At 35.8% G+C, this 1,153,433-nt stretch overlaps 5 protein-coding genes, 3 long non-coding RNA genes and 1 pseudogene across 33 annotated transcripts; 5 read left to right on the top strand and 4 right to left on the bottom strand.

Moving 5' to 3' along the window:
* Positions 1-386,315: 386,315 nt before the first annotated feature.
* On the top strand, positions 386,316-863,163 carry KCNH7 (potassium voltage-gated channel subfamily H member 7). Of its 4 annotated transcripts, XM_055379104.2 has the most exons (17): positions 386,330-386,640; positions 388,317-388,547; positions 687,671-687,826; positions 706,578-707,006; positions 711,973-711,993; positions 712,425-712,448; positions 719,997-720,211; positions 776,594-777,019; positions 787,376-787,775; positions 799,738-799,937; positions 822,919-823,171; positions 826,416-826,621; positions 828,860-828,956; positions 838,420-838,671; positions 843,338-843,506; positions 849,729-849,921; positions 851,291-863,163. In XM_055379104.2, the coding sequence occupies exons 1-17, from the start codon at positions 386,565-386,567 to the stop codon at positions 851,555-851,557; spliced, it is 3,615 nt and encodes a 1,204-aa protein (XP_055235079.1). In that variant the 5' UTR covers positions 386,330-386,564; the 3' UTR covers positions 851,558-863,163. The 4 variants fall into 4 exon arrangements, with proteins under 4 accessions (XP_018878142.1, XP_018878143.1, XP_055235079.1 ...); XM_019022597.4 differs by lacking the exon at positions 712,425-712,448 and having other exon boundaries at positions 386,316-386,640; XM_055379105.2 differs by lacking the exons at positions 711,973-711,993; positions 712,425-712,448.
* On the bottom strand, positions 426,807-455,882 carry LOC101144043 (uncharacterized). 8 transcript variants are annotated; one of them, XR_008677335.2, is made up of 6 exons: positions 455,662-455,815; positions 452,827-452,887; positions 450,201-450,285; positions 440,089-440,228; positions 439,667-439,834; positions 429,041-429,384 (listed from the first exon to the last, which is right to left on the bottom strand). It is a non-coding gene; the product is annotated as an uncharacterized lncRNA (long non-coding RNA). The 8 variants fall into 8 exon arrangements; XR_008677338.2 differs by having other exon boundaries at positions 440,089-440,225; XR_008677337.2 differs by lacking the exon at positions 450,201-450,285 and adding an exon at positions 455,830-455,870 and having other exon boundaries at positions 429,042-429,384; positions 455,662-455,742.
* On the bottom strand, positions 860,269-910,110 carry GCA (grancalcin). Of its 9 annotated transcripts, none has more exons than XM_055379107.2 (9): positions 909,623-909,959; positions 909,327-909,440; positions 876,865-877,029; positions 871,003-871,072; positions 866,921-866,964; positions 866,497-866,644; positions 864,235-864,348; positions 863,839-863,897; positions 860,269-863,176 (listed from the first exon to the last, which is right to left on the bottom strand). In XM_055379107.2, exons 2-9 carry the CDS (start codon positions 909,396-909,398, stop codon positions 863,150-863,152), a joined length of 699 nt encoding a protein of 232 aa, XP_055235082.1. In that variant the 5' UTR covers positions 909,399-909,440; positions 909,623-909,959; the 3' UTR covers positions 860,269-863,149. The 9 variants fall into 9 exon arrangements, with proteins under 9 accessions (XP_055235082.1, XP_055235081.1, XP_018878146.1 ...); XM_055379106.2 differs by having other exon boundaries at positions 909,539-909,935; XM_019022601.2 differs by having other exon boundaries at positions 909,327-909,421; positions 909,497-909,927.
* An 87-nt stretch (positions 910,111-910,197) lies between these two features.
* On the top strand, positions 910,198-961,603 carry IFIH1 (interferon induced with helicase C domain 1). Its single transcript, XM_004032711.5, has 16 exons — positions 910,198-910,867; positions 917,751-917,919; positions 921,842-921,988; positions 935,027-935,131; positions 940,335-940,555; positions 946,116-946,326; positions 947,147-947,364; positions 948,575-948,691; positions 950,359-950,482; positions 950,994-951,272; positions 951,737-951,996; positions 954,732-954,881; positions 956,291-956,452; positions 960,407-960,597; positions 961,115-961,205; positions 961,305-961,603. The coding sequence occupies exons 1-16, from the start codon at positions 910,415-910,417 to the stop codon at positions 961,482-961,484; spliced, it is 3,078 nt and encodes a 1,025-aa protein (XP_004032759.2). The 5' UTR covers positions 910,198-910,414; the 3' UTR covers positions 961,485-961,603.
* A 6,043-nt stretch (positions 961,604-967,646) lies between these two features.
* Positions 967,647-982,620, bottom strand: LOC115933709 (uncharacterized). 2 transcript variants are annotated; one of them, XR_010129600.1, is made up of 5 exons: positions 982,535-982,620; positions 980,144-980,319; positions 978,414-978,788; positions 975,882-976,026; positions 967,647-969,058 (listed from the first exon to the last, which is right to left on the bottom strand). It is a non-coding gene; the product is annotated as an uncharacterized lncRNA (long non-coding RNA). The 2 variants fall into 2 exon arrangements; XR_008677340.2 differs by lacking the exon at positions 975,882-976,026 and having other exon boundaries at positions 982,535-982,600.
* Positions 982,621-982,706: 86 nt separating this feature from the next.
* On the top strand, positions 982,707-1,058,017 carry FAP (fibroblast activation protein alpha). 7 transcript variants are annotated; one of them, XM_063694936.1, is made up of 27 exons: positions 982,707-982,936; positions 985,199-985,377; positions 985,706-985,790; positions 1,002,042-1,002,140; positions 1,003,084-1,003,178; positions 1,004,122-1,004,196; positions 1,005,006-1,005,058; positions 1,008,763-1,008,835; positions 1,009,505-1,009,625; positions 1,010,565-1,010,719; positions 1,012,701-1,012,804; positions 1,014,631-1,014,766; positions 1,018,686-1,018,730; positions 1,025,562-1,025,666; positions 1,025,765-1,025,835; positions 1,028,091-1,028,144; positions 1,029,815-1,029,939; positions 1,033,957-1,034,004; positions 1,038,940-1,039,038; positions 1,039,515-1,039,584; positions 1,040,323-1,040,517; positions 1,045,216-1,045,270; positions 1,053,755-1,053,854; positions 1,054,934-1,054,998; positions 1,055,499-1,055,571; positions 1,055,836-1,055,909; positions 1,057,622-1,058,017. In XM_063694936.1, exons 2-27 carry the CDS (start codon positions 985,372-985,374, stop codon positions 1,057,721-1,057,723), a joined length of 2,283 nt encoding a protein of 760 aa, XP_063551006.1. In that variant the 5' UTR covers positions 982,707-982,936; positions 985,199-985,371; the 3' UTR covers positions 1,057,724-1,058,017. The 7 variants fall into 7 exon arrangements, with proteins under 7 accessions (XP_063551006.1, XP_063551005.1, XP_063551007.1 ...); XM_063694935.1 differs by lacking the exon at positions 982,707-982,936 and adding an exon at positions 983,546-983,955; XM_063694937.1 differs by lacking the exons at positions 982,707-982,936; positions 1,055,836-1,055,909 and adding an exon at positions 983,663-983,955.
* Positions 1,055,982-1,114,393, bottom strand: LOC109025945 (uncharacterized). Its single transcript, XR_002004903.3, has 4 exons — positions 1,114,302-1,114,393; positions 1,066,792-1,066,923; positions 1,065,574-1,065,675; positions 1,055,982-1,059,242 (listed from the first exon to the last, which is right to left on the bottom strand). It is a non-coding gene; the product is annotated as an uncharacterized lncRNA (long non-coding RNA).
* GCG (glucagon) lies at positions 1,076,466-1,085,814 on the top strand. The gene is made up of 6 exons (XM_004032709.5): positions 1,076,466-1,076,554; positions 1,079,525-1,079,625; positions 1,081,197-1,081,358; positions 1,083,016-1,083,153; positions 1,084,527-1,084,670; positions 1,085,326-1,085,814. The coding sequence occupies exons 2-6, from the start codon at positions 1,079,534-1,079,536 to the stop codon at positions 1,085,330-1,085,332; spliced, it is 543 nt and encodes a 180-aa protein (XP_004032757.4). The 5' UTR covers positions 1,076,466-1,076,554; positions 1,079,525-1,079,533; the 3' UTR covers positions 1,085,333-1,085,814.
* Positions 1,114,394-1,151,107: 36,714 nt separating the features above from the next.
* On the top strand, positions 1,151,108-1,151,757 carry LOC101140704 (mitochondrial import inner membrane translocase subunit Tim8 A-like; annotated as a pseudogene).
* Positions 1,151,758-1,153,433: the final 1,676 nt, after the last annotated feature.

Genomic DNA, 1,153,433 nt, shown 5'->3' with positions numbered 1-1,153,433 from the left:
TACATATTTGCCAGAAGCCAAGAAGTCATCACAATCAAAAGATGGTAATGTAAATGAATGGTATTAATATAATTAGATTGTTATCGCACAACCAATCTATAGTATGTGGAGTTATAAACTGCCTGTTCAATTACTGGAAACAGACAGATATGCCAATGATCATTTGTCATAGTTACATTGGAGCTAAGGGTATTTATTAATAGAAGAAAAGTTCCAGGAACTCTAGGAGAAGGGCCAATAAAGAATTTTAACAGCCAATAACTCCTTCTTGTGTCTAATCACAATAAACAAGCAGATATAATTTAGAGATTTTAGTTAAGTTTTATCTTGTCATAACTCACAAAGCAATTATAGTTACTTAAAAATCTATAAGTTAAAATGTTTCCAAAGGAAACAGCTTTGTTTTTCTATAGTTAAGACTAATATACTATGTTCAAAATGTGCCTATTCCTTTATTTTTCAATGTGAGAGCTCAATGTCACAGGTATAAGTAAACTATACAGAATATTGGTATTAAGTAGGTTTCTTTAAGTATGAGATCCACTGCTGCCAAACTATTCTCTTACATCCCAATTTTCTCAAGAAGCTATTAAGTTTGAGATAAGATGTGCTATTTCCACTTACAGATACATTCCAGAATATAAACAAACACAATACTATTTGCTGCAAATTTGATAATGCAAATTCTCTTTCTCACAAATGTCTAACATCATATTAGGGATCTATTTCCTTGAAGTGAAAAAACTTTCCAATAGCCAGAATGTAAATTATTGTTGAGGAAGGTATTAAGATGCAAGCCAATGCTATGATTCAAGACAGAGAGTGGAGTGTACATTTTAACTACCTTCTCTCATTAGGACCCATTGAAATGAGTACAAAAAAGTATAGGAGTGAAAAAAAATTTTAAAATTTCCAAGGTAAAAGCCATAAGAAGAAGAGGACAAAAAATGCCACAGGACCAGGTTTTTGCAGAGTTTCTTAAAAGTAAAAACATCTGGAATGAAACCTATCAATAAAGAAAGGATAGCTAATTTTTAAATATGTATATATCCCAGAATACAATGTAGATTCTTGAGTGGGACCTCTTAGTACTGATATTTAGTATAGAGTGAGATGGGGCAAGTCTCTTTTCTGCTGAACTACAATGAATGATCCTATGGATACAAAAAAAAAGAAAGAATTGTTGTTAGCATAACAAAGTAACTATAATCAAAGAAATTTAATTGTACATTTAAAAGTAACTAAAAGAGTATATGCTCAAGCACAAAAGATAAGTGCTTGAGGTGATAGTTTACTCTGATGTGATTATTAGGCATTGCATGCTTGTATCAGAATACCTCATGTAACCCATAAATACATATACTTACTATGTACACACAAACATTAATAATATAAAATTTTAAAAAATTAAATATTTCTGTTAATGCATTTTATCCACACACACAAACTTTGTGCTCAGTCCTCTTAAATAAGATGTAGGGCCAATGATAACAAAAGAAACCTATGAGAACTACCTATATTAATCAAATGAGTTATTTATTTATAAATAAAAACCAACTACGAAAGACTTGTAAGACCCAGGGAAAACCAGCAGTATGGAAAAAAAGGAACTAAAATGAAGAGATGGAAACACTAACATCAGATGAAGCAGAGAAAATTAAAAGAAGGAAAAGGGACACTACAAGGATTCCAAAGGCGCTCTTAAGGGGAATTGAGATGACATTGCATCATAATACAAAAACATACTACTGTGAAAAAGGAGCAGTCAGAGAATAAGAAATAGCTCCTGAAACAGAACTGACTGCTGAAATAATGATAATCAAAAAAATAAAAATAAATAGATGTTGGCATGGATGTGGAGAAAAGGGAAAACTTTTACACTGTTGGTGGAAATGTAAACTAGTACAACAACTATGGAAAATAGTGTAGAGACTCCTTAAATAACTAAAGGCAGATCTACCATTTGATCCAGCAATCCCACTACTAGGCATCTACCCAGAGGAAAATAAGTCATTATACAGAAAAGATACTTCCACACGCATTTGTATAGCATCAGAATTCACAATTGCAAAAATATGGAACCAGCACAAATGCCCATCAATCAACAAATAGATAAAGAAAATGTGGTATATATATGTATGTGTATATATACATGTATGTACGTGTATATGTGTGTGTGTGTGTATATATATATATATTTCATAGTGCCTACAGTGTGTATATCTATCTATCTATCACACCATGGAATACTACTCAGCCATAAAAAGAAACAAAATAATGGCATTCACAGCAACCTGGATAAAATTGGAAACCATTATTCTAAGTGAAGTTACTCATGAATGGAAAACCAAACAGTGTACATTCTCACTCCGGGGAAATGGGGATTCAAGGGAAAGTGTGGGAGAGGGTTGAGGATTGAAAGACTACACATTGTCTACCATATACAATGCTCAGCTGATGGGTGCACCAAAATCTGAGAAATCACCACCAAAGAACTTAATCATGTAACCAAACATCACCTGTTCTCCAAAAATCTATTGAAATAAATAATTTTTTTTAAAAAAAGGAGGCAACTCTGTTGTGCACTGATAAGGGTTGGTATTCAAAATACATCAATTTTGTTAAAAAAAAAAACAAGCAAAGAACAGAGTACACTATGCCTCCATTTTTTATTGAAAATTTAAATATGTGTATGTATCTGCTCATGTAAGCATAGCATGTGTCTGAAGGACACACAAGAGATTGGGGAAGGGAACTGGATGGCTGAGGGACAGGAGCATGACCTTTTTTTCACTATCCTCTTGTGTGCCCTTTGAATTTTATAGCATATGTTTTACCAATGAGTAATAAATAAATACAATTTAATTTTTAAATGCAAAGTAATAATAATAATAGAAGGAGTAGAATTTACTTAAAGCCTCATCTTAGAGTAAAACATTAAAGAGATTGAACACTTGTGTAATATGTAAAGAGGCTTAATCTAGGAGGTTTCCCACAACATTTGATATAGCCATTAGTCAAATATATACTCAGAACCCACTATGTGTCACATAATATCCTCATGGATTTTTTAAGGTAGTGAATAGGAGAGAGGCCTTGCCTTCATGGAGCTGACATTCCATGAAATAAATAAACTGTACTCAAAGGCATTCGAAAGAAAAAAGAAAAAGTATAGGGGAAAAGAAAAAATTCAAGTGACCAATAGAAGAATATTTCCCGAGGCTTCTGAAGTATATACCGAAAGTAATTTTGAATGTAAAATTCTATACCCAACTTGGTAGGTGGAGTGGTATCCTGGTAACAGTTTAACAATTAGCTCTTAAAAAAAAAAAGAAAGAAAGAAAGAAAGAAAGAAAGAAAAATGCCAACGTGATTTGATGATTTTCACAGAGTAAATACTTTCACTCTGGTCAAACTGCTAACATGAGCTCACAGAATTGGGAAGAAATGCTAAATAAAGTTAGCATTTGTGAGGTGATATAAGCCAGTTTCAGGAGGCCAGTGAGGATACAGTGAAATAAAGGACATTTTTTTTTTAATTTCCAGATAGGCATGGCCCAGAAATTTACCACTCATCTACATTTTTTTTTTGTGTGTGTGACAAGTCTCATTCTGTCACCCAGGCTGGAGTGCAGTGGCATGATCACAGCTCACTGCAGCCTTGATCTCCTGAGCTCAACAGATCCTCCCACCTTAGCCTCCTGAGTAGCTGGGATTACAGGTGTGTACCACTATGCCTGGATAATTTTTGTATTTTTTATAGAAAAGGAGTTTCGCTGTGTTACTCAGGCTGGTCTCCAATTCCTGAGCTCAAGTGATCCACCCACCTCGGCCACCCAAAGTGCTGGGATTACAGGTTTGAGCCACCATGCCTGGCCCATCTACTCTTTCTTTAAAAAATTAAAATATTTCTAGGAAATGAAAATGAAATCTAAGAAAGAGGAAAATATGAGATCTGCAATATAGTTGATCTTCTTCAGACTGGAACCTTCTCAGATGTTACCTGGGCATAACTACAGGCTTGCACATACACATAGCTTTCTAGATACTCAGGAATATGCAGGTGTTTTTCAAAGTCTCCTATGAACATCTCATTCCACATTTTTTTCTCTTTTAAGTGCTTTGTCAACTTTGTGATAGCCCCAACTGTTATTATCTCCTCTGGCAGCTACAATGTTTAACAATGCTTGTTGATTGTTTTTTGTTTTGGTTTGGTTTTTTAATGCTGGGGAAAAAAGGTTGTTTGCAGTGAGCAAATTCTAAGTCAGGTCAAGCAAAGGCAGGCTCTGCAAGTGAGGGTTCTGGGAAACTGCCAGACAGGTTAAATAATGACACTTCTCTGTGAACTGGGCTTTTGAGGAAAAATTCTGCCTCTTCCAGTAGCTTTTAGACTGCTAGTTTCATGACTGTTGTGATTGCAAGAATTTAAGGCTACCAAAAATTGGAAATAGAAGGGTGAGAATATGGCAAGTTAAAATGTCAGTTTGTGATTCATCTATCTTTTTTAAAATAAAAACTCTGCATATTGTTGCAAGCCTTTGTTTAATTTACAGAGTTCTGAAATATTACTTTCACATTTTTTTTTCATTCATCTTATTTATTTTATGGAAGAGCATATTTTTGAAGGTCCTTTTTCTGCTCTTCCAAATGTGGCTCTATCTCTCTTTGACATTTTAACTTTTTCATTTTTTAGGGGATTAGGCTATTTATTGTAAAGAATGCCCTCAATTTGGTTTTGTCTGATATTTTCTCATAGCTAGGCACAAATTATAAACTTCGGTAGCAATATGAAAGAAGTGATGTTGGTCTTTAGTGCATCCTCTCATAAGCCACATGATGCTATTTACCACATTACTTATAATGTTAACCATACTTGGTTAAGGTGGTATCTGTCATATTTTTCCATTATTATTATTTTTCCATTTGTAATTAACAAGTATGTTGTGGAGATATACTTTGAGAATATGTACATATCTTACTTCACATCTAATTTTTACTCAATTGTTTTAACGTTCATTAATGTTTACCTTAATAAATTATTATAATGGTTGCCAATGTTAATTTGCTAATTATTTCATCCCTTCAATATTATTTGGCCATATCCATGTCTTTTTGTCACAGAGAATTTAAAGTTGATAGACCATAAATTCTAAGAAGATCAATGCTATGTCTGTCTTATTCATGGCTGAAGCCCTGTGCTCAGAATACCTTTTAGGATGATCATTAATAAATATTTCTTAATTAAATTAATGATGGACTAAGTGAGCAAAAGGTGATGCACATTTTAGTTAGAAATCCTAAAAATAAATAGTAATAATAAAAATAGACAAGTAATAATTAAGGATACTATATGATGTTATCTATTTGCAGAATAGATAACTATCCTGCAAAATGTTACTAATAAAAAAGACGTTAACTAAAAAATGGTTATATTATTAAAGTGATAGTTTGCATTATTACTATTCAAAATGTATCCCCTTCCTGTAAGAAAGTTATATTTTTCTTCCATGTTGAGCTCAAGTATGAGCCTGCCAACAAAATGTGAGTGAAAATGCGTAGTAAAGAATTTGCCTTTGCCCAAAGAGATATCTGGCCGTTTCCCTGGCTTCTGGGGAATAATGTCTAAATATTTACAATTTCCTCTGTGATTTCAAGTATTTTTATTATTTATGATGGGCCCCTTGAACCCCACATAATATTTTATGCTAACAAGGTAACTCATGATAGAGGCCTCTCAGACCGTGCATGGGGTGTGAGACTGGCCTTCTTGGAGTGGGGTGTGGTGCTAGAAACAGTTTAACCACGTGGACAATTAATCAATCATGCCTGTTCAATGAGGTCCCAATAAAAACTCTGTACACCAAAGTCTGGGTGAGGTTCTTGGGTTGGCAATACTCTATGCATATTGTCACTCATAGATGCTGGGAAGGTAATGTGTCCTGAGGACAATGGAAGCTTTAAGTTTGGAACCTTCTTTGACTCTGCCCCATGCAACTCTTCCTTTGGTGGGTCCTATTTGGTATCCTTTTCCCTGTAATGTACCATAACTATGAGCAGACTAGCTCTCAGCAAATTTTCTGAGTACTTCCAGCAAATTGTTGAAACTGAGGATGGTTTCAGAAACGCCTTAAACTTGCGTGTCTTGGTGTCAGAAGTAGGACATCTCTCGGGGACTTTGCCCTCAGTGTTTGCAGTTCAGTTTACTCCAGGTAGAAGGTGATACAGTTTCAGAGCAGAGTCTAAGAGTAAGTGAATGCTTTGTGAAGCCCCTTTTTTTTCTGTTTCTGCAATCCTAGAAGAATGGCTAATGAACTCTCCATAAAACTAGTTCTGTGAGTTTTTTTGATGAGCTGAACCCTCTGCCAAGCAGAGATGGCCATGTAGCATTAATGGGAAAAAGACCACTGTATTAGTCAACTGAGATTTTAGGTTTGTTCGTTATCATTTCAGAAACTACCCTACCGTAACTTATACACTGATTCTATAATGTGGTAGACAAATAAAACAGATATATAGTATTTGTTCTATGGTACTTATTTCAGGCAGACACAAGTATTTCTTTTGCTAGAGAAATGTTTTATTATAAAATATGAAGGTAATTTATCAGGCCACAGTCATAATTCCAGTGTCCATGCAAATCAAATACCTTTGTTTTTATTCTAGTCTAATCAACCATCATATCTGCCTTCACAGTGAACCTATATTGCAGTAATGAACATTTCAGTTATTGAAACATTACAGTTGTCAATCGGCCCGGTGCAGTGGCTCATTCCTTTAATCCCAGCACTTTGGGAGGCCAAGGTGAGTACATCACTTGAGCTCACGAATTTGAGACAAAACTGGGCAACATAATGAGACCCTGTCTCTACTAAAAAAATAAATAAATAACTGGACATGGTGGTGCATGCCTGTGGTCCCAGCTACTCTGGAGACTGAGGTAGGAGGATCACTTGAGCATGAAAGTTTGAGGCTACAGTGAGCCACGTTGGTGTCACTGCACTCAAGCTTGGGCAACAGAGTAAGACTCTGTCTCAGAAGAAAAAAATTAAAATTGTCAATCAAAATATACAAATTAACATTTTCTTTTTTATATTACTCTCTTATAAATCCCTTAGAATCTCATCAGTTCATAAAGAGGACCTGCAAAGTTGAAAAACGTTTGAAACATACCTATATTGATTCTATCACTTAGAGAGGATCTGCTTTCATTGACTTCTCTTTGCGTAGCTCTTTAGCTGCTAAAATGTCAACTCCTTCAAATAAAATTAGTCCAAAGAGAGATGTTAAGTTAACTATGTATGTGAAAAATGAAACTTTGCTATGAGTGGAAGTTTTACTATCTTCCTTAGAGCATTTATATTTTCTCTTTATACTTCTTGAAATATACCAATCATGTATAAAGTTATTCTCTTTGGAGTGTCCCTTTTGTGATAATAGATTATTGAACACAACATTAAAATAAATCATTTGAAACATTTGTAGCATTGTATATTTCCCACAACAAATACCTAAAGACTTGAAGTCAGTTGACACAGCAAGTAATTTGCTTTAACCATCTGTTCCATTCCTTCCAACAGCTGTACATTCTTACCATGCCTTTATTCTTATCATACCATATATCTCTATCATCTATTTACCCATGTGTTTATCTATTTTTTCATCTGTGACATATATATACACCTGTATAATATGTATACATGTATACAAACATGTATAGATGTTATAATGATTTTACATATAATAGATTATATATGTGTACAGACACGTACACACATATATCCAGATACATGCTAGAACTGGTATTAACAAATAAGACATGGTTCCTATGTGTAACCAACATATTACTCTTCATTATCCTTAAATTACTCATTTTCTTTTTGTGACAAAAAATACAAAAGTTCGTATCAAAGGAAAATAAATACATGAGACTAAAAGAATACTTGTTCATCATTAAAATACAAAAAAAGTTATGTACTCCCAAAATTCTTAAATGTATTCACTGTAAAATTTTCACGGCACACTTTTGTGTTTCATTTAACTTACTGCTTTACTCAAGAATCAGCGTTAAAGGTACGTGATACTAACAATGACATTTATTTTTCATTCGGTGATATTTTTAAAAATATGATATATTTAAAGCAGGATGTATTTCTATCTATTCCTGAAAGGTTACACAGTTTCAAATTCACAAAAGGTAATCATTTTGTGGGCTGGCCTGGGGCCTTCTGTCATCAGTACCCACAACATTTTGTGAAAGAATCCTTTCTAGGGCCGGGCGCGGTGGCTCACGCCTGTAATCCCAGCACTTTGGGAGGCCGAGTCGGGCAGATCACGAGGTCCAGAGATCGAGACCATCCTGTCTAACATGGTGAAACCCTGTTTCTACTAAAAATACAAAAAATTAGCCGGGCGTGGTGGCAGGTGCCTGTAGTCCCAGCTACTCGGGAGGCTGAGGCAGGAGAATGGCGTGAACCCAGGAGGCGGGGGTTGCAGTGAGCCGAGACTGCACCACTGCACTCCAGCCTGGGCGACAGAGCAAGACTCCGTCTCAAAAAACAAAAACAAAAACAAATTGTTGCCATTTACCAAAGGTATATTTTGTTCTGGGTACCATTCAAGAGACTTTGCATGCATTCTGTAATTTAGTCCTCACAATATCAGTATAATAGGAAACAGTGCTGGAGATAAAGACATAGCTGTGTTAAGAAATTGTGAAAACGAATGAATGAATATGTAACAAAAGATAACAAATGAATATGTAAGAAAAGAGATTTTTCCAGTTCCACTGTGAATGTGGATTCCAAGGAGCGAAGATGTATGTCTTTAAAATAAACTTTTTTTTTTTTTTGGCAAGATAAACATTTTTTTTTTTTTCCCTCAAGACTACATTCACAAAGAAATGCTGTCTCGATGTTCAGGAAAACCTCCTCTGATACTGAGATTGATGATTCCATGGGGCTGCTTCTAACAAAAGAACTTTATGATTTGCGTTCTGTGGAGTTTATGGGATTATTTGGCTTGTCCCTTGAGATAGAGCTGGGAGGTAGGGGCAGCTACTCCAAAAGGCCTACAGACTCAGGCCCGCCATTGCTGGTGCCCTTTCTGCTGGCTGTTCTGGGCACCAGATGCTTCTTCCTGTTGTTGTGACAGTTGGGTAGGCACTGTGTCTTGATTCTTTTCATCATCCTGCTGGGCCTGTTCCTGAACTTTTGACAGTAGCTGCTGCTTAATGACAGCAAGGCTGTTGGTGAAATAGCTGTCGCCTGTGTTAAATGATCTATAAATCTATGATCAAACACTGCAGTCGGGAGAAAGTGTGTATAAAGTTAAAGGTGGCCCAACCATTTAATAAGATGAAATGTGAAAGTGTTGCAAGGAAGCCTAAGTACAAACAAGGCTTAACACCATGGTCATCAGAATATAAAGACTTCCTTATTACAACATGGGGATGACCTGGCTGCGGTTTTCAAATTCAACAGTGAGTTGCATTTTTTATTGAGTCTCAGAAGTCAGAGGGACTTCCCAATGAGTCCATTTTCCTGGCAGCCAAATGCTAGTTATCTGCCTCTCTCCTGCATGTGTCTGTTCTTTAGGATCTGTACAAGGCAAAGCAGAGATTGCCTTCTACTTTATGAAAGTTAGTCATTAAGAAGACTTCTAGTTTTACCATTTTTTTGAAAGATTTCGAGAGGCCAGCCTTTGAAAGAGCTATGTCAGTATGGAAAATTTAAAGATAAAAGGAGAAAGATCATCAGTTATTTTTAAGCTATAAAATCAACCATAGAATTTGTAGACTGAAGGAACTTGGATGAACCTCAAGCTTTTTCTTCCCCCTCCTGCTTCAATTTGACTTAAATGTTTTTTAGAGCCAGGTTAAGTCTAAGATAAACAGAAATAAATTATGCTTTTTGAAAAAAACTCTGATCAGAGATTTGGTGCCCAACTTGGATTTGTTGATTAGGCTCCTGTGCACCCAGCAGCCTTAATTCCTGATAGACAGTGGGGGCAGGGTGCAGCAACACGAGCCTCAGTGTCTAACAGCCTACAAGTAGACTTGAAGGTATATTAGACCACCTCTGCCTTAGCAAATGGCAATTATCTTGCAAGGGAAATGTATTAGCTTAAAGGAGTTACCTAAGTTTGAAAATTATTTTTGTTTTGTGTTGTTTGGATGGAAGAGTGCTGGAGGCTAGATTTTAAACAGTGTGAAAAAAAGAGAGAAAATTAGGGCCAGAAAATAAGCTCCTCCTAACATTATTCCACAGCCAGTTGCTGGACAAGCAAAACCATTTTCATAAAATTTAAATGAGGTGTTTAAATTGGCTCCCTGTATAAATTACTCTACGTGAATATTCTTCTCTTTGACATACATGCTGATTTTAGATCCATCCTGCTGCTACATGGAATGTAGTTTATGTAAAATGGCTAAGGATTGAGAAAAAGGAATTTTAGGTTGGCCCAATGAGCAGGTTAAACTTATTCTCTTCTCCCAAAGCTTACATTATTGGTAAAATTAGATGCAAAAAAGAAAAAAGCTTACATTAATGACAAATTAAATTTGAGCTCTTCATTATAGAGATGTAAGAAATTAACAAGTGACAGTAGGGTGATTTCCTTAATAGGGAAAATTTTGAGTTTCAAGAGCTTACACTGCTTCATTTGAGGAAAAAGAGAAGAATCGTAGGCATCTAAGGACAAATGTGACCTAAGAAATTAGAGATTACAATTGGTTTCATGACTCTCCTGAGGCCCACAAGTTTCCTCTGATGAGAAGGAGAACATTGTTTCCAATGCAAGGTGTGAACACTGAAACCAACAGCGGGTTCACCCATTCTGTCATATCCACTCTTCGGTAATTCGCTTCCCCAAATGCACTGGGGCTGATTTCCTCTCTTCCTCTTCTGCCTTACTTTTGTCTGAAATACAGTGCAATAGCTCAACATCTGAAACTTCAACTTAACTAGAAATGTCTGCCCTGAGGTCAATGTTAAAGGAAATGTATGGGTTCTTCAGAATAATCCCTCGCTCCCTAAGTCACATTTCGTCATTAAAATGAGAACACTGAATATGGAAGTATTTTTAATTGCGCCATTTTTTTGTTTTTAAAAAATATGAGTTCTTTCCTTTATGAAATACAGAAAACATGCCAAGTAATTATATTGACTCTGAGGAATCCAGCATATTCTTGTGACATTTTGATTCACTAAAATATTATAATATATTTTCCTTATACTATACATTTTCTATCTTTGCACACTTTAAATTTGTATTCAGAAAGATATTTAGAAATTCACATAGTAATCTTAGCGAACTATCTTATATTCTCCAATTGAATGGTACACTAATAGAATATCAAGGAACTAGAAAATTTTAAACATTAAGGTGGTTACAAGTCAGATTGCTTGATAGTGTCTGATTAAGTCAGAACCTTTAGATGTCTTAACATTGCTGGTGAGGGCATGTAGATTCCAGCAGTTCTAAATGGCACCTGTTACGAGCTGAATTGTGTCTCCCCAAAATTCATATGTTGAAGTCCTAACCCTCATTACCTCAAAATGTAACTCTATTTGGATATAGAGTCTTTGAAAAGTAAGTCAAAATGCGGTCTTACGCTGGGGCCTAATCTAGTATGACTGGTGTCCATATAAGAAGAGGAAATCTGGACAAGGATGTGTGCAAAAGGAAGACCATGTGAAGACATGGGGAAGAGATGACTGTTTACAAGCCAAGAAGAGAGACTTCAGAAGAAACCAACCCTGCTGACACCTTTGTCTCAGACTTCCAACATCTAGAATTCTGAGAAAATAAATACCTGTGGTTCAAGCTACCCATTCTGTGGTACTTTGTTATTGTAGCCCTAACAAACTAATGAAGTACCACAGGGAATGGAAAGAGTCAATGACTTTCCTAAATTACCGTGCCTAGTACCCCAAAAATAGTAAACTCTGAGACAGCCTGGGTGATTAACTCCAAAACTAATTCATTCATTAATTATTCAACAAATATGTACTAATTTGATTTTTTTTCTATTCATTTGTCACTTGCTAGATTCTGGAGATACAAGGCCATCTTCTCAAGAAATTGAGTCTGGTAGGAGGTACAGGCACGCAGAAATAATTGTAATCAGTGTGGGAGATGTCAAAGTAAATGCATACATTCCTTTATGTATTCATTCGCCTTTCAAATCCAATGCACTCTTTTTGAGATGGTACCTTGTGCCAGCACTGGCTGGAGAAACATTGAACTTTCACAGGAAGACATTTTAATGAAGGACTCCCTAATAATAGATCTATTCTCTCATGAAGAAAGAAGGTTTTATTCAGTGTGTTTTACTGGTTGTCTTCTGGATGTCCCACTAGTATGTCACACAAAAACCCCCATGACAGTGCCTACTCTCTTCCCCAGTAAGTGCTCTTTGGGCTACTTTCCTTACCTTGTTCCGTGACTCTCATCCGTCTAGTCATCCAAATCAAAATCTGAAGTCATCCTTGAATTATCCTTTCACCCTTACCCCATATCTTGGGTCATCAGATCTGGTGACTCATCTCAAATATCTCTAAACATTCTAACTCTCTTCAAACCTTATTATTTATTTTAGGCCTTAATCATCTCTTGCCTAGATTATTATAGTCTGTAGTTATTATAGACTACAATTTACTGACTAGATTATTATTTTCTATTGTAGGAGAACTTCTACCTCTTATTGCCTTTAATTTTAACCCATCTTCCACAGTGACTCAAGAGTTACATTTCTAAATGAAAACACAGATACATCATTTTCTTGCATAATCTTTCATTCTTTCATGATTGCTAACAAGATGTAATATAAATTTCCTTAACTCAGTGCAATAGCTCCTGTCTGCTTCTCCAGCCATACTCCCACTGCTTAACCAGAATATATCCTAAGCTCTTGTCACAAAAAAGTTAAGATTTTCACATTTTAAATATAAACCTGAGTAAAAATAGAAAAAAAAAGAAAAAGTTTTTCTTCAGTAATTGTCAGACTAGGGAGAGGATAACCATCCTAGGTCTGAATATTTGTGTGCTCTTTCAATATTTATGATTCAGTATTTATTAAACCAAATGTTCTTATCTAGGTCTTGCATTATTATTATTATTATTATTATTATTATTACTACTACTATTATTTTCCCTGCAATATGCATATAAGACCTTGCTACATGTGGTAAGAAAAATAGTTTCCAGTGAAGAATATTTTAAAGAAAATTAAAACATTTGAACCTTTAACTCAATGAAAACAGTAAGCAAACATATTGCATTATATTTTTCATAAATAGTGAGATATGATATTATGTCTTATGACCTCAAAATATTATATGGCATATATCACCCCAGAAGCAGAATAAAGGAGTTATTAAATATAACTAATAATGTAAGTAGTTGTTTTCTCATTACATAAATGAGTTTGTTAACATATTATTTTATGAACAATTTCTTCAGAATAATAACTATTTGGAAAATATTGACATTTTAAAAATCACACAAAAATGCTCTCAGTTACTTGAGAACAAAAAGTGACAATCTGAGTCTTTATATATTAAATTTCTAAAATTTAATTTAATTTTTAAAAATAATTAAATTCAGGATTTTTTCCCATAAAAAATCTAATTGCTGCTACTCCAAGTCTTACCTTTGGCATATATTACATTGTTAGAAGTCAGTAAATATTGTTTCAAAATACTTTTCTAAAGACTTAACAGTTTCAGCCCATCCAACCATAAATATTGTCTTCCAAAGTTTCAGCTTTCCTGAACCAGCTGTTGAATTCATAAGTGTTCTGGGAGGGAACAGTCCACAGACTGCAAGGATGCCTGAGGATAAAGGCCCTGAATACTATGCCAAGAAGCCCTGATCATCAAAGAGAGAAAAAAACCCAGCTTGATTTTAATGAAATCTTTTTAAAGTGGAGGAGAGGCAAATAATGTGGAAAATATCAGTGACTTGCAAAGCAGGTTGGAGAAGGAGCCCCAAGTCTATTCAGAAGATTATTTGGTATCAGACAATAATTAGATAATCTCTTGGAAAACAGTTAATGGATGGCCCTCATCTGGCCAACTGTGTTCCCTCTATTGCAAGCTATTGCCCAAACTGGATCTGTTAAAAACCTTCCGCCTTCATCAGTTGGGTTTGGAGACATAGCTTTTCCAGGACGTGTAAAGAAAGCTTTTCCTGCTCTATGGGCTTTGTGGCTAAACAAGTTTCCAGGCCCCAGGGCTGCTAATTTAACAGCTTTCATGAGTATTAGAGTTCAAGGAAAATAATCCTTGTTAAAAAGTGTACATTAAATTATTTCTAATTAAACCATGAGAAAGGGTCTTCTTTACCAATTACTAAGTATTAAAAAGTTACCAATTATAAGCGGCTTTACTGACAAGGTCATTTATAAAAGAATCATTCAATCTAGCCAGAGAAAACCACCACTGAAAGCACAGCTAAAAACAATACTTCAGCTAAATTTTCAAGAAATTAATGTTTCTGTTATCTATATTTATATTTACAGATGGAGCGGTGAGAATGTTTCATCCTTGAACTGAAAGACTGCCTCTGAGCTCTTTGCAGACAAAAAGAAGAAAGTTTGATTGCAGTGGCAGGCTTGAACAATTTGGATGTGCAGAGTATTGATTTCTCTCCTGTATTTATTCTATTTTTGTGTTAGGAAACGTTAAGTATCTGGAGAGGGATGGCAAAGTGGACGTTTTTAAAACCGTTTGACATGATTGAAAGCCTTCATATTTGTCAAGGTGTTTACCTGCTACATGGAATCGTTTTGTTTTCACATATTTGTTCTCAACGGATGTCATATCCTTGAAATGTGGCAGATTCATGTTTCTGAAGTATCCGTTTTTCAGTTTAACACCAGATATGTCAGTTGTGGACTGGGGAGCCATGGTATGCTGACATGAGCATGAGTTTCTGTGCCTCTTTTTACTGATCAAGCAGCTGGTTAGTGCAAGGAAGAGTCTGCATTGCACTGTTCAACACACGGATCAAACACTGTTCTTTGCACTGTATTCTAACCAGCCATGGCCATTCTTTAGTCATGTCTCAAAAGGTACCACAGTTCCCAAGTTGGTTTCTCTAGCAACTGTAGAGACAGTTGAATTACAATTCATAATTGACCAGTCACTGGCCCTGGGGATATTTCTTTATCCGCCAAGTTTCCATGTGGCCTGTGGAGTGTGGAAAGTGGCTGCCCCTCCCAGTTTCCTGAGTCCTTTGAGAAAGAACCAGTGAACCACAACCCTCTGTTCTGATCACTGGAAAAAAAATTTTTTTTTCCTTACAATTCATTCAGAACCGCTTTGATTTTCTTTAAAGATTGTTATCCCAGGGAACAATGCTGCTTGTTTTGGATTGTTTTGTGTTCTTCATACCTGTTGAGCTTTGATTATGCTGAAGCTGCCAGCTCACTTTATAAAGAGTCAACTGGAAGGCAATTTGAATATGTAACCTATTTGCTTCCTTTACAAACTTGACTCACTCTAATTTGACCAGATGTAATGAGAGCAATAACTTGTTTGGCTACTAAAAGATCTTTCAGTATTCCTTATGTGGAAGCCATTTCAGATTAGTTGTCTTAAGCCAAAGATAGTTATCAATGACTCTTTATGTCTTAAATAAGTATGTGGAAAACTCTTTAGCCCTTGAAATGATATTTTGTATCATTCCTTTTAGGTTGCTGTTTAAGAAGCTTTTACATCTGCAAACACTAACTATTTTAAGCACTGAAAGTCTGTCAAATCTGTCACAAGTATAGAATTATTCCAAATATGCCTGATATTGAGAAGCATTACACTTTTTGGAAAATATGCAAGCACATAACTAATCAATGCAATACTGGTTGATGCGTAAATAAATCACTAAATTTAATAGGGTTATTGCAACTGAATTTGTAATTATTTAGGGTTTCATTAACATTTATTTTGCATTACCCATGAACATTGATTGGATTTAGATTGGTGAAGATGGTAGACTGATGTGAATCTTTGCCTTTAAAAATGACATCAGTGTCCACATAATGCATTGCTGTTAGAGGCAGAGACTGTGTAGAATTGCTGGGCTTATGTGAAACACAGCCTGTAAGCACCAGCACCACAGAGGCATCTCACTAACACCACTCAAAGAAAAGTACTTCTTTTGCTTACCATTATCAGTCACATTATCGATCACCAGCACCCTCAGAGGAAATGTTACCACCAATGGTACAAATTGGGCTGGAGAAGTAACTCAATTAACATGATTCCAATGCCAGGGCCACTTTTTCAGGATGTATTCTTACTCAGTGACTTTCCTGTTTCATTGATTCTGGGCACTTGGGTTTCATAAGAATATATATGACCAAGTGCTCTTTTACTGTTATGGCTTACCATAGCACAAATTGCTGCAGATGTGAATGTTCTTATTGGCATACATGGAAGAATGACCTTACTTTATAGCACTATTATAAAAGCACGGTTTAAACTAGCCTTTCAATTTTTGTGTGACAGAAGAAGGGGCTAATCTTATGGGTCTTGACCTCTCTCGAGCATTCAAACTATTGATGACAGAGCACAAGGCTTTTTACATTCTGGCTTGTCATTTTCTTGGCCTTAGATGGTACCCAACCCATTTCAGTGCATATGTCTTATTGACGTCCTGAGTTGGAGGGTGATGTGTCTTCTCAGCCTTAACATCTCTGGTCTACTCTTCTGTAAGGATTATGGAAAGAAACAATTGTCCTTACTGAGTCCCAGATGTAATTTTTACATCTCCAATTCATAGCAACAAAAATACTACTGGAGGTATACGATCTCCTGCCTTATTAGTAAGCATACCTAATCAATGCAATATTTCAAGCAACTGGTTGATCATCCAATTTCATGGCTCAAAGTTGTTCACTAAACTGGATCACCTAGAGACATCTTTAATTTCTGTTACAGCAGATGTCTCAAATTTGTTTTATATTTTTTACTGAGGTTTCAATGAGGATCCCATCTACTGTACTTATTCTTCCTTAAAGCATTTAGCAATACTCTGTACAAATTTAAGCAGAAACATTTTTATTTCCCTATAAAAGTATACAAATAAAAAAATGAAATTGTTAAGGATGTACTAAATGCAGTCTAAAAGAGGATGTGAATGATACTGAAAGGGGACATCCTGAGTTATCTGCCAGTTTCGTGGTTTTTCTTGGAGATTCCTAGGTCCAAGGTGCCTGCTGCTCTTTCATTCCTTCAGAGGGGTTGTTTATGCAGGTGACGTCTCTACTCTTACCACATACAATTGGTCCCAGAGTGTGTGCCAGCCACAAAGGCACCTATGTAGAGTCTGGCTAGCAGAGTGTGTGTTGTCCTGGAGAGAGCACTTTTACCAACTGGGCTGCCTAAAAATGGATGAGACTGGCAGACCCAATCAAATTTTCATCTCCTTTGTGAGGTTTGAATGGGACATTCAAAGGAAGGCTGAAGACAATAAGGGGGTAAAGTTGCTGAGAGATCAGCAGAAAGGAAGCAGTAAGCAGAAACTATGGGGTTGCAGAACTCTGGGTTAAGAAAATGCCTCAATAGAGAGGAGAATAATGAGGGTCAGCTTGCAAGTGACAGCAGGCGCTATAGACAGAGAGAGAGAATGGCTGAGTTGGCATGATGTGGAGCACTAAAACAGGGAGGGAAGGCTGACATGTGTTGAGGGGACACCTTGGTTCTCTAGAGCTGTTTTTATCCTAAATGATCATCCAGTTTGCCATGGTACCTGGCTATGTGGTTATGGTGGTATTCTAAAAGCTGTTTTGAACTCTATGAGCCAAATTAGGAGTCTGTTTTGCTCTTCCTCATTTCCCCATGTATCTTCTCAATATACCACAGCCAGAGTGTATGGCTGCTCTTAGTAGACAAACTGGCACAATATTTATTTGTGGGGATAGTGGAGAATAGATGATCTCTAGCTTAGATCATGTGCAATCATAATGTAGTGAAAAGTTAATGGGTTTAGGAAAAAAATCTTACATTAAAAGTAGTAAAAGCATTGTCAATAATTTCCCAAACTGATTTTTAAAGGACACTGTGTTGAAGCTATTCTTAAAAATGGGGTTTGGGGATGAAAATAATGTGTTATGTGTGAGTATGATTTATGATGCACATTAGCTTATTAAAAACTCTGTGAAGTCCTGCAATTAAGAACAAATATTACTTATGTTTAATAAAGCAAGAGAAAACACCTTTTTTCATTTCATCAGAGCAACAAATAGTATCTCACCAAATTTTTTTCATGGTATGCAGTTTCTAAAACTTCAGTTTATATAAATGATCTTAATAACCATATTACCTCTTATAAAAGATAGCTGCCCTTGAGATTGCATTTAACTGTGAATTATTCTGAACTTTGGAATTCTTATTGCCTCAAATTTCCTGCAAGAAGTCTTAAAAGTCATACTAAATGCATATTGGTTATTAAAAGTTCTGTAAATACCAGCTTGAAAAATTTCTTTCTGTCTCTTCCTACCCACCCTATAGTTGTCTGTGGTAGAGGAGGATTTTCTTTGTGAATTGTCAATGCAACTTAAAGGTTTTGTACAAAAATTTTCTAATCTGAGTAAATTGGAAGAATGATAAAATGTGGATATAATCATCTTAACTCCTTTGAAACAATATGATAAAAATAGAAGGGACCAATAGGAATTTGGATAAACACATGTTTCAACCCCTCTGTGTGGGTATAACTGGGTTGAGATAATCCTTACCACAGGGTATTAAAATGTTGGGTATTCTGAGACACACAGTTTGACACACAAAGTAAAATATATTTCAAGTTTTGTATTTCAATAAGGAATATGTAATTAGCACGGCTTTAATAATGTTCAACTTGGAAAAAAAAGAAAAGAAGGTTTTAATTATAAAAGGAAGCTTTGGTTTAATCTAAGGAGATTTTTAGAAATGTGACAGTAGAAAACCGGTTGTAAAATTTTGTGGTGTCTCCTTACTAATTCTTTAAAGATATAATGGCTGGTAGAATATAGTTACATGCAATTTTTATTTCATAGAGTAGCTTTGATCTCTGTAATAATATTTATGTGTAGAGTTGTTTGGGGGAAGGCAAACGTTAAAATTTTCTGATTGTTGAAGTAATGAATGCAAACTTTCAAAATTTGGTAAAGCATAAAAAAGAAATTACCACCTATTCATAATAAAGCATTCAGTATTGACTCTTTTATATTTGGTAGATATTTTCTTGCAGTCTTTTTTATGTATACATATTTTTACAGAATGGAGATATTGGTACATAATATTTTTTAGATTTACCTGTGCTATTATTTCATAAATATTTTAATACTTTTATACTATTGTAACAAGTAAAGATTATTTAAAAAATCTTTCCAGTCCTCATTTTAAGAGTTACATATTAATAATATTCCATTGCAAGTTATTTAACATTTCTCCTACATTGGTTAAATCAGGTTGAATTCAATCTGAGTCAACTTAAAACTTCAGTTTTAACAATAATACTCTGATGTAAATCTCTTTTCTTTAAAAAATTTTTACTCTAGGAAAAAGATGATGAATGGGTCAAATGTTTTAACATTTAAAAACTTGTATTACAAAAATTTGGTATAAATTTTACAAATATTTACATTTTACTGTAACATATTAGAATATTCATATTTATTCATCTGTGAATTTCTTATTCTTATCCTTTCTCCACTTACCTAATGGGCTTTTTGTTTTTCTTGTTGATTTTATATGAAGTTTTTGTACACTAACCCTTTATTTTGCACATTTACCTGCAGTATTGACAAGTATTTTTCCAAATTGTTTGTTCTTTATGTTATTTTTCTTAATAGGAGTTGGTGTCTGTGTTCTAAAAGCTAATGCTATTTCTAGTGTAATTTCTCCATTTCCTTATGAACTTATTATATCCATTTGTTTTGGGACTTGTACAAATTAAGGACGAATCCCTCTCTAGGCTGTTATACTTGCTGTAAGACAGAATTTTCAGAATGCCTATAGAAGGACTTTTAAGAAGGCTTTCTCGTTCCTTTATTTCTCAGCAATTCTTTGGAGGTGGGGGAGGAGGTATTCTGACCCTCTTATAAAACCTCTATGACAGTGGAAATGGTAGGTCTGTGGTAACTCAACAAAGTTCCCAATTTTTTGATTCAGTGAAACCAAAGTTTTCTCTACCCTCTAACAGAATCCAACAGCATTACTGTCACTGCTTCTAACAAAGAGGCTCTGAATGTGAGACCTGGCAAAAGTGATTTTTCTCCTCCTCAATATAATCTTTCACCTGGAAAAGAAGTGCCTAGATCTCAGGTAGCTTTGCTCATAAAAAATGGAAGATCATCACAGACTGTTTATTTTGTCTGATTTATACTGCCTTCTCATGCAATATACAAACTTAATTGCAGGGTCCACTTTTAGACTATTGACTCTATCTCATTGATCTGATGTTTGTGATAACATTGTCACCACTTTTTAAAAAATTATGTAACTTTAGAATAAGGTTAAAAATGTTGTATGACAAATACCCTATCCTTAGTCTTCTTTTTCTCCATTTCCCTATTAATATCTACTTAATCTTTCTAATAAAATTTATCAGATTCTAAAATTATGCCTTTGGGGCTTTTATTGAATTTTCATTAAATATATACACTAATTTAAGTGGAAAATTATAATACCATCTTTAAATAGACATCATAACTCACAAAAATCAAAATTTCTAAGTTTCTCTGAAGTATAATATATAGCAGATTGAAATTTGTTGTGGTGGGAAGAACAGTGGATTAGACATTAGGAGATCCAGCTTCTGGGCCTGGCTCTGGATTTTCTACCTCTGTGAACTTGGGCAAATTAATTCACTGCTCTAAGGCTCAGTTTCCTATTTGAATAATGAAGAGGTTGTATTATTAGATAAGGCATTAGAATGGTCAATGAGCACTAGTCCAATTGTGAATTCAATGAGCATCTGTTATTAAAAATAATTTTTGTATGCCCTCAGGATACTTAACAATAACATATCAGTTCAACAACTACTCTTTTTCCCATTTTAGCGTTCCTTTTCTACGTAAAGATATACTCTCCAACAATGAATAGAAATTATTATGCATTTCAAAAAATTATGATGCCATATAAACAGATTACTTAATTACAATTGGAATGGTACTGTGCACTACACATATAAAAGTACAATCTGAGATTTGATTAATTTACTTTTTAGTAACATATAACCCACTGTTCTTGTGATATCATAAATGGAACTTCAGTATACAGAAATTAAACCAGTAGGAAAGAAGTCTTAAACCACTAACAAAGAAAAATCAAGTTATAAAACAAATATAACTAGTAATATACTACAACGTGGATTTAATGCAAGATAATTTGGTTAAAATGAAATCCAATATTGTCAGCACATTCACAATATTATAGATACCAACTTAAATGTAAAAATAACTTTTAAAAATGGCTTATAAACACTAAAGATCACTTATGTAGGATGTGAAAACTGCTGTAACAAAACATCTATAGATCCAACATCTCCTGAGATCTCATTTATTTTTTCTGCATTTAATAGTATGAATGAGAAAAAGAATGAGGGAAAAGGCACAATCACTCTTAACCACCTAAATCTAGAGGTGACATATCACTTCTCCTCACTTTCCTTAGTTGTGTAGTTCTTCATAACTGTAAAGGAATCTGAGAAACATAATCTAGTGATGTACTTATGAAGCAGAGAACACACTTAGTGATAAGCACTAACCATTTATGCCCCAGTCAGCCATTCTAGCTGTGAAATATTATCTCTTTTATTTTCTTAACATTCAGAACACACAAACCCCTCTCCCCCAGAAAGAACATGCAATCCAATCACTGCATCCTGTGTTAAACCTATGTTATGCATATGATGGACCGTACTCTCCATAACTCCAGATTGGGCTTTTCATTGTTTGGAACCTATGAATGAAAAAGGCAAGTTTCTTGATCCTCTCACATCTAATAGGTGTGCATTCTGCAGGCCACTTACCCTGGCATTGAGAAGTGAGTGCTTGCTCTCATGCTGTTCTCTGGAAGAGACTCACTTGCCCATTGTTTTTGGTGTCCCCTCTCTCTGACCTCTGACCTCTCTCTGAATTAATTATTTGTCAATTATTCTCCACGACCACACCTGAGGTGGGCACAGAGGTGTGTGTCTTCCTTGAAGGCTGTGCAGTTTTTGCACGCTGCTTCTTACAGAGTAAGCTTGGGGGCCCAAAATGTGTTTCACAGCTTGAACAACCAAAGGTTCTGTTTAGCCTGGCCTCATGGTTTCTTTGAGGGTTTTGACAAAAGCATAGTAGGTATGGAATTCATTTGCTTCTAATCAAATCCATGTGCCGTAACCATATTCCTTCCTAGACAATTCTTAAGCCTTGTTTATTTCTTGCTTCTTTTTCCCCCTCGCTTCTCTGCCTTGAATTAATTGTGCTAACTTTAGGCCATCTAGAACCAAATCCTGATCTTTGTCACATGGCTGAGTCACTGCCTACAATTGAGACTTGTCTTTAAGTCTTCATTGCTGTCTTTTCAATGCTATTTTTTATGAATTGATGTTTGGTAGCAAGTTCCAGAACTTCTGGTCTCTCTCAGCTCAGTTCTATATGTTTGTAAACCTATTAATTATTTGTATAGCCCATCTATTTCATTTAATTCCTTTCCAAAGTTACCAATAGTCCTCTAACACACACTAGTCATTCTTTCTGACTTTTTTAGAGCAACCTGCTCAAAGGCACAAGCTCTGCCTTTCAAGGTAGTCAGCAATTTTACCAAATGTTTTGCCAAATAGTATCAAGGTTCTTCAGCCCTACCAGCTTCCAATATTAATTGGTTCTGCACTAAACATAGCCCAGTCACTAAGCTTATTACTGAATATCTTGGGTATTTTACATTATTATCTCACTCTTGGCATAATTTTCTCTTTTGGTCAGTAGATCTTAATGGCTATAAGAAAACTCTAGCTTCTCAGTATCTTAAATCCATAAATATTTATTTTTCAAACATCAAAATTCACTATGGTTGGCAGTGGAGCTGTATGTCATAGAAATAAACCTTTTCTCTCACGTAGTTCAACCATTTTCTAGGGCTTTATTCTGCTCTGCATTAAGCGACTGAATGGGGAAAGTGAGAGTGTGTTGAAAACATGCACATTTTTGAGGCCTTGGCCCAAAAGTGAGACATATAAGCTCTGCTCACAATCTGTTAATAAGGAATCCATCACACTACTGCACCAATTTCAGAGAGGCTGGAGAGTGTTACCAGAAAGAAGAGGAACACTACTGTACAGTTCTGCTATAATCCTACAAATTACCTGACAAAAAAAGCACAAATATTTAGTGTTTGCTAAAAACTTTTATTATGAGCCATCTCTTAATGTAACTCACTTCCACTACTGTGTTAGAACAGAAAAGAATAGAGCAGTGATACCTTTTCATCTCTGTACTTTCCTATAACTTCCTTCTACACCTAGTTGGTCAGGTATTACAGCCCTGGCATCAGAAGAAACTCGAGTCCTCCTCTGCCTTCCCTGTAGTATGACTCTTACTCCATTCTCAAAATGAACTGTTGGAAGAAGGAGGTGATACAATTCCTCAGAACTACTTATATATTTGGTCATGGGGAGAGGTGGTTGTGTATAGACACTACATAGCAATTATTGGTAATTATGTAATTCCAAACAATGCATACATTCTTACATATAGATGCTGAGTCATAATAATTTATATTTTGCTATTTTTAAAAAAAGTTTATTCTTTTAAAAATATATTTTAAAATAAATGTATTATTTTTACCACAGTGAACCTGAGAAATGGAGAGTCAGTCCGTGGAAAATTGAGAATCTATAAAAGAGAAGAACACATAAATTCTCTGGTTTATGGCTGGGTAAGAATCTGGTAACTCTGCCTACAGAGGAAGCTTTTTAAAAAAACTCCTGAGCTACATGAACATAATTTGAAAACCATTTATCTAATCTGTGCAGTAGAGAGTTCCTGGTTCTAATCCTTTACCCATCCCCGAATCCACATTCTTTTCCCAGGTAATTGCAGTTCCTTCAACTAAAAGGTAGAGTATGTATTTCCACTCCTTGACTCAGGGCTCAGCTATGTGACTTACTTTGGCTAATGAATTTAAGTAGATATGATATTAGCAAAGGCTTGAATTGTGTTTTTGTGGTTGAATGCACTTCTACATTCTTCATGAGAAGAACGTGCCCCAAGTAAAGCAACACTCCAAGCAGGATGACAGACATGTGGTGCAGAGTTCAACTCAACCCACTTCTTGGAGCCAAGACGATCCAAGCCTAGCTGAGCCTAGCCTGGCTCATCCAAACCCCAGCCAACTGGCAGATTCATGGACAAGAATAAATGATAGGCTGTTTTAGGCCACTGAATTTTGGGATGTTTTCCTGAGCAAAAACAGTTAACTGACACACCTCTTAATAAGTTAAAAAGAAAAGAGACTATAATGAAAGTTACTTGCAAAAGGAAAGAGGTGAATATGTAACCAGTTGATTTCATTTTCAGATAGGTGGCCCTTATAACATGCTCCTTATTTCAAATTTAGTTTATATAGGGAGCTACCCTACACCAGGGTTTAATTTCAGAATGGCAAAGCTTATATAGTCTCAATATAAGCAGAATTAAGATGCTATTAGAGAATTAAGCTTTGTTTATGCTTTTTGTTATAGTTTTCTAGAGTGCACTTTAAGCATTGGCTACAAGCCACATTGGGACATTAAGTAATCACAATACTAACACATTTCAATATTCAGTTGGCAACAAGGCCTACAATTACAGTTAAGCTGTCATTCTCTGTGTCTGCAATTACCAAACCAATGATAAGGAGATTTTCATGATTGCCATTAAGGGTTTAATTATGACTGAGTTAGATACAAGAACAGTTGTTAGCTAGACATCTACTCATCCCTGTGGGTAAATTGGCCCATCTGAGGAGAGGGCCTAGAAAGACAGGCCAAAGTAATAAAGGTAGCCAATCAGTTAGCTGCATTATCAGGACTCAGGACACACTCTTGCTCCCTTTCAGCAACTTCATAGGTATGAACCACTAAGTACATCAGTATCTTGGGAGGGCTGATTGACCTCAGGTGAGGGCACTCTATTGTTCTGATGCAATTCTATTGCTCTAGGGGTCTGGCTACTTCCCCTGTAACAAAAGGGTGGAATAAAAGAAAATTCTTAGCACCTAAGTAATGACAGACAAAGTAAACACTTTGAGTTGCCTCAAGAAGAACTGGAAGACTGGATCACAGATTCATTGGTTTCATTTATTGAATGTTCCTGTCACTTTAATAGCCCATTTACAAATATAATCCAAGATTATTATTTAGTTACTTTATTGTAAACCATATCAAACAACTTGAATCTAAGCATGTCAAAGGAGAATGTCACTGTTGTTTGACGGGTTTGTTTATTGGCAGATAATAAGCCTAAAGTGCCACCGTTGTTGTTTTTTTTTCCCAATATGTGGAATCCAGACAACACTATAAACAAAGGACCAATTAGAAACAGCAGAGACAGAGCTTTATTGTGGAGTGCTTTGGAAGAGCTAATAGTAAGAATGTTAGATCAAAATGGAACTAAGCAAAGGTAATCTGATTTATCCGAGCATTTGAAGTACATATTGTCCTGATTAGTTGTTTGTTTGAAAAGGATAGCAGTGATTATAACACAGGCAAAAAACAAGGTTTTGCTACATAAAAAAGGAACCTTATTCATTTTCCATATGCCAAAGTTATATTAACAAGGATACATTGAACCACAGTTATGGCTCTAAATAATTTTTTTTCTTCAGCTCAAACCTGTTTTCCCATTTTAAATATTTTAAAAATAAATTTGGTGAGTTTTAGACTGTACCAGAGCATCAAGAATTCTCAATAGGAATTTCATGTCACAATAAATTATATTTTTCAAAAGTATCTAAAATTTGGCTTAAACATAAAAAAGTAAAATTATTTTTACATTAAAAGCACCCTTGAAAATTAACAGAAAAATGTTGCACTTGAAATTACCCTAAAAAATCAGTAACATTTCTAGGCACAAATGATCTAGCTGATAAAGAATTCAGAAAAACAATCACATTTACCATAGCATCAAAAATCACCTTGCATAGCATCAAAAATTTAACTAAGGAGATGAAATATTTGTACACTAAAAACTGTAAAACATTAATGGAAAACATTGAAGAAGACACAAACAGATGGAAATATATTCTGAGTTGATGAGTAGGAAGAATTAATATTGTTAAAATGTCCATACTACTCAAAGCAATATGCAGATTTAACACAATCCCTATCAAAATTCCCATGGCATTCTTTACAGAAATAGAAAAAAAAAGAAAATTCACCTGAAACCACAAAAATTAAAAAAAATATATAGAATAGCTAAAACAATACTGAGAAAGAACAAAGGTGAAGGCATCACACTTCTTGATTTAAAATTATATTTCAATACTATGATAACCAAAACAGTATGGTACTGGCATCAAACAGAAACATAGACCTATGGAACAAAATAAAGAGCCCAGAAATAAGTCCAAACATATACGGTCAACTAATTTTCAACAAGGATACCAACAGGAAACGATAGGGGAAAAACAGTTTATTTCATAAATGGTGCTGGGAAAACTGGATTTCCACAAGCGAAAGGATAAAATGAAAGCCTCATCTTACACCATACACAAAAATCGACTTGAAATGGATAAAAGACCTAAATTAAGACCTGAAACCATAAAATTCCAAGAAAAGAACATAGGAAAAAAGCTGAACCTTGGCTTTGGCATGATTTTTTAAAAATTTCACACCAAAAGCCCATACTACATAAGTGAAAATAAGTAAATGGGACTGCATCAAACTAAAAAGCTTCCACAAGCAAAAGAAACAACAAAATGAAAAAGTAACCTACAACTGGGAAAACTACTTGCAATCCACATATCGGATAAGGGGTTAATATCCAAAATTCATAAAGAACAATTACAACTCAATAGCAGAAAAATAAATAACCTGATTAAAAAACGGGCAAAGAATCTGAACAGATATTTCTCCAAAAAATACATATATATATAAATGATCAACAGGTATATGGAAAGGTGCTCAATATCACTAATCATCAGAGAAATGCAAATGAAAACCGCTATGAAATATCTTTGGCTATTATCAAAAAGACAAGTAAGGCTGTACACGATAGCTCACACTTGTGGTCCAAACAACTCAAGAGATTGAGGCGAGAGGATCTCTTGAGCGAAGGAATTCAGGCTGAAATGAGATATGATAAAGCCACTGTACTCCAGCCCGGGTGAAAGAGTGAGACCTCCAACTTAAAAAATATAGAAAAAGACAAAAGGAAACAAATGTTGGCAAGTGTGTGGAGATAAGGGAACCCAAGCACACCGTTGTGGGAATGAGTATTGGTATAGCTAGTCTGGAGTTTCCTAAAGAAATTAAAAGTAGAACTACCATGCAATCCATCAAGTTGTCTTCTGGGTATATGCCCAACGGATATAAAATCATCACCTCATAAAGACATCTGCACTCCCATGTTCAGTGCAGCATTATTCACAACAGCCATGTGTCCATTGATGTAGGAATGGATAAAGAAAATGTGGTGTATACATATACAATGGAATATTATGCAACATTAAAAAAAGGGAGATCCTGCTGTCTGTCACAACATGACAGATGGGCCTGGAAGACATTATGGTAAGTGAAATAAGCAAGACACAGAAAGAAAAATGTTGCATGATCTTACTTACATGTGGAAAATATATATATATATATATTTTTTTTTTTTTTTTCTTTTTTTGAGACAGACTCTTGCTCTGTCACCCAGGCTGGAGTGCAGTGGCACGATCACGGCTCACTGCAAGCTCCGCCTCCCGGGTTCATGCCATTCTCCTGCCTCAGCCTCCCGAGTAGCTGGGACTACAGGCGCCCGCCACCACGCCCGGCTAATTTTTTTGTATTTTTAGTACAGACGGGTTTCACCATGTTAGCCAGGATGGTCTCGATCTCCTGACCTCATGATCCGCCTACCTCAGCCTCCCAAAGTGCTGGGATTACAGGCTTGAGCCACCGCACCTGGCTTAGAAAATGTATATATTTTTAAAGACCATTTACACGGAGAGAGTGAAACAGTGGTTACCATGGAGTGGGAGGAGCATTTGGGAAGAAATGGGAAAATGTTGAGTAAAGAATAACAAAAGGAAGGTATGTACAATGAACAAGTTTGCAAATCTAATGTACAACACAAGGACTAAAGTATTGTATTAGGGATTTTTGTTAAATAAGTAGATTTTAGCTGCTCTTAATACAAAAAAGATAACTCTGTGAGATGACAGATATGTTTGCTTCACTATAATAACCGTTTTACTATTTATATGTATCCCATAACATCACATCTGTAAAACCCAAATAGACAAACTAAGATTTCCTAGCAAGAAAAGAACCATAAGCTAACAAATAGGTGTTTTTTCAAGCTTCCAAGTTTGTGATAATTTATAATATAGCAATAGATAATTAGTATGAACACTATAAAATAAAAGTCTCTAGGAATGTGGTATATTATTACTTTATTTAAGTAAAATAAAGTTTAACATTTTTCCAAAAAATTTAAAAATAGCCTTAAAATGAATTTAAGCAGAATTTTAAAATATTCTAAGTTAATGATTATTTAAGTTAAACAGACTAAGAATTATGCACTCATTCAATTTAAAAATATTTAAATTAATATTTACTAAATTGTTAAATAGTTCATAACATGCCAGGTTGATGTGCCTTTTTCAATTAAGCTACATGTTATAATTTAGTGTGAGAAACTTACTACTTTAAGTTGACAAACAGAAAAAGATAAAATACCCCAAACAGCAAACTGAATATAAAGCTACATTAGGAAAATGGCCAGGTGACTAAAAAACGTAAAAGTTTTAGAAATTAATACATGAAAAGAGAGCAAGATCTAAAATACACGAAGCAATAATACAGTGCATATAAAAGTAAGGAAGATCATTCTTTAACAGTCTCCACAGTTAGACATCTTTTCTACTACACAGAATTAAGAAAAAAAAAGAAACAGAAAAACACATGTACAAATAAAAGAGATTATTGCATTGTCTGTTTATTCGTTTTGTGTTTTGTTGTTGTCGTTTGTTTGTTTTAAAACACACTTTTGCAGCACTCAGTATGAACCAGGCATTAGCCAGTAGCTAGATGTTTTGCAAATCAGCTTATATGACCTTTAAAATCACTCTATCAAAGAAACATTAATATTACTCCTGAGGCTCACAGCAAGTAACAATTTGCTCAACATCACATAGCAGTAAATAGTAGAGGTGGGATTCAAACCCAGGCTGGCTGATTCCAGAGGAAGTGCATGGAATCGCTATTATATTAGTAGCTCAACTTCTTTGTTTACATATATAGCCCCACCTATTTTCATATTTTCAGGTTGCTGCAAATAAATAGCATATCTGCTATATATACTCTCTATCTATGTAACATCTATCTAATATTAAACTGAACTTCAATTTCAGCCAACATGAATTGCATGCAGTTCCTTTTGGAATGTAGTTTTTCCCAGATATTTTCCCTAAGAAGAGAGAAACACATCTTATAATTGAGTTCTCGCACAGTCTGTTTGGAGAAGGCGAACAAGCCAGAAATAATTGTCACCAATGTTAGTTTTGAATTATTAGAAGTTACCTATAATCTATATAATTTTTTAAATGAGTCAAATACAGGTTAACTCTTTATACCTGGAACTAAAACCTACTGGTTATGTTATTAATAGATTATAGATCACTTTATAAAGCAAGATAGTGACTGATTACATTGTGGAGATCATAGATTATTAAGATACATTACTGAAAAAACAAACAGGCAAAAATAACATCTACTACAACAACAAAATCTGAAACTCTCCTAGTGTTATGAAAATGGGTACTTGTAACTTGGGACAAAAGTTCCAGTGACAGTATCATATATTGATTCAAAACTGTCGTATAATATATCAAAAAGTCAAGGTAAATCTTCCTGGGAAATCTTTCTACATGACAAAGATATGACTCAATTGATAAAAAAGAAACCGGTCTCAATGATGCCTGCTAAGTATTTAAATAAAATTATCTCATGGAATATGAAAGTGGAAAATGTTCCTATCTTAAAATATAATTTTCTGTAATTCAATAATTAAATTTTTGAAAGAAACACTGTACATGGACATCTGACTTTTGAATCTATAATATTAAAAGTTTACATCCAAAACTTTTCAGGTGTATATGTGCTAATTATGCAGTTTTTTATATAAATTTGAGTGTGTATTATCTTAAATATTCTGCATTTACTAGTTGAACTATTATCTGTAGTTGCTGTCCTCATCGTTTGAACAGCAGAAATGAAATTAGGAGGCTCATTCCACTAGATCTGTATCTAATTCTGCATTTTGTTGAGTACTGTTAAATGACAATATTGACTCTTATGCTCTGCCTTTAAACATATTTACCTTTAAAACTTGCATAATATATGCGTACTTTTATTTGTGTCAGTTTATAAGTATTTCATTATTTTAACAAATTTTTGCTTATATATCATATACGTGTACGTTTGTGTGTGTGTGGCATGTGAGTCAGTATTAATAGTCTTATGCTATTGGAAAACTGGGCTTATGCATTTATTCCCTGAACTTGTGTAAAGTACTAAATATATGTATTACACCACATGCTTGATATGATTGGAAAACACAAAATATTCCTGAGAGAAGAAGAAGAGGCTGCATTAATTGGAGATCATGCCTTGTAAGTAATAGTCTATCATTAAATATTTTCTGATTATCTCATCATGTAAGTGTAGTTTTTATACATGTGCCACAAAATGTAGGCTCATATGCTGGTGGAATATGGGTTTAGTCTTATTCAAAAAGCTGGGCCTTGTGGAGAAATTTAAAGAACCTGATTGACACCAGTGAACAATGGCCTGGGTTGGGAGAATGACATAGTAAGTGTTAGGAAAAGGGCCTTATAACTGACAGGAATTCTCATAATATTTTTAAAGAACAGATAATGGGACTTGCCTGGGTAGACAAATGAGAAATAGTAGCTGCGTGTTGTATGTGTGCACATGAGTGCATGCACACCAGTGCCTTGAAATTAAGATAGGGTTGGAGTTAAGTATTGTAAGAATTTACATTTAAACTAATGCTTAAAAAGATGTCCACTGAAGATACCTGATTGAAAGAAGATACTTGATCAAAATAATGGCAACATGAAAATGGACTATAAGTAAAAAGATTCTTATAATAGTGTGTATGAGAAACTAAAGCAGCAAGAAATCAGATTCTAGGCAAATCATGATAGGGAGATAGCTGTCAGTAGAGGAGAGGAGTCTTTTCATGATATTATGAAAGAAAACAGCAAGTTGTCCCTCTTGGAGAAAAGTGGTAACCATATATGTATTAAGTTGTCAATACAGTACAGTACCTAGGGGTTTTATTATAACTAATTATATAAAAATACCCATTGTGAGCTCAAAATTGGCATTTTTCTTTAAATTGAGAAAATAATTCCATTCCCCATCTCATTACCAGATTTGTAAAAAACAAAAACAAAAACAAAAAACCTAAAGGCAAAATTAGGAAGGCTGAATTATATAAATCATCAGTCTTGGAGAAATAAGAGAGAAAATGCTTAAACACAAACTTCCTCCTAAGAGACTGGTCCACAGTGCCACCTTGTGTTGATGACCCAGTTCTTCTGTTTTGTGTTTTGCATTGATTTCAAAACCTAATATTTCTTCCTCATGCCAAATGACATGCAGAAGAAGTATGGGTTATTTTGTCCTAATTTAAAATTAGTCAACTGAAGTACTGAAATATGAAGGAAAAAAGTATTTAAAATAATTCTTGTTTCCTAACTGTTTTGTTCACTTTGTTGCAAATTAATGCACTGTTTCCCTACTAGAATGTGGTTAATCTATTCATACCATGAAAAGAGGTATTGGGAACAGATGGATTCTGTACTGAATCTAAGGGTAAAGCCAAACAAAATATGATGTTTTGAAGTAATTGTAATCAAAGTTGGTAAATGACTACGGTGTGCACATTCTAATATAACACTGAAGTTAATTTGTATTGAGAAGTTTATATATTTTTATACCTATTTTTAAATGGGTAGAAATGATGGATGTTTTAATGAAAAAACTTGTGAATTCAATTTTTTGAGAATCATTGAAATAGAAACTGATCATATCTAAATTTCAAGTCTTTTTATTATCTCTAAGCCTTTATTATTTAAACTAACAGGTGATTGCAGTTTCCACCAGTCAAATTGGATCACCTTCCATTATTCCCTGGAAAGCTAGTAGATAAAATGCTTAAGGAAGAATATTTAGATAATAAAATACAAGCCCTATTTCTAAAGCTACTATCCAGACTTTACTTAAGCCCTACATGTCTTGGGATGCTTTGGATTGAATATTTTTTCTCTCTAGAAAATCATGGTATCCGTTTTTCCCTATCCTGTCTTATTTCGATGGCTGATTCATTTATGGGAAAATAAGCTAAAATTGGCTTTTTGTATTTTTCCTTTTCCTCCTGTTAAATAACCTTTATGTCCTTAAGTACAGCCTGACATTTAATTAGAAAATTAACATAGCATATGTAACCTATCTCGAGTGTAGTTTACCAATACACTAGGCCTGTCACTAAAATGAAAGCAAATCCCTCAGATTTTAACTTATTCAAGTTAGTATAACTTTTTAATTCAAAACTTAGCTATACTAACAGATATCTGGAATCTCTATTGTAATGAAACAAAAGATTTAGTGTATTTGGTTATATATGCCATATGTATGTATAATTTTATATATTTATAATTGTATGTAAATTTTAACAAAAGTTTTTCAAGTGTATGTATAATTTATATATATAACATATGTATAACTCTACTAAAAACTGTATTTCATATAGTTGTGTTATGTGCTGATAATGATATTGAGTTCTGTATACTCACTACTATGCATAATGAGATTCAAGTATTCAAAAGTAATTAACTACAAGCAAATTATCTACCTAATAAGGATAATTTTAGTTTCTATATAAATTTTACTATAGGCAGCCTTCTTCCCTTCTAGCACTCAGTCAAAAATTTTTTTATTTCCAGAATTTAAGTATATTAATGAAAATTTCATCCTCCTATGACCAATTCAACAGTATGCTTAATTATTGTCAGAGAATCTCAGTTTTTATAAAAGCACATTTCTTAAATCACAAACAAGAAATTTGTCACTAATAATTATTCAGGATGTCATGTCTTTCCTTTTCATCATAAATATTGTCATTCTTTTGCAGAATGCATATTTTTGGCTATTTGAGGTGCATTATTTTTAGGGGAAAAGCTGTTCAACAGATTAGAGAATCTGAGCTAGCCAGTGGAGACGTTAACTACATAAGTCCACTACACCTAATTATAAAAGATGAAGGTTTTAAAATTTGCATAATTGCAACTGTTGGTAGGGGTCGCTAACATATTTGCATTATCTACTTATGTTCCATACCAACACTTTTAAGCACCACTTTTAAAAAAGTCAGCTATGTCAGATGCTTGTAGGTGTCAGAACATCATAACCTACAACGCAGGCAATGCCTTTTTCTACATACACCCCTGGGTTCCAATGGCTTTCTAAAATCAATTTCTACATTTTGATACTATTCCATCTTCCAACTTTTAAAAATAAAGTCTTTCTATCCATATCTGCATGTAGCAAGAGAAATGCATAATGACTAAATCAAGTCCCAAGTATTCATTTATGCCTTTTACAAATAATCATTCCATTAGCTGTAGTTCATAATAATTAACATTTACAAAGATCGCATTCACACAGTGAAAGTGCAGAGGTAGTCAAGAATAGGGGTTGGTATTCATCATAAGGGCCTTTATACTTTGGAGGCTAAAAGAATACCTAGATCTTAGGAAAATGGATATCAAATATCCTTTTGTAGCTACCTACTGTTTAAATGTCTAAATAATATCTGAAATAATTGAATTTAAAAATGGAAAGGTGGATTAATAAATCAGTTGTTGAAAATTTGGTAAGAAAAATAGTGATGACAATAGCTATCCTTAATTTGGTGGCTTCTATGTTCAACATCCAAGCATCTTCCACATATTCTTTCTAATTCTCATTAAAGCCCAGCAAGGTAGATTTTTTTAATCCCTATTTTATAGGAGAAAAACCTAAAGCTCAGAGAAGTTCTGTAAGTTGCCCAAGAGGTTATAGAAATTAAACATGAATTTAAACAGACTTTTTATGACTCTATGGTCTGTGGTTTTTCCACCATTCCATACTGCTCTCTTCCCCTAAAATTACAACTATATTTTATGAATAACACCTTCATGACAGAACCTTAATAATCTAGTTAATATGATAGATCATTGCTCTAACTTTTTTTTGCTAGTAAAGATTATTAGTTGTCCCCAAAATAGCATCAAATGCATTTCATTTATTTCCTCGCTTACTCAGCTAATATTGACTCCTGGCACTGTACAACATGCTGCTATAACCACAGTGAGAGTATCAATTAAGAAGTGAGCAGAGGCCTAGAATATCATAATAAAACAGTAAACATTATTACACCAGTGGTAAAAAATAGGTGACTGTATAGGTCACCTTTAGAACTTTCTTCATAAAAATGAGCAAACCAAAAAAAAAAAATCAAATAGGAATTTAGAGGAAAATGCTGTGGTACAGAAAGTGTAAACCAGTGTTCTGAGGCCTGGCAAATTGCTAAAATGCATTACGACAACAAGCCAAAGCATTCTTCCCCTCTACATGACTGGGCCTGCTACTTTTATCATGTCCTGCAGTAGATTTACACACGACATTAATGATGCAACATTGTGTATGAGTATTTGGAACACACTTTTTGGTATTAGGAGGTTTCTAAAAGAGAATATTTTAATTCTAGTTTGTAAGAGAAAATGTGTCGTTCTTGGCCTGCTCAATGTTTAGTCAGGTATAAAGACTTAGAGAAACAATTAAGAAAGGAAGATGATTTTTAGTAAAGAAAGAAAGAAAAAGACATTTTATTTCCACAATGAGTCATGCTTTGTCGAGTAAGTGTCTGGGGAGTCAAATGGTCAATTTTTTTTTTAACTATACAATACAAATGTAACCAGGAGTTAATTTACTCAGTCATAATGCTATATTCGTTAAAAAAAGCATTTGCTTACAAATCAAGTATGACAAGAAGATACGTTTCCTCTAATTAAAATTGCTTGTGGTATGTTGGCAATTTCCAATAATCAAGATTGCCACAGGAAGTAAGGTTGTTTTAGCTTGCTCCTGGTGAACGCATCCATTTACTTCACACTTACAGTAAATACAGAGATATTTTACTTACATTGCCCAGGTTTCCTTCAGTTTCTGTTCTCCTGAGGTAACTTCCAAGTCCCGCATTTTCTGAAACTTGATTTCCAAGCATTTTCCAGGAAAGAAAGGTATCAATGAGCTGCTGGTTTTATTGTTAACTCCTTCGTAATAGTATAAAGCATTTCATCATTTTCAGCTTTTTCAGTCATAGAAGTAAAAAGAAAGTACATAACTAAATTCCCTTTTCCATAAAGATAGAATATCACTATTTCATATAATACAATCTATCCTTAGATTTTTCTGAGTGAGCATCAAAAACGTGTATGTGTGCATGTGTGCGTGCATGCGTGTTTGGGCTCACATATGTGTGTAGCATGTTTACTGTCATATCTTCATCTTGATAATAACATAGTGTATGGCTTTGCCTGAGAATTTCTTCTTCCTGCAGATTTTGATTTGCTAGTTTTTGAACTCTTGATAAATTTGGTGACACTGTGGCTGATCCACTTTATCCCTGCTTTGTTTGGGTATGGTCTTGCTCTCTGAGGCACCACTTCCCCATTCCCATTGACTTCAGGAAAGGTTCATTAGGCCTGATCTCTCTCAGTCTTTTTTCTTCCTCCCCTTTCTTCTCTCTTCTCCACGCTGGACTCTGGGGCTCTTTATTCCTCAGGTCCCCTGTAGGTTAAGCCTAAGCTGTTATCCTCTCTTCTCTTTAACTCACAGTCAGCATTGGCATCTGTATTCAGTAACCCTCCATATGAATAAATAAAAGCAGGTACCAGCCTCCCAAATCTCCAGGTCTGGCTGGACAAACAGCTTGAGATGCAGCTCCTGTCACAGTTTCATGTCACCTTGGAGCAAAAGACTTCCCAAGGCTTTTGAGATACATCTGACAGTAACTTTAATTCCCCAGTGTTTAAGTTTTCCAGACTCCTACAAACCCTCTATATAACCTACAAATAATTAATATCTAAAGAAAGCCAATTTATGGACCTAAATGTCACATCAAGGCAGAAGGAATGAACATATATGTGCATGGGATAATTAAGGGTTTCTTTATGCTTTTCAAAAGGTCTGATCTGTTGGTAGACAACGAGGGTCTGAGTCACTTTGAGCAGTTGAGTAATTTGCATTTGCCAAGAGTTTTCACTCCCCACTCTGTATATAAATGATTCTTGTTCTTTTTAGATATTCTGCCTTTTTCAAATAGTATGCTCCTTCGAAAATATTTCAAAATGATTGCAGTCTGAAAACAAATCTTGTGGTGGGTAGGGCTAGTACTCTATTTCTTCTGAGGTTTGGCTCTTGCTTCTGTTTTTATACATAAGGTTTAAACAAAGTTCAGCCATTTGTATTGTTAGTTCACAAAACATTATCATCCTTGGTATATTTAAGTCCCCTATATTGGTGAATTGGTTGGTTGGTAACTTTTTGTTTTGTTTTGTTTTTGTTTTTGTTTTTGTTTTTTGAGATGGGGTCTTGCTCTGTCACCCAGGCTGGAGTGTAGTGGTGCAGTTTTGGCTCACTGCAACCTCCACCTCCTGGGTTCAAGCAATTCTCTTGCCTCAGCCTCCCGAGTAGCTGGGATTACAGGCACCTGCCACCACGCCTGGCTAATTTTTGTATTTTTAGTAGAGACGGGGTTTCACCGTGTTGGCCAGGCTGGTCTCGAACTCCTGACGCCAGGTGATCTTCCCGCCTTGGCCTCCCAAAGTGCTGGGATTATAGGCATGAGCCACCATGGCTGGCTGATTTGTTTATCTTTTAAAAATTCTATTTTATCCCTGTTCCTCAATCCCATTTACCACTCTCTGAATGAACAACCATTTAAATGTGTAGCTATTTATTATATTGTGTTCTTGGTAGGTGGATATTGACTTATGTGGATATATTTTAACATCAATGATATTGTTAGATAACTTTCCATTTTCTACTTTTATCCACCATGTTTTTAGTACCCATTTTAGGTTTTAGGCATACAGCTCATTGACTGTTTTTAACTGCTGCATAATGGTCATGTTGTATACCTATCACATTTTGTCTATCTGTTAGAGTTCTGAGCCTCAACTTCTGAGTAAACAAAAACAGACAAATATCCTAAAGACTGTTTTTTCCTTTTTACTTAGACTTTTTTTCTTTTTGGTGTCTATGCTGTGAGAAGGGGGATATAATGACTTAATGATGGAAAGAAAAGGAGAAATAATACCATCAGTATGAGTCATTTAGGATAAACAGGATTAAGTCTTGGGTGTTTGTGATTCAATATTGTATAGCAATAGAGTCTGCAGGTTTATATCTGTTTAGACTTCCTGGGTGCTAATCTTGGCATATCTACTTACCATTCACTGACTACTTACCAACTAGTAACCTTAGATTAAGTTACTTAAACCTTTGAGTATCAGTTTCTTGTCAGTAATATGAATTTAAAAAATACACATCTTAACATCATAATGCCACAACTTAATACTATAACTAAATGCCTTAACTGGTCATATGACCCTACTCAACACTAGGAAACCAAAAAATGAAATCTCATTAAGTGCCTAGAAGTTGCAGAGCCTGAAATATTCAGTGAACATCCTTAATGACTACCATATGCCTCACATGGATGTTGTAAGGATTAAGGGGTTTATTTCTTATCCTGTGGTTAGTACAGTACCTACAACACAGTAGACACTGAAAAAATATTAGCAGTTATTTTATAGTTCTTAATAAGACACAAAAGACCTTTCATGCTTTCCAACACTCTCCACTTAAACATTGTGTTCTATTACTTTCCAGGCCTCCCTTTTCCCCACATGTGACAAGACAAATATGCCAACACTTTCATCATGTTTCAGATGAACAGTACCCTGCAGTAATACCTTGATCTTCATTTTATTTCTTTTGGCTCTCCTAGCCATTGACTCCTTGCCTGTCCTGCCATTGTAACTACATCTTGACCATTGGATCTACGTGCCCTACTGATCTTGATGACAATTCACTCACAGATGTCTTTATTATGACTTTCTTTATATGCTTTATCACACAAATAAAATTATTGTCCAAGCTAGCACATTTTTAAGAGTGAAAGGAGAGCAATAAGTAAAAACCAGGGCTGTGTCAGGGAAACTGGGAGGGATAGTCACACTACTTTCTCCATTTCAGCAATAAATTAATGGGTGTTTTAATAGCATCCTATGTCCTTCTTATCCTATAGGGAGTTAGTTTATCAGAGTAATCTTTGCCCTAAGAATTTTCTCATTTTTTTTCAGATACTTTGAGAATCATTTTTCTTGAGCTCCCTCTCCTTACTTCCTCCTTCCTCCAAAGTTAGTAAATTTCTTTATGTTCCCAAAGCCACAGGGGTATACTTCAAGTTGTATGGAAATTATTTATTTACACCTCTAGCTCCACTGTGAAGTTATGAGGTCCTTGAATTCAGGTATCTCATTTCATTCGTCTTTGTATCCCCAAGAACTTGCAGAATCCTGACACATGGTAGGCAATCAATGTTTGTTGCATGGATGAATGCGGTCCCAGAAATGTAATACCTTAATTAAGAGAACCAAATCATTAGTGGGTTGGGAAGTGGGTATTTCAAGCATTGTGGCAGGACAGCTGGAGACAGATTTTGAGGAAGAAGGTATTTGTATATTGTCCTAAGATTTCATGTTAATCAACTTTCTTGTTTACATTTGAATCCTGGTTCAAATTCACTTGTAGCATTTGGAATCACTCGTTTATAAGAATTACAGTGTTCTAAAACTATCTTTATAGGATAATTTCAGATGTTTTTGAGCTGCAAATGTTTTAATCCTATTAATAATAATCATATAAGTCTTTAGAGGACTGAAACCCTATAAATAGCTGGCATTTTTTAATTGAACAAAATCTCCTAACTCTGCCACCGATTGAATTGAGTGGCCTTCCAAAAAGTCTTCCCCAAAAAGAGTGGTGGCAAAACTTTTAAAAGGTCAAAATTTGCGGAACACTTGTAATTCTCATTGGATCCACTTTCTCTATTTTATGCTCCCTTTTTTTCTCCTACCCAAGGCTCTTCATTATTTCAAGAGCCTCCTCATTGGTTTCCTTAAGTCTAGCCTCTGATACCTCCAATCCATGCATTCATCTATAGTCATGTGGCTAGTGACTGCAAAACAGTAATTAGATCACATGACTTCCCTCTTCAAAATTAGCAATGTTATTAATTTATTATTATTGAAATTATTATCAAAAATAAAATAGCAGTGTATCCATTTAAGTTCTTCATTAATTAGTTCTAATTTACCTTCCTAGAGTAGACTCTTCCTGCTACCCATCATAGTCTTTGCTCTAGAGTCACACAACTTCCTGAATGTAACATGTTCTGTCACAGTTGTGTATCTTTTGTATATATTCTTCCTTCCCTCCCTCCCTATCCTACCGAAAAAAAAAATCTCCAACATCTCTAATTTTTCAATCCCCAATTTAAATGGCACTCTCTCCTCTCATTCTATGTCCATAGTTTTACAATTTTATCTTAATTTAGCTTTTACATTTCCAATGGATTTTAAGATTCTTAAAAATAACTTTCATGTCTTTTTTAATATTTACCTCTTCCAGCATTGACTTAAACTCCTGCAAATTTTAGTCAATGACTTCTAAATTGTAATCAAATTAAATTTAATTGAAATAATAATTCTGTAATAATGTATTAGACCTCCAACTTTGGGGAAAAAAGTTTTTAAAAGTACTGATTTTTAGGAGTGAACTAGACTTTCACAAGGTGCTTATCTTTCTCAAATGATTATACCTAAGCTTATATTTGAAGGCTGAGGACATTATTTCTTGTTTCTTGATTTCATATCCTTCACATCAACAATTATGAAAGGTAAAAATGGAATATGCTTTATAAAAACAGAAAAAGGTATTTTGCAAGATCTACACAATGAACATGAACACAAAATTGTTAATATTGGCTGAGGCTAAAATCTCTAATAATTTACTGTAAGGTGATGCATAATGACTCTAATAGTGACATCTGGTGGTTCACAGGGAACATTACATTAATACATCAATTTTAACCTCTAAACATGTTTCTATTTTAGTAAGACGGTTGTCTTTGTTCTTGTAAATTGGTCCTAATCATTTAAATATTTGTTTCATCCCTTATAGAGAAAAATTAATATTATGTTATAGATTTTGTTCTAAAATATGCACAAGTCTTAAATTGATATTTTCAGTTTGGAAAAGTAAGCTAAACTGCAGATCTGAGTTCTTTTGACACCTGAAAAATGCAGGAGGTGGCAGAATGCATTTTTTGCACCTGTAATCTATATCACTTTAACCTTGAATTCAACTCACCCTAAACAACAGTGGCCCCTGAGAATATATGTGCTATAATCCATCCTTTCTACATGGATGTGAATCATTATGATACAAGAAAGCTCAGAAGATTGGAGTTCTCAACATTCTCTATTACTACTGAATCGTATGACCCTGAGTCAGTCATTTAATTCCTTGGGTCTCAATTTTCTCATCTGAAATATTTAGATTAGATATTCTCCATCTTGAAAATTCTTAATGATAAGGACTTAATAGACAGTGATGGTTAATTACAATGACATAGCTCTCCTCTGATATTTGGCTTTTGGTGCATAGAAGACAGGTACTTTTTAAATGATAATAAGGATTCTTTAAATTCATATTCAGTATTCAGATAACATCCATTACCAGAGCATCCAATGGGATAGCTCAAGATTCCCAGGACCACTGGCAAGGAGCCAGAGCTATTACAGTCACAAATGTGAAGAAATTAGAAACAGCTTAGGCTCGGCTCCTCACACTCAAGAATGGACTGAATGTACCTGCTGCTGTATCCCCATTCAGTGATTTCCGAAGCCCCTTAAAAACTAGATTCATTAGAATCATCTGGACATTTGTTAAATATATGTCTCTCATGCTCCCCTACGCCTATGAAAGGGAGATGACTGGAATCCACAATTTTAATAAGCTCCCCTGGTGATAATGATGGTTATCCTGGTTTGGGTATTACTTACTAACACAACTTAGAAACCACATAGATTCAAATAGAAAGGGATGCTGATACCATAAAGCTGATGAAAGATTAAGTCTTTAAAGCCAGGACTTGAAAACCCAAGTGTCTACAGAGACCACACAAGTAACTTAAATTTAAAAATTAGCCAAGTAGGCATTAAGCAGAACTCTGGAGAGCATGCCCCATGCAAAGTAGGTAGCCTTTAATTAGCTGTAGTGGTTGTTGCCAGAAGGGGAAGCTTCCTAGGGTTGCCCTGTGCTTTGTAAAGGGAAGATGAAAATAGGATTCTTATGTGGACTCTCTAATCTGAAGGAGTTGGAACCAATTCAATGCAAACTAAATGAAACACATTTGTGGGCTTCACATTTTTGTTCTCTATTTTAGATCCAATTCGTATTTGTCCCCTTTAAATCACACTTCACTTTTTCAGTTCCACTGCATTTTTCAGTCTAATGTATCTAATCAGCTAGATGAACATACAGACTACACTGTAGAGAATGGCTATTCCATCTTTTCTATTGTCATATCCTTTCAAATTATCTTAAAGTTTGTTTAAACTTTGTCTCATCCTTAAAGCATTTTGGAGCTTTATTCTCCAAACATTTTCAAACATACTCTTTCTAGGCACTACTCCCAAACATCTTTTCCCTTTCCATTTATTTAACAAATATTATTATAGGTATTATTCATTTTCACAAAGTAATATCTAGTCGAGGCTTTAGCTTAAACAGGTGGAGATAAACAATAATGCCAATAATAACTTTCATTAATAAATAAGTGTATCATATATAATTAGTCTCCACATATATTTAAATGTGGAAAACTCATTATTTACTCATTATTAGAGCCTTTGACTTTCTTGACATTACTTGATTAAAGGCAAAAAAAATTTCTGTATCTCTCTTCACTCTAAAGTAAAAGTCAGAATTTTAAAAAGATAAAAACAAAAGGACTTTTTCTCAATAAGAAATCAGAAAAGAGCCTTGACTATGAGGTGATCTCCTGAGCCTCAATCCTAAGGCAGCATAATAAGAAGACCTCTAGGGGAGATGGCAATGAAGAAATTTAAATAGAAATCCAAATATTTTCATAAAATAAGCACAACAACTTATGCTAAAAAGGAGTTTTATTAACTGGTCAAAGGTAGCTAGCCAACAGATTAGATATGGCTTTTGGTTTTTGCTGGGTTTTGTTCATGATGAGTAGTAGAATGACGCTTCTAGGTGATGGAGAGAGATCTCAATGTCCACTGCAGAAAAAAATAGGAAAAATAAAAGCACATGGCTCTAACAGAAGATACAAAATAGTAGTATGAAGATTGAGGCATACTAAAGCACTATTAATTATCTCCACATATTCAAATTGGTCATCTAAAGGAACTTGGGGATTTATCATCACCTGGAATGCATCCAAAAGCCACTATTTCAGAATATATGACATATCACCAGGACTCATATCATTGTAAAATGATATGACTCGATTAATTGAATGGAGATAAAAGATATCTAAATTTTATGTCCTATAATAAGCATCATTATATGACATATTAGTAGAATTTATGGAGGTTGATGATTTATTGAACATTAGCTATGAGCATGGCCTTATATGGGATATTGGAGAAAGAATAAATATAAACACAAAAGATCTTCTCTACTCTAGGATAGCTAAAACTCCAAAGAATACAAAGTACAAGTAGAAAAACACTTCAGAACAAGGTAAGATTTTGAATAAATTGTGTATTTTAATGAGAACTGGGTCCATTGAGTTTTAAGGAAATAAAGAATTGGAAAGCAGTGGCAATAGTTAGGGAAATTAAATATGCTCTTTCAATTTGTCATCTTAACTAACTAGCTTTGAGCCTTCTGAGTAATTCAATCATTTATTCATTCAACAAACATTTGTTGAGTGCTACTCTGCATTTTTATTAAAAGGTAATGCATTCATGTGGCTCAGAAAGTTTTTTAAAAGGATATATCAAGAAGTCTCACTATTACCCATCCCTATCTACTCTCATAAGAGATGATTTTTATTAATTTATTTCTCTCTTTTCTAGTACGTTTAGGCAAGTGCAAGAAAATATTAACTTGATTTAGTATTTAATCCTTTTGTATACAAAAGGTAGCATATTATGCACATTGGTTTTTACCTTACTTTTAGTATTAAAAGAGTTTCTTAGAAAACTGAATAGTAGCCTAGTCATGGTGGCTCATGCCTAGAATCCCAGCACTTTGGGAGGCTGAGGCAGAAGGATCTCTTGAGGCCAGGAATTCAAGACCAACCTTGGCATCATCGCAAGATTCCATCTCTACAAAAAAAAAAAAAAATTTAATTGCTTGGTATAGGACAGGTGCGGTAGCTCACACCTGAAATCCCAGCACTTTGGGAGGCCAAGGTGTGCGGATCACGAGGTTGGGAGATTGAGACCATCCTGGCTAACACAGTGAAACCTCTTCTCTACTAAAAATACAAAAAATTAACTGGGCATGGTGGCGGGTGCCTGTAGTCCCAGCTACTCAGGAGGTTGAGGCAGGAGAATGTTGTGAACCCAGGAGGCAGAGCTTGCAGTGAGCCGAGATGGTGCCACTGCACTCCAGCCTGGGCGACAGAGCGAGACTCCGTCTCAAAAAAAAAAAAAAATTGCTTGGTGTAGTGGAACACACTCGTAGTCCTAGCTACTCTGGAGGCTAGGGTAGGAGGATCTCTTGAGCCCAGGAGTTCAAAGTTGCAGTGAGCCATGATCACACCACTGCACTCCAGCCTGGACAACAGAGTGAGACCTCCGTCTCAAAAAAAAAAGAAAAAAAAGAAAGCTCTCAGCCAGGTGCAGTGACTCACACCTGTAATCCCAGCACTTTGGGAGGCCAAAGTGGGCGTATCACTTGAGGCCAGGAGTTCGAGACCAGCCTGGTCAACATGGTGAAACCCCGTCTCTACTAAAAATACAAAAATTAGCCAGACGCGGTGGCACATGCCTGTAATCCCAGCTACTGGGGTGGCTGAGGCATGAGAATCACTTGAACCTGGGAGGCAGAGGTTGCTGTGAGCTGAGATTGCACCATACACTCCAGCCTGGACAACATAGTGAGACTCTTTCTCAAAAGAAAAATCCTCAAAACACAAAACAGAAAATAAAACCTGAATAGTATTCAACTAAGTGGCTGTACCATTGTTTAACCCATCCTCTGTGGGTGGATAGAGATTATATCCCATTTCTTACTATTAATGATATCAACAGTACTAACCTTTTGCAATAATAATTTTGTAGAAAACTGTTTGTTCATATATTTTGTCTTACCAAACTCCCTCAATAGACTCTAATATTCTAAAAATACTTCTGCAAATTCTTACTGGTTCGAGGGAAAAGATGATGGGAGTGTGGAGCATAAGGTACTAAGAGAAGACAGGAGAGATGACAGAAGAAAGAGAGTTATAAGAGTAGGCAGGCACTGCTCTGAATGCTATTTTAGGGATGTTATTCCCCTTCCTTCCCACAGGAGCTATAGTTCCAAAAGTAAAATAGTTTATTATCAATCAACTGTATAAACAAAAAAACCTACCTTTGTTATCTATAAAATATAAAGAAAAGAAATTAAAAGTAGTGAACACATAAAATTCAGGAGAGGTACTAATTGCTTAAGAAGTCTTAAACAAGATACACATACACACATATATATGCATATATACAACATATGTGAATAAAAATATTATATCATATATAATTGCATACATGTGTATGCATAGAATTTTTAAACTTTTGATATGTTTTATTGCTCTTGGTAGCATCCCCTAATATAAAACACAGCATGAAGTGTCCTCCATTTCCTTTGAAGCAATTTTAAGAAACCCTAATACAAATAATCTTAAGAGAGAGATAACAATCTTTGGCTATCCATACCTCAACACTGTAATTTTTTACTAGTAATAACCATCTTTTCTATCTTTAATCTCTTGTTGGTTGTGGATCATTACACAGTCAAATCGTTAGCTGAATCATGTCATGTCCCATGGAGTTTTATCATGTTTAAATTTTCAAAACTTAACTTCGTGTAGGAAAATGAAAGGTATTTTTTTACAAAACCAAAGCCCAGGTTCTTCCCAAGCTCTGACAGCTTGAAAGGAACTCCAACAGAGAAACAGAAGCAAAATGAAAACTCCTGGAGCCTTAGCCCGCCCATACAAGACTCTAATTGGCAGCCTTCATAGAGAATTTGTCTGTCATTCAAGTGCTATATACTCTTCTATTTCCTGATTAACTTTGAAAACACAGACATTGCCTGGTACAATAATTTGTCTTAAAATTTAAATAACATGACTTTGATATTTTACAAAATTCAGCTTTTAATGTGTCAGAGTATTTTAACACATACTCATTATATTTTTTATTACCTTTTACTAACACTGTTGTTTAAATACCTACTGTAGACCTAGTTCTTTTGCAAATGAGATCATGTGCATGATATTTTAATTAGGGCTTATTTAGGACATTTTTTTTTAATGTCTCTAACTTAAATGTAAAATATGTCAAAGCCCTTCTGCGTAATATGGGTACACAACAGAGCAGACCTGACACACACTTTGGAAAACTTGTGAGATTCCTTGCTAATTGAAAAAAAAAGAATGTTACTGCTTCAGAAGAGCTGAAAGAACTTTAAAATTATCTGGTTTTAAAATCCTATACCCTTGTGAGGGATCGATATTATTTTGAAGAATATGTGACTTCTGAAAGCTCAGAGTTGGTGGTAGAGCTCAAAATAGAACCAATGAATCTTGACTCTCAATTTGTGTCTCTAGCTAACCACATTAACTGGACAATTTTCTTTCATCTGTGTATTATTAATAACATAATATCCTGTGACACAACAGACTAATCGCCTCTTTGGAGAATTACCTTAGAGTTATGTGGGACACGTTTTTAAAGAACACATTATGTGCATAGATGTATAACTTACGGACTATCCTATAATTAAATAATTGCTGGATATTTAGATGAGGGTTTTCACTTCTAGTAGTCTTAGTTTTATAAATAGGTATGGGGCACTTAAAACAATGATACATCTTAAATTTATGCAGTAGTTTTTCTTTTCTTCTTCTTCAGCAAACTCCAGTACACAGATAGCTAATAAAAAGGAAGATGATGTTCACATCCTATCTTCATTTTAGACTTGGTTTAACTGAGGTATGGACTGAATAAGTAACCATTTCTGGATCCAGAGGAAATTAATATTAAACAGGACTGTGAATTCAGGATATTCAACTTCAAATCAAGATCAATGAATTCTCACAACTTATATGAATTTTGGTTAGTGTTATTACTGTTAGGTATTGAAGTACCATAACAAATTCATTACATTTTACTACATTTCAAACTCTTCTCTTAGTGGTGGTTATAATGTGTTGCTAGGGTTGGGTTTTTTTTTTTCTGTTTCATTTCTTCTATACCTTAAATAAAAGTTTTTCTCTAGGAAAAACCTTGAACTTCTTCCCTTCTGTTACAAACTCCCATGACTTTAATTGTTGGTTACAGGAAGCTCATTCCCACATATATAGAACTAGCTTAACCTTACTCCTGAGATTTACTTGCCTTCTAGTCATTTCCTCCTTGGTAGCTTAAAATCAACAAGTTTTAAGCTCTCCTTTGTTTTTTACTCTTGAAGGTATCAGGCCCACATGTCTTCAGTATCTACCCTGTGACCCCATATGGATAAATAGCCTTTTCTTTTCCACATTGTCTTATAATCATATCTATATATGTATATTATTTCAGTTAAGTTGCAAGCTCATTGTGAACAGGGTCTTATTCATCTTTGTTGTCCTAGTACACAGCCTAGTATAGCACCTGGAAGATGCTCAATAAGTTTTTGGTAAATGAATTAATGAATGATTGATCATTAGGTAAAGGCCTGGTAAACTTTCAAGGTACATGAGATGAAAGGAAATCTGTTTTGAGCAAGAAAAATAATGTAAGCTTTGCTTTTTACAAAGTTGCCAGAGAATAAAGTGTTAAAATCTACTATATTAAATACTGGAACACCGTTGTAACCTGTATCATTACTATGTGGTTTGAGGATATGATTTTAATAAAATTATATTATCTTGATGGTTCAGCTTTGACAATAGGTGTTAGTTTCTTAAAGTCACACTTACAAAGAGATGTCATTCCATTAAAGTTTATGTTATGAAAGTGTTAGGTGTTTATAATTATGAAGGAAATACAATTGAGAAAAAAGTATTTCAGATCAAATGGGATTTGATTATCCATTAATGCTAAATGGGAGGTTCATGACCTGAGCCTAATGGGCCCTTTACAAGTTGTAGTGGACAATTAAGCGACTCAGCAGTGAAACTGACATTGAGGAGCAGATTTTGCCTGCCAGCCGCTCTCAGGGTTTGGATTTCACTGGATCATGTTCTGAAAGGTCAGCACTGGCCAGATGACCAGTCCAGAACTGCAGATGGCAATGTGGTCACCTGACCACTCTGGGGCTCCCCAACCTGCTGCACAGGCTCAAGTTCACTGAAAGGTCATGGCAGGCCCTGTGTCACTACTCAGGAATAACATAATTCTGGGGTACTCTTTCTTCTATGTTATAAATATATGAAATAAAATAAATACTTTTGGTCCCCCAGCCAAAGATTAAAAGCATGACACTTGTAATAATTGCAAGGTAACATTTTAGCCATAGTGAGCACCTCAATTTGGGGCATCATTCTTCAAAGGAATCTTCATATTTTATAAATGAAACCGCATTTAAATACTCACCAGAAACTTGGGAGACATACACCAGCATTAAAGTCCAATTATACCAATTACAGACCATATGTCCTTAAGCCAGTCATGTCATCTCCTTCAACCTCAGTTCTATCTTCAGCTATAAACTGGAGAAGATAGTATTGTACCTATCCTGCTCTGCCAACTTCAGAGAGTTGAGAAATACAATGCCTAAGTCATTGACAAACTGGTGATAAACACATATACTATCCATTTTCTTTCTGCTTGAATGAGTGTTTTTGTATAAATTTCCAGAGAAAACAGTGAAAAAAAAATTTAAAAATTAAAACCATGTCGGTAGAGTTAGTAAGTAGTTAAAATTTTATTTGTTGACCCTTAACTCTTTTAAAAGGAGACCCAAAGGAGAGAAAAATGACCTAAAAACATATCTGGTCAATGATTCTTTTGTTTAAATGTTGCCCAATGTAGCAGAAAATTGATACTCTCTTTAACTTTGAATATTTTAACTCTCAGGCTCAGAATTAAGAAATATTTGTTTAAGCATGGCTTAGAACTATTGTATTATTTATGCTCAAATAACATTAAGAAACATCTTATGACAGTAGCATGAATTGGAGACATCCAAAACTGAATTGAAAGTAGGGCGGAAATAAATTGGGGCATAGTATTAAATTACAATTGTACATAGGATTCAATCAAATAATATCTTTCCAGCTCTGTTATTCTCTGATCAGACAGCTTAGTTGTACTGTAACTGCCATTGCTTCAGCAGAGTGTGTAATTTGCCCACAGGCCAGGCCTCTAAACATTACTCAGTCAAGGCAGATGAAACGAGATTATGCTCATAGATAGTAGGAAGTACTCACCTACACACAAAAGTGAGAAAAAGCTGGGCTCACAGTTGGTTCTGCAATTGTAAACAATTAGTTTTTTATTTTAAAGCCTTTTAAGAATAATCAGAAATAAATTGCAGATTTGGAAAACAATCCCTACAACCCCTAGATGAACCCATAGCAATGAATTTGCAGAGTCCACAAATGTTGGAAATAAACAAATAGTTACTCTTGGAGGCCAGATTTTAACTTATTTGTTTTAAATTATTATGCCCAAAGAAGTTCTGAAAATATTTTAACTTAGAACATATGTGAAAAATAATTTTTAATATCTAGGTTTGAGAAAATTTTCACCAAACAGAAATCAAATTTGTATTGGTGCTTTTGAATATTTGCCGCATCAGCTTAGAGAACACAGGCATCTGTCTACAGCAAATGCAGTCTTCTGTGAAAGTTCTCGGGAAAAACAATCAAGAACACAATAGAAAGGAGAACAGATGTACAGTCCTTCAAGCCTCTGGTTGGCTTAGCTTGGTTTCAGGTCCTGGGAAATGGAGAGAATGTTGATTTGCCTGGTTGATATAGATCAAAGGGACAAGCAGAGTTCCTCACCCAGTTGCTCATGCCCGAGTAAACACTTCCGGTTCCTTGGAGCAGAAGCAAGCAGACAACAAATAGATCAGTTGTCTCCTAGAAACTGTAGAGTTAGAATTTTTACCTTGTTTTTGAGAAAACTTGAGAACAAAGCAAGTTTTGCAGCATGCAGGAAAAGAATACAGACTTAGAAATAGACAGTTGTGGATATTTCTCTACGGGTCCCCTTTCAGTGCGTGGGCAGTTAACATTCTAAGGAGCTTCTGTTCTTTGTGTAGCACCTGCTTTCCTATTGCCTTCTAAAAACTATGTCCACACATATGAGACTAAAACTTTCCTCTCTTGGGTGTCTCCTATGCGGACTGGCGGTGAGATTGGTGTTCCTATGTTTCCTGCCCAGCCACCTCACCGAGTACCCCTCCCACATACACCCCTCACCACTCAGCTACTGTTTTCACCTTCGTAACTGTCTCCAGTATCTCAGTCACCATGAACTCTTGCCGTAAGGGAACTGTTGGGGCAGCTGGTGGGGACAAACTGTACTGCCTAACTCTTCTATTCTTTGCTCCTCAGGGACACTTCAATTAGAAAAGGTATGCTCTATGTGCCTAAAACTGCTCCTATGGAGACCACTCTAGAAATGTTTGAAACATATGCAAATATGTCACTCCTCTCCCTCTCTGAAGCAAACCCTCATTTTCTTCCAGCTTTGGTGTCTGCACAGTCCCACACGAGCCAAGCCCGGCTTGCAGGGTCAAGCTGTCTTTTCATAGTGGGAAAAAGCTGATGAAAATCCTTCACACAGAGGTGTTAAGAGCTTAATGATGAACACTCCCGTGAGTATCTTCATTTTGAAAGAGACTGCCTGGAGAGGTTATTGATTTACACAGAGAAATAGATTTCTAATCCTGGAATTTCATCAGGAGAAGGGAAGAAATTCACTTGGGTAAGGAACAAAATCATTTTCTTGGAATAACTTCAGAAATTAAGCAGAAGCAGACATCTAATTTATCCTCTGGTAAGGTGTCCCCAATTATGGCAGTGCCTTTGACTCATAAGAAGTTATAACCTTTGATAGAGAATATGAAGGAGAAGAGAAAGGAACCAGTGGAGAAGGAAAACTAGAGATATATACTAAGTACCGCTTTACAGCAGAATAATGGGAATAAAATTCTACAATGCCTACCCCTGTAAGGAAATGCATTTCTAGGCAATATTTGGATTAATTTGGCATAGTTCTTTAAAAGTGGAGTTTGGCAAATGAACTATATTAAAATTAATATGTATTAGCACAACATAAAAATAAAAAAAAACACTAAGCTGCAGCATTAATATAATCAACTATGGCATCCATCCTTCTCTTCAATGTACTTCCATGGATTGTGAAATTTTAAGAAATCTCATCTATCATGGACTATGACTCAAACAAAACAAAACAAAACCCTGAACAAACTAGGACAAGATTAGATCACTGTCATTGGATATCAAAATGACTTGAAAAACTAGCCACCTCATATCCAGATGAACAACTACAGGATGAATAAACAAGCAATAACATGATGATACTTATTTCAGATAATGATAGTAATGGTCACACAGCACTATTCTAAGTCCTTACATTATCAGGACAATTCTATGAGGTACATGCTAATAGCATTTTAGAGATAAGGAAAAGGAGGCACAGAAAATTGATGAAGTTACCCAGGGCTCTATAATTAGCAAGAGGCAGAGCCAGTACAAGGAAACCTTTAGTGTATTCTGAGGCTATGTATATTAGCATTTCAATGGAAGTTTGTCCTCAACTTTTGCTGGGCTTTTGAATCCGTCTTTAATCCATTCCTTGTTTCAGTGCTGTGGTAGTTCCTGATGACACAGCCCAAACAGTGACATATCGTCACAATATTTGCAAATCCTGCAAAATAATACTTCAGAGGGACAAAGGACCGGTTGATTTTGGTATTTAAACTAATGGAAGATGATTGCTTAAACAAATAAATAAATTGCTATTTTTTAACATTAAACAATGGTAACCACACTACTCAAAATTCTTGGTTTTGAAGTTTGGAAGACACGCTGGAGATAAACTTATTCTTCATCTAAGTAAACAATTTTTCAAAAAGTAGCTTTAAGTGGCAGGAACCATTGTGTCATTTAGTGATTTTTGGTATAGTTAAACTTAATCCAGGTTACTGAGATGGCTGATTTTAAATGGGCAATTTTGCCACTTTTTGTTGTTAACTTTCATCCTTTTGATGAACTTTAACTTTTACCTGGACGTTCCAGAATCATCATTTTTCTTCAGTGAGAATAAACACTGGACCCTTAGGTAGCTGTTCGCTCTTTCCTGTATCCCTTCCCATCTTTATTGTTATCCTTCACTGAAGAAGGAAAGCCTAAGCTTGTTGTTTAGGGATAAGTAATTATTTTCTTTATTTTGTTTTTCTTGAGTGTTTCATTTCCAGGACCAAAAAAAAAAAAAAAAAATTACGGGTTAAGATGCTTAGTTACTAAATGTTTGACTTATTTTCCTACAGTCAACTCCATAGTTCTAGAATTATTTATTGATTTTACTCATTATATTTAGTATAAAATTGCTTATAGATAAGATATATACATAGACTTATATTGACATAATTGTATGAATGTATGTGTATCTGTGTATGTGTCTGTGTGTGTATGTATATATTTACCCCTTCTCCTGGCACCTATCCTAGGCCTAGTGCTACCTGTGATGCATTAAAGAGCCTAGATTTTGAAGTCAAAGTTAGCTCCAATTCCTAGTGGATGGGTACCTTGATACAAGTTATTTTTCCTCTTGACACTCTTGTTTCTTCTTATGAATATTAATAATAATAGTAATTATTTTTCATAGCTGTTTTAAGGATAACATATGTGTGTGATTGTGTAAGGAGTCTAGCACAATGCCTGGCATGTAAGTGATTAATAAATGTTACTTTTATTATATTTGCCTGGCCTATAGTAGGTGGTTAAAAATATTTTACTAGTGTTATTATTATCTATATCTTACTAGTCCCCATGTGTCTCACTACTATAGCAATATTGCTTTATAACTACCAACACACAACTCCATTTTTTAAATAGAAAAATAGACAATATGTAATATACTTGTGAGGATTATGCAAGATGATCCATATATAGCTGTTGCATAAGGTCCTCAATAAGTATGTATATTGTTATGGCTTTGGTTGTCAACATAATTGTTGTACAAAGCTTGCTCTGAACATTTTTCCCTAGCTGCTCTAGCTTCTTAATTAGGCTTCGATCTTCATTTCTAAGAAAAATATAAAACCACTTATGATGTAGAAATCTGCCTATATTTTCATTTGTGGCTTTGGCCAGGTCATTTATCATCCATAAGGCTCAGTTTCTCAATCCTGGAATGAAGTGTCTAAATGAGGTCTTGAAAGTACTTTTCATCAATTTCATGCAGAAGTCATTTTCTTGAACCTGCTCTATGAGTGAAAGCCATCAGACAACCACCATTGGCCACAAAAGCATGTGATCAGTGCTTTCATTTAAAACTCTAAAGGGAAATAATCCAATATGTAAACTTGTAAGATAGGCACATAATACTTGCAAGTCAAATACTAAATATTCCTACTTTAAATACAGTTGTTTTTTTTTTGAGACGGAGTCTTGCTGTTTCCCAGGCTGGAGTGCAGTGGCGCAATCTCGGCTCACTGCAAGCTCCGCCTCCCGGGTTCACGCCATTCTCCTGCCTCAGCCTCCCGAGTAGCTGGGAGTACAGGCACCCGTCACCATTTAAATACAGTTTTTAAACTACTATATTTTACCTATTTCTTAATTTGGCCTCCTGGTACAAAATCAAGATAAAGGACAGTGCATATATTACTTAGAGAGTGAGAATCTCAGTGTAAGTCATTTGTTTTGTTAATGTCATTGCAAATTTTTACAGTGTCAGCCTAGACCTTAATATGTGAAACCACAGAGAATCACAGACATAATCTGATGAGCCTTAATGCAGTATAGTTTTGTCAAAAAATCTATTTGTCGAGTAAAAAGCATTGCGTTAGTTCTTTTAATATATGGTGTATAGTGACATCTATAGGAGACTGTGTGTAATGAATGGCATTCATTTAAAATAGGGATTCTATGGGTGTGGTAAGCTTTTAGTGTGAGGAAAGTGCATTCAATGGAAACAGGAAAATATAAATTCAGCATTAACACTTAAAGTGTGTAAGCTCTCCCTTAAGAATTAAAGATGCCTGGAATATATTCCATAATAGAAATAGCTTCAAATGACTGGGAAAATTGATGGAGAAGAGAACAATTTCCATGGTAACAATATAATGGGAATTTCTTTTTTTTAAGAAAGAGTAAAGTAAAAAACAGAAATATAAAGTGAGTGCCACAAAGGAGACTACACCTGGCAGCAAGTAATAGGGTAGAAATAGCTCTTTTTTCCAAATATCTGAGTAAAACACTATTTAATTCTCTGTATCAGTAACAATCATAAAACAATTGTGGTTATAATTATAGTTACATCTTGTGCTATGCCATATCAATTATACTTCCCAACTAACATCATTGTGTCACAGACATGCCTGAAAAGCTGAGGCCACATAGCATGGAGAGAAGAGCTGTGGACTGGTTGTGAGGGGTGTGATTCCAAATCCCAGGGCTGCTGAACTACGGTATACCGAGCATAGTTATTTTATCCACAAAATGAGAAGGGATGACAAGGTAATTTCAAAAGCCAAATCCAGTTCTAAATTTTCCAACTATAAATTTAAATTAGTGATGACTTTTTCTTTTTTAATGATTCCATGATTAGTGGTTAACTTGATGTGCAACCTTTTACAAAGCACTTAACCTCTCTGTGTGATGGTTTTCTAACTTTTAATTGCAGTGTGTGGACTAGATGATCTCTAAATTGTCACCTCTAAAATATTATTATTCTAAAATACTGTACATCATATTCCTAACACTAGTTTGATCCCTGAGTGAGTTAAAATTCTACCTTTGGATGGTATTACGAGAATCAGTGAAATCCCAAGCATATGAGTAAAAGGGCTACCTATATCTAATATGGATTTATCTCTAAATATATTTGTATGAGCTGCAAGAGTATATTTGGGTTCTTTAAAATCTATACACCCACAGTACCTCTACTGTTGTTTGGTTTGTTATTGAGGACAGCAACAGAAAATGTAGTGTGCCTCCCCAGGGGTCATCTCCCCAACCTCACTCCATGGCATTCAACATAGGGAGTGATCTAAATTTTTGAGTTCAACTCCCTGTTTCCTCCAAAAGCCTTTGTAGCTTAAGCTGAGCCTCATTAAGGGACTGCCTAAGGTTTTGAAACATAAATAAGTATTTCCTATACTTGTTCTGGAAAGAGACTCTTTAGTATAGCAAATCTATATTCAAACTTCATTATACACATTCAGAAGAAAGCTACAGGTTACTAGGATTTCTTCATATTCAACAAAAGAGAAGCTTTTTCCTGATGTTTTGTCTTGAAGCCAAGCTTACAATCCTCTTAGTAGTAAATTAAAGACCAGTTTTATTGGGTACATACCATATGCCAAGAATGATGTTAAAACTTCAGGTGCGGAATTTCATTTAATCTTTATAATCCACTGAAGGATTTATAATCTTTTCATAAATGAAGAGAATACAACCTTAAAAGTTTAACTTATTAAGTTTAAAACTGAATTAAAGTATCTTGAACTCAGACTTGGTCTGTCTCTCGGTGTGTGTGTGTGTGTATGTGTGTATACAGCACACACATGTACATACACAGGTCTAGTTTAATTGGTTCCTATCATCATTATTAAAGGTTCATCTTTCTTATCTACTTGTATTATGAGCTCATAGTCAATGGCATATTTAGAATCTGAATATTAGAAGAGTGTAGTTAAGTTTAGAGCTAACAAATAGTTTTATTTTCTATTGCTCCCATGTTATTTCAAAGCAAATTCTTAGCATCACAGCATTTCATCCGTGCAGATTTCAGAATATGTGACTAAAATATAAGGAATTTTGTATAATGTTATAACAATACATTTATCACATGTACTCCAAAACAATAATTTCAGTGAAATATTCAATCAATGTTTTTTGAAATACAATTGAAAGTTAGAAATTATTTTGAACTAAATTAAATTTAAAATATTATATATCAAAACTTGTGGGGAACAGCTAAAATAGCCCTGAGATAAAATCAGTTCAATTCAACATATTATCAGAGAAAAGAAGAAATATATGATCATCTCTACAGATGCAGAGAAAATTAATAAAATTGACACCCATTTATAATAAAAATTCTTTGCAAGTGAGGAATGCAAAAGAACTTTCTTAATCTGACAAAGAATGCCTTTTAAAAGCTACATTTTAAAAAATATTATAATTAAAATAATATAATTAAATTAATATAATTATAATTATATAATTAATGATAAATTTATTGAAAGATTTTCCATAGAGATCAAGAACAAGAGAAGGATGCATGCTATCACTGCCTGCAGAAAACATTGTACTAAAATCCCAGCAACTAAAGAAATCAAGAAAAAAAAGAAAGAGAAAAAGAAACAAAAAAGAAGTCAAGAACAAAAAGACATTAGTTCCCAAAGCAAGAAATTAGTTTTGCAGATGGCATCTTTGTGTATGCAGAACATCCAGACTCTTTGGCAGGGTAGCTAGATGTAGCAAAGTAACTATATATAAGGTAAATATACAAAAATTAATTGCATTTCTAAATGCTAGCAATAAGCATATGGGAAGTGAAAATCTGTCAATAATATAAAAAAGTGAAACAAGGAAAAATTCAGTTAAAGTATGCAAGACATCGAACCTACACATATTAACATGATAAATTAAAGAAGTTCTATATAGATGGAGAGATATGTGATGCTCACGGATTGGAACTCTATCAACTCTCATATATCAGCTCTCATATATCAACTATTTCCACCTTGTTCCATGGATAAAAGCCATTTCCAATAAAAAATACAGAATTGTGTGTGTGTGTGTGTGTGTGTGTGTGTGTGTGTGTGTAAAACTGACAGGTTGCTTCTACATTTCTACAAAAACTCAAAGGCAATTTAAAAACGACCATATTGTATCAGATATTAAGATAAGCCCTTTTTACAAAGCAATGATAATTAAAATACTGGGAAATTGATGCAAAGATAGATAAACGCTGAATAGAACAAAATGAAGTGCAAAACACATTTGTTTATTTATGATTTTAAGAAAATGACTTTGCAGAGAAGGGGGGAAAAAGTGGTCTTTTCAATAAAACTGTGCTGGGAAATGGAATATCCATAGAAGAAAGAAAAAGGAATTTTGCTGTCTACCTTAAAATGTACACACACACCCACACACACACATACACACACACACACACACACACATATTCCAGGTGGATCATAAATCTAATTGTGAAGGGTGAAAAATATAATATTTTTTGAAAAAAACAGGATTACATACAACATTACATACAGTAATGCTTAAATATGTCCACTAATAGACAAATAATGTTTGTAGCAGTCCTATAAGTAGTAGCCTAAAAAATGAAGAAATCTAGTTGTCTATCCATGGTAAAGTGTGCAAATATTTTGTGGCATATGTATAAAAGGAAATATTCTACTGCAATGAGATTTAACAAGCCAAAACTATAATTAACAACATGTATGAATACCACAAATATAAAGCTGAGCAAAATAAGCCAGATACAAAAGAATGCATACTGTATGATTCCACATATGTAAAGTTCACAAATAGACACAAATGTATCTATACAGTGTTAGAAGTTAGGATAGTGGCTACTGTCTGGGGTTTAATGATTGGAAGGAGTTGCAAAGGGGTTTTGGCATGCTAACAATGCACTGTTTCTTGATCTGGATACTGGTTACATAGGCATGTTAATTTTGTAAAAATCTATCAAGCTACATTCTTATGACTTTTTTACTTTTTTAGGTCTTTTCCTTCCATAAAATTACTTTTTAAAGTCTGGGGAGAAAGTTATGAAAGAATTAATAACATATCCTAGAACTAAGAAATATGTGTTTCCAAGATAAACAGAACAATAAATGATCTAGGTCAATGAATAAAAATAGAAGCACATTAAGACAGATCATCATGAAAATTAGAACAAAAGGGAGAAAAAATCAAAAGCTATATGGAAGAGAAAAATTACACAAAACCATCAGAAATCATTGGCACTGGACATCCAGAGAGCAGCCCAGAAAATCTAAAAAATAATAGAACAATGTCTTTAAAACATTAAGAGTAAATGATGCTCAATCTACCCTTCTATACCTAGCTAAATTAGCAAACATTAGGAAAAAGTAATTTTGAAATTAAGAAAGTTCTCAAAATTTTTACTTTCAATATGCCTTTACTTAGAAGTCACTAGATACTGTGCTCCATAAAATGAAGAAATAAACTATGTATGGCAAATTTTCCAAAGCAGGTCATCAAAGTATTTTCTATTTTATGTGCTCTCTGCAATACGAACTTCCCACTCCTTCATCAAGAGTCAGAGTCTATTTCTATAACCCACTTCAATCTGACAAGCTCTGTGACTGCTTTGACTAATAAAATATTATATAAGTGAAGCATGAAAGCTCCATGAATGACCTTTAACTGGTCTGGCAGCTGCCACTTCAGAAACCATCTGTCATGTAAGAAGTGCTCAGACCACCATGCTATGAGGAGACCAAGCTACAGGGAAAGACAATGGAGAATGGCAAACTATGTGGAATGTAGGAAAGGCCAAGGGACATTGCAGTAATAAATACATGAGTGAAGAAACCATTTTGGATGTAGAACATTAAGCCCAAGCTATTTCGGTTGGCACTGGGTACACCACAGACAAATTTCGTAGTAAAGCCCTTCCTTAATACTTGACCTTCAAAATAGGGAAAAAATGAAATATTTATTTCAATCCACTATGTTTAGAAATGGTTTGTTTTGCAGTAATAGATTATCAGATCACTTAGAAGGATAAATACAGAAATACAAAACTTAATGCAAGAGAAGGGAGAGATGAAAAGTCACTTTCGAGGAAGATGATGAAGTGGGGACTTTGAAGGAAGCTGCTCAAACAGCATCTCGTTCTAGAGGGCAAGACTCCAAGAAGAAAATCTAATAAATTTAAAAAGGGTATATTTGTATGTATTCAGATGAGACTTTTAATACTTTCTGAGAAAATTTGGGGTTGTCTCAGTCACGCAGAAAAATAAAGCACATGTTAATTCAAGAATAAATAAAGTGTGTAAAAAGGAATGTAACAACATCCAAATTCTTATTTTAGATGTTAGTTACATAATTATTAAAATGTAGGTGAAATTACACAATGCAAGTTGAAAATTTTAGGAAGTCAATGTAGACACTTAGAAAGCAAATTGATGTGTGTATATGTTCGGTGGAGGAGAGGTCTTGGAGGCTTTGCGGGAGAACTCAATTCCTGTCTACCTATAAGAAGTACCAGAAGAAATTGGTTGTATAGAATTTTGAAAGTAAATACCAGAAGAAATTGGTTGTATAGAATTTTGAAAGTAAATACCAGAAGAAATAGCTGAAACAGTTCAAAGTATTTGTCTCATGAAAATGGAAGTTAGGGATAGAAGGAAATCAGGAAATAAAATAATCTTTTTCATATTACTAAACAAACACACATATTCCTTTGATAAATTTGTTTATCCTAAAATCAAGGAAAAGATATAACAAGCAAATAGTAACCAAAAGAAAGAAATAGTTTTGATAGAAAACAAAAAAGCATGATATACCGGTATAAGAAAAAAGGTGTGTCAACAATATCTAAAAATTTCAGGTAAATATAAATAATATTTTGCTCCAAAAATATATAAAGCAAAATTTGATAGAACATCTAGCAGAAACATAGAAATCAACAAATACAGTGGGGGATTTTGATATACTCCATCTCATGCTAAGATTGATGACACAGACGTAAGCAAATATATGGAAGATTAAAGTGCATTTAAGCATAATAAGCTAAAATTAATTTTTATAGACTTTAGATTATATATTACTTTGATGCATACACGAAATATGACAAAATTGATTTATACTAAATATTAAATTTAAAAGAATATGATAGAGGTTCACACACACACACACACACACACACACACACACACACACACATACAAAAGACAAGACAAGGCCTGACAATTTCAACTGGTAAAGCTGCGAAGATCCACTTTTAGGGGCTGAGTGACTGCCATTTTGTTTAGGAGCCAAATCTAGACTGCGGTGAAAGGGCTTTATATTCTGCAGTTCTATTCTGAAGAAGGTGGAGCGGAAAGCCCCTAACTCATCAGATCCAGGATGTGATGAGAAACATTCTTACAATAGCCTTCCATGGCAGATAAAGAGGTAAGTGGGAGATGGCCTCACAGCAGCTCCTTAGGGGTCTCCCACACTCTCAAGTCTGGTGATACCGTAAGATGTGCTGCCAAGATTCAGATAAACTGTATTTCAAGCTTTTGCCTAGTGAATGCATTAAAGGTCACCAGAGTAGTACGGGTGAGCCATTCCCCTACGACTATGTATTCTGTGAAAAATGAAGAATCAAAAGCAATACAAAATATCATGTATTTGAACACTTAAAAATAATATCTTTGAGATAAGAAACACTTCATGAGGGAAATAATGACTTATAGCCCAATGCCAAATCGTTGAATTGTAGCTAAAGCAGTATTTTTAAAAAGCAAAGAAGAACTTCAAGTACATCTACCAGAAAACAGGAAACAATAAAAATATGATATGAGCTAAATATTTTACTCAGAAATATTGAAAAGAACAATGAAAATAAACCCAAAGAAATAAAAAAGAAAAAATATTTCTATATGTAACCATTTCATCTACACTAAATAAAACATGAATTCTTAATGATGTCTCTAAAATGAATCCATTACTATGTAGATCAATCCCCTCCTAATCTGTAAATAGTGAGAAATCTGGTTCAACAAAAGTGAAAAATCTGGTTCTCATCATTCCCCACTCATTTACTAAATTGTTCAATTCCAATATCCTGGTATAGCAGTCTCAGAATTATTAACCTGTATTCCCATAGGAAACAACTTTATCAACTAGATTATAGTACTAATGTGCAATATCTTTTACTTTTAGTCTTGTAGGCTCTATTCATACTATATATCTATATATTTATAGATATCTATATATGTAGAGATTAGTACACTGACATATAATTTTTTGCTCTGTCAGATGATAGGGCCTAAAATAAATGACACTCAGTCATAACAGATATACCTAGAGTCCATATCTTGTTTTCTAATACCATTATCCAATAAAAGGGACTAGGGATAGGGGTGGAAAGTATACAAGATGAACCTAGAGAATCTTGTAGTACTAGAAAGTTTAAAAAGTGCTAAAAACAAAAACAAATAACAAAATGATATTTCACATTGATGAGGGTATGTCAAACGGAAGCCAACTGAAATCACACCCAATTGGCAAAGCTGAAACAACTGGAACAGCAAAATAAAATAGATTATATCCCAAAGTGTAAAATACATATTTATGAGTCAAATACTACATGGAGAAAAGTGGCTTGGGTTGCTTTCCACAACCAATCAGACTGATTGCAGAACACCACTTCGTTTACATGGGGTGAACAACAAGTGGCCAATGGGAAACCTCTAGAGGGTATTTGGACCCAAGAAGATTCTGTATCGGGGGCCCTTGAGTGGCTGCTCGGCCCACTCCCACCCTGTGAGGTGTACTTTCACTGTCAATAAATCTCTGCTTTCGTTGCTCCATTCTTTCCTTGCTTTGCTGTGTGTTTTGCCCAATTCTTTGTTCAAAACTCCAAGAACCTGGACAATTTGTAGTCAAGACCCTCTACTGGTAACAATATAAGAGATGTGACATCACAAATAAGTGAAGCAAGGCTAGATTTTCTTATGGATAATGATGGAAACATTTTCCTCACTACATGGAGAAAAGTGGCTTGGGATGCTTAATTTATGCCATTTTTTTAAAACTCCAAGTGGACTAAAGACTTCAATTTAAAAGGTAAACTATAAAGCTATTAGAATCATAGTTGGAATTACCTTCTAATGATGTGGAGGATTAAGATGTCTCAAACAAACCTGAAAACAGAAAATATAATGTGAAAAGTTATGAGTTTACCTACATTAAAAGTAGTGCTTTTTTCAGTACAAACACACAGAGATTGAGAGAAAATGTGTGCAATACTCCAAATCAGCAGAGTATCATTTTGCATATGCAAACAAATTCTCAAATCAATGAGAAAATTATAGGAAACTCAGAAAACAATGGGCAAGAGGTAGAAATGTTAATTTGTAGGTGAAGCCAGGCTGGTTGACATATATTTGAAGATATGCTCAGGCTCATTAGTAATCAGAGAAAACAAGAATACTACTTTCATATTGGCAAAAAATTAGAAGTTATTTTTAATCAAGTGTTGCTGCCAAGAACTGTTGATGAGAGTGTCAATTGATGTAGCCATACATACAATGTTGTGGCAGTTACTTCTTTCTGTCTCTTCCCTGTTCCCCTACACTTTCTCTCTCCAACAGCCAAACCTACGTTAGATGTGTACTATTTGCCAGGATATAATTGCCATTCTCATGGTGCTTATATTCTGCTAGGGATACATAGATCTGCAAGATCCCCTAACAAGCATATTAGAGTTGGGATTTGATGTGCATAAAGAGAAAAAAATGAAATTAAATAAAACATAGGAAAAGCTTTTCATTGACCTAAGTGATAGTGCACCATAAACTATCCAAAACAAACAAACAAACAAACAAACAAACAAACAAACAAAGAATCTGATCATTGTGAGCCTGGGCTTGGAATTTGTAATGTGTCATGAGACTTAAACAACATTTTAAAATGTTAGAAAATAAGGGTACCCCAGGAACATATTATTCAGTCAGTACACTGAGGCAACATCCATTAAAAGTGGAAAAATCAAACAGTCTGGTTGCTGCCAAGTAAAAGAAGTTTAGAAATTTAGCTCTAATGGCTCCGAATGGTGGGAGGATCCCAAGATAAGCTACCCAAGACAGCATCTCTGTGTCTCTGATACAACCAAAAGAATCTCATCAATAAAATCAGGTACCTACTACAGTTATGCAGAAAAATGTCATGTTTTATCGTCAGAGATATATTTTCCCCCTCAAATCAAACTTTTTCTATGCTTGGTGTACAGAAAAAAATAAAGATTATCAGTAGCTCAAAGTATCCTGCCCTTCCCAGGATGTACCCACAAAGAAAATTGGAGATAAAAACACTCCCACTAGGCGGAATCTGGAGCAGCCACATTTGCAGACCCAGGAATTCACTTTCAGGACAGTGACTGAATAAACGGATGCACCTGAAAATTTGTTGGTCTTTTCATATGCCTTTAAATTCTGTGTTCTAGTATAGAAGATATATTCTAGTCTCATTACTGATGTGGGTTTCTTTCCCAGAGTTTCTGTCTTTATTCTCTTTCTGTAAATAATCATGTTTATTACAATCATCCTGTACTGGAATGATTGAATTTTAATTAAGAGTTTGATAGTAAGGCCTTTTAGTATATCCAGTCCAAAAAAAAAACTGGAAGAGGAATGCATATAACCGGAAGATTGTATACTCTGAGAAATGTTGCTCCTTCATTTCTCAAATCTTTGCGTTGTATCTTTGATATGAATACATCTGAAGCTGTCTGTAGAGTTAGAGTTGTAATCTGTTTTAGACACATATTTGAAATACTATAAGTGTGTGTAGGTGGGTATGAATGCCAGGCAAAAAAAGAGTATAAAATATACTAGAAATTCCAAATACATACCCCACCAATCGCCTTTGGTGTGGGAACTGGGAGTTGGTATTCAGAGTTGCCTCTCCAGGACTGAGTGTGAGGAAGGTTCTTTGCAAAGGTGATGTGGACAAAGGGACAATAAGATTGTCAGGAAATCTGGCTCAGGTTAGTTCTAATGTCAGTTCTAATCCAATAAGATGAATCAATGAGGTTCTGTTTTTCAAGAAATGTAACAGGTTGTCATTTAATCAATTAATCCTAAGATCTGAACTGTTCATTTTCTGAGCCCTTTATTTTAGCTAACTTTTGTGGTTAAAATTTTTTTTTATTACCAAATAAACACTTGAAAAAAACAGGACTGGAAAATGTGTCACTGAGTACTATTATCAGAAGCTCCTTATTTGCTTCCTGTTAAGGTCATGGTGCTCTGAAAACTCTTTTTGTTGTTGTCGTTCAAATTAACTAACCCTCTTTTTTTTCTTAAACCTTTGTGGTATTTGTTATGCTATGTTATGTCTTATATTTTTACAGATACAGGAAGTACAAAGACCACACATTCTGGAAAATATTTAATAGAAGTCAAGTTAAATAATTGTGTTCTTTTTAGTTAATGAAATGAATAACCAATGACCACCTATTATTTATTCCTTACATACATCAACTTACATATTAGAAAAGGATCTTTTTCAAAGCACATGAAATATTTTTAATAAATAAGATATAAAGATGACTGCCTTTGAAACACTGCTAAAATATGTCAAAATAGTTAAAGAATTTATCAGATAAAAATACACTGTTGAATACAACAGTAGTGAATAAAGACTAAAATTTAGTTGTGGAGTGAGGAAGTGAGAGAGAAAAATATACAGTTATGTGCTGCATAATGACATTTTGGTCAATGATGAACTGCATATATGATGATTGTCCCATAAAATTATAATGGAGCTGAAAAAAATCCTATTACCTACCAACACTATAGCCTTAGTAAAGTTGTAGTACAATGCGTTACTCAATTGTTTGTGTTGATACTGAGGTAAACAAACCTACTGAGCTGACAGTCATATAAGAGTATAGCAATACAATTATGTACAGTAGATAACACTGATAATAATAATAAACTTTGTTACTGGTTTATGCACTTACTATACTATACTTTTTATTGTTATTTTAGTGTGCACTCCTTCTATTTATATAACAATGGTTAATGGTAGAATAGCCTCATGCAGGTTATTCAGGAAGTATTCTAGAAGAAGGCATTGTTATCATAAGAGATGTGAGCTCCATGCCTGTTATTGCCCCTGAAGACCTTCCAGTGGGACAAGGTATGGGGGTGAAAGATGGTGACATTGATAATTCTACTCCTGTGTAGGCTAATATGTGTGTTTTTGCCTTCAACTTTAAGAAGAAAAGTTTTAAAAAGTAAAAAATTTAAAGATTAAAAATTTTAAAATTAGAAAAAATCATGTGGAATAAAGATACAAAGAAAGAAAATATTGTTTTGTACAGCTAAACAATGTGTTTGTGTTTTAACCTAAGCATTCCTATAAGGGTTGAAATGTTTTTAAAAAGATAAAAAATTTACTGACCAAAAAAGTTACAGTAAACTAAGTTTAACTTATTAAAGAAATAATTTTTAAAATAAATTTAGTGTAGCCTAATATAAATATAGTGTTTATAAAGCCTATAGTAGTGTATACTAATGTCCTGTTTCTTCACATTCACTCCCCATGACTCACTGACTCATCCAGAGCAACTTCCAGTTCTTTCAGCTCCATTCATGATAAGTACCTTATATAGATATACCACTTTTTATCTTTTATGCAATATTTTCACTGTAGTTTTTCTATGTTTAGTTACACAAATACTGTTGTGTTAAATGGCCTATAGTAGTCATTATAGTAACCTGCTTTACAGATTTGTAGCCTAGGTATAATAGGCTATATCACACAGCCTAGGTATGTGGTACACTATAACATCTAGGTTTATATAAGAATACTTTTATGGTATTTGCATGGTGGTAAAATTGTATGCACTTCCAAGAATGTATTCACATCATTAAGCAATGCATGTTTGCAGTTGCTTCAGACATTTCTTCTGTTTCTTTCTCTTTTTCTTCTTTTTTTGGTATTCCCACTTTGTGCATGTTACGCCTTTTGTTGCCCCACAGTTTGGATATTTCTGTTCCGATTTTTTCATTCTTTTTTCTCTCTCTCTCTCTTTTTTTTTTTTTTTTTTCAGTTTTTGGAGTTCTGTTGATATATCCTCAAACCCAGAGATTCTTTTCTCAGTCATGGCCGGTCTACTAATGAACCCATCAAAAGCATTCTTCTTTCTGTTATAATGTTTTTGATCTCTTGCATTTCTTTTTATTCTTTCTTAGAGTTTTCATTCCTGTTTATATTACTCAACTGTTCTTGCAGGTTGTCTACTTATTCCATGAGATCCCTTAGCATATTAGTCACAGTTGTTTTATAACTATGGTCTGAAAATTCCAACCTCTCTGCCATAGCTAGGTCTGATTCTGATGGTTGCTCTGCCTTGCTTCAAACTGTGGTTTTTGCCTTTGAGTATGCCTTGTAATTTTTTGTCAAAAGGTAGACAGGATGTATTGGGTAAAAGTAACCCTGGTGAACAGACCTTTAGTGATGTAGTGGTAAGGTGTGCAGGGAGGGGAAGCATTTTTTGAGTCTGTCTTTTAGCAAGCCTGTGCCCCTTGGCTATGCATTTCACAAGCGCTCTTAGCTTGTTTTGGTAGTGCAGGATTGCTACAGGGGGGCTGGAGTTGGATATTTCTCTTTCACCATGTTAGTTAGCCACAATGTTTGGGCTCTGATAAAATAGTTTCTCCTGAGGCCAGGCCTTATTAAGGAGAACTGAATGCTCCGAGGTATTTCAAAGTGGTTGTTTTCCCCTTCTCCTTCTAGAAGCCCGAGAGGGTTTTGCTCTGATCTTCACAGTGAGACCTGGTAGAGTTAAAACTCATAAAAGTATGACTTCCCCCACTGTATTAGTCTGTTCTCACATAGCTATAAAGAACTACCTGAGACTGGGTAATTTATGAAGAAAAGAGGTTTAATTGGCTCACTTTTCCACAGGCTATACAGGAAGCATGGCTGCAGAGGCCTCAGGAAACACAATTATGGCAGAAGGCAAAGGAGAAGCAGGCTTGCCTTCACAGGGCCAGAGCAAAAGCAAGATGAGAGACAGGGGAGGTGAGACACACTTTTAAACTATGAGATCTCATAATAGATAACTCACTCACTATCACAAGAATAGCACCAAATGGGAAATTAGCCCCCATGATCCAATCACTTCCCACCAGGCCCCACCTACAACTTTGGAGATTACCATTTGACATGAGATTTGGGTGGGGACACAGACCCAAACCATATCACCCACCTTCCCATGACCAGGTCCTTCTGGAGCACTTATCTCTCAGGCTCTCTACTTTAGGCTTCCAAAGCAACTTACCAATTACAGTTCAGGTTTTCCTACCCCAGTACTTGTTCTAGGGGAGGATTCTGCTTATGGCCATTAAGTTGTGATTTTCTCTTTGTACCTATCTTGCTAATTTTGGAGGGTAGCAGTTTGTTCTGTAATCAAACTTCTCTGATGGATCTAAAATGAGTTGTTGATTTCTTTAGTCTGTTCAGCTTTTTATATGTTAGGATGCAGTAATGACTTGTAAGCTCCTTATGCACCAGAACAGAACCTGGAAATTCTAAATCTATAAGCTTTATTTTTTTTTCTTACATCTGACTTTGTAATAGAATTTAACTAGTCTCTTGAAATTAGTTGGATATTCCATCATTCTTTTTGCATCTTCTGTTTGCTGGAACAAGTTTATAAGGAGTGATAAGTAGTAAGTATGCGTTCCTTAAATGTTTGGTAAAAAGTACCTGCAAAATAGTCAGGGTCTGGGGTCTTACGCAATTTTTAAATATTGTTCCAGGTTATATTTCCATATAACTTAATTAAATTATTTGAGATTTTTTTTTGTTTTTTGTGTGCTCAGCCATCATAAATCATTTTTAGTACCATACAGACACACACACACACACAGACACACACACAGACACACACACAGACACACTCACACAAAACCTCTGGGGCTTTGCACTTGTTATTTCTCTTTTTGGAGTACTCTTCTTTTCATATATTTTGCCAGCTAACTCTTACTATTCATTAATTTTCTTTGATACTTTGCCTGCAATCAATAGCTTCTACCAGATGGTAGTGGTCATATATTATAGAGAACCATGCCTTCCAGAAAGCCTTGACCTCAGTCAGATCAGATTTGTATGCTATATAGAATCCTTCTCTTTTCTCAAGGCTCTTATCACACAATATTGTCATTCCCTGCAGACTCATCAGTATGTTCCACTAGTTCATAATCTCCTTGAAGGCAAGAGTTGTATCACTTCTTGATTCCTAATAGATTAACATATTAAGTCCTTAAAGTATTTGTAAAATAAAACATTCTGTACAACTAACTAGGTTATGGTGTTAAAGGGCAAGTGGTTGTTTTCTCCATACCTTTGCTTGATATTGACATTTGTGAAATTTTAATTGTTCAGTGTACACTTTAAGCAGATAACCACTACCATCTGGTGGCAGTTACATGAATTACAGTCAATAACCTCAGAGAGTATATTTCAAGCCGGTAGTTCTCACTTCGGGGAATGGGAAACCAGACCAGCGGAGAGGTGGGTGACAAATGTGTTTCTCAAGTACTTAAAAGGTCAGTTAGCTCACTATTTTCAAAACATTATGGGCATATTCAGTGATAACTCCATAATCACATATTTTACTTGCAAGCACATGGTTCAAATATTCTTTAAAGATATTTTATTAAATAGACATTTATTTTGTTGTATTTTTCAACTGTATTGACTTTTTATCATTATGAAATCTCTTTTTTAATCTCTAGTTATTCTCCTTAAGTTTTACTTTAATATTAATAGAGCTACACTACTTTCTTTCAATTATTTTTTACATGGTATATCTTTTTCTATCAATCATTTTACTTTGAACTGATCTGTATCCTTATATTTGTAGTTTGTGACTATCCCTCTACCTGCTTCACTGGCTCCATCTTATGTGTCAGGCAGTCTTCTAGAAGTGGTCATACTTATCTTCTCTAAGGCCATTCAAGACTGTTACTTTGCAATGCCAATGGGCCTCCAGTAGATACCTCTTGTCTTCATCAATGGGTGACATCATGCTCTCCCAGTTTAATACTAAGCTGTGACACTCAAGGATGTATATACCTTGTGCAAATGGGATGCTCTTTTTGTTCTGCATGTGGACTCTTGCTTATCCTCCCTGCTTGTGGCCGTGTGGGAAAGGTAACAGCGTGGTCAGCATTGAGAGACATCAAATTCTAGGAATGCAGTGACTATAATCTACTGTATAATGAGGACTATGTAGGTGGAAGATGTGTAGTTTATGCTATAAAATTCCAATAGGACACTTAACATGACTAGAAAATAATTGTTCATATTTTCCTGAATACTCTGGGAAATTGTCAGTAATGCTTAGCTATAATTTTTAGAGAGCCACTGAATACTAGCATTCATTTGCAGCATAATGAATGATGTACCATCATAAGCAGCAATGTGACCAGCATTAAGTCAATGGTATTAAGATTTTGCAGAGGTAAGATACTGTTTTAATACAAACAGATTCTAAAAAGCCACAACATTGTGGTTAGTAACAATAATGTCCTCTATTTTCTGAAGGTGGAAAATATGAAATTAGCCTGTATGGTCATTTGACAACTCACACAAAATAATTCGTGAACCTGAATAGAAGGAGATGGTGTTTGGATACCATAAAAAATAATTGTATGCACTAACTGGATAATAAATAAATTGATAAGTGCCTAATTTCTGTCCACTATTAAAAACCATCTTTATGATAAGTCTCTATGCCTAATATAAACCCATGAGTATTATAAGGCATTTTAAAATCATGTTGCAGATATAGAAAGGACTCTGTATCAAATATTTGCCTGATGTCCTGCTGACCGTAGAGGTGGCCCTGTTTCTAGGCATCTCTAATTAGATAGCAGGGAATTGTTTAGAAGAAGGATTATAGAGGGGAAATATACCTAATTAATCAAGATATAATTAAATGGAATACATTGGAAATTGTCCTGAGAGTGAGAGCTGTGATGTATACACACACTGATGATCCATAAATTAAAGGAAAGTACAAATTAGAACTTTAGCAAAGGGATAGCTTGAACACAGACCTCTGGTTTCCAGATCTTTTGAGTTTTCTTTCTAGGGTGATGCAATATAACATTCCAGAAAAGGCAAAACTATGAGGATGAAAAATGATCCATAAATTATAGTGCCAATCTACCATATCCAAAAAAAATACTCTGGATTAAAAGAAAACTGAAACAGAACAGAGATTTCAAAGTAGATGGTGACCAAAAGAAGATACAAATTTTATAAGCCTTCAATTAGTCTATCTACCTGACTACCTAGCCATCTAAAATAGCTAAACTTTTGAAATAAACTTTAAGAATTTTTTAGATATTCGAGTCAATATTAAAAATATATATATTGATAGAAGCCTGAAATAAAAATTTTACATTGTCTCAACAAAACACAACATGGTTGGTTAATGTGAGTGTTGAAATTGATATAATTCATATTAGGTAATATTAAAATGATAAAAAGGAATCAGATCTCTTTTTTGTTAATGTGGAGGAAACAGAGGATATGTTTTAAAATAAGAAAAGCACCCTGTTTTATGGCTGAAATCATGGAGGTTGTCAAAGAGAAGGAGGAGGTTCCTGCTGTGCTAGAAACCCTTAAGAAAAAGCAATGGGATTTCGTAGAGCTGAAGATCAAGCACCTGAGAAAGAATTTTGCCCAAAAGATACTTCAAAAGGCAAGGAGGAAGCTTATTTGTGAAAAAAGAGAAGCACTATCACAAGGAATATAGACAGATGTACAGCACAGAAATTCGATAGGTAGGATGGCAAGAAAAGGTGGCAACTTCTCGGCCGGGCACAGTGGCTCACACCTGTAATCCCAGCACTTTGGGAGGCCGAGGCGGGCGGATCACGAGGTCAGGAGATGGAGACAATCCTGGCAAACACGGTGAAAGCCCGTCTCTACTAAAATTACAAAAAATTAGCCGGGCGTGGTGGCAGGCGCCTCTAGTCCCAAATACTCGGGAGGCTGAGGCAGGAGAACGGCGTGAACCTGGGAGGCGGAGCTTGCAGTGAGCCGAGATCACGCCACTGCACTCCAGCCTGGGCAACAGAGCGAGACTCCGTCTAAAAAAAAAAAAAAAAAAAAGGTGGCAACTTCTATGTACCTGCATGCAGAACCCAAAACGATGTTTGTCATCAGGATCGGAGGTATCAGTGATGTGAGCCCAAAGATCCAAAAGGTGTTGCAGCTTCTTCACCTTCATCAAATCTTCAGCGGAACCTTTATGAAGCTCAACAAGGCTTCGTTTAACATTCTGAGGATTGTAGGACCATATATTACATGGGGGTACCCAAATCTGAAGTCAGTAAATGAACTTATCTACAAGGATGGTTATTGCAAAATCAATAAGAAGCAAATTGCTTTGACAGGTAACACTGATTGCTCGATCTCTTGGCATCACCTTCATGGAGGATCTGATTCATGAGATCTATACTGTTGGAAAATGCTTTAAGAAGCAAACAACTTCCTGTGGCCCTTCAAATTATCCTCTCCATGAGGTGGAATGAAAAAAAAAAAAAGACAGCTTATTTAGTAGAAAGTGATGATCCTGGCAACAGGGAGGAACAGATCAACAGGCTTATCAGAAGAATGAACTAAGGTGTCTACCACGATTATTTTTCTAATCTGGTGAGTTAATAAAACAGTACCTGCTCTCAGATTGAAAAACAAAAAAAGCAAGTGAGAAAAAAATGATCCATTTTTGTTAAAACAAACAAACCAAAATTCTGTATATGTATATACACTTATACGATTTTGTATGGGCATAGGCTAAGAGAAAATATAAAGGCTACTAACATTGGTTTAATTATTTTTGTATGGAAAGAGGAAAGTAATTAGGGAGAGCTAATAAATTGGTTATATTTCTTTGCATTATTTCCCTCATTACAGTGGTTGTGTAATATTGAATTAACATTTCAATGAGAAAAGTGTTAATTAACAAATGGATATTTATTACTGTAGAACAGCATTCTAAATCATTTGTTGGCATCTGCAAGGTATTGTGTTAGAGTGGAGACTTGCAGGCATACATGAAATCTGTCCTCAAGAAACTGGCAATTATTTTTCTACTTCTGTTAAGTCAGACTAGGTTGATGTAGATAGGCCAATCGTCTAGACATACTTAGGTTTAGGAAAGTTTTAAACATCAAGGACTAAACGAAAACACACTGAGGTGAGCCCAACATTTATTGCATTTTTTCCTCTTGAGGCATTTGCCAATTAACATGTAGTATCTGGTAGACTGGAAAGGTGGTAAGCAAATGGCAGCTTAATGCCTGAGAAATTGGGCAGAGCTTCTGGCCATTTTATGAGGGTGATGGGACAAAATAATTGTTCAAAGTGAACAAGGAGGAGGATTTTGGGCAAACACCTCAGGCTTTCAGTTAAAAACCTTGGGCCGAGCACGGTGGCTCATGCCTGTAATCCCAACACTCTGGGAGGCCGAGGCGGGCAGATCATCAGGTCAGGAGACTAAGACCATCTCGGCTAATACAAGATGAAACCCCGTCTCTACTAAAAACACAAAAAAATTAGCCAGGCTTGGTGGCAGGCACTTGTAGTCCCAGCTACTTGGAAGGCTGAGGCAGGAGAATGGCATAAACCCGGGAGGTGGAGTTTGCAGTGAGCCGAGATTGTGCCACTGCACTCTAGCCTGGGTGACAGAGCAAGACTCCATCTCAAAAAAAAAAAAGAAAAAAAGAAAAAGAAAACCTTGAAACCTTGAAGAATTACAACTTAGGAATATGAGTGAAAGATGTAAGTCATCCATCACAACTCACAAAATCTGCATACTGCTAGGGTTAACTGTTAAGTAATTCATCCCTAACCTAGCCTGCCAGAAGCAAAATTACACCCTCTTTGGAAGAATATAATATCATCCATAGAAAGAGAACATTTTTCATATACAATGTTTGGCATTAAATAAAAATTACTATAGATAATGGAAAAGAAAATACATTTTTGAACATCAAGGAAAAATTTCTAGAATATAGAAACAGAGAATATTATTATAATCAAGTCATCATGAAATTGTAGAACAATATATAACATATCAGAAGAAAACTAGAAACTATTAAAAAGTAAATATAAATACTAGTTATAAAAAATACAATAACAGAAATTAAGAAATCAAAACAGAAATTTAATAAGAAGAAGACACAGTTGAGGATCAGATTTCTTTAAGTCACAAAATAGATTCAGTTTTGGTAAATAATCCTGATGCTGGGGACATAATGGAAGCCTCAGAAATCTCAAAAGCCAAAGCCAGAAATATATTTGGTTGGTCAAAGTGTGCATTTCAGGCATGGGAACAGCATGAGCAAACCATAGAGACAATAAAGCACAGGAAATGTGAACTAGTACTGTTCATCTTAATTATAGGTGGTACACAGGGGATTCAAGAAAGATGAGAGTGGAAAAATAGGTAATGGTTAGCTTAAGAAAAGTCAATACACTATTATGTGAAAAGCAGTATATATTAATAGTAACTCTTCATTTTGTCAGTTGAGGACACAAATCTCACGGCAGAATTTAAAATGGAAATATAAGAAACTCACTTCTCACTAACTTATACAATATTTTATCAGCTGTTTACATATATATGAATAGTGAGCTTGCATTTTCTTATGAAACTCTCAGTTAAAAGGAGTTTCTTACATCACTATTTTATTTATGAGTTTGTTATTCTAGATATAGAATCCACAATGTGACAAAGCCCAACTTTCTGAAAAAATAGATGTAAACACAGAAAAATTAAAAACAGCTCTAAAGTTCTGGCATCTTTCAAAGTGAAGCTGTGTGGAGCAATGGCCAGAGTTCTAAGTCCCATCATCTGTAATGCCTTGGCCCATCTTGCCATCTCAAGTTTTCCAGGTTAAAAAAAAGTACTATTGGGAATAAAAAGGAAAGGAATACATGTGAGATATGGATGTAAAAGCCATTAGGGATGTTATTCCACAAGACTTTATTAGATGTGGAAGTTGTGGTAGAGAGTAGATTTAAAAATAATTCTGAGATTTTTCAGCCAATAATGAGCACAATTGGTTAATAACCAGAACAATTAGTATTTACAAAGATATACAATATCTTGGGAGATCTTTAAAGGGGGATTCCATAGTTGACTGAAAAATTTATATTTCTCAGCCATCTTGAAGCTTGTTATAAGAGTTCAAGATCTTGTGTTCTTACATATGGAAGAAATAGTTGAAACAGTGGAACTAAATGTGATTCTGTGGAAAGAAATGGTGAGAGAGAGAGAGAGCAAGAGCTAGAAAGAGAAATATTGAAATCAATATCTTGAAAAATATAGTCCAGAACAAGCCAAAGAAAGAGACTATATCTCACACACCTGTATCTTAGAAACTGTGTGTCTAAGACACCTGTGAATGGCTTAGTACTGTGCTCTACACAAAAACTCTGCTTAACAAATAGTTATCAAATTTATGGACAATTTAAACATTTATTCTGATTCCTCTGTCCATAGCAGGATAACATAATGAATTAGGGAACTAAGGAGAGAGATTGCTAGAGGCAGGCTGAAAGAAGTAAAAACCAATAACAAAAATAACAAGAAACAGAATAAACTATGAAAAGCAGCAAAATATACTTAAAAAGCCAAACATCCTATGATCTTAGGAGGGAGCAACAAATGGTCATCCCAACAACATAATAGCTCATAAAGAGGATACTGGGTTTCAATAGGAAGCATGGTTGACAGTGGTAAGTATGCCTCGAGATTATTAAGAAATCAACCCAACCTAAAGGCCTTTCCCTTTATTTGTATTTTAGTAAAGTTACTCCATAACAGAAATACATTACAAGGATAGGAGTAGAGTGAGATGACAGCTGAGAAAAATAAGACTTATTGTTGCAAGACTTTTTCCTTAGTTCAGCTGACAGCTGGGTTCTTTTCACATAGCCATGAGAGATTAGGCTCACAGACAATTTGAAGGGTGAGAATAATGGGATTTATTGGGCAAAAGGGAAAAAAGGGAAACAGGGACTCCCTGCAAGGCCAGGGTCCTGCTAGTACACTTCCCACCTGGCAGATTGAATTCCAGGTTCCACCCAGGAAGAAGAGGAACCAGGTTCTTTCCTGCTGTGAATGGTGCAAACTTCTGTGGCTCCACCCCAGCGTGTACTCCTCCCAATGTGCAGACTGGTTGGAGTTTCTCTGGAGATCTCTTCCCACCTGGCTATCTCATTCCCCCCTCTAAAGAAGTATATCTAATTGCCGTTAGAATAAGGATGAGGATCAGGATGAAGACTGATCTTAACTGCTTCCTGCTGGCAGGAGGTGCTGTTTGGGGGAAATAGCAGTCAGAGCTCTCTCAGAGGCCTATTTAAGGGTTCCCAGCATAAGGGGCCAACGTGTGAGGCTCCAGTTGCATGACTGTTTAGAGTTTGATGGCCTGAAGGCAAGATGAGACAAACCAGGTTATAGAAAACATGTATCAAAACAACACAAGGGGAGGGGTAAGGACACCTCAAATATCCTGAAGCTTTTTACCAGTTTGCACAGGGAGAGGGAGGCCAAAAGCATGACTGGTGAAAAAACAAAACAACAACAACAAAAAAAACAGCCTTTTGCCGCATGTTGGGTTTCTGAGTTCCCTCCCCTGAGCCAATTCTAAGCCAATCAGTTTAAGGTTTGGGAAATTAACTTTTCCCAGTTTGGAGGATGCATCTGAGGAGAGTGTCCCATAGTATAGAGACAAAATTACCTATCAGTGAAGAGAGGACAGAGGAAGAGAAAAGAAAAGAAGGCATTTATCAAAAGAGTCCCCGAGTTCAGGATGCATTCAAAAGGGGTACAGACTGAAGATGAATGGCTACCCATCTAGAAAGAGGGGAGCAGCCATCCCTGGTTTCCTTCTCTTTCTAGCAGATACCTTGGGTACAAAAGGGAGAGAAGGAAGAACATCATCCTCTTTTCCTCTTCCATCTTTGCATCCCTGAGTCTTGGTGACCTTGGCAGGTGACACCAGGGATGCCAAAGCAGCTTGCACCCATGGAGTGAGGGGCATGGGGGGGTGGAAATTATCCACTCTACCCATGGACACCCTATTTCCCCTGCTATCAGTACCCATGAACTTCCTAGACCTCATTTATGCATTGAGTTTGGGTCAAAAATATGTCTTTAGGGCTGTTGCTTGGAATCCTCATTACAAGTCAAATGCTAAGGTGAAGCTGGGGAGTTGAGTCCTTCTCCAACAAGGGAGAGAAAAGGATGTCTTGTGACACATCCATATAGCTGGTGGCTATAATGATGCTTGCTAGGATTTGGGTGTGTGTTGCTTGGCCTTCGTTAACTCCCTTGGTATTACTTTCCCAAAAAGAAAACCTCCCAGTGATGGGTATCCTATTTATTGCTATCACCCGGCAGGATTTGCAGGATAATTGCTCAGAGTTAGAGTATTGATCCTGAGTTCTACATTACCCATCCCTTTTGTTCTTTCTGAACTGTAGCTGGAGATTGTTGGTAGGTTCACAGGAGCAAGCAGGGTTAGTCTAAAAATGTAGGCAAAAACTTAAAAACAACTAGTGAGTTTAGAATTTAATGACAAGGCCGGGCGCAGTGGCTCACGCCTGTAATCCCAGCACTTTGGGAGGCCGAGGCGGGCGGATCACGAGGTCAGGAGATCGAGACCATCCTGGCTAACACGGTGAAACCCCGTCTCTACTAAAAATACAAAAAATTAGCCGGGCGTGGTAGTGGGCGCCTGTAGTCCCAGCTACTCGGGAGGCTGAGGCAGGAGAATGGCGTGAACCCGGGAGGTGGAGCTTGCAGTGAGCCGAGATCGCGCCACTGCACTCCAGCCTGGGCGACAAAGCAAGACTCCGTCTCAAAAAAAAAAAAAAAGAATTTAATGACAAATGTATGATAAGTTGTAAAACATGATTTCTCTCTCTCCAGTACTCATTTTTGTTAAAGAAAATCATGATAGGATTGAGTTGTTTGCAAAATGGACTTTAGTCTTATACTTGGCCTAATGATTGGCATAAAGTTCAGCAAGAATAACTATTTCTACATTGGCCTTTTAGATTGGCTTTGATGGAACTCTGTTCCACAATGAATCTCAGATAAGACCTTTTAAAGCCCAGCCCAGCTATGGGTTTCTATCCTCAAATACCAGTGAGTTGGGTGTTCCTTTTCGTTTAAGGTCCCAAGATAAACTTGGAGTTCCTGGACCTGTGAGAAAGTGACATTCTTTACTGACCGCAGGTCAGGAAACTTGTGTAGGGACTGTGTAGGTAAGGGTATGAGGCCAGTCTCTTCACAGGGCTTTTATTAGCCCTGCAAGACCAGTTTCTCCAATTGTGTCTTGCTGCAAAAGAAAATGGATTCTTGGCCGGGCGCGGTGGCTCTCGCCTGTAACCCAGCACTTTGGGAGGCTGAGGCGGGTGGATCACGAGGTCAGGAGATCGAGACCATCCTGGCTAACACGGTGAAACCCCGTCTCTACTAAAAATACTAAAAATTAGCCGGGCGTGGTGGCGGGCGCCTGTAGTCCCAGCTACTCGGGAGGCTGAGGCAGGAGAATGGCGTGAACCCAGGAGGCGGAGCTTGCAGTGAGCCGAGATCGCGCCACTGCACTCCAGCCTGGGCGACAGAGCGAGACTCCGTCTCAAAAAAAAAAAAAAAAAAAAAAGAAAATGGATTCTTATCACACTGATGCAAACATCTATATTGCCATGAGTTAAGAATACTCACAGATAGTTTCAAATTCTAGAGGAACCAGGCAGAGAGAAACAAACATGCTCCAAACCTTGTTCACAGGAGAATAACTTACTCAATTATTAAAGGCCATAAATAGTGAAAAATAAGTTTCCTTGACTCTGAAAAACAAAATAAGGATCAACAATATTCCAAGCAAAAGTTAAAAAGTTTGCTTCAGATTTCTGAATTCTGCCCATTTAGTTCTTGTTTTGCTTGATTGTTGGGAATAGGCCCCCAAATCTGGCCATAAACTGGCCCTACACCTGGCCACAAACAAAATCTCTGCAGCACTGTGACATGTTCATGATGGCCATGATGCCCACACTGAAGGTTGTGGGTTTACCAGAATGAGGGCAAGGAACACCTGGCCCACCCAGGGCGGAAAACCGCTTAAGGCGTTCCTAAGCCACAAACAATAGCATGAGCGATCTGAGCCTTAAGGACATGTTCCTGCTGCAGATAACTAGCCAGAGCCCATCCCTTTGTTTTGGCCCATCCCTTTGTTTCCCATAAGGAATGCTTTTAGTTAATCTATAATCTATAGAAATGATGCTTATCACTGTCTTGCTGTCAATAAATATGTGGGTAAAACTCTGTTCATGGCTCTCAGCTCTGAAGGCTGTCAGCCCCCCGATTTCCCACTTCACACTCTATATTTCTGTGTGTGTGTCTTTAATTCCTCTAGAGCCACTGGGCTAGGGTCTCCATGACCAAGCTGGTCTCGGCACTTGATATTTGTGAACATTTTAGCTCTTCATGAGTGTTGTACATTTTCCTTTGTCATTTTCCAATGTCACAATCTCCAAAGTTATCAGAAACCTGTATTTGAGAGCACCTGTTACAATTCTATTGTATCTTATTATAAATCATCTTTTGAAAAAGATTAAAACAAGACAACAATTGCCTGTGAATAGCAAAATGTCCAAGTTAGTTACAGTTAGAAACACACTTGACCAAGAAGTTTGGTTGTCTCCATGGTTTACAATAACTTAACATAACAACCTTAATTATGATCGATAGCATATACTTAGACATCAGAGTTTTAGAAATCCCATACAATTTTGGAACACATATTAGTATTACTCACAAAAAATATAACCTAAAAAGACTGAATATCATTCTGGCAATCCCATGTACCTAAACATGTCAAATAATCCTATTTACCTCTTTTTCTAGATGTCTCAGTGGTCCTCTGATCTATAAAAAAAGCCAGGCATCAGGAAGGACAATTTTGAAACTAAAGTTAGATTTGGGGAAGGCTGTTTGATATGCTCGAAGTTTAAAACACTTGATATTATGAAATAGAATTCCATATTACCATAGATATTTGGCCAAAATAATGACTCAGAAATTTTAAATAAGCAAAAACCTTTTATAACCCTTTACAAATTTTGCCTAAGAGCAGGTTAGCACCTTAAGAATACCTTACTGTGTTTTACATTTTAATGCTTAATTTACAGAAAACCCATATAATACCTTTGTGAGTTAATTGTTCACACAGAGAACCTCTTCTGCAAGATTAATTTCCACAGTCCTTCCACCACTTGTTTAAACCTTCAGCTTTATCCTAATTTAAAATAATCCTTTAACCTTAGGCAAAAAATTACATTTCTGTGCATTCTTATAACCTTTTACCAAAAAATCCCCCACATTTTACTGTTCTTACACAACTTGCATGTAAGTATTTCCAGTAGTCTCAATTACATGTTATAATGGCAACTCCTAGTAATTATTAACTTTAATTTAAAACCTGGTAAATTGTTTTAATTGTGTGGGAGGTGCAGCCATGGTTTGACTCCCAGCATAATTAAGGGCGTGTGTGTCCCATATGTACCCTGGCCTTACCAATTGTGAAGCTAGCAAGTTAAATACTTCTCAAAATCCAAAAAGCAGTTTATAACCTCAAAGTACTTAGCAAACCTTACATATAACCTGCATAATTTAGTCACCTTATTTACACTTTGATGACATCTGCCTTTTGCCAATAATCTTTAAGGCTGTTTTTATTCCTCAAAAATTAAAGTCACATGAACTGAAAGGTACAACGGCTTTTATCTTCCCTTTAACAAATATTTGATCCAAGTGCTTGTCTTTCTTTAGGCCAAGTTAATTAGAGTTCTTTTTACAGACATCACACACACACATATAACTACACACACAGGCAGGAGAAAACCCATTCCACTGGTGGTGTGCTTTAAGATACAGGACTAGGAAAACATGCAGATATCAAGCCAGAAAGGAACTCATTCCCTAAGGCAAGATTGCTAAGCAAAGCCTTGCCACGGAGTTACAGGCCATGCCCCCAGGATGTTAAATAAGATGGAGGCCTGCAGAGAAGTTTGCTATGAACCATACAGACATGCAAAGCACACTAGATTGGCTACAGCTTAAGGTCAACCTCACAAATCCTTTTTCATAATTAAAACTTTACAGAGAATATAAACAGTGATCCTTATCACTTCTAGCCTAGTAAAACGCCTTCCAAATGGAAAAGAAACTAAAAGTTACCTACCTGCTGATGTTGTAGGGAAAAGGATGCCTGGGGAATCAATGTCTTATTCTTACACAACTGATTCCTCCACCAGGGAGAAAAGCTTAATTACTGTCCAATGAAGTTGAACCCCTTGGCTGAGGAAAGGCATGGACACGTGACATTCCCCACCCCTAGCCAGGAGTGGAGGGGGAGTGAGGAGCCGTCGCTCACCCATCGAGCCTGAAACTAGAAGAAAAAGGCCATAGAAAAGCCCCTGATCCTGGGAGTGACAGGGGTGGAGGTATGGTTTCCCCTACCCTCAGAAGTCCGAGGATTAAAAGGCTTACAAGTGACAGTGAAAGGTTTTGAGTTCCCATTTCAGTCACCCCTTCTAAGCCCCAAGTTGGGTGCCAAAGATATTGTAGGACTTTTTCCTTAGTTCGGTTAGGAGCTGGGTTCTTGTCAAATGGCCATCAGAGATTAGGCTCACAGACAATTTGAAGGGTGAGAATAATGGAATTTATTGGGCAAAAGAAAAAAAAAAAAGCAAACAGGGACCCTCTGCAAAGCCAGGGTCCTGCTAGTGTGCTTCCCACTCGGCAGGTTGAATTCCAGGTTCTACCCAGGAAGAAGAGGAACCATGTTCCTCCCCCACTGCAAATGGCATGAACGCCTGTGGCTTCACCCCAGTGTGCACTCCTCCCAGTACACAGGCTAGTTGGACTTTCTCTGGGGACCCCTTCCCACCAGGCCGTCTCATTATCAGAATTATGTATGCATATATAATTATGTTATTAGTTGTAATGCCTTCTTTTATCAAAGCTTTTACCATTCTTAGAAAAAGGGTTCAGGTAACTAGTAGTAGGGATGGGTCCTGGGAATAATTTCTCTTTATAGGCCTGTTTTTTTCTGACTCTTAATGTTCTATCAGGGGCAGCACTGAAGACTTTAGACCAATGCAAGAATATGTGTATTTACAAAATGCCCACTGAATACTCTCTCTCTCTCTCTCTCTCACACACACACACACACACACACACACACACACACACACACACACACTTTGGCACTCAGTTATCGAAACTTCAATTTTAAAATTTGTTGATAAAGAATACTGTGTTTCCCAACAGTAGTAGATAAATGAGGTCTTAGCTCTTCAAATAGCATAACTATTGACATAGGATCACCAACTTTGTACTTAAAATGGCATGAACTTTTTTATAGGCCAAAACTACAGTTAACAATATTTTCTCTTCTTGAAGCATTATTGTAGGTGATATTGTGTATGTATAATTAGATATACTATGTATATACAATATGTTACATATTATATTGTAAAATGTTTACAAATGGCTAAAATATGACTAACTCCTCCTTTCCCTTATTTTGCTTTTTGATCACTATCAATTAATCTCAGGACCTGAGTTATAATTTCACAAGAATTTGAACTTTATTTTTCTGCGGAGAGTCACATGATTCATAAGTATGAATCTTATCATTTCATATTATTTCTTAATTTGTTGTTTTACCCTTAGCATTTACCAAAAACTATAATTTACATCCCCCCTCTATTATCCTATCATCTTTCTACATACCATCTTCTTCATTTAAAAAAGACAAATTTGTTTGGAGTTATTAAAAAAGTAAATAATGATCATGGAAAAACTGAGGTCATAAGGGAATACTTCTCTGAGAAACGTATGTTTGACCTAGATTGCAAGTTTGCTCTATAAAAAAGTGCGCCTTTATTCTCGTGCTCTGTTAACATTGCATTACTATAAAAAGTTAGACTAACAAAATCCCAGCAGAATATGTACATTACAGCGGTTACTAAGGTAACTCCTTTAAATTTCTCTAAATAGAAAAAATTAAAAATATATTATTTGAGGGCAGATAAGTTAAGTCTGTCCCAAGGCTTTCTAAGAGTATTTTTGTGGCAGCAATAAATGACTGTAAGGAAAATGTCCTGGATCTAAACTGAGTCTGAGTCACAGGTACATAATTAATTGACCGATATAAATGAAAATAAAACAGCATAGGATAAAATCCTTCTGAAGTCCCTTTTAGGTGCCCACAAGGAAGAGTGGCCTCAAGGAGGACTAAAAATGAGGAAATTAAACTATACTGTCATATTCATCCCTTAGGGTAAATTCACTACTGAGATAGAAAGAGGCTGGGAATAATTTGCTCACTATACAACCCTTTCTACTCAAACTTTATCTTTCCTCTCGGGTGACCTCTGAAACTATAGATGTATTATATAAGAGCCTGAAATGCACATAGGAAAAATTTCAGAACAACATTAAATTACCATTTATTTGAGCAGTATAAAGTATCCAAATATATATTATTTAAAGAGACAGCCACTGGATGTCATTGTAATGCCATGAAAATAAGTTTCATAAATATTACTATTATTCTTTACATTTGATAGCATTAAACATAGTTCAGTCTATATTATTGAAAACATCATCAAATATATGCTTTCAAGGTTTGTTTTGTTTATTGGTGACAGTGATAAGATATTCACTAATGGATTTAGATACCTTATTTAATTTGTACTTTTTCTGTTTTATTAGTCAAATAAGTAGAATGAAATACTTTATGACTTTTCTATTACTATACTTTGAGTATTTTAGGCAAAATTTGTTTTAATAACATATGAATGAGCATTTTCTTAACTAAGACATCATGATTCAGTAGAATCAGAGAAATAATGAAGACTTGGGGTCTGGCCCATATGTTGCTTTAGTTTTTCTTAGGGCTACAGGAGATAAATGATTTACGAGGACTTCCGGCATGCTGGGCACTCATTTGAGGCATTAAGAGATTGCATTTGCCAATAAAATTGGTCCCCTATACTACGTAGGGCACCTCATTCAAAGTACCATTCGTTCGGAAAAGCTCCTGATGGGTTTCCACCGTTTAAGCCAAATTTAATAACTCAAATGGAATCAGTCTCTTTTTTATCCAGTTCTAAAGTCGGTCTCTGACAAAAGTATCAATGAAAGGAAGGTTTGGATGAGATCATCCTTATTCTATTTGTGGTCAGACCAAAAAGCTTAGAAATTTAGGAAGGTAACTTACCCTATGTCTGGCATCTCTGTCTTTTATAAGAATCCATAACAACTCTATTATTTATCTAAACAGATTTATAAAAATAAACTCAATGAAATCAGGGTTCTGCCAAGATTTTATGTAAATAAATGGGCCTCATGGTCAAAATTTAAAAATCAAGTATACCCTACAAACCTTTTGGAACTTTATAATGAGCTTTATAATAACAGCGCTGAGAAGGCCTATAGTAAAGAACTCTATCTACAGATGTTTAATATATATTTATTGCATTTTAATTTCTATCATAATTCATCAGATCTAACATGTAATTTATCATGATGTGTCTTTATTGCTAGATTTTTTAAAGAAACAAACTCCATATTAAATGTACATGCACAATTATTAGCAACCGTAATATTTAATTATTCCTAGACTTAAACAGCACTTTTTTCTTCCATGGAAATATCTAAGTTTTAGTCTAGACCTTTTTCACATTCTGAATCAAAGAATCATTTGTAAGTTTTTTCCTACAACATGATATCATTTTATCAAGTTCATTTCTGTGCACCTTATCAAAGATTGACATTTTGGGATTACTTTGAGTCATTTTTTCTACCAAATTCTCATTCTGCAAGCTTTGGTGAATGCTTGTCCTTTTAGTCTTACCATAAGAACCAGAAGAAAAAATGAAGATCACTATAGGTTTCATAACATTTCCTTAGATAACTAGTTCTCAAACTTCAGCATGCATTACATACACCTAGAGGCCTTGTTAAAATATAGATTTCTGAACTCCACCTCCAGAGTCTGATTCAGAAGATCTTGAGAAATCAAGAATTTGTATTTCTATCAGGTTCCCAGGTGATGCTAATGCTGTGTTCTAGGGACCATGCTTTGAGTACCACTGACTTAGATCTTCTCTAAATGATATGTTTAAGCATCAAGGGCTTCAGTGTGGCTAGCCATGCTATCAAGAATAACAGTTATGTAATAGAATTTTCTGCTAAACTTATTTTTAGTTGATAAGATTGATTGTCCATGGAACTCATTCCAGATTTATGGATTGTGTTGACTAGAGATATTTTGTATAACTATTTGAGAAAAAATTTATTGTGCAAAAATCTTACATTCACTTTTTATGAAAACATAATTATGTATTAGAGAAAGGTATTTCATAATCCTATGTAATATTGGTCTTAAATTGATACAATGTGGCAGGAGCACCAAGGCACCAAGTAAAGCACTTCATTGCAAAACCGGTGCTTTTAAATTAACTAATTTAATTAGTTACCTTTAGCAGCATTAAAATTGGTAGTATAATTTTGAGGCATATTTGAGTCACACTTTATCTATTATTTGATTAAGTTTGCTTCATTTTTTCCTCATTGAATCACTGAAAGTCATGCAGCATCTCCAAACAGTTAATCTTTAAAAGATGGAAATTTTTCACCTGACTGATACTTCTACATGATGCACAAAATGGATCATAATTTCTTTTAGCTTTGAGAATTCCATGATTTAGTTATAAAGATTTGGCAATGTCTACTGTTTTTAATTACATTGCCTAGTATGTGACAAGCAAATATTTTGGATATATCTGAATAAAAAAATGAAACAACTTTATTTATTCATAGCTTGCATCGTGAAGTTCTGAAAATCTCTTGGTTATTTCTTCACAAGAAAACATAGAAATGTAGTCTTTTCTCCAGTGATAGGTGTTTAAATCTTATAGCTGTTATTTCAGTGTTATTTTTTGTTTTATAATTTAATTGTAGTGGCAACATTAATATGACATTTTAAATGACTTTGGAGAATACAAATGTAAACATAAACTGCATAAGATTTTATCAATACTGAAACTGTTTCTATAAACTTTATAAAATAAACGAGAGAAGAAGGGAGGGGGAAACATGAAAATAAGCCAAGCTTGCAGCACATTCAGCATTCATCATTAGGCCAGCTTGCTCTCTGGCCTGCTTTCTCAAATTGTTTTCTGCCTATTGCATCCAAATCACATAGAACCTGTTACAAGATTATACTCCCTCTTAACTACTCTACAGTTAACATCTTAAGCATTGTGAAATGTTAAGTTTTCCACTTAAGATATTCTTTCAAGGTCCTGCGTGCCAATAAAACTACTGATGCCAGCTGGCCTGAAGAACTCCATGAAGATCTGACTCACTAAAGAATGCAGTTTCCAATCCTGGTGATTTCATCCCCCTTATCCCAAGCAGTCAATAACTTCTACTTTCCAGCTTCTTGTCCTCCACGATCCCCTTAAAAACTCTAGCCCAAAACTCCCCAGGGAGATGGATTCGAGGATTCCTCCTGTTTGCTCACTCAGCCACTCTGCAATCATTAAACTCTTTCTCTGCTGCAAATCCTGCTGTCGCAATGTGTTTGTCTGTTACTGCACAGCAGGCATATGAACCTGCTGGTCCTGTAACAACACTAGTGACTCAATGTAGGTGACAATCTAGTCATATTCCTTTTATGCACATCTGACACTGTATAGGCATAAGTAAAGGCAATAAACACATCTTTCCCATCTGTCAAGAGATTGGCTGAAAAGATGTGAGAAAATGTATATGCATGTATCTAGTATTAAGAAAATATGGTATTTGAAGAACAGAGAAATAATGATTAAACTGGTGCAAGTCATTATTAAAATTTCAGGAATTGTTAAGTAGTTTTTGTGTACTCTATTGCCTTTTTGCTTCATGTCTTTTTAGAACAGAAATTATGAGGCAGTTTCTACTGTTGCCAGGACTATTCAGTGTGGAGTTTCTGTATGAATATAAACTGCCACCATTTCTTTATCTAACCTGAGTTTAAAATTATCCCAAAGAATTTGTTTTAGGAAATAAAAAATGATAATAAAACATTTCAGAGCCAAAGTGACATGACATAGGAGATATAAATTGTAATGCTTTTCTACTCCTTAGTTTCCATACAGACAAGTAAATGGTATACAGGTTGTACCTATATAAAAAGGTACAATATATGTATAATATAGGCAGTATTCTATATTAAAAGGGTACAAGAAAATTGAAGAATCACTGCATAGAAGACATAATAAAATGAACAAAGATATGTAAATAAACCTGAAACTTAGTAACAGAAAGGACTGTAGAGATCATAGAATCTAATCTTTTTTTCCAGAAGAGAAATTTCAAATCCGGAGAGGCTACCTGAGTTTTCCAAAAGATGGTTAGTGGTCATGGATCATAAATATCATAAAGATAGTGACAAAAACAGGATTAGAACAAGACTTTTCTACTAAACATTCTAAAGGAATGTTTAAGATGATATGTAAGTCTCAATAACAGTTTCTATTCATAGTTGATCATGGATTTCAAATATAGTGTTTCCCCAAGCCTTTCTCTATAATTTTTCCTTCTGTTGCCTTCTGCATATCACCCATTCCCTGAGTTATCTACTTTTTTTCCTCTGAAGCACCTGCATTCCTCATGGAGAAGAGACAATTCCCTAGGCAAGAAAATTGATGGTCAGATGGGAAGCACAACTGCTTATGAAATGAATAAAGAAGAAGATAGGAGTTTGGGGGAGTGGGCATAGGAGAGAAGTCACAGGAGTGTAATTTGACAATGTTGGACTCAAGTGTTCAAGCTTCTCCCTAAAGAGTCAGCAGTCACCCAGTTCCTAAAGGAGGTATCTCAAAAATCCTTTGTACTTTAACATCTTATTCATCTCATACACATGCATATGTGTGTATGGGTGTGGGTGATTTGTTTCTTCCCTCAACCTGCAAAATTATAAATTCCCTAGAGTTGTAAAGGAACTTGGAATCTTCAGCATGGTATTGGACACATAGCAGAGATTCTATAAATTACATGTTGATTGGTTGGTTTATAATTTTATGTGCATGTCTGATGTTCTCAGATCTGGAGTTATAGATCTATCCTAATTGTCTGAATTAAAAACATTCTACTTTGGGAGGCCGAGGCGGGCGGATCACGAGGTCAGGAGATCGAGACCATCCTGGCTAACATGGTGAAACCCCGTCTCTACTAAAAATACAAAAAATTAACCGGGCGTAGTGGCGGGCGCCTGTAGTCCCAGCTACTCGGGAGGCTGAGGCAGGAGAATGGCGTGAACCCGGGAGGCGGAGCTTGCAGTGAGCTGAGATTGCGCCACTGCACTCCAGCCTGGGCGACAGAGCCAGACTCCGTCTCAAAAAAAAAAAAAAAAAAAAAAAAAAAAAAAATTCTATTCACTATTTCACTTATTCATTATTAAGTGCTTATTATGTGCCAGGCAAGTGCTGCGCTAAAACCTTGAAGCTGCAAAGATTTTACTGCGTCTACTATATCCTCCACCACCACAACTAATGAAACTGTTGCTGCTGCTGTTGCTAAGAAAAATGATAATAAAGATGAAGGCAATGATTACTAACATTCGTTGAGTGCTTACTTTCTCTCAGGCATTGTGCTAAGTGCTTTACTCATATAATCCTTCGAGCAAATATAGGAAGTAACTACTATTATTATTTTTGTTCCATTGTTGAGAAAACTGAAGCTTGTTGTCCAGCATCACATTGCTCATAGCTGACACATCCAGGGTTAGGTGTCACAGCTGGGGTTAAGCTAGTCATCTGGGTGGACTGCAAGCAGTCCAGCTCCAGAGCTACTTATGATAGAGGGAGCATCTCTGCCCTCTAGGAGCTCACAATATGGAGCAGGAGAACAACACATGACTGGATGTGATGTGTCAATTATAATTTCTAAATTAAGTGCAGTGAATGCACAAAGACTGACATGCTGAGTGGTCTTCCAGAGAAGTTATGGAGTCTTCATAGAGCAGGTAAATTATGACATAGGTCTAATAGGAGTTCTTAGCTTATTTTTTATATAGTACCTTTTGTAGTCTGATAAACTTTTCACAGACAATATTTTTAAATGCATGAAATAAAATACACAGAAAACTATATGGAAATATAGATATTTATAAAATAAAATGTTTATGTAGAAATAATTGTTTCTTCATTAATGCATTAAATAACAAGATCTCATGATGACTCTAATAATTATCCTAGCTCAAAAAAGTAATGAACCTAAATGTTTTTGCTATATCTACAAAAACTGTGACCTGTTATGAAAATACCTAATTTCTGTTGGTGACAAAGTCATAGGTTCTGCTGATAATACAGAGGCTTGCAGCCTACAGATAATTTTTAAATACACCCTAAATTTCAGTTAGAGGGTAGCAAAAGTAAACATATATTTTTTCCCTTCCCCATTCAAAAATATATTGAATTATATTCATGGTCTATCTGAGGTCCATGGGCCTCAGGATAAGAACCCATGGAAAAATGAGGAGGCATTTATGACACAGAAAAAGAAGGTATAACCTGCCATGCTGATGTGGAAAATGCCACTTTAAGGGTTATCTTAAGTTTAATCACAAAGTCCACACTCAACGAATAAGCAACAGATTATTACTTTCACACTGTGAACTGTAAGAACAGCCTGCTGAGAAGCACCATTAATTAAGACTGAACATTAGGCAGGTTTGCTCTACAAATTTTGTTCCTCTTTCACTACATCCAACTTAGAATTTACATGATCTTTCCAGCACTATCCTGCTGATTTCAGTGTCTTAGTAGTTTTATTTTTAAGGTAAACATTTGGTTCAATGAAAACATAGTTTCTACTTAAGTAGCATCCAGAGTAGGGGTAAGTAAACCCAACATGTACTCATCAAAGTAGTCCCCAGTCACACCGGGACCAGCATTTTGGCAGATGACTGAGTGGGAGGATTCAGTGAATATCCAATTTGGGGCCTAGGAAACATATCGGAAGGGCTGATAGAAGATAAGAATGAAGAAAGGAAGGGGTTCTTGGTCACTCTTTGAAGGTAGGGTGGCCATTGGAATGTACTGGACATCACTGAAACAGAATGTTCACATACTTGCTTTCCATCCAGCCCACTGCTGCCAGGCTTCAGTGTGTGCTGGGAAGTTTCTCATAGCACATGCAAAGGCTCCAAGTAGTTCATTAAAGCTTCTCACCTCTTCCTTGCTCACCCTCATCTTTGGAGGTGTAAATTAGAGAGGCAGATGTACAATCTGGGAAGTTTTCCAGCTATATATTTAGAACATGGAATGCTCAGCACTGTGGGCGTTGAGCAGAGTTTTTCAGTCTGTCACACACCCAGACTCAGTGCCAAGGAAACCCCCCAAATGGCCCTTAAGTGCTTGGTTCTAGAACAAAATAGCAACCCCTCAAAGGACAGGCCACATTTTGCATATTATTTTTATTGTATAATAAATAACTATAGAATATATTGGGGGAAAAAAGGTTTCCTATTGAAGTCTGGGAAGCTCTGAGTAATCTGGCCAGATGATATCTATTACGAGAAATATTAAAGGGTTCCTTTATTGTAATTGGTAGAAAATTGCCCCAAGAAAAACACTGGATACCAGAAGGCTGAAATAGCATAAGAGTATACTTACTTATATTTGAAAAGTACTTTCCAGTTTGAAAAGTGCTTTAATATATTTTATTTCATATTATCCTTACAAAATTTGGTAGAAAATCAGACTCAGATTGAGTAGGTCTGTCAACGTCATGAAGATATGTCATGGTAAACTTAGGTCTCAAGCTCTTCATTCGAGAAACTACTCAATAACTACCATTTGTTAAGAGAATACACGGGGAAAAAAATAGAACTCTACAATCACCAAATTTTCTCCTCTATTTCCCAAATAAAGGAATCATCTGAGAAATAGAAATAGTCAAGTATGAATGGAGATTAAGGGAAGCCTCATCAAGAAAAATTGTTCCTATGGGTGGTTTTAATGCATAGAGATCTGCATAAGTGAGTTGCTTTAGTCTTTGCTACTCTAAAATTATCTGGTCTTCTTTTACTCTAAATTGTAGAGTTAGGCTCCACTGATAGAAAAAAAGAGCTCTCTTTTTTAAATTCCTCAATCAGATAATTCTGAGATGATTTCTGCATGGCTTTTCAGAAGCTCACAATAGGAATGAGGGCCAATTACTTCCTGTGATGACCATTGCAAGAATCCAGCCTTTTAATTATCTTCCTTTCTTTCCATTTTCACTCTTTCTCATCTCTTTCTTCTCTTCTCTGAGGTCAGTTCCAAAATAAGCCAGTTGTATACAGCTTTTGTTTCAAGCTCTGCGTTGTAGGGAAAGCCTAGGTTAAAAACACAGAGAACTATAGGTCTTTGTTTTATGTAACCTAAATTTCTCTGTTGCTCTATGTTTTTAAAAAAATGATGTTACTTCATACTATGAACTCCAAACATTAATGGTTGAACCACAACACCTTAAGAAAAAAGCGAATGCCATATGCTTCCAACTTTGAAGGAAGCTGGAGTCAATGTAGCCCGTTTAAATTGCTCACAATACATACCACAAAGTTTCAAGACCATATTCAAGTGTTATGTTCTGCCCATCTCCCATAATTAGAGCTCTGAGCAGAAAAAAAAAAAATGAAAACACCTTCTGCCCTGCAAGTTTTCCCAGCATAGATTCAGCCTTAAGGCAGATTTCCTTTCAATTTTGTAGGCCCCCAACTGAGGACTCTACTAATATGCTCTATTCTATTTTTATCAAAAAATTCAGCTTGCCTTTCTTAGCATGATCCATTCCAAATGAATATGCTTGGAATTCCTGGTCTGTTGACTTTTCTCTGGTAGCAGAACACATGTAAGCATTGTTCCTGACAGCCACATTGCCACAGGCACCTCCTTATCTCACATTCTGCATTCAAGAAGAAATGCCTTCTGCCCACTTTACTGGTCCATTCTGCATTGGCTTTGGGAATGATGACCACAGTGCTTCCAATGAACTGAACGCTTCTGACTTAATCTAAGGAAAAAGTAAATTTCCAAACTCCTCATTCTATATTTAAATAATGACCAGTTAACTGACATTTTTCAAAAATGTAGTAAAAACTCATATGATTGACTTGCATTGTGACATTATTTACAAAAATTTGGGGAGGCAGTCATTTAGCTGCTGCCTCCGTTCATCTGCTGCTGAGGAAATAACTGTGGCAAAGTTTTTATTTTAAACATGATACCAATCTGTGTGAAGTGCACAAAAGCACTGGCTGTTATATTTTGTTGTCTACTATTAAGCCTTATTTAAATTGTTTAAGTTCAGCATAGGGACATTCTATTTTAATTCCATGGTTGAACTCAAGAACACAAATAAATATCTGATAAACATGGTGTGCTACTGCAAAGTCCCAATATTTGATATATTTTAAAAATTAGACAAGCATGAAATAATTATGATTAGATGATCATTTTTAGGTGTTTCCACATGTCAGAAGTAAATAAAACCACTCTTCCTCTTATTTTTTAATGATGTGAAATGACAGGTTTTGTGGATTATATTTAGGTCAGGTATAACCATATATACTATTTCCGTTTAAACACAAATTATTTTGAAAAAATTTTGCTGTTCTTTAAAGTGACCACTAGATGGTATGCAAATACTCTTTCTTCAGTTCTGGTTCTACTGTTTTTAGATTTTTAGAACATGAGATGTACCTTGTGTATGTGATGTTCTGATTTAACTTTGTTCTTGTCCTTGCAATGGGGAATAGGAGGAGGAGACATTGCTTAGATTAGGTATTTTTAATTAAGTATAGTCAACACTACAGAAACAATTTTATTTCCCTACATGTTGAAGATGATATTTTGACTTTTTAAATTTTACATTTTTCATACCATTTTCCCAGTATACTCAAGAATTAGTTATTAAACAATAACATTTAAAATTGGCTGCAATTAGCTAATGTATTTCAAACTTAGAAGTTCTCTTGACTTGAATGACTAAAAATATTTTACATTAGGCATTTTAAAAATTGCTTAGGGGTTTAAAAAACTACATGATTACCAAATATAAATGCCACCTCTACTCTGCAAAAAAAAAAGTAAATAAATAAAGATAAATGTTTTGTATATAAACTAGCGAATACTTTTAATAGCTAAAAGTAATTCCCAAGTTAGCCTATTTAAATATATGTATTTTCATATGTGTGAAAATGTTCAATGTCCCTCTGTCTAACTGAAATTTTGATTTTTTTCTTTTTTGAGAAGGAGTCTCACTCTGTCACCCAGGCTAGAGTGCTGTTGCGCAATCTTGGCTCACTGCAACCTCTGCCTCCCTGGTTCAAGTGATTCTCCTGCCTCACCCTCCTGAGTAGCTGGGATTATAGGCACCTGCCACCATGCCCAGCTTATTTTTATATTTTTAGTAGAGATGGAGTTTCATCATATTGCTCAGGTTGGTCTCGAGCTCTTGACCTCAAGTGATCCATCTATCTTGGCCTTCCAAAGTGTTGGGATTACAGGTGTGAGCCACCAGGCCAAGCCTGAAATTTTGATTTCTTCTCCCTAACTAATGAATGAAACTAATGGGTTATGTCTTAATCCATTTAGTGCTGCTATAATGGAATACAAGACACTGGGTAATTTACAATGAATAGAAATTGATTTGACTCATGATTATTGAGGATTGGAAGTCCAAGATTGAAGGTCTGACATCTGGTGAGGTCTTTCTTGCTGTGACATAACATGGTAGAAGGTATCACATGTATGAGAGGGAGTGTGAGAGAGGGTCAAACTCACTTTTATAATAAACCCACCCCTTGGAGAATGACATTAATCCATTCATGAGAGCAGGGCCCTCATGACCTAATCACCTCTTAAAGTTTCCGCTTCTCAACACTGCTGCACTGGAAATTAAATTTCCAACACATTTGGGGACACATTCAAAACATAGCAAATTACTATTTCCCATGAGGTAATGCCATCCACTGTTGTGTAGTCTCCCCTATCCATAGGGAATATGTTCCAAGAGCCCACAGGGATACCTGAAACCACGAACAGTACCAAACTCTATATATTCTATGATTTTTCAATCTGATTATCCTCAGCCACTAAGTGACTAACAGGTGGGTAGCATACACAGTATAGATAGGCTGAGCAAAGGGATGATTCACGTCTTGGATGGGATGGAGTGGGTTGGTGTGGGGATTTCATCACAGTACTCAGAACAGTGTACAATTGAAAACATGAATTTTTTATTTCCGGAATTTTTTACCTCTAATTTTTGGACCACAGTTAACTGCAGGTAACTGACAGCATGAAAAGCAAAACTGTGGCTGAAGAGAGACTACTGTATAGCAATTCGATGGTGAGCCCAAGTCATTCCAAAACCAACCACTATCTGAAGTATCATGAAACACTACCTCCCATAATTAGACAGTTTATATCCATCATTCTCACTGTATTATTCCTCCTGTAAAGCAGGAGAAGTTTTGAGCAGCAGTTACCTGCCTATGGTCCCAGTCTATGGCCTCCCGTTGGCAGCAGTCATGCTCCTGTCATTCTTCTGCATGAGGGTTAATAAAATATCAGCAAAGCATAGCGGGGAAAGTGAAGATGACATGGATGGTCACAGGTATCCCTGACTCAAGTGCGTATGCATTAAATGAACAATATCCTTGAATATGCAATATAGTTATATGTATTAGTGCAGTTTCAGGGACAAAAACACCATATTTAGTCACATTATTTAGCTGTTTATATAAGCACATATGCCTATACAACTATACACAACTATATATGTATCCACACTATAAATGTAAAAGGTAACTTACATATATAATTAGATAAATAGTAAGGAAACTCCTTAAATCCTAAATTATCTAAATTTTCCCTATTACCCATTCTCAGGTAATTGAGACTTCATCAGCAGCCTGAACTTCATGTTCATCTACGTGATTCTTCTTTTTACCACATTTTTTCTAAATCCTTGGCCTTATAATTTCATACTTGCTTTCTCTGTTCTTGTTCTGGGTTACAAAGTAATCTCAGAAGGAGATAGACAAACGTGGATTTCTTGCCTTACAGAGACCAACTCAATGGCAGCCCTCCTGCTTGCGAATTTATTGCTGAATCCCCCAAAATAATTCTATCCATTGCCTAATTTCCAGCTTCTCTTATTCCACACACATACACTATTTATTTATGAGCTCACCTTTGGCTTCATTGAAAAGATAGAATCTCTTGGATTTATTCTTCTTAACCTGATATTTTATTTTCTGAAAAAATAATTGCAAGGGAAGGTGTGCTGATCTTTATAACCCATAATCAAGTAACTTCATCCCATCATTTCCTGACACCTGAGAGCTTTGCTCTGTATTGTTTATGTTGAGCCACTCCTACCTTAATACATGGTATTTTTTTATCTTAATAGACAACAACCAGAAAACAAACTCCAAAGAATCCTTCCTTTTCTCCATTAGACTTGCCCCTGGTTATCAACTTTTATCTTTTATTTCACTGAAAACATGTCAATATTCCAGCATTTTTCTTCCCATTTTTATCAACTATGACTTCTGCAATTTTACACCTGACACCCCTCTTCTAAAAAATGCTGGTTTTAAATTCCCAGCATTCCATTTATAGCCACCTCTCCTGGCACTTTGACTGGACCTCTGGTCTTTTAGTTTGTTGACCAAGCTTTCCTTTGTTAACCTCTCTTGTGGTGTGGACTGTATGGATCACTAACTTCATGTTCCTCCAATCATTTTGATACCATGTTTATTTTAGGTCTCTTGCATTTCCATTTTCTTCCTAATTGTAGATATTTCTCAGGTCTCATTGCATTACTGAACCTTTGCTTTTCCATTTATTTTCCATTTATTTACTTATTCATTCACCCATTCCTTTTATACAGCTATCAGTTTATCCATACCACCACTAAATATGCCATATTGTATTGGGATATGGCTCTACAGGGTAAAGATCGCTATAGAAGAGCTGAGCGGCAAGTGTTGAAAGAATGCTAACATTGGGAAATAACCATTTGACAACAACATACAATTGTATATATAAACCATATAATCATAACAAAGATTAGTTCAGGCAAGAATCATCAATGGACATTAACTCTAGAAGGAAATTTTGGTGAGGTACAAGATATTTGCATTGTCTTAAAATGTCTCCTAACATATTGGTTAATAGTTGCAAAGGAAATTATAGGGATCATAGAATACAGAAATTAAACATCACTTTGGGTGATAAAATCAACATCAGAAAATGAGACATTGTCTCCCTGCATGCATTATGCCCTGATAAAATATCACTTAAACATTTGGACTTCAGCTTCCTCATCAATGAATTGAAGATGTGTCTTGTGAATTCAAGAACACAACTTGGTGCCTAAATTATAGAAAACATTCAATAAATGTTAATTGCTCCATTTCAAGTCTTCTCTAATATGACTTTATACATTTGATACATTTATTCCAATTGTTCCTCAGTATGTTCTCTTCGCCCAAATCCCATGTGTGTTTCTTTTCCTTAACTAGATTGGCAGCTAGCATTTAGCATTGTGTCTTGCATGGAATAGATGCTGATGCATTTTGTTTTATTGCCATTGGTTTTTGATTACTTATGTACCATGTTTTGTCTGGCCAAGTGAAGGAGAAAGGACTCTTCTAATTTATACTAAATCCGTTGCTATAGATACCACATTTTCCTCTAGGTTTTCACTTTCTTACTTCTTTCTATGATACCAGCAAATTATTTTCATAACATCTCTTTTTACCTTGATTTAGCTAACCACACAAATAACAAGAAATGTAATAATTTAATAGAAAAACAATCTAAATGTAAAGCTTAAAAACAATTGCCCTTATAATAAAGTTTACCATCCAAAACTAATATTGGAAGACATATTCATAGATTATGCTTTGAAGCATAATGTAACAATAACGTTTTAAAGTAGAGGTTTTATCCAATTGTGGCTAAAGAAATGAATTGCTAAGACTATGCGATGCAATTTAATTAAGTAGTTTTAAATCTCATCTGTTACATTAATATTGCATTGGCAAATACGTTTATTGATTACACAGAGAAATAAGGTAACTACAGGTTTTAAACTACAATTATTTTCCACTGTGTCTAAGAAATAATTAAGCTATTAAGTTTGAGTGCATGACTCATTTTAATTATGCTTCCTCAGAACTTCATTATTTACATTAAAATTCATCTGTCAATTTAGATTTTTGATTCGGAGAACAACAAAAATATGGTTTTCATTTGTTATTTAATATATTTAGCATACAGTTTATGCTAATTAGAGCATATTGTAATTTGTCTATATTATAGCGTGAAATGAGGAAAATGAATATTGATTCAATACAAATAAAGCGAATGAGAGTCAATTTAATATTTTGAGTGACTCTTAGTAATCTTTTTTCATTAATTGTGTAGCTCAGATTAAATTTTTTAAGCTTTCTTTTTAGATAAACTTAGTAAATGTATTAAGGTAATAAATGTTTCATAAATTAACTACTTGTTCTTCAGTTTGAGAAATTGAATGCTTGCAATAGAACCTTAATTCTTTGCATATAAAGCAATATTTTCATTTGGTTTAAAAAATTAGAAAAAGAAATTAGCTTTATGGCATCATAATCCATGGTACTTTTGTAGCTTGTTAAATGCATGGTAGTGTTGAATTATTGAGATAAAAAGCAACGACTAACAAATAGCTCACCTTTATTTAGTCCTTTTTTCATAGTATTTAAAGCCACAGTGCCATAAGACAACACCTAGGGATATAACACCATCTTCATCTAACTTATTTGTAAGTAATTTTCAAAATCTATCAAATAATGAATAAAAAGAAGTGAGAATAAAGGAAATATTTTGTTCTAAAATCTATATGCATAATATTAATAACCTCTGTCAAATTTTACTAGATGAACAGCATCTTGTATACTCTAATTTTCATCTTAACTCTATGAACGCCGTTTGACAAATTAAAAAATAGTCCTATATTAACTTGTTAAGAGAAAAACTTTGGAAAAATTAAATATGGCAGAGTTTGAGCAAAGTATGATTTATGAATTGGGCAGCAATTAGAACCAGGAGAAGTTCAAAATGTTCTGCCCAGCATTGTGAGCAGGCAGTGTTTATAGACAGAAAAAGAAAGTTATACAGAAACAGCTTAATTAGTTACAGTGTAGAATTTGCCTTACAGGGACTTCTTGTAACAAGTAGCTGAGTCTCAACCAGTCACAGCTGAGCTTCAGTCATTCATAGGCTGCCAACTGACTAGAAGAATATACTAAGTGGGGTTCAGTTTGCTTATATACTAAGTTAGGCTGGAGTTCACGATGTAAGAATTCAAAGTACTGAGGAAGTTTTAGGCTAAATTTAATTTTATTTAACAACCTCCACGTCCAAAGGTTAAATAACCTGGCCAAGGTTATGAGGGAAGTGCAGGCAGAAATAGAATTTAAAAATAGGCCAGTCTGGGTTTATAGTCTGTGCTTTTAGCCACGATGCATACTGTCTTCATAGGCATGATTATATTTAAGTGTAAAGACCAACCAAGTTTTAGTCTCTACTTTTTTCCTTTGATCATGGCTATATTCTACATTCATCTCACCAGAAACCTAAGAAATATATAACTTTTCAAATCATGTATTATATTTTAACATTTCATTTTATAGAAATAAATTATTTGGATGCCAAGCTTTAAAATATGTGAAATCATTTTAACCTGATTTTCATTTTTCTGATGAAGGCTGGAAAATGTTTAAAGTGGGAACTGTAACATCTACCATCAAAGATTATTGTAAAGATTGAGGTGAGGTAAGATACCACAGAAGTTATGTGTAAAAAATTACAAAGTGTGCTTTACGAATGTGAGCAATATTTTTACTTTTCTCTGTGTGTTTTATGACTGTTCATAATAATGACATAGTTACAACTAGAAAAAGGAGATCCAACTTTCGACTAACTAGTACCACAAATAAATTCCTAAGAATGGTGCAATAAAAAGATCTGTTTTTCCCCTTAAGTATGGGGGAGATATGAGTTATTTAAGGAATTTCAACTGGTACTCTGATACACTAGCTGGTTTAGTTCCTCTGTGGAAACAATATTTTATGTTTTTTAACAATATTTAAAATTTTTAACAATATTGGGTAGAACCTAAGTTTTTTTGTATGTGTGTGCATGTCCCTTGTTTTGAAAGCTATATATATATATATCTTTTTAAAAGTATCTATGATCTAGTTACCTCTCAAGTTTTTATTTATTATGGCAGGTGGGCAAGCACCCAATTCATCTAATATACATTTTATATATATATATATATATATATATATATATATATATATATATATACACACACACACATCAGAAATATATATATATATAAAATATATATATTTATTTATATACTGCCACTCTGTTCACATAGAATGGTCTCTTTAGACAAGAATAAAAGTAATACTTTAACATTTTTTCAACAAGTACTAATTCTACCACCTGCACATCCAGTATCTAAAGCACACAAATCTCCCTCTAACTACATGGAATATTAGCGCTTCAGACACGTGTACAGAATTCAATCATGAATTAATTGTAACTTAATACTTGCCAGATGTTCACTTGAGAGAGCTAATGTTTAAGAGGTGGCATAGAGATTCATTAAGTACTCATTCCTCTGAGTTCACTAACTTCCCTCGTTTCTCCATCCTGAGTTAGGCCACAAGGAAGTAATATTGATTTTCCTTACGTTCTCATAAAATACTTCAAAGTCAGGAAATAAGACCACATATCATATATAGCCACTTCCAGAAGATCATTCCTCTTCTGTTGTAAAAAACAGTTTTCCACCCTGACATGTAAACAGCTTGATAGTCATCACCCCCATCCTTACAACAAGGAAAAATTGAAAACGAACAACTCTTCTTGGATCCCTCAGATAATTGGGATTCCAGGAAAACCATTGCCCCAAAACAGGAAAGACAGTCAAAGAAGCACATTTTACCAGAAGGCATAAGCTGGTGTAGACAGTGATTGGTAGGAATAATTAATAGAATTGACAAAAATGCTACAGGTGAACTAGCCTCAGAGTTAAAACCCCTGGAAGGCCCCACACTTTTATTATTTTTACCCCCAGGAACACTACCAGGTTTTCGTGGTGAAGATTAGAGAAAAAGCTTCCTATATGTTAGGCACTGGGAGGGGAAACACAACCATTTTAAAATACACCTAGAGCATTCTGTTCTCTTTAACAAAGGTTGCTCTCAACTGAAACTACTTTACTAGAGCCTCATCTGACCTGGGAGAAGGGCAATAAGCCAACTCCCAGCCCACTGGCCTTCCTGTCTCACATAAGTGGAGAAATAAAAAGGCTATGAGACTCTGATGGTCACAACCCAGGGGCTCTGTTCCCCTAAGCCCCCAAATGGAGATTTAATTATAGGATTATAGAATGCTTTCCCTCCCCAGCACTTCACACACTGTCAGGGCTATAGGATTATATAATAGAAGTAGATTACATCTTACAGTCTTTATATATATATATATTTTTTTATTACACTTTAAGTTCTAGGGTGCATGTGCACAACATGCAGGTTTGTTACATATGTATACATGTGCCATGTTGATGTGCTGCACCCATTAACTCATCATTTACATTAGGTATATCTCCTAATGCTATCCCTCCCCCCTCCCCCCACTCCACAACAGTCCCCAGTGTGTGATATTCCCCTTCCTGTGTTCAAGTGTTCTCATTGTTCAATTCCCACCTATGAGTGAGAACATGCGGTGTTTGGTTTTAGTCTCTGTGATAGTTTGCTGAGAATGATGGTTTCCGGCTTCATCCATGTCCCTACAAAGGACATGAACTCATCATTTTTTATGGCTGAATAGTATTCCATGGTGTATATGTGCCACATTTTCTTAATCCAGTCTATCATTGATGGACATTTGGGTTGGTTCCAAGTCTTTGCTATTGTGAATAGTGCTGCAATAAACATACGTGTGCATGTGTCTTTGAAGCAGCATGATTTATAATCCTTTGGGTATATACCCAGTAATGGGATGGCTGTGTCAAATGGCATTTCTAGTTCTAGATCCCTGAGGAATCACCACACTGTCTTGCACAATGGTTGAACTAGTTTACAGTCCCACCAACAGTGTGAAAGTGTTCCTATTTCTCTACATCCTCTCCAGCACCTGTTCTTTCCTGACTTTTTAATGATCGCCATTCTAAGTGGTGTGAGATGGTATCTCATTGTGGTTTTGATTTGCATTTCTCTGATGGCCAGTGATGATGAGCATTTTTTCATGTGTCTGTTGGCTGCATAAATGTCTTCTTTTGAGAAGTGTCTGTTCATATCCTTTGCCCACTTGTTGATGGGGTTGTTTTTTTCTTGTAAATTTGTTTGAGTTCTTTGTAGATTCTGGATATTAGCCCTTTGTCAGATGAGTAGGTTGCAAAAATTTTCTCCCATTCTGTAGGTTGCCTGTTCACTCTCTTGGTAGTTTCTTTTGCTGTGCAGAAACTCTTGATCTTTGACAAACCTGACAAAAATAAGAAATGGGGAAAGGATTCCCTATTTAATAAATGGTGCTGGGAAAACTGGCTAGCCATATGTAGAAAGCTGAAACTGGATCCCTTCCTTACACCTTATACAAAAAATAATTCAAGATGGATTAAAGACTTAAATGTTAGACCTAAAATCATAAAAACCCTAGAAGAAAACCTAGGCAATACCATTCAGGACATAGGCATGGGTAACGACTTCATGTCTACAACACCAAAAGCAATGGCAACACAAGCCAAAATTGACATCTTACAGTCTTGTAAGGCACAGGTTCTTTTTAAGAAGTGGTTTCTAGGGAAACCAAATTACAACAGGGTAAACAAAAGAATAAGAACACTAGAAGAAATTGAAACCTCTGACTCATGCAGCAACAGTAAACAAAACTCAGTTTAACCCCTAGCCAGGTAAACTAAAAGCCTATTTACTTCAGTTCCTATTACCCAATATATCATGTCCAACATTCAACAAAAAATTACAAGGCAAGGACAAGCAGAATCTGAAGAAACACAGCAAACATCAGAACCAGACTCAGATATAGCAGAGACTTGGCCATTACCAGAATAGAAATTTTAAATAAGTATGATTAATATACTAAGGACTTCAATGGAAAAAATGACACACAAGCAAAATTGTAACACTTTTGGTCTCTACCTGCAACACAGTCCTTAGCATTGTCTAGCAATCTTTCTGTGTTTCCCTACTTTGCTACCTTTTCTTGAATTCTTCAGAGATGCCATTTTACTATTCTCAAATATCAGGCACTGAATCTTTCTTTCATTTATAGCATTAACACCAGAATTTAATAAAGAAAACAGAAGCTGTCGCACAATCACTTGACTTCCTATTGGGAAACTACTCAGAACATGGACTCCAGAGTCAGACCTATGTTCAAATCCTAGCCCTAGTAAACATATGGGCTTGGCCTTGGGGAGGTAACTTAACCTTTCTGAAAGAGTTTTAGCTTCTATATAATAATGATAATAAAATTATTTTCTTCATTGAATTATTTTGAGGATTAAATGAACATGCATTTTAAATGTTCAAAATAGTGCTTAGTACATAGTAGATCCTCATTAAATAGTATAAATTAAAATTATTGTGATTGTCACTGTTGTTTATGCCATCCATTTCTACAAGCCCGACTTCTTAAATATTTATTCCCTTCTGTTTTAAAGGAAAAGGTATCCTTCTTGGTACAACATGAAAAGCTCATCCTTTCACCTATATTTTGAATTCTATTCCCTCCTGCCTTTCAGGTGCTCATTTCTAGTTTCGATTACTTTTAAGTCTCGTTATCCTGTATCTTTCCTACTTATTTCTTCCTACCTCTTTCTCATCACCATTTAAGTATGCTTAATTCTGTCCACCTTAAAGGCAAAGGAAATGAATTCCATTTTCACTAGCGGCTTATATCCAACAAACTCTCCTACAGACAACTATTATAAACTGTAGAAACATATAAAAATAACTGTGTGATGGCCCTAAAAATGGCAAACATCAGAGAGAACTGGAAAAGATTCAATCCTTGAAAGAAGAAAAACAGACTGGGTGAGATTTACACTTAACAGGGCTTTTCTCCTGAAGGCACTCCAGAGCCCCAGTGTCATGAGTGGCTAGGACTTAAGTAGAAATCTGAAGTCTCGTGCTTGAGAAGTAGAAGGGTAGAAGGCAGTGCTACAAGGGTGGTTGGAAACTGAGAGTGGAAATTTTCAAAAGGACAGATCCACAAAATGGGAATCCCCAATGGGTATATAAGCTCCCCTGAAATATGAATTCTTCCAGAGCTGCAAAAATCCCAAGGGAAAAAAATTCAAAAACAAACAGCTGCAAGGTTAAAAGAGTTAAATAGAGATTTCACCTGTTGCCCATTTCAGGGAAAAAGAGTTGGAATCCTGACAAAGCAGAATCACTTCATAAACAACTGTGTATTGAAACTCTAGGAAAGCTACTTTAGGAGTGAAGACTACATCCTGGACTAAAATAGTCTCCCAAGGACAGAAGAAAAACAAACAAACAAACAAACAAAATAGACCCGCTCTTGCAAAGCTTACAGTTAAGCCTGCAGGTTTCCTGTCTGGCAATTACTGAGTAGATTCTATTGAATCAACTCTTCCGAAGATAACAACAACTTCTATTTAAAACTCCAAACCAAACAAATAGAAAACCTACCTGAAGGCACTGAGTTACTAAAAACAGGCAGAAAACTGCAGGGATGTAGGCCGTTGGAAGAAGGGATCACACTGGATAGATTTTCCATTTTTCACAGCTTTACTGAAAATAGGTTGGACTTACCACAGGGACAGCTAAGCATAGAGAAAAACATCTTTAGTCTTACTTGCTCAAAGAAAGAGAAAGTAAAGGTATGGACAGTCACAACAGCTGAAGTGAGACAGTGACAGCCCCAAGTTGTATCTGACCTCTGAACGGATCTCTGGCTGGTCACCGAATGACACACTGATAGGACAGACTGCAAGTGACCCAGCAGTAACAAAAAGAGCTACACATGGATTTCAGCTATCACCCACGTTAGAGAAAACAGAGCTTGTAAGTTTTAGGCTGGCCAATTTCTACTAACAATTTCTGGTATGTTAAGCAAATCATATTGTGAGCAGTTTAAAACTAGTTCTGTCCCTGCATGAATAGGATGTAGATTATCCTATAGCAAAAACTGCTGAGTAGTTAAGAATAAACATAAATTACAGTTTATAAGTCTGCTTATTATGAGCCATTATTTATTATAATTAATAAAAAATTAAAACCCTGAAGGGAATAGAGAAGAATCCAGAATCTGTACAATATATAATTTTTTTATGCTTAGGATACAATCCAAAATTACCAGGCATATCAATAAATATAAAAACATGACCCACAATCAAGAAAAAAGGCAATCAGTGGAGACCAAACTCAAGGTAACCTAACTGTTGTAATTACCAAATAAGGATTTTAAATTACTTACTATAACTGACCTCAAGGAAATAAAAAGTAATAAATCGATTGGAAATCTCAGAGATATAGAAATTATTAAAAAATTGCAACTCAATAATATAATAAATATCTCAGTAAAAAATAGCAAAAGCTTTAAATCGGAAGTTTATATAAGAAGTTCTATAATTGGCAAAAATCATATTAAAAGATGTTCATTATTACTAGTTATCTTCAATGTAAATTTAAACTACATTGAGATACCGCTTCACACCCACTGGAATAGCTAAAGTAAAGCCTGAGTATACCAACTATTGAAGAGGATTTGAAGCAAGTAGAACTTGCCTATATTGTAAAATGTTAATCATTTTGAAAGTTTAGCATTATCTTGTAACTTTAAACATATGCCTAACCTTTGACCTGGTAACTACCTAGGTATTTACCCAAGAGAAAAGATGGGCAGTATTTTTCTTCACAGTGTACAAATAGCGAAGTCAATCTAAATATCCAGCAACAAGAGAACGGATAAACAAATGTGATGAATGAAACTCCATCCAGTATGAAAAAGCACAGACTGTGGTATCTCAATAATATGGGTAATTCTCAGAAACATTTAGCTAAGTGAAAGAAACCAGATCTAAAGGACTACATAATATATAATTCCATTTATATGAAGTTCAAGCATAAACAAAATTAAACTATGGTGAAGTCAGAAGACTAGTTATCTTTAGTGTCACAGGTAATGAGTAGCTGGGTCAGCGTCACAGGCAGTAAAGGAATTTACCATGACAGTTGTATGTAAAGAAAGGCAGACATATTAGAGAAAGTATGAAAATATGTTGTAAGTGTGCAACAGGCTGATCAGCAAGAGAGGAGCTGACTGCAAGGAGACAAAGGCTTGCTGGGGATTTTATAGGATGGTGCTTGTGCTGGAGAGAGCTACGTGCAGTACTGATAATACCAAGGTCATAGCGAGCTAACTTGCATTTTTCTATCAGGGTCTGCTGATAAGCTGGGCTCAGGAAGATTGCAAGTCATTTGCGCGGGAGGGCTATGTGTCCTGGACCATGAAAAAAGGCAGACTTACATAAAGCAGATATGCTTTCTCCTTTTGCTTTCCCCTCCTTGCCAAGACTGACTCCTTATCCCCTTTAGGACTCCACATTTAGGAGATAGGATTTGACTAGAAATGGGCATTAAGGAACTTAGGATGATGAAAATATTCGGTATCTCAATTGTGGTGGTGGTTATGTGGTTGTGTACCTTTGTACAACTCAATGCTCAAAACTTATTCTTTAATTAAGCAAAAAACGTATACCTCAATTTTAAAAAATTTAAAAAAAATTTTCGTTCTTATATAAATACTGGCTAGCATGCTAGCTGCAATCCATTCCCTGACGTTGCCACATCCAATGCACAACTTCTGGAAATCTTCTGTGCTCTTTCTCTGCTCTGTCAGAACATGTTAATATTCAGGCTCTCATTTTCTCTCATATGGCTTATTGAATTATCTTTTAATTAAGATCTCTGAAATGTAACTGAAGTTATCTTTTTAAAACGCAAAACTGATAACATCACATTATTACTTAACAATTGATCTTAAGCTAAATCTCAAACTCCTTTCTGGGTATTATAAGTGTCTTTATGTTCGGTCTGTGTCCCACCTCCATCTTACTTTTTACAATTTACCCACTAGAATATTTAGTCCCAGACATTAGAAGTGCTTTCTGTTCAATTTCAAATCTTTCTCTAGCTTTAAATTCCTCATATATGCTTATCCTTTGACATGAAGCAATCCTATTTTCCTCAACCTGACTAATTCCTACTCAATCATCTAGTCTCAGCTTAATTAACCTTTTGTTCTAGGAAGCTGTTCCCAACAATGTATTCTGTTTAGGGCATAAATGTTCTCAAAGATACCTACGCCTTTCAAACTATATTTAGTTACTCGTTTATTTGTCTATTTTTCTTACTAACTCCAAATATATGATTTTAAGGATTATGTCTGTCATGTTAGGATTGCATTTACAACACCTACAACGATTTCTGGCCCATGGAAGGACTTCAATAAATATATAATTATTACTCAGTGATTGAATAACTAAATAAATGAATGATGAATGAAATAAAAAAATCAGTGAGTGTAATATTCTTGGCCTTGTTTTAGAAGAGGAACTACATAAAGTAGGCATTTAGAGAACAGTTGAATATCATCTACAAAAGTATAGCCAAAAGTTTCATTCATAAATGTCTCACTGCTGCTTAAGCGTGCCACCTTTTGTATTGGCTGTTTTTAGAAACCTCTGACTGATAAGCAACATAGTCTTAACAATTTCTAACGATTTGTGGTATATTGAACAAATAAGATTGTGGGTAAGTTTCTGTTCTTGCATAAATAGGATATAAGTTCTGCTATAACAAACTGCTAAGTAGTTAAATAGTGAAACATAAAAATAAGAATAAAAGGTAACGGTTTATAAGTAGACTTTCCAGAGAAAACTCAAGGAAAGCAACATAGTTATTAGAAGAAAATTTCCAGCAGCAAATTTGGGATTTAATCCATGGCACTTCTCAAGCATCACAAGAATGCATACAAATCTAATGATAACTAGGTAAATTATTTCTCCTAATTTTATTGCTCTGTTACAATCTGCCTATATTTGTTAAATCCTCATTCTTTCCCAGGTTAATACCTGGCAAACCAATCAGATATGAAAACATTTGAGTGAATAATAAAACTTTTAAATAATAAAATAACGAGTTGTTTTCATTTTTTGTTTATTTTATTTAGTACTAGGTGATAATGCTATTAGCTAGCATTTACCAAGTGGTTACTGCTTATCAGATAATGTTCAGTTATTGATCACTGACAGATTTTGTTCCACCTTATTGAAAAATAAGTGAGAAAAATGAATGATGGATATTTATAACATAATATCAAGAAAAATAGCAGATTATAAAAAACTTAGTATAATTCTGATAATTTAAAGTTATAGGTATACTCTGTGTGTGTGTGTGTGTATGTGTGTGTGTGTGTAAAAAGCTGAGCAAATTACTCACCAAAATGATGACAATGATTATATCTGCATGGTGAGATTTAGGGTGACTCTTATTTTTAAAATGTTTTTACTGTGTTTTAAGTGGGCATTTAATGATGAGCACACATTATTTCAATTATCAGTAACAATTTCTCCCTTCTCACATACATTTTCACTTTGGAAAAATTAGAAGAGAAATATTATACATTTAGTTTTATTTATTAATCTTAGATCTACTTCTATGTCCATAAACAGAAACCTGTTACTTCAAGCTTTATAAATTTAGGATATTTTTCTCTATGTTCTATGCCTGAGCCATATTTTACCAGAATCAGAGTGAGTGGGAATGCCTCACTGAAAGACAAATGAATAATGTTAAAGGGAATAAATTGTAGTTGTGTCTTGGCTCCTGTTTTTTCTACTTAGTATATAGCTAAACAAATTAGTTTAGTTTTTAAATATATGAGCCCCACTAGAGTTAAGAACATAATCACTAAATACATTTATTTACTCTTACAAGTTTAAATGTACTTGAGAACTTATTGAAAAAGAATAATTTCTCATGAACTATGAAAACCCCAGAGTATTAGAGACAAGAATTTCCCACTATTCAGACAATATAAAATTATTCCATCCCAATTCCACTTGAGATATATGTTTTTTTTTTTTTTTTTTTTTTTTTGAGAGACATGGTGTTGCTCTGTCATCCAGGCTGGAATGCAAGGGGTGATCTTGGCTCACTTCAACCTTGACCTCCTGGGGTCAAATGACCCTCCCACCTCAGCCTCCCAAATAGCTGGAACTATAGGTTTCACTTGATAATTTATGAAGTGACAACTTGAGACTACAGCTTGCAACTAAGCTAACATACTTTAGTAGGCTCAATAAAATTTGTGAACCTGATTCAAAATCAGACATTCTGTTAAAACCATCTAGTGATTTTCTCATTGTTTATACTTACACTTAAATTTCATAGGTTTTAATTTCCTATGTCTCCAGTCTTTGGAGCAGGTTTAGAGAACATTTTGAGAAAATATTTGGAACTGATTCCTACAGTTCATCTTTCCACAAGAGTCCATTGGCACCATACTTGCAATAATGCAATTATTTAATAGCATGTTATCTACAACAAGGGGGTTTCTGTTCAACCACTTGTGTAATTTCTGCCCTTTAGACACTGACAAAAGAGCTTCATTCTATATTAACTCAATTCTTATCAAATATTTGAAACAAAGTAGTCCTTGAGAAAGAATGTCCAGAAAACAAGCTATCTATCTTATCAGTAAATAGCTGGGCTTGCTTTCTCAGGAAAAGACCCCTTCTATAAATAAGTCTCCTAGAAGTAATTCCCTTCTTAGGATATTGAAGCTTAGTGAATATGGGCTCATGAGGAACTTGTCCCAATTTCCAGTGACAAGAGCAAGGGAAAAAATGTAAAACCCCTCATGGTAATTTTCTTAATCTTTGAGATCTGGTTCTACTCTTTAACCCTGTGCTTTGATTAGCACTGATACTGAGGACTAATAGTTATCATATCTCATCTTCTACCTATACTCAGTGTATCTTGTCTTGAAACTAAGGTTGGGAAGAGAATATCCTTCATTAAAACTACGAATGGGAGATAAGGGAAAATGACGATGTGGTACAACTCCTATTTTTTCTTATACCACTACAACAATCAGCACTTTAAAGAATGTCTTCGTGTATTAGTCTGTTCTTGCACTGCTATGAAGAAATACCTGAGATGGGGTAATTTATAAAGAAAAGAGGTTTAATTTGCTTACAATTCTGCAGCCTATACAAGAAGCATGATGGCTTCTGGGGAGGCCTCAGGAAACCTTAAATTATGGCAAAAGGCAAAGGGGAAGCAGGCACACCTTATATGACCAGAGCAGAAGGAAGAGAGAGAGGGTGGAGGTGCCGCACACTTTAAACAACTGGATCTCTTGAGAACTCTATCACGAGAACAGCACCTAAGGAAGATATCCACCCCTATGATTCGATTGCCCCCCACCAGGCCCCACTTTCAACATTAGGGATTACAATTCGACTTGAGATTTGGGTGGGGACACAAATCCAAACCATATCACTTGGAATAAACTCTCTTGACATTGACAATTCATTATTTCATATAATTTTTCCAGAATAATGGGTCAAGAAGGCTGTGATAAGTGTTTTATTCTACTGTTTATTCTTTGAATTAACACGGAAGGCCTTCTTTAGAAATGTCTAATGACAAGAAGGAAAGTTTTATTTGATGTTTATCAAGAATAAACTGAATAAAAACTTTTCTGATTTTTCCCACCACATATAAATACTTAATGCCTCCTAAATTGTTATTCAAAGGGAATGATAGCGGGAAATTATAAATTTGATTTACAATTTGGGGTAAGAAAATGTTCTCCCTTGACAAACTTTCTCCAAATTGGTCTAAGGATTACAATTTGCATCCTTTACTAATCACAGTATACCATGAATTAAAATTAAACCACTGCATACTTAATATAACAGCCTTATTATAGTACCATTTATCTCTTATCTATTCTTTGTACAATTTTGTCAGAAATTTTATTTCTACATGTTTCAAATACCACACTTTTTATAATTAAGCAGTCAACTTAAAGAATTTAAGAAATGATAAGATTATTTTACATTTATCTGCGTATTTACCACTATAAATGCTCATCATTTCTTCCTATATAAAAGAATTTCCATCTGGAGTTATTTACTTTGTGCCTGAAGAACTTTAGCAATGTTTTTGTGTATGTCTGCTGCAACAAATTCTATCAACTTTTGTTTACCTGAAAATGTCTTTCTTTCACCTTAAATCTTTAAAGACACATTTCCTGGATACAGATTCTTTCTTTCAGAATTTTTAGAGTATTATTCCATTATTCCATTGTCTTGATTTATGTTGTTTCTTAAGAGAGGTCAGTTATAAATCTTTTTGCAGTTCCACTATCTATAATTTTTTTGACCGCTCTGGTTGCTTTCATAATTTTTTTCTATTTATCAGTAGTTTGACTACGGTTTTCCTATGTGCATTTTCTTCTTTATTTAAGCTGTTCGGGATTCACCAAGTGTCCTGCACCTGTAGGTTTCTCTTTTTAAATCAAATTTGGAAAAAATGTTAGTCAATATCTCTTCAAAATTTTTTTCCTGCACCTTTTCTTTATTCTCCTTTGGGGACTCTAAATTACCCATATGTTATACTACTTGATATTGCCATAATGGACATGGAGGCTTTATTTTATTTTTCAGTCAGCTTTCTATTTGTACTTTAGTTCGGAAAATTTCTGATGACTTATTTTCATGTTTACAAATGCCTTCTGTTTTGTGCAATCTGTTGTTAATTATATGCAATGAATTTTTATTTCAGAGATCGTGTTTTTCAGTTTATGGTTTCCATTTGTTCCTTCTTTATAGTTTTATGGTTCTTTTGAAATTCTCCATTGCTTCCCTAATTTTCCTATCTTTTTCTATAATATCTTTAACATATTTATCATAATTATGTTCAAGTTCTTACTGGTAATTTCAACATTTGGGTCATAAGTGAGTTTGTCTCTAGTGAACTGTAATCACATATCTGATTTTTAAGTTTACATTGTGCATTGTAGGGACTTGGGAATCTGTTATCTTCTGAAGAGTGCTGTATTTTTTACAGGAAATCAGCTAAGTTACTGGCAGTTTACTTGATATTTTAAAAGATTATCTTTAGGCTTTCTTAGAATGGAGAATTTTGCTTTTTCTTTGAGTCTTACGGCAAAGTGTTTTGTCTTTGTATGCAACCTTTACTCCTAAGATGTAACCCTTACATTGTTTCAACAGAGATCTTGAGATATTTACCAATTTCCTCAAAATGGTGAAATTCTCACTGTAATCCTGTTTCTCCAGTAGTGGACAGCTGCTAATACTCAGTACAACTCTTCTAGAGTTTTAGATGTTTTCCTCAAATGGGCTTATTGATGTCTTGTTTTGTGCATGTACAGTTTAAGGGGTCATCCAACGATTTGAGAGGGATTAATATGCAGTATCTGTGGTACTCTTCTTTCTGAGATTTTATACTCTAATCCCATTGTCAGCCTCCTTAGACTAATAAGTTAGTGGCTTTCTTCTTGAGTTCTATCAAAGGTATGTCACATAAACTCGGTGTTTCCTCAAGGAAAAACCATATCAATGGGAATCTTACTCAGAGAGAGATAAAATTCCTCCAGTTTGTTTGTTTTTATTACTCTTATTTTTAAAAAAAATTTGTATTCAATATTTTGTCCATAGTATATAATTGTTACCAGCAGGTGGGTTATTCATTTATAAGCTAAAAGCTCCCTTCACTTTTATTTGCTTGATTTGCAAATTATTAGTGAACTAGAAATCTTTGAAATATTTTACTAAAATTAAATTCTTTTAAATGCAAAGTATCTCTTAATTATGTGCATTTTGGCACAACAAGTGAAAAAGAGCTTCAGAAATTAGGTATGTCATTATATTAAAGTATATCAGGCATTATGCAATGGGCACACTAATGTTTACACAGATTATTGAAAGATGACAATCAAGAATCTCACGTCATCTTGATCCAAGTATTTGCTGAAGTTGCCAACATGTTTTCTAATGTTTATTAGTATTACTCTTGCATTTTACTCCATGTAATTTAAATTGTTTACATTGATTTGCTTGTTTAAGGCAATACTATGTGTCTTGGGAAAGACCTATATTCAACATAAATAATGATCTTTAAGAACACCTCACATTCACAAAATAATCCGTAGTTTGCAAACAAAACAAAATTCACATATTTTTACACAATTTAATTTTCTTAACCACTGCCCGAGGCCATGGGAGCCCACCTTTTGCATCAGTGTGACCTAGATGTGAGACATGGAGTCAAAGGAGATCATTTGAGAGCTTTAAGATTTGGCTACCCCACTGGATTTTGGACTTGCGTGGGGCCTGTAGCCCCTTCATTTTGACCAATTTTTCTCATTTGGAATAGCTGTATTTACCTAATGCTGGTACTCGCATTGTATCTAGGAAGTAACGAACTTGCTTTTGATTTTACAGGCTCAGAGGCAAAAGAGACTTGCCTTGTCTCACATGAGACTTTGGATTTGTACTTTTAGGTTAATGCTGGAATGAGTTAAGACTTTGGGTTACAGCTGGAAGGCATGATTGGTTTTGAAATATGAGGACATGAGATTTAGGAGGGTCCAGGGGCAGAATTACATGGTTTGGCTCTGTGTCCCAACCCAAATTTCACCTTGAATTGTAATAATCCCTGTGTGTAGTGGGGGAGACCCAGTGGGAGGTAATTGAATCATGGGGATGGGTTTTTCCCATGCTGTTCTCTTGATAGTGAACAAGTCTCATGAGAGCTGATGGTTTGATAAAGGGGTGTTCCCCTGCACAAACTTTTTCTTGCCTGACACCAAGTAAGATGTCTCTTTGCTCTTCCTTCATTTTCCTCCATGATTGTGAGGCCTCTCCAGCCATGTGGAAATGTGAGTCAATTAAGCCTCCTTCCTTTATAAATTACCCAGTCTCAGGTATCTATTAGCAGCATGAGAATGAACTAATACAACCACTCTCTGTGATAGCATGTCAGACTCTTTCCATCTTATAGATTAAAAATCAGAATCTTAAATAAGTTATGGTGACTTTCCAGATAAAACACAGATACAGATAGTAGGTGATGGAACCAGACCCTGGTCTAAGATATTCTACTCCTGGTAAAATTTTCTTTCCACTAATTCATAGTAATCTCAACATTTGGGTCCCACCTCATTCAGCTTTGGATCTAAATGTTTTTCTTGGTGCAAATCAAATACCTTGTATTACCTTTGATATAACAGAGTAACACAGGATATTTGACGGTACCTTAGAGTTGGAGCTTGGAATAACAGATGAGAAAATAGAATTTATAAAGCATTAAGAGACACATAGACTGACACAGCTTGGACTATAATTTGGGTGTCTTAAGTCTACTAAATATTACACTGCATCAGTCTTGGCATAGTGGGAAGAAATAAGATCTTGTTCATTGTTTTCTACCATTCATGTTTATATTTTACACCTTAATTAACTTAAAGCTTAATGAAATAATTCATTTCTACTTTTGTAGGACAAATTTATAGGAAAAAAAGCAAAAGCAAATGAATGCATTTTTTAAAGTAAATGGTAGACTCAAGTCTGTCTGTTAGCCTCAGATGTTTTATATAAGGCCTGAAGACAAATTTTAAAAATGTATTTGCCAACAGCCTTTTATCTCTACAACCTAGAACTAGATAGACTGCTATCTATTCTCTGGGGCTATGGGTGGGGGTGGGGTGGGGGAACAGGAGATAAACATCATTCAGTCTTTTATCTGCAGAGCTCATTTGTTTACCCCACTTTGAAATTAAACTATTCTTTTTAAACATGTAGCTCTGAAAATAAGATACCAGCCTCTTAATCTCTATGCAATATACCATATTTTATTATTATTATATATAATATTATTGATTATTATCCTTCCATGTGATTTTTTTAAGTCAAATTGGATCTAAAGAAGTTGCTGCCTGAGTGTCTATTTGGCTTCTCCCTCCTCTATACAATTGCACCATTACTTTGACTGTTAGATGTCCTATGCAGAAGTTGAAGCTGCTTCTGAAAAGCTCTTGCCTTGCTAATCAAGCTGAAGGCATATGATTGTAGAGAGAGTTCCTTAAAGAACTTATATGTGATTCTTGTTACTAGGAAACTATATTTCTAGATTAAAAATCTCTTTCATATAGCCACAGCTCAATATAGACACAGATAGATATGTTATATATACATATGCATGTGCATATCCAAAACTTTGCACATATATAAAACCAAGTTAAAATAGGAAATAGCATTACAGAGATACAATTTCTACAACTATAGTTAAATCAAAAAGTTGTATAGTTGTATAGTTGCATCAAAAGTGTTTGATATGTCAAGCATATAATTAATCCTAGATATTTTTATTATTGTCTTTAGAAATATACAAAATGGAAACTTAAAGGATAAAACCAGCTAAATTGAAATCTTCCCAGTTTTAAGCTTTTCTGTATTGGAAATATGTGTGGAGGGTAATGAAAGGAGGCATCTGGTTAAATTGTCAGAGCTGAATTTAGATATATTACAGGATTTATAAATATGCTTTCTCTTAAAAGAGTAAGAAAGACATATGTATATCAATGTCATCAGTTTCTTTGGACTTAAAGAGCATTAGAGACCATGCAGTTAAATTATCTTTTTATTCCTGCATTTTTTTTCTTTTTTACCTAAGCAGAATTACCGTGTAATATTCTTATATTTTTGATAAAATTACAAAAAGCTGCCCTTTGCAAATTGACATAGTGGTAAAGTACATCCATCAAGTATTATTTTCCAAAAATTTGTACTGGAGGGCTCTTCTTGAAGATTAAGACTGAATATAGAGTAATACAAAAAGGAGGATCATTTTGACCCAGTGGCCAGCAGGACTGTGAAGCTTCTTGGGATACTAGAAAAGCTTCAGGAATGGGAACTGTCTTACACAGCAGAATGGCTACCAGCTTTACTGCATTTAAAGGAAGTATACTAGACTGGAAGTGATGTTTAATTCTGCCAGATTTAATATGTCAGATCGCACATTCTCTTTAAGTCCTGAAGGTGATTGAGAGACTTCATCATAGCATCTTTTTAAGACGTGAGGGGTCCAAATGATATTCTATACATATATGTGGTTCCTGTCCCCAGCACACTATACAACAAGAAGTATCATAGATCTCAAGCAATTTAGAGGCTTATTTTGCCAAGGTTAAGGACATGTCCAGAAAAAAGAAACAAATTCATGGGAACAACCTGTGGTCTGTGCCTTTTTTCAAAGATGATTTTGAGAGCTTCAATATTTAAAGGGGTAAAGTGGGTTGGAGAAGAAGGAGGGAGAGCATGGTCACGTTACTGAATCCACATGTTGCAAGAGAAAAGGAGCACGTAAGGGAATAGTCAATTATGTATTAGTAAATTGGCACTTTAGATAAGGTAAAGTGAGCATAGAGTAGCTACCTGTGTTGATATCTAGCCTTTTATCTGTAGCGATCTGCTTAGGAACAAAGTGAAAGGCAGTTTCTTACATGACCCAGCTTTCAGCTTATTTTTTTTTTTTTTTTTTTGTCTCCTGGAATAGCAAATTGGGGTCCCGAGATTTTATTTTCCTTTCACAACACATACTCTTAAACAGAAATGACAAATATTCAGTAGCTGACCTAGAAAAGTTAGTTTTATAAAAGTCAGTATGTAGTTGCTATGGTCTGAATGTTTATGTTCCCCTAAAATTCGTATGTTGAAATCCTAACCTCCAAGATGATGGTATTAGGTGGTGAGACCTTTTGGGAGGTGATTAAGTCAGGAAGGCGGAACCCCCAGGAAAGAAGCTCCAGAGAGCTGACTTGCTTATTTCGCCATGTGAAGATGCAGTGAGAAAGGCACCATCTATGACAAAATGGGACCTAAGTAGACACTGAATCTGTTGGTGCCTTGATCCTGGACTTGCCAGCCTCCAGAGCTGTAAGATACAAATTTCTGATGCTGAGAATCTACTCAGTGGATAGTACTCTGTAACAGCCCCTTGAATGGACTAAGACAGCATTTGATAGAGGATGGTGAACAAAATACAAACTCTTGTGGAATATGAAAATTTGGGTCCCTTACTAAAGTATTTCTGTGCCCTTGTAAGGATGACAAAGGGAAAAGTTTTAGTGAGGAAGTGAATTGGAATTATGAATTCAGGAAGTATGAGTAGTTGAAGCAGGTCAGATAGTACAAAGGAAAGAAATATGAGGAAAAGTTGGTGAAGGAGTGCTAAAAATCACAAAATCTTGAAGTTTCCAATGTAGATTATATTTAATCAATCACAACTCTCAGATTTTACAGATCTGCACATTGTAAACCAGAAATTGATTGGTCGAGCTCCTAAGATGTAATTTTGACAGAACTACAGCTACATCTTTATTCTCTTGATTCTCATTCCAGATTTTTTCCAGTATACTGTACTGAACTCATACTGTGTTCCCATAGACTCTTATACAATTTCATTATTATTTCTCTCATTACTGGGAAGCAAAATAACCCTATTTCATCAAGCTTCTAGGCATAAACAGATAGAAACACCCAGATCCAGAGATAAAGGACTTTCTTCAAGAGAATGTCTGGACTTTAGATGGATTCTGGAAACAGAATCTCTGGCAATAAAATTTTTGGGTTGAACACATCTATAAAATTATATAATTTTGGCTGAAAATGAAAAATGAAGTAATTCAGCATTTGAAAAATATTAACTCATTTAATATAACTCACTTGTTCATTTTTTTTCCTTTCAGGGTAAAGAAGTAAATTAAAGGAATTGAGACACTGACAAAATAACAAGCAAATTTATATATCACCTTCTAAGACTAATACATCTTTTAGGTGTTTCTGAAAAGTTCTCACACAGAAATTATCTGATTGGACTAAATCACCCACTGAAAAAATAAACCTGCATGGGAGATATATACATTTATAAAATCAGGCAGGAAATGTAGTTATGTTATATTTACATTGTAGCTGGCTTCAACGCTGCTTCTGGATTCATCATGGGTGACTGGTGGACATTGAGAAGGTTATCCCTTTTAGGAAAACAATCTATCTTTGCCAAATATTAACCAGGAATAGATTTATATGGCTTAAATGACCACCTTGGCACTTTGAAATTTGAGAAATAGCACTTCTAGTAAGAAAAATTATTGTATGGGGTTTTCTCTTTTTAAAACATTTTATTCTTTTGATGTAAGTTGATTATAACACAAAATTGAGAAGCAAGAAGAAAGATGGATAACTTCAACTAAATAAATAAAAATCATGCCACATAAAATCACTATAACACAATTAAAAAGGCAGATTTCCAAAATATGAGAGATAACACTTGCACTATGCACTACAAATTAATGTATCATATCCCTAATATATGAAAGACTCTTTAAAAACAAGGCTAAAAGGCTGGGTGCGGTGGCTCACGCCTGTAATCCCAGCACTTTGGGAGGCTGAGGCGGGCAGATCATGAGGTCAGGAGTTCGAGACCAGCCTGGCCTATATGGTGAAACCCTGTCTCTACTAAAAATACAAAAATTAGCCAGGCATGGTGGCGGGTGCCTGTAGTCCCAGCTACTCAGGAGGCTGAGGCAGAAGAATCGCTTGAACCCGGGAGGCGGAGGTAGCAGTGAGCCGAGATCACGCCACTGCACTCCAGCCTGGGCGACAGAGTGACACCCCATCCAAAAAAAAAAAAAAAAATTTAGAAAACTGAGCAATTATCATGAATAAAGATTTCCCACAGAAATTATACAAATGGCCTTTGAACTCATAAAAAGATGCTCAATTTTACTCATTATAAGGGAAACATAAAATAAAATTACCTGCTTGATATTATTTATCATCTATCAGATTGGCAAAAATTCAAGTGTGACAAGACTCTTCTGCTGAAGTCGTACAGCACCAGGCACTCTCAAATACTGCTGATGGAATACAAAAATACAACAGCATTGTGAAGAACTTCCCAATACCTAAAAAAAAAAAAAAAAAAAAAAAACTGATATGAAGTTACTCTCTCACCCAGTAATCCCACCTCTAAAGATTTACTCTTAAAATACATCTCCAAGAAAATCAAACAAAGCAAAAATTCACCAAGACAATTATTGCAGCAATATTTCTAATAGCAAAATATATGAAAAAAAAATTCTCCTTTATAGGAAATTGGTTGAATAAACTAGGCTAAACACATATGAATGGACAACTACACAACTATGTAATAAAATGAGCATAATCTTCATGAATTAATATTGTATAATGTCTAGGATGTATTGTGAAGTGAAAAAACAAAGTGGGAAAATATACTTAATACAAAACCTGTATTTAAGCATGAATGGGTATAAAATATGTATTTATACATATATATTTTTAAGATCTTATTTTTTAAAGAAAGAAAGTGTCAATCAGATACTAAAGAAAATGGTTACACAGAGAGAGTGATGGGCATTGAGTGGAAGAAAAAGAGTTGAGAGTGGGACTCCTCTAATATGTTTTTACTTTGAAACTATGTCAATAATTTACATATTTAAAAAATAAAGCAAAAGGAATGCAAATGAAGCAAGTATCAACATGAAAAACAAATAGAAACAAAGGAATATATCACTACAGCATTGATACCATAATTATACTGAAGAATGAATGCACTTATTCTAAAGTGGAATTTGTTCACTTTTGAACAAAGTGCTCTGAGGGGACATCCTTGACGGGATATACTCTAAGGAAAAGACAGAAAACAAGAGAAAATGCAGAAAAATTCTAAAAGTTACATAGTAGTTTTGATATTGATAGTGGTAGGCATGTAGTGATTTCAAAACTATTTTTATGCAGTGTAGAATTGAACGAAGAAAGGAACATACTGATACTATTGGGAAGTAGGTCCTCATTATGGGAGAAGTGAGATGCAAATATGAAATAGGAATGGAGATAAAGAGCCTTGTGATGGCCAGGCACAGTGGCTCACAACTGTAATCCCAGCACTTTGGGAGGCCGAAGTGGGTGGATCACAAGGTCAGGAGTTCAAGGCCAGCCTGGTTAATATGGTGAAACCCTGTCTCTACTAAAAATACAAAGAACAATTAGCCGGGTGTGGTGGCGCACACCTGTAATCCCAGCTACTCAGGAGCCTGAGGCAGGAGAATTGCTTGAACCTGGGAGGCGGAGGCGGAGGTTGCGGTGAGCAAAGATCACACCACTGCACTCCAGCCTGGGCGACAGAGGGAGACTCTGCCTCAAAAAAAAAAAAAAAAAAAAAAAAAAAAAAAAAAAAAAAAAGAGCCTTGTGATGTAGGAGAGTATTAGAAGTATCAGTACAGTCATCTTTCAGTATCCACAGGAGATTGCTTCCAGGACACTGCAGATACCAAAACCCATAGATGCTCAAGTCCCTTACATAAAATGGAATAGTATTTGCATATTACCTATGCAAATCCTCCCATATACTTTAAATAATTTCTTAATTGTTTTGAATACCCAATAAAATGTAATTGTTATGTGAATAATTGTTATATTATATTTTTTATTTCATTTTTACATAATAAAAATTGTTATTTTGTGTTGCATGTTTTAGAAAAATATTTTCCTTCTGTGATTGGTTGCATCCACAGATGCAGAACCTGAGGTATGAAGGACTAACTGTATAGCCTCTTAATTTAAAAAAAGTCTCTCTCTCTTTCTCTCTCTATCTAAGCATTTCTTAACAATGTCCACTGACAGAACCTAGAATTCCAGTAGCTATAAAGTGTTCAGATCTTTTAAAAATATATTTTATTCCCCACTAAAAATCACCAAGCCTTCATAAAGAAATGACTACAGGTGGGGCAGGAAAAAGTACAAGTTGGGAGCATGCCAGAAAGAAGATAAAAGGACTCCAAAACACAAGGAGATATGAGAGGAACACAGGAGCCAACTTAAAAGAACATGCACTGGCCAAATTTGGCACAACTTGAGTATCAAAATGAACAAAAACCGTGAATGGTTTTATAACTCATTCAATAAAAAAAAAGAATCCATGAGTTTATATATTTTTTAAAAGTTAAGAAAGTAGAAAAAGGGAAGTTATACTTTACAGAATGCCAATCTGTATAGGATTGATAGAAATATAGGATTGATAAAAATATAATATCATCACCATAGTATTAATTCAGCAACAATCACCAATGGATGGTAGAACCATTGCACAAAAGATTTTTGTGGAACAGGATTCACACAGTCCCAAGTGTTTTTCCACAGACTACTTGGGAATTTCAAAGAAAACATACTTTAATAGTTCAACCATTATGGAAGATAGTGTGGCAATTCCTCAAGGATCTAGAACCAGAAATACCATTTGACTCAGCAATCCCATTACTGGGTATATACCCAAAGGATTATAAGTCATTCCACTATAAAGACACATACACATGTATGTTTATTGCAGCTCTATTTACAATAGCAAAGACTTGGAACCAACTCAACTGCCCATCATCAATGATAGACTGGGTAAAGAAAATGTGGCACATATACACCATGGAATACTATGCAGCCATAAAAAAGAATGAGTTCATGTCCTTTGCAGGGCCATGGATGAAGCTGGAAACCATCATCCTCAGCAAACTAACACAGGACGAGAAAATCAAACACTGCATGTTCTCACTCATAAGTGGAGCTGAACAATGAGAACACATGGACACAGGGAGGGGAACATCATACACTGGGGCCTGTTGAAGGGTTGGAGGAAAAGGGGAGGGAGAGCATTAGGACAAACACCTAATGCATACAGAGCTTAAAACCTAGATGACAGGTTGATAGGTGCAGCAAACCACCATGGCACATGTATACCTATGTAACAAACCTGCACATTCAGCACATGTATCCCAGAACTTAAGGTAAAATAAAATTTAAAAAAAGAGAATAATGAAATCTGAGAGATGCCACACTGACCAAGGAATCAAGTTTGGCATTGCCAAAAATTTGGCGCACTAACTTATGAGCCTCACAATGTGATGTATTGGGAAGGAGGCAATATCACTTGCATAGTTTTCCTGCCAAAAATGTTAACATGAATCTAATCAAGAAAAAGTAACCAAAAATTAGAAAATTAAAAGATTTTTGCAAAACAATTGTGACAGGATGTTAGAAATGTCAATGTTATGAAAGATTACAAAAAAGAGGAGAAATAGTCTAGATTATACATAACTAAAGAGCCATAACAACTAAATGCTATGTGTGATCCTTAATTGGATCATGGAATAAAAAAATTAAAAAATAAATAAAACATTATTGGGACAATCAGGAGAATCTGAATATAAACTTCTTTTCAACTTCAGCCAAATGAAGCTTCTATAGATTGAAATTAATTTAAATGAACTATCTAAGAACTTGTGTTACTCAGGAAGGATGTTCTACTTGTGGCATTACCAACAACAGAACATATTTTATGTAAAACTGATGAAAACATAACTAGTGATTTTGCCGAATTGAAAGTAAAAAATATATATATTTAATAGGATCTATATGTGATAACATAAACACTCACTTTGAAGAGTATAAAAGAATTCAAAGAAAAAAAAAAGTGCATCAATCTCTTTCCCAGAATAATTCTTCTTTGTATTTCAGTGTGCACTGTTTCAATCTTTTTTCTAAACTTGTTTTATTTTTATACATAATTTGGCTTTTCTGTACACTATTTAGCACAATGCCATTTCCAAATATCTTAAAGTATTATGCTATAACCCCGTTTTTACAGGCACAATAGTATCTTATGATATGAATCTAAATCTGTATGGCTTTAATTATTTTCTGGATTGGTTTAGCAAGAAAGTTCTAAGCTTAAGTTCACTTTTTCAGGAGATATGCCTTCTCCTAGGTTCTGGAGCATATATCTGTAAATGAAAGGGAGCCTGTAGTTAGACAAAATAATTTAAAACCCAGGAAATGTCTTTTTATAAAGTAAATACAGTTAGTAGACATATCACACTAACAATCTTACATTTGACTTGATTGCTTTTCTATGTAAAAATATTTAGAGCCTGGATCTCATTAGTTAAAGACATAGAACAACAAATGAAAATGTGGCTTGAAATGATACCTATGTAAGTGCTTGACTTTGTGGTTTCTGAGCTTCTTCTGCTAGAAAAAATAAGGAAAGTTCTCAATATGGGTAATTGGAGACATAGCTTAGGGACTGCAAAAGAACAGGGGTAACTAACTAGCAAAGACAGTCTCTTAGACTCAACTTGGGACTGGGCTCCTGCACAAAAGATCCCCACAACTCAGACGTGGCTCTGACAGATCCCTCTCTCACCTCTGATACCTCTGTATCATAGATTGTTTTCTGGCTTCTGAAATCAGGCTCTGTCTCCTTACACCTTATGTACATAGTGCTCATGTACTCTCACACTTCATGCTGAACCATTTCATACTGCAGAGGAGTTTTTATTTCTCTAGTAACTAGATAAGTATCATTTTTTGATATCATATATGCAAACTTATACATGAATCAGTCTCACTCCAGATCTATAATTGCCAAAAAAGACCCAAAAGCAAAAAACAACCTTTTAAAAATACTCAATAAATGACTTAAAATAACTAAGAGCTTACCTTGTTATATACTGAACACATTGAGTTTGAAAATATTTGGACGTTAAAACCCGTATTTTTCTGTGTAAACAACATGCTCTTCTTGTATATTATAGGAAACTCAGAGCAGAGCTCTATATTTGTATTCAGGCAGACAGCAAGACAGAATTCAAGCATTAATATATGTATATATTTTTACATTTTAACTTAATTAACTATAAAATAAGCCCAAAGTAACTATTTTCCGTGTATTTTTCTCAGGCTTATGCCCCACACCCCTCTAACATAGGGATAAACAGTTCTGCCCGATAGTTGGCCTCATTAGTTATTGCTGCATCACTTTCAGCTGGTACAGTGATGGCTGGCTGCCTGCCAAAGGGCAATATTCCTTCTCCGCGGTCTCTCTCATTCTCTCATTAGCTGCATGTGAAATTGTCACTTTTTTTTTTTTTTGAGACAGAGTCTCGCTCTGTCGCCCAAGCTGGAATGCAGTGGCGCGATCTTGGCTCACTGCAAGCTCCGCCTCCCGGGTTCAAGCGATTCTCCTGCCTCAGCCTCCTGAGTAGCTGGGACTACAGGCGCCCGCTACCACGCCCGGCTAATTTTTTGTATTTTTAGTAGAGACGGGGTTTCACCATGTTGGCCAAGATGGTCTCGATTTCTTGACCTCGTGATCCACCCGCCTCGGCCTCCCAAAGTGCTGGGATTACAGGCGTGAGCCACTGCGCCCGACCATTGTAACATATATTCCTGTAAGAAGGCTTTTTCCATGAGAATCTAATTCATTCGATATTATATCTAGCCTGAAATTCTGCCTATCACGTGCTTGTAAGTGTTTCAAGAAACTTTATTTTTAGCTTGTCCCTTTTTCTGCCCTTTCAGCATTTATGGTTTGCCTTTCTCTGTAGCAAGGTGGTTAGGAAAAGTTAATGGCTAAAAAGAAAGAGCCATTCAGAGATAAGACCCTCGTGAATTATTGGGATGATAACTTCTCCTGCTTTGTCAAATATTTACATAGCAGCTTGTAAATGAGCATTGTTCAGTTGGTGTTATTTCCGTTGGCACCAAAGGTCAACATTTCCTTTAATAGATTCTTTTTAAACATATGTTTACACTCACAGTGCTCTGATTTTGATTTCTGTCTATTCATCATCTCAAATGGTGCAACAACAATGTAGTTTTGATAATCTATAAAAAGTCCTAGCAGACTCTAACCATAATTCAGTCCATGTAAGTGGCAGACTCTCCTGAGCCACACTCTACCAATCACTCCTTGAAAACAGTTTGCCAAATTGAGCTACACACTGAGGAAATATGAATTACATTTAGACTTTTTTAGGGTGGGATGATGAAAAGATTTACCAAATTCTGTGAAAAATTGTATTGTCACTACATGTTGAAATGTATTTGATTTGAGCCTATTTCTTACGTTTTAGGAAGAAAGAAGCCAGGTTCTCACACTCCATTTTTCCATGTCTTCCTTAGTCTAAAGGACAAACCCTGAAGTCACAGATTAGTAACTTTGAGATAAGAATATTTGAGATATTCACTATCACTGCTCTTTGGTGAAAATAAGAGGAAATGGGTAGATAGGCTCATTGGCACCATAACTCCAGTCAACCACAAATCACTGCAAGGGACCAAATGGTTAAATCAAAAATAATTTGCAGAATTTTTCTTCTGCCTATAATCTATGTGAAGACAAATTCCCTTGCCATCTTTAATTGCCACTGGAAATATTTTTTCTAGTACATTCTCTAATGAGGAAGTAACCCATGGAGGTTCTCACTATCATGCAAATATCTCATTCTGTTTTTCATAATTTGAACTTATCACACCAAGACAATCCAGAGTAGCTAAACACTGTCTATCCTATTGTCTACAGCTATACTCTGCAAGTAGTGAAGTTGTACTACTTAAAATAATACGCTGTGGAATTCTGAAAACCAGTAAGTTTCAAAGCCGGAATAATTTTTATTCTGGTGGCTGTTGAAATGGCCAACAGGGAAAGCTCTGGGGCCGATCAGCTGCAGCCAATAAAGACAGGAGCAGATTATTTCCTTCAGCACACAGTACAGAGTCAAAATGCTGATCTCACCAAGCCAACATAAAAGGTGTGAATAAAATAAATCTTTGTTATAAAACTTAGCAATCATAAATCTCCTAGTGTTCAGAGTTTGGGTGAGCTCATTTCCATTATGCTTTCTCTTTCCAGTCATCTCTGATGAAATTACATATTCCTTCTATTCTTTTTGCGGTTATCCTTAGGGTTTTAGCAGGTATATTGAACTAAGTTTAATTATTATTTCTACCTGACTCACTCAATACAAGGAACATTGAATTATTTAACCTGAAAATTACCTTCTGTTTTAATATGGTACATTTCTCTGATATTTATTTTTTTCTATTTTTTGTCACCACAAATCACTATTATTTTTATTGAGTCAACGTTAATGTAGATTTACCTACATGTTTGCAAAATTTTTGCATACTTTTCTGTCTGGCATCTCAAATTTCATTCTCAAATATTTTTTCTTTTTTCTTGAAGTATATATTTTAGAAGTTTCTTTAATGTGGTTCTATTGAAGGTAAACTCTAATTTTGTTAGGTGGGGGCAAAAGTAATTGTGGTTTTGCCACTAAAAGTAATGTCCTTAACTATGTCCTTATGTTTACCTTTATTTTATTTTGTGTTTACAGACCTATGTTAACAGTTATTTTCTTTTAGCAGAGTGAAGAGGTTGTTCTACTACCATCTGGCTTCTATAGCTGAGAAGTTGTAAGTCTAAATGCTAATTGCAGGTTATCTGTCTTTTCTCTTTGATAACTTTTAAGATACTCTTTGTCTTTGAAGTGATACAATGTCACCATGAGGTGTCCAGTGCATTTTTTTTTCCTACTTGGATTTTGCTGAGAATCCTGAATCTAAAAGTCCATGTCTTTAGTTATCGAAAATGTTCAGCTATTATTTCTTCTAGTGTTTTCTTTCAAGTATTCTATTTTGTCCTTCTAGAATTCTGCAGGTGAGATGCATTCAATGTTCTAATTTTTATCACTTAAAGCTTCATGTTTTCTATTCTTTTGATTCCCCAGACTTCCATTTAATAATTTAGTGTACTAATTATCTTCAGTGTATTTATACCTGATGTTTGTGTCATCCAATTTTAGTTGTTTGCCTATTATATTTGTGTTTTGTTTACTTGATTTGTTTTTAATAGCTATCTCCTTTTTAAAAGTCTCTCACTCATTGCTAGCTTAAATCCCATTCAATTTTAAACACGTTACTTATGGTCTCCATCTTTCTATAATTGGAAATATTTGTAGAGCTAATTCTGCAGATGATTTCTGCTGACTCCTACTCCAGTGACTGATTTTTGTGTTGGATTATTCGGGATTATGAGCTCATATTCAATTATCCTTTTTTGAACTAAGAGTGAACTGAGGGGCCAGGCACAATGGCTCACGCCTGTGATCCTAGCACCTGGGGAGGCCGAGGTGGGTGGGTCACCTGAGGTTAGGAGTTTGAGATCAGCCTGGCCAACATGGCGAAACTCGGTCTCTACTAAAAATATAAAAATTAGCTGGGCTTGCCGGGCGCGGTGTCTCACGCCTGTAATCCCAGCACTTTGGGAGGCCGAGGCGGGCGGATCAGGAGGTCGGGAGATAGAGACCATCCTGGCTAACATGGTGAAACCCCGTCTCAAAATTAGCCGGGCGTGGTGGCGGGCGTCTGTAGTCCCAGCTACTCGGGAGGCTGAGGCAGGAGAATGGCGTAAACCCGAGAGGCGGAGCTTGCAGTGAGCCGAGATCGCGTCACTGCACTCCAGCCTGGGCGACAGAAGGAGACTCTGTCTCTTAAAAAAAAAAAAAAAAAAAAAAAAAAAAAAAAATTAGCTGGGCGTGGTGGCAGGTGCCTGTAATCCCAGCTACTCGGAAAGCTGAGGCAGGAGAATCGTTTGCACCTGGGAGGCGGAGGTTGCAGTGAGCGGAGATGGAGCCACTGCACCACTTCAGCCTGGGCGAAAAGGCAAGACTCCATCTCAAAAAAAAAAAAAAAAAAAAAAAAAAAAAAAAAAAAGAAGACTGAATTGAGGTACGTCCTTCTAAACATGAGCTGTCTTTGATACTGCCAGATACCTCAAACCACTTGGTGTCCTGGGACTCACAAGTAGTATAAATTCAGGTATAAAACTATGTGAAGAAACCACTGGCTATGAATTCTCAGGGGGCAGATTTTTTCTTCTGCCTGTAATCTATGCGAAGACAGACAGATTCTCTTGTCATCTTTAATGCCACTGGGAATATTTTTTCTAGTACATCCTCTAATGATGAAGTAACCCATGGAGGTTCTCAGTATCATGCAAAATCTCATTCCATTTCATCGTATTGTATGGCCTGGGCCTGTTTTCTTTCTATCATGAGGGCAGTTACTGCTTCAGTTTTAGTTTTCCTAACTCTTTGAGATTCTTTTCCTTTTTCACATTCTCTCTATTAGGATATATATGTTTTTATATTTCAAAAGTTCAACTAGTCATTTTAAAGGATGCTTGTATTATTTTATTAAGAATTTGTTTTTAACCAAAAAATTTTCAGGTTTTGTAATTCATCCTTGTGGCCAGAAATTGGTTATTTTTTTCCCAATGTGACCCAAAAGACTAATGAAGGTAAACATTAAAAATGTGGATTATAATCTTAAATTCATCACTGGTACTCAGAAGTTTTCATGTTTATGAGCAATTAGCAATATGTCAACTTATTTTCCTATTTAATGAATGTAATTTTATTGCCTTATTTAATCCAGATTCTGAGGAATTTTAATATGCCAAAAAATATTCAAGTCTGACCACTACTATGAATTATTTGAGGTATATTTTGGTATGAGGTATAAATAATAATATACGTGAGTTGTTGACATAGTAAGACTTAAGATGTAGTGTTCAGAAAATAGAAATAAGCCCCAAATTAAGCATATTCATTTTGTGTTAGTATACATTTCATACTTGTCATTATGTATTAGTCTGTTTTCATGCTGCTGATAAAGACATACCCAAAATTGGGAACAAAAAGAGGTTTAATTAGACTTACAGTTCCACATGTCTGGGGAGGACTTAGAATCATGTGGGGAGGTGAAAGGCACTTCTTACGTGGCAGCAGCAAGAGAAAAATAAGAAAGAAGCAAAGGTGGAAACCTCTGATAAACCCATCAGATCTCGTGAGACTTATTCACTATCACGAGAATAGAACTGGGAAAGACCAGCCCACATGATTCAATTACCTCTCCCTTGGTCCCTCCCACAACATGTGGGAATTCTGAGAGATACAATTCCAGTTAATATCTGAGTGGGGACACAGCCAAACCATATCACATTACTTGCAAACCTTTTTTCTTTTTTAGCAAGAAAGTAAACCCCAACTTAAAGCCTTATGTAGTAGACAGCAATAACTACCTATAGATTTAAAAGCATTATTTCTGTGTTATTGCATGTATTTAAAAGTTGTCTTTTACTTATGACAATTTTACCATTTTCTTTTTATAATAGTGCAAGCATTTATGTATTTGAGTTTAGAAAGTAAATCAATTTAAAGAGATTATTAAGAAAATAAATATGTGAGTTGTTGACATAGTAAGCAAGTAGTGTTCAGAAAATAGGAATCATAAGTCCCCGATTAAGTATATTCTCTAAGGTACTACTTCATCAGTAACCATTGGATTTGATCTGGTCTTTACAAACTCCTTAGTTTGCTTTTTATGTTATAAACAAATTATTTTATGAGGCTGGAGGTGGAAAATTGGAAGAGAGTATATGCTTACAGAATAGCGTTCAAAGTACAACCTAGGTCTTAATAGTATGATGATCAACCTAGTCAAGGTAAACAAATTTGATTATAATTAGTTAGTAATCTATCTTAATAAAACAATACAAAAAACTCAAACTACCTCTAAAAGCTTAAAAATCAAATTAGAATTCAGCAAGGGAGCAAATTAAAAATAAATTATCTAAAGAAGTGACTGCTAAACCATCATATCAGAACACCTGAGGAATGCATTGATTGACTAGTTCACAACTACTGACGGACAGTTTGACTATTCAGTAGTCAATAGTTCACAACTATTGACTGATAGTCAAACAATTGACTTACTGATTCTAACTCCCTATGGCCCACTCTGAATACTGAATTGGAATTTTTAGTGGTAAGTCCTCTTACAATGGATTGGAAGTAACTTATTGTAGTCTAATACTTTAACAATATATTCCTGGCAATATTTCTTATCTAATAAATTTGACTATGTATAGATAGTATATATTATTTATTTCATAGCAAAAAGCATGTTATACTTTAAAGGAAAGAAAAGAGCAAAGAAATAGGCAATTCAGAATATAATTTTAGATATAATGCATATATATGTCATAAAATTTCTTTCTTTTCTTGGTTAATATTATTAAAATGTGCTATGAGAGTGGATCTATTTGATTTTGCTCTCCTTGTTATGTTACTGTCTATATATTGACTAAGTTCTCTAAGAAACCTACTTGAAACTATCTTCTCATGTTTTTCAAAGGCCAGTTGTCTCACATTTCCCTGTTATTATGGCTCATTATGCTTCCATCACCTACAACTAAGTTATTCTCTCTGGGCCTCAGTTTCAACATCTATAAATAAGATGGAGGTAATACTTATATCCTTGTTATAAATAATGGATATTATAATATTAGGTCAGTGCAAAAGTAATTGTGGGTTTTGTCATTAAAATTAATGACCTAATATTATACTGCTGATTCATATAGTAAGAGAACCTCTCACTTTTGGAAGATGCCTTTAGATTGATATGAAACTTTTTTAGCACTAGTGGAAATATATTAGTTTCATTTTGCTCAGAAACAAGTGTTTTAAATTTCAAAACTATAAGAAAAGAAAGTTGTTTCCCTTGCTTGAAAATGACAAAATTGTTACCATCTACTAAGAATGGGATACCTTATAAAAGTTTCTTTTAAGCAGCAACTTGAGGATATGTTAGTAAAACATAGCTGAATTTTTACTAGGTTAATATTTTGAAATAACATTGCAAGACCATTACAATTTCCTTGTCAGATATTCCATGAGCTGATTTTAATCTTTAATGACTGAATATTCCATACTAGTATTATTTCCAATTGGTTATTTGAATATACTTTATTGGTGATCAATGGCATCATCAATAAAAAGAAAAATCCCTTCAAATATAAACAAAAGAAAATGTGAGAATTTTGAAATGAAAATATATTGAGATGGCATTGAAACAAGATGGGATGACTAAATGAATGAAAATGTATATCATAAAATTACACATGATAAATAATTTCTTAAATGTAATGAACTCCAATGTTAGGTTAGATCTAATACTTATCAATAATTATAAACTGATTAGATTATGTCAAGGTTACTCTTCTTATATATCATTTGCTTTGAACTTCTTTAGATTATTGTTTGAGATATTTTAAAAGAATACATTAAGAATTTTTCATAAATTTCTTTTAAGTCAATTAAAAGAAAATCCACACACACCACCAACAACAACAAGAACAATAAAGCTGAATACTATACTTTGTTAATTTTAAGAATTTGAAAACCCTATTGTAATTTTGTAAAGACTCTAAGCTGTGAGAAGTTTTCCTGCTAGTAATTCTTTTACTATTTCTGATCCTAAATTACTTCCAAATATTCTTGAACAAATATTATGGTTAAGGAGGCATGACAAAAGCATATGTGATGGTAATGGGTTATATTTTCACACTGACAGATGAGAATATTTGCACAAAGCAGGAACAAAATATGTTCTAGGGAATCCTAGTGCGTTAGACTCGGATTAAAAATTTAACATATTAGAAGCAGGTGTATTTTGTCATGACTGCAAAAGCAAAGAAGATGTGATATAAGAAAGTAGAATCAATGGGCAGAAAATCAGTGAGTTTTCCTGCTTCGTTAACAGAAAATAAAACTAAATTGCAGTTTTGAATAGGTCATCTTTGACAAGCACTAGGAAATCATGAACAGCATGGGGGAGAAAAGAGCTGCCAAGACTGTGCTGCTGGCCACCGCTTGAGATTTGGGGACAACTGATTACTGCTTTGAAACCTATCAGATCTAGGAATGAAAAGGACCTGGAACAACATCAGCTTTACCATGGAATCCCAGTGAAAAACTTGTCCAAGCAAGATAACATAGCTCTCTCACTCTTTCACCATTAAGTACATGTATGTGCATTTACATATATGCTATATGTATATATATGCCTAAAATATTTTTAATCACAACTTAAACACAAAAAAGGGAAGGCTGTCCAGAATCAACATAAATTTAAAAGTGAATAAGACAGGGCCAGGAGCAGTGGCTCATGCCTGTAATCCCAGAACTTTGAGAGGCTGAGGCGGGCAGATCACTTGAGGTCAGGAATTCAAGACCAGCCTGGCCAACATGGTGAAAACACATCTCCACTAAAAATAACAAAAATTAGTCAGGTGTGGTGGGGTGCACCTGTACTCCCAAGCTACTTGGGAGGCTGAGGCAGGAGAATCCCTCGAACTGGGGAGGTGGAGGTTGCAGTGAGCTGTGATCATGCCACTGCACTCCAGTTTGGGTGAAACAGTGAGACTGCCTCTCAGAAAAAAAAAAAAAAAAAGTAAATAGGACAGAGGAATTGCTCAAAAATTGGGTTGGTTGACTATGAAAAGAAAATTGTGACTTTATTATTACTAGTGCTTTCTACATCTACTAAAAGAAGGAGAACATGGCATTACACAATATATAATCACATGGGATGGAAGCCTTGCACCTGGTCTAATGTTTTTGTCTAACTCATATCTCATGAGAAGAGAGAAAATAAAAAGACTGAGAGAAATTAAATGTGATAATTCACATCTACTCAATTAGACCTCATGATGTCACAACTTTTGAATGTATTCTAGAGTTGCATGTACTTTCAAGATTCTTATTATAAAATAGATTGTAATATTTATTCCACCACAAAGCAATCATGTGAACACTTCTGGCAATTTTTTTAAACTTCTGCCTTTATGAAAAATAATGAAGAAGTAGGTCTACATAACTAACATGAAAAGTAAACCTTCTTACTATTGATTTATTTTTTCTTACTTGTATTTTGTTCTTAGGTGCAAGAAGGCAAGTTTTAAAAAGGCAGTGATTAGTTGTGCTGACATTAAACTAGGGAAGCAATGAAAACTGGAAATTCTCTGAAATTGGTTGAGTACAACAATAACTATTTTTAAAGCCCTACCTGAAGGCATACACTCTGAAAAAAGATCTCAGTAGTGTTTTCAGACAATACCTTTAGGATCTAAGATCTTGCCTTCATATTTCAGATTTATTAAAAAGAAGTAAAAAAAATCAAATAGTGGCTTTTTGTTGAATTCTGCCAAAGTTGTTTCGACTGTCAAGAGAGAAAATTACAACAAATTTATTTATAGATCTAATTGACTTTTATTCATAATTCATGAATCATGCAGCCTCTATTCTACAAAGTATTATGACTATAAGGAGTATAATACCAAGAGTTTGAAGTGTGCTTCTCAGCCAGAGTGCTCAGGAACCAAATCAACTAAAATTAAATAGACTAAAGAAAAAGCCAGATTAGGATTCTACCTGCTTTAACCAAGTAGCTTGTTTGTTAATTTTTGCAGCTGAGTCACTACAATACTTGATGTATTCATCCACGTGCAACAAGAAATATTAGCAACTGCAAGACTCCTTTCTATTCAGCTAGTAGGTAGCAAATCTATTATCAAGCATCCCAAGGCTGGATTAAATTGAAACGGGCAGTGAGAACATGTGGGTCTAGAAGTCTAATGCTATATAAAGAGATCATTCATATAATTTGAAGCAGTTGCTTTAAAGCTGTTGCTAACATTAGCCACTAGGTGAACTGGAGGATCCCTTAGGTGATAAAAGATTTGGGTTTGATATGAATGATCCAACACTCCATCAAGTTTCCCACAAAAGCCATTGATTGTGAAATTTTAATTATAGCATCATCTTGCCAAGCGAAAGAGATAGGCATAAGCCAGAAAGAATTAAGGGACTAAGAGTCTCATTATGATGTGGAGTCTTGTTCTCATAGAGCTGTCCACAGAGTGAAGCCATCAACTTCTTATCCTGGTTTGCAGTTTCAATGTCTCTGGTCATGGCACTGGGCATTTGTGAAGTCTGAGTGGCCCACACATCTGGCATGAGAATATTCTTTTGAAATTTACATTGAATTTTCAAGCTCTAGCTCATGGAGCTTCTGGAACAGAGAAATGCTGGTTAGCAATTCCATGGCACAACATCAGTTTGGAGGAAACTAAAAGACTTCAGGATTCAGTCCAGTCTGTAGGTAGATTTCAAAAACCCAAAAACAATGAACAGGGTTACAATTGAATAATGGAGTTACCGTTTTTCTTCTGAACTACAATTTTTTTCTCTACAGTTCTACCAAAGATAATCAAAGTAAGATGAATTTGTTTGCAAAGTAAGTTTAGCCTCATCAGACTTGGCCTGGTTATTTACATAAATGCGGTAAGAATAGCAATTGACCACATAGGCTCTTTTAAAGTACATTTTGCTGGAACTTTTGATAAGGAATATCAGATTAGACTTTTAAAATCCCCTTAAAGCAAAGATGTCAAAGCAAGGCCAACTTCAGACTTTACCTGCTGTAGCTATAGATACATATAGGACATACACAAACATGGCATTCCAGTCAATGTCTTGATAGCATAACAAGTATTTCCAATTCTATGCTATTATAAAAAGATAGATTCTTTTTTTGTTGTTGATTGTTGTTGTTTTGAGATGAGTCTTGCTCTGTCGCCCAGGCTGGAGTACAGTGGCAAGATCTCGGCTCACTGCAAGCTCAGCCTCCCGGGTTCATGCCATTCTCCTGCCTCAGCCTCCCGAGTAGCTGGGACTACAGGCGCCTGCCACCATGCCCAGCTAATTTGTTTTTTGTATTTTTGGTAGACACGGAGTTTCACCGTGTTAGCCAGGATGGTCTCCATCTCCTGACCTTGTGATTCGCCTGCCTCGACCTCCCAAAGTGCTGGGATTACAGGCCTGAGCCACCGCGCCCGGCCAAAGATAGTAGATTCTTATCAAGCAAGGCAAATAACTGTTACCATAAAAACATAAGAATACTCATGAGTAGTTTCTGAATTTTAGAGGGGATCAGGTAGGGAGAAAGAAATAAATGCTTGCATTTTTGTTCACAAAAGTGTACTTTACCCAATTCCTGAAAGCTATAGATAGCTTACAGGAAACAAAACAAAACAAAACAAAAAAAAGCCCTTTCTTTACATTTGGAAAATAAAACAGTTAAAGACCAAAAATTTCACATAAAAAGTCATAAAATAATTACCCTTTTCAGATCATCTGGTTCCATGCAATAAATTTTTGTTTTGCTTCATATAGGTTAGTTTCATGAAGCTATCTCTTCACTAGAGTTCTAGTAATTCTAACTCAGTCCAATGGAATGATCTTAAAGCTATAAGAAATCTGTATTCCAAAGTACTTGTCAAAGTTTTTACCATAAATCTCCTTGAAAAAGATATAATTTTGAACTCTAGCTTATTGCAAATGTTTTTAGAGAAGACTCAGTGATAACTGTGGAGGACAAAGACAATGTTCACGGTTAAGATATAATGAGATTTAATTATAACCAGCAATTTAGAAGGAAATTTTATTATTTTTGTGGCGTATGGCGTTTTAACAAAGAAAATTACGATGTAACAGCTTTCTGGAAATCTCCATACAATTTTAAAAACACATACCTATAACATACTCATGACTTAAAGAAGGTTTAGCATTACTTATTATTTGACAATGGTTCCCATATAATTTAACAATTAAGAAAGCGGAATTATTTTAATATTTCTCTCATACAAGGTAAGAAACACATTATCCAATACTTTCCAGGGGCCCAACCTAAAAATTCCAAAGTTAATTCAAGATCAAAAAGACTATTTGGAATTTGATTTTTGGAAGTTTGTAAAAAATATCAAACATTTAAAACCCTTAATCAAATAGGATCACAGTTCACTGTGAAATATTAATTTAACCAGACTAACAATTGCAAGGTCAGGCATGGTGGCTCATATCTGTAATCTTGCACTTTGGGAAGCCAAGGGAGGAGGATCACTTGAGCCCAGGAGTTTGAGACCAGCCTGGGTCACATGGTGAGACCTTGTCTCTATGAAAATTTTTTTTTAAATTAGTCATGGGTGATGGTACATCCCTGTTGTCCCAGCTGTTTGGGAGGCTGAAGCAGGAGGATTTGTTGAGCACAGGAGGTGAAGGCTACAGTGAACTGAATTCACATCACTGTACTCCAACCTGGGTGACAGAGAGAGACCTTGTCTCTAAAAAAGTAAATAACAATAAAACAAGACTTTAAAAGGCAAATATAAACAGTTACACAGTTGTAAATAAAACTTTACCTCTTTAATAGAGAGGACCCTATTTCTTAAGTAATCAAAGACCTACTGAAAAACAACATGAAGCACAGGGAATCATCTTGATAAAACATAGAATCCCTGTTTTCTAGGAGAATTGCCTAAAATTTCCTATGCTGATTACCTACTTCCTAGTAAGAGCAGATCAAGAATCCAAGAAAACCTTGTTGTTTTAACAGAGAGGATCAAATTGTAGTTTTGTATCAGTCTCATTTTGGAATTAATGCTCCACACTTACATACACAAATTAGCAAGATGTGGTGGCTACTGCCTGTAGTCCTAGCTAGTTGGAAACTGAGGTGTGAGGATTGCTTGATCCCAAGAATTTGAGGCTGCAGTGAGCTGTGATTGTACCACTGCACTCCAGCTTGGGCAAAAGAGTAAAACCATGTCTCATTAACTAAGTAAATAAATAATCCACCATAATATAACTTTAAGATTTATAGTTACTGAAAAAGAATTTTAAAATACACAAAAAGTTTCCTTAGAAACTTTTATTCTATTTACACTCCCCTAATTTACTTGATCTTAACAATTGTGTTGGTATTGCTCATGGAAAACATAGTTGGTCATTATCTTAAGTTATTTTTTCACAAATCAGGTAAGTATAAAAAATATCACAGTGTCAATGAAACTAAAAAGATAGTTTTTTCCTTTTTTTTACTTCCATGACTGACATGAACCAAGCAATTTATTTTCATCATGCATTCTGCTCTTAAGTTGGATTTATAGTTTTATAAGCTTAAACGTCTAGGAGATAACAAGCTTGTTTGACTAACAACTCTAGGTTAAAAAAAAGCATGTTTGCCTTTGAATTAATGCTGACAAATTTGAAGATATTTCTGTTTGTATTTTATCAATAATCTTATAACTAGCTTTATTTACCAAAGACTACCAGAGATCACATGAACTAAAAGTCATTTGAGTTAGTTTCTATTTGACAGAATACTTGATTTATTTAAGCACTTTCTTTTCTAAGCCAGTTAAATAGAGTCCTTTACAAATTTTGGCAGCATCAGCTGAGTTAGAAAAATATCATGTGTACCTAACATACTTACATATAAAGACATACATATACATACAGACAAAAACAGGTCTTATGGCTTTCATTGAGATATTTGATTTGTCCGTTTCCAAATAGTTTCCTTCCCCTTTTCAGACTATAAGTCAATTACCTCTACCATTGTCCTAAGGAATTCTTAGCCAGGGAAGCTTAAATTTATACTTCCAAAGGGATGACTCTTAATTGAAAAATTTATACCTAACAGGCATGCAGAAAGAATGCATGCATTTTTCAAGAAAGAGTTTAGGACATGTTACGTAGTATTAGGAGTCAATTTTATAGAGGCTGTAGAATAAATATTAAATCTGAATGTCTCCTAAGCTCATCTGTGTGGACAGAATTTCTAATTTCTGCTAAAATTATATATGACACATTTTCCTTTAGTTTGGTCTTGAGGTTTCTGTCTGGAAAGTGGCTATAAACTCTAGCCCTGCCCTGACGGGCCTATCAGGATAGTCACTCTCTAGGAGAGCCCTCACAGGAAGGAGACTTAGGTTCAGATATGTCAGTTTGGTGAGACACAAAGGATCGAAATGAAAGTTAAGGCCGGGTGCGGTGGCTCACACCTGTAATCCCAGCACTTTGGGAGGTCGAGGTGAGGGGATCACGAGGTCAGGAGTTCATTGCCAGCCTGGCCAATATGGTGAAACCCCATCTCTACTAAAAATACAAAAATTAGCCAGTGTGCTGGCATGCACCTGTAGTCCCAGCTACACGGGAGGCTGAGGCAGAAGACTTGCTTGAACCTAGAACCTGGGAGGCAGAGGTTGCAGTGAGCCAAGATTATGCCACTGCAAGCCAGCCTGGGTGACACAGTGAGACTCTGTCTCAAAAAAAATATATATACATATATATAAGCAGTCACTATGAGATTTTAGAAGGATGTACTCAATTAGATAGGTAGGTCTTCAATTTAGCTTGTTTCTTAACTGGATTAGTGATTTCTTGGCGGAGCCCATTAACAAATAGAGCTGACAAAGCATTTTCTATGCCTGGACTCAGCATGGATAGTACCGAAAAAGAAGCAAACCTATTTGATAAACACTTTTTACGTTCTAGGTGGCATAGCAACTAAGTGCAAAGGTTGGTAGATTCGAATTTTTGTCCTACCAATTAGTTGCTTAAGCTTTTCAGTTTTCTTTTGCAAAGCATCATTTAAAAGAGGCAGTACAAATTTTTGAAATCTTAGTAGGAGTTTCTGCATATCAACAGGCATCCCTGGATGGGCCCAATTTTGAACCCCTCATTTTTAAAGGCACTTTTTAAAGTACAGTGTTGTTCATCTGGTATGTTCCACATTGTAATCACATGTTGGTGATTACAATTCTAAATTATCTTTAGTAAGATTTTACCATTTTTGTAAGTATTTGCAGCTTCCAGGGTCTAATATGTATACATATTGTGAAAGGCAGGCATACTCAGAAGGTGGAGTACTCAATTCTCTAGAAATTAAAAATCCCATTTTTATGTTGAATCTTGGCTCTGTCAGAGCCCAGAAAAAAGCCCAAGAGGGAAATGCTACAGAGTTGGGTTGTATAACGCTTTCACAGTGCACCTTCTTGCATGAACATTTTCTTGATGCTGGCAGGTGCTATCCTGTTCAGTGTCCAGTTTATCTTTTCACAATAATCTCACTTGGTGGTGGGTTGCTCCAATAGCTTTTAAGGTCCTGAACTGTGTCCACTAGTCAAGTTGCGACTGGCTCTGAGTTCTCTTTAACCAACTTAGCCAATGATTCCCCCTACCTAAACAAGAAAAAGAAGCAAAGAGGATAGAACCCAAATTCCTGCAAATTGTAAAAGCCAGAGTTCACACCCTCCACAGTGATATCCTCTTACTACAACTGCTGTCAGTTACCTTGAAAACTGCAGCTCTTGCCAGTGACTTACTAGCCACCACAAACTCAAAGCTTTCACCTCTCTCACAGAACAAACTAACCCTTGGTACTCACCCTAAGGTAATGCTCTCTCTCATAGTAAAAACTAACCCTGGATTTGAAAGCCAAAAAGATCTGGGAATTCAGTGCAAAAAGAGCAGATTCTGTCCTGAGAGGGACTTACAGCCTTCAGGGCTCTATGAGAAAGACAGGGGCCCTCTTCTGCATTTCTCATGGGGTCTTGAGAGTCACCAGCAGTGTTCTTTGGGTCTGTCACCAGAAATGACAATATTACAAGGAATTTAGTTACATCTTGAGTTGGCTTTTATTCATGACTCATGAATCATGAAGCCTCCATTCTACAGAATAGGATATGAGCTCCCTCTGGGCCATAACAGAACCTGGGGTTTTGTAAGGTGGGAACAAGAAAACAGAACAATTGAAAAATGTCTGACTGATTAACATCAGGCTACTTCAGCTTACTTTTTTTTTTTTTTAAAGGTTAAAGCAGAGGAGACTTCCTTATTATACTGACTCAGGTAAACTGGAATCTCCTGTTTTCAGCAAACAGGAAATTGGTCTGTTTGGGGATCTATCTGCTTCCTTAAAGCTTCAGTTTGATTATGTGGCATTTAGCATAAATATCTTCATTTTGATTTGGTCTGGTCTGTTGGGTCTAGTGCAAGAGTTCAGCCCCAAGGAATGACCTCCCATACGATTTGTGTAACATAACTTTAACACTTTCTGAATTATATAACTATACATATTAACTTAAATGAGTACTACTGAGTAAAAAGAGGCAGACAATCATTATATTTTATCTTCAGTCACCCTTGATAGAAAATGGGTTAAAGATCTTCCCACAGTTATTTTTATTCCTTATATCTACTGCTCATTTGAAGGAACAGAAAACATTCTAGCTAACTTTGAAGCATTTATACAGTAATTGGAGAAAGGAGATTTACACTTTTGTAAATGGGTTCTTTTTGCCCATTGCCCAGATAGAGCTGATTTATCAAGACAGAGAAATTTCAGTAGAGAAATAGTTTAATACATGGAGAGCCGGCTAAACTAATGACCAGAATTCTATTATTACTCAAATCAGCCTCCCTGGAACTTTGGAGGCTAGCATTTTTTCAAGGATAGTTTGGCAGACAGGGGGCTAGGAAATGTGCTGGGGTGATCAGACCCAACACCAGGTCGTGGGGGTAGCGAGGTCTGGTGGAGTCAAAAGATTGAGAAAAAGACAGTTTGACAGAGAAAGCTGGGACCAGAGGGCCATCGCAATTGTAGAGGCTGCGAAGGCCCGGAGCGCTGGGAGCCCACGCTATTTATTGGTAATCCAACAAAGAAACAGGTGGTGAGAATGTGGAGGTCAAAAGGGCAGGCACATGATCTACAGCTGTAATGGTTTAGCATTTATAAAGAACATGTTCTGCTACTTGAGATAATGGAGAGCAGGTTCTTTTAACTCAAGGTACAATCGATCCTGGAGGAGCAAGGAGCCAGCAAGTCTAGACATATTCCAGAACCACGAGCCCTGGATTCTATCCAAGCCACGAGGTATTTTATGTCCTGGGCTTAGATTATGGGGCGTCAGGGTAGCCTTCCACCCTTTATCACAGAGCTTGGTGTTCCAAAAGCCACAAGGGGCTTTCGACCCTGGACCCTGGATGTGTTCCAAGGCTCTTTTACATAATGTCAGACATACAAGCCCTTCCTCAGCTTCTCCCAACACTCAGCTTTTCCCAACAGAAGTAGGTACTGCTGACTGGTTGAGAATGTAGTCCTAGGGGTGTGGAAATTGGTCTTTGTGCACCGTGTCCACTTCTGAATGGGGGCCTTCAGAGGAGTTGCTGGTCTATGTGGGGCCATCTGGTCACCAGAAATACAAAAGTCTGAAAAGATATCTCAAAAGGCCAATCTTAGGTTCCACAAAAGTGAGTTATTTGCAGGAATAATAAAGGAAGTTGCAAACCTTGTGACATCTGAAATAATGGCTGGTGATCATTTAACTACTCTTCTTAGCAGAATTCAGGCCCTTCTCCTTCTAGTCTGGTAGCCTTAGTTTTACAAAGGTAGTTTAGTCTTTGGAAGATCATTTAAACTATAAATTTCTCTCATAGTTAGATTGGCTCATGTCCAGGAATGACCAAGGGCAGTTTGGAGGTCAAAGGCAAGATGGAGTTGGTTAGATCAGATCTCTCACTGTCATAGTTTTCTCACTGTTATAACTTTTGCAAAGACAATTTTAATTCCCCTTTTGGGGTTCACCACACATTATTTTTAAGGTATGAGCTATGGAGATGGGAAAAGGCCAATCACTGCTCTAACTTCTTGCTGACGGGAATATTTGGGATAGGGGTTGGCTCCAGGGTAAGAGGAGTGAAACTGCTTCATAGCTGTCTCTGTGCATTCATGGGTGCCTGGTTGAGGATTAACAGTCAGACTATAAGACAATCAGTGCTAATATAATGAGTGAAAGTCCTAGTTCTAGATGTCCTTGTAGAATTGATCTGAAGCCCTGAGGGATCGTGGTGAATAGCCCCAAGAACCAATCTGACTTGGGATCACTAGTAGATTAAGATTTGAGCTAGAGGTTGTTTGAAAGACAAATTGAGATAAACGGGAAATAGTAAGTTTAAATGTTCCATCCCATATTTTTTATTCTGTTTTTAGTTCTGAGAATAGATCAGTTCAATTAAAGTTTTGTCCCATTCCAGGAGGTAGCATTGCAGATGGGCTGGGCCTTTCTATGCAATGGAGGCAAATAGATTTTTAATAAGATGCATTTCTATGGAAATAGAAGAAAAACAATGGTTAATGTTGGGCATACATTTTCCAGATGCTAAACTCAAAGCATCTTTAGTTAAAGAGGAGGAAGACAGTGGCAATCTGACACATTTTTTTTTCACCTGAATTACAAGGAATGAGCTTCATTTTGCAGGGCCTCAGGAAAAAGGTAACAGTAATTTCATTAGTCCAAGTCAGCAAAATGAAAGAAAAATTAGAAAGCATTAATTTGGGAACTTCTAGCCCAGAAAGAATTGAGGATTCAGTCCAAATTCCAGAAAATAATAAATACTCAAAAACAACAGATAAGACTAGAATCTAACAAGTGTACTATATTTTTTTCTTCAACCGTAATTTTTCTCTCTCCAATCCATGCTTTTACTAAAGACAAACCATAATAGAAAAAAAAATTTGCATAGTAAGTTATAGTCTTATTATACTTGGCCTGATTATTTGCATGAAATGAAGCAAGAATAATTACTTGTCACATAGGCTCTTTTTTTTTAATTGGCTTTGCTGGAACTTTTTTTCATAAGAAATTTTATATTAGACTCTTTAAAGCCTCAAGCCCAGCCATGGGTTTATTTGTGCCAACAATACTTATATGAATTGGATAAATTCCTCTCCTCTGGAGGTCCCAAGATAACTTGGGGTTCCTGGGCCTATCAGTAGGTGACATTCTTTACTTAGCACAGGTCAGGGACTCTGTACAGGATCTGCATAGACAAGATATAAGACCAAGTTCCTAAGGGCTCTGTAAGTCAACTTTGATTCCTTAAAGCAATCTATTTATATCTGAAAGCATGTCATTCCAGTCAAAGTCTTGGTAAAATAACCAATGCCTCCAATTCAGTCCTGTTACAAAAGAAAATAGATTCTTACTTTGCTTTTGCAAATAAATATCTTGCCATAAGTTAAGAATACTCACAAATGATTTTCAAATTCTGTAGAAATCAGATAGAGATAAATAAATATGCTCCAAACTTTCCTCAAATACTTTACTCAATGATTAAAAGTTATAAATAGCTAAAAAGAAAAAAGATTTCTTAACTTTGAAAAACAAAACAATCAGTAATGCGTAAGCAAAAATGCATAAAAAGTTCAGTCACTGCAATTAACCATTATTTTGCCTGATATTGGGCCAGCAGTCCTTATGAATACATTGGCTTTCTAGAAAAGTCCTGGTGTTGTGTTTTTTTCTCTCTCTCTATTTCAGTGGCACAATCTCCAAAGTTATTAGATACCTACATTCAAGAGTTCCTACCAGAGTCCTATAATTGATTACAAACCTCCTTTTGAAAAGGATCAAAATAAGACATAATTGACTGTGGATGATCAAAGTCTTGAGATATCCACAGGTAAAGATGCAATGAAAAAAGAAATCTTGTAATCTCTGTGGCACATAATCATTTAAGATAGTAATCAAAATTATTACTGATAACATATCCTGAGATAGAATTATAGGAATCATATAATTTTGGAACACATACTAATAACATTTATATGAATATAACTCAAAGAAAGTTAAACATCATTTTTATATTTGACAATGCTTCCTGCATAATATTAATATGCTAAATAAATGGAATATGTCTCCTTTGAACCCCAAGAGACCTAATACTTAAAAAATTAGTGGGGTCAAAAAAGAATTAAGAATTTGATTTTAGAAAGTTTGTCAAATATCAAAGGTTTAAACACTTACCACAAAACAGAATCCAGGTAACTATAAGTCCAAAATGATAATTTAAAGTTTTTAAAAGGCAAAAAAGCAATACTTGTAGACACAGGGGAGACTCAGCTTTCCAAAAAACAAGACCCAATAAAGACAGCATGAGGCCACTGAATCTGTCTCTTCTTTCTCCTGTAGTGTATTTGAAAAGCAAATAAAAAAACCTTTTACTATCTTTTAATATTACATGAGCATCTTGTTTAAAAGAGAAAGCTGAATTTTACCTTCTCATTAGGTACCATTAGTTAAATGCAATTCTTAATAATGTCTTATAAACAAGTCTATTCAATCTCAATCACTTTGAACATAAGGTAAGATTTTCAGAAGCCTTTTATAAGCCTTTACAATTTCCTGTTAAAGAGCAAATTAATGCTCTTAAAAACCCTGTTATTTAGAAAGGTAGGTGTAGATTCTGGCCCTGCATCAGTGTGTTCTTATTTTAATGTTCGATTTGTGGAAAAACTAAATAATACACATTTAATTTTAGCCAACTTGCTCACACATATAATTTTTTAAGCCAATTAATTAGAGCTCTTTCATATATTTTGGTAGTGAAATATCACACATACAACACATATAAATATAGACAGAAGCAGATCTGGTAGGGTGATAAGATTCTTCATTTGCCAGTTTTTAAGTTTCTCTTTCTCATTTTAGACTTTCAGTTTCTTTATTACCTGTTCCCCACCTTAAACAATAGTCATCTAGGCAATTCCAAATTTGCATGTTTAAAGGGATAATTCTTAAGTGAAACAAAATAGATAATTCACTTTTCATTTTAAAATGACATGAGTAAAAGTTCCCTTCAGATGGCCAGGAAAAGCAGACATATGGATATATTGTTACCTATGGATATGTTGTTAAAGACCTGTTTCTTGATTGGATTATTGGCTTTAGGGTGGAACCTTTTAAGGAACAGAGCCAGGAAAGCATGCAATTACCAGGGCTTAATAAGCAGGCACAGCTGGAAGGCAAAACAGATCTCCAAAATCAAGGATCCCATTTATACATCTAATCCTGTGTCCTCAAAAGAGGCAAATTCCATGGAACGAGAGAGTGCAATGCTTCCATAGTGTATTTTATTGTAAGGACATTTCCCCAAGGCTGCAGGGCAAACAAACACCAATTAGCCCACTCTGTAATCAGCCCATTCCTCATACTGTACATTCTAGGTGTCTAACGGCATGTTTTTTTCATTTAAATGCACAAAAAAGGAGTATCACCCTGTAGTAATAATCACTCACTGTAAGCATTTGCTATTAGCAATTTTAAAACGTGTATCTCTTATGTAACTATTATACACGAAGATTACATTTTCTCATAATGTAAAATAATTTTTGGTCCCTCCAAATTTCAAAAACATTAGATATAAGAGGAAGGAGGGACAGACAGGGAAACTGAAAAAACAGAATTCAGTTGACCAAGAAGTTTTTACAGAGAGAGAATGGGGCCTTTATACCAGTATCTTTACACGTATGGCTCAAATATCAGCCTTTATTAATTTTATTTTTAACTAAAGAGCTCTCAGAAAAATCCTTTATTTTATTATCAGAGTTTAGCTAGAACAAACAGCTGATATTTCTGGTTTTTAACTTTACCAAAGATAAGCTCCCAGGTGAAAACAATTTTAAGCTTTAGTTAAGGTTATGACTTAACCAGAGGTATACAAGATAGTTTCAAAGAGATGGCAAGTGGTTTTAACAAGATTTAGAATTGCCCCAAAGGTAGCTCAGAGAAAAGAAAATTTGAGACAGGAAATCAAAAGCTGTTCAAGGGGGAAAATATAATGAATAAATGGCAAAAGTCTCATAAGTACTAAATCTGAAAGGACTCTGATATGGTTTCACTGTGTCTCCACCCAAATCTCATCTTGAATTCCCACATATTGTGGGAGGGACCCTGTGGGAGGTAACTGGATCATGGGGCCAGGTCTTTCCCTCCTGGTGGTGGGTGGGTCTCAGAAGATCTGATGGTATTATAAGGGGGAGTTCCCCTGCACAAGCTTTTTGTTTGTCTTCTGCCATCCATGTAAGAGGTGACTTGATCTTTCTTGCCTTTCATGATGATTGTGAGACCTCCCCAGCCATGTGGAAATGTAAGTCCAATAAACCTCTTTCTTTTGTAAATTGCCCAGTCTTGGGTATGTCTTTATCAGAATGTGAAAACAGACTAATACAGACTCATTTCCTAAACTGCAAATAGAATGCCGGCTGCCATTATAACAGGGCAAAGGTATAGCTAGTGAGCTATACCATTGGCATTTACCATTACTCTTCCCAGAAGGAGTGTAGGGCAGCCATTTTCTAGTGTACAAAGGATTTTTAAGTGCCCAAGAGAATTCTCCAGACTAGCCACAACATGAACCTCAAAATTCCTGCCCTCTGGATGGCAGAGACAAAGGAGAGTAGCCCTACATGATTACAAACTCAAGTTTTCAAGGACATAAAACAAGGTAAAAGGAAAATCTCATTTGGTTTTGTTTTTTGTTTCAGGGACCCACAGCAAAGTTTGTAACTGACTCAAGCAGTGGGCTTATAGGGTCCTAGGCCTGCATTTTATCCTGTGGTATCCCTCTTCATGACAGAACAACACAGAAAGACAAACTTATAATACAAAGTACACCAGATTCACTATGGCCTAAGACTAGTCTCACAAATCCTTTTTCCTGTTAATCAAAACCTTGTAGGGGAGACAAACAATGACTTTTAGCATTCATTCATCCAGTTTACACAGATAATGAGAGGCCAGAACCCTGAATGGTAAGAAATTCTTACCCTTTAGCTAGCATGCCAGGTTTCTGGGTTTCCTTTCTGTGAATGCTTTGGTGACTGTGTTCACTGTACCATAGATGTGGGGGCCCAGGTGTATTACAAAAAAAAAAATTCTTTCCTATTTCATGGAATCATAAGCAAAAGCCTCTCAATTTTGCAAGATGCAGCCCAACAGGCTGTATGTGGGAACTGATTAATATTTCTCATTTCGGCCAGAGCAAAACACATATGACAAAACACAGTCACCAGTTACCCCACTCAGTGTCCAAGTATTTACCTGGTAAGGCTCAAATTTTGATCCATTGGCCCTTGTCATCTTCGATCCACTCAAAGTGGAGTGACATGGCCTCTGACCAGAAGTTTCAACAGGTGTTCTCTGGGTAAAATGGAAGAGTATATGGTCACCCTAAGTTAGACCTGTTGAACTTCCTTCAGGGTTTACCAAATGGGATCAACCAAATTAGGATGCAAACCAAGATTCCAGACCAGATTCTAAAATAGAAGAGCCTCTCAACAGGTTCCCTATTCTCCATTCAATTGGGGAGAAATCTCTCCAAACTGAGACTCTTTCTATAGTCCAGGGAGAGCTTAACAGTCCCCATGACAGAGATACAGAACCAGCCAGTCTCTATGACAGGGTTACAGTACCTCTAGAGAAGCCAACAGAACAGAATAAGAAAGGGTGTCTTGGCAGTACTGGGAATACTGGCCAAACCAAGTTACAAGATGCTTCCTGGACTATTTCTTCATTGCAGTTGAGTCTATGCACTATGGTTCAACAGTGCCCCACATATACAGACTGTGCCAAAGACAGCCCTTAGTCCAAGAGAACTAGGGGGATGCTTGGGCTGGCCTCTGGATCTCTCACCAGTGAAGGACTGCCAAACTGCAGGCAGGTGGCCACAAGGACTATCCCAGACAAACCCTTAAATTTGTAATCATCCAGTGGGTTCTTCCTGCCCACTGCACAAACAATTCACTGAAGCCATGGCATTGCAATAGAGTTTAACTGATGCAAGTCTGGCCACGCCACATGGGAGATGAAGTTATTACTCAAATCGATCTCCCACAAAATTCAGATGTTAGGGTTTTTCAAGGATAGTTTGGAGGGCAGGGGCCTAAGGGAATGAGTGTTGCTGATTGGTTGGGGATGCAATCATGGATGTGTGGAAAATGGTCCTGATGTGCTGAGTTGAATTCTGAGTGGGGACCACAGGAGCAGTTGAGACAAGTCATGGGTCTCGGTGGAGCCATCAGGTTGTCACAAATGCAAAAGCCTGAAAGGATATCTTAAAAGGTCAATCTTGGATCCTACAAGAGTGAAATGGGTAAGCTGCAAATATTGTGACCTCTAGAATAATGGCTGGTAATAATTTAACTATGTCCACATCTTAGAGAGAGAGTGAGAATTCAGTTCCTATCATCCTCCTTACCTGGTGACCTCTCATTAGCTTTACCAAGGCAGTTTAGCTTTTATAAAGGGCTATTGTCATTTAAAATATAAAGAAAATTTCTCCCAGAGTTAGCTTGGCCAATGCCCAGGAATTACCAAGGGCAGTTTGGAGGATAAAGGCAGAATTAAGTTAGTTAGACCAGCTCTTTTACTTTCATAATTTTTTCACTGTTACAATTTTTGCAAAGGCAGTTTCAGCAATGAGACAAGCCAATATCATTAAGACGTGTATGCAATCAGTCCTAGCTCATGCGGTATACACACAAGATAGAGGAAAAGGAAAATGATTTTTATATTTTGGAAAGGTGAGATGTGAACTACATGAGGATGGCATAAAGTGTTAATTCAAGGACAAATGGGAAAAGGACTTGAGAGGGACACGGAAGAAAGCAAACATAATTTAGACTAAGAAGATCAGCCTCGTTTGGTGGCTATTAGCATTCTAACTAAAAGTTGAGAAAATGGATGTACAAAGAATTTAGGAAATTTGCCTAAGATCACATGCTTTGCCAGGAACCAAAGTTTCGCTCAGGGAAGAATATGAATAAACATGAATAGGAGGGGTAGAGCCTCTTCTCAAAATTCATTCCTACAACTGATTCCTATTTCTCAGTAGACTTTCATTCTGGCATCCTTTATTTCCACTTTTCAATATTTTTTTCTTTTTATTTTATTTTTCATTCTTGAATTTTCTCAAAATAAGATTTTCATCCTTAACTTGATTTCAGAGTTCTCTAGCTGCTGCTTGGGAAACAACAACAAAAATACCTTTTCCCCTACTGAGCTTTTGGTATCTGCCTCTTTCAAAGATTTTTCTATGAAAATTAAGAACAAAGGGCAAGTGAAGATCTGCAGAGGAAGTTTGGCTGGCTAATTACCATTTCAAAGAAATCTGATGGGAGGTTTTTTTCCCAAGTTAATTGCTCAACTGTTTAACAGCCTGTAACCATGGCAGTTTACACACATTTTAGAACTATAGAAATTGCTCACTGCCTTTAGAACCCTTCCTCTTTTTGTCTCACTGTTTCCCAAGCACCTCTCCTTTACTAGTCTTTCAAATATCTACTTGTATCTTTTAACCTCTCTTGATATAGTTCCCTTTTCTTACATTTTGTCCTGCTCCTTTCCCCACTCAAAAAATATAATGTATATTGTTAGTGTAGTTAAAAATACTTATTGTACTTATTAAAAAACATTAAGTGATCATTTTAAAATTTTAAAACTGGTTTTCTTTACCTTTTTACCTCTCAGAAGGGATAATTTATCTACATGAATTTTCCTTGAAACTCTGCTTGTTCAATCCCATCTCTCTTATTTTCAGTATTTCAATTCCTTGCAAAGAAAAAAAAATCATACTTCCTTCTCTCCCTGCTTTATGAACTATATTTGGGATTTTTTCATACAAACAAATGCATGAGTGCTAAAAAAGTAGCTCCCTTTCCCACCACACACACACACACACACACACACACACACACACACACACACACATTTTAAATGTTGATTCTGAACTTCTACTTGTATTTCAAAAGTTTAGAAAACACTATTTTATCTGCATCTTTTCCATCAAGTAAATAATTATTTGGACTTAAGTTTTTCCCCAATTATAAATCATTGATTCCATGTCATACTGTATACATACTCAAAAAGCAGTCACATAATTTGTCATTTAATCAGCAGTAATTGGTAAAGAAAGCACAAGATTGATTCATTGTAAAACTTTTCAGAGCTTTTAATATAGTACTATGCATTATAAATTATCTTTCATTTACTTTATTCCCTTCATAGCATCTTATAATAGAACTAGTGTTTCATAAACACACTTTGGAAAACATCATTGTATTTTCATATATTTGTTTATAGGTTATATAATATGAACAAATTAACTATTTTTCTTTGACTATATAATTTTTTAAAGGTTCTATTAAGACTGTGTAAGAAAAATAAGATACTGAATTCAAACCAAGAAGTACAGTATTGATATTCTGGTGTGACCTAGAAGTACCTCGGAGAATTTATTCTAGGTTTCATGCTCCCTTGGTTCTTATGTTAAGAGATAAAATATAGATTTGAGTTATTAATATAAACAGAGCTGACACACTAACAAAAATAGAACTTAAAATGGTCCATACCTATTTTTCCAAGACACCTTGAAAGGAAATTTTACCTGATAAAAATATTAAGTTTTCAATTTAGAAATTAAAACTAGTGGCAGTGGTTTATTAATAATTTGTATATTTGACTTTCAAAGTTTGATAGTTATCTTAAAGACACCAATGTCTTTTTCCCAAAATGGAATTAAAATCTGACAACTATGTGTTCTCGGTTTAAACACAGATATACGAAGGCATACACAAGGATTATGGCAAGATTGCTTTACTGCCTTCTGCTAACTCTGCATCAACAGGAAACGAAAGTTTTTGAACTTGGTAAGGTAATTTGAAAAGCCAGAAAAATTATGTTGAAATAGGATTTTTCTAATCCATGAGTTGCTGATGATAAATTATGATTTACTTTTAGGCACTCTGTTTGGGTGGTCATTTAGTTTTACTAATTGTTTAAAGGAAATTGTGGTTTTCCAACTAGACTCTAGTTGTGTATTGAGGGGTAAACAGTTTGAATAAATAGGTTTGCCATCTTTCAAATCAGTTTAAGCTTCCCCTTGAGAGTGGGACTTTGCTCATAGTTTTCCAGCTCAGAATTGTCCATCTATGTTTAACGTGTCTCTTGCCAAAACTGATTAATGTATCCTAACCTTCAGAAAAAAAAAAATAATAAGCATTGTAGATCTTGGGATTGCTGACTTAGTGTTTTGAAACTTCTACTCCAGTAAGATCTTTGTAACAAAAACAGAATCAAGCCTTCTTCAAAGGGCTTCAAAGGGCATTATGGTAAAATCTGCACAGACCTTCCAAGGTGGAAATTAGAAAATTAATAGAGGTGACCTTGGGTTCAAGGTACTGTATTTCTGATTTCTTTTTTGCTCCTCTTCCAGCTCCTACTGGGAAATTCCACACAGAGATGTTAATCAAAATTCCACTAGAACTTGTTTCAATCTTTTCATGAAGACCCATGAGTGAAAAAATGAGTGTGTGACCTATAGTTTGAAAACTAAGTCAATGATAGAGTTGCTATCTTAGAGCCAAAACCAAGGGTGGAAAAGTTTAATGTTGTTTTATCACTTGATACCAATACTGATATTACATCACAGTTTTATATCTATGGAGTCCAGGATTGTGTATGCTTTTGAAAGGAGCCGGGCACATTCCTCAGCCCCGGGCTCAAAACAAACAAGCCCAGTACAAACACATCCCATCTTCCCATCTCACCACATATCGCCATATATCTCTCAAACTTCCTGAGCCCAGTACAAACACATCCCATCTTCCCATCTCACCACATATCGCCATATATCTCTCAAACTTCCTGAGCCCAGTACAAACACCACCAGGAAAGTCTCCGATAAGGGGACAGCCGTTCAAAGTTTTACTGAAAAAGCGGGAACCAAAAGAATTCCTTTGTTCCCCTGTAACTCTCAGGCTATGAAAAGCAAACACTCGCATTGTTCAGGGCCCTCTTGTATGCTGTGGAATGGAGGGACCAGGTTCGAACTTGTAGTAAAGATCCTTGCCGCTTGGCTTTGACTCTGGACTCTGGTGGTCTTCTTTGTGGAACAAATGGTCTGGGCATAACACTTTATTTTCTTTTCCACACCTCCTCACAAGTCATTTCAACAGAGGCATACAGTATTAGTCCTATTGCAAGAGAGGTCACCTTGTGCCAGGGAGTTCAGAGAGAAGCTGGTCCTGCACCATTCCAGATTTAGCAAGAAGATCCCACTGAGCACAGACATTTGGTCTACACAATTGCCAGAGTCCCCAGCTTTGTTATAGAAACTTGTGAAAACATGTTTCATTGTCTACCACCGCAATGGCCAAGTACGCTTGAGCATCTCTAGGTCCTGTATTTAACTGAAGTTCTTCCCAGCAAAGCACCTACTCCTTTGACATGCACAATTCTAGTGATATCCATACAATGTAATCTGGCTGCAGTGGAGACACAGTCTCTAATGCAGCACGAGTTCATCCCCGAATATAAAAACTGGTACTTCTACCAGAAATAAGGGATTCCTTTGACAACAGTAACTCGGAATAGCTGCTTAACTATGCCTTCTTGAAAATGTGCTTCAAGTTTGCTTTCAATGAGAAGAAATACATGATAATAAGTATCAAATGGTAATGAGACTACTTTGCAGAGAATGATATAAGGAATGTACTATAAAAGTCTGATTTAGAGATAATGAATCAGGAGACTACAAAATGAATCCAACAAATAGAATTACTTTGTTCAGCCAGCTTATCTTGCTTTGAGTTAGTTTCTAACATTTAAAACAAAATTGGGCATGGTTTACTCAAAGATCCAATTCCCGCTGTTTCTTAAAATCAGAAAACCTGGCAACAGTAGGTCTACATTCTTTAATGTCAAAAAAGAGCTGAAGCTTGTATCTCTGCAATCTCTGTAGCTGGTCTGTTTTGCATGTCACTTGAGCATGTCACTTGGCATGTCACTTGGGTATTGTTTTCAAATCCTGCTCTAAGGGATACTTGAGATACAAAAACTGCCTCCGGATGTCACTTGGAGCCTTTATAGGATATATAGAAACTTCTAAGTGATGACATCAGTTTTTAGGTCATTATAATTTATCACGACACCTATATATAATGAGGCCAGAAATAGGTGCCATAAGAAAACTGACCTAACCCATACCCAGGAATGACTAAGCCCTTGTAAATCCACACTCCTCATCATTATACTTATTGCCATATACATTCATCTGCTCTGACTTTTGGAAAAGCCTCCAGATTTCAAGGAAGACTTCTGCGATTAGTGTTCAGTATAATGATCTGTCTCTATCTCTTCCATGAAAGGGCTGTATATGTAAAGTAACCCCCAAGTGCAGAAGTTGCTGGAAAGCAAAGAAGGAGGCAGACAAATACTGTGTGTTGGTTTGAGTGATTTACTAGGGAACTTACAGACAGACTCATGGTCTTGGAGGGCTTCAAGACTGATAGATCTCCGCCTTGCAACCCCCCAGACCAGGGCTTAAATCTAGGGGAAAAAGCACACGTGCTCTGGAAGGAATGTGTAGGTGGCTATGGGCATCACAACTTATGATTTCTGTAACAACAACGTTGCTTTGGAGGGAACTTACAGTGAATAAATATTCCTACATAAAGAGTAGCACATTAACTAGACATTTTGGAGGCATTCCCCAACTTGTGGTTAGTCAGAAGTCACATGGCAGATTAGTATTTAAAATAGTCACTCTTGTCCCCGCACTGTTATGGATTGTCTCTTCAAACAGGCAGGGATTTTTCATTATTGCTTTTAAGGTCTTAAGTCATAAAAAACTTAAACCAATAACTATTTTCAGTGCCATATGAGCACTTAATATATGGTAATTACATACAATTTTTATAACACTTTACAACATCTAAAATGTTCTCACATGTAGTAATATGTCCAGAATTGGTTCCTTCCGGTGGGTTCTTGGTCTCGCTGACTTCAAGAATGAAGCCGCAGACCCTCGCAGTGACTGTTACAGTTCTTAAAGATGGTGTGCCCAGAGTTTGTTCCTTCAGATGGTCAGACATGTCCGGAGTTGCTTCATTCCGGTGGGTTAGTGGTCTCACTTGACTTCAGCAGTGAAGCTGCAGACCTTCTCAGTGAGTGTTAGAGCTCTTAAAGGTGGCACGTTGTTCCTCCTGGTGGGTTCGTGGTCTTGCTGACTTCAAGAGTGAAGCCACAAACCTTTGCAATGAGTGTTATAGCTCCTAAAGGTAGTGCGGACCCAAAGAGTGAGCAGCAGCAAGATTTATTGTGAAGAGCAAAAGAACAAAGCTTCCACAGTGTGAAAGGGGACCCCAGCAGGTTGCCGCTGCTGGCTCGGGTGGCCAGCTTTTATTCCCTTATTTGGCCCTGCCCATGTCCTGCTGATTGGTCCATTTTACAGAGTGCTGATTGCTGTGTTTTTACAGAGTGTTGATTGGTGCGTTTACAATCTTTTAGCTAGACACAAAAGTTCTCCAAGTCCCCACCTGACCCAGAAGCCCAGCTGGCTTCACCTCTCAATCCCCCCTCTAAACAGGAGAGCCCAACTGCTGTTGGGAATTGGGTGATGACTGCTGTAGCTACTTCCTGCTGGATATGGGCAAAGAAGGGGACCTGTAGTCGTAGTGTCCTCCAGAGGAGAACACTCTAGACCAGTGAAGGGGTCAGCAGGTTGGTCCAGGGGTCCTCGGTAGAAGTTGTTAGTTGAGCTCATTTGGGGTTCCATTTGTAAGACCATCTGTAGCTTGATGGCCTCAATTCTAGAGGAACAAATTTGACGAGGAGGTTAAAAATACAGGGCCCGAAGGCAAATAATAGCAAGATGGCTGTCATAGGACCTAGAAAGGGGAGAAGCCATGTTGCCGAACTCCAGAGGTTGGTATAAGAGTTTGAAAGGCGTTGTCTGATTTCAGAAGCCTTTTCTTGTAAATGCTGGCGGCATCTCGTACTATCCCTGACTGGTTAGTGTAAAAGCAACACTCTTACCCTAAGAACGTGCAGAGTCCTCCTTTCTCAGCAGTGAGGAGGTCTAGGCCTCGGCAGTTTTGGAGAGTCACTGCTGCCAAGGAGTCTATTTGGCATTGTAGGGTAAGGATAGATTTCGTTATTTCTTGCAAACTGTCTGAGAAATCCTTTGAGAGTGTGTGGTAGTAGGATAATGCATGTTACACTGTTAACTTTTAGGAAACTTTAGTTGACAACCTTGTAAGTTTGGGATTTTAATTTTTCTTTGCTATTAATAAAACCTCGTTCAATCCATGTTAACTTAGAATTGGTATAGATGGCTCCTTCCTGATTCCGTAAGTACTTTAAGGTTTGGCCGAGTGCAAACAACTCACAGGTTTGAGCACATCAATTATTAGGCAATTTTCCTAACTCTGCTTCTACAAGAGTTTCCTTATCATTTACTGAATACCCATTGTGTCTTTTTTCCTTAATCGCCTGGGAGGAACCATCTATTGTCCTGTCCTGAAGGAAGTTCCTCCTAGATCTGGTCGGATCTTTGTATGGTAATTAATTAAGATTTAGATCCCCTATTAGGAAACCTTTTGGGTTAAGGATTTTTGATAGGAAGGCTATGGGCTGTCAGTGGCCTCAGTGTTTTCAGGCTACACCCTTGTTTACACTGACAACAAGGTGGTATTGGAGTGTTATATGGTTACAGAGAAGACCTTCAATTATGAATTATAGGTTTTAAATTTACCCTGGCTTTTAAAGGAACAGGGTACACTTTTTTCTTTACTACTTTTATATCTCTTTCTCTTTGACTTCTTCTTTGTCTCGGTCTTTCTGACTCCCTCTTTGTCTGTCTCTTCCTCTCTTTGACTTTCTGTGTCTCTCTTTCTCTCTCTGACTCCCTCTTTGTCTCTCTCTCTTCCTCTCTCTGTCTCTTTGACTTTGTCTCTTTCTCTCTCTGGCACCCTCTTTGTCTCGCTCTTCCTCTCTCTGTCTCTCTCTCTCTGACTTTGTGTCTCTTTCTCTCTTTCCTTTCTGCTAGTCTTTCCCTGCCTCTGCCAGCCGCTTATGCTGCTGTTCTCCCCTCTCCTTCCGCTTTTGATGGCTTTGGCTGTGTAAGACTGCCACCTCCTTGGGGTTTTGCACTGCATGCAATAACTCCATGGTTTCCCTGTGGTATTTAATGGGGGTTCCTCCAGAGGTTAGGAACTTCCTTTCTTTTCATATTGCAGCATGGGTGTGTAGGATTAGATAAGCATACTTGCTATCTGTATACGCATTTATTCTTTTTCCCTTTCCCAGTTCTAAGGCTTGGGTAAATGCCACTGGTTCTCCTAACTGGGTGCTGGTCTCTGGGGGAAGAGGCTTACTTTCAAGTACGGTTACATCACTAACTATGGCATAACCTGCCCTTTGTATCCCATTCTCCACAAATGAACTTCCATCGGTATATAGATTAAGGTCAGGATTAGCTAAGGGGACTTCTAAGAGATCTTCTCAGGCGGCATAAGTCTGGACTATAATTTGTTGGCAATTATGCCTGATTGGTTCCCTATCCTCTGAGAGAAAAATGGGAGGGTTGAGGCCTGCACACGTGTGTATTTGAAGCACTGGTCCCTCAAGGAGTAGCACCTGGTATCTAAGTAGGCAGTTGTCTGATAGCCATAAACTTCCTTTGGCATCTAGTATGCCATTTACATCATGAGTAGTCCAGACACTGAGATCCTTTCCTTGTATTATTTTGATAGTCTCTGACACTAAGACAGCCACTGCCTCAACTACCTGTAAACAGTGAGGCCAGCCTTTTGCTACTACATCAATTTCCTTACTTAGGTATGTCACTGGTTGTGGGGTTGTCCTACAAGTCTGAGTAAGGACACCAAGAGCTATTCCTGCTCTCTGTGACGTATAAAGAAAAGTTTTGTCCTGTGTGAAGGCTTAAGGCTGGAGCTTGAGTTTGTTCCTTCCAATGTCCAGACTTCAGGGTTAAGTCACTCCTCAAGCAGGGGACAACAAATGGATAACTTGTTCTCTATATTCATGTAGATAATAGCTCCAGCTTTGGCTAATATATCCTTCCCTAATAAGGGTGTGGGACTTTCAGGCATAACAAGAAAGGCATGTGAAAAGAGTAAAGTCTCTCAATTACAACTGAGGAGGTGGGAGAAACACCTGGTTACAGGCTGTACCAGGATTCCTTGGATGGTAACAGATCTTGAGGACAGTCATCCAGGACAGGAGATTAACACTGAGAAGACTGTGCCAGTGTCCAGGAGGAAGTCAATTTCCTGGCTCTCAATGGTTAAACGTACCTGGGGCTCAGTGAGGGTGATGACATGAGCTGGCACTTGCCCCGGGCACCCTCAGTCCTGTTGTTGGATCATCTGGTTGGGGGCTTTTGGCCCAGAGAAACTTTGACCTCTGGGGCAGTGCGCCTTCCAGTGATTGCCTCAGCATAGTGGACATGGGCAAGGGGGCAGCTTGTTTCTCATTGGACAATCTTTTTAAAAGTATTCTAATAAACCACACTGATAACAAGCCCTACCAGGTGATTGGCCTGCTCCATTTTCTGTCCTCTCTGAACCACCAACATTTGTTTGTCTGAGGGCCATGACTAAGGCTGTGGCCTTTCTCTGATCTCACTTTTCCTTTTGAGCCTGTTCCTCTTGGTCCGTAGTATAGAACACCGAGGTTGCCAGGTTTAATAACGCCTCCAGATTTTGTTCAGGACCCACGGCTTGCTTTTGGAGCTTTCACCTGATATCTGTGGCTGATTGGATAATAAACTTATCTTTTAGAATCAGTTGGCCCTCTAGTGAGTCGGGTGACAGGGGAGTATATTTTCTTAAGGCCTCCCGTAGCCACACGAGGAAGGCAGAAGGATTTTCTTCCTTTCCCTGAGTTATGGTGGACATCATTGAATAATTCATGGGCTTTTTCCTAATTCTCCTTAGTCCTTCTAGAACACAGGTCAACAGATGTTTACGACTCCAGTCCCCATCATCTGAGTCGAGGTCCCAGTGGGGATCCATACTGGAGATGGCTTGCTGACTGGTAGGGAATTTGTCCCTTTCTTTGGCTGTCATTCTGTTATTTACTTGACTAAGATACCAGGTATCTCTAGACTCTCGGGCTGCAGCTAAAGCCACATTCTTTTCATTAAAGGCCAGGGTTTGATCTAACAATAGCATGACATCTCTCCAAGTGAGAGCGAATGTTTGCCCTAGACCCTGTAGGACATCTATGTACCTATCAGGATCATCTGAAAACTTCCCCAGGTCTGCCTTGATCTGCTTTAAATCAGAGAGGGAGAAGGGGACATTTACCGAGGTTGGGCCAAATTCCCCTCCCCCTGCAGCTTGAAGGGGACATAACTCACAGCCCGGGGTTTTTGTGGTCCTTTGGAGATTTCTTTGCTTATTTCCTTCTGGGCAGGGGAGATTAGAGGAGGCTTATCATTAATAGGAAGGGGAGCTATAGGGAGGCTAGGATATGGGGTAAGTTGAGAGGTCCTCCTGTGGGATGTAAATTGCAAGGTTTGCATAGTTGTGTATTTTCCTTCAACGAAAAGAAAACTTGGACATAAGGTATTTCACTCCATTTGCCTTCCGTCTTACAGAAAAAGTCAAGCTGCAGGATAGTATTGTAATTTATATTTCCTTCAGGTGGCCATTTCTCCCCAACAGAGAGAGAATATTGGGGCCAAGCCATAGTGCAGAAAAAAATGAGCTGCCTCTTTTTCAGGGTTTGTAGGTCAAATTGGTCCTAATGGCTTAGGATGCATTTTAAGGGTGAGCCTGTTGATGCCTGAGTGTTTCCTATCTGAAAGACAAAACTGTCCACGGTCTTGGTTTGTTTCTCACCCTGCCTAAGAACCCACAACAGTCCCTGGACCCTGCTGATTGGAATAGTTGCTCTCACCCATGCAGCAGCAGAAACAACCCCTGCCCAAGAACCCGCAACGGTCCCTGGACCCTGCTGATCGGAGTAGTTGTGCTCACTGACACAGCAGCAGAAACACTAGTGGTCCTCCTAGACCACAGGAGGACCAAGGAATGTCGGATTTAGTGGCCCTTACCAATGCATTCTCGAAAACCTGCACCCTTGCCTGTCATCCTAGACCACAAAGACGACCAAGAAAAATCAGACTTAGTGGCCCTTACCGACGCAGTCTCGAAAATCTGTTAGAGTCCTAAGCATTCTCCTGTTAGTATTGGGACTTTATTTGTGTCCTATAAAGATGTTATGCCCCAAAATGAAGTGGAGGGCCATGCCCTGAGGGAGGGATGAGATCTCCAGAGTTGGAAGAGTGATGCCTTTTGTCCTCATTTACATGAATAGGAAGGATATCATTTCTGAAGCTCCCCATAACCTAGCTTCCAGAATAGCTTTTGTTAAGCCTGCTAGTCTGAGGAAGGATCCTAAAATTCCAGATAAGATACTCCCCGGCCCCGACAGGGCTTTGGGCAAAAATTATGTCTTTCTGATTTGTGAGCCAGGGTGCCTAAAGATGGTAGCAGAGTACTGGAGTTTATACTAGAAATCATTCTTATAGGAGAAACTAGAAAAGCACCAGAGACAGGGAGTGGTTTTTAGAAGTGGGACTAGCCTCAGAGAAGAGAGGCGAGAAGAGGTTTGTCTGACAAGCATTAGGACCCAGGAGGCAAGGGTCAGGATATATAGAATAGATGGGCGAGTCTCGCTTAGGCGACATGACTTTGAGAGTTCCGCTTGTGGCCGCAGGGTCAACCAAGTTGTTGTCAGGACCCCGGAGCTGAATGGCTTTCCTTTCTGTTGACGGTTGGCTCAGCCCAGAAGTACAGGAAAAGCGGAAGCTTGTTCCGGGCAAACCATGCTCCCAACTCCAAAGAGTCGGGGGTTACTAGAGAGCCCTTTCCCAGAAAGCCTGACACTTGTGTTTTTAGTCCGGCGGCCGTGCTAGTCGCTGTTAACTGGCTGACAGGTGCCTGGTATTTAGCCCCCAAATTCTAAGGAAAAATAGGACAGAAGAGCAAGTGAAAAGGGCCCGATGGTGCTCACCGCTTGGCGATAGTCAATAGTTCCTTCATGGTCACCAAAATGTGTCCTGAATTAGTTCCTTCTGGTGGGTTCTTGGCCTCGCTGACCTCAAGAATAAAGCCGTGGACCCTTGTGGTGACTGTTACAGTTCTTAAAGATGGTGTGTCTGGAGTTTGTTCCTTCAGATATTCAGATGTGCCTGGAGTTTCTTCCTTCCAGTGGGTTTGTGGTCTCGCTTGACTTCAGGAGTGAAGCTGCAGACCTTTGCAGTGAGTGTTAGAGCTCTTAAAGGTAGCACGTCCAGAGCTGTTTGTTTCTCCTGGTAGGTTAGTGGTCTCACTGACTTCAGAAGTGAAGCCACAGACCTTCGCAATGAGTGTTACAGCTCCTAAAGGTAGTGCAGACCCAAAGAGTGAGCAGCAGCAAGATTTATTGTGAAGAGCAAAAGAACAAAGCTTCCACAGTGTGGAAGTGGGCCTGAGCAGGTTGCCACTGCTGGCTCGGGTGGCCAGCTTTTATTCCTTTATTTGGCACTGCCCATGTCCTGCTGATTCGTCCATTTTACAGAGTGCTGATTGGTCCATTGTACAAAGTGCTGATTGATCCATTTTACAGAGTGCTGATTGGTGTATTTACAATCCTTTAGCTAGACACAGATCACTGATTGGTGCATTTACAATCCTTTAGCTAGACAGAAAAGTTCTCCAAGTCCCCATCTAACCCAGAAGCCCAGCTGGTTTCACCTCTCATTAACTTTCATTTCTTACAAAATCACTGAAAAGTATGTAAAGTAGATCTTACTGTTCCTTTTAGTAGTCTCAAAAAATAAAAATGGGTTTTTTTTTCCAAGAACAAATAAGTAATTTGAAAAGCCATGAGAAGAACTTTGGTTTATTTCCTACAAATAATAAAATTTTGGAATGTGTTATTGAAATACCTAAGTTATCAGCAATTGAGTAAATATTGTTAGACAGAGGTATAGTCATTAACAGTCTTAAGTTCTAAAATTAACAGATTTGACTTACTACTCTGGGTGCATTTCTTAACAGCTCTGAGGCCTTGGGTAATCTAATTTTTTTCATTGTTCTTTTATTTCTCTCATTTAAAAAATAATTATAGTTATCTTATAGTATTATTATGAAAATATATGAGATAATACCTGTTAAATACTTACAATAGTGGCTGGCCCACAATAGGAAATCAATAAATAACACTTAAAATTATATTAATAGGGAGACAGGTAAAGTATCTGAATTTACCTACCTGGCTAAAAGAGTTATTTGGCCATTTTAATGTAATTTTCTCTGTCTAATGTAATTAATAGTTTGTAAGGGAAAAAATGGCCAATGTAGAATTTAAATTGGCCACTTAAAAAGTTGAATGTGCTTATGCAGAGGGCTCCTAAAAGATGTCAGAATGATACTTGAAAAAATTGCTTTGGATTCTATTTTTTTTTTTTTTTTTTTGCTTAACACTTAAACATTTGTGCTTATTTATTGACAGAATATTTTTAATCCTTGAAGTGCTCTCAAGCACAGCAGTTCATTTCACAATTCACATTGGTATGGAATCATTCTGTACTGATGCTGTCTCCTTTATAATTGTGAGATATTTTGTGAATCTGTTGAACAGCTGCCACCCTCCTTTTAGATTGTTGACTGGCTTTTGTTCACCCTCCTGTCCTTAAGAGTTCCTAGAATTCTCTTACTGGATAATGAGAAACAGGGGTACATGAGTCAAAACTCATTAAGATGAAAACCAATCAAGGCTCCTTTCTCTGTGTACCATGTAACATAGTGCTCTTACATTCAAATAAGTATAAATGTTAATTTGTTGCTTATTGTTAATTCAAAATGGAACGTGATAACAAAATTGCAATACTATTGATTTTTACTCTATACACTACACCCTTACAAACACAACTAAACCGTATATGCTACACACCACATCACTCACACACTTCTCAAGTTACAATTGTACAAGTGACTGTAAGTCACTTTTCATTGTACTCATTGAATATTCTTTTTTTAACTATCTTTCATATTATAGGATTTCATACAAAATATTACTGTTTCATATTCAGTTATTCAAAACATCTCAGTCAAATTGATACTTTGAGTCTTGGCTTAATTAAAGCTCTTAGTATTTAGGTAAACCCATCTGGTTTGGAAGGTATTATTTGTTTGTTTGCTTGCTTATACTTTATTTGTGAGGATTTCTTTACAAAAAATTTTAAAAACACCTCAAAACTTTGTAAGTATTAAGAACTATTTATAAAGGTGAAGCCAAAATATTCTTTTTCTTTAAAATGATCATCTTAGGAAGGAAATAAAATTTTATTTAAACCTGTAGGCTCTTTCAAATTCAGAGATGATAATTATACAGCAAAAGGAAAGGTAAACTATAATATCCTCTTCCATTAAGAGTGCAAATGTATTTTCATTACTCTTAACTTACTTAATACTTTATCCTTTATTGTGCCTCCCTTTTTATATGACAAAATTTTATTGAAGATTCTGATGGCTATTTTTATAGATTTTATCTCTATCAAATTGTTTTTCAGCTACTAATAATGTTCAAATTAGTTTCATAAATACATACTTTGGTCTGAAAAGTGTATACATGTGTTGTGATCTTGCCAATATTTTATACAAAATGAAAGTCCACAATCCATATATTTTTCATAAAAAGACTAGCATAGTAAGCAATTTCTTAAAATTTTTAATGTTAATCAAGTAAGTTACAAGATATTTATGCCTATTACAAAATAAAAATATGTATATTTTATTATTTTATAAAAAGATGAACCCAATGACACACAATTAAATTATTACATATTGTGATCTTTGTTTATAGACTTTTTTACTGCAAAGCTAGTATAATGGAAAGTAGATAAATGAAGGGTATGGAAAAATATTAATAACCAGAAATAGAAATTAGACAGAAATTAAAGAAATAAGCAAAGATCCTTATTAATTGACTCCTCATATGAAAGTATAATATAAGTTGCTGGAGAAAAATAAAAGAACCTTTATAAATATTAAGTTTTCAAAAAATCTTTTTTCATATACACTTTATTAACTATATTACTTACAGTAGTACCTCACTGTGAAAGCACAAATAAAAAACAATTAAAATACAAATAACTGAACTATCATATGCTGACACTGTCAGTTATATTTATATACAGTCATTTGTTTTCTAGAAGTTATATATAATTATTTCGAATCTTCATTTACTTCATTTAAAACCTATTTTTAAAAGAAAGAGCGCCCAGTTCTTTGTTCAAATGTTAAGAAATTTGCCTATGCCCACAATTGATAACGAGAACCTAGAAAGTTTTCATTATTGGGAAAAATGGACATCCATGCAGAGTTCAAGTATAAAAAAAGTAAAGACAGCATTTTTTCTCCACGAGAACAGTTTATGACCCATTTCATAGATTCACACATTCTATCTGTATTCATTCTTATCTCTATATATAAACTGGTATTTAAAACATTCATCTATCTAATCACTTCTCGGCCTTTTGGTTAAGACCAAGTATAGAGAATTCGTTTATATATATCTATGTCCATAACAACATGTAAACACAAACACAATGTACATATACACATACACATAAATAGAAAAATGCCTGAAAGGACATATAATAAATTAACTCTGAAGAGAGATGAGAAACCACTGGGGTAGGCAGTGTGCAGAGGACTTACAGCTTTTTGCTATATTTATTTTTATCGACGGATTTCATGAGAATGAATATTCATGTTTGATTTTAAAAAGAAATTAAAAATGCTAAATATTTTGAATTTATAATATATAATATATAACATTATTCATGAGTTTAAGAGTAAGAGGATTTCATGATTAAAAATGTATACAGACAAGACATTTTTAATTGAATACTTTTTAGACACTTTAAAAAGTTGTAGGTTTTCCAAGTGCACTTTACAATAATCACAGTTTTCTCTCACTGTGATAGGTATAATATCTTTGAGAAAGACCTCTATTTGTGTTAACAGAGTTCTGTTTCAGGTTTTCAATTCAAGAAAAAATGAAAGCAATGCTTCTCAAGCTTTATTCTTTTTTAAATGGGGACCTTTTAAAAATCCAGATACTGATTCAGTAGATTGGGGATAAAGCCTGCATTTTTGAAAGCTAGCAGTTGATGTTTCTTTCTGCTAAGGATGCCTAAAATTATCTACAAAATACCCAAAATATAAAAATTGAAATTTTAATTAACCAATTAATTAACTAAAAGTTAAAGCAAATTGATAGATTCATGTTTACAAGTTTCCAGGTTAATTAGATTTGCTGTTTTCATCTTAATGGTTGGCCTAGTGCTATAATGTCTAAATGGCCATGGAATCATGTTATATCAAAGATCATTTGGCTGTCATGGTAGGTTTCATTCAGGGTTCATTAGCTGCAAGTAAGTGAAGCAGGCAGTTGTTTGGAAGGGAACAAGGTAGTTCACAAAATGTAAGAAAGAAACAAATCATTGAATCATTGAGCTTAGAAATGACAGGTTGAAGGCAGCTGTTAATATGTGGGACGAAGAAACTGTCAGTCTCTTCTGGATGTTATGATGGTAGGTCTTTTTGACATTGGTCATTCATCCTTTCAATTCCAAGTTGAGTGCATCTGATGACCCCAACTTGGATCTTCCAAAGCAAAACGAGGGTGCTGTTAATAGAAGAAAAATGAGTAGAAAATGGGTGGGAAAACGATAGAGGCCTACAGTGTCATGATATACAGAATAATCTATTTACCAGGTAACTAGAAAGGTAACTAGAACAAAGTACTACATATCATCTCATAAATGCCCTAAATTGTGTATGTGTGTGTGTGTGTGTGTGTGTGTGTGTGTGTGTGTGTGTGTGCATTCAATAATTTTTCCCACAGGACAATTACAATTTATGAAATAATTATGAAAGCATATTTGGATTTATGGAGTAGTTGTATCAGATTGATTTTTAAATGCCCTTTTTTTTTTTGCATTTCAATATCTCTAAAATTCAGATGTATTTTACTATTTTACAGCTTATGACATTTTAGCATAGGACATTTTAGCACTGATTGGAAGCATTTCCTCTAGTGACACAAAAAGTGATGATGCACCTTACAATTGATGGCATTGTATATTTTATGAAATATGATAGTGATGTGATAAAGCACGATGGTTGTGCTTTATAAATATTGATGGTCATGATGTTAGAAATGGTGATGATTTTATACTAGCCTGAAGCAGTTAGCTTGTTGCAGCGTACAAATGCAAATAATTAAATTAATCTTACCAGTGTAATTTGAAACATCACACTTGTGAAATTTTGTTATCCAAATTATTTCATGAAATTCAAGGAAGATATACAACTGTCTGACTTATATGACAAAATGCGTTTTCTTCTTTTAAACAAAAATTGTAAAGGGGAATAGGCAATACACTCCCCAGTGAGAAATAAGCATCTGTGCAGCCCAAGTTTTTGAGATAGCCTAGGAATTCAAATGAATTGCTACTTTTTCCTCATAAAATCTGTGGATAAAAGTTTGCAGATATAAATTTTGGGACTAGGAAAAATGCATTATTAAGAAAAACAAATAGTTTAGACTACTCAACTTCATGGCAGACTCAATTGATAAAGCCATTTATCACTTGATCCAGAGACATCTTTAAGTTCCAATGGCTTACATAGAGTCGTGACATCAGCAGGAGGATACTTGTTTTTGGTTATTACCTCTCCATACAATATCTGCTGAGATGTCCACTGGCTCTCATTGGTATTTGCAATCGATCCAGTCTCAGCCACACGGGAGGGAACATGTTTGCTCCTATTTCTCCACTGGGTTCCATGGGAATTTCTGAGATTGTAATAGTTCCATTTGCCTAGGCACCCCCAAGTAGCCATTTTTACTCTACTCTCCCGTGCCATGGTAACATGAGAACACTTGCCTCCTGTCAGATCCCTAGGAATGAAATGGGACATAGGCCTTTTCTACTACCATGTCTCTAAGTTTATCTGGAGTAGTTCTATTGATCACATCTTCAGCACAAGGGGCAGGCATAGGGTCCTTTCTCAGCAGCTCTTACCAGTTTCTAACATTCTTACTACTTTCTTTGTTGCAGCAAATTTAATCTTTTGTAGGGTAGAAAAACTACCTATAGTTCTACCACCCCAGTCCAAATAATAATGCCCCTTTTTGTTTTCTTATGGAATTTGTTATGATCTCTCTCTCATATATATTGAATATAGTAGTGATAGTAAACAATTTTGCTTTCACCACTGAACTTTACATTTACTGTATGGAGTCCTCTAATTTTCTATTAGATAGCATAGTATCAAGTTAAGGTTTCTTTTTTTCTATTTCATTATATTTTTAAAAATATCTAAAATTCTTTATGCTGGTTTTCCCTTTAGATAAATTTAATTACTTAAAGTTTCCTTAATGTTGAGTTATTTTTGCATTCTTAGGACAAATCCTACTTGGTTACAATGCAACCTGTTAGTATTCTGTTGGAGTCAATTTATAATATTTTATCTAGGACCTTTATTTTCATATTTATAAGTAATATTGGTCTACTTTTCTTTCTCTTTCATTAAGTTTACATTTTTTTGTTTTAGCTTAGTATTGTTATCAATATTCTTCATATAAGAAATATGGGTCACTAGCAAATAACAAATAAATAGTTGTTTTATGAGGGCTGTTTTAATTAACCAAATAATTTGTCATATATACATATATATACATACACACACATACATGTATATGTATATAAATAAAATATACATGAGAAGTTATTAATCTTCTTTTTTGGGGGCCCTCTAGATACCAAATTCCTTTGCTTTGTGTACAACTTCAATCAACTGATTCTAATATATTTTTACCTTGCCCTTGAACTCTACATTATTTTAATAACAGGTATGCCACCAGTGTTGCCACTAAGACGTTTTACATATTATTGTTCAAGTAATCTTCCCAAATCTCATCATTGCCACATTTTGTTTCCTTTTCAAAATTTTCATTCTAATACTCATTTGTAAATATTGTGTTTTAATCAGGTCGGATGTTAGATAAATTTATTTTTTTATGTTTATAATAACAGTAAAATATGCTAAAACTAAGCATGGTTTAGACATACCCTAATTCTGAATGTACTTTAGAATCTATTAGAACAAAGAAGAATTTTCACTAAATAATTTGTCTTTGTATGATTACTGTAAAAATAGTGTGGGAGGAATTTTATGGTTCAGGATTCTAGATAAAACAATTTTATCTCAGTGTTCAAGAAAATAAATTGTCAGATATAAAGCAACAATAATATATTTTTCACTCTGTCTGAACATATGTAGTATTTGCATTAAAGAGTTTTAAAAAGCAAATATTGTCAGTTGTAATTTATAAAAAAGTATACGTTTGTCATTCATCCAAAATCTGGAGTGCTTTAGTTTATATGTAATCTTGAGAAAATTAAATGAATCTTGGCTAAATATAGAGCTCAAGTTCCTTTGATGCTGCTGAATCTCTTCTGTCTTTGCAGAATGCACCGTTTTCATTCATCTTAGGAAAAGATCACACATACACACACACACACATGCATGTGCATATAGTAATGTATAATCACATAAATTATATTTAGGTATATGCATTCATATGTATAAATTAATATAAATATATATGTAAATAAACATGACACATGATTATTAATAAATGCATTATATTAAGGTCAAGGAACAGAAATTGTGCAAATGCAAAAAGTGATGGAACCATAGTGGCACCTAAAATTTCCAAAGTATATATGGTACAATGTACTTGAAACATGAAACAGCACTCATTTCCAGCATCAGAAAAATATACCAAAAACTCCCTGGTTGAATCTATTTTGGTCTGTAGACTGAATTCTTATTTATATACCAAAGTAGCTAAGTTTAGTAATTCTTTCTTCTCTCTTAAGAGCTGTAAATCAACACTCTTAGAATAAAATTAAGTTTCTCACTGTAACATGTTTAATATTCATTTTTAAGTTATCATATTCAGATGTAACCTGATCTCTTTTAGGCAAAACCTAGATTCTCAATCTCAACCACTGCCTTATGCCTTTCGTCTGTGTTAACTCCAAGAATTGGCACACAACTCCAGGCTATGGATGTGGGGCTCAAAAGTACTTCCGGAATTAAATTTTCATACAGATTGTTGGAATATGTGCTCGAAATAAAAATTAAGTGAAATTAGATGAAGAAAATATAGTTTTTAGAAACAAGAATCTGTATAGTGAAATTCACACCTTATATAATCATGCAATTTTTCGTTGTATTGAAAAGGGGAATGTAAAAGAAAGGGCATTCCAGGCAAGAAGAGCCTAAGGAAGGCAAAAAAGTTGAATTTAATGTGTTCATCTTGTGCCCAGAGACTGGCATTGTCCCTGATACAAAGTAGCTGCAAGATAAATATTTATTAAATGTGTCAAATTAGGGTTGCACTGGTAAATAATCTTGCTTTTCTGTATAAAGAGCCTGTATCTCCAAGTCTAGTGTATGCAAAAACACTCAAGAGATTTAACTATTGAGTTTCCAAATTTTTTTTTAGAAACTCTCATTTGTGTTTCCTGCCCCAATCTTAAAATCTATAAGTTCCCTAATTATTTTCTTTTACTTCGCCTGTTCCAAATTGATTGTTATTTTTGAATCCTTCTGCGTCCGTTTAATTATAGCATATCATACATCTAATACTCTTGTTGAGGTATACCTGCAACCTCTTGAGTCTCACAATCCAAGCATGCCTCTATTTCCATAGGCATCAATGAACAGACCATTTATTAGCTTGTAGTCAACAAACTGTGGTTCCACTCAGCTGACGTTTTTCTTCTCAGGCTTTTACCCATATGATATATCTATAATATTTCTGCCGTACAGTGGATATATTTCTCAAGAATCTTGTTAGTAACTTAAATTCATTCAAGATTTAATAGATTTAATATTGTATACTCTCCTATCTCTTATACTTCCCACAATATAATTTTAGTTTAAAAAGTCTAACCAAAAACATAATACTTATATAAATCTGGCACAATATGTACAGGATCTATATAAGCAAAACTAAAAAGCTTTAATAAAAGAAATAAAAAAAGAACCAAATAAATGGAGAAATATTCCATGTTCATGGATAGGAAGATTCAATATTGTCAGTTTTTCCTAACTTGATCTATAGACTCAAAACAATCACAACAAAATCCCAGCAAATTATTTTGTAAGTACAGAAAAACTGATTTAAAAGTTTATATGGAGAAACAAAAGACCCAGGAGAGCCAGCACAATATTGAAGGGCAGGAAAAAAGTTGGAAGACTGATGCTACCTGACTTTAAGACTTACTATAAAGCTATAGTCATAAAGATAGTGTAGTATTGGCAACAGAATAGATAAATAGATCAATGGAACAGAAACAGAATAGGGAACCCAGAAATGGACCCACATAAATATAGTCAACTGATGTCTTACAAGGAAGCAAAGGCAATACAATAGGGAAACACTACTCTTTTCAACAAATGGTGCCCAAACAACTGGACATCATATGCAAAACATAAAATAAAATAAAATAAACTTAGAAACAGACCTTATACCTGTCACAGAAAAAAGTCTCAAAATGGATTGCAGACCTAAATGTAAAACACGAAACTATAAAACTCCTAAAAGATAACATAGGAGAAAATCGAGATGACCTTGGGTTTAGCAATGACTTTTCAGACAAAAACGTGATCTACGAAGAAAAATAAGCTAGACTTCATTGACATTAAAAATTTTGGATCTGCAAAAATAACTGAAGAGAATAAAAAGACAAGCCAAAGACTGAAGAGAATATTTGCAAAAGACATATTTGATAAACGGCTGTTAGTAAAAACATACAAGGGACTCTTTTTTTTTTTTTTTTTTTGAGATGCAGTCTCACTCTGTCACCAGGCTGGAGTGCAGTGGTGCAAATTCGGCTCACTGCAACCTCTGACTTCCTGGTTCAAGCAATTCTCCTGCCTCAGTCTCCTGAGTAGCTGGGATTACAGGCATGTGCCACCACACCCAGCTAATTTTTGTATTTTGAGCAGAGACAGGGTTTCACCATGTTGGCCAGGATGGTGTCGATCTCGTGAACTCTTAAACCTCAATACTAGGAACACAAACAATACAATATACAAATAAGGTGAAGATCTTCACAGTCATCTCACTAAAAAAGACATACAGATAGCAAATAAGGCTATGAAAATATGCTCCACATTATATGTCATCAGGCAAATGCAAAATAAAACACAGCGAGATACCACTACACACCTTTATAATGGCTGAATTTAGCGCTAAGTACACAAAAGATATGGAGCAACAAGGACTCTCATTCATTACTGGTGGGAATTCAAAATGGTACAGCCACTTTGGAAGGCAGCTTGTCAGTTTCTTAAAAAAGTGAACATGCTCTTATATGATCTAATAATGATGCTCCTTGTTATCGACTCAAAGCAGTTGAAAACTTATGCCCACACAAAAAGCTGCATATGGATGTTTATAGCAGCTTTATTTATAAATATCAAAACTTAGAAGTAACCAGGGTGTCTTTCATTCCTTTTTTTTTTTTTTAAGTTCTGGGATACATGTGCAGAACGTGCAAATTTGTTACATAGGCATACATGTACCATGGCGGTTTGCTGCACCTATTAACACGTCATCTAGGTTTTAAGCCCTGCATCCATTAGGTATTTGTCCGAATGCTCTCCCTCCCCTTTCCCCCCAGCCCCCAACAGTCCCCATTGTGTGTTGTTCCCCTCCCTGTGTCCATGTGTTCTCATTGTTCAGCTCCCACTTATGAGTGAGAACATGTGGTGTTTGGTTTTCTGTTCCTGTGTTAGTTTGATGAGAATGATGGCTTCCACAGGATGTCTTTCAATAGTGAGTGGATAAAAAAACTAGGGTACATCTGGATAATGGGATATTATTCAGCACTGAAAAGAAATGAGCTATCAAGCCATAAAAAAAGACATGAAGGAAGCTTAAATGCGTATTACTAAGTGAAAGAAGCCAATGTGAAAAGGCATACTATATAATTCTAAGTGTATGACATTCTAGAAAAGGCAAACTACAGAGACAGTAAAATCATCAGTGTTCACTGGATGATGAATAGGTGGTGCACAGAAGATTTTCGGGGCAGTGGAACTACTCTTTATGACACTGTAATTGTGGATATGTGTCATTATAAATTTGTTCAAACGTATGGAATGACCACTAAAAGTAAACGCTAATGCAAACTATGGACTCTCCGAGATAATGATGTGTCAGTGTAGATTCATCAATTCCAACAAATGTACCACTCTGGAGGGGAATGTTAATAATGAGGAAGGCTATGCATGTATAATGAGGGGATATATGGGAAATCTCTGTGCCTTTTACTCAATTTTGCTGTGAACTTACTACTGCTCTAAAAGTAAAATCTAATTAAAAATGAATAAGAACTAATTTGATATTTGCTATTATTATTCAAATAAAATGTGAAAAATATAATCAAAAATTTTTTTCTAGCTAAAATCTGTCCCTTTTCTTATTTTCTGCATACTGAGCACATACTGAACACTACCTCTTTGCCTTTACAAAAAGAGGGACGTTGGGATTTCTCCTCCTACATTTGAGCTTCACTGACCTTTTTTTAAAATTATTGGTTTGTGTTAGTGACTAAAGCCTAGTTAGCTCTATGGCCTCATAATAATCCTAATAAAAGCAAACGGCTTTTTGCGGCACATGATGATGTGTTCTAATTAATTCAGTGATTATTTTTATGTTAGTCAGGATAACTTTGACCTTTGCCTTTCATTTTTTATTACTATGACTTTAAACAAAATGTTTCCACAAAAGTTGAAGAGTATAGTAGATACATTTTAAATTCTTATGACATTATGGTGAGGAAATACAGCAAGAACCATCTTCATCTTAAATGAAGAAAAGTTAGGATTAACAAAGCAGGGCATTTTATCGAAAGCCATTACAGACCAAGGTGAGAGGGTTGCTTGAGCTCAGAAGTTCAAGACCAGCCTGGGCAACATAGCAAGACCTCATCTCTACAAAAAATTTGGCCGGGCATGGTAGCTTACACCTGTAATCCCAGCACTTTGGGAGGCTGAGGCGGGTGGATCACGAGGTCAGGACATCGAGACCATCCTGGCTAACATGGTGAAACCCCATCTCTACTAAAAATACAAAAAATTAGCTGGGCATGGTGGTGGGCGCCTGTAGTCCCAGCTACTCGGGAGGCTGAGGCAGGAGAATGGCGTGAACCCAGGAGACAGAGCTTGCAGTGAGCCGAGATGGCACCACTGCACTCCAGCCTGGGTGACAGAGCGAGACTCCGTCTCAAAAAATAAATTAATAATTAATTAAAAAATTAGCCAGGGTGATGGAGTGTGCCTGTAGGCCTAGCTACTTGGGAGGCTGAGGCAGGAGGATCGTTTGAGCCCAGAAGGTCAAGGTTGCAGTGAGCTGTGATCTTGCCACTGCACTCCAGCCTGGGTGACAGAACAGGACCCTGTCTCAAAAAAACACAAAAACAAACAAACGAAAAAAGCCATTTAATTGATGCCATATTAAAAAAAGAATATATAATTTACTCTGAACATTTGTGGCCAAACTTCTGTTTCTCAAATACAACAATATCACACCACATGAATAGAAAATTAATCATAAATTCAGATTATAGAGGATTTAAATCTCGAAATAACACAAGTGGAATTCTAAGTAGCATCTGTTCCCACCCACATCCTCTTCTGGTTTTCTTTCCCCAAAGTGTAAGGAAGTGGTGATTGAGGACATTCAGCAATGTTCTTATGTGCTCTGCCTCCAAACTCAAGGTTTAAATTGACTTTGTGATGTGAACTACATTGCTTGTAAGGAACTGGCTATATTCTATAGTTCAGAACTCCCTAAATAAAAATAGTTCTTATGCAAAGTTTCAAAAATATTAAATATAAAATGCAACAATAATTTCTTATGGTAACCTTTGTAACAAAGTTTTACCAAGTATGCCTTTGTATATTTTTATTATTTGTTTGCCTTTAAATTAGGGTCTATTCATTTTTGTTTTCTATTGCAGGGTTTTTAAAATTTACATATTATACAGGATGATGATCTGGGCTCATTCATATTTAGCACCCCATGACCTACAAAACAGTAACAACAAAGCATTTAGCTGATGTTATTGCAAACAATTTTCACTTCTTTTTAATATTTATTGCCTTTCTGCACTAGTCATTGTGCATAGCGCTCTCATAGATGTTAGAAAGCATCATATGTGTGAACCATTGCCAGTGCTGCAACTAATAAAAATTAGTATCCATGTGCAGTCTGCTGTGCTTGTCTCTGCCTAATACAGTTCCCTACTTTCCCTGGCCAGCAAGAAAAACAGGTTTGGATATTAATGGATAAATTTATTGGGGTTCCGTGGAGATAGAAAGTGAAAGCTAATGTTCTTTTTATTACTTCACTGGTAAGTACAAGCTTACCCAAAACTGGAAGGTCTATGTGTCAGTACCAAAGATAACATTTCTAGTTCTCGCTGCTTCCTCGGGGGTTTTACAATACACTCACGTTAAGAGTGGGATGTTGCCTTCTGTGGCCAGCAACTTATTCTTGTACATAGGAATATAGACTGGGGTCCAAATCCAGACTGTCACACATAGCACCATCTTCCTTCTTTATCTTTCTCCTCCTTATTTCTTATTTCTACCACTATTTCCATTATCTTCTCTCAGAACTTGTAAAAAGTAACAGAATCTGGAATTTTCCAGTAGGAGGTAATATGATAGACATTTCTCTAATTGGAGGATACTGAAGTTAAACTCGGCCCAAACGGCTTTCATGTTAAACAGTTTCTGCAGGGTCTCAGAGCTGAAAGTGTCCAATTGTATCCACTTATTTATTTTGATTGTATAAGTTTCTATTCTACACAATACTTTTTAAGTAACATTTAAGATCATTTATCTTTTGGTTAAGTAGTCAGGAAGCAAGAGAGAGAGAAGAAGGAGAATCTAATGTTCTTTCCCTACTTTATCATATTCTTCTGATAGCATCAGAATCACCGTGTCAGTCATAATAAACACCTGATAGCCCAAGATTCAGATTATTTATTGTAACCTTCCCTGGGAAAAGTGTGTGTGTGTGTGTGTGTGTGTGTGTGTGTATGTGTGTATATATATACTGTGTATTCCCAAAAAGGAGGTTTTAACCAATAATTAAAACCCAACAGGGTATGATGGCAAAGATCCAAATGGAGACATTTAAGTAATCATGAAAGTGCAACTATGAATTTCAATATCCACCTGGGAAAGCCCTTTTGTCTTCATGGTTACATTACACTAGAACAAAGAAGGTATCAACAATTAATGCACTGGGTTAAAAAAATACCACTATGAAATAGGAGTAAAATATTGTTATCAAAAGACCTCAGATTTCAAAGCATTTGCCAGTTCGTCTTTTATATTAAATACTTACATTCTTCTTTGGTCATGATCCATATTTTTAACAATGATTCTTGTTTTTTTTTTTTTAAAGGCATTAATGTTTAAGGAAATTTATCAGTTTTAGACTTTAGATACTAAAAATGGAGAGGTTTGTTGAGATATTTTTGGTATTATTGACCACAGTCAGATGGAAATGACCTACAAAGTACTGTTTTTTCCCCATTTCTGCTCTTAGCTGTATCTAAAAGAAGAGCTGTGCAAACAAAATAAAAGTTAGTGCAGCTTATGTTTCAACCAGAGTTTATATTTATTGGGTAGTTACAGTGTGCTAGACACTACTCCAGGCATTTTATGCTTATTAATTTTATAATTCTCATAATAACCCTAGTAAGTTATTTTAATTCTCTAAATGATTTATATTGGTGGCAATTTATTTTTTTGTTTTTTTATTTTTTGAGACAGAGTTTTGTCCTTTCGCCCAGGCTGGAGTACAGTGGTGTGATCTTGGCTCACTGCAACCTCCACTCTTTGGTTTCAAGCAATTCTCCTGCCTCAGCCTCCTGAGTAGCTGGGATTAGAGGTGCCTGCCACCACGCCCGGCTAATTTTTATATTTTTAGTTGAGACGGGGTTTCACCATGTTGGCCAGGCTGGTCTCGAACTCCTGACCTCATGATCCACCTGCCTCGGCCTCCCAAAGTGCTGGGATTACAGGCCTGAGCCACTGTGCCCAGCCTATATTGGTGGCAATTTATATAAATCCTTATTCAATCCAAACTAGTTCACTTTTTCAGTAGCAAAACTCCACCATGCATTGTCTTTAAATGCTATAATAATTAAATTATAAACAGCAATTAAAATAATTCTATTAATTAAGTTAATGAAATATAAATTCAAAACATCCATGCCAAAATGAGAATATCAAGTAAAATTTGGCATAGTGAATAAAGACATGGTAATATTATGATTACAAATCGTTTTCAGTAGTTCTTCCTTTAGAATTTCCCTGAAGGTCAATGACAAATACAATCTTTATTGCTCACTGGCAGGAGGCTATCTTAATCCATGAGCTGATTATTTTGGTCTTGATAAATAAAAAATGTAGTCCCTAAGTAAGAGTTCATTTAAACAGAGACTGAACATACTTAAGAAATTGACAATTAGTCTTTATTACTTTTAGTGTGTTTAGAATCTATCCTTACTTTATAAGTTCTACTGCTACATGTTTTTTTCTTTGTTGTTGTTTTGATTTTTTGTTTTTTGTTTGAGGTGGAGTTTCACTCTTGTTGCCCAGGCTAGAGTGCGATGGCACAATCTCGGCTCACTGCAACCTCCGCCTCCCAGGTTCAGGAGATTCTCCTGTGTCAGCCTCCTGAGTAGTTGGGACTATAGGGATGTGCCACCAGGCCCGGCTAATTTTTGTATTTTTTTAATAGAGGCGGGGTTTCACCATGTTGGTCAGGCTGGTCTCGAACTCATGAGCTCAAATGATCCGCCTGCCTCGGCCTCCCAAGGTGCTGGGATTATAGGCGTGAGCCACCGCGTACTGCTACTTTTTTTTATTGTGAGTTATTTCACCAACCTGAACAATTACTGCTCCATCTCTTAATTCCACTCTTTTAGTCCTACAATAGACACTCTATTCGGGTCCTGAAACTGTCATTTTCTTGCTTAAAACTTCCCCTGAGCAATTTTCCATGTATGGAGGATAGTGGCAGCCACCTGAATCTGAATCTGTTCATATAACTTTCTAAAAAACTGCAGTATGCAGAACACGCATAAAATTACCATTGGCCATGCTTTAGGCATTACTAGGGGACAGAGAATGCCAGGAGCTTCTAATTATTTGTAAGCAGAAAAATAAAAACCAAATTCCATCAAAGCTTTCATGACTGGTAAAAGTCTGTACATATTGAGAGGAAGAGGAAACATAAAATCTTCTGTGAAAATGAAGACTGGAAGAGAATATTTAGATAAAAGACAGACAAAATCACTTTCAGAAAGAGAAATTATGATAGAGAGTACCAAAATGCCAAGCACAAGTCAAGGAATTGGTCATTCTAAGCATTAACTGCTGCACTGGGGGTCAAAAGTAGGGAGATCTGGAGGTATTAGCCTTTGGAATGCATTTCTTCTGGAGGGAGAATGTGAAAAATAGACAAGGGGCAGAAGTGAAAAGAAAGAAGTAAAAGAATAATTGAAAGTTAAGGCTCCCACAGAAACAAAAGACAACATGACAAACCGTCTGTCCTCTCTTCCTGCCACCATCACTACCATCAGCAACATCATTAACTTTGTAAATCCATTTATTATACTGGTATAAGTGGGCAGTATTCCTGAGCTGGGAAACATTGTCAACAAAAGGCTAAGGATTGCAAAAAAATCAAACCAATTCAACACAAAAGTACTGCAAAAAGCACACAGAAAATTCAAATAAAATATATCCTGAGATGAGTATTTTCTCCAAAAAAGTCAATAAGGAAGCAGAACACTGTAGCAAACACTCCCAACTGAATTAAGTAGTTGTCAACAAATATTTATTTATATTTTTAAAAATGCATTGAATCAGAATTTTTTAAAAAATAGCGAAAAGAACAAAACACAGGAAACAATGCAAAGAGAGTCAATCAAATTCAGAAAAGAAGTTAAAGACAAAATTAACCAGAAAATAGAAAATGAAGAATTAGAAGTGCCCAAGGGAGCACATATTAAGATAAAAATTTAATAAGGGAGATTGAAGAAAGGCAGGAAATTAACCAAGAGGGTACATTTGAGATTTTTAAGAAAGAGGAAAATGTTAGGGAGAAAGTAGATGAAATGGAAGACTGGGACAAAATAAAAATAAAAATAAAATCCAGACCATGGTATTATATAATTAAAGTTCATAGAAAAGAAAAACAGAAAGAACAGAAGTAATATTTAAATGTGAAAGCCAAGAAAACTATCTGGAAAGAACAGGTAACCTAAATCTGTATTCTGAGAGGGCCTAAATTGTACCTGGGAAAACAATCCAAAACAAATGACTAAGAAATATTCTAGAAAAACAATTACATTTTCAGGAAAATAATCACCAGTTTCTCTAAGCAAAAATAATCAAGTTACCCATAATGGGAAGAATATTAGTTTTATGTCAATCAGTCTTCTTAAGAGCAACATACAACACAAAGCAACTGGGGAAGCTGCATTTACAAATATTTAACAATTGATAAAGTTAACCAAGGTTTTTATATGCAGACAAGCTGTCAAAGTATCAAGACTGGAGAAAAACAGTTTTAGCTTTGCAAGAACCCAAGAACATTGTATATATGGGTCATTCATGAAGAATCTACTAGAGGATGAGTTCAAGCAACCAAGGCATTCTGAGGAAACCATGGTGAATTGATTGCTTGTGATTATTTAATATATTCAATTGTAAATCAAAGACTAAAACAAGGATAGGGAGATGGGTGAGAGAATAGTTTATAAGTGTTACATGTTCTGAGAATGTGGAAAGAAGTCAATAAAAATGAGAGGAGAAGAGAGGAAGAAGGGGAAATTTGAAAAACGTAATTGTTGTATATGAGTGTCCGTGCATACCATTTAAAACTGACAGACTAGATTGTAAAGGATTATTAAGAAAAAGGGAAATGCAGGGCACTAGAACAGGTAGAAATTACTAGAACAAAGTAAGATCTTTCTGAAAATCCCAATGAAGTAATAAAAACGATTTTATTACACATAATATATTATAAATAGTATATGATACACATATCAATTATAGCATAAAATATGTCAGAATTGAATCTAAATGCCACTCATAACATTAAAGACAAATGTGCGAGGATGTCTTCTCCCACCACTCCTATTCTACGCTATACTAGAATATCTAGCTAGTGCAACAAGACAAGAAAAGGAAACAAAAGGTATACAGCATGGATAGGAGGAAATAAAACTGCTTTTATTTGCAGACACAATGATTATCTATGTAGAAACTACTACTATTGAAGAATATATATATTTAAAACCTACCAGAGCTAATAAGTGACTATGGTGGATAGCAGGATACGAGGTCATATATAAAATCAACTGATTTCCTATGAAAATTTATTGAAAACCTGGAACTTAAAATTTAACAAATATCCATTTACAATGGCACCAGAAAATCAAACACTTAGACGTAAATCTAACAAAGTATGTGCAAAATTTAGATAAGAAAATTGCTAAACATGGCTGAAAGAAGTTCAAGATGACATAAATGAATAAAGAGGTATTGTGTGCTGACAAATTGGAAGGCTCAATATAGTAAAGATGTCAATTCTTTCCAACTTAATCTATAGATTCAATGTAATCCCAATCAAAATTCTAACAAGCTATTTTTGTCAATATTGACAAACTTGACTCTAAAGTTTACATGGAAAGGCAAAAAGCGTGCAATTCTATTCAACATAATATTCTTTGTTCATTAGTTACCATGCTTTTGTTCTTAAAAGGTTATTTTTATTCTTAATTCCAGACTTTTAAATTGTTAAAAACATGTCATTACTATCTCTGCAAAAGTGGAATGGTTAATGAAAAATTACCTTGGAAACCAAACTCAAGCATACCACCATGGGATCAACTTTTGCCACTCTTAAGGAGATTAGCAGTAAGTTGTTTATGTGGATTGCTTCGGGATTCCATTTAAAATTTTTACCATACTATACCCTGAAGGATTACACATGCCTGGTAGCAAGCACACTGAGCGTGTACAATTTGATTCACTCCTTTGCTCAGATGTTCAGTACACATCATGGGAATATATAAATTGAAAACCACAATTCTCCTCTTGCTGAACATAACAGACTTATCATTACTGATGACTCTTTTCACTCAGGGTTCTGTCCCTGCTGAAATCTTTGAGACACCTAATCAATGGCTGAGTGCCATTTGAAAATCCAATACGATCCCCAAGGAAGGTATAGCACTGTGTTTTCTTTTTATAGCAAACGAAACACGTTAAAAACCTGGCACCTACTTCATTTGACTTCTCATAGGAGGAAAGGCCTATTTAGAAAATATGGACTACAAATCTAGAAATAAATAAATAAATAAAAGAAGTAGGCCTCTTATATTACAAAATTTTCCAAAGTCATAGTAGATCTCTACGGAACAAAGTTAGAAAGTTAAATATCGTGATGGGACTAAAGAATTAGGTGACAATTTGTTAAAACTAAAACAAAACCCAAGCAATTCATTGGTTTAGTCTGGTAACATAGTCTGCAAAATGAGAGGATTAAAGTTCTGTTCTTACCTAATCCCGCACATGTGTTGATTAGCCAAAACTCAGGGACTCTGCTATTACTGATCATTATACTTGCATAACAGAAAGGTTCTTAGGTTTTCATTTACTGTACATCGTAATCACCTGCAGAATTTGTTAAAATCACAGATGCTCAAATGTTACCCCAAACTTACCATATTTGGATCTCTGGGGGATTGGTCATTTATATTTTGAACTAGCTTCCCAGGTGATTTTGATGCTCACCTTGTCTTATCATATGGAAGACTCTCTAATAAGGAGCATGGAAGGAACTTACTATTGATTATTCATTGTCAGTGTCCAATACGTAAAGAACCTATTGGCTTTGCTGCAACTGTACATCTCTGCCATCATTTTCTTGGCATTTTACTTTGGATTAATGTATCTGTTCTATAGTGGCAAAGGAGGGAATGAGAGATAAAATAAAAATTTATTTATTCTGAAAGGTTTTGGCAAAAGGTTTGTAAAAAATATAGATGGGCATAAACGTTAAAATTACTTGAGGATATTTTTATCTATACACATGGTATCTGCAATATAATTGGTTCTATTGTCTTGGATCCTAAGTAGACCCTTAAATAGATTCAAGAATCTTATAACTTGAAAGTTAGCAACAGTCTCAGAAATTATCTCAATCACCTCAGTTTCCTGATATAGAATCAGAATAATTTTTTTTAACCTTCAAACAGGCTTACATTTTACTTAATAAATACTTCAAATAAATACAAGTCAGCAATATAATGTAGGCCTGTTGGTGTATAATTAATAAGCATAATGCGTACATGAAGTCTTTTTTACCTTCTGCCATCCTTATGAAATACGTTATAAAATGTATTTGGTCTTGAGCCAACCAGTTTGAGAGAAAAGGAAAACTCTGAGGAACAATATGCAAAGAGGGATGTGATGTTGAAAAGAAGTGAGAAAGATTGGGCATGGCGGCTCACACCTGTAATCCCAGCACTTTGGGAGGCCGAGGTGAATGAATAACGTGAGGTCAGGAGTTCAAGACCAGCCTGGCCAACATGGTGACACCCCAGCTCTACTAAAAATACAAAAAAATTAGCCAAGCATGGTGGCGGGCACCTGTAATCCCAGCTACTTTGGAGGCTGAGGCAGGAAAATCTCTGGAACCCGGGAAGTGGAGGTTGCAGTGAGCCGAGATCACGCCACTGCACTCCAGCCTGGGTGACAACAGCAAGACTCTATCTCAAAAAAAAAAAAAAAAAAAAAAAGAAGTGAGAAAAAAAGGAACGCAAAGGGTTTATAAGGATCATTATACAGGGGGAGGAAAGTGTATTTTCTTTCGATTGTAAATAATATGAAGGATGTGTTTTAAATTGCTTCAGGAAAGGTTGACCTTAACTGCTACTTGCAGTTTCCCTAAACTAAGTACACTATATCATGCTTCTGTCTCTTTGCAAATGCTATTTCTTCTTCTTGGCATGCCTTTTTTTTTTTTTTCTTTTGCAAGTCTTTCTTGACTTCACCTACCAAGCAAAGTTTTCCTTCTCTTGGCTTGTAATAGATTGCATCATCATTTTTCCTGCGTTTTGCTTCTATATCTCCTCCCAGGCAGAAATCATATTTTATTCACCTTTAATTCTCCATTCTATCCCAGTGTCTTGAAAATACTGAGTTTGTTGAAAGAGTGAAAAGTTAAATGAAAAAAAAACTCTTGATTAAAGAGTTATAGGTTAACAAAAATAAGTCATTAGGGGGGAAAAAGTGAAACTTCTGACCAAAATTGGTCAGAAGGTGAATGCATAAAGCCTTAAACTTACAGAGGAGGCAATGGGCATGTGGTGGCCCCCAGAAGATTCTGTTTTTATTAGACCTTTCACTTTACCTGTGAGCACAGAATCTGGGGCCAGACTCTTCCTAATGATACTATCTGTTGCAGTTCCTGCAAGACTGAATGACAAGAGGTATAAGGTGCAGTCTCTTATATCAGAGCAGCAGCTTCATAGCCTGCAACCAGAAAGCCTGAAATAATAAATACTGGCCTTACAACTAGGAGAGGTCAACTTCCTCACAGAATCTATCATAATATATAGAGACGAAAACATTCTGCATTTTATTTTAACCACAGTTTCACAAAATTTGCATGGCATAAACTTCATCTGAAGAACTTGTAAACCCAGATTCCCAAGGCAATTGATTCCAAAGGTAGTGGGAACCACTCGGGAATCTGCAATTTAACTAGTGTCCTGAGATTCTAATGTGTTTAGCCCTTCACAATCACTGTACTATGTTAGCTACAGTGAACACTTTTTTGCTAATTACCTGAAAAAAAGCCTGGACACTTGGGACACTTACCCAAATAAATAAAAAATGATTTAAAATATGTTTAGCGTCTATGGAATTCATCAAGTAATTCAGAAACTATATTAATTCCTATTTTGTACAAGATAGAGGCACATGATGTAGTGGTTCAGAGACTGTGCTCTGGATTCTTACTATATGATTGGATAACAGCATTTTTGGGAAAGATACTTAAATGTTTCACATCTCAATTCCCCCCACCTTTTTTTTTTAAAGAATGGGAATAATAAAAGTACTTACAGAGCAGCCACAACGATAAAATGAGATAATGCATATCAAGTGCTTAGTATTGTGTCATAATCCCAGGGTAAGTTCAATAAAGGTTGGCAGTTGTGATGATGATCTAACTTATAATTTTGAAGAATAGATAATTGAAAAATACAAAGGGGATAGAAAAAAAAGAAAAACTATATATAGATATCTATGTTATGACAAGAGCAATGGTTTGAGCAAGGTATATGATGTCAATTTTATAAAACAATTAGAGATAAAATTCTGTAGCACTCCAGAAATGAAAATACTGTGTGCAGTTGTGGGGTATGAGCTCTGGGAAGGCACTGTGGTTGCAATTCCACTCAATTTGGGTCCTGAAGGACCAGTAAACTATGAGTGTATATACAAGGGAGAAAACCATAAACTAGGGTTTGAAAACATTGAAGCATACAGTGTGTATGGGTGTAAGAGTGGTTCCATTTTGCTTCATCAGGGGAGTAAGAAATAAAATTAAAATGTGACATGAGTCTGAATAAACTAGCAAGTGAAGGCCTTTGCTTATTTGATGACTTTTTCTACACAGGTGTGTCTAACAAACAGCGCAGCAGACACTTTTATTTCCAGCTTGAGAAGCAGTCTCAGGGGTGGTAACTGGAATGTCAATATCACTGCCTTTTCAAAACACAGTGAGTCAATTGGAGTTGAGAAAAGAGGTCTCTATTAGTCACAGATAAATATTCAACGAAGCCTGTCACACGAACCTAACAAGAGGGGAGGTGCCAGCAGTAGTGAACAGATGCAGCCTTTTAATTATATGATCCTCAGCCTTTTCCAAAAGGGAACACTGGAAAAATTATAGTAGATAGAACTGAAGAGAACTGACACAGCCTTTGGTAACAAGCATCACAGTGTCACTACGGGCACCTGGGACCCATCTTGGCTCTAGCATTAACCCCTTCTGTGTTTTGGGACAGATTCTAAAGCCTTAAGGCAACTTTCCTTCCAGGGCTGTGACTCCCAACTACATTGAAAGGAAAGTTATTGCTATAAAAATGCCTCCAATCCTTGCATTAGGACAGTGATTAAGAGGTGCTTCTATTGGCAAAGATACATTCAATTGGTACTATGTTTTTAGACATAATGTAAAAATATGTTACTCTGTTAAGTCCAGCAGTGTTGTAGAAATTGAAACTGAGGTTTTGAAATTTGCAAAGAAGTAGTAATATACAAAATCCATGGAGTATCAAGTTACTAAGTACTTACAATAAAGATTTTCTAATTATATAATGTGCTTGCTTTTTTTTCCCTTCAGGAAAATTATATAATAAAAAAAATGATGGAGCAGAATTTAGATGTCATAAAAATATCCCAGGGACTGTTGGCTTTTTTTCTATATTAACAACTCATATACTTAAATTATGTACATATACATATATAGATATATGTTTAAAATATTTATTTAAAATGTATACATACATATATACATGCTTTAAATATATATGTATGTGTTTAATTCAACAAGGCAAATGTTCACAGGATTTCTCTGAAGGTATTTTCATTACAATGTGTTAGTGTGTTATCAGAAGAATATCTAACCTCATTAAGAATCCAGAATTATGCATGCTATGCATTTTTCAAAAAAGGAATGTTTTCCAGAATGCCACATTGAATAAACAACCTCAGATGATTTCTACCCTATGAAAGGAATGAGCTGGCCTCATGTGAAGTATAGGCCACATTATTATTTCTGAAGGTGATACTAATGTACTGAATGCAAGGAACATGGTATGTTGAATGACCTTTAGACTTCATTACGACAATCTTAAACTCTGACAAATTTGCTGACTACTTTAATGGATAGCTTAATTGATTTTTCTAATAACCCATCCTTTATACTTTCAAAATGTATACATCAATTATTGACAGCATTACCAGAATGGCAAAATGACAATACAGTTTCATCATATAGATGCCACTTTAAAAAGATACACCATCTACTTAATTCAAAAATTACCACTAGAAGCAGGCATTAGTTTGAGTCTGAATAATGGTATCATGAGCCCAGGAACAAATAGAGGGGGTAATTTCAGTAAACATCTAATTCAATCTTTAGTATAAAAGAGTGAAAGGGAAGCTGAGTATCTCAGAAAGGAGGAATCTCAAATGAGTTTATGAGTGTGGATATGAATTATTTAATGAATGCTGTGATTTTGTTATTACTAATGTTTATATAGAGAACAGGCATTTAGTATGAAAGCAGTTGGGCAGCCAACATATTAGTAATACTTTAAAAATTACCATTTATGTTCTAGAACATTACTTATTGAAGACTTCTTTATTTAATAACGTTTTGTATACAGAAATAATTTCTTTTTCTTTTTCTTTTTCCTTTGAGACAGGGTCTCACTCTGTTACCCAGGCTGGAGTGCAGTAGCACAATCACAGCTTACTTAACCCTTGACCTCCCAGGCTGAAGTGATCCTTCCATCTCAGCTTTCTGAGTAGCTGGGACCTCAGGCACACACCACCATACTCAGCTTATTTTTATTTCTTATTTTTTATAGAGACAAGCTCTCACCGTGTTGCCCAGGCTGGTCTGGAACTCCTGGGATCAAGCAATCATCTCACCTCTGCCTGCAAAAGTGCTAGGATTACAGCCATGAGCCACTGTGCCTGGCTGAAATTTTAATTGATAAAATGTACAGCTTGTAGAAGAAATGTATGCCTCTTTAAAATAAGCTTTGGAAAATTTCAACTTTTTTAAAAAGTAGTATCTACTTCTAGTCTGATAGCAAAACATCATAAATGTGGCTTCTTGCAAATTTACACACTTTGGGGACTCCAGTTGAAAAAAAGTGATGTTATTCTTGCTCTTTATTTCCACCAAGACTCAATCCTCAGAGCTTGAGGACAGAGCTTATGGTTTATTTGTAATAGTAATTGTGTGCCACTATTTGGCATATTGTTTTATTCTGTGTCTGGACATGCTCTATTTATCAAAAACACATTTAGATTACAGGGTGTATTAGTAGTCAGGGTTTCCTAGAGGGATGGAACTTATAGGAGATATATATATATGTATGTATATATTTGGGAATTTATTAAGTATTAACTTACAGGATTGCAAGTTCCCACAATAGGCCATCTGCAAGCTTGAGGAACAAAGAGAGCCAGTCCGCGTCTCAAAACTGAAGAACTTGGAGTCTGATGTTCAAAGGCAGGAAGTGTTCAGCATGGGAGAAAGACGTACGCTGGGAGGCTAGGCCAGTCTCTCCTTTTTACGTCTTCCCGCCTGCTTTATATTTGCTGGCAGCTGATTAGGTGGTGCCCACCCAGATTAAGGGTGGGTCTGTCTTCCCCAGTCCACTGACTCAAATGTTAATCTCCTTTGGCAACACCTTCACAGACACACCCAGGATCAATACTTTGTGTCCTTCAATCCAATCAAGTTGACACTCAGTATTAACCATCACAAAGGGCGAAATAATTTATAAGGCATAGAACAGTTCAGTTTCACAAAGATTTGGTACATAGTTACTGTGTGTCAAAAATTGTTTACTTGAATTTTTGTTGACAGGTACTCTTCAAGAATTTTAAGCAGAGAAATTAATGTGGATGTTGTATGAGAGATGAATTGAGGCAATGTGCCCCCTTAAGAAGGTGATGCCAAGGTTCAGGAGGGAAATGTCCAATCTTTACTTTGGCTGTGAGAGGGATGATGACAAAGGAGTAGAATTAAAGAAATATGTACTAAATATTTAGAATTATACCTTTTACTTCCGATGATTGCTTACATGTATGTGATGGAGATAACCAAGGGAAAGGAAAGGGTTGAGAGTGATTCTCAGATTTTTAGCATAGATTGGGATGGTTGATGCCTTCACCAGATAAGATAAAGAATACAGGAAAAGTTATTGATTAGAGACACAGGAATATGATGAGTTAAGCTTTGGGCATGTTACTTTAGAGTTTCTTCAAGAAATGCAGTTAGAGTCAGCTATCCAGCAGACATACGAATGTCTGAAGCACAAGGAAATTTCAAGGCTGGATATAGAAATTCATTTGGAATTGATAGATGGTAGTAGAGAGAACGAAGTTACATTAGGAGAGAAAGAGGAGAAAGAAAATAATTTGAGGGCAAAAACTTAAAAGGAATATTAATAGTTAGAATAAAAAGGTATTATAAAGCAAACCTTCTCAGAGAGATAGAAGAAGAAGAACAACAAAAAAATGGTTTCCTGAAGCTAAGGAGTTTTATGGATAACCAACCTCAGTGTTCACCTAAAATACCAGCTTTATGAGAGCAAGGTGCTTGCCTTACTTGTTCATTGTTAATCCCCAGCACTGGAAGCCATGTTGGGACCTTAAGAGACACTCAATAAACCTTAAATACATGGGACAAACAGTGATATAATACAGCACAGAGTTTTATTCAAATAAACACTAAAAAATAGCATTCATGAAATGAGGACATTGGCAAAAGCAATTTTAAAGAAATGGTGGAAGCAAAAATCAAACTATAAGAGAAGGTTAAACATTACAAACACTGAGATGACATTCTTAAAAAATTTTGTATATAAAGGAAAGTAAGACGATGGCAGTTTTTCAGATAAAAATAAAAAGCTTTAGGAGACAGATTATCAGAAAGGAAGACGACTCTAAATCTCAGCACACAAAGGATTGGAATCAAGTCATTCTAAGGTGGAGCACAGCAAGGAGAATTCCATCACTAGACTGTAACTGTTTAATATCAGGGACAGTGTCTCATCCTGCTATCTTCTTCCTAGAGGTTCTGACCTGAAGCAGGTGCTCAAATTGAATGTGCTTGCTGAATCAACTACATCTAACTACTCCAAAGTAAAACCTGTTTTGTCCTTCCCCTCCCACTTCTCACCTCAGAGTTGGTCCTGGTCCCACACTCAAAGGAAAAATGATTGGAAATAAAGAGTGTGTTAATACCATCAGCAGATGGGGGCTTAATTATGCTCTAGTCCTGGGATCTCTGAGGAAATAGTGTGAAACCATTGCTCCTTATTATAGAGATTAATTCTCACTCATCTAGAGATCAGATTTGTTATACAGCACTTGAAAATTTTTTAATAAGATTTAAGGATTTGACACAAATACTAAAACCTGATATTGACAAAATATGTATTTTAGAGCTAAAGTACTTCTTAGTCCAAATAAAAGTTTGTTCCTATAGATACAATAAAATTACTTTCACAGACTTGCTTATGTACTGGAATATAATAATATTGATATAATTTTACATCTGGAATTCTTTTCTGTTTCCTTTCTCCTTACTTCTTGTGCTCCATCATTTCTCTTAGAATGGATATACATGGAAGCTGGACGTTTTGGATTTAGGTGATTATATTCTGGTTTTGTTTTATGTTTCTCTCTTACCTCTACACAGCTAGTTTATAGTGTTTGGATACATTCTTCAGTATCTGTAGTGCTTCGACAAAAACCTAGTTGTAGGTAGACTGTTATATAAGTTACTGCTGCTTTGCAGACTGTGAGCATTTGGAGCTCTGTCACTGACAGTTGCAGATATTGGGAGCTATTTTATCTAGATTTACAGGATGTCTCAGCGGATCTTTAATCTGATGTAATTGTGCCAAAATAACCTGGTGCCATGCATGTACAATATGCCTGTGCTAAAAATTCCTGCAAAAATTTTGGATGCGTAACCTCACAGGCTAAGTAACTGGGATCTGCTATTTTAAAAACAGAACTAATGTGATAGTGTTTGTTGTTTTCAAATAGCAAAGAGTATATTATCACTAAATATGCTCAATTGCTCAACATCTCTTGCATAATAATGTGTTATGCTAAGACTCCTGTAAAAAATATCAATGTAACATATAGCTTAAAGTGTTTTTCCCCATGGTAATGACAGTAGAGCCCCTATTGCCTATTTGAAAGTTCATTTGTGATGGGTAACTCCTTACACTCTCTCAAGACCTATTTTTGACCAAAAAAAAAAAAAACTTTCATGAGCCTAAAACTCATATGAGGCTTATTAAAATTTCAACTTTGTGGCTTCTGTCTCAGACATACTGAAAGGGAATCTCTGGGTGGGGAGGCTTAACTAGGAAATTTTAGTAATCACCTTTGGTGAGTTTTGTGTCAGTGGCCCTAGGCCACACTTCTATATACACTGTATACAGAAATTTTAGAAATTCTGTGATTCAATGCCAGATTTTTTTTTAATTTTTAAATTTTGGTTAGTTTTCATATTTTTTCAGCTTCTATTCATGTAAGAAGGTGGCATGGGATTATAAATAGAACATGATGAGTCTGGAAACGTAGAGAGAGTAAAAGTGAGGAGAAGAGAAAGGGTTGTGCTTTTCCACTTCCTCTTTGGACAGGGCATGGTGTTAAGCAGGATTCCTGCTCATCAAACAAAGCACCCATTGGAGGCAACTGACCAGTGAATTGAGGAGAATTAGGTCATTCCCTGAGCAGATGAATTTGCTATCTGAATTATCTGGGGAACCGACCTGATTTTCTTCTTTGTCTTGTCCATGGAGACTTGGCCTAAATTTACCCTCACTGCATGTAAACGAAGTGTGGCCAGACACATCCAAATGGTCTAAGGTGTTCTTAGCACAGTTGAATTACTCTTTCATTAGCCTCAACACCATATTAAATTGAATTTTGGTAACTCTTTAGTTATTATGAAGTCTATATATCCATTTGAGCCTCAAAAAAATACAGGACATGATTTTAGTGCAACATTACAGTTAAAAGAAAACAAAAAAACCCCCAAATCCCCCAAAAATCTAACAATTAGTTTTTTGGAAGACTCAGGTTTACTGACATATTATAGAGAGTTTTATCTTTGATTGTGTTTTGGTTTCGTTTTTTCTTAAAAAAGATTTCTACATAATTATCAGTATTAATATGCATCCTAAATCTTAGGATATTTTTAGTTGCAAGTCACAGAAAATCACCTCAATCTGGCCTAAACAATAAAGGCAATTTATTAGCTCCTGGTCATATAGCTACTGTTGCTAGTAAAACCAACAATGCTGGTACAACTAGTATTGTAAACAAATGCTGCCATAACTAATATTGCTTAACGTGAGAATTGATCTTGGTGCTCAAGTAAGGACCTGGTATTTTTCTCATATTTCCTCACCCAACTTACTATTTTTGACTCCATTCTTCATTTCCTTCTAATCCAGCAGGAAAGATAAAACTTTTTGCACTTCTCCCTGCCAACAGCTGGATTAAAATCTCATTAGCCTGATTTAGCTCATATGCCCAGTTCTGGAGGGCAGAATTAATGCTGTGAGGATTGGTTTAAGTGAAACAAGGTTTACACTTGAAGATGAGGTACTAAAAAACACAGTGTTGAGTGAGAAGAAGCTTCATGGGGGTCAGAAAAATTTGACTTGTTAAAATTCTGATTTCAAGGTCCCACTATTCTTTACTCTTGGTTTTAAAAATATTTGCAAATTGGTTTCATTCTTCCCATCTTTTTCATGTACCCTAATCAGTCATAGATTCAGTCTCTTTACATAATCTCATATTTCTGTGAGTTTTTTTCCCTTCCTTTTCAGTCTTTTTTCTCTATTCTTGTCTGTCTTATTTCAGGGGGACAGACTTCAAGCTCTGAGATTCTTTTCCCCACTTGGTCTATTCTGCTGTTAATACTTGTGATTGAATTGTGAAGTTGCTGAGGTGTGTTTTTCAGCTCTATCAGGTCAGTCACATTTCTATCTATACTGGCTATTTTGGCTGTTCAGCTCCTGCATGGTTTTATCATGATTTTCAGCTTCCTTGCATTGGGTTACAATGTGCTCCTTTAGTTCGGTGAAGTTCGTTTTTAATCCACATTCTGAAGCCTACTTCTGTCATTTCAGCCATCTCAGCCTCAGCCCATTTCCAAACCCTTGCTGGAGAGGTGTCGCAGTCATTTGGAGGAAAGTGGGCACTCTGGCTTTTTGAGTTTTCAGCATTTTTGTGCTGATTCCTTCTCATCTTTGTGGGCTTATCTATCTTCAATCTTCGAGGTTGCTGCCATTTGGATGGGGTTTTTGTGTTTTTTTTCTTTTGCAAAAATGAACTCAAGATGGAGTAAAGAATTAAATATAAAACCTAAAACTATAAAAACCTCAGAAGAAAGCCTAGGCAATACCATTCAGGACGTAGACATGAGCGAGGATTTCATGACAAAGATGCTAAAAGCAATTGCAAGGAAACAAAAACTGACAAATGAGATTTAATTAAACTAAAGAGCTTCTGCACAGCAAAAGAAACTGTGAACAAATAACCTACAAAAAGGGAGAAAACTTTTGCAATCTATGCACCTGACAAAGGTCTAATATTCAGCATTTATAAGGAACTTAAAGTTACAAAATAAAACCATTAAAAAGTGGGCAAAGGACATGAAAGGACACTTCTCAAAAGAAGACAGACATGTGGCCAACAATTACATGAAAAAAAAGCTCAACATCATTGATTGTTAGATAAATGCAAATTAAAACCGCAATGAGATACCATCTCACACCAAAAGTCAAAAAATAACAGATGCTGGTGAGCTTGTGGAGAAAAAGGAACGATTTTACACTGTTGGTGGGAGTGTAAATTCGTTCAACCATTGTGGAAGAAAGTGTGGTGATTCCTCAAAGACTTAAAAAACAGAACTACCATTCAACCCAGCAATCCTATTCTGAGTATATACCCAAAGGAAGGTAAATCATTCTATTATGAAGACACACGCTTGTGTATGTTTATTACAGCACTATTCACAAGAGCAAAGACATGGAATCAACTTAAATGCCCATCAATTATAGACTGGATAAAGAAAATGTGGCACATATATACAATGGAATACTATGCAGTCATAAAAAGAACAAGATCATGTCCTTTGCAGGGACATGGGTGGCTCTAGAGGTCATTATCTCTAGCAAACTAATGTAGGAACAGCAAACTAAATACCACATGTTCTCACATATAAGTGGAAGCTGAATGAGAACACCTGAACACATAAAGGGGAACAATGCACACTGGGGCCTACTGGAGAGCAGAGGGTGGGAGAAGAGAGAGAATCAGGAAAAATAACTAATGGATGCTAGGCGTAATACCTGGGTGATAAAATAATCTGTACAAAAAACCCCCATGACACACATTTACATATTAACAAACCTACAAATCCTGCACATGTACCCCTGAACTTAATATAAAGTTAAAATATATACATATATATTAACTTTTAACTTATAGGTTCCATTGTATTCCTCATTCTGGCCAGCATTCCAGCAAAGCTTTTCTTTTGATAATGAAGGGTACTTGGATAGACAGTGTACATGATTCAGCATAATCTGTTTTTCAATTTCAGTATGAAATCAGATAATCTAGAGTTCATGCTGTACAAGTAAATCTTAAATCAGTGATCTTTTGAGGACATGGGGGCTCTTTCTATGGCTTTATTCAAGCCCTGCCCTCAAAATCTTTACTGGGAGTAAGAAAGCCTCTTTGAAAGAGCATTGGCAATAATTACTAGATACACAATAAAATTGTATCAGTAGAAGAAAAATATGGAAGCAGAAGACAAATTAGGAGGAAATTTTTATGGTTTCCCCTTAGAAATTTGTATCAAAAGAGCTCTCTAAAATTTAGGAAGATTAGATTATTTCAAGAGAAACCTTTTTAGTTGTAAGAACAACATAACTTTATACAGAAAAAGTAAGCATTAAAGCACTATTATTCAATGAACAAATATTTCTTAAACAACTCTATGCAAAGGATTTATTTAAGCATCTGTTCGATTACTACAGAGGACAGATTTTGTTTATAAGGTTTCAGTTTTGTTTGTTATATGTGTGGATTGAATAGCTTCTAATCTCCAACTTTTCTTAGAAGGATATTGATTCACCTTTTGAAAATCACAGCTATTAAACTCTCAGTTCATGTGACTGGGGCGTATTGACTTTATTGCCATTCTAAGGATAAGCACATGACCACCCTCTCGGTCAAGAATAGAATTTTATATCTCCTTTCCAGAGAAATTGGTTCATAGATTTACCCAAGTTAGATCTATGGCAGTCTTTTCAGGCAACTTTGCTGAAACTGTTAAGAAAGAGGAATTGTTATTACTTCTTACATGAACTATTAAGATACGGTCATCAAGCTTCTGGGGGTCACCATTGGGTAGAGTACCAGCTTGGAAATAAAACCAACATGGAAGAGAGCACAGCTGAGAGATGCAAAGGGAGATCTAGCCTTGATAATAATATCTAAGCAGCTGTTCTTCTCAGTGTCCAAAACTATGCTGTATTCTTTTCAGTCAGGTGAGCCAGTAGATTCTCTTTTTTGCTTAAGCCAGTTTGCTTTGTGTTACTTAGACAATTAAAAGTATGAATTAACATAGTTGCCAATGCTACATTTATAAAGGTAAGCCCTTCCATTTAAACTATCAAATAATTAAATAATTAATAAGTATAGAATATAAATAGAATGCAGCAAGTTATACTAGACACCATGTTAAACAGAAAATTTTTATAAGTAGTTGAAATTTTTTTAAGGGATAGACCCAGTTTGTATGCAGTTTGCCAGTAGATACCATAGCCCTCTCTTATGACAAATAGTCTGAGAATTCAGCCCCCTAATAGAAAGACTAATACAGAAAGAGCATCTCTGTAAATTTATGTTGTTTTTGCATGAAATGTGCCTCGTTCTTAAAAGAAGTTACTCTTGGGTCAAGAAATTTTAGAAAGAGATGACCTCAGGCACACTTACAATTTAATTTTACCTTAAGGGATTAAGTATGGAATTTTGAAGTCATAGATTTTTGGTCTAGTGTGTTTGTTAGGAGACTTTGTTTGTGATATTTGGAAAGTGCAAACCACAGAATAACTTAGTGTTTTAATAACTCCTGAAATAAATGGCATGGTATAAAACCATAAAACAGTGACAAATTGTGCACTCTTAGTTTGGGTCCAAATATGAAAAATCATTCTTTTTTCTTATTGAGGTAAAATTTATATATAGTAAATTTTTTAAAATTTAGAAATCCAAAGTGTACATTTTGATGAGTTATGATAAATGTATACATCATAGTACAACCACACTGGTAAACTACTGACAATTTCCATTACCAAGATAGTATTCTGGTGTAAGACTCCGGTCAACCATCATTTCCATAGACAACATCTTTCTGAGTTTTTTTTTTTTTCGATGACTGTAGATGATTTGTCTTGTTTAACATCATATAAATGAAATCATAGACTGTTTACTCTTGCATCTTGTTCCATTTGTTCCATGTAACACTTAAGGGACTTATCTGTGTTTTGAGTGTATTAGTAATTTTTGTAAAATCAACTTTTTGGGGTATAGTTTACATAAAATCATATTTAACAATTTCAGGTGCATAATTCAACAACTTTTAACAAATATATATATATATATATATATATATATATGTAGTTATGTAATCACCACCCAAAGTATCATCCATTACGCATGACATTTCCCACATCTCCTCACCCTCCCCCCAACCACCTGTCCCTATTAAACCATCATCTGCTTTCTGTCACTATAGCTTTGTGTGTTTTATGCTTTTATATAAATGGAGTCATAGATTATGTGGTATTTATGTCTAGTTTCTTATATTTGGAATAATGCTTTTAAAATTTGTTCACTTTGAAATTTAGTAGTTTGCTCCTTTTCATTGCTGAGAATTATTCATTGTATTTCATTACATGGATACAATATGATTTGTTTATCCATGGGCCAATTGATGATTATTTTAGTCCTTTCCCAATTTAGGACTATTGAGAACAAAGTTGCTATGAACACTAAAGGACAAGCCTTTTATGGGCATTTATGTTCATTTAGTTACTTACACAATTAGCTAGGACTTGTATTGCTAAGTTCTGTGATAAACGTATATTTGTCTTTACAAGGAAATGCTAATACATGTTCCAATGTCGCCTGTACTATTTTGCATTGCTGCTAGCAATGTCTGAGTTTCAGGTGCTCTACATTGTCACTAGTACTTGGAATTTCCAGTTGTTTGTGTGTATGTGTATAGTTTTTTGTTTGTTTTTGTTCATTTGTTTTGTTTTGGACATTCTAATAACTGCGATATGCTATTCCATGTTTTTAATTTGCATTTCCATAGTTACATGATGTTGAACATTTTTTCATGTTTTTATTTGCTTTTCATAAAACCTGTTTGGTAAAGTAACTGTTAAAATATCTTGCCTATTTATATATTTTTAAGTTACTTTTTGTCTTTTTTATATATTGTACATATAAGTCATTTATGAGATACATGTTTGCAAATATTTTTCATATCTGTAGATTGCTGTTTCATTTTCTTAACAGTATATTTTGAAGAGCAAAATATCTTAATTTTGATTAAGCCCAATTTTTTATGTTTTATGGTTCATACTTTAGTATCCCATCTAGGAAATATTTGTCTAATCTAATTTTCTTCTTTTTTTTCTAGAAGTATTATTCATTAGCTCTTACATTTAAGTTTGTTAATTATTTTTATTCAAAATTTATAATGGTGTTGGGTAAGATGTGAGGGATTTTTTGCATATGGTTATTCAATTGTTCCAACACAATTTGTTGAAAAGACAATTGCATTAGTCTCCTATTGCTGCTGAACAAATGATCAGAAACTTAGTGACTTAAGATAATGGAAATGTATTATAGTTCTGGAGGTCAGAATGCCAAAATTAATGTCACTGAGCTAAAGGCAAGATTTCAGGAAGGCTGGTTTCTTCTGAAGTTTCTAGGGGAGAATCCTTCCCTTGCCTTTTCCAGCTTCTAGAGGTTTTCTGCATTCCTTGGTTTTTGGCCTTTTCCTCCATCTTCAATGTCAGAAGAATAACATTGTCAGTAATCCTTCACTGACTCTGATTTCATCATTATATTGCCTTCTTGTTCTGAACCTCCTGCTTCCCTCTTCTAAAGACCTATGTAATTATATTGTCTACCTAGATAATTATACAGGAGGCCAACACTGAAAATCAAGATCTTTAATAGCATCAGCAAAGTTCCTTTGCCATATAAGGTAACACCTTTACAGGTTTAGAGGATTAGGACATGCACATCTTTGGTGGGATGGGGAAGGATTATCCACTCAATCACAGCAATAATTTTATTATTGAGTTTTTTCTGAAAATCAATTGACCATAGATGTATGAGTTTGTTTCTGGATGCTCTATTCTGATCCATTGACCTATGTGTCTAGCCTTAAGCCAATATCACACTGTCTTCATTATTATAGCCTTATAGTAATTCTTAAATCCATGTAGTGTGAGTCTTCCAACTCTGTTCTACTTTTTCCAACATCTTTTGGCTGATTTAGATCCCCTGCATTTACATAAACATTTAAAATTAGTATTTCAACATCTATACCAAAACTTATATAACAGTTTGAGGTGCTGACAGCTTAGCAATAGTAGATTTTCTAATTAACAAAGATGCTGTGTGTATGTATATATATATCATATATACATCATATATATCATATATATGATAGGACATCATATATCATATATATCATATATACATATAAATACACACACACTAATATATCTATATCTATCTATTCATTTTGATCTTCTGTAAGTTCTTCATCAATTTCTTGTAGACTCCAGTGCTTGTTCTTGCATATTTTTTTTAAGTTTATCCCTATGTATTTCATATATTTTCTTATATTAAAGTGGCACACAAATACATGGAAATTAAACAACTTACTTATGAATAACTCCTGAAGGGTAAACACTGAAATTAAGGAATTAATAAAAAAATATTTGAAGGTAATGAAAATAGGGACACAACTTACCAAAATCTCTGTGGTGTAGTCAAAGCAGTGTTAAGAGGAAACTTTATAGCCCTAATGCCTTCATCAAGAAGTTAAAAAGATATCAAACTAACAATCTAACTTTGCACCTAAAGGAACTAGGAAAAAAAGGACAAACCAACTCCAAAGCTAGCAGAAGAAAATAAATAAATAAAATTTGAGAAGCACTTAATAAAATTGAGATGTAAAAATCCATACAAAAATCAATAAAACCAGAAGTTTTTTCTTTAACAAAATAAGATTGATAGATCCCAGGCTAGATTAACAAGAAAGAGAAGATCCAAATAAGCACAATCTAAATGACAAAGGTGATAATACAACTGATCTTGCAGAAATACAAAAGATTCTCAGAGACTACTGTGAAAATTCTATGAATACAAATTAGAAAATGTAGAAGAAATGGATAAATCCCTGGAAGCACACAATCTCCCAAGATTGAATCAGGGTAATAATGACCTTATAAAATGAGTTGAAAAATGTTCTTTTCTATTTTCTGAAACGGGCTAGTGTAAAATTAGTGTTTATTAAATATTAAGCATAACTTTTATATGTACTAGGAAACCAAAAGTATAAGCATAACTTTTATAGGTACTAGCAAACAAAAAAATGTGTATGACTTGCTTTACTGTGATATTTGCTTTATTGCAGTGGTCTGAAACCCAGCCTTCAGGATCTCCATGGTATGCTGTAGTTGAAATTTACTGTGAGTAGATCTCAAGCGTTCTCACAACAAGAAGAAAGGTAAATATGTAAGGGAATAATATGTTAATTAGTTTAATGGTGGTAATTATTTTACCATGCACACAACTATCAAAACATCTACTTGTATTTCCTAAATACATACAATTTTTATTTGTCAATCATACCTCAATAAAGCTGGAAAAAAAACAGACAAAATTCCTCTTTTCACAGATTATGCATTTTAGTATGAGAGCCAGATAATCAATAAGATTAATTAAGTAAAATAGTTAATATGTTAGATAATGGCATGTAACAAAGATAAAATATTAAAAAGGGGGAATATTCGTGTCCCCCAGATGAGGATACCTGTGACATTTTAAAAGGGAGATTAGGGCGGGCGTGGTGGCTCATGCCTGTAATCCCAGCACTTTGGGAGGCAGAGGCGGGCGGATCACCAGGTCAGGAGATCGAAACCATCCTGGCTAACACGGTGAAACCCCGTCTCTACTAAAAAATACAAAAAAAATTAGCCGGGCATGGTGGTGGGCACCTGTAGTCCCAGCTACTCGGGAGGCTGAGGCAGGAGAATGGCGTGAACCCGGGAGGCTGAGCTTGCAGTGAGCCGAGATTGCACCACTGCACTCCAGCCTGGGCGACAGAGCGACTCCGTCTCAAAAAAAGTAAAAAAAAAGAGATTAGGCAAAGCTTAGCTGAGGTGATTTTGTGGTGAGGACCCAAGGAAAGTGAAATTACTATGGGGATATTTGGTTAAAGAGAATTACAGGAACAAATAACATCGGGCTAAAGTTCTAAAGTAAAAATGTCAGGTGTATTCAAAGAATAGTAAGGAGGTGAGTGTAAGTAGAGCAGTGAGATTGATCAGTAAATCTCCCCAGAAAGTTACTGAAGGACCAGGGCCCTGCTACTTCAGGGTAAGAAGTCAGGTTGCTAAAAATAAAAATGAAGAACTAAATAAGCAAATAACAACTAATGATAGTCATCGCACAAGAAATGTGCTTTAAAAAAATAAAGCAAAGGCAAAGCTGGAACTCTTAATAGAAGAGAGAACTACAGGATCTGAACAATCAAATCAGTCAAAGCAGATCATTTTACATCAGTACCATTGTAAGCAGTAATAAAGAGATGCACATCTAAATGTTGAAATACAATGTGGCATTGACAGAAATAAAACTGCAATGAGAGATTTTAAAATTGTATTGATCAAAGGCTGAATAGGTGGATAAATGGAAACATTTCGAGCAATATATTTAATAAAGATTAATTAGTAGATATTATCTCATTCCATTATGACTCTAAGAGACAGGAAACCTAACTCAAAATAACTGCTCCTTCAAGATAGATCTGGCTTCAGAGTATGCTGACCTAAGCACTTAGAGAGGATGTCTACAGAATCCATTCTCACCAACCCTTGGCTCTGCTGTCTGCGTCGTGATGAGGTATCCACATGATGATAAAACACCTGATTCTTATGCTACAGAAGACAGCATGTTTTGCCCTCAGGACTCTCCTCTGATTGGGTCACAAGGGTATAGCAGAGTATGTGATGAGCTGTATATTCAGGCCTGAGTCAAGTATTCCCTGTGAAATGGAAAATGATCCACACTGAGATTCTGCACTAGCCTGAGATTGTAGGAGAAATTGGTTCCCCCAGAAGACAATTGGATTCTCTTACCAATAAAAATAGAAATGAACCCTAAATGTTAAAATGCAGCAAACTCTACTCACTGGCTCCATGACTTGTCTCTGGCCAACTTCAACCACTCTCCACCTTACTCTGGTAACCTGGTCTCCTTTCTATTGCTGAGCAGGTCATACTTATTCTTACCTTGCTGATTGCACTTACTGTTACTTCTGCCCAGGATGTACCCTTACAATTCCAACTGGCTACCTCCTTCCCAATCTTTGGTTCTTGGTTTGGACCTTCTCTCACCTGTTCTCCATGCTTTACTGTTCTTATTTTGCAATACACAGCTCTATATATTTACTTAATAGGATGCAAAGCAATCTGAAAATTTATTTATGTGTTCATTATCTGTACCTCTGTTACTTATGTTTTGAAAATCACAGAACTGAGCATCCTTGTTCACTGAAATAGCCCCAGCACTTATAGCAGTTCTTTGTTCATTAGCTTGATAAATCCTTGTTCAATTAACACTTTATATTCTGAAAGAATAAAATTTAAGTATCTTTGGAATATTTCTAATAATAATAATATTGAGTTTTAATCTAAAAAGAAAACTTTGAAATATCCTGTAATCTGATTTTCACAATAGAAAAATCCTTTTATATTCCTTGGTCAAATAGAAAACTGCATTTGCTTCCTAGAACTGTAGTATTAAAATACTACAAACTGGGCAGCTTAAGCAGCAGAAATGAATTGTCTCTCAGTTCTGGAGTCTAAGGGACTGAGATCAAAGTGTCAGCAGTGTTGGTTCCTTCTGAGAACTATGAGGGAGAATCAGATCCAGGTTTCTCTCCTACATTATGGTGGTTCACTAGCAATTTTTGGCATTTCTTGGTTGTAGACACACCACCCTGATCTCTGCCTTCATGCTCATGTGGCTTTCTTTCTATGTGCATGTCTGTCTCTTCACATGACTTTTTTTTATAAGAATACCCATCGTATTGAATTAGGGGCCTACCCTACTCCAACAGAACCTCACCCAAACTAATTACATCTGCAATGACTTTATTCTCCAATAAGGTTATATTCTAAGATCATGAAAATTAGGATATCAGTGTATACATTTGAGGGGAACACATTCAACTCATGACATAAACCAACATTACAATTTCAGACAATTCAGAAGGAAACCTTACTTTATCAGAAAAATGTGAAAATTGGCTAAAGTAGTACCTGTCAATTCTTAACCTTTAATTACATGATCATGATGTGTCCGGAATTGGTGGGTTCTTGGTCTCACTGACTTCAAGAATGAAGCCGAGGACCCTGGCGGTGAGTGTTACAGCTCTTAAGGTGGCGCGTCTGGAGTTCGTTCCTTCTGATGTTTGGATGTGTTCGGAGTTTCTTCCTTCTGGTGGGTTCGTGGTCTCGCTGGCTCAGGAGTGAAGCTGCAGACCTTGGCGGTGAGTGTTACAGCTCTTAAGGCGGCGCGTCTGGAGTTGTTCCTTCCTCCCAGTGGGCTCGTGGTCTCGCTGGCTTCAGGAGTGAAGCTGCAGACCTTCGCTGTGAGTGTTAGAGCTCATAAAAGCAGTGTGGACCCAAAGAGTGAGCAGTAGCAAGACTCATTGCAAAGAGCGGAAGAACAAAGCTTCCACACTGGGGAAGGGGACCCGAGCGGGTTGCCACTGCTAGCTAGGGCAGCCTGCTTTTATTCTCTTATCTGTCCCCACCCACGTCCTGCTGATTGGTAGAGCCCAGTGGTCTGTTTTGACAAGGCGCTGATTCGTGCGTTTACAATCCCTCAGCTACACACAAAGGTTCTCCACGTCCCCACCAGATTAGTTAGATACAGAGTATGGACACAAAGGTTCTCCAAGGCCACACCAGAGTAGCTAGATACAGAGTGTCGATTGGTGCATTCACAAACCCTGAGCTAGACACAGGGTGCTGATTGGTGTATTTACAATCCCTGAGCTAGACATAAAGGTTCTCCACGTCCCTACCAGACTCAGGAGCCCAGCTGGCTTCACCCAGTGGATCCCGCACCGGGGATGCAGGTGTAGCTGCCTGCCAGTCCCGGTGCCGTGCGCCCGCACTCCTCAGCCCTTGGGTGGTGGATGGGACTGGACGCCCTGGAGCAAGGGGTGGCGCTCGTCAGGGAGGCTCCAGCAGCACAGGAGCCCATGGAGTGGGTGGGAGGCTCAGGCATGGCAGGCTGCAGGTCCGGAGCCATGCCCCGCGGGAAGGCAGCTAAGGCCCGGTGAGAAATCGAGCGCAGCGCCGGTGGGCTGGCACTGCTGGGGGACCCAGTACACCCTCCGCAGCCGCTGGCCCGGGTGCTAAGCCCCTCATTGCCCAGGGCCGGCAGGGCGGGCCGTCTGCTCTGAGTGCGGGGCCCGCCAAGCCCACGCCCACCAGGAACTACAGCTGGCCCGCGCAAGCGCCGCGCGCAGCCCCGGTTCCCGCTCGCGCCTCTCCCTCCACACCTCCCTGCAAGCTGAGGGAGCCGGCTCTGGCCTTGGCCAGCCCAGAAAGGGGCTCCCAGAGGGCAGCGGTGGGCTGAAGGGCTCCTCAAGTGCCGCCAAAGTGGGAGCCCAGGCAGAGGAGGCGCTGAGAGCGAGCGAGGGCTGTGAGGACTGCCAGCACGCTGTCATCTCTCAATTAAATGGATAATTAAAATAAATGAGGTAAGTATTCAATTTGATAAGTTAACCAAAGGTAACGAAAGCTATTAGAGAAAAGAGTAGAAAAATTACAGAAATATGAAATGTGAAATTATGAAATGTGAAAAAATAAATTAAAAGAGTAAAATAAATATATAAATTAAAACTTTTAGTTAAAAAATATATAACAATCTGAAAAGTCTAATCAAGGTGAAATATAGATATTACAAATAAAATAAGCAAGAGATGTAACAAGATATGTAAGTAGGAGATTGCAAAAGTATAATTGTATATTTTCTGTAATTATTCATAAAAATTTTTAATGGGATAAAAGGAAAAAATTTGTAATTGTATATGTAATACATCAAATATATGTTTATACTATATTACATATACATATTTATATAGAATATATTTTTATTGTGTATATATATATCTGCGTGTATGCATATATACATATATATATGTATACATGGAGAGAGAGAAAACCTAAGCAGATAATAAAACAGTAGAATTTTAGAAATCAGATATCAGTTCAAAATTAGTGCCTAAGGCTTGACATTTTTATACATATTTAAACTTTACAGTAGCAACTAATTCCAATGCTATTTAATTTGTTCATATATAAATAAGTGTGAAAAGTTGTTTATTTCATAACTTGATTGTCTGTATTAAATTGAATATCACATAAAAAACATTTCAAAAATAAACTATTATTAACAAGTGACATGATCACCTATTTAGAAACCTAAGCAATTTAGATTAATAAGAGAGTTCTGTAACTTCCTCTGAACACATCAATATAAAAAAATCATTAACTTTTGTCATAATAACAATGACCTACTGGAATATATAAAATACATACAATAGTAACAAATTCTAAAGATAAATTATGGGAAACATATTAAAATATATATATATTTTAACTTTTAAGTTCAGAGGTGCAAGTGCAGGTTTGTTGCATAGGTAAATGTGTGTCATGGGGGTTTGTTTTACAGATGATTTCATCACCAAGGTATTAAGCCTAATGTCCATTTGTTATTTTTCCTGATCGTCTTCCTCCTACCCTCTGCCCTCCAGTAGGCCCTAGTGTGCATTTTTCCCCCTATGTGTCCATATTTTCTCATCATTTAGCTCCCACTTATACATGAGAACAGGTAGTATTTGTTTTTCTGTTCCTGCATTAGTTTGCTAAGGATAATGGCCTCCAGCTCTATCCATGTGCCTGCAAAGGACATAATCTCATTATTTTTAATGGCTGCATACCTAGTGTATTTGTACCACATTTTCTTTATCCAGTCTATCATTAATGGGCATTTAGGTTGATTTTATGTCTTTGCTATTGAAAATAGCACTGCAATGAACATACACATGCCTGTGTCTTTATAATAGAATGATTTCTATTCCTTTGGGTATATACCCAGAATGGGATTGCTGGGTCGAATGGTATTTCTGTCTTTAGGTCCTTGAGGAATCGCCACACTGTCTTCCGCAATGGTTGAACGAATTTACACTTCCACCAACAGTGTGTAAGCATTCCTTTTTCTCTACAACCTCACCAGCATCTGTTATTTTTTGACTTTTTAGTAATAGCCATTCTGACTGGTATGAGATGCGGTTTTGATTTGCATTTATCTAAAATCAAAATCACAATGAGATAGCATCTCACACCAGTCAGAATGGCTATTAAAAAGTCAAAAAATAACATATGTTGGGAAGGCTGTGGAGAAAAGGGAATGGTTATATACTACCAGTGTGAATGTAAATTAGTTCAGCCATTGTGGAAAGCAGTGTGACAATTTCTCAAATAACTTAAAACAGAAGTACCATTCAACCCAGCAATTCCATTATTGGGTATATACCCAAAGAAATAGAAATCGTTCTACCACGGAGACACATGCACACATATGTTCACCCCAGCACTATTCACAGCAGCAGAGTTATGGAATCAACCTAAATGCCCATCAATGGTAGACTGGATAAAGAAAATGTAGTCCATATACACCATGGAACATTATGCAGCCATAAAAATGAAGGAGACTGTGTCTTTTGCAGCGACATGGTTTGAGCTGGAAGCCATGAGAAGCAAACTAATGAAAGAACAGAAGCTGAAATACTTCATGTTCTCACTTATAAGTGGGAGTTAAACATTAAGTACACATGAACACAAAGAAAGGAACAGCAGCCACAGGGACCTACTTGAAGGTGGAGGATGGGAGGAGAGAGGGGATCAAATAACTATTTGTTACTATGTTTATTACCTAGGTGAAAAAACAATCTGTACACCCAGCCCGTGTGATGAACAGTTTACCAGTGTAACAAACCTGCACATGTACCCCTGAATGTAAGCTAAAAGTTTAAAAAACTAACCAATAATATAAATTAAAAAGTAATAATTAAAAAAAAGAAATATACAAATGATGCTTTCCAGAATTCAAAGACAGAAGAGTTAAAAGTGACAGGTACACAGAGTGCCTGGCACAATGAATGAAATAACACACACAAAGATTTGATATTAAACATTCAGGAAATCTGGGAAATATAAGATCCTAAAAAGCTTTTGAATGAGAAGGTGAAGTTGTATATGAAATATCAGATATTAGAATGACATCAGACTTCTCAACAGTAAAATGCCAGAGGATGATGGATAAACATCTTCAAAGTTTTTGTTAAAAATTTTATTCCAGAATTTCCAGTCAATTCAAGCATATTAATTAAGTATGGGGAAATAATAAGCATGTTTTTGAACATGCAACATGCACAAAATTTACTTTCCACACACTTTTTCTGATTGTAAGAGATGTTTTGTCTTTTTGAAGCATTTAGAAAGAGGAAGCAATCAATATCGAGAAACAGAAAATCACACACGGGAAAGTGATGAAGGGCAGCACGGAATGATGGGGAAGGCAGGTCATAAGAAAATAGCCCCAAAATAGACTTACAGAGCAGCCAGTGCATATTGGAGCAGGGCAGGAGACTTCAGAGGTGTATCTCCAAGAGTATGAAATTGAAAGAAAATCTGATGTTTTTGAAAATACTGAGATGATTTTTAACCAAGTTAACTGAGTTAAAAATAAGTTTAAATATGTGAAAAAGTACAAAAGAGAAATAGGAAAGCTCAATCATGAAGTGTTCACACAGTCATAATATGGCCTCTGAATATTGTCCTAGCCAATAATTTTGAATTTTCTGCACTGAGAAAATGTGGGAATAACAGGGGAAGAGGACGTGTTTATTAGGGAGGAGAGAAAGAATGGGAATGGAGCTGGTGGTAAAAACTTTTTTTTCTCTTGTAAGCCTTGTAAAACTATATTTTTTTATGTGCAAAGCAAAAATTAAACTAAAACATTGAAGAGAAATAGACTGTTGTGAATAGCTGAGAAATGTTTCTCAAAAGTAATGTAATGAAGGAGAACTCACCCAGCTGTGTTAAAGCACATTAAAAAGCTATAATAATGAGTATGGTATCAGTTAAGAATCAGAAAACATATAGCAAAGGCAATATATGTGCTCAAAACCACACACACACACACACACACACACACACACACACACACACACACACAGATTGAGAGAGAGAGAGACCAATATCAAATAGTAAAAAAATGATATGGGGGAAGTTGGGTATTTAGAAAAAAACTTCAATCAAGGAAATAAACTTTACTGGGCCAGAGCAAACCTGCAATTGAGGATATGTCACCAGGGAGGTAAAGTAGGCACATTTTAAAGGTAAATTTTGCATTTAGAAACCAAAGACACATCCCAAATTACATCAGGTATTATTGAAGCAAATCAGGAAATGAAAACTTCATCTGAAGCCAACAGGATGTTACTGGTGTTAACAAGTCATAAGAGGAATGAAATAAGCCATGTCATATTATAAAGGGCCCACAACCTCACCTGTGAAGAAAGAGTTAAGGATTCCAAACAGATCTGAACACATACAGTATAGCAAAATAAAACCAGCATGTAGTAGAACAAATGTAAAATAAATAAATAGATTGCAATGTAAAATAAAATTTTGGCGAGTATTTAACTGACCTCTCACAGTGGAAAGAACTTCTAAACCACTAAGCAATGGAAGAAATCAACGACTAATAAATTAGCTCTTTCAATAAAATTCACATCTATTCCTCTTTAATGCACATTATAGGTAAAAGAAAAACCCAAATGAAAATTTGCAATCGATATGTCAATGGTTCATATGCCTGTAATATTTAAAGAGGTCATCGAGATCAATGACAACAAATACATTTATAAATAATAACAGAATAAAGACAATACTGATAACCAAAAAATTCACAGAAAATAAAATGTGAATGACCAGTAGATGCTGAGGAAAGCGTTCAACTTAAATACTAATAAAAATATACCTTTCATCATTTCAATAAAAGTTCCTACTCAGCACTGAGAAATTTGGAAGACATTCATTCTTACATACTTCTGGAAAGATGTTTATAAAAATCTCAGAACTGTTTTGGAACATTATAAAGAATATGTATAATGTTTATGCCCTTCTGATCAGTCTAATTCTTAAGAACATATCCCTGTGATAGTTAAAAATGTAGACACCATTTTGTGTAAAACATGCTTCTGGTGGTATTACCTTGAATAGTCCAAATTAACAAAAATCTAAATGTTAAACAGTAAAGCAACATTTTAAAACATTGTATAAAAGAATATTAAAATTTGAATAATTATAAAGTAATCTGTTTACAAAGATTTTAATGCCATAATTTAATAAGTATAAAAGTAAGATATAAAAATATATTTTCATCAAAAATAGGGATAATAAAAAGTGTTCACAAGGATGTGGAGAAATTGGAAGCCTTATCCATTGCTGATGAATATGAAATGGTACAGCTGATTTAGAAGTGTTTGGCAGCACTTCAGAGATTTACCATATGACACAGCAATTCCACTTTTATGTATATAAAAAAGAATTGAAAACATACATTCACCCAAAAATTTGTACATGAATGTTATTAATAATAGAATTAGTCCTAATAACCACAAGTAGAAACAACCCAAATGTCCATCAGCTGATAAGCAAATGTAGTATATCCATACAAGGGACTATTATTCAGCCATTGAAGGAAACTGCCTATACATGTTACCTCATGGATGAACCTTGAGAACAATTCACTAAGTGAAAGATGCCAGACACAAAAGGCTGATTATTGCATGATTCCTTTTATATGAATGAATAGGCAAATCTAGAGATAGAAAGATTAGTGGTTGCTAGTGGCTGGCAGAGGGGGACAATGGAGAGTGATTACTAATGGTAGTCTCCTTTTGGGTGATGCAATGTTGTGGAGTTAGGCAATGGTGATGGTTACACAAATTTGTGAATATACTGAAAACTCCTGAATTTTATACTTTAAAAGAGTAGATTTTGTCATATTTAAAGAGTAGAAAATATATACTAAAACAACAATTTCAATGATATAAAATCCATGTAAAGTAGAAAAAATATAATAACAACCAAATTGTTGATGACAGATATTTCTAGATCTTATAATTTTGTATTGTCTCAGTCTTTTTCACACAGTTTTATAGTTTCCAAATTTTCTATGAAGAACACAAGTCTCTAAGTCAGAAAAGTTCAAATCAGAAATATGCTAATTAGTAAGTTTGTGATCTTGGGCATATTCATAAGTTCTTTGAACTTTAATTCTGTATCAATAAAATTAGGAAAATTATGGTATAAACCTCATAGAAGAGGTAGAGTGTTATAAATCTTACTTGAGATATTGAGATATACATATATACAGAGATACATATCTCAAGTATATATATCTGAGTTGCTTAATACATTTTATGTTTCATAATCAGAAAATAGCTGTTTTCTTTTAAAAAGCATTTTATCTTAATTTTGTGACCTCATATGAGTTTGTGCCTTGACTTCATTTTCTATATGTGAAAAATGTGAGTCTATGATTAGATGTTTACTAAGAACCTCTATGCTCTAAGGTTCTATGATTCTAAGGTAGTCATGATAGAAATTACCTCTTTATAAGTAGATATCTTAACATCTGGACTTAATACAAAATAATGAAAGAAAGAATTAACCACTAATAAACAGCTGCAGAGGCATGGATGTTAGAACACAATGGCCATGCCCAGCATTTATTGTGGAGTTTTGGGTGCTAGAACCTGCCCCTAGAACATGAAATTTAAAAGCTGGAGAAGAAACTAGTTAAAATAGGCTAAAAAGATAATCAACTAATATTTCTCAAGCATATCTGAAGTCCCCTTGGAAAAGGAGGTTCTTGGAAGTAAACACTGCTCTGCAGCTCCCAGAAAGGGTAGAGAGAGATCCGGCCCCACATTTCTTTTCATTGAACATGTTAAGAGATTTATTTTAAGTTCCTCTTCCTGGCTTCCGTGAGGAAGAATTTTTTTCTCAGCATACTGTTCACCTCTCTTGGTCATTGGAAAGGTGAGATAAGTTAACTGACTGGCAAATTTGAGGCAATCAACCAGGCATGCTTGGCTTACCCCTGCCTTTCTTCTCTTGAGAGCAAGCTATCTGCTGCAGAGACACTCACTTCATTAAGGTTACAAGAGCGTTACCTCTTTGGGAGGCAGCCTAGGCTGATGATCCAGAGTTGCCAGCAACCTATAGGGTAGAGGAGGTGAGTATAGTAGTCTACCAAACAAATCTAATACCATGCAGTAATCTGTTCACTGTCAGTATCTAAGGCAGTACATTTTTCCCTTTGTTATCATTCTTTCGCTTTAGTTTTCTTTTCTTTTCTTTTTTTTAATCAGTCCTGGGTAGGAAAGAACGGGGCTATTTATAGAGGACAACTTCTTAGAAATCCAAGTAAGAAAACCTCTGGAATGTCCTGGGGAAGAAGAGATATGTAGAGAATACTGGAGGGAAGCAGGTGATGAGGAAAGAGGGGAAGCACAGCCTAATCCACCTCTGAACACCACTTGACTCACCATCACAAAGACACTTTATTATCAATCAAGAAAGGTAGAAAACACTTGGAACAGTCAGCAGAGTGTTTAATAACGAAGCCACGTTAAATTGGCTGTACAAACATCCAAACAAATGAGGCCTCACTGTGGATTTGAAGACTCTTAATACATGTACGAGCTATATCTTAAAGCTTGGTTAGCAAGAACACTGACCTTTATTTTCTTATACTTACTTAGTAAAGGAAGGAAAAATTATGGAGTTTTTCACCAATAAGAAATGTTAAAAGAAGTATGTGTATCTTTACCTCAAACTTAAAACCTGAATGAGACTGGAAAGTCACAGTCTTAGATTGCTTATTTCCTTTCTTGTTTTATTTTTATATTGATGTCTTCATACAGCTAGAAACAGAGAAAAGTTTCACTGTTCAATAAAAGCAGATAATAAAATATATTTTATGATAAGGCATAATTTTTAAGCCTGTCCTTTGTCTTTAATTCTCAAAAGTCTACTGATGTGTAGAAATTTCATTGGTAGATGTATTTGTTAATTTTTTTAAATGACAATTAAAACTGTGTAACAAGGATAGAGGCTTGCTTACGAGATAATGAGTTTCTTGTCCTTTCAAAAAGCCAAACAGAAGCTGAATTAATAATCATTTGGAAGAAAGGATGATAATTTCCAACCCAATGTTTAACAGGCACCCTGATCTCTTTCTGTCTTTCTGATTTTTAAAACTTGAATTTATAACATTTCGGCATTTCTTCTTTAATCATTGTCTAGCAATGCTAAGTAACAATCAATTTGCTTCATCTGTCAAGTCAACACTTTTCAGAATTTTTCTCTTTTCCTAATTTCCACTTTTGGAAAACCCTTTCTTTGTATATATGACAGTCCAGTCTTTCCTTTACACATTAAGAACTTTTACTTTATTTATGACTATTTGATATATTTTATCTGAGTACTCCAGTCTTTTCTTTGTAAGATGGTTTTACCATTTGAAAATGATTTATTTTGAGGTGTACCAATAGTCATGAGCTCACAGCATCATACTGTAAAAACACTGAACAGACGATCAGGCAAGATGGCTGAATAGGAACAGTTCTGGTCTGCAGCTCCCAGGGAGACCAATGCAGAAGGTGGGTGGTTTCTGCATTTCCAACTGAGCTACCCAGTTCATTTCACTGGGACTGGTTAGACAGTGGGTGCAGCCCACAGAGGGCAAGCAGAAGCAGGGTGGGGTGTTGCCTCACCCGGGAAGTGCAAGGGGCTGGGGCCTTCCCCCCTGTAGCCAAGGAAAGCTGTGAGGGACTGTGCTGTTGGCCCAGATACGAGGCTTTTCCCACGGTTTTTGCAACCTGCAGATCAGGAGATTCCTTTGTGTGCCTACACCACCAGGGTCCTGGGTTTCAAGCACAAAAATGGGTGGCTATTTTGGCAGACATCGAGCTAGCCACAGGATGTTTTTTTTTTTTTTTTTCCTTCATACCCCAGCGGTGCCTGGAACCCCAGCCAGAAAGAACCATTCACTCCCCTGGAAAGGGGGCTGAAGCCAGGGAGCCAAGTGATCTCATTTAGCGGGTCCCACTCCCAGGGAGCCCAGCAAACTAAGAACCACTGGCTTTAAATTCTCACTGCCAGCACAGCAGTCTGAAGTCAACCTGGGATGCTCTAGCCTGGTGCGGGGAGGGGCATCTGCCATTAGTGAGGCTTAAGTAGGCAGTTTTTCCCTCACAGTATTAAGGAAGCTGCCAAGAGGTTCGAACTGTGTGGAAGTCATCTCAGCACAGCAAAGCAGCTGGGGCACAACTGCCTCTCTAGATTCTTCCGCACTGGGCAGGGCATCTCTGAAAGAAAGGCAGCAGTCCCAGTCAGGGGCTTATAGATAAAACTCCTCTCTCCCTGGGACAGAGCACCTGGGGGAAGGGGTGGCTATGGGCGCAGCTTCAGCAGACTTAAACTTTCCTGCCTGCCAGCTCTGTAGGGAGCAATGGATCTCCCAGCATAGCACTAGAGCTCGGCTAAGGGACAGACTGCCTCCTCAAGTGGGTCCCTGGCCCCTGTGCCTCGTGACTGAGAGACACCCCCCAGCAGGGGTTGACAGACACCTCATGCAGGAGAGCTCCAGCTGGCATCTAGTGGGTGCCCCTCTGGGATGAAGCTTCCAGAGGAAGGAATAGGCAGCAATCTTTGCTGTTCTGCAGCCTCTGCTGGTGATACCCAGGCAAACAGCATCTGGAGTGGACCTCCAGCAAACTCCAGCAGACGTGCAGAAGAGGGGCCTGACTGTTAGAAGGAAAACTAACAAACAGAAAGCAATAACATCAACATCAACAAAAAGGATGCCCACTCAAAAACCCCATCCAAAAGTCGTAAGCATCAAAGACCAAAGGTAGATGAGTTCATGAAGATGAGGAAAAACCAGCGCAAAAATGTCGAAAATTCCAAAAACCAGAATGTCTCTTCTCCTCCAAATGATTGTAACTCCTCTCCCGCAAGGGTGCAAAACTGGACGGAGAATGAGTTTGACGAATTGACAGAAGTAGAGACTTCAGAAGGTAGGTAATAATAAACTCCTCTGAGCTAAAGGAGCATGTTCTAACCCCATTCAAGGAAGCTAAGACCCTTGATAAAAGGCTAAAGGAACTGCTGACTAGAATAACCAGTTTAGAAAAGCACATAAATGACCTGATGGAGGTGAAAAACACAGCATGAGAACTTCTTGAAGCATACACAAGAATCAATAGCCAAATCTATCAAGCAGAAGAAAGAATATGAGAGATTGAAAATTAATGAAATAAAGCGTGAAGACAAGATTAGAGAAAAAATGAAAAGGAATGAACAAAGCCTCCAAGAAATATGGTACTGTGTGAAAAGACCAAACCTACAATTGAATGGTGTACCTGAAAGTGACGGGGAGAATGGAACCAAGTTGGAAAACACCCTTCAGGATATTATGCAGGAGAACTTCCCAAACTAGCAAGACAGGCCAACATGCAAATTCAGGAAATACAGAGAACACCACTAAGATTCTCCTCAAGAAGAGCAACCCCAAGACACATAATCATCAGATTCTCCAAGGTTGAAACAAAGGAAAAAATATTAAGGGCAGCCACAGAGAAAGGTCAGGTTACCCACAAAAGGAAGCCCATCAGACTAACAGCAGATCTCTCTGCAGAAACCCTACAAGCCAGAAAAGAGTGGGGGCCAATATTCAACATTCTTAAAGAAAATAATTTTCAAACCAGAATTTCATATCCAGCCAAACTAAGCTTCATAAGTGAAGGAGAAATAAAATCCTTTACATACAAGCAAATGCTGAAGGATTTTGTCACCACCAGGCTTGCCTTATAAGAGCTCCTGAAGGAAGCACTAAATATGGAAAGGAAAAACCAGTACTAGCCACTGCAAAAACATACCAAATTGTAGAGACCATCAATGCTATGAAGAAACTGCATCAACTGATGTGCAAAATAACCAGCAAGCATCATAATGCCAGGATGAAATTCACACATAACAATATGAACCTTAAATGTAAACGGACTAAATTCCCCAATTAAAAGACAAAGACTGGCAAATTGGATAAAGAATCAAAACCCATCAGTGTGCTGTATTCATGAGACCCATCTCACGTGCAAATACACACATAGGCTTAAAGGGATGGAGGAATATTTACCAAGCAAATAGAAAGCAAATAAAGCAGGAGTTGCAATCCTAGTCTCTGCTAAAACAGACTTTAAACCAACAAAGATCAAAAAACACAAAGAAGGGCATTACATAGTGGTAAAGGGATCAATGCAACAAGAAGAGCTAACTATCCTAAATATATATGCACCCAGTACAGGAGCACCCAGATTCATAAAGCAAGTTCTTAGAGACCTACAAAGAGATTTTAGACTCTCACACAGTATTAGTAGGAAACTTTAAGACTCTCCTGTGCCGAGACCAGCTCGGTCAGGGAGACCCTAACCCAGCGGCGCTAGAGGAATAAAAGACACACACACACAGAAATATAGAGGTGTGAAGTGGGAAATCAGGGGTTTCACAGCCTTCAGAGCTGAGAGCCCCAAACAGAGATTTACCCACATATTTATTAATAGCAAACCAGTCATTAGCATTGTTTCTGTAGATATTAAATTAACTAAAACTATTCCTTATGGGAAACGAAGTGATGGGCCGAATTAAAGGAATAGGTTGGGCTAGTTAACTGCAGCAGGAGCGTGTCCTTAAGGCACAGATCGCTCATGCTATTGTTTATGGCTTAAGAATGCCTTTAAGCGGTTTTCCGCCCTGGGCGGGCCAGGTGTTCCTTGCCCTCATTCTCCTAAACCCACAACCTTCCAGCGTGGGCGTTAGGGCCATTATAAACATGTTACAGTGCTGCAGAAATTTTGTTTATGGCCAGTTTTGGGGCCAGTTTATGGCCAGATTTGGGGGGGCCTGCTCCCAACACCCCTGTCAATATTAGACAGATCAATGAGACCAAAAATTAACAAGGATGTTCAGTACTTGCACTCAGCTCTGGACCAAGCAGACCTAATTGACATCTACGGAACTCTCAACCCCAAATCAACAGCATGTACATTATTTTCAGCACCACATAGCACTTATTCTAAAATTGACTGCATAATTGGAAGCAAAACACTCCTCAGCAAATGCAAAAGAATGGAAATCATAACAAACAGTCTCTTAGACCACAGTGCAATCAAATTAGAACTCAGGATTAAGAAATGCACTGAAAACTGCAGAACTACATTGAAAATGAACAACCTGCTCCTGAATGACTACTGGGTAAATACCAAAATTAAGGCAGAAATCAGAAAGTTCTTTGAAACCAATGAGAACAAAGACACAACATACCAGAATCTCTGGGACATAGCTAAAGCAGTGTTTAGAGGGAAATTTATAGCATGAAATTCCCAAATCAGAAAGTGGGAAAGATATAAATCAACACCCTAACACCACAATTAAAAGAACTAGAGAAGCAAGAGCAAACAAAGTCAAAAGTTAGCAGAAGACAAGAAATAACTAAGATCAGAGCGGAACCGAAGGAGATAGAGACACCAAAAACAGTGCAAAAAAATCAATGAATCCAGGCTTTTTTGAAAAGATTAACAAAATAGATAGACCACTAGCCAGACTAATAAAGAAGAAAAGAGAGAAGACTCAAATAGACACAATAAAAAATGGTAAAGGGGATATCATCACTGATCCCACAGAAACACAAACTACCATCAGAGAATACTATACACACCTCTACACAAATAAACTAGAGGATCTAGAAGAAATGGATAAATTCCTGGACACATGCACCCTCCCAAGACTAAACCAGGAAGAGTTTGAATTCCTGAATAGACCAATAACAAGTTCTGAAATTGAGGCAGTTATTAATAGCCTACCAAGCAAATAAAGCTCAGGACCAGACACATTCACAGCTGAATTCTACCAGAGGTACAAAGAGGAGCTGGTACCACTCCTTCTGAAACTATTCCAAACAATAGAAAAAGAGGGACTCCTCTCTAACTCATTTTTTGAGGCCAGCATCATCCTAATACCAAAACCTGTTAGAGACACAACAAAAAAAGAAAACTTCAGGCCAATATCCCTGATGAACATCCACATAAAAATCCTCAATAAAATATTGGCAAACCAAATCCAGCAGCATATCGAAAAGCTTATTCACCATGATCAAGTCGGCTTCATCCCTGGGATGCAAGGCTGGTTCAACATATGCAAATCAATAAATGTAATCCATCACATAAATAGAACCAATGATAAAACCACATGATTATCTCAATAGATGCAGAAAAGGCTTTTGAATAAAATTCAACAGCCCTGCATGCTAAAAACACTCAGTATTGATGGAACATATCTCAAAATAGTAAGAGCTATTTATGACAAACCCATAGCCAATATCATACTAAATGGGCAAAAACTGGCAGCATTCACTTTGAAAACCAGTGTAAAACAAGGGTGCCCTCTCTCACCCCTCCTATTCAACATAGTATTGGAAGTTCTGGCCAGAGCAATCAGGCAAGAGGAAGAAATAAAGGGTATTCAAATAGGAAGAGAGGCAGTCAAATTGTCTCTGTTAGTAGATGACATAATTGTATATTTAGAAAACCTCATTGTCTCAGCCCCAAATCTCCTTAAGCTGATAAGCAACTTCAGCAAAATCTCAGGATAAAAATCAATGTGCAAAAATCACAAGCATTTCTATACACCAGTAATAGAGAGTGAAATCATGAGTGAACTCCCATTCACAATTGCTACAAAGAGAATAAAATACCTAGGAATACGACTTACAAGGGACATGAAGGACCTCTTCAAGGAGAACTACAAACCAGTGCTCAAGAAAATAAGAGAGGACACAAACAAATGGAAAAATATTCTATGCTCATGGATAGGGAGAATCAATATTGTGAAAATTGCCATACTGCCCAAAGTAATTTATAGATTCAATGCTATTCCCCTCAAGCTACCATTGACTTTCTTCACAGAATTAGAAAAAACTACTTTAAATTTCATATGGAACCAAAAAGAGCCCATATAGCCAAGACAATTCTGAGCAAAAAGAACAAAGCTGGAGGCATCACGCTACCTGACTTCAAACTATGCTACAAGTCTACAGTAACCAAAACAGCATGGTACTTGTACTAAAAGAGATATATAGACCAATGGAACAGAACAGAGGCCTCAGAAATAACACCACACATCTACAACCATCTGATCTTCGACAAATCTGACAAAAACAAGCAATGGGGAAAGGATTCCTTATATAATAAAGTTGTGCTGGGAAAACTGGCTAGCCATATGCAGAAAACTGAAATTGGACCCCTTCCTTACACCTTATGTAAATATTAACTCAAGATGGATTAAAGACTTAAATGTGAGACCTAAAACCAGAAAAACCCTAGAAGAAAACCTAGACAATACCATTCAGGACATAGGCATGGGCAAAGACTTCATGGCTTAAACACCAAAAGCAACTGCAACGAAAGCCAAAATTGACAAACGGGATCTAGTTAAACTAAAGACCTTCTGCACAGCAAAAGAAACTATTGTCAGAGTGAACAAGCAACCTACAGAATGGGCAAAAATTTTTTCAATCTATCCATCTGACAAAGGGCTAATATCCAGTATCTACAAGGATCTTAAACCAGTTTACAAGAAAAAAAACCAACTCCGTTAAAAAGCGGACAAAGGATATGAACAGCTACTTCTCAAAAGAAGACATTTATGCGGCCAACAAACATGAAGAAAAGCTCATCATCACCAGTCATTAGAGATGTGCCAATCAAAACCACAATGAGATACCATCTCACACCAGTTAGAATGGCAGTCATCAAAAAGTCTGGAAACAGATGCTGGCAAGGATGCGGAGAAACAGGAATGCTTTTACACTGTTGGTAGGAGTGTAAATTAGTTCAACCATTGTGGAAGACAGTGTGGCAATTCCTTTGGGTATATACCCATTACTGGGTATATAGAAACTGTCATTCTCAGCAAACGAATAGTTACAGAAAACCAAACACTACATGTTCTCACTCATAAGTGGGAGTTGAACAATGAGAACACATGGACACAGGGAGGGGAACATCACACACTGGGCCTGTCAGGGCATGGGGGGAAAGGGGAGGGATAGCCTTAGGACAAATACCTAATGCATGCAGGGCTTAAAACATAGATGATGGGTTGATGGGTGCACCAAACCACCTGTCACATGTATACCTAGGTAACAAACCTGCATGTTGTGCACATGCATCCCAGAACCTAAAGTATGATAATAATAATAATAAAGTGAACAAATTATGTAAGTCAATAGTGCTTTGGTCTACACCAGTGCTGGAAAGTGTAGAGAAAAAAATGCTGTCACTCCTAGTTCCTTGAGCACTAATCCATCACTCTCTCTTGAAACAGAAAAGGCCCTTGACATCCTATTCAACATAGCACAGCCAGGAAGCAATGCCAACAGAGTTGATTTGGTTTGTTATCAAGAGTTGAAATCTAATTGCAATCTAGAGTGTTCACCACTATGCCAAACATCTAGTCGTATAATAGTTTTTTAAATTAACCATTGTTGACATTGCCTCTACCATATACCCTCTTGAACGTTTCAAGAAATTTACAGGATTTGAACAAAATAATGGATGTGGCTCTGCTCTGGCAAGCAGCACTTGGCAAGTAGATGATAACAAATGATATGCACCTGTCTGTGCCCAATAACTATGAATTGCATAAACTTCACCCCTCTAAATCCAAGGAAGCTACAGCTTTACAATTTCATATTTGCCTGTTGTATTTACATGAAAAATATTTAATCACTATATGAATGCAACTCAAAATTAACAGCTGCTATGGGACAGACAAGTAACAGAAATAGGTAATATAACTAAAGCATAATCAATCAAACTTTTCAATTGTGTAATTTTATTAATGCAATTTATATTATTTAAATAGCAAAATTATTTTTAGGTGTCTTAGATAACATATGATTCATGTACTAATTACCCCAAAGTACAAAACAGAATTAGATGATTGGTCACTCACATGCATAACAAGATACAAGAAACAAAAAACAACTACAATGCTATGTGCAACATATTGTAATAAGAGTTCAAGAAGATACAAATTATTGAAAATTGTAAATATATCTCAGAAGAAGCAGCAATAAGAAAAAATAAATACTAAAGAAGATGAGGAGCTGACATAATAATTCCTCAAAAAGAGCCTGTAGCTGGATGATATACACTTTTCTTTACTTGAGGCATGCCTTGTCTCTCTGTTTTTCACACCAGTAGGTGCAAAGGAATACCAGGAAGTCCAATATATTCCAACTGATTGACAGGCAAGGGGGAAATATTTGACGGTAAACAGAATTTGAAGAGAAGACTTGTGCCTAGAAGGCAATCGAAGGCCAGTAATTGAATCTACTCAGAAAGTGTGATAAATTATAAAGAAGGCCACTAGCAAAATAATTACTTGTGAAATTGAAATAATAGGCTGGGAGAATGGAGGGTGGGTGGAGAGAAGAGAGAGATGAGAAAGGGGGGTGGGAGATAACAAGGGCATGTGATGAAGAGATTAGAAAAATATGCACACATGTATGTACATTGTAGAAAAATAATTATTTTTTTGAGAGAGAGAGTCTCACTCTGTCTCCCAGGCTGAAGTGCAGTGGCATAATCTCAGCTCACTGCAACCTCAACCTCCCAGGCTCAAGTGATTCTACCATCTCAGCCTCCAGAGTAGCTGGAACTACAGGCATGCACCACCATGCCCACCTAACTTTTGTATTTGTTTGTACAGGCAGGATTTTGCCATTGCCCAGGCTGGTCTTGAACTCCTGGGCTCAAGCAATCTGTCTGCCTCGGCCTCCCAAAGTTCTCTGACTCCCAAAGTCCCGTACAGAGAGATAATGTCCAAAATAGCTGATCAAACTGAGCAATCCTGAAAACTTCTTAGCCAGTACCATTTTGAGTTAGCATTAGTATTTTCACTGTATTATATCTAGACCAGTGGTTAGAAGCTGGAAGGATGACTTTTAAATAATAGCTAAATATTTTAGAAAAATATCTAAAAAATTTAAATCTATCAGGAATAAACATTTAAGATAAAGAAAAAATTCAAACAAAATTTTATGTATAACCGATCAATTATAATAATTTTTTCTTAGATGTAATATGCTTTTCAAACTTGTATTGCATATTTCTGGTCTACTTGGTAAACAAGGCTAGGTTGAAAAAATAAAATATGCATACAGATTTCCTTAATAAGGTATAACAGCTTAAAAGACCATAATTGTGCACATAATGTTTATCTTTAAAAGAAGCATTTAATTGTGTAAAATTATTTTTCCATAAAATTACTTTTTACTTATTTCAGAGGCAGCCTTTTCATTTACAAGCACAATAAGAAGGGGAGAGCTTATGAACAAAGGCCCAAGCTTAGGAATGAGAAAAGGTAGGACACAATATGAGCATAGCAGAAAAATTCAGTGTTTACACTGAGATGCTCATTAATTCATTCTTTGAACATAATTGTGTTTCTATTTAATACATTTTGCTAGAACGAACTTTCATAGGGCTATCTGTAAGGAAGACTTTACTTTTTTGAAATTATGTGTGAAAGCAAAAGAAAATTGTCCTAAAATTATAAGAGTACAAATTTTGCTTTATGAGATTGAGCCTTGTCGGTGAAGGTGAACTGCTGATTACTCTACTTTCTGACAGGTAAAGCTGTTTGCAAGAATTTTTCAGTTTCAGGAGAATTTTAAACAATAGAAAATGACATATGTGGACACCAATAGTTTCTCACGAATATCCTCTAAACATATCCTTATATGGTTTACTGGTGCAGCTGCACACAGTGATCACTGCCTGACATTTTATTATTAACAGAATAATTCTACCAGCCATAAGAAGGAAAATCTTATTTTTTAACAGAATGTGATAAAACATTTAAAAGTTTTGTATTATTTATTCTTCCTTTGAAGTCTTAGATGCAGTAACTGAAATGATTCCATGTAGCAGTAGAATTAGCAAACTTTATGTGAGACTTAATCTAAAAATAAAATTTTAACATGTTGCTATAAAGCCAAATTTTATGTTGCTTTGACGTTTTCTGTTTGTATCAACTTAGTTTACACTTGGTTTGAACTACCTGATATTCCTAACATTTGTTCAAATAAAAAACCAGATTGCTGAAACTCAAGAACCTACTGAAAGGCACTTTACATATACCATCTAAGACATCAGCATATCACTATCATATATATTTTCCTCTGTCATCTTATCATTCTTTAGTTGGTAATTTTTCCTTGCTCACAAATATAAGTTGAGAGGTTTTGATTTGGTTATGGTAGAGTAGCTTTTACTGGTATAACCTATTCTCTCTTGGACAAGAAAAATAAATTCTGAATAAAGTTTTTAAAAATAAATATTTTAAGGCATGCAGGATTAAATAAATACAGGCATAAAATTAAGAGGCATTAAATCTTAAAAGTGAGTTCCACGTTTCTACTACAATCCACTTCAATCCATATAGTACTGGGTGACTAGAACTCTAGCAGAAAACTGATGAGCATCTCAGTGCCTTGAGGTCTCAGGACAGAGTTTGAGACCATTGCAGCTGCTGGAAATTCAGGGTGAAAATTCTGGAAATTAAGAGGACACAGAAGGGATAGCCCCCAAATCTGTGTATAATCATTCTCAAATTATTAACCATTTCCTAAACTGTGCATGCATGGAGAAGACTGTAATGGTAATAGTGTAAAACATCAAATAGAAGACTGAATGAGCTAGGCAAATATCTCAGTTTCTTCACACCAAAGGAAGATAAAAGTTTGAATTTGTGTTCTTCCCAGTGAAACACCAGAAGACAACACTTTCAGAATATAGATGATATAGCAGGACTAAAGCATTTATCTTCGACAAAGAACAAACCCAAAACAAATCTCTCCTAATAAAATATAAAGTCAAGCCCTGATAGTCCATAGTTAACAACCAATGCTTTAACTGTCTGAAAAACAAAAATCACTCTTCAGAGCAAGCTAACAGAATCCAGAGTTTCTACAAAGTGCCATCTACCTTGTCCAGTATACAATAAAAGTTACTAGGTATAGGAAGAAGTGGGGGGAGAAACTAATATTTAAGAGGAAACCAGTCAATAAAAATGGATTCTAAGATAGCTCATATGTTGAAATTTCCAGATAAGGACTTCATAGCAGCTATTTAAAAACATATTTAAGATGCAAATGAAAATATTATCAAAATGATTGGTTATATGGAGAATCTGATCATAGAAATAAGAAATTAAAAGAAGCAAACCAGAAATTTAAGAATTTAGAGGTACAATGTATAAAATAAATTTACTAAAATTGATAAACAGACTTTTGGAGATAATGATCATTGTGTGTGGTGTTTACAAATTATCCAACCTTAAAAACAGAGATAAAAACAACAAAAAAACAAAAAACAAAAGAGCTTCACTGATCTGTAATGGAAAATCAAGTGGTCTATCATGTGTAATTGGATTTCCAAAGGGACCAGAGAAAGAAACTGGGGTAGAAAAAGTATTTGAGGTTATAGGGCTGAAAACTTTTAAAGTATGGAAAAGAACAGAAACTTCAAAAAGCACAGCAAATACAAGGCACAATAGCACATATAAGACCATATCTAGATACAAATATTAAAAATGCTGATAACCAAAAATAAAGAGATAATATATATAAGTCAAACTGTTGAAAACCAAAAATAAGAATATCATAAAATTAGTCAGAAAAATGTATATTACAAAAATAGATATAAATATCTGGAAATTTTATATACATAAATGTATAGCTAGAGATAAGAGAAAGAGAGAGAGGACAGAGTGTGTTATGAGATGTTATCAGTTCTATTTCCCCCATAGTCTTACGTTGAAGGCCCAATCCCTAGTACCTCGAAAGTGACTGTATTTGGAGTTACTGTCTTTAAACAGGTTATTAAGCAAAATGAAACTATTAGGTTGGATGCTTATTCAGTCTGACTGGTGTCCTTATAAGAAGAGGAAATATGGACACATGGACACCAGACATGTGCATGCACAGAGGAAAGACATTTTAAGACATAGCAAGAAGGCAGCCATCTATAAGCTAGGAAAAGGGGCTTCAGAAGAAACCAAACCTGATGATACCTTGATCATAAACTTCTAGCCTCCAGAACTATAAGAAAATAAATTTTTGTTTTTAAGTCACCTAGTCTGTGGTACTTTGTTATGACAGCTCTAGAAAACTTGAAGATAGATAGATAGGTAGATAGATAGAGTGAACATATGAGGGGCTTCAAAAAGTTTATGGAAAATGCATATCATGCAAACACTATGCATACATTTCACATATTTCTCTATCAAAGTAAACTCATACAAACTTGTTATAATGTATCTGAATAGGGTCTAGTTTGAGGCACTAAAAAGGATAAGACATCTTGAAAATAGCCCCTGTCAGAGCAACATATTTTGCTAAAATTGACACCAAAAAAACATCAAATTTATGAAGATGGTGACATCACTGATGCATTATGAAAAATGTATGGTGATAATGCCACAAAGAAATCATCAGTTTACAAATGAATAACTTATTTTAGAAAGGGACAAGATGATGTTGAAGATGAAACTCACAGCAGCCAACCATCCACATCAATTTTTGATGAAAAAATTAATGTTGTTTATGCCCTAATTGAAGAGAGCAATGATTAACAGCAGAAACAATACCCATTACCATGGACATCTCAGTTGATTCCACTTAACACAATTCTGACTGAAAAATTAAAGTTCAGTAAATTTTCCATTTGATGAGTACCAAAACTGTTGTGTCCAGATCAGCTGCAGACAACAGCAGATCTTTGAATGGAAATTTTAAACAAGTGGGATCAAGATTCTGAAACATTTCTCAGAAGAATTGTAACAGGAGATGAAATATGGCTTTACTAGTGTAATCCTGAAGACAAAGCACAATCAAAGCAACAGCTAACAAGCAGTGGAAGTGATTTGGTAAAAGCAAAAGCATACCGGTCAAAAACAAGGGTCATGAAAACAGTTTTTTGGGATGCTCAAGGCACTTTGCAGGTTGAATTTATACAAAGTATGAATTTGAACAAATCAGAAATAAATAAAATAAAGATACCTGGAAATTTTCTAAATATTTGGAAATTAAAGAAAATATTTTGAAAAAACCCACAGTTGAAAAATAGCTCACAAGGCAAATTGTAATGAAAATGAAAATACCACATACCAAAATTTGAGTCACACAAATTATCTGCGTTGCTTTCAGATAATTTTATAGCATTAAATTAAATCGTCCTTTTAGAAAAGAAAAAAGTCTCAAAGCAGTTATTTAAACTTTAAAGAAATTTTTAAAAACTCAAGTGAAATGCAAAGTAAGCAGAAGGAAGGAGATAACTATACAAATAGAAATCAATCAAATGTAAAATGATGTTGAAAACCAAAAAAGTAGAGAAAATCAATGAATGTAAAATCTGGTTTATTGAAATGATCAGTAACTTAATAAATATCTGGTTAGATTCATCATAAGAGAGAAAAACAAATTACCAATAATAGGAATAAAATTGTGGGTATCACAGCAGCCATTAAATAATAATAAGGCAATGTTATGAACAATTTCATGGCAATAAGTTTGGCTACTTACATGAAATATACAAATCCTTTTGACAGGTATAAACTGCCAAAACTAAATAAAAAAGAAATAGAAAACCTATAGACTTTTATCTTTAAAAGAAACTGATTTATAATTAATAAATTTCCAATAAAATAATCTTCAACCCAAATGGCAAATTTTATTAATCATTTAAGAAATAATATAGAGGAACCACTATCTTTTGGCAGCTTATGTAGGGTTTTCCCTTGATGTTGATGTCTACTAATTGACCAGAATGGTTGTTGCTGAAGGATGAAATCACTGTGACAATTCCTTAAAATATGACAACAATAAAGTTTGCTGAGTCTACTGACATTTCCTCTCATGAAAGATTTCTGTTTCTGCTGTCTGATACCATTTTACCCACAGTAGAATTTGTTTCAAAATCAATCCTTTCAAACTCTATCACTGCTTTATCAGCTAAGTTTATGTAATGTTCCATATTCTTTATTGTCATTGCAACAAGTTCACAGCATCTTCACCAGGAGTAGAGTCCATCTCAAGAAAAGATTTTCTTTGCTCATCCATAAGAAGCAACTCTTCATCCATTCAAGTTTTATTATGAGGTTGAAGCAATTCAGTCGCATCCTCAGGCTTTGCTTCTAATTCTAGCTCTCTTTCTATTTCTAGTACCTCTGCAGTTATTTCTTCTACTGAAGTCTTTAACCGCTCAAAGTCATCCATGAGGGCTGGAATCATCTTCTTCCAGACTCCTGTTAATATTGATATTTTTACCTCCTCCCATGAATTATGAATATTCTTAATTGCATCTAGATGGTGAACCATTTCCAGAAAGTTTTCAATTTATTTTGCCTAGATTTATCAGAGGAATCATTATCTTATGGAAGCTATGGTCTTATGAAATGTATTTATTAAATAATAAAACTTCAAAGTCAAAATTACTCTCATATATGAGCTGCAGAAATGACATTGTGTAAGCAGGCATAAAAACAGCATTAATCTTCTGTACATCTCCATCAGAGCTCTTGAGTGACTAGGTGCATTGCCAATAAACAGTAATATTTTTGAAAGGAATTATTTTCTAGGTAGTAGATCTCAACAGTTGACTTAATCAGTAAACCATGCTGTTAACAGATGCGCTGTCAACCATTTTCTCTTCTATTTTCAGAGCATAGGCAGAGTAGATTTAGCATAACTCTTAAAGGCCCTATGATTTTTGGAATGGTAAATGAGCACTGGCTTCAACTTAAAGTCACCAGCTGTATTAGCCCCAACAAGTGGATCAGACTGTCGTCTTGTTTGAAGCTTTTAAGCTAGGCATTGATTTACTCTAGCTATTAAAACCCTAGATGGCATCTTCTTCTAATATAAGGCTCTTCTGTCTACACTGAAAATATGTTGTTCAGTGTAGCCACCTTCATCGATGAACTTAGCTAGATTTTTTGGATAATTTGCTATAGCTTCTACCTACATAAGCACTTGCTGCACTTTTATGTTATATAGACACCTTCCTCCTTTAAGCTTTGTGAATAACTTTTGCTCACTTCAATCTTTTCTTCTACAACTTCCTTATTTCTCTCAGCCTTCACAGAATTGAGGAGGGTAGGGTTGCTTTGGATTAGGCTTTGGCTTAAGGGAATATTATAGCTGGTTTGATCTTCTATCTAGATCATGCAAACTTTCTCCATACCAGCAACAAGCCTGTTTTGCTCTCTTATTATTCCTGTGTTCACTGGGGTAGCACTTTTAATTCCTTTCAGGAACTCCTTTGCATTCACAACTTGCCCAATTGTTTAGTGCAAGAGGCCTCACTTTTGGCCTATCTCCACTTTTGACAGGCCTTCTCACCAAGCTTTATCATTTCGAGCTTTTGATTTAAAGTGTGAGAGATGTCTTCCTTTCACTTGAACACTTAGAGGCCTTTGTAGGGTTATTAGCTGGCCTAATTTCAATATTGTTTTGTCTCAGAAAATTGAGAGGCTTGAGGAGAGGGAAACAGATGAGGGAACAGCTAGTGGGTGAAGCAGTCAGAGCACATGCAACATTATCAACTAAGTTCGTTGTCTCATATGGATGCAGCTTGTGGTGCCCCAGAACGACTACAATAATAACATCAAAGATCACTGATAACAGATCATCATAACAGATAAAATAAAATAATAAAACAATGCAAAGTATTGTGAGAATTACCAAAATGTGGCATGGAGACACAAAGTGAGCACATGCTATTGGAAAAATGGTGCCAATAGACTTGATTGACATTACTTCAATTTACAAAAATTACAATATTCTTTGATGCACAATAAAATGAATTGCAATAAAATAAGGTATGCCTGTATACATGATTATTAACTATAGTTATTATGGGGTACATTAGGTCTCCAGTACTTATTTTGTACCCTTTGGCCAGTATCTATCCTATTCTGCTATCTCCCAACCCTTGGTAACAACCATTCTACTCCCTGTTGCTATGAGTTCAACTTTTTTTTTAGATTCCACATATAAGTGAGATCATGCAATATTTGTCTCTCTGTGTCAGGGTTACTTATCTAGCATTAAATCTTCAAGGTTCATCCATATTTTTCCAAATGGCAGGATTTCTTTCTTCTTTAAGGCTGAATAATATTCCATTGTGTCTATATATCACATTTTCTTTATCCATTCTTCTGTCAATGAACATTTAGGTTGTTTTTGTATCTTGGCTACTGTAAATAACACTGCAATGAACACGAAAGTGCAAATATTATTTGGAAACAGTGATTTTATTTCCTTTAGGTACATACCTAGAAGTGAGATTCCTCAATCATATGGTGGTTCTATTTTTAATTTTGGGAGAACTTCCATACTGTTTTCCATAAAAGATGTACCAATTTGCATTCCCACCAACAGTGTTCAAGGGTTCCAATTTCTCCACATCCTTGGCAACACTTATTATCTTTCCACTTTCTGATGATAACCATCCTAACATGTGAAGTGGTATTTTACTGTGGTTTTGGTTTGGATTTCCCTGGTGGTTAGTCTCATTGAGCATCTTTTTATTTACGCATTGGCCACTTGTATGTCTCTTTTGGAAAACTGTCTATGTTGGTCCTTTACTCATTTTTTAATTGGGTTACTCATTTTGCTATTGAGTTGAGTTCTTTATGTATTTTAGGTATTAACCCTTATCAGATATATAATTAAAATATTTACTCTCATTACATAGGCTGCCTTTTTTATTGTTATTTCTCTTTTCTGTGCAAAAATGTTTTAGTTTGATGAAGCCCTACTTGTTTATTTTTACTTTTCTTGTCTCTGCTTTTGGTATGAAACCCCAAAAATCATAGCCAAGACCAATGTCAAAGAGTTTATCTTGTATATTCTTCTTCTGGCAGTTTTACAGTTCTGGTCTTAAGATTAAGTCTTTAATACATTTTTAGTTTACTTTAATATCTGACTTAAGAGTCCAATTTAATTTTTTTTTTTTTGAGATGGAGTCTTGCTCTGTTGCCCAGGCTGGAGTGCAGTGGCATGATCTTGGCTCACTGCAACCTCTGCCTCCCGGGTTCAAGTGATTCTCCTGCCTCAACCTCCCTAGTAGCTGGGATTACAGGTGCCCACCACAACACCTAGCTGATTTTTGTATTTTTAGTAGAGACAGGGTTTCACTGTATTGGCCAGGCTGGTCTTGAACTCCTGACCTTGTGATCCACCTGCCTTGGCCTCCCAAAGTGCTGGGATTACAACCATGAGCCACTGTGCCCGGCCTAATTTTTATTTTTATTTTTGCATGTGGATATCCAGTTTTCCCAACACCATTTATTGAAGAGTCTATTATTGTCCTGTTGTGTATTTTTGGCACCTTTGTTGATAATTAGTTAACCATATATGCATGGATTTATTTCTGAACTCTCTATTCTGTTTCATTGGTCTATGTGTCTGCTTTTATGGCAGTACCATGCTATTTTCATTAGTATAGGTTTGTAATATTTTTTGAAATCAGGAAGTGTAATACCTCCAGCTTTGTTCTTTTTGCTCGAGGTTGCTTTAGCTATTCAGTGATTTTGTGGTTTCATATGAATTCTAGAATTATTTTTTTCTGAAAAACAGTCATTGAAATTTTGATAGGGACTGAATTGAATCTGTAGATCATTTATTAATTCTTCCAATCTGTGAATGTGAGAATCTGTCTATTTATTTGTGTCTTTAATTTCTTTCCTCAGTTTTTCATAGTTCTCAGTGTACAGATATTTCACCTTCTTGGATTTATTTCTGTTTTGTTTGTTTTTTCATGCTATCGTAAATGAGATTATCAGTGTTTTTGAGTAGCTCATTGTTAGTGTATAGAAATGCAACTGACTTTTGTATGTTGATTCTGTATCCTTTAACTTTACGGAATTTATTAGTTCTAATAGTTTTTTGGTGTTTTATTAACATCTCTACACTCAGAATCTAGAATATTACCTTGCACATACTAGGTACTCACTAACAGTCATTGAATGAATTGAAGAACAAAATCCATTGTTTAAAACTGTAGTATTTAATTTTGCCATGTGTCTCTCCCATTTTATGTTTTCATCCTCCTTTCCTATGTGGCTTATTTTTGTTTTCTTATTAACTTCTGAAGTTATTTCAGTTAGTCATGTGCTTTTTAATTACATAAATGCTTTGTTTAGACCTTTTCCATAATATTTGTAAACCAACATTATACTATGATATATGAAGACTAAGATAAAACCCTTGTTTCAATACCTCCCAAATGTGTGACTTTAGGCAAGTTTCCTAACCTCTCTGTTTCTCAGTTTGCCTACCTGCAAAGCAGGAATTATAACATTACCCATTGATTGGCTGTGAGAATTAAATTAGTATATATGTGCACTCCTTGGCACACTATAAGCAACATTCAGTTGATAGAAATTATGATTATTACTATGATTATCATAAAATCATAAAAATAAGTAATAAACTAATAACTTCTTCCTCATTCTTATGGAAGACCTGAGTGTCATTTTTTGCCTAATACTGTTTTCCCTTCTTTTGTTAATTTAATCCACAAATATAAACCTGTTTTCCTTCTTATTTAATTTAATAAATGTATTGTTTTACAAATAGTTAACTGAGCACAGTATTAGGCAATACGCTAAAGCAAAGTAGACATGATCCTGAGCATACACAGTTTAGTGGGAAAAGATTAGTGAAGAAGTCAGTACAAAAAAAAAATAAGTATATAAATGAAACTTACAAAAAATGTTCTAATGATAACAAACATAGTGCTATGATAGAAAATATCAGAAGCGACTTCAAAGTTGCCACATAAGGCTCTGCAAGGTAACATGATGGAAATTGAGAGCTAAGGGATGGGAAAGGCCAGGAATATTGGCAGTAGCAAAGCGGGTGGACTGGAAGTTTCCAGGCAGAGGTGCTGCCCATCTTTAATCTTCCAAAATTCACCAGCATACATATGATTATCTTTTTATTAACTTTGCTTCAAAGAGCTTCAACTCTCAATTTTTAGACTGAATTTATCTTAGATAAAAGGGTTTAATGCTATTATTTCTTCTAGATTCTCTTTGAAATTTCTATTTTGGTAGGTCACATTATCCTGAATCTAAGTTAAGGTTCTCATTTTGTCCCTTTATTTTTAATTTTTTTTCTTTTTATCCCTTTGAATTTGAGGAAATTCCTTTAGCTCGATTTCCTTAGCAATTTGATTTTCTGCAGCATTCACAGTCTCAGTTTTAAAAAATAGAACAGTTGTGTTTTAAATTCACTTAAAATTCCCCATAAGGTCAAGTAACCCTATATTTATGACTACTCATTTGTAACTCAAATAGGCAGTCTGTTCTGAACCTTATTGAGAACACAAATATTATGTTTCTATTGTGTTTTCTTATTCTTTTTTTAAAGTAGCTGTTTTAATGAATATACACTTCTGTGTCTTTAAATAAGTCCCTCTTTTTCGAACTACAGAATCTTTTAAAAGATCTGATAGTTTTTTTCTTTCAATGGGAACTTTCGGATTATTCAGTATTGGCTGGTCATTAGGCAGAATCAAATAGCTCAGTGGCTGTCTCTGGCCCTAGGTAAAGGATATCTTGTCAATTTCTATTTATAATTATCTCTCTTTACACAGAGAAAAATGAGACAAAGTATGGACTTGAATATGAGAAATTTCTTAAAAATACTTTAACAATGATATTGGCTAGGAAGAGAAAAACTAATACCATACAAAATCTGTTTAGTTTTATATATTGGATAGTTTTGATGTAAAACATATAATGAATCTGATTATTTTGCATTGGTCAATAAGTCTTGGTTCTAAAAATTGTCTTTATTTTTACTATTTTATTAAACCTCTTGTTTCCTTTTCTGCATGGATTTTAGGGGGAAATAACCCAACAAAGGGAAATTCTGATATATTCTGAATAGTCCTATCGATAGAAACAGAAAGTAGATTAGTAGTTGCCAGAGCATGGGGAAGGAAGCAATGGGGCATGGTGGTATAATAGGTATGGGGTTTCCTTTTGGGGTGATAAGAATGTTTTGGAACTAGATAGTGCTGATGATTTCACAGCATTGCAAATGTACTAAATGCCATGAAATTGTGTACTTTAACATAGTTAATTTTTATGCTATGTAAACCACAATTTTAGAAAAAGGATCTCCCTACCAAAAAAAGCAATTCATTTTTCTTAAGTAACAGACTTGGTGCTAGTGTATAATAAAATATTTTTTAATTTTTTCCTGATAGACAAAAACACAAGGAAAGTACAAGAGGCCAAATCCTGAAACAAAAAGATGCAGTTATGGCCAGCACAGTGTTCTTAGTTGGAGGAGGCACCTTTTTGTCTGATATTATCCACCTCCAAAACACAAAATATAAAATGGAGTAACAGAAATACAGTTCCCATAAGTAAGATACCTGCTTGAATAAAATGCAGCAGTCTCTTCTCCATAGCATGTATTTAGTGCTAAATAGAAATAACTAAGAGTCCTTGACTGTCTGATGGTGGAATCAACTTCTTTCCTATCTGAAATAGAAGATAATAGTTTTGCTTTCAAGGAAGAGCTGCTACTGTGTTTCAAGACCACAAGGAGGATGGGTTCTTCCTGTGTTTCCACTGCTTCAGTACTCCATTTCCTGTTGGAGTTAAGTTGGTGGCCTTAGGATTGAGCATTCGTAGGTTATTGCCAAGTTATTAAGTTTCTTTATATCAGTAGAGTCCTCTCAAAAATCTAGCAGACTTTTATAATACTTATTTACTGGACTAATAACTATCACCGAGATCTTGACTACACTGAATTTGATGTTCTCCCCACTTCTAACCTTTTGTTTAATGCACTTTACCTTGAATCCAATAAATAATAGCCATTAATCAGATTTCACTCTTAATCAAATTTGTTCATTGTTTGGTAGAGAATGCCTAATGAAAGGACCCTATAATAGGCTTAGGTCTCACTCTCAACAATTATATTTTCTGCAGAATCATTTATATCCTAATTCTGTGAAGGCACTAGCTACATATCGAGGATAGAGAAATTGTTTTAGAAACCTTGGAAAGCATGATACAACGGAGCTTTGTCTACTTAGAAGGCCTATTACAGACAAAACTCCTTTCTCAACACTGCATTTTCCATCCTTTCTCCTCTCAGATCAAACTTCTTTAGGTTAAATTTCTCTCTGTTGTATAGTCCCTTGCTAAAACCTACATGATAAAATCAACGCAAACAAACATTTTGAAATGTTTATATGATTTTTTCCTAATTCTGCCTCTTGCCGTCTAGGAGACCTGTTATGCTAGGAAGAAAGCAAAAGTGGTCGGGGGTGGGGATAGTAATGACTATTGATCAAACAGCCAGCAAAGTCTGCCAGATTCAGGGCTTAATAAATGTTTATTGAATTATTTTGCTTGGATTTATAGTTGCTACTGACAATTCCTAATATGAAGAATGTTTTGTTATTTTAGAAATCTTTCATTAGCTGCTTTTTTTCTCCCTGTTGATAAATACTCCTGCATTAATCTACTTAGACTGCTATACAATATTCCACAGATTGGGTGGCTTAGACAACAGAAATTTGTTTTTTCATCATTAAGGTTGCTAGAGTCAAAGATCAAGGTATCAGCAGGGCTGGTTTCTGGCTGTGACCTTACTGGCTTGCAGATGGCTGTCTTCTTGCTATGTCCTCTCATGGCATTTTCTTAGTGTGCACAAGTATTCACACACACATAAACACACAAACACACACACACACACACACACACACACACAGATGTGGTGTGTTTTTTCCTTCCTCTTCTAACAACACCAGCCTATTTGATTAGGGTCCCACCCTTATGACTTTATGTAACACTACCTACCTCCTTAAAAGTCCTATCTCCAAATACAGTCACACTCACAGGTTAAGACTTCAACATATACATTTTGAGAGACACAGTTTAGCCCATAACATTCTGTCTTCTGGCCCCCTGAAATTTATGTTTTTCTCAGATACAAACTACATTCACTGTGTCCCAAGAACCCCCAAAGTCTTCACCCACTCCAGTGTCAATTTCAAGTCCAAAGTCTTGTCTAAATATCATTTAAATCAGGAATGAGTGAGACTCGAGGAATGAATCACCCTCAGGCGAATTTCCTTTCCAGTTCTGAACCTTTGAAACCAGACAAGGTATGTGCTTCCAAAGTACAATATTGGGACAGACATAGTTTAGACATTCCTGCTCCAAAAAGGAGAAATTGAAAGGAAGAAAAGGGTAATGGATCCAAAAGAAATTCAAAACCTAGAAAGAAAAATTTTATTAACTATTGCAGCTTGAGAATAAACCTCTTTGATTGGACGCTGTGCCCCCAGGGCCCACTGGGACAGCAATATCACTTGTATGGCCCTGGGTGACAATTCTTTCCCTTGGCTCTGCATCCTGGCCTTCCTTTCAGCTCCGTGGGGTGGCCCTGCCCCAGAGGCACCGGGTGGTAGCATCTTAGCCCAGTGAAATGAAAGAGGAAACAACCTCTTCCTTGTGCCTATGGTGGGAGTGGCAGGCCTGACATCTCTGAAGTGCCTTCAAGGTCATTCTTCTCTTCTCCTGGAGGATAATATTGGATAGCTCTATTGTTTTATCCTGTAGAATTTCAGAATTCTGAAACCTTTCTTTCATTCCATCACATTTCTCTGTCCCTTTTATTCTGGCAGTGTTTCTGCTGGTATAATCTCATTTCTATTTCTGGCTTCAGCTAAGATGACTGATCAAATGCACAAGTAATCTTTCTATGGAGTGATTTCTAGGGCTGCCCTTGATGTTCTCTCCAGGAAATGCTTTTTGTTATGTTTTGCAATATGGGTAAGCTGAGAATGTTCAAATCCTTGAGTTCTGGTTTCTTTTTACTTAACGATTCTTTCAATTTATATCTCTCCTCTTACATTTTACTATAAGCAGTAAGAGAAACCAGGCCACAACTTCAACACTTTGCTTAGAAATCTCCTCTGATAAATATCCAGTGTTATCACTCACAAGTGCACTAGAACATTACTTAGCCAAGTTCTTTATCACTTTATAAGACAGATCACCTTTCCTCCAGTTTCCCATAACAAGTCCCTCATTTCCATGTGAGACAGCACCAAAAGCATCTTTAATATTCACATTTCTACAAACCTTCTGTTTGCCATGGTATATGTGTCCTCTAACATGATATAACTTTCTCTACAGCTCTCCTCTTTTCTTCCTTAGCCCTCATTAGAATCCCCTTTAAAATTTAGAATTCTAACAACAGTCCCTTCGAGAAAATCTAGGATTTTTCTAGCATGCATCTGAAAACTCTTTCAGGCTCTGGCCATCACCTAGTTAGTTTCAAAGCCACTTCCACATTGTTAGGTATTTGTTGCAGCAATACTTCATTTCTTGTACCAAAATTTATATTCATCCACTTAGGCTTCCATAACACAATACCATATTTTGGGTGGCTTAAACAATACAAATGTATTTTTTCACAGGTCTTGGGGACAAGTCCAAGATCAAGGTGCCAGCAGTGTTGGTTTCTGGTACTGCCTTTCTTCCTGGCTTGTAGACAGCCACCTTCTGTCTGTCTCCTTATATGGTCTTTCCTCTGTGCATGCATGGTGGGTAGGGACAGAGACAGAGAGAGAGAAGAAAAGAGAAAAAGAGAAATCTGGTATCTCACCTGTTCTTATACGGAAAGTAGTCCTATCAGATTAGGGTCCTGTGATGGTTAATACTGAGTGTCAACTTGTTTGGATTGAAGGATACAAAGTATTGATCCCAGGTGTGTCTGCGAGGGTGTTGCCAAAGGAGATTAACATTTGAGTCAGTGGGCTGGGAAAGGCAGACCCACCCTTAATCTGGATGGGCACCATCATATCAGCTGCCAGCATGACTAGAATATAAAGCAGGCAGAAAAATGTCAAAAGGCTAGACTGGCTTAGCCTCCCAGCCTACATCTTTCTCCCATGCTGGATGCTTCCTGCCCTCTAACATGGGACTCCAAGTTCTTCAGCTTTGGGACTTTGACTGACTTCTTTGCTCTTCAGCTTGCAGATGGCCTATTGTGGGACCTTGTAATGAGTTAATACTACTTAATAAACTCTCCTGTATATATATCTATTAGATCTGTCCCTCTAGAGAGCCCTGACTATTACAGGTTCCATCCTTATGATTTCATTTAACTTTCCTCCATAAAGTCATTATCTCCAAATAAAGGCACATTGGGGATTAGAGTTTCAACATATGAATTTTGGAGGTATACAATCCTATCCATAAGAACACTTTTTAAGCAACATTCTAATAATAACCATATTTCTTTTGGAGTATCAGTTGCTCTCACTATGAAAAACATATTACCACTTATAGGTCAGAGCCATTGCTCACTAGTGTTGACCAGATGGAAAATCCTTTGGCAGGGAAGTTTACTAAATAAAGTAAAATTAGTATAGAATATATTTTGTTAGAGAGCTGGAAATGTATGATCATGTGATTATTGCACTTGAAAATGTATGTTGTTAGAAGTAAAGTATACCAAATTGGTAGTCTGAGTAAAAGAAGTCTTGGTAACATATAGAAAGACCAAGAGATAGTGGAAAAAACTATAAAGACTCTGCAGTATTGTAACCATGAAAATGAAGCATTCTGGGGGCTAGTACTACGTCTGATCAAGTGAGATAAAAGTCTCAACTAAGAATGGACCAGGCTAATGTCATTCCTGGTTGCCTTGGAGAGTGGGCCTCTTTGTACAGGTGCATTTGTTTCAAGCGCCTAATGCATTCCAGGAACTGAAGATACAGCAGAAAATAAGACAAACAAGTGGAGCAGATGCTGGTGATGCCACATCCTTTATATCCTCTGCCAGTGACAGTGGAGGCCAATTTCTATGCAGGCTGACAGCTTTCCACTCAAGTACTTTTGCTTCCCAGTCTAAACTTTAGGCTTTCTTCAGGACTCATGAAGCTGTTTGTCTCACACAATGGGAAGTCCAGCAGTGTTGCAAATTCAGCATTCTCAGGACAAATGCCCTCACTCGGGAAATTCTGAGGTACAGTGAGTTCTGCTATAATGTTTGTTTTGAAGAGATGTATTAGTTTCAACATAATAGAGATATTAAGAAAAAAATTAAATGTGACCCAAATTTTGTGTTTGATTATGTGTGATTTCTTCCATAAAAAACATTAACTTAGGGGTTGGGAAACTCTGGCTCACTGCCTTGTAAAGAAGGTTTTATTGGAGCACAGACACATCCATTTTTTTTTCTTTGGCTCTTTTCTGTGACAGAGTCCATATGTCGTGCAATACTGAAAATATTTACTATCTGATCGTTTAAGGAAAAGATTGATCATCTCTGATTTAGATAAATACAGAAAACAGCATATAGTTGGCCTAAGCCACATAAAAACACCAAAATGCATATCTGCACACACCTCAACATCTACCAGTGACCTCAGGGCACTTCACGTGTTATGAGTCACACTCAGCCAACCCTGGTATTAACAGCTGTCCATCAGCTTTTGCCTAACTCTTCTTTCACCACTTTGCAATAACTCATCAACTACAACCCTTCCAAAATGCCCTTCCATATGCAAATGTCAAGCCTTCTTCAATATAAAGCACTGTATTTATTATAGATGTTATGCATTTCTTAACCATTTATCACATGTGAAATTATGCTACCGTTTTTAAGGATTATATCTTTTTTATGTGTGACTGATACCATTTTTTAGTGTTGTACTCCAATTCCATTTCTCCCACAAGCCTTGTGGTTTCTACTGGATGATTTTGTGTAGCAGTAATTGTTTTTAGAAACACATATGCACTATTATAGCAGAACTGACAGTACTTTCTACATTCTGTTTCTCAAAAGTTCATCAGGGAAACTGAGCCCCAACTGACCAATCAGGAACTTCCTCATTAACAGATATACTAATTGTCTTTGCCCTCGTCCCTGTCTCACTTATCCCACTCTCTCATTTGTGCTTGCTATCATGTCTCACATAACTACTTACTTCCCAGTCCTTGTTTCCCTAGGCTCTAATTTTGGGGGGACACTAAGAAACAAGTTTCTGCCCTCATGGAGCATAAACCCCAATTTAGAAGAAAAACCATAGTCAATTAAATGAGTGAACAAATGCATAACAAACAAGCAAGACAAATACAGATTATGATAAATGTTATGTAGGAAACAAACAAGGAGGTGAGAAGAAGAAAAATTGGGGGAGACTACTTTATAAAGGATTTAGGGAAGGTGTTTCAGAGGACCGACATTTGCATTGAAACATACAGGGTGAAAGCAAGCCCACTGGGGAAAATGCTAATGCTCTTATAATGAGAAAAACTAGGGGGAAATCACTAGATGCAAAAGGACAAGAGTGGTAAATAATAATATATCAGTACTGCAGGATGTGTTGGGCATTGTACCAGTCATAATTTCTCCCACTGTTATGGAAGCAATCAGTATAAATACACTGTCTAAATAAAGCCATGTTATACTCAGTATATACAAAGGACCACAGTGTGGAAGACTGAAGTTCATTCTTAGCATTTGTGAGTTGGCATAGGTGGGTAGAAACTGTAGCAACTTACAGCCTCAATTGATCTCTCTGCCTTTTACTGCTATGAAAGTGGAATTTTCAGAAAATGATAAGGAGCAACAAGTAGAATAAGAGATGAACAAGCATGGCATAAAAATACAATATATGATACAGATAAAGCATCTTAAATAACCTTGGGAATCTTCAAGTCCCCGGTAGTGGGCTCTCAAAGAATAGTAGTGGTGATGACTTTGACATTGACATTGGCAGTTATGGCAGAGAGTGGTGATAATCATGGCACTGATTGATGGTCAATCATCAGTGCAGAAACAACAAAATATAACTTCAACCATTATAATTCTTGACGATGTAGAAGATACACACAATTTTAGGATTCTTTTAAGACTGGCTCTTAAAACTTATGGTATCTCAAAAAGAAAGAAACAGAAGGAAGAAAGGACAAGTCAAGGAAAATGACATTGCTGCATGTCCACATATTATCACTCTTAGCCATCTTTTGTATGTTACTTTACTTATTCTCACAATAACCATATGCAGTAATTACTATTTCCCCAATTTATAAACAGGCAAAATGAATCTTGAAAAGTTTCTCTAATTTGCCCAAGTTTGCATTGTTCATTCAAAGCATTATGCTTTATGCTAATAAAGAAAAAAAATAAGTTACTACTACAGGCTGAACAGGTATGGACAATTTTAGGGAGAAGAAAAAAAGTGGAATAAATGAATGTCAGACTTGAGTTTAAGACTTCATTTAGAAAAGGTTGGAAAGGAGACAAGACAGGAAAGGTGCAGTGAGATGTGAGGTCTCCTCATTCTATTATGTTTTCTTAAGCAATAGAGTCATTGTGGATCATCACCTCTAGGAAGATACACAGTATTGGCTTACTGTCAGTAATTAAACATTTTTGCTGTCTTTGAAGAATTTTATGAACACAGTAGGGAAGCCAAACTAATTTAATTGTTTTGCTAATTGCTAATTAGCCTCAGTATAAGGGCAGGTGCTTGCATTTGTGTAATTAGGAAGAGAGCCAGAATATCATTTGTAAGAAATCCTGCACTAAAAATTTGAAAAGTGACAGCGATGTCAGTTGACAAAGTGTCTATACAATAAGGCAGGTGGTTTGCAATTTTTTTAAATTTAAAAAGAGGATTAAGATGCAATGTGTTTTCCTTTTCACTCTTCAGAAAGTATACTGATACGTATTCTTTTTTCTTTTTTTTGCACATTTAGGAATGAAGTTGCAAATGGTTAAATGAAGATTACTTAATACAATGGAGTATAGAACTAAATAAAGGGAAACCCATTTTTGGCAATGAGTTTGCCCCATTCTCCACCTTTATTTCTTCCTTTTAATTTTAATTTATCTTTCCTCAAATTTGAGTCTCCATTCTCTTTTAGATCCTTGTTCTTATTTATATTATACTATGCTCTTTTACTATACTTTTAGTTTACTCTTAAAATCAACAAATGCTCTATGACAATACGAATTCTGTGTGTCATAAATGCATTTGAATTTCTTTCATATTCTGCTAGAAAGACAAAAATCCTGTTAATGACAGAATGTACTGTTGCTCAAGCAGATTAATCAAGATTTCAAGAACATTAGGGAAATTGCTATAAATGTATACTGTGTTATAATATTATTTTTCCCCATAGCTTTGTTTTATTAGTATGCAGGAAGTGACGATGTTAATCTTTATGTGAGCCATGCACTTCTAGAAGACTGTTAAGACAGTTAAGAAATCCTCCTACCATTTTCTTTTCTGAAATCTCCTCACTACTTTGTTTCAAGAAATGGCTAACCTAACCACAAAGGACATTCTTTCTCATATTCCAAAACAAAAAACAAAATACAAACAAACAAAAAAAAACAACACTCTCCTTAACCCCCACCTTTCTTCAGTGACTCAGATTTGAGTAATCTCTGTTCTTCAGTACTCCCATCAGACTTGATAATTATTTTCTTGTTTACCTGACTCTTTGTTCTTTATTAATGAACATTTTCTCTATCGCAATAGTCTGAATCAAATTATCTCCTTAACTGTCCCACATCTTTTTTCCTTAATGAAGGTTGAAAGTTCAAAATTGGAAGAAATATTTGAATTTATACTTGACAAAGGCTTTCATCACACCCATTTTTCTTTGCCCTTTAGGTAACCAAGTGGCTGGAGAGCACAGCACATAACCACAAACTGGTCTCTTATGCAAACTTGGCACAAATAAGGCTACCTAAGGCACAGAAGACTGCATTGCAGTTCATCACCACCAAGTGGTATGAATTGAATATAACAGGATGATCTTCTACTCCAAATATCTTAATCCAACCTTGCTGTTACAAACTCATAAACCTATCAAAAACAATGATGTGAAGCTTTTAGTTCAGTTCATGAACACACCGAATGCTCTATAAGTGTCAGTAATTTTTACTGTTGCTAACCAAGTGCTCATAGTTTCTTTCATTAAATTAAACATTCATTTCTCTGGCTTACAGGCATTCCACATCTAAGATGTTCACTAGTAAATGTGAGTACTCCTGGAATGGGTGACGTTTTTATCCATTACTGGAAATGCTCCCAATTAGCACAAATTACATTAAAAGAAGGATGTAAAGCATTCTCTTTAATAAGGGATTGTCAAGAGAGGAGAAGGCATCACAAACAAACAAATTATATATTCATAAGTTGGCCTTATATTGGTCACTCAAGGTCATTGTTTCATCCTAGAGTTTCATGTTATTGTTGACAAGATCACAAATTTATACTTTATAGTCTGATGTGCCCAGAAAAATACCTTGCTCATTTCCGCTAATTTATTTAACCTTCCTTAAGAGCATCCCATCACCACATTACATATACATCCATCCAGTCCAGAAAAAAATTCTACATAAATGTAGTTCAGTCTGGTAAACGCAATTCAATTTGATATTTTAGTCTATTTTGTTTCAGGTCAAAACATATCTTGAAGATTTTTCCTTTTTTCTCCCTACTGCTTTCCTAGGTAGATTTTAGATAAAATGAAAACTAGGGGTTATATGATGTTGTATCTGAAGAAAATGGAGAACGAAGGCTGGGCCTTTAATTCACTTTGTGCCTTTGGATGTTCCGTGGCAAATGCTGTGGTATGGTTAGTCTGGGCTACTCTCTGGACTGGTGATTGCTGAGGTGAGGTTGGCCCTATTCAGCCATTGAAGTCTTCTAAGGACCACTCGTCCTTGGTCAGAAAGTTCTCACACTTGGTGGCTGCTTTGTCCTCATCCAGGCCTCTGCAGTCTCACCAACTTTCTCAGTTTCTCTGTGGCTCTTCAACCACGGCACACAGGAACACCTGAATTCCTCATGCTTCACACAGGGCTTGGAACCCAGAAACAGCTCAAAAGATTTTTCTAGGCATTTCCTTGTGGCAGTGCTGTGCAATACTGCCACATCGTAATAGATGCGACTGTGTTGGACTATGTTTAGTTCGCGGCTTTCCCAGGAAAATAGGCCACTCACTAGTGTCAATGATTTCTTTTTTTATTATTATTATACTTTAAGTTTTAGGGTACATGTGCACAACGTGCAGGTTTGTTACATATGTATACATGTGCCATGTTGGTGTGCTGCACCCATTAACTCGTCATTTACCATTAGGTATATCTCCTAATGCTATCCCTCCCCCCTCCCCCCACCCCACAACAGGCCCCAGTGTGTGATGTTCCCCTTCCTGTGTCCATGTGTTCTCATTGTTCAATTCTAACCTATGAGTGAGAACATGCGGTGTTTGGTTTTTTGTCCTTGTGATAGTTTGCTGAGAATGATGGTTTCCGTTTCACCCATGTCCCTACAAAGGACATGAACTCATCATTTTTTATGGCTGAATAGTATTCCATGGTGTATATGTGCCACATTTTCTTAATCCAGTCTATCATTGTTGGACATTTGGGTTGGTTCCGAGTCTTTGCTATTGTGAATAGTGCCGCAATAAACATACGTGTGCATGTGTCTTTAAAGCAGCATGATTTAGAATCCTTTGGGTATATACCCAGTAATGGGATGGCTGGGTCAAATGGTATTTCTAGTTCTAGATCCCTGAGGAATTGCCACACTGACTTCCACAATGGTTGAACTAGTTTACAGTCCCACCAACAGTGTAAAAGTGTTCCTATTTCTCTACATCCTCTCCAGCACCTGTTCTTTCCTGACTTTTTAATGATTGCCATTCTAAGTGGTGTGAGATGGTATCTCATTGTGGTTTTGATTTGCCTTTCTCTGATGGCCAGTGATGATGAGCATGTTTTCATGTGTCTTTTGGCTGCATATATGTCTTCTTTTGAGAAGTGTCTGTTCATATCCTTGGCCCACTTGTTGATGGGGTTGTTTTTTTCTTGTAAATTTGTTTGAGTTCATTGTAGATTCTGGATATTAGCCCTTTGTCAGATGAGTAGATCGCAAAAATTTTCTCCCATTCTGTAGGTTGCCTGTTCACTCTGATGGTAGTTTCTTTTGCTGTGCAGAAACTCTTTAGTTTAATTAGATCCCATTTGTCAATTTTGGCTTCTGTTGCCATTGCTTTTGGTGTTTTAGACATGAAGTACTTGCCCATGCCTATGTCCTGAATGGTATTGCCTAGGTTTTCTTCTAGGGTTTTTATGGTTTTAAGTCTAACATTTAAGTCTTTAACCCATCTTGAATTAATTTTTGTATAAGGTGTAAGGAAGGGATCCAGTTTCAGCTTTCTACATATGGCTAGCCAGTTTTCCCAGCACCATTTATTAAATAGGGAATCCTTTCCCCATTTCTTGTTTTTGTCAGGTTTGTCAAAGATCAGATAGTTGTAGATATGCGGCATTATTTCTGAGGGCTCTGTTCTGTTCCATTGATCTATATCTCTGTTTTGGTACCAGTACCATGCTGTTTTGGTTACTGCAGCCTTGTAGTATAGTTTGAAGTCAGGTAGTGTGATGCCTCCAGCTTTGTTCTTTTGGCTTAGGATTGACTTGGCAATGTGGGCTCTTTTTTGGTTCCATATGAACTTTAAAGTAGTTTTTTTCCAATTCTGTGAAGAAAGTCGTTGGTAGCTTGATGGGGATGGCACTGAATCTATAAATTACCTTGGGCAGTATGGCCATTTTCACAATATTGATTCTTCCTACCCATGAGCATGGAAGGTTCTTCCATTTGTTTGTATCCTCTTTTATTTCATTGAGCAGTGGTTTGTATTTCTCCTTGAAGAGGTCCTTCACATCCCTTGTAAGTTGGATTCCTAGGTATTTTATTCTCTTTGAAGCAATTGTGAATGGGAGTTCACTCATGATTTGGCTCTCTGTTTGTCTGTTACTGGTGTATAAGAATGCTTGTGATTTTTGCACATTGATTTTGTATCCTGAGACTTTGCTGAAGTTGCTTATCAGCTTAAGGAGATTTTGGGCTGAGAAGACAGTGTTTTCTAGATATACAATCATGTCATCTGCAAACAGGGACAATTTGACTTCCTCTTTTCCTAATTGAATACCCTTTATTTCCTTCTCCTGCCCGATTGCCCTGGCCAGAACTTCCAACACTATGTTGAATAGGAGTGGTGAGAGAGGGCATCCCTGTCTTGTGCCAGTTTTAAAAGGGAATGCTTCCAGTTTTTGCCCATTCAGTATGATATTGGCTGTGGGTTTGTCATAAATAGCTCTTATTATTTTGAGATATGTCCCATTAATACCTAATTTATTGAGAGTTTTTAGAATGAAGGGTTGTTGAATTTTGTCAAAGGCCTTTTCTGCATCTATTGAGATAATCATGTGGTTTTTGTCTTTGGTTTTGTTTATATGCTGGATTACGTTTATTGATTTGCATATGTTGAACCAGCCTTGCATCTCAGGGATGAAACCCACTTGATCATGGTGGATAAGCTTTTTGATGTGCTGCTGGATTCGGTTTGCCAGTATTTTATTGAGGATTTTTGCATCGATGTTCATCAGGGATATTGGTCTAAAATTCTCTTTTTTTATTGTGTCTCTGCCAGGCTTTGGTATCAGGATGATGCTGGCCTCATAAAATGAGTTAGGGAGGATTCCCTCTTTTTCTATTGATTGGAATGGTTTCAGAAGGAATGGTACCAGCTCCTCCTTGTACCTCTGGTAGAATTCGGCTGTGAATCCATCTGGTCCTGGACTTTTTTTGGTTTGTAAGCTATTAATTATTGCCTCAATTTCAGAGCCTGTTATTGGTCTATTCAGAGATTCATCTTCTTCCTGGTTTAGTGTCAATGATTTCTAGTCCTGCTCTCATTCGATGGTGTTTCTCCTATTCTGTTTTTCACACCTTTCATTTCCCACCTTTACAGACAGAAAGCAAGACACACGGGTGCCTCATCTTTCCACATTGTTCACATGTCTGTCTTTTTTGCTACCACACATTGGGGCCACGATAGGTGAAATTTCTTTATTATTTGCCATTCCATTCAAGGCAGAAAGGACTAATGTTCACCTCCATGCTTTCTACTGGAACAGTGGATTGTAAGGACTTCAAGAGATGCTGCTGGCCAGAACAAATGGGCATCCCCAGGATAACTGGCATGAGTAGAAAACCAGAGAGGCTGCCCCAAATGTGCTGTGTGAGACCTGTGGTATTTTATATTACTTTCTGCAGTACAGGAGACACCAAAAATAATTGAAGTTTCCCAGCAGGACAACTAAATGAGGGTTCTTCACTGACCTGCACTGACTTTAACTAGGTTAAAGAAAATAAATAAATAAGATATTCTTGCAAACTTTAATTTGTGGACCACTTGCGTCTGCTACATAATGCTGTTCTTCTCTCAGAATAAGTTCAGAATTTCTGATGATTTGCTTAATATTCACAAGGGCTAATGTTATGAATTTAGAAATTGATAGCTTTCTATCTATAACAGATTTCTTCCCTCTCAAAGCACAATTTGAGTAAATGTAAACCTTGTATGCTTTGCATAAACTGTAGTGGCTATTTACTCCTCTGAAGGAAATTGAACTTTTGTAATTTGTTTTACTCGAAATATCTTTGAGTTTCCCCATCATCCTTTGCTATGACAAGTATATCATATTTTTAATAGTTGTGGCTTTTAAGAATTTTAGAGACAAGACATAGTCAACTCTCACATTAATGCTTTATACTGTGAAAATTTCTAAATCAATAAACATTTTAGAAGAAAAAAATCAATACTGCCCAAACTCCAGTGAGCAGGAAATGCCCTTGTGTTTTAGATAAGTACTGAAGACCTGTGAGGAGACCCATAATTGGATGGATTTTGTTGTTTGGCTTTGTGATACAGCGTGATTCACCATGCTATATTCCCAACATCCCCCTTTGCAGGAACCTCTGCCTCCAGAAATAGATTGTAATCTTCAAATGTATATGTTCACTGTGTGATGCCTGAGGGACATCTGGGGTCATCAGCTTAAGGCTATGAGGAAACAACTACAAGTACAACATATTAAAGGTTATTTGTAGACTGATGATTTTTTTTTTTCGTTTACTACGCCCATTCTCTAGAAAAGTATGGCATTTTACCTAACCCTGAAAAAAAAATAAATGGAACCTCTGAGGTACTGGAGTTCTAATTTCTCAGCAGCGGACAAGATGAAGGTCCACCATTGAATCTCTACTAAGTTTAATTCAATTCAATAAATACATAAATAAGACATTTATTGCAAATCTAACTTAAAATGGTAGTATAACAATACTGTAACTTGGTAGGTAATGAGGTATAAATATATTCCCAGTAGGTGTAACCCTAAAAAATCATATTTCAGACCATAAATAGTGACTCATGCCTGTAATCTTTGCACTTTTGAAGGCCAACACAGGATGTCATGTTAGGCCAGGAGTTCAAGACCAACCTGGGCAACATAGTGAAACTCTCTCTCTACAGTAATAATAGTAACAATAACAGTAAATTAGCCAGGAGTGGTGGTGCAGTACCTGTAGTCCTTGCTACTTGGGAGACTGAGATGGGAAGATCACCTGAGCCCAGGAGTTCAAAGCTGCAGTGAGCTCCGTGGTACTCCAGCCTGGGTGACAGAACAAGACCCTATCTAAAAACAGTCATATTTCATCAGATATTAATATAATATTTTCATATTTTATTTACTTTAGAATCAATTGTTTTTAAAGTTAGACATCCCTAACTTCCCAAGCCAATGTTGCCACATATGTCCATTTCAGTTATAATTAGGATCAGCTGGGTTCCACACGTATTTCTCCTTATCACCTGCTATGGACTGAATTGTGGCCTCTCCCTCTGGAAATTCATATGTTGAAGCCCTAAACTTCAATGTGACTGTATTTGGAGATAGAGCTTTTAGGAGGTAACTTAAGTTAAATGAAGTCATCAGGGCAAGGTCCTAATTCAGTAGGATTGTTGGCCTTATAAGAGGAGGAAAAAAAAGAGCGCTCTCTCTCTCTCTCTCCAAGCATATAAACCAAGGAAAGGCTATGTGAGTGTGCAATGAGAAGGTGACCATCTGCCAGTTAGGAACAGGGCCCTATCAGAACCCAACCATATTACTTCAGGGATCTTGGACTTCCAGCCTAAATAACTAAGAGAAAATAAGTAAATAATAAATACTAACATTTTCTGTGGTTTAAGCCACCCAGTCTATGGTATTTTGTTATGGCAGCCCAAGCTGACTACCTCCATCCCCACTGCTTTTCAAGGTCATTCCTGAAAGTGGTGGTACTGCAGCTACCATTCGTTTTAAGCCGGCACCATATGCCATGTTGACTCGTTAGTAAACCAGGCTTGAGCTCCTTCATAGTCTCTCAGCTTGCCATTTGAGATGCTTTTCCCTGCTCCATGGGACCATGTGAGTGGGCTGGAGGTTGGATTCTTGTGCACCTTGGTGAGTGATATGTAGGTTGGACCATCTGCTCATGCAGCTTACTTGCTCTAATCCTCCTCAAGCTCAAATCTGATGTACATTTCCATTTTCTGACGGACTGCTGATGGGGCTGTTCACCTTTGTGGTTTGATGGGTCCAACAAAGGTCATCTCATGTAAGCAAAGTTCTAGACACACAGTCATTTGGTACAGAGTCAGTGGTCAAGCATTCCTCTCTTATGAGGACCGAGCAACATGCCAGGAGCTGTTTTTTGAAAAAGTGCAACATTATCCACTGTGAATGGCATAGCTTTGCTTCAGCGTCTCAGAAGTCTGCATTGCTAGTAACTTGGGCTTGTCATAAATTCCACACTGAATCTTTTCCCATCGCTTATATTTCCAGTATTATAGGATCTTCCAGATATTATGGCCCAAGAGACAATCTGGGCCTTCTGTGCTGCCCTTTCCTACTCAAGACCCCACTCAACACTGGCAGCCTTCCATATCACATGGTATGGAGGCTTGAGCAATATTCCTAGGATTGAAATGTGTTGACTCCAGAACTTGAAGAGGCCTAGCAGATTCTGTGCCTCCTTCTCTGTGATAGAGGATGTAAGATGCATCCTCTATCCTCCAGGTTACTTTGGAGGGAATAACCTGACATGCCCTCTACCATGGATCTTCTAACATTTTTAACTAAATGGAAAGTCTCTGAATTTCTCAACTTTCCTAGGGCTTAATCTCTACTCATTTAATACATGTGCTTACCAAGTCCTCCCATGTTCTAACCTCTTCATGCTCATTCTCTCTTGATCACCATGATGTCCTAAGTGAAATGATGATGTCAATGATTAGCAAAGAAATGCCACATTCGGCACAATGTCCAAAAGGTACAGATCTCTTCAAACTATATTATGAAAGATAACCAGAGAGTTTATATAACCCTCGGGCAAAACTGTAAAATGAATATTTTTGTCCATTCCATGTGAATTCAAATTATTTCTTTTCCTATTTTCTGAGTACAGGCTTGACACCTATAAAAGGAGTGAGGGAAGAAAAGAGGAGTGCATCAGGAGAGCTTCAGACTGAATTGGAATTGAAAATCTAGGCTAAAATAATGAGGAGTCTTCAGAAAAGGTTTTCCTGGAGGAGTTCCATGTCAGTCAAAAATGGCTGACTCTGGTAGTTCTGCCATTGTCAGTCATTGCTGTAAGCAGCCTAAGGGAAGCATGACCATGGTGTGGCTGTAATGGTGGATTAAAAGTGCACTGAAAACTCAGCCAATTATGGTCTCTGCAGCAAATTCTCTTGAAGAGAGATTCAAGCAGTGCAAAGCCATTGGTACTAAGAACAGAAGAAAATACTGTTTGTTATCATTGCTCTCCTTATAAAGATCGTTATTATTAGACGAGTTTCACTCTCACTTCTTTAGATCATCCCTCCAGGTGAAAAACAAACAAGTAAACTATTTCTAACAGATGCTCATCCTCACTTCCCTAAATAAATGTTGAAAAAATACATAAAGAATATGAATCAAAAGGGATATCAAATTATTATTCTGCCCAGGGTATTTGCAATCCAACCCTGTGAATATTTGTCTTCTATCACTTTCTCTTGAGTCTCTCATCATCACATCCTTGCTTTTGTGCTGATGTATGTTGGTTAGTGGGTATGTGATATTTTAGGTAGCTGCATGCAGGAGTTTGATCATTTTCTTTATTCAATTATGAGAACATCGTTCATCTGTTAGGTATCAGGTTTGAGCTTACATCTGATTTCCAAAGGTGTAAAAATCTACCTTTTTAGCATGCAAGCTGACAAAATAACTATCTAACTGGAGATATGCCATCCGAAAAAGATTCCTTGTTTTGGCAGAAATATAAAAGTTTTGTGATTCAAAGCAAAAAAAAAAAAAATGCCACCAACTGCCTGGGTATGCTTTGGCACCTTAATGTATATGTTTTCCCACATAAAAAATATTTGTAATAGTATTCAATCTTGTTCTTGGAATTTTAATGAGAAAATATTATCTAATAAAAACAAGACATTTTGTTCTGTTAATTTTCATTTTGAATGTGCTATATGCTAATAGCCTATTAGATACAGAATGCAAATTCTTCTTAAATTTGTGGCTGTTCACTTTGATAGAGCAGTCTGTATGGTTATTGTTTTGATCATATCACTTTATTTACAAACTACCTCTCACATCTATTGTTTTTAAACTAATCTAAGCATCTGTCTACAGGGTTTTTCACTGTTTACTGTTTCTTCCATATATAGTTTTATCAATCTGTGAAAATCCTAGTTTGTCTTTTGCTGTTTTTTTTTCTGAGATAGATTTTCTCTTTCATTCATAATATTGTAAAAATGATCAAACAGATACTTTGTTTAACATAGTAGAGTATATCAAGTATATCAAGCTTTCTTCATTGTTATACAAATCGAATTAGCAATATTAACATGTATGTATATTGTGATTTATTATCACAACAATAAATCACAATATGCATACATGTTAGTATTGTTTGTTTGGCAGTGAATGACACTCTCTTAAGAAACTACTTAGACTCCTGAAGAAATCTAAAAGTACTGTTGAATTTCAATTCAAGTAACATGACTGGAAGCTAATTCCCGTATTATGTGTTGAAGAGAAAGATTTGTCCTATTTAAGATTGAGAGCAAATATATCTCCTGAGGAAATTGTCTATAGATAAAATCTCTACTTCTATTCCCATTTACTCTTCATCTCAATCCATCCAAGTTTTTTCTCTACCATTCAAGTTAATTACCTTGTCAAAGCCACAGACGTTTTCCAAATCCAGTGGGCATTTATCAGTTTTTATTTCACTCATTAGACTTAGATTGCCATAGTTGAACATTCCTCTTTTCTGACTTACTTTTCTATCTTGGCTTCCATGATGTTAGATGTAATTGTTATTTTTTTCTTTTTTACCTCCCTAGCCATTGTAACTTGATCTTCATTTCTGGTTCATCAGAACATATTGCAATTTTCAATGAGGCCTAATTTTGTCTTTCCTACCTTGTCATATTGGACAGCTATTGCTGCATAATAAACAACTATAAAATCTCAGTGGCATGCAATAATAAGCATTGTTTCTTACATGTCTGTGGGTTGGCTGAAGTGGCTCTGCTGATCTTGGCTGGGCTTTCTCATATGTCCATAGAAGGGGGGTAGATTGGACTAGGTAGACATTGCTGGGTAGTTTTGCTTGAAGCTGAAAAAAGTTGGCTGATCTGCCAGTCAGCCAGGTGGCTCTGTTTCATATGTCTCTTATCCTTCTTGCACTAGTGGGCTGGGCACAGCATGTCCTTATCATGGAGATGGCAGACATGCCATGGAACCAGCCAAACAAAATTTGCAATGTTTGCAAAGATCATTCAGAATTGGCACACTGCCTTTTCCATTCATACTCCATTTATCAAAGAAAGTTACGTTGAGTCTAAAGTCAAAAGGCATGGAGATACACTCCTCTTTTAGGTAAGAGAATGCATTATTACATGGCAAAGGATGCAGATATTAGAGTGAAAAATTGGAGCTAATAGCTCAATCCACCACATTGACCTAACTCACCATATTGCTCATCTTTAGTTCTTCAGATAGGTTATTTTTTCCCATATCAGCATTATTGCACATCATATACACTCTTTTTGCAGTACTCTTCCTTATTTGCCTGACTGGCTCTTATGGAACATTCGTTTCCTCACAAATATATTTTCCAACTATTATAAAAAAAATCAGCTGTCATCTCTCATGCAACACATCACAGCATCCTATTGTTTCCTTACAGCAGTCAATGTATAGTATTCTATATATTATTTTATTTGTTTGTTAAATGTTCCACCATTCAGAATTCAAACTTCAAAAAAGTAGAGAGTATATGTGCTATGGTCACCATTGAATTCTCAACACCTAGCATAAGGTCTTGCATATAGTGTTCAATCAATAAATATTTGTTGAATAAATAAAATGATAAAAAGATTAGGCTATGTGTTCTTCTTCTAAAAATTATAAAAAATAGGTAGAGTCAAAAGCATTATACTTAGCTCTTTGAGTTCTACAAATTTATTTGTTGTGGATGAAAGGGGGACACCAGGACAATAGCTTTAAAATAGTGAAGTATTGTTACTCATCTTTTAAAAAGTTCAGTTTCGTTTTCAATTCAGAAAGCCTATTACTCTTAGAAAAATGTTGCTTTCTAACCTACAGTGGTGTAGCATCATAAAAACAAAGAGATCAGCTAGGACATTATTGCTGTGGTACAGATGAGATTGTGACTTGGAGTAGACTGGAAAACCAGAAACAGGAGAAGGTTTTGGAGGAACATAATGAGTTCCATCTTGGATATAGAAAGTTTAAAAGATGTATGAATGAACATTTGAATGGAGATACTAGCAGGCTAGAGAAAGAAATTTGTTAAATGGAGTAACAGTGGCCAAGGGAGTGGGTGACATTATCTCTAGGAAATAAGCAAAGAGTGAGAATCAAAGAGGTCCTAGAACTTTGCCCCAAAGAGCTCTGACAATTAAAGCTTGGCTAAAGGAGTTGAAATCAGACATAAAAATGAGAAGGGGGCAATTACAGAGAGGCAAGAATACTATGCCATCACACACCACAATGGAAGAAAATGTTTCTGAAAGAGAAAATAGTTAACGATTTTGACCACTGTTGAGAGGGTAAGATGTGGAAGCAATAGTATCCACTGATTATGTACATATAGAAGACCTACTTTACATGATCAAGAGCAGTTCAGAGGTGTTCTTTTGGTGGAAGCTAGAATGGAGCAGACTAGAGATAAATACAGGCAAGTAATAAAGTCAGGAGATGTAGATGACTCTTAAGAAGTTTTTGCAGGAAGTGGGAGAAGGATAAATATAAAATTATTATGACATATGAGTCTTCTATTTCTCCTGGAATATCAATTATTTTTCCTTCATTACATGAGGTAGTCAAATATCTAGATATAAAATAGCTAACCATTAGGTTTGAATCTTAACCCCACAAATTACTAATTATTTTAATTATTTTATTTAACTTTTAAAGCCTCAGTTCCTCATATCTAAAAATAGGGATAACAGTATCTAATTTACTGGGATCCTTAAGTGTCAAAGAAATGGTTAATGAGAATGTGATTGGCACAGAGAAGATGCTTAGTAAATATTTGATCTTGAAAGGGTAAATTTTAGAACTAAGAAACAAAGCACACCTCACACTGAGGTCCTATTAAGATATTAAAAAAAAAAACTAATTCCTTTTCTTGTTTTTAACTGTGGTGCTTTGCTTTCACAGCTCGTTTTGCTCTTCTGCCATATTATCTTCATTTTCTTCTCTTTTTTTCCTTGCTTCATTACTATTCATGCTATCAAGATTTGGAAATACCTTATGCTCTTTTTTTCTGCCTTTGACTTTTTGAATTGCCTGAACCTTTCTCATCCACCCGGCACTTAATTCTTGACAAATAACGTTCTTACTCTGAATATCCTTACTCTGAGCTGCAATTATGGATGTGGATGACTTCTCGAACTACACCTCCTCCCCTGACACCCCAAACTCAATGGGCATGGTACCCTACTTCTTGGGTACCCTACTTCTTGGGGGACTATTAATATTAAAAATGAAATAAAAAGTTTTAGTAGCTTAGCTCTTACAGAGCAGATCGTTCTTCTGCATGAAGCACTTTCACATATAACACCATTTTTTCCTTATAATCAGCCTATGAGATATATATTCATATTATCCTCATTTTATAGATGAGAAAACTAAAGCACAGAAAGGTTGAGAAACTTGCCCAAATATACAATTACTAAATGATGGAACCGCTATGTCTGCAATCTATAGACCTTTGGTCTAATTCTAAAATCTAAAAGTTCTAAGACCCAAACATTTTTGTAACCTCTTTTCTGGCAGTAGAAACTTGCCCTTAAAGTGATTTAGTCCAGGAAATTAAGATAGTAGTTATATCAAAGGAACAATTTGTTTGGACATGAAGACCCATACATGTTTGCAGGCAGCAGGAAAGGTGTTCATGGAAAAAAAATATGTTATTTTGACAAACATATTTTAGCATATTTTTATATTGCATACTATGCTAGCCTCTGAGTTTATTGCAATGAACTCAACACAGATTCTGGCTTCATGGAATCTATATTCTGTAGAGGAAGGATCCTTGACAGAACAAGACCTCAGAGGAAGCAGGAGATGGGAGGTAAACAGTGTGGAGCAAAGAGGGAGCCAGGTGGATTGGAATGTTCATGATCTGATTCCTATGTAGGGGAATTTTGGGGGATCACATAGAGGGATTAGCCTTGCTAGGAAGGAAGAAGTAAATGGGAAAAATGTTGAAGGCTTTTCAAATTTCTAAGTTATTATGGATATATAATAGTTTATAAGTTTAAGAGGTAGATGTGAAGACATACAATGTGTAATGATTTAATCAGTGTCATTGGGGTATCCATCACCTTAAGCACTTGTCATTTCTTTGTGTTAGGAACATTTTAACTTCACTCCTCTAGTTAATTCGAAATACATAATAAATTATTGTTTGCTGAATTTGCCCCTATTGTGCTACCAAACACTAGATTGTGTTCCTTCTATCTAATTGTGCTTTTGAGTTTTGAGGTATAGTGACATGAAGACAAGGTAGATTACACCAGGATACCTTAACTTTTCATTGAAGTAGGAGTAAGGTGTGAATGTGTGCCTCATGCCTTTGATTTCTCTGCAGTTAAGTCTCCATGTTTCTACATGGTGTCCACTCTAGCTAGTGTCTCCCAAATGCAACAAGCACCTATCTCCTAGCCTTTCTCATTTCTCTGAAGTGCCTTCCCACTCCTGTAAATATATTAAGGTCTCCTTTTCCTACAAGCCATCTTGAGTCAGTGTAGACTTCTCATAGAAGAACTTCTATGAATTCCTGTTGCCATCTGTAGCAGTGTAGGTATAACATACTCATTAAGAACACAAATTCTGGGGCCAGATACCTGGGTTTATATCAGCTCTACATCTTAATATGGGATTTTTGGAAAAGTTACTTAAGCTTTCTAAACTTCAATTCTAAATTGCAGGTGACAGTAATATCTACCTCATAGGTACATTTGTCACATGGTAAGTATTCATTAAATGTTAGCATTTATTGTTTATTACCTACTCCACACATGCACTCAGCATATGTTACCCATATAGTTATTTTTCTTATATATATCTCTCTCTATATATATTTAGATATGTATACATATATACATACATATACATACATGCACACATATGGGTTCTCTTCTCACTTGAAAGCAAGGGTTGAATCTGAACTGCACAACTCCATCTATCCAAAGACAGCTGGCTGGTCACTTAAAAAATGCATAAATGATAACGTAACATTTTTCCATTGTGCACTTTCTGTTTTGAGTCCCAGGTCAAGCCATCCCTCTTAATGTATCTTACACAGTGTCTCAAGAGCTGTGTTCCACATTATTGCTTTGATGGATTATTAGTAGCCTCAGAGAAAAAGTAATGTTGTGATAAGAAAAAAATTGAGCTTAGTGTTCAAATACCTCTGTTTTGGAGTTTGTCAAACTCAGTACCATGGAAACTTAGAGCTAAACAGCTATTTATTTGGGGATTTGTCCTGTATGTTGCAGGATACTGAGTAGTATCCCAGGCCTCTACAAACCAGATGCCAATATTGTCCTTTTCCCAGTTGTGAAAACCAAAAATGTCTCCTCTGGACCTTAGCAAATGCCCCCCTGGAGGGCAGAATTGCCCCTAGTTGACAACTGCTGATGTAACTACAGTTCTATTTATACTTGAGCTTTGTCGTTTTTTAGCTACATGCAATTTTGGATAGGTCAGCTTACTACTGTAAGCCTTGAATACCTTATTTGTAAAATGTATACAATATTAGCTACCACATAGAAATGTTACAAAGACTAAATGAGATATTGTATTGCAGTATCTGGTACACAGTATATCCATAATACAATTTGTTAATCTAAATTTCAGAAGTCTCCATTGATTATCCACTCACAACAAGAGAAAATGTTAAAAATGCATCCAAAGGATGAAAAAGATCATGCCCATTTCTAACTCTCAACTTCTCTCCCATCCTAACATCAGTTTCCACTTGATTTGACCCATGTTTTCCTGCAGAGCTAAAATTGGCACTCTTTTAAGTAACCTTCATGCACCACCTGTCTCTTCTGGCAACCCAAACTTAAAGAACAGCGAGTCAGAAGTGGAGGGGAAAACAAGACACAACCACCAAAACACACTAGCAACCAGCAGTAGGATGGGACTTTGTAGCAAAAGAGAAGTGAATTCTTTGTCTCTAAAGCATGCAACACACTGCCTGTGTGACTTCACAGCATTCAAGTATTGAGACCAAACTTAAAGAATATTATTCTTGATATCTGAAAAATAGTATGCCTTAATCAGGTAAATTAATCATTATTATTAAAGTAGAATATTAAATATTCCCATTATAGCTCAGGAGATTCATAAAATAGCTGTCCACATAGAGTGAAATTATTCTTAAGAAGTTTTTGATTCAGAACAAATTCTGTTTATGGTATTGAAACTATAAATAAAATATTGTAATACTAAAATAATAGTGAATGCTTTAAAATGTGAAACCACATTATATATGTCAAAGGGTACAGACGGGGTCCTTTCCTAGAGAATGTTATATCTCTTAGGCTTAATAAAAATTTGATTGACTGACATGCTGCAGAATTGAGCTGTTCTGTTTCACTTGGATTTTTTTTCTTGGCCTTGACTTTGCAAAAAAAAAAAATCTCCAAGTTGTTGTAAATATGTTCTTGTACATTTTTCTGTCTTAAGAAGCAAGGCAACCTGAGACTTTCCTTGCTAACACAGAATCCTAAAATGCTTCAGGGATCTACATTCTCATGAAGAAAGAATAATGAGGTAGAACTCACTGAAATGAATATTTACTGGCCCAAAGGAAATATTTAGAAAATTGTTTTTAATATTAGGCTTCTGGGACTCATTTTTTTCTTATATTTGTCTCTGCTTGATAGAAGCCAAGCATAAAAGTAGCTAGATGACTTAGATTTTACTATAGTAAATTGATTGTATCAGAAAACATAATTTAGGATCACTAAGGGTCTTAATGAGGTCATGAATCTCTGAGCTGACATTAAAATATTTGTTTACTTACTATAATTAGCCATAAATTACCAGAAACTCTTTTAAAAATGTACAATATACTGTTTTTAACTCTCCTTCCCTCCCGCCCTCCCTTGATTCCATTTCCCTCCATCTCTCCCTCCCTCCCTCCCTCCCTCCCTCCCTTCCTTCCTTCCTTCCTCCTTCCTTCCTTCCCAGTGTCAAAAGCATTATTTGATTATATAAGCTGTTCCAGACGGCAAATTTGATCAACATGGATACACAGTATGTTACCACAGGCCTACCCACCTCTAGGAAGTGATTTATCTCATCGATAAAAAATAATGACTTTGACACTAAATGTGTTATAGCCATATTGTTACAGACAATGTTATACTTACTAGACATCTAGCCATCATTATCATTCACCTTAGAATTAGAACTCAGTCATAAACTGCCGTACAAATAGTTTGAATCTATTTTCTTTTGCATTGCTTCCCCTACACCTGTCGTTTTTGAGTACGGAGGAATATAGAAGAAAGAAAAAATTTTATTTTCTTTTTGCTCATAGATTGTCACCATGATTCTACCTTACATATATGCATATATGTACACCAACACACAAAAATAAGCATACATAATCTGCCACCTTACCCACATGCTGATTTGTTAGATAAGGATTTGTGAAATCAGGTTTTTAACGTTTTTTGCTATTTGTTAAAATGAGTTTTTATTGCTCTGATGGAAAACTTTACTTCATTGAAAAGGCACAGTTTTTGCCCGTGTGTGACTAGAAAAGAGCTTTCATCCTATGTGATCTAATTATTTGTGATAAATTTTCTGTTTTTATTTCAACTATTCATTACTTGTACTTACTTTTTACTTACTAATAACCTTATTGCGTCACTGATATTGCTCTTAAACTTGAATTTCATTGACCTTTTGTGTGAGAAACAAAAGATAAATTATTTTGCTTGGTTTTTCTATTCTAACTCTATTTTATCAAATTAAAAAGAAAACTTGTTCAGAATGTATATCATAGACTTAAATGATACATTAAATAGCAATGGAATGCACTTACCCTCTCTTATGATTACTCCACAGTTAAAATACATTCAGTTTGTACCCATATTAAATTATAACTATTGTAAATATTGCAAGACCTACATACACTTTAATTATATTATATACACAAACACACACAAAGATATGATGAAAATTCTAACTTAAGGAATTGTACATTCTACATATCCTGTATATAGCTTTATATATTTACATTTGTAATTTGTAGTTTTTGCTATATTTCATATATTTTAAATACTTTTCACATGATTTTAATCTCAAAACATTTTCTTCCTGCTTGATAAAGGAAACTAAACACAGTTTGGTTAAAGAACATATCTGAAGTCACATAATTAGTCAGCGTTCAACCTGAAACTAGAATCTGAGGCTTCTGATTTCTAATCTAGCAACCTTCCCACTCCATCTATTGCTGAGTGGGGTGTTGTAATTCTCCTGAGGGCAAAACTCATGAAATTGGCTTGTTTAAACCCAGTTAGGTACATTAGAAATATTCGATAGTATAAGACAGACATAGAACACTATTAACTTAAATTTCATTTTGTACATATTTTTCTAAGCAACCGAGGCAAGCAAATTTCCTTTTACTACTGTATACTATTTTGGGGGATTTAAAATCTGTTTTGCCTCTTTATTCGCTTCACCCCCCCCTTCTCACCACATCTTTCCCTTCACTATTGCTTGACCTTTTTCTAGGAAGATTTCCCAGTTTAGGGTGTGTGTGTGTGTGTGTGTGTGTGTGTGTGTGTGTGTGTGTGTCACTCGTAGCTGTCTGTATGCACATGTTCCGTTTTTGTTTATCATTATGTACTCCATCCCAGATTCTGCTTTTGAGTGGAGTACTTCATAAATTGTTGTTAATGTTCACAGTAAAGCTCTTTACAAATAAAATGCCACATACAAGAATGACTGCCACAAAACAGGTAGACGGGGTGGCTAATTATACATCTTTGCATTTATGATCTCCCTCAAGGAAAAATAAAAGATGTGTGAGTTTAGAACACACAGACAAGGTGAATACAAAATGCTTACTGTTTTGAGACAGATGTCAGTGAATGAACTCAACTCAGGAATAGCTATAAAATATTCAAAATGCTATTGTGCTGGGAAAGCAGATCTAACGTGCCCATGCACAACAGCCTGCAAAAAGGTGCTTCATATACAAATGGGCTATTGTTTCTTTATAGTAGATATAAACTTGAGTAATTTGAAATGGGAGACAGAAATACAGACTTGATCTTGACAGTTGAAAGGGTAAACAAAGCTAAAATTTGAAGGTAAAAATATTTTTCTTCTATTTCACTTAGTGAGACCAAATAGAATTTTCGTAAGTTATTGAACAAATGCTGAAGTCTATGGAAAATATCACTTAGCCTCTCCAACTTATTATATAATATTCAAAAACAAAGCTGCACTAATTGTATTATTGAGCTGCTCCTGAACAACTGTGGTGACTCTTCCTTGTTTGATTTCAGTTATAGAAGCCACATATCATTGGGATTCAGAGAAGAGCGGTGGACATCCAAATCTCTTTGAATCATATTATTTCAGGTTAGTGATTTTAGCTGTGATATTAACATGCTAGGGATTTTAGTTTTAATAAGCCACCACAAATTACATTCAGTTTTGCTAGCATGGCTAATATTTTATTAAAACTGATGTCCTGTTAAATGGCTGGAGAACTTGTTGGCTATATGAAAGAAATATATTACATTTATTTCTTGGGTCTTAATGTAGTCAGTATGATGGATTTACACTGGTGAGCTGCTAAATCTTGCCTAATCTCTCTGTAAAACACAAATAGTCACCCTATAAACAATGCTATTGGCTCACCCAACTAGGAATATCTGATGTTAACAAAAGGTTTCCAAGATAGTTCTCCAGCAGTTTGTGGGGTTTTTTGCTGTTATCTGGTTTACTTTCTAGTGACTTGAATTGAAGGAGGAAAATGAAAAACTGGCCACCAAAGATGTCACAACTTAGTCTTTGGAAATAAAACCAATATGATATCTAATTTCAAGGAATATAAAGTAGTACTTCTATTTAAAGCCTGACAAGTATGAGCAAGGTAATACTCTTTTAACTACAGTCTTGGGATGGACTGTGGAAAGCAAAGGAGAAATAAGGAGATTATTCCATATTATGATAAAACATTTCATTTGTTATTTTCAAGTTGCTTGCTTCCTATTAGAGTAACCATAGTATCAAGGTTTGCTGTAATCATGGGAGTCTAGTAGATCAGCCTGATCCCCCCCAAGTGATGTCCAAAGTGATGAGTTATCTAAATTCTGATGAGTCAATTTAACAAAAATTTAGGGAACATCTAATTGGTGACAAGCTCTTGGTAGGAGCTCACAGCCAGAGCTTCTGTTGGCTCAGTGACACCATAAGAAGGGAAACTCATGCCGCACAGGAAGGACTTGCTTTAAATGTAGTAGGTAAACTTTTGTGTATTGGCATGGCCTTCATCCAGCCTGAATTACAGAAACTAATGAGCTATTTCTTTGGATCTGCCAAGATCTTCATTCTACATAAACCATACTGATTACAAAACTTGGGAGGCATCCTTATAAGAAACTAGGGAATTCCTATTTCTCATTGGGAGCTACATCTTCTTGGTGATTTGCATCATTGTTTCATATATTATTTACACTATTTGTTTGTAGTCTGATGGTAAACCAGAGTGGAAGCTATTTATGTCAAATATGATTACTCATTTTAATGGATATTCTGAATGGAATAGATTTTGTATGAGACTGGCTCACATCTTGCTAGGTGATCCTGAAGATGCAAGAACATGTGTATTCTAAGTAATATATTCACAACTGTGTGACTATACCACATGCGTAGGTGGTGAAGAACTTAATATATGATATTTGCTGTTCAGTTTAAATTTAAAGATTTTATTTTGGTCAATTAAATGAAAGAATCAAACATCTTTTTCCATTAAATTAACTGACCTCAATTGGCCATACAATTAATTACATGTGAATGTCAAATATAGGCGTCCTATGTATACACAGGCTGAGCAACCATAATCTGAAAATTTAATTCTAAAATGATCCAAAATCTGAAATTTGCCCTCACAAGTGGAAAATTTCACATCTGACCTCATGTGATGGGTCATAATCAAAACTAAGTCACAACTTTGTTTTGTGCAAAAATTATTATAAATATTATATCAAATTTCCTTCAGGTTATTTGTACAAGTTGAATATGAAAACTAAATAAATGTTGTGTTTAGACTTGGGCCTTATCCCTAAGACATCTCATTAGATATGTGAAAACATTTCAAAACTTGATAAAATCCAAAATCTGAAACACTTCTTATCTAAGCATTTTGGATAAGGGATAGACTTATTCCCTTATCAGAAACCTATATAGATGATTCAAAGCTTTCCCTTTGTATTCTATATAATTTTTTTCCCTTAAAGTCATGTAGAATCAAGATACTATAGAAAATTAAGCTCTTCTGGTTCATAAATTTTCTATTTTGATTGCATATTGTATTTAACAAATAGAAGTTTTTATATGCACACTATTTTTTAAAATCTCATTATTGAATATCAATTTTAACCTACAAATTATTTTTTTTAAAAAGAAAGTTAATGTAGTACATGCGTAGCTGGTGAGGGAGAAAATGTCCCAATGCTTCATCTATTCTCATTGAATCTGGCATAAAAGAGTTAGATTATTTGCCCAAGATAACAAAGAGGCCACTAACCAACTCTAGAGTATTACCAAAAATTCTCCCAAAGTATTCTTCTGTACATATTGTCTTTGTTAAGTAGTAAGAATACCTTCACCACCATATTTGAAAAATTTTTGTTATCCAAAGGTTGAAAAACAAATTTGACAAAGACAGGGAATGCCACATCTGAAGCATTGTCATGACCAAGAATAATTACATCCCTTTCTTCAAGATAAATTACAATTTACCTAGATAGATATATTTGTTACAGTAAATATTTGTATCTCTTTAGGTAAAATACTTCCCATGTATTTGAGGTAAGGGAATACTAAAAGGTAAAACCTAGTCATATCCATTATATAGATTTCCCAAGAAAACTTAAAATTCTAAGAAGAAATTCAGAAATTTAGAAAGTCTATTATATATTTAAATACTTAAAGCAATATTTATAGTTGATTTCCTATCAAATTTGAAATTCTCTTTTCTATAGTTCTGGGGATATTTGGGGGCAATTATTTTATGTAAGCAGATATTTTGTTTGTTAAATGTCTACCTTCAATTTACCTTAGGGCACTCACTGCTAATTTATCTGGAATCTTTGTGCACAAAGAGAATTTATCTTGATGAAAGGGATGCAGTTAGCCTTGGTCATGACAATGTTTCAGATGTGGCATTCCCTTTGGGCAGATACACTCTCATGGGCACACTGCTCAGTGATCTGAACACTGGCTGAATTTGAGTCTTTCCTTAGAAGCTCAGCTGGCAGTTTTGTGCAGTGTCCAGTGTGCACAATGTCCCTGAGTTCACTCTCTGTTCTGTGCTTATTGTGTACATTCTCACTTTCTAATAAAAGCTCTCCTTCAGTTTATTAATCTTGTCCTTTTGTAAGAGATACCTGCTAACCAATAGATTTCTTTGCCTTTAGATTTCATTTTTTCAGCCAAGATTCCAGCTTTAAACATTCTAGAATTTATAAAAAACGACAGTAGCAAACAGTCAAAACTAAACTCCATAAAAGATAACTTTGCAAAATGTGAAAATTTAAAGAGAAGAAAAATGCAGAAATCATCAGCAAGACCAAACAACTGAGACTTTTAAATGTTTTAGTTTAAATTCAGTCCCATGAGGGCACTATGAAATATTTATACTTTAATGTCCCCGAAGTAGTTTAATCTGATCTGCCAAGTCAGAGCTACAGCATGATGCTATGTCCCAGGGTCAGGCAATGTGCTGAACTCAGCAGGATAGGGCCCAGCTTCCAATGCTAACATATGTCCTACAGACTGTGGTGAAAAGGTTGTAAGTTACGAAAATCCCTCAACTCTCAGCAACGGAACTCTTCTAGAAATGTTCAAGAATTTTCTGCTTAGATTTCTGGATATATTATTTCTTAATTGATATTTTGAGTAGAAGAAGCAATATTTACAGAATTGCTACACACACACACACACACAAAACCAAGGCATTAATTATTAAACATTTTGAGACATCATTAATAATTAGAGCTATACAATTGCTTCAAAAATTACATATTATTAATACATAGCGATGAAAACAGTTCGTTAAGATCGGTGGGAAGGTGGAGCAAATCAATCTTAATTGATTTATCTGTTACTCAGAATAACACCATGATAAATAATTATCACCTAAACCCAATGAGTCGTACCATTTCCTTTAAGGTGATATTTGTGACATATTATCAGTGTGCACAACTTAAAAGCTTACATATGTTTTTCCCATCCGTGTAATCTAATCAAAGGTGCAAAGCCTGGATCTATGCCAGTATAAACCTTCCTTGTTACACAGTTGCAGCCGCATGGTCCATCTGGAGTTTCTGGTCTGCTTGATGTCACATGACAGATCCTACTGGCATGGAAGATGAAAGGATGTTCAGGCCACGTGTCTGGGGATGACAGTTTTCTTTGTGATGAACCCCAGAGTCACAGCTTGTTAAGTAAGCCTGTAACAGTGATAAAAGACAAAGCCATCAGTTTGTAGCAGAATATGGCATATCTTCCCATGACAAACTATACTATCTCTTCTCACACACACTGACATCTCATAAACCATTCCCACAAGTGGTGGTCAGAAATAGTGTCTGAAGGCAGCACTACAAGAGTGTAATAGATTGCTGCTTATCTTTGAGCAAATGAATGGAAAAAATACCTGGAGTGCACAGCGCAGTTCTCTTAGCCTCACAGATGAAAGTGACTTTCTACTTAGAACATTTTGCATGATGGACCTATTTCACATAACTTTAAAATCCTGAGCAGTGACATAAAGATGACTATGAGATACCTGCTTCCAAAGGCATGCAAATTTTGAACTCTTCCTATTGTTCAATAAGTCCATAGGTTCAATTTACGAGGCTGCTTCTGTTTATTCAGAAACAATATGTCTATGAACCAAATAATTATGAAAACAGTAATAACAGCTACCACTTAGTCAGTGTTTACAATGTACTAGGCATAGTGCTGATTACATAATATATACCGTCAAAATTCTCACAACACAGGTATTACCTAGACATAACTGGATGTATCATTTCCTTTCAAGCAATGGCGTTATTATACCCATTCTGCAGATGAGGAAACAGAGGCCCAAAGAAATAATTTTCCCTGGCCACTCAATAGGTGAATCCGAGGTTGGAATGTGAGAATCCTGATTGATCTTTTCCACTCTATCAGAATAGTAACAAATATAGTGGGAAATATTATGAAAATGGATGGATGAAAAATGTAAGGACTATAATCTTGGACACTTTATTTTGGGGTTATGCCTAAATTCATCAATGATTTAAACCAGGGCAGAAGTTGAAATAGTTAGGTCCAATTATATTAGTATGTCAGAGCATGATATTCTTCCAGATGTTTTGCTGATGCGGGGCAATTCACAAAAGAGAAACCAGTAGTTTAACATTTGACCATACCTTTCCTTTTGTTTCTTTTTTCTTCTTCCCAATCTCCTAGTTTCTCTCTACCCATCTTACTGTTTAGATCCCATTTCTTTTCATCTGATTCTCTTATACCTTAGACTGTCCATAGTTCCTTTGAATTTCGGTGTCTTCTCTTCCTGATGAGTCATTTTATATACATATGCACACACATTCTGGCATTAGGTTCTATTTAATCATATGATGTTTTCATATAGTTCAATAATTGCTTTGTGAATGTAAATTTTGGCTTTTCACTCCGCCTAACAAATTTCTTGAGAATGTAAATGGGTCAAATACTTCTCCGCATTTATATCAGACTTTGTAAAGTCCTGGACAACTAGAAGCTCAGTGAATGCTTATCCAGTTGAAGTCCTTTTCTCTGCTAATACTTTCAAAGACCAAAAAAGGATATGAAACCCCTAATGCTAAGAAATAATAATACCTGCCAAATCCAAATTCTGAATAAGCTTCAGTAGCAATAGAAGCTTGCTTTGAAAAAAAAAAAAAAGACTTTCTCTAGTACACTAAAATTGAAAAAAAATGCTTTCTATCCTGTGGTTCTTACTGTACTGAGGGGACTGGCTAGACAATATTGCTATTTTGGTTTTAATGGCCACCTTAATTTTAAGTGCTAATGATGGGATTTTAATAGAATTTACAGACACATTAGAATGGAATATTCGTACTTACAGATAGTTTTAATTATGAAATTATAAAATGAGCAAGTTTGAGACTAAAATTGAACTTAAATATCACTAAACTGATTCTCAACTCTGGGTTCGCATCTGAATCCACTAAGATGTGCACGCACGTATGTACACACACACACACACACACACACACACACACACACACGTGCCATCTCCATAAATTACTAAGGTGGAATTTAAGGTGCTAAGACATTTAAAAAACATTCTCAAGTGATTCCGATGTGCATTCAGGGCAAGTAAGTGACCTAGTTTAACCATTGTTTGTTCTAGTATTTCTTCCATAACATCTCTTCCCAGAAATAAGTAACCTATTTCCTTAATACTTTCAATGACAGAGCAGTGTCAGAGCACTTAATGACTCTCATGAACTGAAAGACTGGAGGTCACTTGCAAAATACATTATTTACAATCAGGAAGAATAGCTCTCTTCTGATTATAACATACAAGGCTATTAAATTTCACAATCAGTGTCCTTTACAATTCGAAATTATAAAACATATAATACAAAACATGGCTTTTAAACCAATGTTTTTTCCCACTGAAGTCTTTGTGTTCTTGTTGATAAAAGTAGGGGAATCAGGTTGAAAATGGTTGGAGAGAGGCAGGAGAAAGATTCTTAAGGAGAAAGTAACAGAAAAAGGAGAACAGGAAATTATCCTGGAAAAAGAATAATTACCTTTTAGTATTTAGGCAATTTGGCCAAAAACTATGCTTAATTTTTGGCTGTCAGCTTTAAATCAGAGAAGAACAACAGTAGAGATCAGATTGTACATGTATAGATGCATGTGTTGTTTATCATTCAAGGAGATTGGCAGGCCTGATAGAATAATATCGAAACCCACTATCAGATGAAATCGCCTCATGTTTATGGAACATTTATTATATGAAAGACACTGTTAGAGTAAGTGCTTGGCAAAAGCAGGACTGGCCAGTATGTGGAGGATCTGGCAAAATTAGGCAGGCTTGTTAAAGTGGGCCAGTCAGTTTTGAAAGAGGCCAGAAGTTACCAATAGATGGAGATAGAGATAGAAAACTATCAGTGAAGAAAATAGAGCAATGAACAATGATTCTTAGTGGGATGTGAGCCTGGCCTTCTCAAATAGGAGAATAATACGGTTATTAGAAAATACTTGCACAAGTAGGAAGATAAACTTCTATGTAAGTTGATAATATTAAACTAGTGATTTTGGCCTCTAGCTTCTCCCACACTAAAAACCATATTATTATCACCAAATTGAAGTTTAAAGATAGGGTGAGAACAAAGATATTTCAAGTGGCGGTATATGAATTTCAACTGTAGTTATTTGAAGTTTACAAGGAAATGGGGCCAAGAAGATCATTGTAGACTCTACACTAGATATAATTGAAACTATATTTAGGTATTTTCTTCCCTCTAACAGACAAACAAGAATATGGTAAGAAATAATAAACATAAAGTTCAAATATAATAATAGAAGAGGTGTCACAAGATAATAGAAGAGTAACTGCATGATCATGAGTTGTTCATATAATAACAGCATTAAGACTACCAATATACAGATCCCTTCCATCTGAAGAGCTTGGGAAATCTGGAGGAGAAGAACCTTGCAAATGGTTATAAGGCAACGCTCCAGGGGAGAACCATTATGTCATTAATGCTTAGGGGCAGGATCTTAAGACAGTTTCAATTAATAATTTATTTGATAGAAATGGAATTTTTGGCAAGGACAGGTTGGCTTAGGTGATTAAACACATGCTGAGTATTTTGGGTTTTATTTTATAAACAATGGGGACCCATGGAAGGTTTTTACAGAGGACAGTTATTTGTGATCAATACAGTGCTTTTAAAAGATAGTTCATATTGAATAGATTGGAGGGAAGAGAAATTGCAGAGCTGAAGACTCATTGTGAAATCATCATAATAAAGTACACATAAGGCAATAAGGGTCTGAATGGGAGTCATGGCAGTAGGAACAGAAAGAAAGGGTCTGATGGAATAGTTTTTCTGATGAAAGAACTGAGAAGATGTAGCAACTACTTCTTAATAACTTTGTACTTTAATCATTCAACTGTAATCAGAAGTCTCAAATGAATCAATCTGGTGAAACATTAGCTCAGTTGAAATGTGTGACAATTTACTACTTAAAAGGTCACAAAAGTCAAACCTGAAAAGCTTCTTATTTGGATACAATTATTCAAATACCATTTGGAAACAGCACTTCACTCATACGCTGCCTACCAAAATTTAGCCAGTCCCCTCAATTAAGCCTTTTCATCTGTGGAACTTATCCAAGCCAACAATGTTCCTTGGCCTCTGATGTCCTTTCCAAATCATATCTGACAGGGAGAGAACCCTCTGTCTGCACTGAAGTCAGAAAATGACATTAAACTCTACAGCAATGCAGATTCATTATCATTTAAAAGGATTTTAAAAACACAGAGGTTATGAATTTGACCATATAAAAGCTCCATTTAGCTTTTTGGTATTTAAGGTGATGCAGTAGACAGAGATCAGCTATGAAGGTGGCAAAAACAATAACAACAACAACAAAAAAACTTCGAAAGTTCTTAAAACATTCTAAAAAGCTAAGAAAGAAACAATGTTACAACTGGATTTTTATATAGTTAAATAGTTTAAGCATATTGTGTTTGATAGGTAATAGTTAAATAATCCAAATGTTACCACCTGAAATGCATGAACTTTGGAGGAGTCTACCTCCTACATATCTCTTGAAGATCTATCGTCACATGATGTTGCAGTCTTTATTTTTGTCCTTTTTCTTTTGTATTCTTTGAAAATCCCCAAGTAGAGAAGGTGATACATTTAACTCTCCTATTCTTTGTCAGTGATATATTCTGTAATTTGTGCTATATAGAACATTCTGGGATGATACAGTTATCTCCAGCACATCCTGAAATGATAATACTTCACAGAATCATGACATTTTAAATATGGAAAAGATTTTGGAAATTATATAGCCAACCTCCTACTCAGGATAGAAATACCTTCTTTGACAAGGATATCCCTGACAGAAATTATCACCCAGACTGCGAATGCTTTGCAAGTATTCCATTCTAAAGCTTCCAGTAAAAAAAAAAAAAAACAAAAAAAAAAACAAAAAAAAACTTCCTATATCTTTATCCAAGGCATTTGTAAAACTGTTGAACAAAGCAAAGACAAATGCTGCCTCTGTAGCCCCAGTGTATTCATTCATTCTCATGCTGCTATAAAGAACTGCCTGAGACTGGGTAATTTATAAAGGAAAGTGGTTTAATTAACTCACAGTTCTGCAGGGCTGGGGAGGCCTCAGGAAACTTGCAATCATGGTGGAAAAGGAAGCAAACACATCCTTCTTCATATGGCAGCAGGAAGGAGAATAATGACAACAGAGCGAAGGGGGAAGCCCCTTATAAAACCAGCAAATGTTGTGAGAACTTACTATCACAAGAATAACATGGGGAAGACGGCCCCCATGATTCAGTTACCTCCCACTGGGTCCTTCCTGCGACATGTGGGGATTATGGGAACTAAAACTCAAGATAAGATTTGGGTGGGGACACAGCCAAACCATATCACTCAGAGACCTATTAGAAATATCACTATTCCTTGTTTATTTATTTATTTATTTATTTATTTAATTTTACTTTAATTTCAGGGATATGAGTGCAGAACGTGTACGTTATATATATATATATATATATGTAATGGTGGTTTGCTGCACCTATCAATCAGTCATCTAGGTTTTAAGCCCCACATGCATTAGCTATTTTTCCTAATGCTCTCCCTCCCCTTGCCTCCCTACTCCCTGACTGGCCTGATGTGTGTTGTTCTTCTCTCTGTGTTCGTCTGTTCTCATTGTTCAACTCTCACTTATGAATTAGAGCATGTTATGTTTGGTTTTCTGTTCCTGTGTTAGTTTGCTGAGAATGATGGCTTCTAGCTTTATCCACATCCCTGCAAAGGACATTATCTCATTCCTTTTTATGGCTGCATAATATTCCATGGTGTATATGTACCACATTTTCTTTATCCAGTTTATAATTGATGGGCATTTGGGTTGGTTCCATGTCTTTGCTATTGTAAATAGTGCTGTAATAAACGTGTGTGCTTGTGTCTTTTTAGTAGAATAATTACATTCCTTTGGTTATATACGCAGTAATGGGATTGCTGGGTCAAATGGTATTTCTGGTTCTAGATCCTTGAGGAATTGCTACACTGTCTTCTACAATGGTTGAACTAATTTACATTCCCACCAACAGTGTAAAAGCGTTTCTATTTCTCCACATCCTCACCTAAATCTATTGTTTCTTGACTTTTTAATAATCATTATTCTGACTGGCATAAGATGGTATCTCATTGTGGTTTTGATTTGCATTTGTCTAATGATCAGTGATATTGAGCTTTTTTTCATATGTTTGTTGGCCGTGTAAATGTCATCTTTTGAGAAGTGTCTGTTCTTATCCTTTGCCCACTTTTTGATGGTTTTTTTTTTTCTTGTAAATTTGTTTAAGTTCCTTGTAGGTTCGGGATATTAGACCTTTGTCAGATGGATAGATTGGACAATTTTCTCTGACTCTATAGGTTGTCTGTTCACTCTGATGCTAGTTTCTTTTGCTGTGCAGAAGCTCTTTAGTTTAATTAGATCCTATTTGTCAATTTTGGCTTTTATTGTAATTGCTCTTGGCATTTTAGTCATGAAGCCTTTGCCCATGCCTATGTCCTGAATGGTATTGCCTAGGCTTCCCTCTAAGGTTTTTATGGGTTTGGGTCTTATGTTTAAATCTTTAATCCATCTTGAGTTAATTTTTGTATAAGGTGTAAGGAAGGGGTCCAGTTTCAGTTTTCTGTGTATGGCTAGCCAGTTTTCCCAGCACCATTTATTAAACAGGGACTCCTTTCCCAATTGCTTGATTTTGTCAGGTTTGTCAAAGATCAGATAGGTGTAGATGTTTGGTGTTATTTCTGAGGTCTCAAGTCTGTTCCACTGGTCTATATGTCTGTTTGGTCCAGTACCATGCTGTTTTGGTTACTGTAGCCTTGTAGTATAGTTTGAAGTCAGGTAGCGTGATGCCTCTAGCTTTGTTCTTTTTGCTTAGGATTGTCTTGGCTATAGAGGCTCTTTTTTGATTCCATATGAAATTTAAAGTAGATTTTTCTAATTCTGTGAAGAATGTCAATGGTAGTTGGATGGAAATAGCATTTAATCTATAAATTACTTTGGGCAATATGGTCATTTTCACTATATTGATTCTTCCTATCTCTGAGGAAGGAATTTATTTTTCCATTTGTTTATGTCCTCTCTTATTTTCTTAAGCAGTAGTTTGTAGCTCTCCTTGAAGAGGTCCTTCACATCCCTTGTTAGCTGTACTCCTAGGTATTTTATTCTCTTTGTAGCAATTGTGAATGGGAGTTCATTCATGATTTGGCTCTCTGTTTGTCTATTGTTGGTGTATAGGAAGCTTGTGATTTTTTCACATTGATTTTGTATCCTGAGACTTTGCTGAAGTTGCTTATCAGCTTAAGGAGTTCTTGGGCTAAGACAATGGAGTTTTCTAAATACAGAATTATGTTGTCTACAAACGGAGACAATTTGACTTCCTGTTTTCCTATTTGAATACCTTTTATTTCTTTCTTTTGCCTGATTACCCTGGCCAGAACTTCCAATATTATGTTGAATAAGAGTGGTGAGAGTATTCCTTGTTTTTTTTTATTTGATCTCGTGTCATCATTTTGTCCACAATGACACAAGAGATTATAAGACTTATTAGATACTTTAGAAGCAAATGCATTTCCAAAGAGAAAAGTCTAGGCACTGCATCTAGGGCAGTCTCATATACCAGAGAGAATCCACTTAATAGGGCATGACGTGTTCTTTGTGACTCCATGATGCCTTCTAGTCATCAGCACTTTAATTTCAAAGTACTTACAAATTATCTATTCAATAATTTATTCTGGATTTCTTTCGGGGCTCAATGTTAAAATCACAAGAATATATATTTATAGTGTAATTTATTGATTCATCCAGTTTGACAAACATTCATTAAGCACCTACTACATGCCAGGTTTGAACATATGTTTAGTGCTGTGGTGGCACATATGTTCTCTACATTCCAGTCTAATGGGGGAAATATGAAAAAAAAAACAGACAATTTCAATGCATTCTGGTAATGGATAAGAAAGGAGAAATAGATTTGGGGAAGCATATCAGAAAGTCATTCGGTGAGGTTAAGTTTTCCAGAAGATTTTAGATCTTAGCTGAGAAGTAATCCATGAGGAGAAGTTAGGTAAAAGCAGGGATAGTCAACATGGAAGAATCTGCATGTTTGGAGGTCCCAACGACAGAATTTCAGTTCAGCAAATAAGGTTAGCAAAGGATGTAGAGGAGAATATTAGGCTAAGTTGGAGAAAAGGTGGTGTGGAGCCTGCAGTAAGAAATAAAAGTAGGAGGAAAGTATTCAGAGGAGCCTTAACGTCCAAGGAATACAGTGTGTGTGCGCGCGCGCGTGTGTGTGTGTGTGCACGCACGTGCGTGTGTGTGTGTGTGTGTTTAAAAGAGAAATAGCAACCAAAGATAGAAGAAAAAACAGAAAAACGTGCTGGCAAGAATGCCGAAGAAACACATTTTCCAAGAAAGAGAGATGAGTTTATTAAGCTATATGTACTTTGTGAAATCAAGCAGGGTAAGGTTGGGATGTTTTTATTGGATCTAGCAACAGACTGGTTCCTGGCACCCTCATGTGAACAGTACTAGTGGAGTTGGAAATGCCAAATACAAGTTGCTATGAATTGAGAAGTGACTGCAAGGGGAGAAAGTAGGTGCAGTAATTACAGAGAACCTAAAGGATAAATTTAAAGAGGAAGGATGAAGTCAAGGCTGTAGCTAGAAACACATCTCAAGGGAAAACTTTTAAGTATGAAAATATTAAAAACTGAAAATATTTAAATCTAGACGAGGCACAGAAAAAGAAAAAATAACTTATTAACCTAAAGAGTTGGAAGAGAATAAGATCAAGATAAAATAGAGAAATTCACTATAGACAACAGATGAGACACCACTTTTATTTTAAAAGGAAAAAGGGAAAAATACGAATGCAGACTCAGGGAAGTCAGTAAGTTCGGTGATAGCTATAGAAAATGAGAATGCTTATCTCATCTCTTCTACTTTCTCTATAAGATCATGAACTGAGATGGAGACAGATGTTAAATCAAATGTTTAAAGAATGAAGCTGCTGCAATGAGGAGACCTGGAGGAGAGAATACCTTGCTTTCCTATTTGCTTGAAATGTTGACAAACAATAAATTATTGAGAAACTGTAAAAGTATTATCTAGTGGCACTGGGCATGAGTTAAAACATTTATATGCCCACAGAAAAAGAAATTTTTCTACAACCCAGAGTAACAACTTACTTGAATTTTTTACTTCTTTCTTTCGATTCATTCATCTTGTAAGTATTTTTAAATAAGTGGTCATTATTGTCAAGCAAACTGGGAGGGTACAAAAAAAAGATCACATAAGAATTGAACTATAAGGAAGATTTTTTCCCATAGGAAGAATAGATATGAATATGATTAATTATGATTTGTGAAAAATATTATAAAGGCCTTACGAGTCTCAGCATAAACTTAGTTACAGTATTTAATGATAACTATGGGAATTATACTTGCTATTCTCAATTTATCATATACTTATGGATATAAGAAACTAGCAGCAATTCTTCTGAGGTGATAGGCCAGTTAAGAAGAGTTAAAAAGGGAGTTTCAGAAGAATGCATATCCGAATCTCTGTCTGGGAGCCATGTACAATTCTTAAAAGCTTCCAAGAGATTAGGATGTATTACCTCCTGCCCAGGCACAAATGCACATTTTTTGAGAATTTGAAGTTTTCTCAGCTAAATGAAAAAAGGTTATACTGAGATATTCTTTGTTCCTGGGTCTAGCTCTCTGATAGTGAAGGCCTCATGTTTGGATTTAGTGAGTTAATAAGATTTGGAGTTTCCTAAATATTATTTCTTCCACGAGTTCCCAAACTAAAATATATGCTTAATTACAAATATCTTAGTGATTATTTTATAACAAAACTATTTTTTCCATTTATTATTGTTACAAATATGTCTGGTATTCAGGTTAGGTTCTGGGTAGAATGGGGAAAGTAATTTGAATTTTATATTAAAAATGCACAATGAGCTTATATTTATGTAAACTAAAGAAACAGTTAAGGACAGAAGACAACTAAACATAACTGGGTGGTTGTTTTGCATATTAAACAAAATTCTTAGTTCCAAGTTGCAAACTGCCTTGAATTTAATAAGCACAAAGATGTATCTACCACATATAAGATCATGTAGCCTTGTTAATCCACTATAACCATAGAGTTAATCCAGCCTAACAAAAGTGAAGGATAGAATGCTGCTGAAATGTTTGATTTGAATAAGAAGAGAACTCTCCAATAAAGATACTGTTATAGCAGAAGCTGGTGGAGGGTATAGTAGGAGAAGAGGTTTAGCCTTGGAGTTGCAAACAGTAAGTACTTAGCAGAAGGTTCCTGTGTTCTAGAAAGATGCTGTGTTGCAAACATAAGTATTTACGATTAAATGGCCAAAGATTTCTGTACTTGCCAAAGATTTCTATACTTGCTGTGGTTGCATATAAGCATAAAGAAAATGTCCAGAGAGATTTTCAGTGTCACCTTCTAGGTAACAAAACAAAGCAAATCCATAATTTCCAGTACAATCATCAACTAACGAAAGTGACCCTGCTTCTACCTATGGCCTTTTCCATTTTCTCTTTTTCTTTCTTATCTTTATTTATTTATTTACTTATTTTGCTTTCTTTTATCCTTTCAGTAGTCCAATACTATCAGTCATGGCTACCAGATCTACCAAGTCTATTTAGTTTGTACCATGTAATTTATGACAAAAGACAAGACCAAAAATATTGGGCACATAAATACACATAAATATATATACATGTAAAATAAAATAATATGACAAATAAATTTAGATGATGAATTATGAAGTAAAAAATCACTTAGAAAATATAATACAATATATTTCATTCACAACACCAACAAAAACATAATCGATCTTGGAGTGAACATATTAATACTATAGATTTACAGTAAAATAAAATACTAAGGTACCTAAAAGAAAACTGGAATACATGGTAGTTACCAAATAAGTGTTAATGAATTGGAAATTTCTTAAGTATAAAAATGTTAATACCCCATAAATTAAAAGTTGAATAAAGTATTGAATTCCAATCAAAGTATTAGTTGTGGTATTTTAAATTTTTTTAAAAAGCAATTTTTCCCTTTATACTCAAAATGTTCTTGGATATTTATGGTAAATAATTTTTAGAATTATTTATCAAATAAGAAAGCAAATGGGCATGGTGGCTCACACCTGTAATCCCAGCACTTTGGGAGGCCAAGGCGGATGGATCACTTGAGGTCAGGAATTTGAGACCAGTCTGGCCAACATGGTGAAACCTCATCTCTACTAAAAATACTAAAATTAGCCAGGTGTGGTGGTGCACACCTGTAATCCCAGCTACTCAGGAGGCTGAGACAGGAGAATAACTTGAACCTGGGAGGCGGAGATTGCAGTGAGCTGAGATCACACCACTGCACTCCAGCCTAGGCCACAGAGAGACTCTGTCTCAAAAAAAAAAAAAAAAATCAAATGATCAATTGGCTTGGTTAAAATTGTGCAAAGGTCATAAATATAGAACACAAATAAAAATAAAATGGCCAAAGGACATAGGTACTTTCTATAATATAAAATGTAAATTTAAAATATATATTTTTCTCTTCACGTTAGCATTTTTTAAAGTTAGAATATCTTGTGTCAGTGAGACTGAGAGAAAATAGTAGTTTTCTATACTACTGTTACAAACATAGTTATAAATAATAAAATCCTAATTAAAAAGGAAGAATAAGTACTGGTGTTCTGTTCCACAGTAGGGTAACTATAGTCAGCAGTAAGATAGCACATATCTCAAAATAGATGGAAGAGAGAATTTTGAATGGTCCCACCACAAAAAAAGACAAATGGTTGAGGTTATGGATATGCTAATTGTCCTGATTTGGTCAGTACATAATATATACATGTTTTGAAACATCACAATGTACCCCATAACTATGCACAATTATGTCAATTAAAAATGAAAATAATTTTAATAATGAATAAATAACAAAATCTTTCATCTGTAATGCTGTGCCTACTCACTCTCTTTTTTGCTACAACCATCCAACTTGCAGAAATGTATCTGAAAGAAATAATTGAATGACAACCCAAAGATATATTTATAAACATATTCTTTGGCGTACACCACTTCACAGAGGATAGGCTATAAATAAACATTTTAATTGACTAATAAATGTTCGTGAAAGACTGAAAAATTATGAATAACATTACAATAAAACCTTAGAAAGGAATACACTGTAGCTTCATTTATTGATATGGAGACAGGGTCATAATTTATTGATAAATGAAATAAGACAAAGAAGAACAAAGGAAAGCAGCCACTTCGTATTTCATGTTTATGACCACTAGTGCAATTGATAGATAGTATTGAGGAGGCAAGGTAGTGTGGCAGAGTCAGGCATACCTGAGTCCAATCCCAGTTCTGCCACTCACATGCTGTGTGATGAAGAGAAAGTTACTTAACTCTCTAAAATTGTCTATTTCTCACCCTTGAAATGGGATACAAATGCCTGTTACTTCCGATTCTTGTGAGAACAACTGTGATAATGTAAGTAAAGCACATAGCTTTTTCTACACATGAAATTTAATCACTGACAAAGGGAGTTACAAGAAAAAAGAGATATAAATTCATAATATATTTATGTAATACAAAAATTAAATGTTTCTGTATGTATATGTCTATAGACTGCTTCAACAGAATATGTTTTTTATTTTATACTCTGTTCAAATATCTTTTAAAATTGCAAAATGTTTATTATTTCCTGGACTGCTGGAAAAGTAGCTACGTTTCAGTACATATAATTTTTGCTATGTATATGGAAACATTTTAATGAATGATAATCTGGGAAAAAATAAAATTCTCAAATATTTAATTTTATCTGCAGTCTCCCCAATCAATGTACACATGGCCACACACACACGAACACATACAAAACAGTGTTGTGTTTATTTATTCTTATGCTCCACATTGTTTACTATTTTATAAGCAGGTTCTCCAAATTTTCAAGCATACCCTCACAATAGCATTCATTACATGTCAAATTCATGAGCTGCTTTGGAGATACAAAAATATAGAATATGGCTCAAGACTGATTGCCTCAGGACAGGTGTATTATTGCCGGATCTTCCATTCCATTTCTCTGTGTTCTTGGCAGAGATGCTTACTTAATATAGCAGCCTGGGACTGTTTGGATATTTCAACATAAACCTCAGTTTAGTGTCTTAAAAAGTACACTGATACCAAAGTCACACGTAGCAGTGACATAAATTAATTACACTGTTCTCAAGAGTGTCAAACACAGGGTAATGTGGGAGGAAGGCTACTTGAAGGAGAGCTCTATTTAAACTCAAAGACAACCACAAGTAGGTTGAATACTCCTGTTCTCACTTTCCGAAGAAGGCATCAACATTTCTCTAAACTCCACTATTTTAAAGTCTTTCTGCAGCTTGTTGTATTTTAATCGAGAAACAATGAAATCCAGGTATGAGTACCACATCTCATTTACGTTTGCTTCAAATAAAGAATTTATGTACAATCTTTGAAGATACAAATAGAAATAAAAAGCAAAAGTGATTTTGAGTTGACACAAAATGTTCTTAAATTTCTTACTAGCCAACATATACTACTTCTTAGAAAATTTGGTAGGCTTAAAATTTCTAAAACTGGACCTTCAGACCATGTTATCCAGGATAAATAAGCCCTTCCAAATTGCTCTAATCCTTTCAAGACTGAAATGTAGGCAAAGTGCTGCTCTATTTCCAGTGCAGAGGTGGAGTTGCTCCGGGTTTCGGTTCTCTGAGGAAGTCAGCCACATGGCCAGTAATTCTTGCCATTGCTTTTGTGTTGCACCAGCTATATTGAAAATTCTCCTGGCTTGTGGAACTCCAGAATATAAAACTAATGATCTGTGGAACTGAGCAAGGTTGGTGAGAAAAACCACAGCAGGATATACCAGGATATTTAGGGCACTTTTCTAACACTTGTATTGTGTGGAGTGGTAAGAAATAAAAGTCATTTTGCATTTTAGTGGAACTTCTCTTGAAGAGAGTGCATGCTGTCCCAGCCTTAGGCACCAGAATTAGAAGTCTTTAGTGATCTCTGGGAGACCAAATGTCTCTCGTAGAAAGACAAAATATATTATCAATATGGCATTATATTAGCATTTCAGGTTTGGAAAATGATCTGCCATTCTTTATATGAGTTGTTTCTCACTGTAATTTTGGGGTTAATGAACTTGGTATAGATTGATGCATGGCATACAAAATGCCACTGTGAAAAGGGCCATAGCAAAGCTAGGATCTTCTGGATTCTAAATTTAGGTTATATAATAACTGAAGAATAATAGGAAGACGTGTATTTAAAGTATAAACATTCACATTTAAAAATGGAAGTAACTTGTTCCCTGAATTGCAAGTGATATGGATCCTCTTTTAAGATATTGATGATCTGGAGCTAACTCCTACCCCCAAAATCATTTATGTTGAGATCTGAAACATCTTGCACATATTTTGCGCAGTAAGTATGTCTTGGTGATCATTAAAGTGAATCTTCATGTCTTGAATTTAGAGATGGAGACCAAGAAATCTGATGGGTGGTAGAAAACAACTGGATGAGATTTGACTAGTTTGTTCCCACAGTGAATAATTCACAAATGGTTAAAATGTTGTATTCCAAAATTCTTTAATGAAACGTAAAATTTAAGTATTTTATATTATTAGTAGTAGTTGTATTATGTCAGTTCTATATATGAGTAGTTAATTTACAGATCAAATATTCTAGCCTCCCTGTATAACATTTGGAGAAACTAAGTGAAATAACTTGCATAACCATATACCCACCAAGTGTCCAGATTGGGAATAGAATCTAGAGATACTCTTCCACTATAGAAAGTGGTCAGGAAGACAGATTTAGATTAAAGAGCCAAGTGAAATTTTCCTAAATATACAAATACACACACACAGTAGGCAGAATAAATAAATAAATACACACACACACACAAAGAGTAGGCAGAATAAATAAATAAATACACACACACACAAAGAGTAGGCAGAATAAATAAATACACACACACACACAGTAGGCAGAATAAATAAATAAATACACACACACAGTAGGCAGAATAAATAAATACACACACACACACACACACAAAGAGTAGGCAGAATAAATAAATAAATACACACACACACACACACACACAGTAGGCAGAATAATGGCCCCCAAACATATTTGCATCATAGTTCCTAGAACTTGGAGCCTGTGATTATGTTAACTTCTGTGGCAAAAGAGATTTTGCAGATGTGATTAAAGTTAAGGACCTTGAGATGGGAGATCATCACAGATTATTCAGGTGGGTACAGTCTCATCATATGAATCCTTAAAAGTGGAGAAACTTTCTTGGGTAGTTAGTCAGAGATATGATGACAGAAAATGGAAGAGAGCTGCTAGATTTGAAGATGAAGAAAGAGAGCTATGAGCTAAAACTGTGGGCAACATCAAGAAGCTGGAAAAGACAAGAAAAGTTTCTCCCCTAGAGTCTGTAGAAACACACACAACCCAGTGAGACACAATTCAAACATCTGACCTACAGAACTGCAAGATAATAACTTTATGTTGTTTCAGGCATCATGTTTGTAGTAATTTGTTATAGCCACAATAGAAAGCTAATACTATATATATATAGATATATGGTATATTATATACATTATTATATATATGTATAAACATTTAATGATTTATAATACATATAGGAAGAGGTGTACAAATTATAACTGAACTGGTCAGTGAATTATCCCAAATTGCTCACACATGTATAAGCACCAGCCAGATCAAAAAAGATATTATGAGCACACCAGAAGCCTCCTTAATGCCCCATTCCAGTCACTATGCTTTTACCCAGGGTAACCATTATTAACACTTCTGACAGCACAGGTTAATTGTTCCTATTTTGAACTTGAAATGCATGGAGCCATATAGTAGGCACTCTTTTGTATCTGTCTTCTTCTAATCAACGTTATGTTTCTTAGATTCATATGTATTGTACTTGTAGTTGGTTCATTCTCATTTTTTGATAAAATTCCATTCATCAATATAACACAGTTTACTTATCTCTTCAACATTCAGGAAATATGGCAATTATCAGTTTGGAATTCTTAGAAATAGCACTGCTTTAAGCATTTTTTCATGTCTTTAGTGAATATATATCCATATTTCTGTTACATCTCTACTTCGGAATGGAATTTCTGAGTCATAGGATATGAGTACATTCCATTTTAGTGTACACTATCAGTTTTTCAAAGTTTTTGAACCCATTTGCACTCCTCCCATCAATATATGGGAATTCTAATGCAGTATATCCTTTCCAACACTTGTTGCTTATACCCTTTTATATTGTATTTATTCTTTTAGTGGTGGTATTGCATTGTGATTTTAATTTGTATTCTTTTATTATGAAGATGTAGTTTACTGTTTTTAACATAACTAGGTATCTAATTTTACCAAATTATTTTTCTGCTTCTATTGAGATGATTATATAATTTTTCACTTATGTATTTATTAATGTGGTGTATGACACTGATAGATTTACAAGTGTAAAAATACCCTTGGTTTTCTGAAGTAAACAGCTTAGTCTTAGAATATTGCTTTTTTAATCACTGATTTCTCTTGTGTAGTATTTTACATAGGATTTTGAATTAGATTGATGAAAGATATTGGCCAGTAAATTTCTTTTCTTTTCCCGTTCTTGTAGGGATTTGGCATCACAGTAATGTAATCTCCATACAAATAGGTAGAAAGTGTACCATCTTTATTATCTGGTAGATTTTGTGTAATATTGGTGTTTGGAAGAATTCACTGGTTAATCTATCATAGTTTGAAATGTTCATTGTGGGGAGATTTCTTAAATTGAATTTATTTCTTCATGAGATTTCAAATCACTCAGATTTTTAATTTATTATTAAGTCCGTTTGGTAAGTTGAGTTTTCAGAGAAAGTTTTCATTTCATTCAAATTTTCAAATTTATTGGTTAAAATTTTTCATATTCAATTGTTATAGTTTTAGTATTTAAATGATTTATACTTATGTCATCTCTAATATTCCTAACATAGGTAATTTGTGTTTTCTATTTAAAAAATTAGTCTCCCTAAGAGTTTTTTCAGTTTTATTAAAATTAAATAAGAACAAATTTCTGATAATTTTCTCCATGTTTTTTAGTTCTTGGCTACTGTGGCTAGTGCTGCCATAAACATAAAACTGCAGATATATCTTCTATATACTAATTTCCTTTCTTTAGGCAATATACCCAGCCATGAAATTGCTGGATCATATGGTAGTTCTATTTTCAGCTTTTTCAGGAACCTACATATTGTTCTCCATTGTGGTTGTACTAATTTGCATTCCCACCAACAGTGTATGAAGGTTCTCCTTTCTCCACATCCTTGCCAGCATTTGTTACTGCCTGTCTTTTGGATAAAAGCTGTTTTAGCTGGGGTGCGATAATATCTCATTGTCATTTTGATTTGCATTTCTCTGATGATTAGTGATGTTTGTTGGACATTTGTAGCTTTCTTTCAAGAAATATCTATTCAGACCTTTTCCCATTTTAATAATTGGATAATTTGTTTTCTTTCTATTGAGTTGAGTTCCTTCTATATTCTGGTTATTAATCCCTTGTCATATAGATAGTCTACAAATATTTTCTCCTATTCTGTGGGTTGTTTCTTCACTTTGTTGATTGTTTCCTTTACCGTGCAGAAGCTTTTTAGCATGTGATCTCATTTATGCATTTTTGCTTTGGTTGCCTGCCCTTTTGAGGTCTTACTCAATAAATCTCTACACAGACCTATATCCTAGAGTGTTTCCCCAATTTTTGTAGTAGTTTCATAGTTTAAGGTCTTATATTTAAGTTTTCAATAAATTTTGATTTTATTTTTGTATATTGCAAGAGATAGGGGTCTAATATCATTCTTCTGCATATGGATATTCAGTTTTCCAGCACCATTTGTTGAAGAGACTGTCTATTCTCCAATCTATGTTCTCAGCACCTCTGTCAAAAATGAATTCACGTAGATTTATGGATTTATTCTGGGGCTGTCTATTCTGTTCCATTGGTCTATGTGTCTAGTTTTATGCCAGTAAACAAAATACTAGAAAAGTGAATCTAAGAGCACAATGAAAGATTTATTTTGTATAAAATATAAAGATTTATTTTTTATAAAAGCTTGTATAAAAGACTTATTGTGCTCTTAGATTCAGTTTTCTAGTAGTTGAAGATTTTTACATCTATGTTGATCTGAAATACTGGCTTATAGTTTTCTTTTTTCATTGTATCTTTTTCTGGACTTGGTATCAGGGTAATATTGGCCTTATATCATGAGTTCAGAAGTATTCCCTCTCTATTATTTGGAATAGTTTGAGTAGGATTGGTATTAGTTCTTTATTATATGTTTGATAGAACTCAACAGTATAGTCATCAGGTACTGGGATTGTTTTTGATTGCAGTCTTTTTATTACTTCTATAACATCAGGGTACTTGTTATTGGTCTCTTTAGGCTGTGGATTTCTTCCTGGTTCAACCATGAAGTTGATGTATGGTTGATGTATGGTTCAACCATGGAGTTAAGGTAGGTTGTATGTGTCTAGGACTTCTCAGTTTTCCAATTTACTGGCATATGGTTGCTTGTATGGGCTCTAAAAATCCTTTGAATTTCTGTGGAATCAGTTAGACTGTTCTTTTTTTATCTGATTTATTTATTTGGGTCCTCTTTTTCCTTAGTCTCGCTAAAGTTTTGGTAATTTTGTTTATCTTTTCAAACAAGGAACTTTTCATTTCATTAAATTTTTCGGTTTTTTTAGTTTAGATTTTATTTATTTCTCCTCTGATGTTTATTATTTATTTTCTTCTACTAATTTGGGTTTTTTTGGCTCTTGCTGTTCTAATTCTTTAAGACACATCATTAGGTTGTTTATTTGAAGCTTTTCAGCTTTTTTTTTTTTTTTTTTTTTTTGAGACAGAGTCTCGCTGTTGCCCAGGCTGGAGTGCAGCGGCGCCATTTCGGCTCACTGCAAGCTCCGCCCCCTGGGGTTCACACCATTCTCCTGCCTCAGCCTCCCGCGTAGCTGGGACTACAGGCGCCCACCACCTTGCCCAGCTAATTTTTTGTATTTTTAGTAGAGACGGGGTTTCACCGTGTTAGCCAGGATGGTCTCGATCTTCTGACCTCGTGATCCACCCGCCTGGGCCTCCCAAAGTGCTGGCATTACGGGCGTGAGCCGTGGCGCCCGGCCTCAGCTTTTTTGATGTAGGTGTTTATTGCTATAAACTTGCCTTTTAGTACTGTTTTTGCTGTGTCCCCATAGGTTTCGGTATGTTGTGTTTCCATTTTCATTTGTTTCCAGGATTTTTAAATGTTATTCTTAATTTCCCTATTAACCCAGTGATTATTCTGGAGCATATTGTTTATTTTCATGTGTTTGTATATGTTCAAGAGTATATCTTCTTGATTTTCGGTTTTTTTTATTGTTTTTAGTAAAAATACTTAATATTATTTCAATTTTTCTCAATGTTTTGAGACTTGTTTTGTAGTCTAACACGTGGTGTATCCTTGAGAATGCTCCATTTGCTGGGAAAAAATGTGTATTCTGCAGCTGTTGAATGAAATGTTCTGCAAATGTCTACTAGATCCATTTGGCCTATAGTAAAGATTAAATCTGATGTTTCTTTTTTATTTTTTGGTAATTTCAACTTTTATGTTAGATTCAGAGGGTATATATGTTCATGTTTGTTACACGGGTATATTGTGTGATGCTCAGTTTTGAGGTATGAATGACCCCCTCAGGTTGTGAGCATAGTACCCAATAGGCAGTCTTTCAACCCTTGCCCCACTCTATCTCTTCCCCTTCTAGTAGTCCCCAGGATCTATTTTTCCCATCTTTATGTCCATGTGTACCCAATTATTAGCTCTTTCTTATAAGTGAAAGCAGGCAATAATTGGTTTTCTGTTCATTCATTAATTTGCTTAGAATATTGGCCTTCAACTGCAACCATGTTGCTGCAAAGGACAGGATTTTGCTCTTTTTATGGCTGTATAGTATTCCATGATGTATATATACCACATTTTATTTATCCCATCCACCGTTGATGGACATCTAGGTTGATTCCATGTTTTTGCTCCTATGAGACACACAAATGCATGTGTCTTTTTGGTAGGATTATTTATTTTCCTTTGGCTACACACCCAGAAATGGGATTGCAGGGTAAAATGGTAGTTCTGTTTCAATTCATATGAGAAATCCCCAAAGTCCTTTCCACTATGGCTAAACTAATTTAAATTCTTGCCAACAGAATAAGCGTCCCCTTCCTTTCTGTAGCCTCACCAGAATCTGTTATTTTTTATAAGTCTGATATTTTTTGTTGATTTTTTATCTAGATGATCTGTCCAATGCTGGAAGTGGGATGTTGAAGTCCCAGCTATTATTGTATTGGGGTCTCTCTTTTTGGCTGTAATAACATTTGCTTTATATGTCTGAGCGCTCTAGCATTGGGTGTGTATATATATTTGCAATTATTATATCATCTTGCTGAACTGAATCTTTGTCAAATTGAAAATTTGTCTCTTTTTACAGTTTTTGTCTTGAAATTGATTTTATCTAATATGTATATAGCTATTCCTGCTCTTTTTTGGTTTCCATTTGCATGGAATACCTTTTCCTATTCCTTTATTTTAAGGCTATGTGTGTCTTTATAGGTGAGGTGAGTTTCTTATAGGCAGGATATAGTTGGGTCTTGTTTTTTACCCATTCAGCAAGTCTATGTCTTTTGATTGGAGAATTTAGTTTATTTTTATTCAATACTATTATTGATAGGTAAGGACTTACTACTTTCATTTTATTATTTGTTTTCTGATTGTTCCCTTGGTCCTGCCCTTCCCCTTCCCCTTCTCCTTCCCCTTCTTCCCCTTCCCGTCCCCTTCCCCTTCCCTTTCCCCCTCCCCTTCCCCTTCCCTTTCCCCCTCCCCTTCCACTTTTCCTTCCTTCCTTCCTGTCTTCCTTTGTGTAAAACTTATTTATTCTAGTAATACGTTTTAGTGTTTTGCTTTGTATTTGTGTGTGTATGTTATAGGTTTTTGTTCTGTAGTTACCGTAAGTCTTGTAAATACCATCTGATAGTCTATTATCAGGACAGTTTAATTCTGATTACAAGAAAAGAAAAAAAATGAACAAGCAAAGAGAAAACTAAAAAAACTCCACAGTTTAACTTCATCACCACCATTAACTTTTTGTTGTCTCTATTTTCTTTATGTTGTCTATCTCTTAAGACATTTTTGTAGTTATAATTTTTATAAATTTGTCTTTAGTCTTCCTTCTCAAAATATGAGTGGTAATACACAATTACAGTGTTAAAATATTCTGTATTTGTCCATGTACTTACTATTACCAGTGAATTTTATACCTTCAAATGATTTCTCGCTGTTCATTAATGTCCTTTTCTATCAGTTTGAAGAACTGTCTTTTGAATTTATTGTTAAGACAGGTCTGCTGTTGACAAAGTCCCTCAGCTTTTGCTTGTCTAAGAGAGTATTTTTCCTTCATGTTTGAAGGTTAATTTTGCTGACTATAATATTCTAAGTTGAAACTCTTTTTTCCCATCAGCACTTTGAATATGTGATTTCACTCTCTCCTGGCCTATAAAGTTTCTGCTGAGAAGTCTGCTTTCAGACATATCAAAGCACCTTTATATGTTATTTGCTTCTTTTCTCTCCGTCTAGGGTCCTTTCTTTATCCTTGACTTTGAGAATTTGATTATATAAGCCTTGAGGTAGTCTTATTTGGGTTGAATCTTCTTGGCATCTATGACCTTCTTATACCTGGATATTCCTATCTTTCTCTAGGTTTGGAAAGTTCCTTGTTACTATTTCTTTGAACAAACTATCTACCCTGATTTCTTCTCTATATCCCCTTCAAGGCCAGTCACTTTTATATCTGCCTTTTTGAGGCTATTTTCTAGATCTTGTAGGCATGCCTCATTCCTTTTTACTTTTTTTCTCCTCAGACTGTGTATTTTTATATAGCCTGTCTTTAAACTCACTAATTCTTTCTTCTGCTTGATCAATTCTGCTGTTGAGATGCTCATGATTTTTTCAATTATTTATTTGAATTTTTCAGCTCCAGAATTTTTGCTTTTTAAAACATTAATCTCGTTGTTAAATTATCATGGACAGAATTCTGAATTTCTTCTCTCTGTTAACTTGAAGTTCATTGAGTTTCCTCAAGATAGCTATTTTGAATTCCCTGTCAGAACTGAAATGTCACATATCTCCATCACTTTGGGATTGGTTACTGGTGCCTTATTTAGTTTGTGTGGTGAAGTTATGTTCTGGATGTTGTTGTTGCTTGTGGACATTTTTGATTGCTGGGCACTGAAGACTTAGGTATTTATTTCAATCTTTGAAGTCTGGACTTATTTGTATGCATCCTTTTTGAGAAGGCTTTCCATGTATTCATGTGTTGTGATCTAAGCCTGTGGTCACTGCAGTGGTCTCAGCACTACGGAGCACCCTAAGCCCAGAAATGCTGCAACTCTTGACAACTCCTAGAGGCACTACCTTGGGGGGCTTGAGCAAGATAGGGGAGAATCCCTTGGGTTACCAGACAAAATCTCTCACTCTCTTCCCTCTCTTTCCCCTAGTCAGGTTGGAGGAGGGGTCATCCAAGCACTCTTGTGGCGACCAGTACCACACTGTACCAGTACCATGACTACCAACACCAGTACCATCCAGGCACTACACTGGGTTGCACCTGAAGCCATTGTGGTACTGGGTCTTGTCCAAGGCCTGTGGCAACTACTGCCTGACTATTGCTAACATTTATTCAAGGATAGAAGGCTTTTTATTCAGCTGGTGGTGAATCCTGCTGAGACTGTATTCTTTCCTTCAGGGCCGTGGATTCCCTTCTGGCCAAAAGTGAGTCTAGAAATGCCATGTAGAAGCTAATTCCTCTAACTGGGTGCTTCAGGAATCCGATTTCTGCTTAATTTTACTGTGGCTGAGCTGGTATCCAAGTTGGAAGACAGTCTTCTGTACTTTCCCCTCTTCTTTCCCCAAACTAAGGGAATCTCTCCTCAAGCTTCACTGCCTGGAGTTGGGGAAGATGTGATGCAGGCACTACTTGGCCTTCGTAGTTGGTGTCACACTGGGTCACATGCACCCCAAATGCACTGTGTGATACAGACAAACCTCCAGGTCTCGCTGAAGGACTGTAGTCCAAGTAGCCTGACTGCCACTCAAATTTATTCTGGCCCCAGGCCTCTTTATATTCAGCCAGTGGAAGAGCCAGCTAGGACTCAAATTCCTCCTGCTGGGTGATTGTTTTAACATGCTGTTGACTTCAGTTTGCCTGATATCCCTGATAAACATAAAAAACAATTTTTTGCATCTATGTTTATCAGGGATGTTGGGCTGTAATTCACTTTTCTTGTACTGTCCTCATCTGGCTTTGGTATCAGGGTAATTCTGGCCTCATAAAATGAGTTTGAAAGTGCTCACTTTTCTTCAATTTTTTGTAAGAAGTTGAGAAAGATTAGTGTTATTTCTTTAAATGTTTGGTGGACTTTGCTAGTGAAGCAACCTGGTCCTGGGTTTTCTTTACTAGGATATTTTCATTACTGATTTAATCTTCTTCTTATTGATTTGTTCAGATTTTCTATTTGTGATGCAGTCTTGAAAGTTTGTAGGTTTCTAAGAATTAACCATTTTTTCTAGTTTCTGATTTTATTAATTTGAGTGTTCTCTTTGTTTCTTGGTTAGTATAGCTAATGGCTTTTGAATTTGGTTTATTTTTCAAAAACAACTCTCAGTTTCTTTGATCTTTTCTAATCTTTTTTTTGTTCTATAGTTCATTAATTTTTCTTCTAATCTTTGTAATTTATTTCCTTTTGCGAAACTTGGGATTAGTTTGTTTTTGTTCTAGTTTACTGAGGTGTAACATTAGATAGTTTGAGATCTTTCCTTTTTCTTAATGTAGGCATTTAGCACTATAACCTTTCCTCTGGAAACTGCTTTTGCTGCATTACATAAGTTTTGTGGGTGTTTTTGTTTGTTTTTTGTTTGTTTTTTGTTTTGTTTTGTTTTGAGATGAAGTCTTGCTCTGCTGCCCAGGCTAGAGTGCAGTGGCACGATCTCAGCTCACTGCAATCTCTGCCTCCCAGGTTCAAGTTATTCTCATGCCTCAGCTTCCCAATTAGCTGGGATTACAGGTGTGCGCCATGATGCCCGGCTAATTTTTGTATTTAACCTGAGGGTGGAGGGTGGGAGGAGGGAGAGGAGCAGATAAAATTACCATTGTGTACTAGCCTTAGTACTGGTTTGACAAAATAACCTGTACAACAAACTCCTGTGACACAAATTTACCTATAAAACAAAGTGCATATGTGCCCATGAACCTAAAATAATTTTTTTAAGAAGATCAGATTTATTAGGTAAACTATTTTGAGTTGACAAGATTTTAATTTTTCTCCTGGCATTTTGTATATATCATCCAACTGTTTCCTGACCTGCAAGGTTTCTGCTGAGAAATTCACTGATAGTTTAATTAAAGTTCTGTTGTATGTAACATATCTCTTTTCTCTTGATGTTTTCAAAATTCTCTCTTTGCCTTTGATTTTTGACAATTTGATTATAATGTTCCCTGGTTAAGTCCTCTTTGAGTTGAATTGTTTGGGAAATTTCTACTTTGTCCTAATGTCAGTGAAAAAATACTCAATGGTTTTTAAATCCCATCTATATTGGCCGGGCTTGGTGGATCACGCCTGTAATCCCAGCACTTTGGGAGGCCAAGGTGGGTGGATCACAAGGTCAGCAGATCAAGACCATCCTGGCTAACATGGTGAAACCCTGTCTCTACTAAAAATGCAACAAAAAATTAGCCAGATGTGGTGGCGCGTGCCTGCAGTCCCAGCTACTCGAGAGGCTGAGGCAGGAGAATGGTGTGAACCCGGGAGGCGGAGCTTGCAGTGAGCCGAGATCACGCCACTGCACTCCAGCCTGGGCGACAGAGCAAGACTGTCTCAAAAACAAAAACAAAAACAAAAAAAAACAAAAAAACCCAGATATTGTGTTTTTGTTTCTACAATACTCATTTTATTATTCTAGTATATTGAACTCCTTCATATACCAATTTTTACATTTTGTTCTAATACTATTGTCTATTTTTCCTTTTGGTTACTGATCATATGGTCCTATTTCTCTGCATGTCTAATTTTTTTATGTAATGATAAACATTGTACACAAACACCATAAAGGTTCAGATTATAGATGCTGCTTTTCACTAGAGAGGTGCTAGGCAAAGGAAATTGCGGAGTGATCAATTTTATCCAATTAGAAATGGAGCTAGGTCAAAACTGCACTGAAGTTGAGACTCAATTTATTTCTACTTTGCCCCTATTTCTATAGTATGCCACACCAAGCTCATTATAATTGAGGGCTTGGAAAGCATCTGTCTCTGACCTCTGAGAGAATGTAGGAATTTCTTCTCTGCTTTCAGAGATTTTAAGTTTAGTCTTGTCTTGTGCAGCTTTTCAATGCCTGAGAAAGAGTCGACTGTGTGTCTGACTGCCAGAATTCCTGCTTGCTTCTTAGTTCTCCAAAAACTCTCTGCCATGGGGCCAGGCTTAATTCTATCTCTAGTTTTATTCAGAATAGGCAAATATCACCAGAAAGAAAAACAAATAGTAGCTTCTCAGTATCCATTCACCACTCTCTCCAGAGCTCTCAAAAATTGTGTTTTTATGGACCTTTTCTCTCACAGAGATACTTCGACATTTTTGCTCTAATTTTCTAAAATTTACAGGTTGGCTCTTTTAAGCACTCACACTGCCCATCTATAAGTTAAGATATATTCTTACAAGAAAAATTGGTCATGGGTTTGAGGCTGCTTAAGTCTCCAGCCCTGGATGACTGGTAAAAGCTCTATTTGTTTATTTGTTCCTTCCCATTGCTTCTCTTTATGAGAAAACCAAGTCCTCGGGCTCCATATCATTCTAAAAATCATCACATTTCCCAGGGAAAAGGCATCTACAAATCTTGAGCTCACCTCTGAATATTTTTTCTGAGCTTTTCTCTAAAACTGTAGTTTGTCTAATCCTTCTTGTATCCACAGCTCTGTGAAACCTTTAAAAATATGATTTTTATAATTTATCTGGTCTTCTAGGTGTTCACATTAAAAGTGTTAGCCTCCTGCAAATTACTCCATTCTACTTAGAAGTGGAATTCTCCATACATTGTTTTTCATTTTCATTTTTAATGCCAGCAAGGAGGGAAAATATTCTTCAGGTTTTTGTTTTTGAGACAGAGTCTCACTGTGTCACCCAGGCTGGAGTGCAGTGGGGTGCTCTCAGCTCACTGCAACCTCCACCTCCCAGGTTCAAGTATTTCTCCTGCCTCAACCTCCACACCTGGCTAATTTTTATATTTTTAGTAGAGACAAGGTTTCACCATGTTGCCCAGGCTGGTCTCAGACTCCTAACCTCAAGTGATCTGCCTGCCTCAGCCTTCCAAAGTTCTGGATTACAGGTGTGAGCCACCACACCCAGCCAATTTTCAGTTATTTAACATTTCACTAATCCCTTTGTATGAAATACACAGTCTGATTTACTGATATTGTTTGTGATCACTGTAATAAAATAAATTATAATTTTTCATCTCCTCTGACTGCCCAGTTCTTACAAGTTTTTAAAAGAGCAATTCAAGCCCAGCTCCTCTGGGACACCTTGCCTCATTGGCAAGAGATACCTACTTTCAACAAATTCCTTGACATTACTGTCCTCTATGCCATCTTCCTCAACAATAAATATTGGCAAAGGGTTCATGGGTTCCAAAATAAAAGAACATTTTTATTTGTCTGAAATAGTTTAAATATGGGTAGAGGCCCAGGGAAGAATGGGTTTTGATACTTTCCAGTTTCATCTAACCCTTTTAATTGAAAAGTGATTTTAAAAGACTTTAATAGTTATAGATTGCATGGGAGACAAGCTAATAATATTCTAAAGAAGTAGATCTTTTTGATTGATTTGGAAAATATATTTTATGGGTCTCCCCCATGCTTTCCTTCTCTGCAAGCTAAGGATACAATGAAAAAAGAAAAATAAAATATACACAGAAGTTGGTTGCCCTGATAGCAACATCAAATTTATCTCACTGAATCTGACTGTTAAGTTGTTCAGCTGAATATTCTCCTTCTGGCTATGCTTAAAATCCCTCAAGTTTCAGGGTTGTGTGAAAAAGCCCACTATGCTACTAATCAATTTATCTTTTCAGTTTGGGTAACAGTAGCTCTCTGGGTCCCAAAGGCAATCAGCTAGTTCCCTGAAGCACACAATTTAGGTATACAGTTTATAAAATGTTAATGTAAATAAAATGATGACTCTTATTTTGAAAAATAGGCTGTAACAGAATTAATGATATTCTAGCAGTGGTATTTGAAAATCTAGCCACAATACCTTAATATTAAATTCTGTATATTCAGTAGTGTATATTTGTCAATACACCACCGCATAATTTATTCATACCACTCACTCAGTGTCCTCCAGTATTGATCTCAAAGCTGTTTTTTAGCTCTGTAATGAAAACTCTAGAACTTAAAATCCTGATCAAATGTAATCACTATCCGAATCAGAAATATGGCCCATGAGGGTTGAGGTAGAAGAAACTTTGTTTTTTTGGCTTGCATTATAAAATCTTTCCCAGAGCTAATCTGAAAAAAAAGGATAAAAACAACTCAGTGAGTCGGGAGCTTTGTTGCCATCTTCTGCTCATCAGCATAGATGGAATTTATCCTTCTGAACCATGTGCTCCAAATGTTAAAAGAAAAGGAATGCCTTTGATAAGATGAGAAAGTGCTGGTGTTTAACCAAGATGCAACATTTGGAAATGCACTAATGATGGAAAGTTTTTTTTTTTTTTGGAGACGGAGTCTTCCTCTGTCGCCCAGGCTGGAGTGCAGTGGCACGATCTCGGCTCACTGCAAGCTCCACCTCCCAGGTTTGCACCATTCTTCTGCCTCAGCCTCCCGAGTAGCTGGAACTACAGGTCCCTGCCACCACGCCCGGCTAATTTTTTTGTATTTTTAGTAGAGACGAGGTTTCACCCTATTAGCCAGGATGGTCTCCATCTCCTGACCTCGTGATCCACCCGCCTCGGCCTCCCAAAGGGCTGGGATTACAGACTTGAGCCACCACGCCCGGGTGGAAAGTTTTTAAAAATTCTCTTTAAAATGAGGTTAATTTAATATCAGTAACAGACTTGGGACAACAGAAGTGAAGAAAGCTTCACTAGAATGTTTCATTATCCATTGTTAAGTGCTTAGAAAGACAAGAGTTAGCTCTGGGATTCATGGGAATATTACAACTTTATAACACAATATGAGGCATGATTATGATATTTTCATAAACAAAAATAAAAACAAACTATTCCAAGGAAACCTCTGAAGTATGTCTGGTTAAACTCTTCTTGGAGAACATCCTATGAGTAAAACTCAGCACCTTCTCAGGCTTCCGACTGTACCACGGGGTTGGCTAGAAATAAGGGAATGTCATACTTTGCTTTTGAAAGGCAGAAAAATGCTAGTTTTCCATTTTATTTGACTTAAAAATCTCCATCATATGTATTTAAGAACTAAGGTTGCCAGTAATGTCAGTCCTTTTATTAATTTACACGTGTATTTATAATATACAAAATTTTATAAGAATATCTAAAGGATCAAGCACAAAAACAGGCAAGACTCCATAGGCTGATACAAATTTATTGAGGTTAACCCAAGAAAAATAAACTATAGATATAATAAATATTCACAAACCTGAAAGGATACTTTAGCAATGAAACATAGAGTGTCTGAGTTTAATTAATTCCTAAGATGTTACAGTACTTTCCTCAAGGGCATGAAACACAGTTTGGTAATCTTGAAGTCATTTCATTGGTTAACATAATGTTTGGAACTAATAATCCAGGTAATTGTATCAATCAAGGTTAAACCAGAGAGGCAGCATTAGTAGGAGATACACATTGAGAGATCTATTGCAAGGAAGTGGCTTACACCATTCTGATGACTGGCTAAGAATATCTGAAGTTTGTAGAGCAGGGCATCAGGAAGGGCAGGCTGGAACTTTCAGGCACAGAGTGAAGCTACTGTTCACAGAATGTCTTCTTCTTTAGCAAAGCCTCACCTCTGCTCTTAACTTTTCAACTAATTGAATCAGGTTCATCTAAAATAACCTTCATCACTTTAAGTCAGCTGATTATGGATTTAAATCACATCTACAAAATCTACAAAACATCTTTACAACAACATGATTTGTATTCAATTGAATAACTGGGGACTATAGCCTAATCAAATTGACACACCAAATGACAATCACAGTAATATATATGTTGAAACAGTAGAGTTTCCTGATTCCCCTCCCAGGATGTGAGACACCGGTGTGGCTGGCCTGCTTGGTTGCCCCACAGCTCAAACCCCTAGGGGGAGCATGCAGACAGGCAGGTGCAGAGGCCCGGGTGAGCGCTTTCGCGATCCCGCCCCACGACGGCATCTAGGGGTGGGTGTCTGCGACTCCCAAAGCCCAGGTGTGCATGTGTTACAAAGCTCTTTCAGATTTGCCGTCTGCAGAAGGCTTGTGTGTTAATCAGCTCAATGGACCCTCTTCCTTATCTCAAGGGCAGAGGGCCAGTGTGACAGTCTTCTGTATCCCGAGCTTTTGCCGAGCATCTTGCAAGAATCACATCACTCCCAGGTTCAAAGGGTGAGTGCAAGGTTTTATTGGGTGGTGGAGGTGGCCCTCAGCAAGGTGGATGGGGAGCCAGAAGTGGGGATGGAGTGGGAAAGTAGTCTTCCCCTGGAGTTGGGCTGCCCAGTGGCTGTTCTCTGACCACCCCTGGCCAAACTCCCCTGGGAGTTCAGATGTCCCTCCTCTTCTCCCTTTCTCTGCCACCTCCTTCTACCATCACTGGTCTGCTGTTCTGCTGGTCTGCTGGTCTCGACAGAAATTCAGCTGCCTGTGTGTGTGCCTGCTAAGGTCTCTGGTTTATATGGGGGCACAATTGGGGGGCATGGCAGGCCAAAAACATTTTGAGGCTGGAAAACAGAAATGCCTGTCCTCATTTAGCGCTGCAGGTCTTCAGGCTTAAGGGTGGGGCCTTTGCCAGGTAACTTCCCTCTTTTACCCAGTATTTCCGTCTCCTGTCCATATCATTTGAATTTAAGTATTGGTTGACTTCATCAAATCCCAAAGAGTGCTGAAGATTACTCAACTGAAATTCAAGTCCTGCTTTTTTGAAAAATCAGAGAATCAAATTAAGTTAGAGAATGTTTAAATCTTTCTTACCATAAATGTTGTGTCAATCCTTATAAACACATATAATGGTGAAGAGAAAGTATTTCTGCATACAGTTTTCTATAACAAAATGCCATTGAGCATGCATTTCTACTATCCCTCTTCCAAAAAAATATTAAAATAAGAAAAAATAATTTTGTAGACACTTCCAATATACTTGCCAATGATGAATAGCTTTAACACTGATATCCCTATGTATTGATACATTAACAGAGAATTAGAGGAGTTGTTTTCATAATCCTTAATAAGCATGGTAAAACCATTGGACTATAGGAAGATAGAGAGGATTCTTATAAATATATACCATATAAAAATACACCATGGAGTATCTACAACAGTTTAGAACAAATGGAGCAACTTTAATTCTTTTCTTTTGGCCTTATGATTGGCATTGTTTACAATTATGTGGTTTGCTGTTGGTGACAGCATAACAAGAAAGGCAACTAAAGATTATGGTAAAAGGAGTTATTACTGTTTTAAAACTTATCTAAGTACAATTGACCTTATTTTCTTCTAATATTGTAATATATATTGTATATACAATATATAATATATAATATGTATATTTATTCAGGTATTCACTACTACAGTTAGAATATATATCAGTTCCATCTCCCCGAAAAACACTCTTGGACTTCTTATTTGTAATCAAGCCCCCTCTGTATGCTTAATTCCAGGCAACCATTGATTTATTCCATATCCCTATAGTTTTACTTTTTAAAAGTATTTCAAATTGATGGAACATTCTGAGACGGTCTTCATTCAGCATAATATTTTTGACATACATCCCTGTTATTGTGTCAATAGTATCAATAGTATTTTTTCCCTTAGGTTACTGAGACTATTTAATTACATGGATGTACTGTGATTTGTTTATCCATTCTCCAAGGAATGACATTTGGATTGCTTACAGGTTTTGGCAGTCATAAATAAAGACACTATAAAGATTCGTGTGCATGTATTTGTGTGAACATATGTTTACATTTCTATATGAGGAATATCTAGAATGGGGATTGCTGGATTGTACGGTAAAGATATGTTTCTCTTCACAAGAACCTGCCAAACTATTTTACGGAATGACAGTACAATTTTGCATTCCCACTGGCAATGCATGAGAGTTCTAGTTGCTCTACATCCTTGCCAAGTTTTGGAATTGTTAGGTTTTCTTTTTGTTGTTGTTGTTGTTGTCATTAACGGTTTTAGTCATTCTTATAGCCTTGTAGTGATACCTCATTGTGACTTTGATTTGCATTTCTCAAATGGCTACTAACAATGTTACGTTTTTTCATATGCTTATTGTCTATCTGCATATCTTCTCTGGTAAAGGGTCTGTCCAGATATTTTGCCTGTTTTTTAATTGAGTTAGTTTTATTATTGCTGAATTTTGAAGCTTCTTATGAATTATAGTACTTTCTCCTATGTGACTTCTCAGTTAATTAATAATTTCCTTCACATGAAAAAAGTCTTTCTAATATTGATGAAATCCTAATTTATCAATATTTTTCTTTAACCAATCATGCTTTTGGTGTCATATCTAATAACTTCTTCCCTAACACGTGGTTATGAAAATTTTCTTTTTATCAGGAAGTTTTATAGTTTTTACAATTTGTATTTAGTTATTTGGTCTATTTTGAGTTAATTTTTCTGTAAGGTGTGAGGGTGAGGTTCATTTTTTTATTTATAAATGGATGTCTAATTGTTTCAATAACATTTGTTTATTGAAACAAATGGTAAGATTGTTTTTGCTCTATGGAATTGCCTGTGGGCCTTTGTCAAAATTAATTTATCATGCTTTTTTGGAGGAAGGATTCTTTTCTGGAAACACTATTAATTTTTTTTGTTTGTCCATATTACATCCTAAATACTAAAGCTTTATGAAAAGTCTTAAATTAGTGTGAGTTCTCCAAATTCCTTTTTTTCAAAACTTTTTACTATTCTAGCTATTTTGACATTTTCTATAAATTTTAGAATATTCTTTTCTCTGAATACAAAAATCCTTTTGAGATTTGTATGATAACATAGATCAATTTGGGGAGAATTGACATCTTAAATAGATTGAGTCTTCCAATCTGTGTGTATTATATATATCATCTTTATTTCATTAGCATTTTGTCATTTTCAGTATACAGATTCTGTTTTAAAAGATGCATATTTGTAAACCTTTTGGAGCCATTGTAATGGACATTTAAAAAAATAGTTTCTAATTGTTCATTACTAGTAAATGGAAATATGACTGAGTTTTTTTATGATGACCTCATATTCTACGACTTGCTAAGCTCACATATAGGAGACCTTTTTTTTCTGTAAATTCCTTTAGATATTATCCATAGGCAATTGTTATCTGCAAATAGAAACAATGTTATTCTTTCTTTCCAATGATTTTCTTTTATGTATTTTTTACTGCCCTTATTACAGTTTCTGGAATATATACTACAATGTGGGATAGGAGTGGTTAGAAAAGTGGCAAGGACTTAATCCTGGCCATGTTCCCAATCTTATGAGGAAAAAAAAAACATCTTTTCTTATGAAGCCTGATGATACCTGTTGGGGTTTTTGTGTAGATTATTGTTATCAATTAAAAGATGTTCACTGGTATTCTTAGTTGACTGAGAGTTTTGCTCCTTAATAGAGGTTGAATTTGATTAAAAATTTTTGCATCAATTAACATCATCTGCTTTCTACTTTGTTCTTTAATTAATATTTGAATATTAAACCAGCCTTGCATTCCTAGGATAAGCCCACTTTATGTGGTGTATTATTTATCTTCCTTACCACTTCTGTGAAACTTTTCACTTCACAAGATCGATGCTTTTCGATGCTTTCCAGCCCTCTGGCAAGAAAGCCAGGGTTTTATTTTCCCCACTCTGTTGCATACTTAGAATGACTGTGGCTGCCTTAGAGGCCAACAAATAAGAGGATGGGGAGGGAGGGAGGGAGAGAGAGAGAGGGAGAGAAAGAGAGAGAGAGAGAATATGAATTGAGATTTTATGATTCTTTTCACACCCTGGGACCAAAGTTCCTCTGGACGGAGAGAAGGGCTCACCTCTCTTACAGTTGTAGTTACCTGTCTGAATGTTGATGCCATTGCCTCCTCTACTGCCTGGGACTGGAAGAGGAGAGAATGGATGAAATGAAAGTACCGATATTTCCTTAACTCTCTCTTACCTGTTAGGGATTTCTTTCCCACTCCTCAAATAAGAAACAGAGACTTTCCTATGGCATCTTTTCTGAATGCATGTAGTGAGCATGGGTCTTAAGCTTCCTTTGAGTCCAGCCTTGGAACTAGTGGAACATATAAAATAAAATGAGAAGTCTCCATTTTGTTGCCACATCCAAATTCTGGCACTTTTCCCCAATTCCACCTTCTCCCATTTATTTTCCAGAGTCCTCAGAGAGCTTCTTCATGCATTCTATCCAGAAGTTTTAGGTGCATTCGGTGGGCATATGCTTACTTCATCTTATTCAGTACTGGAACTAATACAGATTTTTTTAGGTAAACATAGTAAATGAAATGAATATCCTTCATGCCTTGGATAGGATATACTTACTGCTAATGTTTTACCTTAAAATGCATTTTTATTTGACATAGCTAAGATGGTAATTCTTCTGCATAATTGAACTGTACAGATTATTAATTTGCAAACTTCAGTCCTCAGAAATTACAGTAGAAAAAATGCATACCATAGATTTTTAAATAAAAAACCAAACAGATCTATAGACTACATATATAATAAAAAGCTAACTACTTTATAGTTTAATGATTTGAAAATAATAGCATTTCCCTGAATTCTCGTTAGTAACACATTTGTTATTGGGATCAGCTTTTTGAATCTATCATTAGATACGGCTCATTATGTGGCCTTGCATTATCCACACTTGTAATCATCCACACCTGCTTAGCACAACTTATTCTTAGCAAGGTTGGAGCTTTTGCATTTTTTTCATCTAAGTGCTTTAGGTGGGATAGCAGGGTGATGGTGGGAAAAAAAGCAATGTGCTTGATGCATGAGCAAATACACTGACTTGAGTTTTCCTATTGAAAGGAGTTATCTCTCATCTCGCACCTTTTAGCTAAAAATATTTGATGTTTGTTTTGACTATTACCTCTGTTGCTGAACCCTGAGTTAAAAAAAAAAGTTACATATCTATAACTGAGGATTTCTAGGTTCCTGGATACTAAAGACTAACTGAAGAATTATTTGGCATGCCTTTGCCTAAAATGCCTTTGGCCAGAATTTCTTGGAGGGCAGTCAGCACAAAGAGTATGAGACAGACAAGCCAGAGCAACTGGGTTCTAGGTCCAGTTTTTCCCTAAAGCATTGCCTTATATAGGGGTTTGGGTTTTTCACACTAAAACACCCATTGTCTCACTTAGTCTACCCAACCCTGCTGTAGTATTTTCCGAGTTTTAGGGATAAGAAACAAAGGCCAAAACAGTTAAGATCTACTCTGTTAATCTTAGATTCTTCTCACTTGAATGCTACTAGCCAACTGTGTTACTAGGAAACCCAGTTTCTTGATCTGTAAACTCAATTTTTTCAAGGCCTTTTCAAGTATGATTGAGTCACATTTATACATTTTAGAAACCTATAAACCATAATATGTTACTTTACAAATGACACCTTAGTAAAATGCATTATTTTTGGCAGTTCACCAATCTACATATGTCTCAGAGTTTGTCAGTGAAATACAAAGCATTCCTTTTGACCGCACTCCACTACATAAGTACTGGCTGTGGATCATAGAAGCATATGTGACATATGATTAATAACATGACTCATATGATTAATTATTGTCTTTACAGAATTATTTAATTGGAAAATTGTTATCTATTTTAAAAGCTATTAAATTTATTGGATAACAACCACCCGTCCAAATCCCTCTCAATCTAACTTGTCTCACTAACATACACATTCAATAGAATGGCAAAAATATGAATAGACAATTCATTGAAGAGGAAATGTATTTAGAGAAGATAGAGGGTAGAAGATAGATGGATGGACAGATAGATAGATAGATAGATGGATAGATAATAAGTAAATACATACTTAGCCTTAGTTAATAGCCAAGTAAATACAAATTTAAATGAGACACCACTTTACAAACATATAGTAAAGATATATGGAAATGGGAAACTTTATATACTGGATTATGTTAATATTCTTAAAACCCTTTATAGAGTCTCTGGCATATGGTAAGAATTTAAAATTCCTTGTTAAAAGTCAATCAAATAATTAAATAATTAAACTTCTAGTGAAAGTGTGAATTGTTTCAAACCTTATAGAAACTTATCTGGAAATACCTATAAATATTAAAAGTTAACTTTTGAATGACCATTGCTACTTTTGGCCAATACTTACAGCAATAAAATCACCACTACATAAGAATATAGGTAGAAGACATTTATTTCAACAAAAATACTGAAAGTAAAGTGAATATTCAGTAGCAGGGGAACATTGAATAATTTTATCAGCCAGCATCAAAGAGAACAGAGAAGTCATGATCATTTGAAGAGGGTTTATCCATAAAGGAAGTATTTTAAAAATATAATTAGTATGTAGGGAAACCACAAGTGCTACTTCAATGACCAAAGTTTAGTAGCATTGGAGTTGCTACCCTACCTAATTCCAAAGAGAGGAACCTGTGCAAAGTTCAGAAGAAAGTAGAGGAGAGGGCCCGGGTGCGGTGGCTCACACCTGTAATCCCAGGACTTTGAGAGGCCGAAGTGAGTGGATCACCTGAGGTCAGGAATTCAAGACCAGTCTGGCCAACAGGGCAAAAACCCATTTCTAGCAAAACTACAACAATTAACCAGGGGTTGTGGTGTGCTACTCGGGAGACTGAGGCAGGATAATAGCTTGAACCCGGGAGGTGGAGGTTTCAGTGAACCACTGGACTCCACCTGGGTGACTGAGCTCTGGTAAAAAAAAGAAAGAAAAGAAAAGAAGAGAGGAGAGGAGAGGGGAGGGGAGGGGAGAGGAGAGGAGGGGAAAGACTTCCTTGAGAGGATAAAGTGGCATTCTGCTGAAAAACAGTCAAGATGAGTCTGACTTGCAAGAAAGTAGCCAGGGAATAAATATGCTGCCCTCACCTTTTCTCCTCCTGTTAATCTCCTATTTGTCAACCCAACCAGAGGGCAAGGGAAACCATGGGAGTTTGCCTCCTGGAGAGCAGCATAGAGGTCAGTGGCAAGCAGATCTGGGTAGTCAAAGCGGAAGGTATCCAGAATGATATTCAGATTCCATGGACACTGTGGAATAATACACAGCTGCTAAAATGATGAATTGATATGGTTGACTATGCATGATACATATTCAGGAAAAAAACTGGAGTGTAGAGTTTTAAATATTTAATTTTTTAAAAATAATTATATGTATGTACATGTGTCTGTATATATTTATGTATAAACCTATGTTTTGTATTATTCTATGACATGGTCAGTCAATTATGGCCAGGAAAGGAGGTTCAGGGAAAAAAACCAGTTTCTTATATTCATAAGTCCTGTAGACAGGAGGCACTGCACACCACACAGAGGTGCATGGAAAAGACACCAGGGTAGTTGGGTACAAGAAGACAGGAACAACAGGAGGGTTCAGGCCACTGCCTTTACTGAGGTTTCCATGGTAAAGGCAAAGCAGGCAGGGTGAACAGTTCAGGATTGACGAATTTGCATAATTTTGGTGGGCTTTGACTAGAGAGGTGATCTCGAGTTGCTTGGTACCTGGCTCTGAATAATTCAAGTAGAGGAATATTGTATCCTTGGGTGGTTGGACCACATAGAGGCAATATGGCCCTAATTGGTCAGTTTGTTTACCAAAGTCATGCTCCTGGCTAGGCCCTTGTGGTCTTTAAGAATTAGCTAGCCCTTGTGGGGCAGTCTGTCTTCAGCCAGATACGTTTTTTTTAAGAGGTCAAAACATCATACTATAGAGAAAATGAATATTTACAATACAAATATATATACACATACAATCATGTATATATTGTATATTAAGTATGTATATATAGTGTTTGTGCAAAAAATGATATTAGGAAGAGTGTTTTTCACATTGACTTGAATACACTGGATATTTGGGGTGAATGCGAAAGGTGTGGAAGAAAGGCAGATATAGGGTTAGAGAAGGAAGGAGATTGTTACCTCTCCTTTATGCCTACATCCTTAGAGTTCCTACAGAGTGCATTCACTTGTTATTTTAAAATCTAAGAGTTTAATGCCATGAGAAAAACAGGAAAGAAAAGAAACTTTAAGATATTGCATCTGTGGGCTAAAATATAAAAGTGTAGTCCAAGTCTCTCCAGCATTTCTTTTCTTCCTGAAGAAAATAAAGACCCAGTGAAAAATTTGATGGGTCTTGGTGAGTGTAAAGTCACTTTTCTGGAGTTCTTTTGTGTGTATACCTCATTTTTTCTAAGTGATTCACAAGTACCACTCTATCTTGGAGGAATGATGTAACAAGTGTTCAGGAGACACCATGAGCACTACTTCTTTAGCAAGAGCGATTCCGGAGAACCTAAGTGGATTAAAAAACACACACACATACACACACACATACACACACACACACACACACACACGCATACTGTCTTACTCATACACATAATCTGCTCCTGAGATCACCTCTATTTAAATTTCAATAAATCATTAACCATTCTAGAAAACATTGACTATTATGTGAAAAATATACTTTTTGTGAAAGAACATAATATTGAAAGATAAGTAAATGAATCCAAAATTACATACTGAACGTATTAAAATAATTTTAAAACACCTTTAAAATAACTATTTTAAATTAAACCATTAAGATATAAGTAAAGTCTAGAGTATTCTCCTATGTTCCCAGCAGAGTTTAACTTTTATCTTATAAATATAAATGTTCCATGTAGATGGAAATTCCTGAGGACTGTAATATCTGGGGACTAATTTTTTTTCCTTTAGGCTGCAGGAGTGTCCAATCTTTTGCCTTCCCTGGGCCACACTGGAAAAAGAATTGTCTTGTGCCACAGATAAAATATACTAATGATAGCTGCTGAGCTAAAAAAAAAATCGCAAAAATATCTCATATTGTTTTAACAAAGTTGATGAATTTGTGTGGGGCCGCATTCAAAGTCTTCCTAGGCTGCATGCAGCCCATGGGCCGCAGGTTGGACAAGCTTGCTTTGGGACATTAACTTAGAATATGAGATCAATAGCTTTTCAAAACTCACCTTGGAAGCCATTATCCTTAGCACACTAACACAGAAACTGAAAAACAAATACTGCCTGTTCTCACTTAGAGGTGGGAGCTAAATGATGAGAACACATGGACACATATAGGGGAACAACACACACTGGGGCCTTTCAAAGGGTGGATGTTGAGAGGAAAGAGAAGATCAGGAAAAATCACTAATGGATACTAGGCTTAATACATGGGTGATGAAATAAGCTGTACAACAAACCCCCACAATACATTTACTTATGTAAGAAACCTGCACTTGTACCCCTGAACTTAAAAAAAAGAGATATGAGTGCCTATACGTACTATGAATTCGTTTGTGCTTCCATCTTAAATGAGAAATATTGAGAAAATGGTAATACCATTAGAAGAGTAATGGGTTGAAAACCAAACTGCTTCTTAAGGATTTCAAAATCCAACTGTAATTTAAAGTCTAAAAGGAATGGCGACCTTTATTTACTTGTGCTTGAAAAACAGCTTCCCAATTCTCAACCACAAGTAATTACAGTCATGCATTGCTTAACAACGTGGGTATGTTCTGAGAAATGCATCCTTAGACAATTTCCTCGTTGTCCAAACATCAAAGAGTATACTTACACAAACCTTGATGGTATAGCCTACTACAAACCTAGGCTATATGGCATAATCTGTTGCTTCTAGGCTACAAACCTGTACAGCAAGTTACTACATTGAGTACTATAGGCAATAGTAACACAATGGTAAGTATTTGTGAATTAAACATATGTAGATATAGAGAGGATACCATAAAAATGTTAAATAAAAGATTTTTTTTAATGGTATACTTGTATAGGGCACTTACCATTAATAGGGCTTCCAGAACTGAAAGTTGCTCTGGGTGAATCAGCGAGTGAATGGTAAGTGAATGTGAAGGCAAAGGACATTACACCACTGTAGACTTTATAAACACTGTACACTTAGGCTACACTAAATTTTTTTTTAAACTTCTGTTTTCAATAATAAATTAGTCTTAGCTTACTGTAACTTTTTTACTTCATAAACTTTTAATTTTTTAACTTTTTGCTTTTAATAATAACAGCATAAAACAATGTATAACTCTACAAAAATATGTTCTGTCCTTATAAGCATTTGTTTTTCTTTTTAAACTTTTTTTTTTGTTAAAAATGGAGACACAAACACATTAGCCTAGGCCTATACAGGGTCAAGACCAAGATGTCACTAGGTGATAGGAACTTTTCAACTCCATTAAAATCCTATGGGACCATCATCATATATGCAGTCCATTGCTGACCCAAAACATCATTATGTGGTGCATAAATGTAGATGTTTACTCTCTGCTCAGTCCCAGTTTTGGATAAGCAGTGTTACTAGTATAAACATTCCCTTTCATCTGCAATGCCCAAGTTTCTGCGTAGATTGCATTAATATTGAATAGTCTAAGGGATTCTTGTGAGTGAACCATTAAGAAAATATGGATTTTCTCTTCCTATGCAAATGATATTTGTAATTTGAAGATCAAGCAGAAGTTTTCACTAGGGCTTATATCTGATTTTAAACTATCAGACGTGTGAAATACAGCAGGTTTTTATTTTAGTGTTTCTACGTAGTCCTTTGAAATACTTTAGAAATATAAGATGTCGTAAAGATTTTGATACCGTTAAGAGTACTTTGCATGTTCACAGTAGGTGATTAGCAACATAGATGAAGCGGCTGAAGATGGCTGCAATAAAGATAGATTGTTTATAATTCACATAAACTAATTTAGCTTTGTAATACAAGTAGGGAAAAAAGACTGTGCAGATAAATGAACCTTCAAAAAGGGAGATACCACTTCTATGTTTCTCTCATATCAGCCTCATGACTGGAATTTAAATGGAGCAAAGCATACTGGGATCTGGCCTACTTTTGAAACAGGGAAACATAATAATCATTTGTAGGCAACTGTACAATGAGGGAATTCATTGAGGCCCTTCCTTCAGCAGCAACTTATCTCAAAGTCAGAAAGTTACTCTTTAAGTCTGGAATGTTGGTTAAATGTTAATCTGGTAATAATTTCTATTTCTTCTGGTCAGTTGGGATTCCCTAAATACTTGTGAATTTTTATTGTTTACTGGAGTATTTTGTATAACTCCACCCCCGTTATTCACAGATACCCATGTTTATAACACGTTTTCTATTTTTAAAGTATTTTCAAATGTCATTGACTTTCAAATATTACCTTTCACAATGCAACTTGCTGATCTTATTTAAAAACACATGCCAGACTTGGACTTGCTACAGGTAACACGCTACACTGGCACAGCTGTTTCATCAGCCTTACCTGGGATCATTTTCAAAATCCCAAGGCAAAGCAGGAGTCCCACAACTATATGCCTGGAATATTTCCAGTCTCACAGCACTGAGTCAGTATGACACACAGACAGTGAGTCAAAGCCACATTAGGTTCTCAGGTCTATAAGATACCAAACAACTGGTGCTCTCTCTGTTCTCTCTTCCTCTCTCTGTTCTCTCTTCCTCTCTCTGTCTTTCTGTCTCTCAGGTTGAAGGAAATATGGAAACTTTTACATTATGGGCACAGAGTCTGCTGGGAAGGGTACTAAGAGAGCCAAGCTGTATGTGCGAGCTCTGTGGGTAGGAACGTAAGTCACACTGGGATCTTTCCAGGCATGGATGCAAATGTGGAGTGTGTCGCCCATCATTAGTATCAACTTCAGACGCGAAACGTAGCAATTATATAGCTGATTTTTAAAAGGAAAAACGTGTAGCAAAGAATTGATAAAAGTATATTAAAATGTGACTTATATTTTAACTCATAGGAGCGGAGCCTGGAATTTAGGACATTTTGTTAATACTTAAGCAATGGACTTATGTACATTAATGTGGGGAAAAACTGCATCAGGTTTAAATTTTGATGATATAAAATACATAATCTACCAGACTGAAATTATACCCTTGACATTGCAGAATTATAACTTGAGCTAAAAAGATCATTACTAGTGAAATTAGAATGTTGTTTATAATCACAAATTCAATATAGGAAGCTAAACATCAGTAACATTGAAATAGCTAATCTCATAATTGCTTACTCTGTTTTAGGAATTCATTTTTGTACTTCTGGGTGACTGAAAGCAGTGGTATAGGAGGAGGTTCATAAAAGTATATGAAAGGTCTTACAACAAAGAACAAACAGGTGATTGTTACTGGAAAACTTGTATAAGCATGTCCAAGTTTGAAAATTGTAATATGTTCCCATACCTTCAATCACCAACATTTGAGCACATAGGAAGCTTTCATTCTGGTAGAAAATAGAACAGACAGTAAAAGAGAACAATAAGGAGCTAAGTGTATAAGTAACCAGTAGAGAAAAGCAAAGCCCATGGCTATTTTGTGATGCTGGGGAAGGCAGGACAAATTACCACCAGATGATATGACAAACTTCTTGTGAAATATGCTGCTAGAGAACACTTACAGGTTAATATCACAGGAAGGGTGCTGGTAAAAGAGTCTTTACTTGAAGAAAATAATTTCAACTCTTTTCTAAGTACCTATTGCTCACAGTCTATTTTCTTCTTTATTCCTATGGTGTGTCTAGTAAAGAGATTATACCAGGCAACAATTTTTAACAGTGCCATGTCACACAGCGTGTTTGCAGGTTGGAGCCTACTGAATATACTTATTGACTAGTGCTAAATTTTTAATGTTAGTCCATGATTTAATAATGACCTATATAGGTCCCTGCTGCCTCTCAATGTTACTGATTTTCCCTCACTGTCACTGGCTGTCTTCCACTCCCCCATACTGTGTTAGCTCTTGGGGAAAAAAATCGCTATCATTAGGGAGCCTGTGGATTCAAAAGCAAAGGAAGACACAAAGAGGTGAAAAGGCAATAAAATATTACACATATATAGTGTGTGTGTGTGTGTGTGTGTGTGTGAGAAATATATTTTAGGAGAAGCAGAGTTTTATACTCTTAGACTGGGCTGATAGGCCCACTCTGTGACCCACTGCCAAATCTAACTACATATGCTTGCTGGCTGAATTTTTCACTTAACTTCATATTGGGTCAAGAGTTCAAAGGCCTCTTGTTGGGTTCCAAGAATTAGCAGAAGTGTTTTAATATCTATTGAGTGACTGATAAGTAACAAGCACTGTGATAGACATGTATTCTCACAACTACCCTGTGAGCTATAATAATATTAATCCAATTTAATATAGAGGGGAGCAAAAGCTCAGAAAAAAAGGTTAAGTAATTTACCAAGACAAGGGTGACGGGGCCAAAATTCAGATATGTCGAACCCCAGAGAATATCTCTGCTGCTTCTTTTGCTATTCCACATTGCCTCTGCAATGTTACCAGCACTTTATATTTTAAGGTGATTTAATTCAATCTGGAGCTATTCATTCATCTGGATTCAACAAACACTTGTCAAGCACTGTGTGGAGTACTGTTTTACTTCCTGAAGCCTCACTGAGATGAGCGCACTGAGGAATTTGAGTTTGGTGTGGGAGTGGGTTAAGTGGCTGCATGTTGATTATTTAGCATAAGCATAAATGGGCAATACCTGAGAAAGGCCCCTAAGGACTTCATGGACTAAGAATTAGAAAATAAACTAGATAATGAAGAGTAAGAAGGTACTAATGACTAATTTTACATCTTTTAAAAGCATCACCAGGTTTGATAGCTTTTAAATTGTCAACCTGGCTAAGTTGAACTACATTTCCCTAAATTCCCTGTATGTTCCTGGTTAAGGTAGGTACCAAGAAATATTTTAGGAGAGATTTTGAGGGCAAGTGAAGCAGCACCCATTTTGTCTTTATACTCAGATCAAGGCAGGCACTTTTGTAGCTTATGCATGTTGTCACTACTCTGCTTGCTCACATTATTCCAGTAGGGGTCCTATCCAAGCTGCACTGCCTCACCTTCCCTGACTCTCCTTTAGGTTCTCTGACTTCTGGGCCAGGGCATGTTTAACTCCATGACAAAGGGTACCAGCTTCTCCTGAAGGACAGCCACTTCATCAAGGTTGGAGGCAGTTCTACTCTGTCCTCATAAGTTTACAATCACCTCCTGCTCATTGGTTCCAGATTGTCCCGATGCTCCCCCACTTCATATGCATCTTCCCTTCCCAACTGTCTGTGCCTATTGTATTTCAAGTTCCAGCACCAGACACAGAAGAAATGGTCTGAGACTGTTTAATCAGCTTCCACAATTGTGTGAAGTCAAATTCCTATACTAAACCTTGCTTCTCTGATAGTATCCTAATATGTGAGGAAGGGAGAGATCTAGATGTTTTCCCTCCCACTTTCTAGACCACATGACCTACCTGTATCTAATACTCTTTCAACATCAAATGTTTATGTTCCCCAGAGACTGCATGCCTCTTTTCTCCTTGGTTCACTTGGTCTCCCTAAGCCACCTCCTACAGTCCATGTTTTCAACCACCTCTAACAGCCACTACAAATTACAACTACCACTCAGTATTGGTAGGCTGAATTTCTCTTGCAAGCTTCAATCCTGTATATCCAATTGCCTATTGAACATGCCCACTTAGATGTTTGCACTACATACAAACATTTAATTTGTTCAGAATCAAGTTATTATTGCTCACCCCATCCTCTGAAAAAAAAAAAACCACAAATGAACTGACAGATAAGCAAGCAGCCCTCTTCTCCCAGTGATTTTTCTTATTAGAATGACCATCCATCTAGTGCTCAAGCTGAAATGCCAGTTTCCTTTCATACCTCGCTATTCTCCATACCTAATCACTCAGCCATACATTTTCTAAACATCTGTCAAATCCATTCACTTTTTTCCAAGCCACCCACTCTCCAAGATTTATCTGTTATTAAATGTGCATCTTGTAAGACATACAAAATATATACATTTGCTGTATACATTATATATAATACATAATATATAATATTTATTTGCAATATGTACTTTGTATATATTCACATATATGAGCTCATGTTATGCATCCTTTCCCGAAACTTGCTTTTTCACTTAATATTTTGTAAACAGTCTTTTTAACTATTGAAAAGTATTATGTGTCATGAGAGTACCATTATTTATTTAAATTATGGAACTAATAGGCACATGTGGTTTAAATGCATGCAGAAATCTATGAAATAGAGAGTAAAATCTACCATTTTTCATGGTTTCCTTTCTATTCTGCTGTTGCTGCCACTGCTAAAAGTTTATTACGCTTACGCTGGTCATACTGAGTTTAATGTAACAACTTTAAATCTTGTGCCATACTTCTATTTTTTGATTTGTCAACATTAAACAGTAACTATTTACTTCCTTCAATAAAGTTTGAGAATTCACTGTAGTTAGACTATTGTCCATGCCCCTGCTACAAATTCAACATTTTTTACTGATTTAGTTTTAGTTTTTTTGTGTAGTAATTTCAACTTTAAACTAAACTATATTTTTATGGCTTTATATCTTCTTTTATCAACTTTCAACACTATCTACTGAGTCTCCTCTATGAAAGATGAGCTAATGATTAACACACTGGCTTTTCCTCCATCTTATTTTTTCTGTTCCATGTCTCAGCTTCCATCATCTCTATCATGATTTTGGCAACATCAAGATTAATAATATTGATCAGTATATTCAGGTACATCACTCTACTTAAATTTATTCTCCTTTATTTGTAGGTTTTTTAATAAAGGCTGAAAACCAATAAATAACATTTTTATATCCACATTTAAATACTATTTACTGTAGAATCAAATAAGATATATGGGTCATAAAAAGAGCAATAAAACCCTATGTCACTGAAGCTTCTAAATGGCAAATGGCTAATGGCTTCCATTGTTGTTTTATTTTTTTCTTTCCAGTGTCCTTCACTTTTTCTAGGTCATATTCAAATTTTTCTTGTATCCTATGTAATACTTCCTTGGATTACCAGGAGCATCTGCAGCTGAAGAACTTGAGTTCATTACTTATTGCAGCTGGAAACTGTAGGGAAGCATCTCACTAAGGAGTGTTAGAATGAACCTACTATTGGATTTCGAATTATTTTATATGATTTGGGAGAGTTTAAGTAAGTAGGGCTTTCTTTAAATTGTATGCTCTCAGGAAGTGAAGTAATCCTGTGATTGGATCTAGAAGGAGAGAACATTAGATAAAGGTTAAAGATATAATTGATAAGGAAAAAACTGTCACTCTTATTAGACAAGATAGGAAGATGCTTGTCACATTTGTGGTTTGAAAAATATTCGTGTTTTGTCTGTGTTCAGACATGATTACATAGTGGTCTTTATTTCTCTTATTTCATCATGGTCACAGAGTGGACTTGTCTCATCTTGATGTTCTATGAAACTGCTTATGTTCAACAGGAAAAACCAAGGCCTATCTGTGAGTGCTAGGACCAACACCACGACTTAATTACTACCAGGCCACCTGTTCCAGAATGCTGATTTTGGGCTGCTATCTATCTGTCCATCTATCCATCTATCCATCCATCCATCCATCCATCCATCCATCCATCCATCCATCCATTAATATCTATCTAATCTTCTATCTATCGTCTGTCCATATATTGCTTTGACCCTTGAACAACACAAATTTGAACTGTTTGGGTCTCCTTTTGCATGGATTTTCTTCCACCTCTGCCACCCATGGGACAGTAAGACTAAGCCTTCCTCTTTCTCCTCTTTCTTAGCCTACTTAATTTGAAGACAATAAGAATGAGGACCTTTATGATAATATACTTCCACTTAATAAATGTTAAATATGTTTTCTCTTCCTTATGATTTTCTTAATATTTTTTCTCTAGCTTACTTTATTGTAACAGTACAGTATATAATACATATAACATGCAAAATATGTGTTAATTGACTATACCATTGCTTAGGCTTCTTGTTAACGGAAAGCTATTCATAAAAGTTTTGAAAAATAAAAAGTGATATTCAAATTTTTTACTGCATGGGGGTCAGTGTCCATAACCCCCATGTTATTCAGTGGTCAACTATATATTATGTATACCTTGTATAAAATCTTACATATATACATATATGTATGTGTACAGGTAGATATATAATCTTATATATAAATCCTATACATATAAAATCTTACGCATATTCTTATATGTGCATAACGTGGTTTTTGTATATGTGTTTGTGTATATATAGATACATATAAACACGTATGTACATATACATATATGTGTGAGAATACGAGTGGTTTCTAACTTGAGGTGATTTTGATCCCCCGCCTTTACCAGACAATGATGCTGCTAAATATCCCACAATGCACTTGATACATTTTCACCATAAAGAATTATCTGACCCAAAGTGTCCATAGTGCCAAAATTGAGAAACTCTAATATGCACATATATATGTGTGTGTATAGGCATATCAAATCATATGTGTACATACATATTCTTACATATAAACATATATATGTGTATGTGTGTGCTTAATAGATTAGAAATGTTCTGAGTTCCTCCATATCCCCTAATTTTTATTTTTTTCTCAAAATTTGTTTATATATAGAATTATAGGCTTAAAATTAGAAAACATTACTCCACTGTCTTCTATTATTCAGTATTGCTGATGAAACTGAGGTAAATATGATATTTGTTTCTTAATATTTAAGTTTTTTACTCTCCCTTTTCTCTCTTGTGATCTTTCAGAGTTTATCTACATGTCTGTCTTTTTGTAATTTTTCTCATTAATTCTGTAGGCCCTTTCAACATAAACATTTATACTATATATATTATACTATATTAGTTTTGAAAATTTTCTATTAATTTTTAAATGTTTTTTCTTCTCCATTATTTCTGTTTGCTACACATTCTGAGTCTATCTTCCACATATTATAACCTTTCTCATATACTTTCTTATACTTTACCTTTTTATCGTGTAGTCTAGGAAACTTATTTTATTCCTGATCACATATTTGCTCTTCAGCCATTTTTATAGTATCAATCAGAAAATTCATTATTTTTGTTCTCAAAAATCATATTTTAATTTTCAAGAACTTTTTGTCATTCTTTATTTTATCATGACAGCCTGGTTTTGTTTTAAAAATGCAGTATCATTTGAAAATCTCTAAAGATATTAAGTATATATTTTAATTATCTTTTTTCTCAGATGATTTGTTTCCTAGGCAGTCTTATTATTGCTAACACCCATGGTGCTGATTGTTCTCAACTCTCTTGTTAGTCTTGATTGCCTATTCATAATTAATTGAATGACTAGATTGATTAATATAGGCAGGGAGCCTGGAGACCCACACAGTTGCCAAAACAAGAAGTGACTCTCGAGGTGAAGTGGGATAAATTCTTCCCCTCAGGGGCAGATTATAATTTCTAGTTTCCCCAGTCCTATCTGCTGTGGCACTTAGGACTTGTCCAAAGCTCCAGGGTGCTTTTCTCTTAGGACTTCAAACTCTTCCCAGACAGACCAGAGACTTTCTGCAATTTGCTCCAGCGTTTTACCTTGAGAGCAAATCTTTTCTTACCAGTCATTCTGTTTGGCTGTGGGAGGAAGGAAAGGCTTACTCTTTGGGCTATTTTGTATTCAATCATGTAATGACTTTTTCTATGGCCCCAAGGCCCACTTCTGTTCTTTGAATTTGTTGGTTTTTATTTGGGACTCCTTTAGGAATAATTTGGGGAAACAACTCATAAGTATACCTTGGTCTGGTGTCTCCAGGGCCTCTCTAGATGTTTGAGCAGGTTAAACCCTGCATAATTCTATGCAAATTGAGCCCCTAGAGTTATACAGTACACAGCTTGAAAAACATAGCTCTGGTGTTTCATCTGCTGTGACTTCACTGTCAATCTTTATCTAGCTCCCAAAATGTTTGCAAATTCTTAGCATTGTGGTTTCCCAATGATCTCATTGTTTTATTCTCTTGAAATATTATGTAAGTATTCAATATGACCTTGGAAGGAAGAAAAAAACAGTAGTACTGGCTAATGACTTGAACCAGAAACCATATACTATATTTAGTAATACATTTTCCTCCTGATATTACCTATAATTGGTCTATGTCCCCTGCATATTATCTCACCAAAACCCATAGAAGGGAGAAACAATAAAGCTTAACACAATAGGTATATATAAATTTTTCAGTGTTATTTATGAAAAACTATGGCTTATCCAGAGTAACACAAAAATCACAGAGATTTTTTGGAAACTATGTTTGTATTAGCCTCTGATACTTTAAATAAAGAAACATTAAGTAAAGGTGCATGTATATAAGTGAGAGTCATGAGGATAGAAGTTATTATTTTTAAATAATATTTACATGTCTGTATGTTTCTCTATTTAAAACTTTCAGCTATGTAAATATGATTTAATGAAAAAAATGATTAGACATTCTTGAAACTTCTAGTTTAAGAGGGAAGAAAACAGAGATAAAAAGGAAAAAATAAAAGACTTATTATTGACTATTTCTTCCTTTCCTATTCTAACGAATGGTATATAGTCAGTTGTGGCTTTACCTTAATATGTGTCCACCAAGGATAAACAATGTGTCACAGTTTCCCTGAGAAGCAGAATCTGAGATGGAGACTAGCACGCCATATATTTATGAGGGGGTGCTCTTAGGATCAATGCCTATGAAAGGAAGAAAAAGAAAGTGGGGAAAGCATAATTGAACAAGGCTGTAGTCCCAAACAAAACCTCAGCCCACCCCACTGGAAGCTCCAGAACTCATCTGGTGTTTAAGAGATCTCTCAAATTAGGATGAAGGAGCTTGGCTGTTATATTCCCAAATTGACCAGACATTGAGTGTAGCACACCCTAAAAAGGTGTGACTTGGCTAAGGCAACTTTCTTCCAAGGATAACCCCCTAAAAAGCTGATAATTGAGGGCTATCTTATGCTATTCCTCCCAACAGTTAGGAAAATAAATACTTTATTCCTGAAGGGAGATATGGGCAGTACAACCTCATACATCAACCACAGCTCACTCTGTCACTTGGATTCACTTATTATAGGTTCTGGGAACATCTTTATTCTCTAGATATAAGGTTGGGGGGCATTAAGAGGAAGCAGGTTAGTGGGACAAACCAGCCCAGATACCAGGTCACAGTATCATACAAGGAAACGTTTCTCAAAGGCTACAAATCTCCAGAATACTAGGGATCTGCATGAGATTCTCCCACTAGGGGCTTGCCATAAAATCTGTATGGCATTCTTTCCAGTCACTCATATCTCCAAAACCACAGGGCCTTTCAAGTCATATAACCCAACCCAAGCAGCAAGATTGCCTGCACTGAAGCCTGGAATTACTTCAGAGCCCTCTCCTGCTCTGGAGCCTGTTGTGGGTGTGACTGACTGGGGTTGGTGTCACAGGAGGTAAAAGAATTTGCCAAGACGGTTGTGGGTAAAGAAGACAGATTTATTAGAGGAAGTATGACGATACCTCGCAAGAAAGCAACAGGCAGCACAGCAGAAAAGGGGCTGACTGCAAAGAGTCAGGGGCTGCAGGGACATTTCGTAGGGTTGTGCTACTGGGGCTACATGCAAAGCTAGGTAGCTGTGCCAGCAAGTTGATTAACTGACTCTCAGAACAATTGTTCTCCCCTACCCAGGGCCCCTTCCTTGTTGTTGCTTACTTATTAGGACTCCACATTCCCACCCCCCCACCGCAACTGACACAACAATGACAAATCTTTGACATTGGGGTGGAGGTCTCATCTTCCAACTGCTTCCTGCTGGCCTGGGATATAGAATTGACCCTACCCGTGGTTACTGGTCTATCAGGAGACCCTGTGTGTTACTGTTACTGTCCTAGAATGTGGGACTTATGATATTGGATCTTGCTAGAGGAAGGGGTTCATCAGAGAGGAAGAACATGTCAGGGCAAAACTGGTGTCCGGCTGAATCCAGGGGAGATTTGTAAAGATATCAGACATCACTGGGGAGATACTGACATCATGTTCACATCATCATTTGAAGTTGAAACTGCCAAATTCTAGAAGACACAAATTTGACAAGTAAGTTACTGGAAAATGACATCCAGGGTTGGGATGTTTGGGGTAACGTGAGGGAGAAAGAACAGATGGAGTAAGTGTAATTGAATATGAAGGTGGTTTGTCAAGGGAAGGTGTGGCCTCAGCTGGTTCATCTGGTTGGGGAGAACAGAAGAGAGTAAAAGAAGGTTCGTCCAAAATGTTAGAAGAGCAAGTGAGGCCAAAAAATTTGGCCAAGCACATCAGCAGGTTTGGCAGAGATCAGGATCCCCAGAGTCAAGAAAGCCTGCATGTAAGGAACTTCAGACCATTTAAAAGAATTGTGACAGAAAAGGCCAAGCTGCAGAATAGTGTTGGGGGCAAGGGTCCTGCCTGGAGGCCAAGAGGATTCCTGACCTGGAAGGTTATAGAGTGGTCATGCTGTATTACACAAGAAAATTAGATGTTTCTTTTTGAGAGTCTGAGGGTCAGATTTATCCCAAAGCCTTAAAACACAGCCCGGCAGCGAGTCGGAAGGAATGGAAGGGCTTTGTCCTATAATGGGACTGGGAAACAAAGTCTACTGGGAACATGAACTGCAATTTCTCTCAGGGCGTCCCGCCAGGGAAAGGGGGTTCCACTTATGTCCACTGAGGGATCCACTTTCCAAAGGGGCATCCAACCTATTGGAAAGGATCTCCCGGCGCTAGGGCCTTGCGCTGGATGAACACTGGGTGAGCGACCCCAGGTCAGTCCAGTACAAATTATGCGGGGCTCTCAATCCAGGTATTGTTGGGGGGCGCGGAAATGCTGAGGGACGACTCACCCTCCCGGCCCTATCGGGGATAGCCTAGCTTAAGATGTCCGAAGCAAGGTGGCTGGCTGTCTTCATGTGGGAACTTAGAGAGAGAAAGAGGGGGCCTGAGTCCCCCAAAACGTGTAGATTCGCCCTGGTCGAAATTCCACTGCCAATCACGCCGCACGTACGGCCTGGGGACTTTTGACCAGTAAGGATAGGAGAGAGCCTTCCTCCCTCGCTGGCAAGGCAGCCACACCTGTTCACCTCCTGGTCTTCAGGCTACACTAGGTGTCATCAATTGCCAGAGGGATATTAGAGTTTGTCCTCCAGAAGACTGAAAATGAAAGCAAAACTCTAAACTCTCACCTGATGGGGCGGCAGCCGTCAGAAGTCTTCACAATGAGACCTTCTGATTCGCCAGGAAGTGGCCCTGGCTGGGGACCTTCACTTGTCTCCGTGCTTGGATGCTGTCCACCTGGAAGCTGGAGTTGGAGGAGTGGAAAGGGGGAAAGTAAGGGAGGAGTCCTCTAGCAGTCCCTGTATGCGCCATCATAATGTCATGGGTGCAACTGGCTGGGATCAGCGTCGCGAATGGTAAAAGAATTTACTAAGACAGTCATGGGTAAAGAAGGCAGAACTATTAGAGAAAGTATGAAGATACCTTAAGAGAAAGCAGCAGGCATAACAGCAGAGAAGGAGCTGTCTGCAAAGAGGCAGGGGCTGGAGGAAAGTTTTATAGGGTCGTGCTCCTGGGGCTACATGCAGAACAAGGTAATTTTGCCAGGGGGTTGTTTGTGATTCGTAAGAACAATTGTTCTCCCACACCTGGACCCCTTCCTCTTTGCTGCTTACTTATCTTTTTTAGGACTCCACAGAAACACTCAAAGCTGCCAGCCTTTCAGGTCACTAGGTATATCCCTAGGTGTAAAACCTGTTGACTCCAGGTCTATCAGCCATTGTGTTTCACCCTTCATGGTGGGACTCACAAAGTATGATGTTATCCTTTACTTTGCAGAGAATGTCCTGGCATACTGGACCTCTAAAATTTTCATTAACACAATGGGACCCTGAATTTTTATAGAGTTTATTGCTCAAAACCTGGAGTACGTGTGGCTTACCAAGATTTCCATCATGCTAGCTATTTCTTGCTCATCCAGTCCAATTATAATAATGCCATTTATATAATAGTGGAGCAATATGATATTCTGTGAGATGTCCAGGCGGCCTGGATTCCTTCAAACTAAGTTATGACAGAAGACAGAATAGCTACCAGAGCCATCAAGCAAAGCTGTAAATATATTCTGTTTTCTGTTCCTTTTTCTCTAATAAAGATACAAAAGACAACATTCACCAGATCAAATCAATGGTCACTTATCATGTTTCTGAGGCCATATTACTCCATTCTAGCAAATATACCACATCTGACATCACAGCAATAATTGGGGCTACTGTTTTCTTAAATTTACAGTAATCTACTTTATGCTCCAATATTTGTCCACTATATTTTGTTTTGTTTTTCAGAGGAAAGGCTTCTACATTCAATAAAGATGCAATGATGACCACTAGCCCTGCATCTTTTAAGTATTTAAAGGTAATGCTAATTTCTGTCACTCCCTAAGAATGAGATACTGTGTTTTATTTACTCTTGGCTAGGGGTATGGATAGAGCATTTCCAGAGATTTCCACTTGGTTTCAATTGCTCATACACCACAGGCCAAGAACCCAGTGTATGGGATGGCACCAACTAGCAAATATAACTGTTATACATTTGTGGACTCTAGAAATGACTATTGGGTGAGTCTATACATCTGATGGACCCATTGGGAATTATTCCTGGGCCAGGATGCCATTTATTATATATTCTCATATGATTGCACCATAACAGGGTAGCCATGAAACTCTTCAGGTCTCAGGGTATCATATCATCTCAGCCTTGTGTCCAACATTCCTTAAAATGTTCAGCTATTTTTCTTTTTCTACTACAGTTACCTGAGTAAATACCTGAAGGCCCCTTTGCGAAAAGACTTGGCAGTTAATCATAGCCATGTACAATTGCTGTGGCTTTGTGGAGCCCTTTCGCCTGGTGACTCAGGCTTTTCTTCAATGAATTTGAGGTCCAAAATCTGGCTCTGAAATGGAAACTGAGTAGGTCATCTTGGCTTTTTATCAGTATATCTGCAGTAACCCTCAGATTCTGATTATTTATCTTTGGTGTTATAGATGGAGTGATATACTTTTTGGCTACCTACCTAGGGTTACTCCTGGGATACTGTGTTCTATTAACCACCTCCATAGCACTGAGTTGGGCTTCCTTGGCCTCTTGACTTAATTCCAGTCTTAATTATTGCCAGGGCGATTATGACCACGTCCCTTCTGATGGTTAACAGCTACCATCTGGCCTCTGTTGTTTTAGGTCCTCTTATCCCCATTGCTATTAGTCGTCTTAGTTCTGTACTGGTATTTCTCACTCACCTGGCCTAGAGACAAGGGCAATAAACTTCTCAGTAATACCAGGTCCAGTCTCGCCAGTATAGTCATTATTGTTTCAGTAAATGCTGTATCCTACTGTGCCGCTACACCCCCATAAATTAGAAATGTCAATGGGCTTTCCAACCATATATTATATGTTTAACATACCCATATCTCTGAGACTTTTATCTCTTCTTCTACCATCTGCCTTGACAGTTCCAAAATTACCACCTCACTTAGAATGGGCTGTCTAAGCGGCATGCTACTAGGTGGCATTCTAGCTATGCATTCACATCATCTTCCAGGGCTCTTTCCTGAGTGATTAATTCTGATTCTTTGAAGAATATCATCCAGGTTTATATTCTACCCTCCCACCTTCGGCCAGCATCCTCAGAGAGCAGTCCCAGGCATACTCTCCCACCTCATACAAATTCATGTTGGTCAGGTCCTAGGGTCCCTTAGAGGTGTAATTCATTTTGTCCCTTAGTAGGCCTGGTACATTCCTACCTAGGTGATTGTAAATTTTTGCCTAAATTATTTTCCTGATGGCCAAGGAGGTCGAGGGTCAGGGAGAGAAGGTTAATACTGAAGGAGGAATACCTGTTATGTTTTAGGAAAGAGGCCTCTATATTTTGTTTAGACAAAGGAGGTTGCTAACCCTTAGTGAGATTAATTGGGACTTCTGTAAACTGAGGGGATTGAGGGGGTGTTGGAGATTCAAGATGTCTCGGTGTCATTTCAGGTATCCCCATTCTAGATGTCAGTATCTCATTCTTTCCCCACAAAGAATTTACCTTGTCATGACACATCTGCCTTGGCGGGGAATTTAACCTTACTTTGGAACTTGGCTACTCCTATAATTCAGTTCTAGGCCTGGTCCTCAGCCTTTCTCTGCTCTCTTGCTATTCAAGATAGGAATTTATTTGTATGCTACCAAGGAGGCCCTCTGGCTTTCACACTTGGCTTTTATTGCTGATTAATCACTTTTAGCTTGTTATCTTTTACCAGAATATTGATAGAACTTAGCAATAGCAACCCAAGTCCAATATCCTTGAAATCACCATACCTCCCATAATTCTCAAATGCCTAATGCATTGCACAAGGTAATGCTGTCCCTTCCACATTATGTCATCCCAGTTTGCCACTGATGAAAGTTTTAATAATTTTATGCTACCTTATGCTCAGGGGCTATTTGTGCTCACCTACTACCAAAAATGGGATCCTCAATTTCATCTCCAGCAAAGGGCAGGTGATCCAGCTTTAAAATCCCACTCTGTGTCTGGTTTCTCTGACTCCACTGGAGTAATGGAGTTTTATTTCTGGGAAGCAAACTCTGAGCTACAGATTAGTATGTATGAAGAGGGTTTTTTGTTTGTTTGTTTCTGAAATGGATTCTTGCTGTGTTACCCAGGCTGGAGTGCAGTCGAGCAGGGTCTTGGCTCCCTGCAGCCTCCAACTTGCAGGTTCCAGAGATTCTTCTGCCTCTGCCTCTAGGGTAGCTGGGATTACAGGCACGCTCCACCACGTCCGGCAAATTTTTGTATTTTTTTTTTTTTTTTTTTAGTAGAGACAGGGTTTCACCATGTTGGCCCGGCTGGTCTCAAACTCCTGACCACAGGTGATCCACCTACCTCGGCCTCCCAAAGTGCTAGGATTACAGGCATGAGCCACCATGCCTGGCCAGGAGAGATTTATTAAGGAATTTCCTTGGGATCAACATTTGCAGAGGGAGGAGCATAAAACAAAAGGTGATTAGGCAGAGGGAGACCTTAAGCTGGGATGACGTCCTGACACATGCCTAAACTGGTACCATGGGAAGTTCTGGAAATGTAATGGTCCATGAGAGTGGTATCAAGTTGGGACAAGGAGATCTTTTTTATCCCCTTGTTAATAAGTCTTTGTATGCAAGCTCCTCCTGGAAGGAAGCTTGAAGCTGAATGAAGCAATTTCATTCAGCTAAGGCAACTCTCAAAGAGAACTGACATCTAAAGGAATCGTCCAAGAGTGAGAAATAAATCCTTCACTCTGAAGGGCGATCTGAATGACACATCATAGCATCCACTGCATGAGGTGATACATTTCAGCTGGAGATACATCTTTCAAATTGAGGATGGAAACAAACAAAAAAAGTGACAAAATAATGTAAATAGTTCTTATTGTTGTTGGTTTTTAAATGTGACTAGGAGAGGAAAATCATTTAAAGAAGAAGGACACTCGTCTGTTATTCGCCTATTTCTTGAAACACAACTTATTGAGCAAAAAATCTTGCATTTTAAGTATCGATGGGATTTAGATGTGAATAAGAGATAAAGCTCTACACTCATGAAGATTATACCCTACAGAAGGGTCAGATTATACCCTACAGAAGGGGTCAGATAGTAAATACATTAGCAAATATATATGGCAATTTCAGATAATTTAGTAATAAGCATATTTTAGTTTGATAATCTAGTGCATTTTATTGGGCACCAGCTTCATGCATATACTAAGTACTATATAGAATAGAGAAAAGTGTATATTTTGTTATTATCCTCAGTTAATTTACAATCTTACTGGGGCAATCAGAGAGGCAAATAGGAAATTTGCAAACTGAAAATGAATGTGTAATTAAGGTTCAAATAAATAAACCAAATAATAACTGCTATGTGGTGTTTCTAAAAGTATAATCACAAGTCCACCAGAGTCAGAATCACTTGTAAATTTTGTTAAAAACAAAAATTCTGTGGGCTCACCATTGATTTACTGAATCCAAATATCTAGAATGGAGCCTGAAAATGTGCATTTTACAAGCATTGCAAGTAATTTTGATATAATGTTGTGTTTGAGAGACGTATGTAAAAAATGGAAACTCAGAATGGATTAAAATAATTGCTAATGGGCAGAATTCAAGTGAGATCCATGGAGCCACAGGCATTGAGAAGAAACATGAAAATAGATGGAATTTATATCAATGAAGTTGGGAGAATATGTTTCGGGTAGGGGGAATTGAATCCTAGGAATGAATAAATGAGCAAAGGATATTTAAGACATTTTGAATAGATCATACAGATTATAATGTTGTACAAATGAGAAACATAGGAAATGAAGTTAGAAATACATTTGTATCAGGTAGTGGAGAGCTTTGAATTCCAGACTTAGAAATTTTTACTTTATTCTGAAAGCAATGGAGAGTATTTATTTATGCCAAGGGAGAGTGTTTATATAGGCAAAGTTTTGTGAACATTAACCTGGCTGTGGTGAGTAGGGTAACTTGAAATGAAGAGACACTGTAAACAAGATGTCAGCAAAGAGACCATTGAGATAGCGCAGGTATGATATGAACAGCCTAGATTTATGTAGTGGAAGTGGAAGAGGTAGATGGATGTAAGGAAGACTGCAGAAAGAATACTTCATACATGTTTTCATTTGCTTCTTTAAAAAAGTGAAAGCTGATAGTTATTTATTATCCCAAAGTATGTACTGAAGTGTAAATAAGTTAAATATCTGATTTGATAAATGATAACTGTAATAATGCATGTCATGTGCCTTGTCTAGTCACATAGGGAACTGATGTTCAAAGAATGCCAGCCCTAGCACCAACTATTCTCATATGGCACAAACCTGTGCTCTTGTGAAAGGATAATTGACTATAGTTAGGAATTCTGGGTTCAAGTACCAGCAAGGTCTTACTTTTTGTTAGGCTGTTGCTGTTTCTTCTGGAGTATGCAAAATGGCTCTAAGGTCCTTTTTAAGTTCTGAGATTCTAAAAAATGAAAAGCTAATAGGTATTATAATAGCTATTCTATACATAAATATGCACCGTATTCCATAAAAAACAGTAGCAACTCCTTGAGCCTCTTCCAGGAAGAGATAATTCCCTTCTTTTCACATAAAGTTTTTTTTAATTCCTTTATTTGTACTGTTTTCAGTATACAGTATGCATTTGAGGTTAAAGGAATATTTTAAAACTTTAAGAAATAAGTCTTGTTCTATGAAAGAAGATAAACAATGTGGTATAACAAAGATTAGAACTGCCCATCTTATATTTGCCTATACTTGTAGAAGCACTTGTAGAAATCATTTTTAAAATCCTGTTTCTAAGAAAAAAAAGACACAGAAGCATGAAGATGAACCTCTAAGGCAGGGAAACTGTAGAACACTCATCTCTGTATGTTGAGTTTAAAGACCAAGAAATACGATTGGGAAATGTCTTTTGTGTCATCTATGAAGAGAAGTATAAGCTGGCTTAGGTCAGACTTGCCTTATTGAAATTCGTGTACTGCAAAGACAAGTGTTTTTAAGTTTGGAAAAAAAATTCTTCCCTCATCTTCAGTTTAAAATAAGACAACTTGCTTTCTGTGAAAAGAAAATTCCAGAAAACAAAAGAAAGTTTGGGAGGTGTGGGGAAATGTGTGCCTGGTGGTTTAGCTTTAGGCAATCATTTCTAGTCAAGCACATTTTTCTTTATCAATATTTATAGACAATCTGTAACAAAAAAGCAACTTAAAAATAAATCATGTTTATTTAGTAATACCAATGATAACTATGAAAAGTTTTGGTGTCAACAAGGATTTATTTCAAAATAGATTTGTTTTATACTAACAAGTATCCTGTTACAAAATATCATATAATTTTAATCGATTAAATTTGTGATTCATATTTTAAAAAGTGATTATTACTTTTATGAAAATATAGTAGCAAATTTTTCAAGTATATTAAAATGATATTCAATATTCTAACTTGTATTTTATGCTTTTTTAAGGTTTATGTTTGTTGAATTTATAAATATAGTGTTGAATCTTGGGTATTGAATTGGCTTCCTGGAATTTATCTATGTTGATTATCCCTTATGTTGTGTACCAGTGTATGATATAAGCCCCACCAGAACAAAAAAAATGTGCATATAGGTCTTTCTATTAATTTATTTTTTATAACCTAACATCATTTGTCTTGTTTCAGAACAGTCTGAAGATTTTTAGAATAAGTGTTTGTTATTTTTATGCTTTTCTTCTTCAAAATTTTTTTGCACCTTTACGTGCTTAAATGATCATAAGTTCAAGATATAATCAATATGAAATAAGATAAAGTATATGGGATATATTATTTTGTAGTCAGAGTTGTCTTTTAAACTCACTCTAACAGGACTAATTGGCAGAGACCAAGATGAGGGGAAAGCCAGGTCTGTTGTGATCTCTTTGCAGTTCTCTTCCTACAGTGGTGCCTCCCAGCCAATGCCCACTTGTAGGAAGAGAACTGCAAAGAGATCACAGAGTCATTCCAAGGGGAGCCAAAGGAAGCATTCAGGAATGAGAAGCAGTATTTAGGTGAGGAGCCCTTCGGTTTCCTCTGGGATATCTTAAAGGTAGCTTAAGATCTTTGTCACTGGGAGACAGATTTTCAGATCTTGAAATTTATAGTTCCCCACATGATTTCCTCCAGATCTGCTTAGGAAGAATTAGTCTCCATCAACATTCTTTTGCAAAGAGAAAGGGAAAAATGGTCTGAGAAAGAGATTTTAATAACAGGTCAAGAAGGTTTGAATTTAGAAGGTATGTATCAGAACTAAATATTCTCATTAACTCCATAACTGTGAAAAGCAATTCCTAACAGAAGAATGCAAGATGTCAGAGGATTTGTGGAATAACTTCAAACTTTCATATCATGCTTGCTTACTTTTCTAATAATGTTCATTTCCAAAAAATATTTGAAAGAGTGGTGGAAGGGGAGCAGAAAGTTATATTTATTTTGTATATTTTCATCAGTTCAAGCCAAAGAACCATGGGAAAGTGATAGTTAATAGCAGGAAATCTGGGTCAGACATAAATGCATGACGATAAAGACCTGAATGTGTTTGAATTATGGCATTCAGAATAGATATTGGGAAATGGTTGCTGAATTATCATCTTGCTTTTGCAGAAGCTTTGTCTCAATTTGAGAGCCTAATTTTGTAAATACTGTGCTGCAAATTCCAAAGTGTTATTTTACTACATTGACTTAATTAGCAAAATAAGGCAATGATAGGTCAGATGAACAGAAAAAAAATTCACAGCCACTTATTTTTATAACTTTGGTTACTTCTGTTTTCCTTCCTTAGCTTCCAGCGCAGTGTTGTTTACTATATATGGAATTGCATGTCTTGATTTTATTTTGTTGAGTTTTATCTATGTTTAATAAAAAAGTTCTTCCAGCCTAGCAAGCAAGTGCTGGGTAAACATGTATAGCCTGTAACATGGATCCTTGAGGCATGACCAGCAGATTGGCTTAAAACCTATAGAGTGAAACTGAAATTCCATGTTCCAATTGCTGAGACAAGTATAACACAGTGTATTTCACATGTGGATACAAAATTCATTTGTTTCAGCCACTTGTCTCAAATAACACAACCAGGTTTTGTTGCCTATAAGATCCATGGTCAGCATATTGCCACTCCTTAACTGGTTTAAGGGTTAACTAGGCTGGCTTTTCCCAGTTCATCCCCTAACACCTCTGCCCCAAAGCAATGTCCAAAATTCTGGAAGATGGCAAAGCATGCATATGTGCAATACATCATCACTGCTAGGAAAACCAGTCAAAACACAGGACCAGTTGATCATGGCCTGGCAGTGACACCTTTTCATTGGTAGTGTCACATATTTAGCTTACTACTCTGATTTCTATGACTTTTTGTCTCCTATATTTGCATATTAAACTGAGTCTGATAATACAACAAAGAAAGAAAGGGCAGTACCCCAACTAATCAAATGAGCTATTCTCCAAATCTGGCTTTCAAGAAAAAAAAATACAATCAATTTCGAGTTTTTTGTTATTTAGTTTAAAAATAAAATAAAATAAAATCCTTGTGGATAGGGATGATGTCTTACATTTAGAACGTCATTAACATTTGCTCTTACAATTACCATAGCAGAAAAAGAAAGGCACAGTCGGGCCTTGGGTGTACTTTTGAAGGAGTCAAATTTACCTCCAGGACTTTCTACCTCTCCAACGGCATCCCTCATAGATCATCTGGAATACACTCCCCAGATTCTGAGAAGTGTATCCTAGGTCCCTCCTTCCTAGATCCTAGGGATTGCTGGAATTACTGAAACCTGAAGACCCATGCAAGCCATCCAATCAAAGTTGAAGCCCTCATAACATCCCTTTTTCCGTCTCCTACCCCACCTCTTCCTAACCAGCCTATACCTTTGAACTAGGAACTTCATCAAATTATAATTTCCAAAACATCAAAGACCTTGGATCTCTTACTTATAATTTTATCTTCCATTTAGTATCTATAAGCAGATCAGTATATCTTTGAATAAATAAATGATCCATTCATTGCAGCTGACTTCTGCTAATCACTAGAATAAACATTTCTGCTTCAGATCATTTCAAGCAACATCTCAAATGTGATCATAAATGCAATTTCATTTCCTCTAGGCCATCTCTGGAAAAGAGTCAGCTGAGTCATGGCCTGAATCCTCCAGTGGAAATTAAAGCAGCATTTACAGGTTTGCTTGTCTTTTTTTTTTTTATTTTGGAAAACAGTTTCACATTTTGATGACATTTGCTACCAAGAGAATGGAACCTAGCTTTGAGTTTTCATCTTTCTCATTTATCCAGAACTATTTATTTATATACTTCTGTGGGCACTCTGACTGTTTTACTGTGTTGTTAAGCTTTTCAAATAGTATAAGTAAAACACACAAACTACATAGATTTCCTTTAATGTTTAGGATATTACCATCACAACTAAAAGCAATTTGGGATCTGAAAGGGCTTTCGATAATTTAGCAATTGTTGCCTCTTGCCTGTGGACTATTAAATACCTAACTCAACAAGAATGAATGATTTGAGATGTGATTTCAAAATATTACCATGATGATACAATTGCTCCCTTGTATTTACTTAAGCCTGGGTAAAAATGGCTGAGGGATATTTACAAACAATAATAGTTTTCATATTGTGAAATGTCTCCAATTTCCTGCCTTCCACTTTGATTATTTATAAAAGGCTTATTTTGTCATTGTGTGGTAGATAGTAAATCTAATGGCTTAAATATTAGTTTGAAATTAACAGGAGCAGCATCAGAAAAGTCCTCTATGATGTTTTTTACAGGGAGATAAATACATGCTTCATGAGAGTTGGTGATTAATTAAATGTAGGAAGAAGCTGTGAGTGTACATTAGTTTCCTAGGTCTGCTATAACAAAAGGCCACACAAACTGGGTGGCTTAAAACAATAGAAATTTATTATCTGACAGTTTTGGAGTCTATAAGTCTGGAATCAAGGTATCAGAAGGGCCACAGTCCCTCTGAGACTCTGGGTAAAATCCTTCTTTGTCTCTTCCTAGCTCCTGATGTTGGCCATCAATCCTTGGCATTCCTTTTCTTTGGTGTCATCACTTCTGTATCTATTTCTGACATTACATGGCATTCTCTCTGTGTGTCTCTGTCCATATTTTCCTCTTGTTATGAGGACACCAGTCATATTGAATTGGAACCCATTCTGATGACTGTATCTTACTTCTGCAAACACTCTAGTTTCAAATAAGGCCACATTCTAAGGTACTGGGAATTAGGATTACAACATTTATTTGGGGGGACATAACCCATAGTAAGGAGTTCAAGAAAGATTTAAAATATTCGTCTTGGACTACTGACATGCTGGTTAGGCCAGTGATGGAAACTGAGATTATAGGAAGAAAATGAATGAGAGAAAGCTTGGGAAAAAAAGAAAACAGTTTATGGGAACTATTCTCAGCTATATTAATTGTGCTTACCCAAGGAAACCACATAGAACAAGAAGAGGCTGTCAGTACCTTGTAGGTGAATAGCATTTTAATGAGCAAGAGGAGATAGAAAAAGAAGCCAAGAAAGAATGGGCAGAATCTTGAGAGAAAATTTAGGGAGATGTGTAATAAATTAAAAGACAATAGAATTTCAAAGAGAGGAGTGATCAATAGTTCTAAGTTGTTTGTTTCACCTGGAAGGAAATCTTAAAAATCAACAGTTTTGTTCCTTACATATAATGGATCAGAAATTGATAATGCATTTCAATTTAAAAAATAACAAAAAACACTGCATATATGCTGAAGCCATAGCTAGGCATTAATTCAACATTGAGCTGAGCAAATTCCTAATTTTACCATCACCATGAAGGTTCCCTTGATTGTTTAATATGAGATGGCCAGAATGCAAAAAAATGACGCCAGCTCTGTTTGTAGGTGTTTGTGAATGTGTGAGCTGCTATGTGGTAAGTCCACAACAGCCTGGTCAAGCCTAGACCCAGACAAACCAGCCCCCTGCCTTGGCCTGCTCTGTGGCCATCATCAGCAGTGATGAGTACTTGCAGATCGCATCAGAACAGAGACCAGATAATTATATTCATGAGATGAGTTGGCCCTGTAATTATTATTTAAGTTGCTAACAAGTCCGAAGATTGCAATTAGAACCTAGAAGTTTTGATCTTTTAATGAGTTACATTTAGAAGGCCAAAGTCATTACATGTTAGGAACAAAGGCCATTCAGTAACCCTCCCGCCACCTATGCCACTTTATAAATTAAATCTGGAACTTTTTTGGCTTTTTGCCTTAAATTATTAATAATCAAAGCGTTGCAACTCACCACGTGGCATCCCATTTGTAGTGAAGTAGTGGAGTATAGTGGAAAAAGAGCTAGACTGGGAGGTGGCATTCTGGGTTATGGTTCTGGCTTTTCCAGTAGTTTCCTGCATAAACATGAGCTGTAGTTTATGCATAAACTTCAGAAGCTGTAGTTTTCCTTTCTTGTAAAAATAGTGGTTTGGAACATGCTTATAAATAAAACATTCAACGATTGTGTTAGTCTCCTCAGGCTGCCATAAGAAAACCCTACAGACTGGGTGGCTTAAACCAGCAGTAGTCCTCAACATTTTTGGCACCAGGGAGCAGTTTCATGGAGGACAGTTTTTCCACCAATGGCGAGCGGATGGTTTCAGGATGAAACCATTTCACCTCCGATCATCAGGCATCAGATTCTCATAAGGAGTGTGCAACCTAGCTCCTATGCATGTGCAATTCACAATAGGGTTCACTTTTATGAGAATCTAATGCCACTGCTGACCTGACAGGAAGCAGGGCTCAGGTGATAAAGCTGTCTTGCCTAAAGCCACTCACCTCCTGCTGTGCAGCAGGGATCCTAACAGGCCAAGGACCAGTACCATCCGTGGGTTGGGGAACCCTGGCTTAAACAACAGAAATTTATTTTTTTCCACAGTTCTGGAGGCTAGAAGTCAAGTTTGGGGTGCCAGCAGTGTATGTGTCTGGTGAGGGCTTTATTCCTGGCTTGACTGTGGCTTCCTTCTCACTGTGTCCTCACATCATGGAGAGAGGAAGCGAGCAAGCCCTTCTTAGAAGGGCACCAGTCCCATCATGAGGATCCCACCCCCATGACCTCATCTAACCTAATTATCTCCTGAAGACCCCATCTCCAAATACCATCACATTGGGGGTTAAGAATTTCAACATATTAATTTTGAGGGGCACAATTCAGTCCACACCAAGGATTCAAATCTATAAGAAGCAGAATCATTCTTATGCTGAGATAGAATATATTTTCAAGGTATTAAGGGAAATAATGTCAACCTTTATGCCTAACAGGAACTGATTATTCCCAGAGAGATTTGATATACTTTTACATTTACATGAGCTACTACAGCAATTTTAAGGCTACTTCTAGTCAAAGAAGTGAAAGATAATATTTTGCATCGACATAGTGACTTTTAAATCTAAGAACTTAAAGCCACTTTAAAAGTTTAATGGGCAGTTATGACCAGGAGAGCAAGTTTTAAATGGTTTGCTGAGAAAAGCATTATATCTTACTGTCAGAGTTAGCAAAATAAAAACATAAAATTTCCCAGTTCTGTTTTCGTAGGAGTTTAAAAAAAGAAATGCAAAAATCTTGTCAATCAATATGAACTAGGTTATACTAGCTAGAAGGAACAAAAAAATGTGTTTGAACAGAAAAAAAAAATAACTGAGTAGTACATTTAATAGTATATCCTATCAATAGTTAACATCAAGAAATTGTTTCCATCAAAGCAATCATGGAATTTTGGACTATGATAAATAATTAAAATCATGCATTCATTCAATGTGAAACGATTTATTGATATATTCTATATGCCAAGTACTGTTTTGGGTGCTGGGGATAAGAAAGTGAACAAGCAAATCAATCTCTGCTCTCATAAAGATATTACAATGGGATGTGATAAGAATAAATGAATAAATAAATGATAGAAGATATTTCAGAGAAATACAAATGCTTTTAAAGAAGTGTACTACAGCAATGTAGTGAAGAATGACTGCTGATGTGGGTGAAACATTTGATTATAGGGGTGATATATTTGCTGAATTCCAAAAGGTAAGAATGAACCAATGTAGTAGGCAAAATTACTCCCCCTTAAAAGATATCTGTCACCTAATTACTGAAACCTGTAAATATGTTACTATACATGGCAAAAGGGACTTTCTAAATGTAATTAAATTTGAAATATCTTGTTTCATTTATCTGCTCATTTATTATCTCGCCCCACGGGATATAATCTTTTGAGAGCAGAGATTATAGTGAATATTTGGATGGGCCAAATCTAATCAGATGAATCCTTAAAAGTGTAAGAGGAAGGCTAAGTGGAACAGAGAGATGAGACATGACAAGGAATCTATCTTTCATTGATGACTTTGAAAATGGAGGAAACGGTTCAGGAACAGTGCAATACAGCAGCCCCAAGAGGCCAAGAATAGCTCTCAGCTCACAGCCAGCAAGAAAATTGGACCTCAATTACTCAGTTGAATTTTGCCAACTACCCAAATATCAGGAAATAAATTCCCCCTCAGTAACTCCAGAGAGACAGCCTGCTGATGCCTTAATTTTAGTCAGATGAGACTTGTATCACACTTAAAATGTACAGAATTGTAAGATGGTAAGTTTAGGTGTTTTAAGTCCCTAGGATGGTGATATGACATTGTTACAGAAGCAATAGAAAATCAATACAACCACATTTGTTGAGATGATCATGTGATTTTTGTTTTTAATTCTGTTTATGTGGCATATCACGTTTATTGACTTGTGTATGTTAAACCATCCCTGCATCCTTGGTATGAAACCCACTTGATCATCATGGATTATCATTTTGATATGTTGTTGGATTTGGTTAGCTAGTATTTTATTAAAGATTTTAGAAAGTATGTTCCTCAGGAATATTGGTCTGTAGTTTCCTTTTTTGGTTATGTCCTTTCCTAGTTTTGGTATTAGGGTGATATTGGCTTTTATGATTAAAACTCTAAGCAAAATCAGCATACAAGGGACATACCTCAATATAATAAAAGCCATCTATGACAAACACACAGCCAAAATAATATTGAATGGGGAAAAGTTGAAAGCATTCGCTCTAAGAACTGGAACAAGACAAGGATGCCCACTCTCACCACTCCTCTTCAACGCAGTACTGGAAGTCCTAGCCAGAGCAGTCAGACAAGAGAAAGAAATAAAGGGCATCCAAATTGATAAAAAGGATGTCAAAATTTGTTGTTTGCTGATGATATGATTGTTTACCTAGAAAACCCTAAAGACTCCTTCAGAAAGCACCTCGAACTGATCACATAATTTAGCAAAGTTTCTGGATACAAAATTAATTTACACAAATTAGTAGCTCCTCTATACACCAACAGCAGCCAAGCTGAAAATCAAATCAAGAACTCAACCCCTTTTACAACAGCTGCAAAAAAATAAAATAAAATACTTAGGAATATACCTAACCAAGAAAGTGAAAGACCTCTACAAGAAAAACTACAAAACACTGCTGAAAGAAATAATAGATGACACAAACGAATGGAAACACATCCCATGCTCATGGGTGGGTAGAATCAATATTGCAAAAATGACTATACTGCCCAAAGCAATCTATAAATTCAATGCAATTCCCATAAAAATACCACAATCATTATTCACAGAATTAGAAAAAGCAATTCAAAAATTCATATGGAACCAAAAAAGAGCCCACATAGCCAAAGCGAGACTGAGCAAAAAGAACAAATCTGGAGGCATCACATTACCTGATTTCAAACTATACTATAAGGCCATAGTCACCAAAACAGCATGGCACTGCTATGAAAATAGGCACATAGACCAATGGAATAGAGTAGAGAACCCAGAAGTAAGCCCGAACACTTATAGTGAACTGATCTTTGACAAAGCAAACAGAAACATAAAGTGGGGAAAGGACACCCTTTTCAACAAATGGTGCTGTGATAATTGGCTAGCCACGTGTAGGAAAATAAAACTGGATCCTCGTTTCTCACCTTATACAAAAATCAACTCAAGATGTATTAAGGACTTAAATCTAAGACCTGAAATTATAAAAATTCTAGAACATAACATTGGAAAAACCCTTCTAGACATTGGTTTAGTCAAGGATTTCAATAAGCAAGAACCCAAAAGCAAATGCAATAAAAACAAAGATAAATAACTGGGACTTAATTAAATGAAAGAGATTTTGCATGGCAAAAGGAACAGTCAGTAGAGTAAACAGACAACCGGCAGAGTGGAAGAAAATTTCACAATCTCTAGATCTGACAAAGGACTAATATCTAGAATCTACAATGAACTCAAACAAATCAGCAAGAAAAAAAAATCACATCAAAAAGTGGGCTAAAGCCATGAATAGACAATTCTCAAAAGAAGATATACAAATGGCCAACAAACATATGAAAAAATGCTCAACATCATTAATGATCAGGGAAATGCAAATAAAAACCACAATGTGATACCACCTTACTCCTGCAAGAATGGCCATAATCAAAAAATCAAAAAATAGTAGATTTTGGCGTGGGTGCAGTGAACAGGGAATACTTCTACACTGCTGGTGGGAATGTAAACTAGTACAACCACTATGGAAAACAGTGTGAATATTCCTTAAAGAACTAAAAGTAGAACTACTGTTTGATCCAGCAATCCCACTACTGGGTATCTACCCAGAGGAAAAGAAGTCATTACACAAAAAAGATACTTGCACATGCATGTCTATAGCAGCACAATTTGCAATTGCAAAAATGTAGAACCAACTGAAATGCCCATCAATCAACCAGCGGATAAAGAAACTGTGATATATATATATATATATATATATATATATACACATACATATATGATGGAATACTACTCACCTATAAAAAATAATCAATTAGTGGCATTTGCAGTGACCTAAATGAGATTGGAGATAGTTTATCTAAGTGAAGTAACTCAGGAATGGAAAACCAAACATTGCATGTTCTCACTCATAAGTGGGAGCTAAGCTATGAAGTTGCAAAAGCATAAGAATGACACAATGGATTTTGGGGACTCAGGGGAAAAGGCTAGGAAGGGGGTGAGGTATAAAATAGGGTGCAGTGTGTACTCCTTGGGTGATGGGTGCACCAAAATCTCACAAATCACTAGTAAAGAACTTACTCATGTAACCAAACACCACCTGTTCCCAAATAACCTATGGAAATAAAACAAAAAACTCAGAACTGGTGGTTTGGAGTCAGGAAGTCCATGAAGGAAAACAAAAACAATGGTGACTCATGATTTTGCTTTATGGAATTGGTTGGTTGATAGAGCTATTTATTTTTATGAAGGAAACAATAGAGGGAAATATAGTCTCCATTGACTATTGATGATAATCAGTCAGGAAGATGGAATCTCAAATATAATTTACAAAAGGTAATCTGGGAATATTTGCATTTCATATTTATTTCTTAGGGAACATGGGAGTCTTTTCTATAACTCTCTCCAGCAGTTTAGAACATTTATTCAAGTGTGAGTTCCATATAACTCAACTTAATCCCTTTAGGCATTCTTGTCGATACAGCAACCAGAGCCCATATGCAGCCCATATGCTGTGAATACTTTTTGCCCCTAGCAGCTGTGGAGTTTATCTTACTTAGGGATGTCATATACTAGTGTTTTTTTTTTCCCCCTCCAAGGGTCTTATCTTTAGATATCCTATTGTTAGGATAAAAACTAAACCAACAAGACTGGTTTTAAAAGTAAAATTTTCAACTATGGTGTCTGAGAAGAACTAAAAATGACAATTATAATAATAGTTATAATTTATTGAGATCTTATTATATAACAAGCATTGAGCTAAGTATTTTATACTCTACTTTTAATCTGAGGTAGATACTACTTTTAACTTATTTTTATATGCAATACTGACATTCAGAAAAGTTAAGTAACTTGAGGTCACATAACTAGCAAAAGATGGAGCTATGAATGGAACACAGGTTTGCAATTCTTTACATTTCACATGTAAAATCCCCACACTAAACACTTTCTCTTCCCTGAGATCTTCCTTCTAAATGCCTAAGATTCTACCATTTTATGTAATGGACATTTTCACACTCACATACATACTACCTCAATGGGTAACATAACAAACCTTTAAGGAAAATTGGCTACCATCCAGCCAATTCCGTTTATATTTCCATTTTTTTCTGATGAGGAAAGTGAAGTTTAGAAGGTCTAATACATTTTTCAAAGGTCATAGAACTATAATTTGTAGTTCCTGGGATTTGGTTCTGATTCTAAATTTCAATCTCAGTTTTCTACTTTTATTCCTCTAATATAAAATGTAATAAAATATAAAATATTTATTCAAAAACCATGACTTAGTCTGTATTATATGTCGGCAGTATTCTAAGAACTTGAATCTAATCTTTCAAAAAATCTAATTTCTGAGACTTCTGCTTCTCACCATGATGGAATAATTGTTGCCAGACTTATTCTCCTGCTGTAAATAATACAAAACAGAACAAAATGTGGGAGTACACTGTTTGAGAGATTGAACATCAAGGAGCGCAGCACTATAATTCTTTGGATTGGAGAAATACACAAATTGGGTCCCAAGCTCTTCTCACTTTCTTCCTGGAAGAACTTTCTGGACCACAGCATAGGGAAGATGAGCCCAAGGAGAATGTAGAGGACCTAGTAAGATGAGGAATAAAATATCTGAGTTTGGACTCCCTGAAATGTCTGGAATTTGTGGCATAGGGCAATCAATGGTGAGGAAGGAGCAGTACAGGATAGAAGGAGAAGCCTTCTGATGGTTCTCCTGTGGCCCTGGATGGGGGCTGGGTTGTGCATGAGCATGGCAAAACTCCATGAAGCTCGCAGGGAGCGGATGCTGTGCACATGAATCTAAATGTTGCTATTGGAGATCACACAAGGCTGAGGCTGCTGAAATTCTGGCCCAGTCAAAGTTTAGAGTCCTCACTGAGTACTTTGGGTATTCAGTTGAGACCCTAGAAAGGCTAGACTTTAGAAATAAGGGCTCCTTCTTGGAGGAAAGGTGATATCCCAGGACTAAGGACAAAACTGAAATAGCCCTAAAAGATTTTTAAAAAAAGGAAACCTGACAATTTTAAGGACATCTCCTGTAACTTATCTATATGCCAAAGCAAAACACCATAACTTCTCTAGAAAACAACACAGAAAAGACAGTGTAGCAACACTATTCAAACTGCCTACGGTATACAGCTACAATCTCCAGTATTAAATTTTAAAAATTACTAGATATGTGAAGATATAGAAAATATGAGAAATAATTATGAATAAAGATCAATAAAGACTGAGAGATGATCCACGTCTGATAATTCAGACAATAACTTAATAACATGTTCAAGGACTTAAAGGAAAAAACTAGATCATGTGAAAAGGTACATGCTCTTAGTAGAGAAGTAGAAATTATATAAAAAAGAAGAGGAAGCTCTACAATAGAAAGCTAAAACATTAGAAAAGAAAAATCCAACAGATGGACTAACCAACAGATTGGATACTAGAGGGGGAAAAAAAGGATCAGTGAACTTGAAGACCAACCATTATTTAGAATGAAGAACATAGCAAAGGAAGACATACAAATGGCAAAAAGGTGTATGAAAAGGTGCTCACCATATTGATCAGCAGAGAAATGCAAATTAAAAGTACAATGAGACATCATCTCACCCAAGTTAAAATGGCTTTTACCTAAAAGATGGGCAATAAAAAATACTGACAAGGACTTGGAGAAAAGGGAACACTCATGCACTGTTGATTGGAATATAAACAGTACAGCCACTGTGGAGATGAATATGGAAGTTCTTCAAAAAACTAAAAATAGAACTACCATATGATGCAGCAATCTAACTGATAGGCGTATACGCCAAAGAAAGGAAATCAGTATCTTGAAGAGATATCTGCACTTCCATTTTTATTGCAACACTAGTCACAGTAGCTAAGATTTGGAAGCAGCCTGAATGTCCATCAGGAGAAGAGTGGATGAAGAAAATGTGGTACTTATACACAATGGTGCACTATTCAGCCATAATAGAATGAGATCCTGTCATTTGCACCAACATGGATGGAACTGAAGGACTTTATGTTAAGTGAAATAAGTCTGGAACAGAAACACAAACTTGGCCTGTTCTCACTGATTTGTGGGACCTAAAAATTAAAACAATTGAACTCATAGAGACAGAGAATAGAATGATGATTACCAGAGGCTGGGAAAGGTAGTGGGTGGGAGGGGGAGGGAACCGGGGATAGTTAGTAGTTAGAAAAATATAGTTAGGTAGAATGAATAAGACCTTCTGTTTGATAGCACAATGAGATGACTAGAATCAACAATAATTTATTGTACATTTAAAAGTAACTAAAAGAATATAAACAGAATGTTGGTAATACAAAGAAATGATAAATGCTTGAGGTGATGGATACTCTATTTGCCTTGATGTGATTACTATGTATTGTATGTCTGTATTAGAATATCTCTTGTACCACATAAATATATACACCTACTATGTATCCATAAAAATTGTAAATGCAAACAAAAAAAGAGCACAGAGAAAGATGGTTCCACCTCTGGAATGGCAGCTGTGGAGCTCCACGGACTCACTCCTTACCTAGACAACCATAAATAGTGAAAATCATTATCTAAAGAAAACAGCTATTATTTTTAAAGTCTCCAAACTTTGTCTTATGGACATATGAAAAATACAGACACACGTATTCAGGAAAATCTACTAAGTCTCAGGAAGAACTGTGAGAGTCTGAAGAACATGAGCCACAACCTGCTCTCTCCCTAACCCCACCGCAGTGTGATAGAAGCTTCACTATGTGTGAGTGTGGACAAGGAGATGGGGGTCTCCCTGTTCTTCCAAATCCTAATCATGGGCTAGTTGGTTTGCCAGAGAGAACCAGGAAAAAGGAAGAGTTACTACTAGGATAAGAAAAAATTCACTATGACTGGCCTCAAAAACCACCTTTGCAAAGGGGCCTGAATTTAATGGAATCTGACTGTGGAGCATTTTGTGTCCATGGGCATTGTTGAAAACAATAGAGCAATCACGTGGAAATTAGTGGAGCCTAGAAGTGGGTGTAATACCAATAGAAGCAGAAAGTTTAACAGAAAATTCAGGAAAAGAGATAGTCAAAAAGAGCCTTTTAAAAGTACTGTCATCCCAGGATAACTTCATAGTAAAAATTTATATTTCTTCTTTTTTATTCTGTTAACTAAGTTTTAAAGCAAGTGTATAAAACAATATGCATATAATTGAATTTCAGGGCCTATAACATATAGCAATGTAATATGTTTGAAAATAAATGCACAAGGAGGAGATGGGGAGGTGAATGAAATAATATCAGATTGTAACTTGAATCCATATGAACAAATTAGAAGAATTATAAATGTTAAATAAGAATGTAACCTACAAAAACTCTAAGATATATACTCAATCTCCTTTTCAGTCTCTTTATAAAATATATAAAATTATTTTGTTAAAGTTTACAAAATTGCCGTTAGATAGGAAAAATAAGTTCTAGTGTTCTATAGTATGGTATGATGACTGTGGTTAACAGAAATACATAATTTCAAATAGCTAGAAGGATGATGTTGAATGTTTCCAACAGAAAGAAATAATAATATGATAATAATATTTGAGAAAATGAATATGCTGATTCCCTGATCTGATTTCTATACGTTATATGTATGGCAACATCATTATGTACCCCATGAATATGTACAATTATTATGCATCAAATTTAAAAAATAGAAACTTTTTTAAAGTATAAAAAAGATATAAAATAATATAAAGTAATAATTATAATAATGCACTAGTTTTAAAATATGTCAACATAGTATATATGACAATAACAGCACCAAATGAGGAAGAAGGAAAAGTGCTGTATAGGAGTAACATTCCTATATCTCACTGGAAAGAAGTCATTCGAAATCTGAAGTAAATTTTAGTAAGTTATGATGGATACGGTAAGCCCTAAGACAATTATTTTTTTATGTAGTGAAAAAAATAATTAAAGGAATTAAAATGTTACACTGGAAAATATTTACTTAATGCAAAAGAAAGCAGTAAATGAAGAACAGATAAACAATAGATGTAAAACACGTAGAAAACAAAATTAAAATGGCAGTTATAAATGCAAATATATGAATAATTTCAAATGTGAAAAGATTAAAACATTTAATTAAAATGCAAAGATTGACAGACTAGATATTAAAAAAACAATATTCTACTATATATTATCTACAAGAGTCACATTTAGGATTCAAAGATGCAAATACAGGGAAAGTAAAAAGATACAAAAAAGTATATGATGCAGCAACAATCAAAAGATAGCTGTGATGGCTACACTAATAACATACAAAAGAGACTTGCAAACAGAGAATAATGCTAGAGATAAAGAAAATAAAGAAAAAGGATTAATCCATTAGAAATATGAAACAATTATAAACATATATGCACCTCACAACTGAGCCCAAAAATACATAAAGCAAAAACTGACAGAATTTAAAAATTGATAATTCAACAATCATCAATTGATAACAATTGAGAAATTGATAATTCAACAATAATAGTTGGAAACCTTAATACTCCACTTTTAATAATAGATAGAACATTTAAGCAGAAGTTAAATAGGGAAATATGGTCTTTGTTATTACAAAGCTTGCACTTTAACTAAATGTGAAGAAACAGCTAACTGAATATAACCTGGGTCCTTAATCAAATAATCCAAGTTTCAAAGTTAATAAAGCCTGAATAAATGTGTTTTTAGAGTTGGTTCTAAACAAAACTGAGGTAATTTTTCTTTCTGCCGTAGTTGAATTTGACCAAAGTGTAAAGGCTTTATGATGGTCATAAAATATTTCAAATTGTTTTGATGTTTGAAGAGATGCATGCATCTTCCCACGTTGTCTTTGGTCTTTAAAAAAATAACAATAGGGGCCTGGCATGGCGGCTCACGTCTGTAATCCCAGCACTTTGGGAGGCTGAGGTGGGTGGATCATGAGGTCAAGAGATTGAGACCATCCTGGCAAATATGGTGAAACCCTGTCTCTACTAAAAATACAAAAATTAGCTGGGCATAGTGGTGCACGCGTGTAGTCCCAGCTACTCGAGCGGCTGAGGCAGGAGAATCGCTTGAACCCAGGAGGTGGAGGTTGCAGTGAGCTGAGATCACACCACTGCACTCCAGCCTGGCAAAAATTAACAAAATTTTAAAAATGGTTTTTAAACAAAATTAAAACAAACAATAGCAACAGAATGAGCTATTCAGGCATATACTGACCACACAAACAATCAATATTACTTTGGGGCAATTTAATTAAATGAGAACCATGCTAACATTTTCTCTCCTAATTATAATTCTTCTATAATGCTTATATAGCATAGTTATTTAAAAATTTAGTGAAAATTGGCCGGGTGCAGTGGCTCGTGCCTGTAATCCCAGCACTTTAGGAGGCTGAGGCAGGCAGATTGCTTGATGTCAAGAGTTCAAGAACAGCCTGGACAACATGGTGAAACCCTGTCCCTACCAAAAATACAAAAATTAGCTGGGCATAGGGGCGCACACCTGTAATCCCAGCTACTTGGGAGGCTGAGGCAGGAGGATTCGTTGAACCCGGCAGGCAGAGTTTGCAGTGAGCCAAGATTGCGCCATTGCACTCCAGCCTGGGCAACAAGAGCAAAACTCCATCTAAAAAGAAAAAACTAATTTAATGAAAATTATGCACTCTTTTAGTTAAAACACACACACACACACACACACACACCCCTGAACATGAAATCTTCACATAATTTCCGAGTGAGTAGCAAACACTGAAGCCTACCCTTGGACTTCAGATTAAGAATCTAAAAGTTAAAACCATATAGAAATGAAAGAGCTACTATGTATGATGTGAATTACTCTGCACACAAAGTCAGCTTTATAACTGAAGCCAAGTGTTCTCAATTTTTATAAACTATACATAATACTTTACCTCTAAAGACAAATTTGGTTTTATTTCAAAATGATATTTTTATATTTACAAAAAAACTTTTCACAATTTTATTATGTAGAGATGAAGAAAAATTGCAGCTTTTCATCTTGAACTGTCAAGGCAGTTACTATCAAACATATATGTTGGCCGGGCACAGTGGCGCACACCTGTAATCCCAGCACTCTGGGGGGCCAAGGTGGGTGGATCACGAGGTCAAGAGATCAAGACCACCCTGGCCAACATGGTGAAACCCCGTCTCTACTAAAAATACAAAAATTAGCTGGGCATGGTGGCGCACACCTGTAGTCCCAGCTACTCGGGAGGCTGAGGCAGGAGAATCGCTTGAACCCAGGAGGCGGAGGTTGCGGTGAGCCGAGATCATGCCACTGCACACCAGCCTGGTGACAGAGCAAGACTCCATCAAAAAAAAAAAAAACACATTTGTTGCAAAAACCCCACAAAACTAGTATAATTTGTTTACCCAATGATTGGAATATTCATAAATTTATAAAATATATATGTGTGTACATGTTTGTGTATGTGTGCATATATAAAATACATAAATATATGTATATATACATATTATATATAATATATAAATCTATGTATATATAATATATAAATATACATATATAAATATATAAATACATGTATATATAATATATACATATATGCATATATAATATATACATATATGTATATTTACATATATAAAACCATGCTAGATTAGATGAGGTGGGGAAATAAATGCTGATTAAAACTAGAATTATCATCTGTCTCTTGGAGCTTAAAATACAGTGATAGAAATAGATATTAATCAAAAGCTTGTTCAAATAATAACTGAATTGAAGAAGCATGATGCTATAAGAAGAACCTATAATGGGGAAACTTGACATAATCTAAGAATTCAAGAACGACATCCTTTTGAAAAGAAAAGTAACAATTCAGCTGTGATATGAAAAATAGAGAAGCTACATAGGTGAATGGGGAAGGAAAACATATTTCACAAGAAGCAAATTATCATATGAATATTCTATGGCTGGAGGAAATATGAAACTGAAATGTTTCCTATATTACATATATTCCCTGCTCTCTCATATACATATGTTCATGTTATACGTATTTCTTCTCTCTCGTGTGTATGAGTATACATATGCACACACATAGATGTATGTGTGTATACATATACATATATGTATACTTATATAAGTATAAAATTTCTAGACTTTAAAAAATACCAGTAAATACTTGGCTTTATCATGATGTAAGGAATTAGATAAGTAGAGCAGCTAGAAATTATCGGATACTTAAGCTAAAAACAGATACATATATATATATATGCACTGCATATATATGTATAACACTATGTATATAACACTGATGTGTTATTAATTATTAGTGTCCCTTTTATTCTCAAAAGTGTGTATGTTTAGACAATGAATGGCATGGCCACCTACACATCTTCTGAGCATGTGGGAACCTTTACAAGCCTGAGTCTTTTATTGCCAAGATTCTTTTTAGCTATGAGTGTTATTGCAATCGTCTTGATAATCAGCAATTTCTGGCTATTTCTCTTTCCTTTTAAATTCAAAAGTGGTTTATTCTTTTGAATACTGTGCTTGCATTCATTGCAAATATGTTCATTGATGGTGATTCTACTGTCTAAAGAGGAGTAAACTACCCTGTCATGTTTTTTCATGTGTTCGTACACGCATTTCTTGCATATATTGTCAATTGACATTTCATATATTAAATGACCATCCTCTTATTAACAAACTGGACCTTAGTGATTCATTCAGTGATATCCTGAATCCTATTTATTTATTTATTTTGCCATTTCATACTAAAATGTGAGAAATTACATGGTAACCTTGTGTGTTGTCTCACTGCCACCTGGTGGCAAGAGTGTAGAAAAGGCAGCAAAGCAAAGATGGATGACTGACCAAGTGAAAGTCATTTCCCATAGCGTGCAAATCACATTACCCAGACTTCTTTCAAATACCTCGGGGAAGCATTTTTCATATCTATGTCTTGGCTCTTTCAATAAACTATAGGGAAAGCCCTAAAAATTACAAGAAATGAAATTATCAATGATTAATCAGTATATCATTAGCGAAGAAAATGTGAAAATAGTGAGATGCTAAAAAGATCTGCTTAATTATCAAAGTATAACTTTGAAATGCTTTAAGAATTTTTTTAATTTTATGGATAGACTTTCTTTAAAACTGTCATTTTCTGTGGCTTTAATCTTGTCAATTAAAGGAAATCAAGCAGACTAATCTTTGAAAATATAATAAATAAATTTTTGCTATCAAATAGATATGACTCATGACCTCACTTCTGGTTTAAGTGATTTTTCAAACTAAAATCTCCAAGACAGAAGTATCTGGTTCTAGCTTAAGTGTCTGGTTTTTATTTCTAGCTACTCTATTTATATAATTCTCTACATCATGATACAGCCAAGTATTTTTCAAAGTCTAGAAATTTTATTGTATCCTCTCAAATAATACGTATTTAAGAAAATAATAATGCTGAATATCACTTTCACTCTTGCTGTTCAAGTTTTTCTAATTCATTATGCATTTAGTGAATGAATCTCATGGAATAACAGTGCTGACTTCTGTCATCTACTTTTTCTATTTGAGGGATTTCTCATTTCAGGCTTCCAGGTATGTCAAAGTTATGCATATGTGTCTATTTAAGTTGTTTAAGTTATTCATATATATTATAATGTATTTCTATACTGGAACTAGTTGAGTCCATGTGTATATATTTAGTATCAAATTAGTGCTTTACATTTATACTAAGTTTCTTCATATGTTATACTGCATCTGGCTCTCAAAAAAATATTGTGAAGAAAGAAGGGAGGAAAACAGGACTAATTATTCCTATCTCATGAATAAGAAAATAAAAACAGAAATTGACTGAAGGAGGAGTAGTTGAACCTAAGAATTCTGGCTCCAACACCAGCACTTTTTTCACTACATCACAACAATGGGACAATCCTTTCTTTCTTTTTGGATGTCCACCAAAATCTCACACACTTAAGGGAATTTGGCATACTTCTAAACACACACTCCCAAAGTGGTGTGATAGAGTGAAGAAGCCTCACCTTCAGTTTTACTAGGTGTGTGGCATGGCCTCAGCTGAAAAATTAGAATTATAACACATTTCTCTTCAGTTTCATAAGAGGATTAGAGTTAATTTATGCAAAGCTCCTAGCACAATTTCTGGAATATTGTAGATGTTAAAAATAGCTATTATCATTAAAGAGAAAACATGAAGCTAACAAGATTATTGTGGATCATCAGACTTAGGCTGAAGATAGGTCTTCTTTGATAAACTAAACTGGCATTTCAATACCTGAAATGTACTGCTAGATATTACTCCTACATTGTAAGATTACCCCATAGTTCTGTTTGATGCCTAGCAATGACTATTTTGCTGCCATACTAACACTGACTGGGAAGAATGCATAAATGTTATCAATGATTGCAAATCTACTTCACTTATCTAGAGCCACATATGGTTAGTTAGTTTGGTCCCATCCAGCCTGTCCATGAGGGCCTATCTTATTCCTAGCACTGTACAAGAGAGGTTTCATAAACAGGGAAATAAAAGCCACAACCGTACCAAAATGAATATATCTAGCTAATATAGGAGAAAAGAAATTGCACATACAACAAATAAAAATTCAACCTTACATAATCATATAAATATGGGGTGTGTGTATGTGTGCACATATGTGTGTATGTGTGTGTGTGTTTTGATGAAACAAAGCATAAATGCCCTGATCATACAAGCAAAAAAAATGCTATGTAACCCATATCTCTACAGACAAGTAAAGTGAGTGGGTTTGGCCAGGACTCAGAAGTGAGAAGACACTGCTATGTGCCAAGAGAATCTAACCATTTCAGTGTCTAAGAAAAGCATGTTAGAGAGGACAATAAATGGCCTGGAGAGAAAAACAGGAAGTGTCACCTAGTAACCACTTTACAGTAGCATGATGAGGCCAAAATGTCCTCAAGATAGCAATGCCTTATGCAAAAATATGGGAAAGAGGCTTGGAAGAAAAGGCCGCTATGCTGGGAGACAACGTTTTAGAAGAAAGGTTTCAGAGTAAAAAGAAGCATGTACCTCACAGATGTAAAAGAATCTTATAAAAATAAGTAAAAGTCGTTTTTGAAAATCTAGGCACAGTTTAATGTAATGAAAATAAACTATATATTTCTATGCAAATAACAAAATGGTATATATTTTATTCAGTACATTTATAACTCTCATAAACAGATATAACTATCTTTAAGCAAATATATAGAATTTACAAGAAATAATTTTGGAGATGTCTTTTTTTAACAAAATGAATCACTGAGTATTTCCTCTACAAAGAAGATTCCACTTATGCATTTAAGTTATGATTTAATTTTTAAAAGATGATGATAAACAACTAGGGTTATGGTCTACAGTAAATGGTATAGCATAGTCTTAGGCAGGAAAAGTATAATAAAATAAAACTGTACACTCAGACTGTGGTTTTAAGTATCACAGAAATTCAAGTATTATAATGGATAGTCTATAAGTTAAGCAAGGAAATTGACTTACTAAAAAGAGAATATAATGTATCTCAAGGATAATAGAAAAATGAATAAAGTGAAAAGATTCAGTCTTTAGGAACCTGAGTCATCAAATATTGAATTTTCGAACTATGACTCTTCTATGGTTCCACAATAAAGAGATGGGAGTACTCAGTTCTTACTCAAAATTGATTTTCAGAGAAAAACAAACCACCAGAAGATTGAATGGTGATTTCTATAGTCTAGTTATAGTGAACAAAACATTCAGACAGGAAGTGAACAAATCTGTGAGAAAAAAGGACACCTAATTGTAACACCCCAGAACTACTTGAAGAATGACAGAATGTACAACTAAAAATTAACTCATAGAATAGTTGTATGACTGTAATGAATGGTTCATATTTTAAAGGACAAAGCGTGCATGTATGTATGTGTGTGCATTTCTTCTATTACTGTGATTTTCTGCCTTGGCTTCACATTATAGTCACGGGTCACTTGAGAAGCTTTTTATAAAGAGAGGTGTTTGTACCTTGTTCTAAAACAATTAATTTGAGTATCTGGAAGTAGGACGTGGCCATTTTTTAAAAGTTCTCCAGATGAAAACATGGTGCAGCCACAATTAACGATCACCAATATTCACAATAATTAACAGTAAATCAGCCTATATGTGCCAGGTACTCTTTATGTGATTCATTCATATTCTCTCTTTTAATCCTCATAACAACGCTATTGAGCTAGTATGCTTTATTTCCATTTATAAATGAGCAAACTGACATTTTAGAGAGGTTAAGTAACTTTCTAAAGTTACAGTGATTGGAAAAGAGAAAAAAAGGGATTATCTGATTTTAGGAGCTCGCAGTCTACTTCTATTACCAAATCTACAAATTCATTCAATTATTCTTTCAACTGTTCATTTATTGCACAATCATGTATTGAGTACTTATCATGTAATAGAATTTGGAAATATAGACAAATAGAACGTGGCCTACATCTTTGGGGGAATTCATTCCTAGAATATTCCTAGCTTTTATGCCTGGAACATAGCTGAGATGACTGGTGTCCTTATGCCTCTCTTGTATATTTTTCCCATCTGTATTTAGCAGCTCTTCAGATTGAAATTTCAGTTGTACAAAGGAATTTTAAACTGGTGTATGTGCAGCATTCTCTATTTGGACCTTGTAATTCCAAAACTACAGTGGGCTGGCCAATAGCTAATACAAAGTTGGGGTTTAATGCGTTAATTGCCCTTCCAAAAAAAGTATATTTGGCATCTGTCTCTTGGACATATTTGCTAACATTTATATCCACAGTACCTGGCACAGTTATTACCTAGCATATAATAAATAATAAATAATTTTATTTAATTGAAGTAAATCAAGTTGACTTGGAATTATACCTCAAGATACCAATCCGAGCTACTAAAAGATTCATAGTTTTAGATCTCTCCTTTTTTCTTTTAATAGGCTTAAACATTCTATTCCCAGACTTATGATAATGGCACTAGACTACTAGACCTAGGTATTCTGATGCATTTAAGTAACTCATTAAAATAATTTTATCTTTTAAATTCTTGATAGGTAAAGGCCTTATTTAGAAAAATGACATGCTTCTTTTATGTCCTCTGCTGGGATCTATTTATTCTCCTGATTTGATCCACATTTGAAAATTTGCTGGGATGAGAGGCTTATGAGAGTGCCATGTACCCTCCTGAATCCTTCATTTAATATAAAGCAGTTATTAATGGAATTAAACATTAAACTGATTCCACAAAATTAAACTAAGCAAGGCCATCATTTGGTGGTCGAGGTTTTGTACCTTAAGGATTATATACACAATTACAGGAAAGACTTTGGGCAATGGACACTTTAAACTTTGGAATAGAAAAAATCGTAGTCAAATCTCTGGTGTAAGAGGATAAATGTATCCCCACAGAATGGTGCACGAACTCTTGGGATTCAAATGCCAAATTTTGAGATCTGTCGAGAACTATCAGTGAGGCATTCTCTCCAAACAAACAAAAACTGAAAGAGAATAATCTCCCTTTCATAAAGTAGTACTTTTTATGTCATCTTCCCTAGAATCCAGGGGGGAAAGGAGTCTAAGAGGAAACTTAACCTTTCATATTTGCATAAAAATGACCATTTTGGTTTTTACAAAGCAAGACGTGAGTAAAGGATAAAAAATATAATCTAATCTATTCTTATTTGTGCATACCTTTTTTGAGCAGCTTGTGTCATTGGTGAAAAGCTGTCAGAACTCTCAGATCTGATAGCAAGGGCTGGCCACAAGCCTTAATCAGCAATGAACTGGCCAGCACATTCAATTTTAATTAAGTCCCCATGCCAGGAAAGAAGGCTTTGGAAGAAAACAAGCTTTAGAGGTGCCATGTGTTCATGGAGTTGTTCTATATTCACAGAACTATTTGAAATAATTGCAGCTGGTGTGGACATTAACTGACCAGTTAAAAGAATGTATCACTTGACTCCTGCCAAACATTTGACATGACTACAAAATTATCTTTGAATTATGCACACCTTTATGACTGCTCATTCTCCTGGGACATGAGGAAACTTTCTTCCAGAATTGATCTCTCTCTTGAATTCAGACCAGCATTTCTTCTTTCAGTTTCCTGTCACAAGTAATAAATAAAAAATAAACCATTCCAATCTTTTTGCAAAAACACCAAGGGCAGAGGTAATGTTTTTACTCCAACTCCAAAGAGGCTGGAGGAGGCCAGTTACAGCTGTCGAAGGCAAGCTGGACTCTGTCGTTGCACGTAATAAGATCTGCCCGAAACTCACCATCTGTACCTTCATAGCACCAATTGCTATCAAATTACATTTTCCATAAAGAAATTAAAGAAAAATCGAATCACACACCATATGTAGATCCATCTCCCCTGGTGTTATTTACATTTGCCTTTTCCATTATGATTATTAGGAGAAAGGACACTTGTGACTTGCTGTACTAAGGTATGGCTGGATGAGGAACTTTATGCCAGTAATGCTACCTTTACTAGTTACCTTAGAAATAGGGGAACATAGCTTCATTGAGCCATTTCTCCTAATTCTGAAGTGTGGAAGAAAATTGTTAGAAAAAAAGAGAAAAGAAAGAAAAACACATGCAAATTTGGAGTCTTACCACAAATATTTCCCTTCTGATCCAACAATGGGTGCTTTGGATAAAGAACAAACCTGGAAAGCAATAGATTTTACTAGTAGTATGGCCCTAAAAGTATTCAGAAAATTTATTTCTTAGCTGTAAGACTGTGGTTTATAGTACAATGAGAGGAAGGAGAGGCAAGCATTTACATTGAGAGAGTGCTTAAAATCAAGACTAATTTCTTCATTGTTGCTCTGCCTCTGGATTATAGATCTTTAACCTCTCGGTACATTGGCTCTTTTCCCTACGTATATTAACAAACTATAATTCCTTCCATCTTTAAAAAAATATATCCATCATGTCACTTCAGGCCTCTGCTCAGCTATTGTATTATATCTCTCCTTACCTTCATCATTATGGCTTTGAAAATCCACTTCCTCACTTCTCATCAGCACCTCAGATCACTGCAATCTTCCTCTTCTCTCCCCAGTATTCCATTGAACTGGAACATCCCCAATACAATGCACACATTTTAGCTATTATATTCTCTGCTTTACTAATATTTTACTATTCCTTTTTTTTAACCTGGCCATATTCACTGCCTCTTTAATATTCTTTTCTGGTTTCCCTTCAACCTCTATGGTCTCTTCTTCCCAGTGCTTCAAGTCCATCCTTTTTTCTCATCCCCACAGTGTGATGTTAATGCAGGACCTTATCATATTATTTCAAAAGTACCTTTTCACTGGTTTGCTGAACTTTCAATAATTATTTCTTTTTGTTTCCTGTCTTAACGCTTTGTAATAACACTCATTTATTCTCCCTTGCCTCATTAGAACCTCACAATGGTCATTAGAATAAACCCAAACTTCCTATCGTATGTCCTGTTAATGACTCCCCAGCTTCCTCTGACTCTCATCCACAGATAAGAAGCCATACCAAATTGTTTGCTAAATATTCTATTCCATGTTTTGGTAAAGTCCTTATTCCGCTCTTTTATCTGGCTAACTCCTACCCATATTTCATGAAATATTTTAAATCTTATCTCCCTAGAAAATCAACCCAGACATCATATGCAAATAGCCCAGCCTCCCCCTCTTCATTACTTTCATTGTACCCTGTGTATGCCTCCATAGTCACTTATTGTACTGTTTTATTGTGGTCTGTATTTTGGCACTAGACTCATCTTCCAGTAATGAACCATGTTTTTAATTAATGTATTCTTCAGTATTTATAATAGTGCTACATATTAGTCACTAATATCAAGTTAGAAGAAAGGAATGGAGGAGGAGAGAAAGAAAGGAAGGGAGGGAGGAAGGGAGGAAAAGAGGGAGGAATAGACATATATATTACTATGCCAGAATAGCATCCATCCATCCATCCATCCGTCCATTCATCCAACCTTCTTGTAGTAGTTTTCTTAGGGACCACCCTTTCCTACTCAGTACATGTGATTCAGGTAGAGTTAATTTCACACTTGGCTTCAAGGGTGCCATACGGATTTTGAAAATATACATATTAACATGGCCTGCCAATTCTGAATGCAGATACTTTGAAAGCTCAAATATCTCAGAGATAGAAAATATTTTATGCATGTTTTCCAAAAATATGTTATATTAGAAGTTAAGTACACCTTTAGCATACATAACAACAATGCTAAGATGTCTACTAACTATCCAGCAGGGTTATATCTCAGGAGTCTAATCTAAGAATGAAAGCATTGATTTAAATGATGCTTAAACTCATTTAACCATGCAAATAAGTCCTTGAATTCAAGTTTACATTCTGTTTGTAAAAACTTCCTTGAATTATGTCTACATTATCTTTATGCACATCATATATGTTGAATTTCTTTCGTTGTCTCAGTCACGAAATCCTTCCTCTGAGATGTCCCAGGTATTTCACATCGCCTCTCCTTCTTATGTTTCTTATATCCACCATCACTTTCCTTTTCCTTCTCTGTGGTGCCAGCTCTTGGAAAAAAAAAATCAGGGAATACCTCAGCTCTTCACATTCTTTACCCATCAACGCAGAGGTGGCAAGTTGGCAAAATCACTAACTTCCTCCAGCCCACAGATTTATTTTTCACCAGCCAACTTACAATAATTTGAGAATTTAACATAAAAGCTGAATTTTCAGCTTCCTTTTAAAAAACAATTTCTAACAGATCTAGAGCACCAGTTTTTCCAACTATTGTGGGTTACATGGTGCTCCCCATAAGGATTCATTGAAGTCTTAACCCCCAGTAGCTATAAATGTAACTTTATTTGGAAACGGACACTTTGCAGATATAATCACGTTAACACAATGTAATATTGGATTAGGATGGGTCTTAACCTAATTACTGGTCTCCTTATAAGAAGAGAAAAATGTGGACATAGAGACATAGACACACAGGGAGCAGAATGCCATGTAAATATACACAAAGTGAGATCATCATTGTGGAAGAGATGGGAGTGATGTGTCTACAAGCCAAGGAATGCCAAGAATTGCTGGTGACCACCAGAAGCTAGGAAGAGGTAGCAAAGGCTGCTCCCTTCTCCTTCAAAGAGTGAATGGCCTTGCCAACATATCAATTTAGAAATTTCAGCCTCCAGAACAGTGAGACAACAATTTTCTACTGTCTTAAGCAACCTAATTTATAATACTTTGTTAGGTCAGCCCTAGGATACTAACATAGTAAAAATGGGCTAAAAATAAATGTAGTCTGCCCCCTTTAGAAGGGGCTTGTGATCTACAGTTCAGGGCGCTCAAGATACTCTTTGTCACCCCTATGGTTTCTTAGTCATCAAAGCTAAATGTCATTTGCCATTTGTCTTCTGCCACTCAGCCAATCTCCCTCACTCACATTATATCTTTGGTCCCTGTAAGACTTTCAGTTTGCAATATTTTACTATTTGTATATTAATACATTCATTTTTTTCAGTTTTGTGTTTTGTTTAATACTACTCTCAACAATGTCATTTGCTACTGCTGCTTTTCTTTGTGTAGTTGTTGGCATTTTGGAAATTGATTTCATCTTGAGTAAAAAGGAGATAAATACCTATGTTTTCACCTAGATACTGATATTTTGTACTAAATAATTCTTTATTTGAAGGATTGTCCTATGCCTTGTATGATAATTAGTAGCATCTCAGGCTTCTTCTCACTAGATGCCAGAAGCACCTTCCATAGTTGTGACAATGAAAAATGACTCCAGACAATGTCAAATTTTCTAGCAGGGGAAGATCCTACAACAAAATCTTCCCAACAGAGAGCCTCCATCTTAGGCTATTTTTCCTATCCATGCTCAAAGAGAAAGAGTAGTACACTATAACAAATGTTTCAAAATAACAAATGTCTGCTAGAAAGTAATTCACAAGGGTTCATTTTTGTCTTGTCGCATATTTCTGTACATCTAGCTGTAAGAATTCTCTTTCTTTATGACAAAAAGTGTTAGGTGTGTCCCAGTAACTTTTTGGCTATTCTGCCTTAATAGTAATAGCATTAATATTAATTAGGACATTGCCATACCAATAAAATGTTTTGTTCCCCAGCTGATTGTGGCCAATGAGAATATGTGGATACGTGTTGGCCAATGATATATGAGTGGGAGTGCTATGTAAAACATTAGAAAGTGCCATTAAAGAAAGGGCTTACAAATATTCAGTTCTTTTTTGCTTCCTGCTACCTGAAATTTGGATGTAATGATTGGAGTGCTGGCAGCCATCCTGAGACAATTCACTAAAAATAGAGGAACACAAATTAGAAGTCTGGGTCCCTGAAACAGAGGATCTGCCATATTACTTCAGAATTGCCTCCCTTAAGAGTTCAACTTAAAAAAAAAATACACCACTTTTATTTCAGGTTTCCTGACACATGGAACACAGTCTACCTCTAGTTAATACATAGTTCATTCTAATTCTGCAAAGCTTTTTCAAAGTTTGCTTAACAATAATTTGTACTATTTCAATATTTACTCATACATGGCTGTATTTAAAGTTTATAAATTGTCAAAGTATTTTTGTTATATGTTAAAGATGGTATATACCTTGTGAGAGTATGGTTGGATCAGGGCTAACGTATACAAAACACCCAAGACATTGCCTGTGTGATGGGTGTTGCTACAGTCATGAGGATAATTATAAAAATTGTGATTATCATTAGATTTGAGAATGTCTTCATTTAGCATTCCTATCATCGAAGGAAAGGATTCTAAAAGTCTTGAAAATATCTCATTTGGGAGTCTAGGAATGAAACATATGTTTGACTTACCTATCTTCTTCTGTGTCATATTAAATATGATATTAAAACCAAAACATATCTGAAATCTGAATGCCTATTGGCATCACCAATGATATTTTAAAACTTATAGATGCTTCTGGACCACTTCAAGAGATTCTGATCTAATTATTATGGGGCACAGCCTAAACATTTAGAATTTTTAGAGCTCCCTGGTTAATCAAAATTCACAGCAGAGTTTGAGAATCACTGCTTTAAACAACAGTAAGAACAGCCACTTTTTTACTGCTTGCTATAGTTGTCAGAGACAAGGGGGCTGGCATTGGAAATGGATGAGCAAACTAGCTCACCAGGTTGCCTGAGCACTTATCAAAATAACTAGATTTTCCTTCTTTTTTTTCATCATATTCTTCTCTTCTGATTTTTTTTCTCATTTTTATCAGTCATTTATTGGCAATTCTAAAGTAGAAAAGGGATTTACTATTTAATCTTAAAAAATTATATATGAGCCTTCCAGGTAACAGTTGAAAAGAGGAGAGTATCAGAATGACTTGGCATTAGAGTGACTTCCTCTGACATTTTTAGTCACAATTGCCTTGACTTTTGACCCATTGCCTTTCTTATCTTTAGCATTAAACATTGTCATCACCCCTAATTTTTTTTAATACACACAAAAAAATGTAAGTTTATTGCTGAGGAAAATTCTAATGTCACAGAACAATGGCAGAATAAATTTTTAACAGCAAGATATATTGCTGAATCCACAATGGGATTTTATTCTATTCTAAGCAATGTTTTTCATTTTAAATTTTTTTATACCCTTCTCACCTCTTTTTTTATATATACTTTAAGTGTTACGTTACATGTGCAGAATGTGCAGTTTTGTTACATAGGTATACGTGGTGGTTTGCTGCACCCATAAACCTGTCACCTACGTTAGTTATTTCTCATCGCTCCCGTAGCCCCCCACTCCCCACAGGCCCCAGTGTGTGATGATCTCCTCCCTGTGACCATGTGTTCTCATTGTTCAGCTCCCACTTATGAGTGAGAACATGCAGTGTTTGGTCTTCTGATCTTATGATAGTTTGCTGAGAATTATGATTCCCAGCTTCATCCATGTCCGTGCAAAGGACATGAATTCATCCTTTTTTATGACTGCATAGTATTCCATAGTATATATGTGCCACATTTGCTTAATCCAGTCTATCATTGATGGACATTTGGGTTGGTTCCAAGTCTTTGCTATTGTAAATAGTGCTGCAATAAACATGCATTTGCATGTGTCTTTTTCATAGAATGATTTATAATCCTTTGGGTATATGCCCAGTAATTGGATTGCTGGGTCAAATGGTATTTCTAATTCTAGATACTTGAGGAATCACCACACTGTCTTCCAAAATGGTTGATCTAATTTACACTCCCACCAACAGTGTAAAAGCATTCCTATTTTTCCACAACCTCTGCAGCATCTGTTGTTTTCTGACTTTTTAATAATTGCCATTCTAACTGGCATGAGATGGTATCTCATTGTGGTTTTGATTTGCATTTCTGTAATGATCGGTGCTGATGAGCATTTTTTCATATGTCTGTTGGCTGCGTAAATGTCTTCTTTTGAGAAGTGTCTGTTCATATCCTTTGCCCATTTTTTGATGGGGTTGTTGGCTTTTTTCTTGTAAAATTGTTTAAGTTCTTTGTAGATTCTGGATATTAGACCTTTGTCAGATGGATAGATTGCAAAAATTTTCTCCCATTCTGTAGGTTGCCTGTTCACTCTGATGATAGTTTATTTTGCTGTGCAGAAGCTTTTTAGTTTAATTGGATCCCATTTGTCAATTTTGGCTTTTGTTGCCATTGCTTTTGATGTTTTAGACATAAAGTCTTTGCCCATGCCTATGTCCTGAATGGTATTGTCCAGGTTTTCTTCTAGGATTTTTGTGGTCCTAGGTCTTACGTTTAAGTCTTTGATCCATCCTGAGCTGATTTTTGTATAAGGTGTAAGGAAGGGGTACAGTTTTAGTTTTCTGCATAAGGCTAGCCAGTTTTCCCAACACCATTTATTAAATAGGGAATCTTTTCCCCATTGCTTGTGTGTGTTAGGTTTGTCAAAGATCAGATGGTGGTAGATGTGTGGTGTTATTTCTGAGGCCTCCATTCCATTCCATTGGTCTATATATCTGTTTTGGTACCAGTACCACGCTGTTTTGGTTATTGTAGCCTTGTAGTAAAGTTTGAAGTCAGGTAGTATGATGCCTCCAGCTTTGTTCTTCTTGCCCAGGATTGTCTTGGCTATGCTGGCTCTTTTTTGGTTCCATATGAAAGTTTAAAGTATTTTTTTCCAATTCTGTGAAGAAAGTCAGTGGTAGCTTGATGGGGATAGCATTGAATCTATAAATTACTTTGGGCATTTAGGCCATTTTCATGATATTGATTCTTCCTATCTATGAGCATGGAATGTTTTTCCATTTGTTTGTGTCCTCTCTTATTTCCTTGAGCAGTGGTTATGTTTTTGCACACTAAACTGAAGGGCAGATAGGGAAACAAAGAACAAAATGAAATTACCATTTTTATGTACCTTGAAAACCAACTTATAACAAGTTACAGAATGAAATAAAGCCATAAAGAATAAAGGGATAATACTCTTTTTTTTTTTAGCAAGTTGAGTTTTCAAGGAGATGGTGTATTATTTTGATAAATAATTTTCTCAACAAGAAAAAGATATTGAGAAATATCTAGTGATTTTTAAAAAATACGGTACAGTTTGTAACAAATAAAAATTCAATGTTTATGCATGGAAGTTGGTTTTATAATACAATCCCCAACTTGCATGATTTGACTCAAAACATTCATACTTTATGATGGTGTGAAAGCAATATGCATTTAGTAGAAACCATACTTCAAGTACCCATAAAACCATTCTGTTATTCACTTTCACTATAGTATTCAATGAATTAATTAAATTAAATAAATGATATATTCAACCTTATTATAAAATAGGCTTTATGATAGTTGATTTTGCCCCACAGTAAGTTAAGGTAAGTGATCTGCACACATTTAAGGTAGGCTAGGCTAAGCTGTGATGTTCGGGAGGTTAGGTGTATTAAAGGCATTTTTAACTTACAATGTTGTCCACTCACAGTGGGTTTATTGGGATAAAACTTCACTGTAGTCAAGGAGCATATGTACACAGAAACCATATTAGTGCTTACCCCAAGTGTATATTATGATCTAGGGTTTAAAAGAAAGCATTAAATATACCCAATTGCTGATGTCAAATAGGTTTGGAAGTGGTTCAGCCTTAATAATAGAAAATGGAATTTGAAAATTGAGCACAAATATTTTTGTTTAACTAGGTCAAGAGTGATATTCCTTTAACTGGGTTGTAAATACATTTTTAACTTTTTCTTGGGAAATCCTTATAGAAAGTGAAGTAAGTGAGTTTGTATAGTCCCATGATTTATAAAAAAAGAAACATCGACATCCATGTTATCATCCTCACAGGTTAAGAAAAAAGAATACTGTCAGAACCTAAAGCCCCTTCATGCCAATTCTCAATCTCTGCCCATCCCTCCTGCAAAAGGCAACCATGAGCCTGAAGTTTAGAGTAAATATTTCTTTACTTTTCTTTATAGATTAATTAATTATGCATGTATCCATAAGCACTGAAATTAATTCTTTCTGACTTCCAAAATTTATTATATATTTATAATTTCTATAAATGTATGTAAATTTTATATAAGTAAAACTATAAAATAGGTGTTCTTTGAGGTCCAATCTCTTTCACTCTACATTATGTTTGTGAGATTCATTCATATGATTTCCTATAGGTGTAGTTCATTTAGTACTGATGGTATATATGATTCCATTTTGGTGATATGCCACATTTTATTTATCTATTTTACCCTTAATACATATTTGGATTGTTTTTAGTTTGAGAATATAATAAATAAGACCCTTATGAACATTCTTTACATGACTTTTAGAGCATCCAATGGGGGTTGATGTGACAGTTGAGGGGGCTGACACTTAGGAAGCTATTAAGATGACTAATCTATGGGCAGCTAACAAAAATATCACTTAATTTATATAAGAATGAATGTCCAGGAGACTGAGAACAGCTCCTATAAATGAGAAGTCCTCATTTCTTACCCTGTTTCTGCACGTCAGCTAGTTCTCAGAAGCCAAATTCACTGGCCAGAAGAAAAGCTGGGTCCTCATGAGATGGACCCCAGTAATACAATGGCAAGTATATTTAGTAAAAATTACCTGAGTCCTTTCTCAAAGGAACATATATAAATTTACTCAGGTTACCATCCATTGGAAAAAGAGTCATTCTCAAACATTTTGAGAAGTTTTGGACACAGGTTCAAAGTTGACATTGGTACTCAGGGGCCTGAAGCATCATCATGGTCCACTGATTAGAGGTTTATAAGGAGCAGTTAATAAGTACAGTCATCACTCAGTATCCAAGGGGATTGGTTCCAGGATGCCCTGTGGATTTCAAAATTCACGGATGCTCAAGTCCCATGTATAAAATGCTGTAGTATTTGTATATAATGTGTATATGTCTTCCTGTATATTTTAAATCATCTCTAGATTACTTTTAGTACCTAATACAATGTAAATGCTATGTAAATAGTTGTTATACTGTATTGTTTAGGGAGTAATGACAAAGAAAGTCTGTACATGTTCAGTATAGACTCAAACACCCATTTTTTGAGACCAGAATCTCACTGTTTACTAGGCTGGCCTCAAGCAATCCTCCCACGTCAGCCTCTTGAGTAGCTGGGATTACAGGCAGATGCGACCACACCTGGCCATTTTTTTCTCCCTGAATATTTTCAATCTGAAGTTGATCGAATACATGGATGTGGAACTCATGAATATAGAGGGCTGACTGTACTGTCCTAACCCAGACTCAGCTTACAGTGGTTTAACTGTGTTCAGAGACTGAACTGCAGATCATTTCCTGGGTTTCTGAGTATATAATCATAAACCACTTCACATGATAATTGGCAGAGCCATAACAGTAGTTTCTTGGCCTATGGGGTATGAGAGTGGTTATAAGTAACAAATTCAAAGCAGAAGCTCCTGAAACTACCAACACCCCTCCCCTGTTAAAATAATGAATCAAAACACTATCCATTCCAGAAAGAATGAGAGATTAGTGTCACCTTTTTTATTTTTCGTTCATTTATATATTTTTAATTTTTTCTTTTGATTTTGTGGGTACATAGTAGGTGTATATATTTATGGGGTACATGAGATGTTTTGATACAGACATGCAATGGGAAATAATCACATTGTGTAGAATGGGGTATCCATCCCCTCAAGCATTTACCCTTTTGTGTTACAAACAATCAAATTATACTTTTTTAGTTATTTTATAATGTACCATTAAGTTATTAGTTACTATAGTCACCCTGCTGTGCTATCAAATATTAGGTCTTATTCATTCTTTCTATTTTTTGTACACATTAATCTTCCCCACCTCCCTGCCAGCCCCCCACTACCTTTCCCAGCCTCTGATAGCTATCGTTCTACCCCATTTCCATGAGTTAAGTTGTTTTGATTTTTAGATCCCATAAATAAGTGAGAACATGTGATGTTTGTCTTTCTGTGCCTGGCTTATTTCATTTAACATAATGATTTCCAGTTCTATACATGTTGTCGCAAATGATAGGATCTCATTCTTTTTATGGCTAAATAGTACTCCATTGTGTTTACTTACCACATTTTTTTTAATCCATTCATCTGTTGATGGACACTTGGGCTGCTTCCAAATCTTAGCTTTTGTGAATAGTGCTGCAACAAACATGGGAGTGCAGATACCTCTTCAATGTACTGATTTCCTTTGTTTTGGTTATACACTTAGCAGTGGGATTGCTGGATCATGTGGTAGCTCTATTTTTCGTTTTTTGCAGAACCTCCAAACTGTTCTCCATAGTGGTTGCACTAATTTACATTCCCACCAACAGTATACAACAGTTCCCATTTCTCCATATCCTCACCAGTATTTGTTATTACCTGTCTTTTGGATATAAGCCACCTTAATTGGGTTGAGATGATATCTCATTGTAGTTTTGATTTGCATTTCTGTGATGATCAATGATGTTGACCACCTTTGCATAGGTCTGTTTGCCATTTGTATGTCTTCCTTTGAGAAATGTCTACTCAAATCTTTTGCCCATTTTTGATCAGGTTATTAGATTTTTATCTAATAAAATTTGAATTTATCTAATAAATTAGATTTTATTATTTTATCTAATAAAATGTCTAATTTATTTGATCTCCTAATATATTCTGGTTATTAATTCAATGTCAGATGGGTAGTTTGCAAATATTTTCTCCCATTTTGTGGGTTGTCTCTTCACTTTGTTAACTGTATCATTTGCTGTGCAGAAGCTTTTTAACATGAAGTGGTCCCGTTTGTCCATTTATGCTTTGGTTGCCTGTGTTTGTAGGGTATTGCTCAAGAAATTTTTGCCAGACAAACGTCCTGAGATTTTCCCTAAGATTTTCTTGTAGTCATTTCATAGTTTGGTCTTATATTTAAGTCTTTTTTTTTTTTTTTTGAGACGGAGTCTCGCTCTGTCGCCCAGGCTGGAGTGCAGTGGCGCGATCTCGGCTCACTGCAAGCTCCGCCTCCCGGGTTCACGCCATTCTCCTGCCTCAGCCTCCCGCGTAGCTGGGACTACAGGCGCCCGCCACCACGCCCGGCTAATTTTTTGTATTTTTTAGTAGAGACGGGGTTTCACTGTGTTAGCCAGGATGGTCTCGATCTCCTGACCTCGTGATCCGCCCACCTTGGCCTCCCAAAGTGCTGGGATTACAGGCGTGAGCCACTGCGCCCGGCCATATTTAAGTCTTTAGGTCTTAGATTGAAGCCTTTAATCCATTTTGATTTGATTTTTGTATATGGCGAGAGGAGTCTAGTTTTATTCTTCTGCATATGGATATCCAGTTTTCCCAGCACAATTTATTGAGAAGACTGTCTTGTCCCTGGTGTATGTTCTTGGCACCTTTGTAAAAATCAGTTCATTGTAGGTGTGTGGATTTGTTCCTGGGTTCCCTCTTCAGTTTCATTGATCTATGTGTCTGTTTTTATGACTGTACCATGCATGCTGTTTTGATGACTGTAGCTCTGTATTATAATTTGAAGTCAGATAATATAATTCTTCCAGTTTTGTTCTTATTGCTTAGGACAGACAGCTTTGCCTATTCTGGGTCTTTTCTGGTTCCATATAAATTTGGGGGTAGTTATTTTCTATTTCAGTGAAGAATGTTATTGGTATTTTCATAGGGATTGCATAAAATTTATAGATTGTTTTGGGTAGTGTGAACATTTTAACAATATTGATTCTTTAAATCCATGAATGTGGAATACTTTTCCTTTTTTGGTGTCCTCTTCAATTTCTTTCATCAGTGTTTTATAATTTTCATTATAGAGATCTTTCACTTCTTGGTTAATTTCTAAGTATTTAATTTAATTTATGGCTATTGTAAATGGGATTACTTTTTTATTCTTTTTCACATTGTTCACTATTGGCATTAGAAATGCTACTAATTTTTGAATGTTGATTTTGTATCCCACAGCTTTGCTAAATTTGTTTGTCAGTTCTAATAGCTTTTTGTGAAGTCTTTAGGATTTTCCAAATATAAAATCATTTGATCTGCAAACAAGGATAATTTGACTTCTTCCATTCCAATTTGGATGCCCTTTATTTCTTTCTCTTGTCTGATTGCTCTAGCTAGGACTTCCAGTATTATGTTGAATAACAGTGATGACAGTGTATATCCTTGTCATATTCCAGATCTTAGAGGAAAGGCTCTCAGTTTTTTCCCATTTAGTATACTAGCTGTGGGTCTGTCTTATATGGCTTTTACCATGTTGCAGTATGTTATGTCTATACCCAGTATTTTTAGGGTTTTTGTCATGAAGAGATGTTGAATTCTATCTAGTTCTTTTCAACATCAATTGAAAAAGTCATATAGTTTTATCCTTCATTCTGTTGATATGTTGTATCATATTGACTGATTTGTATATGTTGAATCATGCTTTCATCCCAGGGGTAAATACCACCTGGTCATGATGAATGATCTTTCTATTCTATTGTTGAATTTGGTTTGCTAGTATTTTGTTGAGGTTTTTTGCATCAATATTCAAAATAGATATTGGCCTGTAGTTTTCTTTTGTTGATGTGTGCTTATCTGGTTTGGGTATCAGGGTAATACTGGCCTTGTATAATGAATTTGGAAGTGTTACCTCCTCTATTTTTCAAAATAGTTTGAGTAGGATTGGTATTAACTCTTCTTTAAATGTTTGGTAGAATTCAGTGGTGAAACCATCCTGGGCTTTTTTTTTTTTTTTTTTTTTTCTGGGAGACTTTTATTACAGCTCTAATCTTGCTACTTGTTACTGGTCTGCTCAGGTTTTGGATTTATTCCTGGTTCAATCTTGGTAGATTGTATGTGTCTAGGAATTTGTTCATTTCTTCTAGATTTTCCAGTGTATTGACATACAGTTGCTCATAGCAGTCACTAATGATCCTTTGAATTTCTGCAGTATCAGTTGTAATGTCTCCTTTTTCATTTCTGATTTTATTTGTTTGTGTCTTCTCTCTTTTTTTCTTAGTCTGGCTAAAGGTTTGTCAATTTTGTTTAACTTTTCAAAAAATCAACTTTTTGTTTTATTGATCTTTTGTATTGTTTTCTTCATTTCAATTTCATTTATTTCTGCTCTGAACTTTATTATTTCTTTTCTTCTATTAATTTTGGGGTTTGTTTGCTCCTTCTTTCCTAGTTCTTTAGAATGCATCGTTAGATTGCTTATTTGAAGTTTTTCCTCTTTTCGATGTAGGCACTTACAGCTATAAAATTCCCTTTGAGTACTGCTTTTACTGTTTCCCATAGGTTTTGGTATATTTTGTTTCCATTATCATTTGTTTCAAGAAATTTTTAAATTCTTAATTTCATCCTTGAGCTACTGGACATTCAGAAGCATATTGTTTAATTTCCATGTATTTGTATAGTTTCCAAAATTGCTTATTATTAATTTCTAGCTGTATTCCATTGTGTTTAGAGAAGATACTTGATATTATTTCAGTATTTTGAATGTGTTAAGACTTGTCTTGTGACCTAACATATGGTCTATATAGTCTATTCTTGAGAATTATTCATGTGCTTAGGAAAAAAAATATGTATTCTGCAGCTGTTGAATGAAATGTTCTGTAAATATCTTTTAGCTGTATTTGGTCTATAGTGCAGATTAAGTCTGATTTTTTTGTTGTTGATTTGATATCTGGAAGATCCTGTCCAATGATGAAAATGGGGTGTTGAAGTCTCTAGCTATTATTGTATTGGCATCTGTCTGTCTCTTTAACTCAATAATATTTGCTTTATATTTCTGGGTGCTCCAGTGTTGGGTGCATATATATTTAAAACTATATAATCTTGCTTAATTGACTCCTTTATCATTGTATAGTGACCTTCTTAGTCTCTTCTTACAGTTTTTGTCTTGAAATCTATTTTCTGTAATTATAGCTACTCCTACTCTTTTTTGGTTTCTGTTAGTATGGAATACCTTTTATCATCTCTTTATTTTCAGTTTACTTCTGTCTTCATAGGTGAAATTTGTTTCCTGTAGGCAACAAATCAATAGGTTTTTTTTTTTCATCCATTCAGTCACTCTATGTCTTTTGATTGGATAATTTGGTTTATTTACATTCAATGTTATTATCGATGAGTAAGGACTCACCTTACTCGTGGTGGTGATACTGCCATTTTTTGTTGTTTGTTTGTTTTCTGGTTGTTTTGTGATCTTCTCTTCCTTCTTTCTTCCTGTCTTCCTTTAGTAAAGATGATTTTTTCTGTTGATAATATTTAGTTTCTTGCTTTTTATTTTTTGTATATTTGTTGTATAATTTTGGTTTGAGGTTACTGTGCAGCTTGCAAGTACTGTCTTATAGCTCATTATTTTAACCTGATAGCAACTTAACACTCTTTGCATAAACAAAGAAACCAGCAAAAAGAAAACTAATAAACACTCTATGCCTTAACTGTTTCCCTCTGCTTCTTAACTTTTTGTTGTTTCTACTATGTCTTGAAAAGTTGTTATAGTTATTATTCTGATTGGTTCACTGTTTAGTCTTTCTATTTAGGATAAGAGTAGGTTACACATGATAGTTATTATATTTTGTGTTTTTCTGTGTACATACTATTACCAGTTTTATACCTTCTGATGATTTCTTATTGCTCACTGATATGGTTTGACTGTGTCCTCACCCAAATCTCATCTTGAGTTGTACTCCCATAATTCCCAGGTGTTGTGGGAGGGACCTGGTGGGAGATAATTTGAATCCCGGGGGCAGTTTTCTCCATACTGTTCTTGTGGTAGTGAATAAGTCTCACGAGAGCTGATGGTTTTATCAGGGGTTTCTGCTTTTGCATCTTTCTCATTTTCTCTTGCTGCTGCCATGTAAGATGTGCCTTTTGTCTCCTGCCATGATTTTGAGGCCTTCCAGCTGTGTGGAACTGTTAAGTCCAATTAAACCTTTTCTCTTCCCAGTCTAGGGTATGTCTTTATCAGCAGCGTGCAAATGGACTAATACACTCACTAACATCCTATTCTTTCTAATTTAAGTACTCCTGTTAGCATTTCTTGTAGGACAGGTCTGGTGTTGAAATCCTTCAGCATTTGTTTGTCTTGGAAAGTATATCTTCTTCATCTTTGAAGGATATTTTCATCAGATATACAATTCTAGGGTAAAAGAGTTTTTTCCCTTAGCACTTTAAATATGTTATGCCCCTCTCTCATGACCGATAAGATTTCCACTGAAAAGTCTGCTGGCAGACATAATGGAGTTTCATTGTATGTTATTTGTTTCTTTTATCTTGCTGTTTTAGAATCCTTTCCTTTTCCTTGATCTTTGGGGGTTTGATTATTAAATGCCTTGAGGTAGTCTTTTTTGGGTTAAACCTGCGTGGTGTTCTATAACTTTCTTGTACATGGATATTGATCTCTTTCTCTAGGTTTGGGAAGTTCTCTGTTATTATCTCTCTGAATAAACTTTCTACCCTTACCGCTTTATTTACATCCTCTTCAGGGCCAATAATTCTTAGATTTGTCCTTCCAAGACTGTTTTCTAGATACTGTAGGCATGGGTCATTGTTTCTTTTCTTTTATTTTTTCACTTGTCTCCTCTGTGTATTTTCAAATAACCTGTCTTCAAGCTCACTAATTCTTTCTTCTCCTTGATCAATTCTGCTATTAAAGTACTCTGATAGAGTCTTCAGTATGCCAATTGCATTTTTCAGCTCCAGAATTTCTGCTTAATCCTTTTTAATTATTTCAATCTCTTCATTAAATTTATCTTATATAATTCTGATTTCCTTCTCTGTGTTATCTTGAATTTCTTTGAGTTTCTTCAACACAGATATTTTGAATTCTCTGTCTGAAAGTTCACATATCTCTGTTTCCTGAGAATTGGTTTCTGGTGCCTTATTTAGTTCATTTGGTAAGGTCATGTTTTCCTGGATATTGCTGGTGCTAGTAGATGTTCTTCAGTGTCTGGCCATTGAAGAGATAGATATTTATTGTAGCCTTCATGGTCTGTGCTTGTTTGTACCCATCCTTCTTAGGAAGACATTCCAGATATTTGAAAGGACTTGAGTGTTGTGACCTAAGCTGTGTCTGATTTAAGGGGCACCACAAACCCAGTAATGTTGTATTTTTTGCAGAGTCATTGAGTACTGCCTTGATGGTCTTGGACAAGATCTGGGAGAATTCTCTGGATTACCAGGCAGAGACTCTTGTTCTCTTCCCTTACTTTCTCCCAACCAAATGGAATCTCTCCCTTTGTTCTGAGCCACCTAAAGCTGAGAGTGAATTAACACAAGTATCCCTGTGGCCACCACCACTATGACTGTACTGAGTCAGACATTCAGCTGCACAGCATTGGTCTCACCTAAGGCCTGCTGTATTCACTCCCTGGCTTCTGCCTATGTCTGCTCAAGGTCCTGGGACTCTACAATCTGCAGGTAGAAAAGCCAGCCAGACTGTGTTCTTTCCTTCAAGGCAATAAGTTCCTCCCAGGCCCCAGATGGGTCCAGAGGCACCATCTGGAAGTCAGGGACTAGAGTGAAAAACCTTAGAAATCTACCTGGTGTTCCATTGTACTGTGGGTGGGCTGCACTCAAACCACAGGAGGCAAACCTTCTCACTCTTCCCTCCCCTTTACAAAAACAGAAGAGTCTCACTCCATAGCCACCTTTACCACAGGCCATGAGGAGTACTGCCAGACTACCACCAATGTTCTTTTAAGTTCTAAGGGCTTTTAAGTCAGCTTGTGGTGAATGCTGCCTAGCCTGAGACTCACCCTTCAGGGCAATAGGCTCCCCTCTGACCCAGGAAAGGTCCGGAAATACTATCCGAGAGTCAAGTCCTGGAATTAAGGGCCCTAAGAGCCTACTTAGGCCTCTACCCTTCTGTGACCTTGTTGGTACCTAAGATGCAAGACAAAGTATCATTTACTTTTCCCTGTGCTTTTCTGAAGCATGATCAGTTTTGCCTCTAAGCCACTAAAGCTGATAATGTGTTGAATCTCTCCTGAAGACAGCAAGTCTCAGAGGCTTACCCGAGGCCCCTGACGTAGTACCTGGGTATCACTGCTGGTTATTCAGGACTCAAGGGTTCTTCAGTTACCAAGTGATGAATGCTGCCAAGACTGGATAATTTTCTTAAAGGCAGCAAGTTTCCATCTGGCCCAGGGTGTGTTTAGAAATGTTGTCTGGGAGCTAAAGCCTGTAACAGGGGCCTCACAGCTCTGACTGGTGTATCCTGCTGTGGCTGAGCTAGTATCCAAAATGCAAGACAAAGTCCTCATCACTCTTGCCTTTCCTCTCCTCAAGAGGAAGGAAGGGGTCTCTTTTGGAGCCTTGAGATATTCAGCCTGGGCTTAGGGAAGGGGTGATGCCAGCACTCCGTTAGCCACCCCAACTGGTGTCTCAGTAGGTCACAAGCCCCTACAGTCCACTGTCTTTTGGCCCAGTTCAGCACTAGGACTTACCTAAGAGTTGCAGTCCTTACAGCCTAGACTGCCTTTCAAGTTTACTTAGAGACCCATAGCACCCTAGCCCTCAGTGGTGAGGTTTCCAGGAACTCAAGTTCCCACTGCTGGGATCTGTGATTCCCCTCTGGCTACGGTGGACATCAGCTGAGTTTGATCTGATTTCCTTTTCTACCCTAACAGGACAGTGCTGAAATCAATGCCTCGCAATGACTGTGCTCTCCCTCCCTCAGTGCCCAGAGATGCTTTCCACGCCACAGCCACCACTTCCAAGGGGTGGGGGAGGAGTGTTATCAGTGAGTCAAGACTGTATTTTTTTATATCTCTTCAGTGCCTCTTTAAGTGATATGAAGTTAAAACCAGGGCACTATGAGTACTCACCTAATTTTTGGTGCTTATGAAGATGTTTTATTTGTTTAGATAGTTGTTAAATTGGTATCCTAGCAGGGAAGACAATCTGTGGAGCCTTCTATTCCAACATCTTTCTCTACCTCCTAGTGTCACTTTTAAAGACCTAAAGGAAGCATTGATAATGGCACCCATCCTCTACCATTTAATTTATCAATCTGACTCCTATAAAACCAGACAGATCCAGGGTGATATAATAGGCTACTTCCAACTTGACCAATTAGTAGCCTATTTGCAACTCTGGTGTCCTATGTGGTATCTTATCTAGAATAGAGTAACATAGTTTTAGGTACACAGCCAGTGATCTGGCAAATGTATTCTTTTTTATGTCAGTGGGGTATAAGAATCAGAAATACTTCACATTCACGTAAAATGGATAAAGTGTATATTTATTATCTCACACAAGCATTATGTTAATTCCCTCAATGTCTGTCATAATATAGTACCGAGAGACCTGAATTACTTATATATTACACATGATATTTGGTATACCATATTAATAATATTGATTACTCAGATCAAATGAATAAATAGTAAAAAATACATTGGGGGCTTTGGTACAATACATGAGGTTCTGCCCCTTTGGACATAGGACCTAGCAGATCCTCTGATAGTAGAGCTATCTGTGATGAGAAAAAAATACTATGTAGAGTTTGTGGCAAGTTCCAGTAGGAAAATTACATAGACCCCTGAGGTTCTGCAGAAAAGTTAATGATACATGTTTATGAAAACTACACATCAATTAAAAAGCAGCCCCTGATGTGATACTGGGCTTTCATATAAATGGAGTGCCTGACCAGGGGCCGTCAAACAACCATGCAACTCATCTTGAACTGACTCATGTCAGACACATCAAGTCATAAAATCAGGTGCACCCAGCATCAATTCATCATAAGGTGGAAGTTATACATAATGAATCTTGTGGAAGGAAAATATCTTGGGCCCCTTCAAGCTGGGAACCACTCGGGACAAAATTGGCCTCCCATTCTATTCAAAGTCATCCCTCTGCTCACAGAGATAGACGTGTATTCTGATTGCCTCCTTTGGAAAGACTAATCAGAATCTCAGAAGAATGCAACTATCTGTCTCTCACCTACCTGTGACATGAAAGCCCCCAGGGAGGTTGGAGGAAGTTTCTTTGAGTTGTCTCTACCTGTCTGGATGGAGCTAATGTATTTCTTACATATATCAATTGGTGTCTTATGTCTCCCTAAAATGTATAAAACCAAGTTGTGCCCCAACCACCTTGGGCACATGTTTTCAGGATTTCCTGAGGCTGGGTCATGGGTGTGTCCTCAACCTTGGCAAAATAAACTTTCTAAATGAACTGAGACCTATCTCAGATTTTCCGGGTTCACAATCTTACAGAAGCAGAGAAACTACACTAGCAGGGGACCCAGACTATCATGCCTTATACCACTTGATATGATTTGGCTGTATCCCCACCCAAATCTCATCTTTACTTGTAGTTCCCATAATACCGATGTTTTGTGAGAAGAACCCAGTGGGAGGTAATTGAATCATGGGGGCGGTTACTCTCATGTTGTTCTCGTGATAGTGAATTCTTATGAGATCTGATGGTTTTATAAGGAGATTTTCCCCCTTTGCTTGGCACTCATTCTCTCTCCTGCTTCCCTGTGAAGAGATGCCTTTTGCCATGATTGTAAGTTTCATGCAGCCTCCCCAGCCATGCAGAGCCATGAGTCAATTAAACCTCTTTTATTTATGAATTATCCGGTCTTGGGTATTTTTTCATAGCAGCATGAGAATGGATTAATACAGTAAATTGATACTGCAGAGAGTGGGATAAAGATACCCGAAAATGCGGAAGCAACAACTTTGGAAGTGGGTAACCGGCAGAGGTTGGAACAGTTTGAAGGGCTCAGAAGAAGACAGGAAGATGTGAGAAAGTTTGGAACTTCCTAGAGACTTGTTGAATGGTTTTGACCAAAATACTAATAGTGATATGGACAATGAAGTCCAGGCTGAGCTGGACCCAAATGGAGATGAGGAACTTTTTGGGAACTGGAGTAAAGGTCACTCTTGCTATGTTTTAGCAATGAGAATGGCAGTGTTTTACCCCTGCCCTAGAGATCTGTGGAACTTTGAACTTAGGAGAGATGATTTAGGGTATATGGCAGAAGAAATTTCTAAGCAGCAAAACATTCAGGAGGTGACAGAACATAAAAGTTTGGAAAATTTGCAGCCTGACCATATGATAAAAAAGAAAAACCCATTTTCTTGGAAGAAATTCAAGCTGCTGCAGAAATTTGCATAATTAACGAGTAGCCAAATGCTAATCACCAAGACAATGGTGAGAAGGTCTCCTGAGTATGTCAGAGACCTTCATGGCAGCCCCTCCCATCAAAGGCCTGGAGGCCTAGAAGGGAAAAATGGCTTCCTGGGCTGGGTCCAGGGTCTCCCTGCTGTGTGTAGCCTCAGGACTTGGTGCCCTGTGTCCCAGCCACTCCAGCCATGGCTACAAGGGGCCAAGGTACAGCTCAGGCTATTGCATCAGAGGGTGTAAGCCCCAAGCCTTGGCACACATGGTGTTGGTCCTGCAGGTGCACAGAAGCCAAGAATTGAGGTTTGGGAACCTCTGACTAGATTTCAGAGGATGTAAGGAAATGCCTGGATGTCCAGGCAGAAGTTTGCTGCAGGGGCAGAGCAGAGATTCTCATGGAGAGGTTCTCCTGGACAACCTCTGCTAGGGCAGTGCAAAGGGGAAATATGGGGTCAGAACCCCCACACAGACACCCCATTGGGGCACTGCCTAGAGGAGCTGTGAGAAGAGGGCCACCACCCTCCAGACCCCAGAATAGTAGATCCACTGACTTCTTGCACTGTGTACCTGGAAAAGCCACAGACACTCAATGCCAGCTTGTAAAAGCAGCCAGGAGTGGGGCTGTACTCTGCAGAGCCACAGGGGCAGAGCTGCCCAAGGCCATGGGAGCCCACCACTTGCATCAGCATGACCTAGATGTGAGACATGGAGTCGAAGGAGATCATTTTGGAACTTTAAGGTTTAATGACTGCCCTATTGGATTTCAGACTTGCATGGGGCCTGTAGCCCCTTTGTTTTGGCCAATTTCTCCCATTTGGAATGGCTATATTACCCAATGCCTGTACCCCCATTGTATCTAGGAAGTAACTAACTTGTTTTTGATTTTACAGGCTCATAGGTGGAAGGAACTTGCCTTGTCTCAGATGAGACTTTGGACTTGGACTTTTGGGTTAACGCTGGAATTAATTAAGGCTTTGGGGAACTGTTAGAAGGGCATGATTGTGTTTTGAAATGTAAAGACTTGAGATTTGGGAGTAGCCAAGGATGGAATGATAAGGCTTGGCTCTGTGTCCCCACTCAAATCTTACCTTGAATTATAATAATCCCCACATGTCAAGGGCAGGACCAGATGGAGGTAATTGAACCTTTGGTGTGTTTTCCTCCATGCTGTTCTCCTGATAGTGAGTGAGTTCTGACAGGATATGATGATTTTATAAGCATCTGGCATTTCCCCTGATGGCACTTCTCACTCTTGCTGCCAGGTGAAGAAGGACATGTTTGCTTCCCCTTGTGCCATGATTGTAAGTTTCCTGAGGCCTTCCCAGCCATGTGGAACTGTGAGTCAATTAAGCCTCTTTTCTTTTTAAATATAGGCTGGTATTTCTTCATAGCAGCATGAGAATGGACCAGTACAGTTGCTTATCAACCACTTTGAGAAGAGCAGTGACCATTGGTGGAGAGATACAGCCAGCCCTAGTTGACCTTGCAAGAGAATAAATACTTTGTTCTCACTCTCTGGTTGGTTCACTCATTGATAAACTTAATCAGAATCATAGGGCAAGGGAATGCTGATCATGTAGTCCATGTGGTTCAGCCTCCTGGGGCAAAGTACAGGGTGGAAAATATTGGATAATGGATTCATAGGGACAAACAGAGTAAGGACTTTAGTATCATTCATAGCACTCATAGGTCCTGGCAGGATTATATGAATAGTATATAAACATACACTTTATAAATACTTGGTAATGATATTTAGTTTAATATTTAAAAAGAAGCAATGTGATTGTGTTAGTTAATTAAATAAATATTTATTACCACCTACCATGTGATAAGCATGCTTATTCAAGTCCTGAGGATATAGTGGTAAACAATACAAACAGTGAAAAAAAACCCTGCTTTGCGAAGATTACACATGTCATATAGCAAGCATATATGACAGAGTTGTAAAAGAATTTGTTATATGTGAAAGATTCATTTAAATAGATTTCAAATCTAATAACAAAATCCTTTATGTGTTTATTAATTTACAAAGGTCACTTAAAAAAAATAATAAATTTCTTTAAAAGTTATATATGGAATTTTAAAAGTTTATTGTAAAAACAAATGTAGTAAATTGTTTAAAATGTTGTTTCATGTTTGTCTACATCCCCATTGTGTTTTCTTAATAGTAGGTGAACATGTATAGATTTCTGTCTATATATGAGAGCCCTTGGCCATAAAGCCCAAATGAATGTGAGTGAATTTTCATGCAAATAAATTCCAAAGATGCAGAGTACTCCAGTTTTCAGTGAACTTCCAGCTTAGTTTAGCCCCCTGCATTACATCATTAATAAGTATTTTTTGGGGGTGGGGAAGGCTGGGAAAATTAGGTACTAAATCTTTCAATTTTAATTCTCAACATACTCTTTAGGTAGTTCTGTGACAGACCAAAGGCTTTAACAGGGGTTGTAACATTTTTTAAGGGTTAAATATGAGAAGTGCATTAATTTCATTCTCATTTCAAAGCACTAATTTTCAGTGCCATAAACAGTATCTCCAAAGGCTCCTTTTATCAAACCTAATTAACTCTCAATTTCCCTGTAAGTTTCCCTAAATCCTTTTCATCAAGATATCCAAGGTCAGTAGATAGTTACTATTCAAAATATTCAACATTCAGAATTAAAAGATACTTAAGGGCTTAGAATGAGTCTTAATGGACAAGATCTCAGGCATAGACATTTATTATCAATTATTTTCAGATAGCTTATTATTATCATATATCAACTACATACATAGAACTATGTTGGGTATTGTGGGCAGCGGGGAGATATATAGGTAATAGAAAATGTCCTTAAGAAGTTTCTAATCCAATTCTAGAAGAAACATAGGTGAAATAACTATAACTCAAGACAAAATGGAATTCTGAGGCATCTAAACATTGAAATTTAAGAAGATAACCAACCATACATAAACAAGAAATGCTTCAACGGGAAGTAACAAATATTTAAGCTGATCCCTATATAATGAAGTTTTGTTTGTTTTTGTTTCTTTATCTAAGATGGGAGAAGATAACATTTCAGGAGGGAAAAATAGCACAACAGAAAGGCAGATATTATAATGTATAGGGGCCTTTGATCATCCAAGTTTTTGTGTAGACAAATAAATGTTTGGTTTTATCCATTGGCAAAAGACTTTGAGGAACATTTCCATAACCACTTCCTTCTAGTGCATCTGAAGATTTTTATATCATTTGCAGCCAGAGTAATTACATTTAGTTGTATCTTCTTAAAAGATCATAGGTTAAAAGATCAATGATTTCAGATAAATAAATGTAATTGATAGTTTGATGAAATACGAAATAGCAACTATTTAAAAAATTGTAAAACCTTCGCCCCTCTCTACTCATCAGAATTCTATTAATTCTTCATGGACTTATTTCTCTATCTTTATGTCACAATTTTCTTCTTATTATTTTGTGTTTTTATAGCCATTTGTGTATGTTCCTGGGACAAATAACCATATATTAATTTTAGAATTTGATACCCAAATGATATTGGTTTGTTTTGAAATAATAAATTATGTATCAAGCAATACAATTATATAACAATTTCATTTTCCTTTACCCCTTGAATACCCAAAAACATAGAGTGAATTTTAATGATCAATCATAGGTACTACGTTAAGCTAAATAATGTCTATTAAATGAAGTCCCCTTTCATTTAGATTCATATTTGTAAACTGTACAGATGTTATAATATGTATTTACATGCAGCATATATTTTAACACTATTACTCTATTTAATGGAGTCTTTCTTCAAACATGTCAGAAAATATAAATAACAAGTTACTTAAAATTTTATTTATATTTTAAAATATACTGCTTCATGTGAAATATCCTAATACAAGAATGTCTCCCATTAATAATCTGTGCACATTTATGAACTACTTGTTCCCAAATAATGCAGTTAAAACTTATGACTCTACTAAATAAACTATTAAAACAAAGAAGTTGAAGCAGAGCAAACTATTTGTTAGAATGAAGAGCTTTGTAAAAATTATTTTAAAAATATAGTAATATGCTACCGAGTTATTCTCTTCCAGCAATCTGCAATAGAGATATGCAAATGTTTTATAAGTTTAATGGAATCTTTATCACTGAAAAGTAATGGCTCTTAATGCTACACAGCTAAACAATAAAAGAGGCTTATGTATAATTACAGATGGCCAAACGTTTGCATCAGTATATATGTATCAACAATAAAATTATATAACATTACATATATATATAATTATATATATTTTTCTGTTCCCAAGTTACAGTTACATTTCCTGATTAGAGAATCATGGCCTATGTTCAACTCAGCATGATTGAAAAAGTAGCAAAATGTTGGTCATATCAACTGAGCCACCATATGACGGACCCTTGACTAATAAACTTTTGATGCTGAGTTTTGTTGAGAATAGTAGGGAGTCATTCTGCTATGCTGGTATGACATAGAAAGAATGAAAGAAAGTGAAACTCTTTGGAAATCATAATCTAGTTAAGAAGTGGTCTTATTTGTATGTGTTGGGTGTAGTATGATTTGAGAGACATTAGAAAAATAGAGTTTTCTCCAAATGATTTCCTAGTATATTTCTTAAATTTTGCTTTTAGCAGTCATGTTTTTGATTTAAACATGGAAATCTAATGGCCAGAACATTGGGTTACTAAACATCTTCGTTTCTGTCAAAGTATTTTGGGGAGGAGTTATGTGAGGAAGAGTATGGAATGAGGATATTTTATTGCCTGAGCATGTGTACATTTTCTTAAGAACTTTGCATTTGAGAGAGGAAGAAAACTCTGTGGAACAATTTCAGATATCAAGTAAACCTTGTTAAAGTAACTAGCCACTTTCCAGTTGAGGGTGGCTGTGATGCATTGTTCTGACCAAGAGTCATAAAAGAACGTTTGCTAGGTGGGAATTCTGAGAATATGAAGGTTTTCCTGAATTTTAAAAAAGGAGACAGATTCAGCTTGTACATCCTTTTCTGCCCTTTTGCCCCCTTTTTTTTTCTTCTTGCCTTATATCACCTTGTCTGGAATTGGAAGCCTGGAAATACAGTAGCTATTTTGCAGCCAGGAAGCAACAAACATGAGCAAGAGAGTCAAGCAGAAGATAGAACAACTCTGTGTCTCTAATGGCATATGCTTGAGCTGTCTGGTCCAGGACTAACAAAGACTCTTATGGCTTAAGACTAACAGACTTTCTGAGTCAAGTGTGTTAGTGTAGAGTTTTGGGTTGCTTGCAGTCAAGTACAATACTAAAAGATATGCTTCCAAGTACACCATGAAAGGAATTCCCTCCTTTACCACTTAATCTTGTATCAGTGCCAAAGCCGATGAGATAACCTGAACTTTTCTAATTTATCTCAGCTGACAATGCCAATATTAATTGCTTAATACAGGCACCAATGTTGAAAGTCTTTATAATGGTGCTAGATTCTGGAACTATGCTGAATTATTACTACAGAAACTGACTTAAAAATACCACACATGAACCCAATGCGCAGGGTGGTTTGTTTCACTGACTATTTAAGCAATTGTTTAGACAGGGGTGTTCAATTTTTTGGCTTCCCTGGGCCACATTGGAAGAATTGTCTTGGGCCACACATAACATACACTAACACTAACGATAACTGAAGAGCTTAAAAAATTGCCAAAGAGTCTCATAATGTTTTAAGAAAGTGTACAGGTTTGTGTTGGGCCACATTCAAAGCCTTCCTGGGCCACATGTGGCCCATGAGCCACTGGTTGAACCAGCTTAGTTTAGAACAAAGGATTTCTATTGGTATAATGTCTCTTTTCTCCTAGTCTTATTTTCAGCATGTTTCATAATGTAGTGTCTGCCAGGCGAAGGTATAAGAAAACCCATTTTGAGCCATAATGGTGAATGACAAATTGTCATGAAACAAAAGTGAAAAGAATTGAAAGAGGAATTTCTGACCTGAATTCATTTTTTAGATTATAGTTGATAGCATAACAAGAAATGATAGTGACAAATGATCTGCCAGGGAAAATGATCCAGTATTATTTGCTGCTATGTGACATTATGCTATGAAATACTAATTCAGATAAAACATGGTAAGAAATTAAATCTTCAAAAGTACAATAGGAAGAATGTGTGTCATTGATCAGCATTATTTCTAATGCTTAATTCTATCCGGAGCTAATAATGTTAACGACTAATTCAAGGGAGGGCAGACACCACAGTTTTGTTATTCAGATTAATTCCATTTATAAAACACATTGAGAATATTCAGCAAAAGAATTTAATGCAGAAGGCTTGAAATAAAATATTAGGGTGATACCATTTTATAATTATATTTTGACCAAGAAGAGGCAGAATATTTAGTTAGCACAAATTACAGAAAAATAAATGAAAATTTATCTTTGAAAAGATTAAATATGTCCTCATTGGGTAAAAACATCTCAAAGAATTTCAAGATCCAAGTGCTGTAAACCATTGCTAAAATGTGCTTGAAAGTGCAGTATGGCTTAGATATGCAGTGCTGGTTAAAAAGAAACATTCAAATTAGTGATCCAATTTAGAAATTTAACAGATTTAGAAGAAGGAGTATGTTTTAGCAGTTAGGAAGGGCATGAGATTTATGTATTAGTTACAAGGCTGGGAAATGAACTGAGCTGAACTCACTTTTGTGACCTAAAGCAAATCTCTGGATCTCAATTTTCTTAGATATAAAACAGAGCTGAGAGAGACAATAGTGTTGTTCCCTCACCTGTCTCCCTCTGTGAACAAAGTCCCCTTTAAAGTCAGTACAGAGAAGGTTGAAGAGGAAAAGACACTGAAAACAAATAGGAACGCACATGGAGTTGCATGTATAAGTCCTGGGTTTTGCTGTTACCATCAATAACAACCACTTGCCAATATGATTATCTTTGATATATAGTCAAGCACAAAGTATTTAATTGCAAATACATATTTCCATTTAGCAGTTTCAAGATGGGATTTGTTTTGTATTGAAAATAAGCATGCTGCTTTACTCTATATACATATTTATTCTTCTTTTTAATGTAATTAAAATGGATGTCAGTTTGTAGGAAATTATTTCTGACTCCTTTACACTACCAAGCATATGGTGTGATTGTAATCAACTTGAATGAAGCATATCTATGTTTATTTAGGAGTAGTTTTTTTAATGGTTCTTGGAAATCAGGTAGTTATTTCCTTTCATGTGAGATGGGGGTGTTGGTGTGGATTTGGGGTGGTGCTGTTTTAATTGGTTATTAGAGTGTGTAGTAGTAGGAATGGCCATCTTCCACAAAAGTTATGGTGGGCTCATGGTTACCTTAATTTCTTCCTTCCTTTCTCTTTCCTTCTTTCTACTTCCTTCCTTCATTTTGATCTTTCCTTCTTTCCACTATTTCTTTTTTCCTTTTATTCAAACTTCCTTTACTTTTTTCTTTATCTTTATCTTTCCCTTTATTTCTGCCTTCTTCTCTTCCTCCTTCCATTCCATCTTTCTTCCCTTGCTTCCTTCATTTCATCCTTCCTCTTTCTATTTTTCTCTCTTTTCATTTTCTCTCATTCATCCCCATAGCCTCCTACTTTTCCTTTCCTCTCATCTGCCATAACTTCCTTCCAGTCATCCATTCTGCTTAGTTTTCTTCCTTCTTTGCATCCACCTTGCCTCCCTTCCATCCATCCATTCATATATTCACGAGGTTTGCTTCTCTTTCTTCTTTCATTAAACAACATTTATTGGACCCTGCTGTGTGCCAGATGGCAATTCAATATTAGGAATACTGAAATAAATAACACATGGTCTCCAAGGAACTGAAAGTGTGTCTAAACGAAAGAAAGAGAAAATCTAAAACATCTTAGTAAAATCATACAGAGGACTATGGAGAAAGAGGTATGGCTTGGAATAATGAGGTGTGTGCACAATCTTCAATTCTACCCTCTAGCCTAACTTTTGAAGACCACTTTTGGTGTCTAGTGCAGCCAATAAGCCCTCTCCTCCATAGTGATACATTGTGATAGAAGTTATCACAACCATTAAAAATTGCTCTCTCTCTCTGACACAGTGTCAGCAGATCTCCGTTTTTTCTTTCAATAATAGTCCAAAATAATGTCATAAGAAAATTCATTCCAAAGAACCCTTGGATTAGACAAGCACCAGAGATTACCTGCCTGGGTTTCCCAATGCCTGCTCTTCCCCCCAACTCCACCCCCAAAAAGACCTATTGGCAGGACTAGCCCTTGGTTTGGATCCTGGGAATCGATCTCTGAGTCCTTGGAACATCCTGTTTGATAAGAGTGTTTTTTGTGCCTGAGGCCTTTGATGATTCTGCATCAGTTTGACATCTGGGGATCTAGAGTCTGAAGAGCTGATGTCAGTCACACAGGTACTGCACACCTCTCTTACTCATCTCCAATTAAAACCTTAAGCGCCAAGTCTCGGGTAAGCTTCCCTGGCAGGCAAAATTTCACATGTGTGATAATACATCATTTCTGGAAAAATCAATCCTGTCTAAATATGGCTTCACTGGGAGATAACATCTGGAATCTTACACCTGGATTCTCCTGAACTTCACTTGTGTACCTTTCCTTTTGATGATATTAATCTTTACTCTTCACTGTAATAAACTATAACAATGTTATGAGTCCTGTGAGTCATTCTAGTGATCAATAAGCCTGAGAGTGTTATTGGGGACCCCCAACATACCAAGAGATGCCCACCCATTTTCCTGTACTTTCTACAGTCCACACATTGTACTATAGTTATAAATGTGACACCATTGGGAGAAACCAGTGAAAGTATAAAAGATCACTATGTATTGTTTCTTATAACTACATGTGGGCTGATAATGATCTCAAGATAATTTTATTTTATTTTTTATTATACTTTAAGTTCTAGGGTACATGTGTACAATGTGCAGGTTTGATACATAGGTGCCATGTGCCATGTTGGTGTGCTGCACCCATCAACTCGTCATTTACATTAGGTATTTCTCCTAATGCTATCCCTCCTCCAGTCTGCACTCACTGACAGGCCCCAGTGTGTGATGTTCCCCACCCTTTGTCCAAGTGTTCTCATTGCTCAGTTCCCACCTATGAGTGAGAACATGTGGTGTTTGGTTTTCTGTCTTTGTGATAGTTTGTTGAGAAGGATGGTTTCCAGCCTCATCCATGTCCGTGCAAAGGACATGAACTCATCCTTTTTTATGGCTGCATAGTATTCCATGGTGCCACATTTTCTTAATCCAGTCTATCGTTGATGGACATTTGGGTTGGTTCCAAGTCTTTGCTATTGTGAGTAGAACAGAGGCCTCAGAAATAACACCACACATCTACAACCATCTGATCTTTGACAAACCTGACAAAAACAAGAAATGGGGAAAGGATTCTCTATTTAACAAATGCTGCTGGGAAAACTGGCTAGCCATATGTAGAAAGCTGAAACTGGATCCTTTCCTTACACCTTATATAAAAATTAATTGAAGATGGATTAAAGACTTAAATGTTAGACCTAAAACCATAAAAAACCCAGAAGAAAACTTAAGTAATACCATTCAGGACATAGGCATGGGCAAAGACTTCATGACTAAAACACCAAAAGCAATGGCAACAGAAGCCAACATAGACAAATGGGATCTAATTAAACTAAAGAGCTTCTGCACAGGAAAATAAACTACCATCAGAGTGAACAGGCAACCTACAGAAAGGGAGAAAATTTTTGCAATCTACCAATCTGACAAAGGGCTTATATACAGAATCTACAAATAACTCAAACAAATTTAAAAGAAAAAAACAAACAACTCTATCAAAAAGTGGGCAAATGATATGAACAGACACTCTTCAAAAGAAGACATTTTTGCAGCCAGCAGACACATGAAAAAATGCTCATCATCACTGGTCATCAGAGAAATGCAAGTCAAAACCACAGTGAGATACCATCTCACACCAGTTAGAATGGCGATCATTAAAAAGTCAGGAAACAGCAGATGCTGGAGAGGACATGGAGAAATAGGAATGCTTTTACACTGTTGGTGGGAGTGTAAATTAGTTCAACGATTGTGGAAGACAGTGTGGTGATTCCTCAAGGATATAGAACTAGAAATACCATCTGACCCAGCAATCCCATTACTGTGTATATACCCAAAGGATAAAACATTTTTTAAACCCTTATTTTAATTGTACCCTTAAAGTGAGTACATTTTATTTCATATGAATTATACCTCAATAGAATTGATTTTTCAAAAGTTCTAAATTACTTTATTATAAGACCCTAGTCCTTGACCTTTTTATAGTAGTCTGAAATATTTATATATCTCATCATGATAAGATTTTGTACAACTAAATAAACTTTTCATGATTTTCCACTTAGGTTGAATGTTTTCCCCAACAAGGCTCCTCAGTCTCTCTCACAAATAGTCGTTTGTAAGGTAGCCCCATTATTTTGTAAGAAGTACCTGAACATGCAGTAAAATCAGTCAGACACAAACTAGAATGCCTCCTTCAAAATAAAAGATAAATTTAATAACCCCTACTCAACCAACTCAAAATGTATTTATCAAGCACTTTTTTAATGTGTGCCAGAAATTGCAGAAACTAATAAATTATTCCAAAACCACGTCCATGCTTTTGCAGACCTTACCATAGTTCTGCCACATGCTAGCTATGCAATCTTGGTTAAGTTTCTAACCCTTTTCACCTTTAGTTTTCACATCTGTAAAATAGAGAAAATAAAACTACTTACCTCATAAGTTATAAAGCTTAAATGATTTTTAAAGTTTTATATAGCAATGCAAAGAAAATGACCTCATGACTGGCAAAAAGTAAATATACCTGGGGATTCATGAGAAGATAGTAAAAGAATGATTAAAGGAGTCCCAGAATTATAAAGATGGTAGGATTTGAGTTACATGTGGAGAAATGAGGTGGTAAAGGAAATAAAAAACATGAATAACAAGGGAGGATATTTGGCACTGGAGTATGTAAGGAAGTGAATCTGTTAATATATAGTTGTGGTGGGAGATGAGGATGGATAGGTGAAGTATGCAATTGTAGAGACTTTGAATAATAAGTAGAACTTAGATTTTATTCAAGAAGTAATAAAAACTATAAATAGTTTCCAATATGGGTACAATTAAAATTTGATGTTTTCAAGATTATGAGTGTGATATTAATGAGTATGATGCTTTAGAGTGATAATATTCTTTAGAAAAAAGGGAAAGAATTTAGGAGACTACTTTGATGATCCAGAAATGAGGCAATAAAAGTGTGAAACCTTAAAGTTTGGAACCAAAAAATACAGTGAAGGCAGATAAACTAAATATGTCATTTAGTAGAATACTTTAACCTAACACATTATTGAATGAATGGCAACAATATGATCTGGTGATGCTTTCTTTAATGAAGGGAGTATATGTTGATTTGATGATTAATTAATAGGCTCTATTGTACGTATTATTTCTCCTCAACTTTAATGGTTTTTTTTCCTCAGGAATTATTAGTGACAATATATTAAACATACATTGTTATTTTTTACTAAATTTGTTACATAATAATTTTCAGACTGCTCACCATTTAGCCAATGAAAAATACATACTGTTTTAGGTTTATGAAACATGCAAAGTTTTATATATAAGATGATATTTTATGAGTTGCAAAGCTTCAATATATCTCCTGTTTTCAGTTTCATTTCTACATCCAGATAAATGTAACCACCACAGTTCTGATATAAAACACTTCCACCATCCCCAAATATTTCCTGCCTTTTCTGTATTTAATTTACTTCTTCATTCTCTAGCTGTTGACAACCACCAACCTACTTTCTACTAGTATGCTTTTGCCTTTTTAAAAGGAATGTTATTTAAATGGAATCACATAGTTCATACTTTCTTGTGGCTAACCTACTTAGCGTAACATCTTAGAGGTTCACACACATTGTCAAGTGTATCAGAATAGTTTTTCCATTTTATTCAATTGTGTGAATAAACCACAATTCTTTTATTCATTTGCTAGTTGTTGGACATTTGGATAATTTCCAATTTGGGATTATTATGAACAAAGTTTCCATAAAGATTAACATACAAGTCTTTCTATAGACATATGCTGGGTCATATGACAAAATATATAATTAACCTTATAAATCTTTGTAAGAAACTTTGTAAATGTTGTAAGAAACTTCTTTCAATAGTGGCTGTACCATTCTTTATTGCTACCAGCAATTTATGAAAATTTCAGCTGTTCCACATCCTCATCAACACTTGGTATAGTCAAACATATTTTTTATTAGTCATTCTATTGGTGATAAAGTGATTCTGCTTTGTGGTTTTGATTAGTGTTTTCCTAGTGAGAAAAAAATGTTGACCATATTTTCAAGTACTTATTACCATTCTTATATCTTCTTAATTATTTTTGGGCTTTATTAAGGTATAATTGATGAATAGGAATTGTATAGATTTAAAGTCTACAGCTTGATGTTTTGACATATGTGTACATTGTCATATGATTAGCACAAGCAAGCCAATTGATATATCCATCACCTCACATAGTTATTTCTTTCTTTCTATCTTCCCTCTTTCCTTCCATCCTTCTTTCCTGAGAACTCTTAAGATCTATCCTCTTAGCAAATCTTCTTTAATGTGGTGTCTATTCCAATATATCACTCATGAAATTAATTTTTGTTGTCTTATTATTGACTTTCAAGCAGGCTTAGTTTTCTGAATACAGGTTCTTTATTGGACGGATGCTTTGCAAATAGTTTCCCACAATCTTTGCCTTGCTGTTGTGTTTTCTTAACAGAATGAAAGATTTAATTATATTGAATTCCAAATTATCATTCTTTCTTTTATAATATGGGATATTTTTGTGTAGTCTTTTGATTCGATTATGCTTTCTTCTAGAAATTTTATACTTTTAGTTCTTATATTTAGGGTTATCATGTATTTTGAGATAAATTTGTATATGGCGGTAACATAAGGGTTGAGGTGTCTCATTTTATTTCATATGGCTTCCAATTGTTCTAGCACCAATTATTATTAAAGAGCATTACTTCTCCATTGAATTACCTAGGCTCATTTATTGAAAATCATTATTTATTACTCATATATGTCTGGGTCTACTTTTGAACTCTTCCTTTGCTTCCATTATCTATATTTCTGTTTTTGCACAATGCCACATGGTCTTGATTAATGTAGCTCTATGCTGAGTATTGAAATCAGATAATGTAAGTCCTCTCACTTCTCTTTTAACATTCACTGTTAGGTACACATTAATTTTTTGGACCATTTAATTTTATATAAATTTTTTATAAATTTTATATAAATTTTGTAACTGGCCAGTTAATTTCTTTAATAAAAGTGTTTGGATTTTCATTATAATTATATTGAATCCATAGACCAGTTATAGGGATAATTGAAATTTTAACAATATTAAGTCTTTAGATCTGTGAACATTATATATCTTTCTATTTGTTTATGTCTCTAATTTCCCTCAGCAATGTTTAATAACATTTGGTGTATAAGCTTTATTTATTGTTTCTTAAATGCATCCCTGTGGATTTCTACAATTTTACACTATTTTAAATGGTGTTGTATTTAAATTTGTATTTCTAAATATTAATTGCTAGCATATAAAAATACAACTGATTTTTAAAATTCTCCCTGTATAAGGTTGAAAAAGCTAATTATTAGTCATAATGTTGTTTTGTGTGAATTCATTAGAAATTCCTGTAATAACAATCATTTGATCTATTAATAAGGACAGTTTTACTTCTTAATATTCAATGTGTATGTTTTATTTATTTTTCCTACCTTATTACAGTGGTAACAACCTCCAATGGAATACTGAATAAAAGTTGTCTGTGGATAGTTTTGCTTTGTTCCTGATCTTAGAGAGGAAAAATTTAGTTTTTTTATAGTTAAGTATGATTTTGAAAGCAACTTTTCATAGGTGCCCTTTGTCACATTGAGGATAATTCCCTGGCACTTCTAGCTAACAGAGCATTTTTAAAATGATAAATTTGTATTCAATATTACTTTTATTTTGGCATGTATTAAGAAGATCATATGTGTGTGTATATATATTTATGTGTTTGTGAATATATATATGTGTGGTGTGTATGTATACATATACATCTTTTTCTGTCAATATGGTGAATTACATTGATTTTTAAATGTTAAACCGTCTTTACATTCTTCAAACTCCATTCAGTTTTCTAAATTTTAGGGAGAAGAGGGATGCATCTATGTTTATAAAAATATTACTATAAGATTTATTTTCTTATAATTTATTCATCTGGTTTTAGTGTCTGATTACTATTCTTGTGATTGTGTATTTTCCATCATAATTAGTTTGCTTAGAATTAGTATTATTCTTTAAATTTCTGGAATAAAGACATCTGCAACTAGAATTTATTTTTAGGAATGTTTTAATGACAAGTTATATTTCTTCAGTAATTATAGGGCTATTCAGGCTACCTACTTCTTGAGGAAATTGTCTTAATTTATGTATTTCAAGGACGTGTACTTTATCTAATTTGGCAAATTTGTTGGCATAAGTTTTTCATAAATTTTAAAATTATTTTTCAAATGACTGTAGGATCTGAACCATTGATGCCTGTTTTACTGCTGATATAGTTAATTTGTGTTTCTCCTCTTTTTCTCCCTAATCTGTCTGGCTAGAGGTTTATTAATTGTATTGATTCTTTCAATGAGCCAGTTACTGTTTTCACTGACTTTCTCTGTAGTCTTTGTTTAATATTTCTGCTCTTGTCTTTATTATTTGATATTGTCCTCTTTGTGCACATTTTTTGGGAATTTCGTTTTGCTGTTCTTTTTTTTAAGTTCCCTAAATGGGAAGCTTAGATTATTGATTTGGCAGATTTGCATTTTTTTAAGCATTTAATGCTATAAATGTCTTGTTTAGTTCTGTTTTATTTTCATCTCACCAACTCTCATATGTCACATTTTTCTTTTTCAAAAAGTTTAAATTATCTTCTAATTTTACTTGTTATTTCTACCAGAAATACAGAGAGAGAGAGAGAGAGAGATTTATATATCAATATATATATAAATCTATTGCAAGAAAAAGGAATTGGTTTACATGATTGTGATGGCTGGCTTAGCAACTCCTACTTCTGTAGCGCAGGCAGTCAAGAAGATAGGCTGGAACTCTTAAGCACAAGCTGAAGCTGTAGTCCACAAAATGATTTTTTTTTTCCAGAGAAGCCTAATTCTACTTTTAGAGATTTTCAACTGAAGGTCCATCTTTGTTATATAGAATGATTTTCCTTACTTAAACTGACTATAGACTTTAATTACAGGTACCAAATATCTTCACAGCAATACCTTGATTAGTATTTGATTGAATAACTTGGAACTATAGCCTAGCCAAGTTAATATACGAAAAGGCTGCCTTAGTCCATTTATGCTGCTATAACAAAATACTACAGACAATAATTTATAAAGAGTATAGATTTATTGCTCACAATTATGAGGCTGGGAAGTCCAAGATTGAGGTGACAGCAGGTTTGACGTCTGGTGGTGGCCTAATCTCTGTTTTCAAGATGGTGCCTTGAATGCTGTATTCTGACATGGTGGAAGGAAAGGAAGCACAAAAGGGACTACCTAGTTGCCCTCCACACTTTTATAAGGTTCTAATCAAATCCATAATGGCAGAGCCCTTATGGCTTAATCACATCCTCAAGGCCGACCTCACATTGAGAATTAAATTCCAACATGAATTTTGGAAGGGACACAAACATTCAAACCACTGGTCATCACATTGACTCAGTTTTAAGATAGAAGTACATTTTAAAATTTCTCAATATGTGGGGATTTTTATGTATCTTTCTTTTTGCTTTCTAATTTAATTCCATTTAGTAGGAGAACATACTTTTTATGATTTTTTTTTACATTTATAGATCTTATCTTATTGATTTTTTATCTTGGTAATTTTTCCGTAACTACTAAAAACATGTGATTTCTGTTATCCTTTGGTGGAGTGTTCCATAAATGTAAAATAGCTTTAATTTTTTGTTAAGTTTCTATATCCTCAGTGAAATCTGGTCTACACGTTCGATATGGCTTGGCTGTATCCCCACCCAAATCTCATCTTGTGCCTGGAATTGTAATCCCCATAATCCCCACATGTCTAGAGAGAGACCTGGTAGGAGGTGATTGGATCATGGGGGTTGTTACTCCTATGCTGCCCTCATGATAGTGAGTGAGTTGTCACAAGATCTGATGGTTTTATAAGGTGTTCTTCCCCCTTTGCTCCTCATTATTTTCTCCCCTACCACCTTGTGAAGGTCCTTGCTGCCTCTTCACCTTCTGCCACATGGAACTGGGAAGGCCTCAGGAAACTTACACCTCTTTCCTTAATAAGTTACTTAGTCTCAGGTAGTATTTTTGGAGCAGTGCGAGAACATACTAATAAAGTAAATTGGTACCAGGAGTGGGGCACTGCTATAAAGATACTTGAAAATGTGAAAGCAGTGTTGGAACTGGGTATCAGGCAGAGGTTGGAACAGTTTGGAGGGTTCAGAACAAGGCAGGAAGATGGGGGAAAGCTTGGAGTGATATAAACAACAAAGTCCAGGCTGAGATCTCTCAGATGGAAATGAGGAACTTATTGGGAACTGGAGCAAAGGTCACTCTTGCTACGCTTTAGCAAAGAGACTGGTGGCATTCTGCCCCTGCCCTAGAGATCTGTGGAACTTTGACTTGAGAGAGATGATTTAGGATATCTGGCAGAAGAAATTTCTAAGCAGCAAAGCATCCAGGAGGTGATAGATCATAAAAGTTTGAAAAATTTGCAGCCTGACCATGTGATAGAAAGAAAAACCCATTTTCTGGAGAGAAATTCAAGCCTGCTGCAGAAATTTGCATAAGTAACAAGGAACCAAATGTTAATAGCCAAGACAATGGGAAAAATGTCTCCAGAGCATGTCAGAGACCTTCATGGAAACCCCTCCCACTACAGGCCCAGAGGCCTAGGAGAAAAAATTGGTTTCCTGGGCCTGGCACAGGGACCCAGTTGCTGTGTGCAGCCTAGAGACTTGGTCCCCTGCATCCCAGAAGCTGGGGCATAAAGGACCCAGGTATAGCTTGGGTTGTTGCTTCACGTGGTGCAGGCTCCAAGCCTCGGTGCCTAACATGTGGTGCTGGGCCTGTGGGTGCACAGAATTCAAGAAATGAAGTTTAGTAAACCACCTAGATTTCAGAGGATGTATGGAAATGTCTGGATGTCCAGGCAGAAATCTGCTGCAGTGGTGTAACCCTCATGGAGAACCTCTGCTTGGGTGGTGTGGAAGGGAAAGAGAGAGAAAAGAGAGAGCCCCTTATCTCATGAGATCTGATGGTTTTTTAAGGGGCTCTTCCTCCTTTGTTCCTCGTTCTTCTCTCTCCTGCTACCATATGAAGAAGGTACTTGCTTCCCCTTCACCTTCTGCCATGATTGTGTTCTGAGGCCTTCCCAGCCATGTGGAACTGTGAGTCAATTAAACCTCTTTCCTTTATAAATTAGCCAGTCTCAGTAGTATCTATATAGCCATGTGACAACGGACTAATACAATATTCTATTTTTATTGACAAAGAAGTGTTAAAATTTCTAAGTATAATGATAGATTTGTTTATTATCTTTTTCTTTCTCTCAATTTTTTTGTTCAAAAATTTTTTAATAACCCGTTTTAATGAGACCTAATTTACGTATCATAAAAGTTATCTTTTTAAGTTGTACAACTCAGTGGGTTTTATTAGTAGTTATGCATCGCTTAACAATACAAATGTATTGTGAAAAATACATTGTTAGGTGATTTCATAGTTGTGTGAACATCATAGGATATACTTACACAAACCGAGATGGTATAGCCTATGACAACATAGGCTATATGGTATAGACTATTGCTTTTAGGCTACAAATCTATACAGCATGTTATTTTTTTGAATACTGTAGGAAATTGTAGCACAATGGTAAGTATTAATATTTGTGTATCTAAGCATGAAAAGGTACAGTAAAAATATAATATTATATTATTTTGTGAACACAGGCATATATGTAGTCCTTCACTGACCAAAATGTAGTTATGAGGCGTGACTGTATACATTCACAGATTAGAGCAATATCACCACAATCTAATATTAGAACATTTCCATCACTCCAAAAGTAAGCCTCATACTCATTAGAGGTTACTCCCCGTTCCTCCCTCTATTAGCCCCTGGCAACTGCTAATCTATTTTATGTCTATAGGGATTTGCCTATTCTGGGCATGTCACAAAAATTGAATCATACAATATGTGGTTTTATGTGTCTAGTTTCTTTCACATACTATAATGGTTTCAATGTTCATTCATGTTGTAGTATGTATTAGTATTTTTTCTTTCTATGTCCTAGTAATATCCACTGTATGAATATATAACATTCTATTAGTTATTGATTCATGTGTGTTAAAATTCCATTAGAAGAGAATACACATTTATGACTGTCACATCCTCTTGAAAGATTAATGTCTCTATCATTACAAAATGCCCCTCATTATCCCTGGTAATTGTTCTAGTTCTTCAATCTACTTTGTCTAATATGAATATAACAACTCCAGTTTTTTAAAAAATAAGACTTTGCATGTTAAACTTTTTCTCATAATTTGACTTTAAACTTATTTTCATCTTTGTTTTAAAATTGATTTCTTATGGACAACTGATAGAGGGTCTTGATTTTAGGGTGACAAACTCTGCCTTTTAAATGGAACATTTAGATTAGTTACCTTTAATATAATTATTATTTCTCAATACAGTTATGGTTGAGTTAAATCTACTACATAGGTTTTTTTTTGTCTTATCTGTTCTTGATTTCTTTTCTTTTGCGTTTGTTTGGATTTTTTTATGATCCTTTTTTAACTCTACTATTAGTCCATTAGTGATACATCTTTATTGATTTGTATCATGGTTTCCTTAGTTTATAAAATACATTTTAGAATATTACACTATAAGTTCAAATAATGTACTGCTTCACATCTCTTATAAGAAACTTGCAAGTGTATACTTTTAATTCCCCCTCAATATTATTACACACCTCACAATTCACTACTGTCAGTTTTATCTTAAACATTCAAATACCTTTTAAAATACCTTTAAAGTTTTGGGAAAAAAATTTATTTTGCCCACAGATATACCATTTTTTTTGTGGTCTTCATTGCTTTGGGTTAATCCAATTTTTCTTTTGGTTTGATTTTCCTTCTTTTTCTAAATTAACACTAATTTTATTATAGGTCTGTTGTTAATTAATTCTCTTGGCTTTGTTTGTCTGAAAAATTCTTTATTTCACCTTGATTTGTGAATGATAAATTTTACTGCATAGTAAATTCTAGATTGACAGCTGATAGGTATTTCTTTTGTTTTGTTTTTGTTTTATTATTCCACGCATGTTGCTGAATTATATTATTACTGTAATAGATTCTGGTAAAAATTCTTCATTATATGGACTATGTCCTTTTTTAACTTGTTGTTTTTAAGACTTTTTATGTCTATTACAAGTCATCATTAATTTGATTATGATATGTCTTGTTGTGATGTCATTTTTCTTCTGTTTGGGCTTTGTTGAACTTTGTGGATCTCTGAATTCAAATTTTCTATTATAGTTTGAAAGTATTTAGAATTACTTTTGAAACAATTTCCCATTCTGACTCATTTTTTCCCCTGGAGCCCCAATTATATGTTTGTTTGACCACTTGATATTGTCCCACAGGTGACAAATGCTGTTCTTTCTTTGACCAGTTCTTTTCTCTCTGTGTTTTGTTTTGAAGATTTTCTATTGCTATGTCTTCAGTTTCACTGAATTTTTGTTTTAGTGTCTAGTTACTCTTACTCTCATCCAATGTATTTTTTCCTTGGATTCCATATTTATGATATCTACATGTTTGATTTGAATCTTTTTTATATCTTCTATTTTTTCTTTATCACATTTGTGTTTTCCTCTACTTTTTTGTACATATGTAGTATACTTACAATAACTTTATAATGTCCTTGTCTACTAGTTCAAAAACATCTGTGTCCTTTCTGGTCTGTTTCTATTGATTGATTTTTCTCCTGGTTACGGATTAGGCTTTGCTACTTTATCACATGCCTGATAATGTTTAGTTGGTTGCTGGACTTTGTTAATTATATGTCATGTGATGCTTGATTTTGTTATATTCTTTTAAATATTGTTGATCTTTTCTCTAGGACAAAATTAGCATACCAGTATAATTCTTTTTAGACTTGTTTTTGAGTTTGACAGAGAAGCTTTACTTAAGTTATCATTTCACGCCTCCATTAATGCAATATGTTTCTGAAGACCCTAAACAGTGTCCTATGTATACGTAGGTTATTCACTTTAGGTGGTGAGAATAGCAACAAATTCCAGATATGTGTGACCTTTGCTAATTGTTCTGACAATATTTTCCTTAGTTTCTTCCCCTAGTCTTGCGTGGTTTCCTTGCACACTTGTGCAAATCAATACTCAGATAGACTTGCACTGACCCTATGAAGATATCTAGAGCTCTGTTTCTGTGCAGCTCCCTCTGTTGAGAACTTTGTCTCCTCAACTCAGTCCATTTTGAGTTCTGTTTAGTTTCTTACTCCATGCACTGTGGTCTGGAAGAACTTTTTAGCCAGTAATATGTGTAAATAGTAGACTATATCTTGGTTTTGCTCTTCTTTCAGGAAATATTCTCCTGTACTTCTTGTTATTCAATATCTGAGCACTTTGATTTCTCTATTTTGTCCAATTATACAATTGTTAAAGGTGAGGCATTAAACCCTGACTCCATTATTTTATCATGAGCAGATAGATGTAGAACCCCAAAATATGACTTCCAAATTATTTAAGTTTGGAAAAAAGCTAATTCTCTGTATACAGAATTATCTGAATACTAAATGTGGACTTCCTGTAATGAAATTAAACCTATCCACAGATAGAGGCAATTTAACCATCACATTAAAAAAAAAAGCAACTGTGCATTTTGTCCAGAAAAGAAACAATGCAATTTGGTGTAACTTGAAATCTCGATATCTATATTACTTATATCTATATGTATCTATTTCTCTATATACACATATACATATTTCCACAAGGTGCAAAGACCAATCAAGTTAGACTTAATACCATAAATTCGTTAATTTGCATAATTGCAAAAGTAGATATGCCAGCCAAAACAATACAACAATTTTAAGGTCTACCGATATAAAAGTGTTTCATACACCCTCTTAGCCTTCAATAAAGCTATATGCAACAAAGTTCATTTTTGACCCATGTGCTAAATTACTTACTAAAGTTGGTAAATAAATCATCTTATAAAACAGCTTTACTCATGCACTTTATGAAATCTTCACCTAGAATACCTATATATTTTTTTGTTTTAACAAACATACATTTATAGGTATATATGTGTATTTTTTCATAGAATATAATAGTTTTGTTAGGTTCCTAGCTATCTTATTGTCAATTATTGATGAATGTATGATATTAACAACACACATATGGACAGACTATTTTCTGCAGAAATATTCATTTTTAGGAAAAGGACTGCCAATAACTTATTCCTTACAGGGAAGAATTTATTCTTCTACTAAGATTCACATATTATCAATAAGATTAGCCAAATCTGATACATTTGGATAAAAATTTATATGTACAATATGTTGTCGCAAAGTATCTGAGGTAAAGTGACTAGTTGGATTAAAACTAACATATAAAGTAAGGCATAAGAAAGGTATCTAACTTCTCTGGAGTAAAATTCAATTTTCTAACTACATATTCTTATGTTAATATATTAGGAACAGTCATTGGTATTAGTTTATGTTGCCTGGATAAGCATGATTCACCGACTGTTCTATACCTTATTCTCATGCTCCCTCCCCTACAAAACACTAGGATATCCTTAATCTAAATTAGTTAAATACTATATGTTAATGTAAATGTTATTAATTTACTGATTTTCAAAATGTAGAACATTTATATTGTAGGATACATGTTACTTAAATATTCACTATATACAAGATTTTGTCCTAATCACTGTATATCTATTTTCCTACTTCACACAAAATTGAATGTTGGGAATTGTTATGCTGATTTTAGAAATAAAGCTATGAGCAAAATAGCTGAATTATCTTCCTTATTTTCTCCTAAAAGTGGCAATCTTAACACCAGGTTTCTTTCTTGCACTTGCCACTATTCTGTGCTGCACAGAAATACTGTTGTTTTAATAAATGGCCTAAAAATTTCTGCCTCTTCTGAGATTCTAGAGCTACATTATGATAATACAAGCTGAAATTTTCCTGACTTGTAACTGTAGAGTCAGATGTTTCTTCAGTTAAATGTGACCCAGTTAGTAGAATAATACCCAGGATCCCCATACAAGGCTACATTAAAACAGCCATTAAAATGCTGCATTAGGCCTGTCGTAATGGTTCATGCCTATAATTCTAGCATTTTGAGAGGCCAAGAGGGACAGATCACTTGAATCCAGGAGTTTGAGACCAGCCTATGCAACTAGGCAGAAGCCCATCTCTAATTTTTTTTTTTTTTAATTAGCCGGGCACAGTGACCTGTACCTATAGTCTCAGCTAATCAAGAGGGTGAGGTGGGAGGATCACTTGGTCACCAAGGGGTGTGAGGCTGTAGTGAGCTATATCACGCCACTGCAATACAGCTTGGACGACAGAACCAGACTCCATCTATAGAAAAAGCTTAAATAGTCTGGGCGCGGTGGCTTAGGCTTGTAATCCCAGCACTTTGGGGGACCCCGGCGGGCGGATCACGAGGTCAGGAGATCGAGACCATCCTGGCTAACACGGTGAAACCCCGTCTCTACTAAAAATACAAAAAATTAGCCGTGCGCGGTGGCGGGCGCCTGCAGTCCCAGCTACTCAGGAGGCTGAGGCAGGAGAATGGCGTGAACCCGGGAGGCGGAGCTTGCAGTGAGCCGAGATCACGCCACTGCACTCTAGCCTGGGTGACAGAGCGAGACTCTGTCTCAAAGAAAAATAAATAAATAAATAAATGAGAAAAATAAAAATGTGCACCGTGGTCATCAGATCATTAAACTAGTTTTGCTAAATTGAGAGAACTTTACATTAATTTCATTGATTTATATTCTGCAGCATCTCAAAAATGTGAAACATATCACATTATTTAATTTGATATTAAAAAGTTTCTATTCTATGCCAATATACGAATGCCACTTAAATATCCCATAGTGATGGTTGCAATAATATATGCTGCTTGAATGATTTCTAATGTAGGTTTCTTAAGCAGAGTTTCATTAATTCTGTGAGCTTCCATGGAAAATTTTGTGTGTGTAAAATTTATTGAGTTGTTATTATGTGGTAGGCGTTCAAAATATTTTTATATATGTAAATACTAAATGACTTAATTTTAAAGTAATATGGATAATTAGGTAATTTTAAGAATATATCAATCTATCCTGCATCCTTGCCTATAAGTAGATTGTATTGAGTGTTAAGCTGTATACATGATAGGATTTCAACGTTGAATTTTATGTGCTTGGTTCAATATTTGGACTTCCAAAAGGGCCCCAAAATATTAAAAAGTTGTCAAACTGGGTCTCCACACAAAATATAAAGTTAGCTTTTATAGAGAGTGGAGTGCGGGAGGATAATTTTCCAGCCAACGAGTAGTCATGATTACCATCCACTGGTTTTATTCTATTATTGGCCAAATATAGATTAATGTACTTTCTCCACTGTTCCAATGTATAATGTATGAACACGATTACTGGGATAATTTAGAAACAGGATGCCTTTAATCTTCTGCTCAGTCAATCAGTTACAATACATAGGTTATAAAATGTTCTATGATTTTACACTGAATCCTTAATAGAACTAATTTTGGAGTTAAATGAGATTGGGAAAAGCGTAAAGCCCACAGAGCTCACACATGTGTAACAAAGACAATGGAACTTTAACCATCGCATATTTAATTAACCAACCCAAACAAACAGAGACCACTCTGAAAGTTGTAAAGAAAGAGAGAATACTTCAGGGAGTAGAAAGCCAGAAGGAAAGTGGAATTCAAGGGTTTCCAGAATCAATATGCTATGAAAGTTAGTTTCAGACTTATAATTAGAGACATTATGCACAATTACCTTCTGCGTGCCAATATATCTTGTCATGTGACAGATAAACTTTGTGTTTCCAGCTGTATTTGAAGATGCCTATTACTTTAAAGCAGTATTCATTCACTGAATTTATGTGTAATTTTTTTTAAAGTTTAGCTATATGACCTTTATATAACTTATGGTTATATTATTATGGCGTGAAATCCTAATTAAAATACAACTTTATATGTTAAACTTTAATTACAATCTACAGAATATGCAGTTTCTTCATTTTTTTTCTGGAGTTCTTGATACATTTTGGGAGGAAGGTGAACTTGGGTTTAGTTAAGACTCTAAGTAGAGAAGAAATGTGTTTTATAAATGGGTGTAAAAAGCACTCTGTATTTCTTTGGGCATTTGGTGAAGAAGAGTGGTGCATGTGGATACATTAGGGCCACTTGCCTGAGTTTGTAGTTCTGTTGTCCCTGGTTGGTTGTAGGCAGAGAAGAGTTGCCAACTGCTGAGTCGGATTCAGAACCATGGATAGCTCCAACGTTCAGCACCTGGGAGAGAAACTCTTGTCGTCTCCCAAGCACAGCTGCAGCTAGCGAACAGTATGACAGAATGATCTACTTATATATTTTTTCAGAAGAAAATAAAACCATACACTAGCGATGTATGGCTTTTTATATTCCCACAGAGGCAACCGTAAAGACTCAGGGCAACTCAAGCTACTAGAAGAGCCTAGAGGTTTTCATTGGCTGCTTATTTTTAAAGTAAACCTTATTAGCCATAAAATTCAACATTCCTAGGAACGTCTTCCGTTTGATTCATTTTCATTACTCTGATATTAAAGAGGAAGAATTACTTCGGTTCTTGATTTTGTTTAGGGTTGTGGTTTTGGAACATAAAAGTTGTTATGCTTACTTCCTGGTTATTGCAACCCACCTGATTCACCTTCCTAAACTAACCCTGCTTCTCGGCCCTTCTCAGTTCCACTCTCATTATTTCACTTCAGATTTGAAGCTGTAACTGAGAAAATAAGAACCCAGCTGACTCAAGGCACAGGCATAGCAGGCTAATGAGCTGCAAGAACCCCCCAAATTCTATCATGCAACTGCATGTGTTGACAGGAATCTCTGGACCTTTATCTCCAGCAGGAAATGAGAGATTCATCTGTGTTCTGCTTGAGTAGATTGAAATCTTAGCAAATTTCATTTAGAGAAAGGGGCGTGGAGAGGGGCTATTAGGTTCAAGGGGGTGGGTGGGGGGAAGATAACAAAAATAAAGGGAAAAGAACCAAGAAAAACTAGAAAAACAGCTTCAAAAACACGCTTTCCTGGCACAGCTTGTCACATTTATTTTCCTAAGTCTCCAGGAGGACTATTTGAACAGAAGTGTCTGTATACCCTGAGATTCCCACGCTGGCAGCCTTTGAGAAGCGAGAAGGAAGAGGACTCTATTCCTCCCCTTGAACCCTTTTCTATCGTATATGAGATGGCTCCTTAGAGATGGTGGAGGAGAGCAGAATGTGGCTAGTGTGTTCCGGAGATGAGTGGCATCGGAGGTCACAGCCAAGGCTGGTAACTCTTAGCCCCACCCACCTTTTGTTCCTTCCCCCTGGCGCTCAGCCTCACCTATTTCAAACTCTTTCCTTCTTTTGTACTAGTCGCTCGCAATCTTTGGCCTTCTCATCTTTGGCCGTCTCATCTTCCTCGCAGCCTACGGCACCTGGAGACCAAATCAACCCCCAATCTTGCAACCCTCCAGGGACTCAGGCAGAAACTGGGCATGCTCAGCGGCACGGGCAGCTTTCAGTCTTTCCCGAGGCGCGGCTCAGCGCTGGGCAGGGACCCGCGTGCCAATTCAGTTCGGGCTTCGGCACCCACCTCCGCTGAACCCAGGGATCCGAGCTGCACCCTGAGGCTAAATCTGCACCCTTAGGTGGTTCATTGTCAATCTTCAACCTGCTGAGCGCCAACAGAGCTTACAAATATTCCTCATTAAGAAACTGTTTTCCCACCTGTGTTTTCCTTGCAGTTAAGGGTGCTTTAGCTACTGCGGCGTGAGGAGCTCAGGGACGGAGCCCTGTGGCCGGTGGCCGTAGAGATCACCTTCCCAGAGTAGCTGTTTGTCACTGAGTTTTGGAGATTTCTTGGCTGGCTTCCGCTAAAGCACGCTTGAGTAATCCGAGCTGTGGCGGCGCCCAAGCTACCAGGATAAAGAGAGCGTGTGTGTGTGTGTGTGTGTGTGTGTGTGTGTGTGTGTGTGTGTGTGTGTGTGTGTGTGTTGGGGGGAGAGGGCGGGGATAGAAACGTCAACCCCCCCCGACCCCCAGCCTCCTTTTCTCTCTCTCCTTCCAGCAAAACCGGCACAAGTCTTCCATCCCCCCTCAGCCATTCCTTACTGCTCTGGGCAACCGCCAGGTTAAGCCCATTTGCACTGGGAAATTGGCGCTGTTTGGGAGAAGAGAAACAGATCGATTGCCCTTGTGACTCCCCGCCCCCTTCCCACCCCACCCCCACCGCTCCCTCCCTCTTTCCCTCCCCCGCCACCTCCCCTCACCCCGCCTCCTTCCCGTTCCCCACCCCCAAACCCTCTCACCCGCGGCAGTCCGGTGCGAGGCCCCCTCCGGAAGGTGAGGGGAATGGATTGGACTCCGGTGGGGAAAGCGGGTGTCTAGAAGTGGTGCTAATGGGAAGAGAATTCTGGTTTCAAAAGAGGATGCTCTGCCACAAAGAGCGGCTCGCGCGCTGGCCTGGGCTCTAGCCGAGGAGAGATCCCGGGAGAACTCCAGAGCTCCGGGGGAGCGCTCCTCGGAAGACCGGGGCCAACATGCCTGTGCGCAGGGGGCATGTGGCACCACAAAATACATTTCTGGGGACCATCATTCGGAAATTTGAAGGGCAAAGTAAGTTCGTTTGTTCTCTTCTCTCGCCCTCGCTTTCTGCCTTGATAGTGCACTTGGCGTCCACCGCTTCCAAGCTGGGGAGACCGGCAACTCCAGGCTCTGTCAAGTTAAGAGGCTGTGAAAGCGAGCCAGGAGGTTCGAATGGCAGCGGGAGTGTTCTTCTGATATTAATTTTGATTTACATTTTAGATTACGGTCTCCATTATAGGAGGCAATTTGATCCTCCTCTACCACTGCTCCATTATCTGCCTTGCTACTTAATGTCCTACTATTCTACTATCTTAAAGGGAACGTGCTAGGATAACATGGGTTTATATTTTGAGGCTGTTTTACTGTAGACTTTCTGAAAGTCGGAAGCAGAGCAGACCATACTATTCGAACAAGAGAATGTAAATGGTAGTAGCGATGTAAATGACTATGCAAACTATATTTTACCTTGGTTAAACTGCAAAGCAGTGGTATGACACGGATGCTTGCTTGCTATTAATTTATAGAAGCTAAATTTTGTATTGAATCAATGCAAATATATCCTAAGCAGGGTAATTTGGAAAAGCAGTATCTCATCTGTGCTGGTTCCCGATGCAAATGGCTCATTATTCAAAATAATATTTCTATTCTTTTATTATCCCCTTAAAATTTCCATCTAGAAATTTAAAAATTGAAGTGTAATAAGTAAATCCCACAAAGACTGAATGCACAGAAATTTAATGTTCTCATGTGGACTAAATATAGGGAATAAATTGTTGCTATATAAATATATTAATTTAAAATCCTGTATTTGTTAACTTATCTTCGGTCTTTTCTTAAAACTATATTAATACATTTGTATGCCATATATTTTGCGGTTATTTCAGCACTGCATTTAGTGATGTGAGGATCTGGTACCTTGCGTACAAACTAAACTTGTATATCCTGCTTCACAATCTATCTGGAAATAGTAAATACAATCTGTGATGTAAATTAATAAGCTCTTTATATTAAGAATTGCTGCTACTACAGAAAACTTCAAGGATCTCCCAAAGTAAAAGTAAAAAGGGTTGTCATGATATTTACTGTGTGTGTGTAAATATTTTTCTTTCGGGAAATATATGTTATGAAAAGGTGAACCTTTGCCTTGTTGAATTGCTATTAAATATGAAGTAGTTTCATTACTAAAGCTGGTTGCCTTTGTTTTTAACATGATGTGTGTAACATGCCTAGGAGAGATAGGGAGAAGCCAAAGAATAATAAGTACTTTGAGAAAGTTGTATTCAAAGGGCCAAGGTTGAAATGAGAAATCTGACAACTATAGAATGTTTCACTGTTTGACTTTGAAAATATTTACATTACAATTAAATGACATTCTGAAAATATCAATGGGCAGCTGCTTGTCTGAGTGTCCACTAGGAACCCCCGCAGTTGCAGGGCTTGAGAACTAGTCTATTTGGGAAATTCTATTCTTGCAATTTTAAGAGTGGTTTCTTAATACTTTCTGTTAAAATTACTTAGGATCATTAATCTCACATTTAAAGTTTGTGGGGTTTCTTGTGTTTTCCTTTTTCATAAGGGCTGGGGAGATTAGTAATTTGGGGAAGCACCTGCATTTCAGAGCTCTTATTATGCAACAAATTGCTTCAGTGTTACGGAGAATATTGTGGAAGCTTTTTCAAAGATGCCATACTGTCTTCTTATTACAGATAAAAAATTTATCATTGCAAATGCCAGAGTGCAGAACTGTGCCATCATTTATTGCAACGATGGGTTCTGTGAGATGACTGGTTTCTCCAGGCCAGATGTCATGCAAAAGCCATGCACCTGCGACTTTCTCCATGGACCCGAGACCAAGAGGCATGATATTGCCCAAATTGCCCAGGCATTGCTGGGGTCAGAAGAGAGGAAAGTGGAGGTCACCTACTATCACAAAAATGGTAAAATTCCTCTATTTAGGATTCCTTCTATTTGATTCCATTGAAAAGAAATTTTGACTATTAAAAGTTCATATGCAAAGAAGCCCAAAATGTTCAATTGTAGGTATATGCTTTGCTTATAGTATTTTGGGATCCAACATATATGGGTATTCTGATTAGTGGTCTGGTAGAAACAATTTTTTCTTTGAATAAGGGTACTGTAATCTCTTCAAAAGTACAGTAACATAATGTCACTGAGGTTAAAATGCTACAAATCAGTCTTAGATGCTCCTTTCTTTAAGGAATTAGAGAAAGATCAACAATGTACTGCTTGCATTGGTATGCATTTGGTAGGCGAGAAATACAGATACAGTGTTATTTGTTTGAACTTTAAAATACTCCACAAAGCAAATTTATGTTGAAAACTATATCTAAAACTAAAACTATTACAGTTATGTCTCTTGGCTCTTTAGCTTTAGTTGATAGGCAACACCTCTTGTTTCTTTTGCTCCTTCTTACAACATTAAGGATGATAAATAGGAACTTTTACCTTGATCCAGTTAACCTGTGCATATTCAAACAATAAAGGCTGTTTATGTAGTCAAGATTTGTCCTAAAATAAGAAATGTAGAAAAAATTATGATACTGTGGAGTTATTAGTATTGATTTTTATAACTACAGCAAATCTGGCATCTTAAACTTAAGGTCATACCTCAACTTCAAGGGCAACACCTCCTGTCAAACTTGCTATGAGAGCCATAAGAGTTAGACATAATAGTTCTTTTAAAAAATTACACATGTAATAGATAGGCATGCCTTAAATACACAATATATATGTAAATGAACTCACACATATAAATACTCAGATATGCCCATTTTAAGGTGTATATATAGATATATATTCCTGAATATCTATAAATCTATATCTATATATATCTATATATCTATACATAATGATATTTGACTATTTAGGGCTTAAAGGTGAAATTACTTTAAAAACTTGAATGTTATAGTTAATTTTGTTGATATTTCATCATCATCTATTTCTTTTTATTCCACTAACAGAAATTACTGAGGCAGAGGGGTAGCTGTTCAGATTTTTAGAAAACTCTTAAGCTTTTGATATATATGTAATGTGCCGTAGCCTATATCATATAATGACTCATCATTTGGTATACTAGAGAGAAAAAAAGACAGCAGGAAAAAGGTTTCAGTCTTACTCTTATTTTCTTGTAATTCAATGTACAATGTACAATTCTTAATTACTACATTTTCCTTAACATGAAGTTGAGTGGTTACAAAACATTACTAAAAACAGGTTTGTATAACTTTGTAGTAATCTGGAATGAAAGCAATTGTATACTTATCAAACAGATAGAAATTGTTTTTAAAGTTCTTCCCATGTTTCTCTTACTTTTCAATCAGTAGTGTTGGCATACTAGAAATAGCCTAATTGTTCTGTTGTCTTGAAAACATTTATTGGATTGAGCTCTCACTACCCAAATGTAACTCATGTCTTTTGAGTATCTGATGCCAACAATCTGGACGTTTGGAATAATTTGAATGTCTGACATTTTTTTCCTATTGAATATTTATTATGATGCCAACACACTCTATATTGTGGTAACTTCAGTGAATGTTGGTCCATCTTTGGTCATTATGTTTTCTAGACCATTTCAGGGATTTTTCCAACTCGTAGAATTTAAGTATGACATTAATCTGGATTGCCCAAATTGCTCAAATACTAGGTATATCTTTCAGAGTGTTTTCAAGTAGAAGTTATCTATTACACCGCAAGTGGCGTGATGATGTTTTGAAAGTTGTGCAATGTGGGTGTGTAAAATGATCTCAAAACACTTTAAAACAAATTTAATAAGAATCACAGATATGATTAATTCCTATTAAATTATTGAATTTTCTGTATTGAACATATTAGTATATTGACAAATACAAATCTTTCTATTTGAAGGATTTTCTTGGTTATATGCATTAAAACTCCCCTGTTTTCAGAAAGGGACTTTTGATTTAGAGGATTGTTTGGGTATAAAGAAATTAACCTTTAGTAAAAATTTTGATTCTGTTGACTTCATTTTCAGATGTAACTCAGTCTTCAAGGATTTGAATATCTTTAGCGTTAACTATAAAATCTACCTATTTTGCTTTAATTGATATGGAAAACATGAGATAATGGGCCAAGCATTTTCTTTTTATTTAATATTTTAAGAAATATATTAGTTTGAATGAACTTTTTAAATAGTGATGACACAGTCATACTTGTTTGTTTTGAATGTAATAAACTTGTGTTTTGGCTGCTAGTTCAGATAACTTGGATAGAATCTTCAGTGTGTCTTGGTTTTATTTACATGACAACTACAAAATCAGTTAGAGCTTATGAGATACAAATTCTTGGATAGTCTCATCTCTTAGAGATAAGACTACTGCCAGCTACTCTACATTTATAAAAGCTGGAAGGAGGAAAATCAAAATCACCAACATATTTGTTGGTTTGTTTCTCAAAGTTTCGGTAATTTGTTATTATTGATGCCATTGACTTTTGAGTTTCTTGATTTCTTAACTGTATACAGTAAATGCTTCTTTTGCTTATTCTTTATTTAGCATTTCACAAGAATATGAAGAGTGATGTAATAAGCCCAATGAACAAATTAACAGAAAGTTGATATATTCTGTTTCCATTTCTTCCATTTGCTCTTACTGGAGGAGTAAAAATACGACTGAGGCATTATTTTGGAAAGCTTGTTCGCTAAAGTGGCCCAGAGGCTTTATAAGCAATTTAAACCCGTGATCTATGCAATGAGTTCACATTGATGCAGTTCATGGTGAACTGCATGATCGTCATTTTGAAACACCACTTCCTACTATGCTTCTGTATGTGATTGTGCTAAGCACAATTAAACTTGCTGTTTATCAGAATATCAATTTTTAAAAACCTAGTTATTTGCAGTAGGAATATTTGACAGCTCTTCGTTTGAGGATTCTATTTTACAGTTTAAGTCATTATTGCATAAATCATCCTTGGCAGCTGTGAAGTATTGCTTGAGGTGATAAAGCTGTAAATCTTTTGACATAAAACTCTAATTATACAAAACTATAATTATGCTATGACTTATATAAGGATGGGCATGTATTTTAATAGCATAATACATTCATTTAAAAACATTTTTCAGCAACAAAGATTAAAAAATAGCAAGGACTTCAGTTATTAACTAGTTCATAGTTTTAGATGATGCAAGTGGAAAGAAAACAGAAAAAAAATATTTTAGTTAGCCCCCACAACTAAGTTTATCCCTCATCTGGTTTGGAGTACATCACGGAAGAGAGCTAGCTAGTTTAAGTGCTAAACCCCTTCAGGCATATTTACAAATGTGACTTTGACCTTACATTATCAAGCAACTTTAAACATTCGAAAAAACAAAGTACATTTCTCCAGGAAAAATAAACGTCTTTACTCAGTAGGAAAGGATGACTTAAAATATATTATTTTTTGAGGTCAGAGCGTTCCTGTATTTTTGCCATTATGCTTTCATACACACTATGGTAGCAATTTTACTAACAGATCAGAAATGTATAGTGCTACTTTTCTTATCTTCATGCTGCTTTTAAAGAACTGAAGAATGATAAGGGACTGAGGGAAGTCCTTGCCTAATCAAGTCAGATATCAGTAGAAAGTTTCAGAGGTAGATTTTGATTAAGTAAACTCAGAAGAGGTCTTGGTTTGATAGCATTGAATTTACTATGTCTGAAAATTATGTGGAAAGACCTTCTAGAAACAGCTGTGTTTTTGTGAATCAAGGTGAAGATGTATATTGAGTGCCTCCTCTCTCTCTCATGTAATGTACCAGGCACTATAAGAACAGTAGGAAGAGATACAAAGGAAGATGCAACCTGATCTCTGCTTCCAGGACATTTGTATTACAGAGTGACTAATATTCATTTCCATCCTCTAAATCTCAGCTGTTTTTATAAAATTATTTTTAATGGAAAAAGAGTATTTGGACTATGGGGTTGTTAATTGCATAGAAAACCTGCAAAATTTATTATTAATTGCTATTTTTCTTCTATTCCCCAAATTTAAAATAAACGTGCTTATGTGTATCTTCTTTTCACCATTGTCATGTATACATAATAATGTATTAAAGAAGCAAAGAAGTTTAGTTAAAATTTTATTAGTACAAACAGAAATTTCACAAAATTTCATAATAGCTTTATATAAGTTATATGGCATGTAAAACATTCAGCTCTCTTAATTCTTGGATTGTGTAGAAGAGATACAGATGGTAGCTTTTTAGACAAGAACAAAAATATATTTTATGTGTGTGTAATTCAAGCAATGAGAAAGATTTTCAGAGCGTATCTTGCCTAGAGTTTGCTTGGGTGTTCATTTTAACTTTCTGTTTATATATTTTTACATTCTATTCAATAGACTATTGCAACAACAGTAATCCTAAAATTCATTTTCTCTTATGTGCCCAAATTTTATATCATCTCATGGACTTTGAATGTTATCCAGAATTCAAATTTGATCAGTTGTAATTGTTGATAAAATAGGCATTCTTAAGAAATGCTCTTCCCCACAATTTGAAAACTATTTCAGTATTGTCCTAAGTGAAACCAAATGTCCTAAAACTGTGGCTGAGCTTTGTTTATCAGTTACTTTTCACCATTCACCAACATCACACCTCTAAGAAGCTCTGGTACCATCACACCTCTAAGAAGCTCTGGTAAGAAGTCATGTTGTCTGCCAACTTGAGAGAGAAATTCGTAGTTATTTTCACACCCAAGGTGCTTGAGAACAGGTCAGTTTAGGACTGAATGAACAGGATAAGTTTAACAGGAGAAACTTGCTTTTACTGGCTTCCAAAGGTTTTTGGTTGGTTTGTTTGTTGGTTTTGGTTTTGTTGCTGTTGTTGTTTGGTATAAATAATCTCTGAATCCATTGCTGGCAATCTGGCCTGCCAGGAGAGTACCCGGTTAGTTGAGTCACAGGGAAGTAACAGTTGGGGTATTAAGTTTTGAGGTGTCACCATTCATCTGGGATCTATACTAGAAACTTTGGTGTCATTTTCCATTTTTCTTCATCCCTCAGCTCCCTAAAGCCAACTGGTCACCAAATCCTTTCAATCTTTACATCAGAAATATTTCTCAAATAGCATTGAGAGATATTCGAAGTGGTCTGATTAAAGCCTGCTGTCCTTCCGAAGTATTCAAGTATCTAGTTTCTCTCCCCCGATCTATCCTCTATGTACTGGGAGAGAGCTATTCCCGAAACATGAATCACCTATGCTGATGGCTTATTAGCGCCAAGAATCACTGAAAGTAAATTTTATATATTAAATAGTGGATACAACCATCTCATAAAATATATATTCTTATTATCTCCGTTTTGTGGAAATAACATTGAGGCCCAGAGAGACTGAATGATTTGCCAAATTGCACATAGCTCATACACGGTGGAGTCTGAGCCCTTAACAACTTTGTCTTACTGCTACTCGATGTACCTATATCAGACCTCAGCTTGAAAACTTGTTTTCAGTCATTAAACCAGGATACTGGCTGGCTTCAGAATTGAATTCACTTAGGATTTCAAGTATTGTGTTGTCTTAGTCTTTTCCTGCTGTGATAACAAAATACCTTAGAGTGGATAACTTATAAAAAATAGAGATTTATTTCTCACAGTTTTGGAGGCTGGGAAGCCCAAGATCAAGGCATCAGCAGATTCTGGGACTGGTGAAGGCTGGCTCTTTGCTTTCAAGATGGCACTTTGTTGCTGTGGTCTCACATGGCAGAATGCAGAAGGCTAAAAGGGGCAGTCAGCTCTCTGAAGCCTCTTAAAGGCATTAATCCCATTCAGGAGAGTGGAGCCCATATGACTTAATCACATCCCAAAAGTCTACACTTCTTACTACTCTCATGTTGGGGTTGAAGTTCGAATGTATGAATGTTGAAGGAACACTACATTCAAACCATTATAGGTATGTTTAGAGAAATCCAGCTGGATTCCCAGCTCTGATAACAACTAGATGAACTTGTTGGAGTTTACCTTCTTCATGCCTCACTTTTCTTTACTGATAACTATTTGGAGAATATAATCTATGTTGTTAGGCTTATTGAGTGTGTTGCATGCAATAAAGAATGCAGCATTATTTCTGTCATGGTTTCCATAATGTGTTCAATAAATATCAATTAGTTGAATATATTGCCACCTTCATTTCTCCCACAAATCTTATGATCCAGTCATACTTGATTGCTCAGAGTTTCTTAAAGAAGTAACATATTTTTCTTCTACTAAGGCTCTGTTTAGTCTTTAGAAGTTATTCTTTACCTATAATGAATATTTCAAAGACTTTCTAAATGGATTGCCCTTCTCTCAGCTTCTCACCCGAAAGAAACCATCATCGTCCTTTCAAAGACAGATCAAAAGACTTCTCTGTGAAGTCCTTCCTGATGTTCCCACTATCTGCACTTCTGTCTCCTCATAGCACTTGGTTCTAGGCTCCAGGGTAGCCCCTGAAGAGTGCTCCTTGTTATTACGCATTATTGTAGTTAATTTAGTCTATTTTTAGCTTATTCAGAGAAAACACCAAGTCTTATTAATTTCTGTGTCCAGGATATATGGAAGGGTAACTAGTATGAAGAGAGTGCACTGTTAGTATTTACTTAAAGAATGAAGAGAAGATGAAAAATGGTACCATGCAGTTAGAAAAAAAAAAAAGCAGATAAAGTTAACAAGATCTGGGGGAAAGTGTGTTATAGGAAAAGTGTAATGCTTTGATTTTTTTTTCATTTTCTTAAGAACACTTCTAAAATATTAAAAACAATTTTTACCATAATTTTATTAATGGCTATATGTTTTGTTTAGTAATCTAAGATATTAAATCATCTTCATAGCCTGAAACTATATGAATATGAATAGCTAGAAAAATATTTAGTGAACAGTTGGAATCTACTCACCAGAAATTATTAACCTGTTACCTAAGTGTCACTCACTTGCTACCCCACCAATGACTTACCAGTGTCTCCAACAATCTCTAATAGCCCAAACCAGAGTTTTCTTCTGTTCTTTTCTAACTTGATTTCATTGCTGTGGTTGACACAATTATACAACCAACTGAATATGTTACACACTCTATTGGCATTTTATATCTAGTGCAACTATTTATCCCTCCATGTTTTCTTGAAAATTCTTAATCAGTAATGAAGCTTGATTTCAGAGTTATACAATAATGACAATTGAAAATGTAAAATGATAAAGTTAGCTGATTAATCATTAATTATTATAATTGCCAAGTGAATATTTTCTCTCTCTTTACTGTGCTGTCTGCATTTAGCAATAGTACTGAACTACCAAGAAGCAACAGAGTCAGGTAGCTATAAGGCACTAATTATAGTAGTGAGGAAATACGTCTTATTACTGAACAATTAAGAAAGTTAATGGGTTATGAGAAAACAGAATTCCAGGTTCTCATGGCTGTGACTGAATATTCCATAATCTCTGCCTCATCCTCCTTTAATTTACATGAAATATCTAATTAAGAAAAGCAATGGGCTCTTTCCATGATAGCCTGAATCATGGCTGAGGCGTCTTCTATGACTTTTCCCAAGTTAAAGTAGGCCTGCTTGTGTGCAAACTTGTCCTTTTCATGATTCCCACTGTTTTGTAGAATGTCTCACACTACTTTTTACTCAGAAAATGGGTAAAAACAGCTGTGGCTGGTGCTCAGTGGGCAGGAATTCAAGGGAGGAGTGAGAGAGGACTGTGGGTACATTTCTGCCTTTAGTTGGCTCATTTTGTAAAATGATCTGAAACTAGACTCTGCCGGGCAGAACGTGTGAGGTTCCCTGAGCCACATGGCTTTTGCTTACCTGCACTCTCTTTCCAGATGAGTCAGAATACAGTGTAACAGCAGGTGGACTTTCACCATTGTGGGTTTTATTGTTTCCTTTTTCTGTTTTTATTTTGTTCCTTCTCTCTTTTTTTGAGATCTTTAGGAGTGTTTTTATTTATCATTCTTTCTTAATTTTGATAGGACATTAATTCGTTTGCATTTTTTGAAATATTGATTTTGAGAAAAATGTAATAACTGCATGAGTTCAAGACAAGTTAAAATGTCTGTTGCCAATCATGTAGATTATTGTCCTTTGGCCTCAAAACACTCTTCTTACTTATATTCAGTGAAGTCTGTCTCAGTGACTTAAGATGATGAGCATGATGATAAAAATTAAAATACAAACTAGTGGTGGTTTTATAATGAGTAACAAAGAACAAGTAATAAATAAAAATCCATTTGTGCTAAAAAAGATCATATGTTGTAACACAATCTTAAGGTATTTGCATATACTAAGATTATATCAATTGGACAAAATCAGTGTTAGAGCTATGCAAGGTTGCATGGTGTGTGAATATTTTTTAATGAAGTTTCTGTTTACCTCTTAGCTAAATCCATTAAAATTTCTTCTGGGTTTGCTAAAAAGTCTATATACACTATCTGTTTTCTTTAATAATAATAGTCATCATTTGATCTTTAGCCGTACATTTATTCAGGGGGTTTACATGCAACAGATGTGCTCTTCAGATTTTAATTTTTGTGGTTGTATGCAATGGACACCAGCCCTCTACTCAGGATAGCTCTTCTCCCAAAGGTCTAACATTCAGTTCCAACTCAGTGACTGGTTCTTCATATAAATTGCTTTCAGTGATTTTCATGACAGCTTTGGGAGCAGACGTTATCCCATTTTACAGATAAGTTAAATTGAGGTTCAGAGAAGTTAAGTACTAATGATCACAGAGCAATGTGGAAGTGTGATTTACAATTTACATTTATCTATGCTTGCAAACTCTACCACATTGCCTCCAAATGATACACCTCTTAAACCTCAACCTACTCTATTCTGTATTTCCTAGTTCCAGTTCTTAACCATAGATTCTATTGATTATCCAAGGTTTAAATCTGGTTAACTTAATTCACATCAAAGAGTGAATAAAGCATGGCATTTTGCATTTTTAACAGAACTTTATCAATCAAAATGAATCTCTATCAGGCAGAGTGTTAGATTTTAGTAGAATGAGGATAGCTAGTATATGCTTATAATCTGCATCATTTTAAATGGCATTCTCTTTTACTCTTAAAATGTCCCAGTTTTGGACTATATATTGTATGACTGACTTAGATTTTGGGGGCATTTTTGGTTAAGGGCCCCTCAGTTACTATATGTCTAGTCTTTATCCACGTAGTCAGGAAGAAAATTCATGGAGTATTTTGATTCAGTAGCAGGGACATACATGGTGTCCTTTTCCCCTCTCCTTCCCGCAAGAAAGTTTTATTTCCTGGCAAGATTATGTGATGTAACAAAATTCACCACTAGTATTTTAAAGGGAAAGCATAAATATACTGTGTGGAGAGCGTCTGGTTTATTTAAAATGCCTCCAATTTTCTACATCTTGAGCCAAATGTCAGACTCACTTCCTGTTACATAGCCTACTATCTTGTTTCCCTGAGCTCCTCCTAAAGGCCGTCATCCTCAGGACTCCTCCCTTTAACCACTGGGTTTCTTCTTCCTGAGATAGCCTTAATGTCCCCTCCCTGAACCTTCATCAACTCTCCTCCACTTTTAAGCAAATTCTGTATGGCTTCAATCTCAGCTCATTTCTAAGGTCTCTAAGTCCCTCAGGCAGCCTTCTCCACATTTCTCATGTGTTTTCCTTTTCTCTATTGGAACACTTATGAAATTGTGTTGTAGTAATTTGTTTCTATGTCTGTCTTTCCCACTCCATGTTGAACATTTTGAAGGGACTTATTAAGGCAGTTATTAAAAAGTAGAAGAAATGGGAGAGCAAAGAACAGACTTACGAGAACCCAGCAATACACTCATTTACAGATGAATATCTGTGAAAGGTGTCGGAGTCTGGAAAGATATCATTCATTCATGCATTCACCATCTTGTGTTTGTCATTTTGCTGCTATGAGAATGGTGAAAATCAATCTCTAACATTGTTTATTAACTGAGAAATTAATTATTAACTTGCTGCCATATGGTTTACATATTATAAAGCAATGTATTCTAATACTTAATAACCTGTAACTCATTATAAAAAGACATAACAAATCACTCTTCTTAGTTAGCCTGGAAGGGAAAAGGTGAATGGTCAGAAGAGTTCAGATAGATCCCTGATGCCAATACAGTTGACTGATTCTGATGGAACATCCACAAGTTCAATAAAAGGAAAAATATCTCTACATGTTCTCATAATAATATAAGCATGTTTACAAACCATCCCAGCCATCCCTGGATCTCCTCAGTTAAATACACATGACAAAATACTTATAAAACCTTGCAATTATGCTGATGTATTTTTCTGCTTTCTCTACACATTGGAAGCAGCTTCATACTTACACTGGTCCCACAGCACATTTAATTCTTTTTTCCAAACCTTGGGTCATGGGTTGAGATTGTAAGGCCTGTATGATATCAGAAGACACTTCATCAGTCACATGCTGATACAGGATTTCACCACTTCAACAAGGACTTATATCTCTACTCTCTGTCTGTCTCTGTCAAAGTGATTTAACCTCACTGTTGAAAAATTAGAAAATACAGAGAGAAAATAGAAAAAAACCATAATCTTAATACTAAGAGATACCCACTGTTACAATGATGGCTTGTAGTGCAGCTATAATTTTTCTACACAAATACACACGTGTGAGCATTCATGCATGTTTTTAACAAGACCAGGACAGCACTATATATATCACAGCTTGTAGCTTGTTTTCCTCACTGAGAAATTTCTGCTGAACATGCATATTTTTTTAATGATTACATAAAATTTTTACACAGACCATAATTGTTTTAATATCCACAGAATATTACCAACAATTATTAATAATAATTGAGCACTTGACTATTTCTAACTTTTTACTGTTGTACAAATGTACCAAAAGTCTGTTCAACCATCTTGACCACCTGTACTTTTTTCCTTACTAAATACTCCTAGAAGTATAATTACTGCATAACAGTATGTCTATCTTAAAACTTTTGAAACCTCTTGTCAAATTATAACTCCAAAAAGGTATATATTTAACTGCATATTTTATGTGTCCGATAAAACTTGGCATTCTTTTTAATTTTTGTTGATCCAGTAGAAAGAGTACCTTATTGTCTGATCACTAAATGTGATCCAATTCAATTTTTGTTGAAATTTGTTGAATTTTGTAATTCAAATTTTATTGAAAAACGCATGTAGAAAATATTTGAGGCAATTTATTTTCCCATTAAAAAAACATGCTAAGTATTTTGAAACCTAGGGAGCAATGAGGATCTCTTGAATAGCTGAGTATCCTCGCTGAATGCCCCACTTCACACCAGCTTCAGTATTTTAAAAACTGATCTTCACATTCACATTTTCATTGCAGTAATTTGCTGGCATTTTTCCAAACCTCAGATTCAGAAACTGATACCAAGTCTTTACTATTTAAATAATTTACTATTTAAAAGTTCAAACACTCCTTGAACTTTTCCTCCTTTCTATGTGGAATAAGTTGGATTTTAAGTTATTTTCAGTATTTCTTATATATTTCAATATTTCTTATTTATTATCTAAATATACCATAATGAAAATTATAACTAATGAAAGAGCTTTTCTTCAGTAGTTTTTATTTGAATATACATATATACATTGAGATTAAAATATACTCTCTCCCTCTCTCTCTACATATATATATATAGTTTTGCTGAGATGCAAACTGATGGCCAGGAAAGTTAGCAAAGTCATAATAAATAAACAATCTTCTAGGATATCATGTAACGGAAGTGAAATTCACTTATGAAATGCCACTTATAGTGACATCAAATGCTCAAAATTACATATGATACGTGAGGAAAGATATAAGCAACAGAATTATAACACAGTATTAGATAAACTGCTAAATTTATTCCAATATAATAGTATTGAAATGAATTCAGGGAAAGATTATTCTCTTCCTAGGCTGCCTTATTTAACCAAGACCTGCAGAGCTCTGGTAATCTGATCTTTCTAGCTGTGACTCAATTGTCAGGTCTTCCCTCCAGGTGTTCTTTATAATGAATGTCACTTAACCAAGGCTCAGTAGGATTTATGGATTCCCAGATTGCTGTTCTCAGAATTTGCCCCCCAATGAAGGACTACACAAAAATGCCATTAATGATGCACAACCTCAACTGTCCTATTAGCTGGCATCTATTCATTCGAAAATCGCAGAACTTGTTTCTTTGCAGGTCATGTTTCCAGAGTAAGCAGAAGGTGTCCTAGTGAAATGTCATACCCACCAACATTCTTTATTTTAAATATACTCACTGTGTATAGGGTGAGTTACACAATATTTTATCTTAATTACTGGCTGCCCCAATAACTTCAATGATGAATTTTTCTCTGAAGAATACTTCATCTCAAAGAGTTAATACTTTTTGTTATTAATCTAAACTTTTTGAAAATATCAAGAATGCCGATTACAGCCTTTAAATCTTTACCAAGTAAGATTTTATAATATCATTCGTGATTTTTCTTCAATATTAGAAAATAAAACTAAATGTTGGTAGAGCTAATGCTCTGCTACAGAAATGAAAATTAATTGCGAGTGTAAAAGAATAGAGAAAAGTATTTTCATAGGTACTTCTTATATGGCAATTAAAAAATAACTGGTAACATCTAAATTTTCTTTTCCAGAAGGTAATTAGAGATTTTAGTTAGACTATCGGCATTTAAAAATCTATAAATTTAAAATATAAAGAATGAAGATGAAGCCTGCTCTTTTAACCACTTTAGTTGGGTGGTGAAATTCCTGGAAAAGACAAAAGAAATCTCAGGCATTGAATTTTCATTCCAGCAGAAGTTATGTGTGCTAACTTCTGTTAAAGATTCTAAGAAACATGGACTAAAAAAAGACCAGAGACTTTTTCTAAAAGTAATGACATTATTATACTATGAAGTGTAATAAAGACTATGTTATAGTATAACCAGGCAGGGCCTTCTTGCCACTAATCTTGTTGTTCTAGAAATGGAATAATCAACCCCTCCTCATTACCACACCCACTTTAACTATAACTCAAGGCAGAAATCAGATCCTGGAATTTTTAAATTTTTGTTGATTTTAGTTTCTTTATTTACATTCATGCACACTAGTATCTTGCTAATTATTTCAAGGATTGGGCTAAATTATTCTGTGGCAACATATGAACTTCTGTAATTAGAGATAATTAAATAATAGAGTGTGGTTTGAACATTTTAAATAATATTACTAATAAGTATCATTGAGCACTTACAATGTGACTATACTCTTCTAAAATCTTTTTTTTTCAATTTTTAGCATATCTGAAGACATAGATATTTTATTGTTCTCATTTACAAATTGAAAAGATGAAGTTCAATAACTTCCTCAACACTGCAAAAGTAGTACATAGCAGCTACCATCTGAGTGCAGACTGTCTTCTTTTACAGCCTGTGTGCTCAGCACTCTACTGTACCACCTCACCCATCTCCTGTTCACGTAGATACAATGACACACTCAGTACACACATATGTGGAGTCAGGTCTCCCCTTGATGCAAAGTGTGAAATGTTTCTGGATTTTAGGCATTTAAATGTTTTCGTCTTGGAGGCTTATAATCTTCTTTCCTTAAATGCAATTAAACATCTGCCTCCAGCTGTACAGGAGTGCGGGCTTGTGCCTTTGACACCTCAATCCTATTCTCCTTTAGAAGCAACAGGCATTATAATACCTGTGTTTCCCATGCACTGTAAGGTTTAAAAACCATTGCTATATGATGATCTGATTAACATGGCTTCTGGAGGGTTTTAGAAATAATTTAAATTCACCTGTTTCCCACAATTCCTTGCACAGAGTAGCTGCTCAATAGTTTCTTTAAATAATTGAATGAATTGAAACATTAGACACATTCTCTTAACCAAGTTTCCATTTGATCTATTAGTTACTTCTTTGATAAAGTGAAAGTAGTTCCTTACCTGTTTGAAAGGGATGATAAGGAGGGAGCATAGTCTAATGTTTCATATTGTGAACACTGGAGTCATGTTGCCTAGGTCCAAATCTGGAACATACACATTGTGTGATATGTTACCTTTCTGCCCTGTCCTCACTTTCTTCATCAGTGGAATTGGAAATATGATTATAATAGAACCTATCTTATTCAACTTTGTGAGGACTGTGTTTACATTTGTAAAAGCACTTAAAACAGCTCCAGGTACCCAGTAAATGCAATAGAAGTGCTAAATAAAATAATTAAAAAATGTGATAAGGAATTAGGTTTAAAATACATATTAAGTTGATATGCCTATTGAGTGTCGTGCTCAAAATGAAGTTTGCATCCACATCTGTGGCTGAGTAAAATAATGTAAAACAAATTTTGACATCGTAGGTCAAAGAAGAAATTAGCAGCGGTTTTTGAAAATTTAAAATATAAAATTTTAGGGGCTTTATTGTGGAGATTATGGCCTCAATCAAATTCTGGACAATTTAATTTGTTTTTAATTTTGAACACTGAAACTCACTTTAGGTGTGGCTATATTGAAAATATCAGCAATTTGGACAACTTGGACTCCCAGTTTCTCTGTGTACAGCTGTCTTTCAGCTATATTACAACAATTTCAGTATGGTGTTTCAGAAACCACTGTGTCTGAAAGTAAAAGTTCCTCAATTCACACAGTGAGGTGTAAACTCAGTCCAACCCTCCACTCCCCAGGATTTAGTGAGAACCAAGATAAATTGTATTGGAAGTAAAGATGTAAAAATAATTGTAAACCTATCTTTTGAAGAAAGTATGTAGATGTAAATGTCCAAATATAAGCACCACAGTTAAGGTGATCATATGATTTATTATCCAAAGCAAGATTCTTTTTAAAGTGAAAGAAGAAAGATTTTACAAATTGTACCAAGGGGATAGGAAAAAACCAGGACTGTTCCAGGCAAACTGGATATGTAGACACTCTGAATACAAACTGTATCTGACATTTTTCAAAATGTATGCCATTCTACAGTACAGAGTTTTCATGAACATTTTTTAGGCTTTCCAAACCAGTGAGTTTAAAAATGTAGCCACTCATTCTTGTGATGCCTAAAATGTTTACTGTGTAGACAAAGACAGTATCTTGCAATCTGGAGAAATGAGTCAGAATTCCTCTAAAGAATAAATGGCACCTTCTGACCTCTTTCAAATAAGACTGCCAACCAATCCCTCTGTAAATTCCATGTTGAAGGTTCTTAGTAAAGAGAATTAACCTTAACCATTTTGTGAACCATAGTAAGTCATGAGCACAGCAATGGACTAAAGGTAAAAAGATTGAGTTCATTGTTGAATGGCAACAGTCCCTTACAAGATATCTTTGACTTTGTAAAGGATGTTTATCTTGGAATCTGTTAAAATGTGGGTGTGGATAGGGTATGTGTAGAACCATTTTTTTCTTTCTGGACTCTCCATTAGGCCTTAGTTATATGTGTTAGTCTATTTGTAATCCAGTGATAAAATTAGCCTTGTATTGTGTGTAACCTTTGTTGTCTAAAAGATGTTTATTAAGTAGGAGGGACCCCCTGAAAAAGCTGGGGCTGCTAGCATTAAAGCAGCAAGTTATTAACATTCTAATAAAAACAATAAAAAATAATGAATTAATTCAGATTCGTAATATAAAGTAAATTCATTAGTTCTCATGTATTTAAGTAGAAAATGATGTCTTCAAATTTCAAGAGAAAAGTGCAGATATCAAAAAATCAAAATTAAGGAATAATATATTATTTCTCAGAGGAAAGTTAAAGGAAAGTGATATAGCTGGTATACTCATATTTGTATTTTTGCAGATCTAATACAAACATAAGGGAAATTATCTTGGTGAAAATTGAGTTTGTAAGCAAATTTAGCTTTTGCAGAGTTACAATCCAAGAAAGAAAAAGAAAGGAAGAAAGAAAGAAAACACAAGTTAGCCACTATATATCTTCTCCCTTCCCTTCCCTTGCAGATTCAACTAACTTTTTCTTTTAAATTACCCTTGAATGTTGAGGTCATTGTATGTGATGAAATAGTACCAAAAAGATGCAGGCAAAGTCAATGGAGGTATAAGGAATTATATCTTTCACACCTAATTGCCTGTTTTCCTGTTGACTTATGGTGTACCCTTCACTTTGTATTTGCTCAGTAAAAGTTTATGGAATAGGCCGTGCGTGGTGGCTCACTCCTGTAATCCCAGCAGTTTGGGAGGCCGATGCAGGCGGATCACGAGGTCAGGAGATGGAGACCATCCTGGCTAACACAGTGAAACCCCGTCTCTACTAAAAACATACACACACACACACACACAAAAATTAGCCGGGCGTGGTGCTGGGCGCCTGTAATCCCAGCTACTCCTGAGGCTGAGGCAGGAGAATGGCGTGAACCCAGGAGGCGGAACTTGCAGTGAGCTGAGATAGCGCCACTGCACTCCAGCCTGGGCGACAGGGCGAGACTCCACCTCAAAAAAAAAAAAAAAAAAAAAAAGTTTATGGAATAAAGAAATACCCGAACAAACACACTGTAGAATTTATGTAATGTGTGGGGATGGACATTGCATTATTGTGGGTGCTTATATTTGCAGCTGAAAAATATTGTATTTTTCCTTTTGATGAACTAAGATGATACAAAAACCAAAACAAAACAAACAAAATCCAAAAAACAGCAGATAGGCTTTCATTCGGAATTATTTTCAGTTTAGCCTTTGTGAATATTATCAGAAAAGAATAGCACATTATACTCTTAGTTTAGGAGCCATTTATTCTTGTTCACTACTCTGCCTTTTCCCCCAACTCTTTATTCTAGGGAATATTGTCCTGCCTCCAAACTAAGCATAACAAGCCAAGGAGTGTAGAAATCCTTAGCAACTCAAAAGAAAATCTGTCTTTCAAGTGGCAACCAGATTAGCATGGTTCTTCCTAAATTACGGGAAGGAATGATCCATATACCTAACTTTACTAGTATCATTTTAATTAAAATTTCTATTTCAAAAAATACTCTGACCTACAGAAGAGTTGCAAACATATTACAATGAACCCTCCTATAACCTTCGAGTAGATTCAGCTATTGTTTATAAGTTGCCTCATTTGCTTTAGGGTTCTGCACATTTTGTCTGTGTCATCTATGTGTATACACATTGCTATTTTATATCTACTTATTTATTTTGCTGGGCCATTTGAATTTATTTGCACAGTTACAGGCCCTTCATTTTTAAATGCTTCAATATTTTATTTTCTAATAATAAGGAAATTCTTTAATATAACCACAACTTAATTATTCAGGCAATGTTACACTGATACAATACTATTATCTAATAGACTCTATAAATTTTTCCAATTTCCTCATGTTGTCCTTTAGATCATTTGTTTTTAACAGTTCAGGATTAAAGCAGTATCATACTGTAGTTTGTTGGCATGTCTCTTTAGTCTCCTTTAATCTGGATTACTTATGCAGCTCTTCTTGTCTTTCATGACATTGATATTCTTTAAGGGTACAGGTTCATTGTTTTGTAGAGTGTTCAATTTTGATTTGTTTGATGAATCCTCTTGATGTGATTTAAGTTGTAGATTTTCATCAGGTTTAATAAATAAGTCATGTGTCCTACTTTGAGCATCACTAGAAGCACTTGATGCTGGTTTGCCCCATAATTGGTGGGGTTAACTTTGGTCACTTGTCGTGCCATGTTTTACATGTTGTGAAAAAAACTTGAAAAATGAAATTTAACAATACCCTGTAAATAGCACCAATAGAATAAGTTGGACAAAAATGTGCAAGACTTATATCATAAAATAATCATAAACATGGCTAAGAGAAGTTAAAGGAGAAATAGTCCATATTCATGAATTGGAACTTGAAATATTGAAAAGATGTCCAGTCTTCCCAAATTGATCTGCAATCCTTACCAAAATTATAGCAAACTAAAGGTAATTCAAAAATTTGTATAAAAATGGAAAGAATCTAGAATAACCCAAAGAAACATGGAAAAGAACACAATTTGAAGACTCAAGGCACCTCATTTTAAGAATTACTGTAAAGCCATAGTAATGATAACAGTTTGATATCAGCATAATATAAATAAATAATAATCAATGGGACAGGATAAGTCCAAAAATAGATCCACACATATATGATTTAATTTTTGACAAAGCACCAAAGTAAGTCTTTTCAACAAATGAGCTAGATTAACTGGAAAAATATATGAGAATAAATAAATATTGACCCCTGCATTATACTGTGTACAAAAATTAATTTGATTTAGATTACATACTTAAATATAAAAGCTAAAATTATAAATTTTTGAGATATAAACAAAAATATCTTTGTAACTGTGAGCAAGTAAATATTTCAAAGAAAGAATACAAAAGGCACTAACTATAAGAATAAAAAATAATGAATATGACATCATCAAAATTAAAAACTGATGCACTGCAAAGCATTCCATTAAGAAAATAAAAACTGTATATATGTATATACACAGTTTCCATTAAGAAAATAAAAACTGATACAGACTGACAGATAATATTTAATACATTTATTTGACAAAGAAATTGTTTTCTACAGGTATGTACATATATATTAAATATGTCCATATCTCTCTGTATATACAAATATGTGTGTGTCTACAATCAGTAATGAAAAGACAACCCAAATAAAAACAGGTGCAAGAGGCTTATGTAGACACTCCACCAAGGAAAGATACACAATGGGCAATAAGCATATGAAAATGGAAGTGTAATTTAAAGTTAAGTTGCTATTAGCACCCACTAGAATAGGTAAAATTGAAAAGACTGAGAACACCAAATGTTGGTGAAGATGTGGAGCAACAGAGACTCATGTATTGCCAGTGAGATTAAAAAATGACATAAACATTTGAAATACTGTATACTGTTTCATTATAAAGGTAAATATACATCTATATGGCCCAGCAATTTCTCTTCTAGGTCTGTATCTAAGAAAAATGAAAATACATGTCCACAAATGATTTATATGAAATATTTATAGTGGTTTTCATTTATAATAGCCTAAATCTGGAAACAACCTAAAAGTCTATCATCAGCAGGTTAATAGATAAATTAAGCTGTGGTGTAGCCAGACAATGGTACACCAATCAATAATAAAGAAAAATAAACTATTGATATAAAAAATGCATGATTTCCAAAAACATGTTGAGCCAAAAATGCCAGAAACAAAAGAATGCGCATTGCATATCTCTAATTACATAAAGCTCAAGATTAGGCAAAACTAAACTATGGTGATATAAATCAAAAGAGTAGTTGCCTCTAGGACGGGGGGTTAAGGATTGACTAGAAGAGAACACACAAGAATTTTGGGGAATGAAGGCATATTCTACATCTTGATTGGGTATTGATTACTTGAGTCTATGCATTGGTTCAAATCTAACACATTGTATAAATTTGCATTTCACTGTCTGTGAACTTTCACTCCATAACATCACTGTTTACTTTCAGGGCCAGATTATTTCTTCTATAACCACATGATCATTACCCAGACCTAGTAAGACAAATAAATGCGTATAAAGGAAAATACATTCTTGAAATTCTGGGCTTTTACTTTTATATATAGGAAAATTGGCTTGTATTTAATATTCTGTTAGTTGAATTTTCATTATAGCAGTTTAAAATTCATTTCTGTATTTTTAAAAAAAATTTTCAGCATTGAAAGATACTAGAAATGTCCTGATATAGTAGACAGGATTTATTTTCATGATTTAGGAAATCAGGGCTACTCATACTGATAAGCCATTGGTTTAGTTTATTTTTCCCATTTTTCCTTTCATATTTTAGCAACATCTCAAACAAACTAAATCTATTGTTACACGTTGGCATATTTACTATCCACACTTATTTCTTATAGCAGTGGTGAATCAGAATTTTTAATCCAGTATTTCATCCTCTTAAAACTATATCTAAACTAATTGCATTTAATTCTTTCCTAGTTAGGAAGTGATATATCAAGTTTTGATTAGGGGCATTATTTTTATTCTTAAGTGGCAAATAGATCTTCAATAGTCTCTGAGCCCTTCAGGGTAGGGTACTTTCTATTGATTTCTGTTTGTACTTTTCCAGATTCTATTATGGGAAAGGGCAGAAATGACCATTTTAATGAAAGTCAATTTTTCTTTGATACAGATTTCAAACTAAAACAAAACACATAGTCAGTGAAGAAAGGAAACTGAAATAATAGGAATGTAAGGCAGATTTCTTTCTTTCTTTCTTTGTCTTTTTTTTTTTTTTTTTTTTTTTTGAGATGGAGTTTCACTCTTGTTGCCCAGGCTGGAGTGCAATGGCACGATCTCGGCTCACCTCAATCTCTGCCTCCTGGATTCAAGTGATTCTCCTGCCTCAGCCTCCTTAGTAGCTGGGATTACAGGCATGCGCCACCACAACCGGCTAATTTTGGGTTTTTAGTAGAGATGGGTTTTTCCATGTTGGCCAGGCTGGTCTCGAACTCCCGACCTCAGGTGATCTGCCCGCCTTGGCCTCCCAAAGTGCTGGGATTATAGGTGTGAGCCACTGCACCCTGCCGTAAGGCAGATTTCTAAGTAAATTTTTTTAAACTGGAGGATGAGGTTATGAGGAAATCTAATTATGTAATCCAAAAGATACATGTGTGCTACTTATGTGGTCAGATGGATCTCTTCTTCACCATAATCCTGAAATTTAGATGTCAGAACTTTGTTGGAAGACTGAAAGAAAGCATGTTTAAGTGTATGGTTAAACTGGGATTAATATGGCTGTGCCCAAGAGGTGGTACTGGTTGTATTTATAAATACGTTTTAAAAGAAAAGTTGATTTGTGGCTGCTAGAGCTGAGACAAGCATATCTGAGATGCACAATTAACATTTTATTGAGTTTTGAGACTGACATAAACTGTCTTCCTCAGTGTTTGTCTGCCCCTTGCCTTCCAGTCTGTGTAACCCATCAGGGCTTCCTGACCCAGGTTTTATTTTTTCTCACTTTCTTTTATTCTTTATGTTTAATAGCTTCAAAATCAATTCAAAATCACATCTAAAACCTACTGCACATACAGTTGCATTACTTCATAAGATTTTTATAATGACAGAATGTTTACTCATAAGGAGTGCTTGAACTGCATCCTAATTATTGTGTTATGTGATAAGCCATTATAGCTTATTGAACACATATTTATGTTTTTGTGGGAAAAAACATGTCTCATTTTTTAATATTGCTCTGATTACTTATATCTATTTGTAATCTTTAAAGCTTCCCTAGTTTCAATAGAAGGCTAAGTTTTAATAATTCTTTTCCTCCTATTATAAACAGCCAGAATGTTTAGAATAAGTTGAGGGGTAAAATATATCTTCTCCTTTATACTGAACATTAGATTAAGATGTGTGGTCTTTAAATTTGAAATATTTGAAAAGGTTACTTATTTTGTGAAAAAAATATGACTCTTGGAGTAAAAAGACAAAGTTCATATTTGTTACTTAGTTATCGGGGGAGGCAAAGTAACAGACAAATGCAGAGGCAGAAAAAAGGGGAGGAGGAATTCAAATGTAGGAAAACAAAACCCTGAGGTGTAAGGAAAATAAGTACGTGGTCTTAGAGTGGAGAGTGAGTAGATAGGAAAACTGCTTCAAATTTTCCTAATGACAGACTTAGTAGAAGGCTTGGAATAATAGAAGAATATTTAAAAAGCAGTAACAACAACAACAACAACAAAAAGACTGCTGCTCACTCCCTCCAAAAGAGAGCATGCCAGTGAAATCTCTGACAAGCATAAGTTCAAGAGGGTTATCTGAAGCTAGACACCATGATCGTAGAAGGATGAGTTCTTCGGTGTGAAGAATATTTATTCCTTGGATCTGTTTACTGTTCTATTTGGAGCTGAGGCGAGAGTGATGAATAATTGATAGCAGGACACCCTAATAGTCTCTGTAACAAAGGCAGAAGTGCTGGAATTCATTACATCTTATTGTGTGAGGATCATATATTGACAGTTACACAGATGAAAGAGCTCCCACTCTGTAGATAACAAGTCTTTGTTCCAAACGACAGATTTACTTTTCCAGAAGTAGAAGCGAAGACTTGAGGCCTATTTTGCCTTCCACACTTTCTCTCTTTGATTAAGTAACTAGATTAAGCCTCATGGAAAACAAGATAATGATAATGGCATTTCCATCCTTGAGTCAATTGAAAACAATATTATCTAAAGATGAAATGCTACAGAATCACAAAATTTTAAGACGATAAGGAATTAGAATCATCTATTATGTTTTCTAGGAAGTGTGCCAATGGTTTCTGGCCCAGAGTAGCTGCCTCCCAAATGCCACCTGACTAACCAACTTTCCTGCAAACCTACTTGTATATCTGCCACTTTTCCTCCCTTTTCTCCCTCCTACTTCCTCTTCTCCTTCTTTTCTTTCAACAGCCTTTATTTTGTAAATGCTGAAACCAAGGCCAAGCAATTGCCCAAGGTCGCTTGGCATCAGAACCAGGATCCACATTGTCCAATTTCCAGGTTTCTGCATTTCAAATTCTTTATTAAAAATCAGAATGTGTTAATGGAATGATTCACATTTTTTTTACTATAGACATATTATTACAGCAGACCTTAGTTTATTTGTCTCAATATCAGCTAGTCAAAGAAAAAAGCTTTGACATTTTTATGAACTATTCTATCATGTTCACTTAGAGGTTTCTTAGGAAATGAAGTTTAGAAGTTAGTAGTCTTGGAAGTAAGTGTCAATATAACTGACAATACAATTCACTGGAACTCATTTCTTCTAATCCTAAATAAAGCTAGGGCATGGTTTATTAAATATTTCTGTGATATTTAGTGTGTAAAAATGTAAAAGAGAATACAAATATTAAAAGGAAGTTTTCTTAATGACAGACTTAGTAGAAATTTGAGTGAATTGTTAAATTTGTAAAGCTGTGTGAACAGTGGTTGATAGTGGATAAAAAATCATTAAATCCATCAGTGGTTTTATAGCTTTCCCCATCAATAATTGGGAGAGAATGAATGATGAAGGTAAAGTGCTAACCCAAAGATTTTAGAAGTTTCACCAAGTTTTAATGAGCCTCACCAATCACCCCTGATGGCAGCCTGGTATTTTACACCTCCTCTAATAAAGTTTTCTTCCCTAGTTTTCAGTGACCACCATTGTGTACACAAATATAGAGGAGTGTACCTGATCGAGGAATGTATCTGATTCTGGCAAGTGGAAGAGTACACATTTGGCATTCCTTTTTATCCATGATTGTCTCACCTTTCTTTGAACTGAAGGTTAAAGTGGGTTGACCATTCCTGGGCCTGCTTCGGTTCTGGAGAGAAGTAATCTAATGTTAACTAGACACACACATTTTCTGACTTAGCCTCTCACCTTCAACATTTCCAACTTCCTGTCTCCATAGTCTTTGTTCTATCTGACTTTGAACATGCAAATATATTTCCTAAATTTCAGAGGGAGAATAGAGAGGTTTATTATCTTCCTGGTGGTTATTCTGATTCCTGTCCCCTCCTTTCCATGTAAAAATTCTTAACAACTTTTTTCATCTTCTTGCATTTGCTCACCATTCTTCATCCTCAAGTTCCAGGAATCTTTGAGTTCTAGCCATCCCAGTGAAACTGCACTTTGAAAGATCACCAGTTACTCCAAGGTCATCTAGTCCTTCCTGAAATACACTCTGGTCAACTCTCTCTTCTTAGCTTTCTTGATAACGCAATGTCCTTTTTCTCCATTGCTTTTTGGATTCTCACGTCCTGCTGTCTTTGAATCTCAATTCTTTTATTATTATTGATTTCTCATCTGTACTTTAACTTCTCAAACCTTACCTGTAGAACTGTTTCTTCACTCATAGTGAAGTACTTTATATCCTAATGTCTAAAGGTTATTTCAGCTTCACTGCAAGATTAACATGGCTAAAACCAAATTTGTCTTCTCCTTGGAATAATCCTCACCTTAAACTGGTCCCAAAAAGTCCCATTCCTCTTGGCATATAGGATCAGGGGCTTCATGTCCTTTCTAATTTATTCCTTGCCTTCCTCCTTTACTTAGGTAATTATCATCCTGTGGGTTTGTGCTCTGAAAAGCCAGTCTCTACTTTTGCTTTCTTTCTGTCCACAACCCTTGATCTAGATCCTCATCACTCACTAGATTAGTGCACCAGCCTCCTGGTTGTCCCTGCAGATGCCAGTCTCTGCATCCCTCAGTTATCTTGTATTAATATTTAACTGCTAGTCTAATATCTCACTTTGGCTGTGTTTTTTCACTGTGTCACTTTTCCTCAAATATTTAGGGGCCTCTCTTTTCTTTCTGCTTCCTGTCTAAATTCTCTGCCGTGGTGTTAAGTTTCCAGATATCCCATACATTACCTCTAGTCTGCACCCTGATACTTATCAAGCTTTTGAAAACATGACCAGATAAAATATATTTTATATTTCAATTTAGTGTGTGTGCACATGTGCTCACACACACACACGTGTGCTGTACACTCACATAATTTAAACAATTTTTCTAAAGCAATCTTTACACTATAATTTATTCTATTTCTTTGAAAAGATAAAGTACATGAGCCCCCATATTGAATTCCTGTCATGACCCTATGGTTTGAAGAGGCCCAACTTATCTAATTTTTTTATCCCTTTATACTTCACCGCATCCACTTTGTCCAGAAGAGTCTACGCCTGCCCTGTAATCATGCAGTGCTAGTTTCTGAGTTTTCAGTCATATTTTTCTAGTTCAAGTTTCTTCTAATCATGAAGACTTCTTTGCCAACTTTAGCTCTTAAAAATACCCAATTCCTCCAAAGGACAATTGTGCTATGCAAGATGACCCCTAATCCTCTGCTGATTTTGAAATGGTTTTGTAATAGTAAATTGTGTCTTTTCTATCTAGTTTATAAACTCATTGAGAATAGCCCTATGTTTCCTATTTTTCAAACTGCCAGATTTATGTGATGAAACAAAAATAACTTAGTTTCTGAGGCCTAGATACAAACCCTCGCTTTAATATTTTTGAGTCATGTGATGTTGGGTAAAATCCTTAGTTGTAAAATAGGGACCCTAAAACTTGTATCAAAAAATTGCCAGAAGGAGGAAACAAGATGGCTCATGGAAACCTTTGGCAAACACGATACCTAATGAGTGTTTGGTGTTAAATATACTTTCTCTGGCATTTAACCTTTTCGTAATGTTGTTTAGCTTTCTATTTGTTTATAATATTTTCAAATACAATCATTTCTCCAGTCCTCTTTATTGCACTTTTCTGATTATTCCAATTACTTGCTAGACAGATTTTTTAAAATTTATGTTTAAATAAAATCTAATGAAGAATAAATGGAAAAGTATGCATGCCTTCAGGTTCCTATCTTACTTCATAGTATTCAATTCATGACTCTAATGTTCTAGAGGGCAAAGGGACATAAGACCAGCATCTATAATGTATTTATTTTGTAGAAAAGCCATTCATCATAAGAGTTGCTGCCACCAAATCTCAAGGCTCATTATGTCAAATTGAATTCATTTAAAATGTGTTATTTAAAAATAGAAAAAATTTCTGAAATAAAAAGGGAAATATTTTGTGCTAACTTCTCATTTTTGGGGGGAGCGGCCTTTACCATAATTAGTTTTTTGAACAATTATAATGTGATATGCTTTTTTATTTAATTTACGAAAAGAAGGTTTGTATTTTAAGATAAACTAGGACACTAAGTTTTAGAGGCACATATTGCATCAGATTTTAGAACTAAATTTAAATTCACTTTTAACATTCTGCACTGTGATATATGCAGATTAAAAAGAAAGTGACACACATAAAATCATGTCTGTTAAGCATTTTAAAATTTAAAAAATAGTTTTTTACTCACCAAGTCTCCCAAGAGGGGTACTTTCTGGCATAAATTATCTAACATCAGTTAGATGGCATAAGGTAATGGGGACTGAGAGTAGATCTAAAGGCTAAAGATAGGTGAGAAATGCAAATATAAATATAAACATACCTTTCCTATTAATATTAGCTGACCTCTACTCAAACCAAATGCAGTATAAAACATTTCTCTTTCCTATTTCATTTGGTTTCTATTATGTGTGTTGCATGTATCCTATGATGTGATGCCAAATTCGTGACAGAATTTCTGCTGACACCCAGTCCTTATCTTCATTCACTTGTTCACTTTTCTCTCCACTTCAGAAGTGTATCCCCAGTGTAATAAACTTATTTTGTATGTGTAAAGTATAACTTCTATTGTTTTCAATTTATTTGATTATAAAATGAATATCATATTATAGATGTTATTTGATCATAAATGTATATTATATTAAGAATAGGTGAGAACATATGATTACAAAAGAATTCTGTAATCTTTAAATCGATAGCAACTAAAATTATAAAAACTTTTACAAATCAATGAGTTAATGTTATTCTAGTGTCAGAGTACTTCCGCTTCTATCAGTAATATGGAAAATTTGAAAATTATCTCTTGCTTATATATTTACTACCTTTAGAATATCTAGAAATGTTTACATGAGATGAAAAAGTTATACTTGTATTATCCTTGTCCTAAAATAAAAATATTTTTATAAAACTTTAATTCTTACAAGATCCAATGGTCTTATTCTCCCCCAAATATATTTCTAGCAAAATGTATTTCTGATATTTCAAGTCTGACATTTATTTTTTACTAAAATGCACAATGATAGTTATTACAGGAATCAAAAGTACTGAATAAAGCTTTACCTTCAGTGAGGTTAGGTTACTTATCAATAGAGCTTGGATATTACTCTAGGAGGAAGACGCAGAACAATAATTTCTAAAATGTCATTCTGATATTTATTAGTGTTGCAAGTTAAAAAATGGCATCTTCTGAATAATCTAATTCTTCATAAATTCACATCAAAAGAAACAAGAAGCTGAAGAATGTTAACAGACCTATGACTTAAACTGATATACAATTTTAATGTTTTTATTCAGATTCCCTCAAGAAAAGGGTGGGGACAGTTGCTGGGTAAATTTTTGTCTTCAACTTTCTGTCTTCTACAATACAGGGTTTAATAATGTCTTAATTCTATATCACAGTATATATTTAATGTTATATTGTCAATGAAAATAATTATCTTAAGTCAAACCAACTCTCAGTTGAAGAATCTTGAAAATGACTCCATCTAAATTGTGACTCAGATTTCTGTCTGTAAAATTCAATTTTTAATAAGTTAGAAAAGTCTATCAGTGGATACTGTCTAATCACAAATGGGTATGGAACAGTCTTCACCCTCCAAACCCTGAAGCTTGCAGAGAAACACTGGACTGTACAAGTTAGTGCTAACATGATTACTTATCCCATCCAAAATTCAGCAGCAGCTGACTGTTTTGCACCTGGAACCCTTCTCCCTTTTGTTTTCTATTGTGTAGCTTCTTGTATTTAGAGACTGAAAACTAATTCCAAAATTTCTTTATGAAAAATATAATTAGTATTCTTTTATTATATGTATATATATATTTAATATATATATGCACACACAGGTTGCATATGCATGTGTGTGTATGGTGCATTCCAAAATGGAAGTAAACTGAACAGAGTATCAAGATGGTGATTCATATTTTCAAACTCCCTTAAAGTTTGTACTCCATTGTTGAATTTCATCTTTACCTAGTCTTAACATGTGAATTGACAGTTTTTAAATTTAAAAATTAATCACTTAAAAGTTAATACAAATTTAGTAAAAACAAAATTTGAACAGACTATATAGTATGTAGTCAAAAGTAACGCTTTCTTCTGTCCCTTTGAAGCTCAGTCCTGCTCCACAGAGATGAACTCCTTTGTGATAACTCCTGGTGAATTTCCTCCATACTAAAAATTTTGTGGGGTAAAGACTGTACCCATAGATCCAGAGCCTTGTGCAGTGTCTGGCATTTATGGAACGGTTGGCCTTCCTATCCCCTGGTTCTGCCTCCACAGAGTCAACTAACTATGGATCAAAAATATGTTTTAAAAACAATAAAAATTAATACAAATTGAAAAATACAGTGTAACAACTATTTACATAGCATTACATTGCATTAGGTTTCATAAGTAATCTAGGCATGACTTAAAGAATACAGGAGATGTGTGTAGGTTATATGCAAATATCATGCCATTTTATATATCAGACTTGAGCATCCATGGATTTTGGTATCCATAGGGGCTGCAATCCCTGTACCAGACATTCAAGGAATATTTGCAGAAAAAAAGAACAGATAAATGGATGAAAAGATGGCTGGGAGTGGTGGCTCACGCCTGTAATCCCAGCACTTTGGGAGGCCGAGGTGGGTGGATCATGAGGTCAGGAGTTCGAGACCAGCCTGGCCAATATAGTGAAACCCCCGTCTCTACTAAAAACACAAAAATTAGCTGGGTGTGGTGGCGCATGCCTGTAGTCCCAGCTGCTTGGGAGGCTGAGGCAGGAGAATTGCTTGAACCTGGGAGGCGGAGGTTGCAGTGAGCCAAGATTGCGCCACTGCACTCCAGTCTGGGCGACAGATCAAGACTCCGTCTCAAAAAAACAAAACAAAACAAAAAATGGATGAAAAGATTATAAATAGTATGTAGTTTCAAGGCTCATGGTTTATAAACTATTGAAAAATCACTTTTCCACTTCATGTCATTATTTTTCAGCGTGCAGAGGGATGTTAGACTGTTTTTCAAATACAAAAAAGCCACAAACTTGTATCAGAATCTCTACTTCCTATTGAAATTAACCCCTAGAGGTACATATTTTTAGAGTTTTGTCTTGTTGGGTTGTTTTCTGGTTTTTTGAGACAGAGTCTTGCTCTATTGCCTAGGCTGGAGGTCAGTGGCACCATATCGGCTCATTGCAACCTCCGCCTCCTGAGTTCAAGTGATTCTCATACCTCAGCCTCTCCAGTAGCTGGGACTACAGTTGCACAGCACCACACCTGGCTGATTTTTTTTTTTTTTTTTTTTTTTTTTGTATTTTTAGTGGAGATGGGTTTTCACCATGTTGGCCAGGCTGGTCTTGAACTCCTGATCTCAAGTGATCCGCCCGCCTTGGCCTCCCAAAGTGCTGGGATTACAGGCTTGAGCCACCACACCTAGCCTTGTTTTTTGTTTGTTTTTGTTTTTTGCAAAAGAGTATCTAGTGGTCATCGATTGCATTTCGATATTATAATTTCTTATTTTCTATTTCAGTAGTATTTTTATTACTCTACTTTCTATTTCTATACTATAGTTTCTATTTCTATTGTTGGATTTCCTTATTTTAATGATTCCCAACATAACTGTTTAAATGCATAGATTATGTAGTAATCTATATAATGGTCAAACCAGCTAGTTTCTGTTATACTTTGAGTTAATCTAGTTACAAATTATCTTTTTTTTAAAAAAAAATTCCATTTGACCTAATAAAAAAACAAAAACAAAAACAAAAAATCACTACTCCTTAATTCCACAACTTCAGATTTACCGAAACCACAAATTCCATTTAAATTTCCAGTATTGCTAGTGGTGTGAATGCCTAATGTAATACTGAGTTATCATTGCCAGATTAGAACAATTTTTATTGTCTGAGACTACTAATATTTCTTCTGTTGCTGAATTTAAGAGAATACCCTAAAGCACAATGTAAATTGTAACACTGAGTAGCAGAATTTGAGGGCTAGAAGGCCAAATCATTTTCTGTTTTTTTAACTGTAATGACAGCTATTGGTAACTGCTTGCTCTCTACCCAGAAATTATGAAGATAAGGAAATCTATGAATTATAGTAATAGTGTGTGTTAGTTATCATTCAAAGGCATTTACTATTTTCTGGCATAACAGAACAGAGCACATAGTAAAAACTCAATAAATTGTAATTTATAAATAGTATTTTATTATCTTCATCCAAAAGCTCCTCTTTGAAGGTGGCGTATGGAGAGAAAAGCTGTTATTCCCAAAATTGAGTTAGCTAAGCTAAGCTTAAAATTTATTTTATTTTATTTTTCAATTTTTAAAATTTCAATAGCTTTTGAGGTACAAGTGGTTTTCAGTTACATGGATGAATTACATAGTGGTGAATCTGAGATTTTAGTGCACCTATTACCCAAGTAGTGCATATTGTATCCAATATACAGTTTTTTACCCCATATCTCCCTCCCACCGTGCCCCCTTCTTAGTCTCCAAAGTCCATTATATCACTCTGTATGTCTTTGTGTACTCATAGCTTAACTCCCACTTATAAGTGAGAACATACGGTATTTGGTTTTCCATTCCTGAGTTACTTCATGTAGAGTAATGGCCTCCAGCTCCATCCAGGTTGCTGTAAAAGACATTATTTCATTCCTTTTTTATGTCTGAGTAGTATTCTGTGCTGTATATATACCACATTTTCTTTTTCCACTCATTGGTGAATGGGCACTGAACTTGGTTCCATATCTTTGCAATTTTGAATTGTGCTGCAACAAACATACATGTATATGTCTTTTTCTTATAATTTCTTATTTTCATTTGGATAGATATCCAGTAGTGGAATTGCTGGATTGAATGGTAAATCTACTTTTAGATCTTTGAGGAATCTCCATACTGTTTTCCATAGAGGTTATCCTAATTTATATTCCCACCAGCAATGTATAAGCATTCTCCTTTTACCATATCTACACCAACATCTATTGTTTTTTGACTTCTTAATAATGGCCATTCTTGTAGGAGGAATGTGGTATCTCATTGTGGTTTTAATTTGCATTTCCCTGATGATAAGTGATATTGAGCATTTTTTCATATGTTTGTTGGCCATCTGTATATCTTCTTTTGAGAAATGTCTATTCATGCCCTTTGCTCACTTTTGATGGGATTATATTTTTTTCTTGCTGATTTTTTTTGAGTTCCTTATAGATTCTGGATACTAGTCCTTTGTCAGATGCATAGTTTGCAAATATTTTCTCCCATTCTTGGGTTGTCTGTTTACTCTGATAGTTATTTCTTTTGCTGTGCAGGAACTTTTTAGTTTAATTAGGTAGCATTTATTTATTTTTATTTTTGTTGCATTTGCTTTTGGGGCTTTAGTCATGATTTATTTGCCTAGGTCAGTGTCCAGGAGAGGTTTTCCAGGGTTGTCCTCTATAATTTTATAGTTTCAAGACTTAGATTTAAGTCTTTGATCAACCTTGCGTTGATTTTTGTATAGGGTGAGAGATAGGCATCCAGTTTCATTCTTCTTCGTGTAGCTAGCCAGTTTCCCCAGCACCATTTATTAAATAGGACGTCCTTTCCCCAACTTATGTTTGTCGAAGATAAGTTGGTTATAAGAATTTGGCTTTATTTCCGGGTTCTCTATTCTGTTCCATTGGTTTATGTGTCTATATCAGTAAGATGTTATTTTGGTAAATACGGCCTTGTAGTATAACTTGAAGTCCAGTAATGAGGTGCTTCCAGATGTGTTCTTTTTGCTTAGGATTATTTTGGCTATTTGTCTCTTTTTTTTTTTTTGGTTCCATATGAATTTTAAGACTTTTTTTCTAATTCTATGAAAAAATGATGTTTGTATTTTGATGGGAATTGCATTGACTCTGTAGATGGTTTTGGGCAATATGGCCATTTTCACAATATTGATTCTTCCAATCCATGAGCATGGGATATGTTTCCATTTGTTTGTGTCATCTATGAATTCTTTCAGCAGTGCTTTGTAGTTCTACTTGTACAGATCTTTCATCTCTTTGGTTAAATACATTCCTAGGTTGTTTTTTGTTTGTTTATTTTGTTTTGTTTTGTTGCAGCTATCGTGAAAGAGATTAAGTTCTTCATTTGATTCTCAGCTTGGTCATCGTTGGTATATAGCAGTGCTGTTGATTTGTGTATATTGATTTTTTTAACCTGAGACTTTACTGAAATTCATTTATCAAATCTAGAAGTCTTTTGGAGGCGTTTGTAGGGTTTTCTAGGTATATCATCAGCAAACAGTGATAGTTTGACGACTTCTCTTCCTATTTGGATGCCCTTAATTTCTCTTGCCTGACTGCTCTCTAGGACTTCCAGTACTATGTTGAATAGAAGTGGTGAAAGTGGGCATCCTTGTCTTGTTTCTGTTCTTAGGGAGAATGCTTAGAATGATTTTATACATCTGTATAGTTCCTTGAGACAGTGAATTAGAAAATTTCATATTTGTGAATTTAGATATACTTAATGTTTTTGCTCATCAACTACCTATTCTCAAGTTCATAGAAATAACATTATTCTAATTTTACTAATGGTGTCAGATATACTTTTACTTTCAAAAGTGAAATTAAGTTAATATGATTTTAAAATACTTTGGAGTACATTTCTTGATTTTTTTTTTAGACAATTGGAAACACTCAGGCATGTCATAATGAACAGGAATAGTGTACAGAATGTGTCACTGTCCACAGATCCTGTAAGTAAAAAATGCAAACACAAGAAAAGGGGGCACTGATCATCTGAAGTGAAGTTTCAGCCAAACTCCAAGTTTCAATAAATGTTCCTGTTCCTTTTTTATGCTAAATATTGTACTGTGAATTATATACCAAAGTAAAAACTATTTGCTACAGTCACTCAGATTCCAGGGGTGATTCTTTCATTAGAATGAAATATGTGCCAATAATTTTGACTGCCAGATCATTAGCCTATGAATAATGACTTTTACAAAGTAAAGTTCTATATTATCTCATGATACAGTAAAAAGCATTTAGGCTACTCCACAGGCAAAAATGAATCATTTAGGAGCTGTGTTACCTTGGGGAGATTATACACTCTAAGTGTCACTTTCCTCATCTGTAAAATAGGGATGATAAAGTTCTGTGACTGGAGAGTTAAATCCAATGTTATAATACATTAAAATATTTCACACAAGTATTTAATAGATCAACAAAAATGCCTACAAGTTTATTGTAAACGTGATTAGTTTATCATTGGCAGCTAATCCAGAATTACTTTCAAACTAATACTTTTTCTTTTGTCTATTGCTAGTTTAATCAAAGTTAATTCCTCACTTATGGAAATTGAACTAAATTGGAATACATTTTAAATAATTAAAATATTCCCCTTCTGAAGGAGTCTATCGAGAAGTTTAGAGTAAATAATTTTGTCTGTGAATAAATTGGCGATCTCACTGGTGATTGAATTGTAACAATTATTTTTAGCAGAGCTAGGATAGCATTTTGTTCTCAAAATAGAAATCTTGGGGAAACCTCTGGACAAAAGAAATGGATTAATGCTATGGTTAAATGTATAGAGTTCGGCTGCCTTTTGGGATGGCCTCCTACCCATATGTAGCTATGAGACACTTGAAATGAATATCCGATTAGTATCACTGAGAAGCTGAATTTTTAAATTTTCTATTATCTAAATTAAAATTAAATAAAAAATCTGAAGCATAAAATATGTTTGTGTTAAAAATTATTATTTTTCTTAGACATCTTAATTTGAACCACTAAAAATTTGGCTTCTGAATTGAGATGTTCTTTATGGATCAAATGGACATTGCATTTTAAAGATTTAGTACAAAAATGTAATATATCCCATTAATAATTACTGTATATTGTTACATGTTGCAATGTTATTCTTGTGGGTTTATTGGATTAGATAAAATATATTGTTATAATTTATTTTGTTTATTTTTACATTTTTGCTATAGCTACCAGAAAATTAAAATTATACTTACAGCATACATTCCATTTTTATTGGATAACACTGGTATAGAGATATTGCTGGAGTAAAATTACTCAATTCTGAGTTGAAATACCCCACTGAGAATTAATCGCAGGCCTCATGTAAGTCAAGTCAGACTTAGAATATGACCCGAGAGGGAAGGTAGCTTTTGGCAGAAGTTTAACAAAAGTCGTCTGCTCTTAAAGATTCTAATTCAGAAGCTAATGTGGAGTTTAATCCTAACAACTAGTATTTAAAACTGTTCATCAGCTAGAGTACTACTAACCACTTTGATTAATAGCTTAGGTTTTTCCCAGCCCATTTGAGTATTGGAAACTTTGATCATATTTGATAATATTGGGAAATTATCAGTCTTTTCTTTGAAAAGAAACTAGAGTTATTAAAATAACAGGGATGTTCTCAAACTAGTTCCAGAACCAACACCATCTGCAACACCTACTAAACTTACTACAAATGCAAATTTTCCAACCTCACACAAGACCTACGGAATCTGAAACTCTGGGGACAAGGTCCAGGAATCTGTGGCTTAAGATTCCTAGGTGATTCTGATGCACACTAAAGTTTGTGAACCACTATATTGGAATATATCATATTCTTGTTAACTGATGGATAAGATTTGTTCTAATAGACTGAGATTTTAGTAAGTGAACAGGTATTTAGTTAATAACAAACTCCAGGGCCATAATGATGTACTGAGGCTGTAAGGAACTCATTGAAGCACAAGCATGGCTCCCTCTTCCAACAACTTCTTGCATTAAATCATTAGTATTCAGGCAGGACTCTAGATGGGGATTTTCCTTGTGTAGGGTTTCATTATTATTAATTGAGTTCTTAATGGAGTTTATTGCTTAGCATTCTCAAATAACTTCTGTTTTACTGTGATACAAGAAAGTCTAATCCGCCGCAATGATTTTACTTTTCATAATGGCACAGAAGAATTGCTGAATGTGATATTAGCTTAAATGCATCCCACTATCCTTCATCTATTTGTAATGAAAAATGATTCTGTTGCCTTTTGAGAACATCAGAATGATTATGTAACATTTTTGTGGTGCTGAATTATTTTAGATATGACATTCTTAGTAAGGAAAAAAAATGGTGCTTCAAGAAATTACTTCCAAAAATGGTAAAAAGGAATTTGAGAAAAAAGAAATTACTTCAGAATCTTACTAATTTTTTTATTCCAACTTTTACTTGTGTAAATTAAAAATAGACAATTGTTGAGAATTGCTATTCCTGCAGTTAATTTCAGCACCCTAAATATTTAAGTGTAAATATTTAGGTTAAGAAGGGAAATATTTATGCTTGAAAAAGCTTGTCTTTTTCATACTTTATATCCCCACTAATGTCTTTGTTCCATTATTATTTATTTTTTAGAATAGCATTATTTTACTTTATCAAATATGCACTTGTTTTCTAAGTAGTTCTACCCTCTTCGCATTAGTTTGGAATACATCGAATAATTTTTTCTTCTTTAAAAATAGAGAACCCTTGTGTTTACCTTTCCATAAATATAAACATGGCTTTAAAAAACATGAATTTTATGTAAAATGTGAAATAAATGTCAATATTTGTATGTAGCATTTATCCTTTCTTACAAGGAGGGAAAAGCCAGCAAGAGATTTCTGATAACTACCATCACCTTAAAGTCTGTTTTTCTAAATATTACCCCTTGACACCCAATAAAAAAACTATAAAACAAATAGGATAAGACTACAAGAACACAGGATTACTTTTAGTGCTCTAAAGGTGGGAGTTCTGCAACATCATAAGGGTGTCAAAGGCCTAGCACATTGGCATTTGCCATTCATGGTCAGCATTGATGATCATTGTGTTTTTAGCATTCAAAGCACAAGGAATAATAAAAGCCATACAAGTTTTTATTTTCATTAGTTTTAACATGTGATATTCTTGTACACATGCCTGAATAATGCCTTTTTAAAAACTTAGTAATCATGCATCATATGAGTGGGTAATAAGGAAACAATATTCTTTACCACAAGAGTGGGCTAAACACTTCAAAGGACACTTCATGAAACATTTGGAATTAGAGCTTGAGGTATCGTGACGTTACTGTTTTAATCAAAGCTTTTAAGTTGGAGATGGTGGATGAAAAAAACAGACAAATTACCATAGGTGATAATAGTATACTCAATAAAAATGTAAAAATACTGCCGTTGTACAAGACTTTCAGTAAAAAGACCTGGCAAATCCCCAGGTATTAGTGGGGATTTAAAATATGAAAAAGAAAAGCTTTCTTTTTTAACATAAATATTTCCCGTCTCTATTTAAATATTTACACTTAAATATTTAAGGTTCTGAAATCACGGCAGCAATAGCAATTCTCACTTACATTCATTTTCTACAATGCTACACCTGGTTATTTTTCTATCCGGGTTTAAGTTCCTTCACCATAAGTCCTTCTTCCTTTTTTGGAAGGCTCAGTGGATGCCCTATGATCTGCCCCTGGAATACCCATTGTTTGTTGTGGTGGAAGGTTGATAAGAAATCTTTTATCTTATAAAAGATAAAATGTATATATTTATATTTTCTTGTATTCAACAGCTTTGAATTGGTGCACCCATTTCTGAGTAGCTCTGTGTGTGTGTGTGTGTGTGTGTGTGTGTGTGTAAAACAAAGTACTTTATAATGCTAAGTCCCTTTCTTACACTTCCATAAGCACTGGTAAGACAGCAATACAGAAATACAGAAAAGACAAGTGTATAATTGATGATGCCCTGGACTTTCTAAGGCTTTGAAATGCGAACCAGGAACGCAAATTGTTTTACCAAAAATGAAAATGTCCTTTCGCATGACAGCAGTCTGTTCCAGTTGCACCTGTGTTTTGCTATGATTTGCAAATTGATTGGAATTTTGCCCTTGGTATTCTTTTAGCCTCAAAATGTTCTACAATTTGAAAAGTGTGGAGTGGAGCTTGATCATATATGTACTGTTAAATCTGATTTTAGATAAATTCTAATTTTATGAATATTGTTTTTTGAACAGAACAATTTGAGAAAATGAGGATTACTTATAAATATTTATAATGATCATGAAACAGTCTTCTAAATATTAAAGATCTGTGTTGTAAAGATTGATATATTAATATTTACGTTATCTTTAAAAAATATTGGTTGATTATTACCTATGCTTAATGTGGTTCCACAAGGAATATATTACTGTTTTAGCAAAGATGTATGCAGTTCAATAGTAAAATATTTTTGCAAAAATTTAAAGAAGAAATTTAAATTAAATAGAAAATTTAGGGAGAAAATATTAAACACAATATAGGGACCATTCAGACCCCATCATTGCTATATTTGAGCATTGAATTTGGCATTGAATTTTTTCACAGATTAAGGAAAATGTAGAAAGGGCCAGTTAAAAAGGAGAAAACATCTTGTTTCTCACGGGAAGCAAAGCTTTGCCTACTACTTAAAAAAATAAAAGATATTTCTAAAGTGGGGCTTCACACAGTGGGTTTTTGGTAATAGACACAAAACTGACCATATTCAAACACTGCTCACCAAGAATATACTAGAATTAATCATAAATGGCCATTTAGAGTTTGTCTAGAAGTGTTGCACAGTAATTAGCCAATCCAAAATGTACAGTATGTGAGATGACACTGGATGTCTGGTCTTTTGCAGCAGATTTGTAATTGCTTTTTATTGTCTATCTCCCTTATTGAATTGGGAACTCTTTATAGGTGGGGGTCGCTTTTCATTCATAGTGTTGTGCCAAGTTTGCACTACGCACTTGATAAGGAAAAAAATTAGTGTAAAAATTGTTAAAGGTCTCTATCAGAACAGTCTAAGGGGCATTTCGCGATAACTGAATCTTTTTAAGATATAGTTTTAAGGCAATATTTTAAAAAACATTTTGAAAGGTGGATTTATGAATACTGCTTCTTTTTAGAAGGTGACAGAATCAAACGCAAACATGAGGTGTTCAATAAATATTGCTGACTATATTGATTTGAGCCAACATTTCACCAATAATGCATTTGGACTGAGTGTGTAACTAATATTCTTGGACTAGGAAAACAAAGTTCTTAGAAAATGAATCCTAGAAGTTTGTTCAAGATTCTGTCACCTGATATGTAGAAAATGTATTGAAGATTTTGAAATATCTGTGTATAATTTTCTAAAATTCATGTGTATCTCCTAAGAATCCTACCATATTAATACCAGTTGTAATGTAGGTCAGAGATGTGGCAAAGATTTTCTTATATGAATTTTTTTCAAAAGTATTAGCTCTGTAATTCTTTCAAAAATTCTCTGGGACAGCCAATTCACAAGGAATAAAATGTAAATTTTAAAAAGCCTTAGGGCAAACTACTTTCGTTTTCTTCTTAAAATACTCTGCTTCTAGGAAGGATGCTTCTACTAAGGAAAACAGGAAAGTGGTATAAGTGATCTATAACTATGTATAGTTTACATGGGACACAGAAGGAGATAGCTTTTTACCTTTGTTTTTCATTCACTGTAAGCAGATAAATGTATATTTACTTAAGGATGGCTTGAAGTCATGTTACAACTTCTATTATTATTCTTGTCATTGTCCACATTTTTCTTAATTTTATCAAGTGTGGAAAGAGAAAAACAGAAATAGTCTTCCTTTTAATTGAGAAATGGGCCACTATAAGCATACGCACAACTCAAAATTGCAGTTTCTTAATGTTATGCACTTGATTAATTTGTATGAATTCATGCCATATTTCTCTGAACTTTGCTGAATTGCCAGGTATATGACTTGGCTTGTATCTCCAGTTATAAGCCTTGGTATAGTCAGGCCTGACTAGGGCGGAATGGAGAACTTGCTTCTGGCTAACAGCCCTCCTAAGGGCACCATGCAGGTTAGTGCTGCCCATGATGCTCTGGTGTTTGGAGATCTGCACACACAACCTCATTACCCCACCTTTAACATTTATGTCACAGATCAAGGGTTTGCAAACCATGATCCATAAGCCAAAAGTAGTCCAAAGATGTATTTACTATAGTTATATTTCGTTCTTAGAATTTTAAAATTTAAATGCCTTTGTGTCTGTATCCTGCTATAATTCTGGTCCAACCAGTCCTTGTTTTCTTATCCAGTCCATTACACTCATTTATAATAATAACTTGGTTCCCAAAGATATGTGAATTTTTCATTCCTATGACCACTCCTGTTTTCTGTCAAGTAATGTTAGATTTCTCTGTTCAAATATGAAATGTTGATATCCTAAAAGCTATTAATAAACAGATCAGTTCTCTCAGGTGACTTGAGTGTTTTCAGCAAGAATTACCAATGCAATAATCCAGAGATATTAAATAAATGGCTGACTGCTCAAACATTGTTGGCTTGACAGAGCATCATGTTGAGAAGATTTCTGAGACCAAACCCAAATTCACAATGAAAGACTGCAGTCATTGGTGGCCATAAGACACGAGAGACAGGGGTTGTCAAACTTCTGTAGTCCCAATAGATGAGGATTTACCAATTATGCCTTGCAACAAAGTGAGTTATGTAGTTGTTGTATTGCCCCACCATCCTTCAACCAGATTGTACTTCTTCTAGATGGACCTGCATCTTAAATCTACGTATCCTTGTGACATTTATTTCAGAGCTTTACAAATGGAAGGTTATCCATATAATCGGAACTGTGCCAGATCAGAACAGGAGATGTTTTCTGAGACCCTCTCTTCTGCTGCAACATTACACAAAAAAGGGTTTAGAATTTAAAAAAAAAAACAAGATTAACCAAAAACAGGTTCTTAAAAAGTCCCAGGCATGGCCAAAAAACAAATATGAATGCCACCTATTTTATTGTAACTACATTTCTCTAGTTGCTGGTGCATAGGAGTTGTGATTACTTGTTCATATTTGCACCACGTTAAACATAATACAGAAGATGCTCCACATAGCTGCTGTTACTAAGGAAACACAGAGAGTGCCTGCCCTTTGAAATATTTTCCTGATAAGAAATGTGTAATGATATCACATATTTTGCACTGTTTAAGACAAGGTGGGTAGGGCATAACCATAGAGCAATTATATCACCTGAATTACGAGGAAAGAACCTCTAAACTAGCTATTGTTAGTGAAGTACGTAAGCGCACTAAGCTTACCTGCGGCAGGTAGTTGAGCATCTCACTACGTGCTGAACCCAACAGACACTGGTGCCTTCAGTTTCAATGAGCAGGTTTTTTTTTTTTACTTGGAAATGGTGTTTGTAAACAGTGTGGCTTGCAGTCTTTTTTATGCTGGGTTTCGTCCTGATCCCTTACATGCATTATCACATTCAATCTTGTCAAGAGACCTTTGAGTTTCAGATTGTGGAAGCCATTTTACAGATAAGAAAAATGAGGTCTATAGAAACTAAGTAAATTTCCCAATGTCATGCAGTTGTTCAATGGTAGACATGAAATTCAGACACAGGCCTCTGATTCCAGTTTCCATGCTGTTTCTTTGTAGTCATCCATTGTGTATGTAAACAACTTTTCATTTAAACAAGATGCAAATAATATTGGTATAAAACAAATGTATTCTAGAATTTCAACTTTCCTGTTCATTTGTTCCTTGAGCCTGGTTTTTCTTGTCTTCAGGTTTATATTTTAAGGTGACATCTTATACTGTGGTCTTCTTTGTTTACTTTTCTATTTCCCTTCACTTCACAGGAGTAAGATACCCAACATCGGACTGTAATTCTGTGTACAGAGGATGTCCATGACCCTATTCTCCTAGATTTGTTTATAGGGAGAATACAGGATGCTTTCCTCTCTGAATGTAAAAATAGAACCAGTCAGAGCAAGGTGTTCACAATTATCTTAAATTATTTATTGAATCCTATCTATGTGTACTCATATTTGGTATGTAGCTCAAGATAAGATGAAGAGAAATGGTCCCCGATTTCAAGAGAAGGTTTTCTTACATACTTCAGTATAATCAGAGGAGTCCTTGGTGTCAGAATCTGAATGCAGGCAAAGACCTCCTTTATAGCTTCAACATTCTTCTCATTTCACAGGATTGGAACTATAGATTTTTAAAGCTAATTGTCAGTGACTATCAAAGTACAGATCCTGAAGATGGGGCTCAAGAGCTGCTAGGAGTCAATGGGGAGTGCCCACAGGACAGACTTCACCATACTTTAACCAGAGAAGATACATTTGAATTGAATGTCCTTTAAAAAGAGGGTGTCCCTGAAATGGAAAAAAAAAATTTGAACACCATTATAGCCTAGATTCCTCATTTGTTGCTGACCCTTCCTTCCATACCATTTTCTCTCCCCATTCACCATAACACTCCCTGAAGGTATAAAGTCTTCAACAATTTTATTCCAATTTATCCGCTGAATTTGGTAATGATAAAAAAGATTTTAATAGAAAGCAATTGCATTGCCTAATTACTGAATCATAGAACATTAAATCATTGACAATACACAAGGCAAACCTCAATATACAATTAATTAATGAGTCTGCTTGTATCTATGAAATGAGATACCTAAGAATATAGATTTTGTGGATACTTATTCATTTTAAAGATATTAAAAACTAAAGCATATTCTTAACTACTGACCAACTGGGCAAATAGTTAAGACTGCAATGAATAGCTTGAAATTAAAAAAATGTAGTATAATTTCATTAGCTCTGATATGTATTTTACTCAAGGTCATGAATCAGAACTTTTGAAACTATTAAAATTGAAGGATATCAAGAAATATAATTGATGTGTTTCTATACATATTAATAAGGTCATTTTTCCATGTCAAATTCTTCTGAGTCTTAAACTATGTTATAGTTTGAAGTTAGGCTTTTTTGGAAGGCATTGTCATATATTACTAATGGGAATGCATAAATTATACAATAAAAATTGGCTTAGTAAGCCTAATTAATAGAGCAACTTCAGGTAATTCAATCAAGTAAAACTTGTCTGAGACTTTCTTTTACTATATGAGCAATAGGAATAGGTTTTAGAGTATAAGTGTCTTTAAGAACATGTATAAGAGAAAAAGAGGAAGAGTAAACATTAAAAGGACAGTGATTGTTAAATATTTGCAGAAGTTTTTCTGGTAGTTAATGTATAAGTACTAAGTGAATATACAGAAGCCACAGCTCTAATAGTTTCTCCAATGTTTTAGCATCTTTTTCTAGCCCAGGACTGAGTTGAGTTCTTTTTAGGAGAAAAGTGTTGATGCCATCTGCAGCACACCTATAGATCATAGGCAAGAACAAGAAGTAGATTGCATGCTCAGTTATCAGGTATACGATACATCTGAGTTAGTTCCTGGCATGTAAATGATCAGCTCCCTCTTTCCCTTTCCTTTTCCTTTTCCTTTTCCTCTTCCTTCCTTCCTTCCTTCCTTCTCTCCCTCCTGCCCTTCCTTCCTTCCTTCCTTCCTTCTTTGTTTTCCTTTCATGTTTTGACTTTACTATCAAGTTCTAGCCAGTATGCAGACTATTTTTTTTAAGTTCTGAAAATATTCTTGCAAATTTCTAAATGAGAAACAAGAAAATTTTATTTATTTTTTTCAGCTTTCCTGAGGAATAATTGACAAGTAAATATTGTATATATTTAAGTTGTGAGATGTGATGTATTGATACATGTATACATTGTGAAGTAATCACCACAATCAATTAACATACCTACTACCTCACATAGTTACCTTTTTCTGTGGTGAGAACATTTAAGATCTATTCTCTCAGCAGATTTCAAGTACACAACACAGCACTGTTAACAACAGTTCCATGCTGTACATTAGATTTACATGTAAGGCAAAATGAACTCCAAGTTAAAAAATAAACAGAAAATAAAAAATAGATCTCCAGAGCTTTTCTCTCCTGAATAACTGAAACTTTCTACCATTTGACCAACATCACTCCATTCCTCCCAATCCCTGTTCCCTGGCAACCACTATTCTACTCTCTACTTCTATGAACTTGATTTTTTTTTTAGATAATTATTACATTGAATCTGTAGACAGCTTTGAGTAGAATGGACATTTTAACAATATTAACTTTCCAATCCATGAATGTGGGATATCTTTCCATTTATCTGTGTTTTATAGTTTTCAGTATATAGATCTTTTTACCTCTTTGGTTAAATTTATTTCTAAATTTTTTATGTTATTATAAAATGAATTGATTTCTTAATCTTTTTTTTAACTTTTATTTTAAGTTGAGGGGTACATGTGCAGGTTTGCTATATAGGTAAACTTGTGTCATTGGGGTTTATTGTACAAATTATTTCATCACCCAGGTATTAAGCCTAGTACACATTAGTAATTTTTGCTGATCCCCTCCCTCCTCCTACACCACACCCTCCAGTAGGTCCCAGTGTGTGTTGTTCCCCTCTAGGTGTCCATGTGTTCCCATAATTTAGCTCCCACTTCTAAGTGAGAACATATGGTATTTAGTTTTCTGTTCCTGTGCTAGTTTGCTAAGGATAATGGCCTCCAGCTCCACCTGTGTCCTTGCAAAGTACGTGATCTCATTCCTTTTTATGGCTGCATAGTATTCCATGGTGTATATGTACCACATTGGGTAAATAATAAAATTAAGGCAGAATCAAAAAGTTGTTCAAAACTAATAAGAACAAAGATACAACATACCAGAATCTCTGGGACACAGCTAAGGCAGTATTAAGAGGGAAATTTATAAGATTAAATTCCCATATCAAAAAGTTAGAAAGCTCTCAAGTTAACAACCTAACATCACAACTGAAAGAACTAGAGAACTAAGAGCAAACAAATCCCAAGCTAGTAGAACACAAGAAATAACCAAAATCGGAGCTGAACTGAAGGAGATTGAGACACACACACACACACACACACACACACACACACACACACCATTCAAAAGGTCAACAAATCCAGGAGCTGGGTTTTTTTTGAAAAAAAAAATAAGCTGCTTGTTAGACTAATAAAGAAGAAAAGAGAGAAGATTCAAATAAACGCAAAGGGGATCAGAAACAACAAAGGGGACATTACCACTGACCCTATAGAAATATAAACAACCACCAGAGAATATTATAAACAACCACCAGAGAATATTATAAACACCTCTATGCACATAAACTAGAAAATCTAGAAGAAATGGATAATTTCCTGGACACACATACACTCTAAGACTGAGCCAGGAAGAATTTGAATCCCTGAACAGACCAATAATAAGCTCTGAAATTGAGTCAGTATTAAATAGCCTACCAACCGAAAAAAGCCAGGGCCAGATGGATTCACAGATGAATTCTGCCAGATGTATGAAGAAGAGCTGGCAATATTCCTGCTGAAACTATTCCAAAAAAATTGAGGAGGAGGGACTCCTCCCTAACTCATTCTATGACCCAGTATCATTGTGATACCAAAACCTTGCATAAATACAACAAAAAAGAAAACTTCAGGCCAATATCCTTGATGAACATTGATGCAAAAATCCTCAACAAAATACTGGCAAACCAAATCCAGCAGCACATCAAAAAGCTTATCCACCACGATCAAATAGGCTTTATCCCTGGGAGGCAAGGTTAGTTCAACATAACTAAATCAATAAATGTGATACATCACCTAAACAGAACTGAAGACACAAACCACATGATTATCTCAATAGATGCAGAAAAGACTTTCAGTAAAATTCAGCACCCCTTCATGTTAAAAAAAAACTCGATAAATTAGGTATTGAAGGAATATACTTCAATATAATAAGAGCCATCTATGGCAAACCCACATTCAGCATCATACTGAATGGGCAAAAACTGGAAGTATTCCCCCTGAAAACTGGCACAAGACAAGGATGCCCTCTCTCACTAATCCTATTCAACATAGCATTGGAAGTCCTGGCTAGGGCAATCAGGCAAGGGAAAGAAGTAAACGGCATCCAAATAGGAAGAGAAGAATTCAAACTATCCCTGTTTGCAGATGACATGATCCAATATCTAGAAAACCCCATAGTCTCAGCCCAAAAGCTTCTTAAGCTGATAAGCAACTTCAGCAAGGTCTCGGGATACAAAATCAATGTGCAAAAATCACTAGCATTCCTATACACCAACAGTCAAGCTGAGAGCCAAATCAGGAATGTAATCTCATTCCCAATTGCCACAAAAAGAATAAAATACTAGGAATACAGATAAGTAGGGAGGTTAAAGATCCCTACAAGGAGAACCACAAAACACTGCTCAAGGAAATCAGAGGTGACACAAACAGATAGAAAAACATTTTGTGCTCATGTATAAGAAGAAACAATATTGTAAAAATGGCCATACTGCCCAAAGCAATTTAGAAATTCAATAGTATTCCTGTTAAACTACCATTGACATTCTTCACAGAACTAGGAAAAAAAACCCTATTTTTAAAATTCATAAGGAACAACAACAACAAAAAGCCCAAATAGACAAGGCAATCCTAAGCAAAAAGAACAAAGCTGGAGGCATCATGCTACCTGACTTAATTTCTTTTCTGGATAGTTTGTTGTTAGTGTATTGAAATGCAACTGATTTTTGTCTGTTGACTTTTTTATTCTAAAACTTCACTAAATTAGGTTTTAACAGATTTGTTGGTATAGTCTTTAGGGTGTTCTTTATATAAGATAATGCCATCTGTGAGTAGAGACAATTTAACTTCTTCCCTTCAAATGTAGATGCTTTTTATTTCTTTTCCTTGCCTAATATTTTCAGCTAAGATTTCCAGTACTATGTTGAATACCAAGTGGTGAGAATGGGCATCCTGGTCTTAGAGAAAAAGTTTTCAGCATTTCGCCATTGAGTATGATTTCAACTGTGGATATGTCATATATGGCCTTTTTAATGTTGAAATACATTTTTTCTTTCTCTAATTTGTTGAGTTTTTATTATGAAAGAGTTGTGAATTGTGTCAAATGCCTTTTATGCAAATATTAAGATGATCGTATGATTTTTATCCTTCATTCTGTTAATGAAGTGTATCACAATTTTTGATTTGTGTATGTTGAGCCATCCTTTCCTCCCAAGTGTAAATCTCACTTTCCTATGATGAATGATCCTCTTAATGTGCTGTTCCATTCAGTTTGCTAGTATTTTGGTGAGGATTTTTGCATCTATGTTTATTGGGGATATTGGCTTATAATCTTTTTCTTGTAATGTCCTTGCCTGGCTTTGGTATCAGGATAGTGCTGACCTTGTAAAATGAGTTTGTAAGTGTTTTCTCTTTAATTTTTTGGAAGAGTTTGAGAAGAATTTGTATTAATTTTTTTCAGAGGTTTGGTAGAATTCACCAGAGAAGCCATTAGTGTCTGCATTTTTCTTTGATGAGAGATTTGTGATTACTGCTTCAACTTTATTTCTTCTGATTAGTTATTATTCTGTTTTAATTTTCTTCTTCTTTATGATTCAGTCTTAGTAGGTCTGTCTTTCTAGAAACTTATCCATTTCTTCTCGGTTATGCAATTTGTTGGTGAATTATTATACAAATAGTATCCTGTAATTCTTTATATTCCTGTGATATCAGTGGTTATGCTTCTTTTTTCATTTATGATTTTATTTAAGTCATCTCTTTTTTTCTTAGATAATCTAGTTAAAGTTTTGTCAATGTTGTTTATCTTCTTAAAAAAACAACTCCTATTTTTATTGATCTTATCTATTGTTCTCTAGTCTTTATTTTATCTCTGTTCTAATATAGTTTGATTTTTTCTGTTAATGTTTGGCTTAATTTTGTTTTGGTGTTTTCTTCTAGTTCCTTAAGGTGTAAAGTTAGGTTGCCTATATGAGATCTTTTCTTAATATAGGTGTTCATTGCTATAAAATTACCTCTTAGAACTGGTTTTGCTATATCCCATAAGATTTGATATGTTGTGTTTCATTTTTGTCTCAAGGTATTTTTCTCTTTTGCTTTCTTCTCTGATTTATTGGATATTCAGGAGTATGTTGTTTAATTCCAACATTTTTTTAAAATTTTCTAATTTTCTTCCTATTATTGTTTTCTAATTTCATACCATTCTGTTCATGAAAGATCCTAGACATGATTTCAACCTTCTTAAATTTGGTAAATCTTGTTTTGTGGCCTAATCTATGATCCTGGATAACATTCTATGTGTGCTAGAGAAGAACGTGTATTCCGCTGTGGTTGAATGGAATGGTTTATATACGTCCGTTAGGTTCATTTGGTCTATAATGTTGTTCAAGTCCAATGTTTACTTATTGATTTTTCTACCTGGATGATCTGTTTATTGTTGAAAGTGGGTTATTAAAGTCTTCTACTATTATTGTATTGCTGTTTACTTCTCCCTTCAGTTATATCAATTTTTGCTTTATATACTTAGGTGCTTCAATAGATATTGTATATCTATTAGCAAATGATGATGGCCATATTAATTTTAATAGTCTTGTCTTTTAACTTTTATATTAAAGTCAAACATGATCTACACACCACCATCACAGTATTAGAATATTCTGAATTTGATTATGTTCTTATTTACTGTGAGTTTAATATTTTCATGTCATTAGTTTCCTTTTGTTTCAACTTGAAGAAGTCACTTTAGCATTTTTGTAAGGCAACTATAGTGATTAACTCCCTCAGTCTTTGTTTGGGAAAGTATCTCTCATTTTTGAGGAAACCTTTGCTAGGTACAGTATTCTCAGTTGACAGTTTTGGATTTTTTTTTTTTTTTTTTTTTTTTTTTTTTTTTTTTTTACCAGTACCTGACTATATCATCCCGTCATCTTCTGGCATCAAGATTTCTGCTGAGAAATCTTCTGATAGTCTTATTGTGGTGTCCTTGTATGTTATAGGTTGCTTTTCTATTGCTAATTTATAATCCTCTGTTTGTCTTTGACTTTTGAGAATTTGACTGTAATATGTCTCAGTGACGATCTCTTTATGTTTGATCTATTTGGGGTATTTTACATTTTATGAATGTAGATATTCATCTCCTTCTCCATATTTAGAGTTTTCTGTCATTATTTCTTTTAAGAATCCCTCTGCCTATTTCTTTTTTTTAGTTTGTTTCTTCTTGGACTTAAATAATACATAATTGGTTCACTTGATGGTCTCCCATAGCCCTGCAGGCTTTCTTCCCTCTTTTTCTTTATTTCTTTTTATTTTTGTTTCTCCAATTAGGTCATTTCAAATGACCTGTCTTTGAGTTTGCTAATTCTTTCTTCTGCTTTATCAAGTCTCCTACTGAAGCTCTTTAAAGAATTTTAAATCTTATCTATTGTGTTCTTCAGCTCAGAATTTTTGATTGGTTCTTTTATATGGTTTCTGTCTCTTTGTTGAACTTTTAATTTTGTTTTTTATTGTTCTCCTGATTTTTATTTCAGGTAGTGGTGTTCTTTTGTAGCTTATTGAACTTCTTCAAAATGATTACAGATGGTTCTTAACTTATGATGGGGTTATGTCCTGATAAAACTATCATAAGTCAAAACTGCATTTAATATCTCAATCAATTGTAAAGTAAAAAAGTCATAAGTCAACCATCATAAGTCAGAGACTGTTTGTATTTTTAATTTTTGCCACACAGTTCATGGATTTTCATTTCTTTAGGGTAGGCTATGGATGCTTTATTTTTTTTTTCTTTGTTGGTGTCATGGTTCAATGATTATAAGCAATCCTTTTGGTCTCCCCTTGGCATCTGACCATTTGAAGAATTAGGGTCCTCCTCTACTCTTTACATATTGTGTTTGGCAAAGAAAGCACTTCACCAGTCAGCCTTTCCAAAGAGTCTAGGTAGATAGACTGAAGTATCTGCAGATAACCTTGCTGCTGGAGTCCTTAGGTGGCTGGCCTGGTGCCTAGGTCAGCAAGCACGTGGGCCTGGAGCCTTGGTTCACTGGAGTAGGCCTAGAACTAGGGTCATTGTGGGTGGTCCTGGAGCCTGTGAGTCTGTGGGTCTGTGGATGCCAGCCTGACACCAGGGTCTACTGAGATGGACCTGGAAACTGAGTATATAGCATCTCAACTGATGTTATCTGGGCCTTGAGTCTGAGTCAGTGGGGGCCGGGCTGGTCCTGGGCCAGGCCTGCTGCCTTGATCCATGGGAAAGACTTGATCATGAGTCTGTGGAACTAGTCAGGCACTGCAGTCTACTGTGGTAGAGCTGGCACCTGAATACAGAGGGATGTGTCTGATGTCTGTGATTATGTGTGTGGACCTGGGTCCAAGATCCATGAGTACCAGCCTCAAGCCTGAATTCATGGATGCCAGCCTGGTGCTCAGAGCCACAGAGGCTGGCCTGGCACTGGATTGGTCCTGGATCCTGGGGCTATAGGAGCCAGCCTAGAGCCTGGAGCCACTGAGTCTGGTGTTGCACTGGAGTGGGCCTAGAGCCTGGGTTCATGGTGCCAGCCTAGAACCTGGGTCTTCAGGAGCCAGCTTGACACTAAGGTGAGTCTGGAGCCTGAGTCTGGGGAGTGAGCTTGAGTTCTGGGTCTGTGGGCACTGACCTGGGATCTGAATCCATGGAGGATATCCTACACATGGATCCTAAATCCACATGTGCCAGCCTGGAGACTGGGACTGCCCAGGCCAGCTTGAAACTAGGGCAGGCCTACTGCTTGGGTCTGCAGGGCCTAGCCTGGCACCAGGGTTAACTGGAGAAGGCCTGATACTGGGGTTCACTATGAAGTCATTGCTTGATCCATTCTTCTCCCCACATGCTAAGGGTATGGTTCTCCATGTTGTGCTGCATGGTTTTCGGGGAAGGTTGATGCAGGTAATATAAAACTGTCCTCCTTACCATCTGCTGTGCATCTTTTCTTATTCTTGTGCTTCGCTCAAGTGCTGTAATCTTTCACCTGCATTCCTTAGAGCATGAGAAGGTATTTTCTGGTGTGGATGGTTGTTCAAATGGATATTTTTGTGAAGGGAAACTCCTATTCCACCATGTTGCTGATGATACCCCTCTTCTTATTTATTTATTTTTAAATCATGCAGCTTAAAATACTGAACGTCTGGATACCTCCCCAAATCAACATAGGTCATGTTCAGTAAATTTAAGCATGCTTGTGTTAGACAGCAGCTTACATTTAGAATTTTTTAAATTGAAGACATAATTTTAAAATACTTTGCTTTAAATACATTGAAACTTTTTGAAACATTTTCAAAGATATTACACCAACATTTATTTAAACAGAATCTATAAAAATCATATGCATTTTAAAATTTGTTTGGTTTATAATAGAAGTACAAGCTCAAAAAGTCGCATTCCCAGGGTCCAATATCTGGCTTGGTGACTTGCTTATTGTGTGGCTTTGGACAATTGGCTTACCTCTGTGCATGTTCTCTTATCTGTAGGATGGGGGTAATTGTAGCTACATAATGGAGTTTAAGTAAGGAGGGGTTGACATAGGTCAAGCTCATGAAACAGTAGCTGGCACACAGTAAGTGTTCCAAGAATGTTGGCTCATACTACTAGCTTTTTTTTTTTTTTTTTTTTGAGACGGATTCTCACTCTATTGCCCAGGCTGGAGTGCAGTGGTGTGATCTCGGCTCACTGCAGCTTCCACCTCCCTGGTTCAAGCAATTCTCCTGCCTCAGCCCCCTGAGTAGCTGGGATTACAGGCACACACCACCATGCTCAGGTGATTTTTTTGCATTTTTATTAGAGATGGGGTTTCACCATGTTGGTCAGGCTGGTCTTGAACTGCTAACCTTGTGATCTGCCCAGCTTGGCCTCCCAAAGTACTGGGATTACAGGCATGAGCCACCGCGCCCAGCCCATACTACTAGTTTTAACTCAAGTTTGTCAAACCATTGAAAGGGGGAGTTTATTAAATAATTTGAAAAATTAATAGTCTAATAAGAGTGGTGCAGTTACAATTCAGTGTCCATTCTCAGGAGATGCTAAGTAGCACTGGTCATAGACTCTTGCCTGAAAAAGTTGCCCCTAAAAACCACACAATCAAAACAGCCAACAAGCAACAACAACAAAAACAAAACAAAAATGCACCCCCAACTGCAAACAAACAAAAAACAAAAAACAAAAAACTATTCCACAGGCAGCCTGATATGGAGTAATAGTGCAAAACAGGAGAAAATAAAATCCAAAACACAGAAAGCCTTCCTTTTTAATTCACTCATTTGAATATTTAAAGCAAGTTAGATTTGAGTGACTGCAAAAAAAAAAATACAGTGAAGAAAATCAAGACAGCCCAATAGTCGCAAATTATTATAAAAAAGTAAAGTCAGTGAAATGTTGTAAAACTTCCGATGTAAAATATTAAGTGGTCATGATATAGTAACACTAATATGTAGCAAGAACTATAATGATAGAATAGAAAGAAACAAATAGAAAAGTGAGAGCTTTATTAAAGTGTTATATTTAAGACTGTCAATCTTAAGGACAGACATTGCTAACTGGTGTATTTAGCTAAATGTGATTCATATCAGTCAAAAAGACTGATGTCTCTTGGTTTATCCTGTTTGATGACAGGCTAATATTTTCTTTCAAAAGTGAAATATATGTATAGTTAACAACATTTTAAGTTGATTCTTAAAACTAAATTGGAAATAGTACAGACCTATCTTTGAATAGAAAAGACCATCCTTATTGGGCTCATGTCAGCTATCACTGGCAGATTGAGAGTTCCAGTTGTCAGAGGTCTAAGGAATTATGATTCCCTCCAAAACAGCTCCATCACTGCTCCCTGTTCCTCGTCCTTCATACCCTCGTGGTCTGGTCATAATTGCTGTGGAGGTTAACCAGGAGTTAAAAAGCATTACAACCCCTGCTAGTGTAGAATTAACTATCATAAATTAAATGTTTCTAAAATATTATTGTGGCTAGTATGGGATAATTTCGTCAAAGATTCCTTTTACCATTAAATATTTGCTGAAATTTTCCAAAACAATAGTGTATCCAAAGTAGTGCTACCTTCTAAGATCTTTAGGAAAGGAAGGGAATCTAACACTAATGTAATATCTTACTCCATTTGATCCTTACCGCAATTCTGTAGGCGAAGTAATCTTGCTTTATTTGTGGATGAAGACAATGAAACTCAGAGAGACATTTGTCCAAATTTGCCAAGTTTGCAGGTGGTGGTTCTTGAACCTGGAGTTCTCTGGCTTAAGGTCTTTCCACTACTTGATGAAATTAGGGAAAAAAAAAAGAAAATTTAACATAAAACCACTTAACACGAAGTTAATTCTTCAGTGCTCATATCAATGACTATATAGTTAGTGATAGGTGAATTAATACATCTCTGGTAAGGATTAAATAATAAAATATTGGGGTCAATATTATTATTTCTATACCTAACATGACAGAGGTTGAAGGAAGGAACACTAGTGGTCAATATGCCAGGGTCCACACTGTAAATCAGCCAGCTACTGTCTCTGAGGAAGTGGTCAAATTATTTAACCCGTTGGAGCCTCCATGTTATATAAAAGCAGCCCACAGGATGGTCATGAAGATTAAATAAAACAATGTGATAGGGAATGTTGAACATATATCAGCTCAATAAATCATTGCTGATTTTGAAACAATAGTATTAAGTAGCATAATTTTTTTTCATTTTTAGTTTGCTGAAGACTTCCACTGCTCTTCTACAGGCAGTCTGTATTTTACAAAATCCAAATACTATATTATAAAAAATATATAAATTCAGACTAAATGGGAGTTCTGCATAAATGAAAGTCATGAGAATTCCTGAAACTTGTTTTTTTAAAGGATATCAACATATATTTTATTCAGACATCTAGTTATTAGCTCTTTGAACTGCAACTAGAGTGGACTCAATACATTTATAAAGGAGAAATCTTGAAGTCAGGAATCACCAGAGAATAAGCAGACATTTTTTTACATTTCAAATTGAAACATCCAGAAATATTCTCTTTAATATAGGTTTCTTATGTTCGAAGCTCAGGTATTAAAGATGGAAACTATGTTGAGTTTTAATGACATCTTTTTGTATTCATCATCTTAGAGATGTTGTCTCTGGAGGATACTGCTAAAAGGATTGGCAAAATAAATTTATCAGTCTAGTCTCACATTGTCTTTCCTTCAGAGAGTGTTTGCTGAGGCATCAGACTAGCAAATATATCTTTGTCAACATCTGCTCTCATTTTCCAAATTGACAGCATTCGGAAGCAGAAGTTGGGATTAAATGTTATTCTTAAACCTTGGATCAAGCTATAAAACCACATTCCGTCTGCTACAGAAAAGCCTTCCTGAAAACATCTCAAAACATTGTTGGCCTGCGCCAAACATGTCCTACAAAGGATGTAAGTTTGTTTTCCAATTTTCCAGGCTTGCCAATGTTTTCCAAGTTTATCAAATGTTGAAGCAAATGGATGTTTTTCTGCAAATGCACTATTTCAGGCAGGTCCAAGCAGGGGGAGTCACTAATGAGTGTCATGGGATAAGGAATTTATTATCACAATTATATCTTACACAACTGTGGAAGGGGACATGAAAATGAAGCCCAACTATTATCATAGTTGGATTGTCAGAAAAGCAATCTAGGAAACCAAGCAGATCCAGCTACCAGGTGGGTCTGCCAAGGAAAGCTTGTAGAGACGTCTGTAGGAAACTGTTGCTTCTGATACGTTATTACCTTTGTGGCTCCACAGTGAAGGACTTTTTGGTGGGCCTAGCCACTGTTGGATAACAGAAAGATGCTGGATGCATAGTGGAGAAGAGTTAGGACAGGCTAGGACCCACCGGGTGTCTCTGCATCTGTCCATCACAGCATCTGACTGTGACAACCCTCAGAGACTAATTGCTACTCAACTACTCCACTTTCACCTCCCAAATCTCACATATGCCGCTCTTATTGTCAACTTATAATAATTTGAAGGGGAGGAGATTTCGAGAAACATGATTTCCAGCTTAACCAGATATACAGTGCTCCATCCTACAGGCTATTGATGCCTGTTCCATGGATGGCCTTGGTGAGGATGCTTCAGCGTCCCTTTGAAGCTATTTAACTTTATTGTCAGAATAGTGCAACAGAAACATGCTCAGAATCATTGCTTTTCTTGATACTTAGATGTTTTCTCTTCTTCATTAAATCTCTCTGGTGGCTCTGTTTCTATCCTCATTATTAAAGCCAAAGTTCTTACAATGACCCACAAAGTTTGAAGGTTGGACTCTTTATTTGGTCTCTGGTCTTGTCTCCCAAACTTTTCTCTCTCCTTCCCTCAGCTCCAGCCACACTGGCCTTCTCATTGTTCCTTGAAAATGTCAGACATGCTCTGCTGTAGTGCCTGTGCACTTGCTGTTCCTGGAATGCCTTTCTCCAAAATAGCCACATGACTCATTCCATCACCTTTTTCTGGTCTTTCTTCAAATGTCAACTTCTCAGAAAAGCCTTTCATGAAAATTTTATTTAAAACTGTGCCCCTTACTTCCTCTTCACCCTTCCTGTTTTATTTTTTCCATTGTCCTTTTCATTATCTACCTACAATATATTACATATGTATTTTGTGTGCTGTCTTTTCTCGCATACTAGAACATAAGTTCAGCAAGCAGAGAGAATTTCATCTGTTTTGTTTACTGCCATGTATGGCATATGAGGGTGGACAAAAGCCAGTAGCAATGTTACAAGTATGTGTTGAATGTATTTAATAAAATAGAGTTACAAAATCATTTGATCTATTTACAAGAATTATGCATGGGTTTTGTGTCATGAATGCAAGGTCTAATTTTAAATGCCATATTTCAAAATTAATAACACTAGAAAAACGTAAATTCCAGTCAGTTTTTCATTGTGATTTTCATCTCACCAGTGAGGAGACCTGCAATGTGAAGAAATATTCATTGAATTTATCCAGCTTCATAATTTCTTTTGTGCAGGGTACTGAAATAGTCAGTCACTAAAGCAAATTTTCTCAGACATTTTAAGCAATGTGTTCTCTGCTTGAAGGCTTGAATTAATCATTTTCTAACTGACCCCCTGAAACATTAAGGATTGAGCTTAGTGACTTGAGGGAAAGACTTTTTAAAACCAAGTATCTAGATTTATTTGCTAATTTCTTACATGTCAATATGTAGACACTAATCTTTAAGGACCCCATGCTCAAAAAAGTATAATATATGTAATGAAATCCAAAAACACCTTTACTTACTTACCACAACACTGCTGTCTCCCCTGTTACTACTTTCATTTTTTTTCCACTTTCAATCTAATTTTTACCTTCCTCATTCTCTTCCACTAGGTGTATTTGTTTTCATTCTCTTAGATTATCAGAATATGCATAAATAAAGTTGAAAGCCAATAAACATAGGGATTTGGTTAATAAACATAGGGATTTAATAAACATGTAAATGAATGTTAATAAACAACCTGAAGAATTCAGTCTCTGGCCTTATTGCTTACTGCAGCCTGACATTGTGAATTCTTTTTATTTCTCTTAGTTTCATCTGTTAAACTAAAAAAAAATAATAATAATAATAGATGCTATCAAATGAGGCTTTTATGGGGATGAGATGAGCTAATACATACAAAACATTTAGCACAATGCTGAAGACAAAACGCAAACTGAATTCATGTTATTATCAATATCATTATTTATAGGTGTGAATATACACCTGGTATATAATACTTCAAACCTCTGGTTTTCAGTTTCCTCAGAAATATAATTAAAAATTAAACTAGAGTATCTTTAATCTCCATTTCAGCTATAAAATTCTGATTCTATACAATATAGATTGGATATGTAAATGGCCATATTTGGATATATACAATAGGATATAATCTCTAGTGAATTATCTCTTAAATTAAACAATGATGGCGATTTAACGTTATATCATTTTACCAGTTTATTACAGTCTTTTTATGTGACAGCTGTTCCAACCTTAAAAGGGATCAAATCATATTCTAAACAGTACACTTTTCGAATTGAGTAATTTTTGTTTAGAAACCAGTCAAAATAATGTCTACTGCAAGAAATCTCATACTTATAAGTACATTCTATCCTAAAAGTTGTTGAGTCAATTGTTTGGAACTCTAACACATTTTACACGTAACTAACTTTACATAAGGTTAGACATGGGGGCTATGTGTCTCCATGCTTGAGAAAAAATTAGTTCAATTAGGAAAATATAAGAGGGTAAATAAAAACGATTTTGCAGAGTCTAAAAGTTGTGTTTGGACATTGTCACAAAACTTAGGGCACTGGGTTGTTATCTTTAATAATATTTTCTGCCCCTACCCTTAGAACTCAAGGTTTCTGTTTCTAGATATTGATTGTACAACTACCCTAGCACTGGCTGGTGCGCTGTTATTCAGTGCATCACTTTTTGTAGTGGTAGTAAATGATTAGGAAAAAATCCCTACAAATGCTTCAGTAGAGAATGTGTTGCATAAATGACACAATCATGCAGTAAAATACAATGCAGCCCTTAAAAAAGAATGAGATATACTTTTGTGTACTTACCTGAAAACATCACTAAGACATATCATCGTGGAAATGAAAGGAGATGCAGAAAGCTTTGAGTAATAGGCTACAGTTTTTTTGTGGAGGAAAATAACATCTTTATGCATGTATCTGTGGATTACTACTGACTATTGTTACCTTTAAGGAAAGGAATTACTTTTCTGGCAACAAGGAAGAGAGACAAGAAGAATTTTGTTCTTCTTTATCAAATTCATAATTCATAAGCGAATGATTTAACTTTGTATTTTCCACCTCCTTGAATCCATTTGCACCACTAGCATTCTTGCTATACCAATTGATCATGCATTAGAAAGTTTTTGTTAAAACTCAATTGCAACAGAGTAAAGGAGAAAACACACATGTACCTTGAGGAAGTGGAGGCAATTGAGAGGGGGAAAAGTAAGAGGATTTAAAAGGATGTCTGAACACATGCAAGAGAGAGATTAATTAAAGCGAGATAATTACTGTGTCCAGTGGTTATGTACAATGACACGGAGTTGAGCAAAATTATTCTGAGAGGGAAGAGACCATGAGGGAGCGTGGTTGGCTCAGACAGTGTACTACCACCAGGTGACGTTATCAACCCAAGACAGTTTGGATGCTGTTATAAGTGGGGTACCAAAAGGAGGATAAAAATGAAATGGCTTTTGAATTAAAAAGTGGAAAGAAGTGTGTGAGCAACTATTCAGAAGTTATAACAAGAAGTACATATAACAACTTAGCTCTTACAGGATAGGAAAAACTATAATATTGTGTGCACGCGTATAAAAAGATGTATATAAATTTTTAAGGGCTGGACATGGTGGCTCACGCCTGTAATTCCAGCACTTTGGGAGGCTGAGGCAGGTGGATCATGAGGTCAAGAGATCGAGACCATCCTGGCCAACATGGTGAAACCCCGTCTCTACTAAAAATACAAAAATTAGCTGGGCTTGGTGGCACACGCCTGTAGTCACAGCTACTCAGGAGGCTGAGGTGAGAGAATCACTTGAACCCGGGAGGTGGGGGTTGCAGTGAGCCGAGATTACGCCACTGCACTCCAGCCTGGGCAACAGAGCAAGACTCTGTCTCAAAAACAAGCAAACAAACCAAAAAAAAAAAAAACCAAAAAAATTAAGACTGGCTTAAATGCTGTTGTTTTTCTTAAGGTGAAAGCTCTCCTACAACTTTTGGAAAAAATATTTTTTGCCATAATTTTTGCCAACAAAACAAAACAAATTAAACTGAATATTATAACAGTTGATAAGTAATTAAAATTACAATAAAGTTTTTTTTGGATTTCACTATAATTGCGTTTGAATGACCTAGGCAGATGAACCCCTCAGAAAGACAAAGAAAAAAAAAGAATTGGTTCCTCTCCACTAAAGGGTGTAGACTCAATGGGTCAATAATTGGCCAAGTAGTAAATGCGTACAACTCAATGAATAAATTTACTGTAAGTAGACACAGGTCAGTTCTATTTCAGAATATCATGCTATTCAGTGATGTCTGATAGCATGTACATTAGTTTAAAATGAAAATATCTAAAATATCAGTTTCATAATGAGGTAAATGTGAATCACACCCATTTATTCTCTATCAACTCTTTTTGTGTGATTTAATAATTGTAAAAAGTGTTAAAATCATGATAAAATATACCTTTTGATATTTATTGCATATAGTGAAGAACCTTGTAAGATTATATATTCAAGAACATTCAATGCTTATCTACCATGTGCCAGGTTCTGTGCAGGCACTGATAATAAGATCAGGAAAAATATACGTAGTTCTGCCCCTCATAGTGTACAGTAATGAGAAAATAAAGGATTTGAATTTAGACTTGTCTGGTAACCCAAGACGCTGTTTATAGATTGAATTACTTGACAGTTTAATGAGTTTCTCTAATTCTCCATTTATTCAAAATATATTTATGGAGAATCTCCCATCTGCCTACTACAATTTAAGACAGTGGACAAACAGAAATGAATAAAACAGGTAAAAATCCTTGACCTTAAGAGACTTACATATCAATTTCTTTATCAGATAAATAATATAATATCATCTTCATTGTAACAAAGATTAAATGAAAAAATATACATATAGAGCACTGAGATTAGTTCTAGAAAATAAATTGACTTCCAATAAAGAGAAATTCCCATTTTTCTTTGATTTATGGCTCTTTAGACAATTTTTTCTACAAAGCCTCATTTTGTTAGAAAGAAGGATCTCTGTTTTTCCCATCTTTGTATTCAAGATAGGAACTTAAAGTTTATTGAATTGCTATTATTTGGAGAATCATTCATTTACCACACACATGCCAAAAATTGTCACCATATTGGACACAGTTAGCCTTTTTAAAAAAACAAATGATAATAACCAGTCTTATAAATTATATAAAATCTGCTTCAACTTATTACATTCAATGTGATAATGCAATTACTGTTAGTTCAATTTATATCAATAGTTTACCTTGTTTCACACAAGGGACCAAATAAAGTATATAGTATTCTCTTTCTTATGGCATAGTCAGAGTCATGTATTTTAAGCTTGATTGAAATCTGGGCCCTGTTACTTGCCATAAGGCTGTTGGTAAGTGCTTCACTTTGCTGAGTCTTTCTGTTTTCTTCTTTGTATAATGAGGATGATGAAAATCTCAAAAGGTTGTTAGGAGAATAAAATGAGATACTGTAATACAGTGAGGATATGTAAAGCACTTAGCATAGTGCTTGGCTTATATAGGAGATGCTCAACATATATTAGTCTCCTCAACTTCAATATTTACTCTTACACTTTTACTACCATAAGTAGAAAGTACAGTCAGCACTCTGTATCAGTGGGTTCTGCATCCATGGATTCAACCAACTGCAGATAAAAAATATTGACAATAAAAAGAATGGTTGTGTCTGTACTAAACATGTACAGACTTTTTGCTCTTGTCATCATTCCCTAAGCAATACCATATAACAATTATTGATATGGCATTTACATTGTATTCAGTATTATAAGTAATGTAGAGATGATGTGAAGTAAACAGCAGGATATGCCTAGGTCATGTGTAAATATTTTGTCATTTAATAAAGAACTTGAGCATGCTTGGATTTTGGTTATCTGTGGGGGTTCCTGGAACCAATCTTCCATGGATACCGAGTGATGTCTGTACTATACTGGTGGTACTTGTTAAACAGCAGAATAATCCTAGGGATTCCAGGAAACCCTTTAGGAATTTTGGAACACTTCTCTCAGAGTTTCTATTGATGTTAAATCACAGCCTTTATGTACTAGTCAAAGATGGTGAGTAGGAACTGAACTCCAAGTACCAACTCTAGTAACAGAGAATTGAGAACAGGGAAAGAGTGAAGAAGAACTAAAAGTTGTTAGAGGGCTTATATATGAAACTTCTTATCGTCTAAGAACACTGGTCTCATGACCAATCTCTACCCAAGCCAGAAAGTTACTTCATGTTCATCTTCTCTACATTACTCCAGTTAAAGCTCCATGGGGAATGAGAAGCAGAAATATACCTAATATTTCAGGTAAAAATGAGTGGGAGAAGAGCAGATATTATAAAGATATGAGAGGAAATCCCATTGCCTTTTAAGATTATGGAATGCAGTACAGTCAGGTCCCCTGGAAGGGAAATTAGGAATCATAAAGTCCTAGACTGAGCTACTGTCTCTTTTAGAGACTACATGGTCTGAAGCTCTTTCCTCTCTTCCCTCTCCCAATGCATCTCCTTAATAGCTCCTCTTTCTCCTTTCTCTCCTTCTCTTTCTTTCTCTTGTCCTCTCCTTTCCCTTCCTTTCTCCAATGCATCTTTCTCCTCTCTTTTTGTCTGTCTCCACCACCATTTTTTGACTTATATTTGGCCCAAAATACAGTCTTCAAATCAATATGTCTTTTCAGCTGAATACCCAAAAGATAACCAATTCAGTCTTGCACTATTTTAACTACACTTATCAGAGAGAAACTGATTTGGCCCAGATCGTTTGTATTGGCCAATGATTGGCCTCCCTGGACTTGAAGATGAGCACTTGGGGTTGCGTACATGTAATACTTACATGAAGCCTCCCATCCAGAGGCTACATGTAGGTAGAGAAGGTTCACTAGGAAGGGATCATTTATATTCCTAGCACCACACAATGGATGTGGAATGTAGTATGTACTTGATAAATACCTGCTAAATAAATGAGAGAACAGTATATTCATAGCTTATTTTTGTAAATGTGTACTTTTTTCATACTTTACTAGCTTTACTAATAATTGACAGCCAATATGTGTGGACTGCTTATGAGCCAGATGTTGTTTGATGCACAGTCCATGTATTCACTCTGTAATCCTCACAATATTCCTATGGGAAAATCAGGCATAGATTGCTTAAGTAACTTGCCCAAGTTTACATAGCTAGTAAAGAGCAGAGCCAAGGCATGTGCCTAGGCACTTTAACACTGGCATCCACACTGTTGATCTGTATGCTGAATCCACTTTCAACATGCATTTTATTCTACACAGTATAAAGCAAGTCTATATTCACTTATGCCACTATGGATATTTTAGCATTTTATAGTAGTTATTATTAAAAACAAGAGAATGAAATTGTATAGCAGCAACTTAATGGACATCAAGGAGGTCAAAGAGTTTTCTGGTACACAATGCAAATGAATGCCTAAAAAGTATAATCATCTTGGTCCTAAAAATCTGTTAGTTTTTTCCCTTTTCTTTGCATTCTCTGGTTATATAGCTCTACATTCTTTCCTTTTATAATCAGTTTTTTACTTTGATTATTCATTTTATCCATATCCATTTGACTTTTAAATGTGATGGCTACTCTTTTAAAAGCATCATTTACACTCAATTTCTATTCCGTAGCCCCAAACCACAACTCATCAATGCCTCCTCAAAGGGTAACTTGTGAGTAGAAAGAGAAGCATGGTAGACAATAAGAGAAAGTATTTTGTGCAACAAAGAACAAGTCACGATGGCAGTGTAATTTCTAAAATTCAAATACATTATGTATAATACAAAGATAATGAAATGAAAAGTACAATATAGTTCAAATTAAAACTAGACTCACTGTTAAAGAAACACAGACTAACACAATCAGATAATTTTCTTTTACTAAACTAGTTCATTTTTTTGAAAAGATAATATTCCCTGATATAGAGAAGGCATGCAGTAGGAGAGTAGTATATTTCTAGCAAACAATATGGTTATATGTATTAAGAGCTTTCAAATGTTCATTCACTCCTCTTTCAAAAATTATATTCAAAAAAATTATTTCAAGGGTCACATAAATTTGTGTACAATGCTGCTCATCACTGTTTTATTTATACAAACTAACACCTTGTAATTTAAATGATCCATGAGAGAATATTAAGTTACAGATTGTACATATAAAATATTGTGCTACTGTTAAAGTGTCTATAGAAAATAAATATCATTATTAATTGCCCTTGAAGTGATGCCTATAAAATTATTCCAGGAAACAAGTGTGGATGCATACACATTCGTAAACAAAGGAGACTCGAAAGACACCAAAATATTTATAATCATTATTTCAGTGGGGTAGAATTATACACTAGTTTTCTTTTTTATAAATTTTGATATTCAGAATTTTCTGTGATAAAAAGTTTGTTTTGAGGGCAATATTCTTCCACTGAATTTATAGTTAAAGAAGTTTATTTACTGATGACTTCTTACCACACACAAGCCCAGAGCAGCCACATGCCAGTTCATCTTGGGAACAGACTTGCTCTTGGTACATTTGGCCCAAAATCTTATGGCTCTAAGTTAGAAGAAACCTACAGTTACCCACCCTCCACACAGGATAAGAGTTGTAAAATACGATCAAATACTACCATTCTGATAATCCCACTCCCAGAATGAAATTCTTTGCATAAGCAACACAGAAATGAATGTTTCTATCCAATTCCTTCTTTCTCTCCCTTCCCTGTTGAGGATATAAGATCTCTCCACTTCTGACCCATATTTTGCTAATCATTATAAAAGCAAGTAATAAAATCAATGAGGTAAAGAAAATAAAAAGTTTAAATAATACAAGTTTAAATGACTCAAGTTTAAAATAAGCTTAAAGTGAAAATAGACGTAAGAATATATTTTAAATAATAATTTATAATAAGGACATTGACATAAGTGTAGAAAGTTTCTTTTCCTGATCTGAAAGGCTTTATATGAATTTTCATAGATTTGTATTTCATGGTATATCCCTTGAACTTACTCTCCCAAAAAAGAAATCACTAATCCATGACACTGGAGCTCTGAAGTTCGATTAAAATAGCACCTCAAATTATTTTCTTTAACAAACAATGATTTTATTACCAGAAAAAAAATCATAAAATACTAAGTATGAGTGTTGAAAATAAATTGTCACAATTGGTGAAAGCAGTGATAAAAATATTTTTTGTGTTTGTAATTTTAAGAGAAAGACAATCCCGTTTATCATATCATTTTATTTTTATTTTAAACAATGGATAATAATAAGGTTGTAAACATTTATGAAATACTGATCTTCCTCAGAAAAGGTTTATCCTAAGTACTGTTTTTTGATAACACTGCTTATGATAAGCTAAAGTTTGATGCCAGCTACAAAATGACGGGCTATTTCATAGGTTTTAAAAATGTTGAGTTTTACACTTTTTTTCTTTTGTTTTTGCTTTTGTAGGTTTTTGTTTTTGTTTCTTGATGTGCTTTTTGTTTCATTTTGTGAGTCATAAGTTAACACTATTTTTATTTGCTCTTCTTTCGTTGTCATTTGCTGACACATTTATTTCAAGTTGGCAAGACATAACTTTTCTGTGTTTTGTTTTTTTAGACAGTCTCACTCTGTTGCCAAGGAGGCTGGAGTGCAGCGGCGTGATCTCGGCTCACTGCAACCTCCACCTCCTGGGTTCGAGCGATTCTCATGCCTCAGCCTCCCAAGTAGTTAGGACTGCAGGTGCATGCCACCATGCCAAGCTAATTTTTGTATTTTTAGTAGAGACAGGGTTTCACCATATTGGCCAGGCTGGTCTCTAACTCTTGGCCTCAAGTTATCAGCCTGCCTTGGCCTCCCAAAGTGCTGAGATTACAGGCATGAACTACTATGCCCGGCCTCTATTCCTTTGATATTGGAGGACAGATTATGTCTATCATTTGACAGTTACAAATTATCTTGTTTAAGGAAATACAGCCATGTTTTGCTCTAGGAAGAATTCTGACATGGTATAAAAATTAAACAACTACCGTTCTACAAAATGTGTTTAAAGATCACTGTCATGATTGAGGTGAACTTATCATTTGAGGTGAAACTTTGCAATAATTGGGTACTTGGAAAAAGATGGGTGCAAAGCTTCAAGGAGAGAGATTAGGTTAGCCATGTGTAGGATTTTTCCTTTTTATGGAAAAAGTGGAAACTAGACCTTTTTGTTTTTCTTCTCTGAGTTATATATGTCTATTTCCTCCGCTGTGTAAGATTCTCAAACACAGGGATGATATCGTATTCACATTGGTACACATTAAATGAATGTTTAATGCATTGCATTTGTTGAAGTGGGAGAAAGAAAGAGGGAGCAAAATGCTAGAGATGTAAAAGCTAGTTATATTTACTTGAACTGTATTCCTAATTGGCTTCTAGTATTGATTCTGTGTGTTCAAATGGGGCTTTCAGTATCTTAAGTTTAAAATAGATTGATGTGTTTCCAAATATATCTGAGCTGGCTGATCTGGTGGTCACTTGACTTTAACACTTGTGGCCAACGGAAAAAGGGAGAAAAAGGAAGAGATTCAATAAATACTCCAACAGGAGAAAATGTACAATACTGAATTAATTGGAGCAAAAAGAAATGTTTGACTTACAGAGTTATTGTCATGGGGATTGAATGTGATAATATATGTTGTCTTTTTTAGAGATCATTTGGATACAAGAACCTGAAAACTGTTTACTAATACAAATAAATAGGGATATATTTTAGAGGGTACAGGAAAATTCCTTAATGAATAATCAAAAATAAAAAAGTATAGCTTAACTCATAAAAAATTAAAAAGCCTACATTACTCTTTTTATCTCTTTCTCTCTCCCTGGGCCCTCATGGTCTGTCCTCAACTCATTTCTCTAAATGTCTGTGCCATTCTTTATGATATTTTTGGCCTAGGATAACAGAAAATCTAACTACAAGAGGGTTATACAACATGAGATTCATCATCTTATATAACAAAATGTTTGGAGGTAGAACTGATTCAGCAGTGGTAATTCAACAGATCAACTATGGCATGATGGATCCAGGTTCTTCTTATCTTTATACTTTTCTGCCTTAGCCCGTAGGCTTACCTGTTAAGCTGGTGACTTCAATCACCCTCAGATAAATACCTCACTCTCATGCGTCAGTTGCCTTGAGAAAGAAAAAGGGATTGTGTTCTTTCACGCACATTTCTTTTTAAGAGCAAATACTATCCATTAGGTGTACTCTGGCAATAATTTTATTTGTGAACTACATAGTATTATAACAATAATTTAAAGCTATTTCTAAAGATTTCAAATGGAGATAGTCTAAAGATATAAAAATATGAGATCAGATAAAAGGCTAGGAAAAAATCCAACTTTCACTCTGAGACTATTAATAGATCAAAAAGTTATAGCCAGTCACATGTAAATTGTTTAAATTTGTAGAAATTTTATTCATTTGGAATACTTTTCATATTAAAGTTTATTATAATAGCTGTTATAGTAATTCTAAATTAAATAAATAACATACCAAAAAATCTAGTAGAGGCAATAAAAATGTATAAAAATAAGAATGATGCAAATCCAAATGTAAACTTCAGAGAAAGGGGCAACCAGGTCTACCTTAACATGGAGGGAGGAAACTGAGGAAAGTTTCGTGGCTAAAGTGATATTTGACATCTAGAAGTTGGGATAGAGGAAACCTACACAAAGGAGGGAAACAGAGTAAATATAGACTCACAAAAGCCAAGTTGCAAATACATGAATAATATTATGGAATCATGAGAAATTTCATTTCATAAGAGCAATGAAAATAACAATAACATGTAGAGTGGATTTTGATCATGAAGTGCCCTGAGAGTCAAGCTAAGAAGTTTTAGTTTTGCATTTAGAAGCCGGAAACCATAAAATATTTCAAGGAGCCAGTAATGTGCTTCAGAAAAAGGAAATGGTCTGCAGAATGTTGGGGAAATTGGAGATCTGTAGACACTACAATAGTCTAAGCAAGAATTAATGATTATCTCAACCAGAGGTGAATGAGAATGAAAATGAGAGCTCAAATCCATGAGATTGTACCAAGTTGTTGAGGCATAAAATATAACCATCACCTGGATAGGAAGAAAAGGCAAGTCTAAGATTTTTGGACCAGACCATAGAAACTAGAAGAAAGGTAATGCCTTTACCAAAAGTATGACAGTGAGGAGAAATTTTTTAGGAAGATGTGATGATTTGTTCAGATCTGTGTCCAGTGCAATTGAGATAACTAGTGGGACGTTAGTTGCAAATATTTGGGAAATTCAAGTCTGGAGCCTGGAAGAAAATTCAAGAGTATATTTAGAAATATAGATGTCTTCAAAATATTGATAATACACAAGAACATAAGAGGAAGAGAAGAGGTGAAAATAAATAAAGATTCATGAGATGAAAAACAAAACATTACTTTCTCATAATGTGTATTATTCTATCCGAATCATATAATAGTCACAGTTTCAGGATGAATTTCTGTCATCTTAATTGATTTCTCAAAGCCGTATCTCAAAGACGTTAGTATCATTGTTTCACAGTTTATGAAACGGATGCTTAAAGAGGTTAGACATTTGCCCCAAAGCATACAATCTGAAAGCAGAGATATTGGAACACTTGTGCTTGGCTTTAGACTGTAAATCTCATCTTTAATAGTTTATAGTTAACTGAAAGAAGTATAAATATAAAAGCTTTGTATTTGAAATATTAAAGAAAATATGTATATATATATGAATGTATATATATATGTAAATATGTATATATATTATATCCAAGAGTAATGTTCAGGAACTCTATATTTTAATTAAATAATTTAAACATCTCTACTGTTCTCTAAATTACTTCAAATTTTGAATCATCAAAATGAGTTCATTCAGATTTTATAAAGTAAAGGGATGAGTGGATTGATGTGAGAATTATCAGGCAAATATGTAATCAAATTCCCATGTACTCAGTCTTACGATGTAGCACCTGTCAATAGCTGCAGTTTCCAAATTAAACTGGCCAATTGTTTCATTAATGTTACTAAAAATTTAAAGTTTAAAAGCTCCTAGTTGGACAAATGGTGAATTAATTTAAATTTTAAATCAAGAGCATCGCTTTGCTTTTGTATTGTACCATTCTAAAAATCCCAAAGGGTTAAAAACATGATTATACACCTATGTTCAAGATTAATTTGTTTATAAGGACAGCTGTGCCTTCTGATTTGCTTATTTGCATCCTAAGTTTGTGTGTTTACAAAATTTGACTGTTCAACCTGCAGATGCCGTTTTTAATGTTTTGCTTCAAAACTTTTAACCCCTTGAGTTTCTATTTTATTCCATGTCATTTATATATATACATATGCATATATGTGCACATATGCATGTATTTTATAACCTAACATATATATGTATGCATAATATATATAAACTATATATAGAATATGTATATACATAAGCTATAGTATATACAATTCAGTTGGTAGGTGGTCTGTTCCTTAAAATAAAACTGTATTTTTCTCTACCTTTTCCTTGGAGATGGCCTTTCCTTAGTATAGTCTATAGAAGGCTGTTATAAGCCGGTTGCAATAGCAGTATGTGGGCAAGAGGACTGTAAATTCTGTGAATATTATTAGTTTATGAATATTCATTAAATTTGTTTGTATGCAGCAACTCAACTTTGTAAATGGTTGCAGCCAAAAAAAGCTCTAATTAGAGGAATTAATTAGTATTTGGAAAGGTATACAGGGATAAGTGGGCATTTTGAAGAGGTATTTTTTCCTCCTGTTGAGAAAAATACCTTCTAGGGAGCTTGCAATACAATTTGTGTGCATATCAGGTAGAAATAAACTGGAGCGTTTCCAGTTTTAAGGCCGCAAGAGAGCGGAGGTCTGTTGTTCAAGCTAGCACAAGAGATACTTTGTAGATCACAGAATACCTTGGTCTTTTCTTGTTGGAATTCACCATGTTTTAAAAGATGTTGTTACTCACCAACCTTCAAATGCCACATTTAACCCTACTATAAAGTTAAACCCAGTTAAACAAGAATAATCTAACAATGGAAATTATTTTCCATGTCAGAGTGGTGCTTCTTTGCCTCTGTTACCTCCATAATATCCCTGCCACCAGCAACGAAAAAGAAGCAGCTGTTCTGAATATGTACAAACAAAAGAAGCTGTTACTATAGCAACCATAGAACCCTGTGGAAAAGCTCTCCCTTTAACACTAGCCAACCTCTCCTCTTCACCCCTCCTTCCTTTCCTTTCCTGCGCCAGCACAGACTGCCCTTGGACAGAAATGATACTTGGTGATTCGACATGGGGAACCAGAGTAAACACTACAGCCTGCATTCACACTTTCCAAGAGCTGGAAGACTTGCTCCTGGCTAAATCCTATGAAAAGGCTGCAGAACCTGACAACACTTATGAAGCACTTTGTTCCTTGTTTCCCAAACCTTCCTTCATCCTCCTTTAAAAAAATCCTACTGGCCTCTCTCATTCATGACTTGATGAAGTAATGATATTTCTTTTACCTCTCCCTTGTCAGTTTTTCTCTATCCTATATCCATGTTCATGATCCAAATGTGGCATTGCTTAATTAAGTCTGTGAATTTTGCTGATTCCAGAGTTGGTGTTGAATTGGATGGAAGATAGGGCACTTTTGACTTCAGAGGTAAATGGATGATGCTAGATGATCAATGCTGTTGGGTTTTTTCCCTCCATGTGGTAAAACATAAAGGCACAATTTATAAAAAAACCCAGCTTCAGAAAATCTGTCCGAAACGATTACAATTTGAGGCCTTTCTCCAAAGTTGTGTTTTGATTAATCAATAACATATTTCACTTACTTTTTTATGTCCTTTGATAGTCAGCCTTCAATTTACTAATTGCTTGTACTGCCAAATTAGTCTTTAAGTCAATCATTTAGGAACTTCAATTTGTTTTAAGTCAGTAATTTAAAACGTGGAACATATTTTGTTGTAGATACTATCTACTAACTACTCTGCTAACCCAAAACATGGCTGATTATCTTGCTAACACAAATCAATTTATTTCATATTTCTCTTAAATATTTTCTTTGCTTGTGATGAAATTGTTTAATTTCAAAAGCATCACAGGCAGATTAAAATGTTGTAGGATACTATTTGAGTTTTTCAATTTACAGCATAGCACTTTATAAATAGCCTTGTGATTCAACAATAACTTGAATGATGCTTTCTAACTGGGGCTAACCCTGGTAAAATTTGTTCATATTAATTTAAAATCCTGAATTAAAAACTAAGACATGAGTAATTGTCCTATTGGTTATTAAAAGTGTTTTAATACTTTCATTAAAAAGACTATGAAGTATTCACCCATGAATATACAGGTCAATGGGATATGATAAAACTGAGAAAACGGCCCACTTATTTATGCAGTTATAGTATATAATAAAAACAGCCTTCTGTATCTGTGGGAAAAGGGTGAGTTAATTATTAATGATGTGGGTACCATTTTAGCAGAATCTGGGGGAAAAAAACGGATGTATACTTTAAACTTTACATCATAATTAATTCCAAATAGATGAGTTAAATATAAACAATGAAACTCCAATAGCAGTAAAACTATGGGAGAAAGATGATGAGAGCACTGAAAAACCTCTTTCCACCTCTCAAGTTCAGGAAAAATATGTATGATTATATTTGGTGTTGATAAGGATGTGAGGACCAAGCTTTCATTTATTGTTTGTGGAAATGTAAATTGGTAAAATTTCTATGAAGGGAAATTCCGATATAACTTTAAAATTTTCAAATGTATATACTGCTTATTTTTTTATTTTTTTAAATGTGCCATACTCTTTAACTGAGTAAATTCACTTCTAGAAAGGTGTCCTACATGTACAATTAAACATACTAGGAATGACAGGAGTATGTACATGGTTATTCATTGCAGCAAAATATTAGAAATACCATTTATGCCCATGAATATGATATGGGTTAAATAAATTATTTTACATTCATATTATGGGAAAATATGCTGCCATTATGAGTGAGAGATTGAGACAGAGAGAAAGGATGCTCTTCATAAACTCTTTATAAACTTATATGGAATAATCTCAAAGATAAATTGTTAAATTTTTTTAAAGCCAGAAAAGAACAATGTACAGAGCATTCTACTCTTTGTGTAGAAATAAAAATGATGTGTGTTTATGTGTGTGTGTGTGTGTGTGTGTGTAATGTGCTTAGAACATCTTTGGAAGGACACACACACAGAGCACAGATTCACTAGAAGCATCAAATCTTCTCTGGAGAAGTAGCTCAGTTTCTGCATTACAGCTGGGAAAGAGACTTCATTTTATAACTTTTGTGTATGTTGAATTTTTAAGATATTGTCCATATGAAAATCCCTGGACGTAAAATGGTCTGAAAATGATTGCTTTCTAATCTCTGCTGCTCAAATGTTTGGCAGAAAACTGGAAGACAACAGCATAGATGTAAAGAAAAACAACGACTAAAATAAATAGGAATCAAACAAACAGTTCTCCACTAATCAAGCTTTTTTTTTGTTTTGTTGTTGAGGAACTCCTTGATCTTCTGATCACTTCTGGAATTTAGACTTGTCAGAAATTATTGTGACAACAAAGGGGTGCTAGACAGACTTGAAACGTTAACAAAAGGGACTCTATTGCCATGTTTTAGGCCTTCTTTTCACTGATAACTAGGTCTTTCACAAATTCACAAGCCCTTTCTTGTAGTTGGATTTTTGTTTTGTTTGCTTTTGCTTAACCTGTTGTTTCACGTCAAGGCACATGTGCCAAACGTGAGCAACACTGACTAGTGCTGAAATTGAACTTTCCTGATCAATAAGGGGCACAGGTAATTTCAAACCTTCTTTCCTTTGACACACACACACACACACAAAACACACACACACATTTAAAAAGAAAATGAAGTATACAGGAAAGCAAAAACATTAAATGCTTTTTAGTAGTTTTTAGCAGTTAAAGTGGAGGAAGGGAGAAAATAAGTATGAATAGCAGAGCATTTGTTATAAAAGAAAAAAAAAAGTTCTGCAATCCCAGCTACTCAGGAAGCTGAGGCAGGAGGATGGCTTGAGGCTAGGGGTTTGAGACCAGCCTGGGCAACATAGTGAGACCCCATGTCTAAAAATAAATTATGTAAAAATTAAATGGCTTGGTGGGGCATGGTCCCTGACACTTGGGAGGCTGAGGCCGGACGATCATTTGAGCCCAAGAGCACAAGGCTGCTGTGAGCTATGATTGTACCACTGCACTCCAGCAGCCTGGGTAAAAGAGTGAGACCCTATTTCAAAAAGAAAAAAGAAAAGAAAAATATGGAGAATTTTGTCATCAAGGTGAAGTAAAATTCATTCATTTATTGTATTTTGATCATATTCATTCTTCACTATGTATTGAGCCAGCTCCATGAAAGACAGTAATATGACCACTTAAATTTGTAGTTATCACCCCCTCTATTAAATTCAATAAACATTTTTTGTTATCTTTTACAAACACTGCTTGTTAGGAGAACAGTGTGGTGTCAACAAAGTAAGACATATGCGCCTCTAGTCCCTATGAAGAAAACCTTCCAGCACATAGCAAAGGACCTACCTATATTAGAAGCCCCACAGAATTGAAAGAATTGAAACCCATCGAGAAGAGTTGTTGCAGAGAGCGAGATTCAAAGTGTGAACACTCATCCTTGTCAATCAGGGTTCTCATTCTTAAACACAATGTCAGAAGTAAGCTGATGGTTATATTTAATATTTAGGCAAGAAGATATATGTGTATGCATTTTTGGACTTGTACACACACCAGGATTCAATAAAGTATCATCTATTAGTGGAGTTTTGAAATTAACATCTTCATTTCATTTTCCTTTTCCTGCACCCTGCAATCAGGCTTTCTTTTTCTTCCACCTTGTTCCCTGAAGAGTAGGTTTATGTTGAATGTTGGTGTTAGTAGCAGCTTGATCTTCTGTTTTGTGCCTTCTTGTATTCTTTTTCCTCCTTCCTTACCCTTCTCCTGGTTATATCCAATACAATAAAGTCAGTGTAGATATTCATGTCAGCATTGTGACATTTTAATATTTTTAAAATTTGGTTTTATAGCTCTGATGTTTATATGGCTATATATGTCTAACAATTTAAAAATATAACAGCTTTAAAAAATTATGTTGGCTAACCAAAATATGTTGGCTGAGCTCTCTTTGCCTATTTAAAGTAAATTTATTTTGGCTAGAGTAAATGTATGTATGATGCTTCATAACATACTAAAATATCATGAATTTGGGAAAATAAATTTAAAGTTGAAACTGCATCTGCTTAAAGATATTTATGTTTACATTGGACATTTTTACAAATGTCTTTAGCTTTTTAAAAATAACTCATGAATTGATTTTTTAAGGCATCTATATCTAAGCTTACATTGTTTATTCCCTGTCAGTTTTGATCTGGCTTTTGTACTTGCAGTAATCTGTAAAGAGAGTGATTATTTATGCTTGGACATAATTCTACTGGAAAAATAAGTCGATTCTATACATTTTAAAGAGGATTTATGTATCATTTTGCATTTCTAGTAGTTTCTAATAATGACCTAGAACAACATTGCTAGATTACACTAGATTTGATCATCTTTAACAATATTTAGATAATTGGGAAATTATACTGTCTATAAAATATTATGAAGGAGGCTACATGGAGAGAAGGCATATCTCCTTGGAAATGATTTCATTCTTAATACATATATAAAATATGACCACATTGTGCTTTGAATTTTTATGATCATGCTAGCCATAAAATCAAAGCGTGATGGCTTCTTGTAGCTGCTGCTATTTCTCCTTTATAAAATGAAACTTTCAGAGACATCATACTGACTGTTCATTTTCTACTTCCTGATTTGCAGTGCTCTGACATGAGTTTTCCATGAAACCTTAAGGAATCGTACAGTTGCAGTAATATACTATTGGGAAATATTTACCTATTTTTACGTGAAATATATAAGCAAGAGAAAAGCCAAATATTTGGAAAGAAAGAAATACTAAAGAGGAACTTTAAAAACATTGCCTACTGATGTAAAATCTTTCCTTAGGACAGAGGAAAAAAAACCCTCACAAACACACATTTCACACACATAGACTCCTGTAGCATCTTTATTAAATTCCTCACATCAATTTGTTATGGTATTTGTCACATTGTTTACACAAAGGCAAAATAGCTAAATTTTTTAATCTCTGGAGACTACTATAGTAGTTGACACATAGTAGGCAGCAAATGAAAGAACCAATAAGCATAAGTAGTAAAAAAAAAAAAGCAAAACACACACACACACACACACACACACACACACACACACACACACACACACACACACACTGCAAATGCCTTCCTTCCAGATTAATTTTCTACTAGGTATTCCACCCAACTAAGACAGCATTACTAGCCCTCTAACTTCCCCTGGTCATTCATTTCTCTTAACACAATTCCTATACCCCATTTCTCTCCCTGCAATTTGGTTGAATGTTTACTCTCTATGGATGCATCAAGCTCTGGCCATCCTATTTTCTAACAATTTTGGAACTTTACGAATCCTTTTAAGAATCAGCATGGTGACAGAAACTAGAAAGAAGCACACTGTGTAACTTGCAGTGAGTAATTGGCAGTTTCAGATAGTGAAAGTCAACTGTGTGTGGGTGCTATTTGCAATTAACAAACTATATCTACTTGGTATATCGTTAAGTGGAAAGCAAATAGCATAGTAATAACTGATAAAAATGGATATAGATACAGGACTTTTGGGTTCAAAACTCATCAATTGAATGATTTTAAAAATGTTTCAATAATATTTGTAGTGTTTACTGAGTACTCAGAATGGTGCTTAATGAATCATGGCTCCTGTCTTAAAGGAGCATACATTCATTTATGAAACTAAATTTGTACAGTTGAGACAAAGTTATAGAAATTTCAAGAAATTAGTCAGTTGGATGGAATCTTAGGGCATGATTCCTGAAATTCTTATAGTAAAGTGGACAAAAATTAGAAGAGAGAATCATAGTAGCAGTGATGGATCTCATTATCTCTGTTCTATCCATTGTATTATAAAATACTTTCAAGATGACATGATGAATGTGTTATTTTACTGGCTGAAGGTTCTTCCTCTTCAATTTTAAAGAACTGCTTAAATAATTGTTCCTTAATTTCATAGAATATATTGATTGCTTATTCTAGATAAAACACAGATTAAGACTCATACCTCCCATGTTTACCTATACCTTTACAGTTTCCTAAGCATATTTACATTATTTATATAACTTTATGTCTCATGACAATTTTATAAGGTGGGCAGACAGGAGTTATTATAATTATCATGTAAAAATGAATATGAGGCATATACTGACACTATGACTAAAATCCAATTTTTATGGCTCTTCCAAACATTCTTCAGATTCTCCCATTAAGCAGCTCAGACTTTCAAAACACAAACACCTGAGACATATAGACTGAGTTCTAAATGAGTGAAGTGTACAATGCTGCTAGTGTTGAGAGGAACACCCCCAGTCACCGGCTAAAGTTTGTGCCACAGGGTGGTCTTTATCAATTTCACATCTGGTAATTATATCAGAATGGATCTAAAACCCATAGTCTTTCTTCCCACTGCTCCCAAAAGCATAATTCTTCTCTCCACATCTCCTTCATTCACCCTCCCTGTCCCCAGTGTTAGTCTCTCTTTCCTTCCAACAAGATCTTTCATTAGCTCAAGTTATTTGCTGACAAGATGTTATAACAAAAGCCTATATATATATATATACACACACACACACATATGTATATATACATATATATGTTATTTCTTGATCCCTTTGAAATAAATTCTACATTGTGTAGAAAAAAAAACAAACAAAAAAGTCATGAAAAAGGAAAGAAGATCTCTAGTCAGGGAAAATAAAATGAGTAGTTGGAGAAAAGCAGTGGAGAGAAAGATAAGATCTAAAGAAAAGAGAGGGAAGCAGAAAGAAAGGGAGCCTTTGTATTCTTGAGAGGCAAAGAGAGCAACACTGAATGTTGGCTTCTCAATTCCTCTGCCCATTCCTGAGGGACTCACCTTTACTATCTTTCCCTTCTTTGGAGATTCAGCAACTCAACTCAAATTACATTAAGGGAGAAAAAAGTTGAGACTTATTAGGAGAATGGGAAATATCAGAATTAAAGGAATGTTTAACAGTCAAACTCTAGGAAGGGGAGAGGTTCTGGCACAGCTGAGAAGCAGCTGGATCTATAGACTCAAATACCACCATCCACTCTTATCGAATCCCTCATCTGTGCTTCTCTTTGTATGATGCACCGCACACTCAGGCAGATTTCTTTCCACTGTTAGAAAGTGATAGGTAAACATTGACAGATTAAAATTAGACTGCCTGACTTAGATAAGAGCACTATGACTTAGTTGCACTAAGGCTTGGACATCGACTCTAACCTACAGTTTCCTCACCTGTAATATGTGGTGTATAATGATAGAGCTGCTGTTAAATGTTCAAAGTGCTTAGTAGAATGTCTGAACTTAATAAATGTGAATGTTGTTGCTGTAATCGAATCAGATATTTTGACTTTGGGGAACATTTTTTCATAGTGCTGTCACCAGACAGAGACCCTCTTTCTTTAGTTACAGTTTGAAAACAACTTGAACAACTTGAGAAAGCCTCTGATAATCTCATCATATGTTTGGGTTGTAAGGACACAGGGACGTTGAAACTCCAAGCTTGAAGTCAGAAGAAGAAAGATATTTCCAGAGGAAAAGGTGGAAATGTTGCTAAGCCAACCAAGCAATAGATACTCACCATAGATATCAGCAAAATCTATTCAATGCCTACAGTAGAACTCCCTCACTTAAGCTTGCTTGAGTAGCTTTCTAATCAATTCCTTGATATAGACAGGGATATAAATGTAGGGGGAAATGTAGATGAAGCAAAAGTGTTAAAATTCAATATGTGTCATATGACCAGAAGAGAATTGTGTTACTAGTTTTTACAGAATTATAAAAACAAGCTAATTTTTGCTGTAATGTATCCACCTGACTCTTAGGTAGAATATTTTTAAAAGGCATTCATAAACTTAGAAATCACAGCCAAGCAACTAGAATGATAGAGCAATTGTAATTAGTTGCTATTCTACACGTAAATTATGTATTGTTCATAAGTGAAAGAATAATACCTTGTGCGGATCTTTCTAAGGAAGTTTTGTTAGAATGCATTATCTAGAGAAATCTTACATGTGCTGTTCAAAAGACCATATTTAGGTATTCAATAAAGCATATATTTTAGAGGGAAAATCCTTTTAGAGCAGATGCTGCAATGAAATAAAATATTGAAGCCAAGCTTATTTGTATGCACACCAACACTAAACATTTCTGGTGTAATTAGGTTAAGGACAAGTGATTCACTACTTTTGATCGCATTAAGAATACTAGTATATGGCTCAGAAGATATTATTTAGAGGAGTAATGAGAAGGGGACCATTAATGTTACTTCACTCAAAATAAAAATTTATAGTATTTTGGACTTTTAACGGTGACTAAGTGATTATTCTCTTAAAACCTACAAGGCATAGACATTAAGGGGATGCAGAATTATTGCATGGGTCCCCTAAATTTACAGGAGAAATAAGCATGTGTGAAGATTGAATAAATAACATGTCTTGCACACATGGTGATTTTTTTCAAATACAAGGAGAAGTTTATTGAGATTTATAAAAATGTAAATTAATTTAAAATATTTTCTGAATGATGGTTTGTGACAACTAATTTCCTGTTTAACCAATGTATGTCAGAGCAAAGTATTGTTTTTCTACTTGAGACTTTTTTTAGAAAATTATGCAAGGTGGTTACTAAACTAGAAAATGTTTGAATCCCCTGCGTTAGATTTCCACTGAACATGTCACGTCTCAAACTATGTCAAAGTGTTTTTGAAGATAAATAAGTATTCTAGCTAGCTATCATAAGCTACACAAATTCATAGCATTAAGAAATTATGTGCCACATGACCGTACACTTGGTTAACATAGTGAAAATACTAAGGCTTTTCCACTTAAGTGACGTTATTATCTTTCATTTTCAGTACACACTCTGTGCAAAGTTATTACATATTCTTCAGGACTTTGTATCTTTTGAATGTTTTAATAAATGGGACTCTGAAGGCAATTTTTGGCAATTTTTGCGAAGTTGAGAACAATTAGTGGAAGCAAATACACATTCTCATCTAGAAAGTAATTATTTATCAATTTTTGACATTTACATTGTTTCAAAATTCTCTCATTTTAAAAATTCCAAAAGCTTTTGTTCTCTGGATATTTTTTCTTTTTCTTCTCTTTCCTCTCTTCCTCTGTTCTTTCTTTTTTCCTTCCTTCCTTCCTGCCTGCCTGTTGTCATGTTCTTCCTTCTTTCCCTCCCTCCCTCTCTCCTTCATTTGGTCCTCAATCTAATCACACCTAGCTTGCAACTTATTTCCAATCAACATCAGTGATAGATCTAAGAGCAATCATTGTGACATGCCCTTACTATTCTTGAGTTGTAGAGACCCCAGGACTTACATTGTTCAAGAAATTGGGCTGAGAAACCTTGACAGGGTTAATCCATTGTGATCACCACTGAAAATGTACCGTGATTTGTCCTAGGGATCTACTTGAAAGATGACCTTTCTGCTGTCAAGTTTACTCCCTCAGTGCTGGGCTGAGCTATTCTCCCCAGACTCCAATGATACCATGCAGCTATTAGTCCCTAGGCCAGGTACAACTTCCCAGGACCTGTGTGAGGTAAGGTTGTAGGTCTCCACCATTAACAGAGGACAATCCAATTTACTTCTCTGACTTGGGCCTCTTACCTTTCAATCCAGAAGTCCCAAGGTCTCTAGACTACTCTTTATGTAGAGTACGGTTAAATATTCCCTTCACAGATCTACATTTTTATAAACAAAAAATTGTTACTCCTGGAGGTAAAAGAAACCCAGGCCCAATCTTTAGCTACCCATCTGGGAAAGAGTGGCAAGTACCTCTCCTTCTTTCATGAGGAGTCAAAAATTTCTCAGGTCATTCTTTAACAAGCAATTTTCATTAGATCAACAAATTACACTATATTTGAATATTATTTATGTCATCCTTTGTTTCCTCAAATAATAATTGATTTTTCCTTCATATTTCCTTGGCCTCAAAATGTGAACCCTTAAATGTTCTCCTGTGCATAGCAAATCATGAGACTTCAAACCTTAGCTAAAAGGCAGTAAAGTTGTTATTGCTTATTTGCTTTTAATTTTTATTGAAACTTGTGTAAATTGACTCACACTTTAAGTAGACAAGGCAAACCTATAAGAGAATTCAATTGTAAAGCCTTTGGTATAGGAAATAATTTCTATGGAATGTAATGCTTTATCAGATTTGCTCGATTATATACTGGTTTCTAAAAACAATACAACTATGGGTATATACAAATACATGTATATATACATGTATATGTAGATACGTAAATGTAGATACTTATACACATATATATGTATATGTAGCCACATATATACATATATGTACGTTTATATATACCCATAGTTATTTATATACATATAAACAATATATGTGTGTGTATATATATGTGTGTGTACATATAAACAATATATGTGTGTATGTATACATACAAACTTTAAGTTACTTTTTAAAGCGAGAGTTTCTTCAACATTTTTGGATTGCTGTTTATACAAAAAATAAATGGTGTCTCAGTTTGACTAAAGAATATAACCTCCAATAACGATATAGCCTGGCTGCTTATACTGGGTCCTGCACAATGTTTATATCTGCCCAGGATCTCAGGGAACTCTCATCCCCTCCAGAGAACCTTCCCTGACTTTCCTCTCAGTTCAAGGTCTAGGTCTCATCTTTTTCCTAGAACACACTAATTAAACACATCCACTTTTGCTTCAACATATATTTACTCAGCTCTTGCTATGTTTTAGCGACAACAGATCCCATGGAAACAACAGAGAAGAAATAAGTTGTTTTTACTTTTCTCCCGGTAACCAGTGTTAGAACATATCTGCATATAAAATCTCCTTTAAGAGTTGATATAAACCTACTATTGCTCATAGTACTCACTCCAGCTTTGGTTCTGCCCGAGTACAGTGAGCTTATTGAGAATAAGGAATATATCTCAGTTGTGCATGGTAGTAACTCATATGAATTGGATGGCTGTGCATATGAAAATATGGCACTCAATGGCAGTTTTTATTGAAAAAACTAGATAACTTGACCATAATTGTCCCAAGAAACAAGACATTCATCTGCAATTTACTTGCACTCAATAAGCATGCCCTAGTTATTGTCTTGTGAGAAATCCAAGGTCTGATATGATGTACTCCCAGGATAGAGGGGTAAATTTTTTTTTCATGTCATTCTCTATAGCATGATTATGAACCTGAAGAAATAAGTATCTGTGCATGGCAGTTCCTTTACCTAGAAATCTTGGTAACTGAGATATCTTTGTGGTCAAATGTTTCTAAAGATATATACATTTTTTTGTGGGGATTACAGGGAGAAATGGCTAACCTTATAAACATTCTTGGGAGATTTTGTTTTGTTTTGTATTTCTCACCAGATTTGAATTTTAGCAAAAGAAGCTATATTATTTCATCAGGAATCTGATTAAGACTGAAAATTTGAAAAGGGAAAAATTCATTAAATAGACTAATGGAGGAATCTGAAGGGTAGTCAGTAAAAGCAGCTGCTTTTTCAATACATGTTGGGAGATTTGTCTGGGAGCCTTTCTTCCAAATGATACTATTTCAATCATGCCTAACATTTAAATCTCTAAACACTGATATTCCCATTTTAATTTTAGCTGGCACCAGAAGGAAATGGCAAAACAGCAGATGATTACCTCAGTACTTTATTCCACATTTTTTAACAGCTTTACAGAGTCAAATAAAAAATAATAATCTAAAAATGAAAAATGCACAACTAAAATTAAACATAGAAAAAATATTTTTAAACCAAGAGATTCTTTTTCCTTGTAACCTCCCAAATGGTGGAAAGTAAATTTCACAGTGAAATGTACACAGGACTTAATTTTACCACGGTTATATTATATTTTGATGACTAACTTAGGCTTTAAAAAATTGATATTGATTCAGGCCCTATTAACTTAAATTTTGTGATTATTTAGCTAAAGGATTAATTGATGTTTGTTTTTGAATTTGTGTCATCTAAAAGCAAATCTCACATTAGAAACACCCTGTGTATAAGCTAAATTGTCCTTTAAAGCGAATCTTCTAAATCTTTTAATTTAGTTTAATTAGCAATTTCAGGGCCAGGCACAGTGGCTCACACCTAGCCACTTTGGGAGGCCAACGCAAGAGGATGGCTTGAGCCCAGGAGCTTTAGACTAGCTTGGGCAACATAGACCTCATCTTTCTAAAAAATAAACAAAAATTAACCAGGCATGGTGGCAGGTCCCTGTAGTCCCAGATATTCAGGAAGCTGAGGTGGAAGGATCCCCTGAGCCTGAGAGTTCAAGGCTGCAGTGAGCTGAATGTGCCACTGCACTGCAACCTGGGTGACAGAGTGAGATTCTGTCTCAAAAGTAGAAATAAAAACAAGTTTAAATGGAAGCAAAAGAGTTGAAATTTTCCTCAGATGTAATATAAAATAATTGGGAGAAGTGTCACATCAACAGCATTAATGAAAAGTCTAATATATGGCAGAATTTGTCCTAGGTCCTGGGTATAGCAGCCATTCCAGTCGTAGAGTTTACATTCAAACCTATGACCTTAACTAGAATTGGAACACTGGTACATCATTCAACCTCTTTTGGTTGTTTCTATAAGTAAAATTGACCTCTGGTTTAGCTCATACTATTAAAATATTGATTTACTTTGAATGAAAGATTTATACAATTATATCAGTCTCTTGATGTTTACTGAATAATAAAACTCGTATGTCTTTTTATATTTATTTTATAACTCACTTATGATGAAGTTATGAAAACTCAAAAACAGAATTTTTGTCAACATAATTAGAGTAGAACCCTTGAAATGTGAAGCATTAAATTAAAAATATCACTTGTTTCTATTTCTCTTAACTTAGTGTTTTGATAATACTAAGATCTTAATATACCTAATTCAACCACAATAAAGCAGATATAAATAAGACTATCACTCTGGTTGAGTATACACCACTTCTAGATTTCTTCCTCATTTTAATTTAGATGTACCAAGTATATGCCAATGATTTTTTTTCCAAAATATATGTTGACTACAGCTCATAGTTAGTATTTCATGTCATAACATACATAATATGGTAAATGTTTTCATAATTCAATAATTAAATAATAGTATCTGTCTAAATATGTCTGTATTGGATTGAAATTGTTATCATACTTTAAAGTAGGTATACTGTACTTCCTTCAACTTGTTTTGCTAAGAGCTATTCAATGTGAACATCTTTAAAATAAAGTCCATGATCACACAGTGTCACACAAGGATTCTAACTAAACACTCCTGAGTGAAACATGTGGGTAAACAAACTACATTAAATAAAGAAAATTGGTAAACTTTTAGATTTTGTTTTGTTTTGTTTTGTTTTTGAGACGGAGTCTTGCTCTGTTGCCCAGTCTGGAGTGCAATGACATGATCTCAGCTCACCACAACCTCTGCCACCTGGGTTCAAGTGATTTTCCTGCCTCAACCTCCCAAGTAGCTAGGATTACAGGTGCCCACCACCAAACCTGGCTAATTTTTTTTGTATTTTTAGTAGAGATGGAGTTTCTCCATATTGGTCAGGCTGGTCTAGATCTCCTTGACCTCAGGTAATCCACCTGCCTTGGCCTCCCAAAGTGCTAGGATTATAGGCATGAGCCACTGTGCCTGGCCTTTTTTTTTTATGTAATAAGTACATATTTTAACATCAACCATATAGAAAAGATCCTCCGTTCTAAAGAAATAAAATAAATTCTTTTGGAAAAAGTGTTAATTTTTGTTGCTGTTGTTCTAGAGAAAAAAGTGTCAGAGAATCTTAAAGAGGAAAAATGCTATAAAGTAAGAAGCTTTGTATTTCTGGGAAGAGTGTTATTGTGGCACTTATTAGATTCACGACAGAATAGTTGATTCCAGCCCAATGTAGACTTAGTGACAGGAAATTCATGTATTTATTTTAGACCAAAATTAATTCCTCGCAAGGTGACTCTTGTTCTAAGCACTCCACAAGAGCTGCTTTCTCAACAGTCTCCAAAAGTTTGCTAAGTCCTAAATACAGTGGTTTCTTCATAATTCATTTTTTCTTTGCATTTTATTGCTTTGGATTTAAGGACATTACTTCCTGCTGGTTTTACTTTTCTCCATCTCCTTTTCTAGCTGATTTTTAAAACCCATCTCTTAAATCTCATACAGTCTTAAAAGTCAATGTAAGTTCCCCAAGTTTCTTTTCCTGGACTTGCTCCTATGGTCTTGTTTCAACAATTGCATTTTTTTTCCTGTAATTTATAAATGTACAGATCCAACCCTGGTTTTTTACCTGCTACCTGGATGTCTCCACATTGAAATCCTACTAATACCTCAGTCTCTCTTCCCGTTGACAACTGCACTAATTATTTTAACTATTTTCTTTCAAATCTTTTGCTGGCTCATTCATTAATTTAATTTTTGCTAGAAATCTTAATTTTCTTTTTACAATTTTTATACCCTCCCTATCCCTTGTTATAAAAGTAATTGCCAAAGTTGTCAATTCACTCTCTGTGATGTCTTTCTTTTTCGTTCTTTTTCCATTTTTCCTTTTCTCATTTCTACTACTCTTGTATAGTTTCAGACTGCTGCCTCTTGATCTATTGCAGTAATCTCCTTTCTCCCCTCTCTGTTTTCAGTTTATTCCTTCTCAAATTCACCCTTTGTTATTATGAAAGTCATTGTGTTGGTTTGGCATTATGCACTCTGGGAAATAAAAGGCTATTTCTAAGGATATTATAGTGGAAGTAACAAATATCATCATCATTTAATAAATAAACTATATTATTCTCTTGTATTTGGATAGTGTTTTATCTTGTTCAAAATGCTTTTATATTCATAATTCATATACATTATTGTAAATATTAAAATATTGTTGTTTATTATAATATTTAATCAAGCTTAAAATGGGAAAATATAAATGATCAACTTATAAACCATGTGGGCTACTAATCTGCAAATAGGTCCTTTACAACTTGACTACATATCAATTATGAGTTTTTAAGAGAAAGAGAAAGCAAAAAGAGAAATTAAACAGGAAAGGGAAATGATTCTTGAACCCAAGTCATTCATCTGGGAAATCTTACAGCAAAGAAGGGTGAGCAGCTTGTTCCAACCTAATCTAAAAACTATAAAATGAAATAATCCCATCTGTGGCAACTCCTCTAGGATCCCAACCCAGAGATTACAGAATTAAAGTTTTTAGTTCCAACAGAACTGACTCCAACTAACATAAACAACAAATTATTGAAAAAAAATATGGGGCATTCTCCAACCTGAGTTGTTGGATTCACTTTAGCACCACCATTAGGATGGAATAGAACACCCAGAGTTTTCAGCCTCTTTGCCATCTGCTCAGAATTTTTTCTCATGATTCAGATTCCAGGGAGCGGGCATCTGAATGGCCTGGTTTAAGTCCTAATTCGTAATCTATCTCATAAGCTTCTGTGAAATTATAAGGTACATTTTAAATATATAAAATAATTATGACAAAATTGTGTATGTGTCCATTTCTGTAGGAGATTGAAATTATATGTGAGTATCTTCCACATCAAACTAGGCCAAATTAAACAAGCAAAAAAATAGTGTGAGGAATATTTGGGATGACACAAGATAATAAATATCAAAACTACCCCAGCAAATGTTATCCATTCTCACGATGAGCAAACAAGTAAGAAAGAAACAAAGACAGGGCCAAATTATAAGCAATTTTAAAATTTAGGGTTTCCTCTTAATTTTTAAATTATTTTTGATGAAGTCCAAATATTTTCTTTAGGAATCAAACTAGGATTGATTATTATTAGTCAGGGGTTTCTTTTCTTTTCTCTTTTCTCTTTTCTTTTCTTTCTTTTCTCTTTCTTTTCCTTTCTTTTCTTTTCTTTTTTTTCTTTTCTTTTCTTCTCGAGATGGAGTCTTGCTCTTTTGCCCAGGCTGGAGTGCAATGGCGCGATCTCGGCTCACTGCAACCTCTGCCTCCTGGGTTCAAGTGATTCTCCTTGTCTCAGCCTCCGGAATAGCTGGGATTACAAGGCACACACCATCACATCCGGCTAATTTTTGTCATTTTAGTAGAGATGGGGTTTCACCATGTTGTCCAGGCTGGTCTTGAACTCCTGACCTCAAGTGATCTGCCTGCCTTGGCCTCCCAAAGTGCTAGGATTACAGACTTGAGCCACTGCACCTGGCAGGGGTTCTTAATCTTCTGTTGTGCCGTGTGTGTGCCTCTTTGACCATTCTGGTGAAGGCTTTCAAGCCAAACTTAGAGTAAATTTTTAAATCCGAAAAATATAATTCATAGGAAATGAATTGATTTAATTAAATAATTAGTTAAATGATTTTCAAAATATGATATTAAGTTTATGACACATAAATAAGTTTGCTTCTTCAATAACACATTAAATAAGAAAATCTAAGGTAATGATTTCAAAGAAATGACAAGTATCAATAATAGTTTGGGATATCTACAACATTGTAGTTGATATAAAGCTATGTTTATTTTCTACTGGCAACAAAGTTGTAGAAATTTTTAATGTCCTTCAGCTAAAAATTTTTTCCTTCCAAATTAATGGACCCACTGAACCACAGTTAAGTCTCTGACCTAGGCTAATTTCAAAGTATGACCCTGTCTGAACATAGAAAAAGTATTTAGATGACTTCTGCTTATTTTATCCTTATGTTTTCACCTGAAAAGTTACTTTTATTTAAACATTGATGAGAAAATCATTAGACAAAAATAAGGAAGTCATTAACTGCCTTGTATTTTTAAAAAATGCAAGCTACATAGTGGAAAACAAGCAAATACTTGAGAAAACAAACAAATTATTTTTTCTTGAAAATCACTAGAAATTTTATTCTAGTGTTAAAAATGTTATTTTTTTCTTTCTGCTGGAAAATTCAGTGAGTTATAGGGGTATATTCTTGTTAACATTTTTGAGATATATTTTATATCATGAATTATTTGTACAATCAACCTTCATCTTAGGCAAATATAACATCAGTTATATTTAGAATAATGTTTAGTTAGAATATAAAATGGTTTTGTATTCATAATTCATATACATTATAGTAAATATTAAAATATTGTTATTTATTATAATATTTAATCAAACTTAAAATGGGAAAATATAAATGATCAACTTATAAACCATGTGGGCTACAAATCTGCAAATAGGTCCTTTACGACTTGCCTACATATCAATTATGAGTTTTTAAGATGAAGAGAAAGCAATTTGTAAAAAATTCTTTTTAACATTTTTGAGATAATATTTTATATCATGAATTATTTGTACAATCAACCTTCATCTTAGGCAAATATAACATCAGTTATATTTAGAATAATGTTCAGTTAGAATAATGTTTACTGTGATGTACAAAATACAAATTATGGCAAAAAGGTGACAGTAGGAGAAAAGCTAGTGTGGAATTTAATATAAGCAGAAAAAGGTAAATTAGTAAATTACTTCTCTAATTTATTGTATTTACCCTTTTTATACAACATTCTCCTAGTAGAACAATATATAATAATATAGTACTTTGGTGAAAAATAACTTTGCTTTATAAAGCACAGCCTGAATTTCTACTTTTATTTTAATCCATTCTTGGAAAAACATGAATAACTTCCTCTTAAGGGAAAGGTTAAATATAATGTTATGTGAGATAAGAAACCCAAGACATCCAGAAATCTGATGAGCCTAAGTATCACACCAATGGACTCCTATGCTGTGACCACGCTATGCTTGTTAAGAGTGCTGGGGGAAGAATCATGCTCAGGAAATAGTCGGTTGTTGTTGTCTTGTTTTTTTTAACTTGGCCTAGAAGTTGAATATAAGGGAACTAGTCTTGGCAAATTCAGAGGGGGAAAAAAAGCCAGTTAAATTTTAAAACTGGAGAATTGAAAATATGTATTTATTATAATATGAAAAATGAAGAACAGATATTTAGTGAGGTTTCTTCAGATTTACTGTATTTTCCATATAAATATTGAGAGGCATAACTTTCTTCCCCCTTGTTCCCACATGTGAGAATTTGAACAAAAATAATTCCAAGGTGAGACATTCTTCCATGCACCCAAAAAACCTGAGTCAAACACAATTTAAATACTTTTGAAAATTAAATAAATCAAACTGTCTTACAATGTTAAACGTATCTATTAACTTACGCTTTAACTTTTATAAATGGCTTAATGTAATTCTTATACCTCTGTAAATTATCTCTATAATAGGTGTATCATGTAAGTTCATTAATTAAATATAACCTTAACTTGGAAAATGTTTTATAATTTATATTAATTCTTTTGCACACACTTTATGGGTTATGTTAATTATCTGACTCCTAAAACCATTTTATTCATTTTAACATGAAGCTGATGCAGTTCTAAAATCATGTTATTCTTTAAGTCTATCCAGAATTGCTAAGTCTTTTATTTCTTTTACTATACAGTATATGCTAAAATTTATCCAGTTTTTTTTTTTTTTTTTAATTTTTGCTCCCATGATTTTTTTCTTCTCTGTGAGGTTAAAAGTTAAGTTCCAGGGCCTTCTCTGTGCTTTCTGTCTCCCTTCAGGGCACAGCAAAGCTGTTGTTGACTTTGTAACTCATTAATCCATTGCTACCTTCTTGATAGGCACCACCTTGAAGCTAATGCCGATGTATGTTCTGTGGACTCCTTGGCTGTGCAAAGGCTGATTTTCTGTCACTAATGATTTTAAAGTTTTCATCCTTATCTCCTCCATGTTAATGTGTTGAATCCAGAGTTGTCATTCCTTTTAATTAATCTGATTAACCTTCCTAGGCTATCTAAGTCCCCAGTGTAAGTTTTATGTTTGAAATCAGAGAAGCCCCACTTTCCAGGTCTTTTCAGGTTGTTAGTAGAATAAAATTAAGTTTACTCATTAAAAAGATTTACCTATTCCTATTATAGAATTTATTTCTTTTTACCTTCATGCTTTACCCAACTCTCAGCAGGAATGTTCTTTTCCTTTCATTCAATTCTTATTATCATCTTTAAATTTTAATCATTTCTATGCTATGCATTCTTTTAAAACCCATAGAGACGTGCTATACTCTATGAATTTGCCCTTGAGATATATTGCTTTTGGTATTATCTGTCATGTATTTCCTGCCCAACTATAATTCAAGTGTCTTGGAGATTGACTAACTTGAGGATTGGCTGACTCCTTCAATCTTTGGTCAAACGTCAGCTACTTAACATAATTTACAATTTAAAATTATTTGTTAACCCCTCCCCCAACACTTGTCATTGCCACATTCCTGAACCCCTTAGTCTGCTGAATGTTTTACACATTACTTCCATAACATGTTATATAATTTACTTATGTATTATTTTTATTATGTTGTTGTTTCAGCCTAAATTAGAACATAAGCCCCACAAGAGCAGAGATTTTTGTTTATTTTGATCACTAATGTATTCTGTGAATCTAGAGGAGTATCTAATATTTAATTTGCGCTCCAGAAATGGTTATTGAATGAATGAATAGTATCTATTTTCTGCTTTGTATCCCATTTCCATATTCCTTAACATTTAGTGCAGTGTGTTTAAAAAAAAGGGTGATCGAAAGTCTTAACTGGGTAGATATCCAGTCAAAAGAAAGAGCAAAAGAGAGAGAAAGAAAGAAAGGAAAGCAGAGGAAAAGAGAAGAAAGGGGTGGAAAATGGAGGGGAGGGGAGGGGAGGCAAAGGAAGGGAAAAAGGAAAGAAATATAACCACTTTGTTCTCAGTCCTAAAAGTTTAGTATATGTACTTGCTTCTGAAAACTCTTCAGAAAAATTCTCAGAAACTGAGATATTATCTTCTGTGCTTTTCAGTGCAAAAGAGAGGAAGGAAGGAAGGAAGGAAGGAAAGGGAAGGGAAGGAAGGAAGGAAGGAAAGAAGGGAGGGAGGGAGGGGGAGGGGAGGGAGGGGAAGGCGGAGGGGAGGGAGGGGAAGGGGGAGGGGAGGGGAGGGGGAGGGGAGGGAGGGGAGAGGAGGGGAGAGGAGGGGAGGGAGAAGGATTAAAGATATGTCTGTTAGGTTTGGCTCTGTGGAATATTGCTTTGTTAGTTTCATATCTCCTTTGTTCATGGTCATCATCTCCATAATCTTTAGAGTCATTGGAAAGTTATCACAGAAGAGAACAGCAACTCGTAAACTAATATCAGAAGATTCATTCCATTCTGTCTGGCAAACTTAAATTTTGGAAGAAAAACACTTATAAGGAAGGAAAAGAATGTCTGTTTAGCCAGTTGAACCAATAAGACTACTACATTTAGATAATGGTAATGCATGAGGAGTCTTCTATTTTCATTTCATCTTTAGTGCCTTGGCATAGGTATTTTATATTCCACATGTACACACACACAAAAAAATTGTTCATCAAACAGCTTGACTAGGCACTGAAAAATGAGAAACTAAATGAATCTAGATAAGGGCATAAAAACTTAGTCCATCTCATCTCAGTGAAAGAACTATTGTTCTAGATGAAAAATATGTGAAACATGAAAAATTCAACCTGGATATCACTTGGTAGCATATGGAATTTTAAAACTACAGTGAAGACACTTAAGACACATACACAGAAGGCATAACAAAACCCTATGGTACGAAGAGTTCTATATTGTGTTCTGGGTACCCCATAGGATTTCCCCAAGGGCTATGAAATAGTGAGGTCCCAAGAGTATTTGCATTTCCCTTGTGCAAGTAAGTCTACATAAACCGTGTTTAGTGTTTAGTGCTTTTTAAGGACTTTTCATTGTAAAATATTCTTATTTATCTCCAAAGATTATAATTTGAAAGTTCACCATTAGCTTTGGCTCTCAGGTAACCATTTCTGTAGACCATAAAGGGGCTGCCGAGAAAGCCAAGAATAAAAAATCAGAATAAGTATTTGCTCGTAGTGAAGGTAGGCACTTTATAGACATTTGTGCATCTTCCTTCTGGACCACTGTAGAAAGTACTTTGAGTAGTTCTTATGAGACACTGGGTCATGATATAAAACATTTTTCCTTTAAAAATGTTATATAAGTATTGGGTGCATATGAGTATCGAGAATCCCATTCTACAATAGAAGTCATAACATCAAACTACCTGGTTAGTTTTGCTAGCTTTCAGTCGCAGTGTGCTCCATTTTACAGGAAGCCTTTAAATTCAATTTATCTGGTAGAGTGATTTCAATTAGCAAGCCAGTCTTATACCCTCTTGAACTAGACTATTGGGTGGAATATTGAGTTCAGTTCTGCCTACACATTCGCTGTCACTCCACAAAATCCCAGCTGTTCAACTCACACCCAACTAGAATGTACAAACAACACTTTTTAAACACATCAACAAGAAGCAATAAAAACATAACCACTTGTTCTCAGTAGTAAAAGTATAGAATATGTACTTGCTTCTGAAAACACTTGGAAATAATTCCCAAGAAATGAGATGCTGCCTTCTGTCCTTTTCAGTGCTAACAGATCAAAGTTCTTGATGGTTTCTTTTATTATTTTTAACTCTCACTGTTGTTAAACCCTCAAAACCTAACCCCCATTTAAATAAAGCTTCTTTTTAAGATTCACAGTTTTCTTACTCATTCAACTGCTGTTCACACCAGATGGCTTTTTTGCTACCATATTTTTAAGACTTTTTTTTCTTATCTCTTCATCCAGCTCCTTCTCCATTCAATGGAATACTCAGTCTGCTACAGTCTGGAGTTGAAGTTTAAAATTCTGAAAATAAATGCATTAAGAATATTTTATAGGCAGTTTTTGTATCTTTATCCAACAAAGTGATTAAGAATTTTCATACTTTTTTTCTTCTTTGCTACTTTGACTCCTTTATCACTTTCATGTGGACATAAAAATCTAGATTTTTAATTATCAGTGGCTAAAAGGATCATTTAAAACTTCATGGTAATCCAAGAAAGATGAAGAAAAGAATCTCTGCTGTTTTTTTTCCTCTTTTATTTCATCCTGACAATTTTGAAAGGCTTCATGGACAACTCAAGTTTTAATTTTTACAATGCTGTCATTTAAATTTCCTGTGATAATTATACTGTCCATAAGTTTTCTTTGCAGAAATAAAAATAAGCAAAGATGATTTACTCATAGTTTACACCATATTTACTGTGTAAATTTATTGATATTTTATCTGACTTTGAATTTCCATATCTGATTTAGGTTTACAGCAGATTTCATTAAACTTTCAGAACCTTAGTGATTTCATGAAATTTGAATTTTGAACAAATCTGGGCTGTTCAAGTGTGATTTATTATGTCAGGGAAAAAAAAAGTGTAAAGTTTGGCAGTGTGAGATGAGTTTTGAGTTTGAGTTTTCTGGTTCATTTAAGCCAGAATCTCAGAGAAAACCTCTAGGGACAAGAACCCACAGGAACTGTAGCTGAATTCACTATAAATATTTTAAAGATAAAAATACTTTCTGACCTCTAACTAAAATTCTTTTTTATATATTAACACTCAAAACATTACTGTCCAAATCATTCATCTTTTTACAGGCTATAATGACAAATTACTATTTGAATATCTTAAATTTTAGTGTAGCATTATTAAGAATGATTCTGCTGCAATCCACAGTGAATTTTGTAATTATTAAACCCATTTTCCACAATATTCATTTCCATATTTATATCAAAGTTCCAGCTTGAAAATCTAAAAACCAATATATCAAAAGAAAGGGAGGTTAAAGGAAAATAATTGTTTTATACTTATTTTTTAAAGATATTCAAATATAGGGACTACAACAGTGACATTTTACCTTAGATTTATAATAAATAAAGTTTATTAGTTTCATTTTGCAAATTCTTCATATGTAAAAATAATAGTCTTTATAAAGTTACATCAGTTTCAGTATCAATATGTTAGCTGAGCTGGGAGGTAGCAAACTTTGGCTTAGAAAAAAGAAGCATGCAACACACTGAAGTGCTCCTTAATACTTTTTTTTCTTTAAATCTAAACATCAACTGGGAAAAAGCAGAAAGATTTTTTTAAAAGGAAAAAAATCTAAGACATATAGAATTGTAGAGATGTTTTATCTAATACATGCTTAGAATAAATTATATATTACTTTTTTTAAATTTTGGTTGTCTTAAATTATGATTAAACAAAAACACTTCAAAAGTAGAAAGTGGTATACTGCCATATATTTTATACTACTACATTTAGTATCAAGTTTGTCCTACTGGAAAATGTCTTTTGTGGTGACTATTGATTTTTCCAAGAAAATTTATTTAAAGAAAGGCAATAGAAGTCATGCTTACTATTTCTTGTTTAAAGGAAATTGTTATTGAAATTATCTGGTATGATTTTTATTTTCAAACTAAAAGAAAATCTAGATTAGAAGGCTTAACCTACATCACTTCCTAGATACTCTATGTAATGTTCTTTGTCATTTATTTGCTCTAAATAACGGGTTCTTTAGTTTAAAAAAAAAAAAAGCCTTCAGGTAAAGACATTTATTTTGTCAAGCTGCCGTTATAAAACCTAGATCAAATGCAGTAAATGAGTAGAGGTAAGTGAGCCTCTTTTAAGGTAAATGAAGCTTAAAACAGAATTGAGATTGAATCGACAAATGGCTATGTCAAATTGCTTCATATTTCATGATTGTCAACCAGACCTCTCTGTATGCTCTCTCTGGTCTCTAATGGGCTAGAAGCTCTACTAGTCAAGTTCACAAAAAGTCAAGGAGTAATATAAGGATATTCTCAAACTTCAGTGTTTTAATGTCTTCTAGGTACAAAGCATCTTAGAGAATTTTAGCTGCCTGAATATCAGTAGGTAGATAGGCAAAAACCAATGAGCATGTCTCCAACTTCTCTTGCAAAGTGTTTGTTTACTTGTATGTGGGAACCAGCCAAAAAGTTAAGTGGTGTCTGAGTATCAGCAGGACTGACACACCAATCTTGTTTCTGGAATCACAGGTTAGAGTTGTAATTAAAAGTTCTGTGGGCCGGGCGCGGTGGCTCACGCCTGTAATCCCAGCACTTTGGGAGGCCGAGGTGGGCGGATCACGAGGTCAGGAGATCGAGACCATCCTGGCTAACATGGTGAAACCCCGTCTCTAATGAAAAATACAAAAAATTAGCCAGGCGTGGTGGTGGGCACTTGTAGTCCCAGCTACTCGGGAGGCTGAGGCAGGAGAATGGCGTGAACCCGAGAGGCGAAGCTTGCAGTAAGCGGAGATCACGCCACTGCATTCCAGCCTGGGTGACAGAGTGAGACTCCGTATCAAAAAAAAAAAAAAAAGTTCTGTGAATTAGAATATAGCTGTATGTGTAGAACTAAAAGGTCAGGACACAGCTAATGAGAATGTGGTTTTGAGAACTAGGTGGAACTGTGAATACCTGCCTGGTAGGGAAGCTTGTTTACCTGGGGAGAACTTAATTACAGTGCATATAAGGAAAAATAACAGAACCATAAGGAAAAAGAAAGGCTGTTGCTTAATCTTAAAAGGTTTTATTGACAGCAATTATACATTTTGGAAAAATTATCAAAAATTAACATTTGTTTCATACAATAAAAATGCTATCAAGTTCTCCTTGACAGTGAGAATTTTGGGACAATTTATATTGCATTTAACAAGGTGGGCCCTTATGGTCTTTTAAATCCTCTGTGATATGAGACGTAAGTAGTCAGGCATGTTTGTCAGATTTTCCATAATCTGACAAATGGATATTTTTGCAAGGATGATTTCTTTCCTATTTCTTTATTAATTGTTCTACCTCCCTAATGATTGCTGGGTCATCAGCATTTTCGGGGTATGGCGAATCCATGCATTATGTGGGATTTGAAGTAGAAAACTAGTCCTTCCCTTGGTGTCTGTAAAATATCTTGAAATAAATCCATTTCACCAGAACTTAAATGAATGTGAAATTTGCTAGATAATTTTGTCAAGGTGGTTATTCCGTTTTACCCACTAGTATTATATATGAAAAAATATTTTAAAATATATTATTTCTCTTTAGATGCATTTCTTGATAATGTGTCATAATTCTTACTCTGTGATTAAGGTTTTTATGAGTAACCAAGGAACTGGCGTTCTAGAGTGGCATAATTTAAATTTTAAGGACATCTTCACAATTAGTCTTTCTTATTTTTATTTTATTTGTTGTCATTGTTGACAATTTGCTCTAGACTACTGAAATTTTATCTTTTAACAATGTCCATTGATTTACAGAGCCACTGCATTGAAACGTTTTATGTACCTCTAATTTTTAATACCAGAAATATGATAAATCTGGTATTCTATGTTCTGTGACCGTACATTTTGATTCCAGTTCTTAACCAAGTTTTACTTCTGTTAGTAAGTTTGTGCTCTGTAATTTTTTCATTTTTTCTTTGGTAACATTCTACATTATCTAATATAATTTTGACTTTGAAAATAGCCTCTGGTTTGTCACTTTTATTTAATCTTAAATGCATTCATCTTTTATTTTCTTTCTCTTTCTTTCCTCCCTTTTTTACTTACTGTTACCACTTAGAAATTGCTCTTTCTGAAGCTTTTTTAAAATTAATAACTTACTTATTTTTTGAACAAATGCACAAGGCACACAATTCAAAATGCTAAAAACGGTATGCAAAAAGGCTCTCACCTCTGGCCATTCAGTTCCACTTGCCAGAAGTTAACATGGTAACCAGTTACAGAGAGAGATGCAGATGGTAGACTCTGTCATACAGAGGTATATAGCAACTAACAGGGAGACCGTGGGTTGAGAGGGAAATCAATGAAATAATAAGCAGCAGCAACTAGTGAGAGACTCACAGAAGGGAAGCCTGAGCACCAAATATGGCTGACAATTAGAGTTTCTGCTGGGTCCCCATAACCTGTGTCAGGTTACTGAGAGCAAAGAATAACATTCTAATTTACCTAAAACCTGAATGTATTACTTCTGAAACAGTTCTTATTCTTCTGTACTTTGTATCTTGATTTAAAACAAAAGAAAACAAAAAAAATCCTTCCACTACCTGAATTGGAGCATGTCTCTAATTTTTGTCACAAGAGCCGTTAACATATGTCACAAGCAAGATTTGTATCTTTGCTAAACTTCAACAGTACCATCTATATCATAGGGAGGTCTCTTGCTCTCTTCCTTCTTCTCTTCTGTAGTAGAAAGTTAATACTGTAATGCAGAGTGAAAAGGATAAGGCCTAAAGTGAAAATATCTGTACTGTTTTAAACATACAATTAGTTGAATCGCAGATAATTTGCCTAACATTATTATGTTTTCTCTGAATATTTTTAAAACTTTTAGTTCTCAAGAGAAAAAAGAAAATATAAAGCATTCAATTTTTATTAAGGAATGAAATATAAAAAGTATAATGTGCAAAAACATAGATATCAGAATGGATTAAATATGCTAAATATATTTGTATCAACAGTAGATTCAAGTGAACATTTAACTTCTAATAATAAGAAAAAGTATTTTATTTTATAGCCAATGAAGAAACAAAAGGAAAAATTAAGAAAGGAAGTGAGGGGAAGCCCATTTTACAACCACTCCATTAACAAATATAAAATCAAGGAGAAAAAATAAATTAAAAGATAAATTAAACCAACTCTTCGTGTCATTCTTATGACACCCATTGCTCTAGATCATTTCCAGGTCACCTGGATCTTAACTATCCATACCACTCCTACTTCTGGGTTATTTCATTCCTTAAAACTGTGTTTCTGGTAGAATCAACAAGGCAAATATCTAGAGATGTGGTCTTCAGGTGCAGAACTTTTGATGTCTTAATTTGTACCTAAAATCATCTCCTGCTCTTAAAGACATTTGTTATTCTCCATGCAAGCTTTGGAACACCGATTATCCCACATCAAGTGATAAAATAAATATATTTTCAAAACAAAGTATGAAGAAATCCAGCCATTCTATGCATCTATAAATCTATTCACAGGAAACATGACTGCTTTAAAGAAAATAAATTATATTAACTTCAAGAAAATGAGACATTTTAACACTTAAAAAGTTTCAGTATCTTATGTATATCTCACATTGCTTCATAAAAATGACTGTATATTTTGTAAAGGGTTCTAATGATGTAGGAAAGTGCCTTGAGAAATATGGTGTTTTATAAAACTCTACATAAACATAAAATACCATTATGTTTACGTTTTGAACTGCTAGTTATTCATATTTCTTAAAAGGAAAATATTAAACATTATAAAAGCTGACATGTTCATACTTGACATGTAGAACCTGCAATCAATTACCAGGCTGTTGACTAAAATGGAATTACAAAAATTTATGAGCATGCTGGTAAAACAGTTGTGATAGATGGATAAAATATTTAATATGTAGCACATAGCATGTAACATCAAATCATATATAATACAATGGTATATAACATTGTATAGTATAATAATGTAAAATATACATAACAACTCTATTACAAAATGCTTTTGCTCTCATTTTTTGCTTTGCTTTTTAATTTAACATGAAAATAACATATGTTATTAATATGTATAATTAATAACATGTTATTAATATGTATAATGCTAGCATATCACTATGCCATGGTATAAAACTAAATACCCCTCTCCAAAGCATGGCTTTAATTTTACACTGAGAAGACTGTTAAGTTGTCTATGGATCTGCATAACCAGTTAGTCAATTATCATGTATTTCTGAAGCCTATATCATAGCAAGATTTTTGAATCAAGATTCATAGAGAACTCCTAATAAACACTAGGAAAAATCCAAGTCCTTGAGATGACAACAAACCCATATAGAGAAAACTACCAAACCCAGAAAGTCCGAAAAAGTACTTTAGAGGTACACACTGACCATAAGATCCATAGCATTTCCAATGACTTGGCAGGGCCTGGAATGGTAATGGGAAGAGGAAAGGAAATTGCAGTTGAGGGACTAGAGCAAAGTCACAGAGATGGAAAGAGCAGAAAGTTCAAGGAGTGTTATTAGATGGCATTCCCTGATGTAGAGTGGAAGGTAACTGTTGAAGATCTGGCCAGGAATTAAGAGAACTTGGACCTGCTGTAAGATTGACAGGCTGAGTACACCAGTCTCAGGATTCAAATTTGATTTCTATTGAAACATCATTACCGTTGTTGAGCACGGTATGACTGTAATAAAGTTTTCTGTATTCTGTGCCTTTCTCTTTAATTCGATGTACTCCTGAATCTTGCCTGCAGACACAAACTCACTTCCCTCCAGTCTTTGAGGCAGGTCAGCCTACCCACCCACTCCCATCTGGTGCTTATTGGAAGCCACGTGAGTTACCAAACTTGTCAGTGCCTGTTGTGCCTGGAAGAAGCCATGGGCTCACTTTGGCCTTTCACTCATAATGCTTCCTAACTCCTAGACAATACCTGCTTTATTAGCTGCCTAATGCCTCAGGTTTACCTAAGACTAGGACATTGCTCCAGACCCATTTTTGTATTAAGTCTTTGCCTCCTTTGAATATTTGACTCCTGCTTTTTCTTCTCCCCACTTTATTCCAACACATACATACCTGGTGTCCACCTCCTGGCTCGGGTCCTGACACAAAAGGGTGGTTTTACCTGAGCAATGATAACTTAACATTATCATCTTTCACTGAATCATCAGTGGTTTTAAGTACCAGGCATGGAACTAGAACCACCCCAGGTACTGACATGTCACACCTGTCTGTTACTTCTGACATAGTGGCCTCTTGGGGCACTGGTCTGTGAACTACTTGGCTCTTCTTATTTGGATTAGTTTCTGCAATCCAATTAATTCTCCCCATTTACAGTGCTTTAATGAGTAATAACTTGGACTCAATCAATACCCAGCCCTGCTCATTCATGTACTGCCATCCTAATATCCATATCTCATTGATGTGTCTATTCTTACTAGGTCTGAATGATCATATCTTTCAATGTGGCTATTGACCTTGTATTTCTCATAGTAGAATCAGATAGGAGGAATATTATGGGGCCTGGGACTCTAACCACCCCTATGGCCAGACCAAGCTACATGGAAATATTTTGAGGAGACCCTCCCAATGATCAGGTCTCACTCAGGAACATGCCTGGCCTGGGATGGCTCACTGCAGGTCCCAGCCTCTAAGGGAGACAGAAAAATCCTGGGGAGGTTCACCTGATGACTGGGCCCCATGTAGGACCTGGAGCAATGTATTCCAGAGGCCAGCAACAGCTCAGCATGGTTCCCACTGGTGTGGATATGGAAGCAGTTAGTAGAGGTGCAAAACCAGCAGGTAGAAAAAACATGGTGCCCCAGCGATAAGGCAAAAAAAAAGAACATTCAGGTGGGGTGGCTGGCAATGTGTCAGATGAGGTATCTAAGAATCCATGGCGACAACAGTCAGAAATGAGAGTAGACAGTTGACATTAGGAATAACATCAGCTGGGAGGTAGTCCTTGGCCATTTAGCAGGAATTTGAAGCATGGTGTTCCTAGCCCTCAAGACTAGGGTGAATATAGTGAGAAGGAAAGTTAGAGTAAGAGTAGAACAGGCATACAAGGGAGGTTTTGAGAAAAGCAATTGAAAATGGGTACCAAGGCAGAAGCTCATTTATAAGATATGGGGCACACGGGGGGCATCTGAGGCTCCCAAAGAAGATGGGCATCAGTATTTCAGAAGGGCCTGAATGACAATAGGCAAGGGGAACTCAGGAGAAGTTGAGCTCCCGCACAGGTTGTGATTAGTACACTGAAGAAGAAGCAGAGCAGGTGTGTCAGAGTGGGGATCCAGTGCGGAAGGATCATGAACTAGAAATTAGGCTGAGTCTGACTTAGACTTCATGAAAATGATGCCCTGCCTATAAAAAACATAAACTGCAACAGAGTTTAGCATGGATGTGGGTGGAGGCATATAGGCAACTTTATTGTCAAGCTCTCGAGAGAGATTCCAATTACAATGTATTAAATGCTGTTTTATATTTATTTCTTTTATTTATCCTCCAAGGAGCCCAGATGAAGTAGATGTTAGCCAATTTTATGGATTAATCTCAGTAAGGATAAGAAATTGCTTAACAGCCAGACAGATACCAGAATAAAGGACAAACACACTGATTTTTTTTTTTTTTGAGCTTTTGTCCAATGTGCTCTATCAGCATCAACTCAGTTCCAGTGTTTCCTGTGGGTCTCTTGTTTTCTGGGAAGAAGTAGGTCAGATTAGGCAACATTCAATATGAAGCTGTACCTCCTGACTGAGTCTGAAAGCCTCTGTCAGCAAGTTCTGGAGAACCCTGATTAAATGAAACCACCAAGGTGAACGTGTCTTTTGAAAAATGTCAAATTAGGGCAGTGACGATCTTAATGTATAAGGGCTGTGCTCCTCTGTGCTGAAGAACTCTGGCAGAGACTTCTTGGTAGTCAACAAGGGTAGGTCGTCAAGAGCTTACTCAATGGCAGTTATACACAGAGGGAGTAGGGCCTTTGCACGCAAGGAGTAACAGGACATTCATGTGTATATACATACACACATACATATACGCACACACATATATCATCAGAACATGACCAATGACTTGACTATTATCTTTTAAGATTAGAATTTTTAAAAGAAACTTACACAGAAAGATTCTACCTTGTTGTAGCAAAAAGTAGAGCTGTTCTTTTTTCACAACTTTTTTTTTTTTTTTTTGATATGAAGTCTTCCTCTCTCTGCCGCCCAGGCTGGAGTGCAGTGGTGTGATCTCAGCTCACTGCAACCTCTGCCTCCCGTTTCAAGTGATTCTCCTGCCTCAGCTTCCAGAGTAGCTGGGATTATAGGCACGCGCCACCATACGTGGCTAATTTTTTGTATTTTTAGTAGAGATGGGATTTCACCATGTTAGCCAGGTTGCTCTCCCACTCCTGACCTCAAGTGATCCACCCACCTCTACCTCCCAAAGTGCTGGGATTACAGGCGTGAGCTACCACACCCGGCCTTTCACAACTATTTTCAAATGCCAGGCTGTATCATCATCCTGTGCTTGGCCCACTTTATCTTACAGCAGGGGACTGTACTTAATAGTGGAGAAACCAAAATGGTTTTGGACTCAGTAAAGTGTTTGTGATTTACTTTGAACATTATTATTTTTGTCTATTAGTCATTAATATAATTTTCCTGAAATACAATATGTGATTTGGAAGGCCTGATTTTAGTCTTCTTGCATATATATTCCTTATGAGGGGTCTTATTTATTTCAATATATATAGCTAAAGTTCTATATTTTATCTTGCACCCAAATGATAGCAGAACCTTGACTCTTTCCTCAAATATTTGTGAGAATGCTTGGAATACTGGAATACTCTCACTGTCACTCTGCCTTGGTTTTCATGTCTCCTGTCCTCTTTCTGAAAACACAAGGCTCCTTCTGGCCTTGTGTTTTGCAAGGTTACTCTCTCTCTTCTGATCTATAAGCATCAACAGGGTCCTCTATGAACTCATTAGCAGCTGCTTCTTTTAGAGCTTACGAGCCCTTACCTACTGCTCTTGGCCCCCATTTAACTCAAGGCAGAGAAAGCCAACTCATACAGACCAAGAAGATCACTAGCCCCAGAGGTTCTTGGAACTACCCTTTCTGTAAGCAGGTGGAAATGGGCTTCATGCTTCACTGAGAAGTTGTACACATGATCCTCTTAGAGTTTAGTAGAAGATCAAAATCTCGGTCTTTTTCGAGATTTTCTTTCTCTCTTAGTTAGAGTTTGGAGTGTGTTATTTCCAGAACCATAGTCCTTACTTTGTTTTTGTTTATTTTAGATGCCTCGATCTATGAATATAATTGGGTAATAAAAAGAATATACTTCCCCAGTAAAGCTACTTTAGTTGCTGAATCCTCAGGAAAAAAAAAAGTTATTTTTTTAAGGGTTTAATTGCTAGTCATTGTGCAGAACCACAGTAAAGATAACTACATAATCTTACAGAAGTGGCCTTACAGTGGGTTCATTTTCTTTAGAAAGCTCCATTGCCTCTTGCTGTCATTCTTCAAATTCTGAGGGTACTGCTTGATGCTCTCTATCTTCCTCTGATTAACCATTACAACAATCCAACACCCATTTGTCCTTTTGTGACTTTGGTCACCTCATAAATTGCAGCAATCCCTGTTACTAGAAGGCATCACATCACCTATAATAGGTGAGCTGTATGAATGTCCCTTAGCCACAATGAATCATTTACCTTTGGGGTAATTTCCAATCAGCAACATCATCCTCAATCTATAATCTCTCACCTTTGCTTTATAAAAGCAAATCACCTTCAGTCATTTCTTATACAAAACACTCTTCCTTAAAAGGCACTATTTTGATGTAAATCATATCTGATGGGAATCACAAAGGCATCAACATCCACAGGTTTCCAGATTTTTGAAGCTCCTTTGTAATGAGTGAAAAATTTAGAGTTCTTAAAATAATACATGCAAAAACATAACTTTAATTTCAGTTATTTTTCTATAATCACATTTAATTTTGGTTATGGGATTCCATTCTATTCAAAAAGCAACTCATTGCATGAGAAGTTTTCTTAGTCCAAACAGGATTTTTAGTCAGTATGCCAATCCTTCTCTTCTCCTTGCAGGTTTGCCAGTGGACTCAGGGAGAAAGACCTAGTCCAGAATCCTCACCACCTGGCCAGGTTGGCATCAGTTAACAGGAAAAGCATTCACTGATTTTTTATTATATGTATTATTATTCATCATCAACATCAGTTCCACCAGACATTACCTAAACTGTCCATTCCATTCATGGTCAAGTCATTGGCCCATACAAGTACTTCAACATTCAATTATCTTGACCATGAGGCTCTGCTGGCCTTCTCTCAGCTAACTCTAAGCCCTTCTCAAGGAGCATATTATGTGTGTAAAATTGTCACAGCTTGACAGGCTGTTCTTGCCCATTGCTCAGAAAAGCCAATGCACTGAGAACAGCAAGTATTGTAATAAAGAAAGAGTTTAATAATCACATGGCCACCCGAGTGAAGGATAAGAGGTATTTCTCAAATCTGCCTCCCTAAGAATTTGGAGATTAGGCTTTTTAAGGGTAATTTGGTGAGCAGAAGGCTGAGGAACTGGGGAACTAAAATATTTGGCTGGGAATGAAATCACAGAAATGTCTAAACTGTCTTAGCACAGTTTGAGCCACTTCCCAGGAGGAGGTTTCAGGACAAGGTAGAAGGTTTACCAAAATACTAAATCTGCAAAATACCTCAAAGGCCAATTATTTAAGGTTTGCAATAGTGACATTATCTATAGGAGTAGTTGGGGAAGTTATGAATCTTGTCACTTCTGGTTATGTGACTCTGGTGCCATAAGCAACTTATAGGAAAGCAAGCAAAGCAATGGCAGGTTATTTTTTAACTATGCTTATTCTTTAGCAGGATTCAAGCTCCTATTATAATTTTAACCTTGTCATGTGAATGTGGCTTCACTCTTCGAACAAGGAGAGGGTTCAATTTCCTTTGCCTCAGAGTTTATGAACTGAATTCCTCTCATAGCTTTCTTGGCCTTCATACTAGACTAACCAAAAACAAATTCAGCTTCTGAGATTAGAAGCAAGATGGAGTCACTCATGTTAGATTTCTCTCATTGCTTGTAATTCTCCAAAGGCAGTTTCAAAGTGATTGGTGAGCAGTGTGTCTTGCATGTCTAGACAGATCATAGCCATTGCTTACTTTTTCACATCCTGTGAAACTTACTGTAAGCCTTGTCATGTCCCAGGGAGGAAGAGACAGGTTCTGCTGGCTTTTAGATCACCAGATTACTAGGCTTGGATGCAAGGCAGAATAAGAAACAGGATTCAAAATTTCTTTTAAAGACTCCCATCAACATCTAAGTTTGTTGCTTTCATTTGTGATTCCTTTCCTTTAACACCACTCTCTCCAGTCCCTATTTTCATATGTTAAAAGGATTGGCAAGAAAAATCACTGTCAAGTAATCATATGTTTTTCTATGACTATGCTTTATGATATAAACTTCATGTATTGAGTCCTACTGAGCTCTGGCTTTTAATATTTAAAGCCATGGTTTTGAAATTAAAAAAAAAATGCTCTCCAATGATTTATGCCATGAGTTTGAAAAGTCCATTTTGAAACACAAAACACTCAATTTTTGTTTAAAAATCTGTACCTAAGGCAAGGAGTGCCACACTATCTTTCTGGGAGGAAGGGCTTTCATGTTGAAGAGAATCATGGTGGAAAAAAACAGCATAATGTTTCAAAATACATCCCAACATATATGGGCAGGAAAAACGCAATATCGACAAAAAGTGAGAGTTGACACCATGTCGCTTTAGTGCTTGCAGATGAAGACATTACATAAAATTAACATCTATGATCACTATAATTTCTCATTAAAAATTGTTATAAAAACATAAAAAGGTCATAATCTAAAAACAAAGCATAGTTCTCTAAATTGTTAATTCTTTTACAGATAATATGCAGCATTATAAAAAAAGAGAAAGCCACCATATTTTCCTATTCATAGTATTTATCTTTGTTCCAGGAGGGAAAAAAATAAATTTTATCATGTGATATCCCAGATTCATGAAGGAATTACTATTTCTACTCAAAAATGCTACCATATTATTATGTAGAGCTTTTTGAATAAGACTTCCTAGAATCCACAATTTAACAATGGAATGAGTTTAGAAAAAAAAAACATAAATTTTGGACCAAAAAATATATCCATTCAAATTATAGTCACTGCCAGTTATTTAAATTTCTGAGCCTCAATTTACTTATTTGAAAACTGGGGAAAGCAGTAACTGTACATTTAAGTAATGCTGGTGGTTTAAATGAGGTAAAGTATGAAAAATACCTGGTACATGGTGAGACTTCAGTTAATATTAATTTACATTCAATTTACTCTAGATGACAAACTAAGGAGGAAATATTTATACCATTTTATATAACAAGTGGATATTTCTATCTTGTTCTATTCACTTCCCTTTCTTAAAAAAAATCAGGTTCAGATCACTGGATCAAATGCTCCTTGTTTTTAGGCAGGCAGGAGATTGCTGCTGATGGCTGACAAAATAAAATGCCAAAGGAGCTGAAAAGATGCATGGGTTAGCTTAGGCTAAGTTCTGCTGTGATGGAAAATGATACCAAAGTCTCAGAGGCTCACAATAACAATCACTTTTGGCTCATGCTACATGCACGTCATGAGTCTGTTTCAGCACTGCTTTGTATTATCTTTGTTCTGAGAATAGACTAGAAGATCATCCCCCATCTGGGGAAATCCTGATCCCTTGGCTGAGGGAAAAATACAGAAGGCAGATCCACATGATGGCTCTTACTGCTTCTGCTTAGATGTGGTATATTTCCCAGTTCATTGGCCAAAGCAAGTTATGTGGCCAAGCTTGATGTCAATGAGTTGGGCAGAAACAATCCTGCAATAGGGAGGGGTTTAACAAATATTTTGAACAATAATGTAATCTACATGGGCAAAAGTAATACGTTTAAAGAAGACAAAATATAGACAATAGAGAATCTGGGAACGATCCATGCTAACTACTTAGCTCTAGTTTATTTGCTTTCACACAGGATTGGCAACCCAGTCACCAAACCTGTTTTTTCAAAGAAGCTGGGAGCTGATGATTGTCGATTCATAGCTCTGAGAGCCAAGCCCACCTCCTGGAAGGTCCTGGCCCCAGAGCTCTAATACCATGTGTAGTGGAAGAATTTATATCAGGTCTGAAAGGAATGGACTCCTACTGTTGCTAAATATTCCAAATTTTCGAGACAAGCTCTAAATCTGGAATTTTATATAAAATCTTTGTATTTCAAATGTTATCAATGAATTCAAGTATTTTAAAACAAAGTGCCAGATTAACAAAACATTGTTTCAGGCAAAATCTGGCTCACTGACCACAGTTTCTGAATAATGATGGAGGTGTAGAAAGAGATACCCACACTTTCCTGAATCAGCAGCTTACAAGTGGGAGAAATTTCTATTTCTAACAGGCATAACAAAAGTACCTGAAACTTGTAAAGAGCTACTGCCCATATCTCATCATGCTATTCAAACCTCACAGTAATCCTTTGAGACAGATATTAACAATTATAATTTTACTGTTACAAATGAGGATATTGAGGTTCAAAGAAGCAGTGACTTGCTGATGTGAGTGCACCTTATAATTGAAAATGCAGACCACAGGATTCTCAATTCTATTGTCCTTCCATTGTACCTTGCATTCAGTTTAGTTCTACCTACCAGATCCCTAAAATGTGACTTTTAAAACACTCACTCTTTATCTTTAACCAGTAACTGGATAAATGTGAAATGCTCCTTATCCATATGAATATACTAACTCTAAGGTAGTATACCTTTTGAAGAAAGAGATCAAAGAATAAGATATCTATATATTGGGTACCTGCTTAACTTACTTTCAGTTTCCTTTTCTATATAAAACCTTTTGGTTTCACAGGTCCTTGATCATTGGTGGCATTCTCATTCACAGTCTGCATCAGAGGCTGTCACGTCATGAGTCAAATGTCCCCTTAACTACTAATATCGGCTCAGGAGATACTTTGCTACAGAAAAGGGAGAAGAGTATTGCCATCCTCTTCACACGTAGTCCCTCTAAATCGTCCTAGAATTTGCCCACTGCCAGTGCATCTTGCTCCCTACACCACTCTGGAGCAGTGATATCCCTATGGCCACAGAGGAGAGCAAGGTATCCCCAGACAGCCCCTTCAACATCTGCCTAGTGTCTGTAGTTGCTTACTGTTAGCTTACTTTGCCATTTAGCTGAAAACTCAAGTGCCTTAATTCTGCCAACTTTATCTGCCAGGAGTTAACAGTTCAAGTTTCTAAGCCCACAGGCTTCTTCTTATATTTATATTTTTGTAATTAGTAAATATTTCAAACACAGAAAGTAATATAATTGATATCCCTATACCTACCATCCAGCTTTACTAAATTTAACTTTTGCTGCAATTATTTCAGTTTTTAAATATACTCCGTCTAATTGTATTCCTCTGCCCTCTATAAAGTTATAACCTTTTCAGACGTATCTGCAACCCTAAATTTAGTATAGATCATTTTCATAAATATTTATGTGCTTTCATTCACAGCAAATATCCATAAAAATAAGGTATCATATTGCATGTTTTATAAAATATTATAAAATAGCTCTACTTTCTGCACTGTGTACTTTTTGATCACTATTTGTTTATTCACCCAAATTAATACCTGTAGCACAAGTTCATTTATTTTAATTACTGTATAGGAGTCAATAGAATGAATATACAAGGATTGCTTAGTCAATATTCTGTTTGTGGGCATTTAGGTTTTCTTTTTTACCTTTTATTTTCTTTTAGTTCAATATTTCAAACAAAGTTATAGAAGCAGTTCCTTATTCACATGTGCAAAAATTTTTTTGTGTATATCAATTAGAAGTGGAATTGCTGTACTATAAATTTTACTAATATTATATATAATATTATACACACACACATATATATATGTATGTATGTATGCAGGACATGAATCCTTTAAGAGTCAAAATGCATTGCAGAAGGTCTTCTCAAGTCTCTACTTTATTTTTTCCATGTTACTTATGATTTTGTTTTCTTTTTCTGATAGAGATGTTTTTACTGTTGTCAGTTTTCCCCAACTGTTTCTCTTACATTTTGCGTCTCATTTAAGAAATCCTTTTGCTCTGATAAAATAAAGATTTTTTTCTCTTATACTTTGTTATATATTTTAATTTTCATATTAGGTCAGTAATGCACTGCAATTCAAGTTTGTGTATGTTATAAGGATAGATCCAATTTTAGTTTAGCTTGCCTGCCTGGCCTTTTTGTTTTCTTTCTGCTTTCCTTTCTTCTTTATTTTGATAACCAGTTGTCTCATCACTTTTAATTTTGTTGAAGATTTTTGTATCCATGTTCATGAATGATACTGGAACATATTTTCCTTTTTCCCGCTGATATTGTTTTGTTTTTATATCAAGTTTATACTAGAATGATTAGGTGAATCAGTGAGTTTCTTGATTTCTAGTGTCTGCTATGCTTTATGTAAGATTGGTAAAAACTGCCTATCACACCACATGAGTATTATTGGCCAGTTTTGGAGGGAGGATATTTGGAAAGGAACAGTTTTTAACCTATTACTTCCATTGTCTTAATTGTCATTTGTTATTCAGATTTGTAATCTATTTTCTTGTTAGTAATATTAAAATGTCAATATAGAAATTTATAATAGTATTCTTTAATGATTTATTAAATTGCTTGTCTTTAGTTTTGAGTCTTTCACTTCTAATACTATTTGTGCATTTCCTAGTTTTGTTGATTCCCCATTTAGGAAATGCAGTTTCATAACAAAGTATCTAGTATGTAATTTTTAATTAATCTTGCTTGAAATTTCTTTTACTTATAAACCTGAGAATTCATGTTTCACAAGAATTCTGGGAAACCCTCAATCATAAGCATTTTCAATATTGACTCTTTTCCATTCTATTAATTCTTTCTAGTATTCTTACTAGATATATTTTGGATCCATGGTTCTTAATTTCTCTTTCATATTTTTCATCTTTTTTCATTCGACATCTTCTAGTTTTCTAATTTGGCCATGTCTAATATAATGTTTAAATCATTCTTTTTTTTTACTTTTATTACTGTAATATAATTTTCACACGTTGTATTTACATATTTTTTAAGATCAACCTGTTCAAATTAACTTTCTTTTTTATGTTTTCAATTTCTTATTCTACATGTGATATAATTAAAGCTACTTATTTTATAGACTTGATTTTATTGCTAAATAGGAAAACCATATGATCATCTCAGGAGATGAAGAAAAAAAATTTTCACAAAATAATTCAACACACACCCAGCATGAAAACCAACCAATAGAACAGTAACCATATTTGTAGAAAACGGCCAATAAAACAGTATTTTCTCAAACTTTAGGACACCTTAAAATACAGCTTATTAATAACGTCACACCTCATGAGGAAAGATGGAATACTTCCCCCCAAAATGAAAATAAAGCAAGAATGTCCACTCTTATTACTTATAGTCAACATTTTATTGAAGGCACTATCTAGTTTAAAAAGCATGGAAAAGAAATTAAAAGTATGCAGGTTGGAAAGTAAGAAGTAAGATTGTCTGTATATACAAATGATAAAAAAGTTACTAGAACTAATTAATGAGGTTACCAAATCTGTTGAAACCAGATCAATTTTCAAATATCAATTGACAAGCTGATTCTAAGATGTATATGGGAATAGAAAAGATGTAGCATAACTAAAACAACTATGGAAAAAGAAAAAAAAACAAAATTGGGGGACATATATTACTTGATTTCAAATTTGACTAAAAAGTCAAAATAGGGCATATTCAGAGAAAATTAGCCTGGCGTGGTGTCGGGCGCCTGTAGTCCCAGCTACTCAGGAGGCTGAGGCAGGAGAATGGCGGGAACCCGGGAGGTGGAGCTTGCAGTGAGCTGAGATCGCGCCACTGCACTCCAGCCTGGGCGAGAGAGCGAGACTCCGTCTCAAAAAAAAAAAAAAAAAAAAAAAAAAATTGGGTATATTGACAAAATGACAATCATATAGATCGATGAAACAGTATAGAGTTGAGAGACAGATGTACATATATATGGCCAATTCATTTTTGACAAAAGTGCCAAGGTAATGTAATAGGGGAAGGACAGTCTTTTAAACAAATGGCACTGTAACAGTTACATATCTTTGTTTAAAAAAAAAACTTGAACCTTACTTCACATCATGTACACTAACTCAAAATAGATCATTGATCTAAGTATGACAGGTAAAACTATACATTTTACATGAAATCTTGGAGAAATTTTCATACTTTTGCATTAAGCAAAGATGTTCAAAATAAGACCAAAATTACCATGAATTTTAAAATAATATTTGATAACTTGGCTTCATCAAAGTTTTTTGTTTTGTTTTGTTTTGAGATGGAGTTTCACTCTTGTTGCCCAGGCTGGAGTACAATGGCGCAATCTTGGCTCACCACAACCTCTCCCTCCTGGGTTCAAGCGATTCTCCTGCCTCAGCCTTGCGAGTAGCTGGGATTACAGGCGTGCACCTCCAAGCCCGGCTAATTTTATAGTTTTAGTAGAGACAGGGTTTCTCCGTGTTGGTCGGGCTGGTCTCGAACTCCTGACCTCAGGTGATCTGCCTGCCTTGGCCTCCCAAAGTGCTGGGATTACAGGCATGAGCCACCGCCCCTGGCCTCATCAAAGTTTTAAACTTCTGCTCTTCTGAAAGACACTATCAAGAAAATAAAAAGACAAGACACCTACTGGGAGAAATATTTGGAAAACATATTTCTAATAAAACTTGAACCCAAAATATATAAAGAAAATATAAAAAACACCACTCAAACAGCTTCATTTTACAGGCAAAATCTTTGTAGAGACATTTCACTGAAAAAGAATACAAATGGTAAAACGGCACATAAAAAATTTATCAAGCTCATTAGTCATTAGAGAAATTCAACTTAAAATCACAGTGATAAACCACTACTTATCTTTTAGAATGCCTAATTAAAAAAAAAAAGCTGATTAAGTCCAAATGTTGGAAAGTGAGTGTATCAACTAGAGCTGTCATATACTGCTGATGAAAATGGAAAAATAAAGGAGTTTTTAAAATAAAATTAATTATTCACATATCATATGACACAGAAATTCCTCTCCTGGGTGTTCTCCCAAGAGAAGTGAAAACATATGTACTCATGAACATATATATATGCACATTCAATATAAGTATGTTGTTTACAGTGAGTAGCTTTTGCATATATTTTGCTAAACTTATCCCAAAAAAATCTTTTCATACATTGGTGCTAAAATTTCATTTTTGTTCATTCCTGGTATTAAGAAGTTCAACTGATATTTGGAAATTGATCTTGGTTTCAACATATACCTACATTCATAGATATATGAATTGTTATAGTGAATATATTAATAGCCAAAACCTTGGAAACAGCCCAAGTGTTCATCAACAAGAAAGTATGTAAACAAACTGTTCTATATCCATAAAATGGAATACTATTGAGCTACTAAAAGGAGACAGTAGCAACATGGATGAATCCCAAAAACATCCTGCTGAGGGAATAGAGGAGAAAAAACATTACTCTGTAAATAATAGTCAGTAGTATTCTATGTATATGGAATTCTTTAAAAAGTAAAACTATAGTAACAAAAAGTACATCAATGAACGTCTGGGACAATGGGTAGAGTGGGGTGAGGAAGATCAACTACAAAAAGATGTAAGGGAAATTGCATGGTGATGATTTTTATATTGATTATGTAGAGTTTAAACCTATGTCAAAACTGTAACAAATGGGTCAATATTATTCCATGTTAATTATATTTTATTAACATGAATTTTAAAAACAGAAATAATTTTGTTATACATCTCTATTATGTTGTGCCCTGAGACAAAAAAAATCTTAATAAAAAATCTTAAACTGTTTTATATAAGCATATTTTATCAGTAACATCACTCTTGTTATTCTAAGAATTTTGTATGTATACATAGTAGAGAGCATAAAAGCTATTAAGCTGTCCTTGGAAACCAGGACTTTTGGAGTAGATTATGAGATAAAGAGACATAGATAGGTATGTTCAAGTAAGAACTCTGTAGTGCTAAATTTGAATAAAAAGTGTCTGTATGAATGCATGATATTTTGATCTTTAAAGAAAAACAACCCTATCTACTGAAAAACAAGTCCTAAAAGTAAAAACTGATTCAGCCGCAGTGATAAGCCCCCTCCCCAGTAATTAGATTGTAGTTCTTATGTACCACTTCCCATTAGAATGAATCAGTGTTCCTTGGGAAAATAGCTGACCACTCAGGTCTAGGGTGGCAAATGAACATAGAGCCCAGAATGTCGTATCAGAAAGTAAGGAAAATATTAAAGCCATTAAGAACATGTCAAAAGATACTGAAGCCAATTGAAAAGCCTTCCACACACCAAAAATGGGGCAATTTGACCATTAAAAAAGAATAATAGGCTGGGCGCCGTGTCTCACGGCTGTTATCCTGGCACTTGACAAGGCCGAGGTGGGCGGATCACTTGAGGTTAGGAGTTCAAGACCAGACTGGCCAACACGGTGAAACCTCGTCTTTACTAAAAATACAAAAATTAGCTGGGCGTGGTGGCAGGCACCTGTAATCCCAGCTTCTCAGGAGGCTGAGGGAGGAGAATCACTTGAATCCGGGAGGCGGGGGTTACAGTGAGCCGAGATGGCGCCACTGCACTTCAGTCTGGGAGACAGGGCAAGACTCCATCTCAAAAATAATAATAGTAATAATAATAACCTCCAAGATTAAAACCCTTGAAATATGTATATGAGTTTATAATAATACTGTAAAAATTCATTGTTACTCTTCAAGGAAACAAACTCATTCTTTTTAAAATTGGCAAGTAAAGGGAAATAAACACTTACCTTATTTGGTATCTGAGGATAACAATCAGCAAAACTTACACTGCAGAAAACCCTACAGAACAAATGACCCAGTTTAAAATACTGTTTAAAATATATAAAAAGAAAGAAAAATAGAGGTAGGCTAAGTGTATAGATCAAAATTATAGATGAAAATTTATAGGTAAAAATCTATAGATCAAAAGAGATAAGGTATGTTTCTACTAAATGCAATGAGTGGACTAGTGTCCCAATTCAAACAATTTTTTAAAAATCAGAGAAATTTTTGTATTGATTGGCTAATATTTAAAAGCATAATAATAAAATTGTGACTGCATTTGTTTTGAAAGAAAATATTATTTTAGAAATACATGCTGAAATATGTGCAGATGACATGATACGGTATCTGGAATTTGCTATGAAAAATCTGAAGCATGGGGGATGTAGGTAAGGGTGAAAATGAAAGTTACCCATGAGTTGATAATTATGTAAGCTGAGTGTTTTCTACATGGGGTGTTTTTACTCTATTTTCTCTTATTGTGAATAGATTCAAAATTTTCCACAACAAAAAAGTTTCATAATGTCCTTCTGGGCAAAATCACTTGTGGAAGAAAACAGACAAGACCTAGATAAGAGTGATTAAAGAAACAAAACAAAATAAAACAAAAGCTTGCCTTCTCCCTTTTGATGGTCTTGTTCATGAATAACTTCCCAGTGCTTTTATTATTCTAGTATAGTGAGAAGAGATTGAGTAAGACAAGATAATTAAACTTCAGATAATATAGAGTACCTTTGGTAAAAAGACTGCATGAAAGTTGTATGAACATATTCTGAATGTATCTTCCAGAATGCTTGCAGTTACCCTATGATTAAAGATTTTTGGTTATAATTATGTATTTTAAAAGAAAAATTCTGCCCTAAAGAATAGTCACTATAAAATGTAAGCAGACATGGTGATAAATGTTTCTTTTTACAATTTAAACATAATTTGCAAAAAAAAATTAAGGAAGACTTTTTTATCAATGTGATATTATTTATACTGTTTATTAAACAGTTACAATAGGAATATGATTAATTGCATATAATCAAAGTGAATATAAAGTATAGAAATGAGTATTACGAATAACAAATTTGTGTTTGCATTATTCAAATTCAAAGTTGTAACTAAATCTTATCCAAAATATTTGAAATAATCTTCTTTGATTCTAAACACAATTGAATTGAGAAAACCACAGTTATAGCTAAAATTTGACTTACGAACTTTCTTTTTCAAATTACAGAAATATTCTCATCAGCAAGCTGTTGGCTGATGTGACCTTAGCTTTTCAGAAGACATTCCAAAAATAAAACACACTTCAGTGAGTCATGAGAAAAAGTATTTTTTGGGGATACTGCATAGGATTTAAGGAAGTAACCTTTTCCTTTGATGCAGTAAGTTGCTATAATATCTATTTGACTATACAGTAGTCCTTTCTTAGCCATGGTTTTCTTTCCTCTGGTTTCAGTTATACATAGTCAACCATGGTTTGAAAATAGGTGAGTATAGTACAGTACAAGATATTTTGAGAGAGAGAGGAAGAGAGAGATCACATTTCTATAAATTTTATTACAGTATATTCTTACGATTATTCTATTTGGTTATTATTGTTAATATTTTACTGTGCCTAATTTATAAATTCAACTTTATCATAGGTATGTATGTATAGGAAAAAATATATAGAAATAATTGGCACTTTCTGTGGTTTTAAGTATTCATTAGGGGTCTCAGAACATATTCCCGGCAGATAATTGGAGGCTACTGTATTCATTGTTAAGACTATGAGGTGCGCACATACAAACACACACACACACAGAGTAAGTTAAATTATGTTAACAGGTCTAGAAAATTAACTATCATTCTAAACTAAAAAGATATTAGACAGGCTGAAGTTATACCTCATTATTACCTGTTACTCCAAAGTTGTTGTTTTGCTCTAACTCCTTTTCCAAATTCACAACATAAACTACATGTATTAGAAAACTTTTCATTCTAACTCTTTCAATCAATAATTTTATTGTCAAATTCATCTTCCCAGGAAAATATAACAATAACCTATATTTGAAACTGTGTATATTGGTCCTTAGTTATGATTGTAGCCTTCATAGTTCTGGCCGCTAAAGTAAGGTATTAATGTACTTTTATATACTGTATACTTTTTAAAAGAATTCCTCACCACCTGTGGGTAACAAGATATCCTTTGAAAATTATTTTTTCATAACTATACTTTTACCTCTTACATTTGGGTTTTAAATGTATTTGAATTTCCCTCATATATGTACAAAAAAAGAAACTGAAGTATGAAGATTGAAAAGTTGATCAACATTGGGATTTATAAACAGTGTGACTCTATAGAAAAATGAATAGAATTAACAATTAGGGTTAGTAGGATAGGTTAGCAAAGTTGCTAAAGTTAAACTGAGCAAAAATAATATGGTAGCCCCCTGCCTTCATCATTGGGTGGTACATTCCAAGATTTATCCTGGTTGTCATGTATGGCAGGGATTCCTTCTTCTTTCTGGCTGAATAATATTTCTTTGTATGTGTATACCACATTTTCTTTATTCATTCATCTGTTACTGGATATCCCTTCAATTGGCAATGTACATGCACAACTCCAGAGAAGAAACATGCACAAGAGAGGATTTGAGAGGCCTGTGGAGTTTCTGTCTGGGCTGATTGGTGGGGGTTTTCTCCTGTAAAAGACTAGTTCATGAAGACCAGGAAAGGTGGTTGTTTTTACTAATATGCATATAACAATATAGAGACTTAAGGGAAATGAAGAAACAGGTAAATTATGGCCCAAACAAAGGAACAGATACATCTCCAAAAACTAACACTAATGAAGAGATATATAATTTACCTAAATTATATATAAATAAAATAGCATCTTTATGGCAGATAAATTAAAATATCTTCCATAAAGATGCTCAACAAGGTCAACAGGATACCAAGGTCAGCATAAATAAACTGAGGATTTTAACAGAAATTCTATGAAAATTTACCAAACAGAATTTTTGGATCTGAAGAATGCAATAACTGAAGTTGAAACATTCACTAGAAGAGTTCAGCAGCAGACTAGATTAGGTTAAAAAAAAAGTCAGCAAATTTGAAGACAGATCATTGGAAATTACTCAGAGAAGCAAAAAAAAAAAAAAAAAAAAAAAGAAAGAAAGAAATGAATGAAAAGGATTGAAGAAAACATGATGATGAGTTTATGGGACACAATCAATGGGCCAATATACACACACATTATGTGAGTTCCAGAACAAGATAAGCGAAAGAAAGGGCCAAAAACTTATTCAAAAAAATAATAACTGAAAACTTCCCACATCTGGTGAAGGAAATAGATATTCACATCTAGGAAGTTCAACAGATCACAAGTAAGATGAACCCAGCTGGTCTACACTGAGACATGTTATTATCAAACTGTAAAAAGGCAGATGAAAAATTCTGAAAACTCCAAGAGAAAAATGACTTGTCACATATTAAGACATCCTCATAAGGCTGTCAGTGGATTTCTCAACAAAAGTTGCTTCTCTTTAAAAAAAAGTCTACTATTTTCTCATTATCTTCTTCTGCCTTCTGTTATAGTACATCAATTTGATTTTCTTATTCAGTAAATTATTATTTGGATTTTTTCATCTTGTACTTTTCTGATCTACTTTAATATGCATTTCACATTACATTGTTTATTTCTCTAGTTATTCTTGAATATTTTTAATGACTTCTTGTTCTTACTTCATCACTGTATCTACCTTAAACTATCTGAGTACAGTTACTATGTTATTTTTAATGTTTTGAACTTTCTTTTCTAATAATTTTCGTTCATTTAGTAAAAAGTGTCTATATGTTTCTTTCATCCCGTGTGCTTATGTTCCCTTAGTGGTATTGACTATTACACTAGTAATACATACTAGTGAAATGTTGAATGCTGATCCCTAGAGTCATCATAAAGAAGTACGTCATGATTAGAATTTATATATGGCAAAAACAAAAGTGTTCAATATTGCTATTTTTCTGTAAAGATTTTAACATAATCACCTTCTACTGTTTCTTTTATTTTAATTATGTATAATTACTTTGTGTGACTTAAAGTTATTCTGCCATCATTTTTCCTTCATTGAAACATTAAACATAGCTCTGATTTTCTTTTTTAAATAAAGATAATCAGATACTTATTTGAAATTCTTAATTATTTTTTATAATACCCGAAATTTTTTAATTTCCGTAAATGAGACCTCAGGCCTTCAAAATGTCTTTGAATTTGGTGTAAAAAATTTACTTAGAGCACTTGAGATACAAAATAATGAAAGCGTACTAATTACATGTTATTGTATTTGGCCAGTAAGAAAGAATGGCTAAGGCAACCAAAAGGTTAATCCAAGCATAACCATGCATGTATTACACAATTTTTCTCACCTTCCGTATTGAACATTGACATCAAGTAATATAAGACTGCTGATCAGAGGAAGTGACCTGAGGGACAAAATAGACTGCAATGTGACTGGAAGAAGAATCTTAGTGTCTGCATCTTTTAGTATCTTTCACTTATGTAGATATTGGGGTAAAAATAAAAATTTGTGTCTTCTTTTCTGATTTCAGATGTCTTTCCACATATGTAGTGGCATTCTGCTACCAGCATGGCTGACCCACAATAGCTGATTTTTAAATCTTTAGGGATTTTGTAATGAAGTTGTTAAACATCATTTAAAACTATTATTAAAATTAAAGTCATTTTAAAATGCCAGCCAATATTAAAAATTAACTTCTATATACTTACAAATAAATTATATTCAAAGCAACTCATCACTTCCTTATTAGTTTACTGAATTTTACTATCATCTATGCTCTTCAGGTTATTTGCATCTCTTTTCTGAATGGTAGAAATGCCACACAATGATGTGCTGCTGTGCATCTCAGTTTCACATTCTGCAGCATCAGAAGCTGGTAGCTTGAAATGAGTCGTAGCGTTAGTATCTATACCTCAGAAATCTGCAAGCACCGCACCTCAGGATTTGATTTATTGTTTTGTAGATAATCTAAATTTAAGAAAATGATAGAGAAAATGCTAATAAGGCAAATTACAAATAAAAGTGTGTAGAGCCTGTAGTGGTTATGTTGTGATTAGCACAAAAAATGAGGAAATATTCTTCTAGTATTCACAAACTATTATCTAACTCAACAAAGGAGTCACTCATGTCGAAGACAAACAAGTGAGGTTTCTACACATACCACAATTGCTTCACTTTCATCTTATTCATTATCATAAGTGAAAATATCAACCAACAATCAGGTCAGAACTACACTAATTCATGAATTGCAACCATTTTGGCTATAGATACCAGGATTCAGCAAAATTCAGCTGAAGAATTATGTGAGAATTAATGGACTATATGAAACTTACAACAGAGTATTGTATATATTGTTATTATTTTTAAATTGTGTGCTATACAACCTTTATATCAGTAAAAGTCATAGTAAACCTGCATATGTATAAATGGATATACATATGTAGATTTTTTAAAAATAGAGCTGGTTTTTAAACACCTGTGAGCACGCCACTACCATTGTGCACATGGATTAAGTCTCAGATAACTCCAAACATCCATTTAACTTCTCACATCATGGTTCATCCTTTGGTTCATTGTCTCTCTCCCTTTTTCTCTCTCTCTCTTTTTTTTTCTTTAATAACACATCACTAGATGGTGAAGGACATGAGAGTACCCAGGAAAGAAGGCTTATAAAGAATTTGTGATTTTAGTTGATCTCTTACACTTGACAGAGAAAGAAATCTGCACCTCAAATCTTCTTCACTAGGGCTGTATGAAGACTAGCATTTCAGCAAACAGTTGCTGTAGAGATGCAAATCAAGTTGGATTCAGTGTGAAGTGTGCAAGTAAAAATACTTGATTCGTGGACTTCCTGATAAAACCTATCTCAAGGCAGCAATAAAGGCTATGTATGACCATTGTCTCAATACTTGCAAAAATAACAGAAACTCAGATGGAGATTGGGGACTTTTCTTGGCCATAGCTAACAGCTCCTAGTATTTTAAACATGATTAAACATAACCACAAATGAAGAGTGTATTATAAATAAGGTTGCAGGGAACTATTTAAACAAAGACTCTTAACATGAGGGGTAAGTCTGCATGGCAAATTCATGTAGACCTTTTCTGTCTTAGGAGAGGTTATTTTGTTTATTTGTTTGTTTGTTTTTTCTTCAGTCTGAGGATGTTGATTGAAAATTGCTAACAATTTGAAATAGCGAGTAGGTTGAAGTCATGTTTTTGTATTTAGTAACCAGCCCACATATTCCTATTTAAAAACAAGGTTGCAAAAATTAGGGTTTTCACTCCATCTGTTTAAAACTGGTTTTCCTAGTCTGGGAGTTCTTTTTTAATATCATAAAATAAAATATTTCTCACTAAAACATGACAAAAACTTTATTACTAAGAAATCAGAGCTATTCTGTGGAGATTTGGAAAGAAAAAATAAGCCAGTTCACTTTAGAACAAATCCTCTCATAGTTACCCATTGTTAGTATTTTGACATTTCTACCTTTTAGAATACAAGTTAGGATTTATTACATGCCATTCAGCAAGAATAAACAAATGAAAAAACCCTGCAGCTAATAAATTCAGCATACCTGTAATGAAAATAAATGCTGGTATCCCATGTTTTTTGCAGATTTACTAGATTTTCCTTAAAAGAATGGATTAAGTACAGATATTCACTGTATACAGTATTTTACAATAAGGTTCTTTGAAATAGCAAGCTCCCACTAATGAGCTGAATAAAAGAATAGCTAGGATGGAAGGAATTGTAGTGAGTAGGCCTACATTCACATTGTCACTACCAGGAACTAAGGCTCTGTTATCTTGTCTGAAACGTACAGCTAGTATATATACATACATACCCAATGGGGACAAGAGCTTGTGTCACCTAACTTCCCTTCTTTCAGAGAGAATAAAATTATCAGTGGATTGGAAGAGAGGTGGGAGATTTTGTTTCCAAATTCTTTTCTGAATCTGAAAATTTTTAACTCTGACTCTTAAAATTGAATAGCCATACAACATGTCAGAAACATATCCACCAGGCAAAATAAAGTTTACTCACTTACCTAGTGAACATGACTTTATAGAGAGCAACTAAAAAGGTATCCATATGCGGAATCAGAGACATTTGAAATTAAAGGATATGTGGAGACTAGAGAAGAAATGTTTTATGCTAAACTCTGTGTGTTAACTATAAACATGGATTGATACTTTTTAAACATAAAATATATCATAATATAAATATCAAAATGAGTGTTGTTCCATTCAATAGCATGGCTCTTGTTATACTATGACACTCACAACCCAATTTTGAAAGTTCTTCCAGAGCCACTTTATGAGCCATCAGTGAAAAGGAGAGTCTCATTATGTTTCAGTCCCAACACATTTTTGATGAAGAATGTATAAGCTCTGCTTTGTTCATACCATGTTCTCTACAGTGGGCTTTAAATGATTTCAGGCTATTTCCTAAACCAAGTCTACTCTCAAAGAGATAAAACACATTCACTGTTAAATGTATTAATGTTATGTTAAATTTTCACAATCTCTTAAGATAATTATAAAAAGTTGCAAGAAACATGTTTAGACAATGATGGTCATTGAAGTCAGTGCACCACCTGCCAATAGGTTGATTTTGAGATGAAAACACTACTTGGAAGTTACAGCCTGATATGTTAAAAAATGTCTATGGCCATACCACCCTGAATGCATCCAATCTCATCTGATAGGTTAAAAAAATCATGTCACATTTTAGGTGCAGATTTTTTTCTCTGTCAAGTGTGAAGAGATCAACTAAAATCACAAATTCTTTATAAGCCTTCCTTCCTGGGTACTCTCCTGTCCTTCACCATCTAATGATGTGTGATTAAAGAAAAAAAAAGAGAGAGAGGGAGAGAGAGAAAAAGGGAGAGAGACAATGAACCAAAGGATGAACCATGATGTGAGAAGTTAAATGGATGTTTGGAGTTAATCATGTCAGTTAAATGTGGCATGAGATTTTAAAATCAAATATAGGTGTCCAGAGTTTTTAGGGCTTCTTCTAGACGTCAGCTAAGGACTTTTATTCTTTAGGGACGGTTTTTATAATTGTACTTTTCAAGTAATACTGAATTCATTTCAATAATCGGCCTTTATCTCATTCATTCATTCATTCACTCAAGTGTTAGGAATACAGCTGTAGAAAAACAGGCACTTATTCTCCAGTGAAAGAAACTGAAAATAAATACGTGGTGACTAATATAAAGTCAGGGTAAGAAGAGCTATGGGGAAAAATTAAGCAAAAGAAGGATGTGAGCAAAAGAAAGCAAAGTAAGCAAAAGAAAATTAAGCAAAGAAGGATTCTAAGGGCATTCCTTAGAATGCCAACTTAATCAAGAAAGTCCTCTTTGAGAAGCTGACAAATGATCATATATCTAAGGGCAGATAGTGGAAATGTGTTCCTACCAGAAGGAACAATTGCATAGATTCTGAGGACTTTGAAGAATGACAAGGTGCAAACTGAGGCTGAAGAGCAGTGAGCAGGGGGCTGGTGATAAGAGAGATGGACCTTTCCTTAGCATGGAGTTTGGAAAGTAATGAAGGGCACAGTACCTGGAGTCAGATCATTTGGATCTACATGCTAGCTTTATTGAATATTATCTGTGTACAATTTACCTAACCTCTCCATGTTTTGGATCCCCACCTGCCAAATGGGGAAAGCAGTAGTAACGTCTCATAGATGTGCCAATTAAATAACATGCATGGCACTTTACATGTTGCATAAAAGATGACATATTAGGTGAAGAAAGAGTAGAGACATGAAGTAGTATCTTTTTTAAAAAAGAACATTGTCTGTTCACATATTAAAATGGGAAACCTTATAAAGATTTAACCTTTTAGTTCTACCTCGCAATTAGGGCTTCCCATGCAGTTATTTCTTTCAACCCTCTCTGCAACAGCTGCCATTTATTTACATTTAGGTTTAGCTGCCTTTCTTTAAAGCAACACTCCTTCTACCCAAGATCATAATAAAAAAGGCAACGTTTTAATGATTTTTTCTATAATCACAGAAGTATTAAATGTTCCCTAAAGACATTTTTAACAACCAGAATTATAAATATAAGAAAATAATATACATCATGGCTGTAATCACAGAATAGCTTCCAAGATCATTACATATTGGTGAATTGAACTATTTCCAGTGATTTAATATTGTGGTAAATGTTTGATCATATTTTATGGCCACAGTTTGAATCATATTGGTCTGCTCCTAAACTTGTGCTCCTTCTTCACATAAACTTATAGCATAAAATACCCTGGGTATAAGAATGCCAAAGAGCTTTTGAAAAGGGCTTAATAGTCAATGATATCTTCACTTATTGAGAACGCCCTAATAAATAATAATATAAAACACTTTACTGTAGCATGTAAGTACAATACTATACTAGCTGGATAAAGTTTTATTACAAGATTGTGCTAATGTAAAGCACTCAGCAATCTAGGAAACAGAGATGAAAGAACACATATAATCTATCTTCTGTTTAACAGACAAGAATCCTGAGACTCAGAGAAAACGCTATCTGTTTAAAAGTCACAGAAGAAAAAACAGTAAATTTTTAAAATACCAAACCTAATTCAGTGCCTTTTTAGTTTTTGAGAACAAATTTTTATAGAATAAATAACAATCACGTGACTAGACTTCAAAAAAACTTAGAACATTAATTTTTAGGTGGGGTATTCTTTGTGTGCTGATCTGTAGCCATGAACTACAAGAGCCTTGTTTCACTAAAGGCTATGACCAATCAGAACTTTGAGAAGATTTCTTTTGATAGTACGTAAGATAATATCATAGAAAAGGACTTGAAGTATGGAAATCCACTATTTTAAACCTATTTTATATAGATAGATATTCTATTTTGAACTTTTTAGAATAAGAAACACAGCAATGAAGGAAAAGTAAGGAATAATAAAATTTTTAATTTGTTTTAAAAATTACTAAGATTTGTTAAAGGACCTTCCGAAGTGTGCACACACACACACACACACACACACACAAAGACATGCTCCCAGATGGAAAGATCTATACTGTAAACATATCAGAACAACCCAAATTAATCTATACATTTAACATAATTTTAATCAAAATTAATTCTAAACATACTTCCCATACTTTCCACTTATTTTTAAGTAAAGTTTTAATTTTGAGATAATTGTAGCTTTATGTGCATCTTTAAGAAATCAAACAGAGACATATATGTACCCTTTATCTAATTCCCCCCATGGGAACAACTTGCAAAACTGTAGTACAATATCACAACCAGGATTTTGACAATCATTTTCCAAGACACTGCTTCTGTCACAATTGCTGACGTACCATTGGCCCAGCAAATAACATGGCTCAATTTAGAATATGGGGCAAGATAATTTACTCCAACATCTTGTTCAAAGAAGCTAGAAAGTCTTGGTGAAGGGCAAAGATACAGGGAGAGCTGATGATCTGGGGACATTATGGGATCAGTCCACCATACGAACTGATATAGTTTGGATATTTGTCCCCACCCAAATCTCATGTTGAATTGTATTACCTGATGCTGGAGATGGGTCCTGGTGGGAGATGTTTGGATCATGGGGGTGGGTCCCTTATAGATTGGTACTGTCTTCATGACAGTGAGCTCTCTCAAGATCTGGTCATTTAAAAGTGTGTGGCACTTACCCACTTCTTTGCTCCTGCTTTTGCCATGTGAAATGCGTATTCCCACTTCACTTTCTGCCATGATTGTAAGCTCCCTGAGGCTTCCCCAGAAACAGATGCTTCCTGTACAGCTTGCAGAGCCATGAGCCAATTAAGCCTCTTTTTTAAAATAAATTACCCATTCTCAGGTATTTCTTTATAGTAATCCACAATGGCCTAATATACCAACTTATGACATTGCTGTGAGGATGAAATAGTGTACTTCAAAGCCCTTTCTATAATACATTTTACACATTTTGTTATTCTCATATTAGCATGATATTCTCATTATTAGCATGACATTTATAACAAAGCTGTTTTTACTAACCTATAGCTTTAGGACAGAGGTCAGCAAAGTTTGGCCCCTGGGCTACACCCACTATCTCTTTTTACATAGCCCATGAGAATAGGTTTACATTGTTAAACGATTGAAAAAAGAAGTGAAATTTAAGGATAATATTTTGTATCATGTGGAAATTATTTAAAATCTAAATTTCAGTGTCCATAAAGTTTCACCGGAACACAGCCATCCTCAGTTTACATATTTTCTAGACTGTTTTTCCACACCAATGGCAGAACTGAGTAGTTGCAAGAAGAGCTATGTGGACTGCATTGCCTAAAATATTTACTATCTGGTCCTTTACAGAGAAAGTTTGCCAACCCCCTGTTTCAGAATATTTATGTGGAGCTCCTTAGGTTTTAAACAGACATTTTTAAAGAAGTCTAGCCTGATTATTGAGTCACTTCTCTAAGATCCTTCAGTGAATATTTGGAAGGGTTAGGACTGCTATTACATGTGACTTTGACTAGAAATATTGTTAATGTACCTGCTTTGTCAGCTTAATACATACCTTATTTTCCTCCCTCATGGCTCTTTTGTTTTAACATTTCAACTTCACACTAGCTGGCTATCCCTGTACTCCTTGCAGCCCAGGTTTGGAACATTAACTGGTATGAGTCTTAGTGGCTAGTTGTTGCCTGCAAAATTTTCCTAAAGAAAAAGTCCAGTCCTGGAAGCACGTGTCAATTCTCCTTCCTGTCAGAGGCAACAAAAACTATTAATATAACCCCCAGGCTGGAGTCTGTTGGCTCTGACCTAACTATTTAGGTTCAAGCTAAACATAATCCTGCAGAAATAGTGGATAATAACTAGTAAAAGGAATAGCCTGGCACGGAACTCAGATATTCCAACTACAACTATTAGAATAATACTACATTGGCTAGGCACGGTGGCTCATGCCTGTAATCCCAGCACTTTGGGAGGCCGAGGCGGTGGATCACCTGATGTCAGGAGTTTGAGACCAGCCTGGCCAACATGGTAAAACCCCATCTCTACTAAAAATAGAAAAATTAGCTGGACATGGTGGCAGGCGCCTGTAATCCCAGCTACCCGGGAGGCTGAGGCAGGAGAGTCACTTGAACCCGGGAGGCAGAGGTTGCAGTGAGCTGAGATCATGCCATTATATTCCAGCCTGGGTGACAAGGGCAAAACTCTGTTTGAAAAAACAAAACAAACAAACAAAAAAGAAAAACAACAAAAATAATACTACATTACTCTATATGTGTGGTTCATAAGATGTTTAGCTCACATTTTCAAATCATGTTTATTTTTTAAATTAAATAATTTTTTATTGAAATAAACATGTCAGAATTAAAAATCTACCCTCAAGCATACCATTATGCTTATATATACTACCTTTCAGTTTTGAACTACTTTCAGTTATCAATATATTTAATTTTATGGCTAGTAACTAAACTAGCCTGAGCAATTTTATGTAATTCTTCATAATCAAGTGTAAACATAAGCCTCATTTTTTTATCTTTCTTAATGCTAAAATAAATTTCTAGGTATTCAGTACAGTTTGGGATCAAAATACTATTAATTTTGCCCATAGGTACAAGCCACGAGACATGTCCTCTGTCCATCAGATATTTTATGGCTCAAACAACAGTTTTCTTAACACTTCTTTGTCTCAGAATTTGCCTTCCCAGTTGAGATGCTCTCTCTTTCTGTCTCAACTGGTGAAATAAAGAATCTACATCCCTGTTGTCTCTTGCAGTAAATATGTCGTCTATGTCTGCTTTTTCCAATCATAAGAAATTGTCAGGAGTCTGAGACCAGCCTGGCCAACAGACCAGCCTGGCGAAGCTCCGTCTCTACTAAAAATGCAAAAATTAGCTGGGTGTGGTGGTGGGTGCCTGTAATCCCAGCTACTCGGGAGCCTAAGGCAGGAGAATCACTTAAACCCAGGGATTCATCCTGAATCAGTTATTTGAACTCTGTACACATCTTTCCCTCTACATGACTAAAAATGAGAGTGATTACAGCCAGGTAGCTGCAACTTTCAGAACAGCATCCAACTGGCATTTTACAATCAAATGTAAACACTTTTTCCCTTTACTTTAAATGAAGTAAGAAGAACTTTTCTTCTGCCTAGCAAAGCTTAGTGAACTGCTCTGACAAGTGGCTTGGAAAGTGAAAGCTGAAATTGGCTTCTATGCTTTTTAAATGGTCATCTAAATGATACGTGTTGAAAACTGACAGCAAGTAAGTTGCTAAAATAACAGTATTAAAGTATTCATATACTAAAAAGGACACTATAGATATTTGAGAAAGTGTACCTTAACCTATTTCAAGAACATTTTGAGACCGAATTGTTCATTTAATCTGTCATCTTCCTTTGTTTTAAAATCACTCTGAGAGCTGTCTGTTTCAAACTCTCATTATTTTAAGCCATTCTGAGTTTAGACGAATAACTGTATCTGAACCATTCTCCCCTCTTATGCAGCAGAAAGTCAGCTATTTATTCATGAAAAACTAGAAGAGAAAGTGGAAGGGGTTTCAGAGCAGGACTCTTGGAGAGCCCTCTGCCAGTGCCAGAGAACAACTTTATTGAGTTAGGTAGAGATGGACTTTGGAGCTGGTGATAAAGTAAAACAGGAGACATTTTCACAAAGAGAACCAACAGGTGTGCTCAGAACTGCAGAGAAAAAAAAATGTGCATCACAGGGGCAATTTTCTGTGATTCTCAAAAATCTGCTTTTGTTCAGCTGACATTAAACTTCTTCACTTTGTTTTTCAATTCTAAAGATGCCAAGAATTCACTGGCTAAAAATATGAGAGGAAAAACCATGCTACATTTAAAAATTTAGCCCCTTTAAGTGCCGTGTAAAGAGTCTTGTACTTGAGGGCAAAGCACACTTTGATCAAAGCACTTGGGTCCTGTTGTGAAGCTTTGAAGAGAAAATGCAACATCTTAAGCACATAACAATGAAAAAGGGAAAAAGACAGATGGGAAGAGAAGACCAAGAAACTGCTCTCCTTTTGTCATCTTCTCCCTCTTTATCCTTTCATATCTATTGCCCTTAGCATTTTTTGTTTGTTTGTTTTGTCTGTTTGGGCCCCTTCCCTTTTCCTTTTTTTTCCCTGCCCTTCTGAAGGTAATAGCTATTGTAAACCTGCTTCACTGTAGGAACTGAGGCTTCTGCTGCATTCTCCTCTTTTTAGAGGAACAAGAAAACGTTTACTGTGTGAAGCATTCAGAACTTACTCTGGTTGTCAACTTCTAAGTTGAGAGCATATTTTACCCTTTCCAACTTTTGAGTTATGTTAACTGCTAAAGAGTAACATGACTTGTGGGCATTAGGAAAACGTCCTTCAAGGTTGAACGGACACACAATAGCTCAAAGTTATTCTTATAATGAAAAAAATAAGAACTAAATTTCCTTTGAAATCTATTACTGAAAATGCAGGATAAAGATGGAGGTGGGGTACTACTTGCGATTTTTGTTGAGCAACGCATGTTGCAGAAGCCTTTCAAATGTATAACCTGTTTCCCAAAGGACCAGCCATTTCTCCTATTTATATTTTATCAAGGTGTTGCTGGTCAGAGACTGTTTTCAAGTGCCTTCCTGGCAAAGCCAGAGACTAATAGATTAATGGTGGTAATAGCAGCCTCAGTGAAAGAGTTCTAAAAATACAGTACCTTTCAAAATCTCTGCTGATACAAAGGCTGGATGATAACATCTAGATTATTGCTCTAGGAATATTTTCAGCCCAGAGGGCATGCACTGAATAAAACAGGGGCAAGACTCTCATGTAATCTACATTTCCCCTTAATAACTCTGGCCCCTGGCCTTGTGGTTTTCACATATCATTTCTAAGACTTTCCTATTATTTTTAGACAAATATTTTTTCAGACACGTGGAAATGTATTATAGAAAGTATAATGGTTATTTTAAACATCTTATAGGTTAAGTTTTTTTTTCTGTGGTTGTGGAGTTGAAGTGACATTGAAGAGGATCATGATATGAATCCAAAGCAAAATTGCAAAATGGCGGTTTGTAGGCCATAACACATCTGTTCTGCTTGACCCGTAATCTATTAGAAGAATTTGAGTCAACTTTTAAAATCTATAAATTTCCCATTAAAAAGTCAGGGTGCCCAGCTTCTCCTGAAAACTTGGAAGATCTGGTTGCACTAAGTCTATATTCAGAAACAGCAAAAATCAACCAAAGCTAAGTAGCAGCAGCTGCTAGCAGGCAGCTCTGGCCAATGTTCCCTGGAATCCTTGATATTTATTGCATCCTTACGCAGTCCTTGTGTTATATACCTACTGTCCTCCCACTGCATTCATGCATACAACTTTCCCCGAAGGCTTTTGAGTCTGTGATCCTCATTCCAACCAAACACTAAAATTAGAATGTGTCTTCTCCTAAATATTAATAGACAATAGTGCTAACTTGCTTGCACTTTCTGAGTGTGTGTGTAAACACAGGTTTCTGATGACTCATTGTGCAATTCTGCTGCACAGTGTACTCAGCTTCTCCACAGGGCCAGTGCCAAAGGACAAACAATAAATAGGCTTGGGTCATTAGCAGATCAATGGAAACAAAAATAGAAGTTCTAAAAAAAATTCTAAAAATAAGCTTATCTAATTTTATTATACATGCATGTTTTGTAGTTTACAGCTTAGCATTGTTTTGTTTCAAATTATTATGGCATTCCCCACACTCATTTTAGTGCTTCAGGGTCTATAAAAGATTTGTCTGGCTAATTCTGAGCAACTGGCTTTCAAAGCCCCTCTTGAGTCTTGGAGATAATTTTGGGTGTCAGATTTATTTCATACGATATGAAGCAAAGCTATTTTAACATCTGACCATCTCTTCTCACATTATTGGCAAGTCTTTGGCTGTCACCCTGGAAAACTAATTTACTTCCACTTGTTCTTTTCTTTTTTCTTATCTGTCTTGTTTGATGCTCATTCATGTGCAGAAGGGTGGGTTCCCTTCAATATCTACTCTCATCCTTTCAACATCTACTGTTAAACTACCAAGCTGTATATCTTCATAATTCAGTGACAATATACAATTTTAAGGACATGGTACATACTGGGCAGTCTGCAAGGGTACAGATTATAAGTTTGACAAATATTCAGGGAGGAAAGTTATTTCTAAAGGTTAATGAAGATAAAGAGTTCTTAGGGAGGGCTTGAGTAGAGCATTTGCAGAGGCAATGATGGCTAACAAGTCAGGAGAAAGGAATTCTGAACACAGTAAGAAAAACAAAGGCTTAAAGATAGAGTTTGCCTTGGGTTATTCAGAAAAGTATAAACAGATCTGTTTGGTTGGAGTAAAATTTTACAAAAGAAGAGAGGGACAGAACATAGTGGACCTTGAATTCCAAGTTTAGAAGTTCAAAGTTTATTCTATATAGATAAGAAATAGCTACAGAAGACTCAGACCACCATCTTATGTGAGCAATTAAGAACTTCTGCCTTATGAAACTACTGTTATAGATGATCACCCATCTTATTTTTCAGTTATTTTAGGGGAAAGAAAACTGTTAATGCCCACTGGATTGAGAAGTTTGGTTTCAAGGGTTTTGCTCAATCATCAAAAATAAGGAATGAGCTTCTGGATCTAGAGATTCTCAGCACTTCACTGTCACATTATTGTTCTATATTTTCTTAAGCTAATACATGTATCATGCCTACTCTGAGCTAAACAGTTTTAAATACTTTGTCTTAAATTTCAGTTTTTAATCACTCTCGAAATATCTTTTTTCTCCAGGACTAAAATGAACTTTATTTAATTATCACAATAAACCTAGGAGATAGGTACTAATACTGTCTCTATTTTGCAGATGATAAAATTAAAGCATATTTGGAAACTTAGGGCATATTAGGGTTACAACAACTTTTTAATGATGAGCTTCAGCATGCTACTGCCCCACTTCTCTCCATCATAAAGTCTAACCTTGATTCTTTCATTTGGGTAATTCCTTAAATAGTAGCACTAACAAGATAAGAGCAATCATTTATTGAGTGCCTACCTTGTACTTCTCTACTATGTGTTGGTACCAGTATTAGGTGATTCCAAAGATATATTCACTTTTTCTACATCATAGCTGTGTCATCTGGTATTCTGCAACTCTGATTTTCCCCATCTCTATGACATCCACAGTGTTCTTTCTCTAGTCTTTCTCCAGGATGACAGGGTGTGTATGTAATGTTGATTCCTCTACAGATGCACATTATATATTTGTCATCAAATTCTCACTACTTGTAACCATTCTACTTATCTCTAGTGGTTCTCTTTGGCACTCTATTGAACAATGATTCCAATCTTTAATTCTCCTAGAAGCCCCTGTTTCACCCCTAAATCCTTTCACTTAGAAAATGGCCTTAGAGAAGATGAGCTTCCTGAGCTTCACTCTTCTCACAGTAAAAAATTCTCACCTATCTCTCTCCCTCCTTTGATCCTGTATTAAAAGATGAGGTGTTCCCCTAGAGAGGAAACTAATTGCTCTACTTATACCTCTAGGCCTGTGTCCCTCAATACTTTAGGGACTTTGAGCTTCAATGCTTTCATTTTTAAAAATTCTTTTTTCTTTCTCTAGTCCCTGCCTCATATTCCCTGGCCTACAAATAAACCCACCTTAGCTTTACTAAACCAAGACTTTCTCTGGGCCCTGACAATAATCTAGCTGCTGTCTCTAGTCTTTCATTCCTTTGGCTTAAGGACCCCCATCCTGACCTTGTCAATATTTTGTATGTTTATTTGACAATATATTGTTGAGTGCCTACTATATGCTAAGAACTAATCCACGGTCTGGAAAATTCACAGTAAACAAAATAAAATTCTTTGTCACTATGGGTATTACATGGTAGAAGGGAGATAAATTTATTAAATAAATAAGAAAATATTTTACTATGGAAGTTAAGAGAGCCACCAAGAAAAACAGGGTAGGCAAGAGAAATGGGAAGTAGATGGGGAGGTTATAATTTTAAGAAGATCAGAGAGGGAGGAATCACTGAGAAGGAAATATTTGAATAAAGTTTAGATGAAAATGAGGAAGCAAACTTCATGGATATCTGGGAAGAAAAGAAAGCAAGTGCAGAGGCACTGGGACTGAAGAGTATCTGCTTATTCTAGAAACCACCAGGAGGTCAGTGTGGCCAGAACTGATCAAATGGGGTAAATGTAGTAGTAGGTGATGTCAGATGTGTCCAGTGATGTCTCTTTTTCACTTCTACTGTATCCTTCCCTACCTTGCATTTTTTGAGGATATTAATACTTCTTTATATCAGAGCTATTTATATACATTTCCTACATCCTTATTTGAATTTCATTTTCCTTACAGTAGTATTTAATCTTCCTTACAGTAGTATTTAATCACTCACAGACACCACCTTTGTTCTTTTGATACAATAGATGTGCTTGATCAATATTTCTTTAACATAATTAAATTATACAAATGATGACATTAAAAATGAAGCATTTCTTTCAAAACATATTTAAAATTATTTTAGTTAATTTTTTTCAGATACAGCTGAGTGCTAGCTACATAGTTTATGACAGAAACTATCTAGTTCGTATCCTCCAGTTGTAAATAGAATGATATCTGTTAGTCAATTTGGCCATTACCAACTGATGTCAATGCTTTCTATCTTAAAGGTTAATGATCCTAGTTCTTTTTACCTTTTATTAAAATTTATGAATTCTGTTTGCTCTTTCAAATCTAAAGAAGTGTCAGATCTTCCTGAATTAAGCTCAAATTTATAGCTAAGTTTTTTTTAAAACTAAACAAAAATGGAATCAATTAGATGCTTTACAGTTACACCAGTTTGTGTTGTCTTTCTTTACTTTCCAAATCCACAGAGAATAAATGATGTTCTTTGAATGTAAAATCTCTTGAGGGAAAAAAATGGACTGTCACAAGATGTGTTAATAAGTTGTGTTCTTGGGCTTGAGTGAATGCATATTCTAGTGTGCTGTTAAAGAACACCATGAAACCAGAGATGCCCCTTGGCTTTCAGAAATAGAAAGCTCCCCGCTCCAATTGTACTCATTAAAGTTCTCAGTTACACACGTTGTAATAAATAAAGTGTTGGTTTAAATGACCAGACCAACCTCTAACTGTAGTTATTGCCTTTTTAAGTATGAGAGGCAATTTTAACATTATTATTTTCTACGTGGACAAGCATTATGCCAAGCCTCTTCCCTCCTACAGGCAGCTGCATTTCAGAGGTGGTGCCATGACTGCCCTGTGGGTGAAGGCAATTAGAGGCAAACAATTTATCAAGAGCTCTGTAAGCTTCTGAAATAAAAAACATGTTACGGAAGCACCAGTTAGTATTTTTTGGTGGAGTTTGAACATCTTCGATTTTGTCAAATGGTAGGATATTAAGAGTAAAAACATTGTTTTACTCTTATCTGAGCTCCTGACTGGGCTCTGCCATTTGCTAACTATGACCTTGTGGGTTTACCTAATGACTGTGACCTTCAGTCTTCTCATCTGTAAAATAGGGAAAATAAGGTCCCTCTTATAGAGTTGTTATGAGATTGTAATAAGGCACATAAAGTACATGGTGGGATGTATATGGAAACTGTTCAAATCATCATTATCAATAACAACACCACCATCATTCATATCATAAGCATGATCATTGACTTACTAAAGTCATTTTTATGGAGATTATAGATTTTCTCCAGTTTTTTACTATTGGAAAAATTATTAGTTTCTTAAGGTTTCTGTAGGTTAAAAGGGGGAACTTTAAATAAGTCTCCAAGGTTATTAGGTTGGCTAAGACATCCAAACTGCAACGAAGCACCACGGTCTCCAGCACAGCTCCCTTAGTCCTCCTGTCTTTGTGTAATGGAGCACAAAAGATTGTACATTTAGCAGAGCACTCTGCTGTGACTTGAAAGTGTACCTCTGTGGGCCTGCACAGCAGAAGCTCATCTGAAACATCAGGAACTTTGAAATGTGAAGTCTGACTTTTAAATCAAGTACATTTGTGTAGAATGTGTTTTCTTTCTGATATTCTAATTTTATTGAATCATGAATACTCTGGCTGGGAGCATGAGCTGACACTTGATTTAGGGTGTTTTCACTTAATTTTTAAGTCATTTTTTTGGTCTTTTCCAAATTGGTTCCCAAAATTCATTGATGAGAAAAATATTTTGCTTACTTCATTACCAAGTACCAACTTTCTGCTGGATCCTCTCAGCAAGGATTTAGATGGGTAAAGGCTATCTGAAACTACATGAAATCTGAAACTACTTGAGTTGGGTCTTGCCAGTCATTCATAACATAGAATAGTCCATTTTATCAGCTCAAGGATAATAATAAGTATCATTATTGGACAAATCCATGAAGACCAGCTTAACACGTTTTCATAATTTACATTGTAATGAACTTACATCAGAGGAGACACAAAATACCTATATGCAGACATAATTAACAAATGAGAAATAAGGCAAATGACTTGACTCTACCTCACAATTTCAGTGCCTTGAAAAGACAAAAGTTATATCATGTTATAGTCTTTTCATAAACTCAAGATTTAGAAATTGTATCTGAGTAGGACCCTAGCAATAATAAAATTGCCATTACACCTTACAGTTGCACAAGGTTGCTACTTTTTAAATACTTTGAAATATACCATTCCATACCTGCTTTCACGTGAACATAGTATCTCTAGTTTCTAGATTAAGAAATAAAACTAAAGAATGTGCTTATGGTTCCAATAAAACCCCATGACAGAATATGCAATGTGGTCTACAGGTAAATTCTATACATTATATATCATTTTTAACTATCAGATTAATTTGATGTAAGTTTCCAAGTTGTTATGAAATATATTGCATCAGTTTTTCTTTTATAGTATGACAATGATTTCCACATAGCTGAAGTTTGTAAAAAATGTAAGATAATAGACATGAATTATGATTTACAAAAATGTGCCCAATTGATAATGACAACGATCACTAAAAGTGCTAAAAAACTTAATTCATTTCTTTTAAGTTTTACCCATCTTAATTTTATCAAAGCACAGATTTTCAAAAATATGAGACTCTTGAAATTCCCCTGAATTTCTTCTTCCTTATCTCAAACTACTTCCGATTAAGAAGGCAGAGAAAAAACATTCATGTAGGTTTCTGATGTCTTTGCATACACTGCCTGACCATATAGTCATTTTGCCTTCAATCACTAGAGATGCCAAGTGGAGGTCATGGCTTTGGAGACAGATGGCTAACAATCAGGCTCAAAGCAGCAGGGAACCTGGAAAAGGAGATGGAAAGAAATTGGCTTTCCCATTGCCCAGTAGGGTTCTTTTTGTATTGTATCTTCTGAAGCTGGAAAGAGAAATTCTAGCTGGATAAAGCTGTGGATTTTTGAACCACATATTTAAAAATAATAGCTCTTCAAAAAGACAAAAGTTTCTGAATTTTAGCACTTACTTTCACCTTGAACCAAAGCATAAAACTCATAAAACAGATGCTGTAATTTCTATACAATCAAATGTTGTGTTTCAAGTCAGTTTAAATTCATGGGAGGAAAAAATAATGTTCATAATGTCTTTTCCTAAGATTTCAATAATTGAATTGCTTCTCTAATTGACTTTGTTGTTGTTGTTGTTGTTGAACATATTAAAGTAAGAATAATGATTTGCCATTATTTTGCACCTTTTAATTTTTTAATCTATCAACATTGGACCACTCTGGAACAGGTACATTTCTCTGGGGGAACTAAAACATAGGAAATATTATGTGATTTACTCAAGGTCAAATATAATTTCAGTGGCTGGGGAGGCATAACAGAATATCTAAAGCATATTTCTACTCTGGGAAATATTACCCAATCTCATATGAAAAGTTCACATATAGTTATTTGCTAATATTATAGTTTTCACTGTAACCCTTTAAAATGTGTAGCAGAAATCACAGTATTACTATAAACAAACCTCTTGTACCTTTATTTTTTATGTTAGTAAAAAAAAAAGTTTTATATTGTTCTTCTGTCTGCTCTTTTCCAAGAAACTCATATATAATTTTTGAACAGTTGGCAGGTGGATTGCTTGATCAAAGCATCTTCTGTTTCTGCCATTTTGTTGAGATCATATATTGTGTCTCAGAAGTGCTAGAAGATCTAGCTGTATTGTCAGTATTTCAGATGGCTTCTGTTATTCTCCTAGTACTGTGATGACTATGGTATAGGGGATGCCTGTCTAGAAAAAGTCAATGTTAGTTCTCAGTTGAATTGCGAACTAGTTAAATTTTAAGTTTTATGCTTCTGTGTTTTTTAATCAGTTTTAAAATTCCTTCCCCCTTAAAAGAGATTTGCTATCAAGTAGACATTTTATACAATGTTTAACATTCTCTGTGTTTAAGCACATGTGTCATTTGAAATTGGTTTCTTACTGCAATGCAAACATTTATGAAATAATAGACATTTTATACATTCATCAAACCATTTCTTGTTCTAACATTTTTTATTTCTGCTGGTTTTATTATCTAAAGTATACATTCTTAAATCCTTGAAGTCATGGACTCTATCCCTTTGAGGAAATAAAATTAAAAGTTAAGAGTTGAGACATGAGTGTTATTATACCCTATTATACCATTAAACCTAGAGTTGAATTTGAACCCGGGGTCTAGTTTTTATGGGTCATTAACTATTTGACCTTAGATATATTGCTTAAGCTCACTGTAATTTAGGTGTCTCAAATACAAAGTAGAGATAATAATGGTAGGCACTTCATGGGTTTTTTGGGGCATCTAATTAGGTATTGCCTATTGTGTGGCATATCTATTATTAACTATTATGATTTACCTCAAAATACTATACTTATTTAAATATTAAAACTACTCATTCTTTTAAATGTGTATCACATTCAGCATTAAAAATAAATCGTTTATTCAACCCTGGTGATAATCCAGGTCTTTGCGGCCTTCCTGAACTACTGCTGTAACAACACTCTTTACACAAGCATTTATTGTGTTCTTACCAAGATCTAGTGCACTTGGGGAGCCCTATATTTCCAAAGATAAACCAAACACTGTTCCTAAGGAAACATTCAGCCTAATTAGGAAGAAAGAAAATATTCAGAGATTTATAATTCCTATGACCAGAGAAGATGAAGAAAGGTTACCTGGAAGAGGTAAACTTCAAGTGAGAGTTGAGAGGACAAATAGAAACTCACTTGATAAAATCAAGAGTTAGGAGAAGGATCCCCAAGAACAGAGATCAGCTTTTATTAAGGACCAGAGTACTAAGAGAGAAAGGAGAATTAGAGATGCACTGCTTTAAATGCATGAATAATTATTTAACTGTGAATTTGACTTTTCTTAAAATATTGGAACACATGTCTTAAATTCTTTCCTATCACGTCTACAGTGCACTATTTGACAGACAATATATCATGGGATAATTGTTGCAATTATTTTTAGATAATTTTTAAGCAATTTAAGTAAATGATGAGTAATAACATTTGAGACACAGTAATTCCATTGACTGTATTAAAGTGATAACGCATTATATTGAAGGTGAGAACCAGTAGTCTCTACCTTATGTCTTTTATTTGACAGAACATATTGATATCATACAACTTATTTTACTACTGTGGTTTATCTGTGCATAATATGGTGTAATAGCCTCAGATTTTCAATACTGTAACAGAAAGGAGGGAGCTACCAAATAGAGATCTAGCTTTGTCTGATTTCTAAAGAGAATATTGTTCTTATCACTATCAGTAATAATGATAATACTATACTGAACATTTTTTATCATTCTTGCTGATTATTATTTCTCATTGTTCTTGCTTTACTTTAAAAGGACCTAATATTTTGAAAAATTTTTTTTCTCCATGCATTTCCCTCTAGAAAATTGAAATTGACTGAACTATATAATGCTGATGAGCACCTGAGCACCAACATAGAAATTTTTTTTTCTTTTTTTTTTTTGAGATGGCGTCTCATTCTGTCACCCAGGCTGGAGTATAGTGGCGTGATCTTGGCTCACTGCAACCTCCGCCTCCCAAGTTCATGCAATTTTCCTGCCTCAGCCTCCCAAGTAGCTGGGACTACAGGCACACACCACCATGCCCTGCTAATTTTTGTATTTTTAGTAGAGATGGGGTTTCACCATGCTGATCAGGTTGGTCTCAAACTCTTGACTTTGTGATCAGCCCACCTTGGCCTCCCAAAGTGCTGGGATGACAGGCGTGAGCCACTGTGCCCAACCCAACATAGAATTTGTAATTTGCTCTTAAATGTTTATAAAGTTAAACACTAACCCTTAAGCCTCATTTTAAATTGTCTAGTGACTGACTTTTAGAAGTATTTTAAGGTGTTAAGAGATTACAATTTTGAATACAATGTGTTATATGCCCCCCTGCTCCCCAAATAGCCATTTCTGTCATATCTGTTCCCTTCTGTCAACTTCATTATTTTTGTACACTTGGAACTGAAAATAGTAAGTAAAATTATTTTTAAAAAAGAGAAATACTATATAAATGGATTTGAACTGAGATAAATTTTTGAAAGTGGTCTGTAAGTGTGTAATGAGGGCTTCTAAGATAGAAAATAGATTATGATTTTATATATATTTATACATATATACATATATTTGCTAAATATGATAATTCTTCAGGTAACTCGTCAATGATGCATGATTAGCAAACTTTTTATTATGCATGTTCCACAGTAAAAATATTTCACACTGGACAAACTATAAATAAAAACTAAACCACAGAAATGAGAGTATCTTAATTATTTATATCTGACAATATTGAAAATAGCTTTATTTTTCTTGTTCTCAGTGACTTCTTTGGAATCATTATATTTGACAGTGTCCTTAGTAACAATTCATTGACTGTACTATAATAGTTCTGAAGGGGCCAGGGATGCAATGTGATTGTCCTTCCTTATAAACAGCATCTGATTATGTGAAAAACTGTCGGTTTCGTTAGTTATGAAACCAGTGCCCTGGCATATAGGGCAAACACAAGAATAATTCCACCTCTAAAGAACAATCCCAAAGCCTTAAAGAGAGCAACCAATATTTAACTATTTTAATAAGCCAAAACTCTGATTTTTAAAGACACCAAAACAGATTTGTTGTATCATGTTCATCCAGGGGAAAAGAAATCTAAATGAATGAGCAACAATCTTCCAATTTGTTTAAAGCTTTTGACAGACTCAAAAAAGAAACAGATTCTTAAATGTTAAGGAAAAAACTGAGAGCAACAGTTTTTAAACCTCTGACACAATCACTAAGAAACAGATTCTGTTAGCTTCAAAGAAGTTGGAAATGATCTTTATTTTTCAAATATGCTGACAGTCATGAAGTAATAGATTTTTTTAAAAGAAGAGAATCCTTGCAAACATTTACATTTTTTTCATGTAGAATTCTAGATTGGTTGTCTAGTAGAGCAAGGAATGGCAGTCTCATCGTATTTAAGTCAGCCCCCTTTCCTTTCCCATACGTACCAAAAAGATACATTTCAAATCATGATCTTTACAGGGTGGAAACTTTCCCACTGAAAGGAAAGCAGAGAAGCTGGCCCAAGGGGATCTCTCTGACTTTCCAGTCACGAGGTCAGTCAGCTTGCAGCATGAACAGGGATTCAGAATAGCATCTCGTGGTTCCACAGCAAAATCATAAATGGATGAAAAGTGTTTGCTTTTGGTCTTTTCCTACAGTGGTACTCAGAATGTCTCTTCTCGTCTCCTCCCTTTGTCTGGGGCTCTGGGGGGTTATGTGCCCCCTCATGCCTAGTAGCCTCAAATTTTGACACATTTCTTATGTCCTGAATGCCTTTATTTATTAATGAGGAGCACTCAAAGTTTTCCTGAAAAGGAAAGGAAATACACGAAGATTTGTCAAGTTTGTGTTTCTTTCCATTGCTTCTGGAATCGTGCTACAGAGGTCGATGCCAACTTGAAATTCTGGTCATAGTCAGAAGGTATCGTAGCTGTTTTTAATGAAAAAAAAAACAAATAATTTGTCTCTTTTCTTCATGTCCTAGGTCACGTTTCCTAGGTGCTATTTGCTTTCCTTTATTTCCCCATCACTTATTTCAGAAAACAAAGAGTGGAGGGAGAGGGAGGGCATTATCTTAAAGATGTAGAACTTAATGGTTCTTTCCATGATGTTCAAAGGGTGGCCTCCCATTTTCTTTAGAACATTATGAGAAAGAAACTGTGTTCACCAGGAACAGGAAAAACTGTCGTTTAAGTTATTAGAGGTGATTATTGATGATCCATTTGTCAGTTAGCATTTACTATGTTAAAAGCAAATAAAAGACATGCTATCAACTTTCAAGCTTATCACAAAAGTAACAAATCTGTAAAAACATAAATATTTGACAAGAAGCTCAATATGAAGTAAAGAACCCATTACTGCACATTCTGCACATGCAACCCAGAACTTAAAGCATAACAAAAAAAAAAAAAGAACACATTACTAAGTAGTGTAGGTTATAGAGTACTGTACACTTATCCAGTACATTTCTACTGTATCTTTTGGATCAAAATAAATTTATTGGGGAATGAGGATGTAATGAAGTTTAAAACTGCAAATACACATAATGAAATACTATTCAGCCATTAAAAAAAGGAAATCCTGTCACCTGTGCTAACATAGATGAACCTGGAGGACATTTGGTGAAATAAGACAAGCACAGAAAGGCAAATACCACGTGATCTCACTTATATGTGGTGGTTACCAGGGATTGCAGTTGGAATAATTGGGGAAATGTTGTTCAAAGGATACAGAATTTCAGTTACATAAGAGGAATAAGTTCAAGAGATCTACTGTACAACATGGTGACTGGAGTTCATAACAATGTGTTGTATCCTTGAAAATTGCTAACAGAATAGATTTTAAGTTTTTCACCACAAAAAATGATAAGCATGTGAGGTAATGCATATGTTAATTGTCTCAATTTAGCCATTTATAATATGTATACATATTTCAAATAACATACACATGATAAAGACATATAATTTTTATTTGTCAATTTAATAAAACTGCAAATATGCCTGACCAAAGAAAATATTTTCCCACATAGTAACTATTTCAGAATTAAATCTGCTCTGCCACAAAACATAAACTTGAGAAAATAGTAACAGGTGAATGAGAGTAATTATAACATAGGGGGTATTTGAAATGCACTAAATATTTTAAGTGCATTTTCTCATTTATCTCCATGGTAGTCCCATGATGTTTATCTTATGGTCTCCATTTTACAGATGAAGAAATTGAGGCTCATTGAGGAGAACTGAGGAGATAAAGTAATTTTTCCTCTAAGTAAATGTAGAACCTAGGAATGAATTACAGGTCTGTTTGATGTGAAGCGGTGCTCTTTCTAATATCCAATTCTTTGAGTTTTGCTCAAACACAGTTGATTCTTAGAGGTCTCTAATTTGTAGGTATTATAAAAGGAATGGAAATTTTATGTGAAATACAAACCTTTTTTTTAAATGGCATATTAATGAGCCTGAGAAAAACTCATGCAATGGAAGTTAAAAAAAAATAAAGATGGCAATTAAAGTGATCCTACAAAACAAAAAAAATATGCATTCACTGACCCAGAGAAAAGAGTCACAGGCAGAGGAATGATTAAAAGGGAAATTTAGTGCTTATAAGTTGTCATGGCTTTCAATACACAATCATATATGTTAGGGTACATAACATTTCCAGACAGAGGCATTAATTTAACAGGATAAAACGCTTTCTCATTGATATCGGTAGTATTTCATTCATATGTATAAAATCTTATCTTATTGCAAAAATTAAATGTTTTATGGATTTGAAGTAAAAACAGGAGAATAGCAGACTCAAGATTGAGGAGAAGTAATTAGAGAAAAAATGAACTAGAGTCTATGAATTTTAGTCTTCCTGTATCAGCTATGGGAATGTTGAATCCAATTTGTATGCGCTCTGAAACTATGAGAGTAGTGGGGCAGCATTAATTTTAGGAATAGCAAAATCTCACACTCAAACTATTTGAAGTCCAATTTGGGAAATTAAATATTCTTATTGTTTTCAGAAATTGAGGCAAAGAACATGCAGTTTTTTTTTCTTTTAGATAGAAAGGCAGAAATAAGGGATTAAGACTATAGGAGGAATTAAGATGAGGCAACCGAGGTAAACATAAGCTAGTTGTTCACTCCTTAAGTCACTTTAGCAATAATCTGGTTGTTATTATTATTATTATTTTGGAATATTAATAAATAAAGCACTTACACAGAAAATCATGCAAAACAAATGTTCAGCATTATGAGTTGTTATAAGACAGACATTCTTCTATCTCTACCTAGGTTGAGAAGCATGGGCTATCACTTGCCCCAGAAGCCCTTTCCATGCCCTCTGCCAATCTCAATCCCTTCCTTCCCTTCTCTTTCCTGCCCACAAAATAACAATTACCCTGACTTTAATATTATCAATTAGAATTTCTTTTTGGAGTTCTCATCCCATTTTGTATACTTAGACACCATAGTTTATTTAGCCTTGCCCATTCTTTATCAATTTAAAATGTGTTTAAAATTATTTCAATCTACAGGTTGGCCCTCGATCCCTTATTTTTCTTATAGTTGATTGGCACAAGTACTCAGGGCTTTTGACCTTTAGAGTTCCCAGTGTGCATTTTGCTGATTGCACACTTTTGGTACAATGCAACATGATTCTCTGTACTCTGTGTTTCCTGCAAGGTGTCAGATGGATTCAGACTGGATCAAACTCAGTTCCACTCCTCTGGCAAAATTATGGGTGGTGGTGTATTCTTTTCTCAGGAGGGATATAATATCATATTACCTCTCTTTTGTGATGTTAACATTCATTGGTGCTCAATACCTAGACCTATACATTTATTGGTGATTACAAACTTCTAGTATTTATTTTTTATTTATTAATGGAAATAGTTTTATAAAGAGACCCCCTCCATCAGTTTATACAGAAATATTAAATAAATGGAAATAACTAATAGAAAATATTGGATTTCTTTCCATTTATTTACCAGTTTTCAAGATAAAATGATTTCCTGTCATCATCCAAAGACCGGTTAGAGTTTTAAAGTATAATTATGAGTTCATAAATTTAAACATATTTGGAAGGTTTCAATCAGTGCAATTATTGTTCTCATTGAAGCTCAAATAGTCCCGCTTTTGGCAGAGGAAGCATTTTTACTTTGGTTCCTGAGTGCTTTTTCATACGATTTGACCAGTTGTTGCTAGCTTCTTCAATAACTGATATGATAAGATTACTTAGACTCATTTATGTTGACCTTGCTCTAAACCTAGAATCAATCTTTTTTTTTTTTAAGAAGACCTAGGATCTTTTTATGGAAAAGGCAACAGTTCAAGTGCAAGAGATGTTCATTGCTAGTGCAGTGGTCTTTGTCTCTAGACTTCTTCAATAGACAGCATTAGGAACTACATCTGTAAAAATAAAATACCTCATGTATTTCTACCCAATTCATATCAGGACTCCAGGAATTACTATGGTCATTATTGAAGCTCTTCTTTATTTTCCACAGCAAAAATTCTGGTTTTGAAGGACTCGGGATGATAGAATTACAGTAACCTGAAATTACTTATTTATTTTATACCACATTACACACGTAATAGATGCAGAATAGCAATACTACTTATCCTACTTCCAACATAATTACTAAAAACGTTCATAAAATATTTTTGCATAGTAAATCTCCAGTTCTATCTGCCATTTACATTTTTATAATGTAGATAAATAATACTATATCTACATTATCTAAGTACTTGGATGTCTGATTTCTCTTTTTACTGTCACTAAGCCTTAGTTTTATAAGTAAGCAAAGCCTTAGTTTTACAAGTAAGTTTAATGATCACCTTATCACTTATTTCTACACCTTCATTAGTCATTTAACTTATCTGAAGCTCCTTTCCTGGTAGATTCCTTAGGAAAAGCTTATGCAAACAATATTTCTTTATTTGAAAGTGGTCTTTCTGAGTTTTTAGGGATAGTTAGGGTTCAGGATTTCTTTTCTAACTACATGGAGCTTCTTTTTTGTTGTTTTCTTGAAGTGATCCAAAACATAAGTTGGTTTGCTTTCCAAGATTTCATGTAGTTGTTGCTTTACCCCACTTTTATATGGACATTCTCTCTCCTTCATCTCTGTTGTCAATATCCAGTTGGATTTGACTCTCCTTCAGTAATTTTCCCCTGGTGTGGGGTCCCGGCGTGTCAGTTTCAAGAGCTACAGGGCCTAAACCGCTGCTGCCCCTTCTGCTTTGAAGATATATCTGGCTTGGATCTCTTGCTCCACTCACCATTATACCAGGCAAAACCATCCCCAGATTCAACTGCTATTCTCAAGCTGACTTTTGTGCAGTTCAGTGAAAACTTCAAGAACATTTTGGGATTCTCAGGGTCATCAGATGCCCAGTGACTTTCCTCAGCACAGAGACTCAAATAATCCATGGGCCTATGGCTGGCAGTGGTTTGTCGTTAGAATCTTGCATTTTGGAGTTCACAGAAATATCTTGTCACCCAACTTTGTTGCAAATGTTGTCTATGGGTTTTTGGTTTTGCTATCCTGTTAATCTGCCCATCTTTATGTTGGGATTTGGGCAAATTTGAAAACTATGTGCTGCTGCAACCATCACCACCCTCCCTAAATCCAATAACTGGTTACTATTGAGTAGAGACATAAAAATATTCTGGTTAACAGCATATAGAAAATTAATATACTTAACACAGATAACCCAACCGATACGTTTCCAACTTGCTTCCTTAGGAAAATCATGATACTTTACTCCTTAAAATATCATTAGTATCCAAAAACCACTGCAAAATAAGAATAGCTAGATTTAGTAAAAATCTTCTCCACTAATTGAGAAAATAATGACTTTAAAAAGTACAGGTTTCTAGGCCTGGTGCAGTGGCTCACGCCTGCAATCCCAGCACTTTCTCACACCTGTAATCACAGCACGTTGGGAGGCCGAGGCGGGTGGATCACTATGTCAGGAGTTCAAGATCAGCCTGGCCAATATGGTGAAACCCCATCTCTACTAAAAGTACAAAAATTAGCTGGCGTGGTGGCAGATGCCTGTGGTCCCAGCTACTCGGGAGGCTGAGACAGGAGAATCGCTTGAACCCAGAAGGCAGAGGTTTCAGTGACCCGAGATCACGCCACTGCACTCCAGCCTGGCCAACAGAGCGAGACTCCATCTCAAAAAAAAAAAAAAAATACAAGTTTCTTTTAACTCTAAGCTAGCTGGAAGTTGTATTTCAGACAATCTTCTGGCTGTGAGGAGTGCTTCCCTACCTCCTCTTAGTAGTTTTGCCAAAGGTTTTCCTCCGTTCCTGGAAGGAGCATGAACTAATGAGATAACCTCTGATTATGAATCCTCACTCCCAGAGAATGTGGCATCAGATTTCTGAGTGAGGGGCTTAAAGAATCATAAGAGCCCAGATTCTTCATGTGAGGATCACACACACACACACACACTCTTTCACACATACCCACACGCACCAGCTGGTTCTCTGAGTGTTTAATATTGCAAAGATCTATGAATGCCCACTGCCTGTCTGCCAGAGTGAAATAGAACTATTTAAAGCTGAGCTGTTAGGGTAGAGGAGAACAGTCTTGAGTTCAGAGTTAAAGTTTTAATGATCTATTACAGATATCTTTCTCAATGACATTGGATGCCTTTTTTTCCTAGTAGTTGTAAAAGCCCAACCTCCAAACTACAGAAGGATGTTCATTATTTCCCATGTTCTGAAGCATGGGTGAGAGTTCTTTATAATACTTATCCTATGTAAATTACTGAATGATAAGAGATTTAAACCTGGTAGTTAATTATAGTTCTTCAGGAATGTTTTCAGAATGAGAATACATATCATTAAAACATGTAGATACTTGTTAATAGCTAGATTTATACTTGTATAATACCTTTCTCTAAGGGACTTTGAAAACACTATCTCATCAATCTTCACAGGCTTTTTTCATTAAATTATTAAATCACTGTACCATTTAAATTTAACAACAATAGAATACTGTTTCTTCTATCCATAATATATTAATTGACTCTTTATTATCTCTAATCTCCTCTGAGATAGAGGCCAGTCTTCCTTTTTTTCTATATTTGTTAACATGAGGAAAGTTTCATATTTGTGTTCAGCTTACATTGACACATTTTTCAGAGATTTGGAAATTATCCTCATTCTTTTCAGTCATTAAGTAATACATACCATCCTATTTTATAAGGTTTGACCACATGTTCACGAGCTCCTGCCTCTTGGCCAACTTTCTTCCCAAGAGAAATATTGCCAGAACCTCCTGAGACATCCAGCCATCAGTAGTTTCTCTCTTCCTTAACTATTCTGATTTGCAACTGGATATATGTGCTAACGTCCTAACTCATTGCACATTGAAAATAACCTTTCACTCTCCTGATGCTGCTTGAACATGGAATAATTCTTCCACATCACCTTATTTATCTTTAATACTTCCCAACTGTATGACATTTTCTGATATGTGATTAGAGCTGGTCTGAAAAAAACACAAATCTCATGCTGTAGTTGAAAAACTACTAAATTAAACTTATTCACCACACCCACCTTGAAAATTTAGCTCATTTCTTTCCGTTATAACCTCTTATCTTCCAGGCTGTTTCTAGGTATTACAGATGCATGTGTGCTGGATGTGATCATTTTTTGTGTGTGTGGTCAATTTACTCAAGAACTCCTTTGTAATGAAGAATCAGAGTTAAGCCAAAGGGCTCAGGGATGTGTTTTTCAATGAGCAATTTTAACAAGTAAAAGACCTCTAACAAATAGTGCATGAAGATAACTATTTAGAGAATCCCTTTCTCCCAAAACATCTTCTTTTTTTCCCATTTATTCAGTATATATATGTGGACTACTCAACATTATTATCTGTGTGGATAAAATCCAAATTTTCCTTTTTACAAGTTTACCTTTTTACAAACTAAGCAAAATAAATGACCATGCAGTTTTCCTTTATTTACTTTAGTTTTTTTTGTCTTGATTATTTAGAAGGTGTATCTGGAATCCCAGCATTAACTTCTGTGTCTCTCCCTTTACACTCTCTCTTGCTGGATTACTCTTGGTGTGCTGGCTGCCTTATGATGCTTACTTTTATTGGATTTCATTTATTTCGAAGTGGCTTTTAAGATCTCCCATGTGGCCCCAAATTCTTGAACACTAATATTTGTTTTATTTTCCAGTGTTTGAAAATAAAGCACAAATATGAACTTTTCTCAACCCTTATCAGCTCACCTAAAGTACTGCTTTTTTCCTGCATGGTGTTGTGCCATCCTATACTCTAAAATATCAATAGAGGAAAAAAATCCAATTATCTACACTTTTTTCTACCTACTGGGTTGTCAGTAGAAAAATACGGCAGTGAAAGTCTGTTTCTCGCTGTCACACAGACTTTTCAAATTTAGTATACTGTCTTTTTACTGAAGTACTCACACACTTTAACTGACATTCCAGATGCAGAAGTATGTTTGTGTGTGGTGTATCTGAGTGTGTGTGTGTATATATCAAGAAATTTTATTCAGAGAAGTCTGGTATGGATTCTAAGATCCACAATTCACTGTACTCGTGGTGGGTAGGAGATCATCCTGGCGAACATGGTGAAACCCCGTCTCTACTAAAAATACAAAAAGTTAGCCATGTGTGGTGGGGTGTGCCTATTGTCCTAGCTACTTGGGAGGCTGAGGCACAAGAATCGCTTGAACCCAAGAGGTGGAGGTTGCAGTGAGCCAAGATCACACTACTCACTGCACTCCAGACTGGGCTACAGAGCCAGACTCTAGCTCCAAAAAAAAAAAAAAAAACTCAATGTTGTTTGCATCAACATTAATTTCCCTTACACAATGCCAATGTCATTGTCTTAATGATAAGTAGATGCAGGTTATCATATTTGCAGAACTAAACACAGTTGATCATATGGTACCAATAGATCAGCAGCAGTAGAAATCACAGGAGAAAAATGTAAGTTTTTAATTTAAGCTATCAAGAGACAATTACCAAATCTTAACCTCAGGGACACTGATGTTTGATGTCTTTCTCAAAGGTCAGAATTGTTTCACAATCTTTCAATTGATTGATATCATCATTTAAAAATTAATTAGTAGTAACAGCAATATTTGACTTTAAAATGTGACATAATCTGCCAAATTATGTGCAAGTAGTCTTGGTTTGCTATTCAGTTGTGGGGTGTGTTGAGGAAATGTAGAATCAAGGAACAGTTTTTAGCCTTATTTCAATGGAATTTTAAATTATGCCTCATATACATGTGGAAAACATAACCTCTTAGCCTGTTATTTTCATGAGTAGAGATGATCTAGCCAATCATAATACTCATGAATTTACAATAACAGACTGACCACAGCTATAAAATTGTTATTACAAAAAGTATCTCTTGTTTTTCCTATAATTCATCATTTTAAAGAATTTGCTACTATAAAATTTTTTGTAAGAGAAGTGAGTTAGCAGAAATCACTCTTACCCTACCTGCTGAATAATGTCTCTTTGATCAGTTCTCAAATGGAGTTTATAGGTAAAAATTCACTCAAACAAGTCTCCACAGGTTACAAAAAAATTTAGCTATTGACCTAGAGCAATAATAAATGGCATATAAAGCCTAAAATATAAATAGGAATGGGGTCCATGAAGTTAAATCATAACAGTGGTCCTAGAAAAATATATTCAGAACAATTCAGAGGAAACCACCACTCTGTCTTCTCTATGAATTTGGCATATCAACATGCTTTCTATTATAGTTAAGGTGTATAGTCATTTAATCTCAAATGTAATATTTAGAGCTATACCTGTTTGGAGAGATGTCTGTTTAATATTTAGAGAGCTATCTGATTGTTGTTATTGTTGGTTAATTTAGTAGTCAGTCCCTATCATTCATGGATGGAAATAGCCCTACTGAGTAGAGTCTGTGGCCAGGAAACAGACAAATTCCTCCCTATCTTTATTAACACTGAGAAGTGGAACAAAAGATAATTGGAACTGACCTGATATTTACCTAATAAGAATGCAGGGATCTGACCAAGAAATTCCAGCACATGGGATAGTGCTGAAAATTATATAAGCAATACACTTCACCTGTAGAAATAAAAAGTAAACTTTTCTGTGCAAGTTTTCTCTCCCTAAATAAAGGTGCTGTTAACATGCCAATTATCTGAGAACATAATGTTGACCAAATTCTACTGTATAAGGACAGATATTGCTTCCCTTCCTTCTCTTCGTCCTTGTTGGATTGCATAAAGAAAAGTCCCAGGATGCCAGCAGAAAGCAAAGATTCTTCAGAGAGCCATTGCTTGTAAATAAGATAGTAATGCTTCTCTTACTCATACTCCTTACCCTCTTTACTCTCCTCAAGTATTTTTTAATCTAAAAGGCATATTGAGATGTTTATATATTTCCTCTATAAAACAGAATTTCTAGAAATAATTTAATTGTATACTAAATAGTGCATCTGCAATCCCAGACAAATGAATGATGGGTAAAACCAGCATTTCCTTTACTTGAGCCAATATGGCCCTGAAAGACACTAAAAACTTTTTTTTTAACTTTTATTTTAAGTTCATGGGTACAAGTGCAGGTTTGTTACATAGGTAAATTTGTGTCATGGGGGTTTGTTGTACAGATTATTTCATTACCTAGGTATTAAGCCTAGTACCCATTAGTTATTTTTCCTGATTCTCTTCCTCTTTCCACTTTCCACCCTCTGAAAGTTCAGCGTGTGTTGTTTCCCTCTATGTGTCCAAGCATCCTCATCATTTAGCTCCCACTTATAAGTGAGAACATGTAGTATTTGGTTTTCTGTCCCTGTGTCAGTTTGCTAAGGATAATAGCCTCCAGCTCCATCTATGTCCCTGCAAAGAACATGATCTCATTGTTTTTTTATGGTTGCATATTATTCCATGGTGTATATGTACCACATTTTCTTTATCCAGTCTATCATTGGTGAGCATTTAAATTGATTCCTTGTCTTCGCTATTGTGAATAGTGATGCAATGAACATCATGCATGTGTCATTAGTATTAATAATAGAATGATTTATCTTCCTTTGGGTATATGCCCAGTAATGGGATTGCTAGATTGAATGCCATTTCTGTTATTTGGGCTTCTCTCTTATTGAGTAGAACCACTGGAATGTTAAAAATATATTTTCTGCTGGAAAAGCAAACATAATGCCTAGAACTAAAACTCAATATCTATGATATGCAAAGTTCAGTTAAATCTGCTTATATTAAACATTGAAGAATGTTTAATTATTTTATTAAATTAAACATTAATTAAATAAAATGTTTTATATTAAAATGTGAGGCCTAAATACATTTTCACAGAAAAAAAACAAGCAGATTTAACTAAACCTTGTATATTGTAGTTATTGAGTTATTGTAGGCATTGTGTTTGCTTTTTCAGCAGAAAACATATTTTTAACATTCCTGTGCTACTGAATGAGAGACATCTAAATACCCATAATAATTAAATTGGCTGGGCAAGGTGGCTCATGCCTGTAATCCCAGCACTTTGGGTGGCCGAGGCAGGTGGATCACCTGAGGTCAAGAGTTTGAAACCAGCCTAGTCAACATGGTGAAACCCCATCTCTACTAAAAATACAAAAAATCAGCCAGGCGTGGTGGTGGGCACCTGTAATCCCAGCTACTCGGGAAGCTGAGACAGGAGAACTGCTTGAACTTGGGAGATGTAGGTTGCAGTGAGCTGAGGTCGTGCCTTTGCACTCCAGCCTGCAACAAGAGTGAAACTCCATCTCAAATAATAATAATAATAATAATAATAATAATAATAACTAAATGTAATACAATAATGAAATACTGTCTTCAGCCTTTAGTATCATGGGAGTATAATAATAGATACTATTTATTGAAGATGTATGATGTGCCAGACAGTGACTTGGGCAATTGGGGAACATTATTGCCTTTCTACTTAGATTTACAACTCTGTCAAAGTGGGGGAAATAAGTGCCTTTAACAGATAAGAAAATTGAGGCTCAAAAGTTACCCAGCAAATAAGCAACAGAAAAGGGATTCATTCCAGATCATTCTGCCTCCATATATTGGCTTTTTGCACTGTGGCAGCTTATAAAACTCTGGGAGACAAGACCATACACCCACCTGTTAAATGACAATTAAACACAGCATGTCATTAAACAGCAGTGCAGACAGCAGAGACCAAAAAAGGAAAAAAAAAAAAAAAAAGAATGGGGGCAGGAGAGGTTATTCTTAAAGAGATAACACAGAACCAGAGAATTATATTAAAAATACCTATACCACAGTGATTTTTATGCAGACCTGATTCTAGGAGTCATTCAGTGGCTTGAATCGAGGACAAAGTTCAGTGTGAATTCCAGGTGCAACTCGAAAGCAGATTTCAATGTTATGATTTCTGATTAAACTAAAAGAGACTACTGTGTTCTCATGTGCCAGCCACATGATTACAAATCTTAACCTTTTTGGGTTCCCTATTTGTTGAGGCTATGGAATCTCTGTATGCAGTCTTTAGCGCCCAACTGGGAGTGACACAAGAGAATTCTAGGCATAGTGTACAACTACGCAGTTATGGAAATGTGCCAGTAGAACTTTATGGGTGAAAAACTGGAATCCATGAATCTGTCTCCTAAAATTAAATTTGACAAAAGGAGGTGAACATATGTTCAGGAATAAATATGACAGGAGACAGTTTGTGTTTTTTCCTGAGGTAGCTATATCTACATGTTTCAAATTCTTAACAGCTAAAGGATGAGTTGAACCAGATTATTTAATAAATCATAACTCCATTGGAAAACTGTAAATTGACTTTAAATGGAGTGTCTTAAATAGAGTTAGCCCTGTATTCCTCTCATGCAATAAAATAGGCTGGTTAAATCTACATGCCTCCTAATTGCATAATGATTTTTAATTTTATTCTCAAAACTTTAATATTGGTCCTACATATTATAAATTATCACTAGTAAATTTGCTTTTTAATTGTTTTACCATGCAGTGAAATATGCTTTAGTTGAAAATTTCTTGATTAAATGCCTGATAACATTAACCTGCATTGTACATACACATAGTTTTTATTTACTAGAAAGGCTTGTGAGCCATTTTACTTAGAAACCCATCTTTTGAATGTACTTTTGTTAGACAAAATCAGTCTAGTGATGTTTGCACAGAAAGAAAAAGCTGATATTTAAATTAATGTACCCTTAATCTTGACCCATGGCTCAGCTGTCAAAATAGTGGGTCTTTACCAGTGGTGTGCTAATAAATATCTAACAAGCAATGTTCTAATGGGCAGGGGGAGTTGTGATTTGTAGCATATGCCAACTTTTGTGGTGTAAATATTTCCAACATAGCTGATCTCAAGCTACCAAGGTGACATCGCTGAATGTAGAATTGGGAAAAATTGCGTAGTCATAAGCCATATTTCCTGTTAAATAATTTCGACTGTACAGATTCATAGGCATACATAACCCAAAGGCATATATGATAATAAAATGTTGTCCAATAATTAGAAAGTAATATTTTTGTATATTTGTTACCTTTTTAAAAAGTATAATCTAATTTTAAATGTACACAATTTAATTATTAAAAATAGTTATGTTTAGCCACTGTCCTGCAAAAGTCCTGAAAATTCTTTCTTGAGAGCCAGTGTGAACTAGTCTGAACCACTGTAAGCCAGGTCCAGCAGGCCATTGTTACTGAGCACATTTTCTCCATGACTACATGGCAATGCAAATCGTCAAGGTTGTGAATGTGGGGGAGTGAGTCATGAAGATGGCACCGTGGAGAATATGACCTGAGGCTGACCAAGCAAAATCAATGTCAAGGCTGAGGGTGTTACCAGCCGTATTTTTCCTAATGGGAATTTTTATTACTGAGGAAAGATAGAGGGACACTCGCTTTTTGGTGTGTTGCTGCTTATGATGCCCTTTACAAATCTAGAGAGGGAATCCTGGGGACTGTTAGCAGCCACAACTCCTCTTTGATAGAAATACTTTCTTCTAAAAATAACCCTGTCCCATACTGAACATGGGCTTTACTGGGGATCTGGAGTATTCAGACGAACAGAAAATTGTTCATCTTCGATGAAGCAGTTGTTGAAACTTCCTGTGCAGCAGCTCGCATGCCAGGCAGACTGATGACCCTCAAGAACTTTTTTGACCTTGGTAGGTTTGTCTGTGAAACTGGTTCAGGCCTAAAAGGCACAGGCACATTTATAAAAGGAAAGAATATAGAAGAATATACACAATTACAGAAAGGATTAGGGAAACATTTCGAAGGAGACAAGTAGAGATCCACAGTTCTCTTAAGGCATGCAACTTTATTCAGATATTTAGATGAACCCCTGCCAGACTCTCTCTAAAGGCTGAACTAATTTGCATATTTTGTAGACAAGCATTTGTAAAACATGGTCCGCATTGTCTCAGTGGGTACCCCTTATGACCAAACCATGACAAACATCTATACCATTACTTGCCAAGTTTGGTAATGTTATCTCTGATAATAAATAGAATATGGTTTGCACTGGCTAGTCTTGGCTGTTAAAATTATTTTTATTTGTTTGGGAAATTAGCAAAAACTCAGGATTGGAAACTAATTGGTACATTCACTTCTCTGCTTGGCCGAGAAGTTAACTGCTTTGGATATTTGATTTGCTTTGTTTTGTTTTTAACATCCAGCTAAAAAAGAAAGCAAACATGTTTTTTAATTTGGGCTTTTGAATTGGGAGATTGCTGTTAATGAATTAGAGCTTAACTCCTCAGCTGTAAAAGAGAACTATATAGGATGACAGCAAAATCTTATCAGAAACGTTTTATACCCGTCAGATGGTAATGCCATTGCCCCACCATACACTAAACTTTTCTTAATAGCTGATGAATACACTTTCCCACTTTATTTCTCAATCCCCTTGACCTGGTTGACTTATTCCATTAAAACTATCTTATGGTCCGGACAGTAATATTAGAGAATAACTGTTTCTCGTTTTAGGGTGAGATATCTATTTTATTGTTTTGTCTTCTTTGTTCTCTCTTTCCTGACTGAGTAACAATCAATCATTATTAAGGTTTAGGTAAATTGAGTTTTTTCATGTCCTGTTTAATTTACTTTTCTCTGATTTTTAGTCGTGTATCTTTCTTTCTGTTCTGTAGGCCAGGACCTGACACATTTCTTCCTGAATGACTACCATAGCTTCTCAGATGTATCCCTAACTTCCCACTCTGACTTTTTTTTTTTTTCTAATACATCTGAAATATTCCTCACACCAGGCACTTCCATCACTGCTGTAAAACGTAATATATCCATTCACTTGTCTGTTCCTTTGCTTCAGTTTTCAGAACTCTACCAAATCTCCCAGCACCACCTCAGGTATACTAAGATTATTTGGAATGGGATTTCATCACAGAGCCATTACCAATAATCCAAGTGTTTCCTTCTGAGCATGTGTAACAAGTCATCCTCTTGCTATACAATTCGTCGCTAGAATATATTCAGTCGGGATTTTATTGGATATTACCTTGTACTATACCAATGTTCTAATTGTACAGGTTATCTCTTAAGTATAATGCTAAGCTCCCGGAACATATGGTCTAAAAATATCTTTTTTTTTTATTATACTTTAAGTTCAGGGATACATGTCCAGAACGTGCAGGTTTTTTACAGAGGTATACATGTGCCGTGGTGGTTTGCTGCACCCATCAACCTGTTATCTACATTAGGTATTTCTCCTAATGCTATCCCTCCCCTAGTTCCCCAGCCCCCAACAGGCCCCAGTGTGTGATGTTCCCTTCCCTGTGTCCATGTGTTCTCATTGTTCAACTCCCACTTATGAGTGAGAATATGTGGTGTTTGGTTTTCTGTTCCTGTGTTAGTTTGCTGAGAATGATGGTTTCCACCTTTATCCATGTCCCCGCAAAGGACATGAACTCATCCTTTTTTATGGCTCATAGTATTCTATGGTATATATATGCCGCATTTTCTTTATCCAGTCTATCACTGATGGGCGTTTGGGTTGGTTCCAAGTCTTTGCCATTGTGAACAGTGCTGCAGTTAACATACGTGTGTGTGTGTCTTTATAGTAGGATGATTTATAATCCTCTGGGGATATACCCAGTAATGGGATTGCTGGGTCAAATGGTATTTCTGGTTCTAGATCCTTGAGGAATTGCCCCACTGTCTTCCACAATGGTTGAACTAATTTACACTCCCACCAACAGTGTAAAAGCATTCCTATTTCTCCACATCCTCTCCAGCATCTGTTGTTTCCTGACTTTTTAATGATCACCATTCTAACTGGCATGAGATGGCATCTCATTGTGGTTTTGATTTGCATTTCTCTAATGGCCAGTGATGATGAGCTTTTTTTTATGTTTGTTGGCCACATAAATGTCTTCTTTTGAGAAGTGTCTGTTCATACCCTTGGCCCACATTTTGATAGGGTTGTTTGTTTTTTTCTTGTAAATTTGTTTAAGTTCTTTCTAGATTCTGGATATTAGCCCTTTGTCAGATGGGTAGATTGCAAAAATTTTCTCCCATTCCGTAGGTTGCCTGTTCACTCTGATGATAGTTTGTTTTGCTATACAGAAGGTCTTTAGTTTAATTAGATGTCATTCGTCAATTTTGGCTTTTGTTGCCATTGCTTTTGATGCTTTAGTCATGAAGACTTTGCCCATGCCTGTATCTTGTATGGTATTGCCTATGTTTTCTTCTAGGGTTTTTATGGTTTTAGGTCTTAAGTTTAAGTGTTTAATCCATCTTGAGTTAATTTTTGTATAAGGGGTAAGGAAGGGGTCCAGTTACAGTTTTCTGCATATGGCTAGCCAGTTTTCTCAACACCATTTATTAAATAGGGAATCCTTTCCCCATTGCTTGTTTTTGTCAGGTTTGTCAAAGATCAGATGGTTGTAGATGTGTGGCATTATTTCTGAGGCCTCTGTTCTGTTCCATTGGTCTATATCTCTGTTTTGGTACCAGTACCATGCTGTTTTCATTACCGTAGCCTTGTAGTACTATAGTTAGAAGTCAGGAAGTGTGATGCCTCCAGATTTGTTCTTTTTGCTTAGGATTGTCTTGGCTATACAGGCTCTTTTTTGGTTCCATATGAAATTTAAAGTATTTTTTTTCTAATTCTGTGAAGAAAGTCAATGGTAGCTTGATGAGTATAGCATTGAATTTATAAATTACTTTGGGCATTCAAAAATATCTTTTTATATTGATTGTATTGTGGAATAATTTTCCAGGCACCCAACAAGTACTAAAAATTAATTGTTTATACCAGAAAATGCTATGATTGAATTTGAGAAAGATGATGTCTAAATAAATTTAGACACACAGGGAAGGTCTTTCTATTTTAGGAAATCAGACAGTTTCCTAATGTGACCCAATGTCTCTTATTAGAAATGTCTCCACTTTCTTTCACCTTTGTGAATTCAGACATTCTGGAGTAGTTTCCTTGAAAGTTTGAGCTGAAAAGTCATCTAATTTCCCTATCTCAATGCCTTCATTTCAAAAGTAAGGAAATTATAGGTGATTAATCCAAAGCTTATTTTCACCACTAAAATACTGTAACTTTCAAGTAGAAATTTTTCTAAATGAGGAATTTTTAACTCTTAGATCTAAATATATTAAGTTAATTTTAAAAATATCTAAACCCTCTCTGAATAGGAAATTCTATGCTTTGTTACTGAATAAGAGATGTACATTTAAGAAACTGGATATTCTGATTTGCTACACAAAGAGGGATATAAATCTCTATCTACTTAAATATAATGTGTCTCTAAGCAAATAAATAGACATCATCACCTTCTCATGCCCTGCAATAAAGAGTTCTGGTTCATTTAGCAGTAAAAGCATTTCTGTATTATACTTTCTGCTACAATGCTTGAAATTTTTACTCTTGCTTCAGCACTTCCTATTTCAATATCATCTTCTCTACCTATTTTTGATCCATACTCTTGGGAAGAAGAAATAAAAAAAATTAGACTATCCTATATTAAGCAAGCCAAATTCGGTGCCAGAACACTATAAAAAGTCTTTCTTGAGTTCAGTTGTATTGATTGAGAAATCATTTATTGTCTGGGTTTTTTCTGGACCAACATTTAGGAAATTATGGTTCTCCATGGTTATATATAAATGTTGTGATATTGACCATTACAAATACAGATAGGTCTCTTTGTACATTTTTAAACTTAGTTTCAAGGTCTATACTTTACAATTTGCTATTTTCTCTTTGATTACAACAGTGATTACTGTGTATTTAAAATTTAAATTACAGAAAGCATAAAGAAAGTAAAATCATGTATAACCCAACTACACAGAATAACCGTGGATAACATTTGGTACAACATTCTTTCAGTATTTTATGTTATAATACCTACGTCTTTTGAAAAATAAATAAATGCCACTTTATCAACCTATAGCTGTTGCCACAAATTCTGAAATAAGAGTATCTAAACTATGACTTTGTTTTATTAGATATGAGTACTATTTTGTTACAAAGTTTCCCAAATTTTTATAGTCTCTCTCTCTCTCTCTCTGTCTCTGTCTCTCAGGACAACTAGACTTATTAATGAATCAGTTCTTACAATTGGTAGAAAGTGGGTGATATCAACAGCAAGGCTTTATGGTTCTAACTTTGAGAGACAGATTTACATTGCTCTTCATATCACATGAATGTATTACCATTCTGGACTCCCATTTCTGAGAAGAGTACCTGGCACCTATGGACATTCAGATACATATTTTTTTCAATGAATGGATGAATTTTGAATTGGAGGGAAAGGAGGTCTGGCTCTTCCATGCTGGCTTCATGAAATTTCTGTGCATTGGAGTAGGTACTGCATTCCAAGATCTGACACATCATTGAACAGTGTCAATAATAGCTTTATGACTTTACCTTTGTGAACTAAGCATGAAAATAAATTCATTTTACCAATCTCTAAAAGGAGGAAATTACTTTTGAAAAAAAAACACAAAAGATTAATTTCCTGTAGTAGTAGCAAATGACAAGTGTCAAAGAGTTAAGATTTTCAGAAATTTCTTTATCTCTCATGACTTTTGTTTTATAAGGCACTGTCTTCCCAATACATATAGGAAAGTTAAGTAATAGAAGGATTCCTTTTAAAGTAAAAAAAAAAAAAAAATCACAGACCCCAAGTCTTGACTTGAACTCTCTTTATGTAATTTAAACACGTATACACTTAAAACTAGTTGCAAGCTACTGTTATGCTTGTAGCCAACATTTAATTTTAAAATCTAAGTTTAAATTGGCTCCAAACAAACTATAAAACCTGTAACATTCCAATTAGCAACATTAATGGGGTGATTTTTTTTGGTCCAAATTCATCCAACACGAAGAGTATGAATATTGTACTGACTGCTAAGGCATGAGTTTTTGGGTAGGGCTGAAGGAGAAGTCTGTACATTTTTCTATTTTCTCTTAAATTGATTTAGTTATTGAAATATACATACAGAACAGTGCATAGTTCATAAGCATATGGCTTTCTGAATTATCACAAATGAACACCTCGTGTAATCATCACCAGAACAAAAAGGAGAATATCACCATAAGCCCTGACGTTTCCCTTGTGCCTCAATTCAATCACCACTCTCATCCTTCTTCCTAAAGGTCACCCAGGAATAGTTTGTGTGTGGTATATTTATACTACTGCATTCCGCATCACTACTTAACATACACTGCTTTTTTTTTTAACTACAATAAAAGCTTTATTTTTATAGCTCTCTACAGTCCATTACTGGAATATGAATATTTTACACTTACTATCACTTTATTTATTTTTATTTTGCCTCTGTTGTTTTAATAGATATAAATTCACTTTCACAAGTTAAAAATTCTCAGAAATGAGCAATAAAGTTTCCCATAATCCTATGCCATAGAGATAATCACCATATAAAAGACTACTGATGTCTTACTTTCCTTAAGTTTTCTAAAAATTGTTTTTAACGATTAAATAAAAAGGATTTTATATATACAAAACAATATATATGATATGCATTAGCATGATAACCCTCAGTCACGCTCTACTCTGCAACCTGAGGCTAAACTCTACCAGTTCCAAAGCCCTATGGGCATTTTCCTGATCTCATCTCCTATCTCCCCTTCTTTGGAGTATTAGCTCTTTAAGTTTTATGGACATTTTATAAAGTAGACACTGGTATTACAGTCACTTAAAAGTGAGTAAAGGAAGGCTTAGAAGATTTAATAACTGACACCCGCACAGCCAATAAGTGAATGAAACCCAAGACCCTGACTCCAGAATCAGACTTCTAATGATATGTATTTATATTTCTATTAGTATAATGGCAGCTTCCCAATAGATTATAAGTTCCAGGAGAGTAGAACACAGATGTGTCTTGGGGTTCACTGCTGTAACCCCTAGTTACTGGAACTGAGTCTATATCTAATAAATAGATGAGTAGATGGACTGGGGCTGATTATTTATTTACATATACATTTTGTAGACATTCAGCTATTGCTATGGGAAAAACAAAAAACATAAAAAGACTTGAGTTTCTCCTGTGTTGTATATGCACATCACATATATCTAACTCCTTTTCTTTCTCCACAAGTCCTATTCACTCATTCTTGCCCAGCAACTGTGTCATCTCTTTCTGCTTTTTCACGTGACTCAGTTTGTATGTTGCTCTTCACCATGTCTTCCCTGCCTTCTCTTCCTCTTCAAGACTTTCAGACTGCTTTGACTCAGGTGAAAATATTGTTAGAGGGAGGGTGGCCCACTACATGATCATACCCACCCTTCCACTCTTCTCTGGGAATAATCATGGTACTGTTCTAGTAAAAATTGCTTCTTTTTCTGCTTTTGTCCTTCAAAGTGAATCAGCACAAAATATTGAGACTGCAATGTTAAATACTGTAAGCCCTTAAAATTGCAAAACATAAATTAGTCACATATTGCCATTCTTTATCTAGAAAGATGCCATATTCTTTATTGATTTAGTTTCTGCAGCAGATTTAAATATGGCATGTGTTCCACTTTTATAAAACAAAACTTTATTGCCTTAAATTTGTAAATTCCAAAGACATTACAAACTTTAAATACATTTTTAGAAAGGTTCTTCAAAAGCACATTAATTCAAATTCAGAAAGATGTTTCAGAAGGCCAAGTGAAACAGAGAAATGTGGGGTGTAGAAATAAATTAAGCATAATACATTAATTAACACAAAGCTGAACCCTGCCTTGGTTTTCACCCTGAAAGACAGATAATTAAAAACAACACTGTAAAGCATTTTTCATATGGCTCTCAGGTTAATGAATGGATAAGAAATAAGATAATGATATAAAGGAAAACTTGAATGTGAAACTCATAACAAAAAAGCAAGATGTGCATACTTTGATGTTGTTATTCTGTATTTAACTCTAAATTGATCCTATATTTCAAACAACTGCTCAGAGTGTTTCAGTAATTAGCACATCAGGGATGCATTAGTATAGAATAATAGTCTTAACTTTAGGAGTTTTTAAAGGTTTAATAATCCCTCTTCCCAAAAGCATAACATGCAAATAATTTAAATTAAAACAACATATCTCAATCATCTACCAATGCACTGTACTATATTATTAAATACACACAAACATATAAGCCTACTCATGCGAACCTGAAAATATTAGAATATTAAAATTGTTGAACAGTTCTCTGGGATGACTGAAGATGTGAATACATGATAGCAACCCTTTCTGCTCTAACTATACAAGCAAGATTGCTGTTCTGAGAAAGTATTTTCTATCAATCTTATTTAGTGGGGGCTCTTCTATTTCCTTACATCTCAGGGACTTATAATCAATTTTGCTAAAAAGAGTCACTCTGTTTCTGAAATCTTACATTCCAGGATAACATGCTGCTCTTTCCAGTTTCACACCTGTGACCTGTTATTTCAAATTTTGCCTCAGCATTAAAGTACATTTCTGAAAGTTCATGTTGGAATATAAATCTCCTGGATTCAAATATCCTGCAAAGGCATTGGTGACATTTGTGTATATTTGAAACTCTTTGGTCAATTTTAGGTATAAATATGTAATCATGATCTTTATTCAATCTCAAGGCAACAGACTTTTCTCACTCTACCTTTGGATAAATATCCTATGTAAGGCAAATATTTTCCCCATTCCCTAAACATGCTCAATACTTCCTAGGAAAATATGACCAATCACAAGAATTTTGAAAGAGTTCCTGGGCTGTGATCAACAGGAAATTAGGTCACCTGATTCAAACATATGTATCCAAATCTGTTAATCATAAGGGTTAAAGAAGTTTCTTACTCTCATGGACTCTAAAGCAAAATGCACCCAGAAAAAGACCCCAGAATATTCATTTGAGTTTGATATGTTCTCTAATGTTGTCAGTGAAGCCATAATTCTTAGGGTGTCCTCTTTCTCAGATTATTCTGAGATTATTGGTAGACTTTATACAAGGCCCTTCTATCCAATATGTGTGGAGTCACCATGAGATTTTTATTAGACATAAATATTTTTATTGTTGATGAAAATCTTTGATCAGCTATCAGTTGTTCCTTTGGTTGGATTTTGAGCTCCATCTAGTTCAGGGATATCATCATTCCGTAGCAATGTTATCAATGCTTCAAACTCAAGTCAACTAAATGTTATAATAAGAGTAGCTATCATGTATTGAGCTTGTACAACATGTCATATTCTCTCCTGGGGAATTTACATATATAGTTTCTTACTCTCACAAGAGAAATTTTGTTAAGAAAGTGCCACATTAGGAAAATTCTCAGCCATCATGTGATCTAGAAAATAGGCATCTGTCAATATTTCATACACACGCACACAGACACATACACACACGTGTATATATGTGTACATACATCTACACATATATTAATTAAATGATTACAATGCTTTATACTTGTTTAACACTTGCATATTTACAAAGATCCTTTTAATTACAGTGTTTTAATTTATCCTCAAAATAACTTGATAACAATCCAATAGAAAAAAATGAGCAGGAAACCTTAAGCTGGCACTTTAAAAACAGACTATTCAAGTGGACAATAAATGAGTAGATACTTACTGGGACAAAGCAAATTAAAACCAAAAAAGTGATACAACTACACATCCACTGGGATGGGTAAAATACCAAATATTTGTAAGAATGTGAAGCAACTAAGATTCCCACAAACTACTTGATGTGACTGTAAATTGATAAACCCGGGTTGGAAAGATGTTTGACAGAATCTACTAAGCTAAACACATGTGTACTGTATGACTCAGTAATTCCACTGAAATGCATAATATGTCTGCCAAAAGAAACTACAAGAGTGTTTATATAAGCATTATTCATAATGACCCTGAATTGGAAACTACATATGCTCATCTAGAGTACAATAGATAAACATGTTGTAGTATACTGTGGAATATTATATGACAATAAGAATGAACAAACTACAACTCCATGCAGTGGCATTGATGGCTCTCTCAAATGTAATGCTGAATAAAAGAAGCAGGCACAAAAGAGTATCTGAGGGATGGGGTCTTGAATGAGGTATGAAGGATTCTTCTTCAGTGTTGATGGCACTCTGTTTCTTAATTTGGCTGTTGATAAAATAGATATATTTATTTTGTAAAAAATTCACTAGGTTATGCATGACAATTGGCTGACTCTTCTGTGTGATACACTTTAATAAAATGTTTAAAAAAAATAATGTGATGACACTGGCAAAATGAGTATGAATCAATAAACGAATTAATGGCCAAACAATAAAACAAACATTTTTGAGGTATATATTCCCAGATCTCTATATTTTCTGCTACTTAATCTGTTCAAAAATTACTAGCACTATGGATTTGCTGTGATTGCTGTCCTTTAAAATAATCATTTTACATTCAGTTAATTAAATTGCTTAAAACAATTACACAAGTTAAGGGATTATTGATATTAATCAGCACAAAATAATAAACTAATTTATTATTATTTTAACTAATTTAAACTAATTCCTTAAAAAATCATTTCTACATTTAAGCTAAGTTAGCAAATTTTTTTTCGTAAATGATATCCTTGTAAACTCATAGATATGAGTAATATTTCCCAGGGAAGCATTAAGCATGCAAAACAAGAAAGTGAGTATGATTCTATCACAAAATGGACCTTATGTGGTAGTACAGAATAGAGAAAGCTTTTCTGTGAAGTTACACTGGGGGACTTCATTTTTATTTCAAATTTTAAAACCATAACTGTAGTAACTATTGGAGCTCTCCAAGGTACTTCTGTTTGCACCATTTAGTTTTGAATTTCTTTAAAAATTGCCTCAAAAGTTCCAGAGGATGTCAACTCTGACAGTTGTGCATATCCTAGACATTGAAATAGAAATTGAAAGTGCCTTGTTTGCTAGGGAAGCTTCAATCGGTTCTTTCTATTTTGTCCCTTTTCAGATACTGTTTTAATGCAACTGTGTCAATGGAAGTAGAGGAATTGGAATGTTTGGTATTTCTCTTGATTGGTTCCCTAAGTTCTGAATCCCAAATGCTAAAAAGTTTATAATTATTTCAGAAACAAATAAGAACATGAACTATACCTGTTTTACCATAACGTTGCTATCTGTTTAAACCCAACAGAAATTTGGAGGTGCCGTCCATGAGATTTACCAAGAGATTACTTCATAGCTTTCATTGTTATCTTTAAAACCTTAACAAACTTTTTTTAGATACTAACATGCTTTCCTGTAAGTGAAGCAGAGCCTTAGAGGTAAATCTACCTGGCTGCATGGAAGGTAGCCTTTTAGCAGAATCACTATTACAATGTATTCAAGCAAACACTGTGTCTGCTTTTAGGCATTCAAGTTAATTTAAATTTTGAAGAGGGGGTGTTTAGGAAAGGACATGAGAGTTAAATACAGGAAGATTCAGCACTGCCTTCTTATCGAACCATCTCTGTCCCAGATAGCATATTTCTAATTTTGAAATGCTATTACCTGTGTATTTAATATAGTAATTGAATTCCAGCAGTAAACAGACATATAACTTCATAGAATCTTAATTTGTATACACTATTAATTCTAATATTTTGCATGCCACCTTCATGATTTTTTCCATACAAAATTTTGCTTATTTTTTGAATTTCAGTAAAATAATTAACATGTATAAAATAGTATTTCATATGTAAATTACAGAAAATATGCAAGTATCCACTACTCAGCTTAAGTAGTCCTCCCTACCTGATGTACTTCTGTGTTTATAATAATTCTCATTATTTAAAAAGTAATAAGATATCAGTAAACTATGTGGTTACATTTGAATGGTTTTGAATTACATATCAGTGGTAATATATTGCATCTTACTTTGTACCTGCATATTTTTCACTCAAATGACTGCTCTAAGATTTATCTTGTATTGATGTGTGTATCAGTAGTGTATTCATTTTTATTCTTAAGTGAAATACCTTTGTATGGATACACTACAATTTATCCAATATTCTTTAATATACATTTATTTTTTCTAGTTTTCTTTTTGCTGTTCCAAACAATCCTGTAGGCTTTAATTTTACTAAGTAATTCAAAATTATTTTTCCAAGTAATTGTATCAATTTATTTTCTTCAGGAGTCCATGGGCTTCCTTTAAATCCACCTATTATCAATGCTTGATGCTGTTTGGCTTCTTAATTTTGGATCTACTTAATGAATATAAAATGCTAACACATTTGAGCTCTGATTTGCATTTCACTTCCTAATAATTGTGCTGATCATCTCTTAATATTTTAGTGTATCATATATAATATATCATTTGTTTGTTATGTTTTTGTTTTTCCATCCCTCAGTAGAACCAGAACATAATATATCTTGTTCTATAAAATATCTGCTCATTTTTCCTATTTTATTAGGCTGTTTATTATAGTCTTAATTATTTGTTAGTTATTTGCTATAAATACCTTTTTCCAATTTGTAGTTTGTCATTATAAATTTCTTGAGTTGTGTTTTGATGAATAAAAGGTGTGTATTATAAGAATCATATTGATCAATACTTTCTTTCATGATTAATGCCTTTGAAGTCTTCATTAATAAATCTTTCCTTATTGCAAGGTCATAAAGATATTTTCCAAATTATCTTCTAAAACTTTTACAGTTTGCCTTTCATGTGTGATCTTTAATTTACCTAGAATTGATTTTTCAGTGTGCTTTGAAGTATATATAGATGTTTTTCTGAGTAAAATGGTCTGTCTTTTTATGCACTGATCTGCTGTGCCTTTTCTGTTCTATAGCCATTTTTCTTATGTATGGAAATGTTTCTGTAATTTCTATTTTGTTGAATTGCTCTACTTGTTTATATCTCTGCTATATCATCTCTTTTAATTATTATAGCCTTGACATGAATATTGATATCTCTTAGATAGATCCCCTAAATTTAATCTTTTTTTAAATCAGTGTTCAAGTCATTCATAGGCTTTTTCATTTCTACAAAAAACTAAGAATAAGCTTTTTAATTTCACAAAGAACACTTGTTAGGGTTTTATTGTACTTACATGGATTCTGTGGTTCAATTTAGGAAGAAGTAGCATAATGAAGATATTGACTTTTTCTATTCAGGAATGTGGATATTGTTCCATTTACTCAGATCTTCTTAAATGCCTTTCATTAAAATTTAAAATATTTTCCCATAAAGGTTTCACATGTCTCTTATTAGATTATACTTAATTACTCAATAATTCTGCTACTATCATTTTTGCTTAATTCTCTAACACTTTTATCTCTAGTATATATAAATGTGATTGAATTTTATATTAATATGTACTCAGCAAAGATACTAAACTCTTATTAATTCTAAATATTTATCTTTCTACCTTCCTTGTATATAAATGTGTCATCTGCAAATTCTTCTTTTTCAATTCATGTTCATTTTTCCTCTACCTTACTGTGTAGGCTAGATTATATTTACTAGCAATGATGATTGTGGACATTTTTTCTTGTTTCCAATCTTTAAGATAAAATTTATATTTTATCACTAAAAAATTGTTAAGTACTTATGTAAGTATGTTTTGTTGTTTTGGTTTGGTATTTTGGCAGATAGCATTAAGGAATTTTCTTCATTTTCTAATTTGCTAATTTCCTTTGTAAAAAAAGTAAGTAGATGTTAAATTGTAATAATTTTTAGCTCTATTGAAGATTATCACAAGGTTTTGCTGCTTTAATTTGTTTTGCTGCAGTAACCAAAAATCCAATGTCTTGGTGGCTTCCAACAAAAACACTCATTTATTCCTCATGTTACATGATTGTTGTATGTCAAATATATATGGATTGAGCTCCAAATTTCTCCCCTTTCCAGGGGCCATACTGAATGAGCAACCCCTAACTGGGACATTGTATTCCCATGGCAGAAAGCAAAAGTGCAAGGGAGAAAACCAAATCATGCAGTTGGGCATGGTGTGTTCTGTTTCTTCACATTCTATCAGCCAAAGTAAATCACGTAGCCAAATCCCAGACCCTGGGATTAAGAAGCATGACAGGGTAGGGAAAGAATAAATTATTGTGACTAGATAATACAATCTGATATGTGGTGGATTCTACTAAGTGATTTCTTAATGTCAAAATAACATTTCTGGGATTAACCTGACTGATAATGTTGTTTCATCCTTTTCATACATTGCTAGATATGATTTGCTATATTTTACATAAAACCATTTGCTATATTTTATATAAAACCATATATCCATGAGTGATACTGATCTCTGTTTTTTCTTTCTACTACTGCCCTTCTCTCCTTTTGGCATCAGTACAATTGTAGTCTAGAAAAAATAAATATTTATATAATCCTTTGGTAGAATACTCTGATAGAATTTGCAAATATTGCAAATATCAGTTATTTTAAAGTTTGGTAGAATTGTAAACATTCTTGGTTGCATGTGGAACTATTATAAAGTATTGATACAACCCTTTTAATTATTATCGTCTTTTCCTCCATTTATTCTTAAATCAATTTAGATAAGCTACATTTTACTAGGAATTAGTCCAGTGCATCTAAATTTGCATTTTATTCTCAAAATGTTTGGTTTATTGTCTTGTTATTTAGACTATCACATCAGTAAATTTGAGCTGTTTTTCTTTCTTACTTTTGTTTATTGGTGTGTTCTTTTATTCTTGAAATACTAGAATTTGCCTATTTTATTATTTTAAAGAATATTTGGGCTTACTTTTAAATATCATATTTTAATATTCTGTGTAATAATTCATCATATGTCTGGTAAGGAGAATTTAAGTTAATAAAAATAAAAAACTTAGAACAATGCTCAGCATACAGTAATCGCTATGTGGGTGTCAGCCAATACTATTATTTCTATTTTTTCTGCTCTTCATTTCATTAACATTTGTTATTATTTCATACATTCTTAAGTTTGTTGCTGAGTTTATTCATCTTATTTAAATAAATAAAAATATTTAGTGTTATTACACTCCCTCTAAATACTACTTTAGCTGTATCCTACACGGTTTTAACTATTTTTGTTATTGGTCGTTTTCAAGTATTTTTAAAGTTTCATTATTGTTTCTTCTTTGAGCCATGAGTTACATTTACAAGTGTGTTTCTAAAATTTTCAAGTATTTGATCATCTTCAAGTTGTTTCTTTACTAATGATTGTTAACAGAATCATTGTGATCACAAAATATGGTGTACATAAGCTCAATCTCTTGAAATTTGCTAAAAGTTACTTTATGCCTATTATTTAGTCACTTTTTGTAAATATTTCATGTAGATATTGGCAATGTTTTATATATTTCATTAAATCAAGCTTGTTATTTTTGTTTGTCAAATGTTTTGTCTAAATATTTTTGTCTGCTTGAAGGATCAGTACTGTGTATGAAAATCTCCCACAACGATAATGAATTGATCAATTTTTTTCTTGTGGTTCTGTCAATCTTTGCTTTATGTTTATTGAAGTATATGTTAGTTACACATCATTAGTTACATGTAATTTTTTCGTTATACTTCAGTAAATTTCTGCTTTATGTTTATTGTGCTATCTCATTACTACATGTATGTTTATAGTTGTTTAAAGTGAATTAAATTTTAATCATATATTTTGAACAATTAATCTCCAGTTTCTTTAGTAACTTTAGATATTGTTTTAGGTCTTAAACCTATATTATTTGTAATAATACAGCTATATCAGCTCTCCTTTGATTCAATTTACTTGGTCCTTCTTTTTTTATTAGAGCATATTTCTTTCTTTTTTTCTCTTTTTGAAAATTTTTATAGATTTAGGAGGTACAGTTGTGCATGTCATGAAGTTATGTTACATAGATATATTGCATAGTGGTGAAGTTTGGGTTTTTAGTGTACCCACAACCCAAATAGAGAACACTGTACCAAATAGGTAGGTAGTATGTCATCCCTCAGTCCCCTCTCACTCTCCCACCTTTTGGAGTTGCCAACGTCTGTTATTTCACTTTGTATGTCCATGTGTACTCATTGGTTAGCTCTCACAAATAAGAACATGCAATTTTTGACTTTGTGTTTCTGAGTCATTTCACTTAGGACTATGTCCTCCAGTTCTATGCATGTTGCTGCAAAAAAAAAAAACATGATTTCATTTTTTTAATGGCTGAATAGTAATCCATGGTATATATATTCCACATTTTTCATCCAATTATCCATTGGTGGACACTTAGGTTGATTCCATGATTTTGGTATTGTGAATAGTACTGCAATAAACATATTAGTCTAGGTGTCTTTTTGATAAAATAATTTATTTCCTTTTGGGTAGATATCCAGTAGAAATGATGGTTCTCTTTTTTGTTTTAAGAGATATTTCCATGCTGTTTTCCATAGATGTACTAATTTACATTTCCACCAATAGGGTATAAATGTTCCCTTTTCTCTGCATCCTCACCAACGTCTGTTGTTTTTTGACTTTTTAATAATAACCATTCTGACTGGTGTAAGTTGGTATCTCATTGTGGTTTTAAATTGCATTTCTGTGATGATTAATGATGTTGAGCATTTTTTTTTCATATGTTTCTTGGCCACTTATATGTCTTCTTTTGAAAATTTTGTATACTCTTTTACTTGTATTTTCACTTCTTAGTCTGATAATCTTTGTCTTTAAGTTAAATTTATCATGATTACTGTTTTATTTGTTTTATTTCTTTCACCTTATTTTATGCTTTTGATTTTTTCCACCTTTTTGGAAATTTTTTTCCACCTTTCTTGTGTTTTTTAAATTAGGGTTTTTTTTGGTCTTATTTCATTTTTTTCTACATTAATATTTAGCAAAACTAATCATTACAGGTTATCCTAGGAAATGTAGCCTACATAGCTTATTTGACAAAGTATGAATCTTATCACTGTCTTACCTGCTTCCTTAACAATAACAGGGCAATGGAAATGTAATTACCTCCCAATTTATATCCTATTATTTTCTAGTAATTTAAATCTACTATTTACCTTTGAATTGTTTATACAGTCAATATTTTTCTTTTTTTTTTTTTTTTGACAGAGTTTGCTCTTGTAGCCCAGGCTGGAGTGGAGTGGTATGATCTCAGCCCACTGCAACTCCACCTCCCGGGTTTAAGCGACTCTCTTGCCTCAGACTCCCGAGTAGCTAGGACTATAGGCATGCGCCACCACACCCAGTTAATTTTTGTATTTTTAGTAGAGGTGGGGTTTCGCCTTGTTGGCCAGGCTGGTCTCAAACTCCTGACCTCAGGTGATCTGCCTGCCTGGGTCTCCCAGAGTGCTGCAACTACAGGCATGAGCTACCATGCCTGACCAACTGGATATCTTTTCTAATAATCCCTTCTTGCATTTGCATTTCAAACATTCTTTTGGGAGTCATTTTTCTTCTTTTGTTTGTTTGTTTTGAGACCGAGTTTCGCTCTTGTCGCCCAGGCTGGAGTACAGTGGCGCAATCTCCTGCTCACTGCAACCTCTACCTCCTCGGTTCAAGTGATTCTCCTGCCTCAGCCTCCTGAGTAGCTGGGATTACAGGCATGCTCCACCACACCTGGCTAATGTTTGTATTTTTAGTAGAGACAGGGTTTCACCATGTTGGCCAGGCTGCTCTTGAACTCCTGACCTCAGGTTATCCGCCCGCCTCGGCCTCCCAAAGTGCTGGGATTACGGGTGTGAGCCACTGCTCCCGGCCTTCTTTCTTAAGCACATACTTTAGACATCACCTCAGCACTATTGACATTTGGGACCAGACAATTCTTTGGGTGGGGGCTGTCCTATGCAATACAGGATGTTTAGCAGCATTCCTGACCTCTACTCACTAGATGCTAGTAACTCCAGTTATTATGATCAGAAATGTTCTAGATATTACCAAATATTCTCATATTCTCTGAATGAGGGGTGCAAATAGGGGTACCAAAAATTACTCCCGTTTGGGAACCACTGCTTTAAAAGTGTCCTTGTTATTAAACTCTGTCTTAATCTTTTGAGAGCAATAGCAAAATAGAAACCTTTCCGAAAAGTTGTACACCTCCTAGATTTATAATTCTATGTTGAGAGTTGTTTTCTTTCAGCAATTTGAAGATTCATTCCACTGATTTTTGGCTTCTGTTGTTGCTTTTGAAATACTATTATTCCTTTGAAGCTAATATGTCTTATTTAACTTGTCTTTGGAGTCCTGCAGTTTTTCAGTGATACTCTAAGTTACATCATTTTATTAATGAATGTAAGTCAGTCTACATTTTATATTTGCTCTACATTGGATTCATTTTGACTTTTGAGTTTAAACAGTCACATCTTTCAATGCTTTTAGAAAACTCTAAAATATCTTCAAAAATCTAAAAAAATCTAAATAATCCCTTTAATTATTTTCTGCTTATCTTTCTCTGTGACCTTTTACTTGATATCCACCTGAACATATAACTTCTCACTCTATCTCTATAATTCTTAAGCTCTTTCAGATTTTAAATCTTTCTGACCATCAAGGCTGCCTTTTAGTTACATTTCTTATATCTACCCTCTAATTTTTAAAATTATCTTTAGCTGCATTATCTGCTATTGAACACATCTATTAAGTGTTTAATTTCAAGTATTACATTTCTAATTTCCATAAGACTGTTCTTTTCCAAATTTGTCCGCCATTTTAAAGTTTCTAAATCTTTGTAGGTACTTATGATGGTTTTTACATTTGTAAGCAAAATAATTATAGTTGTCTCATAGTTTTTGACAGGTCATCCCAATACTTAAAATATTTGAAATTGTAAAGCTTCCGTCCTTTTTTTCCTACTGCCTTTCATTCACGATACCTTATTCTTGTGTGTGTTTTGTGAGTGTGTGCTCATAGTCAATATAACTTTATCTAGGAGAACATTATGAGCCCTTCTTGGAAGATTTATTTTCTTTTCCAAAGAGAAGTAGTTCCTGCATACGTCAAGCCCTAGGGAGAGCTAGGTGAAACCCTGTATCACTTTTGTTCTGTACTTGGCATTTTACAGATGGCTCAGGTAACTTAATTTGAGTCACAACTCTACATCAGTGATGGCTTGTGATTTTTAGTTCTCATGAAAAGTCTTGTCCTTCCTCTACCTGGTAACAAGATAAAGGAAAAAATATTTACTGTGTACTTCTGTTGAGTGTAGTTTACTGGAAGCATAGTCTCTTGAGGCTCTAAGTTTCAAGTTGTCATATTTTGAAAGTTTGGTAAACTCTAGACTTTATGTCTTGTTATCTACACAGTGAGCAAATGTTCAAATTTAAGCCCACCATAAACATGGATTGGTAGATGACCTCAGGGTAGCTCTCAAGTTCAGATAATTGTTACCTTCCTAGATTTTTCCTTTCCCTTATTTTGGCTTCCTGGTATTTTTCCTACTTTCTTGACGTCTCTGCAATAAAATTAAAAATATCATAAAAGAATTCAATAAGAGCTTTTAGTTATGTTGAAACATGAACATTAATCACAGAGTTTTTCTGATATACTGTTGAAAATGGAAATCAATTTTATATGCTTTTTAAAAACTAGCTTATATACATAAACTGAAGCCTAACAATGCTATCTACTTTAATCGTCCAATAAATATTTATTGAATATATACAACATTCTACTCACTGTTTTAAGCATTTAACATATCATGTGACAGAACAGAATTCATGCCTTCAATGAACTTAGTATATTCTAGTGGGAGGAAATAAAACAACAAACACAAAACAAGTATATAAAAAGAGTAGCTTTGGACACCAATGAGTGCCATAAAGCAAATAAAGCAAGGTGATGTAGTGGACTTATCTGAGACAAGGGACCTGATTTATCTAGGAATTGGAACCAGTAGATCTGAAGAATTAAAATATTAGTGAAACCTGAATAATGAGCACTAGACACTCATTCAAAGGGGAAGGGTATTCCAAACAGAAGGAATAGCAATTGCAAAAGTTCTGAGATATATATTAGTTTGAGTGTTTGAGGAAAGACATATAGCAGTGTAACTAATTATAGAAGATGAAGAGATGAGTAGAGGAATATATGGTCAGAGGTAAAGGCACAGGAGAAATAAAGTATATAGGCCATGGTGAGGGATTTGGATATTTTAATAAGTTGAATGTGGAACCACTGGAGTGCTTTATACATGGGAGTAGCATGATCTGATTTACACTTCTGGGAAATCCACCTAGCTAATGTATGAAGAATGGATGGAGTCCGGGCATGGTGGCTCGCGCCTGTAATTCTAAGCACTTCAGGAGACTGAGGCAGGAGGATCACTGGAATCCAGGAGTTTGAGAATAGCCTAGGCAAAGTAGTGAGACCCTATCTCTATGAAAAATAAGAAAAATTAGCTGGGCATTGTGGTGTACATCTATAGTCCCAGCTACTCAGGAGGCTGATGTTGGAAGATTGCTTGAGCCCGGGAGGTTGAGGCTGCAGTGGGCCATGATTGTGCCACTGCACTCCAGCCTGGGTGATGGAGTGAGATCATGACTCCAAAAAAAAAAAAAAAAAAGGAAAAAGAAAAAAGAATAGACTAGAAGGTATGGTTCTGCCGAAAGAGTGGAATGGGTAAAGTTTTGAGAGAAAATATGCAAATAAGAAATGATGGTATTCAACAAGAAAGTCAGAGGACATGGCAGTGACTAAAGATCAAAATAAAAGAAAAGATAATTTTTAATGACCAGAGGAACTAAAAGGCCAGGCTTGGGATGGACAGTGGAAATCTCCAAGAACACTGGCAGAGATGTCAGCAGCTTGTTGCTGACATCATCCATAAATGATATAACATGATCAAGAAGTTAGCAAATGACAATAAAAAGAAGTAAAGGATGGTAAAATTTGATAAGGTGCTTTAAAGGAGTTGTTTTTTAAGGAGGAAAGGGTAGAGACAGGAAGGAGCAGTAGTGGACAAATAAAACACTTATTGTAGCTACGGGTCCTAAAGGCACATGAGGTGTGGGAGAAAAAGAAAAGAAAAAGCACCCTAGGTTTTATCTGAACGTAGCAGGGGAACAATAGTCTCAGGAGAGATCAAGTTTTCACTAAGAGTATGGAAGTGAAGAAAATCATAGAAGAGTTTGAAGATAGAAGGACACGTTCTTTGGATGCAATGAGAATTCTCAAAAGTATTGTGAAATGGTTTAGGAAGGAAGTTGTGGGGAGGGGCGGGGAGCAGAATTTATTAGGGATTTTATGGAATATTTGGAAGATGATAATTAATAAGATGTTAGAGAATCCAAAACGGTTGAGCTTCTAGCACTGTTGGAAGTGAACAGAAGTGTGAGGCATGATGACATTAGTGCTGAAAATTAGGGAATATAGAAGTGATTGCAAACCAAGGGACAACTGGCCTCCCTATTTGGTTTAAGTTTAGTTGCCTTCTAGAGCACAAGGTAATGGAGGAACCTAAACTCCTAAACTCATTCTAAGCAATAATTTTCATGAAAGGATGTCCTTGATGTGGTAATTCTTGTTATTCTCTTAATCTACACTAAAATAAAGAATAAAATTATAAAAATGAAAAAAAGTTTTTCTCTGTACCCTTGAATCGCTATCAGTGTTATATGTGTACCATGCTGTGCAAAATACTAGTTTTCACATACCTTATCACATTTGTGAATTCTTTGAAGAAGAAAATTTGATGAGACTAAGGAAGAATAAGGAGGCTAGTTAGAGTTGGTGAGGAAAAAATATGCAAAGAAGCGAAGATGACTCCCTGCATAGTTTAATTGAATTTAATTAGACTAAAGAAAATTAATCAGGGCGTAGGATCCATGTAGCAAAACACCTGATTATTAAATCATTGGATAATTAGAAGTAGAGAGTGATCAAGATTTTCTTAGTAACAACCCAAAAATGAGTTGCTTATACAAGATAGCAGGTTAGGGATAGTCTCTCTTTTTCTAGTTTGCAACAGTTTTTATTAGTATTTAGAAAATTTTTCTATCATCAGTTTTTTAGAGAGGTATTAGAAAAAGAACTCCATTTACTAAATGACAAATTTCGTTTTTTCTGGTAATTTCACATTTTTGGTGCCAGACATAACTTTTCATCAAAATACATAAATAATAAATATGTTAGTGAGCTATATTTAAAATTTTGTGTTCTTAGAGTCTATGTAAGTTTTTAAAATCTCAATTATAAACAAGCTCATTCTTATTTGTAGACAATCCAAAATCCTCTACTGTGACTTTGGATTTATTCAATATACCTATAATAAAAATGAGGATTTTGTTTGCTTTTTACACTCAATAGTGATAAGGCAATAAAAGAATACAAACTGCAATTTGACATGACTTGTGTGATAGAAGATTTTTTCAAGATTATTTTAAATCATCCATGTTCTTACAGAATTTATAAAAAGAAATGAGAAATGAAGTTCAGAATACATATCAAAATTGTGAGCAAAATCCAAAGAATTTTGTTTCACTTTTCATAATGCTTTTATAGGAATAGAAGTACACTTTCAAAGTTCATAATAAATGATTAAAAAATGAGTTGAGTATGACTAGTTAAGAAAGAAGTAGAGAAAGACCAAGAGTGAGATTCAAAATATTTAACATCTGCACATCTGAACTAGCCATAGCTGGGGCCTGATGTAAACAAGCTTTAGCCCTATAATAGTGATATGTCCTTTGTGAAGGGCTGGGAAGCCAGATCAGCCATAAGAAGAGCACTTGGGGAACTTAATACTGAATCTTTTCTGTTAAACGCTTTGACTGGTAAATACTTTTTTTCAATATTAAACAATCAGTATGTATATCTACTGTATACTAACTGAAAACAATATTGCCCATCCCTACCTAATACTTCTATATAAAAGGACATCATATATTGCATATGGAATAACTAATACCTTATACAAACTCCAATTTATTATTGTAATCTACGATATTTCAATTACTTTCTCTGTCTCTCCTTCCTCTTCTCACCAAGTCTCATGAAGCAGTGTAGAGCAACAAGAACAGGATGCAATTAGAATTAGATTTAGATTCACATCCCAACTTCACTATCAACTAGTTGTGTATCAGTGGGCAAATTATTTAACTTCTTTACCATTCAATGTCATCTTCTGTTAAATGAGGCTTGTGAGTTTTAGAGACAAAGAATAAAAGACATCCAACATAGCACCTGCTGTATGACAGTTATCCAATAAATGGTAACTCTTGCTACCGCTTTGAGAATTGGGAAGAAATTGCTAACACAATTCTTCACCTGGAGTTTTATCCAGGATTAGGCTTTAGGATGTCTAAGAATCCTCTAAAATTAAAAGTGAAAGAGGTTATATGTGCGCATATGCACTTCTCTGGAGAAAGGGTCAATAACATTTGTAAAGTTCTTAAAGGGTGTCTTGAATTTAAAACAGTTGGAAAGAAAAAGTGAAGACAAGTTGGCAGAAAGAGGAGGGGGAATGACATGGAAAGAGAAAGAAATGAAGATCAGGGGGAAAGATGGCAACTAAACAGAGGAACCAATGTGGAGAATTTGCAGAGAATGCAGACTATAGCATTGACATGGTCTTGGAAAGAAAGTTGAGTTGGTAGAAATGAGTAGAGGAGGTCAGCTAAAAATCAGTGAATCCAGACAGAAAATATTGCAGATTTGTAATGGTTTCTTCAGTAAGGCAGTAATTCTTAACAAATTCCTGGGAAGCTATTATATTTTAAATCGCTTCTGTTTCATCTTTCCTTGATACTCAAAACAATTTACATAGCTCAATTTATTGTAATGAGTGTTTTACATTGATATTTCTATCCCATTTTGAGACATCCAGGCCATTTCATCACTGTAATATTATCATATTGTCTGATGCTACTTATTCTCAATACTAATATTAGGGTTTGATGAAGCTTATTCAGAATGCTTTTCCCTACACAGGTTAAATGTTTAGATTTGCATTTCAATTTCTATTCAATCTGACAGCTGATCATTTTATTATCTTGAAAATTTTCACAGTGGGGCAACAGTTAATGATGGCTTTCTCAAAGAACAAACTAATCAGCACTACATGAAAAAGGAGAATTTAGTGATAATCAGAATCATGTGTTACTCTAAGAGGAAAGTGAAAAAGAGAAATTCAACTTGAATTTATTGTCATTAGTAAATCATCAAGAATTATCATCAAAATGTATCCTAAAATAAAGCTAAATATGAAAAAGAAACAGATGTTGATGAAACCATAACAAGAAAAATTTCTGCAAATGTAAAATTTTTTTCTCAAACACAAGAAGGGAAAATGTGAGTACTGAAATTAATATTACAGGATACAGTGTCTTAAAATGCATATTCAACAGACGTCTTCCATGTGCCTACTCTGTGCCAGGCACAAAACTCATAGCAATCATATTGTCACTTCACAATAACGCAATTACTGATTTTACAGATGAATTACCCATGGCTACACAACCTTAATAACAACTAGGTTTACCACGAACCTATCATGTGCTTGCACTTCCCATTGATTGTCTTTCATCCTAATAACCACCATGTAAGAGAAGCCTTACTTTTATATCCTTTTATATCCCTATTCTCACCTGTTAAATAAGGCCAAGATAAATAATTGGCTTATATAGCTGGAAAGGCATCAGAGGAGTAAGAAGAACCCAAGTCTTTTGACCTCAAATTCAGTGCTTTTTATGCTATTTCATATTTATTCATTTACTTATTCTCAGAACAAATATTTATTGTGCACCTAATAATTGCCAGGCATTTATTAAAAGCTGTGCACACAATCATGGTGAATAAACATTCTTATTCCTTATTCTAATGGAGTTTATACACTTTTAGGTGAAACCAGTTGTAAACAAGCAAGAAAACAAGGGCTGTAAAGAAGAGTACAGTTTACTGAGATCAAAGAAAGGAGGGATCACAGAGGACCTCTAAAGGAACTAGCTGTAAAGAGAGAGCTTTTATATGTTCCTGTCAGACAGAAGATGTGCAAAGACTCTGGAATAGCAGACAGACTAGATTTGCTAATTTCTAATGAACACAACAATCAAAGACTTTTTTGGCACACAGGATAAAACTGTGTTTTTACATAGAGAGATCATATAAATTGATTGACTAGTATTTCAGGTATCTGTCTATAATTTGCTTTGCCTAAAACAAGCTTATTTGAAAATAGAAGCATATATATTTCACAAATATATGTAAATCCACAATAGTGTGTAAGTAGTGTGTTAAGTGAATGCATTTTACTGTCATCAATACTACATGGAAAATCAGAATTTTAATGCAATCTAATTTTCTTTTCTTTTCTTTTCCTTTTTTTGAGACAGAGTCTCGCCCTGTCACCCAGGCTGGAGTACAGTGATGCGATTGCGGCTCACTACAACCTCCGCCTCCTGGGTTCAAGTGATTCTCCTGCCTCAGCCTCCCGAGTAGCTGGGACAATAGGTGCGCGCCACCATGCCCGGCTAATTTTTGTAGTTTTTAGTAGAGACGGGGTTTCACCATCTTGACCAGGCTGGTCTTGAACTCATGACCTCATGATCCACCCACCTCTGCCTCCCAAAGTGCTGGGATTACAGGCGTGAGCCACTGCCCCCAGCTTAATTTTCTTTAAAATTGAAAAAAGCATCATACAACAATAATATGAGAGTTTGGAATTGCTCCCTTATTTAAAAAAACAAAAAATAAAAAATAATTAAAAACACCCAACATCAGGACCTGTTATAACCTCTGCAGACTCTGAAAAAGGATGAAGCAATAGTTTTTTGGAAACATCTGTCAGTGTCATTGGATCGCTCTTTCTTCTCATTTCCTTTTCTAAATGTGTAGTATCTCCTTCTCAGTATTATCCCATGAAGTTTATGATATTTTCATTACCTAAAATAGCTTCTTACTGAGACATTTTTGATGTATTAGAATTCACAGATCCCTGTCTATACCACAGACATTGAGCCTCCAAGGTATCAACGATATCAACAACTGACACACCTCATTTGGATATAGGGAAACGTTTAGGGTTTTTACACCTTACAGACACTTTCATAAATAATCTTGTATTACATACAATGACCTTTCATGTTCATAAATATGAATAACACTCTCAAAAAATTAAAGATTCCCAACCATATTTATTTTTTCACTATAAAACTCTGACAAAAGAAATCAAAGAGGAGCTAAATAAACGAAGAGAAACCCCATGTTCATAGACAGGAAGACTGCCAACTTGATCTGTGAAACCAGCACAATCTCAATCAAAATTCCAGCAAGCTATTTGTTGATATAAATATCAACAAACTAATTCTAAGGTTTATATGGAAAAGTAAAAGACCCAGAACATCATATTCAATATTAAAGGAGAAGACAAAAGTCCTAATACTGACATTACCCAACTTTAAGACATAGTGTAAGGCTATAGTAATCAAGACTGTGATATTGACAAAAGAATAAACAAACAGATCCATGCAATGAAATAGAGAACTCAGAATTAGACCCATGCAAATATAGTCACCTATCCTTTAACAAAGGAGCAAAAAACAATACGATGGAGAAAAACATTGTCTTTTCAACAAATGATGCCAGACAAACTGGACGTCCACACAAATAAAAAAATAATAATAATTAAAAAAAAAATGAGCCTGTACCAGTAGATTTGGTGTCTGGTAAGCACCCCCTTCCTGGTTTATAGTTGGCCGTCTTCTTCCTGTGTGCTCCCATGGCAGAAGGAATGAGGGTGCTCTCCAGGGTATCATTTATATAGGCAATAATCTAATTCCTGAGAGCCCCACCCTCATCACCTAATCACCTACAAAAATCCCCACACCCTGATGCCATAACATTGGGGGTTATGATTATTTCAACTTATATATTTGTAGGAATGCCACAAACTTCCAGTCTGTAATACCAAAGCCATCTAGAATTTGTTATTTGTTATCTTCTATGAGTTTTATAGTTTGCCTTTTATATTTAGTTCTCTGATTCATTTTGAATTAATTACTGTGGCAATCGTAAACCTAAATGAGAATGGAAAATGGTACAGTCAGTTTGGAAGACAGTTTGGCAGTTTCTAACATAGACTTACATATATCCAGCAATCACACATTTTGGTATATACCCAAATGAGTTGAAAACATATGTCCACACAGAAACCTGTACACAGTTGTTTATAGCATCTTTATTCATAATTGCCAAAACTTGAAGCAGACAAAATATTTCTTATGTAGGTAAACGGATAAACTGTAGTGCATCCATACAATGGAATATTATTCAGCAATAAAAAGCTGAATAAATAAATAGCAATAAAAAGCTTTCAGCCATGAAAAGACATGGTTTAAGAAGGTACTTAAATGCATATTACTAAGTGAAAATGCCTATTTGAAAAGGTTACATACTGTGAGATGACAACTGTAAAACATTCTGGAAAAGGAAAAACCATGAAGAAAGTCAAACAATCGGTGGTTGCAAAGGGCTCAGGGAAAGGGGGAAGATGAATACAGTGGAGAACAGAGGTTATTTAGTGCAGTGAAACTATTCTCTATGGAACTATAGCGCTGGATATATTTCATTATAGCTTTTCAAAACTTATAAAGTGTACATACACCAAGAGTGAACACTAACAGTAAACTATGGACTTTGGATGATGATGGTACATCAGTGTAGGTTCATCCATTATAACAAATGTACCAATCTGGTGCAGGGTGTGAATAGTGGAGGAGGCTGTACTTACGTTCTGCTCCATTTTGTTGAGAATCTAAAACTGCTCTAAATAATAAAGTATATTTAAGTGGCAGTTTTGCATAAGAATCCCATTTTCTAGCAGCAATCTGCTAAAGCTGCCTTAGCACCTTTAAAGGAGACATGCTTTCTAAATTGCCACGGTCCCTACTTAGCCCATTTCTCATTTTTCTTATCTGTAGTCATTTGAATTTGCAATGCTTGAGCTTGCAATAATCAGTATTTCTTTTAAACTAAATCTAGCCAAATAAATCTCTGCGTTTTTCCTTTGTATTTTTCTACTCTTCTTTGATGCTCCACAGCAAATATGCCACAAAATTAATCACTGATGCAATATGCTTATATTGCAAAACTTTGTTTTCTACCATATGACCAAAACTTTGTTTTCTACCATATCATCAAACATGTCAACCAAAATGTAGTGTCCTAATAACATACCCTGGGTGCAGTCTCATAGAAGTGGAAAGGAGAATAGTTACTTTGCTACTTTTATGCTCATCTCTCCTTTCTCATCATTTTCACTAAATCAGCGTAATGCCTTTTCATGCTTCCTCGTATTCTCTATATGCTTTCGATTTATGATTTATTTTCTTACAAAAATGATGGATAAGAAAGTTAGGGGAAGTCAAGGAGATAGAGCAACAGAAAACTGAATTTGAGACACATTTCTATACCCTTACTCCTCATGTATTATGTTGTGCATGTGTGTATATATACATACCACTATTTTATGGTCTTTACAGACTTTATGATCTATATAGTCTTTTTATAGAATGTTTAGAAGACTAACATGAAGGTTGTATAGAAACAAGTCAGTGGATTTATTGTTTGTGCTTCTGTTTCTCTAGAAAAACAGGCATCATGTTTTACTTCCAAGACAGTATTTACAACAGACTAGCTATCCACACAGATCTTTCAAATTTCAAAAGAGAACATTGAAAATATGTTTGACTTTCATATTTTACAAAATTTATATACAGTACAATGGAATCTTTTTGAAGGGCTTGACACATAAAGTAATAATTTTAAGTGATTGTAGATGTACATAGTTGTATCTTTTTAAAATGTATTATATTGTTGTTATTTGTGCCAAATAGTTGATCAGGGAGCTGTTCCTATGAGAGATATATACTAGAGATGTCATTGTTATTATCATTATTAAAGACAAGTATTTTTGAGAACTATCGATGTGTCAGGAACTATGCTATGAATTGATATGCTACCTCAAAATATGACCACAATAATTCTATGAGCCAGATATTATTATCCTCATTTTGCAGATTAAGCTTTAGATTGTCCAAGATTTCACCACAAATAAATGGCAAAGCTGGGATTAAAACCTTGATCTGTCTGACTTTGAATCTCGATGCTTTAAAAATATTAAAATTTCATCAATATCTTTAAAAATATTTATTACATTGAAAAGAGTAATAATAAACTTTTTAATTGATCAATTTATTTTTTAATTGATAAAATGCATGTGTGTATAAAATTATATAAATTCATTACGTACATGATGTTTTGAAATACGTATACATTAGGAAATGACTAACTCAAGCTAATTAACGTATGCATTACTTCACATACCTATTTTTTCTTGTGAGAACACAAAATCTACTCTCTTAGCAATTTTCAATAATAAAATAAATTATTATTAACTGTAGTCACCTAATTGTACAGTAGATCTCTTCAATTTATTCCTCCTGTCTAACTGAAATTTTGTCTTTGATCAACATCTCCTAATCCTGCTCCTCCCCTTCCCCTGTCCCTGGTAAACACCATTCTGCTCTCTGCTTCTATGAGTTCAGCTTGCTTATATTCCACACATAATTGAGACCATGTAATACTTGTCTTTCTGTGCCTGACTTATTTCATTTAATATAATGTCCTCCAGGCTTATCCATTTGTTGCAAATAACAAGAATTTCCTTCAATTTAAGGCTGAATAGTATTCCATTGTGTATATATACCACATTCTCTTTACCCATTCATCTATTGATTCCATATCTTGGCTATTGTGAATAATGCTCAGTGACCAAGGGAGTGCAGATATCTGTTTGACATACTGATTTCATTTCTGTTGGATGTATATATAGGAGTGAAATTGCTAGATCATATGGTCATTCTACTTTTAGTTGTTTGAAGTACTTCCATACTATTTTTTATAATGGTTGTACCAATCTACATAACCACCAACAGTGTGCAAGGATTTCCTTTTCTCCCCATTCTTACCAACACTTATCTTTCATCTTTTTTATAGAAAACATTTTAATAGGTAGGAGGTGGTATCTCGTGTGGGTTTAATTTGTCTTTCTCTGATGATTAGTGATGTTGGACAGTTTTTCATATACCTGTTGGCCATTTCTATGTTTTTTTTTTTGAGTAATTTCTATTCAGAGCCTCTTCTCATTTTGAAATGATTGGATTATTTATTTACTTGCTATTGAGTTGTTTGAGCTCCTTATATATTTTGAATATTAAACACATATCAAATGTATGGTTTGTAAATATTCTCTCCTATTCCATAGGTCTCTTCACTCTAATGATTGTTTCCTTTGTTATGTATGAGCTTTTTTTTTGGATTTCATCCATTTTTCTATTTTTGCTTTTGTTTGTGTTTTTAGGGTCATTTCAAAAAAAAAATCATTGCTCACACTAAGATCATGGAGCTTTTTTCCTATGTTTTACTCCGGTAGTTCTAGAGTTCCAGATCTTAGAACTAAGTCTTTAATACATTTTGAATTGGTTTTTGTATATGGTGTTGATTTAAGGGTCTAATTTTATTCTTCTGCATGTGGATGGCCAGTTGTACCAACATAATTTATTGAAGAGACTGTTCTTTCTTCATTGTATGTTTTTGGCACTTTTGTGCCAATTGACCATAAATGTGTGAGTTTATTTCTGGGCTGTCTATTCTGTTCCGTTGGTCCATGTATCTGTTTTTAGGTCAGTACCTTGCTATTTCTGCCACTATAGCTTTGCCGTATATTTGGAAGTCAAGTAGTGTGATGCCTTCAACTTTTTTCTTTTTACTCAAGATACCTTCTGCTATTTGGGCTCTTCTGTAGTTCCACACAAATTGTAGGATTTTTTTTCCACTTCTGTGAAAAATGTCATTAGAATTTTGATAGAGATTGCATTGACCCTATATATTTCTATTGATTTATGTCATCTTCAGTTTCTTTCATCAATGTTTTATAGATTTCAGTGTACAGATCTTTCACCTCCTTGGTTAAATGTATTTATTGAAGCTATTGTAAGTGAGATTGTTTTCTTGATTTCTTTTCTGGATAGTTCATTGTTCATGTATAGAACTGCTACTGATTTTTGTATGTTGATTTTTGTATACTACAACTTTACTGAATTAATTTATTAGTTCTAATAGTTTTTTAGTGAAATCTAAGATCATGTCCTTTGCAAACAAGACAACTTAATTTCATCCATTCCAAGTTGGATGCTTTTTATTTCTTTCTCTTGCCTAATTTATCTGACTAGGACTTCCAGTACCATACTTAATAGAAATGTCAATCAATAATTTCTGTTGAGTTCATCACAGTATCTGTATAAACACAATAAACAACAGGAATATGTAGTTAGGTGGCATAGTTTTACTAGGTTCAACATCATACATTCTAAATCGAGAGCTTAGTTAGGCTTTTCCCTTAAGCCTCAGTTTCCCCCAAGTGAAATGGAATTATAACTCTGGGTTTCCATGAGGATTAGATGAGAAAAAGTAAGGCCTTTGGCATTAAGTAAGGCCTTACCGCTCAATGGTATCTGCAGCTACGTTAATTCAAAAAATGAAGAAAGGTTTTATCCAGATTCAGATTGCTTGACATCCAACTATCTTCATTCAAACAATCTACAGCTTTTAAAGACTTTTAAAAATGTGTATGCTTTATAGAGAAAAGCAGCTTTTTATAAATATTTGTTGTTATGAAAGTGTCAAAATTGGAACTTGTATTTATAAAGTATCTAAAGTGCACTATTACTGTACAACAGGGGTCCCCAGCCCCCGGGCCATGGACCAGTAACAGTCTGTGGCCTCTTAGGAACTGGACCACAGCAGGACAGCTAGAGATGAGTGGTAGATGAGCGACCATTACTGCCTGAGCTCTGCATCTGTCAGATCAGTGGTGGCATTAGATTCTCATAGGAGCGTGAAACCTCTTGTGGACTGCACATGTAAGGGATCCAGGTTGTGTGCTCCTTATGAGAGGATCTAACTAATGCCCAATGATCTGAGATGATCTGAGGTGGAACAGTTTCATCCTGAAACCATCCCCCACACTGCCCCTCCCCCCACACTCTCCACAACCCCGTCCAGGTCTTTCTAACACTGGTCCCTGGTGCCAAAAAAGGTTGAGGGCTGCTGCTGTATAATTGTTTTTCGAAATATCTCATGTAATCATCATAAAAGTCTTGCTAAATGGTATTATTATCATTCCCATTTTCAGGAAGGTAAGTTAAAGGCTTCAAAAGTTTAGATTTTTCCCAAGAATACACTGCTAATGTGTAGTTTTGAACATACCAGTTTAGATTATTAAGTCTCGGCTCTTTCCCCCATATCACAAACTCAAATTTCACTGCTTTGTAATTTTCCTAATTAAAATGAAAAATAACTATAAAGTTTGTGGGAAACACAACATTTTTCTTTAAGATCCTCTTTTACGAATTTACAGAAGAATAAAACTTAAAAAAGTGGACAAAGATCATGAACAGACTTCTCAAAAGAAGACATATTTGTGGCCAAGAAGAATATGAAAAAAAGCTCAATATCACTGATCATTGGAGAAATGCAAATCAAAACCACAATGAGATACCATCTCACACCAGTCAGAATGACTATTACTAAAAAGCCAAAAAATAACAGATGCTGGTGAGAATGCAGAGAACAGGGAACACTTCTACCCTGTTGGTGGGAGTGTAAATTAACTCAACCATTGTAGAAAGCAGTATGACAATTCCTCAAAGAGCTAAAAGCAGAACTACCACTTGACCGAGCAATCCCATTACTGAGCAGATAGCCAGAGGAATATAAATCCTTCTACCGTAAACACCCATGCACACAAATGTTCACTGCAGCACTCTTCACAATAGCAAAGACATGGAATCAACACAAATTCTCTTCAATGACAGATTGGATAAAGAAAATGTAGAACATATATACCATGGAATACTATTCAGCCATTAAAAAAAGATTGTGTATTTTGCAGATAGAGCTGGAGGCTATTATCCTTAGCAAACTAACACAGGAACAGAAAGCCAGGTATCATATGTTCTCACTTATAAGTGGGAGCTAAATGATGAGAACTCAGGAACACAAAGAAGGGAACAACAGACACTGAGGCCTACTTGGGGGTGGGGTGGGAGGAGGGAGAGGAGTGGAAAAGATAACTATTGGGTATTGGGCTTAATGCCTAGTTGATGAAATAATTTGTACCAGAAACCCCCATGACACAAATTTACCTATGTAGCAAACCTTCACATGTACTGCTGAACCTAAAATAAAAGTTTTATTTTTTAAATCCTGTTTCAAAAATTATGCACTAAGATACTTCTCTCTTATATTTTATAGTATCCATATTTCAGAATTAATCTTGGACATGCATACAGAACATTTTACCAATAAAAAAATGGTCAGTATACCTTTGGGCAATGTTAGTCCTTCATAAGTGTTTCAAAAACTTAGCAGTCCTCCTTTACATGAAAGCATTCATTTTTCAAGACAATAAGTAATTATTCATGTTTTTCAATATGCTATCTCTGAATGCTACTTATGGTGTGATTCTTCTCAGAGTTTTGGAGGGTAGAGTGTGGCTTTAGTTATACGTACCTACCTGCTGACAGAGTCTCAGTGAGTTCACAGGCTCTTCTGTTTATTTACTCAGTCACTTACTGAATATTGGTGGGATGCCTCCTACGTATCAGATATCATATGGGAGAATGAGTACAAAAGCATACACAACCCTTGCTCTGGTAGAGCTGAACGTCTAGTAGGGGAGGCAGACATCAAATAAACAGTCATGCTGATGAGATGAAAATTGGCAACTGAGTTAGTTTCCATGAGGGAGAATTACCCAGTGCTGCGAGAGTACCTGACAGGAAAATTTAACCTTTTCAGGAAGGTCAGAGATGGCTTTGCTGAAGAGGTGACATTTGAACCTAGGTGAGGAATGAATAAGACTCGATCCAATGAAGAGGAAGGAAAAATTTCCCCTCATGGTAGCAGCATATGCCAAAATTTCTTGCTAGCTTCTTTCATACTTTCGTAGATATCATATATTGAAACATAGCCCTCAAGAATATTCCTGAACACCTGGATCCTAAATTATGTAAAAGATTCGCTATAGAATTACAAATGAACTACCAAAATCATAAGTTTTTGGTTCATACATGTCTTCACACAAAAAAATCATTTTTAACTATACAATCATAGAAACAATTATGAAGCATTTTTATTGACATATGAGGTAACTTTATTACATTATTTTTGACCATGGAGAAGTGTGCAAAAGCTTTAGCCATGCTGAATTCTCTAAAGACCTTCCAAATTACTACCATGTGCCAGAAATTATTCTAGGCTTAAGTGATTCTAAGAAAAATAAGATAATGCCCGTGTGCTGCCAGCCCACAATCAAACTAAAGATCTATAATAGCAATGAGCTAAATAGCATGTAATATGTAAAACTCTGTAGCTTATTTAAGTGCTGTAAGAACGTAAAGCTGGAAGCAACTGTTTTTCTTCAGTCTTTACTGCATTCCTTTGCTTTACATAATGGCCCAATGTATTAGGAATATATTAACTGTCTTATATGAGTAAACATGCTATCAAATAACTTGGTGTCATTACAATAATGATATATTGTTATTGCTGCTTAGTGGTATACATGAAAGTAAATGTAGCTATGTTTAATTATACTCGGTTACTGACCCAACAAAGAGAGACTGAAGAATTCCTTTTAACTTAGAGTAAATGTTCTGAGTTGAAAATAACCTCTGAAAATTCCACTTTCTCTCTCTCCCTCTCTCTCTCTGGTACCAGTATACAATGGCAACAGATCACAGAAGTCTTTCAATGCAGAAATGGGAGATCAAGATCCATTTCTATAGGATTTGTTCTCAGGTTCTGCCATTGTCGTATTGAGATCTCATAAGAAATCTCCAAGAGTCAGCGCACAGAACAAGAAAACACATGCTGTATTATTATACACAGGCAACGTGACTTATCAGGAGAGAGTTAATATTTAAATAACTTCAAAATAATAAGTAAATATTACAAATTCATTGAATACAAAATAGCACTAGACAGTTGTTATTACAGATCTAAAGGTAAAAATCACTTTCAAATGTTTGGCATACTTTTATTCTCTAACAATTTACCATTTGTGTAGAGTTGAGCTTCTCTCAAAACAAAAAGCGTTGTGACATAATTATTCTGATATAATCTTAAGGAAATCTTCAGCATACAAAAAAAGGTTTTGGTGCATGTTATTTCAAAATCCATTCATGCATAACAAAGAACATGCTCTTTCTCTGAGGTTTCCTGTTGAATAGATTAGAGGAAGAAAATACTTAGGTGAATTTATTTAATAATTGATAGTGGAAATAGAGTCTTAATGAAATTTCCATCTTCCTGAAACATGAACTCTGTATTTATTACTTCTGTTATTACCTAATACTGATGTGTGCAGTCACCTGACATAACTGTAACTCCTAATAGCAATATAAAGTATCTGCTGTGAAAATTTTTGTTAAAAACTTACCTCTCTCCATTAATTTCAAGTAAAACTATATTAGTATTGAAGAGAAAATTCTCATAATGGAATCACATATTCTTGCTCAACACATTTTAATTTAAATGAGTATTTGTTTTTCAGCTTCAGAGACTGATCACTATTACCACTAATAGTATTTCATTGAAACAGATAGTGAGAGGCTCTTGTGGGGTTTTTGGTAGAATTACATAAATTCAAAACCATGACCCTAAAAGTGGTTAAATTTACACTTTAAAAAAATAAAATTTGTAAAATAATCAACATAGAATCATAACATTTTAAAAACATCTCGAAATACTAGGGCCACTACTTCTCTAATCCTTTTTATTTTACATCTGAAGATATTCAACCCCAAAAAGAAATGAACTTTAATTGCCTAATGTTCTAGAGCCCCTAAATCAGAGACTATCAGAAATCATTAGTGTCTTTACCAGCCTGTCATCCCAACAAAGTAGCAACTTAACATGGCAGATAAGTGGTCATCTGGTATCTGCTGGAGCACTTCCAACAACAGGGAGCCCCAAATTGCTTTCAAACTGTCCGTTCCGTTTTTGAACAAAGCTATTTGTAACTTTCATTTATTTGTCTCTATTCTGCCCTCGGTAATAACTAATTATTTTCTCTCATCTACAACTATCTTTCAACTCTGATTACAGCTCTTGTGGCCCTTTGAGACTCTTCTCTCTTGAACATCTTAATTTTTTCACTTGTTTGTCACGTGAACCTTGCCTCAAACTTTAAATCTTCTGTTGTATCTTGCTTCGAGGTTCTATTCTATCAATTTCCCTTCCAAAATGTCATATCAAGAAAGGAAGACTGTATTGATCTTATTATGATCTCATTGGATAGTATGGAGCCCAGAGGTCCAATCACCATTATTTGTGTGGCACTAAAATTTTGGAAACTGAGACTAAAATTGCATTATGTTATTTTCATATTATCTTATTTGCAACATTTTGTTGTAGCTGATTTTAAACAGATTTACTCTAAAGGTTGATTTATTAATAATACCCACATTACAAACATATTTTATAAAAATTTATTTACTACATTTTTTCCCTGTGGATTTGAGGTATTTCCAACATTCTAGAAAGGATAAATTTAGAAAAAGTAACTAATTATCTACTTTGCAGATTGCAGTACTTTAATATAATTGAAAACATTCTATAGCAATGTCTAAAGTAGTAATTATGAGATTTCCTCAGTCCAGGGAAACAAAGCCTCTGTAAGGGCAAGATTATTGGAGCTCCTTTCCTAATAAATAGGTCAGACATTAGCTGGAGGCATCTCAAAGGCTGTTAAGCAGTCGTCAACATTATGCAAAAACCCAGCTGCCATAAAGAAACCATACATTTCTAAACAAAATGCCAATATTTATTAGCAGCTTATTTGGGAATTGCTGCCGTCTCTTCATCAGGAAAGTTTTGTTTGTACCAATATGAAACATTAAGTAATTGCTTTCGTTATTCCAGGAGCCATGCGAAGTTCTCTATAGTATTATATCTTCTATTTATTCTATGTTCTGAGTTATATAGCATTATTATACCCATTTTAAAGATAAGGAAAATAAAGTTTATAAAAACATTTTGCTGAAGATCATACTTCTAGTTAGTGACAAAGATAGAACTTGAACTAGGTATGACTGATACTCAATGTCTTAACTACTTTGTTATCAATCCACCATTACTTGGCTAATTAATTTTAAAAATCTTGCTCCTAGCATTGATAAGGCTCAAAGATGTAAATGTAGTTAATAAATATTAGGTCTAAAATAATATTAATGATCCTAAACTTCTGACCCCAAAACCTAGGGCTCTTTTGACATTGACATGGTAAAGAGACCCCAGGTTTCTAAACCACAGTATCATATTTAGCTCTAATTGGATTACATATTTTGGAATTGCAGAGGCCCCAACATACATAGTTTGGTATCTCTATATATCTTCTTCTCTTAACTTAAGCTGAAGCATCTCGAACTTTCCCACATAAATATTCCTAATAGCAAAAGAGAATGAAAATGCATCCTTGCCATGTAATAGATGAGAAGTTCCTGGTACAATCTATGTATTTCTTGGAAGTTTTGATTCTTAACTTAAAAATTATGCAGTTTATACCTTACTGCATGATAGATGATTGTTTTCTTTTGGGGATTTTTTTCCCCAAATCTTTTTAACAAAATTAAAGCTTTGAAGGGAAGCACTATGTGATTTTTTTTTTCTTTTAATGCCCTGGTTACCATCGTGTACCCATAAGACATGCATACCTCAGTTTAAGAATAAGAGTGGTAAAAGATTCATTCAAAATTCATTAATTAATTTCTTATTCTTTCATTCATTTTAAAATATTTAAATACTTGCTTTATACAAAGACAATACAATTAGAATACATACAAAAGTAATACATAATATCTTTGTGTGAAAAACCTCAAAATCATAGCTAGGGAGTCAGTGTAGCAAATAACTATGATACTTACTGAGCCTCTAGTAAGAAATACTTTTGCAACAAGTCCTAATAGCTATTAAGAAAATATTAAAACTTTCTATTTATATAGCTGTGCATTCAAAACCCATATGGCCTATATTGCCACCATAGATGTAAATACCCATTTCTCAATTGCTCTCATTTAGAGCAATTTTTTTCTTTGAGCACATTTCCTATGGACAGCTCTATAGAAAAGTAGTTGCTGCAGACAGCAGGCCAAGTGAAACCTCTCTGTCATTACAACATTTCATGTATTTATTTGAAATATTCAACTCTGGGCTCCAACATCTCTTAGTTATAATATTATTATATTTTCCACATTACAGCCTCTTTCCTGATAACAATTTGTTTATTATTGACATCCAGTACTTCTATTTGATCAATATTAAACAATTTCACTGTTCTCATATTCATTTTTATTGTTATCTTTTGAGACAGAGTCTTGCTCTGTCACCCAGGCTGGAGTGCAGTAGCACAATCTCAACTCACTGCAACCTCTGCCTCGCGGGTTCAAGCAATTCTCCTACTTCAGCCTCCCAAGTAGGTAGGATTACAGGCACCCACGACCATGCCCAGCTAATTTTTGTATATTTAGTAGAGATGGAGTTTTGCCATGTTGGCCAGGTTGGTCTTGAACTCCTGACCTCAAGTGATCGACTCCGCTTAGCCTCCCAAAGTGCTGGGATTACAGGCATTAGCCACTGCGTCCAGTCCACTGTTCTCATATTCAACTAGCCTCCCTTTTTGCAGTGTTCTCATCCATCTTCAACATCCTATCATAGGATTTTAGTATCATTGTCTATGTAGATTCCAATATATTGTTAGTATTTCTTTTGTGGTTTGTCTGAGTCATTTCACATGACTCAGCTATTTTTACTTTTGAAGCCTTTATTTACTTATATTTTTTTAAGAGAAAGTCTCATTCTGTCGCCCAGGCTGGAGTGCAGTGGCATGATCTTGGCTCACTGCAAGCCCTGCCTCCTGGGTTCAAGTGATTCTCATGCCTCAACCTCCAGAGTAGCTGAGACTACAGGCACCTGCCACCACGCCAGGCTAATTTTTGTATTTTTTTTAGAGACAGGGTTTTGCCATGTTGGCCAGGCTGGTCTCGAACTCCTGGCCTCAAGTGATCTGCCTGCCTCAGCCTCCCAAAGTGCTGGATTATAGGTGAGAGCCATTGTGCCTGACCACACTTTTGAAGCTTTTAAACATAAGATTTATATATTCTCAAAAGTATACAAATCACTAACCCATGATAAATATGGATATTTTATGTACTATTACATTACAAATATATAAAACATATTAATAGTGTGTACTGGAATTAGAGACCTAGTTTTAGCAGTATGTAGTAAATACAAGTCAGCGAGGCATAGAGATTTTATAAACATTCACTCCCTACCTGTCACCTATGAATATTAACATGTATTAACAGTTATAATATTCAAATGATCCTTGTATGTTTAATTGTTTATTGTCAAGAATGACATGTGAAAACAATGTCCAGCCAAAACCTGGAGAATCATGTCTGAGCATTTTATATGTAGACATAAGCAAATGTGAAATGAGTGCTTAAAATGGTTATAAGACATCTACTGGAAACTTAAAAGAAGTATCTTCCCCCACCTTACATCCCACCACCCAGAAAAATTTAGGTAAGCTCTTGAAGAAGGTAGCATTTGAACTGGTCTTAAATCAAGAGTGAGCAAAATTTTTTTGGGGGGGTGGTAAAGGTCTAGATAGTAAATATTTAAGACTCTATAGGCCAAGAGACAAAATCATAAAAAAACAGGTGGAAACCTGGATTTGGCTCTGGGCCACAGTTTGTCGACCCCTGACTTAAAAAGTAAGGTATGGATTGGAAGGAAAAGAATATTCTAGTCTGAGAAAAAGCATAAGCAAAAGCACAGAGATGTGTATTCATGGAATGCGAACAGGCACATGGAGAAAGTAGAGAGAGAGGAAACTGGAAATGTATTGTAGGCTAGATCATGGAGAGCTTAGCATGATGTGGTTGATATGGTTTGGCTCTGCGTCCCCACCCAAATCTCAGGTGAAATTGTAATATCCATGTGTTGAAGGAAGGACCTGGTGGGAGGTGATTGAATCATGGGGGCGGACTTCTCCTTTCCTGTTCTCATGATAGTGAGTTACTCTCAGGAGATCTGGTTGTTTGGAAGTGTGTGGCCCTTCCCTCTTTGCTTTCATTCTTTCCTCCGACCATGTGAAGATGTGCTTGCTTCCCCTTTGCCTTCCACCATGATTGTAGGTTTCCTGATGCCTCCCAACCATGCTTCCTGCATAGCCTGCAGAACTGTGAGTCAGTTAAACCTCTTTTCTTCATAAATTACTCAGTCTCAGGTAGTTGTTTATAGCAGTGTGAGAATGGACTAATACGGTGTTAAAGTTTAGTTAATGGAAAAATACTGCAAGTTTATAATAGGTAATTCATTAGTAGCACTTACCAATCACTTCTTATGAACCAATATTATGCAGAATTTGACTCCAGATCCTATATTCTAACTCCTATGATTTACTTATCTTTATGAACACCATTAATTCAATAATTATTTATTTAGTACCCACCACAGGCAAACTAGGGATATGACAATACATACAACATAGTTCTTATTCCCAAGGTGTTTAGGGTTTTTTGGATCACAAACTACAAAGGGATATGTAATAGCCTGTTATCACACTGCTAATAAAGACATACTCAAGACTGGGTGATTTATAATAGAAAGAGGTTTGATTGACTCAGTTCAATGTGGTTGGGGAGGCCTCTCAATCATGGTGGAAGGCAAATGAGGAGCAAAGTCACGTCTTAAATGGTGGCAGGCAAGAGAGCTCGTGTTAGGAAACTTTCATTTATAAAACCATGAGATCTCACGAGACTTATTTACTACCACGAGAACAGTATGGGGGAAACCACCTTTGTGATTCAATTATCTCCACCTGGCCCTGCCCTTGACATGTGGGGCTTATTACAATTCAAGGTGATATTTGGTTGGGGACACAGCCAACCATATTAGGATATAAACATAAAGAATCTGTAAATGTGGCCACACAAATTTAGGGATGACCCCCATAGTTTTTAAACAATTAATCATACATACTGTGAAAGCCTCATATGTAATAGGGGCTAGCTGCTTTTTACTGTAGCTATTAAGTATAACTATTCCCACAAAACACACTGGAACACGTACACACCAACACACAAAAAAACACGTCAGAGCCCTTGTTGAGTTAGTTTAGGAGACTGCGGCAACCCTGGGCAACTGTAAATCTCTTAGCAGTTTGGGCTATAAACTACTTAACTAATTAACATGGCACCCATGCCATTAGGTGGACACATAAGCTAAGTTTCTCTATCTTTTCTTTTTGGAGCCAGCAACCTCATGGCCCTGGGAAGCCCATATTGAAGCCCCTCTGTATTTATTGGTACTACTGACCAACTTTAGACAAAGTCTGTATGTATTTGTTTTCTATTGCTGGGTAATGAATTACCACAAGGATATCAGATCAGGTTAAAACAATACACATATATTATCTCATAGTTCTGTAAGTTAGAAGGCTGAATGGACTCAGCTGGGTTTTTTGCTCAAAGTTCACAAGACTAAAATCAAGATGTCACCCAGCCTGGGCTCTTTCCTGGAGCCTTTGGAGAAGAATCCTTTTCCAAGCTTATTCAGGTTGTTGGCAGAATCTAGTCCCTTGCAATTGTGTATCTGATGTCCCTTTTTCTTTGATTGCTGTCATCTGAGGGCTGCTGTCTGCTCCTAGAAATCACCCACATTTCTTCTCTTATGGTCCCCTTTGTCTTCAAACTGGAAACAGCTCATCAAGTCCTTCTTAGAGTTTGAATCTCTCTGTTTTCCCTTGCAGCCACCAATTAGAGGATGCTTTCTGCTTTTGAGTGCTCATGTCATAGAATAAGCTCATTGAATAAACTTCTCATCTTAAGGTTAGCTATGCCATGCAACATAACACAATCACAAGAGTGGTATCTCATTATATTTCAGGTTTTGGAGATGACAGCTGACATCTTTGAGGGAAGGGGCCGTTCTGTAGTGTGGAGTGGAAACAAATGGAGAATAGAAAGAGAAAGCAGTAAAAGAATAGGAAGAGAGGACAACATAGGTTATGGGCTCTGAAATGCATAATGTACCAGATAAATTCATCTTCCTCTATTACAGTGTGATGGATCACATTGATGTATGAGAAGCAGATGCAACAGTGTTGTATTTTAGTAAGGCCTTATACTCTGTCCTACGTGGGCATTCTCAGTTCTAATATATACAGATAAAACATAAATATATTTGCAAATATAAAGAGCTTATTGGAACTCTCTTCTTGTTTTTCCTGGCTTGAATCCTCAAAACATGGTATGTTTTGCTGTATACACTGAGTTGACAAAACTAGTTCTTGTATAATTTGACCACATGGATTGTATATCTTTTCAAGCTCCTATAGATTTCACGGTGTTTGGAAACCACTCATTTATGCCTTTGTAGAATTAGATGGGCAAATAACTGTGACTGGCTTATCAACGGGGAAAAGGGTGATTCGTGTAGATCAAGAGATGTGTTACATGAGAAGTTCAAATTCTCTCACTGGACAGCAATGTAAAAACTTTCCCAGGAAAACATACACTCTTTGGGTGTTACCAGAAACTCTCAGTGTGACCTCATTTGGGAAAGAGGACAGAGAGCTGGAGGAAATGGATACTGTTGTACATTCTACCCATGCTCAATGCATAATGAAAAATAATGAATTGACTTACCCTCTTTTGCAAAGGAAGTCAGTCTCTAGGAAAGTAGGGGAGAAATACATATGGTTTATAACCTAAAAAAATCTAGATAAAGTTTCCGAAGATTTCACAAATCTGAAGAGCAATGTCTTCTTTAATTTTAACATTTATAGAGATGATATACAGATGATAGAGTTCAACACATTCTAAATTTGCAAATGACCTCAGATCAGCATTGTACCTCTGTTCCATGGTGAATTTTTTGTTTAAAAATTACATTTTATAATAGGCCAGGTGTGGTGGCTCATGCCTGTAATCCCAGCACTTTGGGAGGCCAATGCAGGTGGATCACAAGGTCAAAAGATGGAGATCATCCTGGCCAAGATAGTGAAATTCCATCTCTACTAAAAGTATAAAAATTAGCTGGGTATGGTGGCACGTGCCTGTAGTCCCAGCTACTCAGGAGGCTGAGGCAAGAGAATCACTTGAACCCGGAAGGCAGAGGTTCCAGTGAGCCGAGATCACGCCACTGCACTCCAGCCTGGTGACAGAGCAAAATTCTGTTAAAAAAAAAAAAAAGCTTCAATAAATATAAACTCAAATCAAGCAGAGGTGAAACAAAGTAGTGCCATGGGGATTTTTTAAAACATAAATCTTCTCAAACATACACTGATTTTGCTAAAACAGAGCAGAAAAGTTGTACTTATTGCGGAGTAACACTAGTTAAATATAAGTAGGCAAAATGGTAATGATTTTTAGAAATTTATATACACACACACACATATATTGACTAAATTTTATTCACAAGATCGTTATTTTCTAAGGTCAAATAACCCTGGTTAAATAGGCATTCTGCATATTTTGCAGTGTTAGTGATTTAATGAAGCAGTGCATTAAATATAGTCTTCACTTGCTGTAAGGAGGTTTAAAGGTTTTTGGAGAAGATAAACTAAAATAATTAAAGAAAAAAATAGGACCTCTGAGGAAAGCAATTAGTGTCATTTTGTTTGGAAAAGACAAAGCAAACAGGTTTCTTCCCCCTAGGTATGTGACACATTAGTACAAAAAAAGAAGTTTATTCTAAATTGTGATTGCTTAACTAAAAGTTATTATTAAAATGAATGGCCATTATCTCTTACTAGCGAAGTATTGATAGATAAAATCTTATATTTGTACTTTGGATAAATCCTAATGTTGGTCAGATTTCAAACCATTGAAGTACCGTTTTGGTTATATTCAGGACAGGATGGCTTAGCTTACCATTTTGGACAGAAAGAATTGTAGATATGTTGTGATAGAAACTAAGGGAGCTTTTTCACTGATAAAAATAAATAGATCCAATGTATAACGCTACTGGGTATTTTTCTGGGGTGGGATCATTAGTCACTTTTAACTATTTTACGTGGACAACTTTATTAAAAAAAAAGAAAAACTTTAATGTACTAAAAAGACACACCACTATCAGTTTCTTCTTATTTAAATCACCTCTTACTTGCTAATTTCCTTTCAGAGAAACAGGTTTTTTGTTGATACTGAGTGGGTCATTGTAAATAGCACAGATACAGCGCAGTCTTTTTCTCAAGTCCATTTGTTTTTCTGAATTTGCCCAAAGGACTTCCTTTTACCATGGACAGTTGATGTGAGGGGCGGGGGTAGGAGGGAAAAGCAGGTAAGAAAGAAACATACCACAGAAAAGATAGTTAAGAGGAAAAGAGCAGTATGGTGGTGACTCCAAGCCCATAAACTGAAGAACCACGGTGTTTGCCCACTAAATAATGAGTTCGAACTTTCCATTATAATGTTCCCTTTATCCCCTGAGTGTCAGTCACTATTTTTAAAGGTCCAGACAACTCTTACATACTAATGTATCAGTCTGCTCCATTAATCATTTTTCTTTTTTCTTTTCTTCTTTTTTTTTTTTTTTTTTTTTTTTTGAGATAGAGTCTTGCTCTGTCACCAGGCTGGAGTGCAGTGGCATGGTCTCGGCTCACTGCAACCTCCACCTCCTGGGTTCAAGCGATTCACCTGCCTCAGCCTCCCGAGTAGCTGGGACTACAGGTGTGCGCCGCCATGCCTGGCTGATTTTTTGTATTTTAGTAGAGATGGGGTTTCACCGTGTTGGCCAGGATGATCTTGATCTCCTGACCTTGTGATCCACCAGCCTCGGCCTCCCAAAGTGCTGGGGTGACAGGTGTGAGCCACCTCGCCCGGCAGTTAATCATTTTTCTTTAAACAATTAAATCCACTTTAGTTTTTCCATAATGTAAATGCAATTTCATTTCAGCTATAAATTTTCACAAATACTTTTCCTAATATTTATACTTTAATTTACTGTGTAATTAGAGTAAAAAAATATTCTGAGAGGTTTTGTTTTTTTGTTTTTTGGGTTTTTTTGTTTGTTTTTGCTTTTTTTGTTTGTTTGTTTTTGCAAATAGGTTCTGATACATTCCTCAGTATGCTAGCTAAAAAAAAAATCAATAGTCTGAATGGTCATCACCTGGGGCTGCTCTGAGCCAGTCTGCTGCCCTGCTTGATACAAAAAGTTTGGAAGGTGAACAGCTTTAGCATTATTTGAAAAAAATTACCATAAAACACTGGAAGGGCAATTTTTAGAGTCATTAAAATATTTCAAAGGAAGAAATTCTATTAAGTCTGGATTTCTCTAAGTAATAGCTTGGGCTGTGTACTTTCAAGCTTTAATTGCATAAATATTTCTATTTTATCTCCATTGCACTCCATAAAATATTCTTAAAATTCTCAAAGCATATGCATTCTTTCATCTTACATTTCCCCTAGTGCCCATAATTTGACAAGCATGTTATGCCTGGTTAAACTGTTTCAGCTTAAAATTAAATACAGATGGATATCTGTGGTATTTTCCTTAGCATTTGTCTGGTTACTTAGTGCTTCCTCCAGCCTCCTGGCTATCCATTCTCCATTCTACAGGAATAGCAAGAACACAGCTGCATGATGATGTGGATTTTGAGTTAGGCAAGTGTCACTGCAGCCCTAAAGCACGTCTGTGGCTTCCAATAGATATGTACAGGTGTTTCTGCTGCCAGGTGTTCTCTTGCTCCTAGGAGCCACCACAGTGTGATATAAATGAAAGAAGCCCTATAACAGCAGAAATGGTCCTCCATGAATCATTCAACTATTCACAACAATACATTTCTCCAAGAGCCCACAATGTATGCCATGCCTTTTCCTGTGGAAGTACTGTGATTAGCTAAACTGAGAATCTTTCAGTTAAGTAACTCAGAAATATGTGCAATATGCCTCCTGCACATAAGACCTTGTAATAGGGTCATGGTACATACAGAGACAAGATTCAGAGACAAGAATTAACTTAAGGGCTGTACAACTCACATGTTAAATTTTAAGAAAAGCATGTGCAAATGCAAATTTAAAATAATAAATATTAAATGGCAAGATAATGATGTAAAGGCAGTGTTTTAGCTCAGTGCCTAACAAATGGGATAATCAATACATATTTATTGTTGTAATTAATATACTAGCTGAGTTGTGATTACAAATTGAGTGCCTTAAGAGTCCAGACAGAAGCCGTCACTGTGAAGTATTTAATTGTGCAAAAATGGCTAAGGCTTGAGATCCTGAATTTAACCACAGCAAAAACTCTCGTACTCTATACTTATCTATTGGAATTTATTGGGCTGAAGAGTCTTTAGTTTCATTTGAAATATGTCCTCTGAGTGGCCAGATCATTGTCCTGCTTCTTTATGAACAAACAAAATAAAATAACCATTGGGGCTCCATTGAAACTGAAATGGCTAAGAAAGGCCTTCCAGTTATTAAATGTATCTAAATTCCTCAGAATCTATGTTCATATTTTTAAATTAAGCTTTATATTCTGGGATAATTATAAAAAAATGCAGTTGTAAGAAATAATGTAGAGAGATCCCATTTCCGCCAATGATAACATTTTGCAAAACTAGTTTCCACCAATGATAACATTTCGCAAAACTATACTACAAGATAGCACCCAGAATATTATCATTGATGTAATCAAGATACAAAACATTTCCCTCACAACTAGTTTGCCCGTATAATCACTTCCCAACCCCTTCCTTAATCCCTGACCTCTAGCCTGTTCTTCACTTCTGTAATTCTGTCATTTCAAGAATGTTGTGTAAGAGGAATGATATACTATGCAATCTTTTTTTTTTTTAAATACAGAGAAGGTCTCACTATGTTGAGGAGGCTGGTCTTGAACTCCTGACCTGATCTCAAGGGCTCCTCTCATCTCAGCCTCCCAAAGTGCTGGGATTATAGGTGTGAGCCATGCCACCTAGCCTAGGAATCACATACAATGTAATCTTTTAGTAGTGGCTTTTTTCAGTCAGCTTAATTTTCTGCATATTAACTCAGGTTTTTGCATATATCAGTAGTTCATTTTATTGTTGAGTAGTATTCCACGATACACACGTACCATAGTTTGTATAACTGCTCATCTGTTGAAGGTAATATCTGTTATTTATGGGTTTTGGCTATTACAAATAGAGCTACCATAAACATTCATGTACAGGTTTTATGTGAGCATAAGTTCCAGGACTGTAATTGTTGGGTCATGTGGTAGTTCTGCGTTGAGTTTTTATAGAAATTGTCAAACTGATTTCCATAATGGCTGTATCATTATACCTTCCCATCAGCTATGTCTGAATGATCTAGTTTTTCTAACCCCCACCAGCATTTGGTTTTATCAATATTTTTTAGTTTAGCCATTTTGACAGATGTATGGTGATATCTCATTTTGGTTTTAATTTGTACTTCCCTAATGGCTAATGAGGTGGAACGTTTTTTCATGTGATTATTTGCCATCTGAATATCCTTTTCAGTGAAAATTTCTTCATGACTTTTATCTATTTTCTAGTTGGGTTGTTTGTTTCTTTCACTAGTGAGCTTTGAGAGGTCTTTACATATTCTAGATACCAGTCCTTTACTGGGTATGTCATTGCGAATATTTTCTCCCACACTATATCTTGTCCTTTTTGCAGTAAAAAGTTGTGATATTAACAAAATCCAAATTGTCAATTTTTCTTTCCACGTATCATCTTTTGGGTGTCAAGTCTAAGAATTATTGCCTATTCTAGATCCTGAAGATTTTCTTCCATGTTTGGTTCTAAAAGTTTTGTTAGATGTACATTTTACATTTAAGCCTGTGATACATTTTGAGTTAGTTTTTGCACAAGGTTTGAGACTTGGGTCAAATTTCATTTTTTTTAATGTATGAATGGGATGTCCAATTGCTCCCACTTCATTTGGTGAAAAAGGTATCCTTCTTCCACTGAATCGTTTTTATAACTTAAAAAAATAGGCAGGCATATTTATGTGGGTCTATTTCTAGGTACTGTGTTATATTCCATGGATCTATGCATCTATGCTTCCACTAATAACATGCGATCTTGATTAGTGTAGCTATGTTATTAGTCTTGAAATCATATAGGCTAATTACTTCCATTTTAATCTCTTTCAAATTGCTCTAAAACTATTCTACTTCCTTTGCTTTTCAATATAAAAATTCATGCAATATTGTCTATATCTACATAAAAAATATTTTGCTGGGATCTTGATAAGAATTGTGTTAAACCGGTATAGCAATTTGGGGAGAATTGAAATAGTTACTATTGAGTCTTCCAAACCATGAACACACTTTGTCACTACATTTATTTAAATATTTGATTTTTTAAAATCAGCATCGTGTAGTTTCCGGCACAGAGGTGCTATACATGTTTGTTAGATTGACACCTAAGTAATCTTGGTGGTGATTGGAAATGGTGTTACATTTTTAATTTTGGCTCATGGTTAGTATATAGAAATATAATGGGGCTTTTGTATATTTCTCCTGTGCCCTTACTGAACTCATTTATTAGTTCAGGAGGGATTTTCGGCAGATTCCTTAGGATTTTTGTGTGCCATCAATCATGTGTACTACAAATAGGAACAGTTTTATTTCATCCTTTCCAATCTGGATGCTTGTGCTTCCTTTTCTTGCCTTATTACACTAGAATTTCTAGCACTGTGTTCAACAAGAGTTGTGAGATTGGACATTTTTACCTTGTTCCTAGTCTTAGGGGGAAGACATTCAATCTTTCAGACTCTCTGATATTGTAATTTTGTCATTATGGTTAGCTATTATGTCAGCTGTTTTAATGCTTTTTTAAATTTCCATAAAAGGCCAGGTAAAGACTATACTGAAAAACCTTGCAATGTGCTACTTGTATGCATGAGCTTTGGGGTTAGTCAGAACTAGCTATGATTCCTCACTCGATCCATTTCTAGTAGTGTTACCTTGGGCAAGTTTCTTAAACTCTCTAAGTCTCAGTTTCTTCATCTGCAAAATGGTACAATGCATTCATTCATTCATCCAATAAATTTAAATGTAATATTTTTAAAGAATTGATAATAAAAGTGCCTACCTATCTCACACAACTGTGAGGATTGAATGAGATAATGCTAGTAAAATGATTAGCACAAGGTAATAATTTAAATTTTAGCTATCATCACTGTTAGTGTTAGATAAAATAGTGTCGAATGAAACATTCTCCTGTAAGAATGTATTTAGTTGTTCTCAACTGGGATGAAAAGAGTGATCTTTCTGCAACACCAAGGGATGTTTGTTAATGTCTGGAGATATTTTTGGTTGCCACGGCTGGTGGTAGGGGGAAGTGTGCTATTAGTATCTAATAGGCAGAGGCCAAGGATTGTGCTAGGCATCCTACAATGCACAAGACAGCATCCCCAATAACAAAGAATTATGAGTACGGTTCAAATGATAATAGTGCCAAGTTTGGCAAACCTGATTTATATGGATAGATGTCTGTGCGTGAATATGTTAAAAATAGCTTGCAGTTCACCAGTGAATTTCCATTTCCCATTTAATGCTTGGACTAAACCTACTTTCTCTAGGACCTCTTATTCATTGGTCTCCCCCAGTTTAGAACTGCCCTTAGTCTGGTATGCTTTCAATTATATATTAATTTATACTTAATGATCTGAGTTGGATCACCAGCCAGAGAGTAAATGTTTGCACACAGAAATTTCATGTTCCTTGGAAATAACTAACTCCATTTTTCTAGTACATATTGCTGATAGTCATCAAATACATTTAATCACGCTTCTTTCGACTTTGATTTTTTGATCTTAGATGCTGGTTACTTTTTCAGCTCTTGCTCTTTATTACTATTTCATCAACTGTTCAGAGTTAATGATGTGACATTTTGTTTATCAATAAGGTTCAGTAACAGTGCTAGAAATTTTCTCTTCTGCTTTCAAAATGCAGAAATTTAATTTGTTATAACCCTAAGCCATTAATATTTTCTGTTAAAAGTACTCCAAACAGCAATGCATATAAAATGACCTCATATTGATATTCAAATCAACATTTGAAAAACTGACTTAAAAAATAAGTATAAAAAATGCAACTGATGATTAAGTATAAATCCTTTCCCAAGAGCACCAATCTAAGGCAGAATCTAATTTTATGTGCCTCCAGTGACTGTTTTGTCTTCTCGTGAGATTTGTCATTGACCATAAGCACTTTTATAGCACAATCCTCGGTATTCGAAGGTAAAGCTAGAAATGTCCAAGGAGAACCTCCAGATCATGTTGCAACTATCACCTCAATGTCAAAAACAATCTAGCCAAGAACTTTATCCTCAAGTATTATATTATAGCTAGAGCGTGCTTCCCATTCAACGATAAAATGTGAGGGGTGCATCCTATTTAAAAAATGCTCCTCCATAGGCTTGCCATTGAGTCTGAATTCCCTCAATCATGGTAACCCCTTTGAATTAAAATGTCATTTCTCACATGATACTATCAAAAGATAATTCAAACACAAGCACTAAGAGATGTAACACACTACAACTTTTCATCAACTTACATGTAAACCAGCATGTTAATGTCTGGATCTGAAGGAGCTAATAAATCACAACAATCTCTTCTCTGTCTTCCCAAGATCAGATAGAGATCAGCACATCAATTTTCTTTGTTTTGTTTCTTTAATCAAAATTGTATATATTTATGATGTACAACATGGTATTTTGATATACGTCTACATCATGGAATGACTAAATCAAGCTAATTATCAAAAGTGTTACCTCATATACTTGTTTTATGGTGAGAACACTTAAAATCTACTCTCAGCATTATTAAGTATACAGTATGTTGTTTCTAACTATTGTCACCATGATGTACGATACAGCTCCTAAACTCATTTCTTCTTTCTAAGTGAAATGTTTTATCCTTTGACTAATATATCAGTTGATGGCATATGAGCTTTCTAATTAGTTAAATGGATTAGAGAACAAGGCTTAGATGTTTGGCCACTTGGAACTATCGGGTATGTTTCTTCCACTAATGCAAGATGATCCAGGGGATAGTCTGCCAAGCAGACACCTACATGGAAAGTTGCAAGGGGAATCACTGCCTTACTCCACAGGCCCTGGCAAAGGAAAGAAGAACAGGTCACATAGGGAAGGATTAAATGATATGGAAAGAGACTAGAAATGTGGAAATTCTCCACATGAAAACAAGAGGATGGAATTCCCCTAACCATTAACATGGAAAATGGCACTATCAACTTTCAGAGATGAGAAAAAGAGGTGCAAGAAGGCACATTTTGATGTAGGCAAAGTCGTGGGGGATTGTGAGGAGTAAAGAAGAAAGAAAAATCCAATATTGAATTTTCTTGATTGAGCCTCTAATGAATTCCTTTAAGGGGACTCCTATAAGATTCCATAGTTTGAAAGAATGGTGGGGAGGGTGGTGGCAAGCAGCCAAGTGGCCCTAGATTAAGTGAAGAAACAGATTGAATAACTGCAAAGTGTTGACAGTAAAACTGTAAATGACAAAGCAAGATCTATTACTCAGTAAAATGTATCAGGCTAGCCTTGCAGAGCAACATTCATAACTTGGGCCATTGAAGGAAAATAGAATAAATAGCTTTGTTTTCTACCCTGAAGGGATTTATAGGTTAATCCTGTGATGTTATTTGCTTCCATCCATGTTAATGAAATATATTGCTTCCATTTGTGTGAAAAAATACCTAAAAGCAACCTAATGTGATCAGTTTATTAAAATGTGCACTTGTGATGTGACATGAAGTATGTGATGACTATGTCATGTCAATGAACTTTTATGTTAAGTTTTTGGTTTGGAATTAAAATGCTGATGCTTTGAATCATCCAGGCCTGGCAACAAAAAAGAAAATTTTATCTAGACAGTGAAAAAATAAGAGCATAAGAAACTAGCCAAGGCTGATTTTGCATGGATTAGGAAACACGATGAGAGTCCAACAGCTAGCAGGAAGCAGTAATCGACATGGCATTGGCTCTCTGGTTGACAGCACTTGGCAACAGCTACAATGACTGTCTTACAAACAGAATGATACAGGTAAATGCTGGGCAACATTCAAAAACAAATCTTTTCTCAGAAGAAGATGAATGTTTTAGATACATATAATAATTTCTTCTTTTCCGTTTCTACCTTTGGCTGAGATTCTAATTTACCCTGATTTGATAGTGCTAATTTTAGGCTGTCTTCATAAAATAATACCACCCCACAAAATCTTGTTGCCAAATGGAAAAAAATGTGCTAAATAAATACTTCATTTGAACATCAATTTGGAAGGGATACATTTTATGCATAGATACTAAAATACCTGAAACCAAAGTAGGTGTCAAAAAGGAAGCTCTAATGAAATGGACATGGGCTCTTCCAAGAGAAGTAAAGTGAGCTTTTGATGTATTTCGTAAAGTGAGAAAAAGAATTATTCGTAAGAGACAGCCCACTAAGGAGGCATATTTGATAGCTTTTTCTGGCAGCAAGATGTTTCCAAAATTCCCTCTGGCTTGTGGATGAAAACTCATAGGGAATTTGAGCTTTCTCGTGTGAGAAAACAACAGGGTTTTCAGCAGCTTCTCATAAGTTAAAAATTTCAAATGTTTAATAGCAAAGAACTGCACTCTTGCTGAAAATTTTGTCAGTGGTCATTTTGCACAAGATAAAATGGAGAAACATTCTAAGTCAAGATTTTGTCTTTTTCATTAGGCAACAAAGACAAAGAAGAGGTGAATAGATCACAACCAACATAGTTACTATTCGAAAAGAATTAGCAGGAATTGTGATTCAGATATGTGCATGGTAGCAATTTTAGGCCTGTGTGGGTGGGTGTAAAATCAGCCCTGAGATTTGCAAAACTTTAAAGCCAAAAATCCGGACTAAACACATAGATTCTTGAGGCAATAGATAATTCAGAGCACCCCAGATCAATCTGGAATAAGCAATGATTACACATTCTGAAATAGGCAACAGTTCTATAGGGAAAGAGACCAGAAAAAGTATAGTAATATCTTGGGGACCTATTATTATTATTATTTATTATTATTCCCAAGAATGGCAACTTCATTTCATTTCTCTGCCACTGGATTTTGAAAAACTTAAGGAAAGAAACTGTGTCTTACCTATTTTATATCCCAATGTCTAGCTCATATCCTGGCATACATTAAATATTTGCTGAGAAATGAAATTATAAAGCAACTGCAGATTATGACCTCTGGGTCAGATATGCTAAATCAGCACTGTCCAATAGAAATTTCTGTAATGATAAAACTTTTTTACACTGTCCAATATGGTAACTACTAGCCACATGTAGCTATTAAGCAGTTGAAACATGACTGGTATAACAGAAGAACTGCATTATTAATTTTATTTAATTTGAATTAAGTAAAATGTAAAATTAAGAATTAAGTAGCCATATGTTAGATAGTGTGGTGCTATATTTTACAAAAGAATAAAGAGAACAGAAGGTGTTGGTTTTCTGACTATTTTAATATTTTTTGACTATTGTCTAGTTACCCTCCCAATTTGTCATCTTTCATCAAGAAACCCAAAGTGAAGAAAAATAGTCTTATATTTCAAGTTAGTGAAAAGTGACAGGTCTTTTTATTATTGACTTTCAATGACTTTCTTTTGTTTCCTATTCCCTCCTATAATCTTTGACTCTGTCTATAGCCAAGCATAATGGAAGAATACTAAGCACATAGACCTGCTGGACTTGCACTGGAACCGCGGAGACATTCCTTAAGGCCCTGAGTCTCAGTCCCCTCATCAGTGACATAGAGATTACAATGCTCACCTGATAGGTTGGTAGGAAGATTAATGGCAGTATTCTTAGTTCCTGCTGCAACACTTACACATGAAAGGCAGTAAATTGTAGCTGATACTACTGTAGTTGTTGCTAGGATAAGATAATATGCTAATTGCTGTGAAGATATTGAAAGATATAGTTAAGTACCAATATTTTTTCTGCCCTTTGTCACTGTGTCCCTTGTCAATACGTCATCCTAGCTGCTGATGTAAAGATGGCATGCCCTTCTACCAGGACCTGCGTGCTTTCAAGGTCTCTGTGTTACCTATACAAAGAAAGAGAACCCTGTGTTACCTATATTTTCATAATCCTAGCACAGAGACTGGTATTTAATAGTATTTAATAGTGCTTTAAAATGATTATTGAATTTAAATGATATAAAAATATAGTCTTTACTGCTGCTGCTAAAGGAAAACAATGTCCTTATAGTACACAGCAATGAGTAACAGCTATGAGTAGAAGATATGATGAACAGAAAACATCCCATTAACTATAGTAACATTAATTTCCCACACAACTCATTCGTTACACACACAGATAAATACATATTCTAGGAAAATATTTAACAATAAATGGGAAGGATCTATGCAAAGAAAATTGTCAAACTTATATAAGTTATTCAATATGTACAAAGATTTCAGTTAATGCAAAGGCATGCCTTAGTCCTGGATGAAAAAATTCAATGCTGGAGAGAAGGGTAATTATTTTGAATGGCTTGTGGAGAATTTCTAGGAAATTTTTGAAAAATAAGAATAAAAAGATTGCCCTATCAAGTATTAAAACAAATTACAAAGCTGAAATGAGTAAAAAAATGTAATGTAGGTACAAGAATAGACACATAATATGTGAAATAAAATGGATGCATTTAAAATGGCCCCTAGTAAAATAAGTTAACATAAAAAAAGGGTCACCTGCAAAAAAATCAGTTTACCATTTCTATTTGGGCTGTATTCCAAAAATAAATTCTAGATGGATTAAGGGTTTATATAAAATGACACCAAGAAATAAGATGAAAATATTATCTGATGAGTGTAGGGAAAGCATACTAAACTTTAAAGAAAGTAAATCACATAGATAACAACTAACAGTTATACATCTACACAATCTTTCAATGTTTTATCATCATTAACGTATGAACAAAATTAAATTATACACCATAAACTGTGAAAAAAGATTTCATAAGCACAAAAAAAGGGAAATTCATAGAGTACTGCAGTTAGGAATTCTTTACCTTGGTTTAAATGGTGGCTGGGGCACATGTAACTATACAACCTTAGCCTGATTATTTCCGCCAAGTTTATTTTTCTTATCTTTAAAAGGAAAATTTGAAATAATATATACCTTGCAGGTTTAACAAGACAAATGTGAAAATGTATAAAACCCCCGTGTGTTACCTAAAACATAGTAAAATAATAAACGATATTATAGGCTAAAAACAAAAAGGAGTTAAGATCCTAGTTATATAGCTTTATGAGTTGTAAACATTAATATTAATTTCTTTTTGATCTGAAACTTGCAAATACTTTTCCAAGGCAGTTACTTACTGTGACCTTTATTTCTCTTGTATTTTGGAAAAGTCTTTCATTTTTATTTAGCCAAATCTACCAAATTTTTTCCTCCAGCTTCTGGGTTTTGTATTTTATTTAGAAAGTCTTTCCCTCCTTTACAACTTCCTCCATCTGATTATAAAAACATTCTCCTGTATTTTTATCTAATATTTGAATTTTCAATTCATATAAAATTTATTTGTTAGTACAGAGCACTATATATGATCTAATTTTGTTTCATTTTAGGTGGTTAGCTGATTGTCACAAGACCATTTAATAGTCTATCCCTTCTTCAGGTTTTTAAATAAAGCTTATTCAACATATATTTATATTTATTTATAGGTCTTATTCTGGAATCAATTCTTTTCCATTGTTCGATTATGGAATCCTCAGCCAACCTCCCTGTTATAATTATAATAGATTAATATTTTGATCTCTTTTTAGACACCATTCTTTATTGAAAGTTTCTTTCTAATATTGAATATTTTCTTTTTCATAATGAATTGTAAAATCAACTTATCAGGTTCTATAAATATAATGTTGAGAGTTTGATAAAAAATATTTTCAGTTTATAGATTATTTCAAGGGAAATTGATATCCTATGAAACTGAGATTTTTAAATCCTAAAATTTGATATACTTCTATAATTATTGAGTTATTTTCAGCACCACACAATCAGTTAAACTTGCAGCTTTCTCCATCTAGGCATACACCTTCCTTTATAAGTTCATTCTCAAGTATTTTATGCTGTGTTGTTGTTGCTATTATCAATGATACTATTTTTCCATTAAATTTTCTAATTGGGTATTCTTGCTTTATGGAAAAGCTATTGAATTTGTTAAACTTACCATCTTGCTGAATCATTTTATGTCTTTCAATAGTTTTCAGTTGATTAATGTGGATTTGCCTATTAGATAATCTTATCTCCAAATACTGACAGCTTTTTTCCTTCCTCTCCAACATTTATACATTCATTTTTTTATCTTCCTTTTTCTGTAAATGAGTAAGACCTACATATGATGTTCTCTAGTAGTTTTCTCCCTTACATTTGGTAGCAGGACTGTTTCTAATATTTAACCATTAGGAATGATTCTTTTCGGCATGGGTTTCTGGTAGATAATCTTCATTAAATTTTTGGAGTTAATTCATAACACTTTAAAACAGAATTTCTTGCCAAGCTTTAATATTTCTTGTGTCAAACTACATTTACATTCTTCTTAATCCTCTGGTAGTTTCTCTACTCTCCCTGACTTCAAATTCTTCCTTCTCAATAAGCTATTAATTTCTTTCTGTGATTCATTATGATCTGGTGTTGTTTCTCACAGTTACTTTTTAATTTTTTTCTATGATGTTTCAGATACTTTTTGAGTGTTATAACTATATTTACCAACTCAGATAAAATGAAATAAACATATTATTCTATGATTTTAGCAATAACCTTTTTCTTCACAGATTTTTCTGTAATTCAATATTTTAAACAAAATCTTATAAGTTAAAATTAAGAAATAATAGTGTATGAATTTATTTCAACTTTACTCTTAAGAGTTAAATACAGAATCTGTCCATTGATAAGAAACAGTTCAGATACATTTTTTTCCTCCAAATTTTTCTCATGTCTTAACCACCTCTGTTACACACAATCATCGCAGGGAGATCTGCTCTGATCAAAAAATACCCAGAGACACAGGGAAAAAATGCAATTTGCCTCAATGTACAGAAACAAAAATGTAAAATGTAAATGTAAAGAGTCAGTAATACAGTGGTATTCCCAGTAGGGGTACAGGGCAAGCATCTCATCAGGTGAAAGTGCAGCAGAACCCTGTTACAATAAGTGGCAGCCTACAAGATTCAATTGCCTAAAATGCAGTTATTGGAGATAAATGAAATACCAGGACAAACCTGCTCAGCTTGCAAGCCTGGTGTTCTTGAAATCCAGCTATGAAATCTCACTCTGCCCAGGTCCAGCTGCAGTTGACACTAACCTAGTAGTGGTCTTTCACTCTGGGTTTAATATGAATGGTGGTGGTTCTAGGGACTGTGACAGATAGGGAACCTCAGAACCACAGCAGCCATGCCAGGACTCTCCCAACTACCTGGAACCTGATCGGGGAGATTAGACTGGCAGAACACCAAGACAGAGTTGCTTATATGTTCCCAACTTTTACCCTCTCCCATTAAGATTAAAACTTTAGCCCACCTCCATCCTTAATGGGAGACCTTATTTTTTAAAGGTTATTTTCTCACGGGTGCTATTTTCCCTGGTTGACCCAACCTTTAGACCTGCTTAGAGTATATTTAATGCACTCATTAATATTGCTAATCTGTGTTTAATCACTGCTTTTACTTTGAACAACACCTATTAATATACTCAAAAAGGATACTTTGTACTCAGTGGTTTTATTGTCTAATTTTAAACCACTGCCTGAAACAACTATCTTTTTAGGAAGAAAGAAATCCTAATTGCTAAAGCCAGTGTCTTCACCTGTAGCTGTAATGACATTATATTTTTTTCACTTTTCTTGCATCTTTTTTTCCATGTCTTTTTTTAATGTTAGTTTTTATTCCTCTTCCTCCCGCATCTATTGGTTGTAGATGTTCCTGAAGGTCTTGTCCTTAGTGTACTTCTCCCATCTAACTCCATATCTTTTCCTAGATAATCTCATCTAGCTTCATATTTTCATGTCATAACAATGAGTGTAATTCCCAGAATTGCAATTTGAACCTTTATGCTCCTCTAAGCTCTAGATCCACAGATCCTATGGCTACTGTTTATCTATTTGTAGGACTTTGTGGAGAATTCAAATTCAATATTTGCAAAACTTAACTCAGTTTTACATATATCTGAGTTTTTAATCACCTTGAGTTATTTTCATGCCTATGGGATGATCTTTCCAGGCCCTAAGTCTTGTAGTTTCTTGATTGCCTTAATTCCATGGAGCTTCATATCCATTTCATTTAGGTAAGTTACTCCATGATCAATATTCGGATGTTGTCATCACTTGGACATTTTCTGCCTCTGAAAACTGAAATATAAATTATTTATTTCAGTCAGTAAAATCAACTCAATCCAAATTTCTTCATTTACGTCCAATTATAATGTAATCTTTTGAGGTAAATCTAAATTCTAGTATCGTTATATCTGTCACTATTAGTAATTCAATGTCCTGTCTCTAAAGATTCACTTCAAACAGTGTCGTGATGGTAAACATTTGATAATCAGCTCACAGAAAAGAAAACCCCTGATCTATAGCATTTGCTCATTTCTGGAGTGTAAATACTCCTACCATGGCCAATTTTAAGCTACTAACATGACGTCACTGAATGTGGTATTGGGAAAAACTCTGCACTATTGGCTTTGGAGGGCTTGTGTGAGCAAAGGTGACTCCAGCACCATCACCATTCGTATTAAACCCAGAGTAAAAGACCACTACTAGGTTAGTGTCAACTGCTGCTGGACCTGGGCAGAGTGAGGTTTCCTAGCTGAATTTCAAGAACACTAGGCTGGCAAGCTGAGCCAGTTTGTCCTGGTATTTTATTTATCTCCAACAATTGTATTTTAGCCCACTTCATTGCATCTACACTTCCTTTTCCTCTATATCCTGCCTCATGACAGATTCTAAACCCCATCAGGCCCTACATTTACATTTCCTCTGACAGCGATGGTGGGGGAAGAAATGGCAATGGGAATGGTGGGGGAAGTAATGGCCAGGAAAGGAAGCTGCTGGCTCTGTTATGCAATTCTCTGAGTTTCAACTAAAATGCCTCAATCACAGTCTGCTGTGCCAGTGATCCAATGGAAGCATAACTACTTGGGAGCACTCACCAGGGCCCCACATGAGGGTATTTCCCTTATTCAGCAGCCCACTAGTGAGGTAAGAAAGTCAGTGTTGGCCTGTGTGGGAGACTTCTATTTCTACCACATCACCACACAGTTCCTGGCTTTACAGAAAACTTGTGTGTATGTGGTGGTGGTGTGGGTGGGGGTGGCATTGATTGATTCTGGCCTTGTCCCAATCCTCTATGCTATACTGCCATATTCCTACTGCCCTTATGCCTTGCCCCAAGAGTGATGATAATCCTATGTGTTCTGTCATTCATGAACTTGAGGTCCAAAATGTATACTGGTCCTCATGTTCAGAAAAACCTACAATCTGCTGTGAGAGATGAGTCTCTCTAGCAATAAAGTGGCACACATACACCGTGGAATACTAGCCAGCCATTAAAAATATGAACAAGATCTTGTACTTTGCAGGGACATAGGTGAAGCTGGAGGCCATTATCCTTAGCAAACTGACACAGCAACAACAACAACAAAAAAAACAAATACCACATGTTCTTACTTATAAGTGGGAGCTAAATGATGAGACCTCATGGGCACATAGAGGGGAACAACACACACCGGGGCCTATTGAAGGACAGAAAATGGGATAAAGGAGAGGATCAGGAAAAATAATTAATGGTTACTAGGCTTAATACCTGCGTGATGAAATAGTCTACTACAAACCCCCATGACACAAGTTTACCTATGTAACAAACCTGCATATGTACCCCTGAGTAAAAGTTAAAAAAGAAAAGATTTCTCAAGGAGAGAAGATGAGCATTCCTCACCCCACATAGAGAAAGGACAGTGTGGAAAGGATGGGGTAAGGCATCAGAAACTAAGGCATCACAAAACCTCTTTGGCCTGAAGACCTTTGCTTGTGTCTGGTTAATACTAATTTCTTCCTGGAGCAAGGAAAGGATGAAATTTCCTTGTTCTATGGATCAGTAAATCTAATTTCCTTTTTCCATATGTTCATTTTAGGGCATATTTCAAAGTAGGAGAAGAATTATCTTTCTCCAGTACCATGCTATTTTAAAAACCTTCATTTACAATGCAATTTATGCCAGTTGAAAGAAAACAATGTATTTTCCTCTTAATACCAATACTCTCATGAAAAGATTCTATCTAGATAAATAGATACACACATATTCCTCTACTATACTTCCAAGTGTTCTTGGTTTTGTAAAAACTATAATTCGTCATTCTTTATTTTTATTCAATTTTATGTCTTCAGTAGGGGCAACAAAGACAAAACTTTCTTAAATTTTATAGTCAATGATTCTGTCCTTCTTCTGACTAGCAACTTCTAAGTGCCCACTCAGCACAGGTCAAGGCAATACTATTAGGCTAAAGGAAAAATAAAGATATAGTTTCCTTCTTAAAGATTTTAATCGCTAGAAAAATTTGAATGTTGACTATGTCAATCATTCAATTAGGCAAGTCTGTCCTGGCAATCAATGTAGTGACAGACGTCATGGCCAGATTACTCCAGGGTCCAAGCCAACCACTGAGCCACCACAAGTTCCTGAGTGATTCCAAGTCAAATAGAAATTGAATTCCCCAGTGCTGAATGCCTCTAGCAAGTGAGAGGATACACTTCAGTTTCCCCACAGATGTAATCCACATGGCTGAAAAGCCTATCTTAAGACTACAAGGGAATTCATTCACTAATTAACAAATAGTTTTATTGGAGTGCATTCTATAAGCATGATCTTACAAATTGCCACGATGTAGAAACTCAGTGACAACATGTTTTAAAATTCTTATCTTTGATTGGTACCGCAGTGTAAGAAAGACAACTCACTCCTGGGGTTTTGGAGAAATAATTCAGCAGAATAATTGAAGTTCCATCAGCTTATTTACCCTCTATTTCCTATAATGATAATCGTCCTTTTAACTAATTACCTTTAATGTATACACCTTGTGGTTATACAGGCTCAGTTATTAATTTTCATGCTTTAAAAACCCTGTGTTACCTAGGTATTTAATAATTCTCCCATAATGAATATAGTTAATCTTCTCTATGCAGTGATAGCACCTATTCCTAACGCCAATGCTGCTAGCCTACAATTCGGATAAATTGGCTCAGATTTCATGACTGAATTTGTTTTGTTACAGCGTCCAATACTCATCAAACTTTTTTAAAATTACCATATATCAGACATGGCAGTCATTTATTTTTGCAGGTAAAATAAACTTTGTATCTTCAATCACAGGAAATAAATCAGTGTACTTCATGACCTTCAGAATTCCAGTTTTCTCTCATGTTAAACGTCCTCTTTTCTACCAAGTAGCAGCATCTTCCATTTTCAAAAATTTGTTATATGATTATTTCTAGTATTGGATTTATTTTATGAGATTTTCAACACGACTTAAAATGGTTATAAGATGTTGTGTTTACATAAGGCCTTCATCATCCAAATATGCCAGCTTTCAGTAGGTATTCTGTGTCTAAATATTTATTGTCTTAATTAACAAATCGCCTTTTTGCTGACATTTTTCTCAGTTGTTTATCCTACAGTTAGTGTTTTGTATTTGAGAGTGCAACTGAAACTGCATACCATAAAAATAGTACATATTTATTGAAAATTGAGCTAAACAATTACATATTAATATAAATAAAATTTCCCCACATCTACAGTACTCCACAATCTATAGTAACTATAGCCAAAGTTGAACCATAATTTAACTAGCTGCCCCTAAGTCCTAGCTCTGTGGCAATATCACATTGAGGTGAACTCTATTTGATGGACATAATTATGTAATTTTTTTTACATTTTCAAATACGTACTAGGATTCCCAAAGCAAGACTTCTTAGAAGTCTCTTTCCCCCAGGTGACCAAAGACTCTCTTCTCTCACCTCACACACATCTCAATCTATATCTTTTCATTTCACTCCTCCCGTAATTTTCTTAATTATTTCCTGTTATTATAGCTTCTACCTTTCCAATGTAAATTGTACAATGTAATCCCCAACGCTGCGGCTCTTTCTACCCATTATCCTACCTGCATAACAAATACTAGAAAGCTAGGCAACAAAACCCTGTGAGGTGAGGTGGAGTTGTGAAGACTCTTATATTGATATTTTTCTTTGTGCTTACCCAATTCTATTTTTAAATCTTGCAATAACTACAAAGCATCCTTTTCTTTAAAATGGGATCTTGCTGCCTGGGCCCTGATGCTGCCTAAAGCAGCTGTACCCCTAAAATGCTTCCTCCCCTGCTAGTCTGTTCACCCGCTACTAGCTCCTACTTACCTCAAGTAAGAAAATAATAACAGGAAACATGTGTTGAAGACTGATCACATACTGGGTAAAGTCCTAAGTGCTTTGCCTGCATTAACTCAATACTCACAATAACTCTGTGAGGCCAGGGCTTTCCTTTTCCTTCTTTTATAGATTAAAAAGTAGAAGCCCCAAGGGGTTAAGTATATTGCCCCAGCTCATAGGATGGTGTAAGTAACAGAGCCATGATTTGAACTTAGAGATTTAGAGTTAAGAGTGCACTTTGGCTTGGCATGGTGGCTCATGCCTGTAACCCCAGCACTTTGGGAAGCCGAGGCCGGTGGATAACTTGAGGTCGGGAGTTCGGGACCAACCTGACCAACATGGAAAAACCCCATCTCTACTAAAAATACAAAATTAGCCAGGTGTGTTGGTGCATGCCTGTAATCCCTGCTACTCAGGAGGCTGAGGCAGGAGAATTCCTTGAACCTCGGAGGTGGAGGTGGAGGTGAGCCTAGATCGTAGCATTGCCCTCCTGCTTGGGCAACAAGAGCGAAACTCCATCTCAAAAAAAAAAAAAAAAGACCAAGAGTGCACGTTTAACCACCATGCTCCTTGAAACCACCTGAAACTCCCTTTGGTGGCGTAATATGAATCACTGCTCAGCTGCCAATGGAATTAGAGGTTAGAGGTTAGGAGACAGCTTTATATATTGGTAAAGGAGATGACTGGGCTATCATGTAAGGAGTTACTAAAAATGATTAAAGTTTCTCGTTCTGGAAAGATGTATATGATAGCAGCCCATAAAATCACAGATGATATAGCTAAAATGAGTAAGGACGTGTCTATTACATTTTGGAATACTAATTTGAATAGAACTTTGGAAATTTACAGAGGTGAGAGTGTGTAATAAAAGAAGGGCATTGCCTGGTAGTTAATGACAGCAGACCAGGTTTTACACCATGCATTTCTAGGCACTATTTTTTGCCATTTTTCAGATGGGAAAAGGATTTCAATGGGTTAAGAATTCATATCTTAGCTTTTCTGATCAGCCCTTCCTCCTAATCCATGTTATACAATAGCATCCTCTTATCCATAGGGGAAACAATCCAAGACTTTTAGTGGATGCATGAAACTGTGGATAGGCCTGAACACCATCTATACTGTTTTTCCCCTTCCTCTTGTGATGATATGAGATGATAAAATGGTTACCCATGAGATGAAGTGAGGTGAATGATGTAGGCATTGTGACTTAGTGTTAGGCTACTATTGTTCTGAAGATAGGTTAGGAGGATGATCACCTGCTTCAGGTGATCCTGGGTCATTGAGTCATGATGATATTGCTGGTTGACTGTCAGGAGCAGACCATGTCCCTGACTAATGGAGGAGGTGGGCAGGCAGTGTATACAGTTTGTGTACACTGGACAAAAGGATGACTCACATTTGGGGCAAGACAGAGCAGGATGGCATGAGATATTGTCTTGCTACCCAGAATGGTGTACAGTTTAAAACGTTTTAATTGATTATTTCTGGTTCTTTCCATTTAACATTTTCAGAGTGTGGTTAACTGCAGGTGATAAACCGAGGAAAACAAAACTGCAGATAAGGCGGGGGGACTACTGTACTACCTCTCAAACACTCCTCAAATTATTGAGTCAAAAGATAATGATATTAGCTAAGATATATCATGTGTACCAGGCGCATTCACTGCTCAAAGAATTTTACAAAGGTTAGCTCATTTCATATTCATCACAGGTATGTAAGGTAGTATTGTTCCCATTTTACAGGGAACTGAGATATAGAAAGGTTACGTAACTTGTACAAGGTGACATAATTCATTCACATAGGTGGGCTTTGAACTCAAGCAACATAGCCCTAGAATCCATGCTCTAAATCTCTGCGCTAAAACACTTTAAGAGGAACTTTAATTACATCGGTGTTTTTCAGTGTGTGTCCATGATATTAATAGACCACATATAAAAAGCAGTTCTACAGTCAAATGAGTTTATTTTTGTTGAATTATAAAATTATTTTATGAGAAAATGTGTAATATAAATCTTAGCCAAAGTATAAATTATTACTCTCAGATGAAACCATATGAAATTACTAATACTAAGCCACTTTACATTTACAAAAATGACAACAAAAGGCAAGTTACAATATGTAGTATCTCTAGGCAAATAGTTTTTTGAAATATAAACATTTTAGAAATGCTTAGAGTAAAGCTGTTAGTGACTGACAAATATTTGCTTCTAAGGAAACCCAGAGGTACGGGAAGAAGATATCTTCAACTTTTCTAGATTAATGTTATGGAAAATCACCAGGCCCTAGTAGAATCACTGCTTTTGAAAAACAGAATTCAGATAATCCATAAAATTCTCAAAACCACCTTATGACTGTTTTTGAGCATAAAATCTGTCTAAATTCTACCCATCTCAACCATGAATAATGTAGGAATATTTCTGAAATAAAAATTTACTTCCTTTTTTCTATCTTTGGGCTAATTGGGTTCATAGAATAGAAATATGAAATATTTCATACTGCCTCTTTGTTTTACAGAATAGAAATCTGTAGAAAAACAACCACAAAAATTCATGAAACAGGATGCTTGAGAGGCAAAGCCAATACTCATAGCACAAATTTCATGACAGTACCTCTTATTTATTTCCTAGTCACATCCCCTAATAGTTTTTTATTCTTTGGACATTTGTAATCAGGACTTTTTATTCTAAGGAGATTTACTACCAGGTTTTATGATCAGTTGCAACTGGCCTCTTAGTGGCACATACATAAATATAAATTAGAAAATTTATCATTGCATTTCACGACTCTAGGTATTAAGAGACACAAGTTTGGACCTAGAAGAAAATTCAGAGATCAATTCATTCTTTCACCCCATCCCCAATAAAGGACAAAATTGAAACCAAGGGAAGTACTGCCAAGTATCCTTTGGCATGTGGCTACTTAACTATAACTATTCTGTGTTAAGAGGAAACTAATTTAAATCCATTTGACCACTGCCAGCCTTGAAGGACCTATTTAGTGATACTTGCTATTTACTTCTAATAAAAAAAGAACAAAATAGTTATGTTAGACCCAAAGAAACCATTCTTTTCTGTACATCCCGTTGTGATCAGGTGGCTAATATCCTTTTCCTTTTCCCTCACTGCTCGCAAAAGCGAAGCCTCCATATCATCATATGAAGGGATGGTACTGACCCAGTTTTGATACTCTCTCCCATGATGTTTTATATGAATGCAGAGCTGATCATTCTCATCAGCAAGGCACAGCTCCTCTGGGCAGCAAACACAGGAGTATTGTATATTTGATAACTATGCATAAGAATGGCAGTTAATTCTTTAGGAGTTTAATTTAAGCCTTTCTGCAGTTTCTAAAAGTAAGTAGGAGAATGAATAGAACAGAATGTTCTCATTTTGCAGAAATAGAATAGCAAACTATATATCAAGAGAGAAATTAGACTGAATATTCTTTAAAAAGACACATGAGAAGTGGCAAAAGGAAACTACCCTTTAATAGAAATTTTATCTTTTGTTATTTTGGTTAATTTTCTCATAAAAGAAATATTTGTACTACGCATGCAACTAATGATGATACAGAGAATCATGCAAACTGATCATTAACAAACGTAACTAAATAAACCTGTTTCAATTTTGCTAAAACAAAAGTCAATGGTTACTTTGTATAGTGAACAATTTTCCATATAAAACAAGGTGTTATATAAAAAGTTCAGCCTCTGGAGAAATATAACCAGCCAATAACACTTAATCTTTTTGCTTTTTCTATACATATACACACTGGCACAGAGTAGGTACTGAATATATACTTACTGAATTTATTTAAAGCCTGTGACTTAAATATATATGCACATAATAATTCTATGTGGTTTTATTCACCCACTCAGCAAGTGGTACATAATCAATTGTCAAGAAAAATGGACGAAGTGTAAATTATTTTCAAAACCCCAGAGAAGTACTTATAGGATTACAGTATCTGTTAAAAGGTTCCAGCCCTCTTTCTTTTCCCCATGTTGGAACACAGGGAGTGACAACGTTGAGTGTGGCAGAGAAAAGGAGTGTTCTCAGTTGAGAAGCAAGTCATTGTGTTGTGGCTCCTCATTTGCTGGCAGGGGCATGTCTTCAGTAATCCCCATGCCATAGGTCACTCTTACATATTCTCTCTCTTAAAAAAAAAAAAGAAAAAAAAGACGATGATACCCAGATTGTGAAGCAGAGGAAAAACAAACAAAAAAAATCACACAATAAAATTAAAGAATTGCCTTATAGAAGCCACAATGTTTAAAATTAGTAATATCCTGTGTATAGACAACTAAGAAAATTGCTTAACCAAATGAATATATACACACACCATAAGAAGGTGTGAAATGAAAGAGAGAATGGGACAAGGTAATTTGATGGAGGCATTTGGAAGTCAGGGAAAGAGGTTTGGGTTATTTATGTTTACAGTCACCATATGTCCCGATTTACTGGGGCAGTCCCAGCTTATGCCTTTCATCCCAGCATAATAACAGAATTCCTGTTTCTCAAATGTGTCCCAGTTCGGATAATCTGTCATACTTATGCTAGGTATTAGAGATTTCCTGCATTATTGAGCAAAGGAATTATGTGACAGAGGATCTGTAATAGGAAGATTATTCTATGATTTCTTGGCACCTAAAAAAAGATGCAAGAAAAATTGTAAGGAGGCTTTGCCATTTCTATCTACCTGAACTGACTGTTATTTGGTGATCAGAAGACAAATAATGAGGAGAATCTGTGAGACCCCATAAAAAAGATAATTGGCAGAATTTAAAAATGATTTACAATAAAATATGATGGATGAAAGATTTCAAAACTATGTAGATCTAAGTTGTAAATTTGAGGGGCTTGGGGAAATGACATTGTCAATAACAGGGATGAAATGTTGGAAGAAGACTTTTAAAGAGACCATGATCTAAAATATTACTTTCAGGGGTCAAAAAAGGCAATCTAATGAAGTTATGACATGCTCCAATGCCCAAGAAATAAAGGTCTAAAGAAACAGAAAATACACTGTTGGAATCACCAGCATATAGGTGATTCTGCATGGATCTTACAATTTCTGGACCAAGATGACATTTGAATCTCTAAAAGGGACCTTTGAGATCATGGGGTTCAACACCTTAACTATAGAATTTTATATACATACATATATATATGAAAAATTTCTCTCTATATTAAGAGATTTTCCTCTCTCTATATATATTTTAATATATAAAATAAAAGGATACATAACAAAAATATCTATCTCTCTCTATATATATGTATATTTCTCTACCCATCGGTAGATTTTTTATTATCCTTTTTTTATAGATTTTTTATAGAGAGAATATATATACACATATTCTCTCTCTCAAACATATATATGTATATACTGTGTATAGTGAGAACAGCACAGGTCTCTTATTCCCAGTATGTTGGACTTAGCTCTTCATTATAATTTAGCTGCTTCCTTAGAACAGGTTGTAAAATCTCAAAAGCTTAAAGGTCAATAAGTATTATACTTAATCTAAATATTTATGCAAATACCTTATGTCCTTTTAAAAATAAGGTATACAAATAAATAAAAGTTGATTAATAGATAATAAATTAGATTGTCAAGCTTTCTGTTTTGGAGCAAGGTCTTGTAGAAGAAGATGAGTTTAATCACTATGGAGCAACCTTCAGGATCTGGAGATTAATTTGCAATTGTCAACAAGGTATTTAGTTTTCAGCAAACACTTAAGAGAACAGATAATTTTTTTCACCATTGATAGATATATATATTGGCTTATTTATAAAAAGGATCTCTTTGGGAGAAAGATATAATTTTCTTCTGTTTTGTTTTCAGGTTGTGCTGTCACAGAGGAAATCATTACTAGATTAGCTGTCATCTGACATTGATTTTGGAAGATTTTCTAGAGGGAGAGAGACTAGGAAAGGGATTTGGCGTTTTTCTTTCTTTCTTTCTTTTTTTTTTTTTTTAACAATTGAGTGTCCTGGACCAAGGGGCCAATTCTTATTGTTACATACTTGGGGAGAATTATAAAAGATGTAACTACATCTTAAAGAACTTTTCAGTATTACCCTAGGTCTTTTGCCCTGACTGGCCACTGAATATACCCAATTAATAAAATTTTGATATTTTCTGATCTTGTACTCACCTCTCTTAGTGTCTATTCAAGCCTTTTTTATTTTGGGGGACACATCTTAAAGTGAATTGTATCATATTTCTTAAGGTGTGTTACTTTTTCTTAGTTAGTAACCATGCTTTCCATGGTTAGTGGCTGAATAGCCTAGCACAGCTCTGACATACAATTGATGAAAAGTAATTGAATGAATGAATAAATGAATGGATAGGCAGATGAGTTGAACGTTCAGTGGAAACTGTCCAAGATAATAATTTTCTTCAGGGCACCAACTTTTTTACTTCACCTCTTTGTCTCTGAGTCTAGAGGAGTAATTTGCCCAAGCCAAAATTTTAACAAGTATTTGCTAAAAGAATGAATCAAACAAGCATGGATAAATATGCAAATGATCCATAGCAACACTGCTTAGTCTAATGTTTCCTAATCTAGCTAATTTATTCTTCTGCATCCCCATTTAATTAATCGATATAATGGCATGTCTTAAAATTAGTTCGTTGTGTCGGACAGTTTTCCACACCTTCTCTAGTGTATATTGAAAATCAGAGACATTTATTAAGCTAATTCATTTATTTTGAGGGAAGATTCACTTGATCCATCAATTTATTTACATCCACAACAATAAACATAAATTTGTAGAGATCACAAGTAATGAAAAATAAGACACAAAAATGTTTTAACCAAATACGGCAGTTTATAAAATATTAAAGTTTCAAATGTATAATAGTTTATTTCATTTTGCCAAAGTAAAATTGGATATAGTTTTATTTTCAAATCAGTACTTGGGGGTTTTTTTAAACTAGTGATTTCTGTGTATACATTTAAATTAAAGTTCTATGTAAGCATGTATGTGTGTCCTCTTAAATGGTCTTTAAGATGCAGATTTTCTAATAATTAGCTCATTTAATGATACTTTAGGATCCATGTTGTAAAATTCAGTATCAAGGATTACCAGAATAATTTGATTTTATCTTTCCTAACCATAATAATACTGTCTGAAAGTATTATTTCATGGTATTTCTCATTTACAAAATAAAGAGGCCTGAGACTAAATAAGAAGAGAAAGGGATAGATAAAACTCTTCAAGCTGCAATAATCTATGATGACATGACCTTATAGTCATTTTACTATTATTGTGCAGTATTTATTTAGAAAACCTAATCGGTCTTTTGTTTCTTCATTTCTCTGCTTGAGAGGATAAATTAATAATATACATCTCTTTACTAAAGCTAGGTTTAACTGGAAATATTATTATTCATTTATTCTGTAATTTTGTATTAATTATAAAAATAAACATAAATGTTAAAAAGCTCCCTAAATTTTAAGTTTATGTTTATCAGGGTAAAAAAAAATCTCCAAAATCATAAGTATTCATTTCTATGATTTATGGAAGAGCTTTAAAGAGAGACAAGAAATTAGAAAAAAAATTCTAAATGGCACATCATTTTAATGAAGGCAGAAGATTATTCCCCCATTTACAAATTTGCTTTCATAGTCATTATTACAGGTTTTATTTAGATCCAATTCACGAAATTACAAAATATTTTGATTTTTTTGTACATTAGTAACCAGTTTAATCCCTTAGAAATGTTACACTAATATCGGTTGCCAGACAATTTTTCTCCGAACAATTTCTGTGTTGAGATAAGCAACCATGGTCTCCAGAATCCTAACTCATGCTCAGCTTTATATATATAACTGTTTTTGTGTTTTTCTGTGTCACCCATTATTCCTGTAATGTCTGACCCAATCCAATCTCTCTTGGAGACACATTGCTTTGCTTTTCTAAATTCTATTTTTTTTTTGTTTTGTTTTTTGAGATGGAATCTCGCTCTGTCGCCCGGGCTGGAGTGCAGTGGCGCGATCTCAGCTCACTGCAAGCTCCGCCTCCCGGGTTCAGGCCATTCTCCTGCCTCAGCCTCCCGAGTAGCTGGGACTACAGGCGCCCGCCACCACGCCCGGCTAATTTTTTGTATTTTTAGTAGAGACGGGGTTTCATCGTGTTAGTCAGGATGGTCTCGATCTCCTGACCTCGTGATCCGCCCACCTCGGCCTCCCAAAGTGCTGGGATTACAGGCTTGAGCCACCACGCCCAGCCTGCTTTTCTAAATTCTTGCAGCCAACTGATAACCTGCCCAAGATCTTCATCTCAGCTGTGCTTCTTCATAACTTTGGCTACTCTAATCACGTTGTTAAATGACTTACTGTATCTCAGATCCACCAGTCCCATCCCCAACCTTAAATTTTACTTTTCTAGGTCTATGACATGATTTGATATATGTAGACTCTGAGCCATCTACACTTGATGTATGCAGAGCCTGAGAGAGAGAGAGAGAACGATTATGCACAAACTAAAAGACACACTGTAGGCATAAATGGGATAGCTGAAGGCTCCTCTTTAAAATCAATTTCTCTACTTTCAAGCAAGAAAGTAAGTGGCATTTTGGAGAAAAAAATAGGGTACATCTTTAAGTAGAAATAAATTTTCTTTGTAATATAAATTGTACAAATGCTTTCTATCATTATACATTTTCCCCATGTCACAGAGAAATCCCAGGATGGAAGCAAACTCTAATGACTTTTATAGAATTTCCATTTCTCTGCTACTTGTTTTTCATCCTGCTACCCAACCCAAGTTTCAACGTGGTGTAAAAAAGTTTAGGATGAGACCAGTGACAAATTTTATAAAAGGACAAAGAGTGTAGGACAGTTGATGGTGCAGGAAAACTGGAAGGGAATTTAAACACCATACAATCTGACCCACTCACTCTACAGATGAGGAACAAAGACCCAGAAAGTTAAAAGTGATACTTGGCCAAAGACGAACAACTAGTTAGTGACACACAAGGATAAAAGTCTAAGTTTTCTAAAGTTCAGTTTACTTCTCCACACCACCCCCAACATGGCACATTAATCGTGTGATTTATTTTTCTTTAACTTAAAAGATTTAGTATTCCCAAGTCTCATCTCCCCAAAACCCAGTGTCCAGATGAGGAAAGCTATGTCATCCACTGCATTTTCAACCTTTATAAACATTACAATGTAAGGGACATAGGTTTATTTAATACATATGAATTAGATGGAGTTGAAGTTCACTCTTTTATCCCGTGAGTCATAAACTGAACTTTGGAAATGGAGATCAGACTAATGAGAAAAACAAAATCTGGACTGATGGGTCATGCCTGTCATAACCTGTACACAATCAGAATCTTTGGTATTTTAAAATAAGTGTGCTTGATTTCCACTCCAGCAACACTTTCGATTTGAAGGCAGTTTACAAAACCACAGTGTAGAAACTCATCTCAGCAATTTTCCTATCTCTAATTTAGTAACTTCTAATTTAGTGGGAAATAGGACATCATTTTGTTAATTACTTGAAAACTAACTTATAAGCAATCCAGGAGAAAAGTTGTACTTCCCTTGCCAGTGTATTTAGAGTATGGATCATTAGTACATTTCTGCATGTGCATTCATAATTATAATTACATTCATAAACACCGTCCCAGAGCTAGGACATTTTGCTGATCACAATTAAAAGAAATAGAGTGAAACAACAGGAGAGTTTCATAACCTCATTGTTTTACCACCTTAACAATAAATAAAAATGACTCTAAATTACTCTGCATTGAAAGAATGTTGCATAAATGATAAGTAATTATAATTAAAAGTAACAATAGATAATACTTTCTATTTGTATACTGTGTAATATGATTCTTAAGACAAGTGTATGACTTGCATTGCTACCTACCATTTGAGAACCCTAATAAATTTTTTAAGCCTCAGGAGAATCTTACAAAGAATGCACAAGCCACCCCGACCACTGAGGCAAATCTTAGCTAGATTTAAGTTGTTAATTGAATCCCTTGACCAATATATTTTTAATGTCTTGTCCTTTATGTAAATAGTCAACAGAAAACAGTAATTGCCTATTTATTTACAATGGACATATTCGTAGACAATGTTTGAAGTGCTAAATAAGAAAATGAAAAACATACAGTAGTTACTCTTGGTTTACAATGTGGGAGGCACAGCAGTTTTCTATGCTTATTAGAATCTACATGTGAAATCTTCCGTGATTGGCTACAGGCTCCCTGCACACTGATGCCTAGAAAACACTTTGTGCAGAGGTAGTACTCAGGGCAAGGTGTTCAAGTGAACGAAAACCACAAGTGATATACCTATGCTAGCTTGAAATATTAAAAGCACACAATTTGAAGTTCTGTGGAGTGAAAACCCAAATTCTTCAAGTATGTTAGAGAATGGCAGATCTGAACGATGTCTTACATTTAAACCATATTGCTATAATTCTAAGCTCTCAATTTATGAAATACTTTATGAATTTATCTTTTTCTTTTTAAATAATGAAATATTTTAAACATGCAAAAATGTTATAATGAATATAATGAACACACTTGAACTTTCTACTCAGCTGAAGAAATATGAGTACAAATATAGTTCAACAGCCCTATCCAATAGTATTTTCTTCCCTTCTCACCACCTAGAAAAAGTAACTGTCCTAAATTTTGTGCTTTTCCTTCCTGTCATGTTTTATACTTCACTACAAATATATATATAATATGTAGTATATAATATATAAATATATATAAATATATATACATTCCTCAGGAAAGCATAGCATCATTTTATATTATAAAATACTATCATATGACATGTATTCTGAAAATCAATTTTTCTATCCTATTACGTTTTTAATATTTATCCACTTCGATAAATCTGATGTAGTTTTAATTTATTCATTCATGTCACTAAATATTATTGGATGTATGAATATTCCACATTTTACTTAGCTGTTTTATGGTTGAGAGACATTTAGCTAGTTTGTTTTGTTTCATTTTGTTTACAGTAACAAACGGTGCTACTCTGATGATTCTGGTACATTTCTCCTTATGCATGTGTTTAAGACTTTCCATACAGCAATGCTACTCAAAGTGTGTTTGTGGACAAGTGTCAATCTCTCAATGGTTAGTTATCTATGATGAAGTAAGTACAACCACCAAGAGTAAGCATGTGAAAACTTTTATAGCAATGTGGCATTGCTACAACATCCATGTATGTGATTTTTTATTTTGCAAAATTATGGTTTTGTAGTAGATTAGGCACTTTAAAAGGTTTTTATAACCATAGATAGCTTAAGATGTACTGCTTTAGTTTACATACTTTGGAACAGAATTGCTTTGTCATGGGTATGTACAAGTTAATCTTTAAGTTATTGCCAATTATTCTTCAAAATAGTTGTGTTGACTTAGACTCCCACTAGAAGTGGGTAAGAGGCTCAGTTTCTTTGTACTCTGTTTATTTGGCTTCCTCTGTTTATATATAAAAAAAACTTTCTCTTTGGGGAAGGATTATTTAAGTTTCTACTTCATTTTTCCTTTCTAGTAGAATTTAAACACTGTTTCTGTCCTGTTAGAGATAACCCTTCAAAAACATAGCATGCATATTTGTCTATGATTACCCTCTCCCTTCTTACGTGTTATTTTTATCAAGTATATTTCTCCAATCTCATTTTTTTGCCCTTCGAGTGAATAGTTATTATTGTTTTATACCATCCATGATTGTCTTGGATTATCTAAATTTTAATCAGATGGGTTTTTTGTTTGTTTGTTTGTTTTGCCCCAATACCTTTTGAGCAATACCTTTAGAGAAAAAAAAAGTTTGAAATATAGGAAAGAACGGTGTATTTTTGAAAGAGTCATAATTTTAAAAAGGAGTTTTAGAAACAAAAAATAATGACAATTAAAATGTAAATTTTGATGAAAAGCTTAAATAACAGGCTGCAAAAACAGGCTTCGGGGATAATTTTATTCTTAGTAACTAAGATATTTTTTGTGGGTTAGAATTTTTTCATTTGCTTGAGGATTTGTTAAAGCAAATTCTTGGTGTTGTTTTGATTAAAATATATATTCTTCCTTTGAATAAAATTCTATGTGACAGTATTTTCTTTTCACAGATTGAAGAATTGTTCTACTGTCTCCTGACTTCTATTGATGCTATCAATATGTTGATAGTCACTCTAATTATAGTCTTTTGGAGAAAATCTACCTTTCTTTCAGGCTGCTATTGAAATATTCTTTTTGTACTTAGTGTTCTGCAGTCTCACTATGATATGATACCTCTGACTGTGGATTCCTTTGTATTTACTTGATTGAAATGTATTAGCCTCCCTCAATCTGAGTATCCTTGCTTTTCCATTCTGAAAGGCATATGTGGTTATTTTCTCTCTACTTTCTGTCATTATATAGGATATTTTTTACCAGAAGCCCCAGTAAATACATATTAAATCTTCTTATTCTACCCTCTAAGTTCCTTAAACTGTCATATTTTTCATTTTGTATCTCTGTACTAAATTCAGGATAATTCTTTCAAAACATATTAGTAATTTATTAGTGATCCTTTCAGCTGGAGACTGTTGCAGCCTGTAAGTTAAGGTTTCCATTGGATTTTCCATTTTAATTATTATTTTTATTTCTATAAATGCTTTTTACTTCAAAAAAATTGTTCTTTCCGTGTTTCAATCTATTTTTCTCTAAATGTTTCAAATGTATGTATGTATATTATATACTCAGTCACTAAATAATATTCTTGTGGATCTAATTTTAGTTAATCACTTTGCTGATTCTTCTTCATATATTTTTAAATTATGGACTTTGAGTTTATGATTAGAAGGGTCTTATCTCTGGAAATCGTAAGATGTGTCATTTCCTTTTGCCAGATGTTCCTGTATAGTATCAATCAATATCAATTACTTATGGTAATTTACTATTTGGGGTCTCCTAGACCACCTAGAGAGTTCAAATTTGAACTTTAAACCTATATGAATATAGGCTAATCCTTTGTAAGCATTAAAAATGTGTAATTTTTAGAGGAGATGTTTTCTCCGACTCAAGCTCAGGTCAAGATAGATGAGTTTACTTGTTTTTTCAAGTCCGCCTTTCACCAAGGATCTAATCCTTTAGGGATTCTGACTTTGTGTGGTACCTGCTGATATAAACTTACATAACCATTAATATTCAATCCTCTTAGTTGCCAAGATTGGCAAACTCTTGCAAAGATGCCATGATGCCTACATCACCTTTCCTTCTGTATTTTAGTGCATTTTTCATATTGATTCCTGCTCATTTCTCATCCATTTTTGGAACTCACTTCTGAGTCTAAAATTAATGTTTGCTATATTGTGTCTGATGTTTCTAGATCTTTTGCATTCATAGGGCTTTTCAAATTATTTGATATACCATAATGCTGAAAATAGAAGTGAAATTCTATCCTTTATATTGGTCATACACTGTGTGATCCGGACTATTCCAAACATCTGTCCTTCCTGCAATGACTTTCTCCATTTTCCTAAGTCCAATCCATAAATTAAGACAACTCAATTTCTGCCTCTTTTGAAGAATCCCTTGACTATCCCACCCTAAACTGGACTGTCATGTGGGGTAAGAGTCAGATATCAGTTTAGCAGTAATATCTAGATTTCTACTCAGTTGCTGGTGTCTCAGGGGAGAAAATGGGTGCTACTCTTCCTCAGTGTATATAACTGGTACATTGTGAGGTAAAATTGCAGGTTTAACTCACAACATGCTCAAATATGCAAAAACAAAAAATAAAAACTCTTTTTACTCTTGTTATTAATGTCATCTCTTCCCATAGCCTCATGGGCTTCTCAGTTTTAGAACAGTAACTTAACACCTAATCCATTCAGTTCTTTTTTAGATCTGTTGCTTTAATTAATCCCTCTAAGTAATGTTCACTCTGTCTAGTAAAACAACATCTCTTAATATTTTATATTTCTTAGCTCATTATCATATTCAAAATTCTTCCTTAGAATGGCATCTGAGTATCAGAGAGCAGAGTGTATCTTACACAAACTTGTACCAGAAGGCAAAAGTCAAAGTCTAGAGATGTGGTGCTATGTGGCTACTTATGTCACGGAATAAGATCTCTTGTTCACCTCATTCCTGCTTGTCCTGCTAGAACTCTTCGATAATGAATAAGGCCTGTGTAATTCAAGATCTTGTTTCTTTTGACTTTGGCTAGGGAATACTATGTCATTGCCATAATCAGCATTTGCTCCTCTGCCTGGTGGTCCACACCAATGCCACCCAGCAGGCCCCACGGTGGGCCCCCTGGCTCTCACATTTGCACCCATGCCAAGTGTGTCTGAAAATGGTTTGGAAAACTTAAACCACATGACATGCCTGAGAACTGCCTGAAGTTTTCTGTGCCTATAAATTTACGCTTGTATGCTGTACCTTTAATTGGTGAGGGACAGTGTGGCTTTTTCTCAGTGTCCCTACGGGGAGCAGGATCTGAGTCCTCCTGTCCTCATTAATCTAACACATCTTTCCATTTTGGCCAACAATTGTGTTTTCACTGAACCTGGCTTTCACATTTATTGTCTTACAGAACAGTCCTTTTTGGGATATCATTTAATACCTTCTATGACAAATCCTAATTTCTCCACATTCTTCTCTCCCTACCATGGGGAAAGTAGGGTAAATGTCCAGTACTTAGAGAGGTGAAAAAGAAAACACATTACTAATTTTCAGAATATTAACCCAGTTATAATTTCAATACCTTAGCGGAGATGAGATAAATGAAGATAAAAATAGCTAAATCATCAGTCCTATGCCTATCCTCCTATTAAGTAGATTATGATTTTGCTTACATAATACTGGCAGAAAACCAGGGCTAGGAAATTGGAAAATATTTTAATAAATTCTGTGTCATATGTAAGTTAATAAAATTACAGAATCTTTGTCTTCAGAAATACACATACAAATACAATGTTCTAACTACTTTTATTTTCTGGCTCAATGGCAGAATAGCCCTAGCATGTAGTGAATTGAAATGATGTTCCTAAGTCCTAGGACTTGGGAGAACAGCAGTTAATAGTAGCTGTTTCTTGAAGATGGTGTGGAAAGCTATACCTAGGTGGAAGAAAAAAAATCCTCATTTAGCTGTTCTCTAAAGGAACTGTGGTACATCAAATTAAAATGTAAATGAGTCCCCAGGTGTTCAGGTGAGGCTTGCCTGCCCATTCTCCATAACCTCTCAGGTTATATTGCTATAATGTACTTTTTCAAAAAGTTAAGAACAATGCCCCAATATGATGTTGAATGAATATACCACATTCTCTTGACCTTATTTCCAACTTTGGGTAATGTGTGACTGTGTCTCTTTTCCAGCTCATTCTGAGGTTCATTTTAACCCAGCTGTGTTATGTAAAAGTGCTAGTGAGAGAAAGAGACACACAGTAAGTGTCATCTTCCCCGAGCTCCCTATTCTCCTAAAGATAGCTTAGAATCTGAACCCTCCTAGAGATGGCCCGATTTGGGCCTAAATTAGACTTAATTTAGATTTGGATTCAGACTCTTCCTGACGATAATCTGCTGGCAGGTTTGTCCCCAGAGTCTTATGCACTGTTAGACCCTTTTCCTGCCCCTCCACCCATTCAAATTGCTGACTCTTCAGGAGTCACTATTATTCGCGTCTCAGTCTCTTTTGGGAGCCTCTCCACTCCCCAGTTTCCCCTCCCTTTCTTCTACTTTCTGCCAACTCTCCCTTCAAAAAGGAGGAAAAACCAGTAAGAAGTTTGCCTTAACTTCATTTATGCTGTCTTAGCACTTTCTCCCTTAACTAACTCATCTTGCCTCTGGGCCAAAATACCTAAAATATCTTCACAGTGAAATCTAAAAGCAATATCAATAAAAAGGTTAGACTAAATGATCTCTGAGGGCCATCCTGGACATGAGTTCTGTGACTTCATATAAGGACAACAACGCAAGGGAAAAATCCAATACAATCCTTTAAAAAATCCTGTAAGTATTGAAAATCCGTATGTATGAAATGCTGAGTGGGGACAGGCTCCAAAAAAAGAAAAAAAGAAAAATGCATTCTCCAGTCTCAACAACCCTATTACCTCATTATGAAGTATAGAAGAACTCCATGCAAGAAAAGTTAAATAATACTTGAGAAATCCATTTTTTCATTTATGATAAAGGAACTGTTAGTCTTGTGGGGCTTTACTTACAGATGAAGTAAACAATTACAAAGGGACACATGGGGAACGTAGAGGATGCTTTGGGTTTGTGTAGGAAAAGCACCCAACCACATCCCATAGGAGAAGGCAGAAATGTCTTTTTTGAAAATGTGATGTCTCAGCAAAACCTTGAAAACTGTGTGAAGAGTGTGTGTGTGTTGGGGGGGGGTGGCGGTGTCTGTGTGTTGTACTTGTTTGGTAGAGCCATTATCAAATTGAATCAAAGGGGAATAATGGTCTGTTATTATAAGTGTTATTCAAAGGGAATAGCACTTGTAATGGTCCAGAAGTTGGTGAAACAGCACCTCCTTTTCAGGCAACTAATAGTACTTCAGTCTGGCTGGAAAGCAACTAAGTAGCAATATAAAACCATACAGTAATGTACAGTTCAAGTGATGCCATAGAAAATAAGTGAATTGCCAGGTGTATGAGGTAGAGAGAATGCTGTGGCTTCATTAGTTAAATAACAAGTTACTAGAAATGAGTTACACTAACACATGTGGAGAGGATAGGATGACAAGCTATTCCTAGTACAGTTAACAAGGTGATTAAAGGCAGAGTTGGAAGAATGCATGGAACCTTCAGCGGATGATAGGTGGGACCATTTGACAAAAGTCAGGATATGAAAAGAGATTCACTGGACAAAATTTGCCACCTCCAGACATACCTTTCTCCTAATGCTAAATAAAAAGAAAAATTTTGATAACTCCACAAAGTGATCCCCACTTGCCCACCAGGAGGGAGAGGAAATTATACTAACTTAGAAAATCAGAGAAATGGCTTCTGAGTACAGAACTGTGCCCACATTATGCCCAGCTATGGTCCAGATGAGAAATGCCCAGGTTACACCCCAGAGTTTTGTATGATTCTGTGTTTATAGTATGAGCTAAACCTACTAAAGAAAATTTTGTTTGGAGTTAAAAGTACTGAATTACGTTGCTGATAGCTAATCATACTATCAAACCCTCCCACAGAATCTCTCTCTGGTCTGGGCCATACCAGTAACCCACTGGCTGAACTATTTGTTGTTTTACCCTGTGTGTGGATATGGTGAACACATAGGAGTCAGGTTTTATATTTAGAACATGACTCCTTTGTAAACATACAAAGTCCAAGTACACCCGCAACTACTACATTTGGGAACTAGCATAATAGAATGAAACTGTCTAGGAAATATAAATTTGGAACGTTTACTAGGTCTAGAAACATCTAAAAGAGTAAGTCAGATTTTGTAAATTAAGAAAACTCATAAGGCAGCAATGTTCATATTTTTGTAATTCTTTAACTATATTTGTATCTTCAAGCTGGCTGAATTTGTTAGATTTGGAGGAGCCCAAAGTATAACTTATTTTGGTAAAATCTAGTACTTTAAAATTGTATATTTTTATGTAAAGATATATAAAATGTAGAATATTAGCTATTATACATTCAGAAAATAATTTGTATAACTTATAATGTGCTTGGAATTTTCATTCAACTTAAGTATGCAATTGTTATTGAAATATTAACTGTTAATAAAGATTATTTTACATAGCTTTAATGATTACTTGTTAATTTCTCTGTGATACAAATGAAACACTAGGTAATAATTCACAATTTTTTTCAAAACATGTTCTTAATATTTCAAAATTTAACAACTATGCAATCAATAAGCCATTTTTCTCAATTTTCAAAAACCCTATTTTCCTAATTATAACATGAATGTCCATTGGCAAATAAAGATATGAAAAAAATTAAATTTTTAGTCCCACCACCAACAAATAATCACTATTCATAGTTTCATAAATTCATTTCTAGACTTTCTTTTTTTTTTGAGACTGAGTCTCACCCTGTCGTCCAGGCTGGAGTGCAGTGGGACAATCTTGGCTCACTGCAACTTCCACCTGCTGGGTTCAAGCAACTCTCCTGCCTCAGCCTCCCAAGTAGCCGAGACTACAGGTGCGCACCACCATGCTCGGCTATTTTTTTTTTTTATTTTTTTTTTATTTTTAGTAGAGACGGGGTTTCACCATATTGGCCAGGCTGGTCTCAAACTCCTGACCTCGTGATCTGCCCGCCTCGGCCTCCCAGAGTGCTGGGATTACAGACATTAGCCACCGCACCTGGCCTCTAGTCTTATTTTGAATCTTTCTCCATTTTAAAAATTAGTGTTATAATATATACATGTTTTTATATGGACATTATTTTGAACATTAGTCCAAGTCAATATGTATGCTCAAAAAATAATTTTAGTGATAATATAACATTCCCAACTATAAACATAATAATTTAGTTGCTTTTTGAATGCTATAACATTTAAGCTGTTTCTCGCTTTTATCTTAATAAAGATAGCATTTTGATGGCTATCTTTGTTTATATATTTTGTTTAAGATGCTGATTATTTCAATGACATAGATTTCTAGAACTATTGAATCAAAATATATAACTTTAAAAATGATCTTGTCACATTTCTTCTCAAGATATTTTGTTTGCTTGCTTTGGAACCAAGTTAGACTAAAGTTTATAAGGCTGAACACTGTTTATCTTGCTCATCCTGGTAGGCAGAAAATAGTCATCTGCTCAAATTCTCATTTATATGATACATAGTGAGGTGGAAGGATTTTCGCATTTATAAGCCATTTGTATTTCTTCTATTAACTATCCCTTATTTTACTGTCTTTCCAATTAATTGAATAGAACTTAGGATTTAAAACAATGAGTTGAATAAAATAATTTAAGAAACAATGACAGTAAAGTCACCTTATAACTGAATGAATACTTAAAAATTAATCAACTTTTCATTTACTGCTGGTTAAATCAATGATGATTTTAATTAACACAATAAATTCAGGGTTTTTTGGTTTAAGTTTGGCTTTGACTTTTGAGTTCCTAAACCAGCCTTCTCACAGAAAATTTGTACATTGTCACAGTTTTCTTTCACTTACTCATACTCTTTGTTTCTCCTGGGCTACAGACTCAAATATATTACTTAGTAGCAGACAAAAATTCTGGAAAAATAATTCATGGGCCACAGAAATGAATCCTTAACAATAGAATTTAAGGGGAGATTTATTTATACACAAAGGAATTATCTTCCACTATGTAATCAGCTACTGCTTATAAAATCTGTCCAAACAAGAAATATTTTTGTTAAAATTAAAATAAATATATGTATATGTATATTTGGAGTTTACTAGACGGTATGCAATACATCCCCCTAATATACTAACATAAAAATACAAAAAGTCTTGGCATATTGGAGTAAATATTAAATAACTATTCTGAATCTTATTTGTATTAAGCCATAGGTGGAAACTCAGTCTTTTTAACTTGTACAAGTTGTGGAAAATTTATTTCTGACTTTGTCATGGGTCTATTTCAATGCTAAGAAAAGCAAATTATCAAGCTCAATAATAGAGACAGTGCAAGCTTTCAAGGGGAAAGGGTGAATACTGAAAAATGAAACTTTAAGCAACTGGAATATCTTCTTATATTAGAATATTTTCCATCAGTGAAATGATAGTTGTGGAATTCACACTGAAGCAGAATTTTAGTACTCACATCTATCACCTTCCAGGCATCTAGAAATCAAAACAAGAAAAGTCTTTCAAAAGAGTGGAGGTTTTACTTTTTCCTAGCAGTTTGAAAAATAAAAATGCATTCAGTATTCCTTTCCCAAAAGTTTTAGTTGTGATTCTCTAGGTGTCTGTTTATTGCTGGCCACTGGACCATTATAAAAGTCTGACAGCTGCTAAAACAAGAATCCTAATCAGATTTAACAAAACTTCTCTGAAATGATTTATCTTGTCAAAGCTACAGAGGAAGCTAAATTGAAAAGCAAAATTAATCTTCCTTTCTAAAGGTGAACTCTAGCCTAACATGTAGTCTGTGACAGTAATTAATGCTGTTTTAGCTTTCTTTCCATGCTCAGCCCAAGAAACCTAGTAGTAATTTAGGTATGTGGAAAACCTGTGTTGAACTTCATTCATTTCCACTACAGGATGAAGAAAGATTACATTCAGGTTAATGTAAGAATAGATATTTTTCTGTTTTCCAGTGGGTAGAAAAATGATTGTCTATCACCTCAATAATTTATAATCTCATTGACGAGATTTTTAGGACTCATTTATGAAATAACTAATAAGCATTTGAAGTTATTTTCCCTAATGTACTACTACTGTTGAATACAAGTAGATGAAATACAATATTTTTAGCTATTTAACAGTACTCACTTTTGTATACTAAAAAATCCAGTTTTTAATATTTCTTTCTTCTTTTGAACATAGACTTTTCTTGCTTTGCAGGTCAATGGGATTGTTCTTTTCCTCCTTTCTATGGCAAGAAAAATGTCAGCTAAGGCCTTAGTATGAAAAAAGGGAGCAGGGGATGGATATGACAAATTTAGAAAAATTAAAATCAAAAGGATAAATAGAGTTGAAGTAAGACAACACTGAGGAAGAGGAAGACCTCCAGATTAGCTCTTCTGTTTCTGTTAATCAGTAGGTATCTAAGGACACTTGCATCAAGATAGGAAATACAGAAAGGAGGACGAGATTTAGAAGGGAAAACAAAGAGCTCAGTTGGGGTATATTGCCTATAAATATATGTGGAATGGGAAATCTGATATGCAAATCGTAGCTTAAGAATGAAATCAGAGCTTAAGAAATTGATCTGGGAATCCTCAATACCTAAGAGGTCATTGAAACCATGGGATTGGGTGGGAATACCTAAGTAGAATGGCAATAGTCTATAAATCTATGCCAGTTTTCCAAATGGAAAATTATTAAATTTTTTTTTAATTTTAGAACTCCTCAACAATCCATTATTGAACCGTATTGAAAATTTGGCCAAATAATAAAAGCACAAAGAGTAGAATTTCTAGAATATTCATATCTACTTCTTACTACCTTCTTTTTCATCACCGAAGCAACTTAACCATGTGTAAGCAACAATTTTATTCCTTAAAGAAATAATGAAGCCAACAGCCATAATTAGGGATAATGTGTAATTTTTTCCTAAATCAATTTAATTTCAGATAGAATTCCTAGTATAAAACAGAACTTTCTCTAGCTAAGTTAGTAAACTCTCTTTTTGAATGTGTTTGCTGGTAACATATTTTTATGTCAATCAAAGAGCAATTAAAACACCATGTTTCCTTAGTAATTGAAGTTGCAGTACATTACAGATTGAGATTTTATTTTTAAGGTATATATTTAAACACAATTAGGTATTTGTCTACCATCTATAACAAATGAAAACAATACTGCAAATATTTTGTATGTCTTTAAATGTAATACTAGTAAAGTTTATTAAGGTATATTAAGCTAGCCTTTGAATTTTGGAGCTAAATCTTTCCATTCTTGGAGGAGAATACACTGAGGACAGTGTTCAAGCCAATATCACATACAAAATGGAAAAAAAAGTAGTTTAAAGTAGATAGGATATTTTCTGAAAGCTGATAGTTTACTTATTTCTTGTTTCTTTTCCTTTTATGTCCAGTTCTTTGGGCTATGCTTCTTTCTGGGCTCAAGTGATCCTCCCATCTCAGCCTCCTGAGTAGCTGGGATAAGAGGTGTGTGCCACCATACCCAGCTTTTACCTGTTTTTTAGAAACTGTTCTGTTATATTTCTTGAAGAAAGCAAGAATAGTATTTTCACAACCACTTTTTGCACCTTTCAATAAAATTTTGAAAATATACAACAGAAATACTTTGCCATATAATAAAAGTGTAGTATTTATATGGAACCAAAAACGATCTTTCAAAACTCAGCAAATTTAAGAACAAATGAGAATGAGGGAACAACATTAATACCCTCACAGAAAACAGATTTTTTAAATTAAAAATAAATTATAAAAACCACCATATTCTATTTTATTGGGTCATAATTTATCTTCTTGCAATCTATATATCTCAAGGTCTAATTATAATCTGGCATACATGTTGTACCAGCAATATCTATAGTTCACTTTATTTGTATTTTTGAGTCCTAGAACTCAGGATAAATGAAAACTAATGACCCTACACCTCAAAAATCACAGAATTGTTGCCGGAACTCAATCTCCAACTCGTAATCTTCACCTGTTTGGTTCTGAAAGTATCTCCTTAGTATGATGCTGCATTAGTCCAACCCTGTGTAGTCCCTGCTGTGATTCCAAACTAAACTCAGTGTTATTCTGCAGAAACATTACCAAAAAAAAAAAAAAGTCCTCCAGCTCAACCTCCTCCTCCTCCTCCCCCTCTTCCTCCTCCTCCTCCTCCTCCTCCTCCTCACATTTTTACGTCTTAATTCTGAAAGACTGACTCAATCCCTTTGTCTTATGACATTTTGTAATATCTAGAATGGCTTTTGATATTTTCAGCTTTTACCTTTACTGCTTATTTCCCCTTTACTGGCTTCTGTTTATTCATTGATACAAAACCACAATTCAATATAATATGAAATGATCATAGGAGTTATAAAAACTTCAGAAAAAAAATGGATAACTAGTATTGGAATATTATAGATAAAGTCATTAGGGAGGTTCTTTTGAAAAACAGAGTGTTAGCAGAGACCTGAATAAAGTGAAGCAGTGATTCCAGTGAAGGTCTAGGCAGAGGAAACAGATGTGCAAAGGCCCTGTGATGGCATCAATGGACTTGGCGTATTTAGGAACAGAGAGGTGGCTCAATTTCAGTGAGTGAGAAAAAGAGAAGAAAACAAAGTTTAAAAAGTAGCAGAGGCCAAATTAGTTAAGGTTTTGTAGGCTGTGGAGAGAACTTAATATTTAGCACCTTCCTCAGATCTCTAACCTTGGTGGAATTTCAAACATGGTTTGGATTTTCCCATCAGCCACCATGCCTCAGACTTTCTTGGATGAACTTGTTAAACAACCTTCCAGTTCACCTAGGCCCTGAAGCTGTATACCTTCTGCCTCTCATCTGTTGTGGTTTGGCTCTCACTTGGGAGACACCTATTGCAAATTTCTTTCTAGGCCCCCAACTCACCTCTAACCAAACTTACTGGATCTTTTTCCTCACCCATTTGAAAGTATGTAGTAAAATAGAATGAAATTGCATTTTACTACAAAATATCCTAATAGATTATCCTATGTGGGTCCTCTCCAACTCTGACTCCACCCCCATCCTCTGCAAGGACCCTAATATCCAAAAGGTCATTTCAACTTCCAGTTCCTCTCCCAGTGAGACTCATAGCATTCAAATTCTTATGTCTGGTTTATAACATTTTGTAATAATTTCTTTTTATTGCACAACTAAACTACTTTCACTTTTACTCTTAAAATTGACATTAATCCATTTGTCAGAGAACATGAATGGAAATGCTACAAACCGTTCATCCTTTATAGAAGTTAATAAGGTACATGTCATGAAAAGGTTATTAGGAAAAATTAAGTGCAGTCCATGTTTAACATATGAAAGGGAGCATCTGAACTCACGTGTTTACAATATTTAATGTAAGTTTCTAAGATAAAGCATTCCAGAGTTCTTAACTTTGATCAGCTATGCCTGAGTACATCGTTTAGTACACAGATAATTGTATGGATTATTAACCTTCAAAGAAGACAAGTTACAGTTAACTTTACCATTGATAGTCCAAGCAAAATGTTAAAGAGATTAATTGTATAGTTTGTTAGGGAACATGACATTTAACTACAAATTGAATAATGGCAAGATCATTAAAGGTTATTTGCGTCCTGATTTAGAAGTTCCATGTAAGAAATGTTAAAAACACCAAAGTAAGCAAAAAAAAAAAAAAAAAAAAAAAAGCACAAGAAATACTTTTTTTAAATTTGGGAAGTCAGAACAGATACAATATATTCAGATGATTATTGGCAAATGAATTTGGAGCCAAATGCCCAGAACCTTGACTGGTGAATTTAAAGCTTCATCTTAAGTGAAGGAACTTTCAGTCTGCTGATAGTATTTGCCCCTGTTATCTATAAACCACTGACCACCCGTAGGCCTCAGACTTTCATAAACTGGAGCATCGTGAACCATACATTAACCAATCACATTCTTCTCCAACTATCTAGGGGAACAAAACTTCAGCTAGGTATTGTTCTCTCAAGAGTATTGATATGAACAATATGAGTTACCCTTTTTTCCCCTTTCCTTTTGGCTAAGTTCTTATTGAATCTTAGAGCAAAAAAGAACTTTAAAAATAATATAGTACAAGGATAATAAATAACATATTTTCCTCTGTTCTTTTCTCCCCATGGGAGACATCACTACTCCATGGAATGTCCTTTCCCATGAAGCATAGAATGCATCTCAAAATTTCTAGTAGAGCATTTAAGGCATCCACTTCCAATCAACTGGTACTCCAGGTAAAAACTACCTGCCATACCTGATCTAGTCAAATTTCCATTTTGCAGTTAACAAAACAGGGACCCAGAACTACTTGCAACTGGGTTAGAGACACAGCCTGTAACCCTGAAATGGAGTTTGTCTGTATTGGAAGTGTTAATTCATGCAACAAGTAAAACTTCCATCTTATTTGCCCCATATTCCAAGTTTCTGAACTGAAACGTGTATGTAGATCTGTTTAATACAGAGCTGACTTTGAAAGGCTCGCTTCTTTAGCATTTCTACTGTACACAAAATATTAGAGCATTTAGGGGCTTGTCACTGAAACCAGTTCTTTTCTTACCAACAAGATAAAATGTTCCTAAATACTGGGAGACTTGCTGCTGTTTAGAAAATCACAACACCTGTAAAACTGGCAGAGACAAAATTGTCCACCCCCAAATTATCTGATTTTTTTCATGAGTGAATGTCAAAGTGGGGTGCCGTAATTTGTGAAGTACCCTAAAGGAAGATGCTGGACCTATCGGTGATCACCTTCCTGGAGCTGCTTGGTCTCATTTAATTGAATGAGCTCCCTATTTATTTTCCTCTAAGCCCCAGTGTAGAGAATAAGGCAATCACCAGAAGGTAAAAATAACATAATGTACACCTTTTGCCCCTAAGCTCATAACAGGTGGTGTTCTGCAGAGATTAGTCCTGGGTGCATTTAACATCTCTGTATGTGATTGATTACAAGCTAGAGAGAGTGGTCATTAAGTTTGCCAAGTACATCACATCATCAGGATGGGTGAGCACCTTGAAAGACAGGACTAGAATTAAAAATGACCTTAACTGCTTGAAAAATGATTACAAACAAATGAAATTGAGTTCCCTACAATCAACTATGCAGCAAAATACTAAATAGACCTCCAACTGCACAAATTCAAGTTTGAAATGGATGAATTGAGCCCAGTGCTGGTTGTTACCTAGTGAATTGTAATCTGTACTTTGGTTGACATGGCTTCACTGATTAGAAAGTTAGCATAATTGTGTATTGTACAATTAAGAAAAGTAGAGTAATTTGGACTTTATAAAATGTACAATGTAATTTTTGTGAAACATAGTATATAATTTTGTTAATAAACCAATGAAAAAGTAGATTAATCATTAAGTAAAATTTCCAAAGTAAGTTATAAGATACATAAATTAGAAATAATGAAAACCGTAAAAAAAATAGAGACCACATGTAGATAGAAATAATAAATAATTACAAGAGTAGGAAATATAAAAAGTTAGGAAGCATTAATAAAACAATTTGGAAATTTTGGAATACAAAGCTTTTCACTGTCAAAAGGAATGAAAATAATATATATTAAATAGTATCATAGAGAATGTAGGTCACAAATAAAAACAAATGCTCTTGAATGCTATAAATTCTAATTTGATTCCACAACATTATTTCATAGAGGAAAGGTTACATTGTTAACTTACAGCTTTGCCTGGATCCAACAGTGCAGAAGATCCAGAATAATGTCACCTTGTAGGGGGAAATACTTATGTGGAGTTTAAATTCCCACTCTGAAGAAAGGCTAATTTCTGAGAACTGTTTGATTACATGAGCTTTCTTTTTCTTTTTCTTTTTTTCTTTTTATTATTTATTTATTTTTTTTTTGAGACAGAGTCTCGCTCTGTTGCCCAGGCTAGAGTGCAGTGACATGATCTTGGCTCACTGCAACCTCCACCTCCTGGGTTCAAGTGATTTCCAGCTAATTTTTGTATTTTTAGTAGAGACAGGGTTTCACCATGTTGGCCAGGCTGGTCTTGAACTCCTGACCTCAAGTGATCCACCCGCCTTGGCCTCCCAAAGTGCTAAGATTACAGGCATGAGCCACTGCGCCCAGCCTTCACATAAGCTTTCAAAGCAATCAATTACAAATTTACTGTTTCAACTATTATGAAATTATAATATTTTCTCAAACTCTCCCTCAAAACTCTTTCATAAAATCTAGAATCTTTAATATTAGTTCATATAGAACACCACAAAGAATGTGTGACATTCCTTTATAATGCTTATATTCCATAAAATCTTGCTTGTGTAAAGCAATAAAAACTTGGGTGAAACCTTTTATACTATATATGAAACTTTAATGCTAGAAAGAACTTTTGACCTAATCTCAGTAAACAATTTCATTTGGCATATTCAATGTAACAATGGCTTTTATAGTTATAAATACAGGAGTGATGGTTACACAGTACTCAGCAGTGTGCAGTAACATTTTTAATTGACCAAATTACTCAGTATTGGGTCTTTTAAATTAGTTTAAGTGCACATAAAATACATATCCCACATGCTAGTTTATAGATGCTGCTATGATTTTAAAATACTGCTTTTCTTAAATACCTAGAAGGGATTTTTTTTTTGGTCACATATAACACTAAAATAATTTTTAGTGACTTTTTGTGAATGTAGATATTTATCATTTGTATCACTTTTCCATCAAATTAGTCTCTGTATAATTGAAGGGGTTTTTCTCACTTGTGTTCTTACTTTCCTGAAAAGGTCTCTTTTTTGCAAGATTTCACTCCGTTACTATAGTCTAGCTTACTTACAAAAGAAAAACTAGATGGTAACATCCACATTAACTTCATAGGCATTGAAAATCAATTATTCAAAGTCTCTTCAGAACCCACCTAGAGTTTGAACACCTTAACTTGTATGTAAAGTGTTGGCTTCGGCAGCTTCTCCTTTAAAATGAGAGACATTTTTCTATCTCTGTTATCAGCTATCTCTAAGGTGGGGAAAAAACGGAAATAAACAAAAGTATAAATGCAGGTAAAGGGGAAGCAAAATGACAAGAGATTGGCCAGGAATACTGGGATTTAGGGGTAGAAAGATTCTCTGGGAAATAGTGTACAAACAGAACTCAAATTTAGATTTCATAATTTACATACTTGATTCAGTACATATTCAAAAATACTCCATGTTTCAATTTGTAGAAAAAAATTAAGTTTTCAAAATGTTGTTTTAAATTTCATTCTTATTTTTAGTTGACAATAATTGCATATACTTATGGGATACAATGAAATGTTCCAGTGCATGTATACATTGTGGAATGAGAAAATCAGGTCAATGAACTTATTCATCACCTTACATACTTTTCATTTCTTTGCAGTGAGAACATTTAAAATCCATTCTTTTAGCAACTTTGAAATACACAGTACATTGTTATTAATTATAGTCACCTTGCTGTGCAATAGATCAGCAGAATTTATTCCTCCTAACTGAAACTTTGCACCCTTTGGCCAACATTCCCCACCAAAGCTGCCATTTACACTTTCATACCTCCCCAGCCTCTGATAAGCACCATTCTACTCTCTACTTCTATAAGTTTGAATTTTTAGATTCCACATATAAGTGAGATCATGTGATATTTGTCTTTCTTGCCTGGCTTATTTCCTTTAGCATAATGTTCTTTAAGTTCATCCGTGTTGTCACAAATGACAGAATTTTGTTTCTGTTTAGGGCTGAACAGTATTTCATTGTGTGTATATACCACGTTTTTAATCAATTGATCGTCGAGCATTTAGGTTGTTTCCTTATCTTAGCTGTTGTAAATAATGCTGCCATGAACATGGGAGGACAGATATCTCTACGGTATATTGATTTCAATTCATTTGGATGTATCACCCAAAAGTGGGACTGCTGGATGACGTGGTAATTCTTTTATTTTCTTATGAACTTCCACACTGTTTTCTAAAATGGATGTACTAATTTACATTCTGACCAACAGTGTACAAGGCTCGGACTTTTGTCCACATCCTCACAAACGCTTATTTTACATCTTTTTAAATAACCATTTCAAAAAGTGTGAAGTGATATATCTTTGAGATTTTATTTTGTATTTCCCTGATAGTAGTGTTAAGCATGTTTTGATATTCCTGTTGGCCACTTGTATGTGTTCTTTTGAGTAATGTTTATTCAGGTTCTCTGCCTGGTTATAATTGTGTTATTTGTTTTCTTTTCTGTTGAGCTGTTTGAGTTCCTTGTATATTTTGGATACTAACCCCTTACCAGATGGACAGTTTGCAAATATTTTCTCCCATTCCATAGATCATCTCTTCACTCTATTGATTGTTTCCTTTGCTGTGCATAGGCTTTGTAGCTGGATGTAATCTCATTTGTCTATTTTTGCTTTTGTTGTCTGTGTTTTTGGGGTCTTATGTAAGAGATTATTGACCAGATCAAAGTCATTTAGATTTTCCCCTATGTTTTCTTCTAGAAGTTTATAGCTTCTGGCCTTACACTTAAGGCTTTAATTCATTTTGGGTGATTCTTGTGTAAGAGGTGACATAGTGGTCCAATTTCATTATTGTGCATGTAGAGAGCCAGTTTTTCCAACAACATTTACTAAAGAGACTGTCCTTTCTGCCTTGTGTGTTCTTGGCACCTTTATCAAAAAAATCAATTGACCATAGCTATGTAAGTTTTTTTCTGGGCTCTCTGTCTTATTCCATTAGTTGATTTGTCTGTTGTTTTGCCAATACCATGCTGCTTTAATTGCTATAACTTGGTAATATGTTTTGAAATCAGGTAGTACGATGCCTTCAGTTTGTCCTTTTGCTCTAGATTTGCTGTGGCTATCTGGGTCTTTTGTAGTTCCACACAGAATTCTCTGTCTGTGAAGAAAGTCATTGGAGTTTTGATAGGGATTGCATTGAATCTATAGATCCATTTGGATAAGATGGACATTTTAACAATATTAATTCTTCTAATCAAAGGACACAGAATTTCTTTCCTCTTATTTTGTCATCTTCAATTTCTTTCATCAATTTATTTTTATAGTTTTCAGTGTACAGATATTTAACCTGGTTAGTTAACCTTACCACTTAGTATTTTATTTTTTATGCTATTATAAATGTGATTGTTTTCTTAATTACTTTTTGGAAGTTCATTGTTAATGTATAAAAATACTATTGATTTATTGATTTTGTAACTCGTGATTTTACTCAATTTATTTCGCTTTTCTAACATTTCTTGGTGGAGTATTTAGGGTTTTCTATATACAAGATCATAACATTGGCAAACAGAGATAATATCACTTTTTCCTTTTCTGTTTGGATGCCTTGTATTTCTTTTTCTTGACTAATTGCTCAGGCTAGGACTTCCAGCACAATGTGAATAGAAGTGGTGAGTGAATATCCTTGCCTTGTTCCTGATCTTAGGGGAAAAGTTTTCAACTTTTCACCACTGAGTGTGATGTCAACTGTAGACTTGTCATATATGGCCTGTATTGTGTTGAGAAACTTTCCTCCTATACCTATTTTGTTGAGAGATTTTATCATGAAGTGATGTTGAATTTTGTTCAATGCTTTTCCTGCATTTATTATGATGTTCATATTGTTTTTGTCCTTCATTTTGTTAATATGATGAATCATATTGATATGGTTTGGCTGTGTTCCCACCTGAAATCTCATATTGAATTGTAATCCCCATAATCCTCACTTGTCAATGGTGGGATCAGGTGGAGGTACTTGTATTATGGGGGCAGTTTACCCCATGCTGTTCTTGTGATAGTGAGTGAGTCTCACAAGATCTGATGGTTTCACAAGCATTTCTGGAATTTCCCTCTGCTTGCACTTACTCCATTCTGGCACCCTGTGAAAAGGGTGCTTGCTTCTCCTTTGCCTTCTGCCATGATTGTAAGTTTCATGAGGCCTCCCCACCAAGTAACTTCTTTCATTATGAATCAAATAAACCTCTTTCATTTAGAAATTACCCAGTCAATTGATTATATGAGTCAATAAAACTTCTTTCCTTTAGAAATTAGCCAGTCTTGGGTATTTCTTTGTAACAGTGTGAGAATGGGCTAATACACACATTCATTGATTTACATATATTCAACCATCCTTGCATCCCTGGGATAAATCCCACTTGATCATGGTGAATGATCTTTTTACTATATTGTTGAATATGGTTTGCTAGTGTAATTGTCTCTTGGTATCTGTGGGGGATTGGTTCTGGAATCCCTCATGGATACCAAAGTCCACAGATACTCAAGTTTCTTATATAAAATGGTGTAGCATCTGCATATAACCTATATATATCCTCCAGTATACTTTAATCATCTCTAGATTAATTTCAATGTAAATACTATGTAAATTGTTGTTATATTGTATTGTTCAGGGAATAAGGACGAGAAAAGTCTGTACATGTTCAATATAGACACAGCACAGCCATCCTTCTTTTCTCAATTTATTTATAATATACAGTTTATTTAATCTATGGATGTGGAACCCACAGATATGAAGGGCTAACTGTTTTTTATGACTGTTATATCTTTATTCATCAGAGATATTGGCCTATATTTTTCTTTCCCTCTAGTATTCTCAACTAGCTGTGTTATTACAGTAATGCTGGCCTGGTAAAATTAATTTGGAAGTAGTCTCTGTTTTAAACTTTTCTAAATGTAAATTTAGGTTGGCTATAATCTCTTTTCCTTGCCCTCAACTCAAAGCCCCTTCCCACAAGAAACTTTGCTTGGGTTGGGGATGGGGAGAGTAGGAAATGAGAGAGAGAGAAAGAGACTGACAAAGACTAAAAGTAGTTAAAGCAACTGTATGAAGCCAGTGGTTCCAAAGGAATACTTACTGGTTATAAACTAGCATGTCTGTGAGGTAAACTAGAATGTTCTTTTAAAGACGCTTGAAAGGATATGCCCTCACCTTCCCCAAATTCTGAAATTTGGGGCCTTCATCAAAATTTCAAGTTTAATTTGGAAGGTCTAATTTGAAACTATGCTATGAAACCAAAGAAAACTGTTCCCAGATGAATGAAGACCTGGTCCCAAAAGGTCATGGAAGGTAGCACTCCCTGCACAAAGTGATGCTACTAATGCCATCCTTTATACAAAGGATTAGCCAGTCAACTGCAAGACAGGAAAGATAACACTAGAATGAGAATATGCAACATTTGAATGAAAGTGAGAAATATGAGCCCAAAAATGCTTCAATGAGTATTTCCTTTCAGTCCCATGTCAGTCCTCAAAAAGTTTCAAAATTTTTTCAGCATTATGGATTAGGGATACTCAAGCTGTAGAAACCAAAATGGTAAGGAAATCATCTTCATTTTCATTTAGAAATGAGTTTTGCAAAACACAAAATGTCAAATAGGTACATGGCCGTATTATTTTTGTGATTAATTATCAAGACTGAAGATTTGACCTGAAAGCAGGAAAAAAAACATGAATAAAACATATTATCACATATGAGAAGTGACGATTCTTATTGCTGCCTACACTATTCCAGCTTCAATAACCAAAGAACAATATTGAAGATGGCATTTCAGAATGACATACAGTGTCTTTTCTGGAAGGAAAGAAAAATGTTGCTACCTACAAATGTTAAATTGGGTCACATTTTTGCTAAGATTTGCCAAGGACTAGACTAAGATTGACTCTGCTTACTGTGAGCATTTGGAAATGTTTAATATCCCTACACTTCAATAGAGCCATCACTTTTTAATAATACAGAACACCTGTCACTTCTGTCTGCCTATATTATTATCCCCACTATACAGAGGAGGAAAAGTGGAACTATGTGATTGAAGCAAAGCAAATTCTTAAACATAACTTCCACTACTTATGCCAGAGATCAGAAAATTAAGGCCCATGGGCCATATTCAGCCCACAGGCTCACCCCTTGTTTTTTATATACCCTCGAACTAAGAATGTTATTAGTATTTTGAAAGAGTTGCCAAAAATATGATTATGAAGTGATAGAGACCTTGTGTGGCTCGTAAGTCCTAAAACATTTTTATTTTTTGGCCCTTGGCAGAGATATAAATGATATAGTTCCTTTAAAATATAACTTAGATGATTGATTATGAGTAAATTAAATGATTTAAATAAAAATAGAATGTATCTATCTGAACCTAGAAAATAGAAATAGGCTGCAGATACTCATTCATTTACAAAGTGCTGTGATACACTTCTGATGTAGATTAGTGGATGTCAAAACTACATCAATATTTTGATAACAAGAACAAATACACATTTCTATTTGTAAACGTGGCCAGCTCAACAGAAACTAAGTTGATAAGGCCAATCTTTGCCAGTATAGTTAATAAATAGGAGTCATAAATAAAAACTATATGTTTATTTTAACATCATTATGCTAACCCAGATATATGAATAAAGTAGTGCTAAATTCTCTGGTAAGTAAACAAAGGCTCTGAGGGTCCCTGGAGGGAGAGAGAGTAAGCATTAGCTGCAGCCAATTTTTTCAGCTTTCATTTTGGCTTCTTTGAGCCAGATCACCTAAGTCCTGACACCTGTTCATGCTGCTAAATTTCTATGCCTGCCCATAGCCTATAGCCAAGAGTCCATTTTCTCAAAGTGCTTCAGGTTTTGTGGTTAAAAGAGTCATGTGGAAGCCCTCATAAAATAAGTGTGCCCCTTGCTTTTCCATCCTCCCCCATACACGTCTGGGAACTATATTTACTAGGCTGGACCCTTCAGTACTTAAGGATATCTCTTTGACTCTGGTGGCCTCTACCCCTTTCCTTGGCGATATATTAAATACTTACAACCATATCAGCCTCCTTGCCTTAATATAACTCTGATGCTGGTTGCAGATTGTGGGTGAAACCTTTATCTATCAGCAGACTAGGAATAGATCAGGAAACTCAGCACAACTCTGAATTAAGTAACCTTTCAGCTGTGGGAGACTTGAATCACCCCACCAACCTAGTACACTATTCTTAACTGTTTCTTTGCCTATATTTTTGTTAAATTGAAAAAGATAAGACTGCCTCACCTTCTCGCTTTTCCGGTCAATTTAGTAGAAGGGAAAATAAAAGAGGATTGAATTTCCATCCATTCTGCATGAGACTTTCGTGATTACTTCAACATTTAAAGTCTAAAAATTTTTCTCAGAAAGTTACTAACTGGACATATATAACAAGCTGCCTGAAAGCACCAGAGCTAGGAATGTAATCTCCGAGAGGAAGAAAAGGAAGTGCTAACAGGAAGAACCGGTGTATTGACTCTTGACTAGAAAAATACATCAATAATGAGGATTAAATTTTAAAAACACAGAAAAAAATTATTTGCTACTTCTAAAATAAGAACATATTTCAATTATTATTTTAATTTTATTAACAAATATTCTATAGACTTTTTGTGGCAGTCAAATATGTACAGCTACCCATTTTTGACATAGTGGCATGATGAAACTTATGATCTATGTCACCCCATGACTCACTGAGAGTTAAAGTTACTCATTTAGCTACTTATGAGCCACTGCATGCAAATTAATTGCACCACTATGAAAGTACTTGCTATTTATCTTATCCCTTGCATGGGGTCTGTTTTTTTGTGAGTGTGTGTTTGTGTCCTCCACAAAATATGTCGCTGTTTAATTCTAGGGGATAAAAGCAGGAATTCTGGAATAGGAATAGTTAGAAGTGACTCTAGCTTGTTTTTTTTATAAAAATAAATAATCATTGAGCTCTTTTATATGCTTGTAATATGCTGGGCACAGTTATAAGTGCTGAGGAGAAAAATGTGAAGGAGAGTCTGTGCACTGTTGAAATCACATTCTATTGTGATAAGACACACAAAAAATAAGGAAAAATAAAAGAAATGCATAAAAATAAAAGAAATGTGGTATAGATAATAAATTGGGTGATGTATAAGTAAGATAATCTTGTTGAGAAAGGTGAAGTGGTTGCTTAAGGAAGATTTCTCTGGGAAGAGAGTTTAGCTGAGCCTTACAGGTGGAGAGGGAGCCAGCCAACGAAGAGCTCGGGAAATGCAGTCAGAAAGGAAGAACCAGCAAATCCCCAAGGGCATTGGGGGTGAGTATATCCCAGGAACAGAAAATTTATTATAGCTGAAACACTGAGTGGTAGGAGATGATGTCAAATGGTAGGCAAGGGCCAGGCCATGGTGCTTATATGGACAAGAGTTTGAATTTTATTCTTAGTATATTGGGAAGCACTTGGAGGACATTAATGACATGCTCTAATTTACATATTTAAAAATTACTCTAACAGATGTGCGTGGAAATAGGTTAAAAGAAAGGAAGAGAAGAAGTGGAGACTATTACAGTCACCCAGGCTACAGATGGTACTCACTAGGGTAATGGAGGAGAAATGGAGATCAGTGGCTGGGCTTGTTACATATTTCAGAGCTCTAACTTAGAAGACTTGCTGCTGATAGATTGGACCAGGGACTTTGTGCTGATAATTTGGGAAAATAATAAACAATAACTCTAAAGTATTTGTCTTGAGCATGAGGAAGACTAGAGAATATGGCTTTTCATTTATTTCCCTTTGCTATTATTCTGGGTCTAGGTCCCCTGTGATATGCTCTGTGTCACCTTCCAGTCCAGGTCAAGTTAGGTATGATCCATCAAGATGCCCATCACTTTAATCTCATTCCTTTGTTAGAGCTAAAATGTGAATCTCAATGACCCTTTCTGTTTTTGTCTCCAATTGCGGTTTTTAAAATACTTGCTCTAGCTCTTTCCTATTTGCAGTGATTGCACTTGCTCAAGCTTCAGGAGGTGTGGCTCTCCTCCCACTCAGATGCACTCAGATAAATGCCTAGTACAAGGTGTCTTCTTTCCTGCCCTGCTGTGGTTGGGAACTTTCTAAAACTCTGATTTAGGTGGGACAAAACTATTTTCAGCTGTATTTCTACATAAAAGGCTCTAAAAACCAATTATTTTCCAGCTTCTGTATTCTAAAATTGTATATATCCTTTCCCTCTTCTGCCCCCGACTTGCACCCAGAGTTACTCACTTAGAGCTCAACTAGCATTTTGTCCCTTAACAAACACTTTCTGAATTGAATTAAAATAATCTAGTTTTCCATATACCATGCATGGTTTTCTTTTTTGTGGATTTTATTTTAATAAGTTCATTCCTCAATATGTCAGTTCTTACCTTAATATACTGACTTTAACAAGAACATAACTGTTTAAGGGAACATACGTACCCATGGATATTCCACACCTAAATAATACAGTTAGTAGCAGACATAGTACTTTCAAAATCATCATTACTTGTCACTTTTTGTATTAGAAGCCGCCCAAGTATAAAATCTGAAAATTTGGTGTCTTCTTATGTTAAATCCGTGGTTTTATTTTGAAACTCGTTTTACCAGTAGACTCCTTCCTCAGATAGAATCCTATGTGGGATTCCAATGCCTGGTACATAAAACGCGTGATGAAGCTGCTCTGCTAGGGGAGTGGAGTAGCTACCCTTTCAACCCCTTCTGTGCATCCTATGATTATGCTTGAGATATTTATCCATGTGAGAGTTTGTGCTCTACAAAATGCACTTGAAAACCTCAGTGTTAAAAAATTATTCAATTTCTGTTTCTTTAAAACATCTGGTTTGGGAACTCTTTTATTTGTTCTACTTTTTATGACTATAATTCACTAATCCTGATAATGAGACACACACACACACGAACACACCTCTCATTCCTAGGATCATGGCAATGCATCTAAGCTACCAAGAATGTTCATTTCTCTGCCTCTTGTTAAACATTGAAGAGACTGCCTTCTACAGAAGTGGAGTTTTGTTCAGTAAATAGTGAGGACAGCTTTCTAGACCTTCCTCAGCGCTCTCCCGATTCACACAGTTTATGGCCTGCACTGGGAGTCGTTCGGTCTACAAAGCCCCAGAGTGCCATGGCCGCATTGCCACTCTGCATTTGGAATTCTAGTTGCATTTCTTCTACATCAGCCTTGTGAGGTAAAGGTAGGCAAGAAATATTTAGCACAGAGTCAAAAATGAAGAATTTAGACCACATTTTGGGAGCCACCTTAACTACCCAGATTATCTACTCATGAAAATGTGGTTGGGATGAGGCAGGGTGTCAGGGCTCCTGGTTAGTCAGGCTGTGCTCCTTGAGGATAGTAACCCAGTCCTAGGATCGCACCCACCATTGGAGGGAGAGGAAAGAGGGTAGGTGGGTTAATGACAATACCATTATTGGATTTTGTTAAAGGACACAAAATTACAGCTAGATAGGAGGAACACCTTCTAATGTTCTATACCACTGCAGGATGACTGTAGTTAACAATGATGTATTATATAGTTTCAAATAGCTAGAAGGAGGATATCACATGTTCCCAACATGAAGAAATGGTAGATGTTGAGATGACAGATAATTACTCTGATCTGATTAGTATACATTATATTTATCAAAACATCACTATGTACCCCATAAATATGTACAATTATGTGTCATTAAAAATAAAATTTTAAACTATACAAAATACTTTAAAATGAATCTAGAATATAACAAGTAAAGACTGGATTAAGAGGGACAAATTTGATTTCAACAAAAGGTTCATAAATTGATTACACACATCTCCACTTGACAAACACCCAAGTTTTGTTTTTGAGGGGGTATAAGGAAAAGATCATAGTAATAGTAACATAGTAAAATATTAATCAGTTAGTAGTAAAAAATTAATAAACATTTACATCTGCTTTACATTATGTCTAATAATGAAGCTACTAGAATCTGTATCAAACAGAACTTATTACATGAACATAACATAAAAATTGAATTTTTTTTTCAGAAAAATAACCAAAGAAAGATTTGTGCTGTTTCTTAATCTTTTCCCTAACTTTTCTTCTAATATCATTATGTGGGTAACACTCAGAGGTGTGAAGGTCAGTAGTGGAGTCATCATTGTCCTTGCCTCTTTTCTCGTGGTAGGTTGTGGCAGTGCTTTAGTTGTCTACATTCCATGGTCTTTCAACAGCTAGTTCAGTGCAGGAGCGATGGGAGGAAGGAGGCATGGGATTGCCAATGCCACTAGTATTCCTATTCAATAGCATGGCTGGCTTTCATTTCTTGGCAGCAATTAGAGATATAAGGCTGTTTCCTGGGAAATGCGTTGTTTGGTATAAGCAGTAGAACTTGTAGGTATGTCGGCTGTTAGCTTGTATTCTTATATATACTGACTCATTATGTGTTCTTAGGGTGTGAGAAAACAGAGAGCTAAATGAATTTGGCTTCTTGTGGATACAAAGGCAAAGCAAATGAAAGTTGACACACATTGTGGTAAGAAGTAAATGTTTGACTATTCCATAGATAGAACCATTCACTACAAGGCAAAAAGGGAGATGCTTTTTTTTAGTGCTTTTTACCATTGCACACACTAGTGTCTTTTCTGGAAAAAAATGGGAAAAGGAAACTATATAAACCAAAATAGACTCATAAAACACAGAGAGGGTTGGGATGACACAATGTGCTTGCGTGTGTGTGTGTAACTAAATATAAATGTGTTTTTTCTGCTGCTTCTGCTATCTTATATTTTTTTAAAAAATTCTATATGCTATAAGGACAAAGGCTTCACAATAAAATTGATACTAACAACAATCTCAGCAATTTCTGCAACATGAACTCTGTATTAGTTCTTCCACAGCAAGCTGTGAGAGCTCTAGGAAGTTATTGTGAGTTGATGTCATAGAGACTGGAGGAAGAAAATCTATGCTCTAAAGGAAACCTCATTGCACTGTATTCTAAAAGTTTTGTTTGCATCCAATATTCCCATGACAATTTCCCAGAAAAATAATATCTGAACCTTATAATACCTACCCAAATAAAAGATGTAGTCAATGTGTTTGATGAAATCTACACAAGTTTTCCTAATGGGACTGGCAGGTCATTCATAAATATGAAGTAAATGGCATAATAAACAAGCAGAAAATTAAATTCATAAATTACAGGCAAAAACATTAAGCTATACCATGGCAGAATTCATGTATATGAATTCATTTAATACTAAGTTTTGCTTACAAGTAACATTTAATCAGTAGAATTAGTGATGGAAAAACAAGCAGCTATTTCTTCTGTAGGAAAAAATATATGTGTGCAGTGTATAAATCAGGGCTTAAATTGGACATGGAGTCTTGACTAAATTTTGGTCATGACGATGATAGAAGTATGCAAAAAAGGTATAGTATCGCTAACTTTACATGTAAAGTTGGCATAAATATTTCTTATTTTCATTTTTAAATTTTAATGGGTTTTATGGCATGGTGAAAATTATTAATACTAAGAAATTCATACATTTTGCACTATTTCTAATTTTATAATAAACTTACAACTTTTAATTTGTGTTGATTCTAAATTCAACATTATATTTCTAGGAGAAAAAAGCAAAAAAAAAAAAAGGAAAGAAACCATTATCATTATATCAGTTATTTACTGCATCAGTTTATCAGGCATTTCAAACTTTCTCAAATTTAGTGGCTTAAAACAAAAACCATTTATTTGCTCATGATTCTGCAATTTGGGCTCTGATCAGCTGGGTAACTCTGGCTGGACTCACCTGGCATCACTCCCAGGGTTGCAGTCATCAGATTTTGAGGGGAGATGGGCTGTCTAAGATGGCTCCACTAATAGATTTGAGGGCTCAGCTGGGATGGCTGGGATGGCCAGGGAGCCTGGGCCTTTCTCCCCACGTGGTTCATTGTCCTAAGGTTTTTCAGAGTCTGGTGCTTTCAACGTTCCAAAGGGCAAAATAGAAGCTATAAGGAAGGCCTTTTGAGGTCTCATCTCAAAAGTTGCACAGTGTCACTTCCTGCACATTCTATTAGTCAAAGCAAGATGCAAGATCAGCCCAGATTCAAGGAGAGTGGGATTAGAGACTCCAGCCCTTGAGGGTAAGGCAGTGATGTCACATTGTAAATGGGCCTATAATGTGCATATAAAGATGGAAGAATTTATGGCCACATTTAATAATCTGTCACAATCAGCAAACTAAGAGGATATTACTTTGATGAACTGATAGTAATCTAATCATAACTATATAGGAAGAAAATCAGAAAATTTAGTTTTTTTAAAAGGAAAATTTTATTATGTGAAAATACATTTTAGGGTTTGATAAACGCTTTAAGGTATTGTGAGATTCTGGACAAATCATTCTGTGGCTTTATGAGGTCACACATTTATTGCATTTCTGTATAATATATATGATTTATTCATTTTAAATAAATATAGATAAGACTTGTCAACATGATCAACTCCAACGCTATTCTTATTTGCCTTAATATTAATCTAATAGTGCTCCTGAAAATTCTTACTCTCAGCTTGGGTCAGTGAAATATGACATATAAAACTGGGCATTATTTAATTTTTTATTCAAGTCTGTCTTTTTAAAAATTAATGCTGTATACTGTTGTGTCTATTTATACTAGATAGAAACTATCATTTGGTTATATAAGATATTTTAGAAATGCTTTATCAATCATTATCAGAAGATTAATTTAAATTTTATTTCCTTTCAAAATCTCTGTATTATTAGAATAAAAATCTATACATTATTAGATGTATCCCAGTTTGGAAAGAGTAGGTCTTTAGATATACTACATTTTTAAAACTTGCACATGTTCCATTTTATTACATTTTATTGAACAGACACAAGTATTCAACTGTTGCTTTCTGCAAATAAATTTGCTAGTTGTGGGGCAGAAGAAGTGAGACTGGAAGAGACACAAAGATGAATAAAAAGATCCTGGCGGAAAAAGTTTACAACTACAGCAGAAAGATCTAAGCACACAAAAAATGCAAAGATGTTAGGAAAACAGAAATCAAGAAACGTATGGGTTTCAGAGTAGTCCTATTTACGTTTCCAAATTAACCACTTTTAAATCCCCTGGTTGAGGAGAACAAGGTGAGAGGGGAAACAGCAAGGAGAGAGCCCACACCCAGCAGTTCCATCCACATCATCTGGGAACTCGGAACCCAGGCCGGCTGCAGGAGCCTATTCTCTACTCTTGCCCAGAAGTGAGGTGTTGATTAGTATTCAGTTACACTCTGACAGCACATCTTTTTACAAAGCGTTTTCATAAACACCCATATTCTCAGTAAGTCCTACAAAACTTGGTGAGACAGGTAGAGCTCTTGCTTTACAGATTAAAAAAAAAAAAAAAAAAAGCTGGGGATTGAATCAGGGAAAGTGACTTGCCCAGAGCTAAAAAAAAAAAAAAATTAAAAGGAGAATGAATTAGGACAAAACTTAGGCCTCATGCTCATCCCATGACTTCTTTCTTTCTACATGGAGTAAGTTTAAGTTAGAAGCATAATTAGTGGGAAAAAGCATAATCTTGCAACAGCAGTGCCTCTGAGCTCTAATGCTGTGTAAACTTGAGATCTAGATTCCCCAGTTGTAATAGGTTCCCAGTGATGTGATGTATGTAAAGACTAAAGGGTGAGTTCTCCCTGGCATAGCTTCTCAAATACTTCCACCCCAGCCTTCCATAGCTTTAGGATTTATACCTCACTGTCAATGTTCCCTGTTTTGTAACAAGATTCTTTTGATATTTCAAGAGCTAAACCACTTTAGGTGGTACCTGGGGTCCACCTTCTTGGCTCCCAAGTTTGAGATATTATCCCAATTTGAGATATTGGTACATTTCTCAAACTAATATCTGAGGTTCTTGAAAGTTCAAGGACATATTCTTGGGGATTAGATAATGCTCTATAATAATTATTTAACCATATTGAAACTGCTAATAAAAATAAAATGGAAATGGACATAAGATATAGATGATGTTTCCCTCCCATGAGAATTTCACAAGTTTGGGTGTGTGAAAGGATGTAAAACAAAATGTAAATTACATCATCACACAGCATATGGTATTAGAGGCCTATACACCTGTATCCACAGTTCTAAATGCAATAAGTAGTTTTAAAATGCAGTAAGCATGTATTTAAGTAAGAGCAATTCCACATGCAATAAGTAACTATAAATGCAAGGTGTGACCTGTATGGACATAAAATTATTTACAGCTTTTATCTATATATTTTACTATGAACATGTATACATTCATATGTTTTGATGCCTAGATATCAATGTGCTTGATTATTGGGTACTGCCCTTTCTAAAATCTGAAAGCCTTTCAAATCTGAAATAGATCTTGCCCCGATGTTTTTAGAAGATATGTATAGACCCATATAGGTGTGATTACTACAAAATAATCTGCATCAGTGGCCAGTGCCCTGTTTGCTCTTTTAAGGACAGCTTTATGAAGACATTAGTGCCCTATTCTTACTGCTGGTGTTTTTTCCAGCCAGGTAACACCAATCATAATATTAAATACTGTTACTCATTTCCATTGTGTGGTTTTTGTTGTATTAAATTTGTAAATGCATTAGGATTATAAATCTGTTAGGAACTGTGAACATTTGAAATTAATTCTGAATTTTGTCTTTTCACATATTTTACATACTTTTACAGTAAAATTATTATAGGTCAGCACTGGAAGAATTTGGAGTTTTTTTCATTGCTTGTTTAAAAATAGATGTATTAGTCGTATTTAAGAAACTTTCTTTACCATTATACTTAATAACTGAAACAAGGATAACAATGTGATAGTTTAGTGAATTTCAACTTGTTTAAGCTTTGTTATATTGACAAAATAACCCTGGAGAAAATGTAATTATATAGTAAAAGATGACTGTGATATCCTGCTGTGTATCAGGAAGAACAATTTTTACTAGTTGTACATGCTCTGAAAGTATGTCTAAATTTTCCTCTTTATGGAAAGCATGATGAAAATCTCAGTCTCCTTACTATTGGAAATCTGTATCTTCTCTTGCTACTAACCATCTGCTCACCTACCTGAAGTATCTGTAGATTCTGATAAATAAAAATTTCCCTAAATATATCATAACCAATTACAGTTTACAGCTATTAGTCAAGCAGACTTGTTTAAATAGTGGGGGTTTTTTAAAGCTTCAAAAATACAACCAGGGATGCAATTTTGAAATTTAGCATTTACCACAGAAGTTGCCTCCATTGTTTATGCTAAAAGTAGATTTAAAATGTCTCACTCTCACTAAGCAACTAAAATATAACGTTTAAAATGCTACTCAGCGTGGGAAGATTTATGAGCAAGCAATTATATCAAACTCTCATTTGTTTCTGATTTTACTTTCTAGATACAGGTGTCCTCTAATATCCAAATCAATGATCATAGAAAAATCAGGTTTAATCTCCTTATCTGGGTAGGAAAGTGAGGTTGGAGAGGTTGTGGAAGATCACACAGCTAATTAGTGTCAGAGTCAGTTCTCTTCCTCCCAGTCCAATTGTTTGAACAGTTTTGTTGTCACTTGAAATGCTGTGTTGTAGATCTAAAGATAATGTGACCTTATCTGCCCCAAAGTTTGCAAATCAATCGTCTCACAGTGCCAAGGCAAATAGGGCAAGCCCAGGGACAAACAGCATGACTCAGCCAGGCCCCCTTCAGCAGGGCTGGCTTCAAAGCTGAGTCATGAAAAATTAGATTGCAGAGTCAAAGCGCTGTATGTTCCTGGCCTTGTCCTACAACTAAAAGGGCAGAAAGTCTCAACCAAGTCATGGAATAGGAGAGTTTCTGTAAGGAAACTTTCTGCCAGTTCTAAAGTGGTTATTTTGTGTTTTATCGCTGCTACTCCTTACTACTAAAGGGTTAAATGCTAGAATATCACTCCATATAAAAGAGTATGGGATAATGTCTCCTGGGTTTATTTATATCTTAATGAAGGACTCCAGAAAACCCTCTTCAATCCTAAGAAACAATGGCCGGTTGTGGTTAATGTTTTTGGGCAGCAAATCTCAGCTTAACATCACCCAAAACCAAACTAGGTGGACAGCTAAGTCCAAATGGAGTCTTACATCCTATTCCAGCAGGGATAATTTGACCTTTTAGAATCACCTCTCTTTAAATCTCAGACTGCACGGGGAAGTATTGTTCAGCCATGCTTATCCAGCCCTGTCTAAATCGCCCTTCAGTTTATCCAGCCTATTTTGCTTTGCAAGCTGGCTTGTGCTTGGAGATCTCCCCAGGTCTTCCTGCAGACACTGAGCTTATCATCTTCAAATGAGAAGTTTGAGGGGGAGTGCAACTCAGCAGTTTATCCTTTTACCATGAGTATCTCATCACTACTTTTTCTTTCTTTGGGTGGGTGGGTGCCTTTGTAGCAACAAGATTTCAGGCATCTTTCTGGATTATTGCAGTTTTCTTAACTGTAAATCAAACCAATTTTCAATAAAGTAAGATATATGACATTGTCATTTTACTCCTGGCATTTGATATCACATTTTTCCCAATAAGTGCAAATATTACCCAATGAAATAGATATTAATTTTCAGTCAGTCTAGTGACCTAACAGGATAACATTATATAAAAACGTTTGCATCTTGGGTAAGAAAATCTGCATTTAAATACACTTTTTAAAAAAATCTTAAAAGAATTGCAGTTAAACAAGGTAATTTTCCATGGTTAGAAAGGACAAGCAGGGGATGTAACCTCCAATTCCTCTTCTTATAATAAGGTAATAAGCTCTCACCTCCAAAGGAATGTGCCCCAAATACCTTGGTAATGGATATAATAAAACAATGACTATATTCTTGCTCAGCTGTTATAGTAGTGATTGTTGTATTGTTCAGCCATTCATATATTTCATGCAGTTCTGAAAATAGCTATCCATTGTTGTTTGATTTATTAAATTTTGTTCCATCACTTACGGATACAAAAGTGCCATTATTAGCAAAGTAAGTTGTGCAGTATGCAATGCTAGTTTTTAAAATTTGGGTCTATCTGCCTATTGGTTTCAGTCTGTCACGAATAAAGAAAGCAACCACTATTATTTGAAATCAAAATGGAAATTCTTCTGCTAAGAAATCAGGGAGATATCCAGGGATCTATCAAATTTCAGTTGCGTGAAGCCTGCCACCATTACCCACTATGGCCACTTCCATTCTTCAAAACTTGGGAAAATCGTGTTGCTGTATAGCCTCTCTCTGAGTTTTAATTATGGCAAAGCAATGCCAATAAATACTTCATTGACCATCCTTGTGTGCAGCTAATATATTTTTTAAATTCTACCACATTTCAAAATGTTTTGTTCATTTCACTCCTTTCTCTATATCACCCAGACCTCTTGACATCCGGGGACTATTTCTATCTAGGAATTATGAAGGTTTCTCTCTACGTGTTCCTCAGTTCCCACAGGGTTGCTCTCCTTGAGTTTGTGCCCTCTATTTCCTACCCCAAACCAAGCACTCTTCTCAACCTCCCTGACTCTGCTCTGCTAAAAGAGGTTCTCCAGTGACATCTGTTAGGGTGGGATTGTTGGATCTGTTCTCCTCTCCAGTCCTCTTTCTCTTAATCCAAATAATTAATTGCTCATCCAGGACACATGGTATTCAGAGGGAACCTCCTTTCTACAACAACACATGAAGATCTTGTCATTTTAAAATGTTGGATTGAGTTGCATTAAACAAAATTGAAGTGAGTTAAATTGACTTGAATGCCATGGAATGGACTAAGTATTACAAAATTGAGTGGAATAGGGTAATTTTGTGCTGTGTCCCTCCTCTTTGAAGCCTCCCCTGTTCATATTCTTATAGTGAGCCCAATGTTTATTTCTTGGGGTGATAATTTCTTCCATGTTTTGGCTTTTATTTACACACTTTTACTTACAAAATGAATCATAAAATATATCTTCCTGAAGGATATGTACTGGCTCTCATTCATTTCTTGTTACTTTGTAGGCACTCAGAAAAATCCTTTTTCCTTTGGTCTGGGAACCAACTTACATCATTTCTAAGTGATGGACGTGTGCTGTGAACCATAAATAATGTAAACAAGTTAGCACTGCCAGAGGACAAGGGTTCAGTTAGAAAGACCTTCCTGACTGTGAGCTATGATGCCTTTAGCACAAGCTCAAAAAGGTCATAGAGTTGCATTCTCTGCATATTTTCCAGAGAATAGCCTGGAGTACATGTGACCTAATCTATAGTCAAGCCCATTTTGAATGAAGGTAGAGAACTACTATAGGAACTAGCAACAGCTATTCAGGAGGGTGTCACCATTATTTTTTCCAATCCAAGAAAACAAGTTATACTTCTCCATTAAAGGTCATTTTAAAATAATTAGCAGAGTATTTCTGAAATGAGAAATCATTGCTTCTACATAACTCTTCATCCCCACAGTTCCAGTTGTCAGCCTTTCTGAGAAAAAAAAGTGTTTTCTATCTTTGATTACTCTGTCTACTCTGTGCCTGTCTTCGCTAGGGTTCATCATTAAACCAACTGCTTCTGTTGCCATTATAAGAAATGTAGACTTTTGGAAAGGCTTGTTACATTTCAGAAGTGCCCACCCTGTTCAATAAATGGTACTTTCATCTGTCCCCTTTTGCTGCAGAGGCAGTTTATCTGCCAATATCCCTGGAATTGCTCCCTGTTTCACTGCACCAAGGATGAGAGGCCCTACAGGTTTTTGTCCTGAAACCCGTATGTCAAACACTAGGGAGGTTAACGAGTCTCCAACCTACTCACTGAAACTGAGGAAAACAGAAGTTTCATATTGACATAGCCGAGGATCAAGAAGGACATTACCTCCTTGGAAAAGTGATTACAGTGGCTCTTTCCATACACTTCCATCAGCCAAGATGTGCTGCATCTCCCTCTACAGGAACCAAAGTTGAATAAGCCTGCATTTTACTGGTGTTCCTTTTCTATTTCCCAGGAGAGACTAAAAAGTGGCTCAGCCTACAAGGGAGCCAAGGGACCACTTTATCATGACCCTGATTCTTGAGGAGAGACGAGCTTCATATGCAGGTGCAGTGAAGTCTCCCTTCTGGCCCCATTCTCTGCTCAGTCGATACAAGTAAGAGATGCCTTGGCTTGCTGCTCAAATTATTTATATGACTCAAGGATCCACAGAGCCCTCATAAGCCTCATAAATGAGCTCAGAAAAAAAAACTGACACATTTTTCTTCATGCTAAGCCTGAATTTCACTAACACATAGGATTATTTTATGATCCAATCAGTCCAAGTGTAGGCGTTTCAGTAGATACGTAGACATAACATACAATTGATTTCCTTGCCACAGATTTAAAAAAAAACTCATAAATCTGAATGAAAACTAATTTTTTATTTTAATAGAACTGTAAATAATAATAATAATATTGGTAACAATGATTACAATTTGGTAGGATTTTCCTCATAAGATGTTCATTTTCCCAATGATAGCAAAGGATGCTTATCAAGGGAAATAGGTCCCACTTCTACACTCAGGAATTACTTTTCTCCTTTGCATATGTAAGTGGATATACCCAAAACTTCAGTTCCTATGCCATGAATAAGCATGATCTCTCCAGGTGCCACCTTCCAGTTAGCCCAGGGCGAAACACTAAAGTGGACAAAGTACTCCAGTTTTCTGTTTTTCTTTTTCACTGTCATCTAAGCTTCAGCCCTGGCTTCCTAAGGTTCCAGTGTCATGCTCTACCCTCATCTGCCCTGCTTGAGCACTGAACTGACCTTCATAGAACAGTGAGCCCAAAGCTTGGGGTCAGAAGCCTTGGCCATGTCACTAGCTGGTTTGTCATGCTTTAGATGTGTCACCGGTTTCTCTCTATGGAGTGGAAATAATATCTACTTTACCAGGACATGATAAGGACTGACATTATATATGTGGAAACGTGTTTGAAAGCTGTAAAGCACAAAATAAATATAAATATTTAAACACCCTGAAATAACTTATGCTAAATGCCTGGTTCAATAGATATGAATTTGCTAAAAAATTATTTTTCATAAATGTTACTTTCATTTCCCCCTCTTTGGTATTGTCTCAGCTAGCGTTGAAGGACCCACTGTCTCTCTCACATTAGAAACAATTTCTGTGTAAAACATCCCAAATCACTAAGGGCACATTTGACTCATGTATGCATTGTAGCCTAGGGGCTTGTCTCAATAGTCCTTGGAATCCAATACTAGTGGAAGGATCATGGATTTTCGAATTAGGCATACTCAGAATTACATCTCAGCTCAGTCACTTAGAAATTCTATGACCTTGGGCAGGTAACTTAATCTCCTTAGGCTCCGTTTCTTCAACTATAAAATGGAAATAGCAATGCCTATGTAGAAGGAGCCTGACACTAGTAAATATAAATATATAAAATAGTTTTCATTCATTTAATTTGGAACTTGTGGAAAATTCTAGCAAACAATAGTCTTGTAAATAAAACTGTGCTTAGTGTGGAGTAAGCAAGTTCACTCTATGGAGAAAAAAATAAATGAAGTGATTTTATGTTGACGTAGTCTTTTGAAGTTTGTGAAGTACTCTCCCTTGAATCTTCCTCATCTAGGTTGGTATGACGCTGTGAGGAAAGGAATAGGTTGTATTCTCTCAGTTATGCAGAAGTAACTGAAATTAGATTATGTGCCTTGGCTAAAGTTGCAGAAGAAAATCATAGGAATGGGGAAGCTAAGTCTGGTGCTAAGAGCCTCAAATTAAATAATTTTGATCCAAGATCTTCCGTTATTTTCTCAATTAAAGGCCAGTTTCTGTAATGAGTTTCCAAATCTCTTTGGGTTCCTCAATAGATGATTTCCCTGATTTTTTCGCCTACCTATGAATAGACAGATAGATAGAGAGAGAGAGAGAGAGAGAGAGAGAGAGAGAGAGAGAGAGAGAGAGAGATAGATAGATAGATAGATAGATAGATAGATAGATAGATAGATAGATAGGATGGATAGATAGATAGATAGATAGATAGATAGATAGATAGATAGATAGATAGATAGATAGATAGATAGACAGACAGACAGATAGATCTATCTGTTAATGCTTTGATGTGGCCTTAAGTGAAGGAGAGTAAAGAGAGAAATTTCAGGGAAAGCTGGGTGTGTTGACTCATGCCTGTAATCCCAGCACTTTCAGAGGCCAATGCAGGAGGATTACTTGAAGCCAGAAGTTCAGGAACAGCCTGAACAACAGAGCAAGACCCAATATCTACAAAAAAAAAAAAATTTTAATTATCTGGGCATGGTGGTGTGCACCTATAGTCCCAGCTACTCAGAAGATTGAGGCAAGAGGATGGATCACTTGAGCCCAAGAGTTCAAGGCTGCAGTGAGCTATGATCACTCCACTGTACTCCAGCCTGGGCAACAGAGCAAGATCCTGTCTCCAATAAATAAATAAATAAATAAATAAATAAATAACAAAAAGAATAGAAATTGCAGGAAGAGTTTATAATAAAGTACCCTAGTTGAAAGAGTTTCTGTTCTTCATAGTTCTACCAGATCTAATTAAAAACTTACCTTTCCTTTCTTTCTGTCACCTCTCTTCCCCTCACTTCTTTCTTTTATCACAAGACCCTTGGTCATCATTAGAGTCTTTGCTAGCTCTAAAAGTATATGTTTTACCACTTGTTTTCGTTGTACCCTCTTGTAAACAGGAAAAAAAAAACCAAAAAACCCAAAACACTAGAAATATTTTTGTGGTTGAGGTGGACTCTTTTGAGGGGGAAAAGTGTGAGAAACATAGAGGAAAAATAGATTTAAATGAGAGAAAATGTTAAGACTAGGTAAAAAGGAAGGAGTAGCTAGTTTCATTAGCTGTCTCAAGTTTTCTGCCTTAAAAGAAAACATTCCATTAAGGAATAGGTCCAATTCCAAGTATTTCTCCGACTTTTTAAATCTTGGCATAGTAGAATTGGGAGACATTTCGTCTCCTTCCTTCTCACTATCCCCAAAACTCTGATTTTACAGATGAGAAAATGAAAGCTAGAAAGGTGATATGACAGGCAAAGTTGCAGAGAAGTTAAGAGAGCTGCAATTATTCTTGTCTTTTGAATCACGACTTTCTAATTTTTAGCCTCAAATAGTGTCAAAGAAAAAAAGTTTAACAGACCAAATGTTAGTAAAATCACAGTTAGAAAATTTATGAGAGGATTTGAATTCTTCACATCAATTAAAAATAAATACGAGTTACTTGGTATGCAGCCATGATCTTGCTTTATGCAAAGATTAGATGTTGCTATTAAAAAAAATGCACTTTTGCCAAATTCAGACCTCTTCAATACTCATGGGTTCACTTCTAAATCAAACCCAAATTGTGTGGTTCTCAAAGTTGTACATGGAAAAACCCTATTTTCTTCAAGTGAGTCAGCTGTCTGAAAGATTGTTTATAATGTTTCCAGGACTGAAATAATAAATTGTTTGGTTTAATTTTACAGCTACATGGCAAACTGCGAAATTAAATTGCAAAATGTCTCTGTGAGCTAATTTTAAATTTTTAAAACTAATCTACAAGTGACATAAACATAATCCCCTTAGTTCCAAGGCAATTATAGTTTTTCTGGTTAATTCACAAATAGATGCTGTTGTTTTAAAAAGGCAATGCAGTTACATGCAGAAGAACTGAGCAGATAATAGTGGCCAGAACCTGAAATTTTATGTTCCATGGGAAAGTCAGTCTCTAGGGTTATCAAGTGCAGCTGTTGGTGCTGGTAGAAATATAACATAGTAGGATATAACATTCAGGAAACATGGAGGTAAACAAGAGCCAGCTAGCCAGGACAGCATTTGAAATTGGGAGATCCAATAGAAGTTAAGGGGGTGACTCAACTGGCAGCATAGCAGAGTGTCAGGAATTGTGGCAGGCAGGTGGGAAGGGAGCCCCATGCAAATCTGTATACAAGTAACAGAGTCCCAGACATTAGAAAGAGGCAGACTAAAGTCCCCTGTGGAAGAATATTCTAGAGGATCAAGTTCCAAGGCTGGGATTCAGACAAGAAAGCAAGAGTAGGGTAAATGCGGGAAGAGAACCATGATTGAGGAATAAGGCAGAAGGCCAATTATTCTACTTGATCTACAAGGTCAGGGTCAAACTAGCAGCAGATGTGATTTGATCCTATGTCCCCAAATAGAAGGCTTTACACGCTCTAAACCCTCCCATGCATGGTCAAATTCCCAGTTCTAGATCCCGGCTCAGCCTGCCTGCCAAGTGACTTAGCTAGAGAAGAGGGGGTTGGGGCTGCGCAGAGGCAAGACCTGGTATGAATTCTTTAATTTTTCCACAATTACTGAAACATTGAAGGAGTAAAAGCCTCACATGCCCAACACTTCCACTAGCATTTGATATCATATGCCAAGGATAGCTCATACAATATTTAGTATTCTCATCTACCTGAGCATTTAGCATTCCACCTGAAATACATGTGATCGTAAGAAGCAACAATAGTTAATGTTTTACTTTTGTTACACAACCTGATAATACTGTATAGAGGAAAGAATGTGCAACTGAATCTCCAAAGGCAACCTTTGTGTCATGGGCCTGCTGGGACTGACTGTGGCTTCTCTGCCACCACCCAGCTTTGCTCTTGTCATGTGTAGTCTGGCACGATGAGCTCACAGGCTCCTTTCAGCTCCAGCTTTCTAAATTTTTATTCCAAACTCCAAGGGATGAACACTACTAAAGAACCCATGGATTGTTCTTCTAGAAAGTGCCAGTGGCATTCATAACATTGAATACTTACATGAAAACCCAAAAACTCTTGGCTCTAAGCAGTTTCAGAAAGTAATTACAGTCTATTAAGTAAATAGCTTACATTTCAAGTGCACTTATGCAACTGTATTAAGAGACCATAATAAACAACTATTACCGTTCTATTGAGCCAACTAACAGGTATATAATTGAGTTTTTGTTCTTCTATTTTTTTTACAAAGAAGAGAAAATTAATACTTTAAAAAATACTAAAGTTTGAAAGAGACTATTAAAGCCCTAAAATAATGAGTTGAGACAGGCTTGTCTGTCAACTTGAAGAATGGCTAATGAAAAGTCAGAATGTACAGCCGAAGTTCTCCCAAGCAGTCACATTTGCATTGTATTAAACATTTATGTTTATTAATCTTCAGTGTACAATATGTACTTTGCAGTGTCCAGTGAAAAATATAAACATCCATGCCTTAGAGATGCAAAATACACCTATGTTGTATAAATTTGTTCAATGGATATTCAGTGAATTATGTGATTTTTGATCATTCAGTACTAATATTTAACACAAATTTCAAACTCTAAAAAATTACCTACTTAAAAGATTTGATGATAATTTGGATAAATTAAGAATTATGATTCAAAATTTGTTTATTCTGTTCTTTTTATAACATATTCGTGATTTTTATAGCAACCTGTCCTCACAGGCATTTTTTTTCCTGGTAACTATATGCCAAAATGTCCTTGCATAGGTATTAAACTGTGATTCAAATATCTCTGCATTTTCCTTAAAAAGTTGAAAATTAGAAGCTCCCTGCCAGTTGAATGTATAATAATATTTTGCAAAGCAGTCAAGTATACCATATTGAACATAACAACATATTGGATAAATTTTCCAAAGCAGTACCTAGAATAATTTTGTTAAATTATTGTGAAATAATTTCTTAATTTAGATGTATGCAACATAAACACACACACAAAAAAGGTGGCCGAAATACTTTTGCCTACCTGGTGGACTACAGAAAATAATAATGTTCTCTACAGGTATATTAAAATAATACATATCTTATGAATCTGTTAAATATGTAATTAATAAACTCTGTAAATTTCCAAGCAATGTAATTGCATAGCTTGCTATTTTCTAAGGTATGTCAGCTTAAATCTTTATGCCTGATCTTCATTTATTTTAATTATGCTATTAGTATTACTTCTATTACATCAAACTTTTTATTCATTTTTGTATATCTTTCATCAGGAAATGTTTAATAGTTTCTCTTCTTCAGCCCTTGAGTGGTTAGACACTGTCATATTAAAGAAGAATGAGCTACTATTCTTACACTTGATGTTCTCACACCCAGTCATGGCTTGATTTTGTAATTCCTCCATCTCTTATCAGAATTTCCCTTTTGACTTTTCTACACATGATCCTATTTAAATTTTTAAGTTAATTTGCATAAAGTTTTTCCTGCACATTTCACAACATTTCTTGAGGAATTCATTTCAGGGTATACTGAGATCAAGTATAAAAATTATTAGGCCATATTTGTAATTTCATGACCTTTTTTTTAATGTATTATTATTATACTTTAAGTTTAAGGGTACACGTGCACAATGTGCAGGTTAGTTACATATGTATACATGTGCCATGCTGGTGCGCTGCACCCACTAACTCATCATCTAGCATTAGGTATATCTCCCAATGCTATCCCTCTGCCCTCCTCCCACCCCACAACAGTCCCCAGAGTGTGATGTTCCCCTTCCTGTGTCTGTGTGTTCTCAGTGTTCAATTCCCACCTATGAGTGAGAATATGCAGTGTTTGGTTTTTTGTTCTTGCGATAGTTTACTGAGAATGATGATTTCCAATTTCATCCATGTCCCTACAAAGGACATGAACTCATCATTTTTTATGGCTGCATAGTATTCCATGGTGTATATGTGCCACATTTTCTTAATCCAGTCTATCATTGTTGGACATTTGGGTTGGTTCCAAGTCTTTGCTATTGTGAATAATGCCGCAATAAACATACGTGTGCATGTGTCTTTATAGCAGCATGATTTATAGTCCTTTGGGTATATACCCAGTAATGGGATGGCTGGGTCAAATGATATTTCTAGTTCTAGATCCCAGAGGAATCGCCACACTGACTTCCACAATGGTTCAACTAGTTTACAGTCCCACCAACAGTGTAAAAGTGTTCCTATTGCTCCACATCCTCTCCATCACCTGTTGTTTCCTGACTTTTTAATGATTGCCATTCTAACTGGTGTGAGATGGTATCTCATTGTGGTTTTGATTTGCATTTCTCTGATGGCCAGTGATGGTGAGCATTTTTTCATGTGTTTTTTGGCTGCATAAATGTCTTCTTTTGAGAAGTGTCTGTTCATGTCCTTCACCCACTTTTTGATGGGGTTGTTTGTTTTTTTCTTGTAAATTTGTTGGAGTTCATTGTAGATTCTGGATATTAGCCCTTTGTCAGATGAGTAGGTTGTGAAAATTTTCTCCCATTTTGTAGGTTGCCTGTTCACTCTTATGGTAGTTTCTTTTGCTGTGCAGAAGCTCTTTAGTTTAATTAGATCCCATTTGTCAATTTTGGCTTTTGTTGCCATTGCTTTTGGTGTTTTAGACATGAAGTCCTTGCCCATGCGTATGTCCTGAATGGTAATGCCTAGGTTTTCTTCTAGGGTTTTTATGGTTTTAGGTCTAACGTTTAAGTCTTTAATCTATCTTGAATTGATTTTTGTATAAGGTGTAAGGAAGGGATCCAGTTTCAGCTTTCTACATATGGCTAGCCAGTTTTCCCAGCACCATTTATTAAATAGGGAATCCTTTCCCCATTGCTTGTTTTTCTCAGGTTTGTCAAGGATCAGATAGTTGTAGATATGCGGCGTTATTTCTGAGGGCTCTGTTCTGTTCCATTGATCTATATCTCTGTTTTGGTACCAGTACTATGCTGTTTTGGTTACTGTAGCCTTGTAGTATAGTTTGAAGTCAGGTAGGGTGATGCCTCCAGTTTTGTTCTTTTGGCTTAGGATTGACTTGGCGATGGGGGCTCTTTTTTGGTTCCATATGAACTTTAAAGTAGTTTTTTCCAATTCTGTGAAGAAAGTCATTGGTAGCTTGATGGGGATGGCATTGAATCTGTAAATTACCTTGGGCGGTATGGCCATTTTCATGATATTGATTCTTCCTACCCATGAGCATGGAATGTTCTTCCATTTGTTTGTATCCTCTTTTATTTCATTGAGCAGTGGTTTGTATTTCTCCTTGAAGAGGTCCTTCACATCCCTTGTAAGTTGGATTCCCAGGTATTTTATTCTCTTCGAAGCAATTGTGAATGGGAGTTCACTCATGATTTGGCTCTCTGTTTGTCTGTTACTGGTGTATAAGAATGCTTGTGATTTTTGTACATTGATTTTGTATCCTGAGATTTTGCTGAAGTTGCTTATCAGCTTAAGGAGATTTTGGGCTGAGACAATGGGGTTTTCTAGATATACAATCATGTTGTCTGCAAACAGGGACAATTTGACTTCCTCCTTTCCTAATTGAATACCCTTTATTTCCTTCTCCTGCCTAATTGCCCTGGCCAGAACTTCCAACACTATGTTGAATAGGAGTGATGAGAGAGGGCATCCCTGTCTTGTGCCAGTTTTCAAAGGGAATGTTTCCAGTTTTTGCCCATTCAGTATGATATTGGCTGTGGGTTTGTCATAGATGGCTCTTATTATTTTGAAATACAGCCCATCAATACCTAATTTATTGAGAGTTTTTAGCATGAAGAGTTGTTGAATTTTGTCAAAGGCCTTTTCTGCATCTATTGAGATAATCATGTGGTTTTTGTCTTTGGTTCTGTTTATATGCTGGATTACATTTATTGATTTGCATATATTGAACCAGCCTTGCATCCCAGGGATGAAAGAGCTCCTGAAGGAAGCGCTAAACATGGAAAGGAACAACCGATACCAGCCACTGCAAAATCATGCCAAAATGTAAAGACCATCCAGACTAGGAAGGAACTGCATGAACTAACGAGCAAAATAACCAGCTAACATCATAATGACAGGATCAAATTCACACATAACAATATTAACTTTAAATGTAAATGGACTAAATGCTCCAATTAAAAGACACAGACTGGCAAATTGGATAAAGAGTCAAGACCCATCAGTGTGCTGTATTCAGGAAACCCATCTCATGTGCAGAGACACACATAGGCTCAAAATAAAAGGATGGAGGAAGATCTACCAAGCAAATGGAAAACAAAAAAAGGCAGGGGTTGCAATCCTAGTCTCTGATAAAACAGACTTTAAACCAACAAAGATCAAAAGAGACAAAGAAGGCCATTACTTAATGGTAAAGGGATCAATTCAACAAGAAGAGCTAACTATCCTAAATATATAGGCACCCAATACAGGAGCACCCAGATTCATAAAGCAAGTCCTGAGCGACCTACAAAGAGACTTAGACTCTCACACATTAATAATGGGAGACTTTAACACCCCACTGTCAACATTAGACAGATCAACGAGACAGAAAGTCAACAAGGATACCCAGGAATTGAACTCAGCTCTGCACCAAGCAGACCTAATAGACATCTACAGAACTCTCCACCCCAAATCAAAAGAATATACATTTTTTTCAGCACCACACCACACCTATTCCAAAATTGACCACATAGTTGGAAGTAAAGCTCTCCTCAGCAAATGTAAAAGAACAGAAATTATAACAAACTATCTCTCAGACCACAGTGCAATCAAACTAGAACTCAGGATTAAGAATCTCACTCAAAACTGCTCAACTACATGGACACTGAACAACCTGCTCCTGAATGACTACTGGGTACATAACGAAACGAAGGCAGAAATAAAGATGTTCTTTGAAACCGGCGAGAACAAAGACACAACATACCAGAATCTATGGGACGCATTCAAAGCAGTGTGCAGAGGGAAATTTATAGCACTAAATGCCCACAAGAGAAAGCAGGAAAGATCCAAAATTGACACCCTAACATCACAATTAAAAGAACTAGAAAAGCAAGAGCAAACACATTCAAAAGCTAGCAGAAGGCAAGAAATAACTAAAATCAGAGCAGAACTGAAGGAAATAGAGACACAAAAAACCCTTCAAAAAAGTAATGAATCCAGGAGCTGGTTTTTTGAAAGGATCAACAAAATTGATAGACCGCTAGCAAGACTAATAAAGAAAAAAAGAGAGAAGAATCAAATAGACGCAATAAAAAATGATAAAGGGGATATCACCACTGATCCCACAGAAATACAAACTACCATCAGAGAATGCTACAAACACCTCTACGCAAATAAACTAGAAAATCTAGAAGAAATGGATAAATTCCTCGACACATACACTCTCCCAAGACTAAACCAGGAAGAAGTTGAATCTCTGAATAGACCAATAACAGGAGCTGAAATTGTGGCAATAATCAATAGCTTACCAACCAAAAAGAGTCCAGGACCAGATGGATTCACAGCCGAATTCTGCCAGAGGTGCAAGGAGGAACTGGTACCATTCCTTCTGAAACTATTCCAATCAATAGAAAAAGAGGGAATCCTCCCTAACTCATTTTATGAGACCAGCATCATCCTGATACCAAAGCCGGGCAGAGACACAACCAAAAAAGAGAATTTTAGACCAATATCCTTGATGAACATTGATGCAAAAATCCTCAATAAAATACTGGCAAACCGAATCCAGCAGCACATCAAAAAGGTTATCCACCATGACCATTTTTTACAGAATGCAAAGTCATAGCATCTTTTAAAATTATTTATGTCATACATTTATGTTATACATGCAATATCTGAGAAAAAATATGAAGTTACTATATAAAGCTTAAAAAGTTTGCATTCTTTTTGCTAGACCTCTAGCTAGACTTCTTTCTTTTATATATTTCTTATATGTCTTTTGTATTTCCTCTTTGTTTCTACTCCAACAGCTCTAACTTCATCCTTTGATTCATAAATACCATTAGCTGCTGGTCATGCAATTCAACAATAAATGTTTAACAAAGAAAAAATGTGTATTAATATGTCACTCAACTTTACCTCATTTTAATATTTGTATATTTAATCAACTGGAAATAAAAATTATACAAATTACAGTCACACATTGCTTAATTATGAGGATATTTTCTGAGAAATGTGTCATTGGGTGATTTCATCCAAATGCAAATATTACAGAGTATACTTACACAAATCTAGAAGGTACAGCCTACTATACACCTAAGCTATATGGTATAGCTCTTACATTACAAACCTGTACAGCATGTTACTCTACTGATATGGTTTGGCTTTGTGTCTGTACCCAAATCTCATCTTGAATTGTAATCCCATAATCTCTATGTGTCAAGGGAGGGACCCTGGGGGAGCTAATTGAATCGTGGAGGTGGTTTCCCCCATGTTGTTCTCGTGATAGTGAGTGAGTCACACAGGATCTGATGGCTTTATGAGAGTCTGGCATTTTCCCTGCTTGCATTCATTCCTTCTTCTGCTGCCATGTGAAGAAGGACATGTTTGCTCCCCTTTCCACCATGATTGTTAAGTTTCCTGAGGCCATGCTGAACTGTGAGTCAATTAAAACTTTTTAATTTATAAATTACCCAGGCTCAGGTATGTCTTTATTAGCAGCATGAGAATGGACTAATACATCTTCTGCATACTGTATGTAATTGTAAAACAATGGTAAGTATTTGTCTATCTAAACATAGGAAAGGCGCAGTAAAAATATGGTATTATAATCTTATGGGACCACCATCCTATATATAGTCTTTCATTGATGGAAACATTGTTATGTGGTGTATTTAACAGCTTTAAGGTCTTAAAATAAATGACTCATTGTTTCATACATACATTTGTATTCTCCAAATTATTCTTGTTATTTGAAAATTATTTATTGAGCACTTACTGTGTGCCAGGCACTATTCTAGCCAGTGAATAAAACAGGGAAAAAAGTCTCTTATAAAGCCTGCAGTCTAGAAAAGAAAGATAAACAATACAAATCAATATACAAAACTTATAAGGTATATGCTTTTATATCATTTCCTGCCATAATCACTTGGATGCTCTACTGAAGCCATACTTGCTTTTTTACTGTGGGGGAAAAATGCAAATTGAAAATGACTTGCCACCCATGAAGCACACTTCCTAGCAAGGGTACAGACAATCAACATGTATGATAGTGGTAACATCCGCTATTCTCACTTTTACTCAACTCCAGCCCCCAATTTCCTATGAGTGTTTACCTTGTTAGCCTCACCAAATGGCTTTTGGACTGTTATTTTCTGAAAGGAAGGCAGGAAGAAAAGAGAGTAAAAAAGAGGGATCTCTTTTGTTCTTAATGCTTTGTAAATTTTAATTTTTTATTAGAGGGTCATTTAGAAGACAGAGTATAAAGAGTTATGTTGGAATATCATATCTACTAAAGTGATCATTTTATAATTATCATCTTCTTTCTGCTAAATAATGACCATATTCATATTTATTCCAATATTGTCTTTGGAGAAAACTCAACAATGATATCTTCTTACTTTTTCAGTTATCTTATTTTCTTGTATGTGTTGAGTTCATGCCATATACAGGTATACTAACAGGCCTGCCTTTCTTCAGTGAAAAATTGCACTGTTGTCACATATTAATAGACTTTGTCCTTTGAATACATGAATCCTTCCATCCCACCCAGCTGATCAAATCCTACTATTTTTTTAAGACTAGGCTCGACTGACACTCACCCATCCAGGTGGAATGGTTTCGCTTTTCCTTTGGATACTCCTGTGTTCAGTATATAATTTTCTCATAGCTGCTGATACAAAAATCTGATATTTAGCTCTTCACAAATCTTGATCTCTACCTGACCATAACCTTTGCTAATCAGAATGTCAGAATGGAAGCCCTACAATGGCAATTACTCTGTCTTCTCTTCGTAGCTTCAAGCAAAAACTACCTGGTCTTTACTGGGTACTTAATAAATGTGGTCTTTATTAGGTACTTAATAAATGTTTTCTGATTAAATGAATAATGAATCAATGAATAAATATTGTCTACATGAGATGGTAAATTGACTCTTATTTTTCCCTCTTGCACTTAATGATCATATTTTCAAGACAACTCATTTGATTTAAGCAGGTAGTTTGTGATTGCAGGATAGACCACATGGAACTGAGTCTGTGAGCTCAGTCTCATTCTAACATTGTTATAAATAAATGAGCTGTACATGGTTACAAAGCATTTATTGAACACTTGCGAGTCCCAAAATATTATGCTATCCCCAAATAATATTGGATTGAAAAGCGACCATGCTTTACACAAAAACAGATTTTATAAAAGACGTTAAGCCCAGGTAAGTGTCCTGGCTATGAGGCTGGTAAACTCCATGAATGATGATGGAAAGGAGAAGCACCGAATAATAAACAACAGATGCTTTTTTTGAGGAGGAGGAAAGGGTTGGTGCTGGTAGATTCCCCAAAAGGCAGTGGCCTCTTAGGTGAATATCTTTTGAAAACTTTCAGTCCCCCACTATGAGCATTAAAGTGGCAGGTCATGGTTCCCAGATAGATGAAAGGAACTTGTAAGATATCTTAAAACATAAAATAATATGTTCATATTTATTAAGTATTTAGCATACAAAGTACCTTATAGCTATTATACTCTTTATCTTCACAGAAAACCCCTTTGTCATCATTGTGTTTTATGGATGAAAAAACAAAGGGTCAGTAATTTGTCCAAGGTCACATACTTCAAAGTAAAGTTAATATTTGAATGCAAGCACACTTACACCAAGTTGTTAGTACATTCCTAGCCACTAACCTGCTCTCAAAATATATCAGGAAAATTTTTCAGATGGTGAAACTTTATAAATAAAGTTTATAAATAGTTTATAAATCAATAAACCGTATAAATAAAGCTTCACATCCTTTGTAATAATCTTGGGAGACCAAGAGCTGACATCAGACTCACAATGTCCTTGTATGTATTTAATGATGGAAACAAGTCTTCATTTTATAGCATCAGGATAACTAAGCACCATTCAACAAGTGACTATTTAATGGGACATGTTGAGGTCTTTCATACAGAAAAATAATGCTGACTTTTTCTTTCCATCTTATTTTACCATTCAGTAAAAACTGTCATCCTTTGGTACTTCTTATCTAAATATTTTTGTATGCCCGTAATTTTCCCAATATTTATGTGTAAAATATATGTTCCAGTAAGAGTATATACTAAATAATTAGAATTTATTTAAATAGATTATGTTGTCTAACTTACGTAAATGGGAGATTTTCCTAGGACTAGTTATGTTTTTTTTCCTCAAGCAAAATACTGTATTTGCATTGTTGCTAAACAAGTGATGATCAGGAAATAAATATTTTATGTTAATCAAGTCTAAATGTTGTGTAAAAAATACCTATATGGGGAAGAAAAAGGCATACCATGGCAACTGAAGAAGGTTGAAAATAATTACTCCTTCCTAGGGACAATATTCAGACTCAGTAGCAGGCATTTTGCCAGCCCAGCAGATGGACATATTGAAGCCCCTACTTGTTGGTATGAAATATTAATAGTGAGGGCATGAGTCCAACCTGAAAACATAAAAACAAATTACTTTGGAGGTTAAGGGGATATACCATTACTAATCCATCTCTGAGCTGAATTAGCCTTTAAATATAAAAATGGCTCCCAATAACATGTCTAGCCCAACATTAGAGTTATTTTTAACCAAGTGGGGTTTTGGAGAGACTATAAAAAAATTATGATTTTCCAAGTTCATGAAATGTGAAATAAGCAGTTTGATGCAGAAGAAGATACAGTGACACGAATATGCTAAAAGTGAACAGAATGTGGATCTAGCCTTTAAAGAACTTTAGAGGTAGAACCATGTAGTAATTTTACAGATGCAAAAATATTATGTTGTACCTCCTTAATCCTAAACCAATAATCCTTCTCATCCTTGATGTTACAAAGAATTAGTGGTCAAGGTCATGCATAAAATGTTCTGCAATGTGGGAAAATAATAAGGGAAAATAACCTGTATAAATGTCTCTAAATTTACCACAGAGAGTCTTCCCAACGTTTTCCAAGAAAGAAAAGTAGAACAGATCAATTATATAAGCAATTTTAGGGGTTAGTGAATTATCTTTCACCTCTCTGGACCCCAATTTCCTCAGGGGGATGTGGCTTGCTTTACATTGACAGAGGTAAGAAGATTCATTGAGAAGAATTCTGCAAATGTAACATTCCCTTTCAAGGTCTACGCTAACGCTTTTAACTGGGACTCAGCGACCTGTGAAATCTCTGCCTGGTTTCTTAACCTTTGTCAAGTCATTTAAACTCTCTGGGTCATATCTATAAATCAGACAGAAGAAATACAGGTCCTAACCGTGCTATCCAGGGATTCTAGCAGGAGATTTTTTTAATAATAAATATTAATGGAGGGGTGGAAATAGAGATGGAAAAACAGGATCAAAGGAGCAACACATTCAGTGACTTAAAAAAATAATTATATGTGGTAAGAAGTTTTCTAAAGTAAACTGTATGTGGGGAGAAGCATACAGAAAAAAATGAAATACATATATTTTAAGGTTTGAAAGAAAATAATTTTGAATTGTACCAGTTTATTGCTATTAAAGAATGAATGACCAATGAAGACATTATTGTAGATAACAACTTTTTAAGCCCCTGAGAAGAAGAGCTGTGAGTTTTATTGGGAAAATATATTTCTTAAATAACGCCACAATAAATCATTGCTGTACACACCAGGTGCAAGGAAATGCTAAGGAGAAAGAGAAAGAACTAGAAATTAATGTTCTTTGTAAGATGACAGATTGTCAGATTTAGATGCTGTCTATACCTAAAAGGAGACAATGCCATGAAGTCACTTCTTAATATCTAGTAGGATTTCATTTTAGAACTAATTACATGCTTTCACCCAACAGCCAACATGCTGTGTTAGTTTTCTTAGTTTACAGTTTGTAAATTTTGAGCTCAGTTTTCACTTCTATTTTTAAAGATTAGTAGGTAAGTAGTCATATTTGACAATTCAAGGTCACAACACAAGAAATTGAATATTTGCAAAGGCATTCTTTATCTGATAGGCTTGCACCCTTTCACTCTAGATTATTATAATCTAGAAAAAGAATAATCACTTTGTGTTCTAAGCCATGCAAGCAAAACCACCACTGAGAAGGATGTGTGTGCCTCTGTGTGTGTATGTGTATGTAAATTCCTATATTGTGTTAATCAAGAAATGCAATACAAGGTAAAGTAATTAAAATGTAACTGCTTGCTTATCTTAAAACCCTTATCAGTTGCTGCTTACTAAATGGTACGATCTATGTGTCTAGTGCTCTTGTATAAGCCATTATATGATTTCATGCTGAAAACCCCCAACAAGGGAGTTAGAATTAATTGAGTAGTCAGATGAAGAAAGCAGATTTCCTCAGTTAGTAGATGGCAGAGCTCAAACTCAAGCCCTTGGCCATTGTCTTTGCCTGGGAGGTACTTATCACTGCACATTTAAACTCAGTGAATGTGCCGTCTTTCACTTAGTGGCAGTTGCTTAAATTACAAATGTCAAAAATAATTACCCCATGAAAAGTGACCCTGTGTTTCTGAGTCAGCTAAGAGATGGTTTGAAGAAAGACCAATATCCTACCCTCATCCTCGAACTATGGCAAAAGTGATAGGTTCTCCACCAGAGCAAGCGTTCTTCTCTCCTGTAACTGCCACTTTCACACTGGGCTATGGGATGCAAGTGTGGACACCCAATACAAAAGATGGATTCTAGAAGGAATGAGTTTATGCTAGATCATTTAAACCACACCTTTCTAAAAGCCCAGGAATAGCAAGATGGGCAAGACAAAGAAAGTAACAGACATTGAAGAGCTGGTTTGCAAGATTCCATCGCTTTATTCACTAGCAAGCTGCTTCTCTTTGGTGGAAGCCACACTTCTCCTACCTCCTGTCAACACCCTCAGCTTCCTCAAAGCCCAGGTCCAAGTGAGCAGGACCCAGTGAGAGGCAAGTTCACCTCCCATGCTCAGTCATCTGAGCTAAGGACCGAGTACTTCTACCTGGGCTGCCAACAGCAAGAATATCTACTCTCTTATACTTTACTTTTGCTACAGCATCTTGGACTCACCCCAAAGCCACTGTGCAACCAGTTCAGAACAGGACACAGGATGCCCAACCTCCATATTAGGGATCTGCACAGTGTTCACAGTGGCATATACACAGACAGAAGGAGCCATCAAGCCCACATCCTTACAACTGAAGCCTGTCTCAATTACCTAACTTTTAAATTATATATGAACACCATTTTAATAAAAATCATTCATATTATACATCAACTATCAATTTTTATTAAAAAGTGATGTGAAATTTGTATATTGCAAAAGAAAGGGAAAGTTTACTTTTTTTAAATTATACTTTAAGTTCTGGGGTACATATGCAGAACATGCAGGTTTGTTACATAGGTATACATGTGCCGTGGTGGTTTGCTGCACTCATCAACCCGTCATCTTCATCAGGTATTTCTCCTAATGCTATCCCTCCCCTAGCCCCCGGCCGCCCAACAGGCCCCGGTGTGTGATGATCCCCTCCCTGTGTCCATGTGTTCCATTGATCGACTCCCACTCATGAGTGAGAACGTGTGGTGTTTGGTTTTCTGTTCTTGTGTTAGTTTGCTGACAATGATGGTTTCCAGTGTCATCCATGTCCCTGCAAAGGACACAAACTCATCCTTTTTTACGGCTGCATAGTATTCCATGGTGTATATATGCCACATTTTCTTTATTCGGTCTATCATTGATGGGCATTTGGGTTGGTTCCAAGTCTTTGCTACTGTGAACAATGCTGCAGTAAACATACGTGTGCATGTGTCTTTATAGTAGAATGCCATCGGAAAGTGGGCAAAGGATATGAACAGACACTTCTCAAAAGAAGACATTTATGCAACCAACGAACATATGAAAAAAAGCTCATCATCACTGGTCATTAGAGAAATCCAAATCAAAACCGCAATAGATACCATCTCATGCCAGCTAGAATGGCAATCATTAAAAAGTCAGGAAACAAGAGATGCTGGAGAGGATGTGGAGAAGTAGGAATGCTTTTACACTGTTGGTGGGAGTGTAAATTAGTTCAACCATTGTGGAAGACAGTGTGGCGATTCCTCAAGAATCTAGAACTAGAAATACCATTTGACCCAGCAATCCCATTCCTGGGTGTATACCCAAAGGATTATAAATTATTCTACCAGAAAGTTTACATTTTCACTTAAAAAACTGGTTTAAAGAAAATGAAATGTCGATTCTTTTCAGCAACAACAGCAACTACGACTGCTTCATAGCAAAAGCAACAGCCACAGCAAAATAGATAAAGAAAGAAAAGAGTTTAAAGGAAAAAAAGGAGCATATGCATCATGAATGTTCAATATAAATTAGATACCTAATTATGATCTTGATAGAATATAAACAAAAATTTCAGATTTCAGAGAAATCTACTGAGCAAAACTTTTCATACTATAAAATCCAACAGTCAGTAAAAACAACATTTCCAGATAGTAAAAAAAAAAAAAAGGTTATTTCATTTCTGTATTTTCAATATGAAGCTGTCTAACTACTATAGTTCCATATAAGAATAATTCCATTTTGACATCAGACACCCTTGCGGACACTAACATACTGGGAAAATGGCCTTCATACTTTGTTATTTCAAGAAGAGTGAATTATGGAAGAAGCCATTGGCTAAAGAGTCACCTTTTAAAGAATTTGATTGCAACCCCATTAATTTTCTGTAACTCTGCAATACTTTTAAATCACAAGTATTTGTAGTAATAAAATTATATTTATTTTGAATATACAGTTCATGAAAGCACATCAGTTTATGAAAGCACATCAGTTTGATCTGGTGCTCCTTCAATTTCAGCATCTGAAGAATGATAGAGACATTAAAACTATAGGTTCTAAAAATTATCTAATTCATTTTCATACTTGACTGGCATCACTCGTTCAAAGACGTAAAACTTTTAACCTTGACTATTGCACATAGCCTTTTACACACAAAATAGACACAGAATTGGGCATGATACATTATTTTCTGTCCCTCTGTTCCCTTTTTAACCCTGGATGCTAGCCACCCACCTACTTGCTCTGATGTCCAGCTGTCCCCAGCCTAGCTAAGTGGGCTCTTCCCTGTCAGCCACGGCCTTTCCTCTCCTCTGAAATGTCCTTGAGTCTAGGATGGTGTGATACTTTTGCTCCTGTTCCGATGTTACAGTTAGAAGTTAGCCACTTGCCAGGAGGTAAGAAGAGCTTTTTAGCACAGACATCTCTAAGTCCAGAGCCTTACATTCAGGAAAAAAATTTGAAACGGCAGAAAAATGCTTCAGAAATATAACTTCCAGACACAGAGGAAAAACTCGTTTCCTCGGTTAATAAATTTTGTGGCAATGCAATTTGACATTTACTTCATTGAATTCTGGGAACATGATGTTCTGGCTAGTTGCCACGCAAGAATTATTCTTGCAGTTGGCATCCTCTCTACTTTTCGAAGTTTATCACCAAAGAGAGACAACTTCATCACAGACAAACATATAGGTCAAGTTTATATGTCAGCAAATAAATATTTTGGAAAACTAATACGAATGCCCACTGTGGTTGTTAGTTTCTAAAAATGAGAACATGTTCTACCCTGTTTTGTTACCCAGTAAATTTTTGTGATACAGCTATACATTGTAAACTGTGCTCACATAATTCAGAACTCCATCTATTAAATATTTGTGACAAACATACTTCAGGCACACAGCCACCTCCTCTCTCTTTCCAGTGTTCACATAGACACAACTATAGCTCAGCTATATAGTTCATGCAGACACATTTTTGTGGACCACCTTACCCCATCAATGTGAGATATCATTTCATTGGTCTCAGCTCTTTTCTTGTTACATTCTATATTCACATCTGCAGCTTCAGTTGTAAAGAGGTTACGATGAAGTGTGATAAGGGTAATGATCAAAAGAACCAACTAGGGAACTTGGAGATAATATAAAATGATCATGGGTGTCTTGTTTGCATGTTTTGAAGTCATAGAAATGGTAAACTAAGGAAGCCCTTGCTTTTAAGCTTTCTAAAATAAAACTGTTTTGCAAATAATAATATTGGTACTAGGATTAATAGTAGACCTTGAGATCATTTGAGGCAGTTTCTGGCATAATTTAACACCTTTATCACTAATCCTGCTGTTACTGATCGCAGCTGACTCTCACACTGTTTTTTCTCTGCATGATTTATTAGAATTCTTTGATAAGAGCTCTTTGAACCTGGCCTTGTAATTAAGAGTTCTTTAGAAATTATCTATTATTCTGGAGTATAGTTTCTCAAACTCTCTGGCCTCAGATTCTACGTCTGTTAATTGAAGAATCTGAATTTGATGAATTCTGCCTAAAAACACTGTAGCAATTTTTATCATTTACACTGAAAAATAAAAACTAGATCTAACTGACTCCATACTCTTTCAACTGCACCATATTGTTTTTTGTTTTTTTGTTTTTTTTTTTTTTGAGGCAGAGTCTTGCTCTGTTGCCCAGGCTGGACTGCAGTGACGCAATCTTGGCTCACTGCAAGCTCCATCTCCCGGGTTCACGCCATTCTCCTGCCTCAGCCTCCCAAGTAGCTGGGACTACAGGCGCCTGCCACAACGCCCGGCTAATTTTTTGTATTTTTAGTAGAGACAGGATTTCACCGTGGATGGTCTCGATATCCTGACCTCATGATCAGCCTGCCTCGGCCTCCCAAAGTGCTGGGATTACAGGCGTGACCATATTGTCTTTTTAATGTAATAATAATAGTAATAATGCCAAAGAAGGAGTATGAAATAACTCCTATCAAACACCCTCTTTGATTGTATTATACTGTCTCATTTAATATTCCCAACAATTAAACAAGGTGAGCACCATTATTACCATCACCATGTTACTTCTTTTCCAGGTTAAAAGGTCATGTAACTTACCCCAAATCACATATCTAGCTTCCATTCCTACATACTGCAGGTTCTCATTTTTAATTCATTTCTTCTTAAAACAGTTTCGGCAAAAAAAAGAAAAAAAAAAACCATTGAGATAATGCAAAAGAAAGAGCCTGGCTGGGCACGGTGGCTCACGCCTGTAATCCCAGCACTTTGGGAGGCCGAGGAGGATGGATCACAAGGTCAGGAGATCGAGACCATCCTGGCTAAGATGGTGAAACCCCGTCTCTACCAAAAATACAAAAAATTAGCTGGGCATGGTGGCGGGCACCTGTAGTCCCAGCTACTCGGGAGGCTGAGGCAGGAGAATGGTGTGAACCCAGGAGGCAGAGCTTGAAGTGAGCCGAGATCGTGCCACTGCACTCCAGCCTGGGCAACAGAGCGAGACTCCGTCTCAAAAAAAGAAAAAAAAAAAAAAAAAGAGGCTTGAGGACAGAAAACCCACATTTTAATCTTCGTTACTATCTATCTGACTCTGTGGATGTCACATAACTGACTTATTCCTTGGTTTTCTGACCTATAAGATGTTTTATGTAAGCTCAAAGCAGGTAATATATGGGAAAGGGCTTTAGAAATTGCAGGGTACACAGATGTATTACATTACCACACATATAGAAAGGATTATCTTCCCTCTTTTGTTTATTAACTTTGAAGATTAACAGAAATTATCAGCAAACTTGTCTTATAATTACACTAGCAATTTCTCTCTGTGGATTCACTCTTTTACTGCTTACCTTTATCTTTATCCTGCATACCTCTATTCTTTAATCAGCAACTATCAAATAAAAGAGTAACCGAGACAGAAAAATAGACTTTCAGAAGTGTAAAGCAGCATATTCTGCATTGTTTATAATAATCATTATCACTTGGGGAGATATCACCTGTGGCGACCAGGTCATCTCTTCCCAAGTGATAGTGATTATTATATTCATAATATTCATAAATTTAACCTTTCCTTGTTAATGACATCATATATTGTTTTCATCAAATATGTTTTACAAAGACTAGGGGAAAGTTGCTTTTTAATCAGCTGCAGCCAGTTGCATTTTCCAAAGACAGCTGCAACAATATCTCCCACCATCTCCCATCTCTTGCCACTGCTCCATCAAGAAGGGAAATCTGTTTCTCTGTGTCCTTGAATATGAGTGGACCCTGTGGACTCAATGACCAATAGAATATGGAAGAAGTGATGCTGTGCTGGTTGTAGGCTTCGACCTTAATTGGCCCAATAGCTTATGCTTCCTGCCTCTTGGAAAGTTTGCAATTTAACGCCCATTTTTGGATGCTTCTTCTAGAAACTTAGGCATCATTCTCTGAAAAGCTCAAGCCACTTGGAGAAGGCACAAGTAAACATTCCAGTTCATATTGCTGGCTGATACCCCAATCATCAGCCAGCTATGGCAGCCAGCCATATGAGTGCACTGTCTTGAATTTCCGAAGTCAGCCTTCAGATGACAGCAGCCAAAACCAAAATCTAATTGCAACAACATGGAGGAATCTAAGCTGGAACCATCCAGCTCAGAATTTACCTATGGAGCCATGTGAGATAATCACAAATTGTTGCTTTGAGCCACTAAGTGTTGAGGTGGTTTGTAACACAGCAACAGACAACCAGAACACCAACTGATCTGCTGCAAGACTTTTCCAAATGTAATTGTCTTTCATTCCTTCCTGTGAATCCATTAATAAAATTTGACTGAGACCAGCATGATTTTTAAACTAAATCCTTTAGTAGTTCCCTCATAGTAATGCTGTGTGGTTTTAAAATTCTATAAAGTAGTTTTAAAATGTAGACATATTTCCATTTGTTTTTGCAATTTACTGTGGAAGTCCGTTCTTCAGAAAAGATGACCTCTATATGTGAAGACAAAAAACATTGTTTTACTCACCTATTTGTGTGAGGATTTTGAGATTAAATTTGAATTTATGTTAAAAAGGAATGGATTTTAAAGACTCAGTAAGATGGATTTTCAAATGTCCATTCTCCTACATTTTAAATAATCATGTCAGATACATTGCAGCCAGTTGTCTGTGACCGGTTTCCTCTTTTTGGGAGTCTTTTTGTCCCCAAATGAAGTATACATTTCCTCTTTTTCATAATTATAAAAGTAATACATACTAGGTATTAAAAATCCTAGCATAAACTATGATCAAAGTAGAGGTAAGAGTCCTCTAAATAGTCACATCTCAGCTAGTGTTCAATAACCAGGTGTCACTGGCAAGTTATTTCATCTCTCTGTAATTTGGTTTCATGTATAATACCTACACAATGAAGATAATAATAATAGTTTATAAGATTGCTGTGGAATTACATAAAATAGTAAATACAAAGCACTTAGAACAGAGCCTGGAATATAGTAGGTATTCAACAAACATTAGTTTTAATTAATAACAGTTTTATGTGTGTTTCCTTCCAGATTCTACTCTAAGCATGCATAATTATATATATATGTGTGTGTGTCATACATATTTAACAAAAAATATAATTTTAAATGCTCAGTTTTCAACTCAATTTTTGAACTATTCACTATATAATATGGACGTGGTTTTATAATGATATATAGAAATATGTGTCATTAGTTTTTGTAATCACATCATGTTCTAATTTATTAATAATATTTGTGAAGAATATGCAGTGTTCTATTTTATTTTTTAAACACTTTGAGCTAGTATAAAACACTGAAATTAACATCTTTATTTACAAAATAAGCAGAAGAACAGGAAAAATGATCCTGTTAAAATATAAAAAGACTTTCACTCAAGTAGATCAGAATATTTTATCATTATATGGCAAGTAGTTTACTGATTCTAAATCTTTATAGACACTAAAAGGCTGCTAATCTACATACAAATAACAAATACTGATGAAACTAATAAAAAAGACCATGAGAACCAGAAAAACCTAAAATCTAAGAATCCCATATTATCAGCTCTCTTAAACAACTTAGTTCAAAAAAGCTCTTGAGTGTCTACATTAATACTAAACTCAGCTTGTCACAAACAGAACTTTTGTTTTTTATGACAGGTAAAATTCTAATTAAAAAGTAAATACTAAATTCCAAATATGCACACATATCTGAAGACAGATTTTGCATAAAGGATATCAAATCTTAGGTTCTAAGAAACTGACTGAAACTGAGGTATATTGGCACATGAAAATTGACATGACCTAAAGGATGAAATAAAATGTCAAAGAGAGCAGAAACTTGTTTAATCAGTGTAAGTCTGGTAAATTTCGCACAACTAGACAAACTTGCCTGTCTTGTCTCTTATCTTCAATCCCTTTAGGCAGAATCTTTGAACACTAATAGTGGTAGAGAGGTTTGTCTTGATGGGGGAGAGGAAGAATGGATTTACTTCCGAGAGTTTCCTTAGCCCCTGGTCTTAATTTGCCCTCCAAATAAATATATCATCCTTGCAAAAATATCAAGCTTTCTATGAAAAGACAAATCTGAAGTGTGCTAGCCACCACCTTTCAGCCAGCTGGACATATCTATGCTCATCCATTTGGCAATTCTGGAGGCTCCACAATTGCTAGATGTTTTGGACATTTTTGCACAACGTATCTTTTTACATGAAGTCGTTTATACATATAGATGTATTAACAGAAGCTTTTGATTTGTCAGTGTCATCATATAAGTTCTTATCTTTCTAGAAGTGTTACAAAGACTCATAAATGAAAGCTATTCCATGTGGTAGGCTGAATAATGGCCCTGGAAAAAGGTTCATGCCCTAAACCTCAGAACCTGTGAATACGTTACCTTACATAGCAAAATGGACTCTGAAGATCCGGTTAAGTTAAGGATCCTGAGATGGGAAGATTGTACTGATTTATACATATGGGCCCAGTGTAATCATAGGGTCGTTATGAAAGGGAAGTAGGAGGGCACAGTCAATGAAGGATATGTGACCCAGAAGAAGAGGGAGGGAAGGAGATGTGATGACAGAAGCAGGGCTCATAGTCAGAGAGACAGATTTAAAGATGCTACATTGCTTGCTTGAAGGTGGAGGAAGAGACAATGAACCAAAAACTGCAGGTGGCCTCTAGAAAGCTAGAAAAGGCAAGGAAATGAATTCACTCTTCGGGCCTCCAGAAGGAATGTAGCCCTGCCAATCCATTTGGTTTTCTAACCTTCAAGTTTTAAACACGCCAGGCTTTAAACTAGTTAATAATAATAATAAAAAAAAAGGACAACATTTTTTGGGGCAAATTTTCACCTTTATTACTTAAAAAAAAAGGCTATGATGGAGTTTGTGGTTTATATTTTCCAGAATGATACAGCTTTGTCTATTCTATTTGCAGAGTAGAAAAGGTGTTCTCTTTGGTCAGGCTTATTCTTAAGAAGTAAAAAGGAGGAGATGAGTCAAACATGCCCAATATGTTGTCTTGATTTTACCAAACAAGTAATTCACAGTTTCTCACCAGAGGCATGGGCAGAATGTATTTGTGAGATGATGAATGGGCCTCAACTAGCAGTTATGATTCATTAAAGAGCCACAGGGGTCATTTTCATTGTTCCCTGTAAACATTAGCTTAACATGCTACTGTTGCATAAGCAACTAAATTGATCCAGGCATGGGAGGAAATGTCAGAAAAGTGAAAGAAGAAACATTTCTCGAATAACTAGATTCTAAGATTGTTACCAACAGACCTTCTATTTAGTCATTTTATTGTTTATAACTCAATATTCAATTCTTTAAATAAAGGACATGTTTATAAAATGTACTACCTAAGAATGTTTGACCTGTTGACCATTTTAGTTGCTCATGTGGGGACCTTGTCTGTTACTTATGTATTTCCTGATGTCTGGTTAAGAAGGATAACCATTCACATTATCTTTTGAGACAATTAACCATATTTTCTGCAAACCTTTTGTTTCTAGTTAGTTTCCAACACCCTTCCTGACAATGCTCAGACATTTTTTTCTTTTTTTTTCTTTTCTTTCTTTTTTTTTTTTTTGAGACAGTCTCGCTCTGTTGCCCAGGCTGGACCGCAGTGGCGCAATCTTGGCTCACTGCAAGCTCCACCTCCCGGGTTCACGCCATTTTCCTGCCTCAGCCTCCCGAGTAGCTGGGACTACAGGCACCCGCCACCACACCCCGCTAATTTTTTGTATTTTTAGTAGAGACGGGGTTTCACCATGTTAGCCAGGATGGTCTCCATCTCCTGACCTTGTGATCTGCCCGCCTCAGCCTTCCAAAGTACTGGGATGACATTTATTTTTTGTCTTCTGAACAGCAGCATGTTATGCTAATGTCTACAGGGAATGATGAAAGTGCCCCCTGTGGCTCTTTAGTGAATCATAACTGCTGGTTGAGACCTGTGCATCATCTCACAAATATCAGCTGTATTACTTCCTTAAATGTCTTGCTTAGTGCCGCTACTGAAACATCTACCAGTTCATACAGTCAACATAACTCAATTTCCGTACACTGTACTTCCCACAGATCAAACTTTCACTATATGCACAAACTTCCTATCATTTTACCATTCAATTGCCTGGACTTTTGTAAAATGTCAGATAAGAAAAATTCCAGAAGTAGCTTTTGCTGTGTGTTACTCTCCTATTGCTGAATGATAAAATACCACAAATTAGCAGCTTTAAACAACGCCATTTACCAGTCATAGTACTGTAGGTCAGAAGTCGGGCTGGGTGTGACAGGGTTTTCCTCTCAGGGTGTTACAAGGCTGAAATCAAGTTGTGACTGTAGCAGGGGTTCTCATCTGGACTCGGGTCCTCTTCCAAACACACTGGTTAATGCCAGAATCCATTTTCCATGGTCGTAAGACTGTGTCCCCACTTTCCTCCTGGCTGTTTATTCATCACTGCTTTCAGCTTCCAGGGGCTTCCCTTCTCATCAGCTGTTCAAACGTGGATATTTGCTTTCTTCCAGGCCAGCAGGAACACCTTTGACTTCCTCTTCTGTGACCAGCAAGAGAAAAATCTCTGCTTTTAAAAGTCTCCTGTGATTCTAGTAAGCGCACCTGGATAATCTCCCTTTCTTAAAGTAAACTGAGCCATATAACATAAACTAATTGTGGGAGTCTAAGTCTTTCATTTCCACAGCCACTGGAATTATTCAGAATCTGTATGACGGAGGAATGAAATCTTGGGGACCATCTTAGAATTTTGCCTGGCAAATACTGTTAGTGATTGCTAGCCAGAGAAATGCCCGATTTTCCTGTCTTTTTTTGTTCTTATTTTTCATTTGGCTCCTTATCTTTGTAAAACTCTATCCAGTTGAACTGTCACTCAATATTTAAAGCCTTCTAAAAACTCTGATAAATATCTGTTAAAATTTTTCAAAAAGTCTAAAAAAACTGGTAAAATAAACAGAGTACTAAGAACCAGATATATTTGGGCAAGTGTCAGAATTTCACTTACTAGCTATTAGAGCAGAGCCAGTAAGAAAGGTAGTTATGGAGACTTCTTAGTCTGTTTCCACTGTAAAATTGGGACAATGATTGCTACCCTCTAGAACATCATCATTGTCTAATGAGTGTATTAACATTCTTACCACAATGGTAGGGCCAGAGTGGTCAACTAACAATTTCTGTCCTTTGTTTTATTTCTGTTTTCTTTCCATTTTGGTTCTGCTTGGTTTGTATTTAAATGCAAAAGTCTCCAATAGAGGAGTCAGACCAGATTTTGCCTTACAGAAAAATGTTACATTTCCACCAATACATTATTCTCAATGGGCTTTAGAATCCTCGCAATTTATCACCAATACCAGCAGCTTGCCTGGAATTGAAGTGCTATTATAATCTTTTCTCTCTTAAATGCTTATTATGGGAATCACATGGACCTACACATGGATCATTAAAATAATAAGTTACATACTTGGGGCACCCACACTATACCTTGAGTACTTTAAGTATTGATTGTGGGAGGTGATTTATTTGTAACATTTTTGTCCAATACGTGCAATACATTCTGCTTATATAGCTTGGTTCTAAAACTCTCCCATATCTAGTAGAATAATTTTTAGCTGAATTTCCTCTTTTTCCCTTAGTATATTCTCAGTGATGTGATCATATTTGTTCTCTAGTTCACCTTCTCTGTTTTTTTAATCTTCAAGTAATTTCTAATTTTAATTAATGACTTAGAAATTCAAGTGCCCGTCAAATTATTCTTGGCTTTGTTTTTACTTTACAGCTGAACTTCAACTCTTGCTAGGTTTTCCAATTCTCTTTCACAATTTATTCATTTTGAATAAAAGAAAAAACCCTAAATTACTGCTTGTTTTTTCATTCATGAATATAGTTTTGTCACTTAATTGTGCAAGATTTGTGGGCAAGTTATTTTCTTGTAAACACATCGTGGTGCTTTTAAATGACTTTGAGGGTTCCCCTGGAATGCTGAGTAATGTTTTCAAAAATGTTTTAAGCCCATTCTGTCAGTTTTTGCTGTTTCTTTGTTTTACTTTCTGTCATTAAGAACTCGCCTTCTGGTGAATACTTTTTAGTTCCCCTCACTTTCACTAAAATGTTGAATTTGATCCTGGCAAATTACCCTTAATTTGTCATTCTTTTGACCACCACACAGAACTAAGTCTATTATATTTTATCCTCCTTGAAGTTCTAAGGGAATTTAATCTTGGAAAGTCATTTATCTTCTCCAAATATCTGACACCAACATTTTTGTCCTGATTAAAATTTCTGCCAATCTATATAGAGAAAAATGTAGTGCCTTATTATTATTATTATTATTATTATCTAGCCTAGTTTTGTTATTTTTGCTTTGTCTACCATATTCAGCTCATTTTCATTATCATAGTATTTTGCCACATTTTTATTCTTTAAATACGGAATGCCTGCTTACCAAAATTCCATTTACTTTCTTTGTCTGGCAAATAATTTTATCCTGTATCACTCAGGATTCAAACATTTTGAAACACTCAAATTTGGTAATTTGAGGGGAGGTAATGACAGAATTATTCACAAGAACTCAGACAGTGTTTAAGAGAAACACTTAAATGAATGGTGCAGTGGCCCAGGGCTACTCACAGTATAAAGCCACCGGGGCAAGCAGCAGAAATGAGTGACTGTGCTGGAACCCTGAGACAGCTATATGCTGAGGGTTGACAGTATCTACAAACTTCAGTGAAAGATGAAACCAACCACTGCAACCCCATAAGATTTGAATCTGGGGAATAAATACTCCAACATGGCTCTCCTTCCTCTCCAGTTTTTTGGTGGAAATCCCCACTGCTTAAAACCCAACAAGAAGCCAGGAAAATAAGGAAATCCGTGTAGCACCTTCTCTCTATTCTGAGCAGGAAGAGAAGGATAGACAGTGAACATAGAAGGGCAAACTGAGGAAATGCAGCAGACATATATTACCATTTATACCACCATTTCAATTCTTTCCTAGAGAGGTTGTGGCTTGGGAGTTGCATATCCCAAATATTTGTGCTTGTTCAATTATTTTCCCTTAAGTTAGGCTCCAAAATAAATACCATTCGATGTCTCTATATTTTGCCAAGCATTCCACACCACTATGGCCTCTGAAATTAGTTTGAAAATATCTATGCATTCCCCATTAAGATGCAACTTGATTTCACCTCTCTGGGAAGCCTTCCATATACTCCATGCAGAGACTCTGAATATTTGTTGTTTCTTAGGTGCAGTTCTGAGAAGCAGCAGCGTCTAAAATATTATCAATGAAACAAATTCAGTCTCTTCCTGTCAACTGAAATTTGGGTACATGGCCTTCTTAACTATGTTTTCCTAGTGATGTTACAAGATGACAAAATATTAGCTCAGTCCTTGTTCTTATAAGCATTGATGCTACAATATTATCTGTTTTATTAATCTGTAGCAAACTATAACAACAGTAAGGAAAATGAATCTAGGAAATTAATTCATATCTTATTAAGTTTTAATCTCTTTCTTTTCAAATGTAATACATGATAGGTCAGCTTTGCTAATGGTTTTATACTGTCTGTTATAATCTTACCAGTATGTTCATTCTATTTTTTTCAGTTCTTCTGTACGATTTGAGGGATTATAAAAAGTCTCCACTGACATCAAAAAGTCTCTCCCAGTGGCTTACCATAGTGCCTGAAATTTCCATCTTCAGAGAAACTTTTCTGATATAGGACTTTATCTCAGAAAGTGTTTATTAAGTGGACTTAGCTTACCTAAGAGAGGTAACTTGTTGACACATTCAATGATCAGCTTCAAAGTCATCAGGCAAAAAGAAGGAACCATTGGTGTTTTGATGAAAGTTCCTGTTTAGAGAAGCTAACGGCTTAACCTTCAGCTGATGGAATTAACCCCAGCTTTTATATCCAACATATTTCTAGTTATGGGTAAAGCCAGAGGAGCATAGAGATTGCCTGTAAAAAATTCTAAAGCTGGAGCTGAGATTTAGTCTCTTATCTGAAAATTAAGCCTCATGCATCTCTGAAGTCAGGAAGTGCTTAAGCAAGACCCTTGGATAAATGTATGTACTGGTAAATTTTCATAAGGGATAAGATTCGGTAAAAGTTCAGAACTAGAGGCAAGGTCTAGGGAGGTAACTGTAGCTACAGGATAATAGGACCATAAATAAGGAGAATAGGGTAGACATTCAGATGTTCAAAAGGGAAATGGTTATACCACAAGCACATTTTCCCCACTCCCCAGTTAATCAATATTGGGCCCTATCTTTCAGTACATAACTTATTGGCTACAGAACTCAAACGTACTCTTTGATATTTTCTTTACGATAATGATAACTCATACTTTTTCAGTATACAAGGCAATGTTTTACGCTTTTTACAGATACTGCTTATTTAATCATCACAGCAACTCCATAAAGTGGGTAACACTATCATATCCATTTTACACATAGGGAAATTAAGGTGTCAGAGCAGTTAAGTAACTTATTCCAGAATGAAACAATGGGAAGTAGCAGACCCAGGAATTAATTCCTGGCAATTAAAGCAGGCTTTAAGCTTAACCTCTACATTACACAGCCTCTCATGGACCCAGGGAACAAATAGCCTATCACTCAGATAAATGTGTGCTGCTGGGTGAACAAATCACATCATCCTCATCCTTCATCCTTCTCTGTGGTCTCAGTGTAGAAACGGACAATAGCAGTCATTACCCTGTTACTTTGAAAAGGTACTAAGCAAGGTCCTGAAGCCTAATATGGGTAAGACAAAAAAGCAACAGTAAATGTAGGCTAGGGAAACTTGAAATGAAACATCTCTCCCTCCTGCAACCACCTTTGGAAGAACACATCTGGGGCAAGAGGAGCCACTGCAAAGCAATCCCTGCCATCAGGTATCTGCTACAGTTTCCTGCCTCTGGCAGCCTTAGGGAGCAGGGAACATCTGTAGCAGCTACCTGCTGCAAGACCTTGTGTCCAAGCCTGGGAGAAGGGTGTTCCCCACTAAAGCTGGACAGTGCTAAACATGACACTGCCAACTGGAATAAAAAGCCCTATTCTCACTGATTTTCCAGGGTATCGTTTCTACCCATTTATTCTTCTGTAAAAATGGTATAGGCATAAAAGAATAAAAATTAAAATCCCAAGTTAAAATAGTCCAACAGAATATGAACTTTTGTGAGAAGAGGAGAGGGCTAAAATACCTAGGGAAAAAAATACCTTTACTTTCACCTTTTTCTGCTTCTATATCATCACTCTTGTGCCTGACATACCTAAAGAGCCTAATCTTTACCCCACTAAGGTCTCTGTATCTATTGCAGGGGACTCTTACAAGAGGTCTGAGCTACCTTCAATAATTTGTTTGTTGTCTTAAAACACGCCTTTTCCTGTGTTGGCTGCAGTAGAGAATTCTGAAGATACGTGCAGAAGTTGGACCCTGGGACAATATAGAGCTTTGTGTGACTTAGGTCACTCACATCACCTATTAATAGGTATAAATGAAGGCCTCCCTCTGTTATGCAAAGACCTTTGCATGCATTAGACCACCTAGGTCAGAATCCTGATTCTCCTACAGACTAGCCATGTGACTTGGGGGAAATTACTTATTTTTTTCATGTCTCAAGTTCCACTTCTATAAAATGGGGATATTTAGTGGATGTACTTCCTTAAGGTTCTTTTGAGGATTACATAAGACAAAGAATGTCAAGAATGCAGCATAATAACTGGCATAGAGCAATTGTTTAATAAAAGTTAGCTATTATCAAAATCAGATGTACTGGGCATGGGAGCAATAAAATTAGTCATCTTGAGAAAGGGCCACACACCACTCACGTTGCCCTGGAGTCAGTGTTTCCACATTGCTCATGCTCTCCTTCGGCCTCAGATGCCTCTTCTCCTAATTTCTACCTATCACAATCATGTCAGACCCAGCTTGAAACTATGATTCTGATATGGTTAGGCTTTGAACTGTAATCCCAGAGAGAGACCTGGTGGGAAGAGATCGGATTATGTGGGTGGTTTGCCCCGTGCTCCCCATGCTGGTCTCATGAGACTAAGTGAATTCTCACAAGATCTGATGGTTTTATAAATGGTAGTTTTCCTCCGCTGACACACGCGCTCTCTCACCTGCCGCCATGTAACACGTGCCTGCTTCCCCTTCCACCAAGATTGTAAGTTTCCTGAGGCCTCCCCAACCATGCAGAACTGTGAGTCAATGAAACCTCCTTTGTTTATGAATTACCCAGTCTCAGGTAGTATCTTTATAGCAGGGTGAGAATGGACTAACACAGCTTCCCTCACAAAACCTTTTATATGCCTGAGCGGCATTACTTGTCCTCTCTTCAGACACTCCATCACACCCCCAGGAGTGGACTCTTTTTTTTTAAATAAAAGATCCCTGTTTTTAGTCATGTTTGGAACTCCTACAATTTCTGGTACAGTACCTTTTACACAGTAGTACCTAACCCATTCTTGTTAAATTTTATTAATCTACAATTTATTTTATTCATTCTAAGCTATGAAATAGGCTCACATTATTTGTAACTCCCTGCTCCAAAGCTATAAACATAGAGCATGATGTATGGTTCCTTTTGACAGTCATACGGACATCATGGGCACACCAGGCATGTCGCCATTCACAGCCTCAGTTAGAAATGACATCCACACAGGGGGTGGCTGTCCCCAGGATTCTCACTGTGGCTTGACCTTCACAATCGTGTGCACTTACTATGGCAGTATGCAGATTTGCTCATATTCTGAGTAAGCTCAGTCAGTTCAGTGTTGTGTTAAAGCAATTTGACCGAACAAATGGCAGTTTAGTGGGTGGGCCTGCTGTAAATACATTTGAGGTTTGATAACATAAATATGTCTGGTGAAAAATAAAATTGGACCAAATGACTAAATATTTGCTTGGGCATAAAAAAAAAAGAATTAAAAATTGTCACAAACGTGCCCAAACTTCCTGATCATAAATGTAGACTTGGTTTGCCTGGAGATTGAGTGCAGCACTGCAAATCAGCCTCAGCTTATTTTAACACTCATATTTCCCAATACACTAATTCAATCCACAAAGCTCCAAAATTAAGTAGGAACCAGAGCTGAGAAGTGGGTAAGCACCATAGGACATCTTAAGAGACTGCCTCTGATTTATGCATCAGAAAATGTGTGAGAGTTCTTCCTGATTTAAATCACCAAATAATTTATCCACTGTTAATCAAATATAAAACAGGGCTGAACTTTATTTTCTCAATAATCAAATTTATAAGTATGAAAAGACCCTAACACCTGAGGATAAATGTTAAGAATGTGTCAATGAAAATGGGTGATAGTCAACAATTAATTAGAAATTCACATATATCCATATTTTGAAAAGGAAAGGGAACTCCTGAGGAAACACAGCCAAAAATATTTCCTTGGATATGTCAGAGTTATCTCATAAAATTTCTTGTGCAGAATATTAATAGAGTATTGAATTAGGTCTTTTATATTATAAAACCTGATCTCTGTCAAGCAGTATGAATTGGTCCTGGGATGTGAAAAACTCTATCATATTTTATTTAGCAATAATCTTTTAACTTAGAACAAGCTTATGAGGAAATCATTGCTTCAAGATATGTAATCAAATATGACAATACTATTTTAACTAGATTCCTGAGATCTCAGACCAGAGCCAATATCAAGCAAATATATCAAATAGGTGACAGTGGCCTTTGGCATTCCCTTTCCTCTCATGGCCCAGCACTTTGTTCCCTGCAGTTCCTCCCTCTCCTTAGGTGACCTGGGTGACCTTTGATATTTACTTTCCTCCCTCTCAGAAGGGTGTCTTTGAAATAGGGAGGGAGCAGGACACAACTCAGTGTTTCCCAGTGACATTCCAAGGAGCTAGATGTTATCACAGACTTCTCTAAAATAGGACTTCAGAGTCAAATAAACTTAGAAAATGCTGCATTGGACAAAGTATATTTACTTGTTTTTGCAAAATTTCTCAAAACCTCTGTAACACTAATATGAGCTGAGCATCTCCTAGAGAAGGACATTTCCTAAATTGGGTTAATTACAGCAAGCCCTTTCCCGTAATATCTGTTAACATCTGGTAACACTCTTCGGGTAACACTAATGCAAGGGAAAGAGTGAATGCAGGACAGGTCTCAGTTCAAAGCTTGCTTCTGCTACTTAGTTGAGAAAATTCTCTGAGATAAGGTTTTCTCCTGAGAAACATGTGGCACATGGAAGACATTCAGAAAACAGTAGCCATGATTTAATTATATGGTTGTTAATAATTGTAGTAATAATAATATGTAGCGATCCAGGGAGCAAAGTATTCTTAAATACTTTAATTCCCTTATTTTTAAAAAGCCCTAAGCCAATGAAAGGGAGGGTAGAAGGAAAACGGTCATGAGCCAATGTAGGACTGAATAGATTAAAATGAAATGTGGGGCTGGAGACAGGCTGGGCAAATAGATGGTGTCTTGCTGCCTCCCAGTTGGCAGAAGGGAATTATGCCTAAGTTAGGAGTGCAGTGGGGTGGAAATGGACAAGGCTGCAAGAAAGAAGTGGGAAGAGCTCTTATTATTATCAAGCCATTGCTTATAAAACATAAAAAATATCTTAGAATACACCTGATTTAAAAGTCATGGAATTCAGAGTCTTGGCTTAATGAAGGAATTGGAACCCAAGCATTCTGTCCCAAAACAGAAAGGGCACAAAGTGTCCCAAGACCAAGGGACGGGAGGGACAACATGCATGGCTCACTTTACCACTGCCTAATGGGGATGATAATGGTACTATTGCCATTTTTGTGAGGATCTAAATCATATTAAAGCATGTATAGCCCTCATAACAGTGGCTGGCACACAATAAATGTTAGCTGTTGGCATTACCTTTTTTTCTAAAATGTGCTTTCAAATGCTAATCCTGGTACCTAGCCCAGTCCAGAAATAAAGATTGTTTCACACATTTCTACTGCATACCAAATTCCATGGACTATGGAGCTTGCTGAAAGAAGCTAAGTTCTGTCATATACGTTACCTGGAGCACTGTGTGCTTTTTAAAGGCAGTGGGACAATCCACAGGGATAAAATAAATACAAGAAATAAACCAAGGGCCTCATCACTGCAAAGGTGAAAAGGAGGCATATTTTACCTATTACATGATAAAAGGGCATTCCCCCTACTATGTCCTCACTCCCATTCAAAAATCTACTTGATGTACCTTCTCATCTGGGCAAGAGAATTAATCTGATGAGTTCATCTCAAGCTCCTTAAGGGCTGAGTGACTCAACTGCATCATTGAATATTTGGAGGATGTTTACTCACTTTTTTAAATTGAGAAATTGATTTTTCTCATTCAAGTTGATAATACTAACACTCACTTATTGCTAACATCTTTTATGCCAGGCTCCTTGCTAACTACTTTACGTGTATTATCTGATTTCACCTTCCCCACAGTATTAAATAGAATACTCTCTCTCCTCCCTTCCTTATTTTATAGATGAGGAATCTGAGTCTTGGAAAGACTAAGTAATTTGTCCAAAGTCATTCATTCACTAAATAATAGTAGAGCCAAGTCTGTCCAATTCTAGGGGCTACACAGAGCTGCACATCCAAGAAATTTACTACTCAATATCACTGCCTTCCCCTTCTCTGAGTGTTTAAAATTGTTTTAAATAAGAAGTAATTGAAAATAAATTATTCACACTGTTGGCATCTCAGTCATTGTCAATACTGCAACACAGCAGAACATGAATATGACAACCAGGTTTGTGTTAATGAGATTAGTTCTTCATTTTTAAATGACAGGTAAATATATATAATCTCTCTTGGAAATTCTGAAAGGGTCATCCTAGTCCCATATTACTCCATCAACTACATCAACCATCTAACAATCTAAATACATTCACTATTGTTGTAATTTAATCATGTTGGTGATTGTATTTGTGTGTGTGTGTGTGCATATGTGTGTGTGAGAGAGAGATTATGTTAAGGATGTTTCTTTAGACCTAATGTATTATCAGATACACTGCCAACTTTTTGCCAGCTCAGTTTTTTGTTTATAATGCTTCTATATACATTATTTTATTTGTTCATATAACTTCCTCCTTTTTGTTTTCAGTAGGCTCCTTTAGTCTTAACCATGTGACTGGTAAAATGAGAGAAATAGGCAAGTATTCTACTGAAGGCCACAAGCCTCCCACATGCAAGTGGGACCCAATCCATCACGCTAAACAGACGATACATGGCCATTCAGACTGTCTATCCCATTTATTTTTGTTAATATGATTTTGCATAAGAGTTATAGAAATCATTAAAAAGTCAGGAAACAACAGGTGCTGGAGAGGATGTGGAGAAATAGGAACAATTTTACACTGTTGGTGGGACTGTGAACTAGTTCAACCATTGTGGAAGACAGTGTGGCGATTCCTCTGGGATCTAGAACTAGAAATACCATTTGACCCAGCCATCCCGTTACTGGGTATATACCCAAAGGACTATAAATCATGCTGCTATAAAGACACATGCACACGTATGTTTATTGCGGCACTATTCACAATAGCAAAGACTTGGAACCAACCCAAATGTCCAACAATGATAGACCGGATTAAGAAAATGTGGCACATATACACCATGGAATATTATGCAGCCATAAAAAATGATGAGTCCATGTCCTTTGTAGGGACATGGATGAAATTGGAAATTATCATTCTCAGTAAACTATTGCAAGGACAAAAAGCCAAACACTGCATGTTCTCACTCATAGATGGGAATTGAACAATGAGAACACATGGACACAGGAAGGGGAACATCACACTCCGGGGACTGTTGTGGGGTGGGGGGAGGGGAGAGGGATAGCATTAGGAGATATACCTAATGCTAAATGAGGAGTTAATGGGTGCAGCACACCAGCATGGCACATGTATACATGTATACATGTATACATGTATACTAACCTGCACATTGTGCACATGTACCCTAAAACTTAAAGTATAATAATAATAATAATAATAAAAAGAAGCTCATCAAAGAAAAAAAAAGAATCACAGCCACTAACAATTTAAATAAAGTTATAAAACCTAAGTAAATAGTAAAAAAAAAAAGAGTTATAGAATAGTCTTTCTAAATGTGCTTTTGTCTCTTCAGTCAAATAAATAGACCCTATATCTTTTAAATTTATTTCTCTTCTTTAAGACATCACTAATACTAACATAGTCCATGTCTGTGTGCTCTGGACACCAAAATACAATTTCATGCTTAAAACAATTTGCTATATCCCCAACTCCAAAAGACTGAATTTCAAGAACATAGAAGACCATCAAGATATGACCTCCTATCACTCAAGTCCTCCTTTTGAAATACCTCTTCTCTTAGCCTGCAACACACCACAACCTTTTTTTCTTCAATTTTTATTTTAAGTTCAGGGGTACATGTGCAGAATGTGCAGGTTTGTTACACAGGTAAATGTGTGCCATGGTGGTTTTCTGCACAGATCATTCTATCACCTAGGTATTAATCCCAGCATTCATTAGCTATTCTGCCTGATGTTCCCTCTCCCCGATCCCCCGCCTCTTACAGGCCTCAGTATGTGTTGTTCCCCCACATGTATCTATGTGTTCTCATCATTCTGCTCCCATTTATAAATGAGAACATGCAGTGTTTGGTTTTCTGTTCCTGCATTACTTTGCTGAGGATAATGGCTTCCAACTCTATTCATGTCCCTGGAAAAGACCTGATCTCATTCCTTTTTGGCTGCATAATATTCCATGGTGTATCTGTACCACATTTTCTTGATCCAGTCTATCACTGATGGGCATTTAGGCTGATTCCACATCTTTGCTATTGAATGCACCACAATCTTGATTATCTTTCCACCTCACTATCTGCTCCTACCCAATCTCTGCTTTATCTTCTTTTTCTTTATCTTCCCTTCTTTGATTCTATGGTGCCTCCAGACTCAGGTCACATAGTTTTCCGACTATATTGATTCCCTATGTGACCTCATCCAGTCCTTATAGGTAATCCATTCTCTAATTGTTCCCAAATTTGTATCCTAGCTTGGGCCAATCCCTGAACTTAACTTCAGTCTCCTGGATCCAACTACCTTCTCAACATCTCCACTTAGATATCTAATAAACAATTGCAAAGTCAACATGCTGAAAACATATGGATTTACACAATCCCAAAAGCCACCTTCTTCCACAGTCTTCCCCATTTTAATAAATGGTTCTGCTACCAAATTTGTTGTCAACTTGGACCCCTCTCATTATCTTATGTCCCCCATCCAATGTATCAGCAAATCCTATAAGCTCTACCTCAAAACATCCCAAACAGACCCCTCATTACCACCTGCAACAACAACACCCTGGGCCAAACTGCCATCTTGGCTTACCAAGGGTATTGCAGTATTTTCCCAACTGGTCTCCCTGCTTCCATCCTGGCCTCCTCTATAAGCTGTTCATCACACACACACGTGAAGGAAAGTTTTAAGTCAAATCATGCTAACCCCTGGATAAAACTCTCCAGTGCCTTCCTGTCTAACATAGTGAAAAGCTTCAGATCCATTCTTTGGCCTTCTCCCCAGTGGCTTCTGGCTTCTCCCTTGACCTTGCCTACTCTCCCCACCTTGGCCTGTCCCACAACAACCATACACAGCCTTAGTTACATTGGCTTCTATGCTATTCCTCAAAGACATAAGATGCCCTGTGAACACAAACCACACACAGTACAATAAAACGCCTTTAAAGCAGTTCAAAAGGAGGAGTCCCATCATCTTATTGTAAAATGCAACTAGGTGTACGCCACCAACTTATAAAATAAAGTATACTTTTCATAATTATTCATATTACCTTGAGTTTGCTTGCTCTATGGCTGCAGTCAAAAATCACATACTCTAAAAATTTTATTAAAATTAGCACTGTTCCTCCTAAACAGTCTTTTCCACTTTGGAAATGTTTTCACTCGGGAGAGAAAATGTGGATATGAACCGTAGTCTAGCAATATTAGTATATTTGCATGTATAATTTTATAAATAATAGCTAATATTATTGTAAATAATCTGCTTCTTAACAAACACTATTAATTTCATTTGAATACAAGATTCATTTAACAAGGTCTGAAAATTTTTTAGATTTGTTTAGAAGTCTTATTTCCACATTATTAGATGTCTATTTTTTTTTCTTCATTGCTTGGTTAGTGTTTGCTGGGTTAGGTTTCCATTGCTCTTGCTCCCAATGTTGCATTCAAGAGAAATACTTAGGAGCACAGGGTGATGACTTCTTAGGGCAATGTCACTTGACCAAAGTAGTATCTTGACAGAACTTAGTTGGAGTTTGTAGAATTATCCAAGCTAAAATATTTTTGTTCTATAAAATATATTCTATTCTTCTCTTCCTCTAAATTCCATGTATCTCGTTTCATTGTCTGCCTTCCAGGAGGCTATGCAAGATTGATGGAGATATTAAATCCCCAAACTAAAAGAGAAAAGCATGTGAATGTGAGTTTTCAGTTGACTTGAGAGGAAATATATTGCTTAATAGAAATGTACAGGAAACAATGATAGTGGGCAATAAATCCCAGATTAATTACATTTATTTAATATGCTTTAGAGCCAATGCAGATAGCTGAACTTTTATATAAAGCACTATAATTTTATGATTTTTAGTACTATGATTTTTAGTAATTCAGTAAATTACTAACTCAGAAAATTTACTGATTTAGACAGTAAATTTTCAAACACTTGTATTAGAAAACATGATTTTGCCCCTTATTACCAAAAGCAAAACTGCTCTATTACAAGCCTATTAGATCTCTATCCCCACGTATTTTATTTCTTGATTTCTCAAACATTTTTTATGTTTTTTATAGTCAACAGTACACCCCAAGTGTTGGAAAATTTGAAACTGCTTAAATAACAAATGTGCGAATTCACAATGATATTCTAAATGATCCAGGAAATGTCATTTTAAATGGTAAAATCAATATGTATTTTGGTTCATTAGGAAAGTACATAATGACTATTTCTAGCATCTCCTCAGACTCTGTTTAACCAGTGTGTGCTGTGATGCCTGGCCTGAAGCACTTCTATTTTTAGTTCTAATAGAACAGTCTTAAATTGCTTATTTTCTGTTTACTAAAGTCATCCCGTTTGTTACCATGGAAACTATGACAAGTGCTCTAGCTAACTATTTTATTAAATGAATTGGAGACATAGCTGAAGAAGCTGAAGACTGAAGGTGCAGCTTGCCATTCCTAAGGCATATTTTCCAACATCTGTAAAACCATTGCCACATTTATAGATAATATGAAATTAGTTATAAATAAAGTTATCCACATTTCAAATTTGGGAAGCTGTCCACATTTGTATTATAACTAGCACATCTGAATTATAAGGAGCACATAGGCATTCCTAACTTACAAAAAGTCTTTCTAAAAGTATATCTGTCGATCAATTCCTTGGAAATTAGAACATATTTACCCATAGAAACAATTTTATAAATAATTGTTAGATCTCCAGGCCTACCCTCAAAATCCCTCCCCTATGAAGTCCTCGATCTGTGGCGGTCTCCATAATAGCTTTTGTTCTCAGCTCTAGCAGCAGGAGCCAAGATGCAGGATAAGAAGAAAGGAAAGAGTTTTCTTATGCTGACTTTATTAGAGCTTACATAGGTCACCATTTGGGATACTTGCATCTACTGGCCTTTGCAGATGTTAGGGCTCCCAGAAAGATCCTTCAGCTGTTTGCCCGGCCCCTGTCTCCAGCCTCCAGGGGTCCTGGCACTTGCTCACATTTCCGTCTGATGTTTCATGCCAGACTAATCTTGCTCTCAACCTCCCCCCGCCTCTGCATTGAATCATGATTCTCCTCAAGATTCAAGGTGGTCTCAGCTAGTTGTGAAAAAAAGCAGTCGAAATGGACACATTTCCTAAATCAGGGGGGTCCGATCTTTTGGTTTCCCTGGGCCACATTGGAAGAATTGTCTTGGGCCACACATAAAATACACTAATGCTAACGATAGCTGATGAGCTAAAAAAATAATAATAAGTAAATAAAATATGCTCAATGTTTTAAGAAAGTTTACAAATTTGTGTTGGGCGACATTCAAAGCCATCCTGGGCCACATGAAGCCCACAGGCCACGGGGTTGGACAAGCTTGTAAATGATTAAGAACACTTTCTGAAGTTTTGGCATTTTAAAAATACTTTATTTGTAACTTAAATAGCTGGAACAGAAACAAATTTCAAGCCTGTGAAATTTCCATTACCTTGACTAAAGAGCATATTCAGAGGGTAAAAGTGTGAGGAAACTGCTTTGAGGGAATTCTAGAAGTCAGCTGCAAGGAGTCAGTCAGCAGTCAGTTGATTTAAAAGAAGTCTACTTTTCAAGTGTATGCTCTGAATCTTGGACCTGTGGGTTTCTGTTGGAAGATGGATGGTGGTGGTTGATTGCAAACTGAGTCATACCTTTGTTTATTTCATTTCCACAGAATTCTAATGAAATATATCTTACTAGCCCTGTAATTTTGCTTTTAGAAGAATATCATCTTGAAGAGTACCATCTCATGAAGAAGATTACTAACACAATAATATAGACAAAACTTTGTTCTTATTTTCTAACAGAATAAAAACCAAACAAAACCATTGTAATTTGGACGTTGTGAATTTTGCACAGAAAAGAAAAGAATTACTGTAACATATATAAGATAGAGTCAATAATTTACCATTTTATGTCCAATAAATTAAAAGAGAAAAAGCACATAAGTTGCTTATTTTTAAAATCAAGATGACATGAGTTGCCTTCATTTTTTATACAGCTATATTTTATAGAGATTCAGATTTAATCAAAATTTATAAGAAAATGGTAAGAATTATTTCTAGAAAGTTAAAGAATATATCTTTTTAAAAATTAACTATTATAGGGATGGGTGTGAAAGCAAATAGAATTTGATATTTCTGTTTTTCCACAATGCAGTAACTGAATTTATTTGTAACGTTTTTCTGGAAAGACATATGTATTTTAAATGAATATGGTATGCAATAAAATATGAAGTAAAAAAGATCAAATTATTTTTTAATATCAGTTATCATTTAAGATACAAATTTCCTTGAGTATATTTCAATTTTAATGTTACTTGATAGTTCAGAATGAAGGCATATTTTTAACTAACATTCATTTTTAATCTCCTTAGGGTCCACTTTTATTTGTAACACTCACATAATTCCAGTGAAAAACCAAGAGGGCGTGGCTATGATGTTCATCATTAATTTTGAATATGTGACGGATAATGAAAACGCTGCCACCCCAGAGAGGGTAAACCCAATATTACCAATCAAAACTGTAAACCGTAAGTAAAAGGCAATGTGTACTCAATGCTCTTGATAATTCTGCTACTGTAGTCACTTTAATACAGTCTTCATTTCAATTCAGTTCTCAAAATATCTTTATATTTGAAGTAAAATAATTTGACATGAGTAAGCCATTAGCTCATGTTACCTTTTGGTACCTTCCAAAATTTGTTGGCTGCTCTGAAAGCCATTTAACTTGGATATAATATAATGTATTTAACCAGTCCCCTGACACCTGATGGATATTTAGGTTGTTTTCAAACTTTGTCTATTACAAATAATGCCAGAGTAAATTCTGCTTATGTATTTTCATATGTATATTGTTGGACAAATGTATCTTCAGGGTCCTTTAAGTGGGATTCCTGGGTCAAGGGTGATGCATATATAATCTTTTCAGATACTGTCAAATTCTCCTCCACATGGTTTGAACCATTTTACACTACCACCAGCCATGAATTAGCCCTTTTCCCCAAAACTATGCCAACAAAGCATGTCAGGATCCGTTTTCTCGACTATTGTCATTATCGTAAGTGAGAAGTAGTACCTCAATTAGTTTTAGTTTGTATTTATTCTATGAGTAAGGTTCATATATTTAAGCACAAAGGACATTTCTTTATCAACTATCCATTTCTTTTATACATTTTGGTTGTTTTTTCTCTATCTTGTCAATTTGTAAAGTAAGCTGCAAATAGCTTACCTAGAAAATAATGCATCTTTTATCTTTTTCATAATTTTTGTTATTTAAAGGGTTTTTTGGTAATGTGTCTAAATTTATAACCCTTTCCTTTATTGCATCTGAATTTTTGAGACATAATTAGAAAAGCTTTCACCACTCCAAGGTTCTAAATAAATCACTTCCTTTCCCCGGAACTTGTATGATTTCATTTTTTAGGATCTCTGATGCATTGTAAGCTTATTTTGGTGTATAGTGCAGAGTATACAGTTAATTTATCTTGTTCTCAATGGCTCACTCATTGTTCTAACATTATTTATTAAAAAGTCTATCTTTTCGCCAGTAATTTAAGATGCCACCTTTATTACACACTAAACTTCCATATGTGCTTGAATCTATTCCTGGATTTTCTGTTCTGTTCTGTTGATCTATCTATCGCTCAGAATCATACAGTTTATGTATACAATAAATAATATACCATGATCCCTTATTATTCGATATTAATTTTCAGAAGGTTGAGGTTATTTTTTGATTAATTTTCCATGTGAACTTTAGAAGCAAATTTTCTAGAGCTACAAAAAATTATTTAATATTTTTATTGGATTCACATTAATTGTGTAAGTTAACTTGAAGACAATTGATGTCTCTATAATGGTGTAATTCTATTCAAAAATATAGTATGCATTTTTATTTTCTAAGTCTAATTTTCGTGTCTTTCAGGAATGTCTTAAAATTTTCCTCACTTGTTTACTTTGCTCCTTGACATGTAACTTTTGTTGTTGCTGCTATTATAAATGGAACTTTTTTCCCATTATATTTTCTTATAAAAGTAACTTTTCTTTCTGAATACATTAATTTTACATCCAACTATCTTAGTGAATTCTTAGTTTACAGTGACTTATACATTGACTTTTATGAATTTTTCAAATATTCTATCACATAAAATAAAAATTGTTTTATATTTCCTTTCCAATTCTTGTACATCTCATAGTTTTCTCTTGTCAAAATGTGCTGGCTATTACCTCCAAGGTATCATTAAAAAGAAATCAACAGTGAACACTACGCCCTGGCTCTGATTGTTGTGCGAGTGCCTTTAATTCAAACTTTCCCCATTAATTGAAATAATGACATGTGAGTTGAGTTGTATGTGCTTTATTATTCTAAGAAAGTTTCCATTGACTTAAATTTTTTAATAATGGGTGCTGAAATTTGTAAAGTGCCTTTTTTAGCCTCTGTGGAAATGAGTGTATTTTTCTTTTCCTTTTTTTAAAATATATTTTATAAATGAAGCTACTAATATGAACCATTCTTGCATCCTTGGAAGAAGACACATTTGGACATGATATATTTCATTTTGTAATATGTTGTTGGGTTCTCTTAACGCATATTAATTTTGCAATTTGCATCAATATCCAATAGGGAGATTGATCTATAATTTTTGCCTGCATATGTGCAATTTTCTAAGGTGTTGGTATCAATATTATAATTCCTTCAAAAATAGTTGAGAGTTTCTTCTCCTTTTTGTATGCTATTGAAGCATTTAAGTCGTTTGAGGATTATCTAGACTTTAAAAGTTAGGTGTGATTCCCCTGTAAAGTCATCGAGGTACTTATTTGTGGTAATTGTTTGTGAAGTAGCTCCTTGACAAATTTATTTTTCTTCTTTAATAATGGTCTACTCAAATTATCAATCTTAACTAGTTTCAGTTTTGCTAGACATTATTTCCCTAGAAATTATTTCATGTAAATATTTAAATTTTGTTTCAATAGAATTATGCAAGGTAGTATTTTATGATTTTTTTAAAAAATCCTCAGTTCCTATAGTTTTTTTCTTGAAATTTCTCATTTCTTTTATTATTGTTTTCTCCATTTAAAATTGTTGATTAATCAGTAGTTTTTTCCCAAAGACTTAACTTTTTATTGGTTTATTAATTCTATTAGTTTTCAAACTCACAAAATTTTGCTTTTATATGCTTAATTCAGTTTTTATCAGCTTACTTTGTTGCCTCTTTTTCATTGCATCGATTTATTTTCATTCTTTCCGTTTTTTGGTATATGATTTTAAGGCTATATATTTTTATCTAAGCACTGTGTAAGCTATACCCCATGAATTTAGAAATGTAATATTATTTTTCCTAGAAAATATGCAACTTTTGTTTTCCTAGTTTTTAACTTGAGTTGTTTAATATAGTTTTTAGTTTTCCAGTAGGAAAGGTATTTTTAAAGTATTATTTTTTGTTAAAAACTTCGGGTTTTATTGTCTTACAGTCATAAAATGCTGTTTGTATTATTTCCCTTTTTGTAATTGTCTAAAATTTGCCCATAGTTTATTATTTGATCAATTTTCATGAGTATGCCATGTGAATATGAAAAAAAGTGATATTACAGAATATCAAGCTACAAAAGTTGATATCTACTTTTAAAACTCTGCCTTATTATTATGCTGTCTTCTATATCCTTACTTATTTCCTGTCCTCCAGATATGTCTTGGGTTTAAGAAAGTGTATTAAAGTCTTCTACTGTTAGAATATTTCTTGGTATTTCTCATTCTATCTCTTGCAATTTCTGTTTTATGAATATTGCTTCTCTTGTTTATTTCATAGATATTCATATTTCATAGGTAGCCATATATTTTTTATTAGTATAAATTAGCATTTAGCATTACAAAGTATCTCATTTTTGTTTACTAATTTTCCACCTAAATTCTACTGTATCTTAAATCATGACACTTGAGTCTTTTCTTTTTTCCATTTTCTTTCTGTATTTTAAAGCCATCTTTTAGTCATTTGCCTTTGTTTTGGTTGTGTCTTTTTTATACAGTGTGCTGTTTTTATGCAATGTGAAGCTTTTCTTTATTGCTTATAAGAAAATGATACTTCTACGTTAATTGATTATAACTGCAATAGGTATTTACATTTATTGACGCAACTGATGTGTTTGTTTTCTTGATACTAACATATTCTAGGTTAAATATACTTTCTTGAAGTACTTCATTATGTTATCTTTTCTTTGCCCTTTTAAAAACTGGTTTTTGTTGTTTTATTCTGGTTTTGGGGTTTTTTTGGTATTTGGGAAAATTTATATTTTTTTCCAACAGTTATCTTTATAAGAAAATGTTATATACTCTCCTTAACTCTTTCCTCTTTTCCTCAGTCAGTGTATTTTGGTTCCCTATTTTGAGCAAAAATAAAATTATTACGGCAAAAACCTCAATTATTTTGCACCAACCTAATAGCTTATAATCCTTTTCTTCTGCTTCCCACCATGCAGTTTTCGTCAACAATATTCTATTTCTTAAGGCTCATCTTTGTGCTCCTGAGTATCTTTAGTCTCCTGCCATTCAGTGTGTCAGTTTAAAATAACATCACTTGACTCTCATCTGTTACCAGTAAGGTACTCAGTCAGCTTATCTATTTTCTTCTCCTCTCCCTCCCATTTTGTTGGGATATGTTATTTCTAGCTTGTCAAGTAGATAATGTGTATATACTTCTTACTTTTCTTTTGGCCTCAAATTTCTAGTGAAATGTATTCATGACTGTCTTTTTGTCAGAGATTCCCCAAACACAGCTTCTTAGATGAAGTATATCCCCTTTGGGAAACGTGTGTGGGTAAAATATTTTCAGAGTTCTCTCGTGTTTAACATGTTTTTATATCACTTTGACATTTGAAGGACAGCCTAGGTAGATATGACATAGTATTTGGTCCATATTCTATGCCCTGTGACTCTGGTCAATATTGTTTCATTCTTTTCTTACATCAACTGTTGCCGACAAGTAGTCTGACGTCAACCTGCTTGACTATCCATTGTAAGTGACTCTGGTATCTGGGGTCTTGTGCACTTTTTAAGCCCCTTCTATTGTCTCTCCAGGAACTGGTGCTCATGTTACAGACCTGCTCTTGAGATTTCATACTCAGTGAGAGGCCCTCTTCTGCTGAAGGTGAACTCTGTTTAATAAGTGTTCCATCACTCCAGGGAGACTTCTGTACTCCTCTTTCATCATTTAGTTTCACCTTGACTCTCTGTTGCAGTGTGCTCTTCTGAGCCAATTATGCTTGTATTAGCAAATTCCCCATCTACATGTAAATAAAAGTCTGTAAGTTGTCTTTCTCTAGTTACTGCATAAGCATGGTTTATGGGTACTTTTATTTGACTCCTCCTTTATTAAATCTCCAAGGTTTATATAAGGGTCCATGAGGATTTGGTAATTTAGATATCTGTCATTATCTATGGGAAGCTGGAAGCCTTATCACAAAACTTTAATATTTGAGAAAGGAAATTGTTATACTGTGTATAAATTCAGATAGAAAAATATGCGTATAATGAAAAACATGGTCCCAAAAGCCTATTTTGTAAACCTAAGTATAATACCAAATCAAACATAACTCAGCTGATAATTTTTCTTAATAGCAATTTTTCCTTAGGTATGTCTAAATGACAGTACAATATTCTTTTAAAGCAATATTGACACAAATATATTAATGTAATATGATTCTAATATTCTAAATGTTTTTCCCTGAACAATATTACACTTGGAGAAAACTCTTATCAGAATTACTAATTCATCAATCTTCCAGGTGACATATTTAGAAAAAAAAATTGAGCTACCATAAAAAACTTCTTACCCCAAAGTCTTGATCCCAAAGTTGATGACTGTTTTGATTTTCTTATACTTTCCACTAACAAATGCAATCATTAATGAATGATTCCTGAGAGTACACTTCTAATGTCAACCTCTATTTGTCATGAATACCAATAAGGTAATTTGTTTGGATGGTGGATACCTAGTTTAGTTTCTTCACTGTCTTCTCAAATTCTCATATTTTCCCACGGAATAGTTGTCTTTCATGGTCCATCAAATTGGATGGAAGTGAAAAAGGGAGAGTGTATCAGCAGCATGGCAGAGAAGGGGACTTTTAAAAAAGATAATGTGTCCGTTTAAAACTGGAATGTAAATGGAGAATTGAAACCTTGGTTTCCTAAATGGAAGATAGTCTTTACAGTAGCCTCCAGGATATAATACACAATTTATGCAACTTTATATTGTGATTAAAATAAAGTCCTATGTACAAGTTATAACAAATGCAGTAGAGATTCTGCTTCTTATTTTATGAACATAAGTTGTTTCCCTATGCTTTAGCTGTCACTCATACAGGGAAGCATTGGATAGAGTAAAAATATGCACATAAAATTATTTCCAGAGCATTACAAAGGCCCATTATTTACCACCTGTATATCGGTTTTGATTACACCCTTCTGTCATTATATGACCTAGATTTCCTTTTACTTGGTGTCAGTTTTTGAGGAATGGATTGTTAAATCAAGCAGAAAAGTTAAAGAAAGACAAATTATGCTTGATACCTTCTGATACTAACCAATTTCGACTTCATATTTTTTCTCATCTTTGGCAAACCCCTGCTGATTTTTTTTCTTTGAAGTATAATGTTACTACCAGTGTAAAATAATGATACTGGCTATTTCAAACATTGTTGTTCCAGTGATAGCCACTTAAAAAAAAATAAAGAATAGAAAATTCTGATGCACCTCTTTTAGCAGACACATCTTAACCTTCAAAATTGTGATATTATTGCTTCAAAACCTACATTGTAACTACCAGCTTTTGTATCACTTGAAATGATCTGAAATAAAAATATGGTTACAAAGAAGTATACAATGGTATTCACAAAGGCAAATTTTAAACTGGCATTTCCCTTTAACCAATGCTTACTCTCTCACTAAAGTGTTTGTAATTGTGTGTGTGTGTGTGTGTGTGCGCGCGCACGCTAGCGTGTCTCAGAGTGGTAGGATTTCAGTGACAGTAATAAGAAAAAGGTTGTTGTGTGTTTGGGAATATGTTACTTTCTGAAAATTTAAATACCTCTATTGAAATAGAGACAAAATAAAGGAAAAGATGTGACATGACTACACAAGAAGCATAGCTTCAAACAAAGGGAGGTATTAAATTACGAAGATTAAGGAAAAGAAAAGGAGGGAAATACACAGTAGAAAATATGGATTATAAAAAGGCATTATGATACATTGGGCTCCATACATTCTGAAAACTTAGAGACTTCTTTTATATTGAATTAAGTGGTGGATCATTTCTCAGTACAAATACCTAGTTTCAGAGCCAGGAACTCTACACAAGAAAAGTGAGCAGCTTTCTCTCAGAAGACCTTATTTTTCATAAACTTATTCTCTGTAGAAGACCTGGAACTAGCCACAATTAGATGACTTTTGTCCCCTGAAATGAAGCAAATACAGAAGAAAGTGTTATTTTGATAAATCTTGCTATCAAATTTTGATAAGTACTGAATAACTGAGCCAATTAATTGCTACATAATAGATATAAACACAAAATAAAAGATGAAATTGAACACTTTCTCACTGAAGTCTTCTGTAAAAAGTTTGCAGTCTAAAAAATGGAAATAATACGGAGTGAAAGAGAAAATTGTGCATTCCCTACCAAGCATAGGGGGCCACATTTAAAGGAGCCAATAGTAATGGAAAAGTGTGTTCTCTTCTTTTCAGCTGTAATACTTGATGATGTAGAATATATGTGAAAAATGGAGGAGAAACAAATTATGCATTCTTGTTTACGTGATTAATGCCCGAGTTTACTGTCATCGAGTATAAGAGGTTTTCACTTTTACTGTTTTAAATAAATTATTTTTGTTTCATTTTAAATTATTGAAAACTATATTTGAATTTCGTATGTCTTCTATAGCATGAATCTAGTATCATACTCTGATTCACACACAGATACATGCACACTTTTGAATTCTCTAAACATTTCTTGAAGGGATTGGGGAAACCTAAATTAAACAAAAATTGGTACTTAAATTGGATTCCCTTCTTTTACATTCCATGTCACCGCATTCCCTCGAGTCTTTCCACCTCTGTAACAGCTATTTCAGTACCATTTGCTTGTTCCTCTTACTCTACTCTTAAAAGCTGTTTGTTTCTCCCCTGGGAGCTGCTTTTAATATTCCTTCCTTCCTCGTCATCTCTATATACGCTGCTTAGGCAAACTCATCGTTTACTTACAGGGTAAAGACCCTCTCAAAAATCAGTATCTCCAGCTCTTATCTTTCTTTGGGCTTATTTACAACCTCATATATCCCACTAGACATCTCCTTTAGAAGATTTTAGTATTTCTGGGCGATTTAGCATTTCAAGCTAAGAACTGCCTTTCCATCTTCAGCTACCATCCATTTCATCCCACCAAAAACTCTTCCTTTTCATACATTATGAATAGTCATTATCCAAAGCTCCCAAGCCAGAACCTCGGCATGATACTAAACTTCTCCTTCTCTCTAATCCTCTATTCTCCCAACCAAAGGCTAGCCAAGTCTATGAAACACATCTCTTAACTATCTCTCTCATATAGCCCACTATAATTGTCCTATTCAGACCCTCAACACATCTTTCTTGAACTGATATAATAGTCTCATAATTAGTATTCCTGCTTTAAGCTTCTTTTCTTCAGGATTACACGTTATATTGCCATACATCACATCATAATAGTCCACTGTCTATATCTTTTACAATGGTCCTCTATTGCCTAAAATATAAGACTCCAAAGTCCTATGCATGGATAATACAATCCACCTATCATGATATAGCTTCTGATACTTCTTCAGCCTAATTTCCCATCACATCCCATATTTTAGTGCGGGTTCCTTGAAACTACCATTCACTTTATTCCACCTAATTTGTATCATGTGGTGTCCCCTCTACTAAAATGCTTTTCTTCTTCTAGCATTCCTATTCCAAAGGACTCTTCATCTGTGGAGCATTCTTAACTCACCCACATGGGTCCTGTGAGATCATAATACCTCATACCTTTCTCTACTACCACGTTGGTCACATCTGTTTGCTTAGTAAACAAGTAATATGAATGAAGAAGGCCAGGAGTAAAAATATAGAGAGAAGTGAAGACTGGAAAACTGGAGAACATCTTTATCTTATTTGAAGTGGTCCATAACCCTTCAGCTCTACTTCATTGCGGGGACATTTTATTTTCTTCCATATAGACCTAATATTTTGCAAATAGTAAGTACCTAATACATGTTTGTAGAAGACATAAAAAGTTATTTTTTTCCGTTAATAATTAAGCTACTTTTTTCCTACTGAATGGGCATTACTCAGATTGCCTGCCAATGGTTCTTCAAGTGTGAGACCATCAGCATCACCTTGCAATGTGTTTGAAGTGCAAGTTCTTGGGCCCTACACCAGAACAACTGATTCGGAAACACAGAAATTCACCAAGCTGTGTTTTAACAAACACTTCAGGTCATTATGATGCCCAAGAAGGTTTGAAAACCATGGTCTAGGTTAATGAATGTTTAGATAGTACTATAAAAATAAATTTTAAGTGAAAATAAATGTAAGAAATAACCTAAAATTTCTGAAGTATCTTATAGTAATTTTTTAAAGTGTACTTTTTCATTTAATCTTATTAAGGTACTATAAAGGATATCCATTATCTTTGAAAAGACTAAAATTACACTTTCCAAATCAAAGAGAATTTTACTTTTATGCTTACTAAAATTTTGAATTTTTCTAAAAGCTTCAACTGAAGCTAAGCCTAACCACTCAAAATATAGTTGATAATTTAGACAATTATCTAGCTAATTTAAACCATTAAAATTTTATTCATATGCTTTGGACTCAATACTCTAGATAATTGACACATAAAATACACATTTGCCTCAATAGCTACATTACTTCCTCAAATTTGTATCTCAGTTTTTAGACCTCAAGCTAAGGAACAAAGAAATTTTCCATAGAGCTGGTTTATAAGAGGGCTTTTACAGTGTTTTTACTATTCTCCACTGGAGCTGAAAGTCATTCTTTATTTTGAAGATGAAGAGCTGCAATAGTAATATAGTTTCCCATTCAGTAAGCATTACTATAGAAACAATCTCTTTTTCAGATTAATTTAGTTAAAGGTTTTATACTGTAACTAATGTTTACTATTCTCATGTATTTGGAAGTTTCCTCTTTTTAAAGATTAAATTTGATATAGAAAAAGGAAACATGGCATGGTTGCAAAAAAGAAATCTGAGGAAAGTTTACTCATAGTTGCAAAAAATTTTATGTCATGTGCTTCCCCCACCCCCCAGGGTTTGAACACAGTGTCTATTTCTAAGATCAAGAAAATTGCCAGTAGTTGAAAATGTTGCGGGAAGTCAGGGACCCTGAACGGAGGGACTGGCTGAAGCCATGGCAGAAGAACGTGGATTGTGAAGATTTCATGGACATTTATTAGTTCCCCAAATTAATACTTTTATAATTTCTTACGCCTGTCTTTACTGCAATCTCTGAACATAAATTGTGAAGATTTCATGGACACTTATCACTTCCCCAATCAATACCCTTGTGATTTCCTATGCCTGTCTTTACTTTAATCTCTTAATCCCATCATCTTCATAAGCTGAGGAGGATGTATGTCCGCTTAGGACCCTGTGATGATTGTGTTAACTGCACAAATTGTTTGCAGAGCAGGTGTGTTTGAACAATATGAAATCTGGGCACCTTGAAGAAAGAACAGGGTAACAACAATGTTCAGGGAACAAGAGAGATAACCTTAAACTCTGACCGCCGGTGAGCCAGGCGGAACAGAGCCATATTTCTCTTCTTTCAAAAGCAAATGGGAGAAATATCGCTGAATTCTTTTTCTCAGCAAGGAACATCCCTGAGAAACAGAATGCATCCCTGAGTGTAGGCCTCTGAAATGGCCGCTTCGGAGGGTGGCCGTCTTTTATGGTCGAAGCTGTAGGGATGAAATAAGTCCCAGTCTCCCGTAGTGCTCCCAGGCTTATTAGGACGAGGAAATTCCCGTCTAATAAATTTTGGTCAGACCAGTTGTCTGCTCTCAAACCCTGTCTCCTGATAAGATGTTATCAATGACAATGAGTGCCCGAAACTTCATTAGCAATTTTAATTTCACCTCGGTCCTGTGGTCCTGTGATCTTGCCCTGCCTCCATTTGCCTTGAGATATCTTATTACCTTGTGAAGCATGTGATCTCTGTGACCCACACCCTATTCGTACACTCCCTCCCCTTCTGAAAATCACTAATAAAAACTTGCTGGTTTTACAGCTCAGGGGGCATCACGGAACCTGCCAACATGTGATATCTCCCCCGGACACCCAGCTTTAAAATTTCTCTCTTGTACTCTGTCCCTTTATTTCTCAGACTGGCCGACACTTAGGGAAAATAGAAAAGAATCTACGTGAAATATCAGGGGTGAATTTCACCCAATATCTGGCTGAATTTCCCCCGATAGAGTAAAATACATTATTTATTCATTAACAATGGATGTTAATGAATGCCCAAATTGGTATATCCACACCAGAGAGCCCCCATGTGAGTATCATTTGGAAGATTGTGTTACCTAGCAACACCCAATCAGGGACAGTCCCTATTCATACATACATACAGCATTTGGGTAATTGGTGTCTGTACCATTTGTGTTTGGAACAGTCCATCAAGAGAGTATCTGTTTATGTGATGACTACATGATCATCCATGCTCAATTTTGGTTAAGATGTTATCGCTTTCACAGGACTTGAATGGACTTTTTAATTTGACATTTACAAAATGAAGACATCTATCAAAAAGAAAATATGGGTATTGCATGCATTGATTTATTAAGCTGTTATTTTAAGCACATGGAAACTTAATTAGGTGTATATTATGCTGCTGTGTTTGCTTTCATTCCCAATCCCCTCTCACTGAGAGATTTCAACCCTAAGAGGCTGAAATCTGTCCACCATCTTGTCCTGTCTTCTGCCCTATCTCCCTTATCCAAATTCATGTTTCTTGCTTCTTTGCTCTTGTGATGACCCAGCCAGATCACAAGCAATGTCCCTCAGATATTGTCAACCTTTGCAAACATGTTTACGGGAGTGCTGTTTTGCTGCTGCAGCTCCTGTGATTGTTCTCATGCCTTGCTACAGCACTGACTTCCTCCGACCTCCACTTACTGCCTTTAACTCATAACTTACAGATTCCAATTTGGTCCTATCCTCACTGCTCACTATAAGATCTTGCTTTTTCTTTGGTATCTAATACCCTAGGAAATGTCACAGGATTCTTAGTCTTTCATGGCATTACCGATCGGATCTGCTTCTTTAAAGAACCTCATATCTAGCTTCAAGTTTACTAGGTCAGTAGACTCCCTGGTGATCGTTTGTTATCACTGACACCAGGCCTGCGCTGGCTACAGTGGCCCATTTGTCACCCACTAATCAGGGTAGCCACTTGGCTAAAACTGAGTTCACATTGAATGATAATCTTTCCCGGTCTAGCTGCTATCTACATCATTCTTTGACAATATTCTGAGTTGTTCTACCAGCTCATAGGCAACGTCATATACCTTCCTACATATGTAGGAGTAGGAGTAGGAGAGACTCATGTCCTTGCAGGATCCGTCTATGAAAATTTTCTTCCTAAAAAGAAAAGGCAGCTATGTTAGTCATTATCTCTGTTTATCCCACCACATTTTTCTTCTCTCTCTGATTCAGGAGTAAAAGTCGTGTTTCTCTGCAAATCCAGGGTTATGTGGTTGGAGAAAATTCTCCACTGATTTTAAGGCTTCAAATTTAATGTCAGGCTTGTAAGTACTCTGACATTAGAAGGATACACAGATACCAATTCACACATCCTTATTTTGTGTGATAATAGCTGATTGTAGGCTTAATTCAGATCATAATTTTTTCAGGCGAAAAGATGGCTATAATTCTCTCTCTGTACTGGACACTGTGGTCCTAAGCCCAGACATCTTCCTTAGGGCTGAGACAGCCCAGCTGCTGGAAATACCAGCTGTTCCAGGTACACTGCTGCCCCTCCCTGGAAATTGTAGTTTAAGGCAGGAAACTACCTTATCCAGCATTATGGCCTTTGCCGTGGTGTGGCTATAACCAGTGACTCGTAGATACAGGGATGCAAAGGCCAGGTATCCTGGCTTCAGTTTGGCAGAACTCTGAAGGGGCTATCCCTGCATTTGAGCTCCAGGAGGACTGGCCGATGCTTCAGCTCCATTTGAAAATCAGTTTAACTTCCTCTTCTTAATCCTGCCTTTTTAATAGCCATAACCCATGAGAGTACTCCCTCAATAAGCCTTTTCACAATCTACTTTCAGGAATCCAATCTAAGATACCCTCCCACCACGCCAACCCTTTGTGAGGGGACGGATCTCTGCTTATGGCCTTTACAACAAACCTTACTTTACTCCCCATACAGATCCTCTCCTATTTCATCATGGTGTCTAATTTGCTTGACTACTTGAACTTAAGTTTCCCTCTACTTTTCAGTCCATAATTCAACCTAGCAGAACCAAGCAGGAATAAACTGCTTCTAATTATATTTAATTGGGTTTTTGCAGTAAAAATACGACATAATCAAGGTTCTAAGAATTTATAGAAATGATGAAAAATTGAGTGAAGGAAATGATTGGAAATTTGCAGTTGTATTGTGAGAAAAATCAATGATTGAAAGTAGATGGATAATTTTGCAGAGATTTTTTGTTTTTCCACAAGAAAATGATTGTTTCTAATATCCCTATATGTAGTCTTAAGTTAGAAGAATTGGTTGAAGTCAAAAGTGGGTGTAATAGTTTTCTTCCAAACTGTAATAGATGAGAATCAATTCACACAGGAAGGAAGTGGGGAGAGAGAGAGAGAGAGAAAGAGGGAGAGAATATAGTAGCAGCAGATGGATGAGGTCTTCTCAAACTGGAAAAGTTTAGTAAAGCCAATTTCTAAAGCCCCATTACCATAGGAAATAGGTTATAAATGTAGTTGTTATCATTATAATTTTATGAGAAATGTGACTAGCACAAATATGTAAGCAAATAAATTGAAAACTAAAAGGAATATCAAGAATCAACTAATCCTAGGGGATCTTAGGGGAGGTCAATGTTGAAGGGCTTTGGTGGGAGAAGGGTGAGTTAGTTATTCAACTTCTGAAATCATAAGCAAAATTGTGTGTATGCATTTATCTACATTTATTTCAAAGAGAAATCAGGATTTTCATTAGATTCTCATGTAGATATTTATGACCCAAGAAAACACCAAACCTTGGGTAAAACTAAAATTAATCAAGGAAACTGCTGTTTTATGCTAACCTGACGTGAATTTTCTGTATGAATTTGGCAAAATATTTAACATTTTTGCATGTATAGATTAAAGTGATAATTATAGACTTTTCACAGATAAAGATGATGGGAATATCTATGTTTTCTTGGTTAAGAACTAAAAAGTTGTTAGTTACATATGCCAGGATTGATGAAGATGCAGCCTCTAAATTTATATTCAGCATCTTCACAAAAATGACATGTCCTGAGAAAGACATTATAGTAGTAGTTAATTATAACTACTATAATTATATTCATGCATATTAACAACTATATGCCTTCTTAGATGAAAAGGATGTGTTTAAACAAAATTGTAATCATGTAAGCAGTTTACCAGTACTTGTAATTCTTTCTGGAAATGTGTGAAAGTATGTGCAAAACTTTATTCTGTTTCTCTTATTTCACATTTATTGAGCATTATAGTAAATAGGTTAAATAGTATCTATTTTAATTATTCAAGTTAGAAATCAAATATAATAAAATCTGAAGACTTAACTTACAAGGATGATTTTCAGTGTTAAGATCCATAACAGGATTACACTCATCTATGTTTTATATTTCATGCCTGAAAGTGCTAGCATTGAGCAAAATTCTCAATGTGCATTCTTTCCGGATGAACTGCACTTAGACAACTAAATCTGTAATGCAATATAACATGGTCCTATTAACCTAGTGATGCAGAAAAGACCATCTGTACCACACTGGATATGACTAAACTATAGGAATAAACTAAATGCCTATGTGGTAATTAATTTAAGAAAGCCAGTGAATTGTTTTTTAAAGGAGGAGTGTAAAGTAAATGATGAAAAATTAATAAAAGTAGTCATTGACTTTCAATGCATCGTAATAAGCTTGCAGAATTGATTTGTAAACTGCTTTAAAACTCAATTTCATGTGCATTAAAGACTAATCAAATGACTTCGATGCAGTTCACTGATTTTCAACTTGGCAATTACTTGAGCATATAAAAGTTATTAGTAGAGATATGTAAGAATGCTTGCAAAACAGTTGTCATGATGCACTGTTACTTAATCTTATTTGCGCAGATTGGTTACTCTTAACTTTGTCTTATTAATCCAGAGTTTAATGTTGAATGTACTCGTGGTTTGTCTGCACATTGTCATGTCTTTTATCACAGAGAGAAGTAGTAGAATGATGGTTACCAGAGGATAGGAAGGGTAGCAGGGTACGGGGAGGGGGATAAAGTGGGGATAGGTAATAGGCACCAATATGTAGTTAGATAGAAGGAATTAGATCTGGTGTTTGGTAGCACTTTAGAGCAACAATAGTTAACAATAATTTAACAAATATTTCAAAATAACTAAAAGAGTAGAATTGGAATGTTTCTGACACAAAAAAATGATAAATGCTTGAGATGATGCATATCCCAATTACACCGATTTGATCATTACACAATGTATTCTTGCATCAAAATATCACATGCACTTCATAAATATGTACAACTCTATATCCATAATAATTAATAATAAAAATGTTTAGTTCTATTGCAATGATTTGTGTCACTATTAACTGCTAGACCACAAATGAAAGCTTATAATAATAAATTGGCCTTCTTAAATTCTCAAATTTTCTGTAACAGGTGTTTTACATAAACTTCATCAATGAGTTAAATCAAGTAGAGAGGACGTGGTATAGAGTTCACCATTTTCCATGAACTATTGAGTTCTACTCAATCAACATTTTTTGTTCAATATCAGTCAGTACAATTCCAGGAGGTTAAGATTCTCTAATTATTATGGCCAAAGCAATTAAATATTCTAGTTTTCCTACAGTCAAAATTGAGTACATTCTGAGTTCAGTTTAGAATCTGTTTGTGAAAATTCATTTACCATGCCAGGTCATTCAGTCAGAGCTGGGACTCAATGGTAAGTAAGCAAAATAGCCTGGGGCCCTGCCCTTCTGAGGCCTATGGGCCAGTCATGGAAAAAATGTTAAACAGAAAATCAACAAGTGCATAATTATTAACTGTGGTGAAAACTATGAAAGGGGTGGTAACCTGTTCAGAAGGAAGGAAAAGCTTCCCCATGAAATCACTTTGGTGCTAAAATCTAAAGGATGAGCTCAGTAGGTGAAGTAAAAAGGATCAAACAGAAAGAAGCCATGAATCTGAAAGAAGCACAGACCTCCAGGGGAATTAAAATTCCATGTGACTGGATTCTAGAGAGCAAAGAACAGAGATGAAGCTGCAGGATGGAGAGAGTTTTGTCTTCCATCCCCAAAGAGAAAGTTATTGGTAGCAGGGGAGCACAGGGGAAGGGTGGAATTGTGCAATAGTTTACATAATCATATATTAATTTTTCTTTCTTTAGAGATAGGGTCTCTCTCTGTCACTTAGGCTGGAGTGCAGTGGCTCAATCATAGCTAACTATAGCCTCAAACTCATAGGCTCAATCTATCCTCCCACTGCAGCCTCCCGACTGGCTCAGACTACAGGCGTATGCCACCATACCTAGTTTTTTTTGTGTTTTGTTTTTTTTTTTGTAGAGATGGGGGTTCTTGCTATGTTGCCCAGATTCATCTCAAATGCCTGACCTCAAGAGATCATTATGCCTTTTCTTCACAAAGTGCTGGCATTACAGGCATAAGCCACTGTGCCCATCTTCTGAATTTTTTTAAAGATAAAAATTATTATTTTTAAGGGCGGACAATAATGGTACAAATGTGAAGAGTGATAGCATTTTCTTGCAAGAAATTATGTGAACCAGTATAGTAGCTTGGAAATATGTAGGAACAGTGAAGATGAGAGAAATGAAAACAGACATTCAGGAGGTGAAATCAATACAATTAAGGGATTGATATTAGTGGAATATTGGGGATGAGTGGAAGAGAGAGAACAGTATCTAGAATGGTCCTCAAGTCTCAGGCTTATATGACTGGATGGATTGTGATGCCATTCACTAAAAAAAAAAAAAAAAAAAAAAAAAGCCCGGGCTTGGAGGGTCAGATTATGAAACTGGACTTGTTATAAGATTGTAAGGTGTCTTTCAAGTGGAGATGTTGATGAATCTATTAGATATACAGGTTTGGAACACAGAGGAGAGGTCTGGGCTGGAGATAAATATTTAGGAGTCATTGGAGTGAAGACAGAATTAAATATGTGCATGTAGAAAAAAACCATCCACTGGGAGAGTATACTCAAAATGGAGAAATGTTCATGAGTTTTGAGAGTGTTCTTCTATGTTTTAGAAGCATCTTCAGTGCATTGAGGAAAAGTTCATAATAAATATATTAAAGATAATGGTGTCTATGACATTTAAATAATATAAGAAGGTAGTTAATATTGCAGCCCAAAGATTTAAGTTGACTGACCATAAGGTCAGTGTGTAATTGTAAAGCCATGGATAATGTGGACCTAGACTACTGTGGGGACAATAAAAATGACAATCTTTGCATTTTCTTGTAAATCATACTTAGAGAAGCTTTGGGTTACAGATTATTGTTTGGATACTTTCTCCTATGTTTTTATGTTCTTTGAGGAGTGGAAGTTTTACTTTATTAGTTTTTTTAGTTTATAAACAAATTCATGCTTGACATAAAAAAAGATATATAAAGAAGAATGCATACATTATATCTCCCTTCTTCCAAACCCACCCACTGAGCTAGTCAACATTAAAAGTTTGAAGCTTTTATACAACATATATGAACAAATACAAGCTTTTGTTTTTTTGATGAAAATTATGTGAACACATGGAGTTTAAACTTGCTTTTTTTACTTAACGTTATATTTGAGCAACCTTTTAAAGAATATCATAGGATTCCAAATAATAAAAATGCCATAATTTATTCAATAATTCTCCTTCTAATGGATAATCCAATTGTTTCTAGTTTTTATGCCTTTGCAATATCCCATATGTGGATTACTGAGTCAAAATAAATGTGTATGTTTTTTCACTTTAATAGATATTGTCCAAAGACTTTCCAAAGAGTTTGCAGCAATCTGCAATCCCACCGCCAAAATTTCAGAATTCTCCCCAGCATTCTTTGCCAGCACTAGATGTTATGCTTTCTTTCATTCACTGCAAAATTGCAGACTAGAAAAATTATATCCTCTTGTTTTACTTTGCAGTTTTTACTACTAGTGAGTTTATATACCTAACAATTAAAGTTTAATATTTTAATGTTATATTTATTAGTTAATATTTTAATTTTTAACATCTGCTCTTTAAAGTTTGTATTTTCTTGTCCTTCTGTGCATCAGCCACTCTGAGATATACATAACATTATATGCCATACTATCCAATTTTGGAGCAAAAAAAAAAAAATCAGAAAACAGGAAAAAGAAATCTTTACCAGTACAGTACATCACTCTTTAAAACCAAAAGTCTTTAAGAATTCCAGATGGAATGATAAACCTCTCATACACAGTTGACCCCACTTTTCCCACCCAAACTCGACTCACAATATTATTCAATACAAATATTCTAAATATGCAAGGTCTATTCTTTACCTCACCTCACTTCCTTCCTGCCTGTTCCAACACATTAGCCCCCCATCACTCATACATGTACGTAGGCTATACTCACTCCTGTGTCTATCCCTGGACTTATGATGCCTTAGATCATATTTTCTTAAAACTCTGTTCATCCTTCAATTTCCCTAGAAAAGTGGATGTATAGTGGATGAATGTTTTTATTTTATTAAAACTAAAAGTCTCATGTCATCCAAATACTTTTATGTCACTGGTGTGGATCTAATCATCAGAAATATGATAAAATTATTTACTGTTTTCTTGCTACTTATATCATACTTCACATTGGTCTCAGAGAAGTTTTCTACAATATCCCCTATTCCAACTATAACCATTAATTCATAATTATTTTTACATGGTGTTTAAATATGAGTCCACAGTGTTTGTTTTTGTTACAGGATATATCATTTGCCTTATAATAATGCTCTCTCCTGTCTCCATTTATAGGGAAATTTTTTGGGTTCAAATTCCCTGGTCTGAGAGTTCTCACTTACAGAAAGCAGTCCTTACCACAAGAAGACCCCGATGTGGTGGTCATCGATTCATCTAAACACAGTGATGATTCAGTAGCCATGAAGCATTTTAAGTCTCCTACAAAAGAAAGCTGCAGCCCCTCTGAAGCAGATGACACAAAAGCTTTGATACAGCCCAGCAAATGTTCTCCCTTGGTGAATATATCCGGACCTCTTGACCATTCCTCTCCCAAAAGGCAATGGGACCGACTCTACCCTGACATGCTGCAGTCAAGTTCCCAGCTGTCCCATTCCAGATCAAGGGAAAGCTTATGTAGTATACGGAGAGCATCTTCGGTTCATGATATAGAAGGATTCGGCGTCCACCCCAAGAACATATTTAGAGACCGACATGCCAGCGAAGGTATGTTTGATTTTTTTTAAATGGAAACATATATTAATGGGTAATAAATGATTATTTGCATATTGTTTGAAATTTCAACAATAATCTCTGTGCATTGGGGAAAGAAATGTGATTAAAGGCTATTAAAAACCTGAGTCCTACACTCAGAGTTGTTACTGATTTCCTCTTTGAACCCTAGTGAGTAATTTAGTGTCTTCTGGCTTCTTTATCTGTATTTCTGAAATAGTATGATAACCATTATCTGCCTACCACATGGAGTGTTAATTAATTAATGCTTATTATAACATGTGCTTAGGTGATGAACACTATCATCTCAAGCATAGTTAATTTTGCTGCATTTAGCAAATGATCATGCCCTGGGAAGAAAGAATTTGTGCCATCAGAGGGCTAGTTCATTGACCGACTCTTTCCAAAGGGAGCAGCATAGGAACTGTGATGTACTGAGTGATCAGAAAGCTGTAAGCCGACAGGGGTGCAAGGTAGGTAGGATGAAGGGGAAAAATTTAAAGGGAAAAAAATCCTGAAAGTCCTGATCTCAACAAAAATCGACTTGAAAAGCAAATCAGAATTTATTTCTCCCTGGCCTCTTTGAACATTATGTTCACATTCTTACATTAGCCAGTAGTGAAGTTAAGGATCCTTAAAAAGCAGTGGCAGAAACAATTTATCATGAACATGGTAATTGATAACATCGGTTAAGTACTTACTGTGTCTGAGGCAATGTAAGTGCTTGACACACATTAAGTCTCATTTTACTCTCATAAGAAACCCAAATTAGGAATCATTTCTAAGCCCTATTTAGTAAGTGAGGTAACAGAGGCTTAACTATGTTAAATAAATAACATAAATAACTAGACTAAGGTTACAGAGCTAGTCAGTGTCAGAGCCTGGCTTCAAACTCAGGACTGCCTGTCTCCATAGTCTACAATCAAATCCATGCAATCTTTTTCCTCCCTCACTCCTGCTCCTCCATGAAACCTTGCCATAGGAGGAGTCTGTTGAATCTCTTGACTTTCCCCAGGGAGTCCGAGAATCAAAGTTCCTGGCATGGGTACATCAGACCCGCTTTTCAGATTCCTATAGATTTGGTTCTTGAGAGACCTGCTGTCCAGGCTACTGCTAGTTTTGTCTTTAAAATATTAATTCTTAATGTGAGGTGTTAGGCACTTTGTCAGCTGATCACACTTATTTTTCCAGCCTCATTTCTAGCCCCAGCAAGACTCCCCTCCCTATTACATATTCTATTCTACATCTGCACAGATATAATTTGCCTTTTCCCAAAAATGTAACACGTGTTTTCTTGCTTCATTACTTTGTTATTCCTGGAATACTCTTCCCTGCTTTGTCTCTCCTTACACTACCACTCAGCAGCAGGGACCCATTTCCCCCTTCCCAAACCAGAAGAATTAAATCATTTCACACTCCAGTGTGCAAACCAATATTTACATATAGTGTAGCATGGATTGCATTTTATATTGGTTGTGTATTATATGTCTGTCATTCTTGTCAGATATGTAAGCGAGCAATTATGTTGCTGTGAGCGCCTCCAGCATAGGCACTCTGGCATAGTGAGCTCTGCACCCTTAGTTTCTAGCACAATTGTCTACTTCATGGCAGATACGCGGTAAATATTGGTGTAACATTGAGAAGACCATGTGATGTTGAGGGGACTGTGCTTGCGAGTTCTGTTTCAAAATCATGCAGATCAGAAAATAATGAGTTATCTGCTCCATCATACTCTGAAGTTAAACGAAGTCTTAGGAGTAAATCATATAGAGGATCTTTATCTAAAGGACACCATGAAGTAGAGAAGGCAGAAGAGGCGAAAGGAAGAGTTGGCAGGAAGAAGTTCAAAGAAAGATAAATCAACAGCTCAGAAAAAGATACAAGAGCAATTAGCACATCTATTTTAATCTGTGGGCCAAAGAAGGTCAAAAGGAAAAAAGAAAATACGTGGCCAATTCCCAAATTGGATAATCATCTAAGGCCATATCCCGTTTAGTAATGGCAGGCTCAATATTTCCTGACAGAATGAAACCGCTAGAATTTGATCTTTGATCAGTGAGTCCTGTGGCTAAACAGCAACAATAAATTCAATATGGTAATTCAAATGACCAGCATATGTTTTAGTGAGTTTAGTTAGTGTAGTCACTTTTAGCAATCATACTGACTTTTCAGAAATTGCCCTTTCAGAGATTCCCTAGAGAGATCCTGACTTATAACAGTAGTATAGTAAAATTCAAAAACAACAAATTTGAGATTAAAACTGATACACAATCAGTGCATTTTACTGACTTAGCCTGTGTTTGGACAGTGGTGCTGAGTAGTTTAGATTAGATTTCTTGATTTAACTTCATTGTTTTTAATTTATATGATATCCATTTAGTGCACAGTTACTGATACAATTATGAGAAAGAATGATTTAATATTTTTGGATTTCTCAGTACGGGTGCTATACATAAACATTTGGTGCTAAGATCATCCTCGATTTTTCCCTCTCACCCAAAGTAAGCTGTTATAAAAAAAAATTACTTTCTTACAGATTATGCTAGAGTCAACATGTGACTATAGATTGATAAATTCAGAGGGTATTTTCTACTTCATCTTTAAAGAAATTTTAGCTACAAAATCACTGATTAGCAAAAAAGAAACTACATTCCCTAAGACTTTATAATTTGGTATATTTTAGAAATAGAGCCATTGATAAGGAAAGATGGAAAACTTTTAGAAGTGATTTTAGTTTTATGAATTCATGTAACTGATTAACAGGTGAAATCATCCACAAGATTTCAAAGTCGGGTTGTTGTCTCCTCATTCAAATAAATAAAAATGTTCTCCTGTACAGGCTATCTTCACAGAACTTTAAATATTTTGCAGATATATTAATGAATAATATTTTACCTTATCCTCTCATTTAATCCACATTATCAAGTACCTTAGAACCATACTTTTCAAACCATCTTTGATGAAGAACCAGAATTTTGTTTTCTAATTCATCACTGACCAATACATTTGTGAAGCCAATAAAAATGTACTACTGGAAAAATAAAATGTAAAAAATAGACATAAAATATAAACCCCAATTGTTTTATTATTAGATTAATCAGACATGAAATTACTCTGCCAAACTGCTACAAAAGATTCTAAATATTTACTCCAATTTCTGTACTTGCATTGTCACGGAAGAATAACAAGCAGACCTCAGCTAAGACCAGTGCACAAGCCACACTCTGCCTTGGAAGGTCAAAGCTGTAATAACTATATAATGTAATGTTTTGTTAGTTTTCTTGGAATTGGTAAATCTTTACATATAATTTTTAGGTTTGATAAGTACAGTTATAATTTATAACTACTTGCAAGCAGTTGCTACTTTACTAATGGTTTTTGGACCCAGCTTCTGACAGACACATTCATCCTGAGTAATCAAGATCTCTTCCACTATCTCTATTTGTTTTTTGTAATTCTCTCCAAAGAGGAAAGGGAGTTGTCATCTAAGGCCACAGTTTTATTTGTATATCTTTGTCCAATGCAATGTCTATGAGCAATTCAATATATCACATTATTAGAATTATTTCAGTTGTAAGCTTTGAAATTATTATGATATATCCCAAGATTTTAAATGGGCACAGTGTTAGCACAGATATCAACAAAATGCTGAACAGATTTTTCAAATCTTGGATATATTTGATTGGTTTTGATATGACAGTGACATTTATTTTAAGCAAGTGTGTTTCATAGCTAGTAATGCATATTTTGTTAGTGGCAAGTATGCAACATTTAGATAGCTGATCTCAAAATAAATCTGAAAATATTTAACTTAGATTTTAAAAGAGCCCATTTTATTACAAATAAAATTTTTCAATATTCTAGTAATTACACTGAATTCATTGTGACAACATTAACAAAAATGTTTACATTTTTTAAAACAATCTAATCTTTCATTTACTTCTTGCAATTATTTTTGCCTAAGAATGACTCTTTGAGTTATATTTGCTATTTTTAAAATACATATTGAAGTACATTTGGAGGAGGGCAGTTAATAAAATTGTGATTAATAATGTAAGTTGGAGTCAGGCAGAGTGGAGCCAGGCAGACTGGTGTGGTTGTAGTCCCAGCTACTAAGGAGGCTCAGGCACGAGGATTCTTGAGCCTAGAAGTTCAAATCCATCCAGAGAGATATAACCAGACCTTGTCCTGAAAGGAAGAAAGGAAGGAAGGAAGGAGGGAAGGAGGGAAGGAGAGAAGGAAGGAAGGAAGGAAGGAAGGAAGGAAGGAAGGAAGGAAGGAAGGAAGGAAGGAAAGAAGGAGGGAAGGAAGGAAGGAAGGAAAGAAGGAAGAAGGGAAGGAGGGAAGGAAGGAGGGAAGGAGGGAAGGGAGAAAGGGAGGAAGGCAGGAGGGAAGGAGGAAAGGAGGGAAGGAGGGAAGGGAGGAAGGGAGGGAGGGAAGGAGGGAAGGGAGGAAGGGAGGGAGGGAGGGAGGGAGGGAGGGAGGAAGGAAGGAACTGTTATCTTAGAAACATTTTCCTTATTAACATACTAGGTTAAATTATATGCAAAAAAATACTTAACATGCAAAATGTGGAGTCTTCCTTTGAGTATATTCTAAGTGATAGTTGAGGAGACACTAAAATTGGCTGTTGACAAGGTTGAAAGTTTTGTCACAACTGCAGCAGCTGGGGAAGTCTATTTCCAAACTGTCATAATTATAAAATCTGTACTTTGGAATCCATTTAAAGAGATAAATGCTTCACATATTTAAATAAGAATGTATATTATGACAGATACTATTTTTAGTATATGCATGTTACTTGGTGGAATAGTACAAAATGTTAATTTCAATTAAAGAGAAATTTTCCATCATATTCTGATTTCTCTGATTGTTTTTATACAGGCAATTCAGTGTATATAATATAATTTTAGTCTTCTTTTTATATTTCTCTTTTTTTATCCTTATGTGCTCAAAACAGACAATGGTCGCAATGTCAAAGGTAATGTACAAACTCAAATTTCACCATCTGATGTTCAACGTGCCCCTTTACTCGGCATGTTAACTTGCCTGCTGTATGCCCTGTTCAGTGCAACATCTTCATGCTGCCCTTAGCTATTTGGGGTGCCTGGTGGAGACATCATGGCTTGATTTTGCTACAGACATTGTTATTTCTCTGCTGTGTCACCAAAATGATCATGAGCTCCTTTTGCCTGCAAGAATTATAAGCCTAGGTTGACAATGAATACTTCCTAAATATTTAAATCACTTGGAAAAAACACAAATATCAAGCTAAATATATTCTGATGTGACAGAGGCACAAAAGCCTATTTCAGGAAAACAAAAATTTTGAGTGCAAGATTAAATAAAATAAGCAAAGTGCTACATGACAGCATCACTTCACTTGTTCCTCTTTTGTTTCCTCAAAACTAGTTTCACGTTCCTGGATGGCAGGGGGTATGGTTTTCAGCTTACTGTAGTAGTAAACTATATATGCATGACAGTTGTTTTCTATTTTTCTCTATTATATTTTAATCATTTTAATTTTGTTCTCTATTAGCCTGAAATCACTGGCATGACCTACAACTACCATAGGGTTATATTTAACTGGGAATACTCTGGATAAATTTGGATTGGGCTGAAAATTTGGAATTCAATTCTGTTTTCTACTATATCATAGTAGATACAAGGATCACAAAATATGATAACCATATTATTATCATCAAATTGAAAACCATTGGGATTTGGTCTTTCAACATAGGCCATGCATGCTGCTGTGGGTGTGCAAATGGTGATTGTGACTTATTTTGTGCATGTGTGTTGCATGAACACGTCTCCACCAGTAACCATCGTTACTTAGAATTCACTGTTTTGACCACTCTCTCCTACATGTCACTGGTACACTGACCACTGTGCAATTTTGTATATTGATTTCTCAATTGCTTCCCTAAAATAATTCAGGGCTGGTGATGGTTATGAATTAATAGCGCTAGGGAGCAAAAATGTTTGGTCAGCAACCTAGGGAAATTTGAAAATCAGGGAAATTATGGCAGTATCCCCCCAAACCCACCCCAATTTTCTTTTGTAGGCACTTTAAAAGGGTCTATGCAGGTTGACCCCAATAGTGGGATGGGATTTCACCTACATCATTGTTCTTTTTTTTTTTTTTTTTTTTTGACCTGTCCACTGTGATTTCTAAAAGGGAGCAAATTAGTGTCAACTGTGTGTGGTGGTTTGCATTGACATAATTCAGAATGTAACCTCAAGAAGCAGGATACAGATAGTTCTTGCCAACTAGCTTTAGGATTTAACAGTTAGCAGTGAATTAGTAGGCATTAATTAATTTTCTAGTTATTTTTAAATGTAGTGATAAATGAACCTAATTTTTCTCAACAAATAGAAAATTGGACTTGTTTAACTTTCAAACTACTAGTTCACATATATGTCAAAGTACAGCTATTTTATTTTAGTGTCATAAAACAATTCATTTACTCTCCAACCTTTTTTTCTCAACTCTCTCATTTTTAATAGGAGTAGTCTTTGAACACGGATATTCTTTATTCATTACATAGATTTCAGATTGCTCATCAATTTTACGATCACAATTTAAAGTATATGGTAGAATCATCAAAGTCAGAATTTGGCATTACAAATCTCTAAACCATTGCACAAAGTTTTCACATATTAATACTTAAGAAGTTATATCCCCAAATTGGAGAAAACATTTGCAAACTTAATTAAATTTAATGTAAATTTTCAATCCAAAGTCTTCATTACTTTTTTCAAGCTCTGGTTTTGAAAACTATTAACAATGTTTAAGTGTCTGCCTCTAAGATTTTTCACAAAGCCATTAACATTGCTAATTAGGTACAGGACCCCCCAAGTGTGCATTTAAATTGTTTTGACTTTGCTTCTATACCAGATCTAAATAAAAGACTAAAAAATGCAGGTTTCTACACTGCTTTGTGTACAAAATGCATAATTATAATTAATTATTTCAATATTCAACCAAAAAATATTTTTTGGTTGAATTTAATTCTAATTATTTAATTCTGAATTAAATAAATAACTTAGGAATGTGTTGGTAATGTCTTCAATATCATCTGATTTATTCGTGTCAGGTGAGGTATTGGCTAAATACCTTGCACAGGTGATACATTTATCTCCAGAGGATGCCATTCTTTAACTTTCTCGGGAAGTCTGTGTTAGTGCCTGTTACACAAAGAGCTAACCTAAATCCTTCTTTCTGATATGTATTTTTTTCCCCTTCATCTGTCTCTACTGGACAGAGATACTAGCTGACTACTGCTAATCATGATGCAATATCACAGTAAAAAGACAGCAAATTGGTACTTTATCTTTTTTCTAAAACTAATTTCCACTTAATCTTCTTTCTTAGGATCTATTTCGTTTCCCTTTAATAAATTTTCTTAGCATTCTGACTCCTTAAGCTAACATTTCAAAGTTCTTTGTTAAAAGTGTAAACCATTGTGAAAGAGTGGAAAAGTTATTTCAAATAAATTTCACATCCTGCATATACATATGTATGTATTATAATTTTTTAACAACTTCTCTAATATGTGAGAGGGGTACCTAATCCTACCTCCGTCACTCATATATTAATTTTTACCTCCAACTTGGTGGCTTTTCTATTTTGCTTTACAAGTCATCAGTAAAGATCTACCTCACTTTCTCTACGTCATAAATAAGTCATAATACAATTGTGCCCCTTTAATGCTCCCACCTCCTTGCTATCTCAAGTAACCCTGCTTCCCTCTGACATTGGTGTGTTCCATTTCCAATTAGTCTATGAATCTGTCATATGACTCTGAAGTAAAACTACTTTCAAGGTTTGTTACAGCTTTTATCTCCTCTCTAGCCTATACGACTCATAAACGAAATAAATGAATCTAATACAACTTGTTTCTCCTAGGCTGCATTGGCCATTACCCAGTACCTTGTCATCTGATAAGGATTTGCAAATTGATTTTCAATGATAACAGTTTACTCCTGCAAATAATATGTCATGCACTGAAACAGATAATATGAAGAAAAATAATTTGATGATTACTTCTTATGCATTTTTCTAAGTGCTAAACTGGTTGCCTTATACTTATTGACAGTGTTCTTTTACAAAGTTTAATTATTAAACACTGCATTTGCATCTTCTTTCATGTTAAGTCACTTGAGGAATTTGGGTTTTATAAAACTTTAGCTAAATAAACTCAGTGCCCTAAGATATATTGTACAAATACCTGATGATTTAAAAACAACCTTTGTCTGTTTGGTTTCCTTCTTTCCTATCACATTTGGCCCTCCAAAATGATTTTTTAAAGTAGCATTATTTTTTTTAATCTATCAGATGCCCTTAGCTATATTTCCAGCACCATCTAAAAGAAAAACATATTCTCCTTTAGCATCTCATAACTCATGATAAATTTAAATAGCCTCATCATATAAATTTTAAATATCTTTAAAATTCTTCCCAGTTGTTGCTTTAGCCTCTAGCTTCATGTCTAAATGTAGGTATTTCTTTGTAGTTGGAAATTGGCCTACTTTATGTTTAATCAGACCCTTGAAATATATTAAAGCACTCTCCAGCCGTTGGTTTAGTCTACTTGGTTACCTGTTTTCCACCTTCTCCTAATATATTGAAAAATGTAACCTGGTCATCCATCTTGCAAATGCTTCTCTGAAGAACATCAAGTCCACCTCTATGCTTCTGTGTTTTACATGACTTTCTATTGAATCTCTTATTTCCCTCTACTTCTGCCCATTCATTTCCTTTAAATTTATTTACTTTGTTTTTCAGGTTATTCTCCTTTCTTTCATTAGAATCCTAAATCCCATCTGTTCATGATCACTCTCAGTGAGGCTGCCTTTCACCTTTAAATCCTCAACCAAGGCCTCTCTGAATATAGACTTAGGAGGTAGGAAACCCTGCATTCTGGTCCTTTATTCTTATTCTTTTCTGGCCTCATATTCTGTCCACTTAGGTTTACAATTGGTGAAATAAGGATATTGTTAATACCTACCTTAGTTAAAATGTTGAAATTTTTTTCATTTGCATTTAGATGGGCTTAGAGGAATCTAAGCCAACACTGATCATCTTGAAGACTCTAGAAGTCTTCTGCATTTAAACATCTGCTTTAAAATCAGTAGAAAGAAGCATAATTATCTTTTTTATACAGCATGAAATAAATTTTAAATGCCTTATCTAAGTAGCTTGCACAAGTTATTTTAAGTAATATTTTAAGTTTTGCTGAATTAATTAAAATATAGATTAAAAGAAAATGTGGATTAACTATTTAAGACTAAGAGCCAAAAAAAAACCCAGAATAGAATAAGAGTTTAGAAGGTTTTTCTACCTGCAAATAAGAGAAGCTAAAATAGTGAATGCAATGAAGTTGCAAATTCTGAGGCCAAATTTGAGTATGACATTTTATCAACCAGTTTCTCAATCATATCAGATCCAATGTCTCCTTGTCTCAATAAATATTTTGTTATACTCATTTTCCTATCCTGAAATGGAACTCAGAGATAATTTAACCTATTTCTAAAATATCAACATGGTTCCCTAACGGTAATATACAGGAGAAATAAAAGAAAAGCAGTTTACAATAAAATATTTATTTCAATATGTTAGTGTTCAAATATAATTGCACTAGAAAACATAACGCAATAATCAGACATATGAAGAAAACTTGGTTTTAAAAGCATTAAGTACATGAGAAAATATTCCATACAGGTACCAGATAAAATGGTACAGCAGGAGGATAAATGGGCAGCATAATCAAAACCACCATTGGAGTCAAGAATTATATCAGACTTATTTATACATGAATTTTAAAAATGGGAAGTAACTAAAATTTAATTATGATTAATATACCAATATAAACTGAAGAGAAAATAAGGAAGTATGGTATTCTTATAAATGAGCTAGCTCTTGCTTTTAATAGTAGTGTCAAAATGATACCTTCCGTGATATAATGCAATAGTAGTGAATTGCACAGAAGAAAAATCCCACTAGATGTCAGGGCATGTATTCATCCTCTAATACATAAAAAAAGATCCTGCAAACATGCTTTGTTATGTAATGAGAAATTGAAGATGGAATGGAAAATGAAATGGCAATTGAGACATTATAGAGAAGTTGTGGCAGATCTCCAGGGAGTTTTGAGAATGAGACTGAAAACCAACAGCCAACCCAAAGACAAATAATAATTACAAGTGTTTCATTTTTAAGAGATAGGTTCCTTTTCATAGTATCATATCATTTTACATATATAGGAAGATATTTATATAAAATATTTTTGAAGGAACTTTTATTAGTGTGATTTTGGTAATTCTCTGAAAATTTAATAATATTTGGTTCCAACACTGATAAAGAAGACTCAAATCTCCTAGCTTACATATTTGCAAATAACAGATCCAAACACAGATTGTAAACTAAATTCTGAAATATTCTATTGGCTACTCAAATGCTATGAGGAGTGTAGCTCTAAGTGGCATAATTTTCCAAAATGATGAACAATTTCTGATAAAGTTCTGAATAAAACAATATATATTCTTACCTCTACATGGAAATTGTAGCTCTGGAAATTTCAATTTATATTAAAATCATGTAAAAAGCACATTGTGGTGTTTATATGTGAAACAGTTAGTTTTAAAGCTCAGTTCATGAATACACAGGCTTTTCACCTGCATGAATGGCCTCGAGGCATGTAAGGCAATTCATTAAGGCAGGAGAATTGTGACATTGAAATTCTTTCATAATTGTGACAACAAAAAATGCCCCCACAAATCTCCCCTAGAGTGAAATACTACCATAGTTGAAATCACATGCTTATATAAGTGTAGCCAATTCAGTGGAGTTTATTGGCACTGGTCACAAGGGCAATTAAAGTAGATTAACAGTGTCTTTCTGTCTATTAACATTGTAGAATCTGTGATGACATCGATGATCTGTGAATTTAGCCAAATTTTAAATAACTCTGTGGACAATTTGCTACAGAAATGCAGCATAGAGAAGGATGATTAAAAAAAAGAGAGTGGAAAGATGAGCTTAAGGGCTTTGAATACAATTTAACTATATATTTGATCTCTGTTATCTATAATCTCTTAATAGTATCCCTGTTAGTTAAATAACCTAAGGATTGAAAATAGGACATTAGAGTTGGGGAAAAGACAATATCTAAGAAATCTGAAATCCTAGCGTAATTTACAAACTGTAAATATTAAGATATAAAACCTAGAACTCAACTATAGAATGCTGCAGAAAGGGAAACACTATCCTGGTATGCATTACAATAAAATAAATTAGTGATGTGGGCTGGAGACTTCCAAAAAGACCTGAAGAATGGAGTTTCTGTCAGAGAACTATCTGAAGGCTAGATGAATTTGTTGCCACTATTGGCTCTTATTTCTATCTTTGTATAAATAGTAAAGAGAGTTAGGTTCTATATGCAAATGAGAACATACGAGGCAATAAATTCCTGGAGAGCTCGTGACATTTTTCTTCTAGATGGACTTGGTCATCGTCATGGATAAGACTCAGGGAGTCAACAGAAATGCAACTCAAGAAACACAGTATTTGTTAAATACATGAAAATTTATTAAGATTACTTCAAACTTTTATAATAAACAAGTGTAAACTTTTATGAACAAGTATAGTGTGATTTTCCCCCATAGCGACTATGAACAAAATGATGAGCATTGATTTCTTAGTATTATATCTGACCCAAGTTGATTGATTATTGTCCAAAATGCAAAATCTTTAAGTCTAATTTTTAAGTGTTTATACCTTGCTTGATGCTTAAAGTACATTTTGATCCCAAAAATGGGTTCACGTCATTTTGAACAGGGAAAAAAATAACAAAGGCAACTATGCTGCCTAACAAGTTTATTGATGCAATTTGTATGTTTTAACCACTTCCTGGGGCACAAAAATGGGGAGCTCACGATTTTTATAAAATTCTCCCTGTTGTTAATTTTTAAGAGCTAAATAACAGTGTACGTAATATTGCTCATTACACAAGATACTTCTCAGAGAATTTCCTGATTCTCCATAAGCAACAGACAACAGATTCATCCCAAAGGAAGACACAGCTGGTCAGTCTACTCCCTCAACAAAGAAACCAGGAGTCTTGCCACCTTGCCAAGCTATCTTTGTAGGAAAGATTTTGAGAAGCGACTAGGTACTATCAACTCCAGACATGCCCTATTACCTAGCTGTGGTCACTTGTATTGTAAGTTATGTTTGCCAGAGCATTAGTCTTTTGTGGTTTTTAATAGCGCCTTTTTTTTTCTCAGAAAGTGGTCAAGATTTAAACATAAGTGAAAGAAAAAAAAGGATCTAAAAATCCCACATATGATCCAAGAGTTTTCAATAGAGTACACACATTCACACAAAAATGGCCTTTCACCCTCTGCAGCTTTATCTGTAATTCCTTCATCTGGGTTTAACTCTTTCAGAAGCTCTGTGGAGCATCTCATATAGGTAGCGGAAACATATGAAGAGCCTAGATGGCTTGTCACTCCTCAGTGACACAGACAGGGGAGTAACACAAATTGGAGCAGGGTAAACAATCCATTTGGAAATTTCATGGCCAATATGACTTTAACCATAGGTAAGTCCTTCTTAAATAATCCTCAAATTACAAAATGAAATTTATAAGAAACTTTAAAGGTAGAATTTGACCAGTAACAGAGAGTGTAGTTTTTTCTTTTATTCTAGCTTTTAATGAAAGAAACTAATTAACAGCTAAATCTGCCATTTGCTCTCTGGGTACACACTTAGAACCCAGTCTTATTCTCAGATACTCACATGCCATTCCATGTGGCCCAAGGTGACCCTAATCCCTGTATCCAGGTATAAGCTGGCTGCATTCAGTCACACTCAAATCAGGATCATATTGGTCAGGAATCATTAGCAGGGCATTCAGAACTGTCTCTTTCTTCTCTATCTTCTTATATTACTCTTACAAATACTTTCCATTTTTTTAGGGCCTTTTAATCATATCAAGTCAAGCCTCCTGGGATCCACATCAGATTCAAACCTCAACAAATACAGCACCATTAACAAGATTCCACAGCTCACTCTGAATTTTTCAGAGGCCAAAACTGAGAAAAAGAATTCATCACCTCCTTCTTCAGATAAAACCATTATTGCACCCAAGGTTAAAGATCGAACACACAATGTGACCGAGAAAGTGACCCAGGTAGGACACAATTTTCTTATCAATTTCAACTGTTTTAGAGGTTTGTTTCTGCACCATGAAACATATTCTTTTTCTTATAAATGACTATCGGTAGAGGTAAGACATTTTTTCTTTGTACTCCTATTTATCTTGAGATGTTGGGTAACTCTCTAATATAACAGATTAATAAAGCCGTATACTATGATTTTATATATTACAAGACTAAGCAAAAATGGGCTAACATGGCATGGTTGCTCCCACTTTCATAGAGGTGGTTAACCTGCTATTCGTCGTGTTTGGACACTTATTGTTTGGCTGCCAACTCTCACATTATTAAAACATGGTTTTTTAATATAATGGATATGTCTATTGAAGCTTTAGGGGACTAATTAGCATTTGCTCTGAACTGTGGTATCCTTTTGCACTTACTCTACTAAATAGACTCAGATCTAAGTCAGTTAACTTGGGGAAAAGAGCTGTCTGAAATGATGAAAAGTCAGTGGAACACCATATTTTATTGGAACAATATCTTATTGTTTTCAAATAAATACGGCAACTTGAACTAGGATGAAAAGCTAGCAGGTGTACTGCTTCAGAGAGTAGATAAAAATGATTTCTACTTATTATACCAATATACCAACCTAAGCAGTACGTAGCTTTTGCTTACAATGCACTTACATTGTTGGGAATTCATGACTTTAAAATTTGTCAAGCAAGCAGTTCTTTTACAAACAATTTACTCGGTATATTTGCTTAGCAAATCTTTGCATAAACTCTCTATAATATAAAGCCAAGCTTGCCCACATTCTTTATCCCAAGCATTGAAGTTTTTGAATTAATGAAGTTTTTCTGTAATTGTAATCACTACAAACCACACTATAGTACTGTTTCCAGATAACCTCTTATGTGTGAGCTGAAATAGCTATGAAAAGACCATGAGCAAGTTATAAATAAACCTGTGCAGTCTATATTTATTTGAGATGAGAAATTATACACGCCATTCTTGAGAGCATTTTTTCTATATATTTTAATATTTATGTAGTGAAGAGGCTTTCTTTTCTTGGCATTTCACTTTTCTTAACTTATATTTAATAAAATGGGTAAATGAACAGTTTACTGTTACGCACATTGTATTGACATCATTTTGATAGCTTTGTATTTTCCTTTCAATTGTTTTTACTTTAAAAGTTTTATTATTTATAGATTTCTACCATTATATGAATATATAGGAATCAAGAGACTTCAGAGGAGACAGAAGAAAAGTTGGAAATATTAGGATCAGGGCCCTGCAAGTGCATAAGAAAATAAAATTTAAAGAGAAGCACAACATGGCAATGGGGACTGTGGCGAACTGTGGAGTGCAGGCCCCATCTAAAGCAGACAGCTGATACGCAGCTCTGTCTAACTGCGGTTAGGCAGAAATGCTTGACCAATTAATGAATGCTTGCAAATCTTTCCATTTTAAAAAAGAAGCTGGAAATGCAGAATTTAAGATAACCTCTTTATTTCTTAAAGTTGACAAATGGAAAAATGCCTTGAACTCTTTTTTAGGCTGAACAAAACACATCTTAAGGCCTGTGTGCAGCCATGTGTGATCTCAGCAAGTCTTTCATGTGCTTGGTCCACCACAGAGGCCACCCTATGCTGCCATGTTCAGCAGATCCACTGTGCCAGGAGAACATGATACACACAGAGATCTGAGAAGCACCTGGTCTGGGGACTTTCTCAGATAGTGGGACAGGAAACATATATATAAATATCAATAATGAAATGCATGGTAATAAAGAATATTAGGGAGAAAGTTATTCTACTATAAGGGAAGAATTGGCAGGGAAGAAAAAAAAACAGGATTAAGCATTTAAGCCAGATCTAGAAGGTCACATCAAACTGCATAGTCAGTAAATTTTAAGAGCATAAATCAGAGTCAAACTGGATTGTGTTTTATTTCAGGCATTTATTGTAGGCCATGAATGCAAGTGGCATTTATTGTGTGACATTAAGGCAAATTTCAGGACTGGGAAAACTTGCTTCTCAGAGTTGATATAAGAATTAAATAGAAATATGGAAAGTGTCCATCCTAGTACTACGTACCATAACAAGCAATGTCAGGTCATTATTATGTTTATTCATATTCTTCTATGATCCCCCAACTCTCCTCACCATCTCTGCAGGATCTCTTTATCCCTACATCACGAGGGCCTTAGTAGAACACCTGGCAGAATGGAGTTCATCAAATGTTTGCTGAATAAATGAGTGCATAAATGGATGGAAGAGTTAGCCAAGGGAAGGGATAAGAATTCCAGGTAGAAAAAAACACAAGAACAAAGTTATGAAAGCAGTAAAGTCCATATGACTTTTTAGAACAAGTGGTTTTCTGAGCTGGCGAGAGGCTAGTCTGGAAAATTTACCTTCAAAATAACACTTTTCTACCTTTTCACATAAGTGCCATGGGGGTTTGAGTAAAATGCAACAGTTTCCATCAAAAGCTTTGCATTTTTTTTGGTCTCACACTTTATCTTTAAAAGCCCTGTGACTTTCAAATTTAGCTTTGTAATATAGAAATATTTGTTTTAACATTTAAAAATGTTTTAAAATATTATTATAGACCTAATGTTTGTGTACCCACCAAAATTTATGTGTTGAAACATAATCACCAGCATGATGGCATTTGGAGGTGGGACCTTTCAGAATAGGTCATGAGTGTGGAGCTCTCATAAATGGGATTAGTGTCCTTGTAAAAGAGGCCCCAGAGAGCTCTTTGGCCCCCTTCTGCACTGTGAGGTTACAATGAAAAGATGGAGCTTATTTATGAAAAAGGAAGCAAGCCCTCATCAGGCATTAAATAGGCTGGCAACTTGATCTTGGACTTCACAGCCACCATAACTGTGGACAATACATTTCTCTTGTTTGTAAGCTACCCAGTTGATGAGTATTTTATTTTAGCAGCCCAAATGGACTAAGATGACTACTTACCACTGAGTGAATCTGAGGCCCACAGAAAGACCCCAGAGTTTTCCTAAAGCTTCTTATGCTTCCCACAAATTGTGGAGTATCCCCCTCCCACTCTCCAAAGTACCCCAACTGGAGAGGTATGATACAGGCAAAAGCCTTTTTCAAACTGCTGGAAGATCAGAATTTGATCTTATTTTATAAAAGTTCTCTCTTTTTTTACAGTGTAAAAAATACAATGAATGGGAGGAAATTCTGGAGTCAGGTGAAACACTTAAGTTGCTATGGTCCTTGCTAGAAATAATAAGGGATTGAATAAAGCCTGAGACCAGAAACTGGGAAAAAAGGCATCAGTAGGAATGCTTTATTTTCTTTGTAGGGGCCCCTTTTAGCTCTTAGTGACAAACCTTCCAATTGTCCACATGTCAAACCAAACAACGTAGAGATCAAATATCAAGAACTTCCTCCTGCAGGCATAGCTTCTGGAAATTTTATTTAAGCACTTGAAAGCAGAGCTCTTCAATAACTCATTTATAGGATTACATACTTCATTTTGTATTTGTGAAGTTTCCTAATTGCAGCTATCTTTGAAATTTCCATATTCACTACTTTTAACATTAGTTGTCCTCTGGTCACCAAAAACAACTCGGTAATAACCAAAAGACTTTACTTGTCTTTTTATTTTCTTTAGGCCTGCATGGAGATTCTCTTTGTCAGGAAATTTTCAACATGTTTGCTGTAGGCAGCCAGCAGTATTTCCTTAATCCAATGTTCTTTCTTATTTTATTCACGTAATAGATTTGTATGATATTTCTTTCTTCAAAAGAAGTCAAGATTTTGCTTATAGATTATTCAACAATAAATTTTAAACACTCTACAGTGCACAAACAATAGAGCAGTCATCAAGAGAAAAAGGCATAGATGAAAAGAATAATCGCTGCTCCTGTTGTTCTGTCTCACCACTTGGATCTTATCTCTATTACACATTAAATTAGAATTAGGCAATTATTTATTTGCCTCCTCAGTTAGAGTCACCTTCTTCAACACAGGGACTATGTGGTCATTCATTCATTCATTCGTTGGTCATTCATGTATTTGTTTATTCATTCAAAAGCATGTATTGACATGTATTATATATAATATATAATATATACATTATATACTATATACTATATATTACATATTATGTGTATATATAATATACATATTATGTGTGTATATATAATATACATGTTATATATTATATGTGCTGAATATAATACATATATACATAGTATGTGTATATATAACATACATTATATGTTATATTGTATATAACATATAATGTATATAATATATTGTATATAACATATAATGTATATAATATATTATATGTATTGTATGTAACATATAATGTATATCAATATGTATATTATATATAATGTATCATGTATATCCATATATAAGGTATAAACACACACAGTGCTAGGTGCTGGGAATTCAGAATTAAAAGGCAAATCTCTGCCTTTGAGTCTCGAAGGAGGTAGACAAGTACAGTACATTGGCTTTACAGTGCAATGTAAAGTATTTTTCTATGGGTAAACACTGTGTGTGCAGATGGTGCTGAGAGAGGAAACCTTACCTACACTGGGAGTTTGGGATAGTGTTTGGGGAATATAAACCCTTAAGTGTGTTTTGAAGGTGAGAAGTTTCCAAAATAAGGAATAAAAATCTGGAGTGAAACACATGTAGGAATCTCTAGGTACGAAAGAATGAATGCAGCATGAGGTGTTTGTATGACCAGTGCCTGGTATAATTATATGACACATAGTAGCATCTTAAAAGATTCAAATGAACCACTGAGGGTATTGGGTGGGATTAAGCAAGAGTAAGTCTGCAGTCAAAAATCTCCAAAGCAAATGCCTTCCTTCTGAAATCTTTTGTTAGGCAAGACTTCAATTCTTGCTGCTATTTTGGATCCATAGACCTCTTTTGGCCTTATTGGTCTTCTGGAATGCATCGTGTCATATTTCATTTTGCCATATTTCATCTCACCTTCTTTATTTATTTGGAGAAAAGAGAAAATAATTCTCAGAAGATGTGTGTGTTTTTTTTCCTGCACTACAGTCCAGCCAGTAAAGGCTGATGTGCAGTAGTGTACATCTCAGGGAGGCAAGCCCTTGGCTGGCCATTTCTACCAAATTCCAATGGAGTGGTGGAGAGTAAACAATGAATTGTCAGAAAATTTGGGCGGAGAACAAAGGTAAGGTCTCCTTTTACCAAGAAGTTGCACTTCTCAATTGAAGATCACATTATTGGCTATATTTGCCCCCTTTTAAATAAAAGTGAACCACACTTTTGCACTATTCTAAGATTTTGTTATTCCTGAGGCTAGTTTAGTTCAAATATTGTGCCAATTTTTAGGATGAAACATATTATTTTGTTGCCATGTTCAGCTTTGACAAGTTTTGTATTAGACCACTCTCCCTGGATAAGTATGAGTATCCGAATAGTTAAAGAAGATGGTACCATGGATTTCAAATCTTTATTGGCCATTGTATCAGTCAATACTGTAACAGAATGCAAGTAACAGAAATCCAACTCAAACCACTTTAAGCAAAAAAATGAAAGGAAGAGGGGAAGTTTATTGGGCCATATTACTGAAAGGTACAGAGAAAGATCTGCTTTGGGGTGAGCTATATACATTTTTGTGTAACTAGTGACATTCTCTCCCTTGCTTCTGTGTTGACTGCACTCCCCACCTAATAGCAGAAAGTTCCTCAGAGTCTCCTGTCTCACCTAATGCTCACAGTTAGTAATTTGGGGAGAAGGACCTTCTTTCTTCCAGTGTCCATATTATTCCCAGAAAAAGAAGACTCTTATGGACCATCTTGGGCCATGTGATCATCTTGTGGAGGAAAAAGTATAGCCCCTTGACTGACAGTCACACCAGAAAAATGCAGAGGGAGAAGCAAGCCTGTAAAGCAGGAGAATCAAACAGCAGTGGCCCATTGTAGAGATGAAGATAGGAATTCAAATTAACAGCATTAACCACACACACGTGCACACCCCCACCCTCCCCCGCACACACACAGAGTCCACATTGGGCGGTGGGTAGATTCTAGAAACACAGAAATATAAAACCTAGTATAGATACTTAAGACATTATAAATTACTTGGAGAAACACTACATAACAGTATATAGCATTTACACATGCTAATTTAATAAATGCTACAAGGCCATATTATGAAAGTAACAATAGTTTACATTTCCTTTAAACTTAGTATTTGTCGTACTATGACCAAATAGTTCTATAAGTTGGCCTTTATTACATAAGAGGAATGTCTGGTGAATTCAGTGGAAACCCATTTTGAGATAATCAGGAAATAAGATGTGTGAAGGGCCCTTAATGAGCCAGAAGGTATTAATCTGCGGAACAGAAGATGAGAAAAAATTTACTATTAGTCCACAAGTATAATTTTCCTGTAGCTTTACTAAGGAAAGTACTCAAGAAAATTAGTTCAGATTTAATCACAAAATAACTTAGGTCACAAGAAAGAAGTTTCTGAATATTAAAAAAGCCATATAATCTTTAAGTATATGTAGACTTTAGAGCCATAATAGATTCCCAACATTTAGGATTCATGTAAGTATATTATTGGCATGAAAATAGAATTATGGTAACTTTCATGATTTCTGACATTGATTGAGCATTTAATATGTGCCAGGCTCAGTGGTAAATGGTTTAGTGGATTCTCAATTTTAATCTATATGACAGCACTGTGAGATTGTGCTGTTATTATCCATCTGCATTTCATAGAGAAGAAATTAAGCTTAGAGACTGGAAGCAACTTGCTTAGGTCTTATAGTAAATTATGGACGTAGCCTTCAACCTGAGGTAATTTGATTCCAAAAGTGAAGTTCTCATTCTCTAAAATATATCCTCTTTATGATTCTGTTCTGTTTCCCCATTTGTCCCCTAAATCTCCTCAGGAGTTACTGTGGCAGTTGGACATACTTGTAACATTTGACTGTGACACCAAATGTCCTAATCTGAATGGTTAGTTAACTCTTCAAAAAGCCTACAAAGCTATCATTGCCATGGAGGTTCATTTCCAGCACGGTCTCTTGTTTAAATTTATATACCATCTACTTTATGCTGATTTCAGATTAGAATAGTGGGATGGGGGTTTTTGTTGGTCGTATGCTGTACAGTTACAGAAAAAGCAAAACCACCCTGATATTACTGACTTAAAGAAGAACTGAAAGATTATAGCCTTTTACTTATATTGAATTTTGTTCATTATGAACAGGTTCATTATCTCTTCATTGTGACTCAGTGTTTCTCAATTTATGCTTATTTTTGACATAAATCCAAAACAAGTGTTTATGATTTAGTACTTCTTTAGGAATGCAGGCTGATTTGTAATGAAGAAATTTTAATGAGGAAATAACATTGACTTTATCTTCTTAGCTAATGTTTAAAATTATTTGTCATCTCAGGCTTAAGAGTACAAAGTTTCTCCCATCCAAGTACTAACCAGGACCAACTCTGTTGCATTTCTGAGATCAGATGAGATCGCATGTACTCAGGGTGGTATGGCCGTAGATATTAGTACAAAATATCTTAACATGTTCTGTAGTTTCCTTCAAATTGGATAAATTTAGTCCTGAATTTCTTCAGTGATATGATTTGAAAAGTCTTTCAGATACAACAACAAACTAAAAGTGGTTTTATATATAGCAGTACTTTTCAATAATAATTTCATGGTTTTAAAATTATACTTAAAAAGGCAAATTTTCAACAATTACTTGTATAAAGACTCATTGATTCTTCACTCTTGAAATTACTAAAAACAAAATTCACAATACTAATGCAGGATTTTTTGCTCCTTAGCTCAGCTAGGTCTGGGTTCTTGTCTCATGACCAGGAAAAAGTAGGCACATGGATACTCAAAGAATGAGTGGAGTAGAATTTTTTAAGTGAAAGGAAAGCTCTCAGCAAAGAGAGAGGGGCTTTGAAAGCGGGTTCCCAGTTTCCCCCCTTCTCAGTTGAATACAAAGGCTTCTATATATCTAAGCTGACGGGGCTGGGTTCCATATTTGTATAAGGCATGAATTCCAGGTGGCGCCCCTCCATCCCCCCAGTGCACATGCGGGCCCTTAGTCCACTGCAGGCATGCTTAAGAGAACTGTGTAAGTTCTCTTATCTGCACAAAACATCTAGTGTAAGCACTTGTGGGGCTGGTCAGAGGTTCTCTGGGGACCTTTCCTTACTGTCTGCCTAAAGAAAGGTAACTCCTTTCATTCCCTTCTTCAGGAGTGGAGACCCCCAACGGCTGTTGGGGAAAGTAGACAATCACCATTCTAAACTGCTTCCTGCTGACAGGGAATTCTGTTTTGGGAAAGTGGCAGTTAGGGCTCCTCCTGAGGTCTGTTTAAGGGTCCGTGGAAGAATGGCACATCCATGCATGGTTTCATTTGCATCGCCATTTGAAGTTTAATGGCCTTTTAGCAAGAAGAAGCAATTTGGGTTATCAGAAGCTGTATATCAAAATGAATCAAGGGGGTAAGGACAGCTCCACAGTCCCAAGATTGCTGACATGCCCAGATAACTGGTGGCTATAGTTATCCCTGCCAAGATTTGGATGCATGGGGCTTAGCTTTGGTTGACTCCCTTGGTCTTATTTTCCCAAATAAAAAACCTCCAGGATTTGGAGGATAATTGCCCAGAATTAAAATATTGATCCAGATTTTTACATTATCCATCCCTTTTGTTTCTTCTGAGCTGCAGCTGGGTATCACTGGTTTGTTCACAGGAATAAGCAGGATTAGTCTAAAATGTTGGCAAAAACTTGAAAACAACTGATGAGATTAGAATTGAATGACAAGTGTATGTTAAGTTTTGAAACAATTTTTCTCTCTCCAGTCCTCATTTTTGTCAAAAATAAATCATGATAAGACTGAGTTCTTTGTAAAATAAACTTAAGTCTTATACTTGGCTTGATTATCTGCATAAAGTACAGCAAGAATAGTTATATTTAACATAGGCTTTTAAATTGGCTTTAATAGAACTCTGTTCTACAAGGAATCTCAGATAAGACCTTTTAAAGCCTAGCCCAGCCATGGATTTGTACTCTGAAATACCTATGATTTGGGCAAATTCCTCTCTTCTTGAGGTCCCCAGAACATAGGGCTCCTGGGCCTGTTAGAAAGTGACATTCTTTACTCACCACAGGTTAGGAACCCTGTACGGGGACTGTTTAGACAAGGTATGAGGCCAAAGTTCCTAAGGAGCTTTAATTGGTTCTGCAGGTCATGCTTGATTCCTTAAAGGGAAGCACATCCTTCCAGTCAAAGCCTTGGTAAAACAACCAGTTTCTCCAATTGTGACCTGTTATAAAAAGCAAATGGATTCTTACTGCACTGATGCAAATAAATATATTGCTGTAAGAATACTCACAAATAGTTTACAAACTCTGGAGAAGCCAGGCAGAAAGAAACAAATATGCTCAAAATTTTGTTCACAGGAGTATAGCTTACTCAATTATTAAAGGCTCTTAATAGTTCAAAATAAATTTCCTTGACTCTGAAAAACAAAACAAGGATCAACAACATTTTAAGTAAAAAGTTAAATGATTAATTCAGTTTTCTATTAGTTCAGTCCATTCAGTTAACTCTTGTTCTGCTTGATATTCATGAGCATTTCAGCTCTTCATGAGTCCCATATGCTTCCCTCTATTCCAATGCCACAGTCTCCAAAGATATTAGAAACTTGTGTTTCAGAGCTCCTGTCCAAGTCCTATATCTGATTATAAACCATTTTTTGGAAAGGATCAAAGCAAGACAACGATTGTGTGTGAATGACAAAATACCCGGGATAGTTACAGTCAAAAACATGATTGACAAAGAAATTTGGTTATTTCTGTAGTTTACAATAGGTTAACATAATAACCTTTATTATGATTGATAGCATATACTCAGACATTAGAATTTTAGACATCCCATACAATTTTGGAACATATACACTTATTGTTCACTAAAATATAACCTAAAGAAGATAAAACATCACTTTGGAAATAACTAAAAATGTCAAATAATCCTGTTTACCTATCTTTTGGATGCTCCCGGGGCCCTCTCTAGCATCTAAAAGTTAGGGGTCAGGAAAGACAACATTGAAACTGAAGTTTGATTTTGTGAAGCCTACCAAAAGAGTAAAGGTTCACAACACTTTATATTATGAAATAGAATTCCAGATTACCCTAAGTTATTTAGCCAAAATGATGACTCAAAAATTTTAAGAAAGGCCAAAAACCTCTTATTATCCTTTACTATTACATGAAAATCTTGTTCAAGAGACAGAAAGCCAAATTTTGCCCTTGCATTAGTCTACTATTAATATCAACCCCAATTTTTAAATGAAACCTTAAACATAATTCTATCTCATCTTAACCAGTTTGACCTTGCAGTGAGATTCTTGTAAACCTTTTATAACCCTTTACAAATCTTTGTTAAAGAACAGATCAATACCTTAAGAAAACCTTGTTGTGCTTTTATTTCAATACTCAGTTTATGGAAAAACTATATAGTACCTTTTTGAAGTTGGTCAATATGTTCACACACAGAATTTCTTTTGCAAGATTCTTTTTTACAAATCTTCCACCATTTGTTTAAACCTTCAGCTTTATCTTTTCTATTTCAAAACTATTCTCTAACCCTAAGCAAAAATTTATATTCTCATGCCTTCTTATAACCTTTTACTAAAAACGCATTTTACTTTCCTTACACAGCTTGTATATAAATCTATTTTCAGTAGTCTCAATTACATGTTATGATGGCAACTCTTAGCAATTTTTAATTTTAGTGTAAAACCTGGTAAGTTATTTTAATAATGCACTAGGCACAGATAAGTTCTGACTCCAGCATAGTTAGCGACGTGGTTAATTCCATAGGTCCCTAGGCCTTACCAAATTATAAAGCAGGCAAGTTGAGCAGTTCTCAAAGGCCAAAGAAGCAGCTTATAACCTTAAAACATTTAGCAAACCTAGTATCTGACCTGCATACTTTCGACCACATATTTACATTTTGAAGACATTTGTATTTTACCAATAATCTTTAAGACTTTTATTCCTCAAAGATTAAAGTCACATGAACTAAAAGGCATTATAGCTTTTATTTTTCCTTCAAAAAATATTTGATCTAAGTGCTTTTTTTCTTTAAGCCAATTAATTAGAGCTCTATTTCTATAAAACCATCACACATCTAACACATATATGATTACACAGACAGAAGAAGATCCAATAGTTGTAAGATCTTTCTTTTGCCTATCTCCTAATTGAAATTATTGGACTCAGGGTATAGCTCTCCAAGAAGCAGGGCTAGGGAAACATGTAGTTTCCCAGGCCAAAAAGCAGGCATACCTGGAAGACAAAAACACATTTTGAGAGGGACCTATTTGCTTTTAATTCCTGGGGTTCCATGAGGAAAACAAATATTTTTTTCCCAAAATGGAGTCTGTGGCACCTTCTCTGTTTTTCCCCAGGCATCCCAGGCCATCAGAAGTTATCTTAGGGCCTCTGACTTGTGCATTAAGAGTGGCAAGACAAAATGGAGAAAAGTAATACAGTTGACTGAGAAAAAAACCTTTTCCAAAAAAAAAAAACACAAGATCCAAGAAGAGAAAAACATAGAGTCCTTTTAGATATATCTATAGCTTGGAGATCCATTTTTAATTAAACTGAGTACACTTTAAGGAAATCCTTTTAAATTACTTATTACCTGATTTTAGCCATGCAAAGCGGCCAATATTTCTGGCTTTTGAGCTTTACCAAAATTAATCTCACAGGTGAAGCCAATAAGCCTCAACTAAGGTTATGACTTAACCTTAGTGTTCAAGGTGTTCAAAGTATTTTCAGAGGTGGAAAACAGTTTTTACAAAATCTGGAATCTTTATAGGTAGCTCAGGGAAAGGAAGATTTAAGAAAGGAAGCTAGAAGTTGTTCATGGAGGGGAAGATAATCACCAAATGGTAAAAGTCGCAAAGGTATTAACCAGAAAGTACTCATTCCCTAAGCCAGGATTGATACCATGTGGCCATTAAAATGGCAAAGACCGAAAGAGAGTACTGCCACGTGGTTACAAGGTCAAGCTCCCAAAGACATAAAACAGGATGGAGACTTGCAGCAAAGTTTGTTACTGACCAATTTGCTAGGCTGGCTTAAACAGCAGGCTTACGGGAGCCTAGGCCCACGTTCTAGCCCGAAGTACCCCTCTTTATGACAGAACCATACAGAAAGACACACAAAGTATACCAGATTGGCTACAGCTTAAGACAAGGCACAAATCCTTTTTTCCATTAATCAAAACTTTACAGAGGATATAAGCAGTAATTTTATCATTCATTCAACTGGTTTGCACAGGGAGAGGGAGGCCAGAAGTCTGACTGGTAAGAACTTTTGCCCTTTTCGGGGCATGTCAGGCTTCTGGGTTCCCTTCCCCTGAGCTCATTTAAGCTAAGCAGTTTAAAGTTTGGGGATCTTAACTTTTCCCCGTTTGAGGATGCATCTAAGGGAAGTGTCCTGTAGTACAGGACACAATTACCCATCCACGAAGAGAAGACAGAGTTCGAGGAAAAAGAAGGCTTTTTTTCCCCAAAGGAATCCCAGTGATTCAGGAGGCATTTGAGAGAAGTACAGACTGAAGATGAATGGCTACCCATCTAGAAAGAGGGAAAAAAGTCATCCCTAGGTCCTTTCTCTTCCTAGCAAATACCTGGGGTACGTGAGGGAGAGAAATAATGGTGTCCCATTCTTTCTTCTGTCCTTATATCCCCGAGTCCTGGCAACCTCGGCAGGGTGCCACCCATGAATGCCAATGCAACTTTTCACCCATGTTAACAGGGAGGCCTAGTGGGTGGGAATTATCCACATTTACCTACACGCAGACTCCTTCCTGCTGTTGGTAATTTTGAGTTCCCTATACCTTGTCTATGTCATAGACACTAGCATGACCTCTATCTATGAAATGGGAGGGGGCCTAATTGGCAGGAATCAGTCATGCTAAGGTAAAGCTGTGGAGCTGGGTCCCCCTCAAACAAGGGAGAGGAAAGGGAGTCCCATGAATTGGGGTCCTGGCCTAGTAAAATGCCTCTCAAAGGAAACAAAAAAACCTCTTGCATAGAAGAGCTGCCCATATCCGCAGGGCTGTGTTAACTCCTGGCACTGTGGGAAAAAGAAAAATAAACAGTTTAAGTGCAGGGTGGGGACAATGCCTAGGGGAAAAACCTTTAGCTCTATGCAAATGTGTTTCTCCACCAGGGAGAGAAACTCTTAATCTTTGTACCCTCTTGGCTCAACCAGAGGAGGAAAGGCTCCACAGGTTCATGGCAGGATGGGTCGGAGAGTGGGAAATGCTGGCCAACAGGCTGCATGAGGGCCTTGGCCCCCGATATTGCCTTGGTACCCGGGAAGCGGCCGCAGCTTATTCCTGTCCTGCGTGGTCACTGAACGCAGCATGTGTGTGTGGCAGACACAGCCATGCACCCCAGCTGGGAGGGGAGGTTGGAGCATGGAGTGCATACCTGTGGCCATTGGGTGGAGCTGAGGGATGCCTCTAAGAACAGATGGAAATCACATTATCCTGAATTGCATATCTGGTGGCTTGGCCAAATGCTCATTCTACATAGTAATATCTCTGCAGTTTGCAGCAGCACCCTTAACATTATTTAAAAAGAGGTGCCATGACAGCCCTGAAAAAGAAAGAAAATGCCATAGAAAAGTCTGGACTGCAATGAGGCTGACATTCCCAAGCCCTGAGAGTGATGGGCAGGGGTGTTGTTGGGGTCCTATCTAGCATCCTGTCCTCTGTAGCTGCGCCTTTATTCTTAATTGGCTCACAAGAGGTTTGGTGCTGCATCAGCCTTCAGAAAAAGTCTGAGGACTAGAAGTCTCAGAAGTGAAAGTGAAAGGTTTTGGGTCTCATTTACTCACCCTCCAGGCATCCTGTGTGAGCTCCCAAAATGACACAGGATTTCTTGCTCTTTAGCTCAGCTAGGTCTGGCTTCTTGTCTTACAACCAGGAAGAAGTAGGCATGCGGAGGCTTGAAGAGTGAGTGGAGTAGAATTTATTAAGTGAAAGGAAAGCTCTCAGCAAAAAGAGAAATCCTGAAAGTAGGTTCCTGGTTGCCCTCCTTTTCAGTTGAATACAAGGGCTTCTATATATCTAAGCTGATGGGGCTGGGTTCCCCGTTTGCACAAGGCACTAATTCCCGGTGGCTCCACCTAATCCCCCTAGTGCACATGTGGCCCCTTAGGCCACTGTGGGCATGTTTGGGCAATCTCCTGTGCAAATTCCCTTATCTGCACAAAACATCTGGTGTAAGAACTTGTGGAGCGGGTTGGTGGTTCTCCAGGGACCCTCCCCTTACTGTCTGCCTAAAGCAAGCTGGCTAACTTCTTTCCATACCTCTAGAGTGTGATTAACGTGTTCTCCTAAACTTCATTTTGGATCTAAACCAACTTATATATCATATAAACCTCAATAAAACTATATTGAATTCATCTTGAATTGCTAAATAATGGTAATCACAAAATTCCAGATTAAATTTGGGATGTAATGCAGGAGTACAAAATTGCTTCTGAGCAATTCCAATTTAATAGAACATTAATTTTGCTCCCATTATCTTGTTGTTATTTATAGAATACCAGCAAGCTTGGTTCAGCAAAACAGAAATTCCTATCCAATATTTTTCCCATATTCTGAGTTTAGTCTGTAAATAATATTTAAATATGCAAATTGAAATGACAATATATCTGGAAGCTATAAGAATTGTCATTAGGGTAATTATGGATTCAATATTTGTCATTGTTTGATAAATATAAGTCAAATGTTATGTACTCTGGCTGATATAAAAACATGTAAATAAGATCATTGTCTTCAAGGGCCTTTGATTAAATACAGACTTTGAGTTTTGAGATCTTAGATTATGTTTTCTAGTCGTCTCTGGTTGAATAAATATATTCTATTATCTAGTCTAAGCTTGTATAGCCCTCAGCCCGTGAGCTGCATGTGGGTCAGGATGACTTTGAATGTGACCCAGACAAATTTGTAAACTTTCTTAGAACATTATGAGATTTTTTTGCATTTTTTTTTAGCTCATCGGCTATCGTTAGTGTTAGTGTACTTAATGTGTGGCCCAAGACAATTATTCTTCTTCCAATGTGGCCCAGAGAAGCCAAAATATTGGACATCCCTGATTCTGGTCAATGATGAGGAAAAAATAAAAACATTTTATAAGCTATTGACTACTTCAAGCATGTTGTATGCTATGTATATAATAAATACAAAATAAGAGTGTGTGTTTCTTGAAAGGAGAAGTGTGGAATTTTTAATTAAGCAGCAAATTAGTTTTCTGTTTTTACTAAATGCTATATGCATATCAATACAATCACATAATGACATATATTCTAAATTAAAATGTTATTTCAGTTTAAAATACCGAATTAGCTAGGTAATTAATAAGTGTGAAAAATCACACTTCTCTGTATTCTAGATGATGAAGGAATAACATATCTATATGAAATCCTGGTAGCCAACTGACTAAGCACCATAGCTTGAAGGGGAAGCATTTATGTGTAATTCTGTGAAAAAGCACCTGTTGGGTTTTATATGTTAGTTATGCCGGGCAAGGTGTCGGAGCCCCGGCACTGGGAAGTGGTCGACTCATGGGTTCGCAAAAAGAATTACTGGCAATAGTATAAGTTTGAAAAGGGAAAGTTTACTAGAAAGGAAGAACACTGCGAAACAGTGCAGTGGTGCACCTCAGTGAGAGGACCGAGCGCTGATTTTTCTTTAGGGATATTTATGGACCTCATGGTGGGAGTGTAGGATTGTAAAATGAGTTTCAGCATGGCATTCCAGAGACATATAGAAAGTTTTGTTACTTATAAGCTTTTAGGAGGGAAAGAGATCTGGAACAAGATGCCTGCTTTTGATAATGGGAAAGTCTAATTACTTCTAATTTTCCCCAGATAAGGAGTTTTGCCTCTGGATGGCCTGATTGATGGTGGTCTTTGCTACCTTCTAAATTCCTCAGATAAGGAGTTTTTGTATCTGAGGCGTGTTCAATGATCACCAAGTGATTTTTGCTCTTCTCACATCACACATTTTAAAGCTAAGGGAAGAAAAAAAATATCATATCCTTTAAAAGTTCTGTTGGACAAAAAATCAGGTTGAAAGTAGCTGCTTGAAGTAAAGAAGTAAAATACAAATGGTCAGAAGAGGTAAAATTAGGTAAAATTTAACTTGGCTTGAGTACCTGGTAATAGCCTGGTTGCTTTGGCAACTAAGACCTTGGAAAGATTGTTGATATCTGTTGTCAAGATGGCTCAGGTCTTTCTTCACCAGTTGTTGTCAGTCTTGAGATAAAAGTCAGACCCAGGAACAGAAAAGAAGCACAGGGAGAGAGTTTCTCTGCTCCTTTGCCCTCCTGGCCTGAGGGTTGGGACAAACACATAGTTCAAGGTGGGTTGCCTAACGAGAGTGAGCTAAAGCAGTACATATTCCATGTATCAGAGAGCAAGAATTAGGCAAAGGACATTTATCACAGAAAAATTCCGTAGCAGACGTGGCATTTTCACACATCCAAGCAGCCTAAGGCCTTGTAAGCTTCATTGACTACAGCTATTCCCTGAGTTAGGAAGTGAATTCCAACTTGGGAACTTATGTAGAAAGAAATCCCATATAGAAAGGTAAAATAACATAAAAGGTCTCATTGATTATCTGGGTGTGAGATTGTGGGTAATACATTTTCCCCCTCTAGCTCTATTTCTCTGTATTTTGCAGATCTCATTTATAATGGAAAAATATGCAGTTAGATAATAAACCCTCTAGAACTCAATTATTTCTAAAGAGTTCATTAAAAAGCAGTTCATCTTCACAGGATTTTAAAATTCAAAGGAGACTTAGATATCATCTTCCTCAGGGTTTCTCAAAATTTCCTGATCAATGGAATCATCTGGAACACACTCTCCCTCTCCCTCCTCCCCACTCACCCCCCACCAAAATTAAATATATCAGTGGAGCCTGAGAATCTTGAAGTTTTTAAAAACTCCATTCCATTTGTGACCTCTTCTGCCACATTATTAAGATCAGGCAAACTTGGGAAATATAAATATAGCACAACCTTTTCATTCTGTAGTTGAAGAAGCTCAAAAGATAATCCAGCAAAGACTTGTGTTTTATATTTCTTTAATTGTTATTGCAAGTTATGTCTCTTTCTGTAGATTTCTTAATGATTAACTAGTTCAGATGTATGTTTTTGTGATATTTTAATCATAAGATTTATGTTAAAAGTGAAGGCATATGAATTCGTATTAACACGGTCATACTGGAGAAACAAGCTTACTTTCATTGGGTAGCTACTGAGACCAGAGGGCAGCTACTGTCATATTGAATGATTGTAAAAGTTCTCTAAGAAAGAACCTCCCTTTAAGAGAACTTACCTAGGCCAGAGTCCTCTAAACTGTCTTCCTTGCAGAATACTTGTCTCCCAAGGATGTCCCAGAAGAAATATTTTCTTAGTTCAAACAGTACCCCTTCCAGAAATTAATGTGAAAAATTAGCATGTTTAAGGTTCTAAAAATTCCTGAATTAAATAAGTCTATAAAACATTGATTTACCAATATTTCTCAAACTTTTTTCATGACAGAACCCATTTTTAATTATGTTTGTTTGTTGATACTAGACATCCATTGATATTCTGAGGAATTAATATGGGGGTGATTTTTTAGGATATACATTTTCATAGATAACTGTGGGCTATATGTGCAACTCAAACATGAATATGTTAGAAATTTTAAAACTCTTTAAAAGAAAAGCTTGAGATAGGCATGGGGTAATAGTGACTGGATTAGGAATAAGTGCGTAATAGGAATATTTTTTTTCTCCTTGTTTTAATGAAGCTCACATAGGTTTCTTTTTCAACCATGTCCCAAATATAGAACTTAGCTTAGAGGAACTAAAGAAATGCCACATATATTTCTTTTTCTACTTTAAATATACCTGTTCCAAGTCCACCTGTGTTTTGAAGCCTATCTTTTAAAAATCATTTAGCTAGAAAGGGAAAAATGTGGGCTGCAGAGTAATGGAGAAAAGAATTAAAGAACCCAAATCTCCCTGCTGGGAGGGACTGTAGTTAAAGCTGATCCCCTACCACATTTATAGTCCAAAGAATTGAAAATGGAGAGCCTTCCTTTTCTGCCCCCTCATCCTAATGAGCTGAGGTTGTTGGTAGCAAGGATGTCACTTTAATGGCCCAGGTAGAGGTGAAGTGGCCTATGGTGTGAGGAGAACCAGAATATAACCGTGGTCTTTTTCACACTTTCTTGGCTCCTCTCTTTTCTCTTGCTCATCCAGTTCTTTTCTGATGTGGCAGGAAAAATATCACATAATGGTCTGCAACCAGATCTACTTCCTGCTTCCTATTGACCCTTTTTACATTTGAACTGAAAAGTCAAGCTGACAAATTTCCATGCCATTATCAGCAACACAGTCTTAATTTTCAGATCAAGGAAATAAAGTTCAGTGAGATTGAGTGAGTTGAGTCAAAAGGGAAAAAAAGGATGTAATAGAGAAAAATATTGCTCTATACTGCTCTTTCCTGGTTGACTGGCAGCTGTCAGTTGAGCTGTACCATCCTGTTTCAGGGTGATAAGCTGTCATTTGTAAATTATGCCCACAGGTATATCCATTATTCATGGGTTTGTATTGGAAAATAATGATTTCAGGCCCTTAAATTTTCCTACCTGCAGGCACCTGAATTACTGCTAAAATTGATTGCTGTATTAGTTCTCATACATTCTCTCTCCTTCTCTTTTTCTTACTACGTTCAGAATCTACCAACTCACTTTGTGTTTTCAATAAAGAAAGACTTCTCTTCCCTTCCTATATTTCCTTCTATAGAAATGAATGAAGAGTTTCTGACGTGTGGAGTTTCCTTTAATTTTAGCAACTGGACACTGCAAGTATGAGAGTTCAGTATAAAGTTACCTGAAGCAAAAGTATTTTCTAAATAACAAGTATTACTTCTTTCCACTTTACATAACTTATTACTTGAAAGCAATTAAAAACTAAGGCATAAACCTAATGAGTATTAAAAAGAGAAAGATTATTATCACATTTTTATATTTAGATATCAATAATGAATTAAAATAACCCCTCAGCTTGGACTTCTGATTAGTAATTTTAAGATTTTGAATATGTTTCTCATGTAGATTCCCCCAAATTTGTTTGCATTTTGAAAGCAAACTGTTATAGATCACTAAGGTAGAGAAGTGAAAAAATTAACATGAAGAAAAGTTGAAGGTCTCACCTTTGAGATAATTTTGTTCCATTCTGAATCTTTAAACTTTTTTGTTTGCCTATTTGTTTGTTTGCTTAAAATCAGAGAAAACAACAGAGACACAGATTCCTTAGTTCCTGTTTTGTTTTCATGTGTCTTAATCTGTTTCGTGTTGCTCTAAAGGAATATCTGAGGCTGGGTAATTTATTTTAAAAAAATTTATTCGCTTATGATTCTGGATGGCTGGAAAGTTCAAGATTGGGCATCTGCATCTGGTGAGGGCCTCAGGCTGCTTCCACTCGTGATGGAAGGTGAAGAGGAGCCAACATGCACAGAGATCACATGGCGAGAGAGGAAGCAACAGAGACAAAGGGAGGTGCCAGGATCTTTTTAACAATCAGCTCTCATGGGAATGAATAGAGCAAGAATTCACTCATTACCATGAGGTTGGCACCAGGCCATTCATGAGGGATCTGCCCCCATGACCCAAACACCTCCCATTAGGCCCCACCTTCAACACTGGGGATCAAATTTCAAAATGAATTTTAGGGGGACAAATATCCAAACTGTAGCACAGTGTAATGATCTTCTGTACATGTTTAACTGCCAAAAATGAATTGTTGCACATTGTATGAATAAGTTAGGATGCATCCTGACAGTTGCAGTCTCTCTTGTTTCTTCACCACATTATTATTGTAGCAACTTTGGAGGAAAACTTCCTTAAGAGCATATGAAACTGTCTTAAAGCAATTGTTTGAATAGTTTTGAAACTTGTGCTCCTTAGCATACAGGATGCTGAAAAGGAGAATGGGGACCAAGGAGACACAGCATTGAGACCTGTACACTTCCCCAGATTCAACGAACTCGCTTCATTTTACGTGGCTTTATATAATGGCTTTCTCTTAAGACTGTGTGTGTGTGTGTGTGTGTGTGTGTGTTGAAAGACTCAACTTGTTTAGATCAGGCACCCTCAATAAATTTGGTCTAGTTCTGCTATTTATTCTGAGCTTCCCAATATCAAAACTGCTTAGATATTTTCACTAATTCTAGTCATCCAAGTTCTTATTTTTATAGTGATTTTGAGTTAAGGGAACTTTCCAGAGTCCTACAAATAGTAAACTGCACACCCAAGACTGGAACCCTAATTTCTGGACTCTGACTCCAATGCTCTTTCCACTTGGCACTTCCATTTGAAAGCAAGGCCATTTTAATCCCTGTATGCTCTGTTTTTCACCTAAGGTGGATGACTGCCAAAATTTCAACAGCTTTGTAGCCTGTCTCCTCCTAGTATCAATCCTCTTCTCTACAAGATAAATGCTTTAAGAAATACAGGGTTGCTAGCAGAAGTGAGTTTTCATAACTAGTTAAAACCAAGTAGTTGAACAAGGTATTTTTGGAAGACGAAAATTTTACTACCTGACTCAAGAAAATTAACTTCATAGGAAAGCAAATAATTTTTTAACACAGTAATGAAAATTTAGAGGGTTATTACTCATTTGTTCTGAAAATATACCCAGCAAAAAAGAATCTGATGCTACTTTTGTGCCAACAGGTTCAAATGTAGAGTTGATATTAATTGTCAAGAAGAAACACAATATTCAAGAATATTAAAAAAAACAAAGAATACAGTGAACTCCTGTTCCTTAGGAAATTATTTTTATCACTGAAAATTAGGATTTCTAAATGTTGCCAATAATGGTAGTTCCACACTGCAGAATCCCTCTTCCATTCTATGTGAAATTGAAATCTGTTTCAAAAGACCATGTAGCAAAATATGGAAATACATGTCCCATGGATGGAGGAAATAGTCTGAAACTTGATTTTGTTGGTATAGCCCATTATTAACCCACTTCATTCTACGTGATCCTAAAGGGATTATAATGACAAATATTGAAATAATCGGTCTAAGGTAAGATGTTAAAAATATTTCCATGCATTATTTTAATATATGCACCTCTGTTTCCCAACCATATGGAATATTAAATTAGCTATTGGGACATTTATGAAATTCAAAAGTGAAGTTTTAGGATATGTTAAAATCAGGAATATACTTTGCAATTTATCCTGCATTCCACTTTTATTTCTTTAGCTTATGAGGAGTTAATTCCTTATTAATAGGGGTCCTTCTTCATTCCCATTCTCCTTCTTGAGAATAAATCCGGAACACAATTACTGGTGCATAATAGTTCCAAGAATTTTCAGTTACAGCAGGTAAAAAGTAGGTTGCTAATAGCTGCCATATAATTATATTCAATTGACAGATGACTTTCAGTTTATGTTCCAGAAAATATTAAGTATACACTTTCAGTTTTATATGAAACTTTTTTTTGGTATAGCTATCCAGAAAAATATGGAAAGATTTTGATTAATCTATGAAGATTTGAAGAACCTACTTCTGCAACATTTTCAATTTCCCAAGGTTCTATTGCTGTAGGAAGCAGCAGACATGAATAATATCATTCTCTTCTCTTGCTTTGGCTTAATGCTTAACCTGAGTGACCTGACACATACCTTGATTCTGGTTCAACCAGTAAACTTAATATAACTTTTGTAAAGTGCTAGCATTGTTTGCAACAGCTATTCCCAAGTCTTAGAGAGAAAACTTTTATATTGTAACAGGTTAATTCTTTTATTGCACTATCACCCACATGAACTCACTTTAATATATCCTTTGGAATCAGCTGTTTATCTTCCTGGAAAACAAGCATACACACACACACACCACAGAAGACATTTTGGCATTTGCTCCTCACCCCAAAGTGCTCTTTCACTACTTTCCCTCTTCCCTATCACTGTATTCTCACTCCTCATCAGCACATCACATCTGCTCTGGTCAGTCTTCTTTAAACTCCCCTTGTCCTACTCATAACAAGCCTTGGAAATTTGCTTGCAGCAATTCCTAGACTAGACCTATTGCCATCCTCTTCTCTATATATCAAAGCCTTCTCATTTCTGAGATCCAAATCATCTCCAGGTAAATTTAATAGGCTCCCCAGCTTGTACTGATCTAGCCCATCCTTAAACTCAAAGAGCACTTAGTCTATTTTTACACAACTAAACAATTTATTTCCATACTGCTTTGTGTTTCTTGCTAGACAGCTAGATGATGATAATGATGATGATGAAAAAGAAGAAAGAGAAGATGATAATAGATAGATTGATGATAGATAGATGATAGATAAATAGATAGATAGATGATAGATAGATAGATAGATAACCTGTGTATGTATGTGTCTGTATAATGAGTTTATTTCATTTTCTTAACTATGCCTTCAGAGGTAGGATCATAACATCTTTTTAAAATATCTCTCAAAATACCTAACAGTGCTAACTCATCAATTGGTAATTGGGCTAAATAAACCGCACATTTTATTTAATGCATGCAGTACATTCTCAGCATTCATAAGAGAAGGTTATGATGTCTGATAATACTTCCTTGATGAGAGGGAGTAACAACCTCATGTATTCATTCATGTGACATTTATTGAGTTTATACTAAGTTCCAGGCAAGCCAAATAAGATACATAAAAGTTAATTCTTCTCCTCCTTTTATATACTCTGCACTTGCTCTCTCGTTTTTTACTGATGAGGAAAGTCTGGAAATGATGGGGAGACACTGTGCTGGATAGAACATCTTAGATAAGACCATCCTGAACTGAACTGTAAAAGGTTGAGACTCTCTTATTCCATTAGCTTCCAAATGGGAAGATAAGAAAATATCATTTGTATTCAAATTTCCACCCCTATCATTTAATACTGACAATGTTCTTGACTGTATTGTTTGATTCTTCCTTGTCTTGGATTCCTAATTTGTAAAGTAGGCATAATATCTTCTTCATTGTAGACATTCAATAAAAGTTTAGTGTCGTTTCCAAGGCAAAACTGCAAATAATTTTTTTTGTTCTCCAGATGTATATGGAATGCCTAATCTGAAAAGGATGCTGTTTCACAAACTCTGGTTACAGTGGCGACACATCCCTGCCATCTAGTTGAGTGGGAAAAGATAGAAAGAATAAGAGAAAATCAAAGTGTGACAAAGTTTATACTGTAATAAATGGGGCAATCTGTGAGCAGAAAGGGGGCACGTAACCCAGTCTGGAGGAGCCAGAAGAAGCATTGTCGACATTAAAACACGAAGGAGGCCAGAAGGATGTCAGTTGGGTGGAGACTCAGGTAGCGGGTGCAAGGCAGTCACCAAAAGCAGCACAGTGATTTTCAAGCCCAGTGAATAGGGGAGGCAAAGTCCCAGAGGCAGCTGTGGGAAGAATAGCATGAGACAGCTCCGATCTCTTAACCATCCTCCTTTTTCCCACCTCTTTTTCCTTAACCCCCTCACTTCGTAACTTCTTGCTCTATATAAGCTAGACTATTCTCCCAGGCCAGTTTTCCATTCCAAAATGTTCCCTTCATATCATGGATGACTATCTGATAAACTGGTCCAATGTTCTCAGGTAGTATACAAAATTATAAATAGAGTTTGTTTAAAAACAAATCCCCTCAGGTCCCATCATAATAAAAAGCCATGTTTTCTGAATGCCACCAATTTGATGAGAGTATCTCATGTAAAAAGCTGCATGAAAAACTGAGAGTTTTGTTCTCACTGGGATATATTTGCATCTTGAATGAGAAATTAATTAACTCAAATGAATTTTATTGATGGAAACATGCGGGAGGAAGGTGAGGGATGGCAGGAGAAAGGAAAGATATGCTTTAGATTCAGGCTGTCTGGCTTACACCCTCCCAAATTTCCCACAAGTTCACCTTCCTTAGGTACCCTCCCAATCCCATTGCTATAGTCATTTCTCTTTTTTCACCTTCAGAAGGAGTTAGGGGCTCAGTCAAACAGCCTTCTGCTGAAGGAGGAGAATGAATGTACAATTGTGAGGAGCTTCCTGTGTTTACTGAAGACTGAATCATTTACAATGTAGTAATCAGTCAGGAAAACCACAAAAAAATGCATACACCACAAGTGTCTATTTAAAATTGCAGTATTTCAATAAGGCTTAAATTTAAAAAAAAAACAGAATTCTTAAAGTAAGTAACCTGAACTCCATTATTTATAGCATAATCTATTGCTTGCCTTAAACTAGAGATTTTCTTTCCTCTCCTAATGTCTTAAAATAGCTTCATTAAACTCTTAAGAAATGATGTTCTTCTTGACAAAATCATGCTTCATGGAATATCAAGTTACATTTGCAATACCTTCAAATGAAATCTAAGATGACATTGTCATGAAGTAGAAATTAAAATAAATTCCATCTCTTATTTTGAGGTTCAGCCTGCATTTATTTTCCATTCTAAGAAAGACTAAAAGGCAGGGATTAATGAACTAAAAAAGGGCTTTAGGAGGGATTCTCCGCAATGCTTCTCCAAAGGCATTCTCGGGTAGGTAAAAATATTATTTCTCTTCAGCTTTTGATATCTGATTTCACTCTATACTTCAATCATACAGCCATCTCAACACACACACACACACACACACACACATGCACACACATACAATTTCCTAATATATCTCAAGTTGAATTTATCTGCCTCTATCTTAGGAGACATCATTTATTGTTTCCTTTTCATCTTATGAGTATGCATATAAATTTCATTTCTAATCTATAAAAATGAAATAAACAAGAAGCAAAATATATATTTAGGACAAATATGATTTATGCTTAAATTGTCAAAGCCAATTGCTCATTCAGTTAAGTTTTGAATTGTACTTTGGGTACTGATCATTTGTTCTCATAAACAAATAAACATGCTTGCTTGAAATCTATAAGAATATATAAAGTTCACAAGCCTTTCATTTTGCCAAAAATCTAAACTCTGATATTTCTATAACAAAAATAAAACCTTTCATCAATACACAAGGGTATCCTTTAGCAAATAAATAATTAGCATTATTTTTTAAGATAAATAATTTGTATTCAACTTATCAATGAATATAAGATATATTCAAGGTATTGAATGACTTTTTTTGAAAAAAAAAGACTTTCACATTCTTTTTTTTTTTTTTTCCATTCTCATTACAGGGCCTCATTCTATCAGTCAGAGGTAGAATTTTTCAATAATTGAGTCATTCCCACTGACCTAAATTTAGAGTGCAGTACTGTACCTCTCTCCCCTCCCTCGTGATTTCTGTGAACAGATCTGAAGCTTTAAAATAAAAATTGCCCGTATTTTTTATTTGGATCCGTTCTGCTTCCTTCTAAAAAGCACCAGGAAAGCCCAGGGAGTCACAATGATTAAGGACATGTTCTGGAGTTTAACCTGCTCTCTAAAATGGGATGCATTCCAGAGCATAAAAGAAACTCTGAAGTAGGTCAGAAGCTTTAACTGCCTGAGGGCCTACCTTACACGGGAGGCAAGCAGGTGGTTTGAAATTAAATTAGTGCCAGAAACATCAATGAATCATGATTCTATGGCTTTATATTAGACTGAAAGGTGAGGAAATACAGTGTGTCATAAGGCCTTCAAAACCTCATTGATTTGGACTTCCTAACTTTGAATTTGCATTAATTCAGATGAGGACTTGGTTTGAAATCATTTTGTGTGGTCCCTGAAGTGGGTTGAGGTGATGTAAAGGAGATAATTTGCAAAATGAATGAGGGAAATATCTAGCCTATAAGATTATAGACAAACAAAATACTTTCCAGAATAACATTAGAAGAATCACAGAGTAAATATTGTAATTAAAATTGTTCTTATTACACTTACAACATTTTATTCCAAACAAGTAGATTAAATCTATGAGATGCTCATCACTGAGGTAATACATGGTGCCCCCTGACCTCAAGCAGATCACAAATACTTGCTGGAAAATATGCTCGCCCACTTCCACCTGTAACAGTCTATGGTACTATAATGAACAATTAACTGGGAAGAGGTGGAGTACTTGGAATTGGCAATGGAAAATGGACATAGCTTCTTGCAGGAGATACCCAGATCATTGGGAGCCTTGAGCAGTTAATCCAGGTGTGTGAAGACCTTTCCAAGGCCTGTCTAATGGGCCCTACTTGTGTCTAGTCTGACCTCTATCTTCTACCACTGTACCTAGCCCATTTCCTCAAGGATGCCTTCCTTAACCTGAGTTAAATTCATCCAGTCACACACTTTCACAGTGCCTTCCTTTTATCTTCTATCACACATATCACAATTGAGATGAAATCTTTATTTGTGTACTTATTTGTGTCATACCCATTTTGCCCCACTAGTGACTAAGTTCCATGAGGACAGGGGCTGTGTCTTTTTTGTTTCTCATAGTTTTCCCAGTGTCTGCTCAATAAAAGTTGGGTGGGTGGGCAGATGGATGGATGGATGGATGGATGGATGGATGGATGGATGGATGGATGGATAGATGTTTGGGCAGAAGGCTATATAGAAAATGTAGGCATGCATTTGAAGAGGTAAGGTAGAGTCAGAATTCTACCACATCCCCTCCTAAATCAATTATGGCATTTGGCTTTTAAGACGGGAATAGTATTTCATCCAGTAATATGAAATTACTGAAAATAAAAAAGTATTAGAACAAAATATTTTTGTAGAATTTATAATATGTTTGCTTCTTGTGTATATCAGTATTATTCCCTGTGAAGACAGAAATGACAACCTGCTTTTTTAGGGCCTGCTGGAAAGTAAACAAATAAAGCTTCCCTCATATAAAGTCCCTCCTTCTCTATTCTATCTCTGAAGCCTGCAGGAAAGACCCTGTTGACTTTTTTTCTCAAGCAGGCTTGCCTAAGAACTGGAAAGAGAGCCAAAAGGAAGAAGGCAGCTTTGTGCTCCAGAAGCCCTGGGTCTTGGCTTTGACTCCTGTGCTCCCTGCCCCTTGGCAGTTGAGCTCTGAGCACTGGTGATGCATTCATTCAGGGCCTTAGTCTCCTCTGGGGTGAGTCCATGTTAGCAAGTGAAAAGATTCCATGGCAGGAAAATCTGCAGAATGTCAGGAATGATCATAAGGCTCTAAGCTTTCAAGATACTGCCTTTAATCGTTACTTACTGCTAAGCAAGAATTTTATACTTCTCTTTCACTCTTGTTTTTCTTACTGCAGTTAGGAAATTTATCTTTAAAAATCAGTTTAAATAGGTGGCCTGAATGACAACATTTATATGCCTAGCCTAAGCCCTTAGATGCCCTAGTTCCTAATTCCTGAGGTAACTAAGACATAAATAAACCTGATGCCCAAGGCTACAACTTCTGCTCCTGACTAATGCATTTTTAATTGTTATTATATAAAAGCTTGTATTGCAAATATGAGACTTAATAATGTGCATAACCACTTTTTAACATCTGAGAAGCTGTGTTTCCACTAGAGGTAACAATGGAATCTTAGTTTTTGAAGCTTCAAATTTGCAATTATTCTCTGGAAAGGCCTTCATTCTTCAGTTCATTAGGGAATGACACATGATGTTTTCTGCCATAATTATTTACTAAAGATACTATAGGATTGACCTCTGTTTTATCAATCATCTCAAGATTAGTTGTATTTAAAGATGTTTTAAAATATATTTAGTAAAGTATACTAATGAACCTATAATATTAAGGATACAGAGCAAATGACATATAGCTTAGTAAAATGGAAGTAATTTAAAATGAACTGGTAAGAAAATTTCATTAGTTTCAGATTCATAACCTTTATTTTAAATATGTTACATTAAAATATAATATCTGCTGTAAAAATTATCTAGTTTCAGCATCTGTCTTCATAAGAAGTTAAATGATAGTTTCAAGATAATGAGTTTTGCTGAATTACTGAATGTATTAAGATGCTCTCGAGATATTCTTATCCAATAGTAATGCCAGGCAAATATTAATATTTTGATACAGCCTCTGGTATAATGAATATGTCTTGGAATATTAACACTAGAAGTTTGCTCTATAAAAGTTTGCTCTATATAAAGTTTCAGTGTAATTTTCACCAGAAAGTTTAAGGGCATTATTTCAGCAAGTTTCACCAAGAAAGCTGAGAACTGGTAAAATGAATTTCATTAATGGGCGCCAGACTCCTTTAATGAGATGGCAGGCTTTGGGAGGCTTCATATGAGTTCTAAATGTTCTGGACAAGGCTTGCAATTTGCTTTGCTGAAGGCATAGAGTGCCCCCAACAAAAGGGGCTTCTCCAGTTGCAGTTTTCTGGGTTAATGTATTCCAGGTTGAATTATCTCACCCATTGATTGCTGCCCTGGGAATTTCAGTGTTCATACAAACTAACAAACGTCCACCAGATAAGCACCAGCAATGCCCAGCTGGCTCTTTGTCCCCCATGGGAAATTTTCTCAGTTAGAGCTGGGTAATTGTTTAGTGCAGCTGCTGCAGTTTCAAGGGTGCCAGCTCATCTGAGCCAACTGTATGCACACAGCCCATGACTCATGAGGCTGAGAAAGTACACACTGCTGGTGGGTGAGTGGGGGCCTTCAAGGACTCCATGTTAAATTTGCCCTCTTCTTTGTCAACTATTTGGAGGATAATACATAGTGAAAGGCAGTTATTTAAGGGGTATAAATATCCTATATCATGAAAATCAGCTATAGGTAGGCATAATAACCTCATCTTTATTAAAAAGCTTTCACTGTATGTATCTGAACAGTCACTTGGCTGTACTGTATGTGTTATAATAACATTACATTGTAAGATGTGTGGTTTCTTACATACACCCAAATATGGAACTGGCATAATATCCAGAGCAAGGGACAATTTGGGTGGAGACGGGGAAGGCAAGCACTGTTCTCTGGCCTCATGCCACGCTATTTGGCATAGGGTTCAATATCAGATCTTCCAAAATTATTCTAGAAATGCCCAAAATATATTTTGTGAGACAACTGATTATTATTGTGAGGCAATTTGAATTTATTAGGGCTTTACTGTCAATTAGACATGGTAATGTCCTCCTGGAAAAATTCTTTTAAGTAGTATTCTGTACATAAATGGTATCTTTAAACAGTGTCATTCGCCACATGTATACCACATGTCTCCAGGGGCTTGTAGTATATATAATAATAAAGTAAGAGTTCTTGATAAATTAGTGATCTATTGTTCAGTGACAAATTAACCTAAATCTTAGTGTCTGAAGACAACAAGCCTTTGTTACCCCACAGTTTTTATGGATCGAGAATTGAAGAGAAGCTTAGCTAGGTGTTCTCACTCCAGGTCTTCCACAAGGCTGGAAGAACGTGAGCTCACTCTTCTGAGCTCACTTATGTGAGCCTTCCAGCAAGGCTGATTTCCTCCAGAGCAATCATGGCAGCTGGTTTCCTCCAGAGCAACAGCCTAAGAGAGAGTGTGAGAGTGCACACTGTCAGTTATGGCTGCAGTTGTCTCAAAGATCAGTAAGGGATGATCTGTTTCCAAGCTTGCTTACTAGGCTGTTGGCTGCCTCAGATGATCCTCTTCTGAGCTTACTTATGTGAGCCTTCCAGCAAGGCTGGTTTCCTCCAGAGCAACCATGGCAGCTGGTTTCCTCCAGAGCAACAGCCTAAGAGAGAGTATGAGAGTGCGCACAGACAGAAGCCACAGCCTTTTTACAACTTAACATAGTAATGACATCTTTTCACTTCTGCTATATTGTATCCATATGAAGCAAGTCAGTAAGTCCAGCCTACACTCAAGAGGAAGGGATTACATAAAGACATGAATACCAGGAGGCGGAAATCTTAATTCAAGGCATCAGCCTTTCTCTCTGGAATTATAATAGCTACCTCTAATTAGTTTCAGAACCTCCAATTTTGATCTACTCCAGTGAAACTATTTTTGCTATGGCAAAGTGGTCTTTAAAAACTGCTAATCTGATCATGTCATTTAACAACTGGTAACTGTCCTCAAGAGAATGTCTAATCTTCTTATTATGACCCTTTATATACAGTGCATAAAGACAGTATTAAATGGTATTTAAAGTCTTAGGCTCTAAAGCCAAGTTGCCTGGCTTCTAATCCTGGTTCTGCCATGTATCACTTTTATGCCCCTGGGAAAGTTTGCTAACCTCATGGGACTTTAATTTCTTCATTGAAACCTGAAATGGTAATAAGAGCTACTTTATAGGATTATTGTGAAAATTCAATGAGATAATTATTATGCAGCTCTTGGCACAGTGTCTAGGACATAGAAAGACCTTAAGAAGGGTAGGTTGTTATTATAATTCCCCATTTTATCTGAGCCATTTCACGCCATATTGTGCAACCACAGCAAACTACAGTACTGAGTCAATTTTGACCTCTTACAAAGCTGTCTTTATCTGAAGAGCTTTCATTTATTCATAAAAACTCAATTCAGAGAGTTAAGTTTTCCTACAGAAAGACTTTATACACACACAAATGCACACACTTAAGCATACAATTTTGGACAAAGTGGTTTTCTCTGTACTCCCTCAGCTCCTATGTATAACTCTATCATGTGTTCATCACACTGTATCGCCATTTGTTATTTCTCTATGGTCCCTATTAGAATATGACCTCTTCTAAGGAGTCTTTTATTTCTGTATCCACAGAGCCTAGCCCAGTGCCTGGCATATAATAAATATGTCCTTAATGAATGTGGGCAGAATGGTCTAATAAATAAATGATTTGGGAGATTTTTGATGCAGTCTCCTTCTTCATTTCTTCATCCTACTTCTGACACCCACTTACTCATTCCCTCACCTCAGGTCCTGATTGCATAAGGATATTTCAACTGTTGCTTTGAAGAGAAAGCTGCCCAAACAAGTTGTTAAGATCAAAGAACATGTTTCTCCTCATATGCAGTTCTAAAGACACAAATTAAATTAAGGTCAATATTTCTTTCCCTGACTTTCTGTTATTTGGGCTTTTGAAATTTACAACTTCGTAATAATTGCTTCACTCCCAAGCCAAACTCCTCAGTCAGGCATTTTTTTTTTTCTCTTTTTTTGTGTTATGATTCTAATATTTTTTATTTTTTATTTTTATTTATTTTTAAATTATACTTTAAGTTCTAGGGTACATGTGCACAACGTGCAGGTTTGTTACATATGTATACGTGTGCCATGTTGGTGTGTTGCACCCATTAACTCATCATCTACATTAGGTATATCTCCTAATGCTATCCCTCCCCTCTCCCCCTACCCCACAACAGGCCCCGGTGTGTGGTGTTCCCCTTCCTGTGTCCAAGTGTTCTCATTGTTCAATTCCCACCTATGAGTGAGAACATATGGTGTTTGGTTTTTTGTCCTTGTGATACTTTGCTGAGAATGATGGTTTCCAGCTTCATCCATGTCCCTACAAAGGACATGAACTCATCCATTTTTATGGTGTTTATATGCCACATTTTCTTAATCCAGTCTATCACTGATGGACATTTGGGTCAGTTCCAAGTCTTTGCTATTGTGAATAGTGCTGCAATAAACATACATGTGCATGTGTCTTTATAGCAGCATGATTTATAATCCTTTGGGTGTATACCCAGTAATGGGATGGCTGGGTCAAATGGTATTTCTAGTTCTAGATCCCTGAGGAATCGCCACACCGACTGCCACAATGGTTGAACTAGTTTACAGTCCCACCAACAGTGTAAAAGTGTTCCTATTTCTCCACATCCTCTCCAGCACCTGTTGTTTCCTGACTTTTTAATGATTGCCATTCTAAGTGGTGTGAGATGGTATCTCATTGTGGTTTTGATTTGCATTTCTCTGATGGCTAGTGATGATAAGCATTTTTTCATGTGTCTGTTGGCTGCATAGATGTCTTCTTTTGAGAAGTGTCTGTTCATATCCTTTACCCACTTGTTGATGGGGTTGTTTGTTTTTTTCTTGTAAATTTGTTTGAGTTCTTTGTAAATTCTGGGTATTAGCCCTTTGTCAGATGAATAGATTGCAAAAATTTTCTCCCATTCTGTAGGTTGCCTGTTCACTCTGATGGTAGTTTCTTTTGCTGTGCAGAAGCTCTTTAGTTTAATTAGATCCCATTTGTCAATTTTGGCTTTTGTTGCCATTGCTTTTGGTGTTTTAGACATGAAGTCCTTGCCCATGCATATGTCCTGAATGGTATTGCCTAGGTTTTCTTCTAGGATTTTTATGGTTTTAGGTCTAACATTTAAGTCTTTAATCCATCTTGAATTAATTTTTGTATAAGGTGTAAGGAAGGGATCCAGTTTCAGCTTTCTACATATGGCTAGCCAGTTTTCCCAACACCATTTATTAAATAGGGAATCCTTTCTCCATTGCTTGTTTTTGTCAGGTTTGTCAAAGACCAGATGGTTGTAGATGTGTGGTATTATTTCTGAGGGCTCTGTTCTGTTCCATTGGTCTATATCTGTGTTTTGTTACCAGTACCATGCTGTTTTGGTTACTGTAGCCTTGTAGTTTAGTTTGAAGTCAGGTAGCATGATACCTCCAGTTTTGTTCTTTTGGCTTAGGATTGACTTGGCGATGGGGGCTCTTTTTTGGTTCCATATGAACTTTAAAGTAGTTTTTTCCAATTCTGTGAAGAAAGTCATTGGTAGCTTGATGCGGATGGCATTGAATCTGTAAATTACCTTGGGCAGTATGGCCATTTTCATGATATTATTCTTCCTATCCATGAGCATGTAGTGTTCTTCCATTTGTTTGTGTCCTCTTTTATTTCACTGAGCAGTGGTTTGTATTTCTCCTTGAAGAGGTCCTTCCCATCCCTTGTAAGGTCTTAAAACTCCACAGAATCTGCTCCACAGAGACCTCTTCACCCACACCATCTCCAAGGCTCTTTCTCATTGACTGCTCTCAAACACATGTATACACACACACAAGCACAAGCATACATACACACAAATGCACACATATAGAAACATGCAAATATATACACAGGAGACCAAGTGCATTCGATTCACTTTAGATGCTTGTTAAAATTCAGATTCCTGGGCTTCACCTAGTCTCAGAGGGCAAAGAGCAGGAAATCTACCTTTTAATAAGCTTTCTGGGTAGTCCTTATGCATAAAAAAGGCTCGAGGACCACAGCTGTCACCCCACCGAGCTTTGATAGTGGAACGTACTCTTCTAAAAAGCATATCATTTCCAACTGAAAACAGACAAAAACCAAAAGCACATATCCTTTAAGATTCACTAAACTAGTACCGTTGTCAAAGATCCCTAGATGGCCCACAGTAGTCAATTCCTCCTGCTTCCTTTGTCACATGGTAAATATTAGTGGTTTGCATACAAACTACTCAGGTCAGCCCAAGAGTATCTTGAGTTCAAGGACATCTCTGGCAGTACTTCTGGTACAGGGTCAAAAGCATAGTTGTTCAATTGGTGTTTACTGAAGTGTTAGCTATGGTACTAAAATATGACTTTGCTCTCAAATGTGTTGGTTTATATGAATTGACAAGGCTTTACCTTTTATTATAGCATAAAATTTCATAACAGTATTTAGCTATTACATACCACCTTAACTTTTCAAATGTATTATAACAAAGAATGAAGGCAAAGCACAGTTGCTCACACCTATAATCCCAAAACTTTGGGAGACTAAAGCAGGAGAATTGTTTGAGACCAGACTGTGCAACATAGCAAGATTCCTGCTTCTACAAAATAAAAATTAAAAAATTAGGCAGATGTGGTGGTATGCACCTGTAGTCCTAGCTACTTGGTCACCTGAGCCTGGAAGTTCGAGGTTACAGTGAACTATGATTATGCCACTGCACGTCAGCCTGGTCAACAGAGCAAGCTCCTTTCTTTAAAAAAAAAAAAAAAGGAAAGAGGCTGGGTGCAGTGGCTCACGCCTGTAATCCCAGCACTTTGGGAGGCCTAGGCGGGCGGATCATGAGGTCAGTAGATCGAGACCATCCTGGGAGGTCAGGAGATTGAGGCCATCCTGGCTAATACAATGAAATTCTATCTCTACTAAAAATACAAAAAATTAATCAGGCATGGTGGCACGTACCTGCAGTCCCAGCTATTTGGAAGGCTGAGGCAGGAGAATTGCTTGAGCCTGGGAGGCGGAGGTTGCAGTGAGCTGAGATCACACCACTGCACTCCATCCTGGGCAACAGACTGAGACTCCGTCTGAAAAAAAAAAAAAAAAAAAAAAAAAGGAAAAGAATAAATACCTTGCCCAAGATATAGAAATAGTAAAAGAAAATTAAATTCTTCTGCCAAGATATTTTGTTGATAACCTTGCATAATTTGAGGTAACAACCTGGAAATTAGATCAAAAGGAAATTTCATTTGTTTTTTCTTGATAACTTTATATTCTTTAGTATGAAGACATAAGGTCAGATTGTATTGAGATTTTTATTTAGATCTTGGTATCTCAATTATTTTAATGTTTTAACAATGCTGCAGAACTTTTCTTCTCTGATTGGAACTTTGAGAGTGTCAGATGCCCAGTAATCAGACTCCTCCATGTTAACATAAACAGGTATCAAACACATAAAAGTGGAGCCACTGCTGAGCCCACCAGTGCCAGGATGACTACTCCCAGATGGAGACGACAAAGAGAAGTGGGCATTAAAAAAACCTGAACACTCTGACAGAGTCAGTTCTGTGCTCCAAATGTTTGTATCTCTTCTGCATTCCTATGATGAACCCTACTTCCCAGTGTGATGTTATTAAAAGATACAGCCTGTGGGAGGTAATTAGATCATGAGGGTAAGAGCCTTTATGAACAAGATTAATGCCTTGCCCCTTCCACCACCTGAGGATGCAACAAGAAGGTGCCATCTGTGAATCAGAAATCAGGCCCTCACCAGATACAGAATCTGCTGTTGCCTTGATCTTGGACTTCTCAGATTCCACAACTGTGAGAAATAAATTCCCATGGTTTATAAGCAACCCAGTCTAGGGCATTTTGTTATAGCAGCCCAAAAGGACTAAGCTTCCGGCACATAAATGTAAGATTTCACCAGCTGATTGAGCATTGTCTTAGTCTGTTTCTGTTACTATAAAGGAATGTCTGAGCCTAGTTAGTTTATAAAGTATAAAGGTTTACCTCCTTCACAGTTTACAGGCTGTGCAAGAAGCATGGTGCCAGCACCTGCTTCTAAAGGGTGTTCAGGCTGCTTCCACTCATGGTGGAAGGAAAAAGAGAGCCGGTTTGTACAGGCAAGAGAGAGAGGAGGCAAGAGAGAGAGAGGAGGGAATTGCCAGCCTCTTGAACAACCAGCCCTCAGGGAACTAATAAAGTGATAACTCACTCATTTCTGTGAGGCAGTGCAAGGCCGTTCATGAGGGATCTACCCCATGACCCAAACACCTCCTATTAGGCTTCAGCTCCAATGCTGGGGATCAAATTTAAACAAGAAATTTGGAGGATCATTTATCCAAACTATAGCAAGCATGGTGAATTACCTTGAGAACTAAGTTGACACATTGATTTCATAATCTTAGGTGAAAGAATCACTTCACCTTCTCAGTGACAAGGTAACTTCTGCTGACTGAACTCTTTCCTAAAGACAGGCAATTCACACAGCTTTCCAAGCCTCAGACAGTGTGAAATCCTTCAGGCTGTATGGTTTTTCTTTTAATATCTTGTGAATTCCCAGAACAAAGCCTCCCACTGTCATAGGAAAGAACTAAAATGCATCCTGAAGTCAAACAGAATTATTTGGAAATGACATGCTGGTTATAGCAATCCACTCATTCCCTCAAGAACAGATATAAGCAAAGGTTGACTGCATTGATGCCTCTCTTCATTTTTAAGTGAGTCTTTCTCTTTTAATCATTTCCTATTCTATTTTACATTTAATACATTTGAATCACCTCTCTTCATTTCACATCTTATTTATAAAGTTAGTGTCCAATTAAATTGTTCTTAAATTTACTGACAATCAGATACTTTTGAGTATTTTAGCTGAGTGGCAGTCACTTAAAGCCCATTACCTGTCCTCAGATGAAATAAGCAACCAAACAAGTTACCAGTGAAGTAACACTACACAAAATGGCAGCCTCAGATGGCACTTGGTTTACTCAAGATAACATCATTCTGCATCTATGGAAAACACAACAAATCGCAGAAATGTGTTTCTGGTACCTGATATGGTTTGGTTGTGTTCCCACCCAAATCTCATCTTGAATTGTTGTTGCCATAATCCCCACATGGTTACCCTCATGCTGTTCTCATGATAGTGGGTGAGTTCTCATGAAATGTGGTGGTTTTATAAGGGGCTTTTCCCCCTTTGATTGGCACTTCTCCGTCCTGCCGCCATGTGTAGAAGGACGTATTTGCTTCTCCTTACTCCTTGATTGTAAGTTTTCTGAGGCCTCCCTAGCCGTATAGAACTGTGAGTGAATTAAACCTCTTCTCTTTATAAATTACCCAGTCTTGGGCAGTTCTTTATAGCAGCATGAGAATGAACTAACACAGTACCTTTTAAATTTTCTTTCATAATACAATATTGTCAGGCAAGAGTTCCCTAGCATATTTAATATATAGTGCCTCTCTTGTGCCATTTTTAGACTCTAGCTAGCATAGCATACCAGCATAAATATGTGTATTAAGTTTATATACTTATTTGCAACACAGCTATCAATCTTACACCCTGACACTGTTTATAGTGGCAAGGAAGTAGATGCGGTCAATTAAACAAAGAGAGATAAGGCAGTACACAGATGAGATGTTAAGTCTGATTCCATGCAATACTGGGTAAATTCTGATTATCTTCACAGGTTGAGTTTAGTTCAAAACAACATGCTATAAAATGGAATACTGATGATGGAGTTTAAAAGTAATTAATGGTGGGCAGTCTATCATCTGGGAAAATAGATGCCTCCTTTGGATCCATAGCTTCTTAAAAATTCATAGAGAAAAAATAAAAATGGGATAAAGGAGTGCATGACCCCACAACAGAATGCACCTTTACATGATGCTTAATGGATTTTTTGTAAATGTACAATATTGATATACCCAGTTAACTATAGTCAGATTCTGCTTATAACCTCAACGAATACAATGCACACCATTACTCAGCATGACTCACTGAATTGTCCCTATACAAAACAATATCCTTGCAACCGAAATGATTGATGTGAGGCAGCTTTCACTCTAGCACAGTTAAATTAAACACAAAAGACACTCAGGTAGAAATTTTTGTATGCAGAAACCTGCCATTAAGTCCTGTACTGCCACGGCAATTGCCTGTCTAATAAGTGTATAGGGCACATGAATACTTTTAAAAATACATTTCTATATTGGAAATCTGAATAAAATTTAAACTATTTTAATAAGAAATTTTCTTTGATCATAGAGCTTGCATTTAATATCACCAACGCAATGATTACTCTTGACTAGTGGAATAACTTATGGCATAAATAGTGCAGTAACACTTGCAATCTCAGAGTATATGAAGGCTGAAAGGGATATTAGAGATCGCTTAGCTCAACCCACTTATTTTCTACTTAAGATAATTTGTTTCACAGTTCTTCCATATGCTGGTCTCAGAGCAGTGCTTCCTGGTGACACAGATAATACTGTCCACAACAAAATGATAGAGATTAAACAATATAATAAGGTCTTGGTAAAGCTGAATTTGCTTATTTAAAATTATTGCCTTTTATTCCTAGACTTTCCCCTTTCTGATGTTTTATCTCCATATTCTTTTATGAAATGATCATGGTAGAGAAAAATAGTTGCTTTTCCTAACATTCATAATTGGTTAAGTAAAAAGTTGGCAACCCTATAATATGCCTTATTTCTTTTTTAATTTTACAAAACTTTGAACTCCAAGGGTTGGGGAACCACCATTTTAGACGCCAACATAGAACAGAGTCCATTGATGTATCTGTATATGAGAGGGTTAAACACATTTATCAGTAAGGCAAAATTAGTAAGAAGGATTATTTATGAAATGAGTTATGTTAAAAGACATTGCTTCTGTTTACCACATAAAATTTGATGAACTGTCACAAAGGGAGTAATACCTGCCTTTTGTTATTTATATGTGTCTGACAAGAGAGTAAATGCAGCCGTTTTAGCTGTATTTAAACAAAACGGGCATATTTTATCTAACAGTAAGATGTCAAATGCTGTAAGAATAAGGAAATCAAGGAGTCCAGGACATGGATATAGTTATATTATTACACAATTATTAGGCTAGAGGTTAGAAAGAAAGTGATAGTTGCCATCAGGAGGCATAAACTGGCTTGATTTCTATTTGTTCTTTGTCACTTGCATAATACTTTTTGTTTCAGTTAGGTATTATGAGATTCATGCCTCCCCCTAGGAGACATGGTTAGACATAAAAAGTCCTTGTAGTTTTTATCTAAAAATGTCAAAGCTAAAAAAATTTCTCATGAGATACATAATATAATATCAGCCAAAATGGAATTCAGGACCATTTAGAATCAAGAGAAATTGCCTCCTAAGAAGTTACCCTGTGAGATGATGCACAAAAATAGGAAGCTAATGAATCTCTGGTACAAAATTATGCTTCTACATCAAGTCTCTTAAATAAGCAAGAATGCCATATTTATTTCTTTGCATTTATTTCAGATGATTCATGTACCCATTGGTTTAAAATTACTTATGAGATTAGCTACTAAAAGACTTTGGTTGATAGTTGGTTAACAAAAGAAGGAAGTTATTATCATTAGTACTTCTGGCCAACATTTAGGGATAGCTCTTTCTTGACTATGATAGAATCAGCTTCAGACTTTAAGATTCATAATGGCTTTCAGTAGAATACATGATTTGTTTTCTCCCTTGGAGAAACATATCATAATTAAAACCTAATATTTTTCTAATTGTTTCTGTGCAGGTTTATTTGGTAACTTTTTAAAAAGGGGAATGCTTTTTTTTTTTTTTTACTTTTTTGTTATAGTTGTTTTTTTTTTTATTATTTGAACATGGAAGAGAGATTCTTAGTAATCAATATGCCTACAATATTAGGGAGTACTGTATTTCTGAGTCCTAGAAAGATATTTTTCAAAGGACCTTTTAAATTTAAAACAACAGAAATTAATTTTTCAAATAACCAACTTCATCCTCCGTACATGTTTTTGACCATGTGGGTCACATTTTAGCCATCTGGTGAAAAAAAATATATATTGACTTTTTACTATATGGGCAGCAATGCATGTGGGGTCGTTTAAGGTACAGAAAATATGGCAAACATAGTTAAGGCCATCACGGAGTTTAGAATCTAGTAACCAACTCTACAACCTAATTTATAATTCCTCTTTTCATAGAGATGAAACAATAAAGCAGAAGTCTGACTTCTGTTAAAACTTTTTTATTGTGGAAGGAGAGAAAAAGGGAAGAAAGGGAGGGAAGGAAGGAGGAAAAGGAGAGAGGGAAGGAGAAAAAAAATAAATGATGTAATACCTGACTGTGTGGAAGACACCTTGTTTTACTTCTTATGGTTCTGTGGAATTGGCCTATAGCTATTCTGGCACTTTCTATTCCTTGCGCTTCTGAGTCCCTAATGAAGCTTGTCAGATCTCCAAAAAGAACAAGTCCAGAAGGCAAATGACAGCCTTCCAAGAACCTGTTACTAAAGTGAATGACTTGAGTAGATTCCTGTGGTTAGAGTTGGGTTTTACAGACTCTTAATTGATTTAACCATCAGACCTGGCCCGACCAAGTAAGACTCATCAACTACTAATATGATGGAGATATCACATTTGCTAAGGCTACTTAGTAACTGAATTTACTCCGTCCCTGATAGGAAAATTTAGCAGGAATGAGAAATTAGTATTACTTATGTTTAAATTTAATTTTATTTTAAAGTCACAAATAATAATTATGTATATTTATGGGATACAGTGTGATGTTTTGAAATATGTAAACATTGTGGAATGACCAAATCAGGCTAATTAACACATCCATCACCTAGTCAAGCAAAATACAGGCCTGAGAATTTGCAGACCATACACCTTGCAAATACACAGAAAATCCCTGTCAGTAATGAGGAATCATCTAACTGTGCTTCAAGCAAGTTGCCATCCTTGACTTTATTGTGACTATTGTGACTTTAAATACATTCCCTACTAGTGCCACCTGTATTGCTTTATACTTTGTTTTCTATTTCCTAATCTTACTCTTTTGACTCTCTCTCTCTCTCTCTCTCTCTTGCTCTCTCTCTCTCTCTTGCTCTCACTCTCCTGATGATTCTAGATGTGTTTGTGATCATACACAAACATTCAGAGATCCATAGAAATCCAAGCCTTATGTTAGGGATTTTTAACTTCTTGTAGGTGATAGATGACTGAAAATTCGATAAAGGACATAAACACATATTCCTAGGAAAATAAACAGGAATGAAACACTCTAAATTGCTTTAAATAACTTCTGGGGTTCAAGCCCACCAGTACATCCCAGGACAATACACCATGGTCGAGTATTATGTGCTTGCTCACATACATACACACACATTTATTTTTCCTCATTTTCCTGGAATTCCCATGGGTAGTGTTTCTGATTTTTTTCCTTAACATACATTAATCCTCGACCTGTAAATGGTGCAAACATAGTAAGATCGTACTAATTCGGTGCAATTGTTTAAACAATGTGAGTTAAGAAAAATAAAATAATTGTGTAATCTCAGAGATCTCCTATATGAATCTTATTTTGCCACATACATGATTTCTACAGGACCCCTGGAAAGTATACTCAAATTTTAAAACTGACAGAGACTCCATAAATACTGACTTTATTTTAAAGAAATACCATTTCATCACCTGCAGGGAAATAGAGAAAGTCATGCAATCTCTGTCCTCCAACCACCCATCAGATGTTCCATTTTCTTTATGATAGGTATTCCAACCAGACCAACTAAATGTTCCCTAGTTCCAGGATCGTTGCTTTTATGAGGACATATGCTATCACTTGCTTAAATGGGGTCCTTTCAAAGTGTGTGAGGGCTTTTAAAAAACAGTTGGTTTCCTAAAATACCACTTTGTACGTGGCCCAAAAACCAACAGATATAACTGAGATGTACACAAACAATGAAACATTTTTATCTTACTAGCAAACACACATGGCCAACTGGCCTAACCATCTGTCTTTTGCATTATCTATCATTGCATAATTGACTTGCTCCAAGGTCACACCAGAGAGCTGGGTTCATTCAATAACTATAATTAGCATTGAATGTTATTTGTAATTTAATTTTGAGCTATTCTGGTTAAATATCCCTAAAAATGTATTATTATGATAGTAATCACTTATTGGGTATTTATGGTAAGATAGGGACTATATGTGGAACTATATACATTTGTTATCTTACATAGTTCACAGTTGCCTATGAATTGTATATTGTTGTCCTCATTTTGCTAGTAAGAAAATTGACACTCAGGGAGATTTAAAAATGGCCAAGGCAGAGCTGGGATATGTAATAAGGCCCAGAGCCTGTAATATATCCCAGAGCCTGGTGTCTTCAGTAATATTTGACCTATTCTGAATTTCTAATTTTTGTACATTGTCTTTGTTTTTATTTTGTTGATGCCCATCCATGGCTATCTAACATTCCTGTTTTGTCCTTCCTGTGTTCTTCACATTTGTGTCCATCCAAACAAGCTGCATTTAGGCTCTAGAAAAAAAGGTAGTTCTACATAATTCTCTATTCTCCATTTGCCACAAGTGATGAGGACTTTATTAAAAGCATTTTGAAAACATCCACACATACCTTTTAAAATCTTTTCTTTTTCTCCTGGAAATAATATGTATATTAGGAAAACAGAGGCTTTATCCCCACAAATAAAGGAGTTACATACTGGTATTCTGTTGTACAAGGACACAGGCCCTATAGAACCAAACCACCTTGGGAAGTTAGCTAACCTGTCTTCACATCTGTAAAGTGAAAGAAACAATAGCACTGCATTATTTTCTTAGGGCTTCCATAACAAACTACCATGAACTAGGTGGCTTAAAACAAGATATTTCATCTCTAGCAGTTCTAGAGGATAAAAATTCAACGTCAAGGTGTCAGCAGAGCCATACGGTCTCTCTGAAGGTTCTTGGGGAGAATGTGTTTTATGATGGTCTCTGAGCTTCTGATGTTGTTAGAAATCTTGGTGTTCTTTGGCTTGTGGACACATCACTCCAATTCCTGCCTCCAGCATCACAAAGCATTCTTCCTGGGTTTCTGTCTCTGTATTTCTTCTCTTCTAAAACACAAGGCATTGATGAACTAAGCTGGAATTCTAATTTCATCCTCTATATTAAAAAGTCATCATCCTTCTCATTTTTTTTAAAGCAAAGACTAAAGTAAGTGTCATCCATCCTCAATATTTTTTTAAAAGCAAGAACTAAAGTAAGCTGACATAGGGCACCATACGGCAGCTCAGCATCTTCCTAGACATCAGTGGTGGCTGCAGCAGAGTGAGTTTGGTCTTCTTCTCTCGAAGGAAGGAGGTGTTGGAGAAAGCATTCCCCACAGAAGCATCCCTCCCATTTCCCTTTGGTTTGGTGGCAATGATTCTAAGGACACCCACCTAGGCAAAAGGAGCCTGGCTGAGCAAAGTGAGCCTTAGCATATCTGTTTCTTTGCTTTTTTTTTTTTGTTTTTTTTGTTTTTTTTTTTTGAGATGGAATCTCACTCTGTCACCCAGGCTGGAGTGCTGTGGCACCATCTTAGCTCACTGCAACCTCCACCTCCCGGGTTCAAGCGATTCTCCTGCCCCAGCCTTTCAAGTAGCTGGGACTACAGGCATGCGCCACCACGCCTAGCTAATTTTTGTGTTTTTAGTAGAGATGGGGTTTCACCATGTTGGCCAGGATGGTCTCAATCTCTTGACCTCGTGATCTGCCCACCTCAGCCTCCCAAAGTGGTAGGGTTACAGGAGTGAGCCACTGCGCCCAGGCTCTTTGCATTTCTTTACCGCTATTCACCCCACCCTTTCTTGCAAAGGCCACCAAACCAATGGGTGAGCTGGTTCACATGATTTTGCAGAATATGGATGTGGCTTTATTGGTATTTTATACATTAATAATGCTATTCATTGTTAACATCAGTTCTCAATTTGGTGACCCAGCTTTCCTACATTTGGAGGGTCCACTATCCCATTACACTGAAAGACCTAAGGCCTTGGAAGCTTCTGACTTCATGAGGTAGAAGGAAGAAGGCAGAGCAAGAAAAGATCCACCTACTTGTCATAAACTTTGGCCAAAATGTGCTACTAATCAGACCCATGGCCATACCTGATTGCAAATGGGGCTGGGAACTGTAGTTCTTGACAAGGCAGACACATTCTAGCAATAACTATACTTTAGGAATGGAGAACAACAAATTTTGGTCCACAACAGCTGTCTCTATCATAATCTTTTCTCTTGTGAATTTCCTATACTTTTATTTGCATAGGCTCTTTCTCTTTAAGCTACAAACATGTTCAAGAATTTGAGATGCTTACTATATACATTACATGTATATACCAGGTACTGTGCTAAGCCCTAGGAATACTGGCTATGCCTTTTTTCTGCTTCCCACATTTTAGTTATTTCTTCATGTATACTATCTCTTTTTGTACTCTTTTGGAAAATTAATCCACTTTCCAGATCTTCAGCCGTTGCTTCTACAAGATAAAATCTCTAGCTCCAACAACATGAGAGCTCTATCCCAGACCTCCTTTATATTATTATTATTGTTATTATTATTATTTTGAAACAGAATCTCACTTGTCGCCCAGACTGGAATGCAGTGGTGCAGTCTTGGCTCACTGCAGCCTCAACTTCCTTGGGCTCAAGCAATCCTCTCAGCTCAGACTCCCAATTACCTGAGACCACAGGCACATGCCATCACGCCCAACTAATTGTTTTGTATTTTTTGTAGAAACAAAGTCTCACTATGTTGCCCAGGCTCAGACCTTCTAACTGCCTGCCGAACACGTCCTCCTGTTGGCATCTATGCCTCTACCTCACATCGTCCCAGCCAAACATCTAATTCCCTCTCCCATTTCTCACGTGGTTCCTCGGTCATCTGTGCTTTTGAGAAACATTTGTAAAACTCTTACTCATGAGCTAGTATGCTAAGTGTTCCTTCTATTAAATTTTACTTTTTTTCTAAATGAAAGCAACTTTAAGACAAAGATAAAGAAAATGGAGGGAAGAATCCATATGTAGTTTCCAAGAGACAGGTAAGAGGGGAGGGGAGGCAAGGAAACAAGCATTAGACTAGAGACCATCTGGTATCAGCTACACGGTGGGGCCACAAGTCCCTCAAATCCATATGGCATAGGAGCTGCGAGACAAAACCAAGAGGCATTATGTTGCTGGTGGGTGGCTTGGAGTTAAGTTTATGGCTCTGGAAGAAACTATATTTTTTAATATGCATATATTTGAAGTAATTTGTAAATATTATAATTGTTTGATATTCAACCTATTTCTCTTACATTCTGAGACTCATACATATTTTATGAAGCAGATATTTTTCATATTAGCATATATAGCTAATATACAAAACAAAATGCTAAACACTTAGCTGAACCTGAATCTAAATGACTGCAATTATACAATCATCCCTACTCCACCCAACACACACACACACACGCACACACACACACACGCACATGCACACAGCCAAATATCTATTTTAATCTAAGCCTTGCAAAATAATTTAAATACAGAACGCTGAAGTGATTCTACTACCTAATTTTAATATTTTATTCAATTAAAAAATGACTTCCTATGTGACATCTTTGATTTATTGTGTGATGCTTTTCCATCTTATAATTTGAATAGGTAATCATCAATGAGATTGCTGGTTTCAGTGATAATTACTCAGGTTTGGCTGTTTCTCACAAATCATATGCTGAAAAGCCTGGGGAGTTTAAGTCCTTCCCGATGCTGTATAATCTATCTGATTCATTTTGTTACTGCGTGCTCTCTGTGATAGATAAAAATACAGCTAGCCTATTAGTTAAGTGCAAGTCCCGAGTAAAGGATAAATAACTGATGAGCAGCTTCAACCAACACCTCAGCATGGCGTTTAACAGCTGCCAAAAGTACTGTATAATCTTTTGGAAAGCTTAATCGTTCCCTATTGCACTTTTTGTAAGTGAAGAGTAGTTACTAATCCTGGTGTTCACACAAAATTTTCACAGTAGATCTCCATTGAATAAATAGTGCTGTTTCATATAAAGGTTTTGGTTTTATATAACACTTAACAGTTAGAGGTTAAACAAATAGCAGTGTACTAGCATGAAGAAAAATTGTATTTGGTAAAGAAAACTACATTTTAGGCTGTACTAAACTGTATGCTTAATTAGTGGTTTGAGAAAAGAGAAAATATAAATCTTTCTGGAGGCCATGGAGTTTCCCTTTTTTTATTCCTTATTTTTTTCTCTCTCTCTTAAAAGAAAATCCTCGTAATAGTTCAATTAATCATGTTTTATCTTCCTGAAGTATGTTATTTCTCAAATGTGTGGGAGAAGTTGGCTTTCTTGAGGAAATGTAAGACTGTGTAGCAGCTTTTTTCCTTTTTAGTCATTGGCTTCTTAGAATCCTATTCATGTTGTTAAAACATTTACTTTGTTAATGCTTCATTTTCAGAAAGGATGGCTCCAAAGTACTGTCTTGATTTATTTTAACTTATTTGTGACTTTCAAAGAGATAGGAGTAGACCTTATAAAAATACATTTGCATTTAGGTCATTAAAATTGAAATTGACCAATTCAAACAATTTAAAGGGAAACAGGAATAATAATTCTGTAATTCTAAACTCAGTTTTCTGCAAGAAGAGAAAAAGGAGACAATTAACTAAATAACCTATTGTCTTATTAAAAAGGGAAAGAGAGAGAGAGTATGGAGGAATATTTAACAAGCAAATGGAAGCAAAAAAAAGCAGGGGTTTGAAATCCTAGTCTCTGATAAAACAGACTTTAAACCAACAAAGATCAGAAAAGACAAAGAAGGGCATTACATAATGGTAAAGAGATTGATGCAACAAGAAGACCTAACTATCCTAAATATATATGCACCCAATAAAGGAGCACCCAGATTCATAAAACAAGTTCTTAGAGACCTACAAAGAGACTTAGACTCCCTCATGATAATAGTGGGAGACTTTAACACCCCACTCTCAATATTAGACAGATCGAGACACAAAATTAACAAGGATATTCAAGACTTGAACTCAGCTGTGGATCAAGTGGACGTAATAGATGTCTACAGAACTCTCCACCGCAAATCAGTAGAATATACATTCTTCTCAGTGCCACATGACTCTTATTCTAAAATCGACCACATAATTGCAAGTAAAACACTCCTCAGCAAATGCAAAAGAATGGAAATTATATAAAGAATGTATAAATTATAATTTGTATAATGTATAAATTATAATTTCCATTATGTATTATGGAAATTATAACATTATAAAATATAACCACAGTCCAATCAAATTAGAACTCAGGATTAAGAAATTACTCAAAACCTCACAACTACATGGAAATTGAACAACCTGCTCCTGAACGACTGCTGAGTAGAGAAAGAAATTAAGGCAGAAATCAAGAAGTTCTTTGAAACCAATGAGAACAAAGAGACAACATACCAGAATCTCTGGGACACAGCTAAAACAGTGTTAAGAGGGAAATTTATAGCACTAAATGCCCACATCAGAAAGCTGGGAAGATCTCAAATCAACACCCTAACATCACAATTAAAAGAACTAGAGAAGCAAGAGCAAACAAATTCAAAAGCTAGCAGAAGACAAGAAATAACTAAGATAAGAACAGAACTGAAGGAGATCGAGACACGAAAAACCCTTCAAAAAAATCAATGAATTCAGGAGCCGGCTTTTGGAAAGGATTAACAAAATAGATAGACCACTAGCTAGACTAATAAAGAAGAAAAGAGAAGAATCAAATAGACACAATAAAAAATGATAAAGGGGATGTCACCACTGACCCTACAGAAATACAAACCACCATCAGAGAATAATATAAACACCTCTATGCAAATAAACTAGAAAATCTAGAAGAAATGGATAAATTCCTGGACACATACACCATCCCAAGACTCAACCAGTAAGAAATCAAATCCCTGAATAAGCTGATAACAAGTTCTGAAATTGAGGCAGTAATTAATAGCCTACCAACCAAAAAAAGCCCGGGACCAGACAGATTTACAGCTGAATTCTACCAGAGGTACAAAGAGGAGCTGGTACCATTCCTTCTGAAACTATTCCAAACAACAGAAAAAGAGGGACTCCTCCCTAACTCATTTTATGAGGCCAGAATCATCCTGATACCAAAACCCAGCAGACATACACACAAAAAAGAGAAAACTTCAGACCAATATCCCTGATGAACATTGATGTGAAAATCCTCTATAAAATACTGGCAAACCAAATCCAGCAGGGCATCAAAAAGTTTATCCACCATGATCAAGTCAGCTTCATCCCTGGGATGCAAGGCTGGTTCAACATATGCAAATCAATAAACATAAGCCATCATGTAAACAGAACCAATGACAAAATTCACATCATCTCAGTAGATGCAGGAAAGGCCTTTGATAAAATTCAACATCCCTACATGTTAAAAACTCTCAATAAATTAGACATTGATGGAACATATCTCAAAATAGTAAGAGCTATTTATGACAAACCCATAGCCAATATCATACTGAGTAGGCAAATGCAGGCAGCATTCCCTTTGGAAACTGACACAAGGCAAGGATGCCCTCTCTCACCACTCCTATTCAAGATAGTATTGGAAGTTCTGGCCAGGGCAATCAGGCAAGAGAAAGAAATAAAGCGTATTCAAATAGGAATAGAGGAAGTCAGATTGTCTCTTTTGGCAGATGACATGATTCTATATTTAGAAAACCCCATCTTCTCAGCCGAAACACTTCTTAAGCTGATAAGCAACTTCAGGAAAGTCTCAGGATACAAAATCAATGTGCAAATACCACAAGCATTCCTATACACCAACAATACACAAGCAGAGGGCCAAATCATGAATGAACTTCTGTTAACAATTGCTACAAAGAGAATAAAACTTACAAGGGGTGTGAAGGACTTCTTCAAGGAGAACTACAAATCACTGCTCAAGAAAATAAGAGAGGACACAAACAAATGGAAAAACATTCCATGCTCATGGATGGGAAGAACCAATATCATGAAAATGGCCATACTGTCCAAAGTAATTTATAGATTCAATGCTATTGCCATCAAGCTACCACTGACTTTCTTCACAGAAGTAGAAAAATCTACTTTAAATTTCATATGGAATCAAATAAGAGCTGGTATAGCCAAGACAATCCTAAGCAAAAATAACAAAGCTGGAGGTATCACGCTACCTGACTTCAAACTATTCTACATGGCTACAGTAACCAAAACAGCATGGTACTTGTACCAAAACAGATATACAGACCAATGGAACAGAACAGAGGCCTCAGAAATATCACCGCACGTATACAACAACCTGATATTCGACAAACCTGACAAAAGCAATGAGGAAAGGATTCCCTATTTCATAAATAGTGCTGGGAAAACTGGCTAGCCATATGCAGAAAACTGAAACTGGACCCCTTCGATACACCTTATAGAAAAATTAACTCAAAATGGATTAAAGACTTAAATGTAAAAACCAACACTGTAAAAACTCTAGAAGAAAACCTAGGCACTACCATTTAGGACATAGGCTTGGGCAAAGACTTCATGACTGAAACACCAAAAGCAATTGCAACAAAAGCCAAAATTTACATATGTATCTAATTAAACTAAAGAGCTTCTCCACAGAAAAAGAAACTAGCATCAGGCTGAACAGGCAACCTACAGAATGGGAGAAAATTTCTCCAATCTACCCATCTGGCAAAGTTCTAATATCTAGAATCTACAAGGAACTTAAAATTTACAAGAAAAAAACAACCCCATCAAAAAGTGGGTGAAGGATATGAACACACATTCTCAAAAGAACACATTTATGTGGCCAAGAAACATATGAAAAAAAGCTCTTCACCACTGATCATTAGAGAAATGCAAATTAAAACCACAGTGAGATACCATCTCATGACAGTCAGAATGATGATTATTAAAAGATCAAGAAACAAAGACGCTGGCAAGGCTGTGGAGAAACAGGAATGCTTTTACACTGTTGGTGGGAGTGTAAATTAGTTCAACCATTGTGGAAGACAGTGTGGCAATTCTTCAAGAATCTGGAACCAGAAATACCATTTGACCCAGCAATCCTATTACTGGGTATATCCCCAAAGGATTATAAATCACTCTACTATAAAGACACATGCACATGTATGTTCATTGCAGCACTATTCACAATAGCAAAGACTTGGAACCAACACAAATGCCCATCAATGATAGACTGGATAAAGACAATGTAGCACATGTACACCATGGAATACTATGGAGCCATAAAAAAGAATGAGATCATATCCTTTGCAGGGACATGGACAATGCTGGAAGCCATCATTCTCAGCAAACTAACACAGGAACAGAAAATCAAACACTGCATGTTCTCACTTATAAGTGGGAGTTGAACAATGAGAACACATGGACACAGGGAGAGGAACAACACACACCCACACAGAGGCCTGTTGGGGGTGGGGGGCAAGAGGAGGGAGAGCATTAGGACAAATACCTAATGCATGTGGGGCTTAAAACCTAGATGATGGGTTGATAGGTGCAGCAAACCACCATGGTACATGTATACCTATGTAACAAACCTGCACATTCTATACATGTATCCTGGAACTTAAAGTGAAATAAAAATGAAATAAAATAAGAGAGAGAGAGGAAACTTTTAAATTCCTTGAGAGACCAACCGTTTCCTAGAAACGAATATTAAAAGAAATATGTACTGTAAATATTTATTAAAATGACATTAAACAATGTAAACATTTAGTGGCAGTTTTCTGAGAAAAATGCAAAAATATACTTCTTATATATTCAATCCAGAATGAAAGCTTGAAGGTTTAATAACAAACTCTAGCAAAGTAAAAGTATTTAACTTTTACTCTAGCAAAGTAACTCTAGCAAAGTAACTCTAGCAAAGTAAAAGTATTTCAGTAAGAGACCTAAGGTGATGAATCTCTGAAATGTGGCTGTATTTTAATCTAACTTAATGAGCAGTGTAGCTAAGTATACTCAGAGCAATGGACCTCTGCAGTTAGCATCTCTGACTATCTTGGAACATGATTTTCCCATCCACCAACTTAACAGAAGCTTGATGTCAAAGAGTTCAAGGTTGGGCAAAATTGGGGTTGTGTCCAGTCTGTATGGCTGAACACAGATCTACATAATATGAACTAGATATGCAGAAGGCAAAGTAAACATTCTGCTGGGTAAACAGGAATCTAAATTTGCCTAATAAGGAACCAACTCAATTCTTACAGAGGTAAGCCTCTATGATGTTTGTAAACCTATTTCTTTTCTTCAATCAGGAAACTCCATTCTTAACTATCTTAGACATTTCTGAATAAGATTCTAGAATTCTTTTCTTAACCTGTTTATTTTGAAAAATTTTAAGTTTATTATAAATAAATAGTAACTATCCATCATTCAGTTTCAATAAAAATCAATATACAGCCAAAATTCAGACCTTCTCTCTCCTTCTTCTCCCCCAACTCTGGACTGTTCTGAGGCAAAGCCCAAATATTATAACATTTCCTTTATAAATATTTCACTCTGTACTCTGAAAAGGTAAAGACTATTTTTAAAAGCACATAACTACAATATCATTTCCGTATCTACAAACAATAATTGTCAATAATTTCTGTGATAGTTTGTCTCCAAGATAACCCTAATTGATTGAATCCTTCCCTTCCACATGCATATCATTTCCCTGTCAAGAGGTAGAGAGCATTCCCCTACTTTCATGAATCTGGGCTGGCCTGCTTCTGCTTTTCCCAATAGAATATGGCACAAGTGAGGCTATAGAAGTTCTAGACCTTGACCTGAAGAAGCCTGGGAGTTTCCACTTCTTTTGGGAGTGCTGAGCCACCACATCTTACTACCCTGCTTAAGAGACCATAGGAGAGAACATATCTATTTATTTATTGATTGATCAAACTATCTATCTACATATATAGAGAAAGACCCAGCCATTCCAGCATCTTGGGTGAGCCCAGCCTTCCAACTATCTTCATCAAAGTACTAGACATGTGAATGAAGCCTTCCTGGATTCTCCACACAAGCTCCCCCACCAACTAAATATCACTGAATTACCCCAGTTGACATTCTGTGGAGAAGAAAAATTGACTAGCCAAGACCTGCCTAAATTTTGGATCCATGGAATCATAAGTAACAAAATGACTACTTTAGGTCACTATGTTTTGGTTTGATTTGATACAAGGAATAGATAACTAAAACAATTCTGTAATATTATCAATATTCAGTCAATGTACAGCTTTATCCAATCAGTTTTTAAATATTTTGGATAGAGTTGGTTTGTTTGAACCAGGATTTCAACAGATAACCCTAGAACTCCAAACAATAATGAAAATATTTTATGCATCTGTAAACATTTCCCATTTTACCAACTACTTTTATAAAAAATATCTGATGTTATATGGTAGCTCTGGATAGATAGGTGGTTTTTGCAAAGATTACTATCTACATTACACAATTTTTTAAAAAAAAGAACTAGATCTAGATATTAAATGGCATATCAGAACAATGGTATCTGGACTTCAAACCCACATTGTAGAATTTAAGGTCTAGTGCTCTTTCCTTTATTCCAAACACTTCAAAGATTTATATTACCTGATTGGGTCTAATAAGATTTGCTATTATTGGAACCATAAAGAAACAAGTATTTCTCCACTCCTCATCCTTATACCCTGAGATGTATTTATTCTCAAATATATCCCCTCCTCTCAATTTCTGCCACCTGGTTCCTAGTGTAGGCTTCCATTACTTCCCTCCTGGCATACCAAAGTCCTAATTGATCTCTAAGTATCTGGTCTTGATCCTCTTTCATTTTTCCTCCATTCCATTGCCAGATGCATCTGTCTAAAACCAAACTTGGCCACCTTGATTCCTCTGCCTAATAATATTTAATAATTCTCAAACTGATATCCATAGAAAGAAATGTTCTCAGAAGGCCACCAGTCCTGGAAAATCTTCAAAATTCCTGTATCTTGGTGAAAATTTAAAACAATAAATATAAGAATCTTCTGAATCATTAAGATGATTACCTAATAACAAAGTACTGCCATCTACCTGATTACAGTAATGATGACTGCATTTGGATTTACCTCATGATGCTAATGCTTGCTATATAAATAAAGCTTTTTGAAGTTGTTTGGCTATTAAAAGTCATGAGACAATTAAACGGTCACATAAAACATGCATAGTGATGCAGAAATCAAAAGAACCTGTACCATAACATTTGATACCATACCAGTTTCTACAAATGCATTGTCGAAACACACTCCATTGTTATACATACCAAATTGCAGTGGTTCTGTATCAATGGGCATATTGGAATATAACACATGAACTCCCAGTACTAAGAGATAATGTGTTTAGATAATCACTTAATGTAGAATTCAATAATGCCCTAAAGTGAAACTTAAGTAAAGAAAAACATTTGTATAGTTTTCAAGTAACACCATTTAAATTGGCTTTTGAAGCCTAATAGGAACAGAGTTCACATTAAGAATTAGGTTAGATTATCTTGATAAGGCAAGTAAATCTTTGAAGTTGGTAATACTATTCTGACAACATACTTTTTCAAAAAAGACATTAAGATTAGAATAGAGAAAAATGTTGTATCTATTAGATTAAACCATACACAATAGTCAAATTTCAATCATTTTTGATCTACAGAAATGTCAAATATTGAGTTAGTAATGAGAGTTTGAATTCACTGTTTTATAAATATTTTATTTTCAAGTGTTTTCATTTTTTTGTCATTGTATTAGTTTTTTCAGGGCTGCCATAATAAACTACCACAAGCTGAGTGGCTTAAGACAACAGAAGTTTATTTTTGCACAATTCTGGGGTCTAGAAGTCTGAAATCAAGATGTGGGCAAGGTTGTTTCCTTCTGGAGGTTCTGAGGGAAAATACATCCTGTGCCTGTCTCTATTTGAGGTTCTGGTGGCTGTGGACAATCCACAGCATTCCTTGGCTTGCAGCTGTATCTGCTCCGGTGACACATGGCATTCTGCTTGTGTGTCTTTGTGTCTCTGTATCCAAACTTCTCTCTTCTTATAGGGATACCAGTTATTGGATTAAGGCCCACCCCAAACCACTGTGACCTCATCTTAACTTGATTTATATCTACAAAAACCCTCTTTACAAATAAAGTCACATTCATAGGTACTGGGAATTATGACTTCAACATATCCTTTTAGGGTACACAATTTAACCCACAAGTCATATTAAGAGTTATAAGCATAAGAAGTTCTAATGTTTTTATTTTTGAACATATTTATCTAACATTGTAAATAAGAGTAATATAAATCCTGCAATAATTGTCTTTCCTTTTAAAAAAGAGCCTGTATATTATTCCTGTATGAGAAGGTTGACCTAAAGTACAGAGCCTGAGATCCCTATCCTGTCACATTAGACCTTCAGCAACCTGGAACTGGCTCTCTCCATGGCCGTCCTCCACCCTACTTCCCTGGCATTTTATTCTTTAGCAAAATATAAGGCTGCTTACAATTCCCCAACACACAACACATGATTTTATGCTTTCTTACCCTTGTTCATTCTGTCCCCACTGCTTGTAATGTCCTTCCCTTCCCAACTTCCTCATCCCTTAGCTGTGTCCTTTTCTGACTCCTATTCAGTCTCAGTTCAACTGCCATCTTTTCCCAAAAATCCTCTGTGAAGACCACCCACCTACTCCATCAGCACCATCACCAATCCCAGGCCCTGAGTGAAGTGGACCTCAAGGGGACTCCCATTTTCCCACACATCTGTCTCCAAACAGACTACAAACTCCAAGATCTCAGGGACAGTGTCTTCCCCATCTTTCAATCTCCAGCGCTTAGCACAGTGGTCATCTGAATGTTAAATGAAGGTGTGCCTGTGTGCCTATGTGGGATGGAAAGAGTTTCAGCCACAGTTCCAAGATTGCTGTTTGCATTCTAATTCATACTTCTGCTAAAAGAGGTATTGCAATTGCCCCATGTGGGAGGTTAGTATCAGAAGTTTGTCACCTAAGCAGTGAGCAAACTCACACAAATATACCTGTCATTAAAAGTGACTTATTTTTCCTCTTTGATTGACTACATGCCTTTTTTATGAAAAAGATTTGTGGATTTAAGGATATGGAAAGATCTCAGCAGCTCAAAAACTTTAGTCTTGTTTTGCTGGAGTGCCCTGGGTACACAGGGATCTAATGGAAGAAAGGACTAGAAAGATAGAATGGGTCCATATTTTAAATGACTTTAATGACTTTGAAAGCCAAAATAAAGCTGTGTATTTTGCTTTCTATATACTGAGTAGTTCTGCTTTTCTAGAAAGGAACATTACATATTTCCTTTTGTACAGACCAAAATGTCACACACTGGTTCTCTATACTAAGCATAATGGGATCAGAGTTCTATTAATCTGTACTTCTAAAATGACAGATAATTTAATTACTCCCGTTTGGATTTTGAAAGTCATATACTTATATATGTGTGTATCTTGGACTTTCAATATTTCACAGATAACAAAATCACTTTATTTTCCAGATTGCTCTTTTGCTAATAATTAGCTGCCATCGTTTCTCATAATAGCTTAAAATAAAACCCTGTTCTCTCTATAAACTGGCTGGTTCAAATTTACAGTGGACTGACTAAGTGGTCAGGTCAGATTCTTTATTATTTTTTGAAAACTAGTTAAAGCAGTTTAGCAGTTATCAAAAAGCAGCTTTGCCTATTTTAGCTGAATCTTTTCTTATATTTAAAAGTTATATTGTATCTCATTTGGGGTTATTTAACTTTCAAAGTCCTTTTAAAACTAGGGATGGTAACTCATTATGTGGGGATAAAAAGGTACGAGATATGACAATAAATATAAGATTTAAATTTCAAGTACGCCTGACATAATTCATTATTACAGTCAAGTTAAAACAACATGAATAGAATTGCCAAAAACACAGAAATAACACTCTCTGACTAACCAATGGAGGATTACCTGAGATCCATGCTGCAAAGCTGATGATGTATTAATTGTGTTTAGAATAATCTAGTCTATGGAAATGTACTCAGTGAAATTAACTTTGAAATAGAGCCATTGTATATGTGTGGGATATTCATAGCATTAAATTAGAACCCACATTTCCCTTTTTAAATGGCTCTTTTTATGCCATTTGTGGAGCCATTACAAAATTTCAGCTTTTTAAAACCCATATATTAAGGCTTACATTTTACCCAATAAATTACACTTACTGGGTAGCTAAGTAACCTTTTTGTTTTGACTTTTGTTTTTAAAACTTAGTCTTAAATCACTAAATCATGGACTTTTCTACTTGGTAGAGACAAAACTGTACTTTAGCTTTCATTTTTTTCAGGTAAGCTAAAACTCTAAAAGGTGAACTGTTTTAGTTTATCTGATGCCTTATAAGGAGAATAAATCTTGGAGGTGAAGTACCACTTGGCGTCTAAACACCTTGCAACATTTCCAGGTCAATATTCTGAACATCTCCTTGTAGCATTTTCTTTTTGCAGTTCTCTAAATGTGATGGAAGGGTTGGAATGCAAGTGTATTTGTCCCGGAATGTCAAATACTCTCTCAACCTTTTAAGGAAAAGCCTCTTTTGTGTTCATTTTAATCTCATTTGCCTTTTTTCCCCTAATGTTAAAAACAGATTGCAGGTGGGAAATTCTGCTTAATTAAAATTTGAATGAGTTGGGTTTAATTTATCAAGGTGTAATTATAAATTAAATATATGTAAATTAAATGTGACCATGGATCCAAGTAGACTGCTTCTATTCATTACAACTAATCCTTTCCTAGATTTGAAAACTGCATTACTAATATATCAAAACCAACTTTGTGATTTTCTAAAAACAGCCATGTATTTTTACATCTGAGAAGTACTATGTTCCAAAGGAAACAGTAACATTCCTCAGTATCTCAGCAGCAATATTTATTATTTTTTCAGTGAAATTCATATTTATCAAGAAATGCCATTGTGATTTTCTTGAGCCAAATACACTGTATAATATAAGTTTATATGGGTTTATTGAATGTATGTGTGTGTTTCATAAATACTTCCAAATTACATGAATTCTCTCTAATAAATTTTACTGTATAATTAGTTCCCTTAATATTTTATAGGTTTATGAGATTAAAAATGGCATATTTATGTAGTGTATGATTTTCTTTTGCACATTCAGGTTCTCTCTTTAGGAGCAGATGTCCTACCTGAATACAAACTGCAGACACCACGCATCAACAAGTTTACGATATTGCACTACAGCCCTTTCAAGGCAGTCTGGGACTGGCTTATCCTGCTGTTGGTCATATACACTGCTATATTTACTCCCTACTCTGCAGCCTTCCTCCTCAATGACAGAGAAGAACAGAAAAGACGAGAATGTGGCTATTCTTGTAGCCCTTTGAATGTGGTAGACTTGATTGTGGATATTATGTTTATCATAGATATTTTAATAAACTTCAGAACAACATATGTAAATCAGAATGAAGAAGTGGTAAGTGATCCCGCCAAAATAGCAATACACTACTTCAAAGGCTGGTTCCTGATTGACATGGTTGCAGCAATTCCTTTTGACTTGCTGATTTTTGGATCAGGTTCTGATGAGGTAAGAACTGCTTAAGATTCTTATTTTCTGAAAGATTGCAATTATAAAAGTGAATCTATTTTAACTGCAGAAAGAAGAGTTGCTTTGCAAGCTTCTTGTGTCTCACTGATAAAATTCATTTTCAATTGGGGATACTACAGAATGAAATGAAACCATTTTGCCATTGCAAATCAAATTCTTTCTCTTTTTGCTAAGAGATGCAAAAGATTCTCCATTCATTACCTACCAAATTAAACTTGGAAACAAGTGGTCCATAGCACACAGCACATTCCCAGGATTTAAAATCTCTACTTATTAACTTCACGGGTGTAAAACTGTCAAATATTAAGTATGTCTCTGTTTTTCTTAACTCATTATTAAGGTTTGAGACAGCAGAGATTTGTTTTTTGTTCAAATTATGTGAAGAGGGCACCTTCTGAAATGTCTTATTCAAATATGCTTTCTCTTAAATAATATTCAGCTTGGAAAGTACTTTTTGTGTATCCCAATGCCTAATAAAGTTGGAAACTAAGAAAATACGAGAAGTGTACGTATTGTGCATTTTCTGGATAGAGAGTCCAGAACTTTAATCAGCTCCTCAAAAGACTCTTTGATCCAAAAGAAGTTAACTTTTCCTACAGTTCACTTCATCTAATTTCCATTATTTTTACCATTTATAAACTTTCTGGATTCTATAACGGAAAGATTTACAGAATGCTTGAAAGTAGTTCCAAGGGAATAGGTTGAAAAAGTCCTCAATATGTTGGATTTTTAAAAATATGTTGGATTTCTACATAAGAACCCTGCCCTGCACCAACTTCCTCCTCTCCCCAACAAAGAGGAGACCACCTCCTCTTGGCAGATGGTTGCTTCCTAGCCAATGAAGGCTTTAGAACAAGATAATCCTCCTCGACCAAGGGGAACCAAAAGATTTTATTTCTAAATCTATTTATTTGTTAGAAATAAACTCTGATCGAACTGTGAGTCAGTTAAGAGCAGGGCAATGAAACAATACATTTTTCCTGGGTTCTACAATTTTAAACAAAGTCCCAACCTGACTTTCCTCATCTGTAAAAGGATGATAATAATATTACCTTCTCCTCTTGCTTTTTTTTTTCTAATTTGAGACTCTAATGAGATAGTACATGTGACTCAGCAAAATACTTTTTAAAAATCAGCTGTTCTTAATTAGCTGAACTTTTAATATTAGCTACTCCTAACTTTGGGTTTTAACTAAAAGAGAGTGAAATACTTCTTTATTCATATATATCTTTGAGTTTCTTATAATGGGTGGTTCACATCATTACACCAAATAAGCTTATGTTGATGAACAATAAAATAAAACCTCATTCTTTCAAAAGTTAAAATATATGCACCAACAGCAAACATTAGTGATTTGTAGACAAGCTTAGAAGCATAATGGGAGAAGTTGTAAGAAGTTTGTGTCTTTTAAATTTTAAAGTCTGAATTTTAAAATGCACTAAAAATTCTGGACATAGTGTAAGTGTTACCCCCAAATTAAAATCTAGTACTGCTGCCAATGTAGATCTTAGAACTAGAAGTAACCACAGGAAATTATGTAGTTCAATCCTCTGCCTAGGAAGCAGAGACTGTTGAAACCTATAATTGTTCAGTGATGCTCTCAGTTCTGTTTTCTGCATTACTCTTAATTACTAATATAATGCTTTATTTATTCAAAAATTTTTTGTTGGGTACCCTTCAAAGTGACAGCCACTGTCCTAGGTTTAGAGATTCAGAAGTAAATCAGACAAAGTTTGTGTTGTCCAGGAACTTACATTCTAGAATTGAGGAAGAGGGGTAGGAAATGGCAGAGGGCAAAAGACCATTAATAAACAAACCAACAAACACAGTGCAGAAAGGTTTCAGGAAAGAGTAAATGCTGTGATGATAGCAAAGCAGGTGGATGTGATAGAGAATGACCTGGATGGATGGCTAATTTGAATTGGAAATTACAAAAGGCCAGTAAGGAGAGGCCATTTGAGTTGAGACTTGATAGGAAGCAACCATCCACATGAGACCACCGTGCAGAGCATTTCACACAGAAGGAAACACTAGTGAAAATGTCGCATTTGGGGAACAAGTTTGTTATGGTAGAGGAACAGAAAGATGGCTGGTGGCTGCCAGGCTGAACCACACAGTAAGAGGTGGAATGCTAAGGTTTGAGAAGGCGGAGACAGAAACCAAATCACCTAGATATGTGGGATTTCTTACTTATTCTGGCTGCAATGGAGTCTTTGGAACAGGAATGATATTATCCGATGGACATTTTGAGGACTGCAAAGGCTGTCATCTGCAGACTGGAGAGTCAGGCTAGGAGTAGGGAACTAGTTCAGACCACATGTTGTGATGCAGGACAAAACAACAGCTTGGTAGCAACAGAAATGAAGAAAAGTAAAGAAATTTGGGATATATTTTGGAGGTGAGCTGCCAAGGCTTGTTGATGGATTAAGTATTGAATGGAAGAGTAGGAGAAAAAGCAGAATTAAGGGTGGTGCAAACATTTCTGTTGCTTGTTTATTCTTATTGAAACATTTCTTTGGTGAAGGGCAGGAGGGTCGCTGAAGCAGAATTATAAATGGTAATGCATTTATTCAGATGGAAAAACCTTAGGGAGAAAAAGTGTGTTGTGGGGAAGAAATTCCTGTTTTAGCCACCTTGTTTGTGATGACTATTGGTTATTGAACTACAGGTGACATGTAGGCAAGTCAAGCACCCCATGAGCACCTAGAAAAATAATATGTTAGTATAAGAAGAGAAATGAGATCCATTAAATTAAATGTTAGATACAATCCTGACAAAGATTGGTTTGGATCAGCTTCTAGACAAGAACCATGTGTCAGTTTTCTGTGTGGATCTGTTAAGGGTCTGGAGACACATATTTGACAGGTCAAAAACAAAGCCTTAAAACCTACACTTTTTAAAGTGGCAGGGATTTTGTTGTTTAGATATACAAGATCCAGTAGCCATATCTGGGATAAAGAGGAATCCCAGGAGAGGGCTTTCATATGTTCATAGATGAATATTTCTACACAATAAATGCATAAGTACATAAATGCATAAGTACATAAATAAATTAAGAGTGATTTTCAACAAATTATAAGAACAGTCGTAATTTCTTAATTGCTTAATTTTAAGACACGGTCTCATTCTGTCACCCAAGCTAGAGTGCAGTGGTGTGATCTCAGCTCAATGCAGCCTCTGCCTCCTGGGCTCAAGGGATCCTCCGCCTCACCCCCCTGAGGAGCTGGGACTACAGGCAGATGCCACCATACCCGGCTAATTTTCATATTTTTTTGCAGAGAGGGTTTCACTATGTTGTCCAGGCTGATCTCGAACTCCGAGCTCAAGTGATCTGCTTGCCTCAGCCTCCCAAAGTGCTGGAATTACAGGCGTGAGCCAGTGTGCCCGGCCCTAAAATGTTTTCTATCCATCAAAGCATCATAGATGAGCTTAGAAAACATAATTTTGTCAATGTCAATTAAACATTAATATCTTCTTTGCCAATTTCCCTAAATGTTAAGATACTGTAACACTTTTATTTACATTCAACCCTAGAAAAAAAATCAACTTTGTATCTATATTATGTAATCTATGTAACAGGTGTTAATAAATGCTAAGAGGATATATTGGCATATACGTTTTTACTAAAGAAGACATGGCACGGCCGGGCGCAGTGGCTCACGCCTGTAATCCCAACACTTTGGGAGGCCGAGACTGGCGGATCATGAGGTCAGGAGATCGAGACCATCCTGGCTAACACGGTGAAACCCCTTCTCTACTAAAAATACAAAAAAATTAGCTGGGCGTGGTGGCGGGCGCCTGTAGTCCCAGCTACTCGGGAGTCTGAGGCAGGAGAATGGTGTGAACCTGGGAGGCGGAGCTTGCAGTGAGCAGAGATCGCACCACTGCACTCCAGCCTGGGCGAAAGAGGGAGACTCCATCTCAAAAAAAAAAAAGAAGAAGACATAACTATTTAATTTTTTTCTCACATGATTACAAATCACCTACAATAACTAGAGGATATTCTATAATGTTAAAAAACATGTTGAAGAAAGTAAATACTGGCAATAACTGGGCTTACCTATGTCATTAATATCTTCCTGATGATAATGCCATCCAGAGAGACAATAAAAAGATTCTCTATTTCCTAATTTCTGCATCAGCAAACATCATACCACCCATTATGTCAATCATTGGCAAATTTTTTCTGTATCATTGGTTCAAAGGAATAATGTTATTGGCTCAGTCTCCAGAAAGTTAACTTTTGATTATCCGCCTCATATTTTCCCGTATTTAGCTCATCTATGGCAAATCTTAATTTCAGAGATATTAGCAGCTGAAATCTACGAAACTCTGCTCAATTACATGCTTCATTAACCTGTTACTCCCCAGAAAATTAGGATTCTTGCAATTAATTATTTGCTTCATTGACCCCTTTCCTTTCACACTTAGCCGTTATTTTTTCTGAATCCTGAATACAAGCAAAGAAGGCCTTTGAAACCTAAGTAACTACCGTGCTCTTTGAGGGAAAATTCCAATAGAAAAGAGGGATTCTGATCATAATAATATGTTTGATTTATTAGTCTGATAGATGAATTGTGAAATTGATGCAAGGAAAACATTAGCACATATCTATATGCAAACTCTGAGCATTTCGACAGCTGAACTTGATCTTTATAATAGATATCTTTAGTTGACTTCTAAAACATCCAATATAATCATGTTCAACTTTTAGGAACAAATCATATTTTGCAGACACATATACATATACATGTCTACACATAAAGTTGCTAAGTCTCCTTAGATGGTTTTTGGGAGTTTAGACAGAAGTTTCTATTGGCTTATATTTGGAGCTATTGGTCATGCCTCTAAAAATGTATGGCATGACTTTTAAGAGATACAAGATCCCCAATGGAAAAATTATTTTGCTTTTAGTTGATCATTTGTTCGTTTGTATGTGATTGATTGTCTACATTTTGCTAGAGATGGCATAAAGTATAACCCTTGGTAAAATATTTCTCAGGACAAGTCAAATTATCATTTAAAAAATGACATCCCTAGTTATTTATTTGTTGTAACATTTGCATACTACTGTTTAGAATCACTTGATGGTCAGTTGTCTGCTACTGTACAGAAAGCCAAAGTGAGTTCAAATTGCAGAAAAATAAAATGTTAATTATAAAACAAAACAAAAATAAATGTCTCAATAATAAAGGTTATTAAATATTGAAATGAGTTTCCCAGTGAAATTGTAAAAATCTCCTCTTTAAAAGCCATACTTTAGAAGTATTTGTGAGGTCTGATATAAATAAATTACAATCTAGGTAATTCCCCAAGGTTTTAGACACATTCAAAATATATTTCTTTGATTGTATTATTAAATGCATCCTTAGAAATATTGCAATGATGTAGTTAAGCTGAACAAAGGACTAGAAACTAGTTTCTGATATTGTTGAGCTTTATTGGATAAATAATTGAATGATGTATATAAATACCAGAACTTAGAGGGGATTAGCTGAAATGAAATCTAAAGCAAAATATGAGTGTGGAGTAATGAAATTTATTACTTATCTCGTGTTAACATTTCCCCACTTGCACCCAAATATTTATTGAAAAAAGGACAAGTGATGGATTAAGTAGAAAGTTTCAGTGATCATTCATTCTATCAACCCTGCATATGAAACCAAAGATCACATACTTACATATTTTTATTTATAGAAGAATAATTGTATCACTTATTTATAGGCAAAGGTTTTAGAGAGTAAATTTCTGAAATAATATATTTTAAATATAAGATTCTTAAAAATGTTTACTAAAAAGTAAGGTACAATTATTTTTCAAAAATTTTTTAATATTTTTGAACAAAATATTTTTTCTTATTAACGAGTCTCTCTTCATTTAACTGTAGACAATTTATTCTTGAGTAGAGAGTTGTTTAATACTGACAAGAAGTTACTTATTCTAATTTCAAGCCTTCAAAAAGAATTCCACTGGCATGAAGAGAGAATCTTGCCTGATTTATTGTAAAATATCTGCAAAAAACAACCACACAGTCTTCTTGAGTCTGGACCTAGTATCTAACATACATAAAAAACTTCATTGTTTAGAATATATATATATATATATTTTTAAAATAATGTTTAGTTTAAAAATTAATGTACCTAATAAAGGGAACTAACTTCTACCTCAATATAAGAAGGCATCTAGGGCTTTAGTAAACAGTGGATGTGGATGTGTTTTTAAAGTTTTGAAATTGAATGATATTAATCAGCCACCCAGCAAAATGAATAATTGAATTTTTGGAAAAAGTTACTTTAGATTAAAAACAATAATATTGACAAGATACGTTAAAAATAAAAATCTCACAGAGACTGACTTTACTGTAACATTTTGGAAAAAAGAGTTGGAAAATTATTCAATCACAATAAATAAGTTGAGTTCTGAGATAGCATGGGTGCTGGTGGGTGAAGTCTTGACTTGTTAAGAGTTCAGTATGTCCCCTTTGCTATAGTTAGTGGCAGGACTGGAAAACAAAGTGCCTTGCTTCAATGTACTGCAAAATGACTCACCTGTTTTTGTATCTTATTTTCATTATGTGTTTGTATTTTATAACAATAACCACATTTTGCCATCTAGTGAGCTTTTATGCTCTTTTTAGTTGCTTTCAAGAATAACAATAAACAGACAATATTTTTCTAATACCAGTGAAAAGTTTAAGAAATACCATCTAAGAGACAGCTTTTTATCTCTAGTTTTTAAAATTGTGAAAAAATTTATGGATAGTTACATTTATTATATTTTCAAAAATCAAAAAATTGAGATTTCCATCATGTCTGGATATTACATGAAATTAGATGTGCTGGGAGATAATTATGCATTCTGAAAACAATTATACTCAGTCAAATTCCGATCTTAGCACAATATAATAGAGTAGTTGTTGGTCCTGTTTCACTTGCAGGTAACATAAAGATGGCCCATTAAACTAAACAATGGGGCTAAGGGTTCATAACAAGTTGGCAGGAGAAGATTAATAATTATTAAATCTACTGTCTCTTAGATTTTAATGCAATCACTTCTCTCTATTCTGCAATCTGGGGCAAGACACCTTAAGTTTTTAAAGAAATATTAAAATAATAAGCAGGAAAGAGTTATTACAATCCTAAGCATCATCTACAAGATGTGTTATACACAACTGTAGCTAACAAAGAATGCCCAGGTGTGTTAGCCGCAATTTGATAACAATAGAAGTAAGGCAAGGCATCTGTTACATTGTCAAGCCAGCATATGTAGTTATTCTGCAGTACATGTTACAGAATTACAAGAGAATAGCTTTGACTGTTGAAGTCAATATTCACTCATCCTTATAATGCAACTGAGAGATATAATTACTACTTAGTAATTTCTTCCCCTTCCCCCTACTTTGTGGCTCTCTCATTACTTCTGCAATTATTTAGCATGAGTACTGTCATACATGTTGAGACTTCAACATGTCCCATATATCTTAAACTTTCTTTTTCCAGAAATGATGTCACTTGTATGTTACTGTGTACATTATATTGATTTATCTGCTTAGAGAACTTACTGTCATATAGATTTTGACTTCATTTTGATAGAATGCTAGAAGAAACATCAGAGATTTCTTTGGAAGGAAGGCAAAAAGGAAGGTTGCATGCACAGCAGATTTCATTGCTCTTCTTATCATAACATCATTTTTACTCTACCGTCTTTACAACCAGCAGAGTCATTAGTACTTATTATCACAATATGTTATAAAAACAGCTCATTTATTTTAAAGCTTTTCACTTCATTTAACCAACTATTTGGAGAACTCTTATTATACTTCATTTATTTTGAGGATCAGAAAGAAATTTGGCTCCAAAAACAAGAAAATTTTAACCATAATTCTCAAATATTTCTGATTTCTCAGGACAAATAAACAGAAAGTAGAATTAAGAGGAAAAATAAACATAGGAAGCTGAGCTGTGTAGAAATGGTGAAATGTTGAACAAGCGTGTCTCCTACCAGAGTCTGAGCAGTCAGTGTGCCTCATGAAGTCCCTTTGTTTCAATGCCCCTGCCATTTCTTGAGGCGAGCTGCAAGGCCAGTACGGAAAGGCCCCCACTTGTGATTCCAGATATCTAAGTATTGCGTTTAAAAAGGGTGGAAGCTCTTTCAACCCATTTCACAACATAAAGTTCCTGCTTATTGATGGAAAGAAAAATGTAAAGGATGTTTAAATAGAAACACAGAGTTCCTGCTTATTGGGTATTATCTATAACTCTGTAAGGTTGGCCTTATTATTTGTATTCACAGGTGAAGAAACTACACTTCATATACAGATGAAGTGTAAGATTAAATGAATAACTTATCCAAGGGGACATTCTATGGAGGCAGAATTGAAACATAAGTTTGTCTGTTCCAAAGTCCTAGCACATAACTGCTAAGCTAAAATATTGATAATACATATATTAGAAAGTTTGCTTTTCTCTCAGGGATCCAGCCAATAATAATTTAAAACCTATACTCATTCATAGGGAAGAAATATACGTTTAAACCTATAAAGAAGAAAAAAAGCAAGCACCTTCATTCCACTCTGTAAAACAACTCAGTATTGGGGACAGAGAAGACTCACCTCTCTAAACATCCCGAAATGAGCAGAGACCAAAGTCTAGTTATGATAAATACGTGTCAACTACACAAGTTCCTCTCAACTTTAAAGGGTTCCAATACTAACAGAGAATAATTCAGGGGAGACTAAGTGATCCCCTTTCCCTTGTGATTGCTATGGCACAAGGGAAAAACAAGAAACTGTAGAACACTTATTAGAACATTCTTTTAAAGACAGGGTCTTGCTCTGTTGCCCAGGCTCGAGTGCAGTGGCACAATAATAGCTCACTGCAATCTCAAATTCCTGTGCTCAAGTGATCCTCCACCTCAGCCTCTAGAATAGCTGGGACTACAGGCATCCACCACCATACCCAGCTAATTTATTTTATTTTATTTTAATTTTTTGTATAGGCCGAGTCTCACTATATTGCCCAGGCTGGTCTCAAATACCTGGGCTCAAGTGATCCTACTGCTTCAGCCTGCCAAAGTACTGGGATTATAGGCACAAGCCACCACAACCAGCCAGAACATTTTAATGAAAAAGTTTTTTTAATATTTAGTGCTCCTTTGTCATCATCAATATTAATACATAGGGTGTGGTAGTTAGTCCATGTGCTATTTCTTCCATTAAGATATAAGTGTTCTTAATGTAGTTGGATGTGCTTTGGGAAATAAGCAGCGACAATGAACAGATAAAATAACTCAATAATTGATTGGTGAACACCATGTAACTATGGAATAATTATATGCCCTGTGAATTATATAGTACTTATAGTTGACATTATTTAGGAAACCTAAGAAATGAACTTGTAATTTGTACTTATCAGATTTGAAGTCCAAACAACCAGTTAAGTGTCCTGTTATTATATAGAAGTAGCCTATCATTAGATACCTGGTCAGTGATAATCACCCAATTAGTTACACATATCATAGCCAAAAGCAAAATGCAATTATAATATCACTGGGACATCAAGAAATAATTTCTCAATTTAGCACACTTAGGAATAAAAAATGCATTTAAATGTAGTGCCTAATTCATGCATGCAATTATCCAATAAGTGTTCCCACAGTTATAGGAAGAAGGGGCTTGACTGGCTCCTTCTCGTTATACAGGTGGTTTGCAACTCAAATGTCAGCTCCTCAGCAAGGCCCTTCTTGGTCTTCATTTTTAAAGCAGTTTCTACCCCAATCCATGCCTCCAAATACCCTCTGTCATATTTCTCTGCTTACTATCATCATGGCACTTTGTTCTCTCTGAAATTAATTATTTGTTTGTTTTTAAAAAATCTCTCTCTCCTCAGTAGACTAGGATCTTGTTTTCTCTTCATTAGATTAGACACTTTGTCTATTAAATAACTGTCTCTATTAGGAAAGTAACCATGTCTGTTTGTTTAACACTATAATATCAGTGTGTGGCGTTAGTAGGCACACAGTAACACACTAGAATGTATGTTGGTGAATGGATGAGTCACTGAGGACTTATGCAAGGCACTTAGAACATAAGACAGATTCTGTGCCCCATGTCTTGCATGCCACAATACTGAATTAATGTGTCATGCACTTTCAAAGTATTTTCCAAAGCAGGTATCACATAAAAAAAAAAGAACCAAGTTTAATACTGAATTTAAATAGGCAGTTATCCTTAATGCTACCATATTGTCTTAATCTGTTTTTGTCCACTTTGCTTCATATGAATGTACTTTGAATTGTTTGCCGACCGTTTCTGACTGTGTACATTTATTTCTACAGACAACAACATTAATTGGTCTTTTGAAGACTGCCCGACTCCTCCGTCTTGTGCGCGTGGCCAGGAAACTGGATCGATATTCAGAATATGGCGCTGCTGTTCTAATGCTCTTAATGTGCATCTTTGCCCTGATTGCTCACTGGCTGGCTTGCATTTGGTATGCGATTGGGAATGTAGAAAGGCCTTACCTGACTGACAAAATCGGATGGTTGGATTCCTTAGGACAACAAATTGGGAAACGTTACAATGACAGTGACTCAAGTTCTGGACCATCCATTAAAGACAAATACGTCACAGCACTTTATTTTACCTTCAGCAGTTTAACCAGTGTAGGATTCGGGAATGTGTCTCCTAACACGAATTCGGAGAAAATCTTTTCAATTTGTGTCATGTTGATTGGCTGTAAGTAGCTTTCTCTTCTGTTGTCTATTAGGATAGAATAATACCTTGAAATTAATATTTCTACAATATTTAGAGTAAGGCAAAGAAAAAAATTACAGAAAATTGAGGAGATAATGGGATTACATATATGGGTACTGTATTCCATCAAATCTGATTCTCTCTGTGAAGTAGAGACACCAAAAGGTCTTTTTGAACCTTAGGGAACTATGGGCATAAAATTGGAGCAACGTGGTTTCAGGAATTGAAACTTGCAGTCCAGTTTTACTGCTATAAAAAGAGTATCTGTAATTTATTACCAATGATTATTTTCTATTTCAAGCTGAGGCTAGATTAGAATGGGAAATACTCATTTACACTACATGATGATAGATAGATAGATATAAAAAATGTACAAACATAAAAAATGTTAACCATATGTATCATTACAACAATTATTCTGTAAACTGATCTTTCATATACATATGTATGTATGTGTGTATATATATATATACATGCAACATACACATACCGATTTATACATAATATACGTGTAATTTTCCCTGTCATTGACTAAAAATTTCTTTTCCTGTGACATTATGTCAAGATCTAAGTGATTGGTTAATGTCATGAGCATCATTCATAACAGATATTCTTTGGAATTAAAAAAGCTTTGTTAAAAGATGTTTTAATATTAACATGTATTTTTTAATAACGCTGCGGAACCACTGAAGGTGAACTTGCTGTTTCCAGGCAGCAATCAGCAAAAGCATAAATGCATGATGGATTTTTATTTTCATTTTTTCACCATATTTTAAAAAATAATTTCAACTTTCATTTTAGATTCAGGGGGTATGTGCACAGGTTTGTTACATGGGTATATTGCGTGATGCTGAAGTTTGGGTTATGAATGATTCCCATCACCCAGATCATGAGCATAGTACCCAATAGGCAGTTTTTCAGTCCTTGCCCCCGTCCCTTTATCTCACTCTACTAGTCCTCCATGTCTATTGTTCTCATCCTTATGTCCATGCGTACGTAATGCTTAGCCTCCACTTATAAGTGAGAACATGTGGTCTTTGGTTTTCTGTTCCTGTATTAATTCACTTAGGATAATGGCCTCCAGCTGCAGCCATGTTGCTGCAAAGGACATGCTTTTTTTCTTTTTTATGGCTGCATAGTAGTCCATATCATATATGTACTACGTTTTATTTATCCAGTTTACTGCTGATGGACATCTAGGTTGATTCCATGTCTTCTTCAATGTGAATACTGCTGCAATGAACATATAAGTACATGTGTCTTTTTGGTAGAACGATTTATTTTTCTTCAGGTGTATACCCAGTAATGGAATTGTTGGGTCGAATGATAATTCTGTTTTAAGTTGTTTGAGAAACCTTCAAACTGCATTCCACAGTTGCTGAACTAATTTATATTTCCCTCAAGCAATAAATGCTTATATTCCCCAATATAAGCATTCCATTTTCTCCACAGCCTCACCAGCATCTGTTATCCAGATGGTATTTCCTAGGTTTTCTTCTAGGATTCTTATGGTTTGAGGTCTTACATTCCAATATTAAATCCATCTTGATTTAATTTTTGTAGATGGTGAAAGATAGGGGTCCAGTTCAACACTTCTGCATATGGCTAGCCAGCTGTCTCAGCACCATTTATTGAATAGGGAGTCCTTTATACATTGCTTATTTTCATCAACTTTGTTGAAGATCAGATGGCTGTAGGTGTGCAGCTTTATTTCTGGGTTTTCTATTCTATTCTATTGGCCTATGTGTCTGTTTTTGTACCAGTACCATGCTGTTTTGGTTACTGTGGCCTTATAGTATAGTTTGAAGTCGGTTAATGTGATGCCTCCAGCTTTGCTCTTTTTGTTCAGGATTGCTTTGACTATTCAGGCTCTGTTTCACTTTCTATAAATTTCATAATCGTTTTTTCTAATTCTGTGGAAAATGACATTGGTAGTTTGATAGGAATAGCATTGAATCTGTAAATTGCTTTGGGGAGTATGGACATTTTAACAATATTGACTCTTTTTATTCATGAGCGTGGAATGTTTGTCCATTTGTTTGTGTCATCTATGATTTCTTTCAGCAGTGTTTTGTAGGTCTCCTTGTAGAGACCTTTCACCTCCTTGGTTAGATGTATTCCCCACTATTTTATTTTTTGACTGTTGTAAATGGGATTGCATTCTTGATTTGGAACATTATTGGTTCATGAAATGCCACTAATTTTTGCACATTGATTCTGTATCTTGAAACTTTACTGAAGACATTTATCATTTCTAGGATCTTTTTGGTTGTTTATAGGAAGAGAATTATATTATCAGCAAAGAGAGATAATTTGACTTCTTTTCCTGTTTGGAGGCCTTTTATTTCTTTCTCTTGCCTGCTTGTTCTAGCTAGGACTTCCAGTGCTAAGTTGAATAGGAGTAGTGAGAGTGGGCATCCTTGTGTTGTTCCTGCTTAATGGGAATGCTTCCAGTTTTTTCCCATTCATTATATTGGCTGTGGGTTTGCAATAGATTGCTTTTATTATTTCGAAGTATGATCTTTCAATGCCTAGTTTGTTGAGGGTTTTTAATCAGGAAAATTTTGGATTTTAAGCATGGTTTATTTCTAAAGATTCAAAAAGAACATCATCCTTAGAATGCATAGAAAGTTGAAAATAGATCCTGATAGTTGATTTTTAAATGTCAACATGATAATAAAATGTGCTTAGATAAATCCCTATTAATGAAATTTAAATAAATTCACCAAGTTTATTGTCTACTTTATATAAAATGTACTTTTCATATTTTTAGTGTTTTTATTTTAGTAGCATTTGTATAAGCAAATAACATTACATTTCAATAACTATTAAGACATTCTACAAATTCAGTCCAAGTCTAGGCTGCAAACACAGAAGTAACATTGTACCCAGAAAGAAATGGAAGTTGAATCTCCTAGAATAAAATAGAAATATGTATTCCAGAGAGACAGAACACAGAGCAAACACAGTTCCAACCATTTTGCAATTACAGCTACTAGTAAACACTTTATAGGTGTCATCTGCTTTAGTGGCATAGGTATCAAACAAGGAAATAATTGATCTTAATTAAACACATATATAGCAGAAATATCCTTTTAAGAAAATAGAACCTGTATTTTGAAACTTAGAATTTTTAAGAAAGACTTTTAAAAATGCACTTAAGTTTAGCCAGTTCACCACTCAGTAATCCACACCACTTGTGAGGATTAAGTAAAATACGTAGTGCTATTTATCATGTGGATTTTTTAAAATTGAAGATAGCTCGGTTCTTTACTTGCTCTACACCTGATCTCCATTCCCTCAATCAGGGAATTTTAGGCAATTTTCTTCCTTTGTCCTTCCTTCCTTCCTTTCTTCTTTCCTTCCTTTGTTTCCTTTTTAATATAGCACTAGACTATTTCTATTAATTTATTAAGAATAATACATGTTTTCTGCAGATGAATTGTATCTTTCAAGAAAAAAGAAAACACTCTAATCAAATTGATTACAGTAAGATACACCCACATTTCACATACCATCATTTATTTGAATATAAGACTTGGTTCTATACACCTTAATCCAAATGGGATTATGTAAAGCTTTATGTCACACAGGAAATACTTTATAGGTACTCCTGGAGAACTGCACCATGACATATTATGTCATAAATAAGGAAAAGAGTAAAATTAAGACTTGAAATTTGGCAATAATAAGAATACTGAAATTTACGTACCCATTTTGATGTATATAGGTGTATATGCACATGATATTCCCAGTTAAATCTAACTATATTCAAACATGATATGGTTTTATCTATGCACATACTCCTCAGACCCAATAGTGGCCTTATTTTAGCCTGAAAAAAATAAAATAACAAACAATGTGATAAAAGATCGTATATGTGCTAATTACAACTATTGTGGTTATCAGGTTGAAATTTCTCAGCATCCTGTGTTTAACTCTAATCTTTATTCTAAAAGAAAAATTTGAAGCCAAGTTGTAGAAAACAAGGCAATCAGCCTTCTATCTTATAGCGATATAATTGAAGGAAACTAAAAATAAAACATTAAATGCAAATAGTAAATATCTAATGCATATAGATTTTTATACGCATTTTTAAAAGCTGCTATTTGCAAAGACAGTTTTTGTACTGCTGACTGTGTACAGAGTACAGTAACCAGATAATACATTTTAAAAGCGTGTATAATTCAAAATAAAAAAAGGAAGACTGTGAAGTCATTAAATAATTGTAAATATAAGTGATGCTCATATATTTATACCTGTTTTCTAACATATAGCATAATTTTATATCTTAAATATTATAAATAACATGTATATATTTAATTTTTAAAAACACATAAACCAGAAAAATAAAGGCAAATGTATTCCATTTCTGACCTGCTTGACAAGCATCTTGATTGGGAGAATTTCTTTTTTTTTTTTTTTTTTTTTTGAGACGGAGTCTCGCTCTGTCGCCCAGGCTGGAGTGCAGTGGTGCAATCTCGGCTCACTGCAAGCTCCGCCTCCCGGGTTCACGCCATTCTCCTGCCTCAGCCTCCCGAGTAGCTGGGACTACAGGCGCCCGCCACTGCGCCCGGCTAATTTTTTGTATTTTTAGTAGAGATGGGGTTTCACCGTGGTCTCGATCTCCTCACCTCGTGATCCGCCCACCTCGGCCTCCCAAAGTGCTGGGATTACAGGCGTGAGCCACCGCGCCCGGCCGAGAATTTCTTATTTTTGTAGCATGTAAAAAAAAAGTTACTGGAGTTCTGCTTCCAGTTATGATGGAGTTACTAAAACCTTACTCTCCTTCTATTACAAACATACAGAAAACTGAACAAAATATATAAGGCAATTGTTTTCAGGCACTGGAAAATTAATAGGGAAGTTTGATCCCTGAAAGAAGGAAAGCAAACAATATGGGCGACGTGTTATCTTGGCTTTTTGCCTGGAGGCACTTCCTGGACCACAGTGAACACAGAAGGGAGAAATAACCTAAGCAGACCCCAGCAGTCTTACAGAGTTAAGAAAACAAGATCAGAGGTCATGGAGACTAAGGTGCTGCAATTTGCAAGACAGGCAACAGGAGATGTAGTTATGGAAAAGAAAAGCTCCAGAAACCTACATAGGTATCCTTTTGAATCTACTAATGAATACTAAGTCACAAATGCATGGGGTAAAACTCCCGAAAACCTAGCAAAGAAATACCAGAAGTACTATAAGCTAAACAATTTCCAGAGCTCACATAGATGTGGGAGATTTTCAAATTTCAACCAGCAGAAAGGAAAACCCTTATTAACATCCAGGGTATTTGGTAGAAATCTCAGAAAAAAATAGTGCTGTAGTACTAGGGCTAATCTGTCCCCCAAAAAAGCTTAAACAGCAAGCTTCAAAAGGAACAAGCAGATCCTCAAGTGGTTTAACTCCTGCAAGAACATCTAACTTTTTTTCAGACAAAAAAAAAAGTTACAAGCATTGAAGAAGGTTAAATTTATAGTGCCCAATATCTATTTAAAATTTAAGAGCTAGTATAAGAAACAGAAAAATGTGATTCTTAACAGGAAAAAAAATCAAGTAAAATGGAACCAGAATTTACAAAGATGATGAAGGCAAGCAAAAAAAAAAAAATCTGTTTTTTTTAATAATAGAAATTTTTAACTTTAAAAATAATGGCAGAAATTTTTCCAAAATTAATGAAAACTATAAAACCACATATCCAAGAAGTCCAGTGAATCCCAAACAAGTTAAGTATGAATAAAATACACTGGTGCACATCATAATCAAATATTAAATGCTGCTAGAGAAAAAAAGACACATCATATACAAAGGAAAAAGATAATGTTGATAGATTTCTTATTAGAACAATGAAAGCCAAAAGACAATGGAACAAAATCCTTATATTGCTGAAAGAAAAACAAAATCTCTCAACATAGGAATCTGTGTTTAATTAAACTACTCTTCAAAAATGACAAAACCTGACATAATTCTTCATGAGCAGTCTACAAGAAATGATAAAGTTCTTCAAGTGAAAGAAAATTATACCAGATGAAAATTTGGATCAACAAAAAGGAACGAAAAACTAGAAGCGGTAAAAGTGTGAGTAAAAAAAAAAAAAAAAGACTTTTTCCTCATTTCTAAATGTCTTAAAAAATAATTGACTCCTTAAAGCAAAAAATAATGTCAATGAATGTGCAGGTTTTATAACGTATGTAGAAGGAGAAATTATGACAATGATAGTACCAAAAAGTGGGAAGAAGAAATAGAAGTATATATTGCTGTAAGATTCCTACATCATTCATGACATGGTATTATGCTATTTAAAGTAGATGTTGACCAATTTAAAATGCATGTTATAAATCCTACAACTATAGCTAACAAGCCAACAGGAAAGACAAAATGAAATAATAACAAAATAACAAATGTAAAATATTGTAGGAAATAAGTAAAAAGGGAAATGCAGTAAACAAATAGCAAGATAGTATATTTAAACCCAAATATATCAATAATTGCATTAAACATAAATGATCTAAATGCTTTCTTTGAAATGGAGAAATTATCAGAAAGCATTTTAAAAAATAAGACAGCCATATGCTGTCTAAAGAAAACATACTTATAAAGAGTAAAAAAAATTAAAAAGAATGTTCATACAAATCCTAATCATAAGAAAATCTGAGGAACAGTATTAACTTCAGACAATGTAACAATATTAACTTCAGGACAGGTACTATTACCAAAGATAAAATAGACAAATATAGCAATCCTAAATGTGTATGCACTCAATTACAGAACTTTAAATTACATGAAGGAAAAACTGATATAACTGAAAGGAGAAATTGACAAATTCACAAGACAAATTCATAATTATAGTTTGCAATGTTAACACTCCTCTCTCAGCGTTTTATAGAATAAATAGACCAAATGAATAAAAATATAGAAAACTTAAATAATACTAACAGCTAAACTTGACATATTGACAATTATAAAATACCAGCAGAATACACGTTCTTTTCTAGCATGTATGGAATATTTACCAGTAGACAAGCCATATGCTGGGCTACAAAACAAGTCTCAATAAATTTGAAAATGCTAAAATCATACAAAGTATTTATCTGACCATAGAGAAACCAGAAATCAACAATAAAACAAAGAAGAGGAGAAGGAGGAAGAGGGCAAGGAGTAGGAGAAAAAACTGATAGATGTTTAGAAAGTCCCCAAATGTTTAGAAATAGATTCCGAATAACTCACAGTTCAAAGAAGAAATCACATGGAAAATTACAAACTATTTTTAACTTAATAAAAATGAAAATAAAATGTATCAAAATTTGTTTAGGGCACCTAAGGCATTTTTTAGTGATAAATCTATAGCTTTAAGGGTTTTTATTTAAAAAGGAGATCTAAAATCAAAAATCTAAGCTTGTATTTTAAGAAGCTAGTAAAAGGCAAGCAAATTAAAACCTAATACAACTGGAAGAAAAGAAATAATAGATATAAGAGCAGAAGTCAATAAAAATAGAAAACAAACAAGAGAGAAAGTTAATGGAAGTAATTTTTAAAATCAGTCAAACTGATAAGCATCCGACTAGACTAAAAGAGAGAACATAAGTTACTGTCCTGTATGAAAGAAAGATAATAACACAAGTCTTATGGACATTAAAAGGATAAGAAAAGAACATTATAAAGAACAATAAACTTGACAATTTAGATCAAATGAAAAAATTATTTGAATTATACACATTACCAAAACTGAAACAAACAAAATTAACTCTGAATCATAAAATACAAATTGATAAATTGGATTTCATCAAAATTAATAACTTCTGCTCTTCAAAAAACACCATTAAGAAAAGGAATGGACAAATGGTAGACTGGAAGAAAATATTTTCAATACCGAGATCATAAAAGGGCTTATATCCAGAATATATCAATAATTCTTACAAATCCATAATAAGAAGACAACTCAATTTAAAAATGGGTGAAGTATTTGAAAAGACAGTTCACAAAATATTTATGAATGATGAATAAAGTCATGAAAAGATGTCATTAATCATCAGGAAAATGCACATTAAAACTCAAATGAGATATTACATGTACACACTACAATGGTTAAAATTAAAGACTGATAAAACCAAGTGTTGGAGAGGATATGGAACAAATGGTACTTTCATACATTGCTGGGGAGAATGTAAAATGATACAACTTTGAAAAACAGTTTGGCAGTTTCTTATAAAGTTAAATGTACCACACAACTCAGCAATTCCACTCTTAGGTGTTTAAAAGGGAAATGAAAATATAAGCCCACACAAAGACTTGTATACAAGTGTTCATGGCAGTTTTATTCATAATAGCCAAAAACTAGAAACAGCAAGGTTTCCATCAACAGGAGAAGAGATAAACAAACTATGGTATAGCCATATGATGCACATCAATTCAGCAGTTAAAAAAGAAACAAATTACTGATACACACAACAGAATGATTCTCAAAAACATTATGTTGAGCAAAAGAAGTCAGTCACAAATGTACATAATGAATATGTACATTATAATTCCACTTATATAAAATCCTAGAAAATGCAAACTAATCTGTAATGACATAAAGGAGCTCGGTGGTTGTCTAAGGTCTGAAGTGAGTGGTTGCAAGCAGCCAAAGAACACAAGGAGACTTTTAGAGTGAAGAAAATGTTCTATATCATGATCGTGTTTACAGGGGTGTATACATTTGTCAAAACTAATTGAACTATACACTTAAAAGAGATGCATCTTACATATAAATTACACATCGATAAAATTTATTTTATTAAGTTACAGAGTTGTTTAAATTTATGTAGTAGAAATGCAGGTGTATTTGTCAACATGTTTCAGCTAATATCTTCTGACCAACCAAATATATTAGTATGGTCAGCATATCAGAATTAAGGCGTGGTGTGCTGAAGGAAGTTTTAAGAGACCCCTGTTTTATTTCTATAATACCTAAACTAAAGCAAACCATTTGGATGAAAAAAGAACTCCCTATTTTATAAAACTAAAAATACTGAGTTAAGGAAAGATGCCTAGATATCCATAGTCTGTCAACTTGCTTTTGATTGATATTTTTGCCAGTTGGGCATCAACTAAATAATGCGTACAGAACATAAGTATTTTATTCTTCTCTCTAGCTTACAACCTCTAGCTCCATTTCCTTCCTAAAAAATAGGAAAAAGATTAATGTCTTTATTATAATTTAAAAGTCATAATCACAGAATTTCCTAAAAATAAGTATTTCAGGTCACTTTTTTTTTTTTTTTTTTAAAGATAGGGTCTCACTCTGTCACCCAGGCTGGAGTGCAGTGGCACAAACTTGGCTCACTGCAACCTGAGCCTCCCTGGATCAAGCAATTCTCATGCCTCAGCTTCCGGAATAGCTGGTACTACAGGCGCACACCACCATACCTGGCTAATGTTTGTATTTGTTGTAGAGATGGGGTTTTGCCATCTTGCCCAGACTGGTCTCAAACCGCTGAGCTCAGGTGATCCACCTGCCTCGGCCTCCCAAAGTGCTGGGATTACAGGCATGAGCCACCGCGCCTGACCATAAATTAGTCTCTTATCTATTCAACTATGTACTTATAATCCAGATTTTGTTTCATCTTGACAGCTAGTGGGAAATGCTTGTTTATGACCTAAACTAACATTTTGGTTAATTTTGATGGTAAAGATAAAACTCTACCATCCAAATAACATCTAATTTGCTAAAATCTATTTAATAAATAAGAATTTTTCCTGATCTTTCTTGATCATGTGATGGTTTAGGTAAAACATGTGTTTCCTGATCATGTGTGGTTTAGGTAAAACAAATAGCATTGATTTTGTGCCCTCTGACTGAATCTACTTCCTGAGCACATGATAGGTATTTTGGAAACATAGCATCACACGTAATTGTTTCCCCACTACATTTAGGATGAGTAAAATGTATTTTTCACATGAATCTCCTTGGATCACAGGAATCAATTTCTGGCAAATATTGTTAATTCTCTTTTTAAAGAATGATTCATTTACTCAAAAACAATTTAGGCTCACCTTTTCGTCATGTAGAAGATACAATCTAAACATCTGCTCTACCTTACAGAGAATTAATGTCTCTTATACATGCCAATTCAGCCTCACTAGAGATCTCCTGTATTAGTCTGGAAGTCCAGAGAAGCAGAACCAAAAGATAGGTAGATACTAGATAGACATATATGTTTGAATATAGATAAAGATATAAAGAGATTTATTCGAAGAAATTGGCTCGCACAGTTATAGAGGCTGAAAAGTCTCAAGATCTGTACTCAGTAACTGGGTCTAGACCACGGAGAGCCCATGATGTATTTTCAGTCTGAGTCGGAGCCCAAGTCCAAAGGCTGGAGTAGACTGATATTCCCGCTCAGACAGTCAAGCACAGAGTTCATTCTCCTTTACTTCCCCTTTTTCTTCTATTCAGGCCTTCAATGAGTTGGATGCAGCCCACCCACAGTGGGGAGGACAATCTGCTTTACTTGTTTACTGAACCAAATGCTAATCTCCTCTGCAAACCCCTTACAGACACACCCAGAATATTTGTGTAACCAAATATCCAGGCACACTGTGGCCCAGTCAAGTTGATATAAAATTAACCACCACATCTCCCCAACTTTCATCCCCTTAAATAGATAAAAACAAGGGGTCACTGCTTTCCCTGGGACTTTCTCTTACTTGGGATATCTATGGTACATAAGGATCTTGATAACCAATCATTACAAGATAAGCAAACAAGGTAAGATGGAAAAGCAAGCAAGTGCCCAGGAAAACATATTAGTTTAAAACATGGCCAGAATCTGGCCAAAGCTTACTTTGAAAATGATTAAGTGGATTATAGGAGCAATTGTTTATAAAATTTGTTTGAGGGAAAAAAATGTGTTGTTTGAATTTACTTTAATTAAACACTTCAAATTCTTGTTGCTTCTTTCCCCACCCTGGTATATAGCTATTCCAGTGATTTAAACATATGTTACCATATCTCTCAGTTTCTGATAGATGCCCAAAGATCAATATTCAGAATATATATCGTGATGTGACTTTCTGTACAGAGAATAGCATTTATTTTTAGAATTATTAGAAATAAATACAAATATAAAAAAGAGAGAAAGTGCTTAAAGAGCTTATTTTAAATCATGAAGATTTAGTGTAAGAAGCGCCAATACAGATATTCTACCTAAATGCTGATTATGTTGCAAGGGATCTCATAGTGGTTTCTTCCCACAGATGAAAGAACAAAAATGTGTTCTATTTTTTCCCTACAAAAATAAAGCTATGTGAATTTTCTAAGCCAGAGATATGTTTCTTATGCAAAAATACTGTGAAAATGAATTGGAATAGGATAAAAACTGTATACAAATTAACACTCTAAGGAAACTGGTTTCTTAAAAGAATTTGTTATCCCTTAACAAACCTGATGTATTCAAAATAATCTCAAATTTAATAATAGATTTTTATTCTACAAGGTTAGATTTGAGGCTGAAAGGCAGAAATAAGTCACAATTTAAAACTAATGTGTTAACTCCAATTCAAAAAGGGTTTTTAAATCCCTAAAAGATGCTTTTGCCTCATATTTTTTTCAAGAAAATGTATTTATGGTGAGCCATGACATGCCTTCTTTTTCAAGTGAAAGGGTTTATTTCAAATGCATTTTCTCCCTAGTCAGTGCTCCCAGCCACAAGCTGATATAATAAACAATCTGAGTTTTCACTTTCATTTAGAATCCATGATGAATTTGGATACTTTCCCTCTCCAGCTTTATCACTAAAATTATGAAATGTAAAGCAGTTTTAGTTTAACTTCTTTTTTTCCCCGTGATCCAATGGTAAATCCCAACTAGATTGAGATAATCAAAATCCACATGCTTGATACTCTAACAATATATAACACACCTATGTGCAGTTTCCCCGATAACTTTGTTTTTTATCCAATCCAGCACTAATGTATGCAAGCATTTTTGGGAATGTATCTGCAATTATCCAAAGACTATACTCGGGAACTGCCAGGTACCACATGCAGATGCTGCGAGTAAAAGAGTTCATTCGCTTTCACCAAATCCCCAACCCTCTGAGGCAACGTCTTGAAGAATATTTCCAGCACGCATGGACTTACACCAATGGCATTGACATGAACATGGTATGTATGTCTGTTTTCCAAAATGAAAGTGCCGCAGGCATTATAGTGATAGCCAAAATGGAATAAAAGCCAGAATCACCAGCTTTGAACCCCTTGCTTTTGTTTTCTCCTCTCGGATGTGTATTTTCTCCCCTGGAGATAGTCTCTCATTCTCAATTCATGGCATTGCATGGTGCTATATCTAGTTATACTGTGTGGCAAAGGCATTATAACATGATGCAAACTGATATAACTGTGTGTAGTAGAGTTCCCACTTCTGGTGAGAGAGAGCATTGCTTTAGCTGGGACTTGGGTTTTTACTGCATGGCCTCATTGCCAACACCCCCAAAAAATAGTTGAATCCAGTTGCAATAACATTTGGCAAGTAAACAGTAATAATTATGATGCCCCCAAACAGAGATCCCAGGTTAACACACTTTAAAAGACAGGAAATTGAAAACTTATAGGAGAGGTCAGGAAGCTTAAGTATACATAAGCACTTTATGATAGGAAGTTTCACACTTTTAAGAATTTTTTTTCTATATTTCAAACAATCTACGCTGTGCCCTTTTACTGTACCTGGTTTAATGCGTCTTTCCTTTCAAGGGGAAATATGGATCCCTTCATATTTTTCCTTCACCTTTTAAGCAAATTCAGCATCAACAATCTCATAACCTCCCTTCCTGTATCACTGCTCAAAAATCAACACTATTAATAATATTAATGTGGCCCAAAGACCTCTTTTTATTATTAGGAGAATTGCCCAAATTCTTTTACCTTGCAATTTGGCTCTAAAGGCTGATTGCTAAATAAATTATACAACAAATCCAAATTCTATGACATATCGTAGAGCACCAGAAAAAAAAAGAATAAAAATATGGTGGCTTCCCATATGGCTACTCCTCCACTGGGCAAGGACCCTGTTTCTAAGAATTTCTAAGAAAATAAAAGCACTCACATTTAATTATGTCAATTTCATGAAACAATTTTTGTGTAAGTGAGCCTGTACAATTTAAATTCGTACTTTCTGCTTGATCAGTAATATTCTAATGGAGAAAGAAGGGTTCAAAATTAGCAGGAATGGTTCAGAAAGCACTGCAAATATTGCCCAATTAGAAAGTAATATTTATATATGGATAAGTTTATCATAGCTGTGTGTGATGTATTTGATTGAGAAGGATATGCCGTGACAAAAATGTTAATTTGAAGAGCTAATCAAATGAGCACTTTTCACACAAAACTCCATGAGTCATTTCTAATCATTCCAAAGTTCCTTGTGAAAAATTCTTTTGTAAATTGATCCCCCAAAGGAACACTTTAATCTCACAAGAAAGAGATCACTTTTCTATATTTCCATCACTATTATTGTTTAACAAAGGTATCAGCATTCAAAATCTTTTGGGGACTCTCTGCTGCTGGGTTGGCTGAAGCAGTGTCAAGAATTCTTAAGCAAAACATGTCACTCATTTTTTGTTGCTCCATACTGCCAGATTATTTCAAAAACAGTAGCAAAGCAATTATTTTATCCCCCTCCATGTAACTCTAGTTTTGTGACCATTTTTTTGTGATAAAGTCTATTTTGTGACAACTATTTACCTTTCATTGTTTGACTCTATTACCTATGAATATGGTTTATATACCACTTGCCTATTTACAATGTACTTATGAAAGATTTATCTCTTTCCTGTCTGCTTCACACCTTAATAAATGGAATCACAACACCCACCGGTAAGAACAGGAGGTATTTATATCCAATTTAATTCTCGTGTAAATTGTGGAGAACACCCTTGTTATCTGTCAGGTTTAGAGCTTGTTAAATGATTTCCAGTGTTAGTTCTGATCTTTTTTGCATGATGTAGCTGAGGAAATACAAAGCAAGAAACTGGGGAAGATAACCTGGAAGAGGCCGAGTACAGAATAGAAATCCTTAACGTTAACAACGACTTGACCTCTAACAATATTTATATACAATTTCCCAGTCCCCATAAAAATTCACTTCTCTGCCCCTATCCCGACTCTGGTAAAGGCTATGGGTATACGGTTTGCATTAGATAATTGTCATAAATAAAATGTCATTCTCTTTCATTATCTTCTATATTCATGATGTAGGTGCTTTTCTTTCCTCTCATCTGCATGCCTGTATTACATCGTCCTGGAGTGTGTGAGCTCTAAACCATGTGCCGCTGAGTCTTGCATGTGGTTTTGAGAGCTTGACTTTGCACGGACTTCTTGTTTGTGTACAGTGTCTACATTTCTCATTTTGTGACTGCAAAGTGAGTAAGCAAACTGCAAGATAACTCTGAACACTCAGCAAATGGAAGATGCTTACTTGTTAAGCACTTCTTATGAAACAAAGTTGATTAGAGAAAAAGCAACTGTAGCCTTAGACTATTGAGAGTTTAAAAAAAAACTAAAATGGATTTTTTTACCTCCAAAACCACACTTAAAATCCCTGTGTATTGTCAACTAAATTGTAATTTAATCGCAGTTTAAAATCATTCAAATTTATGTATCGTCACACATAAAAGCACATTAAACTTGTATTTTGCATCAGCATTCCATGATATTTTACGTATAACCTTAAATATAATTTCTCACGAAACATTTCAGGTCATTTTCACTGTTCAACCATGTCCAAATGAAGTACGAGATATTCAATCACACTGTATTAATTGACCTAAAATTATTTTTACGAACAAAACCATTCGATTGTTTGATAGACCACAAAAAAATAAGATATAATTGACCTAAAAAGTGTGGCCATATCCTTTAATCCCTGCATCTTTTGCTTTTTGTGTAAAAGCTATTGCCAGAATGTTTCAAAACTTAAAGCACTGTGGGAACAAGTATGGACTCCCTTTTAATTGAGCCAAATGGTTCAGAGTACAAAAGGAAATGGGCCAGAATAATGAAGCCAGTGAAAGAATCATGGTGTTTTGTTTTGTTTTGTATTGTTTTTGTTTTTGTTTTTGTTTTGTTTTTGAGATGGAGTCTTGCTCTATTTCCCAGACTAGAGTGCAGCAGTGCCATCTAGGCTCACTGCAACCTCCACCTCCTGGGTTCAAGCAATTCTCCTGCCTCAGCCTCCTGAGTAGCTGGGATTAGAGGCACATGCCACCATGCCTGGCTAATTTTTGTATTTTTAGTAGAGATAGGCTTTCACCATGTTGGCCAGGATGGTCTCGGCCTCCTGATCTCAAGTGATCTGCCGCCTTGGCCTCCCAAAGTGCTGGGATTACAAGCGAGAGCCACCCTGCCTGGCCTAGATCGTGTTTTTTTGAGTATGATCTCATATTAGGAATAGCAAAAAGTATTTGAAAGATGTGCAGAAGTTAATTCTGGAAAACTCTCTTCCCTCTACCTCCAACATTTTTAGTTAGGAGTGAAGAGAGATTTTTTTTCAGAGTAGGACTGATAGCATCTCAATGAATTTCTCCAAATCAAAGCTGTCTTCTGATCTACTCTGAAACTTTCTGAGGTTACCTAACACTGTTTTAGTTACAACACTACCACTGTAATGAAAATCATCTTTCATATCAGCGTAGAATCAAGTGGCCTCACGTCACACACAGGAGCCTGGCTTGAATGAAGGACTCCAGTGACCATGGCCCATATATCTTTCTGGATGAAGAGAAATTAACTATTTAGGGCAGAGGCTACTCCTAAATTTCATATTATAATTGCATGGAAAAAATGCCTGTATGAGCATTTAATGGAGAATTTACTCCTTACCTGAAAATAGCACCTCCTCCCCCACCAAATAATGCCCAAATAATATAAAAAATGCAGAATAGGGATTCAGAAGACCTAAAAACTAACTCTCAGTCTGCCACTACTCTTGGACAAGTCACTTAACCACTTAACCTCTCTGCAATTTCATTAAACTTGTTGTTTTCCAATATTTTTAAAGCACTAGAACTCAAATATGCTAAATGTGCAGAAACGTTATTATGGGAGCTTTTCTGCTTGAGGATGGCAATTCTAACCTATTTGCTGCCTATCCCCCAACTCAGGTAATCCAGAAACAGTTTTCATTTATTTTAGTAAGAAAAGGGAATAGTTGCTTTTTTTTTTTTTTTTTTTTTTTTTTTTTAGCCTGGGACATTAATGGAGGAAATTTTGAGAGACAGACGTAGAAAGTAGTTGGAATAAGAGCCTAGGAAGAGGTATAAACTCTCAGCTGGGTGGATAGGGGATAGGTAAGTTTTTCTTAAAGACAGGCAGGAAAGAAAAGAGGAGGGGTGAAGGTATTAGCTTGCAGGTTTAGAAGGGAACTTGATAGCACTTCCATTGCATCGTTCAGTTTCCTAGGTTAAGCAGAGACTAGATGAATCCTGAGAAAGGAGGAAGTGAAAGATAGAAGTGTAGCTCAAGACAGGGAGAGCTTTTGGAGCTTTTAATCGAGTTAGCTTAATAAGCTAAAAAAATCTTAGGATCATAGTGAGATGCTGAGTGACACAGCATAGACCTGTAATGGACCCTATGAACAAAGCCAGTCAAAAGTGGAACAGAGAATAATAAAGAATGATATACTGTTTAATATAAATTTATATTGCTTGGGGCTGATGTGACTTCCAAGGAACATTTTAATGAAAACTTGACTTTCTTTACCTTCACAACTCTTTTAGTTTCTCTATGATTTGTCAGAGTAGTCTCCACTATTAACACAGAGCTTATCTCTGCATCTACAGTCTAATCCTACTCCATCAGAAACTTTGTTACACTCATTCTCTAAACTTATTTAAAAGACTTCATCTGGGCCAGACCTTTATATTTAGATTGTGGAGTGTTTTGATACATCATAGCGAAGTATAATGGTGAACTCTTTCAGTTATGTTCAATTCAGCAACTCCGATGAAAACAATTCTTGTGATAATATACCCCATCAGAAATGTAAAAGCAAAATTTGCAAAGTAGCGTGGCTTGCCTTCACTGTATAGCTTTCATCTCCCTTACTTTTTTCTAATGATTTTTTATCTACTGAAGTTGATAAATACAGTCCATGACCTAGACTGATATGTGTATCAGACAGCTATAATAAAATTTCAGAAATATGATGCCCTCATATCCAGATAATCCTCCATGCATTTAAAAGGGGGTATAAAGATTGGCCAAAACCTACATTTAAATGATAATGACCCGCAGGACTGGCAACACCTTTTGGCTTTCTATAAATACCTAGTTACCATTTAGGAGTTGAATTAAAATAATAGTTTTGCACAATGCACTTGAAAAGGTGTTGTCATCTGCATGTAGATTAGTTGACAGGAATTGCCTGGCTCTGCAGAAACTGGGAATGTACTAAAATTTCACACTGGTAAGAAGTCTACTACTATGAACACACAAATTTATCACTCATGATCACCTACTGTAGCCAGCCTCTGAACAGCAGGTGCTTTTAAAAGGCAAAGTTCACTTGCCTTTCCTATTTTACACCAAGGCTACTTACCATACAGTTCTTCAAAATATCACAAAGAACAAGAAAACACCATCTGGAGCCCGCTGACATGAACAATGTCAAGCTTAAGACAGGCATCTAATGTTTTCAGGTCACAAATGGTACATGTTCATCTTGCACAAGTGATGATGGTCACTTCATCCTGGTCTCCAACCATCATCAAGGAGGACTTATTTACAGTTGGAATGATGCTGCTTCTATGCAAAGTGAGTTCTTCACTCACTTTGTGGTAGGATCTGACCTTTAGCCCATCTTAAGTCAAGAAAAATAATGACAGTATGCCCTAGAGCTTTCCATATTACAAAAAGTCTACAGAAACATTACACTGAGGTGAACCTACTTTGATGCTTCAGTTTCTCCATTTATTAATAATGTTACTCTTACAGTAGTTAGAAAGTGGGAATGATGTCTCAAATCGTTTTTTGAAATTCTTAAAATAATATTCCTATTTGAATAGAACTGTAGAGTGGAATTTCTTGTGCTGAAGGGTATGATGTGTTTCAAAAAACTTTGGACTGGTAGGAGCATAGGAATAATTCAACTCAATTCAGTTTCAGATCACTTGATAATCAACACAGGTGAAGCCATTAATAAAAAAATAGAGATCATCAAAGTTCAGTTATAACAGATTCTTTGGAAATATGATTTTAAGTCTCTTTTCATTCAAATGCTAGAATAACTCAGCATTTCTTAAACCTAATGGAATCAAAGCATCCACAATTTTTTTTCCAAAATAAAAGTCCTATATTTTCTTTAGTAGAAGACATATCCAGTGGACTGGGATTGATGTTATAAATGGATATGAAAATGGTCCACCCAATATGTCATATTTCATAATCATTGTTTTTTTAAAAGTGAAAACATTCAGATGTAGTTCATCTTAGCCCAAATTATCATATAGCCTTAAAGCAGCAATAGCTCAAGAAATTTAGATATATTTTAATTGTTTTTCTCAGTTTAGACATATTGCAATCCATGTGGATGAGTGCGGATGGAAAAAATACATAATCATTACGTTTCATGCCAGATATACCTAAAAAGAAATCTCCTTTACTTTGCATCTTGGGGTCCTATTATCCAGGTGAGCCACCCCCAGCAGAACTCTACGTTCACCTTAGGGACCATCTCATAAGAGCTTTCTTTATTGGGTTGGGTAGGGGGCATCACCTCTGATGATGCATTTTTAACACTCCAGAGCTATGCTGAATCATTTCCATATATGCTGTCATTCATTCTTCCCTCTCTTCTGTTAATCTTCTTAGATCAGTATGCTGTGCAACCCACACAAAGCTAAAACATGTCTGTGGTTAGGAAAACCTACCATAGTGGGAAAATAAGCCAAAGACTCACTCTCCACAAAGGCGAAATTATTTTATTTGGATCATAGAGGTGAATCTCAAGCTATCATCTGATTCTGTGCGGTGAATTGCAAGGTGTGAGTGCTAGGAAAATGTGTTTTCCAAGATAGGGATTTAGCCCAGAGCCTAACTATGATTTTATCTGTTTTGTCTATGAGCTATTCTTTTTTTTTTTTTTTTCTAGAGACGGAGTCTCACACTGTTGCTCAGGATGGAGTGCAGTGGCAAGATCTCAGCTCACTGCAACTTCCACCTCCTGGGTTGAAGCGATTCTCCTGTCTCAGCCTCCCCAGTAGCTGGTACTACAGGCGCCCACCATGATGCTGGGCTAATTTTTGTATTTTTAGTAGAGACGGAGTTTCACCATACGAACTCCTGACCTTGTGATCCGCCCTCCTTGGACTCCCAAAGTGGTGGGATTACAGGCGTGAGCCACTACGCCCAGCCTATGAGCTATTCTTAATATTTAATAGCAGGCAACACCACACTGAGGTCAGAGTATTATAATAAAGCAATTCCCTTTGACTAGATATCTAAAGAACAAAGGAGAGTATAATGCCAGAAAAACAGCTACATGGTGCAAAATTTTACAAGCCGGACTTCTAAAAGACAAACAAAAATATATAGGCTGGCCTAGAGAAATCATGGGTGAAGACATTCTTGGAGTAAAAGCAGAGTGGAAGCATGTAGACAGTGGTCAGAATGAAGAAAAGGACTAGGTTACATAACATTTATATCCCATGCTTTCTAAATATGAGAATAACATTAAACGGAAGTTTAAATCTGCACCTTGCTTTATTCCCTTTCCTTTCATTCTCACCCGTCTTAGCATACAGAATTGAGATTTATAAATTTGTTTTAAAAAATTGTTATTAAACATTAATGATTGGTTCTCATAAGTTTACGGCTTTTATATTGGCGATTCTTAAAGAGAAAAAATATCTTAACCAATCACTGAAGCAAAGTTAAAGGAAACATTAGGAAGACCTAACTTTTTTCAAATTAAAGTATAGAATCACTGTAAATTATCAAACAGTAAAATAATTTGTTTTACAGTGATTAAAAAGTACTTTATATCTTTTCACTTAGAGACAACACCCTAATGTAACATCACCTTGCAACCATACTTGTGGCATATCATATACATACATTTTTTTCTCTTACAGACTTATCATAGCCTGATAAGAATTTGTTTTTAAATTGGGAAGCATCTTCTGTGCTGGTGCATTTCATAGATATGTCAATCTAAAGAAAGAAACTGAAGCAAAATTTATAGAGAGAGTTTATTTAGACCAAGGTTGAGGATTTGCAGCTGGGAAACACTGGGAAATGCTCCAGAGAACAAAGCAGAGGCTCAAAGGTTTTTTGGTTTTGTTTTGCTGTTTTTTTGTTTTTTGTTTTTTGTTTTTTAAAAAAGGACAAATCAGGAGAGTGGGCAAATAGAAAAGCTGTTTGTCAGGAACTCTCATTGGTTTACAGAAATAGCATTGGTTAGTGATTAGCTATACATTGTTAAATATATGGCATGATTTATGGTATCCAGCATATAGCATTGTTAGGTCAATTTCTATCAATTGGTGGGACTCTAGAGTCTGGATAGCAGGTGGATTACTTAGCTTAAGGTAGGGAGTAAGACATGACTGCTCTCACATGTCATTACCTCTATAGGCCTCATAATTTAAAGGGACTTGCATTCCTTAGATAAAAAGTTATTTGCCTTCTCATATACACAAATTTTACTTAAATAAAATTGCAAATCTCTACTTTTTTATGAAAGGGATTTTTTAAATGCAACATTTTAAAGATTTTTTTATACTTCAATTTTTATACTTTACTCATCCCATTATCTATTACCTATGTGTGTAAACTTCCATACCTTTTAATATGCTAATATAATTATACTTATATTTGCATGTATACAGACATATATATACATATTTACATACACATATAGTTGCATAATTTAATCTAAAAAAACATTTAATTATGTGCAGTCCATGTTTCTCCCTTAATATCTTGTGAAAATATCTCCAACTTGGCTAATACAACTAATTCATTCCTTTTAATGGCATGTACATTCCATAGTAGTTTATTTTATATACTATAACTATATAATGCATAATATAATAATATATAACTACATATTATACTTATACTAATGGTTTCTTCTCTTATATTAATGGCTTCATTGCTGGGCATTCATTTGACTTCTAATTTCATGCCACTTCAAACAATACTGCAATAAACCCACTTACATATATTTCCCTTACTTATACTTTTATAGTTATGGGTAGATTCTCAGATAAGGGATTTTTGAGTTAAAGATTATATGTAATTTTAATTTTAATAGCTATTAAGAATGTAAGATTACATTCCAAAAATGCTTAACAATTTACATTTCTATCAACAATGTTGGTACTTTTCCCCCTTCCCTTTACTAGCGCTGGGTGTTATGGTTCTTTTTAATTTTTGCCAGTTTAATGGATATATGAAAGTTTGTTTTTACTCTAATGACATTTTCTGAATACTGTTAAATGTAAGCACCTTTTTCATTCATTCATATATACATACACACATATTATTTGGCTTTTTTATTCTATGAATTGCCCATTCGTAGCATTTTTTGTGTATTTTCAATTATTTTTTCCGTATTATTTTATTTTATAAGAACTCTTTGTAGATATTAATGCTTTTTATATTGTAATTTGATCCTAATATCTTTTCAATATGTTGGTTTGTTTAAGGACTATTTTGTATCCAAAATAGTCCTTAACATTGCTGTATTTTTTTTAATATTATCTAATTGGTCAACTTTTATTTTATAGTTCATAGATCCTTTCCTGTTTTAAAAAGGCCCTACTAAACTTTTGGAATATATGAGTAATTTCCTAAATTTTTTTATACGATTTGGTATATGATTAGAAAGAAAACTCCACAATCTGTTTGAAATCTAGTTTTGTAAATGATTTTCTTCACATGAATAGAAAATAGTCGTGGTAGAATTTATTAAATAAGCCATTCTTTTTTCATTTAATTAAAATAACACCTGTGTTACACATTACATCATTGGGTATAATTGGGATACATATGTAGACTCTAAAGTCTGCTCTATTTGTCCACTCAGTGTAGTATAAGAATGGTTTGGCCGGGCACAGTGGCTCACGCCTGTAATTCCAGCACTTTGGGAGGCCAAAGCGGGTGGATCACCTGAGGTCAGGAGTTCGAGACTAGCCTGGCCAACGTGGTGAAACCCCATGTACTAAAAATACAAAAATTAGCTGGTCGTGGTGGCAGGTGCCTGCAATCCCAGCTATCTGGGAGGCTGAGGCAGGAGAATGTCCTGAAGCCAGGAGTTGGAGATTAAGGTGAGCCAAATCATGCCATTGCACTCCACCCTGGGGGACAAGAGCAAGACTCCATCTTAAAAAAAAACAAAAAAAATGGTTTGTGTTTAGCAGTTTTATATAATATTTTAATATCTGATAAGGTAGGTGGACACTTACTAATCTTATTTTGCTCATTTCTCCTGGCTATTTAAGAACCTTTATTCTTCCATAAAAAATATATGACTTTTTAAATTCAGTTACAACTTACTTCATGTTAGGCTTTTGAAATAAACCAAAGATCAGATTGTTAAATATGGCTCCCAAGAGTAAGAAATCATAGCCACTATCAAGATTTACTAATAATTTCAAGGATTTAGGAATTATGAGCATAGGCACGGAGATCTTCCTTGCCATATTAGCATGAGTTCTGGCTCAGATTTAACGTACGAGGACTGTAAATGATATATGTGGTTATACAACACTTAAACAGAATCTCTTTCGGTCATTAAACAGTTACATTTTATATTCTGGACATTACACAGCTTATATGACATTTTCCAGAAAGTCATGTTCTATTAATGAAAGATTGGCCTGTCATAGATGATTATCTAGATACATTCTGCTAAAAATACTCCATAAATGGGAACTATTCCACTAATAAGTGCCCTTACTGTGTTTGCCAGGAGCAGGTCACTAATGTTTGTCAGTAGCTAGCCATTTTTATTCTCTGTTATTTCTTGGGAAATATAGAAAACAGATTGTAGATCTACTCTAACTCTTATTTAAATATAACTTTGGTATTTAAATATTAAGTTGTCATCCATGCTGCACATTAAAATCGTCTGAAATATTTTATAATAGTTAAGTAAGAATTGCTTAAAGTCTGTGCCAGTATTTTTATAAATCTAATACGTAGACAAAGTTGAGAATCACTGGTTTATATCTTAAAAAACAAAATCCAGTTCAATAAGATTTTATCATTTTCTTCTTAAAAAGTTTTACCTTTATTGTGAAATATCTTTATTAATTTTATGTAGCATAGTGAGTCAAATAAAATATATTAAGCATTTCCATTTTGACCTGCTTATAGATAATAAAGAATAAAACTATTTATCTTCTATCCAGCCAATTTAGCAAATTCTGATAGAATTTGTTTTTGTTTGGTTTAATTTGTTTTCTCTGTAACCAAGTTTTGGGTTAATTTATTTTTCTTTAACAAATTCTGAAGGACTTCTTTTTGGTTTGGTTCAATATGACCTCATTCTGATAGTACTTTGTAGTTTGATTTAATTTGGTTTGTTCTGGTCTGTTTGAATGGTAGGTGGTCCTCTTGAGGATTTAATATTGGATGTTCTAAGCATACAATCATATCAGCAGCAAGAAGAGATAAATTCATTTTCTGTTTTTAATAGCAACTACTTATTGGGGTGTTTTTGGTTCACTAGAATTTCCAAAATAATTTTGAAAAAAAGTTGATTTTAATTTTAAAAATTTAATTAAAAATAATAAAATTATTATTTTAATAAATATCTTAATAGTTGATTTAATTAAAGAAGTGTTAAGACTAATACTACTATAATATCCTTGCACTCAGGAAATGAATCCTACTTGATCATAGATTTTTGTAATTATTTTTAAATTTTTTCTTTCTTCCACTTTTATTTTAGGTTTGGGGGTACCTATGCAGGTTTGTTACATAGGTAAATTGTGTGTCACTGAGGCTTGGTGTACAAATGATCCCAAGGTAGTGAACATAGTGCCCAGTGGTACCCTTTCTTACCACTCTTCCTTTTCACCCTCCCTCCTCAAGCAGTCCTCAATGTCTATTGTTCCCATCTTTATGTCCATGTGTATTCAATGTCTAGCTGCCACTTATAAGTGAGAACATGTAGTATTTGGTTTCCTGTTCCTGCATTAGTTTGTTTAGAATAATGGCTTCCAGCTGCACCCATGTTGCTGCAAAGGACATAATTTCATTCTTTTTTATGGTTGCATAGTATTCCATTGCATATATGTGCCACATTTTCTTTATCCAGTCCACCGTTGATAGGCATCTTGTATTGGTTGGTTTCATGTCTTTGCTACTTTGAATAGTTCTGCAATAAACATACAAGTGCATGTGTCCTTTTGGTAGAATAATTTAATTTCCTTTGAGTATTTGCCCAACAGTGGGACTGCTGGGTTGAATGGAATAGTTCTCTTTTAAGTTCTTTGAGAAATCTCTACATTGCTTTCCACAGTGACTTAACTAATTTACATTTTCCACCAGCAGTGTACAAGTGTTCAATCTTCTCCACAACCTCACCAATATCTATTGTTTTCAGATTTTTTAATACTAGCCATTCTGACTGGTGTGAGATGGTATCTCATTGGAGTTGTGATTTGCATTTCTCTGATAATTATTGATGATAAACATTTTTTCATATGTTTCTTGGCCACTGGTATGCCTTTTTTTGAGAAGTATCTGTTCATGTCCTTTGCCCACTTTTTATTGGAGTTCTTTGATTTTTGCTTGTTGGTTTGCTTAAGTTCCTTATGGATTCTGGTTATTGGATCTTTATCAGATGCACAGTGTGCAAATATTTTCTCCCATTCTGTAGGTTGTCTGTTTACTCTGTTGGTAGTTTCTTTTGCTGTGCAGAATCTCTTTCATTTAATTAGGTTCCACTTCTCAATTGTGGTTTTGGTTGCAATTGCTTTTGGGGATTTAGTCATAAACTTTTTGCCAAGGTTGAAGAGGTATTGGTAATGATATGGCCTGGAATGTCATTTCATAGGCTTTCTTCTAGAGTTTTTATTGTTTTTAGGTCTTGTATTTAAGTCTTTAATCCATCTTGAGCTAATTTTTGTTGATGGAAAAACATAAGGGTCCAGTTTCAATCTTCTGCATATGGCTAGCCAGTTATCCAAACATCATTTATTGAATAAAGAATCTTTTCCTCATTGTTTGTTATTGTCAGCTTTGTTGAAAATCAGGTGGCTGTACGTGTGTGGCTTTATTTCTGGTTTCTCTATGCTATTCCATTAGCCTATGTTTGTTTTTGTACCAGTTCCACATTGTTTTGGTTACTGTAACCTTGTAGTATAGTTTGAAGTTGGGTAGTGTGATGCCTCCAGCTTTGTTCTTTTTGCCTCAAATTCCTTTGGCAATTCAGGAGTATTTCTGGTTTCATATGATTTTAGAATAATTTTTTCTAATTCTGTGAAAAGTGACTTTGGTACATTGACAGGAATGGCATTGAATCTGTACATTGCTTTGGGCCGTGTGGTCATTTTAACAATATTTATACTTCCTATCCATGAGCATGAAATGTTTTTCAAATTTGTTGTGTCGTCTCCCATTTCTTCCAGCAGTATTTTGTAATTCTTATTGTAGACAGCTTTCACCTCCTTGAAAGCTGTATTTCTAGATATTTTATTCTTTATGTGGCTATTGCAAATGAGATTGCATTCTTAGTTTGTCTCTTAACTTGGGTGTTATCGGTGTGTAGAAATGCTACTGATTTTTGTACATTGATTTTGTATCCTGAAAGTTTACCAAATTTGTTTATTAAATCTAGAAGTCTTCTGTTGGAGTGTATAGCATTTTCTAGATACAGAATCATATCGTCTGCAAAGACAGATAGTTTGACTTATTATTTGGATGCCTTTTATTTCTCTTTCTCATCTAATTCCTCTGGGTAGGACTTCTGGTTATAGATTTTTTGATACATTGTTGATATTATTGGTTAGTCAATTGTTCAGTATTTTGCATCTGTTTTATAATGATACTCATTGGTGGTTATATGCTCTTCAAGTGTTAGAAAGAAATCAGTTGTAAAATCATCTGGTTGTTTCAATAGTGGATCTTTAATCCCCTCTCCTACTCTACTTGGTAATTATTTGTTCTACTTCTTCTTTAGTCAATATAATAATTTCCATTTTATCAAGAATTCATGTGTGTTATTTAGGCTTCCACAGTTTCACAATTGCACATAAGCTTCTCTTATAAAATATTTAATATTTTCTGTATCAGCCCATGCATCTGCTTTTCTTATTCCTGAACTTGCATATTTTTTCTCTCTCTCTTCTTTCCTTCAGCAGATCTTTGAAAGATTTATATATTCTATTTGATTTTATTCACGGAATTAGCCCTTAGATGTATTTAAGCTAGCTTGCTACTGTTCTTTTCATTTTCAGCATTTGCCTCCATTAATTCCCTCTTTCTTATTTTTTTGATAACTTTACTATTCTTAACATTTGTATTAAGCTATTTTGTTGTTTGAGTCTTTATTTTTGATAAGGAAGGCATTGAGTATACATATTTCTTTTAATACAAGTTTTTCTGTGGTTCTACAGGTATTCAAATGAAATATTATCATTTTTATTGTTTTCTAAATTGTTTCATTTTTTATCACAAAATTATCGTCGAGTATTGTTCTTAATTTCTAAGCACTCCTTTTTTATGGTTACTTTTTAATTGTTTTTCCTTATTTCTTGGATTATAATCAGAGTTTAGTGACTATAAAATTTCTACTTTTCAGATATTTAAGATCCCACACCTAATCTAACAATCTGGTTGCGTTTTTCTTAATGACCCACCTTTATAAAAGATTTCTGAAGCATTCATCTTTATTTTTATAGTTGGGATAGGCAGGGGGAGACAGTGCTTTCCTTCTTTACACAAAATTTTATTCTTTTATGTATGATATGATTGAATGGTGTAATTCCATTAACAAGTTCAGCTGGCATAAATAGGTTTGGAACACACACAGCTGTTTTATGACTCGAGTGTTAGAAGCAAAAATGTACGTAGATACATTGGTATTTGGAACATTCGGAGTGCCAAGTTAACAGTCAATACATTTTATAGGAGGGGAATTTGTTAGGTAGAGGAAGATAACTTCCACTATTTTGAAAGCTTCCAATATTTTACAAAAAGTTGGATAACTACTAATACAGCCATCTGCTTTCCCTCAAAAACAATTGTTGTCCAGTCTTAAAATTCCCAAGAAACAAATACCCAACTGGTAAAAAATGAAAAGATCATCTGTGCTAGATTTCTATCCTTTATTACTTTTCTATAAAACCAAAAAATTAGATGAATGGGAAACATTTTATGTCTAACTATTCTTTTAGCAACTTTAGAAATCCAATTTGATGGACAGCAATGGCAAGTCAAAATGGTTGAAGGAGCCCTGGAGTAAGTTTGGAGTCTTTGTCCTTCTACAAATAAAATTCCTAATGCATTGCCTCTGCTTTCAAATTTGAAAACTGGGGTGATTGCCAATGTATATTCCCCACATAATGTGGACAACTCAGTAAAAAATTTGATGCTAAAATACGATACGTGATAAATGTTTCCGAAACCATAAAACTTGATTCAAGTTCAAGATGGTATTTTAAGTACATGTTGGTTTTTAAATTATTCTTTTCATCACCTGGTAGACTGTACCTCCTTTTTCCTTATTTTGTAGGCAAGCTAAGGTCATCTACAATCAATCCATTTGGGAAGAACTATTTGTAGAGCATCCAACAGAATCCACTATGGTTATGTTCTGTTCATCCCTTCCCCCACTACCTCTCTCAAATTATTGAGCAGGGGCAAGGAGGAGAGGTCCTGACACTGCTCCTCAGGATGCAGATCCCTCCTGTTGTCCTTAGAAACCTTAATGGGTTCCAAGTTTTCCCCTGAGACCTCATTTTAGAAATCCAGAGGCACCCTTTTTAAGTCAGCCTTTTGCGGAATTAACACAAGGACTCCAGAGCCTGGGTAACAAGGACATGTGTATGAAAGCAATAAATCCCCTCTGCCTACACATCATCACCCACACTTCTACCCGTCCTTGGCCCTGACTTAATTTGGATCAGGATAAAGTTTAAGTTTCCTTCTGAAAGCAGTGCAACATCTCATAGTTATGCTGTTAACTGGAGTTGCAGAAGTAGGAAGGATAATTCTGTTTCATTTTTCAAGGGCTCTTTACATTATCAAAACTGGTTCGGGATTTACAACATTGTCATCTCTGTCCGTGTGTGACAGGTTTTTATTCTGCCCATATTTTTTTCCCTAAGGGATATAAATCATATGCCAAATGTTGAAAAGCTACATGAAGAAAATTAGCTTATTCTCTCAACGCTGATAAATATTCCCACAGTTGTGGATTCCATAATGCTCTGCTTTGACAACAATCTGGCCTTATGTGATGTTTATACAAGAAAATCTTTCCTTATTTTTTCTTCAGCCACATGAAAGTAAAATAAGAAATTAGATGATGAAACAATTTGGGCTTCAAACTAGGCAATACATATTTGTAAGATTAAAACACCTATAAGAGTTCACCTATCATGATCAGTGGCTACAATGGAATATTAAACATGTAATTGCCAAACAGGAAATATGTATGTTTCCTATTTCTCAATGGCTAACCCATAGGAATAAAATGATCTTAAATGACCTAGAAATTACAGAATCCATTAAGTTGGGACATTAGCTTTTACAAACAACAAAAAGCAGGGTTTAGTATCTTACAAGTGCTAAAGATTTTTTAGAAGCTGAATGCTCACATTGAAAACAATAATTTTACCAGAATCAGGAAAGGCTATAAAATATTAAAGCTGTACGCTAGGACAGAGATTTAAGTTTTTAATATATTACTCATCTATTTGATAATCATGCTTGAGGTTTAGTGTTTCATAGGGAGTGTTAATTTGTGTTTTAATTAATCCTAATTTGTCAAGATTTAAGTATATTTAATGACCCAGAACATTTCCCTAGAAAATTTTCTAATGTCAGTTATCACAGCCGCCAAAGTCATCCATATGATTAATGTGCTATTTAGAGGAGTCATTTGCCACACTCAGACTTCGTAAATGTGCCTTATTCAGCCTGCCTTTGGGAATGCTACCCCCTGCAACTATACTAAGTGAAATAAATCAAAAAGCATTCATTACAACATAGATAAACCTTCTCATACTATCTAGATATGGGGTATGTATTAGAGAATACATTTTGATTCTTTTCAGAAAGCAAATACAGGAATTTACAATCCTATGGAAGGAGCCTGGAGAGACTTGTTCTGGCGTTTAAAAAAAAAGGAACCAGCTCAACTGTTGACACTTATCCAAACAGAATCGAGAAAGTATAACCACCATAAGAGTGTTTTGGAACTTGGGCATAGAAACAGCAAATATTGAATCTTGTACTTTTAATTTGAGGAAAGAGTAATAGTTTATTGTCAATACATTATGAATATTTAAATCCATTTGGCTATCTTTTATCAGCAGCCAGGTAAAATTTGATTAAGTAGATGAATATCTATCTTTTCTCCTTGAAAGGTGACAGAAGAGTGACGTATAAAAATAGGAAAAATAACTTCATTTATTAGGATATTTCTCCCTTCTGACTCCACTGACTGAAGCCCAGGACATATTTCTTTAATTATAATCTGTCACAGGCCTGAGCTAAACTTGTTTTCCATTTGCGCTCCAACACATAAAATAGATACTATAATTATTTTACTGGTATAAATGTATAAGTTTAAATTTAAAGAATTACTTATTAAAAGTTAATAAGACATGTCATTTTGATAAGCACATACATCAAATCAGAAGTTCAGGCTTATATTAACTTTGGCACACATTCATTTTTGCATTCATTACTCGGCACAAGAAAATTTGAATCCACATACTACTTAATTATGAATATTAACAATATTATAATTGTATGCCATTAAGTGTGTGTCAGCACATATACATTTTAGAGAAGTTTTACATAAATTTGAATACTTCTGAATTAATGTCTGGTCATATTTGATAGATGTTTAGTATGAAATACTACTTTCATTTTTGCTCTCTCTTTGTTTTGTGTGATATCTTTTATGAGTTTTACTCTGATTTAATAATGCTATTATGTTTTGTTGTTGTTGGGTTATTTGTGTTTGAATGTCTTTAAATTTGGGGTCCTCAAATACTTAACTGTAGGATTGATCTAACAATCACAGAAAGCATTTCATATTCACTTAAAAGAACAAATTCTCATTTGTAAGTCACGAAGTAACTTTGAAAGTCCCAAAGAATTGTATTCATATAAATTCAAGTAAAGGGAAGTTAACACATGTATAAAATATTCCAGTGACCTTATATCAAAATAAAGATAAAGGATCTGTAGAAGCCTTGAAAAAATTTTCTGGAACTTGAAATTTTTAAAATCTTTCCCCATGCAAGCCAGTATTTGAAAAATGAAATTAGAGCTTTTTATTTGCCTTAAATTAATTCTTACCTTGAGAATTTCTTTGAACAATCATTAGTATTATAAATATACAGTATAAATGTCCAAATTTGATGTGAAAGTAGAGTGTGGGAAATTCAGGTTATCCCTGTAATTTTTTGTTTTAATTTGGGCATTTAGGGAAAGGCTTTAAGTCCAGATATAATTTCAGACATGTTTAATTCATTGTTATGCTCCCATGCTTAGCACAGTGCCTAGCATATAGCAGTGTATTCAGCTGTTCTTGCATTGCTATAAAGAAATACCTGAGACTGGGTAATTTATAAATAAAAGAAGTTTAACTGGCTTATGGTTCTGCAGGCTATACAAGCATGATGCTAGCATCTGCTCGGCTCCTGCAGAGGCCTCAGGAACTTACGGTCATGGCAGAAGGTGAAAAGGGAGCGGATATGTCACATGGCAGGAGCAGGAGCAAGAGAAAGAGCGGAGGGAGGTGCTACACACTTTTAAACAACCAGATTTCATGAGAGTTCACTTGCTATCATAAAGACAGCACCAAACCGTGAGGAATCAACCCCTATGACCAAACACCTCACATCAGGCTTCGTCTCTGACATTATGGGTAATATTTCAACATGAGATGGGTGGGACAAATATCCAAACCATATCTAGCAGATACTTAATAAGTATTTGCTAAAAGAATGATAACTTCTGTTTCAAGCTGCAGACCGTGAAACTGATTCTGGGTGGTGTTTCTTGGTCTTTAAAATTAGATTGCCTCAATAAAACCATGGCTTCAAATACACAGTGGAAGGTGATATGTTCCTTCAAACTTCAAGCCTGGACAGTCAAGAAAGCTGTGTATAGTATAGTGGAAATAGACATAACAATCACCAAATCAGCAGGCGTCCTGGTTTGTACTTGTGCAATTGACATAGCAACTCTTTGTAGCCAGATCTGCCAGGACTGGTAAAATGCCAGTATCTGAGTCATAAATGAGGAGGTCCTATGTCAGAGAGTTTAGCAAGGGAACCAACCCTAAAAACAAAGAAACAAAAAAGTGCAATGAACAAGAAGCCAAGAAGGCAATATAGCTGAGGCCAATGAAAAGGGGTGCCCTGGATAAATATCTTCTTAAGCCTACCTCTTATTTCAGACTTTTTTCAATGTACTTCTACCTCTCTATTCCACTACAGCTCCCACTCTTAACTCTCCCTTTTAAAGTTTCTTTACTTAGACAGAACCCAGATCCTAGAGCTGCTAACTTATTTGGGACATTAAAACTATAGAACTAATAAGACATTCAACAACTGGCTCTTAATTTTATCGAGTTTTACTTCAGTGATCTATGTGACTGACTTAAGAAAATTAAGAAAATCTGTTAAGGGCTAACATCATATGAGAAGTCCTTAACCTAGGCAAGTTCATGCCAACATCTGTGTATCTTCTCCATGCAACAACAGCAGCTCTATAGCACCTCAACTTGATGTTATCCTTTCCAATGGGTGTCACTTCCAATAGAATGAATGTTGGGGGCAGAGGACAGTTAATAATAAAAAACTTTCTGAAGTATCCTTAAAGCTCTGTGGGTGATTCTAAAACTATTGGAATTCCAATAACATATCTGTACATTGATTTTAGTAACTGCCTAATTTCAAAAGGGATTTAGGGCTACTCACAGTGACAACCTAAGTGCAAATACTGCAGGACATATAACAAGCCAGAAACAGGAAACAAGAATTATAGCGAAATGCAAGGAAAAAGAATTCTTAAAGCGGTGATGCAATGATGCAGGAAACATTTAAACTCTGCTGAGGCAATAGAACACAAAACTTAGTGGAGAATACCCTATCAGGCAGACCAAAGACAAAACATAATAGATTTTTGGCTTTCTATTCCTAACTAAAAAGATTATACTAATTTTTCAGAAACAATAAATTTGGACCAAAAAACAGAGGAAACCCAAAGTACATTGTCTATTAAAAATCTTTTGTGAATCAAAGGGTTTACACACATTCTTATTTAAATTGTGGCCACAACTCTGTGAAATACATGTTATTAATTTAACTTTCCCAAAAAAAGAAACTGATTTTCAGAGAAGTTAAGTAATTTGACCAAAGTCAAACTAGTAAATGATGGAGCTAGAACTTCGGATCAAGCCTGTCTGATTCCATAGCTCATATAACACATTCAGGGAAATGGAGAATCTCATCTCTATCTCTTTTCTCTCTTCCAACTCAAAGCATGTGTGAATACACATGTATGTGTGTGTGCGTGCACATACACAGACATACACACACACACACGCAATTTTTTTCTACACCAAGTTTTACTTAAGGATACTTAAGGGAAAATGCCAGAAATGCAGCTACAGGCTCAGTAGCTCAGTATTCTTATGCTAACTACTATAATCATAGCAATATCTTCTTCATGTGAAATCTAAAATGCCTTTATGTACCTTATTACAGGTGAATCTTAAAAGACAGATGAATTCATTTGTTTTGCTACTTGGTGTAATGCTTTATACATCTTTATCTGCATGGGGTTACTTAGAATTATTCAGAGACCACAGCAGTGGGCTTCAGGGAGGAGAGGTAATTCATATGCAGAAGCCTGTGTAAACTAGGGTGTTTTTATTCTATACAACCTCCAAACTGGAGTTGAACTAAATTTGGCCACAACACTCTAAAATGCCGGCCCCCAAGCAAAGTGGCCAGCATTTTAGAATGCTGTGTCCAAATTTAGTTCAACTCCAGTTTGGCATCACTTGCCAAAGAGTCCAATGAAGTGGTTTAAATGGTAGAAGGGATCAGTGACCCAGATAATTGCTTCCATGTGAAAAGCTGAGTTGATGTAAGATTCCAACAAAGAGTAGGAAGGGCCTCCAGCACCTGGAGGCAGAAACAGGCACAGACTAGGCAAGTTGTCATGTAGAAGAGGTCTTCCATCAAGCAGGGAACCTGGAAGGAGTCCAGTCGTGTAGACCAAGCCCAACAGTCACAGTTAAGGGGAGAGATTACAGATGAGTGCCCAGAAACTCTTATCAAAGGGAGGCATATTTTGTTTGGACCTGAGCAAGGAAATACAGACTCTTCAGGATGAAAACCTGAGTTCCTGTAGCAGCACCGAGCTGGATGAGCTGTGTCTAACAATTGGCACACTATTTATGAGTAGTTTATTGAAATTATGGCTAAATTCAATATTGCAAAGATTCTCATTCTACGGTAGAGAAACACAGATAGGTGAAGTGACTTGTACAAGAGTCAACCTGTGGCAAATCCACGACCAGAATTCAGTTCTATCAATTTTTATCTAAAATGCTCCCTATTCATTTCTGTGAGTGATTCCATACAGTGAAGAAAACAAGAGCAGAAAATCATGACTATTATGCTTCAGTTATCCTATTGGTCCTCTTTATAATATATCAGTCTGACCACTTGCATTACATAGTGATCCTATACACAGTAGGATCCTTGTGCTTACTTGAATATTTAAAAATAGTAATAACTGTATGTTTTTTTCTCATATGATTTAATTTGAAGTTCCTCTGTGAGCCAAATACATTGAAATTGCCTTACAAACAATTCATGGTTACTTTTAGCTATATTGGATGGCATACCAAGGTTGATCCAAAAAGATAGGAAATGCCCAAATTGCATCATTGCACTATAAATTGCACTATATAATGCCCCATTCCTCCACCTCAAAGCGTATTTAAATGAGTCTGCTTGTACTGGTAGGAGAATGTCAACATAAAAATTAAAATCTACATACGCCACCCAAAATAGCAAGACACAGAGAAGAAAGAGTTGAATGTCTTTGAATCATTGTATATTGAGAATTGTATGAAAATAGCAAATAATTTTATTCAGTTCAGATTGAGTAGCAGTTGTCACAAGCTATTGTTTAATCTGTTCAACAAGTTTTAAATTAGCCCCTGAATAGGTTGTCAAAACAGTAGCACTTTAGAAGCTTATGTATGCACTGCAAATTCTGGTGCAATTTCCATTTCTGAATATTGGACTACACTTTTAAAGTGTTTTTGCTGTTCTCCTTGCCTTTCTCTATTTTCAGTGCTTATCAAAATATTTAGTATTAATAATGTGCATATGAAACATAAATATTCCAAATACTGTAAACTAATAGCACACTCTGTTACATGACATTTACAAATACCATGACTATTTCAGGGTCAACATTTTTACTAATTATAACTTAGATGTATACCAGAAATGGCAACCTAAATTGACTTGAGATTCTCTCAAAAGGTTGATTGTCTTTCTAGTTGTACCACCTTTCATTAGTTACGTCTTATTAATTGTCACATTGCATTATATCTGTGCACAGTATGCCACATAACATAATGCAGGGAAAGAGAAGCAGTGTGAAAAGTTGTAGGCATTATATTTTAATGAGACAGCATTTGTATTGAGTCTGAATGCCTGCAGTTAATTCAGAGAACAAGTATTTGAGTTAAAAATTTTGACATGTTTAGCAAACCAAGTATTCATTAAGGTAGGCGAGGTAGAAGAGTTGTAGAAACTCCTGCGTGGCAATGACTACACCTGCAGTTCTGTGAGCAAGAAATTGACTGTATTTCAGGCAGAGATACCCAGAACACTGGTAGTATGAAACTCTTTCTTTTTTTCTTCAGGTCCTAAAGGGTTTCCCAGAATGCTTACAAGCAGACATTTGTCTACATCTCAACCAGACGTTACTGCAAAACTGCAAAGCCTTTCGGGGGGCAAGTAAAGGTTGCCTTAGAGCTTTGGCAATGAAGTTCAAAACCACCCATGCACCTCCAGGAGACACCCTCGTTCACTGTGGGGATGTCCTCACTGCACTTTATTTCTTATCCAGAGGCTCCATTGAAATTCTCAAAGATGACATTGTGGTGGCTATTCTGGGTGAGTGTTTTAGAAGTGCATGGTGACAGATTCAGTTATTAGCTTGTAATGCATAGTTTAAAATGATTAGGAAAAAAAGACTGATGTATGTATTCATAAGAACAGTTTAAGATGGTGGGTAATTTGAAAGCTGCATTTAAAATTCAGTTCAAACCAAATTAACCTTTCAGAAAATATGTTTTCTTAACTGTCTCACTTTTTCTCCGATGTGTAAATGCTTCGATGATTCTCTTCAGTTCTTGGCAGCTACCTAGACATTTGAGGCCAAATATAGGAAAATAGTAAGCATATTCTTTTTTTATGTTAGAAGATCTTAGCTTCATGCTTGATCCCTCAACACCTTAAAATAAAATATATGTGTTGTAGGAAATACTTGCTAGCATGTGCCAAAGCCCTGTCATGAACTGGGTTTATGTTTTGATGAATTTCATTTATTCATTGTGCATTTTTACCTGCCGTGTCGGATTAAATGGAATCATACAGTCCTTAACTAGGTAATTAACATAGACCTATAAACTTAACAACCAGGGATAGAAGTGATGAAGAGATTAAATTAGTCATAACTTCAACTGGTTTGGGTGCAAAAGAAAGCACATGTTTAATCTGCCTCTTTAAAAATAAATTTAGGCCATGTACACACACTGGGGCCTGTCGTGAGGTGTGGGGAGAGGGGAGGGATAGCATTAGGAGATATACTTAATGTAAATGACGAGTTAATGGGTGCAGCACACCAACATGGCACACGTATACATATGTAACAAACCTGCACGTTGTGCACATGTACCCTAGAACTTAAAGTATAATAAAAAAATTTTAAAAACTTAAAAAAATAATAAATAATAAATAATAAAAATAAAAATAAATTTAGGCCATGTGAACTTGTAGTACTTCTTTAGAGTATTAGGACACTGGGGAAGAGCAAGGAAACAGAGAAAAATGCAGTCAATTCTTCTTTTCTCCTACCACATAGCCGGTAGGTTTAAGCCTCACTCTCCCTATGATAACGCCTATCCTTAGTTTCTGTAAAAATTTGCATTTTTCTCCTGTGGATTATCCAGCTCCACTTAAATAATGGGCATGTAATTCAATGATTTTCTCTCACTTAGCTTTTGATGTTCACATATGATGGTTCTCTCCAACAGGACAGGGATGTTGTCTGTTTTCCCTGCTGCTGTGTAGAACCAGAGTATGGCATGGCACAGAAATGAAATACATGAATAAAGATGCTCAAGTGATTTTCTTATATATTTTGATAATTTTATTATATTAGTTTTTTTTACATTTCCCAAATTTGGTTTTCTAACCAATAAGCTGACAAAGAATAAACACCTATTCTAAATCATTTTAAGGCCACACAATCAAGTTAGGTTTTCACTAAATTTGGCATAGACAGTTTGCCCTGGTATGTTGCCAGGGAAGGAGGATGCTTCATTGCATTTCTGATCTTCAAATCAGCCAGTCCTAGCTTCTACAAGAAGGTAATAAGCTTTCTTGCTTTATCAAGTAGTAATTTTAGAGTGTTGCTAAGACATATGCATGGACTGGCTTGCTCCTGGCTCATTTACAGTCATGTTGGTAATTGAAATACAAAGCCCATGCTTAATGTAGTTCAGGTCTTTTTTAAAAACAATAATATCTATACTGAGCTACCAAAACTATAAAGAATGTCAGGAAATTACCCTTTTCTGTCCCTACTTCCATGTAAGTCAGCACCTAAAATCCTTACAAATTATGATCATTTATCCTACATTTGGAAGGCTGATACATATTTATTTAAACTGTGGTTAATGTATCCTTTCTAGTGTCGATTTTTCTTACATAGTTAAGATACGGTGTTTGATTTCTCACTATTGAATTCCTTTGTAAAACAAGAATATTATAGCATTTTTGACTAATTAGAACCTTATTACTTAAAAGTCTTTGATAGCTTCTACAGTGAGGTGTACATGAACTTGTCTACCAAAATCTAAAATAATATACCCAAGGAGTTTTTTCTAAAAATGAAAAGAAGCTTCAGGATAGACACAGGAGAGTACTATTTTACATTGCCATTGATTATCTTTAGAAGTTACATAATCAAGTAATATATCAGTATGTATTAAGTATATATACCACAAGTACAATTTTTAAGTACTTTGATAGTCAGAAACAGAAAAATCTAAGTGGCCATGACATTCAGGGAAATCACTGGAAAGAGATTAGATACTTAGATACACAGTATCAGGTGTGCAAGAACTTTGACTCTGGATGCATCTGGAGTCAGGATGCATGGGATTTAGTTCTGGCTGTTCTCTCCCTCCCTCCACTTCATTCAACTAAGAAGGTGATGTTAGGCTAATCCGTTTATCTCTTTAATGCTCTTTCTGTATTCATAAAATGTGGATAATTATTAGTAATTCCTTCATGAAGTTATTTTAGGAACACATTGAGGCAATGCACCTAAGCATTTGACACAGTGCCTGGCACCTACTAGTCCTCAATAAATATTTGTTATTGTTGCTGTTGTTCTTATCTTTGTCATGGAATAAGACCTTGAAAAGCAGGTAGTATGTGGCTACACAGAGGTGATGGGGAAGGCCTGTTAGAAGCGAGACACTGAAATAACCCTAGATTTTACAGAAGAGCAAGAAGGACAAATTTCCCTAACAAAGGCCAGATAACAAAAAGCAGGACTACATATGTTGAGAATTATAACTAGATTTATTAAGCAATTGGGCATATTTATTAAGAGCAGATTCAAAAGTGGTTATTAGGAAACAAGGTGTGTTCCAATTGTTCCACCAATCCACTAAGTGTTAAAACAGCTCCACCACAACCCCTTGCTCAGCACCACCTGCAGAGACCATCCCGAGACAGAAAGATCATGAATCTGACTCACTGCGGCCTTTCTCATATTCCTGAATTGAAAAGATCAGAGTAAACGTACCTGAAAGTATATTTAAAATACTCTTTGGTAAGACCCTTTGCTAGCAAAGTTGGGTATACAGGACTGAAGATAATGTTCGCTACATTCTAGATGCTTAGTCAAATAACCAAAACAAGGAAATTAAAGGACCAATCACCCTTAGAGACAAATTTCCACTCACCAAACATGGTATGGGCATTTAGTTAAGGTGCTGGAACATTGCTCACCAAGTCCGGTTCAGGGATTGATCAATTGTTTAATGACCCCCTTCTACTTTTAGAAGGAGAACATTGAGTTTGGATTCCCTTTCCCCGCCTCTTTTTCTTTTTATTTTCTTAGGAAAAAATGATATATTTGGAGAAATGGTTCATCTTTATGCCAAACCTGGAAAGTCTAATGCAGATGTAAGAGCCCTCACATACTGTGACTTGCATAAGATTCAGCGAGAAGACTTGTTAGAGGTTTTGGATATGTATCCTGAGTTTTCTGATCACTTTCTAACAAACCTAGAGTTGACTTTCAACCTAAGGCATGAGAGCGCAAAGGTATATGTTAACTGTTTGCTTATGTCTGTATTTCTGACATTTTATTTTATTCTTGAATTGCACAAATACTTCTGAAAAATCAAGCAAAATATTGCAGCAAGACTTTACCAATTCTGAATATTTGGAAGGAAAGGCCAACTGAATATTAAAATTTCTGAATTATAGGAAAGAAATTTAGCCTAATTGCTTTCCAATATGTTGAATAATTTCAAGTAGTTCAATTAGGTTTGACCTTGTAGAAGCCCTTAGGTGCCACACTTGAGTTAAAATAGCCTTTGCTTATAGTGTGCCAATTATTTGCTAGAAATGGGTGATTTTAGGCTGTTGAAAATTACTTGAGTTTATCTTATACAGAGGTTAGAATATTCTCTCAGCTATTATTTACACTGTACATTGGTTATCAGTGTCTTCACAATAATAATGAAAAAATTAACCTCATTCAAGTTTAGTTTCCTATTTAATACAATTTCCAAATCACAGAAGTACAATTAGTCAGGTTTTACAGTATTGTCAGTTTTAATGGTGCAGAGTGAATATGTAGTCTAACAGAAATAATAGTTTAAATAATGATATATGTAAGTTAACCCAGAATGAACTTCGAGTGTAGCTCTTATGTTCCTTACTCTTTTCTACTGTGAAAATGTGCCCTTATGAGCTATTACTGTTCTATGGCTATAAAACTTACGTTGTAACCAAAAATTTATTACTAGGTTATTCCTCTTCCATCCCTTTTCCCCTAAAATTTCACAACTCCACTCTAATTCTAAATGCTTTTTAAAATCAGACATCAAATATTGAGTGATTGATACTTGCCAGTGTATTTAAATGCTAAGTAATATATTCTCTGGGAAAAAAAACCCTAAAGTCAATAGTTAGGTAAGAGGGGGTAGATTTAATACTTGCTGTAGTTATAGACATTCCCAAGCACCATGAGAGGCTTAAAAGAGAAAGAGGAATTTTAAGGACCCCTAGATGCCATTTAATATCCTGATACACCAGTTCAGATAATTATTTCTTTTTAAAACTCTGAAAAGGTTTTTTTAATTGAAGTGGAAAAAGATTCTAGTTATTAAGAACATACGTTTTTTGTAATAGTTTTAATTCAGTAATTTGTCCCAATCTCAGTTTTATGTCACCAACCTCATTCTGACTTTGCCTTGAAAAGTAACAAATATCTACCTCTCATAACTTCTTTATATAAAAGTTTAGTCAGTACTCAAATAAACAAGAGCTTCCATTTTTATTTACAAGGTAGACAATATTAGACAGAGTGAACCAGAGAGGGAAGAAGGAGGATCTGGGAGCAAAATAATAAAGGGTTCAAAGTGTAATGTTTATGGAATTTAACCTTATATTTATTGCTGTGAAATTTAACCTTACGATAATTACCATGTCATTTAAACGTCATAGCTAATTTTAACTATTTTACACATCTTTCTTTGCAGTACTATTAGTTATGCAAAGTTCTTTAAATTACTACAATTGACTTTTGAACAACATGGGAATTCAGAACACCAATCCTTGAATAGTTGAAAATCTGCATATAACTTTTGACTCCACAAAAACTTAATTACTGATAGCCTACTATTTATTAGAAGCCTTACCAATAATGTAATCAGTCAATGAACACATATTTTGTATATTTTTATAAAATGTATTCTTACAATAAAGTAAGCTATAGAAAAGAAAATGTTATAAAAAAATCATAAGGATGAGGACATATATTTACCATTAATTAAGTGGAAGTACATTATCATAAAGATCATCATCTCATCATCTTCATATTTAATAGGCTGTGGAGGAGGAGGAAGAGGAATGGTTGGTCTTGCTGTCTGAGGAGTAACAGAGGAAAAAGAAAATTCATGTATAAGTGAACCTGCACAGTTGAAGCCTGTATTGTTCAAGGGTCAACTGTATTATTCTTATTTTAACTTTATCAAGTTGCATAAAACACATTCCACATAAAGAAATATTTTATCATCCCTAAACATTTCACATAAATAACTTCTACACTATGATTTCCCCAGCAAATGGTGAAAGTACTAAAAATTATTCTATCTGTGTATGTTATAATGAAGAGACAAGTATTAAGCAAGGTAATTTAGCTGTTTGCCTGCAATCAAATAATTAAGTCTCAAGATGGTTGAAACAATATGAAATAGTAAACAGTTTACTGAATAGTACATTATGTTCTAATTCAGTAATCTTTCATTTTATCTTCATGTTCCATTAACAAAGGCTGATCTCCTACGATCACAATCCATGAATGATTCAGAAGGAGACAACTGTAAACTAAGAAGAAGGAAATTGTCATTTGAAAGTGAAGGAGAGAAAGGTAATTCATTCCATTCCTAAAGTTTAAATGTAGAGCATGTGGTAATTAGCCTTCTTACTTAAATGTTCATTTTACTTCTGACTTCAAGAGTATATTTTACTCAGGCTTTAGGAGGGCAGATCCTTTGCTTTATTCAGTAGCTAATGATCTGGTTTCCAGTTTCTGATTGATAGCTCTCAATGATATCATTCAACAAACCCATCTAATATTCACAAGGACATCACAGATTAAGAAATAGAGTGGATTGATTTTTAAAAGACGTTCAGGTCAATTCGTTCTGAGCACAGTTTTCTGGAAGGAGGGCTGTCATTTCAGGCCAAGAGGTCAATCCTCTTACATGCCCCACAAGCATGCATGACATGGATGAAGGCCACATTTGTTAGTCCTTCTCATCCTCAGATTCTGTGGCACTTGTCACTTCTTGTTTTCTCCAGGTTTTTCTGCCTCTCTGACTATTCTTTATGCTTTGCTCATATAGTCAACAAATATTCATTTAGCATTTCACATTTTCGAGCAGCTACTCAATATTCTGAGAAATAAGCTGTGCTTCAATATCCCTCATCTTCCCTAGAGAGGGAGATAGACACACCCTCAAATAGCAGGCTCTGTAACAGGAATAGGTATTCCTCAGTGGGAGCTCAAGTGAGTGTACATTTAATTGTTCTTGGCAGATGGGAAAAAGTTTTCCTGAAGAAGCTTTGACTCTTGCCTCATGCTGATCCAACAAACATTCTAGTCTTTACCTTATTTGGCCCCATAGCTGCATCTTTCACTATGAACAAGGTCCCCTCTTTTTCTTGAATACTCTTTTCTTTGCGTCTGTAATACTTCAATCTTCCTATTTTCCTCCTACCTTCATGAACTCCCTGAAGATAATTTCAAGATTATTATCTTCTACACCAGTATTAATTTGTTAAGAGTTTTGAGGCATAGTCCTAGGCTCCTTTTTCTTCTTGTTCTATATCATACTCTTTTCTCTGGGTGATCCCATTTATGCCCATCATTTAAGTATATCCTCACATAGGAGATGTTCATGATTACATGTTAATCCCAGACCACCTGAGCTTCAGTCCCACATATCCAACCACCTGTAAAATCATCTACCTGAAATCTCAAAGGCAGCTCGAACTCAGCATTTCCTAAATTGAACTCATGGTGCACCCTGGAAACCTGTCTCCTCTTCAATTCCCATGCCTCTGCAGATGGTGACTCTATTCAATAAATTGTACAAGCCAGATATCTTGGAGCCAACCTTCTCACAACCTCTCCAGCAACTCTGGCAACAAGTCCTATTATTGCTACCTCCAATAAATCTCCATTTAGTCTTCAAATTAGGTATCCTTTTGGTTAACTTCTCTCCATCTACTTAGCCACAGCTCTGGGCCAAGCTACCATAATCTGCCACCTGGAATATTGAAACAGCCTTCCAACTTGCCTTCCCACATGCAACTTGCCCCTCTCTCATCTATTCCACACTGGACTTCTGTTGATTTTTTTTTTCTAAATGCAGCTATGTTTATGTCACCTATATGTTCAAAGCCCTCTAAGGACATCCTGTGCCCTAAATCCTTATTAGGGTGGGTCTTAACTTACCTCTTCAGTCTTATTTCATAATATCCTTCCCTTAACTACTCCCATCACTCCATCTTCACCCATCAGTTCATCTCTTCAGCAACATTTACTCCAGTTGTACTTCTGGGTTTATTTGCATCATTATTTAATCAATGTTGTCTGCCTCTAGATCATAAGTTCCGTGAAAGTGGAAAATATTTGGCCCCCTGTAGTTTTAGTGCTTGCTGCACAGCGGATGCTCAACAAGTATCTGTGGAAAGAGTAACTGAAATAGAATTTGAGCATCTTCCTTTTTATTCTTTTCCCTTTTCTTGCCTTCTTATGCCAAGTTCTTTTTTTCACTCTCTTTTCTCCTCAATGAATACTCTTTCTAGAAGAGATCATCTACTAGCTTTAGCTTGCTCCGCATTTCAATTGAAACAAACTGCCCACTCCTCCATGTACATTGTTTCTGTGGTTTTCCTTATAATATTCCCTTAATTAATTTGCTTCCTTGTCCTCAAAAACACACACACACACACACGAATTCATACCACACCAGTTTCATCCACTAAAATTACTTTTTTTATCAAAGTCAATCTCATATGATATATTTAATGTGAATTGTTTCTTGAGCTCGTCAAATGTAAAGCTTCTCATTCTCTTATGAATTCTCAAAGCACTTACTTCTTATAATAGTGTCAAAATATGATGGCTACTGGTGTATTTTTTTCATTTGCCTTTGCCAAACTGTAGATAACTTTAGCAAAGAATGGTTGATAAATATTTCTTGAATTGGACTAATTATTGATTCCTCTGGCTGACTGTAGAACAACTGACTACTCATAGATAGTTGATAATTTTGTTCTGCAATGTCTTTAATTATTTTCTTGGTGACTTTTTCTAAAATCAGAACCACTACTATTAAGCTGTTCTTCCACAGAGTTAATCTAAATCCCTTATCCCGAAGTTCATCTCTTATGTTTATCTTACTGGAAATGAAAAACAGGTTAACAATGTTGTCAATATAATAATGTCCTCCACATAGTTGAAGATTTATTAAATCTCCTTTCAATCTTGTTCAGTTTCCTCATTCTTAAGCTAAATTATCTAATGTTTTTATCGCCTGATAAGGCCCTGAGAGCAATGTCACAATTTGTACTGTGCTCATGTAACTAGACATTTCTGTTGATTTTGAATACTATGCCTTTAATCACAGGCTTAGTCTATGAGATCAATTTCATATAAAGTGTAGATGCTAAGGGATTTTCTGCCTGCAGCTCTTTGAAGTTTCCTGGTTGTGCCAGTAAGTAACCATGAGTTGGTCAGTGTGAAAACACAATTAACTCCAGTTAACCAGAGCCCAAGAGCCTATTCCAAAGTCTTTAGGAAGCCAGGGTGCTGTGGGCAACTCTAAAATTTGCTGAAAGCAATTTAGTCCCTGTCATCTAAATCTAATTCTTTTAAGGTGAGCATTCATCATATACTTCTTGATGTAGCATCAATATATAGGAGAAAAATACACATAATATAAAGAACAGAGAACTTTCAGGGGATCATTCATGCTAAACGATTTGTGGATACAGAAACTGAAATCTTCCCTTGAAATGCATTCATTTTTGTAGTGTTAGTTCATTGCTCATATGAAAGGAAACCTTGAAGGCAGGCATTCAAGAGTGCTATTGCCTGTAAATCAGCAGTGGCATCAAGAACCAGAGAGAAGACCGTGTTTCTGGGCACTAGCAGCAGACAGAGGTTGAGTCCTGGATTGCCACTCCCTACCCACTGAGTGGAACAACGCAAATTTGCCGGCTTTGATCCACACCTGCCTCCTGCCACTCCACTTCCAATTATGCCTCCCACAAGGTTCTAAAGAGCTCACATTGAATAAGATATAATTTTTCAATGAAATATATACAGCCTCTGGAAAGCTGAAAAACAAAATATATACTTATATTGAATATATAATGTATTTGTTGATGATGGTGGCTTGTTCTCATGAGCTATACATTTTTTTTCTAAGGAAAAATCCCACTTCCCTACAGGAGAGACTTGTAAGTGCAGGTAGAAATTTGAGAGCACCTTGTATTTTTAAAGGTATCTTCAAGTAGTTATCTTTTCTTCCTAAAATTCTGGCATGGAGGTGCCCAGGACCTCCCCAATATGACAATGTTTATTGTAGGAAGAATTGCTACAGCTCCTGAGATGGAAGTAAAATATTATTACAGAAAGTGAAGAATAAAAATGAGGCTTCAATGACCTGCTCAGTGGCCATGAGCATTGTTAAGATGGCTGGGCAGAAGAGAAGTAGATGAGAAAAATGCTGAAAAATCGTCTCTATTTACTTGGTCTTAAAAGTTGAACTGTGCCTACTCCAGTGTGAGCCAGATCCATTAGGTCATAGAAGTAATAATTCTTCTAAAATTTTATGTTGTGTACACTGTATAATATACAGGGTATATTTGTAAAATAGCATGTATAATGGCACAGGATATATACATATACATATGTGTATACATAATTTATATATTATAAAATATATAAATATGTCTGTGTATATATATATACATATATATATAGTGCGATTATACACTACACATATACATTTATGTATGTTTACTTACAGGGCTTATAAGACCAAATATTTGCAGTGTTCTGCTCAACGCTTTCTGTTGACAGAAAATACAGTATCAAAGTGGCTATTAATAGCTAATTAGGGGATGACCTTTTGGCAGAGAATAATCCAATGAGGACAGCAGTGTAACCAGGCACAAACAATCACCCATTCATTTGGAGTCCATTGTCATTGAGTACCCACTGTGTGCTAAGTGCCCTGAGTTTTTTCATGTTTATTTCTACTTTAGTTTCAAAAGTTTGTCTTAACGTTTTAGAGAAAATTCTTCACTGGTTAACAAGGAGACAAACAGAAATTCCCTCTGAATTGTAGTTAGTGTCTGCATACTTTCCGTCTTCAATTTTCATTATATTTTCTAGTTAATTTAGCAGAAAAAAGTGTTTCTACAGACTTCTGAGGAAATTATTTTTACCATTTTGTGCCAAGTCGTGAGTAGAAAAAAGAGGACCTGGAAGAGGAAACTTTTTACTCTATTGGTTTTATTGCGTGGAAACGCCTCAAATATTGTGAAAATTAGTTCTTGCTGATGTTATACATTTTAAGAGAAATCCTATTGGTATATTTTTTAACTAAAGCATTGACGTCACCTGAGGTCACCTCTCCCAAAACAACAGATTTGGCATTGATTCCTCTGCCTCCCGTTCCTCATCAGAACTCTGCAGAAGTATCTGAACCCACTCTTCCAAATATCCCTCTCTATACCTTTTCCTGCTTCCTTTTCCAAAAGCATAAAGAATAATGTTCAAGAATAAAGTCAGCAAATAGCCTCAATTATATAGGACTTGAAAAAATGATTGCGTCAGAAAGAAAATAATTTTTCTTAGCCTTAGCAATGTCAAAAGGGACATTGGCCTGTGAAGTTAAAGAATGCTGAGCTTTTCCTTCCTAACCTGGAAATATTCTTACCCTCTTGATTTCCAAAAGCTGAGAAACAATTCTCAGAGCTCCGAAGACCCTCTTACTTTTGCTAATAGATTATCACAATATGCTCCATTGTAAAGAACAAACTGCCAAGCACGAAAAACAAAACAAAACAAAAAGACAAACAAAACAAAAAAAGCCACCAGAGTAAAACATTCAAACAGTGTTAAAGATGTGCCTGTAACAACCGAAGAGATGGAAATCAAGGTGAAAGATTGGACGCAGATGGTTCTGCATGCATGATGACAAACAAGAACCCTTTTCAAGAGATACACACATCCTAAGAGTAGGGAAGAAAACTTTACTCATTTCCCTAGCCATATAATTTTATTAAAATGAGCTCTTCGATATATGCTCCACAGGAAAAATCCAATGTGCTAGAAAATAGAGTGGAAGTGTACTGAACTCATTACATTTTGCATTTCAAAGGATAGCAATAAACACTATCACTTTGTAATACTGGTTTAGTGATTTTCCATTGCCATCCAAAAGCCAGTCAGTTTTAAAAGTGTTTCTCCAAAATAAAATAACTCCGGTGAAAATTATTGAAGGGGTAAATGTATTCAGTGATAAACTTATTTTTATAGAATAGTGATAATTCTATTCTGATTTTATTAGATTATTTCAATATATTGGTATTATACTTTGGTATGTCTTTGAAATATCTTCTTCAATAGCAAACAATGATTAGCTTTTTGTTATCCATTTTAGTGATCTATAAAAGTACCTTTTGATCTTTTCAAGCTTTATTGAGGTATAATTGACATGTAAAAGTTGTACATATTTATGGTATACAAAGTGATTTTTTCATATTTGTATACATTATGAAATGATTACAATATTCAAGCTAATTTAACACACTCATCACTCACATAGTTAACTCTGTGTGTGTGTGTGTGTGTGTGTGTGTGTGTGTGTGTGTGTGTGTGTGTTTATGTGGGGAGAACATTTAAGGTCTAATCTGTTAGCAACTTCTAAGTATATAATACATGTACTATTGTTACCATACTGTAGAACAGAGCTCCAGAATTTATTCATTCTGCATATCTGAAACTTTTTACGTTTAAACCAATATCCATCTTTTCTTTATTTTAATTTTTTAAATTGTTAATTTTTGTATTTGTATAAAAAAGTATTCATCTAGGCCTCTTTCAATACCCTTTAGAGCTATAGGAGGACTAAAGTATGTGATCTTAAATGAAAAAATTTATTTTAGACTCCAATTTTCCAATGTAATAATTTTTTCAAGGCATCTGGCTGGGAATTGCTCAACTTATTTCTTGTCAGCAGTGGGAAATCTAAAACTCAAATGCTGAGAGAGCACCTTAAATGCTTCTCTTTGACCAAAGCTTATGTTTCCCTGTTGGGTTCGACAAATAAAAATGGTAAACTGAGAGGAAGACTCCATAAAAGATGGAGTGAGCACAAATGTTAATTCCAGGTTTTTTGAAAGAAAAGATTTTTATATTATCATTCTTAAGATAAATGCGTCAGTCATTCCATTAGGACACTTATTCTGTGCTCTCGAATACATTCTAAACTCAGAGAGACACTCATAAGACAAGTCACAAATGCTTTAGAATTGTGTTCTGTGAAAAAGGGGAAGGAGACGAACTGTCCACCTAAAGAAACAAGGGAGAAAAAAAGTTTTTCATCTTCTGAATCAGAAGCAAATCTGTGGTTTAATTAAACAGGCAAGACTTTTTCTTTATATAAAATGATGGTAACAGGAAAGATTATGCAATCAGATAACTGCCCTTAGAATATTATTTCTACATAGAATATAAATAGAATTAAGAAAAAAAAAGCACCTGATGCTATTTAATGTCTATCAAATAATTCAGTTTAACTGGAAAAAGGCAAAAATAGTACAGTCCATCAAAATTTAGAAGTACCTGGAGGCTAATTATAATGCATTTCAGCTGCCCAATTTCATGTACATATTACATCAGCCAATTTTCCAGCCAAAGCCTGAACAGTTTCCATTTTTAATCCACAAATAGATTGTCATTTCAACTTTCATTTTATGTGACAGAAAATGAAGCTTTAATTTATCTAGTATGGAATGGAAAAATGCTGTTTCAGTGGGTTTGTATCAAAGAAATTGTTCATATGGCTTGGGTGATAGTCCAGTAGCAACTAATACAGAAATAAAGGTGGGTTTTTTTTTCTCCTTAGCAATGGGGAAAATTCAAGGGCATCAAATTTTTTTCTTCTTCTTTTACCTGATTCTGCTTTTACCTGAAATTTTTGCTAAAGAATTCTGTCCTATGTATACGAAGTAATTTTCTCCATTTTACTATACAACTAAATGATAGTAATTCCTCATTGACCACATTTTGTAAACACATGTCCAAGGTGAAATCAGCAAGTTATAATTCAACTTAACAATACATGTTAACTGGTGAATCTTGTTCGTAAGCATCCAAAATCAAGCCAAAGTTAGTAAACTAAGACTGAAGCCCAGCATGGTAGGTAAAACAGAACATTCTACCATGTGTAAGGATTCCCCAAGACCTCTCCAGCCAAAGATACAAAATGGTTTATTAATTTGTGATGTAAATTCATTACAAATATCCATGTTAGCATTATCCAGGCCTTGATTGGAGGCACATGAATTAATGGTTAATTCAGCTTGCATTTGATGCTGCTGGAAAACACTCCACAAAACTGTAGAAATGAAAATCATTTTCGAGAAAATAGGAGGCCTGAGCTGATTCAAAGATCTCTGGTTCCCAAGTGACAGACCACAAGAAGGTTTACTTAGGAAGAGCAAACTGGTGCAATTCACTAAGAAGGTATGAGGATAATTTAGAAAAATGAAACTTTCATTTTTTTTCACATTTACTAGGCTAATCTTTATAACTATTACGTTTTGAGGAATAAAATGATATGTTCAAAAAGTAGAGAATGTTGATCAAATTTTCAGAGGGCTTTAGAGAAGGGAAGAAGTTAAAAACAAAGAAAATTGGGAAGAAGATGATGGCAAGATGGAATTTTAGAGGTTTAAGGAAGTCTGTGCCAATGACACTGAAGAGAAAAGGCTTTTTGTAAGAAGATTTGATCCGAATATTTACAACCAATTAGATTAGTGATTGAGTAGGGATATACAAGTAACAGTAAGTAATCAATGATGTCTGTAATGTTGGAGATCGGAAAGGTCCATGGCTTTCTCAGCAATGATGAAATCACTGAGCAAGCATGAAATCTTAAAGAAAATAAGCAATCTGCATTTGCTAGATTCAACCTTAATTGACAAAACATGAACTCCTCAATAACAATTTCGCATAACACTGATTTTTAAACTCTGTCTGCTTTTACCTTGGGCTGCTTTCTGGCTTTTCATATTTTAAATTATGATTTAAAAAAATAAAGGGAAAAAATCTTTGTTGAATTTCTATGCCATATGGGAATTTTTCAAAACAGTTGGAAGTTTCTCTGGCGTGGCCTTCCATCGGTTCATTTGGCCTTCTATAAATAACCAAGTAAGCACACTGAGGCGTAGAGTGGATGGAGACACTGTCTTCACCATTTCTCCAGAAAATGATATACCTTCTGGCATTTTGTTGGTTAGTTATTAGCAGAAACCAGATGGAGAATTATACTGTCTCCCCAGGACACTAATAGAAACAAGTTCTGGGATTTGTCTCTTTGAGTTTTTCCTGCTGAAATATGTTCTAACACAACCTTCAGGACTGAAATTATCCTGACATTTCAGTATAAAACAGCCAATATGCACTACCAGCTTTAATGTAATTAGGTAAAACCTACCTTAATTACTGTATTTAAGCTTTATATTCTTTGCATTATGCTACACAAGCAAACTGCCTGGAATGCCAAGGCCATTACATGCATCAGACTAAGGTTGAAATTCAGCCTGCCAGCCTTTTACTACAATGAGGCTTCCAATTTTGACCTTTGCAATGCATGAGCAGCTAAAACAGATAATAGGGCATGTAGGTTAAAAATAAACAAATAGCAAGTTGCATAGTGGTGATATTTTAAAATTGGGACACATTTTCCCTTGTCTTTTTCATTTCCCTAAAGAAAGAGTGTACCAGATTCTCAGAATACAAATAACTTGAACATATAAACAAGTTTGTAAGTTATCATAGTTTTCGTCTGAGACATAAACATTATTACCATTGTAAATATTCTTTTAATTTTGAAATGAATAATTTATTTTACTAAGATAATCTAATAACCCTTGAATTTAAAAAACTGAGTACCCAAGTAGCTACATTTTCAATAGGAAAAAGCTAGTTTATATATATAGCTAGGTAGTGTAATATGCATACCGTCTCACATTTAATTGTCTGCTATAAAATAACTTTTCTTTGATATATTTTGGCAAAGAAAACAGTACAAATGATCCTGAAGACTCTGCAGATACCATAAGACATTATCAGAGTTCCAAGAGACACTTTGAAGAGAAAAAAAGCAGATCCTCATCTTTCATCTCCTCCATTGATGATGAACAAAAGCCGCTCTTCTCAGGAATAGTAGACTCTTCTCCAGGAATAGGGAAAGCATCTGGGCTCGATTTTGAAGAAACAGTGCCCACCTCAGGAAGAGTGCACATAGATAAAAGAAGTCACTCTTGCAAAGGTAATCCAGAGTTAGACATCAGGTGGTCTCTCTTCAGTGCTAATCACAAAATGGTGACTTTTTACAAATTAAGAACTGTACTGACACATGTTAATCTAATTGTTCTCAACTTCATGAAATGTTCGCGAAGCGTTCAGATTTCAGATCATCTATGAAGTGTTTGCACTATTCTAAAACAAGTGGTAATTATTCCCAAACACTTATAGAGTGAGAGGTTTTCGTGACCAACCAGACTTAATAAAATGTCAGGTAGAAAACTGTGGGAAAGTCTGTTGTAGTAATTTCAATGGGGAGAGAGGACCCATGAATATTTTAAGACAGCTAATCAATTGGTTTTTTATATGTATCTTCTGTACCCATTTCTCACCCCCAACCCTATAATATTATAGTATGAAGGGCCAATGCAATCACACTATAATACATGCCAATCAAAATTTAATTTTACAGAGAATATGAGAAAGAGTGGAGAAATGCCCTGAAATAAAGTACGGTCTTTATTTTATTTTTATTTTTATTTCCAAAAGGAATACCCAAATGTACAGATTTTGTTGTAGAAAATGTGCACGAGTTGGGTAATAATGCTTGATTAGTAGATGCAGATTTCATGCTAAAAAATGAGAAATTCAGGAAAATTTAAAGAACTATTACATGGAAGAACAACTATTTTAGCATACCAGAGGCTAGATCTATAGGTCTAGCTAGTAAGTGGTACCAGTAATGACTGCTTGGGTTCCAAGTGCAGCTCTGCCACTTGCTCCCTTTATGTCTTTGGGTAAATGATTTGACCAAACCCACCAAGACTCAGTTTATGCATCTTTAAAAGAGGAATAATATTATCTAACCAACGAGGTTATGGTTATTAAGATAACATGTAAATTACTTTTTCTGAAATAAAATCCCCAACTGTTAGTATTTTCTCACAGGTTTTATTTTTCAAGTTTTAATAATTTAATATATCCCTGGATGTATAAAAATATAAAGATTAGGAAGGCATAATAAAGCATCAAAAGAATATTAACAGAAAAGGAAAAATAGGATGTTCTAGGCCTGGTAGGATAGCAAAATTAGTACATTAGTACAGAGTAAGTAAATATTACTTATCATCATTATTCCCAAGTACCATATTCAGCTACAAAGGTTTTATTAAATCTAGGATACTTAGGCTTTATATTTTTCTAGAGTTGCTTTTCCTGTCTTGTAGCATCCACTTTTTTCATGACCCCACATTGAAGTAAGCTAAGAATATATGCAAGTGTTCTCTGGACAATCTAAAATCTTGATGAAGTGAGTGGAAATAGTACCTCATTTATCACAATGGAAGAATGGAATATTAAATGTGATTACCAAATGTCCCATTTTAGTTATTTATGAAAATGGATTCTGGGAAGTGCTAAAAATAGAAACAGGTTGTATCATGGAAGTCACAAGTTCTGAAGAGTTTGCTGAACCATCTCTGCTATCTCCAAAGGTCAACATAATGTGAACCTAATAAGAATGCTTGTTGTTTTCCCCTTGAGTTTTAGAGTCTCAAGTGGCAAATTATTAAATATAAAATTTGGGGATTTTCTGACTTTATAATGACTCTCACTGACAATGAATTCTCATGCCCTTCTTCATATACTTTTCTTTGCTACGTCTTCCAATTATTTTTAATTAGCTTTTCCATAAACACAAAAAATTATATTCTAACAAATTTAGTATCTATATATTCTAATTTTTAAAAATTTACAGGGCAATCTCTATTCAAATAATAATTATCTTGAAAATGTACAGCTAAATATGCATGTCAATTGAATTGATATCATATAGCTTCAATCAGTGTAACACACGGTTAGCCTGGCTAATTAATATCTTTAACCAATGGGGAATTCTAAAACTTCATTCACTGCAAATTTCATTCCTTAATGATTTTTAAGATGACATATTGCATTAATATGCAATGTGTGACTTGTTGCTGCTGCAGTTCAAACTACTAAACCCCCACAAATTTTAGTTTCACCATCAATAGGAAATTTCACTCACTCATATTCCTAACATTTGTGATGCTGAATCCAACAGAGGAGCACATTTAGGCCAAACTAAAATGAAAAGAGAACAAATTAAATGGACTCTGTTCCTACTAAGATTGAGGTCAAAAGTTGACTCTAGGAAAATTGTCTACTCAGAGCAAAGTGAAAGTTTACTTTCTGTTCATACATTTCCAGAAATGTGTCTTGCAACTATAGCAACATTTTCCAAGGCAACCAAGTGCAGATTCTTTCCGAGCTATATTTAGAAAGTGTCTACAAGGATGTTCATTTGATTACGACCACTAACCAGGATTTCCCCTTTGACCTCCTCATTTTTTATACTGCTGTTTAAACAAGCTAATTACGTATCTTCAGATTTTAATTAAAAAGTAAATTATAATCAAGGAAGCCTCTAAGAGTATACACTTCGTTCATTTCTGATAAGGTAATTATTTTTTCTTGAGCCCTGAAGAAAAAATATAATCCTCCATAATTTATTGCATGTGATTCACCATTGTCGTTTTAAAACCAATTTATTATATATAATTTGGAAAGAAGAGAGCTGTTAAACATAGGCAGAAATTCTGTAAGCTTTCTTGGCACAAAATGTGTGAGCATAACATGTAACTTCAGTCTTATCAGTTCTTGCCTTCTCGAAAGAAAGATTTCTACATTAACTGGCTAGCAGCAGACTAGACAGAGAAAAGCGTCAGCATCACCAGACCATTTATATAGGTATTCCGGAAGTTTGCTTAGCATTACTGGCCCAATCTTTAAAACCCAGTTTGCTAAGATATTATTGTTTTTCATTTTAAACAGGTTCAAATGTCTGTGAATAACAAATCATACTTCTCGGTGAAAATCTGCAGATAAGTCACTTAAAACTCCAGCAGTATCTTTTTAGGTTCACTTATATTTTGCCATGTTTCATAAAATATTAAAAGAAATTATAAACTGCCACTTTAAATAAGAACAAAAGCCATAATCAGGAAGAGTCTTTCTGGAATTCATAGCAAGCCCTCTGAGGTCTGTTAGCCATTTCTGCAGAAGAAGGAACTCTGATCCTATATTTTTCTAATGCTGACTTTGGATATGCTAATTCCTTGGTCAAGCCTCACCCTACTGAGGCAGAAATTATAGACACCTCATTTGGGAAATTTCTTTATGTTCAATGTTAAAAGATAATGAGCGAGAGGAAAACCATGAAGAAAGAATACAGACATGTCTGTCTTCTACTTGAAGAAAGAGGATGCATTTAAACTACCCTTGGAGAAACTGCAGGAAAGGAAGGAACTTTGAGGAGTCCAATAGTGTTGTTTCCTATTTCTAAAATCATAGCTAATCCTGCCCAATTCAGTTACTTTCTATCCAATTTTTTAAAATAGCCAAGAATTCCATAACTTTACATAATAACTCTTCTCAGTGTTTAATCATAGATACTTGTCAAGTTTTTTTTAAGTCTTTCTATCAAACCAAAATCACTTTCTGTAATTCAAATCTCTTTCTCTGTGAAAATGAATACCAGCTTTAGATAGTCCTTCCTTCCTACTAGCCCTCCCAGTGAAGAAAAATGTTTCTCCTTCATCTCCAAAGTCAACTCCCAGCTCCAGTTGTATTTTTTCATAAGTTTCATTTTCCAACCTGTTAATTATTCTTAGAGGTTAAGAGAGCAGCAAAAACATCTAAAATATAGACAAAAATGAGGGGGAAAGGACATATTTTCCCCCAAATATTGACAGCTTAAAATATAGATTTTAGGAGAAAAAGGAAATTAAAAGAAGTTCAGAAAAATGAATCTCTATATGAAAAGGGATCACAACCCTGCTAGACTGAATTCTTCAAGTTCAGGGTTTATGGTCTCCTTTGTCTTTAGTTCCTCCGTATTTACCAAGGTGTCTGGTCCATAATAAACACTGAGAACATTTTAAATAGTAGACCTGAACTAATAGTTTATCTTAAAGTAGAGTAACATAGCAATATTTAAGATAAAGAGCCACAAGAAAAACATACTAGAAAGCGATATAATTATGGTAAAGGGCAGCACAGAAGGGGCTACAAGAAAGCATTAAAACATGAAACAGTAGCTGGGGACTAGGGGACTTGTAAAATTCTTCCCATTTTTCATGGCTTATGGCTCCTTGGCTCTATTTGAATTGGGTTGGCCAAAGAGAATCGCCCTGAAGATCAGCACTTCTCTAAGGCTCTCTTCTTGGGCCCACTCTAAGTCATAACGTATGCAAGTTATCCTGTGGGAAAGAGCCCTAAAAATCTTAAACCCTAGATAATGCGGTGCAAACAACATATGCTGCTTCCTTCTAGATATAAAAGCACAGACTCATTGTTCTCTAATCAGTTTTGGTTCTGCTGTTCTTATCTTCTCCTAGCACAAACAGAAAGAAAACAAAATCCTAAACACTCAGGACCTGCTACATGTTTTTGTTCACATGGAAACAGATATGGGAGGTAGGGCCAGCAGGGTTAAAGTGGGACTCTGCTACCAACTGGCCGTGGCTCCTGGACACATCACTGAATACTTTTGGTTCTCTGTCTCTCAGGTTATACTCCGATCCTTTCCAGCTTGTCTTGTGGATATCTAGGTGTTATTGACGCAAAGGGGCACCTAAGAGGGTTGACATCCATCTCGCTATTTTCCACAGATATCACTGACATGCGAAGCTGGGAACGAGAAAATGCACATCCCCAGCCTGAAGACTCCAGTCCATCTGCACTTCAGCGAGCTGCCTGGGGTATCTCTGAAACCGAAAGCGACCTCACCTACGGGGAAGTGGAACAAAGATTAGATCTGCTCCAGGAGCAACTTAACAGGTATAAGCAGTGACGGGCAAAAGGAGAACATAACCCAACCCATTACATGGGTCCAGTTTTACTCCTTACAAATGGAAAATTCTCCTTGCCATGATCTCATAATTTCCTTATACATTTACTTATTTAAAATAAGACTAGAAGTTGACAGAATAATTTGTGTTGAAAGAAGCGTTTATTTAGAACACTTCATACTTCTGGCAGCAAAAATCCTATTTTTTCTTTGTCATCCAGTTAGTATTTCACCAGCACTGGCTACCTTAGAAAACCCCCTTCTCTCCCCTCAAAATAATTCCTAATTAATTTGTTAACTGACACCCTTCCTCTTTTAATCCTCCTTTTACACTTTTTCAGATGTTCCCGATAGCATAGTTATGTGTTAGGGCATTTAAAAAATACTGACAAAGTGATTTAAACTTTTAGTTATTCAGTCAGCTTATCAAAAAATGTAATTGAATTGAAATTCTCACAGAGTTTCTTGTTTCCTTCACCGTTGATCTAAACCACTTAACATGCTGAATAAATCTTAGTTTAGGGAGGAGGTAATCCCTTCCCCTAAGTCTGCGTGGTCTCTTTAAAATTAAAGTGGTCAAAAAGATTGAAAAGAATCTATGAGTGGGTATGACACAGATGCTTTAGTTGTGTTTCACTTGGGAATTTGTCTTGATCCAATAGTAGCCTTTTAGTTCACCACCAGGCAAGATATTCCAGTAGTCCCAGACAGAAAACTGCACTGACTAAATTAAAATGCTCTAATCACAAGATTTATTAAATCAATTTAAAACACAAGTGAGAGAAGAGGGAAACCATATGGGGCAATTAACACATTTCGAATACGCACAAGCATGGTAAAAGGATTGCACTACCCCAACTCTGACTTACACAATGTTCATGCATTTGCCATAATGTAACGAAGTTACCAAGACCAGAGTTGAGGTTTGCAGGTCTGCAGACAAAAATAATCTCCTGTGCCAGTGGCACACACTTGCTCCATAACAAGGATACAAGGTATAGTATACCTGACCTCAGCTGTGGCTTTCCAACTAGCCAGCTCAACAGACATGTGTTTCATTAGCCTTTCGTAGGTACAGCACACATGGAGCCAAGATGCGATGATACTGATATCACCAATGGGTGACCACATTTTGGGATGACAGTTGTTTACCTAGAGGTGACCTGAGAATAATTTGTTCTTTCCATCTCTATGTATAAGCAACACTCTTGTTTGTTACATATTTCTATCGTTGATATGCCTGGCAGGTTACTAGCATGCTATTTAATGTATCTTATGAATTCTGCCATGTTTAACAAGCTGCTTGCTTACTCATCTGTACTTAACACATCTATGAGTTTTGCCTATATCACAAACTACTGATTTATTCACTATTTATGCTTAAATTTTTGTGTGCATTTTGTCCATGCCGTTTATTGTTGTTGAAAACACAAGTGAATGACTGAATGACAGAAGCAGCAGTGATTTATTCAGCAAAATGCTATCACTGTACTTGCAATTGGTGAGCATAGGAAAAGGTCTTAAGTCTGCTACTTAATGACTTACAGGATTACTGGGTCAAATCATTTAAATTTCCCTCCATTTCCTACTTTGACTCATACCTACCCATGATGCTACTGTAAGGACTAAAGTAATGTAAATGGGAACTACATATGCTATACAAAATGGAAGTTGTTCTACTTGCAGATAGGTAAAAATTGATTAACAAGGAACTTCACTTCTATTACTGGTGTTCATTTGAGTATATTCTCCTACTCTACGTATAATTCCTGACTTGGACCTTTCATCAGAACTAAAATTGAGATTTTTAGCATCACCTGGTTGCTCTGTCATGGGTGCCAATCATTGCTGCTAGGATAAGTCAATGATTGCTTAAAACATTTGTTCTAAGGGCACATTTATGATCCATTTGGTGTGCAATCACCCAACAGTAATAAAAATTGTTATTGTTATTTTATTACATTAGTATGTTATTATTACTATATAAAACTTTTCCACAAAATGCAATTAAATCTCTTTTGATGTGTTCCCAATATCGGTATGTGTTTCCTGAAGATGTTTTGAATTGCTGCTGTGAAAGTAGTCAAAATCAAAATGGAGTTGTTAATGTTAGAAAAACCCTGAAAAATAGAGCTGGGGAGGGCCAGGAAGAGAGGGATGTATGCCTGATAACAAAAACTATCACAAAGACTCTATAAGATCCACAACCTTGCACAGAAGCCACTGTAACCTAACACAAAACATACTTCTGCAAGGACATCTGACCAGCAACTGCCTGTCCAATCTCGAACCAGCGTCACCCTTGTTATTGATCTTTGTAGCCAAGGATAATCATTTCAAAACAATTATGTAGTCCTCCTCATCTTTCCTTTAAAAATCTCCACCTTTACCTCTCAGAATGAGTGCATACTTTACTATGGCATGAATATTCCCATTGTGTTGCGTATTCCCATATAAATATCTTTTCCTTTTAGAGTGTCTCTATTATTTAGGATGACACTACCACCAATACTACATCTCCTTTGACATTTGTTTCTAATTATCTCTGATATTTTCACAAACTTTTTTTTTTTTTGCTCATTTGGGATTTAAAATCCAAAATATTACATTTTTACTCCACTGTGGTTTTTAACAACCTTTCTCCTCCACTTTATTCTAGAAGTTACATGTATACAAAAAAGTTTGAAGGGGGAAGCTCAACTCAGACTTCTACTTTGCAGAGCGAGAATCCCAGGACACTTTCTATAGTGGAGTCTACCCTGTTTAGCTTCGGCATTTGTTCAAATGTAGAACTGTGAATTCCTACACCATTTGTCTCATTCAAATACACATATTAAGTACAAAACACAATAAAAACAAATAAAATGGTCTATCTTGAATGGTCCTTGCTACCACTTCTTTTCTGCTTTAATGACTGATTAACCTATAGATAGGGTTAAAGGTTTACACAAGAAATGTTATTCTGTATTTATATATTATGCCTGCAGATACACCTATTTAGGTAAATCATTAAGACTTGATTCTAGACCAGTGCTTCTCACATTTCAATGTGTATTTGAATCACTTGGAGGTCTTATTAAAATGCAGATTCCAAGTTAATAGGTCTAGTTGGCAGAGATTCCACATTCTAAAAAGCTCCCAGTAATGTCCAGTGTTGCTGATATAAAGACCACACCTTGGCCAGGCACGGTGGCTCACACCTGTAATCCCAGCACTTTGAAAGGCGGAGGCAGGTAGATCACAAGGTCAGGAGTTCGAGACCAGCCTGGCCAAGATGGTGAACCCCCATCTCTACTGAAAATACAAAAATTAGCTGGGAGTGGTGGCGGGCGCCTGTAATGCCAGCTACTCAGGAGGCTGAGGCAGAGAATTGCTTGAACCCGGGAGGAAGAGGTTGCAGCGAGCCGAGATCATGCTACTGCACTCCAGCCTGGGCAACAGAGCAAGACTCCATCTAAAAAAAAAAAAAAAAAAAAAAAAAAAACACACTTTGAGTAGGGAAGCCCTAGAACATGTAAAAATTGTTAGTAATGACTCCTTCCATTGCACACAGAGCAATTTATCTGCATGCGTCTAGTATGGCATTGAGCACTTGCTTTGCCTAGTGTTGTGGTTATTTATGCACCTCCTTCATTTGTCTTTCCTAAGTGGTTAGTTCCTGTTAGCACTGTGAAATCAGATTTCATATTTATTCATTATCATGTTGTTCCCTCACCTTCCTACCTAACATTGTGCCTGCTACACTGTGGGTCTCTGAGTGAATGAATGAAAATATTAACTTCACGCAGCTTTATAATTATGCTGACAGAAGAAAAAGTTCTAAAACTATGTTATTTTCTGTTTTAAATACCAAGCTGGATTTATTTTAAATTCTCTGTAATTCCTCCTGAGTAAAGCAGGCTATTTAGTCTCAGTATAAGAGTCCTCTTTTTTTCTTTTTTTTTTTAGATAGGGTCTGGCTCTGTCCTCTGTCACCCAGGCTGGAGTGCAGTGGTGCGATCTCCCAGGCTCAAGCCTTCCTCCCACTTCAGCCTCCTGAGTAGCCGGGACCACAGGTGCACACCACCACACCTGGCTAATTATTGAGGATTTTGCCATGCTTCCCAGGCTGGTCTCAAACTCCTGAGGTCAAGTGATCCACCCACCTTGGCATCTCAAAGTGCTGGAATTACAGGCATGAACCATCGTGACTGGCCCAAGAGTCCATTCTTATTAAGCTAACAGACCCTTGTCATAAAACACTGAAATACAACCCTATGCATATAAAAAAACCTATCAGCAAACTGCTGCCCTTTGTTGAACTACCCAAGATATCTAACAACTAGTTAATAAAACAAAATTAAGTCCCACTCATGGCAGTGTGCTGCAATTACTGGACGTATGGATGCTGAAGCCTCACCTTCCAATAGATTTTTTCCTCATAGACACTATTCAAATAGGTAGAATCCATGATAAAGAGATTTTATTTCTCAGAGACAGCTGCTGTTTGGCAAAGGATTTATATGACAAAAACCACACGATAATTTTTGACTCATTTTTGGATCTTGAATCTCCCTTGTTGATGCAGTTCTTCTTCCAGTCTTTCCCCCCAAATCCTTTTACATTCAATGTAATAAACATTGTTGTAAGCCACTCACAACTGAATGCTGTTAGTAATGGAATGTTAGTAATGTTAGTAATAGAATGCTGTTAGTAACATTTGTACAGAAATATTTATGATAAATCTGAATGGATAATTTTCTTTGGAGGCTCAGAGGAGAAAGTAATTCTGAATGGGGTAAATAAGGAAAGATTTTGGGATACAGATAATATATAAGCTGGGACTTGAAGAGTGAAATGAAAGAAAAATATGTATAACACATAACAGTGAAATAATGGGTCTGCTTAGTTTAGTTGGAAGCATAAAAATTAGATCAGAACTTCAGGTATCAAGAGTAGATAAATAAACCAGTTGATAACTCAATTTTTCCCTTTTCAGAGTGGTTTTGACATTTGCAAAAATGACATTTGCAAAGTCATGTATAATTCATAGCTATTGGTTTAGAAGACACAAAGCTATATGGCTATATTTACTAACTATAGAAAAACTGCAAGAATAATGTGTTATTGTGATTCTTAGAAGGAAGATTTGGAGTGTTAATATCAAAAACTAAAAAAAAGAAGATATTTTCTCATGTTTTCCAGGTTTATTATGTTCTCTATCAAATGAAAAGCTAATTTCTACTTTGAATTCTACAAATATAGCATGAATTTAATTGGGCAAAATTAATCCTATGATTTTCCTTTTTTTGTTTTATTTCCATTTTTTATTCAGAGGCAAAAACAGTCAGCACAAATAAGTGAAGAGTTAGAAGAATTTTCTAAAGAGGCATATGGTCCAAATTTTCTGTTCTTATGTCCACAAAATTTCCTCTGTATTTAATGCTGTTGTTAACACATGCAAAGGAGGGGAATCTGACCAATTATATTTTGCTATTTTCCCTTAAATTTTAATTTAAAATGAGAATGAAATTAACAGGCCAGTTGGCTACTTGTGAGCTTTAGGGAAAAAATAAACTGGTATTTTGCAGGCCAGATGGGTCATTAGAAGCAAGTGAAGTCAAGTTTGGTCTGCTTCTTACATACCAAAGGCCATGACATATTAAGAGGGAAAAAGAATTTAACATTTAACAGCATTAAACATTAAAGAAAGAATACAATGAATAATATACAATACTTAATATGAATAGGACAGAGGTAAGGTTAAAAAGCATTAATATAAATGTAAAAACACATAAGAAATTATCCTGGGATGCTACAGTTATGAAAGAAATGTGCTACCAATCTATTTTTTAAGAGCAAATAAAATGTTCACAAGAAACTGAGTACAACCTAATTAAAAAGCAAAGACAATTACTGATTAAAAATAAATTGTCAGTGTGTTTTACATTTTGAAATCAATGAAGGTTAGTAAACATGTAGTCTATTTTGTTCATTTGATTTTCTGTTAACTCTTAATATGAACAGGAAAGCAATAGTCTTTATCAGAATAATTACTGAGACATACACAGTAAGTATCCATCAGGAAAGAATCTCTGTGCTCCCTCTCCTGTCCTTCTTGTTTAAAGCAAGGCCATAATTCTGTTTCTTGGTAGTGCTGAAATTTTTTTTTAATGCTCTTGAAATTCTGGACTATTTTAGACTGTCTTTTCCTACTTTTATCTGTTCTGTAGGCTTGAATCCCAAATGACCACTGACATCCAGACCATCTTACAGTTGCTGCAGAAACAAACCACTGTGGTCCCCCCGGCCTACAGTATGGTAACAGCAGGAGCAGAATATCAGAGACCCATCATCCAGCTGATGAGAACCAGTCAACCGGAAGCATCCATCAAAACTGACCGAAGTTTCAGCCCTTCCTCACAAGTGAGTGTGGATACCATCCAACCAAGAGTGTCTCTCAAAGTGTGTTTCCAGGGGTCACCTAATCAGAATCACTTGGGGTGCTGTGGAAAAGGCAGATTTCTGTCCCTATCTCTGTTTCTACTCAAATGGAATTTCTGGAAATGGGCCCTGTAATCTGCATTTTAAACAAGCCCACGCTGATTTTTATGTTCATTTAAAGTTTGAGAACAATGAAGCTAGAATAATAATTTTAAACATTAGCATTTTTTTTAAAAGGAAAACCTTTCTTCCAGAATCAACCTGCTTAAATTTATATGTGGTAGAGCTTTGAAATCTAAGGAATAGTCTTCCTGGCTCTTAAAAGGGCTTTAAGGAAAAATCTGGGTCCAAAAAGAGCTTCAAAGAAAAATCTGTAATTTTCTACAGTGCCAAAGGCTGGGAGAGGTCTCAGGAAGGAAGGGGAGGAGAAATAGTAGGCTGGCCAGAGTAGACCTGAGGTTCAAATGCCATCAGACTAGTAATCTTGTCTGTACCCCACCCATCACCAGAGATCTCTAAATTTTTTTACTTGGATGATGAACATGATAAGAGAAGCAATTTAAAGAGTCCTTTATCCTGCTTCTGAAGCCCTCAAAGGGGTCCTTTTGAATTATGTTAATATAAGTAGTCTAGCTTTCCTTGCAATTCTATTTTGGAAATTAGTCTTAATTAGTTAAACGTTATGGTGAAATTGGACCTAAGAACAATGATTTAAATAAAGATTTGTAGAACAATCTCATAAAACTTTTTTAGATGTTCGGGAATTTAAGACGTTCTGGAAAATGAAACTACACTAATAAGAGAAGGTAATGTGTCAGAAGGAAAATAACGCAATACTTCTAAAAATCTGAAAGTAGAAATTAATTTAAGTAGTTTTGAATGACTGGGAAACATGTAAAACCATCTGTTTTGTTCTTTGTTTTCAGTGGATTTAGGTAATATTATCTGACTAGGGATGACGGATTTTACTTCCCATCTTCCCATCTTTTCTTTCCTCCTTATACCCTCTTATTCATCAAGTGATCCCATTCCTCATCCCAATTTGTCTTAAATTTCGAATTTAATTCATCTGGAAAACTCAATGTAAAATAATATATATATTTTTAAATCGGATTTTTAAAATCTGGTTCCAGGGTTAAATAAAAGTTCTTGGAATGGTTGTTTAGGATTATCTATACTGATAACCAATCTCCAACGTCTTGACTCATTTTAGGAGGGAAATGTTGGCTAACATCACTAATCAAATATAGATTAATGAGGAAAGAAAATGCTTAAGTTTTTATTAGTGTAATTTTCAATGACTATCTATCAATGTGAATTATAAAAACTTGTTTTGTTCTTTTTCCATCAGTGTCCTGAATTTCTAGACCTTGAAAAATCTAAACTTAAATCCAAAGAATCCCTTTCAAGTGGGGTGCATCTGAACACTGCTTCAGAAGACAACTTGACTTCACTTTTAAAACAAGACAGTGATCTCTCTTTAGAGCTTCACCTGCGGCAAAGAAAAACTTACATTCATCCAATTAGGCATCCTTCTTTGCCAGATTCATCCCTAAGCACTGTAGGAATCGTGGGTCTTCATAGGCATGTTTCTGATCCTGGTCTTCCAGGGAAATAATCATTTTGTACTATTTACTCCACATACAATGTAAGAGCTTTTAATGGCTGTTTTCCTTTTTCTATTTAAATCCTCTCTACTTGACTCAGGGGCTCACAAGGTACCATTATATGCAAAAGTACTGTATATTTTCCTAAATTGAAGCTTGTAAGGTAAAACTGAGCAGTTAGGATGTAAATATACATAAGAACTTTTGGTTCCAAATGTTAAAACTGCCAGCATCTCACGGCACCTTATTTTTTATTTTTATTTTTTAAATCACATGCATGTTAGGAAACTCCAATTTCTCTTGCATGGAGACTCCTATTTACTGCTTTTACTAAACCAGTACTTTGTTATGAAAATGCCTTCCACGCAAATAAGAAACCAAGGGATAAAACTGTTCATGGATGCAACTCAGATTCAGATGATCCTCAACTCATGGGAATTCCAGGGGGATAAAGGGAACTTAGTCGCTTTTGCACACAGATTCAGGTCTTTCTGTATCAAGATGTTCAAAGTTAATTACGTTCATTCCTCCACACTGGAAGAAAAAATACAAAGTTTGAGTTGTAAACCTCTGACAGTATAGGAAGCCATATCCAAAAACTAAACATAGGCCAACAGTAATGAGAACAAAGGTCTTTCTATTTAAAATTATGTCACTAATTGCATTTACAAACCATCTAAAGTATTTTCCACTGGCACATTTCCTAGAAGGCTTAAAAACAAATTTCTCTCATTTTGCTTTTTTTCTGGAGGCGGGGGATGGTGTGGTCTCCTTAAGTACTGCTAAACTGTGATTAACACAAACTGATATCCACAGCTTTCTTGTGATTCACATTTTAAAGCAATCCTGAGTGGACATACAGCCTGGGCAACATGGCAAAACCCCACCTTTACAAAAAATGTTTAAAAATTAGCAGGGTGTGGTAATTCATGCCTGTAAACCCAGCTACTTGAGAGACTGAGGTGGGAGGATGGGTTGAGCTTGGGAGGTCAAGAGTGCAGCAGGCCTTGATCACACCACTGCACTCCTGCCTGACAATACAGTAAGACCCTGTCTCAAAAAATAAATAAAAAATAGTCGACACAGTTTTCAAAAAATGTGCAATTTCAGTGGATTTGCATGGCAAAACTAGTTTCCATTAAGTATATGTTATTCCATGTCTAACTGTAGCTGCGGGAAAGCAATGGGCCTAGAAAGAAAATGCACATACCAGCAGTAAAATTTCAGTTGTGTTTAGTTATTCCAACACATTTGCCAATTGAAAATTAAATAAAAATCTATTATACATGGATTGGAATGAATATATATTGACCTTAGAATATCAGAACATACAATGAAATATATCTTTCAATTAAAATATCTTCAACTGTTAGATTTTTTGTGGGGGGCATATGTATCTCATAAAATTGGGGTAAAGAAAAATTACAATTTAAGATTCTGATCAGTCAAGTTCTAGTTAAGAAATGTTATTTTTCAATTCAAGTACAATTTTAAAATTATGAACTCTGATCCATTATATCTTTTCTTGCTGAACAAAAATATTGAAATTTATTGAAAGTTTGTTAGTCCATTAAGAACATTTTATCAGTGCACATTACTAAATGGGTTAATTTCTATCCCTTCAGGATATTCAAACTTTGACACTGATCTGTTAATCAGCTTCAAATGCAAGCTATTTCAAGTTACTAAAACTATTGCACTGTTTAAAATGTGATTAAAGTGACCTTAGATTGCTCCCTATATATTTTTAAATGGTCACATAAATTGATAATCCATGTGGAAGGCAATCTGTAAGCAAAAGCATGTTCTTATTCCTGCTTAATTTTTGAAAAACCAAAACACAAATGTTCAAGTGCATTATTCAAAATGACCAGTTAATTCCAACATATACTATTATACAAAAGTGAAATAATTATAACCAGCTTCCCAAACTATTTGGTGTTATGCAGATACAAACTTAGGGGCTAAACTGATGCTTTCACTTCCTCACTCAACAAACATTCAATGGTGCCTAGCAGGGAAGAGAAAGTCCCATAAATGGCTAACTCTGATTCAGAGGACTATTTTGGGATTTTATTTCCATATTGGGACACACTTTTGCAGCTGCAACAAATTTCATAAGGATTGCCGGCCTAAGTTCAGGAACATTCAGAATGAATTCACCAGAGAATGTTCATTTGTAGGGAGAGGGGATTTGGCAGGTGAGGAATGGAGATCTGATTGATTAGTGAATGCCTCAGCTGCAACATTTGGTATGACATGCATAAAATCCAGCCTCCCACATAAAACTTGTTTATATTTCTTTATGAAACCTGAGCATGAAGAAATAGAAGATGGAGAATGATGTGCAAGCATCCAGTTTATTTAAATTCTAGCACAACACAAACCTTTTTCTTAATTCCTTGACATCATTGCTTATATTAAAATCTTAACCCTCAGAGAGTTGGACAGGATTAGGAAGGTCCCTTCCTACAGGATATTAGCTTAAAAAGAGACTGAGCAATATAAAGACGTGATTAGTTGGGCATAAATGTCAGAAGACTCAATGGCTAAAGTGACTTACAGATGACCAAAGCAATTATCTTGATGTACAAAATTCATCCCTTTCCCCAGCCAAAGATCTAATGCCTAAATGTACCATCATCCCCCCTGTTGGCTATTGCAAAAACAGTCTGACCTCTCCATCTAGGGATCAGGCCAAGAGCCAGGTTGAACTGCTGCAGCCAATCATAATTGCAGTGTAGCAAATGCTTTCCTTCTAGGTAATTAGAAGCAGTAATATAACACCTTTTGCTCTCCTCCTAAAAATAATGTTACCTGGTCCCCTGGCCTAAATAAAATGTCATTTAAAATCTAAAGTTTATTTGGATCCAATGATCTCCTGCTGTTATTAATTGCTGGGCAAAGAGCTGAAACTTAGACTTATCATTCTCCCCCATAGGGGAGTCACATTATTTAATCAGTTGAGAAAACCAGGAATAAGAAATGATGGAGCAAAATTCTCATGGGGTTTTTAAATTAATAATCACTCAGTCAACAAACATAGGAAGGCAGGGGGCAGATTTGGGACAGAATAGTTTGTTAAGTCCATTATAATGAATTGGTCATCAGAGCACAACTATCCTACTCTTCTAGTCAGGAAGTATGGGAAGTAGGTCAGGGCATTTGAGGTCAGGTTTAATATGTTTGTGTAAGAATTGCTTACAAGGTCCTTTTGGAGGGTGAACTTTAGAAATGGTTCCAAAATGACTAGAAAAAAAAAGTTCTTATCCAAATGTCATTTTAAAACCCCATCATATATTGTCTAAGGATAAAATGTATCACCTTATTGGTATATCTAAAATTATTATTATTTTAGATATTATTTTAGATACTGTTATTTAACAACAGTATCATTCCTCTAAATGACTTTCATGATTTAAAAAAATATTCTGTAGATGTTATTAGAAATGAATTGCAACATTGACATAACAGTGTCTAAATTGCTTATCTATGGCTAAAGCCAAAAATAGATAAATATATGTAAATTACTTATCTATGAAAATCAAAATTTTTATAAATTATCAAAAAATCAAGTTATATTTTTACAGTAAAACAAATATGTTTCTATCATGTGAGTTCGAAGAGGCACTTGAAGACAGGATGATACAGGACAGTGGTCCTCAAAGAGTGGTCCTCCAACCAACACTACTAGCATCACCTGGAGACTTGGCAGAAATGCATATTCTTGGCCTCACCCCAGATCTAGTAAATCAGAAAATTTAGGGGTAGGACCCAGCAATCATCTTTTAACAAGCCCTCCCTCACGTGATCCTTACACACACTAAAAATTTGAGAATTACCAATGTAGAAGGGCAAGCATAGATTCTGCATCAGACCAACTTGGGTTCCAATACCAGTTTTTTCATCAATAGCTGTGTGACCTTGAGCAAGTTAACCTCCCCCAGTCTTTTTCTTGAATCTCTAAAAATAAGACAATGGTATCTGTCTCACAGAAGCTTGAGAAAGAAATGAGATAAAATATAGTAAAGTGCCTGGCATATACTAGGTGCTCAAAAAATGCTGAGTTCCTTGTTTCTCATCGAGAAACATGGCATTAAAACAATCAGGAGAACAATTTCCCAAGATTTAGATTTTGCACAATGTGCAACGTCTCCAGCAACATAGCTGTTGCCAAGATGAAAGTTTTTGATTCAGAAAAACCTACATGTAACTATTGTTTTATCTCTCTTAATTGTATTTTGCACTATTAGGTTTATAGCTTTAAAGTAATACTATTTACAATAATAGTGAGAGTATCAATCTCCTTGTTATAAACATATCTACTCTGAATCGATGTTATACATGCCAAGTATGTAAAGTAATCTGTCGATCAGTACTACTAGAATGTATTCTATAAAGGCTGGCTCACTGTGGAAGTCCTTCTTTAGATCTATGATATAGTCCTTAGATGGATATCTGAAAATACATTTACAAAATACAATTTTGAAAGTATATAATTTTCCATTTTTACAGAAAATATAATTTTACAGTTGCAATGGTTTTCAGACCCCTAGGCCACTCTCTCATTGCACAGATATGTTACACAGTCTTAAACTGGCTAAGCTCTTGTGCGGAATGGTGGAAATGGCAGGGGACTCAATGTGGTAAACCTGAATTCAAATTCTACCTTCTCCATTTATTCTTGGGACAAACCCAGAGTAAGCCCCAGTACCCAAAATGATAAAAATGGTGTTAGCATCTAACATATCTTGAAGGGGTGTGTTGAGGATCCTCTGAAAATATAAGTAGAAATGCTTTGTAAACCATAAAGGATGTTATTCTTTACAGTAAGTCTGTGTGTGACTTGTGCATCATCATAAAGATAGTGGAATATGGGGTAGTGCAGTAGCACTACTTAAGGTCTTCTAAAACACTTTCTGTTGCTCTTTCCTTTACCCAACATGCACACTCATACTGTATAACAAAAACTTATAAAGTCATTTTCACATGCCTCCCAAAGATCTAGTTGCTCAGAGCAGGCAAAAGCCAGTATAGATAGCATCCTTATATTTGTTAAATATTGCTTTTGTCCACCATTCATAAACTTATACATTTGCATTGCAATTGTTTTCTAGCTTTGCAATAGCTCATCCCTCTCTCCCTCATTCCTCAAATGTTCCCAAAGTTTTTTCTTGTGGTTCTACTTACGATGTGATGTTAAACCACTTTACAAACTAAAAGGATCATGTTTTAAATGTAAAGTGAGGTGTTGTGATTGATCAGTGCCCAAGAGTAGAATAATTCATCACATGCATTTGTGGTACACACATACTTCGGTTAAATGTCAAATACAGAAAATTAACAGAAAGACATGAATTATTAATAAGCAAAAGCATGAAAGGAAATTACCATGAGGCTTATGTATATAAGCTATTAAGTGGAGATTGAGATGACTAACAAGTTATTTAAAACATGTTATTACTACGAATACGTCAAAACATCTATAGAAATGCAATGTTAAGAACACGGAACCATATCAATTGACAAATTTCATTGCTGTACCATTCATGATCAAACTTTTAAATGAGAATAGCAAGATTAAAGAAATACTCCCAATAAAATAGTACTTATTATGAGAAGTGGCAATATTAACATAGTTATTCTTGAAAAGCTAATGTCAAAAATTAGATGAATCCCCTAAATGATAGTCACTACATCTGTGACTTCCATTAATTTATATTTTGAAAGATATAAAATAATTTGGTATACCTGTGGTTTTAGAGCACTATGTTTGACCTCTATCCTTTGTATTTCCTCTTGTGTATTTTAATGTTTTTATATTGAAAGTAATCACAACTGTTAGCATTTAAACTGTATTATTTATACTGACATATATTGTTTGGATATATAAGAAATTCCACATTTTCATCATTCTTATTTAGGGGTAAAATTAAAGGATCAGTAATCTTATAATTAACTCCCCCACATAGTCTCCTCAAATGCCCCTTTATTTATAATAGCACTGAAATGATATGGCACCTTTCTTCCAAATGTTGTATAAGATTAGAAATATTGAGGAATCTCTAGTTTTTATCTCCTAGCCACCTAGTGATTTCAATTAAAGGCACATTAACGCTTTTTAGCTGAAATTTGCATTTTATAATTTTGATGGGAAAATGTATTACACCAGAATGTTTACCAGTTAAAGAATAATACATTTCAAAAAAGAATGTGTGTAGTCACTTGAAAATGTCAGTCAACTGATACAAAGCAGCTCACTTACATCTGGCTAAGTAGTAAGTACCTTGGAATGCTTTAAACAAAATGAAACAATCTACCAAAACACGTACTATTTCCTAGTTTTTATGCACATTATGTAGCATGAAATCATAACGCTTTTGAAATATTCTGTGCAGAAATATTTATTTTTTAGTAAATATTTTCTTCAAAGATTGGTATGTGGTATTGACAGTGTAATCTACTTGCACAACTAGTTTTGCAATAAGCTTCTAAATAACTGTAAATAAGAAAAATGTACATTTCATGTAAAAAATGGTTGCAAATTTTTGGTAGCTAAGAGAAATGTACAAGTTGTATTGAAAATATAGTATATATACATAATTTAAGAATGAAGCATATAATTTCTGATCTATTTATACATGAAAAATTCAAGAATTTGTAAAAGAAATTATTTTGGGGAAAAAGAAAGTAAATCTCATTAGCTAAGTAGGATACTTTTACTAGAGAAGCCAACTTTTTCCAACATTTTACTGGGAACAGTACTAGATATAGGCATGGTGGTGCTGATGTTATTTCATGAAATCACATGTAACAGTGCTACAGTTTTACTGAGTTCCATCAGGACGCTAGTAAGATAGATTGAGTGGCAAAAAGCATTAAATCTAAAATTAAAGAAACATAATATTTCACCTATTATTGCCTGTTAAGACCACAACAGTGATTGACTAAAACATTTATTGTTTACTTAAAATTTCTGGTGGATAAACAGGCTTTAATTCATGTGCAAATAACTTTTTATAACGTATGTTTGCTTCATTTTTTTAACCAAGAATGAAAATATCCAGATATTTTCTTTTGCCTGAGTTTCATACTTTCTTAATTCCTCCCCCCGTTGCTTCTCTATTATTTAAGGGGAAAAATATCAAACTACCTTCAAGAAAACTTGTAAATAAAATGTGTTGGCCATAATGTGGCATGTAAGCTAAGGACTATTGAGTCTGTTTAGTGGCTTAGATTTCCCAACCTTCATCTTAAAGGTTTAGAACACCAAGAGAACATTTCCCTTTGACAAATGAAAAACCAAACACAAATAGCAGAAAAAATTGTATTGGTATCTACAACCAAGGCTGATCAGAAAATGAGAATCTAAATATGAAGAAGCTACATATTTTAGAACTTACCATAAATTATCTCTTGCCATAACATAAATCTGAGGGTACCACAAAGAGATAGCTATGGGAAATTAAATATGCATCCAAAAGTTCAGAAAAATCTTATAATCATTTGAAAATGGCTTATTATTTTCAAAAAAATGAATATTTAATAAGTATGTTTCCGGGATATTCATACTAGCACTCTTCAGGTTATCCTTTGAAAATTCAATAATTACAACAAAATGAAATTTGATTCAATAATACAGTCAACTAGAATGCAAATATCTGTATGTACGTATCTGTACATACTTAACATTTTTATGGTTAAGGGAAAACATTGGGGTACCTCTCACAATATGTCAGAATTAGGACCTAATCACTCCTAAGTGTTCCCGAATATTGCTATTAAATGATGATCTAGGCCAATTCTCACTCCCGGTAAGCTTTGCAAATTGCCACCATCTCTGATGTTACAGAAGGGGCACATCTGAAAACATAATTAGCACATAGGGAAACAGCTTCCTCATTCTCTTACTGTATGGCACATCATAGTGACGTAGAAGTGTTGCCAATGTCTACTCACTATTCAGATACATAGAAGCACACCTGAGTCCTGAATACTCGCAAAATAATACACAAAGCTGCATATTACCAACCTACTTGGATAAAAGGAATGCTAAGTATATAAGACTCTTTCTTTATATGCCAGAAAAACGTATTTTTAAAAACAAGTAGAAAGAGATATGGCAGGAAATGATTAAAAGCACAGATTTCCCAGCATTCAAATAATGAGCTGATAGTGAGTCAGAAATATTTTTCCTAAGTTTCCCAGTGTTTTGCTGGAAAATAGTTTTCTGCTCAGAATTCTAAATTACAGGAAAAGCTTAATATATGTACTATATGATGACCTCATTCTAGACTTCAAATTACCTGGGCAATATTCATTTAAAATCCTGTCTGCACTCATAACTTCTAAATATTTACCAGTTCTAAATATTTTAATTTGTATCATCTAGTATTATGTAAACTCTAGACATATTCTTGGATGATATTTTAGCATTATGTATTTATTCAGATGTGCTTAATTCACTATGTAAATGACTGAATTGCAACCCAAAAATTGGGATCTTCTAACACAAGTTTCAAAGTAATAAAACACCCATGGTTGCATTTTAAAGCTTATGGGACAGAATATGCCTGCCTGAAAGAAATCTTGGAATTTACTCATCAGATTTAATTCACCAGATATTAACAAATTTATTTCTATTAATTACCCAGAAAACTAGAAAAGCAGAAGAAAACATATCATTTAAGAGTTTGTCAAACATAAAAAGACAAAGAGCACATTTCCGACAAAGAGTATTTATTTTGTTTGTCCAGTTTAGTAATGCCATAAGATTACAAGCAAACTTAATGTCTTATATTTTACTTAAAGAAATAATCACAAATTGATTTTTTGTTATTTTTTTAACTCTACAGACTTTAAACTGTATTAACAGATTCTACTTTCTTCTAGGGTAAATGCCTTTTTTGGAAATAAACATAACTTGACTACATTTTTTGTTACTTTTTTCTGGATGCATGCGTAAATAGGTCAAATGAGAAATCCTTGAAATTACATTTAAAGTGGACCAAATTAAGATTTCCATACTATTGATTTACCCTTGATGTAATTCAAAATGTGTAAACTGCCACTCAGAATAGAAGTGCAATACCTGACATTTAATCATTTGGCAGTCTTTTAGATATAGGTGAATTACTGCACTGTTATTTGAACTGAAGCATCTCATAATATATATATATATGTAACAGATTTTGTATGATACAAAACTTTACAGCAAGCTATTTGAATGTTTATTAAAAAAATTCTCAAAATGACACGGAAACATGTTTACTGTATAAATAAAAGCACTTATACATTAAGAGTGTACATTATTCAATAATTTACATCATCATAAAAGAACTGGGGTGTAAGTTAACCAGTGCAAACTACTATACTATATTCATATTACAGTCATGTTCATCATAAAAATATCAGTTATTTTTAAAGCATCGAAAAAGTGAACTGTATTTCAGTATAAAAATTCTGGTAAAATATTCTCTAGGCCTAATGTTTTTGTTAACATAAGTTTGTCTGTTTAATGTAAAGTGCAGAAGAGTTGCCTGGCAATTAAGTTGGATCGGCATAGAATGTTAGGTTTTGCTAGAGAAAGGGGTTCTGTGGTCAAAAAGTTTGGAAAAAACTGGGTCAAATAAAATTAAACATGACTGATTTTATTAACCTTGGGGTTTCAGATGCTAATATACCTTGTCAAGCTTTAGAAAGTGAGAGTTTCTAAATATATTTGGCCATGGAAGCTCCTTCATAGACCTTCTTCATGACCAAAAGTCATAGGAACATTTTTAAATGAAAATTGTGTTAAAGAGTTCTAATACAGAGTGTCACCTGGCAGAAGCTTACATGAATAATACCATTTGTCATTTTAAAAGTTTTACCTCAACTGTGAGCCTCCAAGTAAGAGAGATAATCATAATTGACCGCAGAATAGTTCAGTAACAACCATCTGTATAACCTGGATGTTAAGATTACAGGTTGCTGAGCCACATTATCACCATTTGATGTGAACGACACTTAGTGTTTTTACATTTGCTTTTTCCTACAACACTTCTAATTAGAATTCTGTTTCTTTAATTTACCAGCTCAGTTAATGTCCTCTCACATTATCAAATATATGTTCATAAAAAAGCCAGAGAACAAAATTATGTGTATTACCTATTCACACATTTTTATAAAACTGACCAAGTGAATTTGACAGCAAATTATATAAAATTATCAGTGTCAAGAGACTATGTGTTACTTCCTTTCCAGGATTTTTTTAAGTGAAAGCTGATTTAAAATTCTGTAAGTTTATAAAAGGTTTTGTTCAAGATATTGCCATCTATCCTCCATCCATTAAGAAACATGGGATTTTATAAAATCTATAAATTAATTTGGTCAGCAGTCATAAAATTATGTCACTCACTGTTAGGTTAGAAAATACGCATTTAAAGCATAAGAAAAATAAGTGGTTTATTAAATCTTCACTAAGACAGACACGAGGTGTTTGCCAAGAAAGAAATTACATTAATTATAATATCTTATACCAGGGATATTAAACACTAAAGATCTGATGATTCTACGTCGCATTTTCGGCAGTTTTAGTACCACGCAGAAAAGCTGCTGTGGGCCTACTATGCTCAAAACACCACATTACATAGATGCACTCAAAATACTTACTGAGTTTTTAATGGCAAGCCACCACTAATGTTAATGTTGTCAAATAAGTCAAATGTATAATTTCCGAACAATTAGAGTGGTTAATTACTTGTTTATTTTTAAGTTTATAAAGAGTTGACATTACATTTAAACAACAATTTAATTAGGACAATTTTGAATGTTGACATATCATCAAAAATATATGCCATTTCCAAAAAGTCTAGATTCAGAGCAGGATGCCATTTTAGGTGAACGATGTCTTCACTAATGAAATAGGATGCAGACAGAAATACTATGTTTATTAAGAACTTTTTGCTTAGAGAAGACAATAAAACATATTTAAGAAAAATATATACTACAAAAAATAAAAAAGGAAAAATTAATGGCTTCTGTAGTCTTATTTCATTACAGATTGAATTAGGGAGATAATTTTCTTCTTCACAGACAAAGATCTTTAAGTTTCTTTTCTCTGATTATTTGATCAAGGAACAAACTATATTACAAACATGGCACAAAATCCAGGCTTTCATTTTTAGCCAACCCTCAAACACCACCAACTACAAAGAAAATTTAAAAGTCTAATTTGTAACCTTCAGATAAGTATAAATTAGTTTTTTCTAGGCTTTCATCATTTGGCTTCTTATACAATCTATCTTGTAAAGTACATTCCTCTAAATTTACATTATCTAAAATTAAGGCTAAGCATTATTTAAATCAATTAATCATACAATATTTTATGACAATATGCACATATTTATAAAATAACTTTTCCAAAAGCAGTAATATCTCAAATTAAAAAAGAAATCTTTTATTGCTTTGAACTATCTGCTAAAATAAAAACACACAGAAAGGGAAGAGGTTTAACAGGTAGGAAGAACATAGAAAACCCTTAAAAGTTTTAAAGTAGTCCAGTTCACTTCTTCCAAGCAAAAGAATTCACAGTGTCTCTTCAGGTTTAAAATTCTAAGCATTCAAATTGCCATAGTGCCCTGCAAAAACTAATACATAAGTGAAATTATTATCTATTAAGAATAAAATGGTTTTTAATTATTTTTGACTAATTACATTCCATAAGAGCATTTTCTTAAGAGAGAAAAGTTTGTTTCCAAGGCTTATAATTCAAGCCAATAAATATCAGTAATGTTGACCCCATAACTTCCATCAGTAAATATAAGAAAAACAAAACAAAAACCCTGAAACATTAAAGCACAGGTAAATATAACTGTCTTATACCTTGAATTTTAAAAAACCCTGAATATCAGGTTAATACTAACCATTTGAAATGAGAAATGAACAGCTTCATAATCTGTCACAGATTAAAATTTTTCCCTCCCTGAGAAAAAATATCACTACAGTAAACTAACCTTTTTAAAAATAATGGTGGTTTTGGCCCTTAAAAGTGATTTGCAAGATCATTTTTTTTAATTCAAAAAACCTGTCATAAAAATTGAAAAGCATATTTACAATTTAACATGAAGTCAAATTGTTTGGCACCTATACCAATATTAATCTTATATTTGTGTTACGCTGAAAAATATGGAAAAGTATGTGGCATACCAAATATATTATTTCCAGTACTGGTACTTGGGATCACTTAAATTTTTTTAGTAACTAAGAACTATCTAGAATGCAGTATAAATATCAAAAGCAGGATACTCACATCGTCATATATGAAATTCGCAGACCCTTGTTGCAAGTGGTCTCTTTTCCTAAAGAAATCTTTAAACAAAGAAATTATTTTTTATTGTAATTTAAAATACATAGTTTCAAATATTTAGTGCCCCCAGGTACACAAAAAGAATAATTTCATATTCAATTAAATATTAAGTGATTGAATAGCCCTGGCAACAGAGATATGAGAAAAACTTCCAAAAATAACATAACAAGTTTTTATCATTTATATTCCTTAATATTTGAAGCCTTTAAACTAATTAGATTTAACAGTGAATAAAGGGGGAAAACACATATTATTATAAACTTGCTGGAGGAAATGAGACACATTATTCAAGAAAAATAGCTACATAATACTGTGCACTTAGTTTTAAATAGTCAATACCTGTCAATGCTCGAAGCTTCACACAGCAAGCAACATAATCATCAAAGAAAATTCTGCCATTCTTGCTATAACGTTTAACAATAGTAGTTAATGTTTGAGGACTCAACCTATAACCTAAAAAAGAGATAAATTAAAACTTCTAAATGTAAATAACATAAGAACACTGCAAGATTGCTTTCTCATTAATGAAGTCATAAAATAACTTTCAAAATTCATTCCACAAAAATATAATTAGAAACAAAACACATTAATATTGAAATTCATCAGACAAAGGCTTCACTGTGAATCCTGTTAATCGGTATATAAATATCACAATTCTAACTTTGTAATAAAGTCAAAGCTAAGGAAAAGAAAATAATTCTCTTCTTATGAATTTATCATATATTGTTATTTTGAAATAATGTCAATTTCATGGATTTTAATGCTTCAATATTTCAATTATATAACTTTGTATAGCTCTTAAAGAATATAAATGCAAAGATTACTAATGATCTTTGTTATTCAAATGATATTTCCCACTGAACATATTACTTGCAAGTATCTTTTATAACTAAGAGAAATTTGAGGATCAACATGATTACTCTACAGGGGAAAAAAACAGAAAAACATTCTTTTTTGTCCTGGAATTCTTAGTGTTTCTTCACACACTGTAATAATAATAACAGCTTTCTCACTATTTCACTGATTTCCTTGGTTCTTTGTTCTAGTAGTCCTGTGATGTCCAAAATTTTTGATTTTATACTTACATCAATGAGAAAGAAGTTTTTGATCATTCACTCCCAGTATGTTTAAATTAATTTTAAATTCTATACATGTATTATTGTTTGATTACTCCCATTTTAAAAACTACATAAAATCTAAAATTTAAAATGAATACAACTGAATAAAAACATAAATTAATATATTCTACTTGCTGTACCCTTATAGATGGTCCTATGCATTTAATGAGATGTATACATTTTACTAAGAAGAATGGTAGCCCAGTATTATTGCCCATACATTACTGGATTTGTAGACTTGAACAAATGACACTAATCAATTCAAAGGTGAAAACAACCAAAATAAATGTAACAGGAGAAAATTATACATGTAGCTACAATAGAATATAATGTGGGAAAGGTATAAATTGAAAGAAGCAGTAAAACATGCAAACTAATGTAATTATATGCAAATATATTTTGAACTTCATATGAGAGAGTTATGAGCTAAATGTGGTGCTGATAAAATTCCTAGATTTTCCCATAGTATTCTCAGCAAAATAATTTGAATATTTTAAAATATACATGAAGATCTTAAATTTGGATAATCCAGAATACCCTTTTTACATTCCACTGCCTAACGTGAACTCTGGAGGTTTTCTTTTCTGCCAAAGATTACATTAATTTCCCAACATTAGGCTGAATTAAGGTCCAGGCTTAATCCATTAGGTATTAAGGATCTATAATTGAACTACATATGTTTATATGGGCTGGACTGTCCCTACTACTAAATTAAAATGTCTATTTATAAAACAAAACCAAACAAATCACTAATTTGACTTATTTAAATTGCAATTTGAGATAAGCCCACTTCCATTGGGTTCAGATTTTAACTTCCAATAAATTAATTTTCATACAAATAGATTTTGTTTAGAAGAGTGTAAATCACAAGCATAAGAACAATTCATAAAGCTACTTAAAACTGCATTAACTTTAAGCAAATTAAACACCATTGTATGTTATCCATTTTGAAAGTACACTAGGAACATCAGCTTATCAGAGGTATAAGGATAAAGTTATATACTTTTAAATTACTCTAAAATGCAACCTTTCCATACTGATGTATTTTGGCACCTGCTATGTGTTCTGCACTATCTAAGAAAAAAAAAGACAAACAAAAACGTGGTTTCTACCACTGAAAAGCTATTTTGTACAGACTTTTGACTGACTGAGGCAAGCTTTGGCTCCCAATTAGAGATCCTGCCAAGTTATAAAAGAATACAATCTAAGTGGTAAGTACTAACAAAGAAATAAATTTAAACACAACAGAAGAAATTCAGAATGTATGCATGTATGAAAGATCATCTTTTGAAAAAAATCATAATTAAAATGGTTTTGTTGAGGTCTTTGGTCAGAATTTACCTACAACCTTGAAAACAAACAAAGGAACTTGCTGGCGAAAAAATATATCCCTTTATTAGTTAGTAAATTGAAGCAATTAAGTTCATCTAATCAAAGAACAAAGATTAGCTTTATAGATTCTAAAGAATGTTAATGTTCTTACCCATAAGACCAATGGCTTGACGCAACTCATGATGTTCTACTGTGCCACTTCCATCTTGATCAACAGTCATGAAGTTTTCCTTCCAGGCATTAAGAGCTGCCCATAGCTCTTTGAATGCATTAAATCCCATTTTTCCTGTGTAATCTCTCTGATAGTTTTATTAACAAAAATAAATTCTGATACCTGAGTTTATCTGACTCTAAATCATTGACTAAAACATGAGTATGCTTCTGTAGACTTAGCCAAACTCATTATATGAATAGACTTCTGCATAAAAACTAGAAAGCCTAGAATTTAAACAGGATCTTACAAAGTATTTTTAAATTCACTAGTTTACTACGGGCACTGAAATCTAACCACTGGCTTGATAGTCAGAAAGCAATTACTCTTTATTCTAGTATTTTCTATTTCTATTCAAGGATACATCCAACATGGCAATCATAATTCTGCAGGTTTCCAAACTGAAGGCTGTAAAACATATTCAATATTTAAATTAGAGTATGCCCAACTTTATCTATGTAAAATTATGACAATCTCCAGTTTCAAAATAAAACATTAAAAAACTGCCAAAATATACAAAATCACCACAATCAACAAGCTATTATTGAATGTTAAGCACCCATTGTTTAAAAAAAATTACTGCCTTCAAAGTACTCACATCTAGTGAGGGGACTAAGGTAATTAAATGAGCAATTACAAACTAACTGAAAATTACTGTGACAAAGACATTCCAGGTATGTAAAGCACTTGGCTTCACCCAAGCCTGGGGAAAAGGAAGGCTTCCAGTCTTCATAACACAAATGACAAGTGGAGTTAAAGTAGAAGTTTGACATGTACTCAGAGATCACAAAACTTGAATTAAAGTATATGGGAGAGAGTGACATATGATGACATCAGAAAGGCAAATGAGGGCCAAATCATGAAACTTTTGAATACTACCCCCAAAAAGTTTGGGCCAATGAAAGCCACTGAAGTGTTTTCAGAAGCAGAAGGGAAATTCTAAAATTTCCATTTTAGAAACTTAGTTTACAATGAATAAAATATAAAGTGAGATGACATTGGAAATAGGTAAGTCCATAGGTAGTTTATTGTAATAGACCAAGTAAGAAAAAATGAGCATCTGAATTGAAGCAACTGGTTTTTCTCGGGGGTTGGGGGGAGAAAAAAGGAAGAAAAAATCAATATAAGCTATCTTAAAACCAGGGGTGATTTGAAATATTAACACTTTCATATTTACAGAACTACAACTGATGACCTATTGATAAAATTCAATTTTTCTAATCCTTTTCTAATTTTTCTAATCCAATTACATTCAATTTGTATGCTGACATATCTCAAGACTAATTTCATGTCCTGATAAAACATCACGTTAGTACAGTTTAAATTTACAAAGTGCTTAATAGCAGCTTGTTAATATGAATGAATGAATAAAAATTTTCAAAATTATTTTATTTTATCCATAACATCTTAACATTTTATAAAAGCAGAAAATTATTTCAGCTAAATTTTAGACCCACTAAAGAAAAAATTACAAAACATTCCACGAGTTAAAATTGCTGATTTTCTTTAAATGTTTAATATAGTATCAGTGTTAGAATTGCTGGTTGTAGTATTTTCAAATTGACAACTCAATAGATACTCAATGTGTTCTTAGCATGAGTAAGGTGGCGTGTGTTACATGATTTCACATAAACATGCTAAACGTATAACAGTTCCAATTTTAAAAAAGGAAGAAACTGGGACCCAGAAAGGCAGTTCCCCACGTTTACAAAGCTAAGACTATACAACTGTCAGAGTGAGGGGATTACATGAGAAATTTCTGGAATGGTATTTCCTCTTTTGGGCAAGTAAATAATATCTATTTTGCTTTACGATTAACTTGGCACACATTCATAAAGTGGGAGAATCCGAATTAATGATAATAGATCACTAAAACTGAATCAGCAAATGAACAGATCTTCAATCTCAGAATAGGAATGTGTATGTATAAGAAGAAATATTTAGGACAAAGAGTGGAGAGACAGACTTTTCAGGAAAGTTGACAGATTTTTCACTTCCTCCCCATAGCCCATTAGAATGGAGAGTAAACTGATTTAAGGCATAAAACTTTAGAGAAAAAGAGAATTAGACAGGAAACAAAGTAACAAAATTTTGCAAGTTGAAGAGCTGATGGATGTGAGTTAACCAACCTAGATCTGAGAAAATGGATTCCTGAACTTGTAATGAGAAAAGCTGAGAAGCAACCCTTCGAGAAGACCCCAAATGCCAAAGAATTGGCAGTACTTCTGAAAGTGGGTGTGAAAGTGGAGATAAAAACAGAAGAATTGGCTGAATGTCTACCTAAGAGAGCATTCTAAGCCTCATATCCCCTCCCTGCCTCAGTTCAGTTGGATGGATGCTACACCTACTTCCAACCCAGCAGAAGTCTGGAATTTTATTCTCTGGAGGAGTCTCTGAAATGTAAGATACCAGAGCTGAGACAGGGCTATCTTCTAAAAGCAAGGCAATTAAAGGACAATTTACAAAAGATTTGAGAACTCTTCTGAGTCCACCTCTCCTTTCCAGGCAGAAGGTCAACTGAAAACCCAGTCCAAAAGGGAATCCCTAAAGATACTGACACCCAGAGTTCCAAGACAAAACTGCCCAGCCAAATCACCACACATTGAAGCCCACAATCAATGCCTAACCATGATCTCAGGGCTTCTAATCAGCATTTTAGTTAAAATATGAGCAAGGCAGTATCATCAGATAACTGAGAAAAGTACCTAACATGAAAGACAACCAAAACAAGCAAAATGAGGAGAAAAAACAATCTGGAAAAAACAAAGGTTATATAGGAAGAAAAAACTTTAAAAATATATTAATAGTCTCAGAGAGATAAGGGACAATATCACATTCATGAAAATAGAACAGAAGCTCTTGGATTTTAATGAAAAGCAGAAATGAAAGACTCAATAGAAGGTTTAGGAAATAAAGTTGAGGAAAATTCCCAAAAAGTTCAGACAAAAAAAAATGATAGGAGGAAAAAGATGATAAAAGTAGAAAACCCAGTGAAAACAAAAAGCATTCCAAGAAACAGAAAATATCATTGAAGAAAACGTCCCACATCTAAGGCAAAGGAGTTTCCAGGCTGAGAATACCATCTGAGTTCCCCACACAACACAACTAGGCACTTTACCATCAAATCGCAGAATACTAAATAAAGACAAAGATCTCACAAGTTTCCAGAGAGGAATAACAAATCACATCACATCCAGGCAGGAAAGAGAAAGATAATGCAACAAGGGACGCTAGAAACAATGGAGCAATACCTTTAAAATTCTACTTGAGAATCATTTGTAACCTAGAATTCTATACCTGGCCAATCAATTCTGAAGGTAGAATGAAAGCATTTTTAGATACATAAGCTCTCAAAAATTTATCTCCCACATATTCTTGTGTTTGTTTTTGAGACGATGTCTCACTCTGTCACCAGGCTGGAGTGCAGTGGCCCAATCTCAGCTCACTGGAACCTCTGCCTCCCGGATTCAAGTAATTCTCCTGCCTCAGTCTCCCGAGTAGCTGGGACTACAGGTGCGTGCCACCACGCCCAGCTAATTTTTGTATTTTTAGTAGAGACGGGGTTTCACCATGGTGGCCAGGGTGCTCTCGATCTCTTAACCTCATGATTCGCCCACCTCAGCCTCCCAAAGTGCTGGGATTGCAGGCATGAGCCACTGTGCCTGGCCGTATTTTTTTTTTTATATTAAGAAGCTGCTTAACTATACATTTCACTAAAATAAGATAATGAATTTTTTAAAAGAGGACAACAAGAGATGGAGTAAAAAGGAGATCTAACTCAAGAGAAACAGGGAAACCAGCTTCAGAATGATGGTGAAAGAATCCCAGTATGACAGCTACACATAAAAAACTGCATATCCCAGAGTTCTAGGATAATACCTGACAACTACTGATTTCAAGAAAAGCAAAACATTACATAAAAAGGAAAAGTAATCATGCATTATCATAAGATACAGCTATAAGCAGCATTCAGATAGTAAAAATAAGGTAAAGACTAACATACCTAACAAAAGTTATTATATATTATAACTACGCTGGAAGGACAGGAGGATGGGAAATGTTCCTCTGTGGAGTGCAGAGACGGGAGAGTTTAAGGTTAAAATAAAGTGAAATCCTCATCTTTCATAGCAGGATATCAATAGATAATCATAAAATCCAAAAATCAATCGTGAAAAAATATTCTATCTTGAAATCTGGAAGCAAATTTCAAAAGAATCAGATTTTTAAAAGTCAAAAGAAGTGTCCTCTATGAGCAGTTAATGTTAAGGAGACAGGAATACACAATGAACAGTTATTTTCATAATGAGTTTTACAGTTATTTGACTCCTTAAACTATGTGCATGTATAACTGTGATAATTTTTTAAACATTTTAATTACAGGGACAAAAAAAGTAAGAAAATAAATTTCCTATTATAATTTCAACAAAAGGGGAAAAAAGATCTCACGAGAGTAAGTTCCATTAATTCCAGACTGTGTCAAACATCTCTGAAGTTCTTCAGCATCCACTTCACCATCCTGTTTAAAAATAATTATGACCTAATTTAATGTGCAGTTGTATAAAAGCATATTAAAATGTCAATTGACTGTTCTAGGCCAATCAAGACATATGCATTCTTTGAAACATTACTCTATAATTAACTACAAAATTCTAGAGATAATTACTGACAACAAAGGCATATTACAAAATATCATACCACAGAAATAATTTCTTCCACTTCTGAAGAATAGCACAATTACCCTGTTCTATACTGGTTCAAGACAATCTCATAAGAGTCATTGTACTTCTATTTTAAACAGTTAGAAAAACAGTTAAACAGTTAGAAAAATGCCTAAAATGTGTTCAGAAAAGTCTCGAAAACATCCCCACTCATGCTGTTTTGGGAGGAGATTATTTATAAATAATACTGAAGCTTTAACTGGAAGGGGAAAATATATTTTCCCCCACCATTACCCCTAGCAAAATTCTAGAGTCCCCCTGTATCTTGCTACTATTCTTCTGATTACTGCCCAAACAAGTCTTGCCTGAACTTACTACAGAAAATAAAGTTTTAAAATGCAAACAAGAAATCACAATGGAAATGAAATAGGTTGAGTATTCTCATTATGATTTAGTACCTCATCCTGTTTTTGACAAAAATAAGTAATTCCTTTGGAACCATCACAAACATTGGCACAAATGCAAAATGTAGCTATGATGAAGGATCAAGGAGGCAAATTTAAAACCTACTCTTCATAAGAGATCCAAGAAACAACAAAACAAAAAACTTTTCTAAACTACTTCTAAGAAATATTATTAACACTCACATTCTAATGGATTTTTGGCAAAAGAACCCCTTACAAAACTGCAGCTGTTCTAATAGAAATTACAAAATACTAAGCAGCATTCTTCTCAATGGACCATATGTATGGCATTACCTAGTCAAGAGTATCTAAGTGCTCCTTTCTCTGTCACACGTATTTTCTGGGAATCTTGCTTACTAAATTTGAAATTCTGTAGTTAGAAACTTATACCTTTAAAAATTAGCCATATTTTTAGATCAGAGGACAGGTTAGAAAAGTTTTCCTCAAATTCAAAGATGGCAGAAAGCCTTTTTGGCACAGGAGCAAGCTATGCAGATACCTGAAGGAAGAGTGTTCTATGCTCCTGCTGTTCTATACAGCAGCCATTAGCCGTATGTTCCATTGAGCACTTGAAGTGTGGCTAGCCTGAATTACAATGTTTTGTGCGTATAAAATACACACTAGATTTCATATATTTAGTAAAAAAAATGTAAAATATAATTGATAATTTTTATGTTTATTAAATGTTGAAATGTTAGGATTTTTATATAATGGGTTAAATCAAACATTAAAATTAATTTCACTTATTTCTTTTTACTTTTTGAAATAATGCTGTGAGACATTAAAACTATTTACGCACTTTGCATTTGTGGCTCATCTTATATTTACTTTGGGCAGTGCTGTTCGCGGCAAACAGAACAAGTACAAACTCTTGGTGTTGCAATCATCTTCACCTGTTCACCTCCAGCACATCTTTCCCTACATTCTTATCATTTTCTACATGTCTGTATCTCCCTGGCTACATAGAGATCTTCTGAGTCAGTGTCTGAGTTTCCTTCATTTTTGTATTCCCAGCTGTAGCAGAGTATCCAGTACAAAGAAGGTTAGTTGTTTGGTAGAATGAAGACAACTACCTCTGGTTCTTCACTAAACTGCTGGCATTTCTGACTGTTTGTGACCGTGTTCATTTACTACTTCAAAATGTTAAAAACATTGGTATTTCTCACTCAAATGTGGATTACATTTAAAAATCTGTACAATGAACGGAACTCTGCTTTACATGTGCTCTTCACAGAATTTTTGAAGTTAGAAAAACAACCGTAACAGCTTTGCTGGAAGTTATTCATTGCCATCAGAAAGCATTCTGCTAATATATCACTTCAGAGATGTTATGAAAATGTTATCTTAATGACTAACTCACAAATAAGCAATGTCTTCCTACACTACATGGATAAAATCCAAGTGATACTTTTGGATTTCTTTACCTATAGTTGAAGCTGATACTTAGGCTAACTATATAAACCCTTAACTGAATTAGGTAGCATTAGTGGTAGAAAGCTGAATGTCCTAATTAAATTACAAGAGCATCAGGTAGAGAATTAATAAAAATCAATTGCCCTTCGTTAGGCAGCAAGATTTTAAAATGATATCCAACTTCAAGTCCTATTTGTTCAGTTACTCAATTTGAGTCTCCACTTACTTATCTATAATACAAAGGTACCTGTGTCATGCCCACATCACAGTTGCTGTGTGGAAAAGTAGAAGCAGTGTGCATACAAAAGTTAAAGTTGTTGGTATTACTGTGATGCACGTGTCTGTATGTATGAAGACAGAAACCAGAATTTCCCCAAATTAATTGATGATTTAATCCTTACTGTTTAGAATACTTCATCCTATAAATAAGAACACTGCAGAAACCTTTAATCAGGTGTTTTTCATAGAGCATTATTAATTATGAGGCCCATCAAAAAAGGATATGGCTGTAGATGTAAGTTCGGTAGTTGGGTTCCAGGAGCAGTATACCTAAGTCAGATGTTGCACCTGATCCCTCAAAGCTAGGTAGAACTCAACATATGAAAAAATACAGTCTAAATATTTAGACTAAAAATTGAAAATGGGATAGTTAATTTCATCCATTCGAAACATTTATCAAATGTTTATATATTCCTAATATCTATCTGTCAAGTAGGGAAAATATGAACAGAACCCTGTCTTTATGGAGTTTATTTATTCAAAAGCACAAGACTGGGAAATTTAAGGAAAGTATCAAATAGTTCAAACATAGCAAATTTATTGCCGACAATTAAAATGCTGAAATAGTTCAGAAGTCAAAAAAAGTTTCCAAATATATGTCCAGTTCACATACTTTAAGTTGTAATTTTATATGAATGTATTACATAGTCAAACAGAGATAATAGAATTATTCTCAGTATACTACTACTTATTCCCAGTATAATACTTTAAAATGGCAATGGTATAATGAGTAGAACAGTTAAGGTACCATTTAGCTGCAAACAGCAGAAAATATTATTGAAGATGCTTAAACCAATAGGGGTTTATTGTTTCATACAATAGGTCTGAGGCTAGGCAGAACAGGGCTGTATGGCAACTTAGACATGTCATCAGTCTCTACATTTTTCCACATTCCCTATCTATAGGTCTTTATCTCAAGCTTGTTGTCTCAGGGTCACGAGATGGCTGCTGCACCTCCATACCTCAAGTCCCCTTTCCAGGCAGGAAGAATGAAGGGGCAAAAACAGCCACAGCCAAGGCTTGCTCCCAGTAAGGCTTTTTTCATTTGGGGTAGAAAGATTTTCCAAAGCTACTGCACCTACATGTCAATGGTCAGTCCTACGGCACATGGCTGCCTTTAGTAGCTACAAAGGTATCTGGGATGGTGACTATTATAGTTCCCCAGCCTCTATTACATAATAAAAGGTAAAAGGGGGTTGTAAATGAAATTGGGGTAGCCAAAACAGAATGTCTGCCACGTATATTAATTCTGTGTATATTGTCTATTCCTAGAAAAGCATATTAGACCTAGTGAACACTCAAGGGAATGAATAAAATGTTATTAAAGTTCTATAAAATTCTACCTACATCAATAAATCTTTCTTGACCATTATAAAAGAAAAGAGATATGGACTACAGCTAAGACTCTAGAGTGAATTTCTGTTTCTGCCCATTAGTATGGTATTGGAACATCCATTCTGCCAGTTTCTTTACCTTTTCCTAATCTATTTTATCATCAAGCCTGTCCCAGAACCATCCACAATTTACAAATCTCCTCTTTGATACATTGCCCCAACTCCTTCAAGATGATTTTCATGTAGATCTCTTTTTCCAAATCCTCTCTGGTCCCCAGTATCCATGCACCAATCCACTGTATTCCATAACCACAGAAGAGTTTTCAACTTTCCCCCCAAATTGTTAAACAAGTAAATGAAACATATCAAGAAAAAAAACACACATCTTAAAAAGATGTTCCCAAGTGTTTCATTAACACATGCAACTATCTTTAGTTCATCACTCTTCTAAGAAGTTTTGTAGACAAAAACACAAATATAGCAGGTGCTGCAATACATACTAAAGCAGCAGCAAAAAAAAAAAAAAGACAAGCTCATTTATTTCAACAATAGGAGATAAACACCAATACACCTTCTTTTCAATCCTTTAATATATCTGGAATTCATGCTACTATATGGTACCGGCTGAAGATTTACATTTACTTTTAGATAAACTGTTAATTATTTCAGGATAGTTAATTCAGGAATCATTCTTTCCCCACTGATATGAAATGCTACCTCTACCATATACTGAATTCACAGGTAAGCTTCTGGGCTCTTCAGTATTATATGTTTGTTTTTACATTAGGACCACACTATCACAAATATTAATAATACATTTATATGATATATTGTAATTTAATATTTATTCTCAACAACATAGTATACAAGACAGACTTTAGAATTATTGTAGCAAGTGCCAAAAAGAAAAAAGAAAAAGAAACCTTTAGGAATTTGACTCATATATTATTATATTATTTATCAATTAATTTGGAAGACATTGGCATCTTATAATATTGTATTCCTTCCGATCTTGAATATTTACTCAATACTTCTGTCAAATACAACTAATAACTGATACAAAGGGGTACAATACATATCCTATTTGCTTAATTTTCCTTGAAATTTCACATGAAAAATATATATAAAATCACTTAGAAAAGAATAAACTGTGGTATGGTGTTACAGTTATGTAGGAGTAAAAGAAAAGCTTCCCTTGACCACAGTATTCACATATCATCAGTAACAATTCACCCACAGAATTCATGTACTTGAACTGGCAGTTTCACACTTCCCTATTGGTCATAATAAAGTCAGTCCTTTAAATAATCACTCAGATTTACTGGAAACAAATAACATCCTAAAACCATACCACATTGTAACATACTATTTCCTTTAATTTTTAATTAATAAATCCTGACATGATTATTTTGATAACCTGGAAAATTTACCAGCCATATCAAATCAAAATTACTATAAACGACATAACTTCACCTGTGAAAAAAATGTAATTTCTCAATTTGAATAAATTTATGAGACTCTGAAGTGATTTCCAATCATATTGTTTGACATACTTAGGTTTTAACTGAGTTTTTTTTAAAAAATGGGAGTGAGGCCCAAGTTAGAAATATTGTTCCTTAAAATTTTTTAAAAAGCTTCCTACTTTCCTAAAATTTCCAATAGTCATTTTTGCATGCTATAAAAGAATGTGCAGGCTAAACCTACTTAGCTTTGTGTTATCTATCACTCAGGGAGAGTATGATGCTCCTAAATGTCAAACAGAGTGAAGGAAATAAAAAGATTTAAGTGACAGAAAAATTATAACTCATAAGAAGATATATCTAAGTTTTGGTGGGGTGTTTAGTGACTAGTAAGAGGAGCCCCTTGTAGAAGAATTTCAGTAACGCAAGCATACTAGGTAAGAAAGAATCAGATTTCCCCACGATGAAAAACAATGTTTCCTCTTTTAGTCAAATGAACAATGTATCAAGCATCCCATCAACAGACTTTTAAAATGAAATAATTATGACTATGCTCATCTCTGATCTCAGGAAAAAAATTAGTCTAGATACATATAAAATATAAATTTCATATACATTTAAAATGATACTCTAAATAGCTGACATTTCTCTTAAACAATAATTTTAAAGACATATTTATGCAATAAATTTAGCATCTCACCTGTCCAGCAACAGCACTGAAGTAAGTATACACGGAGTCACCAGTTGAGGAATAAGTGTCTGAATATGCTGGCCCAGAGTATCTATCGATGAGTATAGCTGGGCCTGTTTCTGGCACTGGCTGTCCCATCTGCATTCCTGGCACCTGAATGCTAAAATTTCCAAACTATAATAGTGAAAGGGGAGAAGGTTAGTAACATAAATACTACCTATTATCTATAAAAGCTGGATTAAAAGAAATTATTAGAAGTCCGTCAAAAAGTAAACACAGTTACCAAAAGCTTATAATCTTATCACAAAAATTTTAACTACAAAATGTTAGATGTCCTACATTAAGACATAATTCAATTCATCAACATATATTACCCAGCATTAAAAGAAGTGTAAAAGAAAAAAGAAAGTTATTAGCCTCTAAGAACTTAATCTAAGAGGAACATGTACAATTTTAAAAAATGTTTACCAACATCACTGAAGTAAACAAAAAGTAAAACAATGCAAGATTTTACCTAAAGTAAAACTAAGAAGTAAACCTCAAAACACATACTTAGAAGAATATATGTGTAAATACAATGAAACTTTGTTAAGTGTCAACATTTACAATATGTTGGGTATTGTATTCTTCACAACTATTTAAACTTAAAATAAAAACTTTATATGTCAATATAAAGTATGGGAAAAGGGTATAGAGTTTTTCAAAAATCTTTTAAGGGGCGGGAAGCAAAATGTTTAAAGAAACTGCTGTGGTTCTGGTAGTATCCTGAGGGATGACATAGAGTTCTGTATGCTGGCCTCTCACTTGTTTCTTTTCAGCCTATTGTGACTTATTACAGTTTATATATGTGGGATTCTCTGATGTTACAGATTATGTGATCTAGTTTTAACTAAAGCCATCACAAAATGGCAACAGTAAAGATTCAAAAACATGCAAAGCAACATGAAAGGCTTGGACATGAAAATATTGTCTAAGCCTTTCCTTACCCACATTATGTAGTAATAATAATAATGATCAATTTTGACTCATTTGAAACTGTCAAGAGGACAACTTGAAATATAAATTTATGTAAACCGTGTTTAGGGATGAACCTTGTTGGCCAGGGGCCCCAGTTCTCCTCCACATGGGCCCTTTCACATGGCTCTTCCACTTTTTCATAGCTTGGCAGTCAGCTTCTAAGAGAGAGAAAGAGAAGCTGCCAGTCCTCTTAAAATATTGAGTCTGGAACCGCCATGGTGTCTTTTCTACTGTATTCTACCAGATGAAGGTGAAATACGCCCAATCCAGATTGAAGAAAGTGGAGAAATAATCTGTGCCTTTCGATAAGGGGAGTGGTAAAGAATTGGTAACCATCATTAATCTGACCACCAGGTTCTCAAATTATGGGACTGGGGAAAGCTAATGCTGCAAATTGGGAAGGGAAAACAGATTAAAAGTTATTCCTAAGGACAGATTCTTCATCTTTGAATTGATTTTGTATGCTATTTCCTGTGTGAAAATCTAATCTGTGTAAGTTTTCTGTGCTTAAAATGTATTTTTATTACTGAAAACACTGAAGCTTGTATAATACAACATGTACAAATAAAAACATGTAACGAAGTTTTAGATGGTTTCATTTCCTGTGACCAAAATGAGAAACAAAGAAAAAAAGTCCTTTAGATTGAGTTATAATTTTTATTCGTATACAATTAGTAAAAAAAAGAAAATAATACAATTTTTATAAACAATTCTTAAAAGAAGAAAGTAAAAATCTATTGGAAATGCATCTCCTACAGAGATAAATCATGCACTTAATTAGATAAAAGTATACTATCAAAACAATTAGGTCTAGCAGCTGACATTTTATATTTTGTTAAAAGAATATAAGAAACATTAATAAGGCATGGGTTTCCTTTAACAGGATTTATAAACGTCTCAACTATCTTATTAATATTCTCCTAGTAAAGAAATCATGTGTTTTATCCCAAAATTTTATCCAATGTATCTTAAAATATTTCAATTATATTTTTTAAAATCAGTGCCTCTAATCTATATACTGCTTCAGCTATTGAGGGTACTTCTCTTTCCGGCGATTAATAATGAGCATGACAACAGCTGAAAAGAGTTGTTTATTTTAAATTCATGGAAAAGGGGATTTAAATATTCAAAACACATACAGACGTTCTCTTTATTGCGTCGTGGAACTCTCCATCAAATTCAAGCATTCTGACAAAAGTGGGTAAGGAAGCACCAAATTATTTGAATGAAAATGTATTACTCTTGCCACCTCACTCTACCATACATATATGAATTCAGAGCATACCAAGAGGAGTAAATATACAAACTTCTAACAGATAGCTTCAACCAAATGAAAATACGTATACGCTAGGGACGTTTTTAAAGACCCACAGGTTTATGCTATCTTGATTAATCTTCGAAGGGGCTTTACTTTCCTTAGGTACCTTAAACTTCCTTCCTAAATTTAAGGACTGAGGAGGCATAGGCATTACAAAGTGGACGGTGCCAGAGGGAATTGGGGCAAGTCTTAAGGAAAGCAAATCAATTTTAGGAACAAGTACGTGTGGAAGTTGAGGACCTGGAAATTCATATCCTAAAACAACAACAACAACCACCACCACCACCACCATGAACTCCAAGGGGTAGGAGTAACTCTTTTGAAGACCACAACCATAGCCCAAAGTCAAGTCCTATACTAAAATCAGTAAAACACAATTTCTCTTTTTAGGTAAAAAACAAATAGAAAATATATTCTACCCACACCGCAATGGATCAAACTACTGTTAACTGTTAACACAGCGTGCTCAACCCACTTTGTAGATCACTGACATCGATACGAAAGGTTTGGGCTTCTTTCTGAAAAGAAGGGGCTAGCCACCAGGACTCTACGATTATAACTTGCAACTCCCAAAGGTGATGTAGGATAAAAGTTATAACAAAGAGTAACTTCCCCCCACCTGGGGGCGAGCGGGGGAGTCTAGAACAGATTGCCCTTCGTATAACAGTAAAGATTAGGAGTTATTTACCGTACACTTTAATTTATTCATAAGGAACTTAAAGAACAAGAAGTGGTCAGGAAATTCAAAAAGAGGATCTCTAGCAACACTGAGTGGGGGGCGAGAGAGGGAAGTACCACAAACGATTACTGGAACAAGAAGAGGGTGGCTTGTTCCTCCATTCCAGGAAATAAATTTCCAAACACACATTACTCCCTCGGCTCCACCAGGACGCTCCTCGAGGGTCCTCAACGACCAGAAAACCTGCGGCTCCAAGTCAGCCCAGGATCAATGCTCGCCCAGGCCCTAGCCCCCAACAGCCCCGGAATCCGGCGCCGCCGAGTACCAGGCGCGGACGCAGGGAGCAGGAGCCAAGGGCGGACCCGCACGTTGGCACCGCCCCCGGGGGCGCCACACCCCGCGAGGAAGAGGGACACGACCAAGCGGCTGGGACTCACCCCTCCTCCGTATCCCGGGTAGGCCATGACAAGCGGGACGAGCGGAGCGAGCGTCACCCTCGAGTCGCGTTCGCAGTGCTGGCAGAAAAGCACAGGCGCAGGTGCAGGGAGGCGCAGCTGCAGGTGAGGCTGAAAGGCGCACTAACCGCGCAGTTCACTCCTGCGAACCCGCCCCCTTCCGCAGGCCAGCCCCGCCCTTCACGGTTCCGATTGGCTGAGTCCCACACTTTGGAGCCAACTCAGCTGCAGTCCGCCCCTTCCCGCAGCCTAGCCCCACCCATCTCTGCCCTGATTGGCTACACCCCATCGGGAGCCCTCCAGTCCCTGCTCGACTCTTACTGGCTCTCTCAGGTTCTCGCGCGCTCTCCTTCTAAATCCCGAAGAAGCCTTTTCTGCTGCAACGGAATTCCCACTCTCTGTGGAAAGGTCTTTTACAAGCCTTCAACTCCTCAAGTTACTTTTCTTTCTAGAAACCCCAAACCGGCAAGTCTGTGACTTATTTTAACCAGCCCTCCACGCTTTTGAGCTGGACTTCAAAGACCCATCTGTGAATTTCAAAATTTTGCAGTTACATTTACTTTTGTATAGTGTTGATGTCACATCAAAACTTTGCAACCAGGACCACACCTGTGGTCCAGGAGGAGTGCTTCTGCGCCAAAACCCACTTGAGGCCACATTGGACGAACAGGTTATTGATTCTGTTTGGTAGATAAATGGTGACCTGAATTGTGACATGTTGGCAAATAAACAGGATATCTAGTTAAAGTTGATTTCCAAATAAACTTTTTTAGTGTAAGTATGTCCCAAATATTGCACAGGACGTGAACATACACTAAAAACTTATTTGCTGTTTATACACTGATAATATAGACGGTGTCCTGTATATAATCTGACTCAGCCTTTGGGCAAACTCTTGTTAAATGTTCAATTACTTTGGCTTATTAAGTAATAGCAATGGACAAGTCTGATTTATCTCTGGAACTCGAATGAATTTTGTAGCTCTGACTTTAAAAGGACAAGGCAGCTGTAGCTTTGGCTTATGAACAAATAAAAAAACCAAATGATATTATTTTGAGTTATCTCTGAAGAGCAAGAGAAGGGCTAACATGTTTCTTAAAAATAAGACTATCAAAAAAATGTTAACTATTCACAAAGGAAATCAGCCTTGCAGAGCTGAGTATCTGTTGTTCAGCTATGCTACAGAAGAGGATGTTGGACCTTGTGAAACAATTCTCAGAGGAAACAGCAGAGAGAAAGGAAGATTGCCGATGTCCTAGCTACTCTTGGGAAAGTGTCTGTAAGTTCCTTCAATGCTGTAAGAAATACTTAAGCCACTAAGGTTAAATTATTGGCATAAATAAATAGAGGGGAAGGGTAAAACCTACGTGGCAAAAGGGAAAAATGCATGGCTTATGAAGGTATCAAATGATAAAGCGCTAGAAAGAACAAACCATTGCAAAATTTTATTCCAACGGATTAACTACATATTCAAAGAAATGCTTAGAAAGGATTGAGTGTTTACATTTACAATGTTAGTCTGATTCTATGGTCAAAATTTTTGTGCATCTTGTTTTCATCAAAATAGCCTTATTGATGCAACTGCATTTGTGCAGTTGGGAGTTAAGGCCCCATGGGTTTCTTGCCTTTCTGCACATTTAATTGCAAAGATAGTATTTCCTGCCAGGGCAAAGTTTGGGTACGTTTGCTAGCAGCCTTCTTAGGACTTTCCTAAGCTTGGAGTTCTTCCAGTTGCATAACAAACACAATGCATGTGCAGCACCCATCTGGCAGCTCCTCTTCGCCTTGTGGGACTTCAGAATGAGGGGAATCTATGGAAGTATGAAGCTCATGGTGCCTGTTGTGCTTTGAGTAATAAAGTTATTTGTCTCAGACTCAGGAATCTCACACATTCTGCCAACTTCTATGAAACTGTGACACTCTACTTGTTTGCTTATAACTAGGGTAAAATATCAGATCCTTCATAGTTCCTGCCAATATATCTCTTAACTTAGAGAAAGGGCTACCAAAGAAAGTTCCTACCATGAAGATGCAGAGGAGGACTTTGAACAACACAGCATCTCTCTCTCTAAAACTAGTGTTTCAAATTTTAAATATTCTAGTATAAAAATTCAAATAAGGCCATAGAGCTTTTTTAAATAACAGTAATGTTAATTTGCCTCCATGAGTCAAGTTAATACTGTATGAACAATAGCATTTTATGAAAATGTCATGTCTATTTAAAAAATTTGCTTTTTAAATATTTTTCTTTTAATAAAATCCTTCTTTATTTTATAAAAATAGTTATAGAGTGAATACGATGTACTAGGCATTGTGTGTTGTGAAGTGTTATTTCTCAAAACAACTCCATCAGGTATATGTTATTATTCCCACTTTACAAATGTGAAAAGTAAGGTGGAGAATTGTATTTCACTACCCACAACTGCAGTTGCATAGTGACTAGCAAATCTGAGAGTATGGCTGCAGAATGTGGTTTCTTAAACATTGTATGTCCCCTTTTCTCTCCATCCCCAACCATAGTGCTGTATTTCAGAATATAATAAAATTGTTTACACCATAAAAGAAAAAAGGCTTTAAAAGTTTTTAAATGGCAGTAGAAAATATAACTAGAGAAATAGCCAAGGAAATGCATTGTTTTGACCAAGATTAGCCAATTTAATTACTTCTCTTACACAGGATACATCCTTTCTGGTGACCATAAAGCTTACAGGATTATGTCTAACTATGGAATTTCTTCTGAATCTTGGTGGCATTGGTCTTATCATAAGTTTAGATATTCAATTAACCAGCACATTTACCAGTAAAATATAAACAATAAATTAACTGCAGTTCTTTTTCCTATCTGTTGCCACCTCATTTTCTCTTTCCCACTATATGAATGAGGGAGAGAAAAGAGTCACAGCTCCTCAGCAAATTTCAGTCACAAACCCAGAGCCTACTTCCCTCATATAAATCATATATATATATATATATATATATATATATATATAAAATAAAACTTACCAGCTAATGGAAACCAACATTAATGGAGTTTATTTTATATCACTAAGAAATTTCATTTAGATAGAACAATTCATTTACTCAATAATTATTTATTGAACATGTATAATATAACACTATTTTAGATGTGGAAAACATACATCAATAGGAGGGGAGGAATGTCCTTGCTTTTTTGGAGCTTACATTCTAGCAGGGAGAACAGACAATAGTAAGTAAAAATGATGAGTAAGTAAATTATAAACCATGTGAGAAGATGATAAATGCTATTGAAAAATAAGGAAACCTAAGTCAAGGTTAAGGGGTAGGGAGATGACAGAGTAGGTTGTAGCTCTAAATGGAGTACTTGGGTAGCTTTATTGAAAAGGCAAGATTTGAGCAAAAACTTAGAGGTCATGAATGAGTTAGACATTCTGGAGGTATCTGTAGGAAGACATTTCCATGAAGAACTAGAGTTAAGGTCCTAAAGCAAAACCCTGCCTGACCTATTTGAAGAATAACAAGGAGGCCGGTGAGCCCGGAATAGATTGAGCAAGAGGGAGAGTAGTGGGAGTGGTTGCAGAAGCAGGGACATTGGAGCAGATCATGCAGGGCTTCACAGACCATTTTAAGTACTTGCTTTTATACTCTGGTTGTGATACGGAGCCACCGAAGAGTTTGAAATCTAAGTGGGACATGATACGATATAGGAAGGCTCACTCTTTCAGCTGTTGACAACAGACAGAAGGAGGTTAGTGTAGAAACAAGATCTGTTAGCAATCTGTTGGTAATCTAGAGATGATGGTGACCTACTAGGGTATAGCAGTTGAGATGGTGAGAAGTAGTGAGATGATTATTCTGTTTTTAAGGTATAGCCAGCAGGGTTTACTGGTGTTTTGGATTTGCCCTTAAATGACATGGTGAAGACTGGGGAAGGAGCAGTTTGGGATAGTGCCAAATCAAGAATTAATATTGGAGATGTTAAATTTGAGACGCCTGTGATACTAAGTGACTATGTCAGGCCGTTGATCTAAGAGGTTGCCTAGAGTGAACAGCTTCTGGTGAGGGTGCCTACCAACCACTCAGCATTTGCATCTTAACAGACCTTTCTCCACTTGATACACTGATGACAAGTGGCAAAGAATTTATTTTTAGAGAGGGAGGATTCCTCCAAAATGGCCCTAACAAATTGCTGATGCTGATAATGAAAGTGAAAGGGGACTAAGAAATTAAGGCCTCTTTGGGCATCATTGATTATAAAAATTAATTAATAATATAAATAGTTTTATGACTTAGAGGATTAAAGGTATAGTCCATTGCATATGGAAAATAATTCTGACGACTTCTAAATCCATATAACACTTAAGAAAGTACGTACACAGTGTCTGTTAGCTCAGGCTGCCATAACAAAATACCATAGGCTGTGTGGCTTAAACAAAAGGAATTTATTTCTTACAGTTCTGAAGACTAGAAGTCCAAGATCAAGCTGCCCACAGGGTCAGTGCCTGGTGAGGCCTCTCTCCTTGGTTACAGATGGCTGCCTTCTCCCTGTGTCCTCACATGACCTTTGCTTGTTGCATGAGGATAGCAAGAGAGGGGGCAAACTTTCTGGGGTCTCTTTTTATAAGGGCACAATTCCCATCATGATGACCCCACTCTCATGACCTCGCCTAACTGAATTATCTCCTAAAGATCTATCTCCAAATATCATCCCATTGGTGGTTGGGGTTGCAGCATGCAAATTTGGAGAGGGAAGCATTTCATTCATAGCACACAAAATCTGAAAGTTGAAAAAAAAGACACTTGATCATAATGTTCACTGTTGTGCTGTCACTTTGATCTACCCTAGTATTTATTTATTTATGCTAAAATGTATTCCTTAATTGGATTTCCAATATTCCTTAACATAGATTTCCTTAATTGATCTACATGCAATAATTATCATACTTTTCCAGAAATTATTCATTGTGTTTTTAATATGGAATAATGAAGATATATATGTGTTATTTGCAGAAGACATAAAAATATGACACTATCAAGTGAAGCCATCCAGTAATAATTTTATTTTAAGCCCGAAGTTGTTCCTTTCAGTATCTTTCTAAGGGTTACTGCCCACCAGTGAGGACAGAAGAAAAATAATAAGCATGCCAAATAAGACAAAAATAAATATTATTTACCATTTATTACCTCAAGCAGCCACTTGACAAACTGACCTTTCTTCAGCTAAGCTCTCAATAACACAGCTTTCTGTTTTTAATTCTGAAAATACTAGTACTCTTTTGGCAGGAGTACAAACTCTAAAGCAATTTAATAATAGGGCATTTTAGCATAAAATTGTTAACAAGGCTCTTCAGAAAGGTGATGATTGGTATACTTTCTGCATATATACATCCTCACTTTGATTATTAAGTCTATTAAGCAATTTGGACTCAATGAAAACTTCTTGAGAAATTATATATATGTAGATAATGTTGATCACAGTATGTGTCCACAACTAATGCTGAATAAGAACAGCAACAGTATGATTAAAAGCCTCAATAAAGTCATCTACTTTTCAGGTAAGATCAGAAAAATACCTACCTTAAATTTTAAATCCAAGTTGCGTGCTTACGAATATCATTTAGATTCTACCTAGATAACATGGGATGATATACCCACAGAGCTGCCTTTCTAGAAACATATAAATTAAATATGTCAGTTAAATTCTGTTATGTTGGTGTTTATCCCACTGGTTAGTAACCCGCTTCTGTAATAACATGGGATGAGACACCCACAAAGCTGACTCTCTAGAAATATATAAATTAAATATGTCAATTAAACTCTTTTATGTTGATGCTTATCCCATTGGTTAGTAACTCGCTTCTGTGTAGTGTCAGTTAAGTTAGAGTAGTCCTGTTACAAAAAATTAAAAATAGTTTCATCAAAAACATAAAAGTGGCCCAATTCTTAAATATATTAGTGGCCAACTAAAAGCTGAGATCATCTCATTTCCACATTAATCCTCAGGTGTTTTGTGTATGTGTAAAATAAGAGTGTCCCCCTTCATATTTATGTACAATTATTGGTGGAAATAAAACCTGGTAATAAAAATTTAAAAATTACAATTTATTCTTTTATATAGCACTTGATATTTTTCACAGCTATTTTGCACATTATCACGTTTGACTTTCACAACAATCTTGTGAAATAAGTAGCACCAATTACATCTTCAGAGGAAACGTAGTAATAACTTGCATTGTGGATGTAGACACAGATCAAAGCAGTTGCAAAATATTTTTAAAACAAAACATGAACTGATTATTTTTCATGTTCAGGAAATAGCACACAAAATCTGAAAGCTGAAAACAGGAGACCCCTGATCATAATGTTCACTGTTGTGCTGTCACCTTTCACTACACAATCACCAGTGCTTGTGTAGTTTTGAATGAGTGTGAGAGAATGAAGTCCCATTCTTAGAGCCTTTAATGTTACTTAAAACCTAAGAATCAAGCTATAAAACACTTCATTGCTTGAGTTATCCAAAATTAGAAACTGAAGTAAAAGAAAGAGAAAAAAACTTAGTACTCTCCTGGTACAAAGAGGGGTAAGAATTGTGATAGGTACTAATGTAGATGACGACCCATGATCAGTTATGGGTGGGTATAATGAGCCCAATTAATGCACCACCCAAGATCTTCTCAGCTCAGCTTACCTTAAACACTTTCCTTGTTTTCTGTCTTTTAGCCATAAAGCTCAGTTGCTGCTGCTGCCACTTCCACCAGAAAAAAGCAGATGACACATTCAGACACAGTAATTGAAGGATTGTAATAAAGTCACTATTTACAAAAGTGTTGACATAGGTAGGATAAACCAATCAGGCCTGATATAGCATCCCAGTGCAAGCAGTGTTGAGGACGCATTACCACCCTTAGGCAGAAGGTGCAAGGCAAGAAAGCAGTTATCAAAACATGGATAGAATTATTGTATGAAGAGGGTCCCTGACACATGACTTTTAGCACACGGATGCACCATGACCTGCATTAAGATTAGCCTAGGGAATAAATACCAAAACCTCACTCTTCTCCCTACCTCTGCTTTCCTGCTAGTGCTTCCATTGGCTGAATCTGATCAGAAGCTAGAGGAAAAGAGAGCTCATTGATGCAGTCCACAAAGGTTAGGCTCCCTGGCACAGAGCAATGTAGAGAAGGGTGAAAAGTAGATCTTTATGGGCAGGTGGAAAATGTCAAGCACTCTGAAGAAAAAGAAATTCCAGAACTTAAATTCCCAACCCTGCTCAAATTAAACAAATCTCAGTTAGTGTTTCAACCCATGAAATTGTTCTGTAAGGTAAACCAAAAATCCAGATAAATTGCATAAACTAGATATTTATAGAGTAATTACATTGAATGATTAATCTGTATTTAATTAAATCCAAATGACATTCCAGAACTCAAATTCCCAACCCTGCCCAAATTAAACAACTCTTCAATTAGAGTTTCAACCCATGAAATTGTTCTGTAAGGTAAACGAAAAATCCAGATAAATTGTAAAGTAGATATTTATAGAGTAATTATACTGAATGATTAATTGGTACTTAATTAAATCCAAATATTTCACTGAGCAGCTAGGCTATATAGAAGATAGAAAGAGAGAGAGATATATACTTAGGTTTTTATTCAACTTCCAGGATTACAGCAAGGACTTGAGCCACCCATTAAGAGAGGCACTATGGCAACCAGCAGAAAAGAAAGGGAGAGGAGACGGGAGGAGAAAGGAGGATGTTACCTAGCAACAGAATCTTTAGGCTAGAGTTTGCTCATAAAGTGTCTAAGAAAATGGTTGTTATTGATATCAAAAAAATAAAATGAAAAGAAGATACAAAAAATGTCTGAGTGAGGACATAGAAACCATTTGAGCATATAGATAACAAAGATCAAATAATTATGTATTTGATTTCCTATGTGAAATATCTTTCTGTACATTATTTTAAATAAATCTACACATCAATAAATACATGTTTAGAAGGAAACAAAACTAATTTCCGTTGGAAAGCATTGCCTAAAATATAGCTTTTCATGTATAAATTTGAAAAATTAAATTATTATTGAACTCAACTTTCAACTGTTAACTAAGCAAAACATGTAGCTTCAGGCTATAAGTCTATCATAGTATTACAATAATGAAAAAAAATCAGCTGATATTCAGATCTTAAATTTTGATATTTTCCCTCATTAATATTTAGGAAACATCCATGTAGGAAACTACCTATCAGCTAAGCACATTATACAGATAATAAGTTAATACCAATGTCAGAGTTGGGACAATTTCTCTTTATTAACATTTTATTTTTTTAACTTTGTTAATACTGATTTCATTAATTCACACACACATTCTGATTTCAAGAGACTAGGTTAATTGGTTCTAGTCATTATCATCCATGCTAACTCTGAAAGAAACTGTGCAATAAATAACGAAGGGGTTGACAATTGACTCCAAGTTCATTTGTTGACAGTATGACATTGGAATATATAATGCAACTTCTTTAAATCTCAGTTTCTCCTTTGCAAAATGGGGATACTCCCTATTAGAAGATCAATAAGTCCTCTTAATATTACGACAGAAAATCCAACTCAGTATATCTAAACAAGAGAATTTATTGGCTCATGTAATTCAAAGTCCTGGGCTAGCTTTAGATTAAGTTTCATCTGGCATATAGACAGTTTCTCCAAGGACCCACATTTCTCCAGCTGTCCCTTCTGCCTCCATTCTTAAGACATAGAGGGATGCCCCCTCCCAACCCTTAACCCAACCATAACTCACTGTTACAAATAGCTACAGGGAATCTCCACTTTTATTTCTCTGCTCCTTTTTTTTTTTTTTTTGAGACGGAGTCTCACTCTGTCATCCAGGCTGGAGTGCAGTGGTGTGATCTCAGCTCACTGCAACCTTCACCTCCCGGGTTCAAGCGATTCTCCTGCCTCAGCCTCCCCAGTAGCTGGGATTACAGGTGCCTGCCACGTCTGGCTAATTTTTTTTTGTATTTTTAGTAGAGATGAGGTTTCACCGTGTTGACCAGGGTGGTCTTGAACTCCTGACCTCAAGTGATCCACCCACCTTGGCCTCCCAAAGTGCTAGGATTTCTCTGGTTTTAATTGTGTTCCGTGTTCACACTTAATCACTATAGCTAGGGAGTGGGGATATGTTGAGTAGGTTAAACTAATAAGGCTCCAGCTCAATAGCTGGGAAAGGGGTCAATCCTACCCCTTTCCAAGCTATCCTAAAGATAGTTTGAGGATGAGGAAATGGGTGGTTTCTCCAGAAGAAAATCTAGGAGCAGTTTTACCAAAAACAGAAGGAATGAATACTGAGCGAGAGAAAACAATAGGCCCACTCATAAACTCATGGAGTTGTGAAGATTAAATGTGGTAACATATAGAAAGCTCAGGAAAAGCATAGGTATAGATCTTTGTTTTCCTCACACCTCCTAGCACATGGTAGGCATTTGATGTTCATTTATTCACTAAATATGCATTGAGTACCTCCTGTGTGCCAAGCTTTACACTACTATTGAGGATTCAAAAATAATGAAGACTGTTGCCTGTCCTTGTGAAGCTTATAGCTTACTAGGAATGGCAGATAAGTCAAAATGCAATTGTAACAAAGTGAGATGAGTGCTGTGGCTAGAGGTAATCAGGATGCCATAGAATCACAAAAGAAAGGTGCAGGGAGGTGTAACATAGGCGTAGTCATGAAAACGATCCCTATAAACATCCTCAATACATGTTACCTTGTCCCTTACCGATAGATATTTATACCCTTTTCCCTGATTCTGTAGCAGAAGTATCTTGGGGCTTGAGCAGCTTAATTTTAAATGATTTTTTTCTGAAGATTGGAGAGAACATTAGCAGTAGAGGTAATGAAGTAGAAGGTTATCTTCTCTGCCTTTATAACATGTTTTTAAGTTGAAATTATAGCCATGATTTTACCTCCCTAGTGGGAAATATAGATTATCTCCCTTTTCTGTTAACCAGCAAAAAAAAAAAAATCTATAATTGTACATAGTTACAATTTTGTTTAACTGAATCAGCTTAATTTGTTCCAATGCAGTTAAGATCTCACAGTTAAAGCCCCACAAGGTGGCGGCAGAGGAAACATCATCTGTGAGTCGCAGTGTGGAGAAGTCTCAGGAAGGAAGCAAGGGAAGGCTTTCCCACTTACACCTTTCTGAGAAAGGCATGGATAAGACGATGTCTAGGATTTGGCCTGGGCTGCTTTGTCCCTGCCACCTCTTCAAAGGAGACACCATATCATCAAGGTTCCAGGGAATAAGATGAGCCTTAGGCAGTAATTGGCCTCATCTGAGAACTTTGGTCAGCCTCCAGAATTCCTTTTTCGAGATAAGTTTCAGGCTTTCTCTAGGGTTCACTGTGGGTGTTCCACAATTATTAAATGTTAACATTATGCTTAATTGGTAATTAACAGCATGCAGCACATTTGTGAGCACATAAGCAGTCTGTTCCTGAAATGAATGAAACATTTCTGAGATGTCTATCAGGGATCACTCACAGTCCATGCATGCTGCCTTATTTATTTTTCTCTATTAAAAATCACAAATCCTTCATCTTAAAGTATTTTTAAATAGATTATTTGTAGTAACAAAATAATTGGATCACTTGATAATTTAAAATCTCTCACATAGTATGAATATGTCCCTTGAGACTCTTACTGCCTTTCACGGAAAAAGGATGAATGAAATGAAATCATCTATGCTAAAAAAGTTCTAAAATTTTGAATGAGTTCTAAGGATGAGGAGGGACTCTGCAAGCTCCCCAAAGCTGCTAAATCTATATACCCTCAACACAAATACTCAGATAGATAAATGAAACACACAGCCTATTTACTGGGAATTCAGACGGAAAAAAGTTAATTAAGGAATAATCAGAAAATGTATTTTAATATGCAGTATACATTTACATTATAAAATACGGTATAATTTGTGATCTTAATAAATAGGTGTCTCATCTCTTCGCTACTGGCTTTACTCATCCATTCTTTCATTTATAGCAGTACTAGCATAATATAATTGAAGCCCCTTTCCCACCTTCAACAAAATGGTATACAGGTTCCAGAGCTTGCTCAACCTTTTTTGCATTTGATTCTATGAAAAACTGTTGGTAAAGGCAGCTGCTGGCTCTGAATTAATCTTGCTACTTTTTGGGTGTATATAAGTGTGAGGCAGTCCAAGAAAGCCCTGATACCATATTTCTATTTTTGTGAGAATTCTTTGTATGTCATGTTTTGATCCCCCAGCAGAGACTTTCAAACGCCTTTCCAAAAATGCATAATCACAAAATGTGAACTTTTTTAAAAAAGTGTACTCTTTTTGGAGTACAGATGGGGCCCAGTGATCCGCCCATTGAGCCTCTCTCCATCACATCTTAGGGATGTATCACTAAGTCACATTAAATCTTCTCAGTTTAAATATTAGTCACCTAGGCCATGATAAACTTGCAATAAATGTGACTGTGTATTATTTTTGTGTGGAAGTTGAATTTCCTTATAGTCTCCATAACTTCCCTCTTCCTTTTTGGTAAAAGTATAAGAAACTCCAGTTACTATAAGCAAGACAGTTTTTTCAATGATCTAGGACTTCCTTCTTCAGTCCCTCATTCTCTTTCCTGAACCACAAGTTGAAGGACTGCTATGGGCCTGTTAGTAGGCATGAGTTATGCAAAAATCCTTCGAAGTAATTCTGATTCAGATTTCCTGCACTTGTTACTTTGTCTCCAGTTTAAAGACATTGTGGACTTTTCAGTTGAATTCATATGTAATTTGATTCTTCCAAATATTAGCTAAGGATTTATGCTCCAAAGTGTCCAGGGGGCTACTGCCATGAAGTTATATAAATATATATATTTATATATTATATAATGTATATATTATATAATATATAAATAATATTGTATATTATATATATATATATATTTTTTTTTGAGATGGAGTCTTGCTCTGTTGCCCAGGCTGGAGTGCGGTGATGCAATCTTGGCTCACTGCAACTCTGCCTCCCGGGTTCATGCCATTTTCCTGCCTCAGCCTCCCGAGTAGCTGGGACTACAGGTGCCCGCCACCATGCTCGGCTAATTTTTTGTATTTTTAGTAGAGACAGGGTTTCACCATGTTAGCTAGGATGGTCTCGATCTCCTGACCTCATGATCCGCCCGCCTCAGCCTCCCGAAGTGCTGGGATTACAGGCGTGAGCCACCACACCCGGCAGAAGTTGTGTATTTTACATAATGCCTAATAGGTTTTATTTGTTCTAAGCAATTATGTGACAATGCCCAGGCCAATGAATTTAGCAGATAAATGTTCCAGACTACGTGTCCTTTCATAAATTGCTGAAAATATGTGTCCACTTATATCACAGCTTTAGCCAAAATGAATTATGAATGATTCAGGAAGATATCTAAAAAATATAATCCAGTTTCCAAATTCTCCTGCTCAGGCCAGCAAGCTATATATATACAGTTTGTCTCAGTCTGTTAGTTCTGCTACAACAAAATACCTGAGACTGGGTAATATAAAGAACAGAAATTTATTTCCTCACAGTTCTGAAGGATGGGAAGTCCAAGATCAAGGGTACAGATAGGTTCAGCATCTGGTGAGGTCCCCAGCCTCTGCTTCCAAGATGGCGCCATGAATGCTATTTCTTGACATGGTGGGTCAGAAGGACAAAATGTGCTCAACTCACTCACTTTTAAAAGGGTGCTAATCCTGCCCACTAGGCCACAGCCCTCATGGTCTAATCTCCTCCTAAAGGCCCCACCTCTTAACACTGTTGCATTGGGGATGATATCTCAGCATAAATGTTGAAGGGGACACAATAATTCAAACCATAGGATAGTTGATACTCACTATTCATGGGTTTCATATGTGTGAATTCAGTTACTTGCTGATACTTATTTGTAACCCCTAAATAATCAATACTTGTGGCCCTTTCACAGTCATTTGCAAACATGTGCACAACAGTGAAACATTTGAATCACCTGACGCACAGATTCCTAACTGAGGTCAAACAAGGCAGTGCTCTGCCTTCTTGTTTCAGCTGTTATACTATAAATAAGTATCCTTTTTGTAGTATATTTAGTGCCACATTTTTCACATTTTTGTGCTCTTTGTTAGTGATTTCACTGTTTAAAATGGCCTCCCAGCACAGTGCTGAAGTGCGGTCTAATACTCCTGAGCACAAAAGAAAATAAGTATGTTAGGTAAGCTTTGTTCAGGTATGAGTCATAGTGCAATTGGTTGTGAATTCAATGTTAATGAATCAACAATATATACTAAATAAAATGTCTTTAAACAGAAATACATGCAAAACAAAGTTATGTATTGATCAGTTGACAAAAATGTGACTGGGGCTCATAGGAACCTAACCCTGTGTTTTCTCTAGAAGCAATGGCTCAGTATTCACTAATTCAGTGCTTATAGTGACTTTATAGAATATAACTGCCACCAAAAATGAGAATTGATGGTATCCTCAGTTGGCCCTAGGCTAACAGAAGCCCTAATCCCTAGTTCTCACCTCTGACAGAAGAATGAAATTACAAGTGGGTTTGAAAAGAGAAATAACTGACACTAAAGTTCTAACCATGGAGACTGTGAGGGAATGGATAATTTTATACAGGTTTCCATGTAAGTCTAATCTGGACATAGGTTCAGAACAACTTCCTAAGTAGTCACTTGGCTCACAAAAAGGGACTGAATTGGCCACGTCAGCACTTCCTATTGGAGATATTCTTCAAGGCCAATGTGTGTATTCAGGTACATAAAACAACTGGAAAGCAAGTTTGTAGCATTCTTTGGGTCATTCTTTTATTTTAATATTCATACAAAATGGTTTGACCTACTGCAGCATTGCCTTACTATTAAAAATCAAAATTATTGGCTATTACTAAAAAGTCAAAAAATAACGCATGCTGGCAAGGTTATGGAGAAAAAGGAATGCTTACATACTGTTGGTGGGAGTGTAAATTAGTTCAGCTATTGTGGAAGACAGTGTGGTGATTCCTCCAAGACCTAAAGACAGAAATACCATTTGACCCAGCAATCCCATTACTGGGTATATACCCAAAGGAATAAAAATTGTTCTATTGTAAAGACACCTGTGTGCATGCATTCATTGCAGCACTATTCACAATAGCAAAGATATGGAATCAACCTAAATGCCCATCAGTGACAGACTGGGTAAAGAAAATACGGTACATATATACCATTGAAAACCATGCAGCCATAAAAAAGAATGAGATCATATCCTGTGCAGGGACGTGGATGGAGCTAGAGGCCATTATTTTTAGCAAACTAACACAGGAACAAAAAACCAAATACTGCATGTTCTCACTTATAAGTGGGAGCTAAATGATGAGAACATATGGGGGAACGACACACGCTGTGGCCTACTGGAGAGTGAAGGGTGCGAGGAGGGAAAAGATCATGAAAAATAACTAATGGGTACTAGGCTTAATATCTGGGTGATGAAATAATCTGTACAACAAACCCCCATGACACAAGTTTACCTATGTAATAAACCTGCACATGTACCCCTGAACTTAAAAGTTAAAAATAACAATAATTATTATTATAATAAAATAAAAATAAAAAATTTTGATCCCTATCATTAAAAATATTTGAAGATGGACCCCAGTAAATATATGGGTATTCATTTAGAAAATCTTCACATGTACAGCTATAATAATTTATCATAAAATACACCAAAAACTAAAAAGGAATGAGATGAGCTAATTAAGATTTTAAAATGTAATTTATATAATTCAGTGCACTGATAATAAAAAAATTTGTAGTTGATAATGCTTATATTTTAAAATCTTAGTTTAACCCTTCGTGATTTAGCAGCTCAAAAGTTTGATTCAATTTATCTCAATATTTCAATAATGAATTCTACAGCCTTCCTACTCTCTTACTTTAAGACTTTTTCAATTATAATATGGATATAGAAGTGCTGGGAAGGGAAGAATCTGGTCCCTTTAAATGATAGGAAAGTGTTAAGTAGAGGAGGGCATGATCCCTAGCTAGGGCTCCATCTCCATGGACCTAGGTGAGGACAGGCATTTCCTGCCCAAATGTTGCATTTCCCAAGACCACACTGGCCTGCCACGTCCCCATCCTGTGCCTATAAAAAAAACCCCCGAGACCGTAGCAGGCAGACATAGAAGGAGCTGGACATCAAGAGGAGAACATCAGCAGAAGAATACACAGGCGGCTGGATGTGGAGAGGAATGCACTGACAGGCACCAGAATGCTGCCAGGCCACTGACCAGCAGAAGCAGAATGATGTGGAGTTTGGCTGGGATAGTCAGTGGAGAGCCCAGGACACTGAGAGGCCCAACTCCAGGGGTAAACCTTCCCATTCAATTCCCTTCTGACTTCCCCCAAGCCACCTCCACTCAATAAAACCTTGCACTCATTCTCCAAGCCCAGATGTGATTGATTCCGATTTTTCCAGTACACCAAGGCAAGAACGCAAGATACAGAAAGCCCTCTGTCCTTGCAACAAGGTAGAGGGTTTAATTGAGCTGGTTAACACAAGCCATCTATAGATAGCAAAACTAAAAGCCAAACTAAAAGAGTACCCTGTAATACACTCCCACCGAGGCTTCAGGAGCTGTAAATATTCACCCCTAGACACTGCCATGAGGTCGGAGCCCCACAGCCTGCCTGTGTGTATGCTCCCCTAGAGGTTTGAGCAGTGGGGCAACTTTTCCTGTCTCAACTGGGGGCTCACCCGGGATCTTAGAAGGTGAGTGTGAGTGAATGCTGTCAGGTTTGCCTTTCTTCCAAAACCCTGCCATCTCTCTCTCTTTCCTATGAGTAAGAGGCTCTGTTTTCTTTTCTTTTTTGAGACAGGATCTTGCTCTGTCACCCACGCTGGAGTGCAGTGGCACAATCTTGGCTCACTGCAACCTCCACCTACCAGGTTCAAGCAATTCTCCTGCCTCAGCCTCCCGAGTAGCTGTGATTACAGGCACATGCCACCATTCTCGGCTAATTTTTTTTTTTTTTTTTTTTTTTTTTTTGGTAGAGACAGGGTTTCACCATGTTGGCCAGGCTGATCTCGAACTCCTGACTTCAGGTGATCCACTCACCTCGGCCTACCAAAGTACTGGTGTGTCCGGACTCCCTCCACACCTCCTTGCAAGCTGAGGGAGCCAGCTCCGGCCTTGGCCAGCCCAGAAAGGGGCTCCCACAGTGCAGCGACGGGCTAAAGGGCTCCTCAAGTGCCGCCAAAGTGGGAGCCCAGGCAGACGAGGCGCCGAGAGCCAGCGAGGGCTGTGAGGACTGCCAGCACGCGGTCCCCTCTCACTGGAATTACAGGTGGAGCCACCATGCCCAGCAAGCCTCTGTTGTCTTTTTGTCACTTTTTCTCTCGCGCACAGTTTGAAATGGCTCTAATCTCTTTATAATGTTAAGTGTTTTGCTACAGGCTGCGTCAATGTTACTAAGTAAAATGAGTATTTGGCCCAACCACCAAAGGTGCAAATCAGACCAACTGTTCCTGGAGGTGCCAGGTATGCCTCCACCTCGACAGCCACAGGCATGCATGGCTCAGGGAATCTCTCCTTACCCTTTCCCCTCTCAGCTCAGCTGCCTAGGCGTGCCTGCAGCAGCCAAAGGCTGACCCCAAAAGCCAATAGGGGGAGCAGGAGCAAACAGGCAATATCCAGGACCCTACAGGGTGCTTCTTGCTTAATATGTCAACAGAACCTCCCCTGGCCAGGGAATTCAACCTGGTCTGAACTAGGGGAAGGATGGGAAAGATAATTACAAGGATTAAAAGGGCCCACTTGCACTAAGTAAGAGGTTCTTCTCCTAGCATCCCCCCTTTTTTGCCCCTTTTTCTGTTTTTCTGTTTTTTACCAAGTGAGAGGGCTCCCCCTGCCCTCCACAATGTTTCTGATAGCGAAGTTAACAGAGGAGCGACCCCTGCTGGCTGATAACTGCAAATTCAGCAAGGCACATTTGAGATACTCTAAACAGATACAAATAGCCACTAACATACCTTTTTGGTCCCAAACTCTATTTAAGCTTCAGACTGAGGCCCCAGAAAGAAAAACTGGGCCTAAGGAATCCAAAGCCAGGTGACAGGCACAGTATAAATGGGCAGAACCAATTCCTGCCGACCAATTGGGCAGAACCAATTCCTGCCACCCCACGGAAGGAGGCCACGGTTCCTGGAATAAACAGGACCAGGGAACTCAAAGTTTGCCAATAGCAAGGAGAAAGGGAGGCATAGGTGAGGGCAGTTAATTCCCATTCTCCAGGTTTTCCCTACCTCATGGGTACATACCTCATTTGTACCTATGGCTGGCACCTGCCAAGGTCTCTGGGGGTCAGGGATAAGGGGTGGAGAGTGGAGGGAGGACGCTTGCTTTCTCTCTCCATCATACCCCGAGTTTTTTGCGGAAAGAAGGAAAGGAAGGCCAGGTGTGGTGGCTCATGCCTGTAATCCCAGCACTTTGGGAGGCCAAGGCAGGCAGATCACCTGAGGTCAGGAGTTTGAGACCAGCCTGGCCAACATGGTGAAACCTCATGTCTACAAAAAATACAAAAAATTAGTTGGGCATGGTGGGGCTTGCCTGTAGTCCCAGCTACTTGGGAGGTGGAGGCAGGAAAATTGCTGGAACCCAAGAGGCGGAGACTACAGTGAACCAAGATCGTGCCATTGCACTCCAGCCTGGGTGACAGAACAAGATTCCATCTCAAAAAAAAAAAAAAAAAAAAAAGAAAAAAGAAAGAAGGGAAATGAGGGATGCCTCTATTCCCTGTCTTTCAGAATGGGCAACTAGTTCTCTTCACCACCCTCAGCTTATACTCCTCTGGAGTGTATGCTGAACCACTGGGACTACTTTGACCCTCAGAATCTGGAGGAAAAATGCCTTATAGCCCTCTGCACAAAAGTTTGGCCAAATTATGATTTACAGGAAGGACTGGCTTGGCCTCTGGAAGGGACCATTCATTTCAATACCATCTGGCAATTGGAACTTTTCTGTAGACTTGAGGACAGATGGTCTGAGGTCCCATATGTGCAAGCTTTCTATACCTTGTAAGACAATCCAGACCTTTGCTGACAATGTAGGATTGATCCAACCCTTCTGTTTCCTGTCTCAGGGAAGGCTGCAAGGGGCAAGCCCAGCAAACTAAAGACACAAGTCTCAGAGGCACACCCAGCAGAGGAGCCAACTCCCTCAAGCCCTGCTCCTCTGGGTCCACCCCGACCTCCCAATCCAGTTTCAGCCTCTCACTTACCCCCTCCTAGAAATCCTCACCCTAAACAAACCCGTCTTACTCTTGCCTCTCCAATAGATGCCAAGTGAATTTGGGCCCAGTAAGGTCCAGGTCCCCGTCTCCCTACAGGAATTAACGCAAATGAACGGGGACCTTGGCAAGTTTTCAGATGACCCTGATAGACATATAGAGGCTTTCCAGAATTTCACCTAAATATTTGAACTCTCCTGGAGAGATGTTATATTACTTTTGAATCAGACCCTGACAGACACTGAGAAACACGCTGTTCAGCAAGTGCAGACAGATTTGGGGATGAGTTTTGTATCACATATAGTGTCAGGGAAGGGGGCAAACATTATCCAACCGGAAGAGAAGCAGTACCAATGGATGACCCTAAATGGGATCCCAGTGATGACATGGGAAACTGGAAGAGGAAACACTTTCAGGTGTGCATAATGGAGGGCTTATGTAGGACAGGAATTTGATGAAAATCCCACTGCCTTCCTGGAGAGGCCTTGATAAAACACACCTCTCTATCTCCTGATTCAGTCAAGGGGCAACTAATCCTAATGGATAAATTTATTACTCAGTCAGCTCCTGATATCAGGAGAAAGTTGCAGAAATGGGCCCCAGGAGCAGACAGTACATTAGAGGACCTCCTGAAAATGGACACCTTGGTCTTTTTTAATAGAGACAGGGAAGCCCAGGAAGGAGAGAGAAAACACAGGAAAGAGACAGAAGCTTTAGTGGCCACCAGGCAAGCTCACAAACCCCAGAATTCCCAGGGTGCACCTGTTAATTGCTAAGGATATGGCAACAACAGTTAGCTCCCTTCTAAAGTTTAACTGCTCCCATAAGAGGTTTAATTTCTTTCACCAGGCTGAAACAGGTCAGGGTACAATGTTGTTGTTGTTAGTATATTTCATTTCTTATCTCTGCAGTCTTTGGCACAAAATTCTTTCCTTGTGTAATACACATTTAACCCATGCATACTTAACCTTATAGAACTTGTTTTTTTTTCTCCCATGCCTAGAAGCCATCAAACTCCAAATGGTCAGGCAATCGGAGCCTCGGACGATGGCTCTCCTTTGCCAGGAACCCTTAGATAAACCTCTGGGAGGAGTCTGTGCCATTTTTACCAAAACAATGCCCCCTGTCAGCAGGAAGCAGTTAAAACCGGTCATTGTCCATATTCTAACAGCAGTTAGTTGTACCTCTTCGAGGGGATAAATGATATGGAAGTGCTGCGAAGGGAAGAGCGTGGTGTCTGTAAATGATACAGAAAGGGGAAAGGGAAGTGCTGGGTAGAGGAGGGTGTGATCCCTAGCTAGGGCTTTACCCTCACGGACCTAGGTGAGGACAGGCATTTCCTGCCAAATGTTGCATTTCCCAAGACCACCGTAGCCTGCCATGACCCCATCCTGTACCTATAAAAACCTCCAAGACCCCAACAGGCAGACACAGAGGCAGCTGGACTCGAGGGGAGCACATCAGTAGAAAAACACATAGGCGGCTGAAGGTTGAGAGGAACACACCAAAAGGCACCAGCACACTGGCAGGCCACCATCTGGCAGAAGTAGAACGTCGCAGAGTTTGGCTGGGGCAGTTGAGGGGAGCCCAGGCTGCTGAGTGGCCTGATTCCAGGGGAAAACCTTTCCACTCCATCCCCTTCTGACTTCCCCTGAGCTACCTCCACTCAATAAAAGCTTGCACTCATTCTCCAAGCCCAGGTGTGATCCTATTCTTCCAGTATACCAAGTCAAGAACCTGGGATACAGAAAGCCCTCTGTCCTTGAGACAATGTAGAGGGTCTAACTGAGCTTGTTAACACAAGCCACCTACAGACAGCAAAACTAAAAGATCACCCTGTAACACATGCCCACTGAGGCTTCAGAAGATGTAAACATCCACCCCTAGACACTGCCGTGGGTCGGAGCCCCACAGCCTGCCCGTCTGCAGGCTCCCCTAGAGGTTCGAGCAGTGGGGCACTGAAGAAGCGAGCCACACCCCCATCACACACCCTGAGAGGGGGCAAGGGAACTTTTCCCATTGCAATATGAGCAGAGGTGATATACAAATATTTAACAATTTCTATGGGATGGGTATTAAACAATTAGAATAGCCGCTCCCCAATCAAAATGGACACAGACTGGGACATCTAACCCAAACATCACTAGTAGCTAAATGTCAACCATGATTGCAAGATAAAGACAATGGTAGTCTAGTTACATTTGACTGTAGTTTGCTCTTAAGCATTTATTTTAAAATAAAACAATTACGAGGAGGAGCCAAGATGGCCGAATAGGAACAGCTCCGGTCTACAGCTCCCAGCGTGAGCGATGCAGAAGACGGGTGATTTCTGCATTTCCATCTGAGCTTTGAAGAGAGCAGTGGTTCTCCCAGCACGCAGCTAGAGATCTGAGAACGGGCAGACTGCCTCCTCAAGTGGGTCCCTGACCCCTGACCCCCGAGCAGCCTAACTGGGAGGCACCCCCAAGCAGGGGCAGACTGACACCTCACAGGGCCCGGTACTCCAACAGACCTGCAGCTGAGGGTCCTGTCTGTTAGAAGGAAAACTAACAAACAGAAAGGACATCCACACCAAAAACCCATCTGCACCTCACCATCATCAAAGACCAAAAGTAGATAAAACCACAAAGATGGGGGAAAAACAGCAGAAAAACTGGAAACTCTAAAAAGCAGAGCACCTCTCCTCCTCCAAAGGAACGCAGTTCCTCACCAGCAATGGAACAAAGCTGGACGGAGAATGACTTTGACGAGCTGAGAGAAGAAGGCTTCAGAGGATCAAATTACTCCAAGCTATGGGAGGACATTCAAACCAAAGGCAAAGAAGTTGAAAACTTTGAAAAAAATTTAGAAGAATGTATAACTAGAATAACCAATACAGAGAAGTGCCTAAAGGAGCTGATGGAGCTGAAAACCAAGGCTCGAGAACTACGTGAAGAATGCAGAAGCCTGAGGAGCTGATGCGATCAACTGGAAGAAAGGATATCAGCAATGGAAGATGAAAGGAATGAAATGAAGCAAGAAGGGTAGTTTAGAGAAAAAAGAATAAAAAGAAACGAGCAAAGCCTCCAAGAAATATGGGACTATGTGAAAAGACCAAATCTACGTCTGATTGGTGTACCTGAAAGTGACGGGGAGAATGGAACCAAGTTGGAAAACACTCTGCAGGATATTATCCAGGAGAACTTCCCCAATCTAGCAAGGCAGGCCAACATTCAGATTCAGGAAATACAGAGAACGCCACAAAGATACTCCTCGAGAAGAGCAACTCCAAGACACATAATTGTCAGATTCACCAAAGTTGAAATGAAGGAAAAAATGTTAAGGGCAGCCAGAGAGAAAGGTCGGGTTACCCTCAAAGGGAAGCCCATCAGACTAACAGCAGATCTCTCAGCAGAAACTCTACAAGCCAGAAGAGAGTGGGGGCCAATATTCAACATTCTTAAAGAAAAGAATTTTCAACCCAGAATTTCATATCCAGCCAAACTAAGCTTCATAAGTGAAGGAGAAATAAAATATTTTACAGACAAGCAAATGCTGAGAGATTTTGTCACCACCAGGCCTGCCCTAAAAGAGCTCCTGAAGGAAGCGCTAAACATGGAAAGGAACAACCGGTACCAGCTGATGCAAAATCATGCCAAAATGTAAAGACCATCCAGACTAGGAAGAAACTGCACCAACTAACGAGCAAAATAACCAGCCAACATCATAATGACAGGATCAAATTCACACATAACAATATTAACTTTAAATGTAAATGGACTAAATGCTCCAATTAAAAGACACAGACTGGCAAATTGGATAAAGAGTCAAGACCCATCAGTGTGCTGTATTCAGGAAACCCATCTCATGTGCAGAGACACACATAGGCTCAAAATAAAAGGATGGAGGAAGATCTACCAAGCAAATGGAAAACAAAAAAAGGCAGGGGCTGCAATCCTAGTCTCTGATAAAACAGACTTTAAACCAACAAAGATCAAAAGAGACAAAGAAGGCCATTACTTAATGGTAAAGGGATCAATTCAACAAGAAGAGCTAACTATCCTAAATATATATGCACCCAATACAGGAGCACCCAGATTCATAAAGCAAGTCCTGAGTGACCTACAAAGAGACTTAGACTCCCACACATTAATAATGGGAGACTTTAACACCCCACTGTCAACATTAGACAGATCAATGAGACAGAAAGTCAACAAGGATACCCAGGAATTGAACTCAGCTCTGCACCAAGTGGACCTAATAGACATCTACAGGACTCTCCACCCCAAATCAACAGAATACACATTTTTTTCAGCACCACACCACACCTATTCCAAAATTGACTACATACTTGGAAGTAAAGCTCTCCTCAGCAAATGTAAAAGAACAGAAATTATAACAAACTATCTCTCAGACCACAGTGCAATCAAACTAGAACTCAGGATTAAGAATCTCACTCAAAACCGCTCAACTACATGGAAACTGAACAACCTGCTCCTGAATGACTACTGGGTACATAACAAAATGAAGGCAGGAATAAAGATGTTCTTTGAAACCAACAAGAACAAAGACACAACATACCAGAATCTCTGGGACGCATTCAAAGCAGTGTGTAGAGGGAAATTTATAGCACTAAATGCCCACAAGAGAAAGCAGGAAAGATCCAAAATTGACATCCTAACATCACAATTAAAAGAACTAGAAAAGCAAGAGCAAACACATTCAAAAGCTAGCAGAAGGCAAGAAATAACTAAAATCAGAGCAGAACTGAAGGAAATAGAGACACAAAAAACCCTTCAAAAAATTCATGAATCCAGGAGCTGGTTTTTTGAAAGGATCAACAAAATTGATAGACCGCTAGCAAGACTAATAAAGAAAAAAAGAGAGAAGAATCAAATAGACGCAATAAAAAATGATAAAGGGGATATCACCACCGATCCCACAGAAATACAAACTACCATCAGAGAATACTACAAACACCTCTATGCAAATAAACTAGAAAATCTAGAAGAAATGGATAAATTCCTCGACACATACACTCTCCCAAGACTAAATCAGGAAGAAGTTGAATCTCTGAATAGACCAATAACAGGCTCTGAAATTGTGGCAATAATCAGTAGCTTACCAACCAAAAAGAGTCCAGGACCAGATGGATTCACAGCCGAATTCTACCAGAGGTACAAGGAGGAACTGGTACCATTCCTTCTGAAACTATTCCAGTCAATAGAAAAAGAGGGAATCCTCCCTAACTCATTTTATGAGGCCAGCATCATCCTAATACCAAAGCCGGGCAGAGACACAACCAAAAAAGAGAATTTTAGACCAATATCCTTGATGAACATTGATGCAAAAATCCTCAATAAAATACTGGCAAACTGAATCCAGCAGCACATCAGAAAGCTTATCCACCATGATCAAGTGGGCTTCATCCCTGGGATGCAAGACTGGTTCAATATATGCAAATCAATAAATGTAATCCAGCATATAAACAGAACCAAAGACAATAACCACATGATTATCTCAATAGATGCAGAAAAGCCCTTTGACAAAATTCAACAACGCTTCATGCTAAAAACTCTCAATAAATTAGGTATTGATGGGCCATATTTCAAAATAATAAGAGCTATCTATGACAAACCCACAGCCAATATCATACTGAATGGGCAAAAACTGGAAGCATTCCCTTTGTAAACTGGCACAAGACAGGGATGCCCTCTCTCACCACTCCTACTCAACATAGTGTTGGAAGTTCTGGCCAGGACCATTAGGCAGGAGAAGGAAATAAAAGGTATTCAATTAGGAAAAGAGGAAGTCAAATTGTCCCTGTTTGCAGACGACATGATTGTATATATAGAAAACCCCATTGTCTCAGCCCAAAATCTCCTTAAGCTGATAAGCAACTTCAGCAAAGTCTCAGGATACAAAATCAATGTACAAAAATCACAAGCATTCTTATACACCAACAACAGACAAACAGAGAGCCAAATCATGAGTGAACTCCCATTCACAATTGCTTCAAAGAGAATAAAATACCTGGGAATCCAACTTACAAGGGATGTGAAGGACCTCTTCAAGGAGAACTACAAACCACTGCTCAAGGAAATAAAAGAGGATACAAACAAATGGAAGAACATTCCATGATCATGGGTAGGAAGAATCAATATCGTGAAAATGGCCATACTGCCCAAGGTAATTTACAGATTCAATGCCATCCCCATCAAGCTACCAATGACTTTCTTCACAGAATTGGAAAAAACTACTTTAAAGTTCACATGGAACCAAAAAAGAGCTCGCATCGCCAAGTCAATTCTAAGCCAAAAGAACAAAGCTGGAGGCATCACCCTACCTGACTTCAAACAATACTACAAGGCTACAGTAACCAAAACAGCATGGTACTGGTACCAAAACAGAGATACAGATCAATGGAACAGAACAGAGCCCTCAGAAATAACGCCACATATCTACAACTATCTGATCTTTGACAAACCTGAGAAAAACAAGCAATGGGGAAAGTATTCCCTATTTAATAAATGGTGCTGGGAAAACTGGCTAGCCATATGTAGAAAGCTGAAACTGGGTTCCTTCCTTACACCTTATACAAAAATCAATTCAAGATGGATTAAAGACTTAAATGTTAGACCTAAAACCATAAAAACCCTAGAAGAAAACCTAGGCATTACCATTCAGGACATACGCATGGGCAAGGACTTCCATGTCTAAAACACCAAAAGCAATGGCAACAAAAGCCAAAATTGACAAATAGGATCTAATTAAACTAAAGAGCTTCTGCACAGCAAAAGAAACTACCATCAGAGTGAACAGGCAACCTACAAAATGGGAGAAAATTTTCGCAACCTACTCACCTGACAAAGGGCTAATATCCAGAATCTACAATGAACTCCAACAAATTTACAAGAAAAAAACAAACAACCCCATCAAAAAGTGGGTGAAGGACATGAACAGACACTTCTCAAAAGAAGACATTTATGCAGCCAAAAAACACATGAAAAAATGCTCACCATCACTGGCCATCAGAGAAATGCAAATCAAAATCACAATGAGATACCATCTCACACCAGTTAGAATGGCAATCATTAAAAAGTCAGGAAACAACAGGTGATGGAGAGGATGTGGAGAAATAGGAACACTTTTGCACTGTTGGTGGGACTGTAAACTAGTTCAACCATTGTGGAAGTCAGTGTGGCGATTCCTCAGGGATCTAGAACTAGAAATACCATTTGATCCAGCCATCCCATTACTGGGTATATATTCAAAGGACTATAAATCTTGCTGCTATAAAGACACATGCACACGTATGTTTACTGCGGCATTATTCACAATAGCAAAGACTTGGAACCAACCCAAATGTCCAACAATGATAGACTGGATTAAGAAAATGTGGCACACATACACCATGGAATACTATGCAGCCATAAAAAATGATGAGTTCATGTCCTTTGTAGGGAAATGGATGAAATTGGAAATCATCATTCTCAGTAAACTCGCAAGAACAAAAAACCAAACACTGCATATTCTCACTCATAGGTGGGAATTGAACAATGAGAACACATGGACACAGGAAGGAGAACATCACACTCTGGGAACTGTTGTGGGGTGGGGGGGAGGGGGGAGGGATAGCATTAGGAGATATACCTAATGCTAGATGATGAGTTAGTGGGTGCAGCGCACCAGCATGGCACATGTATACATATGTAACTAACCTGCACATTGTGCACATGTACCCTAAAACTTAAAGTATAATAATAAAAAATAAATAAATAAATACGTAAAGTAAAATAAAACAATTACAATCTAGCCTTTGAGGTAAAAGTACTGTTTTTCACAAAAACATTTGCAGGTAACTGTTTTTGAAAAGACTTTAAGCTATGGAAGGAGTACTTGAAAAATGAATGTTCCAAAACTTATCTATTGATACGTGACTTTCATTTTTTGCCAAAACTGCTATGTAGAAAAGTTTTTATACGTGAAAACTTAAAACCAGAATTTTAATTGAATTGGTGAAAGTGATTAGGAAATTATTATCAAGATTTAGTGAACTTAGCCATAATTTTTTTTCTATTTTAGGCTTACTACTATTTTTGAAATAAAAAGCTACGACAGTATCCTTTTAATAAACTTTCCTGCTAAATCAGCCTATCAGTTTCAGTTAAATGGCAGAAAGTCTTGCTTAAAGTCTCAGTTAAATGGCTAGCTATTATATAGTGTTTATATGTATGTGTATATATATATATATGTAACTAAATTTTTCCTTTATAAATTATGCATTCTTTGAAGACTAGCACCGCACCATCTCTTCTTTAATTTTTATGTAAGCATAGTGGGCTGGAGTCACATATTGGGCACATCAACATGCCAGGCTGGTGCTAGTGTGTTACAGTCTATCCTTAGAACAAACTTATGACATGATACCAGAATCTTTCCATTTTACAACTGATGTATTTGAGGTGATTTTTCAAAGCACAGCAATTAAGAAATAGTATTGAGATGTGAACCCAGACAGCCTGAACTCAGAGTCTCTGTGCTTAACCATACCCCACACTGCCAGGTTAAGAGCATCTAACACTTTAAATTACACAAAGCAGGCTCATTATTGATACAAATGAGCAAACAAGTAAAGGAACAGAACAACAATTCCAGGGTTTCTCACTAAACTGAAATTATTGTCATTTTCTTTGAAAAAGACATTATTGCTATGCATGGTAGTTAAATTGTAGTGGCAGCTCATATTGTTACTACTTCTTAAAAACTCAAATGAAAAGTTGCATAACAATGGGAAAATACATAGTTCAGCAGGATCTCCTGCCTCAAAAGAGAAAGGAAAAAGAAACTTACATTTGGGAACTGGTGAAGAGGATTAAAATGAAATCTAGTAGAAGAAACTTGACAGAGGAAAACAATTAATTACTCAAGTGAAAAACAGAAAATAAACTAAATCATGAAGCAAAAAATATAGATGAAAAAGGATACATTGTGAGAGATTGTGTCTTGGCTTTTGTTTCCCTAACCTCCTTTCTCCAAAAAGGGTCCCATCAAGACTATGGGAGATTCCTAAAAAAGAAGTCCCTTCCACCCACACCTAATCCTCATCACTCAGACCTCATCCAGCAGAGTGACTCCTACTTGTGAGAAAATATGAATTGTTATTGTTGGGTATTATGTGATGCTAATAGGGTTAGATGAGGATGACTATTTGGGAAATCAACCTGTGAAACTGTAATATACATTATTATGTAGATTTACTATGGTCTTCATGGCATTTATCCTCACCTGCACATTGCGTATTTTTTAGTCATTGCTTACCATCTATCTTCCCACTCCCATTAGAATGTGAACTCCATAAAAGTAGGAGCTTTGTTAATTTTATTAACTGCACCTAGATCAGTGCTGGTCATGTAATAGATACTTAATAAACATATTTTAAATGACTGGATGATACAATGAATGATATAATTTGAATGCCAAATATTTAAATATCTTTGGTTTAAATGTTTATTATTTGAGAACAGGTCAAATACCAAACATTTGATCCTTTCTCTTCCAGAGCAACAATTAAGTGGTATGAAGAAAATAACATTAACTGGTTCCCCATATTCAGTCAGCAACCCCTTCTCATTCCCCCATGTTTGAAACCAAGAAACAGAAGGATAAGTGCCAGGAGAAAGAATGTTTTTTGGTTCGTTAGTTTGTGCTTTAACATGTTGAATAAAATCCACTGGCAGCTGGGGGATAGGAGTATGTTTTTGCAATAGCTTTAAAAGATATTTTCATAGACCCAATACTTAAAATTAATAATTTGAGTGCTTTTGTAGAAACATCTAATTGGATTATCCTCTATCTGGGTACAAGGTCATCTCCCAAAATTAAGTGAAAAAGGAGTAGGGTTCTGTGAAGAAACAGAAAAGAACAGTATAAATCAGGCCTACCTGCAAGCCCAAGGTTTCATTTACTTCAACTTTCAGTGTATTTGACATTATGCCAGCTGCTATGGTCAACTCAAATACAACTCCCAGGAGAGATGTCATCAAGAGCCCACCAGTTGTGAGTAGTGTACTAGTTACTATGTAAATATATCCCTTCTTCAAGCAGCTTACAATCCTTCAGGGGTAGAAAAAGCCTTGCTACGTAAGATAATTAGAGAATAAAATAAGACACGTTACCATAAAGTGCTCATTTGGATATTTTGTATGCCTCTAGTAAACACTCACCAAGACTCTGTACTTCTATTATCCTGTTCAAAGCACTATCAGGTTTTCCTGGCCTACACAGACTTTATTGAATGTACTTTGCTAACAGATTATTTTTCCTAAATATGTCTCTTTGATAACCTAAATGATCTCTCCATCCTTTATATAATTCTGGACCATGAGGTTCTAGTTATGGTGCGTATGTGCCTACCACCCACAGTCACATGTGGCTACAGAATGCCTTCAGAATGAGTAGTAACCTTAAGGACTCACATTTATGTGGCTTCTGTACCAAAATGAAGCTGCCATTTTTCAGTGTGAATATGTTTTTTTTCTCTCATGACATAGACAAATGTTGATGTTTACTACAAGTTGGTACATTAGTTGCTAATTAAGTTCCTAGCTGCTCCAGCCAAAACTTGCTGTATTGAATCCAAGAAAAGAATGGCAGCTATATCAAAAATAAGTTGTTGGGGGATTTTTTTGTTTTGTTTTATTAAAGGAAAGTTGTATATTAAAGAATATAGGGAACTTACAAGCTGGGATCTAGGAAACTTTAAGTCTTGGCTTCCTTCTAAGCTGAGTTGGTGGTTCAAGTCCATCCACATCTGTTACCAGGTCCTGGTCAAAGCTGCATAAATACCAGCAATCTAAATATGAGGCAGTAAAGTTAACTGTTTATTGTTACTCACTTTTTCGAACCCACCTCCAAATTCCCAGGGAAACAAGTTAGTGTTTGGGAACCCACAGGAGGTCAGGTTTATTTTAGGAAGGACTTCCTCCTGGCTTCTCCACATCTCTGCAAAGATGTCTTCTGAGCTTCATCTCTCACCTGTCCCTCGCAGTCTCACCACCCTCAGCCAGGCCTGCCTGCATTCACCAGCCGAGGGTAACTCCCTGTTCACGTCCGGGTCTGTGGCAGTTTCTGTTCACTTCCCCTTTGGAAAGTCCCAAATCACATGCTTTTATGCCCTGCACATTTTGGCCTACAAAGGACCTTATTGTTAAGGCAGAACCCGCTGGGAAAACAAAATATCCGCCGGAGGAGCTTTGCTAGAGCGTTGGTCTTGGTGTCAGAGAGAATTCGCTTTCCTTTTCTGTTTCCCGCGGTGTCCTTAACCAAAGGCCTCCTCTCTTCACCCGCCCCGACCAAAAGGTGGCGTCTCCCTGAGGAAACTCCCTCCCCGCCAGGCAGATTACGTTTACAAAGTCCTGAGAAGAGAATCGAAACAGAAACCAAAGTCAGGCAAACTCTGTAAGAACTGCCTGACAGAAAGCTGGACTCAAAGCTCCCACCCGAGTGTGCAGCAGGATCGCCCCGGTCCGGGACCCCAGGCGCACACCGCAGAGTCCAAAGTGCCGCGCCCGCCGGCCGCACCTGCCTGCCGCGGCCCCGCGCGCCGCCCCGCTGCCCACCTGCCCGCCTGCCCACCTGCCCAGGTGCGAGTGCAGCCCCGCGCGCCGGCCTGAGAGCCCTGTGGACAACCTCGTCATTGTCAGGCACAGACCGGTAGACCCTGCTTCTCTAAGTGGGCAGCGGACAGCGGCACGCACATTTCACCTGTCCCGCAGAGAACAGCACCATCTGCTTGGGAGAACCCTCTCCCTTCTCTGAGAAAGAAAGATGTCGAATGGGTACTCCACAGACGAGAATTTCCGCTATCTCATCTCGTGCTTCAGGGCCAGGGTGAAAATGTACATCCAGGTGGAGCCTGTGCTGGACTACCTGACCTTTCTGCCTGCAGAGGTGAAGGAGCAGATTCAGAGGACAGTCGCCACCTCCGGGAACATGCAGGCAGTTGAACTGCTGCTGAGTACCTTGGAGAAGGGAGTCTGGCACCTTGGTTGGACTCGGGAATTCGTGGAGGCCCTCCGGAGAACCGGCAGCCCTCTGGCCGCCCGCTACATGAACCCTGAGCTCACGGACTTGCCCTCTCCATCGTTTGAGAACGCTCATGATGAATATCTCCAACTGCTGAACCTCCTTCAGCCCACTCTGGTGGACAAGCTTCTAGTTAGAGACGTCTTGGATAAGTGCATGGAGGAGGAACTGTTGACAATTGAAGACAGAAACCGGGTAGGTGTCTGTTCAGATGGAGCTAGCCTTTTAGGCAGATTTTGCAAAGCAGGCTTCCTTGTGCGTTTGCCCCTTTCCAAATGTGCTTGACATCTTTGGGCAAATCCAGTTTCTTCCTTTGAGAAGACAACATCTAGGCACTTTAAGACAATTTTGAAAATATAAACACAAAAGAACTACTTTTCTAATCTTTTCACTGAAGTAAAAAGGAGTTAACTCTAGAATCGTAATGTGTATTAACAGGTAACTTTTATTGAACACTTACTATGTGCAGTTGGTATCATTTTCAAAATGTATTACTACAGTTCATGTTCAGAGTAACCCACTGAGGCTCCTAATGTTATTAACTCCATTTTACAGATGAGAAACCTGAGGCAGGTTAAATAATTTGTCCAAGGTCTCCTAGGAAAAACAGTGGCAGAGCTAAGAATTTAGCTCGTGATAGTGTTGAATGTTTTTCTTATTTAATGTAGTTCCATGGAGCAGGGGTTAGTAAACTACGGCCCATGGGCTAAATCAAGCCTGCTACTGTTTTCTTCAGGCCCACAGGCTAAGAATGGTCTTCAGATTTTTCCATTTTTAATTTTCAGTGTTCATAAAGTTTTATTGGAACACAGTCATGCTCGTTTGTTTACATATTGCTCGTGGCTGCTTTTCTACTCCAAAGGCAATTGGATGGAGACTGTGTGCCCTTAAAGCCAAAAATATTTATTATCTGGCATTTTAGAGAAAAAGTTTTCCAATCTTTGCCCTACATTACACTTTGTGCCATTTAGTCTTAGCCCAAATGGGTAAATTGCAATCACACACACACACACACACACACACACACACACACCCTTTTTCTTTAATCAAAGTTTCAACATTCTTTGAGAATCAAAATTTAGAAACAATTCATTGAAAGAATGTGTTGCTAGTTTCAGTTTTTCATGTTAGTGAAGAAACTCATTTTTCTTAAGGTAGCATTTTGACAGGGCGAATTTTACTGATGACTTTACATTGAATGTGATATGAATTATTTTTTGATAAGTGAAGATGTACTGTGATGTGTATAAATGCTGACCTGTTTGAATCTGACTTATTCAGGCTCGTAAGTCAAAAGTCTTGTTTTGGAAGACATGTAGACAAATAAAGCCATGACTAAAAGTCAAAGGCTTTGTCTACACCACTCTATGATTTTCACATGGTTTTTTTCTCTCTCTCTCTCTTTTGGGTCATCCATTGTTTGTATATTCATACAAACTTCTGGGCATTTGATTGATTTGCTATAGCCTATGATGCAATTTAGTCTTTAGTGAATAAAGTTAGTGATCTTTTGTAGACTTGACAGACACAGGGCCTGTCCAAAGACCCAAACATGCATCTAATTTTGATGGCCAGTTTTCCCAACAAGTAAATTACTTTGCACTGTTGTCTGTAATGTTTATGTCGTTTTGTGTATTGAGAACCAGCTAGAACGCATTATAGTAGTCCAGCTGGATATGACAAATGTGTACATCACTGTGGCAGAATCTTAATTTGGAAGAAAGTATGCAGCCTTCAAGCCAGCTGGAGATGGAAGATGGCATTTCCAGCCACAGTAGCTGTTAGAAGTCCAGAAGCAACAGAGTCCAGTAACACCACAAAGCTGTTTATGTTTGGTGGGTATGATGTCCCGATTGCCAGCGAAACAGCACTTCTCCCTATTTACTCTAAATACTTCTGCCTATCAGCATCACTTTTGTCTTGCCTGGATTGAATTTCCGCCAGCTAGATTTTATCCAAGTTCTTGATTCTGGCAAGCTTGGAGGCAGCTAGCAGTAATGCAAGGGATTTGACACAAAGAAGATATAGAGTAACGGGACTTTTGTGTACTGGTAGCAGTTAAGGCCAAAACAACCCAAATTCTCCCTCTGATTCACATTTCAAAGGAGGCCCCAAAAGACTGAGCAGCTATAAATTTGAGGCTCTCTAGGAAGCAATAGTTTCTCTGTGAGAGTGTGGAATAATTTTTGTGTGCGTCATTTACATGTATTATCAGTTCCAAAACTAAGATATGGTGAACAATGAGACGGAAGCATTATGTTTGGAAGAATAATCTATATTGAGGTGGTGGTCATTGACGAATGTTTATCTTACAGCAGCAAAGTGTGATAAGACTATAGAAGGGGAACACATGGATTTGAGGTCCATCTTGGCTTCTTACTATATGCGTTACTTTGGGCCAAATTACTTAAGTTCCCTGATGCTACATTTACCTGTGAAAATGGACATCATAAAATTTCTCACAGTATTTTAGTCAACATCAAATCAGAAATAGTGTTTATGAAAAAGCTTATAAATCAGAGCTATTTGATATGATAATGGTGTTGACTTTTGTTACCATTCATCTGGTTACATTTCTGTGTAAATTTAAGTTTGAGAGATTGAGGTAAATTCCCCATGTCGCAATTGAGATATACTTCTTAAAGTCCCTAGATTATACTGATTTGAAAAAGAAATTACCTCTTTCATCCCAGAACCTAACCAGGATTAGGTATAGGGTTGGTGTTTAATAAGCATTGATTACTTGATTGATAGACTAATTGAATTTATTTCTGAAAGTGTCTGGAATAAGCGTTGAAAACACATGACGTATTGAATTGTGTTGCCAGGCGTTAGAGAATGGATGAATGATGAAAGTAAGATTTCCAAATTTGCTTTTTTGAAGGCTTAAAACAGCATTTAACTAAGTAATCAAGACTTCTATAAAATGGTCTTGTATTTTCATTCTTTTTCTGTTTCCCCATAGACATTTTCTACTTGATCTATTATTTTAATTTAGGATTCCCACCCCATTTCCTAGCCCCTGCCCCTAATTACAGCAGGCCTTCTGAAAATGACTTTATACATAGGTTTGTGTCCAGCAAGTATCCAAAAACTTATTCATTCATTCATTCAGTCATTCAGTTTGAATTTATTGAGTGGCATCTTTGTGCCAGATGCCATGCTAGTGGTGAAAAGATAGGAGAAAAACACAGAGACTGTTTTGTCCTTTCGTGAAGTTGTGTTGTAGTGTTAATTAGTGTTGATAAAAGAATGTCTACTGTAGGCCGGTCATGGTGGCTTACGCCTGTAATCCCAGCACTTTGGGAGGCCGAGGCGGGTGGCTCTCGAGGTCAGGAGATGGAGACCATACTGGCTAACACGGTAAAACTCCGTCTCTACTAAAAATACAAAAAAATTAGCCAGGTGTGGTGGTGGGAGCCTGTAGTCCCAGTTACTCGGGAGGCTGAGGCAGGAGAATGGCTTGAACCTGGGAGGCGGAGCTTGCAGTGAGCCGAGATGGCACCACTGCACTCCACCCTGGTGACGGAGTGAGACTCCATCTAATAAGAAAGAGAGAAAGAAAGAAAGAAAGAAAGAAAGAAAGAAAGAAAGAAAGAAAGAAAGAAAGGAAGGAAGGAAGGAAGGAAGGAAGGAAGGAAGGAAAGAAGGAAAGAAAGAAAGAAGAATGTCTACTGTATACAAGGGACTATTCTAAATACTAGAGTTTCAGCAATAAATATATGCCATTTTATCAATCATTATAATAAAGCAATCCTTAATGGTAAGGGGGTACCCCTGTACTGCCTTGCTCCTCTTTTAGGATGCTAAGTTACAATTTGGTATTGTTACAACTTAGTTATAACTAAGTTACAACTTGGCACACCCATCAATTTAGGCAGTCATGAACTCTGGGAACGAAAGTGATCATATAAACATTTCCATAGTGTCTTAATAATCAAGCTGAACAGCTAAAGAGAGGTGCATGTTTCATCCCTGGCCAGTTCAGAACACAATGCATCTGTAGTCCTGGAGACTCCACACACCTTCCATTTACACAGAAGAACCAGAGATGCTATGACTAGTCCACCTAAAAACAGTCCAGTTCTCCCAACATAAAGTTGAGCACCCAAGTCAATCTCCCCAGGAACATTGTATTGTCTGGCAAATTAGGAAAGATAAGAATTTCATCTGCAAAAAAAAAAAGTATGAATAAGAAATTAGCTATGTCAATGTGACAATAAATATTCATTGGGTTAAGACATTAACTTTTTGTGGGAAACTGGTTCTTTAAAATTCTTTATTTTTAACATACAGGTTTTGCCTCCTGATTTACTTTTATCTGAGAGTTGAACTCTGCTGGGTTAAAAAAATCACCATTATATTTAAATAGCTATCTATTATTATAAAGGGAAGAAAACATTTTCATTAAACTGTACAATTGTGTTGGTAAGCCAGTGCTTTATGGAAATGTCATTGGCTTCTTCACTGATTTCTGCTGGAGAGAAAAAACATATCAAAGAATTTAGAATATGAAAGCATTGAGTTGTATTATCCCCAAATTAATTTTATTTCATATTTCATAAATTAGTTAACAATGTATTAATAGACTACATAGTGAAAACATCCATCCATTTTTAACTTCACAGAGAAAACTTCGAGTGGGGGAGGGGCACGGGTGAGAATTGTTTTATGACTTGTTGCAGTCTCAAATCTAAATAGTCACCTCCCACGAATTTCTGTAATTGTGTTTACATATTGGGGTCAATATCTTTACAATGTTTTAGGAGAACAGATTAAATTTTTAAAATTATATAATTGCTTCAAAGGAAGCTGATGTACTTTCCAGCACCAAAACTGAGAAGATTTCTTAAAAATTCAGCATCTTGATGAGGCTGCTAAAATTGCACAGATATATGTAGTTCCACATTCAAATTGTAAGAATATGTTTAGGAAATAATGACATCATGATCCTTATATGCTTGGACTCAATAACGGCAAAGAAAGCTTGACAAATATGATTCCACAGTAAAAGTTGACTTAATAGAATAGTGGTTGAAGAAAATTTTGTGGATAGAATATGCTTAGGGATTTTTAATAACAGCATTTGTTGCCTCACTGGTTCTTTTTAAGGAAATCCTTCCTGATTGCTTCAGTCAAATATATTTAAAGCTGATTAAAGGATGGGGTAATAAAATATGAGAATGGCTGAGTTAAAAGAAGACACTGAAACCAGTCTTATTTACATCTATAGCAATTACTTGTTAAATTAGCAGATGATAATAAAGATGTTACAACACCAGGGAAGCCAAATAATTTCCATTAGGAGACTAAGAGAGCTAGAAAAAAATGGTAAAAAATGAGCAAAAATCAGCTTAGAAAATGTTGTGGGTGACATGGACTGAATTCACTTGAAATTTACTGAGTTCAAATAGTTATTTTTAACCACTTCTTGCCAGAAAATGAACTTAAAATTGGAGAAAATTATAAGCTATAATTATAGTTCAAGAAGGCAGGATTCAGCCTCTAAATTCTACTGCCTGGGATCAAATTCTACTTCTGCCACTTACTCACTTTGTGACCTCAGAGAGGTACCTAAACATCTCTGTGCCTCGGATTTCTGATCTGTAAATAAGTTAATATTGGTACCTATTTCTGGGCTGCTGGGTTAATATATTCAAGTTCCCTAGAACAGCATGCTTAACTACTAGATGCTAATACGGAAATATCCCTTGGGTAGAGACCAGGCTGTATGTGCTTGTGCAGGTGAGGTGTTTGTAATGATAACTCTTCCCAATCATCCATAATAATTCTAACACTGAATTAGTGCCAGAGATTGTTCCAAAAATGTTAACAAATTTCTGACATAAAAGGTTATGGAATATATTTATAGAACTAGAAAATACATAAATTTGTAGGAAAGAACTAAACAATCCAAATGATACATGTGGAAGATTGGCAAATGTTGAGAAGGACCTTTGATAATATCAAAGTCAATATTTCTTATCTGGGAGGTTGATAGAATCACATGAGATGTTTTACTTTTTCTTTAATATCTGAGTTCCTAACATAGACAAAATAAATCATAATCTTTTAGGGGTGTTTCCTAGACATCAGTATTTTTTAAGGCTTTACGGTTGTTTCTAACGTGCAGCTAAGATATAGAAACTCTGAAATTTCTTTTCAGCTGCCTTGTTTACCACATATTGTAACCGAGGTCTAGGGAGATGAAGTAAATTGCCTAATGCCACAGAAAGCTAATGATGTCCTGCCTAACTTCTTTCATGTCTAAACATGGCTTGAGTTACTCTTTCCTCCAAATCCTTATTGCTATATTAGGACCTAGGGAAATGCACTGTGACAATGATTACACAAAAGATCCACATTTAAAAGAAATTTACTAATCTAAAAGAGAAAATAAATGAAGGCTAAAGACTCTAATGAATGGATATAAAAATAATTCTGCCCCATATTTCCAAAAAAAGATATAAAAATAAATTTCTCATAACATTAAATAAACACAAATTTGAGAAAAATTGATTATAGTAATAATCAACTATGCAAATATTACATAGGAAAAAATATAAATCTGCAGTAGTAATTACTTATTTCATAATGATAATCATGAAGAAAGAAGAATGAGATAAGAAATGTTTGATTTCCCATTTACAGACTCCATAGATTGAAAAAATATAGCCAGCCCTAGATATACAGAAAGAAATTGGTGAAAATAGACATAACATGGCTGCAGACTAAAGATACTTTCTCTTCTACCCTTTATTCAGGAATGGCTGAGGTAAAATTTATTTTCTAGGTGTCAGGTTTGAATAATTCAATAGCTTTTAAAAAAAATGGTTCATATTTAAAAGGACACTTGGTCCAGAGATTTTTGTTGTTGTTGTTGTTGTTGTTCCGGAGATTTTTTCCCCGGCCGACTTCAGAATTGCTACAGGTAACATTGCGATTTTCTTCAATGTTTCAATATAAGCCTTTATTTATACTTATGCTTAATTGCTCAGTTTTTCTAAAGGGTATTTCCTGTTTAAGGTTATTCAGAAGATGTTTGATCTTACTTAATTCTAATTTTCTCTTACAACAGATTGCTGCTGCAGAAAACAATGGAAATGAATCAGGTGTAAGAGAGCTACTAAAAAGGATTGTGCAGAAAGAAAACTGGTTCTCTGCATTTCTGAATGTTCTTCGTCAAACAGGAAACAATGAACTTGTCCAAGAGTTAACAGGCTCTGATTGCTCAGAAAGCAATGCAGGTATTTGTAATTTTACTGAGGAAGATTCTTCAAATTCTGCCTAGTGATTGAGAGTTCAATAAAGCAGAAAGACACAATGCTAAACACCAAGATTTTTAGAATCAAAATTTTAAGAGTGGAACATATGTGATAGATCATCTATTTTATCACCTTAACAAATGAGGAAATTGATGTCTGGGAAAAGATCAACTGATCAAAGACCATTTTTCATCCAACCAACACTCTTTCTACTACCTTATTTTAAAAACAATATGACTACCAGAAATTTTATCAAGATTATTTAACATTAAATATACACAAATACATTGGAAGAAAGTATTTTAGTGGTTATAAAAAATCTGCTGCATATTCTTCTGAACATTTTTATATATTTTAAGCAATGTATTAAGCATTTGATAAAAGGATTGTTTTGTCAATATATCTCAACCTTACCTAATGTGAGATTTTAAACAGCATTCAATAATAGTAATAACATAACATTTTATAGCTCCTTCTCCTACATTATTTGTAAATCTCACTTAAACTGCTATCTTATTTTTCTTTTCGTAGTATGCATCCTATGTTTCCAAAAATATCATATGAAAGACAAATTGAAAGTTAACTATTAATTAATTATAATCATTGCAGTTTTGTTCTGGTGACCCTAACTAATGAAAACTTTGCTGTAAAAAGTGGGGTGCTGCTGTAACAAACACCTAAACAGTTCCGAAGTGGCTTCGGAACTGGGTAATTGATAGAGACTGTAAGAGTTTTGGGTGAATGGTAGAAATATGGGTGTTCAGGGTGATTCTGGCGAGTTCACAGAAAGAAATGAGAAAAATGTCATTGGAAACTGGAAGAAAGGTGATCCTTGTTATAAAATGGGATAAAACTTGATCTCACAAGTGATGGATTTGGATATTTGGCTGAGAAAATTTCTTAGCAAAATGCTGAAGGAGCGGCTTGATTTCCCCTAACTGCTTATAGTAAAATGCAAAAGAAGAGAAATTAATTGAAGGAGTTGTTATGCAAAAGGGAACCAAAATTTAAATATCTGGAAAATTCTCAGCCTATCCATATGGCAAAAAGTGAGAAACTGTGTTATAAAGAGAACAACCAATTGATAACAAGATCATGGGTGCTACTGATGGACTTAATCAGCCATTTCAGCAGAAGGTAGGAATAGAGATATATTATACCAGCAAATACACTTCCAGTTTGAACTGAAGGAGACAGAGAAAGCAGGACAGAATGAGAAAAGGATACTGGACTTTCTGGATTCTACAGAACCAGACCATAGAGCTATTTGGCTATGAATGTGTACTGTTCTTCAGGGAAAGGAAAGAATGCCCCCAAAAGTGATTCAGAAGTCATCAGGGTTGCCACTTCCACCACAGGCCCAGGGGCCAAGGCAGTTTCCTTTTTGGTTTCAAAGGGCAAAACTGTCTCTCTGGTTTTAGTGAGCCATCAGGATGACCCTGCCTAGTGTCTCAGAAGCAGAGCTATACTCACAGAAAGCTGTGTGGATGGAGCCCTTAGAGAGAGCAGGCTGTCTTGCAGAGCCCTAGAACCTGCCATTCCATGGACCTGGAAGGCAGAGCATCAAACCAAACAGAGCTATTCTCAAGCCTTATAAGCCTTAAGATGTGACAGAATTTACCTTAATAAGTTTTGGATTTGCTTGGGACCCATCACCCTTGCTTTCTTTCCTATATCTCGTTTTTGGAATAAGACGTCCATCCTATGCCTGTCCCACCATTGTATTATGGAAAAGAAACATGTAGCTCAACTGGTTTCACAAGTTCACAGCTGGTGATGAATTTGCCTTATCATGAATCACACCTCCAGTCTCATCCACGTCTGATTTAGACAATGTTTAGGTGAGACTTTTGACTTTAAACTTAGAGTTCATGCTGCAGTGAGTTAAGTCACTTGGGCTGATGAGATGAGATGAATGTATTTTGTATGTGGTAAAGATATGAATTTTGGGAAGCCAATGGTAAAATGCTACGGATGGAATTTTGTCCTCCCAATACTCATATGTTGGAACCTAATATGACTCTATCTGGAGACAGTGATAGTAGGAGATAATTAAGATTAAATGAGCCAGGCCAAGCGTGGTGGCTCATGCCTGTAATCCCAGCACTTTGGGAGGCCAAGATGGGTGGATCACCTGAGGTCAGGAGTTTGAGACCAGCCTGGCCAACATGGCGAAACCGCATCTCTACTAAAAATACAAAAATTAGCTGGGCTTGGTGGCATGCAGCTATAATCCCAGCTACTTGGAAGGCTGAGGCAGAAGAATCGCTTGAACCAGGAGGCTGAGGTTGCAGTGAGCCGAGATCATGCCACTGCACTCTGGCCTGGGTGTCAGAGCAAGACTCCGTCTCAAAAAAAAAAAAAAAAAGAAAAAAAGATTAAATGAATCATAAGAATGGGGCCTTAATCTGATAGAATTGTGGCCTTTTAAGAAGAGGAAGAAAGAGAAAGAGAGAAACATCTGTCTCTTTCTCTCTCTCTTAACTGTGTGAGGACGCAGGGAGAACGTGGCCATCTGCAAATCAAGGAGAGAGTCCTCATCAGACATTGACCCTGCTGTCACCTTGATCTTGGACTTCCAGTGCCCAGAACTGTGAGAAAAGAAGTGTCTGTTGTTTAAGCCACTCAGTTGATGGTGTTTTATTATGACAGCACAAACAGACTACTGTAGGAGCTTAGACTCTGGGTCCTGATACATATCGGATCCTGATGCTTGTCAAATCGAGGCTCCTTCCTTGAATGTGTGACCTTTGGCCAGGTTCTCGACTTCTCTGTGCCTCAGTTTACTCCTCAATAAAATGGAGATAATAATATTACTTATCACCTCAGTAAAATGGAGACAATAATATTACTTACCATCTAGGTTTATTTTGAGACTTAAATAACTTAATGTATGTAAAGTATTTATATTGTGAGTGCAAAATAAATTAACTATTATAATAGTCCCTAACGTACTTAATATCTAACTGCAAACATTGCCAAGTTTTCTTCTTGTCCAAAGTCACAACAGTTTTCTTTAGGAAATTTTCCATACAAAGTGGGGCACATTTTCACTGTGTTCTTTATGATGAGATAATAAAAAATGATATGTTAGAAAATTTTCCTTATGGCATCAGTCTTCTCTGACAGATTGCAGCTTCATAAAGGAAAAAACTCTTGGTTTTCTTTTTAACCCACATAAGCCCTTAATAAAATACCCATTACATGTAGTTGAAGTAAGAAAAGCTGGAAGTGAGGAATGGAGGAAAGAAGAAAAGAAGGGCACAAAATATTTCATTAAATGTTTTAAAAATCCCCAGAAATTCAGAATACATGAATATAGGCTGACATTAAAGCAGATGTACGTCTCGTGCAGAACACACAGTGAGGAAACAAAATGGCAAGAGCAAAGCTAAAGAAAACTACCAAATTTGCATTTTCATTAATTCAGCCTTAAATGTAACTTTGTGTCACTGAATAAGTGACTTACTTCCTAAACGTGATGGTCAGACAGGAAATCACTTTTCTTGTGATTAGCATAATGCTTATATTGTTTTTTTAGCTACAGTCTAATCATTACAAAGAACTACTCGTTGTGTCCATATTAAAATTAAAAATGCCTTGCCATAACAAAAGCACATTCTAAGCCTTTCGAAATGTCAACATATTAAAATATATTAAAGCAATCTCTATTGCGGGCTCTCCATTTTGTTTTCAAAATAACAATAACAGCTATTTATATGGTATAAAATCTTGCATTGTAATACAATTTACAGTCTATTCAGAACTTCAAAGTATTTAAATATATTCAGGCAATCTCTATTAGGAACCTCTAGTTTGTTTTCAAAATAACAATAACAGTTATATATGCTCTACAAAAACTTGTATTGCACTATGATTTGCATTCTAATACTGTTATTCACAGAGATTGAGAATTTATCACAAGCTGATGGTCCTCAAGTGGAAGAGCAACTTCTTTCAACCACAGTTCAGCCAAATCTGGAGAAGGAGGTCTGGGGCATGGAGAATAACTCATCAGAATCATCTTTTGCAGATTCTTCTGTAGTTTCAGGTACTTGAAACACATACGTACTTTAATACGGTAATTACTACTTCCAGAAAAACCAACTGGGCAGAACCTATTAATCAGAGGGAGAAAATGTGGGCATTAAGGTTAGTAAACATTTATATTAAAATAATATTTTTAGAGGAGATTAAATTAAAATAATTCTTGGCCAAAATGCTTTCTAAAACTAATCCAGTATCAATGTGTTATAAATATGAACACAATTGCATCTAATTTTAATTTATAAGAAATCCATAGTCATTGTAAGATAAGAATGCCTTGTATTTCATGGTTTTCAAAGTACTTATAAATAGATCAGTCAATTTAATTCACCCAAAACCCTGAAAATAAAATAGATTCATTGCTTTTTTTCTCTGGTTTAACCTGGGATGGCTCAGAGAGGTTCAACAGTGTCGTAAAAATTAAAATCAAAGCTATAAAAAGGAAGATGAACAGATGCTGAACTAGGGTTGGCTTGAATTGCATTAACTAATCGGTGAGGACTGAAGACTACCATGTCCACCTTTTTGATACTGAAACAGCCCTGGCAGAAACAAATTATTTAATTATTTTTTCCCTTTCTAATCTGCTCGTGATAGGAGAATCCACCTCTCCCCTTCTCTGCCAAAAGGACTTATTCTGTTTTCACAAGAAATAGTTGCTTAAAGCCTGTGGTGTGCTGGTAAATGTAACAAGTAACTCTCTGGGGAAAAGAAAAAGCCCTAGTTTGTAGCATTTGCTAGTCTCTGTGGTTTAAATATTCTCATTCAGGCTTATTTCAAGCTTCCAACATAAGATCACTGAACACAAAGCTGGGAAGAGCTGTGCAGTGGCATGTCTTTGTACAGCATTCCCACCGTACAGATGCAAAAGACAGAGATAGCCTCCAGATCAAAGATGATAGTTAAATAATTAGGTGATGAGTTTTAAATACTTACAACCTTTGCCTGAAAATAATTTCTTTTATGGTAAGTTTATATAATTTAATGTTTGTAATGGCTATGGTTAAAAACTCAGAAAATTCCTGAAAAGTTACCAGTTAGCTCCTGTGAGCCCATATAAACTAACTCTAGCACACCACTGCAAAGTTTATTATTTTTATTTTTTTAATTTCATTTTATTTTATTTTATTTTATTTTTGGAGATGGAATCTCACTCAGTCACACAGGCTGGAGTGCAGTGGCATGCTCTTGGCTCACTGCATCCTCCACCTCCCGGGTTCAAGTGATTCTCCTGCCTCAACCTCCCAAGTAGCTGGGATTACAGGCGCCCACCACCATGCCCGGCTAATTTTTGTATTTTTAGTAGAGACAGGGTTTCACCATGTTGGCCAGGATTGTCTCGAACTCCTGACCTCAGGTGATCCCCCCACTCGGCCTCCCAAAGTGCTGGGATTATAGGCATGAGCCACTCCGCCTGGCCTTGTTATTTTGTACTTAGATAAGTAATATGCATGCATTGCAAGAAATCTGTAATACACAGAAACACACAAAGAAGTCACCAATATTCCCAGAATGTGGATATTACACTTAACATTTGGGTATGTGTGCTTCTGGGCTTTTTACATACCTGAATGTGTATATATAGTGTCATTTCTCTTATGTTCATTAAATATTCTTCTACAGCCTGGTTTTTAATGACTAAATAATGGTCCCACCATTTGGATGCAGTATGATTAATTGACCAATTGTTGAACATTTAAATAATGCCTCGATAGCTCTCTTTGTACTTATGTCACAGTTTGCTTTTTAAAAACATATTATATAATTGGAATTTCTGGGTCAAATGATTCATACTGTTTTAACACATTTGATACTTAATGTCAAATCTCACTCCAGGAACTTGTACCAATTTACATGTTCTACAACAGTATGGGATATGAATGCTTATTTCCCTGAATTCTCTTCTACGAGAATGAATAATATTATCATGTTCAATCTTTTCAATTTGGCTGCTATTAAAAATGGTATTTCGTTATTTGAATTTACATTTTCATATTTCTGCTGAAAAAGAATTTCACAAATTCATTCTCTTTGTTTTGTTAATTATCAATACTTTTAAAATTCACTTTTCTATTAGGGTATTCATCTTCTTTTTGCTGACTTATATGAACTAACTAAGTGTATAAGATATCAATTCATTGTCATAAATAGTACCAATTTTTTTCACAGTTGGCTTGCTTTTTAGCCTGATTGTGGATTTTTCTCTTTTTCTTTTTTTGGGGGTTCTGGGGGCAGGCGGGGACAGGGTCTTGCTCTGTCTCTCTGTCGCCCAGGCTGGAGTACAGTGGCACAAACACAGCTCACTGCAGCCTTGACCTCCCAGGCGCAAGTGATCCTCCTACCTCAGTCTCCCAAGTAGCTGGCATCACGGGCGTGCGCCACCATACCCAGCTAATTTTTGTATTTTTTATAGAGAATGGGGTTTCACCATGTTGTCCAGACTTGTCTGGAAACTCCTGGGCTCAAGGAATCCTCCTGCCTTGGCCTCTCAAAGTGCTGGGATTATAGGCTTGAGCTGCTGTTTGTTTTTTAATGTAATGTAATTCCACCTTTCTCATAAACTCTGGTGCTGCTGCTGCTGCTAATAGCAAAGCTTATACAGGATAGTTTTTTTTGTTGTTGTTGTTGTTTTTCATTTGAGCAGCTGCACCTTCCTTTAGAAATCATGATTCTATAGGAATGCCAAAATTCACTATCTGAGTGTGGAGTTTTCATGTTTTAATAAATGTCCTTTACAAGCTACTTGACATCTCTATGAGTTACTGGCCATTTTCTGTAAATCCACACTAGAAAGAAGGGAAGATGGAGCTACTGCTGAGAGATGACCCTGCATCTTAAATGAGGGTTTATCATCAAAGATTACCAGACTAATGCATTGCATTAGCTTGTAGTTAATCTGCTCTGAACTTCTAGTGAACAAAATTAAAGGCAAAGTTTTAAATTTTTTTAAATTTTTACTTAGTATAAAACTTAAAGATGTATCTTGTGAAAAAAAATCTTAATAATGATATTAGGGGACAGAAAAGGGTTTTATTTTTTTTTTCCTCTTGGGTTCCTTCCTCTCTATCTCCCTCCTTCCCTTCCCTTCCTTTCACCCTAACTTCCTTCCCTCTCTTCCTTTCACTTCTTTCATTTAACAACTATTTTCCAAACTCCTATCATGTGCCAGGCACCTTGTTGTATACTGTGAACTCAGGAACATAACAGAAATGGCTTCATGGCCATGGAGCCTAATATGACTCTATCTGGAGATTGTGATGGTAAGAGATAATTAAGAGTAAATGAGTCAGGCCAGGCGTGGTGGCTCACACCTGTAATCCCAGGACTTTGGGAGGACGAGGCGGGTGGATCACCTGAGGCCAGGAGTTCAAGACCAGCCTGACCACCATGGTGAAGCCCTGTCTGTACTAAAAATACAAAAACTTAGCCGAGCATGGTGGCAGATGCCTGTAATCCCAGCTACTTGGAAGGCTGAGGCAGGGGAATCACTTGAACCCAGGAGGCAGAGGTTGCAGTGAGCCAAGATTGCACCATTGCACTCCAGCCTGAGCAATAAGAACAAAAAAACTCCATCTCAAAAAAAAAGAAATGGCTTCAGCCCCCATGGAGCTTTCCACTGAGGGAGGTGTCGGCCCAGCAGTAGTAACTGTATAGCTACACTTTTAGTAAGTGCCATGAAAGAGTAATACAGAGTATTAAAATATATAATAGTCTGAGAGCACGTAAGAGTATACAGTAAACTGCACAGTAATCCGAGGATCCATCCAATTCACAAACATCTTAATGGTCTTCTAGTCCATAGGTTCTTTATGATATCTGGATTTCTCATGTGGATTTGAAAGCAGGTTAGTTTAATCCATTCTGGCCCTTTCCAGAGCACTAGCAAAGAGTCACTTATTTATGAAAATGTAGTGTGTTTGCTTCAGACCTTTGCTTTGGACTGCTGCTGTCGTTCCAGGTATCTGTTCGTTTCCTCGTTATCTTAAGGACTAAGAATTACTGATATTAATAACTTACAAAGTACCATTAGTCCAGAGAAATTATTGAGTTCTTTTGATTGAAGTTTTTGTTGCAGAATTTACTATGGAAGGGTTTTGCCTGCATAGGCATTTTCTGACAGAAGTAACAATCAAGGTAAATGTGAAAGTACTCCATAGCTTCTAATATGCATTTGTGTAGTTTTGTTTTGTGTATCTTCTTGATATTGATAATGTTTAGTCTTTATTTTGAATTCCATTATATTAGGTTAAAGTTTCAAATAGTTGCCAAGATAGCACTGAAAAAAACTTGTCACAAAGTCTGTAAATATGATTTTTTATGTGTATAAAGAAAAGACTCAAATTATTTGTAATTTTAAATTAAGATATTTATAATTATTATTTCTGAACCAGTTTATCAAATATTTTCTCAGTGCATAGTAGTCTTAGTGCATGCAAATATTAATTATTTATAGCTTTAATGCAAAGATTATGTGTGTGTGTGTGTGTGTGTGTGTGTGTGTTTTAGCACCTTTTACCCCTTAACACATCTGATGGATAAGACACGCTACCATCAGTAACAGTGGCCGACCTTGAAACTAATTTTAAACACATATCTCTTTGGCACTAGAGGTGACATATCAGAGTTCTCTAGTGGATTGTTCTAGAGAGTGATTTCATCATATCTCCAAACTTGGGGGTTGATATGTGTCCTTTTTCCTCCTCCCACCTCTGTTTACAAATCAATTGCTTCTCATTAAAAAAGTGGTTAGTAATTGATGTATCAGTTTTTTTAATTTGCCCTTTTCCAAATTACCAAAACAATTTCTAAACAAAATTTGAACAGTTCTCAGACTATTAATGGCAATTTAATGCCGGATGCTATAGTTCTGCTTTCTGAAGTCACTGGTCATCTTATAACAAGAAGATAACTGCAAAACTTTGGTGTTTCTCTAGATCAGATTTCCCTAGGAAACATCAGAGAGACACTAAGCCTGCTTTCATTTTCTATTAAAAGCATTTTAATTATAGCAAATAATTGACTGAGTTATTTTACTTCTATAAGCGAACAGTTAAATTAGTTGTGCAATCAGTCTTTGTCTGCTACTGTCGCTTTGTCAAAACAAGTGAATAGTTACTTCACATTAACCTTTTTTCATTATACTATTTTAGGAATTAATGCATTACAATAAGATCAAAGAAAATTAAGTGACATTTAAAACTAAGTCAACTTTATTGCATTTGGTATAAACTTTTATGCAGAATGGAGCAGAAAATCCCCCCCAAACTTCTTTAATCATTGTGTTACAGCTGCCCTATTGTGAAAACTAGAAAATGCAAATGCCTCAGATTGGCCAGCAGAGGGCGCCTTTACATTTATAAAGCCAATGGAATTTCACTGTTTCAGCGTGAAAGATTATAATGTAACTGTAGAGTGTGCCATGTGTGAATATACAGTGCGCATGACTGTGATTGCATGTGTATATTTTGATTTATATATTCGTTCACGTGAAGATTTTAAAATTCCACCCCGGCTAATGAGCTTACCAACCTGCTTGTTTTCAGACTTTAATACCTTCTTTCTCATATTTCCCCATATGTTCCACTCCTTAGGTTTATCCGGTGACATTATGCTTTGGAATATATTGTGGATATATTTTGCATAGATCATGTTCTGTAGGAGGGGTTTAAAAATTGACCTTTATAAAACAGCCTTCTTCTCCCTGGCCCAATCTGTTATAGCACTTTTTTTGTTGTTGTTTTGTTTTGCCTTTTTATAGACTAAAGTCCAATCTTAGATTTGGTCTATACTAATTTCTGTAAAAGTGCCACAAAATTTATCCTTGCACTTGAGGACCAGAATAATGTTCTGTAGCACTAACCTCTAGAAATCTAGAGATTTTTAGAATCTCTAGAAATAAAACCATAGCATTTGAAACCTAAGTGGAAAAAAATAATTGATACAGTAGTTTACAATAAGACTGTTTCAGAATCATTCATGCTATATCAGGACTGGTTTGAAGTAAGAGCACTCCTTTACTTTTTAATTTTTCTAAACTTAGTTATCATTAATTATTGAGAACTAGCAGTACTACTGAGGCAATCCAAAAGACACATATTAATTTGAGCTGAGAGAAAGAGAGAGATGCTGATGCTGATACTGATATTGGTACTTGTTAAAGGATTATGTAAGTTTGTATTTTATTTGAAACCTAGCATGAGGTATCTGGGTCAGTTATATGGCTTACAGTTGCATAATAGTCCTAGGAGGATTACCATTCATACCTCAGGAATGGGGACATAAATATTATGACAGAAAGACAGAAAGAAATCTCCCCAGTGTGCAGTTAATACATGTTGGATTTATTTTCATGATATCTGTTTATGACTACAAACATAAAGCTGTTTTTTTAGCAGAGTTTTAACAAAAGCAGTGATTTTAATTTTGACTATCAGATCTTCCCTTCACAATTTTAGGATGTGAATGAGGTCAGAAGCCAGAGAAATAGGAAGAAGGAGGTGAGTTGGTCAGATAATACAGTATCATTGAGAGAACCAAGCACTGAGGAATTGCGTTCACTCTCAAAAAGTTTATACTCTAATGAAGGAAAACAAGTGACATGCCTCCACAAAGAAACTGTAATCTAGCCATGGTAAAAGAGATGCAAGATCTATATTACAGGATGAAGAGAGAAGATCTGTAAAAGAAGGAAGACTGATGAGAGAAAGCTTACCAGATGAGGAATATCAGATATTTCATCTGAGCCTTGAGAGCACTATGCTGGATTTGTAAATAGAGGTGGCAGGCAACATTTCAGGTTTCAGAAGCATCATGAGCAAAAGCACAAGCACAAGAAAGCTCAAAATGTGTTCAGAGGAACAGTTTGATGAGAGAGGAGCATTTGTGGAGGAGGGCGGTAGGATTTAAGACTTCTAAGATAAGTGAAAGTTAACAAGTTTCTCTAACAGTAATTTTTACAATGCTTTTCCTCACACACACACACTTTTAAAAGTACACCATTTATCATCTGGATAATTATACAATGCCAGCACAATGCATGTGTGTACAAGCATCATCTCAGATGATGATTGTAGGAAAGTCCTTAGGTAGAGGAATATATCTAGCAGAGCGCTGGAACTGGATCTTACTGGCTTGTAAGACCCCAGTGTGCACATCTCTTTCCAGCTCCACACAGGACATCATGCTGGAAATTGGCCACGGTGCGAATATTTACACCATGGAAATTGACAAACCTTTTAAAAATCCTGTCTCCCCCCACCAAAGGGCCAGTTGTTGAACATTTACCTGGGCACCCTTAGTGTATTCGTATCTCCCTCCATCCTTTCATGTCTGCTTAAGTTTGCTTAACTCCTACAGCCTTTCCTGAAAGGTGCTTACCGGCCAAAGAGGTTTCTAATTCACATTCTACCTTGCCGTCTCCAAACCTTGTTATTGCCAAGATTTACTTCCCATGTGGTTACCTGGCTTCTCACTCTTAACTGACTCTACTCTAGGACTTTTTGCCTCCATTACTGACTGGCAGTGAATGAATGGGTCATTCTGGTGTGTGTTGTTATCCTTGCAACCTGTGCTTTAATAACTACCTTTCTTTATTAGAACCTAAGTGCAAAGGCTAAAGGGCATAGATGATACAATCTAAGCCAACCTCATTACACACAATTCAAATTTAATTCTGTTAGAAACATTTCAGCAGTAGAAATTCTATAAACAGGAGCAGAGGAGCTCCATGGATAGCCATGTGGGCCTGTGGCTCTAGGAGAGTGATTTTTCTCTTTGGGGAACTCATTTCCTAGAAGCTTGGATCCAGGAGAGAATATGCAAGGTGGGTGGAGGTGGCTTCTCTCCATTCTGTGGGAACACATGTTCCCTGGCACGGAGAGGAAAATCTGACAGACCAAAATGTGAGTGTGTGTGTGTGTGCGCGCGCGCGTGCGTGTATGTGTAGATCCATATACATAGAGCTGAAAATAAAAGTGATCTATTTCCTCTCAAAAAAGATTAAGTTATTTCAAAAGGAAAGGAAATATATATTATTAGCAGTGTGAGTGTAAGCCCACTTGAGAAGCCCATGCAGTCTTTGTGTGTGTGCCCAAACGTGCACACATGTTTCAAGCTTTCGGGGTAGCTTGGACCTTCCAGGCATGAGGATTATGAAACCGGAGGGAAGGTGGGGATAGCTGCAAAGGTGAAGCTAAAATGCATCACAAGGTCAGAACTAGAATAAACATGAAATCACCATGAAAAGTGAAATTGGACTAAAGACCTTGTCACCACTGACTCTCAGGAGAACCGGAGCAGTTGGTGCTGTTCTTTCTCAGTATGCACAGAGGCCCTTTCCCCTCGCGTTTCCTGCTGTAATGCAAGACCACTTTTCGGGAAAAATAGTGTGTGGCAGACTGAAGCCGGGGAAAGAAACGAAAGATATTCTGTGGGGTGATAAATGCCTCTAGGCCAAAAATAGAAGAGGTACTACCTGGTAGGAATAGAAGCAAGAATCAATTTGAATTTTACCTAATGGAGCTTAGCTCTTTGAATAAAGAATGCCTACTTGTCCACTACTTGCTATGTTAGATTTTTCCAGCAGAGGGCAGACTTTACATTGAAATAGATCTAAAAAGGCCTTCAACCTCTTGCTTTATTTATTTTTTTTTTTTGGTTTGAATTTTTTTAAAGTTCAATATTTTTGGTTTCTAAATGATTTAAAAATATTTTAAAGTATTTAAGGTCTAGAGTATGTTAAATAAGAAATTTCTTGGATTTCAGTTAATATTTCTGCCTTATTAGCAAAATACTCAAGATGTGATTGCAAAATAAGGCTTTTTTTTCCCATGGCTTTTGGGCTGGTCTTAGGCACTTGCTGTCATTGTAGGCAAGGCTGTTCTTTTTTGTGTTGTTTACAAAATTATGAAAGAAAATCCTATCTCTTAACTGGATGGTTATAATTTTCATTCATTCCAATAGCTTTTGATATGAATAACTGCTTTTCTTTAACAGTTCAATTACTACCATCTTCTAATCTGTTTCATAGTTAGCTTTGATATTTTCCCTAGAGGAAATGACACCTATATAAAACTTAACTAAACTTATTATACAATATAACTTCAATATTCAAAGCCCTTTTAATGAGAATTTAAAATTTGTTTCTCTTCGAGTTTCATTTTCTTGGTCTAACCGAATCATTCTCACAATAAGTGAGAAAATAGAGACTACTGTCTCTCTCTATATATTTTTTAAAACAGGAGGTTAATTCGCTTGTAAGTCGTGGCTAAGTTCGATCTGGAGACTTATCTGTTGGACTCCAAAGCACAAATTTTTTTCATAGCAAGGCCTGCCTCCAATTGACTCCATGTGATCTACTTATAAAATCATAAACGCAGGACTTTATTCATTAGGACTTAAATCCAGACTGACATAGTTTGAAAAATACAAAGAACAAAACAAGATAAACCTAAATAAATCAATTTCAGAAATTCTTGGCATTTAAACTCAATAGGTCGGTTTAATTTTGGCTTCACGCAAGCACTTTCTTGATCTCGCTTTTTTGGGAGTGTGTGTGTGTTTGTGTGTAATACGGTTTTTAAAGTGAATGCAGGAGGAAAATCTCTGGGGAAGGCATTCTCCCTATTATAAGAAATACAATATATTTTCTTTTATTATTAAATTTTACTTATATTTCTATGAAAGCAAAAACGTATATCAAAATGCATAAGAATTTGCTGCCTAGGAAACAAAATTATTTTTATGTGGAGAAACTGAAGATTTATATACCCTTAAAATGACAAAGAAATCGAGCTCCATATATTCACTTTCATTTTCATAATAATCTCTACAGGATTACTGCAATTAATTTTATGTAAAGAGAACAGAGGTGTTCTTTTTATTTGAGTGCAGAAAAAAGTTTAAAAAGAGGTGTGGATGCTTAAATGTAAAGTTAGTGAAAATCTATCAACGAAACCAGAAATGTTAGCAAAGCAAAATCATCTCTCTAAGTTCTTTTCTTGGAAAGATAAGCTCTGTTTCAAGATGGATAGAAATGTGACAATACAACGAAAATGTCTCTTGCTGTTGAAAAACACCACCACCACAGCTCTTAATTCAGTTAACACTGTGTTTACAAAACTTCACCCAAATCATCAGCCATGCTTAGTGTTAGGGGAAAAAGCACTGGAACACTGGACTTGGATTCAGAAATGAGGATTCTGCCCCACTGTAGTTGTGTGATCTGGATATATCAGTTAACCTCTCAGCGCCTTGGTTTCTCACCTATGAAACAGGAGATAATATGTATCTACCACATAGAATGTTGAGAGATTAAAATGAAATTTACATTACATCTGTGAAAACTCTGAGTTCAGTGTCTTCCTGACACATTGGTGATTGGTTTGTTAGATCAAAATAATCCAGATAATAGACTTTATTAATAATACCCTATTTTGGGTAGCAACTTTTAAAACAATTCATCAATTATTCGTGCACATTGCATAAATAGCTCCCTCCCAAAACTTACGGATGTTAGAACAAAGCCTGGGAGAAATCTTGACTCTACATGTAGATGAAGTAGGTTTAAGATTAAAGTTTAACTGCTAGTGATTAGAAAATGAAGCGGAAATCAAATATAATTTTCATTTCTATTATACTTGGAAAATTTAATGATACAGTCTTAGATTTTAGATATTTGTTAGTATTTTTTCAGTAATTTTGGTATTCTCTTCAGTTCTCAATATTACATTTAAAACAGCAAATGAAAAGCATGTCAAAATTCACTTTTTTGCCTCAAAAATCTTAGCCTATATTTCTAGATCTAGAATTACTCTTGCAATGACATTTTCCCCATCTCATTTTACACCTTGCCTTTTCCTTACAAATCATATTCTCTTTTCATCAGTACATCTGCCCAAAACGCTCTTCTACTTGACAGTTCTATCCCACACTCGCCTCTGAGCTTCTAACAAGACATACCTCTGGGAATTGCGAAGTGCCATATTTTAAATCTCTCAGTGAGATATACAGGTTTTCCCATGTGATCATAAGGGATTCCTCAAATCTGAGTTTTAGAACTAATCTGCGACAACTGATAAGCACAGTATTTTCACATTAGTATATTTATGTTGTGCTAATATACTTAAACAGTATGTGTGTCCATTGAGAATTTTTCTACAAATTTCTTATCAGCTTACTTTTAATTTTTAAGAAAGATATCTTACATATTTGATTGGCATTGGCTGTAATTCTGTTATAGCTCTTAAACTAAATAGGCTCATCCAAATTGGATGGGAGATGTAAATGTCACAGATTCTCAGTGGAATACTAGTCAGCAATAAAAAGGAACAAATTAGTAATACACACAACAACGTAGATGAATCACAATTACTATAAACTAAGTTTTAAAAGACAGACATAAAGGCTACATATTGCATGAATTCATTCATATGACATCCTGGAAAAGGAAAAACTATTGGAACAGAAACCAGATCAGTGGTTGCCGCTGGTTGTCTGATGTGGAACAGAAACCAGATTAGATAACCAGAGGGATTTACCACAAAGAGGCTTGAGGAGACTTTTGGGGTGCTGGAAATACCTTAATTGTGATGGTAGTTGCGTAACTGTATACATATGTCAACCTCTTCAAAGTTGCAAAACTGTATACATTTGTCAAACTTCTCAAACTATAAACATAAAAAGAGTAATCTTTTTAGTAAGTAAATTATATCTTAATATAGCTGACTTGAAAAAATTAACTACTTAAGGAAAAAGGAAATATTTGCAGTTTTGAGTTGTATATCATCTCTTTTCAGAGAAGTTTTATTAAAACATACTATGTGTCTATTTTTTCATCCATTTTTATTTCCAGCCGTAAATATGACACTAAGACTAGTTTTAAATAGCTAAGAGCTACCTCATTGGTGTGTTGAGGCTTTAGGATGAAATATTATCTAAGTATAAATATAATAAAATATTTTTAATTATAAGAAGAACATTATCTAATGGAACTCCTATCCTAAGAATATATCATTTCTTGATTTTTATTTCATTTTCTAATCGCCAGCAATTAAAGTCCTGTGCCAAGAGCTTGTCGTACCTCATATTACTTAAAGGTTATCAAGGGCTGTGAAGTAAGTGGGATTAGCCTCATTTTAAAACAAGGGGAACTTGTTAGGTTCAGAGCAAAGTGAATAGCAAATTTTGCAAGTCCTTCTGATTCCAAAGCCAATATTAGTAACCACCATTGCTTTATTTTTACCAGTTTAACGATAGTTCTGGTGCTTGAGGATGAGGTTGTGTAAGTGTTTGGAAATAAACTGTAAGAAAAGAATTCTTCTCTGAGGGAAAGAAGGTTTTCAAAAAGAATTGATCCTGAGTTCTGAAAACAGAATGTCAGGATTCATAAATGAAGGATGTGCACTGCTATTCATCCATATTAACCATAACTCTTTGATAGAGGCTTAATCTAATTATAGTAAAGAAAAACAGTTATTTCCAACCTCACATGAGCTTCTAGTACAACTGTGATGCCAGGCTTTAGTGATATTCTTTTTGAACAAATTCTCTTTGAGATTTTACATTTATGTTTATCACCAAACTATCATTTTCGTAACTGATCAGTAGATCCAGGTACTTTATTAATTTTTGTACTTTATTAATTCCCTATCATTTTAAATGAAAAGAGCTCAAAGGTTTCTATGTATCACTTTTTGTTTAAAAGACATATCAAACCTAAATATTGTTTTCTTGGGCAACATTTACATGTAGAAGGGCAATAAAAGTTATAAACCCTTAGGAATTTGCTTTAGCTCTCATATTGGATGTGTAGTACTTTAAGTAGGTAATATGTATTTGAATCACTACCCAGCAGCTGCTCATCCATAGTGGATTTTTCTTAATGTAGCCTGCCAGAAGCGCTTACCTTTTATTCATAATTGTCTGGGTGTGCCTTCCCCACTTGAATTGAACTGTATGTACTGTGTGCTGTAGAGGTGTGCAGTTAAAATACGTTTATTCTCAGAAATATTTTAAAAATATTTTAAAATGTTTTCCTTTGCAGAATCAGACACAAGTTTGGCAGAAGGAAGTGTCAGCTGCTTAGATGAAAGTCTTGGACATAACAGCAACATGGGCAGTGATTCAGGCACCATGGGAAGTGATTCAGGTACTGCCTAACTGTTGTGTAAACCTTAAAAAGTGTGAAATAAGACGCCATATAGTGGAAGCATGGGGGCTGTTCATACCCTCCCTAATGTATTTATGCAATTAAAGCAATTCTTTTCTACAGTGAAATAGTTTTGGAACTTTGCCATTCACTTTCTTTAAAAGTGTAACTTACAAAAGTCTTAGAACCAAACTCTCTAATTTTGATCCAGTACGTATCTTTTTGGTCTGGCATATGCCACATTCCATAGAGTCATGTCATCTATTTTATTTATGGGATCTGTTTCAATTAATTTGACTGCATTTAAATAGACTGTATTCAATTTGGTACATTTATTTACTTCCAAATTCTACTTTTTAAATTAAAATACTTTTTAAATAAAAAATTGATACTATCAATAAGAGAAGTATGACTAACTAGAAATTACATATGTAAGTAAAAGAAGTCAAGTTTGTATAAGTATCTTTTGAATAGGAGTAGAGTTGGCAAAATATTTCGGTCACTAAATGAAAATTTTACCAGGTTTTTCCCAAATTACTTTCAATATCAGTTGTATATTCCACCAGCAATAAATGAGAGTGCCTCTTCCTAATTCCCCACACCTTAATTAGTACTTCCTGTTATCAGTTTTCCTAATTTGTTAGTCTGATAGATTTCAAATTCTTTCTTTCTTTTCTTTGAGTGTATATTTCCATGATGACTACTAAGCTAAAATGTTAACATTATTAAATGTAGGTGATGGGTTAGTGGGTTTCTATTACATACCTTTCTATATTTGCCTACCTGTTTGAAGTATTTCACAATTAAAATGAACAAATCACAAACAAAAAGAAAATGCTTTGCAAGGGGCCAGCTAAGAAGCATTGGAAAAATGATAAATTAAGAAACAAATTACTTTATTCTTCATTTGTGATTGAGTTGTTTCCCCTAAGAATATATTACATAATTCAGATTATCCTGCATTGTCAGAAGAATTATAAAAATTGATATCCACAAGAGGCCTAAGGTGGCAAAATAGTTTATAGAAAGATTGTCATCAATCCTACATGCTTTCCAAATTAGATTGTAGCACCTCTTTTTTCATATATCCTTTTATCACAATGACACTCCTGAATCCCTTAGAACAAATTAGTTTGAGGAAACCCAATTCACCAAATGTCATTCACAACTTTAATCTTCATTTAAAAGGGTGAATTCATTTTCTGTTCAATTCAGTCAGTGTTTATTGAGTTCCTGCCATGTGCTTATTTCTGTGGATTGTATTTGTTTTTTCTATCCTTGTCATAAAATTGTTCAATTTAATAATTAACATTTCTATTACATGCTATGCTAGAACTCAAAATAGATACTCTAGCTAATATTTAACGTCATTATAGGTTGTTTTAAGTTTTTGGAGATCATGCTAATTTTCATTTGTCTAAGTAAGGGCTTTTCAATAATATCCATTCATTCAATAAATATTTAATGTGTACCTTCTATGTGCAGGGCATCTTGCCTATTTAGAGCTGTTAACAAACGTATTTGCTGATTTTTAGTCCTCAATGTGGCATGAAACACATGATAAATCTGAACGCAATCTACTTTTGAAAAGCAAATACATTTTCAAAGGCAAATACATATTTGAAGACAAACACATCAGAACGAACACCACTTGAAGTTCTAGATGGATCAGTACTTAGGAGCAAAGAATTACTTTGCCTAGTGGGTAGTCAATTTCCGAAATGGTAAAATTATGAAATTCCTTGCCCACAAGTGCCTGGTATAAGCTAAAATAGAAACCAATTCAGAAGGAGGTTTAGATAAATTGGTGAACTGTTAAACACATATTGAGGCACTGAAAAGTATTATAGAATCTGCAATTGTGTTTTAATCTTTGAAGTTGACATCAAAAGGGACTTCATTCTATATGTCCTTCCTCCTCCTCCAGAGGTCATATATGGGCCATAAGGTGTGACCCAAAACAATCATATTCTATTCCTTTGTGGAAGTGTTGTGCCATAGTAAACATGATTACCGGTACTTTTAAAGTATAAATATTCTAATTATATTATGAGAGGCTTTTTTTTTCCGTTTCCCATTTTCAGAAAGATATATTGCCTCTCAAAAAGTGGCAATGTTTTTGGCAATACACATTGGCCTGATATGTAGAAAGTGTTTCCTTACTATTTCAAGATAATGCCTATTAATATTTGTCCAGCTGGAATGGTGTATTTTTCTGTGGTTACATACCATAGGTAAAGGAATACTTTGTAGATTTCAAACACATGCAGTGACAGACCTTTTCTCTCCAAGAATAACTCAGCTGTCAAAATCAATGTGAGAATGAAATTTGCCACATGGTGTAGTTCCAATAGAATATTATTATTTAAGCCTTGTTTGATTTTCTTTTTTGACCATTTATAGGTATAATATAATTTTAAGGTCTTTAATCAATACTTGTTGTAGAGGGAGGGCACAGTGTTCTTCAAAGCTTGTGCATATTTTAACTGCTATTTTCATTTAATTGATTATGCTTCTCAGAGAAAGCCAAAAACAAACAAACAACAAACAATCAAAAACCCAAACATTTCTTTTATAAAGGAAATTGGCTCCTGGCTCATTGATACCAGTCCAGTTCTCTCCTTCTGCTAACAGAGAAGAGAAAACTCTCTTTTCATTGCTTCTGTGGATAAATTCTTCCATCCCTGTGTCAGAGGATGTGATAAGGCAAGAATCAGGCTGAATATTTAGCACTCACCCAGCTTTTATTCTTTGGATGCTAGTCTCACATTGAATCCAACTCTAATTTTTTCCTGTATCCACACTGTGCTTCTTTTTAAACTTAGGGCCACCTATCAAATCTCCTAGTCTTAAATCAAAAATATGGAAGATTATTGAGCTATCTGTCTAACCAGGTATTTTTGTGTGCATAACAGCGGTATAGTGTCCTAGACTCTAAAGTCCTTCAGGACAACTATATTATTGAGAGTGCCTGGCATATAATAGGTGTCCAGTCAATATTGACTGAAGAATAAATTTGTGGTACATGCCTACTTAAGTAGCAGTAAAACCTCATGACTTCAGTTCTGAAGTTAAATTGTAAACACAATAGTCCTTTTAACATTCTCACTCTTCTTAAATGTATCAGCTTAATAAATGATTAGAATGCACGAGTAATATTAACATTTTACTCATTTGATTTGGTTCTGGATTCTCGGGAAAGAGACTTAGGAAATTGCTATATCTTTCTCTTTTTAATATTTCTTATTCAAGGATATAGTAGTAAGCATGAAAAATGGGGGAAATTATTATTAAAATGTACTCTTTTAATAGTTTATTCTGCAACTATTATGAAGGAAGGAGCATTTTATTAGTATTCTTAAAATCTATGCAAAAATGTACCTCAGATGAAATTAAACAAAGAGGATTTATTCCTATATTTTAACAAACTTCCTAGATCAAACAAAAATTTAGCAGTAGTAAATTTCTGGGTCTTTGTTTAGACACTTTATAATGCATCTTCCTTTGCAAATATACTGGTTCTTTTGGAAAAGTTAGATGATAAACTATCCTAATAGAGGTTAAATATCAGGGTTTCGATAGTCTATGAAAGCTACAGAGGGGTAACATTGTTCTTAAATAAATCAGAGCCTTACATAAATATAATACAAGATGAACTATTGTAAATATTGTAGAGTTCAAAACAAGCATGGAAACTTATAAAGGTATATTTTAAATGCTGGTGATTTTAAATGAGTTTTTCATAAAAATCATATTGAATGAATCAGCAGATGATCCAATGATAGCTTAAATGTATTGCATCTGTTTTTACTCATCCATACAAAAGGCAAATTTCCTGCCAGGTTAGTAGATGATCCTAAGTGGTATTTGGTGTGAATTTTCCTACCTGTTCAGATAGTACTATCACAACAAGTTAAAACTCACTCAAATAGAATTATCCAGGGGCTGAAATGGAGCCATCAGCAAGTTTTTTGAAGTTAATGGGATTATGTTAGTTTAGTTTTATTGCAATCATTGATAAGAAAAAGAAGTTATTTCATGTGTGATGAAATATGGATAAATACTGTTATTTCATTTTTTCTTGTGATTATATAAGTCATAAAATGGGCTTTTAAATTGGTATAATATTTATGTTACTTCATTTCACATTATAAGCTATGCATTTTTTGATCTTTTTCCCCTGGTAATATAGGTCAATATGGTCACTTCTAAATAAAATATATTCTATCTAAAACAAGATATATTATAATAATTTTATTTTAATATGCATAAAGTTTATGTTAGAACTTATTTTATCAGTATTTTAAATTTAAAATCCATGTTAATTGAAAATATTTTCAATATATTATACTTTGGATTTTAGAAAAAGTTGGAATATGTGGAGCCAAAAACATAAGGAAGTAATAAAGATAACAATTCACAAATAAATGGCAAAAGTAGTCATAATTTAGTTTAAACCAACAAAATTATTTTTACCTTTCAAGGAAAACCTACCAATTAAAGGCTAGCATAGGAAGAGTTTTTTCCTCTACTCTCTAAATATCACTTCTGTACAACGTAGTTGCCTCAGATGGAAAAAGGAACTTGAGATAGATAGGGTGTCTGTGTGTGTGTGTGTGTGTGTGTGTGTGTGTGTGTGTGCTTTTTGGTATTTGGTTGTCAGATAAAGTTTCTACAAACGAAAGAAAATAGTATCAGCCATAATACCTTCTTTGCAATTAAAAAAAGGGGAAATACGGAATTGGGAGGACTAATGATTCCAACTTTCTCAGCTCCTCTTGATTTTGTAGGTGGAAGGGCTAAGTGAAACAAGCAGGGCATAGTGGCTCCACAAAGAAATGGGAAGTCTGATGCCTTAACAACTAGACCTGCCAATCCCGCACCACAGCCCTTTCTACAAATTCGCCTTGGCTTCACCCACTCTGTGAAAACACTCCCCCATGTTGCTCCTTCCAGTCCTCTTAATTAGTTGACTCCCTCTGCACCCCCACACCCCCAGACTCCTTCTGTGAGAGGGAGCCTGGGTTGTATTCTGCAGATGCAGAGAGCAGACATTCATTGGTACAGAAAAGAGAAAATGAATTGGTTTGGACCACACGTGAAAAGGAGTTTAAAGCACAAGAGGCCTACGTTCAGTTTCAGGCTTCCTAAGCTCTGTTATTTTGTTGTCCCTTCTCTTATTTTTCTTTTCAACCTTCTTCAGATGAAGAGAATGTGTCAGCAAGAGCATCCCCGGAGCCAGAACTCCAGCTCAGGCCTTACCAAATGGAAGTTGCCCAGCCAGCCTTGGAAGGGAAGAATATCATCATCTGCCTCCCTACAGGGAGTGGAAAAACCAGAGTGGCTGTTTACATTGCCAAGGATCACTTAGACAAGAAGAAAAAAGCATCTGAGCCTGGAAAAGTTATAGTTCTTGTCAATAAGGTATTCAAAGAACACATAACACTAGTTGATCATTTTCATTGTATTATTCTGAAACTTTTATATGATGGCATTTGTGTCATTGACTCACACATGTTTAGTTTAATTAAGAGTAATGTCAAAATAAGCTCTTTATTTTATCTTTAATCTTTTTTAGGTATATGTAATATCTAAGTGATGAACCTGAAAATAGAAATTTTCCAATAGAACTAGGACATTATACCAAATAGCTATAACTTATGTAGCCCCAAAACCTGGGAGTTAGTTTTGATTCATCTGCTTCCTTTATTTCCCTTATCTGGTCACAGGTTATATTTACCCAGATATACTTTAAGGTTAACTAGCTAATTTATCATTGCAAATGAATATGAATGACCCCAAAATATCACTGGAATCAAGGATCAAATATTGTTTTCTACTTTCTCTTTAGCTGTTGACCCTTAGTCAAAGATGGCAAGTCCTCTTTCTCCAGAATACATATAATGTGATTTGGAGATAAAATTAAGTGAAGGTTTGGTATCTACATCAAGTTAAATAGATTTTAAAATGCTCAAGAAGTATATATATATATATAAAATATACACATATTACATTAAATGCAACTGAAGTTTTCCTTCAATAATTTATATCTTAGGGTATTTGAAGGCCATCTTCATAAGTAAATATGTCTGCTTCACCGTAAAACAAAATCTAGTCATTTGAGCTTTATTCAGATAAATGAGAGTTTATTAATTTATAAATATACAAATTGAGGATATGAATATTTACTATTTTATGGAATAAAAATGAGCATACTTTTCCTTGATCAGAAAGTCTTTTTTCCGTTCTTATCTATTCCTTTATAAAAAAAAGCAGTAGATTGTAAAATATTCTATTTTTTATTTCTATTATGCTAAAAGTTTTAGTTACATCCTGTTTTTCAGTACTTAGAATCCATGATTTGAATGATTCCTATCATGTAGTTCCAAATGCGTTTTGTGTTCATCTGCTAAGTCCAAAGAGCTCTCCTTTATACTTGTATACTCACTATTAAAACACTTTTATTTCTTTTGCTGGTAATGGTGACACATTCAAATTTGTTTGCCCATAGACTTGCATATATATTCCCTTTGTACAGCATATTATTTTTTTAAACAAAATAGGTTTGAATCCTATTTCTACCTACTGGTACTTTGAATTAGACAAATTAGTAACTTCTCTAACTTTAATTTCTTCATCTGCGAAATGAACAAAATAATAACTACCCTGCTCTGAAATTTCAATTGGATTATATATGGCCTAGTAATGACTCCTGCTTTTACTCTTAAATACTAGCTTTCTCCTGCTCCTTTATCTTCACCTTCATAACTCATGAAACTAAGTAACATAACCAGGGAGGCTCTTAAGTGCCAAATCCAAAGAAAAGAACCAAGTTAACTGGATTCAAAGCTACTTAAACTGATAATTTTGAAACCATTTGAGCATCTGCCATTTTCTCAAACTCAGCCTCACCATCTACCCTCCCAAAGGCTCCTCTTCCCCATTTACCTGTCTCTTTGTGAGTAATACCACCTCCTCCAAAGCATGCAGCCCCCACACCTAGGAGTTAGTTTTAATTCATCTACTTCCTTTATTTCCCTTATCTGGTCACAGGGACATAGGCTAATAGAGTTGAAAAGGGGCTTCGAGATTCAGCTTTCTTCCTTTGCAGAGTGGTTCTCTCACTTCTGCAGGGTAACTTCCTAATATCAAGGAGGTCCCCCTACTAGCAAGACACTGACACTCTTAGAAAGCCCTATTTGTATTCATCCAAATCTGTTTCTCTGGAATCCCACAATCACCGGTTAGAGTTCCTTCCTCTGCAACCACACGAAGTCCTAATTCTCCAGCCTAATGACAGCCCTTCACATAGACAACGCAGCATCATGTGGCTCCTAAGTTACTTTTTTTTGTTGTTCCTTGGAATAAATGTCCACAGTTCCTTTAACTGTTTTCCATATAACATGGTTTCTAAACCTGTCATCATTCCTAGTGCTCATACTCCTTCAGACATTTTTCTAGGACACTCTTAAATGCGGTGTCCAGAGTTGGGCAAAATACTACAGATAAGATCATACCAGTCAGTGCAGAGCGTAGGAGACATGAGATATGACACCCAGCTTATGACCGCATTTGCCTCTGGCATCCACAGACTTATCTGGACCTTGTCATAAAATCAAAATCCTCAGTTCCTTTTTATTTGAAAATCTCTTAAACTGGAACATTCTTAATTTATTTTTGTGCAGTCAGTTTTTGAGCCTAAATTCAAATACTTAGGTTTATTTCTTTAACTATTGATCTTTTCAAGTCTCATATTTTTGTATGTGTCTGATGCATCTTCCTTTCTATAATAATCCCTTCTCTTCTCAATGCTATATTCTAGCCAGGAATCTTTCATTGTATTGGATCTACATGATTCTTCAGAATGCACATTTATGGCTATGTTTAAATATTAATTTATCCTCGTTAATTATTCACATTCACTGCATTGTTGTGTGGACACCTGGGGACTTGACTCTAATTCCTTATCGCTTTTCTATTGTTTTTCTCCTTAGAATTACTAGAAATCCCTCCACTAATTCTTCCATCTATGTCATAATTGTTTACTATACCATCTTTTTGAATTTTAAATTAATTTCAGTTTTAATTCTTTTTGATTGAGTCAGAACACCTCTGGCCCAGTAAGTCTAAGTAACCTGAATCTTGTGTTTGGCCCAACAACAAGGTATTGTTACCCTTGATCTAGAAAAAAGAAATCCTGTTCTCTAACACCATTTACTTTCATCTCCCTTCCTCCGTCCTTTCCAAAGTTATAGCCTTCGAATGCAGAGAGAAATGAAAACACCACCTGTGTTCCCAGACTTTCCATTTCCTATCTAGGGCTTCAACATCATGAGAGATAAATCCCAGGTTCCTTCAGATGCTGCAATGCAGCCCCATATGATTCAGCAGAAGTGGGTAGCAGTTGGGTTTGATTAGTCTTGGCAGGCACTCTGTCACATCTCAGGAAAAGGCTCCAAGAGGACCACACACCTCCCAATTAGCCATGTCAGACTTGCATCTGGCTTTCTCTGTGTCCTTCAGTAGGAAGTCAACACCACCCAGAGCGAGTATCAGGATTTCCAGCATCTGCTATTTCCTGTGACAACTTCTTTTTGTTCTGTACATCAGAAGGTGGGGCTTCTTTTGAAGATTTTTGACTCACCTTTTATGGGCAGAATTTTGTGGTGCAATGTCACTCCATAATACAGACATTCTTAATTAAATCATTCAGCATGAGTGTATTTAAAGACAAATCAAATGCAGATCTTGTCCTCAAGAAATATACAGTCTAGAAGAAAGATGAGAGATCTATGTTGATAATATGATAATTAATATTTTATTGCACTTTATAAAGCACTCTCAGATATATTATCTCATTAAATCTACACAGCAACCCCATAAGGTGGTCTTTATTATTCTCATTTTTTCCCATCAGAAAACTGAAGTTCCAAGACTTTAATTGGCAATTCAGGGATCATCCAGCCAAGAAACAGCAGAAATGAGACACGAACTTTTATCTTCTGAGTCCACTGGTCTTCCTTTGCCACTGCACCCTCCTTCTAGAATAAAAGGATGGGTGAAATATCGTGGAAGTTTTAGTACTGACAATACAGCATCCTCTATTTCATTTAATTTTCACAACCCTATAATAGGTTAACATTATCCTCATTTTATTAATCTGGAAATTGAGAGCATTAAGATGATTGAGACCTTGTCCAAGGTACAAAGAAGTAAGTGGCTGGAGTAGCTGTTTTCAGGGCTTTCTTCCCTCTGCATCATGCTGTCTCTTTCCACTAAACTTAGTTTCCATTCTTTTCCTCAGAAGCCTTCTGTCTTGCATAAATGAAATGGAAAGAATACTTCTAGAAAATGATTCAAGAATGGCTTTGTGGAAGAGAGAGAGAAGAGCAGAGCTGTGACTCTCAAATTTTAAAGGCTTAAATGTCATTAAAGTGAAGGTTTCAAGCCTCTGCCCCCCAGAGATTGTGCCTAGATTCAGTAATTCTTGAGTGGGACTTAGGAGTCTGCATTTTCTAAATTTCTCAAGTGTTTTTGTAACAGGTAGATCAGAGAGACTTTACTTTGAAAAAAAAAAAAGAACTAAATGAAAGTTTCTCTTCTTACTCTTTCTACCCTTTCCACCTTGTGGTAAGGTAATGTTCTTTCACTCACCAACTTGATTACTGATTTTAAGTCCACTTTGCTTCCTTAGAATTTATGGATTTCATTTTAACTCTTCCCCACCCCTTCTTCCAGCCCCCCAGACATCTACTTTTGGAAGCCTCCATCATTTCCACTAAATAATAATGTAAACCAGTATTCTTCATAAGGTAGCTGTTCCCTTTAGCCAGGGGGATCAGCCATTCCTTATTTAACACCTAAGTGGGACTTACCTCAAGTAAAAAGATGAATAACACAAACCCTACAGACTAGGAGAAAGGTAACCACTGATTGCATTTCCGGTAGAATTATGGAGAGTGAAGAATATAATGGGCATTCTTTGAAGCTTGCCCTTGAAACTCTTCCTGCCAACTCTCTGTTTCCCATATTGTACACTGCTGGGCTTCCATTGCCTAAATCTTCCTAGGATATGACCTTCAAGATGGCCTTATATTTTTTCTCCTAATCCAGAAGGTATTTTGAGTGACTAGTAATGTGTAGCATTGAGGTGTCAACCCAGCTACCTTCAGCAGATGTTACAACATACAGAGTCAGCTGAAAAGGACCCGACGTTTCCACTTCTTTTGCCAGGTCTACTTGCGGGTTTGTTCTTTCTCAGCCACCACAGCTATTCCAGCAGCTCATTTCTTCACTTCACATCTGTTCTCCTAGTCAATGCCCTAACTCCTCACTTGTGGTTCCCTGATTCTTCCGGTCCTGTGGGCCTGTTGCTTCTGGTCTAATCCAAAACAAACAACAGGAATAAATCACTTCAACAGTACAACTTGTAGGGATCCTGTAAACTGTTATACTACATGTAAAATACTCTGCTTGATGTTTGCAGCCCTTTATAACCTGGCACTGCTCTACAAATTTAAAAATGTATTTCTTATTCAACCTTAGCTTCAGTTTATCTTTTCACTGACTCATGGCTTACTAGATTCAAATTCCTTCAAATTCCCCTTTTTTGAGTGGTCAGTTGCTTCTTCTCTTAACTGTCACTTTGTGTGTGTTTCTAGGTGAGCATTATTACATTGTGTTGTAATAATTTGTTTTCTTTGTTTAGTCTTGGTCTGTATGATCAGTTAGACAGAGTTCCTCAGAGTTGTCAACCATATGTTAAATATCTTTGTGTCCCAGACATAAATGCCTACACCTAACAAGGGTATAATCAGTGCTTATTGACAGATGAATGAAAGGAATGATGGGAACGTTGTTATGCCTGATTCACTGATAATGTAAACACCTCTTTTAATGCTGGATGCCAAACAGGCCTTTGATCAACACTCTTTTGGCTTCGACTAACTTTCTCTCTTTTAAAAAATCTTCACTTTTTTTTAAGGTACTGCTAGTTGAACAGCTCTTCCGCAAGGAGTTCCAACCATTTTTGAAGAAATGGTATCGTGTTATTGGATTAAGTGGTGATACCCAACTGAAAATATCATTTCCGGAAGTTGTCAAGTCCTGTGATATTATTATCAGTACAGCTCAAATCCTTGAAAACTCCCTTTTAAACTTGGAAAATGGAGAAGATGCTGGTGTTCAATTGTCAGGTCAGTTTAAGTGTTTATTTTTTTAAAAAAATTAATAGTAATATTAATGATAACAAAGGCTGTATTTGTTAATTTTTTAAATGTTCTTGGTTTAAATTGTCATTTATTGCTTATGGTTTTATTAAAATACTTCTACTTCCTGGAGGAAACAAAAAAAGTAAGTTTTTAATTAGACCACTTTATTCTGCGTAAGAATACCATTATTAAGGCAAGCACTCGCTGGACTTTCCATTTATTCTGACAAGTTCCTTTATTTGCTATTGAATGTTGTTAGATCTGCTTCCCTTTCCCATAGAATAAAAATACAAATCTTGTCTTTTGTGGGGTATAGGATGAGAAGGTAGGAGAAAGAATGGGAAAAAATAAAAATAATTTATAATAACTAAATGCAATGTTAAAACAAGGCAAAATTTTCCCTCTTTAAATAGTGTGTTTTTCACTTGATGTAATAAAAATAAAATTCACCAACCTAAAATTAAATATTTTATTAAAGAACAAAAGTATAATCCTGAGATTTGTTCTGTAATAAGCCAGGGCGTGAATTCCACATCCAACGCTTTTTAGCTCTGTAAACTTTCTGAATCTTATCTATTAAAGAAGGAGAATGTCTAACAGAGAGTTTCATGATTAGTATATATGAACGTCTGTGTGTACAGGTGCTAGTATAGTTAGATTTCCCTCCTAAAAACTGAAAGTGGACTGCTCTTGTGTTGTGCCCAAGAGAAGGCATCCCCAAGGCAGCTCAATTACTGGTCTAAAGCTATTTTCTCACTGTAGTGTGCTGATATGGAGAAATGAACTCTTTGAATTTTCTTTTAAGACTTTTCCCTCATTATCATTGATGAATGTCATCACACCAACAAAGAAGCAGTGTATAATAACATCATGAGGCGTTATTTGATGCAGAAGTTGAAAAACAATAGACTCAAGAAAGAAAACAAACCAGTGATTCCCCTTCCTCAGATACTGGGACTAACAGCTTCACCTGGTGTTGGAGGGGCCACGAAGCAAGCCAAAGCTGAAGAACACATTTTAAAAGTAAGTCATAATTTTATGTATAACCGATGAAAGCAAAGCTAAAACAAATGCCAGGACTTCTTGGTCTTATTAAATAAGATTGAGTTCAAGTGCTGTGATCATCAGTTAAGTGAAATCTGTTTGCTTTAGTACAATAAATATACTCAGTCTTCTATAGAATACTAATATGCCTTAATAAATATCAATAACACAAAATGATATCATAAAAATGATGGAGAGTGATATAATTAATGGGAAGTTGAGATAAATAGAATGCCTTCTTTTGAACATCTACTCTTATGGTTAAATTTAATGGTCTACCTGATATAGAAATATGCATAAACTATGAAAGTTTCTAGTTGTCACACATAATAAAGTCTTACTCCATGAGTTTCAAAACTGTGTGTTTTCTGTCTTTCATATGTGATTCTAGGAATCTAGGTAATTCAAATTAAAGGGAAATAGGGATATGAAGATCTTTAAAGATGAGCTTGTCAGCTGCCCCAAAATGGTAACACCACATACAGTGCTACTGTTAATCTTGAGTGTTAAGTAAATCAGAGTAGCCCAAGAAGTATTTTGGTACCAAGGCAATTGCATTTGAATTTTAAGTCCCTTACTTTAAGTTGAATTCAATACAAATTATGTAGAGTAGACACAACATTCAGAGATGCAATTATAGGCTCCAAAATATAATTTGTTACTGGGATTAAGGACTAATTCCAATCTAATAATCAAGGAACATGACTAAGGATGCTCCCAGCTTTGCATTGCCTGCTTTATGTGTAGAAAAAGGTGGTAGTATGATCCACGGATGTCAAGATGACCTTTGATATGCCTCATGTAACATGGTTATCTCAAAATCATTCTCTGTCAATGATGGTAAATTGTTATACTCTTTCCATGTCAGTTTTCCACCTGGAAAATGGAATTTAAGGAATGAATATCAATACACCTTTTTCTCTGTTATTATACCAACTTGATTTAGAAGCTCCTTTTTCCTATATTAGGACAAATGTTGCTGATTGTGGGTTAATGAGATCCATAATAAAACAATGTTAAAATGCTATATTTAGCAAGCAATGCTACATATTACTTTCATGAAATTTTATACCACATATTTATGCTACAGTTTAATGCTACATATTTTTTACATGAAAAAGAATTCTACATTGAATAAAATGAAAGGGAAAAATAATTGCATAAATATTGAAAAATGTCTCTTTTCCAGCTATGTGCCAATCTTGATGCATTTACTATTAAAACTGTTAAAGAAAACCTTGATCAACTGAAAAACCAAATACAGGAGCCGTGCAAGAAGTTTGCCATTGCAGATGCAACCAGAGAAGTATGTGCTTAATGTTTTATATCTATTGATTGACAATACTACATTCAGTAGAAAGATGGCAAAGGCTATTTTATACTGACCATCTGAAAAATATTATTTAAAAATTTTAGCAAACAAGTTTCAGGTTTCTTTTAATTGATGTTAGGCAGTAAAGCACTACAGTGAATTCTTGCCTCTAGTCCTCTTTTAGTTTTCTAATTTACATGAGGAATAGCTTATTCATTGTTTGTACATATGAGTTACAAGGGACAGTGAGGGGCCATGGGCAGAGGGATGTGTAACTAAGCTGGAGGGGTTATGACAGTTCGTTTTAGCCTTTTTAATTTTCTTCGTGAATTCCAGGATTGATTTTCTGACATTCCACAGAGCCATTTTGTTGCTATCAAATTACATTTGGCAATGATAATGGGAATCCTATCTAATTTGCATACTTGCATATTTACTTTCTTAGGAAAACAGTGCAATGGTAAAGAAGTGAAATATTTACTTTAATGATGCTTTTCTGATGAATTTTTCAGGAATTATAAAAATAAACTGAGAGTCAATTTGGACATTATGGCCAGTAAATTATGTCAATACTTTATTTTGTAAAATTTAGAAAGCATTACAAATTCTGGCCATATGTACTTGATAATACCATTGAAAATAAGAATGTTGGGATCAAATGATATGAAATATGCATGGTAGATAAAACAATGCTTGAAATATAGTAGGCACTAAACCAATGTTAGTAACTAGCCTCCGTATATCTCTTTTTTTAAATTCTGAAAAAGACTGCTATCTACTCCAGCTGCACTAGCACAGTTGAATATATTTTATTCACTTTCCCTTTTTTGTTACTTATTTGGTTTTACTTGATAATTTTAAATGCATGTTTCTACTCATAAAGATTTTTAAAACTAAATTTCTCAGGTACATTTTTTAAAAGAATTTTCCATTTTTTAAACTTACTTTAATTTTTTTATATATCTTGAAGCATAACATACATACAGAAAAGTACAAATTCATATGTGTACTGATTGCTGAATTTTCATAAACTGAATACAGATATGTAAACAAAATCCAAATCAAGAGACAGCACATTGCCAGTATCCTAAAAGCTCCTTGTTCCCCCTTCCAGTCACCATGCCCCCAGGAATCACTACTGTCTTGACTTCTAAAACAAAAAATGAGTTTTCACTGATTCTGAACTTTATATAAATGGAATCGTATAGCATGCACTCCTTTATTTCTGGCTTTATTCAGACTCTACTTCAACTTTTTATTTTGGTCAAAATAATACTGAAACCAGTTTTACAAAGGAGGAATGTTTCTTAAATTACACTGTAAGCTTTCTAAATAATTGTGGCATTAATGCAATATGTGTTTTCTAAGTTACCTTTAACATACAAGGTTTATATAATTCATTAACTTTACTTTTGTTAACCTTTTAAGTTGGAGATTCCAGCAGAGGTAACAGGGTGTTGGTGTGGGTGTGGCTTGATGGCAGGCTTAAAAGAGAAGCTGACAAAAATAAACGTACAGACAAGTGATGGGACACTAACCTGTTACTTTGTCTAAACAAAGATGAATCAGATTTATTATAACCTAGAAATTATTCTAACAAAGATAATGTTATTCCTTTAACAATAAGAATACATAAGAATAAGTGTGTGCTTTATTTTTAGGATCCATTTAAAGAGAAACTTCTAGAAATAATGACAAGGATTCAAACTTATTGTCAAATGAGTCCAATGTCAGATTTTGGAACTCAACCCTATGAACAATGGGCCATTCAAATGGAAAAAAAAGGTAATTTAGGTTTGGACCTAACACTTAGTTTATCCCATGTTTATGCCAAGATTTCAGACGACTATATCACAGATTCCCCAAAAAATGGAAAGCAAAAGTAGTTCCAAATAGAATTTCTGTGTTCTGTGTAGGACAAGCATAATGAACATGTTCTAATTCCTTTTCTAAGGAGAGAGATTCCAATGCTATCCAATTTTCTCTTTGTCTCCGGAGTCTTGAGATAAACATTAATGGCTCTGTCTCCAAAGGCAAACTCAACTAATATATTTTCATGCCATTTCTCTGTGCATCAGCTACATGTTTTTGCTGAGGCAGAACTCAAGCAGCAAGTCTAGGAGTTGGAAAACTTGCCCTGTTTCAGAGCTCAGGACACATTTTGAGCCTTAACTTGCCCATTTTAAAACCAAGGTGAAGCCAGTTTTGGAGTTAGTAACATATATTCAAGTCCATGGCACAATTTTAGGGGGTTTATATGCTTATTATTTCACTTACATAATATATTTTTTCACAGCTGCAAAAGAAGGAAATCGCAAAGAACGTGTTTGTGCAGAACATTTGAGGAAGTACAATGAGGCCCTACAAATTAATGACACAATTCGAATGATAGATGCGTATACTCATCTTGAAACTTTCTATAATGAAGAGAAAGATAAGAAGTTTGCAGTCGTAGAAGATGATAGTGATGAGGGTGGTGATGACGAGTATTGTGATGGTGATGAAGATGAGGATGATTTAAAGAAACCTTTGAAACTGGATGAAACAGATAGATTTCTCATGACTTTATTTTTTGGTAAGATTCAAAGTAACATATACTGGTGTCATTCATTTACCTTTTCAACATGAACTTACTGCTTCTCATAAGCTCTCCAAAAAGAGAAATATCTTTTGAAAGAAGAAATCCCACTCAGATTGGAACTATTTCTAATGATATGACCAGATTAGCTACCAGTTGTATGATCACAGTCAGTCATTTGGTCATTCAGTTTTATTGTCAAGACAATTGTAATGAATTTATTTATTAAACCATCCTAATTATTAGATATAGCGCAAGATTGTAGATGAGCCACAATTCATGAAACCTTCTAGTGTAATTCATTGTATATTTTACTAATTTATACTTTCAAATAGTTTTTAAATTAATTTTTAATCAATAAAACTGTATATTTTTGGTGTACAAAGTGTTTGATGCATCTGTACATTGTGGAGTGGCTAAATCAAGCTTGTTAACATATCAACTGTAATTATTTCTTAAAGAAAACAATAAAATGTTGAAAAGGCTGGCTGAAAACCCAGAATATGAAAATGAAAAGCTGACCAAATTAAGAAATACCATAATGGAGCAATATACTAGGACTGAGGAATCAGCACGAGGAATAATCTTTACAAAAACACGACAGAGTGCATATGCGCTTTCCCAATGGATTACTGAAAATGAAAAATTTGCTGAAGTAGGAGTCAAAGCCCACCATCTGATTGGAGCTGGACACAGCAGTGAGTTCAAACCCATGACACAGGTATAAATATCCTTTTGGACGACTTCTTTTATTTTCTTTCTCTTTTCTTCTTCTCTTCTTCTCTTCTTCTTTTCTTTCAGACGAGGCCTCGCTCTGTCACTCAGGCTGAAGAGCAGTGGCATGATCAAGATTCACTGCACCCTTGACCTCCTAGGCTCAAGCAATCCTCCAGCGCCAGCCTCCTGAGCAGCTGGGACTCTAGGTGTGCACCACCACATCCAACTAATTTTTTTATCTTTTTTGTAGAAAAGGTGTCCCACTATGTTGTCCTGGCTTGTCTTAAACTCCTGGGCTCAAGCCATCCTTCTGCCTCTGCCTTCCAAAGTATTGGGATTATAGGCACGAGCCACTGCGCTCAGCCTGGACTTCTTTTCTTATGCTGTTATTACTCTTCTCAAATCGTTTTTAGTCTTTTTCTACCAATCCTCTCACCACCCCCAAATACATTTACAGGATAAAACACCTGTTCTTGAGATAAAATCTAAGTCTAATAGCAATCAAATCTGTGGTTTTTGAGAGGTTAAGTGTTGTTTTAGGAGTCATTTTTCCCACATAATAATTGGAAGAACTTTCTAAGTTTCCCTTGCAAAAATAAGTGACATGTAAGCTTAACAACAAAGTTCAGAAATGATTGCCATGTAGTATCAAGCGGAAAATTCAAACTCCCACAAAAATGTGTTCGCTATAACTAGAACTATGCAAAATATGTTTACATAGAATGAGACCTCTAGGGAAACTTGGAAAAACTAAAGAATTTGATATATTAGAGATTTGGGATTCTGGTAAGTAGGTTTTCTGTTCCTTTTTAAGGTGTTTTGTTTTACTTTGTTTACATGTTGCTTACTGTGGGCATAGTAAAAACACTTGGGTAAGAAAAAAAGGCACTTGTAGACATTACAAGCATGCATGAAGCAATGATGTCTTGTTAGAGTAAAATATTCTTCTGAGGGCTAAAATCACATTGACCCTGAGTCTTTCTGGACAAATGGATACTTCCTTTCTATTATAGTTATCACTATTCAAGCCAATGGAGCAAATTAACTCTGTTTCAGTGTTTGCTGGAAAAAAATTCTTGAAATGGTTCACTATAACTCTTTATATACCCTCTACATGCACTCCTGTGAGCATTGCCAATAAAATTAATGCCAGAGAAAGTACTGTTTTCCTTGGGTAACAAGTTTGCTTCCTTCTTTTTGATGAGATGTAGTTTGCTTTATATGTTTTTCTTTTTGCCTTAGCTTCCAGAAAGCTAGCAGGCAAAACTCAAGTTCAGTCTCACAGCCTCTGTGTTGATTCTTATAAGTTCTGTTTTTAAATTTCTATTATATTAACTTTAGCGTTGTGACTTTTATTGTAAGAGGGCTAAGCTTCTCTGTAAAAAGAGGTAGAGTGCAAATGAAAAGCCTATGTTCAAGCTACTTTCTGCTCCTTATTCATTTCAAACCTAGGGGCTGTGTGCCAAAATACAGAACATATTCCCTTCCTTCCCCACTCCTTGCATCCTCACCTTGTAAACTGGGGTGGACAAACTCCTTAGCAATGGTGTTAGGCATCTACGTGATGTGACTTGAAGATCTGACACTGTCTGGAATTTTTGTTATTAAAGTTACTCCTTCAAATTAAGACACAGGCATCTTCTGCTAAAATCCAAGAACATGTAAGTTTTTATCGGGAGATGTGAGGGCAGGAGGGAGAAATTTTCAGAGAAGACTCAAGAGAGGCCTTTCTACAGGGTTCTCCGACAGTTAGGAGTAGGAGTCAAATAAGGACTCACGCTGCCTCTGAGAAGAAAGGGAAGGGGATGGAAGAACATACTTTTGGTCTGGCAGCTTTATTTTTGTTTAATGTATGGGGGCAATAGACAGTGTGGATGTGCACCAAATGCCAACTGGACCAACAGCTTTGATGAGAGTGGTTATGAAAATAAAACCACATTGTCCATATCAAGCTAGGTTTGTGTTCACTCATTTCTCCCATGTAAGGATGAGAGGGCATATTTTAATTTATTTATATTGACTTTCAAAATTCAGAGTTTTTTCATTTGAAAATAGTTTTATTTACAGTTGCATAACCTCTTCTTTCATTTTTATTTATATTGTCCCTTTGAATTGATAATATATTTACCTCATTCAAAATTAATGAGGCACAAGGCATACCACTGACCTCTAGTCTTCCAGCTCCCCTCCCTAGATGCAGCTGATGTTTTCAGTTTCTCTTGTGTCCTTTTAGGAATATTCCATAGCTTCTAACTCAAATGATTCTTAAAGTGACCAAATGCATATACAGTGTGCATTTTCTCTGTGACTGAAAACAATATATCAAAGCATCTCTGCATCTTATCCTCTAAATATTAAAGATTCTGAAGTTAATGTAGTGGGGGAAAAAAGCCCATTTTAGCTTCTGATTGTCATATCCTCTTCTCAACCGACAGCTCCTCCTTTCTTCTTCGGGAGTCACCCATCAATTTATTTCCTTGGCATAAAATGTGGTCTTCCCACCTCCAGACTGGATGATGGAAATATTTTTGTTATTGTGTGGTAATCCCAGATTGGAAATCAAATGTTGTCTCACCATTATGTCTTTGTTCAATGCCAAAAACAGATGGCAACAAATCCATGTATGATCTAATCCTTTGATTTACACTGACCAGTTGCAATTTATTATTTCTTCCTCTAATTAGAAGATTTTAATGTGTTTAGCATCACAAAATTTAATTTATTAAAATGTCCCTACAGAATGAACAAAAAGAAGTCATTAGTAAATTTCGCACTGGAAAAATAAATCTGCTTATCGCTACCACAGTGGCAGAAGAAGGTCTGGATATTAAAGAATGTAACATTGTTATCCGTTATGGTCTCGTCACCAATGAAATAGCCATGGTCCAGGTACATTCATATGCCTCTATTTACTATGTTAATTTTTATTTGTTGTGTTCCTATTTTAATTGCTTTCTTTTAGTTAAACAGCACAAAACATCTTTTTAGTTTTTAAAACAAAGCCTTTCTCCTGTTAAAAGAGCATTTTTAAAATGCTGTGCACTGTTGCCTTTCATATTGCTGTCAATTCATATGATAACCAGATACCTGTTGTATGTTTAAACAACAACTCCTCTTTAGCTATTTCTGTACCCTAAGGCTTTCCAGGACCATGACACTAGCCCCATTTGTAAGAGTCAAAAGCAGCGTCCTCTTTCCTAGGATGTCTGTGAGCCCCCAGCTGGACCAGGAATCTAAAGTACACTGTCCCACAAATGTCTGATGAAGTAACATGCCCAAACCTGAGGGAGCCCTGCTGTTTCTGCATTTTCTTCCCTTATCCTTTCCAATTTTCTGTGTGTTTAGAAGTTTTCATGATAAAATGTCGGTTGGGGGCAGACTTATAAATGCAAAAATAAATAAAAGGGTGAAATGTTCTGTTTTCATTCAGATTTCACTTTATCTCTTACCCACCTATGTTAATGGCATTATTGTAACCTGTTGAGTAGGCATAGGTGTTATGCTGATTAATAGATACACTATTCTTCCTATAAAATTAACTAAAGGGTTTTTTAAATAACTTAAATTGCATCCTTGAATAAAAGGCAAGTCATAGAAGACTAAGATAACCAGACTGCCATCAAATTAGCGAATAATTTTATTTCAGGAGTCTATTTGTAAGTCAGTGATAAGCTTAGTAATCAAACTTAGAATACATTTTTCCTTGAGGATAATTTTATAGTTGATAGGCTCCTGGGCCAGGCCACAGAAGTTTCTATTAATCAAAATATACCTGAATATCACTTTCTTCAAGAGGCTTGTAGAAAGTTACCACCATGTTAAATATGTTCCCATGGGAAAATGTGCTAAGAATGTAATGTAAGATGCCAGAAACTGACCTGCCTTCTCACCAGCCCTAGTGTCAAGGTTGGAGATGACCCTTCTCTCCATTCATTCCTCCCAGCTTCCTACCAAGAAAGACGACTCCTCAGTCCAAGTCATTGATCATGGTTCTCATAGTTTGAGAGAGAAGTTCTGAGAGCAAAAAGCCTGGACGGGATGATATTATGTCATTGAGGCCTAACCATCATCACTCTAGAACACTTTTTCTGTATTAAAGCATATTATAAGTTTCAAAGAGCTGACTTACAAGTAATGGATTAATAACTAACTTTACTAACTTTACCCTTTTGAAGACTGGCATGCTGAACAACCCAATATCATTTCATTCTGAGCAATGAATATCATTCCTAGAAAAAACCAGGAGGATTTGTATCACAACGTACCCTTTCATTTACTTGATTTATTTGTGTTTTCAGGCCCGTGGTCGAGCCAGAGCTGATGAGAGCACCTACGTCCTGGTTGCTCACAGCGGTTCAGGAGTTATCGAACGTGAGACAGTTAATGATTTCCGAGAGAAGATGATGTATAAAGCTATACATTGTGTTCAAAATATGAAACCAGAGGAGTATGCTCATAAGGTATTGTTGGCCACCTCTGAATTTGATTTTCATTTAAAAATGGCGGCATGTGGTTGCCATTGATATCTCTGTGACTCATTCTCCAGACAAAAATTGTGCTGAATTATAAGTTTCTGTTTAGTGAACTGTGCTTGATCCAGATTCACATGCAGAGAATCAAGATCCATGGTGGGCAGGAAATTATCAGGGAGCCATTCCTCATTCCAGTAAAACCAACCATAAATTTGGATAATATAAATTTAGCCTGCCTTGTTCCAGAAAGACTGCTGCAACTCACTGATTCAATCCAACATGGTAATTTTGGTTTGATCCAATTTGTTTGTAAAGGCACAGTTTTTTAATTTCAGAAATGTAGATGAAACGCCTACTGTGTGCCAGGTAACCTTCTAGGAACAGCCAACAGAGGCAAACAAAACACATAAGACTCCTGCTGCACGAAGTTTATATTTCTAGTGTGTGCCTGGTGAAGTTTGGAGGACAGAAACAGTAAACAAACATTAAAAGACAAGAAATATAATATATCAAGATAAGTGAAGAGAATTAGAATAGGATGATATGAAACAACTGACTAGATGGATACTTTCTTGTTTTTAGTAGTTTTTGAAATTCTTTTTTTTCTTATTATACTTTAAGTTCTAGCGTACATGTGCACAACGTGCAGGTCTGTTACATATGTATACATGTGCCATGTTGGTGTGCTGTACCCATTTACTTGTCATTTACATTAGGTATTTCTCTTAATGCTATCCCTCCCCCCTCCCCTCACCCCACGACAGGCCCTGGTGTGTAATGTTCCCAGCCCTGTGTCCAAGTGTTCTCATTGTTCAATTCCCACCTATGAGTGAGAACATGCGGGGTTTGGTTTTGTGTCCTTGTGATAGTTTGCTCAGAATGATGATTTTCAGTTTCATCCACGTCCCTACAAAGGACATGAACTCATCCTTTTTTATGGCTGCATAGACTAGATGGATACTTTCAACTGGGTGGTTGAGGAAGGTCTCTTAGAAGGAGTGACAGGGAAGCTGCATCTGAATGATAGGAAAATACAGAATATGTCATCTAGCTACATCTCAATTTACTAACACACGGTTATTTGAGTTGTGCAAAGGAATGCAGTGAAGAAAGAATGTATTTCTATAGTATTTCAGGAAATCCCCCATACCACTGAATTAAAAACTGTAACTACTATAATAGCAAACAATCCATTTAGAAGAAAATTCACACCCTTGCATATGGGTGTGAATGTTAGTTTCTTAACATTGGAATTGGCTCTACCTTAAATAGAGTTTCACTAAAGGGATGCTTTCAAATTGGTGTGCATTGCTATTACCAACTCCAAGGTTTCCTGACCAGGTTTCTGCACAAAACTTTATTTTAAAACCCCTTTAAATACAAGGCAAAGCAAATATTTTAGAGTATCAAATCAAACTTTTGTCACCAAATTATGCCACTGGGAAGTTACTGCCTCCCAGTTAATGTCCTAAGAGAATTAATCAAGTAGATGTTTACAAAGACTGATGTTTTAAGAGTAGTTTTTTGGGGGTCAACACTAGGACAATCTCTGGAGTTTAAGGGTCAAACTCTTCCAGACATTCTTTAGAATAAGACTCTGTCCCTTTGGGGGCCCCAGAATGGACTATATTTTTAGGTCTCCTTTGGCCAAGAAACCTGCCCTCCTAAAACTACTTCAGGTAGATGAACTTAGAGTAGGAGTGGCAATGGGGAAGGAGGGGTACATGCCACCAGTAATCTGTTCAAAGCCTGTAGAAAACATTGCTACTGGGAAGATGTTTACTTTCTTCTAACTTGAGCATCTTTCTCAACACAATCTTCAGACAACCACTAATGAATGATGAGAATTGACAGATAAGATGAAATCTTTCTTCCATGTCATAAACACAGTTTAAACATAACAGAGGTTCTTAAAATTAAATCAGACTTCTAGGAGCAAGTTGATCATCATAAATGTTTTTCTCTAGCATTGATTCAATTTTTTTGCTACATTATTACACTTTATTTGGACTTAGGCTGATTGTAGCTGTGCCTCCTGTATATTTATTATGAGTTCTTTTTTTTGTTTGTTTACCCCTCTAGTTACTTCAAATTCCTTTACTATTTTAGAGTTAGTCTTTTAGCTTCTGATGTCCTGATTACAAATCCATACACTTACCTTGGCTTTATCTTTTTTCTGACTCATTCATACACATTTCTTAATTCCCACATGTATGTGATCCTATAATTACCTTATCAGCTCATTGAACTGTAAATGTCTTATAAAAGTAACCTATTAAAGCTTTTAGGGAAAAATATTTCAGAGTATTATTTTGCTATAATTTACATAGGAAATTAATCTTGGTACTTGTCTGATTAATCTATTATATAGCCTCCAAGCTTGCTTGCAAGGTTTTATTCTCTTTTCTATGCTATATATGGCTGCCTTGAAGGGAGATTTAAAATGCAGAGTTAGAAGCCAAAGAAATGGGCTTTGTTCAACTGCACTGATGACTTACTTTTACTGAAAATTTCTCCCTCAGTCTTAAAGAAAACAATTAATTCTTCCATAATTTAATATAAATATGTCATCTATGAGAGGTCAGTTTGGCGGTAAATTATTCAAGAATCAGATTTTTCTACCATGAAGTTGTGTTGGTATAAACACTGGTCAGTCCCTATGTCAACTTTCATATGTTACATAAACTAGATTATTTCCATTATAAAATAAGTGCTGCTGCTAGTCACAGAGCGTAGAATAAAGAGGTTTATGGGCATATTCTCTCACAGAAGGAATCTAGGCAGTATTGGCTCCATGATGTTATGAGGAATCCAAGCCTTTTCTCTCCTTTTTATGCTGTTATAGCATTGGGCTTTCATTCTCATGGTCGAAGATGGCTTTTAGAATTTCAGCTGCCACATCCTCATTCTAGGCAGGAAGTAAGAGGAGAATGGAAAGGGCGAAAGGTACACATGCCAGCTATCTAATTTTTAAGAAGATTTTCTGAAAATTCCACTCAACAGCTTTTTACATGTCATTGACTGCTGGTTTGGAAATGTAGTCATTTAGCTAGCATATTTCCACCCAGAATAAAATTATGGTTCTGTTAGGAAAAATGGACACTGAATGAAAAACTAGCGGTTTCTGCTACAAATGTGTAAAGAGTAGACTGATTAAGATGGTGAAGGGTCTGAAAATTATAAAGCATGAAAAAAGATTAAAGGCATTTGGGTGCTTAGCATAGATTAGAGAAGACTTTGGTAATGTAATAACAGTGTTTAGTAAAGAGATTCCATGTGGAAGGAAGTTTAGACCTATTTTATGGAACAGAATTAAAACAAATGGGTAGGCCGGCGCAGTGGCTCACACCTGTAATCCCAGCACTTTGAGAGGCTGAGGCAGGTGGATCACTGAGATCAAGAATTTGAGATCAGCCTGGGCAACATGGCAAAACTCCATCTCTACTAAAAATATGAAAATTAGCTGAGCATGGTGGCAGGTGCCTGGAATCCCAGCTACTTGGGAGGCTAAGGCAGAAGAATACCTTGAACCCAGGAGATGGAGGTTGCAGTGACCCGAGATAGTACCACCACACTCCAGCCTGGGCAGCAGAGCAAGACTCCATCTCAATAAATAAATAAATAAATAAATAAATAACAAATGGGCAGCCTAGACAGAGAATTTTTGTTGAATATTGCTAAGGACTTTCTCACAATAGAACTTTTCTGAAACGGAATGGGCTACTTTTTGAATACCTGAAGATTGCACATTTTCATGGTTACAGGAGATGATTATATACCAAATTCTTTGGGGGGTCATTACTTCATTATTTTTATTTCCTAGACCATGAGCTAAGTGTATATTTTCACAACTAAGACCTCCAAATTTCAGGAGACTTACTTCTATGAAACTGAAAAAAGAAAACAAACCTGAAACCACTAACTATTCCTTTCTCTGTCCAGATTTTGGAATTACAGATGCAAAGTATAATGGAAAAGAAAATGAAAACCAAGAGAAATATTGCCAAGCATTACAAGAATAACCCATCACTAATAACTTTCCTTTGCAAAAACTGCAGTGTGCTAGCCTGTTCTGGGGAAGATATCCACGTAATTGAGAAAATGCATCACGTCAATATGACCCCAGAATTCAAGTGAGTCCAGAAAGAGCCATTTTTAAATTTTTCCACAAGGGGTGAAGCAGGTTGCATTGTAAATGTTCTTTCAAAATAGTGCAAATGAGATTCATTTATTTTACAACTTCCTCTCCTTTAGCCTCTCAATTATATTCCTATTTTAAATGTCTATGTTTTAAATAAACTGCACTGGGGCAGGAAAAGAGAAGTGTAAGAACCAAAGCCATTTTGATCCAAGGCACGTATTTTTGTATGCTCATCATTTGTTCTCAAATTTTTGAACAACTAAAGTCAAGTTAATATAACCAACAGACTTGAAAGAAGTTATGAAAGGCAACATGCCCCTTGAGAGGTATGTGTAGAAGAGAAGCATTGCCTTAGTTGCAATAACAAGCCTGGGAAGCAGGAGGGAAGGAAGGAATGCCGTGTAGGATACCGCAGGCATGCGGATGAGCTCCAGGTCCAATAACCCATGAACTACACACTGGTATTTTGTCAGTTCTCCATGATGACTCTTTCCCTTTGATACTTATAGGGAGCTTTACATTGTAAGAGAGAACAAAGCACTGCAAAAGAAGTGTGCCGACTATCAAATAAATGGTGAAATCATCTGCAAATGTGGCCAGGTGAGTAAATTGCTGTGGGCCAGATTTTACTTTAGCCAACAGGAATGTTTAATTGCATGTGCATTTAATTTTCCTCTTGCTCTCTCTTTTGTTTTCCAGGCTTGGGGAACAATGATGGTGCACAAAGGCTTAGATTTGCCTTGTCTCAAAATAAGGAATTTTGTAGTGGTTTTCAAAAATAATTCAACAAAGAAACAATACAAAAAGTGGGTAGAATTACCTATCACATTTCCCAATCTTGACTATTCAGAATGCTGTTTATTTAGTGATGAGGATTAGCACTTGATTGAAGATTCTTTTAAAATACTATCAGTTAAACATTTAATATGATTATGATTAATGTATTCATTATGCTACAGAACTGACATAAGAATCAATAAAATGATTGTTTTACTCTGCATTGAACTCTTTTTAAGAACACAGTATATTATGCATTATCCATCTTATTGTTGGGCAGGGGTAAGGAAAATCTACCAATAATTCTCATTAGTGTGGAGCATTATAGTCCTGTGGAAAGAATGCTGAAGTACAAATGAGAATCAAAAGTACCAGTCTCAGGTCTGTCACTGATTTTCAGAATAAAATTAGGCAAATCAGTTCATCTTTCTGAACCAGTCTCCTTATCGATGAAATGGTCATAACATTCTCTGGTTTTACTTTTTATTAATTTTCTATTGCTCTATAACAGATTGCCACAAAGGTAGTGGCTTAAATCAACAATCATTAATTATAACACATGTCCTGTTGGTCAGAAAGGCAGGGTTCTTTGCTCAGGGTCTCACAAAATTGAAATTGAGGTGTCAGCCAGACTGTGTTCTCATCTGGAGGCACTGGGGAAAGAATCCACTTCCAAGTTCATTCAGAGTTTTGGCAGAGTTTGTTTCCTTGCAGCTGTCTGACTAGGATGGCTGTTTTGCTGTCTGTCCACTGGGGATCGCTCTCAGCTCCAGCAATGCCCCTACCACACAGCATGCTCAAGCCTCTTTCCCAGCACAGATATTTGCTTCTTCATGGTCAGAAGAAGAATCTCTCCCTCAAGTCTGCTCAGATGGAGTCTTAGATAGGTTAACTGTAACCATAGAAGTGACTGTCTCATCATATCCGTAGGTCCTGCCCACACTCACCGCAAAGGGATTATTCAGGGAATCACCCCAGCCAGTGGGAATCGTGTGGACCATCTTAGAGCTTTGCCTCCTACATCACTTGCCCAGTCTTTGCAACTAAATGATATCATAGGAAAGTACTTTAAAAACTGTGAAGTACCATTAAAGACCAGTTAAGAAGCAGCATCAAGTAGCTTAAGGCTTCCTTCCTAGGCCTTCCCTTCCACAAACATAACACTATGTTGCAGAACTACCTAATGACAGAGTAGTGGCTAAATCCAGGCTGACCATTAATGCCAACAAGATTACACGTGTCCCTGGACAGCCGTTCACCTCCCACTCTAGGATTCACACTGGAGTTAGCAGGGAGCAGATGCTGAGTGTTATTAGAGAATAAAGAGAAAAATGTCTGCCTCTGCCCCCCACAGAACACTACAGACAACTCTCCCAGTAGAAAAGCAGGCTCTTTTGACAAGGAAGAGCCGCATGATTCAGACAGAAGCCACAATTGACCATTTTAACCAAAACTTAGCAAGTCTCACAGATGGCTTGCTCCAAGGGAACATTTACCTCCTGTGACTAAGAAGAAACAAAATGTTGGAGGGTGTGAAAAGAACATTCTTCTGAAGCTTTGATGGATTAGTTGAGTTGATATTATGGTAGTTTTGAATCTTTCCTTGATAACGCCTAATCAGAGATGAATATTAACCAATGAGATCTCTTGGGTATACAGGAGGACAAAAGAAGACACACATAATTGATGGTTTTCTTAAAATACTTTTTTAAGCTCCAGCTGACTCCATTTAAAGTATTGCTGTCTTCTAGAATGTTTTGGAAACTATGCAAGAAACCAAATGCATAAAATAGCTAAATGTACTACTGTAACATATGTAGACTGTTTTTGAGGTGTCAACAAATATCAGGTTTTTTCATCTATGTTTTTCAGTAACTTTTTTCAATTAAAAAAGTGTTATTTCTACTTTAAAGTTTTAAAATACATGTTTCAAATAGTGTGAAACTTAATATGTGATGGTACCTGAAAACTTGAACTATGGTGCATATGTTTCATTCAAAAAATAGCGATGATTATTGTAGCATTTCAGCTGATTGTTACTGAACAGTTCAATACCCATGATATTTTAGGGTCACTTACAGAATATGTTAGACATCAGCCTGTGAGTTAGAGTGCCTGAGTTTTAGTCTCCATAAGACCTTCGGCCAGACCCAGTGGCTTACGCCTGTAATCCCAACACTTTGGGAGGCTGAGACGGATGAATCACTTGAGGTCGGGAGTTCAACACCAGCTGGCCAACATGGTGAAAAGCCATCTCTACTAAAATACAAAAATTAGTGGTAGCAGGCACCTGTAAACCCAGCTAATCAGGAGGCTGAGGCAGAAGAATTGCTTGAACCCAGGAGGCAGAGGTGGTGGTGAGCTGAAATCGTGCCACCACACTCCAGCCTGGGTGAAAGAAGGAGACTCTGCCTCAAAAAAAAAAAAAAAAAAGAAAGACCTTCAACCAGTGGGTGACTTTGAGCAACCTTAGTTCACAGTGTTCCCTCTCCTGGAAAATGAGAGATTGGATTAGATAATATCAAAGGACCCTTACAACTATAGCATCCTCATAGTTCCATGCTTCCTGCTTTCATTTTAAGACCTTGTCCAATGACTTGTAGTAATATCAACCGTGGGCTAAATACCTGCTCAGTACAATACATATTGAAATGTAGCTCATGTGTGTTAAAAGGCATTGTAAGGATCTCACAGAACAGGTACCCCGTCTGGAGTCATGTGTCTTAAGGCAGTTTCAAAAGGCCCAAAAGTGTCAGGAAATTATACAACAAGTATTTTCAAACCAACAGATTATTGGCAGACCTGGTGGATAAGAAATATAAAGCATAATCCTAAAAGTTTGATATCATTTCAGACCATATGAAATTAAAATACAGCAACTTAGAGTTTATGTAAGTATCTTGAATGTAAGGCATTGATTATGGCAACACAAACATAAATAAGAAATGATTTTCCAAAGGATGATTAATTAGTGCAGTTCACAAGTAATTGTTGAAAGTGAGTAATGCTATAGATTCCTCTCTGCAGTCTAATAGTCCCTACAGCAGAGTGTTATGCCTTAGAGAAAAGAATTCTGGGGTTTTCAATTCAGTTGACCATAAAGCCAAAGAGGATTGGAGTTTCTCTTATCATTGTTGCTTTTAAGATTTAAGAGACTCAAACACACATATGTGCCAATGGGGAAGAATACTAGAGAGTGATAAAATATTAGCGTTGTCCAACTCCAAAATAAATTGCTTATTGGGTATTACTGATACATTCTACCAAATGTTCTTGCTATAGTCTTTTCTGGTCTCCCTTATCCTTTCTCAAATGAGTGCCTCTGCACATGGTTAGGAGTTGTTCTTTGCCAACTCTTCAGCAGACACCCTTTATGGTCTTCAAACACAAAACCCAAATGTCACTTCCCAGAATCTAGCACATTCACATTTTCTAAACTGGAATGGAGAGAAATGTATGTAAGGTATCGCTCACTCCTCCTGAGCATGATAAAATGCTCACTCCCAAAATCTGGCTAACAATTATGTGACTCATAACAATAAAGAAACAAGAAAATTAGTTTATTTCCTTCTAAGACTTATGAAGTTAATTTGAAACTTCTGCATTCTTCAGTTTGTGCATTTCTCCTTAGTCTTACTAGATATACGGTTTTATATATTTTATAGGGACAGCCTTTTTATGGGGACAGCAGAGAGTGAGACAAACTTGGATTTGGATCCTCACTGGATTTGTGACTTGGGCAAGCCACTTAATCTCTCTGAGACCATAGGGAACTATAATAATATCAACCTTGAGGGACTATAATGAAAATTTGGATATTTCATGGAACATGTTTAGCTGTTGTCACCTCATAGGAATTAATGTACAGAATATAGGAGCAGGAGTTGCCAGAAGAGTACCAGCAGTTGTAGTAGCCTGAGCTACTACTATGAGAAACATAGATGAAAAAACGTGATATTTGTTGACACCTCAAAAACAGTCTACATAAGTTACAGTAGTACAAAATAGAAGCAAAGAGAGCAGTTAGATGACACTAGGCAAGTCTGTTGTGTGGAATAGGGTAATGGTATGGCATACTAATAGTGAATTTTAGATCTATGTTTAACGTTTAAGTAGGATACAAACAAGATTGGGGCCCTCTCCACTTCATCAATGGTTAGCTCAAAAGACTCATCCCAAAAAAGTAAATAGTATCTGTAATGAAACATGGTTGCTATGAATACGCTATTCAGTGTAGATGGGGGGCAATTTAACGTCCAGATCTTCTATGGACATAACAAAAAGATACATATCATCAATATATACGTATAAGTATTACATTACTTTTTTTTTTTTTTTGAGACAGAGTCTCGCTCTGTCGCCCAGGCTGGAGTGCAGTGGCGCAATCTCGGCGGCTCACCGCAAGCTCCGCCTCCCGGGTTCACGCCATTCTCCTGCCTCAGCCTCCACAGCATCTGGAACTACAGGCGCCCGCCGCCACGCCCGGCTAATTTTTTGTATTTTTAGTAGAGACGGGGTTTCACTGTGTTAGCCAGGATGGTCTCGATCTCCTGACCTCGTGATCCTCCCGCCTTGGCCTCCCAAAGTGCTGGGATTACAGGCGTGAGCCACCGCGCCCGGCCCATAAGTATTACTTTCTAAAAATAGTCTCCTTCCCATAGCCCCATCTAGCATCTGGGCTTTAACTTGGATTTAAAAGTTATTAATTAAATAAATAGGGCTCAGCACTTTCCACATCTCACCTTCAAGTGTATCTGCAAAGCTTTAAAATGTTGTGATCAGTGTAACCCAATTGAAGCTGGGCCTCTTTGTGGTTTCTCTCAGCATGGAGTTGTATTTAGAAGAAACTCAACATCAACGTCTAAATTAATATAAAACCAACTTAAAGGTTTATTCCTGACATGCAAATGAAAAAGTTCCAAAGAGAAATTATATATTATGCAATATTTTAAATAAATTATTTTAACTCAGTATTTCCCAAAGAACCATTTAGTATAGCATGAACGCTACTTATTACTGTACTTCTCCTTAAAATTATGTTCCTAAAATCATCATGTGTAGCTCTTTATCTCCCTGGCCCCTTTTCCCAAGGTCTCCCTGATTACTTCCTTTGTAATGTAAATCAATATGGTTTTACTATGTTTATTTCTTTGCGTCGCTCTGTTCATTATCCCAGACTTGATGGATGCCTGAACCACAAATGGTTTTTATATCTTCGAAATGGGAATAGAGGGAGGGGGAGTTTCTGTGAATATTCATATTAATATTTTTAGTCCCTACAATATCAGAAAACAACAGTGCCAGTTATCAATTTGTTGACTCTTGTCTCCAAATTCAACTTTTTTGTCAGCTCTCTGAAAATGTATCTGGGCCCTTTAAGTATTTTTTCTTTGCCTCTTGGCATGATATTAAGCTTTGCAAGTGGGAGGGACTGGAGAGACATTGCAGGAAAAAAGGGTTAGGTTTTGCTTCTTGCTTCTTGTGTGCTTGCTTAGCCAGTTCCTACAGTGTGGGTGGCTTCTCCAGCGTCCAGTTCCTGTAGTCTATGTGGCTTTCTCCAGCAGCAAGCTATTACAGTGCACTGCAGCCAGCAGTGTTCAGTGGCCAGCAACTCTGCTGGCACCTCCTCAGGCAGTTTTGTGTAGAGTGCCTCAAGTGACACCTCTTATGAACAGCTTTCCCTGGCACCCTAGGGGGAACATTTCCAGCAAGTTCCATTGGCGCCACAGCAACTTCCCCACCATTCAGTGACCCACACCCATGATTGCCTTCTCCAGTAACGCCTTGATCTCAGCCTTGCATGCTCTCTGTCAGGTCTAACGGTGGTGGCTCCTTCATATATCTGCTATTTCTATGTTCTTTAGAATTATTTTTACTTCTTATTAGGTAATCCTCTGTTACTTCAATACTGATATAGTTCATAATTATTTATATCAAACTTTACCTGTCCATATTACTATGTGGTTTCTCCCTTCAGACTGGACTCAGACTGACTCAATCTTAACTAATGAAATATGAGAATTACTTCATAAGAAGTTATAATTTCCAAAGAGCCAATTGCTCTTATGTATGAGCATTCAGTTTCACACAGGAAATGACTCAAACACATCTGACCAATTCTCTAACCAAATAATTTAGAAACAGCACAGAATGGATTTTATAACTAGAGAGTTTAATTTTCTGAATCCAAACAACCCTTTTGCAATACTAGTAATGGAAACAAAATTTCTATCTCCTATAAAAGACAATATTACTGAACTTCTTGTTTTTTTAAAAATTGTGTTTAATTTTTTTTAAGTTCCAGGATACACGTGTGGGATGTGCAGGTTTGTTACACAGGTAAAACGTGTGCCATGGTGGTTTGTTGCACCTGTCAACCCATCACCTAGGTATTAAGCCCAGCATGCAGTAGCTATTTATCTGGATGCTCTCCCTCCCCTGCCCCCCCCTGTTACTGAACTTCTATACCTGCTCCTGTTCAAAACATGCAGGCTACCACTGATAAAGGTAAAATAAAACTATAGAGGATACTGAATTCTCAAAACATGATCAGTGGAAAAGGAACCAACTTTTACTAAATACACCATATGTGCCAGGCACTATCTGCAGTGTTGTACACAAATTACTCATTTAAGGATTCCTTATTTTTACGAGACATATTAATGTTCCCTTTAGAATCCCAAAGCAAGCATTGAGTATCTTATAAAGAATCACTGTATTGTGACTTTGAGGACAGAAATCCCTTAGGGAGCTCTGACTTGACCAACGCAGCCAATTCTTTAAAATGACACTTTTCTTTTTATAAAATCTGCCTATTTGCATGCAATACAAGTGTTTAGAATCTTATGACCTAAGTAAAAAATGGAGCTTAAAAAAAGCAGGAAGAGTTTTTTTATGTTTTTTTTTAAGAAACCACCAGAACCCACATTTGTAAATGAATTTTTTTTTCCCCTCTTGGGAGGTGTATTCAAATTCCAGTTATGCTGAACTTCCTCACTAAGTCTTGGAATGTCTTCAGTTGTAAGCCCTTCTGAGCATACTATTGACATATTAAACAGATTGACATATTGAGTAGCTAGCTAGCTAGCTAGCTAGATAGATAGATGGAAAACTAGCTAGATATAGATAAAGATATTAATATAATTAGAGTGAGATATTACATTTGACCCTAGATAATAGTAATAGCATATCACCATTTCATTCAGTGGGTTTGGCTCTACATAACTTTTATCTATTTTCAAAAATGATATTAATGCAAAAGAGCAGAAATTTGCTAGAAGAAATAAATGAGAAAAAAATTGAAGAAAAAAATGCATATTGTACTCTCTGGGCCATTTCATAGGAAATATTCAAAAATCTTTTGAGCAACAAGGGCAGTATTAGACTGAAATTTCTACCACACTTTAAAAAAAATCAATCACTAAGCCAGATGTGGTGGCTCATGCCTGTAATCCCAGCACTTTAGGAGGCCGAGGCAGGCAGATCACGAGGTCAAGAGATCAAGACCATCCTGGCCAACATGGTGAAACCCCGTCTCTACTAAAAATACAAAAATTAGCTGGGCATGGTGGTGCTTGCCTGTAGTCCCAGCTACTTGGGAGGCTGAGGCAGGAGAATCACTTGAACCTGGGAGACGGAGGTTGCAGTGAGCCAATACTGTGCCACCGCCCTCCAACCTGGCAACAGAGAGAGAGAAAAAAAAACAATTACTAACATAAATTTACAATTGCTATATGAACACGTCACTTTTTGTGTCCATCACAAATTGACCCCACATTGTTATTATTATTACCCTCCAGCATAACCTCTCTGAGCCTATCAAGTTAGATTTCTTACAGTTTCCCTCTATGCATAAAAATTTCCTCCAGTCCAAAACCATGCAGTATTTCACAGCAAAGTCTCACAACCTCTAATAAATCATCTCTGAGTAAGCCCCTATGTTAATCTTCTCTCTTTTGTTTTAGCTTCCCTCACACATCATGCTTTTAATCTGTACACACTGGCAAACATTTTTTACATATTACCTTAGACTTGTTTTCTAGTCATTGTATGTATTTTTGCTTTATGTCTCCAATGGATCTAGTAGCCATTGCACTTATTTATCTGTTCAATATCATCTATTTTATATACCCATTCTCCAGTGGATCTACTCACCATTTATTTACCCATCTATTACATAAGAAACAGACATGGCGTGTAGCGAATATAAAGGTTAAGGATGGACTCTGAATGGAGGTGACATTTTAGAGGGTCACTTGGAAAACAAGAAGAGGAAAACAAGAAAAGGACCACCTTAAAGGGTGGAGGGAAGAGACTTCCCAGACAAAAACAACTGCATAGCATGAGTCCCACGTGAAGAAAGCCTGGAATGTTCAAGGAACTGCAAAAAGGCCAGGGTGGTTGAAGAGTGATGAGTAAGGAGAATGACCTAAAATGAGTTTGGAAAAAAGGGCAGAGCCAGCTCACACAGGGCCCCGTTGGCCACTGTCTGGAGCTGGATTTCAGTCTGAAGATAATCAGAAGCTGCTGGAGATTTTCATCCAGGGAGTGACAAGAATTGATATACACTCCAGCTACTCTGACAAATTGGTTGAAAGGGACAAAATAGAAGCAGAGAGAGCAGTTAGATGGCACTAAGCAAGTCTATTGTGTGGAATAGGGTGATAGTGATGGAATGGACTAGAAAAGAGGCATATTGGTGGCAGATTTGTTGATAGACAAGATATGAGGAAATCAAACAAAAGGAGAAATTGAGGATAAGTCTTATAAAAGTACTGACCTCCCCTTCAGATCTCCGTGAATTTAATACACACAATTAAGTTACGTTAAGTACCTGTTGGGGAAGCCAAGTGAGGGCAACAGGGGAAGGACAGCAATGCTTTCCCTAACAAAGCAAAGAATGGAACATGAGACCCTGGCGGACACAGCAAGGACTTCAGTAACATTAGTCACCATCTGAGTGACCACAGAAGATCACTTAACCTCTTATGTCTGTTTCCTTCTCTGTGGGCCAGGACAGCAACATCAAGGGTTTGCGCTCTGGAATCAGACTGCCTAGGTTTTTATTCCAGCTCTTTTGCTTACTCTTAGACAAATTGCTTATCTTCATCCCAGTCTGTAAAACGTGAATAATAACAAGACCTGTGTCTTGTGTTTATAGTGCAGGTTAAATGAAATAATATGAATAATGCACTTAGAACAGTGCCTGGTGCATAGTAAGCAATAAATGTATATCACTAGCTGCTGTGAAATGGATTGTTGGGGGTATTAAATGAGAAAACGTTTGCATAGTAGATAAAAAAATTACAGTTTGCACAAAACTAAACTGCCTTTGTTTTAGAGAGAGAGAGAAAGAGAGAGACAGAAAGAGAAACTGTCTTTGCTTTAGAAACCCCTAATGGGTGGATTTATTTTTTAAGATGAGACCTTGTTGTGACTCTACTGGGAATGAATCAAAGAAATAGCTTAACTGTTTTGCACAAAACGGGATCATTTAGAAAGAGCTAGAAAGGAAGCAAGAAAATGTTGAAGAAAGACAAAGTCCTTGGAACAGGCAGGAGGCTGGAACCCAAGCAGAAGAAATAACTAGTGGAAATTCCACCATCATTGTCCTAAAACACTAGTAAACCTGCTACTTACTTGGGTTGGTGTTATCTGGCATGAGTAGTCAGGGCTCTCTGGTAGGGCAATGTGGAAATGATGAAGGGAGAGCATGCATACACACAAAAAAGTGGACTCAGAGAATTCTCAATAACAAATGTTGAACACATGTTACAGTACTGGCACAGAGGAAGCATTCAATAAATATTAATTTCGTTTTCTGATTTGAGATACAAAATGTAATCTCTGACCTTGGAGAGTTAACAAATTGGTTGAGAGTCCAATGATTATAGGCATAAAATTATTAGAAAAAATATAAGCATACAACAACAACATGGTATACAAATTATAGGCACTGTAGAGTTTATAAAAGTCAGGGATCAATCAAGAGAAGTTCTGGATTATTTTAGAAAAGATTCTGAATTAGAATAAATAAATAATTCAAATAATGTCTTACATATATGAGGTGTTAGATCCATATTTAATATAATTTAAAGACAGGAAAAGAGTAAGAAGTTTTTTCCAAAAAGAGATAAAGATCAAGAAAGAAGAAGAAAGCCTAATACATTTTGCTGGTGTACTAGAATGCTATACTGTATCTGGGTTTGATTGATAACTAATATGAAGTTATTCTTGAGCAGGGAAATGGCATGTTTTAGAAAAGATGACCTACAAGGAGTTAATGGGCTAAATCAAAGATTGAAGAAAAAAAGTGGAAGGAAAAAGATCAAGGAAAATGCTGGTTGCAGTCATTCTGGCTGAGGTTAACAAAAATCTGGATTTGGTCATTGGCAGTGGGAGGGGGAATGGGAGGAATGAGTGGCTCTGGATGATGTTCAAATAAAATCATGAGCTAGGGAAAGCAGGCTAGCATGACATTGATGGCAATAAATAAAATAAATATGAAAGTATAGCACAGTTGGTGATAGAAACAAATGCAAGTAATTTATTCGCATCACCTTATTTTTGCCCTAAATATGACTCATAGTTCTGCTTGGTCATCAACTAGTGCCACATGTAGTCATATTCCTGGCATACGGAATAACTATTTTATTGTACCCAAAAATTTGCTCACTGGGCTCCAGCTGTTTCATAGTCTATCCACACTGAGCCATGGCAGATACAATTCTCTTGTCCTGAGGAAAATGTTTAAAGCAAGTCAGAATCTCTTTTGAATAGGAATAGAGCAAACCTTTTAACTTCCCAGAGATTCTGGTTTCCTAGAAGAGTGACATAATGAGTCTTGAGTACTTACTATGCTCATTTCCACTCTGTCAATGAGGGCAAACTAGTGGTATGACCTAGGTGCTATCTTGGTCTCTGTTTTGAACTGAATTTTTTTTTATGAACTCCAAATTCGTATATTGAAGTCTTAACTCCCACTGTGATGGTATCTGGAGATGGGTCCTTTGAGAGTTAATTAAGTTTAGATGAGGTAATGAGGTGTGGCCCTTTTGATGGGATTAGTGCCCTTGCAAAAGAAGAAACCAGAGAGCTCCTCCCACTCCCCCACCCCTCTACCTTGTGATTATATAGTAGGAAGGTGGCCGTCTGCAGGCCAGGAAGAGAGCCCTCACCAGAACCTGACCATGCTGACACCCTGATCTCAGACTTACAGCCTCCAGAACTGTGAAGAGAAAATTAATTTCTGTTGTTCAGGCCACCCAGTCTTTGGCATTTTGCATGGCAGCCTGAGCTAATACAGCCTCTCAACAGCTAAATGAGGAGCCCAAAAGGTTACCAATTTAGAAAGGCAAGGGAAATGTGTTACTGAGAATGTTGCATAACGAGAATGTCCATTATGTTGTTTTTTCCATTTCTACTCTGCTATAGTCTGTGGCCTGAGATAACAACTTTATCAGACTTTAAGATTATCCTGGACCAGCTCTGTCCAATAAAACTATAGTGAGATACACATAACTAATTTAAAAATTTTTAATAGCTACATTTTAAAAAGTCACAAGAAGTAGGTAAAATTAAATTTAATAACTCACTTAATTCAATATAGTCAAAATATTATAGACATGCTACCAATATAAAATTATTAATAAGATAGTTCAAATTTTTTTCCTACTAAGTCTTTAAAAATTGTTGTGATATGCTATTTTACTCTTATAGCACATCTCAATTCGGACATGCCACATTTCAAGTGCTCAATAGATACATGTGGCTAGTCGCTACTGTACCAGATAGTGTTCTAGACATTTCATTTTTTTAAGAAAGACATAGACACAGTTTGTTTAAATATGAAGTCCCAGTTTTCTTGAGGGTTATTACCTTTAAAGTCCCTTATTTTTCTCTTAACTCTTTGAAGTCTTCTCTTTCTGGTTGCGCCCATCTTTGTATCATAAAACAATTAATTATAAGACCACGTAATGGACACTGTGGTCCTGCTATGGTTTGAAAGTGTATGTCCCCTAAAGATTCACATGTTGGAACCTAAGACTCAATGTGATAGTATTAAGAAGGGTCTGTAGGAGGTTATCAGACTATGAGGGCTCTGTCCTCATGAGTGGAATTAGTGCCCTTATAAAAAGGCTTACGGGAGTGAGCTATTAGGCTCCTTTTGCCCTTCCACTTTTTGTCATATGAAGACACAGCAAGAAGGCCCTCACCAGACACCCAAATGCCAGTGCTTTAATCTTGGACTTTGCATCCTTTGGAACTGTGAGAAATAAATTGCTATTGTTTATAAATTACCCAGTCTTAGGTATTTTGTTATAGCAGAGGAATGGACCAAAACAGATTCTTTGTGAAGATTCCCTCTTCAGGGCCAAGGTACTCACCTTCCTGGGGCTATGAATATGGCTGCTGACAGCTCACAGCTGCCTCTCTTGACGAGTATTGTCCTAGGCTGTGGGGAACTATTTCCTCTCAGGCTATGCCCTCTGGAGGGTAGCCTGAAGCCAAATAATGACTGGTGAGGGGCATAAGTCTGTTTCATTTACTCCACTTGAGACAACTCTGAAGAGACAGTCCAAATCCTGAAGTCTCTGAAGGGCTGGCTGAGGCCTCCTTTGACACTGTACTGCAGTTCAGCATTTCACTCTGCCCCATGCTGTTTCCTTCACTTTCCTACAGGTGTCTCTTGTAAGAGCAAATCCCCCTTACTCCTTCCAAAAAAACAAACTGACTCTGTTTGCATCTCTCCATCTCAAAATCTGTTTCCAGGGAACTCAGTTTAAAAGAGAATATAAAGTAGTCTCTTTTTTACCAAGGCAAAATCATTAGCAGTGTTTGAAGTAAGGGAGGAAAAGCAGAACAAGTCTCTGATTCATTTTTGTGTCTTATACTTCCCCACATGCGAGCAAGGCTAGGACGTACTCTGACCCTCTGGCTCTTCATGTCTGTTCACTCCCATTGCCTTTCTTTTCCTATGTTTTCCCCAAAGATCAAAGTGACAACTGAATAAAGGGTATAGTCAAAACTCAGGTTCAGCAACTGCATTGGTCAAAACATGAGAAACATATCCCCAAATGAAAAAGATATCAATGGCACAATATGGTAGCCCATACATGTATTGACACCATTAGAATACTGTCTTGTCTTTACTTTTCCTGACTCTCCAGGGCTGATCTGCATGGGTAGAGATGCAGAGCAGTTCTGCCATTGACATTAGTAGCTTCATCTTCTAATGCAATCATTGCCTTCATTTTCTTTCTTCTTCCTCAGGGAAATTCCACCCTTCGAGGCTTTATATTTTTGACCCCATGCTGGTGTCTGTGGGTCTCTGCTTTCCCAGAACACTCTCTTCACTGCCTTAGACTGGTAGTCTAGTCCAGACTAGTAGTCTTTTAATGCTTTAAAAGATGGGGTGTGGGGGGATCAAATCCTCTTTGTCTTAAAACTTGGGCTTGTCTGCTACACAAAGTCCTGCCCATGGTAGTGGCAGTCACATAATAGGACAGTAAATTAATGCCTGAACAGATTGTGCAGTTCCACAGAGTCCACCTTCCCCGGCTTTCCTTTCTCCTGCCTACTGCTTCCTCCATCCTTCTTCACAACTCCCTCCCCTGTGACGCTTTCTTCCAGAGGATGAGTCTGGAGGAGGAGGCAGCATGAAAGGGAGAACTTGCTGCATCAGAGTTTGTGCCAATTGGAGGGAAAGCTCAATCCCTCAGCAGCCTGATGGTCCAGATGGCCCCATAGGCTTTGCAGAGCTCAGAGGCCCCCAGACAACTCCTTGTCTACATCAGCTTAGCATTGCCACTAAAATTGATGTTATACCAAATCATCCCCCAAAAGCATGGTAAATCACTTGTTATAAAAAAAGAGTCCCACAGTTTTGGCACATGAACCTCACAAGAATTTTTCGAGATTTCTAGCATTTCCAGAATTTAATCAAATGATTGTTCTTATAATTAATTATAGTATTCTAGTACTATTATATGTTTTTATAAAAATTACAATTGCTGAAAAGAATCACAGTGGAACACAGTATATTAGATAATGCATTCATTCAAATTTCACTAATTAAAATGTCAAAAGGAAGTAGACATGGAGTTCAACTAATTCTCAATGTACTAATCCATAAAACAGATACTTCTCATAAATAGCTGGTAATCTTTCCTCAGTTCTCAGGAAAAATAACTGAATAGCTGCAGTAAACTCTCCTATTACTAATTCTCCACATTACATTTTTTTTAAAACCTACAATTTATCTTGAAAGGCACCCTGAAGCAGTAGCACAAGGATTAAATGACCATTTTTAGATAACAATAGTTAACGTCTAATTGTTTAATAAAAAAAAAGGAGCTTGACCCTTTCCTGGTAACACCTGGAAGTGCTCCCTCTTGGTGTTGTCTAGCCTGGGCCATGGAGGGCCGCAGGACAGCTCCGTATCCTCTCATTCATTCATTCATTCATTCATTCAGGCAATGATATTGATTAAATACTTACTTTATGCCAAGCATTGTTCCTCAGCTCTTGGGATATATGAGCAAAACAAACAAAAGTACTTGCCCTCATGGAGCTCCACGCAGGGAAAAGAGGCAATAAGCAATAAAAATAATAAATGTTTTAAGATGTTGGATGGTGGTAAGATCTATGGGGGGGAAGAAAGTAAGATCAGAAAAATGGGAAGCTAAAGGGAGCTGATTTTAAATGGGGAATTAGGCCTAATTTAGAAGGTAACATTTGAGCAAGGACTTAGCCCATTTTGGTAATGTCTTTATTATTTTTTCATCCATAAATCTTATGTTCCTATCATTCTCTTTTTCTTTCCCAGTGCCTTCTACCAGACACATAAGAAACGTTATGTATGCATGGGCTTAAAACTACACAGACCTTGAGTCAGGGCCAGTTAATTTTTTCATGATAGCATCTGATTTATATCTGGAAAACCTGAGGCCTGGCCTTACACATTGTAACAGTATGATATGATGGTATGATGTAAGATGTGCTACACAAATTTCTGTCTCCTCCTTTCCTAGTCTCTTTACTGCCTTAAAATCTACTTCCTGAAATAGTTACATAACTTTCCCATCAGCCAGCCATGCTGCCTAAATTCACCACCGTTAAGATATTCATTACTTTAGATTAAAGCATGGCATTTTTAGTGATTCTCTTTTAAAATTCAAACTTGCCATGGGAATAAGACTTTAAAAAAAATCATTCAAGCTCATGAAAGAAAAAGGCTGCATTTGTGGCATGGTTCCCTCTGATGGGCCAGCGGCCAAACTAGAGGACACGGAGTCCAGGAAGTCCACAGGGGAGACCAGGCAAGGACTGGAAGGTCCTATACTTGACCGTGGTATTTTTTACTTACACAAAGAAATATGTTCTATAACTTTCTTGATTAGCTGGCCCTCTCACCTAATTTTATTTTCTCACTGGGATACCATATTTTTTACCTCTGATGGAATAGCACACCAAGGAAGGGGTATGGTAGGAGTAGAGTCATCTGCCTCAGCAGGAAAAAATGTTCTATCTTGAAAATAGTTTAGATTTTCTAGACATGGTGATAATAAAGAGAAGACCAACTTTTAGTGAGAATTACTACTATTTACAAATATACTGTAGACATTGCACCACTTTTTTTATCTGCTTCCAGGGCAGACCATGGCACCCAAGCCCCACCTTGGTACTCATGGCTCTGAGACATGTATTTCCAGAGTTTTCACTATGTACACAGCTACATAAACATTTCCTTCTTCCCCTCCACAAAAATAAAGTCGTATTATATATACTAAGCAACAGATTGTAGACATTTTCCATGTCAACCAATTTAGACCTGCATCATTCATTTTTATGTTACATAATTTATTTGTCTAATTTTGTCTGGATGAATTCTTAAATAGTTTTAATTTCTGGATATTGTAAACAAAGTTTCAAAAAATATTCTTGAACTTGCATCTTTGTACATTTATCCAGTATTAACCTTAAAGTACATTCCTAGAGTTAGGTTTGCTATACCCAAAAATATGCATAATTTTGACATTTACTCATAAACTTCCCTCCAGAAAGTTTTCAGTCCTTCTTCTACCACCAGCTGAGTATGAAAGTGCCAACTTCTCTACAGCCTTGCTACCAGTGTGGTTCTCCAATCTTTTTAATCTCTGATAATCCAAATTAAAATGATCCTATTTTGATATTTTATTTTGCATTTCTTTGATTCCTGGTAATATTTAACATTTTTATTTTTATATTTTCACCTTTTGTGAATGTGTGGGTTTGCCTGCATGAACTGCCTGCTTTGGTCCTTTACCCAATTTTTTTTTTTTTTTTTTGAACTGCACTGTGGACCAAATGTTCCTAAAAAGGGAAAAAGACGCCAAGCACAAATTCCATCTATAGTATGAGACTACTTAGGAATAGACCTAATATCTATCACATGAGTTTGTAGACTTATTTTTGAACTTCTGAAATGATATTTAAAAATCATATGGCTTCTGTATTTCTATGAATGTAAGTATTTCCCTTCCTACAATGTGTTCTCAACACCATTTGTTGATGACATGGCAGGGACTGTTAAGTGTACCTCCAATTCTTATTCTGGTCTTCACAGGGCAGATCTCTTCACTATCTGCTTTGGGAGATGAGGACATGGGCTTTCCTGCCCTCTGTCTACCTTACCTACCTTTCTTCACTCTCTTTCACTTCCCGACTTTGGTTACATGTACATTTACTTTTATACTTGTCAAGGTTGACAATTTCTCTGACTATAAAGGTCTCAGTGACTTCTAAAAATTTTAAATCAATAAACAGTTTAAGTTGCTATGGCTACCTAAGCATTGCTCTTGAGCTAACTGGTTTGGTAGGATCACATTTCTTTCTCTGTGGCACCAATTCCCATGCTGTTCAGCGGAGAACATACATAGAGATTTTGCTTTTACAGTCCATCTAGTATCTCCAAACATTATTGTGACTACCAGAACTCTTGGTTCCAAATGGTATGAAAAAAAAACCAAAACTTAGAAAAAAATTACTTACTCAAGAAAATAGATCTGACTTCAGAAGTGGCTGGAGATAGGAAGTCACACAATGTTTGTTGTTAGCATCTGGTCTGGTCATTTGCTCTCTGAGTGATGGCTCTAGTACTTTACTTCTTTATTTTGCTGAAATACACCCTTGAGTTCCTTTCTACAAAAGAATGCTTGGAGTATAAACTCTGAATTATCACACATCTGAAAATCTTTTATTTGGTCTTCATATTTGGCAGTGTCTTAGATAAGCAGATTCTAGTTTGATTAGCATTTTATTTCGGAACTCTGAAAAATAGATCCATTGTTTTGCAGCATCTGATTGGCAATGACAAGTGTGTGGTCAATCCAATTCTTGCTTCTTTCACATGATACTTTTTTTTTCCTAAGGAAGAATATAAAATTTTATCTTTATAATCAATATTATAGAATTTCACAATTATGTGTTTAGGTAAAAGTCTTTTCTCATATTTTGTGCTGGACATTTTGTGGGCCCTGAAAAATGTATTTTCTTTTACAGTTTGGGGAAATTCCCTTGCATTCATTCTGTAAGAACCTCTTCCCCTCTGCCTTCTCTGCCCTTTATTCCTCAAACTTCCTGAGTTTATATTTTATGTCTCTTAACTTTCCATTATATTATCCAACTTTGCCTTTCTGTTCTGAGAGGCTTTCTCAATTTTATTTCACAAAACCTATTTTTATTTAAATAAATTTTGGCGATCATATTTTCAATACATTAGAGCATATTCATCAAGGTTCTTCAGAGAAAAGAACTAATGGGAGATAGACAGGTAGGTAGGTAGGTAGGTAGATAGATAGATAGATAGATAGATAGATAGATAGATAGATAGATGATAGATAGATGTTAGATAGGTAGATAAGAGGAGACTTATTGTGGGTTGGCTTATGCAATTATAGAGGTTAAAAATGGGGAAGGGCCCTGGTGTAAGTTGCAGAGTCAGAAGGTCTGAGAACCAGGATCCTAGGGCAGGACAAGACAGATGTTCCAGCTCAAGAAGAGAGAGAGAATCATCTTTCCTTTGCCCTTTTGTTCTATCTAGACCTTCAATAGATTGGGTGATTTCCACCCACATTGATAAGGACTGATCTTCTTTGCTCAATACTGATTCAAATGCTAATTTCTTCAAGGAACACCCTCAAAGATAAACTCAGAAATAATGTTTTACCCACTCTCTGGGCATTCCTTATCCCAGCAAGTTGACACATAAACTTATCTATCACAAAAAGTTTTTTTGAATGTTACATTTTTTAAACTTGGTCTCCAAATTGTGGCAGTATCTTGTTGAATCTCACTGAGAATGCTAATTCAAAGTTTTTAAAAGCCTTCTGTTCCCAGAATTATCTCTATGGTCATTTTCAAAATTTATTCATCTTGCTTAAAAAATTGTTTTTTCTTTCATGTTTTGGGGTTTTGATTCTTTTTTCTTTTTTCTTTTTTAAAAATATTATTCTTGTCTACTGATTCTTATTTTTGTTGCAGATTAAGAATGAGGTGAGACTGGAGAGATCCCGGTATACAGTTGGTGGGTTTAAGGATAAAGGTCAGAAAGCCATTAAACTGGAGGACTGGATTGACTTTGATGCACTGACTCCCATACATGCTCCTAGGATAAATGCTTAGCTGCAGATTTTTTTTTTTTTTTTTGCACCCAGAGGTGAAGAGTCCATGTATGGATTTCCAACCAGTTCTCTTTTTTCAGCCCCATCTCCCTTTCTTACCCTCAGTGGTAAATGCCATCTCAAATATGGAACTGTTTCATGCTTCTGCCAGGCAAAATGATTCCTTTCTAGGTATGGTCCAGGCGGCTGCTATTTCTATTCTGCTTTATCCATTGATGATACTTCTTCAGTCTCTTCATTGTCATGTGAGAATCCTTTTCCTCCTTTACAATCAGCTTAATGGAGTTTCCAAAGGCAAAGAGATCAATGTATATGTTCAGTATGGTATCTTAAACTGGAAATCTCTCCATCTGTTTTATAAAGAATTGGGGATATAACTCAGGGCATTTATCTGCTGCCCTTAATTATTGCCATAATTTGAGGTGAATCAAGTTCCCAGATGAACATCCCAAAGGATATCTTAGCCTCTCACTGTTTTGCCAACTATATCTCTAAGGACCTTCACTTCTTTCTTCTATCTCAACTACTTACTTCTGTGACCATACCTTAGGCCTCGTTGTAACTTGAACTGAAATCTTAAATACAACCTGCTGCTATCTGGTAAAAACCTCTTTTATTTCCCACCTTATTACTAGTTACTACTAGGACTCATACTTTGAACTCATCAAAATGTCCAGTTTTTTAGCCCATGTATTTTTTCCTTCCATCTTCAACTCCTCCTAGTTCCAGCTGGATCACACATGCCAATCACTGTGCCAATATATACCCTCCTCTGAGAGCCCTAAACATGGGTCAAATTGTGTTATAATGTAAGACTATCTGGGTTTATCCCATCCCTACCACTCAAAAGTCATGGGACTTTGGGGAAGTTATTTAGATTTTGTGTGCATCCATGTCCTTATCTGTAAAATGAGGATAATAATAGTACGAATGTTCTGGGGATAAAAGGAGATAGCACGTGCAAGTGCTGAGAAAAAAATGTCATGATCAATAAAAGTATTCAATAGACATTAACTAATAGTAGTAATATTCTCTAATCTGAAAATGCTAGTGAAAAAACAATATGCGTTAACAAGTTATGTTAGTCTATAGGTGCTTACACATTCTATTTATACTAAACAGTCTTCTTGTTGGTTAACCACTTCTAAAAAGATGTAGTATTTCCCTATTTAAATGACAATGAAGCACTGATTTATCTTCTGAGTCTTTGTGTCCTCAGCGCTCAAAGAAATGGGTTGTGTCTCTGTTCTGTTTCTTTTCTAACCCCATTTTGATAGTTAACGCTTTGGGTCTCCAAGGAGCACTTGCCCTAATTATGATAGGATAATGAAACACTGACATCTAATTATAACATTTATGAAGGTAGTAGATACCAATTACAAACTAGGAGGCATGTGGCTTTATATTCTTCCTTATGTAACAATTGTGGTTTTAGAAAAGAGATCAGATTCAAAAAATAGTTTGAGCTATATCATTTCCCACTGATGCTATATTATGCCACTTCTTCCAGATCTATAACTATGTGATAGTTATTTTGAGCTTTGAAGACCTCAGGACTCTTTCTAGCTTGGAACTCAAAAATCTCTTTGACGATGGGTATTTTGTTGAATCCTTTCATTTAAGCAAGTCCCTGGAGGAAGAGCTTTTAACCCAGGCACTATATGAATAATCATCAGATTAATAGACCCCGATTTAAAAAAACTGTAAACAAATTAATATTTTGAACACAGTCCTTGTAGAGTGAAATTGTGTTCTTTTGAGATATGTGTAACAAAGTACTTTGAGGATGTGAACATCATTAATATTTTAGCCTTAATTATTTTACCCTCACAACCTTAAGTGTCCCCCAACAGCAAATCAGTGAAATGTCAATTATAATTCAAAAAAAATTTATCACTTTGGAATAAAACTTTAGGAAGTATCACAAAGAAGCAATGTAAGGTAGTAACAGTGGGTCCTGTTAAAATCTTGGGCAAGTTATCCAGTTTTTCTAGGCTGTTTCCTAATCATCAAAATGAGTTTTGGTATGGATCAAATGAAATAATGCATTAAAATCACTTTGTAGATAACAGTAAACAATAAATGTTTATTGAATCTGAGGAATCAAATGGGTAGGATGTTAGGAGCTTTTAGGCTTTCTAGAAGCAAATTTTTACTTTAAAGAGTATAAAATCAGGCTTATGTTTACTGCACTTATATCCTTATTCCCCTTGTAACTTGTCCTTAAATAATTTGTCATGGCTTTTGGTTAATAAACACATCTCTCTTTCATCTCCCCACCATAAAATAAAAAGATAACATCCTCATGCTCTCAGCATGGTCTTACCTTCAGACTCTAGAAATACATAGCTGGATGTGTTTTCTGAGAAAACATATAAATTAAAATCATTTTTGGCAGGTAAACATTGGCTACTAATAAATAGTTCTAGTAAGCTCTCCTCCTTATAACCTAATGATTTATGTTATAGCTCACTTATCCAGTGGGCTTACCAGAATGCAGTCATATTCCAAAGTCAGCCTTACAAGGTCCCTCTCTCTGGAAAGAACTCAGTTGATGAGCCTTTACTCTCCTAATTGCTGCCCTTACATTTTTACATGACAAATCATCATCCTTTCTGGTTTTGCAGCATTTTAATAGACCCAGAGTTGCTTTCTGAGAAATGTCTCAGTACTAACAAAGGTTAGAACTAACAAAGGTTGAACTAAGGATTACATGCATGTGGTATGTGCCCTTTCCAGTCCTCTTCCCAGGTCCATGAAGAAATCACCAACCAGTGAGAACACTCTTTCTACAGAACACAAACTCAGCTTCAGGCTATTTCTGAACAAGAGCTTTAGGAAGCAAAAGGAAACAAGTATGTAAGAACATACCTGCCATACTTATACTAGAATGTAAGTTCCTTAAGGGCACAGACTGTGCCTGATTCATTTTTGTTTTCTCAAAAAAAATGTTGATTGGGTGTTAACTAATTTTATAAAGTAGGAATAAGAGTCAGTTTCCTAAATGTTTTTTAAAAGTTGACAAAAGTATTTTCATTTTGACTCCAAAATTAAAAAAAGCTAATAAAGATATTACAATATTTTAAAAATCCAAATTTTATGAGAGTTCTTGTCTGGATGAAAATTAGAATACATTCACATTATCTCAAACGAATGAACATGTGTGACTTTATAAAAACAATACCTCCCTAAACCATGAAATCAGATGGAAAAACTCGACATCTTTATTTCTGCAGTCAGTCTCATTTTTCTTAAAACAGTTCAAACTAGTAAGAATTTTCCAGAAGTTACAGCTTGACTCACCCAACCTTCCAAGGAAAAAACAAAAAAACTTAAACAGACATTGTTTCACTCTCATCATTTCCCACCCTTACTAATAGTTGCAACTTAAATGTATCTTAAAGCACTCCAACCTCTTCATAGAGCCTATTAAATGAGTATCTTGTGGACACCCACACACAGTCATAGAATCCTAAGTGGTGCTCAGACCAGTCACATGTCAGTGCATTCTTAATTGCTAGAGCTAACATGCTCTCAGCATGGTCTTTTAATTACACCCTAATAATTTATTATAGTTTCTCTCTACAATGTAAAGTCTTGGAAATCACCCACTAAAAAGTGCCTGTGTACTCTGGGGCTTTGGCAGGCTAGGACAGAACTTCTGAGAACACTGTGTGTTCCAGAGAAGACAATCAATCTGAGAGGACTTACACAGAAACAGTTCATTCAGGACCTGGCTGCTGGCTTTTATCTGAGATCTGAGGATTTCACAATCACTTGGAGATACCTTAAAGTGTATAGCACACCTTGGATATTACTCTTAATGATTACTTCATTTTGTAAAGAGGTGACTCCACCAACAGCAAAGGAGAGGGCCCAGCCCCAGCCACCAGGAATACAGTTCTCTGCCAGTAAGTGCCTAATGACTCATTTTCCTCAACAGAATTTTCATAAGGCTGGAATTCAGGGAGGGATGTCTGGAGAATGTCTGAAAGGAAGTTCACAAGCCACTGTCCTGCTCTTTGCTGGAGAAAGTGTCCCGTGGTAGCCAGAGAAGTTGACTAAGGCAAACAGCAACATGTTTTGGTAACATTTCCCCATTACCTTTCATGTACAATCCAAGAAAGGTTCCCATGAAGTGTTTTAATCAGGTTGGGAACATTATAAACTTCGAAAAAAGAAAACCATTAGTGGAAAAATTAAGGACACAGTAGATTTAACAACTGTGTTTACGTGGAACCACAAAATCTATCCAAGTGAATTGCATTAAAACAGACAGAACACTCCAAGAAACTGTTGTATGTGTATTTTTTTTAATTCAGTCAACCATTTTACTAATCTGTCAAGATGACCAATTTCTTTGGAATTATGTAGATTTAGCCAAAATGAAATTATACATAAGATATACTTTTCTTTTCAGATGCTTTTTTATTTATTTTTAAATCTTTATAATTACTAGATGTTCTCCTCTCTCAGAAGATATTCTGAGAGGAAAGCAAAAATACCACTCTTGTAAAGCCATTTCCATTCTTCCAAAGGTCTGCTGGTAAATTATTCTTACTGATCTTTCCATCTTTCTAGCCTGTGCATACACACCTAACCCATACTAAATTTCACCAGATGGCATTTTATTTCTTTAAAGTAAAGCAGCCGTGGGTTTAGACAGTTGAATTTTTAAACTTCTGTATTTACTGAAAGTGCATATGGTGCTATATGGACAAAGAAATTGTGCTGAAAGAAAAACATTTCTGTCTGCAATACCTCATAATCTTCCAGAGGAAAAAAAAGTGCAGTTATATGGCACATTTCTCACAAAATCTTATGTGGCTTCAGTGTTCTTCCTCTGTTAAAAAGTAGATATATGTTTAATGTACAGACCTGCAAGTTTCATTATTTTAAATTCATCTTTTAGTGGCAAATAAAAATGTTATGCAAAACCCAATGACTTGCTAAAGTGATCCTTCAGTGAATTCTAGAAGAAAATGCAACATAAACCTGAACTGGTAAAAAAGAAAAAATAAAAACCTCTGTATGTCAACGTAAGCAGATGTTGGTGTAGTTACAAGGATGAGAAGGCTATAAAACTTCCCTTGAGTCACTCACAGTTCATTTGAGGGCCAAGAACGCCCCCAAAATCTGTTTCTAATTTTACAGAAATCTTTTGAAACTTGGCACGGTATTCAAAAGTCCGTGGAAAGAAAAAAACCTTGTCCTGGCTTCAGCTTCCAACTACAAAGACAGACTTGGTCCTTTTCAACGGTTTTCACAGATCCAGTGACCCACGCTCTGAAGACAGAATTAGTTAACTTTCAAAAACATCTGGAAAAATGAAGGTTAGTATAAGCAACCTCAAGTATTCTTAAAAATTAGGGTTGGCTGGATTGAACGTGATCAGAGTTTTCTATTGTTTAGAAGGTGAGGATTTGTACATAAGTATTTACTTCCTCAATGGGTTGGGATTGGAAAATTGTTCTAAATATACTGTAGAAACATTTGTCCTTGCAGAGCTGGAAGAATTCCAGCAATTATAGCCGGATCAGTGGAAAACAATCAAAAGCTTTGTGGGGCGAGAGAAAAAGGATTTAGGTGTAAACAAAATCTTGCCATTTCTACTATTTAGCAGGAACTGTGTGTATGCCTAATTCTCTTTATTTTATGTAGACTTGGGTAAAAATCGTATTTGGAGTTGCCACCTCTGCTGTGCTTGCCTTATTGGTGATGTGCATTGTCTTACGCCCTTCAAGAGGTAAGAACTTTCTCTGATTTGCTCTATCTGCCTAGAATAGCTTGGAAAATGTACTAATGCAAGATCACAAGTGGTTGAACATTTCCTAAGTGCTTATGTTCCAAAGTAAGTCTGTTATTTCTAAGAAGACATATAAGCTCACAGATATGTTGTTGTGCAAGACCAGAAATACTGAGGAATTTAAGGCATGGGTAGGAAGAGATTTACAGTGTTATTTCAGCAATAGAAAAACCTAAGAACTATGCTGCATCACCCCCACAACCCCCAAAAATATGTGCTAAATACAAGCTTTGACAGGCCTTTAGAAACAACATTTTTAACTAACATTGCTTTTCATTATTAGGTTTGTCTCGTGGAAAGTAAAAATGAGTAAGAATGGAAAAGTTAAAACAGAATCTATGGACTTTTTTTATTACTAAATAGTCTTTCCAAAAATTTAGGGAGGAAGTTGAGAATACAGATCTCAGGAATAGCTGTATAGAAAAAGCAAAGTTGTTGTTTTAGATGTAGTAGCACTGTACATCAAATTAGAAAACCAAACATTGTTAAGCAAGCATTTTGATCAGTCATAAATTGGATCCTTTTACAAAAAAGGCTTAGATTGACACTGATCTCACTTTGCTAAAAATTGGAAGGTACTATGGGCTGATATCAGAGCTAGTTTAAATATAAAGTAGGACTATGTTGATAGATAATCCAGTGATATTAGGGAAATACCTTTTTATGAAAATATTTATGAAGAGAAACTCAAGCTTCTGAAATGGAAAAAAAATCCAGTAATAACAGGTCTTATGTCTTTGTGTCTAGGAAAGGGGAAAAATTTGTACTAATATATACTAAAAGTTTATGATAACAAATGTGGGAAATATCTTGGTTAAAAGTTAACTGATAGTAAGTTAAGATCAATAAAATAACTTCAGCTAAAGAATGTATGAGTCCTGAATGATTAGACTGTTGCTATTAAAAAGAACATAGAAAAATGTTTTGGAAAATTAAAAATAATCATGAGATTTTCACAGAATTACAAAATAGAATAGGTTAACCCATAAGATGAAGTCAGCTGATATCTTCAGTGTTAATTTCAGTCTTTGTTTCTGCTCTCTGCCAGCACAAGATTCTTCTTAGGCTGTTGAGAGGTATGTAGTGTGTGTACATATCTTTCATAAATTTTCATGTTAAAATTGTTTTCAGACCCGTCTCTCAACTCAGTGGTCTTGGGGCCACATTTCCCTCATACCAGCAATTGTCAGGTAGTGGATTAGGTCATATAGATCCTTTGAATGTTAATTCATTAAAAATTAGCTCCTGATTTTTAAAGAAACTCAACCTTGAAATTGATACTCTGCACCCTCAGAAATAAATGTTCTTGGAACAAAAGTTTGTTAATTTTATAGGGCACTTGCCTCCATGTCCATAGGGAAGGATGAATTTCACTATGGAATTCAAGCTATAATTTCTAATAAGAAATGCATTATATTTACATATTTACAAATGATGTATAGAGATACACATACACAGATATTTGTGTGATCACATATAATCTCAATCCCTACCCTCTTTCCAAGTTTAGTTATGTATAGCTTACATATAAATATACGTTGTAAACTATATATAGTATAAAAGTCCTATGTAATTTATAATACAATTCTATTTTCAACTAACAGGAAAATTCTAAGAATAAAGTGATTTCTTGATAGGGTGAAATAATCAAATTAAACTCAAGTACTCAGTGAAATTTGAGTACTCATTCAGAAATAGAAAAATCATAAATAAGGTGAGAACTGTTGTTTTTTGGTTCATTATATCATTCTCTTTCTGTTCTAAATTTGCTGAATAACTTCTCAGAATGTCAGCTAAACAGCTTGTGAATGGCACTAGTCATTACCCTACTTTACTGAGCAGGACCCGGGGAAGTCAGTGCCACAGGCAGCCCTGAAGTTAGGCGTGGTGGCCTCCTAATTTTCCTCCTTTCTTCTCACATCTCACTGGTCAATCAATCATCTCCCGTCTGGAGTGCCAGGTCCAGTCCTCACTCTCACATCTGCCCAGTGCCTATGAGAATAGGATCTGAGATGGCAAGGCAGGAAAGGGAAGGAGGAAGGGGTAAAAAGAACAGAGAATTCAAAGCTAAGCGAGCTCCTACTTAGCCTCTTTCTCACATTCTTCAGAAATCCCATTACCTCACATTTGCCTTAGGTGCCCTCATATCCTCAGCCCAGAATTTTATGCACCAGTGTATGAACTGTCTTCTTCTGAGAAACTTAAAGCCACACTCAGGAAACATTCATTCATTCATTTACATATTAGTGTATTAGTTCTACTAACTCCCTGCCCATCATCATGCCAGTTGCTGAGGATATGGAGGTGCAGCAGTCTATCCCTCTGCAAGTTGGGGAGTAAGAATCCAGTGCTTTCTGCACCCAAAGATGCACGGTCAACACCACAGATACCCAAGAAGGATTTCTGTTATTTCACACCAGGTCTAAAGGAAAGAAAAAAGAGAAAGGCTCTTCCATCCCAGGAGAACCAGCTTCAGGATTAAAAGGGTTTAGGAATAATTAAACTGGATTATAAGAACAAATATGAAATGTAGTAGTGAGATGAGAAAATCCATTTAGCTCACTTACAAAATATTAACTATAAGGAAAAACTTTTTTCGAAACTTGTAAAATATTCCCTTTTTAGTTTTGCCAAAGTGTGAAGCACACATGAATTTCTACCCCTTACTCCCAGGTTGTCCTTGCCTTCAGCTTACACCCCTTCAACTGACTCCTTTCCTCTCTCCTACCTCCATTCACTTTTTCTTTTGAGGTTTTTCTTCACAAGCATCACCCCTCTTCCTCTGTGAATATGCAACAAGGCTGAGAGTGGAAACTAAGCTCCTTGACTTCCCCTTATTTTTGTTCATCCCAAAGACAAACATAAAGACCTTCTTGTTTCAAGAGATTTAACAGAGGTTACAAAAGCAAAAAACTAGAAGTGAAAAGTTACAGAGGTTGCAGAATTTTGCAGGTAAATTCTACACAAACTTGATTCATGATTTATATTTTCTGAATACCTGGACCATTCCTCCTTGGCTTATAGAAAGAAATTGTAGGAACTATTTGACCTCGTTTCAGATTCTTTTGAGTATAGAGTTCCCCACATGGTGATGAACAAATACTCAACAAATGTTAGTTATTATTTTTCTAAAATTTCTAACATGTAGTAAATACTTCATAAATGATAGCTAGCATTTTGTGTCTGTGTTTTTCCATTGTTGAGAATATGTACTTCTACACTCAACAATAGCAACTATTCCATTCTGTGTGATGTATTTCAATTTCAAAAATGTCTTAATTCTGAGAGTAGAGAGCCTTTATCCCAGAATATCATCCCTGTTCCTATCCCCAACTTTTTTTTTTAACCAAAAACAACAAATGTTTCAGAAACTTTTGTGTCTGAAGCACTCATACAGAACACTGATGGCTCTAGGGCAAAAGCAAAACAAAAGGAAAGAAGAAAGATATAAGAAGTTGAAGTGTGGAGGAATGGAGAATAAGGCTGAGTGAGAGTAAAAAAGGAAAGGGTGGGTGACTGTGTTGGCTTATGGCTGTAATCCCAGAACGTCAGGAGGCCAAGACGGGAGGATTTCTTGAGCCCAGGAGTTTGAGACCAGGCTGGGCAACATGGCGAAACCCTTTCTCTATTAAAAAAAAAAAAATACAAAAATTAGCTGGGCGTGGTGGCATGCATCTGTCGTCCCAGCTATTTAGGAGGCTGAATATCAGAAAAGTGTTTGGGAAGTTCAGGAAACCAAAAGGAAACTGACAGAGCTATGAGGCCAAAACATTTAAACAAACCAACAAAGAGAATATGTATATACATATGTAATTGTGATTCTACATACATACACACATATATATATAATATGTAGTGATTATTTAGCTGAGTCTTGCCTTTTATAATGCATTGAAGAAAATATGTGAAGGCCACAGATAATTTGTATGGCACAGAGATCAATATTTTTTAAGAAGAAATATCATTTGGAAAGTCTGAATTTTAGTCAGAAATCCGTTGTTGTTGTTATTATTAGTACTACTAATTAGTATTCTATTACTACTGTAACTTCAACAATCACCTTTAGTAAAATAAGATATACGTGAGATAAAATCATCTTCAAAGGAGATATAAATATGTTAGTAGTAAAGTTAAAATATTTTCCCAGGACTAACATTCAGTCTATGAAACAGATTCCCTCAAACATCTTAAGAGTTTTAAGCTTATTTTTTCACTATTCTTATGGAGAAAATATGGGAAAGTCTAAAAGGTTAAGGAAAAGTTTCAGAAAGTTCATGAATATAAAAGAGCTTTTTAGTCAAGATAAAGAAATCAAGTTTGCAGTTTATAGTTCTCTAATTTGCACGTGAATTTTAAAATCACAGATGAATCTTGGCAAACTCCCTTTGAGTTTTGCCAAATTCTAAATAATTTAAAAAGAAAACCAAATCTTTGTATGATTCTCACAATGGAGAGGCGTTTACCTGTCTCAGATTTCCAAAGCAAATTGAGTTACAACTTCGACGAGAACATCCAGTCATAGATATACCTTGAAAACCAGATTCAAAAGTCTGAGCCAGAGGTGTGGAATCAGGACTAAAAGTTTTTAAGAACCACAGACAGTCAAACTGAGCCATAAAATATAGCAGTAATTGACAAATGGGATCTAATTAAACTAAAGAGCTTCTGCACAGCAAAAGAAACTAGCATTAGAGTGAACAGGCAACCTACAGAATGAGAGAAAATTTTTCCAGTCTCTCCACCTGACAAAGGGCTAATATCCAGAATCTACAAAGAACTTAAACAAATTTACAAGAAAAAAAAAATCCCATCAAAAAGTGGGCAAACGACATGAACAGACATTTCTCAAAAAAAGACATTTATGCAACCAACAAACATATGAAAAAAAGCTCATCATCACTGGTAATTAGAGAAATGCAAATCGAAAACCACAATGAGATACCATCTCAGGCCAGTTAGAATGGTGATCATTAAAAAGTTAGGAAACAACAGATGCTGGAGAGGATGTGGAGAAATAGGAATGCTTTTACACTGTTGGTGGGAGTGTAAATTAGTTCAACCATTGTGGAAGACAGTGTGGTGATTCCTCAAGGATCTAGAACCAGAAATACCATTTGACCCAGCCATCCCATTACTGGATATATCCCCAAAGGATTATAAATCATTCTGCTATAAAGACACATGCATATGTATGTTTATTGCAGCACTGTTCACAATAGCAAAAACTTGGAACCAACCCAAATGCCCATCAATGATAGACTGGATAAAGAAAATGTGGCACATATACACCATGGAATACTATGCAGCCATGGGACATGCAGGGATGTGGCTGAAGCTGGAAACCATCATTCTCAGCAAACTAACACAGAAACAGAAAACCGAACACTGCATGTTCTCACTTATAAGTGGGAGTTGAACAATGAGAACACATGGATACAGAGAGGGGAACATCACACACAAGGGCTTGTTGGGGGGTGGGGGTACTAGGGGAGGGATAACATTAGAAGAAATACCTAATGTAGATGATGGGTTGATGGGTGCAGCAAACCACCATGGCACATATAATACCTATGTAACAAACCTGCACATCCTGCAAATGTATCCTAGAATTTAAAGTATAATTTAAAAAATTGCAATAATTAATACAGTAGCATGTAATAAAATGATCTTCTCATAAGACAGTTAGTCAAATACTAACCAGTCTCTTTTTATTTCTCATTGTATAAAGAACCAAGAACTTATTTTTCATTTCCAGCATCCTTTTTAATTGACTAATATGCAGTAAGAACAGAATAACTTACAATATTTATTAATATTTATTCCCATTAATAATAAAAACAGTATTATTTAGTATCAAAATTAAAATTTTAAATACAGGTTATGATTTATATTTGGTGGAAAAACAGATATGTTAGGACCTTTTAAGGAACAGGATATAACAATTGTATGTTAAAAAAGAAAACAGATAACAGGCCAGGCGTGGTGGTATTTGCAGCACTTTGGGAGGCTGAGATGAGGGATCACTTGAGGCCAGGAGTTCAAGACCAGCCTAGCCAACATGGAGAAACTCCCTCCCTACAAAAACACAAAAATTAGCAGTGGTGGCTGACACCTGTAACCTCTGCTACTCAGGAGGCTAAGGCAGAATTGCCTGAACCTGGGAGACAGAGGTTGCAGTGAGCCGAGATTGTGCCATTGCACTCCAGCCTGGGCAACAGAGCAAGACTCTGTCTCCCCGCCCCCCCACCAAAAACAAAACAAAATCAGAGAACAAATGAAATAGGCACATTGAAATAGGCACATAGAAAGATACTAACTACCAATACTTAAGAAGAAACAGAAAACATGAGTGGTGCTATAACACCAAAAAACATTGAATTAGTCATTTTAAACCTTCCCACAAAAAAAAAAAAAAAACCAAAACATAAAAACTTCCTAAGCTCAGATGGCTTCACTGACAAATTCTACCAAACAGAATTATTACAAATTCTTCACAAACGTTTTCAAAAAATGAAAGAAAACATTTCCCAACTCATTCTATAAGGTATTACCCGCATTACTATAATGCCAAAACCAAAGATGTCACAAGAAGAGAAAATTATAAATCGGTATCTCTTATGAATATGGATGCAAAAAATTTCCACAAAATACCAGCATGCCAAATCCAGCAATATATAAAAAGGATTACACACCATGACAAATTGGGATTTAGCCCAAGAATACAAGGTTGGTTTATCATTTGAAAATCAATTAATAAACTTTATTAATAGAAAAAAGGACAAAAACCTCATAGTCATAATAGACACAGATAAAGGATTTGACAAAATGCAGCACCCTTTCATGATAAAAACACTTAACGGATTAGGAGTAGAAGGAATTCCCCAAACTTATAAAAGACACCTACAAAAAAAAAAACCATAGTTAACATCACACTTAATGAAAGCTAATGTCACACTGTGTCCGGAATTGGTGGGTTCTTGGTCTTGCTGGCTTCAGGAGTGAAGCTGCAGACCTTCACAGTGAGTGTTACAGTTCATAAAGGCAGTACGGACCCAAAAAGTGAACACTAGCAAGATTTATTGCAAAGAGCGAAGAATAAAGCTTCCACAGTGTGAAAGGAGACCCCCAGCAGAGTGCCACTGCTGGCTCAGGCAGCCGCTTTCATTCTCTTATCTGGCCCCACCCACATCCTGCTGATTGGTCCATTTTACAGAGAACTGATTGGTCTGTTTTACAGAGAGCTGATTGGTCTGTTTTGATAGGGTGCTGATTGGTGCGTTTACAATCCCTGAGCTAGACACAAAAGTTCTCCACCTCCCCACTAGATTACCTAGATACAGAGTGTCAATGGGTGTACTTACAAACCCTGAGCTAGACACAGGGTGCTGATTGGTGTGTTCACAAACCTTGAGCTAGACACAGAGTGCTGATTGGTGCACTCACAATCCCTTAGCTAGACACTAAGGTTCTCCAAGTCCCCACTAACCTCAGGAGCCCAGCTGGCCTCACCCAGTGGATCTCGCACGGGAGCCGCAGGTGGAGCTGCCCGCCAGTCCTGCGCCATGCGCCGGCACTCCTCAGCCCTTGGGCCATCCATGGGACCGGGCACTGTGGAGCAGAGGGCGGTGCCCGTTGGGGAGGCTCAGGCCACGCAGGAGCCCATGGCGGAGGGGGAGGGGCGGGGGCGGAGGGGCGGAGGGGGTGATGGGGGACTGGGGGCGTGGGGGGAGCGGGAGAGACTCAGGCATGGCCAGCTGCAGGTCCCGAGCCCTGCCCCGCAGGGAGGCAGCTAAAGCCTGGCAAGAAACTGAGGGCAGCGCCGGTGGGCCAGCACTGCTGGGGGACCAGGTGCACCCTCCGCAGCTGCTGGCCTGGGTGCTAAGTCCCTCACTGCCTGGGCCGCTGGGAGTGTGGGGCCCACAAAGCCCACGCCCACCCGGAACTCTAGCTGGCCGGCAAGCGCGAGGTGCAGCCCGGGTTCCCCTCCCTGCCTCTCCCTCCACACCTCCCCGCAAACCAAGGGAGCCGGCTCCAGCCTCGGCCAGCCCAGAGAAAGGCTCCTACGGTGCAGCGGCGGGCTGAAGGGCTCCTGAAGTGCGGCCAGAATGGGTGCCGAGGCCGAGGAGGCACCCAGAGCGAGTGAGGGGTGCGAGGGCTGCCAGCACGCTGTCACCTCTCAACACTGTTTTCCTGCTAAGATCAATAAGAGGACTTGATGTCCTCTCTCATCGCTTCTGTTCAACATTTTATCAGTGGTTCTAGCCAAGGCAATTAGGCAAGAAAAAAATATATAAAGTATCCAGATTTGAAAGGAAGAAGTAAAACTCTTTCTACTGACAGATAACACAATCTTGTTTGTAGAAATCCTAAGGAATTCACTAAAAAACTATTAGAAGTAACAATACAGTTCAGTAGGGTTGCAGGATATGAGATCCATGTATAAAGATCAATAGTATTTCTATACACTCTCAATGAGCAATCCAAAAAGATCTAAGTAAGTGGAAAGACATCCCATGTTTATGGATCATAAAACAATATTTTTAAGATGGCAATACTGCCTAAATTTATCAACAGATTAAATGTAATCTCTATCCAAATCCTGGATAGCTTTCTTTTTTTGCAGAAAGTGACGAGCTGATCCTAAAATTCATACAAAAATGCCAGGGACCCAAAATAGCTAAAACAATATTGAAAAAGAATAATAAACTTAGAGGAATCACACTTCCTTATTTTAAAACTTACTACAAAGCTCCGTAATCAAGACAGTGTGTTACTGGCATAAGGATAGATATATAGATCAATGGAATATAATTGAGTGTCCAGAAATAAAGCCTTTTACTTAGTTAATTGATTTTTGATGAGGATGCCAAGACAATTCAATGGGAAAAGTCTTTTCAACAAATGATGGTGAAACAATTGGATATCTATGTGCAAAAAAAGATGTTGGACCCAATTCCTCACACCACACACAAAAATTAACTCAAAATGGATCAAAGACTTAAATGTAAGAGCTAAAAACTATAAAACTCTTAAAACATACAGATACATTTTTATGTTTTTGAGTTAGGCAAATTTTCCAAGATATGACCAAAAATGCAAGAAACAAAAGAAAACATACATAAATTGGACTTCATCAAAATTTAACATTTTAGGGTGGCCAAGAATACCATTTAAAGAGTGAAAAGACTACCTAGAAAATGAGAAAAAATATTTGCAAATATATATCCAATAAAGGCCATGCATCTAGAATATACAAAGAATTCTGGCAGCTCAATAATAAAAAGATAAATAACTCCATTAAAAAATGGACAAAGGACAGACATTTTGCTAAGGAAGATATACAAATGACTAATAAGCACATGAATGATGCTCAATGCTATCAGTCACTGCAAAATGCAAAACAAAACCACAACAAAATGCCAGGAATGAAATTGCAGAGGAGCAATTAGGCATCCGTTAAAGCCTAAAGATTGTGAAATGGCTTGTCCCTGGGGGTGCAGTAGAAATAGAGACAAGCAGTAGACAGGGTTGGCAGGCCTGGGTGTTGGTTAAGGAAGAGGAAGGTCAAGGATCACACCAAAATATTTGTATTGAGAAACTACATGAATGGTAGGTAGTGCCATTTACTTGGAGAAATTTGGAAGAGGAGCACAGAATTTTTTTCTTAGCATTAAACATATTGATTTTGAAGTGCTTGTGAGATATGTAAGTGGGGATTTTAAAGAGGAAGTTTAATGTACGTGTCTGGAGTTCAAAAGACAATCCAGTGAAAGTCAGGTGTGGTAGTGGGGTCAGGGGGTGGGTCAGCCCAGGGATATGTAGTAGAAACCTTGGGAGAATGAAATGACCTAGGAAAGTTGCTCTTCCTCCAGCCCCATGTAGAAGCAGTAACAGCCGTGCCAAAATGTCAAGTAGAGATTAGAGGAAAATGAGCTGGCAAAGGAGACTGATGTCTTCAAAAATAAACAAGGCTTGCTTTCATCTTCAGAGTCACCAGAGGGTCATTTGCCATTCATGTTCTTACACATTAGGTTGATTATATCTTATGATCTTTGAAAGCCTTAGTTACCCAGAAAAATAAATGAACCCTAATTAAAATAATATAGCAATAAAATAACACACAAATGGGCTATTTTTAAAAGCCCGGCAAATCCTTTGAATAACTTATGTTACTCAGTATTGTTCATAGAGAAAACCATGGAAAATTGCTGTTAGAGCTGAGACATTCTTCAAGTAGGCAGTAATAATAGTAGCAGTAAGTAGTTTTATAATAGCTAGCAACCTATTTGCTTTGAAAAAGCTCAAATTGCCTCACTTTCTCTTAACCTAGGTTTTGAGGTGTAATTATTCTACCCCTTTGTGTGTTGCTTGGTTCTTGCCTATTTTTGTGTTTGTTGTATGTTGTTGTTTTATTATGTGTACACTTATACTTTAATTATGGTATAGTGGCAAAGTATCTAAAACCAGATGCAGCTGAATTTAAACCCCAGCTTTTCTATGTATTAGGCAAGTTAGCTCACCTTGCTAATTTTCATTTCCTAATCTGTAAAATGGTGTCCACAAAAGTATTAACCTCAGATGGCTGCTGTGAGGATTTAACAGGACTATACATGTAGAGTACTTAGTTCTATTACTCATCTAAAGCCACCTCATGTACTTTTTTTTTCAAAGTTGTCAGTCTTGTTCCAATTTGATCATATTAGCTTGAAAATAGTATATTTCCCATCCTAATACTTCCTGTCCTTGCCCTTGTGGTGCTCACTCCAGAAACAAACAAAACCCGGTGTGATAATTGGAGATGATACCTCCCCACAGGTAGCACCTCTGCAGAGCCAGCAGGAAGATGGGTGTGTTTTCCCTGAGAGCCCTAGTCCCTTTCCTTGGTATGACCTCATATGCATCAATTACAAATCAAGTGCAAAAGTGAGAACAAAAGGACCTGCCAGCCATTTGTATGCCACTTAATTTTCTCATTTGGTTTATGCTGAAGGTTAGAACTAACATCCAATGTCTCTGCTCTAACACCCATTCCTAATTTTTCAGTACTAGACAATCAAATGGCAGAAACAGACACAGAAGCCTAATTGAAGCACAACGTTTTAAGAAAGAATTAAGAGAATAGTAAATCATTACTTGCTTGTGAATCATTTCTGTGAATTGTAATTTCTTGGATTCATAATTGAAATAATTTTCAGCTTTGCTTTAATAAGTTGAAAATGCAAATAATTAAAGCATAGTTAATTAGAGTGTTTAAGCAATGTATGAGTAACTGTACTAAAGATGGGCCAAAACAAAGTTAAGGGCACTGGCAAAAATTAAGAGTTAATCAAGTAAGTGTTAACATATGCAGAGGAGAGATATGCTTTCAGAATTCATGTTTACTTCTGTTCAACCATTAGAATTTAAAAATTATAGATGTCAAAGCTAATCTTCCAAAATCATCAAGTAATTACATTTAATATTAAAACATTATTTGGAAGGGGACATGAAAATTCATTTGTTGATCCAATAATTATTAATGGAATATTTTCTGGGTGACTAGAACATTTAGTGTATTTGGTGCTGTGGAGATATATTTTATACTGATTTACACACAGACACACACATACACACATTCCAAACACTAGAAAATAATGACCCCAATGCTTTTTCCATAATCTTACTTAAGTCTAATCTGGGGCAGAATCAGTCCCCTTGCCTTTTGTCCACTTTTCCAGGTCTGGGAAAGGGAATATACTTAAAGAAGAGTGCATTTGAAGGCAATGAGCAAGGTCATTGAACAGGGGGACAAACATTAAAGGAGGCCATTTACATTCCTTGGAAGCCATGGTCAACACTCAGTTATGTGGAATCTCTTCTCCATGACATATGGATTGCTCTGCAGGCCAGCCTCACCCACCTACCATGAGTTTATAGTCAAGGAATGATTCCTATAGGCACAGGAGTGCATTGAGCAAAATAGATTCAGTGAAATCATTAAATTGAGATTCTGAACCTTTGCAGAAGAATCATCAAGGAGACTGGGTAAAAACTAAAACTACCAGGACCCCACCCCCAGAGATTTGGATTCAGTAGGTTTGAGATAAGGACTAGGAATCTGTTTTTTATATAAGCACACTCCAAGGGGCTCCAAGGACCAAATTTTTATAAATATTTAAATGAAGGCGAAAGAGTCTACATATGAAATTTACAACATGTAATAGAGGGTAGAAAGTAAGGGAAGATATATTCTCGGGGGAATTTTTCAAAACAAGCAAACACAAAATCTGTCAAGTTGGTTTTTTTTTTAATTCAGCAAATATTTATTGAGCTCCCATGCTATGTCAAGGACTGTCCTAGCAGCTGAACGTACAATAGTGAGAAAAATCAATCACTGCTTCTACTTTTATGGGTGGAGACCTATGTCTTATACAATTCTTTGCCACATAAATATAGGGATGAGAAAAAATTCATGTTCAATAAATTTAGATAAATGTTGAGAAAACAAAAACCCATATGTACAAAGAATCAAAGCTTGGATTGAAAATTCTAAGTAATCTTTATGTTTTATTCTTATTCTAATATGTGACTTAATGCACCATCTCAAAGGAGACACATTACTTCACTGTGTTTATGAACACGTGGTCATGTTTAGCAGGAAGAGAAGAATGCTTAATTTGATTTCTCTGAGTGTATTGGGGATGAACTTAATGTACCCAGCCTGACATCAACATAATTACACTTTCTAAGCCCTGGATACATGACATATGATATGGTTTCAAAGCTAATGTGAGGTTAGGAGTAATCATCCCAGCCCAATCCGTGCCTGAAATCCATTCCCACATACATGTAGCTGGCTCATCTGGATATGTTATTCATACATCCATTCATCACTTCTTGGGTGATGGTGAGGATTATTCTCATTATGGCAGTTAGTAGTACAATTAGTAAATGCTTAAAATTGCTTTACAGATTTTTTGAGTCATATGCTACATTCTCTATATCGATTGTTGGCATTTATAGCTACTATGCACTCATATAAAATTAATTGCTAACTATGAAGTAATATGAAATATAGTATCAAGTCCAACCTTCCTGAATAAACTAAATTAGAGTTTTAAAGGAATAAATAATTAATTCTTAGAATCTTTTTGAGAAATCTGATAAGATCAAAATGCTTTCTAATGACACGAAAAGGAAAATGAGTAGGTATTTAAAAAGTAATTTGAAACTGTTGTTTTTTATGTTTTATTTATTCATTGTACAATATTAGTACAAATTGCACTTATGATTTTAATTGTAACAGTTCAGTTATGGAGCTAGGCAATAGACAAAATGTTCAAGTATAACTGATGAACTTCATTAAACTAGAATAAAAGTAAAGCTCAATTGTATATACTAATAGCCTTGTCTGGAACTGTGTTTCTCAAACTGTGGTTTTAGTAGATATTCAGAAGCAAAAATTCCCAGTGGACAAATCTGCTTGGGAAACATTGATCTAAAACATTTATTTTAAAAATACTGATGAGTTACGATAATGCTAAAAGGTAACATGTATTGACTGCTACCATGTGCCACACATAGAGCTAGATGTTTTAGTTGAATTATCTCACTTGATTTAGACTTCTATGAAAATGAAGATTAATTATAGCTATACATGTCTTAATTAAGCATAACACAAGTAAGGAAAATTATATGCAAAGATGTTTAAATAGGAAAAACTATGTCACCAGCCATAACTGAAGCATTATTTATACTTTTTAAAAAATAACTAAGGTTATATTCATTTATTGAATTAATATCAAAAACATTCTTTAAAAAAATTGTTATCTTGGTATTTACAGTAAATGGACTTTATACATTTTTAAATTTTCCATCTAGATATTCAGGATTGTGTAGGCACAAACTAAATGTGTCTCAAGTGGAAAATAAGTTCCACTATAAACAGTGTTATAATTTTCCCTTTATTATATTAGAAACGGATTGCAACTTGCTCTTAGGAAATTTAAATAAAATTGAATTAAATACAATACTTGGCAATTATTTTAATGCTATTGTAGTAAATGGTCTTTTATTCACTGAATGAGAATTACAAAATCAATGGTATGAATTCTACATAATACCATTTCATTAAACAGAAGATATTTCATTACAAATAACTGTATAGTGTACACAACCTTGTTTAGGATGCACAGATAACACAGAAAGATAATTATTTAAAAAATAGAATAACAATTCTATTAAGTATTCAGTGTCTAGTTGCAAAAGGGCTCACCAGCCACTATTCTTACAGCCATGGAATAAGTTGCTGCAAATTAAGGAAAGAAATAAACTCATGGTCCTAATCAAATGTGTGGAGCATACATGCATCAATGTAAATCAGTTAAAACAACAGAAGATGTTATTATTCCACTTTATTATTTTGCTCTTACTACATACATAGCAGAACTTAATGTAACTATAAGGTTAATAGAGAAGGTTGAGTTTCAGATTTCAAAATCTAGCATGGTATAGCTGGAAGAGATGCCAACACCTTCTAGTCCAGTACCTCATAATATGAGTGAGCAAGTCTAGGCACCAGAGATCTACTTACCAAAAACCACGCAGGGAATTCAGAAAAGGCACACATCTCATCCAGCCAGCCACCCAACCAGCCATCCAGCCATCCAGCCAGCCTTCATTTCATGCATTCATTTGTTCAACAACTATTTATTAGATGCCTGTATGTGCTAGACACTTGGGATGTGCTATGAGAAAAACAAGACATGATTCCTGGCCTTATGGTAACTGTTTTGATTATACAGAGAGAGGTGGGAAAACAGTAATCAAATAATCACTCAAATATACACACGATTACAAACCAAGACAAGTGTTCTAAAAGCAAGGAACATGCTCTACGGAAATGTATAAAAGGAAACCTGATCTAAACCAGGGGGTCAGAAAGGGCTTCTCAGAGGAAGTATATAGCTTTTGGATTGAGCATTAAAGGAGAGAGACTAGAAAAGGCTGTAGACACCCTACAGAAAGAGTATTTGAGGAAAAGAAAGACTGGCTTGTTAGTGGCTAGAAAGTAATGAGAGAGGAGCAAGAAGAGCTGGCAGGGTAGACTGCCCCACACCAGCCGGTGTCTGTAGTCCAACCAGATCATCATTTGTGGTCTTTACTGGAAGAGTCATGGAGGGCTACGAGTTTTATAGCAGGATAAAGTTAAACAGCTCCCATCTTTGACAGTTTTGTTCTCACCTGGGCAAATACCAGATTCATAAATGGCATTCAAGGTATAGGATCTTCCTGTAAGTTTTAGTGGCCTGTGGAAGGGGTAAGGTGGGAGAGATGGAGAATGGCAATATTGATAAAAAAGGGCATTGGGCTTTGGTTGCCCTATTATCTGCCTGGTGTATCTGACTGCTTCAGGGCTCTGTAATGAATGTTTGTTCTGAGAATAAGATCATGTTTGAAAAACACAATGGTTTTGAAGTATTCAAATATAGATTGAATTTGTTTGTGGTTTGTGAGCTGCATTAGATTAGTTTTTCTACAGAAAACCCTCTACTCTTGGAATTTCTAAGATATTTTGTATAGATCAAGGGGTTTTCTTTTCTTTTGGTCTACTTTCTTTATATAAAAATCCATAGTCAGTGTGAGAAAATTACCTACATTCATAATGTCTTTCTTGAGATTTGTGAAGGTAAGGGTTCTGGCCAATCTCATTTGACCAACTGGGATGCTAAAATACATCATTGATAAATCAGTTGAAATCTGAACCAAACCTATGTGAGGAAATACAGTGAACTGCATAAGAGACTGGGATTTTAGCCAAACCTACATGGTCTGTAATCCCAGCTCTGCAAGGACTAGAGTTGTTGGAACCTCATCTTCTGGAAAACCTTGACAACTCTTCACTGCCTGAAGAATCATGCCCCAGCTGCTCTGCATGGCCTTCCTCTGTAATCTTTATCTTCCTCTACAGTTTCCAGCCAGTTTTCCCCTTCCAGGCAGTGAAACTACCTCCCTAATTCTTAATTACCGTATCTACAAAAAAGGAGATACTACTATTAATAATAATAGTTATGAGGACAGGAGTTCAACAACCACTTAGCAAACAGCAGATCTTATTACTATATAAGAAAGAACAGATGAAGGCCAGGCTTAGAATTTATTTGAGTTGTTAACCTTCTTTTTAATAAGGATGTGTTTGCTCTTCCCCCAAAGTTCATAACTCTGAAGAAAATACAATGAGAGCACTCACACTGAAGGATATTTTAAATGGAACATTTTCTTATAAAACATTTTTTCCAAACTGGATTTCAGGTAAGTGCATTATTTATCTTTAGGGGTTTTTAATGTATTTTGTTTGGTTTTTATTTTAGTGCCAATGCATCTCTATAGTAACTGAAGCCGTATCAGTTGAAATGTACAAAAAGAACAATTATCTGAATGATTCAAGTGCTCAAAAAAGCGCTTTTGACAAAACCATTCATACTGGATTTGCCCCATAGTAATGAGGCCAATAGGGTTTTAAATAGAGAAGGAAAAGTTGAAAATGCATTGTTGAAATAATTTGAACTTCTGTAATCACTTTTGAGAATGGTAGATATATTCCTATTTAGGAGAAGTCACAAAAATTTTACCAAAAGAGAAATTCCATTATTAATCTGGATAATCTGGAAAACAGACAAATCTCAATCTGACAATGAACCCTTTAAGGGTCATGAAATTGGTATTTTCATACAGCTTTTCAAAATAGGATGTTATAAAGCAAATCTAATCTAATAAATAGTGAGATCAACTAAATAGTCTACGACATTTTAGTTGAGTATCTTAAGTGTCACTGAACAAAATGGAATATTTTAATTTTTTCTCTTTAGAAAATAAAATTAATACAAAGTGAGTTTTAAGTTGAACCAAACACAACTTAAATGTAATTTATGTTTATTACTGCAAAAGAAATATACACTTCAAACTAGTTTATCCCCTTTGTAACCCAGAGAAAACAAAATTGTGTTCCTAAGCACCCTGAATCGGCTAAAATAGGGCTGCTGTTTGCAAATGTGGCATCTTTGTGTGAAGTAGAACGAAGCATTCTACCTTCTTCCTCTACCACCAATTTACTGTTTTACATATCACAAAGCAATATGTACTGGACGGAGAGGAAAAACAAAGCAGGTCTGTGAAATAGAGAGGTTTCTTTTGTTAGGAATGTATTTTATGTTAAGAGAGATCATTTACATTTTGTTTTCTTTCTTGTTTAAAGGACAAGAATATCTTCATCAATCTGCAGATAACAATATAGTACTTTATAATATTGAAACAGGACAATCATATACCATTTTGAGTAATAGAACCATGGTATGTATCCAATGTCATCTTCCCCCTCAGAAACCTTTGCCCACTCTTCATCGACCGAGAAACAGAGTTCAAAGTCTTAGCACCTGATCTGGACACAACTTGCCTTCCCAGCTCCATACTCCACTAGAGTCTTCCCGTTCTGTCTGCTAGTCCCATTAGACTACTGTCTTTGCCTTCTTCTAAATCACCTAGCATCTTTCCTCCTCTTTGAATATAGTATAGCATAAGATAGGAGTTAAGAACTCAGTCCTTAGTGTCAGCCAATTGAGGTTCAAATCCTGGCTCAGTCCCTTACTGGTCATGAAAGATTAGGTAAGGGGTTTCACTACACCAATCTTACTATGCCTCGGTGTTTTCCTTGGTAAAGTAGGAATAATAATGCCTCTTTTGGTTAATAAAAGAATTAAATGAAGTAACATTTGCAAGTGCTTAGGGCAGTGCCTAACATAGAATAAGTGCTTAATAAGTGGTAGCTATAAAGTATGGGCACTTAACTGTTCTGTCCCCCGGGGCTCCCAGTCCTCCAACTTTCTCCACCCTGAAAAACCTACTAATCTTTTAAAACCAAGTTTAGATAATACTCTCTTTCTCTTTGCAATCAATAATCCTTTCATTTGAATTCAATCATTTCTTTCTTAATAATTTTGCAATGCTATATTGAATCTCTTTTATAGAACATCCTAATTTGTAGTATGTTACTCCTTAAAACGTTTATAAGTTTCTTGAAATCACAAAGTATATATTATCTCTTGCATCCTTCTCCCATAGTATCTAGTAAATTTCTTTGAATTATAGTTAAGTTCCACAAAATATTTTTTTCAATGGCATTGAAAGTCTATGCATGTAGGAGTATGTTGATAATATAATATTCTTTTAAAACTACAAATTTACATGGTTCTTTGTTATCTTTTCTGTATTCTAATCAACCTCTTCATAATTTCAGAAAAGTGTGAATGCTTCAAATTACGGCTTATCACCTGATCGGCAATTTGTATATCTAGAAAGTGATTATTCAAAGGTATCAACTATTTAATTTGGTTATATCCAATTGTATCTCTTACTAATCCACAAGGTGGTTTAAAAAAGTGAGAGAAAGCAAGAGTCTGTCTTTATCTCTAAATATTCAGGCCCTCGTCACCAATAATCTTCAGCATGATATGTTTCAATCTTATGGAGCTTGTTTGTTTTAAGCGTGAAAGCGCTTTAAGGAACAGAGTCCAAAATAATACTTGCATCATTCATCAACAACAGCACAAACATACTTAACAAGAAAACGAAGAGCTTTGTTTAAGAAGAATTATAAGCTAAATATTCCTATTCATTTTTTTAATTATTATTTTTAAAACTATACTCAAAGAAAGGCAAGCATTTTGCATCAAAAATACATGTTGAATGAAATTCTCTTTACCCAATTTTAAAGGGTATAATTAGAATGAATTATCCAGATGCAGGGTAATCCTTATAGGCTGTGGAAATCATTGTGGTTTTACTTCAATACAGGTAAAACATGAAGGGAAAATTTCTGGGATAGAGTATGCAAAGATAAGCTTTTTATGTTAGGAAATTTCTTTGGGTATGCTTTTTATGGAGTGAGGGTTGAATCACTGCTGAGATTAGTTCTGGAACTTGCACAAACGGCACAAAAGTCCACAGTAAGACTCTTTAAATGAAGACTCATTTGGAATTGAAACATATTCTTCCTAGTGCCTTGTGAAAGTAGTCCTTTTATAATTCTGAACTTTGAATTGGATGCTATATGATTATACATTATTGATATAAGCTTTTTAACAACTGCAATTTGTTTTTTGTCTTTCTTCTTTCTGACAGCTTTGGAGATACTCTTACACAGCAACATATTACATCTATGACCTTAGCAATGGGTAAATCACCTCTGTTTATTAATACTACTTAAATCTAATATCTAGAATGTTTTCATTCCAAACTATGATTTGGGGTTAAGAAGACTTTATCTTCTTAATGATCTTTGTTTCTTACTTTTTAGTAATACAGTATATATGTACCCATAAAGCTTACAAAATTCAAGAAAATACTTATATGGGATACCCACCTCTTTATTTGACTAATATTTTGTATTTTTATTCACAATATAGTTTTGGATTTTCTGTTTTTGAAGATCAGATTAAACATGTGCTATTTATGGAAAAAACATATATAGGAAAGCACAAAAACATTCTTGGAAATGAGACACTATTTTTAGGAGAGTGGCTATTTCACTGATGGGAGGAGGAAGGGCGGGAGAGAGATGCAGCATTAGTTGCGTGTGAACACGTACCCCATTAACTGTTTTAAAATTAATTATTATAAAAATGACAAAATGTTAAAATTATTTTTAAAATAGAAAAATATTTGACATGTAAAATACTAAATGTTCTTTTGAATTTACTCGGTAGATAAATTGTCAGACAAGTACCATTTTCCATATATATATATATATATATATATATATATATATATAAACTGTTTGAAACATTTACCATTTAAAAGAAAAAATTAAATGAATGTGCAGATAGGCGAAGTATTGACGAAGAGAATTTCTGGCAGCAAGAAGAATATGTAAAGGCCTAAAATGGGGAGGGAGAGCATTGTGCGTTTGGGAAATGCAAAGTAGGTCAATTTGTTTGAAATTGAGGGAGGGGCCTGCTGACTAGTAGGAGGTGGTGTAAGGTTGGGGAACAGCCAAGGCCAGGAAGCATAGGCCAAATAATAATGAGGAAATAATTAAAATGAGTTTAGATCTTTCTTTCTGATGGCAATAAGGATTCATTCAAAGGTTTTAAATGGAAAATGACATGATCAGATTAGCACTTTAGAAAAATCACCCTGGCTAAGTGTGGACAATGAATTGCCTTAGCTACTCATCTTAATTTGATATCTTGTTTGCTGTTATATAAAAGGGGAAATAATTATATGGCTTGAAGAGGTATTGAAAAAAAATCTTCTGGTCTATTTCCCCTTTTGTCTAGCAAGAGCACAAAAATTTTTTTAAAAATTATCTACTTCTTTCAAATGTTCAGAAAAGAATTACTCTGATAAACTGTCAAATTAAGAAACAGGAACTGCTTTTTAAAGTAGAATCTAAAATCCATCTAATGCATTCTGAGTCCTTCTTGTCTCCGAATCCATATCATCACCAAATTTAAGAAATATTTATTGAGCCCCTTCTACGTGAAACACATATAACAATGAGATGCAAATGAGCTTGGGGCACCAGCTCTACTCTTAAGAAACGTTCGATTAGTGAGTGGGGAATCTTAGTCTTTCAGTCCAGTTTCTCAAAGCTCTCATCATGTCTTTGTTTTTCTTTTAATCATTTTGAAATTCTTTTGTGAGGCTCGCCAATTTGAACAGCATTCAAAAAGATGATAATCCTAATATTTTAATCATGGGTTATATAAACTTTATGGCCTAAAATCGCATTAAACATTTAGATTCTCTGCAGTGAATTTAATCAAACCACTGGTTTTGTTTGTTTCTTTGTTTTCTGCACAACTATCTAGTATTTCAGATTTTTTGGTGGGGGGGTGGTCAGGTAAATACAGCATAATTTAGGAAGTGAAGGATGGATGGCAAACTTGTTTGAGATTCTAGGCATCGCTGAATACCACCAATTTCAAGTCTTTTATATGCCTTTGAAGACTCTATAAAAATCTAGCATAGAGAAAACAAGACTACTGTTTTCAAGCTAGGTAGGCAAAACTGAGGAGATGAACGCCTTTGTAAAGCATCCTCCCTCGCCTTTTCTCATACCTTTAGTGACTCAGAAACCAGAAAATGGCAGCTGTGATGGCTTGAGACATGCGCTGAGATTTTTAGCTTAGTGCTGCTTGTGTGATTGCATAGATAATTCCACTGTATGTAGAAAACTGAGACAATGTTACAGTCTGAAAGGTAACATGAGCACTAGCTTGAGAACAAATTGTGAACCAGGTGAAGAATGTCTTCTTCTTTTTTTTTTTTTTTTGAGACAGGGTCTCGTTCTGTCGCCCAAGCTGGAGTGCAGTGGTGCGATCTCGGCTCACTGCAATCTCCTCCTCCCGGGTTTAAGCAATTCTCCCGCCTCAGCCTCCTAAGTAGCTAGGATTACAGGCTTGTGCCACCACTGCTAATTTTTGTGTTTTTGTGGGGACGGGGTTCCTCCATATTGGCCAGGCTGGTCTCGAACTCCTGGCCTCAAGAAATCCGCCGCCCAAAGTGCTGGGATTACTGGCGTGAGCGAGCGGGCCAGGCCTGGGTCAATCTTTTAACTGGGCTCTTGCATCCCTTTCAACATGTTCCCGATCACCCAGGGGCCTGGTGCTCATGTACTGCCCTCTGGCGGCCAGGACTCTCATTGCAACACCAATGGTCACTTTCCATTGGAATCACTCTCCCCACTGAAAACTATGCCATGTTCCCTTGCTACTTGCTAAGCCTCATGCAGGCACCTAAAAAGTTACATCAATGCAGTGTGTGTTACAGATCTTCACAATTGTCCAAATATTAAAAGAATGGGAAAGGCAGAAATGTCAGGCACATGTTAGGTCCAGGTTGGAGAGCTTTTTTTGGAGGGGTTGGGCAGGAGTCTTTTTTGAGGCTCTTCAAATTGTGCTTGGGCGGCAGGTCTTGCTCTGCTTTCCCAAGAAGGCAGTCTCGATGAAACTGTTAATACAATCTTCAAGATGACAAAAGTCAAAAAGTAAGCATGACATCCTACGACTCTGTAACACTTATAAAAGTCTGAATGCATTCTTGCTGAAGAACTACAAAAGCTCCACAGTGCAAGTCACTTGAGTGCTTGCAGAGTGACTCTAAGCATCAAAGTGAGAGTTTTGGCCAATAGACTATTTGAAATTTCCCCATGGGTGGAGGACTTTACAAGCTTAAGGCATACTGCCCAGTATACAATCCGTTTTTCAGTTTAGCTTGAGATCAGATGTTCCTTTCCTTTTCTGATTTCAAGTCAGATCCCTGGGGAGATTGTCAAATGGCATCTTATTTTCAAAAATTTGAAATGCATATGCATTCACAGAGATGGGGGTTGTGAATGAGAATGTAGAAGAGCACATACTAAACTTCAGCACAATTATAGAATTTCAGAGCTGGAAGGCACTTCAGTGACCATTTCAGTCTAGTGTGTGCAAATTTTACAATCCCAGGGGTTAAAAGGACTTGAGTTTAATTCAAGGCCTGCCAAGAACTAGCAATGTGGTCTTAAAAAGTTCTATCAGCTCTCTAAACCTCATATTTACTTTCCATAAAATGAGAGGATTGTATTAGATAATTTCTAGAGATCTTCTCCACTTTGACAGTCTGTAAGTATTTAATCCATTCACCTCACTATAAAGGTCAGAAAACTGACACCCAGAAAAGTTAAGTGACTTTTAAGTAAGTACTGGAAGAACAGCAATCAACACCTATGTCTCCAGTTCTTCATTCCTGCATTCTTTTCATTAGGTTTGTGGGTGCAGAGGGAATGATCCTTAATTTTCATTGTTTGTTTATTTTTTCTGTTCATACAGATTATTATTATTTTTTTGCATTAAACAGCGAGGTTTGTTGTTTTTCTTTCTTTCTTTCCTTCTAGAGAATTTGTAAGAGGAAATGAGCTTCCTCGTCCAATTCAGTATTTATGCTGGTCGCCTGTTGGGAGTAAATTAGTAAGTGTTTAAATTTTTGAAGTGTTTAATCATGTAAATAAAAGAGGAGCCATTTGATTTTGGCCTTTGTTAAATTTCCCTGCCTGAAAGAAAAAAAAATACATTCATGACTATTTTAGTGGTTAAAAACGGGAAGAGTTTTGATAAATTGAAACCCATCTGAGAATTCCGCAAAATCTCAAGCTCATGGATAGACTTCTTTAAATATAGCAGTCAAAAACTTTATCCTTATACTCAGCCAGAATGCGTTGTGCCAGAAAGCTCAGGAAAAATATGGTTTTCACAAGTTTCCCAGACTAGCTTCAGACAACATGAAATTTGGTCCAAGCTCTTATTTAAGGACTCTAAATAAAGATTAGATCTGGCTAGCTATTAATATTCAGAGATTTATTCGACTTTCTGTCAATATACATAATTATTTATTTGGGGGTAATGAAACAACTAAGAAAATAATAGGCTTTATTTTTTATTTGATTCAGACTTTAAAATTCATAATTGATGTTAATGTGAGTTGGTTGGATTTTTTGACCTATTAAAATGATATTTTAGTTGTGAATCTTTTTTGTATCTTTATTACCACTCTGTTTAAAGGTATTAGAGGAATAATTAAAACAAATATACAGCCTTCATTTAATTTGTTGTGGAATTTCCCCTTACCACCACTTTTAGGCATATGTCTATCAAAACAATATCTATTTGAAACAAAGACCAGGAGATCCACCTTTTCAAATAACATTTAATGGAAGAGAAAATAAAATATTTAATGGAATCCCAGACTGGGTTTATGAAGGTAAGCTGTATTCCTTTTCTACTGCTAATGCTTTAGGCTTTTAATTTAAAATAATTTCATATATTTAGTAAGATTTAGATGAGTAGTATCTTATTTCCATGAAGGGTAGCATTGCTGAAAATTGTCTCTAGGTTACGAATAGGGCATACGTATTTTAAAAGAACAAATTCTTGTTATCAGAAAACTGGTAGAATTGATTCTCAATAACATCACTATGAAGTGGTAGTAATGATTTATAATCCAAAAAAGTATATGGTCCTCAGGTGCTGCATTAGTACATTTTCTCATGTTTACTTTTTCTTTAGAAAATTTATTTTTTTCAAAACTAAACAACTGTCTATGTTATCTTATGGGAAAATATTTTTACTTTCTGATACTCTGTTGATTTTGTTCTCATTCTAGGTCATGTAGAATTCAGGACTTAACTGGACTTTAAAGAGACTTCCAGTCTCTATCTATTTATCTATCTATCATCTATCTATCTATCTATCTATCTATCTATCTATCTATCTATCTAAACTAACTGTGTTTTTGGTTTTTTTTAACTCTTAGGAGGGAAATGTAACTTTCAATATTTATGTCACTCTCTAGTACAATTATAGTTCTTTCTGTTTTGGCTATCTTAGGTGACTAAAAAACCTGAAACTGCCCTGAAAGAAAAAAATTAATTAGTGCCAACATGTTTATTATTTATTTAAAAAATTACATTTCTGATTAATGTCATTTTCTAACAAGGCTAATTGATGTTTGATATAGAGTGAAAGGGTAAACTATTCCTCTTAACTCAGATTATGTAATTTTTTAATAACCAAAGTATGACATATGTCACATCCACATTAAATAAATTATTTCAGTTGATAAATAGCTATTTAGAAGTATTTACAATGATTTTAAGAGTAAGATGTAATTATAGTTAATATCCTAGTACTTATTTTTCAGAGGAAATGCTTGCTACAAAATATGCTCTCTGGTGGTCTCCTAATGGAAAATTTTTGGCATATGCGGAATTTAATGATACGGATATACCAGTTATTGCCTATTCCTATTATGGTGATGAACAATATCCTAGAACAATAAATATTCCATACCCAAAGGTATGTTGAATACTTTCAGCGATGCTTTCATTTTCCTGGTATCAAAATGAGCAATGATTTACCATGAGTAAAGGTGGGATCAACAAGTTTGGAGAGCTTCTTATCCTTGAGCATTGTAAGGCAAACATTGTACTGTGCTCTATTATTTATGTGGACATCTGTTGCTTTGGACATCTGGTTGTGCTGGATGAAGTAGTTTTTGCAAAATCTATTGCAGAATCTTTGAAAAACATATGGTCTTGATCATGGAGGAAAAACAAGCTTAACTTAATTTTAATTTTTTTCATATTTCATGCTCCAAATTCAGGGTAAAGTTCTGTTTTGCAATTCTTTCTTGAATTCTCATGTAAATGCAAACTAGAATATGAAATACAAATGCTGAATTTGATGTTCCTGTCAGGTAGAAGCAGGCATGGGTTATGGTCTTTTCTGGATGTACAAGATAGGTTAAATTTATAAGTCTCAATTTCTCCCTTGAAGGAAGTAGACATGGTGTGAACCCATAGTTTTTGGATATTTAACATTGTAGAGTTGTTATACATTCTTTTTATTGAGTCTCATGTCTGGAGGGAGGAGACCTGAGTGTGCAGTAGGAGAATGGTCAGGTCTCAGTGAAGAAGCATTGTATCCTAATTTCAATGTAAAAATGATATCAGAAAAAATGGAATCAAAGTACAAATTTACCTCTTGCACAAGGAATCGGATGCGATTTTAGAATTCACTTCTTTGTTCTTTGGATGCTATTGCTTTTACTTGCCAAGGGGAATATTGTCGTGGCTGGACACAGTGGGTCCCTGGGTGACAAAGACGGTTGGATGTAGTATACACACAAGTGAATTCTAAGCAAGCCAAAGTGGCCATAGAGAAAGAAATAGAATTGCAGACAGTGTAATATTTATGTTAAAAGTCTAAAAGCTGTGTAAAAACTCTAAAAGCTGGAGATGTTTGGGACAGGCCTCACATTTTGGGGGAACCCAAGATGTAAAAGAACTCAGATCTTTGGGAGGACCTATGGGAACAGGAAGAGATGGGGAACCCAGAACTGAAGAGTGACTGACACTGATTGGGAAGTTGGGACCCACATTCTCATATTTCCTTGAGGCTTAAAGTTGCTAAAACATCTGGCATTAGGTGGAGACGTGGGACCATTCCAAAAACTAAGGGAGTTTCTGATAAACTTGGGAGTGAAACGGAGGTCCTAAGAGACATTGAACAGTTCTTTGGATGAATTCAAACAGCACTGAGTCATTACATACTGTGCACCTACATTTCATGAATTTAAATTTTATTACAACTCCAAGATTCTCTCTTTCTACAGCAAAATAACAGAGGAACTCTAAGAAACTGTCTAGGTATGAGCTATACTGTCATGTAAATTTTAAACATACAGTAGTATAGAAAGCACAAAACAAGAAAAGTATAAATCTCATGGATACTTCATTTGGAGGTGAAATTTCCCTAACCTTTTGGAGATGGTGGCAGTAATAATACAAGCAGGTAGGAGACTGAGCATTTGGTGATTGTCCTAGACCAAATCATATGGCAAAAGCAAAAAGTGTCTTTCATTTATTTTTCTTTCCATTCTCCTCTCAAATTAATCACCCTCTGAACTCTCCTTGGTATACAGAGATATGATTATTATTATAATTATCCCAATAATAAAAATGAGAGAGATCTGTCTTGGAAATCAGAAAAGAGAATATGGTTCACAGAACTGCATTTTTATATCCAAAATGATTTTCCCTATAAATTTTAAAGCTCTCTCATTAGGCAGTTTCATTCTGGTTGACACAACATTTGTAATTGCCCTGCAGGTAAAATTGAAATGAGATTCCTTGTCGTGTTATAAATAGAATGTATTCCACAGTGATATACATAAGATTGTTCGCTTAGAAAAATATATCTAAATTCCTAAAGTTTCTTTAAAATGTTGGTGATAATTGGAATTTTATGATCTTATATATCTCAATTTTCTTGGCAGGCTGGAGCTAAGAATCCCGTTGTTCGGATATTTATTATCGATACCACTTACCCTGCGTATGTAGGTCCCCAGGAAGTGCCTGTTCCAGCAATGATAGCCTCAAGGTAGTTCATCTCAGATCCCTCCCATCTTTCTATCCTATATTCTAGTGCGTTTATGCTGTGCATGCTAGAAGCAAAAACAAATAAGTAAATAAGAGTTGCATACAAAGCTAAAGACATACAAAATTAAAATTGACAAATAAGTTTCCTTAATTGGTTTTTCAAAATTAGCCCTTTTACACATATAAAAGTGACCTCGGTGATCAATCTAAGTGAAACTTGCCTCAGATGTACAGATGTGAACTTGGGACCAACAAGCAGATAGTAAAATTCATGTACGTCCTCACCCTGGCTTCTTTCAAGTTTGGCTGACTTTATCTCAAGCCAGGGTTTGTGGATCTATGTGGATCACATGTGTATGATAAATAAGAGAAGATAAGCTGACCCTCTCCAAAAATTAGCATTTTTCACAATGAAGCAGGCTATTCTCATTTATCTGGTTTTAGAATTGTCTAGAGATGAACTGTAGGCAGGCAGGGACGTGAAGGATTCTCACGTCCCCAGCATGATGCCCTATGTCTGATTGTCTGATTAGTCCAGAATACAGCGACCTTCAGTCAGTCCTCTGTGGTCTTTCTGGTTGAAGTGGCTAAGGGGAAGAGGTGCCCAGGCCCTGCCTGTTGGGCTTTCTTAACAGTTCCCCATGCCTAGCGGGCCCAATCTTGGGTCTTCCCCTTCTGCTTCATGAAGAAGAGCCAAGCTCAAATGACTGATCACTAATAGGGAAAAGAACCCCATGAGAGGCTTCTACTGGGCCTTGCTGAGTCCACTCTTGTATAATCAAACATGACTTTATATTTTTGAATTATCTGCTATTCCCCACCCTGATCGAGTGGATGAAAACTTGACTCAATACATCATTTTTTTTTAAAGTGTCATTCTCCACAGGTGGCAGATGAAATGAGCATAACACAAGGAGTCCAGAGGCTTGTTTGAACAGCTGTAAAATACTAACAATAAAATAGTAGTAGCAAACGTATTCTGAACACTCATCATATAGCAGACATAGTTCTTAAGCGGTTTAAGCACTCGGCCAATCTTTACAGCACTCTTTAAAATAGGTAATATTATTATTGTGATTTTATATAAAAATAGAAGAGTTAAGTAACTGGCCTAAAGGTATATAACTATTAGGACATAAAGCCAGGATTTGAGCCTGAGGTCCCTTCCAGCTCTGTGATTTCCTTTACATTAATTTTCCAGAAGTTTGTGATTCATTTTATGTTGATGTTCTCTACCTACTAGTTCATCCTCAGAGTCATGGAATCATCGTTGCCATTCACGGACATCTAGTATGTGCCAAACATTATTTGAGTTATTTCGCATACATCATCTGTGATTTATTCCACAAGTCTGAATTTCAATACCTGACCATAGTCACAGCTAAAACTTAGCTTCCAACATGAATCTGCTGAGAGACAAAGATTATCCTTTTATCACACTTGTCTCTCTCTCAACTAATTATAAGGTGAAAAATTGAGTTTACTTGTGCAAAATGCAAGTTTAATGCTTTTTTTTCCCCTCTAGATTGATCAGTAGCTTTGACATTATGTTTTAAATTCTTTTCTAAAATGTTAAAATCCAGAAACGGGGAGAAAACTCACATATGAAATGATTTCATTAGATGAAGAAACTCTCATAGATATTTTTTTAAGTAAGCAGAGATATTTAAACTTTCTCTCCAGAGAAAGGAATGTTTTGTCTTCCTTACCTATTAAATAAGTAATGTATAATAATGACATATATCCTTTAGAAAACAAAAATTAAGAAATTATTTGTGTGTGAAACTGGTTTATGGTTATGACTACCTGTTTCTATTTTATTTGCAGTGATTATTATTTCAGTTGGCTCACGTGGGTTACTGATGAACGAGTATGTTTGCAGTGGCTAAAAAGAGTCCAGAATGTTTCGGTCCTGTCTATATGTGACTTCAGGGAAGACTGGCAGACATGGGATTGTCCAAAGGTAGGGTATATTAAGATCACAGATATGTATTTCTGAAGATCAAGGCACAATAGTGGGGACTCATCCATAGCTAACATTTTATGTTGTGAAGCCAGGATTACTGCATTCAACTCCCAACTGCTTTGCAAAAACGCACTCAGTATTCATGGGTCCATCATTTTATTAAATAAATAGGATACCTTTTATTTTCTTGAATGACTTAAACCTTGAAATTGAATAGCCGAAAAGAAAAAAATGGGACAACATGACATTGGGAAAATCAGATATCTGGTTCTCAATTATAATGGTAAACCAGCCTTTTGAGATTATAACATTGGCAGTCCAATAAAAAGCAAAACAATGCAGATGAAACCATAACATGGGTCTACTAGATAAATATATATGTTTTAAACAAAAGAACCAGAGAAGAAATGCAAATGGGGCATGTTCTATTCAATGTTAAAAATTAAAAACGAAAAATTCTAAAGGAAATGGATATTATCAAAAGAAAGCCAGATATTCTGTTTTTTTGTTTGTTTGTTTTTTTGTTTTTGTTTTTTTTGAGATGGCGTCTCGCTCTGTCGCCAGGCTGGAGTGCAGTGGCGCAATCTGGACTCACTGCAACCTCCGTCTCCCAGGTTCAAGCGATTCTCCTGCCTCAGTCTCCTGAGTAGCTGGGACTACAGGTGTGCACCACTAGGCCCAGCTAATTTTTTTATTTTTAGTAGACACGGGGTTTCACCATGTTGGCCAGGATGGTCTCAATCTCTTGACCTCATGATCCGCCTGCCTCAACCTCCCAAAGTACTGGGATTACAGGCATGAGCCACTGCACCCAGCCCAAATATTTTGATTTTAAAATCAAATGAGAATTACTGAGAATGTGACATAAGATATTAAATCAAATTATTCTGTTACCTGGTTATCTTAGGACAGTACCCGATATGTACTAATTTTGGGCAGAAAAAGCCTTTAAAACTAAGCACAGATTTATTGTTGAGTTTTAATTGTTTCTATTACTCAAACTCAAACATAATCTGTTGAATTAATGAGTCAGAAAAACCACTTAACCAATGTATAAGCTTTAAAATAAGCCTGTTCTTAATTACTCACATTAGAATCTAAGAGATACAAAATGTTTTCTTTAAATAGGATATTTGATGGGTACATTTCATGAGTCTTCTAATTATGAAGAAATGTTTCATTAAAACAAATATAGAATAATCATATTTTATAAAGTAAAAAGAAAAGCATAGAACAATCAAAGTAAATCACTAAATTTCATCTAGAAATTAGGACATTATGTTTTGCAAGAAAAAAGTCATATGAGTCTGTTTGGAAATATATCAGGACTATAATAGTCAACATTACTCAGGCTAAAAATATTTTTTTAAATCACTACTGTGTCTGTGAGAGGCTCGACTAATTTTGATGGAATATGCTAGAAGCGTATTTTTATCTTATATATATTTTGATATACAAAGCAGGATGATTTTGGCTTTAATACAGTATCATAGGCAAAGAAAGGATAGACTAATCTTGATTATGCTAGTTAATTAGAAACAATTGGTCTGGTTAGTCAGCTTTGGGTGACTATATCTTTAAACTTTTCAATGAATCTAGGTATTAGGGACTATTGCTTTAATTTTATTAGTTTGAACATAATGAGATTTATAATTTAGACACAATTTTTAGCTCCTAAAACTAGGAATTTTAAAACTGTGATTGCTTTGAAATCTGAAATTCTAATTTATCAAAATCTGAGACAACTTTAATCCAAACTGACAGAACATTTAAGATGCTCATTCAATGAGGTGTGGAAGTCCCTGGAATATAAACTTTAGTTTTACAGCCAGAAAACAGTGCTTAAATTTAGAATATCATGTTTGAATAACCTTAGAATTTCTAAACACCTCTGTTTCAAAATAGTTTGATAAATACATGCAACACATTTTGAGATTTGAGAACAACAGTGTCGAATTTCCCAGAAACCATCCTCATGACTGATGTGTGTGTGTGTGTGCGCACACACTTTGAAAACAATATTTAAGGTTAAGTGACCCAGCAACATTTTATTCATGCTGAGAGTCATGCCCCAAACAAAGAGGCAAAGGAAACTGGCAACAATGACTTGTAATAAAATTATATTAGTGAGATTTATTAAGAAATTTATAGTTAGGGGAAGAAACATCTTTTATATTATGCTTCCTCCTCTGAAAAGGGAATTAAAATTAATTTTACTTTTATGGCTAAAAATAATAAATCCAAAAATTTCACTATTTTTTCCGAGTCTTATCTTACTTGTTCTCTCTGAGGCATTGGTCTATCCCTGTAAGAGAAAATCCAGACTGTGTTCTTAAAATTTGTTATTCCCCTGTCTTTTATGACAGTACACCCTCTCATGGTTCTCCTTCTGCTTCATTGACTGTTCTTTTCCTTTCCAGCTCTTCTTCTGACTTCTCTAGAAATCTTATTATTCTCCAAGTTAATGTATTTGCAAGGTAGGCTAACTGCTATAACAACAACATAAAAACCTCCAATAATTCAGTGGGTTAATACAGTAGAAATTTATTGCACATTCATGTAACCATCCAATAGTGAGTCCAGGTAAGTGGGGTATGGTGGGGGTTGGGGAATGGTGTACTCTGCTTCATATAGTCATTCGGGAACCTAGGTGATGGCATTTCTGCTAACTAGCTTCCAACACTATTCCAAAGTTGGTCAAACCTGAGCATCAACATCCAGCTGAGGGATGGAGAAAAGAATGAAGGGTAATGTAAGAGAGGCTTTTATGGGCTAGGCCTAAAAGTAGCATGAGTTATTTCTGTTCACACACCATTGACTAGAACTTATCAAATAACCACCGTCAACTGAAGGAAGGCTGGGAAATACATTTCCTACCCGTATCCCTAGCAAAAAGAGAAAATGGTCTGCTGATTATCCTGCTGTCTGTCTCAACTCTGTACTTATTCACTTTGGGTAATTTTAATCTATACCAGAGCTTTTTGGTATACTTGCCAATAACTCTCAGACTTATTTCTGAGGATTTGAACTTTTCAATATGTGTGGCTTCATTTTCTCTGTTCTATTCTCACTGCCATGAGCTTGATTAGAGTCTTTATCATTCTTTTCCCAAACATTATAATAGCCTTCCAGTTGGTCTCTCTGCCTCCTTCCCTCTTACCCACTTCTAGTATATCCTCTGCATCATGTTCATAATTATATGTTCCAAATTGTGAATTGGAAGACCTTCAAAAGACTTACCAAACAGGAGAAATTGAAACTTCTTAGGGTGCCATAAAGTTTCTCCAAAATCTTGCTCATAAACATGCATTCTCCTTCATCTTCTAACTCTTTCCTGTAGTCACTCTCCACTCAGCCATACTGAACCATCTGTTGGGTGACTAAGCTGGTCTGGTCTCTATGCTATTTATTTTACCTAGAATGTTCTTCTTTTTCTAATTATTTGTCTAGAAAAGTCTATTCATTCTTTTAGGATTACTAAATGCTTGTTCAGTAAATGATCAATTACATTATGCTAAAATATAACCCAAAATAAGATTAAGTGCAAACTTTAAAATTTTAGCTACTTCATAGGACCCAGAAAAGAAAGAATTTAACTTAAACTCCACTGTTTTACCTACACCACATCAAGTGGATTGTGCTGGGCCTCCATAGATGTTGTGATAATTCCAAGTCACTGCCTCATGGAAGATTTAGGCATAATTATTAAGGATCTGCAATAAAATTACCCATGTATATACAACAGTGCTGTTATATGAGATTTTTAATATTGTCCTTTTAAACTCAAATTTGAAGTTAGTTGACTAGTAATGGTATACTCTGATCAGGCAGTTTAACTGTTTCCAAATGTCCAGATTACATTTAGGAAAAAAATGTTCTCCTAATACTATGTTCGATGTGATCTTTTGTCTTTTAGACCCAGGAGCATATAGAAGAAAGCAGAACTGGATGGGCTGGTGGAGTATGATTTTGCTATCTTTTTCTTATGTTTTAATGACACTTGACAGATTCTCAGCTATCAAAGGACTATTTGCAATGTACCCAAACTGGCACTACTTATTTTCATAGAAAAAAATAGCAAGGTATAAAACACATAGGTAGTGATCTCTTGAGTGATTTTGTGCCAGGAAATTTCAATGTCCTTCTTTTTAGAATTCTTTTGAAAATAACTCATACTCCTCATGTCCCAATTTTAAGTTTGTCAACTGAATCCTTGGTATCTATAACTAATATTACTTTTTAAACAAATACAATATAGATCATTGTTCAAAAGGAGACAAAATCCCTGATCTGTTAAAATCATCTTAATAATTACTAGCCATTTAAATCCAAAAAAAAATACATTGGGTATCCTTGTAATTTAAAGACAATCTACCTCTTATTAAATTTCATGTAACATGTACTAAATTTCATGTATGTATACTCCTTCCAGTATTTAAGTAATGATTTGGTATCAAATAGGAAAATGTGTGTTTGTTACTTGTGATCATTTATATTTGGAAGTTTGGGATAGGTTTATTCAATAATTTATGAGGATTTTTAATGTAAAATAATGCTTGAGGTAAATAGCAATTGTATTTTATATCGTATATGAAGAATAAAAATTAATACAAGAGAATAAGTGAAGGTTGGTAGATGCTGCCACTTACCACAAACACATAATTCAATTCAATTAGTATTTGAAGAGGAAAGGCTACTTCTCTAAGATTTGGACGCATTATGCAATGAAAAAGGAAACTCTTAGGACCTGGTTTAACACATTAGCCCATGATCCAAGGACAAAAAAAAAAGTCAGAAATCAATTCTAAGATGATAAATTATATAAAAATTTAAACTCAAATTGGCTGGGAAGAAGATAAATTGTAAAGTGATAATCTTCAAATATTAAAAACTCTTAATTGTACACTTTTCTGGATCCAGTTGATTTTGGCTTACATGCTGTTTAATTTATACTCTGCCTTTAATTAAAGATACTGCAGTTTTATTCATTAACTAGGGAATAGTTACTTTATTTATTATATATAATAAATGTAAATTACACTCTGAGGTAACAAGATAATAAAGATAAGTATGTAATTCAGAAAAAAAAAACCCTCCTATTTGAACTCACTTTTCCTAATGTCCTAAATATCACAGGAAAAAAAGAGTAGTAGTATTCAGTGAAAGAAAAGTATTCTCTAAATTTTATGTATTCTTAATCAATCTGAATCTCACCTTTCAGAAAGGTAATTCTTAGATCGGTATTTGAAATTTTGAGGAAAAAAAATTAATCTACCAATTCACTCCCATTACAAATATTTCTAGTAAAGAATGAAGGGAAGAAAGAATGCTTGAAAATATTATTTAGTCATGTTCTCCAAGATGATAATATAACTAGATTTACTATACAGTTATATGAATAATGTACTTTTATAATTATATCAACAATGATACCAACAACCCTTTCAAAGACATTATCTTGAGCATCTATAAACATTTATTTTGACAATGCTGCAGTGTTCAAAACACTGAAACACTTTAGAATGCATCTTTTGAAAGCTCGTATTTATAAGCATCTTCAGTATCTTAATAATTTAAAAAATCTGTATTGCACTAACCTTGCATTCCCATCAAATTGAGCTGAATGAATGAATGAATTGCCTGCAAAGCTTTAGAACTTTTTTTTTTTTTTTTTTAAGACGGAGTCTCACTCTGTTGCCAGGCTGGAGTGCAGTGGCGCGATCTCGGCTCACTGCGAGCTCCGCCTCCCGGATTCAAGCGATTCTCCTGCCTCAGCCTCCTTAGTAGCCGGGATTGCAGGCGCCCGCCATCACGCCCAGCTAATTTTTGTATTTTTAATAGAGAGGGGGTTTCACCGTGTTAGCGAAGATGGTCTCAATCTCTTGACCTCGTGATCCGCCTGCCTCGGCCTCCCAAAGAGTTGGGATTACAGGCATGAGCCACCGCCCCTGGCCCAGCTGTAGAACGTTTTTAAAAAACACCCTCAGTGTCAGGAGATCGAGACCATCCTGGCTAACACGGTGAAACCCCGTCTACTAAAAATACAAAAAAATTAGCCGGGCATGGTGGCGGGCGCCTGTAGTCCCAGCTACTCAGGAGGCTGAGGCAAGAGAATGGCGTGAACCTGGGAGGCGGAGCTTGCAGTGAGCAGAGATCGCGCCACTGCACTCTAGCGTGGGCGACAGAGCGAGACTCTGTCTCAAAAAAAAAAAAAAAAATGCCCTCAGTGGAGGCACATATGTCTCCTTTGAGAGAAGATGAGGTCCTTACATTAAATCAAAAATCATTCCCAACTAAATGGCATGAGCCACTGCGCCCAGCCCAGCTGTAGAACTTTTTTAAAAAAATACCCTCAGTTGAGGCACATACCTCTCCTTTGGGAGAAGATGAGGTCCTTACATTAAATCAAAAGTCATTCCCAACTAAATCTAAAGAGTAAATGAGTTACTTATCTGGGACATGTGATTTTGTGCCAGATCATTTTAATATTCATAGTTTTATAATTCTATTGGGGAACGACTTATTTTTATGTACTAATCTCAATCTCTTAACATGTATTCAGTAGTCAGTAAAACTTCTAAATTCCAGAAGAGAAATTGTCAAAAATTATTTGCAATGATTGTTTTCAAGAGTCAGTTTACACTCTCCCAAGGCACCTGCTTTAAATGGATTATTAATTAGCTTTTGTAAGTTCTGACATGCCTTTTGAAAAAGTCTGGCCACAATTTTATATAGCCATAACTCATATTTCATAATATATTGCATATTTAATAGCTTCCTTTGACGTGTAATGAAACTAGTGACTTAATAAAATTAACCAGAAAAAACTAGAAATGTGTATGTATTTCAGACATTCGTTCAAGTAACATTTATAGGGTCTTTAGATAAAGTATACAAGCTAGTCGTATTAGTATAAATTTTAAAAGCTATTTTTGATATGTGGTTTCTTTTGAGTTTGTCAGAGATATTTAAAATGGAAAAAGACTCTCAGAAATCACCTATGAATTAGAAAAGGGAGATTAAATGACTTGCTAAAAGTAACTGATCTGTTAGTTGCAGGCACAGAACTAGAAAATAGGTTTCCTGCGAACTTTACTTACCACTTTTTTCCTCCAGCACTGACACATCCAGTCCTTTAATTTAGGATTAATAACCTAACTTCTTTTTTGGTATTAATCAGAAAAAATAACAACAAAATTGCTTTTAAAACACGTTTGTTTTGTTTTGCTCTGTAGAGGACAGAAAAGTGAAGAGTTAATCAAAGGAACCTAGTGCTTCATTCCTTAAATTTGGAGAACAAGCACTGAAGGCATCATGCTTAGACTGCAAAGTCACATCAATTATTTTAAAATAATTTAAGCAACACACTACACCGTCTTTAGGCGGCTGGCAAAATCCCTTGGTTCAAAAAAAAATGAATTTTCTTCTTGATGCTTGAAAGCTTGTGCTTTTGACCGAATGTGCACTCAGTTTAGGGCATCTGCTTTAGGTCATTTAACAGCTATGGCAAGATATTACATGGCGGTAAATAATGTCACCTTCCAGGTAAAATATTTTAAATGGCTTTGCACTTCATATAGAGATGAGTAATCTATCAGAAAATCTAAGCATAATAAAGAAACCAGTGTAAGGGCCTCATTAAAACTGAGGACAACTTAGTGTGGGTGCTTATCTAGGGTCCAGGTGTGACTTGCAAGAAGCACTTAACTCAGAACACTTTATGGGCCTAGCTCTAGCAAAATGAATGTGGACATATTTCACACTCTCTTTACCTCACCCAAGTTACCTGTTCATCTAAAGCAGCTGTCTTCAATGTGTGCAATGAAAGGGGAGAAGATAACAGTCTTTGCTTATCAGAAATATTCTTCCTGTTTGCCTGATTCTAATATCTTAAAACATAACACTCTGCCCTGTTTTTTTTATTTTCAATAAAAATGAGATGCTAAGTTTTAATCTAGATCAAAGCCCTTTAAAAAGTCCCTTAACTAACTGACTGCAGCTTGCAGACAATTTTTATTTTTACTGTGGTACCTTAAAAAATGTTGTGATTCAGGTTTTATTTTAGTGATTAAGGCAATGTAGAACCAATTTTTGTGTTTCACAATGAGGAATAAGAAGGAGACATAGGCCGGGTACAGTGGCTCACACCTTAATCCTAGCACTTTGGGAGGCCAAGGTGGGTGGATCACCTGAGGTCAGGAGTTCGAGACCAGCCTGACCAACGTGGTGAAACCTCATCTCTACTAAAAATATAAAACTAGCCGGGCGTGGTGGTGCATGCCTGTAATCCCAGCTACTTGGGAGGCTGAGGCAGGAGAATCACTTGTGCCTGGGCGACAGAGGTTGTGATGAGCCAAGACCACGCTATTTGCACTCCAGCCTGGGCAGCAAGAACGAAACTCCATAAAAAATAAAAAAATAAAAAAAAGGGAGACATTATATGAGGTTACTATTAAGTATGTATGTTATCATTTAGCTAAGAGGGTGAAACTTCATTCTGAAATGAAAGAAGGATTTTGTCGAAGACTTATAGTAATAAAATTTTACCCACAAAATTGTTAATCAGAGTTTCCTATTCCTGGGCCTCTTGGTTATTAATTTCACTTGGAAGCATTAGTCTCAATATGCAAAATCCTACCAAGGTTGGTCTTATTATTAATGAAACTAATGTAGGAATCATGTAGAGGCACCTGTTTCTCATTATTCCATTTTTTCATTTTAAAGAAAACTTTAGACAAGTTAAAAGTAGTAGAGTTTATTTGAACAAAAACAATTCATAAATCAGGCAGCACTCAGAACCAGAAGAGGTTCTGAGAGTTCTGCCCAGCAATGTGAGCAGCCACCTTTTATAGGCCAAACGCAGAAGCAAGGTAGATAAACCACTGGTTGGCTACACTAGGAGTCGGCCTCATTGGGTCATAGAGTGATGAGGCATCTACCTTATTTGGATGTGGTGTGATATGATGGCTGCCTATGATTAGCTGAAACACTTTTGCTGGACTCGTAGTTAGATTTTGCTTTGTATATGTACTAAGGTTGTGTTTCATTATATAGGAACTCAAATTATAGAGACAGCCTCAGGTTAATGGCCTTCTGCTTATTTGATTTGACTGATTTATTGATTCTAGGTAAATGTGGTGAGACTTAGGGCACTGTATTAGTTTCCTAGGGCTGCTATAAGTTATGGCAAACTTTGTGGCTTAAAACAACAGAAATTTATTCTCTCGCCATTCTGAAAGCTGGAAGTCGGAAATCATGGTGTCAGCAGAGCCGTGCTCCCTATGAAGACTCAAGAGAAGAATCCTCCCTGTCTCTTCCGGCTTCTCATGGCTCCTAGAAATCCCTGAGCATTGTTTGGTTAACAGCCATATCACTTTAATCCCTGCTTCTGTCTTCACATAGTCTTCTTCCCTGTATCTCTCAGTGTCTCTTTGTGTCCTCCCCACCTATGAGGACAGCAGTCATTAGAGTTAGGGCCCTCTTTAATACACATCTTTACTTTCTCCCTTGATTACATCTGCGAAGGCCCCATTTCCAAAAGGGTCACGTTCTGTGACTCCACGTGGACATGAATTTTTGGGGAACTCAGTCCACTAAAGACATCACATCAAATTAGTTGCATTTTAATGTCACACAGTTATAATTATTTCATGAAAAATAATGATCAGTTGCATCAAAAAGGCATCAAATATGAGGTCATCATTAAAGGAGCCTACAGTGACTTCCTCCACTCTCTTCTTGCTCTACAATGGGTCTCACGTTAGGTCTCACCAGGATAGGTCTTTGTAGCTAAAAGATACTAGTAGCTTTTTGTTGTTGTTGCTTGATGCAGTTCTCATGTGGAGGGACACCAACTAGAGAGAGCTGGCTTTAAATCTGCTCTGCATGATGTAGAGTAGCTCTTTCTTCATGGAATTCTTTTAAGGATTTGCCATCATTTCACCAAACAATGACCAATGGGGAAAAAAAGTCAGCAAATGTAAGACAAGCCAATTAATTTTTTAATGGGAAAAATACGAAACTATTTTCTAAAATTTGGTGTAAGAACATTTGCAGAATTTCAGTTATATCTATCATTTAGAATGTTGAGGTGTGGCTTGTTCTGTTTCAAGGCACACTAAAGAGCCTAGCGTACCTTAGGTAGTTAAATGGTTCCCAGCAAGTTCTGCATGGGGTTACCTGTTAGGGGTCAAACTAGAGCATTGAGGTCAGTCTGCAGTCGGCTTCCTGTGCTCAAGGAGTAAACCTCCCCCAGCATAGGCAACTTTTTTCTCTCAAGTCCAGAAGCCCCTCCTCACCATTAAAAACTGTGGCTAGCAAGCCATGATCTTTTCATCTTTTAAATGTCTTCATTGAATCATTGGTATTATGTGCTTGGCATCAGACAAATCAAGAATTAAAAGAGGTATAGTCAATGAGCATCAGACTTTGGTCAAATACCTCATTTTAGGTTTGGTTTGGTTAAATATCAACATGCGTTTGTGATTCTTTTAACTCCATTTCAAACCACATAACCTTCGACTTAGGAATTTAAACAAATTAAGCATTGTAAATCCAGGGGTATGCAGTAGCAGCCAAGCAGTGGTTGGAATGTTCAAGTGCCTGTCAGAATCACTACATAAGCTGTTTATCTGAAAGAATGGGATTTCAGATGTGAATGACAGAAGACAGAGGAGGCGAGACATTCTGATTCCTATAACTATGACCATACGTCGCTTTTATATATTAAAACAAAATCTATGGTTTTAGTTTGGTTTGTCTTTTGAACATAACCTCTGCTAATTTTTTTCAGTTCTTTGTTTCAACACCAGTTTTCAGCTATGATGCCATTTCATACTACAAAATATTTAGTGACAAGGATGGCTACAAACATATTCACTATATCAAAGACACTGTGGTACGTTCCTTCCAAGATTTATCTCCTCAAAGATCATTCACTTGAGGTTGCTCAAATAACGCTCAGTTTCACACAACATAATGTTTGTCTTTTTATAGGAAAATGCTATTCAAATTACAAGTGGCAAGTGGGAGGCCATAAATATATTCAGAGTAACACAGGATTCACTGTAAGTATTGCACGAAGCACGATGCACCATTCAGGTTTTAATTGGCACCGATGGACATAAATGATACTGTACCAACTCTCTTAGTTAAGAAGATTTTTGTTACTCTATAATTCAGACAGTTGTGAGTTCATTTACGATTGCACATTTTTAATAACTAGTCAAAATGATTTCCTTTTGGAAAAAAGTCTTCAGTAGGTGATAATTTCTCTTCTGATATTTGGTAGGCAATTATATAAAAAGTATACAAATTTTAAGATAATAACTCATTCTAAAGGCAAATTTTACCCTTCAGCACTTGAAGCAATGAACAAGTTTCAAAATTCCCTGGAGGGCAGCCCATAGATATGGAGCATCTTTTGTAGTGATTCATTGTTATGTAAGTTTAACATTATTATTTATAACAACTATCATTTATGGAGCAATTACTGTGTACCAGATACTGTAAAGTAGAAATGATTATCCTAAGTTTGCAGATGAGGAAAGGGATACTCATAAAATTTAATTAACTTGGCCAAAGGCCACAGTTAGTTAGTAGCAGACTAGGATTCAATCCTAAAGCATTAAATCTAAGGCTGTTATTATCAACATGAACATGGGACTGCTTTCTTACAGTTCTTTCCTCTTCAGTCCATTCTGCATACTATTTAAATAAACCATCTTCAAATAATCATTTATGATAAAACTGATCTAATCACAAAAGTATACTTTCTTTCTATAATTTCTAATACAATCTGCGTCTAGGGATCCTCTCTTAGTGCTGAAAATCTGCCAGCTATTAGCTGAAATTCTAGGAGCAAAAAGATGAGGACCATTAGTCCAGGCTCATGGAATAAAAGCCTGTCAGAAATCTATTACGAATCTTTGGAATTCTTTGAATGGAGGGCATAGGTGTTTGGACTTTCTTTGGAGCAGTCATTAAAATCACTAGAGTAAAGGGGAGTGACATGTTCAAAACAGGTGGGAGATTCATTTCAGGCACGATGTGTTGAGGAGGTGGGGAAAAACTGAAGGCGGAGATCCCCAGCTCTGGTCATAAGAGGCCTGAACTAGAATAGTGGCAATGTAATAGATGCTCTGAGGACAAAACTGCACCTCCTTCTTTGTTTGCGTCCTTAGCACTTAGCACAGCGCCTGACACAGAGTAGTTCAATACACATTCTCTAAATGGAAGAGAGAACAGAGTGGACGGTAAAAACAGATGGAGGCTAAACAGGACTGGTGAAGGGAGACTGTCAGGAAAAAGAGAGAGAAAAGAGACAAACTGGACCCGGCTGCAAGGGTTAGAGAGGGAGACAATCAGGGAAGCTTCCACATAACAAGGAAGTGGCCGGGGGGCTGTTGGGGAAAGATCCTGAGTCCTTTATTCACAGATAGTTTTAGATGATGTGGGGAGGGCAAGGAAAAGGGATGATGGGAGTCATGCAAAGTTAGTAAAGATGCATAGAAAGGTGTTAGTTTAGGAAATAAATTTCGTGCTAAAAACGAGTTGTATTCCATTGCTTTTTTCTTCTACTTGGTGCTAATAAGATTTTCATGATACCTGGGACATAGTGAGAACTGGACTGCCTAATTGTCCTGAGAATTCAACCAAACTTCGATTATCCCAAACTTTTCACATTCGTGGGGGGAAAAATAATGACAGTTTCTGATACTCAGATGAACATACAGCAGAGTGGAAACCATGTCACGAAACTGAATTTCCCACTTCATGGCTATTTTAAGACAGGTTGGAATCAGAACCTGGATACTTAAGTAAAAGCATGTTCTCTTATGACTTCTTTGCATCCGGCTAAATTGACATGCCGTCTGTGTGGTATCCAGTGTGATATCCTCAATTTGTAGCAAACCTATCTATTGACAGGGCTTCTATAAAATAAATTCAAGGTGTGTTCAGAATCACAGATAAAATTAAATAACGTAGTACAGAGAAACAGGTAAACTGTTCTTAATCATAAAAAAGGCAAGGTATGATATTAATAAAATTTCCTATTTTGCATGACTCATAATGAATCAGAATATAATATACTTATAATAAAAACAGTATTCAGCATAATTTAATCTTCCTCTGATGATTTGGAAGCCAGGATAAATATGCAAAGTTCAGTTATGAACAGCAGTTATTTGTGTACCTAAGCGCCAATTAATTGTTCCATTAGATGAATGCTTACCTATATTGATACTATATTAGTATTAATACTAACAATCCTATTATCACTTATTTATCAATACTTAATAATTTCTGAATATATTTTCAGGTTTTATTCTAGCAATGAATTTGAAGAATACCCTGGAAGAAGAAACATCTACAGGTAATTTATGTCCATTCATTCTGGTATTTCTATATATTGATATTTTAATATAAAAAGTTATCATCCCCAGGAGATGCAAAATATTTTTAAAGTATGGCACATAATAAAAATCATTTATGAATTGAGAGAAAATATTTGGAGAATGGGTATACTACATCAGTATAAAAAACACACACTCGCAAAACGTTAGCCAATTCAAAATATTTGTTTTCAAAAGGGAAAAACAAGAAATTCTAATGTTTACATGAATACTAAATACTATTTTGGTACTAAACACTTTAAGTACATATAGAGGTAATTGAGGACATTTCTTTATTTAACACACATTTGTTGAGTACCTAGTATGAACCAGGCATTGTTTTTATTCTGATAATATGTGATTTCCTTCACTCTGTCTCACTTTGGCACCACCCATGTCTGTTCCTATATTAGTGTTTACATTCAGTCCAGTTGTTCCCTTAATGACTGAAATGGTGCCCTCGACAGCCCTTTCTGGGTAGCCCTTACTACATGCTGGTAGTCTATTATATGCCAGGCACCTTTTAATCTGACTTACATATGTAATTTCATTTAATTCCAACAGCACTATGAAGCAGGTAATGTTGTTGGAGCCAGGATTTTTACCTGGGCATGCTGATCTCTGAGCCCTTGCTGTTAACTGCCTCCCCAATGTTTCCAAAGTTACATCCGAATACGGACATATGTTAACATACTAACCCTAACAGAGGAAATAAGAAATTTTCCCTCTGTCATATTCCCCTGTTCCCTCCTGGATCGTGATCTTACTTTATGTGTTAAAAAGAATCACTCTCTGGGTCCAGCAGTGTCTCTGGCCTGGCCATTCTCTGCCATGCCCAAGGCAAAGTCAGGGACAGCAGCAGAAGAAACTCACAGGTGGCACAGGAGACCCTGACAGGCACCATGGGGTCCTGACCTGTCCAGACCCTGGCATGACATCCTCTAAACTCCTCCACATGGAATTCTGATTCTGAGGGTGTAGGATAAGGTCCCTGAGTCGTGTATTGAAGCCAATCACCCTGCTCAGGAACCACACAGATGACTCTGCAGGGCCAATGTGGGCAGTGCAGATTGGCTTGTGTAGACTGTGTGGAGGGGGCATTCCCAGCCTGAGCTTCCATGAGCCCAAATTTCCTGCTGAAAGGAATGAAGGCGCAGAAGGCACTTAGAACTGTAATTTCTTATTTCCAATTTGCTTATTATTAATTTCCCCATCCTGATATATGGTAAGAACAGGGACTCTTTCTTGGTGATACTGCCAGATTTTCTTGCTATGTTTTGCCATGGGGTGGAAACAGAGAGATAGAAAGACGAAGAACTATGCATTCCCAAGCACTTTGTGAAGTGTAAGAGATGAATGGTTATGGGAAGTGACTACCTCACTGCCATTTGAGGTGTTAGATATTTCTCCCACTCCAGGGAAACCACATAGGGCTTCTTCCTCAAGGTTTGTGCCTATTAAGGCAAAGATGGATCAAAAATCAAGCTACATCAAAATACTGTGATTCCCCTTTACTTTAAATGATATTGGCAACAGAAAAATAGAGTGGGTTTGATGTCAATATGTAAATTAGTCACTTTACATGGAGTAGTACATTTTGATAAATACAATCTCAAAATTTCAGCTTAGTTTTATTTTCATTTCCCTCTAGAATTAGCATTGGAAGCTATCCTCCAAGCAAGAAGTGTGTTACTTGCCATCTAAGGAAAGAAAGGTGCCAATATTACACAGCAAGTTTCAGCGACTACGCCAAGTACTATGCACTTGTCTGCTACGGTAGGTAACGGACCTCACATAAGCACACCATCCCCACAGGCATGGTTGTCATCCTCCTCACCTCTATCTGATCAATTCGTAGCTACAGTTAATGAGCATTTGTTATATGTAAGAATCTTATCTTGTGCTTATAGAAAAAAAATTAAAGGAGGATAGGAAGGTATTATTATCTTTACTTTTTTGCAACTGAGGAAACAGAGTTTGGGGAAACAGGGTGACTTGCCAAAAGGTCCACACTGCAGCTAAGCATCAGCCAGGATTGAAGCAAGTGTCTGTTGCCTGAAGCAAGTGTCCCATGCTCTTAACCACCACATTCCACAGCACTAAGATTGCATGCAGAGGCAACCCATCAGCTAGGCTTCTCAGGATCTGAGCAATAGCAGAAAAAGAAATGTTCTCTGATAAAATGGTTACTGGACTTTCGGCCCCCTTTGCCCAGAGAAATATCAAACTCTCACATCCAGGGGAATGAACAATGGCTTGGAAACCCGATATGCCCACGTCGGAGGTCAATCATTCCTCAAACTGTAGTTTCAATGGGGATAGAAAGTGAAACTTTGTCCTTTCTAAATTTGGAAAACATCATAAGTAATGCATCAAATATAACAAACCATAAGTAATAAAATCTACAAAACATTTCCTGGTTGTTTAGGACATACGTACATTTAATGAATAATTTCTACCCATATAATTTTATTTTATGCGCAACCTTTTATCTATATCTTGAGCATGTGGCAAACAATAAAACAGGTTAGGTTAAGAGGCCGATATAGATCAATTAAATATATTGGGGTCTAAGTAGTCATTATGGAGATTTGGAAAACTGACTCGGGAATCTCTAATTCTCCAATCTCTGTCACCTCCCTCCAGCTTATTCCTAATTTGGGGCTGAGAGTTAGAGTACTTGGAAAAAGGTATTACAAAATGTATGCTACCCTCCTGTTTTGGTATCATCTCCCCTGGTAGGGGTATGTGGCTTAAAGAACAAATGGAATCTTTGACTGCTTGATATCCCTATTCAGTTGCAGAGGCCCTGAAGATCTCATAAAGGGAACCAGAATGAAGGCTACCCTAACATGCCACTTCCCTCAGTCCAGCCACCTGGCCCCTGAACCTGAGCTGCAGCTCATTTGACTACGTGGACATGAATAAGCATTTTAACCCAAATTCTCCCTTGAAGATAGCACAAAGATGTCAGTTTGAAATAACACTTTCATAAAATGTTTGGTCAGTGGCATCTTTGAAATGTCAAGAGATTGTTGTTCATGACCATATGTGCTGATTGTGGTTACTGGCATTTAAAGGTATACATTAAATGTCCCTCTCAAGTTATATGCAACATTTTTCAACCTAAGCTATGTATTTATGCAACATATATTGAAAGCTTACATGCCAGGCACATAGTATCATTGAGCTAACTATACTGAGTCATCTGTTTATCTATCTTTTTTCTCCTGGAAGGCAGGGGCTACATTCTTTTAATCTTTGTATTTCTAAGACCAAGAAGAATGTCTAATACATAATAGACATTCAATGTTTGTGGAATTAACATAGATATGAGGTAACATTGCTGTCCCTTGCAAAGTCTACCAAAAAAGCTGGTTTTATGCTGATGCATTTGCTGATGAATGCATCAGTGACACTACATTTACATCCATGCATTTATATATGTATGCATTGTGCATTTGTATAATGCTTTAATGTTTTTGGAAGGCACTATCTCACATTTTGTATTACTTTGTCTTCCTAATATCTACTTGAGCCTGTGTGCCCACTGAAGAGATGAAGAATAAAAGCCTAAGCTCTCATCAAAAGTTGGTGGAAGAGTCCTTTCTAGAACTTGAATCGCCTGACTTTTCCACCACTCACTCTTCCTCGGCAGTATGGTAATTTCCCATTTAGCAAAAAATATACTGTGTGGGAAGCATCACATCGTCTGGTGTTTTTGAAGCTCCAGTAAAATGAGTCACTGCGCCATCATAGGAAAAACCTTGAAATCTTTCCCTTCAGGACTAAGAGTAAAGCCTCATTATGTAACTTCAAACTCTCCCGAGGGATGGTTAGTAAGTCCCAGATGATAGGATCAAAACAGGTAAAATTATATCGATGATGCTGATGGAACAAAAGCGTGCACGGTAGGCTTCTCAAAGTCTGATGTTTAGGCCACTAGGATCACACCTTCGTCCAGTGTCAAATACAGTCAGTCATTTATGTGTCTCATTTTTTAGGCAAAAAAAAAAAAAAAAAAAAGATATGCAAGTTTCCATTATTGAAACTACACACTCATGAAAATTCCACAGGGTAGATGCTGGTTGATTAGAGTCTAGAAATTTATATTCATGTCTCATTTCTTTGCATGCTGGCTGAAAATGTAATATGTGTATTTGTCCTTTTTCATAACTTTGATGAAAAACTGGCCAAAATGAAAATCTCTGCAATAACATTCTATAAAATTCTGAGATTCCACACAGGAACTTTTGAGTCTTGAGGGAGCCTAATAAATACTATCCTTTTTCCTCATTTCCAAATTAGACTAGGATTCAGGCAGGAAACCAAAATATTATCTTTACTTGTAAAGGCTAGTTGGAAAATGTGGTAAAGCTGTGTGGTTTCCCAATATTGCATCCCAGAATTATACTTACACAAATATGGGTATGACAGGGCAGCCACCATCTTCCTCCATGGGGCTTGGCACTGGCACAGGTACAGCACTGAGGAACAGATCAAAAGCATGTTCTCTGCAGGCAGAAAGATGCCAGAAGAAAGACAGAAGGAGCTACTCATACCCAAGTCTTCTCAGAACTCTACAAAAAATTCATTTCTCCTCTGCTTAGCATGAGCCAAGCATGCTACTTTAATGGGTTCCCTCCACATAGAAGGTAGCATCCTCACCCTATCTGGGGGGGTGGGGTGGCAAATGAACATGTACCTCCAACCTCCACATTTGTTGCTTTTTGCCTACTGACTGAGCAAATTTATGCTTAAAAGGTATATTTCCAGACATTATTTGATCCTGTATTTCAAATAAGGAATAATTTGTTTTTAATTATTTGTAGATCTTGCTAAAAATGGCCAGTTTCTGCATAGAGAAGCTGAATGCATGTTGGAATATGTAGTGGACACTGGTGTGCCAGCCAGATCCCTTCATCCCCATCTTCAGGACTGACTCAGTCATTTCTTCAGCTACTGAGAGCGTTAGTGGCTGACAACTTACAGCTGAACATGCCCCCCAACCCTACCTCCCCCCAGCCCGGGAGAAGAGAAGAGTTTTCTCTTCTCCCGGGCCACATCCAATGCTGGGGGTAAAGCTCCATGCTAGGGGGTAAAAGTCGGCCTTGTTGCCCCATTGGAGACAACTCTACAAGCTATCTAGGGGTCTCTATGTGACAGCAGTGACATCCACCTTTCTTCCCTGCCCTATTCTTCCTCCCTTTCCCCCACAAGTGTGCATCCCAATACCACCCCCACAAACCTCCTTCCAAAACTGCTTCCCAGGGACCTGCCACAGCATATTTTAAAAGGAAGTATATCCCATGTAGATTTCTGCATGTATTACTCCATGGAAAAAATACTCGATTTTACCCATCTAAATAAGCTGAACATTGAACCAAGAAGCCAGATTGAAAATACAATCTGGGTACTGGTGAAGGTTGTTTGATAATAAAGACACAGCCAAAACTGGCCCAATACAGCATGACATCTTCCCAGAAGGCCGTTTGTCACTGCAGCTTCTGGGGTGCATTTGTGTAATTAGATATTAATGATTCAGGATTAGTCTTGGAAAAGTGCACAGGCAAGGCTTCTTTCACAGCTGTTCTTTGAGTGGGCTTTGATCTCATGTATTGTTTAAATGTGACTTAAAAGCGATGTTTTCTTCTCTATGGGGAAAAAAATAGCTGCAGAATTAAAAGATGTACTGGCACTTGACACTAATCACAAATACTACCAGCAGCCCGTCTTGAAAAGGAATTGTTATTTTAACACTAAGCCATGATTTTGTTTTCATCCTGCCCACAGGCCCAGGCATCCCCATTTCCACCCTTCATGATGGACGCACTGATCAAGGTACTCTCTCTTGCATGTTATCTATCTTGTCTCAAGTAATCCTGAACTCTCTGTGATGCTCCGCTAGAGAAAGCAGGACAGTTTCTCCACACCACCAAGGGGAACTGCGATGGAATCCTGTTATCACATCACTTATTATTGCACAGATTTGGATATTATTTGGGTCAAATATGATCCTATGAAATTTAATAATTCTTTGCAGTGAGAACCTGGCATAACACAGATAGATGAGTTATATCAGAGGGTTTAATTCTATCTTCTCCAATCAGCCTTATAAAAAGCACAGATTAGAATTGGGAAAAAACTTAGCACATTCAGTACGATCTTCCTTCCAAAATAGAATCCCTAGGGTGTTTTTTTTTTTTTCCTCAGGGATTGGGGGTAGGGGGTTGTTTGCGTGTGTGTGTGTGTGTGTGTGTGTGTGTGGTAACATCCCAAACTGGAAACAAATTCTACATGTAACTTCTTCAGTTCAGAGCAGAGGGTGACTGTCACACCAGCTTTTTTTGTTTTAACAGCTACATCACATTGTTGCCACGTATGAACGCCCTGAAATTTGGAGGCTCTTTCCATTTTCAACTGCTATCAAGACAGTCCTCCTCTATCCTGTATTTGTGATATTGGTTCAAAATAGTTCACATCTCAAAGACGACCAGTTTTGCTCGCAGCAGAGTTGTCCAAGTATCTAATTGCTCTGATACTCTTCCTGCTGGCTCTCCATTATCTTTTGATTTACTATTAAACAACATTATAGGGTTGGAGTTGTTGGAGGCCAGGGACAATGAGGCAGATGCCACTTTCTTCAGCACTCGTGCCTGCGATTGTCCCTGGACAGCTTTGGTGACAAGTCAGGAGACTGCCTTGGGATTACTTTGGCTGTCAGCTCAATGGCTCAAGTGTAGGTGAAAATAACAAGAAAAAAAAAAAAACAGAATCAATTTGGGAACTCTGGACAGGACAGGCATTGTGATAATGGGACTGTGAATTTAGTTTCATTTTAAGGTTTTTTTTGAAACCTTGTGTCTAATAAGGAAACACTTTTAAGAATAACAGATTATATTTCTTAATTTGACCATCTCAGTCAGTGAGATTGATTTCAAGTCGACAAGGTTTTGTTTTAATAGAAATCACTATTAGTGTATAATTCTCATTTTATCAAGACTGCAAAATAATATCCAGCCTTTCTTTTTCCATAGCATGAATTTCTACTTTCTTGAGATCCTTGTTAGATTCCTGGCAGATCTGTGTACTGATTTTGAAGCTCTATTACTTCACTCACTATTTACAAAACAGGTATACCCTCAGATATGTCAGATGTAATTAAATAAGTACCAACAGAAAAAATCAAATTCTTTCAGAGCACAGTTCCACAACTTACCTAATGTGAAATTATTCTCCTATGTTCATTATAAATACGGATTCCCAGGACTTCCCCAAAGATTTTAATGTGGTACATCTTAAGTTATGCTTGGAAATTTGTATTTTTAATAGTAAATGTTCAGCTGCTGTTTTGGAGCAGATGCTGTGTCTCTTATTTACATTGCATTTGGTGTCAGCAATATCATTCAACAAATATTTATGGAACTTCTACCACATTAAGCCAGGCACTGTGCTAGGTCCTGGATCTATCTATAAAATAAAGAGATACTGGGTTAGACGATGTCCTTGTCCTCAAGGAGGTTATAGATGAGTGGGGAATATGAACATGGAAATGGGCAGTTACAATACAGTGGGGTAAGTTCTAAGATAGGGGAACTACAGAAAGCCTGGAAGCACACAGGAAGAGCAGCTCATCTGGGTTTGGGGGGTTAGGAAATGTTTACTAACGATAACTAACACAAACCTGAGACTCATGAATATGAAATAGGTGATGATGCTATTTGGATGATTGGCTTGATACTAATGGTTTTTTACTGAAATAGAGGAGTCATTGTGGAGATCAGGTTTTGGGAGGATGACGAATTTTGTTTTAAATGTTGAGCTTGAGGCACTGATGAGATATCTAAGTGGAGCTGCTCTGTAGTGACATCATTTTGGATCTGGATGCCAGAAGATCAGTTTGGACTGAAGATAATGATGAAAGTCATTAATTTATGGAGCATGTGGTAACTAAGGCCTTGGAAGTGGATGATATGAGCCGAGTGGACAAAACAAGAGTGGATAGGGTTAGTGGGGAGTGAGCCTACAATGAAACTGTGTGGAACATCAACACTTGAGAAATGGAAGGAGAAAAATGAGCCTGGAGAGGAGACCAAGAAGGAACAGAAGGAGGGGGATAAACTTGAGAGTATGGTATTGTGGAAAGCAGGGGAGAAGAGCTCAAGGAGGAGGAAATAATCAGCTGTACCAGATGCTGCAGAGAGTGAGGGAAGACTTGCTCTAAATTAATGGACTTAGCAAGAGGGAGATTGACATTAGCTTGGTCAGAGCCATTTCAGTGGAGCAGTGGAGGTGGAAGCCAGATTAAAGCAAAATTAGGTCTGCATAAGTAAGTATAAAAAGACAGTATTTCCAGTCGGTCTGAGTGTGATGAGAAGAGGGGATTGGTGGGACGATGGCTGTAAAAGATTGATGTAGGTTTAATTTTGTTTTTGAAAGAGGATAAACATTTGAGTATGAGTGGATGTGATAGAGGAAATCAGCAGAAAAAATGGAAGGAAAACATAGAGGAGGGAGGTCCCTAAGAAGTTGAGAGAGGATGAAGATCAGAGACAGGTAAATCGATTAATCTCTTGTGATGTGATGAGAGAGAATAAAGAAATTGTTGGTAGAATTGTATGAAAGTTGGAACACAGTGAAGTGGCTTCATTTTCCCTGCAAAGAGGGGGAAGTTTATTTGAAAATAGCAGGTAGTACTTGAGCCAGATTCCGTGGGAATCCAGAAGAGCTGGAATTGTCAGGGAGGGCCCAGTTAAAGCTTAGTTGCTTTGGGCACAGAAAATGCTCATTAAAATTAATCAATTCATGACATGCCCTTATTAATCAGCCTTTCCATGGATTCTTCCCATAATTTAATCAGCAATATGGGATTTTAAAACGATTCAAACAGAAATCAAGTATAAGATCCATCATTGTTACAACTCAATTTCATCACAATGAAGAGCCTGCAAATACATGTGGAAGCAGATACTACATGCCAGATACTAGGTGCTGTGTGTGCTTGGTACTGAGTATACGGTGATGGGTGAAAGAAAGTAAAATGTATGGTCTGACCTGTACTCCCTTTGCTAGGTTATGGGTTTTTAATGCACAGCCTTATTGAGAAGCCCAGCTGCCACCTCTCACTCTTCCCACTGCCCCCTGTGAGATTCTGTTTGTGCTCCAAGAGGTGGAAAAATTGCCCAGTCACTATCCATAAAAAATGCAACTCTGAACCATAAAAGCATTTAGATTAAATTTTGCATTTCATTAAGTCATGTATCAGAAAAGTTCAATAGCTAAGAATAGAATGAAGAAGGAGTCAAAGCCATAACCACGTGACAACACCTGGATACTGTCTCCCACTTCCAGTGCTTGTGGTAAAATAATACAAATAGTAATCAGTCAATCAATCAGCCACTCTGTGTGCTTGATCCACACGGGAGTCTCTTTATCGATGGCAGCTCCACAAACAGAATCCACGCAAGAATGAAGGGTTGGCTCTACTGTACTTAGAATTGTGTATTCATTTTACTTTTTTGGTTTTAACTTTTAAGGTGTCACAAGTATCTCTTCCCTGATGGATTACCCAAAGTTAATGTGAAATTCATTATGTATCTTATACAAATCATACCCAAAACATCTATACTTGTGCTAAGATTAAATATAACATGTTGGAGCAAAATGCCATGAGTATATGAAAACTGAGAGTTACAAGAGAAGTGGTTTGGCAAACTTAGTATAGTTACAAGCACTCCTCCAGCTCTCTCTCTTCAGAGACCACTCTTTCAAAAAGGCATAAAAACAAGAAGTCCATGGACATATTTTGTAGCAATAAATATACCTCACAAGTCATCCAGCCCCTCTTTTAAAATATAAAGCTAAAACTCCACATATTATTTGAAAGGCTAACTTTTCTCTAGAAGATGCTGATATCAATCCCAGGTTCAAAATAAAGTCTATAAAAAGCCCTCTATTGCTAGAAACCTATTTGCATGTATTACCAATCTACAGATTCAAGAGATCAATGGATTTGTTCCTTTTCAAATATTAAGGTGTGAAATATAACTGAGCTCAAGTATAAATAGCAGGTTTTAGATTTTTTAAAGATTTAAGACAGAGAAAGAGCATAGTGTGTTTGTGTGTGTGTGTGTGTATACACAATATATATTGTTGTCTTACTCAGATATATCACTACCTTGAGAGAAAGGATCTGAAAGAATAGCATACAACTAATTCAATTACCAAAAACAGGAGAATATCCTTTATTAATCAAGTACAACAGGAAAGCATAAGAAAGAAAGATTTTAAAAATCACAGAAATAATATTCAACTTTACACATTAAAAATTAAAAAGCAAATTTTGGAAATACACAATTAATTATTTTAAATTTGAGGCCCCAGCAATCCAGATTGTATTTCTACTACATTTTTTTAAGTATATGATAAAAGAAATATCACCTGCTTAGGTCATGGCTTTAAACTTAAAAACAAAACAGCTTTAGATGGGAAAATGTGATTGAATAAACATTGTTGCTCCTGTGATTTTTGCTCAAAATGTGTTCTGATGCTATTAGAATTAGTTAAAGACACAGTGATTAAAATGTGATGTCCTTCATAAGCTTATATCTGCTCTAAAGGCTGGATTATAAATACATTTGTCAATATGAAACTTCACTTCTTAAGCGAGGTTTTCACAGTTTCAGTTTCACCCATATTGAAGTCAAAGGAATTTTAAGGAAAAAAATTGTTTGTGGAAATACTATTGATTAAAAATGAACATTTAACATTTTTCAGAAATTAAAATCCTGGAAGAAAACAAGGAATTGGAAAATGCTTTGAAAAATATCCAGCTGCCTAAAGAGGAAATTAAGAAACTTGAAGTAGATGAAATTAGTAAGATCTTTTAAAAACTTTTCATTTATAGATATGAAGCTGAGCAATTTTCTTGCTTTTAAAAAAGCATAGAGTGAATGTTACGGTGCAAATTCTGTGATCTATTAATATTACAGGATTTCATTTAAAATAATCTTACTGTAACAATTCTTAGTTTTACTAAATAATATGTTTGTGAACATGGTTGATCTTATACCTTTTCAATAGCTTCCTTTCCACACTGACTTTTTTTAAAAAGAGCTTATCTAATTTTAATTTTAAAATGTATCCTTCTAGAACAAATAGTAATTCAAGGTTTCTAGTCATTTATACATTTAACACAAAAATTTAATAAAAGTTACTTTTAAATATATCCTAAATTCTTAACAATTTAGTAGTTGAAAATTGATTTTATTGCATATATTGTTATTAAAGACAATAAATGATGCTACTAGTACTGTGGAATGAAGATTTTTCTCCTTTTTTTTTCCTCAAAGCTTTATGGTACAAGATGATTCTTCCTCCTCAATTTGACAGATCAAAGAAGTATCCCTTGCTAATTCAAGTGTATGTAATATTTTCTTTGGTGTAAAAACTATTTACTGAAAATATGTTAGATGAAATACACATTTATGAAATAGAATGAACCATTCTCCTTGGTAACAGTTCCTATTGATGCTGTTTTTATATATTCTTCAACTAATCAGAGTAAATAAAATATGGCTATTTAAAATAGATTGAGGAAGTTTTGAGATTTTAGCTGGACTTGCTTGCATTTGCTGTGTTAAATTTCCTTTGTATGGCAATTTGCCGAATGTGTCAGAATACCTTTGAGATAGAGAAATTGCAGCCAAAAAAAATATTGTAAATCATCTTCACATCTTATGTAATTGAGTTAGAAATGAAATAAAGGAATAGAATACATTTAGTGGAATCACACCCAAAATCAGTGCTGACCTACACACAATTTGCTTAAAACACCATGCATTTTTTTTAGTATATCTTATGTCTGCTTTTAGCAAGTGGCAGGTGGCAGAAATGACGAAAAACCCACACATATTCCTTGAAATGCCAACCCTAGATGTATCCGTTTTGGGGAATAGGAGAGGCTGTGTCCCAAAACAACTTCCTTGTAGCAAACCTCTGGGAAAAGCCTGGACTCCTCTTGATTTTGAGCCAGTTCTAACGCCATTGTTATTTTATCACATAATTGTACTGGAATTACTAGAAGCAATGCTTGGCCAGAATGGGAAATTGAGTTTTACAAAGCAATCAAAGATTCTTGTTTTTTTTTTTTTCCTTTAGGTATGGTGGTCCCTGCAGTCAGAGTGTAAGGTCTGTATTTGCTGTTAATTGGATATCTTATCTTGCAAGTAAGGAAGGGATGGTCATTGCCTTGGTGGATGGTCGAGGAACAGCTTTCCAAGGTGACAAACTCCTCTATGCAGTGTATCGAAAGCTGGGTGTTTATGAAGTTGAAGACCAGATTACAGCTGTCAGGTGAGCACCTTCTCATTCAAGCAGATGTCAACATGCAACAAAAGTCATGCAATCACTATTGTGTTTCTCCATTCTTTATGACTTAATTCTTTTTTTTTCTTTTTCTAACTTGGTCTAAAGCTATCACTAATCTTAAAGAGGTATTTTTGCCAAATATGAAAAAAAAGTATTTATGGAAGAGAGCTAACGAATGTGTAGAAAAATGATTTCAAGTGCTAAATGACAAATACCCTCTTTTGATGTGTTGTCATTCATTCCAATATCTTTTAATTTAGTTCCATTTCTTACAATTGATAGAAAAACTTTGAACTCTAATGATGATCTTCAGGAAAACAAATATCTGAATTTGCTCAAGCATTGTGGATTCTGCCTCTTAAGTTTAGAAATAGCTCAAGATTTTATCAGCACTACATACTTTTAGATGTTAGGCCTTCATTTGTGGTTAAACTAGCTATCAGTCGGCCATGGTAGCATGAAAGTGTTTGCCTATTTTCGTTTGACAAAAACATAGTCATTTTACACAACAGAAATTATATTATGAAAACATTTAGGGAAAACACAGATTCATAATCTGATTTCTTCTTCTCAACTATATATATTTTCAACCATGATTTATGGTTCAATCATCTTTTCCTGAAACAGGACTATATAGGCACCAAAATTGTGGCTTTTTTAGAAACACTGTGCAAATAATTCTTGCCATGTCTCTATAGTTGTTGGGTTTCATTATTATGTTATGAATAGGTGAAGCTAAGAATAATAGTTCGTAAATTTAAAAGGTAGCAGGCTAATTGCACTCTCAGTCGTGAATATATGTGCATGTGAGGAGCTAAAAGTCAAATACAGTTTCACAGGCAAAGAGAAATTTAGAAATTTCTTTAGTACATTTTTTATCTCCTTAATGTCATTAATACTTAATGATTTCACTGCAACGTGCAGAATAAAGATTGTATTTAACAGCCAGGAGCCAGGCCTAGACAACACTTTTCTATATTTTTGTCTCTAATCAAAGCAGAAGAGTTTAGACTCACAAGTAACTATTTTTAAAAATAGAAAGGTGTCCATAACCCGTACATTTTCAAGTGCTTCTTTCATTCTGGGAACAAACAAAATGTTCAATTAAAAAAAAAAGTCTATCTGAGTACAATACGACAAATTAGTAAGTAGGTTACTAACACTAAAATCTGTAGCTATCACTCAATTTCTGGAAGCTCCCTCTTTCTTATGGACTCAGACTTTTGGCCTTTCAACTATTCACTTGTTTGGAGGAGATAGTTCAAAGAAAAACCCCACTGAGACATCAGTTTCTCCTATAAAGACTGTAGTGTGCCTTAATGAGAATATTAACGCCATCCTCAGAATTATAGCCTAATTCCATGGGGGACTTTTTTTAGCACCATGGCTCACATCTATTTGCATTTAAACCATGCAATAAACATCAAGGACATGTAATCCTGGGACTACATGAAAACAGAGATGAAAATTATGCCTCATTTATAATTTATTTAGATCTTTTCCAAAGCTGAAAGAGCTAAAAAGTTGTTTATTTTGGCATTGGTTAAAAAATCATTGTCTTCATCATCGTCATCATCACAACCCACCAGTAACAACAAAATATGTCATTATACTTTTATGGGTTTATTTACCACCACAAATGCACCATTTGAACCTAAGAAGAAATAGCTTCTTAATATTTTCCTTGGATGAAATGAAAATTTAAACCTGAGCCATGATATTCAACATACAGGACACAAAGCCATAAATTCTACCTTCTACTGATTTTTGCAGTAATACCAATTTGTCTTTGGCATTTAGAATTGAAGATGGACTAGAGGTGGTAATTGGATACCTCTACTTTCTCTGAGCCATTTTTAGGATGGAATCTGAAGAAAGTCTTCCTGCTATAGGGAAAACATATGTTCACCCATATACTCAGCCATTCAACAACATAGCAAATATTAATATTAATACATGCCATTGCAGTAAACTCTGTATAAAATTGTGCAATTTGTAATTTCTGTTTTCAGTGTGCTTACAATCTGGTAAAAGTAAATAAGCCACCTACACTCTGAGGGGACAAAATTGTTGTTAGATCAAACTTTTAGTAAACACCCCAGAGAATATGGGCAGCTGCGTGGCCCCATGCAAAGTCTATAAACAACAGTGGAGATGACAGCCAGAGCTGGCCTTGGTTTTTGCTTGAAATTGTTCTTATGCAGCTGTGAAAAGGAAGCCTTATAATCCAATGCTTTGAGAAAACAAAAGCTAAATAGGATAGACTCAGAATAATAATCCTGGGGATGATTCAATATACCTCCTAAGGAAGTGTTTTAGGAATCAGACACTAAATGCCTGACCTGGGGAATTAAGATTATAATACTTCTACTGTAGCCCTTAAATTGCCTCTCAGAGAATAAAATTTCTCCCCTGAATCTTTTACAAAATGCAATCTGGCTAAGCTTTTGACATACCAAAAGAAAATCGTACGTACATATTTGGAAACAACAGTAAATACTACTCAAGGCCAACAAATAGATTTAAACAAAGCAAAGTAGGGGAAAAAAAGAAGTCATATCGTCTTATAACTTCTGTCTATGTGAAAGAAAATGCGTCAGAAGAGATGTTTGTGAAGCTACAGACATAAGGGAGACTGGAACCCGCTTTCTTTAGGTGTCTCTTCAAATGGTACATATGTGAGATCCTTAAAACTTTGGTGGTTATAAGGGCAACTTTGCTCATTTGGAGTATATTTGGCACTTTTGATATTCCCACAACTTTAAAATTTGATATAACTTGAGGGTTAGTGGTGGGGAAGAATTACATGAGATGAAATTTTCTATCATGCTTTTATAGATGGCTTGAATAAGAATATTTCTAAAATAGGATAATAATTGATCACTACGATTCCAAGTTTACCTTGGCCTTGGGCCATCTTTATGAGAGAAAAGTTATAAAGTTCAATCCAGACTCCAAGATTAGAAAAACATCCTTTTCATTTGTTACTGACATTTTGTTGATATAACCACATTATCAACAGTATTTACAACCCTCTGGGAAACTCTTCAGAATTTGAAGGTGAATTTTATAGTGCCTCGTTGGTCTGGAAGTGCTAAGATTATCTAGCTAACCTTTAACCTAGTCCTGCAACATTCAGTGTTAATGTTTCATTTCCATGTTAACTATTGCACTATCATTTCCTGTAAATGTCATCCTTTCAGAATAAACCTAGGAAGAGAGCTGTTAAGAGTTTCCTGTTCCCATGTATCACCTGTTATTTGTTCTTTACCCCAGATGTAAGGTAGTATGATTGTTGGCTTCTGGGAGATCATAAAATCACAATTGATTTTATGGCTCAGAACTGTCTTCAAGCACCAGTAGCAAGGTTATTTTTTTTAACAAGAAAGTGAACCTTCTCTTCTTTCATTTGATTTTTGAAGTTTGTGCAAGAATTGCTCAAGTGTCACAATTTGCTGCACATTTTCTCCTCTATACCATGAGCAGCATCCACACAGGTAGCAACTTTCCATTTGCTACTGCATTTCTTCTCTGTAGACTCCTCAGTGTCCTTCAGAATCAGTGTCGGGTAAGCTGTGACTAACGGGGCCTCTTCCCATCTGTTTGTCCCGGGCATTTGCCCAACTTCTCTATGCATCGGAAACGTGCATGTTGAATCAATGCAAGAGCGAAATGGTTGCTGTGAAATCCCTTTAAGAAACTACATTATTCAAGTAATGAAAATCACTCAGTTCTACTTCCAGAGAAGAACTGATGAGAAAGGTCTTTAACAGTAATTGAATGGAACAAGAAGATAGTATTTTTCTGGGACTGTGTGTCTCCTTTGGTCTTCTCCCCTCCTTCCTGTCACTGTTGCATACAGTGGTTTCTGTAATGGCTGATCCAGTTTGCCACATTCCACTCCGGCTGCTGTTTCTCTGAGATTTTCTTGAGTTTTTGTCAAACCAATCCCCAGATAAATCACAATTGTTCTAGAACACTAGCCCTCAGGGTAACATGTTAGAAATTAGCTTGAAACCCTCAATTTTGAGGGTTTCCCATGACTTTTTAAACGTTGTCCGTCAGTGTACCCCCTTGCTCCTAAGGAAAGATTTATTTTCAAAATAGTTTTCAAATGGATGCTCTTCTGTGATGGAGCTAAAAAGGAATTATTTCCATATTAATTAATGATGAATTGAGGATGCCTAAGTATGAGATGGAAGACGGTTGTATATTTCTCTCAAATGTCTCTGAAAATGAAGTGATGATTATCATTAACAACAATGTGATAAGAAATTAATATAATTTAAAGCAGCAAGAACAAAATCCTTCTTTCCGATAGCTGGGGATTTGGAAACTTGGTCCTGCTCAATGCTACTGCTACTTCTTGTGTCACTATGAACCCATCTTTTGGCCTCTCTGAGTCTCAGGTACACCCCCACGATTAGACTACAAGGCCTTATACCGCTCTGACATTACCACTCAATAACTGTACAATAGAGTCTAAGGGAATCCTTTTATCTCTTTGCAGAAAGCATGATAATATTATTTTAATTATTTGTAAATGCAGGCTTATTATGCATGTGTTTAAACAAAGAAAATGTAGCGTTTCTATTAAATCTTTGGATTAAATATGGTTGTGTAATGAAGTAAATGTCATGTGTATACACTTAACATTCTAAAAATTTGTTTCTTTTACTTTAGAAAATTCATAGAAATGGGTTTCATTGATGAAAAAAGAATAGCCATATGGGGCTGGGTGAGTTGTTTTATATTTTTTATGCCTGTTATTCAGTTCAGCAATCATCATTTTCTGAAGTGTTCGTTTAGAAGGTTTCTCATGAAATGTTAATGTTGCAACATAATTTAATCTGTCAATGGAAACAGTCAGTTTGGATAATCTGGGCTTCAAAATGGTGGTTTAAAGTGTTTGTTCCTTTTTTTCAATCTTTTCTTCCCTGTACAGTAAGTTAACTCATAACTGACATATTTTTACTTAAGTCTTTGTTACTAGATTATAGCATACTGAACTGAACCATATCTGTCAGAGGGTGAATTTCCTTTGTTATTTTAAAGTTAAATATATATCTTTTATTTTATATTTCTATTTTATAAAAATTGGAGCTACAATTTGAAATCACAGGGACTTTCAGAATATAAATTCCTTAGTACCTAGCCTAGCAGTCATATCTTAGCTGTTTAATTTTGTTTCTTTTTATTTGGCAATCACATTATTTTAGTAGACCGAACGTTCGTTTGTGCTAACTGGAGAAAAGTACTATTTGGTTTCCTAATTATAGGTCACGGAGATAACTTCTCACACTTGAGGAGCTATTTTGAAAATACACATTTAAAGAAAGTGGCAAAACTTATCATTTATGGGCAATGAAGTCACTGGAAAGTTTAGAGAAATATTGGAAAGAGTTTAGATTTGCCCATTATAAATTATGATAATTACCCTTCAAAGAAGATTTCCTGTTTCACTTTTTGGTCTGAATTTGTACATTTGCAAGTCAATTTGCAGCCATTTGTGCCTGGGTTGTTTTTCTTGGCTGTTTTCTCTGAGAGCGGCCTGCACGAGAAGAAGGGAATGAAACCCAATATTGAAGGGAATCTGCAAGATTCAGCTCCACTCAGCTCAGTGACCAGATGAAGAGCTGTTAGGAATTTGAAGAAAGTTGTTACTTCAAGCCATTTGGTCCTTCTTAAAACTATCAAATGTTAAATATCTAAACAGAATGAAATTCAAATGAGTAGAAATAAATGAAATATTTCTATAGTGAAATATTCCAGATAATACCTTCCCTATCATCCATTTTTATAAAGTTTCCTAAAGCAAATCCTTGAAAGATTCTAATTTTAAGTTGAACATGTACATGTAATCATTAACATTTCTCTTAGAGTTGGACTTTGCTTTTGCTGCAGGCTTTGAAATAACCATAAAGTAGAACTTTTTATTTTATTTATAGAACATTCTAGGTATTAGTTTGGTAGAAAACCATCTACGTGGGATGATTTTCTAAAAACCCACTCATCACCCAAAAATACATCCCTATCAGCCTGAAATTCTTCAATAATAGATTCTCACCACATCTAGTTGGGCAAATGCCACTGAAATAGTGCATTAGAACCCCCACCCCTCAATTGCTTACTTTCCAACATGGTAATGACTGTGAGGTCAACTCAGAGCAAATTTGAGCAAAGAAAGTAAGAAATGGGCTGCCACGTGATATAACATCTGAGCAGAAGGAACTAGTATGTGGATAAAGACATTAATACTATACTGGGTTTTAAAATCAGCTCTTCAGGTTTAAGATGTTTATTAATCCGTCTGTCTAATCACTGACTTGTTCATTCTTTCATCTACATAGTACATTTTCTACAAGGTCTTGTACTAGTTTCCTCAGGGGATGAAAAGATGAGTAAGTCGTAGTCCTGGCCCTCTTGTGGGGGAAACAGACAACAAAATAAGCAATGGCTCAGCAATGTTCCAAGTGTTAAGAGAGATGCAACTCGCTGTGGAGTACAGGGGGACAAGAGTGGATAATTATGGCTGTGGGAGCTAAGGGAGGATTCCAAAATAAGTTAGCATTTGAGATTGGTGAAGATAGCTGAGGAACGGAGCATTCCAGGCAGAGTGAAAACCACATTGCCCAGGACCTGAGTTAAAGAGCATGGTGCACACAGGGAGACTGAGCTGGCCAGGGATGCCTGAAACTTCAAAAGTCTAAAGTATCTTGAGGAAAGTATAGAAAATGAGTCTGAATAAGCAAGTATACAGATAATAGTCTTTTAGGCCACCTAAAGGAGAGGGATTTGTGCATGCCTGTGACACCTTTCTCTTCATTCTTCTGTGCCTCTATGATTGTTACACGTTTTTTTTTCTTTTTTCTTTTTTGAGACAGAATTGCTCTCTGTTGCCCAGGCTGGAGTGCAGTGGTACGATCTCGGCTCACTGCAACCTCTGCCTCCCAGGTTCAAGCGATTCTCCCGCCTCAGCCTCCCGAGTAGCTGGGATTACAGGCACATCCCACCACGCCTGGCTAATATTCCTTTTTTTGTTTTTGAGACAAGATTTTGTCATGTTGCCCCGGCTGGTCTCAAACCCCTAGGCTCAAGCAATTCACTCACCTCAGCCCCCCAAAATGCTGGGATTACAGGCATGAGCTACCGCACCCGGCCTCCATTTATTATTTAAGTATTGGTGTTTTTCTGGGTCTGGATCTCGCCCTGACCCTCATTAGTCTTCCTTTCCTTGGGCAAACCCTTGTGGTGTCAAAGATGATGATGACTTCCAGATCCCTGGCACCAGCACACACCTCTCTTCTGTGCTCCATGTTTCAAATGCCTGCTGATCATCTCTCCCACATGTCTCACATGGACCTCAAACTTAACTTACGCCTAAGGTAAACTTGTTAAAGCCTATTTTAAAACAAGTCTTAATCTTCATTAAGGCTTCTCCACACACTTATTCACCCAAATTAGAAATCTGAGAGCTGTTTTCAACCTCCTTCTGTTCCTGTTCCTGACTTCAACATTCCATTGATTAGGAAGTTCTGTCAATTCTACCTTTAAACATCAAAGTCTGTTCTCATCATCCCTACTGACACTGCCTTAGTTTGAGTTTCTCCATTTGCAATTTAAGCCAGAAATTCTCAAACTGTAGCTTGCACAAACATCACCTGGAGAGCTTGTTAAGACACCAGAGATTCTGAGTCTGTGCTTCTGGGGTGGGGCCCGAGAGTGCATATCCAACAAGACCTCAGGTAATGCTGATGTTTGGGTCCATGGACCACAGGTTTCGCACTTCAATTTATTCTAATTGCTTCTTACCTGTCCTCCTGCTTTGGCCTCACAAGCTCCAATGTGGTTAATGAAGTTATCATTCCAAAACAATTTTTACTGTGTGGCTTTTCTGCTTATGTATTTTATAGGACTCTGCATTGCCTGCAACACAAAGCCCAGATACCTTTCCTGGCATGCAAGGCCTTTGGCAGTCTGACTCCAGCTTAGTTTTCCAATCTCATCTCTTGCCACTTCTCCCTGTACCTTAAGTAATTTAAATTATGGCCGGGAGTGGTGGCTCATGCCTGTAATCCCAGTACTTTGTGAGACCGAGGCAGGCAGATCACGAGGTCAGGAGTTCGAGACCAGCCTGACCAACATGATGAAACCCCGTCTCTACTAAAAATACAAAACTTAGCCAGGCATGGTGGCATGTGCCTGTAAACCCAGCTACTCAGGAAGCTGAGGCAGGAGAATTGCTTGAACCCGGGAGGTAGAGGTTGCAGTAAGCTGAGATTGCGCCATTGTACTCCAGCCTGGGCAACAGAGTGAGACTCCATCTCAAAAAAAATATATAGATACATGATAGATAGGTAGATAGATAGATAGATAGATAGATAGATAGATAGATAGATAGATCCGTGCTTCCTTGTTCCCATGTTTTGTACATGCTATTTCTCGCATCTGCAATGTCCATTCTCTTCTTCCATTCCCCACCTTTTCCTCACTCCCAAATGGATAACTCACACTTGCTCTTTAAGATTCAACTTAGATATTATTTTCTTTGTGCTCCAGTAGCTCTTTGTATTTCTCTTATAGGAATTACCATGTTGTGTCTTGTCTGTCTGTTAGTTTCTCCCAAAAGAATGTAAGTTCATCAAAGGAATGGACTGTGTCTCATTTTAGCTTTGTTTCTGAGCCCAAAGCTAGAATTGTGTTTGTTTAGCACAATGCTTGGCCACATCAACCATCTATGATGTTGTTTAAACTGACTTTAATCCTATAAATCAATGTCTCCCCTCAAATGTGTCCCACTAGTACCAGGAGATTTTTCAGGAAAATGTCCTATAGTCTAATAATTTGGCAAATCACAAATTCTATGTAATAGTGTATATAGGCTCTAGAAAGACTAGCAAAAAAAAAAAAAAAATCTGTCAAGTTTTGTTTAACACAGTATTACCAAAAAGTATTTGATTCCACAATTCCTTATTCCTCCACCATCCCAGAATACATATTGACAATGTTTTCTATGGACATCAATTTTTAAAGTGCTCTTGAAGTCAATAGGGCAAGGTATTGGTGTCTTAGAAAGATAATCTTGGCTGCAAAGTGGAGGATAATCTGAGATGTGGGGAGAGGATGGGCCAAGGGGCTAGGAGAGTAGTAATACCAGGGACAGATATCAAAGGCCTGAATTAGTCAGTGAAGTAGCAGTTGGAAGAGGTCATATCTGTGTGTGCTCTTATACAATATAATAAGCAGGGACCTGTGGGAAATTGGAGATGGAAAAGAGAAGGACATTGAAAATTACCATGAGGGTTACTTAGCTCTTATTGTGTTTTGTATTAGGGAAGAATGTATGTGTTTCCATGAAGTATTAGACAGTATAGGAGTTTGGGAAATACATCACACCCAACAAAATTTTTTGGAGTCAATTGGTCAATAAGCTCCAAATCCCACATTACTCTCCATTATCGAGTTCAAGAAATGGGGAATAAACCCTTTTATCTTCCCCTTTCATTTTCTGGCTCACATAAAACAAAGCCCACTAGCCCTGGTTTTACTCCCTTGATAAATATTCACTATGTGCCCACCACAGTGCCTAAGAAGTATCAGCTTATGGCAGTGGTTGTTAACCGGGCGATTTTGCTCCTTGGGACATTTGACAACGTCTGGAGGCATTTTTAATTGTCACGCTGGGGGAGTGCTACTGGCATCTAGTGGGTAGAGGCCAGGGATGCTGTTAAACATCCTGTAATACATAGGAAAGCCCCCTATAACAAAGAATTATCCATCCCAAACTGTCAATAGTGTCAGAGTTGCAAAACCCTGATATGCAATGAAAACTCAACACAATTATTCTGACAATTGAAAAACAGCGAGGGTTTTGCTTAAATTATTAGAATAACAGCCTCATTTCTGGGCTTCGCTTTGTTAATATAGGCCTAGCCAGGTGGTGTTGAATAAGCATTAGTTCATGATTTAATCTTAGTTCCTTTCTCTCCCAGTGACTAATTATAAGTAATTTGAATTGCTATGTGTGATCAACGATGTAAAAGTAGGACAAATGCACCTCTAATGAGACTATATTAGACTCTGAACTTACAGTTTCCCCAAAAGAGGTTGCCCTAAGTATAGGGATACAGTGGAAGGGGCATGGGTTGCTGAGTCAAGTGTCCTGAGTTTGAGTCCCAGCTCTGCTGCTTACTGACTCCATAGCCACTATAAGTTTACTCTGAGCCTCAGTTTCCTCATTGTGAAATGCAGCAATAATTTCCTCACCAAGACACCGTGAGGATTACACAAAGTAATAGCAAAGTCATATACTCAACAAATATTTATTCTATTCCTATTGTGTGTCAGGCCATATTTTCAGTGCTGGGCTACATTCATTGACAGGACAGGCAAAAATATCTACCTTTATGGAGTTGGGAATGGTTGGAGAGAAAGACAATAAACAAGATAAATAAGTAAAATACAGAGAGTGTTAAATGATGTTAAGTGCTATGGAAAAAGACAAAACAAGAAAGAGGAATGGTGCAAGTTGGTACAATTTGAAATCAGAACGGCAAAGAAGGCTCATTTGAGGTGACATTTGACTTTGAAGAGGACAGGAAGTGAGGCATGCCAGTGTCTATGGAAAGAGCATTCCAGGCAGAAGGTCACAGCATTTGCAAACGTCCTGAGGCCAGATCATGCTTGGAGAGTTCAAAGAACATCAAGAGAGCCAGTGAGCAAGAGGAAGAGAAAGGAAAGGGAGAAGTGAGGTGGGAGAATGGAGACAGATTGTGTGAGACCATAAAGGCCATTGCAATAACCCTGACCACATAAATGTTAGCTAGTTATTATTATTGCCTATAGGTAAAATGTTCCAGTGTGCATTATGCCTCAAATAAGAGTGTTTCGTAAACCCTCCTTCAAAATCCTGTGCCCTTCTAAGAATGTTTTTAAAGATATCCCTCATTTAAACAAAATGGCAAGGCGTCTAAGTGCAAAGGACAAAATTCCAGAATTCTCATGGCCAATCTGCTCTGTGGGTTCTTTTCTTGCAACAGCCACCCACTCTGCCTGGGAGCCCCACTCATGGAGGGGGGGCAGGAAAAAGTCAACTCGGGTTTTCTTTTTTCCCCCTCTTCATTTCTACAATAGGAATAGCTTTTCCAAGCTGCCCGGGAATTTAAAGTACACCTTCTTTTGTTGTGCTGCTGATATAGTCGCTTTTGCTCTTACAAATTCCCAGAGAAAATTTATATTCATTCTGAAAGCAGGAAAGTTTTATTTAAATACAACACTATCACCCAATGACTGAATAGATACAGATTAATAATTCCTAAGATTTTCAACAGAAATATTCAAAAACCTTTTCATGATATACAAAGGCTTTTATTTTAATGTCAAGTCTCACTTTATTTCCTTCTCTGGGGCATAGGAAAGGAGAAGCTGGACCCAGTATTTTTACTTGCAGTAAACACACTTTGCCAATAAAACCATAAATGATAATAATTTTTTTCTAAAGGTCTCTGGCTTACTCTGCTCTCATTTGAACTTGAAATTCAGAAGGAAGGAAAGCCTTCCCATTTCAGCAGGAGTTGCTGCAAACCTGCTAATCAAAATAAGTCATTTTTTAAAATTATAAGTGAAAGTTTAAACCAGACAGAGAATTTTCACTTGCAATAAGGATTTTCAAACCCAAATGTATCTTCTGTTTTTAAAATATACTTTTTCCCTATTAAAACATGGTTTAGTTCTCCTCCAAGTATAATAAAAAAAGGCCATGGTACAATCCGAGCCCCCTCTTTTATTCTGTGTTTTTTAGCTAAAGGTCTTCAATAAAATTCCCCAGAGCTAAAAACATAAAACTGTAAATTAGTTTGAGAATTCTTCATTTAACTGTTAGATTCAGCAAGATTGTTTAGCTGATTCTCCCATTCCATGCATTTCGTGAATTAAAAATAGACCTCTGCCACTGACCTATTACCAGCACCATGTCTGTCTACCTCTCTCTCTCTCTCTCTTTCTCACACTGTCACTCATTCTCCCTGTCTAAAGAATGACTTTCTCTGGTAAAGATGATATGATCTATCCTGATCTGAGGGAAGTGATTCCCAGAAATCTGTGGTCATAAGGTCCTAAAAACATGGTATGGCTTTAGCTGGAGAGTCACACTGTCCCCTTATGATTTTTAGGGACGTTCTTGCATCAGGGCAAGAATAAACACAGAGAATCACTTCCTAATCTAGTGCACACATTTTTTTTTGGTCCATGTCCCAGACAACTGCTTAGTCCACATTCCCAGGAGAAGCACCTCTCTCACAGCATGTTTGTACAGACCAAATTTGCTTCTCACGAGGCAATGCAACCTTATTTGGATGCCCTGTTCATTTCTTCATATTTAAGAAAAGGTTCAAATTTCCATGTGACATGGGCAGAGATCTCTTTCTCTTAACAGGATCCCACTTCTGAATCACCTCTTGATTCCTTGGAGAAGAAAATCTATGAGAGCTAAACCTACTCCTGACTCTGCAAATTGCATCCTGTTTTGTATTTATTTCCTTTTCCTTAAATTTGCAGGAAGAAATATAAGGTTTTTAAAGACACCAATGACTTTTCCTCCTTTGAGCTGCTATGTCAGAAATCCTTAGAACATGTACCACTACATCATACACAAACTATGGCCATGTCTTAAATTATCCAAAAAGTTCTTATGGCCTTCCTTTGGTATTCTGTTGTGAAAATAAATAAATTAATACAAAGATACATGTTCTGCCTCACAGAACTTTTGCAAACTGCGAGGATGTATCTTACATTTAAATTTTGGTAGTTTTTTTTCTGTGCATCTCTTTCAAGTCATCTCTTTCAAGTAAAATCTTGTTTTTGTTCCAGCATGGTCCTAGTTGGAAAGATATAGAGAAAAAAAGGAGATTTTTTTTTTTTTTTTTTTTTTTTGCAAAAGAAAATTGAAATTCTATCTATCTCTTAAACTGCTCCTACCATGTTTTAAGAGGGTCTGTTCTGATCAGCACACCAAGTATTTCTAATGAATTAGGGATGAAATTACCATTATGTCTGGTCATTTATCTGAAGCTTGCTGCCTAGGATGCAAGATAGACATGTAATCCACCCTTAGCCATATTCTCCAGCTCCCTTCAGTCCGGATTGTGAGTAGAGTTGCTATAAACATATGGAGGAAAGCTTATGAAAGTAAATCTGAGTCTGACTCATAACAATGTCTCTACAGTCCTATGGAGGATACGTTTCATCACTGGCCCTTGCATCTGGAACTGGTCTTTTCAAATGTGGGATAGCAGTGGCTCCAGTCTCCAGCTGGGAATATTACGGTACGGAAACATTCATGAATGTTACTGTGAAAGCATTTAACACGTAATTACTCTATATCTGATGTTGCTAGAAAAATGGATTATGCAGTAAAATTCACCCCAGCATCACTGGAGAAAATATAATTTATAAACAAAGTTGTTTATGTCATTTATTATAAACATGTTGTAACAATCAATGAAATCTCAAGAGTGAGGAAAGGCTCTTCCATAATCCACTATATCTTATTTTCTCCCAGAAACCTTGAGCCCCTGCCGAACCAAATCTTTAAAATCAGAGCTAACTCTGTTTTTGCAGGCACACAGCTACAGCATAATTGGCTTTTAAGCACATCTTCTGCGCGGTCAGGCCAGAGGCCAAGCAGTTCACCTCCATGCCACAGTTAGCAATTGCCAGTTCCATTGCTCCAGAAATCAAAGAAACAAAAACTTTGTTGGAGAAATACTCCTGTTTGTGCCTATTTTTATCATTACATCAATGCAGGATGATTACTTGGAAGGAACTCTAATAATTATACAAAATAACTCTAATAATTTAACAAAAATTAGCTTCATCAGATTCTCTCCTCTATATTGGGGCAGAAATAAAACAATTGTGACTTGTAGGGGATCTTGATTAAGAAAAAAAGTGTGTGCATCTACGTACGTGTGTAGGGGAAATAGATTTGAGGGACATATTTTCATCCCAGATGAAATAAGACACCAGTAAAAGTCCTAAAGATGGCTGGATTTGTGATTTTCTTTAAAATATATTGAGACCATTCTACAGGTCATTCCTACTTCAACATTCTTCCCTAGGAGGGTAGAAGTGAAAAATATTAAGAATAGTCATAGAAAGAAAATGTTTAGATGCTCCTGTTTCCATAATCTCTTCCTTCATACTTCTCTAGCTCTATTGAGGCTAATTGCAGAGATGACACATATTCTTTGAGGCCAACCATTATAGCAAAGTAAAGCAAGAATTTACCTCAAGAGCTCAAGATGGGAAAATTGAGAAACAGTTATTAAACTAGAAGGTCTTGTTGGTTAATGAAATGACATTCATCACATGCAAACAATGCATATTCTCATATATTTTATAGCGTCTGTCTACACAGAGAGATTCATGGGTCTCCCAACAAAGGACGATAATCTTGAGCACTATAAAGTAAGTGTTTCCATTTTATTTAGGTTGATAATTAATTTCTAATATGCTAAATAACTTAAAAGCAGTAGTTCAGAATTTACAGTTTTAATTCTGGGCCCCCAAGCAAATATCATCTTTTGTTAATTGCGAAACACATCACTAGAAAGGGTTTTACTCCTTTTGGATTCTGTTCTTTCTTTTCCCATCCTCCCTTCCCTAACCTCTCTTTCCCAATCTTCCTCCCCACCCCCAACCCCTACACAGCTTGAGCGGGCATCATTTATGCCTAAGGTCTCACTCATATGTAACATATGACACATAAACTTTCAGTTTTTCAAACTAAGAATCAGATGGAAGTAATGCAAATGATGATGAAAATGTGTTGCTCTGACTCTTAAATATTTATCAAGCAAAGCAATACATAATTTCAGTATTGGTGCTAAGTCCATTGCACAATGATTTAGCTAGTTTTCTATTAGAACTTGCAGCAACTAAAATGTTAATTTTTTTCTCTTTTCCAGAATTCAACTGTGATGGCAAGAGCAGAATATTTCAGAAATGTAGACTATCTTCTCATCCACGGAACAGCAGATGGTGAGGTTTAAGCAAGACTCTTACACATAAAAATACTGAGCCAGCATCACTTTGTTTAAGAAACATTAAGCATCCTCCTATGCCTATGCTCAGGGTCAGTACCTAAGAGTCAGGGACATTTCCATATCTGAGTGTGATTACTCACTGCTGACAATGTCAAATGCATGACTAGATAATTGTTGGTGTTCATTTCCAGGCAGTACATTGTCACTCTATGCTTTCTGGTATTTAGCAGCACTTTAACTCTCTCTCTCTTTGTTGCAGATAATGTGCACTTTCAAAACTCAGCACAGATTGCTAAAGCTCTGGTTAATGCACAAGTGGATTTCCAGGCAATGGTACATAATTTTGTTTTACTCATGTGCATGGCCTTAGACCCTCAAGCTAAAAGGAGGGGTTCATATTTTTATTTTTTTTTAACTTTTAAAGTAAAATCTGACAAAGAGGCTGCAGGATAGAGTAGACAGAACATTAGCAAATGAATCTTGGATCTTTCTTTAACTACTGAAGGACCCGAGGCAAACCAGATCACCTCTCGTGTTCCCAGTTGAGTCATGTAAAATAAAGGAGTTCACAAGATTAAATGATCTTCTGGTTCAAACATCCAGTAGTTCTGAAATCCTATGGGAATAAGTGCGATTATATGCTTAGAGTCCCTGCAAAACCTGAGCATCCTTAAACAGCTAGAAGATTCTGTTTGTTCAGTAAGAAGCAGTTGCAGAATGTCATCACAAACCTCCAAGGCTCCCTGAAATCATATGGCTCCATTTGGGGTTAGAGAACTTTTCACCTATGTATTCTCATCCCCTGGCATACACCTGGCTTCTCACAGATGCTCAGCTTCTTACTGAGTGAATGAATGAATTAGCTAAATGTAAAATCCGGGTTGCTTGAGGAATGAGAAATGGAACCAGAAAAGAAAATAAAGTGAAAGCCAAAGTTGGGGGCGGGGCGGCATTCTTGGTAGCTACCTTTTCCTCTCACAAATGCTCCCTCAATTGCTTAAGTTGAACAAGAACCGCCATCTTTTGAACATTTGTTTCTAAAAAATGTACTGCCTGGGAAAGAAATGGGGGAGGGGGTATAAGAAGAAGTTGGTTAAGGGGTACAAAAGACAGAAAAAAATAAGTTCTAGTATTCGAAAGTACAGTAGGGAAATTATGGTCAATGATAATTGATTGTATAATTCAAAATAGCTGGAAGAGAAGAATTATAATTTTCCCAACATAAAAGGAAATTTGTTTGAGGTGATGGGTATTTCAGTTATCTTGATTTGATCATTACACATTGTATTCAGCTATCAAAATATCACTGTACCCCCAAAAGATATACAACTATTATATATCAAATTTTTAAAAATATACAAAGAGGTGAGCTTTTTCTGACCTTTTTTATTGTAATCCCCAAAGTAAATTCAACTTAGTAAATATATATTATTACATCGTGACCACTGCTACCTTTATTCGGTGAAAGCAATAATCTTAGTGGCATCTCTCCAAGAGTGAAGTTTAAAGTTAAAATACTATCTTTCACTTTTGTAAAATGCTATTTTTAACTCCTATAAAGGGTATTTATGGCTATATATGAATACATTATATTGTGGATTTTCTGCAGCAGAGAGGAATTAGATTCACAGGCTGAAAGCCTCATGGAATTTTTGAGCTACAAGGAATCTTAGGGAAAATCAACTCCAACCCCTTTGTTTTTCAAATGAAGAAACCAGACTCCAAAGAAGCAAAATTAACAGACCCAATGCATCACTTCTGGCAACTCTGATTCCTGATCCTGATCTTCCAGGATGCTGGATGATGCGAGATCTCAGCCACTGAGATCTAAAATATGTTTAAAGCATGTGAAACAGTAGTGGAGGTTAACGAAAGCTCTTCCTGCTGTAAATATTTACATGTAAGCTATTTTACTTATTTGAGTGTTCTTAGGTACAATTTCCCCATAATAGAAAGATTATCAGGTCCTGAGAGCACAAAAAAGTCCAAGCTAAATGCATTTGATGACTGCAGGAATAAAACAAGCTTCTTTCTTTGTGTTTCAGTGGTACTCTGACCAGAACCACGGCTTATCCGGCCTGTCCACGAACCACTTATACACCCACATGACCCACTTCCTAAAGCAGTGTTTCTCTTTGTCAGACTAAAAATGATGCAGATGCAAGCCTGTATCAGAATCTGAAAACTTTGTATAAACCCCTCAGACAGTTTGCTTGTTTTATTTTTTATGTTGTAAAATGCTAGTATAAACAAACAAATTAATGTTGTTCTAAAGGCTGTTAAAAAAAGATGAGGACTCAGAAGTTCAAGCTAAATATTGTTTACATTTTCTGGTACTCTGTGAAAGAAGAGAAAAGGGAGTCATGCATTTTGCTTTGGACACAGTGTTTTATCACCTGTTCATTTGAAGAAAAATAATAAAGTCAGAAGTTCAAGTGCTATTGTGTTGTCTGTATTCATTGATTTCAGGTTCCAGGTTTTATCACAGAAAGAGGTGTTTGTGCAAAGCAAGTGCATGAATAACATTAGGGTGGTCATGGAGGGGGAAGAATCTAGAAGTGGTTTTGGATTTCTGTCATGAGAACTCCAAATACTGGAACCAACAGCTCAGAGTAGGCAAAAGCATTGTTCAGAAAATGCAAGTGAATCACGTTTGAGATGTTTGCACTCTATGCTGTCCCTCCAAGAAATGTTTATTACATTTCTCCCAGAAGATTTCTTCAACATTGCCAAAAGCATTTGATAAAGATAAAGTCAGACTTTTGAATTCAGACTCCTTTTAAAAAAATGCTTCTAATTTGGAAGTGTTCCTATTTTGAATCCATTTTTAGAATTAGTAATGGTAACTGCTTTCAGATTGCTAACCCATAACCAAATCAAACCAAACAAAACTAAATAAGTAAATAAAATGACATCAATAGCTAGAGAGGAAAATTTTATATCTATGAGGTTTTTCTGGGGTCTTAGTTCTACATTATAAAGTTCATATTGAAAAAAATAGCTGTAATGCCTACAATCCTAAAGCAATGCATTGCCAGTTACTACCACCTTCAGTTAGAAACTACTGGTGACCTGCCATCTCTGTGATTGCCTCAGAATTAAAAGATCCATACCAGGTCACCAGAAGATATTTACTGAATGAATGTTGGAAGTATCCACCACACTGCTGTCTAAGGGACTTTTCATTGTGTAATCCCCAGCACTGGATTGCCCTGGGTAATTTCTCCCCATCCCTAGCTTGATACCTTCTTTCCAGTTGCAGGTTGAATCCCCTCATGCGTTATACCCAGAAGAACCAATCCTGGCCTGGAACATTACAGCAGGAAGACCACAAAGAGCACAAATGCAGTCTTCTCTAGAGTTTTCTGACTTTTTCCAATCCAGCATTGTTTCCACTTCAGCTTTCTGAAACCATTGCCCCTAACTCAGGCCACATAGCTCCACCTCACACATCAGGAAGGGAGGTTCTGTGGTGGTCAGGAATTCTGGACAACACCTTCCCAGATTCAGGACTGGCCACAGCCCCTCTTTTCTTCCTCCATGCAATGGCTGTTGCCCTGAGGACCAGAGTAAGCTACCACCTTCTCTCTCTGTTCTGTACACAGCAGCCTCTGAAGCAAGCCCAAGAGATTTTCTCATAGTTTTCTCATCATGCACTCTCTCCATCTAGGGAGAGAAAAATAACCAGTCATTTTCTAATACTCTATCTAGGGATACCACAGGGTCATTACAAACAGAAAGAACAAAAATCTTATTTCTCCAACTTATTTTCTGCCTTTGTGACATTTGCAAAACTGGATTCTAATATTGATCTGCAGTAAGTTGTCTCCAGCCTCAGGCCTTTGCTCCCACTGCCACAGAGGGAACTGCTGAGACAAAACTAATAGTGTCATTTTCCCACTTAGAACCCTTCGATGATTCTCCGTTGCCTAAAAAATAATATTCAAAATCAGCATGACAGAGAGAGCCCTTGACGATCCATCCCCATGCATATTTTCCAAACCCTTTTCCTGACACCAGCTTCTATAAACCCTTAGATTAAAATTAGATAAAATTACAGTTCAGCTCTTCAGTCCTACTTGCCACATTTCTCTGCTCAGTAGCCACATAGTTAGTCAGCACCATATTGGACAATGTCGATGTAGAACATTTTCATCATCACAGAAAGTGCTGCTGAACACACTAGTGCTACCTTAGAGAAAATCTTCCTAATGCTGCCCTAGAGAAATCTTCACCACCCTTGTCTTGGAATGTGGCATATCACAGAAACTCACCAATTGTTGAATTAATGAATACCTTTGTGTTCATGGAAGATTCAGGTTTTCTACATTACTGTTGATGAAGCCTTCCCTGACCCCCTCAGGTAGAATTTCCCAGGTCTTCCTCAAAACTCTAAATATGTTTTCAGTTATTTATTCATTCATTCATTCAACAAACATTTACTGAGTCTGATTGTATATCAAACACTGTGCAAGACTTTGAGGATGTAGTAAGAGCAAGGCAGCAACTTGCGTGGCAGTTTTTTAAGTGTTCACCTTTCATAAAGCTTTATTAGATTCTTATTTTGTCTAGAAAGATAAAAGGTACATGAAGTACAAAAGGGAGAGATTTTAAGTAGAAAATGCCAAGCTAAAAGAAAGATTTAAAAATATCTTCCCTTTTCTATCTGTAGGAAGCTGGAGTATAATAATAATTATCATTTACCACATTTTATTCTTGGATATGAGACATGGAAAAGGGGGTATCCCAATAGCCTAATTAAAGCTGCAAAGTATAATTATCCTTCACACATGACAAACAAGATTTTCATTCATTCATTCACTCATTCAGTGACTGCAATTGCAAGCCACTATTTTAGGTACTGTAGGTAAGACCTCCCCTCAAAAAAAGTCTAGTGTAAGAGGGAAGCCATAAAACAATTAATTTCTAAACATTATTTCAAATTTTAGTCCCACACGGCTGGCCTGAGAGCTATTTTTAAAGGTTTCAAAATTCTAGATGACCATCAAATATTTCTTAGAGTAAATAAGAAAAAAAGCAGCAAGAAAATGAGTATTTGGTTAAATTTAACACAAATAAGAGAACTTTTATTGGAGTTTTGAAGTTTTTTTAAAAAACCTACCCTTATTTATAAAATACATTATTTATTTCCTTAAGAAAACATTTATTGAATACCTATGCTGTGCAGAGTAGTATTCTGGGTACTGCAGGGGTTACAAAGATGAATATATATGACAATTTCTCCATTTCTAGACTGTATCAGTAAAGGCGACTTAACGAATCTGATTTTCCCAACATTTGAGCATTTTTCAGAAACTGACAGATCTTTATGCAAATGTTGTTGCCAAGCTGTTTGTAATGGTGAAATTATACTTTGACAGTAACTCTTTAAAATATATTAAACCCAGCTAAGGTTTTTTTGGAAATGTTGCCAATTAAGTGACTTTAATGAGCTTCTTGATGGTAATGTAATTAAAATTCAGATGTTCTAATTGTAAAAAAAAAATAGTTCTGGGAAAGTTAACAGTAAAATAAGCAAATGTAAAATGAATTGGGGCTAATTTAAATGGTGATAATGTGGTCTTCTGAGAAGATTCTACCAAAACAATGCTTTCAATTATGCTGTTTGTAAAGAAGAAAGAAGGCACCTAACAGAGATTTTGAATTTATCCAATAAAGCAGATATTTTGAGTTTATCCAATAAGACAGATTGAAAAATTCTGAACACAGTAAATCATTCTCAGTCTGTGAAGGGGAACTGCTAAAACACTTCCTTGGCATTATGGACAGGTACTTTGGCAATTCGAAGTGGAATAATTTTTAATTCAGGAAGAAATAAGTGCTTAGACCTTACCAAGCTATTCATGGGGAAAACGATCTGGCTTCTAGCATAAGCCTCTAATGACCACCTGCTCAGATTACTGGCATGCAATACTAACATGCTGGTCATAAACACTTCTTTTGACACACAGGTAACATCTTTGGCAAGCTAGAACAGTCTGATTTTATTCCATTGGTTTCTAATTAATACTCCATTTTTACTTACTTAAAACATTGTATTGATGTATATATTTTAACAGATACTCGTTGGTATAGCATTCCATCTTTTGCTCTGTGGTTATAGAGAATCAGTATTGTGTGAACAAGAGAGAGGTACAATCAAGGTAAGGTCATGCCACAATGGCTTGACAACTCATCTTCCCTCTTTCATATTTACTATTTGCTGACAAGCAAAGATAGGAACATCTTTGTTAGTCACTCATTTTTAGGACCAGGAACTTTTGTCACTGCTACAGAAGGTGAATTTTTGAAATAAGTGTCATAATGAAAGAGTAGAATATTAAGAAGTGACTTGTATGTTAAAAAAAACTACTACCCATTTGCAAAATTAGGCTTGTTATTGAAACATCCTTTTAGATATCTATGAAAACAACAGAACATTTTAGATATGTGATAAAATTTCCTTATACCCCACTGGTACTACACTAAATTTCCAAATTTGAGAAATGATCATTAAAAAGTGAAGATGCTTTAATATATAAAATGCTTTGTACATACACAGGAAACAATGCTACTCTCTAATTTCCTTCAGAAGATTAAAGCAATACTTTGCAATGTTATAAATTTCTTTCTTTCAAATGATATACAACATAGCTCACTTGTCAATCTTGTAAACAGAACATGTTCACTACAGCTCATTTTAGGGGCAGTACTGTAGTGGGTAAAGGAATGGAGGTTAAAGTGAAACTATCTGGTTTGAATCCCAGTTCAGTAATATATAAGCTATGCAACTTTGATAAATTTTCATAAGTTATCTCTGTTTCAGTTTCCTTATATGTGAAATTGAGACAATAACAGTTCTTACCCCATGGAATTGATTGTTGTTTTAAAGTAGTTATCACTTGTAGAGCAGTGTCTGACACATAGTTAGTCTTTTGTAGCTGTTTGTTAGATGCATAAAATGAACTACTTTTTAATGGTTTTTTCAATAAACTAATTCTCAAGAAATTAATAGCCTCAGTCGGAAGCCAATAGTTTCTTTCCCATACCATGGAATGTAGTATAAGTGTCCTTGATCATTTATACATGAGTCTTTATTTCTAAAACAAGGTGGCCTTTTAGGAATAACCAATATTGAAGTCGTGCATATCCAAGGAAGTTCATCTTCCTTGGTACTTATCTTAAATGAGTTGTTCATCCTTGTGTCTCACTCAACACCTGTCTAAGGAGTCTAATATTTGATAGCAGTGATTGAAACAACTTTGAGAAAGACAAACTGCCAGGGCAATGTGTAGTTGAAGGACATGGGCAGTAAATTTACCCATCTTCCTGTGAAGCCTGCAAAGCACCACAGTGGCTGTCCTCTCTGGCCCTGTCTCCACCACTCTCTCATCACCTATCAAACTACAGCCACCCTGGTCTCATCTGTGGATTTTGTGTAGGCCAAACTTATTTCTGTGCCAGGGTCTGGAACATCTTTTCTCAGCTTTTCACTTGGCTGTCTCCTCATTTGGTTTCAGCTCAGGTGTCATTGCCTCAGAGGGAATTTCCCTGATCATTGGATTTCACATTGCTTCTGCCACAGCCAGAGACTTCCAACCACATTATTTAATCTTGTTTCCTTGATAGCACTTAGAAGCATCAGAAATTCTTTGATTTACGTTTGTGTTAGTTGTTCCCTATTTCTCCCGTTCAAGTACAAGCTCCCTCTGAGCAGAGAGCTTGTCTATTTTTTTTCACCTCTCTGCCTCCAGGATCTAGACAGTACCTAGAATAACGTAGGAGGACCTCAATCAATATTTGCTGAATGTATCCTCACATTCTGTGGATGAGAGAGCCCATGGAACTGGAATCCTGGTGTGTAATCTGGCAGTGGGTACAGATCATGCCCTTTCTGAAACTTAGTATATAATAGGAACTTGCCGTTGTCCTCCTCAAAGCAAAGAGAAAGAAAAATCCCTGAGCAGCAGGTGTCCCGGTCAGGAGAATAAGGTTCGGGAGGACATGAATTTTAGCCAGAGATCTAAAAGAAGTTTGTCTTTGAAACAAAAATAATTTGGATTAGGAAATGGAAACACAGCCTACTTCACTGTCCTAACTTAGATACTTGCTGCCTCTAGATGAATCACCACCGGGACACTGCAGGCTGAGGAAGTTTGGCACAAATGTTCAGGCTGGAAAATGACAAATAAATATCTGGAATGTGATTGATTACTCTAGCAGCTTTTATTTTAAAAACAACACTAGTTTTTAAAAATATATTTTGCTTAATAAGTATGTTTCAAGTACTAGTGGTTTCTTTTACATTATAAAACAAGGATACTCATGCTTATTCTGTTTCTGTCTCCTGATCAAATTATATGTTCAAACCCTGAAAGTTTGGTTGGTTGGTTTGGTTGGTTCTTTTAAATTCAGATTGTATTGTAAACTTGGAGTTATGAAAAATAAATCAGTGAAATATCTCTTGTAAAGGCTGTGCATTTTAGATCATATTTTTTAGTTGATCATTCAACATGGGTGAACTGAACTTCCTAGTATCCCATTGATGCAACTGAATGTAGTCCTGTGCACCTGCAAAGTTGCCAAACAGATTCAAGAGAACTGAGTTCTAATTCTTGTAATTCGGGCAAGCACCTTCTCTTCCTGAGATTCAATTACTCCCTGCATGCCACAGGTACTGGGCTAGATCCATGGCTTTCAAATCACATTTTGCAAGCCCTAAGAATTCTTCTGTGTCCCTTTAGGGCATAGTGCAAAGCAATTCCTGATCCTTAAATCATCTTCCACAATTGGAGGCCTGTAGGTTAAACAATAGGAGTCAATCCTGTGTTTTCATTTACTATTTTCTCCCCTGGATCTCACTATCTGCTGGGATTACAGTGGTTTCTCTCAATATGGAGGTCTCATGGATCTCTTTTGAGGCCAGATTTATGGGGTTGGTGTGGGAAATATTTGGTTGGATGGCAACCATAGATCCCTTAGAAACACTGAGGTTGAAGTGTTGTCTCTAACTACTTAGGCAGTAAAAGTGAGGGCAGGGACCCATCATGGCACCTTGTTTGATGGTCATATGATAAAAGTTTTTTATTTTATTTTATTTTATTGAGACAGAGTTTCGCTGTCATCACCCAGGCTGGAGTGCAATGGCATGATCTCGGCTCACTGCAACCTCCGCCTCCCAGGTTCAATCGATTCTCCTGCCTCAGCCTCCCAAGTAGCTGGGATTACGGGTACCCACCACCACGCCCAGCTAATTTTTGTATTTTTAGTAGAGACAGGGTTTCACCATGTTGGCCAGGCTGGTCTCGAACTCTTGACCTCAAGTGATCCACCTGCCTCGGCCTCCAAAGTGCTGGGATTACAGGAGTGAGTCACCATGCCTGGAAATAACGTTTTCAAAGGGATTGCCATCACCATCACCATCCAACATCTTATTTCATAAAACGTATTTTATATGAGTTAAATTGATAGCTGAAGATCTTGTATTGGATATATGTAACAGGAGTCTTGGAGTAGAGTTCCCAATCTGAAGAACCACTGAGTCCAGGCAGGTGATCAGAATGAATGAAGCAAACCAAGAAATGGGTCAAGGAGATTCCTGGTAAAATAAGGCTGGGACTCTAATGAGCTGGTGACTGCACTAAAGGGATAACAACTACTGGCTCAAACTGCTGCCACTGGAAATATGGTGTTGCCAGACATTGTGATTTTTGTCAAGAGAAACCGGAAAACTGGATTTTTAAATGGAAATTCCCTCTCAATTTTGAACCCTTGACCACTAATTTATGAGTAAAGGAAACTCATCTGGATGCCAGATTTGGGCTGGGGGTATCAATTTCTATTTTAAGGAATAATTTGATTGCTTTCTTTTGGATGTGAATTGTATACCAGGTGCTCCGTATATATTCTTCCATTTAATTTTTGAAACTCTGTAAATTAGAAATTAAAATATATGTATTTCTGACTAGGAAAATGAGGTTTAAGTTACAGTACTCACCCAAGATTCCATATATCCAGGTCAATTCAATTACTCCCTGTATGCCAACTGAATTGGCATACAGTTTCTGTACCACAGTGGCAGTGCCTCTTCTCAGGTATTCTAGAAGAAATATGTGGAATGCCTTTTCAGATAGGTTTGTTACCTATTAATGTCATTAATCAAATAATGAATATATAATGGAGTATAAGTAAACACAACCCTAATAGCAGGCCCTTATAAGCCATTATTAGGATTTAAGTACACATAATGAAGTCGCCATTAAGTGACTGCTAAACAAACATTTGAAGATTGCTTTTGAAGCTGAAGTTTTGTGCCTCCCTCTGTAACTTAATAACTTCTACAGGGTCTACATCTTGTTTCTGGCCCCAGCAAAATTGTGTGTATGTCCAGACAAGCCAATCAATATGGAAATCCAGTTCATGACTGAACTCTAAATGGCGTTGGCTTTCCAGTCTTCCCATGGCCTCTCCTCCACTTGTTGCTGCTGCTTCTTGATGTCTTCTCACCCATGTCACCCCTGCACTGTGTCTTCCCACACTTGCTCTCCTGCCAGCTTCCACACCATGACCGTGGAACTACAGATGGGGCAGGGTGGTGGGGGACACTTGCAAGATATCACATAGGGATGGTCCCCAAATTGGCATCGAGTGTGTCATGCCAGCTGCACCCAGGCTGCCAAAGCAGAGGCTCCAGAAATAAGGAACAATGAGTGTGTAAACCTGAGGCTTTATTCCTTAGATTAAGTCTTTAGAAGAACAAAAAAGTACAATTTAGAAGATTACCGGTAAAATGTCTTTTATGGCCAGGCACAGTGGCTCATGCCTGTAATCCCAGCACTTTGGGAGGCCAAGGCAGGTGGATCACTTGAGATCAGGAGTTCAAGACCAGCCTGGCCAACATGGTGAAACCCCATCTCTACTAAAAAAAAAAAAAAAAAAACAAAAACTAGCCGGGCATGGTGGTGCGTGCCTGTAATCCCAGCTACTCGGGAGACTGAGGCAGGAGAATCACTTGAACCGGGGAGGTGGAGGTTGTAGTAAGCTGAGATCACGCCATTGCACTCCAGCCTGGGCCACAGAGCGAGACTCTGTCTCAAAAAACAAAAACAAAAATAAAAACAAAAACAAAAACCAAAACAAAGCCTTTTATGTCTCCCCCCCACCCATTTTTAGTTATTGGCTATCAATTTATGGTTTCAGAGAGTCACACACGTACCTCCAGGTTGCAAAAGCACTTCCAACATATCCGGAGTACTTTCACTATTTACTTTTTCAAGTTACAGTATCAGGAGTCATAAAATATTGTTGACATAATCTTCTTTGATGAAAAAGCCCTGCTCAGTGAAACCTGCTAGAGGAAATCCTACTATCAGTTTCTTGATGTACACTTAGAGCCTTCTGCATGTGTTTTTCTCTTAACAAAAATTAGGAATCTATCACTATCAAAGTATTAAAATTTTATAATTAACTTTATAAATAGCAACTCAATATTCAAATCATCCTTGTGTCATATTTTCCAGAAAGTAAGTAAAGTCATGGAAACTATGAGTGTAATTATTAAAATTTATAATTTATTAAAATGAATAATTTTTATCATTAAAATTTTATTCTTTTTTGATAAAGAACTTCATATACATTATATATATATTTGTATATATGTCTCATAGGTATATATACATACATATTTACATATATACAAATATAAACTTATTCGTAGGGTTCAGTATCCAGAATATATTAAAAACACATACAATTCAACAATAAGAAAACAGACAGCACAATTTCAAAATGGGCAAAGGATTTGAAGAGACATCTCTCCAAAGAAAACATACAAATGTCCAACAAGCACATGAAAAGATGCTCAGCATCCTTGGTCATGAGGATAATACCAATCAAAACCACAATGAGGTATAACTTTATGCCAACAAAAATGGCTATACAAATTCCAGAAAAAAACAAAAAATAAATATTGGCAAGAATGTGGAGAAACTGGAACTCTTGTGCATTGCAGGTGGGAAATGTAAAATGCTTCAGCCACTGTGGGAAACACTTTAGCAGCTCCTTAAAAAATTAAACATAGAATTACCATATAACTCAGCAGTTCCACTCCTACATATATATATATACTTAAAAGAATTGAAAAGAGGTACTCAAACAAATGCATGTACAAACATGTTCACAGCAGTATTATTCACCATAGTCAAAGAGCGGAAATAGCCCAAATGTCCGTCAATGGGTGAATGGATGAACAAATTGTAGTATATATATACAGCAGAATATTATTGCACCATGAAAGTAATGACGTCCTGACATGTACTACCACATGGATGAATCTCTAATGCATTGACCCAAAAAGCTATCGTATGATTCAATTTATGTGACATGTTCAGAACACATAAATCCATAGAGACAGAGTTCAAAGTAGTGGTTGCCACTGGATGTGGGGAGAGAGATGTGAGGAGAAACTTCTTATTGAATATGGGTTTTTATTCTGAAATTATGGAATTGTTTTGGTACCTAATAGAGGTGGTGGTTGCACACATAAATGTACTAAATGTCACTTAATTGTTCACTTTAAAAGGATTTATTTTATTATGTAAATGTCACCTCAATAATTTTTTAAAAACTGCTTTTAAAAATTTTATTGGTAATAATTTTCAGAATAAGTAACCCATAATAATTATTGCATTATTCCTAGATCGTAGGAATAATATGATATTCCTACTGATATATCTGATATAAGAGAATAGACTAGTCCAGGATATTAGGCTCTTAGGTGCTTTAGAAAAATCTATTTTGATCCATTGTTGTTGCCAATAAGAGGAATATTTTTATTCTCAATGAAAGAAAAAAATTAAAATTGAAGTTACACTTATTTTACCCAGTTGCCACTCACAGCACTATGTCTCTGTACAAAGCACAGAGGAAACCATAGGATTTACCCCACCCCCGACACTTATTCCAGATCTACATCTTACACCCCATGAGCACTCAAAACACTTAAACCTGTCATATAAGAAAATCCCTTTTCTGACCCCTACATTTTTATCTTTCAGTTTTCTGCTTAACTGCACTCAGCAGAGCAGCTCTTTCAAGGAGACTTTTTCCAACATCCAGCTTCATCTTGCCTCCTCATTGACGCTCCAATTCAGTCTAGAGGAAACAAAAAGCATAGTCTCTCCTCCTTGCCAAGACCTGCCCCACCACTGACCTCTCGATCTTATGCTCCTTTATTGTCCTCATTGAAATCTGTAGCTGTTGAAAAGGACGAAAAAGTCAATCGTGTGACATATCCAAAATTCGTGGATCTGATTCTTAAAAAACAGAATCTCCACTGTCGCTTTGGAAAGCAGTTGGCAGTTCCTCAAAAAGTTAAACATAGAGTTAGCATATAAGCCAGCGATTCTACTCCTAGGTATTTACCCAAGAGAATTAAAAACATAGTCCAGACAAAAATTTGTGCATGAATGTTCCCAGCAGCATTATTCATAATAGCCCCAAAGTGGAAACCACCCAGATGTCCATTACTGATAGATGGGTAAACTAGATGTGGTAAATAGCATACAATGGAATCATTTCAACCATAAAAAGAATGAAGTACTGATTCCTTCTACAACGTGGATGAACCTTGAGAAGATTATGCTAAATAAAAGACATTAGACAAAAAAGATTATATGTTGAGTGATTCCATTTATATAAAATACACAGAACAGGCAAATGTGTATACAGAGAAAGTAGATCAGTAGTCAAGAGCTCGGAAAGAGGGCAAGGGGGAGTGACTGCTGATGAGTATGGGGTTTCTTTTATGGGTGATGAAAAAGTTCTGAAATTAGATAATGGTAATGGTGACACAGCATTCTGAACATACTAAAAACTACTGAATCATACATTTTTTAAAAACTAAGCCCAAAAATACTTCCATCATCAACTGTTTAGCATTTAGATGTCTTGCTATCTTAGCTATCTGGAAGTTCTGAATAGATTTAGACAGCAGTCAAAGCTGATTTGAGGAGATTTTGCCAAGTCCTCCCAGGACTACTTTGCAAAGCCTTACTCTAGAAAGGTTACAAAGTAGTGGGGTCCTGTATTCGGACCCAGATATGGCTTTAAGCAACTTGGTTGCCTGTTCTAAGCCCCTGTCTTGTTATTTGTAAAATGAAGGCAAAAATATTAAACTCGTTATGTATTTTGAGTATTAGAGAATAATATACTCAGCTTTGCCTTTAGTACATATTCAGGAAATGGTAATTACTTCTATTCTTAGGCGGCTTGATCCTCATTTCTGAATTGTAAAAAATACTGGCTCTCATATTATTATTTTTAAATCTATTGCCTACAATTAAATCTGTATATGAATTCCAGGTGAGAAATCAAAAAAGTAATGAACTAATCAGTAGTTGAAGCTATGTGCTAACCAATGGAAGGAATGACTATTACACTTTACCCCGGGTGTTTGGTCAAATGTGTCTCTGAATTTATAATTTTTACTTGATTCTTTTCATCAATGTCAACTGTCTTCAACAATACATTTATTAGAACAAGTGTCCAGAAAAACATTAGAGGCAAATTGATGCTTAATAAATCAAATACATTTTTAAGATATTATTTGCATCACCTTTTTTTCCGCTATGAGTTTTGCCCATTATTTGTGGGGAAAGAATGCAAACAAACTGGGAGGCCGAGGCGGGCAGATCATGAGGTCAGGAGATCGAGACAATCCTTGCTAACACGATGAAACCCCGCCTCTACTAAAAATACAAAAAATTTAGCCTGGCTTGGTGGCTGGCGCCTGTAGTCCCAGCTACTCGGGAGGCTGAGGCAGGAGAATGGCGCGAACCCGGGAGGCGGAGCTTGCAGTGAGCCGAGATCACGCCACTGCACTCCAGCCTGGGCGACAGAACAAGACTCCGTCTCAAAAATAAATAAATAAATAAATAAATAAATAAATAAATAAATAAGCAAACAAAGGTGTAAACGCCATGATCTTCGACCTCTAGAGTTTTGTTGATAAGTATTTATGGAGGAGAATGCTGGCAATCATGGACTAGACATATAAGAAAAAAAGGGAGACTCTATCATTCTTCAGCCTTAGAAAGGACTTATGGTTAGTCGACTGTGCTTTATGAGGAGAAAAGAATTTTTATTAAGATGGAAGTGAAAAGTCAGTTTTTACATCTTCTGACAACATGGCAACAAAGAAATGATTTACCTTTCAGTAAGAGCCAGGACTAGAACGCAGATATGAAATACTTCTGGCCATAGAAATGTTTCTGACTGCAGAAATAAATTATTTTGGTCATTTATTGCAAAATGGAAATGTAGAAATTTATTCTCCAGGTTTGAAAAATAAAATAGCCAAACAATGAATTGTAATATATTAAATAAATCTCTGCTTTAAAATAGGGTAATAGCCCAGATGGCTTTATGAATTATCCTCCCTTCTATGGTTATATCATTTCAATTTCACCAGAAAACTGGGCATATCTTGATAATACATCTGATAAAATACAAATTGGCAATACTGAGTAAGTTTCAGGCAGGGGGCAAGTCTTACCACAAGGTATAATGAACAAGAAAAAGTATTTATAACTCAGGTTTGCATTCTCTGCATTTTCTTAGTATACAGACTCCAAATTTTAAATTTTCTAATGGCTGAAGTTACTTCCTTTTACAGAAGACTTTAAAAAATTGCAATGTTTTAATTGGTTCACATTAAAGACTCTTAGAAGCTTGAAGAAAAAAAGTCTTTCCAGATGAGCAAGAGGTTGGATAAATGTAATGACATATGGTTTGTTTTTTATAGCTACAATATGCGAAAAATAGTAGCATAACACATGTATTCAATGATATATATGTATTTATACATATAAATATATATTCTGCTTGTAAATTATGAGATAAGATTCTTTTGTACAAATATGATTTTGTTTTCTTTCTCTTTCTTGTTCCCTTTAGGAATAAAAATAACAACTGAAACTTAGAACAGTTTTAAACATCTCATTATACCAGGGATCTTGCAAAAGATAAAATCAACGAATGCAAAGCCATGATGCCACACAGTCCCCTGCACAGACTTGTGAGCGGGCTGTCTGCAGGGTCTCGGAGCCTCAGGGCAGGAAGACTGTCCGTTGATCTTATTACTGAATCTTCCCCCCTACCCCAGCAGGCTTCCTCAGAATCCTTCCAGATGGATGGGTCATGAACTGATTTTTAAATCTCTCTCAGGAAGGGTATTTCTCACATCCTCTGGCAAACTCAGAACTTCCCCTGGAAGTTCTTCTTTTATTACCGCTGGATCCCTGAGCCCATTAAGTCACTCACAGAGATGTGAAGGACATCTGATTATTACATTGTATGTATTCAATTTTTAACTTTTCAAATGCTCTTGTTAAGTGGCTCTTCAGAGTTAAAACTAATCAATAAAAACTTTTTCCTCAAATGCTATACATAATTTTTCTTTGATCTTTTGAAGGTTCGCACCTATTTTCAGAAGACCCTTGTTATGGACCCTTGGATGGTATCTTAATACGCTGTGCTCTTCCTAGGTTAGAGTATTAAATACTGTCCAAGAATAAAAAACAAACCTCAAGCATATCAGGAAAGCTTGACTGGTCACTACTGCAGTTTTATCAAACAGAGCTAGGCAAATCCTAGGGATGGGTATTGAATAACACTGAGAAGAAGGGAACAGTGATTTTGATTCCATTACCTCTGAGTGGTAGCTTCCTCTCTCTGCCTTCATTGCAGTTGTTTTTCCATTACCTTGGCCCGGCCTAGGCTACTGTTTTCCATCCAGGCTCTGTTGCCACCATGTGTCTATGAAGTTCACTTATTTTACTTAGCTAATCTTTACTCACTGAAAAGTCTAACTCTTTGGCTTCCAAAGTGATAAATGACCAATTAGTCCTAATGGCCCATCCCCATGATCATTCTATTATGGCTTTAACTTTTTAATATGGGAAATTTCAAACATAAATAAAGTAAGCAGAATCGCACGATGAACCCTGTTTATCCATCAGCCAGCTTCAACAATTATCAGTATTTTGCCATGGTTGTGTCATCTGTACCTCCACCCACAACTCAGACTTCTTTTTTTTTTTTTTGTAACTATTCTTTTTTCCCCTTTTAGGTAAAATTTACATAAATTAAAAATCACGAATCTTAGCTGTACTATTTTGATAATCGGATAAACCTGGTAACACATACCCTTATCATAATATAGAATATTTCCATCTCCCCAGAAAGTTCCCTCTTAGGCAATCCTCTCCCATCCTCTTCCAAGAAACAACCACAGTTCTGAGATTTTTAACTTCAATTTTGCCTGTTTTTGAACTTCTATAAATGGATTCATACAGTATATAGTTGTTCATGTCCATCTTCTTTTATGCAGCATAATGTCTGCAAAATTTTTCCACATTGCTGCCTGAGTCAGCTGTTGCTTAATTTTTGTTGCTGTATGAATTCCGTATCACAAATTGTTTATTCTTTCTCTTGTTGATGGATACTTCAGTTAGTTTTTAAGTATTGTAAATAAAGCTTATCTGAACACTTTTTTACAAGTCATTTTGTGGATATATGTTTTTATTTCTCTTGGATAAAATACCCAGGAGTGGATTGCTAGGTCAAAGGGTAATTGTACATTTAGCTCTAAAGTTTTACCTTTTTCCAAAGTAGTTGTACTGCCACTCCTTTTTAAATTACATTTTTTGGTTTGTTTTGAATGGGTAATTCTATCAAATGGTCAAACAATCCAAACCACATAGCAGGTATATAAAAGAAGTATTCTTTGCATCCTGTCCCTGTCCACATGCACCCCACTTATCCACACTGCCTCCTACAGGTAAGCACTTTCATCAGCTTCTTGTCTATTTTAATTTTTTGACGCAATTACGAAAAATAAACATGTATTTCTGCCCCTCTCCCTTCTAAAACAAAAGGTAGCCTACTACATACCCATTCTGCACTTTCTTGTTTTCAACTAACAACATATCTTGGAGTCTTTCCATATTGGTAAATAGACAGCGTCTTCGTTTTTTTTTTTCTAAACAGTGCTCTATTGCTGGCCCCTTGGATTAGTTCCCACCTGTTACTCTTCTACTCAACCTTGTACCTACATCATTACATATCTACATAGCAATATATGTGGGATAAATGTTCAGAATAGTGCTTTAGCCTCACTGGGCCAAGAACTATAGGTATTAGTCACTTCGATAAGTATTACCAAACCACCTTTCAAAGGAGTTAATATTTTGTACTCCCATCAGCAACGCCCGAGAGTTCTCCCTACCCATAGACTTCCCACCGCAGCGCACTGTGAACCTGGATCTTTGTCATTCTCAACTATTCCTAAGTATTCCGAGCAGCTACAGAAAATAAACACACAATAACCCCACAAAGCATGGTTTTGTGTAAATTTTTAAGAATTTTGAGGTGGTAAAAGCATTAAGGCAAGCATGAGGTCCTGCATGCAGCTTCATGCAGCTGCACAGGTTGTAAATCTGTGGAAATTGTCCTTAGGACTAAACATCATAAAGAAATCATATATGTCACTAGTCATAGACATACAGGGCTACCACTTTCCTTGCCTCACGCCTAAATCACTGAATAACTGTATTGATGGGAATAGGCCAAGTAGAGGCTCATGCCAGAACAGTGATAGGAAGAAGATCTGCAAGTCCAAATTGCACTTGAGTTCTGTCTTAATTTCTGACAATTCGGTGTCCATGAAGAAGCCTGACTTGCCCCTCCTAGAGAGGAGAGCAGGACACAATGCAGTGAGGTTCTTATTGCTTATACTTCCTCAGAATGCTTACCCTTATGGTACTGGGAGCCCCAAGAGTCAGTGTCAGTGGGCTGGAGATAAAGTCACAGGAAATTTTCTGAAACAACTTGGGATAGTCACTTTTAGAATAATGGAAGCAAGTAGAGTGGAGGGAAAGAAAAATGTTTGGTAGTTAAATATTGGGAGAGGATAATTACTAAAAGGCCAGTGCTATGTTGAAGATTTTATATATATGATCTGCAGATCTTCCTTCTTAGGGCTGCTCCACAAACAAGTAGAGTCTGAAAAGGAAAGAGAGAGACAGAGACAGAGAGACAGAAAGAAACATCTGCTCAAATAGACAAATAGACAATGGGAAAAGTAGAACTGAATCTGCCAAAACAATTAAAAATATAGCGAATAGTTGTGTGAAGATTGTAGCCAGAGAGAAAGACAATGTAATCATACATTAAATCAATCCACTCTTTCAAGCTATTACCGTATTTGTAAGTATTACTCTCTAGATCGACCTAAGGCTTGACACCTTTCTCTGCTCTTTCACCCCCTCTGCTGGTAGAGTGCCAAGAAGCAGGTCTCAGATCAAGACACCAGCAGTACCAATGAGGAGATAAAGTGAGGCGGATATTTTATGCAGCTGTGCTTCTCAAATTTTAATATGAACAAAGATTTCCTTAGGATTTTGTTAAAATACAGATTCTGATAGGCATGAGATTCTGCATTCCTAGCAAGCTCCCAGATGATGCTGGTCCTTAGACCACACTTTGCAAAGCAAGGCTTTCTAGCACCAATAATTACCAGCACAAAAACCCCTCAATGATGTCTTCCAGTCTGACTTGAAACTGATCTCTATGGCCTTCAAGTAGCTCTACATTCAAACGTTGGTCTCATGCACAAATTGAACAGTTAAGTTCATTTGGAATATTTCTCCAGTTGCCTCAATGATTTACCTCCATACAAGTCATCAGTGACATCATGCGGTTGGTTATATTAGAATATTGGAATCTAGTTAGGAAATGTTGTGATGAGTTTGCAATATGGAATAAAATTTTTATTTTAGAAAAGACATTTACCAACCCCTCTCATTTTACAAATAAGGAGGCAGAGACACAAAGAGAATGTGTGACTTGACCAAGGTCACACAGCTGGTCAATAACAGCAAAACTAAAATCAAATTATGCCGACACTACTTCTTATGCTGTCTGTCCAGATTATTTACCATTTTTCTATTTCTCTACAGTGACCAGAATCATTTCTGCTAAATGTCACAGATCATTAAAGCCTGTGTGGCTGGTCACAAAACTCAGGAAACGTGAAAATACGCATCTCATCTCAACAGTTTTCCTCATATCTCATTTTTTTGTAACTTAGTACCCCACTCTCTTATCAGTAAAATTAGATTTTAAATATATATTAGAAGGAAAAAAATACCAGATAATTTCCTGTTAGCATCAGCTATCTTGAATGTTTAATCTTCATTTTGCTCCATCCTTTCTGCCTGAATTCCATTTATTAAAACAGGACACATAGGGGTTTAATCAATATCTTTAAATTTTCCACAAACATAACATAAATAAACTCCATGTTGTGAGGAAGAGAGGATTTTTAATACATATGTGTTGAATGAATGATCATTATTTAGATAAATGAATGACTGAAGTGACTGTTATATTCAGGTAAATTCATCATGGCTAGGTAGTAAACCAAAGACTTGTAAGAACCTCAAACGAGGCCATGCACAAAACAGGGCTGGCCATGGGCTACATAATTTCAAGGTCTTTTGTCTTCAACATCAAAATTCAATTTAAAGAACTTAAGTGATTTTCATGCGTGATTGAAAGTAGAAGGTGGATTTCCAAGCTGCTGTCTCCATTCCCAACCAAAAAAAAAAAAAAAAAGACACAAGAGTGCATAAAAAGTTTCCAGGTCTCTAAGATCTCTCACCCAATATAAGCATAGAATGCAGATGAGCAAAGTGAGTGGGAGAGGGAAGTCATTTGTAACAAAAACTCATTATTTACAGATGAGAAATTTATATTGTCAGCGTAATATCTGTGAGGCTAAACAGAGCTGGAGAGTATATAAAAGCAGTGCGCCTTGGTGCAGAAGTGCAGAGCTTAGGACACAGAGCACATCAAAAGTTCCCAAAGAGGGCTTGCTCTCTCTTCACCTGCTCTGTTCTACAGCACACTACCAGAAGGTAAGATGATTATAAAATTGTAAATCCTGTTTGGCGGACAGTGAAGTATTTTTAAGGGATCAAAATATTATAAATTAAAATGTTGTTCTTTCATCTTAGACTTTATTACTAATAGTACACAGAGAGGAGCTGAGATGGAAAAGGTTATATCAAATGCATTTACGTGTACTTTAATATAGCGAAGCCACAAAGCGAGTTGGAAAGATAATTACATGCAAAAATATAAAATAGAAAGAAAAACAAAGATTCAAATCAATGCACTTGTTATAATACTTAACTGTTATGAGAGTTGTATTTTAAAATAATTGGTAACATTTTGAAGAATAAATATTTTTCTTGGACTTGATAGATCTGTATACTACTTTGAACAGAAGGCGTCTTTTAAAGTAAGCAGAAATGTGTCCATTAGGGAGCCTATAACAGAAATTGCTTTTTACCAATTAAAATCTCTGGTTTTCCAAAAGAACAAATTAAATATCATCTTTCAAATATTCAAATTTCAGACATCTATCAAAAAATCAAAGTCCATTAAAGCAACTCTTTGTAAATAAAACATAGCGTACTTGGTGCAGAGAACAAGTGTCATCTATTTGGGGGGTTTTCTTTGGACGCATCTGAGTGAAGCCATACATTAATAACTATTTACTATGTATTGAGGACAAATAGTAATAAAATCTAAAATAGCTACCCTCTGCAATAAAATTTTAATTTGTCTTTTAGATTAGGCTCCTAGAGACAAAAAACAAATTTACAAAGATCTTTGATGGAGTAAATGATTAAGTGGTGTATTTTTCCATACGTACTGAAGACCTATTACATAAAATGAGCTAACCAGTTTAAAAAAGGATTTATATGGACTACAATGCCAACACATTTGGGGATAGAACATAATGTCTTCTTTTTTAGGTCTAAGATTAATCTTTCTGTAAGACTTCCTACTTATTATTGTTACCATACTTCCCTTTAAATTTTAGTGGAAATTTGTAGTTCTTACAAAACCGCAGCCTCCCTTTAGACTACCTAAAGAGGGGGGAAATTAATTGGAAATTATTTTCTTTTTGAATAAGATTTTGATACTAAAATAACATAAATCTCTACTTTCTCAGCAATTGTATTCAAACAATTAACTCTATTCTTTTTTTTTCACAATTCGATAGACTTTCACAAACAAATAAGTGAGATTTTTAAAGCCAGTTCTTTCTTCAGAAGAAGTCATTTATTGTTGGTAATATTATTAGATATGGAACGCTCACTTCTTTATGTGGTTTATGGTTGTTCTTTCTTCCATCAGCTCCTGAAGTGGCAGGATACCTCCTGCTCTAAATCTGCCTCAATGGAACATAATAGGAGATATTGCAAAACGCTTAGGACTTTGGGTGGAATGAATTTTTTTTTTCAGTCTTGTGAAAGACTAAAGCTTTTACAAGAAACTTTTCAACAGTGGTATAATTTTTAAAAGAAGTACTTACTTTAATATTTAAATATTCCTGCAAGCACAGATATAACAATTGAGAGTTATAATCAGTAGATACTACCTAAATATATGGCAAGGTTTCCAAAGTCTGCCAACCGGTTAAACTGAAGCATAGCAAAATGTCAAATTGGTAATTTGATGTTGATGAATGAAGAAAGGTGAATATATCATTCCTATTATGTTCCTTTGTCTAATCGTCCATTCAATGTACAAAAAACTTAATATTTCAAAGAAAAAAGTTACTGTTGCAGGTATTGCAGTGTCTATGTTTTAGTGCCAGAGATAGTAAATACAGCTAAGATATTAAGGAAAAGATTGATAGTTTAAAAATGATAATATTTGTGAAATCCTTATTCCAAACCAAATGTCATTTGCTAAAAATATTCATTCAAATTATTTGTGGATAAGCATAGTCAAACTTGGATTGAAATGCCCGCTTCTCAAAGGAAACACCATTGGGTTTCAAAGTAGCAGAGATCCATGACAAAGACTGGACTTGACGTTCCCATTCAGAAAATAGAAGCGCTTGCTCTGTGGGGACACTCTGTCCCACATTCATGTTGGTCCCAGTCCCCGTCGACACTGCATCATCACATCCTTAACATACTATGGCTTCGCAGGGCATCTGCTTGTGACACAGGGACAAGCAATCAGGTGTATCCTATAACCAAGTCTATGGTGTCACCAGCAGTGAATGACATGTCCTCATCTAAGTCCAATTAGAAAACAACCTGGGGACTTTTATGACTTTAGAAGCAAGCTCTAATTTTCTTTTACATAGTAATCTCTTAGTTTTTTAGTTGTGATTGTTCACGTTGCCAGAAGCATTAGTTCTTGTTGCAAATTGCTTGTCTTTAAAATGATTTTTTCCCTTTAATTTAGAACAGGTCAAAGCACCCTAAAATACCTCAAATCTGTTGGCCGCTTCATAATTACAAAGTCTAGACCAAGTTACACTATTTAAAATATAAATGAATAATACATCTGAACCGACAGCTGGTATGCCAAGTTGTAGCCTGAGGCTGCTTTAAGATGGTTGAAATGCAGTATAATGTAAATGCTTGGAAGTGAAGGACTATTAATTGAAAGCCAGACTGATAGTGAGGGGGGTGGCATGATGGATAAGGTGCCATTCAGGCTAACCATATGTAGCATATCATCTACAGTGGGTATTTTAAATGTTGATTGTGGACATTTTAATTTCCAGTCTGGAAATGAGCCTTCTAATTATTAAACAGAAGTGTCCCTACATTAATGAAAAAGCTTAATGGTGGAACACGTCTTTTGTATCCTTTTTTGCCTCCAAAAAATCTGGGGAAATAATATAACCCACTATTTAAAATTAAGCTGAAAATATAATCAGAATAAAAGTGATAACACTAGCTTTTTCTTTCTACTTATGATATTTATCTAGTCAAATCTAACTAATTTAGCCTGACATGTTTAAAAATGCTTGCCTGCCCCCCTCACCCTACCCCCATTCTGTGTTCTGACAGACAGCAGAAATGAAAAGCATTTACTTTGTGGCTGGATTGTTTGTAATGCTGGTACAAGGCAGCTGGCAACGTTCCCTTCAAGACACAGAGGAGAAATCCAGGTATTAAATCCGTAGTCTCGAACTAACATATCAATATGGTTGGAATAAAGCCTGTGAAAACTATGATTAGTGAGTAAGGTCTCAGTAATTTAGAACAAATATTCTGCACAATGATCAAACGTTTAAAGTATCCTTGTGATAAAAGCAGACTTTGTTGGAGTGTAGATCAGAGTTTGTGTTTTTTATAATAAAAGGGGAGAGAAATGTTGAAAAACATGTTACATGGGAAATTATAGCTCCTTGAAATCTACAGATGATCCTATCTATCAATTCATTACTCATACACTGCATAATAGATTACTTCAATTATTCACACCAACTCTTTTCTCTTTTTTCCTCCTTTAAAAAATAGCATTATTTCTTCCTAAATGTAAAAGCCATACATGTTCATGATGGAAAGTATGAAAAATATGCACAAAATATTAAGTACTCAAAATTCCTCTGTCCAAAGAAAGCTATTCAAAGTAAACAAATTTGGTGTATTACTTTCCTGTGTTTTATGTAAACCGTACATAAATATCTCTTGGCTCATTATATGGCTTTGTATCATGCTTAATATCTTAACATTGTATTATTATACACTTTTATTATATTATTAAAAATATTTGTTAAACATGATATTTAATGGCTGCATACTATTTCTTCTCATAAATGTACAATATTTGTTTAGCTACTTATTTGGGAAGCTTAAGAGGTCTTAAAATTTATTCCACAAAGAATGTTGCAAACAACATTTTATATACACACTTTCCTACATTTCTTACTATTTTTTGCACATAGGTTTCTAGTTGTAGAAATACTGTGTCAAAGGGTCTGAATGAGTTTAAACCCTTTTTAATATCTTGCCAACTTGCTTTCCAGAAAGTTCATACACATTCACACTCTCATCAGCAGTATAGAAATACTCCTCATAATATCCTCTTCAGCATTCAATCTTTGCTAATTTCATAGGTAAAAATAGTATCTCATTTCTGAGTATTAATTACATTGACTATTTTCCCATGTATTTACCATGCCAACCAACTGTTGATTAGTGGCATATGGATTATTCATGATACAGTTTCAAATTAGCAAGTGTCCTTTTTCTTGCCTTTCTTTGAACTTCTAGTTGTCTTCCTTCCACTATTAGCCACCATATAACTAGATAATTGTGCTGTTTTCATATGAATATATGCAAAACAAAATTGGGAGCTTAAATCTGCTGCCCAAAGAAATGATTTGGGATTCTTCACTCTTTTAAAATATTCAAGTCACTACTCTCTTCTGTCACTATTAGCATAATCATGAGTAGATTAATTAGTAGAAAAAGATTTGTTTAATCCTATTTCAGAAAAAAAGAAGTCAGTTGAGAAACATGTTCCTAGAATTCAGAATAATAGCGTATGCAACTATACTAAAACGAAGGGATTCTCATGACAAGCTAAGGAAGATCTTTCTAAACTACCTATTGAAATACTCTAGATGCCTGCCTTACTGTTTTATATGGTCTTGTATTTTGTAGTGAAGATGCTTCTCAAGTGAGTCTACTCTTGAGGAGAGATTTATGTTGTACCAATCACTGTTCTTCACAGATCATTCTCAGCTTCCCAGGCAGACCCACTCAGTGATCCTGATCAGATGAATGAGGACAAGCGCCATTCACAGGGCACATTCACCAGTGACTACAGCAAGTATCTGGACTCCAGGCGTGCCCAAGATTTTGTGCAGTGGTTGATGAATAACAAGAGGAACAGGTAAGAGTCTAAGCCTGGCTCAAAACTTGCTTATAAATGTATTAAATAGGTCTAAAATGTCTCTTGACATTATTAAGTTCTTATGCTCGTCAAATAGTGCCCATAAGCTCTGATCATTTTGAAGATATTTAGGGTTGGGGATGCTCTCCTTAGTATTATGCCCCTGAGTGTCTTAACCCGCACCCCTCTAAACCACTTACCCAACCTCCAGTGTGACATAGACTTTAAATTATTTTCCCAGTGGTAGTCCTAGCAATATTTACTTGCTTACTCATTTTCCCTTAAAGTGAAAGTTTACTTTTGCGGACCTACGAGGTTACCAATCTAATTTCTACCAAAAGATAGAGCAAATATAACATTCTTTCGTGGGGTTCAAACCCAACATTAAAATTATCCCCCAGCCAAGGGTAAGGAATGGAAACAGATGCATTCCTTTTCTTGTAGAATAAAATCCAAGACATGCATTTAAAATTACAGCCTAGCTGCACAGCATAGAGAGAAAAGACAGCAAATAGGAACACAAGCCTATCGTAAGGCATACATTTTAATGTTGGATTTTCTTTGACGAGTGTTGGGTTTTTTGCTGCATCTAGGCTACTGGAGGAAATTATCCGCAAGGGTTTCACAGAGATGGTGGAATTTCACAATTTTTTTGGAGGGTGGCCCACAAGGGGAAGGGAGTTATGCATAGAAAGTAGCTGAAGAAATCAAAAAATCAGGAAAAGGACATAGATTTGTCTGGATAGACTGGAGAAGAGAGAGAGTGAGAGTAAGAAAGGAGAGAGAGAGAGAGAGAACAAGCAAGCAGGAGGAATAGGAGAAACAGAGTTGCTAATCAAAGGTTCTTAAAGTAGAGGGTACAGCCACAGGAAGATGGCTATCATGGTCAGAGCAGACACAGGGAGAGGTCCCTGTTAAGGACTACAGTGAAAGGTGAGAAATCACAAATTTATAAAAATGCAAACAACTGTCCTCATTTTCTAGAATGGGAATGCCACAACTTGGTAAATTGTTGTAAAGCAATCCTCACACTCAAGCAGTGTTGCCTATGTGTTTAAGATGAGGTGATATGGGGTAATATGTGCCAGGGAGACTGACAGCAGCTGATGGCTCACCTCCACGGTGCTCTGCACACACTTGGTGTTGATATGGGGTCATCTTCTTTGCTTTCCTTGTTACTAGCAGATCACACATTTTCTTTAATCCATTATCAAGTGGTCCTTTTGGTAACAATTCAAGATGGTCCTTTGCTTTCCCTCAAATCAATTAACTAACTCTGACCCCATACTTACTAATAACAAACAGCTGACTTGCTTGCAAGTCACATAGCACAGTGGATAGCCTGTATCCATTGAGACTTAAGTCAAAGGTAAGGCAGCTTTAATAACCAATGACATACATAAGCAGGGGATTGCAGATGGGTATGCTGGGAAGGGAGGGGGAGCTTTAGCCCACCGATTGTTATTAGCTCTCTTCCACCAGTTTCAATCCAGAACATTAATGTAGCTTCACGACAAATCCCCTAGCAACCCTCATCTCCTAAACTCCCTAAGCCCCTTCTACATAGAATCCTGAACCCAAAGTTGCCACTGCTTATAGGTGAGAACCATATTGCCAAAGAGACAGATCTTCAATTTAACTTTCACATTTCTTTCAGGAATAACATTGCCAAACGTCACGATGAATTTGAGAGACATGCTGAAGGGACCTTTACCAGTGATGTAAGTTCTTATTTGGAAGGCCAAGCTGCCAAGGAATTCATTGCTTGGCTGGTGAAAGGCCGAGGAAGGCGAGAGTAAGTCTGTACATTCTTATTTGACATTTTTTGCCTTGATGCAGAAAATTTAAGACTACAGTTATCTATATATGGATCTGGATTACAGAAGCAATTAGCAGTCTTGCAAAGTAAGGAAATAATTCCTATTGATGAAAAACAGTATATAAAAGTTGAACCCATTTTGTTTTTGGTACTAAGTATTAATAATAGAGCCAAACAGGTTACATTTTTATCCCCTTATGGTTGCATTATAATTAGGTATTAAATCTTTGGCCAAACCAGGCCACCTCTGAGAGTAAATAGGATGTTTTTAATAACTACGCTGAGACAAATTTAAACTAGGACTGTTCTAGGGGAGCTAGAGGTAAGGAAAAAGAAGAAACAGTGCTGAAAACTTCAAATATGTAAAGAAAACGTATAATATTTAAAGCTTAACTTTAAACATTTACATATGTGATCAACATATATTTATATATTAATAAATATTCAGATAAAAATGTGATGAAGACTGAAAGTGACCAAACCTAAGATGTTGATAAAATGATATTCAAAGTACAAATAGGTAAAAACATCCATATATTTAACTACATATCCAATTTTGTATGGGGCTGTCATATAGATATCTACTAAATAATCTAAGTTGGAAAACAACCAAGACCATCAATTACTTGCTTAGATCTTAACACAGCCAAACAGACCCCTGAACCATCTCATTTTCTTCCGATTTTTTTTGGAGAGATGAAATATGAGAGACGGAGAATTTATGTTCAACTCTGATTTTTAAATTAGATTTAAAACAAGCTTACTGAAATTTAAAGAGATCTCAAGATGAAAGAGAACTAGCATAATGGTTGGTTTTTAAAACATTAATAATTAAACTTATAAAACCAATGGTAAAATAGTTTCTCACTCTTGACGATATTTTGCAGTGTTTTAAAGGGATACCAAAAATTCTGCAATGGTAAACCAGTGAAAGAGAAAAATCTAATATAGATGAAGCTTTAACCTCTTAATACTGCATTTTGCAAGGCTGTTCCTGCAAGCTCTGGTTTTATAGGATATGATATATTTAGTTGAATTACAGACAAATTAATAATCTCAACAATAGTTTCTGTATTGTCGATATACTAAAATCTTCAAAACAACCTAGAAGATTGAAAAGGGCATGAAATTATGCAGACTTGGTATTAGATCCCAGCTCTGCTACTTTCTTTTTCCAGTAGTCACTGGTCCACATGGGTTTTTATCAGGTGTTTCACAGTACACCCTTTAAAAACAGAATCCTTTACTGTTTCCTCAAGACACTTGTGCATGTTACCAGTGGTAGACAATCTATGATCATTTATTGAAAATATCTAATCAAACGCTAATTTTAACACTTATTTTCTTAGTTTCCCAGAAGAGGTCGCCATTGTTGAAGAACTTGGCCGCAGACATGCTGATGGTTCTTTCTCTGATGAGATGAACACCATTCTTGATAATCTTGCCGCCAGGGACTTTATAAACTGGTTGATTCAGACCAAAATCACTGACAGGTGACTGCTTTTTAGTTAATTCTGAAAACCATCAAATTCTCATTAGTACTGATTGTCATACTGCTGCAAGCTGTTCCCCATGTAGGGGGAAAGTCTATAATCTCTTATTATATAGGAAATAATTATGCATGTTTAAGTCATATAAGAGTACATCATTATGTTTGTTTTGTATCATTACAGTTTGTATCTATTTATTCATTTATTCCAGAAACATTTACTGAGTGTCTATTAGAGTCAAGAAGCTAGAAACACAGATAGAAATGAAACATGGGAAATGTTACATCATTCACATATTGTCACATTAAAAATTGCTATGTTGAAATTTCAGCACAAAGGTGAAATGCAGCATATACAATATTACATACTTAATTTAATAAGAAGAGTAGTGAGAACTGGACCCGAAAAATACTTATCTTGATGAATTTTGATTTTTTAATAATTATTCATAATTGTTTGATAGCATTGATGAGCAGACTTTAGGATAAATAATCTTTAAGTGAAAATATTTTAAAAGTCCAAAGGATGGAGGGATTTATGGGCAAAGGGATTAATAAACAACTTTTATCAAAATAAATCATTGAAATATTTTCTGGATAAGTTAATGGTATCATCTTATTATAATTATGTTAAATCATTTTCTTTTTTTAATCTCTAGGAAATAACTATATCACTATTCAAGATCATCTTCACAACATCACCTGCTAGCCACGTGGGATGTTTGAAATGTTAAGTCTTGTAAATTTAAGAGGTGTATTCCGAGGCCACATTGCTTTGCATGCCAATAAATAAATTTTCTTTTAGTGTTGTGTAGCCAAAAATTACAAATGGAATAAAGTTTTATCAAAATATTGCTAAAATATCAGCTTTAAAATATGAAAGTGCTAGATTCTGTTATTTTCTTCTTATTTTGGATGAAGTACCCCAACCTGTTTACATTTAGCGATAAAATTATTTTTCTATGATATAATTTGTAAATGTAAATTATTCCGATCTGACATATCTGCATTATAATAATAGGAGAATAGAAGAACTGGTAGCCACAGTGGTGAAACTGGAAAGAGAACTTTCTTCTTGAAACCTTTGTCTTAAAAATACTCAGCTTTCAATGTATCAAAGATACAATTAAATAAAATTTTCAAGCTTCTTTACCATTGTCTGTTTTCTCTTTATGCCCCCCTTTTTCATGCCCCACTCCTTCCAAGCACCCCTGTTTTCTAAGCTGCAGTCCACAAGTCAAATTTGGTGTATAGGCATGACTTCATGCTTCAGATGGCTGCACAGAACTTTTAACATTTTGAACCAACATTGAAAAATCAGGGTCTCTCATAAAAAACTATTGATTTGTAGTGTCTCCTGAAAAAGTAGGTCATGAGGCAATATTAGACCCAAAAGGCAAGTTTATTCGTAGCTAAGTAACAGCTGCCTCTTACCAAAGGATCAGGTGCTCCCCAGCTTGTGTAGGGCCCCAGCACATGCCCATGCGTGCTCACACGCCCCATCTACATAATGGGGACATCAAGGAACTTACTTCTGGCCCACTTTACTTGCATACTGCACCTGCAGGCATTTGAGTTTGCCCATCATGCCTTGTAGCCGTTCTCCTTGTCCTGCAATGGCCAATACCTTGGAACAGTCTGATAGTGATTGCCAAGCCTGAGACTTTTCTTTGCTGTATTTAGCATTGCCAACTCTCTTTCTCTATCTCTATAGTGCTCCCATAGGGTAGACTTACCCACCAATAAGATTCTAACGTTTACAGATTACTTATATACTTTGATCAGCGGTAGTGAATTTGAACTAATACCTGTAATGATCACTCTTACTCGTTTACATACTGATAAGCATTTCCTGAAATGGATAGAAATCTTAAGACCAGAATTGTCTAAGGTTACTGCTAGCTGTAGGATCCTGAGCAGGTAATATAAGCTCTCTGTAACTAAGTTCGTCATGTGAAAATATAAAGTTAAAATTGTCCAGTCACCATCATTTCTTAAAGAAGTCTTTGATTATAACTGTTTTTTTGCCTTACAACGAGGTTTCAGTAAAAATAGCGTCCTGAAGTATTCATCCTAAAATGATTGTCACGGAGCAGCTCGGGGCAGAAGGTACCGCTGTATGTGTCAAAATTATGTCTGTCAGCTTCTCCAGAACCAAAACCATCATATCTTCCTCCAAAACGTCTCAGTGAGGGCGGCTCACAGGCCACAAAAGCATATTCACACATAGGGTTTTTGTTTGTTTATTTTCTTATTTTTTAGGTAGAAGATGGCTATGTTGATTGTTAAAGTATTCAATTGGTAAGATCAAAGTATAGTATTTTTCATAGTTTTCACTGAAGGAGCTCAAGGCAACTTTCAGATGTTCACTATGTTTTCTTTTATGCAAAGTGTTGTCTTTACCACTCCTACACCAATTATCCACAGGTGACCTAAAATGTCCCATTTATAACTAAAATTTGATTTGGAAACTGAATATATACCTCTGTGTGCATGTATGCGTACATGCGTGTGGTTGTATGTGTGCGTGTGTGTGTGTGTTTTCATGAAACCAAAGTCAAAACCTTGAGAACATCTCAGGACACACACAGTGAGGCATCAGCCTTCAGAAAAGGGTGCGCTCATACAAAGGAAAGGAGGTGGTGCACTAAGAAAACTGGTACACAGCGGAGGTAAATGGAAGGGAAAGCATAAGACACTGAACGTGAGTCAAGCCCAAAAGAGCGCCAAGGGTCAAAAACAGAAAAGATAAGTCCTTCCGGAAGTTCAAGAGGAAAACGAAGGGATGTCATGGAAAAAGGAAGCTAAGGAAGTGAGTGAGGAGTCATTCAAGTGTAGAAATTAAGTTAAATATATCAGTTACGTGTTATGTTTGACTGCGTGTAATATAAACCCAACCACAGAGACTAAACTAATAAAAGGGTTATATGTTTCACAAAATCGGAAGTCCAGAGGAAAGAATATCAAAGGTAAACATGTCAGGGATAGCTCGTGGTCTTTTTCTTTCTGCTCTGCCATCACTAACAAATGGCTTTCCTCCCATGGTAACTCCAGATTGAAGTGTGGCTGCTCCATCTTCACCTCTTACCTACTTTCCAGGTAAGACACAAAAGGAAAAGGAGAAGGAGAAGAAAGAGAAACAGGAAAAGAAGCTAAAGACAAAAACAAGAAGAAGAAATGTAGGCAAGGAGAATTGACAATCAGGAAGGCGATGTACCAATTTAGAGAAAGCAAAACATTCCCAAAAAATACCCAGCAGATTTTCAATTATATCTTGTTGGCCAAAAATGTGTCCCATGACCCATCCTGGCTACAAGGGAGACTGGGAAATGTCTCTCAGCTGGATATATTGGGTCCCATAGAAAATTCAGGATTCTATTGTAAGAATAAGGGAAAGAATAAATATTATACAGACAATTAAAATTAAAGGGCATATTTCCACAGTCAGAGTTGAAATACCCAGGGCTCACTTTTCTGTTATGTTTGTAGTATGGGGATGTGTTGGCCTGATTTAAGTTCAAGCAGGTTTCCGGAACCTTGGACTCCCTAAGAATGGAATAAAAGTAAATTATCCAACAAAGAATTATTGAAGAGGCCAGGCGCAGTAGCTCACGCCTGTAATCCCAACACTTTAGGAGGTTGAGGTGGGTGGATAATTTGAGGTCAGGAGTTCAAGAACAGCCTGGCCAACATGGTGAAACCCTGTCTCCACTGAAAATACAAAAATTAGTTGGGCGTGGTAGTGGGCACCTGTAATCCCAGCTACTCAGGAGGCTGAGGCAGGAGAATCGCTTGAACCTGGGAGGCAGATGTTGCAGTGAGCTGAGATCACCCCATTGCACTCCAGCCTGGGCGACAAGAGAGAAACTCTGTCTCAAAAAAAAAAATAGAATTATTGAAGAATATTCAGCATAAAACTTTTATAGCATTTTATATCCTTAATTATAGACAACGATTAAATAATGAGCATGAAGGAGTAAAGGAATCAAGTTGAATGAACATATAATATTTTGTTAATAGAAAATGAGGAGGTAGATATATTCAAAAATATTCAAAATATATTTTTGAATATAAAACATTATAGGATTCTTGCTGGAGATGTCCTCAAAGTATATCCATGTGAGTCTAATATGGGACCACAGCCTTGATCCTCAAAGAGTGGACCACACAGCAGGTCAGATAGCATCAATATCCACAGGGAAACAGTTACAAAATGCAGAATGTGTGGACCCATCCTAGAGGCCCCATATCAGAATCTACATTTGAACAAGATCCCCAATTGAATCATATATGCGTTGAGGTTGGACATATTCTGGACAGAATAGCCCCTCAACCTTTCCAGTGTTAACATTTTTGCTACATAGTTTTTGTGCTGTGGGGTGACCTGCTCATTGCAGGCTGTTGGTCAGCATGCTTGGATTATTTGTCATAATCACATGAAAAAAATATTATTTGATAGGTCAAATTAGGAATACTCAAGAGTTTTAAATTGCAATTATTCCCTTTCTGCTGAGACTGAGTATACACTATTTGCTGGTCTGTTACCCTTTTACTTTCTCTATTGCAAATTTTGCAGGTTTTTTACTTTTATGTTCTAGAGTCTGAGTGTTTTTATTCTTTTGATTGCATTGTTTCAAATAAAGAATTAGAGATTTTTCACTAAAAAAAAAAAAAGAAAAGAAAACCTGCTCTTCCACATAACCTTTCCCCACGTAGCACTTAACAGGTATTTTAAAAATTCTTCTGCAGCCTCCTGATCTGCAGAAGCTCCCTCATTTACCTGCAAGTTTAACACTTTTCATGCTGTATCACCTTTTGAAATGTACAAGCCAGCACTACCTACAAAGGGTTTAACATTTTCTTGACCTTGGGTAATGTGACTATGCAGTTATTTAGCTTTCAACCTTACAGCAGTGCTGTCCATTATGCTTTTATAAATTAGTAGTCATCTCATGAATCCACAAATTCAGCTGCTTCTTGAACTTACAGACACTGGACAGCACTTCAGCACTACATTTGGGAGCCTCTTTATTTTTTTTCTTGAGACAGGGTCTTGCTCTGTTACCCAGGCTGGAGTACAGTGGTGTAATCATGGCTCACTGCAGCCTTAACTTTCTGTGCCCGAGCGTTCCTCCCACCTCAGCCTCTCAAGTAGCTGGGACTACAGGCGTGCACCACCATGCCCGGCTAACTTTTGTATTTTTTGTATTTCCCCATGTTGCCCTGGCTGGTCTCAAACTCCTGGGTTCAAGTGATCTGCCTGCCTCAACCTTCCAAAGTGCTGGGATTACAGGCAAAAGTCACAGCAACCAGCCAGGAGCCATTTTTAAAGACAGAAATCACCAAAGAAAGTACAAAAATGTGAAAAAGTGGTACTGAACTGACTGCTCAAAGGACACTTGTTTATTGTCTGAGAGCTGAAACAATAAGGCAGAGTGTCACCTTTTTTCTAACTCAGCTGGGATTGTGTGCATTGGGGGACTTAAGTTTTTCACCACTCTGTACCTGCCTGTGAATAAACATGAAAGTGCTCTGAGTATTGATTTGGGGTTAAAAATAAATTTTAGTGAGTAGGTGAGTTTGCAAATATGATATCTGTAAATAATGAGGATCAACTGCAGTTCAAACAGAAACCAGAGCAAGGTGGCAGACATAATGCAAAATATAATAAAACTCAACATATTTTGTTGTAAACTAAACATAAGTGGATTAAATATTCAAATTGAAGACAAAGGTCATCACCTGAGTACAAACATTCAACCAACAATTACAAGAAATATATTATATATATAAAGACATAAAAATCCTTTTGTGTCTTTATTAAAATTAAGATTAATTAAAATAAAAAGATTCTAAAATTTATGACATGCAAATACTAACACAAGAAAGCTTATGTGGATGTATTAATATCAGAAAGTAGACTTTTTAAAAACTAGCATTCTACAGATGAAGAGGAGCATTTAAAAATGATAGAAGAATCAATTCACCAGTAATATATAATCATTCTAAATATTTATGTAACAAATAACATAGTTTTAAAAATAGACGAGGTTTAAAATGGCTGAATTTTTTAAAGCTGACAAATCTGTAATTATAGTGGAACACTTAAACAACTTGTTTAATAGCTGACAGAGAAAACGGAAAAGTCTGTAAGATTCAATAAACACTATCAACAAGATAAACAATATTTATAAATATCATACCCAATAACAACAAAATGAATATTTTTTCAATGTGCACAAATAATATTTACCAAGATTGACTTTATGCTGGATTTAAAAATTTCAACAAATTTCAAAGACTGAAATCATTCAGACTATGCTCTCTAACCACCATGGGATTAAGCTAGAACTCAATGACAGAAGATATCTTAAAATTCACAACTGCTTAAAATTAGACAATTACCTAATGCTAGATGACGAGTTAGTGGGTGCAGTGCACCAGAATGGCACATGTATACATATGTAACTAACCTGCACAATTTGCACATGTACCCTAAAACTTAAAGTATAATAAAAAAAAATGTAAAAAAATAAAAAAAGATATAAAAAAATAAATAAAAAAAATAAAAAAAATTAGACAATCACTTCTAAATAACCCATGAGTCAAAGAATAAATCATAAAGAAAATGTAAAAAAATACTTTTGTACTCTATGCTAATGAAGATGCAATAAAATTCAAACTTATGCAGTTTTTAAAGGAAAAGTATTGCTTTACATGCAATGGTAAGAAAGAAAGAACTTTGAAAATCAATAGCAAAACTTCTACCTCAAAAGGCTGGAGAAAAGGGACAGCAAATCTCAGAAAGTAAAAGAAAGAAAATAAAAAAGAGGAGAAAATAATAAAGTAGGGAAAATCTATCATAAAAATAAAAACTATAAGTTAGTTATTTGAATAGATTAACAAAATTAATAAATTATTAGCAAGACTAGTCAAGAAAAAAAGAAGAAAAATATCACTACATAACAAAGGTGGCTTCTCTAAAAATTTTATAGACAATAAAAGGGTAATAAAAATATATTACATACCAATTATATGCCTGATAAATTTGACAGTTAGATGAAATAAAAAAATTATTTTAAAAATGTTACTGAAATCAGATTAAAAAATAGAAAAATTTTAATAGTCCTCTATCTATTATGGAAATTTTATCTGTTATTTTAAAAATCTCTCTGCAAAAAGAGCTCCAGGACCAGATGGCTTTCCAGGTGAATTCTTTTAAACATTTTAGGAAGAAAATATACCAATATTACATAAACTCTTCAAGACATGGGAGGAAGAAAGGGAATACTTCTCAATTTATAAAACCAGGATAACCTTAATACAAAAATCTGACAGATTTTACAAGAAAGAAAAACAACAGACCAATCTAACTCATGAGGATAGATGAAAAATCCTATATAAACATCAAAGAATCAAATCCAGCAATATATAAAAGAAATAATACAGTAAGGACAAACAAGGTGTATTCTAGAAATTCTGGGCTAATTTGTAATTTGCAAAACAAGTGATGTAATTAACAGAAATAAAAAGGATAAAATTATATGATTGTCTTAATCAATGAAGCAAACACATTTGTGGAAATTAAAAACCTATTTATGATTTTTAAAACTCTCAGAAGGAAATAATAAAAGTAAAAAAAACAGGTAGAAAACAAAACAAAAACAATAGCACTAATAAATCAAAATAATTCTCTGAAGAGAAACAATAAAAGAGAAAATTACTAGTCAACCTAAGCAAGAAAAAAAGACACCAACAATACTTAAAATAAAATGAATTGGGAAACAACCACTGAAACAGAAAAAATAAAAAAAAATTGACTATTGAAAATGCTGAACAAATGTATTTGAAAACCTAGAAGAAATGGGTAAAATTTTTTACAAAATGTAATTTTTAAAAATTGATACCAGTGGAAAGTAAAAAATAAACCAATTTACATAGAAGAAATGGAGAAAAGTACCAAAGAGCTACCTCATAAATAGGGACCAGGTCCAGATGGCTTCCCATGTAACCTCTACCAAACTCTTAAAGAATGGATAATTATGCTATATAAATTGTTCCAGAGGCCAGAACAAAAAAAAGTTCTAACTCTTTTTATGAACTGAGTATAACGTTGATGCCTAAACTTGATAAAGATAAATGGATTAATTTCACTTATGAATATTGATTTTAAAATCTTTTAAAATTCAGAAAAAAGAATTTAATAACATATTAAAATTTTTAATAATCCACTATGACCAAATGTAATGTATTCTAAAATTGTCAAGGGTGTTTCAATATTAGAAAATCTATTAATGTAATCTATCATATTAAGAGATCTAAACAGAAACTTTTTATCATTAACTTCACACATACTGCATAGACCTCTGACAAAAATCAACACCTATTCCTCATTAAAAAGCGTCAGTAAATGGAATTAATGCATTATATACTTATATCAAATCAGCATAAGGCAGCAGACTAAATGATGTCAAGAATGTAGAATAACTGGAAGTCTTATATACTTCTGGTAATGGTATAAAATTGGACCACTGCTTAAGAAAATTGGCAATTTCTTATACAGTTAAACATACACCTATCCTGTATATATAAACCAATAGAATTATATAAACATCCTAAATTGCCATCTATAAGATACCGGTTGAATAAATCAAGTTACATCAACAAAACTGAAGAATACATAGTCATTAAATGATTTGAATAAGAATGTTCTCAGTGGCCTTCATAACAGCCAAAAAAATAGAAACAACCCAAATGTCCATCAATAGAAGACTGGGTAGAAAAGATTGTATATATAAAGTTTAAGAACAGGACAGACTAAGCAATGGTGGTAGAATAGTTTAATGGTTGCCTCTGGGAGAAGGAAGTGTGAAACTGAGTAGAAATGAGAATAAAAGAATTTTCTGGAGTGATGGAAATGTTCTATTTCTTGATTGGGGTGTGGATAACCTAGGCAACCCCACATATTTATCAAAAGGCAACAAAATTAACACTTAAGACCTGTGCACTTCACGATAGATAACTAAACTATGCCTTAATAAATAAATTTAAATATGTAAACCCTATATAAATAAAACGAAATAAAACTACAATGAGATAGTAGTTCTAACTCGAAAACCTAACAATACTTTCTGTTGACTAGCCTGTGAGTACCTAGAGCCTTCCAAACAGTGAAGACGACCATGCAAAATGTAATAACTGCTCAGGGAGGGGAATTTGACAGTGTCTGCCAAAACTACTCAGCAGCCTCAGTTCTAGAAATTCACCCTAAAAATGCACATCCAAACATTCAAAACTACATATGCACAAGGTTATTCTTTGCAGGTATTGATCATCCATTGTGAAAACTGAGAAGCAATCAAAATCGCCATCCATAGGATACTGATTGAATGAATCGAGATGCGTTCACAAAATGGGGAACTATGTAGCAATGAAAAAAAAATGTCAGTTCATAAAGATAGGTTTGGTTTTTACTAGTATTATTTGTATACTAATTCTGAAATTCCTCCTTCATGTGTGGTGAAGGAGAGAACAAATAAGTAAATATATTGAGTTTGTTAGGAAGGGAGAAGGGAGAAACATACATGAATAAAAAAGGTGAGAGTAAGTGCTACGCAGATTTGAATAGGTGATATTAATATAAATGCATATTCATGAATATATGTATTTGTGTACATACATATACATGAATATATGTCTGTAGTTGTGTGTGTATAAATATGTAAGTGTGTATGTACATATATATATACACACACACATACACACAAATATGCACACACTAATTCTGGTTTTAAAATCCCTCTTAAAAAATCGAAGGCTCCTTAAAGAAATGCTTGAATCCTCCAAGATATGTAAAGTACAAGGTGAGTTTGGAATATCTTGTGGTGCCAGAAAACATGGAAGTGCTCAAAGGCCAATGGAGGAGGAGGTACAAATGTGACAGTGCTACCAATTGGTGTACCTAGAATGTGAATAGCATGTAAGTGTTCATTATACCATTCTTTCAACTTTTATTCAGGTTTAATTTTTTTCTATAGAAGCTTTTTTATATTTATTTATTTATTTATTGAGACGAAGTTTCACTCTTGTCGCCCAGGCTGGAGTGCAATGGTGCGATCTTGGCTCACTGCAACCATCGCCTCCCGAGTTCAAGTGATTCTCCTGCCTCAGCCTCCTGAGTAGCTGGGATTACAGGCATCCACCACCATCCCTGGCTAATTTTTGTATTTTTAGTGGAGACGGGGTTTTGCCATGTTGGCCAGGCTGGTCTCGAACTCCTGAGCTCAGGTGACCCACCCGCCTGGGCCTCCCAACATGCTGGGATTACAGGTGTGAGCCACAGTGACCGGAGTATAAAAGCTCTTTTAAAAACTATTTATTACCATTGATGATTGCTGAGATACCAACTTACTACTCTAAAAAATGATAGATATAGGAAAAGAAAGAGAAATTTGTTATACTTTTTCTGCACCAATTATTATTCAGAGTAACTAAAAAGTTGGTGAAAGATTTTTCTATCGAAATCCAGCTAAAAAATAGAAAATAAAACTATAGAATTAGAAAAATCACCATTTTTCAATCTCAAAAAAAAAAAAAAACTGAATCCAGACAATTACCATGAGAAGATTCTAAAACTATTAGGTGAAAAACTGATGTGGAACTGGGTAGTGCATGGATCAAGCTAGCAATATGTGAGCTTACTAATTATAATGTGATGTGATAGAACGCACCACCCTGAGCTAGGGCTGCCTAAAAACTTGAACTTGAATCTAATGGAAACTCTTAATCTAAATATCGGTTAATAAAGAATATTGAGGAAGCTGTGAACTGAATTCAAAATGTGTAATACTCTCTAGGACAAATTATCGAGTTTATCAAATAATTGTAAAAAAGAAAAAAGGAAAGAATCTGTTACAGAATACAAGAGACAGTAAAAATATAGCAATCAAAGGCTGTAGAAAGGCATTGTGTTAAAATTTGGGAAATTTGAAAATAATTTGGGTGTTAAATAATATTATGGAGTAATCATTAATTTCATAGTGAGTAATAATGTCCTGATATAGACTTATTTCAGAGATGAATATTAAGAATTTGAGTGAAATAATATAGAAATTCTTTTCAATTACTCCAGCTCCTTTCCCTCTAATAACAAAAAAAAAAAAAAGAAAAAGCAGGGAGGGGGGAATAAATAAAACAATACTGGCAAAATGTTGATAATTATTGAAGTTGGGTGATGGATGTACAGGAGTTTATTATGCTATCCTTTCTATTTTTGTCTGTGTTTGAAACTTCTTAATTTAAGAAAAACGAAAAAGAAAAAGCTAATAATGGTTTGGCCAAGGATGTAGCAATAGATCTGAGATCAATGGGCAGAACTGAAATACAGCCTGGGGGATAACTAACAGAATAAATTGGATGTGGAAGATGAGCAGTGGGCAGTATTGTGCAGGTAAGACCATTCTCCTGGGAGGGTCAGGGAAGATCCCTGATTTGTAGTATTTGCCAATTTCCATGATGTAACTACTCCCACCATGGTGATCTCAAACTGAGCGTGGATTTGGGAAGAGGTGTGCACAACTGCCTCTCCTCAGTAGGTAAGCCCAGTGCCAACACACTCCAGGATTTAAAAAAAAAAATGATTAAACAAGGATTAGGCCTAAATTTTTTGTTTCAACAGTTGGGTAGAGTAGCTGAGATCCTACATTAGGCAAGTGAGAGCCCTTGTAAATTGGGGCATTAAAAGTAAATATACACGGGAAGGAGAAAGAAGTCAAATTTCAGGATAGTGGGAGTGCAGGGGAGAAGGGGGCACTGGGCACAGGTGCTCCAATCATTACTGTATTTGGAATTTTATATTTTAAGGTTGGTGGTGAGTATATGGGTGTTCATTTAATCATTCTTTTATCTTTATTGATTGATTTATTTGAGACAGGGTCTCACTCTGTCACTCTGATGCCCAGGCTGGAGTGCAGTGGCATGATCTCAGCTCAATGAAACCTCCACCTCCCAGGTTCAAGTGATTCTCCTACCTCAGCCTCCCAAGTAGCTGGGACTACAGGCATGCGCCACCATGCCCAGCTAATTTTTCTATTTTGTGGCAGAGATGAGATTTCACCATGTTGTCCAGGCTGGTCTTGAACTCCTGACCTCAAGTGACCTGCCTGCTTTGGCCTCCCAAAGTGCTGGGATTACATGCATGAGCCACCGTGCCTGGCTTAATCGTTCTTTATATATTTTTGAATGTCATAAGTCTATCATAATAAATTACAAATGAAATAAAAATAAAGAGAAAAAGTAAAAAAGCTATCATGTTCCAAGTTAGTAATAAAATACCCATGAAGACAAAATAATGATAATATTGAGTAGTAATAACTCATTATTTTGAAGCCATAGCTGGTGATTCTGTTTACAATTCTAAAAAGTCAGCTCTTCTCACCACACAAACACTCATGGAAAAATATATGCTCGCATAGACTACATTTTATCTACTGGTGTTCAAGTATAGCATAATATTCTGAGAGGTAAGTATTTAGGAGCCCACTAGTCCACATATGTTTCAAAGCTGTCCCCTACATTTCCATGTCTTCAATCTCATTTCAATTTCTCTCACCATTAAAAATAAAGTTCTTGGCTGGACACGGCATCTCACACCTGTAATCCCAGCACTTTGGGAGGCCAAGGCAGATGGATCACTTGAGGTTGGGAGTTCGAGACCAGCCTGGCCAACATGGCAAAACCCTATCTCTACTAAAAATACAAAACATTAGCTGGGCATTGTGGTGGGTGCTTGTAATCCCAGCTACTCAGAAGGCTGAGGCAGGAGAATTGCTTGAACCCAGGAGGCAGAGGTTGCAGTGAGCCAAGATCACGCCATTGCACTCCAGCCTGGGCAACAAGAGTGAAACTCCATCTCAAAATAATAATAATAATAACAATAAAATTATTCCTTTGGCCACCTTAATACTATAGGTGTCTTTTGCTTTGGACTTATATATCTATGTCACCTCCACCTAAGAAATCACCATTGGTTTCATAAAAACAACAACAGCAACAACAACAATAAAAACTTAAAAATTAAAGGAAAGTAGCAGTTTGGGGAATGTTTCAGTAATGTAGCTGAAAAATGATAAAGACTGTTGAAGAGGACACCAAAAAGTGGAAAGATATTCCATGTTCATGGATTGGAAGAATAAACATTGTTAAATTTCCATACACCCAACGCAATCTACAAATTCAATGTAATCTCTCAAAATACCAATGACATTCTTCACAGAAAGAGAAAAAAATTCTAAAATTTATATGGAACTGCAAAAGACCCAGAACAGCCAAAGCTATAATGAGCAAAAAGAGCAAAACTGGAATAATCACATTATCTGACTTCAAATTATACTACAGAGCTGTAGTAATCAAAACAGCATGGTATTGGCCTAAAAATAGACACATAAACCAATGGAACAGAATAGAGAACCCAGAAAGAAATCCATACATCTACAGTGAACTCATTTTTAGCAAGGGTGCCAAGAACATACATTTGGGAGAAGACAATCTTTTCAATAAATGATGCTGGGAAAACTGTACATCTGTATGCAAAAGAATGAAACTAGATCTCTATCTCCCACCATATACAAAAATTAAATCAAAATGGATTAAGGATTTCAATCTGAGACCAGAAACTATGAAACTACTAAAAGAAAACACTGGGGAAACTCTTCAAAACATTGGTCTGGGCAATGATTTTCTGAGTAATACCCCACAAGCACAGGCAACCAAAGCAAAAATGGACAAATGAGATCACATCAAGTTAAAAACCTTCACAGTGAAGGAAACACTCAACAAAGTTTAGAGGTAACCCACAGAATGGGAGAAAAAATTTGCACATATTAATCCCATCTGACAAGGGATTAATAACCAAAATATATGAGGAGCCCAAACAACTATCTAGTAAAAAATTCTAGTAATCTGATTTGTAAATGGGCGAAAGATCTGAGTAGACATTTCTCAAAAGAACAGGTGTATGAAAAGGTGCTCAACATCACTGATCATCAGAGAAATGCAGATCAAAACTACAAAGAGATATAATTTCACCCCAGTTAAAATGGCTTTTATCCAAAAGACAGGCAATAACAAATGCTAGAGAGGATATAGAGAAAAGAGACCCTTGTACACTGTTGGTGGAAATGTAAATTAGTACAAGCACTATGGAGAACAGTTTGGAGGTTCCTTAAGAAACTAAAAATAGAGCTACCATATGATCCAGCTATTCCACTGATGGGTACATACTCAAAAGAAAGGAAATGAGTATATCAAAGAGATTCTGCCCTCCCATGTTTATTGCAGCACTGTTCACAATTGCCAAGATTTGGAAGCAACCTAAGTGTCCATCAACAGATGAATGGATAAAGGAAATGTGGTACATATACACAGGGTACTATTCAGCCATAAAAACGAATGAGATCCTGTCATTTGCAACAATATGGATAGAACTGGAGGTCATTATGCTAAGTAAAATAAACCAGGCACAGAAAGACAAACTTCACATGTTCTTATTTGTGTGTGCTAAAAATTAAAAGAATTGAACTCATGGAGATAGAGAGTAAAAGGAAGGTTATCAGAGGCTGGGAAGGGCAGTGGAGGAATGAGAGGGGAAGTGGGTTACTGGGTACAAAAAAAAATAGAAAGAATGAATAAGACCTAGTAATTGAGAGTGCAACAGAGTTACTATAGTCGAAAATAATTTAACTGCACAATTTAAAATAGCTAAGAGTGTAATTGAATTGCTTGCAGTACAAAGGATAAATGCTTGAGGTGACAGATATCTCATTTACCTTAATGTGTATCAAAATATCTTGTGTACCCCATAAATATACACACCTATAATATACCCACAAAATTAATTTTTTAAAAAAAGATGAAGGCTTGAATTAAGAAACCAAGAGTGAGCAGGACGAGGTAAGTGAAATTACTATTTTTTTTTTTTTTTTGAGACAGGGTCTTACTCTGTTGTTGCCCAGGCTGGAGTGCAATGGCACAATCTTGGCTCACTGCAACCTCCACCTCCCAGGCTCAAGCCATCCCCAGCCTCAGTTTCCCAAGTAGCTGGGAATATAGGTGCACGCCACCATGCCCAGCTAATTTTTCTATTTAATGTAGAGACAAGGTCTCACTATGTTGCCCAGGCTGTTCTTGAACTCCTGGGCTCAAGCAATCCTCCCATCTCAGCCTCCTAAAGTGCTGGGATTCTGTGCCTGACCTAGAATTACTTCTTTTAAGGTAATGAAGATGACATGGATAAAAGAAAGCAGTATATAGTTACATCCTAGATTTCTGGCTTGACATCTAAATTATGCCATTCACTGAAAGGCAAAAACAGGTCAAAGAGTGAGTTTTAGAGGCTAGAGGGGAAATAGGAGGTTTAGCTTGGGACACATAAAAGATGCCAAGTGGACATCTACTCCCACTCCCACCCCACAAGAACCCAAGTTTTTGTGAGACAAGTTTCATGGTCTCACAAAGGAATGATGCGGCAGATTGAATTATAGTGCATTAAGAAGAGACAAGGAAGTAAGGGATGCGGATAACAGTGTAGATCCTTGTGGTCTTTTAAGATTTGCCAGGAGGTACAGGATGGAGGGAAGCTGTCAGATTTATACATCAGGGACATAGGTGCAGCAGTGTGGTTGGAAGAGAGGCAGAAATTGAAGCTGTATCTGCATAGTGTTTACTATGATACTAAGAAAATGTACTAATTGTTCAGTAAAAAGGGAGAGGGAGAGGACTAGTTAGCAGAACCAAGGGATAGTTGTTGGCTGATTAAATATTTGCCGGTCAGTTTAAAATGAGATGACTTGAAAACAAACGTATATATCCTCCCAGCCTCAGCAGACCACATGGAAAGCGTAGTTGGAAAAGGTTAGTATTAAAAATAAAGTTGCACTCTACTCTCTTCCAAACAGAGAGAACCGAGAAAAGGAAGAGGATCATGGAAGTAAAATAGCATCCCTCCTTGTCTCACATGTCAAATTATGTAGGCAACAGAATTCAACTGAAGAATGACACGATGTCAGAAAGTTTCATAGGACAGAAGAATTTAAAGCATACTTTGCTGAAAACTAATTCAGAAGTTTTGCTCCTTAGAAATGATATTTCCCCAGGGAAAGTATAGGTTCCTGCCAAGACAGAGAGAGCTTTTGCTTTCCCCACTAATGTTTTTGAGTGATCCCTCTCACTTTTCAACAATTATAATTTTGGTTCGGGTGTTTGAAATCGTTTCAATCTGACATCTGGAACAATTACATAGCATTTCTAGGAAACCAGCTTTTTTTTTTCCCAAGAAAATTACATATGGTAACACATCTTCCTTGAAAATTCAGTGCTTCAGATTCTTCACAATTTTGTACTCCACTAGAGAAAGTGAGCACAGCACAGTGGGAGGTCATCATGGTAGAGAGAGGATAGACTTTAAAATCAAGCAGGCTGGAGCTCGACTGTCAGCTCCGTTAGCGACTAGCTGCACTGCTGCACTGCTCCAAGCCCCAGTAAAACGGGGCTCCGATAATAATCTCTGCCCTGTGGTTTTGTTGTCACGCTTAAGTGAGATAGCACATTCCAAGCTCAAATACGTGGTACATAGAACCTGTTCAATAAATGGAATCCTCTAGTACATAAATTACTTTAAAACAGTTGATAAGAAGTTAAGGTTATCAATAGTCTAGTAAATAACCACTCATTTTGATGTGGCTTTGGATGATGAGAACACAGTATCAAGAAACCTCTATAAATCAAAAAATGCTCTGTTGAATAAGACCATGAAGTTCAAGACAAGCACAGATTATTATATTAGTAAATTGTATATTTCTTATTGCTGCTGTAACAAATCACCACAAACTTAGCTGCTTAAAACAACACAAATGTATTGCTTTACATCTCCGCAAATCAGAAACCCAAACAGGTTTCAACGAGCCGCTATCAAGGTGTGGGCAGGTCAGGGCCATGCTTCTCCATTGGGAGTTCCAGGGGAAAGTCCGTTTCCTTGCCTTTTCCAGCTCCTGCGGCTGCATTGCTTGGCTTGTGGCTCCTTCCTCCATCCTCAAAGCCCATCACTCTCATCTCTGCGGCCATCTTTTCTCTCCTACCCAGATCCTCCAGGGCCTCTGTTTGATAAGGACCCCTGTGATTACATTGGGCCCACCTGAATAATTCCGGATACTCTCCCCATCTCAAGGTCCTTACTCATATCTGCAAAGTCCCTTTTGCCAGGCAAGGTAATATATTCACAGTCCTGGGGACCAGGACACAGACATCTTTGGGGTGGGGGAGCATTACTCAGTCTATCAAAAAAACAAAGGCGAATTACACAGATATGACATGTAGAAAGTAGCAGTTTGACAGTAAAAGGCTTGAAGTTTATTGTGGAACCTAATCTACACCACAAACAAAAAGGAAGTGCTGTGATCTAAACAGCAAACATGATACTGGAGTAAGATAAGTCGAAAGCTTTGCTGTTTATTTACAGCTGATTAGGACTTGAGGAGAGCTGCTATTACTAGTTTTGTATAATGAGCTATGGGACAGACTCTAAGGAGAAAAAGTATAAATTACAAAAGTAATTGAGGAGGAAAAAAATAAGTCTTCTGAAAAAAATTAAGGAATTGCAACTGCGTAGCTTGGGAGGGGAAAAATAGCATAAATCCTAATAATTAATTGCTAGGGTACAGGTGTGGGCCAGAGATAATTAGCAGGAAAGGTTGATCATGTGTTCTCCATGTTCACAGAGAGCTGACAAAAAGAGGAAATGAGCCAAACTGCAGTGAGGAGCTGGGCTTTTAAAAAAGGAAGTTCTTGACCATGAAGATCAGACTACCAAGGGAAGCTGTGTAATCTCCATCCTTAAAGAGCTTTAAAAATAGTATAAACAGCCATCTGCACAAGATGATTTATGCATTGACCTTCAGGAGGCGGGCCCAGATCATCTCATGAAGTCCCTTCCAAGTGTGGGATTCTATGATTTAATCAGTATGTGATTTTTCTCAGCTCTACATTTTGTGAGATAACCAGCAGATGGAAGCCACAAATTCCCCAACATCATACCAAAATCATGGTTCCTCACACTGGTAGGGCCCAGTCAAGCTTGCCAAATTGGCATCCGTTGTAAAAATCATTGAAGGACCCACCTCAAACATTTATTTATCTCCTTGTGGGTGTCTGGACCACCCATGTCCACAAAATGCAGATAATCTTTACATCGATTCATGTGCATTTCGCTCTGATTTAGCATAAGAGAAAGTTGCATACATTAAAAGCATTTGTCTGGTTGTGAAGCCTGAGACAGCAGCTCTCAAAAATATTATTAGAGATTTACAGACCCTAGTCTAAGCAGAAATGAGGCTGATTGGACACTTTCCTGAAAAAAAGTTTACAACACACTTGGGCCTCAGTTGTTTTCACTTAGATAAGAGACATGGTTCTCTGTATATATTCGTTTGTTTATTGAACAAATATTTGGGCGCAAACTGTATTCTAGGTAAAGCATAAAGCATTGGGGCTGGGGGGACAACAGTGAGGCAAATACTGCTCTTCCCTCACAGAGCTTAGTGTCTCCTCCAAATAAGCAGGCCATTTTGATGCCAATCAATAAAAGCTACAACACAGTTGCAAACAAGGTGCTATGGGATAGCATATGAAGAGCAAACAACCCAGTCTTAGGGGACCTAAGAGGATTTTGGGAGGAAATAATGCCTAAGCTGGGATCTGAAGGATGATTCAGTGCTTCTGGGGGAGGAAGAGTGGTGGAGAAGTATTTCATGGAGAGGGAACAGTGTGGTGAGAAGCTGGTAGAATGCAGCAGTGTGGAAAGTGAGAAGCATTGGAATGTGGCTGGAGCATGGAGGACAGACAGGGAGGAGGGAGGGGGGCTGGGAGAAGGGAGAAAGCAAGGGCAAGTCAGAGATGAGGCTTCAGAGGTCATGAGAGGCCTCAAAAGCCATGCTAAAGAATTTGCACTTGATGTGCAGGTAATGAGCAGCTGTTGAATGATACAGATCAGATTTGTCCTTTCGAAAGATTTATTAGCACACTTTTAAATGTAGAGGACAGAAAAACATTTACATTTGCTTCAGCAAAAGGAAAGGCTTATCTGAGGAATACTGGGAATCCAAGGAATCCAAGGAGTAACTGAGCATCCAAAAGGAGCGAAGCAACAGAGCTAGGGAGGGGGAGCACAGTGGTGCTGCCTCATTCATCGCCCGCTGCTGCTTCTTTGGGCTTCTTCCTCTCCACTTGCTCTTTCTGTTTCTCCAGCTTACACTAATGGACACCCAAAGCTTCTGAATTTTAAGCTCCCAGTCTTGACAATCCAGAGACAGACTGGCCCAATTCTCTTGTTTCCAAATTCAAAATTCCAAGGAAGAAGACTTACAGGCCCAGCTTTAGTCTAGGAGCTCATCTCTGGACCAAGGAGCTGTGGCCAGGAAGCTCTGTGCATTCCAACGGGGCAGCTGCTGCTGCAGCCACTGAATGGGAAGGAGAGTGCGTTCCCAGAGATGGAAGGCAGGGCTGCTTTCTAGATTAGCCATGTATCCTTGCAGCAGCCTCCATGGACTGATGGATGGGAAGACTGGAGGCACAGACCCAGTGTGGAGATGGCTGCGTGTGTATAGCTTGTGCCTGAGGCCAGTTGGGAGATGTGCGGTCTCCACTGAGACCAAGAACTACCCAACCGCACTGGCCACTGGCCCAGGGCAAGCTCTGGCTCTCCATTAGTCCCCATGGGCCAGAGGACAGGTTGCTCCCCTGGTGTTCTTTATTCAAAACTATAACTGCTGGCAGGCTCTGCTCTCATGTATGAATTTCCAATCAGCATGCTTTTACTCAAATTGTTCTTTTGTTTCATTGTGTTACTAAAAAAAAGTCTGACAGGTTGGCATGCTTGTTTATGTGAATGTCTGGAACTGCAATTTCCTGTATGTTCATGCAGGATCACTATATAGGCTACCGTTTATAATATTCTCGGAAACAGTCAGTATTTAAAAATATTTTCTTAAATTAGTGCTGAAGTGTGAGATGTAAACCTTTTTATTAATGAATAATTTACCTCCCTTCAATTCTCCATCAGGTTTAAATTTCTGCCATTAGACTCTACATAGAACAGTATGTATGCAATTACATGTTTAACCACTAGATGGCACCATACATCTTTTATTCTAATTATCTCAATAACTTAAATGGGATTTGCGTTTTTGTTTATTGCTTTCCACAGAGTAATGATATTTTCGCACTAGTTATTGAATATTCATTAGTGTCACTACTTATTTGTGATACTGCCTTTAACCATATACTAAATTTTTAAGTGTGCTAGACAATATTTCCTAGGAATTTCTTTCCTTTATCTGTCAATCCTTACTGTAAAACCATGCTGTTTTAATTATTTTTGTTTTACAATACCTTCTAAAACCTGCTGTCACCAGTATTCATCTTCAATTATGTCTTTGTTTTCAAAATATTTTTTATCCATTAATTTATCCAAATGAAATTTAGGTTTATTTAATCAGTTTTTTAAAAAAAATTCTACAATGGCACTTGTATTGGAATTGCTAATAAATTTAAAAATAGCAATAACAATAGATATAAGTCAATTTGGAAGGAAGTTCCAACTTTGCAGTATTTATTTCCTTCAGCAAAATGAATGCTTTGAAACAGTGATGTAGACAACTGCATGTACATAGTTTTTGGTGTGTGTGTGTGTGTGTGTGTGTGTGCATGTGCAGAATAAAGTAATATATAGAGATATAGAGAGAAGCATATTCAAACATACATTATAAAAGATGAAAAAAATGGAGGGGATATTTTCACATCTAACTAACTATAGGTAGATTGGCTAAATTTATTATTATATAATTCAAATGGGATATTTTGCTCCATTAAACATAATGATTTCAAATGATATATACAGCATGGTAACATATTTGTTTAAAAAATAGAGACAAAAGAAAACAGGTAGTAAGCTAACTTATTCTCTCTGAGAGGTAAAATTATAACTAACTCCTAGTCACTTAATGCTTTTCAGAATTTTTTACATTTTCTATACTGACATGTATTACTTTCATAATCAAAAAAGAAAGGCAAACTTCTAAGCCTTTAAAACAGTTGAGCTTTATGGAAATTTCAAAGATATACCATTTTCTTATACAGATTGATTTATTGCTCAATTTTTCATAACAATTACTAATTCAATAAATACATCCAGTGATATTCAAAGTAAGGAGAACTTCCATAGCTAGGAGAGAAACTTTATGACCTGTGCATGCCCCCTGCTAGAGCCTCAGGGAGTTGATGTTATAACATGTTGCAGGTCACAGTGGTTAGAAGTGTTTATGCAGGACCCTTCACCTCCACTTCTCTCGATATGTCCAACCTCTCAGGCTTCCCAGTCCTCTCCTTCTAGTAAGTGACAAAAATCAGAGCTTCTCAAACTTTCTGGTCTCCAGGCCCCTCTTAAAAATTGGCTATCCCTAAAGGACTTTTGTTTATGCAGGCTATATCAATTAACATTTAACATATCCAAAATTAAACAGAAAGTCCTAAATATTCATTTTATTGATTTAAGTTAAAAGAATAGTTCCATTACAAGTTAACATAAATAATACTTTTTATGAAAAAGACTGTGTATTCCAAAACAGAAAAAATAACAAGAAAAATGGCATTGTTTTACATGACTTAATAGAAGACAGGTGGATTCTCATGTTTGCTTCTGTACTCTGTTTACTATCATATTTTGCTGTCATAAGTTATCTAGCCTCTGGCAAACTTCATTGTACACTCCCAAGACAAAAAGAGCAAAAACAGCAAATGACATCTTAGTATCATTAGGAGAATAGTTATGACCTGAAAAAAGGTCTTAGGGAACCCCAGGGGTTCCCAAACCACACTTTGAAACTAATTACTGAGCTGGATTAAACTAACTGAATTATCATCACTCCACATTCTTTCCTTTTTTTCTTTCTTCTCTAATATTCACGAGCTCAATTAAAACTGAAAAAAAATAATGGCGAGAATAAGAACACTAGCATGAAACAATGGTCCCTCATTACCCACTTGCTTGTGTGGAATGACCAGAACTTTCCTTTTTTTTTTTTGAGACGGAGTCTCTCTCTGTCGCCCAGGCTGGAGTGCAGTGGCGCGATCTCGGCTCACTGCAAGCTCCGCCTCCCGGGTTCACGCCGTTCTCCTGCCTCAGCCTCCTAAGTAAGCTGGGGATACAGGCGCCCGCCACCATGCCCGGCTAATTTTTTTGTATTTTTAGTAGAAACAGGATTTCACCGTGTTAGCCAGGATGGTCTCCTGACCTCGTGATCCGCCCGCTTCAGCCTCCCAAAGTGCTGGGATTACAGGCATGAGCCACTGAGCCCAGCCTGACCAGAACATTTTAAGCCAGATCTGCATGCATTCTGGAAGTGACGGGGTTTGTTGAGGTCATCTCTACCCTCGTGCCACCATATATCACCAGCACTTCCTGGTTACTCCTTGTTAATCTTTGGAGATAATTAACTTATGTTTCACTTTGTCTACTTCTAATTCTCTCCTACTTATTAGTGAGTTCAGTATCCCTATAGATGATCCTTTCCAATGTCTGTTCTCTCAGTTCCTTGGCCTCCCTACTTCTAGAGATATTGTTCTCCTCTTTACCTTGGCCACTTATTCCCATGGATAAACAATTGTACTTTTACCATAACTGCAAACCCTCCATAACATCAATTTTAAGCAGCTTACTATTCTGGTCAATAACTGCTATTTTTCAACTCATTTCCTGAACCCCAATTCCAATAGTCCCCTAACCTCACAAACAACCACAATCTGCCTGGAACTCTCTTCCCTAATTAGTCACTTGGCTCAATCCATCCTGCCGTCTTCAGTCTATTGATCCTGCTGGTTTTCCTTGCAGCCTCACTTACTTCCTCATTATCTTGCTTAAATTTCATGGTCACTCATTATAATCACTCCCTTAAATTTGCCCCCAACTTCTCTGCCTTACTTTTGTTCATCAAACTCTCTTGGATAAAGCCAAACCCTAGTTAAATTTGACATTCTGCCTACACTGTGACTACACTCACACAAATGAATAGATCTAGAGAAAAATCCACTAATGACATCAATATAGATTCATGATCATTAACATTACCAGGGCGATTAACACTGCCTAGCAATTGTACTGTATTTCCCTAGATAATTTACTGTTCTACTCTCTATGTGGTTATTTCTTACCTTCTCTCTTCTCAGATTCCAACACCTCCTCCTCCATCCTCATTCCCAGCTTATGGCTTTGCTTCCTGTGTAACTAAGAAAACTGAAGCCATCAGAAGACACCCTCCATGTCCTCCTCTGATGCGTGTGTGTACACATGTTCCAGCTCTCTTCCTGCGATATAGTTGAGCCATCCCCATTTCTGAAGGCCAGCCCCTCCAGTACAGCCCTGGATCCCCTCTGCTCTAACCTACTCAAGTCATTGTTCCAGCCATTTTCTTCTCTCCTCTCTCATCAGTGTATCCTCTCTTTTTTGTCTGTATTGTCTGGTAAAACCTTTCATCATCCTATTGTCTTTGTAGCTAATGCCCATTCTTTTCCTTACCTTAAGAAAAAAAAGTAACAAAACAAAACACAGCTCTTTGAAAAAGCTGTTTATCATTGCCTCTAATTTAGCTCTTCCTGCTCTCTGTTGAACCTACTCTAATTGAAATTTATTTAATTTTTTCCCCCAATTTGCTCCTATCAAGCTCACCAGTAACTTCCACATTGCTAAATCCAGTGCTCAATTCTCAGGCTTCATCTTCCTTGAAAAGAATTTGACATTTGACAGAATTTTTCACTCTCTCCCTCTTAGAAACTCTCCTCACCTGGCTTCCAGAATATGTTGCTGTCTTGGGTTTCCTCTGTGTGACAACTATGAAGGAAGAAAAGAGCAGAGTGTCGGTTGGAATTGCACAGGTCTCCGTATTCATTAGGAGATTAGGTCAGAAAGAAAAGCAGTTGAAGAGAGAAGGCTCAGGTGGCTCACTTGGGACTGAAAGAGAGCGAGAAAATGACCTTTGCATGATGCGACAGGAAGACATTGAGCCTGATAAGATCATCTCAGTGAGCAGACGGATATTGACATTCAGCACATCAGGTCCTGAAGATCAAGGATCTAAGCAAAAAGCCAAGAGATGCAGCAACGACAGGGAAGGGTAAAGATAAGGGTAATAATATCAAAAATCCCAACTTCAGCGTGGTAACCAGATTGTACTAATGCATATATATGTACTACCATGCATATATTTACTGTCTAACTTTTACAAAGTGTTTTCACATCTATTAATTGATTTCTTCACAGTATCCCTAGGCAACACAACTATTGTTATCCTAATTATATAGATGAAGAAACTGAGGCTTGCAGAGGTTAAAACAACTGTCTAAGATTATACCAGGAATTTTAACAGAGTTGGGACTAGAAGCCTGATCCAGAAAAATCAAGAAGCAGTTCCCAGGCAGTTTCTTTCTAACACAGAAATCCTGGGCAACTGAGTCAGAAGCATCTGATGGCTTGGTCCAGAGAGACCAGAGAATCAGCATCAGATCTTGAGACGGGGTGCCAGGTATGGATGGCACAGGGCTGGGTGGAAATAAGTAGCAACACTGACAAGCCAGCGTCTGTGAAAAGGGCACTTTATGAAGGCCAGGATCCCAGTAGAAGGAGATGAGCTGAGCTGAGCTGAGCTGAGACAGGTAGCCGTAGCAGGTGGGTTCACCTGATTGAGGGGGTACAGTGGAGGTAGCGGAAGACAAGTAATATCTGACAATCATCCCAAAGAATAAATGAACCCACAATTCTCTGTGGAAAATCTGACGTTTAGTTCCCGGAGTTGTTAGGCCTCCAGCCTAGGGAAGAGGAAAATATTTGATGTTTGATAGCCATTGGAGACTGAGTGAGAGATGGGAAAGATAGATTTTTTCCCTCTTAACTTAAATTCATCATTTGAGGAATTTCAAACAGTCCATGGAAAGTGCATAATCCTTACAAAGTAGAGGAATAAACAAGTTATTTCCTTGACCTGCCGTTTGTCACTCTCGTTGGAACAGGATTTTTGAAATTTCCAGTATAAGAAGTATATTGAACAAGCATGGCCCATTGTGAAATCACAGCACTCCCCTTCAAGTGTTCAGTGGAGTTAACCTTCCCTTGCCCCAGTTGAACATTCACGTGCATCCCAGGACTTTTCTAGATACTCTTGGGTGTGTATGTGAGGACAAGAACATCCTACAATCCCTTTAGTAACAAGTGAGTGGAATTCAGTAATCAGAACATCTTACATAACCAGAAACTGAAACTGATTTAGCACTAAACCTTTTCCTGTCCCTGTTCCTTGGCTGCTCCGCTGTGGATAGCTTATTCTCTATTCCTCACCCAGTGCTTTCCCTCCTCCCTTCTGATGCCCTCCCCACAGCTTGCTAGCCAGTTTCTGGGTTAAGGCCAGAGCTAGAAGAGAGACATGGTAAAGGGCCAGGAAATGTCCTTCTTGTACTGGCTTCGGGCTTTCCAGGCCTGGCAAATGTTTGCAGATGAGTCTTTCTTTCATGGGCACTTTCACGGGCATCTTGTAGGTTCCCTGGTGGGCCCCTGCCCTGCAGTCCGGTCCTGGGTTAATGCATCCTATTATGGGTGGTCCAAGGTAGGTAGGGTGACCAACCATCCCAGCTTGTCCAGGAATATTCCCCTTTTAGCCTAAAGGTCCCACATCTTGTGAAACTTCTGAGATCCGGGCAAACCAGAATGGTTAGTCAGGGGTTACTCATGAGTCCTTCTGTAGCCCTTAATTATCTGATATTAACTTCAACTTCTGGCTTCTGGCCCTTCAACCATCTAGGGCCCTTGTACAAATTCATAAAAAACCCACACTGACTCACTTGCCCAATCACCCCACACATAGCTAGTCCACAGAAAATATTCCTTTGCCTTTGAAATCTGAAGGTATAAGCTTTCCACCCTGCCTGAATTCAATATTTGTGAAAGTCATCTCCATGTGCATAGGCAAAGCAGCTCGCTGGCCTCCCTTCCCCTTTTCTGGAGAGAATTCAGGATTGTCCTGGGCCCATTTGAATGAATTCCTTCCCATCACCTCTGAGAAGGCTTGGCAATGGCCAAGGGGCCTCGAGGGGTACCCAGTCTGGGCTTCTTGGAAAGATGCATAGTATTTGTAGATGTGGTCAAATCTGCTATCACCCTTATGTTGTATCTGCTGAGCCTACAAATTACAAATTTCCCTAACCATGGAGGCCCCTATCTAGGTCTGTTTTATATGGTGATAATAAATACCTTACTGATTAAATCACCTTTTAAAAACACTAATTTTAGGCTGGGCACAGTGGTTCATACCTGTATTCCCAGCACTTTGGGAAGCCGAGGTGGGCAGATCACTTGAGGTCAGGAGTTCGAGACCAGCCTGTTCAACATGGAGACAACCTCATCTCTACTAAAAATACAAAAAAAATTAGCTGGGAGTAGTGGTGCTCACTTGTAATCCCAGCTACTCGGGAGGCTGAGGCAGGAGAATCAATCGCTTCTGGGAGAAGGAAGTTGCAATGAGCTGAGATCGTGCCACCACACCCCAGGCTGGGCAACAGAGCAAAAACTCTGTCTCAAAAAATAAAGAAAGAAAGAAAACAAAAATGCTAATTTTAATAAAAATAAAGCTATTAATTTAAATGAAAAAATAAATACAAACTTTTAATAACATACAAGATTTTTAATAAAAAATAAAGATAATTCCTTATCTTCTTGCCATTACTCTCTTTGAATTTTTACAGCTTAAGTTGCTCCTAACTTCAAGGAAGGTGATTCAAAACTTTCCAAATGAACTCTTGGAGGTCTCCCTTACTAAACATGGGGTAAACCTGAATGGAGCAACTGATCTTTCCAAATAAATCATTTCAAAATTCTCCTCTACGTCACCTCTTTCCATTCTGAAAGTGGTTGAGGGGATTCAAGTCATGGAATGTAAATTTCACATACTGTGATCTGGCTTTGGAATATCACATCAATTCTATCTTGGTGTCTCAGTCTCTAACTTTAATTTTAACACTCTATTACACAAGAAACAAAATAAAAACTAACCCAGTAGGTGGCACCTGCAGAAATATATGCAGAGCATGTGTGGCAGATTGTATTTTCCAAAAATGGCCGTAGCAATATTTATGTTCCCACATACTCTCCCAGAACCTTGACATCCTTCCATCAAGCAGTGGAATCTATTATCTCCCCTTTGAATATGGGACACCTCAATGACTTGCTTCTAACAAATACAATGTAGTAGACGTGATGCTGCCTGACTTCCTAGATGAATTAAAAGAAGGCAATATAGCTTCTGACTAGTTCCTCTCCCCACCCCCCTCTATCTCTCCTCTCTCTCTCTCTCTCTCTCTCTGTCATAATCTGGACCAGTGATAAAATTTGTGGAACCCAGGAGAAAATGAAAATGAGCAGCCTCTTCTTTCAAAACAGTGGCAAGCACAGAGCCCTATTCTGTGTGTGAGTCTTGTGTAACTACACAGGACACAAACCCATAAAGCAAGCCCTGTTTAAGATGCTTATCTTTGAAAATCAGCCACCATGTTGACAGGAAGCCCAGCCCAAATGGAAGAGTTATGTGTAGCTATTCCACTTGACAGCTGCTTAGTCAACTTGGACAGCTCTAACAAAATACCATAACTGGGTGTCTCAAACAACAAACATTTATTCCTACAGTTCTGGAGGCTGAAATTCCAAGATCATGGTGCTAGCAGGGTCAGGTTTTAGTGAGGGATCTCTTACTGGTTTACAGACAGCCACATTTGGCTGTGTCCTCAGATGGTGGAAAGAGGATGAGCTAGCTCTCTGACCTCTTCTTATAAGGGCACTAACCCCATTAATGAGTGTTCCTTGCTCCTGACCTAATGACATGCCAGAGGCTCTACCTCCAAATGCCATCCCACTGTGGATTAGATTTGAACATATGAATCTGTGGGAGACACAAACATTCAGTCCACAGCAGTAGTCCTAGAAATACCCTCAGCAACAGCCAGAAGCACCCCCCAGACATGTGAGTGAGCAAGCATTCAGATGATTCCAGCCCCAGCCTTTGAGTCTTCTGGATATGGCTCCTGGCCTCACACAGAAAAGCTGCCCTCCCTGTGCCCTGTCCAAAGAATCCATGAACATAATAAAAGGTTGTTTTGCACCTCTAGATTTGGGGTCACTTGTTACTCAGCCAAGTAACTAGAAATGCATGACTTAGACACAGGACTTATGAAGGATATGCAGACCAGTCACACCTGCCCTGTCTCTGACATGGCAGCATCTCCCAGAAGCATGTCTTCTAATACCATCTGAGTCCTCCCCAGTGTTTCTCCAAGTCTCTGGACTACAACCACCACAACACCCTAGCAACAGAACCCAAAACTCTCCCTCTGCAGCCTTCTGCTGCCTGAAGCAGCTGCTGCCTTAGACATCTTTTCCAGTATCGAACCTTCATGGTCTTCCACATGAGGCTGTGCAGCTCCATGAGGACCACGGAGACCACTCACTCAATACCACAAGCAACCCTTCAAGTACAGTCATCACCAATGAGACTTGTCCCCAACTTCAGATTTGGGGTTACCCTTCCAGCAACCATACCCATTAAATTGGGAATTTATGTATCATTTACATCAGGGTTTCTATGAAAATGAGTCTGAGGCTCAAACTTCATAGTTTTGAAACTCAACCTTTTCATTGGTTCAGAACCACAATCCAAGCTGTGATCGCATACGCTCCGTTAGACTTAAATAACTGTTGGGATTCAATGACTCTGTCCTTTCTGCCTGCTTATTTGAGTGCCTTTGGAAGCCATATCTCCTGGAATTTAGCACACTCAACCCATAGCAAATTAATATGTCATAGCATAGAATTTTGTACTTCTAAAAGAAGTACAAAAATGAAAACTAACTAGAAGGTTAGACATTTTTTAGGTTTTACAAATTATGAAACCATGACCACTAAAAGAAACTCATCCATTATACAAAATGATGTTATGAGTTATTTTGAAAAATATCGGAATGTTCTCAAAGTAAATGGTGTTTTTACCATAGTAAATTTATTCCATGCAACAACTTACTGAATTATTTGCTTTGCTCTTGTTAGTTCCCAAATTCAGCTGTTCCTAAGTGAAGATGCCTTTTTCTCTAAGTTTTCCTTTCCATCATACATTAGTGCCTGTACCATTTCTAAGCCATGTAAACATTAACTTACATAATACATAGTTTTTATGAACCAAAATGTTCTCAAATTTTGAAAATATTTCTTACATTTCTCTTTGGTATCCAATTGCCAAACAAACTTAAATTCAAATTTCTATCAAACTTGTTTTCTGTATCCAAACCACTCTAATTAAACACACCAAGCATAATAAAAAATAAAATAAAAAATTAAAATAAAATAGCATTGCATCCTTAAAGGATTATGTTGAATTATTTAAAAAAAAAAAAAACAAATCTGCAGTGTTGTTTTTTCTGTTTTTTTTCTCTTTTCTTTTTCCTGAATCATGTCCAAATTAAACCAAGCATGACCATAAAGAAAGGTTATCAAAATACTCACAGTTCAGGCTCCCTACAGGACCGTTCATACTGCTATAGTATTACAAAGTAGTAATAAAAGTAAGTTATGAGGAAATGTGAATTCCTAGCAAGAAAATCTAAAAACAGGATGTTAGAGAACAATGGAAAGCCACCCTGCCTAGTGGTGTACGTACAGTTAGAGAAATTGGCCAACCAAATTCTATTATAAAATAAAGAGAAACAGTATCATTTTTAAAGCACTTTGGAATATTTTTACAGTATTTTGCTCCAAGTAGACACTCAATTATACATTTGCTAAATAAAATAATACAGATTATCTCATTGTTTTACTCCTCAACAACCTTGCAAAAGGGATAATACTATCACTATTACTCAGGAGAAGTTCTGGAGTTCTACAGCTACCATTGTGGCCAATGCTTTTCCAATATTACACATCTGACACTGCATTCACTCTTTCATTCATTCATTCATTCATGCATGCATCCATTCATGAACTCTTCAAAGCCAAACTTGTGATTAGTGTATTCAAGGAGAACAGGAGAAAGCAATGCAGTGGGGGAACAGAGACATGTAACCACAGCACTGCATTGCACAATAGTGGTGTCATAGAGATAAACTGCTCTGGGGTCAGACAAGGCTCCCTGGAGCAGCTGACACTCAGCTGAATATTTAAAGCGGAGACTAACGATGTTGTTTCAATCCATTTTGTCTTAATCAGCACTTCTCAAACTACACATGAAGGAACACTAATATGAGGCTTAATAACAATAAATATTCTGTGGATGACAGAGTATCCCTATTAGCAGCAGTTGCTCTGGAGTTTGATCTAGTTCTTCACTCATTGCAAATGATTCAGGTTGGCCCACTGTTTCACCAAGGAGCCTGCTGGGTTTGACCATTCAGAATTAGCCTGTCATGATCTGGCTCATGCATGCAGTAAGACCCCATAGGTGGCCAGATAACTGAATATTCTGAATTTTAAGACTAAGGGACAAGACTCTGGAGCAGAGGGGACACTGTAAGACATTGCATCACACCACAAGTCTCACCCTTGCTGCAGCTAATACCTTGGGTGGCTTTTCTTAATTGTTTAAAGAGAACTTAAACATTCTTTAGATGGATTTGAGGGTGTGATAAAGAAAGAATTTATTTTAAAAACAAACTGGAAGTGATAATAAGCTGGATTGCTCTATATTTAAGTAAGAAGCCAAACATAACTTATCAAAGGGCCTTTTGAAGTTGTACAAGGCAAAGTCTTCTCTGCTTCAGGGTGAGACCAAGTAGCGCATATTATGGAAAGCCACTCAGCTCCCACAGTTTCTGGGAGAACAGAGAAGAGAGCCCATGGGTTGCCCGTTTAAAGTGAATAATCTAAGTACTGAAATGTTGAAAGCTGAAATCAGAATTAGATTAGTTAGAAAAAAAGTTAAAGTGAGAAAGAGCCTCTCCAGGAATCTCCCATTGTACACAGCAAGTGGCCAGGCCTCCGTAACAACCCTGAGAAGAGTGCACCACTTTGTGAATTAGAAATTTGGCAGCAACCTACGTAGGCCTACCTTTTCCAATGTGTTTCATGTCATTTTTATAGAAGTCTCAAGTTGGTGTTTGTAATTTCTACAAAAATTTTCCCTCGGAATGAGATTTGTGTTGTTGGGAATTGTTTGTGGGAGTTCTAAGGTTTGCTTATGGTTGCCACATTTCTCAATGGTTGGGGCAAGATGGTACAAGTTCAGAGTGGAAGGGATGCCCTCTCCAACATGACAGAGCCCATCTCAGGGCCTGAGCTAACATCTAAAGAGACTTTGATATTGAGTGGCATAGAACGTTCTTTATTTTAGGTGATGCGTCGGATGTGCAGAAATCTCCCTGGAAGTTGTGCAGTGTGGTTGTGCGAACACTGATGCTCCTGCAGCAAGAAGTCTGAACAACAAGAAATGGTAATAATTGCTGAGACTTCGCTCTGCACTGGGCCTTCCTGTAACACATTGCCTATCTCATCAAAGTGGGACTCTCTGAAGAAAGGAAAAATTTCAGCCAGTTATGACATTTGGCTCTACTGTGTTTGTACAAATACCAACTCAATGTTTACTGACCCAATCAGTCCAGTGGAAAATGAAACTGAGAAAAACAAGAAATAACAAACTAGAAAGTGAGTTATTTTCTTAGCATTTTAATTATAAGGAAATTTCACAATTATATGCATATTATTTGTGTGTGCAAGTAATCTTGTAAGTTTATTTACTTATGTAACAAATGTTTACAATATACCAAGTACACCAGCCTCATGCCAGGTGCTGAAGACATAGAAGTGAAGCAGTGTTTTGATTTTCTGTTTCTGTGTAACAAACAGCCTCAGAACTCAATGCCTTAAAACTACAATTCATTATCCTCTTTCAGTGAGTTGACTGGACTCAGCTGGACAGTTCCAACTTGGCATTGCTCATGTAGTGACAAAGATATAGTGGTTGGGGCTAGAGGCATATGAAGGCTTGACTGGTCTGGACATCCAAGTTGCTTTGTGTGCCCGCAGCTGGGATGACTAGGAACATCTGGAGCTGTCTAGACCATTTCTCTCTCTCTCTCTGTCTCTCTCTCTCTCTATGCATATGGCCTATGCACCTGGCCAACTTCGGCTTCCTTAAGCAAGGCAATCTCAGGTAGTCAGATGTCTTCCAAGTTTTTCTGGAGCACAGAGACCAAGCCAGAAGCTGCAAGGCTTCTTACAACCTAGCCCAAAGTCATGCAGCCTCCCTTCCACTGAATTATATTGACTACACAGGACAAGCCCAGATTCACTGTGGGAGAGGATGACCCAAGGCTATGAATGTAAGTGTAGTTTGTTAAGGGACCATCTTTAGTGACTAACCAGGACAAACAAGCATCATACCTAGCCTCAAGTATTTATAATAGTTAAATAAACATTGGATTCAGAGTTATAGTCCTGACTACTAGCTTAGTCTTCGCCATGTGATTGTCAAAGTGATTACGCATTTAAAAACAAAATAACAAAAACGTAACTAAAATCACTATTGAAGAGGATTTATAAATGTTATATACAACTAAGTACTTGGCAGCAATTAAAAACTATGCTTTCAGCCAGTCATGGTGGCTCACACCTGTAAGCCTAGCACTTTGGGAGGCCAACGAAAGAGGATCACTTGAACTCAATCAATACCAGCCTGAGCAAAATAGTGAGACCATGTATCTAAAAAACAGTCAACAACAAAAACGAAACAAAAAAGAAAACTATGCTTTCAAAGAATCTTTGTAAATGGAAAGTATTCAAGTTAAGTAAACAGCAGACCATGTAACCAGTGTATGTAGAGCATCCCCAATCTTCTTTAAAATACACATGTATATACACACACAGGTACATGTATAAATACACTCATAGAAACAAGACTAGAAAGAATCCCATGAACACAGGTTAAGATGGTTGGGATGTGGGTGATTTTTCCTTCCTTATACTTTTCCAAATTTACTGTAATGAAAATGTATTTCTTTTATAACAAAAATTATGATATGTCATATAACTAACATGTATAACTAACATCCTGAGAAAAAGGGAAAGTGAAGAGTTAATCTTTATACTTATTTCTGGAACTTAAGCTTTCCAAAACTCTACCATAGGAAGATGGCAAATAAGCATGGAATCCTTGTATGATACTTGGTAAAAATGTAGACTTTAAGGTAGACCGTAGATTCTAGCTGTTTGTCCTCAATTTAGAAGACATAATTTACATTGAGGCTGAAGTTGGAAGAGTCCTATCTGGACAATAAACTAAGTTAAAGCTGATGAATATGTTTTATCATGTGAAATGTACTAAGCTAGTGATAATAACATTGTTTTGCTTGTTTTAGAGCTTTATATAATATCATAATATCATATTTTGTTTTCTGCCTTTCTACTTATTTTCTCCATAGCACTATTTTATTATCTTTTAAAATGTAGTATTTGATACATACAAAATAACATACTTTTTTTTTTTTTTGAAATGGAGTCTCTCCCTGTCACCAGGCTGGGGGGCAGTGGTATGATCTCGGCTCACTGCAACCTCCACCTCCCAGGTTCAAGCAATTCTCCTGCCTCAGTCTCCCTAGTACCTAGGACTACAGGCACCCGCCACCAAGCTCGGCTAATTTTTGTATTATTAGTAGAGATGTGGTTTCACCATATTTGTCAGGCTGGTCTCAAACTCCTGACCACAGGTGTTTATATATAAAAACTACAAAGCATACCAATAAAATAAACCCTTATGAAGTCCACCACCAACTTCAGAATTAAAACATTTTAAATACCTATCTTCTTCTTCATAGTTTCCCTGACATATATACCACAACAATATTCACAGTAGTATGCACAATTATAACACAAAACTGAAACCAATACAAATATCCATCAACTAAAGAATAGACAGGGCTGGGGCGGTGGTCATGCCTGTAATCCCAGCACTTTAGGAGGCTGAGGTGGGCGGATCACCTGAGGTTCGAGACCAGCCTGACCAACACGGAGAAACCCTGTCTCTACTAAAAATACAAAATTAGCCGGGTGTGGTGGTGCATGCCTGTAATCCTAGCTGGAGGCTGAGGCAGGAGAATCGCTTGAACCCGGGAGGCAGAGGTTGCGGTGAGGTGAGATCGTGCCATTGCACTCCAGCCTGGGCAACAAGAGTGAAACTCTGTCTAAAAAAAAAAAAGAATAGACAGATAATCGTAATATATTCACCCTATAGAGGACACATCAGGGAAATGAGTGGACTACAGCTATACACAGCTGAGTACAGGTAAATCTTAGAAACATACTAAGTGGAACAATTAAGTCCCTGAAGACCATATATTGAGCCTTTGCTCTGTGCTGGCCTCTTCACATTACTTATTGCCTATGTTAGAAAAGTGGGATTCCCTGATTCCAAAGTACCAAAACTTTGATGGCCATGCCTGAAAATTTGTCTCCATAGCACCTGACCCAGGACACAGTAAGAACCTGCCTCTCGTGCCTCAGCCAGTCCCACAGTTCTTTTCCACAACTTACCTCTCCATTTCAGTCTATTTAGAGTGTCTTTCTCTCTGTTATCTAGGAGATTTTTGTTTTTGGTTGGTGTGTTAATTTCAATGATGAACTTAAAATCAATAAAATACGCACATAATTAGTTTATCAAACAGTTTGAACTGGGAAGAGGTTCAAACCTAAAACCGTTTTTTTTTTTCTCCTCCAATTTGCTGCATTCAATTGTGCTAGGATAAACCTTCCTTATCAGTTACTTTTAGGTTACTTCCAGCCTAATTTATTTTAATCCAGTTAAAACATCATTCTCATAGAGTTCCCTCCTCTGCCCAGAGCTCATGCTGCTTGACCCATGGCCTGAAACCTGAAGGACAGAAAAGGTGTGGTCCTCACTTTCTTTTGATGTCCCCACTGTCTAGGTGACTGGGTGGGTGGAGGAATAGGAGTTATGTAAAGGGATAATTGAGTCCTGCTTAATAAGTGCTGTCACATGGTTCTCTTTGGGCTACACTTGCTTGATGTGGTAGCAGTCCAGACACTAGCTCTTTGGGGGGGACACAGTGCAAATTCACTTTGGGGCACAGTGTGTTCTTGTGGGAGAACCCACTCACCGCATTGTTTTGGGTATAGGATATCTGTCCTGGTTCCACTTATTCCAATCTCTTTATCCAGTTGTACACTAAAGCTGGCTCCTATCAGCCAATTGTTAAATTTTCAGGAATTTTGTGAGCTGGTTGTTAATCCATTGGTAGCTTGAAATCGACCACGGTGAGAAAATTTACACTACAGAAATTAGCAAAAATTACAACTCTGGTTTACTTTCTTTTTTTCTCTTGGAAAGTCAGTTAAACATATACTAGCACTTACTAGAATGTCCATGGCTCTCATCTCCTTTCCCCGGTGACCTACCCACAGTCTCTTGCAGCTTCATCCAGAGGACAGCCCTTTGGGAAAGGGGTGCTGGCAAGAAGACTGAAGCTTGATTATTGCATAAAGCATTTGAGTGGCTCAGGAAAATCATGCACGCTTCCCACACCAATGGGCAGGAGTGCCCACAATTGCATTGTTGGCTCTTCACACCACCCTGTCATTTCTCTTTGAATTTCTGCTCTTTCTGCTCAAATTAGCATAGTAGCAGTTCAGCAATCAACTACATAAGCAGGCATGTGCTCAGGAAAGAAATATTGACCTCCCCTTCTTCTTCCCTCTGGAGTACCCTCAATCTCTGGAAACAATTGTCTCAGGGGCCCCTTCCTACTCAGAGAGAGAGTCTCATACAAACAGCACTCCAAGGTCTTCTCTCTTTGTTGATTGTATTGAGGCAGCAGTTCTCAAACTTTTTGGTCTCAGGACTCCTTTGCCATCCTAAGAAATACTGAAGATCTCAAAGAGCTTTTGTTTATGTGGGCCATGTCTATTGAGATCTACTGTGTTAGCAATTAGAACAGAAATTTTAAAAATGTAGCCATCATCTCATTTCATGTAAGCCTCTAAAAATCTCCACTGTAAATTCATGAGAGAATGAAAGTGAAAACTGAAAATAATATTTTAGCATAATTATAAAAGTTTTGGCCTAATAGGTTCCCCATGTAAAGGTCTCAGGGAACTTCAGAACTCCCCAGCAACTGTTGGAAGACAATTCTCCATTAATCTCTCATGTTTCTGTACGCCTTTCAGCATAGGCGCTCACTGTTTTTGATGGAGACTATCTTTTCAAGGATGTTTATATAGTGAACAACCTTGGGAATGTAGACAATGCTTACCTCCAGAGCAGAGGGCGGGTTTGTTTACTGTCAAATAAAAATAAAGATAATGTCTCCCTGCGTGACAAAGTTTATGAAAAAAAAAGACTATAATACCCGTTATAAAAGATTCTGTTTCCCAAAGCTTGGGGTTCCTCTCCTATAACACAGTCCATTGCATGTGAAGATACCACCAGATACTTTTCATGTTGCTATGTGGGAAATGTACTTTCATGAACTTAGTGCAAAATCGATGGTACTCTGGCTACTGCTATGGTTGTGAATAATAGACTGTTGTCCCTCTACAGGAATCTCATGGCTTCTGCCAGCATCTGTGACTGTGCCAGGCTGACCTACTAGTTTGCAGTAAGATTAAATCTCAGATACTTCATAGTTCTTGACATCTACATTTTGAAAACTGTGTCCTAGAGATTTCTCAATATCTCATAAACATATAAAATGATATTAGTCATGGGCACATCATGAATGAACCTAAAGGTTTTCTGGGGACTGGTACAAAATGTATTGCATTATTTTTATATTATGCCATTATATTATGATAAAACACAATACAATGCATGAGAAAGGATACTAAATATTGAATTTTTGTAAAACTTCCAAGTGAAATTTTTTCAAAATATTCAATAAGAAATGAAGGGAGCTTGCTTCTTTGAACAGAATCTTTATATCAGATTTTTGAAATGAAGTGCCTCCGTGTACTTTCTAAACATGGCTTTTCTAATAATAACTATTAGAATGATAAGTTTCTATAAATACTACATTAACATACTCATGTTTTAAAAATAAATTATTTTGTTGGGAAAGAATAATGTGCATACAGGAATGGTGAGTAAACCTACTCTGAAGGTCATCGTTCTTGTCACAATTTTCATTTCTATGCATGTCCTTCATTGTTTGATAGAACAATGATTATTATGTACTCCTATACACATCACTGAGAACTAGGATTTGCATAATGCCATTTCAGCTTTTTTGTGTATTTTTTAAAGGTAAAACTTATTGAAGTATAATAATCATACAGAAGAGGAGGCAAAGTGTAAGTACCTAATAATTTTCACAGAATGAATACATCCATGTTGCCAGCAGCCAGATATTTTATAAAACTCTCTAGCTGGGCATGGAGGCATGTGCCTGTAATCCCAGCTACTTGGGAAGCTGAGGCACGAAAATCGCTTGAACCTGGGAGGCGGAGGTTCCAGGGAGCTGAGATCATGCCACTGCACTCCAGCCTCCAGCCTGTGTGACAGAGCGAGACTCTGTCTCAAAAATAAAATAAATAAAATAAAATAAAACTCTCACCAGAGCCCACTTGGTGCTTCCTTAGTCACTTCTCCCCTCCACAGGGAAACCATTATCCTGACTTCTAACTTCAGATTAGTTATGCCTGAATAAGATTTTTTAACAGCTTTGTTGAGATATAATTCATATGTCATATAATTTGTTCATTGTGCAATTTAGTAGTTTTTAATATGAGTTTGATAACACAGAGTTATGTAGCCCTAACCACAATCTAATTTTAGGACATTTTCACCATCCCCAAAAGAAAACCCATAGTCATTAGCAGTCACTCCCTGTTCTCCCTCACTGCCCTCCATCAGCCCAGAATAAGATTTTTATTTTTTTTTCTAAGACAGTCTCACTCAGTTGCCCAGGCTAGGGAGCAAAGGTGCACTCATAGCTCATTGCAGCCTTGAACTCCCCAGCTCAAGTAATCCTCCCACCTCAGCCTTGTGAATACCTGGGACTACAGGTATGTACCACCATGCCTAGCTAACTTTAAACAAAAATTTTTTTGTGGGGATGGGGTCTCACTATGTTTCCTAGAATGGTCTTGAACTCCTGGCCTTAAGGGATTCTCCCTCTTTGGCGTCCCAAAGCACTGGGATTGCAGGTGTAAACCTCTATGCCAGGCCCAGAATAAGATTTTTAAATCTCTTTTTATATTTTTCGGAATTTGGCATCAATAAAAACTTTATTCTTTTAAGTAGGTAAAAATGGAAATTCATTTATTTACAACTAATCAAATATTTCCAACAGCTAAAATTATAATAAAGAATCTGAGAATCTAAAGAATCTAAAAGTCATTTCCTCCAAATAAATCTAGTATTAAAATTTCCTATGAAAATGTAAATAGACTTTTAAATATTAATAAACTTTTCCATTTTGTATTATCTATTGCTGGGTAACAAGTCATCCCACAATTTAACAGCTTATGACCATCATAAAAAACAAAATAATTAAACAAACTATTATAACAAACAACAAAATAATACAAACTTTGTATCATCTCACAAAGTTTCTGTGGATCAGGACTTTAGGAATGGCTTAGCTGGGCATTTTTGCAGTCCAGTTGTCAGCAGAGGTTGAAGATCATCTGATGGCTTGGGTGGTGACAGTAGGTCTGCCTCCAAGGTAGCTCACTCTCACAGGTGGTGTGGTAGACTGAATAACAGCCACACTAAAGACGTCCCTGTCCTAATCCCCAAAATTTGTTAATATGTTAAAAGGGTTTTTGCAGGTGTGATTATATTAAGATCTTGAGGTGTGATTATATTAAGATATTGAGGTGGAAGATTATCCTGGACTATCCATGTGGGCCCAATGTAATCATGGGGATCCTTTTAAGAGGGAAGCAAGAGGAGTAGGGTGAGAGTAGAAGATGTGAAGGCAGAAGCAAAAGGTTGGAGTGATACAAGGGAAGAAATGAAGGTGGCCTCAAACAACTGAAAAAGGCAAGAAAACACATTCTCCCTTCAGAGTCTCCAGAAGCCCTGCCAACCCCTTGACTAGCCTGGTGAGACTGATTTTAGACTTCTGATCCCCAAAACTGTAAGATAATAAATTTGTGTTGTTTTAAGCCACTGAGTTTGTGGTAATTCATTATAGTAGCAATAGGAAACTAACACAGCTGGTGGGTTGTTGCTGGCTGTGGGCAGGAGGCCTTGGTTTTTTGCCACATGGACATCTCCACAGGGTTTCTTGAATGTTCTCGTGATTTAGCAGCTGGTTTTTCCAGAGCAAGGGATTCGAGAGAGCAAGGTGGAGGCTACAGTATCCTTCATGACCTAGTCTTGAATAGACCACTCAATACTGTTTCTGCAATATCCTACTGATTACCCAGTGAGCCTTGTCCACTGTGGAAGGGGACTGTAGGGCATGACTTTGAGAAGACAAGAACCATTAGAGTCCACCTTGGAAGGGAATTACCACACACATTAAGTATTTTAAATCATATTGAAGTTCTAGTTTACAGAACACATTTATGCCTTACAGAGTAGCCGCCTTGTCTAGTTTCCATGCCACTAATGAGCACATCAGCCAGAAACAGACAGATATGCAATACAGGTGAACACAGAGACCGGGGCCTTAAGGTCACAGGAGCCCCAGCCTAGCTTTCCTGGCGCCCTCTCTTTCCCCTGACTGCTGGCCTTGAGTTGGAGCACTGTTCCTTGGGCACCTATAATATGAATTCCCACCAGCAGCTCCATGGACTTTAGCGTACTCTGGATCTCAGAAAGAAGAGCCTGAAATAAAGGCTTGCATGTGGGTAGTTTATCTGGGAAATGAGTCCAGAGTGCAGGGGTTAGGACCTGGGAGAGTGAAACAAGAAAAAGGGAGAATCAATCAAAGGATGTGTTTACAAACTGGCTGCCATTATGGGTGACTGATGTTCAATCCACAAGACCTTCTCCGGATTCTTCTGAAATGTATCTTAGAATGCTGCCACGTAATGAAAAGGGGAAGCATTGATTCATCAGTTTCCACCTCCTGCCTCAGAGATGGCTTTGTAGGCATTCATTTCCCCACACCTCAAGGCTGTGCATGCATGAGTGCCAAGCTGGTCCTCACTGGAACCCAAAGCCATGGCACCTGAGAAGTGTGGGACAGGAAGAAAGAGGCACATGGGAGGGAAGCTGTCTCAAGGAAAGCTGCTGTCCAGTGGTACCTGAGGGAAGCTGCTAAGTCTGTGTGGAACTGTTCACCACGACAGTGGCTAAAGAGGTAGACTGAGGGGATTTGAAGTGATTTGCAGGTGCTGTTCAATATTGGCCCTTGGCCAGAATGAGTGGTTTGCAACTGGCTGGTGAAGGAGATAGATGTCCAGATGGCAGAGTGCCACCTTGGTCATGTGACCATGCAGTGTGGTTTGCAGAGTAGCAAGCACGGTATGTTTCTCCATGCAGACCTCATTGTTCTCTCTCTTCCATGAGAAAGGAGAAAGCTGTCATTTTGTTCCTCTTATGTCGTAAATGGTGTACTTAATGCCTAATGATGAGCCCTTTTAACTGGGAAATACTTACCACCACATTTGTCCTCAGCTTTTGGTCTTAATTACCATTTTTAAAGTTTAAGGAAGAAATCCTAACTATGATACTGTTAATAAGTATAAGCATCTGGGTCATTCACATGGTCACCACATTACAAAAAAAAAAAAAGAAGAAGATGCTTTTCAGTGTCCTAAATCTGTATTTGTGTCTAACAAGATAAATTATCACAGACTGTGACAGCTTTAAAAAGTAGCAAAAAAGAGTTTGACCATTTTCTCATCAAGAAACTGAGAGGTGGAGTCCGTGCCCCCTCACTCTAAATCTGGGTAGAGTTGTGGCTCACTGTAACCAGTAGAATACAGCAGAAGTGACATCCCGTGACTTCTGAAGCAAGGATGGAAGACGTGAGGCGAGTTCTACTTTGTGAGCTGGGACATTTGGGAGCCAAGTCTGGCTACCCTGAGGGTATGATGCTGAGGAAGCTGATGCTGCATGGAAAGGCAAGTGTAGAGGCTTCTGCAACAGTGGCAGCTGAGGTCCCCAGTGACAGTCAGGATCAAAGCACCTGTCTTCCCAGCTGAGCCCCAGATATCATGGAGCAAAGACAAGCCATTCCCACTACACTCAGTCTGAATTCCTGACTCACAGAATCCATAAGCATAATATAGTCGTTGTTTAAGCAGCTAACTTTTGAGGGAGACAATAAATTAAATGAAGGTCAAATGACATCACAGCACATTGTACAGATGGAAGACACACAAAAGTTACAGCCGTGAAAAGACATGGAAGAAGTGAATCACCCTAAAACACAAGGTATTACAGGCATGTTAAACTCCTTTATGAATAATGAACTCAATCATTTTTTCACACGTTTATTTCAGCAAAACATCATCCTTTGCATTAAGTTAACATTAATTTGGATTTTAGGGTTTATGTGGTTTTGTTTTTATCTTTTATGTAAGTTAATTTTGGTTCTTCAGTTGTGTAAAAATTATAAGGAAAATGAATTTATATATAACTAGTTAAAACTGACACATACCGGATACACATTACAATAAAAACAATTTAAGTCAATCCTGAAAATGTCTGCAAAAATATTTTCATTGAAAGGGTTAACATAATAATTATATTTGAGAAACACCACTTTTTACTATTGTCAGTAACCTTCTGCTTAAAAATTCACCAAAATACCCTATTGCATATATTCTTTATAGTAAGTCCAAACAGCTCTTCCAATCCACACCCAAAATCATCTTAGTTTTTTCCTTCCTTTCATCTACTTGCCCTCTGCTCAAGCCCCGGGAGCTTCTCCCCTGTGTCCTCAAGAACTCCTACTCCTCCAAAAGGACCCAGCTCGAGTGCTACTTCCTCTGTGAAGTCTTTCTGGAATCCTTGCAGGATTTAATGCTCCCACAATGTATCACTCAGGGCCTTGCAGGAAACACACCGCACGTTCCAATGGGTAGTTGAAGGACATTACTAGAAAGGCATTGTGACTTCTGAGAAACAGATATAGGTTGTGGAAGAAGCTGAGGACACACTCAGTATCCCACTTCACACTTTTCCTTTCCTTTTATCTGCTACCAGGGTCCCCATTGGCTGAACCCAACTAGAAGCCAAAGGGCAAAGAAATCGTGATGTTTAATTTTATGTGTCAACTTGACCGGGCTAAAGGAGGCCCACATAGCTGGTAAAACATTATTTCTCACTGTTTTACCAGAAACAGAATAAGAATGTTTCTGGAGGTGATGAGTCTTTGAATCAGTAAACCGAATAGAAAAGGTCACCTTCACCAATGCAGCTGGGCATCATCCAGTCTGTTGATGGCCACATTAGAACAAAAAGGCAGAGGAAGGAAGAATCTGCTTTCTGCTTGAGCTGGGACTTGCATCTTCTCTTGCCCTTGGCCATTGCACTCCTGGTTCTTAGGCCTTCAGAACTTGGACTAGGACTTACTCTCAGAGTTCTCAGGCCTTTGTGTATGTGTGTGCGTATATATACACGCACACATATATATTTATATATGAGAGAGAGAGAGATTATACATTGGTTTTTTCCGTAAAAGTTACTCTGAGTTTGTCTGCCTTCCTGCCTTTTCTTCTACCGCCTCCACCTCTTCTTCTGCCTCTGCCACCTCTGAGACAGCAAGACCAGCTCTTCTTCTTCCTTTTCCTCTTCAGCCTACTCAACATGAAGGCAACAAGGATGAAGACCTTTATGATGATCCACTTCCACTTAATGAATAGTAAGTCTGTTTTCTCTTATGCTTTTCTTAATAACATTTCCATTTCTCTGGCTTACTTTATCATAAGAATACAGTATATAATACATATAGTACACAACATGTTTAATTGACTGTTTATGTTAAGTCTTCCAGTCAACAGTAGGCTATTAGTTAAGGTTTTGGGGACTCAAAAGTTATACATGGATTTTTGGCGGTACAGAGAGTCAGTGCCCCTAATCCCTGCATTCAGGGGTCAACTGCATATCCTATTGGTTCTGTTTCTCTAGAGAACTCTGACTAATACAAGAACCCACTGATACAGTCATATAAATCAGCCTCCCCGAGGAAAAGCACAAAGGTGAGAAGGATGGAGACTGGATACAGGGATGTGAGAGAAAAAGTATCCAGACTTTTAACTCATACTTCAATGACATTCTATTGCTATGACCTGTTTTCATGAGTATTTTTCCACTGGACTATGACCCTGACATTGTTATCTCCCTATTCTCTGCACTTGGCAATGGGTTTGGACTCTTACTTTAGGTCTCCTAAATTAAGGTCTCTTAATTAGTGTCTGTTGAGTTAACCAATTAAGTTAATGAATTAGCAAAAGAATGACATGGATATGCAAGGATGTGTCCTTGAATGTTGCTCAATTTTATTATAATGACTTTTCCTTGTAGTTGGTTTATTTCTATCTGTTGAAATCAAATTCTTTTTTTCTTTATTAAGTTCTTGTGATTTTTTTTCTAAGTAAAGCAGCTGTTTATATTGTAATTTTATTTGTTTAAGTCTTATTAATGAGATTTTAGTTATTAGGCCAGCTAGAATTACATCTTAAAACAAAGTATGTTTTAATCTGTTTTATTTTTGCATACATGGTTGTGGAGCAATTTAATTTATAAAATAGGACACGTTTATGGCACATAGTTTTAAATTTTCCCTTCAGTTTTGTACTGATTTTCTAAATTCCTTTACACTATTTGTATGGATCTTGTCAATCAAATCTACTCTGTATAAGAGATTAATAGAGGAATGCTACGTTATAAGCTTTCCAGTTTCCTTGAATGATTTTTAGTATTCTGTAACACTTTTTTGTAATTAAGATTTAAATACCCAATCCCTCAAGACTTGCCATACAGAGAGCTGTCAATCAAGAAATTGGCAGGCTCTATGAACTGCATGATGAAGTCTTTATCCCTACTCTCTGTTGCCTTCAAGACCAGCTTTTGCGAGCTGATCCTTCATTTCACATGTCTTAGAACTCACTCACACTTCTTATGCTTGGAAATGTAACACACAAAGTGACAACGTAATCCACAGCTAATAAGTTAGCGGCTATAAAAATGAACATCCACATTAACTTGCCAAGCATGGAGAATAGAGGTGTTACACTGCACTCGTGTATATATGTCTGCCAGGGCAATAGTACATATGCCTTTGGAGATGCTTCTAAGTTATGCAGAGAAGCCGACAATAATTCTTGAACTTTGTTGTCAGGATCCAGTTTCATTTAAGAGCCAAACCAACAGCATCAAAACACTTGGCCATGATTAGCCACAATCCAGCCGGTGAGAAAAGCATGCACAACTAGCCATTGGGCGGTAAATTTTGTGGAAATAAAGCTATCTCAGTACACTCTGTTGTGTCCTGGTTTAGGGTATATACTTTCACTGGAAAAATAATAGTAATGAAGAAGTTCTATCTTTTTTTCTGCACGTCTCTTAATTCATTACATAGTGAAATAAAACAGATAGTTACTATTGTTATTTAGAGAAAAAATGTAGACTAAAATTTATATCATTAGTTACCATGTATAAAAATACAACTCCAATTTATATATTTTATTTCCATTGAAAATATAAAATTGTAAGAGTATTTTTTAGTTGCAATGATTTTTAAAATAATGCACTGTAAAATTAAGTAGCAGCCTAAAATTTGAACCCTACATCATAGAACCTAGCTCTGCCTATTGAAATCTTTTTTTTGGTGAGGGGGAGGCGGGGTAGCGACCAAGTCTTACTCTGTTGCCCAGGCTGGAGTGCAATGGCATAATCTCAGCTCACTGCAACCTCCACCTCCCAGGTTCAAGTGATTCTCCTGCCTCCATTTCCCGAGTAGCTGGGATTACAGGTGCGCGCCACCACACCCGGCTAATTTTTGTAATTTCAGTAGAGTTGGGGTTTCACCAAGTTGGCCAAGCTGGTCTTGAACTCCTGACCTCAGGTGGTCCACCCACCTTGGCCTTCCAAAATGCTGAGATTACAGGCATGAGCCACCACACCTGGACTTGAAATCTAATTTTAAGTTTACTTATCCTGTTCAGTAGGATAGGATATTTGACACACAATGCTTTAAACATTTATAAGTTATTGATCTATACAAGTAATTTTAATGTATTATATGCATGTATATTGTTTTTAATAAATATAAATTATCTTAATTTTTTCTTCAATATGATTTTTAAAATTATGTAGGCTCGTGCGTGGTCACATAAATGATGCAGGAGCATCTCAAGCTCACTGACTTGGTGAGCAAGGGTGTGAGTTAAGTGGAAGCAGAGCTGTGCATTGGAGAGGAGAGGAGCCAGCATCTTTGAGCGCCTATTATGGCACATGTTTAACATTGCTTACTTTAGTGCTCACAAGAACCCCACCAGGAGGACATCTTTTATCCCTGTACTGATTTATATTTTGAGATTCAGGAAGATTGGATAAATTGCTCAAATTGACAGGGCTGGCAAATTGTAAAGCCAGGTCTAATTAAAAAGTTATTCTTTTTATTATTCCACATAATCATCTGATAAACAGAAAGTAAAGCAGACTGTAATCTCTTCAAAAATAGAAGCTCTGCTCAAAGCACTATTGTGTATTTTCTATGCCTGTTCTTATTCACTCATTCATTCATTTGCTCATTCAACAAGCCTGCATTCAGTGACTACTCTGAGCTAGGCACTGTGCTAGGCCCTGGGAATAAAATAGTGATATTTGCAGACTTCAGAGGATTGCAGAAAAGCAAAAAGACAATGAAATATAGTGCAGTTAGTGCTCTACGAGGAGGGGGGTAAAGGTACCAGGGACACTCAGATTTTCCAGATCTAGGAAGGCAACTTGGAGGAAGCAGCATCTAAGCAGAAGCTTTACAAACAGGGACTATACAGGTGCAGGCAATTGGGAGTGCTCTCAGGGACAGTGTTCGTGAAAGAGGATCCTGAATAAGCAAATGCCCAGAATGAAGGAAAGGTCAGGACCAAGAAGGTGGCAGGGAGTGGAGACGATGTTGCGGAGGAATTTACAGACATGTTTAAGGGATTGGAAACAACAGAATCCCATTTGCATTTGAGGATAGTCTCACAGAGCAGAGTACAGAGAATTGATGGAGCAGTAGGAAACGAGGTGAGCAAGAATCCTGGAGTCAGCACGCCAGCTAAGAAAAGTGCTGGTAACCTGCAGTCCTAAGTGGCACTAGGGACTGGGATGTGGGATGGCCGAGTCTGGCGACTGGATGTGATGGAGGGAGAACACACTGTAGGCTACTAGGAAGGTTTGTTACGTTCCTCAGAAATATTGCAAGGAAAACACTGAGACAACTGATACAGCTCAAATCCCATCACACAGAACTCCAAGGGGAAACAATTCTTGTTTTGTTTTTTTCTTGAGATGGAGTCTCGCTGTGTCACCCAGGCTGGAGTGCAGTGCCAAGATCTCAGCTCACTGCAACATCCATCTCCCAGGTTCAAGTGATTCTCCTGCCTCAGCCTCTCCAGTAGCTGGGATTACAGGTGTACACCACCACACCTGGCTAATTTTTGTATTTTTAGTAGAGAAGGGGTTTCACCATGTTAGCCAGGCTGGTCTTGAACTCCTGACCTTAAGTGACCTGCCCACCTCGGTCTCCCAAAGTGCTGGGACTACAGGTGTGAATCACCCCACCCGGCCACGGAAACAATTCTAAATGACCACTCTCCATTGATTAAAATAAAGATTTCTCATAAGTGCTAAAGTATAACTCTTCCATTGAAAAAATAAAAACAAAAACTGCAGCATCCAGAGGGAAAATCTCTAATAATGAAATAATCAAGCATTTTAAGACTTTTATCTTTGAAGGGGTTGGGGAGTTTCAATCTGGCACCCTGGGATTGACAGAGGGGAAATCCATTTTTTCTCTTGGGTGAAGATGCAGTCATTCTATGATTTTGCATTTTCTTGCCTCCCACAGGATGCGATTTACCCCTAGATTAGTGAGCCTGTTAGGTGTCTCCTTATGTTTATGCTGCACCATGCCATGAGCTACTAATTAGTTCCTTTATTAATAAGACTGTCTATGAGATGCACACAGACTGAAGAAGAGCATTCACTGTTTTGGATAATTCAGAGTTGTAAATTATTACTGTACCTGGGACCAAAATATAAACAGGGGAGGGATTACTCTTGGACATTAGCCAGAACCTTTTCAAAACAAAAATATTTCATATATTTCTTGGAGTTCTCATTATAACAGTCAACCCAAATTATTATCAGCCATATTTCATTAATTTTACATGTTAGCGCTTTTTATTCACTTGCAGGGTAGTTTTAATTTTCTTACAGTATTTCTCATTGAAATATTGCAGTGGACTAAATGTCTGTGTTCCCCAAAATTTATGTTGAGACTCTCATCTCAATGTGCTGGTATTTGGAGATAGGACATTTAGGAGGAAAATAGGTCATGAAGGGGGAGCCTCATGAATGGGATTAGTGCCCTTCTAAGAAGAAGCCGGAGAGCTAACCTGCTCCATTTCTGCCACATGATGATACAAGAAGTCCTAGTCTGCAGTTTTAAAGAGGACCCTCATCAGAGCTGAAGCATGTGGGCACCCTGACTTCAGATTACCAGCTTCCAGAACTGTGAGAAATAAATTTCTGTAGTTTATAAGCCACCCGGTACGTGGTACTTTGTTAGAGCAGCCTGAACTGACTATGACAAATGTATAGTCTCCGGTGAGATAAAGGAAGCGTTCCTAAACCTCCTCTACACAGTTTGCCTCTGACTCATAGAACACAGTTGAGAGTTGTTTCATAAAATGTTATTGACTCCAAAGCTTATGGTAAACTAATATAAATACATTCATTTATATCAGTTAACATAATTATAAGGCTTCTATTTAATTACTGGGTACAAAATAACGTAATTGTGTCATCAACGACTGGTTTATTACAGCGTTTTATAGCTGTATTTAAAACAGTTTTGAGTTTATCTTCTTAAGTATACTATGCCACTATTCCAATGTCAATTTTATATTTGACATAATATAGACTGTATTGTTTTATGAACAAACCTTAACATATTAGGTTGTATTACATTAAATATTTATTTTTGTAGGTCAAAAATGGTCAAGGATCACCAGTTTCATATGGCTCAAATCTAATCTTTCCATGTATTTTTTAAATCCCTTTCCATTATCAGGAACCACTGCCACCCAATCATTAAGTAAAATGCCTAAAGCAAGTAACATCCATATAGTATATATCCCATATGTTATCCCCAATGTCATTTTTTAACTCTTGTTAAAAGTAGTTCACCAATCCCTAAGAATTAACTTCACACAGGGGTGCCTGGGTAGATTCAAGGTCCAGAAATATGATTGTGTACATGCTTAAGAGTTTATGATTTGCATCATGCTGCTATAAAGACACATGCACACGTATGCTTATTGCGGCACCATTCACAATAGCAAAGACTTGGAACCAACCCAAATGTCCAACAATGATAGACTGGATTAAGAAAACGTGGCACATATACACCATGGAATACTATGCAGCCATAAAAAATGATGAGTTCATGTCCTTTGTAGGGACACGGATGAAGCTGGAAACCATCATTCTCAGCAAACTATCGCAAGGACAAGAAAACCAAACACTGCACGTTCTCACTCATAGGTGGGAATTGAACAATGAGAACACTTGAACACAGGAAGGGGAATATCACACACCGGGTCCTGTTGTGGGGTGGGGGGAGGGGGGAGGGGGGAGGGATAGTATTAGGAGATATACCTAATGTAAATGATGACTTAATGGGTGCAGCACACCAACATGGCACGTGTATACATATGTAACAAACCTGCATGTTGTGCACATGTACCCTAGAACTTAAAGTATAATATATATATATATATATATAAAGAGTTTATAATTTTCACTAAAAGAAAGAATAAAGACTGGTCTGTTTTACAGTAAATTCTGTGTTTGAATAAAACTTCAAAGGGCAATTGCTGAACAGAAATGTCCTATTTACTAATCAATGCCTTTCAAAACAAAAGAGAAGAAAACGCTACGAAAATTGTCCACCAGCAATGGCTTCAATGGAGTATATGAAAAAAAAACAGGCTCTTCTTGGGAAAATAGGAAGATCCATGAATTTTAATTTGAGAACCTGGTTTGTCCAGGTTTTATTTCACTCCCTTCAAAAGTGAGAATAGTTTGGTCACTTCTCTCTCAAAGCAGCTGGAAGGCCTGCAGAGGACAGCAAGACCTCAGATGTAGAGATGCTGGCACACTGAACCCTTGCACTGCTGAGATCCAAGAAGGCGGTCACATCTGCTGAGGACAGAGGTCTCTGAGGGGCTAAGGGATGCCATAATTTGCTGCTGTAGCTAGAATACCAGGTGTTTCACAAAATCTTTAGGTAGAAACTCTTGCCGTTTATACCTTTTATGAATTATATTTATATGAAACTCTATACTTGTTTAGCAATAGAAGTAGCTTGAATTTCTAGATTTGTTCTATCCATATGTGCATTCTCAGTCCTTGAAAACCCTGAGAAAGAAAAAAGAAAGTTTATAAATACAAATTAGACGAGGTAGTCCTTGCCCATAAAGGGTGTATATTCTACTTGGACAGAAAAGATGAATATACATGAAAGAATTACAGAATACATCTCCTTACACAATTCCCCTCTTCCCTAAGGGCATTCATTATTACAATACACTTATATAGCACCTCCTTTCCAATAGCCCAAACACCGGCTGTAGAACAAACTGTTGAATAAATACTTGTCACAATCCCCTTTTAACAAGTGAGTCCATCTGGAAAACCAATTCAGGTCCTTCATTCTAATCAAGAACTCTTCTGATTTTGGGATCTACTTTAATCTTTTTATGATAGGGCAATACTTCAGAAACTAAGAAAATAAAGCTGGTAAAGAATTATATTAATGACAGTTTCATTCTCATTCATTAAGCATATCATGTGCCCTTGAACTAGTGTTTTAGATATTCTCTATACCTCTTTAGTATTTACAATGTTATTTGCAAAGTGTTGCTCAAAAAAGACACTGAGGCAGAGTCTGAAGCAGCAACTTTCCCTAGGTTACAGAACAGTAGGGGCCTCAAGTCCATGTTCCATCTACTACACCAACATGTCTCTCAAATGTCAGTTACTAGAGAAGCCAGAGAATGGAACATGAAAATTGTTTGCATGTCCATGAAAGCCTGAACCACCCTTCCCACCCAAAGTTTTCAGTTTCTAGAAAAAATCTACAACAGAAAAGAAAAATGCACAATACACCAATCCGACAGGATTTACCATCACTCCTCCCTCTGCCTGGGTCATATGGAACCAAGGATACTCTTTTATAGTGTTTTGCTGAAGCTCAGGCTGTCTTGTCCCTGGTAAAGTTGTCCTCTTCCCCTTGTCTCAGATCTTCAGAGGGCCTCCAGGCCCTGTTGCACAACCTTCTTCTCTGTGAGGCCGGTGACCATCTGCTCACCATCCTTCGAACCAAAGCCCATTCATACACAGCCATTTGGGCCACTGGAATGTTGACACCCAGTCTTTTCCTCTTCAAACTCAATTGCAATGTATTTTTAGTTGCGTGGATCATATTTTTCAACACTTGAGTCATTTTTGTGTCTCTGCTTATTTTCCTCCTATTTCTCCATGTTGTGTAATATTCCTTTGAGTTATCTTTTCCCAAGGAACTCAAAGAACTTGATGATTCAGCCCTACACCCACACACCGCGTGAGGCAGGAGACTCTCCCCCTTGCTTTTCTGAGGTACAAAACTGGCTCAGGTACAGCTCTATTTTTCCAGCTGTCAAGCAGCAGCTGACCAGATTTTTTTCTATGCACTAAAAATTGACACGCAGCGAAGTGTGCTGTGGTGTGGTAGGGTGAATACAGGGTCTCAGAAGACCACAAAGGCAAGACAGAATCATGGATCTCACAGAGTAGCAAAGACCCTATGCAGAGAGACAAACTTAACAATTTTCATATGTCCAGGGTCCAAGCTAGCTGCTAGAAATAAGTGGAATAAAGCCTAATCCCTGCCCATCAGGAAGGAAATGACACAATGAATCAGCATTTATTCACTCAGTGAGTCAGTAAACACTTAATAAGCAATTATTATTGTGCCAGATATTAGTGTAGGCCCTAGGAGTATATCAGTGAACAATAGAGACAAAATCCTTGAATATTACTGGATAATAGTAGATAATTATATGGCTCTGGAGTCAGGCCTCATGGGTTCAAATACTTGCTGTGTAATACTGAGAAGAGTATGTGCCCCTCTGCACCTCAATTTCCTCATCTACAAAGCAGGGATGATAAAGGTACCTACTGCATGGGGCTGTTATGAGGACTAAATGAACTATTAGAAGTAAAGAGCTTACCGGAATGTCTAGCACCTAGCACGGCGTCCATGAATCTTAGCAATTATTACATTATATAATTGCATTACAGAGTGATGAGTGCTTTGTTAAAAAGCAGTGAGGCACAAGTCTGTTTGAGAGCACAGAAGCCATGCACCTTGCTAGGGCAGTGGGTGGGCAAAGCTTCTTGGATGAGATGGCACTGGAGTTGTGATCATTGACTAGGACCTTAGCCAAATGAAAAACAAAGGGAATGAACTCCAGGTGGAGGAAACATTACGTTTGAAGTTTCAAAAGCAAAAGAGAGCAAAACAGAGATTGCATTTCAATTCTTAGAAATGAATGCATGTAGCTTAGTGTGTAGGTGGTGGGATGTTGGGGAGGAGCCATGAGAAGGAAGGCTAAGCAGAGACCAGAACAGGATAAGGGATTTGGATTTGATCCTGCAGCAGGGGAAGCCACTAGTTTTAAGCAGGAAAGTAATAAAGGCTGCCATGGAAAGAAATGACAAAAGGAGAGGCCAGTTAGATGGGCTGGGCGATGACCTGGTCTGGAAGAGAGGAAGGCCTGAGCAAAGGTGGAAGAGAGACCATAGAGAGATGTGGACAATGAAAAGGGAGATTAGAGAGGTCTGTGTGTGGGATAAGGAGTGAGCAGGTATCAAGGAGGACTCCTGGGTTTCCGGCTTGGGCCATGTGGTGGTGATACTCTCATGGAGGGAGAGCATGATGCAGAAGGACCTAATTTGGTGACTAGTGGGTAGGGGAGTAGTGTTGGTAATTATTAACCCTCTCTGGCTAAATTAGATTTAATAGGCCTATGAGTCATCCAGGTGGGGACCTTCCGGAGGCTCAGACTCCAGAAGAGAGATCCCAGCTAGAGAAATACAAGCAGAAACCATCAGCATAGAGATACATTTGAAGGCTTGGGAGTAACTGAGATGACTCAGTTCTTATCTCATTAAATCTCTGCAACTCTGGGAAGAAGGTTTTTAAAAAACAGCCAAGGGCACATAATAAAGGTTTTTAAAAAACAGCCAAGGGCATATAATTGGATTGCAGACCCAGGCTTGTCTAACCGTAAAGTCTTCACTCGTTTGTCTTCTCCCTACGGCCTTGCAGGTGGCCTGGTGAATGGCTGCAAGAAGAAGCTGTCTCCATGTTGCCAGCTTTGGCACATGGCTGAGTTTACTCTATCCCCAGCGCTGGTGTAGTTTCTAGAAATACAAACAATAGAGCATGGCTGCCACACTCAAAGCGAGGTCAGAGAGACAGAAACTTAACAGATTGTTTTAATAAGATATGCTCAAGGCAGTGAAGGAGATGGGAGCAGGGCACACGTTTGGGACAACTTTTGAGAATCGGGAAGGGCTTCTCAGCCTCAAAAGTCCTGATAAAATGCATATGTCAATCCTATCAACCTCAATCAAGTCTGTATATCAGAATAGACGAAGGTTTTCTTTTTTAATAAATTTTATTGTGTATATAAAAGGTATACAATATATTATGAGATACATACATATAGTGAAATGGTTACTCTAGCAGAACAAATTAACATATCTTTTCATCTTACATAGTTACCAGTTCCCATCATGGCAAAAGCAGCTATATCTAATCCTTCAGCAAAAATCCTGAATGCAATACACCAGTATTAACTAGCGGCCTCAGGTTGTATATTAAATCTTTCAACTTGTTCATCCTACATTTGCTACTTTATGTCCTTTGACCTACATCTCCCTATTTTCTCCCCATCCCCAAACCTGGTCACCACTGTTTTAGTCTCTATCTCTATATATTGCATGCCGTCACTTATATATGGAATCTTAAAAAAATGAAATAGGTTAGAATAGATGAAGTTTGATAGCAGAGAAAGGGAGGAAGAGGTTGGGCCTTTGGAGGGGGACTGTTTGGAAGGAAATACTACAGAAGGGGATTCTTGGCATAGAAGAGACATTGAAAAAGAGATGACAAGGCCTAGGAGGGAAACAGGGCACTTACAGCATGGAGCCAGGAGGACCACTACACTCTGAACATCAGATCCATAGCCCAGTGGATTAATGTGGTCTCCAGGAATTCTAATCTCCTCCCTCAGCTTCCTCTGGAAAATGCTTACGTGGGGTTGGGGTTGGGGGCAGTAAAGCCTAATTATCTCAGACTTAGTCTTGCGTTGTTTGGCTAGAAAGCTCAGGTGGTTTAACAACCGTAAACTGGTTTGTAAACTGTAATCCTGGAGATGTTCCTGATTTGTTCAAATTGATATTCCCAGGACATTTCCTGGCATAGTAACTTCTCAATAAGTATGAGTCATCCTTCAGCTTCTCCTGAGATCACTTTTAGTGTATCTGCCAACATACTAACGCTAATACTCCGGTGGATATATCAGAGAGTCTTAAATATAAATATACAAATATTTCTAATGAAATCCTCAAAAAGTAGACATTGGAGCATGGGTGTTTTTTCTGGTCCCCATCAAAGTAAAGCTTTCAACCAGCTCAGTAACAGGGTTTTTATGTGTAGGATTTCTTTTGAAAGACATTGGCTAAGTCTTTTACCATCTTCCTGCATTTCCGAGCATCTTTGACTATTATGGCTACTGTAGTCAAATAGCAGAGACACATCATCTGAATTATTAAAATAGTGTGGCTGAAAAGGGTGAGATAAATAATGGTAACACAGCTGTAGGTGTGGTTGAAAACAACAGAGACCGATGAATGAGACATGTTTGTTGCCAAAACACTGGAGTGGAACAATTATTATCAATGGTGTCTTAAATGTGTAAGACCTTCCATGGCTGCATCCCCATTTCGCATTGTGGAAATAAATGAAAACCACCCAAATGAGAACAAATAGGGTTATTTTTTCAAGGTTTACTGTAGCAAGGGAGTCAGTCACCATCACTTAGCATGTGGCAGAGATTCAAAGGCAGGAAGGGCAGGGGGAAAGATTTATAGAGAAAACAGGAAAGGCTTCAGGTGTGCTCTGATCAAAGCCTGTTGGCATAAGAAACAGGAGGTAGGTTAATTAAAAGCAGGACATCTGACGAGATTGGTGTGGGGAGCATAGAAATCTTTTTCTGGTCCTGAGTTAGAAGCAAAGTTTACAATCCTGACTATTCTGGGCTGATTGCAGTAGAGGTTGTGGGGCAGAGTCCAATTGTCAGGTACAGTCTGGTCACTGACTGTTTGCATATTCAGTCTCTCAGCATTAAGATTTCAGAGATGAGACTGGGTGTGGTGGCTCATGCCTGTAATCCCAGCACTTTGGGAGGCCAAGGCAGGCAGATCACTTGAGGTCAAGAATTCGAGACCAGCCTGGTCAACATGGTGAAACCCTATGTCTACTAAATATACAAAAACTAGCTGGGAGTGGTGGCAGATGCCTGTAATCCCAGCTACTCGGGAGGCTGAGGCAAAGAATCACTTGAACCTGAGAGGTGGAGGTTGCAGTCAGCCAAGATCACACCACTGCACTCCAGCCTAGGCAACAGAGTGAGACTCCGTCTCAAAAAAAAAAAAAAAAAAAAAAAAAGATTTCAGAGATGAGCTTTCCCAGAATGAACTCAGTATTTCTATCATGTGCTGGAAGCAGCACTCTAAAAGAGCAGTGATACTCAGCTGATCCTGAGTCACTGACACGTTCGTGCTGGAAGTGCGTGTGTCTCCAGAGCATGCATTCTGAATAAGGGCAATATTGCCCCCAAGGAATGAAAATTGGTTATTGAGGCCAAAAGCATCACTCTCCCTACAAGTGAAGCATAGAATATATATATATATATATATTCCAGATAGTGCATAAACATAAATACAATATAGTATATCTGTGGTATTAAAATTTCATGGAGGATGAGTAGGAGAAAAAAGTTTGAAAAATGCTTGGGTCAGGGAGGTTAGTGTAGAGAATAAATTAAAAAAAAAAAGAAAGAAAGAAACCCTGAGAAACAGCCTGCAGAACCTATGTAAATACTTCCACCCAAAACTATATTTTTCAGCCGAGAAGCCAAACAGTATCTGACCATTCCCATTGGACTGCATTTGCCTTGTAATTTCTGGTTCTCCAAACATCCTTCCAATTGGTTCTTTTTCTATTTGAGGGACTACAACTATTGTCATTTCTTCTCTCAAAGCATGAGGAATCTCACCAGAATAAAGGTATTATTTGCATACACTGTAGCAAAAGCTACTATGCGGTGTCACTAGGAAGACCCAACTTCCCATGTATTTATTGTTTTCCCTCTTATATCTCCTTTATGAAGAGTAACTCAAGCAGCAGAAACAAAATGCCAGTTCAAAAGAGATATGATGTGAGTAGTTAAGTCATACTCTGCCATCTTGCCAAGAAAAAGGGGAGTCCTAGATGAATAATTTTAAGTTCTATGTTTAATTCACTAAAATTACATTATAAGCTTTAGATTACTCTGGTTAAAAAAAACTTTACACTGAAAAATGGTTAAGACGGTAAATGTTATGTGTATTTCACCACTATTTTTTAAAAAAGAAATGGATGACAGACATTTTTCACTCTAATCCAATAATAAGCATGAACTCTTTTTTCCTTGATTATTGTTATTCACAAATCAGCACACATAAAAATTAAGAGGTCCTCTTACATATGGTTTTCTGATTATGTGATCCACCCCTCAAGAAAAAGTAAATGTTCCCTGGCTTGGCAAATTAGCTGTCTCTTTTTAGTATAGTTTGAGGCCTGCCTCCAGCCCTGTTCTTGTCCTTGCTACTGGCCCTTGCTACTTCTTTCCTTAAATCATTGCAACTACAGTGCAGCCCCACCACTCCACCCCTCACCCCAATCCCTGTCTTATAAACACATACTACTGAACGAGTGAAGGATGTGCACACCAGCAAAAGGAAAAACGGCCAGTATCCACGCTGACTCCAGATATGCTCTCAGAGTCTGCCATGCTGTTGGCACAACCTGGCCACCCTGTGGACTGCTAACCTGTGCTGCTGCGCCTATTGCCAATGGACATATACTTGCTGCCTTATGACAGGCTATTCATCTTCCTACTAAAATGGCCAATGTTCATTGTCCCGCCCACACTAAGGACACTGATAGTGTATCTTAAGGAGATGATAGGGCAGACAAGGCTGTTAACTATGCAGCCAAAAACAGGCCCCCTGATCCTTTTTCCACCCAATTTATAAACTTGCCTTTATCTTTGGCTGATGTTAATGATCATCAGATGGGACATATAGATATGTGCAGATACAGGATGATTAAGGTTCTAAAAGATAATTGGGATCTACAGTTGCCCTGGGAGCACTATTTTCTAGTGCATTACTTGTAACTCTCACCAAATCTCTGGAGGAAACCAACATTACTGAGCAAGTTCTCCAAGGTGCACACTTCCCTTGCAGAACTCCAGATAGACTTTATATATTCACTTCCAGCTTTAGGCTTTTCTCTCTGTTTGGTTATTGTCTGTATGTGTAGTGGGTGGACTGAATGCTATTGGACTAGACATGCTAACACCACAACAATGGTGAAGAAATGAGTAACAGATTATTCCTTGCTTTCGCATCATTTTATGGACTGAATCAGACTAAGGAACTCATTTTACAGCAGAGATAAACCACTTGCTTGCAAAAACTCTGAGGTATTCACTAAAATTTCATACCCCATACTATCCCCAATCCTGAAGGCAAATCTATACATTAAACAGACTTTAGGAAAAGTTTTTAGAGAAACTGGACTTAAATTGCCAGAAGCATTACCTCTGGCCTTTATAAAAATGCAAAATACTCCAAATAGAAGATATGGATTAACCTCTTTTGAAATAATATTTGGCTACCCTATGCCTACTGGCATCTCTAAACCTTCCAATTCCTAGGTTGAATAGACTCTATGTGGATTTAGGTAAACAATGTGATGCTGTGTCTAGCTATGCACAGGCACTCACTGATATACTTGGAGCATATCATCATCAGGTAAAAAGGATGTGGCCTCTGCCAACTGACAAGCCTTGCTATCCTTTTCAACCAGGAGACTGTGAGTCCATCAACATTTTTAGAGAAAAGCACACACTGTCATTTCACTGGGAAGGCCCTTATGAAGTACAGCTGAATATCTATGCTGCCATTAAAAGAAAAGCCTTCCTGGATTCACACAAGCGACACCAAACTCGATCCTGATCAGCACTTCCAAGTCAATTGAAAGATCACCCCTACAGGTGACCTTAAAATAAGGATTACCAGGGCTAATTCCCTGGCCCCAGAAGCAGACGGCATTTTTTTCAAAGTAGACAGCTTTTCCCAAGACCAGGGACGAAGAAATTTCCCTCCCACCTATTTTCTCCCCGTTTTAGGTCTCCCTAATACTCTTCCTGAAAACAAACAAACAAGCAAACATACAAAAATCTCTTTTTTGGTGACAAATGCTTCCCACCCCCATTTGTTGGTAGCCTACTTTAAAAGCTGACTGAAGATTGTCTCCCTCTAACTATTCTCCCTCTGCTCCTCCACTATGACCTTTCTTCAAACTGTGTCCGCTCTCATTAGCCCTCACTATTTTTCCAACAGGTCAGGCATAGACTCAGCATCCCTTTGTACCAGTCTTCCAAACCCTGGCTCTGATAATTAATCAATCTGACTATTGATTATGTCAACATCTAGATTATGCAAAGAAAAACCCTGAACTTATTTTTGTTCCTGCCAATGCAAGTGTCCAGTGGATCAAGTTTGGAGAATGAATGTATGTCAAGGTGTGGCATTCACCACCTAGACAACAACAACACATTATTTTTCCATTCAGTGAGTCAGTTGGACACAGAGGAATCTCTGTAAGAGCTCGAAGACTGTCCTTGCTCTAGTAAAGTCATTAGAAAGGAATTTTTCCCTCTCCAGTATAAGCAGGGATAACGCTGGACTTTTCTTAAGTAACATACCAATGAGGCATTGCAGTCAAAGCCTGTGGTTTGATTCCACCCATGGCACCCTTAAGCCTTTCACGAAGGTCATAAGCAGTTCTGACACTGACTCTTATGGTACAAACACTTGCCAAATCACCAGATGTTATATAAACTTCCAGAGTCAGCCTTGTGTAACTTGGGAAAACTCATTAGGCTAGCAGACACCAAAGATTACAAATAGATTGATCAAAATTCTTGACTGACTTGGCTTAATAAAATTAAGCCTTATATCTGCCCAAACTGAACTAACGGCCTCCTATATCAGATATTTCACAACCTTTTGCATTCCTATGGACTGACAGAATTCATGGAGGATGGAGATGAGCAGATGTCAATATGCTAGAAGACAAAGTGCAATAAACCCCAACCTGTGGTGTCACATATTCCACTCTGACCTTATTTGTGAAAAATACTGGCCTTTTTTCTTGTGTGGTAACAAGGTATATAAACAATTCCCACCTAGATGGCCCAGGCAATGTGGACTCAGATATTTAACACCTCTGTCTCCAGGTACCCTACTGTAAATGCTAGCCAAATTACAAACTTGAGCTCTTTTGTTTTATAAAGTGGTACCATACAAACATACTAGATGTACTATTCAAAACTCACTTTTATATCACAACTCCAAGTTCTTTTCAATATTGAGAGCTTCTTTCCCAAGCATTGGAGTTTATGACATTAAAAAAGCAATTCTAAATATTTCCATAGTTATAGAATGAGAGCTCAATATTTCTATGAAAGCACTGAAAGCACTCCAGTCAGAAGTTGATATTTAGTCATGGCTATATTTCAGAATCCCCATGTCCTGGATGCATTGACAAACACTGGAAAAGAACAGTGCTTCTATGTAAATCCTTGGGGAAAAATAGAGCCTAATCTGCACCATTTAAAAGACAAGACAAATATTCTTCATCAAATAAATAAGGCTAAACCATTTTATTGGATAGAACTTTTCCCAGGATTAGGAGGCTGGTTTAGTGGAGTGTGGGGAACAATGTTTAGATTGGCTGTTTCCTGGTTTGCAAATCCTTTATGACACAGCTACTAACTTGCCATTTCTTTCCACAGCCACCACCTCAGCTTTTAATGCTGGAAACGTCTAGTGAAGTTTCAGACAGGGGAAATGAAGGAATGAAAGACATGTCATCCCAAAATATGCCAAATTGGTATATTGATTATTTCAAGTTGAAAGCATTGGGAGAATTGTAGCCTCAGTAAGGGCTAGTTAGCCTGTCTTTTCCTGCTTGTGGCAAGCCATAGATTCCTCTGGGAAGAATATTTCTTGCTGGAGCAAGAAAATAGAAATATTTCTTACTGTGGGAGGAATATTTTCTTACTGGAGCAAGAAAATAGCCCTTGTCAACAGAGACTGGTGATAGGAGGCTGCAATGAACCTGAATAAACATACTTAATGAAGTAGTCCTTATCTTCCAGTAGGTTTACATCCTACCCTCATGTATCTCCTAGTGACTCCCCTAGAAATGTACTGCTCTTAGTCAGATTCCCTTTGTCCTGTGATTTCTTCTCAGATTTGTCATTCTTTGTCTAAAAAGTATGAAAGTATCTTGCTTTGGCCACTTCAGACTTCAGTCTCTTATGAAGATCCCCATGTACATGAAAAACCAATAACATCTGTTTACTTTTCTCTTGTTAATCTGCCTGATATCAATTTGGTTTCTAGATTCAGCTCTATGGCTGAATCTAGAAGAGCTACATAAGAGCTACAGGGGGGTTGGAGGTGATCTCTGGCTCCCCTACCCTGCCACCACATGTAGCCCATGTTCACAGCTTGGAGAACACTAAGGAGGAGACATCGTTGTAGCTACAGACACTTTGTGAGAATCAGGCTCCACGGGTTTCAAACACGTTCTCTTCATTAAGTCATATTTTTTTTCTTAAGTCAGGGGCTAATATAAGCAAATTCTTCAAATTAAAAAACCCACAGAATATCCAAAGGATACCATCCAAAGAGGAGCACAAAAATGCCCTTACCCCTTGGGTGGGTTCTAGTCTGAAAGGTAGAAAAAGCACTCCTTTACGGAGTGCTGAGTGCTAGAACAATCCCTCATTTGGTATTACTGATAATTGGGGCAAGGAAAGCACCATGACCATAGCTGAGAAACAGTTTTTAGAGTTATATTTTAACAAGAATAAATAAGCATGGTTTACATGCTTGTACAACAAACTTTGCAGAGAGGCACTTACCCAATTAATTTTCTAACACCAAGAGTTTACTGACTCTCACCCCAATTTAAGTTCTTCCCTTTCTCATTCCATCCAACAGACACTACTGCCTTTTTTTTTTTAATCTGAAGTATAAGTCTGATTGGGTTTCTTTCCCAGGTAAAATTTTAGTGGCTCCTTGGTATATACTGAATATTGAACTTAAGACAAGAATATGTTCATGACCAACTTTCATTTCCCAATACTTTCTAGAATACTCTATATCCTGGCAAAGTGCAAGTAATACATATTCCCTAAAGATCTTCCAGCTTTCTTACTCAAGCCCTTATATGTGTTATCCCTTGGGCCTGAAACTTCCTTTCATCTATCAAAATCCATAGGATGATCTAGCTAGCTAGTTGTCATCTATTAATACGTATCTCTTTGTAGAAATAAATTTTGTTAAAGGTTGGTTCAACCTGGAACACAAGCAGGGTAATCTTCTCAATTATGGTTGGTAGGGAAAAGAGAAAATAAAACAGAAACAGATGGTGAAGATAACCTGGAAGATGCGAGACTTGATCTTCAGTCCAAAGGATGTGAAATGTGGGGTTTGGCACTAAGGCAGCAGGAAGTCATTCCCACACAGGTAGAGCAGCGTTCTCTGATTAGGTGGAGGGCAAATGTTCACTGATCAAAGGAACAAATAAGTACCCTTGTACTGTCCTTTACTTAACCTTCAGAACTGAGGGCAAGAAGTAAATCTGTTCCTTTCCCTCCCTGTTCCCCACCACTCCTCACCTCCCCACCCTCCACCCTGCCATCTCTCCACATATGAGATCCTATTTCTTTCTGTCTTCTAGTTGCAGCCCCCAAGAACACAGAGAAAGATTTGATCTTAACTTTTCTTCAGTTATCATTTCATTTTTTAATTTATTTAACCAACAGTTACTGACTGCTAATATATTTAAGGCACTTTACTAGGCACTGGGGAGAATGATGGATGAGAAGATAAAGGAATAAAAGGAATGTTTCCAGTCTCCATAAGGAGACAGTTTAGCAAATAATAAGTACTATAAGGAGTTGCCTGTTTATGTGGCTCTTTTTCAAGTTCCCCCTCCCTCTATCCATTCTCCACCCTTCTCTTCCCTGCATTGCACAGCCTTGCAGGTTGATCCCTGAATGTACATTTGCTATTAGCCAGGCTCCTTAGCCCTCTGTCTTTATTGGGCTCAGCAGATGGGAGGAACCAGCAAGATACTGAAGGGAGAGAAGAGAAAGAGACTGAGGTATTTACTCCTTAAGCTTTTTATCTGCTTTATTGTGCTGCAATCTGGCAGTGGCTGTATCCCTCCAAGGCTACAGTTCACCCTAGGTAACCCCAACTCCAGGACTCAGGTTCTCAAAAGGGGATATTGCCATAAACAGTGGCAGGAACAATATGATAATCAGGGCTTTTGACTTCTATGGTGGTGGCTCATTTATCACGAGATACTTAAGAATGAAGTCAGTAGGTAGCATTCTAAATTATAGCTTGATTTAAATGATCAAAAGAATTCTAGGTGTAACGGGCAGAAATTTGACTTAAGTTTTCATAGTAGTAATAAATGGCCTCTCATCAAGTTCTCAGACTCAAAGCAGTTAATAGACCCAGAAAACCTTGTTTGAAATGGAGGTCAGATCTTTTTCAGGAGGGACTCTGAAATGCTGTCACAGTACACACCTGACATGTGACTTATAGCCAAGTTTGAAAACGCCCCATGAAAAGGGACATTCTCAGACCTCCCTGGAGTTATTAAATATGGGCCCTGGGTTTATGCCAATTTTTATGGAGTTAAAAACATCACTGTTGTCCTGCTTTATGTTAAGTTTCCAATTGCTACAGTAACAAGTTACCATAAACTGAGTGGCTTAAAACAACATAAATCTATTAACTTACAGCTCTAGAAGTCAGAGTCTGAAATAGGTCTTCCTGGGCTAAAATCAAGGCATCACCAAGGCTCTGTTCCTTCTGGAGGCTCTAGCGGAGAATCTATTTCTTTGCTTTTCCCAGCTCTTAGAGCCTGCCTACATTTCTTTGCTCATTTATCCCCTGACCGAGGAAGGGACATTAAGGTAGATAGGAAAGACCAAGTGGAAGACTCTGGTACTGTCCCTGCACAACAATATGGAAAACTAAAAGTAATACTGCATCTCTAAGTGCAGAAATTAGTGCCACTACGTAAAAATCTGAAAGACGCAGAGGTGCTATTTCCCCCATCCCATACTTAATTAACTTTCCCATTTAGCTTGTGCAAAACTAGGATGGATTATGGAAAATAACTCAGTTGCCATTTCAGATGTTTAACTTTACTGAATCAAACAACATGGACATCTGAGCTGTTCACCTGCAAACACTTTTTTCCTTGAGTCAAATTAGTAAGAAGTATCTAAAATACTTTGCCTTCACCTGGAAGGAACAGCAGTGTATTTTCACTACCTTATTCCAGGGCTATGTCAACTCTTGCTTTCTGTCATATTAAAATCTCCCAAGACCTTGAGCATCTTGCCATCCCACAGACCCACATTAGTCCACTGCATTGACAACTATGCTACATGGACTTGATGAACAAGAAATAGCAAGTTCCTTACATGCTTTAGTAAGACAAATGTGGACACAGGGTAGAGAATAAAATCCGTGGAAAATTTGCAGAGTTTCAAGGGATTCAGTGGTCTGGAACATGTCAAGGTATCCTTTCTAATGTGAAAGACAAGTCACTACACCTTGTACATCCACCATGAAGAGGAGCACTATTTGCCAGAACTCTTTGGATTTTTGAGACACCATATACTATGCTTGGCTATACTTCTCCAATCATTTACTCAGTAACTTTAAAGGCTGCCTGTTTTGAATGGATCCTGAAGCAAAAGAGGGCTCTGCATGTTTAGGCTATAGTGCAAGTTGTACTTGGATCTTATGACCTAACAAGCACAATACTTATTTAAAATGTATGTGGCGGCTGGAGACACTGTATGAAGCCTCTGGCAAGCCCCAGTGAGAGAATCACAGAAGATATATGACTCTTAGAGCAAAGTCGTATACTCTTTGCCAATTTATTAGTTATCTATTGTTGCATAATAAATTACTTCCAGAACTTTAGGGGCCATCTTGGAGGCTGCCTACAATAACCAGTGACAATTCACTACTTAAAAAGCGGCATCTCTCTTGCTACTGGGATCCTGTAGAGACTGAAAGTGTGATCATGAATCAAGTATATTCATTCATTCACTAGGGCTGCTATAACAAAGTACCACAAACTGGGTGGCTTAAACAACAGAAATTTATTATCTCTCAGATCTAGGAGCTATAAGTCCAAAATTAATGCATCACAGGATTGGTTCCTCCTGAGGACTATGAGACAAAGAAAGATCCACTGTGATACGGTTTGGCTGTGCCCTCACCCAAATCTCATCTTGAATTATAGCTCCCATAATTCCCACATGGTGTGAGAGTGACCCAGTGGGAGGTAATTGAATCATGGGGTACAGGTCTTTCCCGTGCTGTTCTCATGATGGTGAATAAGTCTCACGAGATCTGATGGTTTTATAAAGGGGAGTTCCCCTACACAAGCTCTCTTGCCTGCCACCATGGAAAATGTGACTTTGCTCCTCATTTGCCTTCAGCCACGATTGTGAGGCCTCCCCAGACATGTGGAACTGTGAGTCAATTAAGCCTCTTTCCTTTATAAATTACCCAGTCTTGGGTATGTCTTTATTAGCAGTGTGAGAACAGACTAATACAGTAACCTGGTACCAGGAGTGGGGTGCTACTGTAAAGATACCCAAAAATGTGGAAAGGACTTTGGAACCTGGTAACAGGCAAAGTGATATGGACAATAAAGTCCAGGCTGAGGTGGTCTCATGCAGATGAAGAACTTGTTAAGAACTGGAGCAGTGGTGACTCTTGCTATGTTTTAGCAAAGAGACTGGTGGCAGTTTGCCCCTGCCCTAGAGATTTGTGGAACTTTGAACTTGAGAGAGATTCTTTAGGGTATCTGGCAAAAATTTCTAAGCAGCAAAGCATTCAAGAGGTGACTTGGGTACTGTTAAAAGCATTCATTTTTATGCATTCACAAATATATGGTTTGGAATTGGAACTTATGTTTAAAAGGGAAGCAGAGCATAAAAGTTTGGAAAATTTGCAGCCTGATGATGCAATTAAAATGAAAACCCCATTTTCTGAAAAATTCAAGCTAGCTGCAGAAATGAGGAGCCAAATGTTAATCACCAAACAATGGGGAAAATGTCTCCACGGCAAGTCAGAGGACTTCACGCAGCCCCTTCCATCACAAGCCAGGAGGCCTAGGAGGCAAAAAAGATTTCATGGGCTAGGCCAAGGGCCTTGCTGCTTTGTGCAGTCTCAGGACTTGGTGCCCTGTGTCCCAGCTGTGGCTAAAAGGGGCCAATGTAGAGCTCAAGCCATTGCTTCAGAGAAGCAAGCCCCATGCCTTGGCAGCTTACATGTGGTGTTGGGCATGTGGGTGCACAGAAATCAAGAATTGAGGTTTGGGAACCTATGCCTAGATTTCAGAGGATGAATGGAAACTCCCAGATGCCCAAGCAGAGGTGTAGTATAGGAGCAGAACCATCATGGAGAACCTCTACTAGGGCAGTGCAGAAGGGAAATGTGGGATATGAGCCCCCACACAGAGTCTCCACTGGGGCACTGCCTAGTGGAGCTGTGAGAAGAGGGCCACCATCCTCCAGCCCCCAGAATGGTAGATCCAGGGACAGCTTGTTCCATGTAACTGGAAAAGCCACATATACTCAACGCCAGCCTGTGAAAGCAGCCAGGAGGGGGCCTGAACCCTGCAGAACCACAGAGGCAGAGCTGCCTAAGACCATGGCAACCCACCTCTTGCATTAGCATGACTTGGATGTGAGACATGGAGTCAAAGGAGATAACTTTGGAGCTTTAAGATTTGCCTGCCCTGCAGGATTTCAGATTTGCATGGCACCTGTAGCTCCTTCATTTTGGCCAATTTCTCCCATTTGGAATGGTTGTATTTACCCAATGCCTATAACCCCATTATATCTAGGAAGTAACTAACTTGCTTGTGATTTTACAGAGTCGTAGGCAGAAGGGACTTGCCTTGTCTCAGATGAAACTTTGGACTGTGGACTTTTGAGTCAATGCTGAAATGAGTTAAGACCTGGGGGACTGTTAGCATGGCATGATTGGTTTTGAAGTGTGAGGACATGAGATTTGGGAGGGACCAGGGATGGAATGATATGGTTTGGCTGTGTCCCCACCCAAATCTCATCTTGAATTATAGCTCCCATGATTCCCATGTATTGTGGGAGGGACCTAGTGGGAGGTAATTGAATCATGGGGGTAGGTCTTTCCTGTGCTGTACTTGTGATAGTGAATAAGTCTCACAAGATCTGATGATTTTATAAAGGGGGGTTCCCCTACACAAGCTCTCTTGCCTGCCACCATGTAAGACATGACTTTACTCCTCATTCGCCTTCAGCCATGATTGTGAGGCATCCCCAGCATGTGGAAGTGTGAGTCAATTAAGTTTCTTTCCTTTATAAATTACCCAGTCTCAGGTATGTCTTTATTAACAGCATGAGAACAGATGAATACACACTGCAAGCTTCTCCTTGGCTTGTAGCTGCCATCTTTTCCTATGTTTCTTCACATGGTTTTCACTCTGTCTCTTTCTGTATCCAAATCTCTCCTTTTTACAAAGTTATCAGTCATATTGGATTGGGGCCCACCCTAGTGACCTCATTTTAAATTGATTAACTAGGTCGTGGAGACACGTGAAGGTCGGTGCGGAGTTTGTCTCTGCAAGCGTGGTTGTCCTGGGATGGATTCCTCCTGCTCTTCCTCTGCGGCGGGTTTGGGTGCAGTGGACCCGCAGTTGCAGCATTTTCATTGAGGTAGAGACTCAAAAGCAGCGCTTCCGGCAGCTGGTGCACCAGATGACTGAACTTTGTTGGGAGAAGTGCATGGACAAGCCTGGGCCAAAGTTGGACAGTCGGGCTGAGGCCTGTTTTGTGAACTGCATTGAGCGCTTCATTGATACAAGCCAGTTCATCTTGAATCGACTGCAACAGACCCAGAAATCCAAGCCAGTTTTCTCAGAAAGCCTTTCGGACTGATCTCAGGATTACCTCTTTGGAAAAGGAAGGTAGTTCAAGAAATGAAGAGCTGTTGATGGGATGATTGAAGAAACAGCTATGAGAGGACTGGCTCCCATCTTTTGTTACTCTTGGGACATCCTGTCATCTGAGAATGAACAAAGACCAATTTTTTTGTGTGTGAAGCTTAAGGGTCATATGTTTGCTTGTATTTTTTAATGCTAATCTTGTGAAAATAATTGACAGGTGAATGGAAAACTCTATTTAGATGCGTATTACTGTACACGGGACTATGCTTTTCTCAAAGCCCCATTAACTGCTTCCTATAATTTTCATAGTGGGACCACATACATAAAAATCTCTCATTTGTGTGGAGTCATTTTGATTTCAAGGGAGATCCTTGTGTTTTTCAGAAAGGGCAGAAGTGGGGGAAGAATAATTTAGTATCCTTATCTAGTGTTTGATTATCAATGCTGGAGAAAAATATCTGTAAGAGTGTTTATACAGTACACTTCAGTTTTCTTGATGATCTCCCTTTCCTATATGATGATTTGCTTAAATATCCATATTAAGTATAGTCTCAAGGTAAGGTAGGCAGCCTGAGAGTCTAGAGGTCTTTAGTTTTAAAGGAATCTAGCCAGTGAACATAATTCTTATTACTAGACTGCCACAAGGAAGAAATTAACTTACCCTGTATATCAGGGTACAAAAAATTCAATGATGTGCCTAAATAAGTTATAAAGATTTAGGCCAATCATAAGGTAACAGCAGTTTCAGGTAGAGGTGCATGCCTAATGTTAATTAGTGTAGATTCCATTTACTGCATTCTTTTGATCACTGAAATAAAAGCTATATAAGATTCAAAAAAATTGATTAACTCTGTAAAGACCCTATATTCAAATAATGTCACACTCTGAAGTCCTAAAGGTTGGGATTCTAATATATCTTTTGGAGGGACACAATTCAATCCATAACACCAAGTAACTGCACAACCTAGCTACTCTAATGAACTGAGTGTTGCCTAATCCACCACATGATAAAATTGGGCATTTGCAGGAGCATGCTATTATTAAGTGAAAATTGTATCTATATGATAAAGGAGATAAGCCCACCAGGTCCACAAGGCACAAGAAACTCAGACTAGCAGAAAACTTAGACTCTATGATGCCTTCTCCCATTGACTCAATGTCTCTCCCTCAGTGCACACCTATAGCTTCACAAGGAGTTTCCTATAACTAGGTAACAGATGAGGGAAAGGAGTCAATGTTATGCAAAGTAAGCTGGCACTAGCAATAAGTAGATGGCTGCTGCATCAGAGTCCCTCCCAGGGATGTCCTGAAACACAGCAGAAAGGGAAATCTTACTGACAAACAGAACTTTGAGCAGAACATCTGCTTTTCTATTTTGCAAGAAAAAAGAGATGGCCCAATGTAAGATCTACACTGACTCATCAGTGGTGGCTAACGTGTTGGCCAGCTGCTACCTTAAGGATTTGGAAAAAACAAGATTGAAAGACTGGTGACACAGAGGTCAAGGTGGGGGAGGCATGTGAGAGAGTCTCTTGAAATGGGCACAGGGTGTGAAGATATTTGCGTCTCATGGAGTGCCCTCCAGAGAACAAATTGACCTGTCCCGTAGATGTCAGCCAGCCTCCTGCCAGCTTCCTTGGGGCTTGCTGAATGTACAATGAGTGCCATGGTGCTGGCATGGAGATGAAGCATAGGCTTAACTCTCCAGACTTCCTTCACCGAGGCTGATGTGGCTTACCAATGCTGAGTGAGCAAAATGCTGAGAGTGAAGGGCAGCACTGAGCCCCCTGTGGCACCATTCCCTGTAGTCCGCGTTAAATGGCCTCTCTTCACAGCATCAGTTCACAGGGTCCAGTAACACCATTGGCTCATCTTCCTCAGCAGTTGGAAGAGGGAGGAGGAGAGTTAGTTTCAGCCTCTGGAGTTGGGGGTGAGTGAGGATACTGATGTATCACAAGCAACTAGTGGGCAAGGGGGAAAAGATGACTGAGTTCAAAAGCAATGTCTGGATTGGAAATAAAAG

This window comes from Gorilla gorilla, chromosome 11 (genome assembly GCF_029281585.2).
Source record: "Gorilla gorilla gorilla isolate KB3781 chromosome 11, NHGRI_mGorGor1-v2.1_pri, whole genome shotgun sequence".
In the NCBI taxonomy this organism is placed as follows: Eukaryota; Metazoa; Chordata; class Mammalia; order Primates; family Hominidae; genus Gorilla; species Gorilla gorilla.
The sequence above is the reverse complement of the archived record's forward strand: the minus strand, read 5'-3'. Positions and strand labels throughout refer to the sequence as shown.

Excerpts from the sequence above, each read along its gene's own strand:
- KCNH7 (XM_055379104.2), top strand. The coding sequence starts at position 386,565 with ATGCCTGTGCGCAGGGGGCATGTGGCACCACAAAATACATTTCTGGGG. Across the intron at positions 711,994-712,424 it reads CAATGGTCGCAATGTCAAAG|TTTCACGTTCCTGGATGGCA; the intron begins GTAATGTACAAA and ends CCTCAAAACTAG. Across the intron at positions 720,212-776,593 it reads TGACCGAGAAAGTGACCCAG|GTTCTCTCTTTAGGAGCAGA; the intron begins GTAGGACACAAT and ends TTGCACATTCAG.
- GCA (XM_019022600.3), bottom strand. The coding sequence starts at position 909,587 with ATGTGGAGAAGCCAGGAGGAAGTCCTTCCTAAAATAAACCTGACCTCC. Across the intron at positions 871,073-876,864 it reads TCAGTGCTGTTGCTGGACAG|GATGGTGAAGTGGATGCTGA; the intron begins GTGAGATGCTAA and ends ATTTTTAAACAG. Across the intron at positions 866,645-866,920 it reads TTATGATTGCCATGTTGGAT|AGAGATTACACAGGAAAAAT; the intron begins GTATCCTTGAAT and ends TAAAACTATCAG.
- IFIH1 (XM_004032711.5), top strand. The coding sequence starts at position 910,415 with ATGTCGAATGGGTACTCCACAGACGAGAATTTCCGCTATCTCATCTCG. Across the intron at positions 935,132-940,334 it reads CACCATGGGAAGTGATTCAG|ATGAAGAGAATGTGTCAGCA; the intron begins GTACTGCCTAAC and ends AACCTTCTTCAG. Across the intron at positions 960,598-961,114 it reads AATATGACCCCAGAATTCAA|GGAGCTTTACATTGTAAGAG; the intron begins GTGAGTCCAGAA and ends TGATACTTATAG.
- FAP (XM_063694933.1), top strand. Across the intron at positions 1,005,059-1,008,762 it reads ATCTATGACCTTAGCAATGG|AGAATTTGTAAGAGGAAATG; the intron begins GTAAATCACCTC and ends CTTTCCTTCTAG. Across the intron at positions 1,025,667-1,025,764 it reads ACTATATCAAAGACACTGTG|GAAAATGCTATTCAAATTAC; the intron begins GTACGTTCCTTC and ends GTCTTTTTATAG.
- GCG (XM_004032709.5), top strand. The coding sequence starts at position 1,079,534 with ATGAAAAGCATTTACTTTGTGGCTGGATTGTTTGTAATGCTGGTACAA. Across the intron at positions 1,081,359-1,083,015 it reads ATGAATAACAAGAGGAACAG|GAATAACATTGCCAAACGTC; the intron begins GTAAGAGTCTAA and ends CATTTCTTTCAG. Across the intron at positions 1,083,154-1,084,526 it reads AAAGGCCGAGGAAGGCGAGA|TTTCCCAGAAGAGGTCGCCA; the intron begins GTAAGTCTGTAC and ends TTATTTTCTTAG.